This window comes from Dromaius novaehollandiae, chromosome 2, assembly GCF_036370855.1.
Source record: "Dromaius novaehollandiae isolate bDroNov1 chromosome 2, bDroNov1.hap1, whole genome shotgun sequence".
Lineage (NCBI taxonomy): Eukaryota > Metazoa > Chordata > Aves > Casuariiformes > Dromaiidae > Dromaius > Dromaius novaehollandiae.
The window spans coordinates 19,366,865-20,520,297 of record NC_088099.1 but is presented as its reverse complement, the minus strand read 5'-3'; the positions used below and the strand labels follow the sequence as shown (position 1 = coordinate 20,520,297).

Below are 1,153,433 nucleotides of genomic sequence, written 5' to 3'. Positions count from 1 at the left end.
ACATGAGAAACAAGTGTGACTAGTGAAAGCACTGTGCCTGAAATAGAATCAAAAGCAGAAGAGCAGCTGCTGGGCATTAGGGACCAAAGGATCCAGCACCTGAAACGCAGCGTTCGCCCAAGCCCAGAGTGGCTCTCGTGGTGCAGTATAAATCAATGGAAAGATCTGCAGGACTTCAAATGAGAACAGGATTCAACCAACAGGCCATATGAATGGCACATTAAAAAAAGGCTGTGTATGATTTGTATTGCACCACTCTCTGCTCAGAGCAGCCCAGAGCCTCCACAGTCTTCCTCTTGAATAAATTACCATGCTTTGAGACAGGCGGATGGAATTATGACGCCCAAAATTTATTTCAGACCTGCATTTCGTGAGTCTGACCATGAGTTACCGGAATAAAACGGACCTACACAGATGACAAGCACCTGGGTCAGACACGCGGCACAGGCCCGGGCCAGCATCTGCCCGGCTGCGCGGCACAGGCAGCGACTGCAGCAGATGCCAGAGGCGGCACCGCGGCCTTCCCGAAGCGGCCGAGGCCCAGGCGAGCCGGGGGCCAGGGCGCCGCGGGCCCGGGCCAGGGCCAGGTCCGCCCCCGCCGGAGGGGCGGAGCCGCCGGCGCGGCGCTGCGACATGGCGGCGCGGGGGCTGCGCGCGCTGCTGGCGGGGAGCCTCCGCCGCCCGCCGCCGCTACCCAGCTGGGCCCGCGGCGGCGGGGCCCGCGCTGCCGGTGGCGGCTCAGGTAGCCAGCGGCTGCCCCGACCGGCGCGGGCCCCTGCGGGCGGGCGGGCGGGCGGGGAGGGAGGGAGGGAGGCGGCGGGTCGGGGAGCGGGGCCGCGCGCGGGCTCAGGCTCAGGGGTGGCGCCGGGCCGTGGCTGGGCCCGGAGCGACCCGGGGTGAGGTGCTCGCCCGCACGGCGGGTTGCGGGTCGGTGCCAGCCGGCAGGAGGAGCAGCGCTGACGGCGCACGTGTAACGGTCTCTTGGTCGTCTCGTCCTGAGAAATCGCCTTTCCCGCAGCTCCGTCTCGCCTCAGTTGCCTGAATGAGGGGAGCCCGTTAGGACCGGTCGCTCAGCGGGGAGCTGCTGGGGGGACACCTGCGGCGGGGGGACACCTTCCAGCCAAAGGGCTTCTCAGAGCGTGGTGAAGGCTGCCCAAATTTCTGTCCTCACAGTGCCTGGATATTTTAAAAGTTTGTATTTGTCTGTGACGAAATGGAATGGATTATGTACCCAGCTAGTAATTTAATACCTATGAGCAGGGTCTGCACCCTCTGCTGAGCTGCACGTTAGCCCGCTTCTCCCTGCTGCTGCTGTGCTGTAGGGGTGCTGTAGGCCTGGTGCTGTAGGGGTTTGCAACTTGGGTCTCTTGTTTCTCTCTCTCCCAGTGGGGAGCAACTGTGCTGTGCTCAGGTATGTTTTGCTGTTCAGCTCTCATGTTACCAGCTTTCTCTTAGCTGGGGTGAAGTGGGGCAGGTGCCCCAGAGGATGGGATTTTTGACTGGTCCAGACAGATCAGAAAATAAAAGGTGGTGGAAGTAAACTGGAATGGCAGAGCCTGGTATTGCCCATCAAGCACAGGCACTGTTGTCCTTCTCAGCGGTAGTAACTACTTGCCAGGCTGTTTGTTCCTTTCTGTCCTGTTCCCCATTCAGTGTCCACTGCAGTGAGGACCTGGTACGTGACACGAGCTCCTAGGAGATAAAGGAACTCTAGGAAATAATTCCGACTTCAGTGTTAGTGTTTACAAGCACCTCGTAATAGTGTGCTAAGTTACGTCACTGACCTGGGCCGTACTCTGCCCCCACAGGAAAGAGCAGCCCTGTGAGTGGCAGACCTCATTCTGTGACCTCAGGCTGCCTGTAGTTATGGGGGGCTCAGGCTGTGGAGACAGAAAGGGCCAAGGCACAGCACTTGGTATTTATTTGATGGGAACTGGTGTGGTGAGTAGAGGCCCCGGATAAAATGCTGATGGTAGCCTGGTACTGGTAAGCTGCAGTCCAGGCTCAGCCCATTAACCAGTAACTGAGTCTCTCATCATCCAAACAGTACCTATTTTAAAATTAATTAGATTGTATATTTCTCCAAATAGAAGATGTTGCACTTCAGGGTTCAGGCCTCCTCCTGGGACAAGAAGGCGTATTGGAGGAGCAGAGAAAGCACTCTGAGGCAAGGGTAGTCCTACCATGTGAGATGACAGCGTTTAGGGAGGACTGGGGTAGAGGAAGTGGGAAGGGTGAAGGTATCTAGCACTGGATGGGAAGGGCGAAGGGAAGCAGCATGCTGAGCAGAATGAAGAAAAGGGGTAGGAGCCAAGCTGCAACAGGAGAGGTGACTAGAGGTGGTACCTCCATATGTCATCAAAGTCAGGCCACAGTCTGCCACAGTATCCCCCTTTGTGTACCCCAGGTGTTTTTGAGCAAATTAAAGGGCAGGAAGCATTACTTTTAGATGGTAGCGTGTGAAAAATTGGTCTCTGCAGGGAATTCAGGAGGTAAGTGTATCTATTTAACTGGTAGAGATGACATTATGGTTTTCAAAATGCTTTGTTTTCCCCATTATCATTTCTGCTTTGTAAGAGGCAAGTCCAGTCAGATGTTCATCGTTCAGGAGCTGATTTTGTTTCAAGGATTAGCTTGTGTTGATGGAGATGAGTGTGGAAGTTGTTTCCCATCTCAGACTTTTGGATACATTCTGTTAAGAAGGAATGAAACTAGTTGTTCCATTCTGCTTGCTGTTTTTCACCTATCTTGGCCAATCCCATATGATCATAAATCACTTTCACAGCATATACAGACTCAGTGGGCATTACTGGAGGTTTGCACTGTGATGTGTGACTTGCGCTGTCCTATTCTGTCTCTCTGCTTAACTGTGGATCTAAGAGAGGCTCTCTTAGAAGATCTAAGTTAAAACAGTGTTAAAAATAATACACATTATATTTCTATATCCAATCAAAGATGCAGGCTCTCTGACTAAACAAGCTGAAAGAACTGTTGCTACAGACTGGAAAAAAAAATTGACTCCAGAGCAATTCTATGTTACAAGACAAAAAGGAACTGAACCGGTAAGCAAAAGAGCTAATGCTTTCCAAGGTTAAGCCAACCTCATTCTCTGTTGACATAAAATTTTCTTTGGGGGAGCTATCATGACTCAGCTGCTTCACAGGTTTTCCCCTACCTTCCCATGGATGAAAGCTCAGTATATTGAACTGGCTGGAATTTGTTCTGACCCAGACTGGTCTGCAGATGAAAAAACATTCTTCATTCTTTTCACTTTTCCCTGGGATTACTTTATTGCCAGAAAAGAAGTTCAAACTCTAAGCAAGTCAACTCTGACATCTCTGTAGCCATCCTGGAGGCCTTTCCAATGTGAAGGAAGAGGATTGTATCTTTCCTGTAGTCTCTTTTTTTGTTTTTAACCTTACATAGATTAACCATATAATATTCAGGAGCCCAATTATCCCACATGTGCTAACCCACACACTGACCTTGTCCCTGTGCTTTCTTTCCTTCTGTAATTGAGGCCATCTAACCTTGTGGGTAGAGTGCTGGAGTTCCTTAACCAGGAATCAGGGGGTCTGTGCAACTGAGTATGTGCCATGGGATTCAAACATGTGAGCTGTGCCCACATCTTTATCTGTAAAGTAAGGATCTTAATTCCAGACTCTCCAGGGAAGAGGAAAGTTCCTTTGCAGAGCACTTTGAAGTTGTGGAACTCCATATAACAGACTTGATCTTTGGGATCCTGCGCATTGCACAAGTTCCTGAAAGGTCGTGACTCTAGCCCTAGTACCTGGATGATTTATGCATCTGACTAGTCTTGAAGTTTCTGAGGGCAGGAGGTAGTCTTCACTATTAATCCAAAGGCATCCTCCCCTTCATTTCTTTAGGCTGCTAATGTTTGTTCTTCAAAGCCCCCCTGTGAAGCCTTCTTTTTATGTTTTTTCTCCTGTTTTGAATCTGATTCCTACATGCTTGTTCCAGATGGTGAGCTTTTAAAGACCTACATTATTAACTTCCCTTTTCTCTTCTTTTTTTTTTTTTTTTTTTAAGCCTTTCAGTGGAATCTATCTGAATAACACAGAACCGGGAATATACTACTGCTTGTGCTGCAATGCCCCACTGTTCAGGTAACATCCTTTAGATTTCAGAGTATCCTTAAAACGCCATGTAACTGTGGCAGGAGGTGCTATGTCTTTTCATTAGAGGAATAGAAAGCTTAGGTCACAAAAACAATCTTTTGGTGCCAGAGTGCTATGTGCTATGTATGAGTTTTCCAAGATACTTGTGGCAGTACAGGTACATGGTAGCCTTTTTCTTGAGCAGAAAAGGGTCTCCAGTGGCCCAGTGACAGTTGTTATACTAGGGATTCTGCATTTTTCTCCTGCCACACGCAGTCTCCTTTTTGGTTGATAATAAGTCTCTGTTTAGGAGGTCCCTAAGCCACAGGCTGCCACAAAATATGTGTGTTTATGGGTGAGTATCACTGTATGTTTGCTCTGTTCTTGTACTCTTCCATAGTCATCTGCCGTCATTCAGGATACTGGGCTAGAGAGAGCTCTGGTCTGCCTTAGTATAGCTGCTATTATGTTCTTATTTGCTGGGTCCTCTGTTGATTTGGAGCTAAGGTCTCCTCTTCACCCCCACCCCTTTCTTATGCCCTAAATTAAATTCCACTCTTTGCTGCTTCAGTTATATCTACTTTTAAAAACCTGGCTGTGAAAGACTGTGCTATTAACCTCTGTGCTCTTTACAATACTATATATTTTGCAAGTTCATTAAAGTCTAAGTAAAAGGAAATAGAGTGCCTCGAAGTAGGATATGCAGATGGTGTTCTGCTCTCTGTAACTGAACCAGAAAAGACAGTTCCTCATATTTTTGATCTAGAAAATAGCCTTTATATATTTCCAACTGAGAGTTCAATGGAATACAGCTAATATGCCCATTTCTGTGAGTACTTCAAAGGATGCATCATGGATCAGAACTTTGAATAGGAAGCTGAAGAACAATATACATGGAGTAAGAGGGGGGAAAATGTAATGTCTGTATTAAAAAAACAGAAACTAAGCAATTAAATGATAAAATTGGAGTCTGATAATTGTGAATAGACAGTTTTTCTTTGGTCAAGTGTGAAGAACCATGTTACCAAGGAAATAATTGCTTAAAAATAGGTATTTCTGTAGAGGTTTGCTAATAAACAATTTTAAATAAAATAATTTCAGAAGGTAGTGTGTCATTGCAGAATACTCTGAAGACAAATACAAAACCCAAAAAAACCTTTTGGAAATTCAGATAAGTTAGAAAATTTAAATTGCCAAGCTGTGGAAGAGTTGATATTCCCTCAGTTTAGGCATTCTTTATATTGGGCAATAGCTATAGTTAGGCCAACATGAAGAGAGTGAGTACTGAACTGAAGAGAATTGCTTTAGCTAGTAAACTAATGTCAAAATAGCGATATAATCAAACAGTCATGCTGCATTTTGCAGTATTCTGCTGTAGGAGAATATAGGTACTTTTGTTTGAGGCATAAAATAATACTAAACCGCAAAGATTGATACAGGGGAAAAATAACATTATATAAAAAATCTGTTAAGAAAATTGAAAATTATTAAATGTTCAAAAGTGGGCTGAAAATATTTTTTCCATGAATGCATTATGTTATGAAGGGCACTAACAATCAGAGAAAATGACATTTGATAAGAGATTGATTCATTGTGTTTATTTCCTAGTGCATTTAAAATGTCCTTTCTTTTTCAAATGCATTAGAACATTAGCCATAGGTAAACACGAAGCATTTCCTCCTTTCTCTCTAAGTATACATGTGTGTTTATATATTTATACCATAATTTAATACGGTATATTAATTTGAAAGGGTTAGAAATACATGGAACAAAAAGCTAACCTTTATAGATAGCAAATTGTGTGCTTTAATGAAATCTCAAACCTTCAGCGAACCATAAACCTACAGCTGAGATTCATACAGCAAAAAGCACTTTTTAGAATTATCTGGCTTCCATCCAGGACGACTGAAATAGGGATCAAAGTAAATGACATGTGCAGGAGGAATGGTGTGCCGAAGGCTAATCTAATGCATATGTTTAGGGAAAGTCCATTTATCCATAAATTAAGTGGTGAAATACTTCAAAGGACAAATATGATCTTGAACAGCAATATTTTTGGGTACTAAAATGCTTCTATTAGCGAATCTAAGTGATACTCCTGTTAGTAAAACCACACAGAAACAATTTCTGTTGAGATCTAGTTTAACAGCTGAAAAGATTGATCTTTTAGCAGTGGAAAATATCACCAGTAAACTTAAGCATTGTGAGCTGCATATAAGGGACAGAGTCAGTCAGGGACAGATGCAAAACCCATGTGGTGTTACAGTAAAAAGACTTTTATTGACTTCACTGGATTGCAGAGTGGATCTTTATGTGGCTTCTCTGTATTTGCATAAACAGAAGGATCCTTCGGTCAGTGAATGAAGAATTCTAATTGAAATCTTCTTAAAATAAAAAATAACAGAAATATACGTTAGGGAAGTTCAGAAGTGGTGTGTGGATATTTATGTTCACCCAGGTTATTCCTTGGGAATCTGTGCCCAGTAGACACAGTAGCATGGATGGCAGAGAGCCCTCTTTGCCTGGAAAGCAATAGGACTGGGTGCCCGAATGTCGTCTTATGCATATGGAGAATCTGCAAACTACAATTGCTTTGCTGCAGCCTGCCTCTATACTGTGTCTTATTTCTCCCTACTTTTATGTATGGGGTAGAGGTAGGAGAGCACTTCCAACGTGTCTTAATGGATTAGGCAATAGCCCATCCGAAAATTATCCCTTGGACGTTCTTTTGTTTGCAACTGCTCTTTTATTTCCATAGTTATATTGCTCATAGAAAGCCACATGCAGTTAATTATAAAATACATGCTGAATCTGTAATACTGGTCTGGTTTAGGGTATTACATTTTTTTAAGCTTTTCAACCAGCTTGTTTATCTTGTCTTTCTAAAAGGTATTGTAAGTAAGATTTTCAGTTTTCTTTTTTTTCACTGTATTAATATCCCACTAAAATATACATGTTTCTCTTCACTAAATGTTTTGCTTTGTTATATATCGAATCATGTAATCGTCCCTTTTATAACGAAAAACTTACCAGTGGTGTTAATGTCTCCATCTACCACTAGGTGCCAGTAAGAGCATTGATTTTGTAAGCTGAGGGACATAGGCTAAAACATGGGAGATCTGAGGGAAACTGTTGTTATTCTTCGGGCCGTTTATCTTAATGGTATAGGAGCTTACTGGTGTGCAAGTCTGTCTTCATGTCTTGTCCTTAAAGTCACAGTAAGTCACTGTACTCTAGAAAAGAGTACTTTTCACTATTAAAATTTTAAAGAGGAGGGCTTTTTACATTTCTGTATGGTACAGCTGGGAGATATTTTCTGATCATAATTTACAATACACTCTAAGTTTTAGTATGCAGTTAAACTGGATTGGTAAGCCTGTATATAAGCCTATATACAGGAGGTACCCACAAGTCAACAGTCTGTAGTATCTTTTTCTAGTGGCTGTGATTATCTCTTGGGAAGAGTAGATCTCTGTGCTAGAATTTTTCATTGGTTGATTGAAGTTTTGAGCAAAGCTCTCTTTGATTTACCAAACTATTTTGATGACTGTGTCACTTTGCAATCTGCAAGCAGAAGCCATCATCATACATGAACCAGGCTCGGTGGCCCAGTCTAATGATCCTCCGTACTCATTCTGGTTTTGTGTTATGTTTTGTTTCTTCCTGTAAACTCTGTTCTCTGAGGTTCTGCTATATTGTGCCAAGCTTCGGACTGCAACTTTAGAAATGTAACTCAGCTACCAATGTGCACAGATACTGGAAAGACCTTTTTTCATGCTTTATGAAACACTAAACTCTCAGTGAAATGGAAATGATAAGGCAAAAGCTCCTATTGTGGGCTGATCAGGAATTCCATTTGGAAAACAGGTTCCAGCACAGCTTGAAGTCGGTGAGAAATTTTCTACTGTGCTAAATATTACTAAAAGTCGTACAAGATAGAGATGAAGAAAGAAGCCAATGTTATTGCTAAAAGCAGAATTTTTTGTACCATCTTTGGTCTTAATTAACAAGAATATCTGGTTTCCCTTATAGTTCAGAAAAGAAGTATGATTCTGGGACTGGATGGCCTTCATTTTCTGAGGCTTATGGTACTTGTGGCAGAGATGAAAGTAATACCAATATCATGAGACGACCAGATAACTCACTGGGATCAACAAGGACTGAAGTCATCTGCAAACAGGTGTGTTTATTTTAGAGGTGATGCCCAAGATCAGCAAGGATCCAAACCTTAACAAATATGTTTTATTTGTATCCATGAATGAATCCACCCAAATGTAGTAGTGAGAATTATTAGATCATTGCAAATATTCTGTTTCACTTCTTGTGATCAAATGTATGAGTAAAGTTCTAAGTATCAAATGTAGACAGTTGGTTTTGGAAAGATGTGACTGAGGAGAGCATCCTTGTTTAAGTACAGCCAAGGGTTGGAATTTGGACAGAAAATTTATTCAGAGGACCTCAAGTGAATTGCAGTATGTGACAACAAACAATAGGAAGGAACTCCCAGATTTAGTCCACCCATCTGCTCCATCACAGGATCAGTGCTTCCTGATATAGTCCTACTAAATGTTTGCTTAAACTGTTCTTAGAATACCAGTGGTAGAGACTCCACAACCTCACTAGATAATCAGTTCTAATGCTCGTGTGTTCCTACTATTAGAAAGATTAGATATTGAGGAAAAGCACGTAAGTTTTGACTTCCTCTTGTCTGTTTGTTTGGAGGCTGATGTTTACCCACTGGCCAAAAGTGATTGCTTGAGAATTTATTTCTAGTCTTACCTCTCCCAAAGAGTCACCTACCCATGCAATTCAGCACTGGATTCATCACCCAGGTTTCTTTATTCAGGATAGCACATATCCCAATGCTATATACAAGTGACCAGATTGAGTATAGTTGTCACTAAATGTCACAAATTGTATCCCAATTGTGGGTCTCCGTTATAAACAAGCAATCAGTTCCTTACACTGTATTATGCATTCTCCTGTGTGTTGTCATCTCCAGTATGTATCTGCCATGTACCTTCTAATCTGTTAACCTCTTTATTTTATGTTAACTCTATGATCTAGCTCCAGTCAATAACATCCCATGTTTAGTTCATGCCATGTCTTTAAATGCCACTCCTGAACATTCCTGGTCTATAGACCTCCTGTGTACAGTGCCACTGATATTTATGTAGATCTCCATTATCCATACTGTCCACTGTCTATCAGCCATACTGTCCACCTCCTTCAGATGTTCAGATACAAATATTACCTAAATATAATTTTTTTTAGGCCTTCACAGCATTGCTTTGGTAAAAGGTATACAGATCTCTAAACTGATCACAAACTAACCCATCTCTTAATGGGTTTATATTTCAGGTCCTTTTCAGTCATTTTTTAAAGCATTACTGAAATGTCCATCTCGTAGAGAAGCATCTTTAGACACTCTCTATATCTGTTCAGCTGTCATTCTTAGAAGACTGGCCTGTTATTAAGATCTCTGAACTGACCATTTTCCCTGTGAGTTTTATTCTTGTCCCAGAGTTTGTCCTCTGAAAAAAGAAAGTCCCTTCAGGGAATGTTTGCTAATTCATTTGGAAAGGTGAGAGAGATTGCTCTCTCTTTCCCTTTCCCTTTCAGTGGTCAGCCTTTCAGTGGAACAGCACTGCAGAAAATGCAATGCTGTTGTCTCCAGGCTGGAGAGAGATGTCTGTCTGGAAGCTAATGCTGAAGACACTTCTTTCTGTTGCAGTGTGATGCGCATCTAGGCCATGTGTTTGATGATGGTCCTGCACCTTCTAGGCAGAGATTCTGTATCAACAGTCTTTCATTAAACTTCAAACGAGGCTCCAGTCGGTAAGAAATGGATCTTTGTGGCTTACAGAACTTCCTTTAGCTGTTCATACAAGAAGCTTGTGAAAAACAATCATATTTTCAAATAGAACTCAAATTTGAGTTCCATATGCTGTTGGGGTTTTTCTTTCCAGCTGTTATCAGTGTTGATAAAATATGTATTTTTGTGGTACATGTTTGGCAGTCTGCCTTTTCATGGTTAGTGTGATGTAAGTGTTGATGTTTCCTGGTTTTTTTTAATTAAAAAAAATCTGTGTGATAATCCATAGATAGATTCATAACTATCATCATAAACTGTATTGAGAATGTTGAAGTGAAATGCTTTCCTGAAGCTGAGTTTGCCTATGCTGAACTTAAAATGTTAAAAGACATTTAGTTGTGACATGCAGGAATACAGTTACATGCAGGAATACAGTTACACACTGCTGATCATGCCAGAGCTTTTACTTCCATATATTGAGTTCATCATATCCTTTTAAAGAGAAGCAATAATAACATGAATCTCCAAATCAGCTTTGAGAGGTTTTTTTTTTTTTTTTCTCTGATGTGAGAGACATTTGGCCACATCAGTGACTTTTCTGTGAACCCATAAAAGCAAATTCTGAAGTAGGGCCTAATTAAAACTATTCCAGGAAATGGAACCAGTGGAGACATGGAGTCTTTCTTCTTTTAAATCAGTGACTTTGATTCCATGTCCAATAGCAGACCTGAAGCAGGGTTTGCTCCAGGAACTTCCTGTCAGAGAAATATTATACCAATGAAATGATCTGTGTAATATCTCCAGACTTCTGTTATCACTTGTGTACTTCAGAATCTGAAAAGAAAAATGAATGTGAAATCTTCTGTATTTGGGGGTAAAAACAACATTAAAATATGTTCAATAAAATGATCCTTTTGTTGAAAACATGCCTGGTCTGTTCTTCTTTGTACAAATTTGTAAATACTTTTGTACTGTTCCAAGCATTGTCACCCTGGTTTGCTGTAACAGGAAAATAAATCATACGTGTGTTAAATTGAGCTTTCCTGCTTTCAGATTTTTTTTCACAGAAAATAATCTTTGAGACAGAACATCAGCTTCATTAAACGGGCTGGGTTTAAATGCTTCCCTGCTGAGAGTTACTAGGCAACATCTCATTTGGTTTCACCTATAACAGGCTGTTTCCACTCTCCCCGTTCTGGTTGCCTAAGTAATAAAAAGGGTGTGTTCATTTACTTGCCCTTCTGTGGCCTAGGTTAGTCTTAAAACTGTTTCATGTCTTTAGAAAGTGGACCTTTAGCGCACTGAGTTTACTTTTGCTTTTAATCTTTGTGTCTTGGAGCTTGGCAGCGCTTTCAAATGGAGAATTTTACTGTTTCCTAACTTTACAGAAACATCACACAAACATAGTGATGGCCACAGCCAACCTAAAACAGCATGGCATGAAGGCCATCAGAGGTGTGAAGCAGCATGAATAAACAGTTGCTGCTACTGGTCTTACCTGGTGACAGTTACGCTGTGTCATTAGATGTATCTGCTAATGGAAATAGTGCGCTGCTTGCTGCGTCCGTGCTGCGTCATGCACGATGCCTTTGCATCATCTGCCACTGTTGCCTGCCTGCTGTGGCCAGGATGTGAGTGCCCCACCTGCTCGGGTCTCTGGGCCCCAGAGGCTTTGCAGGACAAATGTAACCCTGATTTACTTTCATTTACAGGTCACTGGGTTTCTTTCTCTGAAGATCTGTTGCACAGCTATTAGGTTTTGGGGGGTCCTTATAGGTATTCCTTATAGGTGTTCCCTCAGTGTTCACATCAGGAGAGATTTGTTGCAGAAAGGAGAGTGACAAGAAAGTGTGGGAGCAGGCCACAGTTGGATTGCTGCATTCAGCAAGGTGCTGATAGGCAAGACAACGCCTGCCTGAGTGCAACGCCTTTTGGCTAGGATACCAAACTGAAATGCTCCTAATCTCTGCAAACTTCATCCTGAAGTGGAGCAGGGTATATCTTGTGACTTGTTAATATGGGGTTGGATTTGATCTGGGTGGGTTTACAGGGTAATGACAGTGGTTTTAATCTTCCCTCAAGTTTCCTAAGTTTCCTTTAAGACATGAACAGTCTTTTCGTGAAGAAAAATGCTCTCTTTTGGAACAGCATAAGCAGGAAGCGAATTGCCAAAATAAACATTTATCTGTCACTACTGTCCAGATCTCTCAGCAACACCTTCTGAGGATAAGAGACTGTATGCTGTTCAAACAAAATAGGCTTGGGATCTGAAAAACAAGTATCCATGCACAAACTTGTGTGCAAACTGCACTTGGTTTAATTCCTTGGATGTAAATGGTTGTTGGGAGACCAGTCTTCAGTGAACTGGCAAGCTTATGACTGACGGAGGAAGACTGTGTGAGCAGAAAGCATTTATTCTACACCTATAAACATCATAGTACCCAACTGGGCATTTGACTGAGTTAAGAAGCAGTGGTGCCTGCTCACTCATACAGAATGGCCTGAGGAAAGAGTCCTGTAAGGGTCAGGTTTAGCTTGTTCAGTGTTAATGACAGATATATAAATACATAAACAGACCCATATCTTCAAGGATAATACCTGGCCTGCAGTATACTGGTTTGTTACTGAACTAACAACATAAAGCTTAACCATGCTACCCAGAGAAACTACGCACTCAAACGAGCAATCTTACTCTGTTTAGGGAAACCTTATTGAACTAAAAGAGAAGAGAGGAAGGTTTTGTTTTCACTGTGTGTGTAAAATTGGAGTAATGGCACATGACCTTTCAGTGTGGCTGCGTATCCTGCAGTTTGGAGTAGCTGTACTGAGAGGTATTTGAATATCCTGCTGCTTGTGCTGCAGTGGAACGCTAAGAGCACTTAGATGTCTGTAGGTATAGGGTTGTATATATCATTAGAAGAATAGAGGCAATAATTTTGCTCTGTAAGCAAGGCCACTAATCAATTTGGAATAAAAAAGGAAAATCAACAAAAGCTTCTTGTCATTTCCAGCCTTCCCCATTGCTGGCAGTTTCCACCCTTTCTATTAAAACACAACCATACAAATAAATAACACAGGATTTAGCAGAAGTAAATGGAGGTGGTAGGTAAGGCAGACATGAGTGGGGGAAGTGGGTACAAACTTTGCGAATTAGCTCTACTGATGCTTTTTTTTGCCAATGTCTGGCTCCCCTGTTACACTGTCTGCTGTACTGGATACTGGTTGGAACTTCACTGGTCAGACAGAAATCTCCATTAAGGTGGTGGGGATAAGGCAGGGGCCTCTTTACTGATTTGTCTTTTTCTTGTTATCACTTACAAAAAATGATGTGGAGTAAATGGGTTGTTTTTCAGTAGTCCTTTATGAAATGGCATATTTGACAGCCTTGTTTTCTATTGCTTTTTGTCTTAGAGTGCAAGATGGGGGAGAAGGATCATAGTCATTTGCATACAAGATGATTTTCTCTCAAGCGGAGCATTATTATTATTAGGATACTTAATAATTTGGAGGATGTGGCAAGATCTGCAGGTATGAAAACGCAAGTCATCTGTGTCTTTGCTTTGACCACCTCCCTTTGCCTTTATTCTCCATGCATCAGCTCAAATTTCTATTTTCTGCTTTTAAGGTCTGTCACAGCTTCATCCCACCCTGTGCATTGGCTTATACATGCTTAAGGTACTGGCCTATGCTCTGCCAGTAATATCTGCCTTTATAACTTCTACGGGCAATTTTGCTTCAAATACCTTCGTGTTTTATCTTGCGCTGCCTCAAAACCAAAGAGGAGATCCATTTAAGCATCTGCAAGGCCATTTACTTACCTTGATTCTTTCCCATCTCTTCCCTAAAATTTACATCTGTCAGTATGCATGTACAGCACATCTAAGCATTTGGTGCACTCTGATGATACCTGCCATAATGGTTTTGCTCTTACCTTGTGCTTCATGCATCTGTTTAGGGTATCCATGTGACACTTCTCATCTATATTTGAACTTATCTCCCATGAAGATGTATTTCTCCATACTAGTTTTATGTCTATAAACAGGCTTGTTGACATTAATGGTCCAATTCCTGTGTGACATGAACTGTTGGACATTCAAGACTTTTGATGTTAAGCTCTGGGGGGCAGGGAAGTTCATCATATTCCTTGGCTGTGGTACCACTCACAGTAGGACACATCCCAGCTAAAGGCTCAAGGCATTATAATAGCATGAATTGATGAAATTCATGAAATTATGACAATAATGTAATGAATCATCATGAAATGGTGATAATAATGGAAGACACTATTAAAGAGTGTCATGAGCAATTGGAGGAATTAGTTTACTTGGGCGGCAGCACGGCTTCTTCATGGGCACAGAGAGATCGGGGAGAAGCTGCAAGTTACTCTTGTACTACTAGCAGCTTCACCCTTCAGTAACACCACTAAAAATCTTAACGTACATTGTTTTGGCCATGTATCCATAGAACTGTAGTGATGCTCTTCTCTCCAGGACCACGCTCCTCATCATCTGGTTTCTCTTTCAAGGCTATTGAAACCCAGTCTTATTCTGGTCAGAACAAGAATAAAAGATTTTTCTTGAAGCAAAAGCAGGATTTTGCCAAACCAGAACATCGTCAACCTGAGCTGGTTCTGGAGGCAACCTGCATGTGGTGCTTGAGAAGGAACTGAAAAAGTCTCAAATGGGGTTTTGCTTTTTTTCTGGTTATGAACAGCACGGTGAGGGCTTAGCTAATACTCCTAAGTGTATTTGTATTTTCTGGTCTTCAAATTTGGACCTGTTGTGTTGAACAGATGAGTCCTGCCACCACACGACTGAACTGCCTCTTATTCCATTCACTTAAGAACTTTTTGCACAGGGCATCAAAGTGTTTTAAAACCGTACTCCTGTGCCTGTCCCACCTCCTTCTTTACCCAAGTGATGAGCTGCAGTAACGCTATGCTCACAGCATGTAGTGTTAACACTCAGCACCCATCAACCTCATGGATTTCACAGCTCTTTACACATAAATGATGCCTAGCCCCAGCCCTTTAAGGCAGTGGTGAGCCACATGTCACAGCATAGGAAGCTGAGAGACAGCTGTGGGAAGTGGCTCGCCCACATTCCCCCAGGGCAGGGCAGGGAAATCTGATTACAGAAAGGGTTCTCAAAAGCTCTCCAAGTGCGAGCTGCTGCCAAAATTCACAAAGGCAAAGTAGTTTAAAAGCAAAGCTCTTTATTGAAGAAGTGCCCAGATTTTTTCAAGACTGAAAGAATTTGTCTCAAAGCAGGTGTGTCCATGGGGACTGGTTTTAGTAGCACTAAGGAATGTGTGTGGAAGGGATTGGCAGCTTGCCACAGGGCAGAAGAAAGAGAAATTCATGCCCATTATTATGCTCCCTTGTACTGTCTTCTCTTTTGTTTTTGTATTTTTTTTCTCTGTGGTATCCTTCCTCTTTCCTCTTCAGAAATCCCTTTGTAATATTCCGCTGGCTTTGGCTTGCTTGAGTGCACCCACCCTCACCTTGGGCCTGAACTCTCTTAGTTTCCGCACACTCAGCCTGCTTTTCTTGGTGCCAGAGAGATGATCAAACATACAGCCACGTGCCCACATCTGAGTTGGCAGCTACCTGCACGTGTTGGAGGTGGGTGTGGGGATCTTGCCTGAAGGTTCTAGGAAGCTTGGCAGAGCTGTGCTCACCCTGGTCGCTGCCTTTGCACATGCAGTTTGTCAGCATTTACGAACTGGCTTCCTGAAAAACTGTCAGAGACAGAGGAGAGGCCACAGAAATCAGAAAAAAAAAAGAAAAAAAACCCACAATAATCAGGGATGCTTGAGTACCCTGGTTAGTTCTGTAAACAGACTGTGCTGCCCTGCTGCATTACTGAAGTATGGGAGTAGGCATGTGGACCAGAATCAGGTCATCTTTGCCAAGGTGTATTTTTTGGAAGATCAGAAGATGGATCAGGGCGTTTTATGATAGGAGGAGTGAACTGGAAAGGATAGCCAAATATTTTGCACAGCTGGTAGGAAAGGGTCAAAGGCAGCACAAAGGAAGGTGCTGGAGTCCAAGAGGGATAATGAGCTCTAGTGTCTTCCCCTCCAGAAGGAGTCAGCACTGAAGCATCAGTATACAGTTGAGGGCAGGTAGACTGAATGCATGTAGAGGATGCCATATAGAGAGCTCAGAGTGAGCTCTCAGGAATGAAGGGGCTGAGATCAATCCTTACTGATGTTACAGGCTCTTGGGGACAGTTCTGACAGAGCCATAGGATGCTTCTGCATTTTCTTGGATCACTGAAGGAGAAAGCCTTGTGAAGAACTAAGATCTGAGCAGAGCTAGAAGCAGGTGCTCTTCCTTGGGAAGTTTAGGAGCTTGACCATGCTGTTAATCAGTATACCAGGTGCAAATTGAACCCTCACACATCCACTGCCCCAGGAATGACCCTATTCCCACTCCAGAAAATCTTTGCTCCCTATTTTAGGCTTTACATTACCTCTTAGTCCTGGGCCTCTCCTGAATGCACTTGGGTATTCATCCTTGAGACCATTATGAACAAAGGTCATTAAACCTTGTCATGTACAATATGTCTAGCTGGAGTTTTCTTGGGCCCCCAGAGAAGGAAGAAAAAAAAAAAGGCCTCCATGACACTTCTCCTTGGCAATAGTCCAAATAGCCTCTGCCTTTGGGCTTGGTCTGTAAGGGCATTTTCCAAAAACTGATCACATGTAACTTTCTATGACCTTGTAGCCCTTGCTTTACTGTTATGAATGAATCTCTATTAAAAGCGGGGGGTAAATCTATTTTCTTTGTCCCTCTTTCAGTTTACAAATTTGTCTTCTCCTATAGCCAGCTGTTAAAAGATTGGTTCTGCCCTTGCTTTCACCTTTCCTGTTTTATCAGCTAAGATGTCAAACTGAGGGCCTGACCACTTGGTGTTAAAGATCCATGGCTCTTTTTGTAAGGCTGTGGCCTGGCCAACTCTAGACTCTAAATGCTGCCTTGTCTTACAGTTTCAGTTTGAGTTAGCCTCTCACACCCTAAATTGCTAGGTGTCTTTGCCCTGAGCAATGAAGAACTTCTGTGTCCTAATTCAGGGGTGGCAGCAGTTAAGCAACAGGTGAAAGAAGCTGTGTGTATTTCTGACTCATGAGCACTACTGAGAGGCTTAGTTTTTTAGCTCCTGCAAATTATTTGACATCCACAGATGAAAAGCGTTGTAGAAATGTTTACAATGGCTTATTATTTTGGTCCTGTTGTTATTCTTATTTCTATTATCCCTTCCCAATTTAGTTTCCTTCAGAAAGATTGCACCTTCTTCCTCTGCACCTGCCTCAAGGATAGGCAAAAACTGCCCATTAAAAAAAGTTACCGAGAGCGGAGATAGCTCATGAACTGCTCCAGAGCTGACACACAGCAAAACTTCCCCACTCTGACAAAGTGGTGTTTAGCTAAGCCATTGAATACCTCCCTCCAGATAATTAACCCTGATCACTTGTGATTAGATGGGCTTGTGACTTCCCAGCCTGCTGCAACCACAGTGGTGGCTGCAGGAAGCTATCTGATAGGAAGCTAACTATCATACTGGTTGGAGAAGGAAAAAACAGAGTATTTGTTGGAAGCATGGTGAGGGGTTTAGCTTGTGGGTACTGGGGAGATGTGATGTGGACAGGATTATGAGGTCGGGCTGCCATTGCAGCAGGAAGACCTCATGGGGTGGGGCCTTAGTATAGGGAATAGGTGGGGACATAGAATGGAAGGGTGGACATGAAGGAGGTGTTGTTCCGGTTGAGGAAGATAATGGACTACAAGTTTGGGATCTGCTCTGTAGAATTGGGCAGATGCTTTTGAAGACAAATGGGCAGTGACTATTCAAGGTTACCTCAAAATACACTTTAAAAAATCTATTTTAATATTCCAGAATAATCTAACAATTTTCCCTCAGAACACAGAGTAACTCACATGGCTGCTCTGCAGTGACCTCTAGGGTACGTTTGCTTTCAGCCCTGCTGCAACTTTAGATCACCTAGAAAAAAACAGCTTCTCCCAAATAGATGAGATGGATCTGCTTTCTCTTCCAAAACTGGTGTATGCCATTGCCAGTCGCACAGTCTTTCTCCACATAATGCCTTAGGTAGGGCATGTACAGAAAGGAGAGGCTTGTTATCTACATTTTGCTGTTGCATCAAAGGAGGTTGCAGATGCTCAACATGGATCTGATCCAATACTCTTTGAAGTCAATGAAAACCCTTCCGTCGACCTCTCATTCAGTCCCCCTCTCTCAGTAGCTCCTTATGCAAATCGTAGTCTATTTTGTGTGTCTCTCCAACAAAAATCAACATGTTTCTCCTTTGTGGAACCTGATACCAAACCTTTCAGAATTCTTGGCATTCTCTTCTTCTGAGGAAGCATGACTTGAAAACAGATTACAGCCCTCCAAAGAGAGGGAAGAAGAAGCAAGCCCTGACCCTGCAAACCTGTGGAAGTACCAATTACTGAAAACTATTATTAACTGACTGCAGTAGGACTGCTCACCTGGGTAACAACCAGAAGGAATAGGCCTTGGATAGGGACCTGCTGAAAATCAGACACAATGCAAATAAATGCAGGCCACTTGACAGCAGAAGGTTGTCAGGATGCCAAACTGGAGAGAGCTGTCCAAGCCTCAAATGAAATCATCTGCCTTAAAAAAAAAAAAAAAAAAAAAAAAAAAAAAAAAAAAAAGAGTAGCACAAAAGTCCCAGAAACCTCATGGCAAAACTGTTAAAAAATTAGACCAAAATTCACAGTAGAGGCTAGAACTAAAAAGTGGTGCAGCCCTATTTGTGATGACTGGGATGCAATCCTAATGCTTCGTGCCTTTTAAGATAGTCCTTATGTATTCATGTGTCAATGCCCCCCCCTTAACAATTAAAACTCTAGGATACAGATTAAAGCGATACCAGGTGGCAATCTAATTGCTATCAATCTTATATCCGAATGTCTCATTTGTCATATCAGCTCACTACAGCTGGCTCTCAGCGCTGTTTATCCTCAGGGCTATTACGACAGGTTCAAAGAAGGTACGGCCATGGGAGCTGCATTTGCAGGCTGCCAGGGTGGTTTGGAGGCGGCCGGTGGCCGGGAGTAAAGGAGGAGCAAGGTCTCCAAGTGCTGCGATGTGCAGCAGGAGGCCCGAGGTGAGCTACTCAGGGCACCCGCTAAGCACCCTCGTCACACTGTTCACAGGGCATCGCTCACTGTGGGGCTCCATATTCAGTACCTGATGCGGCTGTCACCAGCTTGAGTATTCAGCCTGCAAGTGACGGGATGGAGGATTAACGTGGGTTATTTCACTCAACAGGCCTCGTCTGGAGCTGGGAACCAGCAAGCAGTTGAGGCAGCAGCACAGCAAACGGCAAGTGCTGAGCTCCTGCGTCTTTCCACTGGCAAGAGAAATAAGGCAAATTTCAACTAATTTCAGGGCTGTTTTAGTGGTATTAGTAACAGCACTTTATTTTAAGGTTGTTTTGCCATAGCAAGCTCTCCTTTTTTTCCGTTACGCCCCGAAGACCAGCCGGGGCAGAGGTGGTTTCTTGCTGTGCTGTACAAGGAGCCGGACTTCAAGCTCGCTTCCCCGGCGCTGGTGGCTGCTGACACGAGCAGGCAATAACGCCGCACGGGCCGTCACTTGCCAGCCCGGGCCGGCTTCACTCGCCGGCGCTGCGGGAGGCGAGGGCTGCCCCCGGCCCGGCCGCGGCGCCGAGGGCGAGCGCCATGAGGGGCCGTCCGCCATGACGCGCCGCCGCCGCCGCCCTCCCGCGCTGCGCCACAAGATGGCGTCAGAGAACCGGTTTCCAGCAGGGCCGAGGCGAGGCCAGGCGCCCTGCCGATGCTCTTTTCACGTTTGGTAAAGAGGCAAACATTTTTCATGAGCCGCGGTGCAGTTGTATGTTCAGCGACCAAAAGAAGGGGGTTGTGCCCCAAAGTTCACCTCTTTCTCCACACTTCTGTAGTTATTCCCTCAAAAGGTGTTGCCTCTCTCTGCCTACAGATCCTCTGCTCTGACTCGCGCCACCGTGGTGCAGCAGCACGGCTACCCACACAGGGAAGAAAGCGACACTTGTGGAGTTATGTTGCCACCCACCAGAAGTGCTTCGCTTCCAAACGGCGACCAGCAAAGCAAACAAGAGAGGGCTGTGCGAACTCAGAGGGTGCAACTGAAGGGGGCTGAAGCGCCAGGTGAAGCGTGTCCCAGTGACACCTGCTGTGGGGTTCACAGGGAGCCCCGGTTGCCGTCTGCGGCTCTGCCGGAGCGGCAGGGAGGGCTGGCCATACAATGCCCTGTAACATTAGGGAAAGTACCCAGGGCTTTGTAGGCTTCACCACCAGCTGTAAAACCCTGCTTGCAGTTTTGGGTTCGGTACCTCAAAGGAGGTGACTTGAAGCTAAAAGCTAGAGTTCTCCCAAATGTGGTATGATACCATGCTCGCCACCTGCAAAGTGGTACGTTCCCCTTTGCCCTTCACCTTAAAAGCGAAATGAGATATCCCTGAAACTGGGAGGAGGGGAGCTATCGTGGAAATGAGTAGATTGAATATGATGGCTAGAAAAAACTGGCCACGCTGTGAATTTTTGAGATGTCTCTGGTCACACCCAACAGCAGCTTGCGGAGTTTGACAGCCAGGTATTCCAGAATTTCCATCTGAACACAGCACACTTCAGCCCAGGGGTGCAAGGTCTAGGCACAAATTTATTTGCAGTTAGTTTTCTCATCTTCAAAGGTCTCCGTGCCATTGGCCGCTGGAGTTAAAGGCAGAGACCTACCATGCTGTCTGTACTTTGTCTGCTGGCATTTGGTTGGAAGACAGCAACATTTGACTTGAAATGCAGACAGGCAGAGCTTGAGTGGGGAGGGAGAAGAGGGAGCAGGGTGGCTAGTGAAAGGAGGTGGCACCAGGAGCCTCGGTGTCAAGGGCAAGGAGAAGTGTAGGACAGGAGAGGGAACCAGGAACTCACTAGGGTGAGGTGATATGGATAAGGGGTTTTAGCAGATAACTGGGCTTAGTGAGGAAAGACATTCAACATCTCTGAGCCTTCGGTAGAATATATAACTTGGATCGAATTTTATGGCTCAGGCTATCTTTGCTAATATTAGACTTCAAAGCATGGGGATATGTTCACCAATTAAACTCAAATTGTATTTGATAGCACGAAAGCACTGGCAATGCCATGACCAAGTATACACCTTGAAATATATTATTGTCCCTCAATGACTATTCCCACAACTGCAAACCCAAGAATCTGAAATACAGGGCCGCAGCATCCCTGCCCTTTGAAGAGAGGAAAATCCAGGGTGTGAATAGCAGGCGGAAGCCCTGGGAATGCAGGAGCTGCACCGTAAGGTCATGCAGAGGATTTGAAATGAATGGTGGCCTGGCATAAAGAGGGCACTGAATTCACATGCGCTCCCCTAAGGCTTTATGTGCCCGCGCAGGGCCAGCTCTCACTGCCCAGCTCGGCAGCCTTAATTAAGGGATTCCCACTGCCCGGGAACAGGTGCAGCCCCACCCAAACAACAACACTGGCAGACAGCAGAGAGCAAATAGGGCTAAATCCCTCCACTGCACATTGCAGTGGTGAGCCGGGCCAGGTGGCCCGGGGTAATTCCCCCTCACGCTGGGGCGGGAAACTGCAGCAGCTCATGGGAATCCACATTTATCTATTCTATGAGAACTTGTGGGCTTTATCGTGGTGGAAGCCCATGGAGACATGGATTAAATCAAACAGCCTGTATGTTACCGGTAATGGAATTATTCCTACAAATTTCTGACAGCTTGCGAATGAAGGCACATACTAGGGAGACGTTACTTTCTCCAGCTACCCCTGCTTTGCCAATGCTGTCTATTTGTCATTCACTTGTTTAGCTATAATTGATCAAAAAGATCTTGTATCTTTATGCATGGATATGCATGCAGCCCAAACCCTTGGATTTACCGTGCTTATGTACCTTTAGGACTTGCTATGTCCACCAGCTATGTTGAGCTTTTCAGTAACAAAAAAGAACTAATTGTCATGTGATTTGGTCTTTGATATTCTCTTACATTACTGCATTTGTGTTTTTGCGTTAGATGTGTCCTGCCATCAATTTCTTGTCTATTGGTCTGGGGGAAGGGCATAATACAGCTCAGGACTGGGGACGGTACAGGTAAGCTTCCAGGATTGTATTATGCACTAAGTGGTGCATCACAGCTTCTGTCTTGCATACATGTGGCTCTGCTAACCACAGATTGGCATCCCTCACAAGCTTTCGTATGGTTAGCCTCACAACTACTGTGAGTCAGTGAAAGGTTGTTCCCTGCACTTAATAGATAGGGCTGAACTATAAAAGCTTAGATTCCTCCCAGTGAACATAAGCACCCAAGTTAAGGTTTAATCGGTGCAGATTCTCTTGGTAACTAGAGAGCTATAAGTACCTAAAGAGAGTGCTCCAAATTTTGGGAGGCTTTGAAGTAATTAGCTTCCTACCTCGGGCACCTCAGGTAGTACCAAAAGCCAAAGTAAGCATCGGCCAGTCTGGGACATAGGCTCCTAGATACTTCAAAACTCTCCTTAGGTATCTAGACATTTAGATGTCAGAATGCCTTGAAAAACATGTAGCTGCCTAAGCATTAGGCCTCTGAATTGAAGGTAGAAATTTTTGGTTCCTTCTGTTGCCAGTGAAAAGTGACTGGTGTCTCCAAAGGCCAACTGACTTCATCTTAAGAAAGATCCTTTCTGAGGGTGGTTTGTTATACCCACCTTTCTCCTTTCATTATTTATGACTAACTTCTACTTAGGGATTCAGTTGTCTAAACACAGATGTCTTGTCCCATTTCAGCTGCTCTCAGATAGTCCCTAAGGCCTCCACTGTGCTTCCAGAAAGATGCAGGTGTCCTGTGGGTCCTGCATCATACCTATGAACCCCAAGAAATGTCTTGGATATTGTATAGGCTAGGCACCCGTGTGCCAGGAACTGAATCCCTTTCCTGATTAATGTCCAGCTTTTGATCGCTGAAGTTAGAGGCAATGACTCCCAACCGAAGTGATTTGCTTGAAGTCACACAGGATGTCTGTGCCAGAAGCATGTGTTTACAAGCTCAAAAAAAGAGCAAGAAAGAGGATCCTGGGAATTACAAATCCATCAGCGTAACCATGATAATGACAGCCAATTATTAATCAATCTGTAAGCACATAAGTGGTAAGGCAGTAGGACATATCGATATGGATTAATCAAGAACATATCACTTCAAATTATTCAGTGTCCTTATTTAAAGGACTAACTAGCCAAGTGTATAAAGGGGATAGATCTGATATATATGTTAAGTTTGTTAGTGCCAAAAGCCTTACTCTTTTTATAAACAAAACTGGATAATGAGGTCTAAATGAAACCAGCATTAGAATGAGTGCGTAATGATTGAAATCACACTGAAGCACTGATCAGCAGTTCACTGTCAAAGTTGGACCTTCCAAGTGGGATCCTGCAGGCATCTGTCATGGCCCCAGTTCATCTCAATCTTTTCAGCAATGAATTGGCTACTGGAAAATGGAGTAGTTAATAAAGCTCCTTACAGCACTGGCTGGGAGAGGCTGGGAGAGATTGCTTTGGAGAACAGAATCAGAACTCAAATTGATCTTCACAGATTGGAGAGTTTGTCCGAAATCAATCAGCTGCACTGTAATAAAGACAAGCGTAAAATGCAGTCTTAGGACAAAAGAAAAATCAAATGCGCAATTGTAAAATGGGGAATAACTGCTAAGGCAGCAATATTGCAGGAATGGATTGACTGGCTATTGTGAACCACATATTAGATAAAACTGGATCAAACCTATGCAGAAAAACAAATGTCTTTTGGGGATATGTTGTCAGCAATGTTTTGGGTAAAACACTGAGGTAATTATTCTGCTCTACTTGGCAATGGTGAGGCTTAGCTGGAATACAGTGTCCAGTTCTGGACACCACACTTGAAGAAAAATACAGGCACACTGGGGGAGATTAGTAGAGAACAACAAAAGAGATTTTTAAAAGTGCACACTGAAGGGGAATAGGTTTGTTTAGTCTCAGAAAGAGATCATTGAGAGGAGACATGATAACAATATTCAGTATAAGAAAGGTTCTTTTAGAGGAGAATGAACAATATTCTCCCATGCCTATGAGGAAGGTGAGCTTTGGAGAAGAGGTACGAGGACAGGTAAAACAGTACAACTCATGTGTGGACAAGTTCCAAAGAAACTGCAGCATCTCCTTATATAGATGTTTTTCATGTCCCTGACTTGGTTAATAATTAGCCACAAAGATAAAAGGCTCAGGGCTAAATGGATGCAGAGATGTGGTTTTGCAATGCCTAAATTGTAGGCATTGGGCACCAACCCCAAGGCTCATGGTATGGTGAGAGGCAGGTGATCAACAAACAGTGCGGTACTGAGCGAGCAGGCTCAGCAAGGAGCCAACAAATGTAGTAAGACATCTGACTCTGGGCTGGAGGAAAACCTAATTGCACTTTGAAGTGGCGATTTGAGGATCTTCGCTGGGGATCCTTTCCTGGAACTGGACACCCAAGGCAAGCCCTTCCTTACTAAAAATCATCAGGGTATTTTTCCCATCATATTACAGCCAAAACTCTTCAGCAAAACATGAACTATGTAGGATGCCTATATGTCTCCTCAGCAGAAACCCTTTGGGGTTAAAAAGTAGCTGAAGAGAGATTTTTGAGCAACTCAGACATCTAAGTTGCTTTTCCACCTCTGGTTTTACCTGCATCTATAAGTCTTGCACCTATTTCAAAGACAACAATCATTCACTTGCGACTTGGGTCTTACTGAATAGTATCTACTAATTTTAATAAAACTACTTGCTGCTTGAATTGTAAAAAGCCATTATACAAATTCATGGAAGAGAAAATAAATCTATCAAGTGCTATTAGATGCACAGAAACAGCCTCCAGCACAGGAAGTCCCTGAGCTCTTGTCCACTGCCACAAACAGGTGAGGGAACTAGCTGAACCTATGCCATCCCTCGAATACATGAGCCTAGTATAGCCATCTCTGTTCTTATGGATTCAATGGGAAATTTTCGTGAACAATTTCAGAACTAAAGAGGAAGTCTGCTATCAACATCTGACAAAGTTACAGAGTAGGAAGGCCATCCCAACACTGTTGAGGCTTGAAAACTTGTCAGGAGCAACCCAATGATTGTGAATACCTGAATGACAGAGAAGGGGGTGAAGTGCAATAATAAAAAGTCATGCATTTGGGACATTTTGTACAAATGTGTATTATGACTGTGGTGTTAGTAGTCCTTGCCAGAGCAGGAAAAACACCTTAGGTTGTTTTTCCTAGGGTACTAGTTAAGGACAAAGTGGCTATGAGCCACCGAAGGAACATGGCCATGAAAAGGGTAAATATAACCTTCACAGTACCAAATGAAGGGTTTCGGCAGATAGGCGGGTGTTGATAGCATTCCCCAAGAAGCTGTGAGTGCTCTCCTGAATGATTGCGTACAATTACAATTCTGGTTGTCCCAGCAGATTAACACATACTGAGAAAAAGCCAGAGAAAGGTGATTTGGGGGATAAAGAAACAGGGTGTCTAATCCTGAGCTTACTTTGTTTAGCCTAGCAAAATGAGAACTGAAAAGAAGCTTGGCTACTGTATTTAAGCCTAAGGGAAAATCCCATGGAGGTAGAGGTCTTTAATGGGACAACACTTGCACACGAACAAATAGGAATAAACCAAGAAGGAATAAATAAAGGGAGAAAATAAGAAAACAAGAGGAGTCTCTGATCCACGAAGAGAAGTGTTGAGATGAAAAGCCTCTTATTTCTATATGATTTATAGCTTGATATATTTATGGAAGGGAGAGTGTAACATGGTTGTCTACAGGAAGGGAAAAATGCCCTACTATCCCAGTGGGACAGGGCTCTTACTCATGAGAAATTGTCAGGAACCAAAAATTATAGAGCCTTCTTATAGCTGATGCTGGGGAGCCTTATTATCGTTTTTAAAAATGCTATCTAACATTTTTATGAATTGCCACCTGTTTTGCTGTCTACAAACCCTTCCACAGTCATGATGACACTCCTTTATAGTTTTCCAGATGAGTGATCCTCCGGGACAGAGGAGAGAGTTATGAGGATCTAGTATAAAGGAATCATTCCCCCTCCTCGTCGGTGGTTTTGTGAATTGGAAAATAACAGACTCCTTATCAAAATGTGCTTTTTAAATACTGCTTTCCTCTGATTTACAGATCCTCGACAGGAAAACGGGGAAACGGGGAGAGATGTCCCACTGTCGGTACCTGCGAAGGTTGTGAAATGCTCGGCAGGGCTCCTCGGCGGGGCCGAGGCCGGGCAGGATGCGCGGCCCAGGCTGCCCCGGCGCCGCAGTCTGGTCCTTCCCCGCCGCATCCCGCCTCGGGCGGCGGCTCTGGCGCCCGTTCAGGAGCCCGTCTGCGGCCTCGCTCCGCAGCAGCGCCCCGGGGCAGCCGCCGCCGCCTCCCGAAACGTCCCGATGGCGTGGATCGCTTCCGCGCCCGCCTCCCGCACCGCGCTGCCCCGGCACCAAAGCCGCCATGTCGTCCGGCCTCCCTGCCGTGAAAGTGGCCCGGGGGCGGCCGCACGGCGAGCACCGCTTCCTGCCCCGGCCCGCCAGGGCCCCGCGGCCGCCCTGCGCCGGGGCCCGCGCCGGAGCCTGCCCGCGCTGCCGGCCCTCCCGGCCCGGGACACCGGCCGCCGCAGGCAGCCCTGCTCACACCTGAACGCTCCCGACCAAGGGAGCAGACCGCAGCCGCAAGGCTGTGGCTGCCTCCGCAGCCTGCGCTTTTGCTCGTGATCCTTGAACTCGGCTATCCCCCTTGATTTAAATGATATTAGCTTTGAACCCTTCTATTGTCAGGCCAATTTAGAAGCTGATGAAACAGTAAATTGTTAGTGGAAACGTAGGCAGCTTTGTGCTCTGCCAAGCAGGTGCCTGGCGGTTTTAGTCAAGGATTGGTAAATTTACAAGAGTGCAGTGGACGTGCCCTCCCCAGGCTATTGTGAAATTCAGGAGCGAACAAAGGAGAACGTGAATATTCACACAGCCGCCTTTCAGCGTGTGGCATTTCTCCGCAATGTTTAAAGCACTTTTTTTTGGTTTAAAAAAAAACCAACAACAAAAAACAAAATCAGAAAGTACCTGTTTGCGTTTTAAAGCGCATGGAAATCATCCGTGAGCAACCATATAATTTGATTTGCTAAGCAATCTGCGAGGCGATTGCACATCATTTATAATGTTCATTGAGCATTTTGCTTAATTGTGTCTCTTTTTGTAAAGGAAGCACAGCCCCCTCCCGGCTGCGGGCTGCACAAGTGGCGAGATTCCCATGGACGGCCCGGCCGGCAGCTTTGCCGCAGACAGACGCTGCGCTCGCGCGGGGTTTTTCCCAAGCGGAGCGAGCGGCGCGGTCCGCACATGCCCGTCTGGGGCTGGGAAAAGGGCCCAGGTACGAGCTGGCTGGTTGAACCGCACTATTCACAGCCTCGGCAGGTGTCGCCTGGCGCGGCGGCCCGGCAGCCCGCGGGTGCTCGTCCCCCGGGAGGTCTCTCCCGCCGCCGCGGCGGGGCCGGGGCCCGGCGGCTCCTCGGGGCCGGTGCGTCCCGGGGGCGCAGCGCAGGTGAGGCCGCGCCCGGGCACGAGCCCAGCCGCCGCCGCCCGCACGACCGCAGCCGCGATGAGGCTGCCCCTGCCCCCCGGCTCCTAGCTGTGTAGCCTGGCGGGCGGTGCGGGGCCGGCGGAGAGGAGCACTCCGGCGAGGTCCCTGCCCATCTCCCCGGGTCGCTTGGCGGCGGCGGGTCACGCCTCTGCCCGCCCCGCAGCCGGGTCGGGGGCTGCAGGGTGCCTCACGGCAGGGCAGCACCGGCAGCCCGAGCCGCGCCGGAGGGACGCGCCGCAGCGGGGCTTGCATGAGCCCCCCGCAGCCAGCGACCTGTTGCCTGGCAGGGGCAGCACATTTCAAGCAGAGTCGCCCTTCCGTGCGGCGGGGGGAGGCAGGCGAGCGAGCCGGAGCTCGGCAGGAGCAGGGATGGCCCGGCTGCGAGGAGAGCGCCCCGGCGGGGCCTGGGGCAAGGCGAAGCCGGCCCCAGCGGCAGCGAGCCGGGCAACGCCGCGCCGCCGGCAGCGCTGCCGAGCGGCCGCAGCCCAGCTGCGCCCCGCGCCGCCCGCCCGCCGCTCGCCCACACCTTGCCCGCCGCGGCCGCCCAGCCGCACCATATAATTTGATTTTCCCCCGTGCCCGCAGATCGATTGCAGCTCATTTGTTACATTCAGCGGCTCCTCGGGGCGGGGGAGCGGGGGAGAAAGGCGGGCCGGGGGAGCCCTCCCTCCGTCCCCCGCCGCCAGCGGCACAACTGTTGGGATTCCCATGGGCTGTGCCTGCTCTCCAGCTTGCCGCGCTGGCACCCCGGCCCGAGCGGCCGGCGGGGGGGGGTTGTAGACACGGTGACCTCCGCGATCTCGCCTTGAAAGAGCCTGAAAGGAGGCTCTTTATGGTGCATTACCAGCCGGGCGCCCAGGTACCCGCTCGGAGGGAGGGCGTGCAGCCGGGCCGACCCCGCTGCAGGTGCCTCCGCGGCCGGGCGCGCGCAGGGCCCGCGGCCGCCCCCCCGCCCCCCCACGGCGCCGCACTCGCTCCATTAGCGGCGCGGGGGGGGAGAGGCCCTGCCCGCCTTATTTATGGGCCTCACTCCGCGGCGGGGGCAGGGCTGGGCTCCGGCGTCCTCGCCTCTCCGGGCAGCAGCTGTGCCTCCCGGGGCTGCCCCACAGCGGTGGGCGCCCTGTGGTGGTCGGACCTCGGCTGCGGTTGAGCCCAGGCCGGTTGGCGCCCCGCGAGGGCTGGGCCCCACAGCAGCTGGAGCCCTGCGGTGGTTGAACCCCTGCGGCGGTCGAACCCCAGCAGCGGTTGGCGTCCCACAGCTGTTGGGCCCCCATGATGTTTAGGCCCAGGCCGGTTGGTGTCCTGTGGCAGCTGAGTCCCCACGGCAGTTGGCACCCCTGAGGTGGCTGGGCTCCCATGGTGGTTGGAGCCACAGTGGCAGTTGGACCCCAGCACTGATTGGGCCCCCGCGGTCATGGGGCCCTGCGGCGGGTGGGCCGCCATGGCAGTTGGCACCCCACAGCAGGTGGGTCCCTGCAGCAGTTGGGCCTCTGTAGCAATTGGCACCCCATCGCAGTTGGGCCCCCCATGGTGCTTAGGCCCAAGCCTGTTGGCACCCTATGGCATTTGGAGCCCCCACAGCAGTTAGCAGCCTGCGGTGTTTGGAGCCCTCACGGTGTTTAGGCCTGGGCTGGTTGGAGCCCTGCAGTGGTTGGTGCCCCACAGTGGCTGGGCCCCCACGGTGGTTGGGCCCAGGCCAGTTGGTGCCCCACAGCATTTGGAGACCCCGTGGCAGCTGGCACCCCGCAGCAGTTGAGCCCCTGTGGTGTTTAGGCCCAGGCTGGTTGGCACCCTGCAGCAGTTGGGCCCCACAACGGTTGGGTCCTGTGGCGGTTGAGCCTAGGCCGGCTGGCCTCCCACAGCAGTTGGCATCCCACAGTGGTTGGGCCCCACAGCAGTTGACCTCCTGTGTCAGTCGGGCCCCACGGCAGTTGGGCTCTGTGGCAGTTGGGCCCCCGCCACTCCACCTCCTCGCGGGCCTGTCTGGCACTGCCTGCTCTGAGGGGAGCCGCCTGCAGAGCCTGCAGAGCCACCAGGGGCAGGGCCAGCTCAGACGCTGGCTGCTGGGCCCTGCTAGAGGGGCAGGGGGCCACGGCCTGCTCAGGCCTGCTCCAGAGCATAGGGGTGCTCAGGCTACCCGAAAAGGAAGGTAAATGCAGAGGGGCTTCCTATGGGGCACAGCCTGGAGGTGGTAATGGAGTGAGAGGCCTCATGTGTCTTTCCTGGCCCTGGGGAAACAAAGGGCCCTGAGGATTTTGGTCCTGTCCTTCCTCAGTGACAGTCCCTGTGTCTGGGTTTGTCCCACGGGAGGCAGGGTAAAACCCAGCTCTAGTTGTCCCCATAGTGCTTGGTATGGTACCCACAGCTGGGCTCCTCACTGCAGTGTGTAAGGCTCCCGTAGACTTCTCCATGAAGTGCTTGTCAGCCACCAGCTTCATGCTTGCTTCAGGGTCTCGCAGCATGCGGATCTGCCCGGTATGAGGTGTCTGGGTGTGAAACAGTGCTGCACAGCTAACCACAGCGGCTTCCCATGCATGTCTTCTCCGCGCCCTCAGAATGGGAGTGTAAAAATGTATTTGCGGGAAACAAACAATCTCCCCCAACATTATGCATTGGAAAAATTTAAAATTTTTGTTTTTAATAATAAAATGAGCTGAGAAAATACTGTATTTTTCTATTAATTAAAGTGGTATATGAAATTGGGAATTGCAGTAGGAATTTTATTATCATTTTCAGCTAAAATATCTGTTGCATACGTATTGGGCCAACTTGGGACACTCTTTTAGAAGACTTCTGCTTCCCTTTGGCATCAAAAATTGCACGTCTGAAAGAGCCCAGCCCAGCAGGAAATCACAATGGGAGCTGGTGGATTTAGTGATCTCGTGAAAAGGTCATACTCCGTATTGGCCCCACTGTGACCTTTACAGACTCCAGAACTCTGTTTTAAGCAGACACAGCCACTGGTGGGGTGGAGGTGAAGCCCTGCTTAAGAAAACTAGGTAGTGTCTTCATGCTGGAAAGGGGAACTCTTCCAGCTTACCTTTCATGACTTTTCAAAATATGCAGATAATGTGTACATAAGAACCAGATTTACGCCTAGGTGGGTAATCCCACGGAAATCTTTTAGGGTACCTGTGATTTTACTTTAATGGCAGCCAATCAGGTTTCAGTGCTCTGGAATAGCACATGAATCTGAAACCGCTTTGGAAGACTCTGGACCAGAAGGCAGTGTGTGGGATAGGACTTCCTCCCTCATCATCTCTGACAGTGGTTTTACTCTTCACTTTATACTTAATTGCTGCTCGCTTAATTCCACCTATCATGCAGTGCTAAAAAAGATAGACTGTCTGTTTTTCCATCTCCTGGCTGTTCCCGAGCAAATGTAATGGGAACAAGGCGGCACAGGCGCGGACGGAGCGCACTCCGCAGGCAGAGATGGGTGCGCGACTGGGAAGGGCGCTGCGCGGGGTCGGTTCGGGGGGGCAGGGCCGGCCGTGCCCCGCTAAGCGGCTCCCCCCGCGAGGGGCCAGCGCGGGGCCGCGCTTCCCCGCGGAGCCGCCCCGCCCTGCGCGCTTGCGGGGATGCTGTGCGCGCCTTCGCCTTGGCGGCAGCTCGGCATCCTCGGGGGGCCGCCTCCGCGGGCGCGGAGAGGCGACGAGGGCGAAGGCTGCGCTGCTTCTCTCTGCCCTTCCCGGGGCGGCCGATCCCCGGCCAAAGGGCTGGAAAGCGGCGCCCGGGAGGGCGCGGGGGCGGCGAGTCTCCCGCGGGTGCGTGTTTGCGGCAGGGAAGCGCCCTGGCTGGGCGCGGTGCGCTGCCCTGCGCGCAGCGGGGGACTCCGCAGCGCCGCCGTGCGCGGAGCTGCCCCAGCTGGGGGAGGTGCCTGGGAACCGCCCTGGGGAGGGGGCGGCAGGAGGGGCTGCGCTCTGCGGCCGCAGCGCTCCCGGGGGGGACACGCCGGCTGAAGCAGTCAGGCGCAGGGACGGAAAAACGCGAAGCTTTGTGACAAGGCACGGCGGGGCTGCGGGAAGCCTGGAGCCCGCCGGGGCCCGACCCCTTCGGCGCTGTCCGCGTTGCTGCAGTGCCGCGGGCGCGGAGCACTTGGCGACCCGGCGACCCGCGGCCGGTTTCCTTCCGCGCTTGGCGCAGGTGACCCCCGGCTGTTGTGCGCGCTTCGCAGCGCTGCCGGGACGGCGGCCCTCCGCCGCTGCTCGCCCTGGTCCTGCCCCGCTCAGAGAGCCCGAGCTGAGCCCTGTTAACGGGAAAGGTGGGCGAAAGCGGGCAGGGCGCCCTGCTCGTCCCGCAGGAGTGGAGCCGCTGCGGACTCCCAGCCGTGCTGCGGGGCCCCTCGCCCGCGGAGGAGGCTCGGGGACGGCGGTAAAGACCAGCCTTTCCCGAGCCAGGGGCCGGCAGCAACCGCCTGGATGGCGCAGTCCCCTGGGGGCCAGGCTGTGTCCAGCGCCGAGCACCCCGGCAGAGGCCGTTCCGCGGCGTGCCCGCCCCCTCGGCTGCAGGACGCTCGCCCTCCCCTCCTTCCCTCGGGGGGACGGTGGGGGGCAGCTCGGGGCGGGGGGTGGGCTGGTGGAGCCAGGCCTCGCATGCATCCCTGCACTGTCCCCCCCATCCCGGTCCCAGCCACATCATCCCGCCCCATCTCTAGACCTTTGGTGACTGCTGGCGACACCTGAGGACGTGGCAGCCAGGTAGCTTTCAAGTGGACTTGTCTTGTGATCACTGACTGGGAAAAGAAGGAAGTGTGTCCTTGGGTCGCTTTACTCGTTCCTGAATTCAAGGAATCGGAATGATGAAGTGTTAGACACTGGTTAAATATTTTCTTTACTGGAAAGCAGTGCTGGGAGGATTCGTTCCCGTTAGCGCGTCGCCAGCCCCCCCGGCGCGGCCGTCGGCGCACGTCGGGGCACTAAGGGGCCGCATGAAGCGCCCGGCTAGTGCAAACACCGGGACGGGGTTTGCGACACGGGTGCTTGCCCAGGTGCCTTCCCACCGCCGGGGCTGCGGTGTCACCGGCGCACGGTTTTCCCAAGTTTCCTTTTCGCCAAGTCTTAGGCAACCTGAGATGAAATTTCCCGGCGAGTCAAGCTGCTACTTAAACGATAATTTGTATTAATTGCTCAAAAGCAGATGTTCAAAACTGGAATCCTTTGTCTGTAGGACATCGTTATGGAGCTGCCTCTGCGTTTCCTCAAGGACAAGGGCTGAACTCAATGCAGTATAGGGCACTAAAACACTGCTGTCCCTAAGCATCACGCTTGCTACTAAGTACCACGGATCTTCCTGGTCTAGGCGACCCTGCTTGAGCATGGGGTTGGGCTAGGTGATCTCCGGATCATCCAGCTCTAACTTCAGACATCCTGAGCTTCTGTGATCTTGCGAACCAAATGTTTCACAGCTCTCCAGTCCCGTTGCATATGCGAAGCCGCAGCCATGCCGTGACGAGAGGGAGAAGCACTGTCAGTGAATAGTATCACGCATCTGTTATTTCCGCTGTGGGACTGGCCACCATATTTCCAAGGATCTTTTATGTCCGAACGATTTCAAGGGCTTTGAGCCCCCAACAACTTGTCCGTGTCCGATCATAGCAGTTAGTCCTCAGAAACCTTCTCTCTCTTCACTTTTCTGACAGTCCACGAGTCTCGACTCAGATATGCTCAGTTCCGTCAGCTCATCAGGTTTCCGAAATATCTCACTTCTGTCCCTCCTGCTCCCCCCAGCCGCGACGCTGATCTTCAAAGGGAGCCGGGCGCCGAGCCCCCGCGGCAGCTCGGCCGCTGAGCTGTGGAGCCCGCCCGAGGTGCCGCTGCCCAGCCGGCACCGCCAGGTGACCTTCCTTCCCCATGGAGCTGGTTCCCAGGGACGGACAGACCGCAGGGATCCCAGACCCCCGCCTCGGGTCTTGTGGCCGCCGGGGTCGCGCCGCCGCCGCACGGTGAGGGTCACGCCGCAGCGCGCTGGGGCTCGGGCCCGCGGAGTGCCGCCAGGGCACCGCAGCGCGCAGCGGCACCGCGGGGACCGGCGAAATGCCGCGGGTGCGGTAAGTGCGCTGGGCTCCGCTGGCCTCTCCCAGCACAGGGAGATCAAGAGCAGGGCTCCTGCTTCGCTTTTTTCCAGCCGCTTCCTAAAGCCCTCGGACCTGGCCGTCGGGAAGGTGCTTCACCACCACGCAGAGCGTTAGAAGGACATGCCCGGCATCGCCTCGACCTCCGGGACAGGCCGGAGTCACAGAGCTCGGCTGGGGGAAGGCCGGGGGGGTTGGGGGGAAGGAGCCTGTTCCCGGAGCTGCTCCCCACCTGGATGCGTAGCGCTCGGTCAGCCCGACCTGGGGAGCTGCTGCAGGAGGCGCCCGCGGGAGCGCGGCCTGGCCCCGGGCGCTGCCGCCTGCCGGGTGGCTGGGAGGGGGCACAGCAAGCCGCGTCGGCGGGAACCCCCCAGACTCGCCGGAGCTCCGTGACGGAGGGAGGGGAGCGGCGCGGGCTGCCCGCCGCCTCGGCCCCCGGGGCCGCAGTGAGGGCCCGGGGCTGCGCTCGCTCCCCGCGACGGCTGCCTCGGCTCGGGCGGACGGAGCTGCTCCGGAGGAGGTGTCCGCGGGCGGGCGATGCCTTTGCCGAGCTACGGCTGCAAACGGGGGGCCGGGAGCCCCGGGGCGCGGTGCGGGTCACGCAGCCAGGGGGCAGCGCACTGCTGGGCACAGCCGCGCCGGGGCAGCTCGCAGCGATCACCGCCAGTCTCGGCTGAAAAGCCCCCGGGGGTCCCGGTGGGCAGCGAGCTGGGCAGGAGCCTGCCGTGCGCCCCGGCAGCAGAGAAGGCCCTCAGCACCCCGGGCGGCGTGAGCAGGGTCACAACCCGGGAATCGAGGAAGAGGATCGGTCCCCTCTACTCGGCACTCGTGAGTATCTGCGTCCACTTTGGGGCCCTCCAGAGCTGGAAAGACCGATAAACTGGAGCCCAGCAAGGGCCACCCAGACGGTCGGGGCTGGAGCACTTGTCCCGTTGAGGAGAGGCTGAGGGGACGGAGCTCGCTGCGCCTGGAGAGGAGGCCGCGCCAGGGAAACCTGGCAGCAGCCCGCCGATACCCGCGGAGGAGCCGGGCTCTTTACATCAGCGCCTGGTTAGAGGGTGAGGGAAAACGGGCATCAGTTGAAACAAAAAGTTCAGACCGGGCGTAAGGAAGAGCTTTTTCACCCTAAGAAACAAGAGCTGTTCAGAGCGGATATAACGGAAAGCTTCTCCCCCTGGTACGGCCGCGCCGCGGCACGGGCTGCCCTGGCAGGTCGCTCAGTCTCTGGCCCCGGGGGCTGTAAAGCCCCGGCTGGCTGCGGCCCGGCGCAGCCTGCTCGCCCCTCGCTTGGGCAGGAGGTTGGACTTGACACCTCTGACCACAGTTACCGGCATTATCCCGGGGCCCGTGAGGGGAAGCGGCAGCACCTCGCGGGCGCACACGGGCGGGCGACACCCGCCGGGGCTGCGGAGCCTCCGCCGGGCCGCCGCGGGCGCGGCGCGGTGCGGTCAAACGCGGCGGCCGGTTTGCGGGGGCCTGGCTCTGCGGCGGGCGTGAGCAGGGAGCAGGGATCTCCCTCGCTGTTGCTTCGCCCCTCGGCTGGGAAGCGGCCTCAGTTTCCCCGCCGCGGAGACGGCGGCAGCGACTCCTCCGGCCACGCGTAGGCGCGTTGCTGCCTCCGCGCCGGTCCGGGCTCCCTCCTTCGCTTTCTGCCTTTTTTTAGCGTGCTCTGTCTGAAGGCAGGACTTTCCAAGAAATCGCTCTTGCAAAGCTCTTTGTTCCCTTATGTGACTCACACGTCTCTCTGGCGTTATCACGGTGTTGTCAGCTGCTTTGAAGTCGAGTCATTTATTACTTTTCTGGAGTTAGCCCTGTCTTACTCTGCTGATAGAGTGGGGTACGTTTCCATTTGGGGGTTGATCTCTGTCTGTGCTGGTAGCACATTGGAAAGTGACTTTCGATAAACCTCGACAGACTTTACCGGACAAAATATTGCAGCGCTAATGACAGAGATAATCCTTCTCTAATCTGATGTGTAATCCATTTCACCCCAGTGAGAATTTTTAACGCTTTAATCAGCGAGAGTCAGTTAGGGAATTATTAACAGAGCTTCAGCCAAACGAGCTCATTCGGAGAGGGTAATCGGAGTGGGAAAAGAGAAAAGGCAATACAATCCGATATGTTTAAAATCGATCCACACCCGGACTCAAGAAGCCGATGTGATTTATTTTGATGTTAGGATACAATTGTCTTAATTTCAAACGCCACTAGAAACCCCGCTCGATCCATTAATCACACGACTGCTCCTGCGGCGGCTGCCGCCAGCCAGGGCTCGCAGCTCCTGCGCAAGAGCCGCGCTGCTCTTCACGCCTTGGAAAAATCGTCGGGAAGAAACTGGGCAGCGCGTCCCGCTGCCCCTAAGGGCCGAAGCGGGTTGGAGGCTGGCCCGGGGCCGGCCGGGGACCGCGAGCGGGCCCGTTTGGACCGGCGACCCCTTGGGAGGCGCGGGGCGGCCGCGGGGCTGGAGCCGGGCTGCTCGCCGGGGTGCGGGGCGGCCCGCCACGCCTGCGCTGCTGCCCGCCTCCGCGCACCGTCCGCAGATACACCGCACCTGCGCGACGCCCCGCCGGCGAGCGCCCCGCGCGGCTCCGCGGAGGGGACCAGCGCGGCCACCGACGGGCAGCGCGGCGGGCGGCAGCCCCCTTCCCTGGACGGCTGGGCCGCCTGCCCGCCGCGGGGGCCCGACGGCGGCCGGACGCCGGCTCCGCCCGCCCCCCCGGGCCGCGCCGCGGCGCCGCCCCTCGCCCGGCGGGCGCTCCCGGTGCATCCCCGACGGGGGGGCCCGGCCGTGCCCGGCGCGCGCTGATTGGCTGGCGCCGGCGGTCGCTGGCACGCGCCTGTGGATGTAGTTATAAGACCCCTCGCGTGCCGACCCGCCGCTCCAGCGAGCACCGGGCTCCTCCCCGGCGAGCGGCGCAGGCACCGGGCCCGGCCGCCGAGGGACCCGCCCGCCGAGCGGGGCCGCGCCCGGGCGGCGGCCAGGGGGGGCCGCCGCTGCCCCGGCCGGGGCGGCTGCAGCCGCGGGGCGGGCTCGGGCCGCGGTCGGCGGGGCCGCTGGAGCCGCGCCGCGGCGGGGCCGCCCCCCGCGCCGGCGGCGCCGCCGGGGCAGGGCGCGGCATGGACGCGGTGCTGCTGGAGCACTTCCCCGGGGGGCTGGACTCCTTCTCCTCGCCCCCCTACTTCGACGAGGAGGACTTCTTCCCCGAGCCGCCCTCGCGGGACGCCGTGGGCGCCGACGGGCTCCTGGAGCAGGACGTGGACTTCCTCAGCCGCCAGCTGCAGGAGTACTACCGCGACGGCGCGGACCCCGAGGGCGGCTACTGCTGCGAGGCGGCGGCTGCCGCCTTCCCCCCGTCGCCCGCCTCGCCCGGCTTCGCCTACGAGTGCTGCGGGGCGGCGGGCGCGGCGCTGCTGTCGCCGGCGGGGCGGCTCCAGGCGCTGGGCTCGGCCAAGCGGCGGCGGCGGGTGCGCTCCGAGGCGGAGCTGCAGCAGCTGCGGCAGGCGGCCAACGTGCGGGAGCGCCGGCGGATGCAGTCCATCAACGACGCCTTCGAGGGGCTGCGCTCGCACATCCCCACGCTGCCCTACGAGAAGCGGCTCTCCAAGGTGGACACGCTGCGCCTCGCCATCGGCTACATCAACTTCCTCAGCGAGCTGGTGCAGTCCGACCTGCCGCTGCGCAGCGCCAGCAGCGAGAGCCCCAGCCAGCCCAAGAAGATCATCATCTGCCACCGCGGCACAAGTAAGTGGCGTCCCGTCCCGTCCCGTCGCATCCCGCCCCGCCCCGTCCCGTCCCGGCGGCGGGGCGCCCCGCCGAGCCCCGCTCCCCGGCCCCGCCGCCTCCCCGGCCTCGGGCTGCCGCCGCCGCGCAGGCAGGGGCGGCTGCGGGGCGAAACCCCAGCAATAACCCTCCGTCTTCTCCCCCCTCGCCCAGGATCTCCCTCCCCGAGCGACCCCGACTACGGACTGCCCCCTCTGGCCGGCCACTCACTGTCGTGGACTGATGAAAAGCAGCTCAAGGAACAAAACATTATCAGGACAGCCAAAGTGTGGACCCCCGAGGACCCCCGCAAGCTGACCGGCAAGTCGTCCCTCAACAACATCGAGAACGAGCCTCCCTTCGACTTCGTGGCCTGAGGCGCCGCGCAGTTGGACTGCGCGTGTGTCCGGCCCTGTATATTTTGTATGTAAAGACCTTTATTTTAAATGTAATTTAAGATTCAGACTCTAAGGGCAATCAACTTTATTTATCTATTTATTATGCAGTAGCGATAATGAGGTAGAATCGTCTGTTTTGAATGTATAATTTATATAATTTATCCTGATTTTAAAGATATGCAATAGTATTCTTCCATCAGCACCTTTTGAAAAAAAAATTGTCAGAACCTGTGAAAATAATTTATTGCAGCACGTGGACTTCTCCTGTGTTTGTTAATAATAAATCCGGACAAACCCTTGTGGAGCAGTGTGTCTGTGGGACGCGGATGCTCAGAGAGCTGCGGGACCTCCCCGAGGGAAGCCGCCTACGCCCCCCGCCCCCCCAAAAACTCAGCCCCGGGGGGAGCGCCGGGCTGCCGGGGGCAGCCGAGGGGCCTCGCTGGCCCCTGCGCAGGGCTGGGAGCGCGTCCGCGCCGCGCAGCGCCCGCCCCGCGCCTCTGCCCCGCCGCTCGCCTCGGCGGCTCTTATAGCGCCGGGGGGAGCCGCGGGGGGGCACTTCCACTCCACCCCTTTTGACGTCCGCTCCTGAAGCGGTTCCAACTGATGTCTTTGTCTGCTTCTATGAGGTCCCCTCCTTCCAGTGCCTCTGCTCTGCTTGTGGTTTCCAGCAGAAAGACCCGGGGTGCTGCAGCACCAGCTTTGCAGGGGCTCGCAGGTGCCCCCTCTGCATTGTGCCCCGGCCCCACGGCCACGGGGATGGGCGCTGCCGCGCCGCGGGGGGACAGCGGTGCAAACAAAGCCCCTCCCAACAGTGGCGGCGGGCAGGGACCGAGGCTAGGGGCCAGACCAGCTCCGCGCTCCCAGGGTGCAAGGCCAACGCCGGCGCTTTGCCGGCTGCCCCGACGGAGCGGGCCACACCTGGAAACCCGCCCGCCCCCTTGCCCGCAGCCCTGGGGGGCCTCGCGAAGCCGCCGGGCAGCCGGTGCCCAAGCGCCCCGGCCGGGCGCAGCTCAGCGCTCCGGGCCGCCGCAGGGCACCGGGGCCGCCCGGGCCGGGGGTCGGGCCCGCACCTGCGCTGCCGCGGGCGGGGGCGCTGCGCGGGGCTGGGCCGGGCCCCGCCGCCGCCGCTGGCCAGAGCCGCAGGTGCTGATTTTCCCGTGGCAGCCGCGGCTCGGCCCCGCCGCCTCGGCCCCCGGCAGAGCCCCAGATGCCCGGCCCAGCTCCGTCCGGAGCAGAGCTGACCCGGCGAGGTGCCCAGGCGGATGGGAACGGCCCTGGCGAGCCAAGGTATAATTATTACTCGTCATATACTGCACATCTCTCGCGCGCTCTCTTTTTTTTTTCAAAGCTGCCGAAGTGGGAGCAATATGTTGCATGCATGCTAATTGCATTAACCTAGTTAGACACATTTAGTTCCCTAGCGCGGATGGCATGGATCTATTCCAATAGCAATTAGAGGAGCTACTTACCCACACAGACACGGCGACGCTGGGCCGGGGGGCTGGGGTGGGGGCATGTGCTTATTTGTTTGCTTATTTTTAGGGCAAGCTCTGACTCCCCGGCTAGCCTGCCCCGGTTGGAGCCTCTCCCCGTCCTGCAGCGGGAGGGAGGCGGCCGGCACCGGTGTCATTGAACTTAAACGGGGCTTTCTCGGTGAGAAAAGAGCCGACCCATAATTCGATCTTGTCCTGTATTAGGACCTCATTAAACACAGAAAGTCGCTTTTGCACAAATGCTTCCATCAGGCATGTAATCTCATTACACTCATTAGAAAGTCAAATGTTAGTCGGACTTCAGCTTAATTATAAGTTATGGAAGTGTTGTACCGTTTCCCTCTGTGTATAGCCCCGTCCGTCTCAATTGGCTTTGGTGATGTGGTACCCCACAATTAAAACACTACAATCATTGTTATGTGGCACCTTTTCTTCGGCGTGCCACTTTTTTGTGATTCAATGCTTCAACACATCCTTTAGTATGGTGCAGATCAAGCGGAAGAGCCGGCCTTCGCATGTAAAACACCAGGGTCTCTATCTTGTCACTCTCCCGTCTTGACTTGGCAAGTCCCTTTAAACGCAATCTTCAAAGAGACTGACAGCTTCTTTTTACTTACTCATAATCCATTCACCCGAGCGCCGCGCTTCTGCGACCAAATCCCGCAGCAAAAGGCAGAACGAAAGCGCCTTTGCAGGTCCCCCGGCGCGGAGCGGCCGCGGGGCCGGGGCGCCGCTCCGCAGCAGCCCGGGGGCTCGGCCGTCGGGGATGCGGCTGGGCGCCGTGAGCACCAGCGAGGGGCAGGCGTGACGGGCGGCCGTGCGGGCCCCTTCCCACCCGCCGGCCCTGCCTCCCAGCGCCGCTGGAAAGGGGCTCCGCGGCGGAGACGGCGGTTCCGGGGCAGGGCGAGGCCGCGGCGGCCGGGCAGGGGCTCCCCGCCGCCCCCGGGCCGCCGCCCCGCACCGAGGGCCCCTCCGGGCTCCGCGGGGCCTCCGCCGCCGCAGTCCCGGCGGGGGGGCCCGTGCAGGGGCCTCTCGGCGGGGCCGCCCTGCGCGGGGCCGCGCTGCCCCGACGGCGCCCCCGGGGGACGGGCCCGGCCCGGCCCCCGGCCCGGCCCCCCCGGCCCGCGTTCCCGAGGGGAGGAACGACGCCGGCGGCCCCCGCGGCCTGTGGCCGTGCTCGGACCCGGCAGGAAGCAACCCGAGCGAACAGAAAGGGAGGCAAAACCCCCAAAGCCGCCCGGGCGGGGTTTTTTTAAGGCCCTTCCAAGCGTGTCACTTCAGCGGGCTCCCGAGAGGGAGGTGCGGGCTGCTGGTGTACAGGCTGCTGCTGCTCTGCTGGGATGAATATCATTCGTGGTGCTCCTTAAAGCCCACTGAGGAGACAACTTAATTGTCAAAAAGGCCCTATTGAAAAAAAAATCTGCAAACCGAAGGCATCAATCTCCTCGGCTTGCAGCCTAGCAAAGGTATGGGAACGCGTGCATCTCTCCTCCAGCAGGGCTGCGCGCATAAAGGGGCTGCCACGGGCACTGTGAAATCGTCCCACCGCGATTCCCATGGCCTCTAAGCCGCCGCGAGCAGGACGAGCGCCCCGCGACGCGTCGGGTGTGAAACCTCCCCGGCGCGTGAACTCATCCCATGTTCATTAATGCACCTCTCGCCGGCACCGAGTACCAGCTGCGAGGTCGAACAAACACCAGTTGAGTGTTCCCGGGTAAATCTCTCCTTCCGCAGCCCTCCGCAGCCTGTGGGAATGGTCCTAAATAATTCCACAACAAATCGCATTTTCGCGATCTGGAAGCGCCGGTGGGGAGCGATTCCCACGACGGGATGTGAGGTCTGGCCAACAGGTGCTCGCTTTGGCGGAGGGAGCCGGGGCGGGCCGGGAGGCGAAGCCCCGCTGCCAGAAAGCAGCCTGCCCGGGCGCCTCTTGCTTTACATGGCGTGGAAGGCGCAGACAATCGAAATGATATCTTTATTGCTAGGTTCATGTCCTGGGCTATAACATATCAATCCCTGTCGTGGTTCTCTAGGATGCACCTGGTATTTCAAACTTGTTCTTTTTGTGCTTCTGGGTCCTGGACTGCAGCTGCCTAAAGCAAGCAAAGAGAGAGGCCCTTACAATGTGTCCAAGACGTGTTGGCATGGTTTGCTTGTCTTTAATGTACCATTAACTATTGTCTTTACACAATATGGGAACTGTAAAGCATGACATGTGTTATAATAAAACACATTTTCAATGATACACTTGGACTTGAAGCTGGGATGCAAGCAAACAAACAGGCCCAAATCTTGTTTTGTCTCCCTTGCTAAGCCTACTGGCAATTAAACTTAAGACCACTGCTTTCCCCTGATCAGCCAATTAAATTTTATGTCTCCTAATTTTTCACATAGAAAAAAAGTCTCAGTGCTGGCCCCTAAAGACATTGATTTTCTTGCTATCACCTGGCGCTCAGACCTTAGTTCCATTTATCAAGAAGGGAAACGTCAGGCGTTACATAAAGTGACTCTGTTACCATAAGGCTCTCACCATCCTGCCCTATTGTTTTCCCTTGTTAATAACTCATTACCAGGATTTAACAAATCAACCATTACATATGTTTTGTGTCTCCATATTTTGATCCGTACGATTAAGCAGATGTTACGATTGAAAATTGAAAAGTCCAAGGCTACTCTAGTCTGAAAGAAAGAGGGCAGCCTCAAACAACGAGCTAACAATGAGATTCAGAAGATCTTCAGAAAAACATTTACGACCAATAAACAGACTCCAACCTGCTCCATTTCAACCATTGTGCGCCTTTGGGGAATAATTAAGTTTAATAGGAATAGGTCCGCGGGGTTTTCAATGCCAAGCCCACAGGTGCGGGGTGGCACGATGAATGATTCGCCTGATTTTTGCCAAGCTCAAGGGCCCTTCTCGTGGACTTGCGAGCAGATAGAAAATATTGTCATTTCTTTTAATTCACGGCATTACTTTCAGGGCGAACAAAGCGCCGGGGGGGATGAATGGCCGCGGCTGCAAATGAGGCGCGCCCGGGCGGAGGTGCCTCGCCGGAGACCGCGCCGCGGGGCCGAGCGCGCCGCGGCCGCCGCGCGCAGGGGCCGCCCCGCCGCCCCCCGCGCCCGCGCCGCCGCCCGCGCCCGCCCGCGCCGCCCGCGCCGCCCCGCCGCCGCCGCGCGCCCCGCGCCGCCGCGCGCCCGCGCCGGACCGGGCCGGGCGCGCATGCGCCCCGCCGCTCCCCGGGGCTCCCGGGCCGCCGGGCGAGGCGGCAGGCGCGGGCGGGGCGGCCCGGGGCCGGGGGCGGCTCCCGGGCGCCGCCCGAGCCGCGGCCCCGCGGCCGTCGGGGCTGCGGCGGGCGGCGGCGGGCGGCGGCGGCGGGCGCTCCCGCCGGGCTGCCCGCGTTGCGCATGGAGGTCTCCAAGAGGGGGCCCGGCGGCGGGGCGCCGCCGGGGCCGCGGGCGGCGCCGCCCCGACGCGGGGGCCGCGCCGCCCGCGGCGCCGGGGGGGCCCCCGCCCGCGGCCGCCGCCTCGCGCCGCCGCTGCGCGGCCCGCGGCGGCCCCGGGCGGCGGAGCGGGGCTCCCCCCCGGCGGCCCCTGGGGCGGCGGCGCCGGCTCCCGAGGCGCCGCTCGGCGCCCCGGCCGCGGGCGCGGCGCCGGCCCGGCGGCGCGGAGCCGGCCCGGGGGTCCCGCGGCCGCGCCTCGCCCCTGCCCGCGCGGCCCCCCGCCGCGGTCCCCCGCGGCCCGGGCCTCCCCCGCGGCCCCGGCCCGCCTCGTCCCGCGGGCCCTGCCGCGCACCTGCTCCCAGCAACCTGTTACGCCGCGCTGCTTGGAGAGGGCAGCGGAGGCGCCGTCCCCGCCGCGCCCGGCAGGCTCCGGGCGCCCGGCGGGGCGGCCCCGGGGCCGCGGGCGGCTGCGGCCGCCCCGCCCCGTCCCGTCCCGTCCCGCCCCGCCGGGGCACGGCACCGCGGCCCCCCCGCCCTTGCCGCCGCGGGCACCGCGAGGCAGCGGGGCAGCCTGAGCCCGCGCCGCCGCCGCCGCCGCCGCCGCCGCCGCCGCCGGGCCGGGCCGGGCCGGGCCTCCCCGCGGGCAGCGCGCAGGGGCCGCTCGGGCGGGCGCAGCTCGCTGCCGCCCCGCGCCCCGACGGCGGCCTCCGGGCCGCGGCCGCTCTGGGCCGCCCCGGGCGGACGGCGGCCCTCGGCGGCGGGAGCTTCGCTGCCGGTGCGCGGGCGGGGGCGGGTCCCGCTCCTGGACGTGGCCCCGAGGGCGCCCCGGCCGCCGCGCTGCCGCCGGGGTGCGCCGGGGCCGGGGGCGGCCGCAGCCCCCGCTCTCCTGCCCCCGTTAAAGCCGTCGTCAGGGCGGGAGCCGCAGCCCAGCCCGGCCGCGGAAGGGCTCCGCCGAGGTGGCGGGACGGGGACGCCCCTGGGGCGGGACCGGCCCCCCGACGGCGCAGGTCCCGGCCTGGGTGAGACCGGGGGGAGCCTCCCCGCGCCGCACGTCGGGGAGCGGCCGCGGGGCGAGCGCGGCAGGGCGGGGGGCGCCCCGGCGGGGCCCAGCGCTGCACGGACGGCCCCGCTGGTGGCTGCCGGCCCGAGCGGCGCTGCCCGTGTCGGCGCTGGCGTTACGCCGGCAGAGTTGGGGCAGAGAAGGAGAGGGAGAAGAGGGGAAACACACGGAGCCCCCGGGACGTGTTGGGACGGGGCGTTTCTGCAGGTGTGGAGCGTGTGCGGAGCGGCGCCGGGAGCGCCCCGACGGCGCGGGGCGGCGGGGACAGCTGCCTCCGCATCGCCGTGCAGACACCCCTCGGCGGCGCAGACCCCCCGGCACTGACCTTTCCGCGGGGGGACCGGGACGCGCCTGTCACGGAATTAGCCACAAAGACGTCTCGCTGGGACCTTTGTTCCCGCACGGCCCGGCGACACCGCGCTTCGCGCCGCGACGGCTCTCCGCGGCCGGCCGCGCCGGGCTGCGGCGGCGGCGCGCCCTGCCCTGCCCTGCCCTGCCCGCCCCGTCCCGGCCCCGACGGCTCTCCCGTCCCCTGCTCCGACAATGCGGCGAGATGCATCACTGTCACCGGGCCCGGGCGACAGTCTGTGCGGAGGCGCGGAGCCCTCGCCAAGGTCAAGTTGAAGATCCCGGTGCCTGTTTAACCGGGGTGGTTAACGCCGAGCAGCGCCCGACTGGGAGCGGGGTCCCCCTCTCCCGCCGGTGCTTATTCTTCTGCCCCCCTTTGGCCTTTTTTTTTTGCCAGGCATTTCTGCGAGGGGCTTGGGAGGAGCGGAGGCCGCGGCGCGGTGCGGGGGCGGGGGGAGGGCGCGGAGCGGCGGAGCGCGGCGCGGGCGGGCGCGGAGCTCCGTCCGCGGGACCCACACGCGGGCGCCGCTTTGCAAACAACTGTGCGAACCGCTCCGGGAGACGCTTTGCTCCGTGTGCAGCAAACTTTTCCAAACGGAGTCTGGCTAAACAAACAGTTGGCCCGCCTCTCGCTCCCTCTCTCGCTCGCTCTCGGTGATGATTGATATTTTTTATTCAGCCAACTTTTATTTACCTTGCAAAAATGTTCGGGACAAATGTGATAAATTACAGATATGCAAATTTCTTTGAATGGCGTTGTAAGTGTGTCTCGCTGGAGCTGAATAAGTCCTTGCAAGTCGGTCTGCGCGCACTCAGGACCCCAGGGAGCTGATCAAAGCACCCTTTCTCTTTCATCCCCAGTATTCTCCTCCAAACTATTTCGATACAATATGTTTCCATGATGCACTTAATGTGCTAGGGACACAGAACTCATTACAACCTAGCTAGTTCTGCCGACCCCTTTGTTCAGCGGCATAAAGTTAAAAAAAGAGGAGGGGGTGAAGGAGGGGGAGCGCTGCTAGTTGCCAGCTTTCTGAAATGTTAAAGCATGCGTCATTTTTCACCAGGTCTCGTCTTGATATCCTCAAAAGACAAACTATGAAACCGGCCTCAGCCCTTTCTGGCATTAATTACACTGCTGTCCAGCCGATCTGTTTTTCCTATTATATGCATTTCTCAGCAGGGATTTTTTTTTTTTTGCAAGACTAATGCAGCTGCAAGTCGAAGTATGAATGCATTTTATCAGTATAGAAAAATAAGCGGAAAGGCTGAAAAAATGTCAGAGCCTATTCTTGATGTTTTTCGCGCTTGTCCCATATTTGAGGCAGCGGCTTTGGAAAAGTGTTTTGGATTGCCCTGGTGTGTAGATTGTTTTAGCCTCAAATTATGAGCTGTTTGGAAGGGAAAATCTCGGGTGGAGGTTGCTGAAATCGCGTTACATGTTTATTGAATGCCGATGCCCCCGACAAACCTTCCCCTGCCGGGGAAGCGCTGACGAGTATTTGGGGGAATAGCCCGAAATCAACCGAGCGGAGCGGAGGGCGGCGGGGCCGCAAGGGGCGGCGGGGCCGCGGCTGTGCGGGAGAGGCCGGTGCCGGACGACAGCGCGGGCACAAGCTCCGCGGCGCCGGCGAGCGCGGTTGTTTATGGGGTGATGGGTTGACGGAAATGGCTGGCAGCCAGTTCTGGGAAAGATTCCAGCCCTGACTCCGATTAACCCTCTCTGGTGAAACTCTGCTGGAAACCAACTCACCAGCAATTGCCATTAATCTACTTACTAATTAAGCCAATTCATTTCTAAAGGAGAAAAATTCCTTTCTTTGGCCAAACTGATGGGAGGAAATTTGAAAGAAGCGCCAAACTGTGTAACTGTAATTCAGCCAAGGACTGCTAAAACAAGGTGTTGATATATAGCTGGAGATTTAAAACAAGTTTCTAGGGCAACAATCCTTTGGAGGCGGTGGTATATAGTGCATAGTAGATGAAGCTCGACTAATGGTGGACTGCAGTGTGCAATTGTACGGGCGTTGGTTGGAACCAGGACTGCTTTTCCCAATTAAGCCGTTCAAGTCTTTTACTCCTCCAATAATTTATCTGCCCCGGTTAAACGTCTCAGCCTTGGGTGACAGCTACAAAGAGCATCTCTGCCGGGCTCAGGACACGCGGTTGCGGAGCCGGCGTCAAACTTCTGCCCGGCGTCAGCGACGACACCTCAACCCCCCTGGCCGCGGCCTGGCCCCAGGTTCGGATCAGCCCAAAGGGACTCACAAGGACACACACACACACACACACACACACACACACACACACACACACACACACACACACACTGCCTTCGGGGCTGCGAGGACCTGCACTAAAGCACCGCGGCCGTCCGGACACCCCGGCGGGGACGCTCCGCGGGCGCTCGGAGAGCCCGGGGCTCGGCATACTGAGGTCGCACCTTTAGTCGAGGCGACATTTCCCTCCCAAAGGCCCCGTCCAGGCCGCGGTGCGAGGCCCGGGGAGACGGGCCCGAGCTGCCAGCAGCGGGGCCGCATGCAGCGGGCGCCCCGTCCCGCCGGGGGGCCCCGACAGCCGGGCCCCCGACGGCTCGCAGGCCGCGCGCTCTTGTTCTCACCGCGAGCCGCTGCTTCTCCCCCTCTGCCGGCGGAAGACGCGGCGCCTCCTGCCAGGTGAGGGGCGGCGGAGGTGCGGGCGGAGAAGGGGACCCGCCGGCTTCCTCTTGAAACCCAGACACTGGCAAAGATGCAGCCCCCCGGGACCTCGCCCGATCCCGTGAGATAGCGCACGATAGAGACCCCAGTGCCCGCTATTCAGGGCAAACCCGAACCTCAGCCCTGGCTTTCGCCATTCATGGGCTTTCCTCGCCGTTTTGAAGCCTTTGCAGCATCTTTACGGCCCGGGGCTCGGCCCCGTCAGCTGGCCCCGCTGTGCGGGCCGCGCCTGGCCGCGCTGCCCGCCGTTGGGCGCCCGCCAACCCGGCCGCAGCGGCCCCGGCAGACCGGACGGACTCGCAAATCCCCTCGCCGAGGCCCAGGCAGCTCCTTCTCCACCCCTTCCCTCCTGGCCCTACTTGCGCTTATCCCCCCGGCCCGGGTTTCCCCGCTCTTCTCCTCCCACCGCGGACCAAGCGCGCCGGCGCTTCCCTCCTGTCGCCTCGCCCGAGCCGCCCGCGGCCGCCGCCCCGGGGGTGCCCGCTGCCCTCGCCCGGGCCGGCGCTCAGCCCGGGCACCTCTCCGCCTGCGCCTGGCGGGATGGAGCGGTACCGGCCCGGGGCACAGCCCTGTCCCGCCGCCGCGGGGACCGGCCCCGGCGCGCCCCGGCCGCTCCGCTCCGCTCCGCTCCGCGCAGCCCGGCGCAGCGGCAGCAGCGGCCCCCCCGCGGCCGGGCCGGGCCGGGCCCCAGGCGTTGGCACAGCCCCGCGCCCCGGTGCAAACCGGCGCCCCCCGACGGCTGCCTCAGCGGCGGGGCTCGCTTTTCGGCGGCGCAGGGCGCAGCCCCCGGGGGTTCATCACGGCACGGGAAAGATGACAAATCCAGTGGCGGACGTTTAACAACGAGGGTGAGCCTGCCCTCAGGCGCCGCTCCTTACGGTGCCCGGCGGCGAGGACGGTGGCGAGAGCAGCAAACCAAGCGCTGGAGTGAATCCGCCTGCCGACGGGAAGGCAGCGGTCAAAGCCCTCAACAGGAGGTAGGAGGATGCTGAGCCCTGGCCGTGAACAGACTATGCTCCTGGAAAACAGCAGCGTTGTGTCATTTCACTAAAATGTCATGAAATGTCACGATCTCATGAAATTCGCTATACCGTCAAGCGATGACGACAGATAGGCAGAAGCTGGCAAAGAGTCAGGAAACCTTTCCTCAAACATTTGGCAACCAAACTAATTACACAGCAATAGGTAGCACAGTACGTATTTATGTCTCAAGCAAATATCGAACTTCTTCATATGAGTCGCCCTCTGATATGATAAAAAATAGGATGCAATATCCTAAAAAGACTAATGACATTTCACAGGTAATGCAATTTAGAAAGAAACACTTCCATGTTTTCTTTTCCAACAATGTGCATTTTTGTAAACTGCTATAAATTGCAATTCAAAAGCCCTGATCTCGCCATCCCCAATCATTTTTTATACTGATCAAATGAATGCAGATACTCCCATTTGGGAGGGGCGACATGACATTTCACTCGGCAGTTCTAAACAGGTCACGGACCTTTCACAGACCCTAAGGCAGTGGGAGGGAGCGCTTTACGGGACCGTGTAACCAAATCAAACCAATGGTTACCCCTTTTCAATACCATTGGAATGGTTTGCACAATGCTATTCACATAGCAGCAGAGAAACTGAAAGGATGGTCATCCAATGGAAATTTCTTTCCTTTTGTTTAAACTTACAGAGCTCAAAAATACTAGAAAACAGTTACTTCTTGTATGACAAAAAGATAAACACTCTATATACAGACCTGCGTGTATACTACAGCCCTCGGTGCGCCTAGATGTTTATACACATCTAGGCACACATATGTATGTGTAGATGTACATTTATTGGAGATGTTGCTTTGTCTGAAACCATAGGCACAAAGACACAACATGGCTGCCCTGGAGATGACCTATTGCTTTCAAGTTGCTTGAACACATCAGAATTTCTATTGTTAAGGTTGATTAATTGAAACTGATAAGTTACCATGAATAAAGATTGTTTTTCTGTTTAATGTGGTGGGCCTGATTTGGTAAATGCTTCATTCATGTAGCCTTGCAGTGCAGCATATGGGCAAGATTCATTCAGTATCACAAACATATACAATTTATTATGCTTGTATGGTCACGACCAAAAGGCCTTTCTATTTTAATGACAAAGTTTGACTGAAAAATTCCATTTAAAGAGTCACTAACATTAAATGTGGTTTTGTAATTTATTCTTGTTCTTGGCTGCCGGCGAATTGAACACGTTGGAAAAGCAGAGACACTAAAGGCGCTGAAACAAGCGCACGTGCTAACAGCGCTCCGGAGCTCTTTAAAACCCAGCAAACAGCTTATCGAAAGTGTTTGTCGTCCCACACGAGCAGAGGACGTTGTGGTCTGCTGCCCCCTTGTATCACATACCGCTGATAGAGTTATCGCCGCCGCGTCCCAGCGCGATACGGCCAGCGCGGCCCTGCTTCCCCATTCCCATGGCTCCCGCTGGAAGGGGCAGGCGAGACCCTTTGCTGGATAAACAAGCCCGGGCAGCGCGGCCCCTCCCGAGCGGAACCGGCCCAAGGGCCCTGCTGCCCCTGCGTGGGCCCGGGGGTCTCGCAGAGCCGGCGCAGGACGCGCCGGTGCGCGGAGCCCCCGGGACCGCGGCCTTGGGCGGCGCCGCGTCTCGCCGGGCCGCGGCCGGGGCCGGTGCTCGCTCCCGCGGCCCGGAGTCCCGAGCCACGTGCGCGCAGCGGCCCGCGGCAGCGCAGAGGCGCCCAGGGCGGAGCGGGGCCGCGGGCGCGGCTCTCGGCGGGACCGGGCTGCGCAGGAGGGCGCGGGGCGGCACGCAGGGGGAGGCAGAGCAGGGCCGGGCTGTCCCGGCTCTCCCGCTGGCCTCCCCCCGGCGCGGGCGCCCGGCCCCGCTGCCGCTTCGTCCCCTGCGCTGGCGGGGGAGGAACCAGCGCTACCGGGGAGACCCGGGCTCGAGGGCGAGGGCCGAAAGCGCGGGGCTGCCGAGACCGGCCGCAGAGCCGGGAGCACCGCCGGGTCCGGCACGGCGCGGCTCGGCCGAGGACGGCGGCAGCAGGGAGAGAGCGCACAAAAGCCAAAGACCCCGCGACGCTCAGCAGCGCTTGCCCGGGAGCTGCTTTTCGGGGCTCCCTGCAGGTGCCCCGCACCGTGCGGCGCCCGCAGGGGGGGCTGCGCCCGCCGGGCCGGGCCGGGCCGGGCCGGGCCGCGGCGCCGTGCGGGACGGAGCGCAGGACGCAGCCTCGCCCCAGAGGCTCCTCCAAGGGATTACGTTCATATTCAAGAGTTAAGCACCACTACAGCCAAGGGGATTTTTGCCCCAACGTTTAAAACTGTGTACCCAAGATCCCTCTAATTTCCTCAGCTCTTTTTCAGTAATCACTACTTCGCAGGTTGCCAGTAAACACGAAGCTCAAATCTGAACTCACACGTCCATGTCATTTTCTGCATCCTCCACTCTCAAGTAAAACAAAGCAGTAACAACAAACAAAGCCTCGCCAAACAGGAAAAAGAAACCAAGCTTAAAAGGAATATGTAAAGAAGTCCCCTTGACAAGACCCGTGTGGCAAACCTCCCCTTCGCTCAGCCTGTAGTGGGTTTGATCCTGTTCCTACACATTTAGGGGGATTTTTTGAAAACTTAATTTTACACGATCAACATCTTAGTTTGTTAGGAAAAGTAGAACTTACGCACCATCACAAATAATTAATTAAATACGGATTTGAAATTTAGGAAAAATCCATTGAAAGAGCCCTTTCAAGTATTTTTTTAAATATGACCTCTTAACCTCTTCTTCCTCGATTGACAGAGTAATTTGAAACAGAAACAATGTAATCTATCAAAATAAGTTGTGTTACTTCTGTAAATCAGATATTTATGTTTGAGCTTTCTCTTACTGACAAGCTGTAAAGGCTCACTGTTATTCCAAGTTTTTATCTCTGAGATTCTTGTCTTTTCTGCTCATTAAGAGTCTGTCCACAGATTACAAAGTCAATAGATCCAAATACCGGACTGTGAGAAAAATCCCCCTGAGTACATACAAATCAACAGCAGTGGATGCTATACAATGGAAAGCATAGATGTTTTTAGGTGTTCAGTTTTATCACCTTTGAACGTGAAAGAGAGTAAATATTGTTGCAAAATTTCACCTTCCATTGTTTTACATTTCCTTTTGCCATTCCCAAAGTTTGGCAGTTATGCATCCTCATTTCTTAATGGCAGATTTATCCAACAGCTTAGTTTAAGTATGGTTTATAAGTATTTTGAGTTTTCTATACATAACCACAGTGAACGTTATCAGTCCATCTACAATGTGGTGGATCTGGACGTGATGACCTTAAAGCTACTTTACGGATTATGCTCAAAAAGGATGACTGAACTCTTTGGCGCTCTTTCAATTTACTAAAAAGTTCTGAGTTCTAGACAGATTCCTTCAGTTACTGAGAACGACTGAATCAGGCCCTCTAGGTGCAGATTCTTTTATTCTCTTATTCATCAAAGTTTTCATACATATATATATACATATATGGTTAATATTGAAATTTTACTTTCCCGGTATGCCTCTCTCTGTGCTTGCGCATTAAAGAGAGACTGAAGTGAAAACCAGAGAAAACCTTCAGCTCCAACCCAGTCCTCAGGAGAGGGCATGTAGGTATGAACAAGCTGAAGGCAGCGCTGGAGGAAAGTTGCCAAACTTTTAAAAGTCGAACATTAGCTTGAATAATCCTGCTTTTAACCTCTGCAAACATTATTTACCATCTTTACCACCCATCTTTAAACCATCTTTAAAAATCGACAGAATGAAAAAGTATTCCCAGAACGCTCCTGTGGGTGCCACTAGGCCTGTGCTGGGAATTACCCAAGAGGCACACGATTTCCGCACGCGTGCCACTGCTGCGTGGGAATGGCCCAGTCATCCATGGCCGTGTGAATCAGACGCCCTGTCACATGCCTGACATAGGCACAGGCAAGAGGTTCAGAAAGGACGTGTAGACAAACCTGACACGTCTAAAATATGCGTCTGTTTAGTACGCACGTTTCAAACACGCAGACAGCTACAATCATTTAAAGGTCGTCCACTCTCAGGAATTCACCTAATATTCCCAACGTGCCACTCGCCCTTCGGCCACAACGCCGCCAGCACAAACCCCGACAGTCTCCACTCGCCGTGTGTCCGAGGGAGCCAAACAGCGCCCAGAGGCTGCCGCTGCCGGCGCCGCAGACGAGGACAGCCCGGCCGCCGGGGTCGGGGTAGGCGGCGCTGCGCGGGGGCGCGGCCGGGCGCGGAGCTCCCGCGCGGCGCGGAGCGGGGCGGTCCATGGTGCTGACGGCGCCGAGGGAGCGGGGCACGGGGCCGCCAGGCTGCCACAGCCACAGCTCCCCGCCTGCCCTGGCAGAGCTGGTACTTACTGAAGCGCTAGAAGGAACCATCCGCAGAGGAAACACTCTCCTAAGCCCCGCTTTCAATGGGGCACACAAACGCATCGGATATCTGCGCTCTCTCAGTACTTCCGTACTGTCTGAACACCAACACACCCGCTAAAAAAAGCAGTTCAGTTTCAGACATAAGTGGAATTAACAAGTTCTCGTTTTTTCTCAGCAGTAGGGTAGACCTGACATCTACCCTGGCATATCCGCTCATTTTTAGAGAGAAGCAAGGTAATGTAACCTTAGGACAGTCCACGTACCTGTCTATGCCTGAAGCTCTACAGCTAACATCTGGCGCAATTCTCCTGAATTCTCCCTTACTATACTGCATGTTATTGTCATTCACTCTCCGCTCAGGGCTATGGAGCCTTTTATCTTCATGCACAACAGAGAATAATCACTTGCCTGAAACCTTAAATAGTCTCGCCTGGAGCAGAACCCTATTGCCAGGTGTGTCCTGCAACACTGTAACTCGTACCTGTAACTACTTTACAAAAGCAGTGAAGAAGAACAGAGAAATTACTATTTAAAAAAGAAAAGGAAGTAAGCAGAAGGCAGTTACATGAGCTGGAATATATCTAGGATAAACAGGTGTCATACCTCTACTAAACTTTAATAAAATATTTTGCTTTGCAGGAGGCTAGACTAGAAGATGATTATTTTCTCTTTTACCTTTAAAAAGGTTTAATTGGACATCATATATTCTAAATAAAAAATATTTTTGTATGGAAATAAAGAATCTACCTTGAAGCTAATAAAGTGATGATCAGTTGTACTAAAATTCTATTGTATTATTGAACTTTCATATGGGTGCAGATAATTAGGGCAAATGATGCAGCATTAGAAACCCAAATTCAGAGACTTCAATAACTGACAAAGGAAACAGTTCACTTCCTAAAATTTACTTGTTTTAGGTTGTCTTAAGAGCCTAAAACCTTATTTTTTCACATTTTTTCTTATCAGGTAATCATTTATCTCATTAAAAGTACACAAACTAACAACAATTTGCAGTACTCAAAAAGTTTCAAACCATGAACTCCCCTGAGATTTTACTGAAATTGATTCTACTTCGGTATATGTAATTCACTAGATTTATTCACAGGTACAACTAAGCAATGATTTCAGCTGTGCTTTGACATGGAGCACTGAAACTGCTCTCATTTCTACACTCTTTGCCTGTGTCATTAAAATAATGTTTAGAAACAACAATGTTTAGAATATATGTCACATTTTTAGAAAAGACATTCACATTCTTTCATCTAAGTGAAAATAAACATTTATGAGCTGATGTCAATAATTTTTCATAGGCCAACAGCTTGCAATAAAATCAATCAAGGGTAGTTTAAATAGGAATGATACACCTGAAACATCTTTAATGTTTGCACTAGTTAGGAGAGCTTCAGTATTTTGAAAATAAATTTTAGCTTGTTCAAATCTTGACTTAATGATAATGATAAAGTCTATATTCAGACCATATAGATATTTCTTTGTTGAACTTGGATGTAGCAGTGTAGCTTTGTTGTTGGATTATTGAACAATATACTTTCCCAAGTATATTTTGTTGAAGAGCTCAAACATACCATTTTCAGTTTGAAACTTAGTAGATTTTTGCCCTGAATATCCGATGGATGATCTGAAGCAAATTAAGCAAAGTTATTCTGTTATTGGAAGATCAAACTCTTGCAAAGTTTTGTAAAGACCGTCTACTGTGTTGGATATTTTTAAAAGCTTATTTCAATAACCTCTCTTTTCTGACTGGTACTTATTTATTGCTGTTGTTCTTTAAGATGCACTCTCTCTCCATACAGTCATGCTGTAGATATACACACACCCACAAACTCAATACTGGGAATGCACGGAAGCCCTTTCCTCTTCCTTGGCTATCCATTACTATAAGATCTGGGAAAGAATATTCCCTTTGTTTTTTCTTGGAAAAATCTTCAGGGGACTGAGAGGGAAAGATACGAGGGCAGGTTGGACTACGGGGACCTGTATAGGCACATACAGGCAATTGATCTCAAACAGTTACTGATAGCTTTTTTCTCTTGATACCTGCTTCTATCTTCATATATATGTTGTATATATGAATATACATCATATATTCGTGTATATCTATGAATATATATATTCATACAGTTTGTGACTCCAACCAGTGCTCTTCACAAAATTCCTTACACCCACAAAAAGCTCATGTAGTCAATATTAAATAAGGACCCTGGGACTGCCCTCCCTTATGCAGCACCATGCATCAACAGTTCAGCAGTGGCAGTAACATAGGTGGAAATAAGCCATTCTGCAGAGAAGCCACTTTTATCACTTGATTTCTGTAAGTGTGTACTGTGACAGCTGACTGTTCAAAATCTTCACAGAACTCTTGCGGCAATACTCTTATAAAAGAGGAAAGGTAAAACATTTCATGAGTGTATCTTGCCATTAAAGCTAAGCAGGTCAATGCTCAAGATTGGAAAGAAGTGGGCACACTTTTTCTTTCAAGAAGATTGTTTATTTTTTAGTATCTTTTGTGTCTTGCCATTGCTTTTTCTACCTAGTAGCAGTAGTCATGAAAAAGGAGTACTGTGGATAAAAATAGAAAATCCATAAGGCCAAACAGGCTGGATATCTTCTAATAATTCCCTTGGACATGGAAGCACAGAAGAGGTGGGTTGCCACACAGAATTCAATGCAGACTTTATCAGTTGAAAAGAACAGACTCCACAGGGCAGAAGACTCATTGAAAATAGCAACAATTCCTTCAGAATATCTGATACCCTCTTTGAGGGCAACCTGTAGGGCAGATATAACCCATATGTAACCCATGATAAGGGTGTATAACTAGAACGATATTAGATAGCATTGGTAATTACAGCAATTATTTCTGTGGAGCATCAATAATGCATGCATATGTTACATTCTATAAACTAATCAACCGTGCATGAACATGATATCAAGTTAGATGCAGAAGACACAACATCACTGGCTCTATGTTGGGAAAGTCTATTATTTGGTTACAGTTTTCAATACACTCTTTTGCATAACTGAACTCAAGAATTTGTACCAACTACTTTTCAGTCATTTTCAAGTATCAGAGTATAGTTTTTAGGAAATTAATCAACAGCTTTGTTTATAATCACTATCTCCAGTTTGGGGCATATTTCCCTTTCTTTCAGTATAATTGACCTTGCAGTTAGTATTTGTGTTTAACTAATTAATGCTTTTATTTTTTTCTTCTGAAAATGCTGAAAACAAAACACAGCATAACATCAAAGAAAATCAGTCCCTGGGGTGGCATGTAGAAACTCAAAGTTTCTCAGGCATTAGAAGCATTTTCCAATAAAATAATTCATATTAAAGGAACATTTCCCATCACTACCCAGTGAAAAATAGTTTGCTTCTAAAAATTAAGAAGTCAGGGCAAAGCATATTTATAACTTATGCTCTAGGCTCCTACAGTGTCTGAAGTGGGGCCTGTGAAGAGTGGGATCAGTTCACCCTCAACTCCAGTCAGTCACCTTTTCTTCCAAACAAGTTTTAAAAGGAACTTGGACTCTTAACTTTGGATCTTGGCACATCTGAGGTCTCAGATACCTTAGAGCATTTATGAAGTATCTACATATACTATAAATAGCTTCAAATAGTACAAATATTGAACACCATCAGAACAGAATAAGCAGAAACGCCGGCCTTCTTAAGGAAGGAATTAATTTCAGAAGCACTTCAGAAATAGTAACATTATCAATCATATCTTTTTTTTTCTTGTTCCATGTTGTCCCGCTGAAGGTAGCAACAATTCATTCAAACCACCAGCAAAATTGATCATCTGGTTGCTAAATGTGTAGTTGCTTTCTACTTAAACATTCACACTTTAGGTTAGCATTTTTTAGTGTCTGGAAAAATTACATTTTTAACATTTTTTTTCTTCATTCAGTCAATATTCAGGAAGAGTGAGAGGTTTGAGGAGTTAAAACAAGTACATATTACTAAGCAAACTGAAGCACGTCTCTGGCTTGTTGTAAGAGAATGGAGATTTCCCATGAGCTCTTGATCATACTGAAATGCATTCGCATTAGTGTTTTATTTTTGTAAACCCATTGGCTTCTCTCTTGACCAGAGACTTCGAACAGCAAAAGACTGCAAAGATTGCTAAAATATCATCTGGCTCCTGGGCATGGAATGGAGTCAGAGAATGCATTTTGACAACCAAAGAATCATGAGATCCATTATGCTGGGTCTTCCTCTATTTATCATCTGCAGAAAACTTAGACAGAAATTACTGTAGTAATGCTGGGAGAAAGAAGATAACAGCTAACCAAGCAGCTCTCCAAATCAGATTCAAAAGAGTAGCAGTTTGCTGTACCTATGAGAAGTTGGGAAAAGGAGATAAGAAAAGAAGACAGCCCAGAAGTCCTTTTGTACAGACAGAGTCATAATTTTTGTGTGAAAAAAGGAGGAAAGAAAAAACAGCCTGTATACCTCTGCTAAGCACATAAAATTGTCCTCCACGAGAAGAGGTGACTCCTCTGTCCGAGTCATTTTCCAACCATGAAAGACAGCAACCAAAACTTGCTTCAAAAGAAACCTTCAAACTGGCCGCATTTTCTGAGATCCATTTGTGTAATACAGTGAGACAAGGACTTCAGGTAGGCAAGACTGCTGGAAGATTGTGCTCTTCTTGTGCTGAAATGATCAAGCTGAATTACTGGGGAACATCCTCCTTTAACAATAATCATATGGTATAAAAAACTAATATTGCACAGCTTTGTTTTTAATCTTGGTCCTCTCAAGCAAAATGAGTTGTTTATGTCCCTGCTTTCAAGTCTCTTCAATTGAATCTTCTTTAACTTCATAACTGCTTATTTGCACTTAGCATCAGCTGTTGAATATAACAAGCACAACTTCATGTACATTATATAGTTCTATCTAATGTGTTTTATATTTGGTTCATGAGGAGACTCCCACAGTAAGGGCACTCTTTGTTTTGGATGATATGACACTTGGCAGAAATTCCCAGAAACATTGTCTATTACCAATAAATAAATAAAGAAATAAATACCACTAACAGTGTCTAGTTGGACAAGTTCCTGCTTGGCTGGTATCTGAAAGGGTCACGTATTTGTTTGTTAGTCTTTGTAGAGTAAAGAAAACTAGTGGGTTTTTTTGCATGAAACCACCAGTCATTGAAACGATCAGACTTTTATCTACATACTAAGGACACACACCACCTCACATTCAACTAGAAGAGTCACAAACAAACACACAAACGTTGCAAACATCCCTACGTACCTAGTCATAATAAAGTGTTCTCTTAGAAGCTCCTTCCAAGAATTCTGATTCTGTGTCTTGAATTGTGTCTATTTGAGACAATGATACTTTAAGATTTGGAAACTGAGAACTCATTTTTTCCCCTCAGAAGAAACTCCTCCACCTGAATTCTGGGTCTTCTAAAAGTGTCACCTCCAGCAAGAATGCCACCAAATGTAATAGATCTAAGTCCTTTCAAATGTAGCCGTATCTATTTTCTCTACGTCCACGACATTTCTAGCCTTCTGCGTAGGGAAAAAGAAGATGGTTACTCAGAAGAAGCAAAGTACTGTGAAATATGATATAATATCTCTTTCTTCATGCCCTTTTTGCTATTATTTAGCAAACACAGAGCAGCTATGTTTCCAGGAATAAGACTGCCTCAGGGATCAAGTGTCTGAGAACAGTCACCACTACTTAAATTGGAGAGTGTGTTACTATGCATCACAAATTTCACACTCACCATCTTCAAACACACTGTCCTTTTTTGTTGCATTTGTAAGTCTAAGAAAATTATCTTCACTTTCTTTCTGCTGTTCAGTAGACTGGGACCGTATTGGAGGCTAGACAAGAAATATTTTCCTATTAAGGCTGATCATTAGCTATTGATTAACTAAATAACTAGAAAGCCAAGTTACAGTTAAGTTTGTTTGAAATCTAGGAAAAAGAAATACAATTAAAACTGTTCTTAAAACAATGAAATACTGAAACCCTATAAAATATGGAAATCAGACATCATACAACCAATTCAGACACATAGCTTAGCAGTGAATTCTTGCAAAAAACACTGAAAGATATTTCAGCGATCAGCATATAAAACAAACTTACTATGCCCTTAGTTTTCAAGAAACCATTTTAGGTTATATTAAAATAGACATAAATATTTCCACTGGGCTTTGAGAACTAGTATAGTTCCATATATGTCTTTTTAGCATGATAAAATAGGAAGAATTGAATATTTGTATGTAAGTGTATATATATATTTCTGTAGAGAAGTCTTACTGGTAATTTGTTATGACAGGAATAGGGCACATTTCTATGATCTTTTTTAAGAAATTAGCTTTAGTCAGTTCAATAATTTATTCTCTAATGAAGGTCATACAATTACAGATACATTGAATTTGACTGTTGTTAATAATATTGATACACTACTATATTATTTACAGATTATTTTTGTAACCTTGGTATCTTTTCTGTAATTATCTATAGCAACCTGAACAATATTTTATTCTTTACTATCCTTTACTTAAATATAGTATTTTTTTCTGAATATTTCATGCTATCTTGGCCTTTGAATCCATTTCATTTTCTATCATAAATATTCGGATCATATAGGACATTTATGATCTCATATGTTAAATGCCAAAACCTCAATCAATAATCCCAATTGAGTGACATATATTTCTCATAAAGATTATACTTGTGATCACATATTAGATATATAATTCTCCATTCCTTGAAGTAATCAAACAATCTACCCATTAAGATTTAGGTATTACCCTTAAAAGGTAGCAAGATAAGTTACACTGTTACTGGTTAGGTAACTAGTGTTATTCATACCTTTAGAAACTCACTCATGTCTCATATAAGTCTTTTGTTCTTCCCACTTATTTTAATAGTAAATGAATCAGGCTTACAGTGGTCTTGTTACCCACTGAGATAATGCTACTTCAGTTCATATGTGGGTGGCTATAACTGCAATCACAAAGGTTGATTTATTTTCTTCTTCTTTTTATTTTTTTAATTACAGCTGGCTTTAAAACTCAATCTGGCATGCTTTATGCAAATGTTTGTTATTACATGCATTTGATGACAAATACAATTGCTATAATATGATTTGTACATAAAAATTCAGAAGACTCAAATATTTTAAATATTTTGAAAAATAAAGTCATAAAATAATACAACTAAATAATCATAATTCATAACAGTAATTCATATTGTAGAGAAATTGGAAATTCCATAAGTCTGCAACAAGTGATTGTCGGACATTAATAAACTCTCACATTGAAACAATCTTCCATTGTGCAAATGACAAATGTCGACTGCTGGATATATAAAAGTCTTATCCTATGCATCACAAAATTGTCCCAAATGGTATTACTTTATTAAGTACAGAATATATTTAAGCATTTCTATTTAGAAAAAGATTAGTTACATACCAAAGTTAAAGGTAAATATAAGCCACCTCTGAATCCTTTCACATCTTGTGTTTCATTTTCAATACAAACAGGAAAAGACATCTGTAAGTAACACATTGATTACGTGCTAAACACTTTTGAAGAAAGTATAGCTTAAGACATAAATCGATAAGTAAGTAAGCAATATTAGTAAAAGATATTAAAAAGGATGCAATGTTTTGTTGACTAACTGAATGTGGAATTGGCACCATTGTATAACCATCCTTAAATTAGGAGAGTATGTTTTAACTTCACCACACCTGAACTGTATGTCTTTTACATGGAGAGTTGAACATATTCACATCCATATTTGATATATGACCATATTCAAGAAAAAAATCAATGGAAAGTATTATGTTAATGTAACACTGTGTTTGAACTTTCATTATGCCAATGATAATAAACTCAAAATGTTGTTTTCAGTTTGACTTGAACGTAGCTTGAGCCTTGTTCATTTTCACTGAAGTTCTTACTACGTTGTCAGAACAGCACAAAAGGGGACAAACACATACAACTCTGCATGGAGTAAATAAAAGTAATTTTGCTGTTGAAGACCAACTGCCAGGCAACAAATGAGTTCTAAACATTTACACCTTCCATTTCTGTTTTGTCAAAATTATTCTCTTAAATTCCTTCAAGCACAGTGTATTGTATGTCTAACTTGTAAAAACAGAACCTGACCTGAGTAGGAGACAGTATAAAGTTGTGCTAACTGAGCTCCATCCAAAAAAGGATTGAATTAAGACCCTTCTGAAATTTAGAGAAGAGTTTAAATTAAAACCAAAAGGACTCTGAGTTACTATTTAGCTTCCTCCACTGACCCAGGAAGAAAGCAATCTGTGCTAGGCCAGTATCAAAACTGGATTATATTTTCCCCTATTTAACTTCCCTGGAAGAAAGGAGGACCAATATTTCACTCTCCACCATTCTACCCACTGACATAGGAGAAGGATCGATGGCTTGCTAAGGGCTGCTCTCCCTGCTGGGTTATGCCTTACAATGTGAATAGCCCTCAGAGCAAGTAAGGTGTCAAGCCTTACAGTTCCCGATCCCTCTACCTTCTATCAGGTGGATGAAGGGGACAAGCTACAGTCCTTTTGTCTGAATTCACAAACTGCCTGAAAAAGTTACCATTATGGCTCATTCATATATTGCAAATGGATATTATGTTTACCTAATGTTGTACCTAATATTGTATTCCAGCAAAGGCACAATTTGTGTTTTATCTGCACACACAAATTATGTACACAAGATCGCACTGCATGCAGCTGAGCATATCCAACTTTGACAGTCTGCCTCTGCTGTATTTGCCATTTCATATTTTTCACTATCAAATTTGTTTGACTTTATGGTATGAACTGGCTTCTATGTTTTGTTGTATTAGAAAGGTCAGAATGACTTTCAATAAAAACAACGCATTAAATACAATAAACCAGTAGCCTTATCTTTACTTACTGTCTCACTGAGGGGTGTACTTTTAAACACAAGCAACCGACGTTGCAGGGTTTGTCTAAGAAACATCTCATCCTTAATGGCATGCAGGCTGAAAAGAAAGGATTTTCACATTAAATTAATCTACATTACCCTGTTGTCATTCTTAAGAATGACAATGCATAAATTTAAAATCATATTGAAATTGAATTTCCAAAATATCATCAAAATAACAATTTAATGAACCAGCCAATTGATTGCTACTCACTCCAGAGTTATAAATGTAATAGATTTTAAATAAAGATGCATATTTGTTCTGGGTAGCCTCAACATACCTTGTATGATCATTAATCAGTTGAATTCAAATTCAGAGCACTTTCAACATGAGATGCTTCTATTTAAAATAACATCTAAGTCAGAAAGCTGCCAGTGTCTTGTAGGGTTTTAAGTTCACTCTCTATTTTCTACATTTTGACTGGTCAAAAATACTGCAGTGTAACTCCTCTTTTTTAAAGAAACTAAACAATCTATGAATTACTACCCATTTCTGTGCCCAATTAAAAATTGTATTCAATCAAATTTTGAAAAGGAGAAACTTACCCAATTTCACTGGTAATGCATGTAAAGTTTAACTTTTTTCTGTGCTCACTTAATTTGCCAATCTTGGCCTCTTCTCTGACATACTTTTTACAAACTGCTGAGTATTTCTTGTGTATATCATTTCTCTAGGTATCCATTATTAGAAATCTTCAACTCTGTTCAGTCTACAATGACTCTTTGTAAAGAGTACTTTGATATTTTATATTAAGGATGCAATGATAAAATTCATTATAACAATGAACACCTAGTACAATTGGGAATGTGGTGTATCTTTTAACTAGGATTGTACAGGTTACATTTTTTAGGAAAAAATGATATGGCTTAACAGAGCAACACTTGACAAATAAGCTCCAGTTTCAATCTCATTTCATACTACTGAAAAGATTGCATTAAGCAAAAATGAAAATAGCAGAAAACAAAAATAAAAGAGCAGAGTAAAAGCAAAAAAATAAGTAAGACGCTTTGCAGATTTGATAGTTTACATTTGTTTAGCATATGTACAGCTGTGCCATAAATAAATAAATAATTTTACACAAGTATCACAAAATCATGATACAGAAGGAGTTTAAAGAATTAAAACCAATATTCTCCAGCAGAACTTTTAAAATATTCACTTAAAATGAATTTACTTTTGTGTATCTTTTTGAGGCCTCAGTGAAAACAATAAATCAAACACTAATGATTGACAGAATTAGAAGAAATAACCAGTAAGCATTCAGCAGTCCATGGGACAAATATCTATTAGAATATCATTAATATGTTACATTAAATATATTACATTAAGTGTAGGAGTAAAGTAACGGACCCAGTTGAAGAATCTGTAAGAAGCAGAATACACACTCCCAATTTAAAATACAGTCCTTTTTCTATCTGTAAATTTACCATAACTTTAACCACAGAGTTCTGACACTTTATCTAATCAGTGAAAATTGCTACATAATTTTTCAAGGTCTGGCTCATGAGGTAATCTGAACAGCTGTAAAATTTTTCCCCTTTCTTTACAAAGAGAGGTATTATGCTACAGAAATAGACATTTTTAATTAAGGGAAGACTAAAATCTCAAAAAAGATTACAACTATTATATCAGCTGATAAGAATTTTTCCTAAATATGAATATTTATTTTGGATGGTTTGGATTATTTTCTCTTGCATTTCTCATGAAACAGTGGTGACTGGCCGTGAAATATAGTCTCTTTTGCCTCAAAATTACCACATAGAGTTTAGCTCCAGTTCACTAATGACTAAAAGACAGCTCCTTCTGATAGTCATGTTTGATCCTATACAACACATATTAGTGCTTTCTATAAGTTATTTAATGTAGGAATGCCAGTATCATTAAAAAAATAAAAAAGTTTTACATTAACTAGCATCTTTTGTGGCAATTTTACCAGAATGGACAAAGTTGTTATGAAGTTTGGGGTTCTGTGCTCTATTTGTGTCTGGTGACAAAACAAGAACTTCATGAGCATTTTACCTACAAATAGTAAATTAAAAAAAAAAAGAAGAAAAGAAAAACTTCTTAAAAAAGTAGAGGAAAAGTGCTAATAATGGATTTAAATGGCATAAAAAAAGAAAGATAATTGACATTAGAAATACTAACTAAATATACTTCAATATTTTCTAAATATTTTTCAGGTACTTTACACTCTACACCACATGGTCTTTGATGATATTGACAAAACACATAGAAGTTATTTTGGCCACAAGAGGGCTCACAAATTTTATAGCAAAAAAATTAAAATATGAGCATAACAAAATCATAATTTATAACATGAGTATACAGGCTAAATTCAAGGCAAATATGCTGTCCAAGTAGTCACACTGTCATGAAAAATATTTTGCGTGGTCTTTAATAAACCATCAGAAAAAAATGAAGCAAAAATAAGGATGTTCCTATATTCTATTTATCTCACCATTAATTGGATCTTTATCAAAATCAATCTGTTTTTATGATGTTACAAGGACTAACTATGTATAAAGTGACAAATTCAGCTCCTATTTAAGGAAATGATTTTAATGGAGTCTATTAAAAAAATCCTTCAGTACCCAACAATATTCTGGTAGCTCACTGAATATCCATTAAGATAGACCTGAGTAGACAACAATAGTAGAAGTTTATTTTTCTACAGAGACTTGAATTATTACTGAGGACTTTCATTATTACTAAGAACACTGATAACACTGTCATTATATTGTCATCATAATATATTCTCACCATTTTCAGATGAGAGAATAACTAGGGGACTGTTCCAATGAATGCTGAATTTAACAAGACACTTTCCACTGACCTTAGGGACCTGTAGTGAAGGTATATCCATTACACAGGAAACTGTCTGTATTGTACTTCATGCTTGTGCTGTGTAATGGATATACCTTCACTACAGCTAACCATCTCTAGGACAGGAATTACTGCATTTCCACACTTCTGAGTGGTGGTGTGTAGATAAAAAATTGTAGGAAAAGAACTGGCTGAAATAGAGTAGAATGTACAGTTGGTGGGAAATTTTGTTCTTTATATCAGTCGAGTTGGATTTGAAATAAACTTGAAATCCTGAAAAAGTATTTTGGAAAAAAGGAAACAAGATGCTTACAAGTTTAATTACATTCATTTAGGACTCCATTAATTCTGACTGTAATTAAAGTTTGTCTGATTCTTCCCTACAATAGTAGCAAAGATCTTACCAAGCACATCTTGCAGTTATTCAGCAGCTACTAGGGCTCTCATATTTTGCCATTCTAGGCAATATCCACATGCAAACTGCCCATGTCTATAAACCCTACAACCTCCACAAGCTTGCCCCAAAATTTTCAGACTCCAGTTCCCAGGTCAACAGCAGGGACTCTGGAAGCTCTGACACCTATGGTTAGCACTGAGGTTACTGGTTTTTTTTCCACTCTATGTGCTGTGGATTTCAGTCCTAGTAAATCCCTCCTGTTTCTTCAGACAGTAAAGATTCTGCATGCCCTATTTTAGATATGCGCTACCAAAATATTATGCTTCAGAGAGAAAATCATAGCCCTAAGAGATGCCGCAAAACTTTTTGTCCACACTGATAACTACTACTGCCCTCCAGAGTGGACTGGTTACATTCACACTGCATAGTACTGGGCCAGGATGGGTCTGGTGGGGCATATTTGTTAATTTAAGATATTTTTAAGCTGCAGGTTTCTACCTAAAAAAGCACTGGGCTATGTAATGGCCTATGAAACTGGTGTTTCTAAAGCAGGATGCCAAACATACGTGTTGCATTCTCTGAGGTGTGGCCTGACAGTATGTGGGTATGTTTGAAAATTCAAGGTGTGTTGAGACAGCAGCAGGTAACTGTGTTGTGCAGAGTGAGGCAAAGCTAGTGCTATCTCATATGCTTATAGGGAACAAACTAGCACCAGAACTGCTCTGGGGTTTTGTCTTGAGAGAATTGGTTGCTTTACTCCAAAAGAGAATAGGAGTGAAGCAATACAGATGTACTGAGGTTTAGCAATGAAGACCTCAGAAGAAATGTGGGTATCTACACCATTAAAATTTATTTGTCAGTATAGATGTAGTCCTATACACCTGTACATACCTATACAACAGCTGTTTAAGTGTTACTTGATTGGAAACACCGTAAGGCTTTTTCAAAGGGCAGGCTTTATAGTGAGACCAGCTTTAGACCAAGGAAATTCTTAGGTATTCCAAGGCCTCCAGTCTCAGTCACAGCTCCACGGCAAGCCTGACAGCTATGACACAAATAGTTGCACTTGATCTGTGTTACCTAGAAGCACTAAAATTCTCAACAGGTCTCTAGGAACCTGAGCAGAGCTCCATGGGTTACCTTAATGTTAATTTGCTAGAAGTTCATTACATTTTTGATGATTGGAGGGAGTTTGTGAATTTGGCTTTTTCAGTCAAAATGTTTCAGAACACAGAGCAGGAAGTTAAAGATTTTAGAGAGGATGGACAGAGCAGAGGAGAAAACCGGCTGAGTAGCAGAGATGTATGTAGGAGGAGTGGAACGGAATACAAACCAGAACAACATACTGTGATTCTGGGATAGACAAAGGGTAGTGACAGAAAATAGTGAAGTATGAAACAAGGGAGATGAGAAAGATATCTGAGAAAGAAAAACATTAGGAATGAAAACAAAGAGAAATAGAGGGGAAAAAGGGGTATTAACAGCTTAAAATCTCATTCAAGACTGCCATAAAGGGTCTTTAAAGAAAAATGTAATCTAACAGTGTGCACACAAGTTTTGTTTTTGACAAAGCTGAGTACTATTGACATAATCGTAAAAAATTACCTGTCTGAAGTGTTTATTATTATTACAAGAAGGTTAATAGTATACAATTCAACCTAATATCATTCAATTCCAATTTTATTAACCTAGATATTACTTCATCAAATGCTAATGACTAAGTAACTGAATAATGTACATGACTGTCTTAATTTTCATGAATATAATTTGCAAAAAATATAGACCTAAGGTATTTTATAAATACAGTCAATGGTGTTATAATACTACACCTCTTTTGTAGAATCTGGAATTTCTTTTTCCACATTATATTTCTTTGCTCAGTTGTTTTTCTAAGGCAGAAAAAAAGTGTAAAAAAAAGTTAAAACTATGTAGAGGCTTCTTAAATGTCTTCAAAGCACATCTTAAAAATTTTGGCCACTACCTTTCTGTGGTTTGCCATTCTGGACCTTTATATTGCTTCAGTTTATCATTTTCAGCAGTCAGTGTTCTTTCAGCAGCTTCCTGATCAGATGCTACACATGTTATCTGAATTTAAATAAAACAGTTTATTTTCTTTGCCAACAATGCGAAAACAAATACAAACTTTTTCTTATATGCAATGCTCTTCTCTGATTCTTTGAACAAGCTTTCCTATTTTGGGCTTTTAGGTATTTCCAGAATTTTGTTAAAAAATTGAAAGGCTTTGTAACCTTAGCCAGTAGTTCAAAGTCAGATCAATTTTTCCTTTGTGTATAAGGATTATTACAAGTAGGCAACATTTTGCGACAATATAATAAAATAATACAATAAATTGTCTACATATATTTGTCTGAATACCATCTTACTGTTGTCAATGGTAAAATTATCATTGCCTTGAATGGAAGAGGACTCGAGACCTAAATCTATTATTTTAAGTTCCCCATGGCAAAGACTGTCGTTTGTAGAGTATATGGTCAAGTGATTAGAATAATGAATTAGACTCCTGACTCTCAGCTCTAACCTTGATTTTCATGATCATATCTATCCTTGGGACCCAGGAGTGCTTACTCATCTTTGGTTTTGTGTAGATGTCCAGATACAAACCAATTCTACGTCTAGCACAAGAGCTGGGAAAACTCAGGCACAAAGACTAAAAGGGAGCTGTGGCACATTTCCAGTCTGTGTGATTGGATGGAGATACTCATGAGGGTGCCCATGGAGCAATTATGCCATTCAGCTTAGACATGATCTGTGCGACCTTAGATCTTCACTCTTCTGTCTGGGAAGTTGAGGTAGTAGTAATTCTCTCAGAGGAATGTTGTGAGAAATTCTGTAAGGTTCCGGGATGAAGCCACTACAGAAATGTCTAGTAGTATCATTACTATAGCAACTAAAGGCTAAAGAAGCAGTAGTTCTGGCAAATCCAAAGACAAGTAGTGAAGGTCAGTATATGTATACAAAATATATACTTAAATATATTAGCTTGTAATAGTTAAAACATTACCTTGTCAGTCAGCCCTTTCTTTTGTTTTGTAAGATGGTCCTTTCGGAATTCTCTTTTCTCCTCAGGCATTATATTTTCAGTTTCCCTTTGCACTGGCAGTTTGGTTTTTTTGAGTTCATTTTCTTGTACTTGCAGTCCTGAAGTCTGAAAAATAAAGTCTATTGAACATGCAAACCTGTTTTAGTCTCCTGTAACACTTTCATCATTCAGAGCACCATTGACTGGGCATACTATATCACAAATCTGAAACAAACTAGGCCACCTCAAATCTTCCATTCCCTCTTAACAGAGTGTCATATACATTACTTTTCCAACTGTGAATTATATTCTATACAGCACAGAGCAAATCTGAAAAAATAAAGATGAGATCCTTTTACAGTCCTCTCCCCAGTCACCTCTTGCTCCTTTTTTGCACCTCACAGGTATAGATATTCTCTCCTCCAAGAGACATTTTCATCTCTGTTATATTTCTATAGCACTCCACAGAGACACTCTGGACATGAATCTGGTAAGTCAAACACATTACCAATCCCTCTGAATAGAACTTGCAGGCATTCAGTAGTGTTTTGTGTTAAACTCTAACCCTCTCCAGATCGAGTCATCGTTTTGTTTTGCCAGCTGCTGATGCATTCCACTTTCTCTCAAACGCACATGCTGGTAGCTATGTGGCTAGTTCAGAGGTGTAAACACCAGAGTTAAAAAATAGATAGTATTGCAGATACATTGCAGTATCAGGCCTTTTTGAATAAAGAAAAGTCATTTTATCCCCCTACTATGAAAATGGCAAACAAAATTCACTGTAAACATTAATTATTATTAAATGACTAGAAAAACAATCACAGGATCATAGTCTCCTTCCACACTGATTTTACACTAGTTTAACACCCTACATTTCAACAGCAATATAATTGGGTAACTGAGAGTTTGTAAAAGCAAAATCAGGCCCATTGTAACTATGTACACAATGGATTAGATCTCAAGCCATTTGATAATGGTGAAAAGCAGCTCTAAAGTCACAAGATTTGATCCCCAGCTGATTCGTTTTATGGACTGCAGCTACTTGGAATGCAAACATAATAGGGGTTCTGTGGCAAAACTCTTCCTGATACCCTCACTCACTGCCAGGATATGGCAGGGTAGAAAAGACTATGTCTAAAAACTTGTTACAATCTGAAGATCCCTAGCTCTTGGAGAGTCTCCTGAGGGAGCAGTGGGCACTTCAGAATTCTAGGTCAGTATGCCAACCAAAGAGAAATGAATGAGAGTTGTACCTGTGCCTCTTTTAATATTTTGTTTGGAAAGATGATTATAAAAGGAAGGTAAACTTTACTTGTAACGCTAATTGCAGCTACTTTCTAGACATGTCAGTCATTAAGGTATCAACCAGTTCAATGTTAAAAGCATTCATTCCCTCCATTATATTTTTCCAGCTCATTCCTTTGCCTCTTTAGAATCTATTACCATGTTTCTCATGAGATTATTTTAATCTCTACTGTGTTTTGGTATTCTTTCTATCCTGATCTTATTTGCCTCACTGAAATCTCTGTTATCAGGTGTATCCCTCAAAATCATGCTCTTCCAGGCTGAAAAGCAGAGGAAAACCTCTTTGCAAATGTGGAAAGCAATCATAAGCTGGATAAAAATTCAACCTTTGATGTAAAACTGCTGCCCCTTTTAAAAAGCGTCTCCAGATGATTAAAGCTTATTCTAAATACAGAAGAATAATGATAAATCTTTTGTTTGGAAAATCCACTTTGTTATTTAAACTATATTTTTTATCCTTCATCTTTAAAACCTCAAGCAAGCCCAATTAAGACTTCATTCAGATTTATGTATAAAATTGATAATTATTCTAGGAAACACTAGGCCTCAAGGTAACAACTATTTGGAATATCAGTCCATTTTCATTTTGCTTTTCGGAAATCATCAATGCATCATTCTAAGTATTTATTGTCAGTCATTCAACTCGTTGCAGATGACACACCAAATTTTATATCCTCTTTAAGCTGACTGAAACTACTGAAACAAAGTTCTACCTCCTGTTGATCTATTCAATGAAACACAGGTGAAGGGCTGAGAATCTATTGCTTTCTTCATTCTGTGTGGTTTAAGTTCTCATGTGCCTTCATTTCTTTTGTATTAATGCTGTTCAGACTAGGACACTCCATAACCATTAGCCCACTGAATATTCTCCACTGTGAGTTCTTGACAACCACCCTTGGTACATGTGCGTGGTCTTCAGACTGCCTCCACACGTGACCATCTGTCATGACTGCATGGCGCCTCTCCACAACTGGGTCGGATCATTGCCTGAGGGCATTAGGTTCCAGACAATGCTGGTTTAGATGAACAGTTTGGATAACACTACAAGGGCCATCTGTTCCACAGGAAATCCTTTCTCTGTGTCAGTAGTGAAGTATTCACAGCACATAACTATATATTTGTCTACTTACATAAGATTTTATGTAACAGGAATTATGAGGACATGTTATTTGCAATTGGAAAGAACACTTTGCAAAAATAACAACTTTCATTAGATCAAGTTTGCTTGATACACCCAGTATCACCAAGTAAAGATAAAAATCCACCATATATTTAGCGGAAGAAATAAGTAAATAGCTAGCATTTCAGCATGGTTACAACACCTCAATACTTCAGGCAATGCATAAAAACTGAACCTCCACCTAAATCTTCCTAATAAAGTCTATTGCCTCCTGAAAATCAAAATATTTATCCTATTGAATGCGATTACAAAACTTAACTTTGGTAAGGAAGTCCAGCTCTTCTATAGCATAAGTTAGGGTGCTGTGTATTAATGTGGTGCTTGTAAAAATTATACTTCAGGAAAGATGTTTCATACATTTCAGATACATAATCAAATATATAATTAATTTCTAGCAAATTAAGCATGAGTACAGTCTAAGAACAAAAGTTTTCCATGTAATTATAACACACTAAGCTTTCCATCTCCTAGTCAAATAGATTCAGCTTTCAGACACTGGAACTGTAACTTACAGAGTAGGAAAAAAACCAGCTAGGAAAGAACAATCTGCAAACATTTCTTTTTGTAAAATCCCCCCATCCCAAATCTAATTTTCACCCTAAAAGATAAAAGTTTTCAGTACAACAATCCAACTTATCTCAGTACAAAGACCTATTTATAACTATATCACTAAAAAGTATTAGTGACTACATTTTAAAATGTGACTAATTTCTACAGTCTAAAAAAGACATCTAATTGCCTAAAAGGTTCTAAAACTAAACACTGTTGACTGCACAGCCATGTTCAGACGAAGATACAACAGGTGTATACACTGGCTCATAGGGCTTGATAGATTTTTGCTTTCTACCTAGCGTAGAAGAGTGTCATAAATATCAGACAGTGATCTGCCTAGGAATCTTCCATTTTATGGAGTTTCAGGCGTATTCTTTACTCTTTCATAAGTCTTGAAAATTACTTGAGCCATTTCTTAAAAAATCTAGAACTGTATGATTTATGTACTAGCCAAAGGTTACTACCCTCTTTTCTGGATATATTTATAGCTTCTGCAATTTGCAATACAAGAGGCATCAGAAAGGTTTTCTAAATGTCTGGTAAGATCATATAGAAAATTCATTCTTTTTGGTCTACTTAGGTTCAAAAAGATGCAGCAAACTTGAATGAACTTCAACACTATTAATAGGACAGATTTCAACCCTAATAAATCAAATTTCCTATTAACTGTAGTATGGTTATAAGGCTCTATGATAACAAGGAATAAAACTTGAAGAATATAAATACTAAGGAAGAAAACCATTGAGACAGTACTAAATGTTAGGAGTTAAGTGACTAATTAGGGAAGTTAGAAAAGGAAACAGAATGAAACCAAGAAATGGGAATAAGAGACACAGGGCGGTGAGACATCTTTCAGGGGAACTGTGGAAATCCCATTACCTCTGACACTTTTTCTGTTCTATTATACCCTTCCCATCACAACATTATCTTGATATAAATTATCTGTTCTAAATCAATAAAATAATAAAAAGCATGCAATAAGAAAAACCTCCTCATTGACCACCTCTAGTCTCTTGTTTCCATAATAAATGCCAATTCTTCTTGTATACATCTCCTATTTTATAAATAGTGCATTATGCAGTCATCAGCTATCATTGCAACACAATATAAACAGATATCCTATTGTTTTCAATATCTTCATCTATTACAAAATGGATTTTCCTGTGTAAATATATTCCCTGTCTAGATACATAAAATTTCTAAGGTGAAGGCAGGTGTTCCCTACTCTATCTACAAAGAAAAATTACACAATCAAATCTGCTCCAGTACAAACACTGAGCAAAATATCAGCTAACACTGTATGTGTATTTAACTGTAATTGAAGGCCATTTCTTTTAACTTTATTGAATGTACTATTTTGTGTTCTTTCAAAACCACATTAAAAAATTGAAAAACTAAACAGAAGAAGCTGACCAATATTATTTAGTGTTTTATTCATTAACAGCATATCTTGAAAGCACTTCAGTCCATGTTGAAGCCTACATGGTTTCTGAGAGGCACCATCCTCACAGGACTCTAGAACTATGGGTTCAACTTAGTCAACTTAATTGACTAGTTGGTGTTAATCTTAAGCCTGGACATTAGGTAGGGTCCTTGTGATTGTCTGTGAAGAGTGGTCAGGGCTGGGGATTTATCCTCTTGCTTAGGAGAGTGAAGGGAATAAACATGCTTGGCTTTTTTGACAAGGATGTGTGGAGAAGGAGAGTTCATGTATTCTCCTGCAGGATCAGTACAGTATTGATGAATATGAATACAAAATAATACAGGTCTAATATTAATTTTTAATTCATTAAGTTAAAATCCTACTATCTTTGCTGTGTTTTAAAGCAGAATTATGGAGGTCTACAGGCACTAGAAAGAACAGCAGTGTGAATACTTGTAGAAGCATAATAGAATTATGATTATTAAGGATACAATGCTCCTAGAAATTCAACTAACAGGAAAAAACAGAAAGAAAAGGACTCTGAAACAGCAGCAGTAGATTGGTCTGGAAATAGTATATGACCCAGGATAGTGAAAGACAGAACAGGAGGATAAGGTATTAAAGAACACAGAAGAATGTAGGAAGTGTTTCAAACTCCCCAAAACATTTCTAACAAGAGATGAAATATGTTAGGTCATCCTAAAGCTGAAACTATAATCAAGAGTCCTTCAGTTCCTCAGGTTTATTCAGACAGGTACAGACTCTGTCTGGATAGTGGATTTTTCAAACACAAGTAGCAGGAAAATTCACAAAATACTAAAAGAAACAAGAAAAAAATCTTTGTGACCACAAGAATTGTACATGATAAAATATCAGAAAAAGTGAAATTCCTACTTTAAACATTTTAATTAGACTAGGATAAACAATGAGATCTAACAAATGGTTCATACACAAATGTCATGCTGTTTTATGATATAAGCTGGAAATTCTTTTGAACTTTCTAGTGTCATTTCTGTCTTTCCATCTTTCTTTCCCTGCAGCTGGCCACATTACTTCTGGCCTAAAGCACTACTCTTTTTCAAACAGACCAGCATTTACTTGATCACCAAACACTGGAAAAGGTTTGCTGTAAAAACTAACAAACCCTCAGTAAGAATCTAGATGTGCAGAAACATTTTTATGCCATTAAGTCTAGGCTTTTCTAGTAGGGAAATGTCATAAATACTGCCTACACCTCTCTCTCCCCTCACTCCTCCTTAACATCACAGCCAAAGTTTTCAGCATGTACATAATCATTAGGGGGTAGAATGTGCATCTATGCAAGACCAAGGAAAATTCTGTTACAAGACAGCTCTCACAGTATCTAAGTATCTCTCTCTTTTTTTTTTCTATCGTTAGCAATCTGGCATACACACTGCTTTGGACAAAGATCTCCTCCTGGTGATGGATGAAGCTCCATCTGCTGCTATTATTAGCTACCTTTGATACTACTAACCATGAGATGTTAATTCATCTATAGATTGTGGCATGACTGAATAGGACTGATATTTAAGGGGTTTATTCTTTTCTCTCAAACTGTATGGTCCTTCAGAATGATATCTGCTCACCCATTTTGTGTAACTTATATGTGATGCCCCATAGACAGCCTTTGAAAAGAATAGAGTTCAGCATTTTCTTTATATTGGTCACTCCCAATGACAAGAGTATTTAATCCAGTTTGGACAATATGGTTCAGCATGATCTCAGTTCAGCCTGGAAATGGAAAGAGTAAGCTGGGGAAAGATTAACAAGAAAGACTGAAGCAATTGCCTGTTTCCCCTAGTTTATCACAGAGGAGATAGCCACATAACCGTTAGTCCTTCTAACTGAGAGAATATACCCATCATTATCTACTTGTTTTTTCAGTAAGGGGCAATTATAGATGCTGAGACACTGTTTGACAATGGTATCACAACAGTTGTTACCAACTGGATCTGGAAAGGAGGTGGCATAAGTGCAGGCTAGGAGCACTTCTGCCAGTTCTGGATTTTGAGTGACCTCCTGATTTCATACTTCTCTCTCTCCCTGGGCAAGTCTCCTAGTCTTAGACTGAGCCTTGTCTTACAGTATATAGCAAAACAATCATTTACCCAGAATATTCAAAGAGCATTTGTACCTGCTGTCTTTTCATATATGGACCTTGTCACTCTTATCCAACACAGGATGTCAAAAGGTTAGGTTATTAAAAAGCAGTCTCCTTAGATTACATCACAAACATGTTTAGAGACTATGCACATGAATTTAACAACAGTCAGGTTTTCAGTTGACTGAGCAGTTTACCCAAACACTACACACTAGTGAATGATGAAATCAACAACAGACTGAACAACAAAGGATGGTGTGAAGACAATCTGCATCTTCAGAAAAAACAGACTCTAAATATCTAATCTACATGAGAAGTCTTTTCCAAAGGTAGCTTACTACTAACATATACTCCCTGTCCCTGGAAAGAAGAAATGAATGATGTTCAGTCAAGTGCTACGTTAAATCTTAAAGCTTTCCACTTTATCTTTAATTATTTTTGCCATTTAAAAACAGAACAAAGCAAAACTGTGTGACTTTTGTTCAGTATGCAGTATAGCTGCTTTAACTGTAAACAGTCTTCACAACCATTACTTATTGCCATGGTTAATGACTAAGCAACTAGTGGAAACAAATTAAGATGTATTTGTTTAAAAGTCTCCATAAATTGCAGAGAGCAGTAAAAGAATAAAATGTATGAACTTTAATGTATGTCTTTTTTTAATAAATGAATCTGGAAGCAATAACAAACAGAACATAGTCTCCAGTCCACCTCTAATTAAAGCTTTGTTGTTGGCCAGCAGTAAAGTTTCAGCCTGGCTTATCACATCAAGTAAGACTAAATTCAGGGGTCTACATTTGGTGCTGCTACTCCTTTCTCACTCATGTTGCTACTCACATAATTGGTACTATAAGAAAAAACACCTGAAATAAACAGAGGGATCTACATTTCACAGGCAAAAAGTAATTTTAAAAACTGTGTAAATGGAAATGTAAGCAGAACTTTATTACAATAGCAAAGACAAAACAATCAAGATGAAAGTTTAAATCATTGAAGTGGTTCAAATATGAATACCTTACAAAGATTTTACTTCCACTGCAGATCAAAAGTGATAGAAGTCTGAGTAATGATCTGTTTTTCTCAGAATAAGTGTGTTGCATAACAAAAACTTTATTCAATTTTAAATCTTTGTGAGTCTTACGGCTCACAAGGAAAAAAGAGAAACTGTCTTCTTGCTAGGTTTATTTGATTTCATGGAAAGTAAATCAGTGTTTTGAACTGATGTGTATTTAGATATAATTAAAAGCACATACATACAGAGAAAGAAAAATTCAGGGAAAATACATACAGAGCCTTGCTGGGCTAATACACTCCCTTTTTCATTTTCCAAATAGAAAAGAATGGAATTCTATGCTCTAACAGCATTTGTAACAGGAAAAGGGAGGCCATTCAATTAAAAAAAAGTATTAGGGACTTTAGAAGATAATTAATCCCATAATTGAAGTTCTTGGGAGGGAAGTTAGATTTTGGCCAAAAACCTCAGATACAAATTTGCTGACATCACAGACAGTAAACAGCATGTAATTAGGAATAAGGTCAAAATAAACTAATCTCCATAACTGTGGATTGTGAACCCCCAACTTAATAAACAAACATCTAATTCATTGGTAATAGCCAAATTATACTAAAGATTCTTGTAGTGAAACACGTATCTGAGCACCTGAAAGCTTGGAGAATGGACATTATTGCTGGTTATGAAATTAATCCCGGGTAGCTGTACTCCATAACAAAAGATAATGGAACAAACATAGTGAAAACGCCATAGCTTATTAATGACAATACAATTTTTGACTGTGGCTAGAATTCAGTTTGCATAAACTTCAATGACTACTGCCATGTGAGATGTCCTGAGATTTACGACACCTGCAAGAGGCTGGCAGATATGACAGATGACTTATGAGGCCCATACCTTTCTGAAGCAGCTAATGGAGGGTAGGTGGGACAGCTCTAGCACCTAACACGACAGAGAGCACCTTATAGTTGGGAAACTAAATTTTCCATCTGCGCAGAGACTGCAGCTAACCTACTGATGAGGAAAATAAGGATAAAAACCAAAGAATATGTGAAGAAGAGGAAGAATAATGACAGAGAGAAAGAAGATGGGAAATTCTGTTTCTAACTTGAGTTATTCCAGAAGAATTTTATCTGGGATCCTGTATGTACCTTGCAACTAATAGTTGATGATAAAATGAAATAACAAAAGAAAAATGTAAATACTCATACTATCATGGAAACACAACAGATGCATGAAGCTAAGAAACCAAAAATATATTTGGGTTCTAAAAGAACAGAAGAAATCTATGTTAGATAGTGATTAGACAGTCACTTTAAACAACACTGCTGGTAGCCACTTGTTCCTGCTGCCTCTCTTATGTTGGCATTAGCATCACGCAGGTATCACTGGGTCAGATCAGGGAAAAAAATCCAGCTGAAACCTGATTTAAAGAAAGTTACTAGATTCTAACTAGATTAGTTCTTCTGAATCATACCTCAAATCAAGAAAGAGCTCAAAACACAATGTTTCTTGGCACAAAGCAACAGAGGATTAGTCTATTTCTGGATTCATTCACAAAGTATCCTTCAATGAAAAAGGAGAAAAAAAGAGATATCAGAATATTCAAAAAACGTTTAGATGTGGACAACATCATTTGGCTCAAGTTGTATTGTCAGTGTCATCAACTCAGATGAACACTGATTGGGCACTTAAAATTGATTTCTTTTTAACTACAGTATTGAAGAATATATTGTTAGATTGAGCAATATCAAAATAACAAGAAAAAATAGAAAGAGAAAATGGGACAAGCACCTTATAAATATGTCAGCTGTAGACCTATTGCATACAGATGTGTGTAAAAATCCATAGACTGCATTAAAGATGTTATTGCCAAATTCACGAATGTGTTACTTCCCTTTTCAAATAGGAATTTTTCTAATATTAACTAGTTTGAAATGCGAGAACACTCTGAACCCGTTAAAAAGGTGTTATTAGCCCAAAGAATGAATCAAATTGGAAAATATGCAGTCACAGCTGGATCCAAACCAGAAATAGAATCAAAGTTTACTAGTTTGCCTCCCTGCTGGGAATTTATATAATATCAGACACTCTGGATTTCATATGGGACATCCACTGGTTTTTGGACAGAATTTACAATGTTAGTCCCAGTTGATAAAAAACAAAACAAAACATGAATACGCTGTAGAGTCAGTCCATGAATCCTTCTACTATATTTTTCTCAGTTGTGGTGAGTAACAATTTTTTTTTTCACGCTCACTAGAAGGTTTAGCTGGCAAGTATCTCCTTCTGGTGTATCTAGGATTCCAGAAATTAATTACCACCCCTTAGAACAATGTGGTGCCATTTTGGGTCTGCTCCAAAAATATGTTTGACAGGGCTGCTGGAAAAGACTACAACTAATCTTTCTATATAAAAGGACAGAAAAACGTTTTGTAGGTAATAAGGAGGCTGATTTTCTGTTGAAATTATTACTTTGTTGCTGCTAGGATTTTACTGCATGATTACAGCATTAGGGCAGTTACAGATCTGATGAGTGTCAAAGCAGTATCATTAATTAAATGATACTGAACCATTAAATATGAATATAAATTAAATCCTTGAATAAAGGATATTCCTTTATACCCATAACATCTTGAGTCATAAATCTAGGTAACAAATAGATAATTAAAACAATGTACCAATTTTTTGTATTAATACAATCAAATATCACTTTCAAACATCGCACATATTTCAACTAACTTAGACTTGCTAGTTTATATCAGCATATGGCCTGTTCTCACCACATGCCATAGATTTCCAAATCTAACTATGATTAATAGGATATGTCAAATAACTGTTGAAGGAAATACAACTTTAAAAAGCAAGGCTGATTAATACATTGATTTAGATATTAACTTCTATGTATTCCCTTGCTTTTTTTCTATTACTTGAAGCTTTAGGAAGACCAGTGATATCAGCAACTCTTCAGTCAAATAAAGGGCTTGTAAAATCTGAATTGAATCAAACTTTAGGATAACAAAACAAAAAAAATCCTTTGTTCTTAAAATGATTCTCTACTTTTTTCCCTGATATTATTAATATATATACTGATATACACTGATATATACCACAAAAGTTAAAGAATGTCCACAAATATATATATATTTTTCAGCCAATTATTTTTCTAAAACCTTTGAAATATTACTCACAGCAAAAAAGAAATCCAAATAGTCTAATTTTCATGTCATCGTAATCTCACAACTTTGGTAAATGACAGGATATAGTAGTAGGTACAGATGACAAATGACATTTGATTATGGTCACATTTACAAATCTCATAGTAGAGTGAGTTTTTAAGTAGTTCAAACAACTAACTCAAATAGGTTATTGATTCTTAAGTGATAATCACTCTTAACAAGGAAGAAAATACAATTTTTAAAGGGAAACCTTCAAATTATATTAAAATGTTAGATATTTCCTTATTGCTCTCACATGTCCTTCTATTTAAAGGATTCCAATGTTGGCAAGTGTGTAGAAGGACTTAAAACAACAGGGAGTCTTTTGAAAGTAAGGAGGACTTAGGTAAAGCAGACCACACTTTCTTTCTCTAAATCATCTGTTTTGGGTGCAAGAAATCAGATTACAATCTGTAATGAGATTGCCAAACCCTTCAAACAACCTGCCAATAAACAATTCTTTTTATTACTATAATGCTATATCTGAATCAAACTGGTGACTCAAATGTGGAAAGCACAACAGTCCTATATTAAATCCCTCAGCAAAAAAGACTATTATTAACTCAGCATTATATTGAAAAATTGTATTAAAATGAGTACACAGGAAGTCTTATATAAATACATTCTTCAAAAGACATACAGCTTTTTGCAGATTTAAAGCTAATTGTATTAGCACCTTGATCTATGATAGTGAAAAATTGTTTTACAGTTCACCATCTGTGGATATGATAACTAGAGAGACTTCATACTTAACACTTTTTCTTAGAAAACTCAGTTGGAAATAAACTGGGACTGTTAAGATCATTTGAAAGTGACAGCAACTTCTTGGCTTGCACTGAATTGTAACAAAGCCAGTTGTTTCTATGCTACTGCTCAGCAGTGCTCAGTTTTATTTTTATTTCTCACATGACAGGAAAGCAAAATATTGTTTATAAACAACAAAACAAAACTGAATGCGAATATAATCATTAAACTACAGAAAAAGGGGAAAAACATGTAAATTAACAATTTTTTCCTACAATTTATTTCAAACTTTATTATTGATTGTTTTGAATACTTTGCTACTGATTCTGCTTTCTTACAGTTTATTTTTATCTAACATTTTTACATTTTTCAGGATTTAAACTCTACCTGTCTTATGTCACAGGATTTATATTTTCAGATTCAACCTTTACTTATAGATCACTCTTTATATTCAGTGCTCGCTCCCCCTTCCCTCAAGCACTATGTGCCCTGAGAGTGTTTTTATTCTCTTGCTTGTCCATCTTTCATTTCCACATTTGTATGCACTCAGAGTATCAACATGAAGTCTCAATGAGCAAAGCCTGTAACTTCTCATTGACTCTACTCTTTCCTTGCTGTTTCCCTGAGGACAGGCATTCTGCTTCCAATGTTATTTAACATTCACTGTGCACATTACTGCTCTGACTTACTATGCCACTGCTGTATTTCCTGTTTCATACTGATTTGTTTGATAATATGCAATTAAAAGATAAGACCACAAAAATTTGCATGTTAAATAATATTAGATATTGCAGATTAGTCCGGATACCCTCACTACATTTCAGAATTAATCTAGATGCATATTCTCTGTATCTTTATTTCAGTGCACTAAAAGACCTTAGAATCAACTTCACAAATATGTTTTAGATATTTGGTAACTGTGTGCTCTAACTCAGGAAGAATTAGGAGCAATGGGAAGAATGAGGCCAAACTTCACCCAACAGCCTTTGCAGTCCAGCCTTTGGCTAGGCTTCTATGTATTCATTTGTTTTGAGCTCAGACTATTTCTAGTCTATTCCTAGTCCTAGACTATGCCCTATCATGTGTCCCCAGTTCATCCAAGAAGGTCCTCAAAGAAGCATTTCTAGGTAAAAACAGGAACTAACTCTGGGATAACACAAAACTGGAAGTAAATATGGCTAAGATCAGTATTTATTTACTTTTAATATAGCTTTACTTTGAAAACTTTTTTTTCTCCTGAATTAATAAAAACTTTCTAGTCTCTAAACTTTTTTATATCCATTAAAGATATATGATACGTGTCTATCTAAGCTTTGATGCTAAAGCTTCCCCAGGGAGTTCTAGATCTATCACAACTCAGTTTGTGATTTATAGTGACTTTTCCAGGTGTCACAGCTACAGTCTGAGATCCAAAAGTTAGCTCGAGCTCTTTGCATGTCACATAGACTACCTGACTACTATGTCAGAAATAGACTACAAAGGCAAATGAGCCTTCAGTTTTTCCATCTGACAACAATGCCCTCAGATGCTTTTGGTAAATATACAAATCTACAAATCAGACTGAGATCTTTAGAATCAGCTAGGATTCTCCACTGGCACATTCCTGAAAGAACAGAGTCTATACCTTGACTCGGTGGCCTAAATTTAGACAATCAAATTTTAAAATCTTTCATTTGTTATTTCCTAATTCTAACAGAGTCCTGCTTACATTTTCAGGTTAAAGAAAAATTTAAAAAAATGTGATGAGACCTATAAAGTGCTTTCTGGATGAAGGTGTTTATTAAAACTTATTTAATAGGCGATTTATTTTATGTTTTTTTTACCTTCACAAACTAGTTTCAAAGAACTAGTCCATAATATTATATTTTGTTTTTGACTAATTTTAAAAAGTTCAGTCCTACAGTGCTTACCCAGAGTCACTGAAACTGAAAACTGAGTAAAGACTACAGGATTGGCCCCCTATTAAAAAAGTCTAAGACACATGGTGCTGAGATTAACAAAACAAAGTAAGTAAAGCAGCTATGACTTGGCACAAAGTTTGACAAGCTGCAGAAAAGCAAATGTTTAAATAACTGAAGTGGTACTGATTTTCTATTCACAACCTTTTCTCTTCTAAACAGTATCATATTCTTTTCCAGCACATTTAGATTGCAAGTCAAGCTGTGTTTTATTTTTTATTATAATAAACCCAGTCAGTTTACTGTAACAAAGACATACTAGTGGTGATCAGTGTGAAAGCCAGTACGAAATCAGGCTAGGAAAAAAAAAAAGTCAAATGGTAAAATAAAGGACCAGCCGTCTGGAAAGTTCCTGATTTGTGTAAAAAGAAAATAAAAGGCAGTGTTCTTATGAGACTGATGTAGAATACAAAAATATTTTAAGACAAAACTCTCTATGTCATTGCCTGACATTTGTAAATAGCAGCAGCAAATTCTTCCAAATAATACTAAATTTATTAAATATAAGTATTCCTAAAACAAATATCAGAGTTCTTAAAAAAATCTTTCTGGCAGCATTGTTAATGTCTGTTCTGCTCAAAATTCTGCAAGAAAAAATGTATTTTTCTAACTTATTTTTTCACATGTAAAAACCAGCTTCCCTGTCTATATTCAATCTATGCGACATTAAAAGGATTTGGCATATTTTATTAGATTTGCAACAAATGACAGTTTACAAACAAAAGTACATATAAATATCTTACCAGACTTTTAACTAATGATCTTTCATTTTCAATTTCTGCCTTCATTTGTTCTTGAATTTCAATTAACTAAAAATATAAACAATATAAACATTTAAGAATTAATGCTGGATTTCTTATTACAGACATTCTTTAAAAATCCTTTCTAGATACATTCCCCCTGCTCAAGAGACTGCATGTGGACATACACATCTTAATATTATAAGTGGAAAAAGACAGATATCTTGACTTATAGCTACATACTTTTATGTGAGGCTTAAAAATGTCACAAAAGTCACACATATAAAATGTACAGTTCTTCAGACTCAAGCTAAATAGATCATTCTGTGAGAGGATATATGAAGATGAGGGAAACATTACAATGGAGACTACATTGACTTTAAAACCCAGAAGTGTAGATACTTGTGGAAACCTGCTATAGTCAAACAGTAGCAGCAGTTTGGACCTGCAGGGACAAGTCCACTATTGTATTACAAATCTGTAGAAAGATCAGTGGATTACCATATCATCTGCAGGAAGTTCTAACATATCATTGTGAGACAATCTTTGTCAGGCAAATTTCACATCTCCTGTCACCAAGGACAAAGGATTGTGCCTAAAGAACAACTTCAGCAGAGTTCTTCGGAAGTTGCGGAATCAAACTCACCTAAACAGTTACGTTTCATGGCAAAGCTTCCATAGGTTCTGCTGTTCTTGAGCTGTCTAGGACTTCTGTCACAGCTGTTGTCATCTGGGATTTGCAGGTTAAACATCTATATTTCTCAGTGTCACAAAGATCTGACTCTGTTACTTACTGAATTTGTGCTTAGAACATATCCAAAACTTGATAATGTTGAGTTCAACACTGACATTCATTTCCTCTCATAAAAATGGAGAAATGCTTCCTTCAGCATAATAACCTGGGAGTTAGACCGCCCACAGATCGGGGCAGTCTGGTTCTCTGCCTCTGGGAGTTTTAAGGGCTTGATTACAATTTCCCAAGTCCTAGAACAGTAGCTTAAGTACTACTCTGTGAAGAGAATAAGTCACCAGTTTTGTTCAAGCTGTGACATTGGACACAAAGAATACGAAATTCATGAGACTAGATAGAGAATACTCATGCAGGAGCTTCATGTCAAAGCTGCGACTCAGTGAGAAAGGGAGAACCTTGTGTTCTAGCTCGATAGATCATTTCTGCATTTTACTTTAGATTACAAATTACTAAAAAATAACAACTGGAAACCCCCCTTTCCCCCCCCCCCCCCCCCACTATGCACACACACAAAACCCAGAAATACTCAGCAATAATCCAAGGAAAGAAAGAACAAATCTATGGGAAACTCCCTTCCTATATGCTGAATATCCTTATCATTAGTCTAGAAATTATGCTTTTTTCTGCTTGATCTCTCTGCATCCAGCTTTAAAGAGAATGTTTTCCCACAAAACACGACATAAACTAGCAGTTTAGTCATTCCATCAGTATACGGAGCTACAGATACAAATATCTTCAAATTCATCAATGACCAGAAGCCTGAGCTAGTGCTCCAGTTCTTATGAAAAATTCAATGGCTGCCATCTCTTGCAATACTTTAAGAGAAATCAGAGAGGCAGTTGATCACAGCTAGTGCACAACTTGGCTGCCTGGGCACAGGAAAAAGTTTCAGACTCCAAATCCCATCTACAGGAAACTGAGCAGTATTTCATAGTTAGTCCAGGTGAGAGACAGTGTGCCCAACACATGTTCCATCACCATTTATTACTGATTGGTTACACAGTGTGTGGTTTGGATCCCATTTTTAGGTGTTAACTTTTCCTTATACAGTGTATATAGGATATTGGTGTCTGTATCAGCTTCATGAACTACCTATCTGGAGCCAAATATCCAAATATTGGCTCCAATATTGGGCACTATGAGCAGTGTGTGCCTTCACGCCCAGCTCCTCTTTTTAAAAATCAAGGCATTTTATTTAAAGATATTTATCCATACTTTGACTATTGAGAGAACGTTCTTTTCAGTAGGATATGCAGAGGATGGAAAAAAAGTGTTTGTCAGAAACTAAAGTCAAGGTAGTTTTTCCTTTAGAATTATGGTTTTTCTTCTTGGAAAGGAAATACAATTAGATACAAATCATTATCAGTATTATAATAAGAAGAGAAGGGCTGCTCCTATGATTTCTCAGAGCACATCAGTCTTACAGTTTAGCTAACTTGACAGAATGTGAAGTGACTGGGAAGGGCTACCTATATGGATAGTTGTCTTGGAGGAAGTTTGGAAAGGAAGAATACAATCCAAATTTACATGAATTTAGTGCTTCCAAATCATATTAAAGACATATGGAAAAAAACTCCTAGGAGGCTGCTCTAATTCACAGATTGAGGTAGTATCTATGGGAGGATGTCAGACACCGTCCTCCTTTGTACAAAGACAAGTGAAGGAAGTGAAAATTTAGGGTAAGTTTCAGGAAAAATTTCATGTGAGTGAATGGATAAAAAAAAGTATTACAAAAAAATCTTCATTGGACTTTGCAATTGAACTAAACAGAAATGTTTAGTGTAGGCTATTGAGGGTTTGCACTTCTTTCCAGCATAATGAGGCTTCAGAACTAAGAGGGATTCCTAAGCATTGCCAGAACTATAAATGAGAAAAATCTGCCTAAAGAAGCATTCCTCCTTTGACAGACTAGTGCATTAGACAGACCAATTCACTTTCCATTTCTGATTTTGGATTTCATCTATAAGTTCTTGATGGTTTTTAAACCTTAATGAACTTACCTTTTCAACACTCCTCTAGAGATAGGTAGATACCACTATTTTTAGGGTGGGAAACTTGGTCATAGAAGAGAGATTCATCTAAGTTCACAAGGGAAGTCAATAAAAGGGATGGTTTTACAACTCCAGTGTGTCAGTCACCACAACAATCTTTTTAATATGAATTTGTGTGAGAATTTAGTAATTTCTGAGAAAATCACCTAGATTTGTAGATTAGTAGAACTGAGTAATCTATGAAACATTTTGAAAATATTTTACAGAAAGAATGTTCTTTCTAGGAAGAAGTTCTGCAGCTATTTTTTAATTTTCTTAATGAGAACTATACACTGTTGAAGAAAGCCATTTGAGAACTGTCACAACATAAGAAGCTTACTGGAAGGATAACTAGATGTTGTAACTGAAAAAGTCAGATCTGTCAACCTCTCACTGAGGACACTATTTAATAAACATTGGAATTGGAAAGTTATTTAAAAAGTTGACTTTTATACCTTGTTCACTATAGTTTTGCTCAGGTAGCATACGAATAATAATTCACATATACTAATAGCTCTGTCTAGGAATGGGGGGATATATATCAAGTCACAGGTAACCAGAAATAACTGTTTTCTTCCTGTAAGTTACTAGCTACTTGCATATACAAATCTTTTTTCCCTGTCTTTAAAAAGATACTGAATGTGTTTCATTGCTATTAAAGTATTCAAGTCATTTTACTGTAGTTTATTGAGGTTCAGAATTTTAACTGCATTTTAAGAATATTAAGCAATATGACAGGATGAGAAAGTCTAAATCACCATATTCACTGAAGGAATGCCAGTTCATTATTACTCTTCAGTGAGTTATACAACCACAAAACAAAATGTGACAGTATTCAAGTTCAAGTCTATTTTTCAGCATTATTTGGACTATACATTGCCAACAGTCCAAGCTTGTTACTATTCCACTATGACAGTAGCTCATAAATGTAAAAATTACAGTACCTTTTGAATAGTTTGCTCATCAGTTTCCAGTTTTAATTGCATTCTTTGAACTTGCTTATCTGAAAACAAGAGAAGAAAAAGGAAGACCATGAAATTGCATGCCTACATCAATGTATTCAAAATATTTGCTTCAGGTCAGTCTATAAACCCACACAGTGCACACTGTATGCAAGTCCTGGCAGAACTGTGACCTTCACAACCGCCCTTGACATTCACAGCCTTTTTCCTGCTGTTCAGCCGGCTGGTCAGATAGAGATTAAGAAGTAAGTTCAAGAGCCAAGTGTGACTGAGTGCCCACAGCTTTTCATTAATACTAATTCTGGACATCCTTGCTGTTAGTCACAGCCAATACAAAGTGCTTTAGCAGGTGGTTCTTTATAGCTCATGCAAAACTATCAAAAGATGAGAAGTACCATTAAATCAGATGGTAAACAGGAAAAAGGAATATTGCCTAAGTCAAATTCATCTTGCCACCATTAAAGGTGATACTGGGTCTAATCTACTGGGGCATAACAAAAGTAAAAAGCCAAATTCTATTCTATAGCCATAATTTCTAGTTTCATCCATTAAATATTTCACACTGGCAAGATATGAGAGGTAACTTGAAAGTAAAGACTGTACATTGTACCTATTGGAAAAAACAAATTCCTTTTCAGAACTGTGGTAAAGCACAGGTACCAAAAATAGTGATTGCTTATTTGATAAAACCGATTCTGTTAGAAAACCTTTGCAAAAACACAAATTTTATGAAGAAATGCACATTCAAATATTTTGCAGAAGCACAAAAACTGCTCTATAAAAGAATAAGCTTTAATACAATTGCCTTAAGATGAGATAAAATAGTAGACCATGATTTAAAAGTATAAACATCTACATACAAAACCTTTCTATTTTAGCAACTTTACAGTATATGTCTGTCACAAAATATGAACTAGCCACATTGCTAGGCAATATTACAAGTCTCAAAAGCCATAGCAAATATTCCTTTGTCATAAATTAAAAATATGTTAATATATGCATTAAAATTAGAATAAGTATGTATGAATTTCTCTACAAATACACACAAAATTAGCATTCAATACCAGAAAGAGATAGCAGTCCAGAAATAAGTTGCCAACAGTCTGAAGCATGTTAACAATGAATTTCAAATTTAGTAACATTTCTTACATACTCTATTTAAACTAGTCATCTTGATCTAACATCAGTTTAAAGTTTTACCTAATAAACAATTTTCTTTTTCAGAGCGTTTCAGAGCATTTTCAAGATGAAAAATCTTATTGTGCAGTTTAAAAATCTCTTCTTTGAAATCCTCATTTTCTTTTTCAAGCATTTTTTTTTCATGGTCATCATCTTCAAAGGCAACCTGAAAGATTGCGATGCCTTGAATTTATAAGCAAGGACTCAAGGATTTAAATATGCTACACTGGTATAATATTATACAACACAGTATCATATAATTTCTGAATTCTATTACAGAGGCATAATATGAATAGAAGAAAGTTGAGACTCTAAATAGGTTCTTGCTGGAAGAAAGGCTGCAGTACATTATATACAAAGACCATAACACATGGGGACATTTTATTGACAGGAATAATGCATATCATACTGTTTGTGTGCCCTCATCATTCAGGTCAATTTATTATGGAGGCTGTGTCCAGGAAGGCAGCTGGGGCCTATCCACCCACACTTCCCTCTGTGTTTATGAAGTGCTGTCCGTAACTAGGCAGGCAGGAGAGACTGTGGACAGGCAACACCAGGGGGTTGCAAAGTGCATGGCTAAGGAGGGGGGCTTGTTGCCTTTGTGCCATTTCTCAGTGACAGTGCTGCCAGTGTCATGAGGAGCACATCACATGTCAAAGCGGTGAAGTTTTCAGGCTGGGAGCCGCATGGAGTCCATCAGGCCTTCTGATATCAACACAGTTGGTTTTCTACTTGGTGTCGGAGCCACCCAGAGGCAATTCATATTCTGAACATTAACATGGCTTTGCATGCCTGTCACACATAGACCGTGCAGGGGTTTAATGCTATTGAAGACTACGGTTTAAATCTCTATGCAAACAGTGATTACCTTGTAAGAAGGTTCCAGGATAACATACAACAAAAGACTTTAAAGTTATAGTTTTAGTAAAGCAAACTCATTTACATTTTTATTATGCGTGTCCTTTGTTTAAATCTTGCCACGTCCATTATGGAAAAGACTTCTTATGCAACTGAAGCTTATTGGGACAGCTACTCTTTTTTTCTTGTTGGTTTCAAAGCTATTGAAAACATTTGAATATATTGTCTTATGGTTGTCTAGATTTTACTGCCACATATTTCTTTTAAAATTATAGAAAAGCTTTCAGAGCTGGCACAGATCTTTATAGTAATACCAGAATAATAACTAACTCCTGAAACCATTTAAAATATTAACACAAAAGAGAAGAGTCAGACAACAATTACTTTGTTTACAAAAGAAAATTTAGGATATTACTTGCTTTGCTTGGTAAAAATATTAACTCCTTTCTAAAATTTAAGGAAAATAAAAATGTTAAAGAACTTTGAAAATAAAATTCCAAGGTTTTCAAATGACATATAGACTTGAACTATAATCTATTTATGAGTAAAATTCCGTCCCTAACTATTTTGTCCTTATAGAAGTCATTTTTGATCTCTGACTTATGAGAGCAAATTATCAATGTATTACACAGAGTTCTGGCCACAAAGTTTTGAGTGATTTTATGAAAAATCATATAAATAAAAGGTCAAGTGCTTTGAAAAGTAATATGTCATATTAGTTTGTGGTTCCCCTTCCTTTGCTGAAGGAACAGTAGTTGTTTACAACAAAGCCAAGTAATAGTAACAAAAATGCCATTTTTAATAGTACACGTTTTTTTAAAAAATCTAGTTAAATACTTCAAAAACTATTTTAAATATCTTTATGCAATAAGAGATTTTAAATTAACCTTCTCAGATAATTATTAATTGCATGTTTTTATTAAAAACTTTTAGCAAATCCTTTAGCACACTTTAGGGAGGTGAGCAGTGTTAATAGTACAGTACATGTGATATTTGAGTAATGAAGTTTCTGCTCTGTCAGTAGCCAACTCTAAACCATTACAAAGCAGATTTAGAATTTCAAAAGACCTTTTAAGTAACTGTTACAGCTCTTAATAGGCTTAGGTATTTGTTCTGCCCTGGCAGTATTTGAGCATCAACAGCTGATGATCAAAGAAACTGCCATTATCATAAAATAAACTAAAACAATTTTAATTAATCATATGAACTAATTTTAAGTGGCATCTCAAATATAAATGTAGTCTTATCTTTTACTGTTTTAAGGAAACGATATGAAAAACACACAAGACGTTATTTTTCATAAATTTATACGTCGCACTTCACTTGGACAACCTTTAGCTCTAGCTCCACCATCTGTTAAAAACAAGAACTGCAAATAATTAACTATTCAGTCTCCTGCTGCAATGAGGACACTCATTAGCAAAATGAACAAAGGACAATTTTCTGTAGCTACAGTCATCTGTTACACTTTGAGTGGCAGGTTTTGTAGTAATGTTCTCTCTACCATCTGCCCACAGCGGTAGCGTTTGGCTTGCTTAAACCAGAGAACTTTAAATTGTAAGAAAACAGCTAGAGGTTGGAAGACGGTTATAACCTGGCTTATACAGGAGGGTTCAAAATTTCTCATCTTATCTGTTAACTCTCAAAGTTTTATTACTTAAGTAAAATATGCATATTTTAGCCTTAAAAATTCTACTATACATTTGCTAAAGTTATGTATTATAGACTCTTCAGATTGCATTTCTAATAGAATACTAGATAAATATGGATACATAATTTTGAAATATAACAAACTTAAATCAGATTCATCCATCTATAATGAGAGCATTCTAGTCAAATAATCCTCTGAGTAAAGGCAAACATGTATAGCCATTATTATGCAACTGAGAAATACGCATTTCCCTGTGGTATATGGCTATTGAGTATATACTCAAAATAATTAATCAGCTGTTTTTATAACAGCTGGTTTTTCTGCAGTCTTACTGCACAGAAATATGATGCATTGTATTGATGCTATATGATGATATCAAAAATGAAAACATTTGGGCATATTTTAGCTAAAAAGATAAACTGAAGTTGTTTATTTATTGGGAATTTGCCCTGAAAATAAAATTCGTGATTGAAAACCTGTCATCCAAATTATGATGCACCTTTCCCTTTCTAAGCTATACTTCAGGTATTTATATCTTCATTATTTGTACCACAAGAGGGTGCAATTGTACAGGCTGTCATGAAAAACACTCATTTACAAATATAGCAGATTTCAGTTGTAAGGGAAAAATGTCTTTTTCATTTCTATAAATTTGAACTTCATTGTTGAAAATATTATGTTTCCATAATGACGTTCCATTGATGTGCTTATAATTTTAATTCTTTCACAGCATATATGTATACATTTCAAAGATTTGCCGTTTAGGACAGAACATGAAAATGTCTAGTAAGGCCACTGATAAAATCCAAGCCATTACTTTTCAGCCAGTCACCCTACTATTGCACCTGTATCTTAAATTCAGCTAATGCATATATTCTGAAAGGGCTTCCAGTCACAAAGATTTTTAAAGATCAAGATGCCATCATTCCTTTGATCTCATCAATTATTCTCATATTTGGTTTCATCTTGTAGCCACTGCAAGATGAATTCATTATGCTATGATGAATTTCACTACGTTATCTGTGGATGCCTTTTAAATGTAACACCAGCCAGGGAGAGACTAACAAGTTACCACTGGCCCAAAAGAGCTCCATCTACCTTTGTAAGGCATGTCAAGGCTGGATAAAGATTTAAGATAGCATAGCTCTGGAGGGAGAATAGGCATTTCACTGCAAACTCTTTGACAGAGAAAACCAGAGTATGTTATCATTTGTATAAACACTAGATTCTGGCAAGGTAATTGGCTTCTGTAATCAAGTAATCTCAGTCTATTTGATAAACAGATCTGAGCTGAGTTGCTCATCTTAAGGCATTTTCTCCAGCTCTTAAAAAATGTTTTCATTTTTTCCTGTTCACTTCCCTAACTGCATAGACTAGACCTAGTACCCACAATATTCCAGAGGTCAACTATCTCCTTACAATCATCTAATCCCTAAAGTATTATATCTATCCTTTAAAAAAGAGCTGTAAACTGTGAGTCTATGTTCAGCTGCAAGTGTACTCCAACCCCTTTTTTTTGGTAGACGCTGAATTCCTGAACGCAGCTCCTCGTTCTGTAGATATGGGCTGCGTTCCTGGCTTCTAGATATGTAACTAGTAATTTGTCTCAATGGACCCAGCACATCACAGATTGCTAAGACTGCCATGTCCTGTCATTACTTATCTTTCTACCACTGTGTGTTGCCTACAAGTTTAATCAGCACAGTTTTAATTTAATTCCAGATCACCAATATAGTGTAAAGCCTTTATTGATTGTTATAGAAGGTTACTAAAAAGCATTCCTATGCAGAGTTCTTAATTTCCACATATTTTTTGAGATCTTTCATTGTTGAACATGGGTTTTACCCAAAGAAAAGGATTTTATCTGTTTGGTACATTATGCAAAGACCAGAGCCAGGACAGCATCCCACATAGCTCTCAGTGGAGTTACAAGGAGGAATAGCAACAGTTGATATTTACCCTATGAGTTCCACAGTTCAACTGCTTAACGACTGAAGTTCCTGTAAGAGAAAACCTTGCTGCAGTGCATCTTAGTTTTGCTCTAGAGGTTCAGGATCTCATGCATGTATGTCTATGTCTATCTGAGGTCTGAAACTACAGACTTTTAGGAGCTTCCCACCTTTCCGTGGGACAGTCAGAGACTGGTTTTCTTCATCTAGAAGTGTGTATTCTCTCTAAACACTTAAAACCCGTTTTGGAGGTTAATAAATCAGAAAGTAATCATTTCCTTTGTGATATAAGTACATTATTCTGCCTCTTCCTGTATACATGACAACCTTTTTTTAAATTGCCCGTGTGATTTTCACATAATTAACAATTCTACAACATTCACCTGATAGTGAGCTCATACAATTGCAGACATTTCCTTTGCTCCCAACATTCTGAAACTATTTTATTGTCCTTGATATTGCTATTTATAGTTCTTTCCTTGATATGTTGTCCATTTTATACCCTTCAAAACCTCTAGATTATATTACTATTGCCATCAATTTTTTTAACATTTTTTCCACATCTGTTAGATGTTGCTTTAATTTATATTATTTGCTACTTTCATTTTGCCATGGAACCCAAATGGGCTTTTAGTCAAAGCTGCCCTCTTGATGATGGGATCATGGCTTTTTGGTCACATAATAAAATTATTCTTAGAGAATTCAGCTTTTTCATTCATATTTTTGGGTTCAAATTTTCAGCCTCAGTCAGTTTCCCTCACCAATGTGAATCAAGCTTTTGAAATATTGCATGTATGTGCATACAAAATCACTATCATATACAAATATGCTCATGTACATATGGTAGAAGTTACTCATTTTTCACTCCTTGGAAAATGACTATCTTCTAGTTGAGCAATAAATTACAAGGTACAAAAAAGCATTCTCTTATGCTCTTTTAAAAACTTTTGATAGAAAAACCTCATAGATGAAACAATATGTTTCAGAAACAAAATTTTCAAACACACCTTCTCTGTCCTCACATGATATGAAGGAGTGTTTAAAGAGTTACTCATCCTCTTCTCCAGTATGCCATTTGTAATAGATCCTCACCAGGGAGTTTTGCTAGCAAAAATTCAGGGGTACAAGATTCTTAATGTACAGATATCAATAATTTTAAGAACAAACTGTTCTTTGACACTGAATATCACTCCTGTCACATTTTTTGAAAAATTTTTAGTTACTTTAACTTTTCTAAAAAGGTGTTTTAGTCAAAGATACCAACATTCCAGCTATGCATGTGGTTCTCTCAGATTTCAGTAATGCCGCTTACAACACCTTTCTTGATAGTAGTATGATATACAAGTATTTCCCATCCCCCTAGCTTAACTCCTAGAATTAGTATATAGTCAATTAAAATTTTTCTTTTGTCCACATCCTCTGCCATTTCAAACTAATGTAATATGTTCACAACACAAGAAGTTGGAATTTAACTTCTCAGCTTACATTTTTAGTGAGAGTTTCCAGGTATGATTTTTATTAAGTAGAACTCATTATTTTAGATGCAATGTATCAGTGTATGCATATATCAGTTTACCATATATCTGGCTCCAAAATGACCAGCAGCTGACAAGCTGAGCATCTTTACAGTGGGTTTCATTGCACAGTATCCACACATGATTTGTTTAAGAGGCATACAGTCCAAAATCTGGACCCAAATCCTTGACGAAGCACTCCAGAATTCTGCATTACAAGAACTAACAATATCCAAATGCTTGGACTTGCACCAGTAAAAGCTGCAAGATAGTTAAAAGTACTGCTGTGGAACTATTTGAGCCTTGGTAACAATGAGAAGGCTTAGCACCTGATTTCCAGTGGAAGTTATAAATACTTCTTTACTATATGCTTTCTGATTCAGTTAGGTGCTCTAAAAGTAGAAAGCAAAGCGGCCTCACTGGGTCTTATCCAAATAGAGCAAAAGAGAAATAAGTCACATCAGCGTTGACTGTTGTAGTTATGGACTGTTACAAGAAAGAATAATTATCACTTTCTTCTGTACTCAAGAACAGACTGACATGGCTTAAATAACTAATTATGGAAGAGGTTGCATAACTATGAATTCCAACTGAAAAGAGATACCTAGTTTTCTCAGAAAATACACCTTAGACTCCAACTTTCTTCTTTACAGGCCACACTGTCTACCTTAGGTGGCTGCCTCCACAGTTAGTTGGCTTTTTCAGATCTCATTAATACTATCTATCTCAATGATGTGCAGGGAGCTTAGGAACAATGAATGAGAGAAAAGGTGATCCCGTGTTAGGGTTAGCAAGAGCCTCTTCAGTACCTAAGACTGCTTCATACCAGTCTAAAAAATATGTGAAGTTTTCAGAAAGCATTATAGCTTTCTTATATTTCAATGAACTGGAGAAGAATATAGTTAATTTGGCTAGGAAAAGGATTTGTTTATGTTGTAGAAGGGATAAGAATTACATGTACATAATTTTGCATTTCCCGTTTGAAAGTTAGAGACTGAATACGTAAAACTAAATAGGTAAGCCATTGTAACTAGCTATTTATATCTTTATTTGAGTGGGGAAAAAGACTTATAATTGAAAAGAGCTTTTTGTGTCTATGAATGGTTGAACCTAAGTAATTACCATATTCCATAAACTCCTATTGCAGAGGTTTAAAAAAATCAAATATGAAAGATTTTAGTCTTCATCTGGATACTTGAATGACTGATTTAAATGATATTAACACAACTCTGAAGAAAAAAATGAAGACATTTGTTTTAGAAGTTATTTAGAGGCAGTAGGAGCAAAGAGACACATGGAAAAAGTAATGTAAGTACTTCCGTAAGTACTAGTAAAACAAAGGTGGACTTTTCTATAACTGAGAAGTTCATGTATGGAATAAAAATAGCACTGAGAGCAGTATTTTATCAAAGAGGATTAAAAAAAAAGAAATTAGATATAGAAAAAATAGTATAACAACCAACTCCTGGCCAGACTATAACTTGATATAAATTGGTATGACACCAATAGAATAATATAATTTATTTTAGACAAAATACTTACCTAATAATTACAAGGGAAATTCCAAATAGCTCTCTAGTATCTTCTCAGCCAAATGTTTCCTATAAATATATAATGAGCCTAGAAATACACTTTGTTGAATGTGTTCAAAGATCACATTTGGATAATGAGTTTATGATCTTTTTAAAAACGTACCATTTTACTCTTTCCTTTTTCTTGATATTCTTGCAATTTTCGTTCCAGATCTTCAATTCTGGACTGTTCCTCACGCAGCTTGTTATGTAAAAGCCTCAAAAATTCTGCCGATGGAGATTCTGTGTCTTCTTCATTTATGCTGTAATATTTCTATTATAGGAAAAAATTCTCCAATGATACGCCAGCATAAATCAGGTAACCCTTTTTTCTAAAGCTACAGAACACTTTTGTAATTCAAAGACACTATTGATACATATTTTACATTCCAGAGTTCTATCCTAGTAGCAAATATAAAATTTGAACATATTTGACCACATTTCAAGTATTTAAGCCAAAAGTGTACTATATCTAATATATAATCTATAATATTAGAGAATTCAAACACACAGCAAAGGAAAAGACAAAATTTGGAGGCATTGTATATCTTACATATTTTAAAGCATTTAAAAAACGTATTTAAAACATATTTAAGAATAAATTAAATGAGGAGAATATACATCATTAGTATAGAATAGCAAGATAAACTAATATAATGTTAACTTTTGCATTACTGACATTTATTTTTTGCATCGAATTGATTGCACTAGTGAAGTTTTTAACTTGCACTAAAGGATTAAAAAAAGAGTGTGTACAATGGATTATTTATTTCCTGTGTCATCAAAAGACAAAATAAGCACCTTCAAAGAAAAAGAGCATATGCCATCTACCATCGAATATACAAAGATGTCTCTCCAAGATGGTGTACCGCCAACAGCCAGCCACTAGGAAACACTAAGCTTAAAAGTGCATGCAAACTCTTCCTTCAGGAGTACCTAGGCCTCTAATTCAATGTATTTTCCAAAGTTAGGTGATATATAATACTGCTCAACTTTCTAAAAATATTAATGCTAGCATTAATAATGGCTCTTTCTTGTGAAATACACTAATGTTTGTAGTACCCTTCTAGGAACTGAGAGAACTGCGGCCAAAGTCTTTCCTCAGCCACAGTGGATTCAAACTCAGTTCCCCTTGTTTCTTAGAGCACCCTACCTACAAAGCTACACAGATCTCTGGGATGGGGCCAGGCTCTACCTCTGTTGCTGAAGATGGATCATTGTGCTCAAGAATCCAAGTTTAATGTCAGATTCTCCACAGGGAAAGCAAACCACAGGGAACCTGACCCTGCAACTCCCTGGTGGGAATACTGCTGTTACCCCCTCCATGGAATCTCTGTGCATTTTTTACTACAGAGTGATTATATGAACTGGGCTGAGGAAACAGAACTTTCGACACACACAGTTAAGCTTGCATTATTGCAGATGGTCTATGTAGCAGTTACTTGATCATATGTAGACATCTACATTTGAGCTAGTCATGCTTTGCTTTTTTAATAGTCTGTAGAGATTTAGTTCATAAAGTCAGAGGAGTCCAGAAAACAACTCAGTCTACCTGTAAGTAGACATCTAAAAGTGATCAGATGAATTATGCCCTAAAAAACACTTATTACTCTCCATTGACTGTCAAGGAAGCAAGACCAGCTCAGCTACATCATAAATATGTCTACATTATTGACTGAATGTTACAGGAGACAAATGTCTCTCTCTTCATTTTTCTCAGAAGTGATTATTTCCCCAAAAGAGTCACTATAGGATTTTGAGAGGGCACATAGTTTTTGTTAAATAGTTCCTACAGTATAGTGCTCTTTTAAACAAACTCTGATTGAAATTACTATCTTGAAGTCATTGCTAGCAAGATTTCACAGTTCTCATGGAAATTATACTTGGGTTTGCAGCAGAATTTCTTTCTTCAAGTGATGGTACTACATGTCATTTAGGAATAAAAAAGAACAAAAGCAAAAAATAAACATCTCCTCTCCGCAAAGTATTAACAAATCTTGTCATTTCTTTTTTTTGCAGAGCCTATCCTTTTGTTCACTGCTAAAACCTAGCTTTTGCCTCTTGGGTCCCCAATTCTACTCTTCATCCACTTCAAACTATGCAACATTGTTGAAATACATATCATCTTCTGTCACTTGCTCAGTGTTTGCAGTGTTCTGATCTCCTTTCACATCTTAATCAAATTCCTCACTCTCATGATTCCCCACATCTTTTTTTCTGTGAACCTTTCTTCTTTGCTTCACATTACTCTATTCCATTCTCTGAAACATCCATATCATAAACAATGATTTGACTCATACAACTATACCTGTCTTCCTGTCCCTTCACATGTTTAGAAGATGTTCCATTCTCTAATAACACATACTTTTTTCTTTTCCTTACAGGCTGCTTTTCATGTAATTTATAGGATCTTCTATATGTTGTATTGCAGAGTAGATGTGGCTAATACACGGTGCACACTTCCCACTATACACATAGACTTAACTATGCTATGTATAAACAATACAAGAACAATTATAGGTAAATATCGCCACCTTTAACTATCCATATAAATGGTTTAAATATTGTCACCTTTAATTATCCATATACGTCTTTTCTTTAAATACTGATTTTGTTTTGTAGAGACGTACAAGCTTGCATGTTCTATTTGTACATAGAGGAGGAAAGATAAAATTTATGCTCTGTGCTTTCTAATTTGGATTATTTTACCGTTAAAATTATACCCTGCAATCTGTTGATATGAAAGTTTGTGGCACAGTCCCTAGAGGGCAGTACAAAGTCACTCACAGTGGACACGATTGGTCATCATTCTCTATTCAGTAGCCTGAGAATTCACTTACAAAATGTATCAAGACATTTTCACTTTTTTAGTTGAATTGAACAATATTTTTTGTGGTTACCATGTTTCTGCTTCCTAGGAGACCCAGCAGAGTCTGTCAGTTTTCATAGCAACATAATGACTACAAAAGTGGAAGACTACTCATTTTTATTGGAGCAGACTATATTCTTATATGAAGACAACTTCAATCACCTTTTACAGCTGTCTATCTTTACTGTGAATTAAAGCAAGTTCACCCTACTAGTAGCCAGTAGTGCCAGAAGATCCCTTCATTTGCTCTGACTTCTTTCTACAACCCTCAATAACATGCAAAAATAAGCGTTAACTGTGTATCTGGGTCTAATCCTACATTGCCTGATAATTTTGCAGTCAATTTTTTTTCAGGAGTGAAGCAATGCAAAAATTGTGCCATTTTTGCCTTCTTCCAGTGATACCTGCTAAGATACTCATTCATGCTATAATAACCATGATCTTGCTCATCTAAGACTATGCTTAAGTATGCTAAACTGCATACTTTACTAGTAGAACAAAAAAAGCAGTGCTTGTAAAAAAAATTTATTTTGTGTTGTTTTCTTTCTATTAAAAATGGTTTGAATGCTTAGTCTTCATGAAAAATTCAAACTTATCCTTCTCCAGATTTTGAAGTGCAAAGCTGATCTCTGTAATTGGTTCATAACATATTATATTATTACACAGATCGGCAGTCTACTACCACATTATTGGTTAAAACCCACCTCAATATTTGATCTGAGAACAGCCAGTGCATCACATAATTGTTGTTGGTAGCTCTGTCGAATTTGGGCTTCTTTCTGCAATTCAATTTGTAACAAATTACTGAGAATTTTGATGTGCAATAAAATGACACAAGCAATTACAAAAAAATTTTCTTCTTTTTTGTTAAAGATTAAATGCTATACAAACTCTTAAATTTGAAAAAAAAACTAAGCTAATGTTCCTTTTCCTATCATTTTTTCTGCTGACAACATTCTTCAACTTCTTTCAGATTTTCTCCACAAAAAGTTGATTCCAAACTGCTTTAAATACAAGCACTTATTTAAAAGGGCTGTCTCAGATGTTTGAAATAGGAATTCATATACCAAATTTTTAAAACTTTTGTTTTCTGATATGATCACCTCAGAAGCTTGAAACTGAATTTGATTCTTTACTCATACATTCCTCCCTCCCAGTGATTGCTCACTGTATATTTGCAACATGATTGCCTAGGAGCATTCATGCCAGTGTATGTGTTTTGATTTATTATCTAAAGATCACTGCATATATATTTTCAAAGAAATACATGGGAAAAGAGCTGTAAATAATTTATACACACACAAGAAAGTGTGCTAAATTTCCTGCCTATTAAAATATTACAAAATATTTATTAGAAATAATCACACTACGATTTAAGATGTTTTCCTAGACAGGTTGTTAATAGGCAGAGTACAATATAATCCATGTTGTATTAATTGCAACAGACACTTCGGACAGTCACTTTTATATCTGCATTAGCACTTTTTTTTATTTCCTTATTGCCAAAACTTCTGTGGGTTACTTTTCATCATGTACAATATTATATCAATCTGCACAAGGAGGATATATGAATGAGAACTGGTACCTAGTGAAAATTAACATATAAGTGAGCAAGAATTTTTCTTTTTACCCGTTTATGAAAAAACTCAATGTTTCTCAGTCTGTCATTTACATATTTACAGAGATTCGAAGTCTGCTCTTCAATTTTTTCTTCATACTGTGCTTGAATGACTGTTTTGTAGGTAAGCAAATCTTGCTGGAGGGAGTGGATGAGCTAAAAAAACCCCCGAATTCCTGTTATTATTTACATACTAGAGAATATTTCTCTGTACAAAAAAGTTAGGCAAAAATAAAGTATGACTACATCCATTACTCTGTTCAAGACACTGATGGCTAGAATCATTTGCCTAAACACAAGCATCTAATGTATTTCTACGTATCCTCTTTGGTCTACAACTATCACTTCAGAAGTACAAAGGTCTCTATAGCTGTCAGAGCTCCTAGCTCCACATCCATGCTTTGGACATCTCAGGGTGTCAATATGGGATTCAACTTGCAGAATATGACACCTAAGTTTGGGGATCTGCATCTGAACTAGGTGAGTAAGTTTCTGTTACAGTCAGTGATGTCAGTGGGACTTGATTCAGTTGCTCATGCCTATGTGGTGTAGTGTCATAAGATACACTTATGCAGGGCTGGCAGATATGACACAGGGCCTAAAGAAAACCTGTGCCTCTCTGAAACAGGAGAGAGCAACCAGGTAGGATATCTTGGGATATCTCAAATTGCACTAGGTGCTTATCTATAGGACAACTGAATCTAGGGAGAGATTCTTCTCACATTCGTATTTGATCAGCTCAATCAGTTCTCCATATTCCACTGACAACAAAGACAAATTTACACTGAATATAAGGGCAGTTTGGATGACCTGCTCAGATAAAGACACCTGCATGAGGCACTGAAGTGTAGGTGTCTTAATCCGTGAGCTGATTCTCAGCCCAGATAACAAATTTGACTGTTAAACAAAGTATTGGGCAGCTTTCTATAACGAAGGTGAAAAATATTGTATCAGAATGTTCTCTAATGAAATTAGATGGTAATTAAATGAAGAAAATTGTAATTGCTTTTGTAAAACAAAACATAAATTATAAAAATGTGCCAAAACATATATAAAGCAGTATCAGAGGTATCAGTGACATCTTTGTAATGTTTGTTGTAAGCATCACTCCATTGTATCACTCCTGTGGATGATAAAAATTAAAAATAAAATTAAGAAAACTGTAACTCATGAAATGGAAGACCTGAATTCATAATATTAAACATACATTTCAATAGTCCCAGTAAGAGGGACGGAAACACAAGAACTGACGCTGGATTTAAAGATACTTTGTATCCAGATATATAGCATGTTCCCTGTCAAATTAAAAACCAAAGCCCCCCCCTCCCCCCCCCCAAACCTTCAACACTGGATATTTTAAAGATATTTGGGTTAAGTATTTGACAGTCAGAAAATATTTATACAGTAAATATATTTAGCTTTCTTAACACCTCCCCTCTCATTTTAGGAACACTTAAGAATCTGCCAGATGGTACCTAGCTACATTCTGCAAGACATGAATATGTACATATCAATACGGATATCAAAATGAAAGTCCACAAAGTGGTCAAAACTTGTTTATAAACCTTAATTCAATATTTTGTAAAGCATCTTATGCTAAAAAGAATAAATATACCTGCATTTTAGCAAGAAGTGACACAGGAAGCACAAGAGAAAATATATTCTACATTCACTGACTTACAAGAGTAACTTGCTTTGTCTGAAATCTTTCAGGGAGGTGGGGCAGAATGAGATTTTGTTTTTAAAAGTAGTACCAAAGGTATTTGAGTTTAATTTTTATGTATGTGTATCCCATCTGACATTTAAAAAGAAAAGGTTATCCTAGAAAATTAAATTTTTTGTTCACATAATTAAGTCCTGGAGCACCTTCCTTAGTAATTTCCTACACAGTGAAGAATTAGAATTACATAGAAACATCTGATTTTGGTGGATTGGATCTCCCTCTGCAGGTCTCTAGACACACCCAGCTTTCCTCATAATCATTACGGCATTTATGTTACGTAGACTGGATTGTTCCTCACTCTGAACTATGCCCTCTCTCCCCAGACTAAGCATTGCACTTCAGTGAGCCCATGCTTAAATTACACATATAATAATGCAAAAGTAGATTACACCATTTGGGTCTTCTTTCTAATTTGCTTTTGAATATGACATTTTCAAACTAGAAGCACCATACTATTAGCTAGATTGACAACTGATATTAGGCAAGGTATCAGTGGAACAGATAGGCCCACATTTATTTCCAGACTCTTAGCCACTATTAGACAGGTTCAAGTCTTCAGAATTTTCACTTACATTTACATTTTCTGTACATAAAACAATGCTAATCCCTAGGCAGTGATCTCTGACTGAGGTAGCCAGGTAATCCGGTCTCTAATTCATCTATTAACAGTTGTTTATTATTCTACTTTGAAAACAAATATTTATATAATTTAGCTGAAACAGCTAAATGAAGACAGAAGAACTAAAACAGACTCCCTAAGAATGACACAAAACAGACATGACATCGACAAAACTACATCTTCTATAGCATGATGAAAACCCAGTTATGATACTTTCCTAATTTACCTCCATTAAAGCTTGTGTAGCAATAGTTAGCTCCTTTAGTTCTGGTATTTCTTTGATATCTGTTTGAGTAGCATGATCTGTGCTATAATATCCTATTTTTAAGTCATCTGAAATGCAAGGCCTGCAAAAACAGACAAATTTGAAGAATGCTTGAAATTTTAGTAATCGTATTAATCATTTAAGTTAATCTTTTATTAATAATGGAAGTTCAGAAGTAAAGTTATCATTTCCCTTATGTGATTCTTTTTAGATAAAGGGGAATCTAAGAGAGTGGAATTAATTCATTTAGAGTTTGTTTTCCTTGGGCTATGTTTGTTTCCTGAAGGCAGCTGTTTTCAGTCAAATATTGAATAAAAATTAAAACATCACACAACACTGACAGTGTGCTAAAGAACGTAAAAGAGAATGCTAAGGAAAATAATGTGTTTTTTTTCATAAATAGATTCTTTTCAATGTTGTGTACAGAAATATATCAGTCCAGAAATCTTGGATTTTGAATTGAGTTAGGAGTTAGATTTTCTATTCCACTAATACACTCGATATTTTTATATTATCATCATACTCTAAAATACACTTATGATTGTTACATTTTAATAAACTTAGAAAAATATTTATCCAAGTGTTAGAACATTAGAATCTTAAAAACGATATTTTGACACTGTCAAAATTCCTTTTGGTTAGAAATGAACATTCTTGCCCTGGTCTACTTGACTTGTCTGCTGGACAAATTGGTTAAAATATTAGCATTTGATCACAGCTGTTCTGAAAACCCCTTTATTTTGTGAACAATCAGATACATTCCAAGTACTACCACTTATCAATGTATTAACGACCATCAATTTGCATTACTGTTTCACAGTTTGCATTAGAGGAGAGGAAGGGTGAAATCTGTCACTGAAGTAGTTGCAATCTCAGCTGTAAGAAGGTTACACTGTAAACTATACAATACAGCCAAAACACCTGAATTACCTAGGGGTAGGTTAACTTTAATTCAGCACACAAGCAGGTTACTTTCAATCAAAACTACAAGTAGATTCTTCCAAAACAGGAAAGAGAAATGCATCATAAATTACAGTCTGATCCTCGTTAGTCCATGGAAGAGCAGCAAAAGCACAGAGAACATTACTAAATAGGTTAAATGGGTATTTAGTTGAAACTTCAGAGTATAACCGCTCAAGGAAAGTCACAGAAAGGAAAATTTAGGGCACGGCCGGTTTCAGGGTTCAGGCACCGTGAGACAAAGTTGCCCTCACAACGACTCGTGTCACCAGCGGCCAACCCAACAACTGCCCTCCGACCGCCCCACTCTAAATAAACAGCGGCATCTTCGCGAAGGCTCCTGCACGCACACGAACCGCGCCGAGGGCGGCGACTCGCCATCGCCGAGGGCGGCTGCGGCGCAGCCGGGCCCCGCCGCCCGCCTCGGCTCGGCTCGGCTCGGCTCGGCGCCCGCGGCCTCACCGGCGCTCAGACTCCAGCTCCTCCAGGCAGCCGGGCAGCGCCAGCAGCTCCCACGTCTCCGGAGCCAAGCGGGGCGCCCACCGCCCCAGGCCGGGGCTGCCGGCCCCGTCACGGAGGTCGCTCATGGCGGCGCGGTCGCGCCCCGCCCCGCGCCGCCGCCTCCCCGCACGACGCCGCGCCCGGAACCATAGCAACCGGAGCCCCGCCCCAGGGCCGCGCAGCGTGCTAGTGGGAGGATGATGCCACTTCCGGCAGGGGGAGAGAGGGGAAGTGGCGCAGCCGCTGTTGACCGTTGCAGGCGCTTTGCTCCGTAGCCGTTGGTGTCACACTCGGCGGCCAGCTGAGGTGGCGGTTCAGGCCCGCGGCACTGCCGCTTCGCCCACCGCACCTTCCTCCAGGGACATCCGGAACCTCCGCACAGGCAGCCACCTCACCGTCCTGCTTCGGCAGCCCCGCTGGGTATCGGCACACCCGCCCCTGGGTGCATACGCCGTCAGCGCCTGCCAGCAGCCGCTAGCAGCTCCCAGCAGCAAAGCTTCCTTCATGAGTTTTCAGCACACTCCCACAGACCTCAGGAAAAAGATCCTGTTTCACTGTGGAAAACCTCAGCGCATAAAGTCAGTTAATTCAGCTCACATCCTATTTCCTGAACGAGGTTGTCTTTGCTATATTTCTCATTTTCTACCAGTCAGCTATTACTCCATACACCACACTATACCTCCCCTCCATTTTTTTTGTCATTCAACATATGTTAGTCTAGTGACCTCTTTTCCCCACTTTCAGCCAACCTCTCTTTCAAGAGCCTTTGGCTAATTTAGCAGAAGTGCTTCCCATTTAAGATAAAGAGCTAGTGCTGTTACTTTGAAAATAAAAAAGGACTAGACCCAGTTCCTAATGTATGCTGGAGAGTAAATACCTGAGGGGATTTCATGTGGTATGCAGGATTATTGTCAGGTCAAGAAACATCTTCCCCACCTCATGCATAATCGAGGGTATACTAAACATAATACAGCACCCAAATGTAATGATTCTAGCCACACTTTGATCATCCTGAACTTTGTCTGATTTACTCTCCTCTAGTCTGTTTGAAAATAGATACAAGAAGTTCAGATTGCATTTTTAAGCTACAAAGAATGAGAAGAAAATGAGGAGGAAATCTGGAGAAGGCAAAGGTTTTGGTTACAATTTAGGTGTTGGAGGAAGAAGAAGAAAAAAACCCATCACTTGGCTTATGACTGTAGGCTAGCAGAAGGTGTTGTCAAATATAAGCTATTCGGAGTAGCATATCTGCTTTCATTGTAATAACAAATTTATGTTTTCACATTCTAGTTTTTAAACTGTGGAAAGACAATAGCAGGCAGTGTGAGATAACTGATACAAAAGGAATGCATTTTTTAATATTTATTCATAATTCTCCCTTGATAGAAGTACATCAGAGAGTATTAATCTGTGTTTGAATACAGTCATTAGTATAGCTAAGACTGTTAAAAGTTCTGTGAATCCAAAAAGATGTCACGGATTCATATGGCTCATAGAAAAAATGTGCCTCCAGTTTTCAAGAATGAAAATAATTTTATTAATTGCACTTTTTTGCAATTTCTAGATACCATTTAATTTAATTTAATCCGCAGAAGACATAGGGAAAGAGACACAAACTGCCAAATTAAATGTAAACTGCTAGTTTTGTTCTCATTCTTGAGTTCAAGCTGAAAAGAGATAAAAGTTACCTCTTTATATAAGTGAAATGTAATTGGTAAGAAATTTAAGTGAGATATGCTACAGAACATAAGTCACCAGTTACTACATGCACAAATGTTACTCAATTCAATATAAAAAGGAGAAGTACATTTTTAAGTCACATGTGCTGAATATTAGTTTTAACTGAGAGTTGTAACTCAGACATTCTTCTCAGTCATTTTCGTTTAGTTTAGAAAAATTACGGGTAATCAAGTGAAAAGCAGAAATTGTTACTTTGTTTACAAAGACCATTTGTAAAATCTGTAGTACTTTGGGGGACGCCTTCCAACAATAATAACGTATAGAAGTGTGCATTTTGTTTTGGTGGAAAATGATTTGCCATTGGAAGCAGAGAAAAAACGTATTAACATAGGTGATGACATGACATGTGGCAAAAACTGCCAAAAAATTACATCAGTGTTTTTATGATGCGTGGAATCAGATTAGGGGAGGTTAAGAGAATTGTTAATCCCATATATCATTTGAATACAAAATCCATGAGGGGATCCAGGCCGCTGACCATAATTTTCACATTTGCTTATGAACATTGAAAATTTAATGATTTTCTTATATCTCATACTGTCTTGGGTATTATCTTATTTGTGATTAGGGCCTGGTCTTATTATTCTAAGTAGTACGTTTATGTTAAGTAGCTTGATGCTTCACACCTAATTACCTACTGGCATCATAATAATCTTGTTTACTTCGAAACAACTTTGTTGTCTTGACTACACAAGGTCAGCTATCTTTTAAGACTATAATCAAAAGTTATTTGTTTTCATTCATCAAGTTCCCTGAAATGGATGCTTTGGTATTTTAACCCAGTTAAGAACTACTGAAAACAGGACACTGGAATGGTACTGGGGACAGATCTTAAATAACAGTATTTGTGGCATAACAAAATACTGGTTTTGACTTTGGAAAATGAGGTTAGTTGTAATCTTTGAAAACTAGATCCCACTAGCCTCTAATCTGTGTACTGTCTGTAGAAGTGTTGCTCTTCTGCTAGTTGGTCGGGGTCTCTCCTTTCTGGGAAGATAGCGCTATGGTTCCACAAGTCTGAGACTGGGCTTTTCCACCAGCACCACTGTTTCTCACCATCGCTCCTCAGTGAGTTTAGATGAACTTGACCCCTTAGGAACAGATGTTTGCAGCTGCACATAACATCTTTTTAAAACAAGATACCCTTCTATTAGTTAGCTAAAATAAAGCATTTAGAGTCCTTTCTATTAGAATGGAACAGCAAAGCTTTTGTGTTTGTTCATAGTGAAAGCACAGTCCATCTCTCTAGTCTGGAAATATTCAGATTCAGTGTTACAGTTGAATTGGCAATACGCAGTATAGCTCCTCTCCCCTTCCAGCTACCTCAGTTTTTTTGCTTCAGAGCCTAATTATGATAATTTTAATTATTCTGCATCCTTTGACTGAAGTCGTCAAGAGTTGATTAATTTCTGACTGAGTCTCTAAGGTAACCTGGTTCATACACTAAGAGTTCTTCATAATTTATTCTTACAAACCAAAATCTCTTAGTTCCGTATTCCAGAGAAACAAGAACTTTGGTTAGGTCACAAAAGGTCACAATACAACTAAGACAACAAGTATGGCAATAAAAATAATACAGGTATTTCCTATTTTTCCTCATTATCTGAGGTGTTTTGTTTGCTGAGCTAAGAGAAATACAATAAATCCATTTTATTCTTGCTGGTCTTGTTGGGAAAAAGTGAACAGACTTTCAAGCACACAGTTCCTTCCGCAGGTCTGATAAAGCAGCAATAAACTTCAAGCAAAATCAAGTCTTTACTGAAATACTGCCCTACTGTTATTGTTAGACCATAATGGGCCTCACATTCATAGGCCATCCTTATTTCACCATGCTACTAGTAGTATTATTAGGATCCTTTCATAAAATTATTTGCAGTTATGTCATAGCTGAAAGCCAAGCATGTGAGTCAATATTTATTCATTGGCAGTTTGCATCCATTTCTTTCTGGCTAGCACTGTCATTTAACTTAAATAGATCTTCTCACTCCCTAGTATTTATTCTGTGATGTATTTGTAGAGATCACTCACATCCCTTCTCAACTTTTATTAGATTAAGCAAGCCAAGAACATTTCATCTTCTCTTGTTAGATAGTCCAATCTCCAGTATTCTGATTATTTGAATTTCCCTTTGCACTAGTTCCAGTCAAAATTCAACATCCTTAAACCACGTTGACCAGAAATGAAAGGGACATGCACAAAAATTCTGTCCAGTGGAAAGGCCCAGGTTTGATATAGTAATCTGATTCTATTTGGGATTATTACTCTGATTTACTAAATACTTAAAGCTTAATTTTCATAAAATTGTGCCTGTATGTAAATCACAATTTGAAGAATGTGTAAATTTTCATATAATATGGATATTACAATTCTTACAACTAGAGCTTCTTTATAACAGTTTTAATATTTCAGTTGCACTTCAATAAGTATAGAAACTCTAATATATTACTTTTAAAATTTCTATTGATACTCAAAGCATTAGGAATGCTGCTTTGTATTTCAGGCTGACTAAACTAAGTGAAGATTACATTTTGATTGGTGTTTTTGGTATACATCCACCACTAACTGGAGTGTAGTTGCTCCTGACTTTCTCCAATACAAATGATACTGGATTTGGCCTCATTGTTACGAATACGCTTTTAAACTATCTCTAGCAAAATTAGACTTTTGAAAATGTCAAATCAGAAAAATAATTCTATATTGTACATTTAGGTATGAAAAAATAGTTTAGGAAAGATTTAAGTACTTACACAGACAGAATAAGACATTCGTAAGATGAATTGATGTCATCCTTCCTTTCTAAGGGCTCTACCTACGTTATTTTTTCTCAGTAGACAGTGAAGTTAAATAGCTGTGATCTGACTTTGCAGTAACAGTGAGCTCTACACTATGATGAGATGAGAACAGATCAGGTTTTTATTGTGATGAGCTATGTTCTTTCCCTGAACTCCAGGTCCAGAACATGACTCGCTGGGCTGGTTATGTAAAATGTAACCACAGTCCCTTCCCACAGGAAGGACTAAACAGTGGAATAACAAAGCTGTTCTTTGTAGTTCATGTTTTCAGTCATGGAATAGCCTATAATTACATAAATGTGGTTTTGTGCTACAGTCATCTGTGTAAAGTGATGATACCTCCTCTGCTGTTACTGATGGAAGAAAGGAAGGGAGAGCTGTGCATTGCAAAGTTTTTGAGGATAAAGGGATAACACTTTCTTTGGAATCATTCTCCATTTCCAAAGCCTTTCTGTTGCAAGGCCACACAGGGAAATGCGGACTACTTGTTACCTCATTGAAGTATTTCTTCACTTCAGGAGTAGGCAGTCTTGCACCTTTTTTCTAATGCAGTTATTTTACACTTACAGTTTTTATCAAGATTAATCTATTAATAATATTTCCTGTAATTGTATATAGTGATTTCCTGATTCTGGTGTTGCTATATTACCCGCTTCCTCTACTTCCTTCACAATTTGTCCATGTCAGAACTCTGTTCTGCTGTTGTATTAGCCAAAATATCTCCTTTAACTCTAAATTTGCCACTAACATAAAAGGGAGAGAAGGTAACTATTTGATTTTCTGTAACTAGATAATAAAATATGAACATTGCAAACACTGGTTTTATAAATTGTAGAAGATAACCCTTTCTAAATTCACACACATTATAAAGCTTGTTTACATCATATTATTACCACTACTTTCTCTCAGAGGAAGTAGCATTGTTGATCCCTTTTTATGGTAGCATCTTAAAGCCTTTTTCACAATGACCACCACAAGAACAGTCTACACCTGTCTCTGAGTAGAAATGAGCCTTGACTTGAGTCATACCCTCTCATTTAGAGGCTCGTTTATCCAGGAATGGCAATCCTGAGATGTGAACTAAGATCTATATTTATCACAAACAGCCCCTTTTCCCTGAAGTCTTGCCACACGATATCAGTGTGGATCATGTCTGTAATGACTAGTGCAGCCATACAGTAGTTATTATTTTAACATGACACAATAGCAGAAGCTAAACAGAACATTGTGAGGCAAAACTGAGACACATCCCTTGTTTTATGCATTGCATTCTTACCTCAGAAGTAAGCGTTGGTAAACTCTCTCTCCTTTTTATGTTAGTTAATGGTACATTTAGGGTTGAACAAAGTACTCCAGCTAAATACCAACGCTCCAGCCATCACAAAGTTGGCATCATAGGAGAGGAAACGAGACTAAGAATAGGAAAGAGCAGAACAAGTTCTTTTGGCCATGCTGTTGATTCATCCCATCTTTACAAGTTCAGTTAACCATATCCTGAATTAAGTTATCTGTAACCTGGTAAGCTTATGAAAGGAATGATATGATATGATACGATCACCTGCAGGCAACAGAGGATCAAAACTGACAATTCAGGAAGTTCCTTCTAGTCCCAGCTCATAAATATTTCTTTCCTGCTTTGGAAGATCCTTTATATACACCTATGTAAGTATAGAAATATATGTGTATTTCTATTTTCTATTAGTTTTACAATTTTGTCCTAGATACACAGCTTCAAAATATTAATAAACATTTAATTATCCAATGATGTAGAAAGAACTATAAATTCATCAAATACTTCAGCCAGAAATATATTTGGCTGAAGAACTGTTGTTAGATAGCATAAAAAAAAGCTGTGGAAATGCTTATTCATAGTGTCATTTCATGTATCATTTAAGGCAAGTTCTCCTCCCTTCTTCGCTAATAAATGTTCCAGCTGATGTAATTAACTTGGTCCCTCTATGTCAATCATGTATCCACTACATGTTAAAATTAAAAGTAGTTCCACTCTCAGGCATCCAGCTTTACGTCAGTGAATACCACTGTTGTTCCACAGCTGTTTTTATGACTGTAGTTTGCCTTCTGAACAATCTGAAAAATTCCTGGAATGTGCAGTGTAACCAGTGATAACTATTATCTCAGGAGAAACTTTAACTACAAGAGCTGTTTACTCTTTATCATTACAGAGAGTGTTTAAGGTCTATTTAAGCTCCACTATACTGAATGAAGCAGACGCTCCGGAACATTAACCTATGGAAGATATTTTCATATTGAGCCCTCACTTTACAAATCCTTTGAGTGCTTGCATGGCCACAACGCTCAGGCTGAAGTTGTTACAAGACAACCCTGAGAAGCTCAGAAAGAATGTTTGAAGTAGGTAGATTTGGATAACTTCTATCTTAGATAGAATTTGCTTAGCATGAGTAGCCGCACACTTGCTTAGCATGAGTAGCTAAATTTGCTGAAGCCTTAGGCCGCGCTCCTAGTTCGGTAAGAAAGGGCCCCAGAGCTGGTGCAGGCTGGAAAGATAAGGGAGTTACAAGCAGTCTGCATTCCTGTGCCCCACTCTCCAAAAGGGAGGATGTCAAGGCTGTGAAATAAGGCCTGTTTGGGCGCCAGGACCTTGGGAAGCAAAGCCTCCTCTCACTGTTGAAACAGTGTTAATTAAGGGGTCTGGATTATGTCCTCTTCGTCAGGACCTTGGGAGATAACATCTACTGACCTAGCTGGGGCAGTGTTAATTGATCAGGACCTTGAGAAGCAGGGGTGGGACCCAGGGAATGAAGAAATCACTAACCAATCAGTGTAAAAGGGAAAGTCGCAAATCTGGCAATTTGTTTGTATAAATGCTACTTGAAAAGTTGGGGGGGGGGTGTGCTCGATTTGTGGGAAACCACCGAGCACCCAGGCTTGCGCAACTCTGAAATAAATAAACAAATGTCTCTCCTGAGTGTGTAATTATTGGCTTATTGCACACTGGGCAACGAATCCGCTTTTCGGACAACAAAGTGACAAAAGTGGCAAATGTAGGAATATTCTGGAAGCAGTCAGCCTGTGTCAGGTTTTATCCAGGCTCCCCAAATGACACTGTAAAGCAAAGTCTGCTCTTTCCCTGGAATTGACAGCTTCTCCATATACAGCTCAGAGAAATAGCAAAAAAAATCTTCTCATAGCAAATGGCACCAATGGCATAACTATGTGCCCCTTCTTTTTATAGATACCTTTGTCTTGAAGAAATTCACATTTTTCCCTGGAATTTCTTTTTCACGAGAACTGTGTTCATAGCACTTGATCATTGCATTCTGTTACCCCCCTTTCCTCAGCCAGTGACACTAGAGCAAACCACAGATTAGGATATTATTAACACAGATGTCACATCTAAGGAAATGATCTTTTATGTATGTGCAGAGCCCCGATAACTCCTACTACGAAAGCTGAAAACTAGGCATGAAATGCTTGTGCCACAGAGGTCCAAAAGAATTTTTGTCATTGATTTCGAGAGAGATTGGATTCCACCCAGGCCAATTATGTGTGAATAACTCTATGTGCTCATTAATGGAAAATGTTGGCCATGTTATACTGACAGTATTTAATAACACAGGTGAAACACACCAAGATGAACTTCTCTTTCCACTTACTTGACAGAAGAGGGAATAAATATGTTAAAAGTAATTAACGCTAAGATACTATTATAAATGTTTCTGTTGTGTCTCACAGTTACCTAGTAACAGACTTTGATTATATTTTAATCTTATTAGCAAGCTTACTACATGCATTTTAAGTGAAAATACAGGAGTGGCATTATTTACATCTGTTTATAGATGAAAAGAGAATAAAAGAACAATATATATCTGCAAACATTACCAAAAACTGCTGGCATATTTATCATTTACTTCAGGATACTACTTGGATTTTTGTTCAGTGATAAACAAGCTTTCTATCCAGAATATGCTGTATGGTTATTTATTCAAATGGATAACTGCCAATTGCTGCCCATCTAGATTCTGAGAAGCAGAACATCAGAATACTAACACAATGAGAATTTGGGCATACACGACAACTCTGTTTCTTTCCTAAAATGAAGCACTACAAATGCTGTTCGTCATTGTAACAATCAAAATTAAACAGCTTCCCATCCATTAAAGTACCGCTGCCCAAAAGAACCAATGGTTTTGGAGAGGCAGAACAGTCATTATCAGGAGTTTCTGTAACATCCTAGAAGGAAGAAAATTTCATTACCGAGTATTCAAAATGCAGCACTCATTTATAGCAGAAATGCTATTATTCTAATGGGTCCATTTCATATTCTCCAACAGAATGAGGGGAATCTCTCTCCCTCCTTCCCTCCCCCTGTCTGTCTTTGCCCCTCTCTCTCCCCCTCTCCATCTGTTTCTTTCTCTCTTCAGCTGTCTCTCCCTCCCCCCCCACAGAAACATACAGATACTTTTTTAAACTAAAAGCAGGCAAAATAGCTGGTTTGGATGAAGTTATGTCCATCTCCATACAATGTACATTGATCTATGTATAATGAACAAAACCCCAACATCTATTGGCACGTTTTAAACCCTCTAAGGAGAGGCAACTTTTAGTGATTTTACATTAGGTCAACTATGAACATATTAGAATGTCTTTTTAACTCAGAAATTTACCTTGTAAAATTTTGATTGAGAAGAAAAACTATACTGGAATTTTTCTTTTGCTCCAACTCTTCACTTCAAGGAGGAAAGCTGTTCAATTTACCACCATTTGATCTGCGTATTATTCCTCTCTAAGCACTGATTTGTCCAAAAATACTCAGCAACTAATCTCACAAGCTATATTTAAAACGCAAGTTCTGAACATTCTGAAATACGAGAGTCATTCTGTAATTTCAGAGCTGTAATACCTTATCCCCTCGTAACAGGTTGCCAGAAATGCTCCTGGCTTACACATATCATGATTCATTCTGAGATATGAACTTTCTGGACATGACAGGTAAGTCAGAATATTTGGACTTAGATTCATATCTCCTATCCCTCCTACATTTCAACTTCTTAGGCAGTAATTGTGGAAATATATTGACTCTGTAATTTTTTATTAAAAGGTTCCCAATACATGGAATTATCTGCAATGTTTTATACAGAACAAAAAATAAGGTGGATGTGAAAACTGTTCTCTTAATTACCAGTGTTTCTAGAACCAAAGGTTTCAGCATTTTTCCTTCAACCTGAAAGTCAGTCAGAAATCAGATCACATTTTTTGTATAAAGAGGAGAATGAAATGCTATATTGTATTGCTCGTAGCCCTGGAATCAGCTGCAGAGATGGAGATAGGAAACAGTTCCCTGCAGATGGATCCAAAAGACAACTAAACTCTAAAGAAACAATTATTTTTGACATAGTGGTCTCTTGTAAGTGATCCTCATAGTAACACCTTTTTAATTAGCGTAAAATAGGAACAAGGAACACAACATTTTCAGAATATCCAAATTTAAAGTTTTTTAAAGTTCTGCTAGATACTTGGATTACTAAAGCTTTTTGTAAGACATTTGAGTCTATGGGATGGAATCCAGAAAAATAAAGTATCACTTTGAAATGACATTTATCAATACCCTTTTTTCATTTGGGTAGGAATATGTCTGTGTTAACACTTGATCATAGTGTAGGCTGGTATTTCTTGGTCAGCATTCCTGTCAGAACATAATCAAGTCCTGTGTGTATAGACAGTGTTGTCATTCATGAACAAAGGCTTACATATGAGTTTATTTATAACACAGCTAAGACTAAAAGCTTAATTTTAAGACACTACAAGTATTGACAAACCAATCATGAATGATCTTTTTGAGACCTGTATTTTAAAACTGTTCTCTCCTGTTATTATCTGATGATTTATACCATACTTTTTATGTACGAATGCACTACATTTTCCTAAGTAGGATTACAGGTGGACAAATAGCAGCTTATGCAGCAAGTGTCAAAAAACTACTGAATGCGTATTATTTCTACCTCAGCTGCGAGCTCTGGATCTTGGAGCAGATTATGCACAGGCAGAAGCATGATTCCTTTCCAAAATATCGCGGACACAATGCAGCATCAGTCAGTGGCAGTCAGGACACTTCCAGTAATGTATTCCTGATGGTCAGTTCCATAAGCCAAAGCGCTCGGCTGAACAAATTATTTTGTGCGAAACTGTTTTCGCTACCTCCCGAAACGTTCTCCAGGTGAGCCTGAGGACAGCGGGTGCCGCATCCCTGCCCTTAGCGGTTTCCCGGTACTGTCAGAACCCATCGCGGCTGCCCAACGTCCAGCCCGCCCTAGCGGAAGGGGTTACGCGCCCGCGCGTCTCCCCGCGGCGAGCCCTGCTCCCGCCGAGGCCCCCGTCCGCGGGCTCTTTCCCGCGTCTCGCCCCGGCACCCGGCCTGAACCGGGCCGACGAGCCGCACGCCGCCGACGCCACACGCGAGGGGACAGGCCGCGACAACGTATCGAGCTACACACCACGGTCCAGCGGGCGCTAACGGCCGCCCGCCGGGACAGCCCGCCATGCCGGGGACGAGGGAGCCCCCGGCCCGCAGGGCACAGCCGCTCCCGCGGCCCCCAGCTGAGCCAGCGCCAGCGCCAGCGCCCGCGCTCCCGCGGCCGCCGCCGCGGCTCCGCCTCCCCCAGCAACGGGCGCGGCGCCGCGCTGCGGCTGGAACCGCCCCCAGGGCGCGGGAACCATTTCCCCCCGCCAGGGCCGCCGCGCGCAGCGTCCTCTTCCGCCGGGGGTGGGTGGGCCCCCGCTCGGTGAGGTCACGCGGCCTGACCTGGCCCCGCCCCCTCTCGCGCTCTCCCGCGTGCGGCGGGACGGGCATAAACAGGGGCCCCGCCCCCCGGCGCGGCCTCCAGCAGCTTCCAGAAGGGGCCGAGTGCCCTGGCCGCGCGCGCGTGCCCGCGCAGGGGGCCGGCCCGCGGCCGCGCGCCGCTTGTGGCGCAGTAGGAATTGCCGCCCGCCGCGGGGCCGCGCCGGCGGCCGGAGGGCCGCGGCCGATAGGGCAGGGAAGCGGCGGCGGCGGCGGCGGCGGGGGGGGGGGGGAGGGTGATGCCCTTGTTTATTTTTACCCGGGCGGCTCATCCTCTCCGGCAGCCCGAGCGCGGCCCCCGCCGCTGTTCCCCGCCCCGGCTCCGACGGCGCCGCCTATAAAGCGCCGCCCGCGGGGAGCCGAGGATGCAGCTCTACAGCTCCGTGATCACCCACTACCCGGCGGTGGGGACAGCGGCCGCCGCCGCCACAGCCGCCGCCCCGGGCCCGGCGGGCGCGGCAGGTGTCTTCAAGGTCTCGCTGTCGCCGGGACCCGCGTCCGCGGAGGGAGGGAGCGCCGCCAGCGCCGCGGGCCAGAGCGCGGCCGCCGAGAGCCCCGCCAAGGACGGCTTAATTCCCGGCGGGGGGAGCCCCGGCAGCGCCGCCGCCATGCCCGCCTTCTCCTCCTGCCTGGAGGTGATGCCGAGCGGCCCCGCGGCGGGCCCCGGCGGCCGCAAAGCGGGCGCACCGCAGTACAGCTCCTGCGCGCAGATCACCGTCAGCCGCCGCCGGCCGCTGGAGCGGGTCGTGCCCATCCGCATCGTGCAGCGCGCCGAGGCCGCCGGCGAGCTGGGGCCGGCCTCGCCGCACGGCCGCGCCTGGCTGGAGGGCATCCTGGAGAGCATGCGGCAGGCCGGCGCGGACGGCGAGGCTGCCGCGCTGCCGCGGGCCGCCGACGAGCCCAGCAACCGCAGCCTGCGCCTCAGCGAGCACTGCCAGGCGCTGCAGGCGGCCGCCGCCGCGCCCGGCCCGCTGCCCGGCTGCCGCCCCGCGGAGAGGAGCGGCGCCGAGGGGCGGCCCGCCGCCGGCCCCGCGCCGGCGGAGGGGGAGGAGGCGGCGGCGGGCCCCGGGGCGCCCCGGGGGCCGGGCGGGCGGCCGGAGCGCAGCGAGAAGCTGGCGCTGTACCTGGCCGAGGTGGAGAAGCAGGACAGGTACCTGCGGCAGAAGGGCCGGTTCCGCTTCCACATCATCCCCGACGGGAACTGCCTCTACCGCGCCGTCTGCAAGGCGGTGTACGGGGACCAGCGGCTGCACGGCGAGCTCCGCGAGCAGACGGTGCACTACATCGCCGACCACCTGGACCACTTCAGCCCCATCATCGAGGGCGACGTGGGGGAGTTCCTCATCGGCGCCGCCCAGGACGGGGCCTGGGCCGGCTACCCGGAGCTGCTGGCCATGGGGCAGATGCTGAACGTGAACATCCACCTCACCACGGGCGGCAGGCCGGAGAGCCCCACCGTTTCCACCATGGTGCACTACCTGGGGCCCGAGGACCCGACGCGGCCCAGCATCTGGCTGAGCTGGCTTAGCAACGGGCACTACGATGCCGTGCTGGACCGCGTGTGCCCCAACCCGGAGTACGAGGCGTGGTGCAGACAGACTCAGGTACAGCGCAGGCGGGATGAGGAGCTGGCCAAGTCCATGGCCGTGTCCCTGTCCAAGATGTACATTGAGCAGAACGCTTGCTCTTGAGACCGCCTGGCCTACAGGCTGGGGGCTTTGCTGCGGACACAGAGTCAGAGAGGGTGCGCTGGCTGTGACGGTGATGCCTTAATGCTTAATAAAGCAGCAGTACCCAGGCTGAGAAGAAATGCAGGCTGGGGGGGGGGATAAATCCAAACATATTTGTAATATTCTGTGTCGTATAAAGTTAGCCTCGGATTATTTGCGAGCAGATTCTCCGTGTATATTTGTGTCTCTCCTCCCTACTGTTTCTCTGTTTTCTATAAGAATGTATTTTTTGCACAATATTTTTAAACTGTTACCTCCATCTTCTACATCTCATGTTAGCATCTGGCTTTCAGCTGTACGGCCAAAAAATGTTTGTAAACTGTTTGTTTTGTAAATAAGGCTTATGATGTAACAGCTATTTTTTGCTGTGTTTTTTTACCCATAAACCTTATATTTCTACCAAATGAGGTTGATGTCAGACTGACCCTCCCTAACTGATGAAAGCTTTTTTTTTTTGTAAAGCTAAACAATAGTTTTTGTAAAAGTGCAGCAAAGTATGAAAAGACTGCTTTTCAAAACGGTTGCTTTCTCTGCCTCGAGCGCAGAACAGGTCCTTTGAGCCAGTTGGAGTGCAGCTACACGCGAGCAGGACAGGGAGCAATTGACTCTTCTGTATTTAATTACTGTTTTGAGTAAACTGGCCTCTTGTTGCCTGGTTGGCTCGCCCTCTGTTCCATTTATATTATTTATCTGTAATAACAGAACATTAACTTGCAGTAGAATGTTGTGACTAGATAATAGTCTCCTGCTCTGGCAATAATTGCCTTGGCTGCACCTCAGTGTTTGTGTTCTTGTTTCTGAGGTTATGGTGTCTTTTGTATAAGCCCTGCTTCTCTTTTGGCACTTGTGTTGCACCAGCAAGTCATTTTCTGATCACAACATTTTATTCCTTTGATGTTATTTTCTAATCAAGAAATCGGGAATGGTATTCAATGTTATGGTTAAAGAAAAAAGTATTTAAATTGAGATTTGTATGGTTTGCTGGGTCAAACATTTAAATGTTTCCAATCTGAATTCTGTCACTTCTAATTTCTGATTAACTTGTTAGATATATTTATTAAGTAATGCAGTTTGTACTTTTTTATTTTGTAATATATTGTGATTTTGGAATTTATACTGTATTTGTATAATAGGAATATTCTCAGCTAAAATGGAATGAATAAAGAATATAATTTTACTTGTGCTCTTTTTCCACCCATTGTATTTCTGGTATGGTGAAGTATTGCAGATTGCCCAGGACCCTTTATTTAGCTTCTCTGCCTTTGTGTCCCCAATTAATGGGAGGGAAGAAGGGTCATGGTACTTTACAGTTATGAATAGCTGATAATTCTAGTGTCTTTGAATGTCCAAAAGAAATGTAAACATTTAATGAAAGGTGAAATTTTTTTTAAATTCTTTTGTAGTTTTGAGAGATCTTTAGCATATATCTTTGCCAATAAGAAATGTTTTTGTATATTAATAATGTCTTAGGAGAGGGGTTCCCAAACCGTATACCTAGGCTGGTAGTGTCAGTGGTTGTGATGAGCCAACTCCTTCCTGGGCCATGTGCACTTAGACTTTGTATTTGGGAACCTCTGTTATGCTGTCATTCCCAAACTCATTTTGGTTTTGCCCTGTCGCCACTGATACCTCTGCAACCCTCTTGTTGCTTGCACAGAGATAGTCATAAGGAACCACAGCCTTTTAGTTCCCTTTTAAGATTGAAATGCCTTGAAAGTTGGTAAACAGCACTCTACTGTTTGTGTGTGTGTCTGTGTGTATTTTTATATATAACCCCCCCATATTCAGTAACATTAGAAGTCTGTTTAACAGAACAGTACTGGATTAAAATTGGAATAAAAAAGTGAGCTAAGTAGCTAAAATGAAGCAGTCTTAATTGAACATTTTACTCTGATAAAGAGCTACAGGACTGGCAATGTATATTTTTGGCACTATCTGCATGCTGTGGTGCATCTAGTAGATTTATTTGAATCTACTAGTTACTTCCAAAACACTGAGGTGCTAAATGCAGAGTTTTCCCTGTTTTTTTCACATGTGGTGATGCTTTTCCTTCAGAAGTCAAATGAGGGGGGGAAATACAGTCTTGCAAATCTACTGTTGTTTACTGAGCCTCCTGAAAGCTTAATTCTGGGGTGTGGACAAGGCAAAGATGCACTAACAAATATTTTTATGAGAAACAGGTAGTTGATAGGGAAAACAGCTACTATAGTGGAATTTTAACTGCAAAAATATTAGTATGTCATTACTATGTGTCAAGGTGCGTGATTCATTCAAAGCTTTTATTGAGAATGCTCATACTTTTGTTTGGATGTGAGGAATTCACTCAAACAGTTGTCAATATCTCAAAACTTTAAGAAGATACATTTTTTTTCCTTTTTGGGTCTTTTAAAATGACCAGCTTCAGCTATATCATGAATTGTGTAGATGCACCTACCTTAGAACACTAATGAAGTAAGCTAAGTAAAGAAGGATCTATGGAGTGTTCACTCTGAGATACAATTTCTACTGAAATATCAACAAAAAAGTAGTGGTAAAAATGAACAGCACAGAACACAGAATCGGGGATAAGTTCCTGGAGGGTTCCTTAGTAGTTTTGGTGTCACTGCATGGTTCATAGGCGAATGCATATAACTTTAAGGAATTTGAGGAAAAAAAAAAGTTACTTGTGGAAGTAGTTTGCAAAGACAAAGTTAAGAATTTATTCCTGAAGCATGTAATGAAAAAATGGCATGTCAGACATTTAAGGCACAGGGAAATAAAAAAAATTATAACTGGTATAACTGGTTAAAGTTCAACTGAGACATTGAGGTCAGATACAAGCTAGTGGCATCTTGCTTGGACAGTAGTGTTTTACACAGGCGGTGATCCTACTATGGCCTTGCTTTACTTTAGGAAAACTGCTTGTAACATGGTAGCTTTTCAGCTGTGTACCCTTCCCCTCCATTTGAAATAAACTATACCAGCAAAAGCATAATTAGATGCGAATTTTCCCTTACTGTTTCCTGTTTAACAGTTCCAGTAACTAGCGAAGGACAAACATTGCTCTTGCTTATAACTTCAGTACCTATTAATTTAACCTTGGCTAATCACTTGCATAACCCGATTAATCTTTACACCTGTCCAGCGACTTTAGTCAACAGAATCTTTATTATTGGCAATAGGTGAGAAGGAGAGCTTAATTTTCAGTATTCAGGTGCGTGGTTGTTTAAGCAAGGTAGAAAATGCTTTAATGCTAAACTGAGCAAATCTGAACTCCTCCTGCAGACTCCCCATCAACATATAACTTTGTGATGCCATCTTCACTTGCATTTTATAACAGAATTGTGATTTAGAAGATGTGGCAGATACTTCATTTGAGGAGTCTGTTAGGTTGTCAAGACTATGTCATTCTGTCACTAAATGTGCAATGGATATATTAGAATTTTCATGTATATTGAAAAGAAGCTGTTACACAAAGCAAGTTTTGTAAGAGTCAGACTGGTTTGTGTGTAAAGTGAATGCATTCCAAAATGGGGGGACAAGTGGAAAAGGGAAGATTTGTTCCAATGTTGTTGTTCATCTCAGTCAACTGTTTTCTTTTTGGAAAGTTCAATGGATGATTTGTTTGTGCTTAGTAACTTTTTTAGGCTATATAAAAATTGCCTAATGCTAGCTACTGGGTTTGTCTGTTCCTGTTGTACTTTGCTAGTACATCACACATGTAAAGTATAAATCTGTTACATTAGTGTTACTTTTGAAATAAAAGGTGTATTTCAGTACTTTGGTATATGAACAAAACTGTTTGCATCCAAATGTTTCTTCTGTTTGCTGTTTTCTTATTACATTGCAATTAGTTCATGAGATTTTTAAGGAAATACATTTTTGTCTTGTGATTTATCAGTGTGCACATACATGGTGTTGTCAAAATAACCAAGTAGAAAATGACTGTAGGTGTCTCATAATACGGGCAAGAACCTGCCGGTAAGTAGTGTTTTCTTAAGACCAATATAATCTTTTTTGTTTATCTTCTTTAAAATATATTTAACAGTTTATTGGTAAGTATTAATAAGAGGGGTTCATAGGATGTTGGTAGTTACGGTCCAAAAAGAAAAAACACAGCTTTGGTGTTAAAAGACTCTCATTTCTGAATGACACAGTTATGTGAATGTATACAGTATGCAGAAAGGTTTTGAGTAACAGTTCGAAAAGACATCAGTTCTGTCAGATGTAATTCTGTAATCACTGGGACTTTCTTAAGCAGAAAAGTACTTTCAGATTTGAACTTAGTAATGTACAAGCTGGTTTATAACATGTATATTCATTTCAGTTGAAAGAAGTGGCTTTCATATTTCATGTCCAACCTTAATTTATAATCTGTCTATTTTAAAGCATATTATGTTTTTAATGCTTATTTTATTTCCTAGTTTTTTAAAAAATAAGTCATAGAAAATAAGCTGTTGTTTCTTACGAGACATGATTCAAACCTTCGGCACTATAGCACAGTTAAGCTGCAAAAAAAGTGGCATTTGCAACAAAGAATGCTGTTATAGGAGGAGAGGATATTTGGGAGGAAAGCTGGAGCTGTGAGATAGTGGTGAAGGAGCCCAGGTCATCTTCCATCCTTCCTTCTTCTGTGCTCACCTGCATCCCAAGCACTGGGAGGTACCAACTCGCTGTCACGTGCAGTGGGTCTTCGCTGCTGTTGTGATGATAGTGTGAATCAAGCTCACTGTTGGTGCTTGTTGGTGTTTGGTTACTAAGTTCTTCTCCTGGCAAGCTGTCTGGAGGCTGCAAATGAAAGAAGGAATGTAACAAGTATTGCAGAAAAACCTGTACAGAATTGCATGGACAAAGATGCATTTTTCTAGCCTGTGAACTTTCTGTTGTTAGATATCAAAGAGTGAAACCATCTCAAAATGGTTTGCAAGGATCAAATGATTTTAAAAATCTCATAGAGCACATAATAGCAGCTTTTTGAGATTCCAGTAAGATGTTGGAAATACGTATATTTTTTAATTTATTCAAACATTTTGTTATCTAGATCACATTTTTTTCACATATACAAGGATCCAGTATAATTCTTGAATATTTCTTTTTTTTTTTTTTTGCTGAATGTAAAGCTTCATTTTTCAGCTATTCAACTAACCAACATTTCTGGGCAAGAAAACACATGGTTTCAGATCTCTTCTCTGGGTGGGGTTTGGAACTTTGTAAGCTCAGTCAATTTAACCTAATATGACTAAGAGCAATACTTAATTTTTCCCGTGGCTAATGCTGTGTTCATGTTTAGATGGCTGCTTTTAGAAATAACAATCTTTGGAACTCCAGCAGAGCTTCTTTTGGTATTTTTCAGAGTGTCTCTGATCAAAATATACTCCTTTTATAAATAAATAATGCAGTACATCTTACATCTGAATCATGTGTGTTCCATATGATTTAAAGACCAAGTTTTGACCAAACAATTAATGAAAGTGTTTGTATGTCTTGTTTGCTTTCCTACTGAACTTCAGCTCCACTGAATTAGGTTGCACACAGTGACTGACCTTGCCTTTTGTGGCTTAAGCTAGGAGCAGTGGCAAAACTGATCGTCTCATTGATTACCCGCATGATCCCTACTCCTCCTGTGAACCCTACCTACAACCTACTAGTTCCTTTTCCTTTTAATTTTTTTTGGTTGTCAGCTATTTACCCTTCCAAATTTAAGCCCGGAAACTAGTTACACTGTAAAAGAAAATCTAATTAAACAAGGCATTTGGAGGAGTTTAGGAGCTGACAGCTGTTTTGTTGCTTATGTATAACCAGAGAGAAAAGTGGAGCCCGAAACGAAGCAATTATGAAAGGACTTGTTTTGCTTTGAAGGATGGCTATGTTGGCTTATATAGGCATTATGACTGCTGATCTAAAGGCTTTAATGCACCTGTGTTTACTATTAAAAAATAATCAGTATTATCTCACAACATGTTACATTTTTGCTAAACTGAGAATGGAGACACAACAGACTAATACTGGTAGATTAAAAAATAATACAGTGTTCTGCTATTAGAAGCCAGGAAGCAATTGCGTGTTTCATTTATTTCCCACCATGACCAGTCCAGGGAACAAAAGTCTTTAGATTAGGCAATGAATGTTTGTGCGTACGGCCTGAATTCTTACTGAACTGAAAAGTTGAATACATGTAAAGTAAGATCTTTTACTTCAGATTTATGCCTATAAAAGTGCTGATTGAGAAGTTTCCTCAGATAAACAACTTTTTTTTAGAGCGTAGAACATGTAGCGCAACAAAGCTGCAGTCCCTACTGGGGCTTCTGTATGTAGCAGTATTAATAACAACACAGATTTTGCAGGTATCTGAAAACTTAACCTCCATTGACTTTTTCTGGCAGGCAGCTTATCTTACTTATCAGGAAGTAAATATTTATGGATGCTTTCTCAATTACGTAGCTGTTCTTCTGTTGCTCTGAAGAGGCCTTGTAACATCTGAAAATGCTAGAAATGGTAACAAGTGGGAAAAAAAAAGACTTATTTGGTTGTGTATTTGATAGTATTTGTGTCACACTGAAATTGTTTTAGCACTGAATTGTGTTTTGTCCGTTTACCACAAAATATTTCCTAATATGACTGGGCAGAATAGCAGTAATTCTCTGACAGTTCCATCTTATATAAAAATGTCCCAACAATTTTCCTGCTGTATTTGCTTCTATGAGTCCTTAAAATTATCAGTTAAATGATAATAAACACTTGGGATAAAATTTGTCTTTATCTTTGGTAGGCCTGGTGTGTTGCAAATTACAGTGGGGAGTGAGGTGACAATATGGTTTCTGACCCGATAGTGGTTGTTTGTCCATACATTAATTTTCTCTCTGTCTAGCGATGCTAACAGTCTGCATTAACCAGGGTCCAAAACTTCATTGGCATTAATGTTTTCTGGGCCTGTCACAAAGCCTCTGTGATTTTAATTAAGAAACTTAGATGCATGATTAGACTCTAAGAGCACCTAGCCGATGTAAGATATATACTGCACTGAATATTGCTTGTATGCCCCAACTTGTACCTGTGATACACTTTGCTTGCATATAAGAATCATCAGCAGTTGATTACCTCATGTATCTGTGCAGTGTTGAATCCTGGATGACCTCAGCTATCTTTCGGCCGTTTTGATGCAGACTTCAGGCAAGCGTCCGTCAAAAGCCAGGATCCCAGCTCTGCCTTGGGCTGCTCACTGCTCCAGCGGTGAGCAAGCCTCAAGCACCATCTGTGACATCCATCCCTTGAGTCCCACTTTGAAACCAGCAGGTAGTCAGAAGAGTGGATTGCTTTCCATGATATTATTTGATGAGTAAATAGCTGCCTGAAGCCAGAGAATTTCTGAATTTTTTTAATCCACAACCACACTTGATATGTTGTACCAGAGTTATCCTTGGGTGACAAAAGGGAGAAATTGCTGTGGGTGGATCCTGTCTGAAAGGGACCGTGGTGCCCCTCTTCCCAGAGACAAGTTACACAAATAAATCTTGGCAGTGGCATCAGCCTGAACATCCACCAGAAGTTATTCTGCCAAGTGGACTTCTCAACTGTGAGACTGAGTAAGTAATAGCAGATGTGCTACTTCAGTCAAGGCGATTGAGCTAATCTCTGCTAAGACTTCTGGTGCTTCCTCCAGCCTTCGAGCTTTATCTCAGTGCTCTCTGGATTGAACTCTAGCCAGCCATCAGCCGTCAGCTGTATCAAATCTCTTTCAGTCACTTGATATTGGTAGATGAGGTGGACAAGAAGTTGGTGCTGCCACTGTGTAGGGAAACTGGTAGTCCAGTGTATGTCACTGGTTCTCCTACCATGTATTATATCATTCTTCTTCAGTGTGCAGTGTGAGGAAAAAAGTTTATATACTGCTAGAATATGGAATCAGCTCTCTCTCACTACTGCATTAAAATCTCCCCCCCCCCAAAAAAAAAATCTTCAAAGCTGCTCTAAACTGGTTGTATTTATTTTTTTCTACAGACTATGAATGTATCACTAATACTTTATGGCTAGCCACAGCAGCATTTTACAGCTCTGAAAGTGCCAATGACATTTGATCACCTGGAGGTCTGCAGTGCATCATTTTTTCTACCAAATTCAACCCTGCATCCAGATTTACCTGCTGTTCAGATACTTGTTTCAGTCTATTTACTACTGACATAATGTATCTGATCTCCTCATAAACTTTTATGTGTTTATTCCCGTAGCATCAGCAGGAAATGTTGGGTACTGTTTCCAATGGTAGTGAATACTATCAAAACTAGGAAAAAAGAAGACAGAGTAGCATATTATGGAAAAGAAACAAAAAAAGAGTTCTTGGCATGGGCATTGCCACCTCCAGTCATCTTTTTTTTTTTTTTTAAAGTGAAGCTGTGATACGAGGCCAGGTCTTACATATAGATTCCCATGCAGACATCCCTAGTGACTGTGAATGAGGAAGGAGAAATAAAGTAAAAATAAACAAAAATAGCAGTACATCCACCATAAAGATTAGGAGCAGATTTCCATCCTCTCACTACTAAAAAGACTGATGCTTGAAAAGAATCTTTTCAGACAGAGTCTTCTTCAGGGAACATTTATTGTTGCTGAACATTCTTTATGGTGAGTGCATTTGCTAAACACTATGAAGAGAGGATCAGTGAACAAAAATGAAAGAAATGTGTCAAACTCAGATGGAAGTGTAGCAACTGAAGTATGCTTGGTTTTGAATGGCCTGGCCTGTGGGTTTTGCATCTTAGTTACAACTTTACCTTCATTTTCTTGGCATGCAAAATGATTTTTCACATTATTTTTACAGAATGTTGCCCCTCCCCGAGATTAAATGTTAATAGAGATCTTGGCTCTTGGGAGTCAAGTCCCAAATGCATTTTAGAAATTTTAACCTCTAACAGGAGTTGATATATGGGTTGCTTTCAATTGCACAAAATATGTGGTACAATTTAAGCACCCAACTAGGAAATGACTCTATGAAAAGTAAGTTTCTAAAGAAGCATTAATTCCCTCATTATGGTCTTTTAAAGTAAGTGCTTACAGCTGTATTCAGGTTGCTATATAGTAGGGGAATTCTTAATGGGAAGTATTATGTGAATAGGATGTTATAAAAATTGGACATTTCTTCTTCATGTGCACTTGATTGTAAATTTCCAGATTTAATTTGTAAGGGGAAAAAAAGAATTTAGAATGAAGCTTATCTGGCCTCTTAGCTGGTGTGCTGAATAGCCAGCTTCTCCCAGCAAATCATTACCTAGTCACCTTCCTGAAAGAACAGCCTTATCCCCTAGTTATTGCAGATGGGTAATTACATAGAGTCTGTTTACACAGATTCTTAAAAGAAAATATTTGAAGGGGAGAATGTAATAGCCATGACCATATAGAAAGCCAGCATTGTCACCTCTACATTATTTGAAAGGACATTTCCTGCCTTTTCTTCATTCTGTGCTGCCCAATGGAAAAGGTTATTGGGATAAAGAAAGAAAATTACTCTGTGGGTCTTTTAGGGTATGTGTCTGTACTGCAAAATATTGTGCTGTGCACATATATCCTATCCAGCTCAGCAGGGAAAACAAAGAAGCAATGTCACCACGGTGCTTGGTAGACAGAAGGAAAAAGCATTTTTTTGAAAGTGGTAGTTGAGATCCCAAGCTCCAGCACTGGTTTGATGTCTTGCCCAGTGCATGCACAGGGTCCCCCGCAGCCCGGTGAGGTTCTGTGTCAACACGGCAGTTCAGGAGCAGAGGTCAGCTTGTAGCACTTAACGCTGTGGAGTAGATTTCAAGGAATCCTTACTTTGTAAGACTTGGTGTATTGCTATGCAATATCCTGGAATGCCAAGTTGCAATAATTGTACAAAGGTTATGTAGCCCCAGGAGAGAGTCAAAGTTACTGTATTATAGACGTGTAAGACTTCCATGTATAACTAAATTGCAATTTAATAGGAAACCATGGTAACTACAAGCAGGAAAATGGTACAGCAGTTATAATAAATCACTTCTCAGCAATGCTTGTGGAGAGGAAATAGGTAATTACATGACAACCCTAGCTGAAACGACTTTGCTGCTTTGCCAGTCCCTGTAACCGAGATCTGAATTGCCACCTCCCACCCCCTGGGCCCCCACTTACAAAGCGCTGCACTACAGCTGCAAGCTCAGAAAGTTGGCTTAGAAGAACAAGGTGTTCTACAATAATATTTCTGTGAAACATTTTGACTTTGTTCTCTTTCTTTGAAGGTTTAGGAGGAAGTCTCCGGTTCCTAAATCATGTGCAATCTTCAGAAGTCAAAATGCAGGCCTCGATGCACAAGCAAAAATGTTTCTTTCCCCTGGCTGCTTGAAAGCGATGGCTTTCACCCTGCACCAGCCCAGGCAGGGCCATCACTGGTCCCACCAGCTTGTATTCCCATCACTGTCTTCTGCATTGCCTCCAACCCTGCTTTCACCCTCTCAGCCCCTTCTGCCCATTCATCTGCCAGTCTACAGTGGTGCTCTGCTCCCAGTGCCTCTTCCCCCCGTCTTTTAGCACACAGCACTCACACTGATGGCCATCACTATTCATAGCGCCTATCCCTAAACTGTTGCATCTCACCCCCCTGACCCACATAGTGGCAACTATTTTTCAAGAGAGCATAACCACACCGCATTTATTAGTGGCAGCCTTGTTTTTGCTTGTGGATACTCTGGCAGAGAGTTGACAACTGAACCGCAGGCTACAGCTCACTTGTTAGCAGTGGGATCTAGTGGTTATCTGGAGCAAGGAGGTCTTCATCTTGTTTTCATGAGAAAGAAAAAATATCACCAGGCTGACTGCAGTCGTGAGCGTTCACAGCACTGCAAATCGTGGAGCTGCCTCAGTAATGCTCTTGTCAAGGGCAGGCAGTTGGGACAGAGCAGGGGGATGCTGAGGCGAAGGCAGGTCTGCACAGGCCATCTGATAAAGCTCAGCTCTGTCCTGCTGTGGGGACTGGGAGGCTGAGGGAGAAACAGGCAGGTCTACAAATTTCATTACTATTTTAAGATCTTTTTTTTTTTCTAAAGTGCTTTAGTTCTAAATAATTTCAGTTCATTCAGTGCAGTCACTAGTCACTGGTAACTGCCAAGAGCTATCATGAAGGCTGCTTTATCACTGTATTCAATTTCTATCGCATTTCCAGAGAGACTGGAGCTGTAGACGTTGAAGGCAAATCAGGCCTACGGGGTGAATCATGATCTCTCCCAACGGACCAGGGTCCGCAGCTTGGTATGGAAGCAGGTAAGGCGCTGGCACAGGCAGAGTTGCTGAGGAGTGTGACATATGTCACTTATTTCTCCCTGGGATCACTGCAGTCCGACAGGCTACGGTATCTGCTACTTCTCCACACCTTGAAAACGCGGTGTTTTGTGATATCTGTATTATTTTACAATTATTAAAACTTCTGTCAGACTGTAGATTCTTCCATGTTGGGATCATCTTGTCTTCCACATAGCACCTTACAAAGCTGTCCCTGAGACTGGGGACTTGGGTGAAGATCTGTACAGCAGCACAGCTTCACTCACAGCTGCGGGAGCGAGTCGGCCTGGGGCGGTGACAAGTCACTCTGCTGTTCTTACTCAGCTTCTGCCTCTCACGGATGGAAGTGACAACTTTCTCACAGCATTAGCGTGGCATGAACTACAACTAATATGCCTTATAAACAGGAGAGTGTGCAACAGAGCTGCTATGAGTCATGATAGATTTGATAAAAGTATTTTATTTTCTTTATTTTTCTGTGCTTGTAAATTGCTAATTCACAATAAATGCAACTGAAACGTTTGACATTTCTCGTTTTCCATTCTGTTAGGCTCCCTTAACTGCTTCCCCTGCTGTCACCCTTTTGTGGCAGACTTGCTTTGCATCTGTGCGTGACTATGTACATGGGACATTCATCCTAAACATTTTCAGTAAGAGAGAAATCTACCATTTAATAATGCAATTGTAAGTGTTTGCAGATTAAACAGAAAGCTCACACGATAGAGACAGTTATTAAATTACTCTGCTATAAGCAGACTTTATAAAAGCCATAAAAAGTATCTTAAATTCAAATGTGTAACAACTAATATACCTTAATAAACTTAATACTGTAACACTAGTCTTTCACTTGAACAGAATGATGTGTCTGACACTATCTCCATTTTTTAATATAATGTACATTTCATACAGTTAACATTAAAACCCCATCCCTTTTAGTGAAGTTCACAGCATTCAAAAGACAGGGACTTGCTGGCCTTCCACTGTGTTTTTCACCCTGTATGCACACCCCTGCTAGGACCAATAATGCAGTTTGGACATAGAACAAGGCTGAATGACAGCTCTTTGATTAATAATGATTTGCCAAGTTTCCTTCTCTCAGGATATTTTGTATCATTAGTTTGTTTCCATTTGCTGTGTGGAAGATTTCATTGGTATCCCAAACAGGATTAGGGATAGGAAATGAGTTCTCCAAGCTTTTTGCCCCTAAACTTTTGTTTCTTGAAGTTTATCTTCAATGCTTTTAAAAAATGTAAGGTGAATAAAAACCTCAGTATGTTATATTCCACTGACAGATGAGATTGAACCTTTTTTACCTTACATAACTGGATAAACAGTTTTGTAGGAAAACAGCATTATCATCACATGTTATTCTCTCAAGCAGTCGGTGCACAAATGATCTTCAACAAGAATGCCTTTAAAAACAGAAAGGAAAAATGTACTTGTACCAAGTACCTCTGACTCTCAGTTCTATCAGTATAGTTGCTCATTGAAATACAGCAATATTTTGCTATCAATTTTTAATCACAGCCCTGCAGAAAGATTGGTCTCCTGTAAATAGGTGTCACGCATATGGCCACGTATCACTGTAATAATAATTCATGGTTACTTATTCAGTCTTCAGATCTCTTGATACTTACAGTGCTGAATCTGTAAATAAATGAATCAGACGTGAATAATGGCAATGAGAAGCATAATTATGTTATTCATGATGTTTATCATGTTTCATTACTTTTTGCAGTTCCCCACAGATTTAAGTCAAACAGAAGTCTTGCTCAGCTTTAAAAGCTGGTGTGAAATAAATATCCTATTGGCTAAGCTTTAACATTATCTTCCCTTTTCATTGTTTTCAGTTAGCATGCCAGAAAAGTTCCCCAGTCTTAAAAAGAGACACTTTCTTAATTTGTTATGTATGTCGCTACTAATGGTAGATGCTCGGGATGGAAGAATTCAGTAGCTTCTTAAAGAGATTAGCAGATTACATTAAAGTTTGAAGGAAGCATTATCAGAGGATTAGAAGCCTCTCTTAACGATGGAGATCAAAAGCACTAAAAATCCAAGGTGTTACACACCATTTATGCTCCATTTATGGAAATACAGATATGTGGGTGTGTGTTCTCTAATCTTATGAACAGATGTGGTTTGGCTGATCTGGAAGGCATTATTGGTGCCAGAATTTCTAAACATACCCAGAACATCTATTATTGTAAGAGACGGGAGAATCAAAGATTACCTTTAAAACAGATTGGAAAGAAACACTCATGTGGTTATTATTTTTGAAGTACAATGTTTATTTCAACAAAAATTGGAATATAAATGGAAAACATTTTCTAAACATTATTTTTAACTGTATTTTAATTAAAGAATGCAATAGACTTTTACTGAACATGTGCTCTTAATGCTATATGTATGTTGTGCTTCTAAAATGTCAGGAATTTGTAAAAGTTATACAACAGTGTGCCTCTACTTGTAAAATAACATTTTTAAACTTCTCCTAAATATAGTAAAGGCTGAGAAAGTCAGTTCCTCGGGCAGCGTATAAGATGTTCATGGATAAGTGATATCATTGTGCCAGTGCATGCAAAAACAATTATTGCAGTCCTCAAGTACAGCAGTCACTTGGAAAAAACCAAACTGGTTTGCAATATATAGCTGGGACTTTGGGCCAAAATGAGTGGAATCTGAGTTCAACCATTTCAATATTCAATTCCACAATGTAAAAAAATGAGGAAGAATGCTCCTTGAAGTGCATTTTTCACAGCTGTGATTTTAATACAAAATTATACTCCTAACAGTTGTACCCTCTTGGTAGCTTGGAACCAATTCAGAAAATAACCTAACAGTTATAGCCTATACTGGGAAAAAAAAAAAAATCCTTTCCAGGATTATTTCCAGTCTTTCCAAGAATTTCACCTTCAGCTTCGAACACCCCTGTTTCACATAACTCACCATGTGTTCTGGGGACCAACATACTCTGAATGAATCCGAACCGTGCTTCAACAAAAAAACGCAGCACATCTCCGCAGCTGTGGCAGTAAATGTTCTCCACAGCAGACGCTGCAGCCTCTGGATGCTACACCTGCACGTTGCAGAACGGGCATACGGGAGCAGCTGCACTGGGTCAGACTGAGGGGGCCGCAGGGCCTCGTATTCTGCCTCCAGTAGTAGCTATGAGCGGACACCTAGAGAGGAGACTAAGAACAGGCCAAGCATACGTGATACTTTCCTCTAAAATTTTCCCAGAGCCTGACTCTTGGTAGCTATGGGGTTGGTCTGTTTAGTAACCCCTTTTCTTGCAAGTATGCCCCAAGTAATGGGCAATCTCACTTGAATTGCTCTGCATCTACAACTTTCTTAGGCATACATGGCACCCTTTGAATGTCTTATATCTCATCCCATGCACCACATGTCCCCGGGAAAACGACACAGGTAAAACTAAACAATTACCACACTTCAGGACTAACACAGGCAACCGACAGAAGGCAGGAGCTTCCCAAGACCGGCTAAGAAATTTCTCACTATCAGCCACTGTTGTCTCTGACCCCTCAGTCCTAAGCAAAGAAATACCTTAAAAAGATGAAGCTGAACCTTCAGAAGATGAACTAAAATTCTCAATAGAGAAAATGGCTTTCCTTCAAGTCCCACAAGCAATAAATGACCTCTCTCTTGTTTTCCTGTAGGAGATAAGCATCTTATAATGTTGCCTTGCTAACACTGTTCTGGAGACTCCAGATATCTTTTCTCTCAGATGATCAAACCGATTAGCATATCTAACTAGACTCAGAGGAGTTGTTTCAGTTTTCATTTAGCTTTGAATATTGCTGCCCTGTTTGAGAGCTGAGGAAAGGCCCGCAAGCCTGCAAGCTTTTTTCCCCTCCTTATTAGTTGGTCTAGGAAAGATATTTCCTCTTCCCACAGAGTCTTCCTTTCTTATGCCCTTAGACATTCATGGCTGTAACAACTGTTATCAAAGAAATGTGTGTGTCTTTGCAGGAATGATATTGTTTGAATTATTGCTCTTTGTGTGGTTCATTTTCAGATTGTATTTAGCATCAGTAACAAAGACTTAAGCTTTTGTAGCACTGAATCCCAAGTGTAGCGGAAGTCAAGGCTATGAGGTTAGGATAACTGGGTAAGTAGGCCAATAAGTAATTAAGATAAGAAGGTTAGGATAATTAGTAGCAGCAATAAATGGCTAAAGTTATCCTACTTGAGTTCTGTGTTCTACATTTTGTTAGTGATCATTTTCTCAGAATTAGTTATTAGAAGTAGCAATAACCAGTTAATGCTGTTGCGGTCGTAGAAATTAAAATTAAAGGACAGTGATGGGGAGGGATAAGTGTATTGTTTGATGTAAAAAAGGATTGGGTAACTGGTTTTAGTGAAGTGGAATATTTTACATTGAAAGATACAGTGGATGGACAATATTGAATACTTGAAGTCCAAAACCTAAGTTAATGCAATGGAAAAAGTAGGTATAACCAATAGCACATTCAAACCAAATAGGGCCTGCAGCTGAAGTGACTAAAAGGAAAGCATGTGATTATCAGTCTGGTGAATTTATGATTAATGTTCGAACACAGACTGTGCTCAGCAGTAGAGATATGAGGTTCCCGGGTGAAATGTAGATCTTGGCTTTTTTCTGAGATCTTTTCTACTCTTCTCAGGGTTTATGTCCGTTGCACCAGGGCTCTTTGTCCCTGCTCCTTTTAGTATTGAAGTCTGGAAGAGCTTTGGGCCTGGGCAAGCTTTTGTGAGATACACTGTTCACTTCCAAAGGGGATGCAAGCCAAATCACTTGAAGACTAATAATTCTCTTGTCTCTTCCTATAGTTTGTCTTGAAGTGCAAAAACGTTTCTCTGTAACTGACACTAATGCCTGTTAGAGCCATAGTACAAAGAACCACGGACACACACGGGCTGAAACAGAGACAATGACACTACACAAAGAAGGATACAGCTTTGCCATGAAGATGCCCAGGTGAAATGCTAAATTAAATCTTCAGAGAAAACATACTGCAACCAAATATTCTGCTTTCTTGCTACTGCTGATGTTTGTTTTTCTGTCCATAGTATGCTAGAAATTCAAGCCGTAAGTAAAGACTATATCCTTGTTCCAAAGATCCCAGCCAGAAAAACCCACAGCTCAAATAATAAGCCTCATAGCCTGGTGAAAGTATGCCAGTTTTTGGTTTTATCTATGCTAGTGGAAGTCACAAGGCAAAGATTATACTGTAATGTTTTCTCAAAAGACAAAAAGCTGAAAGTGATGAGTAAGTTTGTGACTGTGTACCATGATGTCTTTCTGAATAGTTTATGCCCTAAATAGTACATGTCCTAAAACCAATTCATTTGCAGCAGAGAAGAAAGGACCATAGGAGAGAAAAGTATTGTAATGTGTCCCTCAGCATCTCCTACCATTTTCTCCCACGGTGCCCACTCCAGGTAGCACGAGAGAGGGGAGGCTGTGCTGCCGTCTGCTACATCACAGGCCCTGCACTGATAATCTGCTCTGGACAGTTCCCAAAGTGGCCTCAAAGGGAGGATTCTGGAAAAGATCCCCCAAACTTGCGGAAGTGCACAAGTTTGCCTTTTGAAACAGAACAATCAACTGCAGAGACAGGTCTAAATTTAAAGTTTGCAGTTTGCTTGGGGCCTGGAGGAGGAACTGAGAAATTCCCCTTCCTGAAAGGGAAGGCATCAGTGCCAAAATGGTCACATGGAGTTTGAATTCTTCTTGCTTTGCTCTTTGGTCATGTGTAACAGCTAAGGCTTGAAAAAGTTCACTTTCTTCTTCACATATTCCTAATCCTGTTGGTTTTAGACGACTTCCCTTCTGTTCCTTACTGCACAAGAATATGTCACTTATAGATGCTCAGGGGAGTGTCGATTCATATGTTGAAGCTTTAAGGAATGGAGCAGCACAGTTTCTGCAATTCTTTTGGATCTTCTGAGTGAGCAGGATAACTTTCCTCTCTTCCTGCTTCATTAATTTGATGGAGGGGGGCACCTCTGATTTTGAACTTGCCCTCCCGAAGATCACTTAATTACGGATTAATTAGGGCTGCCTTCCTAGAGCTGATCTTTTTAACCTCCACTGGCAAGAGCAATTCTGGAGAAGTGTCAGGATGGAGAAACAGGAAAGTGCAGGCACTGCCCTCCTGGAGGAAAACTAAGAGAAAAAGGATATACTAAAGGTTGCTGGTATTTTTTGGAAGGAGATGATGGCATGGGGTTTCCGTGAACTTCAGCATCAAAGCTGTAACTGCATATGCTGGTATGATTTCAGTGAAAGATGCTTTTTCTTTCATAAGACAGAAACTGCAGGATTCATCCACTTCTCAGAGCAATAACATTTACAGAAAGAAATTCTTCAAACCACTGCTCTTACTGAATATCTTTTACTTTGCATGTTTATTTTTCTCTTTAAAAAGAAAAACATAAACTCTGCAGGGATGCTAGACCTACCAGGGTAGGTGCAGGCCTGATCTGAATAGAAGAGGCCTACATGGGAACAGTCTTCCTTAATTCCAGTTCCAGTTCCAGACATCATGGTCCGTCAAGACCTACAGGGATGTCTAGACTTATGTCCAAGCATGACCTCAAATAAAGAGCGACAAAGATTGTGATAGGCACCATATAAACAGGTAACAAAGACAGCCTGTACTTCAGAGAGCTTGCACAAATGCAAAACAAGTTGTAGCACAGGAATGAAACAAGCCAAATGATTTTTCTGTGTTCTGAGAAGATCAGGCTGATGAAATTAATAGTTTAGCCAAAGTACCATCTTATTCCTTGAGGATATAATTTGTAGAGGATGTTTCGGCATCCATCCTTCTAAAAACAAAGCCTATAAGTAATATATGTCATAAGACATCTCTCCAAGCTGCTAATACAAACACGCATGCATACACATGTATACATACACATGCACACACATTCAGCTGCTTATCATAGGTCAAAATACATTTCTGACAGTAATTACAGGTTCAGAAAGAACATTTCTTTAACAAAGGCATAAACAGAATGAAACCCAAGCTGTAAATGATCTTTTCTTCAACCAGATTTGACAGTTTCCTAGGTTTTTAATCTAAAAAATTCTTCACTGTCTGCTGCTTTCTCATGAATCAAAACATATCCTGCATGACTACTAAGGCATGATTCACCCGAGTTTTTCACACTCCAGGGAGTATGAAAGGTTCAGCAGTGAAGTGTATGTGCACCAAGCTAGCCATCACCTGTGCGGTTCAGCAAGAGGCAGGTGGGTTTGCAGCAGGGGTCATAAGCTTGTGACATGCACTTCTGCTGTGCATCCATACAGATTCTCGAGGCTGCCTTGGCCTCTGTGCTGTCCCTGTCTCAAAAGTTCAGATCGAGCCCCTTGGCTTCTCTGTCGAAAGCTTCTCTTGTGCTTCCACTTGGAGCTTTTTCAGAGAAACCAATTTCTTCTTTCTTTAACAGAAAACAGTAAATGGAATTAATGAAATTATATGTATTAAATGCTGCTAGTCCTTTATGTAAAAAATAAGGACCATGACGGTCAACCTAAAAGGCTGGAAGAGGATTCTCAAATGATATGAGACAACTAGGGAGGTAAGGTAATTAATGAATCTAAGTACTGGAGCTATTGCTTGGACAGACACTGTTTCTTACTAGGTGCCTCTCCACATCACTAAGGAAATAAACCATGACAGTAGGAGTCCTGTTTACTCTCCGGATGACTCTTCTCTTTGTGACTTTAAATTTCTAAGTAGTAGTATGCTTCACTCTAGAGCAAGAGTAACACATGAGCAAATGAAACAGTGATGGAAGCAGATTCATTTAGTCTGTCGTACTTCTGTCTTGTAAAAGGTATCTTTAAAATATTTAGTATTTTCATGGTTGAATGGAGGTAAAATAGCAAAATTTAAGATTTGCAATGTCCTAAATGAAGAAAAAAATAGATAAGATTTTGATAAAAATAGCATTAAGTAAGAAAGGTGATTTCAATATCCTGCTGAGATTTAAAAAAATTTAACACGGATGTTGATGCTGATAGAAGAAGAAGTCCAAATTACTTAAACGCTAACTGAAGAAAAACTATACAATAGTAAATGATAACTTATGCCTTTTTTGAAATAAATATTTATTTATTGATATATTTGCTGCTAGAGGGCATTAATTTAAAATTTGCTGGCACAGAATGAGATGACATGAAGGTAAGGTGCCATGCTAATTAAAGGATAATTATGCTGATATAATTGTTGATGTTAAAAATTACTGTGAAATTTAAATCCAAGCTTTTAGAATAAAGAAAAGACTAATTCTTCCCCAGCATTATGTCAGCTTGATACTTTCCTAGCTGTGTTCTTTTAAATTTGAGCCTGACCCTGCAGACTCTCCTGGTATAGTCAATACTTTGTATTATCTACCCACTACACATTTTTTAGGTTCAAAGTTATTATCATGTGGCTTTGAGAAGTTCAAACTATAGCTGTATACATTTTAAGTCGGCCTTGCTTGGCTGATTCTTCCCACATATGCAGATGAGATTCCTATATTTTGCCGATAGAAGAGACATTTGAGTATCAAATGGATAGTTATCAGAGAATAAAAAGCAGGGAACAATGACAATAAAAATAAGTTGCAATTAGTTAGTGACACAGGTAGCTTGCAGACTACTTGTGATCCCACCTGGCGTGGTAACACCGGTATTCCTGTAGCCCCTAGTCGTCTTCTACTAATACAGACTAAAAGCAAAGCACTGTTATCCTCTAGCTGTCTGCTTTGCTGTTCTTCTATTATTGCTTTTAAATAGCAGCCCACCACTGTGCCTCTGTAAGCTATTTAACTGCTGTGCTTTCCTCACAGCTTCCTCTCAGCCCAGAGCTCCCTCTCCCATGCAGTCTTGCTTCCTCTCCATTTATGTTTTCCTTGCCTTCTCCGTCTCTTTTGGAAAAGTCTGAGATATTGCCCCTGCTTTGTCCAGAATGCACTGGTTCCTAGTTGGTTATTTTCAGTGTAGTAGCTGAAAATTCACAGGCCTGTTTGGGTACATTGTGTAAAACTTCTTATAGGCATGGCTCAAAGACAAATATTTTAATTAGGTCAAGATAATTTGTCACAGAATAGTTGCAAAAACTTTGCCGCCTTTACTGCATTGGATAGATTCTGTAGCTGTTTAAGGCTACAGATACACTAGTAATCTAATTAATGTCAGGATCTAAGCTCAGGTTAATAACTAGATTGTTAGTTCAGTTCCTGGCACAGTTTTGCCTGTGCCAGATAGTACTTTCCCCCTAGATTCTTGAATTCAGTTCAGAGCTCAGCTTCTGCTAGGGACTATTCCCAAAAGGCAGGACCATTTGCCTTTCCCAGAGAGTGGGAAAGCTGTAGAGTTGCAAGCCAGACCATGTCACTCACTGCTGGAGAAGGATCCTTGACCTCTTCTATTTACTAGGCTAGTAGTGGCCTAATAGTCTTAATTTGTTTTCCTGTGGAAAAAGCCAGTGTCCCCCTCTCAGAAGAGAATAGCTCAGTATTGCCAGCACAGGCAACAGCAATGGGATGAGATCCATCTTTGTGAGGGGCAGACTGAGCAAGCTTTATACACTGTTCTACAAAATAACCTATGTAAAGGTCTTTCTCCATGCAATCAAAGCCTAATGTCCAATTCTGTGGAGAACTAATGATGGAGAAAATGTTCAGAGTAGAGGAAATCTCATGCAAGAGTTTGCAGAGGAGAGAAGAGGGAGTGAAAAAAATTCCTAAAGGGAAGTAGTACAGCGGTGGCTACAATAGATTGAGCAGAAGGGGAAGTGTCAGCCAAAAACCAAAGAGTAAGAAAAGCTATAAACAAATCAGTATGTAGAGAAACCTTCCTTCTGCAATATTCTTGTGTTATAAGCAGTGCTTTTTTCTGTCAAGATTTGTTCTCCTCTTACTTTGTTATTTTCTTTTCTGTGTTCATGCATGCCTTCTCTGCCTTGACCCAGCCCAGCAGTATTCCCTCCTGTCTGCTTCCCAGTGCTGTCCAGAGTAAATGTGTCTGTTGTGAGGCAGCTCGGACTGCTCTGAATGTTGCATTGGCTCAGAGATCGTGCTCATTATAACAGAGTTCCTCATTTTAGTGATACCATAATTGCTGGTTGCTCGTTGCTGTGGTGCACCGAAGCCCCATGGTATGAACAGCGTGCTGTGAGCTGGAAGGAAGCTCTGGGGATGGTTCAACTGTTAGGGCCTTGGGCACTTGCCCAGTAACCACCCAGATGCCTGGCTCACGTGGAAGGATTTTGCTGGGGCTGGCAAAAAGGTGGCAAATACAGTAACTGCAGTGCCTGAAAGAGCTGCAGGAAGTGCAGCCACAGTGGGTCCATGCCAGGCGGTGGAAAAGAGTAATTAGATTCTTGGGTCAAATACCTCGTGTGGTGGTCCTAGTCAGAAGGACCCCAGTGGTGGTCCTAGTGATCAACCCCAATGAGTGCTGGTGATGGGGAGTGGTGGGGAGAAGTAGCTGGAAATGGTGGTTCCCTCCTTGTCCAGTTGCTTGTCATAGTAGATTGTCGGTGAATACAAGCACAATAGCGTTGGGGAGCAAGGGAAAAGCTTAGACTAGAGTAGCAACAAAAGCAGGGAAAATGATACAGCTTCTTTTCTCCTGCTGCTGCTCTGTTCTGATTCTTTGATTAACGTCACCACTGGGAAACCTGTAAATGAATGAAGCCATGTGTTGGACAGAGGAAGTCAATAGCGTTCAGCAACTGGACACTGTGGAATGCAAATGTAATAATAACTTCTTTGTGAATTAAATTGGCTTTTTCTTCAAGTTTCTTCTTAATGATTCCAGAAGTGACCCTATGAACTGAGATTTATGTCACCAAAAGAAATGTTGGCCTTACAGTCATTAAGAATATCATTTCTTAGTTTTCTTTGTTGTGCATACAGACCAAGAGAGACTAATCCTGATAGAGTAAGTGAGTTTTTGCCATATGTGTTCAATTTAGAGGACGCTGAACTGAAGCCTGTGCATACTTGAAGACTGAATGAGGAAGAAATACTGATCTTGTAATAAAACATTTTTTTCTAATATGTACACAAGACTCACCATCTAGGTCTGATTATAGAAAGTAAAAAGATTAATATAACACATAGTTTAAAAATAAAGAAATGGGTTGTTACAGCAACAGGAAATATGAACAGGAAAAAGAAAATATACAAAGCACATTTTGTATACAGTTTAATTTGATGGAGAACGGTTTGGTGCTATTTTCTTCTGTGTGGCCAAATATATATCAACATCTGTAGCATCGCTAACTACCAAAGTTACGATTTGGTGTTTGAAGTTGATGAATATATGAGGGAGTTTTAAAAGTGCATAATAAAAGAGCATATCAATGCAAAATATTTTAATAATCAGCAGTCCTGTAAGAGGAAAATAATGCATATGACAACTTAATATGATTTTTTGTAGCCCAATTACATTTTTAAAGTTTGCATAATGTAGTGAGAGTTCTGCAGTCTGCCTCTGCTCAAAAGGTTGTTCAACTCGTTATCATCACCATTTTTTTGAGTAATAGCTTTAAAATATGTCTTCCACGTACAAAGTGCTGGCTGAAAATTGTTGTTGCTACCAAGTGTATATGGAAATTAGATTCCTTTGTTTTTATGTGGTTATGTGCCAATATAAACAAAAATATAGAATCACAAATGTCAGCATTAGCCTTTAGCTTGAAGGTCTCTCTCTCAGCCTGGAGGGAATGTTGGATCAAAGAGAAATAAAATTGAAATAGAATAGAAATTCTTCATAAAATGTCATTTTTTTAATGCAATAGTAATATAATTTTGGGCAATACCAAAACTATACAAATAAATTCATACTAACAATAAAGGTTTTTCTAGCTAAGCTGTTTGAACAAAAGGTCACCATAGACATATACAAGTGCTCCACAATGAATTAGTGTAAGAAAACTAAGGACAGCCTTTAAGTTTCAACTAATTGCTGGAAAAAAAATGCGAAAAGAACTATGAGAATGAAAATAAATCAGTGATAAGCAGAGAACTTGCATTTAGCAAGATACAAGAAGAAGCATATTTTTTTTGCCCAAAGTATCAATTCCCTCTGAAGGAGGTAAATTGTTACATTGTCAGCATTACTAGCTGTTCGTGTTATCATCATGCTTAAGAATCCTACTCATAGAATTTTTCATATACTGTAGAGACTTTATTTCTAGATATTCTTAAGCTGAATAAATCATTAGACGTTGTATATAAAATTCACAGAATGAAAAATCTATTATTTGAATTAAATTTTTAATGGACCCTACAAGGTCTATTAAAGTTATGACCTTCTAAGGTAACCTAAAATGTTCTTTAATAAACTGCAACACATCGTGACTACCCATTCCATTTGTATTACTTAATGGTATTAGGTCTTGCTATCATTACACTAAATTGAACAAATGATTGGAAACTTACTTTGTTAATTGGCAGGAAAGCGGAAATGTCAATAATTTGTTATTAATCATTTCCACTTTTTTGTGTATCCCTTTACAAAATCAGTAGAAGAACACTAAATATGTTTTATTTAGAACATAGAGATAAAGGCATAACATCACTAAATAATCTAACAGTCGAAAGAGGCATCTGACTAGGGCTTTTGTGCACTTGAGTAATGGAGTAGTAAGACTATTTGTGTTAGGAAGGCCCTTCTAAAGCTAATATTCTTAAGGCTTTCAGCTCATCAACATTCATCCTGTGTGAACACTTGCACCTCATTTAATGCCAGCTTGCTTGAAACGAACAAATTACCTTTAAAAGCAAAACTACTAGGAAGCTTAGCAAATTCAGGTTACCTTCCTTGCAGAAAAAGTGGCTTCCTTTTATTTCCTTCTCAGCTGCTCAGATACTTCAGGCTTCCCAGTCTACTGCAGTAGTTTCAGCTCATTGCAGCTCGTAGAAGCAGCAGAGGCTGTGACACAGACAGGTTCAGGAAGGTGAGATTATCCAGTACGACACCTGATACTGCAGTCACATCTGTGTATAGTGTTATGTACATACTGAAGGATTATCAGGATCTGGTTACAGTGATAGATCCCCCACACCCTGTCTGTGTCCTGTATTTTATTGCCTTTCCCATCTGTGGAGCTGTGCTGTGCTGAATGACGTGCAGGCAATGGCGGGGGTAGTAAGCAGGGCAATGTGTTCAGTGGGAAGTGATAGAAGTTAAAACCCTTCTTGTTCTATTTGTTTAGTTATTATGCATTCTCTAGAGTGCCTTATGTCAGCAGCCTGCCTAGTAATCCGTTACCCCTGGAGAGTGCCCACCCTGGTGCAACCCCTTGGCCCGATGGGACAGGGGTTGGAGGGGACTTTCTCATCCGGGAGTGCCTGACACACCATTTGTCCTTCTGCTCCCTCTGATGGCAGCTGCTTCCCACTGCCTACTGTGACCTGGCAGAGCAACCCTAACGTCCAGCTGGATGCCCTGCAGTAGGCTGTTGCAGTACTTGTTAGAGCAGTCATTTATTTTGCCTTGTTTCGTAGCTCATTGATGAGACAAAAATAGAAGCTTGCGCAGTGATCACTGCCTGAGTATTTAGGCATCAGCACTGTGATTCAAACATCTTCTCATTCCAGCTGGATCCCAAGTGACAGACATTAAAATACATGCTTTTATTAGTGGCCAATTCCCTGAGAAATATGCAGTTTGTATGTCTTTTCTCAGGAAGTACTTAGCCTGAGAATCAAGTTTAAATTAGTTTTTAATAGAAGGGTCAGTTCTAGCTGTCTCTATTTCAGAAAGTCTTCTGTGAAAGGATATAGCTTGTCTCACATCAGAACTGAGGACAAGCAATGATCTGAGCACAGGAGAGGCCAGTTCAACTGCCCAGGGTATCAGGATGGCTCAGACTGTAACAGGAATTTCTGAAAAAACGAGTTGCAGGGCTCTATAGATCTGTCAGCTAGGCCTGCTCTCGGTGGAGAAAGGCATTACCCAAAGTCTGAGATTCAGCACTGGATTTTCTCTGATGCTCATTATTCTTCAGACACCGCTGTGCACCAGCCACTGCACTGACACTCCATACCTACCCCTGCCTTGATGCAAGCTCTGCTTCAGTCCAAATGTGCTTCACCCTTTGGCCACCGTCAACCTTAATACTTTCGGCTTTGATTCGGTTACAATTCTCTCAGAATTCATTGTGATACTTTTTGTTGCCTTCCTCTTGGAAACAAACAAGCTCAGCTCAAACCATCCTTTCAACTTCTGGGGACTTTATTTTGCTGGGATCTGGAAATGTCTACTCTGTCGTCCTTGGAACTGAAGCTCGTGGTACCAGTCATAAAGACCGCTGAAACTGCTGATGGCAGTGCCAGCTAGCTGCTTGTTAGAGATGCCAAACTTGCATGGTGAGAGCAGAATTCCAGTGGGTGTTTGGAGAAGAATCTTTCCGGAGGAAAACTGGTTCTTGGAGGGTAAGCAATTGTGAATAATCTCATTTTTTGTGGACTAAACTGTTTTCTCCCTTCACATTTTCCCAACTTTAAAAAGATTTTATTTCTCTTATTCAGTGGTCACAGAAAGCTGAAAATCAGTGGAAGGAAAGTATACTGTGCATTGAAAAGTAAATAATATCATGTGCCAGCCAGGGAGATGTTCTGTAGCATCAGTTTGTCCTGTTTGATTTGACCCAGGGACACTTTAGTCAATCAAGCAGTGCATTATCATCTCAAGCTCAGGAAGAGATATACTATTTATTTAACTGAGCTGCAGTCAAGCTTGACAGGAGGGGGAAAAGTCCCTAATCAATCTTTTAATCACCCGCCTGGTGTGATTTGAATGAAGTCAATTAAGTGATCTTTCATCAGCAGAAAAATCTGTACTCAGCTACTTGTGGAAACGCTTGTAAGTTCTTCTTTGTGAAGATGTCTTAAGAATAAAATTCTGTGCGTACTTTTGTCTCCTCTCACTCATCTAGGGGGGAGTGAGTTAGATGAGAAAGAAAAGCTGAGTGTAGGATAGCTGTATAAAGTTTCCAAAGAATATATTCACAAAAATCTACTTGGAATAAATTTCCTCATTTTCTAGACTTGCTGCACATACCCTAGGAAATGTCAAAATTTAAAGAAACATAAATACTGAATATCCATTTTCATAGTCCAGTTCTATACAACATCATAGTCAAATAATCAGGCGAAGGACTGCTTTTATTGTTTTAGATAGTGAAGAGGTGTGTTGTACGGAGACGGACACTTACCACATCCTTTTTCTCTGTTGTTTTTTCTGACATATTTTGTTACTAATATTTTGCATTCAAAACTCCTGCCAGAGCACATAAAGCACAGAATGTCCATAGAAAGCAAAACTTGCTTTGTAATTTCTAAATAGAGGAATTATATTTTAACTTGCTGGGATATGCATGGGAGTTCTGAGTGCAAGATGATTTTTTCCATTGAGTCTTGAGTACTGTGATATGCTTATTGAGACTTAATACTTACAAATCTTTGAATGTATGACCTGTTGTACAATTATTTTGATTTTGAAAAACACAAGTCTGGTGTGTTGTAATCTGTATAGTGTTTATCATTCCTGTAGTTACATAGATTTGAAGTTCAAAGACAGCTTAATTTTAAAGCCACCTGAAAGTTTACCCTCAGTATGGTGATGAAAATGTGATTAAAAGTGAAAAATACTCACTCTGCATGTCCCTAATGCAGCCTATATCAGTAGGGAATTAAAATTGCACAGGACGTTTTCAGGATGAACATGTTGAAAAAAATCTGTCATGGCATATATATACTTCTTATTCAGCCTCAGACCAGGTGTATTTTTGGGTAATTTATTCTCTTAATTCTGTTTTGAAATACATCCTGGATTACACATTTATCAGGTGTACTTTGGGAGAGATCAAAACTCTGCACCAGTTCTGATGGTGTATTTTCATTTTAGTGCTGCATTAGGAACTTAGTGGTAAAGGTTGAACTGAAGCTTCCATCAGATACTTTCATTTTCCTCTAGATCTTAAAAGGGACAAAGTTATCAGCCCCTGGTAATGGTGTTTTCCATTCTTATCTCTGCAGAAGTCTGAGATGAATTTCAAAAGAAACAAACAAAATCTGCTGGAGAGAGAGACCTGACTCTGAGAGCGGTGCAAGGTTACAATGACATTTTTCTATGATCTGCTTTGGCACACCTTTGATGTTGCCTTATGTGAACAACTAAACCAAGCTCATTTTTAAATTGCATGTGCCATTACAAACTGCAGCCTAGAACCACAGTGACAGCCGGGAACCTGACTCAAAGAGCTTAAAATCCGTTGTATTGTAGTCAGCGGGATTTATGTGCCCAGTTGATGTTAGGCGCCTTTATAAGTTTGTGGCTCTGGGATTCAGGTAATATTCAGAGAGTCAACATTTTCCTTTAGTCCTGATTCCTACTCAGCAGGAGAATAAGGTCTTCTAAAATTTCTGAGGGGTGGAAAGGCCCAGGGACAGTGATAAATGAGAAGATCCCTATAGCCAGTCAATAGGAAACATGGAGCTTGAGAGGGAGGACGATCTGAATACAGCACTTGGCGCTTACAGAGGCCTTGTGCTACTGATAGTTCAAAACAAATCTCCTTTAAAAGAGAAACAGGATTCCTCTATAAATTTGGACTTACATCCTTGCTTTCATGTCGGTTGTTCTGATTTTGATATTTTAATTTTAAAGTAAGAGGTGGAATTTGCTGGTTGCTGCACATTGTCAGCAGGGTGTTGGCTGCTATTTCAAACTTCATTTTCCAAAGGAAGGCAGGAGCTGGCATACAGGATTTGACCCCATTTCTGTTGAAACCATAAGAGGAGACAGAGATTGCCATGAAGCATGGCTCTCAAAGAAAAAAAGACACCCCCCCAAAACAATAACAAAAAAACCCACAGGAGTCATTAGCTGCATGGAGGAAAGGTAAGTAAAGGCTTACAAAGACAAAGTCTCTTTTAACTTCCGCTGGCTTATCTGTATCTAATTTCACTATTTTCATGTAAACAACCTCAGAATTACACCAAAGTAAAAAGAAAATCAGAAGTCTGTATAAGGATTAATATATGCATGATTTATGGGCCTGGAGGAACCGCAAAACCAGTGTATCTCCCACTCAGGACCACTTCCTGCACAGAAGCTTCCCTGATGTCCCTGAGATGCTGGATGCTGGAGAAACCTTTGCTTTCTCCTGCAAGAATATCCACGCAATGTGCAGACACACCCTGACTGGGTCGAAGCATTGGACTCCTTTTGTTTTGCGCTGCTGGGTGACTTTGCAGGCTGTGCAACAGCAGCAAAACACAAAGCAGAGCAGTCTCTCACCTACATTTGATCCCTGGTCCCAGGTTAGGTCAAAAGAGCAGTACCTCAGAGTGTCCTGCAGCACCTGGGACTACCTATATGCCCCAGCGTATTCCTGCTTCACACTGAACGGAGGGCCAGGTGTGCACCGTCCAGGTGTGCAATGTCCAGGCATGTGCTGTCCAGGTGTGCACCGTCCCCTGTGCAGCTTTGCAGGAAGTACATCTAATGCATGGGGCAAAGGGCACCTGCGCTACACCTCACCCCTGGGGCCCACAGCAGTCACCCAGGCTGCCAGGGCATGGGAACAGTTTAGATGTCGCCTCAATCCCTTCCTCCCTCCCAACTCAGGAAATGAAAAATTGTATTTGACCTTTTACAGGCACAAGTGTTATAGTCAGAATCCTGTCATTTTAAAATAAAACACCTATGTGATTCATATTCATCTGTGGGTTGTTGCCTCTTTTCCACTTACACAACAGCTCAGATGCCAGCTGCAGGCCGGGAAAAGGGTCACTGGGGTGAAAGAGAGTGGCATGATTAAACCTTTTCTTCTCTTTCAGCCCATAGCAATTCTTTTGAATCCTGAGGAAATGATAATTAATGCAGCTCTTTAAATATCTATTTGAGAGAAGTAATTCAGGTTGTGTATGGCAGACACAACTTTCATAAGTAAATGGAGAACAGATTTAGTCTTTAGAAGAAGGTCAAATTTCATTCGTGATTGCAAATGCCTCTCTTTTATATAACAATTTTTTAATTACAATTCACTGAAAAATGTATATTCCATAAGACTAGATAACAAGGCTATGCCTAATTTATGCCATTTAGATGCAAATTTCTGGTGTGTAAATACCTAGAATCAAGTGGAAGGTGGGCACATCTGAGGCCAGAGAAAAGCAATGCAGAAAAAATCTTATTTTTTGATTACAGTAAAACTTTCAAGGGTTCTGCTCCTCAAAACCCTTTCTAATGCCAGTCTATTGACTTCACTAGAAAACTCTTGTAAGACCACATACCTGTGGGGTCAGTCTCATGAGAAGATGGTCTTTTGAATTAGTGTAGCTTTTTTGTTTTTGAACAACAAAAATCTGAGATGGTGTATGTGTCTGACAGGCCTTTCGGAAAGCCAAACTACAATAAATCAGTAAGCTAGTAAAAGAAAAACATAGGATTAAATAAAGCAGTAAAATATTTATTGGCAGCATTGAGACTGCTTCAAAACAGCATTTTAGAAGCACCACGTAAAAGTACACCACCACCAGAAATGTTTTTCATAAGACCAAAAGAAAAACAAAATGTTGGCACTGTCAAACATCAAGGCAGTGGAAACTGCCAGATGGTATTAAAGACATCTTTTAAAAAGTGAAAGTCTTATCTGAACACGGAAAATGGAGAAGAACATAAACCCTGGCAAGCTGAATGTCAAACTGCAATAAAGTTGGTCAAAGACGATTTAGAGACGCAGCCTACTAAAGATATGAAATCTGCTATAAAACCTTCTCCAAAAACATCAAAAGCAAGAGACTGACCAGAAAGTCAGTGGAGCCAATACGTGATGAAGGTATAAAAAGGACACTCTGTGAACACAGGATCTTGCAGCAGAGCTAAATGATGCGTTTTTATTAGTGGTTGTTACAGAAGAGGTCAGTGAGGTTCCCACTGGAGAGAGGATGAGTGTGAGAAATGCTGAATGAAGTGTCAATAGGAAAAGTTTTAGAATAAATCAATAAACTGAACCTAACAAGTTCCCAGGACCAGTTCAAATTAATGCAAGAGCTTCAGGTGTACTCCATTGTGAAACTGCTGGACTGGAATCATCCTGCTTAGGTTATTGCTTCAAGCACCTGATAACTGAAAATGGAAAGCTGCAAATGGGGCATCAGTCTTTAAAAAGGGATTAAGGAATAATCTGAAAAACTATGGACGAGTATGTCTGACATCCATACCAGGCAAATTGGTAGAAGTTACTGTAAAGGTAGATGGAAGGACAGCTTTCATCAGGAGGTTCTTTCCAGGGATCCTTGTCTGCATCGGTGGCCAAATATGGCAAAACAGGGACCTGATACCAAAGGTATCCCTAAGTACAGAGAGTAAGGAGCAGCCAGAGGTAAAGTGCTTTCCTCTCTTTCATGGATATTATGCAGCTGGCCTGAGGTAAAGTGCTTTCCTCTCTTTCATGGATATTATGCAGCTGGCCTGTGCCGGCTTTGCCTCTGCCTCCTCATAGTTCTGGTAGGAAATTTCATGGGTCTAGCATTGACATATACTGGTGAGGGCTCCAGTCTCTGTGCCTCAGTTTATACCTATGTGTCCCCACCATTTTGCAGAACAGACACAGATGAAAGCAGTTCTCACAGCCTCCCCAGATGTCTTTACTGAGTGACATGAGGGGCAGGTGTGATACACAAAATGGAAGAGCATGTAGGGCCATAAGACTTTCAGAGGAGGACTCTGACAGAGCCTGCTTCATGACAGTATATGTTAGAGCAGAAGCCCAACATGTCGTGGTCTCTAGTGTGCTCCCAGGTTTCACTGGCAGTAGAATCAATTTATCCAGAACAGAGGCAGAGAACAAGCAAACATCAATGCAGTATAAGCACAATATTAATTTAAAGGTGCTCTCTGAGGAAATTACGCCTTCAAGAGATGAGAGAAACAGTCTTCTCTTCAATTAAAAGACATAAAGAGTTGGAGAAAACTGAAGGAATTTATCTGTGGGCTATCACATGGACTTGGGCTTATGACTGTGCCATTTAACATATTCATAAAGAACACGAAAAAGAGGTGAATAATGCAGTGGCAATACTGCAGATCATAAAATGTTTCTCAAAATAGTCTGATCTTAAAGTAGCTGAAAGAGGTGCATGGCTTACTGATTAATAAAATGGCAAATGAAATTCAATGTCAATATTGTATGTCAATATAAGGTAATGCATACAAGGAAAAAGTAGCCTTTAACCATATATGTATACCCAGTAAGGGATTTTAATTCCCTAGTGCCACTCAAGAAAGAGGTCTAAGAATTAATGTGGATACTTTTCGGAAGACATCAGTTCAGTGGTTGTTGCAAGTCAAAGGCAAATCGAACTGGACAAATTTTTAGAAAAGGAACTCCATACAAATCAGACCATGTAATTATGCTGCAGTGCAAAAGCCATGATGCATCTACACTTTGAATACTGTGTGACATTCAATCACTCTGTCTCAAAGGGCCTAGAAAATATTGAGAAAGGTGCTGAAGGTCATCTCTTCATTTGGGAGAATGGACGAGGCCCCCAGAACTTGAGTCCTGAGTTGCAAAATATGTAAGGGGGAATAATGTAGACTCAGGAGACTCCCTGGGGGACTCTGACTGTGGGGAACAACTTGCTGACTTGCAGGCTCTGTTTTACATTTAGCTCTTCAGGCTTTCTTGTCAAATAGTGCATATATGGCTGATCTCTAACATCTTTGTAAAATTTTTGGAGCCGATATGTCAAAAATGTCCGAGGCTCTGCCCCAAGAGAAATGCTGAATACAAAGTCCTGTGGCCAGCTTAACCAAGGTGCCTCTTACAGGGGGACTACAAAGATAGACCCCATCTAAATCAACAGCTCAGCTACTCGCTCCAACCAGACAAACCTCGTACAGGCATTTGCTCCAGAGACCTGAGGCAGTGGGTCTGTGGAGACCTCCTGTCCTCAGTGAGGAGACCTCATTGACCTCACCAGGGGTGGGACTTCTTTTGCTCTCTCTCTTGTCCTGGGGAGGGAGAGAGGGAGTACAAAACAGCCTTTCTGGAGCATGCTCATTTCCTTCTCCCATCAGGGTTATAGTTCAGAGCTATTTGACCTCAGTCAAGAGGGATGAGCTGGGCTATCAAATCCAAGTGACATTCAGGCTTTTCTCTCATAGACTTCCTGCATCTGAAGTGTGTGTTCACTTCATTTTGTTGTTCAGTGCATGAATCGTTCTATAACTCTCCTTATATAAATATAGTCGTGTTTGCAGTGAATGTTTCTCTGGTTGCTATTACACAACATACAGGCTAATTTCAATACATCTGTGCTGCATGTCCAATGTGATGCCAGATTTTTTTAAAATTTTCCTTAATATAGAGGATTCAGAGATTGTACTTCATTTTTGTACTTATATCAGTGATAACCTCTTGCAAAGGCATGATAAACAGAGAAATATCAGCTTACTATTAGTCCGAATAGATTAGTTACGGTGAATGTAATCTAAAATTGCTGCAAGAAGGTATATCCGTGATACCAATCTTACCCTGTGCTGCTTTACCATTAGTGGTCTACTGTCTGACACTGTGGTTTGGATAATAATAGAATGCTTAGTTATGTTCTGCTGGGCAAAGATGTAGATTTTAAAAATGAAAAACAAAAACTCTATAATGAGGAAAGATATAGCCTATTTCCTTTACCAGTAGTAGAAACAGGCAGTTTCATCAGTTAATTTGCCCATCACCAGCACTTTAAAATTGTTGTTCATCTTGTGTTGTAGCAGGTTTAAATTTTGCAAGCTGGGGACTTTTGCTGAGCTCTTCATCTTCAAAAAGTGCCCTTGAGCTGAGCTGTCGGCTGATCTCTGTCGGAACTTGGGTTCTATTACATTTTGAGAGATTAGGCGCTCTTTGTGATGGCTTTGGAAAGGCCATGGTGTGGGTATGTGTTATTTTTGAGTTTGCTGCTGCCCCTCTTCGCTGACAGCTTTAAATTTACATTATATAAAACCTGAAAGGACACAGATCTTTGCCGTGCCCTGGAGAGAAGCAGAACTGCTCGTAGGAGTAAGAACTGCGCAGCTGGTGGAGCAGCCTTGCAAAACTGAGATTCAGGGATGAGACAGTCCCATCCATCAGATCTTTATTTATCAATACTATGTTGTTGCTGAATTATAAGCAAGAACGTATTTATTTCCCCCCAAAATGCTAATAAATTCCTCTCACACTCATGTAAGTACCAGTGAGACTGCTTTATACTCCACAGAGACACTTAATATAGCAAGGTAATTATTTTACTGTCGTGTATGTGCTACATCCTCAGGAATCAGGTTTGCCCTGTACCTGTCACTTGCTCAGCATTTTACTATGCTGAATGAACAGGATGTCACTAAGAAACTTGGGAACATTTAGAGTGTTTTAAAATACTTTAGACAGGGGAGCTTAAACTCACCTTTTTATTTTTCGGTATCTGCTTGTTCTAGTTTTTTGCCCTGGAGCACCAACATTCATACTTTATTTACAGATCTCAACAGGCTTTGCCTTGTCAAATATTTTGCATTCCCTAATGAGGTGTGTAATGTCTCTTATATAAGCTCTGGTTCTCACTCTGCTAGGATGCCTTGGTGTTCTGTATTTAAATGGATTTGCCTGTGTTTTGCTTTTTACTGAGGAACTAGTACCATAACATTTGGCTTCCCTTCTCACATCATGTCCTAACCAAAAGAAGGAATCACCCTGCTTCAGACTATCAATCAGTTTGCTTGTGTGAAATGATTATCAGATATTCCTTTTTTGATAGCAAATACTGTAATGAGGACAAAAATTCTCCATCAGAAAATGAACTGTGAGCAGCTCACTTTGCATAAATTACAAATCAGGCACTGCATAACAGTAACTCTCTCAATTAGTCTCTTGAAAAGGATTTGAGGTCAGAAGGGACTTTCATGGGCAGCTGGTCTGAGCTGGTATGTGTCAGAAGCCACACATTTATGCCAGAGGCCACAGAGTTTCACCTAGTGGCAGCAAGCCCTTATCTTCTCACTGAGACAGAGCCCTCCAACATTAATTTAAAGAATTTGTTTGAGGGTGGATAGATACACCAGCAGGCAACTGCCCTATGAGAGGTGCAGTAACCCTGGATGTATCTAGAGGTACATCCACACGGGCATGCGCTGTGCTCTGGTGCTGCGCATGCAGAGCAACGGGGTGGGCAAGTGTCAGGTCATGGCTCATGGACAGGCCATCTGCACAGCACATGCCTGCTGCAGCCCCCAGAGCATATTCACTGCATGTGTGTGGTATGTTTTTGAACCAACAAATATGGCATTTCTAGTTTTCCCAGAGTAGTTTAGACAGATTTTCCCCTCCAACCTTGTCCATGTGAAAAAGTATGGAAAAATAAAATCTCAGAAGTTGTTAAAATCACATAAAATGTGCAAATTTATAAGGTACTACTGAGACAGCTCCAAGATCCAAGTGGGCTGAGTTGAAGGTGGATGAACATCTCTATCAGAAAATGGGTTCCCTCATTTGTTCTCGCTGAAATCTTCATTGATACGATGATGGACCAGATGTACAATCTGAGCAATTTCTATTTATGGACTGGTTTTACAATTCATGTTTTATGGGTTTCCTTCCAGGCAAAGCTGCACTGATTGGTTCATTAGCGTCTTGTCAGAAAAACACTCGAGAGGATACTAATCTGAAGCTCAAATACCATGTCCATTAACAGGCAGGGGTTTTGTACTGCAGAGTTCAGAATGTACTTGGCAGAAGAAATGCAAATAAACCTTTTATCAATAAGAAAAGCTTAAAGCTGTAGATATAGACACTTCAGTGACACTATAGTGTAGACACTTCAGCCCTTTTTAAAAATTTGAGCCTAAAATATTTTGCATGAGATACCATTTATGAATGACAGTTGTTAATCTCACATTTTGGATAAAAAGATTAGAACAAAACTTTACTTTTATAGCAAATAAGTGGATATTTAGTTGATATTGATGACATACTTTGGAAAGAGAAACAAACAAGCAAAAACTCTATTTTATGGAGTAGAGAGGCAAATGAAGAGAGAGGTCACTCCCCTGCAAGCTAATGACAGTTAAGCACACTTTTTCAGAGCCACACCTTGTGAAACATATTGCCTCGTAGCAATATACTGTGGGAGAGTCTCATTTTATTGGCATGCAAAAAATCATAACTTTTGCATGTGATCATCAACAGAATGTGTGAAGTCATTTCCTTTCAGCACAGTAGGATAAAACCGTGCATTCAGGAAACTGTGGCGGGGATTTAAATCCAGGGATTATGGAAGTGCATGATGGCATTCTCACTTTGAGCCTAGCCCTGCCAACACTGCTGGCCTTGGTTCTTGCTGCTGTGTGGAAATGACTGAGCCTCTGCAACTGTTCTCATAAGTATCGTATTTGGTGGAAGTGCTTCCATTTCTAGGTTTAGTTTCTGAATGTTCTAACAAAATAAACACTTCAGTTTTTCAATCCATGAGAGGAAACTGGCTTAGATGCAGTTGCATTAAGGTCTCAATTAACAATGCCATAAACCTTTTTCAACTACTCATGATTGTAGTGAATGTATAAAACGCTAGTAAATAGAAATAGCAGTCTCTCACACTCATTTTGTAGGAACATTTAGCTATGCTAGCTTCAAGACTGGAGAAAACAAAGACATTAATTTCTTAGTTAAAAAAAGGCACCTACATGAGGTGTGAAATCATGGTCCCACTGGCCATGTTAATACTGCTCTATTAGATTACTTCCAGTGACTGACTTGGGACTGATCCAAAGCTGAAGTTCACACACACATTTCAGGCCCTTACCATACTTTCCAAATGTCCCAGATATGTCCAGACAAAGTAGCACCAAGTGTCCTTGGGACCCCCTAATCTGAGTGCTTTCAGCATTCCTAGTAACATCTTGGGCGTAGAAGTGCTTTCTACGTGGCCTACCATGCAGCTTCATCTAAGTGGCCCTGCCTGCCTCTGTTCCTGACTATACTGGCAACTGCCAGCAGCAAAAGCAGGGATGGAGCCTTCCTTTGCTTGTGTTGGGGCTCAGTCTCTCTCTGCCCCAGCCTGCCTTCACCTCGGCAGAGGTCCCCAGTACCTGGAGCTTGCAGCGCAGGTCCCTCAGGGGATGGGGGTGGTGAGACCCTTGCTGTGTGTGTGCTGAAACTGTTTTTTACAACTTCATCATGAAACTGAGTCGTAAGTGAGAACGTATGTTGTTGAGTGATAAACACTTCGGGCAGGACTGAGACACCTGAATTTAGTCATCTAATGCATGTGTATACGATGTGTCTAAGCTCCCATTAGAGCTGGTACACATCCAGTCCATAAATCTCAGGGGAGGTGTACTCAGCACAGTAAGTGGAGCCTGGAGAGTGAGTCAGCCCACCTTGAGAAAAATCATGAGAGGCTCTGTTCAGTTGCCCTCTTACTAGTACTGATAACGAGTATATCCGAGATGCTCAAGGCTACCTGAGGAATCCACATGAGGCTTGCAGATAGGATGCAAGACCTACAGAAGACCTGAGCTCTTCTGGAGGAGCTGCTGAGCTCAGGCAGAAACCTCCAGGGCATCTCAATGGCAAAGAACACGAACATTTTGGCAACTGAATAAGCCTTGGATATTCACTGACTGCAAAAGGAACTGAGGTGCATAGCTCCGGTAAAGCTTTGCAACTAGGTCCTTTAGATGCTTCAGTCTCACACTGAATCCCACCTTTGTTTCTGGTGAGAACCAAAAGCCATTTTTGCCCTCTGAAAAATTTTATATCATCTGCAACACACACCGAGCATAGACAAAAGACAGTTCCTCACAGCCAACAAGAACGCCTCTTTCCCCTTTGGTCACAGGGGTACTGCCAACGGCCCTGTGATGCAGCTTGCTTCCTCCCTGCCTCCTTGAAAAGCTCTGCAAACCTAGACTGAAAAAAAAGACTAGGTGAAAGGTGGGCAACTGCAAGAGAAATCTCTCTAGCTGTGGCCCTTTGCAAAACTTTCTAAATTAGCTGTGCTCCCACAGAACAGCATTTGGACCTGAACAACGAGGAATCACCAAGAAAGGGTATCCCACACTGCCTCTGTCGGCAGCCTTCAAAGCAATGCAGATGGCAGCCTGGCCAAGAGCAGTGCCTGTTCAGCAAAGTCACCTGGAGCAAGTCACTGCTGACAGGTCGAGCCTCCCCCCCTTGTGCGGGTGAGTCGCAGAGCCTTGCCAGGCTAGCCTTGGGCAGCTGCGTGGGGCTGTGCCAGCGTGGGGCCAGCCTCCGAGCGCCAGGAGGGAGGCCAGAGTGTGCAGTTCACCAGCACGTGTGTGGCGGGCTCCGATCATGTGCCAGGCTGCGTAGTGCCTTTCCAGCTCCTTATGTACGTTGTGGGTGTTCAGCTCGGGTCATCTGACCCTCCTGGCCTCAACATAGGGCTGCAAGAGGATATTCATGCCACCTCTTGAAGCTCACCATGTTGATGAGGTGGCTCCTGTCATCGCTCTGAGGAAGAGCTACAGTCACAGCTGTGCACAGAATCTCCCAGCGAGAATCTGGCATGAGATTTACCTATGACGCAGGGAACTTTCCTTTGGTCTGACATTCAGTTGTGAATGTGCCAGATAATGAGCACAGATACTTTCCTGCGATTGGAAGTCTTCAAGGGGGCATTTCAAACCTGAGCCCATGGGGGGGGGGCACATGCACAAGCACATGGCCCTGTGCAGTATGAGTTTGCAGCCTGGCACAGCTCCAGACCTGGCTGCCTCAAAGTGGGCAGTGAGGAACATAAAAAGAGCGGGTGAGATACCCCATCACCAGAGCATGCTCTCAGGTCTAGCTGGACCCTCTCTAAATGCACACCAAAATGAAGGCAAGATGGATAGTTAAAAAGTGTTTCTTAATGGAATACTGTACAATGCAAACATAGCCATTGAGATCAGTTGTAAAACTTAAAATAGATCTATATTTCACCTGCTCTTTTACTTTGTGCTGTGACCCTGCATTTCTTGTACCGGTGACAATGGTCCATGAGCTTTGATGCCTTGGGCAAAATCCTGTGAGCCCAACACAAGCACTGATGCAAACATGCCCGTAGTAGTTAATATACTTCAAAAAATTCTGACTTCTGGGAAGTTACTGCAGATATTCTTGGCAGAATATGACATGGAGGAGAGTGTGACACAAATTACTCTTTATCCTGTGAAAGTTAACATGGTACTGCTTTGGCTTAAAAATAGCTATCGGTTCCACATCCTTATGTAAAAAATCTTTCTGATGACAGGAAAGAATCATGATGCATTTCACATTCCTGTTAGATTCTAGTTATATGTTTCTTAACAAAACAATACAGTTATACTAAATTAACTGGGCATAAAACTTACTAGTATAGAGGATAAGTTAATTCAGTGAACCATCAAGCTGTGTATAATGCCTCCAGTGTAACAGATGTAATTTTCTGACAGAAAGAACCTGTATTTGCTATTCTATAGGTTGGTTCTCATTATCATAATATCCATTCAGGTCCATAGCTTATGCACTGAAACCACCAGATTTGTTGGGGAGAAAAAGCTTCTTAGTAATACACTATTTCAGCTTACCCCTCCCTACTCCTACTTATCCATTACCCTTCCCACAAGTAAATGATTGCCGAGTCAGCTGAATGTGGTCATATGCAATAGAGACAATTAACGTGGCTGAGAAATTGTCGGGGATTTACTCTTGATTGGAGGAGTGTAATGTTTAGGAAATGCAAGCTGCTATTGAAAAGAAATGCAGAACAATGCTTTTGTTTGGGCTTTCACCAGCAGAAATAATCAAGGTTCTTCAGCAAATGAAACAAATGAGGTAAAATTGAGACTATAGGCAAGAGAGAACTGAAGGTGGCACTGTAGGAATGAACATTGCCCTTTCAGAAAAAAGATGGTGAATACATGCTTGCTCCTTCTCTTTAAAAGGAGAGAGAAAATTGTCAAACATGAACCATAATTTCCTGTAGCTTTTCCTCCCTTTCTGCTAGTGAGTAAACTTTCATCCCTCTTCCTCGGACCAGGAGGGCGTGAAGGGAGCATCAGGGTAGCCAGTGTCCTTTCATGCAGAGCAAGCGCTCATTCGTTATGTGCCCTGCGGTATGCATGCTGCCAGCATCACAGGCCGGCTGGGGAGTCAGCTGAACTTCTGGAACTGCAGCCACATGTGGCAAACTACTACTTAGATAGCACTGGTTTATCCCTCTGGGCCTCACTTCAGAGGCAGATACCATATATGCAAAGGCCTACCCATAGCTGAGTATCTTACATTCTAGTGTAGATAGGGTGAAATATTTTTTAACAGAGGATCTAAAATTCTGCCTGTCATATGCACTTTAGGGTTGTAAAATATGCTTGATAATCTACCTCCAAGTGGATTTTGGCCATGCTGGGATGCAGGCAGGAGGGCTTTCTGAGAACTCCTGCTTTTTGCAAGAAACTGCATCTGTTTTGCAGAGAGTTTTAGGGTTTCAGAAACTATGGGCTCAAGCTTCAGAGACATTCAGCACTCACTCTGGGCACAGGGCAAGCACAAAATCCTGAGCTGCTGCAAAATCTGTATAAGCAATTTGACCACAGAGTAAACACCTAGTTTCAAAAATGTTACAGGCCAGATGCACATATCTCAGAAACAAACTTGTGGATTATAGCCAGCATGGAGCATCTGTCATAGTGCTGATTCATAGTATCAGAAAACTTTTTAAGACCCAGACTAGACAGAGATCTCCTGTCCTTCTCAGCCATCAAGAATCAGATTCATTTACTATGAAAAGGAAGTGTGACCTGGTCTGGCAGTCAGCACGCAGTGAGAGCGCAAAGGTGGGTTTTACCTTTCATTTGCACTTGGTGCATTTAGTGGATGTCTTTACTTTGCTTGCTGACTTATTTCCATAACTCAGTTCTGGCTGCTCTGAAGGTTCAAGCCCTTATGGTCACAGGTCTGTTCCTACTGATCAACGATACAAGGTGTTTGTCGTCAGAAGGCCTAATCCCAGATAAATCATCTGTCACGGTAGGCAGAACCAGACATGGAGGGCTTTGAAAATCAGGGAAGAGACCTGAACTGGACTCACTTCTGGCAGGAACCACCTGCAGAACAGTGTGTCAGAGTGAGATAAACCTTCCTGTAGCCGCAACTCTAATACTTTTTAGCTGGTGGGGGGCCTAACAGAAAACTGTGGTAAGTGTGAGGAAGTTTAAGACAACAGTATCATACAAAACATAAAAAAAGATATACATAAAAAAGTAGTCAGCCACAGCCAGGCACAGCCAGTGAAAGCCCTACCAAGGACAGTTGCAAAGGTTTCACAAATACATGGGGGCTTTGTAAGGCATTTAAGCATTGTAAAAACAAATATCCAAGGAAACTTCTTGTAGTGAGTTGCTACATCTTCTGTCTTACTGCCTGTTGTAACAAGTTTGTTCAAGGTTTGCAGTTACCTCCTATAGAACAACCTACAAGGCCTGTATGAGGTTTGTACAGAGTAGGTCAGGGTCCATCGCGTTATGTCACTGCTATATGTCACTGCTAAGGCAGAATGCCAAAGAAAGATTTTAGCAGGGTTTATAAAGTTGTGGGGACAGGGCCCTGTGTCCCCAAGGCAAGAGCCATTCCTGCCTTCTTGTTTGTACTCTCTGCTGCTGAACAGTGTATTTGGGGCCACGCAGGGCATCTTTGGGCCATGAGGCTTTGTTCCAGGACACGAAGCACCTGAGTGCAATGCCTCTGAGTCTGGAGGGCAACCCTGCATTTCTGTGTCATGGCGAGAGCTGGGGTAGAAACACTGGGGTACTGTCCTGTCCAACAGCGTATCCAAAAGCACAGCTTGCAAGGAGCTTGTGAAGGTTTCCAAACGATATGTAATTTAACAGTCCCCCAATGGAGGGGACTGTTGTAAGGGAGGAGTGTTTTTGTGAGTGTTTGCTTCATGCCAACGCTGCTGCTCCTCCAGAGGTCTTTCCCTCTGGGAGGGAAAGGCAAGGATCTTCAGTAGGAGACACAGGAGGCTTCTCCTCCCAAAGCTAAAGGTGTGTCAACGTGCGCTCAAGGGACTCCCCTTGTGCATGGCAGCATCCAGGTCCTGTTTCCCAACAGACATTTTAGGGCCCCCAGCTTTGTCACAGGTTCTGACATCAGAGCTCCCCAGGTCTGAGCATGGCTTGTCGAAAGTGAAAGACAAGTGATACATGAACATGCTATATTTTTCTAGAGAGGCCAAGGAAAATGTGTAGGTGTGAATCTGATACCAACCTGGATATTGTCCTCTGACACAGATTTCTCTCTTTCAGTAATTCTCACTTATGGTCATGATGAGCACACGTGGATACCAAATCTTCACCAGTGAGCCATCACATGAAAACATTCTTATTGCTCAGTTATATTTTAGCTGCCCAGATTAAAACCTCTGTGAAAGTGTTTTATCTGCATGTGTAATGCCAGGACTACTGTGAGAAGGTGTGTAGCTAATATCCAGTCTTTCTTCATGTAAGAAATGGGAGATCTGCATACGATGCTTAAGGCATTTGAATTATGAGAAACTAAACATCCTTTTTATGTCTCATTTCTCTCTTGTTCTCTCTCTGACATCCTCCTGTCCAACAAGTTCCATCAGCCTCAATAGGAGCTAATTCATATGTCAATGGTACGATAGAGGCTGACTGTAAGGTAGCAGATAACATAATCTGCCTTTTAAAGTTCTGAAGAAAGTGTCCTTTCTATTTATTTTACTTGACCTGGAAAGAGCAAGGTGCTGTAAGCCTGCTGGTTTGATTGATTGCACATATATATCTATCCCCAGGAGTCTTGCCTATCAGTAAGTTACTTTCAAGTAAGGATAGGTTTGATTTGCAAGCTTTGTCCCCAGTCTAAAGGAATGTACAATAGAAAGTTAGACCTCAAGTCATAAGCTGCTAACAGTTATAAATAAAGGCAATTCTATGAAATAAAACAAGTTACCTGTTCAAATGATTTGTTAAAATAAATTAAAGTATAATGCAGTGCTAAGACTGCTCTTTAGATGCATTTGAACATCCTCCTCTCCTCTCTGTCAGCTGGTGACTTCACTCAGTTGCAATTGATTTTTAGAAGGAGAAAAACGCAGATCACTCATTTGGATGTTGCTATCCCCCACTTTCACAAGCAACATCTGCCTTTAAGTACTATAATGTGGCTGAGGCTATGACAGCTCTGCTGTCTTAAGACAATATTTACCATTAATCGGTGGAACTTGAAGATTTATAGAAAATTTTGAAGTATGACAACTATGAGAGAGTACCTGATAATCTTTAAGCTGTGGGTGTTTATTCAGATCATAGGTTCAGCAGTGGTGTATTTTGGCTCTGATTTTGAGCCACCTGGTGGTAACATAACAGAAATATGATCTTCATGCTTAAGAACTGTCAACCTTTCTCAGCAATTATGTACAATTTAATGGGACTAAACTCAATAAAACTGATTTGAAGCCCCTGCATAATACAAGGGACCTATGCTAATACTTAACTTTTTGTGATGAAGATTTGTTATTTATGTCTGTAAAACTTTTGGTTTTAACCTTTTGCCTCTTTTCCTAAAGAACTATTTTTTTCACTAGAAATACAATAAAAATTTCAATGTTACCTAATAACGGGGCATTAACTCAGTCCCTCAGACTGATCCCATCAATGGATCATTCCGCCATCTCTGCTGAGGCTTTCTCAAGGCACCTCTTCCCCCTGGGAGCCTTTCTGGGGACTGTCTACCCAGTGAGGTGTTCAAATGATGCCTGGCAGAAGTGGCAGCAGGGCTGCATCTAATGTCTCTGTCACTTCAGTGCAGTGCCCCTTTTCTAACACTGAAGCAAGCCTGTGCAAAGAGTGGGACACCCTTGGGCCGTAATGGTTTTTGGCGCTTAGATAGAGATGATTTGAGAAGATTCCCCAAAATATTCTTCCATTGGAGTCAGGAGACTCATGTGAATGGAGGACCCTGGCACTGATGCAGTGACCCTGGGCTTTGTCATGTATGTCCTCAGCATTCGCTGCTAGGTTTCATTCCCCAGAGTATCTTGAGCCTATGGTTAAGTGTGTATTAATATTGACATCTGATCTTAAAAATGGTATTTTCTAAAATTGAGCAATTTATCCAAATATTGCACCATATAACAGAGCTTGAATTAGCAGTGGCCATTATATACCCATATATCTATGACACAGCTGCATTTTCCAGTCCTGTTGTCTGGATGATAATCAATCATATGTCCTTTTGCACTCAAAGAAGCAAAGTTAATTACAGACCTGCTCAGTGGTCTATGAGATACTTTCAGCATCTCAGATATACGGTAGCTAATTTTAGGGTTTTCTAAATGGGAACTGTAGATCAAAGTATCTTTCATTTTGTCCATGTTCTCATATAATGGTCTCAAGAGCAGCCAGATCACTAAATTCTTACTGCTAATCTTGCAGGTTAGAAACTACAGTCTCCTTTCTTCTCTGTGCTAAATTCTTGAAGTCTGTCTAGTCATTGGCCGTTCCCTGAAGGCCATGTTACATAAATTTTGTTTTATGTTCAAATATCTCTCCGTTCCCTAAATACAGCTTGCAGATACTAAGATCATGTAGCATTCCAAAAAAAAAAAAAAAAAAAAAAAGAAACCCCCTAAATATTGCATGCTACATTCTCAACTGAATTGCCAAAACATGCCTTCAGAAGAATCTTCAAATATAAACAAAATGGGAATTCCTCTGGTTTTAACATACACATTCTAGAAGAATAGGGAAGAGAGAGAAAAACCCCCCCTTCAATGTTATGTCTTCTTTAGTGCTTCCTGAATGTTAAGGCATTCAAATAATCCCTAGAGCATTTAGCAAAAAGAATAGCCCTTATATTCAGTTAGAGACTTCCCTACCTACTTAGCCTTTGTAATTTTTACATGATACCTCAAGCTTCTAATACATCACACTTCTATTTCACTTTTTTCTAAATTTTATACTGGAAGCACTAGGCCTATTAAGCTTAAAGGTAGATACAGGCAGAGTATGTGGATAGGTGCATCTTGTTAATTCTGAAAAAGGTATAGGAAGTATTATAGGAATCTCTATATAGCATAAGATGAAGGAAATGTGACAAGAGCAGCGCAGATGGGAAGAGAAATTTAGCCAGATGTTTGTTACCATGTTGAGTTGCAATGAGGCCAAACATCAGGCTGGGGATAAGTCTGGACAATGAGAGGGATTTCCCCCTATCTGCTGAATGCAGAAGACACGTCATTCCCCAGTTACTGCCTGTCTGGTCTGAAATGGAGCTAAGTACTTAGCATGCCATCTACTTTCAAGGAAGGAGTGAGAAAGTTGGATTCTGGCTTCCTACACAGTCGGTAGGGAGGGCTGTCAATCTGTGGCGTACTCCCTTTGAGTTGGAGGGCTGTAGCAGTCCTCCCACTCCACCCAGAAGCTTTCCTGCTTTGCAGGGGACATGAGGGAAAGGGACAGTGGTGAACGTGGGAACATGCTGTTCCTCCCAGCCTGGCCACTTTCCTGAAGGACTGGTAGAGACCAGTCCCTTTTCCAGTAAATATGATAGTATTATGCATTAAGTGTGAAATAGTAAACCCCAAATCACTGGCAGCTAGATCCACAGAAGGATTTAGGAGTATGAGTCAGACAAAAATCACAAGAATAAGCAGACTATCTAAATGACTGAGGAGGACAAGCCCCATTGATTTTCTGTACTTGTAAGACAAGAAGGCAGTTCTTTAAAACCTGACTTTATCTCTTGCCAGACTTTATTTGTTCAGAGGCAACAAGGAAGTTCCCTAACATGTCCCGGATGTTGGCAGTGTGATGAAAACACCCGCTGCCTCAGAGGGAAAGTTTTAGAGTTGCAGCAATCCCAGGCCTCAGTGGCAGAGCAATGACAGTGGCTGTTCCAGCTGGCCCAACTTTGGGGCAAACTCTGCCTTCTTCTGACCAGAGAACATGGGAGTGTTTGTTTAGAGGTGCATGCAGTGAACTTAGGCAGACAGTTATAAATTCAGTGGGGAAAAACAGATTTGGGAGTTTGCCACCTGGCGCTTTTATGCCCAAGAGAAGTATACACAGTATCACGCCGCAGGCCCTGAGCATGGACATTTGTTGAGGACCTTCTGATTTATCTTTACAGCGTTACATCAGAGAAGGAGTGGCTGTAGTTTTCAGGTAAGCCCTGCTCAGCGGAGGTGTACCACAGCCACCGCAAACTGTTTTAGGCCCCAAAGCAAACAAAATGTCAGGGCTTTATACTCTTCCTCTGCCCATCCTTCTCCCTGCACTCAGGCACCGCGGTGTTCCTTACTGCTCTGCGCCAGCAGGGATGGCAGTATGGGCTGCAGAGCAGACCAGCATGGGTGGTGGGGTGAGCACTGGGGGGACAGAGGAGTGGGGAGGAGAGTGAGCATCAGACACATGTAGTCACTGCTACCAGGTCCTGAGAAAACTGTCCGGGCTGCTCTCCCAGCCTTTTCATGGTCTTAGGTAGAGCCACATCTGCAGTTTTGCCTGGCACCTAATGGCAGAGCACAGCCTTGACTCACATCAGGCAGCTGAGTGGCATCAAACTTAACAGGCAAAGCTGGAAAGGAGCAGTAGCTGGACTATAGAAGTAGCAATTGCCAGACGGGGTGTGCCTGCACAGGAAGACCATATGCTCATAGAAGCTGTGTGGCAAAAAGAAATCTATCTGAGGCAAAGCTATTGAACTACCATATCCACAGGCCCCCACAGACTGAGATGTAGTTTGACTATATTAGCCCACAACTGAGCCTGATTTGTGGCAAAGTTGTTATTTCTGCAAAGTGCCGGATTAGTGCAGATGAACAGTCTCCGGACTCATGCTGGTAACTGTGCAGGGTACTACACACAACTTTGTCAGCTTAGTCATTTCGGGTGTCCATTAGCCCCATATTTCATTGCAGGTTGTAGAAAGGTCATTTCAAACCTGAGATCTCATGACATTTGTCTTAGATGACATACCTTCAAACCTTTCAGATGCAGCACAGCTGTGGAATCCTAGCTGCCAACTTCTGTTTGGTCATACAGAGAGCTGTAGTAACTCTCCAAATGTATCTAGACATGGAATAAAGTTTATATCCCATCAAGGACTTATACAGACTCATATGTATATATGTATATATTTATCGGTCCAAAAATCATGGTAATACTTCAGATGACAGTATGTCATGTTTGACTGGTTATCCACAATATCCTCTTCTTTGATTGCTTTCCAGAGAATATTACTGCATAATACAAGCCTTCTTTTTTTGTTTTTTGCTTTGATTATATTCAAAAAGTGTGTTGCTTGACACTGCCTGCTTTATAAATTGATCCACCTCACTCTATGTTACTGATCTGTCCTCATTATTTACTACTCACCAATTTCTCTGCCTTCTGCAAACAGCTGCAGGATAGATTTTACAAATTATTCCTGTTCATTAATGATAGTGTACTGCAGCTTCTTGACCAGAGGGAATGAGCAGCAATGCCAGCCTGTCAGATCAGCATATTCAAACTGCAGACCGCTAGCAGCCGAAAGCCTACATAGCTGTACATAAGCTGTCTGGCTTTCCCACCAATAATTCCGTGACGACACTCACTGTATTCCTTTTCTTCTTGCGTACTTTACTTTTTCCTGCAGGACATGGATAATAATGCTTTATTTCACAATCTCTTTCCTAGAAGTGTGAGTAAGCTTAACAAGAATGGGAAATTCCATTATTTAAAGAGAGCTTGATTTCCTAAAATGAGCCCATAGCTTTCTAATTGCATTCAAAGAGCAATGAGAAGGAAACAAAGTAATGTACAGATAGTTAAGAAGCAGCGTTCAGATTCTATTTGGTTGGGTAATGTTTTAATGTTCCTAGTCATGGCCAGACAATAGGGGCATGAACTAAACATCCTGGGAAAACTCCTGCTCTGAAAGAAAAAAATTACAACCATATGATGAAACCAGTGACAATGAGGCCTTACCTTGACAAATTTTATGTAAGTTTATCCCGGAGGTAATGTAGTTTCTTCCTAGAACAGTTATTTATTTGCACTCTATTTTCTTAAAAGAGGTACCGCCAGGCTTTTTTCACTGAAGCTCCCTGTCTCTGGGGAATTTCACTCAAATTTAATGTTGCACAGAATGGTCTCCAAACATACTGCTGAAACTCTGGCTGGAAGCACATCTACACAAAACAGCACAGTTGCATCTCTCTTCAATCAACCTTTCTCTCCTCTCTTCGCTGTCTCACTTTCCAGCCTACATCAAAAACTTACTAATTTTCTGAAGTGTCTTCCTCCTGCCTTTAAGATTTTTTTTGATTGCTTCTTTCCTAACTATATTCTTGTTTCCCTTAAATCAGACTTCTACTTCATTCTCTGGGCAGATATCTTGAGCCAGCTTTGTCACTGTCTGCCTTTCTCTTGGCTTTGGCCGATGGGCTGCTAGTAACTAGACCCAGAACTGTACCAGATGCTCCTCTGTCGAAATCTGTATTCATGATCTAATCAATGTATATCTTGACTGTTGCAGTTGTCATTTATCATTCTTCTAACTCCCTGGTGTCTAAGCTCCGAGGTTTGAAGGATGCTCCAGCCGGGCTCCCCTTGGTCCTTGAACAATGCATTGTCCTTGAACAACCCAGCATTGTCAGTGGCTGTCAATGCATTATTTTATTTAATATATATTTTAGGTAATTTTGTGTGGCCTTCATATTTTCTAATTTAGATTAGAGGCTATGACTTTGTTTTAGTAGACAGGGTCTGCTCCACAGCATTATTTGTGCAGACTGTGCAATGTTAGCCACCAAGTGTTTATTGTGTTAGGAACTAAAAGCTAGATTTATGCTGCACCTTTAGAGGTGACACTTCCCTCCTGATTTGGTGGACTTTAAATTTCTCTGCTTCTTGTGATCTGCCCCAGCTGAAGTCACTCTTAACTAAGCTGCTCCATTGACATGGACAATTCTCTTCTTCCTTGGAACAAAACTTGCCTTACAGACCTCTTTGTTACTGTCCCTGCCTGTAAATTACAGATGATCATCTGCATGAGAAACTGCAGATCTTCAAAAGTTTCATACACAGTGCTATATTTATTTACCCAGCACAGAAATGCATTTTTTCCTCCTCTGTATAAGCATACGTTGACTGCACTTTGATTTTCTAAACCTGATCAGTGAGATACTGACTCCATCTATAACTGTAATTTTGTTTGGCTTCTCTCTTTGGAAATTTTACAGATAATCTTTATATTCCTTTATTCCCAAACACGTTATTGAGTTATAGAGAAAAAAGGCAGAAATTCAGGGTCTATGGGCAAGAAAGATGACATAGGCCCATATTTGTGCATAAAACATAAAAAAGATGCCAGCATAAAAGGAAGAGCAGAAATATTGGTGAAAAACTTTTTCCACTGCAGTTCACCCATATTAAATTGTTCATAACTGAGGCCAAGGGGGAATGTAACATGGGAAAAAACATATTGGATGTATGGGAAAGGAGGAGGAAGAGGCCCAAGATCTGAGAAAGAGTACTCCGGGTGATACCAGGAGGTGCCTGGTTGTCTCTCTGGGTGTGCAGAGCCCCTGAGATCTGTGTGCGATGGAGGAGGGTGGCTGCAGGCAGAAAACAGAAGTTTGGGGTGTGCCTGTACCACAGGACGGCCACAGGCCTCGTGGGTTTCTGAATGACAGCAGAAAGGTTAGCAAGCATCTGGTATAAACCTCTCTTAATCTCAAACTGCTTCTTTCAGCGTGCATTAAAAGAGCAGAAAACTATTCTCAGTGGAGATTTACTGTGTATTACACAAAAATTGAAGTGTTGTAATAGCAACTGCAGCTGACTACCACCTCTAAAGATGCGGTATAAATCTAACTTTTAGTGCCCAATATAGTAAACACTTAGCAGTAGCATTGCACAGTGTGCACAAACGACCTTGTGGAGCACAGCCTTTCTACTAAAACAAAGAAATAGCCACTAATCTGCATTAGAAAGTATGAACGGCACACAAAATTACCTAAAATATATATTATACAAAGCAGAGCATTATTAGACATATAAACTTGCCTTGCTGTGAGATGTTATCCTGGTCCTGCAGCACCATAAAATGATCCTAGCAACCTATACAGCTGTTTGACTTGATAAAAAAACACACACATTCCTATCACTTATATAGGAATGGTGTATATTTACAGCAATTACGTTAATCTTGCAATTGCCATAAATAACTCTCTTTTCATGGTATTTGTAGGTGCTGTTGCTTTTTCCTACTCTACATATTAGGCATACAGCAGACAAGGTAGTGTTTTTCTAGTTGTACAAGGCAATTATATAGAATTTAAGTGGCGCTACTGAAACTTCCATATAAAATGTATTTAATTGTATATAAATTAACTGTGACTAGACAGAAGAAAAAAGAAAAAATAAGGACCCTGCATACAATTGTGGTCATGTCTCGCATAATACCTAAGCATACATTTTTCTGATTCTCCAGATTTTATGTCATTTTCCCACATTAAAGGAAGCACAAGGTATTTTAATTTTTATTCTGTTTGGCAAAAAGGGACAACAAGTTTTTAACTTGCTACTTCTGCTGAAAATATACATAAAACCAGATATCCAGACCTCTTTAAAGTGAAAAGTAAAGATATATAGAGAAAAAGATTTTTCTTAAAGGTCTGATGAATGAAAACAGAAAATATCATGGAATGGTTGAAAAAATGTTGACAGCTATTCAACAAATCTTTTAATCTTTTAATCCAGTAATACCAAAAAATTTTGTGGATAAAGTAATGAGGTAAAATAAAGAAAAAATGTTACAGGGAGGAAATGCGCTAATACCAGGAAGAACCTTCAAGTTCCATATCTGGAACTGGTGCAGAATGGCCCACAGCTGTGGTCATCTCTAGCCTGTCCACCAGGAACAAACCTGGGCTGTGCTAACTTCCAAAGCACGTCTAGGAGCTGTTTGAGGGAGCAGCAGTTGGCACAGGCCAGCCTTGAGCTGGAGACAATTACCACAGCTTCAGTTCCCGCACCTGGGAACATTCCCATGCACTGCTTAATTTATTGGATTGACATAACAAAAGATAGGATCTTAAAATAATAGCTGCATATGTATGTGTGTATGAGAATTGTAACTATGAAAAAATCTTGAGGTCTAACATTTTTGTCATCTTTTTAAATATATATGGGTAAATCCTGCAGTCATTCCCTTTGATCACAGTCACCAGGAATCTGGTCCTACAGACCTGGAGAGTGAATCTTAGGTTCTTCAGAGGAAGTAAGTGGGTGAGTATTTGCAGTGAGCAAATAAGCGAGTGTTAGCAGGATTAATATGCAGGCATCTCTGTTCACTGTGCCAGCACGCTGGCACTTACTAAAATCCAGTCTGAATTGTACTGGGTACCTCATGTCCCTGGGGACAATAGTGGACATAAACCAATCAACTCCACCTCTCCTGCCCAAAGCTCACCCGAGCCACAGACAGACCTGCTGCCCGTTCCAGGCCATCCCAGCTCCTCCCCACCCTTTGGCTTCTCCTGCACTCCTTGCAGCCTATCCCCAGCTTCCCTTCAGCCAAACTCTGTTTCTCTAGCTGGCTCTTACTCTCCCAAACCTCCAGTTATGTCTCCCTTACCGATTAGTCACATCCTGCTGTCACTGCGCTTCTCACCACCAGTGCAGGCTCTGGTTTCACGCTGGCCTCAGCCCCATCTCTCTGCGCAGCCAGTCTCATTTTCTCGTCTGCCATCAAACCGCCTCACAATCCTCATCCCCTCTTTCTCCTTCATCTGGCTTTCGCTTGTTCATCTGTATTTCAGTGCCAAGGAGTACCCATTTCGGAAGGCTCTGATTTTGGCTGGGTGTCCTGGCCTGGAGCCCAGGTCACCCCGTGAGGACGATGGCCTGCCCAGCAGCGGTGGCAGAGCCGCTTCAGCAGCACCAGAAAAGGTGCAGTTCTTGGAAACTCTGCCCTGAGAAAACTGAAGTCTTTATCCAAGAAGTAAAAACTGCATTTTTTTCCAGAAGCTGAAACGTTGGGCAAATCTGGGCAGATTTTCACAAGGCAGAAAAAGTACAACTCAGAAGCAGAAATCTGCCTTTATGTCAAAACATGGTATTTTTCCTTTCTATCATAAGAATTTTTAACATTGGTAAAACATTTTTTCAAACTTTGTTCCCTGAAATGACAGAAATATTTGAGCAGCAACATTCAAAACAGACAACAGTAGTAACAAACACCAGCTGAGGCAAAAACCCAGCACAGAAACTTTTCAAAACCTAATGGTACACTTTTATAAGAAACTGAAAATGGGATATATTGGACTGTGAACCCCACTGAACATATCAAAGTGTTCTCATAGCATAGGTAATACGGATTACCAGAGCCAACCCAGTTTAACAAAATGGACTAGCTCTTTGAATACCACATTCGAAATGTTTATACGAATGCTGGAAATCCCACGTAATCAAGCTCTAAGTTTTTTCTGCAGTTGATTCTCCCACTTCAGTGCTGTAATGCAGCCTAAAGCAATTCAGATGATTGACTAGCAAAATGTGCTAATAACTTTGATTAGCTTCATTTATTTGCATATAATTATTTGTTAATTTCTCTGCAGTAATTAGAACTGTGGCACATTGCTGACATGACTTTTTAAACAAAAATGCTTTTAGTAATGTTCAAACATGTTTGGTAATTTCCAGCCATTGTGTTCCATAAAGATAAATCAGCTACAGGAAAGATATTTCTCAGATAAATATGTAATTCTAGATTTTAAGCGATCATTACGGAGAAATTTTGTTATGAATGTACATATTCAAAATCCAGAAGACATTTCTCTTGAGACTACATTTTGGTCAAGACAGATCACTGTTGCCGGGCAGGTAGGAGTTGTTGCCTGGGAAATATGGAACTGACCCAAAATTCTGCACTCAAAGTCCCAGATAGATTAGAAGAAAAGACTGGCACAAAATAAAGCAAGCCTGTAGTACCTTCATAAATGTATTTCAATTATCAATACCACCTTCAGCATTTAAGTAGATTTACTAAACTTAGTTAAGTTACTTACTAATTATGCATATTGCATTTTGGTCAGCAAGTCTCCCTATCAACTCTCTGGCCCTTTTTTGAGCTAATTATGGTCATGTTATCCTTTCAAAACTATTCAAAGGATTTTAAATGCTGTTGTTTCTTTCCCCATTTTAAATTGCGTGCATACTATAGATAACTCTGTACTAAGTACTAAAGGGTTTTTTTACATAGCTGGTCTGGATGTTAAGGTCTTTTCTTATCTCTCGTTAGCATCGGGTTAGAATACAATGCAGAAACAGGTTTTGTGAGTATGTGCCTGGGAGATAGAAGGATAAAGTCAAGGACAAAACCCCTGCACATTCTGAAAATCATGACTGGACAAATATAAACTTTCCTGAATGCTTTATCGGCCACCTGCCAATTTTAAATAGAAGACTAGTGAACAGGTGAAGAAACTAATCAAAGTCAGCATTAATGCTGCTGCCTAAACAGTTTAGCTGTCTTAGGTTCATTTCTTCCACAACAACTGCTGACTGTGACCGTGGATAAGCTGGGCAAGGATGGAGGTCATCAAAACAAGAAATATCTTAATAATTAAGGGCTCAATATGTTTTATAAATGCACCTTCTTCTGCATCTGCTGCCAAACAGCTGTGAATCAGTGATATCTTGTAAAAATAAATTAAGAAACCTGAAAGGCTCTGCTAGTAATCTAAATATGGAACTAGAGATGCAGAAAGAGGATGAAACTCTTAATTACTCTCCCATACTTGCAGTATAATCAAATCTGTCTACCAGGGCGAGCTGCGTTAAATCAATTGAAGTGTGATATAACCTTGCACTCCATGATAACGTTAAACTAGAACTGAAAAAAGCCTTGTCATTGTTATGAACATGGGTGGTGTTTCTAAGGCACAGAATTAGCAGCCTCTGCTCTCCAAAACAGGCTCCTCAACATTTAATTATAGTACATTATTAAACATTTGTTAAGGTTTGTGAATACCTAACAGCTGATCCTGCCAAAAACAGCAGGTCCTTCCTCTGCTGTCCTGAGAATAGTTTGCTGTTCGAACTCTTCTTTCCAGCACGCTTACCTATGGGTACAATGTTAAGTACTTGTTTTTATGCAAAAGATGACTTATTAAGTAATGAAGTGAAGCATTTTACAGTTTCCATGTTGACATATCTTAAAGCCTGAAAAGAGGCTAATCCTGGAAGAGAAATGATGTTTTTTCCTTTGTAAGTGAGGTGACTACTCATGACAGTCCAGCTGAAAACCTATGTATAATATCAGCAGCCACTTAAATGCTGTGTTTGGACAGATAGCAAAATTTTGTTGGATGTGTATTTAAATCTCAGTGGAGCTTTTCTGAATGTCACATTAGTAGGTAGCAGCTTAAGAGACAGGCTTTTAGTCAAAGATTCTTGCGTTTTTTAATTGTGGGGAAGCAAAGTAGCATCTCTCCAGGTTTTTATGGCTTTTTCTTCCAGATGAAACAGGGAAATACACGCACACACAAAAAACAGGAAAAGATCTCAGCTTTCTGAATCTGTAATACTTTGGTTAGAAATTTGAGTAAAATTCCTGTGTCAGCTCTTGTTTCATCAAGACATGCATATTCTGCCCTCACAACTGTTATTCCTACTCCATGCCCATTCCCATACTCCTTTCCCCATAAACACTTGAAATATTAGAAATATCAATAGAAAATACCTTCCTTTTTGCCATTTCATTTCTAAAAGTGTTTAACTCCCAAACTTTGATTTGGAAATACTAAAATAAAGAAAAAACAAAGTTTGAGGGTCATTCTCTCCCTAACGAGGTTGAAAACATGGCTTTTTGTTTTGTTCAAGGACTAAAAGAAACATCAGACTACCTGAGTCACTCACAGTGGGTTACTCACTGGGGCTGCAGGAGTCATATGAAGGGTCTCCTGTCCTGAGCCGGAGCAAACCCAGCGGCTCGCGTGATGCTTGCAAGCCCCGTTCACTCAAGACAGCTGTGGTGGTAACCAACCCGCTGCTCTCTCCTGGCCGCCTGATTTTTGTCCATCCTGGCTTTGAAGGCCTTCCACTGTCAACATGGCAGTTGTCTTGATAAACTACAGAGAATAACTTGCTCATTATTTGTATTTCATCATTGTTAGGAGTTTTTCAATACATGTTTGTGTTGATTTGTAATATTGCATCCTAGATTATTCTCTTCTGGTTCTGGAGAGAAGAGAGATGAGTTTAATTTGACAGGGTCACCGAGGAGAAACGACCATTCCAGCAGGAGATGCAGCTATGATCTGAACCATTTGCAGCACGAGGAAGGCGAAGTGCATTAGAGGCATTCTCATCTGCTTTTCAGTTTGGGTAATCACTTGCACCTGTGCAAAGCAAGGGTCCAAGGCCCTATTCTCCTTCTGCCCTGCCTGAGTGTGTATTATTGCATAAAATGCAAGAGGGAGCATTTGGCCTAATGACTGTGTTTCTGCTGAAAACAAAATCTGTCAAGTAAAGACAAAATGCTGTACTGAAAAACCTTCGCATTTTCTGCATCTGTTTGTTATGAAGTCTGTCTCATAAAGAAGAGGACAACTTTATACCACTGCATAGATGAGCAAACTACATGTTTTTGTTTTTAAGTCTAACACAGTCTGTACTCTCATAAAAATACTCTATTATTTAGCACAATGTGAACCCAAAAATGCGACAACTTTTCTCACTCCTATTTTGTCTTATCACCTTCGGTCAATCTCCAAACAAGTGAAACAATCTCTGTAATTTTAAACAATAACACAATCCCCTGTGCTTCCTTCTATTGAACAGGAGAATATTAGATGAGGTCAGCTGTCTCCTTGACTTTTTGTCAGCACAATGAGAACATCAGAATTATGAAAATGTCCAAACTCAATCAAATGTTCATTAGCACTCTGAGAAGTCACTTCAATTAAAAAAAACTTTTATTTTGTCTGCCTCACTGCATAAATACAGACTAAAACTGGAATATAAATGTGACTATATTTTATAATGATTTAATGTGACAATTTTCCTATTTGCAAATGGCCCAGCAAAGGGTCACAGTTTAACATCAATTCATAAAGTAAAGTGCAAGTTCAAAAACATGTCATAACAATTTGCAGGATGTTTTTCAATTATCTGGCAAAGGACACAGAGGATTTTCTTAAATTGTTTCATTTTTATATGTGACTCTATGTGCTGCCAGTTCTGAACCACTAGTTGTCAGAATTCTTAAATTCCTGTTGGGATGTTCTCTAAAAATATAGCAAGAAGCTCCAGCAAAATTTCCCTTCATTTCAAAACCTCTCCAGATGGGCTGTCTCTTCCCACTGATGGGACAAATGTGCTGAACATTTTCAGCTCGATCTCAGATAAAACTAACCAAATTCAAGCCCTTCAGGCTCTGATTTTCAGAGTGCTTAGCACTGATAACCGTAGAAGTTGATTGAAACTGCTGGAGCACTCCATCTCTGAAAATTTGAAACAATGTTGTCTTCCTAATGAGAATGGGGCTTGGGTCTTAGACCCTGCCTGGAGAACTGAGGTGGGACGATTTGGCATATATCCTTTAGAGCAGGTGATCAATCTAGTCATTAAATCCTATTGTTGTAATCTGGCTGATTACATTTTAATGTACTATGTACAAATCCTACGTGGTTAGGATTGACGATATGCTCTAGATATCCAGATATAGATATAAATACTATACTGCCTGCCCTGAGGAATTTTCTAGGAAAGTGGTTAGGTAGCAGCAAGGCACACTTTTGCCAGCATAGGAACAGACTGGGTAGCAGTCTGGTAGCTGGTTCCCTCCTTGCTTGGGGTGGGTGTGCCAGGGCTGTGTTTGCTGGAGGCTCCTTTTCTTATTACACTGGACACCTACCATCCAGCCTCCGTTCGCCCACTCAGGTGAGCACCTATTCTATCTCGTGCAGTGCATAACACAGCAAAAGCGAAAGGAAGCCAAGGATGCTTTGCAACTCTTAATTTCCTTCCGTGGGAAGGTATTGTAAAATAAGTGGTAGTGATATTCCTAAGGTTACTTCTTTTCCTTTCTTTTCTTTTTAAACTTCTCCAGATTTCTCCATCTTTATCAATTTCAAGGACAAAAAGTATGGAGTTTTTTGCTGGGTTTCAGTTTCATCTGGTCTATTTAACAGCAAGATCTTGAAACTCTGTTTTTTCAAAGAGCTGAGCACTTTCTTCTTCAGCTCAAGACTACAGAACCTGGTGGCCAAGTGTGTGTCTCAATCTTGCCTGTTACTATGAGATCGTTACAAAGTCTCAGGCTTGTCCTCAGGTTTGCCATACCTCTGCCACTGATGTGCCCATTCACAGCCCACTTTATTGTTCCTCCCACTTGGGACTTCAAATAAGGAGCTGGACTCCCTGACATCATTGTCACCAAATATTCCCATTGAGCATTTCCAAAGTCAATGCTGCAAAATTCCCTAACCTTGATTATGAACCAAAGCAAGCTTCAAATTCTGACCTCTATAACTGAGAGTTTGTAGTTACTGTAAATTTACAAAAAAAGACTTACACTACCACATAGCTATTTGTTGTAGTTAAAACTAAGGACTATTATGACTGAGCTGAACTTCATTTGCACCAAAATTGGACATCTTCAGTTGCCATGAAGACTAGAATACCTGCTACTGTTAGACCTCCTATTGTAGCCACATTCTTGGGTCAATTCATTAGTAACTTGCAGGCACTTAATTTCTTCACAGCTGATCTTGCAGCTTTCAGGCCTGAGGCTTTAAAGTGCCACTGAAAAAATGTTACCATTTTCATAGTCCAGTGGGGTTCCATGCTCATTGTCTGTCAGTGAGTCCCATACCAAATACGTTTACTTTACTAGAATAAAAAAAATGTATTTTTATTAGCTGTCAATCTCAGATGCTAGAGTGGGTTGATTAAGCACATATGAATGGATCTACAGGGTTAGACCAAACATGCATTTAGTCCATTATCTTCTCTCTGGTAGCAGCCAATGGTTGATGCACTGGAAAGAGTACAGAAACAGGGCAACCATGAAACACTCCCCAGCATAATGTCTCAGCTTCTACTGACCTGTGGTAGGGGAGTTCCTGAGTTACAGATTCTGTCTTCATATTTAATAGCCCTGGATGGGCTTTTCTTACACCGATTTCCCTATTCACTTTCTGAAGCTAGGGAAACTCTGGCAAAAGCGTGTGGAAAGACATTTCATGGCTGAACTGTGTACTGTACTTCCCTTGTTTGTTTTGAAATTGCCATTTTCTTTGTTTTGATACTTCCTGGCGCTTGTATTAGAAAACACAATGAACAGAAGGTGCTTATATATGTTCCCTATACACCCATGGTTTTCTAGACCTTTCTTACAGCCTCATTCAGTCATTTCTTTTCAGACTGAAAAAGCCTAATCTATTTAATCATTTCTGATGCAGAAGCCATTTGATACCTTTGTCATCTTGAGATTCCATCTCTGAACCTTCTTCCAGACCTGCTATATGCTTTTGAGATGGGTGGACCAGAACTGCCCACAGTATTCAAGATGTGGGTGCACTACAATTATACAGGGGCCTGACGGTATTCTCTCTCTCTTCTTCTCTGTTCCTTTTCTAATGATTCCTAAAATTCCATTTGCTTTTTTTACTACTCCTAAGCATTGAACTGACATTTTCATAGACTGTCTATTACGTTTCCAAAATCTCATTCCTCAATTGTAATGCTAATTCAAAGACTGCCACTGTGTATGTAAAGTTAGGATTGTTTTCCCCTGGTGCACTACTTTACATTTATCTGCTTTGAATTTCACCTGCCACTTAATCATCCAGTCAGTCTGTATCTTGCAGTTCCTTTTTTTTTATGATTACACTCTATAAATTCTTATCAACAGAAAAATTTGCCCTCTCCCTATTCACCTCACTTTCCAGGTAATTTAGGAGTGTATTGAACAGTACAGACCTATCACATAGCCCAGTAAGGCTCCACTGGTGCCTTCCCTGCATTGAGAAAGTTGACCATTTATTCCTATCTTTCATTTCCTGAAACTTAACTGGTTATTTATCCCCTCTGGCAGCACAGGTTTTCGAAGAGCTTTTGGTGAAGAATATTGTTAAATGCCTTTCAGGAATCCCAGTAGACTAAATCACAATCAGTGTGTGCAGAATGGGGATAGAAATTGCTCATTCGCTGTCTCTTCCTGTACATGAACTACGGGACATTGAATGACAATACAAGAAGGCATATTTAGAACAAAAAATCAAGGTTATTCATGCAATGTGTAGTCCATACATAACATGGATAAGAAAAGTTTTCGTGGATTCAAGTGATAAGCTGGGCAAGTTCACAGATGACAAATCCATTGAGAAATTGGGTCTGACTGAGAAGTTCCTGAATTACAAATGGTCACAAGCCACAAGTGTATTCAGCGAGAGCATCATGTACATTTGCTGTGATCTTCTCCTCTTCCCTAGGCATTCACTTTTGGAGACAGGACACTGGGCTAGAAAAGCCCTTAGCAAAATCAGTACCACTCTCTTGCACTCATGTTCTTATCTGGGTCTTGGAGGCCTTCAAAGAACTCCACTGGGTTTATGAGGTGACTTCTCTCTACAAAAGACACTTCTCCAGGGTACTCCACTAATCCTAGTATCCACTGATTACGTTCTTTAGTTTCTTCCTTTTCTCCTGAAGCAGGTGTCAAAGCTCTTAGACTGTAGCTCTCCAGATCCACTCTGCAACTTTTAAAAAATTGTCTTGACATTTGCCACCCTCCATTCTTGCAGTGCCATGGCAGCTCTAAAAGCCTTGCAGCTTCCTTTAGTAGGTCAGCTTTTAAATCCTCTGAGCCTGGCTATTTGTTACCTTAATTTTGACAATCTGTTCTGTAGATTCTTCTAATGAATTCAGTTTGAGGCAGCTCCTCTGACATATCCCCCATGAAGATAGGTTATGGCCCAGAAATTTCCCTAAACTCCTTCAAGGCTGAAAAAAAATTATTAAGTTTTCCTGCTCTACTTTATCTTCTCTAAGAGCTCCTTTTGCACTTTGATCAGCTGGTGAGCCTACAAACTCTACAGCTTCCTGCTCCTGATGTGTTTGAAGAAGTGATTAATTATGAGGTTTTATGCCTTCTGAAAATTGTTCCTCAAACTCTTTTTTTTCTGGCCTGAAACCAGCAAGAAGGGAACTTTGATTAATGCAAAGTTCTTTGATCTTTGATAAAGAAAGGAAAATGCTTATTGATTTGCATAACCATACACATATACAGATTTGCAACTAAATACACTTTTACACTGAATTTTTCACCATTTTGCCCCTACATACACATTTATTTCAGCAGTTACATAGCTTGGACTACTTTGTTCTGTAACAACATTTTACATTTTCTCTACCACATGGAATAACTAGATATATGCTGAATAACTTGATATCTTTTAGTATACACTGAATAACTGGATATCTTTTTGCTTGTGATTGTGCCGAGTTGCTTCTGGATGGAAGTGGGATTTTAACTTAAAACATACAAAAATAGTATTTTAGTATTTCTTTTCTTTTTCTGGGTGATACTTACAGTCAAACTTAATGTACTTCTGGTTTGGTGCACACCCAGTCCCTGTTCAGTATGACTACTAGTAGTCATTAATCTCTCCTTTGTTTCTTTACATGTTTCTAGATTTACAACTTTGCTAGTCTGCTTAACTTTTGTTGTTGAGAACTTCATGAGTTAAAATAATTTCATCTTGTTATGTCTTATGACATGTTGTAATTGGCATGCTTCTGTTCTGTCTACTGATGTTAATAATATTGTGCTGTTATGTAGCTTCATCTTTGTACGTGTTGATAGAAACTTTCTATGTTATTGCTTTCTGCTTTACTTGAAGTATTCTTATTTCCTGTAACTTTCCCTCTTCGTACCTTTATTTCTGCTGCTTTCTTCTTGTTCACAATGTAACTCAATTTTTCAGCATTTTCTGTTTGTTATTGGTTAATCATGGTCATTCAAGTTTTGTCAAACTTGGTCTTCTTGTTGAAGCATGTAGTCTTCCCTATTACTCCTAGCTTTTGGAGGGTTTCTCTGGGCACAGAAACTGGGAAGAGGGTTATGTTGATAACAAAATATAGGTGTTTACATTTCAGATGGTCAGTCCAGGGAATTTCATAGTGCCCCTTGCCCAGGGCCTGTCTCATGAGCCTGCCCATGGCCAACCCAAAAGAATGTGGCAATGTATAGCAGTTTGCTACTTGTCACTCTGCTAATGCTCTTATTATCTTTCTATTGTTTTGGTTTACTTAGAACATTTACTTTCACTCTAGAAGGTTATTATTCCTATCTAACTATCTTTTGAGGTCATTATTTTCCATGAAGTGTCTCTCAATTGACTATTAAGTTTTCTAGAGGTTATTAAAATTAATAATTATTGATTACTGATATTTTGTACTTCTAGGATTCTTCATGACATAAATTTTTGCTCAACATATGGTTTTACTTTTCTGAAACCTGCTTGTTCTTAGCTACTTGTCTGCATCTGTTTTCATTCACCATAATATGACTTGCATTAACATTTTCTGGCACTGACACCAATAATACTCTATTTCTTATCTTTCAGCTTGCCATTCTTTTGCAGTTTGACAGTAAAACCTTTTTTGAGATTGGCAGAAGTAAGGAACCTAACCTGCTGGACATTTTTTAAAATCTCGCTATGATTCTGTATTTTTTGGTGCCTAAGTATATCTAAGACTTTGCCTCCTGCTTTTTAGAATTAGTCTAACTCATCTGCTGTCATCTGGATTTCAAGTTTCTTGAATTAAGATGTTTCTAACAGTAAATCTGGAGAAATTTAAGAGTGTGTTTTGAAATTAATTCATAGACAACAGAATGCACTGAAGAGAGATTAAATATACTGCCTTTACTCTTTTCCTGTTCTACTGCCCTTACATGTTGCAAACGGAGCGCAGAAGACCTGTGTTTCTATGAAACAACTGTGGAGGAATTACTGCCACAAGGTAGTGCATAATGCATTGTAAACACTGTTCTGTATGATCTGATAATCTCTCATGATTGCCTTTTAGAGACAAGCATATTTGCTCTTTTGCCTTTGTAACTCTGGCCATGGGAAGTATTTTTGTGTTGCTTACTTGGTAAGCCATCTATACCTAGCAGTAAAGAAAACTGTTTGGATGAACTATCTTAAGTGCTTATTCATGGAGTGTTGATTCAAAACAAAACAAAACTGGTATAAAATGCATTTGACACCTCTGTGAGGCAGCTAGAGTTTCAAGGTCAATTGCCTGTCTGAAGCATTAGCTGTACGGCTGATCTCTGCCTTTCAAAGAGATGCAGCCTGCCTTCATCCCGGTTTGCTGGTTAACCCCTTCCCCTTCCCAAATCCTCGCCTTGCTCCTGGTGCACAGACCGTGGGAGCACCCATCTCGGCCTGGAGACGTCTCCTCCCTCAGTGCCGCCGCTTCCTCCTAATTGTTTCTGACAGCGGGAAGCTGGTCGTGGCTCCCTCCAGACTTGCCCATGCTGTTCCGCTCGTCTGCCATGGAGAATCACATGTAGCAATTTTCAGATGATTAATGTTAGCTAATTCCTACAGCGTAATCATTCTCGCTGTACAGATGAGCTTTGTTTTTATCACTTCGTTCTTCAGTACGTGCAGTGGCCCCAGAAAGATCAGGGTACTGTTAACCTGGGTTTTGTAAAAACGTTAAATATGAAGTAGTTCCTTGCTGCACAGTTTACAATCTACAGATGCCTTAGGACGCACAATAAAAACCAATCCACAGAGTATAAGCAAAGGGACTTAATTGAATGTCATATTTGTAAAAGCCAAAGGGCAAACTACTGGCCTCGCCGAGGCCACAGGCTCAGCTCCTGCCAACTTCAGCAGTGCCTGGATTTCACCAGGAGTCTTTGGGGTGCAAGCATTTGTATTCTGTTCGTGCTGACCTAGTTCAGGTTGAAATTCCCTCTGGAAGTGTTCCCTAAGCCATAGGGCTTCTCTGTAACCTTAATGTATTTAGCCGATGCAAGCTGACAAGGGCACGACATCATTAGCCAAGTTTCACATCCCACTGACCTTGCCATCATGACTTAATCTGCCCAGATCTGTCATCCCTAATGGCTTTGTTTGAAAGTCCTTTACCGCACTTGTTGCGTATCCACCTACAATGGCAAGGAGTGCAAGCACTCAGCTCCTGTTGAAGAAACATGTATATGCAGAAGCTGCTGTGTATCCCCTACAATATGTGAATTATAACAAAGTTTAATAGTACTTTTGGTAGTTTTCTGGAGTAGTGTACTGGCAACTCTACTTTCTCTTGTTTCCTGATAACTGAGGTGCAGATTTTTAAAGCCTGATAGATGAATTGTGGCACACAGTAATTATTGCCTTTTGTGGAAATGCAGTATTTCTACTTAGAGGGTATTTAATCATATTTTGCACATCTATCATGTTTGTCTTTGAAATTTCACCCCATTTTATAGGCATCATTACCCTGATATTTAATTTAGAGAGAGAGAAACCACAGTTCACACTGGCATTTCACACTGACCTTCACCCTTTCAGCCTCTCCATGCCAGAAGAGGGAACATTCAAAGCCACATCTCCAACAAAAAGCTACGATTTTGTATGAAGCACACCATACACCCAAGCACCTCACCTTATGCTAGTGAAAAACAGTAATGAGTAGCACAAATTCCAGAGCATCCCATGTACTGTTTTCTACATGCTGCAAAAAAATGAAGAAATTTGAAAAGAGAAGGATCAACACCACATAAGCTAAAGGACTTGGGCAGCTGGGAAAAAAGAGGGGGCATATGGAACCATATTTCAGATGCTCCTATTTTAAATGTTTTTCCATTTTCCCAAGGTACCTCCACTAGTCCTATCCAGCAAAGCTCCGTCATGGCAAGTAGAGTAAGCATTTCAGTGCATAAAAGAAGAGTTGTATAAGCTTTACAGTTTTTTTTTTTGCTGAACTGCTTAAGTTGCTCTCATTAAGAATTTGTCTGTGTGGGAAAGTTATTGTGGAATAAATTTAGGGGGTGAATTTAAAGTGTAACATCCAGTCTGTGCTCATTCCTGAAGTGGATTTAGCTAAACTCACAGAGACACTTTCAGTATGGATTAAGAATGTCCACATGAAGAGTTAGTATGCAATAAGTATTCCAGGCTTTTTCCCCAGGTAGACAAGCCTAAACACCTGATAAATAAGCCTATTACTTTTTCTCTTAACCAATTAAGTACTTATTTTAGAAGGATAAAATGAATTATCATTTATCTATTTCACTGTAGTATATCTTACTTAGTACACTATTGTCGAAAAAGGTACGTTATTGTCCACAGATTGGAAAGAAAGGTATTAGTGTTTTGCATGTACAAGCTTACAGATGTCTTTTGACCTTATTGTATTTTGGGTAAAGATTATGATATATTGTTGTTTTGCAACACTTCACATGTATTCCACAAAATAAATCACATAATGGACTGTCATAATAGTCCCAGTAGTATGACAGGAAAAAAGAATTGGTAGAGCTACACTTCAGTGCACAGTGAAATAGCTAACAATTTGTTAAATATCCCATGAGTGGATTAAATAGGCATATGATCAGCTATGTGGCTGCCAAGACACAGCAGGAACCAATTAGAATTCACCAAAAATAATTTAGATGAAAACTGATGAATCTATCAAAACGTAATTAAATTTATGGAAAAGAGCAAACATCTCCCTAGCAGATTATATAACCAAGTTTGTCTGTAAACAGTATACAAGGGATGGCTAGTGAAAGTAGAGCTTTGGATTTGATCTTTTCAGTGTCAAGTTTTTTTAACATTTAATATTCTTCCTACATCAATTTCAGGTAAATCACTTCCATAAAACTGATTTAGTCAGTTTTAGATGAAATAGCGTGGAGTCATCCAGCAAATTCCAACTATTGTTGATTATTTCATGGACAGTCTTATACGAAACATAGGAGTCTGGGGAGGGAACATTTAAATGGAGAAGAAAGATGCTGTAGATAGTTCTTTTAGGAATCTCATTTTGTAGCATGAACTATAAAAGCTGGCTAAGACAACTGTTACAATTAGAGTTCTTTAATCCTCATGTGTATTTTATTGTTTAATTTCGGGGGGATGCTTTTATTGAAATACTGGGTATTAAGCAGTACAAACAGTGACGCAAGCCCATGTGAGAACAAGCACTGATCTGAGATATCACTAACAAAACCCATGAGGCAAAAAGGCGAGATACCTCTAGGTCAGAATTTTCAGCAGCAGTAAAAAGACACACCATCTTCAGAACTGCAAGGCATAGGCTTGCTTGGTTATTCTTACAGAAACACTGCAAGGAATTTGCTGGGAACAGTGTTCCTGATCATCTTACGCTAGCAATGTCAGGATAAATATTTCTAAAACGTACCTTACACTCCAGCTGTTTCTCATATTCCTGCACTGTTCATTCTCCCATGAAACTGTTATATGTCATGAACGATAACCTGATTTTTATTTTAACAGAAATTCACAGTTTTCCCAGTGCACCAATGCTTTCGTGCAGTATGTGTTTTGTATGACTAATCAATATAGCAAAGATACAGCTAAATATTACTTTAGACATGGATTTTCCCCATGCTATGAAGCATTCAGCAGCCACAAGAGAAAAGGTTGTATGTGCTTGTCCTTTATGTCTGTGCTTCTTTTTGGTGATCAGACCACATGAGAAAGTGTTAGGCCAATTTCTGATTCACCTCTCTTGAAACTAGGAGTTCAGCAGTGACTTCCTTTTCTCTTTCCTCCAGAACTGCAGACAAGTGAAAACCAAATCCTTCAAGTACAGGTAATAAAGTTTTTCCAAAGGGAAGAGTATGATTATTGACAGACTAGATAAAAAAAAATCAAAATACAGAAAAGAGTGTATGTTCTGCCATCACTGCATGAACATTAAAGTTAGCCAGATTCTTGCTTTACATAAAGATGTCTGAATTACCTAGTATATTATTACAGTCTAAAAGAGACCTTTTCACGTGAACCTGTCTTAATTCATGGATACATAATATAAAGACATGTTTACTTTCTCTATGGAAAACAACAGTCACACATGCCTCATTTTCTGATATTTCTTTCTCTCCTGAAATCAGTTATTCTTTGAACTGAGGCACAATTAGAATTGGACTTAAGACTTGAAGTCATTTAGCTTCTCAAATTAACCTAAATTAACCTAAGATAACAAAAACAGTAAAGAAAAGCAAATGAAAAAATGAAAACCTGCAAACCAGAAAGAGGGAAAAGAACACGTAATTGTATAAGGCATCTTAAACACAAGAGATGCCTTCCTGGCAAGAGCACTGGGCTGAGTGACAGGTCTCGGCAAGGACTAGAGGCATTTCCCTGAGACGGGCTGGAGGGCCTGTGTGAGGGCAGGAGGATGCATTTGTTGCCACTGCACGTATCCGGGTATTGGGCAAAGGGCAGGAGAAGCAGCCCAGACGGCCCTCAGAATAGACCAAGCGACACTTTGTCGCTTGGGGCCGGGTACCTGCTGTTGAGGGTTTCTGTGGTGATCTCGAGGAGGAAAAGCCTTTGGTGATCTAGGGGGGAAAAAAAGACTTTGGGCCTGTCTGGGCTGAGCTGTGCGGCACGCTGTGGCTCTCCCCGAGGTGACTCCGGCACCGCCTGGGACCCGTGGGCAACTTCTGAGGAGATCAGGACCTCTTGGTACTGATCACAGCCTCTCGTTGTTTCTCAGAAAATACAGTAGTCACTGACTTTTATAACCTGAAAATATATCCTCAGTTTGTAATAACCACTCTTCGGATGAAGGGAAAACCGCATATTTTTTTAACTTCTTGAGTGACTTTCAGGATGAGTTTTCTCTGCGAGGTTAATAGTTCAGACTGCCTGTCCTGTTCTCTCCCTTTCTTCCATAAAATCCACAAGCAAACTCACAGGAAAGCCCCAAGTCTGTACCATAAGGCTGCCACATTATCGAGCTTTCGGGGCTTTCTGACTACTACCTACTATTTGCTGCTTTCACCCCCTGTGTCCCCTCTTGCATTGCCCAGTCCCCCTCACAGCCATATGCTGTATCCCCCTTCTCCTGACTCTTCTACCCTAAATGCTCAGTCTTCAGGCTGCAAAAATGATGTTCTTGTTCATAAAAAAAGATGACATCCTATATGGTTGCTCAATGTGCCTAAATTGCCACGTGTGTGCTTCCTGTGGAAACTAAATAGCAGACAAATTGTGAATGTGTGACGTTTCCTTCACACTAAACACCAGGTCACCTCAAAGCCCGTGTCACACAGGAAGACTGCTACAGCTTTCTCCTTATTCAAACCCATTCCGAGCCATAAATAAGTAACTCACACTGTTGCTACGTGCTGAAATAAGTGCTTCAAGGACGAGGGCAAATCAAGTTTTGCTCGGGACATTACAAAATGGAGATGTGCAGCCTCTCACTAAGAGGTTCTCACTGCCTGGTTTCTAGAAGGGCTGAATAACCACAGCTCTCGCAGACCCCAAAGGGAGCTCCAGAGACCCTCTGCAAATGGGTCCGCTTGCTATTGCACACAACTCCCTCAAGTTCATCTTGAAGAATCACAGTGTATGTGTAACTCTGCCAAGACTTAAATTTTGAAGAGCACCATTCTTCTCTGTAACAATGAATTAGATAAAAATCTGATGTGATTATTTTATGGCCCATAACTAATTGCTAATAAACTTGTATTCCTTGCTCTATTTTGAGTTCCAGAATACATGAAACAGAAACTTCAGACATTTTCATTTTGACAGCTCAACTGGTCCTTAAAATATTTTTTCTGATGAACTTGAGTTATGAACTTCTAGGATACTTTTAGCAGTATGTCCTTTTCAAATCCAAGGATTAAATCCCTTGCTTTGCTCCTAAGGAGTGCAGCTTGGGAGGAATGCAAGAGAATATGGCTTTAGATCCCTTGGAAAAATGTATCTTCTTTTTCTGCCAGAGCTGATGCTGGGAGGTGAATAAGGTCTGAGGGAGAAACTGAAGCCTGCACATGCTTTGTGGTAGATCTCTTATCAATTACTGCCAGTATATCTTACATTTATCTTTGACCAAAATACCAGTTTTTGGTAGTTCTTGAAGATTTTGCAATTTACCTTGTTAACATATCCCCACTATTTTTAACATACACAGAGTGGATCTCAAAGCAACAACACTGAATGTTAATAATATTGCATGACGCTTATTAAAAAACATTCAGTTTTGTTATCTATTTGCAAAAATAAGCAGGAGCAGCTCAGTATGCATGAATCTTAATGTAGAAAATTTCACAAAGTCTCCTTGATAGAGGCAATGCATTGTAGGGTACAAAAATGCATTACAGGACATCTTTGAATGAGACTGAGAATCTCATGGAAATTTTTCATTTTTTAAATCACTGGATATACTCCTGATAGGGAGTTTGGTTCCTTCCCAGTAACATCAGTAAAGCTATAGCTATTGACTTCACTGGAAGCAGGCTCAGACTAAATATTTGCTGCTGGTTTTACATCTGCAATCCATTTAGAACTTAATTTTCAGAGATACTAAACACACTCCTATAATCCACTGATTTCAATTAATGCTTTGGATGCCTGGCACTTTGCAAAATGAGGCTTCATTATCTACAAATTCTGTCAAATTGAAAAGCCACATTGGAAGTAATGGACAAAGCTAATAAAATCTGCAGATAAATTGGAAACACTGAACTAGCACATCTTCTGGCATTCGGGGAGAGGTGCCTTCTCTAACCAGCCCTATCCATTTTATTAACTTCTCTGATGACAGGCTGCCTGGCATAGGTTGCTCTGCACAGCAGCAGCCTTCAGCTGAGGCACTTTCTGTCACCCAAAATATATTCAGTGTTTGAAACTAGCCCATTATTAATAAACAATAGCATGTCTCAGGTGTAGTATTCATCTCAGCAGGATTTTTGTACAAATATTTTTACTCTTTGTGTGATATACTCTCAATATATTAATATTTTCATATGAATGGAAGAAAAAAAATCCCTGAATTTCTCTCTGTGAACTCAAATCCAAAACTGACCGGTGCAGACACTGTATAAAATTGGATAATCTGATTACAGAAAAAGCTTCATGGGTAAAGGAGCTGGCAATGACATTCAGCTTTTACATAAATGGCTCAAATTCATTCCAAGTCAGTAGTGTCAGTGTGGCCTAACTGTCTGAAAGTTGCTTTATAAAACATGTGAAATAAACTGCTCATCTGCAGTGTTAGGGACCTCACATACCATAGGACAACACAAATAATGCTGGCTGTATCATAGAATAGTCAGGGTTTAAACCAGAGACAGTGAAATAACAAATGGGGTTTCAGGTACTTAGGAGAGCCTAGAAGATTTAGTTTCAAATGATGAATGGCCTCACTACCCTAACTAAACAAGAATTCAGATACATGTACAGGTAGAAATAACCACATGCATTTTGTTAATTGATACAAGATAAAATTATGTTCCAGCAAAAAATTGTGCATCTTTAATAAACTCTATGGTAGAGTGCATATTCCTTATTTTTAATGTCAAAGATTCAAGTTCTATTTCCAGCATCTCCAAAGATTGCTGAATATTCTCCTGAAATGATCATTGGAGAAATAATTTCTATAGGAGCTTTAAATTCTATATTTTAAAATATGTGTGAATCTATCAGTGTAACAAAATGGAGAAAGTAAATAGAAGCTTAATAAGGAAAGCTGGAATTACATAAAGTTTAGAGGAAAACCACATGTCTTTTTTCTGGTTGTTCTACTTACTAATCAACAAGAGAAAAAAAATTAAGCCTATGCTATATTAAGAAAAATTAAACAGAGAAAAGTTAGTCAGTAAGGACAGAGAATAAGTGGGGAAAAAAGGACAGAAACTGGCAGAATATAAGAACTTGTGTCTTAAAACTAAAATGAAAGTAAGGCTTTCGCATGTGTATGGTTTCCCAAAATATTCTCCAAGTGTAATGAATGTATCATTTTCCATGCTTAACATTGAGCCAATGGTTTTTCATTTTCAGAGGTAAGTGTAGTAAAGCTGGACCCTTTCTAGATCTTATTATTGTTCTACTCATACCATAGAGACAAAGAAGTAAAATCTTTTGAATACTGAATATTCAGCTATAGGTCTTTCGGTGGGCCGTTCAGCATTCTTGCAGTCACTCGGAGATCTCACACCAGAATCAGGTAATTCTGGCTGAAACACACTGCTCAGCAGGAAGGACTCAGACGCAGGACTTCTCCGCTTGAGTGCTTGCAAGACTCCATTTTTCTCGCTGTTGCTGTTTCAGTCCCATACACAGGGCGAGAAAAGGTTCAGGCTTTGTCGTGTGTTCACACTTTGTCGTGTGTCCCATAGAGTGAGAAACAGCCTTGCTGTGCCCGCTCTTCCCCAGGTGACGCAAGGATGTGCCACAGCTTTAGTTTCCACCAAAATCTGTGATGATGGTAAGGAAAAACTGAAGGTATCTTATCTCTTCTTGTAATTAGAGCTTCAGGATCTAGGCTTTTACATCAGAGAATCTAAGGTTGTTGGGATCTCTATTAGCCACAGACCAGTTTAATTTTAATAGAAGTTTATCACCTCTGTGTAGCCATTTTTTTTCTGTCTCTTACCTGCCTCATATCCTTAACAAAAGCTGTCTGTGTACATAAAAGCTCCTGCTGAGAAATTTATGCTTAGCCATGACATGAGCAATGCCCTATGGACCTGAATTTGGAGGGACTCTGTGTTTGGAGCATGTGTTCCTCTCAGTGGCAGTTCTGCTCAGACTAGGTACTGGATGAGGCACAGGACTTGGACAGATTAGGTCTTTGGGGTTTTTTATAAGAACTTCATCTCATATTACATTATTTTCTTTTTCTTCCTTTCAATAGTAAAATAAATAGTTTTAGGGAAAAACTCTCTGTGATAGCATCCAAGTCATCTAGCAGATGCCAAAATTCTAAATCAATACAGTATTTGCATGATTTTCAGCAGTCCTGTAAGAATGTTTGACTGAATTTGCAGTGTACGGTTTTGTAACGGATAACAGTCTGTGTCTGGAGAGGCTTTTAAAAAGCAGTATAGTACTATTGACAATGGCAAGGTGAATTTGCAATCCAAACAGCATGCAATGGGGCAGAAAAGTGAATTTCATCCTTCACAAGCCATTCCATAAGAAAGCATAACATAAATAAGCAGACAAATAGTTATGTCTCTCTCCTTTGTATTAAGCTATGTACTAACTCTTGGAAGGCCTGTAGCAGATGATGATTGATGCACGTAACAATGAATGCTATCCTGCACCCAGCGGACACGAGTAATTGGTGTGCCTTTGCTCTTCACTTTATGTAGCACTCCATGCTCTTTACTTCATGCTTTTCAGGTCCTTAGGCATAACCAGAATAGTTCAGCCTGTCTGTAATCTTGAAGTTAACTAGACAATTCAGAAAACATTTTAGCGTATCCCCCTTTTATTTTTTTGGTTCAGCCTACAAATTTTGTTTTCTTCCTTAGGCAGCCAACCAGTTGGCATCTAAAAACAAAGACTGATAAAGTCAGCTCCTGTAACAGGTATATGAAAGAGAACATCATGTTCTCAGACTGAGAAGGGTGCTTGACTGGACAGCATCACTTAAAAAAAAATCTTTCCTTTGTCTGTAATAAAATATTAATTCAATATTTTGCATTAGCTGTTCTTATTTCTTTGTGTGCAGCATTATTTCATTCAATTCTGGCATATTCTAATAACTCTACAGACCTAAGAAGAAAAACATGCTTCTAAAAACTTCTTGCTAATGGAATATTGAAATTACAAGTCAGTCATCTTAAAACCACCGAGTTATAGCACTTTCCTGTTTACTAAAACATTGTTTACTTTTTCAGATGGCTCTATCTTCCTCATACATTTTCCATCTTAGCTTGCTCTTCTGCAAAAATAAATAAATAAATAAAATGATCTGATGTGGCCAAAGGCTGCATGTGCATTAGCTACCTCTGGGAAGCCCGCACAAACACCAGCACTCATGCACATCATCATGATTTCAGTAGGGTTGAGAACACCTGTGCTTAAAGGATACCCAGCTATTTAGGCCACAGTATTATTTATTTATTCATAGAAGTTGTTGTATGGGCAAAATAAATTAGGTGAGGCTTAAAACACAAAAAAGCAGCCTGTGTGTCTGCAGAGTTTGCCTTAAGAAACCTAGTGATGACCTCCGTTTAAAAGGAGCATGGCATGTATGTAGAGTTTCCATGAAAGTACAAGTGCACAGTGGGCTATCCCAGATGACAGAAGCTTTTCCAGCCTTGGCAAAATGATTGCCAAGTGACATGGGGGCCATGACAAGGTCGCCAATCACATGCACTTTCTGGATAGTGGAAAGGGTTTCTTTCTGTTCCCTCTGCCACAGCATGATGCTGATGGTCTCAGCTGGAGAAAGCATGCAGCAGCCAGCAGCACCTGGATGGAATTTCTGTCATGCGGTAGGTTTTAGAGTGGATGTCTGATGTCCTGAAGTGGTGGAAAACTTGTCATTTGTTGCAAATTCATCAGATTTCATATGATGCATTGTTTGGCAGGGATGGTAACTGAACATGTGCCTGTGTAGATCTGCGGGTATGATTAAATGCTGTTTCTACTGATTTGTATGAATAGAGTGAACTATGCACCAATATACACTGCAGACCAATAGAAAATGCAGTATAGTTATTAGAGAGTAGTGGAGAGCGAATCCTGTCTATACCGTGCTTCTACTTGAGCTCCACTGGTGAATGCTATGGAAGAGACAGTTTCTGCTCAGAAACTTCTGAGCTACTTCAGTGAGTTACTATGTGTACATGAACGTCTCATCTAGGTTCTTTATGTTTATCTATCACATTACCACTGCCACCATTTGGAAGACAGCATGTCACCTTGGCTTTGTGTGTGGATTATGCAGAAACATAGTTTTAGGTCCCCGTTTCCTGTAGTAATCACATATGAAGTCTTGACATACTTTGTGTTTTCTTCAGTCTTTGGAAATAATGATCCCTTGAAACCAAGCAGATATTTTCAGTATTCATAAACTATCCTGAAATGCTGATCAGTAGTTCATTGTTGAATATGTAAAATGAAGCTCATACCTTTAACCAGTTTTACAAGAGTTTGTTTTTTGGAAGCTCCTAGTGTTGACTTCATGATTTCATGATGGCTGTCCATCTTAAAATGCTTGTTGCTCAGAGCATTAACTCAATTACTTCAAAAATATAAAACTGAATACTCTAAAAATCTAGAAAGAAATGCATAAGCCCATCATTTTATGCCTGATGTGTCTGTCATAGACTGCCATAAGTCAAAAAGGACAACTCCAATTTTAGCATTTTATTACAGATGCATGTATTTTGTTGGGAACTGCTTAAACATAGGATAAGAACAACTATACTGAATGAGACCAAAGGCCTACCTCTCTCATTATACTGTCTCTAACATTTACCAGTGGCAGATGACTATGGAAAGTAAGAAAAAAGCAACCAGTTTCTCTCAGTCATCAATTTAGAGACTTCCTGTCCCAAACATTTCATCCATATCATTGTATCTAATAGCCTTTTTGGACCTTGTTTGTAGAAAAACTAATTGTTTTTTGAAAACATTTGTATTTCTGGCTGAATCACATATGATATAATTAAGAATTTCCATTTGTTTCTCTTAAACTTGCAGCTGGATCATTTCAATTGGTGAACTGTAGATCTTGAATTATGAGGGTGAGCAAATAATTTTGTATTTACCATCTCCATACTGTTCATGATTTTTATACCTCATTTATGTCCTCCCAGCTATCTTTTTTTCCAAACTGGAGGCTTCTGGTCTTGTTAGTTGCTCTTTATATGGAAATTATTCTCTCACCATTCAGAGATTGCTCTATCAGAGGCATAATTCTTTGTCGTACCCTCTCTGCAGGATCATTATTACAGCTCAGGCTGTAATAAGCTTTAAAATACGTTAAGAACTATCTATAGCTTTACTCAGCCCCTCTAAAATCAAACCATTAAAAATAAAAGAGTTAAAAGTTATTCTAGTTTCCCACCCAGTCTCATCCATAGTTAAAAAACATGGTTAAAAACATGACTCTTCTTCCAGGAGGAAATCTGATGGCAGAGCTACCAAGATAAGTAGCCACATGTTAGGTAACTCTGGAACACTTTTAATACTTATTGTAGAGGTGAGGAGAGGATGATCTGCCTTTTTTGCAGTGCTCTCCGTAACCTTGTTTTATATTGAGTTTAGCTGTCCTTCCTTCCTTGGTAACAAGCATATAAACAACAAACATATAACACAAACATATGTATACACACACTTTCCTTTCCCTCTGGCATCTTGCCTATGCTGCAGAACAGTTCTTGGTCCATTGCTGCTGCAAAGTGATGGCTGGCAATGTTTCACCAGCAGCCAACGAGACTATGTGCCAACGATTGCTAGTGAAGACAAGGATACGTCATTTGTCCCCATGCTTTCACTTTCCCCAAGAAGACTAATAAGCAGGAGCTTTTAATCTCTTATAAAAAGGTTTGGTTGCTTGTCCAAAAATGTCCATTTTATTACTCTTCTCCTCTCAGTTATGTGTTATGAACTTCTCCTGAAGTGAGCAGCAGAATAGCTGGGGAGCAAGCTATCCAGGATATTTGGTCAGCCTTCCAGTTCAGCCTGAAATGGAATCATTGAGTCATTGCTTGTTTCCATTTCATTCAAATGTTTGACTTTCTGCACTTTCAACACAATTTCAGTGGACATAGTCCAATACAGACTTCAAACCAAAAATCTCTTTCTTATGTAAGCTTCTATTTTCTTATATATGTGTCAATATTTTTTACTCAAAACTAGATGATTCCAAGGCCATCATGTTCTTGTAGCATCAGAAATTTAGTCTTCTCCAGCAGTGCATAGAAAACATGCAACTAAATTAAACTGTAAAGTGAGTGAAACTGAACTGCTAGGAAGGGCAGGGAATGGCCTGTGCCCCACTGCAGTGCCGAATTGGGCGGAGGAGTAAATTAGTTCTCTTTTGGTTCAAACCGAAACACAGGAATACTTGGAGTGGGGGGAAGCAAAAAGAAACATTCAGCTCTTTGAGAGATCAAAAGCCATTTGGGGTTATAATGAAACATTTAATTTGGGGCTTTTTCCAGTACAAGCAAAGTTAAAAATGCAAATTCAGGATTAAATTCACAAGGGGGAGCCAGGACCCTGCTGCAAACACCTAAGTCCGAGTTAACGGTGATAACAGTGCTACAGCTGGAGATACTTTCCCAACCCTCCAGCCTGGACTCCACCTGAGTCCACTCAGCTGGCACAGGGACGCCCCCAATTTAAAAAGAACAGATTTGGGCATTCACAAGACTTGCCCTTGTATTTTGCACACTGGGCACTCCAGGTTCATTCTCTCTAATTCACACAGGGTAGAAGAGCTTCACTGGAAAGTGACTGTACTCCAAAATACCTGACAGCACAAGGAAGAGCCAGCAAGCAGTTGCTACCCAGGGGATGTGTTAGCTGGATCCTGCATGCCTTGTCTTGGGTGAGGACATTATTTTGGGTGCCTTGCCTCTACACAAGCAATTGATTATCATAGAAATTGTAGGAACTTCATTATTTTTGAGACCTCTCCCTCTCTTTAAAATGTTGCTGAAATTGGCTAGTGCATTTGAAAGTTGTTACGTGGAGACAGGCAGAGAGCCCAATAAACCCTGCTTTTAGGAACCAAGCTAAAATATATTACACAGACATTTTTACCCCTTCCTTTCTCTTTCCATAAGGACTTCCAGTCTCTGTCCTTTCAGCTCAGCCCTTTCCATAAGGACCGAGTTGCTTTCTGAACGCTGGCAATTTCTGCATCTCACTCCACTTCGCTGAAAGTATGGGATTTCCCCCAAAGTGCTTTTGCAGGTAAAAAATGTCACCCAGCTCTGCTTTGTTCTGCTGAGGACTAGTCTGCCTTTCTCATGAGCAGCAAAACAGGGCCCTAATGCTGCCGAGCTCCTCTGAAGCGGCGCAGACACGACCAGGTGCCGGGAGGCAGCAGCCTTGGAGGTGGCCCAGCCGTGCGAGACCATCAGCTCCGCTCACCGATCTGGATGCAGGCTGCACCACTGGTTTGTCTGAGCTATGAACTGGATTACGAATTTGAAGCAATGCTGGTTCGGAGACCATCAGGAACTTTGTGAGACATCTGAAAGTTTTTTGACAGGCACCTACTTCACTGAGACTTCTGATGAATGGAAACAATGAAAAACAAAAAGCCCAAATCCATTCTCTCCCTTATTAATTAAAAGCAGAGAAAAATCCTAATCCATTTCTTTGTTTCCTAAAGGAGACTACCACTAAACCACGAAAGGGTGAGAGAGCTCAATTTCCTGACATCTCTAAGGTTTGAAATAATTCAGAACTTTTAAAAACTGCTTTAATAAAACAAACTTTAATAAAACAAAAAAACAACTTTTTTTGCTGCTCTATATGTTACCTTTAAAATACCACTAAGTTTCATTGGCCAGATAGACTATATTAGAATAAAAAAAACTATAACAGGAAATTAGATTATTTTAAGAATTATTAATCCAAGGTGCTTATAACATAAGAAAAGATATATCATATCCTTGAAATGGTGACATTATTGCCTTATATTCATTGCCAAACCACACCAATGTAACATGATGCCCCTCAGTGCACTGCTACATTCTGTTACAAAACCCAGTGATATTCTTCGATATACAAATGATTTGTATTTATTCTTTCATTTTTTAGTAAAACTTTTTTCCTGTTGTTAGAAGTTTTAATGAGGATTGTGTGCTCCAAGAGGGGGAGAATGTTGCCAGGATGACATAGGGTTTTTGCATTATTCCTTTCTTTTAAATGCAGAAAGTTCTGAAGGACAGTTTTTCTGCAGAGCTCCCTGCTTGGAGATCTGGATTAAATCCAGTAAAATGTAAATAAATAAAGTCTAAAGATAATTCCACAAAAAAGAAATGAAAACAAATGCATGATATAGCCACAGAAAATGCAAAAGACTAAATGAATTCCTCATTGACATGGATGCCAGGTTGTGCTACAACAGGGCTGAATTTGGCTTAGAATCTGAACGGCAAGTTCGCAGCCTCCCCAGGGTTTTATTCTGTTGCAGTGGCTCTGTGTTGCTGTGAATGGTGCTTTCTGGGAACTGCGCCTTTGCTAAGTAATTCTGCAGCAGCGCAATACTATATTTAATCAATTCAGGTATCTTAAAATACCTCATTGCACAGAGTGAACATCACTGCACAGACTCAGAAATAAAGCAAACATCGGTCCCCATTCACAAAAGTTAGACATTCCTTTTCAGAAGAAGAAAAGGTAGGGAGCAGATGGAAGAAGGAAAGAAAGAAAATGTTGCAGCAGACTTTTCTCACCTTTTGAAAGGTCATCAACTATTTGAGATATATATATTTTAATACTTCCAATCTCTACTGTGACCTTTGGAAAACAAAAGGGATTATGTAGGCATGTTGTATTTAGGCTGAACAATTTTAGATGTAATGGTAACTCAAAGCAGCCTCATGTTTGCCTCAGAAAGACAACAGAGCAATAAAATCAATGAATGTAAAAGTCTTATGGATATCACAGCTACAACCATCTCCTTCACTTCTCATGGTCCAATTGAGAACTAGAAGTTTCTTATAAATGGAATACTTACTGAAGCACGACACATCCACAGGAGGATCCCACCACAATACAAAGTGTTTCAATGTGGATCTTCAGCTCAGGATGGAGTATCTCCAGCTGACTCAACTTTTTGCTTACTGCTTTCAACTTGTGAGTAGCTGCATATTATCTTGCCATTTGTAACACTTACAGAACCTGTCTGTGACAGCTAGCAAAGATACCTACCCCTGCATGAAATGTAATGAATGAAATTAAATGAGTATTGTAAAGGGATTCTGTTTGGAAAATCTCACTGAACAGGGTAGAGCATCTCTGAGCAACTTTAAGGCCCTAATTCTGCCTCTAGAAGAAAAAATGGTGGGTGCACTGTTGCTTACTTCAGCAAGAGTACAAGTACCTGCAAAATTAGTACTTGTTTGAATACAGAAACGCACTATTTTCATGTAAGATATTAATTTACAAGAATTTAGTTATGCTTGTGCAAAAGACTGTGTATATACACTTTTTTTCAGGTCATCTTAAACTGATGAATAACAGACCTGAAATAACACCAACTTTCTCCAGTGCAGCTTCCACTGGCGTAAATAAATTGCTGCAAGTATGCCGTTTATGAGGCTTTGGGCCTCCAACATGGACAGACTCTTGGGCCCATATTAAACTTCACTGGTGTCAGTGGGATTTTCTTGTAAAACAAGGTAATCTACCCCCGAGGTCACTTGACATCCGCCAGCTCTGCCAGGCTCAGGACGTTCCCTGTGGGAGACGAGAGACCTTGGCTCCGCTGGTGCCAGTGCAAGCAGAGATCACTCAGGACCTCGGTGAGTGCTGAGCATCTCTGAAGCAGCAGCTCTTCACGAGGGAGACCTCTGCAGCAGTGCATAGTACAGACAGGACAGGATCTTCTTTTCACTTGCTCACAGCTTCCTTATTTCCTTTCTGGAAAGAAATGCTACAGATTTGGTCTTGGACTTTCAAAAAGCCAAGACCTTGGCTTCCTTTCAAAAAGCTGAAATAGATCATCTGTTTTCAAATGAAACCATCCTAAGCATTTTTAAATAAGAAGGTGCTTTTTTGAGGTTTACTGTAATGCAACTGTTAATATTATGCTTGCATTCATTACACAAGTGTCTTATAAAGTTACCTCTGTTCAGAGTAATCATCATCTTGTTAGCCGTATAAAAGCATGCTCTGCTGTAGAAACCTAAGGCCCTAGAGGCATTACAAGTAACGGTAATAAGTCCTTACTTTAAGTGAAAAATTCAAAGCTGGAAAAATGCAGTTAACAGTATGATCAAACTAAGCTACCATTTACCATTATTGCAGGTATTGTATTTTGCATGAAGGCATATACTACAGAAAGATACATATTTTTATTTCTGAAGGTATTGGCCATGTAAAGTCAAATGCCATTCAAAAATTGTTCCTTTCAGAAGTATCTTCAGTGGAGGGGCAATAATTTTCACTAATGCTTGGGAAACCCAATCTGAAGTCATTAATTTTGCAATTTAGCAAGGAAGGGGCAAATTTGTCAAGAAATGGCAAAACTCCATTGAAATAACTTGACTAAAATTTGCCTTAGGGCACTATCTCAGAATTTTACTGAACACCTCTTGCTGCTAGTGCTTAGCACTGCTGAGAAGAACAAAAGCTCAATACATTAACACACCATAAACAACTTAGTAAAAACACAGTTTGTACATTAGATTTTCAGGCCTGTGCCAAGTTCCTCATCTCAGGCAGTGCTTGGCAAGGCTGAACCTGTTGAACAGGTTGCTGAATCAGAGACACCGGTTCTGCTTCCAGAGCAGTTACAGACCTTCTGCATGGTCTGGGGCAAATTATTTCACCTTTCTGTGCTCCTGTTTCCCCAGCCATCTCTTGCCTGTCTTCCCTGTTTAGTCTGGACTGTAAATCTCCAAGATGGGCATTCTCCCTGTATGCATATGGCCAGTGGAAAGCCCAGCCAAGTCTCAGTTCAGCCTCTGTGCGTTGCTATAATACAGATAGTAACAATACCTCTTACCATAGTCATAAAAGCAGTGTATCATATTTAGCAAAACCAAAGTCCTGGTAATGGGCTCTCCCTCTAAAGCATCTCCTGTTAAACCTCAGAGACATGGGCAAACTGCCAGTTTGTTATTTATTTATATTAGCAAGTACGAAGTTTGGAAGAATACAGATCAACGATGTTCTTTTGCAGCTCTAACTCGTGTTTAAGTGTGATTTTTCAGCTTCATAGATGCTGCTTTTTTTCCAGCACATTATGCAGACAAAGCTGTGTGCTTCAAGACAGAGAAGTCTAGCCCAGGGTGTCCAGTTTCCAGAAGTATCAGTGGTTGGGAACACCGGGGGTAAAAAAGCAGAAACCAAAATCACATTTCTAGCTGTGTCTGTTTGAGAACACCACCTGTAAATTAAACCTAACTCCTACCCCAAAATAAACCGAGGCAAGCTTGTGTCTCTGTAAATCAGGGGTTTTAGGTGCTGCCTGTCTCGACCTTTCTCACCGTTACCTCTAAAATTTCTCAGATAAGCAAAATTTACAAAGGTGGAAGTTGTGGCAAACTTGGGGAATCCCTCTCAGTGTGATCCTGCGCCACCCAGTATCAAGAGTCATTTTTGCAGGGGGAAGAAGGGAATGGGATGAACTTACTACATTCCATTCATACACATTTTTTCCAGCCTGAGACCCTGTTTTATTTTAAACACAGATGGAGTTGTATAAAGTTTCTATCATTCTTATCCTCCTTTTCCAGAGGGATTACACCGTACAACTGCATCCAGGAATAGCTTCTGATTCCAGGGCTCCTCGTGCATTCAGATTCTCACTTATTTTTTCAGAACTGAATTAGTGCATAAAAGCCAGATTGTCCAGACAGGTTTAATGATGTTGATGTGATGGTCCCAGAGAAAACAGGCACCTCCACGTTGAGGGATATATTCTCTTAGAAACCCTCCAAGCCAGCAAACACCAAGCTGCCCTTAGCAAGGACAGGGCAGCGTGGCTGCTGCTGGGGCGCGCGCTGATGCCCGCTGGTGAAACCCGTCACCCGCAGCCGGCGGAGACACCTGCACCGTGCACAGCCCGCGGGGCAGCGCATCTTCCAACCGAGCCCGCGCGTAGCTGCTCTGGGAGGTCTGAGTCACAGAAGTGACAGCAATAAAGTACTCTGCTTAGCTTGATGCAGCTATTAGGATGCCTAATAAATATTTATAGTCCCTTACCGAGGAGGTGATTGACAGCACGGGGGCAATCCCTACCCAGCAGCCGCAGGCAAGCGGCAGCCTCGGGGAAGGGTCCCGGGGGGCGGCCCCGCCGCCGAGCGCGCAGCGGCGCCGCGCTGCCTCCGCACCCCGCGGAGGGGCTCGGGACCCCCGGGCACCCGACACTGGAGGGGCCGTTACTTCCCACCCTGTCCCCCCCCCGGCCCCGGCGCACCCCCCCGCAGGGCCGCCCCGTCCCCGGCGGGACGAGCCTCCGCAGCGCTCCGCTCCGCTCCGCTCCGGCGCGGCCCGCCCCGTCCGCCCGCCCCCCGCGGCCGGCGGCTCCCCCCGCCGGGGTGGGGAGGGCGCTGACGCAGTGCTGCAGTCCCGGGGAGAGCTGCGGAGCCGCCGCCCCCGGCCCCCCCGGCCCCGCCGCAGCCCGGCCTGCCTGCAGGTGAAGTGAAAGTCGTCGGGGAGAGGAGGGCAGGGAGAGCGGGCGCCGCCGAGGAGGAGGAGGAGGAGGAGGAGGCGGTGGCAAGCCGGGCGCCCTCCCTGCGCGCCGCAGCCTGGCCGCGGCCGGCGGAGCGCAGCGCAGCGCAGCGCCCCGCACCGCCCCCCCCCCCCGGGCTCTCTGCGGCGGCCGAGCCCGACGCCCCCCGCCGCCGGCAGCCGCCCCGCTCCGCCAGGAGGCAGCGCCGCGGCCCCGAAAGTGAGTGGCGCCGAAAGTTTGCTCTGCCGGAGCTCGCGCACCCCGAGGGGGCGGGTGACCTTGGGGCCGGGCGAGCCCGGGCCGCGCCGTCGGGCTCCGTCCGCCGCGCCGGGGCCGTCGGGGCCGCGGTACCGCCGGGGCCGGGAGCAGGTTGGTCGGAGCGGGCCGGGAGGGAGGGAGGGCGCTGGCGGGGGCTGAGCCCTCCGCTGCCCCCCGACGGCGCCGCCGCCGCCTCCCGGGCCGGCCGGCAGAGTTGGGGAGGCGGAGGGCAGGGCGGCGGAGGCGGCCCGAGGGAGCGGCGGGCCGGTGCCGCGGTGCCCTGCGCGGGGGCGGCTCCGGCAGCCCCCCGGGAGCGCGATTAGCCGCGCGGTTTACCGGGGCGCTTCAGCGCAGTCCCGTAACAGCGCATCCTTAGGTATGGCTGCCTCTTTCGGTACCTGGTACGGCTGCCTGCTTGACAGTAAACTTATAAATATGCCAAACTTGTACGTTACTTGCATGGAGTACCACTAAAGTGATTCCCCCCCCCCCCAAATATTTGTGCAGAATTACATTTCAGGTATGGACTGTAGTCAGAAGCTTTCTACAACAGAACTATTGTGTTCTTAAAAAAAAAAAAATCACTTAGGAATGCACAAATTGAATTGGAAGCTTTTTATTTAGAGCCCTAAGGATAGAAAGCAAGGCTTTCTCCCGGCTCCTAAAGGGCAGCATCCCCAAGACTTGGCTGCTTTGCCTGCAGTGCTTGAGGGCGGAAAACGCTCGGTGGGGTACTCTGTGCGAGCCTCTGCCCATCTGCGTGCCCTGAGAGGTGCTCTGCTCTCCGCAAAGGGCCAACAACAGCAAAGCTGTTGTTAACTTCAAGGGTAGAAGAATTTGGCTTGTCTGTGTTCAGCAAAGTTCAGCTGCTGAATGCGGTATTGGTGAGCACGGTGATGTAAGTTTTTCAGAATATTTAAATTTCATGTTCATGCTTTATTTCTGTGCTGCTGTTTAAAATCAGTCATTTTTAGCTCATCTTCATTTCATGTTCTTCCTCTGCCCTGATACCTTCAAAATACTGGTTTGGAGCTCTGTGGGAGAGCATTGCATACTGCCCGCGGAAATCGTGGAGCGGTTATTTGCATGTTTCAGGTTATACAGGCTACGTGGGCAATGGCTTGTTCTTACCGTGGAAAAGCAGACTGCTAGACAAAATGTTGCACAATATCAAACATCAATATGCTGTTTATGAACTTAGAGCCTTTTTAATAAGCTGCCTTTTTGTAAGTTAGAGACCAAAATCAGAATTGTATTTGCCCCCCTTTTTTTCTTCTGACCTTGCGAACTGTGTGAAGCAAACTACAGCGAGTATGCTGTGTGTGGAAGTCTATGAACGATCATCTGGCTCCCTAAGAATTATATTTTTATATAGTGATAGAGCTAGAAGACCTTTGCCAAAGTGAAACTTTTTTTTAACTCTATGTTTACCAAGAAAATACAATCTAATCTCTGATTCTTAATGTAGGCTTTGATAACACTGGCAGTTATGCATGTAGGAAGTTTTATGCACACAGTTGGTCCTGTTGTATGTACACTGTACAGAATACAGTGCTAATAGTGCATGAGTCTCTCTGGATCAGCCCGATGCTGGCTCTGACCCTGTATGACGTGTACCTGGAGCTCTGACTGACGCACCTAGGCCTGAAGTTTTTACATACTGTCATAGTTCAGGCTTGTGGATTTTAGACAAAATTCATCCACAGATCATTGCAAAATTAGAGGAGAAGGTTTAGTACTGGTTATCTTTAGTGGATACTGTGCTTGGAACTACACACTGCTTTTTCTGTACGGCAGATGAAGTATTTTAAAAGTGTTTTGACAATTTACTATAGTTTAGGCTGGCTATATTTTCTGTAGCATTCAACATACCACAATAAAACTGTCATTGAAGAAAACTACTCTGTTTAGCTATTTTTCCAGCAGATGTCATTTTTTTAAAAAAGCCTTGCCTTTGTATTCACCATTTTTTCTTTGAAAATAGATATAGATTCTGAATAGCTACCTTTGTCTACCTACTTTCTCTATTTGAAATAATAATCTCCTGTTTATTGTTTTGTGATGAGTTACTGTGCTGTTATGTCATATGTATATAGGTTTAGCTTTGGGTTTAGGCAATTAGAAGAGGTGAAAAAGTTGGCTTGCCTTTTTCTTACACATTTCTAAGGAAGCCGGGAAATGCTGAGGTGTGGTGGAATGGTGTCTTCAGAGAGTAAGTTCTTTTCTCTTCATTGCAGGTTAGAGCTTGGCAGTGCTGAAGGTTGGTGTCTTACGTAACAGCTGCTGTCTGAGCAGTGGTTGTGCTGGGGCGAGGGAGGTGTTTAGGCTGCTGTTGATAATAATTTGGATTTTGCAAGGTTGCCCTTAATAGACCTGCTGTCTTGTGTTTGACATTTGCCACGACCTCTTGCTGTAAGAAAAAGACAACCATTAATGATTTTAAGTCTCTTCTGTCCTTCAGTTGGTAACAAGGATATCTAGTTCTAGTTCTTGTTCTAACTCTTGGCCATGGTTGAATTTTCTTTTTCTTTTCCTTTTTTTTCTTGATATTCTGTTGCATCTCTATTTTACTTGGGATTTTGCAGGCATCTGGAAAAATTTAGTCATATTCTGAAGAGTCTAAGTACTGACAGTTTTTTTTATGTACAAAAACTTCTAAAAGTAAATTATCTTTAATTGTTTTCTTGATTAATCAGTTAATGTTTGCAGAGGACTTACAGAAGTTAAATTACAAGCACTGAAGAAAGCAATAAGGTGAAAATAGACTATGGGTGGGGAACTGAGGAAGGACAACACAATGAAGCAAGATGCAGAGGGCACGGAGCACGCTAAAAGGGAGGAAATTGAGGAAATAACTGGAAAAGAAAGTGGAATGGAACTAATGTGAGCAGGCAGAATAAAAGGGGAAAAAAGTTCTATTTATTTGGCTCATCACTTGTATCAAACTGTAGTAAGTTAACAATCTGATGGATGAAAGGTTATTTTTACTTACTATTTCTTATGCTGTCCCTGTATTTGGCATTGCTGTTGTGGGGGATATAAGAGGATAGAGAGGATGAGAGGATGAGAGATAGAGAGGATATGTGTTACGAACCATTTGTTTATCTTAATCCAGTTCTGATAACTGATTAATTCATTTTCTGCACTAACTCAGTCCTGGGCTTTTCTGCTATAGTCCCTGTGACTGCTGTTTGTCATGGTATCTCTGCATATTTGCTTCCTGGAAATGGTACCAAAATTGTCAACTTGAGCTTTCAAAGAGCCATTGGGTGGTAACTGCTTTCTATCCTAAATAGCCTTGTGGGAATTTGAATCACTGACCTGGTGGTGAAAACCTTTCCAATCCATTGCAATCATCTGGGCCTCTGGGTCTCCTCCAAAACATCATTTTCCAGCAGGTGTCAGTGATTTTGTAATTATGCAGAAAATAAATTGCTTTTCCTTGAGTGTGTTGTACTGTGGTGCAAAGGAATATTCTCATGTCACACCAGATATCTTAATCCTTCTTACTGAAAAAGGTGATGTCATAGGCCTTCATCCAGTGAAGGCTTGCAGAGATGTTTAATGTTAAGTTTGTCTGTAAGTCTCCATAGATTTGGGTTTATAGATTTGGTTTTGTTAAAGATGACTGGGAACTTGTATATGTAGTTTATATATATAAAACTGTTCCTATTGTGTTTCCCCCCCGCCCCTTTTTTTTGACTCAGTCAAGTAATAGTGCTTCTTCTACCTAATGTAAGTTGGAATTGATTATATTCTTAAATGCTTTGCCTCAGAATTTATTAAATAATAGAACAATAGTTATCTAAGCTGCCACGAAATGAAATAACTCCAAACATGCATATGAAGATTTGAAGAAAATACTTTGGATAATAACCTTATTTGTGCTAATATTCTGGGCAATACCAGCAGAAAAAATAGTGACAGAATGAATTGGGATGGTGCAGTGGTACTGACAAAAATATTCCATAATGATAAGAGTTCAAGCCCTTCTGCCCCCAAAAATATGTTAGGGAAAAAATCACTGTGAGAATTAGAACAAATATATAATTCTCTCTTTGTCTACACTAAATGTAGGTGAACACAGAGGTAGGAAGGAGAAGAAGGTTCTTAAAGAAGCTTCTTATTTGCAGCATCTTGGAAACTTTTATTCCACCTGAGTAATACTAGGGTTTTTTGAAGGGGTATTAACATGATCTGCTGTTCTCTCTTTTACCCCATTTTGGGTGGGGGGAGCAAACCCTCCTCTGGCTCCCCGCTGAAAACCTCAGAAAATGCTTCTTGGAGCCCCTGGAATTTCTCTGAATCGCTTGACAGGGTTTGTTGTGGAGTTTAAAGGTCAGTAAACCTGCAAAATCTTTTAGGCCATAGGTTTGGTGATTTGTTTTTTTTTCCCTTCCATACAGTGTAGCTTTCGTGTTTGGTACCATGTATTTCTTTCCTGTATGTCTCTGCCTTTCTTCTTTAGAGTCCTGTATCTTTTACATTAGGCACCAAACTGTCCCATTTCTAAAGCACAGCTTTTTTTGTTGTTCTTGTTTTTTTTGTTTTTTTGTTTTTTTTAATACAGTATAGACTAAAATCAGTTTGTAGCCCTAACAAGATGCAGGGGCAGCTGTAACTTCTCTACGCCTTCTTTGAGAGGTGAGATGTGAGATGGTGTCCAGGCTGACGCCAGTGGGAGATTTTTTTTCTTCACTTTTACGATAAAATCCTGGCTCTCAAGTGGTGTCTCTTGACTCTGGAAGTTGGGGATTGTTTGTAGGCAATCGGCTAAAAATAATGCCTTCCTAAAGTTTTGTGAAGAATATGTCTACGCAGTGCCTTTCCTCTGGCGAGGCGTGCCAGTACAGCTGCCCTGCAGTTCAGAGTGGGGTTTTTGGCCACTGCGAATGCACAAGATCTTGTTGTATGGAGAAAATTGGGAGTAATGACGTGCGCTTACTAATTCTTACTTAACATCCACGTGACATAATGTGGATGTTGAGGTTGTGTTTTACAGTGTCAGTATTATTGAAATATGGGATTTGATTGTGCTAAGTGAAATAACCCAGTGTCAAAAAAGGCACAAGAACAGCAGGCGTGGGCTTGGAGTGAGGACTGCTAGTGGTATCGCTAACAAGCCTCTGGATTTCTCTGAGGTGAGTTTTAGGGAAGTTCATGCAAGCTTTGTGGCTGTGGGTGAGTACTTAATGAAGAATGCAACTTCAGACCCCACAACCGATCAGACTGTTTTTGTGTGTTGCTAGGTTGCCGTGTACATCTGTGTTGCACAAGCTAACGAAAGTTGGCACTTTCCTTCCTAGCTCATCTATCTGATGCTTAGCATTTTTCATCCTGTTTTCTGGTGACCTTTACCCTTAGCGTGGGTTTTGGTGTTTCTCATGCTTATGCTCATGCTTATTTCCTTTATAAGGGCAGGGCAGGAGGTATCTAGAGAGAGACCTTTTGCGGGTGGAGGCTGCAGGGCTGGAGGTGCCCGGCATCCTGGCTCTGCGCTCAGCGGCAGTAACCGGCGGGGCTGAAGCGAGCAGGCGTGGAGCTCAGCAGCTTGCCGAGCCACTCTCTTCTTCACATGCCACAAGTGAGCAAAGCGTTCTTCTCCTACACTGTGAGTTTGTGCCACTGGTTATTGGACCCCTCAACCCTGGAAGAATCGAACGTTATGTCCAGTTTGGGAGTCCTGGACACCTTCTCCTTTTCTTTCCTCTCCAGGTGTGACGTCAGCGTGATCCCAGCTTGTGTCTGTGTCTGGATACGCAGTTCAGATAGGCCTCTCTAGCGCAAGTCTCAGGAGATGATGTGATCTGCTGCGGAACAAACAAAATATGTATTTATTTACTTATTCTCAATTTGTGATGTGTTCTTAGAATTTCCAAAACCTTGAAGGTTGTGAAATGAGTTCCTGCATGACTAACATTGCTACGTGATTCCTTACTTTCCTTAGAATCCTTGAAACTATGTTGCATAAATCAGAAGTCTTGCTGCATAATTCAGGTATGATGTACAGTATAATATGCAAGACTACTTATAATTACGTACTTACTAACTGTTCCAGAAACTAATGGATTGTGTATCACATCTTGGCCTAGGAATGTTCTTGAAAGTGAAATGTAGCAGTGTTATTTTAATCATTGACATAGCATTTACTAATTTTCAAACTTTCTCCTGAAGTTTTGCACAAAATAAAAAAAAAAAGGTACTCTGCAGATATAGAACCTTCTACAAGCATATCGTAATTCAGCATTATGTGGCTATTGGATAGGGGGATTCCAAAAAACTACAGGGAACTACATGGGAAAAACTACAGGATTCTCTTGGGACCATGTAAAACAGAACATGCGCTGTCAAGATAGTTAAGACTGAATGAATATTGCTTTAATAATGGTGAGTCCTACCTTGGAAACACTGCATTCTGTCTGGCAGAGTCTGAAATCTGTGATTAGGAAAGACTTTCTATCCATTATTGCTATGACTATGTATGGATGCTACTTGGAAATGCTTGTTGGAAAAAGTTTTGTAGAATTAACCATATTCGTCTTGGAATCCTTAAGGATGGATTATATGTATTTGTTACTTAGTCATGGAGTATGTAATTAGCACTTCAGCTAAACATTTATTATGCATCTGGTGAGGAAATGCTTTCCTTTGTAACACTGGTTCTTATAAATCATATTTTAATATGGATAATCCTCTTTTAACACTAATTGGAGTATGGAGCTAATGCTTATTAAACATCTTATTCAGTGTAAAGACTGCTAGGATAGTCACAGTATGCTACTGCAGTATCAGTGGAGCAGAATTGGAGAGAGCGTGAAGGAGTCATGTATAATAGGCATGAATGTAAGATTTTTACTTTGTCCAGTCCTGTTTCTAGCAGTCTTGTATGTGGCGATATAGTCATTGTAAAGATTTAATTGGCTAAGACCTTGCCAGCTTGCATTTGACAACTATGCTGAAATCCTGGCCAAACTTTTCAAGAGCATGCAGCAATCTGCAGTTGGCTGAGAGCAGCGGATATAAATAGATGATATGCTGCTGAATTACAATTGATTATTGAAATTCAGCTAGGGTATAATAGATATCCATATAAAGGCAACATTGTTTCCCTAATATGAGACTTTAAATGAATGCAGTTAATGTTTATCGCAAAATCATGCAATCTCACCCATAGTTTTATGATTTTTGCAAACAAAAATGATTTTTCTGCTCTTAAAGAGAAAAGAAAAAAGTTGTGGTCTGTTATCTGGTTGGTTTCCAGTAGGAACAGTTCATTATTTTATTTGGGGTTAGGCAAAAGCTGGATGAAGACAAGGCATATTTTATATACATAAATTGTTTTTCAAGCATTTTGCTTCATCCTATCCAGTTTTCATTTAGTAGGAATCGTACCAATGAATAGCAGTATCCAGCTGATACTTGCTTTCAAAGTTATTTGCTTTATTCCTCCCAGTAATAAAGAATATTTTAGGCCAGATTGGAACTTTGGGAAAAACGGGAAAATACAAAGTTTTATTCATGGAATCAGCTCTTATTAATCTGTGTTTAATAACTCCATAATAGTATTTTCCAGAGGCTAAAATAGCATTAAGGTCCAATTGCACTACATGTGGCATGTAGGAAGTTGTAGGGCTCGAAGGGACCTTAGGAGGTCTCTAGTCCAACCTTCTGCTCAAAGCAGAGACAGCTACGAGGTCAGACCAGGTTGTTCAGGGTGTCATCCAGCCGGGTCTTGAAAACCTCCAAGGACAAAGACTGCACAGCCTCCCAGGGCAACCTGTGCCACAGCTTGACTGTCCTCATGGTGTAAAAGTTCATGGGTTCTTTCCAACGTGCATGGCCGGTCTGTGCTTCTGTGTTAGATCTTGCCTTCACCTAACTGGGGGTTTTGCAATTTAACTTTAGAAGAAGATGGACAAGTCCCTGACTTAGGTGTTTCAGGTAAGGACTGGGCTGTTTCTTTTGTATACAGAGAAGCTAAGTGCCTCAGAAGGCTTGCTACAATTCCCCCTTCTTGTGGGAGGAGGTGCAGAATTTGGAAATGCTGAGTGTGGAGTTATGTTTAATAATGTGTCTTCATGAAGCTTAGGCATTTGAGGTAATGCCAAGTATTCTAGTGTGTGAGAAGTCCAAAGTGTAGCATTTGTAAGGTATTATGTGAGGCCAAGACCAGGAAGTAGTCCCAAAACTTTGTCACTTTATGTTGTGCAGCCAGGAAAGCCAACAGTTAGCTGTTAGCTTACCTTGGCTCATTTGAAACATGGTACCTGATTATGAATTGTTCAGGTCATTTTAGGTCAAAGAGAAGTGGCTTAGTTGGAAGCACTTGCAGGAGTGCTTTAAGTGTAAATTGTATGTTGTTTCCTTCAAATGGTCTAGCAGTTCTTAGGCAGTAGGTGTCATGTGAGCGGTGATTTAGAGTAATACGACTTCTCAGGTGCTAGTTTGCACCTCCAGCAGTCCAGCTTAGACAATTTAAGCAAGTGTTAGCATGCCAAGTGATGATGCAAAATTGGTGAGTTAGTCCTGCTAAGAATATATCGGGGTTGAGGGTGTAAGCATGCAGATATGTTGATGTTTCTGTTTGGTCTTTTGGCCTGTGCTTCAGTCCACTTGGCTTCCAAGGTTGTCTCCTCCAGTGTCCTCCACTATCCTTGCAAAGAAGTACGCAGCTCGTTCTTTCCTTTCCTAGCAAGACCAGAGGAAAGCATAATTAATGGTGGTAATATCTGCTTTTTCTGTGCGACAACTGTGTTCAGTTCACTTGGTTTGGAAATGGGAAATACCTCAACTAGGTAGGTTTAAACCCTCATCTCCTACTTCCTAGGATGTCAGCCACTAAGTTACAGATGGCCATGTACATGCCTTCTGTTGAAACTCTGCATTGGGATGAACAAATTTCAAGACTCATGGGGTCAGAAAAAACACAATGCTCTTTCTTTTCTCATTTTGGTGACAACAGTGAGAAAAATAGACCAACGAGTGCTTCAGCACTGAGCTACAAGGCTCACTGTCCACCCATCTGCAGTCTCCCAGGCTTTATCTGTGTTGTTATTCAGTTTCTCACTGCTGCAGTTTTCACTAATGATATTAATGGTGGAAACATCAGTTGTCAACGTTTTAATAAGCATCATTAACTATCTCAAAGTAGGTAAATGATGAAGCTGTTGAAAAGCCAGGGGTTGCACACTGCCTCATGTCTGCACTCCTGCTGCCCTAGTGGATGGAGCTCAGTGATGGAAAAGGGCAAAAATTAAGAGGCAGATAAAGCCTAGATGTTGGAGATTCTTCCTTTCAGTGTTTATTTTAATGTTAACAGAGGAGCAGCATGCAATTATTTGATAATAGTTGTACTGCTTTAGTAGTCTAACAGCCTATGACAATTTATTAATTTCTGAGCTTCTTACCACAAACACAATATGACTATCTAAGGGTTTTCAAATTATGCAGCAAACATTACTTCTGTTTTAATTTAAAATGTGTATCTCTTACATATGAGAAATGTTTCTTATGTGTCTACCTGACAAATGTCATTGTTCCTTTCTTGGTTATTTGTAGGTCCAGATTTACTGATAGTTTTTTTTTTTTTTTTGACTAAGTGTAAAATATTTCCATGGGTAGACATTAAGATATTATTACTACTGTACCTTTGTAATTTCTTAATGCAAGTCTTGTAACCTTTTTTTTTATGGGATTCTCTTTATGATGTCTGGCACAGAACTTGGTTTCTGGATCACTCAGTAAAGGCCAGACCTCTGAATGCTTTATATCATTCACAATAAATTAGACCATTCACTAACATCCAGCAAAGCAATGAGTTGTTTTAAATTTCTTTGCCTCTGAAGGAGCAAATCCTGCCCAAATTCACTGTGGTTGCAGGAGGACTTAGCAGAGAAACAGCACACTTCTGCAGTGCTGAGGAGGACGAGATCAAATCGAAGCTGGACCTTGAGATCTATCACATGGGGAAGAGTTTAGCATCTTGTGTCCCTTTAAAGAAAGAATTTATTTAGTAAGAAAACTAAGACTTTAAGTGTGGTCTGCTGCTGCTAAAATCCTCGTGCCACCACAGGAGGGAGCACAGTGAGCTCAGCGTGGCTGGCAGGGACCATTCTCCCCTTGAGCACCGGACGGTGGGGAGACGGCCGGTTCCCACCACATCCCTCAGCAGCTTGGCTCAGGCTGAGTGCGCAAGACAGGATTTGTCCTTTGCAGGACATCTGTAGCTTCACTCTGTTATTTGTGAGGCCTTGTTTCACAGTGCTCTGGGATCAATGCTATTTTATTCATCCAGCAGAATTTGAAAGGTTATGTGTGGCATTGTGTGCAGGGCAAGAACAAGAGGCTCTTTCTTGTGCAGTCCGCCGGCATATCTCAGATTTCTAGAGTTGCTGACAACTTTTAATGAATGATAAAATTTTACTTTTTCTAACTCGTTCTATTTTTATGGTTGACATTTTAAAAATTCCGAACAAATATCTGTAAAGGGCACTGAGTAAGCTGAAGATTATTAAGATACCAGATATGAAGTACAGTAATGTAAATATTTAAAACACTAGCCTCATTTATTCTTTCTCCTCATCAGTGGAATATGCTGGGCAGAAACAATCCTGAATGGAAAAAAATAAATTTTTATGCATTTTTTTTTCTCTAAAAGGCTGGGGAGGGGGACCCTAGTTTTGGAGTTGTTTATCTTCCTGCTTTGATTTCCTATGGAAGATGACTTCAGTGAAGGTACTCATTTATGAAGGAGAATTTTAAGGAATAACAAAGACATAAAATGGATAAGTTGTAATAACTTTATAGCTTATCTGATTGTTGAAAACAGCTCTTTTTTGGCCAGTTTTCTAATTTCAAAGCACCATAGAGAAAAGCAGATGTTTATGTGCTAATATAATAAAATGGTAGCTAATATGTGCCACTTCTGTGTGCATGAGTGTGCGCATGTGATACTTGCACATCTGCCTGGTGTGTAGGGTCCTTCTGCTCATGCCTGAAATGATGCTAAGGGTGCAGAGGTGTATGAAGAACAGCAGTTCGATACCTTCTTATGTCCAAAAATCAAGCCAGTGTGCTTTACTCTTCCATTTGGAGGAATCCATTTCAAGTGGGGAAGTATGTTAAGGGCTACTTTTGTTTACAAAACCACACATTGTTGCTGAAGAGACTTGGAAGGATTTCAGGTATGACTGTTTTCTTTTTTTTGTTATATGAATGACTTCTGATGTTTCTCTTTCTCTGTCTGACTTTGCTTTAGTGCTGCCCTATTTACTTCTACATTTCTCCATCTTACTGTCTTTGTTTGTCCCAGGAAAAGCCCTTGAGTCATTGCCAGGTCAGTTCTCCTGTGTAGGTAGCTTAAGGAGAGCTTTGAATTTTGTTTTGTGGCTGTGGACATCACTTCTGGTTGGCCCATTGATGGGAGGGAATATGAGTTCTTCTCAACTTACATTGTAATATTTAATTAATTTAAGCTATATAGTTTCATGTGCTGTAATTCCTCCCTCAGAAGAGCCTCCTTCGCAGACCTGCCTCTTGTGTATCTGATCGCATTTTTTTGTGACATTCACCCCTTGTGTGAATTCTCATGCCGCTTGGAGAAGGCAAAGAAGGGGAAAAAAATAGACATTTTGCCCTGCCCATTGTGCTAGTGGGGGAGAAATCTTTTCTGGTCCTCAGAAGCTAAAATAAATACCCAAACCAAGATCCTTTTCTAGTGCCCAGAAGAGCAGGGGCCGTTACCTGCGGCACTGGGCAGCGCCTTGGAGAGGCTTCCCATGAGCCCCGGGGCTCCTCTCCCTGCTGGAGTGACCCAAACCCCCGTGTCTCTGAGGGGCTTCCCTGGGGGGGTCATATGGTCCCTTCTGGGAGCCTTACACTGGGTCTAAAAACATGTGCGAACTAATGGGGTAAGAGAGTGAAAAGCAAAACATGTGAAGCATTGCTGAGCGGCAAAAGTACAGGGTGGCTCACGTTTTCTGAGATGTGCAAAGGAGTTTTAAAATTTGGGATTTAATTTTAACTGATAATCTGTTTAACACTGTTAAATTAATGTTTAGTTTTCCTGACTTGTGTGGTTCATTTCATTCTTTGCTTTCATCTCATTTAGGAACACATACTGGCACTGCCTTGGCAGAGAGAAAGTAGCTTTATGAAAAGAAGCTGAATTTCACTTTTCTTAAAAACAAAACTTCAAAATATGTTAATGTTTTCAATGCAAAATTCCTAGTAATTTTTGAATAGCCATATTTCTATCTTTTTGCATTTTCTTGATATGCCCCAAAATCTTGAGCACACATCAGTGTCCAAATTTTCTTATTTAAAATTAATCTTCTGTTTTTCCTATCTGTATATTTATTTCCCCTGTCAAGGAGTTATATGATATAAGCAGCTATGAGATTATTGGGATCTCCGTTTCCTACCAAAAGACTGGTGTGTTAATCATATGGGAGAAAAATAGTAATTTGATAAATATTTGGGGAGGAAAGCTTCTAGATTCCAAGTACATCAGAAGGTGAGTGTTTTTGAGGGGAATTGGTTATGCAGTAAGAGGGTAATAGGAAATGTATAGAATAATCCGAAGAACATGGCCATCTTTTTTTAATTTGACTAATTCAATTTTAAAAATTCCAAAGGAGATCCATACTACAGGATTCTAAGTGTTGTTTTGAGGTTTTTAGTAGTTTGAGTTGTGAAGCTCTAGCTCTAAGAGCCATGTCATATGAGAATTTTCATTTTTATTTAAGAAATATTTTTTTCCAATGGGAAAGCATTCAAAATATGAATCATGTATTTAGTGAATGCCCCAGCCATTAGAACATGAAAAGGACCTAAGATTATATTTAAAAAAACAATAATTTTCCCAACCAAACAATTTCAGGTAAGGAGGTAATTTTTGATTTTTCAGTACTTGGGATTTGTGATATTCACTGTTCCTCACATAAAAGGTTGTATGAGTAGCATCAATTAATAATGCAGGTTGGTGACTGTCTCTTACAGTTTTACTTTAAATGTTATGAGAGTTGTCATCTATTCAGTTTGGGATTCAATTAAATCTATGAACTAATTAAAAAAAATAGAAGAACTGCAGACAGAAGATAAGATGGGGAGTGCATCATTTTCTTGTTATGCAATATTTGGGAAGTAAGCTGAGCTGCTTCAATAAATGTCCTTGAATCTTCACATAGTATTGTGTTACTCTGAAAATTTATTAGGGATGTAAGTGAAATGTGTTGCTCCCTGAAGATTTTAACACAAGTGCTTCACCAGAAGAATAATTTTTAAACCTAGCAGAGGTATTCTGAACTACTGTATATTTCTTTTTTTCAGGACCTTTATTTAAAAAGACAGTTTGTAAGAAATTCCCCAAATGAGGCCAATAAGTGCTGGCAGCCGAGTTCATAGTCCTTCACTCTGATATTTCATTTTTATGCTTTTTCTCTCTAACTTCAGAAGCGCTCTCTGCGCAAAGAAAGTCTGTGTTAGTTTATAAATGGAGAGGAGTAAGATATATCTATATATAGCTATGTGGATACATGTATACATTTGTGTTGCAATACAAAATCAAAGCATATTGACCCTTTATCTAGGGATTTCTTTTGGATTAACAGTATTGTATGCTCTTATTCACACACAGAACATAGTTATCAAACATAACGAGCAAATATTTTGAAGGTGCAAAAACTTTTTTTTAGCAACTAGGTTAACCATAACGAGGCTATAAGAAAGATTTAACCTCCCCTCTTGGTTCGGTGTACATTAATTTCCTTATATAGCCTCCCTCAAGAGTCCTCTGCCTGAAACACCTTCCCAGCCTCCGAGTAACCATTTCTTCGCTGTTGCAGATAATGTGGAATTTTGGTGAGGTCACCTTGGGGGTGGATGAAGATCCCTAAATTCACTTTCTTGCTTGTATCCTATTTGACCTCCTGCCATTTGAGATTAAAGGGTGCCCTGTAAATCTCACTGTGTGACAGTAGAAAGCTGTTGATTTCATGTAATGCATAACATCTCTGCTTTTAAGTCAAAACCGAGTTGATGTTTATTGCTTTGTGCGTCTCATATTTAAAATGAAGGATAGTTATCTGTAGTGGCATACTAAAACTTTTTTTTTCCCCCTCTCCTTCAGAAACGCTTTTCCCCTGGAGTATTCAGGGGCAGCAGCAGTATACGACAGTTGCTTGGTTGTCTTCAGAGAATATGGTTTCTATCCTGGCTCTGCTTTTTCACTGAACTTTTGTCTTCCTAAAATGAACGCTTTATGATTAAGAACACTTGGTCACATCTGGCACTTTTCGAAAATGGTTGCTTTTCCAAGAATAGCACGCAAACATGAAATCAGAATCACAAACAGATGTTTGCTAATGTGGCCATAGATAACCTTTCAGCTTCATGGTTAATTTTCATAAATAACCATCTGTAAAGAATGCAGATTAATAGAGAACAGAGATAATCTCTATCAGTGTTAATATGCTAACTTTACAGGAAAAGGGTATTGCTGATACTGCACTTGTTACTATATAATAACATTTCCTTATTGTATAAAATTGTCAGTTGCTGTTTCCAAAAAAATGACATTTCCTTGTTTTCCATTATGTTTTTTTTAATAACAACCTGAAAATACTTTCTTTGAACACAAGAAGACTGCCTAGGTCAACAAGTTTGTCAATTATGGCTTAATTCTTTAACAACTATTGTTTCCTTTCCATCCCAGCTATAAATTATTTCTCAAAATACTGTGACATAGAGTGAATTTCTAGCTTCTCCTCCTTCTTTGTCTCTGCGTCTTCAGTAAGCTGTGTGATGCTTGCAATGGGGCTGTTAAAAGCAGAGTATTGGCTCACTTTACCGTTGGCCTTGAAGAAGCCCAATATAGAAAATACTTGTTTATACGGCAGGACAGTATATTTGTTTTTCCCCTTATATCATTCCCTCTTTAAATGATAGTTAGTTTTGGATAGGTCAGTGTGTAGATATAACTGACAACACTTTTCATTCACTGAAATAAAGTCTGCCCCCATTACTGCAATGTGGGGCAGAAAGTTTTCTGCTACACTGTGCACTGCCTGTGCTCTTACCAAAGTGGCCTTGTCACTGTAGAACCTTAATAATTGGCAAAACATAGCTAAACGCTATCATAAGGATGGCACAACGTGGGACAATGTCATAAGTTTCCCTTAAACAACAATTTCTATGGTTTTTGGATGCATCGTATGAGATGACTACCATCCACTTTCTCCTGCAGTGCTGCCTGCTTCCAGCGTCTTTAGTACCGTAGTGTTTTGGAAGGTGTTGGTAGTGAAACTCAGAATGGGGACAAGTACATGTGAATTTGAAAAGTAAGTGTTAGCAGAAGAAAGGTATGAGAGGGATTTGAATTACCCCATCCACTTGCCTTAGGGATGAACTGTATAATGGAGAGACGTGAACTGTGGAGGGGCGAAGCTGGCTCCTCTGGGTTGCTGCCAGCGCTGAGCAAACACCCTTCGTCAACAGCAGAGAACTGCTGTGTTCACCCATGTGTCTACGTGATTAAACAGGGCTGGTCAGGAGCTGGACAGGTAGAGAAGTGTGAGTAGAGATACAAGGTTATCTCTACTCCAAAATGAGGTTATTTGAGAAAACAACAAACCCATAAAAACTATTTCCTAGATTTAAAACTTCCAAATGTCCCTTACTGTGATTATTGACCTTCTTCAAAAACATCTACAAGAGGAGAAAAACTAGAACTCAGTATCTAAATTTGTAGATGATGTGAAATAACTGTTTAGAGAAGTACCACAGAGCTGAGAATTCCTTAGAGCATTGCTCACAGTGTGGTTGAAACACCTTCAAAGAGAAGCGAACAATTAAAAATAAGTTCAGCTAGAATAGCCTTGCAGGCATTATGGAAGGGGTGGGTAGAGGTTTATGTGTTAACAAACTAACCCCAGCTAGGATATTATGTTACATCTCCTGTTCTTTCCTCTTCTCCCTTGGTAATGTGCAAATGGAAAATAAAATTTACAATTATTGCTGATTAGATATTATAAGTTCTCAACAAAGCATGTTTGTGTTCTGTATGCAATTATTACAGAGTTGCTGGGCACAGTTTTGTCGCTGAATTTGAGTTATCTTTTGTGCTTGAGCAATTTAGCCTCTTCTCTTCTGTATAAAGAATGAACTGTATTCTCAAACTGTAGCAATATTTAAATAAAGACTATTTTTCTGGGATTTTACCAGTAAATCTCTTCAAACCTCATAGTGAAAATTAACCTAATTTCTTCAAATATAGCCTATACAAAAGATTTTGATTATGTCAATTGTTATGATTATATAGACTGCATTCTGGTTTAAGTAAGCAACGCTGCCATTCTCAATTAGGAAGAAGCAAAACCAGCAGTCCTTTCTGGCTCCCATTCGTCCTTCTGGCTCATTTACCTGTATGCCTTCAAGCACATCAACTCTCTAAATCCTAGACGAGAATCAGTCTTTCTCATCAGCAGATTGTCTGGGCTCGTTCTGAAAAATGCCATTAATGCACCTGGGTTCAGATGTTAGCGGCAATGAACACGTGTCTTCCAAGCACTGTTCCCTATCGCTGGGAAACGGGAACAAGGAGTGCTGCTGAAGGAGACACTCAGGTCCTAGATTTTGCTTTCTCTTTGAGTACTTCGAGGCACACTAATGCTCATCACTGGTGATTCCCTACTGTTCAACAGTGCACTCAAAAATATTTTTATTTTAAGTTTTAAAGAGAGGGTACATGGTGATGTTGAAAGTTTTGTGGGTTGGTAACAGTCTATTGGCCTTAAGTTTGGGAAATGACACTTTAACCACTGTCGGATGTAAATTGAAGTGAAAATTGCATGATTATAATTCAGAGTTCCAGTAGACCCAAAAGAATTGTTTGGTATGCTTTTGACAATGCTCATTGTTTTGAGGCGTAACAGACTTGAACCTAAATTGCACTGTGGTAATTTCTAAACTCATGCTGTTACTCTCAAATCGTTGAAAACATGCTAGCATCCTCTTTGGCCTTCTTGTATTAGATAAGAACTTTTATTTGAAATGACTAAAAGTAACGTACAACTAGGTGGAGTTTGGAAATGGGTATTGCCAAAATAAAGCTGAAAAATATTATAGATGTGAGGTATCTCTCACAAAATCATTACAAATGCATGAAGCTTGCAATTAGTTCAGGCGTATATGTGAACTCTGCCTGGTGACAAAATATTGAAGGGCAGCTGATGCTTTAAAAATCCCATCGTCTTTGCTAACAAGTACTGGAAGGCTTTGATTATATTGTATGACTTGCAGGGCATCACTATGGGGTTAGAAATGTTTGGTTTTGAGATTACTGCAATATTTTCTGGTGTGTATAACTGTTAAATTGCTCATACTTCCAGCTTTAATTGCATTTTAACAAACAATTTTTTCATTAGTCAACCTTGATTATATGTTGTTTGCAGTGTTTAAAACTGTGGCAATGCTGCAGCTGTCTGTGGAATGCCGTTAAGTGCCGGTTTCAAAAGGGGCTTCGGCACGTTGACTGTAAACTCACTTTTTCCTGTTTTAGGTTTCCCGAAGTTGCGGCTTGCCAGCAGCTGCTGTGCTGTGATGCCCCGGCATGCTGCATGGCAGAGCTTCCCGGCCACCCCGCTGGAGCGTGGCGCTGCCCTGTAGGGACCTGGGTAAGTGCAAAACCTTCACATTGATATGAAGAAAACACTGCCTGCCCAAATCTTCTATGGGCTAGTTTTGTGTTTGTGTGGCCTTCTAGGGAGCTGTGACCAACCTGATAACACGCACTGGTTTCACCAGCCCCTTCTCATGTGTGCCTGTGTGTTTTATTACGCTCTTCTGGTTTTGTGTATACTGGAAGAAAGTGTGCTGGATGGTGATGGTTGTGTGTGCATTTTCTTTTATTTGTAATGCGCTTGGGAGATAAATTCCTATGGAGAGTTAGCTGTGTGTTGGGTGAATGGAGAGGACATAGTATGGGTTGGAGATGTTCACTAGGATGGTGAGGTATCTTTTTTTAATATGAAGGGTAAACATTGAGGTGGGAGAAGGTGGTTCAGAGGACATGCATCTTGAACATGCTCTTTCTCCTCTCTTTTAAAAATAACATAATGTAAATTTCTGGAAAATCGTTACCTTCTCCGTTGTGAACAATGCTGATGCACTTCACACATTGTGATGTCCAGTCTCATCTGCTCCGTATTGCTAAGATTTGTTAGGTCATGCTACCTGTTTTGGAATAATTAATCTCTATGTGGAATCAGCTGAATCATTTCCCGCTTGTAAAACAAAGATGTAGTGGGTAGTTGTGACCTGCTGTTTGACCCTCTAAGAAAGACATTTGGCTGTTTGCAGTGTCCATGCGACTGGGGCATTCTTTGGTTTTTATCAAAGTATAGATCAGTATGTCTGCTAGGGAGTCTTGCTGAGCTGCAGCAAACACTACTTATGATGCTAGTCTTTGTGAATAAATCTAGATAATATTTATGTGTCTGTGGATGTGGGTCTGTGGATAGTTATCAGCTGTTAGAATTGTGGACATTTGGACCTGGATTCTTATCTTATTAGTACTGGCAAGAAGTCCCTTGGTTCTAAGGGGGAGTCTTTAGGACTTAATACAGCTGGATCATATTTTGGAGAGGAGGACAGTTAAAGTACTGATAGGCTTCTGATTGTTTGCTTTAGTTGTATGTATAGGCAGAAAGGAGAGCCATAAATGAAGCTAGGAAATGTTATCTTTTATTTTTGTACAGCAAAGAACATAGTTTGAGAGTTTGCTTGCATAGAGTGGAGTCTGAATAAGCTGGGCTGAGATGAGAAGAAATTATCCTGTTTTATGTAGGTAGCATAGTCAGATACTGGGAATGTTCTCCATATCTTTAGTTTAGGAAACTCACAAATTACTGATGGGCTGTTGCCGTTTGGATTTAATTGAGTCTCTGACATGAATGCATTTTGATTCTCTAAGTTCCCTGAGGCCAAATATTTGCATTTCTGGACTGCTATCCATTTTAGTTGCTTAAGCAAGTACCAGCTCAATTATGCCATGGTTGACAGCCATTGTCAGGGTCTGACTTAATGGGGAGGATGCTGGTGATTTGGAAGAATAATCTGATTCTCAGGAAATGATCTTTCAAAGTCATGCTGGTTGCCCAGCCTTGAACTTTTCTTTTCTGGGAGAAGATGATGGAGAAGGAGTGGCTTTCCTATCCCCGAGGCCCTGGGGTTCAGGTGGCAGTCTGTGTGTCACGTCTGGATTCCCACCTCCTCCTCTTCAAAACTGGGACTGCAAGTGTGAGAGGCTGAGAGAAGTCTGTTTGTGTGATCAGGGCTAAGAAGTTACTTTGTTAGACTGGAAAATTGTGGTGGTTCGTGGTAGCACTGATTGCGGCCTATTGACCTGGTGGTGGAGGGATGCTGCTGGTGTGTTGGTGCAGCTTCTCAGTGGTCCATTTGGGAAGATGAGGCACACAGCAGTGGCGGATGACTGCTATCACTGTGAAGGGCTATGAGCTATTGTATCGCCCGTACTGATGTGAAGGTGCCTGGGAAATCATTATCAGGAGAAAGAGAGCACTGTCTATATCCTGGTAGCAGTCCTTTTACCTTTTGATCGCGTCCTGTCCAGAAACACGGTTGCTGTCTGTGCCGTTGGCAGGGATTGTACTCTTACTGACCTCTTGGGGAGTTGGTGGTAGCAATCCCTGCTCTTTTGACTCTGACATGAGATTAGTGGAATTACCTTGTCACTGAGTTTCTTGAAACTGAACCACCACTGTTATCCCACATGTTTGAACTGTCGTGTTTTCCTTCATCATGCTTTGCCTTCGTTATATTGGCTGCCTACAGATACATTCAGTTTAAATACCCCTTGCTGCTATGCCTGTAGCTGGATTCTGAGTTTGTACAAGATCCTTATTTGAATCTGAAAGGTTTAGTACTTGCAAGTGACCTTCTGTTTTGGGGTTTGCTGTTCTCTGCAGCTGGGCGGCAGTGGGGCTTTGAAGTGGCAGTTTGGAAGGTGACGTCTCAGTCTTTCTCTGCAAATCTGGTTAGTCTCACTCCAATCTTTAATATTTGCTTTAAGCATATTTTTTTCAGAGATGTTTTAAAACTCTTTCCACAGTTGGTTGATGACCTATATTTTATTTTTTTCCTTTTGATATCAGGGTCTTTTTAGTTCAGTGGAAATTTGCCTTGTGATTGTTTTGAACGGTGCTTTTAAATATGAGCATTTTCTAGCAGTAAGTTTTTGAGTCAGTTGATTCACATCCAGCCATGACTAGAATTCACTCCAGGTTGATTCTAGTTTATGCCAATAACTGGTTTTAACCACTTAACACCAAACTGAACCAGTTCATGCTGGGAAACCTAACCCCAAAATGGAAATGGCTCTGTGCTGGGGTCGGCCTGTGGCACGCAGCCATTCCCTTGGCCTCTGCCTCGTCCGCTTGGATTCCCAGCACTGACCTGTAGCTTTCCTCCAGCTGCAGTCCATACAGGGATTTTTAGGAGCTGAAAAGAAGCCACTGCAGTGGCTGGGTAACTGGAGGTGAGGGCTTTCGAGCAGCTCAAACTTCATGAGCCTGGCTCTGTGATATCTGCCCTTCCCCTCTGCAGCTCCCAAGCTCATAGTTGGAGAACCAGAAAAAGATGAGGAGTTGTAAGGGAATTTTATTATTGCTTGTTGCCCTTACCCTTGCTGCTGTGAATATTCAGTATGTATATTTAGTCAGTTACATTAAATGCTTAGCACTTACCAAATTTGGATGTTTGGAAGGTGTTTTCATTTATATCGCTGCTTTTCAAATCTATTGCTTTTCCTGCTGCTAAAGGAAGTGCATGTGTTCCTGAGTCGCCTGGTATGTCTCACTTCTGTCTGTCTTTTTGAGCGCTTATCTCTGCATTTGTGTTCACACTGGGCATTTGTGTTGCAAGTGCTCAAGTTGGAAGTGTTTTTTTTTTTCTTGGCAATAAGCGTAAGGCACTCGCACCCTGCCTTTCCTTTGCCTGCGTGCATAAGCAAAACAGGTACTTGATATATGATTTTTCAGTTCCTCTCAATCATTTGAATGAGTCAGAGCTCTCTTGCATTACAGATTCTGCCTTTGTCAGTGTGTTGATCTCAGGACTGTTTTCTTTCCTAATTCTCTTTTGTGTGTGTGTCTATTGGGGAGGGAGGATTTCTGCATTTTTGCTTTCACCTTTCTTTGAATGCTAATCAAGAGGCATCGTTCCAGTTGTATGGCACTTCTCTGTCATCCCTTCCCTCCTTTTTATTAATTTCCTTCCTTCCTCTCTGGGATGACTGTAAACTTTGCCCATCCTGTGATGGGATACTTACACTGCAGATGTTCACATGAGGTTATTATTTTGTATGGGAGGAAGCTGCATCCTGAGCTAATGCTCAATTTGCTGATCTTTTAAGCCTGACTGTGTAAAAAATAAAATAACTAGGAAATGCATATGCAAAAATATTTATTCGGTCAGACTCTGGATTCCATTGCAGACCTGGCAAGTCAAGAGACTTGGCATTGAGAGCATTTCCCTGTCTCTGCAGCCCTCTGATAAAATCTACCAAACGGTGGTTCTGAACACTGCAAGATCCTGAGAGAGGCAGATGATCTGTGAAATCAGCACCCCAAGACCCTTTTCACCTTCTTCTGTGCTTATTATAAATTCCAAGATTTAGTTCTGAGAAGCTCCTGGATCCTGAAAGGCTGGATGTAGCTGTGAAGGAGAGGCAGCATGTTCCTTGTTATCTCTTTCCAGGCTGGAGCAATTCATTTACCACTTACTAGAACCTCAGTTCTGTAGCCTCAGCACTGTCTTAATACCTTTCCTGATGAGAGCGTATAGATGTCTGTTTTAATTGAAGAGTGAAATGTATTTGCTCTGTATGACATGGTAGCTTTTGGGCCGGGGAGGGGGGTGTCCCCCCACAGGCTGTGGAAATTCTGTGTCTCCTATTGAAACCCCACAGGGACACCATCTACCGCCTGTGTTGTCCTGAGGGGCTGGGCTCAGCACTCAGTGCAGACATGACCTGGGCAATGGTCTGGCCTCGTGGTGACCCCAGGGCATCGTGCTCTTCCTTAGACAATGAGTTTATATCCCTGCTTTCCAAGCAGTTGAATCTTAAGGTAAAAGCTGCCTAGCACATGTAGCCTGAGAAGAGGGGAGAAGTCTCATACAATTGGATGTTGATTCCTACCATCCTGCCAAGACCTGCCAATATGTTCTGTCCTTTTCTCCCCTGTTTTATGTGGAAGAATTTACAGGACAATCTGTGGAGGAGAAGAGCACTGCCTTTTAACTCTGCTAGTCCTGTGCTGGTGTAGTATCTTGAGGAATTGCACGATTTGTTCATCTTTATTGCTCATTAACTGCAAAGCTACCTTGAGCTGTCTGACTGGTTGCTTCTTCCAAGAGTGACATTTACTTTTGTCTGGAATAGGAGAGGATTTTTTTTTTCTTTTAACTCCTAAATCACCTACATCGAGGGCTGATATATGTATATATTATGGCTTTTTGGTTATCAGGAGGGTCCTCTTCATATGTCTACAGCATAAGGATTTTCTCCTTGTCTGTTTTAATGTTGCAGAGCCACCTGATTGCTAAGTGAGGTAATGGACTGTGATGAAACGGCAAATGGGTTTTCCCATTGATAGTCTCACTCCCTTCACATTTCTACCGAGAACTGTGCCACTACTGACGTATCTAGAGATTAGTTGGCTTTTGAGTGTTTCTGTTGTTTCTCTTATTCTATGAAGACTTGGCAATCCAATCTGGAGAACTGGCAGCATATGAATGCAGAATTGCTTCAAATTGCTTGCATGACTGTGCATATGGACTAGTCCTTGAAGGGAAAAAGACATTTACCAACAATTTTTCTTCAAAATCTGCCATTCAGATGTCATTTGTTAGCCACTATATTTCTTCTTTCTCTGCACTTTCATCTTAGGTGTATATAGAAGAGATTGCCTGCTTGTGGTCAGGGGTGGCACAGGGAGAGGCTGGGATGTGCAGGCCTGTCTGGTATGGCGCAGGCAGAAGAAAGCATTTGGTAGAGCAGAGTAAATGAAAATACAGACTTTGTGTTTTAAAATGCATGAGGTATCAGTCAGTAACTTCTGTGGGTATTTTCTCTTAAAACTAACCTTTGGCCTATAAGAGCATTTAAAAAGAGCAAAAAGGTTCAGTGCTGGAATTTTGGTGGTGGGACTTATAATACAAGGAAAACTGTCGAAAAATGAAGTTAGTGACAGTGCTGTTTAAATACTTTCCTTCTGTGCCACTTCTATTGCTAGTTTGATTGAAAAAAATTGTGCTCTTGTGATACATAATTGTGGCTACTTTGGATCCAGTATGACTTCAGGAGAAATGTCTTGAGTACAGAGATTCCTTCTGGTCTGCTCTTCTTCTGTTAAATTACTCTTGAAGATTTACAAAGAATGTGTGAAACGTTCTTGTGTTTCTGCATGTGTGTAGCTTCAGAATACAGAGAAGTGGATGTGGATGTTTCACAGTCATCACTGTTGTGCTAGAAAATATTCTAAGAAGTTGAATGTGCATTTTTTTATTTTTTAGGGGTTTGGTGTTTTAGTTTTATGAAGAAATAGGTAGTTTTAGAAGGCTTAGCAATGTCCAGACTGTGTTGGTTTTGAGGGGTAGTTTATTGTAGCTACCCTTGAAGGAGAATGTGGTTATTAGGGACTTTGTCTTGAAAATTATTTTTAACATAATGAAAGATGCCTCAGCTACGTGTCACTTTCTCCTGTCTACCGTATAGCAAGAATGAAAAATCACAAGATTGTGGAGGAAAGAACTAGGAATAACATCAGGAAATAGATCAAGGCACACTGAACAATACTATGGGAACAGTAAGTTAGAACATCTGCTTTTGGTTATTCTGGGAAATCAAGAAGCAACTTGAGCAAAACAAAAAAAGAAGTGAGATTTTTTCTTGGATTATAGATCTATTTCTGCCGTCAGGCTTCCCCCCACGCCACCCCTTAGACTTTCTCCTTTCCTCCCTCTTTTTCTCCTTTTCTTGAAACAGTTGCTTCATTGAAACCAAAACTGAAGTCTACAAAGACTCCATAGTACATGAGTAATAAAGGGCAGTAATTAAATGTGCCTTAACAGAGATTCCAAATGTTGTTGATTTGGGCTTGATTTTTCCGTAGCATTGGTTTCCTGGATGGAGATACAAACGTGTCCCTTATCTTTGGTGCACGCCTGTAAGGCTGGCACGCGCGGTGTTGCAGGCACAGTCAGCTCGGTGCTGAGACTGATGCCCGCAGCTGTACATGCAGCTTTTATTTATTATTAAGAAATTAATATAAACATGACATGTAGCTCACTGTGAGATATTTTCACAGATGGAATGAGCCTGCGACATAACCTCGAGAGGTGAACTAGAGGATTGCTTAGGGTTTTTGCTCTATTATTTCTTCTTCGGCTGCCCTCCTTCCCCCTTTCTCAGGGAACTGAGGTCCCCCTGTCCCAGCGGGGCGGCCGGCTGGGCGCTCTCGGGCTGCCTCTGCTTCACCCTTGGCCGAGCTGTGTCTGGTGGCGGGGCTGTGCGCGGGGCCAGCGTGGCTGTGGGGGCCACCGGGCAGCAAGCAAAGCCTCCCCGCCGCCCCCTCCCTCCCTGCCTTGCTCCCACGGTGCAGCGCCGGTGGCCAGTGGACGTGTGAGTTATGGCCTGTAGGATTGAGGCATGCTGGTGTAGTGTTAGTGCAGTCTTTTTACCATGTTTTCATGGTGTCTTTGAGGTTTATTTGCTGCTACAACCTTGCCAGTCCAGATAGGGTACTAAATATGAAATAAAAATGGAGAGATTTTTAAAACATTAAAGAATTCAAGTGAAAACATGCATCTCTACTAACTTTTTAATTTTTTTAATATTGAGGGCTAGAAGTCTATTTTTATGTGTATTTTTTTTTTAAAAAGAAGCATGACTTTCTGCAAACACCAGACTTCTAGACTAAGGCTTTGAAAGAGCCAGCTGAGATTTGTGAGACTCTGGGGGAAACAAAATGACACTTCTAACACTGTAGGTAGCCCTTAAATACTCCCTCTACATGCCTTTAGTCCAGGACATGAAAGACAAACCTGGGAGCCAATACAGGATTAGAGAACTAGGTTACAAACCTGGAGTTAGACTATTTGTTTAGTTAAAGCGTCAGAAGTGTATTTTAAATCCTTATTTTGACTTAAAAATTGTATGTACTTGGAAAGCTCCTCCCTGCCCAATCCCCCAGAGAGTCCGTTCAAATAATTAAAGCAAGGCAGTAAGCAGCAGAAACAATGAATTGTAGAAATTCATTGCTGGCTACAGCAAAAATTTGAACCTCATCCATCTGTCGTCCAAAAAAAAAAAAAAAAAAAAAACACTTTTGAAAAGCAGATGGTTCTGTAACTAAAACAAATCTGGATTCTGGCAGACGGGGTGAGAAATGTGTGTTGTGAGAAAAGGAGAAAATCCTGTGCTGTGAACTGTCCTTGCTGGCGGAGCGCGGTAGCCTCAGATGCCTCGGCTAGTGTAAACTCTGGCAGTCCAGAACAAGGAAAGCGGTAACACCATCATCTGTGATAGATGTCTTCAGAGGTCAAAATCGATAACTTGAATTCCATCTGTAGGCTCTCAAGGAACAAGTATTATTCCCGGAGCACAGATTTTGTGTGTTTTTTCTGAAAGGTGCCATCTCCTAATAGGCATTCATGAGCAGCTTCTGTTCAGCTTGTGTTGCTAACAAGTGGCACTATGTAGAACGAATTTAATCTTAAAATGGAAGTCATGGGTAAGCATTACAAGAACCTCATCCAAATAAAACTTCATATTTACAGTACTATGCTTATGTGTAAGTATTTGCTCTTACCTGCCAGTCTAGCAAGATTCTTGAATTAAAAAACTGATTAAGAAACAATGTCAGCTCCCCATCATTTAATGATGCTCAGATGATAGCAAAAAATGCACAGCTTCTTTCTGCCTACCACTCTTACCTGTGTTTTGTCTAGAAGAAGTCATAGCCGTGTGGCCTTCATTCAAGACTCCTCTCTAGGAATCCCTGGGTCATTCGTTCCACCTCGTCAGATTCATTGGCTGCGAAGACTAAGTAAAACTCAACGTTGCTTGTATGCTTGCTGCAGATAGCATAATCCGTGCCTGCTAATTAAAGTTCCTAGAGGCAGTGTGCACTTCTTACAGGCAGCTTGGAACAGAGAAGCCCAACACACTATTAAAACCATTTTATACCTGGCTGAAAGTTCACTCAAAATCACACTGAACCTTTTCATCAACAGAGAAAAGAAGCTGCCTAGAGCTATTCCATCCTCTTCATCTAGGGCCTGCAGACTTTTCAGAAATACGCAGTGGTAAGCTCTCAAATACAGATGAGAATTACATTAACCGGCTCAGGTGCCTTCTCATTTGTAGCAGGGAAATCTTAAAGTACTTCTGATCTAGTCTTAGTCCCATGCTATATTTAAAAACAGATCAGAAATCTGAAGACAAGTATTTTTGTAGCTACATGGTTGCTACCATATTATGTCCTAAAAGCAGGAAAATGACTAGAAGGAAAATGATTGTGAACAGAAAGGCCATTAACATCAAACGGAGTCTCCTGGAGCAAGGCCCTCCTTTATGCTTGCAATACCTGTTAGGGCTACTGCCTGAGACAGAAAGCAGTGAGGTGCTAGGGGCATTCACTAAGGATGAATTTTATGCCCAAAGAAGCATCTGCCATGCAAGCTACAAGAAAAGTAAAAAACAAAAAACAAAAAACAAAAAACTTTTGCAAAATTGGGGTATATATAGTTTGGTTTAAGTGAGCCATCCTCTTTCTCTACTATTGTTATGTTAGTAATTTTTTTAGGCTTTTTGCTTCTCCTGCACAGATGCAACATGAGTTAAAAAAATAAAAAATGTTTTGATAGTCATGAAAAACAGCTAATGAGAGCTATAAACTGTCCCTGAGGAAAGGAATATAACTGTCTGACCTGGTGATTTTCCTTTTTGTCTTCTTAGCCAAATTGTCTAGACCAGAAGATGTGAAAAATACAGTGAAATACAGTGCTATGTGCATAGGGAGGCTTCTTCCAAAGCCCATCAATCTTTTTCATTATATCCGGGAACCCGAGAACAGTAAGGGCTGTCTTGCAGGCTTCACTCTCATGCATATCCAATGTTGTGCCTTAGTTTGCAGTGGATCTTATTTAAGTATGTGAGCTTTTAGTCTCACTAAAATGTATGAATAAATGACGTGAATATTGTTGTAGGTTTTTTCTCTTGGAAGTATTGGTGATGGAGTTTCATGACTATTATATTGACATGCTTTAAAAAAAATCCTTTTAATATATGTCGTTTTCTGACTTTCAGTCTGTGGGTCAGTGAAATGTAATGTCCCTAGCTTTGCAAGCAAAATGTTAGAAGGGAGACATACAATTTCAAATCCACCCTCTGCCCTATTTATGGCAGAATTTGAGCCACAGTTTCTCACCTCATGGAAATTTCGTGTAGCACTGGGCTAGGGGGTCCTCTGCAGCAGGTCTCCCTCCATCCTGTATGGAAAAGGTGCCCCATCTGGCATCAGTAATTTAACTGTTCCGTGAGCCAGGCTGCGACTCCCTGGGCAGATGGGCAGAACAGTGTGACCGGTAAGCAGGGTAGTTAAAACTGCTGGGTTAGTGATTATCGCTGCAGTGGTACGCTGTATCAGTTACGTGACAAATGCGTGCTTTGGATTTTGCTGAGGACAAGGTAATAGTAAAAGTTTGGCTCCTGCAAGGACAGAATAGCTTCTTCTGTCTGCTTTGGCTTTACTGTTAACAAATCAAAACAAACAACTCTTAGCTGTGGGAGAACTGTAGAATATTAGTGCAGCTGCGTACGATAACCTTATTGCAAGATAGAGATCGGCCACAGGCAGCAGGTGTAGCACAGACTTGCTCTGCAGAAGTAGACTCTCATCCTTCAGTCGTGCCTTTGGTACGCTGTGACAGCGCTTATGCTGAACAATGAAGCTAATGAATTCAAAGTGTGCATATACCGTAATTTGGAAATTCACCTCTAGTTTTCTGTCAATCTAGCGTGCCAGTCTAAATGTTCCTGCTAGAAGCTATTTTATTTCTGTACAACTCTGGTAGCGCTTTCAGATCACATTTCAACCTTGTATTTCTGTGGTCAATGAGAATGCGCTGTGTTTGTTAAAACTAATTTATTAAGGTCTATTAATGGTTTCAAGAAGAAAATGAATTTTGCAATTCTGAGCATCCTGTAGAGCGTTCTTGTTCAGACTAATTTATCAAAAAGTTTTAACCTAGCTCCCTTTCTGTAGTCTTTCACACCTCTCAAGGGTGCCTTTGTCAGGCTGTTGATGCAGTAATTTCTTCAAAATATTAGTGGAAAATGGCATTTGAAAGGAAGATCAGATTTATAGTCTTGAGATAGGAGTAGTGAAAGAAGGAAAAGGGAGAAACTCGCAGACATCTTCCGTAAATCAAATCTGCTATAATAAGTTTCTGCGAAGTTTATGAAGGAAAATGAATTCTAGGTCACATTTTGAGCTTTTTTGGGAGGGAATTGAAATGTTTTGGAAAGCTGCAAAAGGCATTAGTAAAATCAGTATGTCTGAGGACCACATCCCCTGAAGGACTGCGTATCATTTTGATTTCTGTATTACACATAGCATATTAAACTTTTTCTGTGTTATGGGCTTCCAAGAACAATTATTAGCTAATAATAATGTGTCAACATTTTCAGAACTTGATGCCTCTTAGGAATTTTGCATTTTTAATATATTATGTATTTTATAAGGATACTTTGAGGAATTCGGAACAAGTTAGAGTATGGATTGCAGAATCAGATCCGAGATCAGCGAATCAAAATACTGCAAGCTCAGTCCTGGCTAAGCCCCAACCTGTCACGCTAAAGGCAATTGAAATGTAAGAGCATGAAAGTGCTGGTGGTCTTGCAGCAATGGATTAAAATTAGATGGCTGAAGATTAGGCACCCTGCCTCAGTGCTGACCCTGAGGGTGGGGATATCTGATTTTTGTTCTACCCTAATATAGAGTGGTCTGCAAACTTAATGATTGGAAAAAATCTGAGGACCTGTGTGGCCATTTGGAGGGAGGGGAACGGTGATAACCTCAGCTGATTTTAATTTGCCAGAAGTCTTCCTGCCCCCTCCTTGAGTCTCAGCTGCCCGAGAGCCATGATTAAGTGTTCTCCCTCTTGATAACAACTCGATGAGGAGTGGCTGACAGGTAGAAACAGCAGCCAAACTGCTGCATGTTTTAGGAGGTGTTTGATGATGCACCAGCAATCCTTGTCAGCACTGCTGATAAGCTCGAACACAAAGTGCCACCCAGAATTTCTTTGGCAGTGCAGTAGTTGGCCATATGAACTGTGCTGTGTACAATGTGCTAATTGCCACAAATTGGCTGCACTTGGTTGGAAATGACAGGGTGGTTATTTTTTTTAATCTAGCTCCTACATATTTGGCTTGTACCATTCTTGTTCTGACAACTGGCATTTGTGCATTTTTGTACCTCAGGAGCAAATGGAAATAGTTTGTTAACCTTAAAAGTACTGTTTAGAAATTGTTTTGAATTTTGTATTGGAGTTTTACTTAAAATTATTTGGAAACTGAAAACAAAAAAAGTTTTGAATTACAGTCTGAAAACTTTTTATACTGTTGAAATGTTTTTTTAAAAAATATAGCAAATAGCTAATTTTTCTTTCAAAGACCTTGTAAAGTCAGAAGTAATTTCCATCCAAAAAGGATCTGGCCTCCAAGAGCTCACAACTGATTGTCCCTTTTGTGTCCTCTCAGAGATGGCTAAGGCAAATCTGCTCCTCCCTCTCACCGGGCAGCATGTATAGTTTTATCATTTCCCCCCATCTGCAGCCGAGTATTTCTTTAACTGTTAGAGCAGTTCAAGCCCACAAGATGGGGGTATAAGGTATTGTATATAGAAATGGGGAGGGTGTGCATGTTGTTTGTGAAGGGATCTAGGAGAAGGAAGTCCTCCTGGTTGAAGGGGAGAGCTGGGACGATGAGAGTCACCTGCCATGGTGGGCAGAGAAGTCTCGATTCCCCAGAAATGCGGGCAATCCCCGTGGCACTCACTCCTGACGGATTGACTCGTGCCATGGGTTGGTGGCAGAGCAGCATTTAGCACCCAGCAGCTGGTACCAAAAGTGATGGTAAAGCCCTATCAAACTTTGACAGCATTCAGTTTTCAGGCTGTAGGACAGAAATGGCTGATGTTTCTGAACCTTTGATCTTTTTATGGCCAGGAGCCCCGAGGCATTTATAATACCATCCAGAGAGAGAGGAAAGGAGAAAGGAGAATTGTCTCTGCTCCAATTTAAGGTGGATAAGGATCCTGGCACAAAACAGGCAGACTCTGCTTGCCTGAAGCTGAAGCAGGCGGATGAAATGCAAGTCGATACTAGTATCTGAGCTAGTTTGTCCTTTCCCAGCGAACTTAGGTTGCTCATCCTAGACACTTCATAACACAGTTGCTGGGTACACTCACCTCTTTTTGAAATACAAAGCTGCTACCTTTCTTCCTTCTTCTAGCTGTGATTCTGAAAGAAGAATGAAGGAGGAATGTAGGAAGCAGAATTGTTAATATGAATGTGATGGCAGCAAAGTTTCCTGTTTTTTTTTTATTCTTTATGACAATAAAATAAATGATAAAGTATTACATGTTCCCCATAATGCATATTCACTAGACTCCAGGAGTTGGGACTTGAAGAAATGCTAAATACTATAACTCAAAATGAAACTGGCAGCACTGAATGAATGAGGGCAGGAGAGGTATTAAGAGAAAGCAGTATGTTGGCATACTTGGTTTCTGTCTAAGAGTCCAAGAAAATAGGAGTGAAATGAGTAGCAAGAAGGCAAAGAAGACACTATACAGACTGATATTCAAATTGGGCTAAATTGGCTTGTCACTTTAGCAAAGAAAAACAACTGGAGAGGGCAGAACACTTGGAAGGATGTATATAGTATACTGAAAAGTGCTTAAGGCAGGAAACAAAAATGTTTAGATATGGGAAGGTTTCTTGTTTTTTAAATCTTTTATGCTGATAGCAATAAAACCCTAGATTGCTCTTTCATCCAGCAGAAATGATGGTTGCCATTGTACTACTGCGTGAAGTGTGAGATAAATGAGAGAACAGTCTGAAGAAAAGAGCATATTTGTTCTGATTAAGAAAATAATTGGACAGATTGCCATTTAGCTGCATGCACTGCTTATTTTGTCTTGTTAAGCCTTTTTTTTAAAAAAGTGTATTAAATGTCAGAGAACAATTCTATATAAACCCTGAAGAATCATGGCCTTTATTTTTAAGTTGTTTAACTTTTTAGATTTAGTTTGCTTTAAAGCACAATGTATCCTTAGGTGAGTCTTTAGAAGCTTTTTGTGTTCTTTCATAGATATCCCTGAATGTTTTTCTTAATTCACACTTTCCCTCATGTTTTTTCCACTAGTGTTCAACATAAATAATACACAAATATTGGACATGCACTCTCTTAAAATAGACCTGTTTGTCAGCGTTCTTGACTGCTTAATTCTGAATTGACAATCAGCGGCCTTTTCTTGCAAAGGCTGCCAAGTATAGCTCTGTGAACCCAGTGGTCCTGGCCGTCTTTCACAAGCAGTGAGTCGCTTTGTGGGTTGCGGTCTGCGTATCTGCGAATCCTCCTGCTCTTCCATGGGACATGGAGGGAACAGCAGTGCTTGTGTTTCCGTAAACGTGTTGATGTCTGTCTCGGCTCTGCGCTGCACTAGTGCTCGTGATCAGAGCTGGGGCCTGAGGGGTTCAGCTAGTCACCTACAGGAGCCAGGATTTAGTTTAACCAAGATGCTGGTGGCTGAATGTATTTGGGTTGGATTTTGTTGGTTTATTTGTTTTGCCTTTCTCTGCAGCAACAGAAGTTTCTCTCTGCAGCAGAGGAGGGGACTGTCTGTGGGGTAGTCAAAGCTAGGTGGGTGTCCAGGGAGTGCTGTCTCTCAGGGAGACGGGGTGTTTCTTGCACATGTGTTCCTAAGGCTAGGACTTCAGAGGAATTTTCCTTCCCCATGCCAAAATTCAGTAGGGTGATATCTTGGGCCATGAGCTAGGACTCTGGTCATAGCTATAGTGGCATCTTTGTGATACCTGTGTTTGCCCTGTAGGCCAGCCTATTTTGTGATGTGCCTTAAAGAGCTGGTGGGCTCAAAGTAGGACTGTGGGTGAAACTTAATGTTTTGTAAAATGAGGATGGTTGCACTAGATGATTTAACAGTCCCTTTTGGCCTTAAACTTTGTGAAATAGTTGAACAGTTTTGCTGACGACTTGACTTTGAGGACCAATTTAGCGTGATGCACCATAGAAGGATAAGGAATACTCCACAGAAGTTTTCCATGCTAAGAGGAAAAATAGAATAATTGCCAGTTGCACAAATCATTTAGAGGCCTTCTGTGGTATTCAGGGAATGTTAAAATAGATGGAATAAAATGGTCCTTGTCTGTGTGTAGTTGCTGAAAGATTGCCAGAAAGCTTTCTGAGACAGAACCTAACTCCTCATCCATCTGTTTTATGATTTGCCTTATAACTTCTAAATTTATAGTAAGAACTGTACATAACTTTTCATTTTTGATTAGATTATTTGCTGCTGTTACAATATATAAATACATTTTAAAAGATTTTAGATGGTTCCAAATTGTTGTACTTCGATCTTTTGCCAAAAGTTAATAACAATAACTTACTATTATTTTACTGTAAAACTAACAAATGCAGGAAGTAATATACCTTGTGTCTTAAATTTCACATTAACTGGCTAAATTTCACACCAGCCATGAGGTACACATTCATTGCATTTTTCTTCAAAGTGCGGTACAAAGTAACTTGCTTCAAAGCAAAATCAGTATGCAGTCTCGAGGCTACAAGTGTGACAGGGACCCTTCTCTCCTCCCCTTGATCTATTGGACGATGATTTATTCTGTTACCTGCCTGCCTGGTAGGAGCTCCAGACTCTTGTCCTAGTAGGTCCCTTGTAAAACCAGCTCTTCTTCCCTAGTTTTGGAGTACAGGTATGAAAATTCAGATTTAGATTATGTAGGCTAGCGTCACCTAGTACTCAGTTTTGGTACTTAACTTCTTGGTAATTAACATTTGTTTAAAACTCTTTTCTCTGAATGCTGTTTCAAATACACACAATTTTGTTACGTTATCTCCAACTTTTACTGGTTTTTATTTCAAAAAGTTGTATTAATGCTCCCTTCTTTTAAAAATCTTAGGAATGGAGCCCTCTGCATAATAAAAGTTAGATCTTAAATGAAACAAAAGTTTCTACTTTCACATTAAAAAAAAGAGTGAAGATTATCACTAAAGAGAATCACTGAATTTCTAAGCTAGCTTTATCTTGACCTAAGTTCATTAAAATTGAAAGGCTGCATCAGCCAGAAACTGTTTTTAGTGGAACTGAAGACTCAGACTCGGTCTGCAGGATTTTTTTTTTCTCCTCATGTTTTGCGTTTTGCATTGTTTGAATGAAGTCAACAACAAATTTTGTAGGCCTTTTATTTTCCTGTTTTTGTTCTTTTTGATCACCTCTGCTGTTTCCAAATGCAACAGAAAGGGCACGTGTCTTCCTGTCCTTTTGCTAGTTACTGTAGACTTGAAAAAAGAGCTGAGCTATTCTTTGGGACCCATGGAGGGAGCGAGGGAGGGAGAGAAGCAGGGAATGGCCATCCGAAATCCGCCCACTGCTGCGTGGGGCTGTGGCAGACTGGTATGTGGTTGCAAAGGAGCGTGGTATGATTTGCAAGTAGCGACTGGCATGTGTGCGAAGGGGATCTTGGAAGAGCTTTGACTGATTTTGGGAGCTATTGCAGTTTTATCCAGTAGCCTCATGTTGTTATCTAAAGCTTCATCTCCTAGAGACCTGTGGCTGTGGGAGATGTAGCCTTGTTTTTTAAAATGCCAGTAATCCCTTGCTCTTGTCACTGAAAAACATGAACACATGATCTGTAAAGGGTGATATCTCTAAAAACGCTTAAAAAATAATAAAGCTCTGAATTTCCTTCTCTAATAACCATGAGTCATCTTTTTCTTGGGTCATGATTTTTTCAATGCTGAGGATTAGGAGTACTGTTTAAAATTTGAACAGCATAAACATTTTGTGAGTGTTTATTTTGTCACTTGAGAAATCAGTTCCCTTAATTTTCTGTGAATAAAGAACTTTATATGATGAAACTGCATAATGGAAACCATTTCTTTTTCCATTTGGTGGAAGAAAACTTTTTTTCTTTTGCATGAGGATTGTAACTCTAGCAGCATCTTTGTCAGAAAGCAGTTGAAGATGTGCAGGAAAATGTGCACTTTTGTGCTAGATTTGTAACTCTCCAGTTACAATTAACCTCACTCATATCTGGTAAAATAATCCAAACATGAAATAGAATGTATATCAAATGTATTATTAGGCAAAGGATAAAATCTTGGCCTGTGCTATGCATCAGTTTTGTAATCTTGCCCCCTGGACATGCCAAATGTCACACTGAGCTTCTTGAGATCTGGTTATAAATTTGATCACGTTCTCACATTCTTCAAATATATATCCATAGTTTGAGCTTTAATTAAGTATATATTCTGAACTGATGTTTTCACAAAGACACTTTCATTTATAAGCTTTCTCATAAGGTAAAGAAAGGAGTAAGTTCAATTTAGAGTGGGTGAAAAACAAGGCAAACTGCTTTGGTTGGTAATTGCCCTGGAATTTGCTGTAAATACAAGGTATGTGTGCATTTGATGATCCTGATTTGCTCATGTGCAGGCAGATTTTTCTTTTAATAAAAAAAACTATTAGGCTAAAATTATTTTCTTTAAAAGCAATGTGTACTTTATGCAGAGCTCTATCAATCTTTTAATTATTTCTTGCTGACTAATTTCTTCTCAGCTTATGTACTCGACTAATTTCTTCTCAACTTAATATGTGTGAGGCCCTTGTATAAAAAAGCACAACTCTACTTCACAGTGTAAGGGACTCTGATGAGTGCACGGGTAAAATGGTAGAGCACTTACCAGTGTTCCCTCCCTCCTTTTTTAAATGTATGAGCAGGGCACATGTGATGTATATTCTGTTTTCTGGAGCATGGGGAATTTCTAGTTAGCCAGATTTCACGGTGATACACACAGACAGCAATTCACCTTTAGATCTGTTGGTCTTCTTACCCAGAGCAGACCTTGACATGATTTCTCTATGCAATCAATTCGTATAAAAACAGATGCCAACAGTCTATATTAACTGTGAGTTAAATTCTTATCCAAATGGATTACCCCAGTGAATTTTTGTTTAGAATGAAACAAACAAAGCCCATGTCTCTTGTTCCAAAAATGTACCATCTGGCTGATAAAGCTGATTGTCTAGAAGTGTTGCTAAAAATGTCTACGTGTCTACAGAGGAGCAAATAATTGGCCTTGGTGGGGGGGCGAATCCTGCTTTCCCTTCTGAAGGGTATGCTGATTGATATGGTGATTCGTTGTCCCAGGACATCTAACGATGAGAAGCTGGGGAGGGCGGTTGTTTGTGGGATGGAATTCCTGTTCCTCATGGCACGAGCAGGGCTTCATCTGGAGCCTTGTGCCTTCTCTACTTTTAGTCCTCCTGCATTCCAGCAGTGCTAACTTTTATAACGATAAAAGACAATTATCCCAAAGACATGCCTGATACTGTTGTGAGAGCAATTCTGAAGCAAAATGACTGTAATATAGCTGAATGAAGAACTCAGATGGGTTCTCTTAGAATTGCAAGGCAGGTCATGTTCAAAAAAAAGAATTAAATATTAAATGGGGGGAATTACATTGGAGCAGAGCCCAGATTCTAAAAGTAAATTGCTGATGACTATAACCTGGTTTCCTCAATGAGTATTAATCCAAATTATATATAGCATATATGGCTGTGAGTAATTGTAGTTAAGCTAAGGATCAAGAGTCCAATTTTCTTTGCATCTTCCTAGGAAATATAAGACCTAGTGTTGCATAGCAACAGTCTAAGGTATAGAGATATTGGCACTTTAACATGTTTAGTGCTTTGGGAAGAATTAGGTGGCTGATGGCATTGCTAGCGAGGAAATGGTATTATTCTCTCTTAGGGTACTGTTTTAAATTAAGTCTGACTGTAGTGACTGAAGACCATTATCATCTGAAAAACTAGCTAGAGGTCTGCAGAATGAATTACTGGTCTCAGTCCAGTTTTTAGGGTACACATAGTCACATTTCTAAAAATATTCCTATTATTGGCAATGTTGCTGGAGTTCTCTGAAGGTCCAACAGGTACGAATGGCTGTGGAGACGGTGTATGGCTTGTTTGGCCCTAGAACTCACTGCTTCAGGGCAGTCTTGGGCCGTTTGAGTGGGGACGTTGACACTGCCACCATTTATATTGTTCTGTTCTGGTCCCGTTGCTGAACAGAAGAGTTTCTACTCTTCATAGCTTATGACTTGTCATTGTAGGTTTGTGGTAGGCTTAGTAACTGTTACTCTAGAGGTGCACTATTAAAATTTCTCAGGATCCTGGAAGTTTTCATGCATTTTGTGTTAACTGTAAACAGTGTTTTGAATAAAAGATGCTGCCTGAGACTTTTTTCATCTTCTGGGATCTTCTGAATTTGTTAAACTATTTTAATTTTTCAGGACCAAATTTGAGTTCACATTGAAGCTAAGAGTTTTCTAAAAGTTTGCAATCTCTGTGATACCAGTTTTCACATTTCTGTTCTTGTCATCTGCCACACTTGGAAGTTGTTTGTCCAAAACATCAGAAGAAGCAGAGGAGTAAAATTGATGGGTCCACATGAAAAGAACTTGGAGTCCCTTAAATGCAGTTTGGTAGTGTTGTTCCAATACTAGTTGAATTTGTCGTACAAGCTTTAGCAGTGTTTTGTCTGAATGAGTTGTTAGACCCTCATTATTGTCTGCATTCATGCTATAGATGGGTTAATGCGGGCTCCTACTGAACACTTAAACACTGGCAGCTGAAAGCATACCACAATCCTAGGACTAGCTGCTAGGTCTGTTTTCAACAGAAATTTAGTTTTAGCTTATTTTACTATTATTTAATATATTTTACAGGAAGTTTGTATAGTAAAAGATCTCTAGGGTAAATTCAATACAGCTGAGAAACATGAGAACACACCAGGATGTCCTTTACCATACCCAGCTATCATTCAGTGTTAGTGCTGACTTTTTTTTTCTTGCCTAATGTAAGGTTGGTAATGAACTCTCTAAGAGCACTTATAAGAGGAGAGTGTTCCACATTTAAGCTCTACTGATCTTTAAATAATCACTAAGAAAGTATTCTGTGATTGACTGCAGCTCTTTGCTTTAGTACAGGAGACCTCAGGACATAACTGCATTAAATGAATGACAGATTTACAGGACATCTCAGACCTTTTTTTTTTTTGGTAAGAATGCAACTTTTAATCTTAGAGTAATTAAAAAAAAATTGTAGACATTTCCAAATAAAAAGAGATTTATAATGATTCTGCTTCTGTTGCTTTTCCTAAAGGTGAGAAATTTTGCCTATGATATTTAACTGGGAGGAGGTAGTAGCAAGAGTGAGGAAAGGTATTTATTAGCAAGCTCATGCACCAGACACCAGTCATGAGGCTAATTGTTATGAAACTTGGGATTTTGAAGTTCGTCCTTAGAAGACTGTTCATCATCTTTCAGCTTAGCTTTGTTCCCTGCATGCTGCGATGCTGCTGCTGTTTCATCTCTGCTGAGACATGCAGAGGCTGCTGCAGGGCCAGCGGTGTGTGGGAGGCGCAGGGCAGTGCTCCTTACTCAGAACTTGGAAGTTAACAGCGGATCCAAAATATTTTAAACACTGTACCATCTGGAAAGACTGTTTCCTGAATTTTCCTTATCTTTGAAGTACTGTACCAAAAATGTGCTTGTGCACATACATTATCTAACCATTAATTTTAAAATTGGTGGCTTTAGAAACACTTAACAGGAGAGTTTATTTTCCCATAGATAAAATGCTGTTCAGATTTTTAAAAATAGTTCATTGTTCCACAAAGAAGTATCAAATGACACTTCAAAATATTTTTGGCGGTGGGGAGGAAGAAACCCTAGCATTTTGAAAGCATACGTGCACACATGAAACAGGTCTGTCTGGCAGTACAGTTGGCGATAACATGGCGCAGGGGTGGAATGTGAATGGAAGCAGGTGGAGTGTCCTCAGCTTTTCTGTCTTCTGGGAGAAGTCTGCAACAGCCAGGTCTCAAATAGATGAAGGATTATGAACTTACTGATACTCTATAGTATTAGGTATATAGGTATCTGGAACTTTAACAATTTATCATGTATTCCTAAGTACCTTATTTTTTCCAGAGCTACTAATGTTTTTTTTTTTTCCTCTTTTGATTGTAAAAGTTTTTATGGTGCATGGTTATGGTGTATGGATAAAAGCATATGCTTTTATCTGTCTATTAAATGTGAGAGAAGGCAGTCTTTAGTTGTGATTTTTGTTTAAGAGGGAAGTGATGCTTAAAAAGGAATTTTACAAAATGTTAGAATTTATTTCCTATTCAAAGCATGTGTGCTTTTTTTGTGGGAGAAATTTGAGTTTAATCCAAAAGACCATGGAATTTCCTTTACCTTTGAGACACTTGTATCCACAACAAAGTGGTTGATTCTGATCTGCTTTTGAATCTTAGGATCTGGTTCTATTTTCCTTTTTTTTTTTTTTTTTTTTTTTTTTTTTTTTTTTTTTTACTTTAGGAGTATTCGTATGAAAATTGGAAGTCGAAGGTAATATACCCCTTATATTTGGATAATTAGGGCCAGCATTAGCATGTGAAGGATGAAAGGAGTACCTCTTATTACATGTCTGTGTTTTTATTTAAGTTCTACAACTTTGGGGGCTTTAGTGGAATTCTGCATGCTCAATATATCTGGAAAAGTAGCTATGTTAACATAGATTCCTACATATGGTTTTAATTTAAGCACTTATTTTAGGTACCTTTGGGCCTGATTTTTAAGTAAATGCAATGCAAACAAAACCTGAATGTTCTGCATACAAGTAGAACATTTTGTGTGCAAAGCACATAAGTTAATGTACAATTACCTTTTTTCTTTTTAACCTGGCCTGAAGAAATTTGCTAGTGCTTCTTGACATTTGCAACAAGAATTGTTGTGAATATGCACAGAATTTTGAAGAGTTTCATAAAGCTTTTCCTTTTTTGGCTAATACTGTGCTCCAGATATGTTTTCAGAAAAAGCCCTAAATTTGAATTAATTTTGGAATGACACTATTCTAATGTATCTTTTTCAGGTCTTATCTTTTCACCTTTCGAATCAATTTTGTAGCAACAGGAGTTCTTGTTTTCCCAGTGCATACCAGATCTGAGCTCATGCGTTATGCAACTTAAGTTCCATTATTTGCAATAGGAATTTGTTTTTGTACGAATATGTTTGTAGACAACTTTTCTGTATGGGACTTGCATTTAAACATATAATCCTTAGTCTTCTGAGTTTATAAAATGGAAGGAAGATGATACTTGCACTGGAATGAACTACTCCTAAAAAAATCTTTTCTGTCCATTAAGCCTATACGTGAGCTTTAGCATAGGAATAGGGTTTTCCTTTTTTATTTAACACGTTATTAAGACAATAGGTAAAAAGTGCTTTGAGTGATAGTTATCCTTTCTTTCATTTTGCTTGGGTTTTCATATGAACCTGTCATGGAAATAAGAAAAGTCTATTTCTTTTGCTGTGATTTGAAATATATGCTCATGTGTTACTTTTTAAAGATTCTTCATTAAGTGCACATATATCAGATGAAAATATACTTTTGGTTGTTCTGCTCTCAGAAAGCCCATAGGATAAAATAAGGCTTTCTTGGTGTACAGCTTTCTGCTTAGTAATTATCTTAAAAAGTAGAAATTTGTGTGTAATTTTGTTATTTTTAGTCCATTACAGTTACTCTTTCATTAAGGTCTTGTTAATGAGAGACATAAAGACCTTGCTAAGCAATGGCCAATGTTTTAGGGCTGAGCACTGCAAAAGCACAAAGATGCTTTCGAATACTGTCTTTCCATTGTGAATCAAAGAGCATGGGGGAAAAGACATTTTTAATTTCATGCATATTAAGTAGTCTGTACAATAACACTGATTAAGGCATTATAAAATACTCTGAAATTGTCTTGATTTGCTCTGTCTCTTTATGTTTCAGATAATTAGCTTTTTCTTCATTAATTGAAATGACTGAAGTGTGCCTGCAACCAATTCAGTGATTGAAACTGCTACTGTGACAATACTTTAAAGGTTTATACAGCACTGAGGCACACATACACATTCAGTCACACTCACTTCTTCCAGCTCTAAGGAAATCCTTTGTTTATGTCTGGCGACTTTGTTTCAACAACCTCAAGAATATAACTGCTGTACTTCTGGTGCAACAAATAAAGATGGTACATTCCAGCCAGCCCCATTCCACCTCTTTTTCCTCCCATTTAAAATCCACTGAAGTGACTGTACAGCCTTCCAAAGCCATTTGGACTGGGGGCAGCTGGAGCAGCCACGCTGACTTCTTGCAAGTAAAAGTTGCAGATCTGCCACTTATCTCAAGCGGGCGAAGTGTTCCTGGCACCAGTGCTCTGACCTTTTGGTCGCTGGTGAAGCAGGATGCTTTTGCAATTGAGGTGTGCTTGGGAAAGCTGAACTGTCCTGCAGCCTTAAGTGTGTGTGTGTGTGTGTGTGTGTGGGTGGGTGTGTGGGTGTGTGTGTGTGTGCGCTGCTCTGAAGTCTGAACCAGGATTGTGTGTTTCAGACTGTTGTCTTACTCCAAATGAGCTGAAGATTTTAAGACTATGTTGTATGTGGGTTTTGGCATTGCCTTTCTTTAAGGGAACCCAGTAAACTGAGAATAAAAACCTGGCTTTGAAGTCTAGAGCATGCTACACGTTGTTTTGCCAGGTCGCAGTGGGTATGCAAAGCAGGTAAAATAATGCATGAGGCTTCGTACCAGTGTGAGTCCACAGCGTCCTGTGGCAGCTCTGTGCTGCTCTTTCTTCAGTGCTGCAGAGATGAGAGCATGATACTTTGAACTGGCAGGAGAACAAAACTTCCCCACGAGCCATATTTTGGCCTGCAGATTTTGGCTCAGCTTGTTTAAAAACTAGTGTCTGGATCCGTGCTCATCAAAATTTGGTGCAAAATCTGCAATTTGGGCTTTTGTTTTCAATCCTGATTTTGGAATAGGCTTCTGTGAATTGCAATGAGAGGATGTCGCTGGTACTTCAGAGTCCCTGAGTGTTATCGTTAGCTTAGAGAAAAGTGCAAACTCTTTGAGGTGCGACCTTTCAGGGCTCAGTCCTAAAGTGAGACCCAGGTCATGGGTTCCCCATTTAAACTGTTGGAGCTCCCCCCGGCTCCACTGGGCTCCACTGGTGAAGGTTTTATGTGTTATTGGGGCCTGATACAGTGTGGGACTTGGCAGGCAATTGCCAATGTACACCAGAGAGCTGAAAAGTTGTTAGAATAAAATTCCCGGGCAAGTGGTAGGCAGGGTGTCAAACTGATGGATTGACCCATAAAAGGAAGCGAGTAGGTGCCTGTTTCCAAACGCCAGTGCCATATAAACAGCAGCACTCGGGGAGGCCATCGCTGGGAGGATAAAGGGCTGCTAGTGAAAAAGTGCCAGAGGGAGGGAAATAAAGCTGTGCTGGAAACATGTGAAGGGAGGAACTTCCTGCTCTCTGGGCGGTTCTGCAGGGGGCTGCCATGGGCAGGAGGAGATGGCGCTCCGGAGGGCCGATGTGTCCTGGCAGTGTGTCAGCGGTGCCGCCGATCCAGGCGCGCTGCAGTTCAACAGTCCGAATACGCTGACTTCTACAGCTGCTTTGCAAACCTCATCTTGGAGCTCGTCATGTTCGTTTCTTCTAGTCATATCCTCCAGTGCGTTGTCTTTCAGTCCTTTTCTACGGGTCTTGGCTCTCTGGCTGCTTGCCATAGTTTTCCTCTGGTCAACGTTGCCTGCAAAGCAGGGCTTCAGGTGGTTTGACCAGGTTTGTGTCCTCTTTGCTTTCCTATGAGCAAACTTTTCTTCTGCTCCTCAGCTGTTTTGCCCTTGGCGTAGCTCTAGTTCTCTCCCTGAGTGTGACTGAAGAGGTGGTGATTTTGGGCAGGTCTTTTGCCTGACCCTTCTGTTTTTCACTCTCTTACTTAACCAAAGATAAAAAAAAAATATGGAAAAAAAAAAAGGATTGTTGCTAAAATGATAAATCACACTTTTAAAGTGAATTTGAATCCCTGTTAAGTGAATTCATGTCTTGGTGAACAATATCAAAACAAGACCATGGTGTAAGCTTAAGGAGGATTCATTTGATCCATTAAAGAAAAGGGGCAGAAGCGCAGAACATCTCGCATGCTTCACAGTGTGACATCTCCGCTATTGCTCTGACCTCTGCAATCAGTGGCTGACTTCAGATGAATACGATGTTACCAGATGTCTCAAATAATTAACTGCATATAACAAACTTCTTGTGGGATTCACAGAAGCATGTGCTTTATTTAAGAATGCTGCAGGTGCCAGAGGGGGCACGGGAATGGCAGAGCGAGAATGGATGACCCAGGTCACTGTTCATGATTCAGACAAAGCGTTTCATTTCCTGCTCAGGTTGATCAAAAACTTTTATCATTGCATACCTTTTGAGTGGGTTTTTTTCTTGTAAAAAATTTGTAAATGGAGGGCCAGATACTCTAGCCTGCAACCGAACTTCTGCTGACGTCAGCTGCCGTGTGAACATGGAACAAATTGCTTAATTTACTAACTCAGAAATGACTGCCTGGCGTTGGACTTTTCCTGTTTCTTTAATCCTTTTAGTAGCTGAGTCAACCACCGTGAACAAGAACATTTTACAGCTGGAGGGCCAAGGCAACACTGATAATTGTTTCCATCACTTAACATACAGAACAATTGCTTTCGTTCAGGACGTTGTTTGCCTGCAACTTGAAAATCATTAAAACTCTCATTTAAAACTTATGAGCTTTTAGTTCATCCTAATAAGCATGCTGTCTTTTTTTAATGGACTGTATTACATGCACTGAGTGCTTTTTAATTTTTTTCAGACTTCTAGAGGATTTTTTCAGAGTACTGTTTACTGCTTACTTTCAAACTGTTTGTATGCACATGGTTTTAGCACTTGATCTTTTTCTGACATTCAGTAATTTGTACTGTCATAGTAGTTTTACTAAGTGCTCAAAGTCATCATATTTCCTTATTTCAGTCAAACTAGAAACATTTCTGTCACTATTGCAAATGTGTGTGCTCTCTCCTTTTTTGAGGTGAATGTATTATTTTAATGAACTTTGTCATCTTCAGTGGTAGCGCGAGCAGATGAATTGGATTTTAAGTCATCTAAGGCCATATTTTGTCTTACAGGAAGCTGCTATTATAATAATTGTAGAATCTTATGAAATGTCATTGAAAATCTTACTAAATATTCAATTTATGCTGCTGAAAAGGCTTTTTACCTAATGCTTAACTTCAGTTTCATTCTGTAAATGGGGAATCCAGGTTGTCAAAGATGGAAAAAAAAAGGCTGGTTACCGTCCTTCCTTAGGGTAGGTCTGAACCACAACTTCATTTGAGTTGTTACTCTATAAGAGAATATAATTAACTTAAAATTACTATGAACATTTCTGTGAGCTTTTTATTCCGCTTTCCTATGTAAGATTTGTGAAAAACTTTAAAAAGTTGAGGCAAACACCCTGTCACACCATATTTCCAGAAAAAAGTCAATACTTCATTAAAAAAAAATAGAGTTGTGACAGTGTGAGATGATGAATAGAGTCTTTTTTTTAATCCTAGGAGAGTTGGTCGGTTCATTCTTTTTTAACTGGTACTTATAATCTGGCCTGTACTAGCTATATGCTCCTATTTATGAAGTTACATCGCCAAAAAACAGCAGAATATTTGTACATGCCGATGGTAATTTCAGGCATGTAAATTGGAAACCATTCAGCTGTGATACCAGTATGAGGCCATTTGGCATGTAGCTCATGGATTTTCAGAGATGCAAATGTTGTGAGAGTATAGATTAGTTTGGAGCTTAATTTCGGTACCAATATTTTGTGTCACCTTAGGTGTTTGTCTTTTAGCCCAGTGTAAAAGGGAAATTTGCTTATGGGGCACTGTAGATACTTGACGGGGCACTTGAAAGAGATTTCCTTATTTAAATTAGGATGTTTTGGGACAGGATTGGTTGTTCTTCCTAGTTCTTGCAAGGAATCTGTATAAAAGCAATGAGGAGTAGGATGCATTTCTACATGTAACTGCAGAAGTATGCAGCATTTGCTGAAGGTAATCCAGTGGAGACAGCCTGTTTTCACAAGTTAAATTTTATTCACTTATTCATTTTTGTCAAATACTCTTCTTAATTTCTATGCAGGTAACTACTGTACAAAAAAGGTTGGGGGGGAGGTTCCTGCTGTTTTCCCATGCATTATATGCTTTTCTGTGCATGCTGAAAGTAGCTTTATGCAAGGGAGCCTGTTGCACCCTGGTTTACAGCAAAATAACTTTTGCTTTCACATGCAAGTTCTAACCTGTTACTTGCTCCCCTGGCATACCTTGGATCTTCCCAAGGAAAGCTATTTTAGGAGTGTCAGTTTTGTGACTCTCATGGACAGACGTTGATGGGAGAGTGAGGGAAACATACGCTTCTACTGCAATGAAGAAAGCCTTTAGAAAGTACTGCAGGATTCATAGGTGGATAGAAAATCAGCTATAATCCTCCCTCCTCTATTAGGAAAACAATAAGCAAACTAAGTGAGGTCCTGCTGTAGACTAATTCAGTCAGACTGCTTACAGAAATTATTGACATACTTTATTAGCAGTTCAGCTTTGGGTCTAAGTATGTTGGTGATTCAGTGTAAACCTGTTAGCAACAGTTAATTACTTTTAATGCTTCCTGCAACCTTACAAGATCTATGTAGTGCTATGTAATTTAGTTGTCAAAATTGTGTTAAATTTCTTGACATTAACTGTCATAAGACTTTCCAGCGAGCAGAGAGTAGCAGCATTTTGCTAATGAACTTCTGAACCTTTGCTAAGACAAGACGTGTGAAAAATATTAACAAGGTAGGAGACAAATTTATGAGTTAGTAGGCGCCAGCAGTCTAATATAGGAGCATGACAGGAAAACACCCCACAAGTAAGAGCAGTAAATTCAAGGTTTGAATTCTAGCCAAATATTTGAAGGGACCCCAAGAACAAAAATGTAAATAGTACCAATTTAAAAAAAAGTAAAATCATTTGAAATGTGAATATTTGATAAATAAGCAAGACACCTGTGCCATAGTGAGATGTCTGTAAAGAATAATTTAAAAACTGAGCTGGAAGCTGCTGGGAACCTGATGGTGTTGTTGGGGTAATGTCTTTAACTATTATGTTGATCTGTACTAAAAAGGATTGATTTGATATTATCAGTAATAAAGACTGGATTATTAAATCCTGGGTGTGACTGCTGTAGCCTTTCTGTATTTGGTGAGGAGGGAGAGAGGGTCCAACAACCAGGCCCAGGGGAAAGCCCGCTGTGATGAGTCCAGTGAATTATGGCTTCTTAATATAGAATATAGAATATAGATATACAACTTCTTAAATAGTTATCTCTGCTCATAGAATTAATTTGTCCTGTTTTTCCCTAATCCTTTAAGCTGCATTTGTCTTTCTTACCTTCATAGCATGTCCCATCACATGCACATGAGTGTCTGACCTCTGGAGATGGGACTTCTGCTCTTAGATGGCTCTAGTTTTGTCTGGGTGTATCCTGGAGTCTGAGTGCTTTCCACATTTCTGAAGAATAACTGTAAAGAGACCTTTTCTTTCTTGTAACCAGTAGGATTTCTTCCAAGATGACTTGCAGAGGTATTATAGGGAGTCTTGAAGGAGTGGTGGATTTCTCATTTTACTCAGACTTGTCCCTGCCAGGAGCTCGTTCCTGGGCCAGACACTGAGAACTGGGGCTCTCTTGCATGAACAAATTGCAGAGAGGCTGACAGAGCCATAGTTTCAGTAGGAAATGTATATATGTCTTGGTGGTGCATACTTCATACACATACAGTTAATTTTGAGATTGGGTATGCATGTTTCTGTAGAATATATCAAGTGATGAATTTTTAAAGCCTTTCTTGGGTCATCAAGAACTCAATCCAGTTAAATCGTGATACTACCTAAGGAAACGAGGATGACCCACAAAAAATACTACAAAATTACTGCCTCTGGTGGTAGTTCTTTCCCATCCCACGTTGTCTTTTATTTTTTATTGCAGCACTTTGTTAAATAAAACGACTGAAGACTGCAGGGAGGCTTAAGGTGCAGACTGGGCTTGCTTTCAGACAAGGCCCAGAGTAAAGCTTTTAGGCCAAGTTCTTATAATTTGGACCTCTTTTTAGTGAGATTAAGGGAAGGCTTCTGTTTTCTGACAGCAGAACAAGAGCAAACTGATACTCCTGAACAACTTGAACGTCCTTATTCTAATACATAATTCTACTTCTCTCTCATAAAACACTAATTTCAGGCCCCAAATAAATAATATAGAGACAGAATAATCTCTTTCTGTCCCAATTGAGTGGTAAGGTAGGGTTCATTACTTATTAAAATACAGTGACATTAAAATGGTCACTACAAACCGAAAGGCCGCATGGAAGCAGGTACTAAAGAAGATACTCTTATGTTAGAAACATCCCATCCTTGCATTTCCTGGACAACTTCAGTGTTCCTCTTTATCTGCTCAAAAGGTAGACTTTTGCAGTCTTTTCTGAAAGTAAACCAATTTATTTCAGGTCTCTGCAAAATACGCTCATGGTCTGAGGATACTCATGATGGTGCTCTGTGACCTTTACTGCCTCTCTTCTGTACCAGGTGCCTGGGCTAAGTGTCCCCACAGAGCTCAGCTGCTGTGGAGGAGAAAAAGCCAGGGCCCTAGGTCGTTTTAAAAGTTGTAGGTTAGACCTCTTATTTCAGGAAGGTAGCAAGGAGCGAGAGCTCTTGTTTTTGAATGTACCCAAGAGGTTGTACTCCATTTAGAGTGAATTCCAGGAGTCCAGCCTGGAGGAGGTGGGTTACATCCCATAGTGATAATGTCTGCATGTCCAAGTCGCAATCTTCTTGTTAATGATGGATGGAAAGCAGTAACTCATTGCTGTCCTTTTAGCATCTAGAATTGGAGAATCTAACCAGACCTTCATATCACTGAGATAGATAATAAAATGATAGTTACCATTTGTCATGAGGCCTTATAAGAGGTTGAGCCAAATCCTTTGGCAGCTTCCCCAAACTTACTGGGATGTGGGTTTGGGTAAGTAATGAGGCCATTATAATAGCTGGCTCTAGTAAATAGTCTTGGATTGAGTTCTCACAAATGAAATGAGTGGAAAGATAAGTACAAAAAACCATGCAAGTAAGGTTTTGGGTTTGGAAAGAACAGGCTTCATTAATTTGTTTCCTTAGTTTATCTAAGTCTGCTGTGGCTTGAATGTAGAAGTCTGCATTTTTTTTCAAATTAAAAATAGTATATATCTGGAATGCATATCTCAAGCCAAGAGAGATGTTTTGGAGAACAAGGCAATGTATTTGATGTTTTTACATAGAAATTCAGGTAGTCTGGGTAGCTTCCTAATGAGAGTGGTGAGAGCAAAATATTTAAGTGCTTGTAATACAGAAATTAGTAAATATATTAAAAGGAGTTAAATATGATGCTAGAGATGAACAGGGTATTGGCCTTGCCCAGTGAATCATTCGTATCCTGGTTGCTATGATGGGGTTGACGTTACCAAGCTGAGCTCGTGGTGGTGAGGTCGCACCCCACAAGCATGCCCAGGTGTCAGCGCAGCAAACCACATCAGGCAAATCTGCTGTCTTGGGCTAGGCCCAGAAGGCATCTCTCAATGGTCCTGTAGGCAACGTCTAGACTAGTAAAGAGAACAGGACTGGGGTGTGGGTTTGAAGGATGGCAGCCTGGTAAGGGTTGGTGTGGCCTTTGGCACAGGTTCGGCCTGGGACAGCCAGCCCTCGCCCGCGCGGGTGGCCAGAAACAGTTCCCCATCAGCAGGAGGTGAGAGGCACCCTGTTACGGAGGGGGGCTGCTGGCGCGTGGGTGTGCGCTATGCCATGCCAGCCACCCTTGGAGGCAGTGAATGGGCTGGGGCCGAACGGGAGCAAAGGAGCGGGTCACGCTGGCCTGCAGCTGCATCGGGTGTCAGGCGTTGTCCACTGCCTCGTCATGCTTGTGTGCTCCAGCCTGACGCCCAATGGTCTGCTCGCGCCTCCGCTTCTGCACTGCGTTTCTTGTGAGTCAAAGCACTGTGGATTTCTTTTTCTCTTGCTGTATACATGAATTAATTGATTAAATGATTTTATTAGCATTGATTGATTGTAAGTGCTTATATCCTCTGAGAACTTGCTTGTGTGTAGTCTGATAATGTAAGAAAAAGGAAATGTTAAATGATAATATTTTGAGGTAATTAAATCCTTGTCAGAGCTTATGTATAAAATTAAAAGCCAATTTTTAGTACTCCTATCTACAGCTCAGTTTAGTCTTCTCCCTGCATACTCATCTCGTACTTCGCTCCTTCCTGCGTTTCCCCAAGCTGCACTGCATCTCGTCAGCCTGTCTCTTCCCTCCTCGTCACTGCGTCTTCTGTCACAGTTCTGTAGTCACTGTGATAATCTCTTTTCTCGTCTCTAAGTGTCCTTTAAAACTCTCCTTATAACCTATTCACACCACAATCCCTTGTTCGCTAATACTGCTCCTGTGCTGCTTCGTAGTTTCTGTTCGGTTCGGGGTTGTCTTCTGCTTTGGTTTAAGCTATTGGGTAACAGTGCCAGAATTGGTGGGAACTGTGGGAACATAGTGGGAACTGTAAGTAAAGACCATAGGTTATCCTGTGAGATCATATTATTTCTCATTTTTTTAATACATTATTTTTAAAATAAATGCAACTACTACTTTTTTTCTCAGGCAAACTCCCGTGAGTCTTTTAGTAGTAATTGTAATTAACTGAAGCTAAAGGGCTAGCGGTCACACAGGCAGAAGAGAGAGCCTGCAAATGTTTGTGTGGAGGTAGAATAGGAAGAAGTTTACTGTCAGTGATGTCCCTTTGAAGGGCAGCAAGAGTTGGGGACGAAGGGGCATAGAAGAAGCCTTTTAGAGAGCTCTATATTGGCTTTGATAGCCAAGCAAGGACAACTTAAACTTGACATATGGGAGAGGGTATCACAAGGGAGGGTAGAAATAGCAGCTGCTGTTCCCAAATAACACTGTGTGTTAACACAGTTTGTAACAAGAGTGCCAGGTCCCTCTGCTCTAACCCATTGGTGGGTTGTCTTTTAGGATGCCTCTCCTGTGGCTGGTGCCCACCAGCACTGTGACGTGACCCCACACACAGCAGGAGAGTTGGGTTTGGTACTGCCATGTACAATATGGGATGGCTGTGTTGCATCAGCCTCCTCCCAAGGTAAATATGGATGATGCTTACAGTAACACAAAAACAGTTTATTATGACACTTTCCTTTTTTTTTCTTTTTATTTGTCTTTCCTCCCCCCTTTTCCTTCTTTGGAAGTTAGTTGTAATGATTTATGGGACTCCTACCAAAACTCTTGCCATAGGGCTTCTGTTGAAGTGGGCTAAGTGAGTAGCTTGTGTTTTCCTCTCATCACTCTCCTTCACTGCAGTTAATTCCAGAAATGAATAAAACCATGAACTCCACACAGTTGTTCATAAGAACTCCTGTGCATCTGCTGCCAGATAGTCTGGCTCTGCAAGTGGCTCTGTCTCATGCATGAACTTTTTAAAAATAAAGCTAAATGACCTCTTTATTTGATTCTGTAGCTGACTTGTTTGGCCCCGAGTTACAAAGTGATATCAAATATCTGCAAACATATGTTATAAGTAATAATAAAATATAGAGGTGTTATCAGATCTGCTCCCAAGGAATTGATAGCTAAGTTTAGGCACTTCACTGGGGAAGTTGGAAGGGAAGAAGTAACCATCTGAGGAAGGAGAAAGCAGAGCTCAAACACACTCAGTATTCACCAAGCAGAGTCAGGAAACAGAGATAAAGGGAAGAGCTTCGTTTAATAAGAAAAAAACAAAGTGAAAACAGAAGCAGTGATAGAAGAAGGATACTGTGAGAAGGACATGAGAAATACTTAAAAACTTTTCTAATCACCATTCCATAGATAGAAAGGGTGAATTTGTTTAATTGCAAGGAAATATATTTAGAATTATATAAGAATAAGAATATATTCTAATGCTCATAAAAAGTTGAAAAAGATGTTCTATCTGCCATCACATATATAAGGTAATGATGTTTTCTTGTATTTTTTGTAATGGAAAATAGTCAAATTTTTATGTATTTCATATCCTGAATACAATACAAGTCTGTGCACTTGCAAGTTTGGAAGGAATAATTATAATGTGTTACTGAAAGCTGAAGTTCAGTGGTAATAAAACACATTATTGGTTTATATAGTAGCTGTCAAATCAACATAATTTTGTTTCAAATTATCAGTGTGTTAATGTAGGAGTAGTAATTTATAGTTTCACAGAGACTTTTTTTGTATCTGTTTTCCTAATCTTAAACTCTTACTTGAGCACTCGCTTTCTTCTTACTTACGACCTTTTAACCTTAAACTTCAGTCATTTTTGTTTGTGGCGTGGGGGAAACAGTGCATTTTTAGATAAGTGTTTTTTCCAGCGTTCACTTTATATTGTTGTTTTATATTACTTGTATTACACCAGTCGCTTGAATTTACACTCTAGGTTTTCAGTACAGACTTTATTATGTAATCTTTGAATTTGTTGTCTTAACTTAAATAGTAATTCATATCCTAGTTGCCAAGGGTGGGAAATAAATTATTTTAAAACATGTATGCCCTCCTCACAACGCGCTCTCCCATTATTGCTTCTGCTTTCACATTGTATTTTCCTGTTGGATGCAGTTCTTTCTGTTCCCTTTCTTTCTTTTTTTTCCTTTAGTTTCCTGACCCTTTTATTTGGTGACTGTTGGGTATCTTCTGAGCTCTGCTTTTTCATCCTTAGCTGGTTACCTCTTCCTTTGCAGTTTTCCTGCTTAATTTAATGAGATATAGCTGGAATATATGAGAGATTAAATGGTATGCTTTCTGGAAGAACTGAGGTTTGTTTTTTTTGTTTTTTTTTTTGTTTGTTTTTTTTTTTGAATGATGAGATGTCTGTGAGGCTGTGGACTAGTCTTATGGGAGAACTTGATGTCTCTGTGCATTTACCTTTGACTGGGAAAAGCCGTGTTTGTGAGCGACCAACCCATGGATGGCAGGAGAGTTGTGCGGCAGCAAGTCAACCAGGGGAGCTGCTGGCTCGGCCTCGCCTCGTAATGGCCTGCAATTGAGAAGCTGGCTGTAAGAGGAGATGTTAAATTAAAAAAACAAAAACAAAACCCCACAGCCCTACAAGCTATGAGCTTCTTTTGGAAAGCAAAGACATCTCCTCCCTGTGTCAGGTTGTCCCAGGGGAAAGCATGGCTCAGGTGGGTCAGGCTTTCCCTGCCGCGTGGGACGTGGGAGCGCATTCCCCTCGGGCACTGCCAGGCGCACTCCACGTCCCTGCTCTGAATCACCATCCCTGCCGCTTCCTTCCTTCTTGAGAACAGATTTTGTTTCAGTCGTGGCCTTCGGGGCATATATATTTTTTTGTTCCTGTATGCGCTGTAGAACATACTCAGTAAAGAATAGGGTAGTATTTTGTGCCACTGCTAATTTATTCAGTTGTTTCTGATTATTAGTCAGTGGGGACTGAATTGGTTTCTGCTTTAGAACATGTGTGCTTGCTTCAACGTTTTTTTCAGCAGTATATAGACCTAACATGCTATTCAGCACTGATAATTGCTTAAAAATGTCAGTAGGAATTAATGGTTGTTGTGTCTTAATGGTTTCTGTTTTAATATGTGCCTAGGTTAAAAATAAGTGAGGATTGTGATTTTTCTCTTTTTAATTATTATTATTTATTCCAAGCTCTGCAAATTCATTCTTGTGATCCAAGAGTCAAGCTGAGTTCATTCCTTCTCATGCAATAACGCAAACTTTTCTGAAGAAATTATGTCTTAATTAACACTTGTGTAGTACCCAAGTCTTATCAACTCCTCAGCAATAACTGTGCAGATCACCTGAAACCAATTCTTCCAAAAGACTAAGTGCTGAAATTTGCATAGCGGTTCTGGTGATGAATGTCCTCCCCCTTCCCCAGCTGATGCCATCAGGACCGAGAGGCAAAGAAAGCCGATTTGGTTGCATCAGTGTCCTGATAGATGGTCTCTTTGCTTCAAAACAGAATTGCTCTTCAGGTGCAGACTAAAACGGGACTCATCGAACCCTAGCTCTTTCTGCATTCTTTTGGGCTTCCTAGTTTTTTTGTTTTGTTTTGTTTTTGAAAGGACATCTCATTTGCCCCCTGCCACCTCCCCCCCACACATTATGCCTTTGATTTTTCAAGTAGAAGTAATGAACTGACATGTTTAATTTTTAAGGCAATTTACTGGATAATAGGATTTCGGGGTTACTGCTTTTATTCTCTAGGAGTACCACTGTGTACGCTTCCAGGGTTGAATTAACACCTTGTAAGGTGCGAGTTTTAATTTTCTTTTAAATTAATTCTTTCTCTATTGGAAAGGAAGAGAATTGCAACTGAAACTCAGGGAAATACTACTTACTGAGTGTATACTTATTATTAATTTAGAGAATTATGTCTTACATATCCTGCACCATCTAGTGGAAATTTCGTGTATCAGCACTGGAAGGTCAAGGACCTGAATGAATCCAACAATTTGACAGGGCAAGAACTAAGATTCGGGATCCAACTTCACTGAATTATCATATGAAAAATGCTACACAGATTAATGATGAACTTCTACTCCATGGACTCCATGAAAAACTCTGATGATGGCTCATAATTACAGATGGGGGGGACCCACCAATGAGTATTTAGAGTTATATGAAATAGATTTTTCTGCAGCAGCCTGTGTGGTCAAATGTAACTGGAAAAAAGGGTGAGGGGAAATCAGATTCTGTGGTCTTTAAAATCCTCTGAATTTCAGGTGGGAGCTGGAAGGTGCTATACTGCATCTTCTGATAGTCTATGATAATTCTTATGAGTTGTTTGAACACTGTTTTTATTATGCAGAAGGAATGTTGACATTTATATACTCCCAGCAGTCATATAGATTGGTTTGCTGCTGCATGGGAATTGGGGCTAATGTTTAAGCGAAATAACTTACGACAGCTGGCAGCACGCTGTATTTCATTTTCTCACAAAAATACTTAAATGAATATTATTTCATCAGGAATAATAGAACAGGTCACTTTTATGAAACTATTATTGGATTTCTGGCATTAGGCTCAAAGCAATTGCTAACTATTTTTCAGTATGTAGGCTTCTTAATTAAATATGGATGTTACCTTAGCAGGTGCATCATTTATTTAATAGACAGTGGAGTGAGCTGAAGCAAGTTGAGGGTTGTTTCATTAAGTCAGATTTAGTACAGTATCCTGGTATAGTGACAGCTATAGTGATAGGTATTAGAAAGGAATTAACATTTTCTTATGTAATGGATTTTTTAAACAAATTTTAAGGACTATAAAATAGTTAAAATTCAGGATTCTGTGATGCATTTTTGATGCACTGTTCACCTGTAAAAATGATGTATTTTTTTTCCACAGACTATGTTGCTCCTCTGTGTTTCAAAGTTTAGAAGACAGGCTGCTTCCTCTAAAGCCTGCAAACACTGGATTCCCTTACATCTTCCTGAAATTTGCAGCAGAAGTGGACAGTGTAATTTGACTGCAAAATATTTTCCAAAAATTTCATTTTCAGGTAAAAAGCCTATGGAGATAAAAATACAATATACCCAATTTGTGGGAGGAAGAAGAGTGGCAGGCCCTGGTCAGCCATGCATTGGCAATATAGCAGATGCAGCAGAGGCACTTGACAATCCTAGATCAGTGCTATCCTGATTCATGATGCTGCTGTAGCACCGTAGTCTCTCTTTATGTACCATTAGCTCTTCCACTTGTGTACATTTTCTTCTTCCAGAGCTAGCAGAGTAGGTGCATTGAGTTGCTAGTGATCTGGAAATTAGTTTATCTGTCTGTTGTTGCTTTGAAGTTCAGCATTTTTTTTTACGATGACAAGATATGTTCATTTTATTAGCCAGGCATTAAGCAAGAATGCTTTTGATGGACACAAGTGAATTTTGGCCCAATAGGAAGGATGCAGATCCATAACATTGTTCTTTGGCAAACACCAGAAAAGAAGAGGTGTCAGAGCTGCAGTGAAGGAGTTGCCCTGCTTGTGCACACAGTGTAGCTACAGTGTCTCCTCTCTCACTCTGTGCCTGAGCAGGACCCCACTATTAATGTGTAATGCAGCAATGCCAGGCTCTTGGCTTGAGAAGATGTGTAGCCTGTGGAGGAGTTTGGGGGTTACTCACTGAAACCACTCTCCTGTGCTGCCAGCAGAGATGTGCTCCCATCACAACAGACATGAGTCAAGTCTGACCATAGGGTCCAGCATTTGTGTGCAGTCCTGCCTTCCGGCTGGACGTGCAAGGGAGAGGGAATACCTCTGTATTTGTGCTTATACCATGCAAAACCTTGGCTGTGTTGGGTAGATGTGGTGTTTTCAGGAAAGGATTTTGGGGCTGGGTTGATTGTTCTAGGGACTAGACGGAGCCTGGGAGCTGCAGAGGTGCAGCCTGGGTGTCGTGACTGGCTCTGGGCTCCGCTTCATCCGGGGCAGAAGACAGGAGCACTCTGGTGGCACTGGTTAGGAAGAGGGCAAATGTGATGTCTTGTGGTAGGATGGTTGCTTCTCTGCTGAATAATCACTTTATCAGCCGTGTGAATGTAACTCCAAGAAACAGCTAACATGGAGACCAACCTCAAGTTTTGGAGGCTGGAATAAGTATTATCTGCTAGACATCCCAATTACAGGGTAAGTGCTGTGCGGTACCAGCGGAACGACAGCTGTGAGGACTCCCATGTGCATACACAGCACGGTGCTTTACACCAGTCCACGAATTTGGATTTTGTTTTGAACAAGAGTCACTTCTGCTCTGAACAGCATGAGCTGAGAATGGGAAGAGAAGAGGTAAAAATAAAATAAAAATAAAGTTCCAACTTTGTCATTCTCCAAATGACAACTGTCATCTCTTCCCTTAGCAGTAGCAGAATTCATTGTTACCAAACAACTAGAGCTGTAGTCTGGAGTTTGTGGATAGAGAATAAGCTGAAGAAAAGGAAGAATTTTAGGTTGGGAAGGAATCTTACACAGACTGGCTACAGCAGAAAATTCATGTATCGCTGCAATGAAAATACTGTTGATTTTAGGATTGGGGATGGGGGGATATAACAAGGGGGATGGAAACCTGCACTTTTACTGTGACTTTTTAAAAATTTCTGAAATGGAAAAATCATTTTAGATTTTTTTTCTGTTTTTGCTCTCCCTTCAAAAAAAAAAAAGACTTTTTTTCTATTTTGAGTCCTGAAACCAGGAAAAAGAGGAAAACACTGAATGTAGATATGAAAAATTGTAGCTTTAAAAAGAAAAACAAATTCACCTGCCAGCATGTCTCTGGATTACATTTTCTTTCTTCACATAAAAACTGTACTGTCAAGAGACTTCTCTGTTTTAGCATGTGTTCTCTGCACAGAAATTTCTGAAGAAAATTAATGTTGGAAAAAATGTACTAACCACAGGCTTCAAAATAGAACAGCTTGGTAGAAATGAAGCTGACAGTACTTTGATTTCCATATCTGAATTTGTGCTCTGATGTGGAATCCTCCCTTTCTGGAGAGGGAGGGATTTGGGGGGATGACAACACAGATGTTTTTTAATGTTTCTCCCTTTTAGAATTATAGCTTAGCTGTTGAGTGTTATTAATCTCATTCCTTACAAAGAAAGAATAGATTTTACCCCATGGATTTTCTGCATGTGGCTTATATTCTGTCTTACAATGTAGACAACAGACTTGCAATGTAGTGTTTTTCCATATTAGTAAGCTGTGTTTTGCTGTGTACTAGCTATTTCTCCTATCAAGAAATAGTTGGAGCTGAAGATTGGTTTCCCTTTTGAAGAAGCTGACAGTACAGTTATATTGAGCTTTTATTTTGACTTGCATCAAAATCTCAGCAAGCCTTTTTTATTTTTTTTAGGAGGTTTTATCTTCTTCCTATCTCTTTCGAATCGCTGTCATGCAAACCAAATCGTAAACATTTTTACACTTACAAACACTTTGTAGCATTCATAAAAACAGCTTTTTCAGCTTCACGCAACCACCTGCCATTCCACACTGAAGGCTAAATTAATCTCCGCTTTGTGTGTTGTGATATCTCGCAATCTACTAGCGAGCATATGCATGATGTAACAGGTCTGTCAAAACGCAGAGCAGTTTGGTCTCGGCAGGCTTTCAGCTTTTCGCCGCCAGCGCCTTCTGCTCGGTCAAGATAACTTCTTGGTGAGCGGCGGCTGCCGCCACGTGCCCCCGCCGGAGGGCTGCGGCCTTGCGAAGCCCCTGTGTGAACGTTGCTCTTCAGAGCTAGCACGGTCTTAAGCCTCTGTTAGTGCCTTTTGAACACACAATAATAAACTAATGATCAGTGACCCCTCTGAGGTATTTGTAAGGTACCTCTTGCTACAGATTTCAAATGACTTAATTTCTGAAATTGCTGCCTGAATTTGAAATCGAAAGTGATACTTTCACGTGAGGATGTTGTTTTCCAGCAGCGGCCTGGCTGTTATAACCGGCAGTTCTTCTGGTGCAGTGTCTGTTTTGAGTTGTGGAGCATGAAAGTGGCGGTTCCCCAATGCCTGGGCGGCCGCCGTTTCACCCTGGGATTTAGAAATGTTCGGTTTGGCTGTCTTCAAATTGGCAAAGCTTTGAGAGCTGCATGTTAAATGCATGTTTTAATAGTCCCTGCTAGTGACAGTTGTTCTTAATATGGGCAGTCATGGAAGAGTTGTTTTCGTGCTCTTTTTTTTTTTTTTTTTTTTTTTTTTGCTATAAGTGCTTTTGTTTTGTAATAAATTGCCATTAGAAAGTCAGCATTTAATGATGAAAGAGGGAAGAGTTTGAGGAAAAAAATCAGAAGTATGTAGGCCTTCTGAAGGTGAGTGTGTCCCAGATGGATGTCCCTCTTAATAGTCACAGTTTTGGATTGTGATTTCAAAATTCAATATATGTCCCCTCAGAACATACCATACATTTCTGGCACTTCAGGGAATACACAAATTGTGACTTGGTAGAGACCGCACACCATGCATTTGTTACACAACCTTTGTGTCTCAAACATTCATCTGCAGAGAGAAAAGCAATTGACTTCTCATTTCCTTTGTTTCACATGCTTTTATGAAGCAGAAAGGAGCTTGCGATGAACTGTTATAATGTCGTGTTTAATGCATATATAAAATCATTATGCTGAAACTTTAGCCCAGTAAACGTTTCAAGGATGATTAGCTGCAAGTTGTGTCAGCATCAGTCAGTAGTTCTGTGACACACAGAAATATTTGACCTCAATGACAGGCATAAGAAACTTTACCATTATTTTAACTTCCTGGGCTTTTTTTCTTTTTTTTTTAAAGCAAGTCCAATATTTGTTTGGAAGCTGATCAGTCTGAGCAGAACTATTACCTAACTAAGGTTAAAAATCAGATTGCTTTTGCAGAGAGAGCTATTTATACATACAGGTATGGCTGTTTCTAGGCTTGTTCGTATTAGATTCCTTGCTGGGATAACTCTGGCTTTGCAAAGCAAATTTGTGGAAGGTCAAGATGAGTGGGAGTGATTTACTGTAATTAGAGAGTGAAGGTGATTTATGTTGTCTCTTCTGTCCATGTGGCAGCTTGGGTCATGTCTGGTGATTTGGAGGCCTATAATAGCTGGGGGCTGTACTTGTATTCTTTGCAGGATCATTTCTCCTAGTTTTATTTTAACATGCCTTCTCTGCAGGAGAAGCACAGAAGAAAAGATTTTCTGAGTTATTATGTTACATGGGCAAGTTGAAATGAAATCCTTTGGTTTTAAGTCTGTTTTGCCCTTGTTATTATCATGTTCTTCCTCTCACCTCAGCTTGGATATATGTAACATCTCTGCCTTGTTTAGGACAGGTACATACTCCCTTTCTGTTGTGGATCTAGTTGCATTCACGTATCCTTTCCTTGGTGTCTGTAAGCCCAGGTGTGTCACCTCCTCGGTGAGAATCCAGCCACCAGACTGTCAGACATCCCATAGCGGACTTGGTTAGCAACATTTTCAATGAACAAGACTTCTCGTATATAATATATTTTAAATACTTATTGGGCAAGAAGAGTGTCGAGAAGGACTCTGCCCATGGGTGGTTAGGGCAGGCGCAGGGGCCCCGGGGTCCTGACTCCCTGGGTCCAGGCCGGGAAGCGAGGTTGGCTTTCCCGCACAGCCCAGGAGCTGCATCCGGTGAAGAGCCGTGGACAACATGGAGCCAGGCAGCCACCGCGAATGCTGCGGTGGTCCCTTGCTCGCTGCTGTTTTGGGGCCAGACTGTGCAGTGGCTGTGCTCTGGAAGTGCCCGCTGCAGTGGGCTCTGACGGGAAGATCTGAGGAGGAAGCCTTCGTTTAGGAACTGCTTCGGCGCTGAGGAGAGAGCCGCAAGTGGCTCCGCATGCCAGGAGGCCGCAGTGGGAGCTGAGCTAAATGGCGAGGGCATTTAGGCTTCCCAGGGCTGTTTGTATCTCCTCTTATCAGAATTTTTTTGCCTGTGTCTTTTATTGCTGACCAGTGCTATTATTTTTGTGTTGGAGCTCCGTGTCAGTGGTTGTTAATACTTTCCTCTATTCAGAGTTTCCAGCAACCTGTTAAACAGTTATAGTTTTTTTCCCATTCATTCAGTAGTTCAAGACAATATATATATTCAATCAAGTGCTACATCATTGTTAACATTTCAGAATATTTATATGGAAGATAGAAATATATATCCTTCTTGCCAAAGGGAAAGAAAATGATCAAGGTCCTGCTGTGAAACAAATAAATAACTGCGGAAAAAAGTGCTGAAGCTTAGTAGTGATAGTAATTAGGTCAGAGTCCTCCTGTAGTGCGTTAAGCTATGTTTTACCTTTTAAACAGAATATAATACTAAAAAGTTTAAGAATATGAAACAGACTCTTCTGCCAAAATCCCAATCAAATGGATGAGAAAGCCAATTGAATGTAAAAAATAGTTTTGAAAACTTTAATTTAATGTGTAATTTTCTGAAAAGAACCAGATAATGTTTTGGTAGTTTCGATGCAAATAGTTTGTGGGTTTTGATCTCAGGAGTATTTTACTCTCTTTAAAATGTTACATGAGTATTAATGTTTTGTTTCTAGCTTTATGATCTTTTAATTGCACTACACAACAATGTTAATATTTAATGTATGTCCAGTTTGAATACACTGTTTGTTTTAATGGAGAAATGATTCTACTACATAAAAGAAAATAAAACTAGATCTCATAATTTAATTTTTAGAACCAAACTGTTAACTCTTGTATGATGTTAGCTATAGCTATTTTTGGCATATAGTCTGGAAGAATAACTTTCTTGACTGTAGAAAAATATTAAGACGTGAAGTATAGAAAGACCTAATTTGTCTCTGCATTACTCAAGCATTACTCAAGCCGTCCTTTCCTACTAAATACAATATGCCTATAGTGATAGGAGGTAAATTTCTAGGAATTCTATTTATTTTATTCCTACACTTTACCTTAAATATATTAGCTTAAATATGATAGAAGTAATGTTAGGTGTAAAAAATGTGGCTGACTAGGGGCAGAAATCATATTTCATTTTACATTATTTGCTATGTTTTTTATTTATGTTCCCTAAAATCAGAAAATAAAAATTTAAAAAGCTCTGTAGCTTGAGAGCTAGTATTCATTCTCACCTAGTGATTTCACTGACTTCAGTATACTTACAATGTGGCAAGGGATGTGTTTTGGCTTTGCAGATCACCCTTGGCAGTGGAATTCTGTTCGATGACTGTGGTATGAATCTGGGGTTTATGAACCAGACTGGCACCGATGCTTGCAGAGCTGGAGGGGTTCTTGGCTGGTCCTTGGGCTTGTGACCTGATGGAGCTCAGCTCACGCATCTGTCTTGATAGGTTGCAGAGTTATCAAAACATATTTTTCATCAAAGTTTGCAGACAGATACAGGAAACATTTCTTGAATAGGAGCTGCCACATGCTTGTTGCTGGGTTTTGGAGTCGAATGAGTGGTACAGCTAATGCAAGGAGCGTGTGCGTGTGTGTGCTGCATAGTGGCACTAGTTTACGTGCCCCGATGCATCTGCTGGTTGGTTCCAGCTCTGAGCAGTTTTTATGGGACATCACCACCTTCTGCTTGCTGTGAAAAAACCCTATACTCCAGCCACACCAAGGCCTGCCTGGATGATGGCTTTACACATAAGTCAGAAAAATCAGTGCTAACTGTTATCTTAAGATCCTGCTTATATGGGAGCTAGAGCTCTAGTGTATAGAGCTATACACTATAGCTATGTATGCTATATATGCAATATGGCCTTGAATATATTCCTTTTATCCCTTTCTAGAGTGACCTCCGTTGGCACCGTCATCTTCCAGCACATTCAGGCTCTACTTGTGTAGAACAAGTTTCACTATTTGATATCAGGCTCTGTCTTAAAAGCATAAAAGCAGGAAGTATAGTACTGAATGGAAATGAGTATTGTGTAACCTTGTTTGTGTAACCGACAAATAGACAAGGACATCTCTACCTTGAGGTGACTTTCAAGGCCGTTTGTTCATTTCTACCAGAATTCTACCCCCAAATTATCACTTGTGTGGAATTTTCAGTAATTTTACAGATCTTAATTATGTATCAATTTGTTCTGATATTGACTTTCTTTCAGGCAAGAGAGTGTAGTTAACAGTTGCAGTTCACATATGATTTTAAAATAAAAACACAAGATCAGTGAAAAGCAGAATCTGTACTGTATGTCAGAGAAGAAATTTTTATCAGTTTGTAATGAAGATGAAAATGAAGGCAAAACAATCTTGTTGGGCTACTTACATTACAGAGAAACAACTAGTTCACTTTGACAGTGAGATGTTCCAAATAATTCTGCAATACATTTTTGAAGAGGGGAAAAAAAGAGTATAGCTTTTCTAAGGCTGCAGATTTTCTCCCCTTCCTGAAATAGTGAGACATGTAATGGCTGTCATTTTTAATAAGCTGATGCTGAATAAGAGTAAAATAAATTGAAAAAAATGACTCCTGTAAAAGTTGAAATTATTTTATAGCTAATTTGACAAAATGTCATTTTTTTTCCATTTCTGAAATGTTTTATAATAATATTGTAAAATTTAGTGGAGGTGAAGTGTTAGAGAATAAATATGTAATAAGGGAGTAGAGGCTTCCTAATAGCAATGCTTAGGAAGTGCGTAGTGAAAAAAATGTTCAGTGGGAAAAGGTACCATAAAATTAATATTGGGACTGTTTGTGAAGATACAAAAGATACAATTAAAAAATTACTGGTTTTCTACAAATGAACATGGACAATGACTTTCTTAGATATGGAAAGATAATACCAGATAAAAAAATATGAAAACACTTTTCCCCCACTGATATTAAGCACACAGTTACATAGTAGAAATCTTTAAGAGCCCAGAAGTGCTTGTAGATAACATTTAAAAACCTTTCTTAGCCTTATCCCTGGAGACTTGTCAGGATAATGACACAGTTTAGGAAACAGCCTCAGGACATGTTAGGAAATTACAGGCATTCAGTTGTAAAGTAAACTGTTAAAAACTATTTTAACAGGTCAAGTGGGAGAACACTTAGGAAAACCACAGCTTTGTTAAGTGTGGCTAGCATAGTTTTACAGAGAGAAGTGTTGTTTTAGCCAGGGGCAGGGAGGTGGAAGAGGAAAAGCTAATTGACTAGGAATTGAATTTTTTAAATATTTCTGCAGGAAGTATTCATTGCAGCTTCAGAATTATTCTGAAGTTTTCAACATAAAAGAACAGCCCTGCTATTTCATTTAAGATACTCCAGTAGACTTAGGCTTTTTTTTAGGAAATTATACCTGCCCAAATTGTCAGATAGCTGCATTGTTATTTCTAGTATATATATGGGCAAAGGATAACTGTTCATTTTTACTTCCCTGAAGCAGAAATCTGGGCTGGGCATTTATAAAATAAGTCCAGTTTTATGGGCTTGTTAACCATTCTTGAAGCCATTTTCAAGCTGATTCAAGCTCAGTTCTGAACCATTTTCAAAGCTTTTACTGCTTTGAAAAACAGAGAGGTGTTGCATTTATGATTGGCAGAAATTACTTACAAATGGATGAATGAGAATTTAATAAATATTTAATGTAGGGATATTTGCCAACATGAATGTAGATCTAAATTAGAACCATAATCAAAAGATGCTGGGTGTGTTTTGTGTTCTCATACTTCATGGACAACTGCTTAGTATTAGGAAAGCAGTGCTGATAGCTGTTTTGGAGGGCTGAGAGGTGGCTGAACTATCTGTTTTTAGGAAAGCAGTTAAAAGTAAAGATTGATCCTATCCCTGTTTTTGAGTCTTGTTACCTGTTTTGCTGACTTTGTGATAATGTTTCATTGATGAGACTTACACGTGCATTTTTTTCTGCATGAAAATGTTTCATCAACTGTAGAGGAAAATACCAGTGTTTTACATACTGAGGGTATTCAGTAAGAAAGTATGCATAAAGTCCAGTTTGCAGGGTAAAAGAGCCAAACCCTTCAAAAAAGGAAGAAGAAAAGAAAACTACATTGATTTCAGTGATCCCTGAAGTCTAACTTTTGAATATTCAGGCAGATTGGATATTATGAAGAGCTGTCAGTACTTCATAGCTATGGATGCCAAAGCAATTATGTTTGCAAAGCCTGAGATGCATCAACCCATTTTTTTACCTTCTGACTAGGGAGCAGGGAAGCAATGGGGTTGAATATTTAGGCAATTAATGTTGGAGTTAGCACACAAATGAACTCTTCTGCACATTTGGAAGAATCACATTCTCTGAATTAGGCATTAGCTTCAGACCAGCAAAGCTTGTGCATTAAAACATGAGCAGAGGTAAGAGCAGACTCTGGTGAGCCTGTCCCCACCACCTGGTGCTGTCGCATGGGACGTGCTCTGGTGCTCCTGGCCCGTCCCCTCGCTGACAGCACCAGGGAACCCTCAGCCTACGGACGTGGGGAGCTGCTGCGTCCAGGGAGGGAGATTTTTGACAAGGAAGTTTTCTGACCTATCTTCTTTCTGCTCCTTACCCTGTGCTCTTCTAGGAAAGAAGCTGGCCTCTCCTAGGTGGTTTCTCCTCTGTCTACATGGGCTGCTGGGGTTATAATTTTGTACGAGGAACTCCTCCGTTGCTCTCCTTTTTCCTCCATAAAGCAGGGTTAGCTACTAGCGTGTGCATAGACTGGACCTCACTGGAGACGGGAGGTGATGAGGCATGATTGTGTGAAGGTATTTGGGTTCAGTTATATCAAAATACTGCCAGTGTTTTATTGTGAGAAGGGAAGTTAAGGTTTGCAATGGTTTGTGTCCCCAGGAATCTAGATGGACTATCAACGCAACAGAAGATGTACGTTTAAGCTTAAGACTTGGTTACTGCTGAATTTCAAAGTCTTGCTGCGGACAGTAGGGAGGCAAGGTCTTTAGGAAAAAGTTCAGTATTTGTGTAGGGAAAACTTTAGACAAACAAATGGTACCTGGGTTGCTACTACTTCTAGCTTTACTGATAAATGATGTGAATTATGAGATTACGTGAGGGTCTCTTGTCCATTTCTCTGGTGTATGAATTGCAGTCTTAGTTTTTTCAGGATGATGATGAATTGATGTCCAGGAACAATGCTGAGATAAGTACTGGGACATTCAAAATTGAATCCATTTAATGGATAACTTCCAATCAGTTGCAGCAAGGAGCAGTTCCATCATTATGGAAGATGAATATCTTGTTGAATGGTTATTACTTTCTAAATTTTAGATTCTGTATTATTAAAAAGATACTTCCATGCCATGCAGGTTTTTAAGTGGGAAATGCATGAAGACTCAGTTCAACCGCTGCTCACCTGGCATTTTCTGTATGAATGATTGTATGGTGAAAGAAACCCTATACTAAGCCGGTTGAGCAGTTTATATGGTCGATCTAGACTCCCTTAGATACTGTGTAGCAGACTAGGTGTGAGTAGGTTAAACAGAGGTTGACTATAAGCAGCTTAATGCAAGTGTCATCTCTGATTTTTTACTGAAACTGGAGGAGTGTAAGTGGGAGTGATTTACATATGCAGAAACTAGGGAGAGAAGAGTAGAAGGAAGTAGATTTATGGAGCACAGACAACTCCTTACGCTGATTTTTTTCTTCTCGAGTAGCCCATAGCCCATCACTAACATCACTGGAAGTCTTTAAAAGTCTGACTTTTATACCGGTATGCACCGCATTTTATTTTTTGATTGTCCTCCTTGAGACTTATAAACAAATTGCCCCTGAAGGACCCACAGTGGAGGTCGGACTCCCCTGGTGGCACCCAGCAGGATGGGGAGTGAGTCCCAGCGAGCCGCCTTAGAGCACTGAACTGCCCAAAGTCTGGGAATGCGCTTGGTTAAAAACGAAATCCGCTCTTTGTCCCGAATGGCATTCCTAACCGTAAAATCTGGATATGTGGGTTGAAGTTACTTTGTAACGTCCTATAAATAGGAGTTCACATTCCCTTATATCAGCTTTGAGGATCTAAGGTAGATTTTAATGCTTTATTGGTAGCTAAGGCTTGTATACGACACGTAGGCCTATGTCTGAGAAAGCAAGTAGTCTCATTCAATTTGACTGCAGAGCTCACTGGTAGTAAATACATACTTTATGGTTTAGATGGTTTGGAGCTTACAGATGTTCTTAGAAATACAAATCATTTGAAGTCATTTTATTTCTAATAGTCATTTCTCTATCATTTAGATGAATGTAAGTAAATTTAATGTTTTCACAGCAAAAACTAACTGCATTGCTCTAGGGTATTTGTAATGCCTGGGACAAGTGTTGTTGTTGTTTTGATGCGTGATTTGATTTGATTTGATTTGATTTGATTTTTTAGTACTATACCAGTGCAGCACAAGTTTTATTTGCCTGCTTGCTCTTTCAGTTCAGGGGCTCATGAAATGTTTACAGTTATAAAGAGATAGTTTTAACATTGATCAAGAAGGAAGCGAGTGAGACCATCACATTTATTGTTAGTGGTGACACCAACAAAAATTCACAATCTGATTTGTTGAGCTTGGATATGTCTTGCAGAAACTACTGCCCATTCTGACCCTCTGTTGTAACTGCTTCTAATGGTGGCTCTAAAAGGTGATGATCCTCATAAGAGAAACAGCAAAGATATTTCTGCTTTTCCACTCAACCTTGCAAATCACTTAGCAGGAATCAATGAAACATTTCAGCACAGTGAAGCCATTCATAGTTCTTGAGGGATGAAAGTTTAAAACAACGTAAACCTGAACTGTGTAATGTACTATACAACATGGGGAGGGACGGTGGAGACACATGTACATTTATATATTGTTCTGCTGTTTTTGTTATTGGATGGCCCAAGTAAACCACAGGCTCTTGTGGCCAATATGTTATTTCCTCAGTATTAGAGCTATAAGTCCCAGGCAATTTTTTTGCATGGATATGAAGTGATCTCCTAAGATACCCAAGTGAGTTGCTCAATGCAGTTGATTTTTTTTCTTTTAATCTTGTTACAGGCTTCTTGTTTGATAGCAGGGCTAAAATAAGCCAGACATTTATACTAGACTTGGATTTTACAAAGTTAGAAACTAATATGTTTGAATTTTGAAGGGACAGGGAAACTGTCAGACAAATTGTGAATGGAGTTTTTGAGAGAACTGCTTGGAAATATAAAAAAATTTTGAACTGGTCCAAAAGCAGTTAGTATATGAACAAAATTATTGCATATGGTGGTTAATGTATTGAGCTGTCAATATTAGCAGAAGAGATGTATAGCTACAAGTGAATTAGTCATAACTTTTAAGTACACATTATAAAATTAAACATTTCTGGTGGTTAAGGCAACAGCTTGATTTGAAGTTTCCTTTCCAATTTAAAGAGAGAGGAAGGTTGATTTTGTGGTTAAGTGGCCTCTGGAAATTTAAGGTTCGATTGCCATTTCTGCCATGCACTTCCTGCATAACCTTGAGAAAGTTACTTCATTATTGTGTGATTTTATTTCCTCACTGAATTCCTAAGTGTAGTAATGTGACATCTATATCTTATTCCCCGTTCTGTTTAGGTGTAGGTCTTACCTATAATCTCTATATCTAAACAAAATTAATTATGCAACAGACAAATGAAAGTCTGTTTTGCCAACAGTACTTAATTAAGAACAACAGTCTGTATGTGTCTCATAGTTTTCTATAATGGAGTAACCTGATGGCATTTATGAGAAATATTATGGGGTTTTTTGAGCTTTTTTTGCCTGTTCAGGAGAATCTTTACTGCTCATCCTTACTGATGATTGAAGTTGTATGTAGACTTTGCCAATGCTAAATAGAAAATGTAGCCCGTTATGAATTTTGATGCTGCAGTTCAGTCCAAAATACCTGTGATCCACCACACTGTAAGTTTATTGAAACATAATTAATTGTAGTCAAAGAATGAGCAGAATTTTCTTTTGTAATTTTTGGCTTTGCACAGTGGATGGGGAAATATTCCTCTGAAGTCAGTGAGACTGTGACTGATATGAACCAACAAAGAATAACATATTGAACACTTACTTCTAGAGGTATTTAAAAATGCAGGTCAGTCGCTTGCTGTTCTCCAAAAGTCTAATTTCTTTACTATCTGGAAGGAGGGGAGGAGTGGAGATGTAGCCTTTGTGCAGAAATATGTGGAGGGTAAGTGGTGGATGACACCCCCGGGACCCCGCTGCTGGTGGAAGTTGCACAGATGATGCATTTTGTCAGTTCTGGGTTTTGGGCTGATCCTGTTGCATACGAGGAAAGCTAACGAAGGAGAGATCTGATCTCTTTGCAGAGTTGTTTATTTTAAGGACTTGAAGGCTAGTGCAGTATTTTTTGAGACCTCAGGAAGGGAGTGTGAGCTTTACTTGTTTCCCAGTTTGTTTCTGGAATGTTTCATTTTGGTGTTTATCAGTGTGCTTAAGCACTGTACCAGAAGTTGGGTAGGTAACGTGTAAATCACAAAAAATTATGAGACTGTATGGCTTTTAAAAACAGACCATTCGAATGTCAGTTTTCTGGATGGATAAAGATTAAAAGTTGCAGTAGGCAAATACTGTCACTAGAGCTGACGAGTTTTCCTTTCCTGCTCTAGCTTGTATTAAAAATTACTGAGTTATTTAAAAACTAAGCTAATAAGGTAGGTCTCTCATTAAACCATAAAGATTTTATTTAGTTACTATCATAAAATGCATTTATCTTGCATAGGAAATAATTAAGACGTGCACAAATGTCTTTAACCAACTGACTTACACTAAGTAAAATCTCTGTCTGCCCAAACCAGGTTATGAGCAATTCATGAAGATCAAGAGGTTTGGTTTTCAGGCTGTTTGTTTGTTTGTTTTATTTTTCACTTGTTTTAAAGGACTCTTTTGTGTGGTTTCCTTGTATGAAATTTTCTAACACTCCATATAAGCTGTCCTTTTATTTTTCTGCTCCTAATTTAAGTTTAATCTTTCTTTTTGCAAGCCATTCGATTATGTATCATTCCAGTAATTGTTTCTCGAAATTTCTGTGTCAGAAACTCCGTGCATATTTATGGCCTACAGGAGGTTAAGCGCCTGAAGAGAAGGGTTTCTTAGTTGTATATTCAGGATGTTTTATTTGCATCCGTGAAACAAAAAAAACCCTTGCAATGTGTGTTTCCGGATCGTATGTAATATTTAAAGATGTATACAGTCTTGTTGCCAAGAGCCTATGGCATGTGTCCAATTTCCCAACATACCCTTCAAGTCACAAGCCAGTTTAATGATGTGGCTAGTTTGCAACAACTAGAAGTGGCAACATGCTAGTGAGGCAAAAAGAAGTGTCACTATTTCCTCTCATAATGTGCTTATACATGTTTTATCATGTTGTTTTTCTCTCCCTTTTTAAATTCTACTGCTAAGCGCTGGGGTGTTTCTCCTAGGATTTTGACATGTCATAACTTACACTAAGTACATTGTACATTTGAGCATATTCATAGTCAAGGTTATTTTTATCTTCTGAAATGTCACTAGTAGTAAGTAGCAATTTGGGACAATTAGGTACTCTCCTCAATAATTGTAATAAAAGGTGGTGGACAGAATATGTTTATTGCATACTCTAAATTGTTAGGCAGCAAAACTACCCAGAACTCTTTTATTTCCCATAATACTTGGGGTAATAATATGTAGAGTGGGAGGCTTGTATTATCAGAGAAAGGTGCAGTTTTACACCAGCCTCCACTTGAAGTTTGAAAAGCAGAAAGTTTCTCCTTGCCCACTTAAAACACAGCACACGGAAAGTTCTATGCAGAAATTGGTTTATAGAAGTCAGTTTACAGACTGTCCTTTCTAAATCAGAAGAGATTTAGAGATTTATCTGCACCAGATAAGCTGTACGAGTGCCTGAATAATAATGGCCTCTTGGCGAGAAGGTACTGCAGTTATTTAGGTTATTCCTTCCAGGGCAGCCCCTAACTTTTGAGGTTTTGAAGCGGAAGAGCTGTGCATTCGGCACTAGTGGAGCTCAGCAGTTACAGCGCTCAAAGTCGAGCTGCTGTGGGGTCTGTTTTGGGTGGCGACACCCACAGCGGGCTTGCGGGGACTGTCCACGGATCCTGGCGGGTGGCTAATGTTACTGAGTTTGTGGGTGCCGCTCTTGGCAGTTCTTCTGTCTGCAGTGGTTCTGAATTCAGCTTAATGTATTCTAAAAAAACACTTGAAATACTTGAACAGAGAAAGAGTAATGTTTCATATGCTATTTTGATGGAATTAGATGGAAAGAACTGCCAGACTTCCCTCTGCAAATGGATAGTCATCATGTTTCCAGATGGCTTAGGTAATTTTGCCCCATTCATAAGCAAGAAGCTAGGAATGAACTAAGAGAAAAGTAAGCAATATGCTTTCTGTTTGTTGTAACAGGATTTTTTTTTTTTTAAGTAGGAAACAGCAAGCCAAAGGTTATAATAGCGCTGTCTGACAAACAACATGGCATACCTCAATTTCATGAAAAGGAATAACTTTGGGAAAATTGATGGTTTTTTTTCTCATGCTGGCACATGAGCTCAGCTTTCAAGTTAATTTGTGTTTGCAGTATGAAATTAATATTTTTCTCCTGAAATTTGGTCAAAATTTTGTTTTCCTTGCTGGAAAAATCAGAATTCAGTGAGACTTTGCATTTTTTTTTTCCTAAGTGGGGGAGTGGTGGGGAGGGAGAGAGAAAAGGAAATGTTCTGTTACAGTGAAAACAGCAGTTGCAAGGTGGTATGTTTCTACTTTTTAATTTTTTTTTTTAATTTTGTGTGTGCACATGGAAGCTTAAATCACCTAAAATAAACACTTCAACTTCACCAGAAACAATGCTTTCCCTGAAATAATTTTTAATTGTTCTATTTTTGCCTCATGGAAAATATTTTTTACATGCTGATTTGAAATACTATTAAAAAAATTGTGGAATTCTCCACTGGATTGCATCTCAGTTCTAGAAAATCTTTAGCATTATCTATATTTTTCAAGTGCTAAAATAATTAGGTGAATGGTTGTTGTATGTCTTTAATATTAGCAGATTGCCTACTTGAATGCAAACTACAGTATCACAGCATTAAATTCTAATAGATTAGTAATTATCCCATCGTATTTGGTGTGATCCTCAACTGGGATGGGCGAGTCAGACTGTCCTCTATTACTATACTGTGATATATAACTTCATGAGGCCACACCATTCTTGAGTTTTGTCTTGTGAACTCATGCTAATTGAGAAAACACGTTGACTAATGAGTTCATGATCCCTAGTGAAGGCCTAGGAACTGCGTATCATCCCCTCATCAATCGTATGTCATCAACTGCTAGAAGGATTCATACTTGCTAGTCCTATTTTGTAGGTGCTGTCTCTGTCCCAGTAGTTTATTTGGTGGATACTGATAACACACTCAGATTCAGTAACGCTGAGAGAGGGACACTTTCTTTGCCTAAGCAATAGTTACTTTGGGTAATTTAACTCTTTTGGAAGCTCCATCAGGTACCATCCAGAGGAAGAGGAGGCAACAGTGTTTGGGCTGCCCTGTGCCTGCTTGTTCAGGCAGGCCTTGCTTTCTCCAGGGTGGTCTAGATTCTCCACAAAGCTCCTACATGGCCTTTTGTGCAAAATTCCTGTGGTTTTGTTTTTGAGAGTTTTCTGTGTATGGCCTTATGGACCCTGGCACAATAGTGGGCCTCGTGTCCTGATACTGCCAGGTTAGGAATGAGGTTATGGCTGTTGATAGGAACTTGCTGATGTAGAGTTGCAGTCCTAACTTGCATTGAGAAAAATAGATCATTGGACCTTTCGCCATCACTGTCATGCTGCTGCCTGTTGTTTCTGCTGAAGAACAGCGTGAAGCCCAGAGCTGCGAGGCACAGATCACATGCAAAAACACAAAGGACTGGAAAAGAGCTGTGGAAACATAAATGGCTGGTATTACAAAAGGGAGGCCGGACGTACCCTCTGATTTTCCTGGGGTTGGTGACTGCCAGTTCTGCTGGGAATCCAGCTCGCTGTTCAGCTGTGGAATATGTCCAACATGGGAGGAAGCGATGTGCTGTTGTGCGAAGAACAGCCCTTTCAAATCTGAAGCACGTTGCCAGTGGATTGAAAGGAAGCTCTAAAATTTAGAGGGTAATGTGAAGGTCAAAGCTAGCACAGTGCTAAGCACCTATGACAAGTATACCATCACCTGCAACTGAGGGGGTCTTCAACATCTTGTAGAAAGAGATCTGGAATTGGCTGCCTTTCTTCAAAGTCAGCTAACTCTCTCTCTACAGTTTTATTTTTAAACTGTGAATGTTTAAACGTTCTTAAATTCATGCCAGTAACTCACTAGTTTTACGCCAAACCATTATGCTTTCAAGTCAGCGTGCAAGTAAAACAGAGTAATGACAGTCTTGTCAAATAAAATTGGGGCAAAAACCTCCAAACCTCTACTGAAGTAGCAATCTCACCGATGGGTGGGTAAGAGTTAAGTTCTTAAATTGCACTGCTGTTCATATGAGAAAATTTTTGCCAAAGAAAATTTTCTAAATAAGTTTGGCTTTCTGAAAACTGGTTGTAGGTTGTATTTGCATATGGATGTATTTGGATAGAGAAGTTGTTTCTAGCATATCCTTGGTAGATTTGAAACATCATCCCTTGAAAATCATGGGGCGTATCTAAACGTAGGGTATTTTTTTTTTGCTTTGTGCAACCAACATCTTTCTGCACACTTACACTTTCTCCTCTCTCTCTACCGATTTCCATTCTCTATTGCTTTTCCCTTCTTACTTTCTCGTTTTTGTTCTCCATCATTCCTGCTTGCACACTGGCTTGCTTTCCACCGTTTGCCACCTTTTCCATTAGCTCCCAGTCATGTGGCTACTTAAACCGACATCAGGCCCACGTGTGTCCCCCACATGTTAGTGAACATCAGTAGATTTTTTTCCCCTCCTCTGAATGTGTCCCATTTCCATTTAAAGTTGCTTATGCACAAATACCTGAGGAAAAACACTAATTTATTGTGAATTGGTGCCGTGCATGATACTGAAGTTCTTGACTTCCGCTTGGCTCTTGAAGAATCCTGTTTTCAGTCTGGCCTGGGATTATTTTTGTTTGTCATTGGGTTTGACTGTCTGTTAGCCCGTTGTGACACTGTAGATCCTGAGCAGGAATTTGCTGAGCTTAAATAACCTAAGTTTTGAACTTTCCAGCCAGTATTATTAAGTGGTGACAGGATTAGTCTGGGAGAAAAAAATGGTTCTTGACAAACTGCTCTAATGTTATTTAATGGAAAGAGACAAAAATTGGCCCTGTCATTCTTTGTCTTACTTTTAGGAATCTCAAGGTAATTATAATTGGCAAAGCCAGCCAAGCTGTACCTCAAATAAGCTTAAGTTTTAATGCACTTTTTTTGATGACTTGCCTTTCTTTCTAATTAAAACAAAGATAATAAAGATAAAATTAATAATTGCTTTTTATTTCAGACTACATATCAGATAAACAATGAGCCAGTGATAAATTAAAGGCAAATATTAAAGCAGAATAAAAAAAAAAAAAGTGGAGTAGACAGCAAATGCAGCTGATGCGGAGGAGGGTTGGGTCTAGTCCCACTTCTGATGTTTTGGTTAGTTAAAAGCCATGATTAAGTTCCACATGAGCTGCAACTTTGTATATGTGTTTTGCATTTATTAACTATGTTATGAAGATGATACAGACAGAGATGAAACTGTTATGGAGGATTTGGGATGGAACAAGGATGCTAATGAGCCTATGCAAAAATGCATCTATTAGCCAGATGGTGAGTTACACTGGCATTAGCTCCTGTTTACCATCTGTTTAATCCTTAGAAAGAGGCAGGAAAGGAGCTAGAAATGGTGTAGAGGAACAAAAACAGTAATAGTCTAGTAACCTTCACAGGATGTCCTGGATGTTGTTTTTTTCTCAAGTACTTAAAGTGAAATACCCATTTCTTGTGTCTCCTGGTGAATAACAAAATACTGAGAATTCTGCAAGTTTCTCTGCTGCTTGGTGCTCTCCTACATTCCCGTATCACCAGCATTTTCTGAAAAAGGCAGGCAAGTAGTCCATCACAGTGAGAAAGCCACATGGTTCAAAATAAGTCTCAGGGTTTTTTCTTTGTTTGTTTGTTTGTTTTAAAGCAAGATAGCTTTAAACCGCTGAGCAGGAAGCAGGGGGTTGGCCCTGAATTTACAGAGAAAAAAACTTACAGGTCAGTCTAGTCCACTCAACTCTTCAATAAAAATGTTCTTTTACATGCAGTTTGCAGTCTTAAACATTTCAAGTTATGGAATGGCAAAGTCAGGAAAAGCAATAGCCAGAATGGAATTGGCAGGTGTTAGTGGTTTCGGCTGAAACTGAAAAATTTCAAATGTTTGTTTAGATACAAGATTGATTAACGCTGTCCTTATGCAAAGGCATTTGAGTCTTTCATTTTTTGCTTGTTCACTAGAGGGTAGCAGAGAGAGCGAGCGAGAGTGCTTCAGCACAGCTTTTGTGCAACAGAAATGAGTTCACTTGCTAGCTTCTATATTCTTGTACAAATCTGGTGTCTTTTAGGCTCCCTGATAGAGCAGTAAGACCACAGTTCATGCTGTAAGTGTAAACCTGCAGTGTAAAACCTGACAACATTCTTAACATGACTTGATATAATTTAAAATCATTCCTGTTTCTAGTTTTGGTAATAATTGTATTCTTTAGCTTATAAATATGTGGTGTCATGAAGTGCGTTTTCAGGATGACTGTATTATGCATAGGGAATGCTCTGAAATTTAATTATGCAGATAATCTCAAAATAGTACCTTGATCCTGGAAGGGTACTGCTCTTCTAGGCAGGATTTGTATACATTCCACTGAAATAAATGCCTGCAATCCAAAATTTCCCACTGCTGGTACATTAAATACTCTAATAAAGTAAATCATTATACTGTGCACACAGATCTCCACCTGGTTAGCACATCCTTAATGCAGTGTTGGAAGGCACCCTAGTACTGAGCAGAAGCTGTTGAGTGGACTGAAGTTAACACGTGTTCAATATTATAATTGTCTTTTGACATTGAAGAAAGAATGCGTGAGGCTTCCACGAATTGGAGCCTGTATCTCAGCCTAACTATTGCAGGTCCCTGTGTATAATATGTTACAAAGAAAAACTGCAAAATGTTACAGAACACATACACATTTTGTTAAGATTCTCATTGCCTCTGCAGCCAGGAGGATATTAATTTCTCCCATCTGTTTTCACCAGTTTGCTATTAATGAGCATTTGCATGTGAAAATATACCTAAGCAGCCTAATGTACATATAAAGCCTGTTTTGACTTCCTAATAAAAAGGTTGTTTTGAGAATCTTATGTTCATATTTAATGATAGCTCCCATGCTGCCATGAGAGGTAATATGTTTGAATTAGTGACAAATCATATCGCAGAGGGAGATCTCTGCTAGGGAAAAAAATATGATGTATACTCTTTTCTAACAGTGTATCCCAGTTTTATGCTATCTGTTCTTTTTCCCTTCTTTCCTCCCTTTTTTGCACTTCACATTTACTCTTTTTCCTTCCGTTTTAACCTTCTTTATCCTTGTCTCATCTATTTTAATTCTCCAAAAACGGAGACCTTGTGGCATGTCTACTACTGCAGGCTGAACACTGAACAGATTTCAGTACAAGTTACTTGTATCCTTTCCAGGGTACAGACCGCCAAAGGATTATCATGAGAACAGCTTCAGAGAGCTGCGTTGCAGTTTGGCGGTCTATTCTCGTGGTATTCATAGGCGAGTAAAAAATGTAGCCCTATGGCAAACTGGCCCTCCCCTCAATATTCATTGCAGTGTATACTTCCTGGCTTTTAAGAAAGCAGATTTTAAATAGCATTCAAAGTTAGGTAGTTTTATGAGCTGTTTTAAAGGTAATGCTTAACTGGGTGAGGCTGCCATTGTTATTATGTTAGAAACCATTCTTTAAAAAAATAATTCCTATTGTGGTTTAATATGTGGAAGCCGCAGTATAAGGTAACCTTTGTTTGCCTGTGGTGGTGTATAAAATTGAATCATGAAAAGCTTGCTTAAAATTTTTTGCCCTAATAAGTTGTGTGTAATCTACTGGGCATATAATAATAAAGTGGACATTTCATTAAGTAGTGGGACTATTTTTGCCGGGACGAGGAGCCATTTGAAGTATTGCTCACTTCCGTGATACCTTTAAGGTCCAAAGAATAGCCTTTTGTTATCTGTTTACAGTGTACTTGTAAAGGAGGAGTATGGACTGAAAATCAGCATTGCCACCCTGGCTTCCCCTTTCCTGTCCCCATACACATGCAAAGAGGAGATGTTTCCATAAAGTGCCCTCTGCCCCTTGCAACCTTTGAAGCTTTTGTACATGCCACAGAAACAGTGTTTGCCTTCATGCTGGCCACGCATGCGTTGCAGATGTGGGTGGTTTTGTTAGGTGTTCTGCCCATCAAGTGGTTTCTGTGAACAAATATTTGGGAATCCTTTGAATAGATCATCGCTTTGCATTAAAACCTCTCTCAATTTCTACCTCGCTTCTGGTCCAAATTCCACAAAGAGACTGTTAAATTCACAGAGGGGTTTCATAAATGTGCTACTTATTAAATATTATGTGAAACAAAATGATACAGAGAATGGTCCTCCTTGCTTTGCTGATTCAGTTATTTCATGGTTAAACATTCAGAAACCAAAACTGAAATATAAACTGACTTTGTATGATGTATAAGAAATTAAATATGGTCCTTTTCATCAGATTGCATTACCACATCAGTCTTCAAAGACTTTGGAGGCTTTGGAAGATGTCCTGCCTATGCTGAAGCTTTATTGTGTTCCACTTGTGTGATGGATCGTGTCTCTGCTCTGTTCTTTTATCTCTATTATAAGGCATTTTGGACTTTGATTCATAGTGGGGAGTGTAAATAATGCAGTTGATTCTGATGTGCTCCAGTGAGAGGGAGCCATCAGACAAACAAAGGCAATAATGTCTCACCTACCTGAAATCTAGCTTGAAATGAGCTGCAGGACCAGTTAAATCATCTATTTTCAAGGAGTTTCATCTGTATTTTTTAATGAATTCTTTTAAGAGTACTTTTTTAAAACAATTTTCTACAATATTATGAACTTCATTAATAGCGATACATCTCTACATACTTACAGTAAAGCTGCCACGAAACTGAAATTTGAATAGCAGTTCAGGGACTTTTACTCTGCCACAGCAGTGATTAGTTCAGTCTTAAACAACTACTTTCTACTCTTTTGTTCATCACAAAAAGTTCACATCTGCTTCTTTCCCCTGTTGCTTGAAGTCAGTGTTTTTCAGCCTTCCTCCTGCCCCAAACGTACCTATGCCTGCTAGCAACACGCTTTTTGTAATTGCCTTTTTCAGATCCCTTTTGTTTTAAGCAATACCTCTGTGTAATTCCTGTCTCCGTACTCGCTGCCTTCACAGGGGGAAGATCAGAGGGAGACTAATACTTTCTTTTGGCATATTTGGGCAAACGTTTTGATACCTTTCGAAGGAGCAGGTCAGGAAGTTTGGAGAATTTGCCCTAGAACAATGTGAAGGCGTCTGTCCCAGCAGGACTTTGCTATTTCTGCTGTTCTGGTCTTCAGGGCTGTTACAGACATCACCGCCCGCCTCTGTTTGTGTTTGAGGTTCCTTGCTTCCATACCTTCATCCACTGCTTGATTTGTTCAAAATTTGATAAAAGTTAAGCACTGCGTTTCCAGTACTGCCATTCTGGGTCCTTCAGCTCATTAAGTAGGCTGGAATAGTGTCTCTTCCTCTGGCTTCTCAAGCTGTTTATCTACACAGAAATGGTATCTTCATAGTTTGAGGACATCTTTTCACCAGAAAAGGCTAAAGAAAAGCATTGCCAGTATACAGTAACATTGGCACCTAGGAAATATATGGCACCATCTTACACCTGCTGATGTTCTAAACCACACTACTACTGTGGTTTTAGGATACTGCTTTTCTTAGTATTAGCTCTCTGGGTTAGACAGTTTTTTCTCCTGATGTTTCCAGCAGATGTCTCAATACAGGGGAAAAAAGGGCCTCACCTTCATAAAGTGCTGATCATGTGGATATACAGACATTGGTCAATAGCCATATGCCTTTTAGAGTGCGAGCTTGTCTATTTATGTTTAGAAAGTGCCCATCACTTTGTAGATACTATCAAAGTGTAAGTAATAGTAATGTGAGCAAGGATGCACAGTATTTCCATAAGCCATTCAACTAATTTTTGCTTGACCAAACCGAGTGTCATTGTTATTTTCACCTTCCAATTTATGTCATTGCAAACATCAAATATGTGATGCTACAGGTGTTGCTGGTTTGTTCTTTAGAAATACCTTACCTTCTCGCTGGTTACCTTACCTTCTCTCTGGTGCATTGGTAATCTGTGGTAGGTAAACGCCAAACCTCCCGCTTCCTGTGCATCAGTTTATCTAAGGTGCACAAAGTCTGACAAACTTGCACCATGGATTTTAGCCTCTTGTGTGGATACAGTGGTAGAACTGATGCCATTTTTAAAATAGTTTTGTGCCTACTCAGATGATTATCCTCTGTGCACTGACATACATGTCAGAAGATCAGGATGATGGATGAGAACTACTGGGTTTAATCCCATCACGAGGGTGCCTGGCTCCTGCTGCTGACTGCTTTCCAGTGTGAGTGTGCTAATTGGATAATGTTGTCCCTTCTCTCCCTCAATCTTTTTGTTCCCTTTTGAAATTGTTTTCTGTAAACCTTGTCCCTGACAAAGTATTCACCTGGGTGGTCATTTTTAGAGAGAGCTGGTAGTTCATGCATACGTCATAGCGAAACAAATCCTGTATGCCATCTGTCCTTTGATACAGATGAGCTGCAAGACAGTGAATCTCAGCATTGCTCTAGATGGTCATAAAACAATAAACACATTAAAAACAAATCCTAGCACTGGAGTTTTCCCAAGCAGTTAGTATTGATCTGATTTGTTTATCTTTGAGTCAGTGGGAATTTTATAATTTATTTCACTGAAAGTAGTGCTAGGATAACTCTGAGCACTTGGAAGCCTAACTGTCAGTGTATTAAACTGTATTAAGAATGATGTAATTTTCCTAGAAATTATTTTTAAACACTAAGCTTTGTTTGCTTTCTTTTAAATCAATTTGATTAGTAATTTATGTAACCAGGAGTTACTATGTTTTGAGATTTTGCTCTTTTCCTCCCTTCCCCTAAAGTACTGATCTGTAATGTGGCAGGCCTTTCTTCCCATGGCGACCTTTCAGTTGTCACGAGGAGAATGCAAGAAAATGCTTTTACTGGCTGAGCAGGTCTAACTGTGCTGTGTTATAGTTCATGCTTCATACTAGTATGAATATTGGACGCTGTGTTTGGTCAGAGGCACAAGAGAGAAAAAGACTTTGTTAGAAAGCCAGTTTGACTGTAAACTTCATTGGACTTTCCAGTTTGTGCCATACTTCAGAGTCTTCCCTGAAAGATATCGCATGCAGCTGCTGCTAAGGATGGTGCATAGAGGAATTCCATCTGGATTGAGCTAAATTTGGCACTTAGGTCCCCCCCATCCGCCTCCCCCAACCCACCCGGCAGCTGTGCCCGTGGCAGGGGCTGGGGAGCGGCAGAGGGTGTCTGGGCAAACACCTCTGCAGTCTGCAATGAGGAGCAGAAACTCAGCTGCCACCAGCAGATTTGCAAGCTGTGGTGGCTGCAGAGAGCACGTACTGCCGTCACTGACAGAGAAAATGGGCTGCGTCAGCGTGGGGTGGCAGGCCACCATAGGTGGTAACTGCTTGAATTGCCCATGGATAAAACTCCATGAGCTGAGCAGAGCTCTGAAAGGCCAGTGAGGAGGCCAGATTTGATGGCAAAAGACTGTTGATAACTTCAATACAGGATAGAAAATAAAGATGGTGCTAATACATAAATTCCTCTTGTCTAAATAAGCAATCTTATGCTGAAGTGAATTATCAAGTTTACATTAGTTTGTAAGGAAGAAGAAAAGATATTCTTACACAAGCAATCCTGTTTACCTTTCACAGCCTTATCTACTAGAAGGCATAGCAAATTGTAATTTTTCTACAGCATTTTATATATTTCCTTTGCATGGGTATGGTCTTGTGTAAATTCAGGTTTATGCATATGTACGTGGCCAAGGGTGTATATTTGCAAGATTTTGTGCATGTGTGAAATGCATGCAGGTGCTCAAGCTTGCTGCCAGTTCCCTGTATTTAGATTGCTTATGTTACCCTGTGACTGAGTAATTTGATTAAAAATTGTCCATAGCACTGCCTTTTAAAATAGTTCCACTACAGTGGTATGACTGCATTGCTTTAGGTGAGTATATATAGGCTATAAACGTAGGCATCCTAGGGAAACTAGGACAGTGTACTTGGTTAGTGTGTGCATCCATACAGCATCTTGCAACTGAGTTTGAAGGCTTATTGATGTCGATAGCAACAGCTTATTTCAATTCTTCATCTTTGGAATATATGCAGTTTTTATTACTAAAAGGCTTAATCAACCAAAGTTCTCATTCAGAGTTAAGTCCTTTTTCTTTCTCTCCCCCACTTATGTTTTTGGTTAAGAATTAAATGTGGGTTTTAAATCTAGTGAGTGGCTTGTTAGACATAGACTATATATATGGGAATTTTAAAAGTACAGTGTGTTTAGTGAGGGAAGGTCCGTGCTCACCTTGCCTCCTAGAAAGCACGTCATTCCAGTCTTTCATTTTTATTGGGTTTATTTGGAGTGTCTTCATTGAGAAGTTACTGGCCTTTGATACGAATTTTGAGGGTATGACCTGTAAGATATGGAGTCAGCATAGCTTTGTCTGCAAGGTGCCTGGAGTTCCTAGTAATTTAATTTCTTTAATATTTCTGTCTGTCAGGAATGCCCTGAGAGAGAGGTGCAGGGGAAATCCTAACCCCTAGGAACACCCTCATTAGCAGTGCTTTCTCTGCAGCACCAGATGCCCAGGCTCTATTGAGATAAGAAAATATTTTGAGTGAGTGGGTTTTTTTTCTGTTTTGATAATCTCCTTCCTACTTCTGTATGGAGTAGTATACTTAGCTTATTGTAAGCCCTGATTTTCTTAATAGGTAAATCAAGACCACGTAGAATGAAGTTGTACAGTGGACTGCAAAACCTGAGGTTAGATCAGGAAAATCCCCTTTAGATGAAGAGACGCTGAGTATTTTGGTGCAGCCTTGCCGGCTTTGTCTCTGTCGGCCATGCAAAACCCCAAGATTAGCTGATGCCGTGTAAGTGGTCTCCCGCTGGAAGTTGCTCAGTAGTTTGTTAGTGCATAACTTGTGTCCGCTGACCTCGGCAGTGGTGCCTCGGTGCTAATGCCCAGACAGAGGAGTCAGCAGTCACTTTCACTATTTCTGCTTTGTAAGAACGGTCAGGGGAATAAAGCAAATACCCGGTGGAGATTATATCTCTGTACAGAGAGTCTTCATTTACAGAGTTCTAACGGTGGTGTTAGAAGCAGTAGGGAACTACAGGTTTTTATGAAGTTATTCATTATTATTTGCTGGAGAGAAAGAGAAATTGCAGTCTCAGGAGCTTGCATCTCACTGGATGGTTCACCTTCTCACACAAATCTCCTTGATCGGTAGGTAATGGGGACAACTGCAGCTTTCTGATTAACCTTCTGTCTGCTGACGTGCTAACGTGTGAGTACAGAATATGCAGAGCTTCCACAGCAGATGTGAATTTCAGCAGTAATTTGTTTCGATATTTCAGGGTAAAGCTAAAAATGTTAATGACTTCAATTTTTCCTGAGTATTTCTGAATCTGGCCCACATTAGTTTATCTTAATGATTTATCTAACCTCTAATAAGTTTTTGAATCACTGCATAGGTGAAAGAAGCCTCCAGAGAAGTTTGACATTTCATTGAAACTTAGTGGAGTTTGGACACAGAAGTTATTTATGCTCTTTTGAAAGTCTAATTGGTAGTACTACTTGTGATTTTTCTATTGTCCTCTTGTCAAAAAAGCACAGAGCAGTGCTGGTAAGTTTTATATATTTTTTGTGCAGGATACTGTATTGCATGCACCTCTTGGGTTGTGTTTGTGTTAATGCTCTGACTGTTATGCTGGAACAAAGAAAATTGCTTAATAGTGGTAAGTCACTGTTTTGATCAGAAATCTTCCCTTTGTTTCTAAGTAGAATGAGTCCTTTTCGGTTTCCTTGTAGTTTTCTTGAAGCATTACAGACTCACTTTGTTCTTTTCTGTTCTCACTAGGGAACTACCCTAGTTTCAACAGACTCTTTGCCAAGCCTCCCTCTCTTGAACTGAGCTCCAGTACTGCAGACTGGCTTTTAGAGGGTGAGATTAGGGAGCTGTGCCACAACAGCAGGCAAAGGCACAGCAAGGAGCAGGAACAGAAAGGAACTTTTTAAGGCTATGTATAAAAGTGCTATTCTAATATGCCAACAGACATTCAGACAAGAAATAAAATTCTTCTCGGTTTCTTTTTCCTTTTATTACTTACCCTGTCCCTGGCTTTAATAGAAGATTTTGCTATACAGACCATTCTCAGATGTTATGTGGTGACAACATTGTTGACTTTTATGAATAAGTACCAGTAGGGCTGGCAGGAGAAACAGTAGTGATATCTAAAATATGCATTATTTTTAGAGGATTTTTAAAATTTTGAGTCCTCTCCTCTCTTCTTACCTTTCCTGCTGCCTTCTCAGAGCTGCACAGACATCCCTAGATGTTGTCAGCAGCCCCAAGAAGGAACGATGACTCTTGCTTATGGAGGGAATACGGCAGCCCTCTAAGGCTTTGATCGCATATGGAGGGCGTGAGGAAAACGTTGAGGATAAGTATCCAAACAAGGACTTGAAAGAGGTTGCGGGCAATAAAATGGAGGTGGGAAGAGGAAGTGGAAGAGAATTCCCTTAGAAAAGCAAAGAAGCTGAGCCAACTGTGAGCCTTTTTTGCTTAACATGGCTGCAGTGAGCTTCCCATCTGAAAGTTTTCCTCTTGGTTACTACAAGGAGATTAGGAAGTAATCCGTGAGTGAGTGTGTGTATGTGTATTTGTGTTATGTGTGAGAGAGAAACAGAGGGATCCAGCCTTTCATATTCTCCCTCGCATGGAGTTTGCTTTGCTTATATAGGGGATGAACAAAGGCACGGTTTAGTGTCATCAGTACCCTGTGCCCTCAGTAAACCTCAGGTCATTCAGCAAACTTAGTCCCGTCTTTTGTATATGGATATTATTTTTTTAGGCTTTAGGTACTCTTACATTTATGTTCATAGGAGTTAACTATTCATACTGAACCTGCATTGTCTGTGTTTGCTTACATGCATTTTTTTTCTGATGTGAAGGATTAAAACTCGTGTATAAACAAAGTCAACATCAATTGCTTTCTTATAAATACAACTCATTATTTGCTGTTCTTCCTGCTAGGCTTACGTGAAGCAAATATTTGTATTTGTCACATCTGCGAGTACTGGAAGCAGGTCAGAATGTTTAGGGCATAGTGGACAGCAGCTGTTTTGCTTTTGAAGAAGAAAAAACCTCTGATTAGTCAGTATTTCGGAATAAGCCTTTCAAGGAAGGATGAGATTTAATGTTAAAGCAAAGTGCTTTATATTATTTTGAAAGTGTTTGACCAGGTTTGGTGATCTCATGGGATAGCAGCCTAGTATGAGAGGGCTATATATACATTTTTGAAGCGTTTAAAAAATATGATTAATATCACTGTGGCAGTGGAGTTCAGCAAAAATTCTCAGTGCAATTGTTAAAGATATGTTAACGTGGTGTATAGAGGCATTTTCCTGCAAAGATTAATGGCCTTTCTCTAGTCTACTCTTGAAGTGCTCTTAAGTTTCAGAAAGTGCTTCATGACTGGGTTGATATCTAGTTCATGTTATTAATGACTTAATTGTACTGTAGATACCAGCTATTCATCTTTACATCTTGCTGACTTGGTGTTGCTCAACAGACTTTCAGAAAATGGCCCTAAAAAAAAAAGCAGGGAGAAAAATAGCAGTATCGGTCTAATCACATGCATCAGTTGTAACACCCTCTTGTAGACTATGACAACAGCCCTGTCCACATAGTTTGCTGATTATCTCATCTCCATAGAAGTGAAAAATACCTTTGGATAATGGATGCAAAAATATGGCATGATGTTTCATGATTCCCATAAATCTTCATGTAAAAGGCCAACTAGCAATATCACAGCCATTTTAGATACACTTCTGAAATATTCTAAATGGATCACCTATTTTTTATATGCCTATTTTTTTTAGCACGGTTAACTGAAGGCAATAGTTTTAGATCCTAATCATGCTTCTGCTGATGACAGTAACAGCTCTATTAATAAAGATAGTGAGTTTTGTCAGATAACCTCAATTCAGCAACTGTTTAAGAACATAGATTTTAGTCTCTGCTCTTGCTTTTCTTTAGAGCTAAGAAAATGATTTTAAATAGCTTGCTGAATTGGGACTTTGGATGTGTTTTAATTACAGGATTAGACATCTAGTTTATAATGTTCATCACATCTACTAAATGTTACCTATTTCTCTGAACTATAAGGAGTAGCAATTACACTATTAATTTCGTAGAAAAGAAAGTAGTGGCAAAATATTTTAAACAATGAAAAAAATAAATTAAAAAAACCTTTCACTTGCTGCTTGTGTTTGATCTGATGCTAGGCTGTGAGAAGCCTAGAATCATATACCAAAAGTTGGTGTGGAGAATCAAAAGGAGTGTTCACTTATGTGAAGTTAAAGCATACTTAAAAATTTGGTGGATCAGGCACATAGTGCTTGAAACCTCTCAGAATTTGAATTCTCAAGGCTAATCATTGTGAATTCTTGAGGCTGCTGAGACTTTAGTGATTTTAGGAATATTTGGCACCCTTGGTGTCCCGTGGTGAAGTTATTTGATGCTAAGCATCTCACAGAAGTGGGTTTCCAACAATGTGGTGGTTGCTTGGAAGAGACCGCAATATTATTGGTGTTAAGAATAAACAGGAGGGATAACTTTTGTGCCCATTTAGCTTTGGATTATAACTAAAAATACATGTTTTGATTGAGAACACTAGAAGGTGAATGTAATTCAGTTAACAAAATTACACCTTGCATCTGCCTCTATAAATACTATATACTTTTTAATTTCCTAAGCCAAATTGTTTAGGCCGGAATCAGAGTCTGACAGCTGACATAAGTGGAGCTAGGCCATTTAGTGTCTTTTGAGGATTGGCCCTGTATCTTTGTTTCTCTCTGTACATGGAAAACAGAGCTGTGGATCACTGAAGTGCATAAATGGTATTTTACATTGCTGCAAACAGTGTACGTAAATTACTATAACTGATTGTGTCTGAATTTTCCAGTGCTAGAGTTCTTATTTGCTGTGTCTAATTACGTATTTAATATAGAGATAAAAACATTTGTAAATTAATAAGCTTTAGATTTGAAAAATTCTTGTAAATAAATAAAAGTAGGCATAAAATTTTACAGTGTAAAATAAATAAAAAGGGTTTAAAAAATATTTCAGCCATTGTTAGCATCCTGCAATGAGCTTGTGCTGCACTGGCACAGTTCCTGGGGTTCAGTGAGCCTGCACTGGTTCCTCACTCGCCTAAGTTAGTGCGTGGAAAGTCTACTAGAAGAGTAAAGGAGACTAAAGAGGACATGAAGCTAGAGCTCATGTTATTTTGTTACAATTTTTTTTAACAGAAGCCTGATTATCTGTACTTTGGGCAAAACTTGCTTCATCTTTCCTTCTGTATGATTTGCTCTAAATAAGCTCAAGATAGAGTTGTTGCAAATAACTCAATGCATAGCATTATATGTAGGAAATGCTTCCCACTGTTTCGTCCTTCATGCATGATTCATATTCCCAATTTATGATAATTTAACAAGACTATTCATCTATAATCTATAGGATGAGGGTTTGTGTTTGATCTCTATGGTATAACTATATGTGTTAATCACTTTTTATGGTGTCATATAAAATATTAGCAAAACTCAAAATCAAAGCCTTTTTCTTCTTGGATAGATGTTGTAAACATCTCGGCTTGCAGCATCACTCTTCTCTCTCCCTCTCTCAGTAAGCATTTCAGTATTTGCTGCAGAGTGTACTTAGTTCACCAAGAGACCTTGTCTCTATATTTCCTGAAGCTTGTTGGTGAAACCTCATTCTGGTTTGCTTGGGCTGCAGGTTCAGGCTGCACCTAGCAGCGGAGGTTATTTGAGTCTGGCTGCGGGACTAGGCACAGCCTGGGGTTTCGTGGTAGAGGAAGGGCCTCATCACGGTTGAAATAGCTGGCGTGCACAGAGAAAAGGCTGGTGCAAGCTCTTTCTCTCTCCTGTTTCCTACCTACTGGCCTAGGCGACTCCCTACCGGGCGTGCTGGTGTTTGCGGATTCTGTCCTGTACATGTCTGATTTCCCCACTTGCTGTAAAGTGACCGTAGGCATTTTTGCTAGGTGTGTAGGTGTGTGGAGGTTAGGTGCAATAATGCTCAGCGCTCAGATCTCATCCTTCCTGGAACCTAAATGTAGGCCCAGTAGGTGCCATTTAATTGTGGTTTTTCCAGTAAATGAGGGAGAGGATCTGGACTTCAAGCGTGGAGGAGTGCACAGCGTGGTAAAGTGAATGCCAAGAGGTAGGAGGGAGCTTGCGTCTTTGCTGCTGCCTGAAGCAGTCATGCAGTCAGCTTGCAGTATTTATTGAGTTGCATGATGAATTTTTTAAAATACAAACCTATTTACTATAAGTAAATTGGATTTCATAATAGCTAATGCATTTGTAAGGTGTTTTGTTGCTTCAGAGTGTAATGTTAGCTCCTTGTTTTAAAAGACTATGGTTCAGTGACTGTTCCATATGATGAAGGGTTTGTGGTTTGCTGCCATGCCAAAGGAATTATTAAGCCATTTTCCCTACTATGTGTAAATTAAGTAAGTATGTGATGAACTTGTTCAGGCAGTGATTAAAAATGAGTTACTTGCAGACCCAGGTTTGTGAACACAAGGTGGAAGAATGAGAGGTTTTGAAAGGACTTTCTTGTTTTTCATTTTTGAGTGTTTTTGTATTATCAATGTCTGTAAGTTATACATTCAAAGTAAAAATTAAATGCAGATGTGAAGGCAAGAAGAAGCATTATTTTATCATGGTTGTATTGTTTGTCTCTTAAGTCCTCTTATAAATTATGCCCATTAGTAAAATTGCGTGCTTTTTTTTTTTTTTGGAAAATGAAAAACTGAACAATTTTATTTCCTCTTTTCATAGCATTTTGTAGTTATGTAGCTTATTTTCAGTAGAAGTTAAGAAATCTTGTTTCGATTAACTAATTTTACATTTATGCTCTGAAAACTCACGCAGTCCAAAATCTGCAGCAAAATTGGTGTTTCATTTTTTATGGGATTCTTAATTAGTGACCTAGAAAAGAATGTAAGCAGTCAGTTTCTGTGGCCACAGCCATTCAGAGGCCCTCAGCTTTGTTCTACATTTAATAATTCAAAAAAATGATGTTCTTTGATTTTCCCACAAGACTGTTACGATATAGGCGCACATTAATTTTGTGCAAGCAGGGATAAATAACAGTAACATCTGTTCCAGATGTTAAAATAACTAAAGTTTAAAATATGAGTGAGGCACAGCTGTTGTGACTTGGCTTTCCTGGGGCTGCACAGGCATCTACTACGATGGGATCTAGTCTGTCTTGTTTAGGTGCTTGACTTGGGCGCTGCCTCACCGAAATTTTAGATACCTGTTCCAGGAGGGTGGCTTGCCCCATCTCACATAACTGCCTGCATTCCCTGCACAGTCGCTGGAGACGTGCAAGGGTGGGATGCAGTGTGCCGACCACGTGCAAAGTTTGAAAGCACTGTCCGTTCTTCAAGTTGAGATGGAGACAAATTAAGATAGAGCTGGACTAACGCAGTGATTAGGATACTTACCTGTCTGGTCTCTGTTTCCAAGACTCTTCCTGCCTTAAAAATGCATATCCAGTGGTCTGAAGTGAAAAATGCTTACATATGTTTCCATCATTGCTGCCACTACTGCAGTCCTGGCCACATCTCATTTTTCAGCATTTTTAAATAACTTAAGCTGTATGCTGGAGTCTGTCTGTCTTGGATCACAGCTGATCAGCAGATGCTTATCTACCATAAGCATGTGTGTGGATAATTAAAGTTAATGCACACGGAACTCTTCCTAGAAACGTACGTAGGAAGTCACCTATTGAATTTTAGTGCCTAGGTTAGGCAGTCCTGGAAAATGACTGAATTATATCTGTCCTACAGCTTAGGTAGGTTTTAAGTTTCACCTTGGTATTTTATTTCCTTTTGCACTTTGTCCTTCTGCCACCTCGGGATTCCCAAAGGGACTCTCAGGACACAGTGACATTGTGGCTTCCCCTTTCTTGGCAGCAAATTCCTGATCATCACTGGCACCTCTTCTCATCGGAAGCTGTGATAACTGTGTACTTAAACTGGTACTATCTAGAAATTTCTTAAATAGGAGCTTTCACCCTTTCTTTATGGTAGGGATAGTCAAGTGAGGCGCATCTTGGAGGCATTTCTGAGCTGATATTTCTGGCTTCTCTGATGACTGTCAAGGAAGGGGTTGGTTATGTCTTTTATCTAGGACTTGGAGGTGTTACTGTACGTACGTATGTGAAGGAAGGTAAAGGGGAAAATGGCTGTGTGGGGAAAAAGGGATGCTCTGTTGCAGGCAGAAGTGAGTGGGAGCCAGCACTGGCAAACTGACTTTATTTGAATTGCACACCTCCTGTTTTGTCTTTTCTCATATGTTCTCATCAGACAGCACGTGCTGAAAGTGTCCAGGAAAATAGATTGAATTTTCCCTGTATTATCTACTTTGCTGTCATATGAGGACATCCTTACTAGGCCTTCCTGCCTTAGGTCATGACAAAAGAGGAAGGAGAGGAGCTGGCATGTTTCTTTTAAACTGGAAGAAATTGAGGAGAGAAGCAGCAACAGATAGACAGTGAAGTTTCTGGTTTGCAGATGCTTGTTATTTACAGTGTTTTGTCCCATCAAATATATCCAGTTAATGAGGATATTCTCTTTTAAAGAGGAGTTCCTATGAGGAAAGTACTGTCTTGCTGCAAGAAAGCAGCATATGAAAAATGCTGCTACGCTGATGCCCAGAGACGCTAAAGCCAACATCAAAGAGAAATGAATCAAATGTATGTGTCTCCATGTTTGTACAAGAGCCACTGCTGAATTTAGTACATTATTTCAAAGTTATTTATTTTGTGAGTCGCTGAAATTAAAAATAATGTTGCTTGTGGATAATGTTACTTCCTATAAAATTTTTGTTTCAATTGTCAAACATATACACTACAAAGTACTGAAATAGGTATTAGTAAAAGTGATAGTCCAAGGTATCAGATTTTCAAATGATATTATGTCTGGAGCTTCACCTGAATTGATAACATATTAGTTAAAATACTTCACATTGATGTGTGGATCACTCTTAGGATGTGCATTTTCATATTAGGGTTTGTGAACAACATTATGACTTTTGTGCATTTCCTGAAATCTCAGCAATAAAGCTATATCATCATTAACCAAGAACTGTAGAAATGATTTCCACATTATGGTTTATGTTTCATAGGTTGTAGGTGTTTACTCTTTCTAAGTAATGAAATTAGCTTTATGAAGAAAAATCTTATTATGTAAATATATTTTATTGGGAAATAATAGACTCTCAGCAAAGCTAGGCTCTGGTTATCAAATTCCCTCCAAGGGAAATATATGGTGGAAACACATATGAGAGTTAAGTAAAACTAATTTTGTCTCATGCAGTCTTATGAAAAGACTATATAGATTGCAATGATGCTGAAGTGATAACTTCTTAAGCGTTACCCTAGTCCCACTATGGATATATGGTTGCTGGAGCCACGACGAGCAGCTTGTGTCATAAATACCTTTCAAAGATGATGTAGGTTGGACTGGTAAAACAACGTACAAATTAGAGTAAAGAGTTAAGTATGACAATTATTCTGTCTGATATTTTGAAATTTGAAAAAGTACTTATTTCAAAGAAAAAAAAGGCCAGCTCAGAAACCCTATAGAGCAGCTCAGTAAACAAGGTTATTAAAGGAATATTCTGAACTTCTTTCTTGATGCTTTCAAAAATAGCATCTTATGAGTCATCCTTTGGACGCTCTCTTGGTACAGAGGATTGCTCATTAAGAGCAAACCTTCTGCTTATGGATTTCAAAAAGCCAAAGGATTAAGGCATCTTTTTTTTTTTTTTTCCAGAGAGGGTTATTTTTAACTTCATAGACAAGCAACTGATAGCTTTGTTGACAGGCTATAAAATGTGCCTTTAGCAGTTTCCGAGTGTCCTGTTTGTGGATAGGCAGGCATTTCCCCTTCTGAACAGAGCACAGGTAGCCCAGGTTTTGCTCCCGGTACTGCTAGAGCTCTGGCACCACTCTATTTGCTAACGTGCCTCTTTGCTGGTTCTGTTGCAGATTATTCCTTATGTGCCCTAAATAGTATCCACTGTTATTTATTCTTCAGATCTGTTAGATTATTTGAATTCAAAGTATTCAGAGAATTCTTCAGCAAATGTTGGTCTTCACTTTTGAACTAAATCAAAAATAATAAAACACTTGTGTAAAAACAACCTCAGAAAAAATTACCAGCAGTATTGGAATATAGGATCAGTTGAATTTATTTCCCTGAATGCAGTAAACTTCATGGCTCTTTCCTCCAACCACAACCAACTTGAAAGCAAGAGAAGCTTTATTCCTGAGAATGTAGGTCAGCCAGCACTACAAAACCCTTTTTTATCCACAAAGGCCCCAGATTTGACAGTCTATATATAATAAATAAGTAATGATTGCATGTGGACAAAATAAGCTAAACAAGTTATAAAATTTGGAGGAAAACCAGCAAGACGGTCTTGATCCAGTCAGTGTCTCTGGTTCACTTTGAGATGGTCTCCAGAGTCTCCAGTGCAGAATAGCAGTGGTTCAGCATCCCTGCAGCGTCTCCCTCACATCCCAGGCCTGTGTGGGTTGTCTCAGGTGTCCTGCCTGGGATCGCTGCTCTCCCACTTTTGTTTCTGTCTCTGAGAAGTAACAGCTTAAACTTTATGACGGTAATGAAACAAGTTGAAGTACTCTGAAGTTGGCAGTGGTGTCACCCAAGAGATGAGATAAGACAAGCGGCAGCATTTTTCTAGATTGGGTGTTTATATAGTGGGCAGGAGAGGTGAAGGGTTTCTGAAAGGTGAAGGCTATGATAACTTGGGGGAAGGGATGAATGAAGTGCGCACAGAAAAGGATTATTAGATTGTATTAGTATGATGCTACAGCTGGCTAAACTGTTTTATATTGCCTTCAAAGTCTGTCTTTACCTCACTGTGCGTTTTCATGTTCTGCATGATAGACAGATAGATTCCATCCCATTAAATCTCATTACAAAGTGAACTCTTCAAAAAGTCTTACTCTGATGTTTTTGAAAAATGTGATTCACATCTGAAGGACAGTGTTTTCAGAAAGACTTTTTTTTCCTTGTAGGAATACTTTTCTCTTGGCCTGTTTGTACATCACTGCATTCAAATCCAGCTCTCTATCTGACAGTAAATAGATACTACTGCTCCATGAAGTGTGTTATGAAAAAGGCATGATGTAAACTGGACTATATATGTGTGCGCATATGTATGTATGACCTGTAAGTGTACATATAAAATTGGACTCAACTCTAGAGTAACTTCTGGACTTAGTCTCACTGGACAAGAACTATCGCTAATTTTGTATAGCCTGTTATGTCTTCTGTGACAGAATACTTGCATGATGAACCTGGGATAGACCTCTGGGACGGCTGCGCTTTGCCTTATCAGGAAGAGGTAATGTGTCTGTGCTAATGGACAGGAAACAGAATAGAAAATATGTGAAACTGCTGTGGATCTGTGAAATGACAACTCTACTCCCTGCTATGCAGTCTCATACGTAATTTCCAGCTTCTCTTGATCAATCTGGGCAATACAGAAGGCACTTCTATGGCATTAGGAGAATGTCAACATGATAATATCTCCCATAGAAAGATGTGGCTTCTAACATGTTTCTACCCGGTATTCTTTCAATTCTTAGAGTGGTATAGCTGAGTTATTCCTTGCTATTTCTGTCTTTTTTTCCCCTCAAAACTATATATAAGTGTACAAAACTCATAAACATCCTGTGTTTGGACCACAATCTGCATTTATATGTATTTCAGTCGGTGAAGTGATGTCTGTTCTATTTGGACTAGAAAGACATGTTTCCAAAAGGTGAGCAGATGAAATGGTGAGGGGAAAGAAGACATTTATTTGTCTACCCTTATGTTAAGCTTCATCTTCTGAAAAGCTTCCAAGTACACTTGTAGGTGCAAGTTTGTGATGCCTAGGTGTTTTTGCTGGCAATGTCTAGCCTGTTGAGAAACTTCTATTAGAATTTTAATTTTTTATCATGTGCAATTATCAGCATAGATTATAATCTGTGATCATAAGTATGACACAACCCTTTTAAATTGTTACAACACTAATTACAGTGATTCTAGTCTTAGCCCCTCTAAAATAATGTTTGTAGCAAGCAGTAAATTCCGAGTAAAGAAGTCAAAGAAACAAGAGTTCTCTCTTTTTCTCCCTTGAAGTTCTGTGGAATGATGGCTACGTTCCCTTGCATGCCAGGCAAGGCTTTGCAAGTTCTCTTAGACCATAAGTAAATGGATATGTGGCCGAGATGATGCCTTTGGGCTAAATGCTAGTGTAATGATAAATCTGAACAAGGAACAAAGCAGCCTGTCAAGAACAGTGCTCATTGTTAGATGTCGATGCTTGAAGGCTGGGGGGGAGAGTTGCCTGAGGAACAATAAAAATGATGATGTTTACAAGCAGGCACCTTAAGTTGTATAGAATGACTGCATATTCCAAAGCAGGAAATTGCACTAATGTAACTTTATGGTTACACAGTTAAAAATCATAACAATTCAAGGAATATGAAAGTTAAGGGTCCTGCGGAACATTTGGTTCAGGTACCTTGTACATCTGTTCTGTTTCATAGCACTGCATGCATTCAGTAGTGCAAATGCTAACCTAACCTACAGTGTATTGGGTTACATATAAGAGGCAAAGCAGCAGTGCAAAATGATATAACAACAGAGCAGAGATAACACTGATTTGCAAAGCTTCTTTTATGTATTTTTGGCATAGGAATTTAATCATAAAGAATTCTATTACTACATTAACATGGTTTTAATTTGTCTAATATCCTGCTTCTTCTAAATCAAAAGAAAGCAATTGATGCTTGCCAGGCAGAATAAACTTAATTTTTGTGAATAATGCAGTGGTAACTCTGTAAGGTGTTCAGCTATTACCATGCCACAGTTATGGATTGTGCTGCAGTACAGTTCATCTGTCTGCCTGCCCTATCGGAGGGGTTAAACTCTAACTTCACTTAATCAGAGATTTCTTTAGTGTGTGCACTGTAACCTGTGGTCAGATCTGATGTGATGGTCCTATATCGCATGTGGCTTCCTATATCAGCAGCACCTATATCACCTTCTTCCATCTGTGTGATGTCAGGAGTAGGTGTGCCTACCGGCGCTCCCACCCCAAAACCAGAAAGTTGGGTTGGGCCCTGGGCCTTTCCTCATGCTGGGGCTCACTAGCCTGATACCCCCAGCAATTGCTTCCCCTTTTGGGATGAAGAAGCTGGAGGGAGGACCCATGCCTGCCCCTGGCCAGGGTTTTCAGGCTGGGGAGGGCAGCAGGGATGGTGCCCCTGCTTCCCTCGCAGCTCGCCAGCCCTTGCTGTTCTCCCCTTGTGCCTGGCATGTGCTTCAGCCTCCATCTCTGTAGGTTTTGCAGAACAGGACCCTGTCTTCCACTGAGAAGATCAAGATCTTCTAAATTGGAGAATGATCTGTTCTGAACTTTGAAATGCCTTGGAAAATCACAGACTCTACGTTGATTTCTGTGCTGTAGCTTGTACTAGGATTTCCCTTGTCTCTTCTGCACACCTGCCTATTGACATTCCTTCATTTTGCTCCATAAAGCCACTATGTTTTCATGAAATGTTTCTGTCAGTTGTTTATTTTGAAAGTATTTGACCATTTAAAGTTAGATATTTCATCTCCTACAGGACCTCTGAAGAACTTCATTTGTCTTTCCATGTTTCGAGTAATGGGAGTGAACAGTCTAGGTGAAGCTTGTGGTTGGTGAATGAATCACAGGTCGTAGCTAGAAGATGATATGCGATTTTCTCTATACTTTCTAGGTCACCAAGCACTTTCAACTTGAAAGAAACTTCCCTCAAAACGCTCGCTGTAGTACTAAGATATGTTCCTTTTTAAAGCTATATAAACTGTATTTGAACTATATATTAAAACAAAAGTTTGGTTCTAATTCTTGGAGTAGGTTTTGATGGATTTTTGCTTTGCTGAAAGATAGGGGTTTTTTGCTTTTATCTTAAGTTTATCAGAAGTAGTCTATAAATGGTTCTCTCAACGCTCAGGCGTTGCACCTCTGACATAAATCATATATAGTTGTAAATGTAATTGTTCTGAGGGGGATTGCTTTTAAAGAGGCTAGCTATGAGAGGCACATAGGTTATATGCTAGACAGATGTCTGCTGAAATAAAACTCAGATGGACAGGTATGTTAAAATTGGTTATGCATCTTCGATAAAAAAACAGTTGTGCTATTTTGGACTAGACAGCTGACTCAAAAGGACAAGCCTGTAGCTTTAGTTTGCATTCATTTCCTTCCCCTCTAGTTGCTTTAAGCAAAAACACTCTGATGCTGAGAGAGGCAATCCGGCTCTAATCCTTTTTCTTCCTGCCAAGTGACTTTGAGTGCAGCCGTTGACCATGTGCCTTGTGGGGCTGGATGGAGGGTGGCATGGGGGCATGCGTGGCCAGCAGTGGGGGGACCGTGGGGTGCTGCTCTCAGCAACAGTGCTGGCTTAATGTGCCTGTGAAACCACAGCTGAGATGATGTTTCTAGATCTGATTTATTTACATATTTAATTTGTGGAAAAATGGTAGTGAGTTTGGGACAAATAAATGTGTTGTGGCTTTATTTTTCTGACAATTACTTTTACCTGACTGGTGCAAAATGCAGATATCTAGGTAAAATTGCAGTTGTAAACTTCATTTAGTGGAGAAATGGGGAGGTAAAGTTTAAGTTCTCTGGAGGATCCATTTTTATAAAATTGCATTGCTTAGTGAAAAGCAGATTTTCTACAATATGTTCATTTTCTGATAATGTAAAGGTGTTTGTAGCATGGGTTGAAATTAAGTACTAATTTCATCATTCATTCTCTGTGGCATATAGTTGAAATGCAGTTTAATTTGAATGAAACTTCAAACTTCTCTTCTACCCACAGGGTCTTCGATTACCGTGAACACAAAGAAAATAACTGCATATGCTTGTGTTCATCTCATTGGTTAAGGGATTATTCCGGAAGCTTGAAACACAGAAACAGAATTTTCCCAGGTTTGTGTTTGGGAGGAGACAAAATGCTGTGGCTAATTATCGAAGATTGTACAGATTTTCATGTTTTTGTATTGTATGTATTTGTTCAGACTTTTATGTCTGATTGTTTAGAAGATAAACCTTAGGTCTCCCATGAATAGATATATTTTATTACTTACATCAGTTTGGCCTTTAATAGTAATGTTCTCCCTCCCATACTAAGGTGTATGTGGTGCTGTTTCTTTTCCCCCGGAATCTGGGTTCAGTTGAATCATGTACGTTACCGAGTCTGAGCAGAAGTAGCAGAGTAATGTTTAGAATTTGTCTTTCAGTCTTCTTCTCTGGAGTAGGGCTCTGGATTTCCTTTTTACTCAGTAAAATACAATATTTTGCCAGAATCAGCAGGTATTGTTAACCTACTGCTTGGGATTATATATTTCTGTGGAGAAACCCCTCTCTGGTGTTGTCTGGCCCCATTATCAATTGGTATGCAGTCGTGTTTCCAAGCCAAACATGTAATTTTGCTCCTGAGGAGCTGTGAGCAGTAAGAGCGCTCAGGTTTGCTTGGAGCCCGCAGTTTCCCTCCCATTGGTGGTGAAACCACGGGGGCAGGTGCCGCTGCGACTGGCAAGAAGGGCAGCTGCTGCCTGGCCTTGGATCCCTTTGGGAGAGCCCACACGCAACTCCAAGTACAGCAACAGGAGACAGTAACCTCTTTCTTGCAACATCTGACTTCACGAAGCCACAGGGGATGCTACCGTTCACAGTGTCACACACCAACCAAACCCTCCACAGGTCTGGCAAGAAGCTGCTGGTAATTACAGGGCTGCCTTTCCTAACGAGAGGCTCTGCTCAGCCCTTGAGGATCTTCGACGTTCAGTGCTAGACCTTCAGCATTCAAAAAGCTGCAGAGGAAGTTCATTAAAGTTAATGAGATAGAAGATGAGTACAGATTTTTTGGAAGCCTGCCATGTGATGGTATTGCACTTTAGTCAGGTCGTCTTCCTAATTGACATTTGGAACTGATGTAAAATGGAGGTGTCATAAAATGAGTATTTCCCTCCCTCCCCCCTCAAAATCCAAAAGGGTGACTCATCATAACAGGAGCCACCAAAAATTGGTATCCCGATGTTACAGGTGCAGAGAGGAGATGCAGCAGTTGAAATGTGTGGGAAGCCTCTTGAGGAGAGCCAGAAACAAGGCTAGTTCATGGTGAGAGAATCCTTTGGGACATGCAGGTTTTTCTGTGATAGGAACAGGGTTGAGGAAAATACTGTGTGCCTAAAATTTAGGTCCTGTAAGGCCTAGCTTTGAGGTACTTCTCCTCCCAGAGTGGGATCCAGAAGGTGCTGTTACTCAGGTGCTGTGTGTAGCATATGGGGAGCATTAAGTACCTCCAAATGGGACCCATGAGAGCAAATGTGTTGAGAGTCTTGCTGCTACAGCTGGCTAATAGGGGAATGCTAAGGAGACCCGTGTGTCTTAAATATCACTGAATGTAGTGATTGAAGTGCTGACACTGGAAGTGAGATTTTGGTGAAACGCCTTTCTTTTCCTGAGAGAATTTCAACCCACGTCTTCTAAATTAAGTACTTTAGGACTTAAGTGATTAGGATACTTGAAAAATCAATGGAATAGTCTTTGTGTACCACTCTGCTGTTAGGATTACTTCTATATTTTACATTAATTATTGAAATACAAATCCATTCCTTTATTTGGCTCTTTTTCACTTCAGATTTATGAACTTAAAATCCAGACAAACTTCAACATGAGAGATTTTGAAAATAAACTAGAAATGTTAATGTACATTATCCATCTAGACATTAACACCATTCATATTCCTGTTGTTTTGGAGATTCTAAAATATTATGAGTATGTCACACAGCTGTGCTTCTCTGTTTCAGTGTGGCTGAGCCAAAATGAAGATAAGCGTGAAAGTAATGCTATCATCAGTGGGTAGATTTGGAGCCCTTATTAATGAGGAGAAGTCCTTGGGGCTGTTGTGAGTGCCTTGGGTTGCTTGTGTGAATGAGACCTCTCCAGCCTGAGGAGGCTTTCAGGATTTATCCCTGAAGGCAGGTGAGCTCAACTAGGAGAAGCAGCAAGTTGTGAGAAACATTGCAGACAAGCATAAAAGGATTTGGATATTTTGTATACCTAGGTTAACAGATGGCAGAGCCAATGCAGTACACATTAATGTAGAATAAATAATGAATCTTAAAGAAAAGAATAAGAGGAAACATCTGCTGAACTGAAACATGATGTATCATACTGACCGAGAGAAGAAGAACAAGTTACCATGGAGAAATTCTCAAAACACTTAGGCAATACAAAGATGCAAAAAGTGCCATTTTTGCAAGGCCTTTTTTTTTGTTGTTGTTAGAACATAGTGTATTTATCTAGGGGCATATCAGTGCTGTGCAGGAACATGTATATTAATTCACTGGTTTAAAGAGCTTCCTGCCACTCAGCTGCAAAGCACACACAGCCATACCCCTTTTTCTGCCAAGGGTGCCTTCCTGATAAGTGTGACAGCAATTCAGCAGATAGCGAAGCAGCTTTCCCCATAAGAATTAATGTTGTAGAGGTGGGATGGGCAAGGACTTAAGAAATACAGAACCTATGCAATCTAATAGCTTGCTGTAGTGAATCTTTTTGCATGAACCCATAAATGAGCCATTTCTGGCAAGGCTGCTTGACAATAACAGTAGAGCAACTGATTAGAAGCAAGAAAAGTGAGCCTCTGATTTGGTGAAAATGTTATTTCCTATGGAAATAATCTTCTGGTTTCTTCCAGCACAGATTGTTGCTGTGTATGTGTTGGTGAATTTTAATTATTTCTTGGTGTTTTTATTTTTGCTTACATTTTTGGATTGTAGAATGAAAGGCACATCAATATTGTCGAAGTACAAGTATCAATCACTCTTTTCTTCTTGGTACAGTGCTCTAGTTGGCTGAATGCAAGATAGGCAGAAAATGGCCAATTCCGTCCCTGTGAATCTTATGACCGAGAATAATGGTAGAATTATTTTTTTATTTTTCAACCTTAATCTATTTTTTTAATGAATGTTAAATTAAGGAAATCTAATACTATTGCTGTTAACAGTAAACTTTCATGTTAGCCTGGAAAAGATGCATTTAAACTCATAAATGGCTATGCAGCTGTATATTGCTATATAAATTTCAGTAGTGATGCTCATATTTAAAGAATGTTATTGTGGTATTTCCAGTTTAATATTTTTCAGAAAACCAAAGACAACAGTTTAACTTTTGTATCTAGAAACCATGCTTATTCATATTTGCAGAATACATGATCCAGGAATCAGTGAGACAGTGATATTCTTATTGTATGTTTTTTATGAAGACATTCTGATGAGGATTCTGAGATTCCTATGTCAGTTTTTCTATTTAAAATTGAAATTGATAATATACCTTTTGCATTAGTATATGACCACATATTGCGGTTCCAACACTTGGGTGCTGCTGGACAAGTACCATAGGATGGAAAGAAGATTACTTGGATCCTTAGGATCATGAGGTCCTGTACCTTGCTGTGCAAGGCAACAGTACAGTGGAAGGGTCCACATGGTGTTCACTTTGTGATACATCTTCCCTTGATGAAAAGATCAAGTACATACAAAACTGAACAGTGTTAAGATGACCTGGATAAGCAAAATGAAAAGATATGTGAAGTTGTCTGAAGTACCAACCTCTTGAAATTCTTCTAGGACAAGAGCCTGTAACTGCCCTCAGCAGCAGTGTTTAAAAATACTTGTTTTAGACTTGTTCTACCTGTGTTACAGTATAATCAAGGATTAATCTTTAATGACATAAAAATATGCCAACACCACTACAACAGTGGGAGAAATCTGTTTCTCACTGCTTGTGTCCTTTTCAGTCTCTCCCCTGTGTAACAAGCCAATGAAGTAAAACAGTTGTTCAACAGAGATATTCTTATTCCTGCCTGTGCAGCTAGGATTTTTCCTACTCTCGTGTTTGCAGTTGTTTGTGACTGGTACCCATATGCGGAGGCAGAGTCTGGGTGTTGCAATACTGACTTCTCTTGTTCCTTGCTTGAAATCTTAATGTGAATTCATTTCATCATTTGGTTTCCTAACAAAGAAGTATCACTAGAAGCCGCTGTGCTATTCATTGTTATGCCTGTAATTTTATGGGTCACTTGCAATTGTGAAATCTAAGTTAACACATTCCAAAAAAAGGAACCTGAAACAAAAAAAGGAGCATGACTTAAAAAAAGAAAAGGAGTGAGAATGATTGGAAAACTTGCTGAATCAGTGTGTCATGTTTACTTATCTGTAAAGTGTCTGCTTAAAAAAAAGACCAGCAAACAGGCAAACAAATGTCTGGAATGCCATTCATAATAAACGTGACTGAAATGGTACTGAATTTAACATTTAGGGAAATTAGGCATTTGGTGGTGTTGGAACAATAAAAAAAAAATAAAACTAGAAAAACAGGATCGTCAGAATATGCCAAACTTTGGCAAATGCAATGTAATACTGAAAGTTAAAAAATACTGTGTGTGCGGTTTGGTAGGCTTCTGTGCGTTATGAATGTTACTGTGTTATACATACAGACAGAAATAGTAGAGTGCAAAATAGGTTCTGCTGAGAATTATGGCGTTTTCATTGGAAAGCATTATGTGAAACTCTGTAGAATATACTAAAAGTAAGAATTTTCACGGGTCGCTGCAGACCCGCACATAACAAGTTTCCACAAAAAATGTTGTTTTATTTTGAACTATTCATTTTATGAATTATTGGTAACTGTGACCTAACAGTTATGCCATCATTACTTATTTATAGTTCTTGCCTGATGTAAAATCTCAAGAGTTATTATATGTAATTTAGCCTTTTTCACTGCTTTGTATTTTTTACTCAGGTTAACAAAAAAAATACTTAGATTGGCATTACACAATATTCCTGTAAAACATTAAAATGTTTGCTGACTGAGTGTGCGGAAGGCTAAGACAAAACAGTTGTTTTAAAATAGTCCTCCAAATGTGAAAGACGTGCTCTTTGTATTTTTTAAGCATTACGTTACTTGGGTAATTCTGTTTGACATGTGGATGTAAATAAGTTAGTTGAAGACTGAGCTACTTTTGAGATGATCTGTATGTGCATGTATCAAGTGTATTTTATGAAATCGTATGTGCATGGCAACAAGTGTGATAAATAGCACAAGGTATATGTACTTGTATGGTTTTGGCAACTTCCATTACAGTCTTTGGGCTGCTAGGCCCATTTTTCACGTTCCAGACCTCAGAAGGGCTTCAAAGAGCTACTAATTATAAAACAAGCCAACCTCCTCCTTGCTTCGATAAGTGTTTGAGAAATGGCTGTGCTCTCCTTTCTCAGATGAGGAAACCTGTAATTTAGAGTGCCAGAGCTCATGCAGAGGGTCGGTAGCAGGTCTAGGAGCTGCATCCGGGGCGCTGCGGCCCGCGCGTCCTGCGGGAAGCTCGCGGGGCTGACGCGGGGCTCCGGGGCAGCTGGCAGCCACCAGGGCGCCTCCTCCAGCCGGGGCCCCCTCGGCTCCCCGCGCCTCTCCTCCTCCTCTGCAGGCGGGAAATGCGCGCTCACCTGGCTTATTGCTTCTGGCAGCAGCAGTTTATTCCCAGTTGCCCTCATTTTCCAGGGATTTTCCCTTGCCGCTTCATGTTCAGTAAAGTCAGTACTTTCCTTCATGCAGTGGGAGACAGGCCATGGCTGCTGGTGTAAGTTATGTGGCCTGCGTACCTGGAAAGGCAGCCTGGAATTTAATAAAAGGTATCACAAGATTTCTGTATAGATGTTTTCTCTTCTTTGGCATAGACTCAAACCAGTTGCTAAAATGCAAATGTACGAGTTAGATCTAAATAAGGAGCTGGAGAGTTGCTATAAAATGAAATACCGGAATCATAAGATGGCTGCTTTATTTTATTGATTCTTTGCTGCCATCTCCTCAGTTAAGGTTTGCTTAAAATTAAGAAATGCTAAATACCTGACTACAAGCAAAAAGGTTTCTTTTTTCCCCTAGTACTTTCATTTCCATCAGCTTGAGCAAGGGCTGTGTTGGTGGGTTTGTGTTAACTTGGGAAGCTCAGCTCAGCATCTCACAAGATCAGGCTTTTTAGTACACAAATTTATACATATTTTGCTACCTGGATTTTTAGTGAGCAGGAATGTATCTTTGCAGGAACATCAGGTAGAGTCAGGGAAGAATATTTTTATAGAGGATGAAAAATATTACACATAAATAATTTTCTTTTTATGCCCAATGTGACATCCTACCTATTCAACCAATGAAAGGCATATTAAATGAGAACTCTCTGTATGTGTGCAAAAATATTTGCAGATACAAGGTACTCGTAACGTTCACATATTTAAATGGTGTTTTTACCAGATTAAGCTTTGGCCAGGGGTTAAGGATACTAGGTTCTGGTTTTGTTACTGATACTGACTTCTTGCGAGATATTTGCAGTCCTTTGCTCCTGCTCTTTTCCCCATAATTTACAGTCTAATATAAGGACAAAGTCTCTCGAGCAAACAGTCCATCTTCAGCATTCAAAGCATGTCTGATATAATATGATCCCAGTCTCGACTGGAACTTCCCTGCAATATGAAAGCACACGTTGTTATTCACCCTAGAGTAGTTCCTGAAGCTGATGTCAGGTTTCTAAGAGAAAATGAATTTCTAAGAAATGGCTGCATAAAATTTGTTCTTGGGAGTTACCAGATTGTCGTAAGTAAGCTTTAAAGCCACGAAAGGCTGCAGTTTCTGCAACAAAATCACTCACATTTAAAATAATTAATTAATGTTCCTCTTTACCATGTTCTGTGCCCATATACAGAAGCAGCCCATACCACAGCCCAGGGATTTTAATGCCATTACAATAAAAGTGTCCTTGACTTAATCGGATGGTCTTATTCAGGCCTCCCTCCTCGCTCAGCCAGGGGTGGCAGGCTTTCCGCCCCCCTTTTCCCCGCGGCTCCAGTGTTTGTAGCAGCACCAGGAGCTGCCGCCTCCAAAAAGACCTCGAGGGCCAGTCGGTGATGGGTGGCGTTCCTTGTCTTTTGGGAACGGGGCGCTGATGGGTTGGGAATTTCCCTTCTCCTTCCTCCCTGGGCTTGTTGCCCCCCTGCTCCTCCTTCTAGCACGCTGAGTACAAGCAAACCTCGTTGCATGTGTCCGCGTCATGCTGGAGCCTCTCTCTGGAGGTATTAACCTATTGAGCTGGGCACTCCCTGTATAGATATATAGCGAATGACGGTCTCTGCCTTCCAGAGCTCATGATCTAAAAATAGTTTGTGTATACAGTATTTCGAATTTTGCTAACTGTCTCTGGTTGTTTGCCAGAAAATCCCCAATGAAGGGCAAAATTCAGCAGAGCAGTATTAAACATTGCAGTGTCATGCTGCCGTTAGTGGAGATATTTGTATGCCCCTGCATATGGTAACATCTGGACATGCACTATGTAGCCTCTATGCAAAACAAACCCATACCTCAGATTTTAATGAGGGTGCAATAAAGTAAGTTCTTGATTTAAAAGCTTCTTCTTGAAATATATTTGGAGAGGATCGATAGTGGCTTATGCACATTTTTGAGATGTTTTGGCTGCCAGAATCTGGTTCTGCTCTGACCTTAGTTGCTTCAGGCTTTCTCCTTTGGGCAGCTGTGAGCTTTTTGGACAAAAGCATGCTGTGTAGCGAGCCAAAGGAGAGATGTTCCTTTTAGCCAGGCCACAGGTTTTTTTGCAGTACAGATAATAATCAAACTGTTGGATTCTCATCCTGATGATAAGCTAATAGCGTAATGTGCTTCCATCAGCCATTCCTGCCCAAAAATACTGCTATTTTGGGGGACAAGCTCCTGCATTTTGGTCACACGTTGTCTGCAGGGCAGCAATCGCTACAGCTGTAGCTGTGTGGATGCGGGAGCTCCTAGCTCCAGCCCTATTCTGCTCCTAGAAAAAACACATGGCAAGTAACTTCTGTGCATTTTAATCCACTGCTTCTTTATCATTTATCCAGGAAGGTCACAGGAGTGTTTGCTTTATTTTTAGAGCTGTAGTAATTTTCATCAGCTTTAAAATATTGTTTGTTTTTTAGCACCAAATATTTACTCTGCTTCTTTCAGCGTCTCTTAATATGGAAGGTCCTAGTCTTTGGTTTTTTGTGGCTGCAGAAGATGATGAGACAGAATTATTTTCCTTTATTGCCTGTGTAATTTCAGAATTTGCAGTAGTTTTCTGTCCCATGGGACATCAGGCTATTCAATCCTTAAGCAGCCCTCTAAACTTTCTCAGTGATCTGCTCATTCTCTGATGTCGCTGGAAAATCTTTGGTTTTTTTACATCAGGAGTTTTAGGTAACAGGCCTCCCCCTTTGGCGATTGTTCTTTTCAGTTCTACCGTACAAAACCTTCATCTGGTAGAGGTTAGAAACTTATTTTTAGAAATCCAGGCCTGACCTAAAGGCAAAATATAGAAATCAGTAGAGCTAAAAATTGGCTTTGCTGCTTTCGTGAGGTGCGTGCCGGTGACATAATGGCTCCGTGGTGCCCCTCTGCGGGAGGGCTGAGCGCCAGGTTGCAGAGACTCGTCGATGCCCTGCGAGAGCCGGCTCGCACGGACGCCACCGTGTTGCTGGTGGGAGGTTCAGGACAGCCTGAAATGCAGGCGTGCTCACAAGCAAGAGCTCCACTCCATGAATTTGTGGGTTGGCTGGTTGCCTAGCTGATAACTTTGGCGAGGGTGGCCTAACCTTTGGAGGTATGTGGACCACGTTCAGCTTTTGGGGCAGATGCTGTCCCCGGCCAAGTGTTCGCACTGCTGGGGCCGGGTGGCAGGGTGGACAGAAGTGTGCCCCGGGCTGCCGCGTGCCTACTGCTGATGTGAGCTTTTATCAGCGCGGCACTTTGTGCCTTGAAGGAGATTAAATTTTTGGCAGAAACAGGATATTTAAGATAAATTTGGAGTCTAAATCATTGTTAATAGTGTTGCATTGAGATAGTATTTGCAGGGAAAGCAGTACTTTTGAAGTTGTCACAGCACTAAATGGGGCACTGGTTTGCTGAGCTGCTCCTAGACTTCAGGCTTTTTTTTTTTTTTTAATTCATTGTGAACATCCTAAGTAGGTCAGTGCATATTACAAACATTTGACAAAATACTAGAGCTCTTACTTAAAGCCTGGTTAGGAGAAGTTACTAAATGCTTGCTTTCAATGTTTGCTCCTTTTTTCAATGCATCTCTTTCAGTTCATGTTCTTTATACCTTAACATTGCTTTGTTGCTTGTGGAACAGACTATTACTTTTGTTAATGTTTCTGTTTTAAATCTAAATAGCTTAGGATTTTTTTGTAGATTTTGTGTTTTGATACACTTGCTTTTGATACGTGATGTCTCTTTTAGTATAGATTGAAGCATTCTGTTGTTTCCTCATTTCTGTTTCTTAATACTTGGTTTTTAAAATGCCCATTAAATATAATGATTTGATTTTACTTATTCCCTATATTGGACTGCTGAGACTCATGTAAGCTTTTCCTTTCCCACTCAGGAGTTCTTTTTTCCTTTTTGGACATGGTCTCTCTTTAGAAAAAACTTTTTCATGTCTCATAGCCTTCTTGGCTCTCCTCTTTCTCATTTGTGTGTGTGTGTGTGTGTGTGTGTGTGTGTGTGTGTGTGTCCTGTGACCGGGTGCTTTCAAAAGTAGTCATTTACAATGCTAAAAGTTTAAGTTTTATATCTCATCCTCATGTGATATGTTCTACCAGCTACTGTTGGCTTCAGAGAGTAGGAAAAGAGTCTGTCTTTGCAGCACTGCTTCTAAGTTAAGTGTGCCAAGGGAGCAGGGGCATACAGGGACAGACTGTTCATACAGGGACAAGGTGCTTGTTCGGTGCAGTGCAGAAGAAGAGCTGCTGCAGGTGAGGAGGAGGACTTGGGCTTGCAGAGGGACGTAGGAGCACACTATGCAAAGATGAGTGGGAGCAGAGGGGAAAGGAAGCAGCAGAAAAGGGGCAGTAGAAAATACTGGCTTCAAATTATTTGGAAAGTGTAGGACATTTGAGCCCTTGTGGGAAAGGAGAGAGATAAATCCAATGGAATTATAAAGAGAGAGAAATCAAAAGGGGGTTTGGTGGAGGGGAAAGGTTGAGAAGGGTAATACATCTGTTACAGTGTGGCTGGACATTATATGGGAGCAATAGAAATTTGTTCATTGGTCCCTGCTGTTACGGGACCACCAATAAGACTTCCAGGCAAACCATAGGGCTCCTGAACTGGAACTCTTGTTGTCCATTGCGTAAGCTTTACATTATATCTCTGTATGTACCTCTATTTATATTTGTCATGAAGGGAGGAACAAGATATATTTGCATGGCTCAGATTGGTAATGGGATCCTTAAACTTGAATGGTCATTCCTGCATGAAATACCATAGGTCTGGCTGTAGAGTTGTAGAAATGAAAAGTGGCCTTGAAGAGCTGGTCATCTGAAAGTCCAAATGTGAAAAAAATAAATGTGTATGAGTAACATATTTCATTGATATTTATACAGCTGTCTGAGTTTTATTTTACTTAAAAAATTCAACCAATGTATGTAATTGAAAAATATTTCCATCAGCCTTGTGAATAATGTACTCAGGGTCTTGTAGGTGAAAGTCCAATGATCTTGCCCCCAAACCCATGTATCACATGTTGTACTGTGGATTGGCAAACCTGAACCAGTTCCTTACTATTACTTTATTTTTGTTTCTTGAAAATGTCTATTTTGCTGCTTTAAATCTCATACAATAAGTAGATGAATAGCATCAATCTGTGTTGCTGAAAAGCAGGATAGCCATATGTTGCAGATGTTAAAAAAGTTTGACAAAAAAAGATCTGATAACTTCTATAGTGATCAAAGTCATAGAATGAAGATTTCTCACGTGGTGTAGATACTTCATTTTAACCTGAGTCATGAAGTAGAAGCTGTAAAACAAGTCTGTGAAATATAGTAGAAGAGTATTAGTTGTTTTCAAGTGTCAATTCATTTTGTGGGTATTGCAGCAGACTCAGTTATGTATCAGTTCATTTTTGGGGAGGGAAAGTGTACGGTCAGCATAGAGTAATGATGCCTTTTCACAAGGAAAGGTTTTTATTCCATTAGTACAGCAGGTTGTTGAAATAATAAAATATGTACTCTTCACCTCTTATTTTCATTTCCTGATGTGTGATAGCTTGAACTGCTGTTGAGTAAAATTTGCAGCAAATGTTCTTGCTTGTGCTCATTTGCTATAGTTCACACTCCATTAACATTCTGATAGAAAGACGGACATTGCTGTGCAACTTTTTATTTTCCTGTACCTCTGAGATGACTTTGGGACATTGTACTGTGACTGCAGATGACTGCAGAACATAACAGTGGTTTTAGGTAATGTGAGTGAATGGGATGGATTCTACAGTACTAGTCACAGACTCTTAATAAACTTGATCATCATATTTTGAATTAATTGTTTTAAATTTTTAATCATGAGTTTATACCTGAGTTTATCTCATTGTGCACATACTTTACTGGAGAACTCACACAGTGAATGCCACTGTTGTTCTGGCAATTATTTTAGCTAAGCATATCTGCAGGCCCCCCATTTGAAGTGAATTATTTCACATTGTTAAGAAAAAACAAAAAAGAACCCCCCCAAATCATCTGTTCATGACATTACAATAAAAAGGTGTTTTCTGTAAAAATACAATTTCTTTTGTCTATTTCAGATAATTCTATGCAATAGCATATTCTTAATTATTCATCTTAAGCTTTTTTTTTCTTTTTTTTTGGCATGGTTTTCTTTTAGGCATGTCCTCAGCAGCAGATTATATAAAGGCAGCATTTGTATTTGCAAAATTTTCTCTCTCTTATATAGGTAGGGCAAAACTAGACTCAGTAAGCCACAAAATGGACAGAAGATACTGAATACAAAATTAGTCTGAATACAAACAATTGTTAAAGGGGCAAAGATGTAAAGGCAGATACTAAGGAACTGTCTGGGTAGAAAAGGCTACATAGATCACTTTAGTGAGCATTTCAGCCAAAATTTAAAATTAAAGTGCTTAAATTTGGCACCAGGAGATGCTGAATGCTTTTCATTCTTTATAACTGAAATGAAAATAGAAACTCCTTTTTCATCTGACAGGGTAACATTTATCAATCTAAATACATGGCCTGTCAGAAACAATAAGTATTTGCAGGCTCCTTTGAGGTCACTGGGAGTTGAGCATTGAGCAACCTTTTAAATCTGACCTGAGTGTTTGTGATGGAGAGCATGAGCGTCGCTGCAGCTCAAGTAAGGAAAGGGTTAATTAACCAATTCCCTGCAGAGAGGCCCCGACAGCCTCTTCTTATCGGGGGATCTGCAGGGCTGTTGGGGAGCATCCGCGGGTGTCTGTGACTCTCTCCAGCCTCTGTCAAATGAAACGGAGGAATAGGGAGTAGGGGAAGGCTGGCAGGAGCCCAGCTCATACGGGGTAGCCTGAAATAAAGCTAACTCCTGTCCCCGCTCCGAGCAGTGCCGGGGTGCCCGTATTTGAAAGATCTCATTATTTGGCTTATTCTTTAAATGGGAATTAGCCTGTTTTGGCAACAAGGGGCTTCGTATCAGCAATACTAACTAGGTTCTACTGCCTCATGTTGCCCATCAGGCCGTGTTTTATCCCTTTGCTTGGATTCTCCTCTGATTTGGGCAGTGGACAATCCGCTGCATGTGGAGAAGACCTAGAGCACTACTACTCTGAACCTCTACTGTTTAGCACTTGCTTTTTTAGGAGAAGTGACAGAGGATGCATACAAGTGGTGAACTGGGGTTTTATCATCTGTTTCATTACAAGGCAATGTGTAGAAAATGCTCATTATCCGTAAAACAACAACAAAAAAACCCTGTAAAGCATAGAATAGGCATAACCCTTTGCGATGTACCTTTAATAATGTAATATTTGAGTGCAGGTAATATAAGCAGATTTCATCCCCCATGTATGACTTCTGCCAATAACCCAGCAGTAACAACATTATTGATAGGAGCTGTTTGTTTCGAAGAAGAATAAGGGGGAAAAAAAGGAGGCTTTAATTTTTTTTAATTTATTTTGCTAATGAATTTTATCCATTTCAGTTTTCCTTTCAGCTGTTTTAAAAATAATTATCTAAGATTTGTATTTTGGATTCCTAATGTCATTTTACCACAACTTACTGTTAATCGGATTAGAGAGTCCTGAAGATCAGACACCAGTCTTCTCCAGTAGACAAAACATGAGATATTTTAAATTCCTGATTTAAGCTGGATTTTAAATTGATGCATTTGAAGAGTGACCCGAGTCAACCCTGATGGGAATAAGTCAGAAAGCTCTGATACGGCCTTTTCATCAGATTTTGCTGAAGGTCTTCTAGTTGTGTAACTCAGAAGCCTAAGAAGCCTCAGTTCATGCTAGCAGTCATCTGAAAGACAGCACCATGGCCTTTGACTCTTTCCTTAGCACTTTTGTAAGTCCACCTAGTGAGAAGGGCTGTGCGAGGCGAGGAGAACATCTCCATCTGTTTTCTTGATTGAAGTTTCAGTTCCTGCTCAGTTCAGAAAATGTCTCCTTCCATCTCCTGGTGTCTTAAGTATATTAGCTTTTCATTTTTTTCATTGAAAAATCATCCAGAAAAACCTAGGAGATATCCCATTTTGCTATTCATATGATATGAAAGCCAAGGCGTGCCGAAGTACAATGCACACCTAAACCATCTTTGAGGAGGCTGTCTTAAGCCTATGCTATGTTATCTCTGTTGGAATGTCATAAGAGACTTGAGGTGACATACCTGTGTCTTTTCATGTTTAACTTCGTTTTCATGTTTAACTTAGACTCTGTTCTCTCAGAATGAGCTGTTTACTCCATTTTGGAGTCTCTCAACTGGGTAGGAAGAAAGGATAAGTCACCTCAGAGGCTACAGAGCCTGGGAAAAAAGCCTTTATTTGACTCTGAGGTTGTGACTGAGGTCTTACATGAGAATTTGGTTTCATCCTGGAATGAGGGAAAGCTGCCATTCTTGTTAATAAACAGAACAATGCGTGAAATTTCTCAAGAAGATAATCCAGACAGCTTTAAATGATATGCAAGTTCTTTGTCCTTATCTCTAGATTACTGCGCACTTCATAGGGGTAGGTAAGAAATTGCAAATGTTGTCCAGACTTTTTAAAAGAAACTTTCTGACAGATCAGGAGGTGGGGTATACCACTGATTTGAGCCAACTGCATCAAATAAAAACTCAATATCTGTTATGCCCAGTTTCATTCTATATATGCAATATTATATTTGCTTTCTTGTCTTTGCAAAGTTTAGTTTTTTCTTTATTTACCCATGATGAAAAGTAAAAAAATTTTTCCTTTTTGACAGGTTCCTAGAGTCCCAACATTTATATGTAACTTACAGTTCATGTTTTCTTTGTAATTTGAAGTGTTTCACCTACCTGCTGCTTCCTTGCTCTGCTTTGGTGTTCTGCCTGTCTGCTGTAGGAAAAAAGTCTCCCATTTTTTTCTGGCACCATCTTTTAGGAAGCTCCAGTTCCTGGAGGCTTTCTCTAAATTATTTGGTAAACTGCTTTGAATCGTATTTGGTTCCTTTTCCTCTTATGTTTGTATAACACGAGTTGTATTTTTACTCTCAGAATTTCTGAAATATAGCAAACATGGCATCATCTAGAGATGATAGATATCAGGCAAGCAGCCCAAAAATAAAAATGCGTTTGCTGAGACTGCAGATTTTGAGTCTATGCTCATGAAATGTGCTGTCCTGCTGGAGCTATCCCTCTTCTTTCAGTGACAGTCTTTTACTTCTCCTTTCTTCTGGAATATCTCAAAAGATTTAGCTCTTTCTTCTTCTACCATCTCAATAGCTTTTCCCAAAGACATTCACTTGGTTGAAAATTCTTGCCTATCCTGGAGGTCAGCAGGCTCTCAGCTGGGTGCCTGGCCACACGTTCTTCACAATGACCCTGTGTCATGATCCATCCATGCTCTCTAACAGGCCAGGCATCCCCATTAGCAGTCTGGTCAGTGGGAAGGATATGCTAAGAGCATGAATGAGTTCAGCTCCATTTTCATCCAAGTGTTAGAGTCAAAGTAGCATTAGTTTGGCTCAAACTGTACATCACCTCTTTCTCTAGCCTTCCTATATGGCATTTATTGCATAAAAGGGTTTAAATGACCATCTGCAAGATGTTGCTGAGTGACCACATGGAGTATATCAAATCACTAGGAAAATGACCATCTTTCAGAAGGTTAATAATGCTGAAGAAAGGAGTGAAGTCTTTATGGCTGAAAACCACTTTTTAGTGGGGAAACATAATCCTAGGGGATGGTTTCTAGGCACCTGGTCTTGCACTGGTGTGTTGGTATGGCTCTAGGCAGCAGGGTTCATTATGGAACAGTAGCTGCATCCTACCAAAAGTCTTGATGTTAAACTTGCAGACAGAGAGTATGTTTGTAAGGAGCATTATTCCTAGTGTCATGGTAAAAAGGAGAGGATACAAATGCAGTTACAAGAAGTGCTTGGACCATACTCCATGCCATTAGTGTTGCGGGTGTGCTGACACCCTGATGACACAGAGCAGACTGCAAATCTGTGGCAGTAGCTGTATGCTGTTCTGTCCCTGGACTTGTGGGGAGCCCTTTCTGGGGGAAGTAGTTAGAGACTGAGCAGGTCTGGGGGCTGGTGCCACTTATTCCCTGAACCCACTCAGGGGGCTGAGCATGTTTATTTTTTGTGAACAGGACTCCCGACTGCCAGGGCCCTGGGGCATTAGTGGAAGTGAAGCCAGGATCACACTGTAGCTGCTCAGAGGCTCTAGATTTTGTACAGCTGGTTACTCAGACTTCAGTGAATCAGGTGTGTGCTTTCTTCCTCCAAGGCAGATACTCCCCTCCTGCCCCCTGCAAAAATCTAAAGAATTTCGAAGATGCATCATGTACTGAGAAGAAAATATGCTTCGGCTCCATAACCCAAAGTGCTTGATCTGACTCTTAGATTCACCAGTAAGTACACCATTGTATGCTTTATTGAGGGGACTGGGAAGTATGCAGTACAGGCCAAGGTCCAGCAGTCCACTTCTGTCTGCCTGCTATTTTTGACACCTAAAGAAAATTTCATAGAATAAAAAATCCAAGAGGAACATGTTTTGTACAAAGTTCTGGATATAATGCAACAAACTGAATCCACATTCTGTGGCACTGCATATTCATGTGAACGTGCATGTCGTACAGGAGTAAAGGTGACAGTGAATTAATACAGTGTTCCTAATAATGTTTGTGTGTTAGCTTTGTATGCAGTCCCTACTTTTTTTGCATAGTAATCTATTTGCTGCAGAGGTGAACTGTCTGGAGAAAGATTGGTGACTGTGCAGAGAAAGCATGTATGGTTTGTGGCACTTATAGAGAAGAGAAGATTAAAATCATGGCATAAAGCAATTAATGTTTGCTTAGGGATGACTTAGGGAACAGTTTGATATTATATCCAAATCTGTGTAATTATAGGCTGTTGAGGAAACAGGGATCTTACTGCCCTTTTCTGAGCAGTCCTACAGCTTCCCTTGCATTGGGTCATGGAGATTCAGGGTAAGTCAAACTACCCAGACTGATGGGAACGCAACCACCAAGACAGGGGTCTGAGTGAGTTTTGCGGCTTTGTTTGTGGATCAGATGCGAGGTGTGTGGGGGGCGTGAGTGAGCTTGCAGGAAGGAGAAGAGCAGCTCTTGCTTTTCAGCAGTCAGCATTTATGATATAAAGTATGTGTAATGTAAAACTTCACACTTAAAAACAACAACATACCCACTTATATATTGGTTTGTAGTTCAAATGTTACCTTCTTAGCCAAGGGAACTATAACCCTCCTTTCTGCCCCAAATGAACCACAGTTCTAGCACATGATTTTTCAGCCTTCTTTGGTGGTGGCTTTAGATTCCTCGATAGCGGATTTACCAACGTATGTAATGTTTGCAGTTGAATTTAAGAAATAAGTAAATAAGCTCCATTTGCTCTTGATTTTTCTTGGTGATGTTTCAGTGGTAATCCTGTCTGACCATATTTTTAAGCATGTCAGATATATGCTTACATAAGCACGTATGCCCCGAAAACTTACACTACATAGTTCAGCAAGGCATTTATAAAACTTGCAGAATCTAACCACTGAACATACAAAGGTTCAAAGCACTTGAGCTTCCATGCTGCTGGCAAAATAAGAATAGCTCTTGAATAAATTCTACAAAGAACTATTCTTTTTAAAAAGAAATCCTTGTGGTTTTGTGGAGAAAATATTATTCCATTTAGTTAGACAGTTTAATATGTTTGAGTTCCATTTTAAGCAAAATATATTCATTCCTTTAAAATTCTAAACATTCTGTTTCGTAGCTCTTTCTTCCTAAATAACATTTTTTTTTCACAGTCTATGAAAGAAAGAAGTCAGAACAGTCGAGATCATACCATCAGCTTAAAAACCTAACTCATCCACAGATAATGCCAAAGCCATGAACATAACTTCCAAACTGTTGAAGTTATGTTGAAACTTTGTCATTTGGTGTGTGATCCTAGCCTAGGGGAAGTGGTGTCATAGGAACCTTTTCCTCTAATAGAAAACTCTCATTTTTAAATCTATTTGAAATGACTTTAAGGTAAAATGCATTTAAAATAGGTCTGTAAATAATGGAATATCTGTTTTCAGAAAAAGAAACCTACTGCAGTGAAAAATTAGTGTAAATGCATCATTTTATATACAGTTTGGAATGTTTTGTGTGTGTGTGTTTGTAAGGGATTAATTTAATTGCGTTATGCATTCCTTAAGATCGAGACACGATTAGCTATGAAAATTGTCCACCTTTGTTGTCAGTGTTGCAAACAAAGGGTCAGTGCATGAGGACCGTCTGAGGATGGGTGCTGGCCCCAGCGCTGACAGGGGCTCGTGCCTTGAGCGGGTCTCGTGGAGGGGAGGAAGTCGGCCCACTCTGGGCTACAGGTGGAGAAGTAGCACGTAGGTGGAGAATCATGGATAACCTGTCTTTCTACAAGCTGTATATTTTTGATCAATGAAAACAGAATTTGGAAATGATCTACAAAGCACGTGGTTTCCCAGTGTCCAGAGCATTACAAGTTGCTGTGCTGACTTGGGCTGTCCTCTTACCTGCTCTGCAGCGTGGATTTTGGGGCGTCGTGAGGGGTCTGGAGCAGCGGTGCGTTTGCGCTGTGACAGCCCAAGTAGTTTGGCCGCAGCATCGAGGGGTTCAGCATGGGCTAGTTGCTGGAGTGGGCTTTCATGCAGGTTTTGAATAGGTTTTGCAGCACATATCGTGTTCTCAGATTGGTGGCTGTGCTGGCTTGTTTAAAGCTTATTTAGGTATTTTTGGTCAGCACCTTAGTCCAGCCATGCTTTTGAGATGGAGCAAGAGGTAAGAAGTGAGGCTGTGCTCAGCACACCAGGGGCAGTTTGTCCTATAAGTGCGGTGGGCAGCTTTTCACCCACTCCAGGGAGAGCTGGGCACTTTCAGAAATCCTGGTTCTCCATTTAACACAGAGACAGGAGTTTACAGTGAGTGCAGGAAAAAATAAGGAAAAAAGATCAAATTAATGTAGCTAAAATGGATGCTAAATAGTTGAGCTTTTTTCTTACAGATCAAAATTCACTGCCTCTTTACATATTAAAGTATCAGCTTAAGTTTATAGTTTAGCCTTGAAATGGCTCTGAGAATACTTAATGTTGTGTAAAGAATTGGTCCTGGGCAATATTCACTTATTCTCTCTCTCTCTGTCCCTCACACACACATATTTCATGTTTATTATTATGGTGGGTCTATTAAATGCTGCTTTCTTGTGTCACTGATAGTTTACATTAAAATGTTTTATAATTACTCGTAATTCAAATCATAATTAACTGAGTCAAATGTCAGGAAGTAGTTTGTCCATATGTTCCTGCCTATTTCAGAGATTTTCTTTGGTTGGAATCAATAGTAATAGTCTACACACATAAAAAAGAAACAACCCTTTTTCTGACCTGAATTTTAACTTTTTCCCACATTTTTCTTATCTAGGTGTCATTATTATAGGAGCTAGGTTTCTGCTCATGTCTTAAAGATCTGTAGCAAGTACAAAGGCAAGTATTTATGCCTGATTCACCTGACTGTCTTCTATGATTGAGTTCCTGGGTCTGGGGATGAGGAAATAACAGTGAATGCCATTTGTCTTAAAGCTTTCTGCACTGTCTACCACGATATTCTTTTATCCAAGCTGTGCTGTTATGGTCTGGATGGGCGGGTGACTAGATAGGCAAAAAAATGATTGTATGATGAAGCTGTAAGGGTTGTGGATAATGCGTAGTGCTCTGCCTGGAGGCCTGTGACAAGTGGGGTACCACAGGGGTCTGGCCTGGGTCCTGCCCTGTTTAACATCTCTGTCAGTGACCCCGAGGAGGTGACAGAGTACATTCACATCAAGCTTGCAAATGACACCCAGTTTGGGGGGGCCAGTCGATACAGGGCTGCCATCCAGAGGGACCTGCTCAGGCTGAATGAATGGGCCAACAGCAACCTCATGAAATTCAACAATTACAAATGCAAAGTCCTGCCCTGGGAAGGAAGAGCCCCTTGCTGTGAGGCAGGCTGGGAGCAGCCCTACAAAGAAGGCCATGGTAGGCAGTGAGCTGGGCAGGAGCCAGCTGGGCGCCCTGGCAGCAAGGAGGATCAGCAGCACCCTGGGCGCTACGAATGGGGCGCAGCCAGGAGATCAAGGGGAGGGATCTTTTCCTCTGCTAAGCACTCATCAGACCTGATACTGTGTCTTGTTTTGGGCCCCCCAGAACAGGAAAGGCATTGACAGACTGGTGCAGGCTCAGTGGAGGGCCACAAAGCAGGTCAGGGGCTGGAGCACTTGCCCCACAAGGAGAGGCTGAGGGAACTGAGCTTCTTCAACCTGGAGAAGAGGTGCCTTCAGGGAGACCCAACAGCAGCCTTTCGAATGCCTGAGAGAAGATAACCAAGAAGATGGAGCCAGGGTCTTTGCAACTGTAGGTGGTGAGTGGACAAGAGACAAAGGACATAGACTGAAATAAGAGGTTCAGACTGGACATAAGGAAAGCCTTTTTTGCCCTGAGGACAGTCAGGCCATGGCACAGGTTGCCCTGGGAGGTTGAGCAATCTCTGTCCTTGGAGGATTTTAAGGCATGACTTTAGAAAGCCCTGAGCAACCTGGTCTGACCTCATAGCTGACCCTGCTTTGAGCAGGAGGTTGGATAGGGGACCTCCTGAGGTCCCTTCCAACCCAAATTATCCTGTGATTTTAAGCAAAATATTTCCTGTAACTCTAGTTTTGATGGTCTGTTATGTGCTGAGTGATCAGCCTAATGTCTTCTACCTATGCCTTTAGCACCTCAGGTCCTTGCAAGGTCTCCTATTCAGCTACCACTCTGGCCCAAGACCCTTTTGCGGCTGAGATCGCAGGGGATTTGCTGCATGTTTGCAGTGCAGGCATTCCTAAATAATCAGTGCATATCTTTCACACTTCACTACCCCTTTTTTGAGAGTGATTTGTGCTGTGTATTATCTTAAAAGCTACTGCAAAGCTTGCGTGTAGAGTCACTTTAAATGAATAAGCATGGATTATTTTTTTGATCATTGATTCATGTGCTGCTGTGGTATAGGAATGACATAACTGGCTAAACATGAATAACTTTCACAAAATAAAGAATGTATCTAAATTCTGACATGGGGTGCTGCCAACAGTTATACCATCAAAGACTTACTGTTGCTTTTTGCTAAACTTGAAGCTAATCAAAAGTTAATGGATTAATTGTAATTAAGGACTGAGAGAATTGAAGATTCTTTATCAAAGTTCCTGAATTCTAGTTGGTGAATAACAACAATTGATAAATGCAAGCCTATTGATTTATCCTTTATCCTAATTGCTATTCTGTGAATAAAATGGGAAATTTCCCCCAATTAATAAAAGGTTGCTTTGAGGGTCTAATTAACTGTTCTCTGAATGCTTCATTCAGCTGAAGTTAAATTTCTCTGACAGTGATGCAACTTAAAAAAATTTCTTCTGTGTAACATAAACCACGCAAGCATACATTTACTTGGCAACCTTGTATTAGCTAGCAAATGGAAAGACTTATGGCTGAAAAACACAGCTGCACCTGTTGTTTTTGCTGAACAAATCACCCTAAAGTACACAATCACTCTAGCATGACACTTTGTCATTTGTACTACCAGAAAAGTTTTTCTCATCAATAGCATGTATTTCTTAGAAATGACTAAAAGCACACAGTCTCATGAAGCCTAGCTGGTATATTTATGATTTTAATAGGGTCATATGGACCATCTGTCAAATAAAGCAGACTTTGATTCATGACTAATATTAGCTGTAAAGAAAAATGTCTTAAATAGGGTTTCAGTTTGGTTTTATTTTTTCCAATATGTCTTACGGAGCTAAATTCTGATCTGTTCTTTGCAGGTTGCATGTGTCCATTAGCACTGTGTTGAAGTTTGACCCTGCTTTTTATAGTAGCCAAAATAAAGGATTATCCAATTATAAACTTTCTAAAAGTAATGGATGGTATTCATAGTTGTGGTCAAGGAGGCTTCAGGGGGATCGTGTTTATATGTCACTTGAGCATAGTTTTACATGAATTTTATGTTTCGCTGAGCCCAGGCTGTAGTCCTGAGGCTTGCTCAGTGCTGTGCAAGCCACGAGCAACTCCAGCAAGGGGTGAAGGATGCATGAGCTACCAGCTTCTCCCCTAACTCGGTGTCAGGTGCACATTAAGGAAAGTGTGTAGATGCTGCTACTCCGGAAAGTCCCTGGGGCAGTTCCCTGCGGATAGCTGCTTCGCTTATTTGAACTGTATCAGCCTGAAGGCCTGTGCTTTGGTGGCATGAGGGGCAATACCTGGAGCTCGGCTGAGTTCAGCGTGGAAGTCTCTCTACACAAAACTATTGCTGTAACAATTTATGAGGCAATAAGATTTAATGATATAGTCTCTCCTACTTCAAAATATACCTGTTATAGTACAGCTGTGATATTTGGCAGAACTTTTTCTCTCTTTCTTTTATCCTAATCTCTACCTTTTAATTGCTGACTCTTTCTTTTTCCTTTTTTTCCCTTCTTCTCTATCCCAAATTGCCTCTCAGTCCATAGCAGCTTCTGCAGGCTGGCCCAGCAGCCCTGCTCTCTGTGAATGCTTGTGAATTTTTTCTCGCAGTTGTATCTCAAGTGTAACCGATGAGGGATATCACCCCTGTGAACTGTGAGACTTCCTTTTCAACAGGATTTGTAGCACATTTAACACAGTAAAATCTGATACCTAGTAAAATAGATGGGAAGAACGACCAAAGGAGTGACAATAACTATGGAGTTCAGTGACTGATATAGGGACGGGACCAAGTCTGAGGAAGCATAAAGTAGCAGCTACTGTAAGATCATTAATACATGCTGTAGCACACTTGGGAAGCACAGGTTTAAATCCTGAATCTGCACCAGAGTCTTGTTCTGTGGTTATATTTGGCTAAATTAAAATCTTTAACTTCATTTGATTATAGATTCCTAAATGAATGAATTTAATTGATAGCCTGAAATTTGTGGTGCCAAGGGGCAAGTGACTGTGATCTTATTAGCTGCAGTATGGGCAAACAGACATATCCCTGCTAGTGGCAGAAGATGGCTAATTTGTTTATGCCAGAGAAAATTATGGGGAAGTTTAGGAGGAAATCTTAAGGCAGAAAATGTTCCAAACCCTTGCTAATTAAATAAATTTTCTTCTTTCTGTTGTTGTGTAATATTACTCTTGAACAGTATTAAGATGTGTGTCATAGTACTTGGCAAGTGACTGAAAATGGGATTGTTTTATTCAGTCTAAGAGGCCTCCAGAGGCAAAAGACATTATTTAAGGCCTCATCCTTACACCTGGAGAGGTTACCTGCTTGAAGCCACCCTGTGGCCACTACTTCCATTTTCACTCTATTTTATGACGGTTAGCATTCCATTGTCAATATATGTAAAGGAGAAGGCAGTGGTTTTGTTTATGTTCATGCATTATTTGGGAGCAATTTGAAATCCCAATTGCAAAAGTTAATGTTGATGTGGGAGTAAATCATCTACAAACTGGTCTTTAAAGACCAGCAAAAATGGAGAAGATCCTTTCAACTGTCCTAAGTTAAACGTGGAAGTTACTAAGATCGTATTCATCCCCCTCAAAGTAGTTTTTACTTAAGTGAGAAACCCAGTTTTCTTGACGGAAATTATTCAAAACTTTCCCCTATGCAGACCTTTTCATTGAAAGGCCTTCTAAGGACTATTGAAATGATGGACATTATGAAGGGTTGCTCTCAGAATTCAGGACATTAATTTTTAATAGCTTCTGAATTATTCTGTTTATTTTATGGCTCATATAATAACATGGGTAGATCTGGTGGTTGTATTTCAGTGCAGGGAATTCAGGTCCGTCCTGCTGAAGCCTCCCTTGTAATGGCCTGGTGCCCTTTAGTAGCACATCATGGCTTAGTGGAGTTGAGTTATTGTCTTTCCTCTTATTTTTCCTTTCTCCTTTTTTCTTTCTGTCCTTCTGATGTATTTTTAATTACACATACCTGTCTTTCTTCTCTTTATGTGGCAATCGTTATGTCATCATTTCTATTTCAACCCTTTAAAACCAACCAAGAATGCATTGAGGTTAACTTTTTGTTTGATTTGATTATAACAACAATACAAACAAAACCACTTTATATCAAGGTGATATAGTTTTACCTTCTTTAGTCATTACAGCCAACCAACAGACCACTAACAACAGCCAAATCACAGAACGCTGCTTGCTGAAGTTTATTAAATAATTTACTCTTTGGGAAATTAAATATGCAGTGAAAACATCCTTTTACCAATTTCCATAACAGTTCTACGTACAATAGGTTCAAATGCTAGTCATCCAGTGTCCTCTTTCTTTCGACCTGTCTTAACCTATTTTCACAAATGGTCATTGAATCTTTTTCTAAAGAGATTTTATGCGTATGTATTGTACTTGGTATGGTCACCAGTTTAGTTTTCCACACAGATAATAGTTTGGGTAGTTAATAATGTACTTCACAGGTCCTTACGGTTTGATGGTGGAATTATTGGTTCTTTTCTAAGTTTTTTTGGCTGGAAAGACTGCTATTTTTGCTTTCTTTGCTTCATTAAAATCTACTATTGTCTGTTGGAATTGGGTTTGATCACTGTCTTGGGTTTTCCCTTTATGCGCATGATAAGCAATACCTAATGATGGAGACTGGAGGAGTTATCAGAGTGACTTGGACACCACTGCAAATATGTGGCAGAAATAAAGAAAATAACAATTACTGTCTTCCTAAAGCATGCTCCATGCTGCAGCCTTTTCAGACTTAAGTGCTAGTAATTGGGATGATTTGTTGTCATTTTTGTAAATAAGGCAATGACTCATCAAATATGCAAATGAGGATATTAAGTCATCTGCATAAGATTTCCAGATTTCTGAATCTATAGTCTACAAGTATGGGTAGAGTGAAAACACGAAATATCTTTCCAGATGGCTTAAGCATGTGAGGATGCACTGCCTGGGCCTTTTAAGGAGTAATGGTAAACTCGTATTACCTGAACTATCATAAGTGACTTCTGGTTGCAATTTTCTTTATTGTTGTTTAAACAAACAAGCTAATCTCTTCAGAGTTGCTCAGACAGCAGGGGATTAAATAGCTGACTGTAGGCAATTTGTTCAAACCCATGCAGTCAGCATTACAGGACTAAGGTGCTAGGAGCAGAGCAGCTGACAGAAGGGATCTAATTCAGCACCAGTCACTTGCAGTTTTGACGCATAAGAGAACCCTCTGCATAATAGATGATGTATTGAGTTAAGCAAGAATACTGTGCAGAAAGTAAAACTTACTTTAGCATCATCATGGAAATCTTAAATGGGAATTATAAGGAAAGAGATTTTTCTTTTTTGTGGCAATCAGAAATACACATGCAAAAATACAACTTTCATGCTTTCTCTCTTTGTCTCTCCCCAAACATCAAACAAAACACAAAATTGAGAGAAAAATCAACAGATGAACTTACTGAAATATTCATTAATGAGTCTTTGAAAAATTTGTGTTTCACAGATAGGCAAATACATTTTTATTCTGTGATTAGCTCAGTCATCACTCCCATGGCTGCAAGAAAAAGGCACTTGAATGTGAACTGGTGCTGCATAGTGCTCTCTTCCTGTGCCTGTTTACAGTTTAGAAAATGACACTTTCTAATTATTTTTTTGTTATAAAATAAACATGAATTCTGTTCGGAGTTGTTCTTTTAACACTTGATTATGAAGAGTTCTGTATCTGTTTGCTTATTTCTGTCCCCGTTTTCATAGGCCTGTGGAGATTTTTCTTTACACACAAAGCCTGTGATGGACAGAGACTGTGGTATACTCCAGCCAAGAGTGCCAGAGCTAGAGGTGGGCCTAAGACAGCTCCTGTTTCTCAGCACAGTCTTCAGAGCGCTCCCAAAGGACGATCCTTATCCTCCGGTTCTCTTTCCTTTGCAGTTTGGCTCCTCCTCATGAGAGCTCCCACTGCAGCCTCCGTTCCTGAGGATGCTGTTCAGTGGGACTTCACTGGGATGAAGAATAGCCAAAATACTTCATTTCCCCTTATGGGACGTGAAAGGTTACCCAGTAACAACCACAGAGGGGGCACTTAGCCCCACACCAATTTCTGTGAAAGGAGAAAAATCTGTCCTGGCTCTCAGTGAGGTGGAGGAATCTTTACCAGGATCTTCCAGCACAGAAGCAGACTAGTTGTTCGTTGTCCCTGTTATGGGTTTGGCACAGGTATGAATTGGCAGGAGAATTAGTTCCTGCGCTGAGCTTTAAAGCTTTTGTGTTTTGTCTTATCATACATGTAATTAAAAAAAATCATGGTAAGTGCAATATTTTTCTTTTGGATAGAGACTTCTGTCTCTGCAAAAATTGTATGATATCTCTGATGAGTCTATCGACAGTTCAGATGCATGTCTGACCTTCTCTGCAAATATAAATACGCATGTGTAGTAGATATCTAATAAACAAACCAAAACTGTATGTTAGAAATTCACAGCTGACATGAAATAGCAGTAAAAAATGAGATTAGTTGCCCCCCTTTTTTAAACTTTATTTTCCATTGTCATTTGCTCTTAGGGAATGCAGATGAAGGAGGTGGGGAAGTACTGGACCAACAATTGGCATGTCGTGTTTGGTTCTTTGTTGATCATAAACCGGTTAAGTTAAATAAACTGAAAGGGGTTACGGTAGGAGCTGACGGCTTAGCCAGCGACCAGGTCAGACATGCGTGCTGAAGCAGTACGCAGCTGGCTCAGAGGGTACCGGTTCATCAGGACAGCGAGCAGATCTGCACAGCTGCAGTTTGTCCTCCTTCCGCCGCTTCTTTCCCTTACTGCTTTTGCCCATGTGGGTGATGAAGCCCTTAGGACAGCAGAGGAACGTTGGAAACAGTGAAATGGTGTATCAGTGCCTTCCCATATGAGCAGCCCTCTCTTAGCCAAGGTTTGCGTTTGTGTCTTGGGACATCCAGTCTGTTCCTGTTTCCTACTGCTTTCCTCTTCTTCGTTCCCAGTTTTCATTCAAAGCATTGTATGGGCTGATTTTCTGTAAGGCCTGTATATTTTCTGTAAAACTTTTAAGCTCTCCATGTTGTATCTGTGATGTGTCTTTCCTTTATTAAGAGGCATTAGTTTGAAAATGGGTAGTGCATAAAGGACTAGAGAAAGCTGTAGATACCCTAAAACAAATTCAGAACAAACATTTGAAACTTACATTTTCTCCTGAGTAAAATGTCAGTGTAGGGTTTCATTTTGTTCCTCTTCCTATCCTTATTGTAGAGGCATTAAAGACTAAGGTAGGCATAGCTTCAATTACATAATTTCAGAAGAGAATTTGAAACTTCAGCACCTCTCTCTTTTATTAAAGACTACTAAAACTAGAAATTTGACAAAATGTATTTTTGTGCATATCCTTAGAAAACTTCAAGAATCTAATGTGAAAGAACTGCACATGTGGAAGCATTCATATGTTGTTTAACAACGTGGTAACAGTAACAATGTGTTGTGAGGGGGAGACTTATGGGGTGTTCTTTTAAGGATCCATTAAAGTTAACTTTTTATTTTATTTGATTAAAACAGGGGTACACATGAGACCACTTTGTACTAAGACTATATAATTTTAGCTCTCTTAGTCATTACAGCCGACCAATACATCGTCAAGAACAGCCAAATCACAGAACACTCTTCAGTAGAGTTTAGTAAATGATAGACGCAAAGAAGAAGTCTCTGAATTTTTTGTTGTTCTGTGCATGGTTGAGGTATAGGAAAAGGTAAAATTCTGCAAAAATAGTATTCGTTATGAGGTGCATGGGCAGCTGCTCACAACGGATCACTCCTTCTGGAATTGCTTAGTGAATGTCATCGTCTTAGTGGTATAACGTACCCAAACCTGCCATCACAGTTGGCATCAGCTGGAAATATGAGCAACAATCTTGGTGAACTGTTCAAACGTTGCCGGATGTGTTTGCACACAAATGTTGCACTGCTTTTTCTTACACACGGTCCATCCCATGGGTGGATGCAGTTACGTGTGTGCAAGTGTGCTAAGACTTGTATAGCTATTCACATGGGGAAGGGAATCAAGTATAATAGTCCAAAGGAACCTTTAAGACAGAGCACATATGGACATACTAGGGATAGTGGTGGTATAACTACATTGGTTTAAAAGGTCATAACCCTGATATAGTTAAATGTATGTAAACATTATATTAGTAGGCCACAGACCTATTTGGTAAATGTAGGACTATCTAGGTATTAGACCAAAGCCAAATATAAGATGGAGAAGTGATACAATAGTAAAAAGAATTCATTCTGCCCTTACTGATGGTATTTCTGGTTTTGAGGAAGAGTAATGCATTCAGACTCCACAGCTATAAAGTCATCTACCTTTAAGAAAGGTTTTGTTATGGTTGCTTAATTTTCTAAAACTTCAAGAAAATGAATTAAAACAGACCTGAAGGGTTTTTTTCTGAATTTGATGGTGTATTTTTTTTTTAAGTCTTGGAGCTGAGATTGAATTTTTATGGCTGAGTAGTAAATCTTTGGAACAGGGTTTCCTGATAGAAATGACAACTCAGCTTTAATTATAGCATCTTCTAGGCAGCTATTATATTACTGCAGGACCCTTAACAGACTGGGGTTTTTTTAAGACCATATTAAAGAGTAACAGGACTTTCCATAATTACAGCTTTCTTTTTTTGTGGGGGGGAGAGGGGGGAGTTCAGCTGCCATTGACTGGCTGGGTTCCTTTTGCATGGTTTTCTTTTCCAGAAAAAATGTTTTTAGAGTTGTGTGAGGTGTTTTAAAATGGGTCTCAGTATATTGAACATGAAGCCTCTTCTGTATTATGTATATTGTACAACTGTTTCAGTAATCGTATGGAGGAAAACAAAGTACTGGCACATGCTTCTAAGAAAGCTTTAACATCTGCAGAATGAACTCCTCACAAATTTTGCATGCTTCAGTTACTAGAAGATGTACCTCTCTGAAGCATTAAACTTTTTTTTTTATTACTTTGCATACCTATCTGTGATTTGCATCTGAAATTGTTTTCATCACTGATCTTGTTCTGTGGCTGCCTATACATTTATTTCTCATTTTGCACTGAAAGCATTGTGCCATCTGGTTACTTGCCCAATTTTGTAGAGAGAAAACTTCATTAATTTAGGGTTTTAACTTCTGCACCTGCAACTTCCATTTACTCAAGTAGCAGTTGTTGACTCTCAGTGGTTTAGAATCAGCCTGCTGGATTTGAAATGTATGTGTATGTATGTCTCTCTCTTCTTTTGATAGTTGCAGGTCAAAAGATGGAGAGGGTTTAGTGAAAGAGGGTGAGGAGTGATCTTTAATCTTTTCCTACATACTGAGAAAATGCCACATATTCGACTATACGGGATCAGCTACCTATTTTTCCTGCTTCGCATGCAAAGGTTGCCCTCCTCTATCCAGCCCTTTATGTGAGAATGTAAACCAGAACTTCTTGGGTGCCCAAAAAAGGAAATTTCAAGCTTTGCAAATGCTTTGTTTGGATTAATAACATCTCTAGTCATGTTTCTTCTGTCCGGGGGCACAAACGTTACTTAAGTTAATAGCAGTATAATAACCTATTTAATATGCTATGGTAAAAATGCCTTCTGCTAGCTAACTTGTAACAAATTCTTGTTGTCATATTTCAGGAGTAATTTATTTTCTAGGCAGGAATGAAGAGACTTGTATTTTGAAACTAATAGGACATGGTTTCGAACAGCGTATGGAAAGTATATGGTATTCTAAAAACATTAGTTGTTTACATGTACATGGTTATCGGAAAGAATAGGCTACATTGTTGTTCCACTGATATCAGTTTCGACTGTGTAAGGCAGTGACAGAGCTTATTCATTGACCCAAAGCAGGAGAAAACTTCCCACAGCACTTCACGAAAACCTGACAAATTGGACTACTTTGTTGCTTAATGGTATGTTACATCAATATGATGTGTGCTTCCTGCATAGCTCACATTGGATATCTAAATCTAAGGGAAAAGGGTTTTCGTTTTTTTGTTTGTTTGGGTTTTTTTTAAGCAGTTTAAAAGAGTACCTAGGGGCTTCAGAAAGCTTGGGAGTTAATGAAAGACTCAGTGCCCGGGAGCTTCTCGAGCAGCCTGTGGCGAGGCAGGGGGATGGGGAGCTCCTGGCCCCTGGGGAGCAGATGGGGGTGGTGGGACAACAGACCTTTGCAATCAGGGGTGAGGCCGATGGGGAGCCAGCAGCCGCCCCCAGCCACGTGCTGTCATGCTCTTTCACCCCGTGATTGAAGTGATTTAGTGTTTCTAGATCCAACCCCAAATGCTAAGCAGCCTGTGCTTACGTTCGTTTTTTTGGAAAGACCTGAGGTGTAGAAGATGTTCATGGCAGTGACCACTAGCTTTGCATCTCAGCAAAGTGAGGGAGAGCCTTTAAAAAAACAAGCAAACCCTTTTTGAGAATGCCGTATCGTGGATGATAATAGGCCAAAAAGGAGTAACGAGCAGGGAGGAAGTAAATCCTGCCATAAGGGGAAAGCAGGTGTGGGATAGTTTATCCGTTAGGACATGGAGGAAGGAGGGCTGAACAACTTTTGGACAGATTTTAAGATATTTATGCATTCATATTATATCTAGACTCTGGATGTATTTTGAAAATACCACTAGGCAACTGATCACTCTTCAGATATTACCAAAAAATGTAGTCTTTGACTGACCAGAGTTTTCCGGGAATTTCAGGTGTTGAGAAAGTAGTAACGTATGAACAGTGTATGAATTGTCTCACTTCTTTTTACTAATGTCTCTGGTTTGAAACAGAGATCTTCTTTCCTGGCAATAGCACATATTAGTCAGGACATGGCTGCTGTCTCACAGTGCAAAAAGTGTCACTTGCTCCTCCATATCCAAATGGACAACAGTTAGGACTTTTCCTGCCAGAAGTGTGGGAGAGGGTGATGTTCCCCTCCTGTGAAACCCAGCTCTTGTTGCTGTTTTACCATAGAGAGAGCCTTAGGAAAAACCTGCATTCATGACGTCCTCATATTGCGTAGCAGTTACATTATTTTGAGATTATGGGCAATGTGACCGCCTGCTTAGACTCCTGCTTCACAAATGAAGCTGCTGTTTCCAGGAACACCCTGCTTCTGCTAAGAGTGCTCAGTTAGGATGAACTGGGAATATGCAGTAATTTCAGTGGCATTTCACATTAGCGGTATTAATTCCAAAGTTGAAACACTGTCATTTATGTTGTCAATCAGAACTCAATTTTAGATCGCAATTATCCTGAGTCTGGGAGAATTAAAAACCATATATGTAATATGAGAGACATTATTATTACTACTTAAAAACTGTTTTTAAACATGGAATTTTATCATTTTGTAAAGATGTATTGGCAGAAGATCTTGATAAAAACTATGTTAGCAAAACAGTCTAGGATCTTTAGAGGGAGTGTAAAAACAGACTTGTTTATAATTCATTGGCAATAAATAGCAAACAGATACAAATAACTGCCTTTTAGTATCTTCTCTAAATGTAGAGCTTTCTCTTACTAACAAAAAGTGCATGCAATACTCCCAAGAGTAAGACAGTACTTCTTGGGCTCCGTACAACTGAGCTCTCACATATGTATTGACTCTTCACTTTTTCTCTGCCTACCGCACTTGTTCCTCACTCCAGTCTCGTGGTTAATTCTCCGTTCATGTTGTTGCTTCACTTTGGTTTCTGAGCTGTTTTCTGCTATGTGACCTGCTGCTTCTGAGCGCTGCTAATCAGTCTGATGTTATTCTCCTGCCTGTCAAGTCCCTCCTTGGGAGCTGAAGTCTTCCCACTTACTTAGAGCTCCTACTGTGTTGATAAAATAAACCACAGAATATTATCAATATTGTGGCAAGGCTTGCTATATTGCACTTAATCAGTCCCTTTCTTAATGGGGCAACAGAGCAATAGACAGTATGCTTTATAAGGAAGCACGAACAATTACCTCTTTAATGTAGGATTCTTGGGAAAAAACCATGTGGAAATAGCATGCAAAAATGTTTTATTGCATTGCACAATTACCATCTCAGAAAATCAGGAATGTCTGCAACAATTGAGTCATATTTTCCCATTAAGCTTTTCTCCTACATAACTACCAGTACTTAGCTCTTGTAGTGTTGCATGGCTTATGTTTGTTCTAGCTTTGAAATAGTATGGTCCTTCATACAATAATGTGGTATACTGGTTGCCTGGGATATTGAAGAATACATTTTGAAATTCAGTGTAGAGATTTCATTGTAGCTGTAGCTGTGATGTTTTCCTCTCATTTACACTGTTTTCTTTTTCTTTGGAAGTTGTTTGCAAAATTACACTGAATGGGATCGTCTTTTCATGTGACCAAATGCTCTGAATCTTGGCACCATTCGCGAGCACAGGGCTGGCAGAGAAAGTTAGATGGGCTTTGCCTAAGCATTTTCAAAGGAAAGCATCTAGCAACTGAGGTTTCAAATAATGTAGCCTGAAGTCAGACATTATTTCTTTGGAGAGGCAATAAAGACCATGGTTATCTGTAGTAGGCAAGAGGCCAAGAGGGTTTTTTCTTAGGTATATATGTCAGTGAAAGAAAGTATAATGGGCAGTATTCTATATAGTGTTATTTCCTAAATGATGGTTATAAGCAGTTAATAATAAGGAATTTAGGAGATTTTTCAATAAGAGATGATATTGTTAATAATTCATTTATTCTGCTGAATTAGAAAATACAATAGTAAGAGAATATGCATTTTTTAGTCCAATTTAAGCTTGAACCATGCTTAAAGATAAACATTTATTCTTGACATCAGGCATTTACTGTATGATTCTTAAATAGTGAGAGGTTGATGTATAATGAAGCAGTGTGCTAAAACAAGCAAGTATCTGTTTGAGAGTGACATTTGGAAAGCGAATGTAGTAAGAGCCCTCATTCAGTGTAAGCCCCACATCTGGATTACTTTGCATTATTTTACCTGCGGAGGTGGGGCATTCTTGTTCTGCTTCAGCACTGCCCAGTGTCTAGTCTGTACCTGCCAGGAGCTTTTTACAGTCCTCAAAAGAGCACCTGGTCTGGTTGACGCTGGAGAAGAGTTATCCGTTTTACCCACACGCACATTTACATTCCACAGGTCGGGTAAATTGTCCGTGTGACCACCCAATGCCTTTTGTTTAAAACGGATTGAACTGGCAGCGCTGCTCTTCAAATCCAGCTGCGCTGCACGCAGCAACTCCAGAGCCTCTGTGCTGGAAAGTGAGCTGGGGAGGAATCTCAGAAATTGCTGTCGGAGCAGGTAAATTCCTGCATATTCACAATGTCCAAACCCTCTCGCTTGGCTAGACCGCTCTCAGCTAATACTGCATCTAAATCACCTTCATCTAGGAAAGAAGACTTTAACAGCCGATCTAGAAAAATTAGTTTAGGTGAAAAGATTTTGAGGGCTGGCAGTGAAGGAAACCTGGTTAAGCAGCATCAGCAAGAGCAGGTGGAAATCACGGAACTGCTTGTGCCACGGAGGGCTCCTTTTCTGAAAGGTAACCTTTTATGTCATGCTATAAAATAAATAATTAAATGAATTTGCAATTACTGGCTTTTTAACAAACCCCAAACATCAGTTATTTTCTAAGTGTGTGTGTGTGTGTGTGTGTGTGTGTGTGTGTATGTATCTTTATGTTGTTTCTAAATGACAGGTTCAAGTATACAGTACGTTTGTTTCTAAAATAGAAGGATTCAAAACATTTTTGTTGTGCATTTGTGGCTGGGTACTGTATACAAGCTAAAAACATTTGTCTATAAAAGCAGTAAATCACTGATTATCTTTTATGGTCTGAATGTGATCCCATATCACAAGGCTTTATTTGAAATGATAATTTAAAAATATTAGCAAGTGTCAGAAAGATTAAATAATGGGAGAAAATATACATTAGTACAGTCCCAGAATGTCTCAGTCAATGCTGTAGGTAAAACTCCCCTTCATAGGACCTAATAAGGCAGCTGTGAGTTGATTTTCTTGTGTAAAAACTAAACAGATCAAGTGCATTTCAAAAGGCTTATATGCTTTTAGAATACAAACAAATGTGGAGGATAATATAAGATTACGATCTACTCTCACTTATCTGTTAAGCAATGGACTACAGAAACATTGCCATGGGCTCTTTTTAACTTAGTTTTTGTGACATTACTCCCCAGAACTGCATTTAAAAGTAGCCCTTTAATCTGCACAGCAAAAAATGAGTGAATTTGCATCGTATTAGGAAGTAAAACTAGTATTATTCTAATTGGACTTTTAATAGATTTTATATTTAAGTAAGAATAAGTAGAATCCTTGCAATCCATGATGGGAAATGCTGCCCTTTCTGTCCTAAATCCTTAGAAGAAAAGAGTAAATCATAGACTTTCTAGCTTGAAACTATTTTTATTTCACACATATGGCATCCAAGGTTACGAGTCTTGTTCATTGCTGAATAAGGTTTACATTTTTTTTTTTCCTGCAGTATGACTTTCATTATTTCACAAAGAAGGGAGAAGTGATGACACCTAATCTTACTCAATGAGATGGCTGATCTGTTTGTTTCCACAAAGGAAGCTGGCTCTGAAGCACTTTATTAAAGGCAGAAGAGAGCAATTAGAAAAACTGGAGGTGGGAGGGCTTAAACTTCTGATCTTGCTCGGAGATCATCATGCATATTTAGTTGTGTAATGTGGAAACTCATTTTTGATTTTGTGATGTATGCAAGAAATCAAAACCTTTCTTCAAAAGTAGCAGATACACAATTTTTTCTACCCTGGTAACCAAATATTTATTGGTGCTATAGTAAATTATGTTTTCCAGCTAGATTTTATAAAGTTTGGAAAGTCCACCAGATGCTCCCAGTAGCAGTAGGATTATGGTTTGCACCCAGTTAAAGTCTTTTAAACAGTAGTTTGTCCCCTTTATGTTCTCTCATGTATTTGGTGCCTTGAGAAAAGGAAGTTATATACAATTTACAGAATAGCAAGTATGTCCTTTAAATGGTTGTGATTTTTATGGAGCTCTTGGGGCCTGTTTTTATCCATTTTATTTAGATATTTTTGGGCTACATAATGCCTTGCAACTAATAACAAGGGTTGCACTCACTGCTTAGTATTTTAGGTGAGATTCTTCTAAAAGAAAAACCTTGCAGTTATCAGTAATGCTGAAACCTGCCATGTGCTTTTAGTATTTACAGCATTATGCTTACTGTTTTCTGGAGCATGAATTAATCCCTGTTATGTACTGGCTTTCTGCATTTTGATGATTTGTGTACATTAGGCAAGATGTTACTGTGAGTTATTTCTACAAGAGATATTGCAGAAAAAATGTTGATACTTCTGAAATAACATATTATAAGGGAGATGGAAATGCAGAGCATGCTGCTTCTCTCTGAAAAGGGGGCTGGCTGCATGCGACCAGTGGAGCCCACGTGTTGGCAGAAGTGATGTGGAAGATGCTGTTTTGGGAGAAAAAGGTGCACAGCTGGATGGAGCCAGGGTGGCAGCTAGGGCAGAAGCCGAAAGGAACAGTGTGAGGTGTACGGTACATAGGGGAGTGCCCTGGGCAGGGCGCTGAGCAATGCAGGAGTTTGTGAGCAGTAGCCAAAGGACGTTTTAGGAGTTTGGTGCAGGAAGAGATGGAAAATGGGTGAGGTGCCAGGGGCAGGTACCAGCTGAGTAAGACAGCTGAAATGAAGAACATGGTGAGGGGAGGGCAAGAGCTAAAATGGGAAGAGGACTGGGGCTTGGAGGAGGAAGCAGGGCCAAGGAGGGTAGGGGTTTATGACAGGGGATCAGAGGGGTGGGATGGGAAGTGGCATAGAGAGATGGGAGCAGGAGGCGCTGACAAGTGGAGCACAGTCCTGAATGGTCTGGTGTGGAAGTGGGGGTCTGTCCTGCTGACTTTCACCTGTAGTAGCTATGAAAGCCCGTGATAACATGTGTGTGTTATCCCATCTGATACTCGTCTGCGTAGAAGAGAACAACCTGCGATTGCGGGTGGCCGCTCCCTTAGTGCTTTAACAACGCTGTGCTCTACTAAAAACTTCAGCTGCACTAGTGAGCTTTACTGGTGTCCATGAGCAGCATGATGGTGTTTCTGGTTTCTCTGAATTTTTTTTAAAGTAAAGTCAGAAAGATCACATACGTGAATGTTGTCAACACAAAGCCCTCTAGGAAAGCCAAGTGCTCAAAAGATGGGAAATCCAAAACTACAGTTACAGTTTTCATTGGATTGTAAAGCATGATTTGTTTTAATTGTGATGATTACCTGTTGTTTTTTTCCACAGGTCCCCTGCCTTGGCTTGTGCATGGGATGCCTTACTATGAGTTGGATTATATAGGCAATGAGGCACTGGAGGGGCAGAGAGAAAAGAAGGCCTAATAATTAATGCCATTAAAGGCTGGACTGGATTTATCTCTGCCTCTGCCACAGAGCTCTGTGTGATATTGGAGTTACTGCTTTAACTTTTGCAGGTGAACACTAGCTGTGTGGGTTTGGCTTTTGTTTTCATTTCTGGCTATGCAGTTCTGAGATCCTGGGTCTGATTTGCAGTGCTGAACACTCGTCATAGTACCTGAAGTCAGTGTTGGCTGTGATTTTATTATTATTGTTATTTCATTGTGATTTATAAGGTCAACTTTTACCTGAATTTAATGAACAACTTTGACTATAATTTCTCTGATGTCAGCTTCTCATCTCATTGAAAAAAGGAAGGAGGAGGGTAGAAGAAGGCCCTTATTTTATAAGGACTGTTGTGAGGAGAGTATTTCACAGATATTTAACTACTTTAATACAGTAGTGAGGAATACTGAGGCTGTGGCTACAAAATTAGTCATTTGATCTTCAGACCAAGGTCTGACAAAGGATGTGGTATGTAAAACCCAAGTCCACATCCTGAATAGCTAAGAGAAGACGAGACATTCGAGCGTGTGCTTGTGAAATGAGCTCTGTTAATTTTGTGCAGAGAACAAGGAAGGTGTCCTGTGTGGAAGAGGGGACGTGGGCAGGCAATGAAAGGCTGCACTGCAGCATGTGTGCGCGTGACAGTTGAAATAGGGTGGCAGAGATCATCTTAGTTTTGGCATTTCCCATCTGGCAAGTGGTTTATCTTTGCAAACTTCACGTCACTGTAGGCATGGTAGGAACGCACGATGTGTCAGGCGATGAAGGACTGCAATACAACCATTTCCCTTGCTGTGTAAGAGCCCGAGACAGCTGGGTTGTCATCTCCTTGCTATTGCCATGTGGCCAATGCAAAGGGAAAAGTCTTGAACATGTGACAGTAGCTGCTGCTGGAGGCTGTCCCTTCCCAGAAGCAGCGGTGGTTGCCCTTACCTCCCTTTGCTTTCTCCTTTGCTGGAAGAAGTAATTCTAGCTTTTCTCCTGTTTTCTGCTTGATCTCTTTCCTGTTGTCTTCCCATGGTGACAACCACTGTGCAGGGCTGTGCTCTGTCCTTGGGGTGGCAAAGCCTGAAAATCCTTAGCTTGACTCTTACAAACCAGTTACGGTGAGCAGCGTTAATGAACTCCCTGGAGCTGGGGGTCTGAGGAACCCAGCCCACTGCTGTTTGGATTTCCTGCTTTAAAGAAAAAAATGATATAGGTAAACCTTTCCTTTGTCATTCTCTTTTCAAGACTGAATCAATTACAATATAATTTTTTACCCTCTGAGATGTCAGATACACAATTCAGATAGACAAGCTTTATGAATTTCTGTCATCCATATTTTCCACCTAGAAAAGCTGAGACTATACTAATGAATATCTTTTCAATTCCCTTTCTCTGTCCCATTTTATTCAATTTTAATATTTTTTTTAGTTGACTTCACATCGCTTCACTTTGCTGCTTTTTCCCATTGCATTTTCCTCCCTTGTTTCTTCTCTGCACTCTGCAGACCATGGTCATTGGAATGCAACTCCAATAACTTTAGAGTAGAACTCTTGGTATCTCATATTCAGTTGGATTCCAAACTAGACAAAACTGGTCTGTCCCATCCCTAGTTATTAGATATGGATCAAAGGACTTTAGGGATATAGTGGAATTCATATATGATGTTCTTCATCCAAAACAAGAGTAACAGCCCCATAAAAAGCTGAATTGATTATCTTTTCTCCATTTTATTTTTATGACAAATTCCAATATAACAATGACTATATAATACATGTGTGTATTACTAATTATCTCAAAGCTTGTTATGATTTTTAAATAAATATTAAATCACAGCTAAAGTTAGGAACTTACTCTTTCTGATATTCAAGTAATACCTGTGGAATTTTTAAGGCCAAAGACTTCATCTGGCAGGAACTTCCCATTTCACAGCATTTCCTGACAGAGATGTACCTACAGATACAGAACACATGTAAGATTATAGGTTAACTTTCCAAGGATGTTCATTATCTAAAGTATAACAAATCAAGGAATGTTTGTGTTTAGCCTACAGAAGTTTTGTTCCCTCTGTAACTATTTAATATTCATGAGGAGAGTAAATGCAGCTCTTTAAGTACTTGTATGTACAAATGTGCATTATCCCACAAATTTAATGCTAGCTGTCTTTTTTATTACCATTACATGCTTTTTTACTTGTAAAATGCATAGTTTATACAAAGATCTTTAAAAAAATCAGAAATTGTACTGACCTTGTACGGTAGTCTAAAAAACTGTAATGAAACTAGGATTGGTATCAGATATGTACATCCTAATATGGTTAATTGTTCAAAGTTTCAAACTTGGAACACATATAGCTTTACAAATTAATAATGAAATGTATTATTTCATTTTAAAATAATAGCTTTAGAAATGAACAAAGTATGACAGATCATTTGATATCAAAATACAGAAGAAATCTAGAAAAAGTTTTTCAAGCTGGAAAAGAACATCATTAAAATAACTCTTGGGATTTAAAATTGCACTACAGAAACAGTAATCAGCTATGAGAATACACATTCTTTCATTGAACTTGTACATTTATTTGTGTAGCCACTGATGTATGACTTCACCTGGAGGATAAATGGGGCAAAACAGCATGTTTCCTTCCAATTGCAATTATGCAGTCTATAAACTAGAGTTATGAATATTAAAAAATGAATGTGTGGACATTTGTTTTGGTGAGGAATGATAGGACAACTTCTGTTCTTATTTGCTGTGAGATCATGACTCAGAACAAAGTATCAAAGCATAAAGTGTGCCTTAGCCTTTTTTTTTTTTTTTAAAGCATGATTTAAGATTGATTTCAATTGATCATTTGAAACACTCCGGTAATCCTTACTTTATCAATAACCTTTTTACCCGTAGACTGAATTCATGCTATTCCGATGGAGAGGCAAGTGTCTCAAAAATACTGCATTTCTGTGATATAGTATATATACTGTATGCTCTGTAGCATGCGCTGTGCTGTACCTGTAAAATACTACAGTTCTACATTTTTCTATAATTTTGTGAAATTTGCTGGCTGGGTGGAGAAGGAAGACCAGACTAATGTCATGTTGAAAGAAAAGTTGCAGTGCATGCTTAACTCTTCTTAGGCATCAGAGAATTCACATGTGGGAGAGACCTTATGAATGCCATACCCCAGGGAAAAACTTGGGTTTTAGCTCACCATTCAGAGAATCCACCAGAAAGGCAAATTCAGACTGTGGAGAAGATTCCGTGAATTCTGATGGAAACTTTCAGGAGGTTAATGCATGTAGCAACCTAAGTGTAATTCAGTTTACAAAGTTGGTTACTCAATCATGTGAAAAAATGTGCATTGGAAACAGGTTACAGTAGTTCCACTACTGAAAGGACTGCTTTTCAATGCTAAAAGTATATACACTTTGAAATCTCTTCCTCTGAGACCTGGCAGGATTGGAAAAGAGAGCACTATACATTCTCTTGGGAAGCTCAAGGTCTTCTATTTCTTATTCTACAAGGCTAACAATGTTGGATTAAAAAAAAAAATAAAACTCAAAATACTTCCACAACTCTAGAAAAGCTTAAGACAAGAGGACTAGGGAATTTTGGAAAGGCTATGATTTGGGGAAGAATTATTTATCATTTTTTTGAAAATTGATTTTTCTTTAAATTATGTCTCTCTGGAATCAGTGAGAGGTTTTGAAGTTTAGAATAAACCATTAGGGAGATGAACAGGTGCCCAGGATTGTAGGTACTTAAAAATACCTGATTAATATTTCTGTTCCATATTGTAGTTTATTGATGCCACTTTGGCATATATAAGATGTATATATTTATTCTGCACAGAATCTGTAACTTTTTGCATATACACAATATGTATAGGGATTTAAGAGTGTAGTAGAACACTCAAGTGCCATGGCTGAATTTGTCCCATAGTATTTCAATATTGTGGCTTTCAGTAGATGCCTATCAAAAAAAGCCCTTTAAATCTGGATTAATATTACAAAATTTGGATCAAAAGTCTCAAAAATGTTATTCTGAACTACTAAAACCCCCTCAAGGCTAGTTGCTTTCTGCAAAAAAGTTTTGCCTCTCCAGAACTGACCCTATAAATGTAACATTTCTAACTTTGGCTGTGTCTCATTCTCAAAATGAGAGCTGGAGTTTTGAATTGAAACAGTAACTTTCAGGTTTATGCCCTGACGTAATGTTGTGGATATTCTAGTAGATAGTGGAGATTACTTTTTAAATGTGAGTTCGGTTCTAGTACGTTTATTTGCATAGCACCAAGAAGGTGGGAAGTTCTTAGAGTTGAGAGGTTCTTGTTTGAAGGTGAAAAAGTATTGTGCATATGTGATAAAAAGAAATAACAACACCCATGCATTTCATATCCTTTGCAGTTGATATATTTGTCTAGCTGTTTTCATTTTTAGTAGATGGATTGTGGTATTTTTCTAGACAGAAAAGTCAGCTCCTATTTTAGCTGTTATTCTTGCCTGCTAATGAAGTGACGAGAGTGATAGAACTTTCTTCAGTCCTAGTTGCCAGCGTTATTTGGAGCCCTATTGCATGGATTTGAAAAACAAAGCGAAAAGGCAAATCATCCAGCAGAGAAAAACCTTGGCTTGGACTGCTGCTTGTGGCACAGTGGGAAAATCTGAGCAGCACTGCAGCTTTGGCCAGCTGTCAGAAATTAATATCGGACATGGTGAGAAGTTATCAAATCAGTTTCTCTGAGAGATGCCAATTTCCTTTCAGTCAAAGCATTCAATTTGAAAAAATGTTTGGGGATTTTTTCCGGATGATCTTTCCCAGAATTTACATTCTGGGGAACCCTGGAGGATTATGCTAAAGGGGCCACAGTAGTATGAATGCCATAGTGAAACGGAGAGAAACTTCCCCATCCCTGGGTTCCTTGAGAGTCTCATTGCTACCCTCTGGGGGTAGTCAGGTTAGTCTAAATTTCCTCTGAAGTGTGATTTTTCAGAGCTGGATGTGGTACTCCGTTACTAAGTGGAGTGGAAGGATTATTTTATATTTGTTGCAGATAAATACTTGTACATCCTGTTCAAGTACAGTTGTTGTGCAATGGCATGGTAGTGTTTTCAGCTTGTGATTAACTGATTTGCTGTTATTCATCTTCTTTTAAATCTGCTACGCATTTACAAGGGATTTTTGTTTTGTTTTGTTTTGTTTTGTTCTTTTTTCCCCTAGGAAAGATGCAGCCATTTCTCCTAACTGATCCTAACTGATCTTAATTCCTAAATCCTCTTTCTTGTGTTTTAAGGGTAGGCACAATATCTGACCTTTTCCAGTCTTCTAGTATTTCAGCAATCCTGAATGAATTCAGATAAGCATTAAGAACACAAAAATTTTCATCAGTTAGTTCTTGGGGTACCCTACGATGAGATTCATGAGACCAGCAAATTTGGAATAATCTGATTTATCTAAATACTGTCTGTCCTATTCCTCCTTTATTTGTCACTGGTATTAATTTTGGAAGATGTGATCACAGCTGACTCTTTTCGTGAAGTCTGATTTGAGAAAGGCATTCAAAAGTCTGCTTTACCTGTGTCATCTGCTAAAAACTGTCTATCCCCAATAAATAAAGGATTAGTCTCTTCTTTAGGCTTCCTCTAACCCCTGAAGTATTTATGGAATAAGTAGTCACCCAGGACTGCTGCTCCTTTAAATAAAGAGAGAGGACCCTGGGCCTAGTCATGATTTCATACTTTTCTCCACCTGCGGGGAAAAAAAAACCCAACAGTTATTAATGCTGCTTAGGAAGAAAAGAGAGGGAGAAATAAAAGGCAAAGCTGAAAATATGTGAAAAATCAAAACATCTGGAATCCACAGCTGGCTGGACATATCCAGAGTAATAGTATCTAGATATTTAAGAACAGAGAATGTTGTACTATTACTGACGAATGTGTGTTTTATGATAGCCATCACCTTCTGACATAGGTTTTGGTTGTGTCATGGTTTAGATAATATTTATCTCGAGCCTGATATTCTGAGTTTGCGAAGAGGCCGCCGTCTTTGCAACGCAGCAGACATACCAGAAGTTTCCTGGGCTGTGAAAACTTTGGGGCAAGACCTCCTCGGCCTGCTGTCTTCCAAAACTCAGGTTCATCTGCAGCATCTAGATGCAATATAGACTCAATTGTTCTGTATAAATTAAAATCAATCTTTATAAGCACTCTTGCTGGAAGACATGGGAAAGGAGGTTTTGACAGAGAAGGTGAGACCATGAGGCGCATGGCACTGCCTGGTTAACACAGAAGTTTCAGAAAGAGCTTTCCTAACTAGTTGCATCTTTGAAACAATCTTGCAAAGCCTGATCTGGCAGTCCAGAACTGGGATGTATATCACCTTCTTTTGAGGTTGCAGATTTATCTTTTGGAGACATTGTCCTGCCCAACTTAAGATACACTCTCTCTTCCCATTACACGTGGCTGCCAGTGTCCAAGCATGAGCAGGCTCTCGCCCTCCTTCCAGTTTCATGTCTTCCAGGGACCACAGTCACTCGGCCTTTTCCCATCACAAAAACTTGACGCTGGATTCATTACTCGCATTTTTTAATTAGGGTAGTATGGTAAGTATCAAGCATAGCACTGGTGTGGATGATCAAACAGCATATGAAGGGGTTAAAATTAATCCAGCAGTTTGAGACCGAAGTCCAGCCTCCCCTAAAACCACTTTGAATACAACAATTAATGTGCTATCCTATCGATTGTTATTTTGTAACACAGATTTAGCAATGAAGCAATGAATGCATGACAAATGACTTTAGCCACATGCTAAACTTCCCAGGCAGTGTTAAAATCATGCATTCAGTTCATGGGCTAGCTCTGAAACTTCATGTTACACTTGAATGTTTTCCAGCCTGGGTGTCTCGCTATGCAGTGTGCTTCCTGTGCCTGACCACACATATACTGTTGACAGTTAACTGGGGCTCATCTGCCATCATCAGTGCCTTCCTTGCTTTTCCTATTGTTATAGTGTAAGCAGTTACTTCATGCAGTTTAGCCCTTCATGTTGACTTACCTCTTACATTACCATTTCATTAGTGTATTACCACATTACTGCCCTCTGCCCTCGTGTGGCTGCACAGCTCAGGGCCCCTCCATTCAGCAGCAGGTTGCGTCGCCCAGCGTCAGAGCAGAGTTTCGGTGCAGGGACAAGCTGTAGCTTCTGGGGAAATCAGACCAGTGGCTCAAAAAGATTTCTACACAACATCAGAAGTCCTTCAGAAACAAGGAAGTCCCTTGAATTGTACTGCTTCAAATGATGGTTCGCTTGAGTCAGCCGGTCTGTCAAGGAGATGGCAACCAGGAGGCCATTCCTTCGCCCAGTGTTTCTGCTATCCCCACGCAGGTATCCACAGATCTGAGCAAGCCCTGGTGATGGCTTCAGTTCGGTGTTTCATTCTTCATATGACTGCAGGCAAGTAGGGACGACAACCTGCCACCTGTAGGGAAAAAGTCAAATGGATAAGCCAATAATCCTGCTGATAAGGCTGGCCTTCCTATTGCTCGAGCCAGTCCTTACGCATAGCTATGCGGCGTACATCTCTACACAAAACTCACTGATGTGCCACTGGATGTTACAGCTCCCAGGGAAGTTTCTGGGAGACGTGACAGCGATAATAATTGCCTTGTAAATATCACACTGGAGTTAGCGTTAGCTGGTCAGGCAATGGTTTTAAGTAGAAAAGCAGTGTAACTAGAACTTACTTGCTGATCACTAAGCATGCAAAATACAGTTTACAAGGCAAATAGGTGCCCTGTGCATTGCTTAAAATATGGCAGAGAAGAAACCCTTCTCCCAGGCACTTGTAATGTGTAAACAGAATTGGTCTTCAATATTCACTGAATGCAGATGATTTCAAGCTAAGATGCTGATTAATATATGTGCATTTTTTGAACAATTTATATGAGTTTTAAGGCGTGACTAAAGCTGATTCTTGAGTTATGAGAACGAGAAAGTCAAACAAGTAGAAACTGCTCACTCTCCCTTTTTATTCTGCTCCAGAAGGCTTCTGTTATGCTCATCTCCCATGTAACACAAAGGAGGCAAGAGAACACTACTGAAATTGTTCTGGAAATTAGTTCTCAGATATTTAAAGTATTATTTGTCATTATAATTTTAAACTCTCTGTCTAAAAGATAAATACAGAAAGGTTACTATTTTCTCCTTGGAAGTTTGCAAAATTGTTGCATACCTAATCAAGAAATCAAATTAACAGACTTAGTAATTTCACCTGAAAAAATAAATGATGTTTTCCTGTTGCTTGAGGAAGTAATTTAAATGAACCTTACTCCCTTCATTTTATAGGTTGGGGTGGGTTGTTTTGTTTTTTTTTTAATATCCTCAATTTGATGTGTATCACTGCATGTAAATTCAATAGAAATGCAAACAATACTTATGCCGGGTAAGGTAATCATACATTTTCAGAGGAGTTCAGAGGCTTATCAATCATACAGATACTTCTCTGTGAAAGATATCTGTGTCCAAATGCAGTTCTGCCCTAAAACAGTCAAAATCAGCGCAAAGAAAAGTTTAACTTCCATAAAATTTTTTTCTTGTTTTGCACACTCTTATAAAGTTGTCTTCACTAAAAAATTGTAACACATTTCTGAAGAGTGATGATAATTAATCCACTGACATGTTTGTCTTCACAGCTGCTAAAGTTAGGGAAGAGTCATACTTAGCATCAGGGCACCTGCTGCTAGTTAGCCATACTGTTTGTAGAGGACAAAATGATCCCTTCTCACCTGACTGGCAAGTCATTTTAACACAGTGTAAGTTAAAAATTTCAGTGGCACTCCTAGTTGTATGAAACCTTGAGTGCTTTCCTGGCGCGCCCTTCTCACCGGAAGTGTTGAGCTTTTTGCGAGCCGTGGGATGCCGTTAGGTGCTGCCCGCCTGCCTAGTCTGTTGTGGAGCCCCTCTCTGAAATCATCTGGGAGCTTTATTTAGCCATATCCTCCTGTTGCAGGGTCTGGGGACACTGGCAATAGCCTCGATCTCTCCTTTCACTGAAGTGCTAAATCTGTTGTATGCATCCAGAGATAAAAATAGTGGCCTTTAATTTTCATCTTTATTTTACTTAAAACCTGCTCAGCCTTGCATAAAACAGTGAGTTTTCAAGAAGTTAATGCAAACTGCATTTTTCAGTGAGCTAATCACTGAAAAGACAGTAGATCATCTTTTGTCGAGAGAGGGAGGTGGCTACCAGTGCAAAACTCAAAGCTTTAGTGAGAAAAAATATGGGAAAGTCTGTGCCACTTCCCTAGCATGTGATATGGAATATTATTCCATCAAAGCTCGCTTACAGAGATTCAGAAAGGTGAACTAAAGTAGCAGTTTAATAATGATTTCTCTATTTTTGTCTCAGTAGCTATTTAAAAAAATCTGGAAAAAAGGATGCAGGAGGTCAATATCAAATGGTAAGTTATAACTAACAGCATGAGTGGGGAATTTGTGAATTTCTTTAGTTTTATCCCTTTTCTGTCCATAAGCATGGGTCTTATTACAGATGACAGCATAGAGATTTTTACACGCCCTTGATGAAAATCGTGGCAGCATGTAGCAGGTGCAGCCTTAATTCTCACTCTTGATCACTGCATATTTAAGCATGCAGTCTTAGCACCAGTTGGCCTCTAATCTTTCTCAAAAAGTTGTATCATTACATTGGGTTAAGCCACATCCACAACAGCTGGAGCTGTTCTGTGCTGTGCCATGGAATATAACAACTCATATCTTTATATCCTATATACTCTATATATTTATTATATATAATAATTCTGATAAAATGTAATCGGTCAAGAAAAACCCTATCAAGCTACTTTTTTGAAAGTCAAGCCCAAAATTTACCGATCATTTTAAAATGATAGGCTGAATAACTGATGAGCTTGAGTGTTCAGTAGCTTTGCCAAAAGTGTTCTGCAGAGATATGAAAGTAAGTTTGCTGAAGTGTCCTTATCTCTTCAGGAGGCATATCATGTCTCATTGCAATAAGGGAATGCAACCAGCTGATGGAACTAGATACTCTTGCATCATTAAAGAAGCTTATATATGAGATGAAAGGTCCCTTAGATTGGAGCAAGACTTTTTAAAGAGAGTTTCTTAACCCTGTAAAGACGTTTGAATAAGTTTGTTTCTGGTTTTCATCTGTATACTTGCTTAGAGGGCACTAAAAGCAGGTGCAGATCTACTTACAGTTTGAATCATTTTCCATGCATATGTTTGCTGTAGTTGTGATGATGAGGTGATGTGGTGGAGATAGAAGGGCAATGATCTGCAGGCAGTGTCAGTGCCAATGTGGCAATGCAGTCTGCTCATGGATGGGTCAGAGAACCCATGGTCAAAGATGTATTTGGAAGATACGTGCTTCCTTCCAGTGAGCCTTCACTTAAGTCATATACTGGGGTTTCCTTAGGGGAAACAGGATTCCAGAGTGAAAAGGGTGGAACAGTATTTGAAAGGCAATGTCAAGGAAGGGGACCAGACATTAGGAAACTGATCAGGGGTTGAATTCTAAGGCGTAATTTGTGCCCAATTGTGTCTTATTTTCACCATGCTGATATATCGTTTAAAATACTTGCAGCCTATGTAAATGTTTCTGAAATCTTTAAAAGAAAGCTGATATATATGCAGACAAGGTTACTGATATCTTTAATGGATAAATTGAGTAAATTTCTGATAATACTTGTGTTGAAGATGGTAAAATTGCTGTATAATATTGCAAAATTACTTTTGCAAAAAATGATACAAATACCTTTTTAGTCTGCAGTGATTTTCTAAAGAACACATTCAACAACGTAAAACTTGGTTCTAACTACTTCAGCTCTAATTTTCTAAATAATGAGAAAAAAATATTCCCTTTTTCCAGCCGTTACAAGAAGTATGTCTAAGCCCTGGACTTTTCTCTTTTACTTTCTCAGCTTACTTCAGCTGGACTTAAAATAGACTTAAAGTAGACAAAAGAAACACCGTCACCAGTTATCATGTTAGGTGATCTTAGCATAGGCAAACCTTGTGGAACGAGCAGTGTGGTAAAGTCTCCAGGGAGCATGGTAACTAGGGAAAGGTAGGCAAGATATTTATATTTTTCTAGAAGGGGAGTCCTATGAAATTGTCACAGCTCTTCTCAGTCAAAAAATAAAAAGTGAAAAATACCCTAAACAAACAACCAAAGAAATCTTGTTCATTAGATGATGCAGTATGAACTGGATCATATCTGTGTTGGTGCTAAGCTTTCTCATAACAGTTGCTAATTGCCAAGTTATTTTACAAAACCTAAGTGTGTTATGTATTCAGCAATTCAATTATGTGATCATAGTCAATATTCAAAGAGAACTCGATTTCAAATATCCATGTTTCTTAACGTGTGGGGGACAACCAACTGTACGAAGGAGGCGAATAGTGACTTGCAGCAGCTAATTTAAACAGTTACTCAAATATTGACTAGCCAAGCATGTTTTTGGACTCAGTACATTTTTGGAGTCTGTAGCGTTTGCTTTACAGCAAACAACAGGAGTAATGTTCCTCTTACTGTATTAATTATTCATGTGACTCTTTTTTCTTTCAACTTCATCTACCTCTAAGAGTTTGGGAACCTTTGATTTGTCCTGAGTGGGCAATCGGAGTGCCCAGTTGCTGCAGGTGATTAGTGCTGTTTTGATACTCCTGCGAGGGTGGGCGTTGGGGAGCACTTTCTCATGGGCCAGCTGACTTCTGAGGGCTGCACCCCTCAGCTGCAGTAAGGGATAAACGGCTGGAAGGCCCGTTTCTGCACCGCCTCCCCCGGGCGGCAGTGAGTCACGTCTGCATCCTCACTCAGCCCAGCTTCCCGCAGGCTCTGCACTGACGAGGGGCACTGCAAGGAGGACGGGAATACTTCACTGGATGTGGCTGTCTAGCAGGTGTCTACTTAATGACAGTAAATAACATTGACCAGCAAAGTATCAGCATGTTCACAGTGTCACAATAATGTAACACACTCTCACACTTAGGGTGTATTTACTGTCTCTAACATCAGTTTTTAAAATTGCAGCTTGGTTAATCTAATGGTAGGGCTGTATATTATGAAAGATTTCCTCAATACAGTAATGTGAGTATTACTTTAGAAGGTACTATTATTTCTTTCATCTTCTTTTAAATACGTTTGGCTCTGAAGTAAACCTTTTTAACTCTTTCTGCATTGTACATTTGTAAAGAAATGTGTCCACTTATTAAAGCCAAACATAGCATTTGTTAAAAGAATTGTATCCTGTGAGGCATCCTGGATGATATTCCTTTTATCTCTTAAAAATTGCCTGAGCTAAATAACATGGGTATTCTGTCTCCCTGAGTTTACTGAATTAATGTTGTAATACTGTTTTTAAAATAAATAGATATTTGGGAGGAATATGTTCCTCCCTGCGGTGCTTGAAGTACTAGTTTTTGGAGTACAGTGCAAAATACCTTAGAATCATTGTACCTGGACAATTCAACATGATGCATCTATAGACGATTCTGCTTTCTTGAAAACCTTCTCTGTATAAATCTTCACTCCTTGAGGAATCATTATGGAGGTTGTCCCCCCCCCCCCCCCAATTCCCCTCTGATAATAGGATAGCAGAGTTGTAGCTCATGTATCTCATTAAATGAAACTCCACTTCTGTTTAAGGTCTGTGCAACATCATTGTAAATACAGGACTTTGCTATGAGCAACTTGAGGATAGAGTTTTGCCTTGGAAGGTGATGGGCAACTTTAATTACCATCAAAGCTACAGTTTCATTGCAATGAAAGAAGAGTCAGGTAAGCCACATAAATACATTGGGTGTCTGGTGTATATCTTGTGGGCTCTCTGTGGCACCCTCATCCTAAGGTAAAATGGTGTTTCGGAGGCCTGCAATGTGAGCAGTATATTTCCTTTCAGAATTGCTCCCTGATTTGGAGCAGAGCACTAGAGTAACATATGCATTCTGAAGACTGCTTTGTTGTTGGTGCGGTTGGTTTTATCCTGTCTCCCTCAAAGCTTGAATGAAAATGAGGAGTGGGAATGACTGGGATTTCCTGGAGGAGTATTTGTTGTTGCTCTTAATATGTATATGGAGGTGAAGCGTATCAAGGCTGCCACAAAGCTTGGAGGTGAGGTGTCAAGGTGTCTGGAAGTGAAGCTGATGAGCTAGACTATTTTCATTAAGGTGGATAATATGAAAAGATACAAGTACCTTGGGTACTGCTGTGGGCAGCCACAATAGTTCATAGATTTTTATATCCAAATGCTGCCCTAAAACTCCCAAGAATCAAATCAATATTGAACATTATGTGTGGGTTTGTGTTTAGAAGAATATAAAAAAGGGTGCTTAAAGGAATATGGAGTCCCGTTTGAAAGGATGATAAACCAGCGCATCCAAGGTAAGCAGTTTGTGATACATCCAAACTTAATTCCTTATCTTCCCGATGGGAGCTCACTTTTACGTCTGACTCTTGCAGTGCCCTAGAGGGCTGCCCAGAGTTTGGCCTTCAGTGGAGAATGAATCATCTTTAGGTCTTTGACATGCGTAAGTGTCTGGGATTTGAATCAGGGTAGGGTTAAGTTTGGCTTACACTCAAGCTAGCAAAATGTATAAAACAGTGAATTGTACGACACATTTCACAGGAAAATCCAGTGGTTTTAGCAGTATACCAGTGATATCTGCCAATATAATACATCCAAAAGCCATTAGTTAGAGACAGCAAAATTTTTAGACTGCTTAAGAATTACAGTATTTTGAAAAAGTGTACACATTGGCTTCTCCTTTATTTGCTCTCCAATTATGAGGTTTTTGATATTTCTATTTTCCCTTGGAGGCATAAAATCCAGAAACTTACTTTGAAAGCAAATAAAAAAAGGTTAAGTTATAAAATTAAAAGCAAGCTGATAACTAGGATAATCACATAGCTTAAAAGTTTAAGCTTGAAGAAAAATGCTAGATACTTTAAGGCTCAAGAAGGATCACAGCAGTTCATAGTACTATATCAAAGCAAAATTTGGAGGGAAAAAAAAAAGCTTGCTGCCCGTCAGATGTGAGGGTATGAGATACCTGAAGTTGAAAAGAAACCAGAAAGGAATAGGAAAAGTCCTTGTGAACCTATTTTATGAGTGATGAATGACATTGGGATGACTGTTGGAGCAGACCAAGGGTGACTATAGTCTGATGGGAAAGAGGCTCAGGTGAGAGCTGAGATGGTCTCCAGGTCTGTCAGTCTCTAGAAAAGGAGTAGGAAGACAAGAGAAGATAATGAAATGAATGGTGCGGTGAAGAAAGTTTTGGGCTATTTCATCATTATATGTCAGTAACAAAAGAAGGTTATTATCAGTGGTTGAACAACATGCAGCTTCCTCATTTTATGCGATTGATGAGAATAGTTTTAAACTGAAGAAATGAGATATAGGAGAAGGTGCAAGAGAGACCTGTGTGATGCCTGTACTAGCCTGGAAAGCACAGGGTATTTGGATATATGAAAGTACAGAAGCGGCTAAAAGAACAATATTGTCAGTTAATTACTAGCAAGAAAAATCAGGTCCTACTGTTGATAAAAATTGTGAAGAGAGAATGCAGACAGTGAAAGGATCACATATCATCTGGCTAGGAGTTTGGGTGAGGTTAATGTGAATAGCAGATATGTTGGTGCATTAATGTGAGGATCCTCCAGGCAGGTGCATGGCGATCAGAGGACTCTCAGTACAGAAGGCAGAAGGGATGTTACACAGGGAACTGGCAATTGCTACTGGCAGTGTGTCCAGGTATGACAGGAATGCTGTCAGCAAGTGGCTTTGGTTGGATGGCAGCATACATTACTGGCATAAGGCTGTGAGAAAGGGGAGATGGGATAGAATGGGTAAAATGGAAGCTGTTGGAATCAAAATTGTTTGGAGGAAATACTAAAATAAAAGTTTTATTGAAGTAATCTAATGGTAATCCTTAAAGGTTGGATATAAGGACAGGGAGAGATACACTTAGAAACTCTAATAGGTCCCTAAGATATTCAGATTTCAAAATGGCAAATATTTGAGAAATTGCAGATAGTAGTTAATTAATCTGGAAGAAAAGCTTCAGGGACTCCTATGTAAAGAGGCATGAATCTCCTCCTCAGCCAAAGTTTCAAAAACTGTCTAGAATTAATACACAAAGAAAGAGAAAAATACATTGTAAAAAATTCTCCAGAATCCACTGGATAAATAAGCATCCCCCAAACAATACTAAGTGTAAGCAAGGAGTCCGCAGAGAATTGAAAGGGGATTGACCCATTCAGAGAGCTATACCTTTAAAATCAGAACACATGGGAATGAATTGCAAATTTCTAAGAGTCCACCTAACTGAGATTTTACCCCAAAAAATTAAAAAAGTGCAGCTATTTTAAAAAGAGGAGTCGATAGGTTATAAATGTAATGGCATTCCTCAGATTTTAGTGATGATATCAAAGCTGAGACAAATGCAGGACAGCTAATGGAGGTGGCTATGTGGAAATGGAAATTCGCACCTCCAGGGGGAAGCAGAACTTAAATTATGTAATTGTTTAAATCAGAAGAGACCAGATAATTCACATCCAAGAGCTTGCATAATAAAATTGCAATTCCAACAGCAAGCACTTTTAATAAATATATCACATCAGGAATTCATAATCCTTAAGGGAATACGGTAAAAATAGAACTTAAATGGGAAAAGAATGACTCTGTTAGAGCATTAGTATGATCTCTGTAGTATGCAAAGCATTTTACAACAAAGTGTTAAGGAAAGAATAATTCAAATACACAAAGACATGGCATATGAGTTAAAATACTACATGGGATCACCAAAAGTAGGTCATGCCTGGCGTAAGCTGATATATTTAATCGAAGAGATAACTAATTTTTAAACAAAAGAAGTATCATATAGCAAATCCATAAAATAAAATTCTAAAATTCAGTAAAATTCTGTATTTGATATACTCTTATGTAAGTAATTATTGGTTAAAATAGGAATTAATAATGAGTTGTAGGAGAGGAAAGAGGATCAAAAAACTAACTAGAGAGAGAACTGGAGCTGGAGGGCTGGTTGGAGGTTGCTGAAAGGGTTACCAAGGACTGATGATGGGATTAGTCTAAACGATGTTTTCATTAGTAATCTTAGTGCAAAAACAACGATATTGCAAAATTTTGGAAGACACAAATTTTGGAAGGGTTATGCTGAAGACTGCAGTTTCATGGAGAAGACAAGGGAAGAGCATGTGAATTGGAATAATAGTGTAAGTGGGATGAAATGCAGCTGTGTGAAGTGCAAGGTCATGCCCTCTGGGGCTTGTACCAGAGTCAGGAGAAGACCAGAAAGACAACAGAGTATTAATCACAAGATAACTGAGATATCGGTGTGATGTAATTGTGGAAAACAGACAAATTTGATTGTATCATGAATCATTTAACATATACCAGTGTTAGGAAGTGTGCTTCCAATGCAAGAAAGCCTTAATGCTATTTTTATAAGGCATGGGTAAAATACAGTCCAGAAAAGTCTGTACAAGAGTGGTCACATTCACTTAAAAAAAGTAAATTCAGGCCTATCTTAATTGGGCATGTTTTACTATGTGGATAGTTTTGTTAATGCAAAATCTACTATTTATTTTAAATGGTTTTTGTTCTGGATTTTTTTTTCTGTTTTATTTTGGTAAAAGTGATTTTGATCCTGTGCATCTGAAAAAAGTGAAACTATACTGCAGCTGGCATTGTGCTAAATTTTTCACATAAAATCTTGACGTGCACCAAATATGACTGTATTTTGCAGTATGTTTATAACAGTAATTATTTTTGATGTTAGCTTTCTGCAATAAAATACAATTTCTTGCAACTCATGGGAAGCATAAACTTTATAGCTGTCATATTAGCACAGAGAAAATCTCACAGCAAAAGAGTGGTTAGTGTCTTGTATTAATGCTGTGATCGGTATGAGTAGCTGAGCTGATTATTTTTACAGTATGATTAAAAAAATAGAATGGAGTAAATGGGTTTAGTGCAGTGCTGTATAATGTAATCCTCCTCACGGCAGCACATGAGAATGAAAGGATTCGGTTGGAAATGACGTTTGGTCTGGCCCAGGAATGCAGTCTTTCCTTCAACGCACATAAAAATATCAGCAGCCTGAGGCTATATTTTGTATAGTGTCACTTCAGTTATTCAGTTTTTTTGGACTTCCTTTTTCAGCTTTAAGGAATTAAGTCTCACTGAGCTGGAAAAGATCACTATCTGCAATAGCTTAAATTGTTTGTGGATTTTGTGAAATGTGTAAGTCATAACTATGTGAGCAAAAACAAATCTTTAACTTCGATGGCATGCTGTGTGCTTTCTCCCCCTGCCAAAATGTTTGTCCTTGGTGATGATATATAGTGGAAATCTTTTAAGGGTAAAGATAAAGACACCGTGATGTTTTCCTGGGATTTGAGTATTGGGTTAAGTGTTAAGTATTGCTTGCTTGTTTTTATCCAATTCACTTGAAGTAAATGATGGCCAATTTACACAGACTTAGTGGTTTTGGTGAATAAATGAATCCCAAGCAAATGTTAGGGCTTTGCTGTTATGCATAATTTTGCTTAGAAAAGAGAGCATTTTAACAAGTTAGGAAGCGTCCTTTCCAGTGGTGCGTGATTCCTGCCCGGGGCCGGGGTCGTGGCACACACGATGCTTGGCCTTCCCGCCAGGTCGCCGAAGGTGCGGGCACGGCAGTGCTTCCCTCTGGAAGGCAAGGATGAGCCAACGCTGGCAACCGCCGGAGATGGGAGACCCTGCGGTGCAGGAGTTAGAAACTCCAAATGAGTTAAGAAACTCAGATGGTATAGGAATGGGCCCAAATTTGAACTTAATCCATGTGCAAGTTGGAGATTTCGCAGTGAATCTTTTCTGTCAGTATTTTTCATTCTGAATGTTCAAACATCTCTGCATTTCATAGCTAAATATGTTGATGTTTTTGTATTCTTTCCTGCTTAGACATAACTAGGGCATGCAGAGGATCTTGGAGGACAGCTAAGATAGGATCATCTGAGATTTCTATCCTCAATTTGCAGACCATGCTGCTGAATGAAATCTGAATATTCATTTGAACTGTTGGAGGTTGCTCATCAAAACTACTTGAATTCACCCATTCTTATGAAAACCTAAATCTTCTTTTCTTTGTTCAGTTACTTAGAGATACTAAAAATTCTTACTTGGGAGAGTATTCAGTATGGGGAAAGGTGCTATATATTTCCAGCTTTAAAAACAGGCTAGTTCAAGTATCATGTTCTATTTTTTGTTTAACAAAAAAAACCAACCAAATACCCCTAAAACAACAGGGGAAGGATGTCTGAAGTTTTGCATTTTCTTCTTGGAATTTATAAATAGAGGAGATACTTCTGCAGTGAACAGTAATAGTTAGATGTGTTATTTGCTTGTTTATTTGAGCAATGAAAAAGTTGCATAACTTTTCTTTAAGTGATACACTCATCTATGTAAGCAAAGTGAATTCCTGTTTGTTTTCACATAACCGTGGATTGGGCCGTTATTTGTATGTGGCTTTACAGCTTCCTCACATTCCCTGTTCCCTATAAATGAATTACATAGTCTTAGATAGCCCCTGAACAACCAAGCCTGTAAAGGAGAATTTGATATCGGTAGAGTATCCAGCTGAGCATTACCTAGTGAAAATAGATTTATATAATAAAATTTGTGTTTGCACATGTCACAAACTGTCAAACATTTGTCATGTATTCAAGATTACAAAGACTTATTTCTATTCACTGCTGTCACGTTTTTCTTTCCGTTAGCTTTTTTCTTATCCTCTTCTTTTGCCTTTGCCCTCCCTTGGCTTTCTCTCTCTTTTTTTTGTCCCTATTGTAAAAAGTTTTTATTTCCTCTTGCTCCAGTGTTGTGTCTGATTTCAGTTTTCATGGCTTCTCCTTCCTCTAAGCACCTTTTATCATTATGTCTATCCCATATATCTTTGTGGTATGCACCACTCTCGATGTTTGATTGGATGCGCTGAGGATGAAGTATTGCTGCTAGTGAGATGTTAAAGCTTCTTGATAACTAAGTCAGTAGCTGGGAAAGTAATGCAGTCAGGTTCAGGTGTGGTGCTGTGGAGGGCAGAAGATCATGCCTTTGTTAAAGTAAGCCATTTTTCTTTTTCTGTCTTTTTTTTCCCCTGCCATCGCATAATATTAGGTTGGTTAGGCCTGAGAGCTCTCGAGAAGGCTGCATGGATTTTGTCACTGGCCTTGGTCTGGGCAATCAAGAATCAGAAGAGCAGGTGCATGACAGCAGAGGCAGCAATAAGGGAGAATCTTGTCAAAAACTAGAGGGGATGGTGCTAGTCTGATTCCTGAGGAGGGAAATTACAGATTCCTGCACAGAGCGGGATGCTCACAGGGGCTGGCAGGACAAGGCCCCTCAAGAAGGAGGTGCTGATCCCTCTGGGAAGCATTTCCATTGCGCCGCGCCGTGAACCTGCCTATGGTGCCCCAGCGCCAGGTCTCGCGGAGTGAGACCAGGCAGGGAGAGGTCTCCTCCTGCTCATTTGTGTAACCGCATGTAAAGGACAGGCCTTCGCATGCAATTCCTGCTCTGTGCAAAACATGGAGGAAGGCAATGCATGTAGCATTTCATAATAAGTCAAACAATTGGTAGAAATTTTATTGATTTTTTTCAAATGGCCAGGCTGATATTGCAAAGAATAGAGAAAGGAAAAAAAACCCCAGATTTCACTAGAAGAATGACAATGCCTGCAGAAGTTTTTGGGTTTGTTTGTTTCTTTTTTAAAGAGGAATTGTTCTGTTTACTCTCCTGAGAGTTTAGCTGCATCAATATGACAGAGCATGTGATTTGGGGACTGGAATTATTCCTGTGCTAGGCTATGCACAGCTTTCATTTTGCATGGAAGATAAATGCTCCTGTATGCCAAAGCAGCCAGTGCCCCTGCTGCTTATAAAGTGAAACATGTAGTCTCCAGAAGCAGAAACATATTTGCAATGGGAGGGAAAAAAAACCATTAATCCTTTCAAGAATTAATTTTCCAGACCATGCTTTTGCAAGGTACTGCATGTGTAACCTGAAGCTGCTTATCTTAGATAAGGATAGGGGGGAAGGACTGAGGTCTGTGGAGGGGAAAGAGGAGAAACAAATGGCTAAGCACAGGCTGTACGTGCAACACACATATTTATGTGTCTCTATAAATTGAAATATGATTAAAAAAAACCCAAAGAACTCTGCATGCAGAAAACATTCAAAGGCAGAAAATGCACTTTTGAGGTTTGGGGTGGGCATTGATTAGCCATGAGGGACGGTACGGCAAAGCTACATGAAGAGCGGTGATAGTGAACACGTCCATCCGTCGTACCGTGGCGGCTTGCGGAGATGCCGAACGGGTAACTTCCACTCCCCCCTGAATTTGTGCCTCGGTGGGGAGTCCGCAGCAGGAAATCCTCCATGTGGTTTTCTTTAACACACACAACTTCAGAGGCCTGTTTCATTCTGCTTCAAATGTCCTCTTAATGCTGTAACATAACAGGAGCTGGGTGATGATAAATGTCCCTGGGAATACAGGGGACCCTTCAAAGGCTCAAGGTGCTTCTGCCAGGTTATATCTTTATCCTTTAGACACACATGTATTTTAATAGGTATTTTAATAAAAAACTTAGTTTTTTTTTTTAAAGCTACAATGGGATATGCTGAGAAATGTAACATGAAGAAATTCAAAAGATTTTACTACCCCCTAAGGAAAAAAGTAAGATAACTCTCAGGTGTTTATGTTTGTTTACTAAGTGGAAACTCTGGATTATTTTAACATGAAAATTGCAAGTAAGTACTTTTTTGGGGGACTTCTGCTACTGTAAATAAAATGTAAATAAAATACTTTTCCTGTACAAGAAAGGATTATTTTACTGATTAATTAGCTTAGAAGTGTTTTGTATATTGAAACTTATTTCCACCTTTCTAATGATGAAAATGGGTAATTTAGTAGTTCCATCTGTCTATATACATATATTTATATTTTTTCTTAGAAAATATTTTTGGAATGTGCTGTGCACAGGTGTATAAAACAAAATATTTTTTCCTGAAGCTTCATTATGTTCATTCATGAGAAATTTTTTCTGCTTGTTTTTTTTAGGAAAAATAGGTAATTAGAAGGATAGATACATACAGGAAATTTTTTAATTATTTTGATTTATGCTAAAATAAGACTCCGTTTAAAATGAGAATGTTTTTAATGTGTCACTGAATTACACTGTAGTTGTGTTAACATAATGGTTTAAATTTTACCTTCAGCTGTATCCATCAAACATGAAGTAGAAAGGCAACATGAAAAAATTTGAATAATAAAAGAGCATATATTTTGCTTTAGTGAAAGACTGAGCGACCTGCCCTGGTGAACATTAACAGAAAATTGCCTTCCTATAACTGCTTAAGATCAGAATTGGTGTGTTAGCAGCCATCAAGGTGATCCAAAATTATAGACATTTGGCCAAGGAAAATTAAGTCAGATGTTTAATACACTATGATTATGGCTCCTAAAGGAAAAGAATACTCACATTTTTATTACTTTCTTATTAATTTATTTCAGGATGAATGTAAGTTGTAGTGAGCCCCTAAATGCATTGTTTTAAGTAAACAGTCTTTGGTGTTGATAGAAAAAAGTTTTCTGTTTTTTGCAGCTTTTGATTTTCTTGGAGTTCCAGCTCCTAGAACTGGATTTTAAAAAGTGGATTAAAACCTCAGATTTCAGAAAAGGAAAAATATTCTAGGCATTAGAGTTACAATGTAAAATCTGTGGAAATATTGCCTTCCTATACCTTAAATGCTCAAAATCCAAGAAGCAAATGAAGAGTCCAAAATTTATTTTGGGACGGGGGGGTGGGGAAGCAATCTGTTAACTGTGGGTGCTGAACCTGAGATTTCTTGGCTCCTTGGGATGAAAATACCACAGAACATTTTCAAGAGATTCTGCTCTGTCTCCTCCCCACTTCTTCCAACCAGGATGTGGATTTGTAGTAAAAGCTCTGCAAAGACAGGCAAAAAAAAACAACTAGTTCTGGGAAACTTAAATCCTGTTCTTTGAATTCATACAAAAAAGCCTGCTCTTCTGTCACTTCGATTTTTCATGTTGTCTTTCTACCTTCACCAAATACACATTTGGCAGAGTAGCTTCACATTAGACTGAAACTTGAGGAAAATATAGTCTTTCTTAGAAAAAGTGTCAATTGTGGCGGCTTGGGGGGTAGGAGAGGGACCCAGCCTGTTAACTTCTTCTACCTTATTTAGCTTTCCTTTGAATTTTCATTGGCTTTGCTTGTAACCATTCTTCTGGCACTTGGGGAGAGAGGCAATGTCCTCATGTTCACAGCTTGTCTCGAAATTCTCCTTGTTGCCAATCGCCTGTAATAAAGCCGGGAGAGCGGGGTGCGCGGCTCCGCTGGCCGCTGGCATCTGTGGGGCCGGGTGCGGGATCATCCCGGCTCGCTGCCACAGCCTGGACCGAGCTGCGCCCAGTCCTTCCGCGGGGCATTGCAGCGGCAGGGTACGCACTACACTTCTCAGTGCTAGTTGCTAAACTACGGTTGGGTTTTTCTTTTTGGCCCAGGTGAATATTTTCTTCCTCCTATTTTAAATATAGCTAATCCTTTTGCACTTAGCAACGACTACCTTATGATATGGGCAAATTACGTAGATTAAGTGCCCTCAAATTCAGCCGCAATTGCTTGAAGGTACAAAGAAAGGAGACCAAGCAAAGTTTGGAGTTTTTTTAAGAGGAAACTTTTAATAGAGAAATTAAGCTTATTCCTAGGTTCATCAGGACTGACTCCAATATCCAAGGTATTTTGCCTATGCTCAAGTTAAGAAATATGGGACCCCCTCTCCCCTTCTCCTTCCCTGGCTGTGTCGTGACACGGGGGTGACAGGGAAAATGCAGGCAGGCACCAGCCTTATCCCCGGTCTGGTGTCTGGACATCACGGGGAGAGAGCAGGGGCTGCTGTGAATGCAGCGACAACCTCAGCCCCAGCGCCATTGTGCTGGTCACCACTGCTGTTCCCTGAAGGACATAGGGATGTACTGCTAGAAAAGGGGCAGAAAAAGAGCAACATCCACACACAGCTGGAGAAGGAATAAACTCCATTTAGGTCTCAGCCTGACTACTCAGCTGGTAGAGGGGAACAGCAGTACCTACAAGGGCATACGAGCTGCTGCAGCCTTGTGCTCAAATGGGAATCTGGTGCAGGTACCGAAGCATTGGAGCTGGTTGCATGATGAGTGGTCATCAGTCACCCAGCTGCTTGGCTTTAGTAACAGATCCAACTGAAAGCTAATCACACAAAGATTTTTTTTTTAATTATATTAGTTTTCCAATGGGAAAACTAACCATCCAAGGATGGGTTCCTTGATCCGCTTGATGGAGCAATCACAGAAATGGGTGGTAGCTGGGAGGAGACGGGAGTGGGAAGATGCAGGACGGGAAGAGGTCCCCCACGTTCCCCATGGTGGTGCGGGCTTCGCCAGGGTACGGGGTGATGGAAGGGGAGATGAGGAGAGGCAAACAACGCCAGGCTTGCTTTGGCTGCCTGGAGCTGTCCTCATCAGGGACTCTGCTCCAGCGTGTCCCAAATCCTTCCCTAAAGACTCTTTAAGTGGTTATAAGACCCTTTTATCCTTCAAGAATATCTTCTACTTTGTGACGCATCTCTCATGCTGCAGTATCCATAATGTTGAGGATCTCTGTCATAGATGGACTATTTTACAAAGTCTTCTGTCTATAATATAAGAAATATGCTAAACATCACCATTGTGCTGCATTTGAATTGTAGAAATGAAAATACAAGTTGAAAGGTAGAGTATATTGCCTCTGCTTGCTTTATTGCATGCTGTCAATGTGATCTGTTAACCCTAAAACCTCCTGACAGCAGCTAGTTCACTGTTGGGAAAACACTGGATGAGAATTAAGGGTTAATAAAAATTTAGCAAGTTTAATTTTTCAAAACTATAGCCAACTATTTTTATTTTTCAAGTTATGTATTAAATTTAACTTAGATCTCTAACAAAAGTTGTTACAAAAATAAATTTGCAAGTTAAATCCGACTTTTGTTTTGTTTGAGGCAGAGTCAGTTATTAGCTGCATGATCAGAGCACAGACGCTGAGTCCTATCCTTTTCTTAATTAAGAATTGCTGTTACAAATACTTGACAGTAGTTTATAGTGGCAATAATCCCTTCTGAAAATAGTTGTTATTCTAGTTCATAAATAGCTTGCCAGGGCACTAACCCCAACTTCACTTCTGATGGTTAAGAAAAGAATCTGCTCAGTAGCTGGTGGCAGTGTTTAATAATTTTTTACAAGATGGTCATCAAAGTAGCAATGCACATATGGATACATAAGGATTTTTTTAATTTTTGCATTGCTTTGGGTTAGAGGGAAGTGTAAGCTGTGAAAAACACTGTCATTCTTATTGTTCAAAATTAAAATTAGTTGCTTACTAAGAGTGCTGACTTAAAAATTCTTGCTTGTCTTTTGTTGATCTTGCATGCTGATGCACACGACCTACTAATGTGATGCTCGGCATGCCATACAAAGCCATTCATCCATGTTATATGTGAATGAAGCTTCCTGGTTTGTACATGTGCTGTGTCACATTCCTCCGGCTTTCTAACAAAGCTTTTAATTGGTATGCTGTGACTAATGAGCATGAAGTCCCAGAGGAAATGGAGCAGAATTTTCCATTATCCACCAAGATGAGCTTCAAGCACATAGATTATCAGGGCTTGAACTCCGGGATAAACCAGGGTCAAAGGCTCCAAATATAATGGAACGTAGTAGCTGAATATTTTGCTTCCATAACATCAAATATATACTTTCTCAGCAAAACTGTGTCATTGGTCTGATAGCATCGCACAAACTGTAACTGGCATTTTCCCTGAAACTCAGAACAAATCCCTGACCCTTCACCATTAAACTTTCTGTAACACTTCAGTGCTGATGTTCTGCCTTGATTCCATTTTGGGAAATTATGTGTTGCATACTTTTGTGGGATACATCTCTTTTCAGTTTCAAGCAGGGAACTTGTTCTTCATTTTTCTTTGGAAAAGTTGTTGTACACTCTTGCTGACACAGGATTGCTGCCATATGGTGCACCAGAAGTGGTTGCATTTTGTGGGGAGTAAGAGATCTGACTCAGACTTGAATGTGCTCAGGCCCACTTTGCTTTTCAGATTAGACAAGATTGGATGTGGTGAGACCTGCATACCTATAGGCGACATCTGCTGAGTAGAGCAAAACAATTATTTTCTGTGCCTTATTTAACTCGATTTACAGTTTATGCTTTCCTCTTTGCTAATAGACATTCAAGGTGACTTACATTTTCCAGTGAAACTTCCAACCCAGAAAAAAAGTAAAATAACAGTTTTTAAGAACACAGTAGGTTTAACAGAGATCAGTTGCCTGACCTGGTGCAGTGTGTGGCTGCACCAACGTTTGTGCTAGCGTGGGAAAGGGGCCTGGGAGTGAGGGGCTGAGGGAAGGAGGGATGTCTTCTTTCGGTGACAATACCACCTTAGGCCAGGTTAACATTCATAAAACTATGTCTTGGGAGGCCAAAAAAAAAAATCTAACTTCTCCATGTTCAACCTTCCTCATTACAGAAAAATACTGTGGAACTGGGAGATGAAAGACTCTGTAGAGCAGGTTAGTCCTTCTTGTGCAGGCAACTCCCTGCCTTCCCAGCCGCTGTGACTGCCCCTAAAGCAGACTTTGGTTTCCTAGGTATCTGTCTCTTCTGCATCTGATTTGCCTCATTTCTTACACCTGGGAAGGTGGTAGGCTTTCATCTCTTGTGGACCGTCTTTCTGTTCTGATGCTGAAATGCTGGGAGAGATTTGTCAGGGGTGTCATTAGCTTGCGCTGGTGCCTCCCTTGTGCTGTGTGTGTGCACATGCACACAGTTTCTCTGGGTAGTGGATGTGTGCATTGCATAGTATGAAACTGAGTTTGAAACTGAGACAGTGCTCAAGGAGTTCTGTGTATTTTATGAGAAATAATAAGGGATTTGATGTGCTGGCAGTATCCGTCCCAGTTGTTTCACAACACAGAAGTGTTTTCTCTCTCCTTTGTACACTAACAAAAAAGAAAGGAAATTTTTTTAAAAGCACTATGATGACAGAGTATTAATGTTGCATTATTTGATTCAAAGGTTAGTAAATGCAAATACTATGAGTGAGAAATACATTGTATATTCAGATTGTGATACATTGCCTTTTTATTCCATGGGGATGGGGTTTATGCTTCTTCTGTAATCAGGAGTTGTGTGTGCAATATTAACTGTGGATAGCTGTAAATAATTGCCTGTCCTTTTCTCACTGTCGCAGATACTGAAGGGACAGCCTAGCTGTGCACCAAAGCATGGTACCTATTATTGTTTAAAGCCTAATGGGAAGGGAAGGGGGAGGGTTTAAAGGTTTTGGATAATTTGTAATCCAGGTAGCAGATCATGGCTGATGTACTCTGGTGTGGCATGGAGTCCATCCATTTACTCATCCAGGTCGCTATACTTAAAGTACATAAAACGAAGGGGGTTGCTGTGAAGGTCAGTTCCTCCTTTCTTCTTAATTTGACAGATTCCTGTGAAATCAGATTAGAGCATGAATAGGCGCTAACCATTGTTACACTGCAGGTTGTATTCAGTGACCCTAGCAGTGCTGCAAAATATGTAATAGCTTTCATTTATATAATACCTTTCAACCCACAGAAATGCAGAGTGCCTTGCAGTCCTGGAGCCTGTTGTTCAGCTGCAGCCAGATCTGGCTAAGCGTAGCTGCGGGAGGCTGCTGGAGCTCCCCAGTGAACTTGCCCAGCTGGAGGGCTGCTCTGCAGTTTTGGCATCTTGTTTTTGTTTAGGAGTCCACAGCTGGAGGAGGACTCCTGTGTCCAGTCCAAATCCCTTGTTAGCACAGACAGCAGCAGTGTGGAATTGCACTCACAGATCTGCCAGATTTTCCATCTCAGAAGAAAGCTTGGTTTTCATACTTACTGTTCGTATTGGAAAGCTGTTTTGTCCATTGCTCCTTTCCTTAGTCAGAAATTTAGCATTCTTGCTATGTAAAGAGCACTTACCCATCACCACTTGAAGTGTCTCCTGTACTCAGGAAGGGTAGAAGTGGTTGTGGCTGTCCTGTTTCTCTATGTAGGGAAAGGCTTGGGGGTACCCTTTTCTCTTTTTTCTTTAACTCCATATGCTGTCATGACAATCTGGCAAAGTTACATATCTGTTTTTTATTTTCATGAAGATGGGAGCGAAGAGATTAAAAGTATGGTTTGGGACCCATCCTTTGACATTACACATGAAAAGCATTACCCAGCAAAGGCTCCAACCTTATGCCTTTAAAAAAAACATGTGTTTTCCCATCAACTTCAATAGAAGAAGATCTGTGACATTCTTGGTAAGAAATGTCTGTCTCGGGGAATGGTTATATTCCACCATGGTTGTGAGGCAGAGCAAGGCCAGGCACACTAATTCCAAAGGCCAAAGCATCATGTTGCTACAGGCTGCCTGTAGGTCTCCACTCAGCTGTGTTGCACTGGAGACCAGTGTCTCTATGAGGACAGTGCTAGTCCAGCATTTGGGGACCTTTAGCGTGGAGCTCCATTGCACCCCATACAAGTGCTCTGCATCTGTTAAAGCAGGACGGTGTCAGGAGTGCAAAGGAGATACTGAAAACTGGAGAGAGTGCAGGAACAGGCTGCTAAGACGATTAGGGTATGGGAGCACATGATGTATGAGGAGAGGCTGAGGGAACTGGGTTTGTTTGACCTGGAGAAGAGCAGACAAAGGGGAATGTCTCACTGCAGTCTGTAGTGACCTAATGGGGAAGTAATAGAGAAAGCAGGGCCAGACTCTTCTCCGAGTGTGCAGGGAAAGGCCAAGAGGCAATGGGCAGAACTTGTAGCAAGGAAAATGCTAATGAGATATGAGGAAAAAAATTCACAGTGAGAGAAGTTTATTACTGGAACAGCATCCCAGAGAGGCTGTAGATACCTGTGTCCATGAAGGTAGCTGAAACTTGACTGGATGCAGCCCTGAGCAGCCTGCTCTACCTTTGAATTTGGCCCTGCTTTGAGCAGGGACTGACTAAACAGCCTCCAGAGGTGCCTTCCAACCTAAATTATTCTATTATTCTAAGTTGAATTTTTCATATTATTGCCTAGGCACATGGAAAGGAACACCTCCATCCCTGAAACAGATTCTGCATATACTCCATGGAGATTATGCAAAAATACAGGGCGATTCACCATTATTCTTAAAAGATTTTGGGGGGAAAAACATTTCAGAGTGTATCAGGTACAAAGGAGCATAGTAGGAATCTGTGATGTTTAATCCATGTTGAACAGCAAAAGGAAGGGGTGGTTAACTCTGATCACACAGAGGTGATGGGAAGAATCACTCCTTACTTTCAGATGAAAGTGTGAGACGTTGTGAGTTAGAAGCAACTTGTTCAGGTCATAGCTGGGAGGGTGGAGAGGGAGAAACTGAATCTCCCAACATCCAGTACTGTGCTCAATCACAAGCCCCACAGGGATTTCAGAAGGTGCTTGAAGTACTGCCTGGATCTTGCTCATTGCCAGGTAAGAGTTTTGCATGAACCCACAAACAATCCAGTTCCCCAAATCTTGTGTACTTAAGTGCACAAACGCCTTAAAGAACTATCAAGCAACAGTAAGGATCTTGAAAACTGCACTTCGCAGATCCTATGGTTTATATTTGCTGCTACTTGTATTTCTCATGAAATAAAATAAAAGAGTCTTACACTTTTGGCAAGTGGAATTTTGGCAGCTGTATAGAAATGACCTTTTTCCAGTTGATGATTGAGCTGTTCATAAACAGCTGCATACTGAGCAGCATTTGCTGTTGAAGAAAATGAATGCTAATGTATGCTAGCATCCTATTTCACATTTGTATTGTTGGTTTTATTTTCCCATTAAAAGCCTTAAAACTTTTTTTTCTGGATTTTAAACTTACATTTTAAGAAACGATAATGCCTACCTTGAAAATGAAAATGAATATCTGCTTGCCAAATGAGGATAAAGGTGTTCACTTTTTTAATGCTTTGAGAGATATTCCTGTCCTAATGAAATATAGGAAGCCGGTTAATCTGAAGCCTTGCTAAGCAAATGTAAAGTCAAACTCTTTAAAAGAGTGAGAAGTATTTTTTTAACATATGTCTGAAACAAGATGCCTTCTAGTACTTTTTAGTGCTTCCATGGTTGGTTGGAAAGACCAAAAGTACAACCCTTATTGACTTAGTTTTGTGCTTAGTGTAAATTCACACAAAGAAGAGCAATTTAACATGTGACTGACCTTTAACAGTGTGAAATGAAGAAATGTATTGTTAAGGTTACCAGAGTGTGGCAGGATGTTTAATCAGCTTCTTTGCTTTAAAGAACAGTAGGAAGGAGATGATGTATTAAAGATGATAGCTTCTTGTAGACTTAAAGTTGTAATGCCAGGATCTGAGTACAATAGCAGATTAAATCTCTGTAGGGGAACTTCCTACTGGACTTTCTATTTTTAGATGTTTGTGGCTGCTTCTTCCTTTGGTTCTTACTAGTTGACTTTTGCTCCCATGAAAATTTGAGTCGCTTTCTCTGAGTTCTGCTTCTAAACTCTGATAATATATTTCTGTTTAGAGCAATCTTTTTTATCACTTTTATAGAAGAAGGCAAAAGAAGACAGCATAAATGGAGTCATGCACTTTCTGATTCTGATTGTCTTTCAGTGCAAACGAAGTAAATTAACGGCTTTGGGCACTAAATATTTGCAACTCTGCTATCATGTGTGCAACAGCAGTGCAAACTTCCCTGTAACTGTAAGTCAACACAGATTTGGTTTTGCATCTGGGTAAGCAGGACAGTTCAGGTGGCCCGTCCCTTCAGTCTGTCAGTCTCGTTTGAAAACTCCCAGTTGCTGCAAGTGCCTCGCACAATGCACATGCACGCATCCCTAAGTCAGATGGCTTCACCTGACTGTCTTTCCTCTCTGACATACACTGACTGGTTTCAGAATAGCTCTCTATTTTGGGAACTACATCCTTTTTCTCCACAATGATCTGTGCCCTCTCCTAAGAGGCTGTGATTGAATTTACTATAGGAATCCTAAATCTAATCCATTTCAGGCCTGGCACATCTGGGGTTATGATATGAATTTTAATTATAATTAGACTTTCTTCCACTCTTCCACTCTCCTGCCTCAGGATTCTGCAGTTCTGTGCATGAGCCTTTTTTTTTTTTTTTCTTCTCCCCCTATTTCTTCTATGTCTTCAGGGGCCACGTTTCTTGCCCTTTAGTATCTTTCAAAGGCCCCTTTTTGTCTCTCTTCTGCCTTCGATTCTGATTCAGGTAATGTGTATGTATACTTCTAAAGTTTCAGTGACCATTTCTTTATCTGTAGTTTGTATTTTTGGATAATACATTTATTACTGAGCATTCCAGTCAATGTTCCTTACTTATAATAAAATATATTAATGTGGTAAAATAATTGAAGCATTACAGAAATATTCTCCTAATAGTCCTGTATCCTTGTAAGATTGCTCTTCTTTTTCACTGTAATGAATTTTCATTTTACTTTTTTAATGGATCAGCTTCCCAGTCCCTTGTCTCTCCCATGTTTTTTTCTGCTTCAGCTTTCATCAGTCTAAGGCAGCATTTGGTTTTGCTTGCCCTTGATTTGCTGGTAGAGATCTCTGTTCCATTTTAGTGGGCTCTTAAGTTATAAACTTTCTACTTTCTTATGTTGTCCTCAAAGAGCTGTGCAGCTCCTTGCTGCTATTTAATGATGATTGTATTTTTCCCTTGTCAGTTGTGGGGATGCAGCCAGACCAGAGCTAGAATTTAAGTAAAAAGACTCTAAGTAACCTGTAATCTTAGAAACCTCTTTTTCAGAACATAGGAGTGAACTTCGTTATTGACATTCTGTTGTCTTTGTTATCCTAAATCTCGAGCGCTGAGTAATACCCATGTCTTCACGATCAGATTTACTACTGGCCTCTTGTGATGCGAAGCAGTTGAGCACAGGCAGTGAGATCAAAGATAGCTGATAGCACCTATGGTGCAATTTAAATGGGCTTAGTCACTTAAATCCAAGAGTATGATCTGAGCACCTGCTCCTTTTCCTGTTGTCTTAATCTACTCCTGTGCCCACAAACAGCTAACGGTACCTGCACTTTCACCACAGCATTAGCTTAAGCATTGTGTCACTTGGCTCACCTTTGATGGAGGTTTTTTGCACCCACAGCTTCTCACTGCCAGGCTGGTGCCCTGCTGCTGGATTACAAATTAATCAGAAGGGGATAACTTCCCCCATTCCTGCTGAAGTTGGGCCACTGTGGCCCAGAGCACAGCAGACATAAGCCAAAAAGCATGTGAGCATGATGAGGAGTGGCAGGATAGCTGGAAGTTACACATGGGAGAGCCTGGGTACCTCCTCTAACTTTTAGGCATGACTTGGGTTCCTTGCGGATCTGGCTCAGGGCCTCTAGAAGGTGGAATTAAATCTGTATAAATTTTGTGCTGTGCATGCCATAAAGATTATCAAAATCGGGAATATAATCATTAATTTTTTTTAAGACTGGTGTGGTTGAGGTAAAAAGAATTGTCTGAATCATTGAAACAGGTCTTCGCAGTGATATCTACAGGCTATTTCTGCAGAGGATCCTTATGAAATGCATCACTACAGGTTAGTTATGGGAGTATTCCTGAGAAGTGCAAGGTTACATCTTCAAAGGATATGTCTGTATCAGCTGTGGCAAAAGGTGCATGCATAGCGGTGGCAGGTTGTCAGACAGGTTACGCTAATGCTCTGGGAAGGGGAATAAGGCAAAGCGGAGACCTAGCAAGGTTCAGAGGGCCAGACTGGGACTTCTCAATTTCCGTGGGAGCTGCTGGGTGTGAGGCTCGCAGGGTCTGCTGCTCCCTGCCTGTGTCCTGGTGTGTCCAAGGGGACTCCCTGCCAGAGAAGGCTGCAGTCCATTTACCTGTGGGTAAGGTAGGTAGCTGAAAATCATCGTTAAGTGTCCATGCACAGGTATACATGGGGTTTGATCCTTTGCTTTGTTTTGTTCTGCTTTCTGCTCATCTGAATGTGTTTGTAACAATAAGAGATTACCAAGATCCCCTCCCCAGACCCGTTCATGGACAGCAAATAATTCCATATTCTACAAAATGGATCTGTGAAAGTTTTCTGGAACTTTTTACAAATATATTACTTTCTCCCTCTGCTTTTCATTAAAAATAAAATATAAACAGCAACAAACCAACCCTCTGTAACTTTATAAGCGCAGATACCATGATGAACAAAATGAGGCTCTGGTAAAGAGCATCAGTGAAAGTTTATTCGTGGCTAAATAACAATTTCAAGCAAGCTTTGGATGCAGCCTGTTATTGAATCTGTGGTTTCTGACATTCTCCCACTCTGTATTAGGTGTCCAACTGTATGTCGCAGACCACCTCACTTTCACACACAGCCACAGCGACTGCTGACTCCCCTCCCTACCTGGCTCCAGGAATTTGTTGTCCTTTACCAGAAATCTCTATCCTGTTTCAGGGTAAGCTGAGGAAGCATCCTTTCTCCTCTTTTCTAAGCAGGGGCAAAGTCAATGGGAGTAGTAAGAATAACTATATTCTCTTTATTCCCCTAGGATGCTGCTTTCTGGACATTGTAAAATAAGATTTCAATTTTGGAGAGCCCTGTGTAACCTGTGGCAGGCCCCGTGGATCTTGGGACCATACTTTAGGAACCATTGTATTAGATTTTAAATACAAAATCAAGATAGCATCTGTTAGCATTTAGTCTGGTATTTAGATGAACCTGGATTTTAGTATGGAAATCTAATTAGTCTGAGACAGCACTCCTTTTTCTCATATGAAATAAAAATCATCATCAACTGAATAGATGTGTAACACATTTTGCGGACATTTGGGGAGGTTCAAGCATTGCCAATGTTAATTAAAGTACAATGACATGTCTACGCGGAACAGGACTTGAGCGTATCGATGAATTTCCATACCTTGTGCCCATATGGTAGGAGCAGTCTCGGCTGATCAGATGGCAGGTTGCCATGTACTTTCAAGCTATCTTTGCTCTCTTTTTTGTTTCTCCCAGAAGCATGCTCAGTTTTATTTCCTTGCTCCTTAATGGAGGATGTCTTTGCCAGATAACTTGTGGAAATATTTTCCCTGTATTTCTTCATACTTTTCCCAATAGAGAATATCTTTCAATTTCAGCTCTTTTCCTTTGTCACATTGACTCCAACACTGTTCTTTCTGGATTTCCTGCATACTTTGTTTTTCCAAGTTTCTGTTTTCAGTTTGTGATCATTCTTTTTGCACTGGTAGAGCATCTGCCCGTATTCTGCATTTCTCCATTGTGAAAAGCCCTTTTGTTAAACTGAGGCTTTAAGTCAGGGATCAATTCCAGTTTAACATGCTTTTCTTGAAGATGGCTTTTGGTCATCAAACTTAAATGCCTGAACGAGAAGTCTGGTCTCTTGATACGGCAAATGCAGCCTCCATAGAGAGATCCAGAGCACTTAGGTCTTCCTGGTTATGGATTAGATTGACCTAAACTGATTGGGGTGGGGAAGGTACATCCTTCTGCAGGACTTTCTTTATTTCTTGCTTTTTGCAGAAGGTGCTAATTCTGTGATGCTCTAACAACTGTTCTGTCTTGTACATAAGTATTAAAAGACTTGATCATGGTTTCTGTTTCTCAAGGCTGTGCCAAAGTAGGAAAAAGATAAGAGTGAAGGAATGGTAAATCCAGGAGTAGCATGATATAATGAGGATGCATGTGATTACCCATCCAGCCCTGCTGAAAATGTTGTGGAGAAATATTTTTTTTCTACACAGTCTCCCCAGAGGACTCCTGGGAGGGTCACGGCAAGGCCAACGTACTCCTAGCACAGCAGAGCTTTCAACCTTCATTATGAGATCCCAGGGCAAAGGCGTGGGCTGTGCCAGGATGACTCTGCCCTTCCACCCTTCCTAGGATTGTAAGTGATGTTGAGGTTGCTTTAGCTGGGGCTCCAGCACCAGCCTCTCTTTGCCAAGATCCTTGAATAGCAGAGAGGGTCTCTAAGGGAGACCCTTACGAGCTGTTCAGCAAAATCCCCTCACTCAGCCTTTGAGAGAGAAGGGGATCTGGACCAGGTTGAGGGAAAAAAGTGGAGACGGACAGTACAGGGATCAACATGGTGGTATCCTTTTATCTGTTTATTTTTTAAGTCACCCCTGTTTTCTCAGTTACTGAACAGAGCAGTCTGACAAGTGGACAAATGTGAATCTTTCATCGTTGCTGTAGACAGTGCGGATCTCATAGGGTCTAGCATATGGTTTAGCTATTGATTTGGCTCCCATTTAATTGAGTTCTTAGAAACGAGATTGTTGCATGCTGTGCAGTGAACATTTATGCAGCCCCTTGGTAATCATTTTGCCTTTTCTTTGCCTATTAGTGATAGCTGCTTTGAGTAAAGTTCAGTCAGGAAGCTGTTACCATCTGAGCCTTTTTGTTTTTGTTGCTTTTTGACTGTTGGCCCTATAATTTGGGGTGAATTCCCAGATCTTGCCAGGGTATGTGGGGCTGCTGTAGAAGTTTTTGTTTAACATTCAGGGCAAAGGCAATCTGTCCACTATTGCCCTCCATAAAGTGTTGCTGGTTTATTTACAAAACGGGCTTATAAAAATACACCTATTGGGTGAGTGAAAACTTACTTCCTTAAAATAAGTAATCTTAACAAAGAGCTTTCCGGACTTGAAAGGAAAGGCCAGTAAGCATTATGCTATGATTTAGGCTTCTGCAGTAGGAAGTCTTTTAAAACAGCTCATAGAGGGTTTTTTTCCTCTTAAATGGTGGCACTGACCTTAATAAAGTGGTAGCCAAAATTTCAGAAGGGGAGTTGTTTGGTTTTTTTAAGTTTGTGAGGTCGTTCCTGCCTGTGGATTGAAAGTAGCTTCCTTTTGCCATTGAAGGCTTAGATTGGAAAGGAAGACTTACTGCAATCTATTTCAAGAATAGTTTGAAGAGGAGGAAATTCCCTTCTTGTTGCTAACAGCTGGTGCAGAAGGCTTTGCTGGAGAACGATAATAGTTAAGTAAGTGAGAAATTTTATTTGAAGTTTTTGATTTCATGTATCTTGATATTATCTGGAAATTACATTGTCTGCATGTCAGACATAAGGTGTTGTATCTTCTTTCTTAAGGGGTGGGGGAATTGTAGGTATTGTGTATAGCTTTGAACTTAGTAAATACTAGGTTGATGATATGGCAAGGGTGAAATTTTTAATGAAAAAAGAAAACAATAATGTGTGAGCTACAATTTGTATCACAAAGCATTAGCCTAAGCTGATAAGGTACCTCTGTGAGACCTTTGCAGTACCTTTCATTATCCAGGAACTTGGATTAAGAGAGACAGGTAATATTGCCTATCCATGCATCTGTAGTGTGTGCATCTTTTCAGATGTTTCAGGTTGCTTCAGGGTACTTTGATCAACAATTTAGAATCAAGGGGCCTTGTTTAAATATCAATAGCGGGGCAATTTATACCTCCCCCAGGGTAGATCTAGATGTACTAAGCATATTAAAATAAAGTGTTTGTGTAGATGCATTTCTCTTTAATCAAAAGTAGAGAGGTGTTCAAGGAACAACTAAGCTTTTCTTTATGCCAGAGTGCCTGCTGCCATGCCAGAAGCAGGTGGCATTGCAGATTGTAGGCGAGCGCACAGGGGCAAGACGAGGGCACTTGCACAGCCTGGCAGGCAGCCGTTCCTCCGTCGCACAGCGAGGGTGCTCCGGCAGCACCAGGGGGGCTACACGGAGTGGGATCCCCTTTGCCCCCGCTCGTCCTGCCTGCAGGTTTGTCTAGGGGAGGAAGGTGCCTCACTTTGACGAAGTGAGGCAAAGTGCCAGGTCTGGCACAGCCTGTTCCTGCCCGTCTGCTGCCGGACGCTCGGAGTGAGAGCTGTCTTCATGCTGGTGCCTGGGAAACCGCTGCTGCTTATGGGCCCCTTTTAGGGAGCTGTTGGACAAATGCCTCGTACACAGAGCCTCCATACCCGAAACTCTGGAAAATTCAAATTTGTTATCTTTTTGCTGCTTCTAGGAACTTAACACTTGGTAAGCAAATGAGGGGCTTTCTTAAACTCCTGGGCAGCAGAACTCAAGAGAAAGTAGTAGAGTAAGAAAAAAACTGGAGATGAAAGAAACATCCTCCACCAGATAATTTATCAAGGGATTCCCTGCAAGCCCTTTCAAACCAAAAATGTTGCTGCCGGTGTTAGTTTGCTTGCGAAGCTGCTCGTATACCTAGGTGTGCCACCTTCACTCACTATCCTTGTCACGTATGGGTTAGCCTTCAAAAAGAGACAGGTTCCAATTTTGGATGTCTCATCCCATCCCATATTCTTCTGTGTGACTTGGCCAGGTATGACTTGTTTTCACTTCTCTCTTCCATGTGCAGTATCATCTCCTCTGGATTTCTTAAAGGTTTCTGTCAGATGTGCATGCCAGAATGAGAACTATTAGTGCTGTGTTTATTAGTTTCATTCAAGTATCTGTTTCACAAGATTATGACTACTTTTTAATAGAAATTAAATGTTTAACTGAGAGAGGATTTTTGCCATCCATTTTAAAGTGTCATTTGTTACTTTATGAGTAGTACCCTGAAACCCAGATCAGAATTCAGAGCTATAACACATATTGTACAGGAAATTATTGTTCCTCTGGATAGAGTTTATAATCTAGCTGATGAGGAGGAATATAGAGAGGCAGAAATACACTATCAAATGTACAGTTGTAGCTTTAGGTGTTTGTGTGTATAGGTGTATACATGGTATATTTTTAAGTTTAATCATGAATAAATTAAGAATGTCAGATTGTCTTCCAGCCTATCTATGTGAATTTAGAAAACTCGATAAGTGTTAATAAAGAAAAAGCTGCAAATTTTTCTTTTTTAAATGTTTTTACATCAGTTTATTTTGCTGTAACTTAGGGACAAGAGCAAAGCCTTTGCCTTTCTTGCAAGTGAAAGCCCAGATTTCAACTTTTTGGCTACATCTTAGACAAATTTCAGAAGTTTACATTCCTTACTTTCTTTGTTTTCCTGCCTTCAGAAATCCTGAAAGGAAATTGGTAATGTTGTCTATAAAACATGTTAGATGCTTTTAATATAGTTCAGGTATTCAGCAATTTTACAGTTACCTCTTCTTTTAAAGAGAACTGCAACCATTGTTGTTCTAAGTGCTGAACATCATTGAAATTGAAAGGCGATCTTCTTGTGCTAGTAAACAAGCTTCCATATGAGAGTACTTTGAAAATGTTTTTTAAATTGTGCTACATCTGTATCTGATGTTAAAAGCATTAAGAACAGCCAAAAGCCAAGCCCTCCTATCCATCTCAAAATGCAGAATGTGTATACACTGTATATATTCAAAACTCATCTATCTTTAATTTAAATAGCAAATATAAAACATAAACGCCCCCCTAAGCTTTCTCCAAAGGCTTTACCGCTTCATGGACTTTCTCTGTCAAACGTCTTTGTTCTTGCTTACAGTTTGCATATCCCAGAAGAGACTGTCAGTCCCTTCCAAACTCTGGCCGGAGCTGTTTGGCTATACCTTATCTACAGGGTGACACAGCAAAACACTCCTGCCGCTTGCTGCCGAGACCTGAGCAGCCAGTGCCCGTAGCTTTGCTCTGAAGTCCTCACTTCCCACCCGGCCCCAGAGCTGGCGCAGGCAGGGCTGCACGGGGGTGACGGCACTGCGGAGTGTGCGCGCACTGGGAGCAGAGCGACAGCAACAAAACCCACCTGGCGTTAAAAAGCACTGCGTTTAATTTGCTATTGCAGAAGCAGTGGGAATTTGGATGCTCTGTGATAGCAGCGTGTAAGTAGGGTCTGCGAGATGCCTTTGGAGAGTTGGCTGGTCCCATCATTCTGCTCCTTCCCCTTTTTCTTAGCTGAAAGACCAAAAGATTTGTGCCGAGCATAAACAATATGGAAGTGAAGTAGCAAAAATCGCTACCTGTTGCACAGATTGTGTGGCACTGTGTTTGTGCAAGGTATGCGGATACTGCAAATGGAGTTGCACTGAGTTTGCATAAGGATGTCAGAAACTATTAGGGCCCAGCAGATGAGTGTTATGTAAATTATGCTGGTAACAGATTGAGAGAGACTAGGCCAGCATAGCAATACTGTTTTAAAATTTAAACAAATGCATAGGGTTCATTTAAAAAAAATCTTTCCATTTTTTTAATGTAATATGTGTTCAGAAGAAGTACATTGTGGGTAAATAAATTATGATGTCTTTTTAGGAGACAGTAAGACCTAATATATGCATTTAAAAAGTTAAAAAAACAAAACAAAACACTGCTGGCTATAACTATTAGTAAAGTTCTGCATTCTTATTTGGGGGACCACCTTATGCTGACATTGCCAAGCTACATTGAATCTTGCTTGGTAGTTTAGCTTTGCCCCAAACCTGAATGTATTGGGTTTTCAGGAGCTTTAAGTCAAAGTCTTAACAGAATTTTAAGGTAATGATTTTGCAGCACTTATTGATTAATTTTAAAGTGTAGAAATAAAGATTCCTAGGTTACATAATAATGGCTACATCTTGACAATAGTTCTGTAGGAAACAGACCATGTAAATGTAAAATCAGAATGGTGTGTTTTGCTAAAGTGGTACCGTATGTTAGTTGATTAACAAGTTGTAGGGATATTAGAAGATCTTGGCTGCTTGAAGAGGGAGCATCTGTTTTCTAAGTCTTTTATCCAATATGTATAAAGACTTTGCCAAGTTTAAGCTTTTTTGCATATCAGCTATAAATTCCTTGGGTATATTTCTTTCTGTAGTCAACACTAATATGCTCTTGGGTTTAAATCTAACTCCATCCCTGTGAAGAAAATGCAGTAATGTTAACAAATAATACAAAATATCTCATGGGCAGGTATTTTATATGTGCAGTTCAAAACTTTTCCAGCCTCACAGCCTATATTTGGTGTTATACTTTGTTTTGTTTTTGTGTTTATCTTTTACCAGCCATCAACCACAGCAATCAAAGAAAGCAATTAGTATAGTTGAAGGGTTTTTTTATAAGTTTGCGTTGATGGAATTGTAGCTGTGCGTGAAAAATGACCAATGGGTGTGCATCAAAAATGTAATCAGAGAAACAAGTGTCATGAGTTTTTATAGAGCAAAGTGTACCATCTTCCACTTCAGACCTATTTTGAGATCTTAAGTAGAGTTTAAGTGGTTAATCAGTCTTACTATACTGGCCTGCAGCAGATTCTGTTCTTTTGGCCTAGTCATCGCAGGGGCTGTGATGACAATGAACTGTCTGAGGCTTAATCCAGAAAAGAAATAAGGTGCTAGAGAAAGATTGGAGATTTTAAGTTGTTTCATGCGTGTCTTATAGAGAACTTCTGCCTCATCTGTGTTCAAGAAGATAACAATTTGAGGTTTCCCAAACAGAGCACCTAAGAATAACTTTTACTTTTCTTATGCAGGTCTGATAAAGTATTTGAGCTTCTGTCTTCGATGAGGATTTGGCTTTAGCAGTCTGCTTCTGTGTGACTTCAGGCTTGGGTTTTTGCAAAGCACATTACTTGGACTTACTTGGGAAGAGAAAGCTGAAGCAGGAACTGGCTGGCAGGGGGATGGTTTTGACCAGCAAGAACAGATCATATAAGCTCTCTAGCCTTGCACAGGGTGCTTATGTGCTGAGATGAGACAATTCTCATATTGTCTTCGATTTATGAAGTGCTACATTTGATCCTGTGTGATTGCTTTTGTTCCAGTGAACTAAAGCAGTAGTTGCGGTTAGATGAGACTTCAGAGGCCTTAGATTTAAATATCAAGAGACTTCCTCCCTGTCTGATGGGACCTGAGCATGTCGACCTTTCAGAGTGTGTTGCAAGGCTTTGGTACAAGGAGTAACTACATCAAAGAAATCATTTCTGTTAGCATGTTTTCAGTGGGTGACTTGCATTTATGGAGAATAACTTTGTTTTGGATCCAGATGTGTGGCAGGCTATGTTTCTGTTTTGGTTGTTTGTCTGTTTTTAATTTGATTATGTATCCTCTGACATGTGAGAGCTGTATTATAAATACAACCATAGAAAGCTCTCTAGAAGCAGCCTGTCGATATCCAGCATCTCTGTGTGTGTCTCCCCTTTGGCGTTACCAGTCTGTTAGCTGCAAGGCACCTGGAGTCAGTTCTTGTCTTATGTGTCCCCAGGATAACTTCATCTGTGACCATAATTTCAGGAGAGCCGTTGTTGTTGCAGAGTAACTGAATCGGGGTTCAGCTGGCCTGTCACCCCAGCTAAGCAACACAAGCCTTTCTTTCAGCTTTGTCTTCACTCGTTTTTATAAGACACCATACACCATATCTCAAAAATGAATCACAGCTCTTCCGTAGCTCTAATCTCTGTGGGCCTTGTGGCTTATGGATGGGTCCAGGTGGGAGGCAGTGGGGCAAGAGGTGCCCGGGAGAGGGCAGCAGCACACAGGTTCACAGGCCACATCATTACACTTTCTGTTTGATTCCTAGGTGACATTCTGTGATACAGCTGAGGACACATCTTTCTGCATGATTAATCATAGCCTGAGGGAAATAGTAAGATATTCTTCTGCTGCCCGTAACTCTTTCTGAGCTTATTTTGTTTCATTGCAGATGAGAGGGAAATGCTAATTTAAAGAAGATTTTTTTTTTAAACAGATGTGGTGTTTTGCATGCTGCTAATATCTCTGTTGGCAAAATCTGATTTTTATGTTCAGCTGATTTCTCCTTACTTTCATTAGAAGGCTGTAATTTGAAGCTGCAAAGGAAGTTTTGAAACAGACAATGGGTGGAGACCAACCTATTTTCTCAGAGCTTTGGGACTTTCCATGGTAGGAAGCTGTTTGTTTAGTTTTGTAAAAATTGCATATATTTCATTGGCAGAACACTGAGCATAGCCATCTGATTACCACACAGTGAAAAGCGAGGACCAGTGTTAAAACAAAGGAGCCAAGCAGGAAGCAATTTCCTTTTCCCCGCTGCTAATCTGGCCCTTCTGCTGTAACGACGGCAGCTTCACCGCTTGCAGGAGGTGGGTGCTTGCTTTCCCTGCAGGTAGTCACACTGCCACTGAGCTGCTCTCAGTTCTCTAAAAACCCAGCCCAACTCTCTACCTCTGGCCAGTTCAACTACCCATTCTGCCCAGCTACCAATATCTTTGCAATCTCTAAATTTTTGCTGTGCCTCCATCTCTGTGTAGCACTGTAGCTTTGCTATGTTTATTTTCCCGAGGGGGTGGTAGGGGGACAAAGTCAGATATTTGTGTCAGCAAAATATATTGATGATGACAAACTAAGAGATGAGAGGGGAAACAGATAAGGATGCAGTGAAATTGTGTGTGTGTGTGTGTGTGTGTGTGTGTGTGTAGGTTTGTGTGTGTAGGTTTGTGTGTGTAGGTTTGTGAGAGAGGAAGTGTTACCTGCTTCATGTGATGCCATCTGCTGCACAGACCTGAGATTCCTGCATTGCTCAGCAGAGCTCGATGTGGATACTGCGATGTGTCTACATGGATTGGGGTCGGAGTGTGGGAGGAAATGCTGTTTGCAACTCTTTTGACACAGTAACCACCATTCATGAAGTGTTATGGACAGAGGTTTAAGAGCAGGCATCATGCTTTGGTCTTCAAAGCCTGGGCAGAAAGACATGCAACAACTCCATCTGGTATGGGATTGCAAACAGAAATGTAGTGTAAAGAAAGACAGACAGTTCTCAGCCTTGTAAAGTCTGCATTTTATGATGGTGAGAGTATCCTTAGGATATGTGCTGGGTTGGATTGTTTTGTTTTGAGAGAGAATAATTACTTAAAAAATTAATTTTCTAGTCTGCTGGTAGCCAAACAATATGACAAAAAATGTTGGGCAGAAATAGAAATAGGAAAGTCTTCGTACTGAGAATTGGAAGCATAAGCCTGTATCTCAGGATTGAATGTATGCCTGGCTCCTGGAGAAAACAGTCCACTCAGGAATCACCCACTGTCTAAAATGTTGTGGAAATGTTACTAAGAGCATTGGTAGACTTTTTCCATGTGTTGACAGTATGTGTTTTTCCAAATAAAAATTGAATTTTATTATATCACTCAGAATTATTAAGCAAGTTTGATACCATTGAAAGGGCCACCTGTGCAGATGTTTTCGGGAAACCCCCCCACTCTCTCCAGTGGTGAGCTGCCTGCTGAACAGTCAGTGGTCTGCTCTGCTTGTGTGTGACATTCATCGCCTCTGATGTTAGCCATATACAAGTTGGGTATTTAGTCTGATGTGTGTGCTTTACAGCTGTGGAGAGACACCTCAAGAAAGTAATTCACCCTATCCTAAAATAGGTGTCTAGAATGAGTGGGATGAATAATCTTTTGGAAGTTCCTGTTGTTCCCCTGTGGTTTATTAGGTGAATGGCTTAGAGTAGTTACCTGCCTGTATTGTTGACAGATAAGGATAGGTGAGGTGAGACATGTTACCTTGCCTTCAGAAGAAGGAAACTCTAGGATTATTAGGCAGTATCTAAAGAGAAGTCCCATTAGCTGGGAAATTAGGATCTAATTTTTTCTAATTTGCACTGTCAGTATTGCAGATGGTGGTAAACCAGCTCAAGAACAACTGGTGCTTCTACCAGTCTGCGTTCAGGGGCGCTGATCTCCAGCGGAGCACAGATTTGGCTGCTCTGGCCAAACAGGAGGGTGCAATATAAGCCGTAACAGATTGCTTGTGGAAGGTGGTGTGGCCTGTGCGCTCCGCACCCAAGAAGCTTTCAGGCTTCTTGTAATCACTTGTTCAGTTTTGCTGGGTCAAGAGTTACTGAGCTACTTCATTGCATGTAATTTCATATGTGCATAATTCTGGAAAACAGTATTTAATCATACAAATACAATGTTTGTAAAGAGTCTTTTTCCAACATATCCCAATAGTGCCCTGTTGGATGGTGCTGTTATTGCTGTAGTTCCAGGCACATGATGCTCCATACCAGTCTGATAGACTCTTGCAGTTAACACAGAAGTACATAACCTCAGGTATGAAAATGCCATTGCTTTCCTACAACTTTGATAATTCAGTAAGAGCTGCTTTTTAAAGTACTTGAAAATGTAACGAGATTTTGGATAGGCCACTTTCAAGTCAGCCAGTCATAACATTCCTCAAGAAATTACTAGTAAAAAGTTTCTTACTATGCATAGCGGCTTAATAGAAGGTGCATTATTCTTTGCCCTTGAAAAATCTCCTGACTCACAAAAAAAAGTTCTCCTGTTTTCTTGGAAAGGGAAGGCAGGGAGTGGGTTAGACATCTTGATAAGCTAAGGAAATAGTAACAGCGAATTAATTTCCAAAGAACTACTGGGACAAAACATCTGATGCCTTCATTGTGTCTCACAGTGCAGCAAGAAACATAAAAAACCAGTTTAAACAGCTTTGAAAAAGCAGCATAAATAATCAGTGAATGAGATAATTCCTTCCCCCCCCCCCCCTTAGTGTTAATGCAGACTCATATACTAAGTAAATCAAGTAAATCATTGCAGAATCTGATGGATCTATCTACTTCAGGGAAGTCAGTGCACAAATGCAGAATACACAGCTGCTCCCCAGCCCGTCCCTGTGTGTGCAGTGCAAGGTCCTATAGAGGTCAAGGGGCCTCGCTCCACCCGAACAGTCTTCGTAGAGAGGTCGGGTGCAATAGTGTGGACAAATATTCAGATCTCGTGCTTCTAAATGAGTAAATTGCCAAATGATCCCACTGTTACGAGGTGCCAAAGCTACGCAGTGGAGTACTGGTCTGTGCAGCCTTGTCTGCCCTTACGCTGGGTCCCACAAACACGGGAAGGACGAGGGAAGTTTGGGGCCACCCTGTGCATCAGCCCGTATCATAGCACTTAACATGGCCTCTTGGTATTGGGGATTAATAAGGGAGAAAAGATGCTCTCAGACCCTCAGAGCTGCGTTGATCACTTGGTCAAAAGGTTTAGTAGCTTACTGACACTTCGGGAGGATCGAGAGCTTCGGATGCTGGTGCCCTGTAAGATTTAGGTTGTGTTGTGCAGTATCACTGTGGCATAGCTGAAGCTCAGCAAATTCATTCTCTAGCTTCCAGTTCCCTCACTGTGCAGACAAAAATTTAGTGCCTTTCTACAGCATATGAGATGATATGACTTAATTTATGGTATGCTCTCTCCCATGTCCTCTCTCCAGGAGGAGATTTATGTTGAAGTCTCACTACACAGCAGAGTGTTTTGATTAGATTTGAGGCTGTTATTTGTTGTAATGTACATGCTTCTTCATGTTTAGTAAGTATGGAAAAGTGTTAGTGTCAGTGTTGTGGCTTCTTCTTCCTTGTAGACAGTAACAACAGCCATAGCAGGTTGGACAAGAGGTCTGGCCTGACAGTCTGCCTCAGACGATGATGTTACCTAAGGAAAATATAGGAACAGGGAAAGTCATAGTGATACTTCTGAAATATTCTCCCACCCTCCAGCAATATATGATTAAGAGTTTACTTGAAAGAAACCAAAGATGGTGTCCTGGTGTCCTTTTTTTAAAAAAAAAACCAGTGCTCAAGGATTTTTTTCCATTAATTTGGAACTCTCATAAACTCAGCAACTGCAGTGTCCTCTAGCAAGAAGTTCCACAGCTTACCAGTACTTCCACAGTGCTCTGTGAAATTAATATTCACCTCTGTGTATTTTTGAAATATTTGTTTCATTTGATGCCCCTAGATCTCGTATTGAAAGAGACAATGAACAGTCTTTTGCTACTCACTCTCTCCACATCACTTGTGTTTGTAGACCTCAAACATATGTTTGAGTCATCTGTTTTCAGGACGGAGAGTCCTACATTATTTAGTTGTTCCTTGTACAGAAACTGTTCCATAGCTTTGATCATCCATACTGCCTTTTTCTTAACATTTCTGTTTTTGCTATATCTTCTTTGACCTGGAGTGGATTAAAACTGCGTGCAATATTCAAAATGTGGGTAGGCTATGGATTTGTGCAGTAGCATCATGATATTTTCTGACTTGATCACTGTCCTTTTCCTAACAATTTCTAACATCTATTTGTTTTTTTAATGACTAATGAATACTGAGCTGAAATTTTCATAAAATAATTATAACCCCAACCTCTCTTTTCTGAGTGGTAATACTCTGTTCAAAGTCAATGTGCATCACCTTTACATTTAGCTAGACTGGATTTCATCTGTCATCTTACTGCCTAGTCAGTGAATCTTATAAAGTCTGTTCATCATAATCAGCCCTCGTCTTTACTTCACTGAATAATGCAATGTTCTCAGCAGGCTTTATCACCTCACTTTATACCCCCTTTTCCAGATCACTCATGTCAACAGCTGCCTGGACCTGTGCAAATTCCTCTGTGATTCCTTTAGTGATCTCCTTCCCCAGTGATAATTGCCATTCATTCCTACTCTGTCTATCTTACCTTTATTCAGTTATTTATCCATGGGAGGATCTCTTCCCTTATGCCAAGGTGGCTTTGTTTCTTTAGCGAGGGACCTTGTTACATGCCCTGCGGAAATCCAAGCAAACTGTATGTGCTGGATACCACTTGTCTGTTTGCTGGCTGGGTTGGGAAATGGGGATACAGGAGTTCTGTTTCTGCTTTCCTGGACCCATATAATTTTGTGTGTCAGGTTCTCCCTAGGACAGAAGCACGCTTGGGCTTTGCTAGTAAAGTACTGTGCAACACATGAAGAGTCCTACTGGGGAGCAACATAAGCTGCTTTCTGCAGTTGGGGGCAAAGTGTTTATTGTTCTTGTTTTAGCTCCTTCAACAAAAAAAAAATTGTAAGTGATAGTGTCTCTGTGGGTAAATTTGTGGCGTATTGAAAACCATGTCAGAGCTCACAAGACTGGAAGAGAAAATAATGGCTGATTTTAAATTTCAGCTGTTGGCTGCAGCTGCAGCTTTCTGAAAGCTTTTCAGCCTGGTGCCTGCCCCACTTTTCTTCTAGCTTCCTTTAAATAGAAAAGGAAGCTGAATTGCAATGCTGCACACCCCATGACTTAAATTTTTAATACACAAACAAGGCAAACTTTAAAAGGGCATGGCTTTGAGCATAGACATTATCAGAAGTACATTATTTAAGACAGGCCTGAAGATAGAAAATTTTTTTTTAACTCTGAATGTGTATCAATGTATTACATGTTTAAAAAAATTGTGAATGAAAGACTCTTTAAGCACTCTGTAAGTAGCTGAGTTTCTATGATTTTGTTTTATTGCGATGTCACTCCCTCAATGAATTAATAGCCTCAGAATTCAGAGTTGCTTACCATGTAACAAATAAAACTGCTATATTCTTATGATGGTGACAACTTCTACAAGAGTACGGGGGGATTCATTTTTAACTAAATAAAGAATCCCTGCTGCATGGCAGTCCCATGCTGATGAAGACAGCTGAGGAACTGAGAACATGCTACCTTTCAACAACCGAGGCTTTATTCATGTCTTGGAAACAGTCCTGAGACTTGCATGGAGCTATGAAAAAAAGGTATTTAGTGATGTTTTGCAAAGCACCCTCACAGTCTTAATGTCTGTGACTAAAACCAAGTATAATGTAAAACAGTGTTGAAAAAGGACCCCATGCTGCCCAAGAGGCCTGTTATGGCCTTGTCCTCTTGAAGAGTTTCTCAAAATCTTGAAATGAGAAGACCACCCAGTATTTTTTGCAGGGTAGAGAAAACAAACAAACAATCTTGTTTGATGTTTGGGAAAAGAAAGTGATTGGTAAATACTGCATGTAGCATTTTACCCTCCAATTCTGGTATTCAGTCTATATCTTCTGGGTGAGTTTAGGCACTTCTTTAGAAAACTATTTTGATTTGATTCAGGTTTTTCAAGTGATGCCAGACCTGTAAACCCCTCTGCCCTGGTTTCCATTCTGCAGACCATCTTCTGCAGTCACGTTTACTCCCATGGCCTTCAGACTAAGAGTTGCATAACGTGCTTTTAGAGACAGATGGCATTAAAAATGGGAAGGCACTTGGTTCTCTGTATAACCATTAAGTATTTTTTTTTTCCTTCTCAGCTACATATAGAATCTACATATGGAATCCTGCTATTCTAGATTTGAGCTCTTACAGCAAGACTCCTCACAAAAAAGCAGACCAAAAGCATTGAATTAATACTACTAATGGTCTGCAAACTAATTCATCCTTTGCCTACTGAAGGTCCTCTTCCAAGGCCATTCTTGTGTTGCTTTCTTTGCTGTGAGAGTGGATTTATAGGAGCTGGTAGAACTGAAATGGGAACATGTATAGTAAGAGATATTGGTATTTCTTTCCTTCCAGCACTTTGCCCAGAACTTTCTCCAGCTGATGGAAGAATTTAAATATCATTCTTGCTGCAGTCTTGAGGTATTATCTTTTAGTGGCAGTTGCAGAGCAAAACAGTAAAAAAGAAAAAAATTGTGCTAATTGAGCTTTTAAACATGTTACATTAATTATGAAAGATTAAGGCTATCGTATGAGAATCATAAATAAAATGAAGTAATTCACAAAGATGGCTTATATTTTTGCAGATATAATGAATGGCGTATTGGAAATACACGCATATATAGTCAATGCTGTCTCTGTTACCAATTAGTGTTTAATAAACAGTTCCTTTGGAGTGAAGAAAACCTGTAGTTGTTACCACTTACTGCCTGTTTTCTATCAGCTATGCTGCATGTAAAAGCATGTGCTGTACTTTAAGAGATACTTGTATAGCTCAGTGCAGGCTGCCTGTTTGTAAAGGGGGTAACTAGTGTAATGTTGTTTTATGTTGTTGGTGGAGACCTCTGCTGTGAGTCATTGATTTGTTTGAAATGTTTTTGTAAGAAGTGTTAGAAAAGGTAGAAATTAAATTATGTCTTGGGATATGTCTTTATTCATGAGAGAGACAGAGGCTGTACCTCTCAATAAGCTTAAACCATGTATGGCACCTTTCTGTGCTGATGTTGCTTATTTTTGCCTTCACCCCAGGCAGTTCTGCGCGCTCCTTGGAGCCTGATGAGATGGATCACTGTTACTTTTTCTCTCTTTTCATCTTCTACAAACATGCGGCACAGAAGGAGCAGACTTCCCCTGTAGGGGAAATAAGATATGACACAGGCAGTCTGTCACTGCAGCTCCCTACGTGCCCGAACAGTTTGCTCTCCCCTGCCTTGCCGTGCGCTTTCCCTCCTCGGGGTGGAGGGAGCTCTGTCCCGTGATCCCTGCCCCAGCTGCTGCGAGCACAAGCCCGATCCCACACCACTTTCCCTGGGGACATCCTCTAGTGTTGCTCAGCCTTCCAGCTGGGCCGGTTATATGCCAGTATTTTCAGAGGTAAATTTAGGCCATGTATTCATTTACTACTGTTAGTGTATTAAACTCAAAGGAATGGGCTCTGATAACCCTGCTGTCTGTACCTCAGGTGCTTCAGGGAGGAGATGGAAATACTAGAAAGAAAGTTAAGAGAGGAGAAGAACTTATTTTCCAACATTAAAACCAAGGCTAACTAAGATACTGCAACTCTTTAGGAAATGAGCTGATACAGTTTGAGGAGGAAGCTGTGAGACATCCTCACCAAATGCAAATCTAGAGAACTAGTCTTGATGAAAAAATGGGGAGTACTTCCAGTTGCTGGAAATTGAAGTTAGTCAAATTTAACTTCATGAAATAGGAAGCAATTTCTTAGCAGTGAGGGTAATTAAACATCAGTCAATTAAATATAACATAGTCTGTGAAGTGAGAATTAGTATATTTGAAAAGATACATGTTCTACCTGCTGCAAGAGAGTCTGTATTTCCTGGGGTGGTTGTTTCAGGGTGGAATGTTGTGGCAGATCCTTCTGCTGTTGGAAGTGCTGCATCGGAGTCATCATCTTCATCAGTTTCTTTCATGGGCCTAAACACTGTAATCCCGCAGATAGCATGCCTCTAACACTTGCAGCTCTGTGTTAAAGAGTGATTATCATTAGCTGTCATGCTTCACACTTTCAGCTGGTAATGTGCAGGGTTCAGGAGGATTTCCTCCCCGTGTACAATTGGCTAGATATATTTCGAGTTGCTTTGCTTTCTCCCTTCTAGTTTTTGTCATGCATACAGGAGTGACTGTGCTGGAGACAGAGACTGGATGTGTGGGACAGGACTTGGAGATTAGGAGAGATCTGTTTTTTTGCCTAGGTGGAGGTCTGATCTGGGAAATTTAAGGCAAAGGAAAGAATTTTCTTCAAGGTCAAGTCCATAGGGAGCTTGATACATTTCACTTGCTTACACTGGGTATCTGGGTATGAGCTTATGTCACCATCCAGGGGCTGAGGAACTGAGGCAACAACAGTCTCTCTCACTCTCTTTTTGCTGAACATATTTAGTCCAGGTCTGCAATAAAGCCCAGTGTGGGAGACCTGTAGAGCAAAATTGTTGGTTTTGAGAACCGACAGGTGTTGAGGTTAGCTTCAAAAGCACATCCCTGTTTGAACCTAAAGTACTAGTGTAGCTGCATCATTAGTCACCTGAGATCAGAAACATTTTGTTAGTCATTAAAATGTTTGGTCTTTGTATGAAGATTGCACATGTAGTGTAACGGTAGATGATAGACAGGAAGTTAGACAAGATAATCAAATGGTCCCTATTGCCCTTAAGCTATGAAATCCTAAATATCAAAAGGTTTTCATGTATCTGAATTAATGAATTAAAATAAATGCGCATCCTTGCAGACAGAGAGAGTAGGACTGAAAAAAGCAGCACTTCTACCATCAGCTGTGATTACTTTCTTACTAATCAGCTATTTTAATGATAGCATCAGCGTAGTCTGAGAAGGTCAGAGGGGTACTTGTGGGGCTCGGGGTGGGGGGATGCACATAGTGTTGCAGAAGTCATTCATGTATTCACAGGTAGAAGGAATTTCTCCAATATCATTCTGCCCTTAAGTCTGCCGTAAGGAGTTCATGTTCCCCAAAGAATACAAATGAAAGCTTTACAAACAGCAGCCAGTAGGGCTGCATAGATAAAAATGAAGTCAGAATCCACAACCTGTAACTTTCCAGGCTGGAAAATCAGATCCATATGGAATCAAAGGTATAATAACTTATTCTACTTGTCTTTATCTCTTTTCAGCTATTTGTATCCATTTTCTAAATATTACTGCATTTGTGGCAGGAGTCAGAGAGAAACTGTAATAAGAACAATTAAAAATGTCTAACTTATTTTACTAAGTAACAATGGTGCTGACCACTCACATGCTTTTAGGCTGAGTCTCATAGAAAAAAATGTATTTTTGCCAGTAACATTGTGGAAAAAAGTCAATCTATGATTGCGCACAGGCCAAGGACCAGTAAAAAGAATAATGTTCCAAAAAACATGACTTTTCAAAAAGACCATTATCATGAACCGTGTGGATGGGCTTGGCAGTACTGCTACCATTGTGTTGATTTTTAACCATATTATTTACTAATTATTTTATTTAAGGCATTCCTCTTAGTAGACTTCTTAGATATTTGCAAGACTTCTTGGAATTGCCTGTTGATAAGCATGTTAATATAGTAATTAGAACATAATTTGATCTATTCTATTATTTTTGGACCACCAAAATACACGTTGTATATCCTCTTAATTCAAGCAGTCTCCTGACAATCTTATAAACTCCATGTGTATTTCGTAAGAGCTGAAACAAAGAATCTCTCGTGATTCTTTTTAAGTATAATTGTCCTTTAACTCTCAATTCCTTTGATCACTAAAGCGTGCCTCCTAGTACGTTTACAAACGGACCCCGCAGACATCCGTGAAACCAGCAATAGTCAGGGTTTCAGATGTTAAGTCTATTGTTCTGGCACTGCTAAAAAGTTGGACCACTTTGAATCCAAACTCTCACCAGAGCTCTGTTCGAGTGAATTCATCCAAAAGGGAACTTATCAAAACCAAAATGCTTTACACTAGGGAAAAATAGAATTTGAATATAGAGCAGATGGACTTAAAAGTGACCTCCTCGCCTCCTTTTCTTCCACCTCCCTCAGAAACAATTCCCTCCACTGTTGCTTCCCACCCACATATTGCTTTTTATTTGACTAAACTCTAGTTATTGAAATTTCCTATCTAAGGCACATTTTGCTTTCGCACAGTTATTTGTTTGGTACCTTACAAAAACAGATGTTAAAATTTCTTCTTTCTGGGTTTGCAGGCTGATCTCATTCCTTACCATAGCTGATACTGTATGGAAATTTTGCTGTGTGGCAAGTTGGCCAAGCTGGCATGTGTGAGGAAGAGTCATCACATGCCAGATGAAAGTCAGCTGCTTCTGGCTGTGATGTATTAGCATCAATGTTAGCTTGGTACAGCAGGATGACAGCATAAGGGAGGAAAAAGACTGGAATAAGGTGTTGCATTGCCTGAGTCAGAAACATGCATGGTGTAATTATCTTCATTTAGCTGTGTTCCAATTTGTCTTAGGGATGGGGTACACATAATATCTAGATTTAGTTTTGTTGTTATTGTCCTGATTTAGAGAGGGAGATTAAGCTATGGATGAGAGAGAATTATCACCAGTTTTTTTTTCCAACTTGAATATTAGCACTTACTCGTGATGACCCCAGTTCTTTTCCTCAGTTTGATTTAGAGGATGCACAAGTGCTTACTGTTTTCAGAGCTTTTAATTTATTTTAAGAAATAGAGTGGGGAGTGGAAAGGAGGAGAGAACAAAACGCAGTAAAACAAAAAACTAATTGATTTCACATAACATGACAAAATGACCCCCGTTACATAGGTGTCCAGGTGTGAGAGTTGTTAGCTTGATTAAAATGTCTTTCCAAGTAAATGAAGGATGCTCCGTCACTCTGAGATGGGCACGGACAGGGCACTTAATGGTGCAGCTCTTCCTCGGCAGGGACATGGCTGGTGCACTGCATCCCGCTGCATAATTGAGACCTCGCTGCTGTCAAACGGCCGGTGATTGTGGTTGCTCCCCAGAGCTCAGTTTGAAGTGGAATAGGAAGGTGAACGTATCTTCTGTCTGAGCATCAAATCTTCAGCTTCCTAGTGACTCTTTTTAATAGTTTTAGGGATTAAGACTGATGGCGACTCCTGTGATTCTTCAGAAATGATTACATAATTTGGCACAACTGTCAGTCTCTAAACTCCTCTAAAGGAGCTGAAATCTGTAGCTATGACAAGACATGATGGAAAGTGTGTTGTGGAAATGCATAGAAAAACTCAACTCCTTTTATTTTTTTCCTTCCCTTTTTTTCCCCTTCAGCTGGAATGTTATCATTTCAGTCCTTCACTAAAAGATATTTTCTTCTCATAAGTATGAGAGTTGTTAACTGAGTAGGAACGTATGGAGTATAAATATAGACTTGAAACTGTCCACAGATTTTTTTAACAGCAAAGGTAATTTCATGATAAATAATCCCAGAGGTCGTTTCTTGTTGTAAATTTTAAAGTCAAGTTTGGATGTTTTCCTTTACTTAACCGCTAATAGTTTAACCATTATCCTTGGACTTGAAATAGGAACCAGTTCATTGAAATCCCATGTCCTTTGCTAAGCAGATGAGGCCAAATGATCACAAAGGCTTCAGGCTTAAAAATCTGTGATTCTGTGATATATGATAACAAATTACTAGACAATTAATTTCAAAGCAGTGAAAACCTCTTTCCCCCCAGCTTCTGCTTGGTAGATTCATATTGATAGATGTCATTTTGCTTGTATGAGCTAGCGGTTGGTACTATGTTGTATCATCTTTGATAATATACATATTTGAACACGGTTCTTTTCTTTCAGGAGTGAATCTATTTCTAGACAAGACCAAGGGCTGCAGCTAGCTCTCTAAGCCAGAGCAGATGCCACTGAACACAAACATGCGCAAATGAATTTCAGTGCTGAAGCTGCAACATGACTTCCAGGGATACAGGTGCAGTTCAGCCTCCATGTCCCTTCAGCCTTCCACCTCTCGGCTGGCTGAGGTGGAAATTAGGGTTTAACCACCGTCAGATCTGTTTCTCCATAGTCAGTAGAAGTTACTTTCCCCATTTCGCACCCAAAGCTGGCTGCAAGAGCGGTGGCAGCTGGTTACAGTGGATGGCTAGCTCAGCCCTGTGGGATGGCGCAGAGGTCTCTGAACCCACCAGAGCATCCACCTGGCTGCTCCCCTCCTCCAGGTCACCCAGGAGCGATCTCGGACCCTCCAGGGGCCTGGAGGGGTGCTGTGGGACTGCCCGAGTTGAACGGTCTTCATTTCTCATGGACTCTACCACCTCACCACTTTAGGTCCAATATTTGTTTTGTTTCTGGGTGAAAGGCTAGAAAGTGTTAGGCTGAGCAATATTGAGAGCATTCATGGCAGATTTCTCGGTGAGTGTCTGATTTCACATGGAAACTGAGTTAGGTTTTTATTTATGGGGTGCTTCTGATTTAGCTATTAATAATTAACTTCCCAGTTTTTTAGTTGTGAATAATTGCTAGAGCCATACAGCCTTTGTTGTATAATGTAAGTTTAAGTAATAGTGTAGTCAGTGTTTGTTAATTGTTTCTTTTACGCACATACTAAAACCAGAAGTGTTTAAGTAGCTCTGGGACATTAATTTTGAACACAATTAAAACTGCATATCCTGTTAGCAATTATTCTCCATGCACTGTTTTTGATATTGATGGGCCCAGATCTGAACACAATAATTAAAAGGAACTGCTGTTATTGTTTATCCCACAGATAAACAAATTCTGATTGCGTGCTGTGAACTGGTTAATCGAGTTTATTTAACCTAATGTTAAATAAACCTGTTACTGGTGATTCATCCCAGTGATTCTACTATGTAGCTCTTTAATTGAGCCTCATCGTATAATGGTTCTGGCTATCTCCAGTTTGTCAACGGCTAGAGGAGTTTCATTAATTCTTTTAAACAGACAGGTAACATTTTAGGGAATGGCCTCCTTACATATATGAAATAAATCCAAGTTGGAACTGAGGACTTTTCCCTTAAACTGGGAATATGTTTTGAGACTGTACTGCTCCAGCTGTTCCTTTCCTTCACAACTGATGCCATCCTGAGCAGCAGCTGAGGTGATTATGTTTCATCTGAGGCCAGGCAGGCTGTTTGGTTTAGTTTGGTTTTTAATAGTATTGAAGTGTGCAACATTTAGTCTCGTGTTTTGCCAGTGCTCTGCCATCCTGCTCTGGAGACCACTTCCGCAGCCGCGGAAGTTCTCTGGTGACACCTGGTTTGCACGTCCCACGTCCACAAGTGAATAAGCCGTTTCTCTCTCTCTGTGGTCGTCTCTGTGTTTCAGGGGCCCGTGTTGCTCAGGTCCCTTGAGGGCATCAGCACTACCACTGACTGTCAGTCTCAGCAGCCTTGCTGCAGCCACAGAAGCCAGTTTCAGACTGCAGACTTGTGCTGGTGCCACCCATCCCAGGGCTGGGCTTTGTGCGTTTTGGGGCCCTTGCTGGTGGCCTGCTGCTGCCACGTATTGAGCATGACTGCTGCCATGCCTAGTCATGTCCGCAGCGCGTCCCTGATGCAGAGGCGTGTGTTGGTTGGCAGCCCTCTGTGAGGCGAGGGGCAGGGGTGGCCCCAGTGTCTTGGCACTCCATGCAGGAGGAGGCAGCTGGAGAGAGCAGTGCTGTGCATGGGGAGTGCCGCCAGCATGGGGAGACCTGGAGCACTCAGAGGTGAGGATGGTCCTTGGCTGGCAGGGCCCAGGCTGCCCTCGTGGTGTGAGGCAGGGATGCTGGCAGCGTGCTGGGCTCTGTCTGCTGAGGTGGAGGCCATTAGTTTCCAAAGCTTTCGCCAAGATCTGCAGCCAGGATCCTGACTAAAGGCCAGGGAGTGTTTGTGTTTGGTCTGAGATGCGTCGCAAGCATGCTTTTTCCCTCCTTCCTTCCTGATTTCTGTCCCTAGTGAGAGCTTTCCTCTGCAGCAGTGTTTGCTGAGGGAAGAGGAAGCTGTGGGACATGCTTGTTGCAGGGTAGGCATTTGCTTGCTGGAAGCTCTTTGGAGGAGTGAAAGCCTTCTAGAGAGGGGCTGTTTTGAGATGGGCAGATAGGTAGTTGCCAGATGACTGTCAAGGGGCTGATGCCTTCCTGTGCACAATGTCCTTAGGCAAAGCAGTATCTTTCAGCAGGAAAGCTAAGGCACAGTGGCCTGCTAAGGCTGCGCAGCCCAGGTCTCTCTTCCTTCCAGTTGCAGTCTCTGCGAGTTCCTCCCTGGTGCTGGTGTTGTGTGACATGTCTATGCTGCAGCAGGGAAAGGAGGGAGCACCCCATGTGTAGGCATGTGCTCGATGTGGTGTAGTTAGGTACTGGCAATGGTGACACTGCCAAGGCAGTGGTGTGGTGTGAGGCAGGGATGCTGCCAGTGGTTTTCAGCTGCCTTTTGGGTGGCAGTTGGCAGCCCCACTTTGCTCTAGACGCAGTGTTACAGGTAGCTGGAGTCAAGGGAATGGTAGTGAGCACATACATGCTGCAACCAGCCTCCTGGCTTTTTGTCAGGTATTATGGATCCTGTGTGCTTGAAGCACTTGACCCTTGGCTTTTCTTCCCTGAGCACTTTCAGGGTTTCTGCTTGGGTTTTCTGGGGAGAATGCTAGAGGTTTTGCGTTGCGAGCACTCTTTGTCTGCACCTTGTGCCCCCTGAGCCCTGATGTGGTAATCTCTGTGCACCCCTGAAAAGTGAAGGTGGCAAGGAGTGGAGCAATGAGGGTCGCTTGCTTCGTGTGAGAAGCGACAGAAGTGGTCCTTCCTCCAGCCTGCCCCCAGTGCCCATGTAGGAGAGAGCTCCTTTGACCAAAGCGGAAGACAAAGAAGCTTTGACCGCCCAGGCCCCAAGCATCTTTGGTGGGTCACCTGGCTGCTGCTCTCAGACTCTCCCTGTGCCATGCAAAGAGGGAGTGTGGAGGCAGAGCCCTCACTGGATCTTCCAGAAGTCCCGAGGGGGATGTGGCCTTTCTGCTGGGGCGCTGAGAGCGGTAGGACATGACAGTGGGGCACTGCTGTGGCCTGAGACCAGCTCTGTGTCTGTGTTGTGCTCTTGACTGTAGAAACGAATGTTGCTGGCTAAGAGTAGATATTTTAATCTTAACAACATTTGTTATATAACCCCATAGTCGTGGGGGTTTTTTTAGCTTTTTTTCCCACCTTGGATGAAGGCATTTTGATCTTACTAACACACTTGGTACAAACTCTGCTGATCTCCAGTGCTAACCTTGTTTTTGTATGAGGCTGCAAAAGTGTCTTCCTTTATAGGCATTTGTAAGGAAATATGTTTTGTGCTTTCTGTTGTATTATTTCAGGATGAGATCTGTTTTAATGCCCTTAGTTTGTTAACTCTCCATTTTTGTGTTTTTTTATATTTTTGGTATAGCTTTCAGGTTGCTACTCCAGGCAACTACATTGGCCTGCTTTTCCCATTAGGGGTTTCTGAGCTCTTTTTTATTTCTTGCAGTAGTTGGTGTTCAGTGATCACTCAGTGCATAATATTCCAGCATGAGCCCTCCTTTCATTCCAGCTGGCGGTGAATATAATTTGCAAATCTGCTTGTCCAGACTCTGGAAAGCCTCAGTGTTAAAGACACATTCCTCAATATCATAAAAGACAACATCAGATAAGGAGGATAGATGGCCTTCACTTCTGGTCCTAGAATAGTCCACAGTCAGCATCTGCAGAGAGTAACCCAAGGCCAGTAAAAACACTACACTGCAAATCGCAGGGCTCCTATAGAGGCATTCTTTGAAACACTGTATTGCAGGCCTTAAATAGCCATGCTAATGTTTACATTGGTTTTTTTCATCTTTTCTATGTTATTATTTTGTTTTCTGTGTGCAAATTTCTGGGCCCTTTGCCAGCTTCCTAGACTATATAAAATTAATTGGTAAAAAGCAAAATAAACATTTGTAAGTGGTTATAAAAAGAGAATATGTATGTCTGATCTAATGAACAATAGTTTTGTTCATTTATTAATTGCTAATTGTAATTCACTCAAAGGATTTTTCCATCTGGAATGGGGAGGATGGGGCATGAGAAGAGTGGTGCTCTTTGAGGCTCTATACGGAATTTATAAATATGCGCAACGTTTCTGCATTTAATAATCTAAATGATATTTCTGCCAGATAGAGGTGTAGAAAGAAATGCAGGAGAATTTTCCTAGCCCGTCTGGACTGGATGGTTCAGAGGTCATTTCAACCAATTTAGCTAGTGTTGAAGTAAGTCCTAAAGTAAGCTTGGAAAACCAGATTAATTTAGGTCTTTTTAAAAAGACATCTAAGATATTAGCTGTCATCTGCTGATGCAGTATAAGGTTGGTTTAAAGGAGAAATTGCAGATTTTTATAGGTATCTCAGTTACATTTTGTTCTTAACCAAATTCAGTGTTCTTAACCTAATTCAGAAGTGGATAAACTTTCTGGTCTTAATGCTGTAAATCAATTCTCAGTTTGTTCCATCAAATCTGACTCTATATTATCATTTTAATAGACTAAGTTTTGGTCTAGTATTCTCCGCTAAATCGATACATGGGGGATCTGATGGGATCTGTGGAACCAATCTTATGCTGCTTAGCCTCATTATTTTCCGTCTTGCAGCCCAATGGATCTCTTTATTCTCGTGCAGGCTTCCTGCTTCTGATCTACTAGAAGAGAATGTTGTATGTTTCTGTATGCATTGCTACTGAGGCTTCAAAATCCCTCTTAACCAAAGTTCCTGCTTACATATTGCTACTATTCATTTTTATTGGCTTTGCTAATGTTAAATTCCTGTATCTTGATTTTCCCTAACTCATTCTCTGAGCAGCTTGAAAGAATTCAACAGAAAACAAAACCTCAAAGCGCTTATATAATGAATTACTTTTAAACTCCATGCTAAAAAAGACAGAGGAGCATTTATCAGGAATGCTTGTGGGCTTGGTGGTTACGAGCTTAAAAAAATATTCTGTGGAAAGGCTTTTGTCCCATGACAGAGATTTGAAAGGCTACGGATTCGGATTCCAGCGGAGACTCAGGCCTGTAATCATGTTTGAAATGTTCCCTTTCATAATGCTCCTTGGCTGCAGTGGAAAGCAAGCAGGCTAGGGGCTCGCCTGCAGAAAAGCCCATCACCTGTTGGGGCCCAGGCGGAGGAGCGCGCGGGGACGCGGCCGGCCGCCGCTGCGCCGGCCGCCAGCTCTGCCCACCATTGCAGCCAGGACCATTCCCGCTGCTGAGCGGCTCCGGGTGCTCCGGGAATGCGGCGCGCTTAGGGGGAGCTTTGCGCTGGGGGAGCCCGTTTCCTTTCTCCTCCCAGAGGCTCGCTCCGAGAGTTTCGAAGCTGCACTTTCAAAGTTTTGAGAGGAGAGCTCGTGCGGTAGGCAGGGACAATGGAGGAAAACGAAAGCCAGAAACTTGAGCTGTGCCTGGCTCACTCGACAGACAGCAGACAGATGAGGGGTAAGTAACAGAATCAGTCAAAGATGGAGTTACATTTAAACATGCCCCTCAGTGCTGCTTTTTATAACTAGAGGCAGAATGCATGGAAAAAAAGCATGTCTTTCTTGTGCGTGTGGCTCTGAAGATTTCCCTAACATCTGGCTTTGTACGTTTAACTTTAGAGAGATTTCTGTTTAACCTTTAAAGCAGAGAGCATGTTATATTGATGTCACAGTTTGCAGTCCACTAAGCAGCCTGATACGAAGGGTGCTGCTCCCAGGAGGAGAGAGAAATAATGTCACTTTCCCTTTAAATGCTCTGCATGCTTCACCTAGGGAAGAAAAATACCTCTTCGTTTTATAAAAGTAGATCTGAGATTGTATTTTTCTCAGGTTGTATTTTAAAACACAGAGATTCGCAGCAGATTGTCGCAAGGTTAGTTTACTTTGTGTGAAAGCAGCTAGGTTTATTTTGGAATGAAGCCAAGAAATTATAGGCATGGTTTTCACATAAGGTCAGCTGTGGTGCATTTGTACAATTACTGCTGCACTATATTTTGTCTAAAAGCTAATGAAAACTATTTCCTGACGAATTCTATGTGGGATACTCCACTTGCAGCATAAAATTCAGGTAGCATGACAAATACCTAATCTAATCTACATCTATTACAGTACATGTAGAGCACCTGTGAACAGTGCCAGTTCATGTGTGTTGTATTCCTCCCTGGAACTTCAGCAAAAGTTGTGTTACTGTGTTTCTGTGAAATAAGTAGTATGGTGTTGAGTATATGTGGGTTTAAAAACCGACACAAGTTTAGGGGTATGTAACACCAGAAAATATTGTGTAGACAACTTAGGGGGGAAAAAAAAGATTTTTTCCCCTGTGCATTCATTTTCTCCTGTTTGACACTCTTTTGAAAAAAATTTGAAGTTAAAATACTGGGCAGTGCACACCATGTGCATGTGTATATGTTTATATTTAGTGGGAGGGAAATCTTCATGTTAAGGATGTGTCTGAATAGGAAAAAGAGCCCCTAGTAACATAATTCTTCTGTAGAGGTTGTATGAAACAGACTGAGATGCATGTAGAGCCAGAAAACAGAGGGCTGACCAGACCAACCCTCTGAATCCCCCCAAACTGTTAATCCTGAAAGTTCACAGACAAATTTAGAAATTTGGACCCATATCCAAAAATTACATTTGAAAAGTTCTTTGGAAACAGAGTTAATTGTAAAGACAGTGGAGCAAATTAGAAATAATCTTCTCAAATCTACTGCTAACATAAATATAACAGGAGTGAGTTTGATTCATGCCATTAAAAATTATTCCTTTCTAAAGCTTTGAATAGTGAATATGGCTTGCTTCAAAGCTTGGTTTCATCATTTCAGTTTGGCCCAGGTCCATACTTGTTGCTTTCTGAAATTGATATGAAAATGTTCTTCTCTCATGTCACCTGGATTGCAAAACATGAATATTAAAAACTTCAGAAAATCTGAAGTAATGAGGCAAAGTGACTTTCCTGACCTTTGTAGACTTCATGGTGGGTGTCACTTAAGTAGAAGAATCACGTATCAGGACATATTAAAGGACCCTTTTATGAATTTCCAACTCACGGCAATTAATCCTTCTTCATAATCTTCCTGATAATCCTCGACAGACAGCTTCTATACTGCAGACCTGTAACTCTTCTGTGAAGTTATATCCGCTGTAGTAATGCATGAAGTTAAGAAATCCTGAAATTTGTTTTCAGATCAGAGAAGCATCTCAAATGTAAGGGTTATCCAAGTCTTTGGATAACCAAAGCCCTGCCCTGTCAATCAGCAAGTCTTACTTTTCATTGCCCTCTAGACTTGCTACTTTATCGGATGGAAAGACCTTCGGCTTTTAGCTTCTGAATACGAGGGAGGGAACAAGGGAGACAAGCTTATCTCACCCTTCTGTTTGTGTGTTTTTCATTGGCTTCTATTTACTCCTTTTCCAAGGAGGGTACTTGCATAGTTTATCCTTTCTCTACTCTTAGCTGTCTTCTGGGAACAATCACATGATCCTTCACACATTTCACAGTTATCTGTGGGCATTGATTTTCTAGGCCTATTATCTTCACTTGAAAGATACGGAAAGTTTGCCCACGCTGTTATTGAGCAACTCCAGGATCCAGAAAACATCTCTTGGCTTCTACTCCCTGTAACACTGTGGTCTAAGCAAAAGCTGTGTTGCTCACGTGTCCCACAGTGTGCGGTGGGATTTCACAGTCCCAGCTTTCAACCTCGCCATCAAGGTGACTTGTCACTCTCAAGGAAATGGCCAAGGAAGAATTTTTAAACCATCACTAGGGGGAAGACCCTTATCCAAACATTGCAGACCTTGAGAGTTTGGTTTGCATTTCAGCCAAGATGGATAATATTATCCAGACTAGTTTTTTTATTGCATATTTGCATAGATTATACAACAAAACACAACAGTAGCTACTGCACCATGGCAGTCAGAGCAGCAAAAAAAAAAGTCATGGGGTGATATGTACTAAAACGGGATGGCATCCTGCTGCATGCTGCAGGTCAGCTTGCTGGCAAGGCTAGCAATTAGTTTGCATAGTTTACATTCCTTTCCCTTCACTGGTATTTGTACAGTATTTTCCAAATGTATGGAAAAAATGGTAGAATTGGTTGGGGGTTTTTCCTGTAGTGTTAGAAAATTAAGATATTTTTGATTCATTCTTTAGGTTTCCAGCTATGATAAATAAAGGTAAAACACTTGACTTGATATGGCTCTTCATGTTTCAGATCATTAGCTTTTTCTCAAATTTTTGAAGGGAAGGGTGTGGAAAGACTACATGAGAGACAATTAGGGTCTGAAATACACATTCGCGAGCTCTCAGTTGTGTTTCTCCATGCAGGTATGCCTGCCTTCTTGAAGAAGTGCCTGCAACCAGCTCAGTGATTGAAACTGCTACTGTGACAATACTTTAAAGGTTTATACAGCACTGATGCCTACATAACACATTCAGTCACACGCACCTACACTCACTTCTTTGAACTCTAAGGAAATCCTTTATTTATGTCTGGCGACTTTGTTTCAACAACCTCAAGAATATAACTGCTGTACTTCTGGTGCAACAAATTAAAGATGGTAAATTCCAGCCAGCCCCATTCCACCTCTTTTTCCTCCCATTTAAAATCCACTGAAGTGACTGTACAGCCTTCCAAAGCCATTTGGACTGGGGGCAGCTGGAGCAGCCACGCTGACTTCTTGCAAGTAAAAGTTGCAGATCTGCCACTTATCTCAAGCGGGCGAAGTGTTCCTGGCACCAGTGCTCTGACCTTTTGGTCGCTGGTGAAGCAGGATGCTTTTGCAATTGAGGTGTGCTTGGGAAAGCTGAACTGTCCTGCAGCCTTAAGTGGGTGTGGGGGTGTGGGGGTGTGCTGCTCTGAAGTCTGAACCAGGATTGTGTGTTTCAGACTGTTGTCTTACTCCAAATGAGCTGAAAATTTTAAGACTATGTTGTATGTGGGTTTTGGCATTGCCTTTCTTTAAGGGAACACAGTAAACTGAGAATAAAAACCTGGCTTTGAAGTCTAGAGCATCCTACACTTTGTTTTGCCAGGTCGCAGTGGGTATGCAAAGCAGGTAAAATAATGCATGAGGCTTCGTACCAGTGTGAGTCCACAGCGTCCTGTGGCAGCTCTGTGCTGCTCTTTCTTCAGTGCTGCAGAGATGAGAGCATGATACTTTGAACTGGCAGGAGAACAAAACTTCCCCACAAGCCAGGACTGTTTTGGCCTGCAGATTTTGGCTCAACCTGTTTAAAAACTAGTGTCTGGATCTGTGTTCATCTGTGCAAAATTTGATGCAATTTGCAAAATTGCAAATTTGGTGCAAAATCTGCAATTTGGGCTTTTGTTTCCAATCCTGATTTTGGAATAGGCTTCTGTGAATTGCAATGAGAGGATGTCGCCGATACTTCAGAGTCCCTGAGTGTTATCGTTAGCTTAGAGAAAAGTGCAAACTCTTTGAGGTGCGACCTTTCAGGGCTCAGTCCTAAAGTGAGACCCAGGTCATGGGTTCCCCATTTAAACTGTTGGAGCTCCCCCCCGGCTCCACTGGGCTCCACTGGTGAAGGTTTTATGTGTTATTGGGGCCTGATACAGTGTGGGACTTGGCAGGCAATTGCCAATGTACACCAGAGAGCCGAAAAATTCTTAGAATAAAATTTCCTGGGCAAGTGGTAGGCAGGGTGTCAAACTGATGGATTGACCCATAAAAGGAAGCGAGTAGGTGCCTGTTTCCAAACGCCAGTGCCATATAAACAGCAGCACTCGGGGAGGCCATCGCTGGGAGGATAAAGGGCTGCTAGTGAAAAAGTGCCAGAGGGAGGGAAATAAAGCTGTGCTGGAAACATGTGAAGGGAGGAACTTCCTGCTCTCTGGGCGGTTCTGTAAAGGGTTAACATTCACAAGGACCTCTGAGGCTGCACAGCAAAGACAAGGAGGGCTACATTAGACTTGGAGAGGCCTTTTCAATGCTTCTGTTTTTTGTTTTTATTCTTTGCTGACAAAAGAGCGAGGGGTTTTTCAATGGTATTAGGTAACAAGCCTCCAGACTACACTTTTTCATGCACCAGAGGGTTCATGTTACACAGTTACCTGAAGATAAGCCAGCACTTACATACCCTCTGTGTCTGCCTGTCTTTTTACAAAACTAGTCATGGTCTTTGGTCTTAAAGTATGTTTTAAAGTTCTAAAATTTATCTGCGTTTTCTTCTTCTTTTATATCACACCAAACTTGCTTTTATTTTATTTCTTAAGAAATGGTTTATTGAAAAAGTGATGTTGTATTTTCCAGCCTTCTGTCCTGAGACGTATAAAATCCAAAGGAGATCTGTGAAATTTAAAACCAGACCACAGTCAGAAATCAGAAGGAAAGAAAGCCTCCAAAACCCTCTTATTATTTCTTAGGTATTTCAGAGCATGTTGCAAACACTGAAAAAAGATGAAGGATTTCAAATCTGCTTTGTCAAAAGAATTTTATCAGTTGGTAGGTATCCTTAAGGATACTAGTTACAGGGCCGTTAAGCGTGCTGGAGCCTATTGAAGAAAACTGTTTCCTCTTGTGGAAAGCATCCTATAGATTTTAAAGGTCAAGGAGTAAGGGCCCTGTCATACCTTCTTTTCAGGTCACATAGGGGTAGAGATGGTATAAAAGGAAGATCTGCTTTAATGATGCTCACTTTTCTGTGAGGCAATAGCGAAGTGGTGTGTTAAAAGTATGTAAGTACTGTGTAACATAGCTTATATAAATGATTATTTCTGGGCCACCTACCAGAACTTATACATGTCTAATGATGCAGAACAGGCCATTGATCACTATCGTACCTTTAAATTGACCTAGCTTTTTTACTGATCCAGGGTTTTTTTCCTTATTAATGTGAATGTGGGGATCAAGTTCTTACAATATTCTGTTTTTGTCTTTTTCAGAGCAGGCAAAAAACAGTTTGCATGTAACATCATTAGATGATGCAGAATGTCTCCGATCTAAAGAGCTCCTTACGACTCCGAATAGTCATACGTCTAATTCAAAGTCTACCCGCAACATCCCTCGAAGACATACGGTAGGCGGCCCTCGCAGTTCCAAAGAAATACTGGGAATGCAGACATCAGAAATGGACAGAAAGAGAGAGGCTTTTCTTGAGCATCTGAAACAGAAATATCCCCATCATGCTACAGCAATAATGGGACACCAAGAAAGACTGAGAGATCAGGTATGAAAGTCAAATGCATATCTTGCTTTTCTTAAAGGATCTGTCTAACTTCTACAAAATTGAGTGTTACTTTGTTGCAAAAAGTGAGAATGTAACAAAGCATAAACACATTGGTTTTGTTGATATATTCTAAGGTCTACTTTTTCCCTTGACACTCAACGAAATAATAATAGAAGATAATCAAGCTATTCGATGTTACCTTTGAATTGTTTGTTGAAACTGACATTTTTGAAGAGTTTTTCTTTTTTTAGATTATGGACAGAGAAAGGGATGAAGGTGAGACTTATTCTTAGAATATGTGTCTCCTCCCATTTTCACAGCTGAAGAGGATAACTGGGGAAAATACAGAACAGCTATTAACTTTTGTTACATTTTCAGTATTGGCACCACTGCTCAGGAGAAAAGAAAACATCTGTAGCCCATGTCCATATGCTTGAGCTGGCTCCGTTGCCCTTTCATTTGCTTTCTTTTCTATTTTTGAATCTTTTCCTACAAACAGAATGGACTCACCCACAGCTATCTGCCTTCTCCAAACCGTCTTGACACCAAGGCTGTTCGGTCAGAAGTGTGCCTTAAGGTGGTTTGTTTCTTGACTGCCTGCAATTACTTTTCAGCAATGAAAAGTAGATTTAGGGTCATGGCAGATGTGACACCTTGATGTATTTCTCATAATTCATTTTCCAATAAAAAAGCAGAATTTAGAGTTCAGTCTTAAAATCTTGTGCCCGTTGTTCTGTTTAACAAATGCTTCACAGTAAATCTTCTAAAAAAGCTTTTTTTCCGTAGCATTTTGTAGGTATATCAGCACCTACACCAAAATAATTATAAGCAAGAAATAAAAACAGGTTTGCAAAGTACTCTGTTATGGGAATTCTTACTGAATTCCCGGCATCTTTTGAAGCCTTCTGAACCTTTGGGGATCAGAAAGTTATTACAGCTTTTGAAAGACTGCCACTCAGGAACTCCCCCCCCCGCATTTTCTCTTTGACAGGGACTTTAGATTTTCCAGGTACTATCACTGCTTTAGGACAGAACTGCTAGAATCCATATATGTCCAGCTACAATTGTTGCAAGATTTCAGCTCTAATGAGGATGATCTATTCCTTATTTTTTAAACAGCTTCCCCCACTTCCTTTGAAAGTCTTGATTTTTTTTTCCACTTATCTCTTTTGCTCTTTTGTGAACTTTAGTGACTGTGTGGAATGTGCCGGGTGGTAGATAAAGATAGCGTACAAATTAAATAAGGGGTGGGGGGTGGGGGTGAAATCCAGAGATTAGATCTTTTGGAGTCATGTAAATATTTAGTTCCAGTGTTGCAGACACTGCAAGCCCAGTTTGCTACACCCTACACATTTTGTAATTTGATCCTTTTCTGAAGCCAATAAATTACAGAAGGAATGCAGTAACTGTTCCTGCTATTTGTTTAAAATGTGTCATCCTTGCTAGTTTATTGAGGGTAAAATTCATGTGAATGTCTCCTGCTTCTATTTTTTGATGATTAGACATATGTATTGTATGTAATAAGCGTAAATTTTAAAACAAAATCACCCTAAAATTACTATTAGAGCATCAAACCATCTTTCTTGGGCATGTGAAAGACTGAATACCTCACTCATTCACTATAACTTTTTTAAAAAATCATAAATTAAACAGAAGCCCTGTAAAAAAGCTTACAGAAATAAGTTATTCCACCTGATTGTGAGACTGTTACTTTGTTGAAATGTGACAACAATGTCTGGCTCATCAAATGTAACAGCAGATTGTTATGATCATGGCTTTGCAGGTTAGAGTGTTTTTTCTTACCAGTTGTCTCTTATGCATGCACACCCATATGTCTGTGTATTGCGTGTGTGTGTATATACATATGTATGTATATGTATGTATATGCACACAGACATAGGTATGTAGATATGTATATAACAGAGGCTCACTTAGCAGCTCCATGGATGAGACCATAATGTAATTTTGCTTAGGGGAGTGTGTGTGTATAGAGTGTAATTCAATTATTTTACGTATGTGTGTAGCAGTAGTATAGAAGACAAACTACACGTGCACATAGTAGGTATGTGTGTATAACATATACATACATCACATATAAAATCTGTAAGGTATTTGGGAAGGCATGAATTCAAAAGTCAGGATTTATTTTTTAGGCTGCTTTGCTCCCTTTTTGCTTCTGCAGCTGCTTCAATATCTGGAAAGTGGCAACATTATCTACGGTGGGAATTTCCCCATTGCGGGAGATCTGTCATTAGCCAATACAGCACCATTTTCTAATCTCTGTGTCAAAATGATGCAGCTGGAACATAAAACAACCCAATATTTACAGTCAGGAGACGGTCCCTTGGATATCATATAATTTGTCCTCTAGGTTGCTCTAAGCCCTATCAGGTCCCTAACCAACAAAAATGGGCTGGAAGAGTCAGGATTGGCAGTTGTCTCTTTTGTGGACCTTTCCCCTCTTCCTCCCTCTCAGCCATCAGTATGTGAGCATGGCAAACTGACCCCTGGTTTATGGCAAATCAGCATTAGGAGGAAAATCTGTTCGATGTTGTCAGATGATACTGTTATATCAGCCCCAGCAGTGAGGTCAGTGCTGAATCTGGCCCATGTCTTCCACTGCGTGTTAATGTTTTCCTCCAGGCTTCGTTTATTCAGATCCCGCCCTGCATGTGCCTCCCCAGGTCCCGTTTCTACCCCCATAACCCACCGCAGATCGCCCGGCGAAGCGCGGGCAGCCAAAACGCGCCGGCGGGGCCTGCGGGTGGCTGGTGAGCTGACCAGGGCCGCGCGGCCGCCAGCTGCGCACACAGGCCACCTCCCGCCGTCGGCGCCTGCTCGCCGCCCCGCCTGCGGTAGCTGCCTGTGGGAGCACGAGCGCGCGGCGAAAGCACGCGGGGTGCCGGCAGCGGGGGGTTCGCAGCGCCCCCTGCAGCCCAGATGCGCCTTGCCCGGTGCACAGCGCCCGCCGGGGCAACCGCACGCCGCCCTGCGCAGCCCGGCTGCTCTCCCCGCGCTGCGGTTTGGGCACCCTGCAGGGCAGCCACGCGGCTCCCTCCAGCCGGGGTCTGGAAATCGGTGTGTTGTGTCTGCAGGAAAACACCCTTTTTGTGCATAATGCAGGTGTCTGCAGTAGCTTCAGACGCCCTGCCCGTGCCGAAGTTGTCTATCCTGCATTAATGAAAGCAAGGTGCTAACATAATCCCCAGCAAAGTTAGCGAGAAAAAAGGGAAAGAAAGGAAGAAAATAGTTTTAAACTTCTTAGGTTTGCCGTGGTGTAAATGGTGCGGTGCTGCGCGGGGGGCAGGCTGGTGCACCCGATTAGGTGGGGCTGACTGCGGCAGCGCAGGGGACGGGCGGGAGCAAGGGCAGGAGCCGGGACAGCGGCCCTGAGGACGAAAAAGAGTTTGCAGTGAAAAGGTTAAAAATGCTAACCTTGCCCTGGGAGGGGGTAATCCCTGCCGGGAACCTGTTTTACAAGTCTCTCAGTTAAAAAAACTTTCCGAGGGACGGAGAGCAAAAATGAATGTGTAGAAGTTTTGCAAAGGCAGAGATTTTGAGTGTGCCTTTAGAAAATGAGCTGACGCATGTTTGCCACAGATTTTTTGTTGCTGTTGTTTAACTAGTGGGGGTCAGTAACGACGCTTAGCATTTCAGCCAGTGTTCTACAAAGAAGAAAATTACTGGCAAACAAATTTAGACTTCCATAAGTTTAAAAACAAGTCCTTGTGTGTGTGTGTGTGTGTGTGTGTGTAAAACGCAGTGTGTCTAGAAAATGGTGGTTGAGCTTTTTTGTTATGTTGAGCTAGGTCTGAACAGGACAGGTAACTTTGGCATCTAGGCAGGTGTGGTTAAGGTTACCATGGCGATTCATGATGTCATGCTTGATAGAGCATGTCAAGACAGCTAATTTAACATGTAGATGTTCAAAAAGTCCCATAGGCTAGAACTAAGCTTTATGCAAATAACAAAGTTACACTGTAAAAGGGCGAAAGAAAATAGGGCGAAGATATGGAGTGCACTTTACCTGGCAGCACTAAAGGATTATTACAGGCGTCATTATAAACTGAAACTTTGGGAACTAAAGGAAGAGGATTTCATAACTTGACTCTGGCTTCACCTGTGGACTCTAACATTTAGGTAAATACATCTCATTCTCTCTCTGCCGTTCCTGTGAAAAATGCTTTTGAAACCCTGGCGTTTGCTTCACCACGTTGTTCCTCCTGGCAGCGGAGCTGAGGCAATAGAGCAGGTCTTCTGGCATGGCACGTTCTCTTTTCTCTTCCTAAAGTGAGATCTTTATTGAATGACCTGAGACTTCTGAATTATTTGAAAGGCATTGTAATGTATTATGTTGATTATATGAATCATGCTGCAAAAATGTCCTAGGTAGTGTTATGGAGGAGAAACTACGAATTGAGACACTGTATTTATTTGTAGATTATTGCCAGATGTCTCTCCTTTCACTGTTAAAATAGAGCCTGAAGTTAGAGCAGCATTTATTTCAGCGTTTGAGATTTGCGAGAAAGCAGAAGCATGCATTTTAATAGGTCACAGTATCAGTTGGTTAAAGTGACTCTGAGTATACGCTTTGATATCACAAGGAAACTCTGGGGCATTTCTTAAAAGATTTTTCTTGTGTAAAAGTACATCTAGTAAAGAATAAACATATTTGGAGGTAGAAGTCCAGCAACAGGTATTCTACTGTGGTTTTTGTTTTTTCGGTATAAACAAGAAGGTGTATTTTTAGTTCCTCCTGAGAGAGAGTAAAAGCCCTGTGTTCTTAGTCGTAACCACTTTTGTGCTTACATCAATCAAGACAGATCAAGTAAACACATACACCTAAGGGATAGTCCCCTCATTGGTGTTGCCCTGATAAAATAACGAAGCAGGTTTAGGTCTACAGAGTTTAGTTAGGTTAGTTGGTTCAGATCCCTTGGTTTGAAAGGGGCTAGGTTTAGGTGGGAAAGGTGGTTGCGGTAGCTAATGGCCAAGTTAAAAAATTTCAAAGTGGAAAAATCATAGGTTCTACCTAAAGACACCTGAGAAATGTAAACTTGAAAGAAACTTGATCAGTGCATTGTAAATCCTCAGTAGGATTTAGTGAGGGAGAAGGCTGCAGAATATTTTAAACACATTATCTAATTCCAGGTGAAAAAACAGTGTATAAAGGGTTTCTGACATTCTGCATTGCTTGATCAGGCAAGGTAAAATAAGCTTTTTGAGAACATGTATTGATTATCAAAGCAAATGGATTTGCAAGGAGCACAATGTGAAGAAATCACTAACTAAAATTGTTTTTGATCATGGTTCTTTTGTTTTTACAGTCCTAGATTATATCTTGAAACTAAGTCAGTGATGGGAATATTATAGAATTAATTTCAACTTAACCTTTCTCCAAAAGTCTGTGTGTTAATTATTTAGTACTAAAATATGCATAAATGACAACATGTCTAAAGAGCTAGTATATTTTGCATTCATTACACTGATGCTGGGGGATGATGTAGAATAGGGTAGCGGGAAATTGATTTAGTGTTATTATTGTGTGGTATTCACACAATATTAACGCTAAACACTAACACTCTGTACGAATAAATTAAAAAGTGATATTTGATTTTAGGAGGTACACAGCGTCTTGAAGATGATTATTTTAATCTGCATATATGTTGCTGCTGGTTTTTCTAGCTAAAGAAAATCCATTTCATTGAATTACTACTTGGCTCACATACTACTGTGGATGTCATGAATATGAATGTGAATGAATGTGTCATCAAAAAATGCCTATTTATACCGGAGAGGTCAGTGTCATACAGCTAGAACTTTCTGTTGTGTCAGCATAACCTGCAGGCATTCTTAAAAAAAAAAAAAAATCCAAATGTTTCGGAAGTTCTGTCAGGACATTTCAGCCAGTTCCTGCCTCCCCTTCTCAGAAGGGTGCTGTCTCGCCTCCAAACGAGAAGGCGATTTCCCCTCCTCCCTAGATGCTCTTTGTCGCGCTCCCAGAGCTGCTGTGCAGGAATAGCCTGTGCGGCTGCATGTGCAGAGCCGAGCTGCTGGGGAAACTGTCCTCAGCTTCGGGAAGGGGGGTCTCTCCTGGCATCCCCACCCGTCCCCGTGCCATTGTACCGTCTGGTACAGCAATTTATTGCTTTCCAGTGCCTCTGTATGTGATTTTACATTGTTAAAAGCACCTACATAAAACTATGGAAATGAACATATGAAACACAACTACAAGCTCAAATATCTGCTGGAATCCGAGCCCTTAGCTTTTGTTTATGGAAGGACATGAGATGACATGTCCATTTGTTTTGAGTTGAAACATGCTCTTTTGCCCCTAGATAATGCTGTGATTGCGAGATATTTATAAATAGCTAGAAAGATAAATGAACAAAGAGCTATTTCATTAGCAAGGTAAAGTGGGTTTGCTTTGTATTCACTATAAGTTAAAATGTTTAGGAAGAAGATTATTCCTTGTAGACTGTCTCGGTGGAAAGTGTTCCAATTTTACCCTTTGTTTTGAAAAGTAAGGCAAAGGTACTGAAGAATATGTTAAACTATTAGCCCTAAGGTATCTCTTGGAATAAGTGGAGTTTAACTTGAGTGATCATACTTCCTTTGGTACACATAAGTTTCTTCATTTATATCTATCAGTTAAAAGTATTAAAAAACCTGTTTGTTAAAAAAAGCAAACAAAACAAAGCTGCAGCAAGACTAATAAAACAATTCCATTCCTTCTTCCTTCCCTCCCCCCATGCAAATTACACATCAGTGCAGTTATTTTGCCCCAACAGGATTAGTAACTTTTCTCTGTGGCAACGCCTGTGTTTTAAATAGCATGTTTTGCTATTTGACTTTCAGAAGTCTGAGATAGCTGTTCATATGCTTACCTTTGTTCATGTGAGTTTCGTACATGTGTTTTTCTAACCTAATTCTGTGACAAAGAAAGGGATTTTTAAACTCTTTTGTGTTCAGCTGACTGAATAAATGCACTCAATAATCTTGTTTCTCATTCCAGTACTTACGGCTAGATCCAATAAAGAATTTAGGACTGAGTTCTTTGTCAAAGCAGAATTCAGGCAGCTGCATAAGGGAGTGTTAACCATGAAAACCTTACCCAGTTATTGTAGACACCTGACATTATTTAGGTTTCAGAAACTTGAGTTTTTCAGGCAAAAAATTTCCTGAGGCATTTATAGATGTGTTGTTGCACATACTCAGTTTTGTCCTGGTTCTTTCTCAGCTGCCGCTGTAGATGACTACCACAAACTACGTAGAAATAGTCAGAAAGTCTGGGTTGGTGGCTGCATTCAGTGTACAGCTAAGTCCTTCAGCAGTGGTGGAGGGGAGGAGCCCGTGTCCTCGAGGTGGCCTGGCAATGACCATGTCGCTGGGGGAGGCACGTTCTGCCTGCTCAGAGCCTCTGATGGAGACCTGCCTTTGTCTGTGGGCGTCCGTGGGCATTCGGGATGGGCAAACTCTCCACCTTCCCTTTTGGAGTTGAGCCACTGTGCGGTGACATGTTACAGGGTTTGGTCTCTGCAGCCTTGTGCTTGCCCAAACTTCAGGAATCAAAGAGGGACAGCCCTGGCCCAACATTGTTATAGCCTGGTTATGGAGGTCCTCTTCTCAGAGATGGAGACACGGGTCTTGAACTTCCCTCAGCCTGAAGGAAGTTTAAAGTCAAATCTTTCCTTCCTTCTTTACATATTCTGTACAAGTAGATTAGTACATGAAAGGTGCTTTACCACTGTTTCCTCTTCCAACTGTACTTTAAAATCGAAGTACAAAAGGTTGCTGTGCTTTATGCCCAACAGAGGGGTGGATAGCATGTTAGGTGCCCTCGGAGCACCACTCTAGCTGGGGCTCTTCAGTGACCCCAGGGTTCATTTCAAGCCCTATTTTTGCCCACAGAAAGTGATTGGCAGAGTAGAAAATGGAGCCCTGCTCTATGGGGAAATCTTTGGCCAGTTCTGTTACCAATCTGGTGTTCTTGAAGTGTGTTACCAAAAGGGTAAGGATGGTTTGTTTTGAGGATGAGGAGAATCACAGACAGGTGAAGGTATGGGTGAGGGTAACAGACCAGGCGGGTGGTAGAGCAGAGGTTACAGCATAGATTCCCTAGTCATTGGTCGCAGATTTGTCCTCTGGCTCATGATCAGCCTTACTGCTTATGAATATTTGCCGTGTTTCAAGACCATTTGCCTGCAAATGGTTATGAATGTGCTCTGGTTGTTCTCTTCTCAGCTGAATAGCCCCATTCGCTTCCCTCAGGAACTTTTTTGTGCTCTTTTCACGTTGTCACATGGGAGGGGAGCACGTAGTTATGCCAGTCATTAGCAAAGTGAATGCACCATTACAGCATTGCAGCATTTTTCAGCTGATTTTCTAACAAAGGCGGATTGCACTGGGGTCACCTGGTTAGCCGGCTTGGTGTAACCATAATCCTTGTGATTTAAATCTCTTTTCTGGGTGTATATTAAGAGAACAAGAGTAATTAACACAAACAGATCTCTTCTAAACATGTATTTTAATTTCTTTTTTCTTCACATGTGTTAACTACACCAGGAGAAACAGTGCTATTGTTAAAACTGCAGCCAACACCTATGACTGACAATCACCTGTGAGATAATGTGTTTTTAACATTTGCCTGATCATGGTAAATATTGTACCAGATTAGAAATTCAGAATTAGATGGCATTGAAGTTTTGCATCTTGACAGGGTCTTTTGATTGGCTGGGATGACATTTCGAAGGGCCCTTTTTTGGGTTTTTGTCATTGATTAGTACCTTCTGTGCTGCTCCATTCTGTGTGGTCTCTTGTGCTGTGGATCGTAGTGATTCCATCCATTCACCAGGAGACTACTGTCTTACTAAACATTGGGCATTTTAATTTGTTTAAGTTTAGGAAAGGTTTTCAATGGCTTATTGATACACTGCCATAGACACACATCACTAAAACATTTTTTTAAACCTAAAAAAATAGCTATTAGAGAAAGGAATATAGAATCTGTTCTGTTAAGTCACATCTGAAATCCACAAAGACCAATAATATATTCCTGACTGTGGCTTCTATCACGGAGTGTGCCATGCACATCACGTACATTCTGATCTCCAATAGTTATGGATTATTTTGTCCCAAAGGCTTGAGATTTATTTTATCTTCCAAAATATTTGTATTGCTAGTGATCAGTCTGGATCTTCTTGATACCAACGTGAACCTCCAATTCTGTTTTTAATTGCTAAATTCTTGACTTTGCTGATGTCTAATGGCTGTGAATTCCAGAGCTCAGCAAAGAAGTTTTAATAATATTTTAGCCTGTAAGGGGTGTTAATTTATCACACTTACTTGCATTTAAAAGACTATCTTCTTGCTCTTGCCTTGATGGAATTCAAAATAGAAAAATTAATTGTAATTCTATTTTGGTCAAAATTAACTATTTTTTCAGTCTGAAGGGAGAGGTCTGCTTTCTGAGAAAGGAGGAACAAAGATAAAGACTGAGAAAGAAGGGGAAGAAGGAAAGAATGACAATCAAATAAATTAAAACATTTTTATAGTCAAAAGAAGTTGAGTATGATTTATAACTTTACATGATATATTTGCTTCCAGATATATTTACTGCCAGATGAATAAGCAGAAGGCTTACCCAATTTGCTCCTATTTTGTGGGTATGTGGATGTCTAAAGTCTGGAAACAAACCTTCTGTCAATGTCTATGCACGAGCTTTGGGCTGTCTTCCTCTCTGCTTTGAAAGCATAATTTTAGCTTCATTTATTCATTTGCAGCCCTATTTTTAGTAGCACAAAATACCATACATCAGGCTATTGTAATTAGTAACAAATTACTCACAGAAGGAACAAATATTTGACTTTGATTAGAATAAGTAAGAAGAAATGTCACTTATTTCCCATTGGATGAATAAATAAATAATTGAATGACATTGGTAGGTTTATTTAAATAATAGTAACTATTGTTTGGAAGGAAGAAGCGTTATTTACCATAATGTAAAGAAATTAATTTAAAAATATGCATATAACTTTAATTCTTTCATTAAAATGTGTATCTGAAAAATTAGAACATTTATAAAATTTGCTGTAGATCTTAAAAAGATGATATATTGCCTACTTTTTTTTTAAAGAGAAATAGTAGTTTCACTAAATTAATCTAAGTTACATTTCCGTAGAAGTCTTAAACCTTCCAAAACTCACAGATGTTTTATGTTAATTTTCACTATTTTATTAGACATTCTTTGTTTATAAAAGCCTATTTCATATTAAAATTGCTTAATAGCTTTAGGGTAATTTTCATTAAAAAGACAATATTATATCAACATCTACTACCCAGGGATATGAGAGAACCTCCGTATTCCTCTATGCTTGAACTGGAATCCTTGCAATATCCCAGATACCATCATTTGGCACTAACTGCTGGCAGATTTTTTTTTTCTTTTTATTGAGGGTCGCTGTTGTTTCAATTGGTTTTCAATTGCTAATCCAAGCTGCCATCTTTTTGGCTGACCCTAAATTCAATAGCTGGGAGTACAAGCAAGATGGTACCTGCCAGCAGCCTACGGCCTGCCGTTGGGTGGGCATGGAGAGCGGAGAAGGATTGCTGTGCTGTGCTGTGTAGTCTGGCTGTTTTACTGGCAGCAATTAGTGTGTCCGTGGAGAATTTAAATGAAAACATATGATACAAACAGCATCAAAAGATTTCTGGAAATTGGTGGAGAACTTCTCCCTTCTGAACATCACACAAGGGTGGGGAGGGGAGGCGTGAGGAGGAGCACATCACAAAATGTTTTTTTGGCCCCAATCGTGCTCATATTGATGTCCATAAAAATGTTCCTGCTGCCTTGAGTAAAGTTGGCTCAAACCCGGAGCAGGTTGTCTGACCACAGCTATTTTCTCTGATATCAGATGCAATCATTTAACTTCTGGCTCATGAGTACTTCCCTTTTATTTTATTTTTATCAAGTGTTTTCGGCACCGGATGTTATGACACACGCTTTCCTATATCGGTGGTTCCTTCACACACCTGTTACTGCTGGTCTCCGGCACTGATGAGTCTTGCAGCTCTCCCATACCTCCTTCAGCTGGCAGGCACTGCTGGCGAGGCAGAGCTCACAGGGCTATTTTTCTGATCCAGTCCTGAACAACTGGGTTAATCCCGTCCAGAGCCTGGGACCTTAGTGTAAGTAGGAGTCAGGTTTCTTCCTGATGCCAGTGAATAACTCTGCAGGACCATTGCGGAGGTCGTGTATTACACTTGGTTGTTACTGTAGCTTCATTCCACGGTAGATTTGACTATAGTATTAACCATCTGTATAATTTTGATCACGCTTTCTGTATACGTCTTTTTACTGTGCATGTTTTTACTCTTTTTTTTTTTTTTAATCAGTGGTGACCTGCTTAGGCCTTGGGTGTTAATTGTGTCACAAAAGGGTAGTCAGTGTCGACGTGCAAGTGTGTATTTGTTCAATCCCCACCCGTATGCAAGCATGCAACCATGAAAAACCAGTATTTTTTATTTATGACTCATTCATACACCCGGATGTGTAAAGAAATTTCCCATCAGATCTACAGCAGGCTCTGTTGCCTATGCACACCTATAGAAAATCGCCACTGTGAGAAAGAGGGGCTCTTGCTGCTCTGGGGCCCAATAGCTCCATGCTTGTGGCAGCCCGTTACCAAGGGTATGGATTTTGTGAAAGCGGAAGGAGCCGTTCGTGCTCCTGTGGCAGAACCAAGAAGAAAAAGGAGTCTCTCATCTCTTTGCTGCTCCTCCGGTGCCTCTTGTGTAAGCCAGGTATAGCTCTGATGAAAAGCCAGGGCTTTCATGTGTGGGACTTGCAAGTTAATGCAAGTTTTTGGATAGACAGATGTTCTCTATTTTTTTCCCCCAAAAACTACTCCCTGTAAAGAGGGAATGTCCATAAGCGTTTATTGTTGTTATTATTATCCTGTTGTCTATATATGTTTCTAGGTTGATTTTGAAAAGCACAAAAACTTAAAATGATTAAAGTAGTTATTAGATGCTCTGAAGGAGACTGATAGTCTACAGAAGAAAGGCTTCTCTTGAACCATGTTAAAATACAATTGAATTTTATCTCACAGTTTCAAAATTTGTCATACACTATCCAAAACCCAAGTTGCTTTCTTCTCTAATTATAGTGAGTGTTTATCTGTAAGGTTTAATCTATTTCTTGGAAGTCTTCCAAGACTATGGAGTAACGGGTATTTTGTGGGCCTTTTCCTAATTGAAGGGGTTAGAAAATGGTAGACTTCAATTCAGAAGGTACTCAGACAGTGGAGGCAAGTAAACTACTTTTTTTACCCCCTCTCCTCTCTTGCTGCTGCTTAAGTATTTGGGGTTTGAGATGTCTTTTCTCCTCTTGCTGTGATAGCAGGTAGTGCTTTGTTTTAAAGAAACTGTAAACTCACAAGTTTGATCTTGTTTTTGCATGACTTAAACCTGCCTCAGAGATGTTATTTTGCCAAGAACAGTTCTACCTACGATACATTTGACAGTTTTCGATCTGTGACTGTATTACATAGGCACAGCCAGCTTGAAATTTAGGGACATTTCTAATAGTTTATAGAAGGAGAAATGAGGAAAAATGGAAAAAAAAATTAACAAATACTCAAACGAGTGCTCGTGAAAAGCTTCTCTCTGTCTTTCTCTCTCTTTTTTTAAATACGCGTTGGTGGATTTCCCTCACTTAATTCCCATTAGACATGTATTATTAGAGGAAGAATCAGTTTGGCTTTTTGTGATATATCACAGCTATATGATTTTAGTGGTAAAAACTGGAAAAAATAATTTTGCATGTAAACAAAAAGATTTTCCATTTTGGGTAGGTGATCACCATGAAGACTATTTTTTCACACAACCTTTCAGATTAGATTTACTTGTGCAGCATTTTAAACATGCCAGACTGAAACTAATGTGGGGTAAAACCTACAGTTCTATTGAGTTTACCTGGCAAAACAAGTGTAGCTTAGATAATCATTCAGTATCTTACTGTGGTAAGATAAACATGGAATTACAGGTCTTTTCTATAATTAAAAAATTCAAGTGTTTTTTTGTTCTGTGCTTTCTGCTGCCACTTGTCAGACTTCCATAGGTATTGCCAAAAAGTCTGTGTTTTTGCTGTTGCCTTCCCCTACCCTCCACTCTTTTTTTCTTTTTTTCTTTTTTTTTTTTTAGGTTTTGAGAGCAGGATATTTTCTAACTTCTTTTCTAATTTTCTCTGAAAAAAGTAGTCAGACAAAAATTATCAAGCCTTTTAAGTGAGATCTGTCTAGCCACTACTGCTTTGCTTTTGGCTGATCTTCCCTGTGGTTTGAAAACTTTCTTGAATGTCTGGGTTTTGTGATTTTTCAAAGGTCTTTTACAAGGCAGTCATCATTTCAAAGTGTTCACTCTGCCTTCAAATAGTTTCAGTGAGACCAAGGTGATGATCTAGTTTTACTTCAATATATGGCAAAGACCTATGTTTGGAACCATGAGTTTACATATTGTTTGACTGCTTATTTAACTGAAACAGGCAGCCTGATTCCATACTGATCGCTCTTCCAACCCACAAAGTCACATGCATTTATTTAACCAAATTCAGCAAAGTAGTTGAATCTGGCAGTGTGCTGTTGAGATCAGCAGATGTAAGCTATTTTATCTGAAATCTAAGAGGGAGGGAAAGTTGAAAAAGAGGTATGGAAGGAGGAAAAATGTTGATTGGAAAACAGGGACATGGAAAATATTTTGCCTTTTAAATTGGAGGCCAATAATCTGGGAGCCTTTTCTGATTGCAGGTATGGTAGCAGCATGTCTTGAGTTAGTTCTAGATCTTTTAGTGTGTTACAGTTAAAAGTAGAACCATTAAAATCCTCTTGAAAACTAGTGACTGGCAGAGACTGCAGAATGAAGAGTATGTTGTGTTATTGTGCTCAACAAAAGCACGTAATCTGTCTTTTACATGACTAAAGCACCTTGGCTCACAAATAAAGGAAGAATTTGCAATTTTCTTGTTAATAACTGAGAAAAGTATGTAGTCATAAATTGCAGTTCTGCTGTTTGATCATTTGAAAGTTGAGGCTCCAAGAAGCATTGCAAAGAACAAATCTGCCCAGCCCCTTTGTCCGTGGGATATCTCTTGTCTCTCTTGTCACTTTGTTCTCCTTGAAGATGAGTATCAGCAAGTTGTTTCTCATCTAAGCGCCAATTTCAGACATGCAGTAGGCATGATGCTCAAATATCCCCCAGTGGAAAGGAAGCTGGTGGTCAAGCAGTCTAATAAAGGCACCTCACTCTCTTTCCTACAAGCTCCATATGAATGTGTAGCAGGGTGGATAGTGTGTAGTAACCAAGCTATTTGGTTTGGAGCATTGCACAAAGCAGGAATGTGTGACCATCACCCTGGCTTCACCTGCCCGAGTGTGTGTCCGTGTTAACTGTGTTTCATAGTAAATGGTTTCAAAGGAATCTGATAAAATTGTTAATGTGAGCCCTGATTTTCAGCAGTATTTTATGACTGATAATATTATTGTAATTTGCTTCTGTAAGTCCAAAGCGCACTGATCAAAAGAAAAGTGATGCCGTGAATGAGAAAAATGATTGTGGGATTTGTGTTTCTTCTCTTCCGTCTACTCAAAAAGAGACAATTGAAACAAGTTAATAATTCATCATATTGCAAAAGCTAAAGCAGGCTTTCTCAGATAAATACTGCAGTATGAGTTCTATTTGACTCAGCTACTATACCTTCACTTAAGAGAGAGAGAGATACTCCTTCTCATCATTAGAGCTGGTTCTTTCCTGCCAGATTGTGCTGGAAAGAAAGGATATGGGATGAGCTCACAGTGCATGTAACAGGGCTTTTGCCCCCTTTTTGGTAACTAACAGTCTGAAGGTCGACAGGACAAAACTTGTACTTGTTCCTTTGACACATTGCTGTGCTACTTCATATGAAAGCAGTTCAGTCTTAAATCTAAGCAGTTTTATATGATGTAGACTAATCCAACCATTAAGAACGAGCTTATTGTTTAAGGATTTGTAGATCTGTTTGGTAAGCCAAGAAACTTTTCAAAGTTTTGTTCAGCCACAGTAGTAGATAAATAAAATGAAAGCAAACCATGATGAAATTGTTTTGCCTGTTCTCCCAGCTATAGCAGGGATTTCTTTTACGGGGTAATTCTTCATCTTCCCTTCTGCATTACTGCCTGCCACACTTCATTTGTAGACTACAGTGACCTTTACAGAAAGACTAGTAGTAGCAAGGGTTCAGGGATCACTGTCTTGGTAGCTGGAGAGAGAAGATTATTTTAGTGTCCCTGAAATTGTCTAAAGGATGCAGTGTCAAAAAAGATACAGATTCCTCCTCCCAGCCCCAGTCATTTTTATAGGGGCCTGAGGTGTATTAACTTCCAGCATGGTTAGGCCATTGGAACAGGTCATCTGGCACGGTTTTAGTCATGGGAAATAGCTGGTCAGCGATATCAGTGTAGTTTCTATTCTTCCTTCTGGAAAACTGAAATCAAGAACATAGCAGGCTGCAGACCCCAGTAGAGGAAGGTCTTTACCTGCATATTTCCCCAAGGAGATGTTAGAGAGTGGATAGAGAATGATCATGGTGCCTCAAGACTCAGCTCTCCATGGGATTAGTGAAGGGAAAAGTCAGTTTCTCTTCAGGGGCTGTGGAGCTGCTGGCTGAATGTAACAACATGACTCTCACGTTCATACCAGGCTTCCCCTAGAGCTGGAAGGGTAAATGAGTCCCTTGGGGAGGATATATATCTAAAACATGAGACTGACATGGACAATGACTTATTGTGCAAAAGTAAAGCTTCTGGGAGCTACAAAAATATTTATTTTCACTGGTGTGCATCTGGAAATATAACCAATAGAAGAGGTGTGACTACATGTTGATTTAAGTCAGTGGGATGCCCCAAAGGTTGTTTATAAAGTGCTCCCATCTTGGTTTGCCAACTGTAGTTTAACCAAATGTTGCAAAGTTTGGTCTTTCACCCCTATTTTAATCTTTGTAAGTTTGTGATGACATAGAAATTGATTTGGGAATAGATAAATATAGCTAGAAGTTAAGATTTTCCGGACAGAACAATGTTAAATGTGGTCACTTTTTGACATAATTGTTGAGAATAATATATTAAAAGTATGTTTTTAAGGAAATGTAGCTTCTCACTGGGATCTGGATTTAGGTCAAGAAATTCACTTTGCTTAGATTGCCAAACAATTGCAGTAATAATCTTTTCACACAGGAGTTTGACATTTGTCCTGTCAGGTACTCAATATCTTGTTATGAAATTGGAGGGTATCCCAAACTCAGACAGCATATTTTAATATGAGATTATTTTTTGTTTCCTGAATACTTCATCATTAAAGTATATAAAAAAGTTGGCAAGTAATTCTAGAAGATGTGAAGAGAGAGAAGTGTTAAAATGGTAAATATATATAAAGGAAAATGCAAAGAAAAGTAGGCAAGGAAAGGCTGTAATTGGATATATCAAGGTATTCTTTGGGTTGAAGGATAAAGCCAGGATAATGGAATGTCACGGCAAAGAAATCATCTTAACAAATGTATGCACATGTTTGTGCAGACATGTGCACTCACAGTCTGTGCATGGCAGAATCTGCTGCTGGTAGTTTGAAATCATACACATACCTGCAGAATCACATCTTGGTGGTGAAGAAAGTAAAGCCAGTTAATAATTATCAGCATGCTGTACATACCTGATGTATCTAAGATAAGTGTTTAATATACTGCAGTAATATATGGATCAAACTTTTCAAACATAAGAGCTTAAAAGAAGATACAGTTGGTATTGAGAAAACTAGTAGTGACCGTTCCTAAGAGACATTACAAACATACAATACCAAATGACTTTGTAAACTTCTGCCTTTTGAAAAATACTAAGGAGATGAATTAACTACATATGAGCAAGTGTGAGATCATGTATCATAGAAAAGCCCGAGGTGGAGGGGACCTCTGGAGATCATCTAGTCTAACCTTCTGATGAAAGCAGGGCTTAGATTACATTCTCCAGGGCCCCGTCAAGCTGAGTCTTGAATATTTCTAGTGAAGAAGATTCCACCACTTCTCTGTGCAACCTATTGCAACTTCTAATTGTTCTCACGGAGGTTTTTTTCTTATATCAAGAATGAATTTCCCCTGAAACAAATTGTGCCCGTATTTAGGAACAGGGCAGGCTGTACCCAGGAAAACAATAAGTCTGGAGAGGGTTTAAAGATCTTACAAACTGCAAGTTAACAAACGTTCCTAGTGTGAGACTGTTGAAAAGAAAGGGGATTATTTTCCAACAAGACAGTGACTAGGGTTTGAGAGTAGTCGTACCTCTGTATGTGTAGTGTGACAAGGATAGCTGCTATAGTGTAGGCTCAGTATTGTTGAAAAAATGTAGAACAGTGGGAGTGTTGCGGAAGAAAGTCACTGAAAATGGTTTGAGATCTGGTAAAGTTACTTCTCTCTGAGAAACTTGAATTTTTCAATCTGTTAACCCTATCAAAATAGAGAGGCTCCTTCATTAAGGATACGAGTCTCTTGAAGGAGGAGAAAATATATATGTTTTATATTGGCTCTTTAGAACAGCAATGAAAATCATAACAAAAACTAAAGGTTATAGCTGGGGAGTAGGGCAGATTCAAATCAAGAATAATGCACAACATTTTTCACAGTAAAAATGATTCATTATTCTGACATTATCAAGGGAAGAAAGAGTTTCTTCATCTCTCTAAATCTTCAAACTATGACACATTGCTTTTCTAGCTGATATACTTTTGTCAAACAAAAGTTACTGATGAATAGGGCTAACTGGTTGAGATTTATTAGTTCTTCCTTGGCCTTGGTTATGCAACTAAGGCTCTTGGCTGTTCATGCAATTTTATTTTTTTTAAGGGCTGAGTGTAAGGAGCAGAGTCTGACCCAGTTACTTTTGTATGTGGCACTGTACAGAGAATAAACTATTTCAGAAAAAAAAAAATTGCTTTAATTCTAGGAAATGGAGATTAATACGAAATTTAAGATACAAAGAGGAGAAGTAAGTGGAATATTACAAAAATAAGAATTAGGGTGCATACAATTAAGGTAGAATTAGAGTAAGTAGAATTTCCTATCTATGATTAGAGTAATGTATATTTTCTTATAGTCCTCAACTATTCCTTGGAAAAATTCCTGTTTACATCAATGAACGTTTTGCAAACATTAGAGATGCTAGGGTTGGCTGACCTTGAAATTGCTATTTTAAACAGTAGCGTTGAAGTCTCCCTTTGTGTTTCAGGTATTTTAGCATGCCAGTTATGGATGTGGTTATAGTGAATTTTTCTGAATGTGGACAAAACTACAACATACCTTAGAGCAATCAAGAGATAACCCATAATCAAATTGTTCTGGGGCATGGGGAGATTGCAAAGGGAACAAAAAACCCCTCTCTGGAGCAATGTTCAACAATGCATGAAAATGTGCTTGAAAATGGGATGTTGTACTACATTGACAGTTATCTACTGATACCACAGAATAAGAAATAGGAGTCTGTCTGAAGGAAGAAGGTGATAGAAATCAGGATGAGTTTTCAGGGAGGGAATGAGGAGAACGAGGTGACATAGCCTGAGAATGAGTAACTTCTTCTTGGGACCAGGGCCAGGAAGAAGAAAAGGGCAAATGCTACATTTACCAAAGTAATACAGAAAATCTCTCTGCAGAAAATAATTCTTGATAGGTTGTTATAATCATAGCAGTATGTAAAAATAAAAAAGGAAGGGAAGCAAGATACTGCAAATGCAGTGTTTTAGGCGCTCGGCTTAGCACAGATTTTGCAGTGAAATACTGCTGTGCTGGATAGCTGACTGCAGCTGGGGAAGAGCTGTGGGAAGCCAGTGGCCGAGATGAGTGCACAGAAAGCTGCGGGCGCTGAGGAGCCATGACCCTAGGACCTGGGAAAGGTACTTGTGGAACAAGGTATAGAATGTCCATATGCCTGTGCCTGGGGAAATTAAGCTTTAAATTGGTTGCGTTTAGCCAGCCTGGAGGTGGCTGTGGGGATCTTTACTCCACTCAGTGGATGGTTCCAGAGACCATCTGAACCATATCTGCTTAAAAATACATTTACATGTGCATAGATGATTTTCTTTGAAAACTTTATTTATTGAAACCATCAATAAAGATTAAGGTTTTTGTGATTTGTGACTTCAAATCATGTGAGGAAAGAATCGGTAGCATTGCCAGTTGTAAACTTGCTCACTGCCTCTGCTTGCTTTCTATAATGCCTCTCCTGCTTTCTCCTTCAATCTTGCTTCTGTTTTGAGCAAAACCAAATTTGTAATAAAAGCTGATAATGGCCTAAGTTTTTTCTTTTTTTAAGCCTCTGCATCTATCTGGGTAGATGTCTACCTTCATAAATATCATATTATTGCATTAAACAGTAGCAAGCTTGACAGTAATAGGCGTAAGAACTAAATTATGCCCGTGCCCCAGTGGCAGTCTTTCCAGTTTTGTGTGGGTGCCCCCAGAGAGGTTTGTAATCTCACTGTCAGCCATAGTGGCTCTGAAAATAAACAGAATTCATCTTCAGGCTTCTCAATATACCATCATTCCCTCATGTTTATATGCAGAGGACACAAATGTTAAAAAAAAAAAAAAAAAAAAGCTGTTACTGAGAATTTAGAAATTTTCCTCTGGAGTTTTCTGAAATCTCAGCCTGAATGAATCAATTCAATAAGAATTAAAATCAATCTAAACTTTGTCCTAGTCTCCGCCTGTACCTATTTTAAAATTTATTTAATTTGCTTAGCTTTTTTTTTTTACTTTGCTCTGGTTTTGGAAGAAGTATTTCTGAAATGCTGTGAAGGAGTTTTCTTCCTGGGCAAAAGCAGGAATACTGAAATGCTTGTAAGTACATCTTTCCATGGGGAGCACCTAATTTAATATATAGACCCCCCCCAAATTTGGATCGGTTTCAGATGAAAAACCAACCACATTTGAAAAGCTGAGTTAAGAACCAAAGCTGTGAACTTGGGGATTTATTCACTGAAATGGTAAACACTTCCTTAAACTCAGGCTCTTCAGTTCTGCTACCAAAACTTCATTCGTTAGGCACCAATAAAAAGAAGCAACTTTGGATCAAAATTTTCTGCATAATAAAATTTATTTACTGTTTTCCAGATTCATAAATCTGGATATGATAATCCATAAATTCATAATTATTTCCAGATAATTATGATTTAAATCATCTCCCTTTGCCGAGAATATGTCAACTTTTCTGCAACTTTCATTTCAGTCAGTAGTTCATTGCCTTTATTAGGAATGAATGTTTTACAGAAGAATAATCTACATGTCAGTTTTTATTAGAAGTGTATTAATTCTCCATTCCAACTTGAAATAAATTATTTAAAGAAAAATAAAGTGGCCAGAAAACATTCTAATAAGTCATGTGAATAGCTGCTCTATATTAGATCCTCTGCTGGAGCTAACTATTATTTGGCACTAGCTTTTCAAACTTTGCTATCAATTACAGTACACCTGTATAACGTGGGTGATAAAGTCAACTGATTAATTACTCAAAAAAGAAAAACCCCACCCCAAAACCCCAAATCCCCCCTTTCATGTGTTATGGAGTCCCAGTTTTCTCTCCCAGTACTCTTGATGACTTTGGGTCTTCTTTTCTACTAAGTGTCCAGGTTGGGTGCAGAGCTCTGTGACTGCTGTGAAAGCCACTTGCAATATTACACTGATTGACGTAGGTCGTCGTCATTTCTACATGCAAAGTGATGTGTTCCCTCCTCAGCCTGTGAGTTTCTAATGCTACAGAACACAGTTTAAGTACTGTGAATAACGCTAAGCTTGTGGAAGACCTTAAAATTACATGTTAATCAGTGTGAGACAAAGCTACTGGGGTTGTAAAGCTCCTTGAAAAGGATGGTGAAGTGGGAAACTGTTTTTTTCTCCGTCCTCTTGGCTCTTGTGTTGTTACAGAACTGGCTCAATCTCTCTCTAACTGCCCTCTCTGGAGATACTGCCCTGCGCTTGCTTGTTCCACTGCTTGGTGAAGCCTCAGTTCACTGTGTCTGGGGGCTTCTAGCACAGTTTCTTCATGGTGTGAAGAGACCAAAGGAAAATGCAGTGCACCCTTTCTTTCCAGGACTTGGCTTTGCTTTACTTGGCTTGGCTTTGCTATACTTTGTCCTGCCACGTGATACTGCAGCGAGGTTGACATCTGAATGCGTGCTGCTGAACTTCTCTGAAATGCAAGCGTAGTGTATATTTAAATAAGCACTATGTCATGGCCACATAGGAATGGCAATTTTCACCTATTTCCTTCATAAAATGTCAAAGACTTATTGCTGCTTCCTCTGCCTTGTGGCCCTGCGGTGAGTCCGGAGAGCGCGGGGTGGCTGGGCAGCTCTTCCGGGGCCGACAGAGCCAGGCGCTGCCTGGCGAAGCGGCAACGCAGCCCGTGGCGCGAGGGGCTGCGGGAGCTCGGTGGCACCGTCTGTGCTCCCACGCCTCCCGTGCCAGCTGCACGGACACTGCCGCGGAGGGAAGCAGTGTGAGCCCAGGGTCAGTGGTATTGCAGCGTGACCTAGAGGAAGGATTTTTCCCGCTGCATATTTGTGGAAATCTCTTCTGTTAAGGCTGTGTAGAGAGGCTGGGAATTTTGCCTCTGTTTATGCTAAAAGAGCATATTTATGGTTGCTGCCCGCGAAGCATTTTGTACAGCATAGTGCTATTTGGATAATAAGATACTGAGATGAGGCAAATTTCAGAGTTCATGCCACTTCTAAAGTTCATGTAATGTTTTCAAATACTGAAAATGTTACTTGAAGGAATGTGTGTCTGCTGTTGTGTCGCAAGAGTAAAACAATAGCACATTTTACTTGAGACCTTGGAAATATTTTCCTCTTTCTAATAAGATTGAAATTACTTTCCAACCACTTGCCTGGAAAGTTGGCAAGATGCTGATGAACTGTTACAGGATTTTGCTGTTTAAGTTAAGTTAACTGGTCATGTTTGTACCTGGATGGAATGACATTTATTGTACTCAAAATGTGCAGAAGGAAATCTAAACGTCTGTGGGAAGCAAATCTTTGAGCGGGTTTAGTTTAATTGTTTATGACACTGAAACCTAGGGAAACTCATAATCCTAAATTAAATTGAACATCAAAATGTCACTTAGTATTTAAAAGAAAAACCCCAAGACATACTCTGCCAAACGTACCACATGTGTAAAATTTTACTGAGCTCTGTATTATAATTTGTGGTGTTTGTTTGAATTCAAAGTAACTATTTTTAAAAAAAACAAAAACAAGTATTAAAATACATTCTCTGACCTGGTTTGCAGTCTATGCATATCCAAAAATTAGGACTGTAAATCACATGGATCACAAAGAATTTGACATATTATCCTCCAGAATAATTAAGGATTTTAATAATATTTTAATGTTCCTTAAAAGTTGTAGCTAACTTTAAATCTGGTCTTAAATATGTAGAAACAGCAGCATATATTGTAGATATTATTTTATGCTTTGTGAAGTGATCTGGTATTCCTTCAGCTAATAGGCGATAGCATGGAGGCTTTTTCTGAAAAAATAAAAGGAAAAATAAAATGAGATCCCACCCAGGCAGGACTGAACTTGAGGTGGATTTTGAGGACAATGAGCACAACGGGAGATCAGTTTGAATAGGAGGAAGGGCTTCTGCCTGCCGCCTTCACGCACAGATTCTTTCATCCCCAAGAGAGAAGGGCTTTCCCTTGGCTCTCCATCCATGATCAACAGGCAGCTCCTGAGCGTGGGTGCAGCAGTGCTCATGCAGTGAGAGTGAAGGCTACTGTACAAGCAGTCTTCCCAGAGTCCGTGGGAGATGGGCATCGCGGGTCGGGTTTTGACTCATTCCCCTGACAGCGCAAAGAAGCTCAGACTAGACAGCAGGAATTTCTCTAGTGAGAGGAAGCTGCCAGGTGGTTTAGAGCCAGTATGTCCAACTCTATCCCGTTTACGTATGGCCGTACTTTGGGTTGGGGCCAGAGCGCTGCTGCGCTGCAGCCACCCACAGCTGCTGGGGCAGCTTCTTAAGGACAGCAGAAGCTGCAGAAGCCCGTGGGCTGCTCACATTCACACCACAGGCAGGCTGAAGTCCCAGGGAAGTAGTTTATTACTGGAGCACAGAGGTAGTTATCTCTCCACTCAGTTCCCTAAAAAGTTCAGCCAGACCTGTGGATGGTGCAAGTTTTGTCATGATAATTTTAATAATATCTGAAAAGCTCAGATATTGGTTCACTGAGGCAGAGTAGTTAAATTTGACAGGCACGCAAATAAAATGGGATGAGAACAGCATAAAAAACTTGGAACTAAAAGGTCTGAAACTGTCCTTCAGGTTTTCTATTGAAAGTGGAAAAAAAAGAAGGGGCGGTTTTGCTTTTTTGTTAAAAAAATAACAAACAAAACAGATGGGAGACATCTCAGATTTGTGTCTTTCTAATCTGAAGCACCAAAGGGTATTTTTTCTGGTTTTCATTTTGAACATAGGGGTAGAGATAGATTAATGGGTTTTGTTTTAGCCTCCAGTTCTTAAATGTCTTGCACTTGAAAACAGTGTTTTCTCCTCCTTTGTTCCAGATGTTACATTCTGGAGAATAATTTTCTTAGTATTTTCCAAGTTCACTGAACTGCCTTGTATTTTAATGATGTTGGTTAGGAAATGTACCAGTTCATAACCGATGAGGTACCTAAGGCTGTTTATAGACTGCAGTGTGGGATCCATCATAGCTGAAATGGCTTAGGAGGATGAAACTTGATCCTTTTGGACAGCTGTGTATTTAGATTGAGGAGGGACCATCAAAAGAAGAAGGATGACACTGATTTTTTTACATGATGAGAAGTCTGAGAGTTTGCAGTTATTTAAACAATTTGTCAGGATTTGCAGGATCTGAATGACCCCAGGGTAGTGGAGCAGCACATAGGAAGTTCAGATGGTTGGTGACTTGATTAAACTGGGTATGTTAAGGTAGTTTTGATAATATTTGTGAACATACTTTTTTCTTTTACAGGGAAGGTTTAGTGAAATATGAATAATTTCCTGATGGATTTCTTTTGTCTTCTCTTTGTGGATAGGGTGTAGCACTAGACATTTCTCCGAAACTCTCAGTTCCCTTTCCAAGTGTTATTTCCAGCAAACAAATCATCACAGATAATTTACTGCTGCTCTCTCCGTTACACTTTATCCTTTGTTTCCCGTCTTGTTTCTCTGCTTGCTTCTTTCACTTTCTTTCAAGCACCCATTAAGCCCCCAACCAGCTTCTTGAGTAAGTTTGTCCCTTAATCTTCTCTGTCTTTAAATTCCTCTTCAAGACTGGTGCATTCCTCTGCGAGATGGGTGTGTGTCGGGGCATCCTGGTGGACTACCACGGTGCGGCTGTGTGGCTCGTTAGCACCAGCTATCTGACTAATTAATGTAGGCTCTCTTAGGCACTGGAACCTGCAATGCAGTGCTCACCCAGAAGGAGTTGTCTAAAATGGATCAGATAACACATGTCCTAAAAATGCCTGTTTCTCTGCTGATTTTTAAGGGAACCCAGGGTGACAAGCTTAGCTGTAGGGGTCTACGATGTAGGTGCCTCAGTTTAGGGAAGATGAATCTTCAATTAATGTTTGTTTTAACAATTTGTCTTCCAAAAATTTTTAGTTAGTGGAGTTAGTGCAGTGCCCTGCCTACCCTGCTTTCTTAAAGTTGGAGCTCTGAGGGGGAGGGACTATCTAACTATCTGTTTGCCCAGGGCTTAATGCATAGTGGATACTGTCATGATGTTAATTAATTAGGGTAATAACAATTTATAGTACTTAGGGTCAAGTCTCACAAAACCACAGGTGTTACAGGGCAACACGAGGTTTCCAAAACTCAGTGCAGAATTCAGATCTCTTACTGCTTCTGTAACCGAGACCAGATCCTGACCTGCGTTGTGAAAAATATTGAGATACGAGGGGATCTGTTGGATAAATTGTAGTTTTTAAACAGCTACATCAATCAGATTACAAATAGAAGGCATAAACCACTGTGGAATGATACGTTTCTTTTCTACAGCAACACCATTGTGGCAGTAGTTCAAAAACAAGTAGAAAAAAGAAACAAAATATGGTTGGGTAGTTCAAATATGAGGATATATAAAATGTCACACAGAGCATAGAATTAAATAGTAGCTGGGAAGGGTGCCAGAAAGACTTACGGTTTTCAGTTCAGAAGTGCTTTTAGTTACATGTCTTTTTTTTTTTTTTTTTTTTTTTTGGAATTAAAATACCATTTTTTCCTCATACAGCTTTCCGTGAAGGGTTTCTCATGTAGTTGTTTATTAGTAAACAGCTGCTTGCAATGAAAGACAATCTCTTTATGGCCATGGTGGTTTCTGCTAGATGTGTTTGCTGACTGAGGACTTGTTGCACTTCTGTTCATTCTAATATAATCCAGATAAGAATATGTAAATATGTTAAACCGGACATATAACTCACAGAAAGGCTACATAAAGACGAGATAGCAAACATGATTATACACAGAACTTTTGACCTTTAGAAATACTTAAAATAACTTGTTGAAGTGTCCTAAATATACATGCTCATATGAAAGCTTATATATATATATATATATAATAAAAAATTATTGCAGATGTGTTTATTAAGCTGTGCCTATGAGGCAGATATTTGAGAACACTGAAATAAGAGACTCATTTGGTATTTAGCTACAATAGTATCAGAATCGCTAAAGTGTTGTTGGTTGGTATAGTATTTGTTCAGACTGTTTTAATAGATGAGATTTATTGGAGATTGAAATCTGTAAGACATTTTAACAATTACCAAGTTCTTAAATCACAGTTAAAAACAAATAGTTAACCACTCTTGTCATAAATTCAAGGCTAGATAATTGTAATTGAATATGTGGTGTAAGCTGTTCTTTCAATTGGTGATATTTTTGTCCAATGTAGAATCAAATAGGAACTGAAATCTGCGCACTAAACATTCTGTGTAGATTTGAAGCTTGCTAAAACGATGCTGAGCTGCATTGCTTGTGTTGTTTTGGAAATTGTGAGAATACATTCGAATGTATTCTTACAATTTTCAAAAATCAGGAAAATGTTGTCATCAGGAAATGTAAGCTAACACAAAGGGGTCACTATAGCCTCACTGAATTTATTTGCTTTATTGAGGTACAAGGCTGCTGAGGGATAGTAGATATAGCAGCCTAAAATGCTGAACTTCCAAGAACATTATGACTGTCATAGCCTAGTCTGTAGAAGATTTTGTTGGAAACATTTTGGTATCTCGAAGAGGAAAACTTACAGTTTTTTTCCTTATGCTTGAATAAGGTGAGAAGCATAATGACTGATGGTGGAAACAGGCTACCAGAGTAGATGGACCTTTGGTCTGGTCCTTCTTGCTCCTGAAGCAATCCCCATGAGTGGCCAGGGTGGAGTACAGCCATTCTGTACAAGAGAAGCACCAGGTTTGGGGACGAAAGGAAAAGCTTCCGCATTTCAGTCCCCTGCCACGGGCTGTCTCCATCGCTCAGAATCTCACCACACTGGCTTCTTTGTCTTAGCTACTCCCCAATATGTTGCATCAGTTAGTTGGGGGTTTTTTTCTCCCCAGAAGATTGTTGTTTCTTGTCAGTATTTTCTCTGCAAGCATACTGCTGCTTGAACTGCTTCTTCAGAGTGCTTTGACCATCTGCTTCTGTGCCTTGGACAAGCAGACTTTCCTTTTTAATGATAGCTGGTCTTCAGTATAAATGAAAGCATGTTTGCCTTCAGCCAGCTTGTTCTCTTCGAAACAGGGAAGTTGGAGGAGTGGGAGGCAGGAGTGTATTGTTGAAAAATTTCCTGCCCCATCCATCCATATGTCACACTAAGTTAAACTCTCACCTACTTAGTGACAAGCAGCTTATATCATCTTACATATGAGCCCTGAGTTTCTCCTGCTAAATTGAGTTTGAGCTTGTGAGACTGAAATGTCAGAAGGCTAGAGCAGGTCAGAGCAGCCAAAGAGCATAAGTTAAACTTGGCCATATTATTAAATTTGTGGTTTACCATATGTAGATGCTGCTGCCTTTAAAGCAACATTATTGATGAAGAATTTGCAATTTTTTATGAAGTTGTGCAAGTGAAGAGTGAAATCATTAGACAGAAGGATTAGATAAAAATGTCTTGTATTTCAGCCTGTGTATCCCCTGCCGGACATTTGTTGTATGCTTGGTTAATTCCTCTTTTCTTGTTTGTTTGTTTGTTTGTTTTTGCAGAGGAAAACATAACTGTAAATTCACAGCAGTAATAGGTAACCCCACGGTAGAAGTCCTTTCTAAAGCTACTTTTATTTTGTTGAAATGTTTTGACAGAAGAGGTGACTTGGTACTGATTTAAAGAAAGGCATCTATTTAGATAAGTAATTAGAAATTTAGAATAATTTAACATTAAATAATGTAATTTTTTAATGCCAGTAAGATTCTATGGGCTGACTTCTATTTCTCACCTGAGTTAAGAATGCATACATACGCAGTAGAAAGCTTCTTCTGAAATACATTTATCTAAATTTGCTGACCTGTTCAGTAAGACAGTTATCCAAGCCCAATCTGTATATGCTTTTGGATACTTGTTCATAGGAGGTGGAAAAGGACATTGGCTTCTAGGATATACAGTGTTGCCTCTCTACTGCTCACAGAAAATATAGTGAATTTTCAGTCCTTTGTCCGTGTATATTGTTTTGGTCACAGAGTGTTATCAAAAACTAAATTAACTGGGCAAAGAACTTGGTTGTGACCCATGATTATCTTTTTTTTTTTTTTTTTTTGATGGACTTACTTACTCATGAATTACATTTTCCTTTGCTGGTGGTAGATAAGAGTAGCATGTGGACTTTAAATCCTTAAAAATGATGCTAGCTGAAGAGCATTAAGAATAAATGTGAGCTTCATGGACTGTTTACTTGTGAATGACTTTGCCTGAGATATCAGTGATTTGCAAACCTGAAGAGCATTTGGGGGTGGGGGAGAAGAGTGTGTTTCAGTTGTGTTTGAGGTTCAGTGGCCAAGTGCCTTGCTCGTTTGCTTTGCTGGAGATGGGGCTGGGGCCAGCATGGAGTAGGTAGGGGATTTGGCTCTTAGTGACCAAGAACATTGCGTCAAACCTTAACAAAGATGAAAATAATGTCAAACTGACAGTAGTCTGCTATATGGTTTAGTTTAGCTGAATCATAATTCTGAATCTTTTCTTCAGCATGTAATTTCATCCAGAAGCAGACAGTTTTCAGCCATGTTTGAATGGTATCTGTGATACATGCGATGTTGGTTCTCAGTGTGCTGAAGATCTTCGCATGGTTTCTTCGAGGTCCCACTTGAAAACAAATTCCATTGACAAGTGCACTTAGTATGCCCTTCTTTCCTTCATGAGGCACTTGAACTGATGCTCTCTAACTCCAAACTTTTTCTTGCCAAGATTGCCTCAAAAGAAATTCTGAGATAAGGGTTCAGTGAGGCTCAAAGAGGATGTGAAATAAGATGTGAATGAGAACAAGAAAATCATTCGTTAGTTTGGAAAAATAAAAGGAATTCATTGCTGTGTCAGGTCTTGGGAAATCTTGTCCAGGCACTTGTAAATGTTGCTGTTTAAATGCACTATTCATGCATGTGCCCAGCATCTTATTTCCAGCACTGTTTTACCAGCAACACTAAAGCTCAGGTCTCACCTTTGGGACAAGCAGCATCCTTCTGACCAGCTTTTACTAGATTAACAGAAAGAAGAACTACTGCTCCCATGTCTCCAACAAGGCAGAGGCATTTCCCATTTCTAGAAAAACACAATGAAAGAAGCATGTTCCTCTCCTTGTCATTTTGCAAGACCTTCTGGGGCCTTGAGAATCTGCTGTTTCCTCTTCCAACAGTGGCTGCAGTCTTTAGCAGTGTGGCCTGGCTAGCTGGCCATGACTTTTCTCACTACAGAAACCATAGAGTTCATAATAGAAGCTTGAATTAGCCTGATTAAAGTTTAGCAAATTAAGTGGCATGACGTGGGAAGTGTTTTAGACAGAAAGATAGGCTAGAGGGTAGGAATGGAAAGATATGCAGGCTTAAAACTGCTGTTTTCCTCCTATCCTGAGAAACAAGTTGCCTGTGAGCAGCTGTTTGGGACTCAGTCATCCTGAATAGCTCCCCACTGGAAGAAAGAAGGGAGCAGAAGTCAGGAACAAGGCAGCCTTGTTTGGTCCCTGAAGCCTCAGTGAGAGAGTAAGGCTCAGACTGGTCCCTCAGCCACATAATGGTGCTGAGGTAGCTTGTTTCTGGGGAGCAAGTGTTGGGAAAGAGAGCACGAGAAGGAAGTATGGTAAAAAATACATTAAATTTGTATAGGAAGGGAGTTATAAAAGTACTTGCCTATTGTTTTCTTCAGACTTTATTCATGAGAAAGTCTTTCTCATAAAGAAAATAGGCAGAGGATGCAGCTTAGAATGGGATTTCTTCATTGCACAAAGGGAAATTCCTCCTCTGTGCAGTAGGAAATACCATAAATGCATTCCCTGTGAGGTGTAACCGTTGTACACAGCAAATATAAAACTGAACTTTTCAGGAAAAACATAAGCCTTCAAATAGAATCTGTGGTTAAAACAAATTAAATTTAATCTTATTCTAGCAGCAGAAAAAAGCACAGATTGGCTGCAGCAGAAAAAAGCACAGATTGGCTGCGCTGTGTAGGTCATTGGTTAGTTCCTCAAGCAGCTCCCAAAGTCATTTTGTCTTTGTCCTTGTGCCTCTGAGCATTGGCAAGGAAAAATTGCACCATGTCCTGTGGCTTTGCTAGGTTTATAGTTGCAAGGCTTAACTATGAATTCAGATGATTTGATCGAAAAACAGAAGCTTGGACCTATTTCTGGGTATTGCTGTGATCCAGGGTGAAGTGCGTTAAACCTCTAGTTATCTGCTAATGTGTGAACACAAAGGCAAGAACTTCAGAGTAGTAATAAAAGGGGAGTCAGAAACCGAGTTACACATCCATATTGTCTCACTGACTGCCTGTGGTACAGTGCTGAAAGGTGAGTGTGAAACTGGGCCCTGTACTTACTAATGTCACTTCTGAGTTGCAAAACTGTTTGCATGAAAGGCAGGCCACTGCCTCCACCCCTCAGCATGGATGTCTCAGCTCCCTCCTTTGCAGTCACTAGCAGAAGCTGGGAGCCTTTCTGGGCTGCACCTTCGGCTGAGGGAAGTCGCAGACACAGAAATGAAGATTATGTGCAGCAGAAATGCAAGCGGGGGTGATTTAATGCTGCTGGATGGGAAGCAAAGGCTGGAACAGCAAGCTCTGTCACTCAGTCCTGTGACAGGGAACTTTGCATTTCCCTTTCTTCGAGAAGGTCTCGTCTGGTCGAAGTGGCTGTATGCGACAGTGCTGCATTTGCCTAGTCTCCCCAGCTGTCTGCGTATCTGCTCCTGGCGTGGGCACTGCTGATGCGCTGAAACATCCGACCTGACGGTATTGTGGTAGGCTGGGTTGCTGCTTTCTGTCTCAGTGGTACAGTTGGGGGCATTAACATAAGCTATTTGCTTATTCCTTGGCTAGGAGTGCTCCTACTAAAGAACTGAGCCTAGGTCTTGACCTATGCCAAGTTCCTTCTATTCCTGACTTAAAAGTCTTCCCCAAAGGGAATCTTCTCTCTCTCTTGGGCACTGGTGAGTTCCAGGATGATGGAGAGCTAATGTAGCAAGCCTGAAGATTAACTGCTCTAGCACCCCATCTTTCCTTAATCTGGGCAAGTATTGGGCATTTAAAGAAGATATTTTGTGTGTCTTCTCTCTTTAGAAGTATTTGCATGGAAGGATAATATTGGTGAGTGAGAACCAGGCATCTTAGAGCGATTTTGGGTAACTGGAAGCCAATGCCAATGCAGACCTGAGAGAAGGCGCTCTCACTTGTTACAAACATGGTTGGAAGGATCTGGAAGCTGATTTCTCTCACAGATACCATGCTCAAGATGTGCCATCCTGCCCCTAGTGTTTAGATTTTAAATCTACTCATCTTTTGCACCCATGACTGAGATGGCTGACCTGTGTAGCAGTTGAGTGTACTTGTCCCCAAGATAATGGAATGGGGTTTGGGACAATGCTGAGCAGCAATTAAAGCAAGGTTGCTTCCTTCTCTTGTAGGGCTCTGGTTCACTAGAAGATCATGGGAATGGCTCAAGTATGCTTTAGCATATCACGGAACATATGAAAATGAACAGGAATATTAGAATGTTGTCAGAGAAATAATAGAGGAGAAAAGTAGAAAGTTCTTATTCAAAGTGCTCTTTAGAAATTAAATTTTAAGTGCAAATTTAATTTTAAGATCTCATCTTAATTCTAAGAGGTAGATCTGTTTAAAGGGAATAAAAACAGGGCCATCACTTATCAGCAGGAAGAATGAGGGAAGCAGGCAGATGATGGGCTTTTTCCTGCCTCCAAACTAGGCTAGTTGTCAAGCATATGAGCCGCTGAGTTCCTTGTGTAAATGTGTCTAGACTTGCCCACTGTGTTTTTAGACTGCTCTGCACTAGCTAAAAACACATCTCACCCATCTCCCCTCAGCCATTTAGTTCAAATCTCCCTAGAGTGTCATCTTTAAGCAAATTTAAGAAGCTAACTCACCTTGAAAAGTCTCGGGGGGAAATGGGCGGACTGTAATTCATGCTTTAAAAATGCAGAAACACAGAGGAGTCTGTGGTCTTGCCCAAGAGGTAGGAGGGAATCAGAGGTGAATGCAGGCATGTGGGCTCCCGACCTGGGGCTCGCCGGCCGGGCTCCATCTGTGAGTGGAGCCGGGTCCATGACATCTTCGTCTCTGGGGTGTGGAGAGTCCCCCCCTCTTCTGCTGCAGCATCAGTTTTGCAGGAGGGATCATGTAGTTGAAGAATGAGGCCCAAACTGAAACTGGGGCTTCTGCCCAGGGTCAGTACAGTAGCAAGGAAGAGGCCAGCCAGTCAGCCTTGTTACATCACTCTCAGCTCTTAAAAACTTGTAATTACTTTGGGGTTGGATTTAAATAATACATGACAACCCAAGTCTATGACCATGCATTTTAATATAGCAAATATTCAGCTTTTCTGGTTTAGTGAGGATTGGGTGGATAAAAAATACCTTATTCATCTGCAAAAAGGCTTAGTCCCAGCAAATCGTGGCTTTAATTACAGGAAATAATCATAAACTACTTTATATGCAATTAAAGGCACTTTCTTTTGGAGATATTTTTGTAATTTATATTTTTTCCTAAAGCCAATTATCCAAAATACTGTACTCTTTCATGCCTGCAGTGCAACTTTGACTTGCATATAAATTGATTTTTTCAAATCAAACTTTCTTTATGTATAACTGAAACTTGAGACTATTTTACCTTCATCTAGTAACTGATTAATAGGTCAGATTAGAGCTGCTGGTTAGTACTAGCAGCTAACAGTTTTATGTTACAGTTTGCTCAATTAGATAATTGTATTCATTTAGAATGTAAATTGACACAATTACAATGGCATTTTTAAATGTCAACATCTTTTATGTTAATATTTACTCAGCTTTTAATCAAATGCTGAAGCTGTTTGAAACAGAAAATACCTTTTGTACTGAAATTTAATATAATGCTGGTCCAAAGCTTGTTAGTCGCATGGGAAGGCCACTGTCGGCTTTGGACCATACTCATAAGTTCCTCTTCAGAGATTTCAGAGGGCACTGATCTACTGAAATCCCAGCAGCCCCTGAAGAGAAACATTCCCATTCGGGCCGGAGCAGTGGTGCTGCCAGAACTTTCTTGAGCGACTACAAACAAGTAGTGGAGTATTTCATGGCAGCGATACACTTGAAGTCTAGGGAAAATGTATCATGAAGGATATTTGCCCTTGTTGTAGCTAGAACCCCTGTAGTGAAAAGAAGAAAAAGAAAAAAAAAACTGTTGTCTTGTTTTTATAGTGACAGTTCAGGGAAGAGCTTCACCTGTATTGAATATCTATGAGTCAAGAACAGAAACTAAGCAAACATCCAGGAAAATGTCAGCATGATCCTTTCTGCTTAGCAGGCAGGAAGATGAGCCATGCTGCTTTTGATCAGGGCTCTGGCCTGGGTCTCCTGATGCTGGCGTTTCTGCCTGCTTCTGGCCAGGGCTTTTATTCCTCCAGTAGGTGATAGATAGTGTTTTTGAACTTAGCTGTCTGTTTTATTGAAAGGGATCACCCTGAAGAGAGACAGCCGTGAAGACCACCTTGGGAACTGCTTGGCTGAGAGGGAACAGTAGCAGATTTTGAAAAATTAGTATCCCTTCCTAGGGAGTTTTGATATAAGAGGCATACACTTCTTGTATTTAAATATACAAGGTGGATAAGAACAAAGGACCTAGTTAAAATAAAGGAAAATATTAGCATAAAAACAATAGATATGCACTGACCATGAATGATTTTAGGCAAGAGACTCACTACCAGAGTAGCTGGACTGTGATTCTGGGGCAGTGCATCTTCCAGTGAGAGCAAAACGGTTATTTTTAAGATCAGTCACCTCACATACCTAGTTGCCTGCAAGAAATGGACTCAATAACCAACAAAGTCATTAGGCCTGTTTCCTTTCATGCTAGTTATATTTGTGCTGTCCTGGTGCCATCCTCCTTAGTAAATACGAGATTGTTTTATTGAAAGTATATGGCTGGTGGCTGTCAAAGCTGTAATAGTTTTATAGTGGCAGTCTTGTAAAACCTCCCACCTCAAAACCAAGCCCGACCATGCAGCGTATTTCACATGACTGCACTGCGGGACCAAGCGGCGACAAACCACGGTTGGTGGTGTCGGTGTGGGGCGGTCCCCCGGGGGCGGGTGTCCAGCCAGGGCACAGGGGTGCCTGGAGGAGCGCGGCCAGGCAGCGAGGTCCCTGGTGCCCCCAGCTTCCAGCAACGCCGTGCTCGGGGGCACGGAGTGGAAAGGGCGGATATTTGCGTACCCCTGTGAATATTGCTTATGCTTTTGATACGTCTTGATTTGAAACATGATCTAGGGAATTTACAGAATCTTTTAATTCAACTGTCAAAACTCTGTGCAAACGTAATTATAGGCCAGATATGGCATAAAGCCTAGACATAGTATTTGCAGTGAGCATTAATATTTGCTGCTGGAAACACTTCAGCCTATAAATCTTTAAAGATAACGCCGATAGGAAAAATCAGTAACAAAACATAGTATTGCAGGTGGTTTTAGCTGAATTTTCTGTTGGCTTTATATGCATGTACCATATCATTATATTCTTTTCTCAGCCATTAACTTCTGCTGTGAAGCATGAGATATTTGATTCTTTTCTATTTTATCGTTAGCATCTGTCACCCTTGCAGACGGGAATGGCTGACACGGCTCCATTCAAGCCGTGTTGTGCAGCTCCCAGACACAGAGCGGGACTAGGGCGAGAGTGCTCTGCCCTGGGGAGCCCAGACCCCGGAGGAGGCATTGGGCAAGGTGGCCCTGGGCTGCACTGCCACTGCCATCCCCTGTCACTGTCCCTGTCCCTGTCCTTGCCCTTGCCCAGGCAGGGGGCTATAGCAGGGTGGTGGTGGTGGAGCGAGCTCGAGGTGGCAGCTGGAAGCACCGAGAGATGTAATGTGGCTCCCTGTGGCTCTGCCTGTACTTTGATATAAGGAATACTGTGAATGCCAGTGGTAATGGTATCTAGTCAAGAAAATAAGAGCTCTCCAGATTTTGCTTTCTTAAAGGCAAATCGCTATGAAAATGTAACTGGATGGAGAAAGGCGCAGGCATCACTGAGACATATAAATGGCAGCTGGGAGACCGTGGTATCAAGCTCTGCAGGATTCTTCTTTCGTGACCTTGGGCAAGTCATTTATCCAATAAGTATAAATCAGCTGCTTCCATTAATTTTTATCGCAGCAAGGCTGACTTAGGGTAAAATTACACATTATGGCTAAGCTGGTCTAACAACCCACTGTACTTCTTTCTCTGTTTTCCCACACAGTGGTTAAAGACTCACTAAAATAGGAAAAAATTAACCTTGGAGATGGGGAGTGAGAGGAGAAGGTGATTTGCTTCACATTATGCATATGGAAGAAGATGGGAAAGTGTGGGTGGGATGGGGGCAGGAGAATAGAGGAAGAGTCCTCTCCTTTCCAGGTGTGCTGAGCTGTCAGATCAGTGGAGCCACAAATAGAGATCTTCAGCCTTAAATTAGCTCCGGATGTAATCCTTCCTCTTTGTTCTTCCCGTGGAATAACTGGTGAAGCTCTTTTACTAATAGTAAAAATATTTATTCAAATACAAATATAACCGTTTCTTTCACTTGTCCCTCCAGAGACGCATAAGTGGATCCCATTTAAGTAAATGAGAGTGCTGCACACTTAATTAAAGACAGGATTAAGTCCACCATCCTATGCCAACACACTACATCATGAATTCAAATTCATGGAAACTTAATACAGAGTCATAATTTACTTGCTATATTTAAATCCAACTTTAAAAATTAAATGAAAGCCAATACACCCAATAAAAGGCTATAATCCAGGCTGTAATAATAAATCACATACTGGGATCCTAGTGCAAATGTTGTAAGCATGAAGGTGAAATTCTAACTGCGTTGACATTAACGTCATGGTGCCTCTTGGCTTCAATAGATCCAGGATTTTTTCAGTAATGTGCTTAGGTTCTTAATTTACTGGCAAAGTAACTAGTTTGGGATTTCCTGTTTCCCCCACAGCCACTGATGATGTGATAAGCTCCTGGGACAATACTAAAATATATGCAGTTGGATTTCTCTGTCAGTATCAGTCTCCTCCTTTTTCATCTCCTTCCCAAAACCACTTCTGTGTTTCTTGCTGACTTGCCTGCAGTACACAGCCCCTTCAGGTGCACTGGCTTGTTTGGTTTTTCAGACTATTTTCCTAAGGAGAAAAAGTTTATAATTGCTCTGTGTTTTTGTCTGCAGTCCTCCTTAACAATGTTTGAAACCCTCACCTGATATTGTTGAAGTTTGAAAGTAGAACAGCTATCCTAAAAATAACTGGGCAGAGGAGGCAACCCCACAGTAGTGTCCTACCTCCCCTCCAGCCATCTTTGGGGGAACGTGTAGGCACAGCTTGGGCAGCTGATGAGCTCTCAGCGCACATGTAGCTCCACACTAGCCACAGCAGTGGCTTTTCCTTTCCTGGCGGGAATGTTGCAGGGAATATGGGTGGGTTCGGCGCTACTGTGCCAGGTAGATGAAGATGGTTTAGGTGAGAAAGGATGTGAACCTAAGGCAAAACTAATGTCCTAGTTCTGTGCTTTGCAGAACTCCTCTTTTTTTTCCCCCACCAGTTTCGTTCCATGTGACTTCGACTCCTTCCATTGAATAATGGGAACATGATGATCATTGTCAAAGTCACTGCTTACGTTTATTTAAGAGGTGTCCAGTGGTAGCAAGTCAATGATAATTGATTTGCAACATCTTCTGTGCGTTGGAAAAAGGTATGTTGTTCTCAGTGCACCTGAATTTCATTTATACTAGCCTATGGGAGCAAGTGAAGGGAAAACAGTTTGTAAGTTAATTAATAATTATTAGTATATAGTAAAAGTTTAGAAGACATTTTTTGAAGAAAATTCACTTCTATTCTATTATTACATATTTTAAATGGTAATTCATTTAATGTTCTTGGAGATATAAAACAATATGAAAGTCTGCATAAAGTAGCCTAAATACATAGTTTTAACAATTTTTGTTCTCAATTATTGTCACTGGATTGATGTAGAGTCGCTAGCGTTATACTGATTTAGCTTAATGCAGGGGCTTATGAGCCTGAGGTATACATTCTGTCCATACCTTCCTGAATTCCACGTGCACCCAAATTCCCCATGGCTTCAAAAGTATTTGTGGATGTGCAAGAGGCACAAGACTGGATATCAATGTGCTGAGTACTCCCTTCATTGCTTTGAAGGGTCTGTCAACTGCTTTATAGTGCACCTTTTCCTTCACTCTACATCTTCTGCTTATTCTTCCTAAAAATCTCATCCTTCAGGCTCCTCCTATAGCTGTGTTTATCTTCAAGGACACTGGTAGTACTGTTGATATAAGGCAGGTTTCTTGTATTTAGAAATTAATTGTATGAGTGTTTCTGCAAAGTTTAAGGAGATCCAGAGGGACATTGAGCTGACTTCTGAATAACAAATACCTTCATTTTCAGTAGATGTGAGAACTAAAATGTTCCTCAGAGGATTGCAAAGAGAGCTTTCATGGTCTGCAAATACACTGGGGACTGATCTGCGGCCACCTTTTGTCTGCTAGATCAATGCATAAATATGTTTACTGTTATATATCACAGTAATGAGGCCAGCACACTGGCAACAAGACACATATATGACCAGCAGATGGAAAGAATGCAGAGAAAATTCGTAATTCTTCTTTAATCTGACAAACAAAGCTCATGGTTTTAGTGTGCCTGAAGTTGTGGTAGAAAAAATGGGTGCACTGGGAGTAATCAGAAATTAGGTTATAGTGGTAGGTTACTGATAAAAAGGAAAATTTGGTTATATTGTTTGCTCTCTTGTTATTTATTTTCTTTCTTATAAGGGGGTGTTTCTTTTTTGTTTGGTAGGTAGAATTCGTCTTTAACCTATTTTCCTAGTTTGCTTCCACCACACCACCCCTGCAACCCTGTATTTTACCTATGTCTGTGTCAGGAGAAGAGTCCTAGATACAGTTGTTCCCCAGCGTAGTCTTTGCTACCTGCAAGCAGCAATGAGAGAGAGGCATTAAATGGTTATATGGTGCCTCCTTTAGGGATGAGTGTTCTGCCTTGAAAGTGTTCTTTCTGCTCGTGGTTTAAAGCCGATTTTGTATCAGGCACAAAAAACAAGCAGAAATGGGTACTGTTCTCCATGCCAACTGTTTCTGCCCTGAAGATATTAGGGGAATAGTTTCTTTTGCACAGGAAGAGTGGCCAGAGGCCTTTTAGCTGATTACTGCAGTGGTGTGCAGGCCACAGCAAAAGAGAGATTAGTTCTGCCTTCTGCAGTGAACATTAACCACTGCTCAGCAACACAAATGGAGTTCTTTTATTTCATCTCCTTTTATATTCTAAGGAAATGAGAAGTCTTGAAATAACAAAGTCCTGGTAATAATGAGGTGAGTTATTACCACGTGATTCTTATCAAGAGGATGTATGTTAGAGAAGAGTCATGTAACTTCCTTGCCTTGGAAGCAAAACCATTCAAGTTCACTCTTGTCAGATTTCTGGGAAGAATAAACCATTATCTGCAGAAGAAAAGAGATGACATAGTCAGACTGGGCCATCGGTTCTCCCTGGGATCGGTACGCTGTGATGCTAGTTGCTGTTGCCAAGTGTCTAATTCCATCTTGAATTCCTTGGCAGGTTCAGCTGCTGGCACTGGCAGTCAGTTCTGCCTTCATTATCTCTAGTAACGATATTTGATTTGTAATTCATCTTAGGGCATAAATGTTGGACTTGGGTCATTGTGACCATTATAAGCAGTACCTGTAACGCAGAATTCTTTGTCTGATGACTGAACCGCAGCTCTTCTCCTGTCGTAGCTGGTAAGCCTGAAAGTGAAACACACTGTTTAGCACCCATTGTATGCCTTAGCTAAGGTTGCATTAAAGTGTGTGCCTGTTCATGTCCTGGATGTCCTTCATGCTGTATTTGGAGTAAACTGACCATAAACAGATGCTGATGTTAAATACAATTAATTGTAAATAGCCCGTGTCCTTTTATCTGCTTTTATCCAATAGCAGCTGCAAGGGAATTTGTAAATCACTATTCAGTGTTGACTTCTGCATTAATCTTTTTTTCATGCAAAACCCTGTAATCGCGTTTAGTGCATTAGTCAGTGAGTTTTCACTGAAAACAGCCAGATGTGTAAGATCTTTGTGGTAGTACTATGCTCCAGAGACAGTAGCACGACTCCGGAGCCGTCTGTTTGAAGGCTCTTCTCTGTTGTAAAACCCTGTTGAGTTTTAATTTAACCTTAGTTAACAACATGGATAAGGTGTCATAAGCCATATAAGTAGCCACATAAACATCCATGTCTACATTTATGTATCCATGTATAATGCTCTTACGTACTACAGGACTTGTGCTAAGCCTGTCAGTATGCCCAGAGGCCTTTACAACAATCAGGAAGAACCTAAATAATTATAGGAAACCTCTGAATCTCAAAAAGGGTTTGTTTGAAATTGTTTTCAGAGAAAAAAAGACAAATTCATAAGATGTTTGTGACACTATTAAGCCTAACAAAATAACACATATGGATTCTAAGACTAATTGGAAAACAATTTTTAGTAATTGCTTGAGCTTCAAGAGCAAAGACATTTAAAAATCAATAAAAAGTGTGCAAATAATCTTATAAGAGCAAAAGTTGACCAGATACTGCATAGCTGGATACGCTACCATAAAGCATCTGAAAGAACTACAGGAACAGAAGCTCTGGGAGTCTTTCAGACATGTCAAGTAATGTCTTGCACTGTTATGTGGGCAAGGCTGTTTTTCTTGGCCATAATTTAGGAAGGATTTTGTATGTTATCATCAACGAATTAGAACTTGAATAACAAATCTTGGATATGATCATCATAATCTACTCCTACTGGGGATGGGCAGAGGAAAAAAAGCTCTAGAACAATGGAAAAGAGCCTATTGTAACATATTTTCAATCTTTTTGATGAAAAAATATGTGTCGCTTGCTTAAAATAGCTCATCATTTAGATGGATATTTTCTGTTGAGTGATTCATAATCACATATTCTGCTTTAATAGTTCCTAACTCAGTCATAGTAGTGCACTCTCTATAATGGATTACTTTGCAGCTCATATCTGCTTTGAGTTCCATACCAAAATGGAATAACTGAACATGTCAGACTGTCCCATAAAACAAAAATGAAAAAAGTAAAATTGATTGCAATGTTCTCTATGTTGTGTACTTGTCTTAAGAAATTACTCTTTATAGGTCATTGGAACACAGTTTAACGGCGGCTCAAATGCTTTCATATATATGCTTATATCTGCTCACATATTATTTTGTATATATGTTGATATGTGTCAAAACTTACCTTCCTGCCCTGTGATTGTGGGTATTCTTTGAAAGTGCATATGTGAGGCTGTCAGGCAGTAAAACCATACTAGGTGGCATTTTTTAATTCTCAGTTTAGGAGACGGAAAGATGTAGTTTCTTTAAAATAATGAGAAGGATAAATGAGAGATTTTGCAGAGAAACAACTTTAGCCCTGTCTGGGTAAAAGCTGAGATGAAGGTTTCTAATTGGTTGGGATGAAAGAAACATAAACTGAGCAAGAGCAGCTGCACCTGAACATGCAATATGAATTCTGACTTGGTAGCTTTTCTGGTAACTTAAAAAATGTTAATGCACTAGTTTGGAGTAATGAGGTGGCTTGTTAAAGCTTCCTAGAAGTGGCTGACTTTTAAATATAATAGTCATTAGAAAGACATCCGGGAAATTTGTTGGTTTTTAAATTAGTTTTTTAGTGCATGATGATGTTGTGGGGCACAGGGCCATGGGGTCATTTCCATAATTTCCTTCTCAAGTAACATTTGGTATGCTTTGGTCCACTGCATTTGAGATTCAGAAGCAGTTACATCGTTCTGCTGTGTATCATATTGGTTCCTATGGCGTTTGCATTGGCAGATACGTGAGATGTGTGCTGAAAGTCCCCAGACTACATTAGCATTCTGAAACTCCCACACGCTTCTTCCCGTTTTTATTAAAATCTCCTCAAAGTTGGTTGCACACCTTTTTTTAAATTGTTCTTTAAAATGCAGGCCTATCATGTCACCTGTCCAACATTCCCAAGCGGCTGGTAGGCTAACTGCTACATTACTGAACCAACCATAGTGGTATGAGGTTTGCTGCTCTTGCAGCCTTTTCTTGTATTTGCCTTTTGTCTTTGACCATATCCTTTGATTATTGTGGCTTTCAAGTGGAGTTTGCTGCCTTCTTTGAACTTTGCAATGTGTACAGCACTTGGCAAGGTGTACAGACCTAATCCTCCATTGCAGCTGTCAGTAACCTGCAGTACAAGGACATTATGCTAGAACATACTCATTTTATTTTATCCTCATTCAGAAGAGGTTTTCTTGCCACTTCTGAATTCCTATTTGACATATTATATTTTACAGTGATTTTCTGGCTATTTTGAGCAGTTTATTTGGGGTAGGCACTTCTAAATGTTTTACAAACAAGCCAGTACACAGTGTAGGAAACAAATCGCTGGATATACGAACTAGGGGTTTGATTTGTGGCACATCTCTATACGTAGTACACACCTGCTTAAAAGGCAAGATGTATAGTACTGTGAATCACTCCACATCTTAATAACTTTGCAAAACATGGAATTGAAGACTTGAGTGAGTTCGCTTTCCCATGTTGAAGTGGTAACCATATAGCATGACTGTGTGTTACTGCATTTAATAAAAGAGACTAGAACATTTTTGCTACTTTGTGTGCTTTGCAGAGCAGGAAAAGTAAGACATCATTTAAAATGGCTGTTGTGCTGGAGGTTTCTGAAATGTTTGGCATTGCATGTTTCACTTTGGCATTTTGTCATCAAAAACTGGAGCAGAGCGCAGTCTCTCAAATATGCGGTTGGGCCTCTTGAGCTCCTGTAAAAATAAGCTGGCAAACAAACCCCTCTAATAAAATGCTGATGCTGGAAAACATACAGAGTCATCACTTCGTTATGCTACTTTTCTCAGCATGTCTCATTTATTTCCGAAAGTAAAAGAGTGATGATTACCAGATAAGAAAGAGTCATGATGAGGTGAAATCCTGGCTGGCCCCACAGAAGTGGAGGACAGTTCAACCACTGGGGCTGCACTTGAGCCATGAAATATCCCAGTGACCTGGCCAGATCACTGATTTCAATGGCCATTAACTTGCCTTTTAGCTGAGGCAGTTGGTTCCTCTCCCTTTCTGCTGTTATGATGTCCATCGTTCAGCTGAATATATGGAGCTTGTGACTTTTAGTTTAGGATTCTCAGCTTTTAATTACCCTGTAGCCAGTCAAAATGCTCCCTCTGAATCAATTAGTTCGGTAATAGACTCAGCAAGTGTCTTCTTGGTAATTCCCAGGGCTTGACTGTACGGGAGAGACGAGAGCACATTGTGGCATTGCAGGGATGCAGACGTTGCACCACGTTTGTTAACCTGAGCAGTGATTATGTCGCCGGTGCTGCAGCCAGAGAGGCTGGACAGCTTCTGCTTACCGCTACTGTAATTTTTCCTGGTCATTTTTTTGAAGACTGTTCAGCTGTAATTCTTTGACTTCTTAATACGTTTTTTGATTCCAAATCTCTATAGCTACTAGCCATACTTTCCAAAGATTCTTAATTAAATCCTGCACTCTTGCCTTCAAAGGGAAGTATGTTTTTTTAATATGTACTGTATAGAATGCCAATGTAAAAGGATAGTTCAGGAGGAAACAGGAGCAGTGACAGTCTAGAACAGTGAAGCGACATAATATTTAGTTATTTAATTCATATACTACAGTTTTAGTTAAAAATCTCAGATTCCCCTGGTAGACTCTTTAGAGTGGTGACTGTATTCCATTTATTATTCCATTTAGTTTGTAAATAGTGACCTGCATAATAGAACTTTCTTAAATACAAATAAAGGGTTGGAGTAGAGAAACTTGTTTTAAAAGGAACAGTTCAGTGGTGCTGGAAACTGTAACTCCAGTGATGTTACAGAAATTGCAGTATCTTTCGTGTCATAGCAAACTGGCAAATGGAAGATTGGATGTTCACTTGAGAATCAAAATAATTTGGTGTGTGGAAAGTCCCTGGAAAGACCATTGATGACAGACCAAGTGCACTGGCAATGTTATCTTTCCAATATTTTTGCATGTGGTAGTGATCATGAAGATTCAAAGGAAAATGTTTTGATGAAATTACTTCTTTATGAAGGTACTTATCCTGTTTTCTGTTTTCAAACAGTGAGTCCATGGAACAACTCTTGTGTTCCCCTCTAGCTTCTCTGGCCAGTTGTGCCTTATACCCACTGCTGCCTGGGAAGACCGTGTGAGCCTGGCAGATGTCTGGAATGAGGACTATGCCTAAATAGTCTATTTTCCTCATTAAGAGAGTAGTGCTTGTTAAACTGCACTGTTTTCAATAAGAAGGAATGGTATTTCTGAACATTTGTGGAGACTATCAATCCTTTCTGGTGCTTTTAAGGTTAACAAACCTCTTATATTAAAGAGGGTGATTGTGCAAGTCTGCTCAGCACTCTGAGTAAACAGGAACACTTCTTTCAGAATACTGTAGAGACATCTGCAAAAATACTGATTTTATGTTGGTGTAACACAGCAGCAGTAGTGGTTCTGTTTTTAGGAGCAGTTTTCCTTGAAGTGATACAATGTGATGTTCTACAGTTTAAGTACTGAGGAAATATTTAACCATAAACAACTTATGTTTTCTGAAGTAACTCTCTTTGATCACATATTGTTGTTTTGCCTTTTCAGTTTTGAAAATCTAAAAAAAAAGCTCTATCAGAAATATTATTATAGTGTTTCCAATCAATAATGTGTTCTTTGTATTTCAGTAGTGTGGAGATCTGTAAGGTCAGTTATTTGCTGCTTTTTTCTTGCTAAATTCAGTAGCTGCTGTCTCCCAGCTCATTAAACAGCGTAGTATGCATGTGGTCCCTGCTACACATATAAGCAGCTCCAGGGATTTTTTTCCTAACTTGTCTCTTTTTCATGGTCCTTGAGACTGGCTATCTTAAGATCTCCAGAATACAGCATGCCTTAATTTCTCCCTTTCCAGCTCTTCACTCCGCTCAGATTATATCAGGAGTGTTGTGGGTATGCACAAATAACCTAAACTCTGCTTTCATATCTTCCTCTGTGCAAAAAAAATCATAAGCTGGTTTTGAAGCCAGGTTTCCTCCTGATGTCTTCTGGAACAGCCACTAGCATTAAAACAAGGACCAGACTTAATCTACAAAACTCTACTAAATGAAATTTCCAATATGCATCCAAAGATTATTATACTCTGTTTGTGGCCATGGACGAATGTTATCCTTAGTCCTCTGTGGACAGGGTTACTGGTGTTCAAGCAGTGTTTGCGGAGCCACAGGGATCCATGGACCACACACTTCTGGATCGCAAAGGTCCATGAGAGGGAGGAAGACTCTTGTGAAGCTTCCCTTTGCTACAGCGTGAACCCCCATTGGAACAATTTTAGGAGGCTGTAAAGAAAAACTCTTTGGGTTAGGCAGAGTTTCAAAGCTAAAATAGAGTGGTTTTGGCTTATTAGTAATGGGTGAGGTGCAAAGCAACATTTTATAGTATTTTCACTCCCTTTAGCTCTCTGTAGAAGCCCAGCAGGCAGGATATCCAGTGATTTGGGAATTTCTGTGTTCAGTTCATCGAACAGCTGAGTCAACGACAGGCCTTCTCATGGCTATGCTTTTGGCTGTCTGTTACATAGACGGTGATAGGACTTTAGACTGCCAGTGATGATAAAAAATATATATATTTGTGGCATTTAGACATCAATGTGTCTAGATTTAAATGGTAGTGGTGTTGGCAGAATTACAGGAGCTGGGTTGCTTGGAGAGTTAATGTACTCACTGAGGCAGCTGTAGAGCAAGACTGTTTAAGAAGGCTCATTAAACTGAAGGCAAGACATATCAACAGACCAATTAAACAGAGTATGTATCATGGATACAAATGTTTGTGAGCAATATTGCGTACATTGTTATTGTCTACTAGCTGGTTTTGACCTTTGATTGTGAACTCTTGATTTTCCATCACTTTTTCATGCAGCATAGTCTGCAAGAGAAGACAGTATCAGACATGATTTGATACAGTCACTGACTTCAGTTGGACCTCTGCAGTCCTGCTGATTTAAACCAACTCAGTTGTAGTGGGGTGATGTAGGTGACAGAACGAGCCAAATTCTGCTTTGTTTTCACAGCGTAGGTGATCTAGAAGTACTAAGAAGTGGCTCTCCCAGCCAAATGTCCTTTCCCCCTTCATCTTCCCCCTACTAATGAAACTAAGTTTCATTAGTAAAGCTGAGTTTGGGTAGATGATTACAGTAATCTGCTGAGTGGTGTTTGCTTTGATTACATAGTTGCAGGCTGCACTGCCTTTTTGCCAGGAGATAGGAGAAAGTCTAAGGATTTTCCTATTAATGACAGAGCTTTTGGAACAGCAGCAAGATAACTTCATTTGCAACTGGAAAGCTGATAAAACACAGATAACTTCAGACTTCTACATTCAAAGCAAATTCTCTCTGGCTCATCAGTTCCTGACCGATTTCTAGTAAAACCAGGCTTCAGCTCTCGTTCACTTCTGTTTGCATAGAGGCTTGTTTGCATAATGCCGACACAAAGAAAAACAGAGGAAGTGGAGTATAAGATGAAATGCCTCTTTAGCTTCAGTTTTGACATTTCCACTAAGATTAGACTCAGTATAATCTTGCATCACAAAAACTGATTCGAATTTAGGCAAGGTCCTTACTTTGCAGTAAAAAGCTTGTGAGGCCCAACTGGTGAAGAGGGTTCTTTGTTGCTGTGAAATGAAGACAAAAATGGAAAGATTTGGAGCGTATATTGAATCTGGTTTTACCGTGTCATTCACTAGTTCTCACTGAAACCAAACTCAGCAAAAAAGGTGGTGCTCTGCTACCAAGAGAGAAGGTTGATGTGGCTGTGTGTGTTATCTTTTTGTCAGAGGTCATAATCTTGACAAAAATCACTTCCAGTACTGGCCAACTGGCAGCTGAACTAGCATCTTTCTTTTCTCTCTGATTGCATTCAGTAGAAAATGCAGCTTTTACTTGAATGGCATTAAACAAGATTCTTCAAAACACAAATTATTTATTTGACTTTCCTCCATTTTTCCTGATAAACAACTTAATGAAAATGTTGCCAGCCATTTTCCTTTATATTTTTTCATAATTTTCTTTTTTTTCAACACCATGGCAACCAGACCTAATAATAAGTAACAAAGAAATGTTTGATGAGCAAATTTCTGTTCTTGAAACTCTCTTTAGTAATATGAATGAAAGTTAATCTTGTCCCTCTGATTTTTGTCCTGCTGAAGTCCTGTCTCTTTCTATCAACTAAAATCAGGATTCCGCCCCCACAAATATAATCTTATATGAGAAAATACACATCTATATGTTTTAGGATCAAATTGACTGCAATAGGTTTTTATCTCCCTCACACACATGCACCTTCACCCCTTATTTATACTTCTAGTTTTTTAAATGTGTAGTTATTTCAGATTTAGCTTTCACTTATTGGATCTGTTCACACTTTTTTCTTCTGAATTGTAGCCTTCTATGAGAAATTTTCTCTGCTGATAGTGCACCAGATGGTTGCACTGCCATTCAGAGAGACCTTAGTAGGCTGGAGAAATGGGCAGAGAGGAATCTCATGCAGTTCAACAAAGGGAAGTCCCAAGTTCTGCACCTGGGGAGGAATAACCCCATGCACCTGTGCAGGCTGGGGACCAAGCAGCTGGAAAGCAGCTTTGCAGAAAAGCCCTGTGGGTGCTGGTGGAAAACAGGCTGAACACGGGCCAGCAATGTGCCCTTGTGGCAAAGAAGGCCAACAGCCTTCTGGGCTGCATTAGGAGAAGTGTTGCCAGCAGGTCAAGGGAGGTGATCTTTCCCCTCTACTCAGCATGGGGATGAACCACACCTGGAGTGCTGTGTCCAGTTCTGGGCTCCCCAATATGAGACAGACATGGACATACTGGAACAGGTCTAGTGAAGGGCTACAAAGATGATTAAGGGACTGGAGCATCTGTCATAGGAGGAGAGGCTGAGAGAGCTGGGACTGTTTAGCCTGGAGAAGAGAAGCTTCAGGAGGGTCTTACTGATGTTTATAAATACCTGATGGGAGGGCATAAAGAAGACAGGGCCAGATGCTTCTCAGTGGTGTCCAGAAATGGGCACAAACTGAAACACAGGAAATTCCACCTGAACGTAAGAAAATGCTTTTGGACTGTGAGGGTGACTGAGCACTGAAACAAGCTGCCCAGAGAGGTTGTGTAATCTCCATCCTTAGAGGTATTCAAAACAGACTGGACATGGTCCTGGGCAACCTCTTCTAGCTGACCCTGACTGAGCAGTGAGGTTTGACCAGATGATCTCCAGAGGTCCTTCCAACCCAAACTATTCTCTGATAGGTGCCATAGTACATGATCAAGTCATTTTTTTATCCTCCTTTTGGCTAAAGGCTAAATGGTGAACTTCTCTGGCATCTTCCTATAACAGACTGTTTCCATAATTCAGATAATTTTTATAGCTCTTTTCTGAAAGCTATGAAGTTTTTCAGCATTGCTTTTGAAATATACACACCAGAACTAGCCTTGTATTCTTTCTATGGTCTCATCAGTGCCATATAAAGAAGTAATGCCACATTCCTACTGCTAGTTTGAATTCCCCTCATGTAGCTAGAGGTTATATTAATTCTCATGGTTACAGCATTGCACTGGGAGTTCAGGCTCTGTTGTTGTCTTGGTTTTTTTCAGCCATTACCTTAAATAATGTCATTTGTTAGTGGCAGAACTGGCAAACTTCTGTTTAAGAAACTCAGTTAAGAAACTATTAACAAACAGTTTAAGAAAACTGTTTAAGAAAGCTCATTAAACTGAAGGCAAGGCATATCAATAATTATATAATCAGTAATATAATTTATTATTTGCTTAAGAATGTAAACAGCTGTCATAGTTGATAAAGGATTTTAGTCCTACAATGTCCATGTAGAGTGGAGAGATGATATTGCAAAGTGTTGGAAAGGAGTAACAAACTTGTCAAAGATTAGAGTGTTGACATAGCTGTACTGAACCCAGTTTTGCTGAATCTGATACCTATTAGTTCATCCTTCCTGTACTAGTTAGGAGAATAAATATTTTTGGTTGCTTAAGGTCATTCCATCATGATGTTGTTCTGAATGTGCTTCTTTGTGTATGGGTCACGTGTTTGTGGGACGGTCCTGTGTAAATTAGTGGTCATATCAGAGCATGAAGGCAGTAGGGCATCCATAGAGCAGAGAGTGTGTGTGCTTCCAAGTGAAAAGGACCCTGTCAACATGAATCACATAGTGCAACAGAAAATCCACATTCTTTGGAACATATAGCGAGATAATACTGTTGGTGTCCATGCCTATTGTTTTCATAGTCCTGTATTTTCTTTTTAATAGCTGATAAGAGACAAATGTTTACATGATTCTTGTTATGTATGCTCATTATTTGTAGAGCAACTGCTGGTTAGGGTTGTGAAACTATCATTTTTTCCATTTCTGAAAAATAAGATCAAGCTGCAGATAATGAAGACATCTAAGTGTGCACTTATGAGTTTGTTCCCAATGACTGTATTGCCTCCTGCATTGCACTCCTGGCCTACCTTTGGCTTAGCATCCTCCTATCAGTAAAGCCTGCTGTGCTCCAGTCCCAGCAGCTTCTACAGCACCTCAGTGTCCTCACTGGGAATGAATTTTAGAATTGACAAACCCTGTGAGATAAATGCTCTCCAACCGTCAGAGGCCCTGGTAAGTCTCCTAAAGCTTCTTTGGATCTTTTCAGTGAAGAACATGGAAACTAAATGCTTCACAGGGCTTGCTAAAGCTTCTCTTGCAGCTTGTTTTTCTCTTGGCTAAAAAGACATGGGGCTCAGGTAAAGCTTCTGTTTGAGATCTGGATCATGGAAACTTTGGCACTAACAGCAAAAGCTCACCCACTAGTTACACAAAGAAAGTAACTATTTTAGGAACTTAGTGAGTATTCATACTGTAATTAGCCAAGAGGCATTACAGCAATGCACTGCTATGCATCTTCTGGAGAACAGGTTGCTCTCTCAGCAGTATGCATGTGTTGTACTTGATAGCCTGCTCCCTTCAGTATCCACAGAGGGTTCTTGCCTGAGAGTGCTTTTAACTTTCCTAATCACCCAAATGGCCTATATTGCTGTAGCATGGGGGTGCTTTGCGATCTTCCCTGTTCTACTTGAGAGACTGATTGGTTGCTCCTTTGCCCACACCTGCTTCCTCTGAGCCTGCTTTGGGCGGTGAGCTCTCATCTCCCACCTGGAAGGGAATCACGCCTTTCTCCTGTTCTCTGTCTCCTGTGGACAACTTGATTCACCTCAAAGCCTGGTTTATTCCTCGGCATTTGCACTCTGCCCTGTCTAGAAGCAGCACTGGGAGGTCACAAGAACTGTTTGGGCAGATGAAGCTGGAAAGGTTGTGGAGAAGCTAAAGAGATCCTGATTCTTTGTCAGGCTCTTACTTTGTGCTGCTGTTTCAGCCCATTCTGACTTCCTCACTGCTGCTGCTCTGGTGTGATGCAGCACAGGGGACAGCAAGGACATGCAGACAGAGCCTGTTGCAACAAAAAGGCAGAACTGTTGCTTTTCTGCAGCTCAGCTGAGTAAGGGAGAATCCAGCCGTTCAGGAACTCAGGAGTGGGTGATTTTCATGGGAGGTGCTTGAAACCTGGCAGCCCAGCACATAGCTCCTTGAGAAGGGCTCCCTTGCCAACAGGCCTAACCGAGGAAACCTTGACATCCAGTGCAGCCCTGAGGCTACATTTTCCAATAGCCCATTTGCTGAGAGTGGAAGAGGAGGGGTTTTTTTTGTTTTTTTTTCCCCCCCTAGGACATGCATTGATCTCTACAGCGTTAGGAACCTGGGTCCTGTCCAAAAGCTCAAATTATTGCCTTGAGTGTCTCCACTTCCTCTCCCGGTGGTCAGCCTCTTTGCTCAACAGGTCTGACTTTAGATACAGCCTCCGGGTCAGAGTGTTGGGGTCCAGAGCTCGCCTTCTGCAGAGCCTGTAATCCACTGTTGCAACAAAGAAAATGGCAATATCCATTTTGGCTAGGGAGTGTTTGTTTACCCGTCTCTGCTTCCTTACATCCATGATCATAAGGCTCCTGTTCCGTTAGTTTTTAAGTGTAATTAACAGAGTTCTTTTAAGGCATCTTCTTTTTAAATATTGCCCAAGCATTTGCAGAGGGGAATGCTGCTCTTTGTGTGGCCCTTTCATACTTCTAGTAACTGCCATGCTGCAGTGTCATTATGCTGTGTTTATTTTAGATGTCTGAAGTCCAGAGCTATGCTGGTATGTTAACCCACCACCTTTGTGTAGTCTAGAAATGTTAAAACTATAAATTATTATAAACAAAGTGTCTTTGGGCGAGCTTATATATTGTAGTTATTTAAGTAGTCCTATAGATTTCTGCCTTAGTTTAGTGCTCATAGAATGTATACAGGATCAGAGAAATACTCCACAGTTCACTGTAGAACAAAGGTATATTTAACAGAAGATGTATTTCTACAGAATATATGCTTTTTTAATTAGGATTTAAACTTATACAAATAATTTCAGCTTGCTTCATCTGTTCTCCATATGTAGTTATTTCAGCTAAAACTCATCACTAAAGGTTTAATTGAGTCGGTGCCATAGAATAAATACATTATTCATATATATGTCCATTTCTCATTCTGATAGCTTCCAAAAGATATCTAAGTGACCATTAGAATAATTTAACAAGAGAAGTATTTTTTAAGTGTTTATGAGACATAAGCTCTCCCACATAAAATACAGCATGCTGGAATTAATTTTGGATTGGATGTTTATGGTTAATGGTCAAAAATTTTCAGTATCTGCAGAACCATTTCCATACCACTGACCCATCTGTTTTAAAGAGACCTTGTCTTGAATAATACATGATATTCAGTTATTGAGGAGGAACTCCCACAGTCCAATGTATGCTCAGTGCATCCTTGAAATATTTAGTTCCTGAATTTGAAAGCTTCAGTGTGCTGCAATTTCTGGGCATCTTTAGCCCTCATTGAATATTTTGCCAGAATAGATAAAGTACATGCCAAGTAAACTGCTATAGTTTCCAAGCACAGTCATAAGGAACAAAGTGAATTAAGGCCTGAGCCTAAAATTTCTAGGCAGAAGTAATAAAGCTTCTCTTTGTTGAGGTTTTAGATGCTGCTTTGTTCTCATATGCCCTGGTGAAAAAAAAGTGCGTCTTTTAAAAATATATTTTACAGACACTTAATCTTGGTTATGTCTAATGCCTTTCAATATTTTTAAAAGAAATTCCAAGTGGATGAGTTATTTATGTGTTTAGCTTTTATTTTCCATTATGTCTTTTAATAGATTCCAGATCTCATCCATATTTTAAATGGCTTCTGTGTTACGAAACAACACAATTTGCTGAGTTAAATATCCATTTTTCTTGCCTCTCTGACATGAAAGTGTGATAGACCTATACTATAAATTGTTAACACATTTGTGATCTTGAAAGTCCATACTATCACCTTTCCTATTTGCATGTGGGATCCACAAGACATGAGGAGACCCTGGTGCACTTCAGCACACCTGGAAGCATCATGTTATTCCTAGTATTCAGGTTAACGTGCTTGGAAGACATTATGATTAAAGGCTGCAAATGGCAAAGTGTTCAGGCTTGAATTCTTTTTTAACTCACTTCGCTCAGCCAACATGTTGAAGCACATGTAGAGTGAGTGTAATTTTATAGATTCATCTGAGAGTCCTGGGGTATAAAGAAGGAATATGTGAGGTGATGGAAAAAAAGGAGAGCTAACTTGACCTGCTGTGATTGCCCTCCATCTTCTCTTGCCCTGGCATTTCTCACTTTAGGTCTCGCCTTTAATTCTGGTTCAGTGTGTTTGAGATTCCCAGTAAAGCAGGTGTCACAGGACAGAGCAGCACAGTGTGAAAGGGTCTGAGCTTTTAGTGTCTTGGAATTGCCTCCACATCCACCACATATCCCTAATTTTTTTCTGTTCTCTGAGAATATGAGCTCTAGAAATTGAAATATATCATTCTGCACTCAAGGATGGTTCCATAGAAAATCTGAGGGAACCTATAATTAAACACTTGTGCATAGATAGCAGTATTGGAAGAATAAATTTGGTGCCTATCTCTCCAGAAATGGTTGAAAACCATAAATCATGTATAGAATAGATAATCACAGATAAAACAAACTGTAGCTGCATCTGCTGATTATTTTCTCCTCAACTTCTTGTGTACAATTAAGAATTCAGATTTAACAGCTGGGAATGATTTTCAAATGTTGATCTGAAGCAGAAAGTTCTATTCAAAAACTTTCAGCAGTTCTTTTATCTTCCCAGTTCATTATTTTTTCTGGAATAGGTTAAAAAAGATAGTGCTTGACCTGCTCTGTGTAGAGATAGAAAAGAGATCATTATAAACTCAGATATGGATTTGTGCTTAATGATCCATCTTCTTATGTTGCTGGGTTCAATGGTAGACAGACTAAATATCAACAACCTAAACTTTCTTTGGTCAGGATACTTTTTCTGTTAATATTTTATATTCCTAGTTCAGCAGGGAGACATTTTTTCAAAGATTTCTTGTTCATAGTCATGGCAAAAAGACTGCCGTATAATGCGTAAAGTGAGTGCCTGTCAAATAAAATTTAGGGATGATACAGAAGTAAAAACTGTAAAAAATTGAGGGTAGGTATTAATACAATCACACATCATTATATACATTGGTTCATTTAGAGTTATATGTATAAGTATATTAATATGCTGAACTGATAGATCTGAGTAGGCCCTGTGTACACATAAAATTCCCCACAAAAAAGTCATATCTGTCATCATACACTGCATGCATGTGAATGAAAAGCATTTGACATGTAGGAGTCAAAAGCAGCTGTTACAGCTTTAGGGCTGGGGCTTTATGTGTTTGTATTTTGTCAGTAATTTTTATATACTATCAGTAAAATTCCTGTTAGTAAAGGGCCAATAAGCAGGTACTGAATCTGCTAACTGAATATGTATGCATATGCACTTACACATTTTCTTTACAATAACAGATGCTCATAGATCATTCCTCTGCTAGTCTGGTAAGGTGAATTTTGCATCTTTGTTGGTGTGATGGAAGATTGTTGTGACGAACCTTGTTAATTAATTAGCTGTTTATCTAGAAATGGAAAAACAAGAATTGCTTATATGGTAGAAGTAATGTCCTAAAAAGGGAAGCCTGGGGAATGGGTACGGCAGGAGTAAATAACTGTGTACATTTTGCCTCCTTGTATTTTCTCCTCTGTTCTTTGTCCTTTCGATTTGGGCATTTACAGTTTCTTTGTAGTGAAACAACAGATTTTTTTTTTTTAACAAGTTTTCAAGTCTTGCTATATTCTTTGCAGGTAGGCTCCAGGAACCATGTCCAAAATCTGATTACTGTACACAGTTTGAGATTGGGATTAAAAAATGTGGCATGTTTTGCATTTTTCACAAATAACCTGCTTTATCAGGCAAAGAACCATTATTCTTTAGAATCAATATTCTGCTATTTATCTTTCTTCTTGTTCTCTCTCTTTTTTTTTAATTGGAACAGTATTTGCAGACCTATGGTGTTCTCATTTCTTTTGTTCTTTTGTTCTGTTTTCTAAGGGAGAGAATTGTCCCCCATTCCTGAGATCAGTCTCATTGTCATGGCACCTGGTCTGAGGAGTTTACTCATAGAGGCTGCTGTCTAGATTAGGAAGTTCTATTCCTACAAGCTTTGTGGGTTTTTTAATGGTAGAGACAACACAATATTTTTTTACATTATTTTACTAGCTGAACACTGAGAATAAAAGAAGAATATTAATTGACACAACCGGTATTTCAGAAAATTTATGCACAAAAAAATGGAGGATGTGATCATCTCGATTTAGTTTGGTAGGCTGGTCACACTTATTTTCAATTTTTCTAGTAATTGTGGGAAGTTTTGTTCATGGCATGGTTCTGTGATATTTACTGATATTTCAGCTAGAAGAAAATAATAAAATGAGATACTGGGAAAGTTTGCAGATGATACAAAATGGGAAAGCAGTCAACAAGGAGAAGGTTTTTAATACACAATGATTTGGATCAGCTGATGAACCCAACCCAAAGTGCTGTTACTATTTTCAGTGCAACCTGATGCAAGGCCATACATCCAGAAGCAAATAATATGGGCTATGATAGATGTAGAGAACTGAGACCTGCAAAGTACTAACTCTGGAAAAAATTGAAAGCCATCATTAGATATTCAGCCAGCCATGAGATCCTGGTATGATAGCAAGTGGGAAAGCCTGCACAGCCTTGGGAGAATGCAGCCTTGAGTAATGCTGGAAATGTTACGTTACTTCCCTGAATGGCATTGGAAAATTGTTCCTGAAAGATTTTGCCAGTTCTGGTTTCCCCAAATCGAAAAGGGTGTTAAAAAATGGAGAGGGCCCAGAAAAGCCTTATAGTGAGTAGCCTGAGGAACTTACTCATTGGAGTTTTTTCTTGTTAAGCAAGGGTTCTTCACTTTAGTCAAGCTTAAAAACCTGGAAGTTGAGACAAGATGCATGATGTTTTGAGTTTTTGTTTTCACATGAGAAGAACTAATCACTGGAACAGAGATGCTTGCTAAGGCGTATGATGGATTCTCTAGCCCTAACGTTTTTTTAAATCAAGGTGATTCTTTTTGCAAGATGTGCTTTATTCCAACAGGAATTAATTTAGATTAGTGCCATTACTGGGGTTCAGATTAATTGGTTCCTCTTAACTTAATCTTGGTTTGTGTGTTTTAATTTTCAGGAGGAATGTGAGCATTTCTAATTTTTAGCTATTTAAATTGTTAGATAAATATTAATGTCTTTCTGTTTGTGGGATACTAGCCTTTCTGCTCTTCTGTCATACCTGGAAATGAAAACTTTCCAAGAATAGTATAGCAGATATTAATGAATTAGTCTTACGAACAAAGAACTGTCGAACCCCAGATCCTTTGAATTATAGTAAAAGTGATGTTACTATCCACCTTAATCAGTACATGGGGCTGTTTGGGCCAAAGGGTTTTTTATATTTGTTTTTTGTTTACAGATTTACAAAGAGAATTCTCAAAAGTTGTCTTCAGATTCTTCGCTCAGAGTGCAGGCGCTACATAATTGTCAGATATATATTGGAGAGAGGGAGCACAGAGAGAAAGACAACAGTGATAATGATTTTCAAATAATATATTTTTATAGAGCAGGAAGAAAGTGATTACTGAAAGGTTAGCCCAGGTTATTATTCATGCGTTTTCTGAGCTTTTAAACAAATTGTTTTGCAAATGTTCATAACCTCAGCATTTTTTCTCTCTCAGAAGGTGTTCAGATCCCCACATGTGCAATAGATAAGTATACTTCCAAAAATAGGCATGTTGTTTGTGCTTGCAAATCCAGATGACCTTATTATGGCAACTGAGTCTTTGAGTGGAGTTATCTTTGGGCTGTGTGGATTGTTTTTCACAGAGTTCTTACAGCTGGGAGCTGCTACTGTACTACAGAATAACCCTCTCCTCTTTGGGTGCAGTGCTTTGGTTTCAAAGCCAAATGAAATTAAGTCATCCTGATTAGATCATTAGAGCCTTTAGTGAAATCTGCTCAGTAACATGCCTGAACTTTCACTGTGGTTCCAAATGAATAATTTTTTGGTATTTGACTTTGCTTTGAAATGTGGAGCGCTCTCTTTGCCCGAAGGGGTATCTGGTTTTGTATAAGCATGGAAGGTTTCAGACCATTTGAGGGACACAGTGCAGACTAATTCAGGCGTGTTAAAGATCTGAAGTATTTCAGCAATATTGTTAACAGAGTATTCTGCATCTGCTTCATCTTTTGAAAATCTTACAAATTACAGGGCCTCCTCACAAGGGTATCTGATAGAACTTGTCAGGCAGAACTAGCTGGGCTCACTCCATTTTTGTGTAACTGCTGTATGTGACCCTAAGTAAATACAGGCATAGGTATATAGCTTTTAAGGGCGTTTCCCTCCCCAAATGTGTATGCCCCTGTGATATGCCAGGCTTCATCAGGGCTACAACTGAATGTTGCAAACCATTGAATGTTGAATAGTGCATATTCTCAGTGTAGAAGTTGGCATGGGGTTTCATTTACATAAAATAGTTCACTTTGAAAACTAGGGTCACTTTCACATGCTGGGTGCCAGTTAGTTACTTTCTGTGGCAAGCCTCTCCTCTCATTCCCTTGCAGTGGTCCTAGGACAACCCACATGAATAAACAGCTACCAGATGCATGGGCCACTTTTATTGCACCTGTTGTCACAATATAGTAGGGACAAGACATGGCCCTAAGACTCTCCAGTTTAAGAAAACACAGAAGGAAGAATGAAGATGATATGATGATATGAAAATATATTTTTATCATCATAATGAGTGATAAAAATACAGATATAAAACTATGAAGAAAAAATATACAGTAAGAAATCCCCCAAATGTCTGATACCACCAGCTGTGCCTCCACCTACTTGAAAGTAGTTGCACTGTTTGTTGTGAGCACTCTTTGGTTTTGTTTGTTTGTTTTCAATTGCTAGAAATTCAGTCAGATTTACTGAGGGGTTAATCACTGCTCAACATGAGTTAGGCTGCAGAATTTGACTGCTTGACAGTGTTTGAGAACCAAAATATGTCTCTGTTGAGCTTGTGCACATTGTTGCTACTACCTAGTCCCCAGTTTAGTAAATAATAAGCATTTTTTTTCTTCTCTAAATTCTGAATATTTATTGGTAGATTGGACCTGTCTTGCTGGGTCCTGGATAAGACAAGTAGTACAGCTGAACCTTAAATGGTGTGATGGGATCTACATACTGTATTTAACAAGTAAATAGAACTATATTAATGTAAGAACTCAGGGTCAGAACCAAAATGGCCACTTAAAATTTCAAGTAAAGGCTGGTTCTTTCTTTTATTTTCCATGGTATCAAATTAATGATTGATAATTAACACCAACTTGGCATTTTGGGGGACTCTTGTTTTAGAGGCCCGACTCTTAAAGCTACTTTATTTTCAGAGATTCAAGTCTTTCTTTGCAGTTTGTAGAAGTATAACGTTACTGCTTTAGATTTTACATCAGCTCTGTGTCACTGAAATCTTCTACATGAATAGCTGACTGCTTCCTTCCAGCAAAATGTGCACTTCACAGCAAGCATTTGTGTGTTTTTCTGAACCACTCCAGTTACCATAAGAAAATCAAGAAAATGAGTGATAGCCTGAAACACAGTTGGCAAACATTTTAGAATTTAATATTGAAATGTGTTTCTTTCACTATAGGTTTACTAAAATCCATATCTTTAAAACTACAGTGCCTTGAGAAAGCTGTAGTACTTGCTGCAGAGATCATATTTATTAACCGGAAAATAGTAATTGGAAATGAGATGAAGCATGGTCTGTTGCTTTAGAAATTATTCTTTGACTTGGCAGTTTTCAACTGCAAGGAGCTCTAGATGGATTTTATCCCATCTCTGCCTCCAAGCTTTTTTCCCAATAACACACTGATAAAAGGTTTATTGTGAGGCTTCTATTTTTCCAAAAGACAGAGGAAATCTAAATTGCCTCTGGACATTTTTTTAGTTCTAATGAGTTAAGCCTGCTCCAGAAGGAACACACACAAAAAGGAGAGATACAATTTGGAAATGTGTTTTGCTGTTAATACAGGATGTTGTGAAATAGCAGATTCAGGCATTAGGAATGCAGCCCTTTGAGGTGGTAGATTGTGACTGTACTTGCAGCAATTTGCATCGCATTTTCTGCAGTGCTTCACCAGTTTACTTTTACTGCTTTCTCACTTCCCATAATAAAGAAGTGGAAGACCCCTTTCTGGCAAAGAAAATAGTCTCTGCAAATTATGCTGCCTCAAGGAAGAGTTGTACTCCCTGTCCATAGCCACCATAAAAATATTTAAACTTACGCAACTACTGCAGTAACAATGAAGTCAAAGGCTGCATTTTTTTCCTTCTTTGTGCTGCCATCACTTTGTATGGAACTCGCCTTGACTATGAAGGAGGTGCACTTTATCTTAACAGAAAAGAGCAAGTACCTACGAGTATTTCTCAAGTGCTGCAATACTTTGTGACTGCAGTTTTTAAGTGCTGCTTCATTATTCCTTTCAGCCGGAGAGGCAAATATTAAAAACACTAGGGAGATATATCATATAATTTATAAGGTGTAAGTGAGGACTATATATGGTCTGTGTCAGATGTTCTTTAGCTGTGACCCATGGAGGTTTGATGGCAGTGTAGAGAGAGGGACCTGACTCTCCACATGACTTTTCTTCTCCTTACAAGTGAGTTAAAAGAAGCTAAATATATTCCGTATATTTCCATATATTCTTTTTCCATGTAAGCAGCTGCAGCACTTGATGCAAGAAATACACACAAACGTGACTGAGGAGATGCCATCAAGGGGGCCTTGAATGGAAGAGCACAGTGTGGTGGGCCAGAGGTCCTTGCTTCCTTGATGATCTGCCCTGCACTGACATGAATCCAGGGACTGGCGGAAGAGCTAGCAGAGCTAGCAGAAACTGTGCCTTGGAGATCTACGGGCAGTTGGTGCGCTGAGTCTACAGATTTAAGCATATGCCTCTATAGAAGCTTCCCCATGCAGGCAGATGAAGGGCACCTGGCTAGAGCAGAGCTTTGAGACAACGATCCCCGACTGCTCATGGGACAATTTAGGAGAGCTTTGTGGTGACCTTAACTTGTCAGACACGACATGACTTTTATGGCCTTAGCTTTAGGGAGCTGATGGTGCTCAAAGTGGCTGAGAGCTACCATCCTTTCTTCATCCTCACAGCTGAAATCTGGCATATCCCATCTAGTAACGCAATCCAGAGTTTGAGAGCTCATGTGAAAAGTACGTCATTCTCTTTGGGAAGAGTAACATTTGGTAGGGACTTTTTGTTGGTTTGTTTGCTTGGGCTGTAAGTTTGACAAAGTAACAGGAGTTTACAAACTACTTTACCTGTTACTTAGCTTGTGTTATTATACACTTTTCTCAGTCCTAGCATAATAAATACTGTAGTTGGTGTTTAATAAACTAGTATTTTTAATATACTAGTTACTTTAATAAACAAATATCTACCCTAGTACCTCAGAAGAAATCTTTCAAAGGGTAAGTAGTGCTTTGGGTTTTTTTCACCCATTTTAAATGCTAATAAGGATTCATTCTAGCCCATACATTATAATTATTTATCCAGTATTTACTGAGGCAAAATGAGAAAGTTGCCCACTTTCAGAACAGTTTTTATTCCCAGTTTCCTTTAAATATTACATGTAAAAAAGATACACAGGCTTTATAAACAAGATTGAAAGGCTTTGTAATGTGAGAGTACCTTTCCAACTTAGCATTGTCTGCAAAATGCTTTTAAAGACATCTGTGTTTTTTGTATTCTTTGGCCACAAAACTTTATTTTTTCATTCCCATTTACTTTTCAGGCATGGAAAAGAAGAATATCTAGTAAATTTAGAAACATACTTTTCTGAATGTTCTTCACATATGGTTTTTCCTCCAAATTATTCAGCTGTCTACCTTTCTCCCATTCTTCTTGGAAGAACCATTTCAGTTTTCATTCTACACAGAACTGACCTTTTTAAACTTCATAGCTGTAAGCATTGTTGCTGTCGAGCTCTCTCTGCCCTTCTTAGTCAAATCTTTTGTAAAGAAAGTCCATCTTTTGAATGAAAAAAAATGTATTAGTGTTTTAAATCATTCATTTATAAGCCATATAATTTGTTACTGAATTAGTTCTCTGTCCTACAAATATGTGGGTACACACATCTGAGCTTCACATGTTTGAGTTTTGAAGTTCAGCAAATGCTGTCCTAATAATTATTACTATTTAGAACCTAAAATTCCTCCAGAAGAATTTTCCTAAATGCTTACACTTTTCCAAATCTTGTTTTCTTCCAGACAAGTGGTTTTAAATGAATTTTGTTGAAAAGATAGTAGATCTCTGGAAGGATTCTACACCACTATTTATAAAACCAACAAACAATCTCTCAGTTCACATCCCAGACTGGTCTGAGGAAGAATAAATTTCTTGAATTACATCAGTGAATCAGAATGAGACAAGTAGGTATTGCTGCTACCAGGTACTTTTGCTATTCCCTGCTTTTTTTCCTGTTAGGGCTCAGGCAGAGAGATATATGACATGAGATTATTTATTAATAGCTTCTGAACTAATCAAATGATTAGTTCTTTTTAGAATTCATTGTTCCTACAGAAAAATGAAACACAAATTTATCTTTTTCAGTAGTCTTGTACAACTTATGCCTTTCTCTTATTGGATGCTATCAAAATTACTAGCCATTTATTCAGTTCCTGAGATAAGTAGAACTGAAAGCTCAGTCAATGCATGTCACAGCCAATATGATCATCCACTAGATTTTGTTTTTCCACTTGGCTTTCTTACACTAGCTAACCTTCTGTGAACTCGCTTTAACATATGCTTTCACAGAATTGTCCTTAACCCACCTTCATTGTCAGACTGGGGTTTTTTGTTTCTTTTTTTGATTTCTAGAGATGGAGAAATTATGATGCTTCTGGGAATTGCAATAACTAGAAAAAATGAATGATGATGAGAACTTGTTTAATAGGGTCAAAGGGATAGTAGGGTAACACAATCAATATGAATAGAAGACTGGAATATTTTTATGTCATCATAAGGACTCAGGTATTTCCTCTTGAGGGTCCTCAATTTAGAGTATCTCTCTCTTCAGTTTCAAATTACTTTTGCCCAGAATTTTCAGGATTTTAAAAAACAGAAATCCTCAGTATCTGTCTTTCAGGAATCAGCTGGAAGATCCCAGTGTGTGAAATATTTGTCTTACACCTATTGTCTACAAGATAATACCTCTTTGAATCTTCCTCCTTGGGGAGGGGGGGGGGGGGAACGGGACGTGTAATAAGAACTGTGTTTCTTAGATAGTCAACCTGGAGAGTATTCCTGAGTCCAGCTACAGCTGTGTAATCAGTTTCTATGTTGAGTAGGATAGCACCAATGAGTATATCTCAGGGTCACAGTCTGTTTCAGTCAGAATTTATGATTTGGTTGCAGGTAAGATGTTCTTTTGAAGACACTGAAAGGAAAAAGACACCTGTACAATGAACACTTTGATGCTCTAACCTATCACGCACAGAACTTTCCTTGCTAACAATTACATCAGAGAATAGGAGGCCTCAATGTTTGGAAATAAGAGAATGTGTGTTTCATTGCTGTTTGGACAATAAAGATGTATTTCTACTCAACAGAAGTAGACAAATTGAATTATGAGCAACAAAGGCCAAAAAAAAAGAACGTAAGTGTTGCTTCATGGACAAAATAGGAATCATTTTCTAGTGTCCAAGATGCTATCAAGACAGATCAGGCACAAATTACCATTAGAATATCTGCAGAGTCTATCAACACATTTTTATTCACAAAGTTAGGCACCTTAACCCATGTTCAGGCACATACGAAAAGGACCACTATCACTGCCAGCATGTTTTGCATGGTAAGTCATTTCCTACAGAAGCACTTGCTGGAAAATAAATTATTCTCAGAAACTTCCTGAAAGAAAAAACAGTATGTTAGAACCCATTTTTTCTTCACTTTGAATCTTTCAAATCCTCTTTTAAGACTTTAGAGATGCTAAAAGAGTCTCCGCATTGTAGGAATGAAATTCTGGCCCTCTCTTAAAGCCCTTAGCAGAAAATTCCATCAGCTTCTGCGGAGTTAGGATTCCTTTTATGTATATGCCTCTAAATCATGAGATATATGTGCTCGCATAGTTTCAGTAACCAAGCAAATGGATAATGCTCAAATATAAACCAACATTATGTTCTGGCTGCAGTATTTATCAGCTAGTAAAGACTATGCTGTGTAGTTAGAAGAGACTGAGACATGGCTTTTTCAAATTTTTTTTTATATCCTTTTCACTTGAAGAGATAACATTGTCTTCTGCTGAATTTAGGGGAGGGAAGGCACTGAGGAATATGAGGTCATCCAATGTTAATGCAAGCACAAAAGAAACTAAGTACTGCTCATCTGGTATTGTCTACTCAGGGCTACTTCATTTCAAAGTTTTAACCTGTGATTTAGTACATTTTCAGCCCTTCTAAGAACACTAATGGGTATGTGCTAAAAGAAAAGTCTATCAACAAACCTAAAATGCTATAGAAATTGAAATGCATGTACTCTTTTCACTGCATTTCCTTTCAGATATTCAGGAAATATATCTATTGAGTCACATTAGGCTTGCATTTTCTTAATTTGTGATGATTGTCATTTATGAGTGGTGCTAGCACTGTTTCTTAACACTATCTCTTTCTATAGTTGTAAAAATAGCTTTTTGAAGAACAAAGTAATTAAAATGTAAAGATATCAGAGTGGGAAATGTTCAAGCATCTGAAGAGAAGGCATGTACAAGAAAACAAGATTTTAGAGGGACATGTCTCTTTGTAGCACATAAGTGTACGGAATTGTACCTTCCTTTCTACATGAAAGTGCTATATCCCTTCCCCCATTTTCTCCTCTAAAAAACCCATATTGCAAGTTATTATCCACTGGCGCAGGGCCTGGAAGCCTTACAAGTTGGAAACCATTTTATAGATTCTAGGTTCTTTTCAGTTTTAAAGCCCTTTGTTGGCTTGTGAACAACTATGACATCAGCTCTTGAAATCCAACTCTAGCTCTATCCCCTGTTCTGTAAGTCTTGTAAAGCCAGTAGCATCCGTGTATTGTTTCCAAATGGGCTATATTTGAACTGACATTTCTGATGAATGAGCTATATTATGGTTTGTTTATTATTGGATATATGTTGTATCACATAAATGTGAGTGGATAACTTTGAGAAGTAGCTTTCTCAGCATGTAAGAAAACACACTGCAATATGGACACTTGAACAATATATATTTGAAAAAATATACGTATAAAATTTTGAAATTTAAATTAATATTTAAGTTTCCTTATCATTGAAACTTATAGTTTGTCTTACAATAATGATATCAAGATAATTTTCCATAAGCTTATGTTGGCTGGCATTAATTAGCCCCTAATATAATAGTTCTGGTATCTGATTGCGTCTGAAGTCAGGATTTGCTCAAGAATCTTGCTGTTTGTCTATAGTATTATTTGTACTTGCTGTTTAACTCACTAATATGAGATAACTGATATTATGAGATGATAAGACTGACTGACTCAACTTGATTACTGTATATGTGCTTCAAGTGTAAGCTGGTATTTGCTGCACAAAGGCACTTGTGAGCGCATGTCTCCATTGTAATTGTGTAGATGATAGGTATGTATTTAAGAAAGGGTGGAAGATAATAAATTCAGTTAATAATAAGACAAGTAGGCTTTTTAGGTTTGATGTTGTAGTTCAAGATTTTAGATTTTCTAAGAGAAAATCTAGAACACTGTCATTAAAAAAAAACACTATGGTGCTGAGACTCTGTGATCCTTTGAAAAGGTTAAGAGCAAACTTAATGTGGTGTATAAATGTGATACTCTTCTACAGCAGTTTTCCCTTCAGCGTGCTGGAAACTGTTCATCAGTTAATTATTACAGAGCTCTTGTAAGGTAGCTACGTGTTATGAACTCTGTTTTACCTGATGGGCCAGGGGCAGGAAAAGTGGCTTCATTAAGGCCTGGAATGGGAATTCTTGGGCTTGGTAACTCTTGGGACATAGAAAGCTATGACTGGACATCTTTGCAGACATGATTAAACATGAAAGGATTTGGAATTTTTTTTGTCTGAGCTAACTGGAACACCTTTGGAAGATTACTTTTATGCATAGTTTAAACTGAACGTAACCAAATCTATTCACCCATTTTTCTGTGGTCAAGGGAGTTCTGATTAATGACAGTTGTCTAGGAGCATTTTAACATATCAGTAATAGGTAAGAGAACACCCATCAAGGAAAAGGGTTGTCACTACAGTTCTACATTGATTCTTCTTACCTAGATTAATCTCTAAATTGTTTCTGCTCCATGATATATTTTCTTAAAAGAACTTAGGGCCCACTGAAGCACATAAATGAAGTAGTTTATAGCTTTCCCTTAGAGCTGAACACAAACCCAGGCTATTGAGTGTACTTTCCTAGTATCATGATGTAGGTAAGTACTAAACTGCATGATCTCTTTCCTAAAATTGTTTAGATCAGCAGTTAAAATAGTAGTTCTTGGCAGACACCTGCAGTTTCCATTCTTCAGTGTTTTGAGGATGAACTTTTTAGAAAATCTGTCCATTGCTGTTACTAAGTCTTACAGAGGAATACAGCATAAAAGTGGAACAAAATATATATACAGTCACATTTTGTTTATGCTTTCTTCTGAATAATTACCATATAATTATTATTTTTTTTCTTTTGGGGTGAGGAAGGAGGACTCCTGGAACCTTATCATTTTAAATATAAAGAAATCCACTGATTCCTTTGCATACCTTTTATAAGGTTTAATTGGATGAGCTAATCACAACCTAGAAAATAAGGTACATTTAATCAATAGTCAAGGTCAAAATGAAGTCTAAGGAGAGAGAATTTATAAAAGAATTGTTACAATTAAATCTGAGCAATGGAAGAAGACAAGGCCATGTGTTTTTCAGCATTTCAGAGGATATTCTCATTAGGCCATCAGTTGGCATTGCATACTCCATACTGTGCTTTTCACTGATGGTTATTCTATGAATAACCAAGTCAGCCAATTTTAAAGTTGAGAGAAAAATACCACAGAGAAATGAGAGAAAGGGACAACTATATTTTTTATACATGATATTCTCTCTATTACTGTTCCTTACTTTTCAAAAGATTGGAGAGAGCTCATGAAAATCTCATCCTTCATAGATCATTATTGTTTCTTTATTCTTTTATAAAGATTCATAATAGTTTTTGTTGTTTATCTTCAGCAATATATTGTGATTCCAGGAAGAGAGGATAATGATAGGAGGTAGCGAATGAATAATAGGAGAAACAGACTATTATAAACAAAGATGCTATGTTTGCCTAGTTGTCCCTGTTTCTAAGATAAAAGTGTGCGACACAGAAAAAATGGTACAGTTTATTCCTGCCATTTAACTTAGTAAATTTAAGCTTCTGAATCCATGTAATTCAAAGCTGCAGTGTTCCCTTCAAATCTTACGAGAATTAGTGGGAGCAGCTGTCTTCTGCTCATTGAGGAACCTCTTCACATGCCTCACTTAGGCAACTAACTTTGTGTCAGTCAATGGTTTTTCCGTTTTCTATGTGCATACTATGTAGGCTTTTCGAATACAGAATTTTACATCACAAAAGAGTGGTTTAAATCAGGTTCATATTACCTTAGAGGAACTAGACCCAGGCATCAGTTTGTTCCAGCCTGCACCAAGCAGTCCGGTTTTCGCCTGTTGCATTGCACGGAGTGGTGCTTGGATAACTGTAGAAGGGGGCAGACATATCACAGATACAAGAATTGCTTCTTTCATTTATTTTCTTGGTTACTTTTATGGAAAAGATGGAAGGGGAAGGAGCTGATGAACACTCAACACTAAAGGTGTTAGGGCCCAGTCTTACAAAGTAAGTATTCTGGTCCAAGAGCAGCCAAATGATCAGTTCATGCCTAACTTTGTTCATGAGAATGGTCCTGTTGGCTTCTCATATGATTATTTTTAATTATGTGCATAATTTTAGGCATAAGTCCGTGACAGAACCAAGACTGAGGTATGTAATACCCTGCAGCATCTTGCTCAATAAAAATGGAAAGCTATAAGGCATCTAAGGTGAACAGGAAGTAATTTTTTTCTTTCGCTTCAGCCATGTGATCCAGAGTATAGATACAATATTGTATTTCTGTTGAGACAGTGCAAAAATGCACAGTTTCAACACAGCAACTTCACTTGGCTGGAGAGACAGCAAATGAGGGAAGACTATGTGACTCTGGGGAACTTCTGAACCCCTTCATTTCCACACTGTTTAGTTTTTTATTTTTAAGGTTTAACTATTTAATATCTCTAAATTCAAATATGATTTGAATATGACCTGGATTCCATTGAGATATTTTAAAAGTTATCCTGCTTGAGTTTTTTAATTTTAATGTTTATTAAATAGGATAAGAAATTATATAAAATATTATTTTAGTTTTAATTCTCATTAAAATTAAACTGACCACAAGGTTTTAGGATTTTTTTTGACAAAAATTGTGAGAAAAACAAAAATAACAATGGAGAGGAGACACTTTCTTCAATTTTTTTGTTTGGAAATTTTTAGAAAAATAGTTTGCCAAGTTAGCACATGTATCATTTTCAGCTGTAATGTTTAATGAGTGGGAGCCAAAGAACATATACACTTTGAGGGATGCTATACATCTACAGTTTGCTGGAAAACAAAAGCCTGAACCATAAGAAGTACTAATGTTTTGTGCAGTCCTCTTGCTTTGTTCTCTTCTCTCTGACTGCATTCCTGGTTTGCATTTGACTGGTCTTCTTGTTTCTGTGCTTCCTTTTGGACAATTTGTCATTGACCATTTCCATTTTTTTCATCAGTTGCTGAAATGCTGTCTTGCAGATTGCTTGGAGTTGGTCCTGTACATTGACTCTGCCCTTTCATGTGATAAAAGACTTCACTCTTTTCCTTATTTGGCAGATTTCTGTGCTCTTAACATTTCTGTTAGAAGAGCCTCTTTGGCGTGAACCCAACTGAGTTACCATCTTGACTTTTTCCCATCCCAGCATTGTTGAGAAATATCACTTTCTTGTGTCCTCCCTTCAAAATCATTGTGTGCAGGAAATAGGCATTTGATCCTCATTTCCTCCCTTCTACTTCAAGCTGTTGAAGAGGACTTATGAGTCAGCATCTCCTTTAGTCACATCTCATCATCTACATACTCATCTGCAGCCCTTTGTGTTTTCATTATTGTTTCCCTCCAGCATCGGTTGATTGCATGTCTGTGCGGGATCTCACCGAGAGACTGTAAATCTTGTGAATGCTAATTGACATTGTAATGTCCCGGTTAACCTGCCTTTGCTTCATACCATACCAATGCCTTTCTCAACTGATTTTAGCCCCTTCTTGTCTCAGCAGCTGTGTCATCTTCCTGGGTGACCCCCAGTAAATCTAACTTGTTTAACATGTTCTGCCTTTGTAAGGACTTCCCTTTTGAAATGCATCAAAAGCATGATTCAAAGGCCTATTACAGAAACTGAAAGAAATTGGAAAGCCTAACATTCTCCTCAATTTCACCACTTCCACCGCTGTACCAGTGCCTTAGTAAAAAAGCACTTGGGTTGTATCGTCACTGCCAGCAAGAATATCAGTGTTACATCCCACCTCCAGGAGCCACGGTGCACTCCTAACACTGCTCTGTGACATTACTTCAGACTAACTCAGGGGGACAGATGTCTCCTACTAAATCATCAACAGAAGTGTCTCAAGCATCTGTTTTTTCCTTTGGAGATTTAGCATTCGGTGCTCAACAGGCCTGATCCTGCTTAAAATGGTGAATACTTTCCTTTGATCTGCTTAGCAAGCTGATCCCACAAGGCAGTCTCACAGTTCATTCACCCTCATTTTTAAGGCCCTGGGATAATGACTAATACAATCAGCCCCAAGATATTAATCTGTGTCCTCCCTAAGTTACTGCGTGCTAATCCTCTGGATACTACCTTACAAGCGGCATTCACCAGACCTCTCTCAGGACTCCATCTGACGACGTTCAGCACATTCCTGGCATCTTTGCTTTCCTCCTCTGACTCTTAGCTTTCTACACCTTTTCCAAGGCCACTGCTCACTCCACTTTGGTTTGAAGTTCAAAAGCAGTATGTCTGGCAGCTCTTTCCTTTGTTCCCAGTACCTTTCTCATTACAATAAGGATTGGATCCTGAAATCAATTTCTCTCCATGCAACATTACTTCCTCCTCATACTTGCTGGTTAGGGAGGCTGCACAACTGCTCCACTAGCTGTGTGCAGTATCCCTGCCCCATTTTCCATTCTCCTCCTCGGCCTCTAACATTTTCCACCTTTTTCCAGAAGATATTACTTATGCCCTTTTGTTAATTTTCTCCCTTTTGTCTTTATATCTCTACCTGCCTGTCTTAATCTGTTTCTTTCTATGTTAATCCAACATTGACAGGACTTGGTACTGCTTTTATTCTGGCTGTTTGCTTTCACAGCTCATGAAGACTTAATACTTGTTTCAACAGAAACCTCGCTGCTTTGAGGGTCTGTGATGACAGACAGTGAAAATCCCCATCATTCTTCCAGCTCACTGGGCCAAGCTCACCTGGAGTGGATGATACCGTAGGTCATCATCACACTGCTGAAGCCAGTCACGTAATGTTCATTTAAACCAGCAATGGATCCGGCTCTCCTGGACAGGAATAAAGTCATAGGCTCTGTAAAACTCAGTTTAGTATGAAGCACAGGAGCTTCTCCGCTTGCCAGTAGAGGTTGCTGAGAGCACATAAGTCTGGTGTTCTGCACTGCACGGCTATTTCATAGGCAGTCCAGTCCAAGACTTTTTAATCTTCTGTGGGATTTGCTCTAACTTCCTGTTTCTCTGCTTACCGCGGTTACTTCCTATGATAGGCAGCCTCTCTGGAACAATGAAGTACCAACCTGTGAGGGAAGCAGGAGATAGGGAATTGTCACAGGAACTTATCCCTAGGGGAGGGGGAGATTGCATCTGGGAATTGCAAAGCTCTCCTTGAATTCATTTCCCATCATTGTGGACTATATATATCCACGTGCATGCCCACATATGGAAAAAAAACCAAAATTCCCCCACAACATAGCAGGAAAGGAAGAAATAGATCATTATTTTTTTAAATAGCTAGGAGGTCATCAGAGTGCTGGTGAAGGCATCAATGTGCTGTTTGGAAACAAATATGCAAAGTTAAGAAATATTTAATATTAATAAGTGCCAAATGAAGCCATACTTTCAGTTTGGATTCAGACCCAAATGTCTTCAAATCTCATTCATAATAAGGTCTGTATGTGGGACTGGAGCAATGTTTTTGATTATATTTCTCCCATATTGGCATGTCTGTGTCTTCTTTAGGCGATACAAAGTGCGCTATATTTACATCATGGAGGCCTTGTTTGCCTACTGGTGCTACCTTGCCCCAGATTCTGTAGATCCTTCTCCTGTACTGCCAGTGCTGTGATTTTGTGTTTGTGTGTGGTTCATTTTTTCCTATCAGACTGTGTTTGTTCAGAGACTGCAAACTCTGATCCTGTATCACATGCAGCACCATGTGATTTTGGAACAACTGTGCTAAGAGGAGAGAGACTTATGGATCTAGGTGGACTACTTTTACGTATTTTAACAACAAATCCTCATCTATCTACTTGCTTTAGAATTAAAATAAATATGTTGCTATGAGAAAAGAAGGAGAGAGCTGAGGTACAAACGACATTTTCCTTAGATTGAGGGTAGGGAGGGTTGCTGGTTTTGTCAAGCACCCTTATTTCATTACCCTACTTCATGGCATAAATGATCTTTTGCTTCCTTTGGGACTAGGAAAATCCAGAGAAAGTGGAAACAGTTATATTTTCCCTTTAGGATGACAGAATTTGAGGAAACTGAGTAACTCAAGTTGATCTTATGCAATGGATTTAGGGAGAGTGATTCTCACATAGTTTCGATTCTGCTGTTTTATAGAGCAATGCCCCTTTCAAAACATGGTCTTGAGGTCCAATGCTGACTGGAAGTCAGGTAGCCAGGCAGCATGATTTTTGCCCTTGGAAACCTCCTGTATTTGGCTTTGAGATTGGATATAGTCCTTAGAAAATCCATAACCTTTTTTTTTTTAAAAAAAGGACAATAATTTAATTAAAGGGCAAATAGAATTTTCCAGTCTTTCCATGTGTGGGGTAGTGACATTATAAAAATATGAAAAACTCTCATACTGCTTCAGTATTACTGAGACATTGCCAGCTGATTGTTTTGTCTTTGTGGTTTGGAATTGGAGTTTATCCAGGTTTGGCCGGAAGGTTGCATTTAATTTGTACTGTGTTTGCATAAATAGCTTATTTCTAAAGATCACATTTTACTTGAACAATTCTGAATGATGCATTTATCTTAGGGAGAAAAATGACCTATTGTTCTCTTTAAATAAAATGGTACGGCACTTTCAAAGTATCCAACAGACTAAATCATGAAAAATCCCAGTGCAGTTGCATGCTGCTTATCTTGTCCCTCGAATCAGCTCTCATACGTCCATGTCCCCAGGGTTTGTAAAATTCAAAAGATTCTTTGCATTACTCTCTTAATTATGATGTTGGCATCATAATTGCTAAGTAAGGTTCTTAATAACAACGTGCTTGTTATCAAAGCAGTCTCAATATCTTTGCCTGATGTGACTAGCTGCAAGCCCTGACTAGGGCAGCAGCAGTTGTTGTGGGAGCCTGGCACTGGCTGAAAGAGGAATAAAGTGCTCAGAGAAGGTTACCTGAAGCACTATATAATATCCTTCTCTCCCCCAAATGCAAATGAAGATTAAGGAACATATAGGACTTCCACCTATTAGGGCTCAAACGTCACTAGGCAATTTCCCCTCCAATTCTCATGTCATTCATTTGGTAGGAGGAAAGATGCTTGGTTCTTTCTTCAGCCTTAAATACCTTTTCACATGTTTTCACATTCTGTGTGCTTTAAGATCAGATGTAGAATAGTAAAGAGAGACATGACTGGAGAATGCTTCTTAATCATACTATAGTTTATCTTTTTTTTCTTCGCAAAATTGTGGTTAAACAAGAATAATGTAATATTTCTAAGAACTGCTTAAAGAATTCCATGCCTCTGTAGTAAGTGTGAAAACAGCCCAGAAGTGTAATGACTGCTGCTAACACCAGCCAAGGATTGTATCATTTCTTAAGAGGAATGAATTTTTGCCATTTCTTGAAAGATATGGTTGCTAGATATGTTTGAAACTGGGTGGCTTAACTTTCTGCCATTAACTCTTATACTAGAAAAACCTTCTCCATTTCTTTGACACACCGCTACACATAGTGCATCTGAACTGAGTCTAGCAAGGTTCCTCAGGATATTGCATATTAAATATTGACAGAGCATGTTGCTCCCTGGCAGGTGTGCCTTTCCTGTATTATTTTTCAGGGCATTTTCTTACTTTTCTTTTCTTTTCTGCTGTTTGTTTACTCAGGATACTTTCAGTATGTGTAGGTTATTTTCTTTTTAATTGTTTTTCTCTTTTTTCCTTTCATTTTAACAATTTTCTCTTTTTCCCCCCTTTTCTGTTCTCTCTTTCATCCACAGGTTTTGCAGTGCATGTTGGTCTCCCTTCATTCAGAACTTGACATTCAAAGGTACTTGATGAAAATTGAATCTTCTCAGAGAGTTAGTACTGTACTTTCTTTTTCTGCACTCTGCTGTGGATTGAGTTTGCTACCTTTTAACTGTGTGTGGTTTGCATCACAACTGGTGCTGAATACATATGGGTCTGCATGCCTTTCCCTCTGTTTTTCACAGCAGTGAAGTGGCTCATTGATTGTATATAGGAATGTGAGGCATGTGCATCCTCTGACAATTTTTTAATTTTGACTTTTCCTATAATGGCATGATGGACATGAAGTCCAGACTCTTGTCTTAGATAACTGCTTTGAAATCCACCAAAATTCAGTGCAATTCCCTAGATAACTAAGTAGCCTCTACTAGCTGTCCTAATTCTAACTGTATTTATGTTTTTATTGCATATTTGGAACCTGAGTAAGGGATAAAAGTCTTGCTGAAAAGCTAAGAACAGATCTGTGGATGTGGAATTAAATATATCTGTATTGATATGCAAAAAGCTTGGTTCTGCAGCTTGCAAATTGATCTTCTGAGACCTTATATTGAAGGAAGACAATAGATCTGTAAATAGGATAATGACTGGAGAACTCAGAGTGTAGTAGGCCCAGCAAAAATTTAAATTAACATTTAAAAGAGCCCCTATTTAATTTCTACAAAAGATTTTAATGTTCACCTGTTTTACATATCCCTGCTCATCTTGGGGTGCTGCTTCCCCTGTCTAATTTCCTCCTCTGTTGTCATACAGATTTAGAAGCGTTTCTCTTTTGATATACCTGCATCTCAGTGTAACAGATTGGCTCAGCTAAGAAGGCCGTGGCTCTTCAAAATCAGTATACCTGCGCATATGATGTGCACCTGTAAAGTTACCTGTATATCATCTTTCTTTCTATTGAATTCCTCTTTCACTTCTGTATGAATTGTAATGTGGATGTCTACTACAGAGTTACATCTTTTTCACCAGTATAGAGGGTATGTGTACATGTTTTACACAGATACATATTTGAAAGGTGCCACTGTATGCTTTTTACTGCCGTCCAAAGCCCCATCACTACAGCACTGAGCTAGCATCTGCTGCTTGAGGAGTAAGGCCTTAAAGCATGCACTGCATGCAGTAGCTGTATTTGCACCTGATTTGTCACTTCCTGACTCGTTTTGTTTCCATTTACAGAATTTAAATGTGCCAATAAAAATGCTGACCACAGGGAAGAGTGGGAGAGGCAGATGGGTAGAGAACAATAAGGGTTCTCCCTAATTTACTAATGAGATGGCCTAGAGGGAGGGAAAAAGAAGAGCAAGGGCATGGTGACAAGCGGGAAAGGAGGAATACAAGAAGCTCCTCTGTTGTAAAGCATTAGAGCAGCCCAGTAACTTTTCCCAGGTGCTAGAACAACAAGTTCTGCTAAGTATTTCATCACACGTTTACTTCCATGGGCCGAGGCTAAAAATAAGTTGAGAGCGTAGGTGTGTTGCTGCCGGAGGCCCAGCACAGCGCTTGTCTCCTGCCTGGGCTGCCCGAATATTTATTATTGTTTGGGGCTGGTAGCACCCACCAGCTGTCAGGACTCCAGGCATCCGTAAAGGGCAGCTCACACCCTGTCCCGAAAACCTCACTCCCACTTACAAGGCTTGCTGTTGATGTCTTCCCCCCCCCCCACCCCCCCCCCAGTTATTTTTGAAATAACATGTTAATTAAGAAATCCTTTCTGGCTTTGAGAAACACAGAAAAACAGGTTTTACCAGGGCAGCTATGAGCTGGAATCTGTATCATGTTCATTTGCTTTGGGAAACAGACACCACAAAAACAGACCCTCCTTCTGTTTTCCTTAGGGATATGTGTGGGAGAAAAGGGATGGGTAGATAATCATTTTCTTGAATCAGAACACACTATCCCCTAGGTACATTTAGGCATCTGTTATATATATATTTTTTTCCTTTTTGCGTGTGGTTTTTAGTATGTAAGGATCTTTCCCCTTTAATCAGTATAATGACAGTTTTTATTTAAAAAAAAAACTTTTAATCTTTAGAGTTCTCATGACAGTTTTACAGATTGTGTAGGTAGGAGTTACCTCGCCCACTGCTGATGAAATGCAGCCATCTCTCGGGTGGAACAAGGGGTCATTCTGTCTCATGAATACTTCACAGTAGGGTTTTTAGGACGGAAAAGAGAAATAGCTTCCAACTGAAATGGACATAAGATTTTAATTAAGACAAATGTTGATGTCCAGGCTGGAATTTATGGATAACTTATTTAAACAGAGTAATAATATACTGAAGCTATAATGCAAGAATAATGACAGAGACTGTGAAAGAACAGATTTCACTGTGAGCAAAATTGATGGGGCCATAGAAGCGTGTGCAGCGAGAAATAGTGAGGTGATCAGTCACTTTTTAAATTCAGCTATCACTTATAAATAAATACTTCATGTCATCAGGCATTAGAATGAAGCAGAGAGTTAGATGTTGTTTCTAAATGAAAGATTTCACTCATTCACTAAGATTTTTGCTTATTACCAATGGGTGACTCTTAGTTTTGTCTATCATTTTACTTTAATTCCCACTGTAAAATCTCAGACTGACATTTATGTGAAAAGAGACCTTGGATTTGGACAGAAAAATACTGACAAATATTTTCGCACTTTACCATGGATGACTTGGGTGTTTTTATTTTTCGTGTATTTGAAAGAGATGCCACAGCATGTTGCATATTTCAGCCTGGACTTGTCTGCGCCAATTAAGCTGCTCTTAGACCGGCTGCTGAGTTCCTCGGGGCAACATTTTCAGATGCAAGTCCCTCCAATTAAGCGCCTGAATGAGAGGTCTGGCAGCCTAAGTGCTCAGCACCTTCAGCTTTTATTGGTTCTAAAGAATATCTTTACTGTAAGTGCTCAGCTTTCCTGAAAAACAGGCTTCAGGTTATCTAGGGGCTTACAGTTAGCAACCAAAAATTGAAAACGTTGCTCCCACGCCAGCCGTTTCCGCGGGAGGGTTTTGTGAGCAGTTTCGCTGGTGACCGCGAGGGTCGCGCTGCCGGAGTGGAGCTGTGCCCGGCTCGGGTGAGCAGGAGGGGCCGCACAGGCACGGCCTGCTCCTTCCCTCCCCGTCTCGGGAGCTGAAGGAGGGTTTCTGGTAGCTTGCCCCAGTGGGGAGCTGGCCCCCAACAGGAGCTCGCAAGGCTACTGGGAAAATGTGCAGATTTTTAGGATCATTTAATATCATTCCAACCGTGCTGTTCTGCCACCTGATTAAACGCGTTTTCCCTGCGAGGTGAAGGGAGCCGGGGAGAGCATCAGCAAACACACAGAGTGGTGCTTATGATCCTGTCAGAAGCAGCGAGGAGCTTTGTCTTCAGATAAATTCATAGAAACGAGGAAAATGATTGCTCAGTGTGATACCCTGACACGGTATTAGTAGTGGGCTCTGATAACACCTTGCTATGACTGAGCATTACCAGGTTTTAATGCATCTTCCTGTGGCGCTCGGTGCCACGGGAGGAGTTCATCTTCCCTGCCTTCTCAGTCGTGCTGAGAGGGAAGGGGGAACGCTCTCTTTTACCTTACTTGGGAAAAATCTTTAGGGCCTGTTTCCTCCCTTCCTTGGAGCACGGAAAGATCTGCCCTGGGCCTGCACTTCAGGTTTGTTTGCGCTGAATTCCTCGCTTTGCCTAATCCCCGCGCGGCAGGTGAGGCGGGAGCGCTGCGCGGTCCATGCCCGGCGGGCCCCGCTCCTGCGGCCTGCGGGGAGCCCGGGCTTTGCTTTGGCCGGGCAGCGGCAGCAGGAGGCCGCCAGCGCCGCAGCCGAGGAGAAGCGCAGGGGTACCCAAAGGGAGAAAATCCCCCCAAATCAGGGAGGCTTCGGACCGGGGCGGCACAGACGTGGTGTTCCTCCATGCCCAAGAAGAAAGATTTTGGGCCGTTCGTACCACAGCAAGTTCATGGTGCCGTCAAACTGGGCAGGCGTATGAGCAAGGAACAGCTGCATAACTCGTCGTCATTGATTCAACAGAAAACAGTGAAACGGCCATACTTAAAATACACAAATAAGAGCTGGAGACATTTTCCAGCGCATGAGTTGCAGCACTGGGGACCAGCATAACTAGCCCCAGAAGTGTCTGCACGGCGTCCGTTAGCCCCCACAGCAGAGTGCTGGCGCGTGGCAGCTTCTGCCGCAGTACCGTTTCCTCTGGCAACATCTGAAAACAGCATGTCAGAGGTTTTTCCATATCGTAACAGTGAAAGAACACATAAGGGGAAGTTACCTTCTCATGAAGGATAGTGTTGTGTTGCATTCAAGTGCAGGATCAGCCTCTCCGCCCCATTCCCCCGGACCAAACATACCTCTGTTTTCACAAGTGAAAATCTTTTGTGGGAGACTTTGCCTGTTGCCTCTGTGTGTGTGTGTGTCCAAATGTATGTATTGCATAGATGTAATATAAACTTGAGTTTATACAGGCATGTAGAGAAATTTAATTTTTCTGAGTTTTATGGAAAGCATTGTTGTAGTAAATACTTAAAAATAAAAACTTGTGACTAGTACTCTCTTTTCTCTTCTGTCAACAGCATGTCTCTAATAGCATGTCCAGACAAGTAAAACTTTGTAGTTGTGATAATATAGGACCCCAAAGACTATGCATCTTTGGAAAGAGTGGATCCTTCCTTCAAATAACTGTGATCTGACACAAGTGCGATGAAGAAATGTTATTGTTATGGCAAGAAGAGCTCACATACCATGACAATATTTGTGGGTTAATAAACTCATCGTACATTAAATATAGAGAGTTTGTATGTGTATTTGCAGTCTGTCACATATCCAGTAGCTATCTTCTGGTCAAGGCACAGGAGAAATATTTCACTTGAAGGTCAAAAAAACCAGGTTTCTTTTTTTCATTTTTCTTCTTTATTTGAAATGTCAAGGAAACACTCAGTTTTTTCTTTTCCCTATGCTAAGTGTGTTCTTTAGAGGATGTGATGGGATAGAGTTATTTTACTAGGGCTGTATCATTTTTTGATGTCTTTGTTTACTATTAGTACCTTGCCAACAGCGCTAGCAATTCAGAAGATGTGTATGATAAGAGTCTTCTCCTAAAGAGATAGCAGTTTGTCTAGATAAAGCCTTAGGAAGTTCCTGGAGACAGGAAATAAAAAGTGCAAATTGATGAAGAGGTGAAATTAAATCCTGCTTCAGCTTATGGGATTTGGGAAGGTTTTTTTTTTTTTTTTTTTTTTTTTTTTTTTTTTTGTCTGTGAAAATATGTGGAGTAAATTTGCAAGAGAGGTTTTGGAAAGGAAAAGAATGTAAAAATTTTCAGATATATAGAGTAGTATGGAAAACAACCGGAAATGAGCATGGAAGGAAGGTCTAAAGAGCAGAGTAATAAAACTGGGTAGAACAAAAGGGTGAAGGGATTAGGGGAGGTAAATGTGAGCAGAGGAACAGAAGAACCAGCTTGCGCGGGACATCTCTGGTGCCCAGTGACTGCTCGCTATATTGCTCTGATTGGCATCTCTGCAGCACTTAACTTTTCCTTATTCAGGTACCTTCTGTTTTCCCTGTTAATTATTTTAAATTTTATTAAATCCAAAGAGCTCTGTACTTTTTTGCATCTTTCTCACATTCAGTGAAAGAACTAAGGCAGATACATTGAAATTGCATGCTTTGCACAAGCTTTAACAGATGAGTATGAGGCATACTTAACCACAGTTTTAATCCTTGATAAAATACTACGAGTATTTAGAAGATACCAGATTTTCCATAACTGACACTCCCTATATTATAGTGAAGTGCATACCTTAAAAAGGTTACGGCAGTGTGTATCCTTGTATACTAAGAAAAATTGAAATGAAATAGTAGGGAACTGATAACTAGCATTGGCACAGGGGAAAACTGAGAGACCACTGGCTTATTCTGAGCCCCTTTCTGTTTTCTGGCATTTATGCCAGGTGTGGCTAGAAAGGTGCTGGTGTTTCCTTGCTTTTGTATTCACGTGTGGAGCATCTGTTACAGTGACTTGATTTTGCTCTATACAGCTCTTTTGTGAAGTGCCTGGGTTTTCTTCTGTGTTGAGTATTATGCTTTTTGCTCTTTGCTAGCAGGCATATTAAAGTGACAGCCACCCCGGCACAGTACAGTCTGGTTTATTGCTTTCCCTGGATTTATGCAACATGCAGGGTTACAGTCTCGTCCCACCTCTAGGAGCAGCAGTCTATGCTGCTGTCTAGTTGGGTTCTGGTGGCCCCTGGAACATGGAGTATGATGAATATTTACCTTTGTAATTGCTTATACTGCATACTAGCTCTTGAAAATTGGGTATTTAAAGGGACACTTCCTGAAATATTGAGTGTTTGAATAATTTTTAAATATGTTAGTGAACATTTCTTAGGGAAAACAATGTGTATGGTCTGATTTAGTAAGTATTTCTTTGTTATCTGTCTTATTTATCTTATTTAATTCTGGAATCAACATACGGAATATTGACACAATGCTGAAGGTTTCTGCCTTGCTTTCTTCATCTATCTTTACAAGTCCTTGCAGTTTATGGCTCCACAGACATTGCTTGCCCTCTCCCCACTTCATGGGCTGGTTTTTCTAAGAAGGGCTGCCGTGAAATGCGCTCATTTATTATAGCTCATTGCCAATAATAAAAATGTTTTCCTATCAAGTATGCACTCATATCTCCCAGTGACTTGAATGGCCATTATTGTTGCTATGTTTCAGGACTTCCTTACAATCTGTTTAAAATTCAGAATCATTCCTGAAATACAGCATTTGCACTAGCTGAGCATGGCGAATATCTTGAAGCCTTTAACAAAGTGTATGTTTATACATTGTGGATCTCATTAAGAGTTTGCGTTGGTTTTACATTTGAGTGCTCCACTTGCTGTAGTGGAAATGGTGTGTACTTACCCCAGAGTACATTAGGAGGAGACCTGGGCATCATGTCTGAGCACAATCTACTGTGTGACTCTGGCTTGCTTCGGTTGTCTCCGGCAAGCCTCTTGGTGTGGCAGGATTTGGGCAGTGGCGTGAGGGCTGCTCCGAGAGCTTTTGGTCGTCACAGTATAATCCCAAATGCCTGGTCGTAAGGAGCTGCTCACGGAGCACCAGGGAAACACAGTGTTAGGGGATAGCTCCACCCGCGCGCTGACCGGGCCAGCTGGGTGACTGCCCAGCTGCAGCTGTGTCTGACTGGTGCTAATGCAGGTTGCAGGCCCCCACACCCCCTTTTGCCTTGAATCTGCATCTCATCATATGCGTAGGTAAACTTTATATGCACGTGCATGTCTTAAATGAGACCTGAGGATTCAAGCAAAAGAGAAATAAAAATCAAGCAAAATAAGCGTGATTTGTCTTACCAGCTTTTTCTTAAGGAAACAAAAGCAGTCCTCTCCCCAACAGACTCTCAAGTTTAAGACTTTTTGCAGATTGATTTTGTTGCATGTTACTGTGCTCTGCTTTATATTCCAGCTATGTATTAATCAGTAAAAGGAATTAAGAAATTACAATGACATGACTTGGTAGTACTCCTGTAATATGCCTGTGTAAATAAAATAGCTTCAGGAGTGATGGTTCCCAAGCCATTTCAGAAAGCTGAATGAAGAAGTACTGACTAATCAAATTCTTTCTTCGTGCTTGCAGGCCACTTGTCACCACTGAAAGCTTTCAGGCGCAAGTCCCTGCGTTTACAACCTGCAGACTAGCACTGACCGTGTCAGAGGCACTTCAAAGCATACTTTATTTGCTGAGAACAACTGTTGTTAGCTTTAACTCCTGCAAAAATTCACAGCTTTTGAACAATTTCACTGCAGGACATTGGATAATACTTAATATTTTAATATTAACATTTCAAAACTGAAAAGTTCTAGAGGATTGAACTTTCTCCTGAGGTATTTATAACTTACTGTAATTTGTGAGGAAGTGGACAGCTTGGCAACAAAGGGGCTTTACAGCCATTAAGGAAAAATCTAACAAAAGTTAAAGTTGTTCATACATTCGAGGTCACATGGGGAATATTATATGACCCATGCTATTGCTGAAACAAGCTCACCTCATCTCACTTGAAAAACTGCTGAAGGAACCAGATGTCAGTAAGATATGTCATCTTGGCTTTCCAGAAAGAAAGAAAAACTTTTCTGAATTTCGACAGAATGTTCAAACCTAAGGTTGGAGCTGATTTTAATACAGGAGATTTTTAATGTACTAATATCTGACTGTAAATGACAGGTAAAAGAAAAATGGGTGTATTTGGTGACATCTTGTGCCTGGTGCTGATTACAAGCATTTTAAAGTTTGTATTTTCATACTAGTTTTGGGACAAAGTAAGCTTGTTTTGCTTTGAATTTCTGCTCTACAGTGTCTGTCCTGGTCTGTTACAATATAAAGTTTGCTTGAGAGACTGGAAAATTATTCTTCCAGAATAATAGTATCAGATGGTTGAGGGGGGTTAGCAAACAGTACTCAGTATATTTATTAATGCAGCCCCTCTTTCTAAGTGACATTGTAAGTGCCTTTTGCAGTCAGCAAAAAAAGTTCAAGACATTTTTATCTCCCATTGCAGATGTTTTTATTAGGCAGATCTTACAATGATAAGGGTCAGGATAAGTGCTTAGATGGATTCCTACCAAGAGAGAGAGAGTCTATCTTTTCAGATACTGTTTAGCAACTTACTAGTAAGTATGATTGCCCAGTAAAAATCATAGGTAATTTGGTCAGTTAATGAAGACATTTCTGATTTATGCTGATGCAACTAAAAGCAGAAAAATTATTTGTGACTTCAGGTAGAAATGTTGGAGAGCCAACTGGCCTTGCTGCATGACCTGTACATTTTACAGATTGCACAGCAGAATGTATTGAGATTGATAGCTAATTACTGCATCACATTTATTTTGGGAGTACTTTTCTTAGTAGACTTGTCAAGATAAGAGCAGCATTTCAAGTTTTTCTCCGTTATAAATATAGTTTCAGATGGCTTAAATAAAGTTGACATGCTACTGTGCTGCTGGTGCCCTCTTCATGCTTCTAAATACTGAAGGTTTAAAAGCACCATGAATAAGTTTCCAATCTTGTATGTTTGGGTTGTGTGTGTGCCTGTACACATACTTACACACATACCTGTGCTGTAGCGGTTGTTTGAGCAGCAAGGAATGGAAGTACCATACATCCCCTCAGCACATCTTATCCACAGGGACCTGTTAGTAACAAAATTCACTGTGAATGTACAGCAATAAAAATCTTAACAGAATACCCAAGGACACTATTTTCTTGACATGCACAGAGGTCACCTTCAGCATACCAGTATCTGAAGAAGCTTGGACTTTGTCCTTCTCTTTGTTTTCTTCCCGTATGTTCATGTTTCAATTACTGGTCAGTAACGAAATACTCTGTTTTGCAGACAAGAAGCCCAAAGCCGTCTCAGAGCCCGCAGCCCACTTTGGGTGATCAGACAGAGCATCTCTCCGACGCATCTGCCAACTCCTTAGAAGCCATGTCTGAGGGCGACTCTCCAACCCCGTTCTCTCGGGGCAGCCGCACGCGAGCAAGCCTTCCCGTGGTGAGGTCGGCCAACCAAACGAAGGAGAGGTCGCTGGGTAAGACCCTGTTTCAGTCCTTCTCCGCTCTGCCCTTTGCCTATGTTTTTGCTGTGGGTGGTCTGCATTTGAAATAGTTTAAAAATAGTTTGCAGTTAAAAAATACAAACTTTGGTAGCAGGTTATTTTTAATGTCAGGTTATTCTTTGGAAATGCGCTCAGTTTGGGGTACTGGCTAACTTGGCAGAATGGTGAAATTATTTCCATAAGATCTGAAAGTGTGCTGGAAACTTGATAGACAGGCAGAAAGTTGTGGATCCTAACATGAAATACTGACGAGCACTTAAAACGCAATATTGCAAAGACTTTTTGCCAAGACGGCATACTGTGTGGCAGTGGAACCACTATGCTTATACTTGCACCCTTATTTTCAGACAGGAGATGCAGTCTGTTTCACTTTGTCATCTCTTCAAGGCTGGTTGGAAGTAATCTAAAGATGATATTGCCTGATAGGTCCAGATCTTAGTGAAAAGATTTAGTATTTGCATCTCAGTACCTTTAAAGGCAGAGGATTTTAATGGATGTGGTGACTAAAGTGCCCTTTACTTTGGGGCAGTGCCCTTACATCTGTGATGTGACATGGATGATACAGTAATACAGGTGCAGCTGCTCTGCTTGCTGCCCTCAAACGCTGCCCACGGTTTTCCCATATCTGAGGGTTGAATTAAGTGCAGTTTTAAACTAGAGCTCCTTTTGTGATGGTAGATTTTGTCTCGGAGATTCTGTTCACAGCTGATTGATGATACAAGACTGGTTTTTTGAGGAAAGACACCAGAGGGCAGTTAAACTGCTGTGAGTAGAGAGCATAACTTGCATATAGATTGCTGAGGAAGGCATGCTTTTTTCTCAGAGGTAATAAACTGAAATTTTGCTTTCCTGTAGACTCTCATCTCCCAACATATAGAGTGACATAAACTGAAGGCTGGGCTGTAAATCATACCATGTTCATAAACTCATCACAGTGGTTTACTTATTCCTCAGCAATCTAGGACAGTTTCTGTCAAGAGTATTTGGATATCTGACAAACACAAGAAATGAGAAAAAAGTGGGGCTGGAATGGGTTCCCTGAAGCAGCAGGTGCTGAGGAGAAGGGAGCTGAGCTCTGCCCACATCTGTCTGCCAAGGGGTGCTGGTGGGCTCACAGAGCCCCTGCCGGCCCGTTGGGTCCAGGTGGGGAGGTCACCGATATATCAGGCTCTTCGGGGGGAAATTTTGAAGACCCCAACCTGGACATTTTGCTTTAGAGCTGTTTTCTTAATGAACAAGTTTGCAGCACAGGTATAGTTACTATGCATGCAGAGAATTCATCTCTGCCTATATGTCAGTGCTGTCAGGGAGTCCTGTGTGGCTCATTTCACCAAGGTTTTCTGGAAAATATATATTTGCTCTAACATTATGTAAAGTAGATGAGGACTTTGCAGGTCTCTGCGTGACTCTCACGTAAGACTCACGGCGTGATGTCCAGCAGCAGTCAGCATTGCATGTTCAGTGGTCAGACGTGACACTTGCATGGGTGCCTGCCCCCAGACCACACTGGGTTGCTCAGCTCTGAAATTCTTCTTCAGATATGAGCTGAGAACTGATAAACCACGTTTGGAGAGCTTTTCATGAACATCAGAGGGAGTGGCCTGCTGTGCACCGATATTTTGTTCTGTGAAAGCTGAGTTAGGAACAGCTTTCTTATGGTCAGTGTATACATCTGAAATAAATACAACAGTCCTGCTTCTAAGAAAAAGACTAGGTGTAAGTGCTAATTACTAACAATAAACCTGGTAATAAGAACATAAGAATAGTCATAATGGATTATCTGGAGGGTTTGCTGACCCTGTGTCCTGTCCCCAGCAGGGGCCATAAGCAGCTACTCTAGGAAGGAGTAAGAACAGGGTAGCACATACATGCGATACTTCTCCCTGGTACTCTCCCAGCCTCAAGCTATCTTCGGCTTAGGGATTTCTTGGCTACAGTTTCTGTCTATGTAATAACCCTCAAGAGATGTCTCCTTCAGGTATTTATTCAGTCTCCCTTTGAACCCATGTAAATTTTTTGCATGTGTAACAGTGCAGCCATGACTTTGGCAGCAAGTTTCATTGGTTTACTGCCTAACCATCTTTTTTTTTTTTTTTTTTTTTTTTTTTTTTTGCTTTGTTTTGTATTTGCTTCTCTACTCCAACTTCTTGTCATGCCCCTTGTGTTGGAAGTGACAGCAAACCTTAGATCCCTACCCACTGCCCCAGGCCAGCTCTGATTTTTTAGGCCTCTTGCATTTCCCCCAGGTCATCTCTTCTCCAGGCAGAAAAGTGCTGCTGTACGCGCTTGCTTCTCTCCCGGAAACCATGCTGCACATCTGATTAGCATTGCTGCTCTTCTTTGAACTTTTTCCAGTTCTGCTTTATCCTTTTGTGGAGAGGAGAGGATCAGAACTGCCAGTTGTCTCTGTTAAGGAGCCCATTCTTAAACCCTTCTTCAGGAGCTGTTCCATATATTGAAAAGTGGTGTCTGGGTCCCAGCAGAGACCTGTTGAATGAAGATGTGCCGTTTATTTAACGACCATAATTTCAGACCCTGCAAGGCAAATGCCCTTCCCAGCTCAGCCTCTTTTTCATATACTAAAGAAAAGAATCTGGCTCATCCTCAGCATAAACGGGCAAAATGCAGGAAAAGGATAAATAGGAAACTGTGATACGAAGCATTTGAGAGTTTTTAGATGTGAGACTAGAGCAAAAGAAGGCTTTTTCCCCTTGTGCTGCATGAGGGGTCACAGCTATGTGTATGCCTTAAGTTCCCTATATTACTAGGGATCATCGTGCTAGCCAAACAGGCAGTAATATATTGCCATCACCCCACCAGATTTTGTTTCCAAGTTTTTTCAGAAACTATTAATGGCAAATATTTTGTTTTTAAAGATAATCTAAAACTGTTTCTAAAATTGTTCAGTTTTAAAGTATTGTTGTTCTTTGTATTTTTTTACAGTAATGTCTTTATCAGTCCTTTCTGTGCTAACACTGTTATTAGCAGTGTTTTGAAATTAAAAATAGTAACAAAATTAAAAGTGAACAGTAACAGAACTAGAAATCGCCCTCCAAAGTAACAAACCTAGAGCAGCGATCAGGGTGTATACTGGTACACAGCACACAGCCTAACACTGAAAACATTCTGTAGAAGTTTCATTTTCTGGCTGTAGATGCCAACTCTGCAAAGAAATTTCTGTATTTTTGCACATGAATCCTTTTGCACAATCAAGAATACAGTCCATTTTACTGCTGAGGCTCTTTGCAGAAGTGTGATGCTGTCAGGACTGTTTTTATTCCCAGCAGTGCAAGGGAGTGTTATTTTTTAAAAAGTAGGAAAATGTTTATAACCTAAATTTTAAAAGCTCCGTGAAAATACTCCTGTTTACATGGCTATATGCATGGTATTTATAATCACTTCCTTTACCTTCTCTGCTGATTTGTTAATTTAATCTAAATTAAATACAAATTATGTTTTGTTTCTCAGCCAACATATCTTCACCGAGGAAAATTAGCATTTTTTGTGATTTTTTATTGATTTTGCATGTACTATATCAATATTGTAATTTAAAAAAACTGATTATTTTCTTTTTGAGAGATTCTGATTTCTCTATCGGTTCATATTTTACTAAGTCCACATGAGTCAGTCTTTTTAAAAATTGTGGCCAAATTAATATGGAGCCTGTGAAGGAGTAGTGGTAATGCATTTTGGCTACCCAAGGATCATGTTTCTGTCAGTCAGGACTAATCTAATATGATGGGGCTTTCTGACATGCTAGGCTATTTCATGCCATGTGGAGTCAACCCAGAAAACAGTGTTCCCGCTCAGGGTCCATTTAAAATTTCCGCCTCGGCTTTTGAAGTGAAACTCTGCCTTGGCTAAGAGGTCCATCAGAAATCAGCACTTGTCTCATCAATCTGCAGCCTGGGGACAAAGGGAGGTGTTAAAATAAATTAATTCACTGTGCAAGAGAAAATTAAATGTATTTTAAAATACCCATTTGAAAGCTGGGATCTTTTCCAGGCCGATAACTGTGGGAAAAAAATTATCTAGCAAAACTGTCAGAACGAGAATCAGCTGCAACCTGGAAAGTGCTCAAAAGCTTTCACCGAGCTTCGCATGCGATTTGGCTAGCGGCAGCCGAGGCTGAGGAGCCGGCGGCCGTGTCGCGCAGCCCGCCGGACCCCACAGTCACCGCCCTGGGACCTCCACGGAGAAACCACGGCTCGCAGATAATTGTGGCAAGTTGTCGGAAACTGTGGGCCTGCTCCATGACAAGGGCAGGCGCTCCGAGGTCGGGCCGGTTCCTGAGAGCCATCCCAGCCCCGACGGCGCGTTGGCATCGCCGTCGCCTCCCTCGTCCCTGCAGCAGCAACAGCTGTGGGTGCTCCTGTAGGACCAGGCTGCTTATGCAGGGTTATGTCAAGGAAGAATATGGTATAAGGGGGGATTTCCATAAATACGCAACAATTTGCGGTTGCAAATTCACTGAGGAGGACAGAGAGTGCTGGGCTTTTCCAGCAGACTTGTGGGCTGCAGACGCCTTCTCGCGGTGCTGGGGTTTTAAACAAGCAGGGAATATTTTAAATATCAATGTTAGGCTCTCCCCTTCCCTACCAAGTTTCAGCAGGCACAGATTTGAGTGTTTAATTAGTTTGCTGCTACCTTCTATGGAAATGCTTTTAATGATTATAATACTAACAAATAATAATAATGGTTATAACATCTTTTGTAGCATTTCTTAGAGGTGTTTCTCACACCCTTTAAAAAGAGATCCAGTGCCATAGTTATCATTTTACACACTGGGAAACTTTTGCACAGAGAGGGGAAGTGACTTAGGAGATAGCTGTGACCCAAAGATGGAAATAATTCTATGTATGTATGCAATGTGCTCTAAGACTTGCATAGGGAAATATGAATGTTAAGGCTAGACTTATATTGGTGGTAATTAATTGTTATTTACTATTTATGAGCTGGAAATTAAAATAGACATCTTAAATCAGGCAGAAAATGTATGAGTTACCATAGATTTTACGAAAGAAACCCCTGATTTGTTAGCAGTGCTGCTCCCCTCTCGGATTCCTTCGGGCATGATTGCAAGCCTAGTAAAGCCAGCGGCATCTTCCATTTGATTCATGGGAGAGGAACTCCCCTGGGAACTGCATTTCAAGTTATGGCTGAGTGTAGTTTTAATGCATTCAGTCATCTTAAAGAAATTTTCCCTCTCTTGTCTTTCTACAGTGTATGCAAAGGAGACGACATGCAAAAATGTTCATGTAAATATTTGCTGTCATGGTTAGATATATCAAAGTAGGAAAAACAGCCTGAAACAGCTATTTCCAATTACTAAATTGAAACACAGAAAATATCCTAAGATAACAGTCTATTCCTGTTCATCTTTTCTAGACTTTATCTTCTTTCACATTTCTTTAAATTATAGCTGAAGTTTTTGGACTTGAGAAAAAAAAATTCTTACCTGAAATATTTTGCAGCAAAAAAGCAAAAGAAGCTAAACAATCATATTGACATATCATAGTGCTGAGAAGTTTTTCTGTTTCATTTATTGTCCCTGCATGTTTTTGTGAGAGGCGGCTATAGAGGAAGGTGAAATGTGGGCCTTACCAGGCTCTCATATTTATTGTTTACCTATCACATTCTTCCTTCTGTAAGTCTGTCAGAGAATGTCTTGTGTGTACCTGAAAAAAAATTTTCCAGGGAAGCAGGGTCTTATTTAGTACATGTTGTCTGAACAGAAGCACATTCTGTCTGCCACTAAAAAGGCTGATAAGCAGTATTTATTAGACTTTGTGTCACGCTGGAGCTGAATTTGACTCCTGTACAACAGGCTATATCAACGTGGGTCCAATGGATCCATTGCAGTGAGACTGGAGTAAAAGATGTGAAATGAGCTAAATAAAATCATTAGCTTTGCAAGTCTGTATATGTCACTGTTTTATTTGTTAAATGTTTTCTGAATGCAATCTTTATTATTTATATTATTTTATATTAATTATATAAAAGGATTCCAGCTAAAAGTGGGACCTCACTGTTTTGGATAAGAGGCATAGTAAGAAAATACCCCTATCACTGGACCTTGCAGCAAAAATAAACCAGGATGAAAAGTGATAATGATAAAAAGAGACTGAATGAACCTATATCAATGTGACAGTGGCTCCTCTCTTTATGGCAAATCGTGCATGCACAGAAGGTGAAAGGTATTCTTCCTGCGCTACCACCACTGCCTATTCAAACTGAGCACCCGCAGTTTGGACTTTCAGCATTTGATGTCTGCTGGAAGAGGGATTTGGCTGCTGGAATAGCTTATACAGGCCAAACTGCCATTCCCTGTATCTTCCAGCAGAAAGGCAGGAGCCCATTAGGGCTGTCTCATGGGACACATTTGATCTAAGTTTCATGTTAGGTAAAATTTGTAAGCTAATAGACCAAGTCACGTGAAAAACAGACCCTTCCATTTCCACAAGGGCATACGGTTCCTTAAGAAAAATAGTTTAGGTACTGGTGCATTGCAATTCAGTGCATTGCAAGAGGTACAAGATTTTGGCTGAGCAGAGAAGCGTAGTGCCCATCCCTTCACTCAGTGTGTTTAGGATTCGTGTTCTGCAGCCCACTGCTCACAGCAGGTGCCTCAATGAGGACAGCTCTTTGCTCCCAATACTGTTTATGAATGTAATACATATAGTCATTTTATAGAGCTGGGCCTGAATTCTTTTTTTTCTTTTCTCAAAAGGAAATATTGTCATCTCTCTGCTATCATGTAAGGCGGTCTCTTGTTTTGTCCTCATTCTCTCTCTCTCTCTCTCTTCCATTTTTGGCTAGAAAGTAGCCCAAATTAAACAGGATAAGAGGATAATCACTGCGTCAGAGGCTTGTTGACAGCCTGCTGATTAGGGTATACTCTCTTGGGATGTGGAAGCAATGTCTGAGCCATCTCATGATGGGAGCCCTCCTGGTTCAATGTTTTATCTACTCAACAATCTCATAAAAGATGGGTACTTGGTACCATTTCGTCTACCCAGTTACCTTTTGTGATGAATAAACTGGCTCTGGGGGTGAGGGGAGAGCAGCGGATGTTGTTTACCTTGGCTTTGACAAGACCTTTCACAGTCTCATAACATTCTTGTAGGCGCACTGGAGAGATACAGTATGGATGAGTGACCTACAGGGTGGGTGAAAACTGAATGGACTGTCAGGTTCAAAGGGTAGTGGTTAAAACTGGTTCAAAATCTAACTGCCACATAGTTTTGAACGGTCTTCCTCTGGGGTGGATTGTGGGGCCAGTGCTTTTTAACATCAAAAACCTGGCTGATGGGGTGGAACATGCTGTCATCCAGTTCACAGATGACACCGACTCTGGGGCAACTTTTGATGTGCTGGAGGGTCGGCCTGCCATCCAGAGGGACCCCAGCAATTTCCCATAGTAAATATAGAGAATTTGGAAGATACAGCAAAATCACCGAATCATATACGGACTATGACTAAAGAGTATTAAAATGGCCATATTCCACCCTTGATCACATCACTTCCACATAGTTTAGTACCAAATCCAAGGGTTTATAAAAAAGGAGTCATCACTCAAATCATTTATGCATGTGATGCAGCTAATTTGTATCGGAAAGAAATAAAATTAGATAGGATCTCTCTTGTGTTTATTCAGGAGAAAGAACACGTATTCCAGGAAATTTACTTGATATTCTCTGGTGTTTTTTATGATTGCCTCTTTAAAAGCCATGAACAAAAATGTCCCTATATAAATATTTGCTCACAGTGTCCATAAATGCTTAACATGCCTACATAGTCGTTGGCAGACACATCCTCTGAAGCTGTACTACTCTACTTACTGGCTTTTGCTGGGAGCTAGTGGGCCATGGCTTCCTGGCTTCTCCACAGGTCAAGGGGCTCAGTTTCTGGTGGGCAAGAGAAGCAAGGCTGCGAGAGCCCATGTAGGCATGTCCTGCGCCTGTTCAAGTGTAGCACTCTGATTTTACAACACTAACGTGTCTGGTGAGTGTGAACTGAAGCAAATGCTACATTGCAGAGCCTACAAATCCTCTGAAAAATAGCTCTGGGATGCATGAACTTTCTAGTTCATTTCACTGAGTTGTTCAGCTGTCATTTTTTTATGTTTTGTCATTAAGTATCATAGGCTTTTTCTGGTTTTCCAAGCTTACTGGCATAGTTTTGTCAGTTAGAGGAGTGAAAAAGTCATCTTGCTGGTCGGTCGAGCTATTCTGGCAAGAGCAAGGGTGTAGATGCAATTACTGTCCAAAAGTCAACCTGTCAGAACATCATACTCCACCTGGGGAACTGGGTTAAACTAAACTGTTTCCCCCAAACTCTCTAGATGATAAAAGTAACTGTCACCCCTTGATGGACTTGTGGACATATATGTAGGGACAAAAATAGTGTCTTTTGGCAATAGGCTCTTTCATAGTTTTTGTCTGCAATCAGGTATGACAAATACCAGTCTTTCTCTAAGCAAAAGAAGTTGTTCATTGACTTTTTCTTTTTTGCTTTTTGTTCTAAGCCAGCTAAAGTGTATCCATTTGTAGAAAGGTGCTAGTATTTGAGTGACACGGAGAATAAAAATATTTATTTCTCATAACACTTTGGTAAAAATTATATGGAACTACTGAATTTTTCATGTCTTTTTTTCATTAGGTAACAAATCTATTGCAGAATTACAATAAATCCCAGTAAATAGCAGACAAGGATGACATAGCAGTACAGAGAAGTACTGGACTGAATTCAACAGTTCCTGTTTTTATTAAAATAGTTACCAAATAACTTAATACCTTGAGCAAAACTCTTCAGGATATTCTGGAAGAAAATTATATTAAATATGTAGTTGTTTTTATTTCATGACACAGATCTGCTTGTTGATTTGCTTAGTCCTTGAAGACAGCTAAGAATATTTATAGACACTTTCTGAATGTGGAGGACAGATTATCAGCCGGGAATAGGTAATGGAAAGTAGTATGAGAGCTTCAGGCTAGAAATACCACAAAGATCATGTCAGTGACCTCAGACTCGTTGAAAATGTGTGTGGTGAAACAGGAGAGACAAATCTTGAGGGTGTGGAAAGCAAGAACTGCAAATGGAGGAATTTCCTCCACACTGCAAGAGATGTTACTGTAATAAGGCTATGTCTGCATAACTCCTGCAGGATTTGGTGGTAAGGACACCAACTATCTTATCTCTGTTTATCTGATAGCGTGTGGGAAGAACAATATGGGCCTCTGCCCTTCCTAACAATCTTATATATTACAATTATGTGAAATAAAAATCAAAGAAAATCGGAAAGGTCTTGGCATATTAGTAAAAAAAAAAAAGTAATTGTAAACTGGATTTTGAGGAAGAGTTTGGCAGTCTTTATTGTGATCCCCTCTGGAACATCCTGAAGTATTTCAGCAAAAATAGTTATCATCAAGACTTTAAAAGTTATCATAAGACTTTAAGATTGATGCAAGTCTGAACTAATGATTCAACATAAATATGAGGAACAAACAAGGATTCATTTTCTCATTTTTACTCTTTGGCATTGCTGCTAACTTCAGTGTGAAGGAAAGTAGAGGCAGAGCCAATGACTCAGTGGCAGTATACTAGATCAAGCTAAACGAGCATGTAAAGACAAAGATTGTCCATTATCTCAAATAGGTAGGGTTAACTGATGGTTAAGTAAAGAGTAAAACAAATCTAATGACAACCTTACCAACTCGTAACTCAACATTATTTTGTTTAATTTACTTTACAAAATCTAACTCAGCTTGATTTTTGGCAGTTCTTACTGTATTTCCATATTTCCTCACCTTTAAGCTATATAGCTTTCTTTGCTAATTTATCTGATTTTCCGCTCCTTATATATCCTCTGCTAAGTCCTAATACCATATTTTTGAGGTTATTATTCACCCAACAAGGTGTGGAAGCCTCCTGTACATATTTTTTTTTCTCTTTATTTTTGGTAATACCTAACTTTGCACCTTTGATTTAAAAAAATCCCAAAGTTGCCTATGCATCCAGTCTTTGATAGCTTTAGTCCAACTTGCTTTACTAATTATCTGGAATTTTACACTTGGACACACAATTGACAGAGGAGAGTGGCTGGTCAGAAGAGAAGAGCTGTGCCTTCTTCACGCCAGTGATTTCTGGTTCTATGGGAAGGTTTCAATGCTGTAACGTGTACTTAAGACTAATACAGATACTGTTACTCATTGATTAATACTTCTCTCCAGAGGGGAGCCAATGGAATAAGGCATTACTGAATGCCTTACTAAATTACTAAATAACAGGAGGATTTTCGGTGCAGAAATATGCAAGATGTCCAGTCTGCACAGTGATTTAGTGAGTTTCTTGTGGCTTTGCAGGAAGGAAACTCATAAACTCCAATTTAAGCTTTGACTGTGCTTTCTTTCATAACACAGAGAAGTTACTTAACTCCTCTGCCTCAGTTTTCTCTTTCTCACTGTAAGAGTACTAGTGTTTTCCTATTTAAAATTCATAATGTGAGAATTAACTGATATTTGTAAAGGTAATGGAAGATGACTTAATCATAACTCATTTGTGATTTATCAGATATTTAACTTCTTTTCATCACCATTGTGATTCATGTTTTTATCTCTTAAATGACCGGTTTGTAAGGATACTTCCTGTTCTGTAAATAAAACTAGGTTGTAATTAAAGCTTTTCTAAGCATCTCTGAACTGTCTTTCAACTACCTAGCACTGGGATTGAGTGTTTGCAATATAACCGCCATAACGTGGTGTTTAGTCAGGGTTAGGTCAGTACCATATATTATTAGATTGAGGTGCTGAGAGACCTGAGCCAATACACGTACAAAGGGTGGTGTCGAGCTGCCTGTGTGACATTAGCTTTTGTTACAAGGAGTAGACCTTCAGCAGTCGTAACTGGGGCTGTTTTGGTTACACAGCTCCTTGCTCTACTGCCAGCATGGACCTCGTGAGTTTGGGCATCTCTGTACAGTTCGCCATGTAGACATGTCCTCAGCTGCCAGGTGGGCTTTACAGCCCTTGCTGCAACACTAGCAGCTGTATCTGAGCTGAGCACCTTCACTCAGGAATGTCTACGTGAGCTCTAGTCACTGCACAGACAGTCCTTCAAGCTGTCCTAGCTGAACTGAAGGTGCAGAGTTAAGCTGGTGGGTGGCTGCTCTGAGCACCCTCTAAACCTGGGTCTGATGGGTTCAGCTTGTGTTTGAGGCGCTGGCTATGTAAATTAGTTTAATATTGCGCCTTTCATTACACTGTACTGCTTTGCATGTAGACCAGCCGTGAGGGAAAAGACAGACTGTTTTGCAAGTCCTGCTTAACTGAACCTTTGTAAAGGAAAGAGCAGAAAGTCATCTGAAAGAGCTCTGTATGCAGGGAAGGAAAGGGTGATCATGTGGTATGTTCACATGATCATCAGAAGATCTGGATTTTATGCTTGTAAAACTTTCTTTGAATGTGTCCTTTCACCTCTTGGGTGTTTAATTTCCCCTACTATAAAATATACTTTTCTGTTGACAGGAATTATGTGAAGAAATTTGTAAAGTGGTTTAAGGTTCCAAGGTATGGCCTACACATCAATGTTTTCTACTATAGTTTGTGTTTTGTGCTGTGGCCTGTTGCCCATGCAGTGAAGATAGATCAGAAATTTCAGAGGTATTTCTGAAGCTAAGTTATACTAGTATAAAGAATGAGAAAGCTTAACTTTATGTTTTGTCTTGTAATTGTAGAAAAGCCTTGTGCTGGCAGCATCTAGGAGCACCTAGAAGTGGTAACCATAGTGTTGTCTGACTCAGACTTTCAGATGGGTTGCAATGGGCTGCACGGTGTCATTTCATCACTCACACTGGTGTTAACTGTCTTCCTGTATGTTACAGGCCAGTTTGTTTCGGGTTTTACAGAACTCAGCACAATCTTCATGTTTCAAGTAGATCCATAGTGACAGAAAAGTAAATGCAAGGGGAACTTTAGGACACATGGAAACATTAACATCCATTCTTAGATTGCTTTCCAACAGCTGTGCTGGCAGATATGCTTTTGCCCTACCAAATGCTGTACCAGGGTTAGATTCTATTTCTTCTTGCTTTAATTCTCTAGTAGGATGATTTCTCGGCTGGCAGTAAGAGATACCTTTGAGCTCCCACTGCTTCCATGACATTGAGCATTTGGGTATTGCCACTGTTCTGAGTTTCAGCCTAACAACGTGTGTGAGAAGCAGTAATGTCACTGACTTAAAATAATGGATTTTGAAGCCCCTGTATCTTGTCATGCTGAAACAGGCTTTCTAAGAATGAGCAGTTAGTTCTGTCAAATAGGAAATGCCCTGAAGCATTGCTATATTATAATATGGATCAGACAACTCTATAGGAAAGGCAGTAGTTTTTTAAAAGGGCATGTGATTTAAGGGGAGAAAAAAGAATTTATTATTCCCTTGAAAATGCCTTTTACACCTACAGTAAGATTGTGGCCAAAACATTTCTCTGATTTGTATATAAGGTCTCTCTCTTTTAAGACATGATCATTCAGGATAACACGCACATTTAGTTTGAAAATCAAAGATGAAAGACAACTCTAATTTAGTTTTGGATCAATAGTTTGTGGAAGTATTTGGGGACAGGCAAAGTCGAGACTATTCTGGAATAATTCAGACTTGTGAATTGGGAAGGTTTTTCAACTCTGCCATTTCTTTTGTGATAATGTTTTCACCAGCTCAATATTCAGAATGTTTTCAGTGGCCTGAAACTCAAAAACAGCATTTTATGTATTCTGTGATTACTTTTAAACTAAGCAGAAAAAATAATCACACACACCTGCAAAGCTGTTATGAAGTCTGTATTTTTAGCCAAAAAATAGGTTTTTGCCATTTACTTCAAGAAAGTTTCCAGTTGCAAAATATGGAAGGTTGCTTATGTTCTTCCTAAGTTGAAAGCTATCATCAAAAGTGAATAAAATTATGCACATCTTATAACAGTGAATTAAGAACAATCATTAAAAACATGTGTACTTAAATATTTTCTGAAATACAACTAGTTTCTGAAATCCAAAGAATGTTTAACTGCATAGAATATTTGAATGGGCACTAATGAGCCATTCGTATATAGAAGGGTGTAAAGAAATAAATGATATCTCAAATTAAAATGAAAGAATAGTTTAAAGCTCATGAAATACTGGCATCAAAAATAAATTTTTCAGAAAAATTCTCCTCAATCTTTGAGATAAATTTTTTCAGCCAAAGGGAAATGCGCATTTATAGTAGGATTCATAAAGAATCTGACTACAACTGTAATGAGAGAAAAAGTATCAGCTCTTGATAATACTAGGAAAATGATGTTAACAGCTCCACTTTATAAAAGCAGCCTAATATTGAATAATAGTTAGGTAATGTTGAGTAGTCTGCTTAGTATTCATAAAAATTAACATCATCTTCCTTCCCTAGGTACAAGCACAATTATCTACCCACTAATTGTAGGAACATCTGCCTCAGTATGTGTTCATTTCTCCATAGCAATTACGGACAATATAGTGACAAAAATACTAAAGACTAAGGGGAAAGAGAGCTCATCCTAGATTAAAATGTCTTCTGTTCTTTTTGCTTAATTTCTTTGTATTCTAGTACCTTAGCTTTTCCCATTGCTTTTGCTTAGTGTTTGTATCTCAAGTGTATAACCTCCCCATCCCATTGCTGAATGACTTTGGAGTGAGAATCATTGAGTCACCATCTAAGTTTTGTAACTTGCTGCTTGCTGATGGCTGGTGGTCACAGCACCGAAGAACTTGTGTTCCCATCCCTCCTGGTTATACTGGCCATGGGAGAGCAGCATATGGTGCACCCACACTGCAATTATTGTGGTGAATTCAGTTTGTGTGAAGTACCCTGCCTAGTTTTAGCCTAGCTGTGTTGGTTATTGGTGGACACAAAGGCCTGACAACACAGAACTCTGCTTGGGCTCAAAAGCCTGTCTGAAGATTTAGTGAAGACTTTAGCATTTAGTTTATTATGAATGCTGTGCTTCTGCCTTTACATCTCTAGCAGCATCCAAACTGGCTGGTGTAAAACCATCCTGCTTGCAGCTTCGTGAGCTGCAGTGAATTCAGTGTAGAAGTTTCCATAATCACTGGTTCTTGAATAGATCTGATATTCTGTTCCTCCTCCAAATACTTTCCAGTGACTAGATAGCTTTTGAGCCATTTACAAAATATTTAGCTGTAAATCTCAGTTAGTTGGTTATAACCTTCAGTGGTATTTTTTTTTCTTTTCTGCATTTTTTCCTTCCATTTCATTCTGGGCTGTTAAGCTTCTGTGATGCGGAAGAGCTGCAATTTTTTGACACTAAAGACCTGGCTTGTGTGTTGAAAGCAGCTAAATCATGTGTCTGTAATTCTCACTCAAGCTGAGGCTCCAACCATAGCAGAAGCTATACTTGCTCTGTCTTTTGCAGAAAGCAAGAGAGTAGAGGTGTTCCTTCCTAGCACAGTGCAGTGCTATATAAAGATACCCGAGCTATTTCAGAAAAAGAACAGTGTGCTGTGCTTATTTGCTAGTAGGAAAATTAGCACCTGCTTGTGCAGGCCCTACTGAGCCTTCCCGCCAGTGCATGAGCGATCCTCGTGAGGAGACCTTTAGGTGGTCTGTAGGAGCCAGGGCTACTCAACCCTGTCAGGTCCAATATGACTTCTGCTGCGCACTGAGGTGGCTCTGGATCACACTTCCCAGTGCTTCAAGTCCTTGGAGGGCTTCGTAGCTTGGTATGGCACAGGAGTGGGCTGTAGCAAAGCCAGCGAGTTGCCCTGGAGCACACAGCACTGGCCAGCGTAGTACAGACACCTGCTGGTGATGCAGGAGTCAGCGTAGCCCTGACAGGGCCAACACAGGCACGGTGGAAGCGGAGGACTCACTGAATCCACGGCCTGCGTTGTCTGTGTTTTTCCATTATCCAGGATCTCACAGCCTCTTATCCCCTGAAAATAGAATTAGCTATATCAGAATGATCTTCTTTTTGTCTTTAGTGTAGAAGAATGTCCACATTTTTACAATTCAGCATCTAAGATTACTGATGTTTCTCCCAGAGTGCTAGGGATGACTATTAACACTGCTCTGAAACTGGAAGGATCTGAAATTGCTCTCACTTGTGTGTGAGATCTCAGTTTTACTCCTGTTTTACCTAGGGCTTTATACAATATACTGCCAGCAAATTGAATTGGGAATACAAAATGGTGTGTGCTGAAATTGAAAGCTGTTCTTCTGTGTTTTGTTAGGTAAGCAAGAGATTAAAATGCAAAATTTATATTTAAGGGAAACTAGCTGATATGAGAGGATGAATTTTTTCCTCAATAGCTTTAGAAAAACACCTTATGATTTACCAGCACCTTCCACTGTAGATGAGACTTTGTCTGAGGTTTTCCATTAGCCTTCTTAAGATAAACTTTTGATTTTTCTAACCAAAGAACAGTAAAAATAGGCTTCCCAGCAAAGTGCAGTACTGGAACAAGCATATTTATTAAAGTACAAATACATCAACATTGTTCTGCTCTGTTTTTTATATTCTAATATTGTTTTGAAAAAGGAAAATTTTGTATGGCATATGAGTAAGGAGTGTGAGCTCGCTTTTATTTACTTAGTGTGGGCTTGATCTGTGTTCCATGTGGATTTTGGAGCTCAGATCAGTTCTGTGCACTTAAAAATATGTAATTTGCTATTATATTTTGCTTGTAGGTGTTTTGTATCTTCAGTATGGAGATGAAACAAAGCAGTTGAGGATGCCAAATGAAATCACAAGCACAGACACAATTCGTGCCCTTTTTGTAAGTGCCTTTCCCCAGCAGCTGACAATGAAAATGCTGGAATCACCTAGTGTGGCCATTTACATCAAGGATGAGAGCAGAAACATATACTATGAATTGTGTGATGTAAGGTAAGTAAAAATGGAATTACAGCTGTTGGGCTTTGGGTTGTCTTTTTTTGGGGGGCGGTAGTGTATTAATGGAATAAAAAGGAGTCAGGTCAAGAAGTATCTAATAGTTAGTGGCTTGATACATAAAGGCATGTTCAGTGGTATTTGAATAATATAGGACATTTGGTTTGACATTGCCTCAAGCTGTAGGTGCTACGTCTATTGCACAAGTCATAGATGAATGGTGTACCTTGTTCAGATATTCATATAATACATGCAGGTACACATATTTAATATTTTCTTGAATTTTAACGGAGATGTAAATATTTAAAATACTAAACACAAAATAAACATTTACAGAAAAAATGGCCTTTTTCCCTGCTGGCAGAGCAAAGCCTGATCTGTGTGAGCCTGAAGTTACAGATGTGAGTGTTACTGGTGTCCCTGTAACAGTGCCAGTTATCCACCATCTAACACTGCCAACAGTCTCATACAGATCTGGGACTGGTGACTACTGCTGCACCAATTCCACCACCTTCCTGATTTATGTCAGGATGCAGCAACTGATTGCAGTCACTTTCCTTCATTAATTCAGAGCTTGGTCAACAAGTGATGTGGCTAACATCCGGGTGCGTCCCTCTGTCCTTTGTTTTATGGGATCGCACTGCTTAATTAACCATGTTACTTCAATCCTGATGCCTCTGTTCTTCAAGTAGAAGGATCAGGTTCTCAGGGCTCCGCAAAATCCGAAATCATGCAGCACCTCAGGCACACCTCAGACATGTTATCCTCTGTAAAACTGTGCAGGCAAATATGGGAGGCTTTTGTGCTCTCCTTTTCATAAGAAGTTACATGATAAAAAGAATGGACAGAGTAGTGTAAGAAGATGAAGGAGAAAAAAGAAAAGGTGTTTCCTCTCAGCTAGTCAACCACTTTTGTGTGGAAATGATGTGAACAGAAATGCACAGTGCACTGCTGCCCTGTTTCTTGTGGAGGTACCTTTGCTCAGTGCTTCTCCTTATCACACTGTAGTAGAAGGGAAGAACAAGTTGAAGCTTTTCCAGTCTTGCCACTTCAAGCTCCCCCATCCGTCTTCTTCTTGATCTTTTGGTCAGCACTGCACTGCCCTTTCGCTCTTTGGTTCTGCCTTCCTCACACTGTCTATTCAGTGTCTTGTCATCAGCCAGCCTCTTGGATTTGGTTTCTGGTTTGTTTTTTTCCTTTCTTTACAGGGTCCCACCCTGCTCCCTGGCCACTGTAATGCCTACATTAAGGCCCATCTGATTTTTGACATCATCATTCATCATGTGCCTACATTCAACTTTTTTATACATCAAACAGAACATTCACGAGATCAAAATAAGTGATTAAATGAAGATAGAGATTACTACTTTGTTGCTGGGTCCCTTATTGCCAACCACTGTCTGGCCCATGAGCTCGCTTGCGCGCTCTCTCTCTCTCCCTTTATCCCTCAGTCTTCCTCTGATTTTCACACAGCCAGTTTATGCCTTCATCTCCTCCCTGCAACCAAGAACATAGGTGTTGATTATCTTTATACCACACCACCAACTACCTTTTTTCCCCCCTAGTTCCCATTGCAGACATCACTCTGCGAGCCTCAGGCCTGGCTTTCTCCCAGCATCTGCTTCCTCTGCTCCTATAGCTGTATTGTAGACTCTTTCTAGGGGAAATCACAAGACCCGGCTGACTTCTTCTGTAGTAAAATTCCCTCCTGCAGTTCTGCCACCCTCCCAGCTAACAAAACCTCAGCAGTTGCAGCTTAATGGACTCCAAAGCCTGCAGTACCAGCTGTGTTTTCATCACCTTTGATTAATTTCTATAGCCCTATATCCTTGTTTCTGTTTCTTATGCTTCATAAGATCTTGCCAGTGTCTCCACTTAGAAAGCAGATGAAGAGAAGTATGATTTTTTAGTCCCTTGCTTGCTATCTCTTCCCTTGTATTTCCATCCACAGATGTTTTGGTCAACTCTTTTAAGCTCACCACCTCTTCTTGAGGCTCTCTCATGCTCCTTTTTTTTTCCTCCTATCCCCTTCTTTTCCTTTTTATTAACTTATTGCTCTATTATTGCTCCTGTCCTTACATTGCAAACATGTTTCTGTGTCTCCCCGCAAAACTCCCTGCACACAACTTACATTCCCAGCTTCCACCACATCACCTTCCTCTCTTGCACTGTGCAATCACTTCAACAGTCATCTGGAGTTTTACTCTTCTAACTCTGTTCTAGACCCATTTCCAACCTGTCTGTTGTTCCCTATTGTTCCCTTGCAACTGTGAAAGTCACCAAATGGCCTGCGTTTGTGACCATTACATCATTATTCTCTCATCTGTCACATACTTTTAATATTTTCTTCTTGGAATCTTGATCTCCATTTAGTTCAATGGCTGTTCTTTCCTGATTTCCTCTTGTTTCTCTCCTCTCTTCTTTCAGGTATCATATGAAGGGTCCTCTTCTTAAACAATCATTTTCTGTTGTGTTTTTTTTTCAGGGTTCTGTCCTCATTCCCCTTCTCTGTCTGTACCTATGTCTTCCTCATCTTACCCCTAAGCATTAATTGAATTACAATATCTACCTGAGTGACTTTCCCATTTATTTTTCTGTCCCTCCTATCTGACCCCTAAAATCTGAGCAATCTGAAGTTTCAGCAATTTGAAATACAGATTTCTACATCCACCCTTTGAGCTGGTTGTGATTCATCCTATAAAATTGTCTGATAAGCTGTACATACAAGAGAACCTATCTCAGTTCTTGATGTCTATCCTGTTAATGTCTGTAGCTGGAGGACATGAATGCTACCTCTTCTCTCCAAACTAAAATCTTGATCTTCTCTTCTAACATAGTCTCATAGACCATTAGTTTCAGCTCAGCTTGTGTCCTCCCTCATTAGGCCATCACACTCCCTCCCCATTCCCCCTTTTTTTAAATTACTGGGAAAAAAAACACTATCTTGCTAATTAAGCCGATAACCTGGTTGTTATCCTAAACCTGTTTCAGGGCTCTGCATCTAGAGTAGATTTCAGATTTTTTCTGCATAACATCCCTTTGATGCAACCTTTCCTTTCCCACCACATAGCTAAAACACTCAGCTAATTCATCAGCATTTTAATAGCAACTGCTGCAACATTCTTTTCTCTGCACTTGACACAGGTGGACTTGATTACTCTTACCTATTCAAATGAAGCAACAAAGATCATTCTCCTTGTTTAACAAGCAGAGATATATTTTTTTTCATTTGTCCTCTGGCTGTATCTTCTCTGTCTCATTAAATATAGACTACTTGTCTTCACTATGAAGGCCCCTCCAAGCCCACTTCAGCCCTACTTTTCATTTCTTGTATGGTACCAAGTGCCATCTGCTTCCACTTAGCTCATAATGCCAACCTTCGTTGTACATGTCTTTAATTTGCAAATAAGTGCCTTCATGCTCTCTCTCAGGCAGCCCTCTAATGCACTTGGAAGGAGTCCTCCATAAACATCTGTGAAGCTACTGTGTTGCTCTCCTTCCAGTCCTGTGCTCCTGCTGTTTCACTGCCCACTGCAAACACGGCAGTGGCGCCAGCACCCATCTATTGCTCATCAGGCCAGAGGGAGTATGGTGGTCTTGTTTCTTTTTGTTCTCTTATCTTTCTGCTGTTGGCTCTTGTGTCTTGTACTCATCTTGTAAGCTGGTGAAGGGATTGTGTTCTGGGGGTGTTATCCAGCATATGGATCAGTAAGGCCTTTGAACATGCCAAGGGCATCTGGGAGCTATATTAATGCAAAGAATAATAATAATGAAAGTACAGTAATATATACCTGTTATCAGTAATGTTTATCTTAGAATAGCAACATGAGGTGAAACAGAATTCACTTTGGAGATCAAATGCCTAGTATTTTGCTGCTTTGCCTTACAGCAATGTTTTACTTTAAAGTGTCATGTTTCTACAAGAAATATTTATGGAGAACGCTTTTAAAACAAACTCCAGATAGTTGAGGTACCATCTCAAGCCATCAATGAAAAAAGAGAAAGGCAGAAGATAAAATTTAAATGAACAGTAAGACATTTATTGAGCTAAAAATGAAAGAGTTTGCTTTGTATCAAAAAGAATACATTTCCAAGTCTGAGGCATAAAACTGTAACTGAGACTCTCAGTGCAAGTCTCAAGGCAGAAGTGTCACGTTTGTAAGACGGAAAACAGTTCATGTTACCATAAATAATGTAAGAACTTGAACTTGCTAGAAGGTAGCTATTTTCCTATGCATTCTACAAGTAAACACTCATAAATACTAAACTTCTCCTCAGCCCTGCAGTCCTTAAACAGAAGGCACTGATCAGTCTCTTAAGCTATGGGGTTTCTTCAATAACTTCTTGACATCTACAACAGCAGCACAAGTCCTGACTAGCTACCCATTCAAAGCAATCACTGATTGTAATATGACATTATAAGAAAGAAATTAGACCTGCCCAAGAATCCTTTCCTTCATTTTTAAATGATAATCCCAGTGATTAAGATCAGTTCACTGAGCTTGTAGCTGCACCTGGAAGAAAGGAATTTAGTCACGTGTAAATTCTCTGGAGATCACCAGTGTGAAGTGAAAGGAATTGCAGTTTTGAAAGGATGCGAGTGAGTTTAAATTGAAGGCTTTGTTACTGATTATGTTTGAACAAGGAATCAGCAGGACTCAGTGCAAATTTTTAAGGCATAAAATTATTGCAAGGTAGGTTTAGAAACAAAATGGAAAACTTCTGTCATCTAACTCTTTCATAAATGTAATAGTTTAAAAATGGACTAATAAATGACAAAATTTTTTGTCCCAATTTAACAGAAAAAGATCTCCTAGGGCTTTTCATCCAAACCATTTCTGTAGTAGCTTTCATCAAAACTATTTATTTTTTGTTGTTATAATTCCTTTTTTTCCTTAAAAAAACCCACCTTTGTGTAGATAAAGTTTAGAGGATGGGTTTGTTTGCTGCTGATATTTTAGTTTTTACAACTTGTTTTTTTTCAGGTTTGTGAACAAACTGTTAATTAGAATTGCCTCAAGAATACTTGCAGTTAGAAAGACTTTTTCTTTTGATATTCTTGCTTCTTAGAATAGCAAAAATTCATGTGGGTTGGGTACACAATAAAACATGTAAATATTAACTAAATCCTTTTGAGTGCCTTGTAAATATTGAAGCTGTATTGTCTTCAAAGTGTTTTCACTCTATGGCAGGATCTTGAAAGAAACTTAGCACTATCTAATTTCTGTGGGTGTGGAGTTGCAGTGAAGCAATAATACTTCCCATGGGAAAGAGAATCAAAGTAGGTTTTTGTTTGTGTGTGTGTGTCTAAGTTATGGCATTTAGGTTTTTCTTATAGGTCAGCTGCAGCCCTATTATGTTCATCTGTTAACTTTAGGGCAGCAAAGTAAATAAAAGCACCTTCATCTGTTATCATTGCTGATTCTTTTGATTCCAGGAATATTCAAGACCGATCTTTCCTTAAAGTTTACAACAAAGATCCTGCACATGCATTTAATCATGCTTCCAGAGCTGTAAATGGAGACATAAGGGTAAGTACCAGAGTTGCATTTTTACTCCTCTTTCCTCCAGTTCTGAAGTTAAATGTTTAAGTTCATATCTGTAATGTAACACACCAGTTCATAAAGTCTGGGGTATATATGCGACACATATACAGTAGAGGAATTGATAATGCTCACTGTAATCTGTTTATTAACTAACTGCTTTGTTTTTTCCAAATACTTGCCCTGAGCATTAACTCTTTTTTTTTTCTTGTTTACTAACATTAATGCATGTGAATCAAAGCATAGTCCTAAATGACTTATTTAAGGATGCGAGTTGTGTTAAGAGTTTATACAGCTTCTTATTTCATGTTTCCAAACCCTTTACGGGGGGTAAAGTACAGCATGATGTTATTTCACTCTAGCAATGGTGCAGAATGGACTGCAGTTTGCCGTAGCTGAGCAGTTGTAGCTAGCTTGAAGTCCATTGAAACACTTTGTAAATGGCCATTTCAGGCAAGAAATACTGATAAACACCTGTCACAGTGTAAATGGTTTTGTCTTTTCCTAAAATTTTCTACCTGTATCAAAAATACAAATACATTAGCCTTTCTTCAAATGAATGCTTTGTATTGAGAAATTATAGGGAAGGCTTTTGACAGGTATTTACTTTGTCATTGTCACTATGCCTATCTTCCACTGGACTATAATTGCAGAGAAGCAGGGCTGGATGCCGCTTCATGTTGGGTGAGCAGGAGAAGTGGCTGTGCGGCACCTCTCCCACCGCGGTTCACAGTGCTCCCAGTGCAGGGGGCCATGGTGGTGGTGAGGTTACACAGCCTCTTCTGCTGCCCACCTGTCCCAGAACGCTCCCCAGGAACGGTACAGTCGGCCTAACCCAGCAGGGCCGGAAGGGAACGCTGCTCTGTGATTTTCATGTGTGCTCCAAGGCTGATTCAACCATGCTGAGAGTCCTGCAAAGTGATTTACTTAACTATGCATTTTCTTCTTGGTTTTCTTATCAATTCCATGCATGTCACACTGCTTTATTACTAATATTTCATGTAAATACTTCTGCCGTTTCTACAGTTTAGGGCATCATTATTTTAGTATGATTGCAGTGGTTTATTTACAGGCACTATTCTCAACCATCTCTCATTTAGGTACTTCAGTTATAAAATTGTCCTTTTGATAGGTCAGAAATCAGATTACTTGATTATGCACGCCACTGCACACTCAACAGGAGAGGGCAAATAGATGTGCTTCAAAGGGCTGATGCGATTGTTTTTAGTGCCTTTCTTTAAGGTCCTGAAATTCTTCAATTCTAGTTGCATTCCTGTAGCAGTAACTAAGTGCATCCCCCTTCATTCATATTCAAAGGCGTGACATGCTATCATTGCACATAATGATGACTCCTACAATAATGTTATTGTGGCTTTATGAAGTTAGACCTGCGCTGTTCTTGTTCCATGTGTAGTGGATGCTGACTCTACCTACTGTGGCTTTAACTGTGTGCTCTGGACCTGCTTTTTGATATGGTTAGCTAATGTGTTCCTGTATTCAGTGGTAAAGATTGCTTCATTGGCCCTGTTCCAGGTATTTGCTGCCTAACAAAGTTATTTTGAACACAGGTGTTGCTTCTGTGTGAAAACTGTAATGATTTGTATTACTTGTGTTAAAATGCTGTGTTGTACAAGGCATCTGCTTGCTTATGCTTCCTCATTATGGCTGAATTGTCTCCGTTTGGCCAGAACTCGACCATTAGGTGACATCCCCTGCAGAAGTGGCGGTGTCACGGGAAAATGTTGTACTTTGTTTCACTGAAGCACCAGAGAGATCATTTCCAAATTCTGCACATGCAACAAAACAGTTATTTTCTCACTTTTTCCATCCTGCATTAGTAAATCTTGGTCTTTCTGGTCTGGGAGGTGAGGTCAGAGCCAGGATATTCATACAGGCGCTATAGAGAAACATGCAGAAAGTCTTCCCTTTAATCTTTATAAACTTCTGCACTCCAAATTGTTATGAGCATGGAAACAAGTGATTTCTTGTGTACCAGAAATAATTCAACTTGTTTTTCTAAGGATTTGTGTCTTCTGTTTGGGTTATATAGTAATGCTCAGATCATAACTGGAGTTGAAAAAAATCCCCAAATAGAGGCCTGTAGTAATATTCTTTCCAGTGCTGACCCTCTGGAGTCTAAAAAACCTGAGCACACACTACAACTTTTCCTGAATTCAGCAGAATTACTATAGGATATTCTAGCAAATCTCCAATCTTGACAAAATTTATAGGAAAGTAATATATTAGTGATCTTTGGTTAAATCTGGTTGAAATTGGCCTGCAGATTCACAACTTACTAGGCTGGGGAAGAGACTCACCTGTGCGGAGTGTGATTACCTATGTCTCTTTCCTCAGGAAAAGAGATGAAAAAGAGTATAAAAGTATAAAATGATAAAAGTGTATCTTATGTACTAGTATCGCCTGGTACCCAAAAGATTGGACTGTGTGAAACACTTTGCCTCCCATCATTCCTGTCCTACGCGTGCATCTTTGCATTGGGTAAATTGATTTTCATTTCACACAATGCTAAATATTGAGCACTAAACTCACTACAGTGGGAAGCAGAGAGTAACTATTGTAACAGCTGTGCACAGCCCCAGGATGAACTGTTTCAAAAAACCTACAGATAAGCAGCTTATTGTCAGATCAGTTTAAAGAATGATATTTAGAATATCAAGAATTAGCAGTTGTAAGTACATTTTTCCATGGTGATACTGAATGTTGTATCAGCTACCATGTGTGAGTTAGAACTTTGTTTTGTTTTGTTTTTGAGGTTTGGAGAGGTTTGGCCTTTACAGATTTTTCTACTGTTTGCCTTCTTATCTCTTTGGAAGTTTTACCCCTGGGTTTGATGATGTTCAGGCTTCTATTCATGTGATTTATAATCATTTCCATGAAACAGACCCAAAATAATCTCAGAAAATAATGTTAGCTGCCAGCTTGGACACCTGTTTTAACTGCTAAACAGATGTGAGACCTGTATAGGAGTTGGCAGTAACACTTGAAGTATTAAGTATTATCCATATGGACAAGAAGACTCAGAATGTGTGAGAGGAATGTGGGATCTGTACATTCAGATGTCCTATCTAACTGCTCACCTTTCGTGTCCCATAATTCTGATTTTCTTTGCCTTCTTTGAGTTTCATGCATTCTCTGAGTGGGCTGTGAGTAAGAAAAGAGCTTTTTCTTGGGGTGTAACCAAGTTCTAAAGAAAAGTTTCTCTTGAAATCCTTCTGAATGTCTTACTGGTTTACCGATACTGTCCCTTGGCCATTTGCATCTTTAAGAGCATGGTTTGCTTGACAGGTGTGCCATTTTGAAGGCTGCTCAAGCAAGAGGTAGCCACATAGTACTATCTCACTGAATATTTATGTTTGTGTTTTTCCTTTCTTATTATTCCTTTCCCAGAATGGACACTGAAAATCTGTAGCAGCTGTTTTCTCTGGATAAATGTATCTTCATATTGCTGTATTTTATTTTCTTACTCCTTTGCTGGAGCCTGTAATGCTTATTAGCTCTTTCTGACTCTCTCTGCCACAAAACTTTCTTTTGACATAATGTTGTCTCATGCCCAAAAGTTGAAGTTCAGATGGTCTTTTTATTCTGTCAGGCATGTTTTAAATTCCAGCGCAAATGCATGTATACCACTATCCTGGTTTTCTTACCAGCTGAATTAACATTTTGTGATTTGCATAAATTCAAAGAGGAAAAGACTTAGATTTACTAAGTGCAAGGTCCAGGTTGCTTCTTTTCTCACATCTAGGGGTGTTGTATGGATACAACGTACAGGTGACATGGAAGAACAGACAGCAGGTTTTTGTGTGTTGTTGAATTCGTTGAAATTCTTTGGATGTGGCACATCCCTTTTCCATCTCTGTTGTTGCGAACCCATGGTGCTTTACTTGATGACTTGAAGTTTTGGGAAGCAGCAGTTCCCCTACTCTGTGTGCATACTGCGTCTTCTGTCCTAATCCCCACATCTCCCCCCCCCTTTTTTTTTTTGAGTGTGTAATAGGGTAAGAGTAGCTAAATCACAGTCTTGCCCGTCTGTCACTGCAATTTGTCTACGTTTCTGGTGGCACAGTTGGATACTAATAATGTTGGTTTATGCAGTAGTTTGTTTTCAGCTTCATCTGTCTGCCAGTTTGAGAATCGGGAGGGAATTTTTACTTCATAACAAACTAGTGGCTATTTTGCTTGGCAATCTTTCTCTTCCCAACCACCTGTCAGAAAGTCTGAGAGTTACACTTTGTTGTAAAATGTTATAGACCCACCATGTTTTTTCATAATTCCCTAATTTGAATAAGGGCTTATCAGGTCAGTGCTTTATCCCAGAGCTCAGCTGAGTGGGTGAGGCCAGAATATTCAAAGAATGCTTGTTGTGGCTGTTGTTGAGTTGAATACACTTTGTGGTATTTCTTCTTAAAGACTGTTTCTCCAAGAAAGAGCAATTAGGGCAAGTTCAGTCGAGCTGAGTCGGGTAGCTGGGAGCACCTGGAAACTCCGCTTTTCTGGGAGTTATAGTGGCAAAAAGAGGATGATGTTCTTGGTAGTGATGGGCAGTTTGGGCTGCCAAGAAGAGAAGGGAACTATTGGTTAAAATTAGTTGCTCAGCAAAAGGATACAGATACTTGGTAAGTTGGGTAAATTGTTGCCTTGGCTAGCCTTTACTGCTGAAATTGTGTAACAGCAACTTCCCATTTTCCTCCTGAAAGTGTCTGGGTACAAATTTGTGAACATTTAGCTCTGTGTTGCATTACATATTGATGCAATTTGTGAATTTAAAAAAACCTAAGACTACCAAGATTCCTCAAACAACCTCCTGAGAACTTACAGCACAGAAGGAGCCTGAAATTCAGCACTGCTGGTTTACAGGACTGGTGTAGAGATAACAAATGTAGGCTTATCGTTCTGTGTTCTTAAGATACGTGTAAACATACATGCAACTTCTTTGAGATGCTTAACTGTATTTCACTGGATTGTTTATGATCTTAATATCAATAAACATGAAAGGAAAACTGCAAATGATGTCAAAATTACATTTGTTCCTTGCATACTATGGCTAAAAAAGAAACCACACACACAACGCCTGGAACTACATGGAGGTATTTAGAGCAAAAGTATTCATTGGAAAAGAATTCAAGCAATAAAGTGGGTGAATGCATTTTTAGTGCTAGGATGCCTATAGGACAGTATGTATAAAAGTTGCCGTGTGTGCCTTACGGAGCTTATTACATAAATTTCCCCCCCCCCCCCCCCTTTGGAGAAGAAAAAAAGAAAAAGAAAAAAGCAAACACTAATATGTCTATTATCTGATAGAGACCTTCCAAAGGATACAAATCTCATCTTTCCTGCTGTTTTGCTGTCTGCTTTTTTAATGCTCTTTTTGTCATTGAGAGGTTATGACAACATGAGCCATATTGTATTTATAAACATCACGTGTTTCCTTGATATGACTTGCAGTGTCTGCCAAACAGAACACATGGAAGAAACATTTCTCATTAGCTCAGCATTGGTTTTGGTTATACTGATTTCCGGGACAGGAAAAATGCCTTCCTTACTCAGATTTAACTTTCATACAGTAGAAAGAAAGACTCGGAGTGTCCATGAAACTGCTTGAAAAGAGACGCTGCAGCTCTTTTAGCCCACATATTTTGTCTGAGGAAAAGAGGAAAAAGTGGTTTATTTGAAAGATAAGATGTAATGGCATGTATTGCTGAAACTAATTCTGTACTAAAATACCTGCCAAAGTCTTCTAGAAAAGGAGCTCACCACAAGATGTAAGGTAAGATGATGCCTGTAAATAATGGAAGATATGTAAATTTTTTTTAACTAAAAGATATTTTCAGATTGACAGGGAATTTAAATCAGAAACTTGGAAACTGTTTCTTCTTCCTTAACCCTTATGAGAAAATAAATGTTTAATTGCTCTTTAAATTACCAAACTCCACTTTCTGGTTTTATGTCTAGTTTGAAACCTACCTATTAAATGTAAACAGTTATTTTCCAACTTACCATTACAAATCTTACTGAGATTTGAACAAATATATAGAAGAAGCCTCTGTTTTTTTACTGATTTTACTACTTTTGCTTTGAATGGGTTGTCAGTAGTTGCCAATTTTTTATGCAACTGCAGAGAAGCAGACACTGAGAAGTAGCTGCATCAAATCAGACTGTGATGAAAGCTTGTAAATGTACCTGTTCTCTTTCATTCATATGTCCTTTGATATACAATACCAACTGCTGTACAAAACCTAAGTTAGTAGGAAAATGGATAGAATTTTACAGAAAAGTTTTTTTTTTTTTTTTTTTTTCTAGCTGTGCATAAAACAAAATATAAATCTCAAATATCATCTGGCAAAAAGTCAGTCTGTTTAAAGATATAGATCTTGCATTATATTTGGGTGGATACTGCATTGTGGCTTTTTTAATAGGCTGGTTATACGCTTTAGTGGATTATATTTATTTCAGACAAATATCATTTGTAAAGTATATAACCTTATAGATCCTGTTACTATACCAGAATTTTAAAAGACACATTCTTTTACAATTTTCAAATACCGCAGATGGATTTTAAATCTGCATGAAGCTTTCTGTTGAAAGAAAATATCATGTTCTTGATATTAAAATATTCAAGAAACATGAGCTTGCCGCACCCACACAGTAATCTTCCAGTTAGTCTAAGAGGAGTGTCACATAGCAGATATCACAGTTACCTAGAAACTCCTCATGAGTTTTGTGTGTGGAAATAGATCATGCGACCATGATACTGTGGTTTTAATGGAATTTTTAGAGGGAGAGTTCTTTGTTTCCCACTAATAGGCTGTATTCAAGCTAGCCTGGCTTTCATGTTGAGGTCTGCTTCGTGCTTGCCCTGGAGCTGATGAAGTTACTTAACAACACCACATGATCTCTGTTGTGTGAAGGTCTCTTCAGCCCATCAATGAAAGTGGAAGTCACATCTCTCACAGAAGTCTGAGGTTCTTGGGCAGAACTTTTGCTGCCTTTACTAGGAACATTCCCTGAATAAAAACATGAGGATTGGATTTGAGTCCACTTTATTGTCTGCTATTTTCTGGTTTCAGTCTTACTCCACCTCTTTTTACAGAATATTTCCTTGTTCCAATTCTTTAGATGTTTTATTCTTTTTATCACTACCCTTGCTTTTAGTAGAATAATTTCCAGTAATTTGGCTGTTTACTCAAAGTGCCTAAGTAGTTGGCAGAGTCAGATGTTGCCAGAGCTCCCTAAACACATTGACAGATGATAAAAACAGTCATGGCTGTGACCTACCTTTTTGGGAGCCAATCTTCCTTTGGAAACCAGGTGGCTTATCTGAATTGCTGGAGTCCCATATGTTCTGCTGTAGTACTAAAGTCCAACCAAGTTTTAAGGCTTCTGGTTAGCTTTCTAGATGAACTGCTACTGGAAGAGGGGTTAAAAATCACTTTGTGGAGGTGAGTGTTTTGGTACTGTGATTCTTAATATCCACACAAACTTTGAAGAAGAAGAAACATTACTTCTAACCAGCCATTCACTAATCAGTCAGGACCTTAGCTTTCCCAAGAAGTTTTTCACAAATCCAAAATGTGATGCTTCATGGTCATGACCCAAATTCTCTGCCTTCCACTCAGTCTTTCCTTCAGTATATTATTAATTATCTGCCTCCAGATAAGCCTGATGAATGCTAGAGAAAATTAATTCTGTCACTGTCTTCCTTTTGCCAAGGAAGGAAGTAAACCAGCACCTGCTATCTAGGAGAAGATATCCACCTACCTGAGGACCTTGGTTATTCTCCATGTTGGACTGTACTTCTAACATGGACTCTAGAAAACTAATCCAACTTCTGAAAAAGTTAGCAGTAAAAATATCTTTTCTTGGATGCGTGTAAGAGCTGGGGTTAAAAAAAAAAAAAAAAGTTGCAAATATTAGCAAGCAACAGGGCTCCATGAGAAATTATGTCATGCTGGGGGGTTTTGTATGAAAATATCCCTTTTTTTACATCATTGCAAATTAGAACCCCATGTGACTGAGTGAAAAGACCAAAAGGGTGTGTTGGGTAAAGGGCTAGTCCCACAAGCACTTAGTGTTTACTATAGATAGCTTTGCCTTAGGATAAACTACATTATTTTCTTCAGTCATGCTGTCCAATATTTATGGGGTTTTTTTGGATAGATGGAAGTAAAATAAAAAGAGAAAGTAGGGCTCAAACAGTATTGGAAGACATTTGTGATCCAAGAAAACTCTGATGATGCACTGATAGCACATTTCATATTGCAAAAGATATACTTGATGACTGCAAATACTTGCTGGGCCTTAAAGCTATGAGATGCAGTTTGACTTGGACACATATATTGCAAAATCCAGGTACATAAGGTTTCCATAATCATTCCTCCTGCAGATAGTGCTGAATCCAAAACTCAGCACAGAAACTTATTTTTTGTGATTTGCTGTGTCCTTATAGTGGGAGAAATAGCTGGTTGCAGGTGTACACATGATTTTTAGGTCTCTGAAATATCAGCTGTGTTTTATAGTATTTTGTGTTATTTACATCCTAACATATTCCATATGTCTGTAATAGAAATCGTGTTTTGACTCAGTTGTTTGGTAATGCCAGATGAGACTAAAGGTTATGTTTTCCTTTATTTTTGTTTAACTATATCAACTTGTTCAGTTTTATTTGGCTTCAGCACAGTGGGAAGATCTACAAATATGGAACAAAAATAAGAGCTGAGTCGTTAGTACAGAAAGTCAGAAAGCTATGCATTTATTTTGATTTACGAATTCAGTTACTAAGAGTGTTTCCTTTCTTAAAGAGCAGAAATCTGACGTACAGCATATTTAAACCAAATGAAAATGCTGATCTGTGCTAGAAATGTACATGTTTGAAACTATTCCTTTTTTGGAAAAAAAGGGATGACCCTACCAGTTCAGTGGTGCCCTGAGGAAGTGCTGAAATTGAGAATGGTCTGGAGGTTTTGGCTCCCTGCATTGGTGGTGGCTGTCTATGGTATGATGTCTATGTGCATGACGTGCTGATCTCTTGAAGAGGAGTGGGGAGTGAAGGGGGGAAAGGCCTGCTTAAACCTTCATGAATTAGGCAACTCCTGTTTATTTTCAGAAAATTCTACCTAAAAAGCAGATGTAGAAAAGTAAAGCAAACAAGTAGTTTGAATGCAGCATTAACTATGAGGGATGTCATAATGTTAACTTAACTTTAAAAAAATAAAAAGTAAAATAAAAATCAGTAATAGCTTTTATATGTTCAGTCCAAAGAGTCTAATAGCTTATGGGCTGGGTGGGCCATGCTACACTGATGAGATAAATGTGGATATTGGCAAACCAACAATGTAATTATGTAAATCTGACCGTTCTATAATTGAAATGTGTAATGTTTCAGTGTTTTTTATATTTTTGTCATTTGTGATAACACCCTGAAAAATCTTGGCTGAAATGCTAAGAGGTTTCTTAGCATACTCACCAAGCTACTCTGTCTGGAAAATACACTAGGGAAACATAGGAAAATGAAGTATGAGAGATTTATTAACTCCTCTCCACTTAATTGGATAATTTAAACATTATTTTTAACTCACACATTCCATCTATATGTGAGAAATGAAATATGCTCATAAATATGCAGAAATGAATGCCTGCCAGGTTGGCTGATCTGGATGTTTGTCTTGCCAGTCAGGAATGAAGTTGTGCAGACTGGTACCGGGGTGATAGCTTAAACAAGGAAATATTGGTGGGGGAATAAGCCCACACACAGATGCACTGTGATTTCCATCAGGCCTGTGTGTGGTTAGTTGTGTCATGGGCAAGGCCAGTGCAAAATGTGCTGCAACTCATCCATAGGTCAGTGCCCTCAGATCACTGTGCTTGAATTGCCTAAAGCATGGCTAGACTAGAAGTCCTCGTGGGACTGCTTGGGGCCGGGCTTGACGTGGCCTTGCGCTCCCTTCCCCTCCAAGCAGAGTTCGCCCAGCGCATTGCTGAAGCTGTTCACTTTGTTAGCTAATCTGTGGCAATGACAACTTGGGAGTGCAAACAAGTTCAGGAAAGAAATAACCAAGTGAGCACAAGTGTTGAGCCTGCCCCTCTAGCTAGATCTATGCTGGTACACATTGTAAGGTCAGCCTGTTTATGGCAAGAAGTTAAACGGAATGTTATTTTCCCTTTCCCCCTTACATTGGATTCTTGTTTTACATGTGAAAAAGGGGGTCTTGGTCTAGGATGGGAAGGGCCATTGAATGATATGATAATCAAAACCTTTTGAGATGCAAGTGTCCTTTGGGAAGCGATCATAGATGTACGGGGTCAGGAGCTTGGTAAATGTTGGAATCAATATAGGAAAAAGTCTTTTGAGAAGGACGGACTGCATGCACATGTGTATGCATACACACCTCAACAAGTATTGTCACCTGTCAGAGCATGATGGCAAATCAGACTAGAGTTTCTGATGTTCCCCACTAATGACCAAACATGTGCAAGGAGGAACATCCACCTCAGCACGATCTGTTGGCACTCAGTCTTGCTGCATGGCAAGTCCCGGTGATGCTGCACTGAGGCCTCGCCTGCAGAGAGCCCTGGTTTTCTGCGATATCTGAAGGAGATCAAGCTGTTTTGAATCTTAACTACATCTTTAGTGGGAATAGCTGAACTAACTTAGTTCTAAGTTTCAAAAGCCATTTGTAGCTTTGAAGTGCATCTCAAACATGGTTTCTATGAATATGAGAGTGGATTGCAAAAGCAAGCAATGGTTGTAACTTCTTTGCCCACAGCTGCCTCCTGAGTCAAAAGGTTCCCGAAGCAATCACATGGTCGCTACAGCCAGCATTTACCTGGAGTGCTCTGCTCACTTCTTTCCTAAGAAACACCATGCTTGGACCACCCCTGCCAAAAACCACAAAACATCTGAATATTAACCCAGACCATACAAGTTTATGTTGGATATGTTTTCTACTTTCTCTTTCCTCTTCTTCTCTCTTCCTTCTTCTCCCTCCCTCTCATGCCCACTATGCTATGGCATTGCAAAAACAAGAATTGATGCAAAATCCTTTAGCCTTGAAGAAAATTTGCATTAACTCATGTTTTTCCACTCTCTCTCTCTCATTTTTCATTCTCACTGCATTTTTATTATTACTTTTTTGTTGAATTTCCCTTCCTACACTATATTCTCTTTAATTCTGCTGTTTCTCGTCAGTTCCTCTATCCTCCTGGTTTAATTCTGCTATTTTTATTCCTTTGTTATTTATTATCCCTTTCCTCTATTTAGTTCTCAGCACCTCACCTCCAATCTTACTCTCTTTCATCTCTGGTCTCTTTCACAGACTGTGTCTTGCTCACTCTATTTTTTTTTCTTTTTCTTTTTCCTTTTTCCTGTTTCTTCTATAGGTTCTACCCTTAGAATTCCCTTTTTGCTTCTCATATATTCTTCTTCTTTACCTACTCTATCTCTTCCCAGTATCATGATTTACGGATTCTTTGTTTGCAGCGTATGACTGTAGCTATTTTTTATTAATATTTCTGCTTTGCTTATTGACTATGCAGGAGGAATTTCATGTTACAAATCCAGTCCTCTGCATTTAGGCTTAAAAAGCTTAGGCTTAAGAAAGAGTGATAATGATAGAACAGAGGCTCTGCTGAATGAAAAATGGAGGTGCTTCTATATTGATCAGTTGACAAATAAATGGTATTTGTTACCAGCTTCAGGCTAGAAACAGTGTAATTCTTAACACGATCAAGCAGGAACCACAGGCCAAGATGATTCTACCAAGTGGGTCACAGCAAAGCTCATTGTATGAACTAGCAAGCAGCCGTTAGAATGAAACTGCCATTATCCCTTCTAGTTACAGTATCTCAGTCTGAGTTATTAAAAAAAAAAAGAGAGAGGGGGATGAAAAGCATAACAGAGAATGAACTGAATGAAAAAACATATGGGCAGGCTTACAATAGAGAATGAGGAAGAAAGTCTAATCCTCATAAGTTAGGGGTGGAAATTACCTCCTGCTGCAGTCAGGGGAGAGAGGTGGGGAGGTTCAGAGGGCAGTTTGTCTCACCTAGCTGAGGAGGGAATGCATGGACTATTGCGGGTGCCTCGCTCTCTTTTGATGGAGCTAACAGTAAGGGAGAAAAAGTCCTCCATACAGAGCAACCAGTAGTGCCATCTTAACTTTTGGGAGATGTGTAATGCATGTCTGTGATACAGACTTTGCTATAGTTAGAAACTTTAACTTTGTTAAAATCAGTGCAGAAAGAAGGGGGAACCATGAGGTTTAAATTACAGGATAGAGAGACAGACTGCAGACCTGACATAATAGTTCAGATTTGCAGAACCTTCTTCATGTGACGCCAGTGAGAGTTGGCTTTAGTAAACTTAAAACAAAGTTTGAGAGGCCTATAGAGTTTCCAGCACCCCCAGGATTTGCCTACTTGTACTTGCTTGCCTTCAATTTTTTGAATCCCTAAAAATTTAAAATTCCTTATTATACTCAAAATCTACCATCACCAAAGTTTAGGCCAAAAAATTTCTATTGGTGTGTATATATATGCATATCTATGTGTGTGTGTTTGTGTGTGTGTATACTATATGTATGTGTGTGTGTGTGTATTGTTTATATATAAGAAAATTAATATACCTGTTACAATGAAGCATTGTTCTCTTGGAGCTCAGATGCTCACAAGTGTGCAGGTTCAAAGGCTTCACGTACAGGTTGCTCAACGTTGCAAGAGCCATCTGTTCTACAGAGCGGTCATCTTTGCCAGCAGTGAAGCTTTCAAACTGCATGTCCCTTTTGTAGTGGTTCATTCCAGCTACAGCTCTGTGTGTGCGTGGAGGAGGTTTATTTCTGGTTTTTTGTTTGTTTGTTTGTTTTAAAAGAACTAGGAGTTTGGAATAACTGTAAGAGGACAGAACTTTATGGTACTTGTTTCTACCCCAAGACAGGTCTATTTCACTAAGTTCCTTAGGAATCTGTAAACAGAGGTAAGAACAAGTAGAATGTATGTTTGGGAGAAGCCAGTGTGGTCTCTACATAATCTCGAGTCCATTATGTGTCAGGCAGAGAGAACTGTTCTGCTCCCTCCCTGTTTCCTTAGCTTCACCTCTCAAACTCAAAGAAGCATTCTTGCGCGATTTTCCATCTTCAGAGAAGGGCTACAGAAATCCTTGCAGGTATAAATACGGGCAGTTTACTGGAGAGAAAACTGAGACTAATCTAAAAGAGTTATTTGGGGTCATGCACAGCAGTGTGAGGGCAGTGGCACCAGCATAACCTGGTTGGGTGCGTGATCTGCTCCCCCATCTTTGCTGTAGGGAAACAGCTGAGACTGAGACCAGGGTTGGATATGACCACTCTTTTCCTCCTCTGCTGAATAGTTGTAGGTGAAGCTAGGGGTCGATCTCACTCCTTTTGTTGTAGATAATGGATAACCTTACAGAGCGGTTTCTGTCATTGTGGTTGCCTGAGCAGAAGACATGCAGGAAGTGCTCCTGCTGCCTTGAGGAGTCTTGTGTGACAGAGGCTGCAGCTTCAGGAGATCCTAGGGACAACTTCATAGGTCTTTGTCCCCCTAAACTATCTCTTTCTTGGATCAGAAGTAGATGCTGGGTGGATTATCAGACTGATGAGGTCAAGTAAAACCTTCCCTGGAGGAAGAAAAAAAAGGGGGGGGGAGGAAATCATACCTCATTTGGATTGTAGTTGTAAAAAAACATCATCAACAAACTGTCTTCCCATTTGGCTTCTGCTGGACTGCACTATCTTGTTGGATTTAAGCAAAACTCCCATTGACTCCATCATAAGCTTTGCTCCAGAGCACTGAGAGCACAACCAAGTCCTGAATTAACAACAAGCCCTCCAGCCTGTAAGTGCTTCTCTGTTTGCTGGCAAGAAATCAGTTGTTTACAGCAGTACGAGGCATTAAGTGCTTAATTATTTCCATCCGTGAAAGTATTATTAAGGGAATAAGAACCCAAAGAACTGTTATGAGGAATAGAAAGAACTTTGATCAGCAGTCAAACAAGATACGTCCGTGCCTTGTATGCATACCTCACAGCAGACTTCAAAATGTTCTTTGGCTTTATAAACGCTTGTTTTCCTGCTGTTGTTTCTCTAACACTTTTCCACTGAAAAATGAGGGGAGAAAATAGAAAATAAATCAATGTGATAAGCAAAGATCCAAGGGACTAATGATGTTAATAAAATTGTAGAGGAAGTTAGTGTAACTGGTGATTTAGCTCAGTGGTAACTCAGGCCTATCTTAACATAGATTTTAACATAGATTTTAAAGTAATAGGCTAATCCAAACTTCTGGGCCTGACATTGGTGAAGCCTGAGTGCTGCACGTCTTAGGGGCATGCCCTTTGTTTATGTGGGAGTTAAGCTGGCAAGGAACTCTTGTTCTGTATAGTACATTATAAACAAATATATGGCAACCAATTACATGGAAGATAATGCACAGCAAGACAGACAGGGCTTGAGGGCTCTGATAAAGTAACTGCAATGGAAAGTGATGCTTGAATGGTTTGTGTGCATTGTTAGAACCTACAAATTAAATTATAGCCTTGGTAATGATATAGCCATACAGTATTTATTATGGTGGGCCTGATATACTTTAAAATTAAAAGAAGATTCATTCCTCATATGAAAAACTCTTCATATGCATCAGACATACTTGAAGACTACTGCACATAGTGCTAGCTATATGGAGAACTAGTTATAGTATGTCTGATGTTCTGGGATATACTTTATCATGCTAGAGTCCAATTACTGAAAATGTGCATCCTACCAGCTTGCAATTCATTGCAGAGAAACTGCAATGAAATACAGTGGTCTTTCTTATCCTGCATATTAGCATAATAATGTGATTTCTCACTGCCAGTTTGTTAGCCTGTAAGGAAGAATGTAAATGGCAGAGTATATTCTGCACTTACTGGAAAGCATGTGTGGCATAAATGTGTATTAGGATAATTTGTTTGTATTTTTCTTTTGATGTTTTCCAGTCTGGTTGGTCAGTAGACCTAAGCAACTTTTTAACTAGGTCAATTATATACATCCATTCATTAAAAGGGATTGCTTGACTGGTTAGTTAAATCTGCCAAATATAAACCAGATGCTTCAATGGTAAATACTACTTTACTCCTATACTGCAAGAAACAAGCCTGGACTGATTAAATTTAGAATCAAAATAAATATGTTTAACATTGTTTTTGTTCCATGTTATTGTTTTATTATAGTTCTAGTGTAAATATTTAATAAAATTGTATTTTAAAATATTTTTACAGTGAAATCGAAAACTGTACATTTAAGATGAAATGAATATTTTTACATTCCCTAAGAAGACCTTTATGCTACGTGTAAGTTCTGTGAAGTTTTTGTCAAGACCAGTAATGATGTACTAATTTACAATGTACAATACAGATAAGAGCACACAATAGCTGTCTACAATTCTAGAGGACTTTTTCTGCTGTTGGGGAGCACGCAGTAAGGCCTAGAACATACCAATGTTTAGTTTTGGCTACCAGATCTGCTCTTGACCTTGGTCATGTTACTTCAACTTTCATGTGTCAGATTGCTCTTTTGTAATGGCAATGCATGTTGCCTCCCTCACTAATGTTTGAGAGGCTGAGAGGAGTCCTGTGAAATAGAAATGTTACTCCAATAAAGTCCCATCCTAACTGGTTCTCCACATCGATATTAGCTCATGCTCGTGTGCCTCAAATTGTATTTTGATTCTTTTGAACAGCAGTCAAAATAACATAGGCAACCCTTTACTTAAATGAAAAGCAACCCAGAAGATAACTGCAGAGCTGTGATCTGCTTGTATTATGAGATTATCCTGTGGCTGTTATGTGCCATCTCTTCCACCCTGTAAATACTGTATTTTTAAGAATACATTTTCTGTATTATTTGGTCTTTGGGGGAGAGGAGGTGGAAGGGAGGGAAGCATTCTTCCTATTCTAATTTTTTGTTGACATTTGCCTTTTCTATTGTGCCCCCTTTTAGAAAAAAAGTGATCATAATTGCTCCCATGGTGTGCTGTGGAGATAGCAATGAGATTGATTTATGGTGGCCCCAAAGTTCAGCTGAGCGGAGCTGCTTAGGTGCCTGGTTAATGGGTAGACAGCCTCCTGTCGTGCTTAGGTGCTTTGTCCTAGGGGAGGGGTTTGCGCCTCTTTCTATCAAATGTCACTACCGATCTGATAATTTTAAAAGCTTCTTAAGTTAATAACTGGTGTATTTTTTTCTAGAATTGTATGTACTGGGTTTGCTAAATAATTTGAGAGCTTCTCTTGTTGGGGAATTAATATGTATGTGTTTCATATTGTTGCCTTCAGAAATGCACTCTCTTACCTTAATGAAGGTTGCTCACTGTTTTATTTATGCCTTTCCCTTTTGTGAGTCTCTCTTGTACTTCATTCCATAATGTTAGTCTCTTTCTATACATCTTATAGGCACACATTAAGAAATGGTTGAGCGATTGAATCGCATAGTGTCACACAGTTTGTGACTGGGTGACATGCCAAGGAGGTTATTTAGTGACTAATTTCAAAGGGGAGGAGAAATTGCAGGCTTGTCATGTGGAAAAGTACTTCAGTCTACTGAAGCAGCATTACTTAGATGACTGGGTAAAGCAAGATGGCCTGCCCCTGTTGTGAGCAGAGAGAACAAGGAACATTTTTACTGTTTAAAAACCTTTTCCCAGAAGGCATGGATATATAAAATATTATACTGTAGACTGAGGATTTAGATTCGAGGCTGAAAACAAAAAGTGCTTTATTAGAAGAAGTGGAACCAAATGTTCATCTTACTGCTGTAGTCACACAGGTGATTTCCTTAAGTAACAGTAAGTGGCTTTAATTATTTTGGAGCAAAATCTTAACCAGAGATTATTTTATTTGTCTGTAGGTAACAATGTTGTCTTAAGAAAAAACAGGAGTTTTACTGTTTTTAATTGTAGAAACAAATACCCAGATGGTTTAAGCATAGCTGAAAAAATTATGCCTGAACAAGCAGACTGCCTGGAATCTGGTCGGAAGCTCTCCTCTCGGCTTGTTTGCAAGATCCATCCTCAGCATGTGCACTGACTTAGAGGCAGGGTGAAGCAATCTGACATTATTTTTGATATTACCATTAAATTTGTTTTGTGGTTAACTTAGAGTTTTACAGATCTGTTTTGCATTCAGTAAAAAGTGAAATAGGTATTCTTTGTTTTCCCCATGGGAGCTTTAGGATATGGTATGAATTAAATTTATATGTAATCAGGGATATAAAAGGACATATTGAGACATGTAAAGTACCATGAGTTAAAACATTTGGATAGCTGTAGGGGTTGGATTCATGTGCTAGTGTGCTTTAAAGATATAGGCATAAAATAAGGGACAATAATGTTAAGAATGTGCTTGATGCTCTGTCATATGCAAAGGGAAGTGTCTGAGCTGTGCTTAATTCAAGCGAGTGTATGGGCAGTCACCATATTGTATCATAAAGACTCTCTTCTAGTGGGTGAAACAGTGCTTATGCCATATGCTTTGCATATGTCTGCACAACATGGAGAAGGGCATAGAGATTGGATGTTGTAGCAACACCAAGTCATCTGATGATGACACCTGATCAAGGTGGGCTTAGGAGAACACACACATCCCCTCTTCGGAGGATTATAGTTATGTGCTCCAGCTCCCATCTCCTAGGGCAGTGAACATCCATCTGCTAGTTCTCTGCTGTTTTATGAGTGTAGATATTGGAGGACTGGGTGGATTTGCCATAATTTGCCATACACAGGCACATCGAAAGAAACACCTAATATTGGCTGCTTCTAGCATTGCTGATAAGTGGAAAGAAAAGCCTAGAATTAATAGCATGGATGGAGTAAGAAAAACCAAATGATTCTATTCCTGTATCCATGTATGTTCCATTAAGTATTCTGTTCTGCTGTTGTCATTAGAACCAGAAAATTACAGTTTCATAGACCCTCTGAATTTTTAGCTCAACTCTTTATGCATTGTAATACAGAGATTTTACAGCTAGACATTTACCAGATATGTGCAAAAGAAGCTGAAGAACCGAAACCCGAATACTTGCTAAGGATGAGGAGTGAATTATAATGAATGCTGAGATTCCTCAGGGGTCCTGCAACTCCTTATCTGGAGAAGCATCCAGAAAAAGACTATGGAAATACGTGGAACATGTTAAGAACAGAGCTAGCTGGGTTTCAGAATTCTCCAAAATGTCCAGAAATTTAGAGATTTGAAATTCTGTTTTCACACAATAAAAAATGCCTGTACATTGAAATTAAAAAATGTTTTGGAAATACCAGCATGTGGTTACCATAATGAAAAAAAATCATGGAACGTGGCAGCTGCTAGAGCCCTGCACTGTGGTGCCAGACTCAGCTGAGGCCAGGTAGCCTAGGCTCAGCTTGGAGAACTGTTTCATGCCCTGAAATCTCTATTTTGTGCATCAGGGGGTCTATCTGTAGCCAAAAGTGCCAAGTTAACTTCTAGTCTGGAAGCACTGCTGGGGAACTATAGAGATCAAAACCCCTGGCATATCTTATCACAGACTCTAGGAGACCATCCCAGAACTGTCATGTGCCTGGCTCTGCAGATGAGACCGTGGAGGAGCTGGGGTCTCTGCCCCAGGGCAGGCTCTGACCAAACTGTCCCAGAGCTATGTATCTGAAAATCCAAACCTCTAGAGCCGTCCTGGAATGTCTGATAAGAAATCATGTCCGTGTTTGACTGAAATCTGCCATTTTTTTTAACTGACTTTTGCTTTACTGATGTTTCTACCAAATACTTTAACTCTGATGAATTAGTGTTGTCTGCTAAAATTATTTTTCATTGGAAGGTTCCTGACCACGACAAGCTATAAGTGATGCTAATGTGTTTGCAGTTGTAAGTATGGTGTTGGGCAGCTCAAGGAACCCACAGATGCAGCCATATTTTTTTTCTGTAATTGTCTGACACAAAGGGAAAGTTTATAGGAATTAAAAGGCATGCAAAGAATAGGCAGGAATAGACAAGTGTGATAACTCTTCAGTGGTGTCTGATAGCATGAGAAGGATTTGGCTTCACATAGACAATCATCATATGTCTTTCTCAATTCTGTAGTTTTCAAGTGCACTATTTCTTATTATGAATGATAATATTTTAGGAATATCAGAACGGTATCTGATAGTTTTTTACAAAAGCTGATTTGGCTCATTTGTGCTTTCAGATGTGAAAACCCAATCTGAATGAAAGATCAGTCATAACAGAAGTGATAGCGTAGTGCAGCTACTGATTAAATCAAGGTTTTGGGACAGGTAGTACACTAGTACACTTAGGCTGTCTTTTTTTTTTTCCTTTTTTTCTTTTCTTTTTGAGGTAAGAACAAACTAATGGAGTGTATTGTTGTTAAGGTTCTTTAATTAATCTTTCTCCTGATTAGCAAAGTGAAGGATTGCCTCACTTTGCAGAGGATTTTCTTCTGGTGAGTGATTTCCTTAAAAGGTCTCTTTACGTACAGATGAATTAATCACTGCTGTAACAGTACTTAGCATTTCTGTAGCTTCTTCATCGCAGATTCTCCAAGCTCTTGATAAAGTTCTTTGAGAGTGTCCTCAGCTTACTGTCGGGTGAGCCAGCTTGGAAAGCATAGGTGCAATTTCCTCAGGGCAACATAGGGTGTCAGTGGGAGAGTAAGAAAGTAATAGCTTCGCATGCCTGAGAGGTGATTACTGGAGTCTGCTGGAAACTCCAGGGTGTCGCAGGGAAGGTGTATGGATGAACAAGGATCATCTAGATATTTTGGCAGGCTGAAATTCTTGGGACGAAGCCAGTTGCTGTGCTCTGTATTGACATAGATGAGGCCGGGGAGAGCAATGGGAAAGCCTGCCAGGTCAGAAATCCTGCCCCACTTTTCCCTTTGTCTGTCTTTTGCTACGAGATGTTAGCAGGTACTGGTGTGAGTCAGGCTGTACCTCTGGCATCCAGCTGTGTGCTGAGGTGGAGGGGTTGGTGTGGTGCCCATGAATCAGCAGCAGGTTCAGCGCTAGCTGGCACTGCTGGGTTTCCCTGGGTGTGCGTGCAAGCACGGCTGTGCACACCCCACCTTGTGTGTGCTACAGGTGCAGATGACATAAGTTGAAGGCAGCCCGAGGTAGCTGTAAGGATGGTTTCTTCATCATGAGATGCCCTTGCTGGGACAGACCGCAAGAGTGACCTATGAGGCAGGACAGCCGTAATGAGTTTAGCGTGAAGATCAGCATAGTGGTGTGTTAGTCCTGATGGAGACAAGACAAACTGGATTGTAACGCAGAAAACACTAGCCACTGAACTGTTCGCTGGATGGCAGCTTGCTCTTTGCTATCCATGAAGCTTGTGGTAGCATGACTGCCCTTCTTTCAGGGGAACTGTGATGTTCAAGGGGCCAGAAGAGGGAATAAGTCTTGTCTTCTGCTGTGGACAGAGATGCCAGGTCTGCCTGGCCCTTAGATGAGTTCCCAGAAAGAAAGGAAACTCTTCGTAAGGTCTCCTTTTAGATGTTTGAGTGGATGCATAGCTGGTTTGCTACCTTTCAGCATATAACTTCATTCAAAATACAGCCATTTGTTGAGCAGGCAAACTAATTCTGAAAGGAAAAACATAGCTGGTTTTATATGCTGTTTACACTTCCGTATGTGCCCAGTTTCTCTATTGCTCCATTTAAAAAGAAAATCCAAATCCATATTTTTCAGACTTAAGTGTTGTTAGACCAAGAAAACTCCTTAGGAGCTGCTTAAACAGAGTATGATCTTTTTTCCTACATGAAGTGAAAGATTCTTAGTGATGCCTTTTCCCATCTAATGTTTTATACAGAAACTGTAGTACTTGCCATTTGCCGTGTTTTAACCTCAAGGACTGACAAACAAATTTCTACTTCAAGGATATAAAGTCTATGAGCGGTGAGAACAAGGAAGAGCTATGTGCTGCGGAAAACCACACCCTCAGGCAAATATATTACACGGCTGCAGTTGGAAAGCACATGATTCCATGCTTGCCTTAAAACCTTTTTCCTTTTGCCCTCAAAGCAATTGGCTGTGATAGCACATAGTATTTACAGGCTCAGATAAGCCCCAAATCCTCTTTCTCTGTCCCTCAGTCCTGCAGTTTAAGTCTAAGAACACGTGGCTCGGGACAGCCCACCTATTACTGTCTTTGCCTTGAGCAATACAGGGATTTTGAGGTGGAGGGCAGGATGAAGAAAACAGCAGAGAAAGAGCTGTATATATGAGGGAAAGAGAGTAGCATGCCTTGAATACCCCATGAAAGACATACAGATGAGAAGACCATCCTACGCATTTCGGAAGTTGCATTAGGGAAGAATCTGGAGATTTCAGAGAGCAGAAAAGCAGGAAGAGAGAAAATATTGAACAGGTGGCAGCGAATGCTGTAATCCACACAGTAACTTGTCTGTCACCAGCCTGTCGCCAGCCCGTCTCTCTGCCCAGCCCACATGACCCAGTGCTCCTGCTGCGGGCACCCTTGGACTCTGCGGCTCTGAGCGCGCTCCCCTTCTGCACGCTCCACCCAGGGACTGAGTCACGTCTTAAAATAGTATGTGAACTTTTCAGGAGGGGGTTGTCTGCGCAAGCACCTGTGCCCTGCCCAGCCCAGTAGGGCCTTGATTCAGGCTACCTACTCCATGTGCTATTTTAATGCAAAGCAAAAGTAAATAGGAGCATATAGGTCAGTACTTGGACACAGGGTAAATGTCAAGTTCTGACCAGATGTGTTTTGAGCAATAGCTTAGCCCCATGTTTGGACTCCTCATTTCCATCTTAATGTGTGGCAATACATGAATGTGGAAAATAGGAATTCTTCTTTGAAGGATTTCTTCGACTTATGAAGCGTGAATGAGCACATACAGGAATATGAGGCCCAGAAGTTAGGGGATATTAAACCTGTCACTTTCAAAGTTTTCCTTGGAAATTTTCTCTCTACTACTAACACTGGACTTTTTCCTCTCACTGTAACCCAGTGCAGCCCTGTGTCTGTGGTTTCTGTGCCTTGAAATATCACTATTGTATCTGTTGAAGCTTTAGCTGAAATGACTAAACTTAGCACGCTTAGCTTGGGCGGTGGGGTCCAAGGAGTGCTTTCTCTCCGTGTGATCATCTGTCAGTGCAGAACATCTACTGCTGGATCTCCCTGGAGGTGTGACCCCAAAGCTGCCCAGAGTCAGCAGGAGTTTTTTCACTCTTTGGCTGAGGTCCAGCCTCTGAATGTGCAATACAGCTCAGCATGTTGCACTGTTTCTTGAAGCTGGATGGACAACTATGTTGAATGCCCACTGATAATTTTATTAATACTGTTTAGTTACATTTTATTTCAAATTCCATACGACAGTAATTCTCTGTGCAAATGAAAAAAATTATCCCACATCCCTCCTTGGCTGGGAGACTTTTATCTGGATCATTTATAACCCATCCCAGTGCGCTCCTTTGTTCTGTTACACTTATTTATTATTGCTGCGGCCACAGTCAGGTTATCTCCTTTCTTCTTTCCGATACCTGATACTGCAAACTTTTGATCTCTGGCCCTGGGGAACGTCATTTGTAATTCCCAAGTGTGGAGCCTGCCGTGATGAGAACAGCAATTGTTTATATACCGCCATTGTAATTCCTTTACCAGTGGAAAACCTGTGGTGGGGCAGGAGTGGATTATAATTTCTTGCTTCGTCAGCCATGGGTCACTGTAACTGCAGTGGATCCAGTCATATTGTCAAAATAAGGAGCAAGCAGCGGGGAAATGGTGAAGATTTCAGATCAAGAACTTCCACTGCGCATCAGTGTGTGCTGCATAACCTCAGGGATGTGTTGTTGGCTTTGGTGACACTGAGTTTTCCAGACCCACCTGGAAGGGATGGTGAGGGAAATCGAGCTCACCAACTCATGTTTTAGAAGCTGTGATTTTTTTCATTTTCTTATGTCCATGGTGGCACCCAGCTGACTTTTTCATCTCACTCTTTGTCCCCCTTACCTTAACAGCACCAGAGCAGGGACATCATGTGTGCTAGAGCGGATTTTCTCTTGTGCCTGTCAGTGACAACATTCAGTCACCTAGAGAGGTCATTGCTGGGCAGGATGAGACACTTCCGTCTCAGAAGTTAATGCATGTGTATTCATTGCAGTTTTCAGCTGTATCCACAGCTAGTTAACAAAATGCTAACTTGCTGGTGTTTTCCCTTTGTTTTCTTTGCTTGTTCATTCCTTCGTGCTGGCACTAACTGCTGCTGCTTATAGGACTATAATAAAATGTTTAGTGGCTTTCTGAGTGCATGCTCCACAAAGTGTCTGAAGCCCTGTTACCTTTCGACGCAGTGCAGGAAACTTTTGGCACATGCATTATATAGGCTAACCGTTTTCATGCACCTTGAATATCTTGTTGTCAATGAATGTTTGTTTGTGTTTTTCTCCTATGCTTGGTGTATACTTTGTGTTATTGTGCATAGAAAGAAAGACCATGTCAAGGAATTAGCAAAAGGGAAATTCCTGCAATGAAGCAAATGGCCAATTGGTTGTAATACTTATTTTACTTGTCTAAGGACTTAGGCTTATATATGATGCCAAAGCACCATCATTTTCTTCCTGGTTTGGGATCAGCCAGCTCTAGCCTATGTGTTTGTTTGACTGATCACTGAACTGTTTAAGTCTTTCACTTGTGTTGTGTACCTAGAGCACCTGGCACTAAAAACCCTGATCTCAGCTTGGGTATCTGTGAATAACAGATTAGGATAAGATGTTATTTGGATAAGTAGAAGCATTTTTAAAACTCTCATGCTCCTTTAACATACAGTCCACTTTCTTGCTGTCTGTGGGTCTTATTTTCTTCAGGCACTGAGGTCTCAAGATGTTTTACTTATCTAGATGACAAATTATTTGATTTTGAGCGAATTTGCTTGCTTTTCTTTCTGTAGATGATGTCAAGGTTGTCACGACTCACGTCACACTTTGTTCATTTGGTAATTTTGCCTCCTGTGTGTTTTTCCTCTCACTTCCAGATGCAGAGGGAAATGGCTTATACAGGCCGAGACGGGCCAAGCGGCTCCCGGCCCAGCTCCGCCGCGCACCCCTCGCACGCGATGCCCAACTCACCGCCGGCCACCCCGGTGCCCCACTCCATGCCGCCCTCGCCGTCCCGCATCCCCTACGGGGGCGCCCGGCCCCTGGGGGTGCCGGGCAATGCGACGATCCCCAGGGACAGGCTCTCGAGCCTGCCGGCCTCGCGGTCGATATCGCCCAGCCCAAGCGCCATTCTGGAGAGGAGAGACGTGAAGCCAGACGAGGACATGAGCAACAAAAACCTCACTCTGATCCGAAACGAAGGTCTGTATGGTGACCCCTACCTGTTCCACGATGGGAGGATGAGTGTGGCAGCGCCCCACCCCGGACACCCCCTCGATGTCCCCGATCACATCGTAGCCTACCATCGCGGGGCCATGAGGTCATCGAGCACTTACTGTAACCCCTCCATGCCGCCCGAGATGCTGGAGCAGTCCCTGTACCGACAAAAGTCCCGCAAGTACCCGGAGAGCCACTTGCCCACACTCGGCTCCAAGACGCCTCCTGCGTCGCCCCACCGGGTGGCTGACGTGCGAATGGTCGACGTGCACCCTCACCACAACGCCCACGTGCCCCCCCTCGCCATCCAGCCCGACCGGTCCTCCCCCGGCCGCCAGTCCTTCAAAAAGGAGCCCGGACCACCCATGTTCGTGGAGGCGAAAGCGCGGAGCGCCCTGGGTCTCCCTGGCATGGCCGAGGTGGCGCCGAGTCCGGCTGACAGACAGGCTTTTGGCTACGGGTCGCCTGCGATGCCCAAGGACAAGGAGACCAGGTAAGGCAGAGCCGGGGCTTCGTTTATGCGAGTGAGAAGTGTTCGTAACCTGCGTGTCTTGTGTCAGTTGGCGGCCAGGGGAGGATGCGGCGTGTAGGAGGCGGCCGGGCCGGCCTGCAGTGTTTATTAGCTGTCTGGTGGGGTGTTAGTAATTTAGAGGAGATGCGACACTACCCGTTATTAATCCAAAAGTATTGTCAACCCATGATGAGCCCCTACTTATTTTCATTTGTGTAAATTTCAGTCATTGGAAAAAATAAAATAAAATGATTAACTGGAATTTTTCTTTCCAGACAACCAGATCATGTTACAAGAACAAATGATGTTCTGTTCTTGCTAATAAGGGAATATATTTCACCCCCGTTAAGAATGACACTCTGATATTACAATTTTGGTTCTTTATGGAGTGGAGTTTTTCTCATCTAGCGTTAGGAAATGGGGAGAATTTATCATTACTGTCTCATCTCCTGTAAAACATGAATTTGCATAAAAATAGGACAGTTGTTTATAATAATGTTCCTCGAGGGGAAATTGCTGAGATGAGCAAGTCTGTCCCACTGAAGAAGCTGAAACAAGGCTGCAGTTCCCATTGATTTTTCCAGCACCACATGCAGTTGGGACCTGACTGTTGTTAACTCTCGTGCGCTATCAGCGATGACTCTCTCCTGTTTCTTTAAGCACCAGGTTTGCACAAAGGTCTGTGAAAGCTTCTGCTGCCGCAGACCCGGCCGCAGGGGAGAGACACGGTTGCGCTGCCTGTTGTATGCGTTGCGCTAATCTCTAGCGTGTTGTTTGTGCTGTTAACTTTTATAGAGCTCTTTAGGGAAGTGAAGATGAATAGCTGGAAAATGCTGAGCTCACAGAGGCCAAAGGTAACTACTGACTACCTTAACTACTGATACAGAGCTTCATAAAATCCCTAAATATCCTTTCCATCTGAGCAACTTGTTCAGAAATAAGTTGCCACTGACCGTGCGAGGCCAGAAAGAAGGATGTGTCATGATGCTCCTAGACTGGGAGAAAACAGAGGACAGAGGGAAATCACCCATCCACAAAAAACTACGTGCTGGCGTCAGCTCGGTAGTTATGTTGACACAAGGGCATGAGCGAGGGGCTATTACAATCTAGGATCAGTGAAACCTGGTTTGTGTTTATTTATTTCTGAGGAAATGATACATGTACCCAAAATCTCATTTCAAACTTCCATTACTGCAACTAGGAAATAAGTTGAACTATACTTGCTTTTTCTAATCCAAGAGAGAGCTTTCAGATAAAAAAAATCTTACAAGGCTTGTATAAGGGGGACTGAAAATAAGAGAGGACACCAGCTTTCCTGTCTGTGCTGCTTCATCTCTCTGCTTAGGGCATCTCATCTGTTTGCTCAGATACACAGATATGCACAGTGCAGTTGTGTATATGTATTTGTGAATATACAAAGGGTGACTATACAGATAGTTCTGCAGCTTCTTAAGGGGAGCTTCGCACCAGGAGTTTTAGTACTGGTCCTGAGATATATTCACAGTGATGAAAATAGCATCTGCATAATTGCACTTCCAAATATATACATGCCCTTAAAATTCAGGATGGTGTGTATTAGCCAAGCTACATTGAAAGACTCATTCTGAAAACTGTTCTTATAGGTTGTGGCTTTTTTTGAACCTTGGGAAACTGTGATTTAAAAAAAAATCCAAATACCAAAAGCAGTTAATGCAAATAGGTCTATTGTCTAAGCACTACAATATTAAGAATTTTGAGTTCTACAGATAGACAGTGCTGTGAACCTTATTTTAGCTTTATAGTAACTTCATAAACTCTGAAAACAAATTTCATAAACTCTGAAATCAAATATTACTGAGATTGTACTAAATTAAATGAAGGACACAAAGTGTATCCAGGCCAAGGTGCTCATTTCCTGCTTCAGCAGGGGCTGAATTGCTATGATTTCATTGTAAGCACCCAGAAAACAATGTTTAAATGCAATGAAGTACCTGTACCTTGCTGTGTGGGACTGACTGTTTTCCCCCATAAGCAGTACAGCTGGGTTTACTTCTGTGAGTTAGGATATTTGGGGATTGGAGGCATAGGGCTGACTTCGTTCTCTTCAGGCATGGTCAAAATGAAGCGTGTGCTGCAGGTCTGATCTCCCGGCAGTGCCAAGGGCCAAGGTGTTACAGCAGGAGCAGGAGCGGGGCCCCCACACGCACCCGCCGCCACCCCCACCGCTGCTGCCGGCAGCCGCGCAAGGTGCCCGGACCAAGGAGCATCTTGCGCTCCTCTTCTTCGCAACTGCCTTGGCCTAGCACTGTCACAGCCCCAGCGGCAATGCATACTTTAAGTATAAAGACGGAGAAAAGATTTAACTAGATACTGACAATGCTGGAAGTTCAACGAGAGCCTCTCTTCCCTGGTTAATTCTCCTCCAGTTTTTCCAGTCAGGGGCTGAAGGGGGCTATATAGGTACTGTATCAAAAACTTGCTGGATGCTTTTAGCAGACCGGACCTCTCATTGACTGTATCATGATTTTGTTGAAGAAAATGGGACTATTACCTTTGTAATGCTAACTGCAACAGATTTGAGTCTATAGAAGATGGAAAAAGGTGAAAACTGGTGCTTCTCCGTCTCTTCTTTTTGGAGTTTCCCATTTTAACTTTGCATTGTGGAAGCCAATCTTGTCAAGCCTGTTATTTAAGTCTGCGCTGAGGTGGTTTAATATGTGGATTGCTTCACCTAATTCTTTCTTTTATGTGTTTTACCTCAGGTGTTTTCAAGGTAGCTATTTCTGTGGTATAAAAGCACTGAATAAATTCTTATACCAGTTCATTTGCCAGAAGCACTCCACTTAAAGCACTTTTAAAAGAGAGAGAAGAAACAAGTTCATGGAGATTTCAAAAAGTAAAATGCAGTTGTATTCCTTTGCACAAAAAATATTAAAGCAGTAACAGGTTGCAGTACTTCATCTCTGAGGAGTCATCATCCGTTAAAGCTGAGGTTTAAAGGAAGAATAAGTAAATTTTTGTGAGTAACCATGAGCTGTTTAAACAGTGATTTGCTATCATTTTTTTGGATAGACCATTTATATAGCTTGTGGTGGACAGTTCTGGAAGTTATTGCAGGCAGAGCAGATGTTTAAATATTGAGAAACTGGAAAAGAAGTTGTTTTCCCAGAAGTAACTCTAAACTAACCGTGTTGGATGCCATTTCACTTGCATTCTTTGCATATAAAACACAATTTGTGTTGCAAAATTCTAGGTTATTTGATAGTGCTGAATATATATAAATGCTGCTACTCACTACCACAGTCCCTAAAATAGCAAAATAATGTTATATAACATTTTTCCTCCAAAAGCCCTTCAGGATTGTACTGAGGGTTCTTTTCTGCCTGAGCACACCTTTTGTCCTCTTCTTTCCATGCCACATACTAGTGAAAAGAGGTGATGGTAGAATGTGGTTCACTGAACAACACATGTGATCACATTCACCACTTGTGGCTTGCATTTAGATACTAAAGTGTCACGGCCTCCTTCAGGATATTGCATTTTGTTTCCATCATAAAACCACTTTATTGTTTGATATGTTTAAGAATGGATGGACTCTGCTTTGCATTAGGAAAAAATATTTACTGAATTCATGCTCTGCAAAGCTAGGGACAGTGGGAAACTCCATCAGTGATGCACTAAGAACTGTGTAAGAAAGGTGCCTCCTGGCCCTTGCAGATGTGCCCTCTCAAACAGTCTTTCGAGTGCAAAACCAAGTGAGAGAAGAGTGTGGTGGGTATTTTCAGGGCCTCATTTCTCAAAGACTTTGCAATGATAGTAGAATAGATTGTTTAAAAATGAGCTTTTAATGATGGAAAAATTATTTTTCAGTAGAGGCTTTGTTTTTTCCCCTCTGAATATATTAGGTTTGGTGGGTGACCAGTCTCTGCAGGAGGTGCTTGGAAAGGGAATGGTCCCCAAGGGACATTCTGCCCTTGGTGCCCTCCTGCTGCCAGGAGGGAGCAGGGGGCTGTGCGGTCACCGCTCCTCGGGATGGCATTGCTCTCCAGGACCACAGCTAACGATAGAAACCTGTGCCTGCTGCACCCATCACAGACCTATGGCCTGGGGTCTGCAATCTGGAAGCTCCCATAAGAAGTCTTGGCAGCTGGAAGCAATATGCCTTTCCGGAGGGCCAGAATTGCATCTTCCTTTGTGAAAGGGCTTGAATGACCAGGCAAAAAGGACAAGCACAGGTGTCCAGCACAGGATGGAGGGGAGGTAAACCACACTTTGGGTTCCTGCTGTTGGAGGAACTATCTGGAGGAATGTGAGGTGCCAGCTCTTGGACTAGAGCTGTAAAACAACATCACACCTGGTAGTGCTTCAGAGCTCCCTTTTTCACCTTAACTTCAAGCTTCAGGAAGTTTGAATTTAACCTTATCTTTAGAAGACTGAAACATCTGATCTCCTACATAAATAAACTTCATTTGCATGAAGTCTTTCTCTTGGGAGTAGAGCAGAGTACAGAAGAGTTTTGCTGCTTTTTGCTTCACACCTTTCCAGGGGATACACTCAGCTGTTTTTTTGAGGGTATTTGGGGTGAAGTTTGACTGTGCCACTCTCAGCTGGTGCTAGAGAAGCTGTTATGAAGGACAGCCTGCTGCTGTTTCCTTTTTCTTCCCCCAACAAGATTTAAAAAAATGTAAAAAAAATGTTTCTCTTATAGGGTTATGTAGGAAGAAATGCATTTTTCCCTGTCTCTGACCTTCTTTTTGATCACAGTACAGACTCCACTCAGAGTTTAACTATAAAATATGAAGTCACTAAAAATTCTTCTCCAGGATAGCTTTCTAATTAGCTCATGGTGTCAGACTCGCTATTTGAATATGTCCGTTATGGGTGATGCACTGCACAGCCTAGGGTAGGATATGAACATGAATGAACAGTTACACAGCCCAATTTCTATTTTTTGCCTGTGCAAAGCACAAGGCATCTTCTCAATGACATGAATATTAAAGATGTCCTCAGGAAAGGGAAGGAACATGCAAGCTGCACTTAGATAGCGTTGTGGTGAGAAGTGGGTACTGATTGAGCAATGTATTGTACCCTGCTTGGGATTACTTCCAGCTAGTTGCAGTATAGGGATGACATGAAACCTCAGTGAAACTGTAAGGAAGAAATCTAATGATGAAATCTGATGTCTCAGTGCAGATCCTAGGTGAGCAAGGGCTTGTTTTGATTGTACTGAATTTGGAGAGTGAGATCCTCGGGCAGGGCCTGAGTCCCTGAATGTGTGCGGGGGGCCAGGAGTGGTGAAAAGGGGCTGCCTGGAGGAAGAGGGCTGGCGAGCATTGCGTGCATCCTTTGCTGGCAGAGGTCTCTGACAAGCCGAAGCCAAGTCTGTCTGAGCAGCCTGTTGGAACTGGGGGTGGCTTCTGACCGTGTCCCCTCCTCTCCTCCTCCGCTGCTCAGGTCTGACTCTCCCAGCACTCATAGGAAAACAGTGCAGAGCCATGCCAGCAATGCTGGCCTTTAATGTCAGCCCTGTACAAGAGACAATTCTTTCCTGACTGCTGGAGAAGCCTCCCTCCCTGCTCTTCCTGGGTGTCAGAGAGGTGCAGATTTATCCTGAGCCGTGGGAAGGGACCGTGGGACCAGGCTGTTATGTCCTTTACGTGAGCTGCTGGCACTTTCTCTGCAGAGGGAACAGAGCACTTTACGTGATGCAAAGCACCTCCCTCCAGCCACCGATATTGCCAAGGAAGATAAAAGACGAGTTGCAGCTTCTCGGGTCCCTGGGCTTCCAGTCCACACTGGTATGGCTCATGCTTGGTGTGGGCTTGTAGGTGGGTCCAGTTCAACCCAGCATACCTAAATCCAGGGCAAGGTAGAGAATATAATGTTTAGAACCAAAAATGTTAAAGTTTTATTACAGTGCCAGCATTGCAAGTCTGGCATAGGCTGAGGAGAATGTTTATTCTCTCCCTCCAACTCCACTGGCCCACCATGATGTTGGGAACTGGGGTTGCTACCAGTCCTTCACCTGAGGACCAGAGGGAACTGGTGAAAAAGCAGGAGGGCTTGTTCCTCCTTCGCAGGAGGCTGCACAGTGGGGCAGCATGCCCATGCCGTGAGATGACGCCGGGGTGTACGGCAGCGCAGGGCAGGCCCCTGTCGCTGGCCTGATGTGAAATGTTGGGTCTGCGTCCCTCCCTGCCAGCTCTGGAAAGGCACAGTGCCTTCCCTGGATTTCAGTCAAACTGCAAAGTCTCTGAAAATCAGGTCACTTTAATTCCTAAAAGTTGTCTCATTTCAGACACCTGTTTTAAAAATGTTTGGCGTTAATGGCCATGAAGAGTCTGGGTATTAGAATGAAACAATTACAAGAAAAATCCTGCCTTGTCTCTAGCAGAATAACTCCAGAACATATGTAGATTCTTTGCATTCTTAATGTTTTTACCATATGAAAAATATTGTGCTCTATTCAATTGATTCCAGTATTTCATTCTTTTTTTATCATCTCCTATCTCTGGAACATCCCTTTCCATCTTAACAACATATTTTCCTAGATTTCATGGCAAAGGACAAGATCAGCTTTGTGTTTCCATAATTTCATTTGAAGCAGAAAATTGTTTCCAGATTATCAAATGTGGGATGGAAAAAACATCATATTTATGAATTGGTAAAGCAGATAGACTTCCAATGGAGTTTAGTTCCAGAAAGGGCTTGTGACGATTATCTGGGAAAAAAAAATGTTTTCATCATTAAGTGTCAAAAATGCTGCATTAAAATTTGTTAGAATATATTTATCCCAGGCTTTTAGTACTTGTTTTCATTCCAAAGGTTACTGTAGCCTGAACCAGTTTCTTATTTTAAAACTTGTAATAGTGGAAATTCTGTAACATATTTCTTGGTTTGAAATGAATTAGGTCAGACTGACTAGTCTTCTCATCACTGTTCAAAATATCTTTTTACATGAAAACAGAAAAGTAAGAAATGCACACCATATCAAACCGCAATAAGAACATGTCAGGTGATTGAGAACTGAATGTGCAGTCTCTTATTGCACCCTTTAGCATCTCATTAATTATCTTATTGTCCATTTTCCTTAACATCTGGGTGTCCTAGGGTGTCTCCCATCTGCTTGCTATCCCAGCAAACCTCTATTTCATTCCCAGAGTTTGAATGAAATAGTCTGGATTAGTCAACCTGGTTGACTAGGAACTGGACTGGTTACTTGCTTTGTATTATTTCAGCTTGCTTTTACCCTGTATTTATCAAATGGCATTACTGTTTTGGCCACCAAACTGCAACTGGTGCTGGGGGCGGACAGTGCTCAGTTGCACCCAGGACACCTGGGCAGCAATGGATGGTCCCTGCTGCAGCCGGAACCTGGGGCTGAACGTGCCGCCTCTGGCGTGGTCTGGGTGTACAGTCTGTCCTCTTTCATGAGTCATTGCCACTGCTCTTGGTCACTTGCTTTTTGAGAAGTTGTGTCCCAGGTCATTTCCCGAAATCACAGCCTATTCTTAGCATCTGCTTTTGTGTGTTTCCCCAGTCACTTAACTGGTGTCATATAAGGACCCACTTTCAGAAGGTCCTGTCTGAGGTTCCCTATGGATGTGTGTATGCGCTGTAGGGGGTCATTGCCGGAGTGGCATATGCGAGTAAGTGCCACTGTGAATAAAAGTGTGGTTTGGGGCTACCAAGGCAGTCACCTGGCACCTGCCTAGCATAGGAATGCCTAGCATTCACGTAACAGCGTGCAAAGATAAACACACAAAAGCTAGTCTTCCTATCCAAAAAATGTCATTGCTCTTGTTTGGTGTCTTTTCATATCTCATTGAAAACACTGGCCTTAAACAAATCTGTCCACTCTAATATCGTTTTGTTGCACAGTCTGTATTTGGTGTCCTATGCCTTGTCTGTCACGTTGCTGTTCTTTCCAGAGCAGACAGTTGCATGACAAGTGCAAAGGATTTGGCCTGGGAAATAGTCAGTTTGGGCAGATTGAATGCTTCACAGACAAAAATTCTGGTTTAGGGGACAGTAAAAATAGTAACAAGAAGCAGTCTGAAGTACTTAATCCACAGGAAAAACTATTTGCCCAGTAGAGGTAAGAGAAAAGAGAAAATATATGTAATGCTGAAAAAAGCAATTTTTGCTAGTTCCAAGAGGCATTAACTTACTGTTTTAGGTGCCGTTTTTGTGAGATCACTAGAAGTTTATTATCTGGGTTTTTTTTTAACCATGCAGATGTCTTTTTATTGTCTGTTTCCATGCAAAAGCTGTCCAAACCAAGATGCGGTAAGCCATTGTAACAAGGTATATGCAAACTGATGCCCATGAGCCTTTGCACAAACTCTGTAGTGTCTTTCCAGTCCTGTGGTAATCATTCACCTAGAAAAAAACAAGTCTGCAAGCAAATATATCTGGCTTTAACAAACGGTTCTCTTGTCTTACAGAGAGAGGATACAAGCCATGGAGAAACAGATTGCCAGTTTAACTGGTCTTGTTCAGTCTGCGCTTTTTAAAGGGCCAAATACAAGTAATAGCAAAGATGCTTCTAGGTAAAAAAAGAATTCATTAAATCTGTTTCTCTGTAATGATTTTAGTAATCAAACAAAAATAATATTTGAATGTAATAGTAAAAAATCCTGAATGCTCAGTCATTTTAAAATTATCTTTATCATCCCCATGAAAATTCTAGGCAGAGAGGAAAACTATTCCAAACAACAAATGGAGATTAACTGCATTACTCTTTCTGTTAAAAGGAATTAATGTAGCTATATCTCTGTGCTTTCTACTGCTAATACGCCACTCCTTGCTTACCTTGTATTAAAGCTGATTTAAAAAAAAAAAACAACTCACAAGCTACTGGTGATTTAAATTAAAAATATATATGCTAGACAAGGCCATTTACATTTACTGATGATAAGCTTCACTCTGCAGTGTTATTATTAGAAAGTTAAAATTATGATTTTTCTTTTTATTATTTAGTGAGAAGATGATGTTGAAAATTGTGTCCAGCAAGAGCAGCATTGATACTGCAGGTAAGCTAATTTGTTTTAAACTTGTGAGTTATTCCTGTATATGAATAGCTCCAGTGTTACTAGCATCCCATCTTATGGAAATGTCCAATTTGCTTAAATTCCTTTAGCTGTATTCAAACTGAAGTTTAAGTTCAGGATATGCGAGCTGATCACATCTTGGTTAAGGGAGGAATTTCTAAGAGGGCGAGGTGATCTTTGGAGTGAATTTCACACCTGCGCTGAACAGCTTAAATGAGATACAGAGTCTCTGCATATGGTGAATATGGTGATTCATCTCATCTACAGTATGCATCTAGCATCCAAACAAGTACTGAAGAAACAAAGAATGGTCCCTAACCTCAGATGTTTCCAAAGTTAAGCTCCACAGTAATTGTAAAAACAAACAAACAAAAAAAGTCTGATCGAATGTCCCCTTGTGGGCAGAGAAGATGAGATACGTAGACAGGACTGGATGTAGACATATGGATCTCTGGACAGAGCTGGGAAGCTCTTGGCTTTTGTTATTTAAAATATGTAAGTGGGATCTGGGGACAAGAGAAGTCCGAGCCCTTTTCACCACCCCCCCTTCACAGCCGATCTCTCCCTGCCCAGCTCACAGGGAATCACTGAAAATGTTTAAAATGATTGGTGAATATATTTTTACATATTAAAATATTTAAATAGTGCAGCCTACTTCCATAACTTATATTCGCTTTGGAATTTTTTGCTATATTTGCTATTATATTTGCTTTGGAATTTTCTGTATGGTAAAACTGATACCAGTCAATTCTCTGTAGGACTTAGAGCAGGTAATTCAAGCCATCCTATAAAACTATTTTGTTGGGTGTAGAAAACAAAACCTGTAAGATAACATTCTAAATTAAATAGTGCACTTCTGAAATTGCTGTAGAACGCTAAATATTTCATTCCTATTCTAGTCACCTGCACTTTTCTCTGAGGTTATCTTGTCAGTAGGTTGCTATAGGTGCAACGACGCTAAGGAATTTAGCAATTAGCAAGATAGTGCTTTCCTTAATTATTCATATTGATTTGTCACTAATTATTTGCATGCTCCTAAACTGTTCTGGGCAAGCATCAATTACTAAGAAGCCAATAAGAGTTGGTCTTATTTTAGAGTCCTATTCCTACTTGGAGAGCTGTTAAACGTTTCCGAGTTAGAGTAAGATTAGTAAAGCTATTGCAAAAGACCTGTGTGTGATTGGTGCTCTTTGTGCAGGGGCTGTTGCTCTGCATGTCTGCAGGGTGTGCGTATGGGTGTATGTGTGTTTATTTGCCTCATCTTCACCGTTTGTCATGCAATAAATGCAAATAAAGGCAGTTCCCCACTTCCTGGTAATGCAGTTCCCGCAGGGAGGTCTGTGCTCTGGCAGATAGTAAACCACACACGTTTATTAGCAAATCTATTCTCTTCTTAACTAGCCTTTCTGCTGGAGATGTTAGTTCGCATTCAGGATTCCTGTTTCTCTGGAATTGTGGCGGGTTCTCCTAATCAACAGAAATCAAACCAGAGTTGAAAACTGTCAAGCATAAGCACGAGAGCAACTAGATAACCTCCATAGGTCCCTTTCAACATAAATTATTCTGTGATATAGGGTGTGTGTGTGTGTACTCTCAAAAGAAATGGTAAGTGAAATAATAGTCACTGGAAAAACTGTCCTCCACAGGGCAAAGGTGGGGAATTCACAAGTTCTACCCACCCCACCAGAATAACATAGTTCATGTGACCAGCAGCTCTTTCTTGTCACCCTCTTCCCTAAGGACTCCTCATTCATTACCTTGTTGTACGACTGAAACTAGGTCCAAGAAATGACAAAATTATAGGCTTTCCCTAGCATATAACAGCTGCATCCGCAAGCATGGGGCTGCTGGTCAGAAGACCAGATCAACATCTGTCATGTAATGAAGAGACGTGGACTCTGTCATGCAACCATGACTGTATCCATTCCGTGAGTAAGGGCAGCAGCAGTTAAGTTGTGCAAGAGATGTCCTTCTGACCACTTGAGAAGATAGGGGTAGGGCAGTGTGGCCGGCTGACTGCAAGGATCTCTATCAGTGCTATAAAGTTGAATTTTAACTGCAGTGTCTGCATCCCTACATCCTGTCCTTCCAGCATGACTCAGCCACTGAATATTCAGAAAATTAAACTGTAGTGCGTATGGAAAACAAGGTGTGATGCTGACCACAATATATTACTGCTTCAGTATTGTCACGCACATCCAGCTAATATTGAAGGCTGTTGTCCTATATAATAGAATATTCTGTTTCTGCACCTGCTCTTGAAGTTACACATGGCAGGGTCTAATAAGTCAATGCTGTCCCTGCTTACTTGAAAGGTATATGCAATCTGTCAGAATGAGCTATGCTTCTCCTCTGTGTAGATATGCTTGGGTTTAAGCATGCCTGCAGCATCCAGAAACATTTTTGCTGACCATTGTTTTGTTCCTCCGTTCACCCCAATCTTTATTAAGCATAGCTATTAGACAATAGGTTTTCTCAGTATACAGTTCCACTTAACAACTGCGTACTGAGATGCCAATTTTAGCAATTTCAAAGACTATTTTAATGGAAGAGTGGTGTAAGTGTTGATTGAGCGGTCCTTTCTAGAGCACTGGTAAGCAGAAATGTGAATTGCTTCCCATCCTGAACAATAAAACAGCTGTGCAAGATAAAATTGGCTCATCAATGTTGAACCAACATTGTATTTTATAGTATGTGTTTCAATGACAGGAGACTTTCACACAAAAATAGAGGACCAGCTCATTTTAGAAGGGAAAGAAACCAATTTCTCTAAATCCTAAATGCAAGTACCTCTACACATCTAGATTTTGAATACTCCATTTGGTATTTCATATAAACCAAATTGTTGTATTGAAAATGTTTTTGCTTTCCCAGTCTGTGGAGAGTTCTTTGGCCTCAAATATTAATGAACTAAAATAAAAATGCTTGTTCTCTGGGGAAAGTGAGCCTGTAATGATCTGCTGCCTTCATTTCTTGTGTTTTATTGCGTTAAGTTCAGCTCTTTCACTGGAGGGTGGGGGGCAAAGTGCAGCAACCTTCCACAGAGTTAGCTATTTCTCTCCTACTAATGTTAGAAGGAAATCCCATGACTGAATGCTTATAGCCATCTTCAGCTCCTCAAAAGTGAATGGTGTCAAGGAACTCTTTATTTAGGAACAGCATGTGACTCAAAACATAAACCATACTAGTAAGTATGAGATTGAGATTACGAACAAATAGGCTAAGAAATGCTCACCTGCTCTCTTTTTCTTTCCATTGTTTTTTGTTCATCAAGTGGTGAGACTGATGATTAAATCCAGATTGATTTCTGTTTCAATTGATTAAATTGTTTAAACTGGGATTGATTAAATCCCGGAATACCAGAAAAGCAATTTTTCCATGCCATTTGCTGCCTTGTTGGAAGAGGAGGAAGGACATTTCAGTATTTCCTGAAAAGGGATCAAGGAATATTTCTTTCTTCATAACACCACCAGTACAAATCAAGAGAGAGGGAGAGGGTGCAGGGAGAAGTTCAGAATTGATTCCTCACTGTTTGTGGTACGTGCTAGCCAGAGAAGATCATGTCTTTTCTACACATCAGTATGCTTTTTTCATATGCATGGCTATTACTGCAATGATCCGTGAACTGAAAAGGTTTTCCATATCCGTTTTCTTATCTTGGATCCTCTGCAGAAAACAGATCATGCCAGTCTTTGAACTCTGTCAGCATTTACAGGTATAACATGATCCTAAATTCATTCTGGATCACTTAGTCAAAGTTGCACAGGAATATGGAGAAGCTTTTGTTCTTTTAAGAATGCTATAGGGTCTGACCATAACAGCTTGTTAATGATGGAGTTGCAACCTTATCATTGCATTTGTCTATTTGTTTAGTGAATTCCAACCTGATGATAAGGGAATTGAGTAACTGTGACATGTATCCCCAGATGATGCTTCAAAACGTAATGGCGCTTTAATGAGGAGATGAGTAATTTTGGGAAGAAATACTGCTTGGGGTGTTTTGGCAGCCCCTTTTTCTACCCTGCTTCAAAACAGTGTTAGCATTTTAGAAAGAAAAATAAATTCTCAGAAACTGGAGGAGAGTGGTGTATGTGCAAGTGTAGCAAAGGTCTAGTGTCAGGGAGTGGAAATACTATGGCTGATTTTCCTGAACTTGGGCAAATAGCAAGCATTTTGCCTTTCCATGCCTCGGTTCTCCCAGTGCTTTAAAAATGGAGGTACTTTGCAGCTTAGTTCATTAACCTTTGTAAAACAAAAGAAAAAAAAACAAACAAAAAAAGACATTTGCTTTGCATCCAGAATGTTATGAAATTGTGAGTGGTTTTTTTGCACTCAGTCCCCCCTTACCTAGCTCCAGCAAGGGTTTCTTCAGTAGACCGCTTCCACAGCCAACGTTGTTTCTTTCCCTTAAATCCATCTGGCCGTACATCTAATCACAAAGCTACAGCCTGGGCCTATTTCCAAGAGACAGCTATGCTCCCTAGATAAAGCAGTCCCTCATTCAGCTGCCCTTTTATTCCTTTTTGATGAAAATGTGAATCTTGGCAAAATCAACTGCTGATCCTTTCTGCGCTCCCATGCTCACTGCGGGTCTGTGGTTGTGCTTCAGGCCCTTGGTAGTCCCCTGTTGTGCTTTGGAGGCTGCAGTGGGAACATCCTGGGAGGTGACACTACATTGAGGTGGCCGAGGTAGTGGAGGAGGAGGAGAGGGACTGGTTTGTAGAGAGGAGGAGACATTTATTGTTTACAGAAGCAGATCGCAGTCCATCTACAGGATAAGGAAAACAGGCACCCCTTCCTGAGAAAATATGTGAATTGACTGGGGTCCAGCATGGGGGGAGAGACCGCAGAGAACTGAACATACCTTGGCTGCATAATCACAAGGTTGGGGGCTGAGGTTTTGGAGCTCTTGCTTGAGGCAAAGAATAGCAGAAAGGTAGATGTGCTTTCAAAAATAGTCCAGATTTGTGGCTAAGGATCAGAACTCTTGGAGGCTTTTCCACATTTTTCAGGTTCTCTGGTGGTTTCGGTCTGTAGGGTTTATGAACTAAATACCCTTCCTTTAAAAACAAATGCAAAAAATAGCACATGTGGGAGGGAAACAGTGAGATGCCTGACCATAGAGAAAACTGTAGTGTATATGCAGACAGATAAGTATTGGCATATATTATCCTGAAGCATGCAATGGGTACGGAATGGCAGTGAACAAGGACTGTTTATTTCTTGAGTGTTGCTTTCTGTTAAGCAGCTCTTTGAAATTCAAGAGAGTATTGAATGATACTGAAGTACAGCAAAAATGTGCAGCAGTTTGGTCAGCAGTGATATGAAGAGTGCCGTTGTTGAAGCCCTGCGCAGATCTAGCTGGAGCATGTTTAGGTAGCGTATAGCATTACAGCAGCAAGCAGCGCCTTAGAGCAGCCTTTTTTTGTGCTTGTCTCCAGCAGTCTGTGGCGTGACGTACGGACAGGGGGCAGCCAGAGGGGCCTGCGCTCTTACTGACAGGAATTGCAAATTTGGGGAAAGCAAGAAACATGAGTCTTCAGAAAGCCTTCAGCCTATTTTTAAGTAAAAACAGCCCAGCATAAAAAAATACACAGTTTCCCTCCTTTTAAAATGTTTCTCCCTGGGTGAGTTTTGCAAATGCTATGTTTGAGGTATCCACACCTGTTGGGAAAGGAATAACAATTTGTTGTTGTGCTAAGCTGTACTCACTCAGGCACATTTAGGGACTTTGCTAGTTGGCTGGACAACCAGGGATGAATGTGTAGGCTAAAACCTAGCACACTTAGGTGCATACTCATTCCTGTGAGAAACATGTCATGCACATTTCTGTGCGCTGAAAATTTACCTCCAGCAGGCAAAGAAGAGCTTGCAACTCCAGTTTTGGCTTGATTTCATTGAACTTGATAGAGTTCATTGAACTTGATAGAGCATGTGCTTGTGGGAGCAAATGAGGACTAAAATGCCTGTACACATCCATTGATGAGTTACTCTCAGTTTCCTCAGATTTTTGGTTCTATACACAGAGAAGGAAGAAAGTGAAATGGGGATGACACAATGTAATGATGTGGGGAGCTGAAGCCATACTGTCCTCTCAGCCTGGTGACAGAGTGGATGTGACAAGGGGCATATGCAGGGCTACGTAGATCTAGACTTAGAAACCGATGTGTGTCCTACTGACAGCCTGTAGTTTTGCCTGTTGTGGATGGGAGGGTAAGGGGCGCATTAGACTAAAGATAATGAAGGATATGGGTGTGTAAGTGCGAATTGCCAAGGGGCAGCTGTAACAGGACTATTTGCTGCTGAGCTGGGATTTGATTGTATTCCATAAATACAGCTTCTTCCCAGCTACTTGAGACTATGAGAAGAATAAGCCTGACATTGATGCTGTGTAGGGGAACAGCATTTTTAATGAAGAAAGTCTTGGAATTACACCAAAGGTTATTCTCAGTGTGTGGCTCAACTCACTTCCTTGTCGTATGCTTATTTCCTTTTAAACGCAGTCCTGAATAAATGACAGCCTAAGTAAAGGGGAGTGGGTGGATGTGATGCAGCTGGAAAGCAGTTCTCTGACACTCCACCCTTTCAGTTCTCTTCTCCTGTTTTTTATACCTTTTTAGTAATAGCTGTTTGAGACACCTGATAGAAATATCCAAATAGACCTCAAGCAGCAAAACAAGATGCTCCACCGAAACCTTTTCCCCACACTTGGCAGTTTGACTGAATCTCTCCAGAGATAATTAATCAAAAAATAGGCAGTGCAGGAGTCCTTGTATCAGCTCGCTCTCAAATGGCTCCTGGGAGGGCAATCCTACAGCTGCTTTTGGCGCCAATTTGATTTGTCTGCTGTTTTGTGTAATATGCAGTTATAGCTCATTTTCCCGTCTCTACCACATGTGGCAGGGAGCAGTCCTGAGGCTACAGCACAGATACACTCCTATTTTGTACAGTCCCCCCAAGATCGTATTGGATAGGGAGATGCCAGTCCCATGTTGATACTCAGCACTGGCAGCTGTAATTTTCTCTTTTGTCTGCCTGCGTGAAATAATACGTGTGGGCCCAGCAGGGAGAGGAAGGGTGGCACATGCACCTTGCCTGCAGTGAGCTTGACCTGTGCTTCTGCTTCCTCGCAGGCGCTGCTCCCGCGTGCAGCGGGAAGACGGGGCTTGGGAGCGTGGACGTGGCCGCCAGCCTGCACCCCGTGGGAGCCCCGGCCATGCAGCTCAGCCTCCACAGCATGAAGCGCAGCGTGTCCGACCTGCGCCTGCAGCTGCACCAGATGAAGCAGCTACAGGTACGCTCAGCTGGGCAATGATGGGGAAGTGGGTCGTTTGCAAATGCCGTTCTCAGTCTGTCTGTCTGTCTCTCTCACCTTCAGTATGTGAGTGATTTTAAGAAGCAGAGCTACGTAGAAGAGGGAAGGCCCAAGTATCACAGGCACAAAAGTGTATGCTGCTGTAGAATAGGCCACTTGCATAGTCCTAGAGGTATGAGTAGCCCACTTTAGCTACTGCTGCTTAGATCAGGAGATATAACTTAATTTCTAGCTTTATTTGATTACTCTAGACATTAAAGCAGTATTTATATTACAGTAATATCAAGTCTGTGATTGTAGTTTGGACCCTGTTATGCTATGTGCTGTATAAACATATTTGAAGAGCCATGTCCCTGCTCCACACAGTTTTTATGTTCTTGAATAAATAACTTTGACATCAGGAAACCCGAATGTAGCTAAGGTTCAGTAGCTATGCATTAAGCCAGAGTTTGCAAGTCCTGTATTTAGAGAATTCAGAAAAATAGCCAACTTGAGCAGCAAGGCGCAAAAGCTGGTTTCAATGGTTACTACAGAGGTTTGTTGTTGCCATATTGACATTTTGCTTGTACCTTCCTAACACATCAGCACCTCTGAACCTACAAGAAACAGCAAGAACAGTTAACCACTAACCAAAACGTTCCATTGACACGTACATTCATGCTACAGATGTAAATATATACTGCTTATCTCACACACTATGAAAATAACTGTATGTAGCTGTGCAGTTCTTCAGCCCTTCACTTGGTTGTAAATGGAAGAGCATTGTGCATTGTCTTGGAAGATGTAAGAAGAGGTAAAGCAATTTCTTGTGAGGAAACATGGATAGTAGGGGAAATTTCAATAGTCTGTTTGTCCTCCTGGTCTGAAAAGTGACATCAAATGTTTGGTATTGTAGGGCTGCAGCTAGTGCTATTACTACAGGGGAGGTTTTGAATTCAGGAACAGTATGGGTATATCAATCTCTTTGGACTTGCTGGTGAATTTCAGAGCACGTAATACAGATGAGAATTCAGAGCATGTTTTGCCTTTGCTTCCTTGACTAGAGGAAAATGAGTTGTGAACCAGCAACAGGGCAAGGGAGCTGAAGGGTGGAATAAACATCAGGGCTAAGAAGCTGTGGCTGAGACTGAAGATGTGGTGACAGGTCTTGTGCTCAGTTCAAAGTGATAAAGAGACGTCAGAAGGTGCTTGAGGCCTCGCAAGGCAGGAGGGAGCAGCTGCACAGGGCTGGAGCCAGCAAACATGTCACCCTTGCAGGGCCTGCTCACCCCAGAGCTGGTGTTGCCCCGCCTGCAGCCTGTCTCCATGGCCGTGCCTGAAGTGGTAGACCCACTTTTGATCTTACCTGGCATTATTTCACACAGGGGTGAAGAAACTTGCACCATCCACGCAAATCAGTACTGCCAAGGAAGTCTTGAACAGGAAAATTAAATCTGGTTGGCCTCCCTTCTCTTCTTCCAGAGGTGATACCAAGTTCAGCGCATCATGCCAATAGGAAGTGGGAAAATTTGTGATAGCCAGGAAGAACCTATAGTTTAAGGCAGATTGTCTTATATATAAATTATGTTCATGAGAGTGACTTTCCTGAATGGATGGATTTATTTTGAAAAAAACCTCTCAGTTTGCACTACAGTGAGTGGAAAACAGGTAGTGTTTTAAACTAAAGGGAGACATTCTGTTAAAATATCACACTTTTGATGGAAAAATTTTGTGCTCCATTTTTTGTAAAATCATTCTAAGTAAAAGAGAGAAGTATTTTTTATGTTTTTCCAGGTTGTGTGCCTATATGCTTGACAGTACTTCACATTTTTCAGTTTGACTGTTTCTGTTGGGTAGTCAGTCAGTTTGTTCCTGTTTGCATGAATTTTTTGTACAGTGACAGACTAAAAAAAACACTTCCAAAGAACCAAAAAACATGATTGTGCGGTCACAAAAGTTGTCAGGATAACTAAGAAACAGGAACAAGACATAAAACTACCTTTAATACTGTCCATGGTTCGATTCTGAATGGATGATATCACTTCAAGTTCTTATTCATATCCTTAATAGAATCCGAGAAACACAAGATGGAAAATACACATTCATTCACGTAAGCTTTGTTTGTGCGGGCAAAATCCTGTTTTTAAAACATAGCCAGCAGCTATTGATGCAGATGAATTGATTCACAGACCAGTTAGATGCATATGTAACCAGATGCAGCCAAAAGGTTAGACTGTTTCAGCCTGTGATTGAGTTTTAATCAGAACGTCTTGAAATAATGACATTTGCATCATGGCTTTTGTTAGAAGTGAGAGATACTCATTGCAACTACATTAAGTTCTTCTGTAAAATCTGAGATTTTTGGAGATACTCAGAACCACTAGTTTCTTGATGGCATCGAGCTTTCCTCATAACCCAGCCCAGGATCTGTATACATTTGTTGTTATAAACAACAATTTAGTGGGATAGTTCACTCTGCTCTCCCAAACCTTAAGGACAGGTTTGAAAACAAGCCTTACAGTACATGTTCATGGCATATATCGTTAGCTTATTTGTACATTGAAGCTTTTTGTCTATTCCTGCCTTTCTTTAAGTGAATACATTTTAAAGGCAAGCAGTTAGATATGATTAAGATTCAGCATTAGGAATGTGTATGCATGCTTTTCCTTTAGTAAATGTATTGTTTGCAGGGAAATGAGTGTTGCAGAAAAGATAGAAAATGTGATAATAATACTGGCATAAATGGTGTATGATACTCTCTTGAATAGTCTCACAAGAGTAGCTTTGAGCTGGAAATCCAAATACATTTTGCACTGCGTTACAGTACTGGTGAGACTACACGTAATCTACGTGTGGCAACACACTTCAGGACTTATCTAAGCAGATCGCACAGAAATGCGGAGCAGGAGGCAGCAGTGCCCACCCGTGCATGTGCACTGTGGTGCGTGGGGAGGGGGGAGCCCTGGGAGCTGCTCCCAGCAGCACAGGGCAAGTTCCCGCAGGATGCATTGTGCTCTTCTGCTGATCAGAAGCAGGGCTGTGAACTGACAGCTGCTTTTCCAGTTACCTGTTTCATAAATAATAATTGGTTTAAAATGAACTAACCTGGTAATCAGGTTATTCTGAGAGTGCCAGGGGTGATGCTGGGATACTTGTGAGGGAGAAGTGAGAGATGGAGCAGTCACTGCAAAAGGAGGACAAGATTGAGAGGCAGAGGTGTTACATGTAGAAGAGGCTACTAGTGCTCTAAAAAAGAATATTAACTTTCTTTCTGTCTGCTGCTTGCAGTTATAACCCAGGTTAACACTAACTAGCAAGGAATTGTCATTTGGAGGTAACAGGAAAACCTGCATTGCATTTCCTAACCTTTGGCCACTTGACTTCAGAACTTGAACACTTTTTTAACAAAGTTTCTTCTTAAGTATGAATGTCCAAGATTGTATATTTGGCTTGTTTTTATGCAAACTTGAAATACAAAAAGTTCTGTTCTGTGGAACCTGAATAGCCCCAGCAGATCCCCAAAACATCCTCCTGTTGAGGTGGTGGAGTAACTGACAGGGCTGGTCTGTGCACTTAGCCAGGGGGTTTCAGACCTGATATCTGATGGCAGAAGAAAGGTAAATATCAAGTTCACTTCCAGGCTGTGGAAGGAAAGGTGCTGTAATGACCAGAGACTGCCTCCTCTTCCTCGCCCACATCTCTTCCCCTTTGCCTCTGTCTACTGTGCCTTAGGGTGTCCTTTGGCTGGGGGCTCTGCCCTGCTCAGGCCCATGATTGCTGCTCTCCCTTGGCTACTCCTCTGCTCTCTCTGCATCCATCCATGTCTTTCCCTTCCCATCTTCTGCCCCCATTCCCCAAGCATGGACAAACTCAAGTTTTCCAGAATTAGCCAGGTGTTGGCTGAATTTTCATAGAGATGGCAGAAGCATCTCTGTGGCCAAGATGTGTCATTTCCCAGATTTCAAGCTCTCACTTGCAAACACTGATGTCTGGGACTCCTCAGCCTAACAGCTTTTTGAAATATTGATGGACTATGTTTCTGTTTCTTAAGCTCTCTCACTTCCCCTACGCCTTTTGGTCTTACTGGGAGTCGCTGTTGCCGGCCAAGGAACACAGAGGACTGAAATCCTGGATACCTGAGGCTTAATTCTGACTCCATCACTAGCCGCCGCTGTGACCTCAGACAAGTTGCTTCACATTCTCCCAGTCACTTCCCTGTGTCGAATTTCCCTGTTTTTTAAAGAGCTGTGACTAAACTGTGAGTGAAGTGTTACATGCTCGTTCACTCACTCATTCATTTATGTTTTCTGTCTTGAAAATATGGCCCAGTGAAAGACATGTGTGTGTCTCAAATAGCTCTGCTGGTCCCATAGTAAGGAGTTTTAATTTATCAAATCCAAATATTAATCTCATAGTGGGGAGAAATGCACAAACGCACTATCTGCAAAAGAATCCAGTCTGGTATTAAGCAGCTGACAAGGTTTATAAATCTGTGCTGTTTTAAATGTTTTCTAGCTTTGTTTTTTTTTTCCCCTAACTGCTTACGCTTGCCTTCAGCTGAGTTTAGAGCTAACACCTCCTGCTTGTCACAGCGCAGACCCTTCTGCCAACTGAAGTGTTGCCTTCCCTCTCATCACATCGTGTTGGGGAGAGGGCAGGAGCAGGCACAGTGACTGAAGAGCCAGAGGAGAGGCTGGAGTTTGCTCCTCTAATTCCCACACTGATCAGGAGGAATGACCTGGGAAAGGCTTTTTTCTCTGATTCCAAGTTCTCTTAAATCAACTTTTCCAGAAGTCTTATTGCCTTGTACTGTGTCTTACATGTTGCCCATTTTTTGTGATTCCTGTTGTTAGGTAGTGTTTTTTCTCTGTGAAATGTGGTTTGACTGTTAAGCCTAGGTGTTTAGAAGACAATTGAAAGTCTGATGGCTGGTTTTAAAACTGGAGCTTAGTCTCCCAAGTGATACAGGTGTTTTTGAAACCTTTACAGTATGAGATTGCTGCTAGGCTAACAGAGTTGTGTTCATCTTGCCTATGTCCTGGAGTTGTGACTGGATGGAGCCCTATTTATCACTTTGAGTCTTGGGGTTTGCATGAGAGACTTGAATGGTCCATGTGAGTGTGGGGCATAGCTGCACTTGAGTTACCCACAAAAAGCTGTGTTGTGTTCAACAAATTTAATATCAGTAAGAAAACTAACACTTTAGACACTTAACATGAGGCTAAGTATGTACAAAAGGCAGATCCCTTGAGAAAGAAGGTGCAAATTTCACATGTTTAGTTTTCAGAAAATTGCCATATTTAAAAGGTGGGAGGGTTTTGGTGGAGAAAGGGAACTTGCGTATTGCAGATTAGCTACATTTCACCAAATTAGACAGGGTAGCACGGTCCTTCCTCTGCCATTTGAGAGACTGAAATATTCCCTTTCAAGAATGGCACTGCAATCCAGCTTTGACATTAATGTCTATGATTATTCACCAGACATGTACAGGCAGTGCAATGCATAGGAATATCAGATACGCGCAAAGTGGAAGTCGAGCTTCTGGCATTCTCATGAGGCGAGGTTAGTACTCAATACGTGATGGATCGAGCAGAACAGAGGGGCTGCAATCCCTGCAGAAGTTACGCATTGACGATGGTGCACTGAAGCCATCTTTTGTCTGTCAGCTCCCTGCTGGAAGTCAGACATACACATTAGAAGTTAATCAACTTTGGGCTTTTCTCACTTCCAACATTTCTTCATGAAATAATGTTTATAGGTGAAGTTAAAGAAGGGAACAAGAAGGGAAAAAGTCTGTTTAGCTGCAGGGCTGTTTATCCAACCTATTTCTGAGTTCTACAATGTATTCAGCTTTCATGTATTCAACCAGGGATGTCAGTCAAGCAGGAAAAATTGAAGTTGATTTCTTTTGTGCAACAGCTGCAGAACCAGGAGATGCTGAGGGCAATGGTGAAGAAAGCAGAGCTGGAAATCAATGGCAAAATGATTGAAACGGTGAAGAGGCTTGAAGATCCTGTGCAGCGACAGCGCAACCTGGTGGAACAAGAAAGGCAGAAATACCTCAGCGAGGAAGAAAGGATTGTAAAGAAGTTATGGTGGGTGGAGAAACCTTTCAGAATTTGTTTCTAAAGCTTGGCTGCTTCTTCCATAAAGTGGTAGTTTTCCCCACTGCCTTCGGTGGAACTGCACCTGTGTATGCTGTTTTATCCATGTTTCCTTACAGTCTTATCAGTAGTAAAACATGTCAAATCCATGGCCCCTGACTGGAAGTCCCTCTTATCCCAGGACAGCAAGCAAGTCCCACCAGTAGGAAGAGGTTCAGCCTCTTCAGGAGTCCCATATGCCTGCAAGAAACGTGACCACCTCCATCTTTTTGGAGCCTCCCTCTACCCTTCAGCTTTAAGTATTACATTTTAATGGGCGGGAGGGGGTTGTGGCCAGGGAAGGAAGGAGGAATTTCCTCAAGGTACAAATGGATGCAAAGGAAAGTAATGAGTTTGACTTTAAGTACAAAAAAAAATCATATTTCAACAGTAAGTGCTTTGGCTATTGCATGGGAGGGTCAGGGGAACTCATACATAGGGCACGGAAGTTTAATCGCAGTCAGCAATGCCAGCGTCCCTCTGAGGCTTACTCATTGGGATTTCCACACACTAAACTACAGTTAAAAAGTACTTGCACTTTCTTGTTCTGTAAAGGCTCTTTATAAGAATCTTCCTTCCTAGTACTTTGGCCTACCATGACTGGTGGGATCCAGGTGTTTGTTTTAGTCCATGCTCTGAGTCAACAGGAGATAAGATGAAACTGAAATCAATAAACAATTTAACTAGTTCTAACACTGGCATTTGTAAGATGCTGTATAATTAATTATTTTTCATTACTGAATTTAATTCACAACTGAAGAATTGCTCCATAACACAGAGAAGCTTTATAATCAGCTTTTCATTGGAAATGATGATAGAAGAGCCGTAGGAGCACAGTTATTGACAGCTATGGAAAGTAAATCTTTCATGTTGGTCAATGTGTTGCCAGATGAGTAAGATTTGCAGTAAAAATACTACATCTGTAAAGATAAAGTAGAACGTTACTGAGGGAGCGTGTGTTTTCTGTGAAGAAAAGTTGAATGTGCAGTAATAGCCCATGCTGGTGTATATAATCCTCTCAACTGGTTTATGGCCTTTAATTATATCATGTTATGGTCTTTAGTGATTACTCTCCTGTTCATCACTTTATTCACGTATATCATATTACTTAGTTCCTAGCTTGTTTGTTCTCTAGAGGAAGAACTGTAGGTGTGATATTTGCTTATAGTACTGCCTCATAAAAGGGATACTAAATGAGGTCAAGTGCAATGGTGTTAGTTGTTACAGCTGTTCATTTAGGATACAACTTCTCTTGCAGTGTGATTCTATTTTATCAACACTTGGAATTTGTTGCATATTCAGGGTTTCTGCTGCTTCTGTGCAGCCTCAGCTCAGTTATCAAAGGGCAGCATCCTCATACTATACTATGCCGATTTACAGTGCAGCTAAGAAATTTTGGATGGCAAAGTAGCATTAATTTTCTAATGTTACAAGAAAATATTTTACTTAGAACATTCACGGGTTATAGATGTTAGTTCAACCCTTTCAGAGACATGCTAGAAACAAACAAAATCACTGAGGTTTTTTTTTTTCAGTTGCCTCCAATGAGATTTTTGCCATGTAATTGCATGTTTGCAGGAGCAGACCCCAAAAGAAAAAGCAGATCTGATAACAATGCTTTAAGTTCAACAGCTGATGGTTGTTTATAATGAAGAATGCATGTCACAAAATTGCACATCAAGATGTAGAAGGAAATACAAAGCAACAGGGCAAGAAAATTACTACTTCTTAGTCTTTCAACTGTTGCCCTCTTGACTTTCCCTAAATCATATGACTAAATGAGTGCATCAGCTTCATGCAAGACAGGGAGCTTGAGGATTTTTGCAACACTTACGAAAGTGTGTTTGCTACTCTGAAAGAGAGTCTTTCTTCTAAAGAAATAAAAGGAAAATTCTTTTGGTTTCTTTAGATCTCAGCATAAGGAAAAGTAAATCCTCCTTTCTGCTATTCTGAAGATTATCTCTGGGAAATTAAAAACAAAAATCTTGGCAGTTTCATGCTGTAAATGCCAGAGATGTCAAATTTCAGAGCAAGTTTTCTGTTGGCCTATTCATGATGGTGCCTGTAAAAGTGGGTCCATATGTGTCAAAGGTGTAGTGGGATTACAGTTCAGACATAGTGAATGAAATCCAAGGAACGCTGTTAAACTTACTATTCGTGCGTGCTCATAACAATGAAAAGCACACTCAAAATTAATGGAGTATTTTTTTTCTATCTAGTCCTTCTTCTATCTTTTTCTATCTAGCCACCATTAGAGGTGTCATATATGACAATATTTGGGTTGCAGATACTAGCCTTAAAATTTTCCAGACCAAGGGCAGATTAAAACAATATGATATATTGACTAATAAAATATGTATGTGGTGAGGAGCATGTTCCAGGTGTGAGTACTATATAGTGTAGATTATTATAAGCACTTGAACAGAGGGGTTTTTAAAAGCACAGTATGTAAATTATAACCATCTCAATCTGCCTGATACATGCCTATTACATTCCATAGTAATTTGAAATTTATATTTTTATTAAGAGAAGTTTCAGATATCTTTTGTAAAAATTAGCAAGCTCAATAAAAACAACAGTCTGCTTAGCAGTCTTGGAGACTGTCTGGTAGCAAATGCTTGGGAAAGAATACAAGAACATGGCAACATGCACGGATTGCATCTCCCTGCTTTCAGTGACCTGCGGCTCGGGGATTTTCCAAGTCAGACATGGTATCCTCATATATGAAAGCCCTGGGAGGGTTATTTACCTTTCATTAACTTAGGTCTTTTCTTTTTTTTTCTTAATTTATGTAAACTTTGTTGTGCATAGCATCCAGGGGCAAGAAATTCTGTACAGTAATTCTTTTTTGGGTGCCAAGAGCCTCTTTTTATTTGTTTTTTAATCTTTCATCTGACAACTGATCACCAAGGCAGAATGTTCACTCTATCCATGCTAGTCATTATGTTACATAGACTCTCCCTTACACCTTCCGCGATCATGTCTTTTCCAGCCTGAAAAGTCCTTGTCTACTTAGTTTCTCTTCTTGTAGAAGGCATTCCACACATTTCATCATGCTGTTGTCTTTCTCTGCACCCTTTCTAACTCTAGTGTATACCTGTGAGATGGGAGTGGGCAGAGAGGAGAGCCCTGCACAGGCTGTTCCAGCTGTGAGCATGGCGTGACTTCATGCAGTGGCGAGGTGATGGTCTCTCTGTCCTCATGTTCCACATGAGCTTTCTATTACAAAGCCAAGCTCTCACTCACAAGTGCTGATAATATGTTCAAAGTTTATTACTGTGTAGGAAAACTTGGTTTTGGCTTGGTGGTTGGTTTTGGGTTTTTTTTCTCCTATGTGTTATTTTGCATTTCTTAGCAGTGAATTTAATCTTTGATTTTTTTTCCTGATCAATTAGTATCAGATGGTCCATGTACAGCACTCTGCGTTCAGCTTTCATTTTCATTCACTTGAATAATTTAATGTCCTTTGGAGATTTTTTCACTACTCTGTTCATCCTCTCTTCTGAATCATTTATAATATGTTGAAAAGCACCAGTCCTAGCACAGATCCCTGTGGAACCCACCAGCAAACTCCCTTCACTGAGTAAGCTGTCCATTCATCCCTTCCCTTTACTTCTGGTACTTTACCCATGAGAGAATTTTCCCTCTTGTCCCATGGCAACTTTTCTTTCTTTAAAAGCTTTTGCTCAGGTACCTTGTTGAAAGCCTTTTGGACTATATCTTGTCCCCATACTTTTGTTGATTCCTTCAAAGGACCTTGTTTATTTGTGAGACCTGCCTTCTTTTTATTCTCTTGCATTGCTTCCTCCCCAGTACAGCACATTTATCCATGTGTCCACTAATACTGTTCATTAATACGGTATGTACCAGTTACACCAATTACTCACCAGTCTGCAGTTCCCTGGGTAGCTCTACCCCTTTTTAAAAAATTTATTTGTATCATATATGAGACTTTCTGCTACTCTAGTGCCAGAACAATTTTAATCAGGAAGTTAGATGCTTAATGTTAGTAGCTCAACTATTTCATCCTTGAGTTGCTTTTGAACTCCAGGGTGAATACCATCTGGTCTGGGTGATTTGTTGCTATTAATTTTGTCAGTTTGTTTTGTAACCTGCTTTACTGATAGTGCAATCTGAGATGGATCCTCTGATGCTTTTTGCCTAAAGAAAAATCTCAGCATAAGAGTTCGCCTCAGCTCCCCTGTGGTAAACACAGATGCAAAAAATCCATTTATCATGTATTATCCTTCTAAAACTGCACGAAGGTGAGTGTCCTGTTAATTGAGTTTGTTGGTTCCAATCTTTCAAGCCATATTGTTTCCCCAGTTACAGAAAAGAAACACTGGAGACAGCAGGATCTGTGTAAATCTTTGGGTCCTGAGGACTGAAGTTTCTCTTCTCTTGTGCTTAGCAACAGGAGGCAGTATAATATGGTATCCCCTGCAAAATTTCAGGATCAGACATCTAGTTTGATAGCATCGCTGTATGGAATCGAAGGTTTTATAGTTACCCCCTTCCACATCTGCTGAAAGAACAAAAGGGAAAGAAAGACAACATTGTCTGCTAGCTGGAAGTCTCTACTTTATCCCTGTATTTATGACAACGTCATAAACCTGCCAAAACATTCTCACATTGTTCCTGTTTGTTTCTGTCTCTTCTTTTCACCCTTGAGCCCATTCAAGGTTCTCCCTTAACCTGTGTGTTCTCCAGGGGATGAGGATATCTGAGAAACTGCTTTTCCAGTGGTGATCTACAAAAGGAGGGGTGCACCCTACAATCCCCAAAGCGGCACTGCCTGGTCCTGAGCACTGATGTCCAGACACTGGGTGGAGAGGGTGCATCGCTCCCGACAGCAGGAGCCTTTGCATTGCAGTGAGGTGATGGAAAACTGAATTCCTTTCCCGGCTCCTTCCTAGGTTATATCTATCTGTGCCCTCCTATGTTGCAAAGGCAGACGCAAGGACAGCAGATACCTGCATTATTGCAGCCTCTTTGGTTGGAAAAATATCCCAAGTAACGTTCCCTTGCTGCCATCATGTGGTCCCTTGGATAGTTCTTGCAAGTACTCTTGTGCTAGTGGAAATTGTGATCCTCACAGACTTTCTCAAGGCAGTCTCTTTGGGAGGAGGGGTCCTAAAATAGGAGCATAATCATTTACCTTTGCTTCTGTTTGTGGTCAGTTCAGAAGCAACTTACGATTCTCAATTCAAAATTATTTTATAATTCTAAGTTCTTAGTCTTTGGATTGAAGTGAACTCTTCACTGCATGCATTTGTTCAAGTTCTGATATGATTTCTGTTTGTGTGTGTACCAGAAATGCTTCTGTATTGTTATTTTTGTTTTGTGCAACTATGTTTTCACTTTAAATCAACCTAAATGCAGACTGGTGCTGCAACGGATTTTTTTTCTGTTTATCCCCTGTTGCTGGCCACTTTGTTCCTTTCTTTTTATCATGCTGCCTGTCCACTGAGGTGGATCTAGATAGTCACCTGGCTGAAAATATTTTTTTGCTGGATTTTTTCCCTTGTGCCTCATGGCAGTGCTGGCACAAGGGAAACATATGGAAACGCAAGACCTGCAGCTGGTGTGGAAGGCAGTCTTCCCCTACCCCTTTCCTGCAATCAGCCCATACCTCAGTTCTCTTACAGCAATTGCAAAACTGCTGCCTGAGTGGATGTGAGAAACAAGGCCCAAAATTAGGTTAAAAGAAGTAGTTGATTTTTTAGTACAATAACTGTTTTGCATTGTTTTGTAATGTGCAATTAAGCTGTTTCTCAGAATATTCCTTTTAGTAAATTGTAAAGTTAATATCTTAACAGAGGCAGATTTCTTTTGGAACAAATATTCAAGGGATGGTTATTTTGAGGTATTCATAGCGGTGTTTGTTCTGTTTTTTCTCTAGTTGGGCATAATGCACTTCAGGTATTTTTGAGAGATTTCTAAGCTCCTGTGTGGAAGCTTTAACTAAAACAATGTGATTTCACCCCTAAATGGAAGCATGTGGACCCTGCCCCCACTAAAGATTGTAAATGTGGCTGGAGGATTCTGAAAATTTATATGAAGCAAGGGAAAACACTAGAAAAGGTACTACAAAAGGTGATGAGAAAGCACTAAATGGGGCCTGAGGAAGCATCAAGCAGCACAGGTTGGGAAAAACACCTGGAGCAATTCATTCTTGAATCCAAAAGCTGCCCAAGAGCTGCACACAATGCCATCACTTACCGTTTCACTGAGGCTGCTTATGGAAACAGGATCCTGCATTCTGCCTTGCAGGACCAGCCAGATAAACAGGGTTGCCAGGTTTTGGTCTGTCACTCCACCGTTGTGCATTCCTTCATATGTCACCGACAGTGAGAAAATACAAGGTGCAAAGCAGTGCTAAACGTGGCAGTGCAACGTGGATATCCCCTTCTTGGCTTGGCATCCCCAGCGGGCTGGCTGTTGGATGTGCTTCACCACCCCACCTGCCTCTTGCAGCACAGCTGCCCTGAGGCCAATAGGCTCTGCACATATGCAGCACCTTAGAGAAATCAACACCCTGGGGCAGCTGAGTAGGTCCTCCACCGTGATTGTGAGTGTCCAGCATGCTCACATCCCCCTGGCTTCCCCTGCCTGTTCTTTTCACCCTGTGGTATCAGTTTTAAAGATGCCACGAGTGAGATTTCTGGTTTTGTTTTGTCTATTTATTTCCAGATATTTGATTTTAATGTGGAAGCCCTGCTTAAGTTTCATTTCCACCTTTCTGTTTTACCAGTGAGCTGGAGGGATTTGTTGAAGACCTGAAGAGGGACTCCACAGCCACCAACAAGACAGTTACACTGAAAGATGTTGAAGACGGAGCTTTTCTTTTGCGTCAAGTGGGAGAAGCTGTTGCCACCCTCAAAGGTAGGTACTTTGTCCTTGCAGTTCTTCTCTTTAACCACTGTGACTGAGAACAGTTTTGCCTTTGACCTGAGGACATTAATTTTCACTTCCAAAATATTTAAAATTAGGATTATGGGGCTTGTTGCTTGGTCCCTGGAGAGAGGCAGACACTCAACTATTTAACATTCACCCTACTGCCAGTTTGTTTCTTCCTGGGGTGTTTCTCATTTCCTCTCGAGCCTCACAGTTGTTGTCTTTGCAGGAGAGTTCCCGATGTTGCAGAATAAAATGCGTGCAATCCTCCGCATTGAGGTAGAAGCCGTGAGGTTCCTCAAGGAAGAACCACACAAGCTAGACAGCTTGCTGAAGCGTGTGCGCAGCATGACAGACATCCTTACCATGCTCAGGAGGTGAATTTGTTTCTTCAAAACTAAGGAGTTTCCTCAAGCAAGCCTGGGTTTGGGTTCTCTTGGTCTCCCCACACTCAAGTGGTTTTGAGAAATGCAAACTTGTTTGCAGTGTTATATAAATTATTCCCAGAGCCTTCTGAAGGAAATCAGATAAACCTTTCCTGTGCTCTGTGCAGTGATTCTGCTATGACCAACAGCCTCGGCTGTCTAGATGCTATGACTGAACCTAGCTCCCTCTGAAAACTTCTGAATTTGGGAGATACCTGGATGCAAAAGCTCACAGAGTGGCATCAGTCCCATATCTGAACCATTTAACTGCAGATATTTACAACAATCTAAGTTAATAGAGATATTATCTGACACTGAAATGTGCATCCCCCAAAATATAAGAAATAACATAGGAAAGGATTCTGAGTGGATACAGATATCCCAGAATGTTTTGAAAGTCATAGCAAGTATTTTTCAAAATGCTTGTGAATTCTTATGAATTCTTTATTCTGTTCTTTGCAGGTAAGATAGTTTCTCTAAAGCTGAAGTATTAGATAAAATTTGTGTACCTTAAATGCCACTGTTTAGCTATGTTTGTCAAAATATAAGCAGCAAACAAATGCTGATTTCTATGAGGCAATAGGCATTGGGTTTAATTCCTCCTGAAAACTCTGAATGAATCAGGCCAAACTGTCAAGTGTGGTGATTGTTCTCAATTTTACTTAAATTACAAGAAAATTAAAGTCATAAGTTGCTGCCATTATTCTGAGCAATCTAGGGCTGTCATTCTTCCCCTGTCTCCTGGAGGGATGTAAATGGTTTTGCCAGCATTGGCAAAGGGATAAAATGCTTTATGTAACAGATCTTCCGAGAGCTGCCCATCTACGTACTTTCATATTAGTTTTCTTTGCTTAAAAATGACTACAGTTACTTCCTGCCTCATCCCATTTGGGAATTAACAATAAGTTGTGCATGTCAAAGTTTTACTGAAAGTAATGCATTGTCATGTCAAAAGTATGTCAAAAGTATTTTTTGAAGCCACATTACATATTAAACCTCGTAAAGTGTGTTTGAATAACAGAGAAACTGATGACATTTGATGTATAGATAGGTGTTGAAGTTCAGCCGTTTCACAACTAGTTGCCAGAAATGGTTGAATTGCTTTTCATCTGCAGCTCATTCTGCCCCGAATTCTTGACAGACAAGACCTTCATGAAGCATCATTTGAATGCTTTGTTTTGGCAACTTTCTAAACTGCTACCTCAGATTCTGTATGACTGTCAATTTTCAGGCTGATAATCTAGGAATCCCTTGTTTATCTAGGTTCTGTGTGGGGAAAAAAAAAATTAATTGATTTCTATTCTGCCTCTAAAATCAATCCACCCTAACTTATCGATTGGTCAAAAAGTGCCAGTAGATCTCTGAAGCTTTGTAAACATTTTAAAAGGCAAAAAAATCCTAATTAGAGTGTCCTCTTTAAAAACCTGAATCCCTGACTCTGAGAGGAAGCTATAAAATCACGCCGCTGAGTGCATCCGGAAGAAAAACACCATTTTGACATTTCTGATGTTGGTGTTTTTCCCTTGCAAAAGCTTAAGGAGGACCCCTTGTTGTTAAGTATTGCTTGTGACCGACCTGTATGCTAACAATGTGCCATGCTGTTGTGTTCAATTTGGCTGGGCAGACACGTTACAGACGGACTGCTGAGGGGTGTGGATCCCTCCCAAGCTGTGCAATACTCCACTATGGAAAACACCAGCACAGCTGAAGCTCTGAAAAACCAGGAGGAGCTCAAGCATGCCCAGGGACACACACAGCAAAACCTCAGAGCAGTTTCAGCAGAGTCCCAAGTGTCATCGGTCAAGTCGGAAGTTGTCCCCTTCTCAAGCATGACAGTCCATCATGTGCAGAGCTCTCCTGTCGTCATCCATCAGTCCCAGCACTCATCAGCCCTGCTCAACCACGGCCAGGGTTCTCCTTCCACGGCCAGCCACAGTGAAGGCCTGCCAGCGAACAGCCACCCCACAGCCACCTCCCTGGAGCCAGCAACAGGAACCCAGACCACACAAGCCACTCCGGCACCGCACGTCTCTGTCAATGGTGCCACCATGCAAAGCCTTTTCATCGAGGAAATTCACAGTGCGAGTACCAGAAACCGAGCTGTATCGATTGAGGTATGGTGTGTTCTCCTCAGCCAGTTGTCTTCCCTTTGGGTCTAAGCTCCCAGTCTCGCTCGTGAGAATGAAGGTGGGATTTCCAAAAGTGTTGTTTATATGCTTAACCCCTAACTTCACAAAGCGCTTCTGAAAGTACCCTCAGGTTTTAGATGTGACAGTATAATAACATGTCACCAAAATGGGTCACTGTGTGTTTTTTCATAACCTGTATAAAAGAAATAATTTTGGGGTTTTTTTAATTAGTCTGTTTTTAAACAGTAACATATTATTCTTTGGTAGGCCTTGCATAGGTGGATTTCAGTCATTCATTAATTCTCCATGTCCCTCATTTTGTAGAGGTAAAAATGAGTGAGAAGTTTCGGTGAACTCACGCAGAGATATCCAGCAAACCCACAGCTGAACTCTCATGTCCTATTACAGACATGCACTTTAATCATCAGTGCACTATAGTAAATCAGTGACCCTGATTTAAATTTTGTCTTTGTGCCTTTAGCAAGCAGCGGGCACTGTCGGTTTGTTTTACGATTGTGCTCTATGGAGGCCAGAACAAGTATACAATTACTGTGTTAATATATTTCCTTTAATTGCTGACTACAGCTGAAAGATTCTCGCCATGTTGACCCATAACGTTTATACATGGATTTTTAAAAGTAAGTGATCACAACAGAAATCAGAAAGATAAACAGATGCTTTACTGTTTTTTGTCTAGAAAGCAGAAAAGAAATGGGAAGAGAAAAGACAGAACCTTGATCACTATAATGGAAAGGAATTTGAGAAGCTCTTGGAAGAGGCCCAGGCTAATATAATGAAGTCAATTCCTAACCTGGAGATGCCTCCCCAGCCAGTCACCATGACGAAAGGAGATACAGTGGAAAAGTTGGAAGTCTCAGGTAAGGTCTGCTGTAGTAAATGGTGCTAAGTAAGTAGTTGCCTGTCTGCAAAAGAGAGGTTATTTTTTCTGCTTAATAAAATGGTTTCAGTTTACAGGTTTTTATGTTCTTGATCCTACCTCAGAACATCTCTGAGAAAGAACACAGGTCCTGCTTACAGATACAGGATTGCATCTCAAAAGCACTGATTTTGCAGGCAGTGCTGTGTTTAACCAGCTGAACACAAATCCTGGGTGCTGGAACTGAGAGAGTGAGTTTGTTCTCTGGAGATAAACACAGCTCGAGGAGGAGAGCAAGAATACACCTTGCTATTGACAGAGATGGGAGTATCTATATATTATGCTGTATCTTTAACTAATGTACTATGTCCAGTTTTGCACTTAAAGGTTTAGCATTACAGAGAGCTCTGAAAAGAACCACAAAGAGTTTGAGCACAAGATGAATGATCTTACCATCAGACACTTAAACTCTTTTTATAGACGTATGTATTATCAAAGGAAGACCAAGGCATTCCTGAGGTTTCTGAGGGTAGGAGGCCTTTCAGCTTCACAAAACAAGTCCCAACGAGTTCCAGCAGTTGGAAGCTGAAGCTAGAAAAAGACAGATTAAAATTTAGATGTCAAATTTTAACATTCAGGGTAACTAACCACTGAAACAACTCTAATTATGAACATATTAGATTCTCTGCCACTTCAAACCTTTAAGCAATATTATGTTGCTTTCCAAAAGGCTGCTCAGACACAAGCTCTGGGCATGATGCAAGAGTTGCTTGGAGAAATCCTTGAACTCACATTAAGTGAGACTATTTAATCTTTCTGGTCCTTGCTAATTTCATAATCTGTAAACTACAGATACAGCCACTGCTTTGGATGAGACCCTCAATGGTCCACAAAAGATCTGTGATTCTGTATAACCACAGTTTTCTTGGGGAGTGGGTAGATACGTAGGAAGGATGTTTTCAATAAGGATTCTGGCTGCCTGCCATTTGCTATAGGTGTACTGAGTTTCAAGTTGAACATGGTCAGAATGTGACCCAGTAGCGAAAAAAGGCAAACACTGTAATGGGATGATTGAACAGGAATATCTACAGGACACATGAAGTAATCTGTTCTGCTCAGCACTGATGAGCTCTTACATAGAAATCCCAAAACTCAATGTTTTGTACTTTAAGAAAAACTGAACAGACTGGATGGAGTCAAGAGGACAGCAGTGATAATAACCAGAGCTCTAGAAAACATGATCTCTGGAGAAGGAAGGAAGGAAGGAAGGGTTTTGTTTGCCATGAGGAAGAGAAGGCTGAGGAAGGACAAGGCAAACAGTTTTTAAGTACATAAATATCTGCTTAAAAAGGAAAGACCAGCCTGCTTTATGTGCTCAGTGGATAAGGACAAGAAGTTGTTTTAAATTGCAACTAGGAAGATTCAGGTTAGGTATTAGGGGAAATTTCCTTATAGTAAGGAAAGTGAAATATTGAAGAAGGCTGCCTGAGGAGGAGGCAAGATCCCCATCATTGGAGAAAATGGCTTACACACCAACACTGATCAAGAACAGTCTAGGTAGAACCGAGAGTGCTTCATGGCAGCAGGATGATGGGGTTTCTTTCCAGCCCTGTTTTTTCACAATTTAACATTCAAATCCATGTCTGAACTTCTTCAAAGTTAAAGGGGAAAGGAAGCTGTCTCATCCAAACCTTGGATTTACCTCATTAGCTAGACATGAGACACTTGCAAAATTCTTACACAGATATTTAAGACTATAAAAACATGAGAAATGTCCTATTTGGTCAGAGCAATGGTCCACCCAGCTTAGCAGCCTGTCTCTGACAGAGGCAACAGGAGATACTGTTTCAGGGAGCAGAGAAACCTGGCCACTTTCTGCAGTCTGTTAGTACTCTCCCAGCACCCCCAACTGTTGGATATGTGATGTTAGAGGGACTGTCCCAGCTTGCACCTTTTCGTATCTATTATGGCCCTGTTGTCCATGAATTTCTCTAGTCCTGTTTTGAACCTGCTAATACCATTTGCTTGTCCAGCCTCCCATGGCAGCCAGCTCCAGAAGCTCACTCCCCACCACATGAAGGAGCACTTTGCTTCATTTGTTTTAAACCCAACTCCTGCCAGTCCCACTGAGTGCCCCCCCGTTCTTATGCCTTCTGTACCTCTACCGTGTCCTTCTGTAGCTGTGGAAACCACAGCTGCACACCCCACTCAAGATGTGGGACACCAGCATTTTATTTAACTGCAAAATGATGCCCTGTGGCTTGTTTACACAAACTTGTATAGCATCTGGGAGGGGTATTTTTATATCCAGCATTTTGTCCTGGGCGCATCTTTAGCACTGACAAGTTATTGCTGCTTGCATGTTTACTGACATACATTAATATAAATTTTGGTGAACCTTGCAAAATAATTTTAGAATTCTGGAACTGTTCAGTGAGGTTGCTGGCTATTAACAAAATTAACTTGGACAATGTGTGGCATGAATAGAAAATGTCAGTGAGAATAAATACCATATGGGTGCAGTGAGCTGTGACAACATCTTAGTGCAGAACACAATAATAGAGAAGAAGTTTTGTAACTCACATAGTTAACTAATCCATTTCCAGAATACAATTTTGCACAGTGTGCAGCCAGCAGATTTAGGGAGAAATTTGATGAGATTGAGACATTTGCCTTCTGTTCTGCATAATGAATCCTGTAAGAGTCACATAAATAAGTTGAGGGAATGGCAGAGCTTTTCCTTAATACCTGATTAAATATCTCACATGTCACCCAAATCTTCTGCAGCTCAGGAAGAAAATTTCAACACACTACAGTCTTTGTTGTAGACTAGAAAACTGAGCAACATATGGAAAGAGAGACCACCTACCTTAGTAGTATAATGCATAAGACATTTTGGCCATAAGTTTGTGGAGTCCTTTGCTGGCTTTGCTACAGAACCCAGATACATTACATTGCCAGAATATGTTGTCTTAGCTGGTCTCCATACAGAACCTGAATAAGAATCTCTCTTTATTTTTTTCTTTCTTTTTTTTTCCTGAGAAACACAAAACAGAATTAAATTACACACTTTATACAATTTTGCAGATGATTATGTAAATAATTCTTTCATGTCCTGACTCTAACTCATCTTTGTTTTCAAGATTGTTCAGTGAAAAATATGAGGAATGTCCTTGAAACATGTACTAGAAATTGGGCTCCTTCATCTCTCTTTGTCCCTTTGCATGTGATAATGTCCTGATGTTTTCAAGTGCTGAGCTACTAGCAGCTTCCACTAAAGACAGTTTGCTTATTTGAATACAAAGGCTGCCTCAAGGCAGCTGTTACTATTTACAGATTTTTTTTTTTTTAAGACAGTTTGGATCTTTTTGTGCAAGTATAAAGCTATATGGCTGGGGGAATAGATTCCAGGCTGGCTTTACCTGGTGGAGAACGCTTCAGTTCAGTGGAAGGGCTGGAGATTTTAGCATCCTCTATGGAAAACGCCCATCTTACTTACACAAGTGCTGAGCCCTTTGGCACTAGAGAAGGTTTTGTAAGATAGCATGTTTAATCATGACCAGGCTCAGATCCAGTGAATTGTACTTGTCTATTTGGTCCTCACTCTTTAAATGTGCTAGAAGAACTCAGCCAAGGAAGAAAATATTAGAGCAAAGTCTTTTCCTCAGAGGTTTTTCCTCCAAAGGTTCCTCCCCACCAATCCTTTTGGACTGGGGAAATAAAATTGTTTAATAGAAAAAATAGAAACCCAGCTCTCAAGTGTTATGTCTTGCTGACTTTTGTGGCATTTACTGTGAGCAAAGCCCGTTACAGCTTCTCCCCAAGGACCCCAGCTGGGGGATGAGTGTGAGATTTGTCTTCCATAGCCTGTGCACCTGCCATGCTCCCTGACGATTTCTATTGCCTATATTTCTCCTTTTTTATTTTCCATTTTGAAGACGGAGATGGATGGGTCTCTCACAAATATGAGAGATGATGTAGAAATCAATCTCTCTTTCTGCTGTCCATGTCATCTGTCCAGCCTTGTTCTTCGTGAGCGCGAGGAAAACTTTGGTGTTCTTGCAGTCAGACCTGCCACCAGTTTGATGGAAACGGGTTGAACAGACCTTTAAAGGAGCAGGGATTTGCAGAAGCCCCACATCATAGCCTGCTAAACGCTATCTTAGAGAATGAGTTTGATTTTCTCACAGCAGATTAGAGCAAATCTTATCTTGTCCTAGTAGAAGTACATCTGCTGTCACAAAAAAACTGAGTGGTGTGTATTGGCAAAAGACGTAGTCTAATGTAAAGTGTATGTGGAAATCCATTCTTGCTGCAATCCCGCAAGTGCTACGTAACCAGGGCAGGATGTAATACAACAGAGCATTTCTTTAAGCTTAAGCAGCTTTGAAGAACATTTGAGCTAACAAATAGATGAGGCTGGGTCAGACAAGGGCTGCGTCCAGCACAGAGGAGACTGTCACAGCCCCAGATGTGCACAGTTATGTAATAGCTTGCCCAGAGGGAATACTCCCTCTTAACCCTAAACAGCTGGGTAATCCCAAAAGCAGGAGTTTTTTTAATTTTGGGTTATATTAATTCCAGCTGTTTATGTAACACTGAATAGCTGCAGGAGGATCGTTCAATCACTCTTGAAAACAAACAGTGTAAAGGGAAGCGTGAAAATGGTGGCTGTTGCCATGCATGTTGCTTAGTCTGTGACCAGAAACACATAGGGAGGAGTCAGTGTTTCAGCCCTGAGCAGGATAATGCTGCTTCTAGAAAAAATACAGACCGGTGATGATGAGGAAGAGGAGATGGCAACTGCATGGGCAAGCAGTTGTGGGCAGAGGGGGAATATCGGTCTGAGCGGGGAAAATGCCCTGCAGAAAGCAAGGACTGACTCTGCTCTTCTACTGGATTTGACATTTGAATCATCCTGGGTTAGGAAACTGCATATAGTGCCATTATGTTATAATTCAAAGGCAAAATTGTGAATTCCTGGAGCAGTTGGTAGTAAGTAAAGCAAGAGTAAATGCTGGCTTTGAAGAGGAGCAAGTGCAATTGCCCCAGGCACTCCCTGCCCTGCCCAGTGGCAAGAGGACTTGGTGAACTGGGGAGGTTTGCTGCCAGAGCAGCGTTTCCATTTTCCCTTTCAGCCCTTGTCTGGATAGGTGGTTTTGCTGAACTACAAGGTTGCTCTTCAGATCTTCTCTTAGCCCCTTGCCAGCAGCACCTTCCAGACAGGGTAGAAGCGTTTGCTGGTTGCTTCAGAGTTGCTGAGCACAGTGAGAAGCCTCCAGGTTTGGCTCTCACTAGTATTCATATTGGTGGCCACATTTTCTTTCCAACTTGAGGCAGGGGTACAAACACTTCTTTCCCTCCTTTACCAGTGCTCACTTTATGTTGCCCTGTTCACTTGCAGAAGACATTCATGATGCAGAACAGGAGAACGACAAGGTGACCAAGTCCCCACCACCCCCACCTCCGCGACGCAGTTACCTGCCAGGGTCTGGACTAACCACAACGAGATCGGGAGATGTCATCTATGCAGTCAGGAAAGAAGCAGCTGCTGTCAAGGTTTGATGATTCAGACTCTAAGCAATCAGACTGCTGGTGAATTCCCAGTCTTGGGCTTGTCTGTAAATCACAAAATGAGCTGAGACAGAGCTATGTCCTGGAGAGCTACTGAAACCACTTACCAGGAAATGCTGCTCTTTGGGCAAAAGAGCCAGTCAGGTTTGATCAGTTGTGTTTACAGGAGTCTTAGCCTTGCCTCACTGATCTCCTAACAATGCAGAACGCAAGTCAAAAGCTGCTTTCATCCAGTGCAGTAAGAAGATTAAAAATAAAATGAGCACACGTCATACAGATGGGGAAGATCAGCTCAGAGTGGAGAGAATTACAGAAATATTGTAAATGAGTTTCTCTGGGCTTCCTTTCCCCATTTGTTCTGTTCCCTGCAAGAAGGGGAGGGAAGTCCAGGTTAGGAAGATCTTTAGTGTATGCATATGCCACCACATCAGCAACACTGGTTTCTTTTGAACTGATGAAATAGCAGTCTTCTAGATCAGAGCATTAGAAGGAGAGGGACCTTGCAACAGGGGAATTGCGATGGTGTTCAATTTACTGTGTTTGCTTTGCCTCAGGAGGGCTTGGCTATATTGACTGTCTGGCCTTTCTCATCCACTTCTAGGAATGCAGTGAAGACACTGGGCAAACAGTGCAGTCCAAAGCCCCTAAGGAGGATCAGGCTTTGTCTCAGAGCACAGGGCTTGCAGCAGCATCAGCTGCAAAAGATGAAGATGAAGAAGAAGGAGATAAAATAATGGCAGAACTACAGGTATGCCCTTCGGGTTGTGCATGGAGGTACCCGTGCCCAATATCTCTTCTAGCTCAGAACATGAAGGAAAGTAGGTCTGCCAGTCTTGCCTGCTCCCCCTTCATGACATTGGATGGTGCCACATTATGTAAAACTACCCAATTTTTTCAAGAGGCCTGAAGCTAAGAGAGTGCTCAAGGATGCTGGGGTTGCCATAGGCGAATCCTTCCAGGCACACATGCAGATGGGACTGCAGTGAAGTATGTATTCGGTGTGGTCGCTGTTGGCCTTGTGTTTCTCACTTAGTGCCAGGCCCGTGCAGTGCTGGGAGCATGTCACTGCTCTTAATGGTGGGAGCAGAGACTAGGGAGGCTGCTCCCAGTGGGCCGCACTCCCCTGCCCTGAGCCACAGCCCAGTTTTCATGTTTCCTGGAGTGCTTGAATATTGAAATGTTGCCCATCGTGTAACTGATGCATTGCTCTGTCAGCGGCGTGGAAGTCGTACTCTCGAGCCTAGCCTCTGCTCGGCAGCGCAGGCAGTGACGCTGCAGTAAAAGCCACATATTCCAACTGGTGAAGAGCTAAAGACGGACAAATACAGTTGCGCTGGTCAACGCAACAGTATGGAAAATAGATCTGTGAAGGGAGACAGCACTGGTCAAGTAACAGGTTAGGCTGCTTAAAGGAAATTGTATACCCATAAGCATTTCTGTAAGGCATTTGATCAAATATCATACCACGTTCTGGTTAAAATCGGCCACCACAGGGTATACAGAAATACCCAGGAGAGGACTGAGGGCTGTCTGGCTCTGAAAGTGTTGTCACTGATGCAGGTGTTTGCAGTCAGGTCCCAGAGGGATCAGCCACAGGTCTGTGCTGCTCTATGTTTTTATCAATGGCCTAGAAATAAATTTAAAATCCTTACTGCTTAAATCAGCTTAAATCTTAAAGCTAGTGAATGATGAGAACAGAGATGATAGCAATCAGTTAATAGTCATAATACATTTGACTTCACTGAAATGTTAAGTCCCCCTGAAAAGCAACAAATATAGGCCAGACCACAACAGCACATCTGCGAAAGGGGCAGGAGTTGCAGTAACAAGCTAACTAGCGCTCCAAGGGCAGTGCAGTTGCCGCAAAGTCAGTGTCTCCTTTAGGTATAGATGTGAGAACTGGGGGTGATTTATGGGATCGGTGTGATCAGCCCGGGTCTGCTGCATCCATGTCTGGGTGTCCGTGCATGACATGTTTACAAAGGTCGTGAACAGCATGAAGGTCCAGAAGTGACTTGACCACACTGCAAAGGTAATCATGGCATTACACTGTGCAGCTAACCAAAGCTTCATGGAAGTGCTAAATGCCTTTTTAATCTAGCAGACAAAGGCATCATGAAAATCAGCTGCTGAAGCTCGAGCAGGGCAAACCGTATTTAGAGACTGGTACAGATAGTTCGGAGCAAAGGTGATGATAAACAAACAAATTACTGAGGGAAATAGTGGATTCTTCATCACTTAAAACCTGGAGGACTTTGAGGATGTCTTTGTGGATGGCATGCTTATCTCAGAAACACATTGCTGGCCTCGCACAGGGGTAGAAGTCTGGAGAAAGTATTGTATTGTAGGAGGACAGGGACTGCTTGTTCTCACAGTCCCTTGTGGTCTCATGCGCTCTGGCCTATAAACATACATACAAACAGGACATGGTGGAAAACTAGCAGAAAATCTACACCCTGATTTTTGCACTGGATTTTTTTTTAATATTAATCTTTCTCTAATTTTTAATAAACATGCAACAGATACAAGGAGTGCAATATTTAAAGAAGGGCCTGACTTTAATCTGTAGTTAGGGCTAATAATTTCATGAGACTTGCCAGCAATTAAATAATTTTCCTAATACTTGCTACACCAATATCATCATCTTGTGTGCAGTGGTATGTCTGGCTCTTGTACGCACGGCTCCCTCACCACTTGGCTGGCAGAGCTCCCTGCCTGTTTATCTCGCTGGTGACAGAGCGTGCCAGTATCGGCCAGCAGAAGTCCCAGTGACGCACACTTGGAGCAATGCGCAGTCATGGCAATGCTGGCTCTGCTCCCCGGGACCTGGGAACCCGACAGAAAGAAACCCAAGGAAAACGGAGGAAGGCAAGCATGATAAAAGGCTGCAAAGCCCCTGCCATGCCCTGAGGTTCAGTAGTCCCTAGCCCACATGCTGGGCTGTTTCTGCAGCAGGAGGAATGTCACCATCTAGAGCATGAGTGAGGGCTGCAGTAAAGACAGGTGTCTCCAAGTCAAAAGCTTCAATAACAGAATTTGTGTGGGGAGAAGTGGAGTTATGTAGTTCTTGCATGATGTGTCATGAGACAGGATGAATTTGGGAGCTGAATGGACAGCAAGGGTGGGAAGAGGTATTATACACCCTCTTTTCTCATTTATTGAATGCCTAAGACCTGCTGCTCCCACCTCCTCCTTCTCACCTTCCTGCAGGCAATGTATAGACCATTTTGCAGATGAGAACAGTCAGGAAAGAAAGATGTAGTTCAGCTGTGCTGGTCCCATCCAGGGGAACAGCAAACCACTGCTAATACTCACTGGGAGTAGAGCTGAGAAAGTGTAAAGGAAACACAGTAAAAACATTTGGGGGCAGTAAGTGGACTAAAGAGCTTTGAGATTTGTTTATTTTAAAATATGGAATCTTAAGCTTAGTCATTAACTGATGTGTGATCAGGCCAAATTATGTGTAATGGGGATTTTCAGGGAATCACTTGGCTACTGGGTCTGTTGTGAGCTCAAAGTTTGCCAGAGCTGCCGTGGGCTCCCTAGTTAAGTTTCCTCATCTATGAAAATGGAAATCAAGCTTGTCTCCCTGAAGGGGACATGAGATCAGAGTCATGAGCTGGAGTCATGGCAAATTGGAGGTACCCCCTATTTCTCTTAGTTGATAGTTTAAAAAAACTCCATTATTTAGTGAGGTTGTAAATAACATGGTTGAGCTGTAAAAGTTAAAAACAAAAGCTGTGCTTGTAGTTGGTTATCTCCAGAGGTTTCTGTATAAAAGCTACCTGGCCTCCTGATAACTTGCAGTATTTATTTCCTAGGCTTTCCAGAAGTGCTCTTTTATGGATGTAAACTCAAACAGTCATGCTGAACAGTCCAGAAATGATACACAGGTTAAAGACATAAGGCCTGGGACTTTAATACATCACAAGGAAAAGAAGGTAACAAGTGGTGCTTGCAAATGTGCCACCCAGTCTGGCATAACCTTCTTTCCTTGTTTCAAAACTAATCTTACATCTCCTGTCCTGTTCTCTCTATCCGCAACCCCCCCTTCCACTGCTGCCCAGTGGTTTTCTTTCTTTTAACCCAGTATGGGTCAGAAATGCGCGGATGAAGTGTTATATCAGTGTACATGATGCGTCTAATCATCCATAATACTTACAGAAGGATTGCACAAAGTTTTAAGATTATGTGAAATCAAAGTTACAGAAGGATCCATCAGTTTCCTTCTCAGAGATGCTGTCACCTCGCAAGCGACCCTCTCAGTGCTGTTGTGGCAGTGGAGGACTGGGGAAGCATCTCTCCTCAGCCTTGTTCTTTCCATGAGGCAAATTAGTGATTCCTCTCAGTCTTTGGAGAGACTGAGAGTCTTTGGAGTCCTCTCTGAAGTGGCACTAAAGAGAATTTTTGCTTCATTTTGCTTCATTTGTTTGTTCCAGTAACAGTTACTAGATATTCAGAAATCACATTCAGTTTACTGGAAGATAAAGTCAAGGTGGATGGTCCAAAATGGCCCTCCTTCTGCAAGCTGGGCCAAAGATTCACAATTCTTCAGTCATGGGATTTATGAAATGTCTCTCTCTCATGTCAGGGGCTGTAGCCAGGTCGGGGCAGGATTTCACAACTCTGTCTAGACTGGAGTTGTCCTTTGAGTTCATTGGTCTTGGTGGCAGTGAGTGTGCAGGATGAACAATAGGCAAGTATTTCTGCCTTTGCAGACCTCCTTTTTTCATGTGAGAGTCTAAGAGGAGTGAATTGAACCATTGCTGGTTTTAGGGGGGGGGTGGTCATGGAGGCAGGACAGCTTGTCTGCCAGCCAAATGCCAGTTTGCAATGAAATGGGGGTATGGGCGGGGGGAGAAAACACAGCTCTTTGGCACAGCATTTCAACTTTGTGGGTCATTTGTTCTTTTCATGTTTGCAAACTGGAGATACAGCATTAGCGGTAGCTCCCCAGGCACTTTATAGGAGAAGTTGCACTTTAGCCTCATGAAACAGAAACTGAGGCAGAGAGAGAGGAAAAATGACCTTCCCTAGGTACCCAGGGCACAGAAGAACCCAGGTGCTGTAACCGTGGTGAGCTAGGTCTGCATAGGACAATAGTTGTTGTAAAACATACTGTGACACCTAAATGGTGATGCCTGATATTATTAATGTCCAAGTCCTTCCACAAAGCTGCTTTGGTCAGGGCAGCCCATTGTATACAAGGGCTTGGAGCTGCCCAGACAGCAGGTCTGGTCCAAAGCTGAGAACACCCAACTGGGTGAAGATGAAAGTTGTGGATTACTAAATGAAAAGAAGAGAGAAATTGTTTCGTTGTAGGGTGGATGACAGTGTTTTGGAGCAAAGAATAGCGTGACCATGTCTGTATTCATCCTCACTGCTACTAGCATCAGATTTCAAAGACAATATTGTCACACCAAAACCTGGGTCACCCCTTGAGATACGACGTGCTATAGCACAAATGTTTCTTTAAAAGGTGCTGCCTAGTAATTGTCACAAACTGCTATTTATTGGAATAACACAGACTTCAGGAAATTGAGGTTGATGAGCTCTGTTTTGTCATCTGACATGACATTGTGGGTTATTGGCTTTAGACAATGAGCATTATGGTGATGATAAACATATAGAGGAAATGAGGATTACTATTTTTTTAATAGAAAGGTAGCATTCCTAAAATGAGGTATATTGTACAATGAAACCTTAAGATGTTGCACTGATGCTTGGAACAGGAAGTATAACTTGCTAAAAAAAATATAGAGACATGGAAATTGAGTTACAGAGTCAAGATATGCAGGGCAACAAGTGCCATTAAATGGACTGACCAAACTGTGGGAGTGCTGGCATGGGGTGGGAAGGGAAGGCATTTACTGCTTAGCCAGTCTGGGCCTGACGTGAGCAGGAGCCCCAGCGTTTTGTTCTGCTGCCAGCTGTCAGCATGAAGTGCAGCTGGTGTGGGCCTGCACACTGACGCCTCTCTGGCTGTGCTTGGCTTGCGTGATAGTTTCTAGATATTTAGAAATATGAGGCCTTCAAGGTATCCTTGGAGCAGCTGCATAGCCTTGTTGCTGCTAATAAGGCTCATCTTCAGTAGAGGTGATCTGTAAACCTGCTCTACTGCTTTCTTCCTCCTTTTCTTAGTGTGTGAACATCTGTATAGAATACTTGCATAGTGGGTCAGAGAATATCACAAGAGATGTAGAAACTTTACAGAAGGAGCCCCTGTGTGCATTGGGAGTACATGAGCTAGCCAGGCTGTGCATTACTGTACTGTCATTCGTCCATCTCAACTGCGAGGGACTGACTCTCCCTCCTGACACGCGGCATGTCCTGTGGCTAATGTAAATATAATCATCTGTCCCACTGATGTGTTTGGAGTCAGGCCCTGTTCTCAAGCAGTGGGTGCAGTAAGGCCTTCGGCTCCCTCCCGCCAGCCAGCCATGTGCCAGGCTCAGTTCCTTCCTGGCAAACCACCCATTGACGGTAGAGCTGTCCCCTGCCTTGGTCATAGGCACCGTGTCTCTTCAGGCCCTACTGTCACGCCAGTGACTGGCGAGAGCAGTAGATGCTTATCCCAAGCAGTTACTAGCACTTAACAAAACAAATGAAACAAAAAAAGCTCTTCCTTTTCAGCCTGTTACTATGAAATAGCATCTCCAGGAGCTCTCATTTAAAAATAAGGAAAAAAGCTCCCTTAAATTTATGTTTCTGGGAATATACTACTTTTGAGCTAGGGGATGAACTCTCTGCATGCTGTTCAGAGTTGCTTCTATAAATGAATGTGTCTCATTGTTTCATTCAGCACTTTCGAAAGTGCTGGGTGCCTCTGTTAATTTTGGAGGTAGGAGTACTTTAAGTTGCAGTAAGGATTTAGAAATGCTCAGACTGTGACTGTAACTGTGATAAATCATTACTGCTCGGTGTAAGGAACATTAGAAATGGCAAAAAAATTTAAGCTGAAAAGCAGCTTTTTCCAGTACAGAACTTACTTTTAAGGCTAGCCAGAGTCTATCATTCAGCGCTCCAGTGAACCAGGAAGCTGTAGCGACCTTCTGTCAGCCCTTACAAATAAGAGGCCCTTTGATGTGTCCCAGGAGAATTTAATCAGATACTCTGATTCTTTTCAACTCCAATCATATATAACTAAGGATTAAAAAGAAAAACAAACTGAAAAGTAAGCTGGTCAGGATAGCATTGTGTTGGAAATAAGGTAACTAGTGTGCTTTTGCATATTCTGGAGGCCTTGTTAAAACAGGAGTCCTAGGTTACAACCCATGCTGGCCACATGCATAGCACAGAGCAGTAACGTCATACGCTGTTCTGCCAGAGTTCGGAATTTTGCCCTGAAGAAATACAGGAATCAGATGACAACTTCAGACATGCCTCTGCAGCTGTAAACAGAGTGGTGAGTTCACGAGGTCTGCGCTTCCCCTGAGAATATGATGATTAATTTTGGGGAAAAAAAGTCCTGTAAAAGTTACAGCCCTGAATAACTAAGTAATCCAACTTTCCCCCTTAGGTGTATGGGGCTACAACAGGACCTCCCACAGATAGTGACCATCCTAAAGAGAAGAGGGAAGGGAAAACTGAAGAAGAATTGGGTTCTGATTCATCCAGCACAGCTGACAGTAAAATTGGCTTTTCAATGAATGACAGTCCTACATTTAGGAAGGGCTTGTTTGTAGACAGTAGAGACTATTCTAACAAAAACCTCCAGAATGTGAGCACAAACCTGTCTGGTGTCAGTTTGCCAGAGGATGACGGAAGAAGAGGGGCTCAAGATATTTTAGGATCCCATTTTCCAACTGTTGAAACTGGAAAACAAAAACTAAACTATGGACTCCCACAAGATGCTCTCCAGGGCCTGTCTACAGGCAAGCCCCCGCAGAGCATGGGCAAGCCTGTCCCCATCAGCAGTGTTGCCCCTCTCACGAGGCAAATGCAGGAGGCCTCGGCACCTCCTGGTTCCTCACAGGAGCAAGAGTCATCTGCAGTCAACTACAGCCAGGTCATGCTAAGACCTAAAGTGTCTAGAAGTAATAGTGTGACCTACACGGAAGAGACAGACTCTCCAGCCAGCTCTCCAAGTGAAGACAACCCACCCACAGAAAATATTGCCTTCATGATTACCAAAACAGCTGTCCAGGTCCTCTCAAGTGGGGAAGTTCATGATATAGTCAGCCGGAAAGGAGGAGATGTGCAAACAGTGAACATCGATGCAAGAAAGGACACAACCTTGGAGAAAGGTCTCCCAGAAAACACAGACAGTGAAGAACCAGTAGTGTGTCTGGACAAAAAACCAGTCATCATCATTTTTGATGAACCAATGGATATTAGGTCAGCATATAAACGGCTTTCTACTATATTTGAGGAATGTGATGAGGAGTTAGAGAAAATGATGACAGAGGAAAAGATAGAAGAGGAGGAAGAAAATGAAGAAAATGAAGCACATGAAATTCCTATGATCCAGAAGGAAGAGCCACCAGTAGTTAATGACCGAAAAGCAAGTACAGCTTATTCAGCAACTCATGGGCTCAATGAACAGTATATATTTAACCTTCAGTCATCTTCTGACTCTGCAGAAACCAGAACTCCTGAGGAGCAGGAGAACATCAAGACCAGTTTTAACAAATATAGTCAAATTTACGGGCTGAACACAGAAACAAACTTGGACTCTGCTGATCAATTTGGAAGCAGGCAGGATTCTAAGAAAAAATTTAAGTTTAAGTTCCCTAAAAAGCAGTTGGCTGCTCTGACTCAGGCAATTCGTACAGGCACCAAGACTGGGAAGAAGACCTTGCAGGTTGTGGTCTATGAAGAGGAAGAGGAAGATGGGACCCTTAAGCAGCACAAGGAAGCGAAAAGATTTGAAATCACAAGGTCTCAACCTGAGGACACTGACAAAAGTCCCCCCGGCAAGCAAGAGTCCCCTCCCAGACCTGCAGTGTCTCTTTCTAGGACTGACGAAATTCGACAGAATACCTACCGGACGCTAGACAGCCTTGAGCAGACTATAAAGCAGCTGGAGAACACCATCAGTGAAATGAGCCCAAAATCTATCCCCGAAAGCCCACACAGCCCTGAGGGAAGCACTGTCCTGTTCTCTGCCCAGATAGTCCCAGAGACCCCAGCTCGAGAGCTTGTAGTGCTGGATGAGAGCCATGCTGGCGTAGAGCCCTCTCCGCCAATCCCAGCCACTTCACGTAAGGTACCTTAGTCTGAGAAATCAAAACTCCAGCTGCTTTCTAAAAATCTGCAATAATCACCATAAACAAGAGGGTCTTGTGATTTGTTTGCTTCCTTTCAGGTGGCTTGTCTGGTCTCCCCACGAGGTGTCTAACAGCTAATAGAGCGTTGTTTTTACCTTTGCTGCTGATTGGTGACGGGCAAACGCAGGGGAGCTGGGTCAAATAATCTGCTGTGTGAAATGACAAGCGTCACTGACATGAAATCCAGTTTGATCAGTAGTTCAGCAGTTTTCTCCATTTGATTCTTGACATTAACACCTGTGGTGTGAACCTCCTGAACTTTTCCCTGCATGTAGTACTGTGGCTTTTTTTTTGCGCATGATGTGCAGTCTCCTCTTCAAAAACACTGGTATTGATCAGGCATTTTCCTTGTCTCCCTTCCCTGCCCCTCTGACCCTTTCCACAGGGCTCGAGTGCTGCCTCGCAAACAAGCAGGATGCCAGTGCCCATGGCTTCAAAAAGTAGACAAGGAAGCATGGAGAAAGCAGGCAAGCAGCACAAGCTACAGGATCCACGCCAGTACAGACAGGTAGTTTTACCCTAAACCCAGTGTTTGGATGGACATTTAGCATTGTTTGTTATTTAAAAATGCCAGTAACTGACTGAGATTATACCAAATAATGGATGTGTATCTTTCAAGTGAGGTCTAACTGGACATCCTGGATCTTGGGGGCATGAAAATATCTAATGATCTTTTCACCATACTTGTGCATGCACATTGCAATAAAACACCTGCTTCCCCCCCCTTTGGTATTCAGCAGTACTTCTGAGATGTCAACTACCTGTTTACTTCCCCTTTGGTAAACGTGGCGGTTCCCTAGGACAGCAGGGAATGCTTCTGCTCGGATGCCTTTAACGGAAGCCATGGATACTAACCTGGCACTGTAATAGATGGCATTAGGTGCACATTAACTCTCCAGCCGGACATGTTTGTTCTCACATTAATAACCCAGAAGCATGGCCGATGTAGTGAGTGGTCTATAAACCATTGATCGCGAGCTGTCACGAAAGCTTTGTTGTGCGCGCGCTCGCTCGCTCTCTGCGGTCTTTGTTGTGCACTTTGGGTTTTCTACCAGGTCCAGTCTGTGGCTGCAAGACTTAGCTCAGGCCTTCAACTGTTAATTCTTATTCTTGGTAGGGCTATTTTCCCAGGTCCTGTTGATTTATCATGTTACTGGCTTTCTGACAAACTGTCTCCTGCCATCTTTATTTGCAGGCTAATGGAAGTGCTAAGAAAGCTGGTGGGGACTATAAGGCTACTTCCCCTACCCTACCTGCTTCTAAGATCCCAGCCTTTTCTCCCACTTCTGGGAAAAGCAGCTCTGCACCCGCTTCTAGCGGTGACAGCTCTAGCCTTCTTACTCCACCTACTAAAACCTCCCTTCCTTCCTCTAACCTTCTCGGTCCTCAAACAGGTCGCATAACTTACTCCACCTCCCTGATCCCCTCTGTGGCTAATGGCTCCTCCAAGTTTCAGAGCCCCGCTTTCACAGGGAAAGGTCACCATCTCTCGTTCTCACTACAGACGCAAAACGGCCGGCCACCCCCCCCTTCCTCTTCTACCTCCCCCCCTTCCTCTACCTCTCCCACTGCACTGAGCCAAGGTATGAAGAGCATCAGGACAATCCACACACCTAGCTTCACCAGCTACAAGGCACACAACGGAAATGCCAGCAAGTCCACCCCATCCACGGCCAAGGAGCCATCCTAAAGGCTAAGCACAGCACGTGCCCGAGTTCACCAAGGCTTTTTTTCTGTTCGTTTGCAAACAACCTGCAGCCAATATTTTAACCAGGGAATGTAACCATTTTGCTGTATTGCTGGAGGCTTAATACTAATCATGTGCTAAATACTGGATTAATACAATAGATTAGAGAGAAGCTTTTTTGTAAAACTTTGTTGCTGTTGTAATGATAAAAGACCATTTTCTTCCTATAGGCAGCACCTCTTACAAAAAAGTGTGAAGGTGTGTGAGTGAACCTGAGTGCGTGTGCACAGAGGTGTACTGAGCATGGGAAAACGTATGGTTAAAAATTTAGTAAGTTGTTTTGTATAAAGCTATTTTTCATTATGGGGACTAGAAGTGAACAGAGATATACTAAAGTGTGATTATACACAACTGTAAAACTGAAACTAAAGTATTTTTCTTTTATTTTGGTGTTATTTAGCTTTGTTACAGATTTCTATTTTTGTCAACAAATGTCATGGTTCCTTTCGAGATCTTTTTGCCAAAACATTTTGATACTATTATAATGTACATTCGAAAGTAGTATGCTGGACAGTATACCTCTACACAAGAAACAGAACAAGACTGGTCTTAGTGTGTATGAGGCAACTCAACCTATTGCACTGCCATTCAGATTATATTTAAGAATTTGCCAAGCCAAGAAAAAAAATAAATTGTTTTACGCATGTAGGTAGTTGCTGATTACTTTTTTTTCTTAGCTAAATCCACCCTTTTCCTTCAGTTTTGTTTTACTGAGACCTGGTAACCCATTAATGTATTGCGTTGTGGATTTTGAAATGTACACTTCTGTACTGTTCTGTATACTGGCAAACTTTTGTACATATCTATAAATATATATAAATAAATAAATACTGTATGTGGCTGGGCACATAGAGTAGTTTTACCACACCAAAGTTAATTTTTATGCATGCTTTCAAAATATATATGGGGAAGGATTGAAAAAGATGGATATCAAATAGGAAAAAAGCAACAAGCTTGCATAGAGCTCATGGTTTTGTAAATAAATTTGTATAACACCATAATGTAATATACAGAACTATGATAAGCAAAGATCTTTACAAAAATAAAGGGCTGCATGCTTATATTTTTGTATTTTGTCACTAGTAACTTTTAGAAGGGTCTGAAGAAGCCTTTAAGTGGTTTGCCTTAAAGATGTAAACCATCAGGAGAAAAAAATGACTTTATTTTCCCTAGATTCAAGCTCTACATAAGTAGTAACTTCAAAATTGCATTCTACAAATTCTCCCAGAGTAAAGCTAATTGCTGGAACTCCAGGCTAAACAGCTGGCAAGGAGGGAGGAGGAAAAAAAAATACAACACGCCCTGCCCCCAGCCAACCTTTCAATTTGATTGAATGAGGTATCGCCTCTTCGCCCTTTAAATACGTTTTCTGTTTTATTCCACGTTGGAAAACTGAGTTTCTCAAAGCTGTGATTTCAAGGCTGATCCCTCAGACACTGCCTCCCTTTCTGTGGATATAGTTAAAGAATATAAAAATTAACTTCTACCACATGAACACACTAAAAAAAAAAGGTCTTGTTCCAGCAGCAGTTATGCTGAGGGTTGTAACACCTGCTGGTGCGGAGGTGAAGGTCACATGGGCACAGGGGGCACAAGCTTCCACACCACAGCACGAGGGCCAGTGCCAAGCCAGGGACACACCGGTAGCTCTGGTGCCAAGGTGGAACAGAGCAGAGGTGCTGCCCTGGCGCTCATGGTGAGCAGCGGGCTGGAGCCTGCCCTGTGCGGTGCTGCCAAGAGACCAGACTCTGCAGCCCGTTGTGTGAGCACCTCATTTAGGTGGGACACAGCGCTCTAAAACTTCTCTCACTGTTTTTTTTCCAAGCCAGGCTCTAAGTTTAAGAAAGGTTTCTACCTTGTTGAGGGTTGAGCAGGTTCCTCGCTTGCCCTGAAGGGAGCAAGCCTGATTGAGTAACTCTGTATCTGCTTACCGAGTAGGGCTACTCCACATTCACACGCATCAGATGGGAACATGAGGAGGCTGGGTGCCACCAGGCTTCTCCTCTAAGATACACAACCAAAATCTACATTCAAGCAAAATGATGCTTTTGTTCTTAAACTGTTATTCTGATGTCCCCCAGGCGTCCAATACTCATTTAAAAACGACTTGCTAATCTCTGCTCCTCAGTACCTCCGCAGGTGCAGTCCCCCATGAGCCACGTACAGCTAAGGAGGGTGCACCAGGTGTGCAGCATTGCTCCAGCCTCTTGCCACCCATGCACCCTCCTCCTCTCACCAGGTCTAGCCCTGCTCCAGCTGCTGCTTCTCAGGTCCTCTTTGGGCTGGGGGCTTTAGGGCAAAGGTGCTGCTGTTTGAATTTAGGCACTGACAATAGGCGTGTAAGTAACCAAGGGCCCCTACTCAACCCCTGGAGTGGGCAGTGGGCAGTAAAGCTGTTCCCTCCCTGTCCTGGCTGTACAGCAGCTGATGCAGGGCAGGAAGGGCTTTTGCAAACTGCAACTCAGCACCAGGGATGCTTCCGAAAACTGGGCAGATTATTCAGAAAAATGAACAAGCCTCTAAACAAACCCCTTGAGAAGGGAACAGCACAAGCTAGTGCTTAAAAAGCCAAGTATCGCACTGCAAACAGTCATGCAGAAACCAGCCCACCCTCCCCGCTGTCACGAGGGCGCCATGGCACACACCATGCCACATCAAACTTGCACCAACTTTTGGACAGTGCAAAGATGACAGGGGCTCTTCGGAAAAAGGTACCCCAGCAAGGTGCCATGGCTCCAGGGTACCAGACCTGCTAGCAGGTGCATTTCCAACACAAGTCTCTGACTGACCCTTGAGTTTCTTTGCTTTACACTGATCCTGAGGGTTCAGATGTGACAGGACCTCAGTGGTTTGGGGGGGGGGGGGGGAGGAGTGAGAGGGACAGACAGACAGACATGGGACAGGACAGACTATGAAGCTATTCACCATCTCCCTTAGCTGTGGGGAGGTGGGGCAGAAAAGCAAGGAGGGGGAAAGACGCATGGGACTCTGCCACTGTCTGCTGTGGCCATGCCAGCCCAGAGCTTCACAACAGCTGCTGCTGTCCCTGCCCACCGGCTGGCTGCACCCGCGAGACTGAAGCGGTAAGGCAGCCACGCGGCACCAAGCCTCATGTTGGACAGGCCATGCTGGAGGGCAGGCAGAACCAACGCGGAGGCAGGGCAGGAGAGAAAATAAGAGGGACGTGCAGGGCGCTTCTGTCTGGAGCTGCTCAGGGTCAAAACTCCACCCGACGGGCATCCCTGCTGAGAGGCAGCTCTTCCTGCAAGCTTGGAAACTTACAGGGAGGTAACAGATGATTAAGGCAGCAGATTTTTAAAATCTCATGTCTGAGAGTCACAGTTGCATGCACCACTTCAATGATGGTGGTTCTGTTTTAATTCATTCCCCCTTCCAGCCATATAACAAATTGCACTTCTTTCCACATGCTGGCACAATTAATTGCTTGATTAATATTTAAAGTGGGTCTGCGTAATAACCGGGGTTTAAAAACAGGAACTCAGCTTTTTATAGCTGATGAGGCCACATTTCAAAACTCTTCTTGAATGGACGAAGTAGTGAGAAGTCAGCTTATTACAGACAGGAAGAGATCCTCATGCAGGTGAGCAAAGGTTTTTCCTTCTGCTCTGTAGCAACGCAAAAAAGAAGCTGAGAAACTGTCTGGACTGCAGCAATGTCTTAATTCTTCATTATCAGTATTGTGAGCAATACTAATGGGGACCATAAGCCCTTCAGAGAGGCTCAAAAAGCTGGAAGGTGCTGCATGACTGCTACTAGATCCCTTAAAAGGAATTTCAAACTAAACCTCTGACCCACTGAAATAGAAAATGCTGCTTGGAATTGTTATAAAAATCCAAATGCTATTGCTACCAAGACAGTTCATCCTTTAATTATTTAATAAATCATCTTCCCATCAGATCTAAGCTTGGACCTGTTTTTACTGACTTGCAACTACAGAGCTCCAAGCAATCTTCAAACTAAAAGTACTTTCCTGCCAATCTGAATCCTGATGATGACTAGTAAAGAGACAATGAGCACAAACAGAAATACAAGAAATTCCATTCAGACATAAGAAAAAAACCTTTTTACTATGAGGATGGTTGAAAACTGCAACTGGTTACCCAGAGAGCTAGTGTCATCCTTGGAGATATTCAAACCTTGACTGGACATGGCCTTGGGCAACCTGGTCTGGCTGACCCTGCCTGAGCAGGGGTTTGGACCAATCTCTAGAGATGCCCTCCCACCCCAACTAGTCTGTGGTTCTATGCAACCATTCATACCACTTCTAAACACTGGCACCCACATTCCTCACCGCAGGGCAGGTTACCACATTCACTTCCCTTCATTTATAGATCAGACTGTTAGACAAAACAACCCCCCACACCTCAGGCATGTTGCCAGACCCCAGTGTAACTGTGTCCTACTTTCTTCAGGTGGATCTCTCTCATAACCTCCCCCCAGTACACCCTAGAGATCACTCCCTTCAATCCTAAGCATAGTTCCACCCCCCCTCCAACTCAAGGGCTGCCTCATAGCTTCCTTCCCTCCTAACTCTGCCAGCCACATTAGCTCCTCCAAGATCTGCCTTGTATGCAAAGGGCAAGGCAGCAGCGGTGAGGACAGCTGCCGCGCCTGCTCTGCACCACCATTAATGGCCCTGGCTTCATCCAGGCACTTCCTGCAACTGCTTACGATTTCCTGCACTGAGTGCAACTGCTCTGCAGTTTCTGTGCAGCCAGTGCAGCTCTCTGCAGCACCAGCAGGTAGGGCTGAGGCTGCCACAGCCTTACACTTGTACCTGGAGCAGAGTCTGCCCCACCCCGCCTTTTTTTAGGATCTTCTCAAAAAAATCTTGTGTTACATTCCAGTCACTATAAAAAAATCTTTTATTTTCTAAAGCATAACAGTTGGCAGCTACACATCTAGGCTCAGGAGCGCCAATCATTAGTCATCTGTAAGCACTACAAAATGAAAGTCAACTCAACCCACCTAAGTACCTGTCAAATCAGATGATGACTGTTCAGGCTCCTAGAACCCATATGTACTTCTGTATGTCTACTGCTTCATCCAGAAGATCCTTACAACTTACCATATATGTTCAACAAATGCTTTAAAATTCTTCTGAAGTTAGCAATGGGAAGAAAAACACCTCCAGTAACAGAAAAAGGATACTGCTGAAGAATAGCATTATGCAGCATTGCAATACCGTATGTTGAAATGGTTAAAATACGCCATTAGGACTAAAACAAAAATAAGCAATTACTGATTTTGTGTACTTCACAAAACATATGGCAGCATTTTTCCTTGCATTTCACATTTTAAGCTTGCAAGGAGACTACAAGAACGTAATTCATTTTTATGTGAATTGGTATTGGGTGCAGAGACCTTACACAATTACATAGCGAGAGCTTTCATACATCTTCAAGTGTCACATCTGATGCTTTTCTTCACAGACAATTTTTATAATGGCTTCCCACAAGGAACAGTAATATAGTAGATCAAAGTATGAGACTGTTACAGTCGTTTTCAAAAGAAAAGAAGTCTAACTGAAATCACATCTGCCTTCACATCGTAGTTTCTATTATTCCTTCTGCCTCCTTCCAGTAATGGGAACTCATGCATAAAAGTAATATTTTTTGTGCTCATGATGTTCATCGCCTCTTTATCACCAGTACACGTTTAATCTTCTACCAAGCAAGTGACAATGGTAATATCAGGAGCTGACATTTGACAGAGACAGAGAAATAACCAGCAGTGGACAAAGTGAGGAACCATTTTGTTTTTAAGATGTGCAAGAAAACAGAAGAAATAAAATATATCACACAGTATGTATACAGAGTTCATACCCTAAAAACCCTTCTAAGTATGAGCTAGTCTTCATAGTTAAAACAGTAAAACAAACCAAGACCCTTAAGTGCACCTAAAGCATTGTTTTGACTAGCAAAACTCGAAGGGCAGATACTGGTATTCACACATTATGACCTGGGGAGAATTATGGATGCTCTTTTCAATGCTGCAAACCCAACAGATTAAACATAAACCAACTTGCTACATACTTTAGAATCAGCCTACATAATAAAATGAAAATACTTCACCAACTGAATCTATCATATACTAACCTTCGCAGTGTCATCACACATAAAAAAACACTTGCAAGAGAAGCGGTTTATCATATGGGGGACACACTGGTAATAAGCAGCATCTTTACATTCAGCCACTGAGAACCTTTGAGCTGCCTCTTTCCACGCAAAATGCCATTCGTTCTGGGCAGTAACTACAGTTTTTTTCTGATGCTGAGTGCAGTTGCTGATTGCAACTTGTAAACATTACATTTTAAACCATTCATTAGAACGAAATCCACATCACACAAGAGTCACCAAAACAATTTTATTTCCAGTGTTTAAGTGGGTATGCACACAGGCATGATACAGGTTTGGATTCATTAGGTCTTCATGCAGAATTATATTCTCAATAAAAGAAACCAGTTCCATCCAGTATCCACTATCTACACGCCTATGTTACAACATTTATATCAAATCTGGTATCTGAAGAAAAGATACACATGTAATATGTACATTTAAGTTACTTATTTTACAGAAAGATTAAAAATTCAAGTCACATAAAACTCAAAATCTGTATTAAAATTGGAAATATAAAACTCCGAGATTTACTGGAATGCCTAAGGAATGGAAGCTCTGTAGCCACCTGTGTTAACATTTGTAAAATGTAATGAAACTCATTAACAGTAAAATGCATTCATTTGTTTGTAATAAGTTTCTCTAATTTAACAATATGGCACCCTAACAAACCAAATGAATTTATGATGAGGCACTTGTTAGTGACTAAACCAAAAGAACAATTTTTCTGCATACTAATGCCAGGCCAACTCTCAATCATAAAACCATGTATACACTACACAGCATGTTGCATCAGATGCTTTGTTCAACATTTGTATGCAGCCATCAAATATACTTTTTCTTTATATATATATATATATATATATATATATATATACACACACACACATACACACACACATACACATACATACACTTTAGTGTTCTTCTGGCTGTGGTAATGCACTGTGAAGACGTTCCACAGTACACATTGATGAAACCAGCCCAAATGAAGGCTGCATAACAACAACAGTACAGGAAAAAATATATATATATATGTACACACACACATACACACACAGTTACTGGGAAGTGTAACAGTAAGTTAATGAATTGCTGTAGTGGACATATCTCCCCATTTCAAAGATACTGGTAGAATCGAGATCTAACCACTTGGGTCCCAGACAGTTTATGCGGATGGGCATCAACTGCTGGGCTAAAGTTGTTTTTGTTCATATTCTGATAACTTTCGCCATTTACCTGGTCTGGTGGTTGAAATGGTCCCAACAGTGGTGTTCTGTTAATCGAAGTCAAGCTGCTGGAAGAACTGCCTTCATCTGCCTGCATCTCTGCAGATAAAGGCAGATCTGCCTTTGAAACATCTGCTAAGCTAGTGTTCTCAAGTCTGGGCTTTCCAGTTTCACCCGTATTAAGGTCAGTTGTGCTAGTGCGTAAACGTTCTCGTGCAAGCCAGTCTGAGATTGAGAGGTCCTGGGCTGGACATTTTGGCTTCAACCGATTCACAGCTGAAAGCTCAGATTCCTTCTCTCTACTTTGACTTGGCTCTTGAGCTTTCCAAGCATTCAGGACACTTATTTCAGCAAAATCCCTCTGTCCTCCAAGTGTATGCCTTCGCCTGATATTTTTTCTCTTTGCAGTCTCTGCAGAGCTAGATTTTTGATTCCCAACTCCAAACATATCATCTGCAGATGATTTGAGTCGCAGCTTTAACCTATCTGTAATTTTAAGTCTCCAGGTAGGTTCTTGTTTATCAGTCTCACTTCTGGCTGATGTAGCTAAACTGCTGGTTGATCTTCCTTTTTTCATTATGTCAAACATTTTGGTCACAGTAGGCAAGTCCTTCTCACTCTTCGCATCCCCTGAACCCTCACTGTCCGTTTTGTGCCGTGCAGACTTCCTCCTAGACAGTGTATCACATTCAATAAGTTTGTGTGAGCTAAAAAGTCTGCGGCTTTCTAACTTTGGTGTTGAACTTCCCTCAGTACAACTTACTTCACTTTCTTCAGAGTTCCTCCGACTTGTCTTTACCACTTCTGAAACTTTCGCCTTAGACAGCCTTTCAGCAGTAGCACTTGTGGCAAAGACAGGGAAATCACTTTCGCTGTCTGTCTCCACAGGACGCCCTTCGCTGATCAATTCACTTCTTTCATCATCAGCATCTTCTCCCTTGCTTTCTGTCACTGACTGCACCTCAGGGCTCAGCATACTGGCATCTAAGCCAGTCATATATATAGTAGATGAAGTAGTTGAATAATCCGAGGTGATGGAACTGACATCAGCTGCTAAAAACTCATTGTGTTTAATTTCAGGGCTGGCTACTTTTTTGCATGAATGTCTGTGCTGGGAAGCCTGTGAAGAAGTGCTAAGCATAGTGCCAGAGTCAGACACTGTCTCCTCAACCTGGGAAGACGACTGTGAAATAGACATTTTAGGGTTATTCTTCTGCATGGTTTGCCGACAGCTGAGATTAGGCGATTTTATATGTTTTTCATGGTAAGGCAGTGAAGGTTCCTCTGACAGGATACTTTCTTTCTTTAACAACTTCTTTTCATCCTTTACAACATTCACATCTTTTTTACTGCTGTTCTCTTTTTCCTTCAGGACAAACATCTTCTGTTTTCTCCCCGTGTCTCTCTCTTTTTCATATTCCCCTTTGGTTGTGTCCTCTTTTGTTGTATCACCACGAGATTGCTCTGCAAGCTCCTTCTTGAAAAACACATTATCCAACTCATCTTCTGAGCTGCTCGGTTGCGGTTTCTCTTTTGTTTTTTTCCGCTTGCGACTAGCTGCTGCAAAAATGGAGGACACAAGCAGTTCCTTGCTATACTGATCCTTTCCAGAACCCCAAGAACCCTGTTTAAAAAAAAAAAAGGGGGGGGGAGGAGGGGCCTTGATTAGAAACTGCAAAGAAACACTCATTAGTCTGACACTTTTTAAATACATATCCAGAGAAGAAATATTTCCATGTTCTTTCTGTAGTCTACATTAAATTGCCTTACTAGTCAGTCTGCATCCTGAGACTTCCACTTGTCACCTGAGTCCCTCCAAACTGACAAAGACTTTTTTTTTTCCAGGCAGGTATTTGTTTTTTGACTGATTAATAAGGCAGACTGCTTTAAAGCAAGACCTTTTCAAGATCCATTTGTGATTGAAACTGCTGGACAGACAAGGTCCTGCGAGTGCAGCTTTGGTCCCTCCTCTTACCTGTGTGAAAAGGCTAACTTCTCCAGCAATTTTTTTGCTGTTTTTCATCTTTCAGGTTGTCTGAGTTTGAAAGCCATACCCATTCAATACCATCAATACAATCAAACTATACAAAACCCCAATTTAGCTGTAAGTACAGCAGAGGCACAGAAATAAACAGATTCCTTCTAAAGCAGAAAGTAGTCTGCCCTTAGAATAACATAGAAGCAAAAAATGGAAAAGCCCAATTATTCCATTTTGTAAGCTTCCTTAAAAAAATATTCTCACTACACTGACAACACTATCACCTGGCCATCACAAAGCTATGTGCTTTCCTGCTTTCTACACCTTTGCTTTTTTTCAAAAATGGGAGGATTGGGGCAGGGACCACCCTGTCTTTGACCAGTGACCAGCACACTTTGCACATTACAGACATTCAAGAAAAGAAAACAGCAACTCTATGAACAGAAAAGGGCTGGTGCTTTCAGAAGGGGACCTTTAACACAGCAGGAGTGAAATTTGCATTTGCTTCTAGGGATTAACAACTGCAGCTTAGGTTTCAGCTAACTGAGTCTAAGTCAGTGTTCAGATGTCCAGCCTCTCTCTCTGACCCGAGGAAAGGAAGACCCAGACCAGCAGCGAAGGGGCTATGCTCAAAAAGTCTTTGAAATTCCAATCATTTGTTACTATGCAGCACTTGAGAGGGGGAGAGGAAAAGTGAGGAAGGACTGCCATCACGGTAAGAGCTTTAACAAAAAAACTGGGATGCCATTACTAAAGGACTATCTACTTGTTAGATATCCTGTCAGAGAATAAGCTTAAAGACAAGGGAAAGTTAATTCAACTATTTGGCTCTTGTCCAACCAAGTGCTTCCATGCTCCATAAATACAGAATTGCAGCCCCATGTGACACTGAACTCTGTTGTTGGGATGCCTACTACTGCAGCATAAATGCAGTGGTAGGCATGCAGTGCCATACAAAATAAAGAACTGAACAAAAAGAGCAAATTTAGTTGTTGTTTTCTTTTTTTAACAACTTTTTCTTGGTGATGAGGCTAAGTGTGTATTTCCTTCTGATTCAACAGCTCCTCACAAATTATAGGTAAAAAGGTCCTGAAAATGGTCAAAAATGCCACTATATGACTTCATGAGCCAGGGTTAAACTGTAAGTAAATAATACAACGGCTATATTGAGCGTGACAGGCCCAGCAGCAAAGTTGTTCTAATTTGTTTACGTGAATATGGGCAGGGAAGAGTTGGGAAGGATTTCTGGCAAAGTAACAGTAGGAAAAGTGTTCATGGATATCCCTAACATCCTGCTACATGACAGACAAATGCTCCACACTCTTGACGCAGAGCTGCTAGAGACCAGGAGAAATTGGACAGAAGAAACACTTAAGTCTTGTTGAGAGCTCTGATGCCATTATGAAAACAAGCATCTGCACAGCCTTGTAGGATCTCCTGCACAATAACTGCCTATGGGCAGCATGCAAAAAAACCCTGTGAATGGTAGATGACATCTCCCGAATCCTTGTGCTAGCTGACAAATGCCAATCCTAAACTGATGAACAACAAACCACTTGCATTCATGGACAACCAGTCACCACTCAAATGACACTCTTGATTTAGCTACTGTCCCCATAAAAGATGGCCTATCTCGCTGCAAGTGATCCAGGCTGAGCAGGAACCAAGGCTGCTGCCAGAGGAAACGTGCATGCATCCACATTGCTGCTTGCAGGCTTGTGACCACAGTCTGACTGATGCTGCTGCTCTGCGCTGCTTGCAAAAGCTGCTTAGTGAGGGGCAAGCTGCAAATAATGCAGCATTCTGACGGAGGCAACGTGACAGAGTGTCCCAGAAGAAGGGCTTTTTCAAGGCAGTGGCTGAGCCGCCAACAAATATCCTCAACAAAGCCACTGGGCCAGCATCTCACAATGAGCCAGGAGGATAAGCTGAGGACAGGACTTCATGCAAACTGGGATACAGCATAAAGCTGTATTGCGCGTCTGTAGCTGACTGAGATCAACTGCGTGCTGCCAGACCACCCGGCACTACAGACATCCATCCAGTATTAGTGACTGTTCAACCACAGCCAAAGAGACTGAAAGATTTGTTCATGGGTCAGATGAGAAATCTGTTGTTTAATCAAGGACTGAACTATTGCCCAAGTTCCAGTCTTATTCCCTGCCTAGTAGACTATTCTCCCAATCACGGTAATACTTTCTAATGAGATTTAGCATGGCAGTCTTTAATCACGTTCTTTGATTTCCTACAAGAGGAGGAGCTATTACCTTCTGAAGAAGAAAAGGCTTAGTTCTACATATACTTTATCCAATGAAATAAGACAACAAAAAATATTGTCTAGGAGAAAGTAGTATGCCAACAATAAAGAGGAACATACTATATCCATTTACCTCTGCTACATGGAATTCAAAAAGAAGATAAAGGGGTCACAATTACAAGAGTTTGGAACACAGCTGTCTCTATGTCTGCAGCTGACTGCCCTGGAAGATGCAACAAACTGCAAACTAGTGATACTTTTTCAGTGTAGCACCTCAAAATTAATTGATGAGAAAACAGCATTTCCTCTTACTTAAAAAATTCTACATAGCTCTATACTACACCCACATATAAGCAATTAGTTTCATAAAGCAAGTAAATATCTAACAGATTTCAAAAGTTTATTACTATATAATTTCACAAAATCATTTACCTTAGATTTTGCTGAGTCACTAGTAGCTGAATCTGTGGAAAAATTAAAAAAAAAATTCTGCTTAGTTCTGTGCAAAAATTTTTTTTTTTTTTTTGCTACAGACAATGCTGGACTTATGGAAAAAGACAAGCACAGAACAAAATGTGAAGCAAATAAAAACCAGAACAGAGTGGATAGTCAGAGCTCACAAAGATGCAAGCTGCACCACAGAAAGCCACCGCCATGAAAGGATGCTGTGAATTGTAGGCAGAACCAGCTCAATGATAGGAATGGCAAAGGAGCCCTGTTCTTCTAAATAAAAAAACAGAAATACTAATGTTTATTCAATGTTTTAACAATACAGCCCCTGCAAAACCGCAGCTGAGAAACCTTTTCAGGATCGTACTGCGTACTCTCCTGAGATTCAGGATACACCAAGCAAAATTGAATGTCATAGTATTGTTGGCTGCCCTAAGTACAAATCGCAGTTCTTATAGTCAATATTCTTTTTGTGAAACTTGAGTCATTTGAAGGAATTAAGTTATATTTGGTGTTTTAAACCCCAATTTTACATCTCTCTTCACCTCTGACTATGTACAGGTAAAATTTTATTTTTAAAATAGCTAGAATTCAGCAGCTACCAGTTTTGTACTTTTCCATAACAAGCGCTATTATGAAATGAAAAATGGACACCATAGTTTTACTGTCTCGCAAAACCCAAGATTATACAATTATAAAGGGGGTAGGAAGGGGCTAGCACAGTGACTAGAAAATATGAACTTGGATGTTTTCCAACTTTAGGGACTTTCTCCCTAGAAAGAAAGAGCTGAGCCCCCTGCCACACCCCTTTTTGACACATGGCTAATGCTTTATGACTAGAAAGACTGGTAGACCATACCATGCTATTTCTCCTCAGGGTCTGCTTCAGAGATAACAAGAAACAGCAGAAAAACTTTTAAAAAGTAGCATTGATCTGTTTAAAATACTCTTAAAAGAAAATTTACAGCACAGATCAGCTTTTTTTTTTTTTTTTCCATTTACAAGAAACGGGGGTTTCTGCAGACAAGGCAGCTACAGTGTGGGCAACAGTCCTCCTTCTTCCTACAGTTCCAGCTGTCCATCAGTGACATCACAGAATCCACTAATGACATCACCGTGTGATAGACTCCTCCCACTTCGCCTGTTACAACATCAGTATAAAGTGACTGTTTCAGTAAGTGCTGAATGACCCTTTGAAAACTGAAACAAAAGCTAGAGACGAAGGGATAACATTTGTGGGATAATAACATGCTGGGTTAGTGCAACAGTATAGTGGAGGGAAGGGGGGAAAAAGTCACCAAAAAAGAGCCTGCAGCGCTTGTCCTTAGCCACAAAAGAGGATGGCATTCATAAACAGAAGGAAATCAGCTTTAGTATAGACATACTGTAATATATTTAATAAAGTGTCCGCCACTTGACAAGAAAACATTTTTTTTTTTTGCATTCCTAACACTGGGAAGGAGCAATACTAGAACACTGAAGATAAATCTTTCTGCCATCACAACAAACCACTTTACAGCAGCATATCTGCTTCACCTCACGATGATGATTGCATGGGTTACTGTGAATAAATAAAATAGTATGTGCAAACTTCATCTTTCAATGATTATATTCCTGTCAGACAACAAAGTTTTTCAATATATATCATGCATTATCATCAACAATTTGAGTTTTTAAAGACTATTAATGATCTTTTAGAAAAGAGAAAAGCAATTTATTAGTAAAAGAAAATAGAAACAGAAAGTTACAGTGAGTTAACAGAGTAGGTTATTCTAGCCTACGGACTAACGCTGTCCAGGCAAGAGTTACCTGATACGTCTCCAGGAGATACTCCCGTCCTTCCAATGTTGGTCAGTAAATGATCTATGTTTGGCACTGGCTGAGATTCTACAGTGTTTTCCTCCTGAACTGCTGTCTATAGTTAATAAACAAAGATCTCTTCATCATCGTTTCATAAATAGCTCATTATGATTCAACAGCATTTAGAAAATTGCATTATTCACCTGAGGACACACTTTCCTTGTGAGTTCTAACTTTCCCATATCGCTTTACGTTTTTAAAACAAATGCATGGCCTTTTTAAAAATTCATTACTGCAAGGACTGGAGAGGTAAAAAGGTGCTTCTGAAGAGCAAACCATACAGTGATGTAGTAAGAAATATAAAGACATTCTAGAAACAGCAGAAGCAGATTCTAAACTAAGATAATTAGAACACAGTATTTATGCCACAATACTTACAAGAGGTTCTTCAGCATCATCTTCTGTGAAAAACCAGTCATGCTACAATTTAAAATAAAAAAGGTGAAAACCCCACAGGAAACGCAAAACCCAAATGTGGAACAATCAAACACGGACATCATTAGAAATGATATCCTTGAATTTGCAGGACAAATACCAGAGCCAAACTGGCTCAAAAAGAGGAAGCTGGTCTGTCTGTGCATGATCTTATTTTTTAAATAATGAAATGCATCCACTTACTTTTTGAATGAGTGTTTCTACAATTTTGTATTGATCTGGCATGTGAGTAACCATGTGTGTCATGTTATCATCAGACGTCCTCACAAGTGTTGGACCAAATACTATTGCCAGGTTTCTTGGCTCCATCTAAGAAATGAAAGTTTTCCACACCACACATTTACAATAAGAAAGTAAAATACATTAACATAATACCATTAACATTTGAGAACCATTTTAAAAAACATTACCAATTAGGTAGGATGTTACAGTACATTACAACTGTTCTAATATGCAACTGAAATAAATGCATGCAACTTTTCTTCAGTTCAAAATTAAACATTCATTGAACCATTTTAAGTAAATAGTTTGACAAGCACAGAAAAGTCTAGACTATAGAACTCACACACATTCTGCATACTTTCGAGCAGGAGCTTTTTTCCCTTTGATGAAGGGACTTTATTTTTGTTTTATTTAGAAACACTGATGTTTTAAGACACTTCAAAAAAAGGCATTGGAAGTTTCCCGGGTTTTAATCTGAAAATGTTTACATGACACATGAAAAAACTGAGATACTAATCAAACACTATTTTGTCTACTGACAAAGAGCTCATTCAGCTCGCATTTACTTTGGAAGAGGCAGCAGCAACCAACATCATAGATGCTACAAATCTATTCACAAGATAGAGTTATTCAGTCATGTCAACCACATCAATCATCCACTTTATTTACTTTTTAAACTACATCTCTGACAAAATTTCAAGAAGGAAGCAGCAAAGCACTTTTATCTTCTATTTCTGCTTACTTATTTGACTTACAGTTTACTCTTTCCGTTGTGACATGGACTAGACCAGTAATAAACAGGAGATAAGAGCCTTGTTCTTATTAGAACAAAACTGCAAGCAGAACGCCCCCTGCCCTAATCCTCGCTTTGACTTGGACTGTGGTTTTGGGCAAGTCATGCAATTAAAATACAACTTCATTCATCTGTCCTTATATATTCTACACTACTAACGCTATTTAAACAATATTTATACAGTACACTGAATACATAAAATGATAAATACTTGCTTTAGATGTTGCACTTAAAAATGGCATGTTCTATCATTCCATTATAATGTTGACTATAATTACGCTCAAAATGTGATCATTTGTAAAACTAATTAACTAAAAAAGCATTAACTAGAGGTTATTATTTGTACAACTGATGTAAGAACCTGCCATGTTTATTTGGACAAAGACATTTTCCCATCTTTTAAATGATTTAAGACTTAAAGTTGGCCATAGGTTCATCTATTAAGTTTTAAATAGCATCAATCACATTAACTTTCTCCTGTATCATTGCATATTCATAGCCACATCAATACTGTGTAGCTTTGAGTTCACCTACCCCACTCTGAAAAAAGGGATATTATTATTTCCATTCACTGTAGATAATAGCATGCAAGGAAGCAGTTAATGCAGAATAACTCAGACTCTTTCCCCACCCTATGGAAATGACAAAAGGCTATCCTTAGTGGCATTAATTAAAAGATCACTGCCCTTTACACCACAATTATCTTTCTTTAAGCCATCAGCATTTATCAGGTCATTAAACATTCAAGTAATTACAGCAAGTCCTGTTCTTTAAAAAAATTAAAAAAAAAAATTACTGAAGTGTCCAGAAACCCAGGCCTCACATAAAGCTGATGTGACTTAGCCTTTGCAAACAAGATTTAGACATTTCCCTAAATTTTACCTAAACCTTTCACTCTGAAAGATTCTAAAACCCAGTGAAAGAAAGAACTGATACTGTGTTTTACAGAGCTCTGTACAATAAAGAACTAATTAAATTTTTTACAAGGTACTACCAGACACCTACTACTTTTCATCTTCAAAGGCAACTATTAATAGACAACATGCATAGCATTCCTCTAGGCCTTACCCAGAAAATCTGCAGTACATTAATCAAAAGTGTTTGCTTAAACTATCTGAAATCGCTGCCCAGGCACACTCATATTGGTTTCTACCTGGATTACATGAAATTTACAGACTTAGGACAAATTTAGGATATAAGCAGTTATTCCCACAAGAAGTAGCGCTAGTTTATTTAAACTCCAACTTTATTCACACTAAACTAGTACATATTTTGAAGGAGTCCTTAGTCCAATCCAAAGATCTTCTCAACAGGGCAAAGGCCTTCATTTTATTTACAATAATAAAATATGGGCTAGAAATAATCCTGCATAAAAAAAATGTGCTTAATGAATGAAGCAAAAAAAATACATTGTATTTTTGTTTCTGATACCTTGTTCTTTTCTGAATTCTCTGCTACTGTCTTCAGGTGTGCAGAAAGAAATTTTAGAGTTTCATAATGATGTTCAGGTAAATCATGAATCTGAAACAAACAATAACTATTCAGAATATTAAACATTTTATGCTAATTCTGTGGTGCACCTACAACACACCTGATGTCAGCTTACCAGTCTCTTCAGTGTTTTAAGACGTTCAACAGGATCTTCCTTTCTATTAGCATCTATGAAATCTGCATATTTGTCTGTTAAAAAAGCAGATGTTAAATTAGCATATGACCTTTAAAAGCCATAAATTAACCCATTATACCTATATGCAATATAGTAATACAGAAGCAGAGAAAACATCTTTCATATAATTTTGCAATAGTAAAAAAAAAAAAAATTGCTGTAAACATTTTTAATCTTAGTGAAAAAAAATCATTCTATTCCACCTCCAAAAACTGATATTATTGACCACTTACTGAACGAAATAGTCGTACCTAGCTATCCAATAGTAAATATGAAAACTAATGCTATAGAAGAAACATGCTTTAAGAAACTGTACTCCCACAAGTCAAATTCTGCCTTTGCTCACTTGTCTATTGATACTTCTAGGTGAAGTTTTAAAGAAGTAATTTATATGGATCTGATTACATCCTATATAATCAAAGTTACCACCCATAACCTTTCTTTTCTTTAAATTCCTCCAGAAACAACAATGGGTACATAAGAATAGGAAAAAATTGAGAATTGTGTTTTTTGTTTTTTTTTAGCTTGCCAGAGTAAATGGAATATTAAACTGTATATACTGAAGTAGTCCAAAACCTTAACAGTATTTGTAAATTCTTCACAATCAGAGAAATTTACAGGTCTCATCCTTAAGTTCCAAAATCATCATGACTCTCTGTTCTTTAAGAAAGAAAGAAGACATTTATCATACAGTTCCGATGATTTCACTGGACATTCTGTTGAATCATCTTAAAGATACAAGATAACTGTTCAACAATTCCTACAGGCAAAATCATAATGGAAACAACTTACCATTGGTAAAAAGGGGTTCTGGGAGCTTTCTGAAGAAGGATTTCAGCAAACTGCTTATTACATTCAAGTCTCGCCATTTCTACACATTTAGAAGAAAGGGACAGACATGCTTTATATTTCTATAATCATAACATAACCAGAAGTTTTGAGGAGTTCAAAACGGGAATGCTGTGATCAAAGACTTACATCATCATGAACATCAATGTCAGTCATTCCTTTGTTGAGCTCTTCTTGCATACTTGAGATGGCAGCATTATTTCCAGGAACTCTATAAATACCTGTGTACTCAAGACCTCTTTCTTCAACCAGTTTGCAGCATATATCAACAATCAGTGGAATATACTGAAGAAAAAAAGTTATACATATATGTATTTTTTTTTTCAATTCATGCAAAACTATTTAAAAATCATAATGGAAAGAAAAAATGTCCTTTCATACTTTATTGGTATGAGCTGGGGGACAGTCATCAAGTCTAACACCGAATGTTCCCACAGCAGATGGCTTTTTTTCAAACGTCTTCCTCATGATGCTTGGAATGCCTTTTCTCCATGTCCCCTTGTCTTTTGGTGGGCTTGTCTCATCTTTTTGTTGTTAGTATAAAGCAAACAAGGAAATAAAAATGAAATAAAAGAGCATTTAAGTCATGAAAACTATTGTGAATAGAGGTAATAAATTTAAGAAGATAAAATAACCTATTGCATTTTTACCTCTTTTATTAGCCTAGCTTCCCACAATAACTCACTAAGCATTTGTCTACTGTCTTAAACATACCTTTCTTCCTCTTGTGTAATTCAAAAATATATTTGGACATACCCAAAACACACAGCTAGAGAAGTATGTAGGTAGATGGTATTGCAGAATTTCATCATTCAAAGACTAAAGGTATATACATTATATTAAAAAAAAAATGCAAACCAGCAACATTTAAGAAAGTTAAGCCTCCACTGAATTACATAGTGCTGCACAGAACAGTCATGCTAGCTATGAAATAATACAACCACACCAAAACATTACATTATGGAGACCTGCTTAGTCTTGCGATAATTAACAGATTTCAGTCACTCCTAAATGTTTGAGTAGTGTCTGGAACGATTTAAAAACATTGTTTATCCAAAATCAGATAAAAGTTCAGTTGCTCTATTTACCTCTACTATATAATTCATATAACAAATTACAGTTCCTATTCATTATGAATCTCCTAATACAGTATGGCTTTCTTATTCAAAATATTTCTGGAAATATTCTTTCAGTACATCTGAAATTTATTTAACATCTCTTTTAAATCAGCACTGCAATTCAGTTACATAATCTGTAGCACAGCAGGAGTAAAGGAATGTTTGTTGGTAACATAAAGCAGAATTCACACACACAGCTTAAATTCAAGACTGAATTGTTCAAAAGTGGTTGTTCAGCCAGTTGTCTGAATTTGTATGTAATACCTTTATAAGCAGTCTGATCATGTGCACCATAAATTTACACATTCTTTGAAAAAAATCAGCTTGTAAGTATCTGATGGAATTCAGTTACTGATTAAAGTTTGCAGTCCCAGCTCATCAGACTTTAAGGCTCATTTATTTTAGAACTCAGCAGGCACTAACTGTGTGCTGGAAAAAATAATGCATTTTAACTTCTGCCTTTTAAACACAAAGAGCAAAAAACCCTTCTTATCAAGTTATAAAAAACTTCATTGGAAAACTTTGTTTTGTTTTCTTAACAGCATATTTTAAAAAATGTACCTATTTATTTCCAAGTCAGCTGGAGACAACAGTATAAATTATGTATAAAAATATTTCAAAACTTGTCAAAACCTTGGTCTTGAGAAGCTTAACACCGGTAGTTTGCTACTGTTAACACTACATGAAGGTGTAGGAAAAAAGCCAAAATCTTCCTGAGAGAGGGGACTGGAATAAAAAACTTCAATGATCTGAGAAGACCTGAAGTATAAAAAACTTCAATGATCTGAGAAGACCTGAAGTATATCGAAAGTAACATCTAAATGACGAGTTACAAAAACTGAGTGATTACAGATGTAGCTTAAAGAAATTAGTTAATACTTTTTTAAGTATTAAGACTTATTAAGTATTAAGTATTATTAATACTTTTTTTAAAAGTATTAAGTATTTAAGTACTATTTAAGAACCCAGATAAGGCACTTCAGTGGCCTGATATGGGGCTATAAGGAACTCAAGAAATACACACAGCACACAAACCTTTAGCGAGAAGCTTTCTTTCAGATTCATCCTTGGGAGAATGTGGACTCTGGGTCCTCTGCTCTGTTTTAGCTCCAAGCAGAGTCTGTCTGATACTTAGACTCTGACGAGGGGTTTTGGGAGATGGCTCTGTTTTGCTGCTTGAAGAACTGAAATGAGATATTACTTCAGTAAAAAAAAAGCTAGGTAACAAGTGTACAAAAACTGCTGGCAACAAGTATTTTACCTACCTCATCATTGTACTGTATTCTTTAATCCTTCGACTAATTAGATCTCTACTAGTGACACCAGTATCCTATAAAATGAATTGAGATCTACTTTACAATCTTTGTTTTGAAAATACAACAATTAACTCTTCCCATTGACAGACAACATATCAAAAATTAACATTTCAGTACAGATAAAATCTAACTGGCAGTCCCTGGGAACTACAAGGACATAATGTTTAAAAATTAAAAGGAAAACTATTCTTGTGAGTAGTTACAAGTTAAATGCTACTATTTAGATTCTTTTCAAAGCAATGAAGATCTGATTAAATCTTGTTACACTGAAAGTGAGTTTAAATAGAAAATGTGCAAATCAACACACCAATACTACTCTGAAAAAACTAATACTATGTTCACACGGTATTTATATAACTAATTAGTACTATACATACAGCTGAAACAGCCTTAAGTTCAACTGTGCTTTTAACCACCCGTCTAAAAATATTTATCAATCCACTTTTCCTTGGACTAATTATTTCAAATTTGAGCAGTTGTGCACGACCACAGACATGAAAGTACTCTGTTGCTCAACACTGTAAGGTAAACGCATCGAAGACATGCTGAGACTTAATACAGATAGTGACAAGTTCTGCACAATATGTTTCCTTCCTGTAATTAGCATTCATATTTAATTCACATAACTGGGCATTCACCACAATCAAAATAATCCTTCCGAGTTTTACGTTTTAGCGACCAAGAATCACACTGTGCACTTGACTTTGCCACCAGAGTCTGAAGACAAAACAAAATGTTTCTAATGCAATTACTTTTTTAAAAAAGGTTAGTTAATTTTAACACATCAATTTAGTGCCAAGCGTAGTTGTAGGCAAGTCAGCAACAATATTAATTCATTTATTTTAAAAGTGTATTATCTGATTATCAAGATATCAAGCTTTATTTTAACTCAAAGTACTTACTCAGCTACCTTGCCTTTCACCTCATTTTCCTGTATATTTCACCTCATATTCCTGTACATATTTTGATCTATTGTTTAATTAAAGATTTCTTTTGATGAAAGTATAAAAAGAAAATACAATCAGATTTTAATTAACAGGCAGTAACAATGCCATCTGTATTATATATTATATGATTACCTCCTCATTTAAGTTGCTGTTGTCTTGTATTGCTTTAATCCATGCTAACATATTATCTCTGTCCTCAGCTTGAAACAGATACTCGCAGTCTGATGTGGTGAGTCTGAATACATTTTTCCTCTTGGTTTCACAGTATGAGATGTCTATCAAACAAGCGTTGATGCTGATAGGTTGCTCTTCTTCAGATGGGGTCATTTGTTCCTTTTTATCCTTGTACAAATAAAGCGAATGACCTCGAAGAACAACATACAATTGTTTCCATGGCCGAATGCTCCCACCAACTCGCTGAAAAATTACAAACCAATTTATGAGATTAGTTGGTACAATTGTTTCTCAGTTAAAAAAACCATCTCCAAAACTTTTAGAACAGAAATACTAACCATCTTTCTTTACTGTCCTTAAGAATAACCATTGGAAAGACTATACAAAAGTGGGATGCACTAATAGCTCTCTGTTAAAGGAGTGAGTTGTTCAACAGCCTGCCCACTCTGAACACACAGTAAGTGTGTGTGGACATAAGGCAGTACCGAGAAACAGAAAATGCAAATAACTATAGAATTTCACAGAGGCATTAGAATAAATATTAAAGAAAAAAAAATTCGTGGGCTCTTGTTCAAGCCTTTTAAACTTGATTTGAGCCAGACATACACCCATACAACAATGCAATTCTGGACCCTTGATTTACCTTAAGTCTTAGTCTGTGAATATGCAGAAGGTTGACCTGAACTCAACAACTCTGCAACACTCATCAACATCAGAGCTTTTCTCATTATTAGCAAAAGGGAAAAAAGACTCCGGTTATCAAGAGATTGATTCTTTCTACTTAATCAGTCCTTAGAAATGAGTTTACTTCACAGATGTTTTGAAATATAAAATTAAAGCAGTTCAGAAAACAGTCTATAGAAAGAACCTGAGGAAGTTGCCCAGGTCAGTCTTCTAACAAGTAGGTCTAAAACTCTGTCAGTCTTACTGAAGCTTGTACCCTCAGTATTTTACTTCCAAAAAAAATTTTTTTTTTTAAAGAAAATTTCTTTCCTATGCTTTCAAGTATCTTACTCTTAATTTTACACCAGTGTAAAGGTTATCCTGGGTGGACATTAAGAAACGGGTACCTTTCCTTTATCTGTGACAAGCTGACGAAAATGGAGCCATCCTTCCTTGGAGGCATCACCAAAGACCTCTGAGGAAGAATCTTTTCGGGAACCAGAGTCCTCTGATGATTTTTGACTGTCTGGGACCTAAAAAAACAAAAGCAAAACCAAAACAAATAAACTCACAGAAGGAACCCCACAGTGTATCTCTAAATACACTTCTCTGTAATCTCTAAATTCAAGATGTTTAACTTTTCATTTTAAAAGATGACACCTCATCAGAGAAAATCCCCTCACAGAACCTCCTTGGAAAATATGACTTCTGAAGTTCCCATAAAGTAAAATGTATAATTGTGACTTTACACATCCCAAAAATATTTTAGAACATTGCAGGAATCTTAGACTCTCATTACTAAGTTCTTGTCTTATGAAAGCTCATCATAAATATGCTTTGTTTACAGGGGCTGAAGAAAATGAAAATCAAGGGAGCCTCAAAAACATCAGATCATGTTTACTTATATGATACATATGGCACCAGCTTGGGGGGGGGGGGGGGAACCAAAACTAAGCATTAAAATCAAATCAAAGTTAATTATAAATAATCTTACGGGTAGCAATAAACTCCGTGCTCCATGTCTGTGTTTAATACAGCACTTATTCATACGACTTGTCGCAGTAACATTCATAATTCTTAAAAGTGGTTACATATATTTACCTACCTTGATCCCCTTTAAACTAGATACATGCTTAATGGATCTGTTGGGAGAAAAAAAATAGATGTTAAAATAACCTTTTACATACTTACAAAAAATATGTGCAAATTAATAGATATTTTTTCTGAACTTACGATTTTCCCTCTTCCCTATAGTCATCCAATCCTTCATCGTATGACTTCGATCTCTCAGTTTTTGTGGCAGGCTGGCTATCCAGGACACTAGGCCTGATGGATTCTACAAACAGATCAAAATTATCAAATATATATTAACCTGAATAACATTTCTGCAATTTATTTTAAGCTATAAAAAGATTACAGTTTTCACAGGTGTTCTCCAGAGAAGGTAATTTTTTTTAGAAAAGGAAAAACGTTGCATGGAAAAAAAATGAAATCAATGCTTACCATGATCATGTGAAAGCTGTCGCCGAAGTAAAGGGATTGGAGATGCGGGACTAGGCGGAACAGTTGTTATAGTGGGTGCTTGAGAAGCAGATGCAGAAATAACAGCAGAAGCAGGAATGTGTGCGATATCGTGGTCAATACTAGGGCTAGTCGGCTCATCTACAAAGGTAATATGCAACATATTAGCATGTTAAATGTGTTAATTAAATGCTCAAATTAAATAGCTGTCTGGACTTCTCATTACTGGGATATCAGATTAATTATCTTAAACATCTAGTCTTTCAAACAAACATCAAGGGTCCAATTAATTTATGCTGTTAAATATACTTTCTTTTTTTTAAACAAGAACCTGTTTCATTTTGTAAGGCTGTTAATTGTACATTAGGGATAAAGGCAAAGGTCATACCTGATTACAGATTTTGCAGTGCATGAATGAAACTAGAATTACTTACTAAATTCTTGCAGTATGATTTTCAAGTAGATGGTGTGTCCATATATGTAAAGAACACTTGTTCTATCAGTAAGTCTGAACTCAAAAGACAGATAATTACTACTTCCTACAATAAAATAGGCACATTCAGACTTCCAGAAACTATTCAGTTCAAAAGTGTTCAAATAATAAAGCCAAGTTACCAAAAAAAAAAAAAAAAAAAAAAAAAGGCATTTGAAACAGGTATCTAGCATCCACCCTGCCAAATTCCCACATATTCAAATAAAGAAGCAAATATTCATACTTTTCAAAGATAGCACTACTACATACCAATTATCTCTTCCACTAATTGTTCATACAAACGATTGCATGCCATACATGTCCAGCACCTCACAGTCTCAATAGTCACAAGTGTCATCATGAAAGATTCCAAAAAGTTTTAAGTACTTCTAGTTTTTAACATGTTTCTTACAAGATGGAAGAAGCTGAAAGATTTATGGTCGACAATTTTGAGAAAAGAGCTCTGACATCTTCTCAAACACACTAGTAGCGTTAGAAAAATAATTCTACTTCGTACTACGGTAGAAGAAGGGGTGGAGAGAATCAAGTCACGAGCATGGGCCGAACTGTACTGCTTTAATGAATATGTATGTATTCTAGGTGCTAAGAATTGTAATATGCAGAGCTTCTGAAAAGCCTATTGAAATCAGTGAACACTCAAACAGAGGTTTATTCTTTGCTTTGTACGAACACAACTGCATGTGCTGCATTGTGCTTTTCAAACAGTCACTAACAGTTCTGCTAAAGGCAGAGCTTGTACCATCAAAATTAGGCAATGTAAATTTAAAACAAGACGATAGAATTGATTAAAGTACAGAAAGGTTTAGGAAAGGGCTGTTACTGGAGTGGTTAACTTAATTTTAAAAAGTATCAAAAAACTAAGAAACTGGCTGCAAACTAAAAAACATCCACAAAGAAAAAGCAAAAGAATTCATAACAAAGCCTTAATACCACAGTTTATTTAAATAACTTCTAAGTTTTATTTGCATCCACAGAGATAGATTAGAAACATTTACAGTTCTCTTCTATACTGCAGTCAGGGGATAGGAAAAACCTCAGTTATACTTCCATTTTCTAAACTACAATTGCTCACTGTCCTATTTTCTTTTTCATTTGCTCAGCTTCCCTATGGGAAATCCTGAGAGAAGTACACTAATGTTGACTAATGAATATTTCCACTTACTGAACAATTTTAATATGGTTTAATTAGTTTATAATATGTAAACTGGAAGTTCTCACCTTTAACTTATTTATGCTACAGACTTGATTCAGAATGCCAGACTCCACTCCCAAAGGTTATAAAAATGCTAGCACTTAAAATAAATCTGCTTGAGCTATGAATACAAAAGCATTGGGCAATACTACATAATTTCCCACAGCATACGCTACTTAAATCCAAGTAGTAGGCTGAGGAAAAATAAATTCTTCATAAATTCTTCAAAAGCAGCAATAATTATTCAACTTTCAGTGCATTTCTTGTTAAATTATTAAGATGTACTTTCTCTAAGTCCTAAAAGTCCCACTTAGGAGACTTCAAAACCTGCTGTATGAAACAACAAGGAAAAAAAGAAAACAACAAAATTTTGAATACCTACATAGAAGTATTTACAACAACAGGAGTTCAGTTCATCCAACAATGCTAGTGTTGGCATTTGTTCTAAAAACATGTTCATGGCAGACTTCTAGCAGTTTATCGGGGCGGAGGGAGACATTCTGGGATCTAATCTGTAGTGCAAGTATCTCTCTCGCTGTATTATATACTGTTGTTAACATAGTATCTTGGTAATTGTTTTATTTCATTCTATTCCTAAAAACAGAGTATGTGCCACTTCACCTGGGACCCTAACCAGGGGTGAGCGAGCAGCAGTCAGGCTAATCATCTGCTGCAAGTTGCCAGAAGCCATCAAGTGATGCTACTTGTTTCACAGTGGATCTAATCCCCAAATGAATCCAAATTAAAGTTGTTTTAGAAACATGCAAACTATAAAGAAATTGCAAATGACCTTGGCACAGGAGGAAAATAATTCTGCTCAATCAATAAAGAGATGGAAGATCAGCTAATGGCAAGCCTTTAACCTCATGTAAAACCATTACGGAACAAACTACGACGTACACCATATGAATTCTGCTTATTAATTCAATGCACTGGCAAACGCCACAGATGTTGTCCAATAGAAAAACTACACGTATCCCCTGAATTTTGACTTTTTTCTTAAGTGATTGGGATATGTCTCTCCCTTTTCAGTTTCCTTGATCAATCAGTGCATTTGTACTACCAAATGCCTTGCAGAGTATGCGGAAGGATGTATTCTGCCCACCAAGTAACAGAAATGATGGTATATGAAATGCAGTGAAGCACAGAACAAACAAGCCGCACAAAATAATGCTCTTTCAGTTAGTAATCTCAAAGGTTATCAGTATCCCTCCACCTGCTTGTAACAAAAAAAAAAAAAAAAAAAAAAAAAAAAAAAAAAAAAAAACACACAGCCAAAGCTTTCAGGACTACTTTAAGTTGCTTCCATTTGTAAAAAGGATACGAATACAATTTGTTCTGCTTTATTGTCTGCAAAGCGATCCAAGAGACAGACCATGGGAAAACGAGGCAGCAAGAACTCTGGTTGGTGAAAGAGCATCTCTGGTTAAAGGCATGATGCTGCTTTTCATGCATGTTTGACCACAAGTACACAATTACACAATTGGTATACTGTAAAAACTAGTGATTTTCAGAAAGAGCCTTTCAGCATAAAAACATTTTTACAAGGTAAGACACATTGAAAGCTTTTAATAAAGAGGCAACACAACTCCAACTATAATCATAACTTGGATTTACTAGCTAAAACCAAGAAAAAATCCAGCTACAGTTTAACAAGCGCCAAGCAAACGTGAACAACCTCTTCCCTCAAAATCCTGGCTGTGCTCTCACTAACACAGCCCAGCATCACATTAGCCTTCATCACTGCTAGGGTGAACTCACGTTAGTCTCCTGCCCACACGGACTTCCAGTCCCTTTTCAGCAAAGCTGCTATGCAGCCAGTCAGCCCCTGGCCCGCATCACTGCAGAGGACTAGCTTATCCCAGGGGCAAAACTTAGCATTTGTCCTTGCTGAATTTCAAGAGGTTCCTGTCAGACCGCTCCTTTAGCTTAAGTCCCTCTGAATGGCAGCCCTGCACTCAAATGTAGGGACTTACATCCCCTAGTCTGGTGTTGTCTACAAACCTGATGAGAGGGTATTCCACTTCCCCTCTAGGTCACCAATAAAGATATTAAATGAGATGGGCCCTGAAGAACCCCACTGGTAACCAGCCTCCAGGTAGCACATTGCACCATTAGCCACTACCCTTTATATCTGCCCACCCAGTTTTTCCACCCCTCCAGCAGTACACCTGTCTAGACTGTAACAACAAGGATGCTATGACGAACCACATCAAAAGTCTTGCTGAAGTCAAGGTAGGTGACATCTATCATTCTCTCCTCAACCACAGATCTAGTCATCCCATTATAAAAGACAATCAGGTTGGTCAAGTACAATTTAACCTTGGTGAATCCACTCTGACTCTTCCCAGTTACCTTCTCCTTCATAATCCCAGAAATAAGTTCCAAGAGGACTTGCTCCATGATTTTCCTGAGGACTGAAATGAAGTTGACTGGCCTGCATTCCCTGGATTGTCCTCCTTGTCCTTTTTGAAGATAAGTGCCCAATTTGTCTTTCCCCAGTTATCAGGGACCTCCCCCAATCTTCGTGACCTTTCAAAAAATGACAGGGTGTCCTTGCAATGATATTGGCCAGCTCTCTCAGCACCCTCAGATGCAGTTCATTAAGTCTGAGGGACTTGCATGGGTTGAGCTTCCCAGGAGATCTCCGACCCAATGCCCATTCACTACTGGAAGTTCCTCTCCTCCTCGAACCCTGTCTGTAAGTACAAAGACCTGAGAGACCTTGTCGGTGAAGACAGGCAAAGGTGGCATTGGGCACTTTAGCCTTATCCGCATGCACCATCACTAAATCACCCATGCCATTCAGCAGCAGGTGCAGGTTTTCTTCCACGGTTACCAAAGCTGCAGATGCACTTCTTGCTGCACTTGCCAGTTTCAACTCAATTTGAGCTTTGGCTTTCTTAACATCATCCCTGCGTGCCTAGGCAACGTTTCTATTTTCTTTCTTTGTAGCCTGTCCTCGCTTCCTGCTTTTGTGTATGTCCTTTCTGCACAGGAGCTCCGTTGAGAGTTCCCCGTTTAGCCAACTTCTGATTGCATAACTTCTTAGGGAAATTGTTTAGTTAACTGAATCATACTATATAATCTTTGAGAATGAATTCACAGACTAGCTTTAGTCCAGAGAAGTTAGTCTTATTGAGCTCCCTTTATCATCAACAGAGAGAGGTGCTTTCCTCCACCAGCCCCTTGGGGATTCACAGTGCCTCGTCTTTCTCCACTGCTGGAAGAAAGTGGCTAGGAAACCCACCCTGCCAAGGCTGAAGGCAGCTTTCAGGTCTATCCCCCTAGGACCTGGCAGCCTTGCAAGCAGTACCTCAACACCTCAGATTGCAAGAAGGAATGGTATTATTTGGTAAGTGTACGGTAGATCACATTACCATTTAAATCAGTAATTAAACAATTCAATTTAAACAGTGTGAGCATATGGCTACAAAGCCTAATTGAACAACTCCGTAATTTAAATCGAGGACTATTAAAAAATAATAACTGAACAGAAATGCACATTTAAAATAGTTTTAGATTGCTTTTGATATGAAGATACTAACTTTGAAATAGCATACACTTACACTTAAAAAAATCACTCCACATACAAGCTTCCCAAACGACATACATCGAAGAGGTTAACTATACTTTATTTGCTGGCTTTCTGAAAACTGTACTGAATTCTTGGACTGGGCGTGTGTTTAAAGATGCCTCTACAGTACACTTCATGCAATTTTGGTTACTCATCAATATTGTGGAATTACAACACTGAATTACTCACTCTTTGTAAATAGATCAGCCTTCTATAGGAGGCTAAAGGGAAGTTCTGGCTCCAAAGCACAAAGGACTAAAATAGTCATTAAAAACATTATTTTCACTCAAGGGAGGCACAAATCTGAAGGTTTCCAGATAGTGGGATGGAAGCTACCTATCATTCATTACAACCCCCCCCCCCCCCCCGGAAAAAAAAAAAACCCAGAAAACAAAAAATCTTCTATCCTTTGGCTCACTATTCCTTCAGTAATTCTCTCATAAACACAGCTCACTTCTGTAGTGCAAATTAAGAATGAATCTGAATCTTACACTGCAGTTTCATTTGCTTACAAGCAGAAGAGGAAGCAAAAAATTAATGCACTTTCATTAAAGAGATCAAAAAAATCTTTCCTTTACTGAGGGACTGGATGGGATATTCCAGTAACGCCAACAGACTCTGCATTAAGCCTCACATTAGACATGCTCCCTCACCTCCAGCACTTTGCAGGCTTTGTCCTACCCAAACACTTCATGCTACGTGATACCACAACAGGCTTTGCATCGTCACAACACACACCACCACCTTGTCCCAAAGTCTTATTCTTAAATACAGGACGTGCAGGCTTTACAGCCTTGTCCCACATCTGACACCTCCTGCTCTCTCTCAGTTCAGGCTTCCTCCAACTCCCTCCCTGCGCAGAGGGTTTCCCTCACGACACAGCCCTAGGGAACAGCTCTCCTGTCCTTCAGCCACCCCACTGACGGCAGGACACGAGGGGTCAGCAAAGGCCGCGGAGGCACAGACACAAGTGCAGCAAGGGAGAGCAGAGCAGGGAGCAGAGGGCACGAGAGCTAGAGAGAAGAGGCACCGCTAAGAGGAGTGAAGGAAGGAAGAGCAGAGGACAGACAGGTTTCTGGAGGTAGGAAATGGACCTTCACACACACACAGGCATGTGCAAAGAAGTCATGAAAGGTCTATCCCAGAGGCTTCTCACGTCCAAGAAACTTCAAAAGAAGCTGACTTTAAGGTAAACACAGTTCTACCTATATAGATCTTCTTATTCAGGAAGCCTCACTTTTCTTAATACTCTGTCAGGAAGATGAACAAATTAAAAAAATGTATCTATACAATGTCATCTGTGCAGTGAGAAGGCTAGAAATAGCAAATAAACCCAAACTGAATTGTTCAATCAAAAATAAACAATATGAAATTAACTTTGCTATCTCACAAAATAGCACAAAGGACTAAATAATTATCCCATAAAAGTAACTTTTTATTACACATCCTGAAGTACAAGCCGATCCACGTCTTCCAATAGTAAAACATCCCCAGTATCTAAAAGACATGATTTGGAAAGAAGATACACTAATGTCTGGATTCATGATTACTTGCTACCTTTTATAATCTCATTTTTCAAAAAAAGAGCTGCTAATAAAGTCTAAAAAAACAAAACAAACAAACAAAAAAACCCATAGTTCCAGCACTGAATGTCTTAGCAAAGAACCTCTCCATGTATCTACTTTACATAATTATCCTCACGTAGCCAAAAGAACGTAACGGGAACATGTCTGCATGCTGATCGCACTCATTTACGTAAGCCACAGAAATACAGGACTGGAAAAGCCTCCTGCGTCATCAAATTCAGCCCCCTGCTATTGCGCACATGTAAATAGTATGTTTATTATACTGACCAAGTTTCACGCAAGTAAGAAAAGTCTTCCCAAAGTTACTCTTAATGTAAGGTTATTCTTCAAATCTTGTCTATGACAGTCTGTTGCTTATTTCAATGTTAAAAAAAAATGTGTAAATATCTTTCTATATATTCATGTTAGATACAGGTACAAGATAATTCTAGAGGTCTATGTTCACAATATAGTGCCTGCCATACAAAAAATACAGTACAATTCTCAATACACTTTTTTTGGCCAAGAACTCTGCTAGCAGTCCTTTATCACCTGTAATTATTATTTTAAGTTATCATGATATACTAAGGATGACTTTGAAAACTTTACCCATTACCAAACAAAGGAAATCTGATGCCCCTATTCAATTAAATCTCTTCTAGATGTTATGAATTATTGACTTCAAACTCTGAGTTTTAATTAAAAATGCATTTCTGAGTTACAGAAGCATATAAATGGTGTTCAAACCACTAATTTGTAATTCTGTGTTTTGGCTGCTATACTTCAGAATGCCACAATGATTTAAAAATTGTTCTTTGGATAAGAAACACCAAAATTTTCAGCCTGGAGCAATAGCAAATTGGCAGGCCACACTGTAAAACCCTGAAAAAACAGAAGATTGATGCTTATCTTAGAAACACTGATGACATGTTACAAGCTGTGCCAGAGATGTTGCTAAAATAATGGAAGCAATAGTCCTTCAAAAGGGAACAGCTGTCAGCTCTGATTTTTAGTGCAGCTACATTTATATTTTCATAGTTTGGAAGAGCTAGCCAGTAACTTGTAGAAAAAACTATATTATCACGATGGTTGAAGATTTTCTTATTCAGCCTGGCGATTAAAAATCTTTGCTAAAATTAAAATTTCCTTAGAACATGCCATATCAAAATCTTTGTTCGGCCACCACTTGCCCTAAAGGTATCCATACATTTTGCATTGACATGTCATGGTCTTTGCTGCTGAAATTTGAGGTTTTGAATTCCTCTCTGCTTGATGCTTATCCTCATCTGCTTGATGTTCTCATAATGAAAAAAAAAAAAAATAGAATGAGAACATTCTCTTAACCATTTTTCTATTACATGTGAGGAAAATATTCCTAGTTTTTTCCCTAACCTTTCTTCATTCCTACCATCATAACCCTTTTCCTAATGCATTGTGAAAGCATATTTATTCTGTAGTTTCCAGACTATAACTGCAGTGTGTTTGTGTGCGTATTTACATCATCTTCTGCACCAGTGCCTGAGCAGCCTGCAGAGAGGAGGATACAGAAGTATGGGGAGAAGAGGAAAGGTGTTGTATATAATTCATTTTAAAGGCAGAAAATGTGTTATTCTTTCAGAAGATAAAGTACTTTGAGTTATGTGCATGGCTTACTATTTAAAGGTAGGTATTGAGAAAGGTAAGCTTTATGTATCTCTACTTTCAACACTGTAACAGGAGCATACCATCACACCTACAATAAAAATGGTTGAAAAGTTTAACTGGTGCTGGGTATTTTAGAAATTCAAATGTTTCATCTCCGAGTACCCTTAGTTCATTTACTTAAGAAAAAGCATTTGGAACAGCAACGAAAAAAAAAATTAAAAGGAGGCCAAGCAAAATCCATTGGAAACCAACTGAATCAATCTTACCTGTAACTCAGCAACTATCCAAATACTTTTGTTTATTATGGTAGAAGTTTGTAGAAAAATGGATCTTATTTGAGCACAGTGGAAAAAATAATCTGTTCTTTGCTTCTGAAAAGTAACTTGAAGATAAACTCTTAAAACGAGGTGAAAAGCAGAGCTTGTCTGTATGTTAATGACTGGCACATAAACCACCACGGTTGTTTGCCTGCTCTAAGGGTAGGTGGAACAGAGATATCAAACCCACGAGTGGCGTGGAAAGGGTGAATCAAGACTAGTGGCGCACTGGTCACTCTTACAGCACTTGCATCAGAAATTAAGCAAGTAGGAGGCAGGTTCAAAACACCAGCAGCAGTATCAAAGAGAAAAAGCTCCATAGGTAACATGCAGATAAAACTGTGAAACTCTTATGGAACACACACAAACCACATTTAGCTCAGGTAACGTAAGGTGCAAACAGTTGGAGGACGGAAAGTACTTGCATGAAGTATTATACATACTTGTCCTTCTTACACCTTGCCTTAGGTACCTGATTTCAGTCAGTGTCAGAGAGGGCATTTGTCTGACTTCTTACTGTTCTTCAGTCTTATTACAGTCTGGTCAAATATTTTTATCTGTCTAATTTTCTCTCAGTTATTCATAAATTAATAGTGGAATGAAGTGACCTCATTTTCTAGGATAAGGATATGTTAGATATTCTCAAAAACGGGATCACACCACTGAGGAAAAATCTATTAGTACTTATTTAATACCACTGTATGTTTGACAAAAACTCAGCAATAGGATGACTATAAAACTTGTTTTGATTTGAAAAATATTTTTAAACTTCAAGATGAGGTTTATTTAGCTTAAGCATTCTAAACACATCCATTGAAAATTGACTTTCATGTGATAACCCACATCAAAACCTATGTTGGAAAGAATATTCACAGTATCAGGCCAAAGCATGAAACTGCACCAGTAGTTAAACATACTGGAATGAGTTCAAGTATTAAGTCAGTCTCTCCATTTCGTTCGTATGGCTAGTTTACTCCAAGCTAAGTAACCAAATCTGGGAGCTGAATAATCCTTTTTACGGTTTTCTAATCTGCAATAAATGGTGTAAAAAATAGTTTCAAGCTAACCATAAAATCTCAAATACGCACACTAAACAACTACATCTAAGAAATATATTAAAATATCTATATTCTGAATCAACCTTCTTTCCTCTTCAGTTAGAAAAATGTTAAGTAGCATTCTACTTTCCATCCAAGGCCAGGTTGACATACCTAAAATTAATTAGTAGATCAGAAATGTATTATTTGCTGTTTTCTAACAGAGAAATCATACAAATTATGGGTCTTAAGATGTATATTAAACTTGGCAATTGCTTAAATAATCACTGATAGAAATAGTATTTTTACTAGTTTAGAGAACAGGTAAGACAGCTTGTGCATAGAAGCAACAACCTTTCATTAGACTAACTGGTATAGTTTGAAACAAAAGGCCACAGAGGAACAGAGCCCTTCTTCAGACCTGAAACAGAAACAGCTTCTTTCAAAGGTAAACACGATGGTCTGCATTTAGTAACACATTGAAAGTAATGAAGCATGCAGCACCAGGATACGTTTTTCCATAAAAGCAGTTGCTTCCTTATTCCCCAGAAACCTGTACTTAACTGAAGAGCTTGAGCATACAATATCTAATTGTATAATGTCTGATTTTTTTGACCATATTTTTTTCTCTTATAAAAGATACTGCCTCTACTTACTATCTTTTTTTCTTGACAGATGTCTCATTTCTATTAGCAAATGCAAGCCAAGATTTAATCTCCCTGCTCTGAAACACCATTTTGTGAAAGGACTATAGTCAAAAGGCATTCCTCAGCACATCATCATAATCTCAGCAAGAAGCTGCCACAAATAAACCTGATGGAAAGTCTACTTGGATTTCTGTTCGTGGTGAAAGGCATGATGGTACTCACAAAGAGATGCTCTAAAATCATCCTGTTCTTGGGTAATACTCAAGAGCAGGATATTTGCAAAATACTTATGCAGAAGCCAACTATTTCTGGCTGACTTGCTCCCCCAAAATAATCTGACCACATCTAAGGAACGTAAACTAATAACAAAAATAAACAGAGCACAAACTATTTAATGTGGTAATATGTAGCCTCAGAAGATATTTATTTCCCCCAAATTTTCATTTATAAGCTCCTCCAAAGACCTACCATACAAGTTCAATAGATACATTTATGAAATGACACATACCTAGTAAAACCGAGTATCACTGAGAATACTTGGGCTGATATACACATAACAGAAGCAAGGAGGTTGCCAACAAACACCAAGGTATCTCTGCATTCAAAATCAACACCCTTCTCAACCCCAAGTAGAAAGAACAGAAAACCCAAGTGATTTTCCTTCAAGAGTTTAAAAGCCTTCAACTGAGTTTCAAAGTAGATCTAGGATTTTACCTGCCTGATCAAGTAAGGCTTCCAGCAAGTGAAGCTGTAACTAGGCATAATGAGAGTGGAACGAGCAAAGTTAGAAACATGCATATCAATTCTAGCTTCCCAAGATACCCGGCCTTAATAGCTTCTAATACCGTTCCTTATTCAGAAAGGGTTATTTCATCTTGAACGTGCTGGAGCTGTGGTCTAATTTTCCCACAGAATCTGCAGCAGCACAAGAATCCCTTGCTTAGGAAGACAAGTACCGTGTTGCCTCAGGACTGTGCTCACACTCAGAGAGCACTACTTTTCAGTATTTCTGGAGTATTCACAAGGTTTCAGTCCAAAAAGGTGAGGAGCTCACAAGAATTCACATGATCAAAACATGCAGTATTATGCCAAAAACTAAAATGGAGAGTTACGTTTCTGCTTCTTCTGAACTGCTCAGCCATTACCCAAATGGAATACAATTGCCATGTTTAAGGCTTCTTTCAGCTTTAATCATCACGGTTCTCTAAAAACTGGAAGCAAGCCACATGAACAAGAGTTCACAGTAAACCTTTATTTAAATCAAACCCAACCCTTTAAATGAAGCCACATTAAGATAGAAGACTATGTTGGACTTCTACAGCATGACTTAAACTGCATGGGATTAGAAAACTCCCAGCAAGCACTCAAGGAAAACGCTAAGTTTTAGTACAAAACTGCACAGAACCTTAACAATATGCTTAAACCACCATTAAGGTGTTTGATTAAAAGCATCTGTGCAAAGGCTGGCTACAGACTTACAGTAATGCTAAAAAAAGATAAATAGGGTCCGCAGAAGAATCCAGAATTACCAGATACTGATGTATTCAGTAATCAAAAAAACCTGTATACCTCCCATTCAAAAAGAAAACCCAGGAACAGGAAACCCATGCACTAGTTCTCTAAGAAAGCAGCCCTGTTAAGACTTAAGTCAAATGAACAGAGTATTTTACCTTGTGCAAGGTTTCTATCTTCCAATGCACACAAAACTCCTTTACCATTTTCAGTTAGGTATTGCAATAAACCTGCTTTAATCTAATAGCAAATATTATGGATAATACTGGGGGGGGGGGGGGACATTGTTGCAGAGCCACAATACAAGTGAGCTAGTTGATAAATACTTACTATACTAAATTCAAAAAGCTGGTCAGAGACAAGTCAAACTGTGGGGAAAACGGCCTGCAGAAATCTAGACTCCAAAGGATTAAACCAGTCACAACTGGAAACAAACTAACAATCAAAAACAACCAAAAAAATAACCACAAGGTGGGGAAGGATGTGAAGACACAGACATTGTCTACTTAACTAGAATAAAAACTCACCCTGGTCACTGAAATTCTGTCTTCTGCAGATGACTCCACCTCCCCACACACCCAAAACAGCTCTATGATCTTTTCTTGTTACTACTTACAATCCCTCCACTGGCTTCCTCTTTTCTTCCAACTTAACTCCAAAGCGCTCAGCCCTCGCCCTTTAAGCTTCCCGTAGTTCCATCTCCTTTTGTGTCACGGTACCCACAGATGAATGTCTGCACCTTGCCACGTCCTGCTTCAACAAATCCCTCAATTCTTATTCACCCCGTCGTCTTTATTTGCAGATTCACTTCATTTTACTGCTATACGTTCACCTGAAACAACTTTCCTGCACCCTATACCAGTCACAGAAAGCTTTTACCTTATTTATTCAGCTCTCTTAAAATCAACTTTTTCCCCACAAATTACCATTATATGGCTGTACATGTATTTCTCTTTATTGGATTCCAAATGTTTTATACTATAAAAATCAAAAGTATTTTGAAAGGCACTATAAACTATTTAAATACTAGTTGTCCATATAAATAACATGTGAGCATTATGTGGAATGATAACCAGATACAGTTACATAATTGAGACTTTTCCCAGGCTTGAGGAAAATTCTAGAAAGATTTCAAATAACTGTAGATCTCTTTACATCGATATTCCAGCATTCCCAACAAAACAACCTTTTCCTCCTCTGCAAAATATTTCTACTTTTTACCAACCTAATATTATTCTATATAAGAACTAATGGAAAGGCACCACCATCCCCCACCTCCAGATTTGCAGGAATAGTAATGAGCTACCTGGAATGATGCTGTCTCTATCCAAAAAAAGATACTAGGTAAATATTTGAGGGACACTGGAATAATTGGTTTAACTCACCAATAAATGGAATGGAAGCCAGGGAATCCCCAGGTGGGCTGGAACCTGATGCTTTCCTTTCTTCAATTCTTTTTATGTGGACTTCCCTCCGAGCATCGTTAGGCAGCCAACAGGTAGTGTCTGAAGCAGCCTCCTGGTCATTCACAGCAAGAATGTAGGACCGGTGTCTCAAAGGCTGTGGAGTTTGGTGGCCAGAAGGCGATTTATCCCGCATGACAACTGCGTCTTTGTCATTTTCCTGAACATCCGGCTGCAGGATTTCAGGCTCTTGGACAGCTTCCCTTTCAAAATCGTGAATCTTTTGTCTGACGGAAGTATCTGTGTTGTCAGAGGTAGTTGAACTCTCGCTTGTTTGCTGGACAAGTTTGGCAGAGGCTGCAGACAAGGAGGGGGGTTGGATGCTTTTGCCAGTTTCTATTTTGTGGTCTGGGGAACCTTCTGCTCGGATCCTTGGCTGTTGATTTAACTGACCACTCTGATGCAAGTGATTTACTGTTCTTTGGTCTTTGCTGGCAACAACATCCAGGCTCTGGTTAAGGGGAAAGGATGGTTTTGCTGCATAGGAAGCAGTGTTCTTCAAAGAGCTACTTTTAAAACTTCTAGCTGTTGTGAGAGATGTTCTCTCTTGTGAAATGGCTGTAGGTTTTGCTACTCCCCCAGGAGATTGCAAATCTCGAGAAGACTGTAACATTTTTATATCTGGTGGAACTTTTTGAAAGTGAGAAGCAGACAGAGAAGCTCTACTACCCATTCTCCTATTGTCTGAAATATAAGCACTCGGAGCCATAGAAAAATTTTGGCTTCGAACGGACATATGAAATGCATGTTGTCTAGACCTCTCATAAATACCTCGCCGGTCATCTTGTTCAGTAAATCCCGTCCACTTATAAGTCTTTCTCCTATCTCCATTTGTATCTGTAATCAGATTCTCAGAACGAAAACTTTCCAGCGTTTCACCCTGTTTGCTGAGGTAATCCCATGACTGAGCCCTGTGATTCCTAGCATTAATCGAAGGTGAAGTTAACGTATCTTGTGAAGCACTTCGTGGCCACTCTTTCATCAACACAGGATCTTCCAGTCTTTCCTGTGAGACGCTCCGCTGCCGGATCTGAACGGACTGAGGAACCCTGTCATGAGAGGTGCTTCTGCGCCGTACCTGGGAAGCAGTGCGATTTGGTACCACCTGATTATAATCAGTTGTATTCTGAGAGGCTGCTCTTAAACTATCTAACCTTTCCTGTATTGTTCGGGAGCCATACATGTGCATGCGCCTGTTGTCAATGTACTCTTTGTAGGTTTTGTAGGTCTTCCAGTCTATATGTTGGTGGGAGGTGGGAGAACTATAATGATTAGTAGAGACAGACGGTGAATCAGTGGCTTGAGCAGGAGATCTAGTGCTTGGGATTCCTTCTGGACATACTACATAATTTGAAGCTTTACTTATTGTTCCAGTTGGTTCAACTGGCCTTGTTATTGGAGTCTGTGGAAGTACAATGGCAGTGGACACTGAGGAAGATGGTGATGTGGTCCGTGCTTTTAGAGTGGTTTGATCTTTTAAGCCATATCTCACTTCCTCTGTCCTGTGTGATGGACCAGCATGATTATTTCTACAAGATGGCAGATCTACAGCCTTCTCAGAAGGCACAATAACAGTCCTTACAGTTTCATTGCAAACACACACAGCTGTATTTGATTTTGCAATGTCTGCTGGTGATGGAGGCACTTGTATTTCCATTCTGTAGGCCCTCTCTGGCTGCATCAATGCCCGTACTGGCCTAGTGACTTGCTGTTTCCCCAAAGTGAAGTCAGAAGATAGCTTGTCACCAGCTTGTGCCATAACAGAAGCTGTGGATGTCAGGCGTGGATAACATATTGGTGGTGGTTCAGGTATGTTGTGGGCATTACCACTGTAAGCTTCATTGCCTTTCAGGTAGGCATCTTGGGAATATGCCTGTGGAGAGAAGATTAAATGAATGTTAAGTAATAAGAGGGAGATGGAAAAGTTTACCATCCAAGCGTTTGCATGATAACGCTTTAAAAGAGGAAACAAGTATGAAATTTGTATTGTATATTTTTTTAGCTAAGAGGACAGTTTAAAACTTAAAAACAGCATTCCCTCCCTTCAGTGAGCAAAAACAGAATATGCAAAATCACTACATACATCCTCTCCCTGAAAAATTAAAAGCTGAACTGATGAGCAATTCTAGGAAAATACTGTAGGTAGAGCACTGTAGGCAGGTTTCCCAAAATCCATGAGTACAAAATGCAGTAAGCAATTTTTTCCCCCTTAGTTTTGTTTCAATCACAGTGCTTCAAATATCCTTTCCAGACTTTCACAGCAATTGACAGGTTAAAATGCTGCACAATAAAATCAACTAGCACTAAAAAATTCTCTATTCATTTAACATAGGACATATAAAAAGTACATACAAATATACACACACTCCACTAAGATGTCTTCTACATAAAAGCTACTGTTCCTAAACATAAAATGAATAAATTACAGCAACATCATCTTTGTTGTGAGCCAACACCCTTTAAGTAATCTTACATTTTACAGGAGACAGCCAGTAAATGGCACACTACTACTATTATTGCAAAAATATGAATAATATGCATGATTTTTAACTTCAAGCTACAAACAGTATGAAAATTCATACATATCTGCTACTGTTACACACTATTAGAAGACAAACTAAAATTTCAAATTTATTTCCTTAGTCTGCTTATCTGCATCTTTATGTTTAAGAGCCTGACTCCTAAAAAAACCCAAAAACACAGCTATATTACATTTAGTACATTTCAGTAGTCTCCTTTTAGCATGAGGCAACATTTGATATCATTGTGTAATTAACAGAACATATAAAAAAAAGGGCAAGCATATAAATTGCTTAAACAATATCCTATTATTTAAAAACTTTAGCATGACTTTGTTCAGTTTAAACATAATGAAATAACAAGCTGATGTTGTGGAGCCTGCCAATGCAACAGAACATTAAAATTATTTGTCAGTTTTTTGGTTTTTTTAATACATTTAGGTGTGGTATCACATTACAGCATTTCCTGTCCAAATAACAACATGGTCAATTCCAAAATATCAACGTGCTCTGTTTTAATACGAGACAGGTTACAAAAGCCCAAGTGCAGCCATAAAATTAACACAGAGCAAAGTACAGTGGAGGGCAAGGCATGTAGAATACTGCTGCAATAAATGTTATATTGAGCATTAGCAAAGTGCAAAAATATTAAAGCAAACTGCAAAGAAAGCTCACCAAGTAACACAGGCACAAACCACAAATCAAGAGATTAGCATTATGAAGAGAATTCAGCTCAGACTATCTAGCTCATTTCCAACAAACTTGCCGTTTTATATTCTTGCTTTTCACAAATCACTTGAGAAAAACATGCCTTACAAAAAGCAGAGAAATGGCTACTGTACATTTCTTACCAGTGCTCTGACATCCTTTGTAAACTGCAGCTGGCAGAAAACAGGAAAACATAGTAAAATCTGCTTACAAATGTAAAGACAGAATTATGTTGTCATATTGATGTTGGATATAGCAAGCTAAAAATACAGCTACACTGATTTCACTGGAAGGTACCAACGGAGGTAAAAAGCAGTAGAGCATAAAAATAACTTCATCCTCCTTGCGAGCATGTCTGTCTCAGGCTTTTATCTGCTCCTTGCATTTATCCTCTACCCTTACAGAAAACAAAATACATTTGTGCCATTTTGCCTTGGTGCATCCCTACAGCTGCCTGCAGAGAGCTCCGGTTCTGTGTAATGAGACTTCCCTTCCACTACAGCAACATTACTGTCTCTCATTTCCCCTGGGCTGCTACCATCCCTGCTTCCTGGTGACGAAACAAGGGCTTTATTATGCATTTAAAACAGCACACCCCTTCCCCACATATATCTGCAGCTGCTTTCATACTGTACATCTGAAATCTGAGGAATGATGCTGCAGAAACAGTCTACTCCTGTGATTTTGATTTTTTTCCTCCACTCACAGTAAAAATCAAGCCATGGTCCCACTATATGTGGCACATTAATTTGCATGCTCCTCCCTTCCATTAAAAGATAAGTATTTAAAAATCTTTAAATAAATGGCTATCGAAGATCTTGACAGGCTATAATCGGAATTAAAAAAAAAGAAGAAGAAGAAGAAGAAGAAAATTGAAAAAGAAGCTGGAGACCCAGAAAACAGATGGAGCAAGTACTAGCGTGGAAAATAAAACACCCCCCCCTCCAAATCTGGACAAAAACAACAAGATTACATTATAAAGCTGATGAAACAGTTCAAAACCTGTGAGAGGCACGTGTTAATGATTTCTGTAACACCAATATAAAATACACTGAGCTTGTGTTTTTGTAAAATATGCTCACAACAAACAATGCTTCAATGATTTTGACAACAAAAAGGCTAAATTCCAAAACTGGCGTGACTTGATCATCACTTATGACTACAAATGAGTATAAAAATCAATTTTTAGGTCTTGACAACAAATCACAGATATTAAAACATCTTCAGCAGACAACATTCTGCTAGGGTCTAAAATAAGACCAGTTAGGCTCTCCTCCCTGCTCCCCAAATACAGAGTGTATTTTCCTGATCGCAGCTATATATCACCTAGGCAAAGAGACTGAGAGTTCTGAGAAAGATAAAGTCATTAGGAAGAAAGTTGAGATGGTCAGAACCTACTTCCTCTTCCAACCTCACTCCACTCACTTCCCAAGAAATCATTAAAAGAAAGCAGATCTTTCTTCTTATTTATAAACTTTTCCTTTCTTAGAATTATGACATTCCCATACAGGAACTGATAAAATAGCTTTCATAATCCTGACTATGGCCCTACAGAGAAATATTTCAAATTATAAAGAAATGTACCAGATTTCTTTACTCTTCCAGTAATGTCAAGGTGGATGGATGACGCATTACCACCCTTTTTATTAGGAAATATTTTAAATGCTTTAACCAGAAGGTGATGGTTAAATTTTTAGATGAGGTTTAGCGATTAAGAAATGTGAAGCATATCAATACACTTATTATCAGAGAGTATTTAGATAATTAGCGTATTTTTCAACTATATCTAAATGACAGTTGGAATATTACTCTCTTCTCCCTTTAGTTCCTCTTAATGATTTAGTATGTGAAAATACTACCTACATGTCTAAGTAATTGGAGTAGAGGATATACTCATAAAACAAGCCATTAGGGTATCACTTAAATTTAAGAAAGTCTTTGAAAAGCCTTAAAAATTGAAAAAAAAGCCTTCTGACTTTAAAAAATCCAAACCAGTTAAGTTCCTGAGCAAGCCTGCTGCCAAGCCCCTGGGATACCTACGAGGGCTGAGCACTCGGCAATCATCCACAAGCTCTATCGCAGTATCACAAAAATCACAGTCTTGAAATTTCATAAGCCTTTCTCCCACCTTCTCAAAACCCCCAAAGTTATGGAAAGCTTAACACAAAAATACAACAATTTAGAGTGAAATTAAGAGTGTTGACAGATAACAGTTCTGCAACCATTACTAGAAGAAAACTGCTCTTCTTAAGGCAAGAAATCAATGTGCTCTCAGTTACTGGGTTCAGTTTCTCCCTCATCTTGCTCTTACTTTTCCTCTGCACCAAGTTTACAAACTTTTGTGGCCAAGAAAGAATTTCTTACTGCAAGTTTGTATAACCAAGCAAATAAAACATTCTAAAAGACATTTTATTAACCCATTAAAAATTAAAAGCCATTAAAGCATAAGGTTTTTGCTCACATTCGCTATTTTTGACTTCATTTTATGCTATTTGGTGTTGTAATAACAATGGCCAACATACAAGGGGTCCTGTTCTTAGTAACAATCACGGTAAAACTCTTTACTCTTAAGATCTCGAGCCAACAAAGTCCTACACCCAGCAGTCTAAAACTATGAACGCACGTGGGCATACACTTCACTGTAAATGGATGAGTAATCGCAATACTCACCCTGATTTCAACAGAACTGCTCGCAAAATTGCTCGCAAAATTGAAGGTAAGTGTTTTGATGAGTAAGAGGCTAGTGCATCCAGCACCTTGTAAGACTGAGCTCAGGGCGTTCTTCCTTCCCTGGAACCAAATCTGCTTAAGATTATGTTTCTTTACTACTAATTTAAATTCTTCTCTTCCCCAGCCCTAATGTATTCACACATAACATGGATATGGGACCACGGACGTGGGAGCAGAAAAGTGTTTCAGGTGTCTTAACGGGAAACATTTTTCAATTGTAATTTGCTCTGACAAGAATATTAATAATACAACTCAGGTGTTTTCATTTCATTCTGAGACACTCAACAAACATTACAGTCAGATAGTATTATCTGGAAAACACACACCCTTGCTTTTCAATGGCAGTGAAATTTTGGTATATTAAATTTCTTGGGCTTAAGGCATTGAATTTTATTTCCAAATACAAGCTGCGTAACAGACCTTCTTGGATAGAATAGTCTAAATTGGGGAAAGGGGAGTTGATGAAAATGGTATTTTCTAACACATGCAATGTTATAAAAAAGAAATTAAGGTCTCTGTGTCTGTTAGGTCTTCCCACCACCCCCCTCCTTCCATTGTATTTGCTGCCAGAGCTTTAATATTAACCTCTGCACACATTAGTAACTGCATCAGTGCAAAGCTAGAAAGTAAACAAACACTCCAAGACTGTGGACTAAAAACTGCTATTTATGAAAACATCACTGATTAAAAGCAAAGCAAAGAGAAATACTCCACAGTTTGCTAATAAAATAGCCATGTTGCTCCATTTGGTCTGATGTAACTGGATGGTCTTAGGAAAAAGAAACTATTGTTAGAAAGTTGACTGTGGGCAGACCTCTAATCAGAGGCAGGAGATTAGTGAGGCATATAAAATTCTAGAATAAACTTCCTTATACAAGCTTTTATTTTTTTTTTCTTATTTTTTAATATAGCTGCATCACTGGCAATTTCATAGTGCTGCTGCTTCAAGTGCTCAAGAGCTGGCAAATTGCACAGGACTAAAAGTAACCAACCAGGATTCATTTCTGCTACCTTTTGGGGCAAGTCCTATGAGGAAATAATTTTTAAAAAATTATTGCAAATGAAACATTCTAAGGTAGGTTAGAAGTCAAGAAAGATGAATTTTTGAGTGGGTATCTGGTGAGGTGAATGCTCAAAAATGAAAGATGAGAAGGCAGCACAACCTAATCTGCAGAGAGCATGTGTGTGTAAACAAAGCAGATACATATATTTACATATTAATAAACACACTACATAAAAACATTAATAGGCTACACTAAAGAAACCCTTCCAAATGGACAGCTACAGTTTGGACAAGACATTAAAGTTACAATTTTTAAAGAGTGCTTGACACTTAAAATTCAGTGACGTGTAAGCTATTTTCTCTTTCATTCACAAGGAATGAATACTAAACAAGCAAATTCCAATATATCTCAAATCTGATCCAAAAATCCTGCACAGTAAGACACCCCAGCATACACGTTTTGGACACCACAAAGTCTACTGACAAGTCTTAACTCAAGCTGACCTGCAGGCAGGCCCTGCAATTTCCAGCTTCTCTCTCCAGGGAGTGCATTTACATCAGTACTTTCTCTAGCACTGAGAGATTTTATGTGACTGAAGTGTGTCACAATTTGAACACTATTTTTAGCAGTAAAACTGTTATGCAGAAGGCTGCAAAACAGCAACAATCCCATTAAAATATACTTGAGAACAGGAACTCTTTATTTGTAGTAAACCTAAATGAGGCTTCCTGTTTGTGTGAAGTCAGTGCTACTAATACAAGATGCTAAATTTCTCTCAAAAGAAAGGTTGAGAGTGCCACAGAAACTGTACATAGATCTGTCAAACTTCAAACACCGAGGAGAGCACAGTGCAGAAATCCTTATGGTCACAAAATGGCTGCATGCCTGCTACAAGTTTTCTTTTAACAAAACCGTAAAGGAAGAGACGCAAAAAAGGCTGCTATTGCAAAGATGCTTGGTAACCACAGGCTGCCATCAACTCTGAGACAGCCAAAATCTACATACAGTAAGAGAGAAATTACGTGCGTACCTTTTAGCAATAAACAGGTATCACAGTCTACTCTTAGATTTTAAATTCAGGCACCACTGCACTTCACGCAGCTTTTTCTTTAAAGGTAGAGGCTATCAGTATCGCCTTCTAAGCCCTTCTTCCACCAGCTCTTTTTGGCAAGCTAAGTGACAAACTATTTGCTTTCTAGCTGTCCATATTCTGCTCCTGCTTGATCAAAAATCATCTCCGCTGTGCTCCCAATCTCTAGGCATATTGAAAGTGCTTCAAATTATCATCTTACAGAACAGAATGACGCGTTACATAACAACAGTCTTTTCCAAACAACTTGTCTCAACTGACATAGTTTCGCATGCATACAAAATGCACACATCTTGTATCTTTATTACAGAAAATGGAACTAGTCCAAAAAGCTTTTTTTTTAAAGCAGAGAAAATGCCAACGCATGACTGAGCTTCTGTCCTTTTAATTAATTCATTTTTTTCAGAAGTAAAGCAGTTTGTTCCATGATCTACAAAACTAACAAACCATCACTTTCTGTGGCTTTTACCCACCACTCTCTATGGCTCTTATTTGCTTTCACTCAACCTTCCCTCCAAATATCTCCTCCCTAAAAATGCAGTCCTGCCCCCAACAATATCTCCAATCCTGTTTTCCCTCTCCCACCCAACCGCGTTCCCAGCTGCCCTTCAAAGTGTGCAAAAGGCAATATATTCCACGACTGGTCCCAAACTATGACATACTGTTTGGCAGGAGAGCTGGCATGTGCTCATTAGGCAGTGACAGGCCAAAGAGAACAGGTAATTTGAGCCTTCACCTTAATATAGCAAATGGTTCACCTAGAGTATTTCTGAATATTTTAAGTAAGCTACTCTCTGATACACCATGCTGGATACTCAGCATAAAACATCGATACTGGTTATTTTATGTTCTTCTATCATCAGTTCAGCATTTGCTCTCTACTGGATTTTGATAGACTTTCCAGCCAACTGTAAATTACGGTGAAAGAAGTCAGTTCAAAGATATGTAAACAAAACTTGACTCTGGGACAGAGAAGATTTACTTTCTAGCTACCACCTTGATATGCCCAAGGATGAAAGTGATTAGTGTAACAGGGCTTCTGCCGGAAGGCAAAGTCTGGGCAACTTATACTTGAAAAGGGGAGCAGATGAGCAGCAAAAATTCATCCTTAGGACGTTTTACACTTAGCTTAGCCTCTTCTTCTCAGCTAGCAGTCTCTGAAACAGCTGTACTCAAACACAGATGTAGGCCAGAGCTGACACAGGGACCTCTAGCTTCATTTGACTAGTTCCAAATTTATTTTAAAACCAGTTTGTTGTTCTCCCAGCTAACAAAGATGACACCAATGCCAAGCTTTATCATCACAGAGCCAACTAAAAGAGCCAAAGACCTGTCTCTCAGACAACACAGTTCATGTGAAATAGCCACTCAAACCGTATGAGCATTGCATTTTGCAAAGGGTACAGTAAAGAACTAGTGACAATCTATGAAGCCGTAACTCTATTATAGATTCATAATGAAGCATGTTGTGGATACGTAAACAGCTACACATCACATGCTTAGAAAAACAAATGAATACAGGAAAATCTCTTTTGTCTCAAAATAAATGCTAAATACAATTCTCTACCATGTACATATGAAGTCCAACACCTTGAGGGGCTCCTAACCAAATCAAATAAAATCTAGTATTCCTGCTGTAGTCCATTGCCATTGTAAAGTCTATTTCTACACATAGTCATAGTTTTCTATCCCAGACCATTCAGAAATTACAGCTTGCTGTTGGAGTTTATGGGCTAAGAGATTAAAACTCTTATTTTTAAGAGAGGGGGAGAAACTCCAGATTAAAATATTTTAATCTCTTTTTAATGTATTTATATATTGGCACACTTAGGAAGAGACTTCTTGGATGGAGACCAAGTTGGAAAATTTCGAAAAATTTTAGTAAATTGAATCCCTATTGCACGTTCATTGTATCTAAATCTGTTTTTCATGCAATTAAAAACCATAAATTATAAACTATCACTGTTGCTTCTCTTAAAAGAAAGTTTTCCTGTTTCCTTTCCCAATCCTAATTAACACATTCTTTGCTCTTTCCCTCTTACCATACCTGCTGCTTCTGTAGCTCCGTAATCTTCTCTCGTCTCCAGTATTGTCCAGCCTCTCCTTGCCTCCAGCCTCCCCCCCACTGGAAAAGCACATGCTCTTTCCTCCCCCCCTCATTTCCAGGGTCTTTATCAGTTCACCTGTGACACCCAGGCACACTTGCCCTACCTCAAACATTTATTAAAACACACAGAATAAATGTTTAAAAACTAGATGACCCAATGTGAAGATTTTAACAGATATTCTGAATTCTGTGGTTAAAGAGACAGTGCTCTTTTTCCTCCTTCCTTCATTTCTTTTTCATTCTAAAGTTGCCTGAAAACAAGAGTAGTAGACACAGCTTTTGGAAGCTACACATGGACTAAATACAATCTTCATTCAGTTTGCAAAGCTCATTAATCAAATTTAGCTATAAGGTTAGAGATCTGGACTGAAATTTGGAAACTCTTTGAGCCAAAAGTGGAAATTCATATTCAACAAGGTGTTCACCATAATTTGCAGCTCCTTTTCAGCTGGACTGTTATTCAGCCTGTACTGATTCACGGGGTTATTCTGCCTGATATACAAAGTTTGTGTTTTTCCATATTTAATGTCATGAGGTATCTGTTGGCCTTTGCCATCCATCCTGTCAGCTACTCCGTGTCATCCACAAACCTGCTCAGTCACCATCCAGATTAAAGATACTGACGTTATCCGGGACATCATCCAGGATAAAGATATCGAACAAGACTGTCCCCTGCATTAACCTCCTCGTTATGAACTATGCACTAAATGTCAAACTACTGATCGCTATCCCAGCCCACCCCGCAATCCAAACAGCCAGCCCGCACCCCTTCGCTTCCGAAGTACGAGAGTGCTCTCGGGCTCTGCTGCCATCTCTCACGATAGTCAAGGCAGATTACGTTCACCACTCCACATTGCCATCACTGATGGCATAACTGGCTATCGGGCTGGTTAAGCAACTTTTGCTCTCTGGAAATCTCTGCTGGGTATTCTCAATTACCTTCTTACCTTTAAATGTTCTTGGAAATGGATTCAAAAAGCACTTGCTCCACAATCTTTTCAGGGACTGAGGCAAGGCTATAGTTCCCTCCTCACTTCTCCTACAGCCTTGCATAATGTCAGCCTTTCTGTAGCTGTCAGGATCCTCACCCAATTACCATAAAACACCACAGATGACAGACAGCAACTTCAGTCATATTGGCCAACTCTTCCAGCACTCAGGTGAATCCCATCAGCCCCATGGGTCTGAACACATCAGGCTTCTCTAACTAGTGTCTGTCCTTCTGTTGGCTGCCTTTCCTTTCCTAAACGTATTAGCACAAGCAGTCTGGGAACAGGCTTTGCCTGTGGACAGGGGCAAAAACAAAGCCATCAGGTCTTTGTATCATCTACCTCTAAGTATTCTTCCTGCCCCTCCTCCCTAATCACTGCACCTACCATTTTCCCTGAACCTCCTTTTGCAACTAGCATATCTGCAAAACACTTTCTTTTTGCCCTTTATGTCCCCGGCTGGTCTGAGCCCCAGCTGGGCTTTGCCCTCAGATACCCCTGCAATGCTTTTATACGTCTCTGTTGCTGGTTCATCCTTGCTTCCCTTTCTGGTATGCCTTTTTTTTTTTTTTTTTTTTTTAATTTTAGTTCATCAGTAAGGTCCTCATTTAGATAAGCAGCCTTCTACTGAAATTCTTGAGTTTCCAACACAGGATGGTTCTTTCCCGAGCTCTCAACAAGTTTTCTTTAAAAGTCCTTGAAATCCAAAAGAATTCATAGAAAAATATGCATTAAAAAAATTTTTTTTGAGTAAACTGTTCCCAACTTGCAAATTATTCTTTACTGATATGCTAAAACAAGAAAAAAACAATTCAAAATATAATTATTCCACTTTAGATTATTAATTTAAACTTACTATCAGTTTACATGATCAAAATTTAAACAAAATGGTTTAAAATTATCAAAATGGATTATTTTAAATAAATTAATCTGAGGTTTCGGGAGGAGCATGAAAAAAACCAACCATTCATAGTTGTGAAGACTTCAAGGTTTTGTCACAATTTGGACAAAGATGCTTTTAAATAATCCCTCCATCTCCAAAAAGGACTTTTCCAAGATCTCTTCAGTGAATGAACACCACTTTGACATTGATTTCACTAATGACAGGATTTCACATGTGATTCACTTTTAAGTAAGGAGTGCGCACATGCCACAGAGGGCGATGACATATGGATCAGAACACTTCATTGTTGCAATTGATTAATGGATTTTTTTTTAGAGCCCTATTTTCAGGAAATTCAACATACCAAAAGGTCCACAGATATATATGGATATTCCAAAGACTAAACTGAAGACTTATAAATAGTAAGCTAGGGACAGAAAAGAGCAATTGTGTTCTTTATGTAGTTAACCTAGCAATCAGTCACTACTACACTGTGAGTAGACTGCCAAATACTATAATACTTACCACAATGAGCATCATTTCTGAATATAATGAAACTGTGTTCTCCTCATTGTGCTAGATAAACCTTTCATTGGCTGATACTACAATCATCCACTAGTGCATTGAGCTTTATTTATTTTTTACAGCATACCTGTTCTTAACATCAACGGTTTACAACGACTTTGATGCCATCTGAAGATATTTACAGTAAAATTTAGTGACACTGATATCAAAAAGAAAACAACAGAATTCCTAGAGGTACTATAATAACAACTTAAATAACACGACTTCAACGACAAAAGCTTGCTAAATTTTTTTGTATTAATAAGGGCACTGTACCTTGCCACTTACTGTTGCACTTACATTGACAGATCACTATTCATCACAGATATTACTGTTATCCTTTATTTATATGATCTGTACTTCAATAAAGAATCAGAATTTGCCCTGAGGTTTACAGTTTATTTAGACACAGAATTTCCACAAAAGCTGATACAACATTATTCACACAAGTGAAAAAGGAAAAACAAACGGGGAAGACTATACAAAATCTCAGCTCAAAAAATCAAAAGTCGCTGTCTTACCACAGAGGGTGAAAAGAATAATATTCTATGCTGTTACTCTGAAAAAAGTGCTACATTTTAAACATGAGTGTTCAGCTTTGGATAAAGTTCTTCACCAAATCTCATCATTACAATAGAAGATCCTAACATCTGAAGTGAAGATTATTATGTAGCATCCTCAGAGGAATTATATTTTTCAGCTGAAGTTACAGTGGTGCACTCTGTCTCAGAAGAATGAGAACTGTTATTTTAAAGGTGATTATATTTTCTGCCCTTCGTGGTAGTATAAAAGGGAGAAAATTGCAGGACATCAAATCACTTCCATTGTAGGATGCACCTGTGCCTTCAGATGTTGCAACTCTGCCATTAAAGATTGACACCGTGTCTCAGTGAAACATAAAATAATCTTGGCTTGTTTGTCTAACTAGCTGAGTTCCTGTACTAGCCTCTATCTTCACCTTCAGCTCAAAACCAAGTTTCATATTTTTTCTTTACCTTCAGAATAGAGTTCATCCTACCTAAAAGGCCGGTTAGTTCACTTTCATTCTGTGTTCCTAGTGTTTGCCACCCAGGAGTCCGTTTCTCTCCAAATACTCAATACTTCCTCCCACAATAACTCACCCATATCTCTCTCATTAATTTGTCCTTAGGCAACCAATAAAATCCATACAGCCTTTTCTTAATTCTTATTTAAAGTCTAGGCTTACTTCTGCATGGATTAGAAAATCCAGTTTTCTGACCACTGACCAGCAGTCAGTGTTCTCATTGTTTTCTCCCTTCTTCTACTTCCAATTAAAAATAAACCAAGCATCTTAAGACATTATGTGCTCTTCCAATTTCTCAGAATGAGCACTTACGCAAGTTATTTTATTCACAGCTCTCGTGGACTTACAGACACTAAACAGCCCAGGAGAAGAAACATCTAATTTGCATGTCAAATCCCAATGCCAGTTCCAATCTGGAACATATATATACACACTAGCATAACAAAATTTTTACACCAGTAAAAATAATAATAATAAAAAAACTGGTAATCACCTTCAGCACATCCATCACTGTTTCTTTCCCGAAATTCCACTGATAATGAGACAGTAATAAAAGCTAACGTTAAGCACCAGCTTCTATTCTTTCAATCCAAATTTACTAATGATTCTCAACTTCTTTACAATTAGAAGACCTAACTACTGAAAGTGATCCAATTCATGCATTCTTACAGAAATGAAGCCAGAATACCATAAAAATACAGACATCACTGCAAGGTTTTTTTTTTTAATTAATAAGCTACAAGTATCATGTGAATTTGATATTTTCTCCTGTATTTGGAATAGTCTTCTCCCATCTTCTGAATTTTCAGAGATGGCAAGAAAGTAGGGGCAATATCTAAGGAGTGACAGAAAGCTAAACATCAACTTTTTAACTATTTGCTAGTAGCATAGTTCAAAGGTTTTGTAACCAACAAGTCAATTTTTTATTTAACATATTGTCTTAATATAAGCATCATAAACATACCAGCTGAAGGATGTCCTCATCTTTTGGCATAACACTAAGTTCCAATATGCTGTCACTGAAACAAAACAAAAAAAAACACCACACATCAACCTTTAGAAAAGAATTCTGAATTCTTTTTACAAAAATGATTAACTTCTATAGACCAAAATATTCAAAACCTCCAAAATTAGCTAAGACACGCTCAACTAGTCTGTCAAATGTTTTTACAGGGGAGAAACAAGCACTGGTTTCCATCACAGCGTTAACAGTCTTAGCAAACACGAGTTGAACAGAAGCTTGCCTGAAGAGCGCATCTGTGCTCTCAGCGAAACCAGCATATTAAGCCAATATACACACAAGTTGTCTTTGTCAGTTTTCTTTCAATATTTATTCTTACAGCCATAAGTTACAATAGTAGTTTGGAGCTTCTCAGACAAAACAAAGTGACAAACCTGTGAATACATGTAAAACTTCTTTTTTTCCATTTCAAATTAAATTATGTTAGCATTCTTGAAAACTGCCAGGGAAATGTCAAGATAGCCATATTATGTGTACTGTAGAGCAAGAGCAACACAAACATTGACATATACCTCTCCATACCAATCACCTCCTAATAAAATCAACTTAATCAGAAGTCATTTGTAAAATGGATGAAAAAATACTTGCTATTTAGCAGTGCTGAGTTGGTCAGAGTCTGAATTACTAAAAATAAATGCAGCAGCAGCATCACAAAGATACAGGAATCTGGACAGTTACATTAATTGTAATTTAAGCGTACAGGCAAAAATCACAACACAGCATTTAAAATACACTGGGTAGCCAGAGTCAAATATTGTAAAACAGTGAGATCCACACAGTTAATACGTATCAGAAAAAGTATTTTCACAAGCAGGAGAGAAATATATACTTGTAATATGGGATGAAGCACTGCTGAGACGGCATCCGAGATGATGTAAAACTCTGTTCACGTTCATTAAGTGCAGAGTGGACAGGAGCAGAGAAGGGCTACAAGGGAGAGCCCTTGCTGGGGTAGTTTGTTTAACTAGCCATGCGAAACAGAAACAAAGAGGTTATGACTGCTATTCGGACATCTCAGGTCACGTCATAGAAGCAGAAAGGCTATTGAAACAAACTGACCAGTATTGGCACAAGAATGAAAGACTGAACGGATCAGACTACAATTAGATATCCATGCTGGTCAGGGACAGTACAACGCATTTGCGGAAAAGAGACGAACCCAGCACGTATGTGAGAGACTGTTCACCAGCTGCAGAGCATGCAATACAGTCTATGCAAGCATCAAAAATGACGTCAGTTTCTTATTCCAGCAGAAAGAAAAGTCTTTTTCTTGAAACTGTAACATGTGATTTGTTATGCTTTCATATATGCAAAGTGTTTTTATTCTGCGCTTCCTTTTCCATTTGTTACTGACCACAGACATAAGGTTGCACCCCAAAATAGGAAAGTAAAGGATATTAGGATTCACGATATTCTGAAATTATTATTCATTTGAAAAAAGTACTTTCCAAGTTGTATAGATTACTTTCCTTTGAAAGTCAAACAATTGATTCAGAAACAGATTAAATTTTTATGTCTGTGCACAGCTATGAAAAATAAGTCTTCAAAAATGTTTTAAATATTTTTCAGAATACTGAATCTTAAGAAACACTGAAGTATTGACTCCTATCTTAGATGTTTATTTACAACAGCATTTCTGATTTTGTCCAAAACCATAAGCAGCAAAAATATTTCAAATGATTCTTTAAAAATAGCGTTATCAGGAGGTGGCTGTTTTGGCTAAACTCCTCTGCCTACATATTAAAATACATAAGAGTTGTAAGACAAAACGAAAACAAGAGAGGCATTTAAAGCTTTTCCAATGAAGGCTTCAGATTTAATTCCTACATGCGAATAGCATGTATGTATATATCTATTCACAATAAATCCTATTTGGCAAATTATGGTTTGATAACAATCAATGCTTAATTGCAGGATGAAGACTTTAGAAAGTCCAAAATTCTTTTATATAGCAATATCCCTCTTCAAATACTTTCTAAATCAAGGAAGGTTAGCTACCTGTAATTCAACACAAAACAAACTATTCTCTTCAACTAAGATTCTGTACTCTTTTCAATATTTATTTAAACATATTTAAGTCCATTTACATAGTTTAATACAATTCTGGTAGCCATTCAAAGAAAGGAAAGTGGTTCCATTCAGGAACAATGTTTTATGCCTCATTCAAATAATAACTATTTCAGATTGATTGCAGAAGGTTCTGCAGCCAATTTGAATCTTCCTACTTTTTTATTTTGCAAAGTGCTACCAGAATATCTTTCAAATTTGACTTGGGGAACAAGGAATATTAGGAATTTTTGAGGGCTGGTTCACTATAAAGCGTATGCAAATTATTAACTAGAAAGTGTTAATAATAACCATCACACAGAGGAAGTGACAGTTTACACAAAAATACTAGATACTATAATATTAGACATTATGAATTTTCAGAAATATCTGTATCATGCAAATGACTTATTTTTCCCATCATTTTTACAGTCAAATTTAAATTTATTAACTCAGAGGCATCAAAACTAAAGCACTACGATGCACTATTATCACGAAGACTACATTTTGATACATTATTTTGTACTAATGAAACAAAAAAATTCAATACCTAAGCTCCATACATTTCTCAGCAATCTCAATACTCTCAAGAAAAATTTGCAAAAGAAACAAATAGAACAGGCTTAACCATTCAAATTCCCACAATTCAAAAAAAAAAAAAAAAAAAAAAAAAGAGGGGGGTGTCAAAATCCATTTCTTGCTTTATTTAGAACCACAAATAATTTATGCAGTTTATGTTAGCAGACAACATATCTCCAAGTTGATTACATAAACAGATGAGAATAAAACCTTAATGGACCAAACTAACAGTGACTAGTAAAGAACAGGAAACCTGGACTTAAAAGTAATTTGAGAACTAGCCTTATAAGGAATAGTTCTTTGTGCTGAGGTGTTTCCAGAGGAAATCATCAGTATAAATTGAACTTTGCTACCTCCAATCAGAGCAAATTCGACAAAATCTCCACAGCTTGAAAAATGCAATTTATATCTCAGAGTGGAACAAAACAAAACATTTCAGTTAGCGCCCATCCATAAATCCTAGAAATTTATGGGTATCTTTCATTTAAAGATCAGAAAGTATCCATTTCGATCTGGCTTGAAGTAGAAGCCTAAGTTCTGAAGTCCTGGCATTGTGTAATGAGGACAAACATCTACAATTCAGCAACTTTCCAGAAATACAATGAACTGCTACAGACATGGAGCTGCTGGAATAACCTAATTAAAAATTCAGCAAGAACCAGCTGAGTTTAAGTGCAAAACAGCTGAGAGTGAGGGGAACTATCTCATTAGAAGTAGCAGAGGATAACATATGTTGTATCCTTACTTAAAACTTCTCTGAAGATGATCAGAGAAATTATAAAAGAATAACCATTTATAGTTGGCAGTATGTTTGAAATGGTAATTAGAAGTGATAATTAAAAATACAGTAATTAAAATATCTATAAAATTATGACACAACATAATGAGACCATAAATGAAACTGTCTTTAGTCATGAATAAAGGAGATTTATTAAATAATTTATTCAGTCTCTCAAAAGGCCTTTCAGCAATTCTCTTGCACAAAGCTTCTACAGAAATTAAGAAGTGCTTGATCAAAAATTAGCCAAGACATGAAACAGAGTAAGAACTATGTCACTGGTTATTTTGCATATTAAGAGCTTAAATACATTCAAACGTGAATTCACACAAGACCAACCTATCAAGAACTATTCAATCCAGTGATGCAGATATCAAGTTCATGAAATTCCTAAATCACAGATTTCTGGAAAGTTGGATGCTATTAGCTGAGCAAATATCACTCTGTAGATTCAATGTTTGCATACTCTTTTCCTAAGAATCCACTACTGGACCGCTTCAGGGAGGATACTTACCTAAGCAGACCTTCACTCTAATTCAGAATGGCTATGCTGATGATACGCATGCATTTATTAAGACAAATATAAAGGCAACACAACCCAACTTGCAGAGAACGAGTGGTAGCAGCATAAGACCTTAGAAGAAAACAAACTTGATGTGCAGAACAAACTGCTCTGAGCTCAAGAATAAAGTTTTCAAGAAAAGAAATAAAGTTCATTCTTTAGTCATATGAGAAATTGTCACATAGCAGCCATCATTGTCTGTAAGCTACAAGGAAGATACACCTGACTAATCTGGAATCTATGAGTTATCTTTATGAATCAGAATTAGTATCTGTTGATCCTAAGAAGCTCAGCTGAAGACCTACGAAGACTGAAAATGGTTTTTCTTCTGTATAGAAGACTCGACCTTTTTTGCATCATTCTCTGGGACGGACTTGGCCTTTTGCTATGGTCTTCTATAGCTCAGGATGATGAAAGAAATACTCTCATCCTTTAGCTAACAACAGTATCCCTTCCTCTTCTCTGCACTCACGGAAATCAGGGCGACAGAGGCAACAGTGTGCTATATCACTTCTCCTAGTTGCACTCGATAATCACTGATAAAGCCATCATTACTAATCTCCCAACGTCTCTCTGGCTTATCCACAGTGGGCACAGGGCTGCATTCTGGTGGAAAGGGTCACTACATACACAAAAGAGTCTGAAATAGTCTTTATTCATCCCCTTGAGTTAATAACCTCTGCCTAATTAGGTCACTGGAAGACGTGATCTGTTTCTCTGTCTTTTGGATTAAGGTAAAAGATTGCATTATAAGCCAAACAGGTACATCATCCAAAGTAAAGAACTATGTCCTGTGTCTTGGGCCAAAAGTATTGACCGAAAAAGAAATACATGACTAGTGTTACATTCCATCTTTTTACAGGTTACAAAAAAAGATAGATTCCCCCTTTCCAGTCCTCATACAAGAAATACTAATGGTCTGAAATGCATTTGAGGCTACCTTGCCTATCATCCCTTTGGCTACGGAACTCTAAAGCACGTTCATGCTTTAAAAAACACGTACCTGGAACATACGTATCTTCAATAAAATCTTGAATAAAGACTGAACTAAAGTAGGAAGGTCAGCATTTTTTATTTTCCTTAACTCTGACAGTAAGCATAATTAAGGATTAATGCATGCAGATTCACTAAAAATAGAATGTGGCACGTGATGTATTCAGAAGACATTTTATATTATATAAATGAAAATGTAAATATTACTGCTTCCTTAACATTGTACAAGCGTCCTAACTTGCTGCAATGTAAAGGAAAGCTAGGATGCAGTGCAGATGTTTTGCAGGTATGTAAGAGTATAAAATGCTTGCTTTACCACATATGCTGATTTTTAGTTATCAGATCTTCATAAGAAAGGTAGATTTTTCAGATTTTCTTTTTAAATAGACACATATGTGTATGCATGTACAACTAATCTGCCTATTTTAAGTTTAGACATCTTTCTGTAGCAAAGTGATTTCCTAACAAGGAACAAGTACTGACATAAAAGGACTCTGATACAGTTCAGCACACCCATTCTTACACTTTCCTCAGCACTGAATACATAAATGAAAACAGAAATAAAACTGTGTGCATAATATGGAAGATTTAAAAATACAAAGTGACATTTTCAGAATCACTATAAGCAGTAATTTCCTGCTTAGTAACAAAAAAAAAAAAAAAGTTTAACACATAATTGAATACTAACATCTTACCTGTTCTGTATTAAAGCAATCACTTGAGAATACGTCTTTCCAATAACACTTTCTCCATTGACTTTTATAATTCTGTCACCTGTAAAGGGAAAAATTATACCTTAGTCAACTTGTCTAGATGGGGTTTTTTGCTCATTTTTACAAGTATGTATCTCATAATAATCAGGATAACCAATTTATTAAAATCAAGATTATTCTTCTAACAACAAAAACAATGTAAAAGGTGCACAGTACAATTACACGTAAACATATAAAGAATGCGACCTTCCCAAACTTTTCCCAAAACCTTTTCAGATGCTGTATTTCATTCTACGCTTCCAAATTAATCATCTAAAAACTCACAGAAAGAAAATCACAAGCAGGCATAAGCTACATCAGAGTATCTTTCTCCAAAATAATGCTTTTGATGTATGGTAGCACATACTGAAAACTCACCCCAATTCTTCTCAAATGAATTACAGGTAAAGACTTCATTACAGCACTTAACCACAAAACAAACCCAAACATTAACTCAAGACACTGCTAGGAGTATCTGTATATTTTTCCTTTAATATCAGCAAATACTGCAGTCTACTGCTTCTTTCCCCTGTGATAAAATAAAAGACAATTTGGAAGGTGCTGCAATTTCTTTTTTCCTCAGAATAATGTGAGCTGTTTCTGAGTCATTATTTGCTCTTCAAGATACAAAATATGAATGCATCTTGAGCAGTGTAAGTGGCTAGTTCTTGTCCATTTACATCAATCTTTAGACCTGATGTCACTTCTCTCAGATTTCTCCAAACAGTTTATTGCATCTTCCCCATTCATAACTCCATACATTCTCAGCATAAATAAGTGGCAAATACATGAATGAGGAGACAGGAAGACCTTTGCGCTGTGAGCTATTTCAACTTTGGATGAAAGCTCCACCAGAAATGGTATTTATGTTATCTTTAATCAGAAAATCAGAAAAGTATCTTGAATATACTAATGAAGAGAGAATGAACTAAAAGTTTACAGCTTTGGGGAGCTCTGGAAGGCTGTTCGAAAAAGAAGAACTGAAAGAAAGGACCCAAGAAAGGACCCATACTAAATGAGCCAAGCAGAATGGTTTTTTTCAATGTAGCATTAGAGATTGAAAGCCTTTTTTTGTGTGTTTTTGGTGTGATCATGTCAAAGATGAAGAAAAAGCAGCTCACTCCAAATGCTCAGTCTGATTCACTGGCAATAATGCTCTAAATGCAATGACTATGGAGGTACTCTGTATAGACTCCATGAGAGTTTCAGACCTACCCTCCCAAATCTGTCTGATGGCTATTTTTAATTTGGTCTAGACATATGATGTAACATAATGCAACCAAATTACTGCAGTATTTGCAACTTTATATAAGTTCATCTATTCCCTTTTATCAGCTGGTTACCATCTTTCTCATGAAAGAACTCTCTCAGTTTCATCTCTTGCTTTCTAAGGTACTGAAGAAAGATTGATGGCAACCTTTAATGATTGCTAGCAATCTATATGACTGACAGGCATTGGCGACTGACAGCAATCCTCATCCCAGTGTTGTACACAAACCCTATGCAATTAGGCTTAGAAGCTAGACTTCTACGAAAAAGTTGGTTTTGAAATGCTCAATATCGAGCCAAAAGAAATCCTTTCAAAAAGTACGTTTGTAGGGAAAAATCCTATGATTTATGCTGAAAATACTCTCATTTACAAGCTCTAAATCCAGTCCTGCTAGGTCCTATGGCAAGACTTCCTCTGAACATATCAGATCCTTCTCTAGAACTTAAAACTGTTTTTTCTCCCTGTACTGTTTTAGAACTCACCTGTGGATTTGGATCTTTACTCACTATTCCCATTGAGAAAACTTAACTAGGAACATTCTTAAAGTAGTTTATATCTTACTCATTCCTGTGCACTTTTTATTTTTCAAAGAAACAGACCAGGTTAAACAAAGCAGTGAAACAAGTCTACTTGAAGCATGCATCCAATGAGCCAGAACCTGAAGCTGCCAAAAAATTCAGGTGGGACATATGACAGAACTGGTTACATGAAAGAAGTGGTTGTAAGCAATGCTGCAAAATATAACTTTGCTCAGTTTCAGGCATACAGAAGGAGGAGGCCAGTGCTTGTAGGGGAAAAAAGGGTATAAAAGCATGAAGGCTTTTTCATCATAGCTATCAGGTGGCCCACTAAATACCTTTAGTCAAACTAAAAATTAATCTGAACACACTTAAACCATCTCCCCTTCCATACATGTTTTAGTCATTTACATCCTTTGCATATACGTAAATCAGAGCATGAGTAACAAGACGTGGGGAATGTGGGTTTGTTTTGGCTGTGCATATTTCGATGTTTCTAAAACAATTTTGGAGCTCATAGATGTCTTCTTTGTAATGAAATACCTCAAATGTTAAATATGGGGAATATGCTCTAACTCTAAATCAGCTAAATTTACAAGAGTATTCAAAGATACTCGGAATGAATTATCTTACAATTAAGATATTATACTCTCTTCCTCAAATTTACAGAAGTATCGCAAGCTTTCTGGTGATTAACAGACAGGTAAGCTCCTGAAATACTTAGTCTGATTCTGGGTAATCAAGTTTGGGTTGAGACTGTCAGCATTACAAAGGAAAGGATCCTGCAGCAGTGAAATAAGAACCAACAAACCACAAACATAACTATCTAAATTCATATTAGATTTTCAAGCTTTTTTTTTTTTTTTTTTTTTTAATCCAGCTTGGATTTGTTTTATAGTCACACTGGTGGAAAGAAGAGTACAACTGAATCTACCAAAAAAAAAAAAAAAAAGTATATAGTCTCTGTATCAGAAGTTAAGCAATCTACCCCATCGATCATTCCCTGAGTGGTTTATAATGCAATTTCAAGACAGACATATAGTAATATATCTCAATCTGAAGTTTTAACAAGAAATAGAGACATGGCCTAATCAGATAAAATGACTATCAGCAGTGCTTTTAAAAAGAATATATCCTGGTAATTTAAAAATCTGTTTTCCCATTTATTATTTGTTCTTCATTCTGGGCTCCTAAAACCTTTTTTATGTCTAAAAATAAAATATTCTCTGCAGATTTCATCACTTTCAATTTGGCAAACACTGAACAGGGTAGAAATTAACATGGCTGCTTTGTGCAGCTTCAACATATGCTGTACTTCATCAATCCAAAATATATCTTCATATACTAGCAGTAAAATAATACTGAAGTAAGCCTTCTCTGAGAAATTACATAAGGAGGGGTTACAGGAAAAAGAGAGACAGAGAGACAGAAAGGGATAGAGAGAGAGAGAGAGACAGTATGTTATACAGCTGTGACCTACTATTGTTTTTAAATTGCTGATCATGTTGGAATCTTCATATTTCTTTAGGAAGAAACAGAAAAATTATTCTACTCCAGGCAAATGCATGTACGTGAGTTTTTCAAAAGAAAATATCAACATTCCATTACTGACACAAATACAACCTTTTCATATAAGTTTTGCCATATTCTTAAGAATAGACATCTGTATTTGCAATGGTATCTACCTACACAACTTACTGCTTTATTACTTGTAAAACTACCCCTCCTAGCACAGCTTTCTCTGTTCAGCACTGCAGTAAAAGGGTCACGAAGTACATGGCACTTCATGAAAAACAAGCTTTCTGCTCCAGAAATTACAGGTTAAATCAGATAACCAAACAAAATTTGACTAGAAGAGACAAAGTTGGATTGGCCATATTTAATTTAAAGGAGGCAGAATACAAAAGGACAAAAAACTTGAATGTTGTGGCGTATCAATTTGTCCATAAAGCACATGAAATAGGAACTTACCACCATCATTTTCATCCCTTTTCTATTTCTCCTCATATACTTTACTGCATTGTTTTTACTCCCTTTTTTTTTTCCCTTAATAAAGGTACTAGGACTTTTGTGCCTTTTTAGATATAGATATATATGTAATATATACCTCCCGAGGGAACCCAGTCATAGCTGGCACTTCTGGGATGAAAACCAAAGGATGACAATTCAAAAAGAGAGGTTTTGGAATTTTGAAGGAAAGATGAAGGTTTAGTGGAAGACACAGAATTATATGCAAGTTTAAGCTGTATATATTTTACATAATGCAAATGCACACACGAAATCAGTATTATAGAAGAACAGTACCTGTACACAGTCCAGCTTCAAAAGCAGGTCCACCCTCTTTAACTTGTTTAACAAATATGGTATCCATTGGCTCCAGTCTATTTCTTTGTTTTCCTGAGGAAGAAAGGACACTTAATTATATTGCATTACAATGTTTTCAATTTAAAGAATTATTTTGAACTGTAATCCTGCCATATTCATTGTTGCATTAAATACCAAAGTCCAATTTGGGGAGGAAGGAGAGAGGAGGCAAGTAGCCTAGAGATGGCATTGCCTTTTGCTGTACTAAAGATCTTTTAGGTGCCTGTGTGTGTGCGCGCGTGTGTTTGTGTGTCAAACAAACTTTTGACTATGTTATAATAAATGATACTTTTCAGTTCAATTTCACCATCTCATTGCTATTTCATCCTCATACAATACATATATATACAACAAAAAATACTCCTTTCTTTTCCAGATACCTATGTAGGATGAGATATAAAACCGGACAAACCGAAGAAGAATCAGTAGCATAAACTGAAAAATAAAGTTTTGCAAGCTTGCCCTAGAAGGGGTGCTCTTTATGAGGTTCCTCACAGAATCATAACTAAAACCGGCACTGTTGGTAAAGCAACACTCTTCGAAACTACAGTATCCGGTCCTAATCACTTCTTTACTGACTAATCTTTGATTTAGATACAAACGGCAGAGCTTTGGGAAACTTATAAGCTACAGCTCAAGTACTCCACCTGGTTATGTTTACTAAGCCACATTCTCTTCCTCAATTATTTATGGAATATAAACAAGGTGTGCCCCAGCCCATATGCCTCTTTGTGTTTGATTTCCATACGAGAAAAGCTCCTTATTTGTAGAATTTTAATAAATTGTAGCAAACCAGGCTCACCTCTGAATTTATGTCATATTTTTCAAATACAGTTTTTAGCCTAATGCCTTCATTTTGCAGACTGCTCAGCGTCTGCCATCTTACCAAAACACAATGCAACAAAATGGCTTACTCATGTGGCTCTAAAGGACCTCCTCAAAACACCTCTAGATTGGCACAGAATAATCAGAAAGTTGATTTGTTAGAAACAGGTAGCTATTATATACAAAGTAACTGAATCATAAATCACAGAAATCCAGCTGGCTGCTCCATCAAAATTTGATTTGTGGGACACGGCTACAAGATGCACAAAATGCTCTTTCTGAAGCAAGGCTCGTATCTGTCATTTTTAATCTCCTGATTTTAATAGACACTGAACACTTGATAGCTCTTATCTTTTAAGAGGCAGCAGTGTTTCAGCAAGTTTAGATAAAAGCTCCTGCTTCCCCTACTTCTAAGGGTGAACAGTTAAAATGTGCCCGTTCGCAGTACCACCGCACACCATTCCCTGGGTTGCCACTCAGTTCTCCTACTGAGAAGACACATAATCCCAAAAATGGGAAGCAAATGAAAATCATAGAGCTGCCGGTATACATGGGCACATTTAGTTTATAACACTTAAAATAATACTTGATATATATAATCCCACATCAGGCCCCATCTCAACTTTCTTTAGAAAATGCCAGTTAAAGAGGATTAATGGCCTACTGCTAATTTGCGTAACACTAAAAAGCCTTTTCCATACCTGAACACACAAAGCAAGAGATCAGGCAGACAGATTACTCCCATTCGATACCAAACACAGTATACACAGTACGCCTTCACTGCAGTTACTGCTTCTCTGAATCAGAGAAGGAAATCGCACTAATTTCCAGAGACCAGAGATCGCAGGCTTCCCTCAACACCCGATTTCTAACCGACATGTCAGCAGCATCCTGGCCGCTGCAGAAGGAGCGTCCTCAGCCCCACCGGCAACAGCTTCAGGTTCGCACTGCTGTTTGGTGGACTAACTCCCAAAGCTGATGTCGCATTAAACCGGGTTCTTTGTCACTCATCCTTCTTTCTACAAAGGTGAACCACCACCCTAAGGGTTAACATCAAATTAAGGGCACAAAAGTAGGAAGAAAGCTTTATCATCTTGTTTACACTTGGAGGTTTATTTTACAGCTCTGTAATATCCGTATACAAGTAAAGGCAAGAAGAAATCCTAAGATTCCCAAGCTTTGGTAGAGGAGTGCATATTCTTCATGTCTCCTTGGTCTTTTACTACTTGGATACAACCCAAAACTCCTTTCCTTCAGTAAGCATATAGAGGAGCTCTCTTGAATGTGCAGCCTCAAAGTACATGTTTATATTTTAAGTTTGAAACTCAAGCATAGCTAAACAATATTTTCTTTCTGACAATAGCAGCTCATGATACGCTCTCCAGACCAGCTGAGGGAGAATAAATACTGCAGAGCTGCAGTCAATCATTATGGAAATATGTTCTAGGTAAAATGCGTAATCTAATAACTTATTTCATTTCTCAAGATTTAACAATTATTACACATTATTTTAATATATTGTAAATAAAGGAATAAATCTTAGAAAAAAGTTACAGCTATAACAACATTTGAATATGACAGTTATTTTCTTCATATTGTCACACATGAAGGTCAGGTCACGAACTAGACAAAAGCAGAGCACGCAAAAAACTGAAATGCTAAACAAGAAGGCTTGCTTGTCACTGCTACTGAAGCCCAATTAGAATATTTGGAAAGTGTTGGTTAAAGTTACTCTTGCTGAAGTCATGACAAATTGTTGTTTGGCAAGAATTAAGCTAGGAGATGGAAAACATACATCATGGAACAATAATAAAAACAAGCCATGCATTTTACATAGCACTAATAAACAATGCACAGCTAAGCTGTAAAAGAGACTACACAGTAAGTATGACTAACTAAGTGCAAACTATTTTTACAGTGTGTCTGCATTCAATGCATTCATATCATCTTCAAAATAATGCTTTGTTTAGGGAGCAATATCTAATAAGCAATTGGAAAGAATTAGTACTTCTTTCACATAAATCTGTTATATAGTACTACTCTCTGTGGCTTAGATCTAAATATTTGGCTATTAGTGAGAAAAGCTTAAAGCAGTTCAGTTACAAACCAACACTTAAGTAAGTGTCACGTATGACAATAAAACATTTTTTTATTTTCACTTATTCTATGCTGCTCGTTCTAGAATGATTTTTAAGAGATTCATTTTAGCATAGCTATATGCATGCTCAAAATGTGCCATGGATTTCTTTCACATCTTTTCCACGTCACACCTATGAAATTTTAACACATGCAAAGCCTGCAGAGATATAAAAAAACAAGGAGACAAAGACTGCTTTGCTAAAAGAAAAAAAAAAACAGAAACAAAAACCACACACAACAAAACCCACACACAACCCAAAAAGCAAGGTTTCTCCTTTATGACAAATTCAACTTGATCCTGCCACAAGCTGCCAATAGCCTATACCATTGCTCTGCTCCCTCAGTAGCAGGGTCTGCATGTGTCGGACAAGACACAGGCATTCCCTCACCTATTTCCTCTGAGTTTAAACTCCCTCTGGTGGAAAGAAGATCCCTGCTGCCCTAGGTTCCCAGCACGAGTCCATCTGACAGAGCATCTTCCAGGTCAGAGCTGCTAACAGAAGTCAAAAATTAAATACTTCTAGTGTGTCTGATTTTAGCAATCGTAACTGGATATGCTCTTCATTCAGATCACATAAGGAGCTTGACACGCTCGATACATACTCATTTCACCCTCTCTCAGAGCTTACACTTAATACGCTGTACACTAAATGCATGATCACAGCACTGTCACTAGCACTCAACTCCTCTGGGCACATAAATGCCTGAAGAAAACAGCACTTGAAAATACAGAGAGATAGCCTTGAGTTACGGAGTAACGCTTGGACGCTGGTGACATCTGAACCAGTAATATAGGGCAACCTACCACAACCTAATATAAACTCATTACTTACCCTCCTGAACCTAGTTAAAACTATCATTAACTTGAATAAAAATAGTTCAAGCTACCAATGGAGGAAAGATAAGGCGTCACCGCATGCACTTCAGTTTGGCCTAGTTTCGACGTGTGCTTATCCTGCCTTTCACTGGTTTACTTCAGTCATGCAGCAGATGAGCCTGGTCTGCTACAGCGGCTTGCCGCGCCAGCGACAAGCATTCGGTTGCAGCCAACTGCCGAACAGCATCATTTCCCCCAAACCTTCGACTGCAAGTAAAAAGAAGGCCACCATGGACATGAAGAGAATGGGCACAAAAAGGCAAGGTGATAGGAGGCCACTTGCACAAGCCAGGAAGCAGCTCAGACACACGGCATAACTTTCGCGAAAAAGAGTTTCATACATACTCCATTTCTCCCCAAGTATAGCTGTAACAGAGGTGTAGTCTCACAGAAGAATAATAAAAAATAGAAACATATAAAGTCGCTACGTACACATGTTAAATCACCAGAAACTGAAAACCAGTCCATAAAAACAAAATTGTCCCTAATCAGTCTTGTATGTGCATGAAAGTCTCCAACTTGAGTAAATGACCACCAGTCAGAATAAGTTAGAGCTTACGTTAATACTGAAGCAGTAACGTAGTTTTGCTAACACAGCAGCTTAGATATTCCTTGCAGTGCAACCAGTCCCTCAAACGATGACACTGCAACGAAGATGTGACCTTAGAGAAGGCAAATCAGTGTCTAAACTTTTACTTCAGAGAATCAGTATCACCAGAAATAAGGTAATGAAAATGAACCACCAAGTATTTATTAGGCTTCAGGCAAAAACTCATTGGCTTAAACAAGGATGGTATGGAATCAGTAGTCTTTACAATGAAGTCATTAATCTAAACAACTAAAGTTAAGAAAATGGTTTGAAGAAGTATAAACAACATCTTCAGTCAAATGTGAGACAAATAAAAAAAGCAGCTTACTGCAACAAGCAGGTTTTTCCTAGCCAATGCATAAGTTTTTCTTCATAATTATATGCAAATCTTGTAATTAGCCAGCAATTTTCAACCCAAAAATACTAATTGCTACCTTCAATGACCAGCAAGATCGAAGTAGAATCTACGGAATCACGAGCAGCGTATCTTGCTTCAACTGTTCTTCAGATGAATGTCAAATAAAATTAAGGATTTCTTCATAATACAAATACTTATCATAATTTATGATCTAACCTTTATACTATCTAGATCTACTAGCTGAAACCCTGTAAGTAAACACCAGCTTTAGAGTCTGACAAGCGAAAATAAGTTTCACATTTAAAGTCAAAAGGAAGCTTTATGACAAATTTCAGAGATGCCAGAAATGAGAGAGGAGCAATACTGCATATGTTGTACTGTCACAGCCATCTTTGCAAAATAATAAAATTCTAATACAGTAATTTCTCCCCAGTGAAAGGGAATACTCCAAAAAATGACTATGTGGAAACAGACTGGCGGAATTAAGAGTTGCTAGCATTTATGATTTATTTACATGCTGGGGAAGGGAGGAGGGGAGGACGGAGGGTCATGCATAGCAAAACCACTCCTACTTCCCCAAAACCTGACGCTGAAATTTTCATTTATGAAGCAAAAAAAGACTGATTTTATCCAGATGCCACTTCTGGCATTGTTCTCTAAAATGTTAGTTTAGAATACCGCTGCTACAAGCAGCATACCTAGTATTGTGTAAAGTGTTGTAACCTTCAATTTGTATTTCAAGCTACTCTTTGAAGACCAGATAATGTTACTATATTGTACTATGATTTATTTGCAAAAGAAAATGACATGGCAGAAGTAATATTATCAAACCTACCAGCACACCATAAGATAGTGACAATCACATCCCTTTCATGTAGTCATTAACCTTCTGATATCAAACTCAGCCAGACAAAAACTGAGTTCTAAAGACTACACAAAGAGCACGTCTCTGACAAAGGACTTTTTTTCTTTTTTTTTTTGCTTCAAAATGTAAGTTATGACTTACTTATATCTCTTCCTTTCTTTCTGACCTGCAGAGTACAAGTCTGCAAGGGTTCAGGATCACAATAAAATATCTTATAAAGCCTCTCCTAAGAATCTACTTTTTAAAAACCTGTTCTTTCCCCTCTTCCTAGAGAACAAAATCCTTTGTTCATTGATTCTCAACAGTGCTTAGAAATCCTCATAACACAGGAACTGAGTAATTGCTACAGAGTTTTGTTAACATTATACAGAATCTTTTTTGAAATGAAAATTAAGAAAAGGGGGGGGGGGGGGGAGAAGGAAAACAAAAAGCCTCCTATCTCTTCACTTAAAGAACAGAACAGCTGAAAGCCACAGTCCTGAGTATTACTCCCACCCCTTCGCTCATCAGGTAGCAAGGGAGACTTTCATTGACATACTGCACAACCACTGGCCCCGTGGAACAGCTCACTTGTTAAATTAAGAAAGGCTTTTAGGTCTGTCTCTGACTCAGTATTCCTCTAAGCATGCAGACCTGCAAATTCGTTTTTGGATATCCAAGGCATTTGCACTCCACATGGCTCAACAATGCAGAATGGCATTGATCCCTGGGAAGCCTGTCAGGCAAAGGAAGGAGAAACACTTACAGCTACAGTGGGATAAATGTTTCTAAATGATCACAGAATTAATATTTGTAATATTAATATTGAAAAAAGGCTCATTTAGTACATAACTGAAACGTAACAATAAGCTGCCTCACTACATGTAAGTGATATTTCTAAATTGTATGCTGAGATATGAGTTGTGGTTTGTAAAGTAAAATCACAGGATATATTTAAAAGGAAAACTGACCTTGTACACAAATCTGTGGTTTGGTTTGGTTTTTTTTGAGTATCGGATCACAAAACAGTTTGCAAGGTTCCTGTATTATAAGAACTGCTACCATGGTTTCCATAAAAACATCATTTCATCAACACAGGAAAATAAATGAACTCCTTAGTCTACTCGCCTATTTGTAAAGGCAGCAAAGTACCAACTACATGCTACTGCTACTACACTCAAGAACCTTCATCTTAATGAAGGAATTCAAGCAATGTCATTTGGGGAATGGAGGAAGAAGGAGGGAAAGAAAGCTATTTCCTTTTTCAGAAAGATGCATTCTTTTCTAATCCATGGAATTCAACATAGCTGGATTGAAACCTGTCTGCATATTCCAATTCAAAACAAATGTCAGTATTCTTATTTCCACTTTCATCAAGAGATGATTAAGAGATCAGAAGATGGTAGAATTATTACAGAGCTGTGTTCCCCAGAAATATTCTTTTTCTATCTAACCCAAATTTTGTCTGGAAGAATATACAGACTCCAAACAGAAATAATGGCAGTCTTATGAATCAGAATGAGATATATTGCTGCTAGATGGATCATCAAATCCCAATACAAAAAAGTAGTACTCAGTAATTTAATCAGCCACTGGAAAAAAAACCAAACAAAAACAGAAAGAGCTTTAGCTGTTAAGATATTTGCTTTGAATACAGATTTGCATATCTAACATTACTAGGTTTAAGAAGGCAAAAATATTTGCTACTCATTTCCAAAGCTACTCACAAAGAGACTGTTGAAAGTACAGTATAACTTAGGTTTATTAACAAAGGTTTAATTTAGTTAAACTTAAATCATGAAATTGTTGGGATTATGTTTAACTGAGAGAGTCAAACCAAAGGCAGTTTTAGATTTTATATTCTGCAAACTGAATTCCACACATAGTGAGCATTATTCCACTAGCAATCCATTGCAGAAAAGGAGCCCAAAGGTCTCACCCCTGCCCCAACAGAGCTTATTTCACCCATTATCAAGCATGAAGTAACACGCTAAAACACACTGAGTAAAAAACAGTGCCAAGGATGAGTTTCTGAAAGAGGATGGCAGCAAGTAAAATAGTGCAGCATAGAAACACCTTGCATTCAATCCTGTGATACAGGAAAAGTACATTCTCTTATTACTTAAAACACCTCTGCAATTTTGATTAGCCAACTCGAAGATGCCACATCTTCTTTCGCCTATTGGTCTTCTAAACTATTTGACTAACAGACCGTCATCTCCATCTTCATGGGGGGCAGGGAAAAGGAGAGAGGAGAGAGAATCAGTAATCTGGTGTTTTTATGAAAACTAGGTGACACTGAATTTCAACTTAAATACAAAAAAGTGTATTTCCCCATCGCATTATTTGGCAATATTAGCTTATGAACATTTTTTTCAATTCTCTCAAAGCTAAAATGAAACCTTTCCAAGTTTCAAATTTAACCAAAGACTGAACGGTCTACAGTATTTACTTCAAGTCTCAGATAAGCCTACTACTTCTTTTCACAAAGCCACTCAATTTACATCTGTTACAGTGAACCCACAGGCTCCCCCCTAAATCCATGGAAACTATTTGTGCAGCTCTTAGCAGCAATTTTATTAAAAGTCAGAGATGATCTGAACCCAAGAGCAGCCACTGAGAAACACTCTACATGTGACAAGTTGGAAGGCCACTCTGCTAAATATTCTGGGCATGCTTTCAGAAAACAAGAGAAATTATTAGGCTCAGATCTCCAAGGAAAAAATAAACTAGCCCCATTTTAGCATTCTCAACTTTTACAGGCTAAACAATGAGAAAGCTGGATTAAAGTTTCATAAAAAAGGACAACTTTCTATGGCACTATCCTCAAGCATTAGTGTTATCTACTGCTTTTCTCTTAGTCCTATTCCACTATCATATATCTAAGAATACATCATCCCAGCAATCTGTAACCTTGCCAAATATTTGCTTTTATAATCATTCTCTTCTCCCTTATCTACCTTGTTCCCATCTTCACAGGCACAATTAGCTTACTTCAGAAGAGCTTTGATAACTGATGATGTCAGAAAACATGGAATTAAATTAAATCCTGAGAGAACACAAACTGCATTACACAAATCAGTCTGTGTTTGCAAAATAAAGCATTAAAACCACATGAAGCATATATAAACAGTGGTAAGGAATAAAAACCTTTCCTGCATTTTTTCCATGCTTTCCCCAAATGCTCTACAACGCTGAACCAGACTTGCACAGAACTGAAGCAGCTCAGGTAGCATATCTGAATTTTTAGGTTAGATAAATTAGAGATAAAAACTTAAAATCACAGTTAGGCATGTAAAAAAAAAAAGTCTGGTGATCAGAATTTAAAAATCTAGAGCTCTCAGTGAAAATGTCTGGAGTCTCGTTAGGAAGTACATACTGGTTACAGTCTCTACAGACAAGAAGACTAAGCAATAAACCTAATTCAGCTTTCATTTCTATGGGAAGATAAGCTACTAAATGCAATAGATACTTCTACATAGAAATAGGAAATGAAATCAGAAAACTGGGAACACCATATTAAAAAGTATGACACTCCACTATGATGATACTAGATTTCCAGATTTTGATTTATGTATTGAATATAATATAGATTAGCCCTCATAAGAAAGATGAAACTCCTTTCAGAGACTATTACTGGATGCTTATCATTGTTGATTTAATCATGATCCCCAAGCCAAACACTTCTGAAGGAAACATTATTTTAAAGCAACGTGAAAGAAATGACCAAATCATCTACACACTAAACTTGTATTTTTAACAACTACAGCTTCAAAGCGTCATCGTAAAAGACAACATATTCATCACGTCAAATGCACAATGGAATGACTCTAAGGAAGATGACTTTCTCCATCATCATTTACACTCTGTCCCATCATCCAAGCCATTAATGAGGATGTTAAACAGTACTGGCCTCAGTATTGACTCCTGGGGTGCTCCACTGGTGACGGGCCTCCAGCTGGACTTCATGCCACTGGTCACAACCTCTAAGCCGGGCAGTGCAAATGCTTTTCAACCCACTTCACTGTCCACTTGTCTGTCCTGTGCTTTGTCAGTGTGTCAAGTGAGCATGTTATGGGAGACAACATTGAAAGCCTTCCCGAAGTCAAGGCCAACAACATCCACTGCTCACTCCTCATCTGCCAAGCCAGTCATCTCCTCTCAGAAGGCTATAGGGTTGGTCAGGCATGATTTCCCCTCATGAATCCATGCTGACTACTCTCCATCAGCTTCTTGTCCTTCAGGTGTTTGGAAATGGCTTCCAGGGTTATCTGCTCTATCACCTCCCCAGGGATCAAGGTGAGGCTGGCTGGCCTGTAGTTCCCCGCATCCTCCTTCCTGCCCTTCTTGAAGAGGGTAGCGATGTTTACTTTCTCCTAGTCCTTAGGAACCTCCCCCAGTTGCCATGACCTTTCAAAGCTCATCGAGAGTGGCCTCACAGTAACGCTGGCCAACTCCCTCAGCACTTACGGGTGCATCCCATCAAGCCTTGTTTATGTCCCGTTTGTTTAGTATTCCCTAACCTGACTCTCCTCTGCTGAGGGTAAGTCTTCCTTGCTCCCAGTCTTCCCACTGGTCTCAGGGACCTGGGATTCCTGAAGGCAAGGACTACCAGTAAAGACCAAAGTGAAAAAGGCATTGAGTACCTCAGCTTTTTCCATGTCCTTTGTCACCAGGTCCCCTGCCCCACCCTGCAGCAGGCCCGTGTTTCCCCTAGTCTTCCTTTTGCTGCTGTTGCCCTCGACATCCCTTGCCACATTCAATGCCAGGCAGGCTTTGACTTTGCTACCCCCAACCCTGCATGCTCAGACAACGTCTCTGAATTCCTCCCAGGACACTCGTCCCTCTTTCACCTTCTGTATGCTTCCTTGTTATGTCTGAGTTTTCTCAGGTGCTCCCTGTTCATCCATGCAGGCCTCCTGCCACCTTTGCTGGACTTTCTGCTCATGGGGATGGACCTTTTGTGAGCTTGGAGGAGGCGATTCTTGAAAACTGACCAGCTCTCCTCGACCCCTCTTCTCTCCAGCACCATCTCCAGGAGGATTCCTCCAAGCCGATCCCTGAACAGTCCTGCTCCCCTGAAGTCCAGGGCTGTGATCCTGCTCTTTGCCTTGTTCCCTTCTCTCAGGATCCTGAGCTCCACCATCTCGTGGCCACTGCAGCCAAGGCTGCTGCTGATCTTCACATCCCTCACCAGTTCTTCTTGTTCTAAGTATCAGGTCAAGCAGTGCATCTTCCCTCGTTGGCCCCTTAATCACATGTGTCAGGGAGTTTTCATCAATGTGCTCCAGAAACCTCCTGGACTGCCTGTGCCTTGCTGTGTTGCCCTCCGGCAGATACTGGGGTGGATAATGTCCCCCCGCTCCGAGGACTGGGCCCTGTGAACATGAGGCTTCCACCTATCATCTGGAGAAGGTCTCATCTTCCACTTCTTCCTGATCAAGTGGTCTGTAGCAGACACCCACTGCAACATCGCCAGCATTGGCCTGCCCTGTAATTCTGACCCGCAAGTTCTCAGCTGGCTTCTCATGCATCTCCAGGTAGAGCTCCATGCACTCCCACTGCTCTCACACATAAAGGGCAACTCCCCTTTCTCATTTTCCCAGCCTGTCCTTCTAAAAAGAGCCTGCATCCATCCGTGGCAGCACTTCAGCTGTGTGAGCTGTTCCACCACATCTGTGTGACACAGATCTCAAATTCCTCCTGTCTGATTCCCACGTGGGCTGCATGAGTACACAGGCACTTCAGAGAAGCACCCATTCATGCTGATTTCCTAGAAGATGCGTGAGAGCTGTCCCCATGATACTGTCCTGTAGAAACTCCCTTATTTATGGACATGCACTCCAAGTGGTTCCCTTCTGTCCTTTACTGTTGACCATGAGGTCTCTCCTGGCCGCACCACCTTGAACCCTTTGCTTGCCAACCTGATCCACCACTTCCCTCACTTGACTGTTTGTCACCATCTCCCTCCCCTGTCATTACTAGTATAAATCTCTCCTGCTCTCCAGGACAATTTTGCATTATCTTTTATTCTAAACTTCTTGGCAATTTACTGCCTATTGAAGGCAAGATTACCGAAGAGCATGATCTAAGCGTATAGTGAAAAAGTAACACTAAAAGTCTATTGTGGAACATAAAATTAGATAAAGATATTTCATTCACTGGTAAAATACATCAAACCTGGTACATGCTTTTACCTCGCACACTCTAGTCTTGATTAGGTACTCAGGTCCTTTAAAAACAATTTTCAAGTGCCCTCAATAAAAGGCAATAGTAAAAGAGATGATACTCTCCTCCTTCGCTGACCTGCTCAAATCTACAAGTGCTGAACTTGACAAAAACTCTTAATTTTTAAAGATAAGTTTAACCTGTGAAAAAGGCAATTAAGAGAGTGTAAGTAAGTAGATCTTCACTCAAAAATGACACCAAGAAAACTGTCAGTTTTGCACTGGCACACATTGCTTCATAAAAATGAAAAGCTTGAGTCCTCTTAGCTTAGTCTTTGATAGACGAAAGCGCAAGTGTGTCTGCAGACTTCAAAAGAAAGAGTTACCAATTAAACCATATTAATGATAAATAAAACACAACTTCACACTGGAAGAAGTTTTCCAATTCAATTTGAAGAAAAATACATAATGTTTGCCACTAGATGGCTCCTCTGGACGACAGACAAAGCTTTATACCCTTTCCTAGCAATATGCTCTCCCTCCAGCTGGTCAAACAACTGGGGTATTAGCAATGGGAGACCCCTGCAGCTATCGAACAAATGCACAGGTTTTTGCAATTCCGAAGGAACTCTACCTAATTTTCCCATGTTAATTACTTTAAGAATCCTTGTGATAATCCTTCACAGAACTTCTGGCACATCTGCTTTTACTAAATTAACATGATGTTTGTGAATATGAAAAATGAGATAAATGCTTTTCTTGATTTTCTCCTCACAAACTATTCCCATCATTTGGGAACAAGAACAACTTTCAGCAATGCAAACAGAAACAGCTTCATTCCCCCCCCCCCCGCCCCAAAGATCTCACTTAATGCTGAGAACAATCTTAAACTTTTCGTTCCAATTTGCTGTTTTTTAAGATATGAAATATGAAACTGATTACTTACTTTCTTTTTACACCTATGCCTTCCACCTAACAGTCATTCCTTTTCTTTCCAGAAAGAGTACAAACCCAACTCCGTCCTGCTAATTACAATATTGTTCTTTCCAGAGCATGTTTTGTGCCCTCTGATGTGTATTTCAAGGCACACAACATACTACAGTATAAATAAGTGATAGCTACAATCCATAGTTTAAGTAGCTAACAAAAATTTTCTAGAAAACACTCTTGCTCCCACCCGCACAGTTCTCACATTGAGCCAAACAGATGTTTGTTTACTGCCGTTCCTCTATTGAAAAATACCCCTCAAATAAACAGACCCACATTTGCATCTGTAGTTATCAGGCTTTTCCTACGATAAGGATACTTATTCTCTAAAATATAATTTATATTTTCCATGCTCATTTTGCACAGAGGGATTGACTCTCCTCCTGCCCTAAACCAATCTCCCTTTTCTGCCAGTCAAAAGAGGAAAAAAGAGATAGCAAATCTGGAGCGGGGAGGGAAAGGGGTGGTAATGAGGTGTAGGAAGAGATTGACTTTTCACTCTCTTAACCATCAAGTGAAGACTACTGAGTAAGACCGGGAAAACAAGATGCAGGAATTCATCTGCTTCACCAAAAGACAAATAAGGAAATTTAGTTAAATCCTACTTCCCAGAATGCTTCAAATACATCATAGTTACATAAAAAGCCTGAAGCAAACTTCTGAGGCATTTTCTGCCTTCGAATTAAATGAGATTTTTTAAAAGTATGTTGAAACCAGGTACGATTTCATGCTACAATATAAAGCAGATTCTAATGCACTAGTAAAATTAGCACTCACTCTGTGCAGTTTCTGAACAAAGGTATCCATATTCAAACAGCCCTATCTTAAGAGTTGCACTGCAAAAGTACAAACTGAAACACTGTATATTGCATTCACTTACACTGGAATTATTCCTGAATCCTTTGTATATCACAATTATCACAGAATGGGAAAAGAAAATGCAGGACTTGGCTTTCTATCTGAAAACCTAACTTCCTCACCTAAATCAATACATTTGTCACCCTTTAAGGGAACAAAGATATCAGAGAAAAAAGGAACATGAAAGAGATAATAGCTAAATGCCGAAGAAGAATTTAAATTAAGCATGACTGAGATAGGTCTCCAATTCTAAAAATTAAGTTAATTAGTTAATTAAAAAAAAAGAGAGCAGACACAAGCAATGTGCGAGGGAGAAAGCTATGAAAAAGGAGGTAAACTGGCAGACAGTGATTTTTTCCCATCCCTCCTAAATCAAGTGCAAGATACAGTTTCATTCGTACATCTTATCTGACATCTCTGAAACTTGTTTTATGGATCTCTTTAATATGTACATGAGAGTGACAAAATACTGAAACTGATGAATTAAGTTAAATAAGTACCATTAAAATACTGAGGAAAGTATAAGTAGGCTAATAGGGCTAAGTTTTTTTTGTTTTTTTTTTTTAAACAGTTGTATGTCACAATTCTGGATTTTATTTATTTATTTATTTATTTTTTACCATCAGCATCAGTACTAGGTATTTGTATAGCTTGGTGTTGCTTTTACTAGAAAAATCTGCAATAGAAATCAAAATTCATACCGGCTGCTCTTAGGTGCACTACCCCGTGCCTTTTTAATACCCGTATACAAATACATCTATCAGGCTTAAAGCCTTCACAGTACTTTGTACAGATGAACTGCAGGGCCTGTATGTGGATCAAATTAAGAGTGTGGAACTCTGTCACTAAAATGGTAACACAGCTGGTTTCTTGCCTTCTTATCATACACATGAGAAAGTGGTATGCGGGGCATGGAAGTGATCCTACATGTTTTGTAGCAAACTTAGAAATTATGCAAGCACATACACAGAACAGGTGAACCTGAAACAAAGATATTTTCTTTCTTTTGTTTCAATGCCATGAAACTGAAAGGAGCTTGATGGTCATACTTAGTAATTTTAACGTTTCATACTCATAAATAACTACTGAAGTGTATTACATAGTGGAAGACAAGCAATAAACCTATTAGACATGTGGAAGAAGAAACAAAACATACCTCCTCTATTTCCATTCTCTTCATCCTAAGGAGAAAAAAATAGTGCACGTTAAGAATACACTAAATGGAAAAAATGCACAGATGCCTACAAGTTATGAAGGTTTCATGTGAATTTGTAAGCTTAAATCTGCATTCTGGTATTTCACCCCCCTTACACAAATATTTGACATTACAGTATTAGGCTTTCACTCTGAAAATTGTAATGTAAGGCCTCCTGGCAAAAGAACAAACACAGTTCCGTGAAACATACCCACATAACCAACCTGAAAGGTATTATTTGAAAGTAAAACAAAAATACAAAACACTGCCATGAAGTGTAAAACTGCAGTGTGCTACAATTATGTTTCCATTCTGAAAGCCAGGAATGAGAGGTTATACTTTTATCATCTAAGGATTCAAAATTAAATAATTTTCTAAGAGCTGTGGAATATTTTGTAACGAAGTTCTGAATATTCTTTCTGAAATTTGAAACCTCAAGTTTGCTTTGCCTTCAGTACCTCTGCCTAGAGAAGAGAACCTACCCAAAGTATTTTTTTGTAACAACTTTGATGAAGATTCTCCTTCTGCTCATTGCACTATATACAATTTTAACTACCACGGGTCACTAACAGCCCTTAAAAAAAGAAAAACAGGAAAAAAAGGACATAACCAGAATGTATTGATGAAGAAGGGCATACTTAAAAACAGTAAGTGATAATTTATTTCACAGATACTTTCTTGTCAGTATTTAAATATGAATTAGGAGCTTTTGAAAGATCATGGCTAATCTCCTCTTCACCAAAATTTTACTATTTGGAAACTTCAATGGTTAAAATAAAGAAAAATGTGCTCTCTTTGAATTATGACTTTATGGACCAGTGAAGTTTCAACCTAAGCACAGTTCCTTACACTAATATATACTATTTGGAAAGTATTTCTAAGCATTCACTTCACCTCAACTAATTAAAAAGAGCCTCGTCCTTAAGGAAGTGAGCAGCAGGGAGATAAGAACACAAATAATCCTCACCTGTACATTTGCGCTCACTTTTAAATGGATTATATCCAATTTTCTATGCCTTTTGCATTTAAAGACAAATCACTATCTTTTTCATATTTTCAAAGCAATTGCACACTGATTTGAGTAAACTATTTGAGAGAGGAAGACTGGAAGGAAGAGAAGGGATAAGACTTGGATATAAATACTATATTGAACAGTGAAGATATCTGAGTAGTCTTTCCTAGTTGCAATGTATTCCATTTGTGACATACAGAAATTCAGTATAACTTGCACCTCAAAACCTCACAATGGTACAGAAATTACCAGCATGTCTGCTGGAGTTGTAAGAAGACATTATACAAAAATAACTTTTAAAAAAAAAGATTGAGTTAACAGAGATCTCATACCTATTCTATTTCTAAAAAGCCCTGACAACTATCCTTATCACCCAAATATTGAGAACAGCAAATAGTATATCCTCGAGTACAATAATCCTGGTAAAAATGCCATACTAGCAGACAAGTACTGCTGAAATTTATCATTATGTCCCTTGAATCCCTGTACCAGTTCAGTCTGTTTTGAACTACAATCATCCAAAATAACAACAGCAAAGAATTAGACAAGGTTAACATCTGCATGTCTCGAGTTTCCACCCAATCTATCAAGTGAAAACACACCTTTAGGACTCTGATCATTTGAGTTCATATTCTGGAAACTTATGGGTGACACCTAGGTGACACCTTGTTTGATGCTACCAAAAAAAAAAAAAAAATTTTTAAGTGGAATTAGTTAATGCAGAATTGTTACCATTTATGAAGCACTGCCAGAGTTTGTCACTGGGTACACAAAGCTCTATCATAAAACACAGCTGCAAAACATTAAAGTAGTTTCTTATGGTACCAAGCCAATGAGCTCAGGCCTTTAAAAATGGAATGCTTTATAACGCAAATGTTTTGGAATTAATTTCTCTCCTACATTTACCTTTTACAAATTCCAAAATGTTAGAACATGTTGGTTTGTACATGTACATGTTAGTACATGAAGGTTTTCTTTTATCACTTATTAGCATATTAGACTGATTTAACTTGGAGAATGCACTTCGCATGCAAAAATGTGTGTTGCTGACTAACGAATCCTAATAAACATATATGATATTCAGAGCATAATTTAATTTAGGCTTCTTTTTGCAATGATAGTTTCAGAAATCTTCTGCATAATCCCCATCTGACTTCTTCAGGGAAAGGAGGCATGGGAAGCAAGGACATATGATCAGTTATTTCTCAGCGTAGATCTATTCCCCAATTCAGTTTGGTGTGTGGCCCCATACCAACACAGCCAAGTACTTTTGTGAAAATAAAACTTCTATTAAACTGCAGTCTCAGTTTCCAGGATTACCTTTCACACAGGCTTGTGTCACCCTTCATGCAGGGCTGTCCTTCCCAACAGATCTACCACAGAACACTCTCTTCCATAATCTTCCTCTATCATAATGTTTATAAACTATCTAATTAATAAAGATTACATTGAGAAGCAGGAAAAGATCATTCAAGAGAATTCATTTTTGTCACACAGGAGTGTTAATATATTGGTAAGTCTCACCTTTCCTTTATATGTCACTTGACTTGCAGATAATTAGCTGTTTTGTGCAGGAACCATGAAAGGATACTAGAACTTAGCACAATATCCTGAATTTGGCAAAGACCTCCAGTCTACAGGGGCTCCATCATACAAGGACTGTAATCAGCTGGTAACCAGTATAATGTGTGGTCAAATAAGAATGAAACAGAACTCAGATTTGCTCCTTACTAGTATCATGTTGATTATAGGTGAATTTTGTTCTTTTCATAATTTAGGTACAAAAACATCTATTAAAGCCATGTTATGAACACCTAGGATTAAAAATTTTGAAGATCTGTTCTTTTTTTCTACCACCTCATGGATGTTAAAAGTAAGAGGAGAGAATACAGTGGTTCAGGTTAGTTTATGAAAGTGATCAAAGTGATGACCAGGGCTCTGTCCAACCAAACCGTATCATCTTAAAAGGTAACCGATTCTCTGAAAAATGCTATTACTATTATTACAATTATTCAGCAATCCCATGATTTTCTTTCTAGAAAAAGACAGAAACTGATATGAATAAACCAGATGCTAACATATCAGAGAAGGAACAGAGACAAGACAGGTGCTAAGCACTCTCCTGCTGGAAAACAAGGAGCCTAGATCTTCATGAGACATATGTCTTGGGATTAACAGCTATCAGTCTCACTACTTTAAGGATGTGCTTTGAGTCTCCCTTTCCCTCCAGCTCCCTCTCAGAAACTACCAAATCTGAGGAGGAAGGAATAGGAAGAAAGAGAGGGGGGAAAAAAAAATACACTTTTTTTTTTTTTTTTAATTCATTTGCCCTTGTGCATATCTCCTACAGGTGAAAAAGGCTCATAGGGCTCTAGAGATACATTCAGGACAAAACTTACCCATCACTTCTTAGTTAACAAGTTGAGTCCTGCTCACACTGTTTATTTTCACCCACAAAAAAGCAAGCAGGGGCTGGTGTCAGGAGATGCTGACAAGTTTGAGTAATTTGTTCAGCTGAGTTAATGCTTCCCCTTCTCTTTCCTCTATTTCATTTTGGAATTGAACCAGAGATCACTCTTGGCTGACTCTATAACCCGTGCTGAAGGACAAAGCAACGTTGGGATCACCTGATCCTGCTGATAGTTTCACCTCCAGTTAGCTTTAGTGTCAGGGGAAAAAAACTTGGGCGCACAAGTGCCTGCTGAGTAGCTGAAATTAACTGAAACAACACAATGACTTTCTCCTACAAACTCTTCTCTGCTTCAAAGGGAATCTTAATAGTCATTGAGGACAAGCAAAAAAGACGATTTGAGCTAAAGACTCCTGTAGCAAGACCTGTATCAATTATCTGTCTAGAATGAGTGCGAAGTTTTGATTCCCCAGCCACCCATCTACTGAATATATATGAAACTATTCCTCTGCCTGACTGGAAAAGCAAAGGGGAAACTCAGTAGTAGCATATATTGTGAGACTTCACACACCTGATTGCTTTAAAATGAGCAAGGGTTATGTGAACTCACTGGAGGGGGGAAAAAATCCTCTCTCAATAGTCAAATTTCCATCAATATTAAACAGACTTGTTCTCAACACCGGGCATTAAAAGCTATTTTCAAAAGGTTCAGTGGCATAGAAGAACAGATACAACCTTCGAGCAAGACAGACCAATTGGCTACTTAACATTTTTAAATGCTTGTTTTTATTTAAAAACAATAAATAGAAATAAAGTGTTAGAACATGTTATGTTAGGGAAGCTGTCTTACATTTTTTCAGCATGCAACTATGACTTGTCTCTTGACTAACGGGGAATTGCAAGATGCTTATTCTTTTCAGTAGAAAGAACAGAATATAGCTACAAAACATGGCTTTCTAAAATACTTAATTTTAAGCCTACTCAATTAGATACTATGGTAAAAGTTTGTGTCCCCTCCCCCCCAGCTGTTCTCTTAGGGTGATACTATAATAAATTCCCAATTCTGATTGCTAATAAATAAATAAATGAGATGTACAGATTAATGACATTGAGTAAAAAATTCTGCACTGAGAAATATTTTCATGTTCTACAATAACCATTGCTCTTACTCATGATAACAAATGTTCTTAATTCAGATGAGCTTATACTTAGTCAATTCAGTTTTCTTGGAAAGGATGCATTTCCTTAAAGTGAAACAGATCTGGGTGCTACTACCAAATAACACAATAAATGAGCCTGCTCATTTGACACACAAGTCAAGTGTGTATGAAATACACACTTTATCTGTGTATGAAATACGTATAAAAACATTTGCTTACAAGCAGACTGTTATTTTGACCATGAAAAGTATACTAAATCACTATATGGAAGAAGTACTTCATTCTTCATTTTACTTACTTTAAAAGAAAACTGAACTGCAGATTCTGGAGGGTAAACTATGAAGTGTCTTAAGGTGAAGCCAAAACCCTGAGATGTCCTCCGTAACACAACAGTTTTTGGACCAGGCCAAGAGAAAGCTTCTTCTTCCTCTGATGGTGATACAGCTTCACTCCGCTCTTTTCCATCTTTATTTTTTGAAGCCTAAAATAAAAGAGAGAGAGAGACTAGACCGAAATTGTAATTTGGATTTGTTTTTTAAACACTGCTATGCACTAAAGAAAAAAAAATATAATTTCTTCCCTCCTCCCCCAAAGAACTAAGAAATAACTTTACAATTACCAATATTTTATCAATCAATGCATATTATAAAACAGCACTCCCTACAGTGTTACACCTCTGGTCATATCACATACATACTAAAGAATCTAACATACAATAGTTAAAGGCTGAAATAAACCTCAGAAAAACAAGTATACGTCATAAATTTTATGTGTTTCTTAAGTTTATGTAGATACAAACATAGCGAAGCTTTCTGTGTGTCTTTTGGGATTCCATTTCTGAGCAGACAGTTAAATATGTAGAACATACACAACCTACTCCTCTTCTCCTGCCTTAAAATTCAGATACGGTTCTGTGAACTATTATCTTCTCACTTAAAACAATTAAAGAGAACTGAAAATGCATGCAGTTGGTTAAGCTTCTTCAGCCTACATAGTTTTCCTCCAGTCATCTCTTTTGCTCCACCTGTATTTTTTCATCCCTAGAGAGCTACTTCCTCTGAACACTCAATATGCCAACTCTAAATACATGAGTAGAAAAGTCTATTTTCCTTTTACGTTTATACTAAAATCCCACTTCCCATGCAGAAATAAGAAAAACTAACTTTAAGAATAGCCTAAATGTAATTTTATATAAGTATGGCTCAAGAAATATCTTGTTATGAAAATATTTATCTTCTAAGCCTTAAATGCAATCTTTAATTTCAATTTTCAAAGTAAATGCCTTGTCATATATAACATTTCAAGTCAAAGGCAAAAGCTATACAAAGAAAGTATGCAAAAACCCTATGACCCTCCTCTAAATATTTGAGTTCAATGATGCATGAAACAAATGTAGATACCAGAGTCTATAGTCTATTCAAAGGGTATTCAGATAGAAGTAACAGATATCTTATCCTTCTGTAGCTCTACAACTGTGGCTCAGCAGCTGGCCGAGCTATCAGAGTTTATGGCTTGCTTTTCTTCCTGGCCTGCTCCAAAACAATCCCCTTTACTTTAGTCTTACAACTGGGATCTCAAAACGCAATGCTCATCGGCAAGGTGAGCCCAGCCAACGCCAGTCCGTGTCTGCAGAGAAGAGGGAAAGCATCTCAGCTTCTGCCACAGCGACAGCATCCCCTACAGCTGCAAAGCAAGGCTGGCAGCTGCTTGCTCAGCTCCGCAGTCCCCAGAGCAGCACTCTGGTACGTAAACCACACAGCACTCCTGCAAGGATGCTACGGGCACGGCCAAGGCACCCACGCCTTCTGTCATGTGCCGCAGGGAGGACAAAGACATCCTGGCCAGTGTGCAAGGACCAGCCTCCCCGTCTCCAGCACCCCTGCTCTCCAGCAAGGAAGACCACGCTCAGAGAGGGGCCGTGGTGCTACAACCAAGCTGAGCGGCAGAGCATCTTACAACTAAATAATGAATGAAGGAAAATAGTGAGAACTGTGGCACTTTAATGACGACTGGCTTTACTCTAAAGTTGAAGCGATGCAAAGATTAAGTTAAAAGTTACATAAACCTTTGGCCTACCAAGTTAGTCACTGAGGTGCTTGCCACCAAGCTATTGTTCAGCTTCTGTACATGACAGTGCCTTTTCTGATCTGCAGGAATATATGTACCATCTCAGTCTTTCGTTCTCACAGCATAAGCAGAAAATCAATCTATTACAAACAATCACTCTGATCCTATTAAATTGGCTATAGCTCTTAAAAAAAACCACACACACACACCCTGGTCTCATAAAAACATGACAACGACTTCCTCCATTAACCTGCAACCTCTTTTTTCCCCTCTCATAAATTCAAGGTAACACTTGATGCAGAAGTTTTAAACAAGACAAGAATATTCATCATTTTAGGTAGCACACAAGATCAAAATGGTTAGTAAGCAAATACTTATCATTATAGACAGGTGAACAGCAAGCTCAAAATGTAGCACTCAAATAAAAGCCTATAACATACTCACATCTTTATTCAGACAAAAACTCCCTAATTAGTCTAAGGATGATTTTACAATGTATAACAACTGACCAGAGTTTAAATACAGCCACACTGTAGTCTGAGCTCGAGTTAGAGCCGTTCTGAACTTCACCAGGCCTGAGGAGTCCGAGACGCAGCACTGGACTACAGCAAGACAAGAACCTCCGATTTCCTGGTGGTTTCATGTAAACTTTCAGCACTTGTGAAAGGTACTGAACTAACAGCTATTTATAAAAACAGTACTCCGCACTATTTCCTGAGAGGGAATGCCAGAGAGGAAAGGTTATCACCATTCTGTCCTTGGACCCCCTGCAAAGTCTGCCAACAACACAACAGAAAAGGCCAATATTAATAATAAATGCAAGACATGTTCAGTAACAGCAACTTTTGGCCACCAGTATGAACAAGAAATAATTTAGATTACAAAGAAAACAGAGTGGACATCTGTTGATTCACTCTGTGAAATGTCCAACCACGGTACACCCACTAGAAATACCGCCTTTCAGAGGAGGCTTTAACAAGGAAAAAGAAGAGTTTCCAAAAGCACAAACAAAACAAGGATGCAAGACAGCAAGCAAGGAACAGATGATGTTGATTAACATAGCCAAGAATGTCTTGCTGCAGGCACTTCCTACATGGTTTTACTTGGGAGCCAAAAGTGATAGTCACGAAGTTATGAACAGAAATATCTCATCTGCTAGAGGTGATTTGTCTTTAGAGAAGATTCATTTGCATTTCGAGAGAATTAAAAATATATTTTATATAATGGATGCTTTATTTGGATTTTACATGAAGTCTAACAAATTGAAGATTATTTTGTGATATTCCTTACTAAAGGTCTGAATTTTTGATTCAATAAAGCACTAAATATCTCTACAGATTCAACACTCAAAATGCATACAATCATGTTCAAGGACTGAATAATCCCCAGCTACTAAAAAAAAGGTTCAAGCAACATTTCCCTCAGGATTCCTCCGTACGAGGTTTCTTCACAGACTATCTCAAAACATCATTTCCTGTTACATGCAGCTACAATGACATACTACAGATGCTTAAGCACATTGTAAAGTGTCTACTTTGCTTTGACCATTGTATTTAACCCCCTTTTTTGAGCAATGAAAGCATCCATGAATAAACAGATGGCACCTTAAAGATCCACATGAATCACTGGGAGCTTAGCACACTGTCCCACAGAATTAAGTAAAATCTGCAAATACTATTGAGGCCTGTATATGATGACATTTTAAATTAAGAGTATAAATCTCAAAAAAAAAAAAAAAACCAAAAAAACAGAAAACCCAGTATTTTCCCATTATATCAGTCTTAAAAAAAAGAAAAAAGCAAAAAACCAGAAAAAAACCACATGCAACTTCCATTCTCTCTAAACCATCTGTCATCTTTAAGCTTTCCAGCAATTTAAGGACAGGCCCATACAGAGTATGCTAAAAAAGGTCAGTTAAATCCTTAAGTGACAGTCATAGCAAATTCAACGAAATTAAGTATTGTCCTGTTGACTATTTCAGCAGAGGAATAAGTGTACTCCAGAGTCCAAAGTTCTAAACAGATGAACAACAGTTAACACAAATAATAATTGATACATTGCAGTACCGATCCTTGAACAATCATGCAAACCACTGAAGCTGGTGCGAGTCATCTGAATTGCTGCCATCCCTTTCAATTTTCATCCATATTTCATCTTTGCGTTCCACGCACAAATTTAAAATGATTTCTAAAGTCATGTAGGACAGGCTTCCAGGTTTGCTCTACACTGTGTTAAACTTATCATATAAAACATATCGCAAATAAATTAAGAAAAGCATCATTGTAAGCAGTTCTGCTAGATGGATACATGCCCAACAGGAAATGGGTTGCTGTTACCACATTTTACTGATTCAATAGCCATTAAATAATATTTTTTTTTAATCACTACTGACATAAGCCAGAGCCAAAAGGGATTTTACTCATAGTTTTTAATCCCTAAAATCACCCTGAGACTCCAACAGTACACTCCAAATGCTATAATAAATGCTGGACTTGCTTAAAACCAGCGATATTTCTTGTATCAGGTCATTTATTTTTTCTATTTTTTGTAACTAAGTATCTATCACTTAGCTAACTGCCCTATTAGACTTGTAATTTCAAAGAAAGACCACCTTTCCATTAAAAAGAGTTTGATCTTATTTTATGTGGCAGAATGCAAAAAAAAGATTATTTAAAAAGGAAACAGGAAATTAAAAATGTCCTTTCTAGCTAAGGCTACAGAAGAGAAGAAAACACTTGCCTACGTTGGCAAGAAAATCTAGTTATCCACAGAGCAATGGCAGGTTTCACTACAAGTAAGGCTTGCTTCTTTAAATAATCAGATTCTACCACCAATGATTTTCAAATGAAGTTATTACAAGACACTGACCCTTTTAGATGCAGCTACTCAGAGAATCTGAAATCACTTTGCTAGAAGCTAGAGTCAAATGAAGTAATAATAATTTTCTCACTCAAAAATGAATTCTACTTTGTGGTACACCCATCTGATCAGAAATGACTGGGGGAGGGGGGAAGCATCTTGCATGGAGGACAACCTGTGCCCCAACCCATACCTTTTTCTTCTGTGGTCACAGACCTGGTCTCCTGCATACAAGTAACTCAGGCAGAGTAACAGTTCAATCCATTGGAGAATACAGGTTTCCTCAGTCCTGGGCAATACGATGAATCATGATAAAAATGTACTATATGATGAAAACAATATGATTAAAAAAAAACATTCTCACCTCAAATGCTCTTGTATGATCTTAAAATCTGTAATGCTTCATCTAAGAAACATCTGAGAAAGACTGTTTTAATACAGAGAAAGAAAAGGTTATATATCCTTTTCTTTGAAATACATTGTCAGCATCCTCGTTTGCCATATAGGTATATCCAGTACCCAAACATAAAATCACACCATGTTTTATCTCGCTACTAGCTCAAAAATGGGATCATGCACACAAGGAGAAGAATGAGTCTCCTCAAGCTCACAAATCAAGGCGTTCAAGGGAGACTGGTTACATTCGTAAAGACCACAAATCCAGAAAAGAAAACTTACAGGCAAGAAACTTTCTTCCTCTTATGACTTTTTATTACATACATTCACAGTATGGGTCTCTCCAAGCAGTTCTCCATTAAATCCACCACTAACCCAGAGAAGTTTCATACTATCTAGCTAAAGAAAGAGGAAGCTGCTGGGGAAGTGCTGATCACTCAGGCTGAGAGCTCTCGCTGCTCTTCATGCAAAGGCACAAGTGCTACACTCTGACTGCAGAAATGAGCACTGCAAATGCAGAGTCTAAGCTAAGAGCAAATACGCCAAAATACGATCATGCACTGAAATAGCCTTAACCCACTGTGAGATATTTCTGGTGTCTTTAAACCTGACTGGAATGAAAAAGGAGCATCTTACAGAGATGTAAATCATTCCCAGTTGAAGTAATTACTGACACAAAGTTGATACATTTGGCAAATACATCCTACCTTGCCAGTAGCTGAGAGGTTTCAGAGCAAGGCTAAGGAAATAAAGATGTAAACTTCACTCTATCAGCTGAAGTCTCTGGAAGAGGACGGCAGCTCTAGGCATCTCCCTCACCAGAGGGCACGTTCTTACCGCTCTGATGGATTGCTTTGGTGTTTCCTTGTCCCAAAGGCCAGCCCAAGAGGCCACAACAGCAGACCAGTTTGGGGGGGTGGGTGCATTCAGGCATTTGGAAGTCCTGGCAGCAAACCAGCCACTTCCTTCTAGGAGCTGAATCCCACCCAGACGAAATACACGCCTGGGATATTCTTTCAATCCAGTCAGTGAAGACCGTGACTCTGCCTGCAGCAGAGGTCAGTGGGCTACCAGCGCAAACTTTAAAACATATCTCAGAATTGAATAGCCCAATTCAATAAAATACATAAACAATATTCTCAAACCAAGTCCAGGTTAGGAGAAAGGCTCAAGAAAATGATATGCAAGGACTCCAAAAACATGAAGTAAGTGGGAAATTTGCAGCTGCTCAAAAACAAAGCTTCTGTGCCAACTCAGCAGATGGCTGTGAGGCACTGAGAGAAGCACACGTGCATTACTGCCACGCATGATGCAGGTTACAGAGCTGGCTTGGCGATGGGAGGAGGACAGAGGGAAGAGCACTTCAGTGTACTTTCACAGATACTGCTGTAGTAAACACAGTCATTCAAAGGGGAAATAGTATTTCCAAGATAAAGCATTTCAGTCCTCAAAAGGGTCAAGGCACAGAGCAGAAAATAAACAATAAAAAGCCTCCACACATTCAGCTTATTACACAGCTAAAACTTTCCTTACTATGTTCCACTGTTACTGAAAAGCTGCTTTGTAAAGCAAAGCAGTTGATACTCGTGTCAGTCCCGTCACTGCCCAAGACCTCAAAAGGAAAGCTGAAGGCTACCTACAGCAACCTTTACTTTCCTCCCTCACCTGAAAATGCTTGCCCATTTAAACTGAATTTTTTTCTCCTGAGTGCAAATACAGAAAACCAAAAAGGGTTACAGGAAGCCTGTATTTGAAAAACTCCATCTTCTTGATTTGAAATCAAGTCCTTTGTCGCAATATATAATTAACTAGTTTTATACTAGCACACCACTCAAGGATTTAGTGACATCTGAAAATCTGAAAATAGATGACCTCAAAAATGTCACTGCTGCATGTCTGTTCAACTGAAGAGTTTTCCAAAAAAGCCTACTGCCCAGTATCTGTGGGCTATTTACCCGGCTCCAGATTAATCACGTCTTGAATGCAGAGATACCAATTGGCTTGTGGATAAGGCCAAGCCCAGCTAGACTTAACCTGCTTGAATAAAAGGACCACCCAGCTCCCAGTGGAGATCCAGGAACAGTTTTGAGACTCTGAAGCAAGGGGACTCCCAACCTACTAACTCTGGCTAAATTCAACATGGCTTTTCACGCAGGGCAAGCTCTGGTCTTCCCAAACTGTAGTTCTGATGCCTGGACTTTTTGTGCTATGCTCCGAACTTCACAAAGAGCAAGATCAGGGCTGGCAAGACTGGTGCTCAGCCACAGCTCAAACTTTACTCAACAAGGCTTTCCCACAGTCAGCCCCCAGTCCCTGTATTATCCAGATGCATCCATAAACTGATGTATGAGATCCTGCTTTAACACTAGATAATAAGGAGTTTAGCATACTTAAGCTCATTAAAATGAATACTAATCTTTTGTCTAAAGGTCTACATACATATATATATGACCAGTACAGTTAAATACATATATACACATACACAGTTAAATATATATACACATATATGTGTGTGTATAAATAATATATTTGTAGCTTCTTATTCACTCACCCACAAATTCTACTGCTTTAACTAGAATCTTTTCAAAATCTAGTTAAGTGCATCTCTGTTTAGATCATGCCTTATACTTATCCACAGAGTAACAGCATATTTCAAGCAACAGCATGAAGAAGCATAATAAAAACACGTGGACTTCATAGGACAGAGATGCAAACTGTTTTCACAATGTGTGTTTGTTTACATATTGCAATTAGCATTTACAATAATAAACACACATAGTAATAAATTTTGTCAGAAAAACATTAAAAATAAAAAGATATAGAGAGCTTCCTTGTTTTCTTATAGCCTCATTAGCAAAAGCCTCCACTCTTAACAGCTACATCCTCCTTAAACTGCAAAGAAAGGAAACATCTGCAGGGTTGGTAACATAACAGCAAAATGTCATGTGATCTTAATTTAGCTAAACTGAAGCTTTTCCTTTTTTGCTTATTCTGTTGTTGGTTGTTAAGAATAGGAAATGCTTTGTCCTTACCTCAGGGTCTAACCTGGAAATGTCAGAGATAGGCGACTCAGAAAGCACACTTCTAACCCTCACCACTGAAGCACTGCTGAGGTCACCCCATGCGCAGTAGAAGAACCTTCTTACGAGTTTGACAGAGGCAATACAGAACAGTTTGCCCAGAGTCACAGGCTGTCAAGGGCTGCCTTACTCTTTCTTTCAGCCTACAGGAAATTTTTGATAGACCCAAGAGTACAAACTTTCCCATGACCTTCTCTGCTTCCTACAAATGGGGAGAGAACAACAAGAAACACTGCCCAGGTCCCAAGCGCGAGCACTACTGCAAAGATAGGAGGGAGTCGAAACAAAAATTTTTTACACTCCTTTTTGGAATAACCTGGACTTCAGACACATGACATACCAGAAAGCTTTCACTATACTTTCACCAGACTCTGCTATAGCATACTTATTTACACATACTGAAATAGCTTTGCAGAAGCTGTTAGGAAAAAACAACAAAATCACTGCAGTGTACAACCTGAGCTGCACAGACCCCATTTCAATAATGAGGTGCAACGCAGCTTTAAATTAATGTCACCTGTGAAACTAGCTACATGTTTCCATCAGATCATACTGCTTCTCATCACCATAGCCAGAAGCTATGTCCTGGTTCAAAAAATTATCAGCTCTACTGAGTGACATAGTTTAAGTTACGCACCAAACCAGATGCATTGCCAAAAGCAGCACCCTTTTCCACAGCTCCCCTTCCCTAACGGGGAACAGCACACCACTGCACTCACACAAGGCTACCCCAAGGTGCAGCTACAATGCTGAGTAAGGGCTTTGCTTTTTGGTCTCACCAGTGGGACAGAAATACCCCTTACACCCGCTTTCTCTTCTTATCTAATGTAGGTACCAGGCTTATCTTCTCTTACAGAACCTTCTGATCTTTTCAGTGTAAACAGATTACATGCTTACTTCTGTTTTACAAGAAAGAAATTAAAATCATTTAGAGAGTAGTCACATCACTTCATCTGCATAGATGCAACATCCTAACTGTGGATAATTCAAGCCATTTAGACATCAGAGCATTAAATTTCTTCAATATTGCAGCTGTAGTTAAACAATTTCATTTATTTTCACACACAGCACAGATGTTTGTGACCTGCCCAAAGCCAAAAGGAAGCCTTCGGACTATACGGGAGCTGCCCCTCAACGTCCAGATCCAGGCTGCCACTCAAAACATGGTGATTCTAAGTGAGCTGCTACTCCAGATTCTGATCCTGTTTGTGAAATACCTATCTGGTCACATGGGAAGAGTTTTAAGAATAACAGACTTGAGACGAGCTATCTTACATCAAGCCTGAATTGCTCAGAAAAGAGATTTAATACAGAAGACATGCTTTCAGAATGGCTCAAAACACCACAAAACTTACATACATAAGACAACTGTTCTGAGATCCTTTACATGCCCACATACACAGCTTCCCTCCCCATCAAAAAAGCCTCTAAATCGATGGTTCAAGCTACTCACTGCTGAAGTTTGCAAATACCCAGACTATTAAAAAAAATCCCTGCAAGACACAAACATACCACTTAAAACACGTATAATCAGGACTATATTTATTTAAATTGAATGTACTATATAATGTCTAAGTTAACACATCGCAAGTTTTAAAAACCTTACATGTGGAAGTGATAAGGCTTGTTTTGTATCCAAAAAAAGAAAAAAAAAGAAATCAGTATACACACGTGTGAAGTCACAGATCCAAAACAGCGATGTTAAAATGTTTCAGAACCCTAAATTTGTAATCTCCTGTGCATACATGATGGAGGGAGAAAAGCAGCTTTTTCAGTGAAGTCATTTACTAAGACACAGTGCACAGGCAGATGCTTACTAAAAGGAGTGTGAGGTCATTGGCTTGAATAAAATCTTAATTCTTTATGCCAACAGAGATGAGATATCACTAGGAGGATAAAGCAGAGAAAGTTACTCACAGGATTCCAAGTCCAGCTCTAAATCCAGAAGCTTTTTCAACACTGACTTATGAAGTGATCATAAGTAAGCTGCATATCTCACAGTGTGCACTGAACGTGTCAGTAAGAATAGTTAATAAAGATTACTAAATTTACATTTGTATTGCTGTCTGGAGGAAGAAGAAACCTATTTTAATACAAATCTGTTTGCTTATTTAAAAACTACTTGCATTTGCTTGCCTATTACTATTTCTTCAATTGCTCACTGTTGCAAAATTATTTCCCTGTACTTCTGAACATCGAAAAATGTTTCTCCAACAGCAGAGTGAATTCCCACAATGAATTACAGCACCAGCTATTTCCTGCAATGTTTTTACACCTTCTACTCAATGATAAAAACATCACACCCTGCACAGCTATGAGAAAAAAAATTTAATTTTATCCCCTCCCTCCCCCAAGTGGGAGACAAACACAAAATTAAGAGTACCATAAAATTACATAAAATATCGAATTTCAAAACCATTATCAGCTGCAAATATCTCAAAAGGAATACAACCACCTTTGTTATTTTATCCTCCAAGTGACAGGTCTGGAAGACTGAAAAGCTTTTTTGGTGTTAACTGAGATTCTCCGAGTGAAGGGAAATACCTGCAGTGCAGCAGTCGCTGCAGTACTTCTGCGTTCTAAAGCTCAAAGGCAATGTAATAGCTAAGCTTGCACTATAACATCTCATTCCCATACACTGCTTTGCACAAAAATAAAACTTGCAATAATGAACTCAAGTTAAAAAAAAATAAAACAAAAAAAACAAAAAAACATAGGCTGCTATAAAGCCACAACATACTAACTTACTGTCACATATATCCACACAGTTTTTGATCAGAAAGTTCCTCCCAGCCCATCAACTTCAATGGTCAAGCCCACTCTGTATGATGAAACTGTTCAGTCAACTGTAAGTTTCTGTAACCTTTAATCTTTCAAGTTTTTTTCTGCAAAATATCCTTCTTTAGCTGAGAAACTGAAGACTGAAGTAATGAGATGGCTAGAACTTTACCTTTATTTTAAGGGTTAGGATGCTGCAATAAGATGTCTGTAGTAATCAGACATTTTTCAGTTAAGAATTTGAAACTGATGAGAACAGCAAATGAGAAGATCTGCTCTCATCAAACTAATAAAAGCCTTAGAGCAGCATGATGAGCTATGCTCTTTGCTGATATGAGACCTATGTTCAGCTAGTGGTCTACTATTCCTTAACATAATGCCTGAAAGCAACAAATCTGTCATGCAAGCAGAGGAGAGAGAACTGTTACATCATCTACCTTATATTATCTACCAGCAACCTTCTGACTATCTGAAGTTGTATTTACTAGTTTAGACCTACTTGCTCTAATCTATTCCACCTCAGCCGTAAGTCTAATAGAAGCATGAAATGTCTCAAGTGTTTACCTCATGCTGAAGGCTGATTAAGGATGTCCTCACAAGGACAGAAAGAGCAGCTCCTTCTGCATCCTACTAAAGACAAGCAAAGTTGTTACATTACTGAGTAAAGATATTACTTGCCACTTCCATACATTTGTTGAAGAAATCTTATTTGGATCACAATGAGTATGGTAAGCTATGATTCTGAGACGGCAACCCCACAAACACCAGCCCATCAAATGACTAAAATACCCCCTCACTTTATTTTTTTTTTTTATTTTGGAAGACATTCGCTTTTTCAGAGGATAAGGCCAAAAATTCTTAGTTTATCAAGATCACCATAATCTATTAAGAACAAGATTAATCCTCTATAGCACTGTTGAGGCAGTCTTGGTAAGTGTACCACAAATCTGCCTGTAAATCTATTTATAGTTGTCTTGTACAGGATACGAACAATTCACTTGCTGTTCTCCTTCAATTCTTAAATCCTTAAATTTTCTATCACGTTGAAGCTCTAAATTGCCCATGAAACTCCTACAGTTGAAGCTACCCCATCTTCCACAAGACAAGAGTCACAGACAGTGCAAAGAAAGCAAAGCAAGACACTTTAGTAAGTTGTAATAACTAACTTTAAGAAAGATGATCAGAAGGTAAGTCACAAAGTAGTCCCAGAGCAAAGAGTGAAAGATGAGAAATTCCAAATACTTTGTTCCATTTTGGTACTTAGATTAGTGTGCGATGAGAAGGTTTCTGAATAAATATTTAGGGATCACAACTACAATTAATCTGTGACTCTCAGATATTGGCTCTCAGATAATTTATTACTAAAGAGTAAAAGATAATGTATTACTAAATAAGCAGGTTTATATTTTCCCCTTGAATATATCTTTCTGGTCACTATTTAGAAGAAAATGGGTTTTCCCATATGGCAAGTCTTAACTTGGCTCTCGGATCACAACCAGCAATTCACCCCTTGATGTTTTACTGGGGGTTGGGATGGATGGAAATCACAAGAAAAGCTGCACAACTTCTCCTAATTCAAGGCTACCATAATCCAAACTGGAGCTATGCTTTGAGGGGCCACTTGAAAAATAGCTGTTAGTCTTTGAAGGATCAGCTCATTCACTCGCCTTCTCATCAGCAGCATCCTGGGACACTGCTAGGGGAGAATTTGGAAAGATTAACACTGCTACACAAAGCAGCACAAGTCTCCCTCCAGGAAGGGCAGCATCCACTTTTTATATGGTATTTTAATGCATTAGGAATAGACTAGATGCACTATAATGTCCCCTAAACAAACTTACAGATTCATTTCAGAGAAAAATAGCAACTCTTTAAAATGTATAGTTCACAGGGATTTTACTTTCAGAAAAAAAGGTATGCAGTAATTGCATATTCTGCGTATCTAGTAAAATAAACAAGACCGAACAGCTACATTTCTAACTTAAGCAGGTTAGTAATTGGAAGTACAACGATCGAAGGCCTGGTTTCTCTTTCCCTCTTGGTAACAGCTTTTGGGTTATGTGAACTCTGCCTGTTTCTTACAGCTCACTTCAGTCTACTGCTAGGTTGAATAACAACCCCCCCACCCTGCTTGTGTCAGACCCGTTTTAAAACTTCCCTGGAACGCCCAGCTAGCAGGAGCCAAGCCTTCCCCGATTTCCTCGTGACTTCTAAAGGATGGCAAGCAAGTGTCAGATTCTATTTTCATTTTATGTCAAATCCTATGCTGGTGAATTCTTACATATATATGCAAGCAAATTAGATCAAACTTAATGAGACAGTTAATCATCTGTGAAAATTAAGACTCTAAGAGAAAGCCCTAAGTTTTCTCTGATTTTTCCAGTTCAATAGATCAGATTTCTTTAACCTATAGTGGTAAGGACAGTGACCAAAAAAACGGACAAGTGCATCAGCTTCTGTATCACTTAAAAAACAAAACAAAACAACAACAACAAAAAAACAATTAATACACAGCAATGTAGTTTCCTGATTAAGAAGTGTTTTAGTACAGACATGACATGCGAGTTTGTTTGTATATTAAACAGGGTATTGTTTCAAGGGACTTATATATATGGTGGCAATTATTTTTTAATCATTTGTGTCTATTTGCTGTATTGAAATTACAATTTCATAAGAATACTTATCTTCTCTTTACACTGTAAAAGGATAAAATGAATTCTCTTGAGTGACGGGCTGAATGGTATGGGAGACGCAAAGGTAAAACCTAGAGCACCCTGACAGTAGGACCACCAGAGCACAGAAGTATTTTAAACCCTCAGTAAATGGATTCAGTTTAAAAACATTTCCCTTCAAAACCCAGGCATTTTTTTTTCAACTCTGCAGTAAATAAATCAATTAGACTTCAATCTGCCCATATTTAAAACTGAATAACATCCTGTGGAAGTTTATTTTATCCTGTATGTTTAAAAAGTATGTAACATCCAACCTTCTCCCACACTATTTTTTCCTATATTCATGAAGATCAAGTATTTTCAAAATGGCCAAAGGTTTTGAGTCCTATTAAAGAAGGGAAACAAATGATCCTTATATTTATTTACAATACAGTTTATCCTGGCGTATCTCCCCCTTCCTGTATGATATATATATTGTTTTGTTCAATCCTTGAAGTAAAAAATCCTCAAAGCTGAAGACTCTGTAAGAGCACTCTAAAGTACTTAAAGTGTTAAAAAACCAAACAATTATATAGACAAAACATGCCTAATATGCAGCTGCTTAACTCTAGAAAAATCCTTCATAAATGGCAGTATTTCCAATACTGCACTTCCAATAGGATTGGGGGTGGGGAGAAAAGATGTTTGGAGCTTTTGTTTAAATTATAATAATCAGAATAAAATAGGTAAGGATAAGAAAACAACAAACCTGACCGCTCCAAGCACAGTACAGGTTACATATCAAACTCCAGTTGTGATTGATCAAGCAGTCTAAAATCCTGAGCTGGGCCATGCCTCGCTCCAGCGCAGGCTGCTGCTGGCTCTGACTCAGCTTCTGTCTGTGTGCTGCTGCGGGGACGGAGCGACGCGGCGAGGACCTTCAGGAGCAAGGACCTTCCTTCCCGTTCCCCTCCGCCTTCCCACCCCACCACGGGACAGCTCAACAAGGGAAGCTGCCAGCACTGCGAAACACTGCTCCTGAAACCACCAAATTATGCATTCGGGGGGGGGGGGGGAAGGGAGGGGGAAAAATAAGAACATCCTAAGAAACCTCACTAAAGCAAATACTGAAAGGATCTCGCAAACTGTGCTTGGTTTTTTTTCATTTCTGCTGCTGAGGAAACAAATCTGAATATCATCCATAATCCAGTATAATAATTCATATCACATGAATTAACCTGTTTAGGCACAATACACTGCGACGGCAGCTTCTGTGTTTTCATGAGATACAAAAGCTTATGTCAGCTATTATCAGCAACCTTTCAAAGGCAAAAGAATATCAGTTTTCATAAAATCAGAGTTTCCCCTGCTTGATGTAGGCGGACTCCCCTTTCAACTCTCTGGGTACTGACAGGATTTCACAGAAATGCTGTCTCCTCTTCTGCACCAGGGAATGGCCATGGCCATACTGGTAGGGAGATGGAAGATGCGACACCAGTGGGATCCTGAGAAGCTGCAAATACCCTGACAAGTTTCCTTCTTCCTTTATATGTTTCTTTCTCGCAATTTGTGGACAACCACCCTGTCTCAGGCATATCCCTCCCTTTCTGTCTTGATCGTCCACCTTGCATTCCTCCCCCACCTTCCCTTCAAGCTTCAGGTTCAGAAATATAGAAATAAGTTTCCACAGAGACAGACATGTTTTATTTGATGATTACATGAACTGTTAGACTACCGACAGAAACAATGTACAATAATTTGAAGCTTAAACACCACAATTAACTAACAAACCCTTCAGAAACAGACAGACCTGGTTTCATCTATCAGCTGTAGCTCAAAGTAATTTAAAACTAGAAAGTATTTACTGAAAAGATGTTTGAGACCCAAGGAAAGCACCTCTCTAATAACACCAGGATGGACCTAAGGCTGTGACCTGCCGATGCCCAGGAGGCAGCAGACCCGGGCCTGCAGCAAACGGGCCTCGCGGGTCTGCGCTGCCCAGCTCCTGCATCCCTGCAGGAGGGGGGAGGAGCATAGGGAAGGACCCAAGGGAGCCAGGACACCGGAGGCATCCCCTTCCCATCAGCATTACACGCACTGCCGCAGCGAAGAGTATCGGAGACGCACAAACCACTTTGCTGTCCTGAAAGAGTATATGGCAAAGGCTCTAGGAATAGGCGGCCAAACCACCTCTTAGGTTAGTAACTACTGAAAAGGACTTCACCTGCGAAACAAAACCTGTGGTATCCAAGCTGTTTGTGAAGAACACATTTATACGTGAGGGTCAAGAAAAGGGTTTAGCTGAATAGCAGCTTGTAGCTTTGAACCAGTTATACAAATAAGGCCTTACTTGTTTTAACAAAAAAAAAAAAAAAAAAAAAAAAAAAAAAAAAAGTAAAATCCCCCAAATCCACACCACGTTCTAATTTCTCATCCCAAGAGCCTCAGGGTTTAATGCCGAAGTCCAAACCAATCTCTTCCCTTCCCACCTTCCCTTCCACCAGTGAAAGCAGTTCCAAAACTACCACAACACACAACAAATGTTTTTTGTTTCATTTTAGGATGTATATGGCATAGCTTCTGTATCATCTTTACAATACCCAATTACACGGAAAAAAGAAATAGTAGTATCAGCGTGACATGGCACAAAATGCTACAAGCTACAAGGCTTTTATGTGGCCACAGAAAAAGCACTTAAAGAGGGGTGTGAAAGAACTCAAGATATTAAAACAATAAAAACTCCTTATATAAGTTAAATTGCCTGCATTTAAGCAGCGTATGCTGACAAGAGGCTAAAGACATGTCCCGCTTAGCAACTATTACTAGGTGGAACAGATACACTTCCTCACAACAGACATCGTAACTGTCCAAGCTTGAGAAAACTTGGAGAGAGAGGATGTTTGGGAAGGTCCAGCTAAGCGGAGGATGATCGCGGAGCGACGCCAGACACGAAGGGGGCAGTGAAGCGCTCAGGAAGGAATGTCGGAACGGGAAGGAACTGGGACCGCGAACCAGCGGCAAAGCGGGGTGCTGGCAGGAGCTAGCAGCAGCCTACACACATGGCTCGAACGTGGCCTGCTGCAAACTATTTGCACTGTGGAAAAATGCTATCATCTACTAAATAAGGTGGAGGGAAGAAGGGAATGGAGATATGGAAAATTAAGAAGAGTTTCCTGTTTTGTATTAAGAACAGCATCAATGATTTTTTTTCTTTTTAAACAGTATTTTAGTACAATTCTACAATGATCACTTTCAGTGTCAATTATCTACTTTAAGATCCATAAACTATTATCCAGTATTTAGCCCCTCTGAAGTACTCAAACTCCTACTAAGCACTCAACATTAAAAGTCTTCTACTGTACAGTATAATGTGGAAAAAACTTAAGAGTCCGTTAAAGCTCAAAATAAAATTTGCTTACCTCTGCCTATAAAATCAGCACTCGTTATTAACCTGTTACTTTTTGGCCTTCATTTTTACATATGTTTTAGTGCCATTCTAAAACAGATTTTTTTTTTAAATGGCCAGCACTTAGGTACTACTGCAATTCATACAATAATGTCTAACTACTTTGGATAAAATCACAGATATCAATATACAGCAGCAGGAAGACATTGTCAGATAAAGTCAGTATTGGCCTTACTCTGCTGCCACCAAAATCAACATAAAGATGCCTACAGACTCTGACAAGTGTAGAATGAGGCAAGGACCAAGACTTTTGCAAACCCGAGGGTTGAGGTCCCTCAGATCAAAGCAGGAGCTCAGAAACTACTACAACAGCAGCATCTTCAGAAGTGAGTTACACGTATTGCTTCAAATCAACTTTCTCAAAGTTTTCTTAAAATCAGTCTCTGTACTTGTAAATTTGATCTGCTGTTACAATCTTTAACTAGCCTAACAATTGTTCTCTCTTATTTACAAAGGACAACCTCATTCCTGGTATGAAGTTAAACTGAATTTCACCAGCTTAGCATTCCCCAATTCTTACCTTACTTTCTTTTCAAACAACTGTAATATGTTTTTGGGACACCTTTGCCTTTCTTCTAAGCATAGCTCCTATGGCACATCAACTGCACAGGAATTCATGGACTGTTCTTAAAGTAGGCACGCACCAGGCAGTGTGCTTTCCTTTTTGCCTTCAACGCTCCATTTTCTACTGCCTTCTCTACAAATATTTAATGAAAAAACAAAATAATCTACATTTTACACTTTTGAAAGGTTCACAGGTTTTTGCCAGAATTAGAAAAAGGGCTTCCACACTGAGTATAAAATTGGAGTATAAAATGGCGGCAGCATTTCAGGATGCATTCGCACTGCTGCAGAGTGACAGAGGACATGTATCAATGTTAGCAGGCTCCAAAGGTCACAACAACCAACTGCCCAAAGCGTTGCTTGTCATACACTGAACTGTGACTGAAAAAAAGGATAATGACATACAGGGTTTAAATAGGGTTTTTAAACTCCTACTGCTGGTCAGTTTTCTTCCCCACAAAATAAATGAAGAAAACACTTAAAATATTAAGAATACAACAAAGTGGAAGCTTGATTACGCAGTTTAAGAAAAGTTAAGAAACCCATCCAATGCCTCACAAACTCTCACAGACCATCTGCCACAAAGTCTAATATTTTGTCCCAGTGTTTAAAATTGCAGGATAAGGGTCTCAGTATTTTGAGGTAAGAAAAACAAAAACAAAGTTATTTAGTGCAAATTCTACTTCCTGAAGTTTAATAACTAAAGGGGCTGATCACATTGGCTAAAGAGCAAAACCACAACCTCTTCAATTCATTTGTCCTCAGAAACTATCAGTCTGGTATCCAAACTTTGGGAGATCAGAAAGGAACAGCAGAAGAGGCACCGTTTGCCTAAACACATGCCCCTCTGTTATCTAGGCTTCTATCTAAAAACTGCTGTGAGCCTTCTGAAACAGTAAAGTACTGCTTGTGCCAGCAGAAAGAAAGGGTTTCCACTCTCAAAGGACCCCAGAGTCCGTCTGTACGTGAGCAGACCTGCGAGCTGCACACGGGATCACTTAAATCAGCAGCATGCAGGGAAGTAGGGAAGTGTCTGAGAAAAGTGTCTGCCAACAGAAGCTGGTCAGAAAACAGGGGGGGGGGGGGGGGGGGGAGAGGAAGGTATCTTCTCTTGCTAGAATTGCTCTTAAACTGCAGCTTTATCACTACTACTAAAAAACCTATTAGCTCTTGCCTTCAAGTTGTCAAAAAACAGCTTCTCTGAGAAACTAGAGAAACTTGCCAAGCAATAAAACCTCACGTTAGTAACAACTAACAGCTTCAAAACAACACATGCACTGTCTTACAATTGCATCTTTTTCTATTTGAGGGGGAGAAGACATGTCAGGTGCTGAAACCGGCCTGATCCTGCTTGTTATTGGCTTACAGATCCAAAACATAGTTCAGAACTTCCAGCGCCAAATTTCTTAAGGAGCAAATTCCTTTACTACTAAAGGGCACCTTCACTTCTCCCTTAGGCTAGCAGCACAAGTCTAGCCAAACTACCACTAGAGGACACGGCTGTGTGTAGAGGCACAGTGAATCCTCATACACACCAGTAAATAAAAATGATCCTCTACTCTTTTAAAAGCAAGCCATGGAAAATACACTTTAGTAAGTGAGGATAAGATCGAGAAAACAAATAAACTGAGGCAATCACATTACAAACATGGTTATTACTTCAGCTATCCAGTTAAGCAACCAGCAGCCTCAGAGAATCGGTCACAGTAATTTCAGTGGCACTGCCATACAACACAACAACAAAGGCCTTGTTGCGCTCTGCACAGAGCAACTAATATTTTCTTCCTTATACCAACATTTTAATGTCTTCAGAGAGGGGAGGGAAGAAAAAAAAATAGGATGCACCCACACAAGCAACAAATACAAACATCATCTTCATCGGTTCCTCCCTGCTTCCACATCAAATAAGATGTTTTTAAATCTGGATAGAAACTATTTTCACCAGAAAGTCACAAGGTCATTGCAAGGACCGGATTTTGTTTATCCCTGTTATCTCAAAGGCAGAAGAGGCAGAAGGCATCAACAGTCCCCCTCAATCCCCTCTGCTACCACTAACCACAGTGGTACACAGTGACCACCTGAAAAGAAGTACAAAAGCACATGAAATATATTTCAGAGGCAGAGAAATATATTTCAGAGACAAGTGCTAGACTGGTAGTGACAAGAGTGAAGCCCCAGAGGAAATCTGGTTTCTCGTAACAAATGAAACTGAGAAGTGCGCAAGAAAAAAAAGGAAAAGCATGTCTGAGAAAATACAGAACCTTTCCATTACTTTGCTCACAAGACCGGCAATAAGAAAAGTTCCTACAAATCGAATCAAGAGCAGGAAGAGGCTGAAATATGATTTCCATTCTGAATTCTTTCCTTCCTATCATTGAAATTATGAAAAGCTATGAACATTAAACAAGGAAAGAAAACAGCAAATACCAAAAACATCTCTCTCTAATATTAAAAAAAAAAAAATGGAGTGTTTCCTTCCCCCATATCAACTTCTTTTTAAGATGCAATACAGTTAAGACACCTATAAACTCAACTGGTATCCCTTAGGGGAAAAATATGCGACTCTAGGAAACGGCTGGTACAACACCTTTTCAGGCTGTTTTTAAACCCATTCATACTGGTCTGCTGCAGCTTTCCTAATAGCCCAAGTACTGAAAAAGCAAGCAAGCACGCAGGACTTACTACTCTTTCATCAGAAACTAAGAGCAAAAGAAAATAACTGAGATTAGCATAACTGCAGTTTTAGTTTTTGCATGAATGCATTTTTATGTTTTTTCAACATATAAGCTGATTAGATGAACAATGTATATTTTGTGATTAATTCTGTAATTTCCCTCTCCTGCGCCCCAAAATTCACAAACTCTAGATCATTGAACAGTGTTGTCCTTAATAACATTTGGAAGGTATTTCTAATGCAGAGCGAGGTACTCCTCAGTTTGGCTCCCTAACACTTCAGAAATCATCTTGCATCCATTCTCAGACAACTTTGCTGCTTCCAAGGAGAATCTGGGATAACAATAATGATCTATAGAGGATTAGCTTGAGTCAGGGCAGAGGGAAAACTCCTCTTCCCAAAAGCTGCCAGTTCGCAAGGTAAGCTGAAGCCCACTTTCTTAAATTTTAACCTCAGGCAGCCATTTTTGGTGGACTATTTTGGTGATCTTCACTCTAATCGATTTCTGTTTAGGTATGATACAAGATGCATTTTCTCTTTCCATTTAAATTTAGCTAATCTATTCAGTTACAGATACCTTCATATGTTTCAGAGAATAAACAGGCATCCAAGATAAGAATCAACTTTTTACTAACTTGAGCTTCAGGAAAGTGCCATTTGTAAGCTATTCTATAAAAATGAATATGCTGGGGGTGGGGGGCCATAGGAGTCCCCAGATTCAGTTCACATAAGGTCGCTGACAATCTTTTGCAATTGGAAGAAAGCCCTTGCCGCTGCTGTATTTAAGAAAGCACAGCCAAATTTAGTGCTAAAGAAATACAAGTTATTAATACATATCCTTACACAAACCCTACCTCTGTGATGCCATTAAGCATTTTTGTAACATCAATGGTGTTAACTAGATCAAACTCATGGAAACCCCAAAATTTTCCCAAGCTATCATCACCATTACCTACACCTCAACTTATCACAAGAGAAGGTCACCTGCTTTACACCTCTCAGTTCCTGGACAATGAAAGAAACGCTGTAGGCTCCCTGGGGAAATTCCTGTTCCTTTAATCCAGTGCCCAATCAACTGCATCAGCTTTGTTTCACTGTTCATCTATTCTGACTATCCCTCATTTTATATGTCAGATGAGGAAAAAGCAAAACCAACAAAACTAAAAATAATAAAGCAAATATATTTGTTAACCAGATTTTAAATTACACTAGTATTTTTCACCTGTTTTACATAATCTCCACACAAAGAAGAAATACAACATGACTTAATTTGAACTTTCTTTCCATTTTTTTTTTTTTATTCAAAACACTATGAAAAAAACACTGTACTGTAAACAGTGCTAATGATGCAGTCATTATCAGGTTAACACAGTGAGCTTGGGATTCCTACCCCTGTCCCGAATAACGGCAAAAGCATCTAAACCAAATCCCATCAATTTTTATGCCTTTGGTACCAACAGCACAAGTATTTTCTTTCAAAGAAAGTCTCCTATTGACACATAAACAAGTACATTCTTACTGACACTGTCTTCTAGCACTGAATCTGTCAGACAGCCCCTCCTAGACCACCACGAGAACGTTAGATGCAGAGCTGAAACATTCAACTTCTTCACAGGAAAGCCAGTATTCATGACCCTATCTGGACATATACTGGCCCACAACTGGCTTCAGACCTGTAACTGGGGTAATTCTAATTGAAACTTCATCTTAGTATTCTCCACTCTGTTGCAGTGCCACATGATGAGTCCTGCTGTTTCCTGATCCCAGCCCAAAGTCAGAACTAAATAAACTACCTGCCTGCCCAAGATGGGGCTTCAGACTCCTACAACTTCAATACTGGGGAGGGAGGGGGGGAGTAGGAATACACTCTGCCAACCTGATCTGAACAAAGGTGCATTCCTGCTGTCCTCTAAATTAAGACTGTAAGAAGAGGTGGTAATTAAAAAAATTACCACTGTTGCTAAATACAAGAACTATGGAACTTTCATATTCCACTGGGGTTTATAAGCTGCAGTAGACCGCCCTTCTCCACAAAGTACAGATTTTGAAGTAAGAAAGCCTCACTTAAGAAGCCATTAGTCTAGCTGAGCTCCTTCTGAAGCCAGATAAAATGAGAGAAAAAAAATCTTCATTAAAATAAAGTTACCAGTGCACACGGGAACCAATTCACATTTCCCAGCTAGCAATGCAATCACTCCCCTTCCTCCGCCCCTCCTCTTCCCCCAGCTGGTAGGCAGCCCACCGGAGGGACCACAAAGAGACAGCGCGGAGCTGTCGGTCCAAAGGGCAAGGCCCAACAGAAAGCTGAAGTCTGAGCTGAACTACACTTAAGGATTACATAACAATTCTCTTTTTCAATTAACTGCTAATTCCTTACACTGATCAGATGTGAATTATGTCACCGACTGTGAAATGAAAGGAAAAAAAAAAACCCTGAAAATCAGTTTTGGCATGTTGGAAAATACAACATTGAAAAAAACTGCTTGTTTAAAATAGCAAAATTTCTATGTTTTTTCAATGAACATACCAGAGTAACAAAAATATGATAAAATACATTTACATGAAACAATAACTTTCCCTTGCAGATGGTCAATCTCTATAATTTAAAGCTGTGCCATCTGCACTACAGAAGCATGCTTTTACATAATGTTAGCTTAGTTCACAATGTATTTTTGCACGTTTTATCCATAGCCTTACAAGGTTTGTAAATGTCAAAAAACCCTCAAGGCTAGTAAAAAGTATTTAATAAAAACTTTGGGTCCGGGTGCTTAAGGGTATCAAATGCTTTAAGAAACAAATATATCTGTACCTTTTGCTGTTTGGGACATATGGACCTGATATCTGAACTGCCGAAAAAGCAGAATACTTTCTAAGGCCAGATATCTTAAATCCTCTCTCTCACAGATATCTATACAGGTGATTAAACCTACCCTATAATCCTACTCACAAATAAAATCATGGTTTGTTCCCTTCACATAACTCATTAGATAATTATAACACTTGAAGAAATGCATTTTAAACGCTATTCACACAAAAACAAAAACAGACTGCAACCAAAAGTATCACCCAAGTTGTAAAAATACTGGCGAGGAACAGGCAGCTCTTGAAGCGCTACACTTCAGATGCTTTCCAGTTTCGACACTCAGTATAAATGTTGCAAAAAGACAGGCCAGCCGAACCTCAAGCTCTTAATGATTCAACCTTCTGTTCACAGTCAAATGTTACTGCTGAACTTTTGACTCCTGATTCACTATCTGTGAACCTTTCCCTGTATCATCATACTGTCTTATGGTTTTGACATCCTCATTTGCTTCAATTGTAGCAAAGGGGGGGGGAGGGGAGAGAAAGAAAGAAAAAGGCTGAAGAGACTGAATTTTACTGCTATAATCCTTAATCATACACATGCATACATTTTTATGCCATTTCATCTTCACTCTGCTTCCATTCTCACCAAGAACCACTGGGCCAGGAAGATGAACAAGAGCGCACCAATTAACAGTGTGCACAAGTTCCTTGAAGGATTAGATTTCAGAATACAATTAAATTTGTTTTAGACTATATCTTTTGAAATTCACGTTATGATCAGAGTCGTGGTACACATGTCCTAAAAGGCCTGGAAAAAAAGCTGCAAGCGAACACTACATACTGGCCACGAGTACATTCCCTAATGCCTCTGGCATACGCGCGCACACGCCGCGCAAGGTTTCCTGTAGTAGCAATCGCTCCCAGTCCTTACAGCAAACTACCGCAGCTGCATCCCAGCCCGAGACTCCCAGGAATGCCGAACACTCTCCCTTGGCCACTTGACCACCACGGGAGATCTCAAAGCACTCTTCACAGGAGCCTTTCCAAATGCCTCTCTCCAGTTCCCACCTGTGGTCTCATAAATTCAAGGCCTGAGCAGAACTTTGACACTTTTAATGTTATTCAAAGGCTACACAGAAACTCACACCATCTAAGTATTACTAGCACTGAATTATTCACCACCTTTTGAAGCACAATTCTTGTTAAATACTACTACATCTGCATTCACAAGTTGCAAGCAATTTTTTTTAAAACTTTACATTTAAAAATCTTAAAAGGCATAGAACTCTATGATACAAGATTATTTATCAACATTCATCTATTTTTATTCTGTTGGGGGATAAAGTTAAAATGTAGTAGCTTCCACATGTAACCAATAAAACTATCATGATAGATTTTCAAACCTGCTGAACAATTGGTTGTGTTAACCAGAGACAACATTAACACAGTACAGAAAACTCCCATCAAAGTCTAGCTACGGAACTGAGCAGAAAAACAAGTGTCACCACTTGTCACTCCTAGTGCGGGAGACTTAAATAAAAACAGCTTGTAACAGTCAGAGCTGCATCGGCTGTGTCTACCGTTCTTTTCAAATTGTCCCCCAAATAAAGTTACACAGTGCTAGAGGCTAGTATAACAAATTTTGACAGAATTTATCATACTAGACCCATTCAGCTGAAGCTGAGGCATCTCAAACAAACAAAAAAACTGCACACCCCTGCCCCATGAGGATATCAAGTTTACAAATAATATTTGAGTTGAGATGCTATAATCATACTTCCATATGGTTTAAGACATTCCAACTCGTCATTACTTCCAAAAAAGAATTCAAAGATTAAATTCTATAAAATCTACCTAATAATCTATCTAGAGTTAGTCAATTTGAAAAAGTTCAAAACTCAAATTTACAAACAAAAATTTACCTGCAATTTCCTAATCATTTTTTCAATGCAGACCAAAGCTGGTTTTCAGTGAAATTGCACAAACAGCGTTATCAGCTCACAGTCATCTGAAACACTCTGAAACAATCTTCAGTTGCTTCTAGTATTTTGTTTTTTGTTGTATAAGATATGTGCACTTGATCAAAGCTCTTTCACACTGTTGGGTACGTTTCCACTCTTTCTCTAAAACATCCAATGTGCAAGGGTGGATTGACTTGTAAAAATATTTTTTAAAAGAAGTTAACATATTTTCTAGTAAGCTTTGGAATTCTAAGAACTTTTAAGGTTTATTTAAAAACAAACAAAAAAAATCAAATTACTACATGAGTAGCTGGACTGACTTTGCTCTTATACACTTTGTATCTCTCCCTCACCTTCTCTCTTCCCATTTTATCCCCACCATGATGAATGAATAAGTTATTTGGCTAGACTACAGTTAAGCATGTGCTGACCGGCCACTAGAGTTCCCTCGTCCGACCTTCAGCGAGAAGCATTAATTTGGGCTTCTCTTCCATCTAGCTACCGATTTTCTCCAAACTTGCAAGCACATCATCATCTCCAAGACCTCTTTCCTGCCTTCAAATTTGACCTAAATTAGCCAAAGAGTTCAAGAGTAGAGAAGCTAAAAGACAGGCAGGCTGATGACATGCAAAAATGAGATCAGGTTCAAGGATTTTTATTTCTTTGTTCACTCCACTAAATCGTTTGTTTCCTATCATTTCTTTTGCCTGCAGAACATAGGCCCTGCATTTTACAACTGTATTGCCTTCCAGTCCTTCAACATATAGTTATTATTTACAAGCTACATTCTACATTTTTTTCCAGACTTAGACAATAAACCATTCTCTATTCTATCCATACTTTGCCATAATCCTATAGTGTTACCATTCTCCAGTTGCCCTACAGCAAGGTACAAAACTTGACCTTCTTGTCTGAAGTTAAGGAAACTTGCAGAAATTGCAGGGTAGTATTCTTAATATTTTCCAAGTGTATAATGCTTATGTGAATTCCTTAGAACAACACAGAAGCTGAAAACAGGTAAGTCAAAGAGCAATCCCTTAAGCCCAATCTTGTAAAAAAAATTACATAGGCACAATTTTGTTTTGTTTTTTTAATGGCAGTATAGACATAAACTTTCCTAAGCAACGTTAATTTTCCAAAAAGCTAAATTCTACTTTCTTCATTTTCCATCTGTCTATAAGGAAGAACTGCCAAAGCACTGAAGAAAGTTAGGCCATACTTTTTTATAGAGCAGAAGCTCAAATGCACAAAGCAACGCAGACATAGCTAAGTTTACTGTCATTGCACTCAACTTTATGGAGCATAGGTCCAGGAACCAAATTTGCAGTGTCTGAGGAGCTTGGATTCCTATCTAAGTGATGGAAAGATCTAAGCATCCAGTAAGGAAATTCAAAATGGCAAGGTACTGACCAGGCAAACGCTAAAAGCAGCAACACATGATGCTGGAGAAAGGAGTGCACCTGAAACCCCACCTGTTTCTGAAGTACAGACAACTGAATACACTTTTAGAGAGAATATGATAAGCATTCCATAAAATTAAGCAGTATTGTAATCTGGCTCTAAATGATCAAAAGCCAGATGTCTGAATTTGTCCATATATAACAGACAATTACTTGTGGCAAGAAGGAAACTGACATGGTACTTAGTTCTTTCATAATACTGGAATTTAAAAGCCTTTTTCTTTCTTAACCACAGGATAAAAGAAACTTTTTATGACAAAAACAAACACTATGCAAAATACAACTGTAGCACCGGTAAAGACCGGTTTTTCCTCAACTAGAAGCACTGTCTCATTATATTTACAGGAAGTCAATAGTTTCACCCTCTGGCCTCAAAATTTCAATTATACAATGAACCCAGGGTAATTTTTAGTGGTTACCACTGAAGGGAAATGCACTGATTGCAAAAAACCACAGAATCAGCACACTTAGCACCGCAAGGAAAGCGTCTATATATATCTTAATAATATTCTGTAGCTCAAAATTACACTTTCAGACTTCACTTTGCGGGTGTCACAATTCACCCATCCAGAGTCCTGAACAAAAAATAAAGTCAGTTTATCTTCTCAAAGGTAAGAGAAACAGAATGCTATGTTTTCACTCAATTTGATGTGAAAGAATACAAAGTAGGTAGCATCTTAAAAACAGAAGTTTGTTTATATTAACATTTTAGCTAACACATCTGGAACTCATCGGTATAAAAATACCTAACGATAAATAAATTTCACTTTCCACAGGACCTCTAATTTCTACATGAAACACCTATCTCTCAAAGTGATGGGCTTAGCCAATCTAACAGCTTGCTGCCTACGAGGGGAACGAAGGAGGTCCTGGGCTCTGCCACTTCCTTTACACTTGGAGCTTCACATAAAATCCCGTACTTCCCTTGCACTGCTCTTTAGCTGCCTGATCCTTCAGTGAACCACTTCAGCCCAGCAAAAGGTGAGAAAAGCGGTGTATAGCTCTGTACCAGCTTCACAAGATGAACTGGCTAACAAGCCAAACGAGCAGCACAGCTGGCACAGGGAAGCTGTGGGATCATCCAGCTGGATGAGAACATCCCTGTGGAGAGCAGTTAGATCTCATCTCCCAGAATGTCACCAAGACGGATGGTATCTGGAGGGCTTTTTGCTGTTTTCTGTTTAGGTTTCTTTAAAGTGTTGTTGAAGCTCCCTCAAAAAGGAGTGGCTTCCTCAGGCAAGAAGGGGGAGCTGTGCTCTGCAAAGGAACATCTGAGCAGGCTTTGGCTTTAGAAAGCACACTGCTGCCTATGCCAGAAGAGTGTAAAAGCAGCAAGGTGGGAAGCCACAGTTCATGGAGAGCTAGCAACTGCTACGAACAGCATGGCACAAACAGCCACACCTCAGAGGAGATGGAGGAAAAACTTCCTACGGACCAGAGGAAGCTGGGTTACGAGCGACAGCAATCCTTGTTCAATTTTCATTTCTTAAAAAAACACCAACTAATCAGTTGAAAATAATTCTAGAGCATGGATCTATTCTGTTCCAGTCAGTACAGGTAAACTGGTTAACATGTGCCCCTAACATCTAACCTGACCTAATTATTTTGTTTTCCTGTCAAATTTGTAAATAAGGAGAAAATGGAGTAAAATCCAACTTTTTAAGCTTAAAACATTCTGGGGTGCTCACTGTTATGAGAGGGTACAGGCAAAGCCATATCAAAACACTGGCCAAGAGAGGTATTCATAATTTAGGAACGTATATCCCCATCTCCATCCCTGCAAGCAAACACGTATTTAGCTTTAACATTATTTTGAATCCAGTAACAGCATTCATTAATTACACTACTAAAATGAAGCACATGCATGGTACCTGTAGTATAAAGGCTTAAATCATTTAGAACTTAGCTATCGCAAAAGATATTTATCATTCTCAGACACATGCTGATCTCAGATCCATCTTTCGTAATCCTTATTCCCCGAGATCTTGACAAAAAGAGAATGATGCACACTAAAAAGTTACAGCATAGCTGAGAAAAATTTTTCCTAATACAAAGGACTTTCAAGAACTAAGTTAAAAATACAATTTCTAAAACTCCAGAACATAAGGATGTTAAGGAAAAAAAAAAACAAACTTTAAAAAGCAAATTTGTATCTTCATTTTACTTGAGCACTGATCTTGCAGAAAGCTAGCTGATACATGAGCCACAGTATCCCCTGCCAGTGAAAGGCAAAAAGATAGCTCTCCCTGAGAAAGCCAACCTAATTCTCATTTTCTTCTAACTTTCCTTACCAAAACTTAGTCATAGTCCTCTAAAATTAGGTGATAAAGAGGAACCATAAGTTTGACCTAACCACCCTAGTAAAAACTCATGCTGGGTCAGTCCTTGCACTAAAGTTATAGGGACAGAAACTTAAATACCATACATTTTCAAGACAAAGCTGTTACTTTTTTTCCTGTCTTTGAAACATCTTCTCCTCTAGACTAGATCCCATGCTCGCTAGTCCAAAATAGCCCACTTCTGTTAAGCTTTTAATCATACTGCAAAAATTGGTATTCTTAAAGTACTGTACAGGTGGGCCTCAGAAAGAAATCAGACTGCTAAACGGGTAAGAGTGTTCAGTGTTTTGCAGCGGATCTAATTCATTTTTTCTAATTTATGAAAAGGAACCCATGAGCTTGGATAGGTGCCTCTTTCTGGCATAAAAACTAATAAAAAAAGTATTTTTGACATAAGACATAATGCTAGGTTTTTTGTTTTGTTTTGTTTTGTTTTTTAATGTAGCAAGGTAGAAGGTTATTTAGAGGAAGAAAAACCCAATTACTGTCGGTGGAGACGGCCGATAGAACAGCACAGCAAAATCAGAGAAACTTCAGCTGGGACAGACCTCTGCACATCACATACCACCTCCTCAGCAAAGCGGGGCTAACGCCAAAGTCAGACCAGGTTGCTCAGGGCCTTGTCCCATCAAACTGTGAAAGTCTCCACGGAGGAAGGTGCCACAACCTCCCCAGCAATTTGTTCTAGCGCTCAATTGCTCTTACTGAGGACACTTTTTGCTTATACTCAGTTGGAGTTTCCCTTACTGCAACTGTTCCCTCTTATCCCGCATCTCTGAGAAGAGTCTGGTTCTGTCCTTTCAGGTGGTTTGCAGTGACTGCAGCGCGCTGCCCCTCTCAGCCGTCTCTTCTCCAGGCGACACAGTGCTGGCTCCCCTGGCCTGCCCTCACGGCACACGCTCCAGCCCACAACCAACTCGACCCTCCACTTTGTCCTCTCTTGTACAGGGGGCCAAAAACTGGGCACAGCATTTTAGGAGCAGCCTCACAAGTGACAAAGAGAGGGGAATAACACCAGTATGTCAAGAATGAGAAAGCTGCAAGAGATACCAGGAGTTAGGAGTCCCACCAGTAATGAAAGGTAAACCGTAAGTAAATTCCTTGGGCAATTTCCATAGCATTAGAGCCACATTTCCTGTGCTGAAGAAGGCAGAGTGCAAAAGTTGCGAACTATAAATATGGCTAACCACATTACTATGCTACGCAGGTATAGCAATGAGAATTATACCACCACCACTACTCAGCAGTAGTAAGCACTAAACTCTTTCTTCCTTGAGCTGTTTGAACCGTCCCTTTCAGGGCTGCAAAAGCAGCATGCAATCCCATAGTCTGTCTGACGTCTTACACCCTCTGAGAAGGGAGCTTTACCACACATTCAATAAGGAAAAGAAACCCCAACCATGCAGAAATTACCTGTTCAGTAGGAAGAGGACGGGGATGCGTAGGATGACAGCAAGCTTTAAGTGCTCTTCATTTTGGGGCTACACTGGCTCAATTATTTGACAAACCGCTACACAGCGCAAGTGATAGATAACAATAAAGGCAACCAAACACTTAATAACACATGAACGATCAAATCTATAATATTTTTCACAGATTAAAAATTCTCCCTATGTACTGAGTACAAAACACAATGTATTTGTCATGAATAATAGAGTCTCTTTCTATGAATAGTGGATGAATCTACAGATCAATTTTTTTTATTTGAATGAAAAATTCAGGGCTTTGATGCAAAATAAACAAAAAAGGTTTTAAAAAACCCACTCTTAAAGGCTCCTATCAAATACAAAATAAACATAGTAGCACTTAAAAAAATAAAAAAAAATACTAAAATTTTACAAATTTCCATTTTTAGTGAGAGGGAAAAGTAGTCTTTCATTAACTAAAAACTAATGAAGACTGAATCAAATAATCATAAGCCAGAAATCCAGATGCAAAATCCAGGAATCGGCGCACACAACAATCTGAATAAGTTTCAAAACCACATTTCAAAAAAGCAGAAAGCTGTTCACTCACCATTTCCTGTATGTGAAGGAACACACTGCCTCAACACTATTGCAAAAATCTAGGCTGTCTAAGAGAGCTATATTCAAAGCCGAAAATTAACGTTTAAGTGAAACCTGATGACATTACAATTTCAAGAAAAACATACCATTCTAACAAGCAAGTGCTAAATCAATCACGATGTATCAGATATCAGACTGACGTCAGGGCTCAGGAGAGTATTAATATTACATCCAAAAAGCCTAAAAAACAAGTTATCGAAGTCTTCAACATTCAAAAAGAAATTAAAGAAAAACAACTGTAGGTGAATGCGTACAACAGAGGGAGAAATCACATGGTAGCAGAAACTTAGAAACAAAGTGGAAAACTACGAGCTGACTATAAAACAGACAGCAAGTTACGTGAATTTAATTCAAAGTTGCTTATATTTCAGTAGAAAGTCTGGTTTCTATCTACAAAACCTTCTTTCAGTCAACAGTAGTAGGTCTTAGTCCTTAATAAAAATTTCACTTGGCATCATTTTAAGCTCACATTCACGTTATATCTATCTTAAGTATTCCTCTTACCTGTCTTACCACACTGATAGCATGCATGCTGTAGCCTATCAATCATGAAACCCTACTACAAACGCAGTAAGCTCTTCATGACATAAGTGATAGTATTAGAACTGTGCAAAAATATTTAGTACAGTACTAGAAAAGTGGCACTCTTCTGGAGTATAAAGTTACCTTCTACAATCTTGTTACCATGATATAAGGTTTTTGTTCTAGTTTTTTCTACGTCTGTAAAAGGACAATGTATTTGCAGATCTTGTCTTTCAAGTGAGAAATGATTCAAGGAAAAAAATATGCTTAAAAAAATTTTTTTAAACCATAGTGTACCTTCAGTTCAAACAGCAAAAGTTCAAAAACCTGTAAGCATACGAAGTGTTTGTATGGAATATTGTATGTGAAATAACAATATAAGCTGTCCATGCTACTGACACACAGCAAGAACTGAAGAAGGCAAAAATTACCAAATTGTTTTTAAAATCAGATTTTGGATATGCACTAGACATAATGCAATAACTGAGAGTTACTTAACAGTAGGAATGCAAGCTTCATTTAATAATCCTTTACCAAACCTCCTGATTTATTTTCTTAAATAGTTCTTAGCTTTATGTTTTGGAGTTTAAGTTTTGTTATATGATGAAACAGATTAATCCACATCCCTCTAATAAAACTTCCTCTTCCCTACCCTGTATTAAGTACTCAGCCAATAGACTGTAAGGGCAGTTCCTATTTAGTTTGCACAAAACCAATTCAGAAAATATTCACAATAATAAAAGAAAAAAATACAGAACAGAATGAGACCACCTGAAGTGCATGCACATACATGAGGACAGTGTCATGGGCAGAGCTCTGATACAGCTGGGAAATTGGCATGACCAGGTGCCTCTCTGAAGTATCCAAACACTAACGCACATCACATGGGAATGGGAGAGGAGGAATTAGAGATCTGCATGCAGTTGCAGGGCTGTGGTCTCATGGGGATCACACAGACTGGGTGAGACAGCTCACATGACTGCAGTGCTGCCACGGATGGATGCAGGCTCTTTTTAGATGGACAGGCTGGGAAAATGAGAAAGGGGAGTTGCCCTTTATGCGAAGGAGCAGTGGGAATGCATGGACACCAACACTGGCAATGTTGCAGTGGGTGTCTGCTACAGACCACTTGATCAGGAAGAAGTGGAAGATGAGACCTTCTCCAGATGATAGGTGGAAGCCTCATGTTCACAGGGCCCAGTCCTCGGAGCGGGGGGACATTATCCACCCCAGTATCTGCCGGAGGGCAACACAGCAAGGCACAGGCAGTCCAGGAGGTTTCTGGAGCACATTGATGAAAACTCCCTGACACATGTGATTAAGGGGCCAACGAGGGAAGATGCACTGCTTGACCTGATACTTAGAACAAGAAGAACTGGTGAGGGATGTGAAGATCAGCAGCAGCCTTGGCTGCAGTGGCCACGAGATGGTGGAGCTCAGGATCCTGAGAGAAGGGAACAAGGCAAAGAGCAGGATCACAGCCCTGGACTTCAGGGGAGCAGGACTGTTCAGGGATCGGCTTGGAGGAATCCTCCTGGAGATGGTGCTGGAGAGAAGAGGGGTCGAGGAGAGCTGGTCAGTTTTCAAGAATCGCCTCCTCCAAGCTCACAAAAGGTCCATCCCCATGAGCAGAAAGTCCAGCAAAGGTGGCAGGAGGCCTGCATGGATGAACAGGGAGCACCTGAGAAAACTCAGACATAACAAGGAAGCATACAGAAGGTGAAAGAGGGACGAGTGTCCTGGGAGGAATTCAGAGACGTTGTCTGAGCATGCAGGGTTGGGGGTAGCAAAGTCAAAGCCTGCCTGGCATTGAATGTGGCAAGGGATGTCGAGGGCAACAGCAGCAAAAGGAAGACTAGGGGAAACACGGGCCTGCTGCAGGGTGGGGCAGGGGACCTGGTGACAAAGGACATGGAAAAAGCTGAGGTACTCAATGCCTTTTTCACTTTGGTCTTTACTGGTAGTCCTTGCCTTCAGGAATCCCAGGTCCCTGAGACCAGTGGGAAGACTGGGAGCAAGGAAGACTTACCCTCAGCAGAGGAGAGTCAGGTTAGGGAATACTAAACAAACGGGACATAAACAAGGCTTGATGGGATGCACCCGTAAGTGCTGAGGGAGTTGGCCAGCGTTACTGTGAGGCCACTCTCGATGAGCTTTGAAAGGTCATGGCAACTGGGGGAGGTTCCTAAGGACTAGGAGAAAGTAAACATCGCTACCCTCTTCAAGAAGGGCAGGAAGGAGGATGCGGGGAACTACAGGCCAGCCAGCCTCACCTTGATCCCTGGGGAGGTGATAGAGCAGATAACCCTGGAAACCATTTCCAAACACCTGAAGGACAAGAAGCTGATGGAGAGTAGTCAGCATGGATTCATGAGGGGAAATCATGCCTGACCAACCCTATAGCCTTCTGAGAGGAGATGACTGGCTTGGCAGATGAGGAGTGAGCAGTGGATGTTGTTGGCCTTGACTTCGGGTAGGCTTTCAATGTTGTCTCCCATAACATGCTCACTTGACACACTGACAAAGCACAGGACAGACAAGTGGACAGTGAAGTGGGTTGAAAAGCATCTGCACTGCCCGGCTTAGAGGTTGTGACCAGTGGCATGAAGTCCAGCTGGAGGCCCGTCACCAGTGGAGCACCCCAGGAGTCAATACTGAGGCCAATACTGTTTAACATCCTCATTAATGGCTTGGATGATGGGACAGGGTGCAGCCTCAGCCAGGTTGCAGTTGATACAAAACTGAGAGGAATGGCTGAGACAGCCATTCAGAAGGACCTCAGCAGGCTGGAGAAATGGGCCAACAGGAACCTCATGAAGTTCAAAGGGAAATGCCAAGTTCTGCACCTGGGGAGGAATAATGCCACACACCAGTAAAGGGCAGGGGCCAACCAGCTAGAGATGAGCTTTACAGAAAAGGTCCTGAGGGGTGCTGGTAGACAGTAAGTTTAACACAGGCCAGCAACACGCTTTTGCAGCAAAGAACGACAGCCTTCTGGGCTGCATTTGAGAAGCACTGCCAGCAAGTTGAGGGAAATGATCCTTCCCTGTACTCAGCACTGGTGAGACACATCTGGAGTGCTGTGTCCAGTTCTGGGCTCAACACCAGACACAGACATACTGGAATGGGTCCAGCAAATGGCTACAAAGATGATTAAAGAATTGGAGCAACCTGACATATGAGGAGAGGCTGAGGTACCTGGGACTGTTTAGCCTGGAGAAGAGAAGGTTCAGGGGGATCTTATCAGTGCATATAAGTACCTGACAGGAGGGTGTGAAGATGACAGAGCTAGACTTTTCTCAGTGGTGCCCAGTGAAACAATGAGCAGCAAGGGCACAGATTGAAATACAGGAAATTGTTTAAAAATTAAACAAAAACAAATTCTTTCACTCTGAGGGTAGTTGAACACTGGAACAGGTTGCCAAGAGAGGTTGTGGAGACTCCATCCTTGGAGATATTTAAAACCCCGACTGGACACATTCCTGGGGAACCTGCTGTAGTTAACTCTGCTTGAGCAGGGGGGTTGGACTAAATGTTCTCCAAATCTATCTTTCAACTTCAACAATTCACCAATTTGTGAAAATTGTTTTTCACTTGAGGCCTTTTCTTCAGTTGTAAGAATACATTATGCAGCAGCTACAGAGATCATAGCTACAGACAGATCAGGTTCAGACTTTTTTTTTTCCTCCCCGCAGTATTACATCCTAGCTTAAATCCCTAACATACTCTTCATGTCCAGTACAGTTTGGCAGTACTCTGCTAACATAAGCTTTCTAATGTGAAGCATAAAGATGTATCCATCCCTTCTTTGTCACCTTCATCTAATTTTACTGGGCCTAGGTTATTCATGCAAGAGTCATCCTTTTCTCAAACTTCCGGCTACAGCAATCATTTGCAGAATCTGCAGTTACAACATATAATCAAGCATATATGGGGAAGGGATGAGGTGACCGAAGGAAAAAAAACACCTTGATGTTGATCTCAGAGAGCCAGGAATTCCTGTGTCATAGAAAGATATAATATCAAAGACTAGCTGCAGTTGATACGGTAGTGACTTTCAGGCTCCATATGAAACCTTTAAATACTATAGAAAAGCCTTTTTTTCATGCCACAGCTAGTTTTCACAAATCAGCTGATCCCTTTATGTTGCCATTGTGCGCACTGTCTTTTGACCACATCGTACTCCAAGTTCAGGTTATACAAAAATCTACTTACCAATTTACAAATATGGTCTTTAATAAGAATGTATTTTCATAGGAATTTGCCTCATTATTGAAACCCCCACAGAAGAGGGGAAAAAAATGCTTCAAATATTCACAGCTGACTACAAAGAGCTGCAGAAGGATCATATAATAGAAGCATAAATTCAATAGCAATTAGAAGCCCTAAGAGCAGTATTTCTTAAGGAAGCATTAGTATGTTCTTACTACTTCCCCACTCATTGTTTAGGTAGTACATTTAATCATCCGCTTTATTATTTCTAGGTAAGATTCCTACATCCTTTGCACACAAGGCAAGCTTTATTTCACAAAGCTTTTCTGATTGGTTTCAGAGAGTTACAATAAACCGGGAAGGGGTAATTCGCTTCAAAACAGGTGGACATTTTTTTTTTTAATAGTACAAGAGATGCTAGATAAACATGACTGTACTCCATACCATGAAACCCTGTGAAAAGATGCTCAGGAATTGATATCATTTTTGACAAAGTTTACAGTTTACAAATTTACAAACTGTACTATGTTGGAGAGCCTTTATTCATCTGTTCTTGGAGAAATTTCAAGTTATAGACATTGAAAAAAGCCGTCCTTATTCTTTCCAGATTTCCTTTAATGAGAAAAGATTTTTTCCCCTGAAAGCAGTTACTAGTGGAGGAGTTGTAGAAAATTATCAGCTCTTCTATCCTGAAACAAATATTTCCATTACATAATTAGTTTTAAAATACTGTTATTTCACAACACTTTTAGTGTTTTAATTGTATCTCTTCATACTTAACAGCATGTCAGGTTTTAGATACTATACGTGGCTTTGCATTATAAAAAGAAACAAGATAAAACTTGTATTTGTAGTCTTTTTACACCGATGTTCTAAGAAAATGCTTATTACTTGAGGTATCTGTGCTTAAACCTGGCACTGATTCCCCAAAAACAAGGGTTACAGAAGGTGTATGATGCAAGTTATTTACTTTTTATTCCAGCAGGTAAGAGAAAGCAGTCAGCTTTATTTTAAGAACAACAACAGAACAGGCGTAACTAGTTTTCTTAAAGGCTTTTTCCAAGCCCAGTTTATCAGAAGCACTGATCCAAAGCCTGAAGTCAGAGGTTCTTCTGCTGGAAGGATTTAGGTAAGTTATTTTATGAAGTAACATAGTAAGTACCAGCCATTTTTCATTTGTTTCAGTATTTTAAACGGCAATTGAGTTTCTTTTTGCAATTGTAAGAAATGTTTATTAACATAAGCCATCACCAAATGTTTTCTTACCCATATATTTTCAGCAACTTCTTAAATCTTCTATTACAAATCAGTACTTAACAGTTTAATAAAAATGTACTCTGGACTGCAACCATTTTAAACAATAAATATGATGGAGCTCCTGGGAACTGGCTGGAACTCAAAGTGCAAAACAGTTTAACAGAGCAGTAAAGTCTCTACCACCACTGTGTAATAGCAGCATGCAAAAATGCAGTAACAGTGCAAAAACAGCCTTGAAGAAAGTAAAAGTATCCCAGGAAGGCTTTATTAAAAGGACAAGAATTAACTGGAAGAGCTTTCTGTCCTGAGTCATTGTAAAACACAACTATTCCTATTCCACTCCCAAATGAGAAAAAGCAATAAATCAAGTTCCTCAAAAAACCAATGGCTTCATGGGATAAAGGGGGCGGGGGGAGAAACCCACACTGCTCCTTCTGGATTGAAGCGCTTCGTAATTCTCATTTGAGAACATATTTTTGTAATCCCTGCCTTCTCGCTCACAAATGCAGGGATGGCTACAAGAGCCTTTCAAGGAATGGAAGCTCTCAGTCTTTTCGGGCTAAAGAAGCAAAGAGAAATCTGCCAAGCCAGATTATCTAAGTGGGGGGAAGTGACCACAGCATTAACTGAACTTTAGGTCCAGTCACTCCCACAAATCCTGTTCTCTAATCTTACACGTAATACCTTCCCCTCAACTCATTAATGGCATGAATTTAAAGAAGGAGAAAAGAAAAAAAAGGAAACAGAAAAAACCCCCCACACTTTAAAACATTACGAACAGTGCCAGCAGGGTGAATCATAACACAGACATTATTGTGGTATTTGTGCTTCACACCCCTCAGAGCAGAAAGAGCATAATAAACAGACAAAATTCAGTTTCCAAACTTCAGGTTCCCACCGCAAGTTGCAAGGAAGCCTAGAGATAACCATTACATCAGACTGATGTTGCATCACCCACAGTTCCAGCTACCAACACTTGGCCATAAAAAGGTTAACATGCTGAGGCAGGGGTGGTGGCAGCAGAAGGGAAAGACTTTTTCCTAAATAAAATCACACCAGGTAAAGTGTGAAAACCAGGTAAAATGAAGTTCTGAGAAGAAAGTCGTCAACTGAACACAATTTTTTTTTTCAGAATTTGTGGTGTTTTAATTTATACAACTCCCTAGTTTAATTTAAATGAGGAAAAAATTATCTACAATATAAATTTACCAGTGAACAACTGTTTATGCTGTACATACCTTGCTGAGTAACCATGCAATACTACCACTGTCTCTACCCACTTACCTTAAAGAATTTAGTCTGAGTCACGAATCAACGACTACAAGAGCAGACACCACCTCGGCCATTTCTGCCTTTTAACATTTTGGACAGTTTTTAAAACAGTGCAAAGCAAGAGAGGGCTTGGTTTTGGAGGGTGGTGAGAATTGTTGGTCTGCCCACCCCCAAAAGACGAAGACCCAACCCAGCAAAACTACTTGTAGCCACTACATTTCACAGTCCTTTAGGTAAGGGATTAACTTTTTTACCTTCTTGAGAACTGTGATTTAAAGCATTGGTGAAGGAGAGAAGTTGCTTAACACCAAGTATAGCTTCTCCCTCTAATCTCTTCCCCCACCTGTACACCACTCTGTCCTGCATAGCTTCCCTCAAAGCTATGTAGTTTGCTTTGTAGCCCCTCAAAGTGCCATTTCTTTTCCCTACGGCGGTACCACAGCACAGGAATAGAAGAGGAATAAGAGAAGGCAACCAGCTATGCTAGAGCGGGTAAAGAGCTAGCAGCATCATTCCCCATAGAAGCAGGATAGAGTTTCCCCACTAGCTCTTAGGGATTTACTGTTTTTGCTGCTGCAGTGCTTCCAAGACTTGGGATCATAAATAAAGCCTCAACATTTATGCAGTCCACCAAACGAAGTAATGAAGAACACAGTTCAACAGACAAGAAAGTACTTGCACGATTGTGAACAAGTAGGAAAGAAATGTAAGAACTACAAGAGCATATTTAAGTTCTGTGTACAAGCCACACAATCACCTTGCCTTCTTCAACTGGGAGGGGGGTGGAGGAAGAGATGGGATAAACACAAGAGCCGACTAGTGTGCATTTCATTTTAACTTATCAAAACCAGGGGAGAATAGTAGACCCATATGATGCAACAACAGCTAACAGTAACTTCTACAAAAGCAAACAAATAAGTCTGATATCTAGCCTGAGCCTTGGAGAGATGGACTTAAGGCAAAAATAGGTTCAAGTCCCAAAGATTTGAAAAACTGCATTTCCTGTTTCTGACAGCAAATAGCTCCTTGTTTCAGCATGTGCAATACAGAACTTCCATCTGAGAGGTCTGAAAGTATCAGGAATTCTGAGAAGCCACCACGGAAGCAGTATCATAAGGTATCAGACCAAAGGCCCAACTAGCCCCATCTCCAGCAGTGACCAATCAGACCAAAGGCCCAACTAGCCCCATCTCCAGCAGTGACCAAATGCAGATAGATGTAGCTGATGAGGAAAGCACACAAGAACAGGCATCACTAGAGTGTTCTCCCAGCTTCACTTATTTGCAAATCCATAATTCATTCCGCTACAAGGGTATTTAGCAACTCTCAATGTATTCATCTGCCAAAAAATTTGTCCAGGTTATTCAACTTATGTACACACTTCGCTTCCAAAATACCCTGGCAAAGAACTACAAGCTTAATTAACTGTTACGCAAACAGCCATTTTGTTTTGCTTTTTCTGACTCCACTATACTCATGTGATACCCCCAAGTTTTTGGAGAGTGAAAAGCTGATCCATATAAGAGAGAGACAGAGAAGGCTACCAGATCTCAAGTCATCTCTCCACCTCCACAATCTCCTCTTTCCCAAACTGTAACATAACAGCTTCCTTAATTGTTCTCCATACAGAAACCATTCAGTTATCATGCCTGCTTTTTCTCTGAGACTTTTCTGGTTCTACTATGTTGTTTCTGAGATGATGAAAGGCGGAGGAAAGAGAAGAGAAAAGGGACAGAACTTAACCTACACACTCAAGCTCTTAAGTGCACTATGAATTTATACGTGGAAGCATGACACAGACCAGCATCATCCATTTCAGAATAATTCCTAACAGTTCATTTGCTTTTCTGACCACCACTGAGCATTAAGTTGCTGCTTCCCTGGAACTACCTATCACAACACTAAGATTTCACTCATGAGCTCTGAGCTAACAATTACCTGTTGGTATTCAACACGTGACATTAAGACAGCCTTTTTCCCCTCCCTCACAGGTATTACTTGACATTTATGCACCTTGAATTTTCATTTCATATCAACCAGTTCCAAGCATCAAAAGGTCCTTCTGCACTTCTTCACAGACAACTCTTCATTAACCTGAACAGCAGCAAACAAAAAATCCATAGTCTGTGCAAGTAGAAAAATAAGGTGCCATTTAGCACCCTAAACCAGCAGAAAGCTATCAGACCTGTTTAGCTATACAGCTGAATCATACTCTCAGTCACAATGTACACAGAGAAAAAGCTATTCTAAACCACCCATAAAGAAGTCATAAAAAAGAACACCTATAGGGCATAGGCTATGAAATGCTACTAGTATTGGCACGTATCCATTATACAACATCATGTTTCATAACACTTGCATACTGAAAAATAAACGCTGTACCGCAAACTGAGCTACAAGGACCATTCTGGTCAGGTATGCAGTATTCTTAAAAAGTAACAATAACTCTCTTGTTCAAAAAAAAAAAAAAAAATGCTTACCAAAAATATGCATCTGACCAGCTTGCAAGATTACCTCCCTGACGTCGGGATCAGAACACGGGCTTACCAAGCTATTTATGGCTACTGAATTATTCCAGCTTCTGATTCAGATGCTCGGATTGCCAGAAACACTGAAGACTATCCACATAAACTTTTTAAAATCTCTTAACTTTCATATCAATGCTAATTCAGTGAGATGAGGTACTCTGACGCCCCAAGAGCAGTATACCAGACATTCATTCTTCCGAAGACCAGAAAGATCACATTCAAAATCTGCCTTACAGGCAACTCCAAAACACCTTCTCCAAATTAAAAAAACTAAAACAAACAGACAATGCTGGACTGTATTCAAAGAGAACCTGTAAGACAACAGCATAAGTACACAGAATGGAGCAGAAAGGCTGTAAAATTGCCATGAAAATTGATCACTCCAGGCAAAGTTTACTTACACCCACCTTTTACCACAGTGAGTGAGGACAATAAAATTTAAAAATGCATGCAAGCAGGAACAAATAGAATTCACAACCATTGATGAATAAGAAAAGTTTGTGGCCACGCATGAGAACGCTTGTCACCAGAACCACGGACTCCCTATTGAAATTGTGTTAAAAATGGATAACTGAGAAGAAGAACGAAGCGCAACAACAACAAAGAGTAAACTGCAATGGGACTCCATTTCACATGAAGGCTGGGGCATTCCTTTCTGAGATGACCCTAATTAGGCCTTCGCCTTAGGAAAGCAGGTCAGAACATAAAGGCAGTCAGAGGCACCTGCTTGAGGTGCACATACTCCATGGGCTGCTGCTTCTGTTAGCCCAAAAAACAACAAAAAGATATCTCAGTTCTCAACTCAGTTTTGCGTACCCTTGTAAGCACCAGCTGAACTCTGGCCCTTGTAAACATTATAAAACTGAGGGCATGTAAGTGTAAAAATGTCTAGCCTATAACAGGCTTAAAGTTAATTAAAGAATTGTATTTAAATATCAATCCAGTTTATTAGTTAGGAAATCAAACACTTCAAGCTCTGTCACAAGAAGATAGTCCTTGGGCAAGTTAAAGTGTCTTTTTCTCAAAAAAAGGGGGAGGGAGGAGGAAAGAGGGGGGGACAACTGAACTACAGTTCTAAAATCTAAAACACTACTCTAGCTCCATATGCTAGATTTCATACAACAGCTCTCCAAGATAGCACATGGAAAGTTCTCCCCTACAAAAAAAAGCAACTTCAGTTGTAAATGAACTCAACTTTGAGTTCTCAAAACTGAGAAGTTTCACAGCACCATGAACACCTTACTGGGTAGACTGCATCTATCTGTGTCTGAAGCCAAATTAGCCGAAAAGGTTTTCTGAGAATCTAAATATTCTCCTTTAGCTCATTTCGTGGTCAAAAGAATTACCACCCAAAGTGCCTATCCAGCTGGAAGTGCTAGATCTCATCACAAGATACTGTTTTAATTTTAGCCCTATTAATGCTTTCTGTCCTCATGCTTGGAATAAAAAAAAGTATACAGACACTTTCAGTAGGGAACCTATATATTCAGCACTACTGTTAAGGCAGTTAAGCAGCTTGGAATTTTCTTTAATTTTTAATTACAAGAGTGCTCATTCTCTTACATTCTCATCAACTTCTTAACACAAGAAAATACAAATTTAGATGAAGAAGTAGAAGACAATGGGGTAGAACAAAATACAGCCTTTTAAAGGGAGAGTGATTTGCAATCAAATTTCAGTAAGGAATACTGCTCTATTAAAATGTTCAAATTAGTATACATAAATATAACTAGGAGGACACACTAGCATTTCAATCAGTACAAATGCAAGACTACTTCAGAAACAGCCTTAGGTTTCTCAGTTGATTTGTACCAATGGCAACTCTTACTCAGAAGCAGTTAAAAACACTCTTCTCAAGAAGATTCAAAGCTTTCTATTTCATTTCTCCTCCCTTGCCGGGGGGGGGGGGGGGGGGGGGGGGAGGGAGGGAGGGAAGGGGAAGGAGACACAAATCTCAAAGTTAAAAATAAGGAAGATTAGGTCATCTAGGCAACCCACTGAGGCTAGCGCAAAATTATTCCCTACAGTATACTTGCTAATGCTTAATACAGTCCATACAGTGTGTCCTAACACATTATGCAAATGACATACATAAAAGAAAATCGTCTGTCTCCAAGTGCACCCCTCCACCATCAGCCAATCTGTAATTAGCCATGGCCTCTAAGGAGAGGCCTCATTCACTCTCAGCAAAGCGGCAGCAGCTGGCAAAAGGAAATAAAGAAATTAAAAATAAAAATAAGCCTACTACCTATACTCCCAAAAGGTGTAAGCTCACAGTTGAATGACAGAATCAAAATCTAAACAACAGCTGTTTGTATTTTTCCAGGATACCCGCACAGAACCTCTGATGCCTGGCACCAAATATTCACCAGTGCGATCTATAGCAGGCTCCCTCGCACATGATGCTGTTCAGTGTAGCAACAGCTCTCAATGCTGTATTTATAAATACTTTCTGAACTGAAAGTTTTAATACAAAAACTAAGAACAGACAAAATAAAACAGAGAAACTTGCTGCTGAAAGCAATTCACTGATTGCATACAAAAGTATAATAGCATGCCTGCATCTTTCTATTATACCCTATCCCCCATGACAAACAAATTCACAGACTGAAGCATATAGCTTTGCATACTTTTTACTTCCCAACTAGCAAGTGATTCAGTATTCAAGTCTCTAATAGCTCTCTTTAGCATGAAGAGCTCTCTTCTAATCCAACAGCAATGATAAAAGTAAGTCCAGAAAACTTTCATCACCACTAACGAGAGATGACAAACAATAGTTCAGGGAGCAGCTAGAGTTCCCACATTAACTAGAGTAAAAGAAAAATACATTTCACCCTAGTTAAAAAAAAAAAAAAAAAAAGAGGAAACCTTCCCATTATAGTGTCTGTAAGTATTTAAAAGCCCTATACTTAAAACAGTTTATCTCACCTTGTAACTGTAAGATTAAAAAAGGATTCTCTCTTTAGGCACTTTCAGGTTTACAAGATGTTTATCTATTATGCTAGGCATAATATATTACTTATTACACATACAAACATTATCTATTCTGCTAGGCAGACAGACACTTCCTTTGTAGCAAAAAGCTAAATTCAACTCATAGGATTTGATGCCTTCTATGAAGGCAGTGGAGTCAAAGCCAGCAGCTCAGTAGCTTGACTTCTGGGGTCCCATTTATTCACAGACAATTTGAGCACCAATTTAGAAGCCTCACCATTTATAGTAGGGCTAACCCATGGTATTTAAAATAATGACCCATTATTAATAACAGGAAATAAACCTGTTTTCATTTAACACCATTTCCTAAGTTTTATATTCTGTTTCCTATCCTATGCAATTTAACATACAAACAACTGCAAGGAGAAATAATGCACAAGAACATTAAAAAGAGCTTAATTTTTCTACCATCTTCCAGTTGTTATCACACAAAAGAGACCAGCTACAAAGAACTGGAATATCTTCCTAAGAGGTTAGTCAAAAGCCGCATGACAAATTTCCTCACGAAGAGATATAAAATGCTTTTATTTCTATAATGCCCACAGGTTGCGCATACTCATATTCTGATCGTCGCCTATGCAATAACATATGCATGTATTCGCAGAATCAGAAAGAGGACCAACTTTTACTTTGTCCAGAGCCAGTACTGTTATAGTGAACTACAATTTAGTCATCCACCCACATGAAGATGTTTTCAATACATTTTAAACGGAACAAGATCAAAAATGCATAAAATGTGATACTTTCTCTTTCTCAACAGTTAGTTTGGTCATCTTTAGCATATACAAGTAACTAAAACAGACAAGAAATAACATGGCCGAAGTGGTAGACTTGTTATTTTCACCATTATTTCAATAAAATAATTTTTTAAAATTAGGTTACAGAAGTAAAAAGGCCACCTCAGAGAGTGTCTTGATATTTGTTAAAACCAAAGAAAAGATCTCATTCCCATAATGCATATACACTGCTGTGAATTGTATACAATAAATGCAATTATTTTATACCAATATAGTTCAAGTCATTCTTCAAGCAATCACATTTCTCTTACATAAACTCTAAGTTCTCAGACAAATTTCTAATCAGTACAATCAACAAAGGTGTATTTTGGAGAAGCAAAAAGTCACTCTTTAAACTGTCAGAGGCAGCTACATTTGAAGGCACATCCCCTCCTTTTTCTTGAAGAAAGGAATTTATTTGCTGCTTTATGTCACAGATTGCCAAATATGTAACATTTTCCCCTGCAAAAGGTCCACATTCTGTCAAATTATCTTAGGCTTACTCTGACATAAATGAGAGCAGAAATCAGTGTTATGCCTGCATGATTAAACAGGATTTGACTCAAGCTTTTTGAATAGTTACAACCACCACCCTTTCTGGTAATGCTGGAATTTATATGGAATTTATTCTCCCCTTGATACAGCATTTGTGCACACCTCCCTTTATCACCATAAGTAATACACACCTCTAATGATTAGTTTTCCTTTTGGCCTGTGTATTACTTAACCTATAAAATCTTACAAATACCTTTCTCTAATTCTGATTTTTTACATAATGGTTAAACCTCACAGCCTCTAAGCATCAGGCATGGAAAAAGCACTGATCTCTAAAGGCAGAGAGTTCCAGGTCAGGTTATATGTTGACAGGCATACTTACATAAAGACTGAAATGTAATATCTAAACACAGCCCTTCAGTGCTTAGGCCTGTACAGTACAGAGACAACATCTGGGAGTCGCCACTCCAAATTTACCAATGCTATCTCAACCGGGCTGTTAAAATAGTAAATGGTCTGCTAATTGTTAGTGAAAACACGAGTCGGTTTCTATTTTTAGTGCCATCATTGCCCCTCTCCAGCTCCTGACCCTTCCGCAAGAGGCTTTTCCGCGGTTTATGCAGTTGTGCTCTAACCGATAAGGCGCAGGAGGGAGAACGTGTTTTTCTTCCCCCTTCCTGAAACTGAATACTTGTTGTTACACAGCAAGTGTTAAGTAAGTTCTGACTAACTTTTCTTTTACAGGAGTCTTCAGAAATACACACCTTAACTATTGCCAAATACAGAAACTCTCCGAAGTCTCTAAATACCATTCCCAACAATTTAGCTGTTAAACTAAAAAAACCACTAAGACTACCTTTGTTTATAATTCCACTTTCTTTGCAATGTATTAGACATTTGCAATAAAAATCTAAGTGTATGTGCTCTAATGAGCTCCAACACAAAAATATCAAAAATTCTGAATAAAATTATGTGACTAAGTATTTTTGCTATTCACCAACTGAGCAGGTGGTATTGTTTACAACAAAAATTTGGCTTTTAAGGCCACACACACAGTGGATTCTTTCTTCTTATGTTTCACATTCTAAATTTCCTTTTAACATGGATAAACAGTTAAGTGTACCACAAACTACTTATCAATACTTTTAAGGTAAATGCAAAATAGTGCAAGTAGAAGAGCAATAGAGCACCTCTAGTTGGGCCTTTCTGTATACAGTCAGGGAGCTTAAATTTACACCTCCCAGGAAGCCAGTTCCAGCCTTGAATGGGGACAGGCCTACAAATGCAATGCTGTGGCTGCAGCAGTCCTGCCTGCACCTCAGCAGGGCTTAAGCACTTCAGCAGAGCACTCTTACAACCTGACCAAACAGGGGGAACACACGCCTATTAATCTAAAAGACAGAAAGAGCATGCTCTTGCTTATCTGCCCATACGAGCATAACCTCAGTGATGCTGGTGCCCATTTGCAAGCGCGTGTCAGATTTCTGCCAGAATGGCAAGCAGCTCTGGCAGCCTCCAGCCCCTCTGCCAGCTCCCCAAAGAGCCCGGAGTACGTGATCTGTCCCTTTGAACAGGCACAGGGGGCTCAGGCAGGAGCCTGCAGCCTGAGTTTGTTATCTTTGTTCTCAACAATCCCTTCAGCAAAAGGGGCTCTGAAGTGAAAAAGACCATCAGGTACAGCATCAAGGAAAAAAAAAAGCAAAAATAAAAAATCATGGTGAGGCATGACAGAACAGAACACAATATCAGACAGACATCCATCCAAAATGGGAAACAAGCATCTACCAATGTAAGTAAACACCAGCATATGCATTACCTACATGAATCAAATCTCAGGTCCTCAATTTTCCCACCTCCTAAGCAAAAAGGCACACGAACACAAGCTTCTCACAAGTTCCCTTTCTTAGCCCAGCCAGTGATCTTAAAGCCTGAGGACAGAATTTTCAATTCTCCACCAAACCTTGATGAATATAGCTATACACTTCAAAAACCTTTAAATGGCCAAAAATTCTAATTTCTGTTGCCACTCCCTTGCCCACAATGAACACAGGTTATGCTTGCAGTCCTCCTCATGACAACTGGCTGTGCATATAAGTCTACAGCTAAACGTAAATGTTCATGAGTTAATACTGCATCACACCAGAAACTACATATGGAAAACAGTACCCATAAACATCCACCATTTTCCAAAAATTACTTGTATCTTGCATGTCAGTACTAACATGCTATAAATCCTTATAACTGCATCAACATTTTTTGCAAACTTAAAATTCCTTTTTCACAGTAATTATGTTTCATGGAAAGTTTCTTCTGAGTTCTTAAACAGAAAAGAGATTCTCCGTTCAAAACAAGTAGTGCTTCAGAGTCAAAGGGATAATATATATACATATGCGCACATACAGGATACAGTACATCAGTAAGCAGTAACTGTTCAATCGACTGAACTGAAACAGCAGTCATCAAGTCACAAACACTATCTTTCTCTTGGCACTCTACGCCAATCTGTAAAAAAGTTATAAAAATTGCAATAAAATACAGTACACTTTAAACCATGCAGCAATATGTACACTAAAGTAACTGCGAAACCGCCGTGACCCTGGTTAGGCATTCACAACAGCTACCTACACTCAAGCTAAGACTGTGTTAATCATAGCAGGCCTGACACAACCATCAGTATAAACGCATGTTTTCTAGCCATGAAAATTTAACTGCAGCATACAAACATCAAGCAAAACAACAGGTAGTGCAGTCCATTTTACAACTCTTTACCTATTAGTAGTCACCAATTAGACAGCTTTAACATGATGAGCTCCAGAAGTGCCACAGGCCTCGCTATGGTTTACCACAGCGGGGATAGGTGGATTATAACAGGCTACCAGTGCCAAAAGACCAATAGTTTCAATATGGCAGAATTAAAAAGCAGATTTTCATTTTTACATTTAGCCATGTGGTTTCCTCCCTCTTCTCACACTATTTAGATAGTATTGAAGGATAAACTCTCCAAGAACAGTCATATTAAAAAAAAAAGCACCACCACCAGGGATAACACGTGACAAAATTTACATACAAATTATCAGAATTCATGACTAAGTCTTAAATCTCAGCATCTTCTGTTTTCTTACTTAAAACTCGCATTTTGTTCTCACCTAATCCACTCATTCTAAAAGACCGGGCAAATCTCTTTATTGAGGTGGTGACAGCAAGGGAAATCTTGCAATACCATATGTGCCACTTTTAAACCAAGGCATTAGGGTGAATTGAGGACAGCAGTAAACTAAAACTTGGTGTCTTTAAAAATAAGAATCACAAAAAAGTCTTGGCAACCGCCGGGCTTAAAAGTTAAAATCAGGCACTTTAGTATATTCGCATATCAGCAAACAAGAGAGGAACATGTGTACGAAGGATATCCATTTCAGGGTCCTACACAGATTAAACTCAGACGTCTGCGTCCGGCATAACGAGCCCTAAGTCTGAGGAACGCAAAAGCAAGTCTGTCTCTGTAAATACGGTTTAAGTCTGATCTTAGAAATACTCAGCCGAAGCTGTTACACGCACTTCGCTGGATCTGAAGGCGGCCGTTTCGCAGACGTCTGTTACCGTTAGGAGCACAGGAGGAGCGTTAGACACGGCCCCGTGTTTAAGAGCCGGGGCTGCCAGCCCGAACAGGCAGCGGAGCTATTACACTACGCACACCGGGGGCCGCTCAAGCGACAAACGCCGCGGAGAGAAACGCGCTGAGGAGCAGCCGCTCCCCAGGGCCGGGAGGTCCGCAAGCAGCGGAGCTGGGCCGGGCCCGGCCCAGGCCTCCTGCCGAAGCTGCTGGGGGCTGACTGGAAACGGGGTGGGGGGGGCCGTACCCCAGCAGCGCCGCCGCCGCCCGCCGGCGGGCACGCCCGGCCGGGGAGGCGAGGCCGAGGGCGGGAGCAGGGCGGGAGCAGCGCGGCAGGCCGCCCCGGGGCGCGGCGGGAGAGCCCGGCGCAGCGAGGCCCCGCGGGAGCGGCGAGGCCGCCGCCCGGCCTGCGAGGCGGCCTCGGGGTCGCCGCCGCCGCCTCCCGGCCGAGCAGGGCCGCCGCGGCCCGGCCCGAGGCACCGCCGCGAGCCGCGAACCCAGCCCGCTCCCAGCGTCCAACTCCCAGCAACTCCGCGGCGGCCGGGCGGGCAGGAAGAGGCAGGGAGGGGGCGGCCATTAAGCCCGCTCCAGCCAAGCCGTTCCCCGCGGCCGCCCGCCCCGGCGCCGCCCCCGCGCGCAGCCCGCGCCCTGCCCGCGCCCGCCGCTCCTACCTGGCCGCCGGCGCCGCCGCCCGGGGGGGGCTCGGTGTCTCCATCTCCGCCGGGTGGCCCCGCCGCCCACCGGGTCGCCATTATTTCATTCCCGGTTACAAAGGAGGAGCAGATCCTCTGGAGCCCACATCGGGAGCGGCGGGGAGGGAAGGGGGCAGCGCCAGAGCCACTCGCGCACACCCGAAGCGCCGCAGGCGAAGTGGAGCCAGCCCCGCCGCGGGGGAGGGGGCTCGGCCCCGTCACTGGGCCGGCATGAGGGCGAGCCCCGCGAGCCGCCGGGCTTCAGCGGCGCCCGCCGGCCGCCGCCTTCATGGCTGGAAAGGGAGACAGGGAAGATGTGTCAGTCCTCGGTGTAACGCCGCCGCTGCCGCCTCCTCCGCCACCCGTCCCTTGTTAGGCTAATTGCACTCGTTCGTCATCTTCCTCTTCCTCCAACTCCTCCTATCCAGAGCCCCAGGCACGGGGAGGAAAGGGAAAGGGAGAGGGAGGCGGAGGAGGAGGAGGAGGGAGGCGCCCGCTGCCTCCTACTTTGCTATACGCAGGCTTTCATGCCGCAGCAGGGGGAGCGGCCGGGAGGGGCATTACCCCGGGTTGGGAAAGGAGGGAAGAATCCCTCTCAAGGCTAAACCTTCCCTTTCACAAAGAGCACGAGCTTTCCCGGCATTTGCCGGGGCCAGCGCCCGGTGACTTACTGCCTCGGCTCGGCTGAACTTTAATCAACTCGCGGGGAAAGGGAAGGGCGGCCGCGGCAGCCTCGAGCAGCGGCTCATTCGTGAGCCGGGTGGAAACCGGCCGCTCGGGCCCGGCTGTTTGCAGCCCTCGCCCCGCTGCGACCGGGCGTGGGGCTAGCAGGCCGGGGCGGGGAACGAACAAACAAACTCAGATTAGGAAAGAAAAACAACAACAACTCTCGACAGCAGCAGGGCAGAAGCTTTAATTCCATGGAGTCCGGCTTTTGTTCGCCGCACAAACCTACCCCGCTCGCGAGGCAGTTCCCCCCCCCTCCCCCGGGCTACGTAGCCGCAGCCGTCGCCGATCAGACCACCGCGCCCCTCCCCGCCCCGCCGCCCCTCCTCTCCCTCCGGCCGCCCCGGCCTTCCGCGCGGGCCCGCCGCCGCCCGCCTGCTCGCGCCAGCGAGGGCGGCGCTGGGGGCCATCGCGCCGCGCCGCTCCCGCCGGCGCAGGGCTTCGCGCGGCTCAACTGCCGCCCCCGCGCCGCCGACCGCGACCCGCGCGAGCCCCGCCCACGGCCAGCGCGGCACCTCCGCGCCCAGGCACGTACCCGCCGCGCCGGCACGTCTCCCGCCGCCTCGGGGCGAGCCCTCAGGTGGCCCGCGAACTCCCGCCCTCCCCCCGCCCCCAGCCCGGTCCGCGCCCGACCTGACAGGGCAGCGGCGGCAGCCGCCCTCGCCCTGCCGGTGCAGGCCAGCAACGCAAGGCGGGGCGGGACGGGACGCGACCGCCCCGCCGCTCTTCCTCCGCGACGGCAGGCACGGCTCCGGCCCCTCACCCCCGCCGCTGCCGCCCCGGGGCTCCCGCCGCTGGGGCCGGCGGGGAGCGTTTCCCCTTCCCCCGCCTCCAGGCTCGCGGTCTCTGTTCCCTCCAGAAACCCACCCACCTCCTCGGGCGGCACCGAAGAGGCCGGCGGCGGCCCCTCGCTTCTGCCGGGCTCCCCCGCGCTTATCAGCGGCCCCGCGGCGGCAGGAAGCTGTGCCTTCGCCTGTGCCGCCCGGCCTTTCGGGGGGGAGAGAGGCAATGCAGAAATGCCCCCGCTCTTCCTTCCCTGCCCAGCTAGGGACTCGGTGCTGCTATGGCGAGTTGCCTGCCGCCTGTGCCCGCAGCTCCCCCGGGGACGGGGGCGCCCCAGCTGCCGCCTGCCCTCCGGCTCGCAGGCCGCGGCGGCAGCGGGTCGGCTTCGCCCCGTCTTCGCCTCGTCTTCGCAGGTGCTGGCGGAAAACACCTTCTCTGCGTCATCGGTAGCTGTTACAGCGTTTGATTTTTTTTTCCTGTTCTAGAGTAATGATCTTCAAGGTAGAGGCTGTGGACGACTAAGGTCTCTGTGAAAGGGAATAAGGAAACCAAGACACTTGTACAAACAGGTCCTGTGTTAACTGAACTCTAATATCCCACATTATATATATATATATATATATATATATAACATTTTAACTATGCTAGTCCAAGTGATCTCAGAAAAAAAGGTGACTGCCCAGGTTATCCAGCAGCTGTCTACATCAAGAGCAGAAATAAATACTGGTGTCCAGAGAACCAGGAAAGAGATTACCTCCAGTAGCTGGAGGAAAGAAGTCCTGGCATCGAAAAGCTGATTCTTGTCAACTGGTCATATCTGCAAAGTTTAAAGGAAGTTACAGCCCAAGGCCTATCATGCTGATTCAGATGCTTACCAATAATTTTTATGTGCTTCCATGGATTTCAATGGGGACATACACAGTTAAAAATCTGGAGCAGTTTTTGAAGAATTTGAGTCTAACATAGACCCCCATTTTCAGTTTCTCATAAATCTCTAATGTTAAAGATTGCTTTGTGGTGGAACCTGATCTCCACCAGAGATTATATATACATGTTTTAAATAAGCATACTGCAGTCCAACTGGCAAGCCACGGGATGATTCTCTTCAGCTCCCTAATCATTTGTCATTGTCATGTAATGCTTTAAGATTTGTTTGCCATTCAAACCCAAAGTAAACTGTTATAACATAGTCCATATCTGTCAACAAATTGGAAAGACCAGAATTAAAGTCACCTGAGATTTTTAAAGGGTGGAGAAAGGGAACAGTTGTGGCACTTTTCCTGTTTAGATCCAGTATCAAACAAAACCAAAGACTATAGTTTCATGGTTAGCTGCGTACTGTTCTCTGCACCGTAGTCTTTGTGTCAATCTGCAATAATATCACCAGAAATTTATTATGTATTTTAAATCAGTTCTGTGTATTTATAATCCTCACTTTTTCCTAAGGGAGCCATGGTACTAACTTCAAATCTAAATTAGCATCTTAACGAATATCTGTGTAAAAAGTTGTCAGATGTACAAAATGTTTTGGAGAGATTTAAACACAAGTAGACTGAGTGATCATTTAGTGTCTTGCAAATCTCTTTATATTGCACAGCTAGATCAGTACAGTGACAAATCTACCATTTTTATTTTTCTTACATTGCCATTCTTTTTTTTCTGGTTTTAGGCTTCAAAATAAAACAGGGAACTGAAAATATCACAGAGGAAAATGTGATCCTAGAGTCACAAATTACTTAATGGCTAGGCTGAGGAAATCACTCTTATCATCAACTGTGAGAAAATTTTATCTATGTAATTATCAAAAGAGTATTTAAGCTACGAAATCTATTTTGAAATATATGTACTTCATTTTTTTCCTCTTACTCACACTTTTGCTGTATTTTTTGTAGCCGTTCTTGCTTGGGGGTGGTCAAGGTGCTTTTAGGACTTTCATGTATTAGGCTAGGCTAATGAAATTTTCCATTTTAAATACGGTGTCATAGTTAAAACAGAAAAACTTACAGAAGGAGGCAAGCTTTCAGAAATATCCTGGTTATATCAGATTCACAACACACAAAGCAAAACCTTGGAGTCTTGTAACCACCCTTAAAAATGATTTAATAAAAGAGGTTGCAAAAGCAGAATTAGGGTAACAGAGAGCTATAATTTCACTTTCTCACCTTCCACTCTGAAGGTGTTGACACATATTCACTTAGCAGACAGCTGCAGCAGCTTAAAGTGTTAGCACTATCCTAGTGTTTATTATCACTCCTTGCTAAAGAGTACCGTCCCCACAGGAGAGCCAGTGAAGACATCTCTGAGCACATCTCAGCCACTTCAATGCAAAGTCTAGCAACTTAATTTAAATTGCTGAGGTAGATAGAGTTAAGCCAGCACTTCAGTCCAGGGGCTGAGGTACACTCAGTTGTTCTGTTCTGCCAGTTCAGCTGGGTCAGTGGTGACACAATTATGGGGCTGCATCTTCTTAAACTATCACATACATTTGCTAAATAATATCAGTATGTTGATATCTTGAGAATTTAGAAAGGCTAAACCATGGACATGAAAAATTACTTGGGCAGGCAGACAGGAGGAATGGGACTCATTAAATTAAGTATGTAGGATGTTTTCGGTACCTGCCCGCTTCCCACATGGTCCTGTTATTCACCTCCAGCAGGGCACCAGCGCATGTCTTCCTCTCACATGTACAACATGTATTCAGACATCTCACTTGCGCCCAACCTGCTGAAATGCAATTCACTTCCCAAGCAGCTATGTTCTGTCTCTGCTATCTTCAAGCCCCTCTCTTTTCTCACCATGAGCAGCCCACTGTGATAGGTCAGAATTGACGTGCCACAGTCATGAGGTTCAGCCATGGCTGTGAAAGCCAACCCCAAATGCCCTTCTTTTGATCGGTGAATGACATGAGTGTAGAGAAACATAAGATAAAGTGAGAGCAGGTTGGTTACAGGACCTTTTAGATTAGATTAGTGTGGAGTACTAGCTAGGGTAGATCAGATAGGCACTGGTGGAAGATAGGAGCAGACCTTGTGTGTTTAGGGCTAGGACTAGGGAAAGTCTGAGCAGCTAGATAGGAAAAGGTCTGAGTTTAATAGGGCCTGTATTTGGAAGTGAAAGGAAGAGTGAGTGGGAGGAGATACGCCTTTAAGGAAATTGGCATTTGCACTGATGCTTGCTCTCAAAAATTGTCACTTGTAGGAGAAGTAGAGGTAATTACCATTCTCATAACTTCCCACCATAGACCTCATCTGATTAAATCTCACAAGGAAGGCCTGCGTTGAGAGGTTCAGGCTGAATACAGACACCTTTGCAATCTCCTCTGTGTCAGATGTAATGAATGCTCCTCCCTCCCTTAAAATGTTTGTGAGCACCACAGTAAGCGTCCTGGCTACCGACTCCTCTGTGCGTGGCTAGAGCATCAATTGGCACCAGTCAGACAGCTTCCAGCCTCCGAGGATGTTCACGGGTGCCCCGCATGAGAACAACTCGCTACATTCTCCATACAGTGAGAGATCCAAAGGTGGATGATACACACATTTTTCATTAACTGGTGTTAACAATATGAATGTTGTCTGCAATAATCTTTGCTTTATAGATTTCTGCACTAAAATTCTGGTGTTACAGGCATCCGTTTCCTGTCCAGCACTAGGAAATTATTCATCTTACGAATAATTGGCTGTTTCTTGGTAAGTGTACCACAATACTCCCCTCTGACTCTATGGACCTACATTCACCTACATTCTGGCAACAGAGATAAATCTCGCAGCTGCCATGCGTAGGTCTTGACTCCTACATGTACACTGAACTCTGACCAAAGTATCTCCTTTCTTTTCTTCCAATACTCTCATCACACCTACCTCACCTGGCCCTGGATTCTGATGTTTTTCAAGTGCTTCAGAGCACTGCCAATGGCAATTACAGCTCAACCTGCCACTGGGTCCATAGTAAGAGAGGATTTTGGCATCCTGAAGCTTCAGTGGTTCTGTCTTCACCAGCTTCAGGGTGCTATGCAAAGAGCCTCTGGAAGGACTAACACCATTCTGAGGGCATATTGTATTCTTCAGGACTTAGCCCTCATGTACAATCTTTACTAAAAATAATGAAGTCTATCTAAAATTGTGGTGAAGAGGAAGCATTTACCTAACTGACAGCCCAGGAGGATGCTGAAGGCAGGTGGTAGGGTGTGCATCTTTAGAGTTATCATTTATGAGTTGGAACAGCATCCAAGCCTAGGACCACTGATCAGAGATACTGTAAGATCCTATGAACAGAGGTAGCAACAGAAGGTGGCAAACCTTGCAAGAAGTGATCATCAAGGCACACTAAGTGAGATGGGACAGGAGAGGACTACTTACTTTAGACATTCAGAGAAGAATTAATCATTTGGAGCAAAAAATCTGGTGGGTAAAGTTAAAAAAACCCTTTACTGCAAAAAGAAGAACGTATAGAAGACATGGAAAAAAGTGTATAGCGTAGGTTCAAATTTGGGACATAACGTTGATTGTCAGCAATGCTCACAAATAAGGAGATGTACAGAGGAGGTACAGGACAAGCCTGCCGGCAATCATTGGCTTTGAACAAAGGGGAAATAGTTTCCTGTAAGTGCTTGGCTGCTGAAGCAGATCAGAGCCAACATCACCAGGCTTGGTGAATGTAGGTGAGGAGGAGAGCAAGGGTTTCTATGCAAAACCAGAAGTGCGTCACTGCTGTCTTCAGGATATCCTCCACCACTAAGCTAACCAGTCTGATGGGCAGTACAGTCTGTTTCCCTGTGACCCCTCTTCTTGCCATGACTATAAATGACTTGAGGCAATGAGACACTTTGAGAGTGTGACACTGCATAAATGCCTGGCAGTTCAAGAACCATGAAGTAAAGATCGCTCTTGATGTGTTCAGTGAGGCTGTGAGGGATATTTCTGGCTGTGTCCTCAGAACCCATGTCCCCTGGGTGGTGGCCATCAGGTAGAGATGTGCATGGGAAGTGGCAGTCATCTGTGTGGAAGCTACCAGGAATTGACTTCTCTGGCCTTATTTCCTATCCTGTGTCAGGAGAACCCCCACACACACTTGCTTGTTTGAAGACACCTCTTCATCTTTACAGTGACAGCATGAGAACACAGAACTTACCACACAGGGTGAATAATTGTCTTGATGTCCCAACCTGAAATGGGTGCAGAGATGATCTAGCTGTCTCCTCTGATACCAGTTGTGGGATGATTATGGTAGATGGGGGGAGAGGTGGTTTTCCAGGCAGCATAGTTTTGTGTCAGTTTTTGCTGAGGTGGGAAGCTGGATCTTGCCTTTCAGTGACATCTGAAAGAAATTTTTTATCTGATTGCTGCTGTTGTTTGCTGGCCCTTTTTGTTCTCCTCAAAGACAGAACATCTGTGTGTGCGTGTGTCTGTGCATGTGCATCCAACATTTTTCTTTTGAAAATGGGAGATGTGACATGACAACGATATATGAGTATGTCTGTGCACAGGCTAAAAGCCAGAGTTTGGAGGAGGAAGCAATGAACTGCATATTCTCAAAATACTTTGTAGGTTGGAGGGTACCTACAGAGAATAACATTATTGCTTGGGTGGATGTCTAGGATTTTGTCTTTCCTAAAATCCAGTAGGATAAGTATCGTTTATCCTACTGGATTTTTAGGAAGGATTTAGCCATTTGGCTTCTGGCAGTTGCATCAGGACAGTATTCAGGTGTCTACTTTTGGGAGCCACCTAGCTGCCCTATGAGAACCAGAATCTCAGCTGACATGGTACTGACATTTCAGTGTAGTCTTCTCAGATAACAAAGTCCAGGTGTCCAGGAAAGCTACCTCTGGTAGGATGCTGCTCCTCCTGCTGTCCACGTGACAGTGTCTGAGGCACAAAGAGAAGCCAGGAGAGATAAGATTTCCTGGCCAGCATCACTGATCCATACCAAACAGAAAGGAAGCAGGTAATAGGCCTGTAGTACTTAATTTTCTCTCAGACCAAAGATGACCAAGTAGTGAGGTAGGTTATCCATCCATGAGATATGTGCCTGCCTGTAGTCCCCTTGAACCAGAACTAGAGGTGCCTGTGTAAGGCTGCCAATGTGAGCTGAGGCGGACTGATGCACACCTTTTCTTGGAATTAGCCTCAGTTGTTCTCACCAGCAATGCTTGCTATTCAGACTCTGGGTTTTGATATGTTTGGTGGGTTCATGGCATTACTATTTCAGTTCTAACTTGGTACTCTGTAAAGAAATATGACATTGTTCAAGCCTGCAGGAATTTACCATCATCCAGCCAGAGACAAAAACAAGTTCGAGTATAATTCAGTGCACCTAGGGGAATTAGTTGCAGTGTAAAATTTGAGCAAGCAGATTATGACTAGGAGGAGCCCAGCAAAACTCACTTTAACTTTAACTTGGGTTCCTAGCAATGAAAAGCTACTAAAACACTCTGAAATCATAAAAAAGCAAAACTCTTGTTTTTCATATTTTACTGTTGGAAACTGTCACTGTGGAATAGCAACTTGTTTCTGAAAATGTCATGCACATTGTTTACATCAAAATTTCCTAATTTCGTAAAGGTTTAGGGAAAGGAAAAAAACACTCCCACCTCTTCTGCATTCACTTAAGCTATCCACATTCTTTTATTTGTTTTAAATTAGAGGAGCCAGAGTCTAACAGATAAAGTCATCAGCCTCAGTCCTGTTGAGGGTTTATTCACTTTAGGTCAAACAATGTTAACTTGTTTTAGAAAATGAGTTGGACTACCAGATGTGCAGCATTTTCCCTTAAAAAAAACCCCACAGTTTAGAAGAGTTCAACACAATAAATATCCAATCTGTTAAAATTGGCCATGACAGAAAAAGGTTTAAGTACTCAAATAGTAGAGCAAAGTAAAATGGCAATTTGGGTTACCTTAGCTCCTCTCCTAAAATAACAACTCTGTGTTTGGTTCTGGGCTGTCTTGTGAGAGGTGATAAATCAGCCCTATTTTGTAAAATGTTTAGTTTAACTACTTAACTGACCATTTAGGTGGAAGTAGCAGGTGATGAATTGACAACAGTGTTATCACTCTCTCCTTGCTTTGTCACATAATCAGCAGCTTGATTTGCTGATTAGTGGAACTGTGTTTTAGTGGCACAGAGCTGCTAACAGCCGTCTCCAAAATTCAGGCTACCCGTCTTGTCTTTCTTTCAACTGTACAGAATTTACCTCTAAATGAACAAAGTTTGACAGCTTTCTCCCCAGCCCTGCCACTTAACAGATCTTCCTCTATAGATGGAGCTAGATCAAGCTAGCTTTCAGGAGATGAGTAAAAGATCACGAGTAAAAATAATACATTTATATAATACAAATATAAACATTTCCTAGACCCCTGCCTCCTTCCAGCAATGACATGCTCTGCCCAATGGCAATATGTCACTTGCTCTTTACCTATTTTGCCCGCTCTATCCAAGGAGCTTTTACTTCGCTTTCAGCTCGTCAGATACCTTGTAGATACCAGGTACTAGGTACTCGGCTCCTACTGATTTCTGTATCTGACCTCCCCATGCTGCTACCTGTGCCAGCAGCTGCTCAGCCCTCTTTTCACTGAAGAGAGGGACAGGAGATGCTCTGTGGGATAGCAGGAGCCATCTAAAGGCCAGAAGGTCTCTAAACCTCTAAGCTGATTACTATTTATGGGGACTAGGCTCTGAAAGTGATACTACACTGTTCTTTATTTTTTCAGTGTTTTCCTCCCACCCATCTTCCTGCTCTGGCACTAAAATAATGAGATAGAAAATGGGGAGATAGGTTCCAGGAAAGCGTGCTCTCCCCCCCGCCCCCAAATCTGTTGGGCATTTTGGATTGTATTTATATCTATATAGTGTGAATTTTGCAAAATAGGCTGGATTAGGAATATGTTTGGTACTTTTACAGGGCTAAAAAGTCACCATAGCTTCATAGAAGATATGTTATAAATTCCCATAAAGCTATATCCAACTTCCAGAGAATGGGTTGTCTAAGAATACTGCTTTCAAGGAGAAGAAAATACTGGACTTCATTCTCTTTCAGTGTTTTACAAACTCTTTGAACAAATGTCCGATACTACAGAAGATGCTGGCTAACCAGAGTTAGATATATTATCTCATGAATGATTCTGCTCTAGTTTAGGGACTAACAGAGTCAATACTGGGACTAGGAGTAGCTGGAGTTGGGTTGAGGTTCCAAGTGGTTCATCTGCCTATAAGAAAAAAAAAATCATAGAAACCCAGCCATGTAAATTATTGCAACTAATAAACAGAGATGCTCATTAATTTTATGTAAACAAGCTATGTTGACTGCCTGTGTGAACTGTGGTATATAGAGATGTGCTTTTGAACTGCATGATGAAACCATTAGATATAGCATGTTTCTAATGCAACTAAATTAATTGTTAGCACCCTACACCAGTTTGCCCTCATTAGGCAATGGATTTAGAAGTGCAAATCTAGTCAAAAAACAATCCAGAAGTCTGATCAGCAGTAACATAATGCTTCGAGAAGTCAAAACGAAAGTAATGAGCTAAGAAACACAGCCATATTAACAGAATGTTTTCAGCCACTCTTCTGCTGAGACACCCTCAGATGTTCTTTTCAGAACTGCTTTCCCAGAAGAAAGCAGCAGCCAAATGTTTTAACTCATTAGATATACTTGAACTCTTCTGTGCAGTATTGTGCGGTTTCATGTGCACCAGACTCCAAAAGGCTCCACGTGGATGCAAAGTATGTCCACACAAAGGTCATTTGCAGGATTAGACCAAAGCATTACAAGAGAGGCAAAGGGAAATAGTCCAAGTTAATTTAATTCTCAAGGCAGTCCTTAAGCTCTAAGCAAAATCCAAAACAAACGCTGAGCATAGTAATGCAAAGCATTTTTTTCAAAAATCTAAGGACAGGGCTTAAGCTTTTTAACGCAGGAATTACTATTCCTTTTAATCAGGCGTGGATGGACTACTAGATTTGAGGATGGCAAAAGTGTCAGCGTGCGGGCCCAAATACTACACAACTTCTATAAAGGTAATTAACCTAAATAACCGAGACTCATTAATATAAAACAGAAATCCACAGGTAAAGTGCTTGTCCTCAACACACTGAACTGACTTTTTCTGTTCTGCATGTTAACACTCTTCTCATTTCCATCTCTGTAGTATCAGCTGCAGGTCCCATTTCATTGCCTTTGAGTTTTTGTCAAGACTTCTCTTTTGGAGACATCATTAAGTTTTAGAAAAGTCATGATCAAAGTCAGAGAACAAGCAAAGCTTTGCATCAGTCATCATTTGTCAAACTTCTCTGTTCACCAAGATTTTTTTTGTTGTGTTGACGCTTCCATGTTTATTTAATCTGCTTTCCTTTACTTATTGCTTTTACTTTATAAAGAAGCAGTTGCTAAAACATTGGCAGCACAATAAATTTCTTAAAATTTAGTAATTTTGCCTTTTGAACCATTTGATACCTCAGAAGCACTAAAGAGTTAAAGAAAAATAAACAGATTACTGCAACTTTGTGCATTTCAAAACAGAGGTAAATACAGCTGTGCACAACTGAAGTCCCTTTCCAATAGTTATCTGCTTTAGAGATGGGGAAGAACTAAGTGGAAACACTTCAGCAGTCATCTTTTGGCTTTTTCTCCTGCAAGATGTTTTTTGACTCCAGCTCGGAGGATTAGGCTCTTCTTGATCAGGACAAAAATTGTTCTTATAAGAACAAAGCTAAGGACAGAGTGAGGCACAATGCTGGTATTAGTGGGAAAGGATGGTCCACGTTGCAGACTCCTGGAGACAGCTACCTCAAACAGCTGCCTGCTTTAGCTACATCCGAAGCTAAATGGTTATTTCACAGACTGCTGGACTAATCAAGTCCTTTCTCACATGTGAATCAAGTTGGACATTGTTTCACAAAGTTCTTCAAAGCTGGAGAATAATGGACCAGTTTCTTTGCCCCTTGACCTTTTATGCTGCTCTGCACTAAAAGAGGGTATAGAAACATCTAATCCAGTCTAAGGATTTACCTGCTACTAGGGCAGCTGGCACTTCTGGACAAGGGGATTGTGCTAAATCTGTGATACTGCTCCTTGCAGCATCCTGTGTAGGAGCATTGCTGGAACATCCTAATACTGACAAGGGTAGCTTCAGTACGAAGCAGGCTGGAAATTGCTCTAAAATATGTCAGGGACCACTTCCACGCTTCAACAGACAGCAGGTCCAGACAGTAGCTAAATCATTTTGGTTCTTTGGTTCTTCTCCAATAAATGCCAGAGCTGTATTCATGTAATCTACAGTCTCTAAAGTATTCATTTCATCTGAGATAATAATCATCTAGGCTCTCTCAATAGTGAATGAAAAGAGGCAAAAGCTGACAGAATACAATTATGCCACTATTTCAAGATGGGCTGCATCAACTTTTTGGGGTTCATGTTTCTCCTCACTGAGTTTTGGGAGAGCCTAGACTACTGTAATTGTAATGAAATATTATTAGCCCATTTCCTTTTTGTCTAGGTTTGTATTGTAAGGATTACAATAAAAGTAACACTTTACTCCTACATATAAAATGGCGTGCCCTTGCTGAGTAGAGAGGAACTGCTGTGCAATTTTGCTCTATATAATGGCATGTGTACAAATATTATTTTTATATTAAGAAATAAGCATGACATGAGTTAGCCTTAAGGCTGCCATCCAAATGTGTAGAGAGAATCCTCTACAGTTAGCATTGCTATTAATCAAGTACATTAACTGAAACATTTAAATTATATTAATTGGTTATTTCCTTATTCTTTGGCTTATCACTTTATAAATTGTAATGCTGTTTTGTGAAGTGAGAGCAACAGTGTGACTATGTGCTACAGAGTCTGTACTGTTGGAGGTTTGCTTTTAGTAAGAACAGAGTTCTTATTCTGAGCAAAAGCACGAGGACTAATATTCTCAAAACTTCCAAGAAGATACTGATTTTCAGTTTAGTTTCATTCATTATGATACAAAACTTACTATATCTGTTGCAGAGTTTATCAGGAACAACTGTGAGACTGGAAACAATATACCTACCACATGTCATTTTTCCTGATACTGAATTTCTGTCCATTTAATAGTAACACAGATTTGGGCAGTTGTGTCCACAAGCATCAGAAATCATTAGAAAATCTTCTGTATAACTGATCTATGCATAAATCCAGAGAAAATGGAAATATTGAGATATGTATGTAACTGACCTCCATTGATGTGAACAGTTAAGCATTATATCCTATATACCAAATATACAAAAACTGAATTCAGATCTCATATTTTCACAATATAGAACTCTGACAAGGGTTGAATTTTTTTATTCTTTGGAGATCTCTTCTAGATGTCAGCACAGTAGAACGATTTGCAGTACAGATACTCTCTACAGTATTTTGTAGGAAGAAATGACTAAAGCCTTATCTTGTTCACTGCTGGACAAAAAACTAGTTTAAGATCTGTCCCTTCCATATAACTCGAATCAAGAACCAAAAGCCTCCTACAACGGATTATTTTTCAGTCCTTGTGGCTGTAAAGACAGCCTGTAGAATGTGACTTGAACCTAAACCAGTGCAATTATTCTCCTGACTCTGCCAGCAAACAGCATGAACAATAACTTTGTTATCCAAGAACTGCCACATTTATCACAGCTGGGATGTTAATTTAGAAAGCAAATATAACTTGGTTAGCATTTTAACAGTATGTCTACCACCACTGCTGAGCGTAGTGGAAGGTACACCAGAGGTCAAAGGTGCTGTTGACTGCACTTGTGGATTAAAGGGGAAGAAAAGAAGTTTTGAATTCTTCCAGTGTGTCTCCGACACAGACAGAAAGGAGGTGCCAGTGTGATCAAAAATGGATTTAGTATTGTGAACATTAGGAGGCAGAAACTCTGATTCAGGGACCCATCTAATACAGCAGGGACCAAACATGCAAAAAGGTCAGTTAGTAAAAAATGTCCTTCAGGAGAAACCCTCGTATTTTGGAGTGTGACAGAAGGCGTCTGCAGCTCGGCGAGGCCTTTGGGGCTTGCTCGGGAGCAAGGGCTGTCAGTGGAGTCACACAAACCAGCTCGCCATCTCACACTCTTGTGTTGGCCTGTGGGTAGACCAGACGTCAGTGTTTCTTTTATGAAACTATTGCAGTACAATCACCTATAAAGCACTGAGGGCCTTTGACAGTGGTGGATGGAGTAGCATGTTGAAGTATCCTACTGGATGTTTATTATGAACTTCAGAGTTTTTCATAGTTTTCCTTGTCTGGATAGAAATCCCTACAAATACAAGAGCCAATTCCTAGTCAGCTGACTGGTCATACATGTAACCCGTAATTACAGAGCTGGTATTGAGTTAGCAGCACTTACATTGTTTATTTCATCCACTGTGTAACAGGATGCAAGTACATGGCTCCATAATTATTTCAGTCTGAAAGCATGCAAGTGTTTAGCACTGAACCAGAAGCATATCTTTTCCTGTTCTACCTCCGAAGTAGTTCTGTTATGGAGATCTATTCCTAAACTAGCACATAGATATCACTTAGAGACAGGTTGTAATGGGAAACATTTGCTTTTTGGCTAGATTAGTGCATTTAAATGGATCAATGATGAGATGCAGCTGTAGGGTGGAGGCTCTTTAAAAGCTGCACCTCTCATTGCCAAGTTTAATGAAATACGGATGATTTCCAGCTAACTTATTGTTGATCTTTATGTGAGGGAAATTTTGCAACATGAGTATTTGATACTGTAAGTCTGCACTGTGGAAAATCAAAAGAGGTATACAGGAATTATAAAGATAAGACAAATAAAGGGAGGAAACAAATGCTGACAAAATAAGAAAAGTAAATATGAACTGAACTGGAGACAGTCAAAGATGAGTAGGAAATTAGAAATGTTAAAACTTTTTTAGTGAACGAGAGATGAAAATAATGGAAAATATAACAGATAGAAGGAGTAGTAGGGAAATGATCAATAAAATAGCTGGCGCAAGCAGTCAGAATAACCCTGATATAAAGAGGAAAATTCTTTGGAGAATGGATTGTGAAGCTATACAAATTAAGAGCTAAGAAAGTTACTCTGATTCTGAACAGATTACCTTTACCAGCAGAGGTAAAATATTTTTTTTTTCTTGCATTACTTATCTAAACTTACATGCTCAGGTATGTAAGAAAAGCAGACCCTCTGAGTAATTCAGATCAATCTTCTTGCATCCCAAGTCATCAAGTCATTTCCTTTTTTTTTTTCTTTTTCTATATATATCAACAACATCCATTATCAGTTTATTTATTTTGTCTCTGATTGTGAGATGAGAAACTCTCCGGCATCTCAGGCATCTGATGGCCATCCAACAATACTTCAAAAAATAAAGCTTTTTGCCAGTGGGGAAATAGAACACCCCCACTCGGAGTTATCCAGCTGAAAAAGGAATAACATAAGAAGACCACCGACCTGCTGTCCTCTTCTGCAAACTGTAGAAAATGAAAACAGTTGTAGAAATAACTGAAGTCAAATAATTTTTATCAGATCCTTAAATTTACAGAATTTTATGTGTATAATTTTAGGCAAAAGAATTCCTCAAAATGTGATCCCTTTTGGGTTCAGTTTTCTTCAGCGCTTCAGCTTGAAAAAATGCATTTCAGTAGAATTCAGCTAGCAGGAAATACCTCTGTGTGTAGAGAAAAAGAAAAACTGTGTGGACTAATTGCTTCTAATTGGATAGCCCATAGTTTTACATAACAAAAGGCCTGAGAAATATAAACGGACAAGAAGGTCACTTCTCTGCTGCTTCTCTGAATTTGCCTCTTCACTTTCATTGCTTTTTGAGTGTTTCCACAACCGTATCAAAGATAATTTTTTTCAGTATATCAGTGTAGCTGGACCATGGGGGTTTGCTAAAGATGCAGCTATAAAGGAACCATTTTATTGGCCTGCTGTTTGAGAAGTGGAAACTTGAATTGTTTATAGGAATCAATACACTTTCAGGACCAAATCCTAACTCCATTAACTGTGGGTGGAGTCAAACTGGCTCTTACATGCAGTAAAGAATGAACCATGACAGTAGAAGCTGTTTCTAGCTTCAGAAACTCAGAAATTCAGGAATTAGAGAGCTGTCTGTGACAGTTCTTGTTACAGCAAGGCTGGAGAAAGAGTTTTACACCTCAAATTGCTTCAGCTCTGCCATCTAGGGGAGGTCAGTCCAACAGGGTACATGGTAGAAGAAACAAGGAGGAACCAGTCCAGAACAAAGGAGCACTTTGGCAGAAAAATCTTACGATATTCCCCAACCAGGTTTGCAATATGGGGAGGAAGAGGGCTGGGGGAGGGGGGCAGTTATGCTAGCAAGCTTGAGTTACGACATTATCGCAAGACAGAAAAATGATCAGAGTCACATTAGCATTTCAGCGTGACTGTAATGAGGACAACTCAGTGCAGCTGCGAATTCGGCAGTCTTGTTTGAACAGACCCTAAGCAAGGCATGTTATTTAATTTCAGAGTAAGAGAAACTGAGACTGAAATAATCTTTCAAAACCATCTAGTTCATCCCCTTCCAATTCCAACTGGGCTGGTCTCAGCTCTCTGTTTTTCAGTGCTTTATCTGGTCTAATTTTAAATGACTCAAGAGATGGAGTTCCCACCACTTCCCATGGGAAATTAGTCCATGGTCTGATAGACGCGGGCAGGATATTTTCCTGATGTTCAACCTTCAGTGGTTCTCCTTTGTTCAGTTTAATCTCATTACTCCTGGTTATTCTCTATTGGTCAAGGCTAAGCAATCAGCCCCTCTCCCCTGTGTTTACACCTTCACACCGTTGGATGCAGTTGTCTTTAGTAAAATCTGATAGGCTTGATTATATATTATTTGCCTTTTCAAATGCAGAGATAAAACAAAAATACGAGCAAATGGTAGTTTCAGTTAGTCTTAAAGGATGCTTTCAAGACAATTTACTTCTGTTCACTGAACCTAGCTGAGACCCACTCAGATCTTTTAGGATATAGTAACTGGTGACCCCACACAGACCTACCATCTCTTTCTTACCTACATTGTAAAAACTGTGGGACCACATGTTATAGAAGGTGGAAGTAACAGAAGTGGGAAACCAAAATCAGTTATCTATAATAGGACACAGATGCTAGAGAGTGACAACAGAATGTGGTTTAGTGGACTGGCAAGATTACCAGAAATATCTTGATGTAGGTACTGCTTTGGCTCAGCTTAGAAAATCACCAGACAATAGCAGGGAAATTAGTGCCAAAGAGACAAGCCAACATTTTAGCTTGAAAAGAATATGACAGATCTGAAGTAGAAAGACTGGTGAATCATAAGCATGGAGAAGGTTGTTGAAATGTTATTTGTGGTAAGATTTCTCAGAGGTAAAGCACAGAGAGGGAAGAGAAGGAGACTGAAAACAGCTATTCCTTGAATTTGCAGAAAATGCTGGAGAATGAAGAAGACCCCCTAACTTCTTGTAAGAAAGATTAAAGACACAGAAGGAGAAATGGAGTTGTGGAAGCCAAATGAAAGCACAAAGAGTAACCTAATCAAATCTGCAGAAGGTAGGAGACAGATCAGAGGAGGGAAGAGTGGTATTAGCTAGAGAGAAGTCAGTAGAGGCGTTTGGGAGGCAACTGGGCTTTCTGAAAGCTCGGATTGAAATGCAGCATAAATAGAACAGTCTGTCCTATTAGTCTGTTCTATAGTTTCTATAAGAAAGCTGCTGAGAGATGTACTATTCCTTCTCCTTCCCCAACAACATCTTGTCTTTAAAATAACACAGTTTTAGAACTAGCACTTTAAAATATTTTTTAAATAACAGTGTAAAATGAAAATGAAAGACTCGTCTTACCTCCAATTCTAAATTTTACAATAATCATGACCTAAGGATACTGATTCAGTGGAGGACAAGTGGCAGAAGCCAAATCAGAGAAGAGCCAGGTCAGAACCAATGGAAAGAACCTATAAAGAGTGATTGTAGATATTGTGCTCAAAGAACAGACCCACCAGAAAGAGGAGAGAGAGCACATGGACAAGCAGCTAGGGTCAGCTACAGGTTTCTTAAGATAGAAGAGATGAAAATAGTCTAAATAGTCTTGGGAAGCGTTGCTCCTTGCACCTGCAAATATGCTATTTTTTCTTTCAGTGAATCCAGAGGCAGCAAGAGAACATTACTTTTATCAGGGATAATGACTATAATTCTGTGGCACTGACATTATCAAGGACTGCTCAAACAGCATGTGCACAAGCTCCAGACACTTGTCCTTTGAGCACAGCTGAGAAATGTGAAGAACATTCAGATACTAAGTAGGACAAAAAAAAAAAACCACTGATATGGGTTCAGGCACGTCCACTCATGGGAAACTGCACTGTATGACAGCCCATCCAGGCTGCAGTGAAGTGCAAAAATGATTCTCTAGCATATCTTCATGAGCTAAGTGTAAAGTTACAGGTTTTTATGTAATAGAATATAAATAGAAAATGGATAAACTCCTCTGGAGATAACAGAATCTCCTTTCATCTGGCTCAATTCAGATACTGCCAAACACAGATACAGCTCCTAGCCACAGACATCCAAGTCCAGAGATCTATTTTAAAATGTTTTATGTTCAGATTTTGAATTTTAGATGTTTAAAAGAGATATCCTCTCTTGCAATAGATACCCTTGTCTAATGTATGTTTAGAAATGTAATTTTCTCTACACTCTCTTGCTTTTGCTTTTCTTATACTTTTTTATCACCCTAGCTTCCTATTTTTTCAATGTCTTTTCTTTCTCCTCCTCTGTCATTTATTTCACCTTTTTTTTTCTCTCTGTCAGTCTTTGTGCTTTTTTTTGTTCATTCACTAGTCTTTCCTTCCCACACCATTCATAACTATAGAGGAGGACCCCCAATAAACTTGTTTTCCATGCTTTTACTCTCCAGTAATGCAGTTATCAGTCAGTCCTTTATCTGTTGGGACGGAAGTGCACAATGAGAAGAATGCAGATATTTGCTGGACCCAAGTTTATATCTGCAAGGATTCTGCTAGGCAACTTCTGCTCTCCTTCCAGAAAGGAAGCTTCAGTAGTTCCAGTCATGTAGATTATTATTAGTTCAAACTAAAGGTGAGGTTACATGACATAGCTGAGCCAGTCTAAGGGCTTTATTTCCTGCTTCCCTCTCTCTACACACCATCTCAGTTTCCCTGTGCACTTGTCTGACTAGATGATAAACCAATTCGTCTTGCTAACCTTGCAGAAAACTCTTCACTCATTTTCTGCTGGATTAGTGAATTGAACTGCCCCCTGCGTATTTGTACCAGAGCCATCATGAGAGAGGGGATATGAGTACCTGCCTGGAAGTGGTGGTGAAGGTTCCCCCTTTCGCTGTCAGGGGGTCACTAGATGAATCCAGCCATACTGTATAGTTATACCCTGACCACCATCTGAGGAAACCAAGTCAAGAAGATCCAAAGTGACTGTTTACTTGTACCTAATCTGCTGATAGCTACAGGAAGAGCAACAAGAATAATGTTACAGGTGGTATGGCCCATACCACTGCAGACTATGTGGATAGATTTTAAGGTTAGAATTCACACAGTTACGCAGTTTGCCTTCCTACAGCACACTGTCCTTGGAATGGGCTGAAATGCCTGGTGGCCCAGTCTGGCTTGCCAGCGCTCCGGTTTTCAGGTAGCAGATGAAGAAAGGCTGGAAAATAGTAAATAAGATGTCATATTGAACTTTCTGAAAATGAAAATACATATGGGGTTATGCTGATGGATAAGGCATAATGAGACTTTAAATGCTTAGTAGTCCAACTATGTCATTTTCATTTCATTTGGAAAGTAACAGTACAAATATAAAAACATTGTATAGGCCAAAATCTAGTGATCTTTTTAGATTCTGCATTTTTGCAGTGACTCCACCTAAGCCATTTGTCTAGATACTATTTGGCTGGACTGTAATGGTGTGGTAAGCAATTTTACTTAATTATTCCTTTTAAGGATCAGCCTTCAAATCAAAAGATAAGAGAATATCAAGACAGAAAGCAAGAGTCTGTGGTTCACAAGATGTCTCATGCTTTGGTTTCTTGACTGAAATTTCTGAAATGAGAACCACCTGCTCCTGGTAGTAATGAAACATCTCTGATTGGAAAGTCAAACAGCTATTTCAGCAGAGCCTGGAAAAAAAAAAGCTACAATAAAGAAATTCTGCCAGAAGCTTCAGCAACAGTCCTGCGAGACCAGAAGGGAAGTACAACAGATCCTACAGAGCCTGAGAATCCAGAAGAAAGCTACTTCCAGTAAAATTAAGACAAAACAGAATTAATAATACAACAGAAGATGAAGAAAGACAGCAAAAGAAATGCAAGAAGGAAAAAAGGGATAGTACTAGGAAGAGGCGAGGGTGCAGCAATCAGTTTGATCTGGCAGTTAATATACTGCACTAGGAAATGTGCAGCTAAACCACCCTGCAAGTGGCCAGTTCTGTGGCACAGGCCAGTCACTTCAACTTTAATTTGCTAATGTTACGCAGAATGCTTTACCATAGATGTAGGGCAGTGCAAAATAGTGAAAAGCATTAGTATTACAGCTCCTACAGCAGCTTGTTTTCATTTGTCTCGGCACTCTCTCTAATACCTTGAAAATAGAGCTGATACATACCTCTAAAGTCAGGGCTGTAACTTCTCAATCTCCAGACAGAAAATGTGGGACTGTGTACTTGCGTGCATCACAAATTTATGTTCTGGAAGCCAGCTTAGAAATGTTTGCAAAGAGCCAACTTGTAACATTCTTATCTAGAGTAGTACTTTATTCTTGGATGCCACTACATTTGACTGTCCTCTCAGTTAGATCAACTTGCACTTTTTTCAAGAGTAACTTGAAAATATGGGTAATAGAAAAGAGGAAGATGTCCAGAAAGAGTGAGTGATAGAATCTGGCCTCGAGTGACATGCAATGCTTCGGTGGGAGGTGCTGAAAACATACCACTGTTACTTTCAATTTTAATTGCAGTGGAATTGAAAGAAATTTGAACTAATATGACATGAAAGCTCAGATGTACTAGTCTGGCATAAACGAAGCCTGTAGTTCGTTTAAACATCTATCACACTGACCTCTAGTAAGCGGGGGTCAGGAAACAATGATGGGGCCGGCGGGTGTTTGCTCGGGTGTTTGCTGACTGGCTGTTTCAAGGAATGTTCGAAGAATGTGCCAACAGTCTGGCTTTGTCAGGAAAAAAGTTCTGTTTTTGAGAAGACTGACAGATCTTTAGGAAAAACAAAAGTGAGCTGATACATGGGTGAAGAACATTAAAACCAATGCAGCTGACAAGCTGAAGCAGGACTTTTTCTAGAAGTTTTTCTGGATTTTACCAATATCAAAAATAGTAGGAAAGGCATGAGGCACTGGACTGTAACCCTAAATTACTTTTTTATGTGTGAAACTAGTACAGAGGGTACTACAGGTCCCTAGTACAAGGTTCGGGTTACGGCATCTTGGCACATATCCCTTAAGGCTCGTGCCTGAGCCTACCTAGTTCAGAAAGTCAGAGAGAGCAAATGCAGGGTTACTGGGGTGACTGCAGATTGCTGCATGCTCAGAAAAGCAGCGTATAGCTGCATTTTGGCATGCTCTGGACCTGCCACAAGACTGTAGGCCAAGAACTGAGATGTGGCCCAGCATCTATTTTATACTAATTTTTGCCATGGCCAGAAGGGCTCATGTGAGGAAGGATATTCTTCTCAAGCCAGTTGTTCTCGCTCTAAGGCTGCCTTATTGTGCCAAAGTGCCGTAAAATGTCACTGGCACAGGAGAAAATAATTTCCCGGTTGTTTCAGTTGTAATTCAACATTTAAGTGGGAACACTGCAATGTACTACCCAATGCACACAAGATGTACAGGAAGAAAAACGGCAAGTGAACCTCTTGTGGAAAGCCTAAAGAAAGGTAAAAAGAAATGTAATTTGGGTGAGCAATGCAGATGGTACCTTTGAAACATATGAAAACAATCTGCTTGGAAGGAGGACAACTGAGCCTCCTTAGGTAAAACCAAACTTGTGGAAGTTCCCTTAAATGTCAATAAAGCAGAGCTGAAGAAGTGCACTGAATAGGAAATCAATGAGGAATCCTGTGACTGACTTAAAAAGCTGAACCAGAAGTGAACACACAATTCTGGTAGAACTCTGGAAAAAAATGAGGATATGGGAAATATAGAAAAAATGCCTTTTATCATTTAGCTGAAACTTTATCAAAAAGCAGGAATGAAAATACTTTTTAATATTTGGCTGTTTTTCTGTGTCCATGTTTCTCTTAACTATTATTACTATAGGATTAGTAGACCTAAATAAGAACTTTTATGTCTGTCACAAAGTAGTTAATACAGACTAATAACTTAGTGAAACAGGAATGCTTAACTGCATATTTTAAAATTAACTTTTCAAGCAAGTTTGGTATGATGACTTTGCTTTGAATTAACTCAGAACAGTAATTGAAACTTCCCAAGATTTGTTTTCACCTTAGATGAACCTACAGACACCGATCAAATCATACATGCTTGCTTTTCTGGAACAACTTATTAAAAGACTTTTGAAAACATGCTGGAGAATTATTTTTCAGTTTTAGGAGAATTCCTAAAAAAAACCCCCAAACCCTAACTTCTTAAATAAAAGTTTAGAAGTTTGCAGCACCTTAGCTGTTTGTTAGCTATTTGTTATTTTATGGATAAGTAGAGTATTACCTACTGAGACACTACATTTCCCTCTATGTCAAAACTATCTGAAGGAGGGAAAGAGTTCCTTCTCCTGCAACTAGAGGACATTAGCCAGGCCTTGTTGCCTTAGGGTTTAAGTGTCCTGGTACTATAATTTTGATTAAACCTAAACATGGAAACCATGTACTTACTTGATTTTCAGAATACTTCACATCCACCCAATTATCTCAGCTGGAGCCATGAGCTGGTAAGGGATGTAGTCAGGAATGACATTTTTGGCCTGTAAAGTACCCCATAAACAACAGGCATCATGAGTACACATTGCTAGAATAGGCTGGAGATAACAGCAGAAGCCAATGAGAAAAACCAGTTCTGGGAAGAAGCTTACTGAAGGTAGCTCTGACAGTCACGAAGGGCAACAGGAGCACTCGGCAGAAGACCATGGATGTTTGAAGAAGTTCACTTGATGACATTTTTTTATTTAGAACTTGTTCTTAGTGAAAAGCTAACTCCTACATCTTTACAGTTTTAAACTGTAATCCCATCTGCTCTAACATTAGTGAGAGCTGAGCTTGGAAAATACCAGGAGACCTCAGCAAAATGCTGCAAATGGCGTTGGCAGGCTCTTTTCTGCCACTAGAGCCTCTGAGCACTGCGTGAGCGCTGTGCCTCTGGCTACGCTCTCAATCAGGCTGTTGTGTAAATCAGAGCTTATGACACTTCCTCCTCATCATCCCAACCCAACCCCTCCAAAAAAGAAAAAGGTAAAACACCACTAAGCTTGTCCCATTTTAACAGAAGTATGCTACCCTGTATGCTTATGCAATACCTACTACCTTCTGGCTGTTCTGGTGATACATAACATATATTAATGACATTTTATACGTTTTAGTGCTTCAGTTGGAGAAGTGTTTCTTATCAAATTAAAGCAGATGAGGCAGAAAGGCTATCTGTTTCATGAGGATAATGGCTGCTTTCAGATGTTGATGAAACCATGACTTTAGGCAGATCAGGGTCTGGCCTTTAGGAGCCTCATGGAAGAAAGCCATGGAATTGCTGAACAGATGAACTACAAAGCAGAAAAGAGCAGTTGTGCTCTGTGCTGATTTTTAAGATTCATAAATATGAATTTATATTCTATTCACTTTTCTTATACTAGAAATAGAACTTCTAAGTTTTTACTATGGACTTTGGAAAGTCTGCTTGATGCCTGAGAACAGTTATGACATACATTTGTCTGTTCAAATAGTGAAGACTTACTGTAACAATCATGACTCCAGGAGGACCACGTTGGTGGATGAACATTTGGCAAGGCTTACCAAGAACTGTATGACTGCATTTCCACAGTATTTAGTAATGTATTAAATATTACACAAAAATTTAAATTTTCAGAGTTAACATAGTAGCATTCATATCGTTAGATAGATGCCATTATATTAGCAGGCTAAAGGATTGTTTGGAACAACATCATTCACATTGAAATATGATACTATTATCATCCATCCACCTATACTAACTAAAAACTATGGCTTCGATCTTGCTAAGACTTAGTATGAGCTTAACTTGGGCATACACATGGTTCTATTCAGTTAGGACATCTTTCTCTGTAGGAATGGAGACAGTATGCTATGAAGTTGTTTTGCTATTCAGATAGACAGAACATGCATTCCTTATTGTTGTTGAGTAGCTTCACCTATAATTTTCCACAACTATTTTTACATCACAAAATACTGTTGTCCTTCTGCATAAAATAATTTAAATGTCTCAGAGCATGCCAAAGATAAAACAGTGTAAATAGTTTAAGGAATGGAAAATAAGATCAGTTAGTCCGTGCCTGGCTGAAGAATCTGAATCATCCTGAGGCAGTGCCATGACGTACCTTGACTTCCTTCTTTTTTGCACAGGAAATGTGTTCTTATATTTGACTCTTTTTCCATAAATAGATGGAACATAATCAGGAAAACACTCACTAGCTTTGGACTTTAGTTTGTGACCTGTGTGGGGAAAATACTGAAATGTCTTGATGCATATTTTGGCTGGGCTGTTGTGAGATACGGTGGAGGCCTGACAGATCCAAATGCATGTCAGACCTGACCTGGATAAACTCTCTTCTATTCTCGTCCAAATACTGGAGCTAGAAATACTGCAGCAGGGCGGGATGTTTGTTGTGCTCATTTGCGTGTCAATAGCCAGATTCCTCTTCCAGCTCTCACAGTTGGTTCATAGCGGGGCTGTTGTCTAAGCTCTGGGAACAAACGACACATTTGGCGATGCTGGTGGGTACACAGTGTGCTCTCTGTGCGCCTCACAAGCCACTTAGCTTCTCCACTGTGATACTTTCAGGCACAAATTAGAGAGTTTTTCTGCCCTTAAATTATGTATTTATTTCTTTTCTTAATAGCTGTCATGAGAGGTCAAGAACCGTCACCCGGATTAGCATCTCAGCTGTTTTGGGGGTTTGCTTTCTCTAGGGTTGCAAACTTCCCCACATTTCTGTGATAGCTCCACATTCATTCACCAGAGCATCCTTTACCTTGCTCCCAGCACTTGCAGAACTTGTAAACTGGCTTCTGCCCAAAGCAGACTAATGGGGAGCAACAGAAGTAAATAAGACCTAAGAAATAAGGTAAAGTCTGAGATGGGAAGTCCTAAAAGCATCAGAAAATAAGAGAGAGAGACTATCAGTAACAACACTGGGATCTCTTCAGATGGACTAACATAGGTGTCTAATGGTTAGTTAAATTTAAGGCAATTTAGAGATTCAGATTAACTTTTCAGAGCTGACTCTGCCTTGCTACACAGCTTAGGCAGAGTAGTATTTGGAAGCTTAAATTGGGTGTTTATAGGTAAGAGCCTGAATGCAGTTAATAACATCATGTTACTATATGAAACGCCTTTTGGAGGAAGATGATAACAAACAATTTCAGTTTATTATGGTTTTCTTTCCCATATAGTACAAACAAGCCCAGGACCGAATTTTCTCTCAGCACAAAGCCTTGTATCTCCATACTCATTCGGCAGGTCATATTTAACAAATTTTAATATCCTTCCTAAACCCATCTGATCAATAGTCTGCAGTCAAAGTTTTTAATGATGCTTCATTTTTCATCCTCCTTGACTTTTCTGGTGCTCATGCTACTGTTGAATATTCCTCTGTATCTCATCTACCTTTTGTGTCAAGAAAGTTGTCTGCTTTTTGTCTCTCTGTGCAGCTGCTTATGCTGATCTATTATTTCCAAAATTAAAATTTTGAGCACTCTCACCCTATTCCAGATTTCCTAAGAAAAAGCAGAAACACCACTACAGTAATTCTCATGAAAACCCAAACAAATAAATCAATTAAATAACCTTGTATGCATTGGAAAGACAAAGACATATTCATGCCTGAATCAAAGAATGACACAATTGTACTTGTCTCCCTTCTTTTTTCTGGTACCTCCTTTTTCCCTTCAAAGTTCTACTATTGCATGTTTTCCCAGTCTATCTAGATTAGGCAAGAAACATATTTTCAAAGATGCCTAATCACTGAAAGATACTGGTAGGCACCTGTCCAAGCAGGAGAAATCCCCTAAATTCTTCTTGGATGCCTAAATACCTTTGAAAATCTGGCCCTGAATGTTTCAGAACAAGGGCTTATCTTTCCTGGAGAACAACAAACATTTGTGAGTGCCATAAAAACTAGGAGAGTGGCAAGAATTTGGTTAAAAGACAACACAGTGAAAGATAGAACATGATATATATATAGGGTGTATGTGATCAAACAGGAGAAAAGCAATTTGAAAAACAAGAGAGTAATACTTTTAGTAGCTTGGGAAAACTGCAAATAAGTGAGAAAAGACACTACAAGATAACTCTTTCTTCTGGCAATACTTTCTAAATATCTTCGCTAAATTCCAGTGTTTTCCTATGCAGCTGCAATAGTTATGATGGTATAATATGCATCATCCAGCAGTTGAGTTGTCCCTTTTGTAACCTTATGACTTAACAATGTTGACAAATGCAGAAAGCTTTACAAATAGTAGGACCAATAGATTTTGAAACATGTATAGTAATGGTTTAATTTAATGACATTTTGCATCATGATTAGAAACACATTTCTGACCATTATCATAGATTTGTGCAGGTCTAACGGAGACTACTACATCACAGTAATACAAATCACTTCTGACTTTTTGTGCTCTGGGAACAAATGGAAATCTTTCCTGCCACTGCTGAAACAAACTAAAGGTCAGTCTTTGAACGGTATCCAAACCTAGTTCTCTCTTAATAGTATTACAAATAGAGTGCTGTACTGCAAACTCCAGTAGTCTGTCAGTAGTTCATGGCTCTGCACAGCAGCAGAAGGAACAATGTGTGACAATGAAGTATTCAACTCATTCGAAGTTTTTGCGGATTTGGAACCTGCTTTCTGTTCCAAGATAACCAGTCATAATAGGGAAAAGTTCGGGTGTTCACATGTGTTCATGTGAAGATACAAAGGAACCAAGCAGACAAATTGGTCCACACCATTTTATCCCCAGAAAGGAAGGTAGTGGCAGCCAATACTTAGTGACAGCGCACAGGTACCAGAAGTAGAGCCGACAGCCTTCAAAGGCTTCAGCGTCCCGCCTAGAACTGATGTCTCGTCTCTTCCTTCTAAAGAAATACTGAGTCTTTGCACTGGAGCAACTATATTTTCTGAAAAATAAACGATGACCTTTCTTCAATATGTTAGTGCTCCCTTCTTTATTTTTGTTATCATCTTTCCCTCTCTTCAGTTATGATAACTGCAGAATATTGCTCTGTCTTAACAAAGAATTGTCTTTCTAACACCACAAAATAATTGTATATCAGAATTTATGGTTTGAGATCAATTTTTCTGCAGCTGGCCATGTGTCACTGCACCATTCCTCACTGCTCTGAATATCCCTGGCAAACACAGCAGTCGCTCCCTGATGGGAGCAGCACAGTATAGTTCAGGACACTGAATTAGCTAGCTGTACACGACTTACTTGCCAGAGTAAAGTATATAGCATTAAATTAATAATTGTGAAAGGTTTATGAAATTAGGGAGAAAGCTTTTATTTTCCCTCCATTTTTTTCTCTTTTTCTTTAAAGGACTGGTGAAGGACGGGACACTGTTCCTCTTTCATCTATGAAGTTTCAAATGTGGAGCACCGAAACAAGCACTTCCTGAGGTTGACTCAGCCTCTTTAGTTATCTTTTGCTCTCTCAGGTGAGTACAGACAGAGCTAACTTTTGGAAGACTAAATTTAGGTTGTACATACTTACATACTTAAACTTGCACATACGTTATATGTGTAAATTCCTCCAATCTAAGGAGGAAAAGAATTTAGGATACCTTTCACAGTATGCTTACATTTGGCATTCATCTCAGATCTTATATGCAGAATATCAAGGTTTCCGTTTTTTGAAAACATTTATAAAGGAAAGGTGTTTCCAAAGTGATGGTTTTAGAAAAAGGGAAAGATTCCTTTAACTCTTGCTATGTTATCCTCTATTTTTTTCTTTTGAGATTCTCTTATTTTTAACTGAAACTGAAAATTAAAGTAGCTGAGGTGGCGAGAATCAATTGCAGTCTTTGTGCATACCAGTTTGATTAAAATAGAGGTTTTCACTGCCATTTTATCTGGAGAAAATCAAAATGCAAACATATGCAGAGAAGCTGATTTGGCTTTTATCTTCTTCAATCTAAAGAAATATTAAAATTTAAAACCCCAATATTTCTATTTCTATTCTCTGCATATAAACAGTGCAGACGTCGCTCTTCCACAGATCAGAAACTGTTGTACTACAGCTGAATATCACATACATTTGATACTGTATTTTTTGGCAAATGTTGGAATTTTATATTAGATAAAACTAATGATAATACTTTCAGAATAAACATAATATATTGGAAACAACACTAAATAAGCAATTAAAAGAACAGGTACTATTTTCTACTTGTGTTCGACTCACTGTAAATGCAACAAGACTACAGCAGAAATTGTATAGGAAAAATTATTTTAATTTCAGACCTTTTAGATTATTTCTTTTTTTCACGGAGAAACTGTCAGATATTCAGACTTAGCAACATGAAATCCTAAATGATTTGCAGTTAACCAAGTTGCAGGAAGTATTTTTCCTACTTTCGCTTACTCTCCAGAAAACCTCTTTCAGACATTTTGAACTCAGACCTGATGTAAAAGCATGAATGAACTGAATGATGTCTAAAACCTAATGACTGGTAAACATTTATGTAGCTTTAAAACCTAACTAGTGGCATGTTATGTTGTATTCAATGGGTGGGGAAAGGATGCTGGTGTTAGAGTGCATGAGAAGAAAAACGGAGATAAAAATGGATGCCTGCCAAATACATAAACATCATGTCCAGAAGAATAACTGATTGTAAAGAACATCCTCTCTTCTTATGTAACAGATGTTGTTGAACTAATTTTAAAAAAGTACAACTACTTTATGAGTCATAGGGTGCAAGTGCAACTGAGAAAATGTTTATCGGTCTTTTAATTAAAGTACATTGTGACCAATGGAATCAATGTTATTATTAAACCAGGAGACAGCTATGGAAAAATATGATTTTTTAAAATCTGAGCACACTGAAGAAACTAAAACCAATATTAATCCAAGAAATATATGCAGAATTATCTGTTCACGCAGTTATATTGATGATATTTCGGAAGTAGATTATTAAAGAAAGTAACTGAAAATAAATTTTTCAGATGGAAGTGCTTCAAGCAGACAGAGAATAACGTGGAATGACAGGTGAGACATCTGGACATGCTCAACTATATAAAGGTATGAAATTCAAGTAGGACATCAGAAGCAAAAAATGCCTTAAATCCACAGTAAATGTATATGCAAATTCACTAGTAAAATCTGTATAGTGCTTTATCACAATGTTAAAAACAGGGTGGTAGAAGGCAAGAAAATGAAGTTGAAAAAATACTCAAATTTTACTAGAGTGCATGTTTCACACATTTTATTTAATCTATTTCTTCTATAAGCCTGTTCTTTTCTATTAGATACCTATATGTTAATAATCTGAATTTTCCAATGAAACAACTTTAATACAAATACTTGTAACCGTCTGAATTATGCCACTTTGTATTTTCACACTAATTCACTTCTTACATCTTTTTATTTATTGCTGAAGGTTGATCACAGTAGCAAGGCCAGCTGGACTGTGCCTTTTTAAGAAGAGAGGGAAAAAGGAATCAACCTCATGGATCTCCCAGAGTAAGCCTGAGTTTCAGCATCTCCATCAGTGTGCCTATACTACTAAATCCATAGAAAACAAAAGCATGGAGAAAAACTTTAAGACTCTCATAGAAGAAAAAGAGATGAAACTCTTTCACCAGCTTTTTCCAGGAGCTGTATGGGTATGTTTTCTTCTCCAAAACAGAAGAAGGATATTCTAAGAAAGAAAACTTTTTCAGCACAAATCTTTAAAAATATAGGTTAAAAGAATAAAGAAGAAAGGACTAAAACATTTCTCTAGCAATCACAATGATTCTATTTCATGCCATTAACATAATGGAATTTATCCAAATAAAAATAGCTTATGAGCCACAGGATACATACATAAGGTATGTTTAGATTACCAGTTAGATGCATATTTTTAAAGAGCTTTTACAGGATGTGCAAAATATGGTGAAGCAGGAAAATAATTATAAACAACTGTGCAATGTAACAAATGTTCTTACTGTTTCTTTATTAGTTTAAAGAAGACTGAAGCCTAATAACAATATGCCTCTAACAGTTCAGAACAAAGCTATTAATGTTATAGCTACTTACTTTGCATTCGCTTCCCTCAGGAAGTTGTTGAGAACAGTTGCATACAGTACAGAATTAAAATTTTCAAAATAATACAACCGGTAAATTAACAAACTTCTTCAAACACAATGGATAAGGAAAGGAAGGAATCTCTAGAGTCTACGACATTCATATGTTAACTTGTTTTCTATGTTTTGCTATGCACTTTTTCCTTTTTTTTTTACACAGTATTCTCCAGCATTGATAGATCTGTTTTCCTAAAGAAGATAAATGGTTGCAAAAAGTCTCATCTCAGACATCCAATGAAAATCAAATTATAATTGAATAACTGTCTGACTAACATTAAACTTCTGTGCTTAACAGGGTTTAATTAAGGAAATATGCACAGGAGAACATTATGTTAATTTTTCAACTTGTTTGTGTCCTATAGAAATAAAAAGAGCCTGCCTGCTATTGTTTTCTCCTGATTAAAATTCAGTACATTAAGCACAGTTGAGTAGATCTATGCCTACATGACAGACCAAAAGCATTACATCTTCGAAGTTCAGATCAAGAGTACCTTGTGAAGGTTCATTTTGTATCAGCAGTCTCAATCAGTGTACTTTGAGAGTTAGAATTTCTGTTTGGAACAGGCAAGAATGGCCTACCAGAAATGTACTACCATACAACATACTACTTCAGTAGAAACTTTCTAATTGAAGAATTAGATCAAAATAATGTTTTCAGTTTGGCAGCAGCAGATTTGACCAAGACTAAAGTGACACTGAAGTTAACAAAATTCTGTAAAATAAAACCAAACTTAAAGACACAGAATGGCACTTTTGAGCAATCTTATGCAACACAGCAAAGTACATTAATTGTAATAATGGCTGATTTAAAGTGATGGACTGAATGAAGGAAAAATGTATTCACAATGAGACTTGAGGCAGACAAATTATTAGTCACAAGGCATATTATAGTGTAATTTTTGTACTTTAAAAAAGTAGTAACTTTAAAAGGCGTCCACCTCACATTTTAGATAGGAACTCTCACTTCTGTATATACACTAGTCAGCATTCCCCTTAATATATTGCATTGAAAGAAACACAGGTCAGTTGAACTGCTCTTCTGAGAGATGCTTGAGGGAGTGTAGTCAAAATTCTTGTTCACTGAATTCACAAATCTTCAGGTGAGGACGTTACGGCGTTACACTCTGTATTTTGCTTTGCCATGATCATTGATAACGCATATGTGCTGAAAAAATATAACACTGATTGCAACAGCATAATTGACTACCATATTAATTATTAACGAATTGTTCAGAAATACATTTGTTTGACCAACCCAGTGATCTTGTAATTATCCCTTTTCTCTCCAGAGACCTGGAATTGAATTCTGATTTCACTGTCTAGCTATAGAGAGTTTTTCCACTTGTAATACCCAGCTCTGAACTCCACTCGTGGGAGTACCACAGGAAGCACTAGCAAGCCTGGCCAGGCTTGCACCTTTTCTCCATCATTGTCTCACTGAGAAAAGGGGCAGATGACAGAGCAGTAAAAGGCCTAAGCTGTCTGAACTGTAGCTCTGTTGCACTTTCTCCTGCTGTCCCTGCCCGTAGTTCCACCCGGGAATGGAGGAACTGTGAAGTCCCAGGCTCATGGACGATGGAAGCGTGTCAGAGGTGACAATTTAGCGGGGAGAGATCGGAAGCCGTGGGGAGGAATCACGCGCAATGCTGAGCAATGACTCCTTGGGTTATTAGAGGCTTTTCAGGGAGGTATGTACTCACTGAAAGGATCACAACCATGACATAAGACCCCAGCGGGGAGGGAAATTACAGGCTCTTTGAGACACTTACATTTAGATCTCTGAAGTGCTCGTTGTAGTCTAAGGCATAACCTACCACAAATAAATCTGGAATTTCAAATCCATAATCTGTATTGAGACAAATAACAAACACCATCAATACAAAATAGGTGGCTATTATATAGCCCTTCAATTCATGTGTTGGTTCTCTGACCAGAAAGCTATAGATATACATAGTCAATTCAGGTTACGTTACTTTTGCCTCCTAAACAGCCAGCTGAAGTTAGCAGTAGCTCTATGCACGAATCCGGCTCACAGACTATTTGTGACAGGCACATGAACAGTCAGTTGAGAGTTAGGAGGAGGTAGTATACAACTGTGTGGGGCACAGCACGTCTGAGCCCTGAATCCTGCCTCTGTGGTTCCAGCTGGAACTGACAGTAGAGAGGCCTCTCTGATACTGTGGAAGGAAGCCAAAATCAGGGCAAAAAAGTTCTGCCTAGGTTGGCCTTCAGCTCCATTGGCGTATGTCTGTGATGACAGCCGCCTAGTATCACAGTACTGATGAAACAAAATATAATTTAAATTAAGAAATAACTTACAGAACTATGCAGAGGCTTATATATTCTCTTCTGAGAGTTGCAAAAACTGTTATGCATATTATACTACCAAAATGTCTCAGATGCCGAGCAAACTAAAGCCCTAATCTTACGAAGATTCATGCACATACTTACTATAAAGTGAATAGATGTATTGTAGTTCAATCATACAACTCTCACACTTCAAGCTAAGCATAAGCACATATCTTTTTGAGTGTGAAGCCTGGTGCAGTATCAGCACTATCTAAAAAGAATTAGACCCTTTCCAAATTGTTCACTATCTAACTAGAAAAAACACAACCTTACGAACAGAAAAATAGGTCAGCATAAAAAAATCTGCAGATATTCAAGGGAGGATTTTATTCATTTGTTAAAAATCGGTGGGTAAGAGACATTTTGGAATTGCAAAGTGAGGAACTGACACAGCACTCTTGCTGATTTACAAGAGTGGCCTCCAATGTTCTGTAAAATTCATCACAGTTCAAATAAATGAGAAAGTGGATAATATCTGTTTCATTTTATAAATTATTACATAAAATTATTAAGCTTTCCTTCATGCAGTAATTTTATTGTATTTTTAATATGTTTAACATTAGTGAACCTAGTAAAATATATACTTTAATTTATTGGATTAAATTCCAAATACTAAAAAGATATATAAAAAGTTGCACATGGAAATGATTGGGTCAAAGTTCAGATTATTAGGCTAAAATTGGCCTAGCACTAAGTAACTTCTGCTTCACAGAAGTTTGCCTTTCTCCCAAATCCCAGATCCCTTCATGCTGCCTCCTGGTATTCATCTGCCTACTCTCCTTCTATCCCGCTCCCCAGCTCAGCTGACCAGAGCCTTCTTCAGTAGCAAGTACTGGTGGATCTCTTCTAGATGGATCTGTTCTTATCAGTATTTAGCCACATGCCTGTTATTACATCACTTTTTCTAATAAGTCTAACACAACAATAGCTGGTGTGGGACAAACAACAGAGCAGCAGGAGTAAGTTTAAAAAGCCCTATTGTGTGCTTTTCTGGGGGGAAAAGGAGAGAGGAATTTAATTATAATATCATTGTTTAGCCATTAAATGATAATACTTCTCAAAAAATAATGAAAAAAATTTTTTTGGATATAAAATATATAAAACTTAGGAATAGCTAGGTCACAATAAAAAAAATCATATTTAGATGGAATTCTGCAGCTCCTTCAAAGTGAGGTAATGAGGAAGGGAAGGGAAGGACTCTCTTTTCCCTGCAGTTTGTCAGAGAGAGTAGACAAAACACTCAACTGTCACAGATAAAATTTCACCTTTTCATAACTTTCTTATAAAGTTGGCATTTTGCAGAAAACATCAGACTATAATGAGGCCAGGCTTTCCAAACCACCATTACACAAATCATTCCATTGCATCCTATAATCCCACTAACTGAAATTTTAAAATGTTTCTAGCAGTTACTGAAATGATATGAAAGGCAACTGGTAGAATAATGGTAGCTGTTATATAAAGATTTTCACAACAGCACTTACAATCTGGTCTGTACCCATCAGGCCGAGATGTTCTTTTCACCAGCAAACTGTAATTAAAAACAACAAAAAAAGTAAATCTAGATATTTATCGGAATAACATGCATAAAAAACTATTCCCTTTGTCAAAAAACTTCTGAGCCATATGAATCACTTTTCTCTTTCTGCTTCTCCTTCCAACAATGTGCTGATGGCAGGGAAGAAATGAGTGTGTTCCCCTTCAAATGCCATCGGTGCCAGTCTTGGCGTGGCTGGACAGGTCACTGCCACTGCGGGACAATGCAAAGGCATTTCCACTCCTCTCCTCTCCTCTGCCCCGTCTCAGGGACTCGGGCACCTTTCTCTGCAGAGCTCCCCCTGCGATACCGCAGCACAGGATTAAAGCAGGATCTTGGAAGGGGAATCTGCATGGGAAAATACATTGTGCTAGACCAGCCTTTTGTTTCAGTATGCTAGTTAATTACTAAGTTTTGTAGTTGTTTTACTCACCTTGCCACTTTAATCATTTTTGGCTTGTATTTTTCAATGTTATTAAGCAGAACCTTCATAGTCCTTCCAGTTCCAACAATATCCTTACAAAACATGAAAAATATAGTAAGTAAAAAACAAAGCAAAGCCAAACAGAGGAAATCTGGACGATGACTGAGCACTTCCACATTCTTATTTTGTGGAAATGATATTATTTCTCCCAGTGTATTGTGAACCACATCCAAAAAAGGTTAGGATTGAGCTCACGTTCTTTGAAGCAAGCACTTTCTACTCAGAAAATAAACGGCTAAAGCACTGTCCACTTCCTCTTGAAAATAGTTATGTTTCTAGTATGCAGGTATCAGATTTCTCATATTATGCTCAAGACTACAATATGTCAACATCTGTGCATCTATTTGTTGTTTTCTTAGTCCAGCAAAAAAGAGTATTCTCTAGGCCTGCTGCACTCAACCCGATCTAAATGAGATAAATAAATATATGCCTACCCAACTGAGCATCACATAGAGAGCAGCTGTTGTTCCTGAACTTTATAGACGTGTAATTTCCATTAGCAAAACCTTACCTCTATTCCTCAGCTATCAAATAGCTTTAACGGACTTTGCTGCAGACATTTTTTATTCCTGTCACAGCAATTAATGCTAACAAATATGGAGCTCCTAGCAGTTATTACAGTAAATAGCCATCTCTGTGGCTGCTGATTTTTTCCCCTCTGCTATGGAAAAACATTCCAACATCTATTCATTTCCCTCATTACACTGTCCATCTTACTGCTCCTTTCTCACACAAGCAGATTGGGCCTGAAATGCCAGGCCGATCCTGACATCCCTCTAAACATCTCAGTTGCTCTTCCACCATTTTTAAAGAGAATCACCTACATTAATTAAGAGAAATTTTGCAGCGCCAGTGAGGTGACACATCCTTTTTTTTCTTCTCTACAACTGAACGCTGTTGATTTACAACAGCAACGTATCTGTGATGTTGCTGCACCAGGTGATACTGCAGGACACAGTGCTCACGAGCAGCACTCAGGAGACTTTTAAGACTGACGTTCTGATCCAGTGTGTAAACAACATGGAAGTTGTAAAGGATGTGCAGGGCTATGCTACTATTTCAAAGTCATGCAACTAGGAAGTTTAAGGCATCGCTGCAGCTGATTCATTGCCCTCCAAGGAACAGAACAACTTGCAGAACAGCAGTTCATGAAGCCATAAAAAGAACAAATCAGGTGATGCAGTAACGAAGGTTAGAGTACAAATTAGAGCCGCGCCAATGCAGTTTGATTGATCGTGCAATTGCAAAAAGACTGAGAAGTCATTAAGTAAGTCAACTCTTTACCCACTTCACTGCCTCCCAGTTCAGGAAGTCTACACACAGCCACAACCCAGCCTGTTTTAGAAACTGAATACACAATCATGACTTTACTATGTGACTTTATTATCAAAGTACAGTATGATAGAAGTGGCCTACTTACCTCCACAATTAGAACATTCTGAAACAAACAAACAAATAGAAATATGGTTACATGATATTCACAAACTAAAAGAAACATTTTAAAAAGTAAAATGAAGATACATACATCTATGCTGTTATGTACAACAGGCTAGGACACAAGGAGCTTCTGTTTGATCTGTGTGCCCTGAATAAGAGCCAGATAGAAATGCAGCCCCTGCAGTGAGGGGCTCTGACTTGGTTCAGCTCCGTCTAAATCATCCCCCTAGTGCAAGAACGGATATAGCTACAAATGATACAATCAGATGGAAGAAATCAAAATGGGATGAACTGTACTTTATTCCAGCGTGATCAAAAGTGTCTCAACAGTGTACTCAACAGCTCATTCAGTTTATTCAAATACTATTCCCCACACTAATATGAGACTTCAGCAGTAATATTTTTACTCTGAAATATGTTCCATTTTTTTCCCTAGAACCCTCACAGAGTAAAGGATTATGGGCCAACTTGTACCACCCATCCTCAGACTGTAAAGCACCTTATTCTCTTCAAATAATGCTGCTGAAATCAATAGTATTACTTGAAAAGAAAGGGAGTGGTCAAGGTAAGAGCAGTGATGTCAAGCCTTACAACTGCACAGTCTGAGGTTTTTGCTGAAATGGTTCATCACTGTTCCAGGCAGCACAGTACCTTAGATGACTTCTGCTCTTCTATTAAAACCAATAATAAGAAGTAATGTTCTTATCAGAAGCAATAAGAATCTATTAGTGGGTACTATCATATGAACATGCAAAAGGATAGTGCTCCCTATTAGAGTCATGCATGAAGACCTACTTTCTGCGATGGAACCTACAATAGCAAAAGGAAAGTTATCTCACGCATATATCCCACTCTCTCTGTAAATATAAATATATACCATACATGCATGTTCACATTGTGAGTGTGTCCTGAAAACCTTGAGACTGATAGATTCACATACATGCAGTATTCACAGGACTAGTTTACACTCCACTTCCTTTTTATCAAGCTTGTTGGCTTTGCTGCATGCATAATGTGGAGCTTGTCTAACTTTCTTTTCAATCACAGAATCCCGAAGTTGAGAGTTCTGGGCAAGACTCAAATAGCATGGAGAAGGAGGGTATAGAGTGAGAGTGCACATAAACAACACACCTTTGAGAGTTTCATTAACTGTTATGTAATTTTTTTAATCCTCAAAATAGAAATAACTAATATGGATTATCCATATGTATATTCATACTGAAGTTCCTCCAGCAATTGCAGTGCTTGGTGGGGAGTCGTGGCATGCTTTATGCAAACAACCAGTGCAGAAACATGTTACCACGCACTATATTATTCCTCAATGCTCTGAAATGGCAAAACACTTGGTAAAGGTGTGGAGGGACCTCCCAGTAGTAGTTCAGCAGATGCCAGCAATGGAGATATCCCTCAAGAAAGCCACTAATTTAGACTGAGCTCTGATGGAATGTGCATTAATCTTGGAGGGTGGCTCCTTTTTGGTGCTTCCATAACAGGTTTCACTAGTGGTTTTCCAGCTTGGCATGCCTGACTTTCAACTTCTCAGCTGCTGACACAAACAACTTTGGGATCTGAGAGACCTAATCCTGTGGAGGTAAAGAGTCAAAGCCCTCTTAACAGCCAAAGTCCAGAGATGTCCTGCATCTAGAAACTTCTTCTTTCAAAAAAGAATGGAAATATGTTAATTCTGTAGTTAAAATGAAAGACTAAAACCACGTTCAGGAGACACCTATGACATGCTTACAGCGACATGCTATCTTGAAACCAGGCAGGGGAGCCACCCAAAAGGGTTTGGATCCCATCTCGTTTCCTGGATGGAATCATAACCAGGAAAAACACTTTCAAAGATGAGGCCAGGACGTCTGGGTCTGAGTGGATCACTAGATTCAATCAGTGAACAGCTGAAGATTATGTGCAGGAGTAATGGTTTAACAATCCTCCTGAGGAACTTGCACAGCTGGTGATTTTTTTTTTTGTGTGCGTGTGTGTGTGTGTGTGTGTGTGTGTGTGTGTGTGTGTAGGTGGGTAGGTATTTATTTTTGTGTGTATACATATATATATTTACATATACACACACATTATATACATTTATTTAATGGTGTGTGTGTGTGTGTGTGTGTGTGTGTACAGATATATAAAAACACACAGCACAATCCACAGATGTGCAGAGAGCTATAAGCGGTAGTGGAAAAACCTCACCAGAACTAAGGAAGGAGATGAACGCCTTGAGTTCCAGCAAATAATCCAGGATGACTGGGACTGGAATCCAGTAGGAGAGGATAACCCAACAATGCAAGCTTGACATCCTTACCCATTCTGCCAGCTTAGTGCAACTCTTGCTCTTCTTCATGCTGTTGACAAGAAGTTTCCTCACAAAGGAAAAACAGATGTCTTCTAGTGAAAAGACCTATTCAGCAACTATAGCTTGAGATGAGACACACCAAAACTGACATGGCAGAGGGCTGCAGAATCCTGCATTAGCAGATTGTGTCAGGGTATAGCGAGGACCGGTTGCTCTCCAAGGGGAGCCAGGAGCTGAGCATGATAACATGGCTTGCAGGACAGGGGCCTCTCCAGCCAGTGCCCAGCCTCATAGTACCCAAGTGAGGTGAGCAGGGCAGACCCAGAGATGGCAGCCAGGTTCAGCCAAGAGTCCAGATCATCAGGCAAGTTTGTGGTTAGGCAGGTCTGAGATCAAGGCAGGAGGTCAAGCCACAGGCCAGAGTCAGGATCAGGTCCAGTGACCACAACCAGGGTCAGACATAGCTCAGTGATCACCAGGCAGGTCCGCAGTGATGAGACCTGAGCTTGAGACAGGAGGTCAGCCCACAGGTCAGGGTCTGGACTAGTGGGATCCGTGGCTGGGCAAGGGCCAGGGCAGGGCCAGGGCAGGGCTGAAGCCTGGCACTGCTACAGCGTCATGGGGCAGGGACTGACAGTCCTGGGCTGCACTGCAATGGGGGCCTGGGCCTGGGCAGTGATGGGCGAGGCTCAGGGGAAGGTAGGGGTCCTGAGCAGGGACAGTAAGGCCTGTCAGTGCCCTCAGGACAGACTGAGAGAAAAGTATAGTCCTGGGACATTTCATTGACAAAGATGGGTTTTGCTACCAAAACCACTTCAGATATCCTATCACAAGCAGAAACCTAGATTTTCTCTTGTTTACTCTCAAGCACAAAACATAAAATTACACAGAATATGGCAACAGCAGCCTCCCTGACCATGGAATTAGGATTACAACCAACTGAGAGAAATGGACCTTACTAATTAACTTGTGAGAAAAAAATTTTAGACATTAATAAAAAATGGGGCTGAAAAGAGACCTTGAATGGTCATCAAGACTATTCTCTTGGCTTAAAGAATTGACTTAAACTATCCCTGGCAGATATCTGATTTACCTGTTCTTGAACCTGATGAGGACGTCAGAACTTCCTCAGGCAATGTGTTTCAGTGCCTCATTATCTAAGAGCAAAAATACAGTTAGAAAGTTTCTGTTGATATTTGACCTGAACTTGTTTTGCAGAGGACATAGAAAAAAACTTATTTTCTTCTCTTTTTAGCTTCTTCTATATTTGAGGACAGATATATTTCCTCAGCTTTCTCATTTTCAGATTAAACAACCCCTATTCATTCAACGATTCCTCACAAGTTATATTTCTCGATTTCTGATCGTTCTCTTGTTCTCCTTTGGAATATGTCCAATTGGTCAGAATCCTTCTACAGTTGTGGTGGCCCAGACCAGAGAGAAGCTTTTTCTAGTGTTGAGAAGAATAAAAGAACCACTCTGTATGCCTTACAAATAATCCTCCTTTTTATATATTCCAATACAATGCTTCCCTCTTTTATAAAGTTATGCTGTTGACTCATGTTGAACTTGTGATCCACCTATCATCTCCTTTCCAAAACTGTTGCTTAGTCAGTCCTTCCTCACTTTGTGTTTATGCAAAAGATTACTTCTATATAAACACAGAAGTTTGTATTCTTTTTTATTGTCATTTCATGCCAAATTCATTCAAAGCATTACATGCTTTGAGCCAAATTCTTAAAACAATTCTTAAAATTATAATCCTACCTGGTAGTATTGTTCCAGGTGGTATCATTAGCATTAAATGCTAATTCTATCTTTTAAATCCTGAATGAAATATTACATATTCCCTGAAGAATACCCTTTAATGGATCCCTCCAGTCTGAGAGTGAAGCATAATTAACTTTCTTGAAAACAGCTTCCCAACTAGTTATGCATCCATCTAATAGAAATTTAATCTAGGCTACATTTTCTTATCACGTATGACTTGGAGGAATGAAGGTGAATGTGGATCCAGACATCACTGAAGGATTTGTCTGATCATAAGAGTGATAGTCACCTGCACAAGGCTTCAACTGAAGGATAAGATATTGTACTGATTAATTAACTTGAGAAGTAAGGACATTGGTGGACCCTGAAATTCTGTGACCAGCATTCTGTTATTCTTGCCACCTCCTTCTCAGATTCAGGGAGTCAAAGAGTTGTAAATGATAGGCACTGGGAGATTTGGTCCTTTGATAGTCCCTTTAATCAGTCTGGCTCAGGAAACACAGATACTCTGTTCTGTATTATGTACATTCTCATTATTCCCAAAATATAAGTAAGGATTCCCTGTGCTTTGGAGCAAGTCTGTTTGTAAGGACTTTGTACCAGAAAAGCCACTATAAAATATTTAGGTAAGAAAATATTTCATATATATAAATAAGCAGGCAGCCTGATACTTGAGAGTGATACATTAATCCCTCTTTTGATTAGCCAGGGTTACTGTGACTAAAGTTAGCTTTCACTTGTGACTGAAGGCATTCAAAATGGTTTGCCATTTTGAATGGTTTGCCATTTTGCCATCCTCTGGTACCAGAAACCATCTCCTATAAAACTACTTGATGTGCTTGGAAATTGATTGTATTGCTACCACTATCAAAAGAGAGCCTGTTGAAGCAGACTACTAATAGAGGGGTTCCAGAAAAGTAGACAGAGCAGCAGAGAAATAAATTGCTAAAAAAAAAAAAGTTTCAACAGAGTATACAAGACAAGGTATTGATGATGTTTAACTAAAGCTGGCTGAAATGGGTTAGCTTATTGTTGAGCAGATGCCAAAAGATAAAAAAGAATGTAGTGAATACAACAGGTTGGTATGTTACTAGTATTGTCACCATCATCCTAAATGTACAGCTGGCTGCATCTAGCACACCTTGGGAAAGGTCACAAAGATAGGTTAGACTTATTTGGCTTCACCATAAAATCCACCTGAGAATTGATGGGCAGGAGGCTGGCAAAACCGATCAGCTTGTGGTGACACTGCAATGACTGATAGCTGGACAACAGACATGTCAAGGATGCTGAAGAAGTCTTTCTCCCAGCATATGTGTTTGGGGGTCCTCTACCATATAGATCAAGACTGATTTGTTCTTTCAGATACAGCTGTAGCAAGGAAACCGGATGAAAAGAAAAGTAATCCAGCCTTCTAGCATGCATTCAATATCTTCTGTCTGTTTTTGAAGCCTGGAGAACAGGAAATAGGAATCTTTATTGACATGTTTACTAGCCTGAGGATGGCATAATTTCTAAGTAAAACCACCTTCACCAATACCAGCTATGAAATAGGTCCAGAAATCAAATAATGATTCTGATATATCTTACAGTGAGACACAGAGCGAACAGTCAACTTTTTAAAATATGTCTTGGAAAAGATTTCTTCTAGTCTGAATAAAAAAGGGGCAGTGGCTCAACCCTCAAGTAGATTGAAACACATTTTTATACTGAGTAGTTGCAAGAAGAAGCCCAAGATTTCACTGCTGATGGATCAGAGGAATGGCTGGGAGTTGATGGGTATGGATGACTGATTTATCCTGTGTTTTTGGCTGTTCCTCCCAGGTAGCTAACAGGAAGGGGGCCGGTGCACTCTGTACTCTAACCATGTTTGTTGAGTGCAGGAAGGAGAGGGCTGCTGTGAAGCTTAAAATTCTGCCGTTTTGAGTGATCAGGGTGCATACAACTAGACACTCTGCATATGGACACTGTGCACATATGATATTTGCACTGTAAAATAGATCTACACAAAAATAAAATTTGCCCTCATGTCTTATTTTAGAAGTATTAGAAATGCTTTATCACACCATGCATTGGGACATCTGGAAAAAGCAGGAGGTTTTTGACAATATTAATACTATGTAAAACAAAGAAAAAATCATTTCTAATTGTTGCATACCATGTGAATTCATTTTTCATGTGTTCAAAGACATACACACAAATAAATTGCAGAAGATCATTCCTTTCACAGATGCACTTTTCACTTCTATAATAAATATGTATGTCTCTGAATTTAGAAACCTTTAGTAATGGACTGAAACCTGCAAAAATTAAGAATTAGTCCTCTGTACTCTACAGCCTTTCAAAGCCACATGAACCTACACACTGCAAGTGGGTTATTATTACAATGCATGCAAGAAAAATCCTGACTTGTGATAAGCTGAAAAATACTCAAGCAGTGAGTCAATACATTTCTATTGTTTACCTTCCCACAGGTCAATAATAAATGGAACAATGTCAGCTAACAAGACCAAGTATAGCAATGAGATCATGTGTGCCTCCTGCCTGACAGTAGTAAGTGCTATGGAAACTATTTTTCACCTTCCTGGAAAAGAATAACAATTTTTTTTCTGGACTTTGATGTCGTATTTCATTTAGAAGGCTAATTTCAAAGGAAAAATTGCTATGCTTTGAAATAAGCATTTCAGTATTTGAGGCAAAGGCTGTCTTTGTATTCACATAACATATAATACATACTTTAACAAGGTAAAGTGCTCAGTTGTACATTTAGAAAGGGGTAGTGTTTCTTGGAAAGCAGCAACTCTACTCAAATAATCAAATAAACAACCATACTTAACACAATACTACAGCTAACAGGACAAACACAGCCCTTGCACATCAAGCAAGAAAATCAGGTAGGAACACAAAGAAGCTATTTTCTCCTTAAATGCCTTAGTATAAAATGAATAGAATAACATGTACACACATTAAAAGAAAAAAACTGCTAAGAAAAACAGAGAGAATTTAAAACTGAGAAAGAATTATTATTTGAGTCCTGGAAAAAAACACCCTAGAGTGAAGTAAGGTTTGTAGCAGGAAGTAATATCTTTTATTTAATTAACAGCCCAGTTCCCAGTGGGAGAATGTTTTTCATAAAAGAACTCTGACCTCTCAGTCCACATCCTCAAAGAGAACACAAAATACCTCCAACAGCTGATCCTACAAACAAAAATTCAGAACCATTGTGTGCGCTAAAAATCATGGACTCAATAAGATACTGGTTTTATGGCACATTACAATCTCTCCTCATAGCCTGCCTCCAACTCATTTATCAGTGTTCCACAGCTGATTATTTGCTCTCTTTTTCTATCTCAGAGAAATTCTTAATATTTTTATCTCCCACTTTGGTAGTAGGGGAGATGATTGCACAGGGCAATCACCTTTTTCTCCCAAATTGTCTGACTGATTATGACAGCAGGTTAAAATTAAGGATTACTCCCAGCTTGTACTTAGGCTGAAGTCTGCTGATTTTCAGACCAATAGAACGATCTGCATATTTGAAATTGTTTTTTTTTCCAGCTCTATCAGTTGATCTAATAAAATATATTAGCCTCCTCTTATCAATTCTACCTTCAAACCTTGCGTCCTTTACATCCTACAGTAAGCTAGTACTTTATTTTACAATGGGCACCCAGTGTGTTACTTTGTCTAAAAGAAACTTAAGCAACTACTGGATCATGGTCAAACAGGCAACCATATGGCACCATAAATTTGATAATGGTAGGCTGCTCAGACTAGCAGGCAAAGGTACCAAAAAAGTCAACAGCTAAAGGCAAAAGCTATCCAAATTCAGAAAACAAAATCAGGTTCACCATTTTAGAAGTGATGGCAGTTAACTACCAGTAAAACATGCCTGAAGTATGTAGCCTTCTCTGTTACCTGAAGCGTTTAAACCAAGACTTGAAAATAGTCTATGGCTCAAAAGAGAAACTGTAGGCAAAGTGAAGAAATTATCAGGTGGGATTCCTTGCTCCAAGTTACCCGAAAGTTCAGATAAGATTATAAGAGTGCCTTCTGATCTTAAAATACAGGAATCTCTCTAAACAAAGCTTTGTTTGTCTCAGGCCAAAAAACTGTACTGCAGAATAAATAGAAAAATGAACCCTAATGTGGGAAGACTTGCTGAGATTTTTGAAAAGCAATTCAAAATGGCAGATTTACCTATGTCTCGAAAAGCTCATAGAAGGTAAGCAAGTAGCAAGCGTAAAAGAAAGAAAAAGAACTTTTTCACAGATATTTAAATATGGAACTCATTGCTGTTGGATCTTGTGGGACTAAAGGCATAGCTGGATTTACAAAGAGATGAGACAAACCTGGATAACGGTTCTAGCACTGGATCTATTCAAAATGACAGTCCAGATCTAACTTTGTATTTAGGAGGTCTTTGTACTTGTTCTGTCTCACATATCCTTTCCCTAATAAAGTTCCAATTGGCTGCTGTTGAAGAGATTATGCAAGCCTAGACAAACACTTCATCCTATATAGGATGGTAGTACTCATGGTCTTATGAGTGGAGAAAATACATGCGAATTGGGACAGACGGAAATACTTTCACCACAAGGCCCCATTGGTGTCCCAAATTCCTTCCTCTCTGCTTCTTGGAGAAAATTATTCTTAAGCTATTTGGGGATACATATAACATACTGTTAGTAATACCAGCTTATAAAGTATGCATAAATACACAGATGTTGGAAAAACGTGCCTTCTTTTAAATAACCATTTCCACAGGTGAAGGCAAAAAAAATATGAAAGATAAAAGAAAGATATAGCCCCTTCTTACCTGCATCTATTTCTTTTGCTGGGAGAGGGCACATTATCATATTTTGATTCTCTTAAGTTCAATTTCCATTCAAAAATCTGCATTTTCGAGTAACATTATTTCTAAAAATACTTTCTTTTCACGTGTAGTCTGTATCTTCAACAGAGTACATTAATTTGATAATGTGATTGCTCAAGCTGAATTGTTAACCAATTATCAGCTTACTCATCACACCTACAGCCCTAGCTTTCCTAGCATTGTGCTTGGGGAACCTCAGGTCCTACTGGTTAAACAAGACATTTTATGACAACTTAATATAAATTAGCTTTGAAGAAGCCATGATATACAGCTGAAGAATCATCAACAAACAAAGGTTAAACAATAATGCATCAAGTTTTAGTGAAGAGGTCTAAAGGAGGCTACAAGGATTGCTTTTAGAACCAAAATCATTTAACAGTGTGCACATGAACGAAATCTACAGATACTCACACCTCATCAAGATAGAAAATAATATGGAAGACTTTTGAGAGATTAGAAATAAAAATAGGAGCTTTCGATCGGATTCTACAAAAGGTCCCAAATAGCTGATTTTAATCTTTTCTGCTGGCCTGATCCACTGCTCACATCATTCTCGAAAGACCACCTATCTTCTCTGAAAAATGTTATTGTTTGAGACACTGAATTTGGTCAGTGTCAGCTGCTGATGAGTGCAACTTGGTTAGCGTGTTAAGAGTCTATGTACATAGATGCTAGCTACTTACAATCAGTTCAGACTAGCTCAGTGTCTTGAAAAGTCAGCAGTGGGTGACCTAATGGAGGGAATGATGATATGCTGTCATTAACTTTTTGTTCCTGGAGCATCGTGCTGAATGTTGTACCTACATGTTCTGCTTGCAGCCTTTTTTACAGAATGCTTCTGCTGTGCATAAGTAGGGCAGATTATCATAATCAGTCTAAAGGTAATGCATGAATGGATCACCATCTCCGTTCTCTTACTTAGATGACAAAGTGTAATTGTGATAATTTGGAGTTGGAAGAGGATTTTTGACACAGGTGCAATCAACAGAATTATGAATTCATATGATCTAAAAGCAGGGAGACAGTTGGTGAACAGAACCCATGTGAAAAATGAGGTGGGAAGTCTGGAAAGCTTTCTTTGTACTTTCCTTCCTCCAGAACAAAAAAGAGTAATCAAAAAGTAACAGTAGAACATATTAGCAATGAAGGAAGTGCAAAGAAAGGTTATTAATTTCATGGAAGAACAAAAAATAGAATGTCTTTTGCTGTGGAAAAAGCAGTTAAAGTTGGTAACTGTCAGGAGTAGGCAGTATAAAACCTAATTAATTATTAAGAAAAAAAGCAGAAAGACAAATATCACTAAAGATGGCAGTTAAGCAGAGGTACAGAAGACATAGAATGCTTTGAGATGCACAAAACCTATCAACCACTAAAGAGATGAAAAAGGCAAGGCTGGACATATGATAGGAATATACTGAGATGTAAAGATGAATGGGGGACACGACTATTGCACAAGCAAGAGAACAAAACTCCATGTTGCACAGCTGCCCAATGGATCATTTATAAAATATTCAAATGCTAACATATTTAGAAGAATGATAGAGAAACAATTTTCAGTACTTTTGTTAGAACTTATGACAGACAAGGAAAACAGTTGAATAAAATAAAAGAAATAAGACACCTAGATATTGAAAAGAAAATGAGATGGAAGTACGTCCCTGGAATGTGTTCCCATATGACAAGTGGGAGAAGAAAGAAAATGACAGACAACGGATAAATTGATTTAGGCTACAGATATATAAAGGAAGTCTAGAGATTTTATAACATATATCCTGCCAGAAGGAAATAAGGACTACTGAATGGTGAATATCTTCCTCTGCGTGAACTCTCTTTTAGATATGAGTTGACCAGGCATTTTAGGAGAAAACCAGAATAATGGTAGAATGTTCAAACTAATACAATGAAGAAGAGGAATACAAGACATGCATTTTTTCTTCTTGATCAGTATTTATTACTGTATATGCTTCTCCAATAGCACCAAAACCACTGGCTGTCAACAAAATGGATTTAATATGAACAAGAGGAATAACTCTGCATGAAGAAAGTTATATATTGATCCATATTATGGACAAACTGGGATGATCCTTACAGCTGGAATATCAGTAGAAGTGCATTGGCTCTATAATTGCACCTTATTAACTAGGTAGCTACCTTGTTTTAATTAAAAGTTCTTATTAACCTAATAAATAAAAACGACTATTTTTTCACATTTTGTGTTATATAAAGTGGTAATTGAATAATTATATGTATGTAATTTTGAAATTAAATATATTACACAAATACAATAAGTATATAAGTACAAAAGTGTATAAATTATGCCATTTTGTCTAACTTTTCTCACTTGCGAGGAAACAAGTCAAAATGGCATAGCAGCTTTTTTAAAAGGTTACAGGACATATTCCATATGGAATAATCTAAAGAATAACTCCTGCCAGTAGAGACTTTGAACAATGTAACCAGCTCTACAGCTCTTGGAATTAATGCTGTCTGAATTCTGTATTTGCCGTGCTTCTGTATATCAGATTACAATAATTGTTTCTTTCCCTTCAACAAAGATACAAACGCCAAGTTATTTACAATATATTAAGACAAAATATACACACATAAAAGTATAAGAGGTAAATAGCAGTGATAACTCACAATACTGGTACACTTAGATCTACTGAAATTTCTAGAGGTTTTTAAATATTTTTGTTTAGATGCTACAAAACACTACTTTAAAGTGTGTTATAAATTATTACGGCATTATGCAGTACTGTGTATTCTTATAGTATTAACACTAAGCAAGGTTGTATTATTTGTTCTTTTACCTTATCTACATTGATTTTCATAAACATCTTGCATTGCCTCTAGTTTTCTGGACAGTTATTAATTTCCTCCCTATTTTCAAATTTTATTCTGTCTTCTCTGCACAGAAATGAATACTTATAAAGCATTGGAGTCTTAGGCTACATCAGGACTCATTCTCCAAGTACCTTTATTAATGATTCATGCAATGGAAATCTTGAGTCTTGGCTCCATGACCTTCTTCACAGAAGGAGAATTTTGAATTCGTGCACAATTTTTGTCAGATAACAATTTGGGTCTGCATGCTAATTCCCTTCTCTCAGAATATTTATCTTTTTCATGCTTTATTAGGTCATATATTTTTTCTAGGTTTTTAATTTTTTTACAAACAAAAGCATGTTCTATAGAGGTACAAAAGAGATATTTTTCCTTCTGAAGAGCTATTATCATTAACAGTTTATTTTTAATTTGCTTTTAAAATGTTTTGCTTTCTTAAAGCTTTCTCAGAAAAAAACACTGCCAGAGAACAGCATGTTCATGAAGCTACTCAGCAATCTATTTTTCAGTATAAAGTAGCACAGGGAAGCGGGGGGGGGGGGGGGAGATAATTGTTAAGAAATACATAAAGTCTTATTTTTTCTATTTAGTGTTCACTAAGATTATAGGATAGCTGGGGTTCCAGGTATTATTACTTAATGAATATCCCTTTAAGATCAAAATCTCAGTATCTTTAGTCTGCAGTTTTCAAAAGTGCTTTAGCTATTTATGCTTCTGAACCTCACAGAAAGTTAACGGAATTTATGTTCTGAGTCCGTGCAGGCACTTTTGAAAACATCTTCCATGATCGTCAAGTTAATAGGTTTTAACTTAGCATATTAATTTTTCAACATAATCACAATGCTTCGTTAACAAGTATTCCAAGCAGGCAGAAGTGGTGTTCATTTCGCTTAAAAGCGGGGAACTTGAATTCTTCTAGCAGGTCTCCCACTAATGCCCTCAGTGACTTTAAAATGGTTACTAAAGCCAGCAGTTTCAAAAGCCAGCAGCTAAACTAAGGCATTAAAGTAAAAAAACTTCAAGGAAAGATTTACATTGACTGTAGGAGGCTCTGAATCAGTCTGCAAATGGTTGATTAGTAAAATGTGCTGAATACTTGCACTAATTGCTTAAGTCAACAACAGATGGAGGAGTTGGCATCTGTGGACATAAGGCCACTCCTTCATATATCCAACTTTAGATGTGTAAGTATGAACATTTGAGCTCAAGTTTTGCATCTCAGTTTTTCAATTAGTAAAATGAATCTGACGGAAACTCTGTTTTCACGTATTAGTGAAGGTACTATTTAATTAGTGATAGATCTGCTGGGTCACAGGAACAACCGCACACACGCAACCTCTGTTCACCCCGTGAGCCCTGCCAGCCTCAGCCCTCCCTTCCTCCTTTGCTTCAGCCCCTCCACACTCAGCTTCTGTCCCTGGATGACTACTCTTCAGCAACTGCTTTCATCCCCAAAGCAGCCCCTTCACGCTACCCTAGGTCCCAGCCCCCGCAACCCAACAATCCTAAGCAGCATTCCTGTTCAGCTCTCTCCCCAAATATTTTCTAGCCTCAAAACAAATCTGATGTCCCTGTTCCTCACCTAGGAACAGGAGGGCAGGGCCAATAAGCAAAAGGTCCCCAGGATTTTCAGTATAAGAAAACAACATGCTTTGTTTTTGGAAAGATCAGAACCATCTTGGCTGAAAGTTTCCTTCTCTCTTACACACATATGCACACATAAACACACAAAAGTCCTGGGACAGGCAATATTTTGCACCAGGGAATTCAAATTATACTAGAAAGATTATATCTGGAAAAGATGTAAGTAACTGAAACCAGGACCTTATAACAAGCCTGGTGAGATAAATTCATCAGGAAAATTTGAGGTTGAGAGATGGGGAAGTGGAGCTGGGCCTAGAATGTGAGAAAGAACTTGGACTATCTGGGAAAGAGAAATGTTAGGTAACATTAATAGGTGCACTGCCAGCTCTGCCTGTGAAGCAGAGAAACATATGCAAAATCATTGCAGAAAAACAGGTAACTCCAGTGCTTGAATATTAGAAAGGAGCAAATGATAAAAATTACACAAGAACATGATTAATGTTCTAGTGATCATCTGGAAAAAGAACCCACCCAGTTGAATTTTGAAGTGCAAATTGAGGACATATGTATCACTAGAATTGCCTGAGTATGACAGTATTTTTTATTTAAGTTCTAACTGCACCAAAGCCTATTTAATATTAATGAAATATTTTAAATTAAGTTTTTCTCTTCCTTTTCTGAAGTGTGCTATAGTACAACAAAACAAATGAGCTTGCTGGTGCTGTATTTGAGTGCTCTGAAGAAACTGATGCTGTTCAGTGCCAGCTAATCCAAGAGTAACTGCATGTACAGTACAAATAACAAAATAAGTATTATTGCCTTAATGCATAAGTGAATATCCATTTCTGACCATTTTCCACATAGACCATTTGCCTAATTAAATTAGTCTTCCTTCCTCTTCAACTACCGCTTTGTATCAACATGCTTGGATGAAAATAGCCTTTTCACTGCATCAGACCTCTCCCTGTCTCTCATTACCACAATGTTCAGTCATAGTGCAAAACATACTCAGCCTTACAGACAGCCTGATGCTGAAATAAAATACCCCATTTGATTAGCTGTATGACAGGTTCCACAACTGAACGTTCTACAGTTAAGTAAAATTGTATTAGACTGCTCACATGTTGGACAGGGATATTCAAAGTGCACTTTGTTTGCCTGCAGCACCAAAAACAGAAGAAACAAGACTTCAAGACATAAACAAGCTCAGGGGGAAGCATTCCAGCACAAATTTTGCTACACAGTATCACTGCTGGTATGCCTACCACTATTTGGGAAATCCCTACACTAGGACAGAGGGCTACATTCTGACCTTTTTAGGCATCTGCAATGTGAAAGCAATGGCATTACAGCAATTTAATGGAGATGAATATGTTTCTTTGATTCCAAAAATTAATAAAAATATATATCCAAATATATAACCCATCTGTGGAAGTATTAGTACCTGACTTAGAAACTGATAGTTAATGTGCAACTATGTGCAATAGCTCTCAAATATTTTTAGAGGATGTATTTTCTTTCTTAAATTTAAAATTAACAAACCTTCCCAGTCAGCTTTGAAAGATCATCTCCTCCTGTTATCTGCATATCTTGCATAGACTGATCATTCTGAAAGAAGAAAGACAAAATTTTGAAACTGGATGTAACTGCGTAAAATACAAGTATAAACATATCAACATTTCTTCGATCTTTCACAGTCTCAGTTACCAATATTTTATAATGATTATTACTACTGGTGTATGACAGAAACATACTGTTGCCTGTTTTTGTGCCTTCTATCATCTGCTGGTTGTATTTAAGCTACCATTAAGTTCCAGCCTTTACTGAACTAAACAAAGTCATATCTTTATTTTTTTTAAAAATGATGTTCCTTGCTATTTCTTAATACAACAGGTGTTGAGCAACATATTTGTTCCTTTCACAGTGGAAAAACAGGAGCATCTAAGACTTGACAAAACACCCGTAAGTACATTCTCTTTCTGGAACAGTCTTTATAAACACAGGTAAAATGTGCCTACCTGTGCCACTCACAGTGAGGACTCAGCTATTTTAGAGGAAATTCACTTAGTATTTTTTTCTGGAAAATAGTTTTGCAAAAATTATCAGTTGCTGTCAACAAATGGTTCAGTGTGCATGTGCATGGGCATACAATTTCAAGGGCTTTGGGTTTTGTTTTTTCAGCTAACTCAAAGATGAAATTCTTGAGGTCAAGTCAATAAAATATAATACAGTCAATCAGGTCAAACTGATCTCAACAACATAGTACATTTTGATTTTCCTGATGGAAAAGATTTTTTTAAAAAAACATTCTCTTCTGATAAATTTCTTTTACAGAAATTTCTAGTGTAAAGTCATTCTGATGAAAAATTCTCAAATTAGTCTAGTTCAAATTCATTAACAGCGGAAAAGATAAGATCACGTAAGGGAGACATATGGAAACCCCACTGTTAATAGAAGACAGAAGAGGCTGTAAGGAAGGTACTAAATTAAAAAAAAAAAGAAAAAAGTCATGGCCAGGAAACATGAACATTCCAGAGAAAGCAAGGGCAAAATTAATATATGTAGTTAATGGAGATTTTGTAAAATTGGTGCATGTGCAAATCTCATCTCCCTACCCACAGGGAGACTGGGTTAATCCAATTTTAATAATAGCTGCAGTACCTTAATGTGACACTGTAGTTTACTAATAACATCAGAAAGCTTTAGCTTTACCAAAACCTACCAAATTTGCAACTTTTGAATACTTTGCTTTTATTTCATAAATAAATCCAGTGCTCTGAAGTCAAACATTTTTCCATGAATAAGTAACAGGGCAGCAGAACTCACAAGGTAGGGGAGGATTTACTGGTGGACTAAGGGGTTCCTTTTTCTCCCCTGAACAGCAGTGGCAGCAACGGTGGCATGTGTGTGCCTGCCCCGTGACGCGGTGCAGGCTGCGTGCCTCGGCAGTCCTCCCCAATGAAACCGTGCCAGCTGATGCTCAAGGCCGAATGACAGGGACTTCCAAGGCATCTTTGCGGCCACTTGATCATAAGCAATGTGGCAGCCCCAGGAATTATTCATGGTCCCCAAGGAAAAGGATCGTCTAAATTAACATAGCCTTTCTGAGCAACTGTAAAGGTTGTACTGTTGCCCAGCTGAAAATTTCTGCAAGTCCACCTGCTGCACACCCACCAAAAGATTTCTCTTCCGTTCCCAAAAAACTCTTACACCATAGCTTTGGAAGACCTCTGTGGCAGTCATTGCCTTAAAAGACAATTTTAGACCTGCCTTCACATTTCTGCACTGAATCTAGGAGCTTTAGATCCTCTTCATGCTGCTCTGATTCGTTTCCTGGGAAACAGGGCTACAGCAGGAATGAAGATTGCATCCTGTATGTTTTCTAATATAAGTTTCAGCATTTATTTCGTTTTTTTAAAGAACAACAGAAAAAACAAAGCAAGCAACTCATTCCTCATAAGATTATTTTAAAATTTAACAAAAAGTGGAGATAGAGAATATTTTACATTTAGGCTTAAAAGCATAAGCCTTTTGTTGTGGACTAAGCCATGTCAGTCTTCAAAAGTCAGGGACATATTCAGGTCAAAACTAGTTTGAGACTGTAGAAAGCAGAAAGATTGTTTCCAGTGTCTATCAAGGCATGTGTAACCAAGACGGTGACAAAAGATTCTTCCATTTCCAAATAAGATGGAATTTCAGTAACTAAAAGAACCAATATGCAGGAATTACTGAAGGAGCAGTTTGCCCTTGGTTGCTAGTTGAAAAAGAGAGAAAGAAAAGATAACAGTGAGATGCAGGGATTAATGAATGAGATTTTTTTTTAATTAAAAAAATCCCTTTCAGCAGACTTGCAGCAGCACTGTTTCCTTTGCATTTGGTATTTCTGGCTGCAGCTGAAAGGAAGACGCTAAAATAGCATCTTCATTGCTGGCGAGCGGTTAAGCAAACACAAAGGCCATTGAGAGCCGGGGGATTAGAGCAGCCCATCAATCTGCGTATTCACACAGTGGCGGCTGTGCCACAACTGCACACAATTATGTAAATCCCTGTGCTCTGACTGGACAACCATTGCTGTCAGAGGACAAGACTGAGCCTTCACTGTGCCTGAAAACCATATACAATAATACAACTCTGAACCCTCCAGCCATGGTGCATTCAAGAAATAACAGAAAAAAATGATTTGCATCACACAGCAGAACAATTCTATTTCAAAACAAAAATCTGACATTCATCAACTGACTCACACTATAAAATACACAACTGCCAAACAGCAAGATTCAGGACCACAGTGTGACATTACAGTAATCGTAATGTTCATATATAGAGAGTGAGTTCGCACACTATGGTTGCCATAGGAACCTCTCAATGCTTTTTTTTCTGATTCCTCAGTTTATAATCTCAAAATAACATTGCACTAAATGTTAAGTATGAAGTACAATAGATGTCAAAAAGAAAAAAATTGATTAAAAAAATCTGATTCATTCAGGACTTTTTACTGTCAATCCAGAACTGTTTGTTTAATTTTCACAATCTCAGTCACTCAGGGTTTCCTTCTTTCTCTGGGAGATGCTCCATAGATTGACAGCACAAAACCAATATGGCTGACTCTCTCACCTATCATAGATGCAAAGACACGAATTAAAGGTTCACTTTCAATCTCTCAAGACTCCTCAATACTTACTCTTTAACATCCCTATACCTTATCAACACTATTTTTGCAGTTAAATGCTTAAGACTAAATATGTCCGAGATAGAGACATATCAAAACGACACTGCATTCTGATTTATGCAGCACAAAATGTATTGCAGCTGTTTCTAAAGAATCATGATGCATCTTATGTCATCCCTATATCTCATCCCAACCTGTATTAAATACCTACATTTCTGATTTTTTCTGAACTTAATAAATTTGTGCTTTTCTAGGATAAGTCTCACTTTTGTTTTTGCTATGGTACCATGTGCTGCACTTTTTCACTGGTTTGTCTTTGTTTTATAATTTTATTTCATGCAGACCTTTTCAATATACATCTTCAAATCCTAGAGAATCTTAATGAATGAAAGCTAGAATGTTGCTGCTTCCACCTTCACTTCTCTTAGCACGTATGATAATGTTTTGTTTGACTTTCTCTGCTGATTGGAAGTATAGATATTTAAATTCCATCTATACTAAGTCATGTCTTTTGAACTAGGTGGGGCACAAAAATATTACATATCTTTTACATCTCCTGAGATCACCACTTGGACATAGTTCAAGTTACAAGTGAAATGAGTTGGGTGGTCTTAGGAAAATTCATTATAAACAGCATTGCTCATCTGAAAATTGCACCAAACTGTGAACATCTGTTACTCTTCTAAAGGAATAGAATCTGGAGCACATTAATATTGGACTCAGGGAAACAAAGATTCTTTAATCATAGCAAAAAAGACAGTTCTAACAAAACACTTTAAATGCACAACTAAATTATAAAACATGGACACTATGACATTATCACACATCTATTTAATGTAGTCTGCACAGTTTATACGTAATCCCTTGAAAAAAACCTGATTACCTTTTTACTCCCCAAATTCATCAGGCAGACTCCTAAGACAGAAGGACCTGATCACCAGGCCTGTGCCACTTGCTTTGTGCCACTGTGGTGCCACAGCAGATCTGCCAACCTGAGGACTCCCATGAGGACAGCGCTGCCACTTTACACCTCCACTTTAACTCCTTCAACTGGGTATTCCGGCAAGGCTTTGACCCCAAAGAAGGGATTGACAGACCATCAGTTTTAATTGTCCCTGAGAACCTCAAGCACTTGAATATAATGTAGAGCATCTGTAAGGCTTCCCTTATCCTCCCCTAGCCCTTAAGTGAAAAAGTGACTTTATGCTGCCTTTCCTTACCTAGGTAAACTGAGTACAACATGAATTGCTGTCTGTGAGGTTTCTGATTTAATATCCACAATTAGCACAGTATGAAAAGCAACAGTCAGGCACAACTTCACCAATAGGCTTGGTCTGACATATCCACTAATGCAGAGTGGAGTTAGTCTCCACACTCACTTAGGCCTCACTTTTTACTTTACCATTAAGACTGTCATTAACTGCATGTGATCTACACTACTCTGTTCTAATATGGTGATCCATAATCTTGAAATCTTGAAACATCTTCATTAGAGAGAGGATTATTCTGCCCCTAGTTTAGCCATCTAAAACTCAGACATCTAAATCTATGCTACTCATTCCTTCATAATCTATGGAGAAAACGAGACACATGGAAAAGGTGATTTATTTCAACCAAAGATAGCTTTCTATGATAGGTCAGGTAAATCATCTATTTCACTATACAGAAAATCTACAGCAAATATCATATACTTAAGACATCTATCTGTCCGAAATTCAGTTAGATGGATCCCAACCTGAGAGACTGAGATCATGATTTTTTTACTACAAACTTCACTGAGCACTCAGAAAAAAATTATTTTCACATTTACCACAGGCACGTTCAGGATGTTACTAATGAAAAATAGTCATGATTACTGCTTCCTCTCAGTCCCACCATAGGATATTTTGCTTGCATATTTACTCGAAGGTTTAATTTTAATCTAGTTGAAAGATATTTGAGGAGAGATTTCAAAAGATACAATCCATCTAATACTTTTTCCGACTTGTCAAGAATAACTATTTGCAACCAGTCTTTGCAGATTCAGAAGTGGTTTTACAGCGATGACACAACAGTTTTGCAGTTAGGTATCTTAGTTGTACGTAACATTACACTGGAGGATTAATAGGGAGCTGCAGTCTAAACTTCTAGGTAAAGAAATGTAAATTTGCCTATAGGGTCTACCCACTGAATAACAAAAACAACTGGATTTTTATATGTGTGGGGGGTTCATGATCATCAAGAATGGAGTCTTAATGACCCTCACTAAAATTATAACTTGAGCGTGACACTGGGGGAAGGCTAGCAATGGGGTAGGCGGTACTTAAAACAGGGCTTCTGAAGGTGATCCGAACAGCTGCATTTTGAATGGCACTGAGGGAACGAGGGTGGCATTAAAGCCAAAGAGAAGATTATATTAGGCAAGGTAATGAATGAGGAGGATTTGAACAAAATTCTTGGTAGTTCATATAATAAAGAAAAGCTGAGACTTTGAAATGTTACATGGACAGAATTATGCATGAATTAGGTATATGATTTCAGAGACATGCCTGTGTCAAAGCCAGTGGCTAAAATACACTGTTAAAACTGAAATTGAAAATGACAGAAAACCCAAGCAGAACTGTATACACTGGCATACAAATTAACATATATTATAGTTACCTTTTTCAGTTAAGAAAAACATAGTTCTCAGACGAAAAAAGAAACAGATATGACAAGAAATTACTTTTGAGTTAATATCTTTCAAGCATGAAACCACAGAAGCAATGCCTCTTACACAACTTTTAAATAGAAAATTACTACTTCTGTGTGACTTAGCTACATCAAACTGATTCATAAATAAGACTGAGCTTTCTGCATTTAAAAAATAGCATTGTAGAAATTAATTGTAGGTGTTTGCAGAGTTTAGATTACTATACCTGCAATCGTACAAATTTCTGCTTTGAAACAGTACGCTGTTCAATAATTATAATATCTTTTGCTTCATGCTCATGTTCTACCATCTCAGTCAGGAACTTAATAATTAAAATGAAAATTTTTATATTCTAGGATGCAGACATCCTACTATGAAACTTACTTGCTTTGCAGTCTGCCTCCTGAAAAGTACCTGAATATATGAATATGATAGTCTGAGAAATTTCAGTATGGAATCTACATCTTTACTAACCAATGTTACTACTGGGTAAAATTAAACTGACATATAAAATACAGGCTATGAAGTTATCTTCAATATATCAGCAGAAGTAAGAACATCGCTGTAGTGGTAATATGTTGTACTAACCAGCAACATATATTTGAACCTATAATATTTTGGGTTTCTTCTCTAAAGAATGACAGCTACGAACAAAGGACCTCAAGAGCATAGGTCAAAACATGGACTGTCATGGTTCTCATGACAAGAAACTAGACTATGTAGTTTCTAGCAGCATTAAGAGAACAACTAGTACTGTTAAACTGGAGACTTGCGCAAATGAATGAGAAAGACGTGAATTCCTCACCAATAAAGCCTGGAAAGCATGCCTTCCCTTCCTCACAATCAAATGTATTACCAAGTGCAGGCTGCAACCCCCAAGGCGCACCCACATTCAAAATTATTACGTGCGAGGCCACTGATATGCCTGTAGGAGGTGCTTTGAATACCCTGCAAACAGGTCAACGATGCTGAACCAACTGGAAATCAAGTGTAGCAGGCACTCCAGCACACACCCACTGTCCAAACGCCATCTAACCTGCAGGGAGTGTTCAACGCTATCTGCCACTTCATGCTAAACATATATTTACACTGAAATACTGACAGTTTAATACATCTGTATTAGCTTTAAAGTTGGGGCTACGATGCCTTCCTGAGCTTCTTGGTAACTACATCACTGACTATGCTGTGCTGAGATCTGTGTCACTACCATTGCCAGCATAACCTGAGACAGTCAATTTGAAACTGGTGTAGGTATATCTGAGCTCCAGTTACTATAGTATAAGGTGTACCTTTATACCTCTATGGTTAGATGTACATATAACTAACTTGAAGTTTTCATTTATTTCATTATATTTTCTATTCTTTTTCCTCCATGTTGTTATTCCTTAGCAAAAAGGGCCATCACAGAGGTTTGGAAGTGCTTCAAATTCGGGAGAGCTTATCCAGTTCTAGGGAAGGCCAGAGTTCTGCAAGGAAGAGGTGGGCTTTGGACAGCGTAACACAAGCAATGAAGTTACTATAACTCAGCACGGTACTCCTCATCAGCTGACAGGTGGTAACACATGTGCATGTTTCTTCCCTACTATAAAAGCAAAGTAGATCCCTTAGCTTAAACAACTCTCAGAGCAACAGTAAGTTATTGAACTTGGTAAACTGGATTGTTTGCAATCATCTGTTTACACATTCAGTAATTTATTACATACCAAGACTGCATGCCTTTTCCTTATTTCATCCAAAGAAGGTAAGGTATCTTGCAATAGACATAAATACCTGAGAAGAAACCCAACTCTCACCATAAAGAACCATATTGTATAAATATAATTAACTTTTTTCACAACAAACTAGGTGAAAACAAGGAACAATTATTTATTCTGTATTTCTATTTAAAATACTCATGAAACTAACTACAATGGGTGCAGTTTCATTAAACATGCAGCTTTTTTATTTAGAACATCTTATCTGAAAACTGAAAAAGTACAACCCTTTTTAAGTGCCGTAACACTGAAGACCAGATTTATAGCATTATTATCTTAATCAGCAATGTGTGAGACTGAATTTCTTTTGGTTTGCTTATTTTGCAAGTATTTCAGCAACTGACAATATTAAGCTGTAGTGTGTATTTAGATTTCAGTCATACATTTCTATTTTAAGACAGCAGCAAGAATAAAACGAAATGGAACATTCTGATGCTTTTGTTGGTGAATGAGTGAGCAAGGGAAAGAGACAGTCAACTTAGAGCCCCAAGGCTTGGTATTTGCAATGCATGACCCAAAATGGGAGCTGAAGGTCCTCTGGTCTTTTCAGGCTCAGATGATGGCTTCTAGAGGAAAAAAATACTAAGCGAGTATTCCCTTTTTCCTGGAATACAGAGGCAAAAAATATGTATCTTCTCACTCAGAATAACTTTAAGAGCCAGGGAGATCTGTGTTGTAAACAAAATATAGAAATACAGGTGTTTAAAATTTTATTAAAGCCTAGTTTGCATAAGATATTTTCCATAATGTAATGCAAGGTAGCACAACTTTGGCATTGCTTTGCTCTGGCATTTAATTATTTCACTTCTTTTTCTTCCTCACTTGTGCCATACAAAGCTCATCTGTTTCACCTTTAAACTGTTTCCTAATGAAATCTGTCTGTCACTCCCTTGCTTGAGTACTCCAAAGGCTGACAGGGGTTAATGCGCTCAAAGATATTAAGTTCCTATTAGTTTTATGAAAACAGGTATGAGGAAAAACAGATACTGTCTCCCATGGAGCGAAGCAGTAAGTATAAGCTCAGCCGTCATTACAAACTGGAAAATCCACACTGAAATGAAATGTTATGCATCTATCCATATGAAAAGCCTCAGTAAGAGTTCATGATGTAGTAGATACTAGAAAATTCATCCCTTATAGGGGATGCTTGAGTGTACATTCTCTGCTGTCTAGTAAAGCATAAATTGTCCTTGAAGCTTTTCCCCACCCAGTTAAGGCATTCATAACTCTCGTGTATTCTCTGATGTCTAACAAAGGTGAACTCACATGCAGCGCAAATAGTTAAGTTAAAAATTCAACCAGCCACACAATGCAAATCCTTTGGAAATCATTCAGTGGACGAGGCATTCATATAAATATTTGTTTGTTTTGGTTACTTCAAACTTCTGGATATTTTATACACCTTCCTATCCTGAGGATAAAGGGGCTGAAGTGTCTTACAGAGCTAATAGCTCTCTGTGTTAAAATAGAGCAAGAGCAGGCCCATCATTCCTCATCAGTATCACAACTAATAGAACTAAATGTAGAACTGAAGTCTGTCCTTCACACACACACAGCAACAAAGGCTGTTTGGGCTAGAGAGGCCAATTAGAATATAGGCATGCAAGATCTCCAAAACAAATAAGAAATTCTAAACTAGATGCTGCATGCATGCAGATGAGGTTCTCTGCACATGCCCAGCAGAACCAGCAATTTCTGGGAAAATGAGGTTTTCATCCACATAAGGTTTCAGGCAGATAAAATAGTAGCATCCATAAAAAAAAAATCAAGATGCATGCTAGCCTTCATGGAATCAGTTCTATTAATCTGTTTTCTCCAATCTGAATTTTCTGTCTGTCCTTAAAACTAAATTTCCACTTTGCCATTAGAAGATAGTCTACAGTGTCTCATTCTTACCAATCCTCACTGAAAAATATACACATTAATGCAACAGTAACATATCAAAATACCTACTATATCTGGAACCAAGTACACTTTTCCAGAGACAGGATTGAACAGCTTTATTTTGTTACATAATCTATTTCCTTTGAAAAGAAACTGACATTGCTTAGTTTTCTTCTTGATAAATAAAACCTTTTATTACGGACAGAGAAATGTTTGCATGCTAAAGAGCTCATTTAAAAAAAATCCTACCATGTTGTAATTCTACTGGTCAATAACTCGGTATAGTTGTTAAATGATATACCATGTTGTCCAGTCTCCATTAATTTTCCAGGTGTTATATCACTTTTCAAGCAGTTTCACCTGTGAGAAGCAGGACAGTTCTGAGTGTACTTTTATCAGCAGCAGAAACAATTCCCAAATGTAACGACATGAACAGAGAGGAGAATGGTCAGTATTATCTGTCAGCTAGGACAGAAGTGTAACCTTACGCTGTGAACCACATGATTCTGATAAATACATATTTTGAGTAGAATCACATAGAATACCTACAACTATTGTTGTTTATAACATATACATACACATATTTGTTATTTGAGGGCCAAATATTTATGTCTGAAAATTGTTCATATTGTTTTATTTTGCTGGAGGCATACATTCAACACTATATTTGCACATATTAATAAATTCTGTAGATATATTCGAATAAAGAACCATTTCTAGAACATGATCTAGCCCTGTCATCTTGTAGCAGGCAAAACTCTCCTTAAAATCTTTGAACAAAGACATGTTTCAGTTATATTGGCATAAATATTAAGTACCTTCACTGGAAAAGGGCCAGACCGTTGTAAATGACAGCAGAGTTTAGACCAGTTAACTTGGCTAATATGGATTATAGACAATAAATTATTTCTATGTGTATATATTTCTTTCCGTTTTAGCAACTGTTTTATGTATTTGCTTGGTTAAATGTATTATTTTGTTTAAGAATGAGGCAGTAAGATTGCAGCACCACATATACTCATATGCCTCAAACAGTACCCGTACACTTAAAAAGATGAGCAAAAACTGAAATTAAGAACATGTAATATAGAGTTTTTTGAATCACACATAAATCAAAAATACAGTATCTCTTCAAAACTCAGGTTAATTTCCAGAGTGCATTCTGGGGCTTTCTTGTACTATAACTTTTTATTCTGTAAAATAACATTTAAAAAGTAAGCATAAAAATTGTGTATATTCCAGGATGAGAAAAGGTACTAACAATTGAATAGGGCTGCTCACTCGAAGTGAGATTTGGACCATATACTTTGCCTCCAGAGATGGCAGGCAAGTCAAATTTAAAACATACAGGCAAGAGAACCATGTAGGAAGTGTACTCTCCAGAACTGCCTTAATCCTATTCATGCACTCGGTTTGGACTGCTGGGTGGCATTAGTAGGGGTATCCATCTTTTGTGATAATAAACTGATTAATATAAGCACACACTCATAGAACAGGTGACTTGGGCTCCCTTTCTTCCTCAGCTCTCAGGAGACTGTCATAAGCTAAAGAGTATAGGAGAAGTCTTCCTCCTGTGACTATACAGACAGCAAGGCAAAAATCATGGAGGACATCAACAAGCTATGGCCAATTAGACTGGACTCAGCTAGGAAAAGGACAGTTCTGATTCAAGTCCATGTTTCCTGGATTATCTATCTTTTATCCAATTATCATGCAGCATTAAATGCATGAACATTACAGCAGCAGGACTAGAAGCCATATTTCCCAGCACCAGCGGAGGGTCCTAGCATGCCAGCTGGGACACTGCTAGATTCTACTTGCACCATGTTACCCATCTTTTTGATTGTGCTGTTGAGTGATGCACAAAAGTAAATTAACACTCTAAGAAAGCATATAGTGAATTTGTAGCTCTGTACTTAAGAAGCCCCTGTCCCCTCGGGGTTTCTGAAAGCACAAGAGAAAACAACTTTCTTTAGACTAAGCACAAAGCACTAACCCCCTGACCCTGACAATGAGCAATTTCTAGGATTTGGTGATAAAGGAATGGTAGGAGAAGAATCTTCAAATTTGTCAAATAGCCACAGGCTGAGACAACAGATAGAAGGTGAAAGCAGATTCTCAAGAGACGAGACTGATAAAAACCTGGAACTCTTAATCCCTTCCAGCAATCTGGAGTCTAGTGTATCACTGACTCAGTGGCGCTCCCTTTCATATCACTTTAACATTTAGTCCCTTGGCTAGTGACGACTGGGAGAATTTTGACAACACACATATCCTTAGTGATTTTTCTTGCAAGGTTATTTTTTCTTTAATGAAATACTGTAACTTCCATTTATCAAATGTAAACTAAAAAGAATTTCGTATTTGTCATACAGATAAGGAGTGCAATAATACAGTACTTCTTGTTATTGACATATTCCTGTAAAGTATAATTTTTGCTTTACACCTTACAGCACCCCTGGGGTGTGGCATTGCATGAATATCACACATGCTATGATCTGTTTTAAGAAACAGCATTTAAGAGATGCCAGTGGAACATAGTCACAGAATTCCCTGGGAAAATTAGAACCCTCAGGCTTCTTTTAATTAATTTTGCCCCATTCCAGATCTTAATTAAAAAAATCACACGCTAAATGGTATTATTAGTATCCAAATAAGTAATCAAGGTGATATTTTGCCAATGCATAAACACATCACAGTGCTTTCAAACTTTCCAGATCTTATTTGTGCAACAGCATTAGCAAACATCCTGTTCTGGACATTTCTTATAAAGAAGGGCCGGTCTCCCTGTCACTGTAAAAATCAGTGAAGCAGACTGAAAATAGGAGAGACTAACAGTGACATATAGCATTGCTGCAAATTTCATAATTTAGTGGTAGCTTGCTGCATTTTTTGGCAGAATATGAAATAAAATATTTTACTAAGACTGAAATTCAATTCTTCAGGCTTTGTAACAAACCACTGTCTTACAACAAATACTGTATCCAAGGGAACTTCAGAATCTAACTCCCTGAAAAGATGACCTCTTGAATGCTTTTAATGAAATCCCTTGACGCTTTGAATCTGTCCTAAAACTGAGCAATTTTAAGAACATCTATAGTCTCAAATGTTAAGATGTTCCAGAAGTCAGATTTGCTTAAAAATAAGCAACGAAGAAAACATGTTAAAAAAAGCTTAAGAAAAAAGAACGTTAGATCTAAAAGTCTATTTACAAATAATAGCTGTGCCCTCTGTAACATACTACAATCTAAAACATTTATTTCAATTTTGAAAACATTTTTCAAGTGAAAACATTGCAGCTAGTTGGAAAAATGTGACCCAGAGGGAGACAAATTTCTGCAGAAAGATTAGAGGAAACTTCTCATGGACATGGCATTAGATCTAAAGTCCAGAACAGAGTATCAAAGAATATTCCAGGAAAACTAAGTTAGAACTGTAATTTTTTTAAGTTAAAAACAAAGAATTCCACAGCTAAAAATCATGAACAAGTATGAAGGAAGGCAATACCTAAGTAGGGAAGAATAGATAAAAATGAAAAGTATCTTGATAAGGCAAGTAATTACATGCTTTATGCCCCATAAATATCTTAAAACAGTATTTAGATATTGCTGGAGAGCTTTCGTACAACTCACTACCACTCTGCCTCCATTGCCACATCTGTTCTCATTCTGTCCCCATAGCAATCAGACTTGCTTCCTACTCAGTTCTCCCCCGGCTGATCTGTTTGATTCTCCCAAATCTTTTATGTGAGTCACTGAAACACTTACTCATACTTTAAAAAAATCACTAAGAATTCAGATGGTGTTAACATATTTAAGTGGTGTGTAGGTGTATTATCTGATACATATAGACACAGAGAACACCTCTCTATGAGTAAGTTTTACATTACAGATAAACTTGATAAACTGACTGTATGATAGGCTTATTATGACCTTTCTTGAACTATGCCCACAAATTAATGCCTACTTACATTATCAGTAACACTTCAAGCCTTGAAGCAGTGTCCAACAGGAAAATACTAAATGCTTTAATTAAAATAACTTAAATCAGAAACACTTTCTTCCTCTTTACGCTCAAGACAGCCTTGAGTGAGTGATGAATTTAAGCTCTCATATCTCACGATTCTGCAACCAAGTTAAGAGGAAGCTTTAGATCCCTAGAAAGGAGATCATCTGCTTCCAGACCTTGAAAGGTCTGAGATACTGAACCTTAAGGTGACATTTTATTACACACAGCATAGCTTTCTCCAGTTTGCCTTAGAATATTACGAAAAGTAGGCTGGTTCCCTAAAAATAATTAGAGCTGAAATACTCCATGCTCCCACTGCCACCTCTGAGGTATAGCTCTCTGGTAATACAAGAAGGGGTTTCTGAGGCTTGTCACACTGGACCCTTAGTAACTAGGATCTCTAGACATGTGCAGGCTTCTTCTCCCAGCAGAAGCTGTGCTGACTAGAGAACATACAGCCCACAGGCTGACCCCAGCGCTTCTCCCTCTGGCACAAGCTACTGGTGCCTCAGATTTGCTGGCTGAGATGCACATGACGGTAAAGATGAATCCAGATAGCTGAGGGAGTTCAAATAGGGAGTCTCTGGTTACCAGTCTCATTTGGGCTGAGACAGATTAGGAACTGCTCATAAGTGACTAAGCTGACAAGAGTGAGTGGCGGGAGGGCACTGCAGGGGACTGTTCACCTTTCGAGCCAGCACAGATGCAATCAGAAAAAAGACAAATTTCCACTTAGTTTTTACACCAAATTGCTAAGTACCTGTATCTGTTGTAATGTAGATGTATCTGGCAGGAGAGTTTATTCTGAAGGTTGTCTGAATCATCCTTCTATGCTATAACACAGACCACATTTCAACCAACCGGACTGATATTTTTGTAATTTTTTTTTGTAAATTTCTGCAAAAAATATTTCAGCCATTTGCAAGAATAAGTTTTTGGGATATCTTCCACTACTAAAGCCTTTTTCAGTTCTTTCTCTGAAAAGTTTTAGTGTCTCTGAGGTTGATCCTTTGCAGTAAGACACTTAGATCTGGGAAGTGTTTTTTGTTTCTCATTTCATATTTAAACAACTCTTAAGACTTTGAAAACAAACATTTGGACACAATAAGGGGATTGTGAATGCTAAAATCTCCAATCTTCAAATGTTCTATCTGCACAAAGCATGATCTGTTTCCACTGTTCCTCATCTTATTAACATCTTAGGTCTTACTAAGTTTCAGAAGATGACCAAAGCATCAGAGATATAGAGACAGCAGCAGTGCCTGCTTCAGATTTAAGAGTATCTTGGGCTTGGAACTGTAAAGGAGCTTTCACTCACTGGTTTTAACATGTCCGCTCATTTTACAGAGCTCTTACTCAAAAAGATGCTACTACTTCAGGAGGCAAATACCATTTTATCCATTTGTAGACATGGAAAAGTATGCCAAAACAAGATCCCTTTGAATCGTTGCTAGGAGTAGAATTCTAGTCCCAAATCTGACGTTTAGCTTGCCTCTAAGAAAGACAGCTATTTGGCTGCACTGTCTACAATCACTGTAATACTTCCCAGAGCATCAACAAATTTAAGGTCCATATCCTTGACACTGGTAGCCTTTCTAGACTAAAGTAATGACAAATTTTTGTTGCCCTTTGGCTATATACTACGTAATGCTGAAAGATTCTCATCTCTGTATAGGTGTTCACTATCTACAGCACTGACTGCAAGCTGTGCATCTGAAAAAGATTAAGAGTATATTTTAGTTTTTGAATGTCTAGTACACACAACAATCCCTCTCCAAATTAAATAAATAAAACTATTTTTTCTACACCAAACTATTTATTGGGATGTCAAATTGATAAATTGCAGCTGATTTGCAGTTCATTTTTGCAAAATTTGGCCTTAAAATTCATAGGAATTCATTCTACCAGGTAGGCTCCAATTTCTAATTCACCCATGGCTGCTTACTATCAAGGAAAATGGCTGGTCATCAGCCGAACAGCATACATGCAGCAAAATAAAGAGAATTCAACAACCTGCTCAAGAGAAAGACTGTAACCACAAAAGCTAACGAGAATTCTCCTTCATCTCAGGAGGCACATTTTTATCAGAAGATCATGAATTGTGTTTTCATGGCACATAGACATTGAAACAATCATCATAACACTGGTGTAGAGTTTGGGTACAGATATCATCATTAAACCCAAACAATACACTTAGGTGTTTCTTTTTTGTTGTTGAATGAATGAAAGCATTACAAAGTTATTTCCTCTTTTAAGATCCAGATTACAATACATTGTTTTTAGATGCCAAGTTCACACTGATCTTCAAAAAACAAGTTTCATACAGTAAAATTATACTGAATAGGAATACATTATTATGCAAAGCATAGATACGTATTTTATACTCTGTTCCAGTGTGATTATAGTCTGATGCATCATGCTGTGGTGTTTTTTAAGATGTAAGTACTTAGTAATGGCATTTTAGAAGTAAAGCTATGAGGCAGAAAAATATGTAATTTTACTACATTTACCAAGTGGCTTACAATTTATTCATTATAAAATCCCTCTGTTTCCTTACTCCTACGGTAGAGAGATTTAGCAAAACTATTTACTGAAATGGCCTCATATAGACAAAAACACTCAGATTTCTACTCAACAATGCTTGTTTTGTTGCTTGTTTTCAGAATTTTGCAGCACTAACAGTCCTGTTTATGCCAAGATTAATAATCAACAGTTGTAAATATATTTCAAACAACTGGAGGCTGAAGAAGAAACAGATCATGTCAATGTATTTGTTTGTGAACAGACATCAATGTAACCATTGTGCATGGACTACAATTCAGAGGTCACATTTTTTAAATTACTTATGTTCTGAAAACCATAAATAATGTATTAATTTTAAAGGATTATATAATTTGGCTCAGTATGCAATCCTCTACAAGTTTCCTCTGTGTGATTAGCAAGCAACATTCCTTTGAAGTTCATTCATATTTTTCAGGATAATTTTTAACAATATATTCCTGGCATCAGAAGACGAAAAATGCACTTCTAGGATCCACAGTTCAGGTACTAGATAGAAAATACAGCAATATTCTGTAATAATCTGCACTCAAAATGGAATTTACAACGAAGAGGTATAATCTGAATATCACAGTTCGTCTGCTGACCTTTTTCAGATGCACACAGTTACAGAATAACACAGATGAATACTAATTTTCTGGCATTTTAGTCCATACAAGAATAACGAAAGAAAACATTGAAGCCTTAAGGAAAAGCAAAACTCTATCTCTCTGCTAGATTAAATCACCACGGTTTTCACTGCAAAAGTATGCCACTGAGATTCATCTGCCCTTCCCCCAAATTCAAGGTTTATTACCGTACTTATTTTGCATCATGCATGGATTACAAGTATTAAATAGACAGCTACAGCTAATGATATGGGAATACTAAAATTTTCACAAGAACAAGTAACTATGCACATAGAAAGCACACTGGTCTGCTTAATAAAAATATGTGGTATTTTTCTATCATACCAACCTCCAATTTTAGCTTCCATCAAAGTCCACTAAAGAAATGTTAATTCTCACACATCTACTTTATCTTCTACTGACAGGCTGCTGAGAACTCCTCCAGAAAGTCTACAGACTCTGTATACTTCCTCTGCTCCTTTACTGAATTTTTCCAATTCCATTTCAAACTGAGCTTTGGTTTAAAGACCACATTTGGCTTGGAAAAGGACTAAGTGATGTTGCTGAATCTATTAGTAGGAGATTAGACTTGGTAAGTGAGAATGTCCTCTCCTGTCTCAAGTTCTAACTCAACTTTTACCTTTATTAGTTTGTCTCAAATTCTCTCTTCTGCACTGAAAAAGGAGAAGCTCTTATTATTGTTCAGGATGTACTTTACAGAAGGAAACTGATACAAACACATTCACCTTCACTTCATGCTCTATCAGCTTACACAAAGTCTAAGATTTGGGTGATTTCATACTATGGTCTTTTAATAAAAGAGATTTCCTTTAGCCTTCTGTTTCTGCCACCCGTCTTCTTTCATTCCTTTGTTCACTCCCTCTTTCCCTCATCCTCAAACACACTTACTTGTCTAGTCTTCTCCATTAGTCTGTGATCACTCTGGTAAAACACTCTCCTGCTTCCTCTGCTGTACTTCCCTCTGGATTCTTCTTAATTAGTTCTTTAATCAACTGAAGTTATTAATATCACAAACATATTAAAGATTTTCTGGATCCATGATTCTTACCTCTCCTGCTGGTGTCATATTTTCCTTGGGTTACATTCCCAAGCCCATCATCTTCTTCCACTACTTTTCATCATGGACTTCAGACTACTATGTTTCTGAAAATATTTTCAAATTCTTCTGTGAACCTCAAACTCTCACCTTCTTTTCAATTTCAGAGCTCTGATTCATTGTGGATGAGTTACCACTCAGGAAAAAAATTAGTATGGTGAAAATTGAATATATTAAATTTTATTCTTCCAGTTTTAAACTAAAAAATTTCTTAATTCCGCTGTTCCTAACCTGTGCTGTATTCAAACCCCATCTATAACTTAGTATCTAAGATGCTGCCAAATGCTATCAGAATTCTATCTAATTCTAGATTAGTGTTTCCAGAATACATTTTTCCCCTAAATCTTGGCATGCAGCTTATCCACACCGTCGTCATATTTCACATGAGGACTATTGTAGTGCTACCTTGTCTAGTCACAAGACTTGTTGCCTCGTACTCACCAGTCCATTCAAAAAAGAATATTTTCTCCTGTCTGCCTCTTAAAACTAAGCTGCTTCTCATTCAAATCACTATCACTGGATGTTATTTTCCCCTTCGTCTACTTCCTGACCCTTGCACCTAAGTCTACATGCTACTTTAAAATCTGTTTATTTCTTAAAAATCACCTTTTTTCCTTCACCTTGGACCTTTCTTCTAATTTGCCTGTTGTGCTTGAAAAGTCATCATATAGTCTCTAATCAAATGCCCACTTAAATAATCTCCTTATTTTGAATTTCTGATAATCATTCAAATGCATAAAATTAACAGGAGAAAAACTATGCCACACAACCTGTAAGTCTACAAGAAACCGCATTCTTCAAAGAGCTTATCATAATTACATGGAGGATACCATTCCGCATATTTTCCAACCATGATTCTTTTCCATTTCATAATTTTTTAAATGTCATTCTTACTGATTAAGAAGCTTTCACAACACAAGTTTTGACATGTAATCAAGTGTTCCTTTGTAGATGGTATATTTCTCGATTTACAGATCCAGATATAAACTGTGCTTATAACTAGGCACACCTATTTTTTTCTTTACTGATCTAAACCTAAGCATATAAGTTTCTGTCTACATGTATAAATTTCTTAATTCTTTCTCTTCTGTATCATATTATCGTTCTAGCAAAAAAACCCTAAAGAAATGGAAAACACAGTTCAATGTCTAGAGTCTAAAGTCTAAAAAAGAATTTATATGCCCAACTTCCAGCTACTTAATATGAAAGCAGATCTGAAGATTTTATTTAAAAAACTGTCTAAATTCTGGAATACGACAGGTTTGAAAAACAAAGAGCCCTGTAAAGCTGGACTGATTTGCAATCCCCTTTTATTTGAACGGCAATCATCTCTGTATGCCAGACATCAAAATATGACATTTTTTGCTGATATGTCATAGTTAAGATGTGCTTTCACTGATGCTAAGATCAGAGTTTGGATCCTAATTAGAGGTCATTTTTCCAACACAATTAAACCAAGAAATCCCACTTTCAGTTACAGCCTCAAAAACATCGACTAACCTTTTGGTACTGAAGTTGGAATGAGCCAATTCAAAAATCCCACCAGTCTGAGCTGCAGTTAGTTGTTGGATTTAGACAGCCGGGGGAGGGGGAGGGAGACATATCTGAAGGAAATGTATTGAGAGCAGCAGGACTCCCTTTAGGAGAGAAACAGAGAACAGTTAGTAAAAGGAAGCAGGAGAAATTATGTGAGAAGAACAGTGTCTGTAAAAAGAGAGAGGGATAAAAAGAGAGAAAAATGGGTAGAGAATAATAACAAGTCCTAATAGAAGGTGGAACAGAAAAAGCAAGCGGAGGGAAAGACACAGAGAAGGTAATGCTCCAAGACTCTGAGTAGAGCCTTACGTCTCAGAATGTAAATATTTGCCTGTTGTTAAAGCTTAAAAACACTGTGAGAGGCGTGCTATTACAGAATAAACTGACATGGGGGATTTCAGAGTCTCACGTAAGGCTGGGATACAGGGTCACTCAAACTAATAAAAGCTTGTTGCTCACGTAAGTGTTGTGATCACATCTATGTTGCACAGGGCTATGATCTCAAATTTTAGAGAACCTATCCTTGTCTCCAAATGGACAGGACACAACAAAATGATAACGCAAAACCCAAAGGATGGCAGACAGTGATAGTGGTACTTTAGTCAGCACTATTTTTAACTATCACTCTTTGAATGACTCCACCAATATTAATGTTATTTCAAATTTATACTGAAGTGTCACCCAGCTTCTCAAGACCAGGCAGAAACCAAGCACTGTTCAAGGTTCCATATTCAGCACTAACTCAAGTACAGTTCTAGTCTCTAGATACATGACACCTGTTTGGAAGCACTTACCAAAAAAAAGAGGATTTCTTTTTTATAAACTAGCTGCAAGCTAGTTTCTGTTAGTTCCCGAACCCCCTAGTTCTGGGGAAGCAATTACCTTCTCACTGAAGCATGAGGCTAAGATACAGAATATCCACAGCCATTAAATGCTAGGATTATCTAGGATTTAGTAATTACCTCCAGCATAACAAAATTTTCACTGCAGTTTCAGCTTTATATAGTATACATTTACTTTATTTCCTAAAAAATGATGGGGAGATTTCCACAATGTTATGGTATACATCTCCTGCCACTCATTGGTTATGAAGTAGTATTGCTAATAAGATTTGGCTTGTCACCAAGGAAAATAACTTTACAAAATTGGGGTATCTTCACACTGGATAAAAGACAACCTAATAGGAAAAGCATGCACATTACCTAGAATGACAGGTGCAAAGTAAAAACCATTTTAAATAATCCTACCATTAGCAAAGCGTTGTTATAAAATAGAAGGGCTAACATTACCACACCAAAAAAAAATCAAATATAATTTACACACATCTATATGTGAGACAGATATGTACTTTACTTTATTGATTAGTTCTTTTTTCATACTGCTAAATAGCTAGAAACAGTGCAATTGTTGTATTGCACGTGTCCTTCACAGACCAGACCAGTTCTTGAAAGAGAAGTCCCAGGACCAAATCTTTATCAAATGGCTACAAAAGGCTCTCATCTAGTTCTCTCCCATGATGGAAAAAATGTAGGATGGATTTGTGAAAGTTAGGAAAAGGTTATGGTCGCTGGCTTTGGAGCAAAATGCCAACCCACCAACCTCTTTCTGTGGAAAGGAGGTAGAGTTATCGTAGGAGCCACCAAACTCAGCAGGTTGCATTCATGGTCAAAGAGAAAGCTTATTATCACTACCTATATTTGGTGTACTTCCTTGGACATTTCTAGGACAACTTACTTCTAGAAATGCTCTCTCAGTCTTCATTGGGGAATAAAAGGTAGAAAATAAATGTAGCTTATACAAACAAAAATTGTAACCAATCTTTCTAAAAAGAGGCAACTCTTCTCACTATCATTGCCTCACTGAAACAAATGAATCATTATTATATAATTTCCTCTGAAGATAACAAAAAGTCTTGACTTTTACCTCAGTGCTGGATTTGGTTCAATGACTTATTTCATTTTATTATAAAGCACTATCATCATCTAGTGGTATACTCTGCTATTATGTATACTGCATATTATGAAGAATAAAACATTTAATTTAATTAGTATTAAACATTCAGAATAAGACAGGTTACCCTCATCTTTCAGTTATGTTAAACATAACTATGAGGGGAGGTGGCAAATGAAGTAACGTGAAATAAACTTGACAGGACTGCTGAGGATTTTGAGAACAAACAACATGCAGACATTTTACGTGATGGAAATTTGACTAATTTTCTGTCCAAAAGTGAAGACAGATTAAATGAAAAACTACAGCTTGAGGATGCCTCATATCATCACTCACGTTATTCATAAAGCATAAAGGGACACGAATATTTTGAAAAAACCCTCAGGTATTTTTTTTTAATTTCACATTGATTTCCTTATAATCTAAAAGATTTTTTTTTACTTCCCACTACAGAAGTCTACTATTTATTATGATAATAGAACTAGAATCTACATAAATAAGTTGTTGACTTACGTGGTAACTTTTCAGTCTAACAAAATCGACTTTCATGGAGATGAACCTTTCTGAATTTCTGCTGAGATTTTTAATGTGCTCCACAAGGTCAGCACAGAACTTGTAGCCACCTTTGAGTACACAGAGAACCACAATATCATTGTCTCCAATGTCTTGCATAATATCTTTGGCCAATCGTTCTGTCCTGAAGTAAAAATTAAGGATAAAATAACATTAGATGCGGATTCTCCAAGTTCATAATATGCTTCCCCTGTGGTTACAAAGAAACATCAGAATGAGTATTTAGCTTGACCTACAGTCTGCTCAAGTTTCTTGATTTGACTGGAATGTGTTTTTAATCAAGTTCACAATGTAGGGTGATCAAACTGGTTAACCTTAAATGCATTAATTCTCCAGTTATAGAAAAGGGATCATCTTAAGTGGCTTTGATTTCTAAAGAACAAGGTAGTTGACATTTCTGGAAAAATGAACTTTAAAAATACCACGTTCTTAAACATACCAGTCATTAGTTTAGGGTCAGTCTTCCATTTCTGGCATACACCAAATACAACTTATGATATAGCCGACGTAAAGCAAGTTTCAATAGAAAACTGAAAAATGCCATCTGATGTTTTGGGGGAAAACAGCTTAGGGGACAATTTTTGGTGAACTCTCTTTCTGGAAAGTTGTTTGATAGCTCTTTGAATAAGTTTAGTGCTTTCAATGAGAATGGATGTTCTGATTGTTGTAACAAGTTTTGAAGTTGTAACATATTTATTTAAAAAGAGGAATTAAGAGTCAGTTGACCCCAACCAGAAGAGTTGAAAAATTCCACACAATGTTAACTGAAAAGGCAATGAAAGAAAGCTTGTGTTTCAAAACAAATACAGGAGTCACTACTCTTCCTTATGACGGATGTTTATGATCTTCTTTCAAGGAGTTCCAACAATTTCAATACTTGCAACCGGCTGTTCAAATGTGGTAGGTAGAAAACCGCAGGCTGAAAATGTCTCATGAAATTCAGATGTTTGCAATAAATACACTGTTAAAAATTACCATTTCTGTTTTGTAACCTTTTCAAAAGATCTTTAACAGCATGTCAGAATAAAAACGGAGCATGAACACTGAGCTGAACTACCACGAATGCTGAAGCACCATCAGATGCACACTGAGAACACACAGGAACTACTACAAGGTGCGGAAAGGGAGACATTCAAGCTTTCCCACAACCATCCTCCAGATTTCGCTTCTGGACCCAAACAGTCCACTCCACACTTCTCTCTTGTGCTTGTCAGTTTAAATGGCAGAAGTCAATGGTGCAGTATGAAACCATTAGGTTATCCTATACTAATGATTTGTATTAGGGAGTTGCCAAAGTTGTACATAATTGAATATAGTTTTTCTCCTTTTTATATTAAAAGCACAAGCTAGTTAGGATGCAAGTGCACAACTCAAATATTACTAAATATAGAATACTTTGTATTTGCCCTTCCAAATTCAGATCTGCCCCTCCATACACTTACATTCCAATGCCAATTTCACTGCATGACCATGATCCTATATTCTTTCCTATAAAACTCCCATCTCATTCAATGCCCAGATCAGAAATTAGGTGAAAGAAATCAGGCAAAGAGCGGCAAAGGCAAGTGTAACCCTAGCACTTTCTGACCTTCAAGCATTTTTGACTTTGCCAATTAAATAAATAGAAGTATTTTTATAACTAATAATATAAGATTTTTATAATATATTTTATATATACCTTGTTTGTGGACGACAGGCTTTATAAAAAACAATAATAATTCTGATCAAAGTTTTTATTTAGTAACACTGAAGCCACACATACCTGTCAACAATAATGCCATGAGGTATAAGGACATATTCCAGATCTCCATAGTAGTGCTGAGGGTAAGTGAACAAATCCAGACTATATCCTGGCCAGTTGTCTGAAATCTGAATATCAAATAGTACTGTTAAGACAACTTCATGGTGTTGGACATAAAAATCAGTGTTCTGGTACAACATATTGGCTGAATGAATTGCATGACATACTCTCCTTCTGTATACAGTGGCACTCAAATGGTAAACTACAAAATTATGTCATCAGCAGCAGATACAGTCATAATTTACCATATCAATTTTCCTACTAATTATTTTGCTTCTTAGTATATCTCAGAAATCAAATACTGCAAAAAATATCATTTTCTAAAATTAAGTTTTCCAGAAAAACATTGTGGTTTCTTTTCCCACAGAATGTGGGAAATTTCACTTCAAATTACAAACACCTGGACATAAAGGGGAAATATTTAATACTAAACTAGTGGCATGTCCAAGTTTCTTGTTACTTTCAAACTAGAAATGCAAATGTAAGATTACCAATAAGAAGAGATTTTCCAATGGGAGAGTCACCCAATGGGACTTAGAACTGTTTTAGAGATATTTCAGTCGCACATAAATAAATATGCTACAAACAACACAGCACAAAGGGAGAATAAATAATGATGTGGTTCACTGATGGTGAGGTTCTTAATTTAGAAGTCACCAAAGGTAAGTGTTTAAAAAATGTTCTCATCTCACCTTACTATCAGATAATCTGTAAAGCCATACATTTACAGAAAAAATATTTTACAGATTTAATACATTAGCTTCATAACTATCAGAACACAACAATTCTAATCATACAGAATACAACAGGAGATTAGAGAGATTATGCTGGACAAAAAACAGCCAATGGGCAAAGGCTTCAGAAAGACTTCAGAAAGTCATGAAGATGCCAAGTACATTTCAAAGGAAAACAAAAACTAAACAACTTCCAAACCCACAATTTTCACATGTGTCCATACGAAAAACAACACCTCCAAGTTCATAAGACTTCCAGGAATCATGCTAGAACTTTGTTTTGAGATTCGTTCAGAATAAAAAGTAACACCTAATAGGTTTTCTTCACAATCATGCTCTTCTGAGTGACATACTGGCTTTCTTCTTTCCACAGCTTGGGCACACAAACATTGATTAGAAGGATAAATGGTGAGAGACTTGCCTTTGTGAAGTGCATTTTTAATGGCATTTCCACTAAATAGAGTCCTTAAAGAATTGTCACTGAAACTAACCTGTGCTTACTATTTCATCTAGTAGGACAATAAAGCATGTCTCAAAAATAACTAGGCTTACCCAGCATAGTAGATGTTAAGCTGTTCCTCCACATCTGCAGTCTTTTTAAAGTTACCTACAGTTCCACCCAACACTGCACTGAAACAGTCTCCTATCTAATGGGTTAATCTGGAGGGAGGTTGCATATTCATTGACATCTGCAGATGCCTAGACTGTCATGCTTTCTTAGCCCTGCCCAACAGTTTCTGTATCAAAAAAAGTTGTTGGTAACTACTATTGAACATTTGCACATGACGCAGACACCACTAGAATCAAAGAAAGTGTTTCCATTGATTTATAGGAGCCTTGAAACTAGACACACACAGAAAAAACAGTTACTTAGTTACATTCCTCATTTCCATAGAAACAAGAGATTATACATATCTTCACCAGCAAAGTTTTAATCGGAAGCAAATCTTGCTCCAAAAACACTGCTGCAGGAGGCCTAGCAAGCCTGTCTATGTTCTCCCAGCTTCAGTTTCAGTACCTAGGGGTGGTTGACACTTTTAAAACATTTTGTAGCAATGAACTGTCTAGCGTGATTTTGTTCAAAAGTATTCTAACATTTAAAGGAAACAATTCAAGATAGCCTTTTAATTGCATAAGTACTATTGACATACAGTAGGAACCCATGAGGTTTAAGCACGGTAAGTATTTCCATTTAGGTAGCAAAGAGCTGGATTCTGCCTTGGTATAAAACAAGGAAGCTGAGCATTAAGCAAACTCCAGCTTTGGTAAACTTAAACTAAATCATACTGCATTAGCCTTACTTCTGGCTTCTGGGGGCGGAGGTGTGCGCATGCATGCGCACGTGCGCGTGTACCAAACAAAAGCAGCGAAATCAGTGCAGCAGAACGTGCTTACTGACCATTCGGCCTCTCCTTTGCAAGACCCTCAGTCTGCTTTGGTGCTAAGCTAGTCATCCGCTTTAAAAATGGCATTTATTACAAAGGTGTCACAAGGGGCAGTTAAAACACGGTGGCTTCGGAGACAGCTCAAACATAATTCTGCTGTTTTCTGGGAGAGGGAGATGGAGGGACCTTGGCGTGGGCAGGATTTAACCATTACCTCAGCAAAGCTCTCAGCTCCGGGCTACAACTTGGGCTGTTGTTCTGGAAGTTGGTTAAAATGCAACACTGCACTAAAATAGAAATGTTCCTAAAGTGGTGATAACCCAGGAGTTTGATGGGTTTTTTTTACAGGAGAACCTAGTTTGCCCCTCAGAACGAGCCTATTCACTTACTTTCAGCATAACTTATTCAGCCCCACAGGTAATCAAAACACCTTGCCCCATACACGATTACTCTCACTACAGGGAAACACAACACGAACAACCCAGCAGCGTTTCTGCCGGGGCTCCCGGATCCCCGGGGGATTTCAGAGGGAGCCAGACGCTCATACCGCGGCGGGGGCTCCATCCCCGCCCCGGAGCCCCGCGTGTAACCGACGGCCAAGGCCGCGGATGCAGCCGTGCCGCGGGACGGCGTTTGCCAGGTGGAAGCCGCCGGAGGCCACGTCCGCCAAGCGGGCCGGGCCGGGCACGGCCGCAGGTGCCCTCGCCGCGGCCGCCGGTGGCCGGGCCGAGGAGGGCGGGTGCTGCAGAGCGACGGGCAAACACGGAGGCCGGTGGGGGGCGGGGGAGGGCCCGGCGGGCTCCCGCGGCCAGCCCCGGCGGGCCGGGGGCGGCGGTGCCCGCGCTCCACGGGGCAGCAGGCGACGCCGCGGCCCTGAGGGGCCGGCGCGGCCTGGGGCGCGATAAGCGGAGCCGCGGGAGATGGGCCGGGGGCGCCGCGGCGGCCGGGGAAGGGAGGAGGGGAGTAGGCAGCCAGGCCGGCGAGAGGGCGCGCAGCAGCGCGGACGCGTCCATTTACCACAACGCCGCGGCCTCCGCCTCCCTGCGCCGCCGCGCCGCTCCCGCCTTGCCCGGCCATCTTCCGCCGCGCCCGCCCGAGGGGCTGCGCGGGGCGGGGCGGAGTTGAGCCCGGCGCGGCGGGGGGTGGGCTGGAGCCGCGCCGCGGAACCTCCCTGTCGCTCGGCCTCCTCCGGGGCCGTGCTGCGCTGCCCCTCGACGCGTCCCGTCTCCTCCGGCCAAGTGACACGTACGAAACGCTCCGCGGCGGCTAACGCCCGCAGTGCGGTGCCTGCTTCCCTGAGCTGAAGCTTTGCTCCCCGCCGGAGGAGCACAGCGGTGGGGTGCGGAGGGCAGAAGTCTCAGACAGGCTACACCATCCTTTCTTGTGGCAAGATAAGGTCTCTTTCTAACAGAAAATACTGATTAGAACACGCTGAAGCACATGTAGGTGTCGCAGGATAAAAAAGAACTCAGGAAGGAAACAGCAGCGTCTCTGCAGACGAGGCATTTCTGGGTACGAGTGTGGTGGGAGATGGACACAGCCATAAGCATCCTGCTTGAAGCCAGCATCAGCGACGGGTGGGGGGAGCACCGGGTGAGAAGAGCAGGATGGAGCTAGACGAGAGGCCTGGGCTGCATGAGTTAGGTGCATGCAATGAAACCGGTGTGGTTTAGACTGACATTTTAATGGGTTTTTGCTTATATCCCAGGGAAATAAAGGAGGCCAGAAAGCAAGCTGTTGCAGGAAGTCAGTAATCTGGCCTCCCATCTTGGCTGGCTGCTGAACTGGTGCTCCTTCTCCCCACCATGCTGGAATAGGCTGTGGCTTCCCGTTTCCTTCAGCCCACCTCAGTGTTTCTCATGCCGTCTGCTTGTTAAAAGGAGAACAGTTCAGGAGGAGATTCCAATTCTGTGATGATTTTGCTTCTGCAAAAATTGTTAGCATTACTAGTTTGCTTTTACAACCTCACAGGTGAGAAAGCTTGCTTCTTCTCTTGGGTTCTTCTGATCATTGTCTAGCTTTACATTTCCATTTAAGAAGTTAGGAACTGATGAATTTGAGCTATCTTTTTTTGTACCCTATCTTCTGGGGAAAAATGCTAACAGCCTCTCAGTCCACTGTGGATAAAACCGTAGCTTTTAGGAAAATGCTTTTTCCCTCCTCTCAGTTATAGTTTACCGTATTTTATTCATTAACTGTGCAACTTCAGAATTCTGCCATATCTATATTATAAATTATTAATAGGGGAAACAAAAAAAAGTAAATAAATCACCAGTTAAAGTCTGGCCCAGTACTATGGTAATTGAAAATTATCTTGTGATAAATGCTTTTTCCTGTATGAAATAAATTTTGTTCACTTTTTAATGGGTTAAGGATCTACTCTTATAAGAGCTTTCACAACAATTGACAACATAGCTGGAAGAAGAGAGGACCAGGTTTACAAAGTGACAGAGGCTGAATCCAGAGTATTTCTGTCTTGGAAGTGATCCCTGTATGTGAAGACTGACGTGTTATGGAAAGAGATAGTACCTGTTCACAGAGCTTTAAAATGAGCTTAGTGAAAGGTAGTGAATTTGATTAAGAGCATGTACAAATTTGTACAAATCTTCATCAAGTAAATAAAAATATTTCTGTAAGATATATATAGATCTTCATAACAGGCAGACTCCCTAAATCCTTTTGCACTTCTGGTGCATGTCAATGTTTCTCATAACTATTCAGAGAGAAAGTCTAATGTTTCTTCTAAACTTTGGGATCAAATGCCACCCATTTGTACAAACAAGCACTTTTGAAGATTTGAAGATTTTTCTTGCCTGAAGGTGTGCAGAAAGCCCATCTAAAGCCCACATTCATCCTAAAGCGAATGCAATCTGATTCAGTTACCTCCATGTTACAGATAAAGTTCTCTTGCATAAACATCACGGAACGGGGCTCTACAGTTTTAAAGCTGCTTAGATTACAGTTAGAATTTCAGATAAGTTTTGCCAATGCTGTATGCCTACTGGTTTCTTTTGCCATTTGAATTCGTTGGGTTATTCTTACAGAATTTGTGTCTTTTTAACCACGTCTTTTATAGGACTGCAGGAATACAAGAACACATTCTAACTGCATCACAGCCGGAACACCACAGACAGAAGTTTAAAGATTTGGAAAAGGTTATCATGAACAAGAAACTAAAAAATAAATTCCTCTGGCATTGTGCTGATAATCTTAAACAGGAAATGTTTGTTTTTCCTGTCCAGCTTGGATGACTGCATTCTGTCAAGCCTGCCTTTTGGTATTCTCCCCTTCCAACAGTTTTACAGGGCTCACTTCAGAAGCATAATGAAGTGTCATGTCTTGCTAATAATAATAAATAGGAATATGGAAATTAAAAACTAAATAAATTTAGCTAGGGTACAGTTTGAAGAGTAGTGCTGCTATCAGCAACCACTAGTCCAATCCATCAAGCTGTTCTTCTGCATGTAAGGTTACTTGTTGACATAATATAAAATGTAATATATCTTTTTAGTTTTGGTACAAATGAGAAAACAAATTGTGCTTCTGGAAACCCACAGAGTTAATGGAAACCAGAATTAATCAGGTTCTTTGTGCATGATGGAAATGAAGCTGCTACGGATTTTCCTATGGAGGTATATGTATGCACTGAAAGTTTACACTGGCGTTTACTGTATGAACTGGCGTACAATGAATGATTTACAGTAGATTTTTAATACTTTTTAAATTACAGCCAAAACATGATTATTAGCCTTAACTGTGAAAAAGGCTGTACGAGTCCTGACGAACCTTCCTGTTATCTTTGTTTACCTGTTTGTTTATAAACTAAAAATAGTAGGAAAAGAATAAACACTTTCAGATATGCAACCATAGGAAATGATCAAAGGGGAAAAGAACAAAGAAGATAGGGTAGAAGAACAGTGAACTCATCCTAACAAGTAGATCTGGACACATAGCCAAAACCCATAAAGGAACAGATGGAAAAAGCAACACAGACAGAAGCAAAGCAGAGTTATGACTTAAATGCAAACCCCTTGTGAAAGAAATTATATCTTGGGCCTTTACAAAATAATTCTAATTTCAGTTACACATCTTTTCCTCTCTTACCCTGTTTCTGATGATCATAAAGCAGCACATGTAGTATCCACCCTTTCACAGCTATCATGTAAAGAAATAACAAAAATAGAAGCTTGGGGGCAAATGTATATCAAGAAAGTAGTACGAAACAAACAGTATCATGGAGTTACCAGTTAGCTTTTGCAATTCCATTATAAATTCTTCTCCTAAGAAGTTATAAGAAAGATTTGACAACTCAGTTTAGTATGTAAGAGATAGCGTATGTCTTATCTTTACTGATTTCAAGTAAACACCAAAAATAAACAAGAGCAGCATGACAAACCAGAATGTTTCAAGAGGTATGGCTTATCTGGGTAGAAGCCTGCCAATTAAGGGATGAAGAGGTCTTCTCCTGGTTCTGCTTGTTGCTGCAGGTATCATGCGAAAACCAGTACTGTAAACAATCTTATCAAGTATAAACCTGCATTTATCGGCTGTTACAAGGTAGGTGAATCCCCCTATTGTTGCAGGGAAAGACGCTTACCTTTTTAGGCAAGATGATCACTGAAGAAAATATTAAAAAGAAACGTATACCAGATATAGTACTTCAAGGTATGTTGAAAGCAATTTAGAATTGCTTTCATATCCAGCTTTAATGTATTCTGGAATTCTGAGTTATTTTGCATTACCTGAGGCAGTTCCCAAATCCATAGGGTGGTTGCTGAAGAGCAGTACCGCAGCAAAAACGGTATGCCAGACTGTTACAGACACCTTGCACAACATGGAGTCGTACTTCAAACTGTTCCCCTACATTCAAAAACCTAGGGAGACCTTGGGAAAAGCTGTCAAAATAGGCATATGGGCTGGGTAGCATCCTACTATTTATAGTAGTGTAGACACTATCATTTCCCCCTTGCGACTACTGTAATATAGCAGCTAATGGAGTGACACTGCATGCCAGAATCTAACTTCTTTCCACCTTCAATTTCAGCAGAACCAGAGAACACCTTTGGACACTGGGAAGTTCAGCTTTCCAGCAACTGCAGTATCTGATACCCACAAGTGAAATTCAAAATATTCGACTATCACGGTTAACCTCTATTGAGTCTACAAGACTGGCTTAGGATTTGAAAATTAACTATGGTAATTTTCACATCAAGAAAATCACTAAAAGCTGACATTTGAGATGTCAGTCTGTTTTTATATGATGTTTGCATCAGGATTAGAGGCTGCTTGAAGGAATTCTGGATTTTGACTTATTTGTTCCATGATAAACATCTTTAATACAAAATTGCACTTTTGTTTATTTTTCATCCACCGTATGAGACTAGAGCAACTAGTAGCTTCACTTTGCAATTTCCTGGCTTCTGAAGATACAGTTTCTGCTTTTCAGGTTTATGTTATTAATATAATGTTTTTTACAGTTGAAATAAATGCAAACAAAAGTTTCCTTTTCTCCTTCAATACTACAATAATGTTTATTTTCTTCTTAGTATTATGGAAATATCGCCCCCACCAGCTAATGAGAAGTATATATGTTTGAATGATAAAGCATTATTATCAAGAAAAGCTCTTCATGTTATATCCTGTGACAAATTCATCACTCATGGCCATGAAAAATAGTCAGGAAATTGTAAATTTGTAGTGGGTCACATCCAATGTATTGCATTTAAATGTTAGAGAGGGGTTTTGCTTTTGTTTTCTTTAAGAGGAAGTTGTTTATTTGGCTCCTCTCCCACTTTTTTTAAGCTACAGCAAATTTGAGCAAAATCTGCAAAGCAGAGCAATTCTGCATGTTTCAAACAAGTAACTGGACAAACAAGTCCAGTTTATGGACTGATTTTTCATTGCCAAAATAGCTCAGTCTTCTTTGATGTAATTTTGTATAATTCACAGCTTGCCTTGAATAAACATTGCAGTAACAAAAGTGTATTGAAAAGCAGAATCTGGTCCAGCAAGTTCTCCTGTAGGGTAGGCATGTTAAATGTTTATGGCTGGCCAACTTCTGAACTCTATTGCTGCACAGAATGGCCCACTCCCTAAGAGCACTGGAACGCTGGATTTAGACCATTTGCTAATTTTATCATTCTGTGTACAAAACAGACCGTTCCTTCTGAACAAATACCAAAATGTGGTTGTTTATTCTTTGTTCAACATGGGGCCCTAAACACTGCGCACTATTGAATTTTTTCTCTGAAGAGAGTTATGATGTTGGTTCCTAAACTTTAATATAGCCCTCAAAGTAATGTAACAGTTCTTATCTTTAGAACAGCTCTGTGAATTAGAGGATAACCTGAATTTTCCATATCACATCTAACAAGATTAAATTAAACATTAATTTCATCAATTTTTGAGGGACCATTTGAGATAATAGTTCTCAAATTATTATCTAGCACTTTCTATGTTCAAAGCATAGCTTCTACTAACTTCAGGCACACATATCCTGTACTTATCACATATGAGTTCAAAACGCAGAAGTCAGGAACCCCAGAAATGAGAAATGCAATATTTTTAACTAACAGTAAAAAGCCAGATATAAGTCATTTACTACTGCATTTCAAAGAAATTCTGTGAAAAAGACATGACTAAATCTTATTGCTCTATGGAATTAGTTAAATGCCTTAAATCTAATTTCTCTTCTTACAATTCTTCATCTACTTTCCAGCTGCTAACGCAAATGAGATCAGGGTTCTTAAAAAACAGATCCCTTTACTACACAAGTTCAATTCATCCCCATTATGGCATGGTATTGATTCATGCCCGGATGATCACATTTATTGTTATTATGAGCACCTAGGAGCTCTACTTATGAACAAAAATTCCATCATATGCCAGACACTATGCAAAGAGAGAAAAAGAAGATCCACACTTCAGATAACTTACAATCTAAGCATAAGAGAAGAAAAAACAAACGGCTACAGAATGCCAGGGAAATTCAAGGAAACTGCACAGGTCTGCTGCTCAGCTGATGGCAAATTTCCTGCAGGCATCATTGCAAAGGAACTTTTAAGGAAGGATTTGAACACTAAGTCGCTCTAGTGTTCACAAGTTTGTGTGAACTCCTCCATGCTATGCAGTCAATGTGGGAGAAAGCATGGAATAATGAATTAACAACACAAGCTAGTACTGAGAGATTGAATGGAACTTCATCTTCACAGCAACATCAAGGAGAACAATTGACATGAATGCAATCTACTGTTTGGCTATGCCGGCTTATCAGCAACCATGTCTTGCAGGTACAGTCTAGAATAATAAGAAAAAGAGTAAGTGGTTTTTTTTTTTAAATAATTTGGTGAGATGGCAGTCATGCTTACCCTGTACACCCTTCAAACATAGCTAAGAAAAAACAACACAGACAAGAAACTCAACTCTCCTTGTATTCCTACTGTGCTACTGCTTAGCCTGGAGGATTGAACCACTGAATTTACACACACTTTTGCTTATGTAACATTACATAACAAAAAGAGCTGGAGCAAGATCAAGGTAGAATGAAAAAAATACAATCTAGGAATTCAATAGTCAAGTATACTTGACATGACTACCTCAGATATCCACTCAGAGGGAGGAATAGCCAGTCCTCCTTAGCCTGCTCAGGCTTGATGTACCTCCAGTTACCAAGCTGAACGATCACAATCAGCTGCAGGGTGCAGCAGCTGGCTTCCCTGACCATGGGAAATGTCAAGCAACCTTAATAATAGGTTTTGCCACCTGTCTCTCCTATAATTATATTATTAACATTATAAGCATCATAAAGCAGAGGAAGGATTAAAGCACCGACTTTGGTTTTTTATCTAGGACTCCCATTAATCTGCATATATGTACAGTTTTCTTATCTGAAAGATGTCTGTCTTCATTAGCACTGAAATTGTTAGATCTGCTGTTCTCCCTGAAACATATGCCAGAGAAAGGACTAGATTTTAGCTTTGTGGCAGAGTGATCACAATCGTAGTTGGTGATGCCAATTTTTTACAAAAATATACAAAGGGTTAGAACACATCCTCCTATAATAAAACCCCCATATAAGGACTAATGAAAATTAAATTTGTAAGAACTTTCTCCCACATTATTTCTCCCACAAATTTTCTACCTTCCTGTTTCATTAGGGGAGCAAGGTTGCCCCTCTGGGTGGAAGGTGATGAGGAACTGTCCTCAGACTTAGTCCCCAAGAATGCACACAGATCCCAAAAAAACACAGGGCTTTGAGACAAGCCACATGGAGGCCATATGCTTCTGCGCGATCTCAGTCTGCCCTAGACTGCTCTATCAGAACCATACAATCAGGAACTCCCTGTATTTGTGATGATGCCATACCTGATTCCTTACTTCCTGAATATAAATAGTTCCATTCTGAAGAACAGCCAGATATTTATCATAATTTCATGTTGCTATTTTTAAAAAATAGGTACACAGTTTTGTCATGCACAGCTTACAACAGGAAATGGTTTCATGTGGCAGCATAACTCTTACTGACCAATAAAATGTTTATACCTGGTTTAGTGCGTGTTTTATGATTGCTGTCCAACTTAATATTGACCATTTAACAGTATCAATTTGAGAAAATGATTATAAAGTACTAGAAGTATTTTGATGATTTTTCTTCTGTTATTGATTATTAGAAATTGACTAGTGAATTTAGAGAATGTTTGAACGGGTAATACTATTTTTAGTCTGTGGACAGAGCTCTGATAATAAAGACTGGTTTTGCAGAATATGGTCCAAACTTTATATGGAAAGTTGCAAGTCCACACCTCGTGGACTTTTGTTTTACTGTTAGCACACAATACACAGGTCTGTTAAAATTTCACTTTCATATCTGCAAGAATGTATTGAATTTCTAGACTAAATCCTGTTCCAGCTAGGACTTGTATAACTATCTGTGAAGGTGAAACACCTGGAAATTATAATCTGAAGAGGCCAAGTGTAGAAAAATAAATAACATTCATCTATTTATTCTAAATGCAGCTGTCTGCAAGAAAGCAGCTGATCAATGTTAAGTGTTTTTTTTTTTACTCTTCTATCAGTACTTTTTTTACTCATCTATCAACTGATGACAGTCAGTAGAATGGCTCCCACTGGCATCAGTAGGTTTGAATTACAAGCTGAAGATATTTGCCATAGTTACACAACTTTACACCATTCCAGAAGTCACCTCAGCAAGTGTTCAGAATGTATTTCAAAACTTCAGTAAAACTTCTAGCAGCTTGCTATTAACTACAGTTAAAATACTGCAGTAAAGATGGGGGAGACTGGAAATTCCCAATACTTAACTGATCTGTTAATAAAATCAAAGTTACAAGAGGCTTTTTAATGTTAAATTGAGGTGCTAAGAAATTTTGGACACTTTTTTTTTAAACCAAGAAGACAGTTAATTTTTCTCTTTTTAACTATTGTAATTTCATTTTGTTTGAAATTATTAGAGAAAAAGTTCTTTTCTCAGGTCTGCACCCTGGGTCTCAATCTGACTTGATTCCGGGAGAGTTCCAGGCAGAGAAACACATTACCATAGTGAGGACCTACAGATCTGAAGACTGTCCTACAAAAACAATTTGAGACTTGCTTCTGTTATGACTTAATATCCTTTATGAAGGAACAATTTTATCACAACAATTGAGTTTATTCACCTTTTTGCTTTAGTTATACTGACAGTACATGTTTGCTGATTCAGGAACTCTATACTTTCAGTTACTGGCGCTTCATGAACTTTACATTTTCTGGATTCTATAAATTTATTTTGTCAAAATTCCCAGAGAGAGTTAAAGGATAAGAATGTTATTCTTGTGTCTGTACTTTCAATGGTTTTCATTATATGTTTTCCGTAATCAGCAGTGCTGATAATTCTCTCATAAAATATGCATCAAAATAAACGGAAGGGGTTATATCCTTGCCATAGGATAGTGGAGCTATTCACATGTACGAAGGGGAGAACATGCTGTGTGGCAGCAAAGCTATCTGCAAAGTGCTGTAAGAGGTTATGCAAAAAAACCATAGCACTGTTGAAAGGCACCAGTGACAGCCCACTCCACTGAACAAGTGCACTGCCTTTAGTCGCTCTCTTATGTTAGACAGCAGCATACTTTTTGGATCCCTCCCTATTTCATTCTAACAATTTTAACACAGAGTAACTATTACCAGTGAATGATAAATGTTTCATGTTTGCAAGTGTGGCTTTGTTGCCTGTATTAACTTTTGGGGTAGGCAATTTCCTACTTTGCATTTCCATAAAGTTAGCACTGCTGATAAATAGAAAAGCCAAATCCAGATCCTCAGTCTAACTCAGTCAAACGGTCTTTGAGTAACTAACAGCTGAGAGTGAGGTGGTGGGAAGGTACGCTGTTTTAAAGTTGAAAGCTGTTTTATTTTCTTTAAGCCACAAGAAGCACCCATGATTGATTATATTATGTTTCTCAAGGAAGGCATCTTGTACTTCATTTGCAGATAATGTGGCATGTTATGAAGTCCTTCTGATTGGTAGGGTTTTGTTGAAGCATACACTATAGTCATTCTTCTGAATAAATAGTAAATGAAATTTACATTTTATGAAGCCACTTTTTTCCTCCAGTGTATCTTTTATCTTTCAAAAATAACCATCATTGCTTGACAAAAACCAAAATACACATTCTTGCTCACCCAGGCTTTCGTAGCGCATGTCATCACAGACAAGTTCAAGATGGACAGGAAATGCAGCCTAGAATCACTGCAAAGTCTTCAAAGTCCTTCCCTGACAGATTTATGAAAGGAACTTAAGGTATGTGAAAATTTGGCTTTTAATAGTTTGCTTGAAATTCATGATTTCACCCTTTTCTGATGTCAAGTATTATGACATCACAACAGCTGCTGGTTCACGTGATTGATGCAATACAGAAAGAGATGTGTTCTGAAACTAAGATTGAGCAGAAGGAAAAATATTTGTTTTTATTCAAATAATTGCAGTACGGTATGCCAATATAATGTCCTTCCAGATCATGACTCACATACTAGTATATTGCTTTCGATCTAACATCATATGTACAATAGCAGTCAATACATATTTTCCTACTTTAGTTGTAAAGGTAGTACAGCATTATGGCATTATTCATACATAAACATGCACAGCATGCTACCTGTGGTAACTACACTGCACAAAGTTTATATTATTATGGGCTTCCACAGTAAAAATTGATTTTGGTAACAAACAATGAATACAGAAAATGTTATGCAGAAACCAAACTGTTTAGAAACAGAATTGTTTAAACTCTTTAGCTCTTCAGCTCTTTAATAACTAGACCAGTAGCAACCCACCCTGAAGCTATTTTTTTCCCAAGTTTTCTTCAGTAACCAAACAGTTCACTTAGTTTTGGCTGTTAAATGGAAAAAGTGATCCAAACATAAGAAATTGGGGGGTTTTTTATGCTTAAGTTATGATGTTTATAGAAATCTTAGTAGTTAGTAAAAATTACAAAGAATAACATGAAATTCTTGTTTCTATGCTGAAAGTTAAGAATTTTATTTGAAAAAGCTTTGTGAATTATATAGATGAGAAATAGCTATGTGTAACAACTTTTGTACGAAACTACGTACTTGTATTAGCCAAATATTTTCTTCTTCTGAATAACTGGACTTGTTTCATTCTCTTCTAAGCTTCTAAGCATTTAGTTTTTTGGCTTTTCTTTCTTTTTCTTTTTTTTTTTTTTTTTGAAAGGCAGTGGTAGAGAAAGAAGAAAGGAAGAAAGAGGCAATATTTGAAAATTAGTCCCTACTCATAGCAAGGACTTACTTAATAGTTCTTACTCATTTGCAATGTAGATAACTTTGTGCTTCTCGATGACATCTATGTCATGCTCCAGTTGTTTCATCTTTGATTCCAGTTTTTCTTTATGAATTTTCTTGGGTATGGTGTCTATATCTACAGAAAGACCCTGAAACTCATGATGCACCTCCTCCCAGTTCTTTTTCAGACCCTAGAGCCATTACATGAAAAGGAAATATATGAGAAAAATTTACTTCATTAAGAATAATATACACACATATATATACACACTTTGTATATACACTACCTAGATTTTTTTTAATATTGCCTTTGTCGTTGCAATGTTAAAATAATAGATAAATATATGGAAAATGCTTAATCATCTTAACTAATTGGACCAGATTAATTAAATGCTTAAAAGTTAAGGTAGTTCCAACAGAAATAATCTTGGCTTATTTTTATAAAATATAAAGGATGATCTTCAGAGAACTCTGTGCCTTGGAGAGAAAAATCTACATGACCTTTTAAGAGGCATCCACCAAACAATAATTAAACTAGCCAATAAGGTAGGAGCTACAAAAATACTAAACTGAAAAAAGTATACCAATGTGACTAACAGTCAACTCTACAGCTTACCAGGAACTCAAGGAAGACTCTACGCTTCATTTCAAATCTTCAATATCTTCAAGAAAAACTGCATAAGGTAAATAAAGAGCAAGTCTTCCTTATTCTATAAAAGAGACTTTTTCTCTGCTGTCAAAGATCTAGAAGTAGGCAACTTTGACAGCTCCATTGTATCTCATTCTAGTATGCTCACTGAGGAACTATTAGGAATCCTAAAAACTGCCTCAAAGCTCATATCACTCAAACACTTGCTTTTCTCCAAAATGCAACAGAGTTCTTTTGCAAACTTCACTACAGAAACCACTTCCCCAGAAACAGCAATCTGGCTATCACAAATATCACCACACGTCACAGGCAGTGGCATTACAGCCAACCTTCAGTATCTACAAGAATGCCAATACTTGAAACTCCAGCCCAAATTCACTGCTAGTCTCACTCAGCTTATCTTACCACCACCTTCATTTTCAATAATTTAGACTTTCCTCAGGCACCAAACTCATCCCACAATATTTTAACTTGTATGAGCTACTTTGAAGAAATTCTTTATAACTGTATTCCCATTCCAACCAACATCTACAGAAAAGTTCTTTATAATTTGGAATAAAAACCTAGCCTTCATTGACCTCTATAACCAATGATTTCCATAACTGTCACCTCTCCATTTGAATGCTGCTGCACAAAGATTTAGCTTACTAGGTAAAGCAAACTCTATCTTCCATACATAAAAGCCCAAGACTGAAATCCTGCCTCAACAAAACAAGCAATCATCTGAAACATACTCATAACCCTGTTAGCTCAGCATCAGAGGCAAATTTTCATTGACCAACATATGCTGAATGGAACCAGACACTGACAGAACACTAAAATTTAAAATTTACCTTTATATCCTCAAATTAGTGCAACAAAATACTCCTCACTTTCTCTCCTCAAGAGAATGATGAAAATTACAAATCCTATGCATGCAAATATCAAATTGTAGTATAGTTTATTCAATGCACCAAATGTCCTCAAGAAAACTATATGGATGAACTTAATAATCACACCTACCACAAGGAACTCATACAGCAATCAGCAAATAATAGAAACACCTAGTCATCAGTAGGAGAACATTTTTCCAAAACAACTACTTCATTTTTTTGGCTTTCAGTTGTTTCTCCAGAGGACATCACAAAATATCTTCAGAAATGAACACCTGAAATTATTCTCCTGGGAACTGGAGTTCTTAACTCTCCTTTATAATGAAAAATTGATTCAACTAATAAAATGATTTTATGACATATTATGATTTTCCTTCCCCCTCAATCTGTTGAACAGGTGAATTACCATTCTCTCTTTCTTTAGGATAATCATTTTATTACCCCATACTAACATGTCCTTCCTTTCCACTATTACTAACTACCTTTTCTCCCAGAATACTGACTAACATACTGAAATTAAATTTAGAGGAATTATTCATAATATGTATTGAGTTTTGGAGATTGTTGCTTCTATTTCAGAACTCAAGAAGAGCTGTTGTGCCTAAAAACTTGTCTGATTTGGTCTATTATATGAATTAGTTTACAAAAGAAAAAAAGACCGCTCCCTGCAAATGCTGAGGAAGCAAAACATGCATTTTAATATGAACTAATATTTTACTGATTCAAAGCAGAGTATTTGTTGTGTAACAGTTCGTGCTTTGTGTATTCATATTGAGACTTGACAAAGTATTTTGTCTGTAATGGTTATTCCTACAATCTTCATATACAACTATCTAAATAAATTTAAAACCCCTACCTTAATATGCGAATCTAAGAGCAATATACAAGCTTATTTATTTACTGTCTTGTAATGTTACTTGTCTTTGCAATCAAAAGCTGTAAAGTACTCAAATAATGCTCCTAGTATACCAGGCATAAGTTACACTTTACAAATATATAGTCATGAAAACAAATACAGTATTTCTGAAACCTTCATAGAAGAGTCATGCACTACTTTTTTGGATAATTCTTCTTTGTTTACATTAATAAAAGCTGGTTTGGAAACCACTGAAAAAGAGCATTTGAAAACACATTAGAACATCTACTCATCACAATTTATTCTATCCCTGCAGAGTGGAGAGATCAAAAGCAAATCGTGACTCCTCCAGTCAAAAGCTCCCTCACAGCCGTTCCAACAACTATGTAATATGTTGACTGTTATTGCTATGGGCTAAATCACAAGCTGAATGTCTAACTCTTTATAAGGAATTCTAATACATGCTGGATCAGTGAGAAATGTGTACTGCATTTAACATTCTGTTTTATTCTCATAAAATCACAACCAACATAAGCATAATTGAGAGAGATTTCAAAAAATGTTGGCACAAATGATTTCCGCTTATTTTTGTAAGTTCATAACGCTTGATTTTGCTCTCTGTCTGTTGCCACATCTATTGCCACATATTTTTTCAAATCAGATAGTGCACATGTGTGCACTAGCACAGTCAATTATTTTAAAAGAGAGGAATTCCCATATGTCTACATCTGAGCACTGGGTAGAAGACACATACCCTGGGGACACTGATTCCTCCTGACATTATAACAGTATAAATAATGTGGCCCATGAATGAGAAAACATTTTGAAAAATTTAAAAGAAGATACTGAGTTAATAAAAAAGAATCTAAAAAAATTTTAATTAACAAAGATGACATTTCTTCTCACTCTTGTATTTGAAAAATGTAAAACATAATTTTATCAAACAACACACAGAACCATGAGCAGCTGAACTCATGTGCCTTGTTTCACATATATTTTAGTTGCATACTTAACTTGCTGAACCGTCAGCTACTCCCCTGCCTTCCCCATCACAACAAGATCTTCATCTTCACCCTTACTGTTATTTTCCTTATATTGCTGCCACTGCAGTACTCTCACCTCTCTCCCATACTCCTTCCTCGATCTTATTGCTTTCTCCATAAGCGAGAGACATTATTGTGCTGGCTATTTCAGATCTATCCTCTTGCTGATTAACCAGTTAATCTTTGCAAGTGAGTTAGACACTGTTTTGTCTCTAGATATTCTGCTGGTCTTTTGTGGGAATGTAGTAACTTGGAGATGTCTACCCTGCTAATCCACATCTGCTAATTTGCTGCAAATGGTTGCTAAGATCAACAGTTACTAAGGGACAGACTGACAAACAGACATCACTATTTTCATAGGAAACTTAGCTAAAAAGTGGTCATGAGAAATTGCAGTTCTAGAACTGGATTACATAAAAATATGCTGATAAACACATAATTACATCAGTGCAAGTCTCTTTTTAAAATACACTGTATTTGCACAGTATAACTACAATATACAGTTAGTATCAAAAATAAAGTATTTGACTATCTGAATATCTGTGGTTTAAACTGAGAAACAGTGCCTATCTTATCTCTTCATACAGTATTAATCTTACTCAGTTGATGCAAGGTCTCTTCCCATCAGTTTCTGACAGTTCAGACAGGCAGCCTGTCTATCTCTGCTCACAGATCAGTACAGTGAACTTTGTTTCAAATCTCAGCTTTTTTTTCCTTACTCTACCTTTAAAACGTTTCTTTACCTCTCTGCTTCTTTTATGCTATTCTTTCTCTTTGCAAAAACTTGTTTCATACATACTATATGGAAGACTATACAAAACAGCTTGAAAAAATAAGATTTTTAGTCATAATTCTACAAATATATTACAATTGAATTCTATTTTCTACTTTTGCCACATCTAACACATGCCACAGCATGACCTTATGCTTTAGCCAGTGAAGTCATGATGTGAAGACAGAAACTGCCAATAAACATGATGGTGTTATGTACCAGGAAAAAACAAGATATAATTTGTGTTTTTCTGTGATTCACAAGTAGAGAGTCAGAACTGTCTTTGGATCCATACAGTTGATTTGCTGCATCCCTTCGAAGCTTCACTGAAATTCCAAGTGGGTGAAGAGGATACGAATCTAACAGAATTGAAGTACTTGTAAAGCTGGTTTGTAACTAGATAGACCAGCTCCCTTCAGCTCAATTTACAACTGTTCTACAGCTCCACCTAGTGAAAAAGCAGCCAGCCCATTTGTCTTAAAAATCTAGTACACTCTTTATAACGGACTTACATTACCTTATTAATCTTTTGCATATGTTACTACATACACTAAATCAAAATATGCACCTGGAGAAGACTGTTCCTTTCTTCATCAGACAACCGTTTCATGGCTCTTTTTCTGAGAGACTCCAAGACACAGGCCTCATGTTCCTCCTGAGCTCTCTTAATTTCTTCGTTTCTCTGTGTTACATATTTTGGTATAATACCATAATCCTGCAAGGGCAAGGAAAAAGTTTATGTATACTTTCAAAAAGAAACCAAAGACATAATAGTCATACATAGTGTATTACATTTACAAAGGTAGTTGGAAATGGAATTTTCTGCCACAGAGCAATAAAATGTTAAATTGCTGTGTTCTCAGAAATATCAAACATTATTCTCCCTGTAGTCTCATCAAAAAGCATGAAGAATTTCCACCAGTTTTGTTTACAACCTCAAAAGATGACAGAAACCAAAACACCTATTTATAAGCACTAATGGTAGAGGGAGGAGTTTGAAACCTGTTAATGACAGCCAACTACTTTACTTTTGTACATAGTGTCGAATTCTACCTTCAGAAATACATGTTCCCTAGAAACATTCTTTGAAAGGTTTTCCTGCATCCTGATTTCTGCTAAAACATTGTATGCTATAGAGAGAAACAAAACTACTAACTAGTAACTAACTAGTAACTATAGTGCTCTAACCACACATCGTGTATCACCTGTGAGGTTTCAGTTTTTGAAATACTGGTCTAAATCCTAACAGTGAAGAAGGCCGCCACGTGAATGGATCATTCAGCCGTAAGTTGGTTCCAGCTGGTGTAAAACTCATTCTTCTTTTACTCTGAGATGTGAGGTGAGCTGGTGCCCAGTGCCTGACATGGTGGTTAGAGGTTTGATTAGTGGGACTGTTGAGTGAACAAAAGGAGCCAAGTCCAGCTCTTTGTCTCCCCATTAGATACTCCCTGGGCTTCCAATGCAAAACATCTGCTTTTGCTTTAGCAGCATCATTTTGGCAAACTTTTGCTGACAACACAAGCAAGTGAATACAGAGCAAAGGCAAGGTACAACCGTAGTGCTTATGAGTTCTCTTTGACGAATTTCAAAGGTTCTAATGCAAACAGTATCTAAACATCTCAGAAAGAATCATAAACATTTCACAGGAGAATACAGTAGTGAACTGGAAAATAGACATTGCTACTGATATTTCCACTATAATTTAATACAACTTACCTTTTTTTTAATATATTTTGGAACAAGTCCTGAAGTTTCAAGCAGGTGTTTGTCTCCCTGTCTTCTATCAACATAAATAGGTTGAGGCTTTTTCGCCAACCCCATGATAACAGAAACAGCATTTGCATTTATAAAATTCTTTTTACTCTGAATTCCCATAAGTGGGTGATCTGTCTTCCGTGGCACTGATAATGCAGGCATTTTCCTCCTATCCTGTTCTTTTTTTCCTGTGAATTGAGCATATAAGCACCCTCAGCAAAAACCATAAAGAACTTTACAGTTCCATATTATTATGTTTCTCAAGAGGGAGAAATTTCGTCCCAAATTACATAAAAATAGAAACCAACTGTATCTAAAACATAAAAGTTGACTGGGGATGTACTATGATGAAAACTAGTATGCTTATTGGGCAAACGGAAGTTAACCTAGGAAATACTGTGTTGTTTTAGATAGGTTTTCCATATAATATGCCACTCTATTTCTTAAGCCCAGTTGTGTGGGATTCCTTTCAAATGTGATTAAAACTACTTTTACCAGAGATGCTCATAAACAATTATTCACAATCCTTTCTCCAGAGAACAAAGAGACCCTTCCTTTTTTGTGTAATCTTCTCTCCAAGTCTTCAACAGAAAGTCAGTAGTCTCCTGTTCAGGTGAGGGATGAAAGACAATCCATTTCCCACGTACTTCCCACCACATATAACTGTCATTATCAGAGATAACTCAGAAGAAGCTACAGTAGTTTGATGTAGGTTGTCTAAACTCATGTTCTCTTTCTCTGGCAGAAAATAAGTCTGGAAAGTCACACGTGACAGAGCTCTTCCTACAATGGACGATTTCCTGATTCTGAAGACGTGAACCCATGCTTTCCTGGTTTTTGTTTTCACAACCTACTGGCTTACCATAATTTAGCGTTGTAGAATACAGGGACTTAAATCTCTGTTTCTCTCAGGATCTCTTTTTGGAAACAAGATCTCTGAAGCTTCTCAATGAACGCTGGCTCACCCTTATCCGCAAAACACTGACACACACTTGCTGTTTTGGGAACTCCCACTTCTTCTGGAGCCAGCAACTGATTTTAATTAGAATGAATGCAGGAGGGCAGTAACACAACAAGATTAGCTGAATGTTAGGACACACCTCCTCTAAGGAGTGATCAAACTCCACAAGAAAAACATTATCCTAGATTCCAGCGAAAAAAAAAATCAATCTTTGTTTCTGTTCCGTCCCTGCAACCCACGTTTTAACTAGATGTAGATGGATTAAATCCAGCTTTGAAGGAGGTACAGAAACCATCAGTAAAATGCCATAATCCAATATAGACAATTGGTAACTGGTTACATTCCGAGTTATGAGAGTATGTTCATATGCTTTAGAAAGACAGATCATGTGCTTTAAAAGAGATGATTAAACAGCGTAATTTTTCTGAGGTATGTATGAAACTCCATCCAACAAAGGTGCAAGAACTTTCTAACTTAATGATAGAATTCCTGTTCAAGATGTATCAAGATCTAATCATGGCATTGAAATAACAAGTCTGTACGGAAGTTATGATGTGTCATGGTCATCTTGAAGTTCTAGCACAATGACTCCTAATGCAAACACCAAAACACATACTAGTATGAAGCCCTGAATCAATAAGTTGAAACAGGAATACTGTGCGCTGCTTGTTTGAGAAAAATGTCAGAGCACTGAATCTCAAAATATGGCCATTTAAAAGTAGATAACACTAATTTTATGATAAAAATACATAAAAAGGGATCTTATGGACTGCTCAAAGTTGCTGCTGAATCAACCTTCTTTGCTAAACCCATCTAAAGCACTACTGTAGTAATTTAACAAGTTCTTGACCTTGGAAGCATTAATGCTCAGAGGTCATGAAGTATTACATTCTAGTATACTGAACACTGTTTAGCGTTTCTGAAAAAGTTAAGATTTATTCAAAAACCACCCAAGATGCCTACAGGACCTCGGGGACCTAAGCTTACTTCAAAGTTCTGATAATCCATATTGCATCAGGCATCAAACCTCCAGAGCCTCATGGGATAGCCCATATTTTCAACTCCAAAGTTGTTTGCATGTGCCAGGCAGATGGGGTGCTGGCCTCCCACACACTATTACACAGTGTATTTTTGTTGTACTGCACACCAAAATTATCTATTTTTCTAGGCTAAAAACAGTTTCAAGCTAAAGCCCTCTAATACCATTACAAATTCTGACAGCGATGTACCTACAACACCATTAGCATTAAGGTAGTCCTTTCCGGAGTGTGACCACCCTTACAGAATTGGCCTTGAGGCTGAACATTAAGACTGTCATCTCCTTCTCCCCCGAATTATGGTTTTTGATCAAAAATAGGATGGTGGAAAATAAGAACTTAAAAGCAAAATATTCCAATTTTTTTATTTCTGTGGCATGCAGCTCTCCAGAAACTTCTAAGCTTTGAACACTGCCAGCCAATTTAATGCTACAGGATTAAGCAGCAACAGTGAATGCTGGAGTAAAAGCTGTATGTTGCTGATAACATTAGGAAAAATACATATACTTTCCCCATGTCTGTTCAAGCTTTAAAAACAATTAGCTCACTTTTAACACCCTAGTTTATATTATTTACCTTAATAGTAATGATCAGCTGCAAGAAAGACTGACACACAAATCTAAATTAAATAATTCTGCATTTAAATATTAGCAGGGTAGAACATATCATTGACACATCTTAAATATCTGAATAGCTGCAGCCAAAAGAGATTTAATGATTTTTCTATTCATTTCAGCCAGCTTTGTACTACATGACAGTAAATGCTTCCTGTATTTTCTAGTCACGGAATTTTCCAATCACATATATAATCTCCCTGTTGCTTGTTTCAGTATTTTGCATAATAAAAATAAGAGAGAAATATTTTTGTAAAGTAGAGAAGTAATTTCAAAATCACAGATACTAAAAAAAGAACAATGGAAACCATCCCAGAATGCAAAAATGATTTTAAACTAAAAAAAATCAGATTCTCAATAATTAACAATATTGTTTTCAATGTTAATATTATCAATTCTAAAATAACAAAAAAATCTTATTTCATAGATTTCCTGTCAACACTTACTCTCTGGTAGCTTGGGTTCCTTTGAATGTTTCTGCAGAAAGTTTTTTGGAGAGGGCACTTCTACTTTTGCTGGTCCCATTGTTTTCCATTGAGCTTTACTTTTCTCTATTTCACGTTTGACAGATGGTCTAAAAGTTGATATATACCTTTGATGTTAAAAAATAGCCATAAAGAAGTTAAAGATCAGAAAATTGTTAAAAAATACTTCTTCAAAGAACACACATTTCTGCAGTTGTTCAATCCAAAAGCCCAAACTATGTTGTTCTGTACCCTCTCCCAAATAAAATCTATTATTTGTACACCTTCCCTGCTAAGATTAGGCCCAGCACTGCACTGACAAGGTGTACTTCTGGTTCCAAAGCTAACTTGCTTCTTCTTTCCTCTTTTGTGCCTCCCTGGTCACTATTATCACACTTGGGAAATGGTTCCTGCATGCACTGTTCATATAAGTACTGAACACTAGCCTTTTGAAGCTTGAAAAACCCTACATTTTGGAGCAAAATGGTTTTGAATGCTGCTTACTGAAACTCTGTCAAAACCACGAATTCATTATTTTCATGAGGTTATGCATTACACACTTGGGTCTCTTTATTTTTTAAATTATTTTTAATTAATATTTTGAAAATATATTTTCATATGGGGCTATATACTTTGTTCAAAAATGCACCCAAACTATGCTGCTGTTGTGTATCTACAGGAAAATATCAATCATGAGCCAACTTCATTTGACTTTCTACATTTGAAAATTTATAGCCTGGGAAAGGTGCAAGCACTAATGTATCTCAAACACGCTGCAGAAGGTGAGGTATATTGTGGGACCTGACATAACATTGTAATCAGACACACCAAAGGAAAAAACTCAGTTGGCTTCAAAAAAAAAAAAAAGTTTTGCACTGATAATAAGAACATTCACAATTTCATTCTATGAGATGAAATATATTCTAAGGGCATATAAAACCTCATGCTTCAGAAAACATCAAAACATGACGTGGAGAGTTGGAGAGGATGTCTTTGATCACCAGGTTATCTCATTACTGTCCACTGTATCATTGTCTCAATCCTCCTCTTGAGCCATCTGTTACAGGCTACTGTAAGAGATTAGATTAGATGGATGACTCCTCTGAAATAGCACAGCAAATTCTATATATGTCTTACATGACACAGATCTGAACTCTGATCCTGAACTACTGAAAACAGTGGTGATTTTGCCACTAACTTGTGGCTAATACAGAAATCACTAAGAGCTGAGACATGGAGAGCTGTATGCACACACTGCTATTTTGGAGTAATACTGCACACAGTGCTGTAACTTCTGCTTTAATCAAAAGCATGCAAATATTTTCTCCAAAAGAAGCCAAATGCTGATCATAGCTGATTAGTAGCACCTTGCAATTAACTGAGGATTGGGCTCTCACAGATGCTTTTGCTGAAGGTGTCAGAACTCCTTGCTCCTGAAGCTAAGGCTACCTTGTCATGTACCTTCTAAGATCTGCCTGTCTTTAGGAATAATATCATATTCAATTGTGGTAGATAAAGGCTGAGGAATAGCTGAACTCTTCTCACATAGAAAAACCTTGAGTGTTTCCTAAAGAGCTATACCACATTTTCAGGTAAAGAAAAGAAAGAAAAGAACAAAAAGATTAAATGTAACGCAGCCTATTTTACTGAAATAGGAGAAAAGAAGGGAGGAAGTGCTGGACCAGTGAATGGGAGTCACAGTAGCAACACTGACAAAAACATTTGTATATGAACTGCAAATGTCAGATAGATGTAATTATACTTGATTGTAACATTAGCAAATGTGAAAGGACTTCACTTAAAATGTGGAACTTTTTCTCTTCTTGTGGTTTGGTCTCAAAAATGAGAAAGAGGATTATGTATCTAAGATTATACATAATTCCAGAAACACCTCTAATTACAAGTAATGGAGTCCTTGATTTTCTTTGCTGGTAACTTCATGGCAAACTGCTGCTAGATTACACACAAAAACATCAGATTCAAAAACTATTGTGTTCCCCACCATTTGGTAGCTGTGGCATTGTGGCCATACCATAGAGAAAGGTAGCAACTTTATGCTGACTTTTATTAATTTTTGAGGAGTTAAATGTACTTGGGTTCACACACTTCTGAAGTGAGAAAATGAATGAGAAGGTATTGAGTTAGGGAGTTTATTATGTATGGGTATGAGGTTTAAAGATGTCTTTTAAAGGCGTAGTCAGCTGTAGGCACTCCTCTTTGGACGAACAGCTGTCAGCTGTATCTTTTCAGTGAATGTTGACACATGGTCAAGAAAGTGGAAAATGCTGCTGTACATCAAAAATACAGAACTAGAGAGGGTCAGGAGGAAGAAAACAGTCATAGAGGACTTCAGGATCTTAATCCATTCAGCATTTGGCAAAGGGAGAAAAGGCAATATATTTGTAAGAAGACAATTACTGTTCCTTAGATCTTACCTTCTTGGGACATAACAGTTGAAGAAACTGAAGATGTCAGCCTTGGTTCCACGAGCCATACCCAGTCAGTTGGGAGTAAAATGTATCTATGATTTCATTAAAGAAATGACCCTTTATTTTGTACACACTAGTAAAAATTGGTCAGCTCATGATATTAACCAGTTTTGAGCTGTTGTGACCAACTGGATATTTGGCACATTGTGAACGAAAGCAGGAAGTGGAATGAAAGGGTAGAAATCAGTGAGATAGGGAGGGGAATTTAGTAAGGTTATATTCAGCCTAGAGAATCCCTTGTCTGAACTGAACCTGATGAACTAGAGTCATGCAGTGTCCAAATGTCTGAATGGTATTAAGATGGGAATGGATTTAATGTGTTGCTTGCCCTGCTATGCCGTCATTTCACTTTGGTCTGTCTGCCAGAATTATTCTTGATTCACACTGGAAACAAAAGAAAAAAATGTAGTGTGTGTTTTTACATGGAAGAGGTTCAGAATGAAGAATCTGGCATGTCTGAACCCCTTTTTCTGAAAAGCAATAACTATCTTTGTTCTAATAAATGTCACTGGCATTTCCACTGATTCTAAAGCTATTGTATTATGAGCTAGGTTAACCCCTCACTGGAAATGGTTAAGTGTAACAGCTTTCTTTCATACACAATAATAGGAACCAGAAAAAAAGTGTTTACATAATCATCAAATATGAACTTTATGCAAGTTCACAAAGGAATTAATACTAGGTGGGCAGAAAGCATTTTTAATTTTTTAAGGGGTGATGAAGAGAAGCAAAAGAAACAGTGTCGCAAGACATACTCCATGCAGAAAAGGAATGGATGCGTGACACCCAGAAAAATCCCAAAGAGCTTTTCAGCTGCTGTGCGATTACTCTGTGTGGGAAAATACTGCACATAAATTCTGTATCAATGAAGAGGTTGGCATCAAAGATCGCAAACTGAATCATCAGCCTTCAGGAGCAGGCTGTTAACCCTCAAATGTCAGCGTGACTCATTAGTGGGGGCAACAACTAGGCAAAAATTAAATTTGTTTTCTTTAATACCAGTCTGTAACTCATCAGGCTCAGTGCTCCGCCAGGGCTAGCCACTGCGCCGGCGGGCGCTCACAGCCACGTACCTGGGCGGCTTAGCGGGCCTCTCCTCCAGGCGGGGCAGCAGGTTGTAGACGCTCTCCGGGGCGCGCGGCGCCGCCATGCTCCGGCGGGGGGGCCCTGCGGATGGGCGGGCAGCCACGCGCTCGCGACGCGCCCTCCCGCTCCCCTCCCGCGGCGCCCGCCCTGTTTACGCCCCTGTCTTTCCCTCCCGCTCCCCGCGTTCTGCCGCTTCTGTGGCCGGCTCCCTCCCTCCCTCCCGCCGCCGCCGCCGCCGCCCCGCGCCCCTACCGCGCTCGGGCGGCGCCCAGCCGCGGAAGCAGGCGGAGGCCGACATACTGTTACCCCCGCAGTTGCTAGAGAAACCGGTTGCTTAGCAACAGCTCCATGAGGGGCGGGACCTACGCCCTCTCACTTCCGTCTCCCGGAGCAAAACGCCAAGGCCGGGAGCGGTGACGCAGGCGCAGCCGCTTCCAGCGACGGCCGAGGAGGCGCTGGTAAACCTGGCGCAGGCGCACTTCGTGTAGGTGAGCGCCGGGAGCGGAGGGCCCAAGCAGGGTGGGTCGAGCGGCCCGATTGCGCATGCGTCTCCGCTCCGGGCGGAGTCGCAAGGGGGCGGGGGCAGGCAGGTGGCTGCGCATGCGCGCGGGGCGCAGGTGAGGCCGGGGGCAGGCAGGTGGCTGCGCATGCGCGCGGGGCGCAGGTGAGGCCGGGGGCGCGCGGGCCTCGGCCGTTACCTGGCTGCGGCAGGTGGCCCCGCCCCGCCCCGCCCCGCCGGGTATGTGAGCGCCGCGCTGGGGGCGGGGGCGCCTTAGGGCTCGTCGTCGGGCTCCGGGGGGGCGTGGGAAGGCGGCTGGGGCAGCGCCGCCGCGGCCGGCTCCCGAGGGGAGCAGGCGACTCGGCCTCCCCTCCCCCCCACGGCTGCAGCCCGGGGGAGCCGCGGTGGTGGTGGTGGTGGCGGCGGCAGGCGCGGCTGACCGGCCGCTGCGGCGTCGCCTCACCCGTCCCCCCTGCGGCGCCTCTGAGCCGGCCGCCGCCCCCGCCTCGATGCCTTCGGCGTGTGCAAATCGCCATAATGTGACTGCTGTGCCCCCGGCGCCGTCCCTGCCTCCCCCGCGGGCTGCCCCGGGTCACCGCGGCGCCGGGCCTCGCGGCGGCCTCGCGCGGCTGCCTGCAGACACCGGGCGGCTGCGGCCTCCCTGACCCGTCCCCGGGCCTCTCCGGACTTGCATGGCGTGTTGCAAGCGCAACCTTGGCAGTGTCTGCGCTTGGGACCTTTAATACAGATCTGAAATGTGATCAGCTTTGTCTTTGTTTCTTTCTTTTTTCTTTTCTTTACAGAAATGCCCAGGAATGAGCTTGGTACCTTCCTGGCAGTGAGCAAGACTCCTAAAGCTATTTGAATATCTAAAGATTTTATTGGAAAACTCTGGGAGGTGTCTGACCCTCACAGGTGTCTGTGGCAGTTAAGATCTGCTAATATAGTTTGTAAGTGATTCTGCTCCCTTCATAGGTTGTAACTGATGTGCTCGCTTGTCTGCTACTGCAGCCAAACCATTACGCTTGTTATCCAGTGGGTCTCATTAAGTATACTTTTTGAGGAAATGAGGCGATTCATTTCCTCAGAACATAAGTGATTTTTCTATACCTTTTCAGAAACTTGGTCTGTGAGATGGTCATGGGATGGTTGAAGCTGAATGTTTTACTTTGGGTTTGTTTTTTTTTTTCCTCTGCATAAAAGCTCTGAGAAAAGTCAAGCAGAAATTGTGTCCTGTGTCAAAAAGGCATGATGATGTATGGCAACTGACCTTCTTGTATCTGAGGTCTTTGAGAGCTGTAAACTGCTGCTGACTTACTTGCTTACTGCATTTTAACCATACAGTATGCATTTGCAAACTTCATGTTTAGAATTTGCCTCAAGTCACCAGGAACTAAGGCCACTTTTCCCTAGAACTGCCATCAGTGATGGTTATTAAAAATGTGGATATTACCTAATATTTCTGCTGTTGGCAGTCCAAGTAGGGGTAAAGATATATTGTCAAAACTTACTACTCTACTAGAGGTATGGATGTGTAAGCTCTGCTTCAAGAAAAAAACATTTTGACAGAATTGGCTGTGTTGGTTTGGTGGTGTAACTAGACTTATAAACTCTACTATAGATAAAGTCTAATTCAAGACTCTCTTTAAAGTGAAGTTCTGCTAATTGAATAAAAAACTAATTTCAAAAGCAGTCGCATTTGACTGATGTGAGCTTGTGTGCACATATGCTTTATATGAATGCAAAATTGGATTACATTGACATAGGTTAAACTGATTAAGTAGCTGGATAAAGAAATTGCCTGCAAATTTTTGCACCAGACCGGCTCATTTGATATCAGAAAATACCATAGACCTGCTGCAGCTTTATGTGTACATGGTAAGCCTATAACTGGATAAATCGAAATCTGATTCCTTTTGTGTCAACATCTGTAATTTTTTGGGGGTAAGTCCCTATAGCCTAGATTCATAAAGCAGTCCAGATGTTCCATCATGCAGCTCTGCAGCACATACTTAGTGCCTGCTCCTCAGAGTGAATCGGTAGTGTGGTTAGATGTGTAAGCCACAAAGATGAGATAACGGAGCCTACACTACGCCCAAAAGTAAGGTGTTGAGTGATTCATCTGTTCAAGAAATAAAATTACTAAAATACTGTCCGTAAATGTTTTGAGCCCTGAATGGAAACTTACATCTGAATATTATAATTACTTTTCACAGGCCTTGTTTTTTAAATAACCATTATATTGCTTCTACACATGAGCATTCCCTTACACTTTACAAGGATTAGAAGAAACTGCAGCATGCTATGCCTATTTTAGTTTTATCTGAGCCTTGTAATCATAGCATGTGCATTAAATCACAGTACTGGGTGTAGCTTACAATCAACAGAAAATAGAAATAAATTTAGGAGGCTTACCCTTTGCAAAAATGTCTCTCCATGTAGAAATGAGTGAACAGAAAGATTTAAATAATCAAAAGAACTTTGTAACGTACACTAATTGTCTGATAATGAATGTGGAGTATAAAAGATATCTAGGAACACAGAGTAGAATCTAGAGCAAGGAGGTGGAACTGAAAAGTGTTTGTTTTCATGGCAGCCTATTATAAAATTGAGCCTCTGTTATTTTTGAAGCTGGAGTAATTTGATATTATGTTCTCTGATGGGGAACGGTACGGTCTTAAAGGACTGCTGTGATAACTGTAAACATGGATAATTCATGAGTAGGTCTTTGGAAGATAATACAGTTCCTGTTTGGTGCTCACCTTCCTTCTACTGAGATGTTAGACCTACTCCTGCCCTCTGTAGTTCTAAAAAGCTGTTGGAACTGGAGACGGTGTAGAGAAAGGCTACTGGAATGATTGAAGAATTTAGAAATTCACTCTGTAGTGAATTTCTTGAATCATTCTGTGTAGTCTGTCATGATTAACATGGGGAAACATCTCATTAAAAATCATGTCACTAGTGAAAGTAAACCAGTGCGTACACTAAAAAAAGTATTTTAATAAATGGTGTTAAGCAAATACCTGGAGTATCAACACCTAGACAGTTTTTAAAATATAGTTATTAGAAATTGCTGATTGCAGATCTAGTTATGTGTTATGGTGACAGAAGAAAATTCTACAATTTGCAGCTCAGTAACCCATCTCTTTCAGTCCTGCATTGTATAGCAACTAAAAGTAACCTTCAGAAATATAGTGGGTTTTTTATTTTTATTTTTTTTAGGATTGATGAGTAATCACTATGTAATAGCACTCTTGGATTTGTACGTCTAAAATTTCATTAGTTTTGTAAAAGAAAGTTCCCTGTTGATTTTCTCTAAGCATTCTGGGCATGATCAATGAAGAAATAACAGCATGACAGTTGATTGCCTTCCTAAAATGAAAAATGACACTGTAGGGCTTTTTGTGCAAGTTTGTGCTGATTTTTTTTCTTTTGCGCAGGTTTTTTGAGGATCCTCCTCCTCATCCCTAAACATCACGCATAGTTCTTGTTCTGCAGTTCCTGTTGATACTGGTGTTGATTTCCCTAAGCAAAGAAAATAACATGTTGTTGTTCAGAACTTCTTGCTTCATCTGTGTTGGACAGCCTGCTTTCATAGTGATTTCTTTTGAGTATGGAGTGTCTTCATGATGTTCTCTTTCTCTCTCTCTCTCTTTCTCTCTCATTTTACACAAACTGCACTAAGTAAAATTCCATTATAGGAGTACTTCAAATATCATTTGCTTGGTCTCCCATCTTTTTAGAAGAGAACTGGATGCAACTCTGCCACCCTTGCTGTTGTGCAACAGTCTGTGAGTTTTCTCTGTATTTAAATGGTTCTTGTATTTGATTTCTGGAAAGAAAATATAAGAAATCAGAACTAAAGACTTCTTAAGGGGGTGGATGAATACAGATTTTGTTAACATTCTAAAAGTTGCTATATTATAGGCAAAACCAACTGGTTTTGAATGCCTACATACTAGATTATTTGCAAATAATATTGTAGTGTTAGGTTTGATGGGTCCTTGTTTACTCTCAAGAGATGGGACTGTAAGAAGTCAGATTTGTCCATGGGAAGCGAGCTGGAATTATGCAGGGGAGTGGAATGAATAACCTTTGGAAAAATATTTACCTCTTTGGCACTGAGAAAGTCATAATTGGATTTGTGTTCTAATTCTTGCTGTTGTAACTTTCATATTCTTTATTTTTCATCTAGCTGTTTGCTGAAGGACTAATTTTCTTTTTTTTTTTTTTTTTTTTTTTTTTTTGAAACAGTTGAGTGAATTGTCAAGTTGACTTGAAAAAACAGCAGAGGAAGATGTTTCATGCTGTTCAGTACCGGCCTTTAAGACTAATAACCCAAACCACTCTTTCTAGCATGTGTTTAAAACTGCTGTTTTCAAGACCTGTAGCTTTCGCACAGATATGGAAGTCATGGTTCTCAAGCCACTCTCTCTTTGGAAACAAGAATATTATCCTAATGGGACCTCCGGGTGCTGGGAAGACAACAGTAGGGAGAATAGTAGGTCAGAAACTAGATTGCCCTGTCATAGATGTAGATGATGATGTCCTTGAAACAAGCTGGAATATGAGTGTGTCAGAAAAGCTGCAGGATGTTGGTAATGAGCAATTTTTAGAGGAGGAAGGAAAAGCCCTTTTGAAGATTTCAGCATCTGGAAGTGTAATTTCCCTTACTGGGTCCAATCCAATGCATGCCGCTGCCATGGAGCATGTGAAGAAAAATGGAATAGTTGTGTATCTGGATGTACCCACAGCAGTCATTATGCGCAGGCTGAAATTAATGAAAGTGGATCGCATTGTAGGCCAGAGTTCTGGTATGTCTCTCAAGGACATACTTCAGTTTAGGAAGCAGTTTTACAAAAGGTGGCATGATATCCGTGTTCTTTGTGGAGGAGAGAGTACAGCAGAGGCTATAGCAGAAAAGGTACTTGATGCAGTTAAGAGATACCAAAACTCAGAACCGGAAACTTTTATTTCAACTAGGTCTAGTAGGTCTGGAAATTGTAAGCAAAAAGACTCTGCTAAATATTTCAGTGATGTTGTCACTGAGGGCTTAGCCCCTGATGGGGGACTCTTTGTTCCTGAGAGCGGACTTCCAAAATTAACTGCTGGAGAATGGCAAAGCCTGATAGAAGCAACCTATGTTGAAAGAGCCCAGGTAATACTGGAAAGGTGCATACATCCTGCTGATATACCTGCTTCTACACTGGGAGAAATTATTGGCACTGCTTATGGAGAAAACTTTAGCTGTTCTAAAATTGCCCCAGTTAGGCATCTGACAGGCAATCAGTTTCTCCTTGAGTTATTTCATGGACCAACAGCTTCATTTAAGGATTTTGCACTACAGATGATGCCACATATATTTGCATACTGTGTTCCCAGAAGCTGCAATTACTTGGTTCTGGTAGCTACTTCTGGAGACACAGGGAGTGCTGTCTTAGATGGCTTCAGTCGTCTCCATGATACTGACAAACAGAGAATTGCTGTGATGAGTTTTTTTCCTGAGGATGGAGTAAGCCAAATTCAAAAATCACAGATGATTGGCTGTCAGAAAGAAAATGCCTGGTCAGTAGGTGTCAAATCTGATTTTGACTTTTGCCAGACAGCAATAAAACAAATCTTTACTAATTCCGATTATACTGGCTTTCTCACTGTAGAGTATGGAACAGCTTTAGCTGCAGCAAACTCAATAAACTGGGCACGGCTGCTTCCTCAGATAGTTTATCATGCCTCTGCATACCTTGATCTTGTTCATCAAGATATTATTGCTTTTGGAAGCCCTGTAGATGTATGCATTCCTACAGGAAACTTTGGCAACTTATTAGCTGCATTGTATGCTAAAATGATGGGAATTCCTATTAGAAAATGTATTTGTGCTTCCAATGAAAACAATGTTTTGACTGACTTCGTAAGAACAGGTATTTATGATTTGAGGGGAAGAAGTTTAATTCCCACTTTATCACCAGCAATAGATATTTTGAAGTCCTCCAATCTTGAACGATATTTGCACCTGATTTCTAATGGTGATGGACAGCTCGTGACACAATTATATAATCAGCTGGAAAATCAGGGCCACTTCCAGCTACAGAAAGATCTACTTGAAAAGCTTCAACAGGACTTGGTGGCTGGGTGGTGCTCTGAGGAGGACTGTCTAGCTGCCATCCACTCTGTATACAGTACTACAGGGTATATTTTGGATACACACACAGCTGTTGCTAAAGTAGTTGCAGATCGATTACAAGACAGAACTTGCCCAATTATTATTTCATCTACAGCTCATTATTCTAAGTTCGCACCTGCTATCTTGAGGGCTTTGAGGATTGCAGAAATAAAACAGAATCCGTTAAGTCAGCTTCACTTGCTGAGTTCTTACAGCCCTCTGCCTCCAGTCCACTGGGGCCTATTAGAGACACTGAAAAAGAATGAAAATGAGGATCATCAGATCTGTGCTGCTGATACAAGCATGCTAATGTCTCACATAGAAGCCTTAATTCAAAATCATTTTATGAAAGTTTTCTGAGTAAATCTATCTAAACTATCAGATATCTGTTGTGTCAACTGCAATACTTTCTTGACAAAATGCATGTTTAATACGCTGTCCAGTTCACAGCATAACTTCCTCAATTTTATATTCAATTTCAACAATATATTTAAAGTATTGCATGTGCGAACGTTAGTAGTGGTGAAAGGTTCTGAATTAAGAGTATCAAAAGCCTGGAGTACGCGGTGCATGTATAGCACAGACAGCAGCAGTGCAGGCTTTCCTTGGCAACGCTGTTTCCTTCGTGAGCCTGAAGCATTCTCCACGGAAGGAGAAAGTAACAGGTCCGACCTGTCTGAGACTGATGGCTCTGGTTTTCTGAGAATGACACGATCACTTGGTCAGTGGGTGATTAGTTAAACAGTAACTCACTTCACTTAGGGTATTGAAACATTATCAGATATTGTAATGAAGTTTGTATGTTACCAATGAGGGTTGATTTCACTACAGAAATTCAAGTATAAATGTATTGTTAAACCCTTGAGCCATCCAGTTTGGTACGCTGTCTTGTATATTGTTTTTATGTACTGTGAGGCCAAAGTTTATATAAAAGTTTGGTTCTTTTGCTGTTTTTTCAGACAGTTTGTCCCCCCAGATATTTTCCTCTGTAAAACAGAACCCTTTGTTCAATATTTCTAACTTCTGAAACACAATTCTTCAGTGTGCTCCGGTCTTTCCTAGGCCTTTTCTATTTGAACTTTAAAATTTAGAATCTTTTTTTTAATACTGTACAATAATTTGTTAGTAATAGCAGCAATCTCCTTAAGTGCAAATAAATACTTAATTTTGGTTCTTATTTCTTGCATTTTAAATTTTTAGGGTACAGATTTTATCTTAAAGGTCATACGGCTTTCTGAGAATATTTAATTACTTCTGTTGTCACTTCTTTTTAGATTTATTTCCTCAGTATTTTATTAGCTTTGCATGAATTAGTATAAGAAAGAAGCTTCCTAAAGTTCTTAGCATCTCATCAAGGAAAGTGAAAGATGAATTTCAGAGCTGCGAAAGTGTGATAGCATCAGAGGTATTTGTTGTGTAACTTAAACCATATCTGTGTTAGCAATCTGATTTTGCTAATGACATAATCCAGCAAACTATTTTGAAAAGTTGTCATTCCGTTTACATAATGTGATGTATTGGGTTCCAGTGCAAGCTGAAAGACTCGAGCATGATGTACGTTTGCCACAGTGAGTACATTATACAACGTTAGCTGTAGCCAGTTAGAAAGGTCTGACACAAAGCTTTCTAGATTCTGCTGTTCTTGGATGTCTTTTCAGGATATTTCTATTCTGTGCTCAAACCTACCTTGCTATTTCTGCAATAATTTTGCAAAATCACTTTGCACTTTTATTCTGCAGAGGCAACATGAGAAAGGTTGTATAATGTGTAAGAAACATCCATGTATTGTAAGAAAAAGTTGCATAAATGCATTGCCAAAAAAAGCACTGCTGGTCTCGGTATATTAGTGCACATCCACCTTTCCTGTCTGGACGTTTCTGCTTAATTCTCACATTAGTTGTAAGTGAAAAGAAATATAATGCTCTTGCTGTATGTGCTCAGGACAAAACCAGAATTCTAAGTCTTAAACGCCTGAACTGAGTTAGTGGCATAGGAGCCGGTTTCAGCATAAGGAATTTCTCTATGGAATTTCTGCAGTACCTGGCTCCACAGGGCTTAATGCTGCTTGTCATTAGAGGCCGATTTGTCACAAACTTATAATGCATTCTAGAAATATCTGAAATGAGGATCTCGATTTGCTAAACAGCACCTAAAAGAAAAAAGCTCAGATTTTAAACAACTTTAAGCTAGAAATCTGTGACCTCCCTTGAATTAGTTAATTTATTAGATAGAAAGAAGTGAACCACATCCCTAACAGATTTATTCTGGCGTGACTGTATCTAACAATCAATATTTCAAAGTTCATGGCACTAACTTAAACTTTGTTTGAAGAGGAAAATATTAGTAAAATTCCAAAATGATGTTTTTGTGTTACTTTAACCACTGTCACAGTTGATACTGTTTCACAAACTGAAGAAGTATAAAGGTGATCAATGGAGCTTAGATACAGGCTCCCAATCCAAAGTAGAGGTGCATAAAGGCAGTGCTTAAAGAGCCTGTTTAGAGGGTACATTTCTCAGAATGTCTGAAGACTTTAGCAATATCATATTTACTCATTTTTTAAACAGTGAATTAAATTTTGGACCTTTTTATACCTTAAATTTAAATATGAAGTGGTTTTGTGCATCACATCTGCTTGTGGACTCTAGAAATGGGCACTATAAAAGTATCGCAGTAGTGTTAGGGTTCTGGATCTCCACAGGATCTGTTAGTGTGTGCTGATGCTGTGTTGCAATAGCAGCAGCATACAATCGCCTGGCTTGCTTAGTGCTGCGGGGCCTGGAGGAATGGGAGAAGAGATTTCCAGCATCCTCACTGCTAAGACTGGCTGCAGGGAGATGGGATAGTGAGGGGAGCAATCCTTCCATTTCCGCCCCTGCCTTTCTAAATGTCATTCAGCAAAATGCTGCAGTTAACAAATATTGTGATAGTATTATTGCACTTTCTTTCGCTAAGGTATGATGAAAGATTTAAAGGGCATTAAGAGTGGACGTTAAAAGCTAGTTTTTCTGTCTTTTGCAGAGATTGCACACACTGAATGTTGCGTCATGCAGTATTTTGCATTAACTCCTTTGGGGAAAATGATGCATTAATGATGCAGAAAAGCAAATTATGTTGTGATGGATCAGAGGATTCTTAAAGCTTTTTAGGCCTGGTGTATACACAGTTTGCTCCTGTTTACCTAAAGATAGGATGTTGCAGCCTAAATCAATATAAGCCAGGTTTGTAGAGTGTGTGAGCATGCATATATACACACCTCCACTGGCCTTGTTGACCTGAAGTAGTGGCACAGCTTTAGTTACACTGTTACTCTTCTGTATAGATAAATCTTTGCTGACCAGATACTGTACTACCTGCAAAACTTTAAGGACAAATGTAAGAACCAGTTTATGTAATGGCTGTATTTACATTTTTTATTATAAGAATATTTATATAGAAAATACTTTGTTTTGCTTACAGACTTACGAACTCCTTGTTATTTGCCTTTAGTCACAGTCCTGCTACTTAGGGTGACAGAGAATGATTCCAGATAAAGAGTGAATAGAGCAGATAGGGATGAATTTAGGGATGAATTCTAAAGAGAGAATTCTGTTTTCTTAACATCTTGCAATGCAAAAAGAATTACTATTTAGGTTTTTAAGGTGATGTGATATTTTAGTAGAGGGAACTCTACATGGGAAATTCTTGTTTTTCAAGAGATCAACTTTGTTATTCAAGGACATCAAGAATATACGTTAGGTATATCACACTTTCTGCATGCCTAAAATATGTATATAGTCCTTTGTATTCACTATATCTTTTTCTAAATAAATAGTGAGGGATCCATGGTCTAGCATTTTCTTTGCAAATATGTTCTTAAATCCCATCAATGTGATGTAAATGAAATAAAGAAATTGTTTCAGAATTTGCTATTTTTAAAAGTCTCGATAGACATGTTCCTTCCTGTGTTTTATTTAAAGTTGGATATATAGTAAATGGTCTAGTAATTCACATTGCTGAGACTGATGGATGTTATGAAATAGCTCACGTCATCCTGGAAAGAATGTAAAAGAACCCCCAACCCCAAAGATCTAAAGCCTGTATTTACATTGCACCACAGACTTTATGGTGCTGCATGGAATACCTGTCTTCTGAGGATTTTACATGGAAAAGACAAATTTATGCCAGTTAAATCTTTCCCTTATTCACACTTAGTTCAGTGGAGGGCTGAACCAGTTTTCTGTCAACAGTTGGCTTGGACAGCAATGATTTGGTTCACTTAGATTATATGTTTTCAGGATCACTGGCTGAAAAATTGCTTTTGAATAGCTGAAATAGCAGTATGAAATGAGCTGTTAATTTCAGTGAATTAACATTAACAAGCAGTTAATTCTAAACACATATTAGCACCTTAAAGATTTAAATGCTAGTGTTTTTCATCCTAGTCACAAATATGCTTAGTACATTTATCAAAAGTGGGAAGCTGTTGCTTCAGTGTCAGATTTTCAGAATACAGCAATCTGAAAGGCAGTCCGGGCTGGGTCCTGCTCCCTAGCTTAGGTGTAACTGCTGAGGGTCTCCTGGCCTTGAGGTGGATCTGTTATTTGTGCCCTTTACTTAAGAAGGTTTTAGTCTCAGGTAGCTGTATCAGGTGGTCTCAGGCCACTTTCTTGACTGCAGTGTCATGAAACAGGTGCAAGGATCAGAGTAGAACATAGGCTATTGGTAGATGGATAAAGCATAGGAAACGACACTTGGTAGGAAGGTTGTCCAGCAGAATTTTATAAAGCACCTGATTCACCTGCTTATGTGCAGTATCTCATAACATTTAACCAAATACATGAAACCATGATATTTTTCTTGTGCTTCATAGGAACACATTTTATAAAAAATGTATCTCAGGCTTTACAAACTCAGTCGTGTGGCACAGGAATTGTTGCTCTAGCATTTTATGTAGAGATTTTATCGCTGGTATTTGAAATACCCTCAGATTTTCAAATGCCATTTCTTTTATTTGAAATAAGATATTGCTATGGAAACACATATAATGCCATCCCACAACATAAAAATTCTTTGTGACACTAATTGGGTCCAAATCTGAGAGATCTCAAAATGTAACTCCAAAAGGACAGCTGTAACTGAACAGATTTGTTATGTGGGTTCACACAGGATTTGCTTCTTAACCATCAGTTCATTAGGGAATGATTAAAATAAAATAATGACTGATCAAGTTTACAGATGACACAAAACTTAAATAATGACAGGGCCAGGTCACTTAAACAGAATAAAAGGAATTCTTTGGCAAGGAGCTGCAAGCAACTACATTTGCAGCTTAAAGTAGAAGTGTGTCTTTAGGAGCAGAGGTTTCAGGTCATACTTACCAAATACAGTACTTTGTTGTGGGAAATGGGGACTTAGAAAACTATTTGGAGATGATGTGTATGCTCAGTTGAACATGAATTTCCAGCATGCCTTGTGGCCAACAGGAGCAGTGAGATCCTCATGTTTAGAAATGGGAGTACTGTTAAGGAAGGAATATTATTGTCTGTATTTCACTTTGATATAACCTTTCACAAGAAATGTTGTGCCCAACTGCAAGACCCACAATTTCCAGTAATCCTGGGAAACTGGAGAGAGCTCAGAGGAGAGTCATGAGACCAACAGAAAAGATTAACAAGAAGCGCTGGCATGAAATATTGGCCTCAATAAGAAGAATTTGCTTAGTTTAGTGAAAGGAAGGTTAGCCTAGAAGCACCATCTCTGGAGCAAAAATTTGGTAATAAAGGTCTCTTCAGTCTAGCGGAGGAAGAGTGATCAATGCAGTGACTGTAAGTAGAAGTTAGACACATTGTAAGTAGAGATAAAGGCACATGCAGGATGGTGAAAGTTTCTCTAGTCCGGCAATATTAGATTGATATGATTTTCTAAAAAGATACAATTTCATAGAAAGAGGACTAATTCAGGGAAGCCTTTTGGTTCATGTTATGAAAGAAGTCAAACTAAATAATGACAGCAGTCCCTTTTGGCTGCCCCGGGAGTTAGGTGAAATGCTAATTTAAATGCTGACAAAAATATGAACAATATTTGAAGAAGGCCTGTCCAAGCATTAGAGATTGTGAACTCTTTCAGTTCTGTTTTTCAGTTCAGTTCAGTATTATTTGTATACAGAATAAGTTGCTCTGAATAGGCTACTGGATATGTTTAGCTTTGTTCTTTCTGCCACTGGAGAATTGCAAATGGACTATTAATGCACACTCTGACTTGACTCATGGCTATTAGGGTATGGCTCATTAGTTTTGAATTTCATTATACAGTATGTATTGTGATGGTTTGTGCAATATATACTTTCATTATGAAAATTAGTAGAACATATATAGTAGGGAAATGCCTATGAAAATGTCAGCTGTATTAAATGTAGCTATTAATTATTCATTTTTCTAGGCTTTTAAAAATTAGAAATCTTTTAAAGTTTATTAGATGCTTTTGAACCCCTTCTTTCCATTCTTGTTTACCTGTCATTTCACTGTGCTTTCATGAGCAATTTGTGATTCAACAGCCATTTTCAATTCATTTTCAACTCACAGTAAGGTCTAAATAATACAAATTGAAAAGTCCAAAGTTCCATTTTTGTAATTAAACTTGTCCTTTTATCTACCAACAAAGATGCTCTGGAAAGCTTAGAGGAAATAAAAGTGTGTTCACAGGGATCTGTTCCACAAATATATTTTGAGAAAAAATGAATATATTTTCTTACATTTTAGACTAATTTATTAAATTATATCTAAATAAAGTAGGCACTTAGTGTACTCCTTTACTGAGTTATACTGCATGTGGCAATCTGATTCTGTTTAAAATGCTAATAAATGCATCCCACTTCCTAATGAAACTAATGCTCCCTGCGTAATTAATTAGCATTGTATATAGATGAGGATGGGAAAGCCATGTTCACAGACGTTTTCCTCCGGAGTGGTTAATAAAAGAATAATGTACAATTCTGAAAGGCCATGCATAAATAGCTCTTTTCTGCATAGATGGTATTTTACTAGTAAAAAATGAATTAAAATTACTTAGAGTCCTTGTTGTATGCAGCTTATAACCACAAGATGGCATTCCTAACAGAATTTTGCTGGACATCATTTTCTGCAGTTTTTGAAGGGCTGGCTCTAAATGAAGGGCTATCGTAAACATTTGTAATGTTATATGGGCTTTTTATGTTTTCATTTTTAGAAAACATAATTAACGTAAATTTGACTAAAACTCATTTAAGGAAGAAACCTTAATGATAAATAGGTCAATATTTGCTAATATATGGAGTACGCAGAAATGTGTGATTGTCCCAGGTCAAAGGAACACCATGCTAATTAACAGCATTGTATGCTGCTAGAGACCTGTCAACTGTAAATTTTGAATCAATTTTGCTGTAATATAGGAATCTAAAATAAACAATTAAATCATAATCCCTTAATATTGTAATCAAGAGCACAAACATTGCTAAAACTCTTGTGTTTTGGGTTTCGAATGTGATGCAGCATTTGGGGCTTGTGGTGACTTTTGGGATAGGGAAGAGCATATAACAGTACTCACAGGAAAAAGGAGTATAAATACTGTTTCATGCAGTACAGGGGGAGGGTTTTTCATAGTTTAGTGTGAAAATGACCAAGCAACGTATTTTCAAATACCTGTCATTTAGGTTGATAACAGAATCCAAAGGCTGCTTTGTTGTTGTTGTAATCTTTGCATGCTAAAATCAAATATCCTCTTACTCTTTTTCCTTAAGAACAAACATAACACAACCTACTAAACCAGTATAAAAGCACAACTGCCATGACTAGATTTTACAAAACATGGGGGTATATGTATATATTATACTTGCTTTTTTTTCATGGTTAAGGTCCTGATCTTACCTTGCTTAAAATTCTAGGATTTTTTTTTTTTTTTTTTTTTTTTTTGCTGACTTCAAAGCTCTGTGAGACCAGACCTGAGCTAAATAAACTTACATTTCTATTTTAGTTAGTGTCCTAGTTGCATTTTGGTTTGGAAGAAAGACATTATCTTAAATTTATGCTAAAACCAGAATCCAGTGTGAGTTATGGAATTCTTTCAAGTCTTGTATACCACAGAAAGGGCTATACTAGACTAAATTTCTTTCTCTTGATAGATTCGTGCTAGAGAAACTTTTGTGGCCTTAGAAAAACTTCTGCAATGCCTGTGTATATCTCCTGCTAACCCTTCTGTCCCACATATAGCCCACCAGCCAAGGCTCCAGCCCGCTTATTTGGATTTCTATCATTTAACACTGCAGAGAGGATGGAGTAGTGGCTGCATCCGTTGCTGGCACTAATGACAGCCTTTGCTGAGTGAGCAGGTACTACTTCGACATTAAGCAGATGCTCTTTTCCAAACATGCCGTTAGACCTATACTGTCTCTCAGAGGTGGCTGTGCAAAACAGAATATGATTTTCTGCACACTGAAAACAATTATCAGTCAAAAAACCGGTTTCAGAGTGATAGGTGAGTGTTGGTAGATTCTTATCGCAAGGACCACAGAGGCACACATTGTAGTATCCAGCATTGGCTACCAGTGAAATTCACGGGCCTGAAAATCTCCCACTCACTGCAAATTTTAAGGAAAAAATGTAGGCCTCAGAAAACTTGAGATATGTATTTTGGAAAATTATCAGATATTAAATATTCACTATACTTCCAAACTCTGCTTTGTAAGCATTCATAATATTGTACTTTATCTGTGATCAAAATAACATGTTGTTTGCTGAATTTTTATTGGAGGCTAATAAGGTAGTACTAATGATTACTGAAAATGGACAACCCTAACCTTTCTCCATAAAAAAAAAAAAGTTCCTTATTTAGACTTTCACAATTAGCTTTTGAATCAGGATTCCAGGAAGTGTGCAGCACCAAGTCTTACCAAACTGCCACCACCTCTAATCCTTGCGCTCCTTAGTCACTGATGGTAAAGCTTTTACATTCTTATTCAGTTATACTATTACAAAAAGAGATAGATGTAAATATAGGTCACCTCCATCTCAAAAGCATCTCAAAGGCTCCATGAGTCCTTTGACATGTCCTTTGCCCATGTGCTGCTCGAGGCTTTATTGCTCTTCTAAACCTAACCCTAACCATAGCCCTAACCTCAGGTAGGGTGTAACTGGGCTTGGTGGGATCAGGTTCAGGGCCCATGGGGGATTGGGACTAGGGTTAGGACTAGGGTTAGGGTGAGGAGAAGGATAAAGCCTCAAGCTGCATGAGGAGTGGGGCTGCAAACGGCAAGCGGGACTACAGCAAGGTTGCTCCCAGGGCACTTCCACCTCTGGCCTGGAATGGGCCTGGTGGGTCTAGGTTCAGGCCTCACTGGAGATTAGTGCTAGGGTCACGCACCAGCTGAGTCCAAACCCTAACTCTAACCTAAGGTGTGGCCAGAAACTGAACCCACCAACGCCATTCAAGGCCCCGAGGCCAAAATTGCCCTGGGAGCAACCTTGCTGTCGCCCCGCATGTCCTTCGGCATGCCCTTTGCAGCCCCACTCCACGTGGTGCTTGAGGCTTCATTACTTTCCTAACCTTTCTTCTACCTGACACTGGGATTGCTTTACTAAAGTATAAGTGAGACCTGATATATGGTCATGCTCTTTCCAAAATCCTGAGTAACACAGCTGGGCCAGAGATCTTGAGTGCAGCAGGAAATTTCCTACAGTGTGTAGACCCACTATAAAAGTTAGATTAAAACTACTTTACAAACTACTAAGATCTCTGTAGTGCCCAGCATCAAAAATTATTATTCATTTCCGCAAGGCACAGCTGACAGCTGACAGTGGAAATGAAGAAATATAAAGTACATTTTTTTAAATCTGTCCAAAATAAAATTTGCCTGCTGTGAGCACTTAGCTTGCTGTTCCAAGCATACAAGGTGAAGAGTCGGTCTCCTTCAGCCTCCCACAGTGGCCCTTGGACACTGATCGTTTTCAGTCAGTTCAGAGGCAGTGGAAGTAACATCCTCCTTAGTGGTGATTGAGATTTTGCTCCTACTACTAACTGTATGATCTACTTCATGAATCAAATTATAACAAACGTGTTGAGAAGCTGGCAGGCTATTGTGCCTTTTGGCTATTGTGGCTATATAGGTAAGGACCAAGAACACAGAAATTGGGATCTTTAACTTCCAATGTCCAATAACTTTCTATTGATGAGTTTCCTGTCACCTTAATTTATGATGGTGTTTGATCACTTTATGAAAGCAATTTTATTATGTAGTCCAGTGTTCCTAAATTCCCCACCATATGCATGTGTTTCCTTTTCCTCCCTTTTTCTTCTGACAGCTGCATTAAATGTTGTCAGTGATGCAGCTTGCAGAGCTGTTGCTTTTACAGGGTTAACAGAGAGACAAATACCATGAAGAAATAAGTGGCATAACAGCAGTGGTTGGAATGTCATTGAGACCACCTTGGTAAGTTCTTGGTTTGCAAAGGAGATGTCTGTGTGATGCACTCACATTCTTCACCATCACTTATTTTCATAAAATCATTTTAGCATAACTATTTTTAATTCTCTACTCCTTTCCCACAGAAGAGTTTAAAATCAGTCTTTGTAGAGTAAATTTAATGCTATATTACAATGCAATATACCAGAATCATAAAGCTTTTTTAAAAACATATCTTGTAATAGGAACTTTGTGGTTAATGTAATTAAGTTCCTTTCAGGCTGCATGCTTGGACTGCAAATCAGGAGTTTTATTTGCCTCCTGGAATGAGGAATCCTTTGAAATGTCCTTACTTATGTTCTAAGAAATAATTGTTATTAATTCCACTTCTGGTGGCTATTGGGCTGCGGGACTCTACAATTTGTCATCACTTCTGAAGAGAAGGAAAAGTATATATATATATGCAATGATTTTATAAGGAAAGGAAAAGCAGAAGACTTTATGTTATCTTAGCTCCACTTAAGAGCAAAAGAGGCATATATGCATGAGTGTGCTGATAATTGATAAGCTGGTAACTTCCTCAGAAAACCTGGAAGTGGTAATTTCTGCATTTTTTGGTTCAAATCGATTATGGCCTGTTTTCCTCTTTTTCTGCCTTCCTCCTCCCTGTGTAAGTGAATGATGCAAATCAGACTTCAACATGTACAAAGCAAAAAGGGGGAACAAACAGCAGCAAAAAATAGGAAGAGGGAAAAATCATTCCCAGGGAGCAGTCGGAAGCTGGACACAATTCCACCGCATGTTTGTGAAGTAAAGCTCAAGGCTGAAATTCTGATCCCTTAAACAGTTTGTTTAAACAGCGCCATGACTTTAAAACGGCCAGCTCTGTCCTTGTTCTGCAGTGTGCGTCGGGTGGCTACAGAGGGGAGACACAACCTCCCCAGACAGGGCAGTTAGGCCCAGCAATGCAGCGTGCAGAGACGGAGGTTGAAACAGCAACTGCAAAAGCTACGAGAAGCCTCGCTGGTAGATGCTGTCATTTGTGTGGCTCGGATATGCAGCCTTGCCAGGCTCCCTGCCGCTCCTGTCAGTGCAGCCCCTCTGCACGCGAGCCCCTTCTCCCCCCACGGTCCCCGAGGCAGCCGGGGCCGGGCGTTGTGCGCCTGCGTGCCCTGGGAGTCTGCCGTGAGGCCGCCCTTGGCGTGCACAGGGAGCAGACCCCATCGCGCCTGGGGCGAGACCTCAGAGCTGGTCTCGCTGCCTGCGGAGGATCCCACCTCGCTGCCTCTCTGCTGCTGGTCCCTGCAAGCCAGGGCCAGCTCTGTGCAGCACCGCTGGGCGACCTTGCTCCGCTTTCACTGGGCAAGCTGTTGCTGTGCTGTCAGAGTACACAACCCGAGGCCCCACGAGATAAGAAAAGCAAAACCACAGGCAGAACTGCAACTGCGGCGGTGCCGAGAGTTAGCCTCTCAGGGATTAGAGGCAAAATACTTGCATGGAATCCATAAAACCTTAAGGAAAAAGCAAATGAGAAGATGGCATCTCAGCAAGGTGCAGGGTGAGCCCATGCCAAAGAGCAGCAGCGCTGGATGCTTTGCCCTGCAGCCACAGCCACAGCCACACACACTCGATGTGTACGGCAAAGGGGGCAGCTGCAAGCATGTTAACATTACCCTGGCAGCAGGTTAGTCCTGGCTGTTTGCTCCCGGTTTTGGCCACCGAACAATTGCTGTGCACGCTTGGGCAGTGTGTGTCCCATCTGGAGTGTCTCAGCAGGCTGAAAGAAGCCCAAAGAAAAGTTGCCCATGAGAGGGAGGTTCCCCTGCCTGCTCTCCTGCGCCAGGGCGAAGGCACTGCTCTGCCCCGCGGCGGGATGCTCCCTGGCTCCTGGGGCTAACGGAGCCCCCCAGGACAGCACATCTCAGAATTAGCTTCCCGGTTCACCAGTCTTTTGGTTCAAAATTAGGAAGTGGCTGAGTTCTTTATCTGATTGACGTTTTATGTGAATACTTGTTAGCATCTATTGATTTTTATGCAACTTGTCAGACACGGATGTCTTTGCTTAGATAAGACAAACTATGAAGACTTGCACTGATTTACTGGGGAATATCTATGTTGATTTTGACCTGGATGAGACAGTTTTCTTATGGACTATAAACCTTGCACCACTTAACAAAAAGCAAGAGAAACCGCCTGTTTCTTCACATGCTTTTGTCTTCTTTCCCCCTTTTCTTTTTCCTTTTCTTTCACACATTTTTCTGCACTATTCCTCCTCTCCCTTTCTCTGCTCCCTTCTGAACTGTATGAGCAATGCTTCTCCAACCAGCCTCTTGCCAAAAGTGCCTCTGGATACCCTTTACCGCTTTGTTCTCATTTCCCTAAATGAAATAACTTGAACCATACAATCCCCAAGGCACCCTTTGCATTTGGTACTGTGCTCTCGCTGCTGCTTGACAGCGACTTCCCCGCCGGCAGCGCTACTCGCCTGGGCCCGCGGGGGCCAGGCCGGCCAGCCAGCCCGCCGGCGAGCTGCACGCCTGCCGCGAGGCCAGCAGGCACTCGACATCATTGCTCTCCCAAACACCCAAATGAAAGTAACTTTGTTTTCTTTGTTTTTTTTTTTTTTTAAAGTCAGACTGCAAGCATAAATTGGTTGCATCCATTTTGAGTTGTTGCTGCTTTTGGTTTTGTTTTTTATGAAGAATTCAAACACAAAATGGTTGGAAATTTAGCTGTCCCTGAAATGTCAGTTCTAAGGAACAGGATTGAAATGGGGCTTATCTCTGATTCTGGTTAGAGTATTCCTCTTGATTTATAGTGAAAACTGCATTTTATTCCTTAGTTTTAATCAAAGCAATCTTGCTGCATTTTTATTATAATATAAAATGACACTGGGTGGATCTCAGCTGTAATTTCAAATGCAAGAACAGTGCTTGCTACTTGCCAACAGATATTCAAACCTTAAAGGTTGGAGAACAGAAACACTCTGCGAAATCAGAGCTATGTCGTAACTGAAGTAGTTAAGAAATTCTTTCAGCATATTCTTAACTAAAGAGAGGAATAAACAAGTGATGGAAAACCAACCCAGAGCCAGGGGCAGAAGACAGGAAAGTATTTGTAATGTTAGGAAGGAAGGTCATAACTCATTCATATAGTGGAATTGTTTGAAAATATTAATGTTATGGTGTACAAAGGGAGTGCAATAGCTTTTTAGAGCATTTGGAAAAATTTCAGATCAGAGTACAATGTCCGTGATGCAGAGTAATGGAGTAAGTGGAAAGTTGGCTCATTAGACTGATAATTGGATACAAAGCAGGAAACAAAAGGTAGCCATAAAAAGAAGCTTTTTTTTTTTTTAATCTAGGAAGAAATTAGGCAGTCATGTTGGAAGGCTGTTTATTACAGAGAAAGACGTGACCTCAGTTTGGCCTATAAACTTGGCTCTAACCCATGTTCTAACCCAGGAACCTTAACTGCAAAGTATCAGTGAAACATGAAATCGGTGAGAGGTGTCCAGAACTACCAAGTGAAAACTACATTTAGGCAAGACAGGGGAAATTATACTCAGTGCACTAACTTGTCATCTCAATTAATTCACTTAGGAACATGATGTGTGATTAGGAAGTGTGTTTCATACTGAAAAAAAGATAAAGGCACTTAGGGAGAAAGGCTTCCCAGGCATATTGTGAGCTCCTTTTCTGTAGTGGCTGCTGCTGCCCAAGCTCTTCCAAGCAGATCAGTCTGTGACTGGTATATTCTGAAGCCAGAAAGGTTGATGTGCACTTTACAAAAGCATTTACTATCTGGCATTTGCTAAACAGATAGGCAGAAGCCACGTTTTGAAGAGAGACTTGCTAAGAGAACAGTAGCAACTGGAATATAAACGATCCTCTCCTGCAACACTCTCCTTTACAACCTGCTGTCCTTAGCTGCCTCCTCTGAACTCGGATGCACTAAACTTCTCTCCGCGTCTGGGCTTAGAGAACGTGTCAGACAGCACAAGGGAGAGCTTGTGGTCCCCTGCAGCTCCATCTGTGCCCCAGCCTTGTCTTGGAGACTGGCTTTGGAGCAGGGGCAGAGGCCTATGGGCGTATGAGTAGTTCACGTCAGTGTTTTCAGCTGCCTCTGAGAAACTGCTGTATCTACCGCTCTGCTTCAGATGGACTTTGGTAGGCAGGCTGAAGGAAGTAAAACTTTTTCTTCTATGATAACAAAAAAAAAAATCAGCTTCGTTCTGGTATCTGCAAAGCCAAGGCAGTTTCCTACATGCAATGATGACTCATGAGCAGTTTCTGTCTTGTGACTGACACTTAAATGAGAAGAGTGTTTTGGGGAATGCTGGTTAATTTGATTATTAAAAAAGAGAAAACCATTGTCTATTTGCTGTTTTTTTTAACACATGACTTCCTACTGAAACCATTTGAGTTACTGGACAAAGGGGAAGTAACTCATTGCTGTGAGGCAAAATCAGCCATCTACCCTTGGTAACTACTGGAAATCTGCATCTTGCTCTCGGAAGGAGCCCATGTATGTGATTTTATGCCACAAGAAGTCCAACCCGTGTTCATCCTCGGACCCGGAATAACGATGCAAAGAGCAACATTGTCATTGCTTTCCGCAGTATGTCCAAGGGGAATCGGAGCATGCTGGGAGCCTGGGAAGATGTCTAACCCCAGACTGAGGGTGTGGATGCCCTTAGGGTAAAAAGAGTCGCGGACACTGTGTCAGAAGGTGCAGCTATGATGTACTCCCTGTGTTTGCCAGGTGCTCTTAGAGAAAACTGGGAAGATTTGTGCCTGATTTCCCAAGTCTTTTGCAGACCTAAAAAGGACACTGCTGACTTTGAGGATGGCTGCAGGAAAGGCCACGTGCTGCCTGTGGTGACTGTCCAGGCAGCAGAACCGATAGGGCCACCCCGAAGTTTGGCCTACGCAAGACCTGGGGAACCTCGCTGCTGCTGCCGCCGAGGGGGAGCAGCCTGGGGGCCAGGCTGGTGCGGGGGCTTGGCCCGTCCCTCCCCGCGTTGCCAGCCCCTGCACCCTGCCCCTTCCCCCTTCTCCTGCTCCCCCTTCCACGGTGCTGCAGCTGCCTGGCACCCTGCAGTGATTAACTTTACCTACACTGCTGAGAGCCCTGGAGCTAATTTTGATATTTAGGGAAGATGATAACAGATATCTTAACAATTAATAGATAAGATAGTATTTTACTTCAGAACAGTTTCCAAATTGCATTTAAAAGCTGATTGCAAGGGAAGCTGAACTTCTTTTGTAAATAATAAAGATGATAAGTTATCCATTGGAAATAAAATCTCCAGCTTCTTTGAAACTTATTTATTCAAGCAGCGTATGTAACCTTTTTTTCCCCAGCACCTGACCATCTGGGTGACTCTGTGTAACCTCAGTGTCTATGTCTATATAACGAGAATAACAGTATTATGCATCTTTGGAGAAGGCTCTGTAATTTCAGAATAAAAGGGATTATTTAAGTGCTGGATTTCACTTTACATGATAGATCTGGAATCTTCCTCATTTTAAGTGAACTGCTAAACTACCATGGAATTCAATGGGAGAAAGACAGACTTATCGCAAAATGCAAACTGGAAATTAATTAGATAATTATTAACTTTGAAATAATTATCCATGACATTCCCTCTTAACCTTTCATTATTATCTTACATGGGCTAAAAGTCAGATACCCCGATAAGTGGCTCCGTGTAAATTTAAACACGAACAAAACACCGTTCTTCTCAAAGCAATTACGATTCTCATTCACTCTTTCCATCTCCCTCTTGCTTACAATGTTTAATAAAGCAGAAACACAACAAGAGATGTGGTCACTGGAGATGCTTGTCAAGTTTGTGACTGAAGCTCCTGAACCTCCACATTAGTATTACATGTGAAAACCTTGGCAATGTTACGCTCACAAGGTCCAACATTCATCTGCTAGGAAATATCCAAATCATAGCTTCCCACATAACCTTAGTTCAGTTCCCCCATATATGCTGTTTGTAATACAGCATTGAATTACATGATCATAGATAATTTCCTCCTCTGGATCTGGCTGATACTTTTAGAGTAATGCAGCCTGAAGTAGACTCTCCCCATGAACACTTTCAGCCTAACATGTAAAAGCCTACATTTCAAAATGCTTGCATCTCAAAAGTCTAAGCAAAAGAAAATAGCATCTTATGCTAGTAAACTAAATAGCAAGGAACGGTCTGTCTTTGGTTATGACGTGTTTCCCTACAGTTTTACTCTTCCCGATTGCCTCTGTTCCTTTCTTTTCTTTTTTCCTGTCTCACATTGTCTCTAGTCTTCTGTTCTTTTCCAGAGTGTGTGAAATTGTTCATATTTGAAACAATGAAGTATCCTCTTAGTAACAAAGTCAGCAATCATTTTAGCTGCAGGTACCATATACATTATTCTGATCTAATAGTGCATTCACTTTAGCTGAAGCCAAAAGAAAAGTCCCCATGGCTTTCAGTAGCTATTGCCCCAGAAAAAAGTGTCAGTAGCTACAGAGATTTCAGCCAGAGAGCTGAAAGTGGCAATCAGCGAGGGACTAAACGCTTGGCCCAGGGATACTCCCCGTGGTCTCAGTGAGAAGCATATAATCCCAGTTCATAGAAACTCTGACTTACACTGGCTTCCTAGGACATCACTAGAACTTGTTACTTCAACATCTCCATGCAAAACTTATTAGGAAAACCCAGTAATAAGGCCATGCAAATATTAGTACCTACTTTGAGCATACTTATATTCATGTAACCCAGTAAGCTGGATCTTCATCTGAGGACATGTCTCATAGGCAGTATTTTATTAGAAACCAAAAGAGAGAAAGATCTGATTGAACCTCCAAATTTCCTAAAGTTTCAAAAGTGATTTCAACAACCCTGCAAATTACAGCCCTGCGGTGAGGAGAGCCATAGGGGTGCCCACGGGAGAGGCGATGGAGTCACCTGTCCCATTCTGGAACCGTCCCGTATATTCGATGGTGAACTCAGGGCCCAAAGGGATTACATTTTGCTGCACCCCAGCAATGCTGCCCCACCACTAGCCGATGCAACCAGAATGCCCATCATCTGAGTGTCAGAGATCATCCCTGATAACTGGAGTTTGAGGCTTTTATTTTACTCCAGAGTTTCATCATATCCCAGCTGAAGGGTCCGGAGCAGCTGGTCACACTTTTGCTACAGAAGGTTTTGGAGTCAGGCCTTGGCTTGTTTGAGAACCAAGATTGTAAAGAAACAAGGGCAGTTCACTGCGAATAAGAAGAGGCAAGCAGCACTCCAAGTCTCCTTTTCCTTTCGGCAATAGGTAATTAGTCATTGCACAGGGAATAGATTCACGGCAAAAAAACAAAGTACTGTACTAGATGTAACCAAGCAATCATTCATGTCTGCCTCTGGGACAAAAGATACATTCTTACATGAGAAACACTGGAGCTGGCTTTCCATTAAGCAGTCAGTCTTGTTTACATGAAAATGCACAAATAAATAATAGAAATAATCTACCCAGGCAAAATTGTATCATTTTGATTTTTTAGTGAAAAAACGGAGGGAAGACACTGATGCAGAAAACACTGAAAAGATTTTTGAATCTACCTAAGAAAAAGAAAAAAGAAAAGAAAATCCAACAGTGTAAACCTTTACTGTAAGAGTTTTACTTTATGTTGTCAGAAATAATGATAGCCTCTCCAAATAGGCAGAAACTTGTCACTATTAGCAAGTTCTTGGTGGAAAAAAGAATTTGCATACCCTTTATTTTAAAGGCTTATTTGCTTTCAAGTTTTTAGTTCCTGATTATTTTGAAAGGAAATTTTGAAAGGACTACTGCATCTGTCTAATGTCCAGGTGATACTCATGATGGTCTTAGCTGCATGCGTTGGCTCAGGATTGCTGGAGACTTATTTCTGAAGACCTGTGCACAGCAGTGAGGTTGCACATCCAGGGGCACACATAGCCATGCACAGTTTAACAAATATTTCGTTAGCTGAATATAGCACCATATGTGCTTAGACCTCCATTAGGATCAATTTTGCAGGTTTCTTGGAAGATGCTGATTTATAGAAAGCTGGTTAGAAATAATGAAAATGATCAAATGGAAACGAAAAGTGCTGCAGTGAGAGAATGAGTCCTTTTAACAAACCATGGCAAGAACAGATGAAGCAGAATGGCATTCTCTGGCTTAACAGCTTGATTGCGAAATTAGTCTCACAAGGGTGCCTCGCTCACAATAGTGTGGCAGTACAATGTCTCAAAAAATAAAATGCTGCTTTCCTGGAGGGCTTGCATGGCATATCACGTGCTGAGCTCAGGAAATAAAGTACATGTTGCTCTTTCAGTCTTACAATGGTTTTAGTGGGCTTTCATGAGTCTTGCCAACTGATCACACTATACTTTTGTAGCCTAAAGTATAATATAGATTGCTAATATGCTGCTGTAGCCTACACTCTGCTCTCAAGTGCAATAGAGCTGGGAGAGCAAAGCCACCGCTGTTGGTGACACTGCCTGGGGTGCAAGAGCTGCTGTGGCACACCAGGGTTTCAGATGAAACCAGGGTAATTCTTTCATTAGGAGATCAGCCGTGCTCTGGGGCATGTTCTTTTTATTTTGTGTTTTGCAGACAGAAAGGCATCCCCAGCAGCCATCTGCTGCCCCCGCTGCTGGGCCAGGCAGGGTGTAACAGCTCCTGAGGGGAGCAGCGTCTGACTCATTTACCCTGGGCTAATAACATATCGCTGATATTTTTCAGAAGGCAGCTGAGCTTTTTGATGCCCCCTGATGCCTGAAGAGCATTTTGCTCCTTTCACCCTCACTGCCCATGATGGTTCTTCTGTTGTGTTTTTAATGGCAGAGCCTGTCACCTCACAAGATATTGCTTGCTTTTGCATACCTGCCTCATTTGAGAGCACTGGGATGCTCTTCTTTCTGAAGACATGAGAAAATAGTCTTTTAAAGGTGCACTGTCGGTTAAGTTACAGTCTATGTAAGAGGGCCTTACTTACTATAGTTGTCCATAGTATTTGGAATAATGCCTTAAAATCTGTTAGCAGTATTTTACTGTATTTTTATTTTATTTTATTTTACTAGTCATCAGCTTGCTCTTTTAGATCCAGCATAGCTCTTATGTATATGTGTTACTATCAGTATACCATGATTAAAGAAGAAACTCTGCTACGGTCCCTTTCAATCCTCCCTGGAGGATGCTGTGGCTTAGGCTCTAATCTGGAGGGCAATATCTTTTTTTAACACGGGGAAGGATGCCAAGTCCTTTTTTCATAGCATGTATGAGACTCAAATTGCTCATTAAAATTCTTTCCTACCTTAGTGCACAGTGTTTGCTATGGGCTGCGCCGTTATTCGACTGTCTGTGTCAATGGTGTCTGGCCACTCAGCTTCTCCGGTCGGAGAGGGCCCCTATTATCCCATTTTGACCCTGCCTCGGAGAACTTGCAGGATTCGATTAGGACCCCTTCCAGGTTTCAGCATCTTCCCTTTATGGATTTAATGGCCTCACCAGTTTTATGTATGCGCCTCATTTTCTTTTTTCAGCTCATTTATCTTGGTTACATTTAGTTAATTGAGACTAATGTTTTGCTGAAAAACCTCTCTCGCTCAGTCCCCAAGCTGAGCTTTTGAAGTGAATAGATTTGGGTAAAAATCTGCAAATGAGCTATTAATATCACCACCACAAAGATTCCCTCTCTTCACCCGTCATTTCCACATTGGCCTGGAGGGGATTTCCTTTTCTGAACTGATAGCCAAATAGTTGCCAGCATCACTTTCCCCTTTCGGTACAGCTGGGGCTTGCTATCTGTAAGCCCGATCAATGTCTGACTGCTGTAATAGAGCAATCTTATTTCCACAGATGGGACTGTCTCATATTAGAATTTATTCCAAAAGAAGGGAAAATGTGTCTTTTATCTCTGACTTCTGAATATAATTTTATAAACAAACCCGAATCCTTATTTGGCTCTTAGGTTTGGGTATCACCAGATACAGTTTGGGAGCAGGAGGCAGAAGTAGCTACGTTTATTAATCCAAAACCCCTTCATCTGAATTACTAAGGAACCTGTGACAGGGTGGTTAGACACTTTACAGATATCCATCACTGTAGCTGCAAAACACCTCCTGGGTAATGAAGTTTAGCAATAGGGAGTGCTATCTTTATGCAATCTTTATGAAGCCTCAGCTTGTCTGTCCTATTGTTACAGACAGATCTACATTTCCCTTGTGCTTATGGGCCTAATGTTGCCAATGCTAATTCCTGTTAAGGTGCATGCATTTTGCTGTGTTAGGAATCATTTTTGGCCTTGCTTTAATGTGGGGTGAGTCTGGATTTGTGCAGTCTCTGGACTCCCTCAGCTGGGGATGCTTTTGCTGCCTCCTGCTTGAGCCTGGGCATTGGGATATGCACAATCCCCACATCCCAGGGACCACGTGGGGTGGTGGTGCGGCTGCTGCTCCGCTTCGGTGCTCCCTGTCCAGCTGGGGATGCCACTTGTATCAGCTGCAGAGTTTCCTCAGATCTTTAAGGACCACGTCTTGCACAACTCCCCTCCTTTTTTGTTTCCTGAACCACACATGAACAGTTAGGGAAAAGTAGAAAAGTGTTTGGAAAAAGCTGGATTTACAGAACAAAGAGAAGTGTCATAATTTTTGATCTTGCATTTGGATGATTAGTTGGTCAAACTTCCAGAGTTACAGAACATGTTGAAAAGCTAACCCTCTAATTTCCTGAAAGACAGTCTGAGAAAGACAGCTTCATCTTCAAAACAGGTCATTTTATCAGGGGAAAACCAAGGGACAGACTAGAACCAGCCCAATGAAAGAACCAGCTCCTCCATGTGCCGGTCCACCGCTCTGCACAGCAGTGCCTGCTGCCCACAAGCTTCTCACCTGCCTGGAAGCAGGACAACGCTGGAGATAATGTTGCAATCCTGAGCAGGGCAGACAGATGGTATTTTTCCATGAAGTGGGGATGGGAACATGACATCTCTGCATTCCCAGGTCACATTTTTGTGGGCTGCAGAGAGCTCCATGCTGCGAGCTAGATGCTGTAACCTGTGTCTTCAGGCAATGGGATGTCGGCTTCACTCTGTGTCATCTGGAAAAAAAAAATCTCATGCCTCTGCTTCTAACGTCATTCAATATTAAGCCTGTTCACACTTCAGGACGAGACCAGCTATATTCCCTTCTTGCTGGTCCTTCCATTTGAAATCCTAGCACTGCGGCGGGCCCACACACTCCTGCAGATGTTAGTGTCAGGCCCCAGCGACACTGATGCAAACGATTATGAGAGTTAATTGCACAGAGCAGGCTCCCTTCACCTCCTGCCAAAGCACTGGAAAGTCATGTGAGAGCCACCAGGCTGAGGTGAGTTGTCTGCTTCTCACACTTACTTCCTCTGCAAAGATACATGAGCTGACAAACTGTGAGACATTTCTCACACTTTTATCATGACTTATTATCACAGCTGATTTCCTTAGGATATTCCCAGCCTCACAGGCCACTTAGCATTTATAGCTGCTGTCACCAGAGTAAGCGCACTGTCTTCAGTCTCTGAGTCTACTCCAGGATGAATTGGGATGCAAAGGGCTCCGTGACGAAGCAGGAAAGGGAAGGGTGTTCCTGCTGGAGACCCTGACCCAGGGAGACAATTTAGCGTGTACTGAAACTAATCACACGAGTTGTAACATTTAAAGGGCATACTCCCATGTGTAAAGGTAGATATAGGCTTTAGAGTTAGGCTAGGCTAGGGCGCTAAATAAACATCCCTGATATTGAGGTACCTTTAACATAACATGTTAACTGTGTTACAAGAGGATCAGATCTGGAAGGATAAACAGATTGTATTTTTAGCCAGCATTCCTGGATTCCAGAGGCAATTTGACAGCTGATATCTTGCTCTGTGATAATCTATGGTTTATCCTCTAAAGATTTCATGTTACTCATAATAATGCTACACTGAGCTTAAAGAATACTGCATTACACATGCTTGTACAACAGAAGTGAATCCCAGCAACTAATTTAAAACTTGTATTGGATGGAGCAGTCAATACAATACATGATGGCACAGGTAAAAAGCCTTCAGGAAGGCAAAATATTTTTCTTTCCCTTTGGAAGTGTGTAGCCAAAAGAGAGAAACCTCACAGGAGCCTACCTCCAGCTCCAGAAGTACTGGTTTGCCATAAAACAGGAAGATTGGCTTAATGTTGTTATGAGAAGGTGCTAAATGAACAGGAAAAAAGATTATTATTGATATGATATTTATTAACTAATATTATATGACATTAATATTAAGAAAACTCAGGTCACTGCTCCTCAGTCTTCTCTTCGCATTCATGGAACCATGTAATCCTACGAAATGATACATGAAAGAAAATTATCTCAATATTGCCTTAAATAATTTGTGTTCTGAAATGTATTTGCTTCTTGATACTTAGACATCACAGAAGGACTGATTTTTTAGAAATTGTTGATCACGTCCCAGCTGTGAACATAAATAAAGGCTGCTGGCAATTCAGACATGGTGAGTTTACACAGTTCTGTGTTTGGTATCTGAATGTGAAAACCCTGACCACGAGCTCCAAACTGACTTCATAAAAGCACACAGTGATGCTGCAGCTCTGCTCATCCTTTCTATTTTCAAATCCTTTCATGCTCTGGAGATGTTTTTGATGACTGATGGAAAACAACCTTGTTTTATGGGAGTCTCAGGAATGAAGTGGCATTTCTTGAATACTTTTGCTTTTATTTAAGGCTGAACAGAGTGCTGAAGCCTCTGGCCTGCACAGTAAGCACTTAAACGCTGAAACAGTTTTGCCCTTCTTTTATTACTTTGGTCTTTGAGCATTGTGTTTGAAGAGGAGCTATTTATGGGCCATCATACAATGTGCTGGAAGAAAGGAATTTAAAGAATGTCCTTGAGTGCGCGGAGGGAGCTTTGCTGAACAGGAACAAAAAGCTTGCGCTAACCCCGCTGCCTCCCTGGCGAGGCAGAGCACCTGGGCCCATCTGCCGAGGGAGCCCTGCTTGCCCCTGCCTGCTCGTCGCAGCAGGCTCGCTGCCCTGGCCGCGGTGACACGGGGACACGCTGCAGGAGTGCAGCCATCGCATCTCTCCAAAGATGGCTCAGGTCTTCCCCTTGATGCTGTTCTCTGATGAGAAATACTCACAAAGCTTTATGGTGAGGGACTTAACCGGGATGGTTTCCACACAAGAGGACCCGAGCAGCAGGAGACGTTCCACGTGGGAGAAGCCTGATCTAAACAGAGCCTTGCTGTTATTTCTTTATGCTGAGACAATGCAGTGATTTTAAAAGTGTGTTAACTAAATATTTATATGAATCTATATTAAGCAGTGCATTTTGTAGATGGCAATGGAAACAAGGAGAAATCATATTAGAAAACTCAGTCCCTCATCACAGTTAAGTTTAGTAATGGGGAGAAAGACGGACTGCTTCAGCCCCTAGGCAGATCCGAGATACATGCCCACTCCTAGTCATCCTCTGGTTCCTGCTCTGCTCCCATACGTAGCGGGGCGAATTCACCAGGGAGACCCAGGAGACAGCGTCCTGCCAGCGCGGGCTGTGGTGACAAAGATGCTCTGTCATCTGAGGGAGGACAGTGGCCACTGACACACCTCTGCCAGCACTGCCAGGGCTGTGCCCCGCCTGGGCGTCCCTGGATGGGGCAGGAAGGACCTCTGCACCACAGAGAGGTGCAGATGCTGCCAGGAGGCACCACCGGCTGCCCTGCAGCCTGACGGGGCTGCTGGCACAGCACAGCTGGGAGAGGGCTGCCAGCGTGTCCTGTGGGGCTGCGGGAGGAATCACTGCACTGCACTCTCACTGCCTGCCAATACACCGCCGGGGAAACACTGAGGAAGGAGGGACCCATCTATGGAAAGGATGGTATATCAGCCTACAAAACGGCAGGTATAAAGGAGATAGATAGTGTATATTTAAGTCAGAAAGGTTCTAACCACCTTTCCTAACTGAGATTTTGCAATGAGCTCTCCAAGCTAATCAGAAGGCAAACACTTTGCTACTTCACCAAAGAAGAGTGGTCGGTGTCTGGAGAGGATTGCATGCTACGGGCTGCGTGACAGAAGAGGACGGGGCTTAGGGACTTGCTGCCTATTCTGGGTCTCTAGTCTGGACTGTAGAGATTCACACACACACACACACACACACAGTAACACATTTAAAAATACTCAGCATTTCTAAACTTGTTCATCCTCAGATGAGCAAAAATCCTACACTGTCTGCATAACAAGCAAAAGCATTATCCTCATCAAAAAACAAAGAAATTAATATCTCACCGCAACACAGCAACCTAAACACTGACTCAGATTGTTGCTATTTATGTTATCTGCTCTTTTGTAACTCAATGGGAAACACAGTTACTGCATTAAGCAGCATCAAAAGTGTCAAAACCAGGACCTAGTTCTTTGAAGAAGCACCCTGGTGCCTCACAGACACACGTCCAACCTCAAATTCCTCCGCGCCCTGGGTGCTCATTTGGGGGCAGCTGGCAGAAGCAGTATCTAGCAACAGAAATCAGTTTGCCATGTCCCAAAGTCCTGCTGTAGAGCTGAGGGGAGAAATGAGGGATCTGTCAAGAGCACTGCTTATAGTATAAGCCATCTACTAGTGGCTAATGACAGGAATGGACATTTCTCCCCTCCTATGCCCAAAGACTCATCCCAAAGATGGGCTGTAAATCCGGCACCTGAATTTGAGCTTATTTTATCAGTGATGGCACTCTTTCCCTTCAGAGTAGGAAGTGAAGAACGAGGAGAAGGTTTTGAACTCAGACTGGTTTCTCATGAGCCAGTGAGATTTACTGGAATTTTGTGTTTTCAAGAAATCCTATTAGACTGAGGAGGTAAGCATGTTGTTTCTTTAAGGGCATAAAAAGATCAGTGGCTGAATGAACACATCTCCTGAAACTACAGAGACTATTTTTATTGTATGACACTATATGAACTTTAAAATAATTAAGCGTGAGATCTCTGCTTGGATTTTATACTGTCAGTGCAGCAAATACTCAATTTACTCCTATTGGACAGGAAAAGCATTGCCAGCATCCCCTCCACGTATTCACAGCTGACAAAATTCATAAGAGCTTTCCAGATTTCCTGCCTTAAACTAAGCTGAATTTATCACCTGACAAAGCCAGGAGTGAAATCTAGTTTTTATCTGTCATAGATCAGACAACAGTGAGAACAAAGCTTCATTACTTTCTCCCCAGGATTACAGGAGCTGCTGTCCTTCGCTGTTTCCTTCGCTGATCATTGACCAACTGGCTGGTCACTCTATCTTCATAGCTGTCAAGTGCTGTTCCAGTTGCCATCTCATCAATGATCTGATCATGTCAAGATGAGGGAGGATGTGGTTTTGAAACCTTGAATGCCCTTCACTTGCACACTGCTCTGTCGTTTCACTTCTGCTTTGCAGCGTGGCCTCTGAAGTTGTGTCCTGGATGAAATGCTCTCATTAGGTGATTTCAAAGAGCAGGATGGAGCAGAGCCACCTGCTTTCTCAGAAAGACAGCCGCTTCAGCTTTCCTGGAACTGATAAAACACACGTGAGAGGGATGTCTGCAGCCCCTGAAAACCTTACTTTAAAGATGTAGCTCCAAGATTTCTTTGTTCTGGAGTACAGTTAAACAACAGAACAGCCCTTTGCTCCTGCACCTTCTCCCTCCTTCCCTTTCTCTCCCTTTTCCATGGGTTTTTTGGTCTCCATTATACTTCCAAACAGACTAGGGGTATTTATCAGTTACCAGTATTTTTACTCCAGTACATGTAAGCCAATATGCATGCATAAAGCCCTGCGGAGAAACTCTCTCTCTGGAATAACAGGGGATTTTTGATTTCTAGTCCACACTGGTATAGTTAAACAGGAAAGAGACCTTGATCCTGGAATAAGGTTATGCCTAGGGGAGTTTTACTGATACAGCTGTAATGTGCTGGGTTAGCATATACTGATATAACTTTTCCACTTGTGAAAGCAGCTGTCTTGGTAGAAGATGCTGGTCTGAGAGCCCTGGAAGGCAAATTCCCATGTCCGTCTGCTGAACAGCACAGGAAAGGCACACAGAGGCTGTGGTCCAGGCATCCGCTTTCTATCCTCTCAGCATGCTAGGGCATGACCTAGGAGGAGCATTTTTGGGAATGGAAGGAGGCTGCAACTGAATTATCTGGCTCTGGTAAGAAAGATGATAGTTTTGATCATGATTTTTCTAATAGGAATATCTACTGCGTCCCAAAGTGGGGTCATCTCACCAGCTCATTCTGTATAGATCGTTATATAGCCACCTAATCTGGCTCGAAATGGTGGCTTGCAAGCTTTTGTATTTCAGTACCATTCTCCAAATCTCCTTCTGTTCTCTAAACAAGCAGTATTAGAGCCATAACTGTAGCATTATAGTTGTGCGGCTGCCCATATTTTCTTTTAATGAACATTACGGAATATTTGCTTTGTTTACAAGATATAAGTTTTTCCCTCACAGACCTTACAAGCTTAACTTGAATGTCAAAGGCCAGGCTATTTCTTCTGCAGCACCTGCACATCAGTACCAGGCCAGGAGAGGCCAGCACCCAGTTTTCCTGATGATGCAAAGGGCAGACAGACTCAGCTGCTCTTCTCTTGTGCTACTGTCTTTGTGGGGCTGGCAAATAAAATGTTTTATGGGAAATGTGGCTGGGAAAAGCAGGAGAGAGTATGTACTTCAGGAATAAAGTGCCATTTCATGAGTTTTTTTACCTTAACAGAATTTTTAAAATTACATTTGGTTTAATCCTTTATGCTTTCACTTGAAAGTTGAAGTAGATTATGAAAACATGGAGTCTCACAAGGTGGCTTTTTAAGCCATCCCCAGAGTTATTACATAAAAATATCCTTTTCTCACAGCATCATAAGTTTAGTGTTTGTTATCTCCTTCTGTGATCTTCAGATTGGTTACTCTTTAATTATTGATATTTACAATGTGACAGTAGTTAAATGTTACTGCAGCTTTACAGGTAATCTTTATATCCCTATATTCAGTCAGAAAAATATTTGTATTATGATGAGTCATAGGAATTGATTTAAAATGCTGTATGTAAATATCTACATGATCTCTATCTGCAGACCTAAATGCTCTGCATAATCAGTGGTTCCTGATTGAAGCCTGCAGGATTTCATCTTATTGTTGCTCCCCTTTGCTGGGAAACACTGGGAATACGGTGTTTGCTTGTTTCTGTTCTTGTTCAGCATTGAGTGCACCTGGGTCTTTACAGCAGGAGAACCGAGGCCACTCAGTACATAGGTAAAGCCATATCCACCTACTTTCTTTTTCAGAACCATCTGAAAATGCACAGTTGCACAAACCTTCTTTTACTTCTCATCTTTAGATTTTGGACTCAGTTCTCTGAAGAATTTGCTCACAGCAAGGACTCTAGCAGTGACACGAAAAGCACTGTATTTCCCTAATAGGAATCCATAACTCCTGGCCTTTGCTGCTAAGATTTCTCCAGGCACTTGAAGATCAAATATGACATGGGATAACAGCAGCACTGGGGAATAGCAGCTGAGCAGCTAGAAAACACTGATATTTTGCTGTATGGGGCACGTATTTGGGGAAGTATCAGTGACAGCTGTTGAGATGCTGCCTCTGGTATGGCTGAATGCGAGGCTTGCAGACAGCGGGCCCTGGGGTGATGGTGTTTTTGCTCTTCCTTCTGTTGCAGCACTCATGCTTTGGCTGGCGCCAGGGCTCTGCCGAGCAACCTGGGTTGGCTTTCAGCTGAGTCCTGCAAGAGGCAATTTTAGCTTTTAGGAAAATCTGACTGAGGCACCTGTCAAAACAATCTTGCATTAGGACTCAACAAGCTTGGTGGTCTTTTTTTAAAGCAAGTTAGTCATGTTGGGGTTTTACACTGGCGGATGTATGGGGATCCATCCTCTAGAAACGCCCTGGCACCAGTGTATGCTGGTTCACACTCAGGTAAAAGCAGGCTTCATACGGAGCAACAATGACCTCAGCCAAGCTATTGTTTTGGATATTGGCTGACAAGGATTAATTGATTCATCTTGGGCCACCAGCTTTCTCAGTTGGTCACCAGTCCTCAGGAAATATTATTTTCCTCAGTCAGACTTGACTAATTATAAGCCTTTAAGAATGGCAGTTCCAAAAAAAAGGGACCTGCTGAGTGAGTTATTAGTCATCCTTATCTCGGAGGGAAGAGACAGCTGCTCTAACAGCTTCTTTATCTTTGCAGTGCCATAGTCTCAGGAGACTGGGCTATGGGGAAAGCTGTGCCTCTGTGAGCTGAAATCCTACTGCTTTCAAGGAGAGCAAAGGGCAGAAAGGTTTGTTCCTGAAGTGCTAGCTTTAGACTCCCTCCAATATGAAATCACGGTTTTATTTTTAAAAGCTATTTACTTTTAACAAGTAATTACTAAAAATACCCCTGTAATTTTCTAATGATGCCTGAAACAGATTTTTCTTGGCAAATAAGTGGAGTTCAGTTTTTCCCCTGACAGTTGATCTAGCTTTATCTGTGAGGGAGCTTTGAAGCAGATGCTAACTGTCTGGCAAGAGTTATCCTCTCTCTGCAAAGTATGGTCCTCTCTGGTTTTGGACATGAAAAATCCCAGAACGCATTTTGAAGAATGCTGTGGTCAAATTCACTTTGGTGTTGGTGTCTAGTTTTCATCTTCTGAAGCACTTTCTGTAAGGTTTTAATATGCTTTCTCATATTCCTTCCAAAGTTGACTGTGTTGCAGCTATTTTTCTGTGGTGTTGAAGAAATCTCTAGAGAGAGTATTGAAAGCATGTTACATGTTACATGGGTGTTTCCCAGCATCTGATGCTGGGAACTAGCTAGGGCCATACCAAACTGAGCATATCAGAAGAGGTGTAGTAAATGTCTGAGAACATCACTCAGTGCCTTCTCTCTTTAACCCTGATGTAGCCACAGAAAGATGCCAACAGCCTTGCTCGAGGTATCTCCTAGCAAAAAGTATGGTGTCATACTCATCTTGTATTTCAGTATAGCTGGTAGATCTCTTTAATCAAATCAAGTTTGGAGTTTGGTCTGTGGTTTAGAGGTTTCTCCTCTGGAATTTTCCTATCAATTAGCAAAATACTTACCCTCCAGATAAACTGGCACTGATCCATCTGTCCAAATTATGCCAGACTGTCCATCTTTGGCATCCTTTGCATAATGCACTGTAATACAGTGAACATTTAATACAGCATCATTGTCTAGGAAATGACATTTGACTTTTGCCTTGACAGGTGTTTGACAGTATCTCACTACCTTTTCCACTATTTCCCCATCATAAGTTTTATCTACAATGAGGCTGAGAAGAGGGACTGCTTTGCCATTTATTACAGAGATTGCCACAAATATATTCATCCCTAGCTTCTCGGAAAGACTCGTTGACACACAGTTTATGTGGCTGTCACCTATTAGTGTCTTTAGGGTCTCTCTGTTCTAGGGATCAGCAAAGTCCCCCGGTATAGCAGGAAACTGTCTCTGAAAGGCAATGGCATTTTCACAGAATAAACTGCTGCTCTGTTATTTTCATTTTCTGTATTATTCACACAGGCATTAATGGCTCAGGTTTTGTTCCTTATCTGCTATCTTGCAGTTCATGTTGCTAGAACCCCTGTGGAATAAAAGAGTGCACCTCACAGGCTGACAACTTTTTTTCAATGAGCCGTAAATTAGCATACCAAATGTGTAGCATTACTTACCAAAAATAATTTTAAATCGGACGTCTGTCTTGCTTTTAAAACATTCCAGGCAAATTCTCTGTCAAGAAGTAATTATGAATTATTTTTCAGACACTTTTTGTTTCTTCTCCCATCAAGAGAAATGATCTCATACTGGACATATAAAGAGGGTGATGTCACTATCCGGTGCTGAAATTAGCATCAGGTTGCTAGGAATGTCAGCCTGTAAATTTGTTTTCCAGTAAAAGTAAACAGAAGAAATGCATTCCTTTAAAAACTAGAATGTTTACTCAAATCCTCATCAAAAGTCTTCTTATTCAGAATATACCACTAGGCATGTTATATATATATCCCTATACTACCACTTATCAATCATACTACAGAGCTGGTGATTTTCATTACATTACAGAAAGTTGTGGATAATTGATGACATTAGAAGTTTTGCCTGAACATGTGTTTCTGGTTAAAGTCATATATGAAATGGCAAAGATCAGTTTATGTTGCTAATCCTCCCAGCTTCTTATTATCACCTATAAAATAGGACAAGAAGCCTAATGGAAAATGTGTTCACTTTGGTCAGAATTTAGTTAGGTTAAGAAGCTGCTGAAACAATATCTTTTTAAGTTACATGTATGTATAAATTTAGAGAGATTTCCCTCTTTAATGATAGATCAGAGATGTGTCATCACGGTGATAGATAGATAAAGCACCTGGCTGGTACAATAATGTTTGTCAAATAAATGACAGTGGAAAGTGGGTTGGAATAGCCTCTCTGCCAACAAAATGCTTTCTGCCAACCCTGTAGGTGGTTGACTGACAGCCTGTTCAAAACGAGGACAGTTACATAATAATAATTCTACTCTGTATCACTGGTGATGCTAATGTATGCAAATGTTGTATAATGGATCCAATTAGGTTCCTCTGTATACAGAAATATACCAAGCTACCTATATCTAATCTGGCTAGTTGGTGAACTGTGGGACCTGGCTGTCAACACAAGGAGAGCATGCGTAATGCGTGAGGATACTGGTGGCACCGTGGGGTGCCAGACTTGCCTCTCCACACTCCGAGGCTGGTCCTTGTGGTGGCCCACGTCACCATCGCTGGCCTCATGGGGACTCTCCTCTGGCTGCCATCGTGTCTCCAGGGGGACAAAACCTTTTCATATTTTGCCAGCTCTGCAAAGTGCAATTTGGTGTGGGGCTGGCTGGAAGTTGACCTCAAAACGGACTTCCAGGGGCAGTGAAAATAGCCCCTGCACGAGAGGCACCAAAAATAGCCTCTGTGTGAGGGTGACGGGGCAGCTTCAGGCAGGGCCTGGCAGCCAGCTGTGAACTGCCCCTGGACATCTGGCGAGGAGAGGGAGCTAAGGCATGACCCAGCTGTGAACCTGGCAGGCAGGGAAAATAGTGAAGGTGCTTATGGCAATGAGAGAAAAGCAGAGAAATGCAGTCCTGGAGCTCTCGTCCCTGACCCTTGTGGTACAGCTGCTCTGCCCACCTCCCCAGCGTGGGCCCGTCCTACGCTGCCCGGAGGCAGCAGCGGCAGCAGCTAAGGGCTCTCATGCAATACTTGCTCCGGCTCCCTTGGAAAGAAATCTATCGAGGCAGAGAGGACTTTTAGGTATCCCTTGCCCTCTTTACCAGGTTGTAGTGAATCAAAGGTAAGGTTATTCAAAGCTGAGGGAGAACCAGAGAACTCAAGAGCAAGACTATCTGTTTTATATTTTCAGCAACTCATTTTCACTTTTATTAAGGTTAGTTTATTGATTTTTCTTGACGGCAGGTAATCAGCACATGAAAAATCTCTCTTGCTCCTTTTTAGTATTTTCAGCATATTTCATTAGTGCAATAGTGAACAAACTCTGTTGGGTAATGAGGCTGGAGTGAAAGCTGCTAGCTCAGTAGTCATGAATGAAACACTTCCGCACTTAATGAAAGAGGGGGTGTCATTTATTAAAGAAGTTTTACTTTAGGGCCTCCTGAATATTCATGATGTGCTCGTTCCTGCTGATCAATGTTTCTGTTGTCTCTATTAATCAGCTGATCTTGTGAAGAGTTTAAATCAGCTCCAATGTTGCCAGAAACTAGCCCCACTTCAAGTGAAGAAAATGTGATTGTCAGCAACTTGCAGGATATCCAGCTGCATGTTGGGCCTGTGAGCTGGATGCTTAGTATGACATGTAGGCAGGCTCTCCTGGAGCAGCAAAGAAGACCTATATGGCATCACTTTATTTTGCTCTATTTGCTCTATTTGCCCTTCCTCTAACCCAGCGACACAATAACACAGATAATGCCAGAGCTGTTCAGAAAGATGAGCAAGCGATGGGAAGCTGAAAAAAAAAAAAAAAAGAGGTGGAAAAAGTCATTGGAGTAGAGAGAGGAGAAGGTCATTGCAATGAGCAGTCACTGCAGAGAAGGCAGTGGCACCAAGCATAGTGGGACCCTGCACTGGGACAGAGAGGTGGCTAGTGCTAAGTGACTGGAGACAGCAAGTCTGGGAGCAACAGTGATTTTTTTTTAAACTAGCACTAAATATCTATCTTCAGAGACTTGTACAAGGGCAGAAATCGATCAGACCCAGCCCAAAAGGGTTTATACTCCAAAGAACCAGCTGGACTGCGTGTACTGCTTCACTACCGCCTGCTACAGTCACTCTGCCAGCCATGCCTAGAGGTGATAGCATAAACAAAAACATGGGCAAAATGTCCTGCTCAGATCCTAAGGGCATGGAGTGAAAAGTGAGTAAACACTGCATAGACCAAAGTAAACACAGGTAAACTCCATTTATTTGTATCTATACAACTGGCCCTAATTCCCAGTGAACAGATTGCCTTAAAATCACAAGCCTTTCTGTGTAATATGTTTGTGTTCATTTTTGTTTGTCTTCCAAGCTGTGGATTCACCGGATTCATATGTTAAAGCTTCCCCCTGCAACTACAAGGACCGGCAACCAAACTGGAGCGGTAGTGTGGCTACACCATACCAGCAGCTGGGCCTGCAAGCTGAGCCCCAAACACAGAGGCTTGCAGCAGGACCCCCAGAGCCTGCAGCGCTGCAGCAGTGTTAGTTTAGGGACGGCTCAGGTAAGACCATCCTCTACTCATTAGAGCAAAAAAGCTGCAAAAGTCTATTGAGTCTGTAGATACCAATGAGGAGAGACAAGATATGCAGACACTGCCGTATGGTGACAGGACACCCGTTGCACAGGGTGGCCAGCTCAGACTGGGTGGTTGTCTGGCTGTGGCCATGCAGCGCCATGCAATTGCGGACATACCAAGACGGTTAAGAGGAAGCTGCTTAATGCAGCATGTGCACCCCTAGACCAGTGATACAGCAGTGGTTGCTTGGTTACAAACTCCTGTCTAACTCCTTCCCTTACATCAGGCTTCATCTAAGCTCATAAATTCCACCAAGAGACCTATTAGTTTATTTGCTCAAAAGGAGCACAAGGTAAATGGGATCAAACTGCTCCAGGCCCAAGCTGCACTGAGCTAGCTGCACTGAGCTGTTGGAAAAGCTAGCTCAGATCTCCACATGCTCAGGGATTTCTGCAATGTTTTCCCATGAACATTGGAGCAACATCCTTGCTCTCATGTACCCATCAGAGATCTGCACATTTTGAGCAGTCCTTTCTAAGCACCCCGTGCAGATACTGATCTGAGCGCTACATTTCAATCCCACAACTAGATTTGCTTTCTTTGCAACTTTCGTCAGTCAGGGTAGCTCCAGCCAGAGTTTTATTTGGCCTGGCTGCAGGTTTCTGGACCACAGCCTCCACCTCATACATTTCATGGCATGCCTCTTCCCAGGGCTCTGGTTTCTGGGCAGTACAGTTTGTCTTTGAAGCGTCAGTGGAAAGGCACAACAGATTTGGAGACCACTTTGCAGACTGTTAAGCGCAGGACAGACCAGATGCAGACAAGCTAAACCAGCTGCACACTGTTCCGGGCCTACAGCACCATACCCTCAGCGTGCCCAGGTCCTTCCTCTCCTCTCTTCTCACACATGGCATCTTCTCTGATGTGTGGAGTCTTCCGTCTGGCAGCCAGGACCACCTGAGGAAGTAAAGTAGCCACTGGCTACCATGCACACCAGCCACTGTTAGCATGGCTCACCTACAAGCCACAGCTGACTGTGCCAGAGTCTTCTCGAACACCACCACTCTCAAGGACTGAACTCCCTCTCACTTACTCAGCTACACAGTTGAGCTTGACACTGGATTTGTTATGCAGGTTTCTGTATTCACTGTGGTAGGTAACAGGCATAGCATGGTCTACTGATCAGTAGTAAGGTGCAGTGGCAATCCAGCAGCACATAGGGAGGTTGAGCTCCCCAGCAGTTGGAGTCCAGAGAACTCAAGCTGTGACTGTTCTCTTTACAATTTAGCTGGTTCTCTATACATTGCATCATACATTCTCTACTAGTTTTCATATCCCCATGATGCATTTTCTAATAGTTTAATTATTTTATCCATATGCTAAGCATGTGCTAAGTGGGATCCTGTCATTAGGAGCTGCTGATCTATAAAGCTGAGCTGAAATGAAGAAAGTTCAAGGAATGCATATTTCTAAAGAATTCCAAAGAAATCATGCACTCACTGTTGCAGACTGAAAAGAACTTTACTTTAAATCTTAAACACGTGATAAAGTGACTGGATAAAGGACAATGCAATGCTGCTGTGGCAAGAGAATTTCTATAAAGCTTCAATACTAAAATTCTGATAACAGATATGAGAGTAGGAATTATAGTTGAAAGCTCTAAACCCTGCCTTAAAGATCACTCACTGATAGGGTGGCCAGTTAGGGGAGAAATCTTACCTAAACCTACTTGAGGTCTAAGGAAGGTCCCAAGCTATCTGGAGATAGGAATCTTTCCTTGAACATGAGCTCACATCTGGGTTGAGCTTTTCTTATCTTATCACGAATATGAAATTATCTTTAGCGTTTGAAGACCGGCAGCTCTACCTCCTTGCTTTTTACAGTCCAGCTTCTGGCTGTTCATCCAGCAGATAGAACATCACTGCTTATCTCTCACTTCTAACATACCTTGTCTCTAATGCTTTCCTGTTACTTTATCTCCTATTAGCCTAACTTAGCATGACTGAAGTCAGGAAGAGGGCTTGTGGTAACACTAACTCATATTCTTATATCTCTATTGATTTTCCTTTCTTCTAGATTATTTTGCACTATTTAACATACTAAGGCCCAAAATAATAATTAAGATTATTCAAGAATTTTATACAACAGTGCGTTCAGTTCATGCTGTATGTCTTTAGTTGCCATATGTGGTCATTTCCTGGTCTGTGTGCCCTGCTCTAGACAATACCACAGTTGTTTTGTGTAGACCTTTGTCAGCTCTTTGACAGATTTCAGACAGGCATAACGTCTAACTGATTATCTATCACATGCTCAAGCACATCATTACTTCATTCGTACAGACACAATCATAAGATGTCACGTTTTTTAGGGCCACAGAGCATCACTTTTGCCTGTTGTGTAACTCTTGATCAACCTCATCAGATGGTTAAAGTCTTCACAACAGGTGATTTGTTGCTTAGTCACTAGCCAAGCTTTCTTGATCTGGCCACCTTCTTTGCTGAAAAAGGCTTTCATTTGAGTAGGAGGCACACAAACTTTAACAAATCTTCAAATTTGTCTTTTGTCACCCGCTTTGGCATCTCCTCCCCAAATAAAGTGCAAATACAACAGCAAGAAAGGCAGATTAGCCTGACATAATGAAGTTTGTGATTTAATATGAGGTTTAAATTGAATACTGAGAGCTCATAATAAAAGCCTTTAATTGGAATGCATAAATTGCTTATAGACAGATTCCCAAAACGATCACTATTACACTTATCATTAATCCGCAGAGTATAAATAACTGTCCAACGTACAAGGACAGTTAGTATAAGGTATAAAAATCAATCTTATATCCCTCATATCAAGCTTGGCTACACAATTCTGACAATTTTCCACAGCAAATGCATAGCAATAATAGCTATCTCATTAGTGGCATTCACAGTATTACCGATAGGGCTTTTTTTCACAAGGCCAAAACATTGGCAGGAGTATTTTTCTCTTCCTTCACAGGTACTCTCTAGAGGTCCAGAAATAACAGAGAGGGACTAATTATTCAAATTACTTCTGGAAGATTTCTTCAAAAGAAGTCCTAGCTTACCTTATAAGGACCTGGACTAATCTTCCAGGGCCTGGTTTTATAGCGCAATATCTGTTTTCTTACAGAAATAATTTTTTATCTAGAATTCTGCATTGCAATTCTCTTGAGCATTTCCTTTTTCAGGAAGTTGAAGCTGAAATGAAGTGAATTAATATCTGTTTGGCTTGTTAGAGATCCACTCAGCCCCATTAGCTAGGCTGAATTAAAAAGTTAAAAAATAAATAAATTAAAAAAGAATAAATCAACCTTTTCTTCTTTCAGCTCAGCCAAGTTAGGCAGGGAAGGTTTCATATAGGACTGCACATCCTGAACTTTTCAGTCATTCCTGTTTCCTGAAGGTGAATTTCCTCATCTGGGCCCAGGCGCTGCAGTAGCTCCATGTCCTGCCACCAGCCCTGGTCAATACCCTAATACAGCATGTCCCTGAAGGATCTTGTCACATAGCTAGTTTAGCCACGCAATAATTATAATTACACTGAGGAACTCACTGCTGTTAGACTTTGTGAAAACGGTAAGTACAAATACCTGATACATGGACTACTGGTCTGACTAAATACTACTCTTTTTACGTTTTTTTATAAAGCCAGTGTATTTCTCAGGCAGTAGAACGAATCTCATGGCCAGTTTGTAACATCATGCATAATATCCTGTACTAGCCTCCACATTAAATAAGCTGTCACTGAAGACAGTGACTTTTAGGGCAATGTCTCCCAACTTTTCAGGAGTTTTAGCTGCATCCATCTTCCTACCTCCTTGCCTCCTTCCTTTTTATTATTTCTGATTTTCATTCTTATTCCCCTCCAAGACGCCCTTCTCCTCAGACTTGTCTCCATGCCTGGTCCTGCTGCCACCTTTCCTGCAGCACTGCCTGTCTCCCCAGACCTGCAATGCTGCTGCTGTGAGACAGTAAGACCCTGGTGCCCATAGACTGCAGAAGCAGACGTGGTGCACGCCCAGCTTGCTGGCGGGGAGGACACAGGTCAGAGCTCTGTGGGGTCTCTCTGAGTTGCAGAAGAGCAGTGTGGGAACCTCCGCATCACCAGGGGTGGCTTGCTCAGGGGGAAGCAGATGGGTTTGTCTTTGGGCCAGCTGGAGACTTTTGGCCTATGAAAACTGATTTACAAGTACAAGCACCAGAGATCAGACATAGAGACTGCCTGAAGGCTTCCAGTGTTTGAGGCTCTGCCCATTAGGATGCGAGGTAGAACTGTGTCTTTATTTTTATTTCTTTCTTGCCAAAGTTAATAGGGCATCCACAAGCATTGAGGAGTCGTAATCAGCACCAAAGCTGCGGACTGGTGTCACGCTGAGGACGAACAGCAGTGACAACAGGGGCACTGTGAAAGAAGCCAGTTCGTTACAGAGCTTTCTGGCTCCTACCCACACTCAGTGACCCCGGGCACAGTGTCCGCGGAGGCTGTTCAGGCAGGAACTGCTCTGGTTTCAATGGGGCTCTCAGAGGGAGCAGTGATGGGGCCTGCGGGAACATGGTAACAACATGGTCGTTGTGGGACAGTGCATGACTTCCTCCACCTTTCTTCTCCCTAACGGGAGAGATGACTGAGCCACAGCTCAGCTCCAAAGCTAAATGAGCTTTGGGAGCAAGGAGACAGAAGCTGATGCGATCTTTCGTGGGAGGTCTGAAGAAAATTACCTGAGATTTTTCAGGGTGTTTCCACTGCTCTTTTCAGCCTCCTCATGGGGAAATAACAAAACAGAAACTTCTCTTTGCTTTAAGAATTTGTCTTGACCAACTTGTGCATGCTGTCTCAGAAGAACAGCAATTGCTTCACTAAGTTCACAATTTCAAACAGATGTTGGTTCTTTCCACATAATCAGCAGTCCAAAGCTGCTGGTGAATAATACATGTTGGCAATAACTCTACTTGCACGGAAAGGAAAATGACTGTGTGTCTGAAGAAGAAGCTCTTCGTTTCTCCAGACACAAATCAGATGTGCTGGTGGGGATTGCAAGTTCTGTTAAACGAGAGAATACTATCCGTCGGCTTTTGTTTTACAGACAGATCTTCCTTTATCTGCTATGCAGACATCGTCGAAGGCAGCACATCAGAGCATTTCCACCCACCAGCTCCTGGCTGCAGGCCCCTGTGCTGCAGAGCCAGCTGGAGCTGGAGCGGCAGGCAGCAACCTGGCTGCATCGCCAGAAAGGGAATTATTTAAATGAGGCAGGAGCTCCATCTCCCAGATTTTTTCAAACCGGATTGCTCACATGAAAATGGTTTCTCTTGCAAGCCTGCCACGCAGTGGAAAAAGGCTTGAGCTCTTTCTTGTGTATATCTTTTGAGCCTCCCTGTACAGGCTATAGGAAACAGTTGCATAGACATTTATTACATAATCCTTGGTCCCTCTGTGCCATGATTTGATGAACAGTGAGAGAGGTAATATTATGAGTATTTCTGTTGATACCCGTTAGCTAGTATTTACTGCAACTAAAGGAGATGTTCACACCTCTAGTGCTCTGCATACCCAAGTAGACTGATTGTCTTGATTACACATGCAACATATTTTGAAGTCTGTCTCTTAAACCACCAACACAGGAGTTTCACCGTAAAGGAAAAGCAACTGTGATTTAGAAGAACTGTATGAACTCCTGGCTCCAGTTCTAGCCCAAGTCATTCCTCGCTGTCCCGTGAGGGCACCGTATGGGTAACATTGCTTGCGCAAACAGATTCACTGGCTGGAGCAGTGCGAGGGCAGAGAAACACTAAAGTCTAAACCGATAAAAGTTTACGTGTGGTAGAGGGCATTTCCAATGTGGTATTTAGCCACCTCAGGGTGTCTGTTTGGAGTGGCTTGAATGTGAGAACAGATTCATAGAAAAGATGAGCTGAAACAAAAATAACGGTTGGTGCACTTGTTTCACCTCTCTGCTGAGGTTAGCAGCAGCCTGGCACCTCCTAAGAGAAGTATACTCCAAGTATAGCTCTCTTGACACTACTATCGACTGGACAGGGTAGTTAACCCTTTGGACATTTCCTTACCAGCTATTTTCTTGGCAGATAGATAGTTGGATACAGTGGGCTTTGTCTTTGTGGACTGAGATACACAGAACAAGTGATTGGCCATTACTTTCTTTACTTGCCATTGCTTCCTGGACTTGGCCTGGACCTGAAAGATGACCTAACTCATAGAGCTGATGGGATTTTTTTGGAGACAAGGAGGTAACAAAACCAGTTAGTCGAAAAGAAAACTATTCCCTGGCAGGAACTGGTATCAATTAAGTTCTGATTTATGAATAAAAACAAAAAAGAGAAATTAAAATTGATCTTAAAAAGCTCTTTTTCACAATGTGAATGCTGTTTTTAACTTGGGCCATTTAAAAGGCAATACAGAAGCTTGCAGCGGGACAGCTAATGGGTGCAGCAATGAGTGGCTCTGCTGAAAGGGACTGATCTTCATAAAGATCAGCTTTATTTCTGAGGAGAAGTTACTGGTGACCAACACACCTGGAGCCAAAGGAATTCCAGTGGATCAGCCCTACCTGGACCTGAACACCTGGTTAGCAAGGTCAGCATTGAAAGACCTAGTCCAAAAATTCAGATTATTGTTGGTTTGCTTTAAGATGCGCCTGCCTTTCTCACTGGCCAAGGTCCCTGCAGAGCATGTAGCAGTGATCTGCTCTGACTCCCTGCCAAGGACTTAGCCAAGGTCACCAAGCAAAGCAGCAGGAGAGGGACTAGCACAAGTGTCTCCCGCCTCTCTGTCTGATCTCTGCATTGTAAGTGCCTTCTGGCTTCACAGGGCTGGAGACTTTCTCAAACTGCACGAACTGTTTGAATTTCACTGACAAAATGACCCTCCCCACCAACCGTGTATCTTAAGCTCTAAACGTTCAAGTTTCTTTTCCTTTTCCTGTTTATGTGTATGCAGTATTGCACCAAATGGTGATTTTTATCATATTTATGTGATACCAATTGATCCCTGGAAATCCTTACTTCTCAAGTAAAGTATTGCTCAGCTCCAAGGGAACAGCAGCCTTTAGCCATTTATCACCTTGTTCTTTTATAAACAGATTCTGTGTTAGTGCTAAATAGAATAAAATCAGCACAGAAGAGACCATGTTGTTCTCATGAGGCATAAATCTGAGATCCCTCTACATGTGGTCATTTAAGGACAGGAATCTCTGCCGCTGTGCGAGGATGTGCTTTCTGCACATGCAATTTCCAAATGCTTTCACCTTGGTTTGCTGATCAGTCTGATGCTTGTGACCTACACTGGTGTGTGTGCAAACTGCAGGAGCTGTTAAATAACCGCCATATTTTCACTTCATATGTTGCTGCATATCTGTGATAACCAAAGTATTTCCTAGGAATATGTTATGCTTTCCCAAATGCGAGCAAAGGGCAGAGGTTTCAAGCTGACTCTGGCTACTGATGAAGAAGGACTCACTCTTTCTGTGACACTGTTTCTCCTCTGCCTTGGCAGTTCATAAGCAGAAGCAACAGGAGCCAGAGAGATTTCCTGGATGAATGAATGCTAACCCACTGTCAGTAACACCCTGCTTTCCTCTGTTTGCCTCCCCCATACCTATATCTTTAAGGGGGTTGGAGTCTGCAGAGGAGTCCTGGTGTGCATGACTTCTGCTCTGGTAACGGAGTTAGGGGAGGCTGCAAGTCGCCAGGATGGAGGGAGAAGTTGGACCTTGGTGTGGCAGTCCCACAGATGCGGGGGTCTCCATATTTCTGTGCAGATGCCATGGGATGCCAGTGGCGGCTGATTTTCCTGCTTTGTCCTTGGGAAGGAAAGAGGTAAACCCAGCTCAACTGGAATAGGAAGAAAGTACAGGACATTGTGAAGGAAAAGACACTGGATGCACTGAACAGGAGTAACCAGAGAAGGAACATTGTTATGGTTTGTGCTTTACAGACCAATCAGTAATTTTGTAAAGCATTTTACATCCTTCAGTGCAAAGGTGCAAGGCAAATGTGACACCCAGTCAAAAATACAGACGGTGAAAATAATTAGGAAGGGAAGATGTAGTTTTTGTCATATTATTTAATAACAGTAACAACCTCAATTTCATCCTAAAAGCTCTGTGGCTAATCCTGCTATTTCTGAGCATTCTTGAGAGACAATTTTTAAAGCTCTTAGTCTACTTCACTGCCTTCTATTTTGGGAAAGCCATGAGAGACGCTGCTAATGAAGACAAATGAAGGAAAAGGAACTTGACCCCAGAATACAAAATTTTGCTCATTAGCTTGTGCTTCCAATTGGCTGATTGATATTATTTTGATGTAGATAGGGTAATTAATGAGAGGAAGTAATGTAGCAGGATATGAGTTGTGTGGAATGCACTTCAGTAAATCTACCTTTTATTATGTCTAGGTTTACTTATGTGCACTATATTCGTTATGCCACTTCCTGATGTAGTTACCACCTTCATTTGGAATTTCCTTAACTTAATTGTTTTCTCCATTCTTTATGCTATTTCGGGAACTTTCTTTTTATGTTTCTGTATGCAATTTCCTAGTGTGCTTTTAGTAGCATGAGGATGCATTTTCATGACCATGAAGAGCATTTCAGCATGTGAAATATTTCTTACAATAGAAATTGCCATTGAAATGAACTATACTTCCTTCCTACTTCTTTGGATGGGCTATTGGTATTGCCAGTAAATTAATTGTGAAGACTGTCCTATGTACTCTCACTTACATTATTTCTCTACGTTCCAGAAGGAAATAAGCAGCTCCTGAAATTTTTTGCATTTTTGAGGCGGGGGGGGTGGGGGGGGGTGAAAGAGTATGCCAGAACTGTTTTAAAAGACACATCCTCGAAGGAAGGAAACTGTATTGTGGTCTGAGTCAAAGGATTTTAATACTGGCAAAGTGTCACTCTGCTTTTGATTTAGCTTCTTGATGTGTGAATAATTTATACCACCAAAGGAAAACACGAGCTAAGAATACTGAGCAATGTGAAATGACTCCTGGGATTAATCTGGGGCATGATCCTATAAACACTTACACTCATGAATAATTTTACACAAGCTTACTAAGGTGAAGAGTGAACCTGTCCAAGAAAAGTTACTGGCCTATACGGTCATCTGAAGGATCAGGCTATTGCTATGAATATTTTTATTCAGATCTCTTTAAGAAAACTTAGGTGATCATGTTTTGTTTGTTTGTCTGTCCGCCTGTCTTTTGCCTCCCCAAAAAATGTTAACTCCTTTGTCATGAAACTGGTACTTAGGCTTGAGGTGGTATAACAAAACCACTTACATAATGCATGTCTCACAAAATAAAAAATTTTCAAGAAAAAAAAGATTATGTTCTTTTATGCAAGACGCAGAGCAGCACACAGCAGAAAGTGCCAGAACAGACTCTTATAGAGTTATGCCTGCATAAGTGCAGAATAACTTCCCTGACCTGGTATGGACACAGGGACAAGTTACCACGAGGTAGGCAAAATGGGAGTTTACAGCTCGTGGGCTACATGGGCTCTGTGGATATCTCCAGCTCAAGGGAACTGCGATGGCTTATTTGTCAGGGAAAGAGGGGAAAATGACCTCACATGTGCTGTAAGGAAGAGCATTCAGATGAGTAATTCTCAGACAGTAGCTGATGCTCGGGAGCTTCCTCTAAAGGCAATGACTTGTTTGCTTGCACATTCTCACGGGCATTAACAAAGAGAGATGGGGAGAATCAGGTGCTCCAGCATCTTTGTTATTCCTGATCATTTTATTTAGAAGATGTTGGGACTAACGTGGAAAGTGGTGTGGGACATCTTTTGAGATATAAAACTGAGATCTTAAATCCTGAAGGGACCCAGTGTTAGCTCTAGGGCCTTGGCTAAATGCAGAGTGATTGCATGATTATACTCATCAGACTCTCCAGTACCTAGACACGGCAGTCACTTGTTATCTTAGATGAATATGGACAGTTGTAATGAAGTTGTGTAGTGTTTGTGTTTCACCCCCAGAGTTGTCTGCATTTCATCAGTTTCTGTAAGTGAAACACTTTAGGAAGAAAAATGTCTCTTTAAAGTGACTTGATCCATTGGAATATCTTTGGAGCAGTTCAGGTATGTGCTCAGTAATGGATCTGTAAGTGATCTTGTCTCTGTCGCCTGTTTTGAAGAGCTAATAACTCCTTTAAAGTTCATAAAATAATGCCCTAATAATGAATATTACACTGTGTGGGACATTTTTATGAGCTAACAATAATCTGAAATGAAAGTTCATCTTGCTGGAAATGTATAATACAGCTGAGAAAAATAAAGTACTCATCCTCTCCAGCAAGAACTGCAGAAAAGAGAAAGCAGAGAAGTTTTATCATTCATAATTTACTGAAAACATGTTGAATGTTTATTTGAAAAGAGTGAGGAACGGCCAGCCAGCTGGCAGCCTTTGGGAAGTCTGTGTGTCTCCTCTTAGCAGATGGTGCACACAGAACCTGAACACAAAGACTTTCCGCTTTGTCTTAGGTGCTTAAAAATTTGCTTCAAGGCATAATCGTGGAGCACTGTTTCCAGTGAAATAGGGTAGGATTTTAGATTAGATAAGCGTGTTAAAGAATAGCGAACCGAAACTGTCTAGAGGTAGCCGCTTAGCACAACTTATATAAAACTTGCTTAGCATGAGTAGCTAAATTTGCTGAAACCTTAGGCCGCACTTAGATAAAATAATGAACTTTTACTTAGTCCAGTAAGAAAAGGGCCTCAGAGCTGGTTCAAGCTAGGAAGATAAGGAAGTTACAAGCAGTCTGCATTCCTGCGTCTCCCACTCCGAAAGGGAGGGTGTCAAGGCTTTGAAATAAGACCAGTGCAGGGCATTAGGACCTTGAGGGACAAAGCCTTAGCTCACTGCTGGGGCAGTGTTAACTGTTATGATTTAGAATCACCTCCTTCTCCTCAGGACCTTGAGACACAACAGTAAGACCCAACAAAAACAGAGGTACAACCATCATCAGAGACCGCAAAAAAAACAAGAATAAGGAGAAAAACAGCTTACCTCAAAATGACGATGAGACCCAATGAGGAGCAGGAGACCCCAGACCAAAAAATTACTATTGGTCTAACTGCCGCGTGAGGGGTGGGAAACTTAAGTTGAAAAAACTATAATTGCCCAGGATTTGTTTATGTTAGGGTCCCTCTTTGGAGGCACCCAGCTTGAGCTGTAATTACTGCACGCACGTCATTAATATTTAATTATTTAATTTGTTTTGATTTGGCTTTGAAATTTTCTGCGGGAACCTAGGATGGGGCCCTGTTATGCTGGCCGACAAGCCTAACTTCCATAACAAAGAGATCATTCAGTACTAACCATTTTATTTTTCCTGTTGAAATAACCCCAGAGTTGATCTTTGTGCTCCAGTACTAATAAAAGTAAACAGAATAATAATCCCTCTGGTAGTGGCTTACATAAAATTTTCTGCCTCTTCCGATCTCTCCTGCTCTCCTCTATCCTTCTAAAATTTCCCTCTTTGTCCTTCCCCATAACTGCTATGTTGTGATCTGCCTTCATGCAATCTCTGCAATGCAAATTCACCCCCTCTCCTTTGAACCAGAACTTCTACTTTACTTTTTCTCCATCTCTTTTCTAATGATTATTTAGGAATTAACTTATCCACATTAGAACTCATATGAAAATAATAACTGTTCTGGGATAATTACTGCAGCAAATTGTCCTGGTCATAAGCCCTAAAAATTGCAGAGAGACCATTAAAATGTTGCATTGTATGGGCACCACAACCTGGACCCTTGGCATGAAGTTCCCACAGCTAATTATTGATCTCATTAGTGACTCAGTCTGATGGGTGTAAAGACTATAGTTAAAAATGACCTTGTGAGAGCTTCTGTCAGAAATGATGAAATCATTGCTGATAATTGGCTGCTTTCTTTTAAGAGTGGGTTGTTAACTGTTTGCATTTCTTAAAATAAGAAAATATCCATAATCAATCCGACCTTATTCCTTATCAATAATTGCACAGTAGTCCAATATTTAGCAGGAAAGAAACTAGTTTCTCAGAGAGCTGAAGCCACTGCTCTGCCACTGATGCAGACGCTCCCTCTTTAAGAATACTGGACTAGGTAACGGAGCTCCCCCTGATGTTGTTTCTGTATTATGCACGCCCGGCGCGGGGGCTCCCGGCTGCAGGGGCCACGCCAGGGCGGGGCAGGGCAGGGCAGGGCAGGGCAGGGCAGGGCAGGGCAGGGCGGGGCGGGGCGGGGCAGGGCGGGGCGGGGCGGGGCGGGGCGGGGCAGGGCAGGGCAGGGCAGGGCGGGGCAGGGCAGGGCGGGGCAGGGCGGGGCGGGCTGCTGCGGGCGCGGGGCTGTGTTCGCGCCCAGAGCGCCGTACCTAAATGAGGAGCTGTCGTTAACTCACCGGCACCAAAGGCATTAATTAGGCTGGGCCGTGTAAGAGTTTAATGACTCTACTCCTGCTACTAAGAGCGAGGGAGAGGTTTTTCGAGCTGTTCGGGTTGCTGACTCTAAAGGAGGAACCAAGTGAAAGCCGAATTCCCAGCTTACCTTTAAGGATTAAAGGCATCTTCCGTTCACTGACATGTCAGAGGATTGTCTCTGCCACTGGAAGCCCCAGGATATTGGCTCAAGCAGAATTATTTGGCTGCTCTGCTCGTCATTGAAAACAGCTTTATGCAATGTTTTTTTAATCAGCCTTGAGATGTCAGGCATGATGACTGCTTTTATTGTATAACCAGGGATACCTATAGTGGATCCCAAGAATCATATGGTAAAAGAAATATTTTGTCTTTAAATTCTAGTTCCACAGGAGGCAATGAAAAGGTGGTTGTTTATGGGAAGTAAAATCCATGACCTGCTACACGTTCTCAAGCATCTCATCTCTAAACTCAAAGAATAGCTCTGAAGTACGCTGGTCTTTAATAGGGCTCATCTTATGGCACATTCCTGGTTCTATGAACCGGTCTGGAAGCACACAAAAGTCCCTAATTTATATATGCCACACATACATTTAAGTAATTATTGTAAATCCTTGGGGCGGGGGGAGGGGGGTGATTCTGGGTAAGTTTTGAGGCCGGGTTAGGTAAACAACCCGAGTTACGCTGCCTCCTGGCAGCGCTTGATCTGAAATATTGTCATGTGGTGAGAAATGTTGCAGAGGCTTCAAGAAAAGCCCCATAGAAATGGCTCAGGATGGAAGTGCTGTAGACTAGACTAATGCCACTACTGAGTCAAAGATCTGTGTAAATAAAGGTAGCCAGAATACACAGAAAGCTAAAAAAGTTGCCCCAAAGTTCTGACCTTGGCAGCATACCAGAATACCCTCAGAAATAGATGCACACAGGGCAGGTGTAGCATGTAAAGACTAGTATGTAAAGACAGAGTATCTCTGTCTTCAGACAGAAACTAAAAAGTGAAATAAAACTGAGGAGGGAATTGCAGGTTAACATGTCAACTTTGAGTGGTCATAGCCAGGACTGTGCACATTCGGGAAGGGATGCTGTCAGGCTCATTTAATGCAATACAGCTACCAGGGCAACGTGTCCTCAGCTATAGAAAGTGCACAACTTCCGGATGCTAAAGTTATCACTAATGGCTTGAGTAAATTGAAGATATTTGAACAAGTGAAAGAAGGTGACAGGACAAGTTTATAAAGACTTATTTGATTTTGTGTGACTTGAGAGCAATATCTGAACCAAAGCTAGAGATGAAGGAATTTTGGGTGAGAGAACTGGTGTTACTCATTCACTCGGATTTATCTGTCACCATAAAAAATCGGTATTTTAGCATTTATAGTTCTTTCAGATTCATGACTAAACCAAATTTTAAAAGTAGAAAAGACCCCCTGGTGAGATCTAGTTTTTTTTTTTTTTTTAAATAATAGACATCAGGGCAAAAGTTCACCTTTTGACCTTAACACAGTCTGTCTATGGAAGAATATCCACCTCCAGTCTTACCTATCACTCACAGCAAATTCTCACAGTTCTGACTATTCAATTTACTGTGCTACCCTTTGGGGCATCCTCATCTCCTGCAGTATTGTCAGGATACATAAAGCTAATGTAAGGACAAATTAGACAAATTAGCTAGAAACCTTGTCACAGGAAAAGCTTAGACAGGACTCTTAGAAAAAAATACCATGGGAAGCCAGTATGTGATAAGAGAGAGAAATGAAGACAATGTGAACTGTTTATGGAGAAATCTGAACAGTGTGGCCTGATGATAGATATGAAAGCGTGAATAAATCGAAGGGTAAAATAACTGCTATAAAACCTTGTCTTCAAACATCACACCAGGGATCCCAGATATTACTTTTCCTTAACACTTAAACCTTTTTTATTCATCTGAGTTCTTTCAACATGGTTTAATGCTGAAAATCCTCAAAGGTCACTGATGGTAGGTGGATTTATATACTTCCGTTATTTCAAATAGAAATACACCACTGAACTTTGTGTGTTTTACCCTTTATATGTCTCCAGGAAATTCTAGAACTGAAATAATAATGGATAACATGAATCCTGCAGTTAACCCCTACTATTTTAGGGAGAAAGAAAACTGCTAGTGAAATTGAAATTAGCTATTCAAGAGTAAAATCTAGTAGAATAGAGGAACTGCCAGTGAAACCAAGGGCACCTTCAGTCCAAAGACACTGTTAAGGGAATTAAGAGAATTATTAAGAAGCTAAAGCTACATACACCAAATACACTAACATTCGCTGCTAAGTACCTCTGATGCTATAGAAGTGCCATACCCTGTGGTGCAAGGATGACAGAAGTAAAGCAATGTTGTGCTACGTGATATCAGAATTGTTTCAAGTGCCTCTATATGTATTAAGAAGCATTCATATTTGTGTTTAGATCTCATATTCACTGCAGACTTCAGGACTGAGACTTCCTCTCCAATGCACCTGGTGTGCGTACACCTCCCTGGAGAACAAACAGAACAACAGAGAGGCAAATGTTTCTCTTCAGTAAAGTGGGGTTAGTATGTTAGCATGCATAATCTGGTAGGAAGAGACACCTTGAGAGATCTGGGAGGAGATTAAAAGAATTGTCAGAGGTCTAGAAAATATGACCCAAGAAATAAAAAAAAATTGAAAAGCCTGGGGTAGCTAAATCTAGAGAAGGGAAGACTGAAAGTGGAGATATGCAAAATCTAAATGGTACCTGCAAAGAGGAAGGAGTGAATAGTTCATGCCCACTGCACGGCTTACACTGAAACAGGGGAGAGAGCAAGGGCAGGAGGCGCTGGGAACAGGCTGCCTGGGAAAGCTGTGGAAGCCCCACCACTGAGGCCTTTCGAGACATGATTTAATGCTGGAACAACAGGGGATACCTTCTGAGGACATTTTAGCGGGTAAAGTGAATGACCAAGAAGGGCAGGGAAAGGTTTTAGGGAAATGATGACTTCCGAAACTGACAAAAAGGTGCAGATATGGAAAGCAAGATGAACTGTGCGCCACAACCTCAGGGCTAGAAAAAATTGATTGGCACTGAAAACAAGGATGAATAAAAAATCTTGGGACATAAATCTCTTTCAATGCTATAACTCACCAGGGTCTAGAGAACTGTGCAATAATTTTAACAGTGTTTGCAATCTGGTATTCTTTGATGTTAAAAGAAAATTTCCTACGAAACAGAACTAGCTAACAGGCCTCTTCTGCCTGTGGGATAAAAAGGAAAGGAGAAGCAGTACAGAAAAATCAAGCAAGATTAAAAATGATGTGGGGAAAGCTATGAAAGGCACCACGAAACCCAGCTGAAGACTAGACTATGCAAATGCAGACCAGATGTAAAATGAGAAGCTGTGGCATGAAAGATGACAGGTGTTGCACAGAGATGAATAGTTCTTGGGAAGATTAAGAGTGGCTGCTGCTTATGAAAAAAAAAAAAGCTTGTGAAGCTGCAGAGGGAATAGCAGGGTGCTGGTAAATTCTAAAGATGTGGGAAATGAATATGAAATGACAGAAAAGAGAGGTTTATAGAAGAGATAACTAAGAGAAAAAGGAACAAGAGAAAGAAAAAAGAACAATGAAATGTAAAACCTTCACTGCCATGTGTTATCAGCTCACAGTAAAAAGTCCTATTACCAGGGCACTGTCACCAGAATGAACAGGAGAGAGGAGAAGAAGGGAGACAGCAAAGACAGAAGAGCACTTGGAATTCACAGACGATCTGAAGGAGAGAGTGTTGGATGACAAGAAATGGAAGACAGTAAGAGGTGGTGGACCGGCTTTCTGCATAAAACTGAATGAGGAAAGGGATCAAAGAGGAGACATCCAAGAGTTGGCTGCAAATGAGATCGCAGAGCAAGAGAGAGAACTGGTTTGGAGAGGTGCATCTGAGCACGCAATGGCCAAATCTATGGGGTAAATATAGAAAAGATAGGAGCAAATTAAGACAAGGGTTGCAGGCTATGTCTACAGTGTAAAATGGCCAGGGGACCACTCAGAGGCCAACTGGCCTGGTGGGGCTCACATCTATATGTCTACGTTCTTTCATATCTTCTCAGCCGTTTGGGAAATTCTTTTCCTCTGATCAGGAGAGCTATGCCCAAAAGCCTGTTGGGAATGGTCTGCACTAGCACCCCAATATTGTCATGAAAATAGTGTCTGGGCAAGGCCAGCACCCTCACAGGGACTGCACTATCCATGATGGTCGTGTACTGGTGCTTGAGCCTGTGCCCTTGCCCCATTGGCATAGAAGTAACAACAGGGGCCAAAACTCAAAGCGATGTGAAAACTAAAGGACTACTGGAGTGCTTTACCATTGCTACTGATGGTGGACCACACCATCTTCCTTGTCCTCATTGAAAATAAGGTGGCTTGAAACAGAATGTGGCCCGCTAAGTTCCTGAGTGGAGTCATGGATTAAATATTGTTGAGGCAAACACAGCATCCTCACACAACTATCAGACACAAAGGTAATCATTTCAGCTAACAGGAGGATGCAGAACTGAGTCCTACTGGCATAAATGTAAAATATATGCATAATGCATAACCTGGGGTAGCAGAAAAAATATATACAGCTGATATCATTCCAGTCTGATAAACATAGAGCTGATCTTCTGTTTGCAGTAGGAATCTATCTAGTCTGATGCCCTAGTGCAAAGTGACAGTTGAACATCTGCAGTGAAGTGAGCAGTGGTGGAAAGCGCATGGCAGAGCTGGCTAGCAGCTACACACCTTTATGGAGCTCACAGGTGCAGAAAAGAATAAAAGTTTTGCAGGGCTCAGTAGGAATATGTGCCCTGTCAGTCACTTAACCCTCACTTCTCAGCACTGCGATCCTGCATCCAACAGGCTCTAGTCCTGGGCAAAACAGGAATGCTGAAGGAGCTCTTCCCCCTATCTTGTCCTCTGCTCCCTCCCAGCTGCATGAACCAGCTGCCATTTCTCCCTTCTTGTGCCCACAGACAAAGGCTGCAGTGACATTTCCTCAGCTGAGCTACGGAGTCTTTCTGGGTTAAAAATGTAGGTGGGATAAGGGTGTTGGAGTAGGAAAGGAACGTGGCTGGGACAGGGTTCAATGTGTGTACATGTGCATGCGTATGCACACAGGGGAATAAAGAAGGAGCAGAAGGAAGGGGATGAAAGCAGAGACCTGAGAGAATTAGGATCAGAGGATGAGAGCTATTAAACAGAATATGAACATAAGGGAGGGAAAGAGAATTTTTTCAGTGTTAGATTATTTTTAAAGCAGTTGATAGTTTAATGGAGGTACCTGGTGGCATTTGTTACGTGGCATTTCATGAGCATAAAGGCATTGGCATTCACAGCAAAAAGAAAAAGGCAGCAGGAGATGAATCTGCAGCCCCGTTCTCAGACGCTATGCCGAGCCTGTGTCACACGTGTGGCCCTTCTGCTTTAACGGTGCCTGGATCTTGGTGAACCGCAGCTAACAGTTAGTGATCTTGTGCCTGGGTCAGCATAGGGCTGTCAGGATATAGGGTCCTCGAGACGAGCTTCCCCCGGGCTGAGCCTGGGGAGGCTGGGAGTTGAGCCTGGCACGGGATGCCAAGAGCTGCCTGTCTGTAGGGAGCTGCAGAACTGGTTTTAAGCAGGTGATGTGAATGTTACCCAACAGGTACATGAAAATGACAAGCAAAAATTTTTCATTCAGGCAGAGGTAGGGAAAGGAGACACCTATCGTCTTAAATCATAGAGACACTGGGACCTCAGCCAGCTGCAGGCAACCGATACATTTATATTTTTTGTGAGAGCCACTGCTGTTTGAATAAGCTACAGTTCTCTGCAGGCTCTGAAGACGTACTTCCTTTCGCTTCCCATTTTTGGTGTAATGGTGCCCTACAGCCAGCTCACCTTCATTCCTCAATCTTCATTTATTGTGATTGTTTCTATACAGCCTTTGTGGATACTAAAATGCCAAAGTTGCAGAGTGTTTTTTCTATAGTTAGGAAATCTATTAAAGTTGATTTTAGCTTCAGGGAAAGAATGAACTCACCAAGTATCACAGCCGAGTTTTACAGAGAAATGTTTCTTCACAAACTAATTGAGCATATTTAATTAAAAAAACATTAAACCCCCTTAAGTACAATATTTCTGCCTTAAATAAAATTACAGAAATTCAGATGGAATGGCTGGAAGAGGAAAAAATTATCCAGTCTCATATTTGATTTCCCTTACTGCTTCTTGTTGTCTCACTGAGCACATTCACTTTTTCATCAAAATGGTCACTAAAATTTTGTTCTGCTCTGTTTGTTACAGAGCACTGCAGACACTGCAGATCTTAGGAAAAATCTATTCTCTCTCCTTTTCCCAACGTGTTAAACTGCCATCTTGTAAAATGAACTAGCCTTGCAAATTATCATTAAAATTAACCACTATAAGCAATCCTTATTGAATGAACAAAATATAAGAAATGAATGCCGTTACACCCACACGTGCACACGCTGCCACACAGAACCATCCCAAGTGAAGACCGAATTCCAGCTTCCATATAAATTTGATCTGTGTGCTCACTTCGGATGTTGAAATCTGTAGGTTTTTGTGGAAATTTTGCAGGGCAGTGATAACACATTTGCAGAAAGGCAGTATAAATAGCAGATCTGACTAGATAAGATGACTGTATTTGAGAAGTTGTGGCTTATCAAACAGGAGATGCCTCTCCTGTTTGTGGAAGAGAACTGATGCCTTGCATTTCTTTTAACATACCCCTTTGAGATTTGTGAGAAAAAAGGGTAAAATGTTGTGAATTGCTCAAGTGTAAGGAGTTCAAGTCCCACTTTCCAAAGGATTTAGAAACAAAACATTGTGATTCAAAAGAATCAGTGGTGCATAGGCAACTTACACTTGCTAAAAATATTAGCCCCAAATTGGTAAAGAGATCAAGAGAGCAAAGATGAAGGTTAAGTGTCTTCTAATCACAGTAGGGTAAAACTAGAAGACATTCCCTTGCAAGTAAGTAAAAAGTTGACCCGAATCATCCTCGGCATAGCTATATATGAAGGATGCCTATTTCCTGTCAGTCCTGACCAGCACAGGATGAATGCATTTGACCTGTCTCCAGAGCATTGCTCAGCTGTTGTTTTGGACTCCGTAAGAATGCACCAACAGCTAACAGAGGGTGGCACTTTGGACTAGCAATGTTGAGAGCTGTTATCCATTTTTTCTACTCTCTCCCACCATATGTTTGCAAGGGACAACATCAAACCAAAGTAGAAGCTGGTATGCTAAAATACCAACTCCATCAAAAGCTGTGGGCAGTTTACTATTGATTTCAGCGTAGACAGATTTCAGGCTTTGTATCTACTTGAAACAGGAGAAGGAGTTTAGACAGGCCAACTAAATTAGGAAAAGTAGATTTTGAATAGGGAAGCAGAGCTAACAACAGTGTGCTTTCAAAAATGCAAGATTTATCTTACTATTACCAACCACTATATTTTTACCTCTCTGAAAGCGGTCACTGGTGTTAGAATGGACGAACTGGAGTTGGCTGGCTTCTCTTGTAGCTACTGAAAGTCTATATTGTTTATGGAGATCTGTGTGTGCATGTATGTAGGTCACCCAGAATGAGTAAATTTACTGTATCTCAGTAAAGGAAGCTTATGCTTGGTAAAAATATTGCATGTCTGTTACAGCTTAATGGTGAATTGATGGTCTAGCTTTCATTGCAGGTAGAAAGGCAAAAGGGACATGAGTGTTTTGCAAATCCTCTGAAAATATTACCTATGTCTTTCTCTAGTCACAGTGACTTATACTCTTGGAAAAGGAGGCACCGGTACGGCTTCCTTGTGTTAGTCCTTCAGCGCAGCTGTGTCAGGACAGAGGGGAAAGTAACTCACACAGGTCTAACAAGTGACCTAGTTTATTATTGTCTTTCTGGAGCACAGTGTGGATCAAGAAGCATATTGAGATCCATGTTGCTGGGTTCTACCTTACTTTCCTGGCTACCTGGAACCATTGCTGTGAGCTGCTTCTGCTCACTGTTTTAGTGTGAAGCCTCACAACTGAGTCTGCAGAGGACAGTCTGTGAATATTCCATTACCTGGGTGCATGGGCTTTTATTCATATCTGAAATTATGATTTGTATAAAGCAAATATCAATATATTATTTTAATTGGAAGGTGTACATCAGCAAAAAAGCTTTGAAGGTATAATTTAACATGTTACTCACCTACCTTCATTTTTACTTTATTATTTGAATTGTGTTAGAAAAGAATTGAGAGAATCAATGAAAAAAATGAACTACAATATTTTTTCAGAGTAGGGAGGGATTGCAGAATGAGGTTAGGTGAGGTAGAGAACCAGTTATCCTTCTTTTCTATTTCTGTGATGTAGTTCTTCTTTCCTCACAGGAAATCATCACTCTTTCTGGAGAAGGTAATTTGAAATGTTCCTCTGAAATAGCTTTCCCCTTGACAATAATGGTTGAATCCTTCCTCTACCTCATCAGCATTAGCTTCGAATATTCTTAGAAGCTAACAATTGGTAACATCAGTGGGGAACAAGCACTTTCTCCTTAGTGTTTTCCTTGCTCAGTTGAACCACAGATTTGAGTGCCTCCAATTTTACAGAAATTTACAGAAATTCTCTTCTGCTCTTGAGCTGACATTTATTTTGAAGAGCATTCTAGAGGAATGCTGGTTGGTTGTCTTCATCTGTGGGGAATTTTTTCTGAGTTCAAAATGCAAAAGCTGCTTTCCCCACAAGGCCTCTTCACCATCTGTATGAAAGTGTAGCTCTCCACATCATTATTCAGTACAGGTCCTAGTGACTGGTGATGCACATCAGGGAATACAACCACCACAGCTGAAGATAACGGGCACTACTGGTGATAGCCTCAGAGATCCTAACGTGTACTGGTCAGTCTGCTCCGATCTATTCTGCCCATCTTAGTTTTAGTCCCATGCCTCTCTCTTCAGTGCCAGAGGATTCCTGAGTCTGAATCAACCCTGCAGAGTTACCACCCTAACACTTCTGTGGCAAATGACTGTATAATCTTTCCTGTCTGCCCTCTTTGCCTTATATGTTTTGTGCATGTGTTGAAAACTTTGCCCTAGGGTTATCCAGCCATGTGCACTCTTGTCTATTAAAGCTGCTTTTGTAAAACAAAAATATGGGTTTGGAAGCTTGTATGTGCTACAAGAGGCTGTATCTTTTTATTATTACTATTTTTGCTGTGCTGCCTTCCAGCACATTTCCTTTCTCCTCCAGACTGTAGTCTGGTTGACATACAGCAAAGCAGATCCTCTCTTTTTCAAATTATTTTTTAAAATGTCAGGAACTGAAATTTCCTTGGCTCCTCTTTCGCCTTTCCTCTCCGATATTATCAATATTTCTCTCTCATCCACTTGCAACAGGAGCCAGAGTGTCTACCACATCTTACCACATCTTACTTTTGGCTTTACTTCACTGTTGAATGGGGTGTGGGGTAGGAGAGGAGTAAAGGGAAGATAGTCTGAGAGGAAGCCAAGAAGAATAATACAAAGCAGCATCTCAACTCGGAGTTCATTTTGAATACTTTATCGGCTTGGAAGCAAGGGATCTCTCAGGCCTCAAAGCCCCTTGATTAGTAGCGTCTGCTATTTACTACTTATCTAAAGTGGACAGTCAGAGAATGATGCATCTAACAGCAGAGTTTTTAAAAGGCTAATGCCTGTTTAATAGCACAACAAAAAGTAACCATTTCCAGACTTATTCTGAGATCGTGTTTTGGCTCCAAACTAGTTTAAATAATTATTCCCTTTCAAGTTTATTTTCATTAGCTGACGTGCAGATTTTTAGAGAAAATTTAACAGGATGTGAGGTTTTTTGAAATATTTTATTAGAAATTCTAAATTCAGTAGAATTACTCCAGGGATGAATTTTGCTTTCAGTATGTAAGGCTAGTATGCAAATACTTATCTACATAAATCCATGTAATTTCATTGACTTCAGTAGAGATATGGAGATATACATCCAATTATGATTTGATCTATTCTATGTAACTGAGAGCAAATATAGAATGATTTTAGTTTTGAAATATATTTGAAAAAGTCACTAGTAGAATAATTCAGAGGAAGAATATTGAATCCAGACCTACAGTTAAATCCCAAGTAGTTATCATGCCATCATATTGTGAGTCACACCATTGAAAGCTCAAAAAATTTAGTGCCCTAAATCTCAAGCAGAGAGAAAGCAAGGAAGAAAATAGGGTATAGCATTCTCCTGCCAAACTGACTGGATTAGGACAGGTGGGTAAGACTCTCTCAGGATAGTGTGCATTCATGATCTACTGTTTGCTAAAAGAAATAGTTTTGCTGAAATCTTTTTGGAAATAGTATGGACGTTACGCTTGAGAACATAAGGGAACAAAGAAATCCACTTTGCCTGTGTTCTTATCCAGTGGATTTTTCTTCTGTGATAGTTCTGAAGGATGTATATTAAACTGCTGAAATGCATTGTATTGACCAGGATGTCCATCCTAAGCACATTACTGAAGGTAAGGCACTCATAGGAAACTTAGTTACCATTATAACACGTTATAGTTGAGATTACATTTTTCAGATGTTTATGATTTCTTGAAACTTTATTTTTCAGGTGCTTACCTCTAGCCCTGTCCTAGCACAATTAATCTATATTCATTTCTCGCCTGGTCCCTTCTGGATCTGGCCAGCTGCCAGTCTGCTGTCAGACTATCTTCTCAAAGTTGTAGGTTTGCATCTCTTTTTGAGAAAGGCGCCTGCCTCTCACTTACCAGAGGAAAATTCCAGGCATTAGCTATTAAGCCAAGGGTGGCCAATACCACCACCTCGGGCTATACTTGAGGAGTAGGCAGGCGTCCATTAATCTGTACCCAAATACACGGCTTAAGTGGCTAAGCACAAGAAGTATTTTACTCTGAACTAGAGGCTGCAAACGCCTTGTTTTGGCTGCAGCTAAAACAGCTTAGGAGGTGAACTAGCACTCTCCTCTGCATGCGTTACTGCTCTCCCAGGGATGCAGAGGTGCCTAACTCAGCATCGTTCACTCTGCTGTAGCATCTGGGCCATTAGTGCTTCATAGCACTGGGCACTAAAACCACCAGCACCTCATTTTGGATAGAGCTCTGAGTCTTTTTAAATTATTATTAAAGGGTGTTGCACACTTACTGTTCTTATTTAGCACAACATTTATACTGGAAATTATCTTTGGGGAAGTGGGACTTGTTCTGTGAAGGTAGTCCAGGTACCGTGCTAAGTCATTTATTCCATTTTCTGCACTCTTCCCTTATTACCAAAGACTTCTCTGTTTTTCCTGTGTTTTAATTTAAAATAAAGAAATTCATGGAGTCTGGCTCAGGGATATGACTATTGATGTTTGTTCTGAGTTGCAGTTTTGCTCTCATTAGTGTAAGTGCATTACACTGTGTATCCTTGCAACAGAATATGAGGGCACCAAAATCTCTCTGTACATGTGAGTAATGTTTCCCAGCATTCAAATCATTTCTGTAAAGTACAAGCATAATGGATTATGATTGCAACCTTAATTTCAGCATCCCTTTAATTTTTCCCAACTGTGAAAAAGCTTACAAAGCTTTGGAATTATGTTTATATGAAATGCAGATTCTGCATTTGCATATTAACTATCAGATGCAAGTTCTCCATAAGCAGTTGGGGGTCAAAGTTATCAATATGTCATCTGACAAGCAACTTTTTCCTAATCTGGAATAATATTTTCAGTTGCAGATAAGATGTAATCCTTCGAATACATACTACCACTTTCCTTTTAGGAGTTAGGTGTTGATGTATTTCGGAGGAAGATTCTGAAGCTGGAAAAACCCCCATATATCTTCAGAAAAAGAGAAGAGAGAGATTATAAGGAAGTGGAGCTCATGGAATAAGGATCTCTGGAAAGATATGGAAAAGAACTATTAAACTACTTTTTAGTAATCACCTAGAAAATAATAAATTGATTAAAAATAGGCAATGTGGATTGTCAAGAAAAGTCCATACTAAACAGAATTCTGTGCTTTGACTCATAACTGGCCTCATGGATAGGGATGAAGCAGTTGTTGTGCTATATGTCTGCATTAGTAGCTTTTCTTACATATTTAACATGAGGCTTTCTTAAGCAAGCTAAGGAAGTATTGTGGAGGTGGGTCAGAAAGCGAGTAAGCAATTGCCTCGAAAGTCTTTCTCAAAAAGTAAGTATCAGTCATGCGCTATCAAACACGGAGGATGTTTCAGGTAGCTTCTTGCAGGCGTTTGATCTCAGCTACATTCTATTAAATACATTAATGAACAAATTGGATAATGAAATAAAGGGTGTGCTCATAAAATCAGCAAATCACCTCAACAGACAAGGAGATAGTTATAAGCATTTTCAAGAACAAGACTGGGATTAAAGATAATCCTGAAAAATGAGAGAAGTGGCCCAAAATCGGTAAGAGAAAATTCAATAAAGACAAGTGCAAAGTACTACCCAGAGGAAGGAGAGATCAAATCCTCAAATAAAAATAGATAATGGATAACTAGAAAGCAATATGTTTTGAAAGGTTATGAGGATTACAGTGGATTACACACTCAAGTACTGGTCAATACTGTAGTGAAGGTGAAAAAGTAGGCAGATCTCCATGTGGGTGTGTTAATGGAGAATTTTATGTAGCTTGCAGAGAGTAACTATTCAACAGCAGAAGGCCTTACCTAGAGCACCTAAAGAAATAGCCTAACAAAACAGAAAGTCAAGGACAGAAGTGCAGGACCAAAGAGTTTTAGAAAACATAGCTTGTTATGAAATTTGATGTATTTGGGCTAGGGAAAAGAGAAAAAGAAGCAAGTCAAAGTGGTCTTTTGCAGATGGACACAAGCTCAGGGTGTCTGTGCTTTAAGAAGAAAGCAGAGAACCAAAGACAGTAAAGAGGACTTAGACTATGTTATCGGAACCCCCTCACCCCGTTACTGGTGCTAAGGTGATGAAAGCCAGGAACAAGGTAATTAGGGCAGTTGTGGAGTCCACTAGACCAGAAGTTCTTTGAGAGAAAGCTAGATAAACTCCTGCCAGGGGTGATCTTGACATATGTAATCCTACCCCCAGGCAAGAATGCTGCATGAGATTGAGGTTTCTTCCATCCCAACATTTCTAAGAAAAAAATCAAAGGAAACAAACTTTTAAAAGTGTTTGCAATAGAAGTATCGTTTGCCATTCCATAGGTAATTCACATAATTTATTTTTAATTTAATGTGTAAACATATTTGGCCCAGTTCAGGTTTGCAGGTTTTTTATTGGGATTGTAATGAAATTTTCTCAGTGTCCACAAGAACAGTTAGATCCTGAAGGGATCTCCTACACTGATAGGTCTGAACTTTCCATGCTAAGTGAACAGTAATTGACAGGAAAGCTCTTGCTGCTTTCATCATCAGCTTCCAAGTAAGAACCTTTGTCTTCCGCATTTTAGCTATTTTATATTTCTTTTTTTTCTGAAAAAAATAGGTTGTGCTTTTGATTCATTTGTGAATGGAAGGAACAGAACTAACAAAGCCTGGCCAGTGGATTTATGTTCACTGTCACCCCAGCCCTCCACTGCAATAAGCCTAGCAATTGTCCCAGCCCCCATGTCCTCCATGAATTGTACATTAAAATCTCACAGTGCTGTGTCCACTATCAATAATACCTCCAGTTTCCCCTTGTCCTTTTGAGTTCCCTCACCTCTAGCCGCCTCCTCTGTTCCCTGTCTGCTGGGTGAGGAGGAAGCAGCACATGCTGTAGCTGTTTTGGGGTATATTTATGCTTATTAGCTAATATGAGCAGTCAAATGAAAGGCTGAAGAGACTATGTAACAGTTGAACTCTGCAACTTTTCCCTGAGTGCAAAAACTAATCTGGGTTTCTTTCTTTGATCCATTTGTGATTTTCACAAAATCTGTAGAAACTTAGTTTAAGATCTTCACACTTCAGTAAAATTTGGCTGAAATCAACTAATGGGATTAGAAATTACTGGCAGACAGGGAGACCCAACAGACAGACAAAAATGTGATTGTGAGAACGTCATTTTCTTAGCTAATCAAGCTAAAAGTAAGTGTACTTTCATTTTTTAAAAAAACACACTTTTACATTTCATGTATTTTAAATACGTCATGAGTTTAATAAACATTCCTACATTTAAACATTTACCAAACATTCCCTGTCCAGCAGGGGAAGTGCATTCCCATCAGGCAGCTGACCTTTCTTTTAGAAAAGTCTATGACAGTTAGGAAGGGAAATCAGCACAGGCACTGTTAAAAAAAATACTTGTTAATTTATATTGCCATTGGTATCTCATCACACTACTTATCCCATGTTGGCTTAGCTCAGCCCTGACAGCTGCTCCTTTCAGAAGCCCTGTTTCTCACTTCTCCATAGTGAACGATGCATCTTTAGGTATTTGTTCAGTGCAGACTTTGAAGCACTGACTCCCTGTGCTGTGCTAAAGTGTAAAGATCAGTTTCTCAGTTGCTCAGTATATGCAGTTTCTAAGTAATCTTGCAGGATATTCACTTGCATGAGAGTTCATTATTAAATGAATTATTCTTAAGCAGTGAACATGATCTTTCATTGCTTACAATGAGAAAAAAATTGAAAATATTTCTAATTTTCTTATCAACAACCTGTGTGAAAATAATTATTAAAGGTGAACCATAGCAAAGATGAAGTATATTACAATCCTGGAATATATGGACTACAGATTTAATTTACATTTAGCTATATTAGGACTCTTCCTTTAAGTATAGTTTCAAATACTGAAATAAGGGTATGCTTTAAGAAGCAGATATATCTTGTCAGTGGTTCAAAATTAGATCATATATTCTGCATGACTGAAATCTGCTCCTTATAGGATGTGCAGGCACACAGTGGGGAGAGAGAGGGAAAAAAAAGATCCTCTACTGCTCTTTTCATCTGCACTCTTGAATTCTGAAAGGGAGTTTTGGATTAAGTCAGAACAGAATTAATTGTAATTAAGAGATTTTGTTGTGGACCATCTCCTCTAAAATTCACGCTTTGCAAACTGCCTCCTGTCATCAACCCCAAATCCAGTAAGAAGATATTAACCAGGTGAGTACTTTTATCAGACAATACATACAAAGTTAAGCATGTGTTTAAATGCTCTGCTGAACAAGGTCTTTATTACTGATGACAATACAGCCCAGCCATCTGACCGATGGCTTACATGGACAATTTTAATTTTATTTACATCCTCAATACATTTGGGTCTTTCCAAAGGTTAAATTTTAGGAAAACAGAATAGCTAGGTGATCGGTCAGGTCTGCTTGGACTATGAGCAAGCACTCTGCTGGCCACAACGTGGAAAACTCCTGGATTAAGGTCTTAATTTTGAAGACAGAAGTAGGAATTGGCATTGTGGAGTGAAAAGCAATGGACAAAACACCGTGGAAAGCAAGGAAGAAAGATCACTGTTACAGAAATGCAGTTGGGTAGTTACTCATTGTAGTTAGGTCGATATTCAGTAGTTGAAGGGACACAGGATGATTTGGTTTTAAGCGCAGTGGGAAATGCTCGGTGTGCATGGGCACCGTTGCACATTTCCCCCTGGGGGTCGTGCCAGGCGGGCCGAGAGCGAGGTCACGCCAAGCAGGCTGGAGAGCGGGGCCATGCCAGGCGGCCCAGAATGGCGGCGGCAGCGCGGCGGGCAGACGCCCGGGCGGCCCCTGCAGGCGACGGCGCCGAGGCCCCCAACTCGGCCGCGAGCCCGGAGGCCCCACGCGCAGCAGCTGCGGCTTCGCGGCCCGAGGCCCGCGGCCAAGGCCGGCGCCACGCACGGTCCCGCCACACGAGCAGGCGCTGCCCCCGCGGCGCAGCCAGCCCGCTCGTTCCGCGCTCAGCCGCAGCTGCCTCCCGCCCAACGCCGGGCCCCTCCCGTCCCTCCCGGCCGCCGCGGGAGGCGCCGGTGTTTTAACCCCGCGCCCCAGCGGCCGCCGCGCGCCGGGCCCCCGCGGCATGCAGCCGCCGGCTCCCCGCGCCGCCCCGGCCCGGCCAGCAGGTGTCGCTGCTCCCCGCCCTCAGGGCGGGCCGGGGCCGCGGCGCCGCGGGGCGGCTCGGTGGAGACCCCGCGCCCGGCCCGGGAGGGGGACGGACCGGCGGCCCAGCCCAGCCCAGCCCAGCCCGGCCCGCTCTGTCCCCGCGCCGCCCCGCTCCGGGCTCCTCCACGGCTGCCGACTCGGGCCACCGCCGCGCCGGGCCAGGCCGCGACAGGTGAAGCGAGGTGCCTCGACGCCTGCGGGCGGCGGCGCCGCCTCCCTCAGCGCCGCGCGGCGCCTTCCCCGCCCCGTGAGTGGCTGCTGGGTGACTGACAGGCGAGGCGGCCACACAGGGCGGCGGCTGCCCGCCGTACACCTATAAGGGCCGGCGGGGAAGGGGCGCCCGGCAGTGAGGGGCTGGCGGTGGCGCCGCCGCCGGGCTCGCAGCGTCCGTGGGCCGGGCGGGGTGCGCGCGGCTCCTCTCCGCGCCGCTAAGCGGGCGCCCGCGCGGCCCCGGTGACTCCCCCCCGCTCCCTCCCACTGCCAGCGAGTAGCGGCCGAGGCGCGCCGCCCGCCCCCTTCCCGGGCGGCGGCGCCCGAAGGATGCGGAGCGGCGGAGCGCGGGCGGCGGCGGGGCGGCGCGGGGGGATCCGCCGCTGCGCCGGGCGCGGGCGCCGCCGCCCTTGCGCGCGCCGCGCGGGCGCCCCTCAGTGAGCGCGGCGGCCGCGGCGGGGACGAGCCGCGCGCGGGCGAAGGGTGGCTGCTGCCGTCGCTGCCGGGGGGGCCGCGACCCGGTCCGGCGGCGTGGCTGCCACAGGTGACTCGGGGCCAGGGGCCGCTCCCCGAGCCGCCGCGTCGGCCCCGCTGCGCCGCGACTGCATATGCGGAGCCCATCGTCGGCGACTTCGCCGTGCCTGCGCGCCGGGGGACATGGCTCTGCTCCGGCTCCTTCTCCTCCTGCTGCTCGCCCAGCGCGGGCCGGGGGCCGCCGCCGGCCAAGGGCAGGCGGGGCACGGCCGGGAGCGGGCGCCCAGCGGGAAGCCGCCGGCGTACGACCACATCAAGAGCCGGGATGCTCCGCGGAGCCGCTCTACGGAGAGCACCATCTTGGCGCAGCGGCTGGCCGAGGAGGTGCCCCAGGACGTGGCCTCGTTCCTCTACACGGGCGACTCGCGGGAGCTGCGGCGCGCCAACTGCTCCGGCAGGTACGAGCTGGCCAGCCTGGCCGGCAAGTCGCGCTTCGCCTCGCACCCCTCCCTGCACAGCGCCCTGGACACCCTCACCCACGCCACCAACTTCCTCAACACGATCCTGCAGAGCAATAAGTCGCGGGAGCAGAACTTCCAGGAGGACCTGGAGTGGTACCAAGCCTTGATCAGGAGCCTCCTGGAGGGGGACCCCAACATCTCCAGGGCAGCTATCACTTTCAGCACGGAGCCTTTCTCCTCCACCCCCCAGATCTTCCTCCAGGCTAGCAGGCACGAGAGCCAGATCCTCCTGCAGGACTTCTCCTCCTCGGCTCACCGCCTGGCCAATGCCTCTGTGGAGACGGAGTGGTTCCACAGCCTGAAGCGCAAGTGGAGGCCGCATCTGCACAGGAAGGTCTTAAACCCGGGCCCCAAAACTTTGGAGAGCAGCTGGAAGAGGCGAGAGAGCTTCGCTGCTGATAAGAACCACATCAGGTGGTCCTCGCCTTTCCTCGAGTGTGAGAATGGGAATTACAAACCTGGCTGGTTAGTGACTCTCTCGGCAGCTTTCTATGGGCTGCGACCAAACCTTTTCCCCGAATTCAGGTAGGAGCAGTGCTCTTCTCTCTTCATTTCCTGTTCGGAAGGGGGTAGGATGGCATTGCCACCTCTGAATCCCTTCTGGAGAGGGTTGAGCTGTGTCGCAGGAGCGACCGGATCAGCCCTTTGCAGACCGGCTGCTCAGTCATGCCACAGGGCACGCACAGCTTCCCTTGGGGTTTGGCCTTCCTGTTGAGTTTTGCGTTGGTGTGCCTTGGGGAGCTGTTGCTCAGTGAAAGAATTGCCTTTATTTTAATCTGTAAAACACTGTTCTTTAATTGCTGTTGCTGAAACAGGTGTGCATGTGGGTTATGGTCCTGGTGTGCTTCCATGGGGAGAGGAGAGCAGCAGTTGCCAGTTGTAGCTTATTTTTGATTGCAAGAGGAAGATGTTTGCTGATGCCTTATTTCTTACTACACTACATAATTAAAACTGGCACAACCCCAGCTATGACTTTAACCAGCTGGGAAACAATGTTGTTGTACTGTAAACTGCATGTCTGGTCTCCAGAGCACATCTGCTGAGGGGTGGTCAAGTGTGGTCAGTATATTTATAGGTAAATAAATGTTTGTTAACTGTAGTTCTACCATAGTGCATATGGCTATAGCCTACACTGGCAATAGGAAAGGTTTTCTTATAGCATTGCTTATAGGAAGTGTGCCTTCCGCACCCCCCCCATCCCCCTTTATGGCCCTGTTGTATAGTTGGTGCCTGGCATATGTAGAGTTGGTTATCTTTTACTACTGTTACCCCAGGGTTTAGCCACTGGACTGTGACTAGTAGAGAGGAGGATATAAAAAGGCCCAGTCTCATGCTTTGTTATTTTGACAATGAAGAAGGACTTGTAGCACACAGGTTGTACTCATTTCTTGTACAGGATATTTGTATCTTTGTACCAGAACTCTTATAGTGGGGGTTATGGATAATTCTGCTTCTTGAGGAATGCCCTGTCCTGAAGTAGTCAGTATTTTCCAGGGAATAAGAGAGGAGCACTGAATTTGTTCTGTGCTGGGATGCAGTGGTAGGTGAATATAGACAAGAGCACAGTGAAACTGAATGGATTTCACTGGACCTAGGTGGCCAGGCAATCACTTATATGAGCACTGGTTTTCTTGGCTTCCTCTGAAATCCAATGGGATCAAACAAGTATGAATGCAGTTGGGCATCCTTGAGGGGAAAAAAAAAATCTGTTGATTAGAAAGTGGCTCGTTATCTCCCTACAGAATGGTACAATTTTCACATTTGTAGGGGTTGGTAGGGTTAGGGTAAAATGAGCTCATGTCAAAGGTGTTTGAATTCCTTTCAAGAACAAAAATGGAGAACTTGCATTTCAGAACTCTTCTGGACCATTGTCTGTTCATACAGAAAGTTCAGGAAACTTCTCAAAACTCTTTGCAGAGCAGTGTTTAACAGGTGATGAACTTCTGGGTGCAGATGAATGCTATTGTAGCATGGCATTCTCTTGTTGGGGATAAGTTTACTTAATCTCAGGTACTGCCAGCTGGTTAGAGGCTGCCACTCCAGCCTGTCTGGGAACTTAGATCTTCATATAAAGCTTAACTCAAAGAAGCTTTGATGTTGACTTCAGTCAAAACAAGAGCAGGTCTTCAGCAACAGAGCCTCAGCTCTGTGCCAAGATCCTGTGATGCAGGAAGCACCTTGGTGGTGTTGGTTTCTGCTGTGGTAGCTCTGTCCAACACAACACAAGGTACCAGGATCATTTTGGAGGAACCTTGGCCACACAAGTCAACTAGTAGAGGTCCTTCTAGTCCTGGCACAAGGTCCTTTATCTCATGGTCTTCCCAGCCTCTGTTTACGATATGGGAATTGCTTGACTTGAAAAAGTATATTCAGATGCTTTCATGGACATTCATTTGGCATGTCTAGGTTTGGAGAACCTTTTTTCATTTAGAAACTCTTGCAGTGGGGTGCACTGCAAGTTTGAAGTGTGCCTCAAATATTTTGATTTTGAGGTTATTTAAGAGTTAAGACAAAACTTAAGTTTTTCTGTATGAAAACCAGAGATGAAATCAGCAATGGCAAGAATTTCTAAGAAATGAGTCAATGTCTTATGTCACCATGTAAGGAAGGAGGTGGAAGTAGTACCTATATACTTACTCTGGCAAAGCAAAGTGATGGTTCCTACATTCCTTGTTTGAGGTATGTTACATGAAAGGTGGCCTTGTAATAAAAGTTGACAGCAAAATATTATTTGGGATTTTGGAAGAAAGTAGCTTTTCAGCTACGTAGAAGATAATTGAAAACCAAATACAACTCTGAAGATTTGTAGGATATTTTTTTAGTCTCAATTTGCTCAAATATTTGCAAAATATTTTCCATACTCAATAGGGGCACAGTTAGACAGCGCAAGCCTCAGTGTGAGTTCCTGCAAGAAGAAATGGATTCAAGTATGAAAATGTAAAATAAAATGAAAAATTAAATGAAGTCATTAGAACATTAGTATTAATCACTATAAGATGCCTCTCAAAATAGGTTTTATTTCCCCTTGCCATCTGTCTTTGAGACAAAGTGGTATAAATTTTAAATTCCTGTTTAAGGCCCATATGGTAAAAAGTGATATGTACTAGTCTCCATCTTTTGAAAAAGCCATGTTGATTATCCCAGCAAAATGTCTCTGAACCATCTGTTAAGAACGTTTTAATGCTTCAGTTTACATGCTCCTTCCATTTAATAGTCTGGCATGAGATCATTGATAGTAATTTAGTGCATGCCCCTTTAATATTCCTCTAACAGTTTATGTACTTCTTCACATGAGGTTTATGGCATGGCATACTAGGGCAAGAGACATTCATACACTAATTTTCTTGATGAAAGAGTTCTTTCAGGTTATAGAATAAAAAGCCATTGCATCTACTCTGTAGTATATCTCTCATTGCAGTAACAGATGACTGTGTCACATAGTGTGTGTGGGGGGGAAAGAGTTTAATGGAGGCAAGACTAATAATTACTACTGGTTTTGTTCAATACCTGTTACTATTGTGATGCTGTTCTCAATGACACTCCAAAAAATGCAACCAAAAGAAGAGTATTGTTCTTTGCAGTTTGCTGGTGGAATTCACAACCTCACGGGTCTATGTCGCTATATAGCTCAGCTGTATGTCAGGACAGCACGCTGTCCTGTGTTGTAGGAAGAAGGCACCTGTAGAGCATCATAGGAATTTGTCATTAAACTTATGTAACCACCTTTACTAATTTCTGTTACACAGTGATACTGAACCCTGTCCTGCAGCACAGAGTGGCGCAGCTGGTCTCTTTGCAGCCCTGCTGTGGAACCAGAATGGTGTGAAAAGCTGTGTGTTGAGAGTTGGTTTTGTTCTCTAAAAGTACTTGCTTGGCCCCTGGAGGGGAAACTGGAGGTTTCCATTGCTTCAGCTGCCTCGTAGGCCAGTGAGGATGATTACTCGTTTATCTGGAAGAAAGGTGTGCCAATGGCTAACTGTTAAGAGCATAGCAGTAAACAAACAAACAAAACCCTAAAAAAGGCAAAAATACCCCCATGCCCTACCCATCTCCTGGGTCACTGAGTCCAATCTCCTGCTATCACAACCAGTGTAATTTGCTGACCAAAATCCATCTTGAAGTAGGTAGTGTGTGTCCATTTCCCCTGCCCACTAACTTTTTCCTCCACTAGCATCCTGGGGAGTTTCATGGTTGGAAAGCTGCTTCTGATTTCTGGCCTAAATTTATTCAGTTGGTTCTCATCCATTTGTTTCTGTTCCAGAACTGCCTTTTATCTTAAATAGCACTCTTTTCTGATGTTCACTGTCCTGAACTATTTACAGGCAGCAGTCTCTTCTCCACCTTTGTTTACTAGACTAAACAAACTAGCTTTCTTTAGTCTCTTGTCATAAGCTCTCTGTTGCCATGGTCCCTCTTCAAGTCCTGTTGCAGTATTTCTTGAATGTGGTTAGTCAGATTCATGTTCAATATTTCAGCCTTGTGTAATGGCATTAATTATTCCCACACTCTGTATGAACTGTTGCTTTTGTAGTTGGAAATGTTCTTCTGCATACTGCCCTTGTTTTTTTAATGTTATATCGCAATATGCCAACATTTTGTGAAGTGGTCAGTGCTATCACACTCTTTCACCTAGGAGGTAAGAATGTGTTTAGGATGCAAGCAGAACCGCCCCCCCCCCCGCAAAAAAAAAAAAAAAAAAAAAAAAAAAATTCTAGAAAGGGCAGGTAGTTTTTCCCTGCAAATTCAGGCCAGTATTTGCAATTTTTCTTAAGGACTATTGGGAGAATGAATGGGATGATGGTTATTTTGGCAGAAAATGACCACAATTGGAAAGTTGAATAAATATTTTGAATGATGTGTTCTAGAGCATTTACAGATAGCTTCATTCTGAAGCTTGGCTGCACCAAGTGTTACCACTTAATTTTTCGGTCTTCCTGGCATTTGAGCCTTCTCTCAATTATTATAAAGGTATTCCTTGGTGCAAAGACTAATTTTTATTGCATAGTTAAACCCAGCTGTTTCTTCCCAAAAGGCAATGTAATGTACTGATTTCCAATGAGTTGTTAACGAGGACTCGGACCACTCCAGTGCTAGGCCATAATGGAGTGCTTAGTTGGGGAGACGCTACTGAAAGCAGATTCTGCCACAGAGGGGGAAGCGTATGTGGTGAGTGATTTCTTAGTTAATATTTTTTATTTCCTGTTCTGTTAAGTACTTCGAAGGTATTAAATGGTTGAGTAAAACAACCATAGTAAGTATACTTAGAAGAGAGAAATTATATGAACTAGTAACATTTTTATTTGAAGATGGTTGTATTTCTTATTTTAACCTCCCTTTTTATGCTCCCCCTAATATCTTTAATCTGTTCTTCAGTACTGAACTAGGAAAGAACTTATGTCAACTGCTTAAGGAGATTGTTTCACTAAATTTTAGATTCACTCATTTATATGTGATGTCATACATTAGTTATATAATCCTGAAAATATTTTAAAATGGTCATACTGACATTTTGTTCTCTAACATGCCCTGGCCTGTATAACATGATGGAAGGTGTGGGTGGATTTAGAACATGTTTTAAAAATGAAAAGGAATAATTTATTTTCTTAAGCTTCTGAAAGTTTTGGATTTATTTTCCTGAAAAGTGGTGAGAACAAAGAAATGTCTACTTCCTATGATTTACTGCTTGTTGACAGACCCCCTCACTATGTTTAGTATTCTCTAGACAGTCAGTGATATCTGTGCCTTTTTCTTATGAGGTCCTGGATAAGGATAGAAAAGGATGAAAAGAAAGGAACAGTAAATAGGGACTTTTTTTTTTTTTTTTTTTTAGAAACATGATTCAGCTTTATTCACTACTACAGAAACAGAAGTGGTTCTTTGAAGATAAGATAAATATGGTCGGGAGAGGACTGAAACATACTGCATTTACAACAACAATTATATAGTATGTGGCAAGTTGGAATAAAAGAAATTGGCTTTTTGGGTCAAACTGTTTCTGCTCCTCTGTCATCTGCCCCCATCCTCCTTGGGCAAGGCTTCCACTGGAGCAGGTTATCAAAGCTCTTTTAAAGGGAATGGATGTGTGACAATTCTTACTATCTGAGGTTCAGCTCCAGAATTGTCACCTTTTAGTCCATCTGTTCATGAAATTGGGCTGAGGTGGAGAAATGTTCCCAAGGTAAGTACGAAAGTATTGCTCCGTTAAGTTGAAGGAAGGTCTCATCTAGCCCAGTATTCTGTCTCCAAAAGTGGTTTCTGGCAGGTACTTGGGAAGGAGTATAAGAACAGTGGAAGTGCTGAGTTCCCCTATTTTAGATGCATCCTATTTACAGGTAATGAGCAATACGAAAAGTTTGTTTCAGACTTGGTATCTGAACAAATGTTTATAGTGATCATGGATTAAACTGGTCTTCATGATTTGAATTCCTTTTTTAATCCGTTTATGTTTTTGTCCTCTGGAATATAACTTGGCATTGAGTCCCATAACATAATTATGAGCTGTTTGAAGAAAAACTATTCTCTTCTGTTTTCGCATCTGCTGCATGATAAATGCATTGGGAGATCCTGTGTGTGTGTTTTATCATCAGTTTGGAAACACTTCTCACATCATCTTTGTGTCAGTTGGATTTATATTGGCTTATACTAAGTATTGTTATCAGCTGCAGACTTATCTCACTGACCCATTTCTGGTCGCTTGTGAATGTATTGAACAAAATAGGTACCAGCAGGGATAATTGTGGTGCCCAACTTTTAACATCCCTGCATGTGAAAGCTGACCTTTTGTCACAGTGATGCTCAAGAATCACTAAGTGGTAGAAGCCTCCCTAGCTTTAAAGGGTGGTGAAAATAATTCATTTACCTTTTCTGCAAGAGCTGTGTCTAGTGTCAACTTTTTACATCTTGCTATCTATTGGCCTTACAGATTCTATTTCAGGCTTCCTCCTTCTGAGGCATTTGAAAAGTTTTTAATTATTAGTGCTTATGCTTTTAATGTGCTGCTCTTAAAGTCTTTTGAGATATTTTTTCTTCCCTCTTACCTTCTTGTAACTTTGTTCCTTGCCTGAATTTATGCTCTTCTATTTTCCTTTTTTGGGTACTGTCTTCCCCTTACTTCTCAGTTTCAAAATTGCCCTATTAACTTTTAATTTTCAGTGTTGGAAGTGTGGTTCTCGTTTAGTTTAGGCTGAAGCCATCTTTCCTGTGTAGGCTTCTAATCCAAAAGCTTCTCCTGTTCCTAATATCTTCTTCCTTATATCATTTCCTAAACCATTCTTTGATGTTCTTTCTCTCCACCACTTCTTTTTGACTCCATAGATAGTATTGGGAGCATTTTGGGGAATGCCCATTTCTTACTGAATAGCATAAATTTTGACTTGAAGAGCTTTTTTTCACAGGGAGAATCTAATGTAACTGGTACAAGTATACTCCCCTCCCCATCAGACCCCTTCCCAGCATTTCTGCACAAGCTTATGCTTAGTGTCAGAACTCGGACACTAGCAGCAATTTAAGCATAAAATAATCTTCAGCCAAAGATATCACCACCTTAAGCTATCTAGGAAACTCTTTGACTAAATTGCAGGGAAATCCGCAGATAGGCAGCACTGTATGCTATGTATCTGAATGCAGATTTAAATTCTAAATAATTCTACAGACAGCAGAGGTTTCAGCTCTAAGTATTCCACCCTTGTATTACTGTTCCAAATGCCCTGTGGGGATTTTCTTTGTGGGTGAATCCTAATTCATGTGCCCATAACTGCTATTCCTTACTCTCCAGTTGGGTTTATTTTTAGTTGAAGTTGGTTCTCCTGTGAAAATGCATGCTGAAAAGCAGCAGTTATGTTATGGCTAAGGAGTTAGAGAAGTTTCTCTGTTCCATTAGTAATAAATGAGTGGTAAGTTGAGTGACCAGAGCAAAAATCATTGTTGTATCTCAATTGCCTTTTCTGCATCTAGGTGGACACGTTATATACCCACAGTGCAAAGATGATGCTTTCAAAAATGTAAGCCCAAATCTTAATTTTCAAAAGTAATTTGAACAAATGGCAGAAGCTGTTGACTACCAGTAAAACTTATGGCTGAAAGTCACTTGTGAATTTGACACAAGGAAGTTGGTTTTTTTGGGGTGCCCATCTGGAGATAGTTTGAAGGGGCCTCAGGTTTCAGGTAGCGTGCACTCTTTTGAAAATTCATATTCTTGAACGAGAGCATGAGTCCAAAAATGTGAAAGCTCAGAAAAGGTATCTACCCTGAAAACCTTAGCTATACTAATTAAAATATGCATTTTTCTAGAGATGCAAGGATTTTTGGATTTAGAATATCTGTAGAGAATTTTTTTCTCGTTTCCTTCCTCTCGATAAGGAGGATGCCTAGAGGACTGGGAGTGGGGGGAACTGATATGGCAGCAAGAATTTAGGAATGCACTTAGATTTGAAGGATATCTGCTTCAGCATGTGATAGCCATGCCTTATACCTTAATTAAGGCTGGGGAAAGCCCTGTGGCATTTGTATTTGTCTGTTTAAACTCCCCACAGTGATTTTTCTAGTTTACAATGAAACACACAATGAAGAGGTTTACAGTCTATCAAGGCATGCAGGATTCCTTCTTGCATGGGATTTGGTCTTATCTGACATAAGTCAAATGAAATGCATATGCTTTTGCTGAAACCTTTCAAAAGGATCATTATAACTGAGATTTTTTTCCCCCAATGTTATGTAATGTGAAAGGAGCTGTTATTTTATATACTCCCCTTTAGCTCTAAATTCCAGAGAGCTGCTCTGATTCTATAATTAATAGACTTACACCTCATATATATGGCTTATAAGCAGAACTGATTACATTATTACAGGGATCTTACCATATATTCAATATTCTTTTATGCTATTTGCTTTTAATGCTTACCAATACAAACATAAGTATAAAAACCTGGAAGATGAACTTTGAATGCCTGTTCAGCTGAGCTATGATGACCTCTGTGCAAATAAGCTTCCCAAGATCTAGAGGACAAAGGTACTGTTTATCACTGTTTAAACGCTGGTGAGCTGTTCTGTGTAGTCCTTGCTTAAGCTGGATGGGAGAAAGAGGAAACGCTCCTCCTGCTTTTTTTATGATGTGACAGTACAGGCAAAAATTCTTCTGTAGATATAGGCTTTACAACACATTGTTACAATGAAATATTGTAACTACTGAAACTATCAAGATAGCTAGTAGGCTGGGAAAATAAGCTTAAATCAATTTCTGGCACAGATTTCAAGGCAAACAGAATGCCAACAAACAGTGGTACTGGAAATTAAGACAGACATGAAAGCCTCTTAAATCAAACCTTCTGACCTGACGGAAAATCCTTGATGACATCACTCTTCAATGATTATCCATGATGCACAGTTCAACTAATTCTTTCTTATCTGTAGATGTCAAACACAAACCTGTAATCTTTAAGCATCTCTTTTTGTAAGGACTGTAAAACTGTGACAGAAAACAAATATTTATAGTTACAAGGAGATTAACAAAATATACTTAACTTGCCAGATGGTCCACAATTACCAGTAATATTATTATTAACTTACCACTGTGGCTTGGGTTCAGCCAGGCAGCACTGTCTGAGGATGAGTGTGTTATGCTGATGAGTCGAGTCTTACTATTATACCACTGACATTTGTATCTTGATCACTTCTTTGCAATTAATCCCAGTTAGTTCAATAAATAACATTGAGGTAGTTGGTCCCTATACATACTGGGAAGATGTGTTCTTCCATATGTTCCATTTTCTGAATGCTGAATCAAAAATAACTAAAAATGTGGGTGGCTAACCAGGCTGTGCCAGCTAGTGTATTAATCACAGATGAATTTCAGAAATATATCACCATGTACATATCAGTGTACTCTGTGTAATAATGATGGGGTACAAGTCTGAGATGGTGTGTTAAAGTGGCAAGACATCCCAAATGAATGCAGTAAAAGGCTTGTGCCATAATGATGCCTTCTGTAAATGCCACATGAACACTCAAACTTTTTTTTTTTGAAAGCATTGTAAATACTCAAGTAGTTACAGACCCTGCTCTACCTAATCAGAGCTGTTGTGGCACCATGAAACATGGACGTATGTTGCAGAGGTCTAATGAAGAATAGATATGCACAGTGGAAAGGCTATGACATCTTGGATGCTGTCTAACTTAGGAGAGATTGTTTTCATATGCCTACTTCTGGACTGCACTGTTCTCCTTTCCTGTAGATTTTTCTGAGGGAAAGAAAAAGCAGAGCAGGTTAATTGTATCAGAAGGCTCAGGTTGTGCTAGTGGAGAGCTGCAGAGAAGAGGAGTTGAAGGTAGAAATAGCAATGTTTGTCTGTATTGGGTTCATGAAGATTGCATTTTGTGAAAGGCAAATGCTCTTTTGAGCAAAGTTTTAACACAAGAGAATACAAAAGGAAAATTCATTCAGTTTGAAATGGAAGCTTTCTGCAGTGTTTCTGAAAAAGAGTATGATGAAAATAATTTAAGATAAGGTAAAATTTTGGGGCCTGTAGGGCTGAACAGGAAGTGCCTCACTAAACTTCAATGCAAAAGGAAGCAAGGTTGAAGCAGGGACAGGTGACCCTGGCAGAACACAGAGACACTGTCCAAGCATGCAAAGATGGGGTCAGACCTGGCGAGGGCCATGAAAGGCAGCAATGGAGGCTTCTGCAAGTACATCAGCAGCAGGAGACTAGGGAAAATGTAGGCCTGCTGCTGAATGGGGCAGGAGACCTGGTGACAAAGGACATGGAAAAGGCAGAGGTACCAAATGCTAACTTCCCTTGTCCTTACTGGTTAGATTGTCCTTCAGGAATCTGAGGCCCCTGAAACCAGACAGGAAGTCTGGAGCAAGGAAGGCTTTTACCCTTGGTGGAGGAGGATCATGTTAGGAAATACTTAAATAGGGCATACACAAGTCCATGGGACCTGATGGGGTGCATCCACAAGTACTGGGGGAACAGGCTGATGTCATTGCAAGGCCACTCTTGATAATGTTTGAAAGGTCATGGTCATTCAGGGAGGTTCTTGAGGACTGGAAGAAAACAAATGACACTTGCATCTTCAAGAAGGAGGATCCAGGGATCTACAGGCTGGCCAGCCTCACCTCACTCCCTGGGAAGGTGTTGGAACAAATTCTCCCAGAAAGCATTTCAAATCCATGAAGGACAGGAAGGCAAGGGAGAGTAGTCAGCATGGATTTATGAAGAAGAAATCATGCTTAACCAACCTGATAGTCCTCTATGACGAGATGACTGGCTTGGTTGATGGGATGAGAACAGTGGATGTTTATCTTGACTTCAGTAAGGCTTTTGACACTGTCCCATAACATCCTCACTTGGCAAACTGATGAAGGATAAACCCCTAAGTGGGCAGTAAGGTGGGTTGAAAACTGGCTGAACTGCTCAGCTCAGAGGGCTGGGATTAGCTGCATGAAGTCCAGCTGGAGACCAGTCACAAGTGGTGTACCCCAGGGGTCAGTGTTGGGTCTGGTACTGTTTAACATCCTCATTGATGACCTGGATGGTGGGACAGAGTGCACCTCTGCAGGTTTGCAGATCATACAAAACTGGGAGGAGTCATTGATAGACCAGATGGTTGAGCTCCCATTCAGAGGGACTTTGATAGGCTGGAGAAATAGGCAGAGAGGAACCTCAGGAAGCTCACCAAAGGGAGAAAGCCAAGTCCTGCACCTGGGGAGGAATAATCCTGTGCACTGGTGTATGCTGGGGGCTGCCTGGCTGGAAAGCAGCTTTGCAGCAAAGGTCTTGGGGGTCCTGGTGAACAAGTTGAACCTGAGACAGCAAAGTGCTCTTGTGGCAACAGAGGCCAACAGTCTCCTGGGATGAATTAGGAGGAGTGTTGCCAGCAGGTTGAGTGAGCTGATCCTTCCCTTCTACTCAGGACTGGTAAGACCACATCTGGAGTGCTGAGCCCAGTGCTGGGCTCCACAGTATGAGGCAGACGTGGACACAGTGGAGTGAGTCCGGCAAAAGAGCTGTTGTAGCAGGAGGGCCTGGAGAAGTGAAGGCTTGGGACGATCTTATCAATGTGTATAAACATCTGATGGGAAGGAGTAAAGAAGATGGAACCAGATTTCTCTCATTGGGGACCAGGACAGGAGGCAACAGGCACAAGTCAAAATACAGATGATTCTTTTTTCAAATTTTTTTTAAAAATGAGGGTGATTGAATGCTGGAACAGGTTGCTCAGAGAGATTTTGGAGTCTTGATCCTTGGAGGTACTCATAGCCTGATTGGATGTGGCCCTGAGCAATCTGGTATGGTTGACTCTGCTTGAGCAGGGGGATTGGACTAGGTGGTCTCTCGAATTCCCTTCTAAACTCAAATACTCTGTGGTTTTGGAAGTCTATTTTTGAACAAAATAATTGTATCAAAAAGTTTTCAATGGTTATAATATGTGCACTTTTAATTACCCCCCCACCCCGTTTTCCTTCTCTCCTAACAGTGATTAGTTTACACTTAACCTGCATTCTCTATCTTGCATCACAAAAGCTTTTGTAGAGGGAAAGAGGTGTTTCCTCTCCTACCAATTACAAACAAAACCTGCACAAGGGAAAAGCTTTCCCTCTAAAGGAAGTAAAGACTTACTTACCTAAAGTGTCTTGAAAGTCTCCCAGGTGAAGGTGTTTCAGTCCTAATAAGGATGAATCATCACTGTTTTTCTACAGTGTAAACTAGTTTCTTTCGGGTAGTTAGAAGGACAAACTAATGCTTGGGAGATCTTGCCAAAATGTCTGGTGTATAAGGTGAACTGGGAGAGCAAGGAGTAACTTGGTCCAAGTCCCGATGCCTGCTTCATGCAGTTGAGCTCCTCATGCATGTGTGCAGGCACAGTGAGATTAATAACTTGCAGAATAGGTCTTGTCCCCAACCCACGTGCTAATATTTATGCCCAGAAAGGTCCAGAAAAATATCACAAACCTAGTCGGTGGAATCTGGACATGCTCAGGTGAGGAATTAGTTACCTCTACTCTATGAACAACTGTGCCAGATATCTTGCTGTTATCTGTCTACCGTCACTGGTTTTGAAGCATTCTGCAGATTAATATAAACTTAATGCAGGAAATGAAATCCAGCAGCATGAGTATCATATAAAAGTTAGTCTTTACGGTATGCCAGTTTTTCCCTAGCCAAGCTTTATCCCTTGAGGTTGCTGGCCACCCTGAACACGGAAAGATCAATTTCTATGGATGAAAGTATAGCAGTCCCTGAAGAGGTTCTTGTCCAAAGTAAGTGTGGAAATGGGCAAAGGTGTGAAGTAAAAATATATCTGAATATTTTAGAAGCGTGATGTATATCATTTCAAGTTGAGTTTGACAGGGCTAGCACTTAAACACTTCAGAAGTTTCCTAAGTGTGTCTAGTATCAGAAAAATTGTGGACTTTCTATTTAGATTCTAGGCAGGACACAGAGGGAAGGGGATGAAGAGCACCCATACTGCTTAACTTCCTACTAGGTATCCTGCATGGTTTCCTAATGAATTCTTCAGATCACATAAATGAGGAGCTTGTGTTTCTTCATTGACTATGTAGTATGTCTGAAGACGTTCGTCTTCAGATGAAGGTAAATGTTGTGGACACTGTCCACTTGGTCATACTGTGCCAGGTATGAGTGAGCATTATTGTACAGAGTTTGAAGCTCACTCCTTACAGCTCTTCTGACTTTGTTCACAAGTGGCCCTTCAAATAGCTCTCTAGCGCTCTCTTTTCTTCTTTTTTATTGCAGTTCTTATTTATATATACTGTGCTCTGACTAAAAGAGGCGGCATGCTTTGAGATGAGTGAGGTGTTCTTAAGACAGAGGTGTGGCCATGCCCTTGCTGCTTTGAGAGCTTTTGAGGAAATCTCTTAACACATCCTAAGGCCTGGGAAAGAGGTCTCTGAAAGAGATATGACTATACCCTGTTTAATCTGAGCAAGCTCTGTGAAACTGGTTAAATGTGTGTACAATGCCTCTGAAAGCTCTACAGAAGAGCACTGTAAGAAGTATTAAAAGCAGTTTGTTTGTGAGTAGTATCATTGATATAGCAGTAAATACAACTTGTATGCTAAATGTTTTCTTCTTAAATCTGACATTAGCAAATTAAGAGTAGAGAGCACATCGCTGAAGTTGCACTGTTTTCATGTCCTTGCACCAGTGGAGACAAGCATTAATAACTGATGGAGCTGGGAAGGTAGTCCATGGCCTGAAGGGATATTGTTGCTTGTAGTCATGGGAGTTCAGACTGTGGAAATGAAAACTTCTCTATAAAGTGGGGGAAGCTGATGACTTAAAATGGTACACTAGATTTATGAAATCAGTACAGACCATTTATCAATTATGAGTGAATCCATGTAATGATCTAACTACCAGAAGTTCTATGTTGACATTTTGCTAAACCTAGAGAGCAAAAGAGCAGTCACAGATGCACGGTCTCTCAAGGAGATGCTATTAAGGTTCTATGTCCAAAGTCATTCTGTAGATTATTTTAGAGAAAGCAAGGAAACTGAAGTTGTTTATAGATATGAAACTACAAGCTTACAGCTTTTTTCTTCTGGTGATTTCTAGGCTGTTTGTAATAGTGTTGGCTGGTTGGTAGGCTTTCAGTCAACATTTCTGAGGAAACTTGACTAGAACTTAAATTCTTGGCATAGAACTAATGCAGTTCAGACAGTCTTTCATGACTTGTTTGGTGTATGTAGGAAACTTTTTTTGGTTTCTTGAACTTCAGTAGCCTACTTCTTGGTTTCACTGTCCTTCTTTGCTTATTTGCATCTCCATGAAAGGAATTAAAATGATAATACATCACAGTGTGGACTCACAGTGATGGAAGAGGGGGTTTGGGAAAGATGCTGGAGGAGGGCATGGGGCTGAAGCTAGAGCCACAGAGTGGAGGAGAGGCTGTGCTGCGCTTGAGTGACGCAGAGGCCCCACTCCCAGGCAGGCATCGTTGCAGGAGTTTTTTCACTGGGATGTGCAGATGTGACCAGACCGCCTGGTGGGAGAAACTCATGGGCAGAGAAAATGACAAAGCCCTACACATTATCTGATGGGGCAAAGGTGATTTCCAGATGGCTGTAACTTTTGGGAGTTGGGGAAAGGTAGAAGTATAGGGCGTTTGTTTGGGGAAGAGGGTAGTGCTGGCTGTTAGTATGTGCATCAGCAACAGCATCCCCTAGAGCAAGAATGGGATGTCATTGTCACTTGGCATGGGAGTCGTGGACCATGTGTGGTAGTGCCTGGAGCGTGGCATTCAGCGCACGCCGCCCCTGGTGCTCCTGTGACAGTGCTCATCTCAGAATTAGAGGTGTAAGCTGTTAGCTGTATTTATTTTAGTTCTTTGCTGCATCATAAAATGTGAAGGGTATTAAATTATTTGAGTATATAACACATTCTTACCTACCATGTTACATTTATTCAGTGCTTTTAGATTTACAGAGTTCTTGTGGTAATATATTTCAGTAAGTTCTAACATAAAAGTCTGTCTCTGTCATCATGACTTCAGGAACGCAAAACTCCATTTCTCTTTTCAGACATTTTATCAAATTCCATATTTAGAAGGAAAATATCATTCTGCTTTGCAGGCTGTAGAGGCATGAAATAGTTTAACTGGCATTTCTGTAGTCACTGTGTTCATGACTGTTTTTTCTTTTTCAGAGGCGTGGTTAAAGTTGACATAAATCTGCAGAAGGTGGATATTGACCAGTGTTCAAGTGAGGGGTGGTTTTCAGGAACTCACAGATGTCATCTCAACAGGTCTGAGGTAAGTGCATGGAGGAACTGAACTAAACTTTAATAAAAGAATTGTATTTCTGCTATAAATAATTTTGTATACTATAAATTCTGTTGATTTTAAATGTGATTTATAGGCTGAAAGGATATTTCTGTGCAAGGTGTAATGATATGCCTGATTTCTAAGAATGCCTGTAATTAAGGAATTTTGGCATTAAATAAAACAGAAGCTAGCTTGTTGTGCAGAAATGTTAGCTGGAGGGACAAAAAATATCAGTGAAATGATTTATGAAGTTCTGCTTGCAAATCAAACGGAAACCATTATTTCACACTTAAAATTAAAAGTCTTGTAAGCAGAGTCCATCACTTTTGACTGGACAGACTTGTAAAATACAATAAAAGTGGCTGAGATGCTGATTTATTCAGAAAAACTTAGGCTTTTGGAAGCCTAAGTTACATGGAATAACAGGCAGAACTGGATGCTGTAATTCTTTTTTTTTTTTTTTCTTTTTTCTTTTTTAGTAGAAATGCCAACATTTTGGCAGAGCTGACTAAATGTTTCTGTTCAGCTCCTTCCTGCTTCCCCTTTCTTCCGAAGGTCTGTATCTGGCTCCGTCTGTCAGTGTACCATAGATCATTCAGCCTGGCCAGTTATATGTATTCAATGAAACTTTAAAACCAAAATGCATTCAATGATTTTTCCTGTTATTATTATTATGTATAATGTTGTTTGCAAAGGCACTCATTTGTTTTCTGTGAAACTTATGCCTCATGCACTTACATGCTTTCAAAAAGGGCTATTAAAATTTATGGAATTAATAAAAAGGGGAAGTTGGCAATTCTTTAAAAAGAAGCAGGAGATATTTGGCTATTTTTTCATAGAACAATCATTTATCAAAGCTAAATCTGAATTTAGGGAAGAGTTGGTTTTGATTAATTATTAACATTTTTTTTGAGCAAGAAAACTTTAAATTGCTGTAAAACCTTTTTGTCACTTATATTTTTTTTTCTTAAACTGGAAACAAAAAAATCAAGCATTGTTTCATTAAAAAACACTAAATTTAAATGAAGTGTTTCTTTGAATGGAGAAAAGGGTTTTGTTGCTTTGTCGATTAGTTTTTAACTTTGCATTCTGAATTCAAGGAGAACATTTTTTTCCAGTATCTCATCTTTCTTCCTGAAAGAACATATTGTTTTCTGCGAGATCTAGTGAACCCTGCCTTTTAGTATATTCCAGCTATCCTGAATGTAGTAAGTTTTTTTTTTTTTTAGCAAGTTCTCTTCCTTTCCCTAATGTTGTACAAGCAGAAATGTCAGCGGAGGGTTGGGGTGCTAAGTTGCATCTCTTCCTGCAACCAAGAAAAGGAAAAGAAATCTTATGGGAAGAATAAGAAAAACCCAGACAAAAGTAAAATGAAGATAATGAAGCAGTGGGTTTTATTAACCTTTGGGGGTTTCAGCTCCACTGGGTGGGACTGAACTCACCTTCTGTCTGCTTCAAAGCCAACCGCTTGCTGTAATAAGCTCTGAATAGTGCTCCATGTCCGTGACATTTAGGAAAATAGAATCAGCATCAAACAAACCAGGTATAATTCCAAAATCACACCTTCCTTCCAAATGCAATTCCTTAAGAGAGTGCCCTGGTGAGAACGACGCAAAAAGCTACTCCCTCTGGAAGCATTTGTCAGAGAAGGGGGGAGGGAAAAGTAGAAAGATTTTCTTCACTCTTCATTTCATTTTCACAAGACTAAAAACTAGTTTTTATTTCTCTGCACAATTCATTCTGATTATGAAAAGGGGTTTTCCTCATGCATATGACATTTATTAAAATCTGTCTTCCACTTGATTATTGCACATGAGGCAAGTGGTGTCATTTAAGAAAATGGGTGCTGAAGGAAATTATGCGTGAAAGAAGACCTTAAGGGTTACAGGAGGTTTTCTGTGACTAGCAAAAATATTTTAATTCCAGTCTTTAGTGTCTCAGTGGGAAAGCTGGAAAATCGCACTTCTATGGTTTAGCTTTTTGCTGTGTCTCGGAAGCTGAGGTGCCTGGGAGGTGGCTGGTGTGGGCTGCTAATGCAGAGCTGGCGCCTCTGCCAGACGCAGAGGCCTTGGTGCTGGTGATGGTAGGAGCTTTGAGACAGTGCAGGATTCTCAAAATCCTGAGCTTCCTGGCTAGAGAGAGGGCTGGTGGGTGTTTCTTATCTGTTGAGGGAGGGAATAACATTTCTTTTACTGAAAATGTCAAACACATGCTACAGATCAGTTCTTCATGTTGGGAATTTGAAGTGTGTTGTAAAGCTTCCTGTGCCAAAATAAGTTTCTTTGCCGAGCTCTTATTTACAAGACTCATTTACACTGTTTTTCCATCTTTTTTTTTTTTCTCGCTGTTTATTCTGCAGTGTTTTCCTTGTCCTTGAGAGCTAACACAGACTGCTGTAGATAGTCTTCACCACGCTACTTTTACACAGTACCTTATACTGTTGAGTCCAACTTGATATATCAGTACAATGCCAGAGTTGGTTTGTGATGTTTTAGAACGTAGGACGTGTTATGTTTGCTGATGTAATGAAAGATGTTTTATTTTCATATTGCAAAGTTGTATATTTCTGTTTTAGTTAGCCTGCTGTGGTACTATAGTCCATAAATAAGTTCCTATGATGCAATAAGGAAATAAAATATGTGTTCCAGGGTGGAAGCTCTACTTGTGCCCTGACACAAGAAATACGAATTTCCTTGAGTGCTTCAGCAGGCTCCACTGATTTTACTGCCTAGATCTTCATTGTGTATTTAGGGCACTTAGACATCTAGTGACACCTAGATGTAAATGCTTAGATGTAGGTGTCTTGATCTCAAACTGAATCCCTCCATTAGATTTGCCTAAATGCGCACGTGCAACTGCACTAACAGGAATTCTTTAATAAAGCTGTATATGTGAGATGAGTTAATGTTCACAGCTTAAGGACTTAACACGGACTAAGAAGTGAATACCATCTCATTAATGGCTTTCGAACTTGCGTGTAGAGTAATAGTCTGCTGTCTCCTTCCTTCTTGATAGCACTTAGAGTGCGAAGTCACCACGAGTCCAATGGCTATGAGAAGGCTATATAGGCAATAAAAACCTTTCCCAGAATGAAACTTGCCAGCAGGGAGTACTTTTCCTTACTGTATCTGAAGAGGATGGAAGCTGAGGTGCCTTGCTTAGTAATGTTAGCACTGGGGATGGGAGGTTGCTGGGGACTATCTAGAGAGAAACACTTTCTCTTTTTTCTTTTCTTCTGCGCTCCCCACTTTAGGAGTGTTCAGCCTGATGGGGACCTCCGCTCTGTCTTTACAACAGCTCCCTTATGCTGCGTTTCACACTTAGTTGTTTTGTAGGAATCTACCCTGCAGAACAAGGGTAAATTACATAGCTGTGCAATGATACCTATCTACGCAGTGTGTCTTATAAATGCTAATGAAATTGTATTCTCCATCCTCCCTTTTATCATCTTAGAAATACAGAAGCATCTGCTGATGCTGGAATACTTTGTCCCAGATTACAAAGTCAGTCTTTGGTAGAGCAAGGACGAGAGCACAGATCTCTGGATTTCCAGTTTTGTTTATAACTTAGATCCACCTTCCTCTTTGTAGTTTTGTTTGGTGACTTGGGCATTCAGAGTTATGTAGACCTTCTACAGATCATTTTGTAACCCTTTGTCTTAGAAAATTTTCCATTTGGGTCTGAACTTTTTTTTTCCCCCTGCACTACCCTCACTGAGGCCCGGGTACCAGTATCATTAAATCTGAGGCATAAAGCTCAGTATTTCAGAGATGCAAATGCCCTCTTCCGAATTATAGCACATGACATAGAGAAGGGGAAAGGGCAGACTTAGAGAATAGACAAAAGAAGAAAAAAAAGAAAGAACAACTTATGAGTTGTAGTAAATTGCTTACTTCTTTATTTTGTACTATATTTCAGTCTTTTTTACAGTGGCTAAAATCTGCTATGCAGTTCACAGACAAGTTCTCCTACTTTAGGAGAAGTTCTGAAGTATTTATCATCTAAATAAAAATGAGTTGAAAAAGATGCATTATAGTGAATGTAAACATGTTGGAATTGACCAAGCCAGTGGTGTCTATGTGCTGAGGCTAGACAGAAAGAAGGAAGGAATGGATGGGACCAGAATTTTAGCAGAAAAAAAGACTTGTTGAAGGTACTATATTGCCTTCATGTGCTCTGGTGTCGAATCACTAGAAGATGCTAATGTATGTGTGACACTGCGATTTGGCTTTGGAGGGTCATCAAAAGGAACCTGACTGTGTGATGGAAAAATTGTGCTCATCCTTGCTCGAAAGAAGTAGTGTATGGTTAGGGAATTGAGGAATATTATGGTGCAAATACACAAAATGTTTAGACATCTTGTTCTTCTCTTAACTCCCACCTGTCCTTTATCTTGCTTTGTGTTTTGCACAGCAATTTTGGGGAACAGGGAGTGTAACTTCAGATTTCCCATTTTTAAGTTGACTGCCTAAATCACTTGTTTAAGGTCATGTTTCCTTCTGATTTGTTCTTATTTGTTCTCAGGGCTCCTACATCCCTGATATCACAGCAGCCCAGATGAACTGAGAGAGCAAGGGTGCCCTTCTCCGACCTTAGGACTGGAAACTGCCTGATTGGGTTAGGCAGAAAGCTAGGTGAGGCATCACATGGTGAAGCCAAACTGCAGCGGTGGTCAAAGTCTGTTTCAGCTGTGGGGTTCTCCCCCCCTCATCCCCGTACGAACCAAAAGAGCGTGATGCACCAATAAGGGGATGTGACGCACCAACAGGGGTGTCCAGGATTTTTTTTGGATTCCAGGGTTAGTTGTACTGAACTCGAGAGGTCATCATTTGTTAAGTATGAGAATTTATTAGCGATAAGAGGTTATAACACAGAAGTATAGTAAAGCCAGAAATATAACAGAACTGAAAATATATATACATATCAGACTGTGGTTAAATCACAGGTGCACGGTGCAGCGACTGCTCTTGGCCCTTATGGGCTACCCCTCCGGTATAGTCTTCCCCAGATTCTCCAGCAAGGAATGCACAGTGCGGTGACCACTCTCTCTGTTCTCCTTGAGGGCCACCCCTCTGTGTGTAGTTTTCCCCGGTTTCTCCTCACTGTGCCTTAGGCATCAGGGGCCTCCTGCTGAGGAGCGAGTCCTCAGGTCCCCAGGCCAGCTGTGGGTGGGTTCCAGTTCACAACAAACATATGCGACTTGCTCTCTTTTAAACCCAGTCAAAACATTGCCAGCCCACAGCTACACAAAAGCTGTAGGGCTCTAGTCAATGGCAGTGTGCATGTCAATAGATAGTGCTCAGCCCACAGCAATGCTTGGTGGGTAACAGCATGCCTATTAACAGGTCATTCTGTGGGGAACGGCTTCACAGCGCCGAGATGTCTGTGGTGTCTCGTCTCTGCTTGGACTTGCCAATCCTGGGGTCACTAGAGACTGTGCCCCTAGGCTACAGCAACCGCACATTGGGGTGGCTCTGGCTGTGGTGCGCCTGGTGTTCGTTAGCTCCTGGGGAGCACTCCAGAGCAAACATTTCTTCAAGGGGCTGCACCATCCAGGGTCCCATGCTCACCTGTGTGGTGCCTGTCAGGGGGCTACAGCCGGGTGTTCTCTTGAGCCATGGAAATAAGGGGCAACTCACAGTGGAGCACAAAGAGCTATATTCTCCTGTGTCCTCTACCTTGACACCCAAACAGGGAGCAGTTTGCCTTAAAAATAATACGTTGGCAGGAGATTTGGATTCTGTGGGGTTATAATGGACAAGGTGGGTAATATCTGCAGGACTAGAAATAATTAAAATGAATTGGGCAGAGAGGAAAATGATGGAGATAATTCTGAAAACAACAAACATAGCTACTTAATAACATATCTAAAATAATTTTCATTGTACAGGCAAGACGCATTGTGAGGGGTAAGAAAACCTGCATGTTTGAAATGTTTAAGATTTTTCTTTTAGTATGCTAGATTACCTTTCCCATACATGCTGGCAGCAGCTGCTGGCACTTTTAATAATGACTTTAGAATCCTTGTTGAGACACCAGCAATAAAATCGAGGCTGAGGAAGCGCAGGGGTGTCTGAGGAAATCAGTCAGCGTAGCCCATTGAGCTCGGCTGAACACTTCCAGCCAGCAGCAGTCTGTGAAAACTGCAGTAGAGTGCACACTGTTCCCCCATCCTTAATGAGACTGCCAACAGCTTGTAATGTGAGGCAGGCTCAGCTGACATCCCTTTGGGTTTCAAAAGTATTCCACAAATGACAGAGTACAAAAATATCTAGAGGGAATGAGAGGGGCAGAGTAAACAGAAAAGCTGCATTGCTGTCTGAATATAATGTGTGTATGTCTGTGTATGTACAAAAATACCTATGCCTACTGTGTGTGTATTTATTCAACACAAACAACAAATTGAGAGGAAAAGAAATGAACAGTAGAGCCAAAAAAAATTTTTGATTGTTTAGCTAGCCAGAGCATCTTGGGCTATTGCATTTTATCGTACTGCACATAATGCTACAGGCAACCAAAACCTGAAAGGGTTGGGGGGGAACCGATTTAAAAATAAAGACATAATAGGAGACTGGGTTGGGAGAGAGGGTAAAAAACCAGTGCTTTTGAAGTTTCCCAGAGATGTTTTTCAGTATCCTTGTCAAATTGGGAAAAGGCTATTGACACACACACTGTGGGAAGGAAAGCAAGACAGGATGTCATCATCCAAAGTCATAACCCAGTGGGTCATATCCAGTATGTATTTTTTGAGTTATTACTTGCAGGTATTCTCTGCCCTATCCACTAGGAAAAATGCAGTCAGAATGAAAAAAAATTGAAAAGGAAGATGTATGTTGGTGATGTAATCTCACACTGAGCAGGGTTTGCAGAATACATTTAACTTTTAATTTGGAAGTAATCATCATCCTTGAAGCTATGGATTTTGTCCAAGATATGACAACAGAAATACGCAAACTAGGGTTTAGAGCATATGTGAGGATATACTTCCTCTTAGCCATAACCAAGATCTTTCAGTGGTAGAATGAATATACTTAGCAAATACTATATCAAATCCTGGGCTAAAGAGACAATCTAAGAGTTAGGGGGGCAGCTCTCGTTAGTACTCAGATAAAGAAAACATAGCTAGTACTTTTTGGAACCAAAAGCAGAAGGACATATCTGTTCTGTCAGACTGATGGCTGCTCACACAACTCTGAGTATTTGAAGAGCGTTCAGTAGACACAAAGAGCATTTCAGATGCTGTTTTAAAAATAGCTTTGCATCATCTGCGTTCGTGGGAAAAGTCCCTCTATGACAGTGTACCAAATCTAATCTGGCACTCCCCCAGACAATTACATAAAATGAGGTGGAGGCTTGTCAGAGCTTTCAGTGATAAACAAGGTGCTATGAAAATCAACTTTCAGTACAAAGAGGAGCCAGGTTGCTTAGCTACAGCTATCTTTGCCTTTTTAGAAAAAACCTTAACTGACTCTGTTTTGCAGGAGTTAAGCTTAGCTCCTTAATGCTTTCCTCAAAAGAAGAGAACCTTTGCAAGAGTAGCTTTCATCTTAGTTAGCAGTATTAGCCTGAGTACTGAGTGTTCATCCAGGTCAGTTCTATTTGCTCCTGTTTTCCTTTCCCCAGAGTTAAGAAATGGAAAACAGTGGGTGATTGGTTGAATGATGCTGACTGAGAAAAAATTAAAATAACATGAATGTATTTGTTTTCTTTTGCAGTTGATAGGCAATCATGGCATTGCATCAATTACTGGAAGTTCTTTCAGATCTGTTGCTGCAGCTTTCTCTGCTGGAGAGAACATCATAAAATTAGCTGATGCTGATTAGCTTAGCTGGTGATATAGTCCTTGTGGGATAAGATGCAGTGTGTTTGAAAGTAAAATAGAAGAAGTTACCCTTGCTTGATTTGCAGAACCTTGACATGCCCTCACAAAGTTCCAGGCCAGGTATTCTTATTTCATTTCACATGAATGAAATGATAATTCAGTGACTAAAGAACAAATTACAAAAAAACATCCTTATGCATTCATTCTGGGGAAGCAGCAATAGCTAGCAGTTAGGATCTCTTAGTCTTTGCTTTCAGCCTCTTTTGTTTTCTTGCTGCTTTCTGTATGAAGTTTTCCCCTTTACAGCCAAATGTTTGAAGTTCACAGGGGAAAAAAAGTAGGATTTTTCAAATTACAGATTTTTGTTCTGTTCTTGTAAATGTTTTAGGCACATGGAGAAAAAGGTTCCTTTGGACAGCTCTTTACAGCCTTCTTGGAGGGAAGCTGATGTACTGAAGGGAAAAATGGCCCTATCTCCCAAGCCACTATTACAAATGAAATACCAAAATAGAGGCAGACAAGGACAGATTAGACAGGAGGCATTCCTGTTCTTTTTGCTTTGGAAGAAAGCATCTGAAACAATGTGGAAAAACCTGTGTAATAGCTGTAGATGGTGGTGGAATAAGTCTCCCCTTTGTCTTTGGGAAAGAAAGAGTTAAGAGGTGGGAGCCCAGAAGCTTAGTTGCCTGGGGAGACGTGGGTGAAATGTAGCTGGTGGGAGCAAAGGGGAAGTCATGGAGAGATGGATGTGGGCAGAGAGTAGTGGAGGCTTTCTTCCTTCTTCCCTGGAGAGAGACTGAGAAACTTTCTGTAGCTGGGGCAAGAGATGGAAGAGTAGGATCTACTGGGAGCCACAACAGCCTTTCCAGCAAAGAGCTTAGGGCCTCTAGCCAGGTTGGACTGTGCCCCTTGGGCAGCCGGCTGAGAATTACTTATTCCAGGTGTGACATAGCAACAGCTGTATCAGATCTAGGCATAAACAGAGCATAGCTTCATTCAGGGCTTTCATTAGTTACCATTATGTTCAGAGGACTGTACAAGATCTGTAAAATGTCTCTAATAGCTAGCATTAAGCACAATTATATATGTATATGTGATATATATATATATATATAATTATATATACATGGCACTTCAGTATCAAAGTATCTGGGTCCCTCATATGTGAGATTTGATGTGCTTAATATGTAAGTACTCCCATATTTTGTGAGATAATACAAATACTATTATCTTCATCTTACAGCTGAGATTCTGAGGTATAGCAATCATCTCTAAACTGATAGACCTCCTGACTCAAATTGAGGTATGATCTTCAGGTATGCAAATTACACTCTCCATAGTTTGGTTTCTGCAGAAAAGTATGCTGAGTGTTTGAGCTGATGTGGTCCAGCCAGGGAGCCAGTCTGGATCATCTTTGGACAGGGGTCTTTGAGTACTTTACAGCATACATCCACCCCATGCTTTTGATGCCTCCAGAAAGAGCAAGTATTATGATGTTTCTTTGAAATCTCTATCTGAACAGGGGCTTAAATCTAGCTTCTTAAGAGCCATGCAAAAATCGAAGAAATTGCTTCACAGTTTTCTTAATGATCTTGATTTGTGATAGTGTCCTGGTCAAAAACAAACACACCATTCAACCTCTTCCCACCTAAACACAGTATTGCAGCACTTCCTGTTACTGTGAAGGATACTAACTTCATATGAGCTGTGCTAACCCTGTTCCTGATTTGCATATTTAGCTATTTGCTTACTCAGCCAATATGCTACAGAGGCTTTTTTGGTAGTGAGAATACAAAAATTCTGCTCATGCAGGTATTCTGCAGTGATTTATTTTTACTGAAAAATCATGGACTTGATTAACAGTATATATAATACTCTGACAAAACCAATGCAAAAAGCTTGTTGTCTGTTGTAAGAAAGCTTTTCTCTCTCTCTTTTTTTTTTTTTTTTTTTTTTTTAAGTGGAGCAACTGTTTCTCCTGCCTTTTTTATACTGCATGATACCTGCACAAGAGACAAGTTTAATTTAGCCTTGAGGAGAAAGTTCATTGCATTTTTTTTGCTCTAACAAATTAAAATTAGATTGAAAACATATTAAAGATCCCAAGATGAAAAACTAGAGAGAATAACTACTGAATCTTCATATTCAAGCAATGTACTAAGCCAAGGTAATAGCATTAATGGAAAAAAAAATCATTTAGTTTTATTTTTTGCAAGAGAATTTTATAGCGGTAGGTATTCAAATGCTGTCATTTCTGTTGGTGACTTCTGGTAGGAGGTGAATGTTTTTTCTCAGTGTCTTTGCAGATGAAAAAGAGCTCCTTTTGGTTCTCTTACACTTTCATTTAGATCCCACTAATTCATATGATTTATTCTTCTAGTTTGCATTTGCCAGTACTGTAAACCGATGGCTATCGTGTCATCCATTCACTGAGCAGTGGCCGGTCTCCTAGAAATTTCTCCGTCTTTGCTAACCTATGCAATATCTCTTCTTTGTGCTTCTTCATCACTTGTCACCTTATCTTGTTTTAGATCATGAAAATATTAAGCACCATTCCTAACATGGAAATTCAGAGCATTTGATTTTGAATTTTATCTTACTGAATGTTTCTTCTTACTTTTCTTTTATGCTTTGGCTAGTTTCTAATCCATTACTGAACTTCATCTTATCACTGCTTTGCTTCCTCATTTGTCTCCTGCAAGGGTTTAACCTTTATTTCTGTCAGTGAGTAAGCAGTGAAAGAAAAAACACTTCTAACCACCATCTTATGCATGCAAACTTTTGAGGATAAATAGGATATTTGCCATCCTTGACTCCTCCATTGCTCAGAAGAGATAGTGAGGAAAAGTAGATGCTACTGTAGAGGTGAGTGAGGCAATTTTATATTTGTAATACTGCACTATATTCTTACAGAAGGATTAGAATTCCTCTGCAGTTATATTTAGCCCCTAGATTTACCACAGCCATTGTTCACAGGGCAATCAATTTCCATTTACTCCTATAAAATAGGAGGATTTGCTTACTGAGTTTCACTCGTTCTGTCCGAGTATACTTTTTTATTTTTTTTTTCTGACTCCATTTAATCATTCTGTTAATTTTTTCTTAGTACTTTTTCATCTTTCAAAGATGATTGGCCAGGAAAGAAACTGATTTCCACAGAGTGGTATCATTTTTCATTGTAATGTAGGCAAAGTGAGCTCTGTAACTTTCATCCAAAATAGTTATGGTCTCAGGTTTATATTTGAAAATAAAGCTGAGAAGTAGGTGGGCCTGACCTGGGAAACAAACTGATCAAACTGGTTGCAACCCTTGAATATTTTTTTGTGTGTGTATATATATGGATGCCTCGCCTATGAGTGTGTATGTGTATGCACACACATGCATAAATATATATACATATGAACATCTTTAGGGGATTGTGAATGGCTTTGTGGTTTGCATATGTACATTATGCTAGAACTGTTCTGTGATGAAATGTTGCAGAGACTTGAGATATATTGCTACTTGTCTTGCAGCTAACCCCATGCACCTATACAGGCTGGGGCCAAGCAGCTGGAAAGCAGCTTGGCAGAAAAGGCCCTGAGGGTCCTGGTGGGCAACAAATTGACTGTGAGCCAGCAATGTGCCCTTGCAGCAAAGACAACCAACATCCTCTTGGGCTTCACTAGGCAGAGTGTTGCCAGCAGGTTGAGGGAGGGGATCCTTCCCCTCTGCTCACCATTGATGAGACACATCTGGAGCACTGGGTCCAGTTGTTGGCTCCCCAGAACGAGACAGACATGGACATACTGGAGCAAGTCCAGTGAAGGGCCACGAAAATGATTAAGGAATTGGAGCATCTGTCATATGAGGAGAGGCTGAGGTATCTGTGACTGTTGAACCCGGAGAAGAGGAGGCTCAGGGTGATCTTACCAATGTGTATAAATACCTCATGAGGGGGAGCAAAGAAGATGGAGCCAGACTCTACTCGGTGGTGCTCAGTGACAGGACAAGCGGCAATGGGTACGAATTGAAATACAGGAAACTCCACCTGAGCATAAGAATTAACGCTTGTTCACTGTGAGGGTGGTTGCATACTGGAACAGGTTGCCCAGAGAGGCTGTGGAGTCTCCATCCTTGGAGATACTCAAAACTGACTGGACACTGTCCAGGACAAGCTGCTTGAGCCAGGGATGTTGGACCAGATGATCTCCAGAGGTCTCTTCCAACTTCAGCCTTTCTGCGTCTCTGTGATTGGCTCCTCTTTCCTCGGTCTCATTATTCATTTTTCTTCTATAGTTTACATCTGGAGAATAAGGTAACCCTTTTGAGCTTGTTTTCATCCTTAAATGGAGTGAAACTTGCCAAAGCAGTACATTTTCCTAAATTAATTAAAAGATTATTAATTGGGAAATATTAAAATACATCTGTCAGGAGCTTAGAAAATTGCATAATGTGAAAGACTGGTAAAACTTGATTAACATGTGCTTTATGGTTCTGTATGGTAATGGAAAACCTTGTTGATAACATTTTGAGCAACTATAGAAATCTATCAGTCAGTGTCCCCCAACTCCTTTTTTCCTCTCAAATGTTTAGAAACCTTTAATACTGTTTGTCTAGCTCCATCAGTAATTATATCTATCGTATGTCATTGAATAGTTATTCTAATTTTTTTTTAGCAATGTCGAGACAGTTTTAGTTTTTCTTCCAAGAAGTCAAAGAAAGCAGCACTACAGAACTCGTAAACTTTTGCATATAAAGAAAATATTTTTGAATGTAAAACATGTTTTTATATATACATAATATGTGTAAAAGATACAGCAAAAATTGACTTTTAACATGTAATCATCTTTTAATAATTACCTTAATGTTTATTATCTCCTCCAGAATCTGGGCTATATATATTTCACAGGAAACACTACAGTATTTTGTGAAAAGATTTTGTGAAAGATTTTCCTTTGCAGTGCCTCTTGGTTGGTAAAGCTGTGTTTTGAGAAGGCATATATGTTTCTGGATGAAATTCATTTGGTGAATATTTGCATATTAGTGGGTATTCCAGTACGGGCTAAGGGATCCACCTGTAGTCCAGGGCCTATTGTATAAGACACTGTGCAGGCAGAGAGCAAACCTTAACCCCCTAGAACTTGCACTTCTGAATTCATGTTATTGCAGAGCCCTTCAAACTGAATACTGCATTACACTAGCTGAAGGAAGCATTTCTTGGTATCTCAATTTCACAAAATTCTAATATGGATACTTAAGATGGCATTTGTTTGAAATAAATGTCTAAATAAAATGTTCCAACCATCTTGATACAAATATTTCAGAGTATTTTTGTGAAAAACTCCAAGACTGGTATTTTCTTTTTCCTGGTACTGAAACTTAATTTTAAAGTTTAAGAAATCCTCTTCCCCAAGAAAAAGCTTTCTGATGAGTTAGTCCATACTAAGGATGGCTTTCAAAAGGACCAGGTTATTACTGCTTAGTCTGTGTAATTATAAAAATCAATTTTTATGAAATACTATTCAGTAAGCCAATTAAAGAAGAGTTATTTTCACAAGTTTAATACTTGCTTCAGTTATGTTTCTTTTCCATAGGTGATTGAGACTGGCCTGTAATTATGTGTCACTAGATTACTCTGGCTGCTTTCTGACAATGCTTAACAGAAAATGATACATTACAACAGTTATTCTTGTTACAAGTGTAAGCTAGAAATGTTTTCTTCATTGGTTACATCATTATAGGAGACACATTTTACATCTGTATTATTGTACAGCACCAAATTTTAGAGAATTTTCCTAATTGATATTTATATGTCTTTGTTATCACACTGCTACATGGCAAGAATATTTGAACACTTGGAATAAATAAGAGACGCATTGATTTAGAAATCTTAACTGCTCACTGAATTTTTCTTAGTCCTTTAGTTAATTCTGTGTTTAAATGTATATATGCATTTTCTTAAAATATGAAATGTTACATAAGGAATGAATGGCATGTCTCACCGAGGTAGGAAAGAAAGCCAGGTTGTGTGTGGGGGAAACCCCAGGTGTGTTGGTGGGATCCCATGGCTGAAGAAGGCTCCCTTAAACTAGAGTTGCAAGTCTAAACTTTCCAAAAATTAAAGGGTGGTGGAAGAAGAGAAGGGCTTGAAAAGAACATATTCTGTACAACTGTTGAATAGATACCTTAATAAGAGTTATATAATATAACAAGAATAGCACTGTTAACATTAGCTCTGTTTAGAGTGAAATAGTGTCTTTCTTGTCTATTGCAAACATCTGATAGGGACATCTGTCTCTGTGCTGCTCTTATTTCACTACATTTGGTTTCCTCAGAAGATATAAATACTGTTGCACAGAACAGTACTCACTTTTTTTTCCAATTATTTCTTGCCTTGATTAAGTCTCAAATTTTTGCTGTGGAAGTATCAAGATGTTTATCCATTCAGATGTTTCGTAGCTCTATGATTTCTTAATAATAACTTTACATTAGGAATTACTGTTGCGCTCTGGAGTATGCAGACAGTTCTCATTGATATGTTTTTAATCCTGAAGAACAGAAGCAGTAATCTGTGATCTTTGCAAAGATGAGTGGAGCAGCTGACCTGTTGCGCTGGGCCTCAGAGGTCCCGTTGTGCATTGTTGTATTGTTGTATTCAGGTTTTTTGGAATATCCTCTGTAATGAGTCGTTTCAGATCTCGGAGGGAGAAAGAGACCACATGGAATATATTCTCTGTTGCAACAGAGGCTAATCAGCTCAGTGTTCAGTGGATCATTCTTCCTTTATCACCTTCTCAGATATTATTGATTTCCTTGTTCAATGTAACCATCAGGACAAGAAGCATGCTTTTAGTAAGTATAGCTCTTTGGACGTGGTCCACATGGCTGAGGGTCAGAGCAGTTCCTGGCAGGTATGCGTTCTGACTTTTGGAACACCTCTGTGCAGTTTAAAAAAGTGGCTTTCATTTCTACTCTCCTTTTTTTTCTGGAAAGGAGAACCCTTTTATTTTGTTTCCTGAAATAAAATAACCACTTGCCTTGCTGTCTGTGTTTCCTTTAATTTTTGGAAAGACTTCGGGCATCACAGCGATGGTATTTTGCCTTTCAAGAAGAAACTTTATATTGATAGCCACTACTGTAGTGACATGGGTTTTTTTTAATGTTTTCTTTCACTAGAAAAATACTGGAGATGGAATCTGAGCCTTTCTAGCACCTGGTACAAAGGGACCTTGAGGTTGTTTGGCCTACCTGGATGTTACCAATCATTATTTTAGCCTCTTGATATAGAGTAGCATAATTAAGATAATGAGTCCCTTTCCCTTTTGGAAAAGCAAAAAGAATTCCAAAACAACCAAAAAACCCCCACTTCCCTTTTTTTTTTTTGGGGGGGGGAAGTTGTATAAAATTGTGCTATTGAATCTACATTCTTATTTGAAATGGAAGTTTCTAGCGTAGACTAGACTTGGTTTTAGGATCGTCTTCCTGGTTCTGGGAAGTGTGCAGGTGTAAATAAAGCTGTCTCTGTGCAGCTCTTTCCACTAAATCTTGTTTTGCTTCCCTCCTCTCTAGATGCAACTGTCCAGAGCAATATCTTGGATTTTCCCTCAGCTTTTGTTTCTAGCTATATTTCTGATCTCTTCTAGGTTGCTTTCCTATTATTTTTCTTTTCTTACTGGCTTATTGAAGTGTCTTCTGCTGCCTGGTGGTTGGGGGCACTGAGGAGGGTGGAGGGGTGAGTGAGTAAGTGCGATTGAATAAAATTCACTTACTGTGAATAAGGTAAGTGAATAATCTGTGTTTGTGGTGTTTCTTTTGCCCTTATGGCAGTGAGCGCAAATGCATTGTACGCTGGTGATGTGCGTACTGTTAACTGTGAAAACAAAGTCTAATTTGCTATTGCTCTCAGGTTTTCAAACCCAGACCTTTCTGGAAGATCTGTAGTAGTCACTGACGTGTTACTGGGCTCAGGGCAGAGGTGTTTTGTTTGAAATGTGGTCTGTAGGATGTAGCTGGTCATATTGTATTGTCCAGCCCTTTGGCTTAGAGCGTAGTCCATAAAGTCCTGGAAGTGCTGAATCATTTCACTGCACGTACCTTTGGTCCTGTTACTATTCCAGTTGCTTAGGGGTATTTCTGTGGAGTAAATGGTCCTTCCCCGTTTCATGTCATTTGTAAACGAGATTGGCTGAGCGCCTTCCAAAACCCAGACAGTTACACAATAATGCAGTGCAATTTTATTTAGGCTAACCCCATTAGTGGGCTTTCTATTTCAGAGCTGGTTTCCTTGCTTCTTCAGCCACTTAATTCTGTGGAGGGGGCAGAGGTTTTTACAATTAATGGCCTGATACACATTAAAAAGAAATTCTTCTTTGAAACTTTAAAATGCTACTACTCTGTGTAATGAATTTCAATACGATGGGAGTTAATGTGGTTGCTTTAAAATTGCTCCTTGTTCCAGGGCATGGTAAAGTGCTGTGCTGAAACATGGGGGCTCGGCTTAGCGCTGCTGTAAAGTGTCTCTACTCTGCAAGGTGAATATGCAGAAATGGCAGCCTCTTTCTCACCAAATCAGCAGCTTGTGTCTGTTTTGAACCAGGTCTGCTCACATACGCGAAAACTCTTTTTAATACAGCAGAACAAAAATAGTTAGGGGTAGAAGAAACTTTTTTTCTTCATGCATCTCCCCTCGGCTTGCTAACTTGGTGGACAGTTAGGAGTCTAACTCATACTGAGCTTGATGCTGTAGTGAAAATCAGGGAAAGGTGTCCAAGGGCCTCTGACAGTTTTCTTTGTGCTTTTTAAAATAGCCCTGCTACATTTTGATCACAGAATCAATCTTGTGTTTATTTGTTAAGCTGCATTTTGTTGTGAGAAATTAAGCAATGCTTTGTAGCCCTGCGGTGGTGGAGTGCAATCTACAAACCTCATGTAGAGAAGCCCTGGCCTGATCAGATTTTTCTCTCCCTGAAGGTAGTCTGTAAGAAGGAAAAAACCCTAGATTTTGGATACTTGCCTGAGACTGCCAGTTTGGCTTTTGGAGAGCAAAAGCTACAGACACATGGACTGAGAGATACAAGAAGTATGAAATCTCGTAATGATGGTCTTAAATGCTCATTATGCAGAAGGTGACACCCTTATTTATTTATTTATTTATTTTTAGAACTAGGCTGAGGCAGGCAGCTTATACTGGTTGCAGATTCATCTCAAAACACATTGGCCAGACACCTGTAAGAAAAAAGTCCAGTTTCAGATCAGCAGATGCTAGACTTTAACTCTGTTTTTTTCTCCTTTTCCCCCCTACTTATATAAAGTAAATCCTCCCTCAAACCACTGCTAAGTCTGATCTAATGAGATTCAGCTCAAGAGACTGTGCTCTGACTGAAAAGCATAGCATACGTTTGAGGTATGAGAGATTATCATTTATCAAAGTGTCTTAAAGATATTTACAATATAGATTCCAAAATGTATATTTTTCAATGCATCTTCAAAAGATTATACTTTTATCTATTGCTCTTTCTCATGAAGAATTATAGTGCTTTTTGTTGTCTCTGTCAAAATGCCATAAACTGACATTACAAATCAGATAGTCCTGAATTTTGAGGCAGCCCATAATCTGATTCTCACAGTAAGGACCCCTGTATAGCTTCATGAGAGATGACAATGAGGGTATGTTCTGTAACTGGATACTGGATGTGAGAGTTGCTCTAGTTCTTGTGAAGACAAGCATTAAGATCTCTTTCCAGAAAGCCCACTTGTACTGGGAAAATGTGGGATGGGTTCTATATCACAGGTATAAGAAGTGCAGACATGTTTAATGTCATATAAGTAAATGATGCTAAAAGCAATTGTAAAGCAGGCTTGAAGAGTCTGCAATCAGAGAGACTTAATTTAAGCTAACGAAGGAGGATAGGCTGATGTGAAAAATCCTACTACTTAATGGGAAAGGGCCAAGGTTTTCCTGTTGTTTTCTTTTTCTTTCCAATGGTAGTTTTTTTCCGTTTTGTCATGAATCAGATTATCAGTAACAAAGCAGTTGCCTAGGGCAGTACATAGAGGGTCATTAAGAGTAAGGAGATGGAACTAGAACCACATGGGCAACTGTGGACAATCAGTTTCCTCGCATTGGATGCCAGTGTCAGGGATGCTGATAGGAAGCTTGGAAACTTGGAAACGAACTGCTCTTTCTTTATGACTTTGTACTGAAAATATTTATAATGACTAAAGATAAAATTTGAACTGCTTTGTCAAGTCCTGTGCATGAAAGTTGTGTTAGTATATGAAGCTAGCTGTCATGTAAGGGTGGTAATTTAAAAATTAGGTTGTATTTGGCTGTGTTCAGTCATGTTTGAAGTGATTAAAGTATTTATGCCTTAATTGTTAGTACATATAAGTGAATCCTAACAGAGGAGCCACATGCTGTTGTGATATTGCCAGTACACCTTGCTATGTGCTGTTGCTTTGTAAAACAGCTCAGATCATGAGAAGATCCTTTCTTAGTTAATTTTTTCCCCTGGAACCTGAAAATTCAGGTACAACAATATTTTAGCTCATAAAACCAAAGGTGCTTTCAGGCATGAGAAGTAATGAAGAGACGAGACCAGGAGGATTCTTAGCTAAAACACAAATAAGTTTAATGAAAGATAAATAAGAGGAGCCTCTCACCTGAGGATGTAAATATTTGAGAGGACATAGTGAGGATATTAACTAAACAAATCAAATGATGAAACAGCCATTTTATTAAATATCAAATCAGTAAACACTGAAAAGAATGTAGTGTTACTAATTTAATTGCTTGTATTCAAGATAAGTGAACCATTTTTATTTAGTATAGCACTATCTAGGAAGTAGCTAGAACTTATGCCTTGGAACTCTTTTTTTGAACTCGAAATTTAGACTTCTCTTGTATATCAACATTTGTTACCCAGTGAAAGGAATGCATGAGAAAGAGTGTAGTTCTGCCATCACAGGAGACAAGGACTCCTAAGATATCAAAGCAAGAAGTTGTTCCCATCACAGGTGGTAACAAGTACCCGATGGGTGCACCTATCATGTTAATTGATCCATGTCTGAGCTCAGGGCTTTTTAGCACACCTTGTCTGCCCACACCTTAAATACCTGGGTGAGACCCCCAGTTTCAGCAGGCCAGGCAATCCTCTTCAGCTGCAGGACCAACCCTTCTGAGGGATTTGGTACTGTCTTTAAGCACTGTAAGTATCACAGAAATTTGGCAGCTGTTAACTTCTGTATGTTTTTTTTTTGATGAAATGATGACAAAAAAACCCCTACTGTGGTTGAATGTTATGATTTGTTTAACTCCTTACTCACTGACTTTTTGCTGTAAAAGTTCATACTGCTGAGTCATTTATAAATCTCAGGGTTCATAGCTAAAGACAGTAGCAGCAAGGAATTAACTGCGTAAGTCTGAAAGGATGCACAAAGCTATTCTTAGTGCAGAAACTTGGCATTATTACACAGAGTATAAAATATTTTTCTTAAAAGCACCTTGAATTAGATAACATTGAAAAATATTTTTTATTTTTTACCAGGTTACTGGTTAATAATAGAGGATTTTTAGCAGTAACCTTAAAAAAAAGAAAAAGAAAAAAAAAGAAAGAAAAAAGCGTTCCTGCAACAAATAACATGTAAGGAATTCCATAAAGAAAGTGATACTGAACTAAGTGAGCATGGGTAGAAAAACAGGTTGCAATTTCAGAGGAAATTCCTCATACTGAAAAGGGTCTTTCTGTATTCAGAAATGTCTTTGTATTCCTGACAGATTTCTGCATAACTATGTTATTTTATGTGAAAGCAGAACAGCTTTATTTGAGAAACTGAAAATCCCTTCCCCTTTGCAGAATATTCCTTGCAAAATATTCCTGCAGGATAGCTACAGAGAGGAAGCATGTCTTCTGATTTTGAGGTGAATGTCATGCTTATAAGAGTAGTTAAAAAAATCAAAAATTGACATAATCATCTCTTCCTGATTGTTTCTGTGGGTAGTGCTTTACTTTTGTTTAAAATACTATAAATAAAACAAGACATTTGGTGGTGGTAGAAAATTGGAACACTCTTTCGGGGGGCGGGGGTGTCCTATATCTGCCTCCTTCCTAAGCCTTCCTCAATCCAAAGTAGACTTCAAGCCAATCCAACCAAATGCTTTGGTTCAGACACTGAAGTGAATAAGTGTTTGCAGCGATCTAATTGCAGGAGCTCCAAGACCTGTAGCTTTAAGACTATAACAATTGTGTAAAAGTTTCCCTAAAACTGTAGGAGATGGCAGTGCAATATATGGATGCACAAGTGTAAGTACTTCATGTGAAGTGAGGAGAAGGTGCTTTGGTGCAGGTCTTTGGTGGTGCTCTGCTTTACTCCTCGTTGGGCAAGGCTGCTTTTGACTTCAGTTGAAGACTGGGCTTGTCACTGGAGAACTTTGCCCTGCAAATGTTCAAAAGCTGTCAGAGACTGCCGGGGAAAGGGAGGTTGTTTTAAGTAAAGTACCACATATGCTTAAATCTCTGTACACCATAGAGGTGTACCAAGTTGTCTAAATAATTCTGCTGTGATTATTACTTTTTACCTTCTTTTCCCACAAGAGAGAAATATGTTATTTTCTAGTTGTACAGGTGCAGTCTGAAGTATTCCGGCTGAGGCACAGCTCAGCCTTTCAATTCACAAAATAATCATTGTCTTTGAAAGTATTTAGAAGCCTTAAGAGCGTTCTAAGAGGAGGAGAAACAACTGTATTAAAAGTGGACAAGAGTATGGGTTGATCATGAGTACAGGTGCCCTAAATCCATAAAAAATGAACTCTCTGAAACAGCTGTGTTCTTCATTCAGCCTTGCAAATTCTTTTCTTGACATCTGAGCACAAATGGATGTTTTCCTCTAACCTTCTCCTGAGTCCTTGAGCTTCTCCCCTTAAATCAGGCAGATGCCCAGTTGTGGGTAGATTCACAATGCAAGTGGTAAAGTCTGCTGTGCTATCCTGTGGGTGCAGTGTGTATGAACTGATGTCCCCACAACATCCTGAAGTGTATTGGTTTTCTACAGCATCCTCTGGCCTTTCGGAGGACAAGAGTTGCTGAGGACTTTCTGAAAGAAGGTGGGAGAACGATTATGTCTTACTTTTGCTCTGCCTGAGAAGTCAAAGTAGATCAAATAATTCCATTATGCAAACATGTAAGGGATACATTATTCATCTTTGTCACTCCTAAGTTCATGCATTTTGGATATGATTTCCTGCCATTTAATGAAGAAGCTAAAAAAGCCCCTGATCCTGCACTCAGGTAGTAGCTTCTTTTTTAAACAGTATTTTTGCCAGTACTGACTTGTAAGAAGAAAACAGAGTGCTAAGTTCATATTGAAGTTATGTCAGGCCAGCATTTGCGGCAGGAGCACATAAGTATCATGAAGATCACTAAAAATTTTCTTATAAAATGAATTATTCTTACAGTACTTGAAATGGAAAAGTGATTGACCATAAAAGCTGAATTGTAGTTAGAATATTCTGAATTTGCCTGATGTCAGTGAATAGCAGTGATCAGGGTGCCTGGTTTACCCAAAGTGAAAAGACTGAACCTAGTTTTAAAACTGGGTATCTACCCATCATTTTCTAGAATTGTTAAACTGTTATAGTTGGTCAATGAGTTTGCTTTTATATGACTGTGCGCCTGGCTGGGAAGAGAAAGACTTATTATTTAAGATCTAGCTATTTTAAGGAAGAGCCCCTTTGAAATAGCACAGAGTAGGGAGCAAGTCTTGCTGCTTGTTTTACATGTCACTTTTACCATGGTAGGAGGAAATATAATACTTAAAGATTATGGAAGGTTAATACTGAAAGGTTAATAAAGGGTTACTTTTTCTTTTGCTCACACAGGTTTTTCTTGAGTGTGATTGAGTAGACTCCAAGGAACTGTTTCTGAGTTGAGCTGTCAGATCATAACTGAGCCTTATATTTTTGACCTATTTTGACCTGAGGCATTGCTGTAGTAACTGTCACGTGTAAGGTGTTTAGCTCTCCCAGAAGTCCCAAAACATGACTCAGATTTTTCTGTATTATTCCTTTCCTTCATTTTTCTGTTCCATATTTGCAACTGCTACCTAATTTCCATATTCACTTTTTTTTGCAAATGTTTTCCCTTTAAGTTCCAGCCATACGAACTCAGTATCTCAAAATTAATCTGGGTCTTGCTTCTTTTTATGCAATCATTGCTACTTCAGACAAAATCAGGTTCACATTTGCACCACTTAAACCTGACCATATTTGGTCATATAGATACTAATAACTGAATTCAGAAATAAGGACCAAATTCATTCATCCAGTTTAAACTAAGTTACTTGGATTTTAAGGAACTTGAGCACCTTTCTACAAAGTTGTATCTGTGTTGCTGCTAAAATTAGCAGAGCAAATTTTCTGGGTAAGAAAATACCATTTTTCTTCCCACCTAGGAGTATAGCAGAACTGAAGAACTTAGAAAAACTTGCACAGTTCTGTATTTTGTCTAACAATGAGTGTTAAATGGAAATTAGTATTTAAACAACTAGTTCCGTGTTTTAATGCTTCAGATTTCAATGTTAATTTGACCTTTTCCAAAATATTTGTAGGCACTATGTCTGCAGTATATGTCAATTAATCAGTACGTTGCAATGCCAATAATAAAAGGTAAGCAAACTAATATGCATGTGTAGAGTCTGTGAAAAGACTTCCAGGGTTTATTTTTATATAGTTGACTCTACTGAAAGGGAACTTTTATTTATGAAACATTACTATAATTCTGATCTTTTTTTCTAGATTATGTTTTCCCTTTGGAATAGAAGAAAAGTAGGTCAAAAAGCATGACTGTAAATACACAAGCTGTTTTTGGAAGCAGAGCTCAGCTCTTGGAGACTTTGGAAATTCAGTTCTCTTGTGACTGATAGGTGTTGAGCACTCAAGGGTTTTTTTGGTTTTTTGGCTAAGGATGTAGTAAAGAAAGTTTGGACAATCTGATTGAATAAGTCTATATATCATGAAAAAATATTAAAACAAATTTCCAAATTAAATGGTGATAAATGCCAACCTCATGTGCAGAGACCAAATTTAGGAATTGCATTTTTCAGGGAATTTGATGCCAATACCTGCATTGTCTTTATTGGATATAGGATCATTAGACCATAATGACCTTGTTAAAAAGAAAAAGAAAAAACTGTTAACAAGGCCCTCAGCCTTTTCTTTTTCTGTATAACACCAGAAACAACAGTAAGAGTAATAGGTTGGGGTGTCTAAAGTCAAAATGTCTTTCACTCTCAAATAACTTTGACCTTTAATCTATTCTCGTATTAGTTCAGGGTCCTAAATCAGGAAAACATTGCAATCAAGACGCAGGAACATGTTTAAATCTCAACGGTGCTGAAATGCTACCTTACTTTTCAGCACAAGCTTCTAGTGCTTTCCTGATTTGAAGTCTAGCTTGGAAGTGACTGATGAAGTGAGGTCAGTACATTGTAAAATGGATCTTCAGTCAGAACAGGGTCCAGGATTGCTCTCTTCAGGAGTATGGGCTACCCATCCTTGTAGTGGATTTTTTACATGGTCTCTACTGGGACAGTCTGAATAGCAAGCAGGATTGTTTGGTAGGGCTATCTTGTGTGACCGTTATCTGGCCAAGGTATTTCTACACTGAAATCAAGGATAAAAGTGAAAGAAGTTGGTCCAGAAGACAACTATCAAATACCTAGCCCAGGTAACAGCAGTAGTAAGGACAGGTAATATGAAATCTGGGACAGATTACACTAACCTACATGCCTGTAGGTTAGCTGGCTAGAGTACAAATAGCTGTTTCCTCTTCGCACTGAAGCCATATCACCTGAGAATTGTGTAGATACTGATAGGCCACCATACCCAATGAGTGATGTCCTGAAAATATGAGCCATGTGAGGAGAAAAACACTGAGGAAAAAGTTGCAAAGGATGGTATAATCTTGCCTGTGGCAATCAAAATGATGTGTCAGCATTTCTGCAAGTAATTGAACACTAGAAACCTCTCTGGTCTGGCAAACACAAAGCAAGCTATTTTTATTTGGGCATTAATAAATGTATACAAGAATGCTGAGAGCGCTCAGGTATTATCTAGTGGGCTGGGTGAGATTCCCAGGTGAAGAAAATAGTATGTGTATGGGTTGTGTTTCTTGGTGAGGGTGGGATGATGCCAGAGTTTGGGGAAATGAAACAGATGGGCTGAGTCCTGTGGACCTCATTTGTTATCTACTGAGAGTCTCTTCATTCTCAGTTCTCTTGCAAAAATGATAGTTTCCCTACTGAGTAGAATTCACATTTTGAACTTGTATTGCCGCAGCAGCAGAGCTGATTATCAGTTTTAATAGACCAGAATGAAATACTGGAATTTTCTTGTCGGTGTGACCATTGTGTAGCGCAGTACCAGTGCTAAGGAGAAATCTGGAAATTCTTTCTTTTCTTAGTATTTTATGTCAATTAAAAAAAGATAAAGTGATGTACAATTTTTATTGATGAGTCTATAGTTAGAGGTTAGAGACATGATGAATATAAGTTTAACAAAATAAAAGACAATTCCTTTTGCATTCTCTGAGCAAGACATCTGTTACCCTACTGCACTTCTGTTACACCTTAGTTGACGGGAAGTGGACCCAGGGTACTGGCTATAGTGGAATAATGTTAGCACAAAGGTGCCGTTCAGTGTAAGAGCCACAGACTCTAGGAATCTCTCTTTCTTTGCCACCAAGTCTGAGACATATTTTAAAACATCCATTTTTATTCAATAAGAAATTATTAAAAGCTATTTTCAAGCTGTTATTTTTTTGTCCTTTAATCTTCACATATTAAATTAATTAAAATACAGAAACACTAGAGTCTGGGCAATCCTTTTGCAAGGTCTGATGCTGGCTGATTCCAAGAGAATCCTTGCTCAAAAGTGAAGAGGGATGTTTACTGAGTGATTAACACAGGTAAGAGCCATCACTCTCTGCATTCACAGCTTGTTCTGATTAAGATCAGTAGGCTTGCCACTGGATAAAGACACATTTTTCACTAAGGCTTCATAAGATCACAAAAAATACAGATTTTTATGCATGTCTCTTTTGCATCTAAAATTATTTATTTAATAATGTTGCTGAATAATTCTTTATCTCTTAGGAGAAATGATTCTAGCTCTCTCGCTAGTTCCAACTAACCTTATTTGCTATGAACATTAGAAGCAGAGTCATCTTTTTAACTCAAACGAAAAAAGCTAAGGGACTTTGTCATTCTTCTTTGCATGAGGAACAGTCAAATTCGATTGGTCTGTAGCTGCTTTTATTTTAGATTATTTTTCTCTTGCTTTCAAGAAAGTCTTCATGATTGTGTTCAGTGCATTATCATTGTAATAGACTGCAGCTGCTCTGTCTTTCACAATACTCTACCTTTATAGAATGCCAAGATTGTATTTAAAGGTGAACCAAACAAAAATCAAAGGCACCAGCTGAATTCCTAACTGACAGAATTAAAAATCATGCAGCAGTAGCAAGCGTATGGACTGCAGCAAACACTTGAACAAGCAGTCTTCCAGCTTTACGTTATTACTCCAAGTACCCCAGAATTCATTTGTAGCATCTTTTGAGAGACAGTTCCATGCAGTAATTTCCTAAGCAAAGAAATCAAAAGACTAGGCCTTTGTATAGCACAGGTTATAGAGTTTTACCTATGAACTTCTGCACTTACATTGGCAATATGGAGGGAGATCTCCTCTTGGTTTAACGTTTCAAGTGATTAATCTATCTGGCCCTGTGATACTTTTGCCAGTGAAAATAAGCATCTTATTCCATATTTGCATATCTGTCTAGCTTCAGTTTCCTTTTCATTATGAATATCATGCATAAAATCATACATCTCATATATGTATCATTATTATCATGTCCCACACCTAAAGATCTCCTTTAGTATAGATTAACTTCTCCTACTATAGGTATTTGGACAGTGATCAGATCAGCTTTGCTGTCTTTGTGATCAAGAATTTCCATCTGTAAAACTCCATTTTCTTTTTCATCATAAACAAGTTTTCCCTGTAAGGCATGTTTTCTGAACTTCAAATTATTTTTATGGATTTTTTTTCTGAACTTATTGCAGTGTCCCAATGTTCCTTCACAAAATGTATACACCAGAAATGGGCACACATCCCAGAATGTATTTCGCCATTGCTGAATTCAGAGATGATAAAATCTCCCTCCTTCAGTTTATTTTTTCTGTTCTTATATTCAAAAATTGTCTTTTCTTTTAGTCTGTCAGGTGACTGGAGTGTTTATCCTGATTTTTTTTTCTTTATGTTTGTGCTTCTGGGTGGATCAAAGCTTTTGGAAAAAACAAGAATTGATGGGTATCTTTTCCCAAGCTGTAAACTGAATGAAGCCTTTTCTGAAGTAGGAAGTAATTTTAGTAAAATTGGTATTTTTACCTTTTTTGCTGCTGTTGTGAGTTTGAAATATATGCAAGCAATGTATTTATATATATTGTAACTGATACAAAAAAAACAGAGTTGGACATCTGAAGTGAACTATGCTTGCAAATCTGTGATGCTTCAATATTTACATAGGGTACTTTCCAAAGCAGGTTACTTTTCTGAACCAACACAGAGCTTTTAGGTTGGCCTATCACTGATACATCTATTGCATCTTGCAGCACTTAAAAACATGGTGCTGAAAGTAGCTGTTGGCATAATACGAAATGGTTTTAATTAAGAGAAGACACCCTTCAAAGGGAATATTCAAAATATAGCATGCCTAAGAGTCAATATTTTTAAAAAAATTTCCAAATGTATTTACTTCATTTTGAACTAGATGTCATCTTTGGTGGGCTACTCAAGAGTTACTGTGCCAGTGCATAATGTATTGATGTGAATCTCGGGTAAATTAGCCAAAATCATGAAGTGCCCTGATGCACTAAAATCTGAAACTTCTGTAGTCTAAAACTAAGATGAACCACTATGTTTTCATAATTCCCGCTAAACAATTTATCTCTGCAGCATGTGTATAATTTCTCATCTAGTTTAAGCAAGGTTCCTAGAAAGATGCTTGATCTTGGTTGAATGACTTCAAGTGATCTAGAACCTTTCATATCATATGACAGGTAGTTCTAAAAGTTTGTTACTTTAAGAGGCAAAAAAAAAAAAAAAAAAAACAAAAAACAAAAAACAAAAAAACAAAACTTATTTCCCTTATGAGATCCTGTAACTTGGCTTCTAATAATTGGAACTAGTCATGCCTTTTTGTTGGAAAAAGAGGCAACTAGTACTAGAAGTATGTCTGGTATGGAAGCATGTGTGAAACTAATATCTTCCCATTTTATTTTTGAATAAATTGAGACTAAAATATTGCATATATCCCAACCTTTGAGTCACTCCTATAGCTGTTTTTGACTTTTTGCTTTTATTTGTCTGTATCTTTTCTGAAATGTGGACAGCAGAACTAGACACTGCCTTTTGATTATGGCTTCACAGTGCCATAAGATGGTATTAATGTTGTCCCTTCACTCTTACAGTGTTCCCCTCCTGAGAACTGTCAGGATCATCTCTGCCCTCTTGGCCGTCAAGAGTAATTGGTGATGAATTTTGATCACTAATTTCTTTTTCTTGAAGTCCTTGAGAGTCTCCTTTCCATGATTTCAGGTTCAATGGGAATCAGACTCCTAAATATTTTCAGAAGATCTGAACTTCAGCCATTTTTTGTATAACTGCTTTCCATAATATGGTCCTTCATCTAACCTAACTCCTTGCTCCTTCGGTGTAAAATCTTTTGTAGAACTACATTAAATTGCATATTCTGTAAGCCTCCTTAACTGGCTGTGAAATTCCTATTTTTCCTACATAATCTTACCAGAACAAGTTCTTGATTATGTTTTTCTCTTAAAATATTTTTGCAAGTTTAGTGTTCCATTTCTTATATCAGGAAAAGTTTCCTATATATTGTAAAGAGAGAATATGTTTCTCTATGTTTCCATGCTCTGAGTGGTCATAGAGAGCATCAGAAAGAATCATTTACAAAAAATCCCAAACAGAAACAGTGTACTTGGAAACAGAAGTATCTTTTTATTCCTATTGCAAATACTTAAGCTTTTTCATTGACAGCTTGAATGGGTTCTAAATATTAACTGTTACTATTCATTATAATTCTTTCCCAATAAAACTGAATATTAAATGTTCTGTGGTCTTTTTAAAGGGGCAGGACTTAATTTTTGATGACCTACAAATCGGTAGGGTCCAGCCAGATGAAAAACCCATTAAAGAGATGCAGCACCACGACAAAGATGGGTTGCATCTCTCTTGTTTGCTAATCAGTTCTGCTTTGGAGCCTTTCTCACAGACCTTTCTTTCTATAGCCATACCCATCAAGCAGTGCCATGCCATGTTGCATTCTTGCTGCAGTCAGAGCTTTGGCATATAGAGATCACAGTAACTGGTTAAAACTTGCATCAGCTTGAACTGTTCATTGTCATCAGTGCAAACAATTCACGGTGTATGGGTGTGGTGTATGGGCCCAATGCACTCCAAAATAGAGTAGCCAGATCTCTGCTACCCTGAAGATGCTGTTGTCCTGAGCTGCTGTTATCATCTAACTAACTGGAAAGTAAAAGGCTTCCTTCTCTCCTCTGTGATACCGTTGTGTATTATCAAAGGGCTAACCTGGTGGGTCAAAATAAATCTTGAAGTGCACCTAAACTGAAGACTTTAGGAAGCATGGTGAATTCTTTTCAGTCTATACAGTTAGGACAGTTCTTTGTGCCAACATGGCTATTGGCCTGAGAGAAGCATATCTTCCTCTATTAGCACAAAGAAAGTAATTCTATGATGTACAGAAGTATTCTCAGGTTTTTCAACCAAATTTTCAAGAATTTACTCTGCTCATACATTGTGTAGTATTTTTTGCCTCAAGTTAGTGACCATTGGCCATATAGAACAAGCATCACCATTTTTGGGGAATGGATGTTTTTCCTATGAATGTATTTCAGTTATATCTGGGAAACTTGCTGGCTGGTATTTTTAGCCTATTCTTGTCTTAGCACATTTCTAATTTTTGCTCTTTTTTCTCGCCTGTGTCTGAACAGTTTTGTTGTTTCCTGCTGGGTAATGACTTCTGGTAGGAATGGTTGCTGCTGTGGTAATAGATTTTGATAGACAAATTTCAAAGCTTCAAGAAAACAAAATATGATCTATTCAGCCTGTCACTGGCATAACAGAAGAAGAATTCTGTAGAACAAATAAAAGCCCTTTCAGCCCTTTAGTGCTGTGAAATTTTGTTTCTGCTCTTCTGGAGAAGTCTTCTTAGAATTAACATCCTGCTATCTTGAGGCAGAACAAAAACACTAAATTTACTTATGATTCATGACTGTGATTTTTACATGACAGCAAATGCACAAAATCCTAACTGATCAGAATTTGACACTAACTTGACCAGGTAAAATGTCTCAGCTTCCTGCTCCTGCTTAGTGTTGTGGTATAGTTGTGTTGCACAGATTTTGGTGCTATATAATGAATGATTAACATGTCCTATCACATTAGCTTTGAAGGTTTCTTTTTTTGTAATTATATGTAGTAAATATACTATAGCTTTTGGTAGCTATTTAAGAGTAGAATTGATTATGTGAAGTGAACCTTCATATCATAAATATGGTAGAATTTATATTGACTGACTTACGTCCTTTCTCCAGCAGTGGCCAGGAGGAGATGCTTTGGAAAGAGAGGAAAAAGAGCAAGCTTCTCTGTTTCTGGTGATCACTGTCTTTCTGAGTCAAAGTGGGAATCTACATCTTTGTCTTAAATGGTCCTTGATAGACTTGTACTCCAATAATATGTCTGTTTGCTTTTGAATCCATGTGTACTTTGACATCCATAACATCCCCTGGCGAAAGTTTCCCAATACAGCTACATACTGTACAGGAGAATTACTTCCTTTCATTTGTTTTAGAGTTTCAGCCCCTAGTTCTGTTATAAGAAATTATGTATTGTCCGTCCCTGTTTACCTTCTCCATATCTTTCATTTTATAGACTTCTGTTGTACCTCTGCTGAAGCATCTCCTTTTGAAGCTGGAGAGTCGTACTCTATTCAGTTTCTCATCCTCATATACATTTGTCCCTCAATTTCTTTTTCACCTTGGCAGTGTTATGCTTTTGGCATAAGGAAGCTGCCAGTTGAAGGTCCCGTGGGAAGCATTTGCTGCTTTCTTTATCAGGAACAGTACCTAGAGACAACTAGGCCACAGGGACCAAAGTGTCTCTACTCCTTTCTTGTGTGGTCTTGGCTGACCAGTTGTATTTCACCTAGGAAGACATTCTGAGCTCTTTATTCCCATACTTTTTCTGTGCTGACCACTTAGCTTCTGTAAAGTATTGACTTGTGTTTATGGATGCTGAGAACCCCATAGTTTTGGCCAGCAGTAGATTTCCTGATGTCAGTATTATTATTCAGGGTATACATCTAGGCACTGTATTCTATAAGATGATAAGGACTAGTCTATAAGGACCACAGTGTAGAGAAGCAAGGCCCATCCCTATGATAGGTTGTTTGATTTGACTTGGGTGTTTTTGGATTAAAGTAGCTATGCCATGGTTCATTTTAATTCTTACAATATAATCTGAGCTATATTATGTTTCTAATTCTAGGATAGATGTAAACATCCTTAGATAAGTATTAGACCAAGAGCTTATGCAGGAACTAAGACTAAAAGGGTTATAGCCTCCTCCCTTTGCCACCTCTTAAGCGTTGCCAGGTATGTGTACTCTGGATTAGCCAAAGTGGTAGTGCCTGTGTGGCCCTGATGTCCACTTTGACCCTCACACTCTAGTGCACTGTGGCAGTACACAGCCCTAAGTAGATCTCATCTTTTTCCTCTTTATTCTTGTGTTTAAAAGGACTTGCAATATAAAGGGTAGTACTTTTGCAGTAGTTTTTTAAATAAAATTTTTAGATACTAATATTTTCAGTTTAAGAAGAAGTCATTGAGAACAACATTTGGAACACACAAGCAGAATTGTATCTAGTATTGTAAACACAAGCAGAACACACTGGCTAATGCTTAAAGAGCAGAATGTACGATTTGTCAGCAAGCATCATTCCCAAATTCAATCAAGTACTAAAAAAGTAAACACTTAGTAATCAGAGCTAAATTAAATGGAAAAAAAATTGAAAATGAAAAATCTGAAATTGTTCTAGTTATGAATGGCTGGATCTTATTATTTCTTATTTAAGCTTTGAATTAAATTGCATTTCATGTTGATGGAAATACCTAGTTTGATGTTCTCAATAAATTAATAGCCATGTGATATGGTGCATAAGAGAAAGGAAGAGATCTTGGATCCAATAGTAAATGTATCTGTGTGTTCTTGTTTGCAAGGGTGAAAACAGCCTGATTTTTCATTAAATGCCTGCAGTGCTGAGAATCAGCTTGGGAAATGGCTAATTTTGACAGAGGGCTGTCTTTAAAACAGTGGATGTGAAAAGATGCATTTTTGTATGTTTAAGTACAAAAATGCATAATGTACATCTGGATATGTTCCTTCACAGCCTTCTATATTGTGAACATAGGTGATGAAGTTTTGCATTTTATTTTGGAGAAACAGTTGTTCAAGCAAAGCTTAACAGGAAAGGATATTACCCATTTCCCCAAATAATAAAACAGAATGGTGCAAAAACCTCCACTTGCAATACAATGTGCAGCAGAATCAAAGTTTGTTTTTATAGTTCAGCACAATATGGACTGAATGTCCATTAGGGATTTTGTGTATTCTTTTAGCACAAATAATTGAATAGGAAGAACATACGCTTCAAATAAGTCTCTTCATGTGAATTGTCTTACTTTGTTTTGCTTTGTGTAAAACTCAACATCCCAGTCCTTCCAGATGCTATGTAGTACTTTAAAATGAAAAAGGAGCAGCTGTATGTGTGTGCAAGAAGTGCAGAGCCAAAAATCTACTCCTTCTTGGAACGGTTGATACGTGCATATGATTGCTGACATCTGCCCCTGAGTCTGAAGTGCATAATCTGTTACCCGCTTTATCAGACAAGACTGTGCCTTTCCCAAGCGCTCTGTTACAGATCAGTTCCCTTTGCTGTGGATTCACGGTGGTTACTTTTAAGCACGTTGTCTGCTGTATGTCTGCCGGGATTACATATTGTTATATGCTCATGTTGACAGCCTATGGAGACAAAACCTCTGAAATTTTGTCTGTTGTTGTAGCGTTTCAAGCTACAGAAGAAAGTAATTTCTTCATTACTTTCAGCTTCTTTCCTTGCGACTAATTCTACATAAGGTAACTTTCCTCAGTCTATGCTTATTGATCCTAGCATATTTAATTAATTTGCCTGCCAGGTTCATGTGTGTAAGAAGTTTTCAGTGGATATATGTTGTGCATTTCTATTTCACTTAGATTTCTTTCAACATTTATGTAATAATCTTGTTAAATGGCTGGATATAAATAGACCCTGAAGTATGTACATAACTCCTTTGAATGTAAATAATTTTTTTGATTAATCTGGTAAATGTATTCAGTGTTGCATCCCATCCCTCCCAGGTAGGCTGAGAGACACACAGCGAATCCAGGTGCCCCACCAGCTGTGCTGCTTGCACACCTGTGGCCCTGCCTCTCCTTCCCCACAGGAGCCTGGGCAGGTTGAGCCCTGCGGTCTCTGCTTTTGACTGCAGTTATGACAACAGCTTTAATTTCCTCCTGTGGCCTTTGGGGTACAGCTCTGTCCCACGGAGGAGAGAGCCCTGGTTTTTCAGGCTGCTAGGAGAACGCCGTCCTGAATGAACCTTCTCTTCCACCCCTGGTTCCTGACACAAGGAGATCAAGGTCTGTCTGCTGATGTTTTTTCCAAGTTGTGAGTGGATGCCTGAGATATTTTCTCTTTCCATAATAATGGCATTCTGGGAAGGAAGATACCGAATGGAAAAAACAGATGACGAAGGAAAGGATTCCTTCATAGACTAAATAGCTGAGTGCTGAAATTCCTTGATAGACAACACTGTGGAGGCTAACAGTTTAAACATGTTCAAAAAATGTCTGGGCACATTAATGGCAGTAAATTCAAATGGGAATTATCAAATCTATTGACATCACCTATTACCCCTGAGCTGGGAGCATGCTCTAGAGAAGTATCGTTGTATGTTATTCCCATTCTTACATGTTTTCCTACACTTACTATTAGTCGCATTAATAAATTGGATTTTAGGCTAGATGGACCTTTGGTCTGGTTTAATATGGCTGTTCCTGTGCTCTTAAGAGCTTTCTTCAAAGGATGCTGATATTAGGTAACCACCTGAGTTTGACTGAGGAAAACTAATTCCTCTAGGGTGGGAAAGTGGGAGTGGTTGCTTGGACCCATGTAACCTAAGATTTCTATCTTTTGGGGGAATATGAAGGATTAGAAACATTAGTGAGTTTCCCTCTCAATACATACATATTTTTTTTGCTTAGCTTTGTAAAGTCTCCCCTTTCTCTTTGTGCCTATCACTTTACATTACTGAGTGCCAAGACTATGTATTTTTTTGCCAAGAAATCCTCCTGCAAGCTTCTTTTTGAACAGACACACCTGTATAGTGATTTCTAGAAGCTCAAGAATTATAAAGATCTGTGTAAAAATTGTAAATCTGCGCTATTCACAGTTTCCAGAAAAATACAGGGACAAACTAAGAAATTTTATATAGCTGCTGACTATGTTTACATTTTTTTCCTGCTATATTATTAGCAAAGGAAGTCTACTTTATATTCGATTATCTTTTGGTTGTGCAGGGCTAATAGCGTCTTCACTTCCATTATAGACAAACTGTATTGCACCTCAAGTACAGGAATTCTTCCTAATGCCCCCCTCACCTGCTAGCCTTTCGCATAACACAACCCAATCTGGGCCTGTGCCACAGAGGATACAAGGTCTTTCATACAACACCAGTTTTTTGCAGGGTGAAGAGGCAGGAAGATGAACGGTTTCCTCTTTTCTCTTTGCATTTTTATTGAGTGTATGCTTTGTAAGAACTAGCCAACCCAGTCTGGCTATCCTGAGCTAATAACTCCTGCTGTCAAGGAGGGCTTATTAGCTTGTGTGCAGCACTGAACAAATGCAGATAGCTGTTTCTGGAGCTGAGCAGTAGCTCTGCATGATGCAGCTTTGCCCTGCCATGTGTGAGCTTGCTCTTCCCCTTCCAGCCTCTGGAATCCCACAGTGCTTAAGCCATGAATTGGATTCGGTAGCAGAATTATAGCTCACACCCACAGTACCTCAAGCAGCCCATGCAGGTTCTGTTTAGGTGTCCAGCAAGTTGAGTTACAGCACCTCTTTTACCCAGTATACTTGCCAATATATCATATCATGAATTTGCTAATTTTTCTTACCAAAATTTTCATCTACTATATGCATATCTGTGCAAAGGTGCAAATTTTTCCCTTTTACTCCTTCATCCTTTGTGTACACCTAAAGTGCGCAGCTCTATAACTGCTTAAAATTATTCTAGTGTGCAAATAATTTGTAGCCTGATACCATATATGGCTCTTTTCAGTAAAAACCACAAACATACAAGGTCAGTTTAACTGAAAGCATCCTATTCTTTGTTGTGTTCTACTTGCTCAACCCAGTACTCAATACAGATGGTGTCAGCATTATTAGGGTATAACTCATGTGCAGGTATGTGCAACTAGCATATTCCCCTTTCTGAACAAAGCAATTTTACCTGTTGACATATGTAGTTAAAGCCAGTCAGATCCTGGCCCTTAGCATGGGCTTAGCAGGTGGTGTTGATTTGAGGGTTTCTGCACTACAGTGTGTTGCAGGACTCCGTGTATTAAGGCTTGTATTTAGCACTGAAGACGCAGCTTCTGTTTAGACTGAGGTCCAGTTGTGTGAGTTCATCTCAGAATTCTGTCTCCCCAAAACATAGTAGCTGCTAGAGCTTTTCTTTGTGGCAATATGGCTCTTCATTCTCCCCCGTATAGGGACTGCTTTTGTCTTAACGACTTATACTAGCTTATATGAAACCTGCCACTTGCTGTAGCTTATATAGTAACCAAATCAAATCTCTGCAATATAAATGATTCTAACGCATACAGTATTAAGGTGTCTGAGACCTTGCAGAGCTGTTGAATAACACAGCCAAAAGTCCCACTGCCTAATATCCATATTCTCAGCTAGCAACATCCCATAATAATTTTCAGTGGTTTCTGTTGATGAAAATGATGGAGAATTGCAAGACTTCCTGCGATCCTTGTGGCATTGTAAAGCTGATGGCCAATACTTACTCTGCTCTGGAGAGTGCTGCGAGTTGTGCTGTAGTGTTTGATTTGCTTTATGTTTGAGGGAAGATTTGAACATGGTTTCTCACAATGACTTTGACTGGATTGTAGTACTACAAAATTCAGGCAATCATTTTAGACTGATAGTTGGAACAAAACGAAACTGCTTAAGTTAAGCTTGTTACATGGACAGATTTTCTGTTTTTTTTTAATTCTATTTTAATTTTTTATCTCTGTGTAGGCACAGAATCTCTAGACACTTCAAATTTTATGCGTCAGAACTGCTGGTATCACTGGAGATTTGCTAAAATTTCTATATTGTTTCTAAGAGAATTTTAATAGATTTTTAATCATTTTTTTGGTCGATTTTGAGAACCCTTCAGAGTGAGACAGAAAGCAAGAAAATTTTACCTAATTCAACTGTAGCCATTCAGTTGGCTCTAGATCAGGCTCAGATAGAGTTTCACATGTGCCTCTTTTTACTGCCACTGGAATGTGTCATCTCACAGAAGGGCTGAGGGCGGTCCCTGATTACTTCCTCTGGTCAAATCTAGCCTTAAAAATACTTTTTTCATTCCACTAGTTACTGCATTATAAAAAATAATGAGACAAAGAATACATTGCAGTTTATTGCAGGATACTTTATGGTGATGCTACTGAAAGAGATGAATAGTAATAAAGCATACCAGCAGGGTACATTGTATTATTTATGCCTTTGCCAAAATATTTATTCATTGTGAATTGTGAGATATGACCTTTTAATATCTGTTCTAACCTTTCCTCCTCCCCCATTTCAGATGTGACTTAAGAATCCAGTATATAACACTTTTTTTTTTGAAGTTAAAGCAGAAGGTTAATGCTTCATAGCCTTTGAAATGGTTTCTGTGCTATTCTTGGGTAGTACAAAGACTTGGTTTCTATTTCTAGCTGCTCTTGAATTATTGGCTGCTAATATCACATCCAAATTGAAATGAGGGGGAAGGAAAGTAAAAACGTTATAAAAATGAAATTATCTGATTTTAATGTTTGATATTGTGCCACTTGCCAGGAATAGAATAAAATGCTTTTTACCGTTTGATAATTGAGAATTGCAGCGCTCCATTAGTGTAAGGGATGTTCCTCTTAGTGAAGGCCTGTGAGATATTAACTTCCTCGGATTGGAATGTTTTTTTATGGGGAACTGTGGAAATTGGAATTCACTGAATCTTACACTAGTGTAATTTTTATCCTTTGAATTATTTGAAGACATAAAAAGAATACAGTAAAGATTACAAAATCATTTAGTATTCCTCTGTCTCAAAATTGCTACAAGTTAATGGTGTTAGGAATTAATATATTAATGTTATTGAAATAAAATACTGGTTTTCTTTTTTTGTACAATCTGAAACTCATTCTTATGTCACATTAGGGCTATGGTTTGTGCATACATGGAATTTTTCCTAACTTTGGACATGGATTAAGCCAAAGCCAAGAATAATGTTCCTATCCAAGAGTATTTACACTTGGAGTCAATCAGGATCTGATAACCTGATGAATTGTGCCACCTACCTTAAAATGCTTTTAGACAGATACTGGTCTGTAAAGTCAAATGTTTGTCTGGAAAGTCTGGGCCCCATCAGATTGGATACTGTGTGCTCAGCCATGACTCGGTGGTTTCAAGGCCACACAGAGCAGCTAGGAATAACTGTGCTGATCACCTGCATAATTCAAGGCACAAAATGTCACTCGGTAATTCCTGCTGTGGAGGAAATTCATCTTTCTAGTATGCAAGTAAAAGCTGTCAAGTCTGATAAATAGTAGCTGAATTCAGGTATGTCTTTGGGAGAAACCTACAATCTCGAATTAAAGACTCTAATCGATGACAAATTCCCTATTTCCCTTTGGTTATCTGTTCCACTTTGTTACCCATGGCTGAGACTAGCACGTGCTCTTCCGTTAGGTTGAGCAGAGGTGTGATTTGAGTGGATTAAATGTATACTAATGCTGGCCTTCCTCCGTTTGTGCCTTTTTCCTTGTGTGCTTTTTTCCAAACTGTAATTCTCAACTTGATGAAAAATGTGTAAAATGAAATGAAGTGACTGTATTATAGTAGACAGAAGACCAGCAGGAAATAAAATTATCAGAGAGGAGACAATGAAAGAAAAGAATTTCAGCTGCAGAAAGTACCTCATCCTGTAATGCAGTGAATATTCCAGTTTCTTTGCCAATCGGCAGAAGTGATGTGTATCAACCAAGATAATTAGGGTAGTAGTGTTCAAATCATTGAAGTTGTTTAAGTTTGATTGAGACCAGAATTTGTCCACTTATGATCCATTTTTAGCATATTACTCATATAAAACCACAAAGATTGGTTTAGATTTCAGAACAGATGTCCTTAATGTTTATTTGAGCAGCCCTGCCCAAATGTTCTTAAACTTCTGCTTGTCATGCAGGGTATTTCTTGAAGCTCTATAGCAAAGCTCTTGGAGAGGAAGGAAGACATTAGTTCTTGCAACGTAAGTGAATTTAAGACTGCGCAACCAGTCTGTATTTTGAACTGGGAATTGTGGAAGAGATGTGTGCTAGGAGTTTATCTCATTGATTCACAAAGGCTTAGCAAGGCTTGATTTTGCAAGGCTCATCTCTGACTTCTGGGTCTCATAGGTTTCTTACTTTCTGCTGTGTGTGGTGATCTGCACTTTCTCTCTACTTATATTCCTATTTGGTATCTTTTAGGCACAAGTAGTTAGACTTTCTGGATATCGAACTCAAGAATAGAAAATACTTACAATAGTAAATAATTTTTTTGGGGGGGGGGGTTGTTTTTCCTAATGTCGTCCATCTCTCTCACTCCTTCAATATGTATATAAAAATTTGATTACAAATGGATGCCACACTATAATTCCAGCCTGCAATATGGTGGCACCATTTTTGGTACACCCAGCTACTCTGTCAGAATTCATGAAGTATACAAGTGATTTTCTAGAGATAATTTCTGAATTTCCATGGGTCCTTCTATTTGGGGTGCAGCCATACATCTAGAATGTTTAGGGGTAAATCTGATTATGCTGCTCCTTTTTCCAAATAACTTTGGATTATGTTTCAGCTGGCTGTGTATACAACAAAAAGCACAGTATAATCTACTTCTGCATCTTCTATTCCTGTAGTAAACAATTTTATAAGAAGCATGACTTCTAATTTTTCTTAGATCAGAGCAATTAATTAAGTTATAGATAGAGCAAAGGGTTATGCATACAACTTTTGTACTAGCTGTTGTATTCTGAGCTACATTTTTAAACAGTGAAAATTAAGCAATTTGCATTTATTTTCAATTTGAGATTGCACTATTATAGTACATTAACATGTAGGCAGTTGTCCCTAGCAATATTTATTTATTTTAATTCAAACATGATGACAAGCACATAGCCAACATATGTGAAATTAGTTTTGAGGGCAAAATTATTCTGGAAAAGTAAGTAGGGTTATCCAATCTCTGAATGCAAGGGGGTTCTTTAACATCCATTTGGTCAGCAACCAGAGATGGGCAGAAGGGACTTAGTTTTATCCTCTTATCAGGACTATAAATAAATTTATAATTAAAATATATAGCCTTTGTAGGTTGAAGTTCTGAAGTAATTTAAATGTCGAGTCGTAGGAATACCTTATTATTTGATATACAGTGACATCATTTGACATACTCTTATTATATCTTCTGATTTGGGCTATATCTAGAATCTCTTATAGGTCTTGACAGTGAATTTTGGCTTTTATTTCTTCGAGGTTGTGAATTAACAAAGGAATTAATGAACCCTGCTGTGCAGCAATGGCCATTTTTGCTGTTGATGCAACTCAGAATCTTATCAGTTGCCTGCAGAAGCAGCTTGTGAAGCTGGGCTGCGATGCAGGCGATAGTGAGCATCCTCACTGTTCACTCAACATTTACAAGTGATTGTTTCCAAAAGGGAATGGCAAGAGCTAAACAAAGAGCAAAGATACATGGATCTCGAGGAGATGGGGTAGCTCCCAGACTGAGCCGAGAGGATGGACAGACCTCAGCCTAATCCATATTTTAGCGCTTAGAGCCACTGAAGTTCCCTTGTTTATACCTGCGTGTACCTTAGGAATATGTGTGTGCTTGTCTGAGGTGCAAACGTGTTTTAGGCTACAGTAACTACACTGTTCCCACATGCAGTCTTATACTGCGATATTTCCTTAACTCTCAGGTAAATGATTCCTGGTGTTGAATTCTTCATGCATGAGGAAAATGGTAGCAGCAAGACCTGCATTTACACTGGAGACACTTAAGTACTAGGGTACCAGATTCCAAGAAAAATCCTTCTCACTTGGGAAACACTTGTGCTTTCTTGTGCCAGCCTGGGATGAAGCTGTGCGCGCTGTCTGGCTGCTGCACGGAGCCCCCTGTGCTCTGCTCCGTGCCTCTGGCGCAGCTGAAAGGAGCTCCCAGGCTCTTTGGGGCAGCTCAGCATGACTTACAGCACTGCCTGGGAATAGCCTGATTGCAACCTGCTCCAACCTGCTCCTTTAACATTTTCTTTGACTTTTAACGCTACAGGTAGAGAGCCAGGGAGCAAAGAAAAAAAAATTGCAAACCTGTATACACGTGTTAGTCCAAATCAGAGCTCTGTGCTGCTGCGGCAACATGGTTTCCCAGTGCACAGACCAGCTTGTGTAAAGATGGTATCTCTACACTGCGCTGCACTCTGCAGCATAAACACACCCACTGTCTCCTGCTGTTTGATTCCTCCTGTGTTCAGGGAAACATGACTTTTATAAAAATAAACAAAATTATGTCAAAGGAATTCATGAATCAGTGATCAATTGCTTCTCTTACCAAAAGCATACTGCTGAATTTTGGGCAGGGAGCGTGTCAGAAGAAGCAGCAATATCTATATAATCACATGTATGCACACAGATTAGCAGATCAGATTGGCCTGTTTGGTACTTCTGTTTTATGCTTTTTCTTCTAAGCTGCCTTTACTTGCTGCTTCAAGATAAGTACTCCATGGCGTGACCTCATGTGTCTTTCTAAAAGGTGAGAAAAATGCGGAAAACAGAGAGAAAACTGAAGGGCAACATGTCTGTAACAACTGAAGTAGAAAACCTGTAAGAAGATGATACTAAAATTTCTCCTAGGCAGCTGGAATTTTGCTGATTCACACGCGCTGCAGATCTGGCCCGACAGCCCCGAAAAGGCAGAGCCAGGGAGCTGCATCGAATGTTTTGATTGTGAGGAGTGACTGGCGATTTGAGACTCCCGAGCATGACCTGATTTTGGAGAGAACTGGTATTTAGTGCATTTGGTAATCAGGCCTTTTCAGGTGAATCAAGCTGAGACAGCCTGAAATCAGAATACATGCAAGAACTGGCCGCTGTGGAAGACATTGCCAAAATCTATAAATATCGTTGAGGTAATAATAGAAATAGACTGTGGGAGGAGAGTGTTGCACTGCCTGAATGTATAGGAAGACAAGCAATTATCTGAGTTTAAGTGAAGGGAGTTTCCAGGCTCTGGAAGATATTTGCAGGCAAAATTACATGTGGTAGACTGAAACGCTGCTGCCCCCAGCTGTCTGCTGTTCCTGCTGTCAGGGACTGGTCAAGACCCCTGCCGCAGCACGCAGGGAAGGGGTCAAGAGTGCCTCACCTGCACCCCTTTTCTGTCTCAAATTTTAATGCAAGCCCCCCTTTATTAGCTGATCACGGTAAGGCCAGACTGTAGGCTGGAGTGACTCAGATGTGGTAAAGCCAGGATAAACACCTGCAGGAGTATCTTCAGCGGCTGCAGATAGACCCAGCAGTAATATCTGTCAGAGTCCATAGGCTAAATACTCCAAATAATTTAGAGCAGGTGGGTTCTTAGAGGGACATCTGTGTCTATTTTACATACTTAGGTGCTTCCTGTCCTTATCAAGTATCTGAACACCTAGTTTATTAATACAGCTCTTTTTGTGTAACTCCCAGTGTGATAGGTCTGTGCTATAAACCCTGTCTTGAAATGGCAGCGCAGTCTCAGAAAATTGCTCAGTTATGGTGGTGTTAATAAGCTACTGCTCTTTATCAAAGCCGTTGTAACTCTGCGTTTGATAGAATCATAGAATAATTCACGTTGCAAGGGACCTCAAGAGGTCATCTAGTCCAAGCTCATTTGCATGTTCCTGTATAAAGCATATTAGCATAAACTATATGCATAAAACCTCTGCTGGGGCTTTAAGCTAAATTTCATTATTTCATAACTCTAAGGCAAAATAAAAGAAGAGTTTTAGGGGAATGAAAAGTAGGTTGAAGAGAAGGTATTTAGAGACAGCCATTGATTAGTCTAGTCCATGTGACAGTGGTACTCAGAGACACGGCCAGGACAGCCACAGGTAGGACAGTGAATTTGAAAACAGAAAAATCAGACTTGTAAAGCCAAATATGGCAGCAAGGGCTGAAACTTGAAGAAGAAAGTGATTCTAGTGCTAGAAGCATTCAAAAGACAGCTTACTTAACAATAGCGTGGATCCCATTGGCAGTAGGGGGAAATGAACAAAACCATTTTCATGCAGTTTAGAAAAAAAACTTAAAAACTTTGAGGATAGGATCACAGAAGAGAACTACCTAGAGAATCATTTAAGGACATATGGAAAGGAGTAAAGCAATAAAAGATAAAGAAGACAGATAAAAAGCATAAAAAAGTGGAGTGAATTGACCCAGTCAGGCAACACAATGAAGACTGAACAGCTGTGAGGTGTGGTTCAGTGTGCCCTCAACCTTGGCACAACTGACCATCAGCACAAAGCCAACCATCCTGGCATGGGTATGAGATAACATTTTGAGACACCTACTTCAGTGCCAGCTAGGTAAGTTAACTGGCTTTGAAATTTGAGGAATCAGATCAGATAACTAGATGGGGTTTGCTAACCTACCTATATCTGTAATTGTTGATTTTCTCCATTTAATGAATTTTCTTTCTTTTGTAGTTCTGTGTAAGATGCTGAAATAAAAGTCTCATATCCTTTATGGACTTCTGCCATCACATCTGAGGCCTTGCTAATTTAGATCTCTGCACAATAAATAGACTTATAACTTACTATGTAGTTTATATTTAATTTATGATAAGGAGACTTATAAGCTCATACTGTTTATATTTCAGATGATACAGTCTGATATTGTTGTTACCATCTAGTGAAGCTTGATGGATAAGTGTCATACCATGTTTACCTCCAGAAACATTACAGTGTGTTATCCAATGTGTCATATTTATCCATTTCTGCTGACAGCTTTAATGAACTGTGGATCTTCTACGTTTTATTTTCCCTGTGGTCACTGATGATTATGTGGTTGAAATCATTATTAAATGGTCAGTGAAGACAAGCAATCAGGCAGTTTAACAAAAAGCCTAGCACAATCTAATTTGCTAGAACAAGAGAAGAATTACAGTATTTATTAAATAGGAGGTCTAATAATGAAAATATAGTGAATCACAATGTAACTAGTGGTTTTCATTTGTACTATTAATGTACACGTTGTCCGTTCTCTTTTTGATGATTTAATTCTCCTTCCCTCACCCCCTCCTCCCCCCCCCCCCCCCCCCAAATCTACCTCTTTGGGAAGCTCCTGTCTAAGTTATGTATTTGGAAAACTAGGACAGTTTCAATTCTTCCTCCCAGAAAGGTGCCTTCTCCTCAGGCTTCTTTCTGAGTCATCATGGCTGTGACTCAGATGGCTTGCTTTCATGAAGATGAGTCACTCCAGATTTTCTGGCATTAAGACTATCCTACTATCTATCAGTGTGTTATCTGCTGTACACTCAGAAAATGTTCTGAGCCACACAATTGTAAGTAGACAACAGAGAGCTGCAATAGAGGAGAAGAAAAATCTTTAAGAAAGTGATGGTTAGTTTGCTTTCTCCTTTTGGGGGAGAGAGGAAGGTGGAAGATGATTACGATAAAGTATAGATTATTCTGGTGATATTAGCAGATGTCATTCATTTGACTGCCAAGTTCCATGAGCAGCAGATCAGAAGTGAATGTTAAAGAGAGACTCTTTGCTGGTTAACTGTGAGAGAGAGAAGTCTTAGGCTGAAATAGCTGATGTCTGAAAATAAGCCTTTTCCCCCCTCTCTCATAGCTGTGTTTTAAAATGGCCTTGTATAATAATGATGCTTAGGAAGGAAATTAGCAGCTGTAGCAAAAACTTAAGAAGCTAGATAGTAATCACATAATATGCAAACTGCAAGATTAAATGTTTACACTTTCGTGAGCTTAGTCTTTGTTTTCTTCAAAAGACCCCAAGAAAAGTGATAACAGCAAAAATGGTTTTGCTTTGGTCATTTGACAGTAGACAGGTACTCCTAGAAGGCACCCCAGGGACCTAGAAAAGTTGGCTCTCTGAATCTCTCCCCCATTTTGCTTTTTCTCTGCTTCGTCCCTTTCTTCAAAGTAGGGGAATGGTACCTAGGCATAGAACCAGCAGTGAAGGAATAGCATGTATATGTTTTCTTGGACTATTATCCGTGAGGAGCTGTGCCGAAGGGCCTAAGCCTAACATTCTGCAAGGCAAACTCTTGTGAAGTTGGGCAATCTCAGGCAGCTGAACTCTGCTTCCAACCCTGTAAGCTGGGAGTCCAGAAGATGGAGTAGAGAGGGCACTGCGTTGGGAGACAGATTTAGATTCAATACTCTGCTCTGCTGTTGACCCATTGCGTGACTTCTGGCAATTCACGTAAGGTGGTAAAGAGATTTCTTTCCATGCTGCTGAGCCCCCTTTCATCATAGGCAAGTGCATGTGCCTTTTTTACTTTTTCCCATGGGACCCACCTTGGCTCACTCTTTTAATTCGAAACACAGCTGGAGGAAAAGCTGCTGCTGGTGTCCTTATTTTGTGATGGCTCAGTAATTAAAGCTCTTGCCCAGGATGAAGAGACCTGATTCCAATACTCTTTATCCTGAGTGAATATGAGTCCACTCAAATCAGAAGAGTAACACAGCCACCAGGCTAATGCTACTCTTAGCTGGGGCAGTCATCTCTGTTTCTGTTGAAGTTATGCCACTGTGTAAACAAGGATTCAAGTCAAATTGGACAAGAGAAGGGTTGGGAAAAGCACTATCCTGTAATCTATTAAGGAACTCACTAGACAGGGGAGAGACTTGCCTTTTTCCTGCTGCCCCCAGCACTGTTTCCATGTTGTGCCTATAGAAGTATATGTGCTTTCTTTGTCTTGCACAATGAGTCTTTCATTCTGTTTGATCATGCTTCATTGCCATGGCTGAGGGGTGCTTCTCACCCTCTTCTGCCCCTCATCTCCTTTCACATGTACTCAGAAGAGTCTGGTGGTTAATTCTTTTTCTTGGGAATTACAAGATATGGGTTTGAACCTTCTTTAGATGAGAGAGAATCGTTCAGTTTGGTCTGTCTCTCTCTACGTCCTACGCAACTGCTCTAACCAAGAAACTATGACACAAATGGGACAAAGGGACAGACGCTCAATGACCCAACTGCAGCAACTGCATTCAGCTCGGTTCGGTCTGTATCTGCATGCCTAGCAGACTCTACAGACTGGGTGAAAGTAATTTCAAGAATATTCGGTTTCTCCAACTTGCTTAGGAGTTAGCGATGCAAAGAGTGCAAGCTCTTGTTTAACTTTTGTTAAGGGATCCTACCAGCTGGTTTGGGTCCTTCAGTGTTACATGTCTCAAATTCTGCATATGTTTGTGGGCAAGCGATGTTAATCAAGTCCAGTCCAATCCTTCCAGTCAATGGAAGAAATGTTAAAGCTAAAATCCACCTGTCATTTTTCAGATGTGTTCCTAAGTGTCCTGCATGTACTGAGATAATGGATAGTCAGAGAGTGAAGGATGGGGTTACCTTCACTGGAAGATTTGGCACTGGAACTGAAAAGTTCTCAAACTTGATCAAGATGCTTGCACTTTCCTGTGGCATTATCTTTACTTTAGAGCTCATCTTTACAGAAGATAACACTGGAATAGGCAAAGATCTTTGTTTGGGGATGTTTTTGGAAAAATAGGGAAAACATTTAAAATAATTTTTAAAAGTTACATCATTTTGGATAATGTAGAGTTTGCTGAGTTGAATAAAGCAATGAAATTGTACTGGTTGGCTTCCTTCTCCTATACTCTAATATTAGCAAAATATTGTTTTGGGAGGGGCTTCATAACTTCATAGAAGATAATTTGGAAGTGTTCAAATTATTATGAATTGAAGTTTAGAATAATTGTTGCAATTTGCATTTCTGTAATTACTAGGCTGGGTTAACATCCTTTACCTCCAAACACACATGCTGAGTTTGAGTCAAATAGCACTTATGCCTCAGACCGGTTGGCAGCGTCCCTTTAAATTTGCTATTGCCCTGCTTTCATGAAACTAACTGGCACAATAGTAAGTGCCACACAGAAGCTGAAGACATGCATATTTTATGAGTATTTCAGAGAACTGCCACACAAAAGTAGAAGTAGGCTATGTCCACGGTATTATCACTACACCTATTGTAACCTTCTCAGGGATTTTTTAGATAACAGAAAAACCAAAGCTTGTGATCGCTGCAGAGCAGGGGTCAGAGATCACAGGAAAGGGAAGGAAAATGAAAACTGAAGGTGTCTGAGGATACTTACTGCTTGTCACCTCAGTATATATTGTCTGATCACCAAACTCTTTGTTCAGAGCTTAATTCTAGGGAAGGTTATAGTTGGAGTCATTCAGGGCATATTAACCCCCAGCACTTGCTTCTGAATTTTCAGCTAAATTATACAAAATGTTGGCTGATTGGTTGGTTCCTATTTTGTTAACTCCCAAGGCTTGTGAATGCCATGAATTTCATAGGAATCAGGAGACATAGCATCCTTTACCCTACTTCCATCAGCCGCTTTGAAAACAGCTTTTCTAGTTAATGAGAATGAAGAGAAATGTTTGCTAAAATAAAATGCAGTTGTTGCCTGTTTAAAAATAAAACAGCACAGTCTGCATCCTTTTAATGTTTTGAATAGCATATTTACAGATTAGTTCAACTATAAAGCACTGTTGGGAATACTAGTTTAGATGTTGTGCTATGTAAGTAAAACTAAGCCCATAACACACCTTTTGTTCATTAGGTTATTCAGAGATATTTGGAGTGATATTATTACATACAAATATATTCATAGATATGTACTGAAGCAGTTGTTATCCATTGACAGCTAAGGGAGCCAGGGACAGGAGTTACCTCCATGCAAGATGGAGTTGCTGTATGCAGAGTGTTTTGGGGCCGGGTGATGTGCGGCAGCCCAGTTACTGGTGTGGACCATGGACCTTGCTCCTGCTGCGGTAGCCCAGTGCTCTCGCAGCCTCTGGCTGCTACTGCGAGACGGGTTCAGGAGAGTGAACCACAACCTCTGTGAGCTTGCAAACCCCCCTCGATGGTGCACAGGGCACTTCCAACCTGCTGAGCAGATGCAGGCCCCTGAGCACTGTGTCTCTAGGAGCTCATTTTTGATTTCCTGCGAGGCAGCCCTGGAGGACTGTTTATGCAGAAACTGGTATTGTTACAGCAGCTCTCTCTGGAGTTGGTTTCCATCGGGTACTCCTGGGCTTTGTTTCTATGGCATCTTTTCTTCTCCTGGTCCCCCACAGCTAACCTACAGGTTGCTGATTGGACCACGTGTGGTTATTGGACTGCTTCAGCTGGCCTCTCTCCACCACAATGAAAGCATACAATTCCAGTGTCACCTGATGGGCACTTGTTTCTTTCTTCTGATCCCTGGCTGCGTGCTTCTGTTGATTTTTGTTAAAGTTTACTGGGCAGAGGTTTGAGCAGATTTCTGCCTTTTGGAAAACTGCGTTTTTTCCTTCTTGTCCTGAGAGGATTGCTGAGTTGTGCTCTTGTTTGGTCCTTTTTTGGGAACCATCCTAAGTAGCACACCTTGTGGCAGCCATTAAGACGGTGTGTGTGTGAACTCTCCCTGTGTATGACTGGGTTCATTCAAACAGACCTCATTAAAAAAAAACAACCCTCCCTCCCCCCCCCCCCCCCCCAAAATTCTTGCTTCTCTTCCTAAATAACTACTTTGCTGCACTGACCTCTGGCATCTTATACGTGCCACTGAACAGCTTGACTTGCTGTACATGGCATATTAGCTTGGGCTTCATGCTATGAAGCTATATGGTCTTGGATCAGCTCAGAGGCAGAGTGAGCTCATACGAACTTGAAGAATGGGCAGGGAGCTCCTTCAAGCTACCAGATTGACTGCACATACCCTTTGCAGCCTAGGCAGGGATAGAAACAGTTTCTTCAGGAAAGTGCTTGCTTATCTGAATCATGAAGTCTCCTTGTCAGTCCTCGAACGCTCTGCTTCCTTCTCTGTGCGCTGCTCAGCTTCTGCAATAAATGAAGCAAGGGTTATACAGGCAGCAGGCACTGTCAGCAAGCGGCCCGATGTGTCCCCAGTACAGATCTAGCCAGCGTGATTAAGAAGTAGCGACAACAGCCTTGGATTGTATGACTATAGGTAGTATCCTGTGATACTGTGTTTTTACTGGGCCATTCTCAATTGCCTTGCTTCTGGTTTCAGATAAAGCAATGCTATAAAGGTCTCAGAAACATGAATTTCAGGGCTATGGGGTAGAGCTAGAAGAATAGAGACATTTAAAAAAAGCAATTTTTAACAGACATACGGCACCCTTTTCTTGAGAAATGGACATACTATTCTGGTAAAAGACCAACATTTGAACTTGAGATAGTGAAACCTTTACAACCAAACTAAGATTTAGAGTAGGGAGTATACAGCAATGTTATTAGGCAGGGCTATTCACCTTACTAATATTATTTTTCTTTTAACTGTCAGTAATCTGTAACTAGGTAGTGACAGCAGCAAAAAGAAATGCTGACATTTCTATGATAACAGTAGTGCAATTTAAGATACGACAGCCCTTGAAGAGAAGAAAATAGTAAATGAAAAAAAAAGGTGCAGGGCTGCTTTGTTTTTCAGTTAGTCCTGTTACAGCCATATGGAAATTTCATTATTTTGATAGATTTGTTTATAAAATGCATTGTTGCAACTCTGGGAGAATTTGAGCCCTCTCAAGAGAAGCCTGCAGAGGGGTTTTGTCTGAGCGGCTTGCCGTTTTTCCCTGTGGCTGTTTTCCCTCGGCTGGGTCTGTGCCGCAGCCGTCGGGCAGCTGTGAGGCCGTCGGGCAGCTGTGAGGGCAGCAGGAAGCCTTTGAGCTCTGCCCCTTTGGCCTGCGCGGGGAAGCAGGCAGGTGCGTGCCAGCGGCCGCAGCCGCTGTGGCTGGCGTGCAGCGCAGCTGCCCGAGGGGCTGGTGTCCTGTGCGCTGAGCACATGCCGCTCAGCAGATCTTTTGCTGCAGAGTCCTGCATCCATCCCCTCAGTCGTGCCTGGTACGTTGTTGCAAGCTTGGTGGGGGGAGGTAGCCAGGGCAGATCCCTGCAGGTTGTGTGCATAGGTGGCTGCTAGCTGGGACAGGTCCGCCCTCATCCCTGCCACAACTTACAGCTTCAGCTTTGAAATCTTTCTCTGAAAGTCCCCAGCACAAACTCCTCCTCAGCTAACCTAGCAGTCTGTGTCCACCATGAGACCTGTCGTGCTGTGCCAGGCTCGCCGCTGTTGAGTTTATTGTGTCTCTGTTTTTTCTGCTTTGCACTGCTTGGGGAGAGGCATGTTATTGATGAAATGGAGAGAAAAGGCATATGTAAATTATTTGAAGATATGAAAATCAATAATTAGCATTGAACATTACACATGTAAATGGCCCAAACCTGGACATGGATGGAGAAAATTGGAGGATTGGGGTGATTATCTTGATGAGCTGCTGAAGAAAGGAAAAGTTTGGGCCTACATGTTTTGGATGCAGAGGTGCACATATTCACATTTGAATGTTCATCCAATGTTTGATTCATATATGTTAGCATAGGCAGAGGAGTTAAAATGGGAAATAAAAGAAGACCCGAAAATCATATTTTGGGGTGAGGGGAATGCACGTAACTTCAGAGGGTGACTGTGCTGGAGATGAGGTGTTAAGACGTGAAGCTCACGCAGTTTCAGAGGAGCTTGTTGAAGGGTGTCTTAGAGCAATCTCTGACTCATGATTACTACTAGCTTTCAAATGTCAGGGAAGTCATCACAGAAAGTCTACTGCTGATTCAGCAATAAATGAAGAGGAAAGTCAGGTAATGTAGCTGGAAATGGCGCCAGGTTAAAGCTGCATGTGATTTGTAAAACAACAATCAGTCACAGGAATTTAGAGGCAAGTTTAATTTACTGTACATGTCTTGGTAAAATGGTAGAGAAAGGAGCCAGTTTAAGGTAGTCAGAAATGCAGATAATGACATTGCCATCAAAGGACAGTCCAGAGACAGAGTTTGCAACTCTGGTGCATGGTGCACCCCAAGGCTGGAGCAGAACCAGGAGCATCAGGGGCAGGGCTCAGGAGACCCCCACCCCGTGGCATAGTGTTGGCTTCGCTGAGCTGTGTTTGAAAGGTCAGGACAAGGAGAAGCTGAGAAGGGAATGAGGCTGCCTGTTGGTCTCTCCAGCTTTACCAGGAGAAACCATGTTGACATGCCCTGTAGAAAGGGCTCGTGACAGAGAATAGGCTCCTGGGGCCATGGTACAGTACCAAGCTGGGCTGAAACCACCCTGCATCATTGCTGTTTTCCATCAGTCAGAAGCTGCAGCAGATCTGTCCAGAACTCGGAACTGTTAGTTCACTTAGGTTTTATTTCAAAAGACTATACCATAAAGAATATCTAACAAGTATATATTGCATGCAAGCCATAGATTCATGTCTTCTCCGGGAAGAGAATTTATTTTCCTTAGTCTAGAAGACCACAGTTGTCCTTCCATGGTCTTCTCCTAAAATTCTTCTGATGTCCAGAGCAGTGGATAGACCTGGATCTCTCAGTGCACCTTTGCTTCCCTGAATTGCTATGGTTAAAAGTCACCTGACAGTTTGCTGAAGGGGAAGCCAGGTTTCTTTTTCCTGCAGAAAGTAAGTCAGGTTTCCGCAGTCTACAATCTATTAGTTACTGGGAAGCAAAGTCAGGTTTCGCTGTGCTGAACACTTGCATATTTGTACCAGTGAAACTTTAAAAAATATCCTTTTATTATTATTGTTACTGGAGTTGTAAACACTAACCTCTTTTCATCTGAGATCTTTGCTGGCAAATACAGAATGGCTTATAAATGTAATGCCACTCCTGAGAGCCTAAGAATACAGTTGGTAGAGCTATATGCATTATGTCTGTGAGCAGGCTGACTTCATTTGCCCCATCCGTTGAGAGCTAGCACAGGAGTAGTCTCTGAAAACCTTTTGTGAATGATTTTCTTCTTGTTGCTGCCACAAACTGCTGAAATTGCAGGAGATGAACCCAGGTATCATTATGGTGCACAGACAAGACAATACAGGATTTCATTATTTATGTTGAATAATGGAATGGGATAACATATTCTAACGGACATGAATAATGGATTCTGACAGAAATGGTCTCCAGCAGATTAAAATTATTCTCGTATGATCTTGGAAAGATTTGTGGTAATATATGAATATGCATTTAATCTTGGTGAGGGAAAGAAAAAAAGGAAAAAAAAGGAAACTACCCTATCTCAAGTAACTTTAGCTTAGTGGTATAAAAGAGTGATGAAAGAGGGAGGAGTAATTGAAAAGCAGCAGATGATACTATGCAACCAAATCTGAAACCTGCAACAAATTATCTGCTAAACCAAAAGCAGCTTGGATGCTGTGGACTATATTTCTTCAGAATTCTACTTTCTTTTGTACAGAGTAGTGTCTTCACATTGATATTTATTTAAGCTTGGTTCAAACACCATATAAGGCAAGATGAAGTTTTCCACTAATTTTGATTGTATTTGACTCAAATTCTTTATTGCACAACTTGTCATGTTCAATTTTTCTATTTCATGTATACTAGTAAAAACTGAGAAAAATAAAAAATGCACAGGTCAGTTTATTCTGCTTCCATGAGAGGTATTTTTACACTTAGAAATTGGTTTCTCAGGTATGTTTTTTTCTGAGACATACACAAAATATTTTGGTGACTGATACTTGCTTTACCTTAGCTTTTCTCCACAATTTGATATTCAAATTCACTCTCTCTCTTTTGCTTTCCTTGGAACACGTCTGTCACATGGTATGTTTTGTACCCTTACTTATATTATGAATGTTTAGAGTCTGGACTAGCTATTAAGTATTTTCACTTCTGAACTCAGTTTTTATTCTTTCCACCATTATTTCTGTTTTTAAACTGCTTGGCTATTTATATATTGGAGAAAACCAACATTTAAAAACAGAAAAATAAATGCAATTAACAATTTGGATAAAGAAGAATTCATTGAAACTTCTAATCATTCCAGTGTACTGAGTGAAAAATATAGTGAAAAAATATCAAAATATGCATTCAATTATTTTTAAACATCCAAAGCCATTCTTATGAATGATAAAGATAATGCATATTTGGAATGGCAGTTATTTCTATTGCTAGATAGTTAAAGGTAGCATGATTTCTTATTTATGAAAGTAATGCAATGATCCTAATATAAATACTTCATTAGTTTCTAGATAAGAGAGGTTTTGAAGTGAACAATTCCAAATGCAAAAGGAATATAAAATTTAAATCCTTTTAAGGAAAGTCACTTTGAGAGAAATACCAGCATAACATGCTTTCAGTCCACAGCCACTGAGAAATGAAATGAAAAATCATCTAATTCCCAGACAAAAAACCCTTCCTTAATTTAGCTGAAAGTGTAAATACATATCTGCTAATTAAAAATCTTATTAGAGTGTTGTTAGAATTTCCCAATACACTAAAAAGCAAATGTTAAATTCAAACAGAAGGCTAAGCACATATGCAAATGCGTACCCATATCTTCACTGGGAAGAGGAGCTGTGCACAAATCAAAGACATTTTTGTCTGTCAGTAGCAATGACAAAAAACAATAGTGGTCATTTACTCACCTTGAACCTGATTTTTTTTTTAAATAAAAAGTAATGATATTAGTGAGTTGACACTTCAACTTCAGCATTTCACTGCTGTCTGTCTTTTTCCATTCTGACAGTGGAATTCCTTTTTGGAGAAGGCATCAAATAATTATTAAAACTCTGGAGACTTACTAAGGTGAAAAAAGAAATGGATGTTGCCCATATTCTAGACTCTTACTTCCATTTTGCCTAGAAATCTATTCAAATTATTGTTCAAATGCTTATGAGACAGCAAAGGGAAGACAGCAAAGACAACTTTCTGGTATGCAGGGAGAGGTTGTTGGTTCCTTGTTAAGTGCTTGCTTTTAAATATAGCAAATGAGAATCTCTTGAATGGAATCCACCAGGAAAGCAAGATTAGAAAGTAATTTTTTTCATAAGCAGTTTTCTCTATTCCATCCTCTTATTAGTATCCATGCAGTGGCAACAGCGTTGTTTAAGATTGGGAACAGTCTGATTAATGATGTCTGTCTCAACAAGGGGCAGCAACACCCAGCTGTAAGGAAATTTCCAGTGATTTTCAAATTTAAATGATGCAGATTCAGGCTGCACAGCTTGCTGCAAGGTTACAAATGTGGCACTTGAGGGATCAAACGCTATTGTGTTTTCTGGCTGTGTTTAGGCCAGTGGTGCTCACTGAAGTGGTTTAGTGTTTAGGCAGCTTTATGAAAGCTTTGGACCTTCGGATCTTTGGGCAGGTTCTCTTAGCCTGCGGACGAGTGTCATTGCTGGTTGGGGAAGGCTGATGAAGAAACCAGAATACCCATGCTTATGGCAACTGTTAATTCCATTTTTAGGAGAGAAGGATAGAAATATCTCCTGGTGAGGCTGCTGGGTAAATTTTGCTCAGGAAGCTGGTTTCTGCTAATGATAGTCTAGTTAATTATCCATCAATAATTAGTTAGAACTATATTATTATCCTTGCCTAGTTGCTTCTTTGAACAGAGCAGGATCCATACCGTGAAGGGGAACTCATGGCAGTGATGGTAGTGCATGAATGCTGCCTCTGAGTGCTCTAAAATAAAGCACCTGAGTGGTAGCTGTTTGAGGTCAGTGATAGGATGGTGCTGTTGACTTCCTTGTAGCTAACCAAGAAGCAGATGGGATAAGTTGTGGATGGTTTTGGTCTCTCCATGCTCAGAAAGTGTGAAGTGTTGGGCAGTTCTCTCTCTTCCCAAAAGACACCGGGAATCAGGAGGAGCACATCTTGTTCTTTCTACTGCTAGATGTCTATAGAGGCTGTTTGCATGCTAATATCATAACATATATCTGTTGTACTTGACCCAAAGATTGGTACTGAAAGCAAAGCCTGTTATTTTGGATAGCTAGCTAGATTAATCTGTCTGCAGCTACAGCAATGCTTGTAGGGTGGAGGAAGTTATGGTGGGAAAAACTTTTCTAAGAAAAACAATTGTTTTTCTGATGATTTCTACTTTTAATCAGTGAAGTGTCAAATATATTAGAAACTCCTATACTTCTACAGTCACCTCTCTCTCCAGGTCATACAGATGACGTTGTGATTGCAGAGATGCACAGTCTGTACAACAACAGAAAAGTGCTGAAACTGGTCATTCTCCAAAGATGGAGTTCAGGCTTGCCCTGCGATGAAAAGCATCAGATAGTGGCAAATTTCTGGGCATACTGGAAAAGCCAGCTGTTGCTAAACAAGAAGCCTGCTGGAAGTGTTTTGGAGGCCAGCAATGAAGGTTTAGTAGGGACAATCTTGCATCTGGGTAGGTAATGAGCATAGACTCTAGTGTGGGTGAGTGGGGGAAGTGAGGGGAAAGAATGGTATGTTTCTGTTGTAATTTTAGCCTGGTTTCCTATGGAGAAGAAGCCTTCACAACCAAGTTGTATGACTGTCAGGTTGTTCCCCCCACCCAACTTTTGAGCCAGTTGACCAATATGACAGTGGGATGGAGATCGCAAATGTGTAAGGATCCTGCACATTTTCTGAAAGGAAAACAGCAGAAGAGAGAGAGCTCTCCCTGAGGTAAAAGATGTGGGATGACTTCATCTGTTCTAGACAACAGAAATCCTACAAATGCAAGAGATACTATAAGTACAAGAAGTAAATTTCTACTTAATAGCAGAGCTCAGAACATGAGACAAATCTGTTAAGAAACCAGGCTTCATTCATTCAACTGCTTATAGAAAAAAATTTTTAGATAGTAACAAAGGCATCCAGAGTAGCAAAAGGAGATTTAAAAAAAGTTAAATCCTGTTGTCTTTTGTTACCCACCCTTTATATAGTCTAAGGGCTATATGAGGACTAAGAGCAAGTACTTTATATTCTATCTATACTATAAAGCAGTGCATAGTCTGGGTAGACATTTTTGAGAAAACCCATTTCTAACAAAATTCAAGGGACAAAGCCTTGTGCCAACCCCCCAAACTTGCTCAATTCTTCACTACTAACCACAGAGGGTACTTGTACAGATTTCTTTGATGCGGTTCTATTCCTCTGTGACCTTTTAACTATTTGCTATTCCAATAGCACACAAATGGATAATAAAGTGTTATACAGAGCAACGTTTCACTTGTCAGCTGTGCCCCTGCTGTTGATGCTTCTCACTGGGGAGCCGTTGAATTAAATGGTGCATTGTCGTCTGGCTAGATTTTTCTCTTCTCCTATGCAATGACTTTACCTCATTACCTCCCAGGTGAAACTGGAGCTGTCTGCATCAGCAGCCTGATTCTGATTTCAAAGAATGAGTTAGGACTTATGACTACTGACTACGGAAGACAGGAGCATTGAAGCACTAGTCTATTTTAAATCTATTACACCAATTTTATGTTGCTGTCACTACTGGTGTTGGAATTAATTGTTGGGCTTTCTTAGTCAGCTTTGTTTTTAAATACTTCAGTGGCTGAAAGTTGAAAAAACGTACAAAAGGAAAGAAGAGAGTACTACGGAGGAAAATATCTATTAAAAAGCTTCACTGCGACTCCTGAGAGTTGCACAGTAATTCTAGAATGTAACATTATATATAGTGCTTTCAGCTCTTCATTTATCAATTTAAAACATGTATAGCTAATTATATAGGTATGCAGAACATAAAAATGTATTAGTAAAGGAAAGGGGGGTAACACCAGTTTGCCCCTCTGTTCTGTAACAGTTTTTTTAGATAATACAGGCTGAACATTTTAATTGTCTTGGTAACATGCATTTGAAAATTCATCAAAAGTTTACCTATTATTCTACAACAGTTATTTAAAAAGATGTAAATCCTTTTATTTCTGTGGAGATGCGCAGCAACAAATAATTACAAGTATAAGCTAGGATCAAGGCTATCTGCAAATAAAGGCCTATATTCTCACAGGACTAATGTAGCTGAAGAATGCCTGAATGCAGACTGCCTGTGCGAGGCTCCTTTGCATTCATTTCCTAATAGGTTAATCTTACCCTGACAAAATGTAAAAAGAAGAAATCTGTTAAAGCTCCCTCAGAATTAAGACAACAGTCACAAGCTCTGGTTATCTGGTTACTCTAAAATTCCAGGTAGGAAATGGGGAAGCTGGATCCCATGGAACAATTTCATATGTGTTAAAGGAAACTGCAGACAAAGGATGAGTGAAGGGAGAAAATGTTCTCAAATTCTGTCACTAAACATAGCATCACATGTGGAAGTATGAAACTATTTGCAGTGCTTTTTGTCACAGGCACCAGGTGGGAGAAACACTTTCCACAGAGCCCTTGGGAGTTGTTAATGTAATGGTACTCTACCAGTTTGCACGCCTCATTCCTAATCATCTCAGATGTTACTAGTTTTCCATTGGCAACCACTCTGAAGTCATAAAAAGTACTGAAAATGTGGTACTACGAATCATTTGAGAGGAAGTGTCTTGGGGAGCTGACGGAATAAGTACTGGCCTCTAGGGAGCTAGTTCATCATAACTGAGGATGTCCAACTTCTCCAGCCAATGCAAAGATGCTTCTGAATTACAGTGTCCTTTTTGATTATATAGATTTCTCTGAAAAAACAGGAGCTCACATAAACCTTCTTGATGACTTTTTAGTTCCTAAGCATTTCATGTGTGTCCTGTGTGACTGGAAAGAAGAGTGTAGCCGTAATTGTCCTCCATTCATTAATCAAAAGAGAGGATAGGCTTGATTTCAGTCATCTTTAAGAGATCTAACAAAAGAATGCAAAAGGAATAGTAGAGGGAAAAACAAGACAATGGACAAGACAGTGAAAGAAAGAAAAAAGACAGATGTAAGTGAACAGCAGAAAGATTCCTGCAAACAGAGATCAGGCCATAAAGGTGTGTCATGAAAGGCAAGGACTCTGGAAGACAGTCAGGGAGAGGAGCCAGCACTAAATGGGATAGCCGTAGAAGAGCATGTGTGAGGATTCAGTAACTTTGCAATGCCTATCTGGAACACACAAAATGTACAGATACCTTGCCCTTGCCTGCTTCTTCAGGCTCTAAGTTCCTTGGGCAGGGATCATGTGTCTCTGCCATCCAGCACTCTCATGAGTGTCATAAAATATTTCAGTGCTCTGATGAGACATGAAAAATCTAGAGGGCACCTTGAACATAAGCTTGTGAAAAAAAAGTAAGTTCAGTGTTTTTTACTGTGAGAAAAAAGGAAGTAAATTTTATACCTGACTCTACCACTGATGGTGACCTTATATCTATCACTTATTAAATCACTTAAATAAAATACTGCCATGAGTCATGGAAGCAGAGAAAGCATGAATGGATCAGTAGCCTGGTAATTAAAGGGTTCATCTGAGAAACATTCAGATACTTGAGATAAAATGCTCAGAAATCAGTATCTCTGCTGGTGATGCTGTTCCAGCAGAGATTGAGAGAAACCACTCCCAGAATATTTTCGAGTGCTAGAGTCTTCTCTGGGGATATGAGAAATGAAAGTTCAGATCCTTCTACACAAAGGAAAGACCTGAACCTGTGATGTCTATATACTAGGTGTAGATATTCCTGGCTTTTAGTGAGACGTGTGAGACTGCCATTTCTGCAGTCATTACTGAGCCCATGTTTTAATCATACGGCTTTTGAGCTCTCCCTCTCCTGACTACTGCTATTCGCTGGAGTGAATTAAGATGTTTAAGAATTTAAAGATGTCCCAAACAATACCTTTTTTGGCAAATAATAGTTGGAAAATATTTGCTCAGCCCTGTCCATGGTAGTGCCCAAGCTTTCCTTCAGTCCTTATATTGTCTCTATAAATTAGCAAAATATGAATTACCCCAGTTCTACAACTGAAGCACCAGGTCTGCTCTTTTCAGTTGGTGAAATTCAAGTGTTTGTAGGATAGACGCATCAAACAGCCAAAGTTTCTTAAGAGAAAAAGCAGTGACAGTTTTAAGGGAATCAGCAAACTTCATGGGGACGTGAAGGGGATTGTTTGCTAAAATGACATAATAAACCTTCAGGGATATGTGTGTGTGTTTGAAATACAAATTGAATTCCAGTGAGAAGAAGCTCAGCAGCAGTAGAAAAGCTTCTCTCTTTGGAGCTGAGAGGGTGGTTTTGAGACTAGTCATCATAGGTTGGTTCACTGTTGTGCTGGGAAACTTTGTCTCTGCCCAGGAGAGGACCCAGGCCGAGGTCCTGGACTTCACCAGAAAACGGGCAGGCTGCAGCCGTGCGAGACGAGGGCTGTGGGAAGGGTGCTCACCTTGCTCTGCTTGATGAAGCACAATCGGACAAAGTGCACATGGCTGGCTGGAGACAGTCCTTCTCTGGCTAGGGAGGGCGCCGGGGCCGGCCCCGTCACTGGGTGCCGTACACAGTGGCAGGAGGACAGGCTGTCCGAAACCACCGGCAGCAGAGGTAGAGGAGTAGTCTGTGCAGACTGTGATTTTGACTCCCCATATACAGAATGGCTTTACTTCTTGTGAAACTGAAAATTTTAATCTTGCTCCTGTGGCAATGAATACTACTCAGGTCTCCCAGGCATGCACTGTAGCCAGCTTTTTTGTCTGTTTGGAAGCGGGGAGGACACTGGACCACAGCCTTCCCCACTGTGTGTGACTGAGGCTTTCGGGCCACTTACTACCAACTTGTGGTCTATATTAAATAGGGCAGAAAGTAACATTTTGCTGTGCTTGGTATTTTTTGGCAGAAGAACTGAGATTCGCTAATGGCCTTTCCCCAGTCAGATGCTGTACAACTACATTCTTGTAATTAATATTTAATCAGACACTAATAGCACTCTACACAGAATTCAGATGTGCTGGTGAGCCCTTCCTGCAACTGGGATCTTAAGTCTGTTGTTTTCCTTAGAGAGCAGGTGTGTGTGTATTTTAAAATGATACACTGGCAGGTATCTTCTCTTATCTCTCTGCAGTCAATGTAGAGGAAATATACTGTACCACAGGTAAACATGTCTGCAAGTTGTTTTACTGTATACAGATTTGCTGTATGAAATTTTACAATATTAACTGCAAAATAAGACCTTTGGAGGCCATGGTTCACTCAGAAAACTGATTTTTGGGGGGAAAATAAAATTAATGGAATTCAACTGACACTTGCTGTTTCTTTCTTAAAATTGCCTAGAAAATTGGTGTCCATAAAAATTACAGTAAGTTTTTTCTCTTTCTTCTCTTCTCACTAGATCTCCTAATTATATAATCAGGCAACTTGGCTTAATCTCTTATGTTCTTGAGAATAAAATTTTGACTGCACTACTAAACAGAAATCCTTAAAGCCAAGCCATTGTGAAAATCCTCAGTGAAATTAAATGGAAAGTTCCATGTGTACAATTAAGAATAATAATGGGAAAAAAATCAATCTTCCTGGTGAAGTGAGTGTGGAGAGATAGTAGATATTTCCTTTCAGGTTTGAAAGGAAATGCTTATGATGTTTTTCTTCAGTTGTCGTTCAGCCCGATGTTAATTACATTGTAGGGTTTCCCCAATGACATGTTTGTTGAGCTGTATGTAAGTGACAAGATGATTATGTCTAAATGATTTGTAAATGTGTTGGCTTTGAGGGCTTAAATATTTGTATAAACGATTCTTCAAAAAGCTGAGGAATGCTTGACATCTCCACAGATAACAGGATGATGGCTTTATTATGCTTGTTATTTTAGGGCTATGTTTTGATTGTCTTGCTCATTTGAGTAGTCCCTTACTCCAACAGAGCCATCATGAAAATCAGTGGGACTGTTTCAGAGTAAAATGCAAACCAGGATAGAGAAAGATGACAGAATCTCGTATACAGAGAAGGAAATTCAGTTTTAGCTTCATAGTATATATAACTATGTCTCTGAGAGAAAATGATGAGAAAATAAACCTGAAGTTCTTGTCTTAATTAAAAGAAGTAATTTGTATGGACAATAAGTTAAATAGAATCCTGCAAAGTTATTTTAAAGGACAAAATTTCATAATGAACATCCTGATTGAAACCTGTGTGGTCTTAATGGGAATAATATTCTACTGATTTTCAGTTCCAAGAAGCTGCTGACGCATTCAGTTAATTAGGAATATGTGATGAATGTGAATGCTGAAATGAGGGCCTAAAAGCATGTAGCAGCTTTCCGCTGATTTTTATATAAATTAAGAAATGTGTCTTAGACTTGAAGGAAAACTCAATAAAGGAGCGTATGAAGCAAGGTAGAGAAAAGAGAGCCTTGACTGGGACCTTTTCAAGCTGAATAGGGAACCTGGCAGGGAATCTCTGCAAGAATTGCCATGGGGGTGCCTGTTGTCCCCGTTGGGTCGAGGCACAGGGAGCGAAGGCGGCTGGTACTGCGCTCTGGGGAACCGAAGGCAAACAGCCTGTGCTCTGCAGGAGAAGGCACTGTCATTCCCAGCCCTGCGGCAGCAAGTGTGAAACATCAAACAGGACATGGACAAGTGTGGCTGGTGTGTATGATAGTGGGAGAGGATGTTGACTTAGAGGAGGTTTGGATGTTTGTTGAAATAGTGAAATCCTCATAGCTCATGGGGGAAATATGACAATGTAAAAAAAAATTGGCTGGCTAGTTTACTGGAAGTGGAAAAGTGACTCTGGGATGTCAGAAGTTCTGCCAGTGAAACTGCCTTTTCGTGAGAGGGGTCTCTGCGATGTCAGAGCTATTTTGGTTGTCTAATAAGGACGTGAATCAGTTTGTTATGTTCTGAGCTTTTTCCGTAATCTCAAATGATGCTACAAATGTATATTCCAAAGGATATTCATTTTTCTTGGAAAGATCATATCTTTATCAGCCCTGCTAGTGATGTTCAGGCTGTGTACATAATCTCCATGGCATTAAATATGGTAACTAGGGTGTTTACCACAAATAACTTTAGCCCTGTCAACATCATACGATCATGTAACTCTTTTTCTTCCTCAAACATCGTACAGTCCATTTTACTGCCTTCAAGAATAGCTCACCTACCATTTACACTGAAATCCAGCAATTTCTGTGGTAAAACTTGGCGATTGGTCAGCGTCCCAAGGCAAGATTACTCAACTCTTTAATGCAAGGAGAGAGGCTTGCTTGCTGAAACTGTGGATTAAAAAACAGGGTATTTGAGGATTAAACACTTTTAGGAAAGTATCCGCTGATAAAGTTTGATGAGGACCTGGGAAATCATATGGCTAAATCAGTGGGTTTTGTTCATTGGCAATAACAGTGAGGCTCTATCAGGGTAAGGAATCTCTAAAGATACCCTACCTTATGGTCCTTCTAAAGGAATCCGCTGCTAGCTGCTGTTGTCGATGGGACTTGAGGCTACATGGATCTTTGTTCTTTAGGTTTTATAACTTCTTAGTAGTCTTAATAAAGGAGGAATTTATATTAAAGAAAATGAGTATAAATTAAAGTGTAAGGGCAGAATGAAGCAAAGAGGATTTGATTCTAGTATCATTAGCCAGTAATATCACTGAGGTAAATGGAAAGCACCAGAGTCACTGCAGTCTTGTTTGTGTAAAAGAAAGGCAAATGAGAACAGAATTGGATCCTTCTCATTTTGTCTTTCAAGTGTCTGTTACAATAAACTTCAAGTGACAGGGACCATATATGTCTTTTGTTCTCTGCAGCTCTGAGCACGTTATTGTGATTCTGAAAATAACCACTACTCTTTTCCTGAAGAATTGTCCTTTTCAATGAACCACTCTGTATTTTCAGCTGCTTTTGACATTATGCCACTAAAAGCTGGTTTGCCTTTCAAATGCATTTCCTCAGCTGGAGTTAGAAGTTCAGCACCACAGTTGCTTGTGAGGAGAAATGGCTTTATCTGAGAGACATGGAGACTGTAAGGTTTGGGAAAGAGTTTGAGGGAGAAAGGTATTGGCTGCCGCCCATGGGGTAATAAGATATACTGAAGAGTTTTTACCCATTTGTACTGTTAATTTGACATAGCAGAACCTAAAATAAGGGGAGCTGGGCTACTGTTTGCTGATGGAGAGAGTTTTTCATCAAAAATGCTGATTCGACCTACTTACTTTCTTTTTTTTTTGAGGAAACATAACAGCTTTGTTCAACTTTGGGCAGAACGATAAGGAGACCAACCTGGTGCATGGTTGGGCAACAGCCTGAGTCTGCTCCTCCAGCAGGCTGCCTTCTTGCCACAGGCCTGTCGCCAACTTCTTTCCCCCTGAACTACATCTTAATATTAGTTTGTATTTACATTTTGTTGGAATTTTCCTTGATACAGGTTTGTGTTATACAATCACAATGAGAAATCTCTCATGCCCAAACCATACTTTAATCCAAATCCTGACTGGAGTAGCAGTAAGAGGTAATCCATTATGGTACTAATTAAGCAAGTCAACAGTTCCTGATTAGAAAAACAAATTTGAAATTTGCTGATTTATAACATAAAGGTAATAAATTAAAATATGTAGAATATATACAGTAAGTTGTGAACATGCTATGCTGGAAAGCAATTGTAGTACATTATAGCATAGAGATGTTAATAAAATCAAAATGAAATTTCAGAATATTGCTTCATGAGAAATTTCCTGATTTTTTTCAATTTAGAATGAAAAAAAATATTACTTTATAATTTGGCCAGGAATTTTGGGTTCTTACCAACTCTGATGATGCTTTCACACTATGTATGGTGTTTCGAAAAATTCAGTCTGTACTGGAATTTTGAAAAATTGTGCTATGTATTTTTAAATCTCATATAGATGTAATATATTCTAATATATATATTAGAATAGATCTGATAACTTCTCTTGTAAAGCATTATAAATTTAAATATCCTTGTAGTGCAAAAAAAGAGACATTGTTACTTTTTATTCATGGCTAACTGAAGGTGATATTAACAAATATCCACTCTAGTCTTTATTTTCTCTATTTTTAATGCAGGTCTAAACATGAGGCTTTGATGTGCAAGACTAAGTTATTTATTAACTTTATATACTTATATATTTATATAATTTTATTTATGTACTTTTATAAAACTTTATACATTTATACATTTTTATAAATACTTTAAATACTAACTTGTTATTTTTGGCATTTATGTATATTTATATAATTCATATTTATTATTTTTAATTAACCTTAATATTTACTTTTATTACTAAGGAATTTGTACAAGATGAGATGTCTCTTTTTTTCCACTTGCCGTGCACATATTTGGGAGTCGTATAGTAGGAATTACTAGCTTCCGACATGGCTGAGGAGCCTGTAATGTATCTCTAGGGAGGAAGGCAGTTTTCAGGATACTAATAGTTTCTATGAATAGCTGAGTAAATTTTGTAAGGTGCTAAAGAGTGCCATTGATAGTGGCATTTCTCTGTTAGTCATATGTCTTGTAGCTGTGGAAACTATAATGAGAGAAAGCATTTTCAGTACAGTATATATGCATGTCATTCCACTTTGTCATGGATGAAAGCTGAAGGTGAATGAATTGACACTTGCTACTGGTAGAAGGACGGGTTCTTTAGATGGAGATATTTAATTGCCAGCTCACTTCTTTACATTTGGTCCCTACCCAGGGAGCTTTTACTTGACAAAACTGCTAATTGCTGTAACAAAAGCCTATAAAAGTTCATTGGGGAAATGAAGTTGTACATTTACAGTAGATTCTAACCTGAAAGGTAGCCAAATGCTGAGTGCATCGAAATACATTTCCCAAATTTACTTTAGTTTGAATATAATTAACTTCAGTGTCTATAGCTTGCTCTGCCAGTACCATCACCACTGCCAGCATTAACGGGTTTTATTCTGTACAGGTCAAGGCAATTATAAACACCATACCAGTCTCAAATGAGCTAATAAGGATAGTAGAAAGTTACAGCAAAATGTAAATGCAATTTAGTTTGTCAGGTAACCTTCTCACCTGTTATGGTAATACTGTAATAGTATGTACACAATAGAGACCAAGTTATTAGCTGTTAGGGCAAGGATCCTTTCTGTTGTTCTTTTTTTCTCTTTTTCTGTACAGGTAAGGTTACTGACTAAACACCCTGCCGTTTATATTGGTTCACCAAAACACTTCTCATTGTACAAAGCTGTATAAGATATCTAATCTTGAGATGCTTTGAGAATATGCAAGTGGAATCAAAAAAGAAAGTCCAAAAAAAAAAGTCGTCTATAGATAAGAAAAAAAGAATACATTATCATCTGCAAGATAAACAAAAAAGAAGCCTGTAGATAAGCAAAGAAATATTTTCTTGGTGAGAGATAAGTAAGGAATTTAGTAGGTAAGTCATATTGACAGTCTGCTGAAGTATTTGCCTTGGAGTGACCATGCTGATGGCTGTGAACTTCTGGGCATTTCAAAGCTGACTGAGAACCTCCAAACTTGACCTAGAACCTTGTGGGCTCTGCAGGTCGACAGGGTTCCCATGTGGGTCATAAAGAGTGCTTTGCTTTTTCACCTCATGTTTCTGTTATTTGGGGACTTTCAAAACATTGCTTCTGGGTTTTAGGCTTTTCATTACGTTTTCTGAAGCTGACTTCTTGGAAGATTGATGTGAATGGGAGCAGGATTTCAGCTTAAGCTTCTGCCATAGTCCCTTCATGCAGTTTTACAATTCTAAAATAGTGAGCACAATGATATAATAAGATAACTACATCCAGAAGTTTTTGCATATGGAATTCAGAAACTTCCTGGAAACTGTGAAGCAGTGACAATGCTTAGGAGAGTTTGTGCCAAGCTCAAAAAAACTTGATAGAAGCTCTGTCTTCAAACGTGGCTGGCTTATAATTCAGTTAGTGTATAGAAACACTTTAATAAGATCTACCTTCAGGAGGTTTTGGTGAAGTCAAAGGTCAAGACAGAGTTTTAGAAGTCCCAGGATAGAAATTTGGAAGACCCAATCTGTGTCCCATTTGTGCTGTTACAAGATGTGGAAGTACTGGCGAGGTGTTTGGGCTGTGAGGATGGCACGCTGCTGCGCAGAGGCCTGCTTAGGCTGCTGCATAGGCTGGTGCCCAGCCTCGCCTCTTGCTTCATCAGTGTTGTGAATCAAACTTCTCTGCTGGAGTGAGGAGAATGGACAGTCCTTGTTCCCAGGGCCGATTTGAGAGACTTTTCTGGGAAGATGAGTCACAAGTCTGATTTCCTCTGTGATGTGTTAGGTTTTGCAACAGAACACAAGGTTGGAAGGACAGAGAAGTGAGAGAGAGAGCACAAAAAATACCAGTATGTTAATTGTACAAGACAGTGTGCTCTATAATGTTGTAGATCTTATGGAATTGTTAACCTGGGAAAACATATGCTCATTATTTATTTATAAATGCAAAACAAAATCTGATTTCATTAACTGCATGTTAATGAAGCTCACAGCTTGATGAACCAAACATTTTCTCTCTTAATCTGAAAGGTTTTTCCCCCCCCATTGTTACCTTTATAATATCTATACGTTATCAGCTAAAACCTAAGATAGAACCTGATTCTGCCTTCATTTGTCCTGGCTTTAACTTCACCAGTTTCAGGGTATTTGCCATTTGATAGAAATGATAGCTGTGCTGCAGCCTCTTCAAGAGATTTCAAAGTGAGAGTTAAGAAGTAAAATGATGTAGAGTGAGGCTGGGGCTTTTGTATGTGCATGTGTGTGTCATATTAAGGCTGGCAGACCGTTGGTGCTATTTCTGTAGTGGCTTCCAATAAAACAGGTTTGCTCTGCCAGATGAAAAGTATATCTGACATTTTTGTGAGTCTGAGGCAAACTCTTCCAAACATCTTATTGTCTGCTGAAGTTTGTACTTCTATAATGTAGTGTTACCAGATGCTGTTTCACTATTTCTGTGTGCTCTGAGAACAAGAGAAAAACTTCTATAATTAATAATAGAAAACAATTTCCTTTTTAATTTTAACAATGTCAGAAAAGATCCAGTCCATCATGCTTTGTGAACCAGCTTCTGGCAGCTGCTGAATAATAAAAACAAAACTCTAGCTTGCTTTCTCTCCAGTGGATATACTGTGTTACTTGTTATTCATGAGTCTCTGTTTTCATGGAAGTTCATTAGTAGAATGTGTGGGTGATAGGTACCCTCTTTATAGCCTGTTGGCCACTTTGATTCATATGTTTTAGTGTTACCCTTCTGCCACTGTAAACTTGCAAGTACTTGAGAAAGAAATAATTACAGTGCAAATAAACTTGCTCAATTTTCTGACGTTCTTAATGATCCCTAGAAAATTGGCTTCCAAATCTGCAGTCGCATGCTTTTCAGATAATGTTATCAGTAGTTACCCTGCCAGGAGTAAAAAGGAATAAAAAGTTGCAGTGTTTCTGGTTCTAAAGATTGTTTGATCCATTGCTTTGGCTTCCTGCTGCAAGCTGGGACATTCTTCATCTTTCTCATGTCTCTGTGGTGTTGCCATCTGCCACCGGAGTTAGCAAGGAGAGGTCAGTGCGTTCAGTACAGCAGGGAACTCATTTTTGAATTGGTTAAACCGTCTGTCAGTCTGAGACCTTGACTCAGAACCTGTGCATTGCTGACCTGGGGGAAAGTAGAGTGCTCAGCAAATTACACCTAAAAGTGCATTTCCTCCTTCCAGTTCTGTTTGGAACCTGCTCTTCATTTTGTCATGTGTATTGTTGTACATCTTGGAGGATTAATTAAATGTGGTTATGCATCCATAGCAAAGGTTAGCTTTACTTAAGATTTGTACAGCTCTTAAGATTTGAGCAGCTCTCACTGCTGAGGAATGTAGCTTTGCTACCAAGATTTCAAACCACCCTGGCACACTTGATGCTGGGCTGCTCCAGGAAGGTCCCTGCCATAACTCCAATGTAGTCCCCAACAGGGACCTGGGAAGCCATGTAAGTTATGGGCAATCCGGCTGACGTAGAGCCTTGAAACCCGCCTAAAATTTCCGTGCCTACAACAGGACTCTGTAACACAGGAGCTCACTACTGGAGACAGAACAAGGGAATATTTGTTCTCAGATACATTTCTAGATACAATAATTTATTCCCCAGTCTGTGGACTAAGAACACATGTTATAGGTCTGCTTAAAACCTGCTGATATACCAAGAGCTTCACAGAACATCTTTATAATGGTGTTCTCTATAATGTTAATGTGAGGATATCAGTAGCATTGTATAAAACAAGAGTTCAGCTTCGGCAGGCAACGGCAGTCTCGGTACAAACAGAAGAGAAATGGCTTTTAGTCACCTGGGCCCAGGAGTAGCCTTGTCAAATTAAGTGCAAATCTGAGGGAAAAAATGGGAGCTCCTCAGAGAAAACCATCATTAAATATCAAAGGCAGTCATTTAGAGAGAGCCTTCCAGGGAATTTACATTCATAGGCAAACCCTCCACTTCCAGGAGGCAATGGAGGAGTTGGTTATGAGTCATCAAGGCTGCACTGGATTTGGATAAAAAGTAAGAATCTTGGTTTGAAATAAGCAAAGCAAAAGAAAAGGGGAAAGAATTTCAAGGTGGTTGCCTGGAATATGATGGCTCTATACAGGGAGTTAGATCACCAGCCCACAGGCTAGCCTTAGACCTAGAACTGAGCATTTACCGATTGGATAGTTGCTACTCAGAATTAGGACACCGGTCCTCAAAGCTGATAAATGGAGGAGACAGAAAGCCAGTATTGAGAGCAAAAAGTAGGATTTCATGGCGTACCTTTGTGGATGATCTCTTTCTTTGGCCTCCTGGATGAAAGACAGTAAGCAGATAGAGAGGTATTTGTATTTTAAGTGTATGACTATTTCATATTTGTTTTAGTTATAACCTTCTGTTTCTGGTTTAATACCCAAAAGCATGACTGTAAGTATCGTTGCCCAAATGCATTTTTTGCCCAAATGCATTTTTAAAAACTATTGAACTTGGCTAACACTAGAGAAAAGGCTGCATGAGCTATGTAAAACTGGCACATATTGGGTGCTGTATTTTCATGGTGCTGGTGAACCCCCATGCAATAGGACACGCAGCACCTCTGTGGGACTGTGCCTCGTGGTGAGTGAATGTACCACATCAAGCTGTGAAGTGTCAGTGCGAAGCCTGGTACTGTCAAGTGCTGAGAGTCTTTGGGGATTTTTTTCTGACAGCAAGAATCTGGTGCTTCTCCTGACCGTGGTGTGACCCTTATGATGGTGCTTCATCAGCAGTCTGAGAGAGCATGGTCTGCATTATCCTTGGACAAGGGGGGGAATGTTGTCCTTGTCTTGAAATCATTGATTCCTTTAATACATGAACTCATGAAGGAAGCCTGGTGACAAGATTGCATTCAGTCAGGAAGAATCTGTAGTTTATTAAGGCTCAGATCAGAGAATCTGGGTTCTGAACTTCAGTTCTTAAGGACATCTCATTCTTGAGGATCAAAGGCTTGTGACTGAAACATGGAGATGCATTAGACAAGTAGAAAAGCTCAAGTTCTGAAATTATCCTATAAACAAGATAAACTTTCTTGAGGAATAAGTGGCATGTTGTAAAATTATAGAAGCTGCAGTCCAGAATGAAGCAAAACTAATAAAAGGTTATTGAGCTGTGGACAGAGCAGTCACTGTGATTGCTACATGATTTAACTGTCTTTTGCATGAAGGAAATATGCTTTAAAAATGCACAGTGCTGATGGACAGAACCTTGTTGGGAGTTTGTTTTACCAGTGACCACTGAGTCAACAAACAGACTCATTTAACAGACGGAGTCCGACTCTGTTTTGTGATAAATAATGCTGGGTCTTTACTCGAGTATAAGTGAGGTGGTTATTTCGCTTCAAGTGTTGTCTGACACTGCACTAACACAGAAGGAAAGAATGCTATAAAATGTTACAAAGATATTCAAATTCAGATCCTTTATACAGCCATCTTCTCAATCATGTTTCATGCAAAATAATCATACAGAATTTCAGTGAGAAGTGATTTTGGAGCGAGAAGCATCATTCCTCCAACTTCCCATAGAAACTTCTGGCTGTCATGAGTAGTAAAAGCCTCTGGAAAAATGGTCCGAGTTCTCAGGCATCTAAAGATGGACTGAATGCCAAGGAACAGGAGCACCTGACTATTGAAGCCTGATTTCCTAGTGTGTTTTCTTGTATTGTTAGTCAAAGTCTAAGAAGGCGCCAGTGCCAGCTAAAGCTTTTCCTCTGACTGTGGTATTTGTAAAGGCAGTCTCTAGTGGCTAGTAGAGGTGTCCTCATGGTGTAGTCTCCCTCAGCAGGGACAATGATAAGGATCTCTTTTTGACAAGATTATTTTCGCGAAACTTGTGGGAACTTGTTCTTTGACCCCTATGTCACTGACCAGAATCTGCCAGTAGGTCCAAAAGGTTCTTGTGGGTTGGGAAAACACAGACAAACTGTTACACACCTTGCCAATGTGATCATATGTGCCTTGTTACCATGTGAAATCAGCCTAAATGTAATTTTAGAGTCAAGAAACAATTACATTAATGGTTGCTAGGAAGTGCAGTAGAAGTGACAGATATAGCAGCTGGCTAGAAAGTGTTGGTTTAGCAATGTTGTCCATGTTAAACAGCTTATTAAAATATTCTACTCTGTTTTCCAATATTTTATTCCCCGTTTTTGAATTATGCATCTAAATTACTAATTGATTATAGCAGCTATTTTTTAGCTAATGAGCTATAAGAAAACTCTTTCCTTTCTAAATACCAGGGCCAGCAAGTTATCCCTGCGTGTGGAAGTTTAAGAGTCAGGCGCTTTCTAAAGAATTGTGCCATCTACAAGACATCCAGCTCGGCCATTCTGTGAGATGGCCTGGGCCATTCCAGGGCTTTTATTCTCTCTGTTATTCTTTTCTGTTCTGAATGAGTTTTCTTTGCTTAAGCTACACAATTTTCTTGATGAGATACTAGCCTGGAATGACTATTTTAGTGTTTCCTATCAGCCTTTAGAAAAGAATGTTAATGGCTTTTCTTAGTATTGTAAATAAATATTTTTATTAAAGTTATTAAATGAACAAAATGGATTTCATAATGAAAGTCATTTTTATTGTTGCAGGGGCAATGGAACTGCAGATAATTGCATTTATTGGCAGAGGTAGACTGACTGTGAAAATGTGATTAAAAAAAGTTAACATCAGAACTGAGATGTTTTGCATTTTTTTAAGACATTGCTGGTCTGCAGCATTTGCAGACCATAGATGTTGCAGTCTATTAATAGCCTGGTAGTCTATGAATAATTTAGGGAAACATGAATAGGTGAGAATGAGCATTCCAGTACTTAGAACTCCACCCTTCCTGGGGATCAGGAATAGATACAGCTTCTCCCCCACCAAAGGGGCCTCACCTTTTTCACTTTTTGGTAAGCTTTCTTACTCCCTTGTGTGACTGTGTGGCTCATTTCCCAGGCAGACTTTTGTAATATTTGCTGCCAAGTTGAATACAGAAGTAGGTATGAGAACCAGAGGTTCACAGGTAAAGGACCGCTACATCTTTTGGTATATGCCCGATACATTTTGGATCAGGCATAGGTCTTCTGACACTGATTCAGGTAATTCTTGGCATTCACAGGACTGCCCTGTAAAGCAGAAAATTATCCTGGAAATGGAAAAAAAGCTAGGAAGAGATTCAGTGTTAAAAGAATTTTTTCTAATTCAGGTAAGATTTTAAGGAAGCGAATTAGCTCTTAATACAGTTAAACCTGTGCTAATAGCAAAAATGTCATCATTTGTCTTCATAGCCAGTGATATCTGGCCCTGGGAAAGTGCCTTCAAATTAATCATGCTGCATTATGTAATAGCTATAAAATTATCAGTCCATTTGGTGTCTGTTAACAGGTTCCCATGTAATTGCTGTGCAGTTTTCTAGGAAAGGAGAAGTGGTATTTTTGTTGTTTAGCACATTAATTGGAAGCAAATTTTGACACATTCCAAAATGATATTCAGGTTACGAAAGACAGTTCTGATCTTTCTTATAGGGAGGTCTTTTTCACTTTTCAAAAAATAGCGTGATTGTAGCTTGCACAGGTATTTTCAGCACTAATGAAAAATCTGTCTTATACACTGTCCTTGCAGAGCTCCTTTGAGTGTCCTAGCTACCATCCTCTGAAAATTGCTATAATTTTTGTGCTTCCATCATCCTGTAAAGGATCTGAACTGTGGAAAAACATGGATCATAAGCTGACATTGGGTTCTCCGTATGCATGATGATAGCAGGTGATGAGTTTTCTGCTGCTTAGCCCCTCCTTGAAGTAACCTGCATCTAAACACTGCTAAACTCATCTTTTTTTCCCTCTCACTGTCTTCTAAGCAAGTACCATGATAAGTATATAGTTCTCCTCTCTTCCATTCCTTTGCAAAATGTTTAATTTCCACCAATTTTTTTTCACTATCACTTGAATTTTTGACACATTTGTCTGGTAACGTGCTGATTGCATTGGCATCTTGGGAGCGATCAAGATGAGAACCAAAAGAGAGTCTTTTAGTCTTTTAGGGCTGAGATTCTTCAGACAAACTACTGGGTCACTGGGCTGTTTCACACTGTAAGAGGGATTAATGACAGACTCTGCAACCTCTTGCATTTAGCGAGTGTCTTCCTGCTGGAGTTGTAGCTGATTTGTTGTTAACTTTTCTGTTCTTAGTTTGTCAGTAGTAACCAAAGTATCCCAATAAACAACTTCCACGTGAATAGCTGGTTTCATTTTCTGATTTGTGTTTTGCATCACTGCCAAATTAATAAAAAAAACAGACATTATAACTTTAACAATCACAGGTAGGTTATAGTTATTTGTGTGGACAAGCTGAGACGCCTTACCGTCATTGTTTAACCTGACCCTGTGAATTAACATAATCAGAATAACAGCGTTGTATTAAGAAGCAGTGTGAAATGTTTAGTGAAGCTTCAAACTATCACTTACGCGCCTGGGACAAATACTTTCCTGACTCCTACCTTTACCATAAGCTGAATAAGATCAGGACTGGTAGTATACTTTGTCTGACTCAGAATTTAAACCAGGATCATTACAAGTATGTCGTTCTTGGGAAACACTTTTTAAAATCTGAATTAAAGTTTGGTAAAACTCCATCGATGCACTCAGTAGAAAGAGAAGAGCTCTAGGGGCCTTCCAGGTACCTGTGATCTGTAAATTATGGAGTGGCCAGTCCTGTCATTTTCTCTTGAAACAAAATAATATATTTGAAGAGAAAAAGCTTGTGAATAGTGTTAGCAGGCTGAATCCTTAGCTGTCAGGAGCTGAGGTGCTGGCTCATGGGTGTATGCACAAGGCCCTTGGCTGCATGGATGTGGTTACTGTTGACTTCTGCGGAGGCTGGAAACACATTTGAAAATGAAACTCCACTCTTTGAGGATAAATGAAGTGAGAAAATATAATGCATAAAACCTTGTCAATGACAAAACTGTCATTGACTTCAGCAGACAGAATTTAACTCTCTGACTTTTATCTCCTTTCATTTATTTTTATGACTGAGCGTGCTTGACAACATGGTAAACAAGATTAGAATGGAGCTCTCGGGTCTCGGAGGATGGCATCCTGCTCCAGCTGCTATCATGTACCAGACACAAAATGACTCTTACATATATAGTACTTTTCTAGAAATTCCATAATTGCTGCTTCCAACCAAAGCAAAGAAATGAGGGGTTATTTGTGCTATTTCTGTTAAGCTTTTTCTGTCGTGTCTTAATTCTCATTTCATCCTTTGTACAAGGAGTCAACTTCAAAATAGAAAGACAACCTCATCGCTATATGCATGTGGAAATACAGATTTTGAAAGCTTCTCTTGTGCTTTGAAACACTCGAAATACCAGAGTCAAGGCTGGTTGCATTTTTAGTCTTTTTTTGTATGTGTGGTTCTGAAATTACTGTTTTTAACCTCTGCTCCAGAATGCCAGATTCATTTGGTGGTTTATATAAGTTTCTAAATTTCATGTAGGACATAATGCCACATACTTTCTCTTTACTGTTGGTTTATTTTTGCCCTATTCTCCCATTCTATTTTATTGATATTGATATAACACATGCTTTGTGTATCTACTGAATATTTTGTCACTTGGCTTCTGGCTAATCAGATGTGACGAAGGGCTTTGCCTCTTTTATGCCAGAAGATTTGGCTCAGTCTTGCAAAGTGATTGCATATAGTTACATTAAGGATTAATTTTCTTTCCTAACAGATATTCTACTGCTTGTTAGATTTTTTCAACTTTGTCCTTTATAACAAGCAGTAGAAAAGTTTGATGAATATGACCTCTTTCTGCTGGTTTAGATGATGTGACTGTGTTGATTCAGGGCCTATTTATTTGTAAATAATTTAAAGACAGTTATTCATTGGCTATCTCCTTTTTTGAGCTGATAATTTAAAGTGTACTGTATTAAACTTATGAGTCATTAAAGTATACAAATGCTATGAAGCTGGAAAAAAGCTTGCAAACTGAGGAACAGACGCCTGGAATACTTATGCTGTTAGTTGTGCAGATGACTAGTATTCCCTTCTTAGCAAAGGTTATCATAAGCCTAGTCTGGATTGTAACCAAGCACTCTATAAGTACTAGTGGCTGGAAATTAAAGTTAATTTTGATTAGGAGTATGATGTCCTAAAGAGTATGCTGGGGAAGGGCTCACTCTTAGTCATCCCGCATCTTTTACCGTTTTCCTAGCCACCTGCTGTTGGCCACATAAGAGATGGGATACAGGGCTAAATGGAGCTCCTGGTCTAACCTAAGGTAGCTGTTCTTGTGAGTTAAATAAAGCATGATTTTTTTAAAAGGTGATGGCCACTGATGGAATTAAAAAACAGTCAGGGATACGGTGGTTTTATTCACACAGCTTTGCTTTCACATTTATAATAAAACCTGAAGCCAGGTCAGGTTCATGCTTCTCTTTTTTGCTTATGTGGAGGTGGATATTTTTCACACATCTGTTTTTTTTTCACTGCTAAGTTTTCTATGGATCAAATCTTGAGTAACTTAGCAGAGATTAATATTTCACTGGCTCTGTCTACACAGTATGCTGTACGCTGCTCAGTCTCTGTGCAGCAGGCGGTCGGAGACCCGTGACTGCTGGTGCTCGGGCTCAGAGCTCTGCAGGCCTCCGGCTCCAGGAACGCTGCTGTGGTTGTCGGCACCGCTGCGCCGCTTGCCTGGGCGTGGGCGAAGGTCGCTTGCCCGCAGTGTGTGGTGCAGATTCACCCACAACCAGCTGGTGAAAGCCTCTGTATCTGACAAAAGAGCACTCGTAAAGAAATCAGGATTTTTTTTTTTTAAGCAGTCACATCTATGACTGCTGGTTCCTTCCTCAGAACAGTTTTTTATTGTGCCAATGAGAAATCACATCAAGAAAATGATAATGGTTAAAAGTATCTCTCTGTCTTCATTCTTGAAGAGTTATTTCTTAACGTAGATCAGGTCTCCAACCTGGTTTACTGCAGAGCCCCTTACACATCTGTAGCAACTGAATTGAGGGAGTAGCGTAAATGTGAGAATCGGTTTCTGGAGAGTAGCTTTGGGTCATGCTACCGCTCAGAGAAATGTATGTGAAATGCAGTCTGGTTCCTAGTTATATTAAACAAAATTCAGTGTCCCATCAGGGTGGAACTTGCATTTGATCTGGGGAAGAGCTTTTTGGGAGGACAAATCCCCATGCACTCTGCAGGGGAAACTGTGAGAGCAATGTGTACAGCTGGGCCGGGCTCAGAGGCCAGAGGGTGAAATGTTGTATGGTTTGGGTTTGGGACCTCCATGACTCCTCTTGACTTCTGGGGAAGCTGGAAAACTTCATGTTGTCAGAAGGCTACTAAAAACTCCAGACAGCTCCCATCCAAATCTTTCCCTCTATATTGTTTCTGCTATGCCGGCCACCCACCTGCTTCATCCCAAATCCTGATGCTAGGACACCTCTTAACGTTTGGGTGTCGTCTAGCCAGATCCTTTCATTTTTTCTAAGCGAGTCTTGCAAGAACGGCTTGTGTCAGTTATCATCTGTTTTGCCTGTACCTATGAAGAGGACGTGAAGAGCCTGCAAAGAGCTGCAGGCTGCCGGGGCCGGTAGCAGAGCCAGAGAGAGGAATGGGGAGCCCCGGGGGGGGCCGGCCGCCGGCTGCGCTCTGCCAGCCTCCGTGTCGCCGGCGGTGCATCACAACAACTGCACCGGGCGCTGGGCGAGCACTAAGCCCCTTGTCTACACCAGCTGAGTCTTACTCCATTTGTGTACTGCTTTTTTCCCTGTAATATTTGCCACCATTTTTTAATGCAGTAATAATTGATAGATCATTTTAAAAAAGAGGGGAATACTTTCTAGGAAAAATATTTTCCACATTTTTGGCCATATGATATTTAGTATTCTTCGCTGCTGAGCTAATGCAATTTGTTAAAAAAGTCAGACTGTAAATAGTTCAGTTTCTATGCAATGTTGGTAGTCTCCGAGCACCGTGAAATTAGAGTTTGAAACTACATCTGCTTTTAGTTTGAAACTACATCTGCTTTTAGAAGGATCTAGCCTTTCTTTCTGTCTTTCTCTCTCTCTTTTTCTTTTTTTTTTTTTGAGCAGACTGATGTTCTGATCCCTTTTACACCTTTGTACGGGATCACCTGGGCTGCAAGAAATAGATTTTGACCTGTAGTTCTTCAGTTGTACATCACTGCTATTCAAAGACTGGTAACAAGAATAATATTCTAGACCAAGAAAAGATACCAAGCCTTTGAAATATTTAGTTCATTTTTAAGTTCTAGACAGGTCAGCAACAATAAAATAAAAGCTTATAAACTTTTATTTGGTATAATATGGGGGAAAGGGTGTGTGACAGCATCATCAGCAAAGCATTTATTTCAATGCAGAGCAGATTCATGAGCCTGTGACAGATTTTTATATGAAGAGTTTGTGCAGCAAGAATGGATTATAGATATGGTACTGGAGTGCTGCAGTGTGTGCAGAATTCAGTAGAAGCTAGTCCATTTTTTTCTCAGCTTCAAAAGAAAATGCATTATCTACAGCAAAGTATAATTTATTATAATAAAGAAAGAAGCCAGAACAGAATTTTCCCTTGAAATGCATTTCCTGAAGCATGAGCAAGCAAAAGGTGCTTGAGATGTCAAAATTTATAAATTCTTTTTATTTCTTTAACTGTTAAAGAGCTTTTCATGTCTTTGGACTCGCACACACACTCATCCCGCTTTGATTTCTCCCGTCCTCCAGCTTGTCAGTAGTCACATTTCTGTACGGTGAAGGTGAAGTGAAAAGGAAAATCATTTGTGTCTTCTCGTTCTTTTTTTTTCCTGTTTTCATGTTTATACAAAGGCTGAGTGAATTTCCACAGTGTTTTCACATGCCAGCTTCTTGCTTATTAGTTGTTTTCTGATAGCACCCAAAGGCCCTCTCTGAGGTGCTGTGCTTGGCACTGCATCCATGCATACATGCATACACATACATGATCCTGCCCATCAAGGCAAAGGGTAAGAGAAAAGAAGATGCTATCTGGGGAACTGAGGCAAAGAGAAGCAAAGTGGCTTTCCCAGCATCATGCAGATTTATTTAACAAAGCTGAAATTTGATTTAAAAATTTTGAGTTTTTCCTAAGGGTCACTGCAGACTGCCATCTCTTGGTTTGCATTTGATTTTGGAAACTTGCATCTTCTACCAAGCCCTGTCCTCTCTATCTTGCTCCCGGTTGCAGACAGAAATTTAAACATATTCTGAAATCACAGGTAGTCACAAACAAGTGAAACTTGAGGAAAGGAGAGGGCAGAGAGTATTTTAGTGAAATTGTTCAGTTGTTCATAGAGGAAAGAAGATTATCCGTTTACTTTCCACGGAGGCACATCAGTGTAGGCACACCTACACTGATGGGAAAGGTGTCTGGTACTGTAGCCTACTTTGATTTGGTACAGTGAAATAAGCAGTTCTGGGGAAAAGCCATTTTACCAGTGTTTCTATCTTTACATGGCTGAACCATTTACACTCTTTCCTCTCTGTACTGGGCGGAGTGTTTTTATTGTACTGAAATGGTCTGATAGTAGATGTTCTGTTGCTATAATAAATTTGCCGTGATGGTCCTAATGGTGAAATTAAGTGAAAGCAAAGCCAGATTAAAACAAAACTTGTTTTACATGCTACTTACTTGACAAAGGAACAAGGGAACTTGGAAGAAGCATATGAGCTTCCACTTAGCATCTGTTTGCTCTGTTTGACCCACATCAGATTTAGGACCACAGCTGTTTTCTTCCACAAACTTTTGGCTTTGATTTGATGTAAATCTACCCCAATTTATGGCTGTGAGTCCAGGGGTGGACTCGATACCACACATTCCTGCTGCCCTGGAAGGCTTGGAGCCTGGCTGTGGAGGTCCATGGTCTTCCTCAGCAGCCTGAGCTCCAGCTGCCTGAAACGCTGTCTGCTCTGGGGATAGAAAGTATTAGGAACCATTCAGGAAAAATACAGCCATATGATGTCCCAGCAAGATTTGAAGGTGGCCAGGCCAGACATTGCCCAGTATGCTCAGAGCTGTGCTTAGCTCTGCTCTAAGGAGATGACTGGGCCTGAGCTTTTTCCTTGTTTTCTAGCGGTTATCTCAATACATATTAGAGGTAGGATTTCAGATCTGGGTTTCAGGTTCAGGTCTGTACTCAAGATGCAACATAGATATAGCCTGGAAACTGGGAAAGGATGTGTGTGGTTTGACACTTCATGGTAACAAAAGCCGAATTTGCCGGTTGGTCACTATATCAGTGAGACAGGCTTGATTATAACTGTTACTGCAGTTTTCTGGTGAGGAACGACAAGAAAAACAAGAAGTAAGTGGTAAATGACTATGGGAAAAGTCAATGAGAAAATATTGCCAGACTGTAATGGGTGCTATTTATTCTTAGAAGTCTACTCATAGTATCTTGTAATATTTTTCTTATGCTTGAATATACATCTGAGTATAAAGATGTGTGATTATCTACATTACTTTTCTTTTTTCCTTTCTCACAGTGCATGCCAATTAAAGGCCTTGGATTTGTGCTTGGAGCCTACAAATGTATTTGCAAGGCTGGATTCTATCATCCCATCTTTTCAGTGAACAGCTTTCACAGTAAGTGCCTTTGCTTGTGTTAAAAAAAAAAGAAAACAGAGATAGCATTAATAATGCAGGGTTCCTTTTTATCCTAGTCAGGGTTATACAGTAAAATCCCAGTGGTCTGCAACTCTCAGATTATGTAATCACTTAAGGAGTTCTAGCCCTTTGGTTTGTCATCTGTGATACTCTGGAGGATCTTGTAAAACATACCGTCTTTAAGCATATTTGATTTGTAAATAAATTTAAAAATATGAAAAGAAGTCTTGCTATAGGGAAATAAAAATTTCTGGCATCTGTGATCAACCACAAGTAGTGAGGAAACAAGTCTACTCATTTTCTTTTTTGTTAGGGCAAACTGGAATGCTCTAGCCTCTGGCTTTGTGTCTCTTTTCATTGTTTTAATTTTACTCCATTTGCAAGGGAGAATCCAAGGGAGTGTCCGAGCTCTTATTCTTACTGATGGGGTGCTAGAGCTGGGTCAGGTCTGCGAATCCGTCGTCTTGGCTGTATGATGTGGATGATATATAGCCTGTACCTTCCCAGAAAACAAGTTGTCATGTGATACTTAGACTGAGCTGCCCACAGGAAGGGCAATGGAGCTAAAATGATACACAGCAGGGAAAGCCCATATATATGTCAGCCCATATATAAGCTGTTTCCTAGGTCTCCGTCTGTTACTTTCACCATATGACCCAAGTGTAATCCCTGCACAGATTTTGTGCCAGAATTGTTCCAGTTATTCCAGTTCCAGTTGAGTACAGCTCATCCTGCGGTTGCAGGTGTAAAGGTGTTGCTTGAAGGTGTAACAGGGTGTCGTACTCTGACTCTGCTTTGCCAGTGGCAGAGGTTGCCGTTCCCAGCATCCCGGCACCATCCGTTCGCCAAAGGTTCATGTCCTCACTGCCCTGCTGATGGGGCAGTTCCTATGGGATGCCCAGGGGAATGGCGATGTGAAGCTTTCACCAAACTTGGTCCAGAGCTGTGGGTGATATCTCCTGCCTTGAGAGAATATAGCTATTTCTGTTCCAGTACAGAAACGGCTCTAGTAATATTGAACACTCATGTGCACCTCTGTGATACTCCATAGCACAGATACCTTGGGATATGCTGGGGTGGATAAAGTGGTGCCAAGGTCACCACATAGACATGCGTGAGATTTTCATTACGTCTTTCCTTATTAGTGACTTAGATATAGATACTAATTATTTTTTATTTGCCTGCCCTGCAACTTCTAAAAAACCAAATACTCAGATGTAAGGGAAATTTTATCTAAATGCAAGATGAAAAAGACACCATAAAGAGAAGACTGGACAGACTTAACAGCCGTATTTTGAACCTCTGCTGTAACACCTTCTATGTTTTTGTTAGATTTTTCCCTATTTTACAAAGTTTGAAAAGAAACAAATGAAAGCTGGAGAAGAAACTCATCCTGCTTAAATGAATATGAAAATACTTATTTAGGTGTTTTAGGCTGGTAAGCCATGTGCAAGATTATATGACATGACACTTGTGAAAACATGCCCCGTGTTACGGTGTACCTGATAATTGGGTTAAATATATTATTCAGTGTGAACTCAAGGGCTGTGAATAAAGCTTCCAGGATCCTTCCTGTATTAGTTGCTCATGAGCTCTCCTTTTTACATGAAAAGTGGCAGGGACTGTAGGTGAAATGTGGATAGGTATTTTAATATTATTAAAGCTTTACAATTCCCTTCTTTTTTGGCAACCCTGAGTTCCAGGTGTTAATTCCTTTGACCCATGTTATGGGTTGGCCCATTTTGTAATAATTTGGTCCTGTTTGGAAGTAGATCAGCCAAATATCTCAGTCCTAACCCAGCATATGTCAAATCTCCTGTAAATATATGTAATACAGATAGTACAGTGTGTTTGTTCAAAAGTTTATCTGGTGAATGCTTGTTTCCCTTTCTTTCTCATACTGCAGCGTGTCGTACAAGGCAGCCTGGTGATAGCGCTTTTTTCTCTGGGCTCTGTATGAATCTTTTAATAGAGCCAGGCAGATGCTTGGTTGCCCCTGGAGTGCAGCGAGTTATGATGGAGTCAGAGTTTAACTCCTTGAATGAGAATATGAAAAAAAAAAAATCTTAGATTTTTATCATATCAGGTTCACAAAACATATAAAAATAACGTGACTAGAGATAGTAACAACATTGATCATTAGGGATGGGATTCATTCTGTGCTATCTTAGCTGTCTAAAATGTAGGTGCTTGGCATGTATTAGTCATCTTGGCTTTGTTTATAGTCGGTGGAGAGCGTATTGCTCCTCTGGAGGGTAATCCTACCACTTCAGATATTTGCCCTTAGATGGAAGAAGTAACTCTTCAGGCAAATAACCTTTTCCCTTTGTTTATTATAGAAGGAGGAGCCTATATGGCTAATTTCGATTGGATATTAGGCTTCTAAATGGCTATCATGAGTGAAATTTGTCTCGCAGAAGTATTTGCCCATGCTGATACTTAAGGGGGTGTAGTTAAATGATACGGAGTCACTTTGATTTGACCTTTCATTACTGGGAGTTAGTTAACATAAACATGAATTTGAAGAAAGTCGTTAAAAAAGAACTGCTTTAATTCATCTAGATGCAACTCAATCTGCCCAGCTCTATAGATCATTTCGAATGATGTGAGTGTGAGACTGGAAAGGACTGTGAAGTAATGGAAGAAAAAACAGTGGTTCAAGGCATCTTACCCCTGTCACCACTGTATTCTGAAAAAAAAGAAAAAGTAGAAGACAATAAGGTTATTATAGCTGCAGTAAGTATTTGGAGGTTCAAAATGACTCTGTTAAAAACATTCTAGACATGAATCCTAAGAGCAGTTTTGACAGAAGCTGTCTGACCTGAAGATCTCTGTGGAGATAGGTTGGTGAAGTCGGATGATAAGAGAGATAAAACTGGGTAGAAGTGTTAGAGATTTATAAAATATTCTTCCTAGAGGAAGAAAATAGAAAAGATTTGGAGGTCTCAAGATGTACATAGGTAGTAGGTAGGTAGGTAGATAGAAGAAAAATTGAACAGTTCTGTACTTCTGTGGATTCAAAAATTGGATTGTGTGTATTATATCTTGAAATGTGAGCATATCTAAATGACCTTGGGATTGTGCACCATAGCAAAGTTAGTTGAACTACAGGTACACAGTGTGCCTGAAGTGACAGAGTTTTATATGACAGGGGGAAGGGCTTTGCAGCAGGTCCAGCTGGATGGTTTGCTTTGGATCTGAAAGATGGCTGTGTAAAATGGCTGTGGAGGGATGTTGGGCCCTGCATGGTTTGCTCAGTGGCAGGCTTAAAGTACAGGATTGCTGCTCTGCCTCCTCTGCAAACGCAGCGGGGGCTCCGAAAGCCGAGTTGCAACGCCGCGTGCACAGTGTCCGCAGTAGGAAAGCTTCTGCAGACCAGTTGCTTTTCTGACTTCAGACAGGACAGTTCTGCTCCCAGAGAGGTTGCCCAGCTCATGTTGAAGGTTTCAGAACTGTGGGTGGGACCATTTGGGGGCTGAAATTTGGGCTGTTCTGTTCCTCATGAGGTAGCCAGACAGGAGAGCAGTTCCCCTCCGAAAGGTGGCTTTATTCTTCACAAATGACAGTGCCAAAATGTGTAAAACCTTTCTTTTGTTGCTATACTGGCTAGTGAGAACCCTGGGTATTAATGAGTCATGGAGTAACTGCCATTTTTCCAGGGTCTCTTCTGAGAGCAGAAATTGATTTAAAAATATATATAATATATTTCAGGTGTGCAAGTTAAATTAACCTGTAAGTGTTTGAATACATGATTAAACACTCCTAATGGCTCATGTTTAGGTAGCTGACTTTTAGCATTATTAGTGTAAGTAGAATAGATTAATTAGTGAATACATATATTTTAGCATTTTTGTAACCCTCTCCCCTAAAGCACTTATATTCTCTGCCCACAGCTTAATTAGATTTGCATTGGAAGATCCTCAGTAGAACAGCAGCGTTTTGGTCAACCTAAAATTGCATCCTTTTGCAAGACGTTATCAGTATATTATAGAGAGCCCGTTCAGCTCTTGCTGTACGGATGTGGAACCTGCCTTGTGCAAAAAGGCACTTGCACCAGCGGGAGCTCTTTTGTCTGGAGATGGGACTCTAATGTTTCTCTAAGGGTGCTATGTTCACATAAATAGTCTTAAGAGGGGTTTCCAGCTCCACTGGAATTCCCATTTTTTGCGCCTGCTCTTAGGCTTTGGTTCTTCAGCAGAGCTTGCACACGCAGACCTGGGCACCTACGAAGACTGTCACTGACTTCAGCAAGACCTTTGCGAGGTGACAATTATGACCATGGCTGATTAGAGCTGTGAGATGCAGGCAGATCTAATTACAGTCACACGCTATGTTTAAGTTACTGCAGCCTCACGACTTTAAGGTGTAGTTCCTAATTTACACTATTATAGAGCAAGAGCAGAACCAGGCTATTGTTCTGCTCAATGCTCAGCGTGCTCTGAGTGTTTATCTGTTGGGTTTTGACTGCAGAGGGGGATGATTTTGTTTGGGATGGTAGTAATTCCTTCCCCAGCGCTTAGCAGTCTCCAGTCCTGTTCTGACTGTGCAGGGACATCTCAGCTGGTAATGTAGCAGCTGCTGCGACACCCATGGTACAGCACAGTGTATCCAGGAGAACCAAGGTGAAGAAGAGTTACCCTCATGAAATTTTCCTAGGTCTCCTAGGAGACCATTGCAAAACCGGGAATGGATTGGTCAGACAGAAGAGGAAGGCTGGGACAGGAGGGAGAAAAAATAGGAAAAAAATTACAGTAGAGGGGACCTTTTAAGTTTCTTGTTTTCTTTTTCTAGTACTCTGCCATTTTCTTAATTACACTTCTTATTAATTTGTGTCCCTGTTCCGCCCTTCCACCAATTCTTTGTGTTACTTTCTCCTTTCATTTTATCTTTTTTTTACTGCCTTTTTTATCTTGTTCTGTGTACCTTCCTCATCCTGTCCTTAAGTCTAACTGCTACAGCACAGGATCAGTACTGCAGTGTTTGATTCTGTCTCATATATATCAGTGGTAAAACTGCTTCTGACTAACATGGAGCAGAACTGGCTTCTTGTTTGTCCCCCTCCACATCACCAGAATTTAAAATCTTTTGGCACGTTCAGTTTGGAGACGAAAAATTGGTTTTCTTCTCTGGTGAAAGAAATGTTTATTCTGAAAGAGCTGCTGAAATAGAGAAAGGCATGGCACAATGAAATCGTGGCCTGCCAGTGCTGCAAGAAGCAGTAATTTCATGCTTGGGTTGGACTATCTATGATTTGGATGAATGTTATATTGCCTTCTGTCAGGGGACAGTGGCCAGACATAAAAGGCAGAGCTGTTCAACTCTGCAGTATGCTGCAGTGTTGTGGGGTATCTAGTCAGGGCGGGGATATGGATGGGCTTCAACTCCCTTTCCAAGCAAGCTCCCAGTTAGCAGTAAATGCAACGATTGGTTATTTCCCAAGAACATCTCTTAGAGGGTCATTGTCTTGATGATCATTATTGTTTGGTATGGAAAAAAAAGATGAGGATCGTAAATAACTGCTTATCACATTGTGAAAGATCTCGAGTAGATCCAATAGATATCTCTTTTATATTAGCTATAATGAATCATTTCCAAACCGAAAGATATTCACCAGATAATCAGTCATAGCTGGCAGGGCAGGAGATGCATGTTGATGATCTTTCTTTGTATACAGCTGAAAGCATTACACCAGACATATCTAAGCAAAAGTTTGCTGTTATGTTATGAAGTCTTATCCTTGGGATATTTACTGTAACATGCAGCTGCTTATCAGCTATTATCCCTATAACTTGTGACAAGTATAAACACGAAGAAACTTTCATGCATGACTCAGATAAGAAAATGCGTGATAAAATGGATTATAATCTATTTTCAACAGCTTTCAAGGCTGAACATTTTAGAAATAAAGTAAGAATTTCAAGTTTAGGACCATTAAAAATTATTAACCCATAGTCACATAGTATTTGTGACTTAAGTAAACTCTTAACTCTCATTTTTAAATTACATTTTTTCACTGCTTAAGTTGTTACTCTCAAAATACTTTATTTAGTTACCACAGTAAAAACGCACTAAAGAATGGCTCATCTGACTCAGAAATGTCAGGTTTAAAGAGATATAATGAGTTAGGAGATGGGCTAGTTGAAGGGTGATTCCTTCTAGTGGAAAGAGTTGAAGGGTTGAAAAAAAAGTAGATTTCCATAAGTGTAAATGTAGAAGGGATGAAATAGAAAACTAACTGTCAGTAGCGCACCCTTAATTTGGGTATGGAGATGGGAAGTACATGACTGTGACTTCTTTCTCTGTCACAAGGACAGTGCTGTTCCATTGCTCTATCTGTAATTTAGAAAACAGACACATAAAGTTAGATATAGAAAAGATAGGTTTCAGCTCAGGTCTTGGATGATAACGAGCAGATGAAGATGGGGTGTTGCGAAGGGAAATTTCAGGCCTGCAAGACTAACGATGATTGTTAGATGAGAATTAAGACTGTCCATAGTTTATCCTATTGAAAAATATTTGAAAAACTAATAGACAGCTTCCTTAGAGTCTCTCCATCTTCTCAGGATGCCAAGCATGGTTATTTTCTAACATTTCCATTCCTACCTCCCACAGCCTGGGTCTAGGTCAAAGGGATACAAAAATCTCTTCTTAATTTCTGCTTGTATCTAAGGAAATCTGGCTGCCAGCATTAGTCAGCAGCGCTCTACTGTATTCAGGTTTCCAAAATCTTTGTTTAGAATAAAGCTCCGAAGAGAATTCCACATTCTTAATGGAAAATACCTGCCTGTTTTCTGCTCACTATGGAAAGCAAGAAAGAAGCACCCTTACATTAAGGACCACCAGGAACAGCATGCCAAATAAACAGACTTGGATACACAGCCTGTTTATTCCTTTCTCAGGCTTTGTCTGTCAGTAGATGTGTGCTCATGCACATTGATACATACAATTGAGAAAGGAAGAGATAATTACTCTTACAGTTAAACTTCTGTTTCAAACATTTGAAGCTGAAAGTCCAAAGAGTGTTTTATAAGCCAGTATGCATATGTAACGTCACTGAAATGCACTGTCTCTTGAATGAAGACTAAGCAGTACAAGATTTATTACCTTCATTGCTGGAGGAAGAGAATTTTGATCAAAGATATTGGAGCAATTCTCCAGTCATGTGAAAAGTGAGAAAAGTTAGCATGTATGCATTTTGACACACCTAGAAACTCCTAAACCTATCTTGCTCTTATTACAGATTTTCAGCAAGTTCAGCTTGCCTTTTTATTTATCATTATTCCTTTTTCCTGTCTTCCTTTCATCCTTACATTAAACACTCTTGCAGGCGGTTATGAACAAGTATTTATGGATGAGGAAAATGCAAGAATTCTCCTGTGTGCTCTGTTGGTGGGTTCACTTTGATGGGCAAGGTGTCAGCTCAAAGTGAGAAAATGCTGAGAACCATTGATTTACATAGACAAAATATTAACTTGCCAATAGGATTTCTAGCATTCCTGGGTGTGCTTGCGTGGACAATGGAAAATTATATTTAGTGTAAATGCGCTAGCTTTTCTTTGGGCACAGAATAGTGTGATCATACAGCAGTATGCTGACCAAATGTTAATTAAGAAGGGTTTTCTCCAATTTGAAGCTAATTAGTTCACTCGATAGCATCTTTATGAGATTTAGGAACAATCCGAAATAGGATGAGAACTGTGAACATTAAGTAGTTAATGAGGTCTGCTCTCCATGTGTCCGTGTAAAATCCCTTTCTTGTTCCCAAATGATGTAGTTTTTCCCCCATTCAGAAGTGTCCTTCAAATAATTTTCTGTGCAATTTTAGCCCACTTTAAATACAATGGGAAAACATTTGACATTTAATAAGCTAACTTTCCCTCATGTCTAAATTGATTTGCATTTTCTGAATGTGGCAAAAGGGGGTGAAATGACAAAAGCAGCTCTGGAGAGCCCTCCTGTAACCTAGTGAAGGAGAAGAGGGAAAGAAAGGGAGTCAGCAGAGAACTGTTTTGCTCCTGTATGAATGAACTGCCTATACTGTACAATTAAAAGTGTGTCTCCCTACCCCATTTAATATTTTTAGGAAAGGATGCAGATAGTCGCTTTTCTGGGGGTGAAGTGTCAGAGGAAGTCTACACCTGCCTGCCCTGCAGGGAAGGATGTCCGTACTGTACCGATGATACTCCCTGCTATGCACAGGAGGACAAGTATTTGCGGCTCGCCATCATCTCGTTCCAAACGCTCTGTATGCTGCTGGACTTCATAAGCATGCTAGTAGTCTACCATTTTCGCAAGGCAAAGGTAAGGAGACATGTTTTACTTTAATCTGCCTGCTCACTGTGTGGTACAGACTCATTTGTGCTGGCTGAAAAGCTTCTCATTTGGAGAGTCGACTTCTCAGCTAAGGAGCTGAACTCTTTTTCAGAGAGAACAGGATTTCCAAACGGGCATGCTTTGCTTTAGTCATGCAGGTACCTAAATTGGTGACGTAATTTTTGAAAAAATGCTGAGCAACTTGTGGCCCCCAATGAAATCTGCTTACATTTGTAGGTGATTGGCAGAAATCAAGGAAATCTGTTGTGTCCTAAGTCATTTCAGAAAATCAGACCGATCATGCAGGTACCCAAGGTGTGATGTGTGTATTTATAGTCTCTGGATCTTGAAAGTCTCCGTCTGTTTTACCACTGTCAAGAAGGATGTTTGGCTTCAATATATTTGAGAGAGAGGTCGGATAATAATTACATTGAAGAGAAATCTTTCCAAATAGCTGTAGTTCACAGACACCTTGTCTTAATTCTGTGGTTAAAGATTTTTTTCTCTAAAGCAGGAACATATTAAATAGTGTCTGAAAATTACCAGTGCAATCTACAGTTATGTTTTACCTACTCCTCTAGTGAACTTTCTGCTTTTACCTCATTCAAAATATTTTTACATGTAATATCTCATGCTATCTCTCTATTGCCTCGATAAATACAGAATAGTCTTGGAAACTTCCAGCTTATAAAAAAAAAAAAAAAAAAAAAAAGGAATCTGGCACATCTTCACTACCTACGTTTGGAAGACGTAGGTGTGCACACAGTCTGCTATATTGTTGAAATTAATAGCTTCATCCAGTTTCCATAACTAGATAAGCATTTCCATTTTGTTTTCTGAAACACCTGATCCCACAAACTTCCTAATCCTGCAGTGTCTGTATTAGAAATGTGTCTCGTTTTAATATCCTGGCAGGAAATCATGGACTGCAAAATCGTTCTTTCTCTTCTCTTTCTGACAGAGTCTTTGTATTTAATGAAATTGCATATTGATTCAAATTACAGACTTGATTGTATTTATAAGGTTTTTCATTATGGAAAGTCTGTTGTAAGCATCTCTTTAGTTGCCTAATGCTAACTAAGCAAAAGAACTTCATTCCAATTCTGTGAGGTTTTAGTCCTTATGGTGATGTTACGGTCTTTTAATGGCTGTGTTAAACAGACAACACCATGAAAAGAAGTATTCCTCATGAGTTAAAAGTTGTCTTTAAGCCTGCAAAGTGAACAAAGCAGATTATTTCATACCCAGCTATTGCAAGTTTGTTTCATATCTACTACTGTAAAAAATAAATGTATCTTTATTAAATATATTATAGAAATCTAGTATTTCATAAAAAATGATAGTAGTGAAAGGTACATTTATACTTTTGTGGTGATCAACCATTCCTCCAAAGTGAACTGTGAACAAAGAACCAGAAAGGAGATGAATATTTAATACCAGAACAAAGCAAGAGACATTTACATGCCCTTCCTTGTTTCTAAAGAACTTTTCAGTCTTTGTAAAAAAGCATGAGCCTATATTTTTTCCAGATTACCTTTAGAGATTTATGGTCAAATCTGAATAAATGAGAACCAGACATGAAACAAAACAAATACTCTTTTTTTTCCAGACAGAAAAGGGATGTCTTTGAGACATTGCATTTCATTCAGTTGGACAGAGATGGATTTAATTATAAATTGACTATCTTAGAAGATATTTGACTTTGTTCTAAATATGTATCTCATAAGGAAAAGATGAAGAAAAATGAGACAAAAAAGTAGTATGGTGATTAATAATCTTTTCCTGAATGGTCAATATTTTCAAGGAATAGAAACTGAAAAATAATGTTCCATTGCTCTTCATGTCATTCAGCTGAGTTTTTCTTGATTTCGTTTTATGTTCTTTATCTTGTTGGTACAGCATGATTTTAAAAAGAAAAAGATCTTGTGTGATTAACATGAAATGTGAAGCTGTATGAAGGGCAAACATACCAGGAACAATGAGTATTTGCATAAGAAAACTGCTGGTTACATTGGATAATGGCAGAAAATTGGAGTGAATGAACAAAACTGGTAACTGCCTGTGTTCTCTCCACCAAGAGGGAAAAGTCATGAAAATGAAAGAAAAGCTATTGGAATATTCAAAATATCTGCACTCTGAATATTCCTAACTGTTAGAGGAACAGACCTCAATTAGGTCTGAATTAGGTTAATATATCTGTGAGTGATTAAAGTTACTATGTAAAACTGCTCATATTTATTGTAATAAGTAGGTGCTGGAGAAGGGCATTTTTTGGATTGCCTTCCACATATGAGACTACAAATAGTTCAAATAGTTTATCAAGAGTAACTTAATATTGAATTTTAACAGAAAGAACTATGTAGTGCTACCATATTAGGAAGCAATCTGCAAAGTCTTTACAACTGCAAAATAGGGTGCTCAGAATTAAGAAATGCTATCTAAAGACCCCAGTAGTGAAAAGAATGAAAAGTAGCTATGTGGCATGTTGGTATAGCTGCTGATTGAAAGCTCAGTAAACTGGGGAGACAAACAGAGTTACAGCTCCAGTAAAAGTGACTGCGCAGAAGAGAACACGGCTCTCTGCTTGTACTTTATGGAGACTCCTAGTAAAAATTAATTTCAAAAAGCCAGAGTCCTGAAAATTTTAAGTCTGGCAGCTAAAAGCACCTTGGCAAAAAGCATCTCAGGCACCTTGACTATCATATTGTGAGCATAGTAATTCAGACAGCATGATAATTCAGACCACAGGAATCTTTCAGATCATGATGGAGGTAGCAACCTTCATCCCCAATTCTGCATTCAGTAAGAGTAGTTGCAGATGGGAAGTATTTTAGAAAAGGGGAGAAATAGCTCACCTATTCAGGTTGCAGTGATTACACATATTAAGACCAAGCAGTACTCATAACAGAAACTGCTGTGGAAGAGTCACTTACCGACTTCAGTTTCATCAGCAGCGCAGAATATGTGCCAGATCTAAGCCAGTTACTAAAAGTGTTGGTAAGGATCTACTGCTCCACTCCAAAAGGAGAACACAGCAATGAGAAGGAGGATGTTTTCAATAATTGCTTCCACAGTGTTATTGACAAAATGTGAAGATACAACTTACCCTTTATGACATGGTCTTTATTACTAATGTAGGATGTAATAACAATAATCTACAGGGAAACATGGTAAATACCAGCCAAAGTGGTTCCATGAGTGAAAGATCTTGGCAAAATGAATGGTAATAAATCAGCAAATCCAGATAGTATTCACGCAAGACCTCTAAAAGAACCCTTCTACAAAATTACTGTATTATTTACTGTGGCATAAGCCACTGCTTATGTTAATAGCAGTACAGGGGAAATGGAAGATAGGAAATGTTGCATCCACATTTGAAAGGACTTCCAGTAGTGGTAAGAAGAACTAAAGCTCAGTAAGTCTGACTTGCACTAATAAATACATGGAAACAATGATAAAGACTAGAACTAGTAGGTACATGGATAAGTTTGAGAAATGGACTCTTGTGAGAACGTGATGTCCTACAAATGTGTTTATAGCTCCATGGAAGTGGATTATGAGCATATAGGTAAGGGTACTTTTTCAAAGATCCACTGCCAAAAGCTCTTAAAAATGATGCTCTGCAGGGGCTAAGAGAGATAGACTTCTTGTAGATAACAGAGAAATGACGGCAGAAAAGGCAGTGCAGCACATACGGTATAAAACCATGAATGGCATGGAGAAGGTGAAGTGTGAACAAATAATTACTGTTCCTCGTAATATGAAACTGGAGGATGTTCTATGGATCTATCAAATGGTTAAAAAGAGGCAAGAAACCCACAAAGTAGGTGTCTTTTTTTACACAACTTTTAATTACTTTATGGCACTCATTGCCACAGATTACCATGGAGCCCAAAGTATAAATCCACTCAAAGAGGGTTTAGGAAGTATCATATCATGGATGTTTTCTTTGTTGACTTTTTAAACACAATGGTTTTGGTGAAACTTCTGGTTCAGGCAGTGGTTTGATTGTTTGAAACTGGGAGGATAGACCAGGGAGGATCACTGTATGCTATTCTCCTTCTTTAATAATTCTCGTTTAATAATTCTTCAGGCTGTGACCTGAGATATGACACTATAGACTTACACAGTAGCATTTGATAGATGGCAAAACAAAATATCAGAGACATAAATCAAGATTCAAGTCATTTGTCCGAGAGGCAATTATGCCAAGCTATCAGGGGTGGTACTGACCAAAATCTTGGCATTGCCAACCTGTAAAAGGAACTAAGAAGCAGTGATTTCAAGCAGTAGTCAGCATTGGCAAACAATACAAAATGGAACTGTAGAAGGATACTGTAAGGGTGAGGCGGGGGCACCGCCTGGACTCCCAGCAGGGACGGATACACAAACACAAGGCATACGATGGTCGATATGGAGCATTTATTACTCTGCGTCTGAACGGGGGTTCCCCGGCGTTTTCCCGATCGAGGCAATAATGGAGTGGGGGATTCCTGGCACCGCTGAGCGTCGGTCCAGGGTGAGGAACACTGGGGGGGGGGGGGGCGGGGGCACTAGATGAAGTTTTTATGTACTACACACATGCGCAGTAAGCATGTTGAGCTCATTGTTATTCTCGATTCAAAGCCGAGGTGCAGCGCCACCCTGGCACAGGCTCAACTACATGACTGTGGGTCAACATGCCCTGTTGATGCTCCTTTTCCCACAGAACGGTCTGGCTAGCTTCCATCGTCTATCTCCTCGACATTCTTCCGCACTTTCCCATACAGATACTGTAAGAAAACGCAGATCAATAGTGAGGAATTCATTTGAGGCTTTGCCAAACAGAGGTGAAAGTAACAGGCTAAGAAAAATAGGCATAGCTCAGCAGCAATGTCATTTAACTGCAAGAGTCATAACTGGAGAAAATCATGGACAGAAAATGTGGCCCTGTGCAGAGAGATGAATGCAGAATGGTAAGACTAATAAAATTTTGGAAGAAGGCACAGAAGGAGTAGCAAAAGGTAAACTACTAATGAAAAGTATTGTAAGGAAAGATAGAGACAGCTGAAAAAGGTATCAGAGAAAGCAGGTGCTGCTGCTATAGCAGGAAAGTGCAAGCAATTTAGCAGGAGAGTAAATGGAGGAAATGTGCCAAAGTCGAAAAGGGAGAAAATTCAGAGCTAATACAGAAGGGAAAACAGATGTGCAGATCATCTCAAAGAAATTTTTAACTACTCTAGACAACCCTAATGCCAAACTGTAGTGAAAGTTGGGAGCTCTTAACTTGTCATTAACACAAGCTGCAAGAGGCTGAAAAACACCCAGGAGATGGAAATCAATCAAATCCCATCAGAATGTTAACAACACTTGACAACACCAGTTTAATGACACTGATGGAGTTATTTAATGAAGCTTGGGAAAAGGAGATTTTTCCTCAGTAGTGGAAATATCAGAGTGTTCTTTGAATGCCCAGATAGAGTGGTCTTGCTGAATACTAGAACTGGGCAAAGGCTTCCGCAATGTGATACTGAAGGAGATAAAGGGACAGTGGATGCAAAACAGAGAACAGGCTGAATTGAGGCTCTAAAACACTTTGGTTGGACTGGATATTCATGCTAGCAATTGTAGAACAGTGTATAAAATAATAGGCTTCTCTTCTTTGATTTTCAAAAGACTTTGACAGGCTGCCTGAATTGATCTTCGAGAACATCTTTCAGCCTTATGGATTCAGATCTTCATGGCTGCATAGAGAGAAGCAAGATATTCTCCTAGTCTGAACAACTGAAAAATAAATTGGCTCAAGGTGAACACTAGCAAATATGTTTGTGTGGTGTGGCATTATTATTGATTGGATAATGCAAGCATTACTACTAAAAACATGTCCAAAAATAAGAGACGAGGCTAACAAAAGTGGCTGGTTAGGCAAGGACAGAAACCAGTGACGTTTAAACAAATATTCTCAAGCTGAACAGTGATTTTAGAAGAAAAAGCCTCAACAAAGTAGAAGAATTCATCTATGTGAGTTGTGTTATATGAACCAATGGAGAAGTCAAAGAGCGACTAAACTTCTGCAGTATTAAGTGTAATGTAAGGGAAGCAAAGCTATACAGCACCAGAAAGAAATAATGTTTAAGAAAATTTTTATTTCAAAGCTAACATAGGATTGCAAGGGCTAAAGATCTACCAGAGCTTTAGAGCGGAAACCAGCTGCATTTGTAAACAAGTAAGTTCTTATAAAAGTACTGAACAGTAGAAGGTTATCACCTGCAAAGAAGCTGAAGAGCTCACCAGCTATCAGGTTGCCTTCAAAGGGATCAAAAAGAGGAGCTGAAAGTAACTGACCTTTGGAGTGTGGCATACCAACTCACACCTGGAGCTAGCAGGTAGAATACAACTGCTGGAGGAACTGCAAGTGCACTTAAGAAATGCTAAGAATAACTGTTGGCAAAGAGAGCAGAGAAGATGATCTCAGACCTACAGTGGAAGAGGCTAATTGCTACTTCAGCAGCAGTGATGCAGAAATAAGAATATGACATTAGCCTTGACTCATACTATGTGTATTTAGAAGGGACTTGTTTGCTGTGAATTCTCATTCAACTTAGGACTACCTAAGGTCTCTGAGTATTTGTGCTAAAGCCAAGTTACTTTTCCATAATTTTTCCTTTTCCTTCACTGCAGCGTGCCAGGTTCTGAGTGAAAAGGAGAATTACGAGCAGAAGTGAGTAATCCAGTTCTTTCTGCATTCCTAAGATATCTGTGCCCAGCATCTCTATCTATAAATCCAGCATATCAAGGTGAAACTAATAGCAACAAGCACACTTGGAAAAGTTTGTTTTCAGCTCTTCAAAATAATATAAACAATGTTTACAAGAGATTCTTCAACATAGCAATTCAGAATGATGTTGTCATATGGCATTAACAATGATAAGGAACAGCTATAGGTCCCGTTGAAATGAAGGGCTTTGCCGCATTCAGAACCATATCCCCCTCCCAAGTATTAGAAATGTGTAACTAAACCACCTTCTAGTCTACTGGTTTTTTATTTCCCCTTTGTGAGTGCTCAAGAACCCTTGGAAATACAACTACTTTTAATGAGAGGAGAAAAAGCATATATATAACTAGAACCCTGGCCAAGAAAAACAGGTAGTTAACAAGACTATATAGCTAATCATCAGCTGGTGTAAATTATTTTAGCACTCCTGGTGGAACTGTGACTTACAATGTCAGCTGACTATCTGTTTTTGTATGGTTTTTACTTTCTTACTTTTTAAATTCGTATTTAAAGTGGTTGGAGTTCATGATGACTTTCTTAGTTTTCGCTCCAGTGTAATCTTATTTAAATATTCTGCTAAATATGAGTTAAAAATGTTAAGAGAGTCCCTAAAACAATGCAATTTTAAACACTGCACAGAACTGCACAGAGATGGAAAGACAATATGCATATTAATACTGTAGTTCCCCTTTCCAATAGTGAGAAATCAAGAATTCCTTTTCTCCCTTACTGTAACTGTGATAGCAGGCGGCAATTGAGAGTGCGATAATCATAGGCTATTGATGTGTCATACATCTTTAAATATTGAAGCTTTCTGGCTTTGCAAACATACCTTTTTTCTAATATAAATCAGTCAGTCCTTTCCCTTCTTTAGCTTTACAGTGGCATCTTGATGTGCTTATGCCTGGATGCCTTTCATCTTTGGTGCACATTCTGCTTTTCTCTCCCTAGACACCAATTTCTGACATTTCAGCTGAAGTGGAAACTTTGTAGAGGGAAGAGATCTTGCACAGATGGAGCAGCTGCCCTTACATGCTGTGCTGGTGGGCATACCTGACAGTTCACTCAGCACATGCGGATTCTGTGCCGTGCTTTGTACACCCTTTTCTTCATCATATCTTTGAGTGAGAACCTAGTTTCTTGTGATTTCTCAGGGAATTTTACTGCAGTCTTGAGGTGTGCAGCTTTAAAGACACAGAAGATGTTGTTTTCAAAATTGCTGTTGCTTTTAGTGGAGTTCTCATTTCTTTATTCATAAAACAGAACTCGTAAAATGTCCTTTCCCATTTTTCTGCCTAGTTAAGATATGCCTTTAGGGATGCTGTACTTCTCTAACGCTCACATAAATAATTGCAGAATGTGATATTGAAAAGATAGTAAGTGCATGGGCTGTTAGCCTGTGTTAGCTGTTGAAAATCAGCAAAGACATACTGGCTGCTGGAGTTCCAAAGGAAAATGTGCACTGATAGCCCTGGCTGTAACATTGCTCCTCCCCTGCATTTCTGGGGTGTGGTGGCATTCACTTCATAAACACAAAATGTTTCACATCTATATGTATTTGCAATCTAATACAAAGTTTAGGGGAATTAAGTACTTGTGAGGAGAAGAATAAACCTAGTTCCACTATAGACAATGTAAGCGCCAGCATAAACTCAAGTGCAAAGAAAATAAAAATCTAGATATAAATAAATAGACTGATTCATTGCAGTCAATCTCATGAGGAAGAGATAATGAGAAGAGGAGGCACAAACAGGATGTGTAGCAATACTCACTAGGGAGAATCTGCCCTGATGACAAGGTGAGGTCTTAAAAATAACTTTCATGAGTACTCAGCAGTAGCTCTAAGGATCCAAAAGCTTCAACCTTCTTTATGTATCTTTATATGAAGCCAGCTTTTGTCTCCCCAAAGTTGAAATAGGGGCAAGCTAGAAAACATGCATAGTTTATGGGGCAGCGTGCTGCCTTCTAGGTGATGTGGATCATGGGTGGACTATGACACCATAGCTCCACTTTGGCTTTCAGACTGATTTCTGGCCTTTGCTTTCTGAACCTTAATGTCTTTGTATTCAGAACCTTGCAGTCTGTGAATCATTGTCCTCTTCTGCTACCCCGATATTACGCAAAACTGTGCAGCATGGAGACCTAGTGTTCAAATCAACTGAACTGATAATAGAGCACTGTCAGTGTAGGATGCTGGGCATGGAAAGAGCTGTCACCAGAGACAAGGCTGTAGTAGACTTGAAGGCATATGTTAAATGTAATTGTATTACACTATGATTTCACTTCTAAAATAAATTATGTAGAATAAAGATAATTGAATGCTTGAATTTCAGCATATATTTCTGAACAATGAGAGCTATTACAGCATAGAACAATTTTCCCAAAGCATTTTTGGAGCTAGAAATTAAACTAGACTGAGCAAACTGCTAAAATTTCTGGTTGTCTGTTGCTCTCCATCTTTGGTTTTGGATGATTCTTGTATTTGTGCCCCTTGAAGGGAAACTGCGTAGATCAAATGATCTTTCACATAATAATAAACTTTCCCCATTGATTCTTTGATGCAGTAACTTCAGGGCAGTCGCATTTACCTGAACTTTCACATGGGTTTGTGAATGGACATTTACGGATTTGCTGGGAGGGAACTTCCTATCATGTCAGCAGAATAACAGCAACATTACTTATTTATCCAGCTATTTGTCTTCGAGTTGTATGTTTCTGTGAACTTTCCTTGTACAATCAATAGCAATAGCAAAGTCCCTAGTGGCTTGCAGGATGTCTTTGGCCTGCCTCCCTTTCCAAGAACAGACTTCTATCTGAGGTAGACTTTTCTGTATATTTTAAGGGTCTAAGCGGAAGGTTTTTAGTACAGGATCCAAACAGCTGTTCCAAGCGCGAGCCCCATTTATAGTGGAGGGACTTTTCAAAGAGGAAGCTGTTGCAAAATTTCACAGTGACAGTCGTATACTTGATGCACCGCTTGCCTTTGGAAGAAGTTTCTATAAGTGGTTCCCTGAGCAGCAATGTGTTTGGCCAATAGACAGGGATGAGGTTTGGGGGTTAAAACTTGGTTTCTGAAACAGCTGGGATTTGTATTCACATGTGCCTGGACTTGATTTTGGCAGGGAAAAACAGGATGACAAAGGAGAAGCACTTTTGAAGATTAAAAAATAAATTCACGAATACGCGAAAATCTCATTTAAAGGCAAGGTAGAAATAGCCTGAATGAAGAAACTGGGAGAAAAATAGCAAACAATATTAGAAAGAAATGCAGTATGAGAATCTTCAAACAACAGAAATAAAACTGTATTGGAAATCTTATCCTAGAAAAAGCCTTACATGTTTTTTACCAGTGATAATTTTTTATTTTGAAACTTTTTTATTTAATGATAGCATCTTCAGGGAAACTTTTTGCACTACATTTTATATTATTTTGGGCTGTATCATGTAGTGGAAGTATTCAGAACTCACAGCATGCAGTAAAATATGTAGAAACAAAGATCATTCAAACTAAAACATATGTCTCTTCCCATTCTTTTCTTCATTTCTGTGGGCAAAAGTTGAATATTTGTGGAGCACAAGAAGCATTATTATATTGCCAGCTTCTCTTTCAGATTTTGTGCTGTGAACACATTCAGATTGCTTTCTGCCTTCTCTGTCCCAGCCATGCATCCTTCTGTCTGAAATAAAATCTTTTTGCTCTGACATCTCCTCATCAATATCAATATTCCTGAAAAGAAATCTTAATCTCCTTCTGCTTCCCTTAAAGACATCCCAGCTACTTCTTATTTGGTTACTGTAGCAACCTGCTTGTTATCTGACATCATTTTGGACTCCTGAGCTCGCTCTGCCTAAGGCTATGTCTAAGTCTTACTGAACTCCTTCCGAGTTCCCTTTTAATACTCAGTTTCTGCCAGTCCACAGAACTAAAATTCTTGTCTCAACCTGAGGCTTGACTACTGCAATGTCCTCTCATCTGGCCTTGGCAAATGCGGTCCAGTCCTGCTTGCATCCATTCATAATGATGCTGCAAACAATCTTCTAGCCTGCCATTTTGAGTTGTCCTTTCATTGTACGTATCTGCTTGGCATCGCATGTGAGCTATATCTCTTTGTTTTCAAGATCCTACATGAGTTTTTCCCTCTCTCCTAGAGCCATTCATTTGATGCAGAAGTATCAAGACCAGCCTCCATCATCCTCTTGTTACATTTTTCAGAAACACCTTCTTGTTGCCTTCGTGCTTTCCTCATGCTTGGTAGAGGCTCCATGAGGGCATGCACTGCTCTCCATATCATGTCTTCAAATTCAAAAGCTTACAAAATGCATGATTATGGGTAGAATACTGATAGGCTGAGACTATTGACTGCTTCTCATGCTAAATGATATTGCCCTGTTGTTTTGTGGTTCTTCCCATATATCCTTATCCATCTGTTGTTCCTTATACTAAACTGTAACTCTGTGGAGGAAGGGTTGTCTTTTTTATTTGCTCCTTGTGCAAGGTCTACAGTTACTTAAGGCTGACCTGGGACTGGCGTTTTCAGCAGCAGAGTAGTAAGAATAATAAGTAAATTACACCTAACAGTGTTTTCTTCAAAGACAAGTGTGCTTTTATTTCCCATGAAATGTACTATCGATGATCTAAACTTTTTAATAAGAGATCACTTAGTGTAATAAATTTTGAAGTGCTGAAAAATCTCATGATTTTAGTTTTGGGATCAGCATTTGTCAGAGCCAGTCGGAAACAATTAGTTTGGAGCAATTTAGCCATTTGGCTCTCATACATAAAATAAACTGGAGTTGGATTTAAAATCTTCAGAATCACTAGTTTTTGTTTGATTTGAAATTAATATAATGATCTGCATGTATAGCTCATTTGCCTTCTCAGTCATGTGAATAATGAGGATTTTTTTCTCTATATCAAGTTTATGCAAACCCTTCTCTTCTTGCATCATTCTCAGTTTCTTTCCTCTGAGGTATTGTGAATCTTGAGTTTTGCAATCAGGTTGTTTTTTCTCTTATAATTTACCATAAACCATTTCTTTCTGCATGATTGATTTACAATTTATACCGACTGTTTCAGTGAACTGTGCTATTATCTTCTATAATAGCTGATGCCATGTTGATCAAGAAAGTTGAAATTCAGTTCAGATGTTCTGAAGCTATTTCTGAACTCAACCAGTGTAATATACTTACTGAACCCCTCCTCCTGCTAGTGAGATTTGGTTTTATATTCAGTTCGATTTTTTGTGTGATCTATTTCTGATAAAATAACCATCAATATAAAAGTGCATTTTATTCCTGGAGAGCATAGTACTTTTGCATCTTCCTTTCATTTCTACATTAATTGAATGGATATTCTAATGAAACAGGCACTTTAAGCGATCCAGAATTTTGATGATCATAGTCTTACATATTCAGCTTTTAAATTAAACGTAAGGATGTGAATAAACTGAAATGTAACTTTGACATTATTTGCCTCATACTGATTTTCCTTCATCTACATATTCATCACTATTTGGTGAGGGCCAGGTATCTTCATATAAGCTGTATGTTCCCAAGGAAGGAATTCCTGGTCTTGTAACAAAGATGGACATTAACGACACTTTCACTGTGAGAGTTGTTTACCAACAAATACTGTGTTTTCTAGCATCTTTATTGTAGGTGTTGTTGTGCAACTTGTATGCAGCAGGATCCTCATTGCAAGATGTAGAACACTTTGTCTTCATCATGATATATGATAATGAGTTTCATTACTTGTGTAACAGAAAGGTTCAAGGGCCACATGAATAGAAAAATAAAGTATTTGGGGATTTCTTGATTCCCTGACCTCTTGTGCACTTTTTCTTTTAATGAGATTGGTTTATGATTGATAGCTGCTTGACCTTTGCTTTTCTCATTTTTTTTAAAGTAAATGTAATAATTATGTTCTGTTTGGACTCAAATATAACTGCTAATAGGAAAAAAATTGACCTTTGCGTAAGTATTCTTTAAAGGGAAGTGAAAAAATATGAGGATTATTTGGTTTAGGAATATTGCGAAAACCTGCAAATGCCAGAAAATGTTGACGTTTTGCCAATATAAGTGGCAGTATATAACTGTAGGTCTATTTTTGAAAAAATTGCCTTTGATATGAAATTTACTGTATTTGCAATCCATATTCTATTAGGAGGCTGTTAATTCAAATAGAATAATTACTGAAAGTATGTGTCAGTGTGGTAAGAGGTTGAACAGGACATAGAGAAATTTGCAAAAGAGATGCAGCCATTTCTACCTTGAAGTGAAAAGAGTTTCATCTAGTTAGTTATGAATGAGTTGTTTGATTTTTGTTAAGTCAACCAAAAATAATTAAAAGAAAGTATGTACTTGTTCCAGTCATTCAAAGTTCCCTTTTTCTGCATAGCAGTCCTAATCAGTCCCTGAATATACCATAGCAAAAATAAAAAATGATGGTTTACTTTTCTACTTCTTCCAAGATAGAGATCATCTAATTTTTTAACTCATTAAAGGCCTATGCACTTAGATTCTTTTGGATGAAACTTTTATGACTGTCATTGTTATTATGCTAGAAACATTTTTTCTGTTGTAGTCAATAGTCCCATATTCTGCAATATGGAAGACTATCTATACTCAAATTGCTGCTTTGCCTCATGTAAGATAGGAGTGTGTCCTGGGTCTCTCTTGTGCTTAGATGGTTTCTTCATGCCAAGGAGTAGATGGTATCTTTTCCTGTTTCACAAATACTTTCAGAGGGGAAAGAAAGAAAGTGGAGTTCTGACACTTGTACTCTTTCATGAAGTGGAGTTGTTTTCTAGACAGCACCACTCCAGCGTGCATAACTGAGGCTGCAGAGGACTCTTTCCATTTGATGACAGGAATAATATTCATGTCCATTCTTCAGGCCCACCTAGTCCTTGTCAGAATGTGAGTATTAAGGTAACTGCCACAATGGAGGACAGTTCCCACTCTGTTCCGCTCTTCTTGATATCAGAGGCTGACTGAGAACTAGCAAGTCCCGCTTTTGTCTCTAACAAAGGAGCCAGACATCTTGCTCACTGAAGTCCAGCCTTCGAGATTAAAAAACAAATCTCTGAAACTATTATGTGAGCTCTTCATTATAGTCTTAAACTTATTTTCTATTTCTTAAAAGGAAATTTCAAATGAAATTACATTTCTGAAAATTAGCACTTCAGTTTTTCACACAGCTTTTTCACCGAAAAGATAACAATGCATTTGTAATTGGGAGAAGTTGTATGGGATGGAAGGCAGGAAAAAGATATTATGGGCTTTAGAAATACCCACATATGGAAATCAAAGCAAAAATATATTCATACAAATATAACCACAAAAATGCATTTTCTGGGAAAGCCTATTTTAATAGGAAGAGGAACTGGTAATAAAACATTTCAACCAGCTCCACCTCAGACTGAATATTTTCAGCTTGATGAAATCTCCTTTCCCATATGTCATTTGATCACCTATATAGAATCAAACGTAAAGAATCACCTCTACCAAGAAACGAAGATTTGAACAGGAATAGTTTTCAGCAATGTTTAGGAATGTGATCCATTAGCTTCTCATTACAACTCGTGCATCTGCACGTGTACAACAGGAGGGATCTGCCAGAGAATCACTCCAGAGCTATTTCTCCTGGAAGCACCAAAGAATGAGCAGACTCACATTGCATGTGCTTTTAGCTAAGCTGCTTGTTTTGCTTGTTTTGAGGTAGTTTTGCTAGGTGAATTATCTGGTTGCTTTGAATACATCAGCTTAGCACAACAGTGCAATCCTTTATCTGTTCTCTGTGTACCTCTCTTTCTCTTCTCTGCCATTCTGTCATGCCTCCATACCTGCTTGCTTGCTGTGAAATGAATTCACACACTTTATAAAGTATGAATGTGTTGCATTCAAAGTTGGGATCGAAGAGGAAATCTGTCTTCACTTTTTTCTAATCAAGTCTTACAGGCCTTTTTATCTGGAAGGCATTGCATCTTGGTGGTAGCCACCTTTGCCAAAGGAAAGCTTCTTTAAATCACAGCCTCACTCAGTCATTCGTTATACTACAGAAATGGCAGAACTGCTTAATAAAAGTGAAAAAAAAATCAAAATACGCCACCTTTTCCCCTCACTAGTTTACTGTGCTGCGTATTACACACACTGATATGCAGCCCTGGAGAAATCTGCACTCTTCTTAGAATATTACCAGAAGTCCACAGTTCTGCTAATCCAGTAATACGTAATGTAGTAGATACAGAATTACTTTAATTTTATTTTGGCTTTTAATTTCTTCTCTTTTCTCTTCACTGAAAATACTTTGACATTCATATCACTGACTTTGTGTGATGACATTCAGAAATTCAATGCTACTTAATGTTGCTGTATTTCCTGAATTGCTTAGGAGCACAGAGAATTGAAATGCAGTATTTTTTATGCTTGTTTATCCATCATTTTAGATTTTTGTTTTGTTACCTTTGATGCAACTTGGCCGGATACATCTTTTTTTAAATTTCCCTTGTGCAAATAGTTGTTCGGCATTTATTTATGACCCTCTAGCAGTGCTCAAGAGGCATGTAGGATTTTCCTTTCTAAATGTGATTTGCCACAGAAATGGTTTTTGCTTTGTGAGATATGGGGATAAGAAACGATTATTTATCTCAAAGACTACTGATGGAGTCTACATAATATGGATAGACTGAAGACTGAGCAAATCCCAAGGCATAGAGCAGCACTTCACAAATAGTATTTTTTGCAGATCTGGTCAAGAAAAAGCACTCTGCTAAGGCAATTGGTAGGGAGGAAAGAGAAGGTAGGACTGAGAGTAAGGTAAGATAAGGTAAGATTGAGAAGGTAAGACTGAAGAAGGTAAGAATGAGCACCTGCTACCTAGAAGGTCCCCACCTGGCAAATAGCATGTGTGAGGTTGATGAGTTGTTCCTGCCATGGAGGAAGGCTCAAGAGCAAACCAAAAAACAGAGTAACAGCGAAATCTTGTCGCTGAAGTGTTGTCACATGAATGTCATCTGGCTTTGCCTGTTCTTCTCAAATGATATGTGGGAGTTGTACTAGGTGTGCTTGCTCTGCAGCTTTTGTAGCCTCTGCTTCAGCTTTCCCGGGTTGTTGCCCTCTCGTTCTGGTCAGTTCCTCTGTGAAGCAGCTGAAGGCAATGCCAAGAATATAGAGTGAAACTCCATTTTTATGCTTCAGTCACATGCAGTTCCATCTCCCCGCTCTTTCACATCCAAAACTGGAAACAGTAATCACATAGATAAAAACTGCTGGCTGAAAACCGGTCTTGGAATGAGATTGGTGATATGAAAACCCATTGCCTTCATACTATTATCTTAACAAAGGCACCTACTCTTACACAGCATCTCAGAATGTATCCTTATTTTAGCCTGACCTTTTTATTCATCAAATGCCCTGAGTAGCAGCCCTGCTGAAAAAGGCCGGGAAGTTACAGTGGACATCAGGCTGAATATGGGCCAACAGTGCACCCTCACCACAGTTCAAGAAAACTGTATACTGGCAACAGGAGCAAGGCCAGCAGAGAGAGAAAAGTTATTATTTCCCTGTGCTCAGTGCTGATGAGGCTGCTTCTGGAATACTGTGTCCAGTTTGGGGCTCTGCGGTTCAAGAAGAGTGTGGTAAACTGGAGAGAGTCCAGTGGATGACTACTCCTGTGGGGACTGGAGCCTATGACCTGCAGGTAGACCTCGAGGGAGCTAAGCTTGTGTAGGATGGCAAAGAGGAGGCTAAAGGGCAATCTAATAGCAGCCTACTTGAAGTACGGTTACACTGGCAGAGCCAAACTCTCCTTGGTAAAGGCAGATGATATAACAAGGGACAATAATCACAAATTATGTCTTGGGAGGTTCAGGCTGGACGTAAACAGAACTTTCTCACTAGGAGTGTAGTGCAGGACTAGAATCAGTTACCCAGCAGTTAGCCACCTCTGTCCTTGGAGATTTTTAACACTGTGAGACAAAGCCATGGCTGACCTGATCTACTGTTGGCAATAGTCCTGCCCTGACCAGGAAGCTGGACTTGTATATGACTTGACCCTTCCAACAAACATTTCTAAGAGTCTGTGATTCTATGAGACTAGTTAGATTTTATTATGTACATTATGGCATCTTATACTGTTTAATGATCAGATGTAATGCATGCACGATAATAGGAACTATGAAAAGAAAAGAGGATATCTCAGTATTGTTTTGAGTGAAGAATAGTTGTCTGTAAGGTTCCTATTTCATTAATTGGCATATTCTGGAATATATCAAGAATTGGAACTTTCCTTACATACTTTTCTTTGGATAAAATAGATTAGAACAGAAGTTTTAAGTGGGAAGAATTTTTCTGGTAATTTTCCCTTACATCATTTTAATCCAACTTTGGGAATAATATTCCTGTAAATAAGATAATAGGTGTATTGTCTAGCTACACCTTTATCTGTGTGGTGTTGTTTCATCTTTCAGTTTATCTGAACCCATTCTGTAGATAGATAAGTATTTTTTCTCTGCCACCCACCCAGACAAGTCCTTTTCCAATACACTCCAGAGACTATAAAGGGTGGTGATCTTACTATTAAAAAGTTTTTTAAGTCTCAGGTTTCTCTGTTCATTTTTACCATCCCAAGACTTTGCAAATAAATATTTGTTTGTAAAAGTGGCCCCTAGGGTTCACATTCTTTCTAGCTTTACCTACTCATTCAATCTCTATTTTGATTTTTTTTTTTGGATTAATAAATCTGATTTTCCTCTAGACAAATCTGATTGCTGTTTTCTGGCCCACATTTCTTACATGCTAGTCCCTTGCCCACAAAAGACATCAAACTCCTAGTGGCATCAACTGGATCTACATGTTTAACATTTGCATGCTGTTGAGCATCTGCACCTCGATTATGTTACTTTTGTTTATGCACTGGCAAGTGGTCACACAACATTCGGTATGTTGCAATAATATGTTGGGTCTTTTTTTCTGTTTGTTAGTAAAGGTATTTTTTTAAGTGTCTAATGAATTCCATCTGAGCATGCACTCTCTTTCATTTTTCCTTTTTCTGTGCAAGCCTTCAGTCAGGTTTCAAAACGTGTTAGGACCACCTCGGTGGTCCTTCAGGTTTGGATTAGCTCTGGGAGTTATGCTCTGTGCTGATGGTGCTGCTGGGGTGCATTTGGCTCAGCTGGACTGGGGTCCTCATTGCTTCCCAGAACAACACAAACTTATGATAAATGGCTTCCTTTCTGTAGAAGGGTTTTTGGTTTTTTGTTTTTTAAATGACAAAAGATATATGAGGAAGTTAAAAAATAGCTGTATTTCTGTAATAAACATTGAGTGAAGGCATTCTGTAAAGGAATTGCTCCAGAGAGACAGCTATGTTTGCTTGATAGGAAAGCTAAAGCAAAGAACCAGCCTTTCCTTCCTCATCTTCCTAGTTCAGAACATCTCTCTGCACGCTGAACTGGGATTTCAGTATTGAAAACACAATTTATAAGAAAAATGTCTCTGTCTATGAGTTTGGACCACCCCTACTACCAGGAGCAAGGTTGCATTTCTCACAGGGCTGCTTTGGACCTCAATATTGTGATTTTGCTTTCCCTGCCCTTGGCCCAGGGCTCTGCCTCCCCTCTGTCAGCGCATCTTGCTTGGCTAAACAGAAGAATCTGCCATGGGGGGAGCCTGACCCACTATTATGCCTTTGCTGCCAAGGATAAGCCTACAAAAGCAATTTCAGTGCTGCTCCAACTTGTTTATAGACTAAACATGCTGTATCAGCCAGTCCTATACCTGGGTACAGAGTTGCAATCAAATCCTGAATCTCACAGGGAAGAGATAGTTAACTCCTCAGCTGTTAAGGATTTTTTGAATATTTTTTGACTTTGTGAATACTTTTAACAGGTTACTTTAACCAATATAATAACCAATGCTCATTTGACTATTCACAGAAATGCAAAATGGTCAGTAGCATTTTGCAACTGTTGGTAACTACATCCCAGCTGAGAGAAGTGACTGTGAATACTTCTAGCCTCTGCCTCCTTGAGCTGGCATCCCAGTCCAGTCTGTTACGTCTGTACAACATGCGGGTATGTGCTCAGCTGTGCGACTGGACTCCTATTCTACTGCCTAAGCCACACTACTTTACTTGAGCTCAGTTTTTCCATAAATGCATCTTGAAGTAATTTACATATAGATCATACATATAGAATATCCTGTCCTAGTATGCTGATTCTTCTTTGTAGGCATAACATTACATACCAGTGATTCAGAAATTATCACGACCATCAAAGGAGGGACTTTATGTCCTATGTCCTCACACTACTCCTTTACTTATATTTGCTACTATGTACCTAAAACTATATTGCATTTTGCTAGGTGGCCATCTTGATAGCTTCTTCTGAAAGAGTAGATGGAAATTCACTTGCATTTTTCTCATGGTTGACAACTTGCGTTCGGTTTGTTGGAGATGTCTTAATGGACATTGTTGTTCATTGCAGAATTTGGTGAGGATGGCAGCTACTCTTGAAGAAGCTCCAGCTCAGGGTGAAGAAGATTGTAGAGACCAGTAGATACCTGGTCTCGACCTTTGGTACACTATATGCCATATTTTTAATTGGTTCCTTCTGGTTTGATTCCAGTGATTTTGGATAGAGGCTAGGCTGAAGCTAATGTGTAATTCAGTCATTATTTTTCCTTCTTCAACTTACAATATTTATTTTATTATAATATTTATTTAATAATGATAATTATTTTTAATCAATATGTCAGTTAATTAAAAAGCAAACAAACCTAAAGAATGTGGAAAGTGTATGAAAGAGATGGCTAAGCTAAGTATGAAAAAGTTAACTAGAAGCAAAATAAATTGCAGTATTACTTAGGTGTCAGCAATGTGTTACCATTAAGTGAGATAGGGAAAACAAGAAAGGACAGTTTTACTGACACAAATAAGTAAACATAGGAATAAAACCCTGAAAGGGAAATGAGCACACAGACAAATCAGCAAATAAACAAACTGTAGACAAGATGAACAGCATTTTGCCAGAGAAATAAATTAGCAGAAAAACAAAATAAATGCCAACAAGCAAGGCAGATGCAAAAAAACAGGCAGCTGATAAAGAGAAAAAGAAATTCAGCTAATGCTGCATGCAGCTGGAAGAAAATTCCACTGGGCTTTATCCTAAAATGCCCTGTTTTTTATGCATCCCGTAGAAGGCTTTTAATTATGCAGGCAGCATAGGTGGAGACTGGTTGGTGGAGGCTTTGGATTATTGTTTGTTTCCATGTACTTTCTTAAAATTTGTTTTTCCTAAACCTAAAGCTTCCTTGTTACATTTTTTGTTATTGAAATATCTATTTTTCATTGCAGTAAAGAAATTAAAACCTAAAATTTGAAAATTGCAGTTTGGGAGAATTCTGATGCCTCCATTTCTCTCATTTTTTTCCTCTTTCTACACTTATGCAAAAATAGTTCTTCTTTGCTTGTAATATTTCTTATTTGAACATTTATGCTTTTCTCCATCCTTGTGGATGCCTTTCATCTCTGCCAGAATATCTATCCCAAATACTGAAGAATCCTGTTATGAAAAGCTGTGGCATCTGTAACTGTAAGGTTAAGACCTCCATTTTCTAAGTATCAAAGTCTGAGATAAAGGCACAATCGCAACTTGAGTTCGTTTTGAATTCCCATGTTGCTTTCTAAGCCACACTTTCCTTTGAGCAGAAAAGAGAACTACATTGTCAGAATTCATAGATAATGGTTGCTACTAGAGCGCAGGTAAGAAGGGAAACATAGATTAATTTATTGTTGTGGGAGAAGTGCTGGAAACCCTTACGTTCTTGGTCTCTGCAAGTTATCTTGTGATCATGCCATCCAGGAACATAGCTCAGTCAGGAAAGGCTGGTCAGGGTGCAAAAGACTTCGTTAGGAAGAGGTGTCCACACAGAAGTTGTTTGAAGATCAGTTTTTTTAGATCATTTCTATCTTTCCTGTAGCATACCCATTTCAGCTACTTTCTTGGCTGTTCTTCATACGCAGATGTATTGAACCAAACAAAAGAAAGATGCTTCAGTTGTTTGAGTATTGACTGATAGTGGGAGACCTGATTGCACTGACCTCTGTCAGTGTCTCACATGGTCTTGAGCAAGGGCCCTCTGTATTAATTTCCCATTGAGTGAAGTGGGGATGTCTTACAAAGAGGTTGTGAAGAAAAAACATATCAAAATTTATGGAGCTCTCAGCAACTGCAGAATCAGGAGCCACATAAAGAAACTTGAGAAAAGGCTATGATACATTTTTTCCTGCTCGCTAATAATGTTGGGAACTTTACATCATAAAGTGTGAGTAGAGTGTGCATGTCTGAAGTATTCAGTAATGTTTTACCGTCCAATCCTATAATCTGTGGTTTAGAAGTTCTCCTGTCATATTTTGTGGGAGGTAGATTTTGAACTTTTCTTCTATAAGCTTTGTAAGCTTTTCTTTTTCTTTTTCATCTGCTGTGCACAGGAGTTATGTCTTGCTCAAGCTAAAATTGTGTCTTCATTAGAACTGTGAGCCAACTCATACTGTCATTTATAGTTTATAAAAATATTTACGCTTTCTGTTTTGTAAACGAGAAGCTTGTACAACGTACAAGCAATGTGCATTAGCTTCAAACATTTAAACTATAAGATAATTGAGGGGCTCTAGTCACTTCTTAATTAAAATAACCTAGAAACAGTCCATTTAATGACTTCATAATTGGCATCTAAAAATTGACTTCTAGCTTTTTTGGTGTTATATTAGATTACAATGGAGTGTCTGCTGAAAGCAATCTTGAAAAGTTGTCTATATGTATTGATTTTTATAGTGCTATTTGAATGAGTTGAATATATCTGCATACAGAAATCAGAGTACATATACAATTTTACTACAGGAGCCGTAAAGGAGACTTTCGTCATCCCTTTGGGTCTCTGTTTATTGTTTAGGTATGCTTATAACAAATGAATTTTTTGCAAATACAGAATCAATGTTCTGGGGGCTATTTTTTGTCTTTTGACATATGTATGCTTTATGTGTGCACTCTGGAGCGGCCCTCTAGGTGAAATGAGGCAGGGCTCTTTTGTGGGGAAATGCAGTACAGGAGCTCTGGACCATCCTCACATTGGCAGACTAGTGTGTGAGGCTCCCCATCTATCCAAATAAATTACAAAAAGTACTGACTCGGGTGAATTTGGTACATCATTGAGCAATTGGATCATATGACCTTAAAAAACCTGACATTGGCATTTCAGTGACCAGTTGTCTAGCTTTTTGCATTTGAGATTGTCTTTATGCTTTACCCAACATGAAAATATAGTCATTGAGAGGGGAATAAAAAGCACTCTAATTTGGTTAACTGAAACAAATTACTTGCATTACAGGAACCCAGTGGCCAAAGTGTAAATGTAAGCTCTGCTTGTGGGTAGATTTTCAAGTTTCAGCACTTGCTAAGTCATGCATTGTGTTCTATTCAGAAAGCGAGGGAATTTTAGCTGTTTGGTGGTGTTTTGTTTTGTTTTGCCTTTTTAAGAAACATTTCATGGAAGCATATCAGTTCCAGGAAGCTTTTGCTAAAAATGTATCTCAGATCCAGGGTGCAATTTTAGAGAGAGGTAGCAGAACAGTTTTGCAAACAGAGACTTAATATGAAACCTTTAATTTGAATGTGTAAGGTTGAGATCAACAAGGAAAAGTGAAAGAATTGGAAAAGTCTAGAAAAGAGGAAGGAGATTTTTCCTGGGAAAATCTTGTGGTGGTTGAATCATGGTATGACCAAATAGTCACCATTATCATCTCAAGATCAGTGGAAAATCATTCCTAATCCTCACCCCAGGTGTTAATTATGTTTAAAAACAAGTCCTTAGCACAAACATGCACCTGGAGCTGTTAAAGTAGTGTATTTCTTAAAACAGGAACTTTGATGTGAATACCCACTGGAAGTAGCTTCCTATGATCACTTTTGAGTTGGGTACCTGTGTCAGATGTTGGCGATGTCTCTGCCCATATGCAGGCTTTGGACAACCTTCACTGTAAAATGTCACCATTACTAGAAATTAGGTAGCTACGTAATTGTCTTACACTAAAAAGACTCCGTGAGAGTTTGCTCCATGTCATTCAACCTGTATTAAGAACATTAGAAATTGTAAAAGTGACTAGCTGAAAAAATTAATGAAGAAATCTGAGTTAGATTATGGTTTCACTGAAAATATTCATCTAGACAGTTCCACCAGTCTTTTTCAAGCAAAAACTGGACCTCAGGGCAAAGATTTCTGTGTACATCTGTTCAAATAGGGCTTATTTTCTAAATGATTGCCTTACTTATGAAAGCTAAACTTCTCCCATGTAAAACCATCAGAAGGATTACTGTGAACCATAGATACCAGTTCACAAGATTTTGTGATGGGAAGCAAGGGGACTTTTCAAAAAATTTTTGACAAAACCTCTTTTGCTGCATTGCTTGCAGTCAGGAAAACACTGTGTTTTTGCAGAATGGTGTATAGAGCAATGTCTCAGAGAAAGTAGATGGTTAATGGACAGCAATGCAATGTTAATATTTTATCTTCTAATATAAGCTGTAGATGTGCTATATATAAATGATCAAACTTACTGGAATAAGCTTTATAGTAGGAAAAAGAATTGATTTTTTGATTTTAAAATGTAAGAAAAGTGTGATGGAGACTGCATTAGAATCAGTGAGGAAATGGCACGATATTTTAGAATTCTGACAAGTTAATGTCCAAATCAACATCTTTGTACAAAATTTCAGGAAAAAATAAAGATACTTTCAATCTAAGAGCACATCCTGTACTTAGTAGAATTGTAGGTTATTCATACATACTATAGAAGCCAAGTCATAAATATTAAATAGGCAGGTCAAAATGTTTGAAGGACTTCTTCAAATTTAAATAGCAGAGAATAACTTCTGCAGTTAAATTCATATCTGTAATTCCCATGATCTATAATTCTTCACACTTGAGAGCAATTTAGCAGTTTCAAAATATATCCAGGCGATATGTGTCGAGTAATATTTAACATGAGAAAGGGTGATTTTTGAGATTGGATTTTGTAAAACACCAACTATTGTCATGTGCCTGTGAATTAACGGATGTGGAAGATGCTAATATGACACACAGCCTAATACTGTACTAATTAATAATCATTACCGTGGAAGAGTTGTACTGACAGAAGTAGAGGTGCCTTCCACAAACCCAGCATCTAATCTGTGCACATAGAAAGTTTTCTAATGGTTTGTATTCTTTTCTGTTTTTTGTTCCCTAGAGTATCAGGGCTTCAGGGCTGGTTCTTTTGGAAACCATTCTTTTTGGATCACTCCTTCTGTACTTCCCGGTAAGTTAAACTATAACTTTTTTTAAAAGTGTTACCCTTGCCAACACTATAAAGCATCACATGAATCACTTTGCTGACAAATATAGATATTGGAACTCTCTATGTAACGATTAGTCTAATCTGATTAACAAAATGTGCTGTGTACTGGAAATATTCTTTAGAACATTTGAATGTTTTGCTATATTTGTGATAATTCTCCATTTTCAGTTTAGGGAACATTTCAGTGTTTTTTATTTGGGAAGTTTTTAGTTATTCTCTTGTCTTTTCCTCGGTTAAACTGAGTATTAGCTTTGAAAGAAGATACCTTTATACTCTGCTAGGGGAAAAAATTTGCAGGGTGCGTGAAAGGAAGACGCTGACATACCTAGTCTTTCTCTGGAATGTGTTACAAAGAATAATTATTTCAGTGTATTTCTGGCATTTATTTTATTCAGTGTTTCTGAAGCTACATGACATCTGGAGTATCTAGCGTTTGGGAAAATGAGATGGTATTTTCCATATGCTGTAAGTAGGAAAAAAAAACCCTAATTTAACATTCACAGGAGGAACGTGTCATGAAAGTCATAGAATTGCTGCATAAATCTAGTATAAAGACTGGATAAAGAGACATCAAAGTGTAAGTTGAGTGCAGTGAATGGAAAGTACACAGATCAGAAGGAGACAGAAACAAAGATGGAGTTGTGGATTATTTTAAAATATGTTCATGTTCTGTTTTCTTCAGTAGTTAGAACCTTCTGTGCTTTTACAGACCATGAGCTAGTTACTGGGAAACTAGCAGGAAAGCCAGTCTCCTTAGCCTTTATGGAACAAATTGCAGACAAACTGTAGTAAAGTAAGGTTTGAGGAATGCTATAATAAATACAAGTCCCACTGGAATTGTTATACATTATTTTTTGAATTGTGGTGGTATTTTAAGTTATAAAGAAAAAATGCATGCATTTCTGGAAGAGTATTGTTGTGGTTTTTAATCTTTCAATTTGCAGTTGTCAGGAAGAAAATTTTGGTTTTGCCATATTGTACAAATGCTTTTGGCTTCTTGTATGCCTCTTCCCTGGGTTTTCAGAGCTTCCCTGATATTCTTTTCAAGTAAGGAGAGCAGAAAGCCCATGCTTCACTTCCTTAACTGGTGTAGAAATGGTGTAAAGCATTTACAGAAATGCATAGCATAAAACATAAGGTAAGGGCTTTCCTTTCCATGGCTGTCCCCTAGTTGCTTTCCCAGTTACTCAGAGTCCTGGAGCCATTTAGCTGCTTCCCAAGGCAGAGACTCCAGAAGAACTAACTGGCGATTCCACAACGCTGACTCCAAAGGATGCCAAAAGTGTTTTCATAGCCTAATTCAGCTCACACTGTGCTGTGTGTGCAAACTGCTCACCTGTGACTGATTCTTCAGTTTCTTTCCCAGTTTTTGTCTTGATCCCATAATTTCAACTCTCATTCCATTCAGGATAAACGTCCTGCAGTGACTGTTTGCAGGCTTTACCCGCTCGGTATTGAGGATACTCAGCTACTGGCAAAGAAAGAAGATTTCTTCTCTGTCAGCAGTTGACTTGCACTGTCCTGTTAGACACAAGAGTTGGCCTTTCACTACCCTTCAATGCAGAGGGAGAAGAGAATGGAGATGGGAGAGGGTTTAGATTACTGAAACTTCCCTTCCTTTTTTTGTTGATGTTTAAACATTTTCCCCCTTTTCACTGACATTAACAATGTTAAATGTGCAGGAAGTACAAAATGACAGTTTGGCATTATCGGGGGGAAAATGTTTTGCTGAAAATTCCTGATTAGCCTGTCTCCCAGCTGGATATAGATATTTGACTAGAGCTTTTTCTTCTCTGCAGATATCATTCTCATATTATATAAGACTGTCCACTGAGAACACATTCTGTTAGGAACTGAAATGCAAAGCATGTAACCTGACTTTTCTGTTTTAGCAGTTTTATGCTCCCACACTCTTTCTGTTAGGGCTCTCTTTCTTTCATACGTAGGAAGTTACTAATCAGGCTGTTAACTCCTACAAGCTGAAACAGAAAAGAGAAACTTTATCATTTCTGTTTTAAATTTCTTAGGGGAAGGGACCTAGATACTACGGTGATGAAGGTCATATTAACGTTCAGACAGAGAGATTAAACCTGATTTCACCAACTGCAAGAATATGGTTTTGTGAAAAACAAAGAAGATTGGGACTGGTACAGAAGTGTCAGGATTTCATTTTCCCTATCTGTCAATTCACCATGAGGGAGGAGTGGGACAATAAATGTGTGAAGTGTGAGAGCACATAGAATGAGAGCACATAGAAAACATATCCAGAGAGGTCTATTCTGTAATCTTTAAGAAGGAGAAGACTGTGTTTCTGCAAGGTATGGATTATGGGGAGTTAAGTTCTCTAAATGTGAACTCTTGACATTTTGCTGTACATGGACGTTATCTAAATGTGCTCACTTGCTTCGTGTTTGGAAAAGGGAGCACAAAGCAGAACAAAATGGAATGAAAAAGAAAAAAAGAGATTTAAATAGAGTATGGTTTGCACCAGCTGACATTCACACACACATTCACATGCAAGGGGTAGAGCATAGTTTATTGATTGTCATATAGTTTATAAGTCACATACCTGCAAAGGGATCTTTAGTTCCCCAGGTCAGATCCTTTTTTTTTTTTTTTTACTTCTTTTTGTCGTAATTGGTGATTGTATTTGTTTCTGAAAAGAACTGGGAGTATTCTGTAACTCTGTGGTATGGTTAAAGACTTAATAACTGATTTCATAAAATGTATGAAATGTGGAAGCATAGAGAGGTAGAGTTGGCTTTATCTATACAAATTGTTCTTCATTTTACAATAGAGGAATACATTAGGGCTTGAAAACTACTATAGATAAGTCTCACCTCTTATACACCTGAAATAGACATGTTCAGATATGTTTTCCACACCTAGCATGAAATGGAAGTGAAAATATGAAATGGAGTTCATCAGTTTTGGCCAGGCAAGCATGGCTGCAGTAAGATTTTCTCCTTTAACATAATGCTTTTTTCCTTTTTGTATCATCTCTTCCTGTGTTTTGGTTTGGAAGGCAAAACTGAAAAGCTTAACTTTCATGCTCAACTAAGTGCAGAATTACACAGCTTGTCTTAGTACATGTACAATGCAAAGAGATAAAACAACAATGTCAGTTCTAAATAACTCTATTAAATCTCTGTTCACTTAAGGATTCAGTGCAAAATTACATTCTTACTTAAAACTAAAAAATCCCCCTAGGTTTTCTCAACGCTGCTTCTTAAGCCTCTTGAAACTTTACTCCCCATTCCTGTATACTTTCTTAATTCTGTCTTTTTCTTGATCCATTCACCCAGTCTGTCCTAGATTGTTTTGAAAGGCTTCAACATACAAAAATTGCTGTGTTCAGAAGCGCTTTATTGCATCTCTGACTTTCCCTAACCTCCAATTAAATTGAAACCAAAACCTACTTTGTTACATTGCTTAATTTCTTTCACTAATTGTCATTGTTTTCGTGTCTACATGCTGTAATCCATTCAAAGTGTACTGTCATTAATTGAAAAATAATATCACCAACCAGCTGCTTTTGGTGAGAAAAACAGCTGTTGTAATGCCCTTCTAAATGAACACAAAGTGCGAATGATGATCTTCACCAAAATTTATTATTCAAATTCTACTCTGTTGGTAACAACACACTAATCTTCTCTGAATTATAAACAGACAGATCAGCTTTGTCTATTACAACTACACATATTTGAGGTGGTAGTTACTGGGCTGCTCTCATTTCTGAGGCTCTCATTTCTTCCATTTTCTGCAGTTCTCACGGTGTCATCCTAGATTCCCCTTTATATCACCTTTCCAGTTATTGATGGGCCTCCTCCAAATTAATGCAATGCTGTCTAATTGATTTTGTTTCTCTTTCTTTGTTCTTAGATTTTGAAGAGAGGGTCAAAACCTGTCTTATGGTGGGATTTCTTACCTTGTTTACTTCCCTCTGAAGGGAATATTCTCATTATTTTCCCTGTGAAGCTTTTAGACCTTTTCTAAATTTCCTGTCTTGCTAGTGCCTTTAACACATCTTGCATTACCACATGTTTAAAAACTCAGTAGTAACATTTTCATTCTCCTTGCTTGTTCCAAAGACCCTCAGATAAAGTGAGCACAAACATTATTGTAATACAGTAGCCTATTAATTGCATAAGGAGTGAGATCTCAGCTGATTTTAGACATCTGTAATGGACATAAGCTGGAACATGGGAAATTTTAATTAGATGTGAGGAAATTTCTTTTTTACCCAGAGTGTAGTCGAATACTGGAAGACGTTGCCCAGAGAGGTTGTGGAATCTCCATCTTTGGAGGTGTTCAAGGCTCGACTGGGCACAGTCCTGAGCAACTTGCTCTAATTAGACCTGCTTTGAGCAGGACATTGGACTAGTTGACCTCTGGGGGTGACTTCCAACCTAAATTATTCTATGAATCTGTATTTCTGTTGTTCATCTCCATGGTTCAAACAGTTATCCTAGGCTAGCCAAATAGTTAATGGAGGGAAGCTGGCCCTTTTACAATCTATTTTAGACTTCACCTTGAGAATGAGATGAATCTTGGTCTAGGCTCCATAAAGGAAGTCTGGGGAACCTGCCTCAGACAGTGATGAATTCCACCCTAGGCAACTACAGGTTATCTGATAGTTTAAACATTTTCCATGCTGCTAGATTAGTGTGTTGTTACTTTAACTGAAACTCCAAAATGCGCATAGCTGCTGGGCTGCAGTGAATTGACTTGCTAAGGCTCCTGAAGCAGTTCAGCAGCAAAGTCTGGAATAAGCTCTATATGACCAGACATCTAGTTAGTTGCATATAGTAGATGTTAGGTTCTGGTTTTGGAACTGTGTTACTCCCTTTCATCCTCAAACTAGAATGACCTACCCTTTAATATCATGAGAAGGAATGGGAAGGGAGAAGTAGCAGAGCTGAGAGAAGAACAGTGGACTTTTCTCCCCTCAAATGATTGTATGTACACTAGCATGGGAGAAGTGAGCCATGAATATTGAAGGATTAGTCTGTGGCAGCTCGATTAGTTACAGCCCTGAGCAAAGTGACGAGTTCTTTGGAAAGTTCGCTCTTCGGAAGAAATGAATGTTAAAGTGGAATAGTGCATAATACTTTTATGCATTTGTCCCTCACATACACCTAGAAGTGATGCATTATGTGTGCTTATTGACTGTTTATTCCTTATATGTTGATGTTCACTGAGGCAAACTGAAAGATTCTGCTTTTCCATCACATTTAGCACTGCACATTCTGATACATTGGGGTTATTCTGAGGGTCTAAACATTTGACTATCAAAACATCATTAGTCTCATGAACAATTTTGAAGGAATACTTAAGAATTGATTCTCCTTGCAAAAGAACAAATGGGTTCAGCAACAGGTTATGCTGTTGTCACTGTTGAAGTTTAGAAAGCATTTCTCATCAAGGCCTCAGAGCACTGAAAGTTTGCATCTCACGCTTTAAGCCCCCTCTGTATCCTCAAATGTTTTAGCTTGCTGTTTTTCAGGATATAGCTACATCCTCTTTTTTCATAAAATAGTTTTTAAAGCTCTTACAGTGAACACCTATCATTTTCTTGTTGTACTTCACAGTAGCTAAAGGAACATGCCTGTCTAGAATAGCATTCATGTCACTGCAGTCCAGGACCACAGTGTAGGTATCTGCTCTGAGATAATCACCAGAAATGTTCCTAATACTCCAGAAAAGGGTCCTTCCATTTTATTTTGATCAAAGCAGATTAGGTGTCCAGACAATGGAGAAGGCAGATCTTAAATACCACGTTGCCAGAATTTCATATGTCTCTTGTCTTGCTGGTGCAGAGAAGTGAGGGCATGGGGGAGACATTTATTCAATAGCTTGTCTCTCTTGTACTCACATCAGTGTCAGGCAAATGAACTTTTTGAAGTCAACATCTAACCAGTAAACCATTAGCTTTTTTGGAAAGCCATCTTGCTTTGAATGCATAAGCCCAAATTAAGCTAGTGTAGCCTCTGCATTACAAGTTTGCGCTGCAAAGTATAGAAGTCTCATGGGTACTAGAAACATTTGTGCCCTTGCCCCAGACCTCACGGTACCAATGTTACTAGCCTCAGGAACATGTTTGTGACAGAATTCTTAATAACAGCAAGCAGACACCAAAAATCTTCTGGTTTTTTAATAAGTGTATTTGAAACAAGAGGTTTAAAAAAAACACACAATGTAATAGTTCTTCATGGTTCTGTTCTCACTAAACCATATAGCTATCCTAAAAATCTAGTAGCTACTATTAAGGAGATAACTAGAAGCTGTTATATATATGATTATCTACATCCTGAGGGCCCTAGTCTGATGATCTTGATTACATATGGTATCTCTGTGTACTTAGCAAATGGCTGGGATACTGGAAACCACATAGAGCTGTGGTATCGTGAATTGTAGAAAAATGCGCAGGTGGAATTTGGCAAGGAGCACGTTCGGTGTGTTTGGGTATGTTGCGTGCTGTGTTCACAGAATGACTCAGGTTGGAAGGGATGTCAAGACATCTCTAGTCCAGCCTCCTGCTTAGAGCAGGGTCAGCTATAAGATCAGACCAGGTCACTTAGGGCTTTATCCCAGCAGGTCTTAAACACCTCCAAGAATAGAGAGTTTACAACTGGGGAGTGGACAAACGCAAAACAAAGTCACACTGATGGTAGTTTTTGAATCATGTGATGAAATATGTGATGTTGTTGGAACATATAGGGTGTTTTTAAAATGATGGGCTGTAGATAATGTCAGTGAAAGCAGAAGTTTTATATTATCATTCTTTCACGTTTTGGACTCCTCATACTTGTGGCACTGGTTGTGATACCAGGACAAAACCCAGTCTCCTCCTTCCACTGATCCCAAGGTGCAGTACGGGAATCTAGGAGGGCACTATTATTTTTGCTACTCCAAAAGTTTTTCTAAGAACGCAGTTTGCAGGACGCATTTCTCAGAAACTACGTTCACTCAGTGGCCAAGCGTAGGTGTGTGAGCAGAAGCATGAGAGTTAAAGAGAAAAAGACAAAAGTCAGTGCCTTGAACCAACTGCCACATTGGGTTTTCATTGACCTTTTTATTTTAAATGACTGCCTTGGACTGCTGCTTTGGAGGCACTCATGTGATACAGTCTTGTCAGCCCTTCGAAGATGCAATGAAAGATCTTGTGGAGAGAGCAGCAGGGTAAGGCTTTATGGCCTTTCCTCATTTACTCATTTCACTGAAGTAACTCATATAAATATATTTACTTGCATATATACAAATTTGTATGTAAAGGCCCTAAGTTAATGTTTTCTTTTCAATATAGCATTATAAAAACAAACCACAAATCCTGTAAAACAGGGCACAGTATTTAGTCAGGACTTTCTAATTTTCTGATACAGTGTAAGCAATACCATGTGCAAAAATTAAAAGCCTGCTGTGTTTGAAAAGTAATAGTTGTGGGGAGCTGGCTTGTGATTGTAGAAAGCATTGATTTACAAGTGATCAAAGGGTAAAATGTGGGTGAATTCATAGGGAGGAAAACTGTGCTGGGAATATTCATTCTGTGCTTCTTACTAATGCCTGGAACCATGCTATAATGACTTCATCCTCTTTGCTCTGTGCTCTACAGCTAAACCATTAGGGACTTGGCTAGCACTTGGGTAGGAGACCACGCTGGTGCCACAGGCAAGCCGAGGAATTATTGAGGAATACCTGGTGAACTGTAGAAAAAAGAAATCTAATTAGTGAAAGTCTTCACTTGGTCCCCAGCTCCTGCTGAATTAGAGTAACAAAACAGGAAGAAGTCTTACTGAGTGATTATGCACATTACTTTATATAACTCTTCTTGTGTACAGGCTAGAAATGATGTGAATGTTTTTCTTATACTAGCATGATTTGATGATCATATTGACCACTGGGCAAGTGAGTTGAGATGGTATGCACAATGTTTATTTTTGGAATATACTTAAATATGTACTTAAATTTTATTATAGTGACTTAAGCTTTTGCAGAAATCAGTACATGAAAAAAAGGATCTCATGTATTAGTGCAAAATATAAATGTGATAGAACACTTGCAGGAAAAGATAATAACAATATACCAATTTTTTTATTAAAACATATGACTAAAGAGACAAGATTTTTTGATATTGCAGATGAGCTAGAATTGAACTGTGCCGGAAAGGAAAATATTAAAAGTTGTAGTCAGCGTTTGACATAGTCTCAGTAAAGCACAATCCTGACGTCAATGGTTTAACTTCCCTAATTAGTTTAGCACTTCAGAGACTGTATGTTGGTGGAAGATAAATTCCAATCATTCTTTTTCATTTACCCAAGCGTATTTAGTGAAAGCTAGGGGAATATTCATATTTTTCCACAAAATATTCTTTTCTCATTGTTTATTTCTGCTTTAATACCTGAGATCCAAGGAGCAACAACTGTAATCACGTGAAAGACCTGTAGGTTGTCTTTAAATCTTGCTGAACTTCCTTATGACATTGATGGCAGACTCAGCTCTTGTCTGGTTGCTTAGTTCAGAGCTGTTGTGATCCGCATCAACAAAAATCTGAAGAAAAATAAAAACAGAGACATCTCATGCCTAGGAAGACTTTACTCAGATAATCTGATAATCCTACCCAGCTGTTTGTCATGTGAAATTGAATGCAGTTGTAAACCCATCCTGTCAGAGTGAAACAGAGTGTGATAACTCGCCATGCCTTGGTATGCGAGGTTGAGATGCCAAAGGTAAGATACAGACTGGTATAATATGTACAACTGAATGATAAAACCTGATATTATACCTATCAACTTCTGTGTTGCTTGACAAAGTACTCTGAGTCAACTTAAGACAGAGGAGAAGGCAAAGGTAGAATCTCCGTGTTAAAGCCTATTCACTGTGAATATTATGGTAGCGGAAATGTGTATTTTTTCTCACGCAGTTTTTCTCCTCCGTCCCTCTTTCTTCAATGGATGAATGTATTAGATACCTCCTAACCATCTATTTAGAGTGCAGGTGTCACACCATACAGGGTGATTAACGATTAATGATTAGGAGAGATTAGAAATTCAATGAATTACAGTAGTGAAAGAGTAAAGTTGGTGTTTGAACAGTATCCATAAGAAGGGGGGTTTCACTCGCCAAAGGCGAGACTGCTCATATTCATTCATTTGGCAAGCTCAGAATCTAAAAGATGCAAACAATGATGGCTTTATGGTTTCTAATATCAACTGCTAGACATTGTTATGCAGTTTAGGGTATACAGGCAAACTGATTTGAAAAACAGTGAAATTTGTACAGGAAAAATGATATAGAATTGTAATACTCTTAATGGAAAGTTTTCCTTGCAATATATCATTTTAAACTTCTTACTTCTAAACTCTGGGATGTGAGATAAGTAGGATTTAATCAATGCTTTTACCCAAAGTCAAAGACCGCTTATAATCATGTAAATGATAAATTAGCTTTTTACTTATAGAAAGGAAGTGGAAAGAAATAATCTAAATAACTTTGAAAGCAGAGACAAGCTTACAACATAAAATACAAGGTGCAGTATAAAATGATCTAAACCCATCAACAAGTGTATAAGATATGCTGTATTTCCTCTGTCTAACATTGAGAATTATATAATAGAGTCATCTGGCAGAAATTGTCAAAATTTTAATTTGCCAGGCTTAAAAAAAGAAAAGTTAGGGACCAGCAGATAACAAGTTCACCATGAAACTAGACAGATTGATTTATTTCTGAAAATGAGACATTTAAAAGAGTACCTCATGGATCTACACCACATCATACAGGGAGAGATTAGATTCCTGTTCTTAGAAGTGAGTGTCGTACTGGGCATGGAATAGACAATATTCACCAGAACAAGGAATTACATCTGTGGAAGAAACAACTTTTTGCCATGTGATATAAACCTAATTTATTGTGTACCACTCTGTATATTAATACCACATAGAAAAAGCAATTGTATGTCCTTCAAACACTGTTTTATACAAACTATTTGAATTTTATGTGCTTTGAATATGTGGGACTAAGATCTGCAAATATGTACAAGTATTGAGGAAAGCTATTAATGAGTATCATGTCCTTCACAACCAATATATATCATCCATGTGACAATCTCTCTTTGAAATCTGAATCCAAAGTAGAGTTCTTTAAATGGCATGATACAGTTCAGTACTTTTTGCACATTCTTCAAAAAAAGAAGGAGCAAAGAGCGAAATATGGCAATTTAATCACTGGAAGGATTTCAAAGCCAAAAATATTGTGAAGTAATCCCAAGGTAATATGCATGGACAAAAGAACATAGAAAATAAGATGAGATGAGACTGTTTTTTCCATCATACACAAGTTGCAAGTGGAAGAAAATAGCATTTGTGTTTACTCAGTTCTCTCATAGTGTATCATACATACATTAGGCTTCAAAGAAAATTATATAGATCATCTGCAATTTTCATTATTCTTCGGTGTTAATCTTTTAAATGAGCCAGGGGTGATAAAGCTGTTACCTTTACTGCATATTGTTTTGTAAGTGAAAGCAATGTAGTAAGAGGAAAAGGAGAGGATAATGATGAGAAAACAGAGTGGAGAGCTTTGCCTTTGAGAATTAAACACCGGAAAAAGTGTAATACAGTAACAGGAAAATTAACCCAAAATTGAGCAGCTAAACAATATAGAAATGAAAACAAGACAGATAGGTCATCTTGTTCCTTGATACAGTTCTGACATACTTACTTTCTTTGTCATGATTACATGGAATAGAAGATACCTGCAAAACTGCAGGTTGTACATTCAGTGCTTGTTCTTTATTTGCATAGATACAGTTGTTTCTCACTACTCTTTGCAAGCTTTCTTCTCCTCTCCTAAACCACCACTTACGTAACTGTAGATGATAAATCTTTTATTCTTTCTTTGTGCTTCCTCTGTATTGACCTGTGGTTTCTCATCTTGTATTTAGATTATGAGTCCCTTGGTACAGGGATGTTCAGCTTAGCTGTGCCTTGCACAGCAAGGTCCTGATCAATGAAGAAGAATCACATTACAAATGGCTGTTACTAATAATAACAATAAAGTGTTAGTGTTTAAAAATATTTTCTTAAAAGTGTGAGTGAGGACATATTTAATGGTTAATTTTTCATCTTTGCAAATGTGTGGTAACATGCAATTGTTTTTATACTGCTGCAGAAGATAGGCATTGTATGAGAAGAAGGATCTGAGAATATCTGATGTAGGCTTCAAAAGATGAAACCGTAAAAATATTAACAGAAAAAAGCCTGATTCCAGTCCCACATGGACTTTATTTCAGAACTATTCTACTGTCTTCCATGGAGCTGCACCCAGTGTGCTGGTGAACAAATGGTGAACAGAGCAGAGGGAAAAACTGGAGTGTGAATAAAACCCACCACTCCTACTGGAGTACTTTAGCCTGCAGGATTTAAGATACATGGGGAACAGTGGGCATGCTTGCAAAGTCAAGGGGAAAGAGCAAAAAGAGATCTGAATTTTGCTGGAATTAATATTTCAGAATCTTCTACTGAGCAGTCACGGAAGAATGAATTGTAACTCAGATTTGTTAATTTTTAGGGGACTGACCTTACCTCTAAGGTACAGGTTCTCCCAGTGAATACGCTCTAATATGCTGTATAAACTGAGAGCCACGTTAGCATGGGCTGAGAACAGGCCTGCTTCAGAGTCCCAGGCAGCCTCGTAGTTGGCATGCACGTCCACAAAAGTGTGTTTGAAGTCTCTCAGATCAATCAGGGATCTAAAACGCATTTTTCTCGGTTACTGAGTGGGGTTACTGAGCAGAAAGGAAGCATTTCCTCTGGCTATGTTTTGTGTCTGCCTAGCTATACTCAGTTCTCATCACTCTTATCAGGCCTTGCCATTGAGATTGGCTCCTACATGCTGAAAGCTGAGAAGGGCTCAGATGGGCATTAGGTGTTGAGCAGTTCAGCACTGTCAAGAATTAGGTGGATTTATAGGCATGTAGTCGTAGGTGCTGAGGAGAGTTTAGATGCATACTAGATCAGGCAAGGCTTTTGTGACTAACAGCAATGCATGAATGTTAATGTAGTCCTTTGGATGTCTTAGTTGCCTTGGTGAATAAAGTCTGCCAGTTACTTATCTTGTCTTATTCTCCTCTTACATATTATATACAGTAGAAATTTCTTGCTTTATATGTCCAGTGTAAGGTTGGTTTATGAGTGGTAAGAAAGACACTAAGCCAAAAAGCAGTCCAAAGTAAGCCTAAGGGAGTCATTTTGAATACCTGGGAACTTTTATCAGAGTGCCTGTATTACTGCATTTGGCAGTAATTTTCTGTATTACTGCTACTGGAGTGCTGAATCCACTGGAGAGGCAAAATACAGTCACAGTGTACATACACGTTAATTCTGACATATCCTGAATGCATCCGACGGGTACCTGTGTGCAGATCGGCTGTGAATGCAGAGTATTTTCCTGGGATGCACTGAACTCTCAGCGCTTTGTGATGAACCTTGCTCACTGGTACCACGGTGAGTGAACCGGAGTTCCACTAAGACAGCAACACATTACCCTTTCAGACATTTGCTGTTTGAAAGCGTATTAAAAAGAGTTAGGTTTCTACTTTCTGGTGTGTGTGCAAAGTTTGGTGCAGAAACATTTTTTGATAATGCGGAACCTACAGTTCTTGGGTTAATTTTTTTTCAGATGGATATATATTGATGCTACTTCTCCTGTGTGATCAAGACTTTTTTTGTCATTTTGACTGAAATAAACATTTAATCATGTTATCTATACATTCCACAGCTATATTTTGTATAGCATTTGTGTAGCTAGTACTTACACAGACTGTGATGAGGTTCAAGAAAAAAATAAAACATTTTTTGTTGTCATATGGAAGTTCTTTTGACTTTTCCTTCAAATGTTATATCTTGTTCAGAGTTTTATCTTCCTTTTGAATTTGGGGATTTTCTATAGGATATAGTTGAAATAACCACTATTTTTAAACCTTGTAGGTATGATTTGATCTTCAGATCTCTTCATCCATGTCAGTCCAAGTGTGCAAACTGCCAGATCGGTCTGAGTCCAAAATAATTTTATATATTCCAGTAGCATATTGCTAAATCTACTAATCCTACTTAAATTGTTGACTAGATTAATCTTTCTGAAATATAACATGTATTGGGTGCAGAAGAAGTATCCTGAGTGTTCAACTCACTGTCTTAAACTCCCTAATCCAAAAACACCACATGCTGAATCATCGAAATGTTGGTTTGAAACTCTTTGGCCGACCTCCCTGGCCCATGGAGTCAGTTTATTTTTTTATTTGTCTTTATTGATAGCTTTGCCTTGAAATCTATGAAGAACTAATCAATCTGTAAAGATCTGCATACTGGATTATTTAGTTAGCTACTGATATCCATATTTATAAAATCTGTATCTACTTCCAAAACCTTGAGGCATATTTACCTCTTTGAAATCATAATTCAAGTAAGTTACTGCCATGGTAGCAGACACTCTATGTTCAAATAATCACCAGTCGTTGCTAAAAGAAGAGAAGGCAAAATGCCACCATAGCAAGTCTCTTAAAACCCTAAAGAACATCTTCGTCAGCCAGTAATTAGACAAAGGCTCTGTTATACAAACATATGCACCATTTTACGATGACCCAGGGGTTCTGGAAGATACGTGAATCAGGCAATACCCTAAGTACCTTTTATCTACAATTAAAGTCTTGATGTTGGTGAGAGAAAGGTATCTGCCAATTTCAGATCTCACCAAGAATATTGCAAAAAATCAAATTAGATTTTTAGCTGCTCTTTGTGTAATTTTCTGGAACCAAAAGGCCTGCAATGCTACTAGGTTTACAGGAAAAGAGACTTGATCTGTTTTGACCCCTAACCTAAGATGACTTTCTATAGGTTGTAGCTACTGCTGTTGGTTGAAGGAGTAACACAAAAAATAAGGAGTACTTCTTTTCTCTGTTTAGGGTGAATTCCATCAGTACTTACTAAATTTGGAAAAAAGCCTCTAGTATATTAGACTTTCATCGAAAGCCTTTTCATACCAAATAATGTTGTTGTTAAAGGCACTCATTTGTGTTTTGACTCTCCAGTATATACAGCAGACAACAGAAGTGAGCAAAAACTTGTAGACATGAAATTAATTTCGTTGTAGATAATTAATCAGATTTTCATACTGTAATTAACTTATATAATTGCTGATGTTAATGATAAAGTCCCAGATACTGATCAGATAAACAAACAAGCAAGTTGACAGCGATTGAATTATTGAGAAGGTGTTAAAGTTGGGAAAACTCATTCTGTATTATTTTCAACAAACAAAAAAGTAGGGGTTGGAACTTTGGGCTAAGTTCAGATAAGATTTGGTCATAACTGAGTGCTCACTATGAGAAATAGGTTAGACAACAGGAAAAAAAGATACCTGAAACCACTCATAGTGAAAAGGAGAAAAAGAAAGAAGTCCCTGTTGCTAAACACTGTCTGAGCACTATATTAGTCTAGAGAGCAGGCCAAGATTCTTGTGATTCCTAAAGCACATTTAAATAAATGGGTCTTTTACTTAATGCATGCCTTTCATATCGTACATGAAATTTTCCAGCGTGATAAGCTGAAGTTTGCTGGGTTCATTTCCTTAGACTGTCTGGAGTAATGCATTTTTCTCAGACATGTCACAAACAATCCTGTCAAAATTTGCCTGAATGAGTTTGTTTTAAATCATAAATAGTTGTGATATATATAGCGAGTGTTCAAGAACCTTGAAGAACAGGAAGGTTGTGACCTTGCGGACTCCGCGCACTGTATACAAAGGTGGGCCTCTGAGCTCCTGCTGTGGCCGGTCTCACTACTCAGGTATTTTATTTTATTGTCTGTCTATCTTTCCATCTAGTCTAACTATCTTACCTGCCTGTCTTTCCCCAGCCTGACTCCTCTTCTATACAAATGCTGTCTTTCTTCCTGCCTCCCTGAAGTTGTTTTAGTTTGGTTTCTGTTTACAGTCTCATTCTTAGTTCTGGTGATGACTGTTCATTTTGCTCTTAAATATTTCTTCTTTCTGCTTTTACGCTGTTTTTATTGTACAGTTTATTCAACACTCCAAGCAGCCTGGTGGGGAGGATGGAGAAGCAAGTTTATATAAATAAATAATAGTTGTTAAATGCAGAGGACTGCCTAGCAACAAAACATAATAGAATAAGCCTCTCCCGGCAGAGAGTGGACTTTCTTTGATAAATCAGTGAAATGTTTGGAGGACTACCCCTGTGATCAGAAAGGAGTGGAACATTTGAAGAAAGTCTCCCTCTGCTGTTTTGTTGATCTGTTAATGAGCACGTTTTGTGGACTGCGAGTGAGATGTGTCAGGACCGCAAATGAGAGATCTTGCCCAGGACTGGTATTTCTAATGCTTTATTTATTCAGCTGCAGCAACAGGAAGAAACCTAGCAGTTACCAGTTACAGTCATTTTGGTGACTGCCTTGGAAAGGAGGAGACGAAAGATGGTCGAGTAGTTAGGTCATTAGCAGGGAATGTTTTTCCTAACATAGTTATATTTTTTATCACAGCAAGTCTTTTAGGACTCAACTCACAGCAAGGTTAGGCATTGCAACTCCAGATTGCAGTGCCTAATTTTTGGTGCCCTGAGATCTAGTTGGGCACCTGGGCACTTTTTACATTAGATAGCTGTGTGCTGAGAATCAGAGACACAGAAGTCAGCACATCTCATTTGGTGCTAGCTAACTTAGTCAGCTGGACATGTGGGAGAGATTGGTGGCTTATGACCTGCCTCTCAGCCAGCACCTGGTTCTTGTGTGTGGGAAAATTCCTTCCTTCACAGGGAGTCACAGGTCTGAAGGCTGTCTTCGGATGAGCCATGCAAGCCTTAGCTCAGGTTCAGCTCCCTTTGCTATCTCAAAAGTATGAACTTGGAGAAAGTTTTAGCAGTTTGTTTCTCAAAGGCTCTAGCATGAGAAGTCTCTCAGTTTCTTGAACTGCCAATGTTCCACTTCACATTGCTTCACTAAGCAATAGTAAATGGGTGCAGGTATAAGCACAAATATGAATCTAACTCTACAGTCTTGTAGGGAAGGTATTTTACCTATTGGTTAGGGTACTTATATAGAAAAAGGGGAGACCTGGCCTCTTACGCCTGCTCCAGTAAATGCTTAGGTAATTATTTTTGGGTATTAAGAGTATACTCATTCTAGCGTATAGACCCCAAAAAGATATAATGGACTTTAGGCATATCCAGAATTAGCCAGCAACTGGGGAAGAATTTTAAACCCCCTACATATTGGACCGTTTACTGGTGGTTAGACACCTAAATTCTTTCTGGGTCTAGCCTTACTTGTGATGGCTACAGATCAAATACCATGGTGCACCTCTGAGTTCCTTGGTCTAGGCTTATGAACCAGTGTCATCCAGACTCCATAGCAGGGTGAGACCTGGGACATATCAGCCCCTCCATTTCTCTTTCCCACTTGCATTTCCACAGTGGCTCTGTCAGGGACCAGATGGGAGCTCTGGTGCACACTGACCAGGTTTCTGTTTTGGAGGATGAGGGAAATTGAGACTGTAGGGTGTTCTGCAGCAAGTACCTGAATGTTTCTTTACATACAGATGCTTTGCCATTGTTACCTATTGGTAAAATAGATATAATAGCTTTTCCCCTCCTTATGGTGGTGGTGTGACAGTAAATCAGTTACAGACTCTCAAATGCTCAGGTATCACAGTACCTTACAATTCCCTGACATAAACAGAAAAGCAGAAGGACAGCTACAAGCAGGTAAGAGAATGGTGGTTCAGAGCAAATAGTGCTATATATGGAAGGGCCCAAACATTACTATTCACCTACTCACAAAGACATTCGCAAAATACATGAAGAACTGAATAAAAGTTCATAACAACTGATACATACTCTGTACTACCAAACAAGAAGAATTCTCTCTGGAAAACATAGAGTGAACTTGGAAATTTTACAGGTTAAAACATTAACTGTCAACAACTTTCCTCAGAAACCTGCTGATTGATACACTGAAGACAGCGTGTTGGTGGTTTTTTGAGTTTCTTTTCTTATACACAATTTATTTCACTATAGTTATTTTATAAGTTTGGAATAAAAGGCAATTTTAATCAAAAAGCCCCCCAAAACCTAAGTTACAGAGAAGGTAGCATATTTCAGGAAAACAAACTGCAAATGCTAATACTATTCTGGCTATTTGAGTTCAAATCTATAAGGCATGAAAAGACTTCTTATTACCTGAGAGAATAAGAGAATTTAACTTTTTAATGACAACTGAAAAAGATGTTAAAGAGGAAGATATATGCCCATCAGATGCAATCTTTCAGCTCAAATGTTTTTGTGGTTTATCTGTGTCTCTTCAGGAAGAAATTGCCCATGTCAAGCAATTAAGAATTCATCATTATGTTTACTCATGCTTTTGCCAACATAGTTTTATAGAAAACCAGGATGTATGCAAAGGTTAGCAAATAGGATATTTGGGAGATGAGATGTGCCTGTTATCCTTAGGGATTTTACTGTAGTTACTGATTTTTTGGGTGATGAGTAGCAGTATAAATCACTGAGAAGCAATGAAACTATGTTTTCCAGAGGAGGAGAATTTATCACCCTCAGTTTCTCCCAGTCATTGATTTCACATTTTGCAACTCCCCGTTCATCCGAATCCTGTCTTTCCTGCGCTATTGTACTTCACTGTTCTGCTCAATGACCTCTGCAGCCTCTGTAAAGTTTTTCAACTCCATGCACATTTTCCTGAAGATATGCTCAGAGATCTCTCTCTCCAGCTTTCCACTTTCAGGCAGCAGTTCCTTGCGGGAGATTTCTGTTCTGACTTTTGTTGTTCCATTTAGTTGTTTGCCACCTACATGTATTGAAGCTTTTGAAGATTGCTTTTTCAGAGCTGAGTGTGTTGCTCTTGTACTGTTAGAGATGTTCCTACTGAGATCTGTAAAGGATAATTCTTCTCAGGCTTCTCTGAGTTCATCCAGGTGTCTTGCTGACATTTTGCACTAGATAGCTTATTGCTAGCTTATAGTCAACATGGCTAGCCTGAGCTCCTTACTGTTAGGCCCATTTCTTTCCTTAGTCGGATTGTCCTAAAGGTCTCTGCTTCTTTTGAGACCCACAGCTTAAAACAGTAGTAAATAGTAAACTAGGTTAAATAAAACATTTTTTTTTCTCTAAATCATCTTCTTGCTTTTCCGGTGTGTCTGGTCTTTTGGGGAATGCCTTGCATATGATGAATCTCATATGGATTCAGCTTTTTCTCTGATAGGAAGATTAATAATTCTCAATAAAACAAAGTTGAGATGATTTGCATCACTAATGACCAAAATTCAGTTTTTGCTCACAGTTTCTAAAATAGACGAACCTCATTTTTTCATGAGAAAACCTCTCCTGCAGTTCATGGGGTACTCAGTCACTCAGTGGTTCATGCAAGCTTAACCTGAGCTGTGAAACCATTTTCGCTTCCCAAGTCTTCCCATTCTGTTGGAAATGGAAAAGCAGACAGCTTGAGCTAACATGTAGAAATGGAAAAGACAGCATTCTGAATTGTTACGAGTCCATTCTAAACCTCTTGTCCTCCTCTGTTCTTCCTCTGTTTTCAAACCTCTCTGTCTGTAGGCTTCATTTCTGTATTTAGAAGGCACAGGCATTCCTGTTCATTCAGTTAACATTTTTCGAGATTTCTGTAAAAAATTTGTTGTTACTGCTTTTCTTTGTAACACTGACTGTTTTGTTGCTTGTAAACTAACAGCACAGAAGTCAATCCCATTATAAAAGTGCAAGTGCTAGCGAAAAAAGAAGGTCTCCAAACTGACTCGTATAGTTCTGGAGCCTTTGCCAGCCCATTCTCATCTACAGTATTTCAGAGGAGAAGGATCTGCTGGGCTTGCATGGTCTTCTGGGTTACTTGCTGCCTGTGAACTGTAGAAGAGTCCTTCTTGTGTACAAAGATGCTGAAAACTGAGAGTAAACCTGCAAAGTAGCAATTTGTGTGGCAAATTTGTGGTTCATAATCTGTGGAGAAAAACAGGCATTTCTGGAGAACGAGTCTTAACCTAGCTTAGGTGCCTGTGGAAGGATGATGTGACCTGCCCTCTGGAGAGATGTGAGACTCTCCATTGAATATATGGGGATCTTAGGCTGACTGTCTTGGCCTTGGATGTTTCAGTTATCTTCCCTAGCTTAGATGTGTACAAATTTTACTCCAGATTTCTATTCCCTATTATTGTAGCACATCACACCAATTCGCACCAATTGAATGTGATTAAGGAAAGAAGCTAAATGGACTTTCTCTGCATAGTGTGCAGAGAAGTGTTTTGTGGCTCACAGTGAATAGAGACATGGAGAAGAGATGTTCAGTGGATGCTTTTGCACTAAATGTCTATTTCAGGGTTGATTAGGATAGCAGGAGACTGAATTTGATGAGGTTCTGTGTTGTTTTTCATAAAGAAGAAAATATTGATACAGATTTACTTGAATTATGTTGGCATTTTGGAGTCAATGTGCTATAGCATCAGTTTGAAAAGTAGCTAAATTTTGAAAAGGAATCATGGCTTTGCATGCAAAAAATGAAATCACAAGGAAGACCAAATCTATTTTTGTATATAAATGTGAAGATACATAAATATGCATACAAGCATGCAATTAGTTTTATATACACACAAACACACACATACATGCACATCAGCAGGAGAATGGAATAGGAAATGTCTGTGTATATAGACTTTGCATGCAAAAAGCCCCTTTGATGTTTGATTTATAACTGTCCCCTTATATGCATGCACATATGCATAAACACAAAATAAAATTCTGCAGTGTTGCAGAATTAATATATGTTCTATAGTATCTCAAAGGTTTTTTTAAGCATTAATATTTGAACAATCTAAGTATCTATTTCTGTTCTGTTTTTTTTATATATTTTTTTTTCCTCTGAACCTCTGTGATAGGTGGAGGAGTAGAACTCAGGTTTCCTCGGACATATCCGTCCAGCTTAACTCAAGGACTCGTAAGGCTGGTGGGTCAGACTTCTCCAGTTAAGGGTTAAATGTACTGGTAAAACTCTGTAAGAGCTCGAAGATCCTAGCTCTAAAAGAGTAAAAATGTTATTGATGAAATGATTTGGCAGTATCTTGCCACATGCATGGCAAGGAATGTAAGATCTCAGCTACCTCTGAATGCAAATTCAGATGCCAAGAGCTGGGAGCTGCTGCCTCAAGGAGATGCTCTTCTGAAGAGTCTTCAGCTCTCATTTCTTCTCAAGTGGCAAGAGCAATGGTCAGAAATGTGCTGGATGCTTTACAAACCTAGACGAATGGTTGTCCTCACAACAGCAGATGTGCAATTGCAGAATTTATTTCTAGTATGTTTGTCTTGAATGGCCAGCTGAAAATGAAAATAGGAAGACTGGAACCGTGCTACAGTCCTTATTTGCCTGCACCTCGTAGCCTAAATGCAGTGAGGAAGGGAGGAGCATGTTTACTTGAAACCGTGCTTGAGGCCATACTTTTCCTTACTCACATGTACAGCTAAAGTTCTGCCCATACGGATCTAGAGGCCTCTGTTTATAGTCCTTGCTTGTGAATCTCAGCTGCTTTCTAATTGTAGAGATGACTTTTTTTTCCTTTTCTGTCCGCCCTTAAGAACTAGAAAGGCCAAAATTTAACACAGATTATATATTCTATGAAGAAAAGGTTGTTAATGGAAATATAGAGGATGAGAGTTGCCTCAGAAACACAGAACAAGAGAGCTCTCTTCCATCACTGAGAGGCTGCTGTTTTCCAGTGTGACAGAGAAGAATGGAGGGCAGTTGTGCTGTTCTTTTAAAAAACCACCTAGAGATCATATGTGATCAAGAAAAGATCTCATTTTGAATATATCTGTTAGCAATTTTTTTTCTAAACTTCTTTTCATTTCTCTGTGATAATAATTTATCAATATCTGCTCAACCCTGCATAAATATTTTTCTTCCCTGGATTGATATAAAACAAAAATTATCCTTTTGAATAAAATCAAAGAGCATGACCACTGTGGTCCTCTTAGCCAAGCAAACTGTCCACAATTTTTTGAAAACAGTCAGATAAAAACCCTTCTCTGCACTGTACATTTGTAGAGTTTTCAGCCATATTGTAATAAAATGCAAAAGTCTATGTGAGTCTGTGTTTTATGACCTGATTCTTGCATTAAGTATACTTGGCAAGTTGCTCTGAATAATTTAGTCTATTATATCTTGATTTAGCTGCAACTCTTGCAAAATTTATTTCAGTATAGACTACTTTACCATCATGTTTTTAAAAAGGTTCCTTTTTCTTGAAATTACAGATATGGTCTTAAAAATGAACTGGTAGATTTTCCTTGTTTTTAATAAAATATAGTACTGCATATTGCATTTCATTATTCATAAAATAAGACTAGCATGTTCTTAGCCCTTTTATTAAAATATGTGTCAAGTATTTGGCAAATGATTGTGCTGGATGGATAATTATCTTTTTTGTCTGAGATATTTCAACTCCCTAAACTAATCCTCTTTCCACTTCCTGGGTGACCATACCTATGTTAAGAAAAGATGATAATAGTGCATCCAATAAGAAACTTTTCCATTTTTTTCACATATGAAAGAAGTAAACTAGGACATTCAGTTTACTGTTGTCATCTACCAAAGTGGCATGTCACCCTGAAAATAACTTGAACAGATTAAAGAAATAGTTGGATTATAAAAGGTAACTGGTGGAAGAAGTAAATGTTTTAATCAGGAGATATTTTGACTTTACATCTTCCTTTGATTTTACAGTTTCATATTTTGCATCGGTATGAACAATTTTTGAAATGTGCCTGAATGCATACATACCTGTTGCCTAGGTAAAACATTCTGATGAAATTCCTTCTATTAATTTTGAATTACACTTTTTGCATGTAATGCAAAGCATAAAAAAAAAAGTGTTAAACAGTTAAGGAGTTCAGCTCCTCCTCTACACTTCACTTGTGCTTCTCTTCTCATCCTTAGTGTGGATGTAGGTGCCCCCCTGACTGCCACAACTGCTTATCTTTGCTTTCAGAATTGCTGCTGGCAGAGCACTTCGTCTAATGATCTCCACTCAAAACCTGACAACTTGCTTGATGAGGAAACCCGTATTTTCACATATTTATCAATATTTAGCTGGAAAGTAATCCAAAGCCTTTGTGTGTGAGTCTTGGGGAAAAGAAACATCAAATAAAAGATTGAACAGCTTCTGTGTAGTCTGCATTGCTCTTAACACTTGCAGCTCTTTATGAAGACAGGGAGTCAGGTAATTTTTTTCATATTTGAGTAGTTACCTTTTAGTGAAGTCGTAGGCTTCTAACTCACTGGCTAACTCCTAAATGCCTTTAAATCAGCTCAGTGACTATACATAAATTTCATGCTTTGAGGTTGTGACTGGTGACCTACATGAGTCAGGAAAACATTTTTCCCCGGTACATAGTTAGTTAGATGGATTCTGGCAGGCTTTACATTTTCAAACAACACAGTTGTTTCTGTTTTTAAAAAACTTGTTTAAACAGATTTTAAACTTTTTGTGGTAACGTGATTTGAGTGGACACTTCTGACATCTGGCCAAGTCCACATCTGGCCAGCTCACAGGCTCCAAACTACTGAGATCAGCCAGCTCTCAACTCTGCAGGGACTGACTTCTGAGGCTATTCAGGTTGCTGTGAGGATAAATATATTAGAGAAAGTGAAGCAATCAGATGTCTGCTAAAATATATATGAGGGGTACAAAGGCAGAGGAATAACTGACATGTCAAAGCAGGTGGATAAAATAGTGCCAACCAAATCCATCTCTTTTTGGATTCCCTAAAAGTATTCATTTTCTTCTTTTGTTTTGCAGTGGTGGGGAAGCAGAAATTTATTTGAATGGGAACACGAAGGACATATCAGACTTTATTTACTGCTTCTCTCGTCTCTCAAGAGGCAAAGTGACTAGAGCTATTGTATATGGGGTTTTTTTTCCGATCTTTGGTATTTTGTTCATTGCATTGCACCCTGTCACAGTCTCAAGGGAACTTCTGAGCCTCAGAACTTCTCCCTGTCTTTTACTAGATGTTGCAGAAGCATTCAGTAACCCACGCTTGCCAGTGGAAGATAACTTCCCTGGGCAAACATTTTCCACCAAAAAACTTTTGACTTTATAACAGCTTGGTGCCTATAGACTCTTGCACTGGTAGACCTAGTACAACATGAATGAACATATTTACTTGTTTTAGGGTCACCACTCCCTGGGCCATGGAATATCTGGGGTTTGCCAGATCCATTGAAATCACTCTTATATTTGGGAAGCTTATGGTTAAATAGTTTGTTTGATTTCATTAGTAACTTTTGATAGAGACTGGACTTTATGGCAAATAAATGCGTTTTGAGGTCACGCCTATAAGTAAGTTTTTCCAGAGCTGGTAGGATCTGTGACATAACACTTTTTCTTTTCAAATTGGAGGAAAGACATGACAGCCTCTTGGAATTCACATGGACATTTATTTTCCTCAAAATAAACTATTCAAATTTGCCATTCAGGCTTTGACTGAGGTCTGCTTCACAAGCAGGAAAAAAAAGAGGGAAAATATTTAAAGATACATGAATAAAATAGCATCCTAGGGATACAGTCTTGTGTCAAACCAGAATTATATCAAATGTTCTGTTTGCTTAATCACCAGATGAATCTCTCAGGAAGCTAAATGAGCCTAATTAAAAAACAAATGCCTTCCATAAACAGCTTTAGAGATCTGCCATTCCTGCCTGATGAGGATGGTTCCAAAGTATGCTAAAACTTTGTGATAGTAAAGCTTTGTAATGAATTAAGTTCTAAAATTCTGACTTTGTATTTTATACCAGTGCTGATGTTTATTCACTTACACTGCATCATGGATTTCCAAAAGACTTTACTGGCAAGATTTTGCTGAAATGCAGCCTGAGGTTTGATATACATTTTGACAGGAAATGGAAAAAACTTGTCTACAGTAGAAAGTACAGTAAAGAGAGAGGAAGGATTTCAGTAGACAAAATTTCAAGCTGGACTTTGGGTGGTTGGTTAGGAAGAATTGTTCTTCTTTTATGAAAAAAATGAAAGATCTTAAATGGTCACAGGTCTTTTCACTTTGACATGCATCTTTTCTGAAATGCACTGCCTCCAGTAGCAGAGCGCCTCCAGCACTTTGTGCTGGGGAATTGATTCGGTTCCAGTTCGAAGGCAGGAATAAAACCTACTGAGTAGTTACTGTGGTTTCCTGCTGGAACTATTGGCTTTAGAGAGGCATTGAGCTAATGATCCAGCACAACTCTTCTTTAAAATTGTGAGATTTGCTAGGATGACAGAGTGACGGTGCTGTGTAGCCACAGGCCTATTAGTGTAAAATATTGTGCCTTAAAAAGCACATGTGGTTTAAAAAAATGAGAGAGGGGTGGAAGGAAGTATTCTTTTTTTATATAATTAGCCTAAGATTATATTCAGCTGCTATTGTACCCCTAAAATATTCTGTGTAGTTGCACCAGAGATATTTGTTGGTAGTACAGGATTGGATAATGAGTTGTGCATTCACTAATATTTAAGCAGATGCTCTGAGCTGTGAATCATGTTTTGAACAGTGGTATGTGGTGCCCATGGTGTATATAGGCTCATGAATGCCTTCATTCATGCCCATCTGTTAAGATGGCAGTGTGCCCACATACAAGCGCATTGGTCCCTTCTCTAGAAAGCGTAATGCCAGACTGTGAGGAGTTTGGATGGCAAGCTTGTCTAACGCTGCAAACTACATCTCTGTTGCAGGAAATCCCATCTCGGTATTAGGGCTGAAGTGCTGACAGGTCACCTGATGTAGTAGGATATCCTGGAGAACATTTTATATGTTTGTAAAAAACTGTCCAAACATGGCAGAAGAAAGTAGAGTGCCCATCTCAGAGGCACGGCAGGATGCTGAGAGGCCAAGTTGTATGTAGCAGGCAGGCGTGAAAGCCGGAAGGATCACTTGGAGTGTCTGATGGTTTGTTCTGTCACTTAATTGCCTAGAGACAGCCCAAGACAGCTATTCCAGTCAGGCGAGGGCAGATGGTGTTGGGCAGTGGAACAGATCAGACAGATCTCATTGCACTTGCTCATAGATGCCTGTTAATGGAATGAGCCCAAAGGGCATTATCTTAAATAGCAATAAACAGACTGCGTAACAACCTGCACCAAAATGTGCAAAATACTTGCAGCAAATTCTGAAGTCATACAAAAAGCATAGGTAGTTTTGTTATAGGATTAGTAAAGCTTTTTGGATTAACTGGCCTCAATTTTAAGGCAAATTTGATTATTTGAAAACTAGAAAAGAATTAACAGTTTCTCATCACTTTTGCCCAGAGTGGATAAGTTTCACCTCAGATGCAAAAACAGGGATGAACTTGCTGATGCTTAAGCTCTAAGCTGTGGGTCTCGTTTCCATGTATCTAACAGGGATAGCTGAGGGCAACAATAAGAAGAATTCAAAGGTGAACACTTTAGACTTTTTTGAGTTAAAGTCCTGCTCAAAATTTTGAACATTGAGGTTTAGGATTTGTAGCACTGTCAATTCCACATATTTTTAAAAATACTCGTTCTTGGGTACCTCTCTTTGATGTCTGACTTTTTGAGCCATTATAGTATGCACATTCTCTCACAACCTGGACAGAAATTTGCCGATTAAAAAGGAAAATGAGATTTTGATATATGCATTTGATTTTTATGGCTTAAGAATTAAAGTAAAAAAGAAGTCTTAAATACATTACATGATTTTGAGAGTTGGCTATAGAGTGTTTGGCTCAGACCTCCTGAGGCAGGTTATTAATGGACATATAGCAAAGCTACTTTTCTAAAATAACTCCTTAAGTACCCTTCTAGTCAGTGGAGGCGTGTATTTGAAAGCTTTCAGATGGAGATTCTGTCCAAGTAACTTAAGTCTTGAACTTCTTCAAGGCTGTCAAAGACGCTTGCTTTTGTCCATGGTTTATCTATGGAATTATGCATTAGTAGGGCTGATTTACTAGGCACCTAAAATTTAGGCAGAAATTATATGCCCAATTTAGGCATACTGACTCCCATTCAATGCACCTTGGGGAACTGCACAGTATTAATTAAAATATTTTCTCCTGGATCTAGTGCAAAAGGTAAAAGACATCCACCTTTTCCAAAATGAATCATCTTATAACAGGTACAGTAAAGTTGATCCAAGAAGCAAAAGAAGATTTTGTGTTACATTGAATTAGTGCTCACTGTTAACATTACAAAGGTCTTATAAGGAATTTTTTTTCTCTTAAGAAAACTTTATAAATGGTATTTTTCTTTTAAGAAGCAATTGCACTGAAACCGTAGAACTCATGTATTTGCTCCTTTTTTTGTGAGTACTATGTCTGTTATGCTTTTGAATACTAAATTGTTCAATGTTAGTTCTGTTTGCACCATTATTGCACCTGTCCTGCTAACAAAAAAATTACCACTGTGTCTGAGCTGCCTGTATAGATTTTAGCCATTGTTTTTAGACAGCAAGTGTATCTGTTCATCCTGTCAGCTGAATAGCTGAGCTGGCTGAATGCTGTGTCAGCATGCTAAGTCTCTCTTCCATGTCTGTAATTCTCTAGCTCTGAGCATCCTTGAATGTTAGCTGGTGACCTTAGAAAGTCTTTCCGTCTGACTCCACAAGCAGTAGTATGACTACTGGGACAATGTGTTGGCAAGGGTAATAATAGCTCGAAACACTTTGAGGTTAAAAGCAAATATGTAAATGCATTTGTCCAAATGACAAAAATGAGCCACAGTTTATGAAGTCTCACTGAACAGGCACTTTCTGAGTTCTTCTGGTTTCTGAGTGTTTTTTCCCCAAATCTATGTTCTTTAAGGAACAGAAACTGGTGTCTAGCATTTATATAGACTGCAGGGACTGGGGAAAGGGTATCAGATTTCCTTATGTATAGTAAAGAGTTTTTGTGACACACATCCCCAAATCTCTAAGCATTTTTCATGAGATTTACACTGCTGTAATGGTTTAATGGATTATAAAAGCAGAAGAGAGAAAATTAATTATTGTCATATTTTTGGTGGACAGAGTAGTCATTTAGAACTACAGAGGGAGTCCCTTGTTCCGTTGACAGCAGCCTGGGTATTTGGGTGAATCCTGTGCTCATCCTGTGCTCCTAGCTTGGAGCTAACCAACACAGGCTGCACATTGTGTATCACTTTAAGGAAGACTTATCTCTGGGAAGAACAGTAGAGAATGGGAGTTTTGATAATCAGAAAGCAGAAGAGGTTGATATGAAATAAAACCAAGACATCTCTCTTTCCTTTTTTTCTTAGCTATAGAGAGCAGTGGATGGACTTTGACCAGACATAAGTTCTTTGGAAGAATGTTATTCCGCTAAGATGCAAAACTCAAGCATGGCTTTTGGCATACTGAGCTTCCAGGAGAGTGCTTCTCTAGCCCCTTGGCTCCTGGCCACTAGAGATTATTCTATTTAAAAACTGTGCCACTAAAACTTCCTAACATCAGTAACAGAAGCAAGCCAGTCATATACTATCAGTCCTTTCACTGTGATCATAAAAGACTTAATGCTGACAAAAGCCTAGAGGGAGCATGCAACTGAACAGCCCAGTGAGCCTTGATGGGAATGGGAGTGACATATTATTAGGAAAGACTAAGAAGTAAAGCAAAGTATCAGTGTAGTAATTCTTGCTGTTCAAAGCCTTCGTCCATACCAGACCACATATAAGTTGTAGAAGAGCAGGTAGAAATGGATGCTGGCAATTTGGGAGGGCATTGCAACTGTTCTCCGTCATTTAAATAAAGGAAAAGATTTTTCAAAAGACCCAAAAGAGAGTCAGACTTGGATTGAGTCTTTGGCAACTTCCACAATATAATTGAGCACTGGGAGAAGAACTGGTTAAAAAGTGTCTGTATTTAAATGGGGAAATGAGAATAGTTTTCACCAACAGAGGGTCTTGCCTCTGCAGCCTTCACAATTAGCTGCCACATGCCAGCTCACACCATGCTGCATTTGTAGTGGTGTTTTCTTGGTTGATCGGTAGCCAAATGCCTCACCTGCTTATACAAATGGTTCTGAGCAAATCAATGAGATTTTCTGGACACAAGCAGTTAATATTTCAACGGGCGACTGCAGACAAAATTGCTGTGTCAGATTTCATGGCGAAGAGAGCTATTACGCTTGTTCAGGAAATTCTGTGCCTGGAAAGTGTTCAGACCATCCCAACTCAATCATCTGAAAAATTCTGCTTTCAGATCAACTTTGAAATGTTCAGAGTCACTGCATGCCAGTCTTTTTGATAGTACTTTTCTAGTTTGGGAGAATCAAGGATGAAACAGGATGGTTTCTACCCCCTGGCAAGCCTCAGGAGGAGGGTTAATGCTACAAACTGCTCTGGTTCTTCAACTGTTCTAATGTGTAAAACTGTATGTTAGGGTAATAGGTCATTACTATCATTCAGGTCTTTCTGAGAAGCTTTTTGTTGGATGCTGTATTTACACAAGCATGTTCACAGGTGCATGGATTTATTTTATTTTTCCTGCTGACCTTCCAAAGAAAAGTGGGCCTTTGCTGCATGCTATTCCCTTCCTTTTGTGCAGCATTTGTCAAATTCCCAGAAAAAGTCTGCTTTGCAACATCTTCAGTCCAACAACAGTGAAAAAAGCAGGTGAAATGTTGCACCATGGTTTGATTTTCGGCAAGCATATCTTTTAAAGAAATAGCTTGATTCTGCTGAGAAAAGTATTCCAGGGAAGCACAGAAGCTTCTTCTAACTCTCTCTCTCTCTCTCAACCCACATGTCTGCCATCTTTGCCCCCACTTTCCTAAATACATCTATGTCACCCAAAGGACGAGGTCCTGGGCTTTTGGCCAATATCCTGGGCTTGAATTCCCACACAGAAAAGCATTTACTTAGGAAAATAATATCATGTGGCAGCTGGTAGGCACAATACTACCTCTACTGCCAGAATGCAGTGACTCTAAATGAAGCTGAGTGGCAGATGGCCTAAAATGTTTCAGTGCTTTCTTTCTCTAGACCAGGATTACTCAATTAATTTGTACTGTGCTAGGCTGGGTTATTTTAGCAGGTCTGGCTCGAAGGATGGGATGCATTGGCTGTAGCGCTGCTGGACTAGGCAGGATCTGCAGAGGGAAAGACTGTCTCCTGCTGAATCACTGCTGGGGTCAGCAGGTTCCTGGTGGGGCCAGGCAAGTTTGGAGGAACATGGGACACCAGAGACATTGCCTGCTGGGGCTGGGTGAAATGTATTCATGGCTCAGATTGTGACTGGAGTCCACCATCTGAGTAGCCTTGTTTTAGAAGAAGGGTGGCATTTTACTTGCCAATGATGCTTTTACATGAATGACACCTGCAAAGGTTGTTTTATGTTACTGTTTGTTGAGTGTTGTCCTTACATGTGGTACTCAGTAGGTACAGAGAAAGGCCTTCTGTCTCTCATAATTCATCTCCAATATTATCTTCTTTCAATTTATAAAAAGTTCTAGAACAGTCTAGGTCATATCCAGATACTGCAGTTTGGAGACATGTGATACAGGTACAGAGGATGAGAATTTAGTCTCAAAGTGAGACAGATCTTTTTGCCCATCTCTCCAATGATTAAATTGAAACCTTTCCTTTAAGGGTTCAAATGATTTTGGTGAAGAATGGAGGAGAACAAGAAGTGTCTTGCATACACAAAAGTAAGTTGCAAGCAGAATTTTTAGCTGGAAGATGGCCAGGGCAGGACTGAAAGGAGAATACAAACGGGCTATCTCAGGAGGAAGCTTAGACAGCAGACTGGGTTACATGTTATTGCCTTGAAGGTGAGTAGGAAAAACCTAAATTTAAAGTACTTAAGAGGAAAGCAGCAAAGTGTTTGGGAGAAGGAGGGCAAGGTTGGAGCAATGAGGAAAGAGAAGATGCATTTCATGAGGACCAGAAGAATGTGTAGTAGAGAGAATTCAGCCAGTAGCAACTTTCTCTTGCTGAGATCAGAGAAATCCAAAAGAATAACCAAATTGTTTTTTTGGTTTAGCAAGTGCCAATGCACAGGCAGAATCAGTATAGCTTAGTGAGCATATATGGGGCGGAATAGCAAAGAGCCAAAAATTACATCAAGGTATGGGGGTTTTTGACAGAGAGTGGCATCTTTAGTGTGACAGAGAGTGGTTGTGAGAGAAAAATGAGCAGCTCACTTTTAGGTTTATTAGAAGGAGTGACTTTGAAGTGTAACCTAGTAAATACAGTCCATCAAACCGGAATTAGGCCAGCTGCATATTATTGGAATAGCTCAAGGAAAATGTCCTTGTTTGTTCTCTCATCTTCTCTGGGTACACGTTTTCACTTGGTTAAGAGAAGTCAGTAGAATTGCATTTAAAGGTGTTGTCACTTCACAGTCTGTCACAGGGCTTTTGCCAGCTCCCTTCAAAAGGAGCTGCTGCTTAAAACTGTGCCAGCTGGTTGATCTGATCATCTAGTCACTTTACTAGAAAATCTAAATATACAGCAGTACAAACTGAAATATGTCTGCTGTCCTGTTTTGTAATTATTCTGCGTTTGAATGAAGAACTACTTTCACACTGAAGCAGTACTGAAGCTCTCTCTATCTTTCTGTTCTATAGGTTGTCATTTTGTATTTTGAGCCAAGTGTATTTCGCTGTGTTCTCCTAAGATGGGTTCGTCTTCTGGGCTTTGCTACTGTTTATGGAACTGTGACGCTCAAGCTGCACAGGTATTTCACATGTTATTAATTTCCATCTCTGTGGGAGTGTGTGCAATCTGTGTGGGTACTCAGAAATCAAGAGCTGCAAATATTATCATAAACAATAGCTTTTTCTGATTTTTAAAAACACTATGTATTTCTTCTCACTGTTCCTGGTGAAATTATATGCTGCTAATCCCAGTGGAGGACTATAAATGCAGAGAATATTAATTGTAATGGTTGCTCGAGGAGGCTGTGTGTCAGAAGTGTTGAACTGGAGCTGCAGAATTTAATGAAGAATGTATACATCAGCTGTAAAATTGTTCCTTTTCACAGAAGATTTTACTTGAATAAAGAAGAATGTAAAATATCTAAGCTTGCCTTGTAGAGCGGTCATAAAAAGAGATATTTTCTTAAAGTGTTCAGATACAGTGATGGTGAGTGAAATAGAACACACTGTAGTAGATACACTTCTTTTGTTTCCTTCTGGCTCATAAGTCAAGGGCTGCTTTCTTCAGGCACTGACAGCAGATAGGCTACACACACGGTCATGAGCGTCAGTGCCTGCCAGCAAAAATGTGTGGGAAATTCTGGGTTATGCTGGGGGAAGTTCCACTGCGTTGGCAGCACATTCAAATGAGATTCAGAGACCAAGACTCAGAGACCTAAGTTCAGATCCCACTTCTACAGTCTCCTTATAAATTCAAGCTTTTTCTAGGCATGCTGGATAAAATCTTAATGCTTTACCCCCTTTAAACTTTAGTGAAAATAATCACCGATATGTCCTGTAAGTATTTTTTATGAAGTAAAAAGAAATGCAGTGTGTATACATGGTACTTAGGAATCTTGGATGAAGTAGGCTTGCTCATCTTTTTACCTTTTTATCCTTTCATCTTTTATATAGGTTTCATTGCCATGTTGGCAAGGGAGGTTCAATATTATGCTTGTAAACTGAATGAGGGCTGAGTATCTTGTGTTTAATATTGCACTATTGGATTGTCACATTTTAGGTGGAGAAACCTGCTTTTCCATCAAAACAGAGCCTCTTCTTGAAGGTCCCTTTTAGTTGTGTCCCTGGTTACAAGTGTATGCTTTGGCTGGTAAACTCTATCTGTATAACACTGTGCCTGGCCACATCTTCACATTGAAATTCATCCAGAAAATCTCATATCTTCATGTTATTTTCTGGGATGGATAATTTCTAATGGAGAAAGAATAATAACTGGAACACTATAGAAAAGATACAACAGAACTGCTGATTTTGTTTGGATAATTTTTTATCTATAGCTCAGATATATAGAGAAACAGCATAAGACTATAGAAGATTCAAATCATCACTGCAGTTCTGGTACCTTAATAAGTTGTTTATATTATTTTACATGGTGCTAGGAAGCAGTATCGTGACAGGAGCATTGATCTTCTGTTTATATGAAGTGAGGAAAGACTGAAAATTGGGCAGAAAATCTTGCACTTCTGGTTTGCTCATTCAGCTGTTTGGTGTTACTTGGTACCTGTGCTGGCAGGCTCAACAGACAGGATAAAGACTTAATGAAAACTAAGAATGAGCTACATCCTAATCCTAGGAGTTTCTGATCAGTGCTGTGATGAAGGCTAGCAGCATACTGGGCTGTATCAACAGGAACCCAGCCAGCAGACTGAGGGAAGTGATTATTCTCCCTCACTCAGCGCTCATTGGACCACATCTACAATACCGTATCAAGCTTTGGACCCCACCAAGACATCAGTGAACTCAAGTCAGTTCAGCCACCAAGATGGTCAGGGGATGGAGCACTTGCCCTGCAAGGACAGGCTGAGGGAACCAGGCTTGTTCAGCATGGGGAAGAGAGAGCTTCTGGGGGACCTAATAGTAGCTATCCAACATCTACAAGGAGGTTACTGAGAAGGCAGAGCTAGGCTCTTTACCGCAATATATGTTGTGAGAGCAAAAGACAATGATCATGAATTGAAATGGGAGATTTCAACTTTGTACAAGGAAAACATTTTCAGTATGAGGGTAATGAAGCAGTGGAACTGGTTGCCCATGAGGTTAAGAATCTCCATCTTTGAAAGTTTTCAACTAACTAGCTGGATAAAATCATGAGCAACCTAGTGTTAACCTTCAGCACCAGATGACCTTCTGAGGACATTTCCAGCCTGAATGATTCTACATTTCTATATGAAATATGAAGAGAAAAAGCCACTATTTCTTATAGTAATCTAGAATTACTTTCTCTTGGAATCCATCTTCCTTTTCCACTGGGGTTCCCTGGCCATTCTTTCCTACATATGTGATATTGCAGTCTTTAAATTTTTAAATATTTCAGACAGGGAGTTTGTCTTGCAAAAGGCTGAGTCAAATTAGATACATGTTTTATTGTATACATTTGCAACAATTGTGCTAATTAAGAATAATATGATGTTCCTAGAAATTTGGTAGAAATTTTTGGCAGCTCTAATTCAGTCCACAGTCATTACAGGGTTGAAGAATGGTTCATTGCAGGCACTATGGGTACTCATGACAAGCACTAATCCCCTCCTGCAGGTGGCCTAACTCTTTACCTGAGGGAAGAATTGGTTCTTAGCAAGGACCTGGTGATTTTTTTAAGTTCAATGGGAATATCAGTGTGTTGTACCAGTGTGTTAATGATAACCAGAAAGTCAAAACTGTATTTCTCAGGAACTGAGGTGCTTCAAACAGCATTGGGTCATGAAGGTTACCCAAAGCCAGTAGGAGGCAAAGAAGTGACTCAGTTGAAGAAACAGGGAGACAGAAGACTAGGCTGGAAACTCTCCAAACAACCAAACCCTATCTCATCAGATGCTCTCAGAGAAGATGAGAGCAATACAAATGTCCATAACATGCTCATTGGGTCTACTGTGGAAAAGATGGTAGAATGAAGAGCATCAAACTACATGAAAACATGGTAACAGTTGTACCAGATCAGACCCAAGGTCATCTCAACCCGAGGTCATCTCGCCTGGTAGCTTGTCTTCCCCAGTCTGTGCTCCTTTCTGAAGTGAGAGGGAGACCCTGGCACAAATGTACATCAAGTGCAACAGGTTGTGGCCCCTCTTCTGCCTTCTCCAGGACTTTGTACAGAGATTCTGGCTGTCCATTTTCCCTCACCTTTTTTAATTTCATACTCTCCATCTGAGGCCTTGCTATGGCTTCTTGCTCTTCATTCTCCTCTGACCAAGATGGACATTCATAATACGAGAAGGAAGAAGGATGGGGGAGAGGTGGCCCTAGTGACTGTGTGGTGTCCACTGGCTCCTTGGACACTTTCAGGGCTGCTCTGCTCAAGTCTCTTTTTTTTCATTTTTGACCCTTTAATTCTAACATCCCTTCCTTTTATTTTACTTGTTGTCTCCTGGAAACATTTAATTTCTCCATGGTTTGCTTTCCCCTTAGCTTCCCACTTCCCAGGGAGGGCTTTGAGGTTTCATTAGGGTCAGGCATCAGGGAGAAATCTGTAAAGTAGCCATGAGCAGGTGCTTAAGAAAGAGCAAAAGAACAAGAAAGGCATGTACTGACTCATTCTTCAAACAACCCATCCTAGACAATTTCTAAAGTGCCTCATCTTAAATCACCTCTTTCTTATTCATTGTGCATTTTTAAAATAATAAGCTGATGTTTACGGGGGTGGGGGTGGGGGAGAAAGGAAATGAGCTTAATGTAAGAAATCTAACTGTAGAGCTGTTAACATAGAACTCAGTACTTTTCTCAACAATGAATTCCTCAAAATAATTCTCTGAAGAAATGATATTTCAAATTTAATCTTTTGGGTTTAAAGGAGGTGCTGATGTTGCATCTTTCAGTATATTTCTCTGACTGAAAACGGTGTCCCTGTTCAAGCTTTCTATTTAAAAAACAGGTTATCTATTTGAAAAACAGGTTATCTCCTCATTTTTAACATTTTGTGAATTTCTGTCATCTTGGTTTCAGGATTAATACAGAATTCTTGATTCAGGGTTAAAGCAGAAGAATGGAAGAAAGCTATACACACGTTCATACATACAGATAGATAGATATGTGTATGTATATATGTGTATACATAGGATAACTTGCATACATTTTGGCTGAATGAGTAGTTACAGACTGACCTTCCTTGGGATCTCTAATTCAAGGCAACCTCCATTTCTTACAATACTAAGACAAAAAGGGGAGAGTGGGCAAGTGAGGCAGGTGAGAAGGTATGGAGAATGTAATGTTCCAGGTATGGAAAACAAGACCATGATATACAATGGCTCTTCTATACGTGATGGTGGTGGATTTGGGAGGGTAGTGGGCGGGGGGAGGGGACAAGAATATATTAACTCTGTGAGGCAATTCTGCACTTCATCTAAATGCTGTGCTAAGATTACATTGCTGTGTTTTGCCATCTGGTGTAGTGTAACACTTTCATGCCATCTGAGCAAATCAGTGGTCCTTCCTATGATCCCTGTAGGTGCTAAAGAAATTGGAAGCAGGAGAGATAACAACAGTCTGAGTGGTGTGGAGCGCAGCGTGTGGAGTACTCATGCAACACAGCTCATATCTTAAAGAAAGGGAGATTCATGCTAGCAGAGAAACAAAAAATGATGTCATTCTGTTTCTTGAAGCACTTGGGAGGAGGTGTATGTTGACTGTGAGAACAGGAAAGAAGAGGAGAAGGAGATGTGGTGTAACCTCCTCTCATAGTCAGGGGAGGTGGGAAAGAATATAAAGATGATCCTGTCTAGATGTGGCTGGTAGGAACTCAGTGCAGAAAGCTAGAGAAGATACCATGGCTGGAGCCTGTACAGCAGAGGGGAGAATAAACTGAGGCAGAATGGTGATCATGGCATGGAAAGTTTTTTGAGGTTTTTTTTTTTCCAGTGCTGGAAAAGGTTTAAAGAGAGGCCTGTGGGCTCTGAGGTGGTTGTTACGTTTCAGAAGAAGCTATGTAAAGTCTTATAAACCTTTGGTGGAATTGTGCAGAGGAACTGTGGCTGACCGGCAGTTGCAGAACAATTCTCTTTCATGTCTTAATGTTGCTGGACCCTACCTCCCTACCTTGGAGAAGAAGCAAGAAAGGTAAAGAGATAGTGAGCTCACATCAGCTTGTAAAATTTGTAATTTTGTGAGGGTGGCTGCTTCCATTCTTTCTCACCTGGACAGTATATGTTACCCCAAAATATCTTGTGTGGGAATGAGTGGAACTACTTTTTATTTCTCCTGCCTTGGGGAGTGAAGACTGATATAAAAAGCTTCCTACTCACTTTTAGTCACTTATCTTAGAACATCTAGTTCTAGTTCCCTCTGTAGTCAGTACAGAGAAGGGTATGGTGCTCCAGTGACAGAGGAGGTGCCTGTCTCCCTCCACTGATAAAGGACTGTGAAGGGAGTCCCCAGCAACTAGAAGTTTTGTTTAGGTGATATACTGAAGTGCCTTAAGTTTAGATGGGACAAAAATAGTCTGAAATCCAAAGAACAAAGAATCCAAAGTCTTTGAATTAGGTAACCATCAGAAGGTAGCTGAGGTTCTGCTCCCAGCCATGTTTTTTTGAGGGCTTTTTTTACAGGACCTATCAAGAGCTCAGACAGCTCCTAGAGACCATCAAGGAGAACATTCTCCTTAAAGGTTCCCAGCTCAGATGCCCTCTCAACAGTTTGTACAAGGGCTTACTGCTGCACAGCTGGTTATTCCCAGCTCTGCCCTTCTCACAGAGGTACGCTGGTCTCTGTGCCTGCAGACTCTCAGAGTCTTTGTGATCTTTTGATCTCATCACATATCCTGCAGTCATTTCTGAGGCTGTTTATTCTGTTTTGTTCTCAGTGGATCCGAAAGCTGCCTAAAGAAGGCAGCAGAGTTCACTATCATAGTCCCTAGGTCAATAGTTCACAGTTCGTAATGCTGACAGATTAGAGTCCCGTAGTTCCATATGCCGCTGTTTAATGTTTCCTTGAAGGGGGGGGAGTTGCAGTGCAGCAGAGTAGGTCTGGGATACCAAGCAGCAGTGAGCACTTGGTTGATGATGGAGGTGCATCTTTCATTAGGTCCCTGTCTGCACTATTTAAGGCAGAGGATTCAGGAGTAGTAGTAGGCACAGGCAACCTTGCACACATCAGAAATTGCTGATTTAGGATGAGAAAGCAGGATTCCCATGGAGGAAGGAAAGGAGGCTGGGGACAAGGGAGTGGCAGTGGGGAAGGTGAGAAGCAGGGGAAAAAAGGAAGAAATTTGCAAGACTGCTTGTCGAATATGTAAATATACCGGCAGTCCTGAAAATAAGGTGGGCTGTGGTCCGAGTCTGCAAAGGCATGTGTTCTCAGAACAGAAACTGAAGCTGCCTCAGCTGCAAGGGTGCTCAGGTGAAATCACCCTACCTGCTGCTCTTCAGGTCTTGCAGCCTGAAATGTGTGTTGTAATGTAAACAGACAGCTGGATGTATGCATGAGAGGATTATTGTGATCAGGGCAGTATGGAAGATTATCCAAATCATGAATGACATCATTCCAGAGAGAAGCTTTGTCTTGGAGTAGTGGTTACTGTATAACCTCAGTTTAGGTGGATAAGAAAGCGAGATGAGGATTGGCTTAAATTGTGACCTACTTTTTGATTTTGAAATGAGTCAGGCCCTTGTGGTCACTTAGCATCAACACTTTAACTTTTTAAATAAAAAATTGTTTAAATAGATGTAATTTCTATCAGATTATTTATCTGCTTTGTATTATGGAAGGCATATGTGAAGTGGCTTCAGGCAAATACGTACACTGTGGGATTATGCCATTTGGTCTGTAGTGGTTGTTATCCCATATGAAAGAAAAGGAGGAAAGATTGTTTTGGAAAACGGTGTTGCTGTTGCAGAAATGCACTGTTCTGAGCTCTGGCCTGGTGCTGCCTTGCAGAATTGATGGATTTTTTACTGCTTTAACTTGACTGGCAGGGCTGAGTGTTTGAGTCTATGCTTGCAAGGCAGGAAGAGGGGTGGTTTAGTCAAGACAAAGCTGGTTACATTAAAGGCTCTAATATCTTACTATAAGCATTCTGACTATTTTTCTCTCTCTTTGTTGGAAGTATCATATGATATTTCAGCAACTGAGAAGTTCGGTGTTTGCTATATTTATGTAGCTCTGATCATTTTGTAAATCCGATTCGTGTGATCTTATGGTAAATGCTTTGCAGACTTCTATTGCCACCTATTATATTCTCATATATTAAATTACAGCATCAGCTGCAAGATAGCCAAGTGACATGTCACTTTGAACTGCCCTTTAAAGACCACCCATCCTGAAACAAATTTGCTACGAACGCCTTGCCCTTTCAGAACAAGGTGGGTTGTGATACTCCATTACTAGGGACAAAGGAGTTTGCATAGACTGAGATCTTAAAATGCTTCTGATTTCACTTTGCTTTTGTGTATGGGCTTCATCCCCAGGGAACGAATTATGTCTGCAGAGGGAACTCCCAGGCTAATACCTGAAAACCCTCCATCAAATTTCCTCACATTTCATTGAGTTGTCATAGCAGAGCCAAGACATTTATCTTGATATTTCCAACACTGGCTGTGGAAAGGGGAACTCTAACTGAGGTCCAGGTTTTGTGATGTGTGAGGTAGGTGCCACTGACGCAGTCCTCTATGGTATAGAGTCTCACTCACTGGTGAGTTAGCCCTGATAGTTGTGCTCCACCTTCCCTGGGAGGGGATGGCTTAAACTGCTTAGGTGTGGACATGCCCCCAGAAAAGCCACCCCTTGTACCTGGCCCTGTTGGCTTACATATCCACAGGTATATGTAGTAGTACCTACGCCATGTTTCTTTGTGCTGAAGCTTACTATGAATCTCTCCCAGTCCATGGAAGGAGAATTTGTCTGCCCTTCCTTCCGAGCGGCTTGTGGAACTGTCAGCAAATGAGTGATTTCCTCTTTCCTTCCTCGAAGAGTGGGCAGGTTGCAGCCTGGGTTAAATTTGACCCCCATACCCACATGCTTTAAAGTACTCCTATCTTGGGTGTGCTGGCTGTTTGTATGGTTAAGAGTAGGTCTGTATTAAAATAGATTAAAAAATATTAGCTTTCTTCAGTCATGAAGCAAATATATAATCTCAGTTTCCCTAAAAACTTAAATTCCTAATAATGCAAACAAAGCTCATGACCTCATTTTTCTGGGTTTCCATGAAACCTCATGGAAAGGGGTTTGATGTGCAGTTTGCCTGGCCACTAACTGCATTGTCTGAAGCAGGAGAAGGGAAGGGGTGTGTGGTCAGCCTGTAGGAAGCTGCCATCGGTCATTCCTGCAGAGAAGCAGTAAGTGCTGTTTCTGGCACACAAGTTGGTGCAGATGCCTGGGGAGAGGCAGATGAAGACATTTCTTTGAGAGGGGAGAGCCACCTGCTCTGAAGTACTGGCAGCACAGAGTTCCCTGAGTGCCGCTAGCTGTTGTTCCTGCTGCAGGAAGAAGGGCAGCTGGACTTTTGAAAATAACCATCCTGCAGCGATAAGATACTTGTTTTGTGCTGCCAATTTCTCTTCTAAAAGAAAAACTAACTCAAGAAGCTCCCCCAAATCGCCAGTGCTTGGCAGAAAGGCATTGCTCAGAGCCATGTACCTTTTGTTGTGGGCTGCTGGGGCTCCATGCCTCTTTGAAGCCCTTGCAGACATAGCTGCCTCTTCTGCCTTTGCTTTTCAATTTGAGTTCATGCAAGAGTTCCATAATGCTGCTTTGAGTATCAGAGCCAGTGGTGTTGCTGAAACTATGGAGATTAAAGGAGAGCCTTCCTGCATTAATATCATCTCACAATAACTATTTTCTTCTAGTGATTGCTCAGATGAGAGGCAAGTACCTAATTTTGGCTAAAAGGGAGACACAGGAGAAAAGAGAGGCTTTGGATACATTTCTGTATTTATTATGAAACTTAACTAAGAAAAAATAAGTCTTTTGTGAGAGCAGGACAGCTTCTCTTCCACTGATTTTTCCACTTGTAGCAGTTTGCTGCCATACACAGTTATCCATCTTCGTTGAAAAAAGTGCATGTATTCTTATATAATTTTCAATATTTGCAGCTTATGTCAGTGACATTTCTTCTCTTTTATGAAAACAGACAGTTTAATCCTATGGAAAGTGTCTAGGGTGTCCAACATTAAAGAACTGATGTTGCTTGAATAAGATTGTGAATGTTTACGGTGGGAACTTCTTCTGGTGCAGTATCCCACTAACCACTCTATCTAGCACCAAAGACAAAGGGATTTGTTTTATCTCAATTCCATTTTGAAACCCATTGGCCAAATTCAGCCAAAGATAGCAGAGAGGAAGAGATTAGACACACAAAGTTCCACAAAGCTTTGTGGGAAATGGTGTCTGGGCAGAAAAGGGACCTTACGAATATTCCCACCGAGCAGAAGGCTGGAACGTGCGGTCTCAACACGCGTCTTTCTGACTGACGTGCCGCGACTGGTGAGCAGGTCTGCGTTGGCTGGCCGCTCACCTGCTCTGCCCCTCGCCCAGCTGTTCGTTAGAGGAAATAGTAGTGAAATGGGGGCTTGGGAGGCTGCGGGCAGGATAGAAGGCAGGGAGATACAGTTTAGGAAGGAAGAAAGGGGGTTGGACTTACTGCAAAGCTGGGTGCAGATGCAACAGAAGTTCATAAGGAACTAAGTTTCACTAATTACACTGGTCATGGGAAAAAGCTTCTCTTGTTACCATATCTTAAACTAATTCATTTTCTGAATATAATTCTCTTTTGGAACATAATTTCTCTTGCCCCCTGCAAACCTTTGGTAGTTTGTTTATTTTTATGGTATAAGAAAAAATAGGGCTTAGACAACTGCTTACAGGGTTTAGTAAATTCCATATAGCATTCCTGTATTCCACTTTCAAGATGAAGTCCTCATTTTGGTAGTTCTTCCAGATTAAATAACAGAATCACATAATGTTTATTGTGGCTTTTCCCCAACAAAACCTGCATTATTAAAATCCTATTTAGCTCTTTTGTGTCTGTGCCATTCTCAAGGAATAACTAGCCTTAACTAGACAGCATAATGATTCCTTTTCATATTTCTGAATAAAATATCTACTTTCATATGTATAAACTAATATAATGTAGCACAACTACTATAAAAATACTCAGTGCAGAATTAATCTTGATGAAGCACAGTGTAGAAGTGGGACTAATAAACATTATCTTTAAGCAAAAAATCAGCAGCATGTAAAATGCATAAGATTATTAGATCTCTGTGATCCTGAAAATATTCTTTGTCCATATTCATATTAATATTTAATTTATACAAAAATATTGTAAATACAGCTCTACAGTTCTGTGGAGTGGTTTTTTTTTCTCACCTTAATATAGTGCACACTGTGCTAGATCATAGCAAATCAAGTTTGGCTAGGAAAATTCCAAGAGAAGATAAAGAAAGTATCTGGTGCTTTAATATTAAATTATGTTGCTATCCTGATTAGAAAAAAAACCCTGGTGCATTAGAAGGCCTTCTGCAATGACCCACAGCTATCATGACACCTTTCAAACCTCTTTTCTTTCGACTGCGTGCAATAGCACCATGGCAGATAATATGAGAAAGGACTGATTTTGCATATCAGATTACATGGCAGCAGAAGGGCTTCAGAACTGCAGCTGGGACAACATGTCATCTCAGAGACCTCATCTGCATGCAGGACCCCATCAGATAGCTAAACTTTGAGCTATGGTGCAATACATCAGTTTCTCCCTCCCTGGTAGGCTTGCATGCATTTGTAATACAAATAATGTACCTCCACAGTCTCTTTCTCTCATTACGTGGCATTTTGGGCAAGACAGAATCGGTCGGTGGATCAAAGGATGCGGTGCCCGACTGTCTGTTAGTGGGATCATGGCGTGAAAGAGAAGCCAAGCATCGCACTGCAAGACATGATTTACAGACTCATCTGTGGAGGAGTAGGAAGAGGGAGTTAAGTGTATGACTCACACTCCGTGCACAAAGGCTGATCACAGTTAAGTAGAAGAAAAGATTTACAGATCACATACACTAATTGTCAGTTAGAGATCATGACTGGATGGGAGTGCTTCTAGTGGGCCCATGTGAAGGGTCGGTAGTAGGCCTGATACTATTTAGCATCTTCAGCAGTGGTGAAGGGCCAATACAAAATGATTACTCATAAAATCTGCGGATAACACAAAGCCTGGTGCAGTGGTAAATTTTGCTGCAGAAAAGCAATCTTTATTGCTTGGTAACTTGGACTTAGTCAAACAGATATGCTTGAATACTGTCAAAAGCAAGGTTAGAGTTAGGGACTAGTTAAAGACAAAATTCAAAGAACAGGAGTTTTACAGGAGTTACCAGTAGGGAACTGATTTCACAGTAGGAGATGACATCTTTGAGACTAATACAATTATATTATGTCCTGTTTGTTAGATATATATTTTAAAGGAGTTGTGCAATAGAGGAATGTGGTACAGAAATTATTTGAGGGCTGGGAAAAGTGCTTGATATTGTGAAAGCTAGTCCGGTTTTTAGATCAATGAGAAGGCTGAGAGGTGACTTCTTGTATGGTATATAATCAAGCAGCAAGAAAATGCTAGGCATAAAAGACTCTAATCTGGTGGACAGAGGCTTAATAAGAGCTGGTAGTTAGAAGCCAAAGCCAAAGAAATTCAAATGAGCCATCTGGCACAAATTCTTCTCCGTGAGGGTGCTTAGCCATTGAAAACCCTGAAAGAGAAATGGGGTAATCTTTGTGCAGGTTTCAGATCAGGGCTGAATCCCCCCTTGGAAGATATGCTTTAGTTAAGCTAACTACTACAATTTACTGGAGTTCGTATAGAAAAATTTAATGGTCTGTGTTATACAATGGATCAAGCTATCTAATTTAGTGTTTAGTCCTATATTTGGCCTTTATTTTTACAAACTTGTGAAATAGAAATGATAGCATCCATATTAGTATGGGTCCATTGAGAAATTACTTATATTTGTGCACTGAAATGACATATTTACTGTTGTGCTGTTTAGTGGGTTACACCTATTGCTTTGAAATTAGTCCTGATCACTTATACTTTAAACCTTTAGTACTGGCAAAACTGGCACCTGGTCCAAATATTTTCATATACTGGTTGCTCTTTTGTGGATTATCCTGAAGGCCAAAAATTACCATTATTTTCTTGAAAAAGTGAGTCTTTATCTGACTTGTGGTAACCAACCGTTGGTGACATAAAGTGCTGTGTTGCCATAGCTGGATGTCGTGACTGTACTGATTTAGTTATAGTTCATCAGCTGAGCCATGGCACCTGACTGACAGTCAACTGATAGCACGACCTAATTGCAAAGAAAAAAGAGGAGGAGTGACTTAAATAAACTTGTTTGACTTTCCAATTAGGAATGGTGAAGCAAGTGCACGAAATTAATGGCTATTCAGCTGATGGGTGGCAATTCATTTAACTGTGGTAGGTGAATTTCTCAGGGGATGTGACTATGTTTTACCCTTTACAGTGGCAGAGCTTGATGGCATTTGACCAGTCTGCATATTGGTGAGTTGTCCTTGTGTATGCTTATCTGAGAGATAACTAAAGTAGTGTTTATTACATTAAGTACATTAAGTGCTGTCTATTACATGCAGTGGATTAGATCTACAGTATGAACTGGAAAGGCCAAATGCTGCCTTGGCTGCTGGAAGTTCAGGAATATGGAGACACCAGGTCCTGAAAAGAGTGTCACTATTTATTAACTCAATTGCAAGTATCAAGCTATTCCTTTTAGAACTAATTTGTAATACTTTCAATTAAGAATTACCACAAAATATTTGGATTAACATTGAAAGTCTTCTGCTATTGCAGGTTATTAGAGTGTGGGGCACTGGCAGGTTTTACATGAGTTACTGCATTGTTTTGAAATGCCTGGGACATGGGGAGCCTGCTGAGTTTGGGTTTCTGGACTTGAAGCCTACATCTCTAGTGTGCATCATGCATGCCTTTGTCCGTTATCACAATTAATTGTATATAGTTCAAGCAGGAGCCTCTACTTGTAGCCAGACCTAAAATACTAAGAGTTAATTTTGTGTGCCTATTTCTAAAATATGAATTAAGTTAACTAGCAGTGTTCAGCTCCTCAGGGGCCACTGGGTCTCTTCGCAGCCATCAGCACCGCTGTGCTCTGGCGGCTGATGTTGGTGCTTTGGTTCTGGCACAGCTGTGTTCCGCCCTGGGCCTCTGCAGCAGCAACAGCTGTTATTTTTCTGAGCTCTTGAGCAAAACAGCCTCTCTTCCTCGTTACTGGTATTTCAGGGAGATGCCACCTATTCCTCGTGGGTGTGCTGCTGTGGGGTTACATCTTCATATGAGTGCAGGGCTGCTGGTGAAGCCCTGGCTGGTCGCAGCCTTTGCCTAGCATCTATGCACAGAGTTATCGCTATGAAATGCCAGCTGCTCTTACGACCACGGATCTTACTAAGCCTTTCGTTTCTCCTTGCCTATCTCCTTTTATATCTATTAGGCCTCTCTAACTCTGGCATCAATTTTCGACAGTGCAAGCATGCTTGTTTTCAGTTTTCTATTCTCCAAAACGTCAGGCAGTGGCAGCCGGGTTTTCACTAGTGCTGCCTTGTTGCTATATGTGGACCAGCATCCAAATCTGATGCCTTTTTCAGCATTACTTTGACATCGTTTTCTATTAGCTGGTTCAGTTGCAGCTGATAAGAACTGGCAGTTACATGTCTAAAATCATACTTCACTTCCAACTGCATAAATTCATGGCCACTAGGCAAGGGCCACTGTCACAAGGTGCTGGGCCAGTTTCACCTTGGCTAGTAAAAAGAGAGTTGGTATGTGTGATTAGCTGCTCAGCTGTGGAATTAGCACCACTGTCTCACAGAAATAAGGCTAAAACTTAAGGCTATGATCTATTGTTTTTCCAGATTTTACAAAAAAATCTGTGCCTGCTTTTTTTGGGAGACTTTCTGTTCTTCTGCTTGACTTATCTGTGTAATTTTGGCATATGTGATAAGTTTTTATAACTTTTTTCATGCTACTGTTTATATTTCTTTTATAAAGTTGTATATTTTATATAATTTTTATTGAATTTTGTATTTTCCAACTCTCCTATCAGTTCTTTCAGTCCCTAAATGACCTTCATATATTTCTTCCACCATATTTCTCTAGCACCTCAGAAATTACCCTTGTTTGCTTTGAACAAAACTCTATCTAGTATTTGAAAGAGCTTCCAGCCTTGAAAGGGCTGGAATTGCACTGTCCCAGCCGTCCCTTACTATCATCCTTAATTGCTTTATGCAGGATCTTTCCTCAGCAATAGGTCTGCCTTCTGTCTAAGACTGAACAGGCTTTTTTTGTTTTAAATCTGATTAACATAATCTAGCTCTGGACTTTGCTCCTCTATACTTTTTCAAATGCTTTGGAGAATGTGGCTGCAATGACCAAATATCTTCCAGGCTTTTATTCAATTTTCAAATCTTACTTCACTAGCTGAGAAAACATCCTATATATTGCCTCTGAGAATCTCGTGGGTGGAAACTGTCAAACTCCTTTTAGCAGTGGCAATAGATAGCTTCTGGTGAGCATCAGCTAACATTGGCCTCTGATCAATAGAGACTTTTTACAACCATGAGAAAGAAACATTGGCCATTTTATCATTTGAATGTGTTAAAACTTAGGGCTCTACAATCACATATGTGTCGCACAATGTATTGGTCTCTGGTTTTGTCTGTGGCTCAGTCTGTTGTAGCAAAACTTTGTCAGTGTCCTTCCTCAGAAACATCACTTTGTGCTTAGTTTAATATATTTGCTTTCCTTGATGACCCCTGAGGGCTGCAAGCTGCACTGAAACTCCTGCAGTTCTTCCTGTTCTTTTTTGAGATTGTCAGGGTTGCTGAGATAGGCAAAGATATTAGACACAAAATCCTTATTCACCATTCTGTGTCTTTTTGTATCCTTCTCCCATTTTTGGGGGGGAAACGGTGGTGTCGGCCACTGTCTATTTATAATCCTCTGTGATGACTTTGTTGTTGGGCTTGCTTTTTCTCTTATGTGGAATTCTGACATTCATTTATTTTTTGCCCAGAACCTCTGGCTTTCATCAGAGATGCTTAGAGCCTCTGACGATTCTGTTCTACAGTTTTTCCCATACCAAAATGACACTTTCATACATTAATAAACTTTGTGCTAACAAACTGCCTTTGTGGTTTTCAGTAAAAAGTTAAGCATGCTCAAGGTAACCTGTATCTCCACGCTGTGGAGACAGTGGGCACGTGTCGTGCCCTGAAGCATGGTGTGGGAGTCAGATGCTGACACTTGATTTTCACCTACACAGTTCAGTGTCATGAGATACCTGAAAGCAGTAGAGCCCTGCAACAACATGCCAGACACGAGCAAAGAAACTAATTCTCAGCAATTAGCTTAGGTGTGCACCTCATGTACACGCTAACGCTGCTTACAGTCCCAATGCTAATGTGCTTTGTACTGATTTAGCACTTCTGTACTACGTTCCATAGTGTCTCCTGAAGAGGAGAGCACTGCACAGTTGCCCCAGCATTTTGCTAGTCCATGTCCTTCAGGATTTCCCTAGTTAGGGTATCAAGATGTTTTCTTTCACATTCTCCTTTAAATCTTACCTGTAGAGGGGCAGGGTTGCACCTTTTCTTAGTTTTTGTTTTCCTGTGGAAACCCAGAATTATCCACTCCTGTGCTTATTTCTCAGAGCAGCAAGTGAATCTTACTCAGCTTTAGCTGTCACCATGTGCGAAACAGCATAAATTCCGAAAGTCATAAAATTATACGTCATTTGGAGTCTTCTGACTCTGTTCTGTGTTCTGTCAGGATCTTCCTAAGTTGCTCCATTCCTTGCCTCTCCAAAGAAAGATATTGCTAGTTGACTGCAAGAGTGAGACATGCTTCCAGCCTTATAATTATAATTCATACACACTTTTGTTGGTAGAAACTACAAATTTTTTTTCCAATTAGTCATTTATGCATACATATATTTAACTTCCTTTAAAGGTTATTTACTCACCATTTAACTCCAAATTGCACTTCTTTTTTCACTGGCCATGCTTTTACTTTGAACACTAGGTATTCTGTTTTAGTTGCCGTATTGGCTTGTCTGCCTTGGACTACGTTAAGGTTAATGATATGATACTTTGTTGGTTCATTTACTACTGCTGCTGAGCCAGCATCATTGCTTTTTTCCCCTGTGCCTGGTGGGAGCGCTCTGCTGGAGCTGCAGGCTCCTGCCGTTCTTGAGCCTTTCTCCAAATACCAGCCGTTATCTTGTCTTGTGCCATTAGCTACAATGTGAGCAGCTCATCTAATGTTTATTGTAGATTCCTACTTTGACCTCCACATGCCTTTTGGTCTGAACTATTTTTTCTGAAAGTACTTTGGATTTTCTACCCATCCCAAATTCTGTTTAGGTAATTTCTTTGCTAGACAAATCCTAGTGGCTTTTTCAAGGGTTAATTCTGGAATCCCAGCAATTCTCCTCTGAGTTGTTTCTATCAGGGGTCAGCTACAGCCTGGTCTCTTGCTCAGCTAGCCCACCTCAAATTCCGAGGCTGATTCTTCACCACAGATCTGTTATGAACTCTTTTATTCCCACCTTCATATGCATGTCTGTTTAAAATGTTTCACATTTCACTTTTATGAAGAAAATCCTTCACTTTTAAATTCCACTGCACCAGTTTCATAGTTAACTGCCACTGTCTGTGTCTCAGCACTCCTGCTGGAGCTTGTCTGGCTGCAGAGGGTTTGGCAGTTCCAACTCCAGGCACCATGAAGTGGCTAAACTGCTTCTGGAGATGGGCAAGATGGGTTGACCATAGAGAAGTGAGAGTTGACTGTATTTTGCTCCTGATACTATGTAGTGCTCTGGAGTCATGCAGAACCAAAGTCTGCTTGATCCCTGGGTAATTCCAATTAGCATTGCACGTCCACCCACTCCAGTCCTCTCTGCTAGATCTTCCTAAAGGTGCAGTTCCCTAGTTAGCGAACACATTCTTGTAAGGACTTGTATAAGAGCTGGAATATTATATATATATATTAAACTTGCATTCTAGACAGAGTGCACACACTTTCTGGAATAACAACAACAACATAAAAATGGAGTCTGAGCTGTGGGTCTTTTTGTAAGAAAAATAGGTAGAATTTATAAAGAAAGGCCGTGAACTTAGCCCTTTTCTGCACCTTGTTACTGAAAGCTTAGGGATTATATCAAAGCCACTGACAGAGATAAATTCATCTTGCAAACCCAACCCCTAATACTTCTTCCAAATCCCAAAAGTGTTTCCTGTGTGGGCTTTCCAGCCTTTGCAATGAATATAAGACTCTCTTGAATAGCATAGTTGAGTGACCTGAAAGATACTGAAAATCAAACTTAGAAGACTTAGATTTTGTAGCTTGCTTCTTAGAAGGCACTGAGCATGTAAGATGAGCTGTTTTGTAGCTTGTTGCAGCTTGGATGCAGCTCTAGCACAGGCAGATGTATGAAGAACTGGCACCTTGCCCTGTCCTGGAAAGCCTTGGGTCTGTAATCATGCATCTGCATTACCATGCAAAGTCAGAATCAGCAATGCCATTTGCAAGACTTGTCAGCTAGAATACAGAAACCAAATGATGCATTCCAAGACTATTTTAGGTAAAAACAAAATAAACCACCCCCCAGCATAGATTTTCTGTTCCCTTTTGTCTCCATGTTCAGTTAGACTGTATTGGTTTGTTTTATGCCTTCTTCATGCTATATGAAACACCACTGAATCCATTTGCTATATTCAAGAGGCCAAATCTGGTTCTTGTGTGATTAGCTCTTGTTCCATGGATGTCACCAAGTCTGAATTTGGGTCAATATCTAACTATTAACAAGCCTCTTACCCATTTCCCCCTTTTTTCCTGTTTGTTTCTTTGGATTATTTGGTCGTGAAACAAGGTCATTGCCACTGCATTTCTTATCATTATTTGATGTCTCTCTGATTAGAATATTTCTATTTAATCAACTTCTCTTTTTAAAAAAATTGCAAAACAATTGTAACAGAATTTTACCGATGTGTGTGTGACCTCGGAGTGGAGCTGGGACTATTCCTGAGTACTTCATCCTTGCAGTTTTTTCTGAGCTTCCACCGTATTGTATTTTCCTCTCATGTTGTTCAGTCTGTTGGGTTGTCAGTAGGGTCTCACTGCTGTATATGGTCTGATTACCTTGCTCTTTCTTCTTTCTTCCTGAAAATTCTTTTATTTAGATTAGCTCTCCTGTGTCTTTGCACAATACTCCTTTGGAATGGCAGAATAATTTTAATTCAGTTTATCTTTGAATAGACACAACAATATCCCTATTTTTCTAGATCAGCTTAGAACCCTTGACAACTAATCCTTTGACCATAATTTAAAATGTCTCTGACATTATGTAAAACCCTTCCATTATATCATGACTGTCTTGGGGCACATATATGCTAAGCCTTTGATTTTGTATTGAGAAGAAGATAGAATGGCTTACCAATATTTAGATCCAGAGAACTCTACATAGCCAGTTATAGTACACCCCCCCATGTTAATGATGCACAACTGGTACTGTCAGAAGGCTTTTCACTGATATATGCAATATTGGAGCTCTTCAGTAATCCTTTGTATTTATTTCAAGTTCATTACCATGCTGAAAATGAGACAAAATGTAGTCTCACTACAGTGACATACCTTCAGAGTTTTAGCTCTTTGCTTGTCTTCAGCATTACAGCGGTTCCAGCTAAAATTCACAAAGCTGGGTGCTTAAAAGTGCTCTCCGAAATTCATACTATTTCAGCACCTGTATAAGGGACCTCTTACTCAGAGGTGCTATGTCTCACATTTCACAATGAAAGCAACAGCAGAGAGAAATTTTAGGAAAAATACTTTCATCTAAAGTAAGCCAATAATAGGAAGAGTATCTGGAAGCAATTGCTGACCCAAACCTTCAGTGTCACCGCTGGCTCATTTCCATAGTGCTGGGGAAGTCACCTGGCTGGTTAAGTTAATGTGCATGAAGAAAATAGATTGCTGTGCTGCAAAATGTGGGAGAATCAGCCTTCAGGTCATCTGCCTGTACGTGCTGGGTTGCAATAGTTTGTGATCAGGTGTACTTCTTTCATTTTTTTGTTGTCTTGCAGTGAACACACCAGGCAACACTTTTCAGAATTCAGCTTGTCATGGAGGATGAGACTTAGTGTTTCTTGCAGTTGACTTTTTTAATTTGAATGTTTTATTATAGAATGACAAATGAACAAAATGATCAGTTTATTTGTTGTTAAAGTTGTATTTGCATTGACATATATAACTTAGCAGGCAAATGGGAATATTGCATTACTGTCTTCACTAGAGTGGGTGACAGTGTTGTCCACTAATAAATTTTGAAAATAAAAGTGAAAAAGGTGTTCTTTAATGGGCCCCTGAGAATTTCTGATACTTTGTGTCTTTTTTGAACATTGAGTCAAAGCACAGAAGAATTTCATGGAACAAGTTATACGAAAAAATTTCTAACACAACATGCTAAGGCGTATTAAATCTTAAGATTTAAGACCTGAATAAAAAGCTTGTTGCACAAAGCTTACTAAGAAAATATTAGTAGCTACTGAGTTTCCTCCATCTATCTGTATATCTGTATACTGACTACACAAATATCACAGGATCACAGAATAGTTAGGGCTGGAGGACACCTCTGGAGATCATCTGGTCCAACCCCCTCCGTCAGTCAGGGTCAGCTAGACCATGTTGCCCAGGACCACGTCCATTTAAGTTTTGCATATCTCCAAGGATGGAGACTCCACAGCCTCTCAGCATTTGACCACTTGCACAGTAAAAAAGTTTTTCTTATGTTTAAACATTATTTCCTGCATTTCAGTTTTTCCCAATTGCCTCTTATGCCTTCACTGTGTTCTACTGAGAAGAGTTTATCTCCATCTTCTTTATTTCCCCCCATCTGCTATTTATATACATTGATGTAGGATAGAAAGTGACAAGGACTGAAGGTGATTGGGAGTAGTCAGCATGGATTCATGAAGTGGAAATCGTGCTTAACCAACCCGATAGCCTCCTGTGATGGAATGACTGGCTGGGTAGATGAGGGGAGAACAGTGGATGTTGCCTATCTTGACTTCAGTAAGGCTTTCAATACTGTCTCTCGTAACATTCTCACAGGCAAGCTGATAAAGTACAGGACAGGAAAATGGACACTGAGGTGGGCTGAAAACTGGATGAATGGCAGAGATCAGAGGGTTGTGATCGGTGACATTAAGTCTAGCTGGAGGCCAGTAACTAGCAGTGTACCACATGGGTCACTACTGGGTCCAACATCTTCATTAATGACTTGGATGATGGGGCAGACTGCACCCTCAGTAAGCTTGCTGGTGATACAAAACTGTGAGGAATGGCTGATACACCAGAGGGTTGTGCTGCCATTCAGGGGGACCTCAACAGACTGGAGAAATGGGCAGAGAGGAACCTCATGAATTTGGTAACTTCTTTTCTTACAAAAGCAAGATTCCCAAAATACTGTCTGCATATGATTAGCAATGAAGTGATAAGGTTGGGAGGTTGACATGTGGAAAAAAATTATGAACATTTGTATGGTTTTATATTGGATACGTAAAGGTGCTATATAATATGGCATGTGCTCTTGGTCATCTGATATGGAAGCAGCTGTATGAACCTCTCTCAACCAGTTCACAGTAACTTCTAGCCCTGAAATAGTCTGACAGAAGGAAAGCGAAAGGAAAAAACAGTACTCTAAAAGATATTTTAGAAAGAGGAGGACCTTAAAATGGTGATGTGTTATAGTTTATAAAGATGGGAGAAGTTCCTGTCCTTCTAATTGCTGATGTTTGCTTCTTGCATCTTTAATAATGGCTTGCCTTTTTTAAGTAGCATCTAATAGCATCATTTCACTGCAGAAAAGGAAACATATACTCACAAGTAAATTGGCCAGAGGAGATACTTCAGAGCCAAATGCTTTTGTGCATAGTGCTTTAGTGAGCACTGTACAGATATAGTACTTTTCCTGATCTCTCTCTTTTCACTGGAATTTCCCCACGGCAATATATTTTAAAACAAATGTGTTAATGCCAAGTTCAAGCAAAGTAAACTTGATCTTGGATTTGCTATTACCTGCTTTTTATCTCAGAGAACCAGTTTATTTTGATAAATATTTCTCTTGAATCTCCCCTGACAGTGCAACTAGACTCACAAGTCAGCCACAGCTTTGAGCTGTATGCACATAAACCTGCTCCTACTGTAAACTCCCCTCCAAAAGACACAAAGGTTTAAACTCAGAAAATTAGGGTTCTGTTTGAACAGGTAAGGTAATTGACTTTTTTAATGGAAAAAACTCAAGGCAGCTAGAGAAATCAGAGCAGAAATAGAAGTGCTTGCACCTAATTCTTCCCCAGTGTACTGTGCCCTGGCACAGCAGGTTCATTGGTTTTATCCAACTTAGTGAATTTTTGAGTTGCATCAAACTCTCCAAAGTTCTCATAAACTCTCTGGTTCTTTGGAATTTCATTTTCAGGCTCCTGGAACTGTTCCAGCTCTCCCACTGTCACCCCCTGCAGTCTCTCAGGTCTTCACTTCCTGAGCTTGCTCAGCAGTTCATTAACAGAAAGGGCTATCTCACTTCTCCTGTCAGAGAAGTCCACTGACTTCATCATTTCTTAAAAGATTGTATATTTAGGAACTTACAAGTAAAGCTAGTACCAGATGCCACATATAGCTTGAAGCTCCTCAGGAAAATCTCATCAGCATGAGAAGCTGTTTAAGGAGAACACAATTTGACTTTAAGGAGAAATGAACTTACTCAGCCTTTAATTTCCTCCTGCAAGTGCAGGTTTTAGAGTAGTCATTTGGCCACTGATGCTTATCTGATGACAAACCCAAACTTTGTGATTAGATTTGTAAGTTCATTCCTTCAGAACAGGGATGGGGAACCTTTTTCTTGCTGGGGCCTGCATGGCTGTTCAAACATCTGTAACGATCTGCACATTAGTGCATTTCCATGAACGTTAGCCACAGTCTATGTGAAATGGAGAGCTACGTGTGGCCTTCAAGGTATAGGTTCTATGATCCTGCACTAGAAAATTCAGTAAGAGAATTGCATATTGCTGTAAGAACACTATTAATAGTTTCTGATACTATTAAAGTAGCTAATAAGCCAAAGGGGATCACATAAAAGGAAATGTAATTTTATGGTGCTTTAGTATAGAAACTTGCTGTTTATTAGAAAGTGAAAAGCCAGTAAATTAATGAGAGCTTTTTAGTGAAATATTTTTTGTCTTTTTTAAACCACGATGTAGCACAGATGAACTAATAGCTACAATATCATATTAGCCCCATGTGTAATGGGATACCAAGAGGAAAACACGAGAGTATCCATTATGAATTTTAACACATTTATTTGTACAATTGTGGATATGTTGTTTTTCTTCAGTTCCTAAATACCATTTAGTACATTTGTCAAAAAGCAAAGTATAGTGATCTGTAAATATGCTGTTAATGTATAGTTTAGTCTTCACAATAAAAAGCTGGTAGCAGAGTGAATCGTAATTCATTCTGGTTCACTACATTTTTGGTTGTGTACAAGCCACTGCTTTTTGATCCACAGAAAAACCTTGCGTTGTTTATGTACAGTGCTTTACTTTAGTAAATTAATCTTAATAAATTTGTAGCAGTGGCAAAGCAAGCAGTGTAGTTGCTATTGATTGTTTTTTTACAATCTTGTTAAAAATCTCATATTTGTTGTTTTCTTAAAGCTGTAGCTTTTCAAATCGTGTGAATGGATCAGAATATCTACTGTCTTTAGCTTAAAAGGAAGAAGGTATTTCGTTTTTGTGGCCACATTAAAAATGCTGAGAAGGTACTGTCTTTTTTTTAGTTGGGCTTACCATTGTCTGCTCAGAAGTGCAGGGCTACCAGCAAAGTAAGAAGGAGCAGAAAGGAAAGAAAATCTTTCAGGATCAAGCCATGTAGTCACCCCCAAATCTACTTTGTCCTGGATTAGGGCTTTATCCATGGCAAGAATTTTGCTATCATCTGCAGTATAACTATACTAAAAACTGAAACACATGCTTTGGCATAAGATTTTGACCAACTACCTTATTGTTCAGTAGAGAATGCCTCTGACGTTCAGAAAGGTTGTTGAAATTGTCTGTAAACATTTTCAGCATGAGAGAACATTTGTGCCAAGTAGCACTAAAATGAAAGGAAATTTGTCATCCACACTGGTTTTACGCACCAGACGTTGTTAAATTAAGTATTGTGAGCCCAGATCAGGAAGGTTTGTAGTTGGCATTTTAACATCAACTCCATCAGCCTTGTGTGAAGCAAATTTTGTAAAGAAAATTTTGAAAATGTTCTTGACCTGTTGTAGGAAAGGATTACCAGGAGGCATTACTTGAACCTATTTTCACAGTGTAAGCTTCCTGATAAATAGTGACCTTGAGGTCTTCTGTACGGCCTATTCTGAAAGCCTTTGACAATGGTAAAGAACTGAATGGCTTTAGATTTACAAAAAGATAATAATCACCTGATGATTTTTAAGAAGCAAATAATTAGCTTAAGCCAAAGCTTGTGTAGCCTGAAGGATTTATAATCTTCAGACTAAAGCACTAGCAGCAGGAGTCTTAACTATCTATGAATTCAGGTTTCTGCCACAAAATCACCTCAAATTTGAATGAAGATAAGAGCTCTGCAAGATTGGTTTGCTTATGGAGAAAAACATCTGAGGAGCTGACCTCGTTTTTGGCAAGTGAAGGATATAATGATTTAAGCATACCTATCATGGGGAAATTATTTAAATGATTATTTTAACTGTTCAGTAGCAGGTTTGGAAACATGGCATCGGTGCCTATCCCAACATCAGCTGATTTTCAGAATTTTACAAATCTCAAAAAGGATTTTGTTGTTATCAGCTCTTTGATTTTGATAACTGTGCAATGTAACCTTAAAGGTGAATAGTTTACAAATAAGAGACTTGCCGCTGCTTATTGTTTGGGAACAGATTGATGGGCTCTTCATTTAATGATTTACATAGTCATGTTGTGTTCTGCAAGAGTGCTGAGTGGTCAGAGGGTTTGACAGCTGAGGGTCAGATGCTTCACTTTGTAGTTCTGCTAATCTCAGCAGGATTCCTGGGGGTATTAGTGCAGTAAGTGGTTTATTAGGAGAGATAATTAGCACAAAGCAGATGAGGATTTCATAAATAAGGAGACTTGGTCTGCATCACTGAAACCTGGTTACGTGACATGGCAGGTACCCTGTTGAGCCTTCTTACATCTCAGTTTCCCAGTACTCGGTGCATCCATCTGCACATATCCAGGATAGACAAATCCAGTTAAGGAACAGCCATTTATGATGAGACCTACCTGAATGATACGGTGATACAAACAAAAGTGCTTCCAAAGCAACATATATGCAGAGTTTCAGCCTCCGCTGGAATGGGAGCTGGCAGCCAACCGGAACAGATGCATGCAGCATGGCAGTGAACTGGGGATCAAGGAGCACAGGGGAAAAGCAAAACTCAGCTGAGCTGTCAGAGGACTCCAGCTACAATCCTTGGAATCAGCTGCAGACAGAGAAATCATTTTGATCTGTATTCCACCAGGAAATTGAGTTTTCCTCAGGTGGGAGTGATGCTGGCATTTGGACTTGCAGGTGAAAGATGAAAATAAAGCATATGTCCAGCATGAAAAATGTTAGAATCTAAGTTACATTTAAAGAAATAACAGATCACTCAGTTCGGTCATACCAGGCGTATCTACAAATTGATAGACAAAAGCTACTTCAAATCAATACATTTACATCAAAGCAAGTCCTATTTTATAGACTCTTTCCTTGTTATTAAAAATGAATGATACTGAGAGCCCAGTCCCACTCCCATGGGAATCAGTGAGTGGTTCTGATTGTAATGGGAAACCTATTGGACTTCTTTTGCCTCCTACTGTGCTGAGCCTTCTCTTGAATCTGCATGTGAATTCCCTCCCATAATTTCTTACCTTTCTCAATCTGGTCCAGCACTTTGAAATTATAGCAGCATATCTTATCTCCTATATATTGATCCATAAGTGGGACTTTCATCAGAGAAGAGACCTTTATAATGTTTCACTGGCACATAGAACATTTAGTTCAGTCTTCCTCCATGCTGTATAACTATTTTTAAAGGAACAATGCTATTATGGTGCTACAAGTAGTATTAAAGCTAATCTAGGAAACTACCAGACAATTCAGAGAAGAACTCACCATAGACTAGTGCATAGGTTAGTATTAAGTCATGACCCATCTCTGTGCTTACTAATGCTAGTTTTTACCAGGCACTGAGATAAAAACATTTCCTAACTTCCCTTCACAGCTTTCTTATTTTAGCCATCTATCTGAGAAGTTTTTATTACATTGGTTTCCTGTAATAGGAAATCACTTTAAAGTTCTGGGGAATGCATCATGGAAACAGTGTACTTTCAAAAACACATTTTCAGAAGTAAATATAATTAGTTAAGCAAAAAGAACACCACTGTTTCCCTGATCATTCAGTATACAAGACTCTTTGATCAGTAATTTGTTAGTATATCATCAGGATATCCTCAAATATGAATATTGTCTGTTTTTAACCACAAACTCCGAAGTGAGGATTTGGAGCCTGGCATGTTTCCAGTACAGAGGACTCAGTCTTGCAGCAAATCTCCCAGTGTTTCCAATACAGTGGATATTTAGGGCTTACCTGTATCTATCTAGCAAGCTCATGATACTGTTAGTTGTCTCACTGAGCAGACCAGCATTCAGGCAGCTTGTGCTCTGTTGCTGATGACAAAATCCAGTGTGATGGTGTTAGCCAGTTCTTCAAAGAATGTCTTGCCTTTTGTGGCAATGGCCTTCTTGCTAGGGTATTTGTTATTACAGAATTATTTTCTGAAGTGAAACTATGAGGAGCACCCCATCATCTGTACTTTGGCTTATGGCAAGTGTGGAGAGAAGGAGCTGACCTGTTTTGATGGCTATCAGTGATATGTGGCCAAGTTTGATGGCTAGACATGGGGACTCTCAGAAATATTCATACATCCAGATGATTGCCAGAACTTTTTGATTGGACAGAACATGATGCATATGATGCAGGTCTCATCATCTGAGTCCTGTTGACATAGCATAGCTCTTGCTCTGGGTATGTGCAGGTTCAAAATGGTCAAACTCAGTAAAGCAAAAGATTGTCATGATTTCAGTGAGTATCTTGTTCAGTCCTGGACCTCATGTCTATTCTATGCTGAGGTAAGAGAAATCGCTTAGGAAGTAGACAAAGACTAGTTTGGAGACTTTCAGCTGAGATGTGGTTTAGAAAGATGTTTAGTTCTCTCTCATTTGGGGTTTATCCTTTTCCAGCCAAGAGCCAGTAACTGGCAGGTATGGATGCATCTAAATATGAATTGTGAGTTCAGTTGTGGGGCTGAAGTGTTGACCCTGTTTCTTCAGTGATCTTTCCTTCTGTGAAAAAAAGACTGTCACTTACTACTTTTTTTGTGGGGATATGTCAAATGTGAAGCATAGGCTCTTCTTTGTATTGACATGATGGTGTACCTGTGCTGTAGGTACCTGTTCATCTGTTTACAAACTCTAGGTACCTGATACCATGTTCGCTGTTACTCTAGAAAAAGCAGATAAGACTTAATCCCCCCACTTAGGAAAGCAATATACTTTGTAAGAGCTTGACCTCTTTCTTATCTTTACAATATAGCTTTCATATCACAAAAAAAATCATCAATCTGGAACAGAACAGTTTGACAGGATGACTCAGTAGATCCATAAAATGATAGATATTAGGAATAAAAAGTAAACAAACCATGCCAGGTCATTGCTGCCAAAGGAGAATCCTTCACCTGTTGTTACTGCTGCTTATGCAGTCAGCTAATAGTTTGGGCTTTGCTAGGTTGTTTCTGTTCTTAGGACAGGTTATTGATACAAGGTGGAGATTTAATACGATCTTACTTATTTGCAAAGGTTACACACTACATCTCAGGAAGTACTTTCTGGGGAAGCAGACATGTGCTTTGCTCGCACAGTTTTCAAACTGGCAATTTCAGCCAGTCCTGTGAACCAGTATCCTCTGTCCTTCTGCTTCAGATCCCCTTGCAACATTACTTCTCTTTTCCTGTTTGCTGGGCTTCCCTCAGCGCTCGTCTCTCTAATGTTTGCAGCCAATCCAACCCCTTGTCCATCTATGTGGATCTGGGCCCAAAAAGACCTCTCAGACCATATAGCTTAATTCTCCCCAGACTTGGCCATGCATCTGGCTGACTTGGGAGTTATCTACAGTGGTCTCCAAGCAGTTCATTCAGGCCGAATTGTGTCTTCTGTTTATTCTTACTTCTGTTTACTTTTAAAAAGAATGGCTATTATGTATCAGCTTTAATGCTGTCTGTAGCTGTCCACAGGTCAAAAATTTGCTTGAGGGCATCCATTAATGTCTTCCAGCAAAGCAGGTGTAGCACATCTGTGTTCTGTCTGATCTGCCTGTAAATAGAGCTGATGGCATTTCTCTGAAAAGGATGGCTTTATTATCCAAGAACAGCACAGAAAAGTAGCTCGCATGTGCTAAATGACTTTAGCTGGAAGAAGAGCTGAAAGATGAGGAGGAGGAAAGTTAAGTTTTCTGCCTTAGATCAGAGCACATACCTCTCAAACAGTGCCCTAACCTTCTCACTGCCAGGCATTTTGAGGGGTAGACAGGACAGGAGGAGCAGTCTTTGCAGTTGAATTGCTTTACTTCATACTCATAATTAAATAGTAATTTGTTCAGGGATCGGATCCAGGGCTACATCTATATTCATAAATTAAGTAGTGTCAGAAAACATTCCTGGGCACTAGAACTCCATCTTCTGTCCTGCTAAATTGTTCTTATGGTCCCTGGGCTGCCTTTGGCCCGTGCTAACCTGAGTGCTCTCAAGCAGTTTGCTAGCATGGTTCAGGAGCTGACACAGACCCTTGCAGCAAGCAGTTCACATACAGCCACCTCGCGTTGGAGGATTATTGTATTGGTGCAGGATGTTCTGTGCCAGGGACACATTGGGCATATTTAATTTATTAATATGGATGTAGTCCACATGTTCCACCTCTTACCTCCCAGTGAGATGTCTCTCTCATTTGCTCATTAGCTATTTCAACCCAATGTATAGTTATAGAATAACACATAAAAGGGGACTGTGTATTGTCTGCCCTGTATTCAGGGCAGGGATTTGAACCAGGAACTCACCGCTGTCCTCGCAGAGGGTCATTAGACTACACATTCTCTAAGGCAGTTTGATCTCAGGGCAATTTGATCTCTTGCCTTTGTATTGCAGCAGTGCAACTAGTATGATAAACTTAGATTGCAGATGAGTCAGAGATAAGGGAAGGAGAATGACACTCCAGACTGATGGGTGGGAGTGCTCTTGGGAGGGGAAACTCCTGGGCACCTCTGTCTGCTTTGATGCATGTTCAGTAATACAAGGTAAATCAGAAGCAGCTGAGCACATCTCTCCCAGCGTCTGGAGGTGGTGAGCAATGCAGGTTTGGACTCAGATGCCTATAGGAAGATGAGGGAATTTCAACTCTGTACCTCATATTCTGGTTGAGTACTTTTATGCCACGACCTAGAAGATTTTCAGCACTGCAAATTTAACCTAACATTCCTTATAGCTGCTCAGAAAAATAAAACTTAAAAAAAAGTGTGCAGGTTGGGTTACATACAAGCTTCATGTTCAAGGGAATAGTATTGGTGATGGTAGACCGTTTTGTGAAAAAGATGAGAAAACTGAAGTGTGGTTTGATCTAAATTGGAGGGGGGTTGATTGCTGTACTGCAAAACATCACTACTTTTTTCATCCTACTTACATCAATAATGTAACAGCAGCCCACCGTATTCCCTTAAAAAAGCTATTTCACAGTCAGCAGTCAATGATCTACTATTGGAAAAAATGTAATGGGTCGGGCTTATTATGTCTGGAAAAGGTTCACATATTGGCTTTCAGGAGAATCACCAGGAATAGACTTTGGAGAGCCAAAATATAAAGAAAAGAAAGCTATCAGTAATTCTCAGATGGCTTATGTGATTTCTCTAATTCTTAAAGCTTCATAAACACATGCAATGAGATTTTTCTCAGAAGGGAAACTGTAGCTGTGAAAAGATTGTTTTCTAGTCCAGTACAGAAAAGATATCTTTTCCTTCCCTTCAAGGAAGTTCAGTATTGATCAGCATTCACAACATGGAGGAAGAAAGCCTTTGCTCACATTGAATTTTAGTGTTCCAACAACCCTTTTCTGAAAATGAGGATTTACTGGTACTGTCCTGGAATAGTACTGTGAATGATAAACACGGAGAGAAATTATCTGACTCACTTCTGCATATTCTGTCTATGCTGCCTGAAGTCTTTGGGAATCTGCTTCAAACATAAGATACTTAGCATCTGTAAAGGAAGAGCAGAACATCTTTCAAACATGGAAAGATCAAAAACTGTGACTCCCTGTGGAGTAACTGTTGGGAGGGAAACAGCTGAATAATGTCGAACATATTCAGAGCTCTGACTTCACCTAATGCACACTGTGAAAGCTGTGTTTATAGTCAAATGGTGATTCATTTTTATGGATGTGGAAAAGCTTTTGTGCTTATGCCTTAACAGACACTGATCTATTATTCGTTTGAGCGGCAGTGCCAGTTACTTCTGCCTTCTTTTAGACAAATATGAACATAAATATTAATCTGGAGTGTGATTCTTTTTTTTTCTTTCTTTTTTTCTTTTTTTTTTTTTTTTTCCTGTTGGAAATGCAGGCCTGGCCATGGTATGACTTGGGACAAAGCTTAGGTGCTTGGTACACTGAAAATCTTTGGGAGCTGACAAGGGTATTTAAAAACTCAACTTAAAATTTGAAGTGCACTTAACCTCAGCAATAATCTGTCCATTCATGGATGTCAGGAATATTCACTGGAAATGTCCATGCTTAGGAATCAGAAACTGATATGCGAGGACAGAATCACTGAATCTGTTTCACTTCTTCATTTTGAAAGCCTTCTTACCCCAATCTCTACATCAGCCTTTAAACTTCAATCCTTCCACTTCTAAAGATTTGGGTACATGAAAATTTCTGGGATAACCTTTCCTCACTGCCCAACCTTAGTAGGTTGGCAGGGTTAAGGAAAACTCACTGAGTGGGGAAGTGAGGAGGAAATTTTCCTCCAATTGCTTGACTAGTCCACAGCCACCATGACAATGTAATGGCTGGAGTAGCCCCTGTGGGCTCCTTTTCCTATAGGAAAACACCAGGAGAGGATTAGATCCTACTGGCAGATCAGATCCTCTTGTACTGCCAGCATCGAAAAGAAATATCCTGTGCTACATGAAGAGTCAAACTATTCCCTCCTTCCAAGGTGACTTTCCCAAATTTTGGTTGCCATTATGCTCCCAGCAGGACCCTTGTCTGCTGTAGCAGATGGTGATGGGTAGAAAAGAATGCAGGTGATGTTTCTTTGAACAGTGGGAATAGAGCTATCCTTAGAGCAAGCACAAGTGTTTCTAAATTGAGTGGTATGTGTTCAGTACCTGTTACATGATGGATATGCCTGATAGATGATGTGGCTCTTCTTAGGATGGTTCTGTCCCTGCTACATACAATAGGTTTCCCACAACTAGAAAAACATGTCGTTGCCTCCAAACATGTCAGGAGCCACTTCATTAACAAAATGCGCTCCACAGGTATTTCTACAAGGAGTAGGGTGTTGTCTCAGAAGTGTCACACTCAGTAGCAAAAAAAGTGCTTTATTTTCTCTGGAAATGGCACGGCTGGGGATGAGCAGACAGACAGCATCGAAAGGAAATGAAATCTCAGACACATGGTTGCTGATTTATGGAAATAGCCTTCCCTTTTCCAAAGATAGAAATCTTCCACTGGGAGCTGGAAGGTACAAAATAGCCTGACAACACAGCATGTGAATGTGTGTCTTTAACATAAATATAGCTAATATTTTCTATTATTGCTGTGTAGCAATCTCTGGGCAGCAATCAGATCCATTTAAATACGATGAATGTGGAAGTAATAATGTTTCAAATTTCACTCTTGTACATACTGTCAAGGGAAAGAATCTTGATAAGTCTTTTTTTTAATAATCTGATAGTGAAATAAAATGAAAATCTGAGACACAGTTAGTGCTCCTTTTAATTCTGCACTGTCTGAATTTTCCAGGGTTTTGAAGGTATTCCTGTCCCGAACTGCTCAGCGTATTCCATACATGACGGGTGGACGAGTGATGAGGATGCTGGCTGTAATTCTCCTGGTAGTCTTTTGGTTTCTCGTTGGCTGGACTTCTGCAATAAACCAAAATTTGGAGAGAGACATTCCACTCATTGGCCAAGGGCAAACATCTGACCGCCTGATCTTCAATATGTGCCTCATAGACCGCTGGGATTACATGATGGCTATTGGTATGTTCATTTTCTAGCTTATCCTTTAATTGTTAAAATAAAGCTTAGCTGCTTTTTACTTTCTTTTTCTTCTTCTTTTAAAATACCTTAAAGTTTTGTCAGTCTGCATAACATCACTTGAAAAGCATCTAGAGGAATGAAGTATTGGTGTACATGTTTTTAAATGGGATAAGAATTAAAACATGACCAAAATATTTTGAAGATTTTATGACTTTCAAAGGTTTGTAACTTCGATTGTAATAACAATATTATTGGTGCTCAGGAAATGTGATCTTTGAAGACAGAAGGTATCTATCATTTTACACTATTAAAGCGAGAACCTGTGGCTAGAATAAGGGAGGCTTTTTGCTTCTGCACCACAGAACTGAGTAGGTGTCTCTGGTGTCGGAAGAACTTGCTAGACCACTTTCCAGCTGTAGAGAAATTAATATGCAGGTAACAGGAATATGACACGCACATTGAGCGCACATCACACGAACTTTCCAGCTTCATATATTTTCTACATGTGCTCTCAGTGCTTGGGATAGACAGGAGCTAAAAAATGACAGCCTGCAGAATTCTCTCTCTTTAAGGAGAAAAATAGCACATTTTTATTTGCTTTGTTTTGTAACAAATGGTGGATTGCCCATGCCAGAGGTCAGTTATAACTGTACCATGTGCTTCGCCCTGATGTCTGGGCTGCTTCAGTGCTTCCTCACCTAGAGCTGCTGTTTCTATCACAGCACAGATATGCCCCTCAGTCTGGTTCCAGGAACAATCTCAAATTCATCAGTGTTTTGAAGCCTGAAATAAATACTTACCTTTCCGCTCTTTCCATGCTTCCCCATCATCTCCTGTCGACAGAGCCCTGCTGCTGGGGATTAGGGAGAGGCAGTTGTGGCTTTTCCACCTGAGAGTGAAGATGAGATGGATAGCAGCAGCCTGTAGGTTTTAGGAATGTTTTCTCCAAGAGTGGTGTACAGAAGGCCTGGGTATATACAGTATCATGCAACAATTTTAAAGGGCAAACAACAGTTTCCACCTTCACCAAGGACTTTCCAGCCATGGGGAAGAGATGGCTCTAAGCTACTCTGTTCCCTCTCTTGTCCCTGTGCTCTGATCTCTGAGGAGGTCGGGCCCGCTGGTACCCAATCTGTCGATGCTCTAACTGGCAAACTACATAGAGATGGGTATAAATGAGTACATTTAGAAATATGCTTGGATCTGGGCCCTTGGGGAGTATGGGGGGGATACCGATAAAATATACCTATGTTTTGCAGTAATGGACTTGTATTATCCCTAGAGATGTCCTAAAGATTAATAACAAAAAGGAATTAAACGTGGAACACTTGTTGATGTCGTTGGCACTGATCTGTTTTGCCTGAAAATTCTACTGCTTTTCATAGTCAGCACTACAGTGTAGTACTGTTTAAAAATTGATACAGGTGGTTGTTGCATAATGGCAAACAAATTTTTTATTCTGTTGGTTTTATAGCTATAGTAGTGAACTGATCGACAACTCAGATTTTAATACCTAAATATGATCGGTAGTCCCCTTTTGATGAGGAAATGACATAAGCTGCTCTCTACCTAGTGATGGAAATGACAGGGATCATGTTCTAAGATATATTTACATCAAGAGGGTTTTTTTTTTAATGTTTCAAGATACATTCAAGGGGAGTAGGGGCAAGACTAGTTTTCAAGCCTGAACAAAATTGGGAAGAACTTCTTATGCTCTGTCATTTTGCCTTCTTGCCCAAACTACCTTTTAAGCAGACTTAGGTTTGTACAACTCTTCAGTAAACTATGGAACCACGTTACTGGTACCAGTGGATATCCAGCTATAAGGCTGTACAAAAATGCGCGTGTGTGTGTGAGTGTGTGTACATGTAAGCACTGTAAGATTTTTATTTTTAACAGCAGCCACAAAAGCTTAAAACCAGTTGGATCTAATTCCAAAATGAGACACTTCATCTCAGAGATATGTCGGGAGAAATACACATAATGCAGGACCCCATTTATTCATATTGTTGACTGGGAGCATCCTTGCAAAAGATTCTATATTATTAATTAATTAATAGATTGTGATACTTGATTTAAAATACTAAAATAAAAATACAGGATGCTGATTTATAAAAGGTTTCTTATTTAGTTCAGTTACAGTTGGGCACAAAATGTAGCCCAATGCTAGAATACCTCGCTGTTTCAGTCTGCTGTCAAGGTTTTACTGAAATGTGGAGAGGGAATTTTCAAGGTCACAGATTAGTGAAGTGAGAATTAACAAGGCTCTGTTAGAAAGTCATAATGAGATGAAGCTTTATGCTAACAGAGATTATTGGACTTAGGATTTATGAAGCATTTTCCATACTAATCATGTTATTTAGGCTCTATCTCAAGAGACTTTTATTGCAATGAATGTTTTATATTTACATTTCCATTAAGTTTAAGAGGATACTCAAGTAGGGACTTAGACACTAAGGTTGTCTCCATTTCTGACATTCCCTTTGTATTCTTTGGTATGCTGATGAGAAAAATCAGCATTCAGTAAATCTCATGTTTTCTGTGTAACCTAATGTAAGATGATATGCATTTTCCTTGAGTATGGATACTTGTAGGTAGCTTATTTGGCACTTGCCTAGATTCTCTGTCTCCTTCATGTTCATTTCAGTGTCACTTTCAAGGTTGTGGCATCTGTCACATTGACAAGCTATGGCACAGCTGACAGTCTGAGATTTTAGAGGAAGACCTGAGGGCTTGAAAAAGCTCTTCCACAAAGCTTTTTTGTTGTGGCCTGAATGTATGCTCTACCTCTACTTGCCACAGCCAGATTTCTGATTTCAAATTAAAAAAAAAAAAAAGCAAAATCAAAAAGCTTGTGGTACCTAAGGGTTCCCAGTATTACAAATCAAACTATTATTATTCATCCTGAGGGGAAAATCCTATAAATGAAATGTGTAGCAGCACAGGATTTAAAAGAACTTCCCAAAAACGGGGGGAAAAAAAGCAAAATAATAAGTTTAATGAACAAAGCCCATGGCAGGAGAGAAGGACAGCAGGAACAGAGATTACACATGCATGTAAAAACACAAATAAAAGCATGGGTGAAATCTTGGCTGTTTTAAAGTAGGTGGATGTTTCTGACTTCAGTAGGGCCAGCGTTTCATCGGGTGTGAATAGCATTTGTACTGTAGTTGTTAATAATTCCCACATGTGCACTGTGTGTGTTTTTCAGTGTTTTATTTAAACCAGAAATGAATGGCAGATATTAACTAAACGCAGCTAGGTATTTTCCCCAGCACCTGCTTGATTCCCAGCTGGCATGAGCTGTACTACTCTAGTGCAGTTGGCCCAAGCTACTGTAACGGCACACTAATTGGTAGTTCATATTTTTGGTCCTGTTATCAAGAGAATTTCAAACAAAAGGCTATATCATGATTATTGAATGCCCTCAGCCAGAAGAAGGAACAAAGTAAGTGCTTCAGTGTGTGTTCCCAAGGAATTCCCTCCCACTGTTCATTTGTTAATATTTAAGCTATATAATCTTTGCATCTAAAAATGATGTGAGTTGCCAAAACAAGCTCTGACAGGTTGAGAATTTAGAACGCCTGTATACTTTTGAGTTAGTGCATTATAATGCAGTCCTACAAGGCCCTTCATTAAATTTTCTACAGGCCCTCTGCTACATTCAGCAAATGAGCGATTATTGTTTATTATCCACATTTGATGAATGGCCCTATGCCGTATTTGGGGTATGTTGTTCCGAGTATGCAAGGAATAAAGAATTGTTAATTTCCACATGGGCGTTTTTAAGCTGTGTTCTCCCTAGCACTGATGTACAAAAATTAAAGCTAAAATTGTCAACAGTAGCTCTCCGTTTTGGTTGCCTATCTTGAGACATATAGGAACTGATTTTCCAGAGTATTTAGGAATGTTTATAGCCTCTTCTGTGTTGAAAGCATAATCAGGATGTACTTGTTAACATTCAGCACTTATACAGATTCTGGCTTCAGTTCTCACATTAGATACTCAGAAAATGTACTATGTAAAAATAATGATCGTTTGTGAAAAGCTTGCTCTAACCGATGTGACCAGGACTATGTAAAAATGTTTGCAGTAGGAATGGGAAGAGAATCTTTTTTTGCAGAGGAGCATTCAACTGCTTTTGCTTCAAGACTGCCCTTTTTCTCCTTATAACCCACTCCCTCCGCCCACATACACCTCTTTTATGGCCCACATCAACAATAATGGTTTAGGTCCATCATCTCCAAAAGATACAGTAAATCTGGAAATGGTATATGGACGAGCAACGAAGGTGAGGAGTGGTGCAGAACGTCTTCTCTATGAGAAGAGACTAAATGAAGTGGGACAATTCACTCATCTCAGACTAACTGTTTCTCCCCATCTAATTTAAAATAGAATATGCTCAAGGATGGTGCAGAATGGAGCTTCTCAGAAAAACAATTTTTTTTTTGCAATTGGCAGTCACAAGTTTTCTGTCTCCTTTTCTCCAAAACAGCAGAACTCTTTTAGCTGAAAATAAAGAGAACACCAAGGAAAACACCCACTATAGGAAATTTTTACCAAAATGATTAAGCCTCAACTAAAAACAAGATCTTATAATGGAAAGTGTCAGGCAGCCTTAGGTTCTTCTCCCACCCCCAGATAAAACAACTAATGATTTTTAAGCATTCGTATAGCCACTGAATGAAGCAATTTGCTGGATACACTGAAAAAGCAAAATGACTCAAATACATATTCAAATTAGAAATTTTAGATGTTTAGCCCTTGAAGTCATTATCTGCCTCTTTAGACCTGTAAACCATTATGTTAATACTTAAAAAAAAAATGCTCACATCCTTAAGAAAAAATAAGTGGGTTTCAAAAATCCCTATTTCAATGTCTTGTTTTACTTGTACACATCATTTAACAAATGACGAAATCCCCAAATATAAAATGCAGTCATATTATATTAATAGATTATTTGTCACTCACAGAATATATATACACATATATATAAGCGCATGTGTGTAATACTTAGCTGAATGAATATTCTAGGGTTAAAGCAGAATTTTGTTAATGAGTTAACTACCTATACACATTCTGAGAAAGGGAGATTTTTGAATGATGGATACCACCAAGTATATGTGATTTTGTGGGTCCTAATTCTTTGTACATCATAATTGTAATTAGTCACAACCCTCTCTCCATTTGATCAGTTTGAGTTGCATTACTCCCTGCAATAATGTTGCGCCTTCTTGGCACCTGCTACATCCCAGGTGAAATCCCATAGCCTTTGTTCAGGCACCATTTCTACAAAGCATTTCCTGTAAGGAAACCACATCTGTGTGGCTTCAGCCACACATTTACCTGTTGGTAAGTGCTGTGTTCAGATACTCCTGCATGCAGCCCCCAGGAGGAGTTGGCTTTGGTGGAGGTTGGAAGCTGCCTTGGTTTCTGTTTGTCTTTGCAGGACTGCTGGGCTGGGCCGGCTGGAAGGTCTTCAGGACTTCCCCCTTTGGAATCCACTTCTTGTAGTGCTCCACGTCTTTCCAGTCCTTAGAGTACTTTTGATACCGTTAGCATTTGCTTGCATCCCCTTTTGCTAGGCATTTACTGTGCTGTATAAGGGCTAAGAAAGATGGAAAGTACAAAAATGAGAGGAATTCCAGGAGAGTGTAAGCTTGAGCTCTGGCATCCATTTCATGCAGTGAGACACCTGTGAAAGGGGCATGTTGCTCACGTTCAGATTGCTGAATATATCTTCATTGCCAGCTAAAGGCATCTGCAGGTCACCCTTGAGTCCAGGGGCGCGGAGACTGCACGGGTCAGCATGTCCCTTGCATTAGTCTGACCAGATTCACAAGGTAGCCTTGGGGTTGCTTGGGAGAAGGAGCATACTGTGCACTGCAGCAACCCATAGGGCCCTGCTCTTCGTTCTGACTGGTACAGCCACAAACACTGTAAATCCTGGTAAGGGAGAATGTCAGAATCTGGCTCCATTAATTCTTACTCCATGCAGTGTACCATAAAGAACTCTGCTGCCATGCCTGACTAATTAAAATGATGCTGAGATGTGGTAAGAGGGACAGATAAACCTCTGGTAATTTAAAATTTCTTAAAAATAATTCAGAACTAAAGACTTAGACATGTAATCCTGGTGTCTTGAAATATATGAAAATCCTTTCAGCCTAAGAAAAAAACTTCTACTACCATGTACATGGTGCAGCACTCCAGGTGGGAGATTGAATGCAGTGAGGCAGAAAGAGACGGTATTGGCTGGCAATAGAAAAGCAGTCTAGGACATGATTTTTTCTATTTTAAAATGGTGTTCTCTCAGCTTCAGAAGTCGCTTTGAGTGAATATATGGATGGAACAGCCATGCCTCCAGATCCAAAGAGCAATTCATTTCAGTAAAGGGTACTTAAAATATAGGCAATAGTCTGAAGAAATAAAATGTGAGGGAGAAGTGGATGAGTTGTTGTAGCCTAGCTATTTAATTAGAGTTATAATCCTTAAATTGTGTTCAAAATCTGATGAAAAAAATGACAGTAACTGTTGGAATAATGCTCCTTGTTTTGCAAACAGTGCAAACTTCAGAATTCCAAATGAGATTTATTCTCAATCGTAGTTAAAAATGGCTCTCCCTTCTTACAAAATGTAGTGAAAGCAGTGTCAGAGTACAAAGTATTTCACCACGTCTGGAAAGCAGGAGCCTATTCTAATTCTAGAATGGTGCTTTTTAAGAAAATCGACATCGTCATAAAAAGGACATTATAAATAGTCATAAAAATTGGCTTTAAACCTTCAGGGCTGTCTTCTGCTTGCAGACAGCATTTGGACAGGGGAGTGCAAGGGAACATGTGAGCAGGGATCATGGCTCAAGGGAGCTCCTTTGAGTGGCTGTAGCCACAGCCATCCCCATCTAGAGGCTTGCCTGAAAAAGCATGTGAGAAAGACATTTCTGGCTGAATAGGAAGGTGGAGAATAAGAAGTGACAGCCTAAAATAACTCACTTCCAGACCAAGGAGGGTAGGAAAGCTCACAGTTTAGGATTTAAGCTGTTCACAAATATAAGTGAATTTATTTCCAATGTCATCCTGCAGTGACAAGGTGGCATTATCCTCATTTTACACAGCTGGGGCTGAGGCACAATGAGATTAGGGTTATATGGTCCATTTTATCCGAGTGCCCATTTTGCAATGCTTTTGGCTCAGTTACAGAGCTTAATCAAATCTGTATATAACGTTATGTATGTTCCTGCTGACTACAAATACAGCCCTGTGTGCTTAGTTCTGCTGCAAATCACAGCGAAAATTTCTAGGTGAGTATCCAGATTGTAAGAAAAACACGCTCTGTGATCACCTCTGTGAAGTTTGGCTTGAGTGGTGACTTTTTCCCTTTGCACAGAAGCTCTGTGGTGGAGACAAATGTGCCCTTCTGTTTGATCAACCAAAGTGCAGACGTGTGCAGGGCAGACAACGAACAGGCAGGTAGAAGAGCACCAGAATTTGCTGCTGCCGGAGGTCTGGACAGGGAGCAGGGGGTCACTTTGCAGTCGTCTTGTTGTGCGAGGCACGGCCTTGCTCACTGAAGGATGTCACAGAGAATCTCTCTGGTAAACCTGTGCCTTGTACTGGCTTTATTATGAAAACTTCCTGAAGATCTGGGAAGTCTCAGTTTGATGAAGTAAATAAAACCAGCCATGAATCTATCCTTTATAGAGAAAATATGTATGATGTACTGTGAACATATCATTGTCCTTCATTATCAATGTGTGCAGAGTATGAACAATGGCACAAACAAGTCCCAGGTTAGCAGAAAATGTGCACTTGTATAACAGGCCAGTTGCACTGGGCATGAGTCTGGTCCCGTGCATTGAAGGCTATATTGTGTTTTCATCTCTTACCTTCCATTCATATCTGCATCCATTTATGCCTTGAAAGCAGTTTTTAATTTTTGTACTCTCTTATCTGTCCCAGATTTGCACCTGAAATCTGAATTCCTGTTTTGGTGAGTTATAAAATAGCTACTGCAAATTTTTTAGGAGCTCTTTTACACCTGATTTTTTGACCTAGCATTTTCTCTCCAGGTAGCCGTTAACAGCTCTTTCTCTTAGAAATTTTTCCCATTTTTCAGAAGGAGAAGAGAATATGCAGGTATCTCTTGTGCTTAACATTAAAAGGGGATAATTTTCAAGCCTTATGATAAAATCATTTTTGAAGGAAAAAGATCATATGTTTTGAGATCTGAGTTTGGTCTTGGCAGGTTTTCAATATACTAAGATAGTCCTTTAGCTTTGAAGAAATCACTCTTCTATACCAGGCTTGTAGTGAAGAATTCTTTAGCAAGCCAAAAAAAAATTTCATATCAGATCTCACAGATTTTAATCATTAAAGATTGTTTGGTGCAAGACAGTCATTAGAGTGCACAGTGAACAGGACTAGTAAGACCTCAGAGATGTATGATAGATACTTAAAGAAACAGGCTCCGTGGTGGCCAAATGGGCTTCCTTTTTTTAATTCAATTTTTTATTTATTTATTTTAGTTCGTTATGTCTGTGTTTTTCATCAGTATAATAAATACATAAATATGTCACCTTACTTTATATCGAGAAAGGAAAAAGGACACAAAAATAATACAGTGAAATTGTTAACATCTGCAGATTGTCATTACAGATTGCACTACAAGTCTGGAGTTAATTATATGAACTTGATTTTCCCCCTCAAGCACAACTTCCACGTGATACATTTAAACTGTGTAATTAGTGCTTTAGATAATAAATCGGTTTTCAAACAGTATGTTTTGTTTGTTATTGCTAATGAAATGACTTTAATGCTGGGCTTAGCAACTATAGGGACCCTTTTATTTTAGCGTTTGTTTTAAAAGCTATTTCCTATCTGTACAAGATGTCACACTAATTATTATCTGTAGAGAAGGATGCCACCTCTGCTCTAAATGTAAAGCTTTTATAGAAGTGTTGTGTATTAAATAGTGCAAACTACTGTTATGCTCCAGTATATCAGTACTTTGAAGTCCACTCTTGTTGTCTTAGGAGTTCCTTGTAGCTATGCTTGTGAAACTGAAAACTGTGAAATTTTCAGAATTAATCTGGTCTGGAGGTCAAATGCTACCTTCATTCCTCCTTATGCCAGCTCATTGAAACTGGTCTTTATTATTGTAGGTGTGTCTTTTTCACTTTTGATTGCATTCTGAGATATCTTCAAAGGTCATATTCAATCTGGATACAAAAAGTTTCATTCTTGTAAAACTTCAAAGTTACAGCAGATTTTTTTCTGGTAAAAATAAGCAAAACTTGGCCCACTTTAAGAAGGGAGACCTTCTTTAAGTAGGGAGACCTTCAAAATGTGGAGTTTGTACTTCATATATTTTCGTGCCCTTGAAAGCCCAACTTTCTCAAACACTCAACATAACCTTTCTCAGCAGTTTTAACTTAAAACTTCTATCAGTAAAAGACTTGAGACTCTTCTCACTCAGTTGTGGCAGAGAAAGAAAAGTAGACCACAGGCAGTTTTGTGGACTATGCCTGTTATTTGGCAATTAGCTCTTAATGTCACATTATTCAACTCCATTGCTAGTATCCTTTTCCACTAGGGAGGACTTGGGTGAAAGGCAAAATGAGAGGAAATCGGATGAGTGGCACGTTCTAGGGAATCCCTGCCGGACTGTGTTGGTCATACGGGTTTCCACAGAACATAGGACAATAAGATCCACTGATGTGGTTGTAGCAACCTCATTTTGTGACTATATTTTCTCCTTTCCAGTTTCTTCTAAATCAATACAGAGCAATTAGAGCAATGGATTTCAGTGGTTTGAAGAGCAATACCTTTAGGTGCTGTGATTCTGCATATGCGAGACACGTGTGCTTAAACAGAGAAAACTCAACCACTATAATTTGCAAAGGTATCTTTAATTGTACCTCATTGAAGCAAAATTTGTATTTCACTTGCTCAGAGAAGACTTCAGGAGGAAGATGACTTGGTAGCTCATTCCTATGTAGATTTTTTTAAGAAACTAGAGTAATGGACTTCACTGGCAGCATAGCTAATTATGCAGTAATGAAATGAAAATGGTACCCAGTTTGCTCAGGCAGTGAGTGTATAGGAAATCTGTGAAAGATACACCTATATACGTGCTTTTGTAAAGCTCAAAACCAGACTGGGACACAATCTCAGAAAATTTGTAGTATGTTTTTTTCGTATTGACACTGAGTGAGATCCCAAATCAAACTATTACTTAGTGTAAAAGTTTATTATTGCTGGGGCTTTGGTGAGGAAGGACATATAAAGTAGCAGCACATGTGAGTTGTGCCTTTTCAAATGTTCTTCTGTAGCCAGCTAAACTGCTGGGTTTATGTTGAAGATACAATAAGAAATGTCCGAAGTGGTGTTCAAAATTCAAAAAGAAACTTTTTTATCTAAACCAGACTGATAATGATTTGGTGATCACTACCATGGGCTGATGTCACTGATCACCTGTTCTAGTTACAGCATAATAACATATATTTGCAGAAAGAAGTATGAAAAAAAATCTAATTTTCCATTACAGTACATTGACTGTATTTTTTACTATAAATGTAATTTATTTCTATCTTTAAGTATATTCAGTGATAATTTAAAATGCAATGACAAAGGTAAATATAAAAGTTAAAAAAAACAAGAAAAGAAAATAAAGGACTTTCCTTTAGCTCAGACAGCTGACTGAATTAAGAGTTATGGTAGGCTTCAGCTCACCTACCAGAACATCTCAAATCGAGATACTTAGGCAAGGGTTAGTCGTCAGAGTGCTGTCAGTATTCAAGCGAGCGAGCACCTCCTGCTCTGCTAGGGTGAGATGATTTTGCCCTGCAAAAGTGGCTGTTGCTGTTGCTTGGTGCTAGAAGGATCACTGGCATCAACCAGACACCTGACTTTTAAACAGCTGAGTGTAAGGCGAGTTAAATCTCATCCTTGCCATTTTACTTTTCTCTCCCAAGTGTATGAACGTGCTGGCAGCAGAACTGAATGTGCTGCAGGGTCACTAACACAATAGCTGATGAGCATAGCGGACACTATGGCTGGTGGATTAGCTGCAGAATTCAGCAAGGCAGAAGCGATGTGTGAGTACCAGGGGGATCACAGTCAACTTCTGACGGTGTCCCGGGGCTGTGTCAGTGTTGCGGGAGCCCCGTATGCAATTGCACATTGCTGGACAGGCTCACCCACTTCCAGCTGCCGTCAACCCAAACTGCAAAGCAAGAGGCACTGGCGCCAGCTGTACCCACAGACACATGGCTGAGCTGTGGAGCTTTTTGGGGAAGGGGGTGTTTTTCAAGATGGATCTGAAATTATTTTGTTTGAATCACAACCAAAATGGTGTCACGGCGGACTGTCTACTGGAATCTGAAGTCTGAGTACAGGGTGCAGATGAGTTGGCTCTAACACGATAGTTGAAGCCAATCCTGACCCTTCACTTCTGCTCCTTTCTCCCCTTTATTTATTTTGTTCATAACAGAGCCAAACATGTAATTCGTTATAATTACACTAGGCCCTCAGTGGTGATGCATAATATTATGGGCACCAGCAGAATTAACTATCATGAACAGAGAAATTTTTTAACCCAAAATATATTGTTATGTCTGAGTTATAAACCTTTGAAATTAAACTGTTGTCTTAAAAACCTTCCAGACTAGTAGTAACACTGGTAGCTGCCTCTGTAACAAGAAGCAGAGCTACAGATTTTTTTAAAAAATTTATTATTTTAAGTGATGTCAAGCTTTTGTAGTACTAATTTGAAAAACAAGCAAGGAAGTATCAGACTTTGTCTTAAAGTTTGTTAACTGAAAAACTGAAGACCCATGAATGCAAAGGTTCCTCATCTGGAAAAAGAAGTGTGTAAAATGAAAACCAAATGTGTGATGTACAGTGACAATATCCAAAAGTGTTTGAATGCCTATGTGTGTATATATATATATTTATGAGTATATGCAGTCTTTATATACATACTCACACGTACAGAAGATACTATAGTACTTCAAATTTCCTTCCTTTTTAATCTATAAAACTAATTGCAAATTATTTCTTTTTGTTCTTCTCACAGCTGAATTTTTATTCCTCTTGTGGGGTGTTTATCTCTGCTATGCAGTGCGGACAGTCCCATCAGCATTTCATGAGCCACGTTATATGGCTGTTGCAGTTCACAATGAGCTCATTATCTCTGCTATATTCCATACAATTAGGCAAGTGATCTGTAGATCTAGTAATTAACTATTTATCTTTCAGGTTTCATATGGTGTAATTTAAAATGGATAAATGGGATAGGATGCGTAATGGAAGGACTCATAAATATTTAATTCTACAAATTAAGGAATTACTAAACTTAAAACTGTTCCCATAGGACTCAAGAATATGTACAGTCAACTTGACAATCATATCAGCTAGCTATACTGAAAAAAAACCAATTATATGTACTTGGATCAAAGTTCAGTATATATGATAAATTAGATGTAGCAGAACTACTGTCTTGATTCATTTACATACTGCTCACTGGTTTGTATCTCTAGAAAAATAGCAGGTAAGAGTGTTGGTTTATGTGAACTTTTCCTGGTGCATAATAGATTGGCAAGGTGCAGTTGTATGTTAAGATACTTGTATTGGTTCATGCATGGAGCATAGTGGTTTATATGCTGACATAAAAAGCTGTTATGTACATGATGCTGTAACAGTAATATAAGACACGCGTCCCTTACAAAGTTTATAATGAGCTTTGCATTTCAGACTTGTAAATTATTAGAACAGTAACTAATAAATAAGAGCCACATGAAAATTGGCATATTTGCCTTTCCCACAGAGAACCCTGTAAAAATGAATTGCTCGTAGAAAATCCAAAATAACAAGATAGCATGAACTGAAGTTCATGCTGTAAGAGATTCTTATGACTTTCTTATGACATTCTTTGTCTTCTTATGTCATTCTTCTGTCTGACAGACCTTATCTACTCAGATTTTTTTTTTACATCTCTCCATTGATAGTCTTCAAATCCACTTCTTAGTATCTGGCCTTTCTTCAAGTTCACATTTCTTTCTGCCTCCTTCATGTTTTCTTCCATGATACATCATCTTTTCCAAACAAACATCACCAAAGCAAATTTTTTATTACTATTCCTTCTAGATGCTCATTTCCCTAGCACTGTTAAGAAGTTCACTAAACTTCTCAGGCTTGCAACTTTTTATTTCCTTCACCTTCTCCTAACCCTCTGTCTCACATCCATATGCTCTGAAAATCTTGGGTTTTACTCCTAACACAAAATCTGAAAAAAATAATTTTAAAAAACTGAATTTGGATTTGGAAAATGCTAAATTATGGAAACCTTTTTATTTTCATTTCCAACTTACAGAGTAGGTACAAAAAATCAGTTGTTACAGTTCTATAAGTTGTCTATAACCAGTATGACAGCCTTTCTATCAAAGTTTTCCCTTCTAAATTAATGTTCCTAAACCATATTTTGAGCTATGGTGGAAGATAAAGTTTAATGCATTAGAAGAGGCACAGGATGAAAATAATCTTGGGTTGAAGGGAGGGAAAAAGGGGAAAATGTAACTTTTTCTTTTCCTCCAACACTGACAATTTTAATTAAAAAGCATATAGGGATTTAAGGAAAAGGAAAGGACTCTTCCCTCTTATATGGGTTTGGTTTTACTACATTTCTGATCAGTTCAGTGGTTTGTTTGGTTTTATTTAGTAGATATCCAGATTTTTTTTTCATTTTTATGAAATGTTCCTACACTGGAGGAAGTTGACCAAACACAGAATTCTGAAGAAATTCCCTTTCTTCTCTGAATGCCTTCATTTAGGGCAAGTATAATACAATCAGAAAAAGGAATCAGTACATATCTTATCAAGGAGACCCAAGAGGAAGAGGCCTTCCAGTTTATCCTAGTGAGGACAAAATTGTTCCTTCAGCCTAAGATCTACTGATTTTTTCCATCCTTCTTTTTACAAAATATATATATTTTGTATTGCTTCATTGCTCTTTCTCGTATACGTGTTGGTTTGCTGAAGAAATATAATGCACTGTTTATAGATAGGAATGAACAGCCTGTGTTGGAAATACATGATCCCTCCTGAGATTATGTCCATTTCTGTATACATGATTCTTAACCCAATCTCTTTGAAGTTCACCTTTCTATGCTTCTGTCTTCCCTTCTAAGTTCTGAATGTGACTGAAAGAGATGAAATGTAAGAATCATATTTATGTGACATATCTGAATTGTTATGAAGTTGAAAGTACAGGAATTTTGAAAGATACCTACGATCATGAGGTAGCCATCCAGTCTGAAAACTCAAGAAGCTCCTAGGAGATTGATGTGAGCATTAAATCAGATCTTAAGGTGTTTGGGGTTTGGTTTTTTTTTTTTTTTCAAAGTATTATGCCTCTTTCAGAAACAGAGCGTTCTTGATTATCTTCAGATCAGTATAGCATTAAATTCATACATTGCTTTTGCTCTCCTGTTACTGAGAAAAACAAATTTGTATGGCATAATCTCATTTGAATGAAAACCCCATTTCTGCTGGGTCTGAATGATTACTACAAATAATGATATTTTACTTTCAGGGTATGGCCTGGGTATCTTAATCAGCCAAGGTTTTGTGCATAAAACATAAACAAAAAGCCCCCACAAAAGTTAAGAGTTGCAGCTGTTAAGGGTTAGCCGAAAGGTGCAGATCCACACAGGGCACACAGCTGGCCACATGGACCAGTGCAGGTGTCTCTACGGGCACCGCATTAGCATGAGCACAGACAGCCCAGTCCTGCTCCTCCTCTCCAGCAGATCAGGACTGAAGGTCACTAGTGGAGCATACACCCCTCTGTGGGTTCACAAGCACACCACCTTCACAGATCCTTCAGATACCAACATGGGCCTTAAGTCCATCTAACATCCCTCCTCAGACCCTGGGCCCCTTATCAGTCACAGGCTCTGACCTCGGGTCTTTCCACATGTGGGTCCCTCCGACTTACTGGCTAGACCAGCCTGAAGTTCACTGACAAAATATACACACACAGAGTAGAGTGAGGTCACACAGAAATTAGGAATAAAATTTAAAGAGAAGATTGGACATTCCACAGTGATCAGGTACAGGGCTCAGTCAGTGGCAATTTGCTTACATGCCACTGGCCTCTTTTATTGCCCACTTTTTGCACTTTTCCATGCTTGTTCTCCCATCCACCTTAGCCCCACTTTTTGTCCATCCTTGTCTTCTCCTATATAATCCACCCCTAATTACTTGTTTTCCCATTGGTCTCAGTTTTGCTACATTCACACTCAAATTTGGTATTTCTGATATCATTACCTAGGTAATCATGGCTTTAAATGCTATTACTAATATGGTTACTTTGATACTGCTGACCTTCCAGGTTCTGCTCCCCAGAATGTCCCCAGTACTCCCTTCAGCTACCTGGAAAGTTTGACTGTCCTTCAAAAAACTCCCCCTTAACCACCTGTGAAATCTCACCGTTCCTCACAGCGCTGCCTGTAACTTTTGTTAGCTTCTCGATCTGTTTTTTGTTATACCCAGCATTCTCCTTTGTCATCTTTAGTAGTTTCTCATGTTTTGTTCAGTTAGCTAAGCTTCAGGCCAGGGCCTGCATACCTTAACAGAAACATCTTTTTAAGAAAGAAGAATTTATAGTATTTTGTTGTGTTCATGAAACATTATGTTTATAAGGTAATAAACAAGAAATGATGACTGTATGATTATGACATATAAGCCAATGTTTCATGTCAGACTATTTCTGTGAACAAAAGCTTTTGCAAAATGTGCATCTGTGGACTTGGATAAGTTGCAAATGTCATTTCTTTTTGAATGATTTTTTTAAACCTGTGAATTACAAGCCAGTGGTACCTCCATTCATCCATTACACTGCTTGCCATTTATATCTTTGGGAACTCACTAAAGCAGATAAGCCAAGCATGCCTCAGCTAGCTTAGCTGCAGTGCTTGTCCTACCACTCTTTCAGAAAGCTCAGCAAGGACTCGCTTCATTTAGGAGACTCAGTCACTCATTTAGTAGCATTTGCAAAGCTCTTAGGCCCTGCAGTGTTGAGATGGGAGCTCCTGCAATCAAAGCCATTTCTCTGCTCCCCACTAAAACACATTTCAGCTCAGTTCTCTCTTCAATGGCTTATCAGTCCCACTCTGTGGCTGTGATCTATAGACATCCTGCATTTATGAAATGCACTGCAAATGATCTTAGTACATGAGTGTACTTAATAACCTAAAGTCATCAGTTCAGATCTTTAATGAATGTAAACTGTCGTAACTCAGTTCAAGCCAAAGAAGCTGTGACAATTTACACCATCAAAAAATAGCTTAATAGAGTGAGAATGCTTGAATAAGCAATATCCTTTGAGGCCCTTTATTTTTATACTTTGTTTTGTTTCTTTTTTTTGTTACTTATTTTGAAACTGTGGTATATAAGTAAAGCATGTGGATGTAATTTTTAGTCTGTATCAAAGCAGTACAAAACAAAAATGGTTGCATTTGGCATTTCAATGAAAAGAATCCTAAGGAACTTTAAAAATGTTAAATGTAATGCACGGAGAAAAGGCAATGAATTGCCAACACTGAATTCTATTTTCAGATTCATACTTGCTTCAAGACTTCAGTCTGACTGGATGCTGATGCTGTTCTTTGCACACACACACTTGACTGTGACAGTCACTGTTGGGCTACTTCTGATCCCTAAGGTATTCTATTTTCATGTCTTTTTTCTCTTGCCAAGACCAAGAAAGATAAATATTATCATGCAGAAGCAATTCTTTATAAAACTAGCAAGCAACCAGTGGAAAAGGAAGATGCAAAATTTGACTATGATGCCTAAATGTATATATGTATATATATATGAGGCAGTCCAACCTTTTGTATTTTGAAGTCCAATTTTCTGTTGCTTAAAATTTCCTTAAGCTTTTATTATGCAGGTATAAATCATTCACTTCGCCTACTGTACTTAGAATGTCTTTTAAAAAATTTTAGCAAAAATGGTTGCACCACTTCTCAGAATAAAATCAGAAGGTATGTGCTTGTTTTGGCCACATCAAATTCATTCCTAGAATTACCTAATCGAGAAGTGTGAGTGCTGTAGTCTGTTGCCTTGAAGCAAGGGCTTGAAATTTGATAGATGGATTTGCTGACATCTGTCCATATCAACGGCATTTAAAAAATTTTTACTTGTATATGCTTTGTGGAGATTGGGTGGAGTTTGGAAACCAAATATGCCATATTCAGCCTGCGCAACATGTACTCTGGGCTACAGGGGCTGAATTAGACATTTTCCCTGGTTGCCGATTTCAGATATTTGGGTGGCTGTGTGGCTGCCAGCGTAATCTGAAATCAGACAAAGAATTTGAAGGAGGGCATGGGAAGACTGGCATGGACCATTAACTAAAATTGCAATGAGGAGCTCAGGCTGGCTGTGAGAGAGGAGGCTCGGATTTATCCTGGGCGATTGCTCCTGGCCGATAGCAGAGACTCCTTTGCGAGTCAGAAGTTTGGGAGGTACAGACCCAGCACTCCCAGGAGAGACCTGGCCCATGATACGGAGGCAGGCGTGGGGCCCGTGAGAAGATGAACATGTGAGGGATGAGGGAAGAGGCAGAAAGGTGGGATGCAGGGAGCAGAACAGAGCTTTGAGCTCCACAGCCTGTTTCCCATCAGGCTCAGGAAGTGAAACTAAAATATGCCAGTCTCCCTGGTGTAGGAAAACCACAGGTAGCTCCACCTGCCCCTAGTGCCAGTCCACGGGATTTGAATAGGGCTTTCTTCTTATGCAGTATCCTGGCAAAAAGAATGGTTTGATAGTGGCTTGTGAAATGACCAATTCTGTGGGTCAAAAGATCAAGAACCAAAGAGGATATTAAAGGTGAAAAGGTACCCATGAAAGAAGAAGCTATAGAGTTCCAGTTAATACAATTTTCAATTTAGTGAAGCTGCTTTTCCTGTCATTTGCCTGTGTCAAAACAGTATGCTGATAACTGTCAAATATACATACATTAAATAGTCACAAGAGGACACAATCACGCAGCCCTAACAATAAATAGCCTTGTTTTGTTTTTAATGATTTTTGGTCTTTAACAATAGTTTATTATTTTCTTTCTCATATCCATATACTTTATTACATATTGTCACAGATGTCTTTCTAGATCAGCCTAGAAAGTTTGTTAACCTTTCTGAAGCTGACTCATAACTACTGATCAACATTTCTATTTTTAGTTTATTATCTGTGTAACATGACACAGACTTTTCTTGCAGCATCCCAAAGAATTCAGGGAATCAAGAGAAAATTCATAAGGTTTAGTGCCATTTATAGATAGACATAAAATCATGAGGCCAGATGACTATGTGCACAATGATAACTAGGAATCAGTTAATGAATATGAATAAAAAAATAGCTGATGCAGCCTCTGTGCAACTTTTGATATAAGCATTTGCTAAAACTTAGAAGAGAGGGATTAATTTGTCTCCTTTCTAATTTATCTCCTTTTGATTTTTTGCCATCTCATCTCTTCATTGTTTTGGGTCAGAATCTAAAATGAAAGAGTTGCTTTCTGCAAGATTATTCAACTGTATGAAATATAAAATAAAGTCTTATGGTTTTAGCAGCCTAATTGGAAATACAGGCTGAATGCCTATTCCCATATATTTTTAATACCAGTTTAGTTTAAATGCAATTTAAAGAGGTTCAAGTAAGCATCAAATTAAGTACAAGCAATTTTTCTAATGCAAATGTCTAAACCTTTTCAAGTTAAGCCCTTGTTAATAAGAGTTCCCTCTGTACAATACTAATATTCTGTAGGACACTACTTATGCCAATGATGCCTGTAACTAGCATTTTGAGTTAACACAAGTCACATGAAATCCATAGAAAGATCATTGTCTCTCTAAAACTGTTGATGTAAACTTTTACAGTTCAATGATGGCAACATCTTTTTATGAATACTTATTTGCAGTTTTCACATTCAAGCAATAACCCAAGAGATGATATAGCTACAGAAGCATATGAAGATGAGCTTGACATGGGTCGATCTGGTTCCTATCTGAACAGCAGTATCAATTCAGCATGGAGTGAACATAGTTTGGATCCTGAAGACATTCGGGTATATATAACTTTTAAATATCATTTATTTTCAAGAACATACACTTTTTCCTAACAATTAACTCTGAATCACATTGATTTGACTTTTTTGCAGATACCAGATAAAACAGTCCAGCTTAGGTCTTGTAATGATTGTGGTATCAGGTCCTTTAACATTTTTTTAAAAAAATATACTAGTGTGAAGAGAATCCACATTACTATTTAGAGAAAAAGTCATACTGGAGGCTGAAGGGGAGGAAGCTACAGCAAGAGCTATTTATCAGTTTACATAGGTTCTTTGAATTAGATTGGAGCACAGAGTTTGTGTGTCAGTGTGATTAGTCATTTGTCATCACTATATAACATACAATTTTATCAAACATAATAAACAGAAAAGAAAAACCTTCATTCCTATGCTACATGATAAAAGGGCACTTCTGTCTGGAGCTTGTCTGACTTATTATGTTTCCAGAATAAAGCATAGCTGTAGAGTTCAGTAGGCAAACACGCAGCACAGTATTGCAATGAAATCTGAAACATGCAGTGTAAATGTGTATTAATTGCCTTTGCATGCTGTATGCTATGCAGCCATGCAGGGCAACTATTTTGTGCAATGATTTTAGGGTTGAATTTATTTTTAAACTGGAAAAAATGGGATCCAAGTTCATGGGGAAATAGCATTAGAAAAGACAGTGAATGAAGTTTAATACTGTTTTTAGTCTAATAGGTAATGCACTCGTTGGAATGCTAGTTTGACTGGATTCACTCTGTACATACTAGTTTTGCCATTCACTTTGCTTTGCAGGATGAGTTGAAGAAACTATATGCCCAGCTTGAAATCTATAAGAGGAAAAAGATGATTGCTAATAATCCACATCTCCAGAAAAAAAGGTGCTCTAAGAAGGGCTTGGGGAGGTCAATAATGAGACGTATTACAGAAATCCCTGAGACAGTCACAAGGCAGTGCTCCAGGGATGAGAAGGACCTGGTGGAGCACAGTGCTGTAAAGAACACTGCTGCACTGAGGAAAAACCCACAGGATTCCACAAGTTATGTAAAACCAAAAGAAGAGACTTTGAAAAATAGAGTATTTTCATTAAAAAAGTCCCACAGCACTTATGATCATGTTAGGGATCAAACAGGAGAACCTAATAGCTTAACTAGAGAAAGCGTGGAAGTTATAACTACTGAGAATTCACTTCTGGATTCCTTGACTGAGAACAAATTAACCAAAAAAGCTACTGAAAAAGTTGAAGCTGTGTCCACTGAATCAGTCCCTTTGGTGTGCAAATCAGTAAGTGCACATAACTTAAGTGCAGATAAGAAGCCGCTACATCCAAGAACATCTGTGTTACAAAAATCCCTCAGTGTTATTGCTAGTGCCAAGGAAAAGACTCTAGGACTAACAGGTAAAACACAAAGTCTCGAAGAAAGCACTAAATCTCATAAATCTCAACAAAAGAGTAAGGAGACCAGCAAAAAACACTCAGTCTCTGATAAAGGGGACCATAAGGATTCTTACTGGAAGAACTCTACCCACTCTGAGGAGACGAAGAAAACCCATAAATCTGGAATTATGAAACAACAAAGGGTTAGTCAAACATCTGCAAATCCTGACACAGGCCCAGGTAAGTCTCTGCACAAGGACAATTTTGACATTGGAGAAGTTTGTCCTTGGGAAATATATGACCAAACTCCTGGTCCTGTGCCTTCTGACTCTAAAGTTCAAAAACATGTGTCTATTGCTTCCTCAGAACCAGAGAAAAATCACCCTTCCCAGCCAAAGGGGAAATGTCATCATAAGCCGAAGACAGCTGAGGGGTATCAACAATCAAATCAAAAGAGCTCAGAAAAGTTGGAGACGACCAGCTGGGAGACACAAGAGCAGCAGGCTTTTGAAAATGAGAAAAAACAGTTGAATTCCAAGTCTCAGGTCACCCCTGGGTTGAAATGTGAGAATGTTAATAGATATGCACCCACTCTTTGTGCTGGGGAGTATGAGGAACTACCCCAGAAAACAACAGAAAAGGAAAACCTCAATAAATTGGCAGAACAGAAAAGAAATATCTTGTCTGAGGGAAATGTGATTTCGTCTGACTCCCATAAGCCAAGGAGTTACTTACAGCAACCTTTAGCATCTCGAGCTGAAGTCTGCCCTTGGGAGTATGATACACCAGATTTACCAAATGCAGAAAGAAGTGTAGCTTTATCAAACATCTCTACTATAAGTGCAAATAAAACAGCAACACCTCGAAAATAAGAGGTTTTGGACTGAGGAGAGTAGCACCATTGAGAAGAAAGACAACAGGAAAGACAGAGGGGACTTAGGCCAGAAGGATCTGAAAATTCCTAAGGAGCATCACTTAAATCAAGAGAATCAGCACAACACATAAGTAGGAAACAAGCAAAGTAAATTATTATCGTTCTTCTTGTTTATTTGTTGAGTGCCAACAGTGTGATTTGCAGTGTCCAGAATGTGGTCCCTGCTGCAAGTTTACTGTGTCAATGAAAGAAACCTGCCTTGGTGAAGTCACTTCTCTTTTAAAAGAAAAAAAAATGATGATAATGAGTGTACACCATAGATCTTAACAGAATTATTTCTGAATGCCCACAACTGGCTTTAACTTGCCCTTGGGACTTTAAAGATCCAACAGAAGTAGGGCACAGAAAATGTCCTGATGGCAAAATGGGGTATCAATGAGCAGCTTATTATAATGACGACTTTTCACTTTGCATATTTAATCTTGATAGCACTGCTAACTCAATGCATCCCAAAAATACATTTTATATAATGATTGCTCTCATTTTCTTATTAATGTATGTTTAAGTACATTGTTGTGTCTCATATTAAAGCATTCCAGATTGTATAATTTTTGCAAATAACTTTGATATTATGTGACACAACAACACATTTATGCAATCTGCAGATACTTTCTTCTTATTGCAACTTAAAATACCTATTATAGACTTTTTGTTTATATATAGAATTACAGTAATCTTTCATTGGCTATGGAAGCCGTAACTTGTATGGGGAAATTCCTTTGGGCTTTGAGAGATTTTTTTTTTTCCTTTCCTGTGATTTATATAGTGATTTTTTTGTTCTATTCTCTGTTATTTAAATTTATAGTTTGATACTGTATTATTCAGGGGTTTTATACAAGGTGAGTTGCTTGTTATGCACTTCCCTGTTAATCCTCATAGACTTTGTTAATAGCAGAAATCAAGTCGTCTTAGCTGCATATTCTGGTAAGTCTTAGGACAACTTATCTGTTGTTTGTTAAAAATTGGAAAATATCATCTAACAAACTGGAATTCCTCTTTAATGATGGTGATCTTGTTCAGTATTTCATACTGAGCATATCCTACTAAATGAACCAAGCAAGAATGACAATAAATATACCATAAAATTATGACCTGTTTTACTGAAAATATACAGCTCTGGGAAATACATTAGCTAGCTCATTTAACACAACATTTAACATTTATCCCTATTGGCAATCCTCCAAAAATTGGCCTTTGGACATCCACAAGTGAGGAGAGAAATCCAAAACATTACTTTTCCCCCATATATGCAATTATAAGAGACAGGTGAGAATAGAAATGATGGCATCTCTCTCCCACTCTCCAAAATGCTTTGATTTGTTTTTATGTATACATGCATTTACAGTAAAAGAGAATATTTTATACAGTGCTAGTTTTCAGTAATAGCTACAGTCCTCATCCTGCATATGAGCTTAATTCATAGATGGCCCATTCACATCTATGAGCCTTAGTGCGTAAACAGTCGTGGTAGGATCAAGGTCTAAGAGGTTGGAGAACCTGTGGAGGTTCTGCAGAGCAACACTAATAATAAAAAGCTAGGTACCACCCTCATCCATCTAAATTTAATTCCAGTAAAGTGCTATTTACTAGAACTGTTTGTATATACAGTACCCCAAAATAAAGACAGTCCCAGTCCTAAAGAACTTGTGCAATTTGAGAGAAGCGATGGGATTCAGTGGAAGAACAGGAAATGAGGATGATTGAATAGGATGTGTTGTTTAACATATATATATATAATATATATATATAAAATAGATATTTATATATGTTTAATATATATATAACATGTCATATCTAATACACACATGCACATACACGTCTGTAGTATAAACTGATTTTTGTGGCATCATAGAAAAGGTGGCTTAAGATAAAATGCAATGAACAGAGGGACTTGGACAAGCTGGGCATGAGGAGGATGTCTCGTGTCCTTTAAAAAGGACTGGAGAGTATGAGCACGTCTACCCTGACAGATCAAGACAGATCTGATCTTCCTACTGCCTCTGCTAAGCCCAAACCTGGAACAGGCAAACACCTGAGCCAGCTGGAGACAAGACAGCTCAGATAACAGCATTGGCTGAACATGTTAGCCTTGCTCATAAACTCTCCTAAGAGTCTGAGCTCATTAGCTGCCAGTTAAAGTGGTTGGACCGCCCCAAACCAAGCTGGTAAGTCTGGGTGGTGCTGCGTTGCACCACAGAGACTTGCTGCCTTGGGTCTTTGCTATCCTGGACTCGTCTAACTCTCCCACTACTCTTTCGTAGGGTGTCCTGTTGGCCTAAGAGATCTGTCTTTGCTTTCCGCACAAATCTGATACTGGGTGCTTTGGAGATCTGCGCACCCACTTTGCACACACAGTACCAGTGGCATCCCAAATACGGCCTAAACCCAGTTCTGTGCGTGCTGTGGAAAAGAGACAAGGTTGGAGTGAGTGTGCCCAGATTCTCCCTTCCCAATCTCAAACACTTATGGAATTGGCAAGTATTTTTCTGTCAACTTCAGCAGGATTTGATCAGGTCTTCAGAGAGGAGGTAACCCTAAATTTCCCTGCATGGGATGAGTCTGTCCTGGGAAGACAGCATTTCAGGAGTCCCGCGGGAGCGCACTGAACCCTCTCCAGAGTGGTGCACAACCTTAAACCTGCTAAGCGGGGTGACCACTTTGTGCCTCTGCTACTCTGGAAAAGCAACAGTGCCCGAGGGGACTCTGCAGCTCCAACAGGTGGGCACTGGTGTGACCGGGGACACCTTACAGCAGGTTGTCCCTGCTCACACCCAGTTGTCAGCGCTTTGTCAGAGCCAGGTGCTGATGTTAGAAAAAGGCATCTACAGGGGAATTGTGAAAGGGAATATTTTGTACATACTCACTGCCCTTCGGATACATGTTCACGAGGACCAGGTCCCAGGTCCCTCCACCCTCACCCATCCTGCCCTCCCTTTTAGCCCTTGGAGCTGAGCGAGGACTTGCTGTCTCTGCATTGTGGCAGCCATGGATGAGTGTCACATGTGCCAAGGGCAGGGGGACCATATCAGCAAACCACCCAGGCAGCACCACTGTCCCCCGCACTGCTGGCAGGATCAAGCCCTTTATGCATGACTATCTGAGCCACCACTGACCCATCTGCAATTCCTCTCTGGTTTTGTTTTTCTTTCTTCTTCCTTTCTTCCTCTTTCTTTCTCTTTCTTTCTTTTTCTTCCTTTCTTTCTTTTTTTCTTTCCTTTTCTTCTTTACTTCCTTTCTTTCTCTCTTTCTCACTTTCTCGCTTCATGGCTTTCTTGCTTTCTCTCTTGCTCGCTTTCTCTCTTTCTTTCTTTCTCTCTTTCTTTTCTTTCTCTTCATTAGACACACAGAAACAAAAGTCTATTCCTAAACTGGTATAAATCAGCCCAGCTGCACTGCAAGCAAAAGAATGATTTACCAGGCAGGGCACTGGCTGCTATATTCTTGTTTGTTTTTGTTTTCTTTCATCCTGACCCTTTCCCCTCACTTCTTAAAAAAATGTCTTTTATGGTTCTTTAGGCTTGTCTTAGTCAAGTATCCTAAGACTGATACAATTGGAGACCTTTCTTTTAGAAAGCAATGAGGCTTTCCCTAGTTTATTTAGCAACTGGTATGTGGGCTACAGATATAATTGGTACTTTAGATTATTTGCACTTAAGAAAATGAGGGGCCAAACTTCACTCAACTATTATATTTCACTATGATGCTGCTAGAAACATTGCTTAATGAAGACATACTAAGTTAGACATAAATGATGTTCTGTGTTTCATAGATTTTTCTCCACCAGCATATATTGGCTAGATTGCTTAGTTGTCTTTTTCTGGAGTTTCATTGTCATTATTCAGCCAAGAGAAGTGCAACTCTAGAATTAAGATGTTTTCTAGCAGATCTGTTAAGAGAAAAGATAATAAATACTAAGGTCACAAACATTTGCTAGGTTGTCCTTTTAAATGCATGTGCAAGCTGCATTTTTTCTTTATTTCTATGCCATGGTTTATAAATAATTAGATTTATACCAATCTCATTAGACTTGTATAATTTATGCAAGATTATGCGCTTTAAAATATAAATTAATACACACCTATCGTCAGCTTTGGTGGCATCATAGACCTGAAACTGGACAATACTTTTATATTTGCTCTCCTTAGGCTTTTGCATGCATATGACAACAGGCAGGCCTGAGAAAACACTGCCTTTTGACTTTGAACATTTTAGCTACTCCAAGTTGTAGAGTATATAAAGCTGTAAGTCTCTTCACTTTATAATGTGGTTCTTATAACAATGTTATCTGGCAACCTACAGCATCCACCATGAAATACTTGATAGATTTATGTTGTAATGTGTTGCAGCATGTAAATAATGTAACTTCTCTGCAATAAAGCACATTTATATGAAAGCTGTCTATGACCTTTTGTGTTGTAATCTTCTGAAGTCATTACTGATTCAAACTAAGCAGATTTCACATTAAACTTACAAAATAACTAAAAATGAATTTTCCAGCATATGTGATTTAATCATGTCATTACCATTTTTGCCATTTTCCTCACATTTTCTTGCCACAACCTTTAGACTAGCTGTGGTATGGTGTTCAAGATTTCAGGTTAAAGAAGTGAAGACCAGTGCATGACGAACAGCTCTCTCCTCTCAGTGGCTGTAATTTTTAGACCAACCCTAGGTCCACGCTATGTTCTCTCTGAATTTAATGGCAAATAGAACATTAGAAAACATTAGGAAAGAAAGAGGGCATTTTACTGTGTCATGGTAAAAGCCTGTAGTTCACCTGTATGATACTTGTGCATGTCAAATATATATACAACAGAACTAGAAAATGCACAAAGAAGAGTAACAAAGATGATCAGAGAGAGAGAATGGATGTTGTATGAGGAGTGACTGACTAAAAATCATTTAGCTTGGAAGAGAGACGATTGAGGGTAGGGGGAGACCTGTATAAACTTATGAATGGTGTGAAGGTGATTAGGAAATTATTTGCTGTTTTTCATTAGAGGGGGAATTACAGAAGACCCAGGGAAGTCATCAGGCAGCAGTTTAAAATAAATGAAGTTTTCTTTTGCATATAGCATAATTAAATTGTGAAGCTCATTCTCACAGATTGCGGTGGAAATCATGAGTTCAAAAAGCACTAGACAAGTCATGGAAGAGAAGTCCATCAAGTTCCATGAAAATGGTGGATACAAACCTACCGAATTCCTGATCTGCAGAATGCTGAACAGTGGGAGAATTGTCTTTGCAAAAATCACCCTGTTTTCGTTCCATTAGCATTCACTACCGGATATGGTGCTAGAGGAACATTTCATCCAGTCCAGCACAACCTTTGTGTGTTCTTATGTCTGCATAAATACAGCCAGTTAGGCTTAATTAGTTTATTTTCTGTTGTCATTCCTTTTTTTTTAATGCCCCATTATTCATGTAAGAGCTCTGGTAATTTCTTTCACAGGCTTATTTATATTCACTCGTAATGAATGCATTGCAACTCAGTGCTTCCTGAGTTTAAACACTGCCGTTTGCTTAACCATTCTGAGTCATGATATCCAGGAGTGACAGGAACATGATGTGGAGAGAAGAGGGAAGGGAATTACTTAACATTCAGTAAATAAACTTTGTACAACTTCTTTACAAGCAAGAATGCCAGCTGTGAGAAAAACAGGACCTGCGCCATTTATACCCAACCACTTCATGGGGCCCACCTCACATCTAAGGCAGCTTGGCTTTCTCAGACTCAGGGTGTCATAACCAATAGTGGCCTTTTGAAGTCAGCTTCTGACATTTTCACAGCTTTTAAGTAGTAAGAGGATGACTTGTAAGGGGATGACTTCCAAGGTTTATTGCTTTGGAATTCTGAGGAAAGGGGCTAGTGACTGGTCCTAAGACCGGTGTAAAGAATTTACACATGTGCACGCGCGCGCGCACACACACACACACACACACACACGCGCACACACACACACACACACACACACACACACACACACACAGAGTATACTTAGGAACACTTAACATAAAAGTCAAGGTCCTTGCAGGTACTGTAGCAGAAATTTGATGAAATGTGTCATCCATAGCTATATTTTCTATGACCCTCTTGCTTCTCCTTTGGGATCCTTTTATGAAATAAATAGCCTCTGGGAGGAAACTGGCTGGAGCCTTTGTCCAGCGGGGAGAGGCTGGGGAATGGGACTTGTTCAGCCTGGAGAGGAGATGGTTTTGGAGGGACCCGACAGCAGCACCCCAGCACCTAAAGGGACGCCATCAAGAAGACAGAGCCAGGCCCTTTGCAGTGGTGCATGGTGAGAGGAAGAGAAAGAGCGGGAATAAACTCAAACAGGAGACACTCAGATTGAGTATAAGACAACTTTTTCACCATGAGGACATGACTGTCAGTGGACATGTCAGGACATGACATGTCGGGACATGACATGAGCAGCGGTACAGGTTTCCCTGGGAGATTGTGTAGTCTCCGTCGTTGGAGGTTTTCAAGACCCGACCAGATAAAGCCCTGACCAACCTGGTCTGACCTCATAGCTGACCCTGCTTTGAGGTCCTGGGGTCCCTTCTAGCATGAATTATCCTACGATCCTATGAACAGAGTGTTCACTACTAGCACATATGCTGCTCATCATCCTTTGGAAAGCATGCAGAAAGATACCCCAGGCAGCTTTGACTCCTGCCTAGGAATATAGGGCATGTGGTCAGTTATACAAACACCAAACTGTGGACAATCCCTCTCAACAGACTCCAGCTGTTGTAATAGAAAGGCATTTTGCTTCTCTTCTGATCCCCACAGCAGAAAGTGGTCACAATGACAATGTGAAGAAAGAAATTATTCTTTTTAGAACTGGTTGGAGAGAACAATTTTAGTTATGTATGCTAAGGGAGTGTTTTAACTGGTGTATAGTTGAAAGAATGTCTTTCACAAAAAGCAGGATAATTTTTTTATAACAGTTGTGGGGTATTTTTAATCAGCACTGGATTCTGGAGGAACTATTAAAGAAATTTTAAATTTTGGGGGTTTTTTTTACAAAATGACATTTATTTCAAAATGACAAATGATTTGCTTCAGCATTACAGTGCCACATACCTTCCTGAAATGAAGTTATTTCAAGCTGAACACTTTTTTTTTCCCCTAATAAAATAGTATTTCTGACACGTTGGAGCTAACTTTTTTAAATTCTGAAGGAGCTGATTTCATCAGCTCAGAAATTAGCTTCAGCAGTGCTAGAAATGTAATACAATGCTGTGAAATAATTGATTCTTTAATTTGGTTTGTCAGGCCTTCATCATGTTGCAATGTTCAGCCTTCTGGTTCTTTAAAAATTGTAAAACTGAACATTATCTCTTCATTTATTTAGTTGATTTTTATTTGTTCTTGTTGTTTATTTAGGAGTTAGCTTTTTTAATCACTGAAAATGTGCAAACATATCACACACTGACCATTTTGCCATCAGATTACTGGATTTTAGACTCCTGGATAAGACTTGGGTCTAATTTTTCATTGTATTCAAAGTATGTAAAAATAGTACATTGTACCAAATATAGCCCCATATATTCCTGAAATGTGCATTTATAATCTATATGTGATACAGATATATATATATATATCACATATACATGTATACAAACATGAATATATACAAGATTCATTTAAATACTTATAACTGCTATAACAGGGAAACTGTTTTGAACAAGACACAGGACCACACATAACTATATCTAGAATTAATGTATTTAAGACTACCAGGAACCAGTTATTAGTGCAAAACAAGAGATAACGTTTCACAGCATAGACACCTTTCCACCAGGTAGTCTCCCTACCTCTAGGACAGAGAGACCACAAACTCATTTCAACTAGGCCACCGAACAAGTTGGCCTGTGTTAAGCCAGGACCTGATTCCACTCCTATCAGGGAAACAGAAACATGCTGTCAGCAATCCCATTGATACAAAACTCTTAAGGAAAAACAAAAAAACCCACTCATCATCTAAAGAGTTGCCACTGTTTTCCAGCTGGTGGCCCCATCAGGTGCTGAATGCTCTTTGCCAACCTGCAGGTAGTGTAAAAGAGTTGGCTCTTTCTCTCCTGTACTTATACTCGGCTTTGCTTTCTTTTCAGCTAGGGCCTGGAAGCATTGTACAGCAAACTAAAGCTCTTTTCGGACTTTTCCAATGGCTGTTGAGCTCCCTGTGATCCCCTGGAGTTACTTTCCTAAGCTCAAGCATGGGACAGATGGCAGCCCTGTTGTGCTAACAACCTTCTCCAAAGATTGCACTTCATTTTTAAATCACTTACTACCATAATACAGCCATCTTAGTAAAATACCTCTGCTACACACAATCCAGAGATTAAAAAAGCCACATCCATTCAATTTTCTGCTGCCAGTTAAACTGCCAGTTAAAATATTTGCCAAATCATTTAGGAGCAGAGTTTTTTCTATAGGTACTGGTCTGGCTCCCAGGCTCCCCATGCCTTAATTTCCCATCGTGAGTGTGGAGATAAGATGACTACTTCCTAAAGATGTTAGGAAGAGGGATGCCTTCTTTACTGTGGCAGTACTATGGCAGTAAACAGGCACGATGCTGCTCATCGCCTTTTATACTACAGTGGATTTATAATAACTAATGGGCATCAATAAAATGTGTATTGATTCACAAAGGATTACTGAGTAGGTGATTATCAACTTGTGAGTTAGGGCCACTTCGCTAGTGTAAGTAATTTTGGGCTAGGAGAAGTTTCCTCTTGACTTTTATGTTATAATTTGAACTTTTTCTTAGCAAAACAAATAAAACCCAGACAAATCAGAAGATAAAATGACCTGACCTTTTCCTACATTAAAGTTTTCATAGTCTCCTGAGTTGCTCAAATGTATGAAATGAATACTTAGTGGTTTTTATCAGTGGCATGAGGAGTTCTCCAGAATTTCCTTTGCACACCTTCACAGTTTGCTGGTTATATAGTGGCATTCCACTGTACACAGGGAGAGCAAATTAAAAATCCCTCCTTGGTTCTCCAAATACTATCCAAATGTCACAGGAATGGTCTTGGGTATTTGCAGCTCTGGTACAGTTTTGTATGTGTGTTTAATTTCAGCAGTTCTTCATCTCTTCAATTCCATGGAGCTAGGTAAATTCAAACAAATAATATCAGTCTGTTCCTCTTTACATCCTTAACTGAAATAGCTGGGCTCTGTAAACAGAGAGCTGAATGTGCTCAGAGGAAAGGTAAGTTGTGGCATAATGAGCTGCTAAAATCTGTCATATGAATCCAGTTTATTTGTATTTAATGGCACTCACAATCTTCAATCAAAATAGATTTCCTGATCCTCTTTTCTAGCATGTTCTACTGCTGTCCTTCAGGGATTTTTGTCCTTCTCTCTTCTTTTACAAAAAGTTATACAAATGAGCTCATCTACTGTCATAGACAATAACACACCCTGCATGGATGTTTCCTAAACCTGCTTCTTTGTTCATATAACCCATGCGTGCACTTTTCTTTTATATCCCCGCTTGTGTGCTGCACCTCGAGCTCTTGCTCAGCCTTCAGCTCTTTACCACTGTATCTGTTACTCAGGAGCAACGCACTGAAAACAAAAGAGACTTAGAAACACCAAAGACTTAAGTGTTTTCAAAAAATCCTATTTGACCTATCTCTATCTATCATACATCTATGATAGTTACATACATCTATCTAACATAGCCTCTAAGTATTCTTTCCTGCTCTCTGTTAGCTTCTCCAGGAGCCTTCTTTATCTCAGAAAGGGAAACTTTGTGTTACGGTTTTCCTTTGCCTTTTCCACTCATCCTGCACTTCTGCCTTTGTTCAACCCTACTGTTCTTCCTACTGCTGCAGCTTCAAAAACATCTCAGTTATCAAAGCCCACTTGCTCCATCCTCTCAGCCCAAACATTCACCATCCCTTGCCTTGGTTTCTGCACTGAATGCTCTTCTGCCCACTGACGCACGCATTTTGCTTCAGACATGTCGTCCACTTCCACTGAACCACCTCCTCTACCTCACACCTCCCCTTGCCTTTGGTGCTAGTGGGAACTAGCCTAGGGGCTAGTGGGAACGGAAATGTTTTGGAACATTATTTTGTCTCGCTTTCTAATACCAGTGCTCCAGGTGCTGGTTAGCCAGTGTAAGAGCTCTCATGGCACCATTCAGAGACCTTTTTTTAAAGGCAAGTCCCCACTGGGTGAATGTTTCAGTGGTCTAATCCAGGGGCTCAGGCTGGCCTCAAGGTTCGGCCCAGCAAACCCAAATCCACATGGACAGTGAGCGTGTGTTAAGAGTAAGTCATTTTGATAGGCTTGTCTCAATGGTATGAGGCAAGAGTAGCAGTATTATTCTGTCAATTTAGAGTTAGGACACCAAACAAAAGTGCACACACATAAATAAGTGCTGATTTTTTTTAGTCCTTACAGTCTAGGATTATGAGAGAAGGAAGAAAAGAATAAAAGAGAAAACATGGTGACTATCATGTGAGTATAATGAATGCATCATTGACAGTAAAATTTTTTGTTCACTGCTTCAATGGATTTACCACCCAGCTATATTTGCCTATTGAGATATTTTTAAAGATTTGTTAAGAATATTATCAGACAACAGTGGATTTTTCTATGATGTTAAGAGATCAAGAAAGAACCAGAGATCCAAATTATTTTAAGAGATCAAAATAATTTTGTTGACTAAACAGAAGTTCTGTGCATATCTAAGCTGTTTCATGAACCACATACTCTATACTAATGTAAGAAGACTCCATGTTCATTTACCTGAATTGTGCCATTGTTAAGATAATTTATTTTATAGCTGCTTTGCAGATAACATTCTGACCATGTGTATTGACTGGTGCTTCTTTCTGGACCTTCTCTCTGAACCTTGACCTTCCTCTGCTGAATTAAGGTTTGCTTTCTTTCAAAAAAGCTGTTTCAAAAAAAAGCTGTTTCAGTGGACAGCTAGTTGTAGCAGGAGCTGTAGTGTTAAACAAGTCACACTAAAGGACATGGTCTTTACTGCTATTTTATTGTACCTTCTGGGTACTCTCCATCCTTCAGGTGTCTTGAATTTTGAATGAAATACTCCATTTTTTTTATTACTACTGGTAGGAGGAGTCCTTTTACATTGCTGCCAGTGTACCTCAGCTGTGTGGCAATTTGATGATACTGTTCACACATCAGCTCTTCTGGCTCTCTCTGTAAGACTTGTTCTCCCTCCTGCTGACCCTGGCCAGATCAGCCTTCTGCCTGACATGTTACCTGCCTCCTGCTGCTTTCTAGTACATTTAATCCCTTGCTCTCTGGAGTATGTAGACACCTTATGTACCGCCATGAAAACTTTCCTGTCTACTTAAGTGGGCATTTTCTCCTAGAGGCAGGCAGTCCATTGCTCCTAAACTGGTTTGCAGTGGACAGTCTCTTCATAGGAGACTTCTGTGCTCCATTAGTCTCCATGTGAGATGCTGCTTCCTAAGAGGGCAGAGTATACTGCTAGAGAGGGATCTGCCTATTTTGGTGGCAGTGTGTACTGACAACTTTGTCTTTTGTTGCCTCCTAGGTATCCAATGGAAGATGTCTTGGGTGGGACTGATTTGAATGTCTACAGTGTAAAAACCTGCATATGAGTGAGCATTCCTAAAATTCTCGTATGATCAATGGAGATTTATTCAGTGCAGTCAGGCTCTGTGGCAATATTCATTTCGTCCTAAAGGTGGTACTTATAGCAGGTCATATAAATGGCAATATAAATGGCACCTTAAAATTGCCTATTTCTTTCCAGTGGCCATAAAGGAAGATTAGGATGACTAGCTCAGTCTAGAAGTATCCAAGATAGCTCATGCTAGGTGATATGTGGAATCCCACATGTGATGTGATTCATCTTATATTGCACATACCTGCACTGACGATGCCTTAATAGTCTTTCCAACCTCCCAGCTTTTCATCTGGCAAGGATCTTTCAAATTCCTAAACTTACAGCATGGATGATTGTCTGAGTAGGGCATGCCAGACTAAGGTGAGACAAAAGCCTTCGCTTTTACACTCAGTATTCATTACTACACATTAGAAGTGGTAATGTACACAGGGATAATGCACTTCTTATCATTAAAATGGAGTATATCTGTTTTGATCTCTCCCTGGAGCTGAGTGAGAATTTCATTAAAATGGAGTGTCTCCATTTGGTTATTGACTACTATATTTATTGCACATTTTGTATTGCTGCATGTATACTTGCATTTGGTTCCTTGCACCTAGCAAATGAGTAACAGTCCACCATTGGGAACTCAGCAAAACCCATCAATCCAAACAATAATTATCCCATGCTTTCCACAGCAGGGAAATTCTGTGCTTCCTGTAGTAAGAAGTTTCTAAAGGGCTAACACATAATTCAGTTGCACCTAAAGCTTGATCTGGCTCCACCTGTTTTGCTAAGGTGAATGTTACAGCTGTGAACTGTAATGTTATAAACCATGACAGGAGTTGATATGTAGAAATCTGAATGACCAAGCATTGCCCACATTATCACCATGTTGTCTGCTCCTTTCATGACTGTGCTTCTGTTACTTATTGGCAGCCTGATATGAAGCCCAGTGAGCCAGAGGGAGTTTTTCCACTGACTTAAGTAGGTTTGAATCAGGCCCCAAAATAACAATTCTCTCTTTAGAAGGCAGGATGTAACAGGGTTGTAAGGAACGATGAGTGGCTTAATCATTACACTTATTCAGCTTTATGACTAATGCCTGTGTCAGTTAACAAGTTTTGTTAACAATGTAGTGACCTTGAAAACTCTGTACATCTGACTAACTCATTCTGTTTTATGAGTAAGTGCTCTATATATTGAGCAGGATATAATTGAAAAGATGTCATATAAAGTGACTTGAAGCTTGAAATGACTTAAATAATATACAGCTTGCAATTTCATTTGAAATTGATACATTTTTTAAACATTGAAAGAATACCTTCAATTACTGAAATTAAGGGTGGCAGTATACTATCAGTATCAGATAAAATATATGTGTATAGTGAGTTCAATATTAAGGCTATTAATCATAGATATTAAGCACTAGGTAGTACAGAATTATTCCAACACTTGGTGCTATTAAATGTGGATATGATGAATTTGGGGTCCATAATTTGCCCAATTCGGAAATCTGTATGTCAGTGAAAATGCCTATCTATGAAGCGTATTGATTATAATGCTAATGTTCTGGCAGGTCACATTTCATATCAGGTGAGACTTAAAAGGTCTTCCATACACCAGTAAGTGCAGAGAGCTGGACAACTGCCATATAGTTATAAGGAGCAGCTGTGAGTAGCCACATCAATGGTGAGGGTACAAATAGTACATCTCACCCCAGCCCACTCAAAAATATATATCTAACCATCCCTTCCTGGTGCCCCCAAAATGTCACTTATCACTGAGATAAATCAGCACATCCACTTAGCCATTTAAGTTCTTTCTCCTCCTCCAAAACTGTTATGTGCCATAGCACAGGTGTGACATATGCAGTGTGATCACACCTCCTGAGACACATAGCTGGCCTGCCTGCTGTTGAAGTCAATCTTTTACACCACTCAGCTAAATATCATACCCTTTCTTTGAGGAATGAATATCCATATATTCCTTTGTGCATGCATGTTGTATTTTGCCCTGCATTATAACCATGCAGTCTGTAGCAAACATCAGTGCAGTAACCCGTATGCACCAGCAATGCACCATGGTGAAGTGCTGTGACTCCATACGCCCCCTGAAGGTACCATTAACCCAGCAAACAGATACCAGGACTCGAGTGTAGGCAAGACCTGATCTCCTTCCAAATGCTTTCCTACTTCCAAAATAAATGCTAAGGATATCCCCTCCTAAACGTGCAGGGACAATACTCAGTATGTCAGCTCCCTCATCTGAGAGCACAGTGTGTTTGCAAACCCGACCCAGCTGTGCAGCCATGGAGCATGCTCTTTCACCACAGTGCTGAACTGCAACTGCCCGGCCTCCTCTCATCTCTTTTGGAGACTTGTCATGGTCATTTGGATTATGCCCAGGTGTAATGGCCAAGTCCAGGTGCATGCAGGTGAAACAGTCCCTGTGAGCCTGCCAGAGCAGTCCATAAAACCTGGCTTTAAAGGAGGACAGATAATGATAGTTTACCAAGATGAGTGTCCTTCATACTATATTCTAGCCAAATCCCCTATCTGAGAATTGAGTGGAGCCATGATATCCTGGCGCTGGGGTGGTTGGGGAAAAAAAAAAGAAGAAGAAAAAAGAGCAAGAGCTGCACTATGAAGGGCGTGTGGGAGTGATGAGGGAGGGAATTAAGGAAGACTGATAAGTATCAGCAACTTTCTTTGCTAAGACTACCCAGAATAGTCTGCATCTGACTAAGAACAGACATCTATGTCTGCTAGTCACGTTAGGTTATCTTTATAAACAGAGATCAAATCAATATAGTCGATGGAGTCTGGGACACAATTCAACTCTTTCTAAACTCCACATGTAAAAAAGAACAGATGAATCACACCCAAAAATACACATTCTCTCCGTTGAATATGAAGGGAGCTAAGGTCACTAGCTGAAACGTAGATGCTGACCTTGTAAATGGCTAAAGTGAGATGGGCCCCACCACTGTTGCCTTTCCTGAGGAAGCCAAATTTTGTTCCCAAAATACTGTCAAGCAAGATTAATACTTAAGGATGAGTAAGAAAATTCATGTATGTCAGGTTTATCAATAACTCCTGTTGTTAAGTATTAATTTAATTTTTAAGACTATACTGTATTTTTTAATTTGTACTATTTCATAATTATAATTATCAATTTTAATCTTCTTATATTGAACAGGCTTGAAACAATTAACAGAAGGGGATTTAGGGAGGTCTCAAAGTTGCACTAATTCAATTAGTTTTCTGACAGGATGTGAGTGAAGTTTTTATTTTCAACTCTACTCTTGTGCCTACTCTTCCTCCACCCCACTGCCTGCCCATCTCCCTGGGTTCTTCATTGAGATGTCTTATGTTGCCCCATCAATGCCACTTTGGCTTTAACAAGAATCCCTTTCATATGCTACCAACAGAGTGTCCTGTGAGTCTCTGCTTCCTCTCCCACTAACAGTTTTTGTGCTTCTTCGTAGACTATCCTGTTATGAATATTCAACCAAAGTAACATATATAAAGGTAGTTGATATGTATATAATATGCATTTAAATACACACACGAACACACAAATACACATGGTGCATTCTCCAAGTCCCAATACTCTCAGCTATCCTTGATTTATCTCCTAGGTACTGCCCAAAGACCCTGACATATAAGAGTAGTTATTTAAAAATTGAAACAAAAGCTCTAAAACAAGGAAAATACTACTACATGTTAACTTTGTCTTTTGCCTATGCAGAGGTATTCTATCACCATTTTAGCTGCAAATTCTTTAAGATCTACCTTTCCTCCAGTGGTGTTCCTACTACACTCCAGATTTTAATTGACCAGGTAAGGTGACAGTCAATCCATGCACATTCAGTAGATGACACTTTGAAGAAATGTGACTCAGAATAAAGTGCTACTGGGGAGGTTTTTCTGTGTTGTATCTTCTAGAGTGAGTCATTTTGGAGTGATCTGCTTCTTTTTGCAGGCAGACCTTCAGACAAGAGTCTATGAAACATCCAGAAGCTATGAAACATCAGCCTTGTTCTGGGAAGGTTTTTTTCTGTAAAAAGAAGTCTACATTCAATCTACTCTAACATGAGATGCTAATCCAAGTCTTCTTCTGTCTCAGTTTTTTTGCAGTTTATTATCTGGCAGTATTTTTCCCAGTGGGGGACTACTCTGGTGCTGTTAACATTCCCATTCATAACAGAGGTTTCTAATGTACAAAATTCTTCTACCTCCTGTATCTGAGCTTTAGAGATGAGTGTGCTATTGCATCTGTTGTCTTGACTGCTACTGGCAATATGCTATCTTATCAAGTTCTTATTAAATATGGTTAAGGTACACAATATATGGCAGCAGCCTAAAGATAACAAAAATGTGGAAGCTACAAGAAAACCTGTAGCAACTTATAAATTCAGTCTCAATTTTAAATCTAAAAGAAACCTGAGCATTTCTGAAAGTAAGGAAGTGCACAGTTAAGATGCCTTAGAAACCTCAGGCCTGTCCCTCTAGGAAAAGCACTCCAGCTTCCTTGCTCCCGGCAACCTTCTCGGAGACATACGTTCTTTTGCTGACACACGGCATGTAGTCATTAGGAGAGGACTAAGGAAAGCTGGAAAACAAAAGCCTTAGGCCATGAAGAATGTCACTGTTTCCTTATACAGTTTTTAAAGTTTTTAATTAAAAAAAACATCTAGGAAGAGTGACTACAGCCTGGAGATGATGGCAATGCTGATGCACTGGGTAGAGGTATCTTCTCTTTGACCAGGTGTATGTTATGAATTAAAGAAGCTCTTACTGAGGAACGGCACATCAGTACATTGCCAAGAAAAGTTTTGATGAGTTGGCATTTTCTGACAGTGCAAAAAAGGCATCATGGAAGAAAAAAGTCTCAACTAGCTCTCCACTGAAGGTATCTATGCTATTGTCCTGGCACAATATCCTCTGGAGCTTAGCTTCTGCCCTTTGATATGTTGCTTTCAGAAAGGCTTAAGAAAGCTTGCTGCAGATATTGCTGCTCTCTGCTGCTAAGTCAGAATGCTGCACAGCATTACTTCTCTTCCTCAAAGTTAATGCTGAGGAAGTCAACAATAGGATAAAAAAGTGATCTTAAACTACATTTAAGAAACATTGTTACCTAGGAAGAGAGCTGGAGGATCAGCTTCACTTAGAGTTTGCCCCTCTGTGAAAGCTATGGGTTGAATCAGAGAGAAATGCACTTCCTCCTCTTCCCCTTCCTCCCACCCCCTTAAATAATAATTCAGAAAACACTTGGAATGGTCAGTTCTTGTAATGGAATTATGTATCTTTACTTTCCTCATTTAAATGCAGGCGACTCTATTTGGTGGGAAAAAACGGATTTCATTTATATGAATAAAATAGCTGCAAAGAGGATCATAAAAACATGGATCCTAAAGGCTCAGACATCAGAAGGCAATTAAACCTTGAGGCTTTGCACGTACTGAGAGAAAGAGAGGCTTTACAAAAATAACTTTGAGGAGGATACTTTCATGGCAGAAGAGCAGCTAAATCCTACATGCAGCAACACATACATGCAGCCTACCTTTTGTCAGAAATGTATTTAAGGGTCCCTAGGGGTCCTGTTTGCATACTGTCATTCTGCATTCACAGCTTCAAGCTCAAGAAAATCCACTGCAACATGTGCTTAATCCTTCAGAACAGTATGAAAACCCCCAAAGCCTGGACTTTGTTACATCCTTTGTTTCAGAAATCTTTGTACCAATCCATACCCAGCCCATTGCAGATTTCATAGCCTTTCCCTGGCACATGAGTTAATTCTCCCTCTCTCCTCCTCCTTTTCCAGCAGCATTCATCTCTGGGGAATAAAGATTCAGGCAATCATCACAATTTCTCCTTCTTGTAGAGCTGGATGTACCTGGGTAAATATCTAGGCCACCTAATGATATGAAACTGTCCTGGCCCAGCCCTTTCCCACACAGCGGGGGCACGGCTGGCTCTGGCTGCTGAATTTCTGGGGTCTCTATAAAACTCTTTTTACAACACTGCCTCAGAAAAAGCAACATGTGCACATCAAATCCATGTCAGAGCCAAGTATTCCTTGAACTATATTTAAGTTTCATGAAAACCAGCAACATCTCTAACACCAGTGGCTGTATCGATTAGTAAAAAACAAAATTTTAAACAGAATTCTCTGTGGTAGGCTCCATTCTCCCAATAGAAACTTCCTTTTCTTTGTTGATTATTATTTTGGCATCACTGCTGTTTGCAGTTCCATTTGCTGAGAATATTGTTAATATTATGCTCCAGATATGTAATGAAGTTACTAAACAGGAGTGAACTGAATTAGTTCCCAACAGGAAGCCCCTTGATATTACTCTCTAACCTGCAATGACTGGGCAGAAAAGTGCCTGGATATAGGTTACCCTCTGGAAAGGAGCTCTGGGTCTGAGCCTGTAACCACACAGCTATATATTTGCATGTACATTTCATACAAATGACTTTTACTAATTTATTTATTCACTTTCCAAACCTCAAGTAATGCTACATGAGCAGCTTAGGGAGACTGCGACTGCATCATGTGAGCACAGATTGGGAAAAAATTGGGCCCAGCAAGTTTGTATCCAAAGATGTGGAAAACGTTGATCATTAATTAGGCAAGAAAGAGCAACACTGAAATCATTTTTCTTGTACTAAAAATAAATCAAACATGTAAAAATGAGTTATGCAGCCTGCCACCAGTCTGATCCTTCCGAGGGCTGCAGTTAAGAGTAACATTTCTGCAGCTGTCATTTACGTAATTCAGAGAGGAGATTGTCAGTCCCTTGGGGCCTGAGAAGTCAGTCTCCTCCACAATGTGTTTTCTTTTTTCCTCTGTAAATTTATTACTTTTAGGTTTGGATGTGAAAGTTTTTTTCTGGATGTAAGTTTATGTATATTTTAGAATGCCTTTTTTTTTTTTAATGAATTTTCCTGGAGTACCGTGCTATTTACAGTATTACAAAGAACTGCTTGATGATCTAAAAAATTTGGGTGACAAGCAGACAATTTTTGTCCTTGGACTTTCCACTTTGGTGTTCCGGTGTCCTTCCTCCCCTGCAACAGAGAGTGCTGACATCCTGGGAATGCCAGCCAGGGTAAGAAAAGTGGGGAAAGTCTTCAACAGAACTTAAGAAACACAGCCTGAAAATGCAATGTATCTCCTTACTCTGGACACTTCTGTAAACCAAAACATGACTGGCAAAAGGTGCGAGAGACCATATTTCTGGCTGGATTAAAGGCAAATATGAATCTTAATAAATAAAACCCTAAAAATGGTTTACAGACAGGAATAAAAACAGTGCATCTCTGATTTGCAATTTTCTCTTTACATCCTCCCGAATGGACTATACATATAGACAAAGTATATTACGTACATGAGATCCATGAAGCATATGATACAAACGTTAGGAAAGTTAGTTCTATTTTTTGATTCTCCGGTAGTTAACCTGGATATATCTGTCAAACTATAACAACGGTTGGAATAGTATTGTTAAACTTGTGAATGAATCTTAATATAGAAGCACGAGTATTGCTATATTGGCCCCATACACCTCTAGCCCAGCAGACGGGCTCAGCAAAGAAGCAAGTGGTATCTGTTGTTTCAAGGGAGGCTGCAGATATTGCTTTAGTCAGTAATTACAGACTAAGCAGCCTATTGGGAAGTTTCTTCCCAGACCATCCACTCAGAATGACGGCATTGCTGATGTTCGCTCTCTCACTGCTAAAGCCTATTTTGTTATGGTGACCAGATTTTAAATCAGGTTTCTGCTCAGATAGATTGCTGGTTTATGATCTGCAACAACTTACTTTCAGCATAATTTCTTATGCCATTTCTTCTTAATCTAATATGCTCTGCTTCTTTCCCCACTGCTGATACACCCTGCATGATGGAGAGGGGGAGACTGGTGGTACCACTGAGCTTTGAGGGCTGCTCAGAGCACACAAGAGGAGAGCTACCTCAATTGACTGAACATCCACCTCAGGCAACTTTAAACTGCAAAGCTATTTTTTACCTGGTAGTGCTAATTTAGAATTCCATTAAGCTCTACTTATTCCTGCTGGTATCACACTGCATGCCACCTACCACTATATTGCTCCCTTGGCTTTGCTGGATTAAGTCTTCCTGAAGTTTTTTTGATTTCTCATATTTTGACAGAAAATCTTTTCCATTAGTTAGCAGTAAGATGATCCCATTTTACTGTACTTTTCCTCAGGAATTAGTAGTCACATTACATTTCATTCCTGTAGTGAATGCTGTGTCTATCAATCAGGCTAACTTTCTGCCATGCTGAAAAATAGTATTTATTCTGTTTCTTCGTTCAGGGAGGCATAATCTTCCTTTACCAAAGTTTTGCCAAGAACTAAGAATCTTGTGATATCATGACTACCTAAGACTTCCATTGCACATTTTAAAATAATTGTTACAGCCAGTTACATAATGCTGAAAATAAGGCTGAGTGATACTTGTTTGTCCTGAGTTGTCCTTGTTCTTAATAACAAGAGGAGCAACACCTCCTGTTGCTTTCTGCTTCTCTTGTACAGTCACTAGATTTTAAGAGTGGAAAAGACAAGACTAGGAAACGTAGGAAATAACAGCAACATAAAAGTGTCTGAGCCAATAGCCCTTTGGGATTAAACAGTATTCAAAGTGAGACTACGACAGCACATTTGGTGCAAAAGTTACAGATGATCATTCAGACTTTGGTGATTTAGGCTATACTAGTAGGCATATCACAAGGTTATAAAGTAAGCATCATAATGCCACAGATTTATCCCACCTTAACTGGATACAGTATTAGTGTATATATAAAGTATTATATAAAATCAGTTAGTCATGCCTGATTTAAAACATGGCCAGATTTACAAAATGTGACTTTTTCATCTTTGTGTTTGTTCTGCATTTATTGCTAGTTGAACGAAGCCAGCCTAAGGAAATACCCTGCATGAAAAAGGCTTATTTTTTTGAAGGTTAAGTTCATTAAATCAAATTCTGACCTTTTAGAGTTCACACTGATAGAGCCTTTCTGCTCTTTGCTTGGACCTCCAAGCAAAATCATTCATCTACAGATCTCACTTTTCCACAAGGATTCCCCACCTTCCTTACCATTATGTGCCCCTCGTCGCTCTTAAGTGTTTGTTCTCATTTATCAAAATGCAAATAATGAAAGGACATCTATTAAGCAAGCGTTAAAGCAATATGGCTTCAGTTCAAAATGGAATACTTTGCAGAATAAAACCATTTCTGCAATCACAAATTTCCCAAATCCTCACAAATCTATAACCATAAGTACATCCGTGCATGTTTATACACTGACACATATATTATATAAAAACATATATACACACATGCACACTTAAGCATATAAGACACTTTTGAGCTTGCTTTGATGGCTGTGCTGTGGGCCTCACCTGCATACACTGTGTTCCTTTAACTCAAGACTGAGACAAATAGATTGCCAGCTGAATGCAGTCTTTTTATAGTGCTGATCTGTGGGGAAAGTCTTCAACAAAAATGCTTTTCTGATCACATTTGCAATTCATATATGCTTTGAACAAAATTATATTAATTGAATATTTTAAAAATCCTAATTATTGCATATATTATTAATGACCTTCATGCATCTACAATAAACAAAACAGTAATGTTCACTACTAATACATGTTGTAAGAGTTTTGTCATTGCAATTTCTATACGACTGCTCTTCAAATGGTTATTTTTTTCCTAAGGATTTCTACATTTAGATGACAAATCAAGCTTCTCTAATTGCCAAATTGTATCTGCTCCTTCATCAAGAGACATCTCACAGAGATTCTGAGTCAGAGTAACCAGGCAACCCTAAGGCTTCTAGACTAGGAGGCAAAGAAAAATGTGCACTCCTACAGCAAGAAGAAAAATGATCCTTTCAATCTCTATTCAAAAACATATCATAATAGATATGTTTGCTGCAATTCAAACAGTTTAAAGGATGATATAAATTCTCAGGCTCCAGCAATGACCCAGCCAGTAGCTGAGGGATTTCTTGCTGGTTTTCCTGAGGTACCCAGCACTGCCACTGAGGTCCCCCGTCCTGGGCAAACCAAATCACTGGTGAAACCTGATCTGGCAGCTCTGTGTCTCTGAGTTACTGAGCATTAACACCTTTGAATTGCTGCCAGCTGTGTAAAGTCATACCAGGGAGATATCCAACCCCAATCTATTGTTTTTCTGGGGGAAAAAATCCCATGACTGTCTTGTCAAAGCCAAGCCCTTTGGCATATTCCTGCACATCCCAGTGATGACCTTCAAGTGAGGGAAGCTGTATAAGCTCAGCAGCTGTGCTCCTCTGTGGTTTATCCAAAGACCTGCCACGGACCATAAATTCATATTTATTTAAAACAAATAACTATTTATATGCATGCCTGGACTACCAAGTGCTCTGTTGTCTGAAAAAACCAAACTTCCTCACAGGTCTCATGTTTGTCACTTCTTGTCCTGGGAATATCTCTGTTCCCAGGTCAGTGGCCAACACTTTCTGGAAGCATCAACTCCATCATTACAGAAACCCTTTGCACTACCAGGCCAAATCAGATTAGGTTTTCTCCCCAGAAGAGTCAGAAGCATGTCTGCTATCAGGCCCATGAAGACATATGCAAAATGAATACTGTGGACTCTGAAAAATCCACCATTTCATGACATGGTATGTAGTCCCATAGTTCTCTAAAAGCATGATACCTATGATAAAACATGGCAGTTAAAAAACAGATAAAGCATGCAAGTTAGTCACACTCCATGCTTGAAATACCAAGTGAAAAGGTAGAGGTGGGAAACCAAATGTTTTACAGGTCAGTGATGCTAAGAACAGGAGTGGCCAGCTGGAAGGGCAATTGGCACTGGTCATCATTCAGGAGATGGCTAAGAGGGGACTCAAGGTGTCTTGGGGTGTTCCTCCTTCCTGGGTCAGCTCAGTACTGCTCTGTGCCAGGCTGTGCTGAGGAGTGCTGCCATGGCTTCAGCAAGGAAAGGAGTAAACTGGAAGGCCCAATATTTATTAGTGGTTATGTGCTTGTCCCTCGGTCCTGCAGGTGCCACCATCTGTTATAGCTAGGCTGTTGGTCTGTAGAGAGGAAACCCAGTTTCCATGCAAGTAGCATTTTAAGCCATCAAATCCTGTGTCTTGACTGGTCTTGGTCAGCTTGACTTCCAGAGGCGGAAGGCTGCCTGAGGACAGTATCCAGAGTGCTTAAAGTAGCAGCACAGTGCTGCTCGCAAAGGACACTTCTGTTTGCCAATGGCCCAGTGAGCTTCCTGCTCACCTTGCTGAGCTTTTGTCCAACTTATGCTTATTAGTGGGTGACCTGGGGGCTCATGCGGGGCTCGTGTCTCTTCTGCATCACTGGCTGTGCTTTAGAGAATCTCTTCATGATCAAAAGGGGCCCTCTCCTCTCTTTAAAACGCTGACTTGAAACCCCCAGATTGCTCAGCAACAGTCAGCCATCATGAGGTGTCTGAAGTCTGTTTGCACAAGAACATGAAAGTCTGAGCTACACTGCTGAGCCACAGGTATAGCTGAGTCTACGTAGTTCACAGGTGAGTGATGATTTGTGCAGGCTAATATCAGGATTCCCCGATGTTTCTAAGAAGAAAATTGAAAGCTAAATACCAGAATTACCTTTGCATGTATGTGTTGCATTTATTCTCCTGTTTTCAATGCTAGAGAGTTACCTTATGGCAGGTACCTCTAAAAAAATCCTCTGGGACCATTGCTCCTCCGAAGTCCTTGCTTCCCCTTTTCTCTCCTCTCAGGCTTCAGCAAAGGGAGGGGATCAGACTGAGCTTTGCCAGCCCCTCCACCTTCCTCTAACCAGGCTCTCAGAGGAAATTCTCGGGATCTTGGAAGAGCAGGATTGTGGGTTTTTTTGTTAAAAGGGCCCCTTTGCACCTCTCAGTCCATTGCTTTCTTTCAGCCACTTGTTTTTCTCCCTCCTCATGTCTGATGGGCTCAGACGCTTCCCCTCACCTCTGAGCGCCGGCTCAGCTCAAGCCTTTGTCTTTTTTCACCACTTACAACTGCTGCCGCTCACGCAGTGCTGGTGTCCCCAGCTCTGCTGAGGTACCCCTTCGTCTTAGGGCACTGGCCCCTCCAGGGCCTGCTCCCAACAGTCACCGTCTTTCAGTCACAAAAATTCAATAGCCTCCCTGAGGAAAATGCTCCTGCACAGGGCAAATCCACCTGGCCCCAGTGAGTGAGGATGAGGAGCGGGCGAGATCATTCTGGTCTGGGAGGCAACTGACCACGTGCTGAACTTCAGCAGAAGGTCTTAGCTCCATTGCTTTCACTGGAACATGAGGGGATTTTTCAAAAATTGGCTACAGATAGAGATTTAAGTATTTGTTTAAAGGCATAAATTAATGCCTTAATAGTCCAATTGTTTTAAGTAGTGCTACTCCTGGAGTTAGTTATAGTCTGAGGCAGAAGGCACAGAACTAGGTCCCCCATTAGCTAACTTTTCATTTCTTATGTTCTTAGAAGAATGTTGGATTAATATGCTGGTGCTTTATGAAAAACACAGTATGAGAAGTGCTCTAAGTCTAGTATCTGAAGTGCTGTGGGCAGCCTGGTTAGAGAAGGCTGTACATACCGGGAAAATAAGAGGAAAGAGGAGAGTACCTCGGAGACAAGACCAGTTAAGTGGCTACACACGTAATGGGCAGTGCTCGGCGCCGACAGCAGGGCTGAGCCTGGAGCGTGGTCAAGGCCGGACAGAAACCGTGGTCAAGGCCGGACAGAAACCATGTTCAGCAGCGCAAACCCAGAGCAATCAGCCAAGCCACAGAGCTGCAAGCGTGAGGGGCACAGGGATGCTCCCCTTAGCCTCGTCCTACTCCCTGAGCCACCTGCACACAGCCTTGCGTTTTCCAACCGGGAACCACCAGCACTGGCAGTTCAGGATTGCTCGACTGTCACTGCAAAAAAACATTTGGTGCAAATGATGAAAGTGGCTAATGAACTGTACAGCTTCTCCTTGGAAAGGGAGCCCTATGTGCAGCACCCCACTGCTGGGGGCAGATGGCTTGTGCCCCCATCCGTGCCTTCACGGGCCCCCAAAACCCTGCCCCGCAGCTCCCGGGACGGCGCACGGCACAGCACTGGCTGCACAGCCTGCGCGCACTTGCACCACTGCCGCACAGCAACCTGATTTGGTTTATCATTCCAAATTAAATTCTAAAGACATTTCTTAAAAGTTGTGTTTTGTGAAATGTAAGGCCTTACGTAGCGAAGGTAAGATTTACAGGGAGGATTTTCAAGGAGAAATGAATGGCATAGCTCCACCTGCTGGTGCTTCTGTGCCTGCACCGGGATTTGGTGGGATTAGAAAATACTTTGTTTTCCTTCATTTCGCAGTTGATAAAGGCTCTTGCTGCCCATTTCAGCTTCTATTCTTAGATTCTGCCTATGAGGGGCCAAACAATATTTTAAAGGCAGGAGTCTTCAGGGGGACGAACCTTACAGAATTTTCTCCAGCATGTGCTGAATCGCCTGCAGAATGACATCTAGCTAACTGTCCAAAATAGTTATTTTATGGCACTACAAATTTCATTTGGTAATTAAATAACATTTCCTCGTTTTTTATATCAGGAGACAGTCCAAGGGTCCCAAAAGAAGAGGTCTTTTGTGCCAGTTTGATGCTTAAGAACTCACTTAAATCCAAACTTTCCCAAACTATATAATTAGAGTAGGGCATCTGGAGAGTACTTTATTTTCAGAGGTGCTAAATATTGACATTTCTCACTGAAATCAGATGGTTTTCTGTGATAGCCAGTGCTCTTAAAAGTAGCTGACTCAGATCAATAGGTATTTGTGATAGCGCAATTTCTTTATTTGTAATTAACTGCAATGAAAAAAGTTCCCCCAAGTGGTTTCTCAGCCCATTGCAATGCAAAGCAAAAGGTGTGGATAGCTGTGTGGGAAAAATGCCTTTATTTATATACTGGTTGCTAAAAATAATATAAAAGGGAGAGACAAGGTAAATGGGTGAACATAAAAGGGTGCTATGTGATATTTGTGCATCTCCTCTTCAATATACTGCCCAGTTTCTAATTTCCAGATAGCATTTTGGTAATCAGAATAAAAGGATTTGCTTGTGCTTCTAGCAAGGTATGTTAGAGAGACACACGTGCTAGTTTTAAGAGATAAATGCTAAATATAGTGCAAGGAGGGCTGTGCCACGGCGAGGGCTGCATCTGGAGCGCACGGGGGCTCAGGGCTCTGCGCCAGGGTGGGAGATGCAGAGCACTGCATGGGCAACACTCCATCACACACATGCGGCAGCTTGCTCTGAGCAGGCATGAAAGAGGCAGATCAAATCATAGCTACTTCCACCCGGGCTTTTCAGCACTGAACAGCACAGACTAAAGAACAGAGGAAAAAAAATACTTAGAGCTAGAGACCTCAAAGACTTATTAATGTCAAAGTGCAGCGGTCAGTCGAAGTGCTGGCTGCTGCTTATTTTACTCTTGTGAGCAATTCTGTTGACTTCCAGCCCTGCGTGTTTGAGAGGTGAGTGGGGCTCAAGGGGAGCTCCTTACAACGAGCAAAATAACTATGGCATTTACGGCGTGTACCTAAGTGCTTTATTAGTCTCTGGAAATAAAGAGTGCTAGCAAAAAAGCTTGACATCAGTGATAGTGCATCTGTAAACAGATAAAATGACACTGTGTTTGGAGAGAGTGGGAGGAAGGGAAGATTTAGCAGTATTTTTCTCTCTCGAAGGTATGGGCTAACAAGCACCACATTTCCCACCCTCAGAAAGAACCCCTTCCTGACTATGGCAAGCTGCGGAGAGGAAAGGAGGCACAGCTGTCCGAGCATTGCAGACGGCCATGGGGTCTCTTCAGAAAAGGGAGAGCTGGCCACGGGCCAAGCGCACAGAGTAAGGGAGCGGAAAGCAAAGCAGAGAGAGCGAGGCGTCACACCTGCAATACCTTAGCTCATAATGACTTCAGTGATGTGTTATTCTCTCATGCCCAGAGTGCATTTAGCCTACCACTTAGTGAGGGCAACTGTGGGTTTGAAAAATAAGGAATTTCATTCTCAATGAATAGCTGAATTTGTGATGCCAATGAAGACTGCATACTATCCTGACAGTATTAGGGTGCCAGACCTCAGAGGGGCCAGGATAATCTTTTCAGATCATGCCAGTAGTCATGTACTACTTGTGTGGTGATGCTGGAAGCTGAGCAGGGGACAGAATACAAGTTGTAAATGTAAAATGGGCCATAAATTAGCAAAAAAAGAGTTCCTGGAGTTCTGGAGAAAGATCCTAAACCACAAACTGATAGCAGGTGGCAGGACAAGTTGCAGGGACTATTTTGTATGGTTGCCTCAGGCATCTGCCACCAGTTCCTCCTCCTCGTCCGCAGAAGCCTGGGGTCCTCGTGCAGCGCCGGCTGCCAGGCAGCAGCGGCAGCTATGCCGAGCCCAGCCCCTGCTTGGACATCTGACATGGTGGGAGTCAAATACGCTTTCTTTGTATTTGATGCTGTGTTTTCCACAGTGGCTCCTGGTACTTATGTAGCCATTACATCATCTTTTCGTATTAGTTTTAGAAATCAGCACCCTATATGAATTCAGAAAATTAGATTTTTTGATATATTAAATGAAAATAGAGTTTATTTTTTCTATCAAGGACTTTCCTGCTGAGGGAAATGCTGCTGTCAGTTAATAAATCATGGTTTAATGAAAACCTCCAAAATCAAGAATGTGAAACATATTTTACTGATTTATTTACTGATTATTAAGACTGATATTTACCCTTGGAAGATTTCTATTGCAGTGTGGTGGCATCAACTCAGAACAGAAAGCAGCAAGGCAAAGTTACATGAACAGGGACTGGAGCATTTTTTTCTGCAGAGGTCCTTTCCTCAAGGGAAATTTGTACCCTCAGGAGATGCTTGGACCAACAATAGTCAGCAGGTCATATTTCCTCATGGAGGTCACTGCCTTTTTTCATGGAAACAAACAATATACACTAATGGAAAATGCCAAGGATGATACCTCCTATCCATTTAATACTCACTAAAAGTTGGAACGGTTTTCTCACGAGAACTTTCCATATCTGTTTTCTTTCAAAATCTAGGGGAAAAAAATAAAGGCCAGGTTTTTGAACAACATAGATGTTGAATAACCTACATGTCACCATTTGCTGCTGAAAAAGCTCTCTGAATTAAAATGTCTTTGTATGTTGAGCTGAGCCAAAAGTGTTTGTTTGGCATCAGCCTGTTGTGCTGCCTCCAGGATTTGCAGGTCTGGTGCGCCATAGGGCAGGCTGTTTGGAGGGCAATGTCCTGGCCCTCATGATGTACCATGCTGGTGAGGCAACAAAGTGAAGTATTCATTTTCATTTTCATTGCAATCATTACTAATTTCTTATTTATCAACAAATGAGTAAACTTTTCTTTTAGAAAATCTGTTTGCTGTAACCTCCTTCCTCCAGTGGAAGTGTTCTCTGGTGTAAAATCCACCCCCCCCCCCCCCCCGAGTTGATGTAAACTATATCATGAGAGAGAGGTACTAAAAATGCAGTTAAAATTGCATTAGCTATTTTCTTATATTAGGGAAAGAGGAATGGAAATACCCCAGATATGTTAGGTTCCAAGAAGAATGGATGGAACGTACTAAAAGACATGAAGGAGGTCTCTAAATTTTCCATGCATATAAAATTTAATCAGTAACACAGTGATCAACAAAATATAAAATACTTTGTACATTTAATTTCAATATACATAAAAGAAAACATATGAAAAGTTGCTCCCCTTTTTACTTGCAGAATTTCTTCATCCACCTTAGAGAAAGAGAGAGACCAGCAGGCACAAATCCTCTATGTTGCTAGAATAAAGGTTGTAGGATATTTTATTCAAGGAGACATTTATGAAAAAAGTCTAAAAGCAACAGGCTACATCAAAAGGATATGTAGTTTAACAAATGCCCTCCTTATGAGTAAGTCGGTTAAAGCTGCAGAGCCATTTATAAAACCTTGTGTTTCAGCAGCCGTAGACTGAAAGAACAGTTTAGGTCAGAAGGGACCTTCAGAGGTCTAATGTGTCACGGCAGGAGAGGTGGAACAAGGAAGTACCGGACACTTTATATCTATAGAAATGCCAATCACAGCACAGTTGACGGTCTTAATTGTTCCCTACCTCATTCCCAGCATTCAAGAAAGATGCTACTAAGGCAGAAAACGGCATCTTTAACAAAGTTCAAATAAAGATTTCCCTGAGAGACATTAGTGGTCATGGGTCAGCTGAAAAATTCAGTAAGACGCCAGAATGAGACTAGTGTAAAAACTAACTTCTGCTCTTTGTATTTCACCTTTATACATTCTAAAACCAAACAAGAATACTTCGAAAAAAAACCCCAGTTTTAAATGACCATTAAAAACCCAGCCCATATCAGCTCCAGGGACAAGCAGTTAAGTGATGGAGTGAGCACTGGAAATGCGTGCGATTGCACAGGAAACGCGTGACGTGTTTCCCTAAAGCTGGCTTTATTGGTCCACAACGGTGAGAACTGAACGAAATGACTTGTGGGCTGGAAACACGTGCCAGGTAGCAAACGTTAGACAAGGCAGAGCTTGGCACGGGGTTTTTCCACCCCCAAGGTTACGAGAGAGACTCGCATGGTGTCCCTGTAGGAAAGGAGCAGATGCCAGGGTCACCTTTGCTCCGCAGCACGGCCACCTCTGCCTGCAGAGGGGAGGCCTTGCTGCCCGCATGCCCTCCCTTGGAGGGGTGCCCAGCCAGCATGGCCTTGGTCCCCTTCGGGAGCTCCCAGCGGATCTAGATTTGGGGAAAATTATTCCCCTCCTGCTCCCAGTTACAAACCCATCTTCTGCCTCTTCCCGTTTCAGTGACCAGGAAAAAACAGCAGTCAAATCTCAACAAACTCTGGTTTAGAAGTTGAAGAGTGTGACAAAATCTGACCTGCTTCTGTCAGGATAACATCTGAATGTCCCCCAGTCGCTTTCCTATCATTATAGGAGGACTTCACCCTCATAAGACGATGTTAATGAGCTGTGGTAGTACATCTGCCACTCCTTCTTCCCCTGGGAAGATTGACTTCATTGCCTGCTACTGTGAATGAACCAGTTTAAATGATGCACCTGGAGCAGCCTGGAAGTGCAGTTAAATAGCTATTTTTATACTCAGCTAGGTCCTGGGAAAATATTTGTCAGTCCCTGTGTTTATACCCACTTTTTGACAGCCACGCGGTCTGTGCTGTATGGGAATGGTTCTCCTACATGAATCTCCACGTAGAGAGTTGACACACACAGTTCACTAATCTGATTTCCTCTTGGGGGGACGTTTTCCTTGTGATTGGGTTAGCAGAGAAAGTTGCTGAGGAGAGGGTGAATCTCATTTGACAGTAGGCAGCATCTCACCTAATGTTAGTCCTCAAAAAAATTAAATATCTGTAGTGAGGTGGTATGTAAATGTTCTCTACAAATACCTGTCCTAAGTGAGGGTGGGCTGCCCTTTAAAAAGTCCTGTCATGATACACTGACTTTAACTTAGATGATTATTTCAGACTAAATGTCTGCATTTTTATTTTCTTACATTAAGTAACAGAAATCTCACTGATAGGCTGAGAATGCCACAGAGCCAGACATGCTAGAAATATCTAGGGTGGCTGAACAGATACACACAGCTTGAAGTACACAAGTCTTGAATATCTCCTGCCTTTTGGTAATATATATTTTAAAATACAGGTTACAGCACTATTGTACTGACAGCAGTAGTACAGGAATATTCTTTACTGACACTGACTGAATCCCATTTTAATTAAAAAAAAAAATCCTGAAAAGATTAACACTGGGCCCACAGTAAACTAGACTCTCAAAAGGATGCAGTGATTTACATTTCAGTCTGCTCAAAGAAAGGCACACCCTGAATCATTTCAAAAAATACGAACGATCTTTTTCTGAATGTCTTCTGTGACAGAAAGAGCAAGTAAGGGAGATTTCAGTGCCTCCCCCCCAGTTTTGAGTTTTACACATCCTTCTATCCTTCCACAAACACAGCAGTGAATAGGGTCTGCACCGTAGCTACCAGATGTAAAACACAGGCTTCATTTGGTAAGCACGCAGGGAAAACACCGAATTCAAGAGTCTCCATTCTCCTACCAGCTGTGCTGGTGCAAGGCTTTCAGGACATGGCAGTGGGAGGTAGGTGCCCTCAGCGGCTGCAGGGATGCCGTGGTGGTTTCCACTCTGGGGAGGAAGACAAGGGGCAGAGGCAGGCCAGCAAGGCTGAGTGGCTGAGTGTGCCACAGCTGCTGGGGTGGTGGCCGGGGACGAGGCCCAGGGGCTGGGGCCACTCAGCACCTCACTTGTAAAGTTTTATCAGGAACAGCAGTAGCTGCCCAGCTCATGGCAACATGTGCTTTGAAAGGCATAAAAGCAAAGGGAGCAGTGTGAGTCGGGAGCCCTTGCACAGCAAGGCGGTTATCCTTCCTCCCGGAGCTTGCTGTGGCTTCAGCGCAAGGATTCCTTCCTCGACCCACTCCGTCACTAGCAGGGTTAAAGCTCAGAGGTTTCTGATTATTTTCTAACTTAATTTTTTGAGGTGTAAATGTGGACAGAGGTGCAAGGTTATCTTTTTGGTTAAAGAGCAGATCTTTTTGAGTGCATCCATCTGAGATATATATCATTTCTCTTTTCTTTTTTCTTTTTTTTTTTTCTTTTTCCTTTCTGATCAGCCCAGCAATTCTGGCACCTGAGACCTATATCTCAGAGCCAAAATGTCTCATTAAGTTTTGAAAATCTTCAGGGAGACCAATGCAATTACTCCATATCCCCAGTGGAGTAAATAAGACCAGAATGTAGTCTTCTTTCTGCAGAAACTGGCCTGACTATTGAGCAGAAGTGCACCTGAAGACAGACATTTGATTTAGCCTCCATGCCCTCTGGAGGGCTGCTCTCGGTAACGTGGGTTGCTATGGTAAATCTGAACTCTTCGGGAGCATCTTCGGCCAGCACTAGCAGAAAGCTCCTGGCACTAATAGGATCAACATGTTTTCTATTTGGGGAAACACAAAGGTAATAGATGAAGGGAGCCTGACTTTGCTACGGTGGATACAACTGATGAGGCACAGGATAAACTCAGAAATTATTCCACCATGGATTCAGAAGTGTTTGTTTACAGCTAAGGAAACTGGAAAAGTTAAATACAAAACTTATCTCTGGAACTTCAGACATAGTTTCTGTCCATGTTACTCAGGGAAAAGTGTCATCAGTGAAAAGGAGCAATAGTCTGAACTGTGATTTATGCTGGAGTTCACTTCTTCCAGACAGTTGCATCTGCCTTGACATGGATAGCTACTGATTCTTTGCCTTCACACATTTCTTTCTAGCCTTCCTCCTAAGCCTATCTCTCGCCAATCCATAGGCTGCAGGCTAACAGCAACGCAAAGGCTGCCTTCCATGTTGATATGCTTGTACTGTGGAAAATGCAGAAAACGTCTTTCCTAAACTTGGCTATGCCTGTTTCTTTGTGTGCAATTATCTCCTTAGCTGTGAAAGCACTTTTCTCCTTTTTTGTGTATGTGTTCTTCTTGCTTTTCATTAGTATTTGCTAGGGGAGATGGATTTCTGGGCCTCATGGTTTGATGGGCAGGTTTACCCATATGGCCAGGGTAGCACCTTCTTCCTGCCAGATTTGTTTGCTTTTCTTTAGAAACTGTTTTTGCACTCTTCCTGGAGATTGCTGGGGCAGCCACAGCCTCATGTATATTAAAGTTATGGCTAAGATGAAGAAGCTCTGTGTGCAGGTTATTCTGTCGGTATTTGCTTATGTGTCATTTGGTATGCTGAGTCAAGACACTGCAAAATCTGAGTGTATTGAATGTGTAAAGGCAGAGTGGCATCCTTCACTTGAGTTAACACTTCATCTTTGTTCTGCTATGGGAGAGAGTATCATGCCCTGACTGTTCCCTGATGCTGTGCATGGTGCACGGTGAGGCCCTCGACTGAGGCTGGCTTTGCTCTCTTTGGAATACTCTTTTTTATTGTCTTTCTTCTAGTTTGGCACAGATTTTGATGCTCAGTTAAAGTTTCCTGTTCAGGCAGGAATGCCTGACGGATTGTGTGTGGGACATACATGCATTTCCAGCCAATACCCTGACACCATAGATACCTGCAGTATCCACTGGCCTGGCCACATGCCCCACATTCCTATGTGAGGATCATGTAGAGTAGCTGATTATGGCATCTGTAAGCCAATATCTTTGCTGCATAGTAGCGTCCAGAGTGATGAAGTGAAACCTCTCTACTGGTGTAATCATGTCTTGGACAGGCACCATCTGAGTGTAAGAATTCGATCATGGCTCCCACACAGCTGGGGAAACTGGGGCATCTGAACTTTTAGATGGCACAGAGAGGACATTTGTGATGCTTTCAGTGCCCATTGATGGATGACCTTGCACCCTTCTTTTACCATCACCTTGCATAAAATATCAAAGTGGTCCTTCCCATCCTAAAGTTGTACTCCCATTCTTGGCTTTCTGTAGTCCACTAGTGATGAGGTTGTTCCATTGGTTGCTCCCTCTTCCAAAACTGGCATTCAGGGGTAGGTGTAGTGGGCAAAACTGCATTGCCAAGAAAGCGTTGCCCTCCACTTGCTGATGGGGTCCCATGATAGAGGCGAGCGTGCCCTTGGGGAAGGTCTCTTCTGCCCATTTGAGTTTCATCTGTCTCTCTGATGACAATAGTACCAGACAGTCTGCTTGCTCTGAAAATTTAGCATGGACATTGAGAGCTTAACAAGACCACATCTCCCTACATTGAATGTTCTGAAGGTTATGGGTGATGAAGAAATATATGAATATGGATTTCATATCCCCAAAAAGCCAGTCTGGCAAACCCACTATTGCTTCTTCAGGAATGTAGATAAGTTTATTGACAGAGTAAAGGAAACCAGCTAGGTGGCCTTTAGCCTGGTCTGGTAGTAAGCATAAATAGCCCTGAGAGCTGATACTCAAAGGTACTGTTCCCAGAGACACAGAGAATTTGTGTAAGGTCTTGCATACTTTGAGGTGTCTACCACCCAGCATGATTCATGAAGACCTTTTGGGGACTGAATTCATACTTTACACCTCTTCTCAGAACCAGATAGATATTTAATAAGTATTTATGTTATCATAGCCACAACTATACTATTGGTAAACAATGACAGGCGGGTGGCAAGGTGAGTGTGCAGTGGCAGGTAGCTCAGAAAACACAGTTAGTCCAGCTTGCCAATCGAGAGCAGCTCTTTCATGAGTATGCAGATAGCGTACTCTAAGTTTCCCAAAGTACCAGATGGAGTCTCGAACTGGTGTCATTTAAGTGTTTTCAGTTGGAATATTTAGAAATTGAGCCCAGGCCATTTTAGTGCCAGTTTGTTACTGACAGAAGAACTAAACAAACATCAAGGAAACAGAAGAGAAAATAATGTTAATTACCTAGCTTTCAAGGGCACTTAATATTATATAATATTCTATAAAAGCCATGAGGCAAGGAGGTGACTCTCCAGAAAAGCGCTGTAGATGCCAAAGTTCATTAAAAGTCTGAAAACAGTTTCATTTCTGCTTAAGCAGCATTTTCTGTGCTTAGTGTTTAAATCATTGCACTTAACTCTATTTCTTTCCAGCAAAAAGTTTAGCTTCCTAAATGTGAAAGCTACTCAGCTTATCACATATAGATGCACAGCACAAAAATCACTGCATGGGGGCTCAGATGCAGTCTCCTGCAAGTACAAAGGCACAAAGCTTATGTTCATGTAATCCAATGACAGAAGTTATTACTGACTGCACTCAGAGCGTGATGCAGAGGTATCAAGGAGGTCCAGGAGTGCCTTGGTCTTCAGAGATGCTAGCCACTCACAACCCCAGGTGAAGGCACGACTGTTCAGTGCTGTGAAAGCCAGGCCCTACAAGATTTTCAGGAGAAAGAGAAAAGTGCACATCAGCCAGGATGGGATTCTGCTCAGGTCTGAGACATCTAAATGTGGATGTGAGTGAGCTGTGTGCTCCACCAACTTCACGTCCACCAACCTAGTGAGAGCACAGGTGCCTGACCCAGTCCAACAACCGTAATCCCCTAATAGCCAATGAAACTGTGGTCAGTTCAGCCCGTGGAGCCAGAGAGCAATTCAGCCCACACTAACTGAGAAACCAACTGACTGACTGCATGAATCACACCCTAAATTTCGGTGGCAATATTGACTCCATCAGCTATAACAAAGCTTACACATATCACTCACACATATACGTGTATGCAGATATCTAGGCATGGATCTGTATTAATCCCATGCTAAATCCCACACTCACAAAGTTCCCAGGCCCATATAGCCAAAGCCAACCAAACCACTGGCTTCCAGCTTAACTGTAAGACTGCATGTGAATTTAGGAGAAGATAACAGCTTACTTAAAGCCATAGCAAAAGATGGGAAAGCTCTTCTTAGGGCTGTGATATTTCTGTTTTCTGCCTCAAGCTAAAAGTCAATAAAACCAGTTTTGTCCTGTGCTGAGGACATCCCCTACAGAAATATGTCACATGATTTCTTCATTGCATTGAATAAGGCAGGTCACAATTTGCTTCCTCTGACACTGGGATATCATGATATACCACATTAGTGCTGCACAGTACATACTAACCTACTTCCAGATGGTGCAGGACCATCAGAAGATAATGGGATGAGCTCTTCTCCTCAGCTGGCCTCAGTACCGCTCCTGCACTCACGTAGCAAAACTGCAACTTGTTTCTTCACTGAAAAGCTGCAGCAAAAAAGGAAACCAAGGCAGGCTGCCAGTCTGAGGAGATGCCAGCATGGCCAGAACACAGTTGCCAATTGAGCCTAAGTGAACCCAGCTGCAACATATCCTGGAAATCTCCTATGGCACCAAACCTTTAACTTAACAGACAACGAGGCTGGTTTCTGGAGAGCTGCACAAGACTAGTAGGACAGAGAGGGAGCCCTCGGAGCTGATGCACTCTGGCCTCAATTGGGGAGTGATGCTGGCTGCCAAATCTCCATTTTAGAGTAGTCCCCAGAGATATTAAATTCCATCTTGTCTCTGAAATATTTTCTTTGCTACTAGTAATGTGGAGACAGCCTAATTAGCATTTCCTTTTGACAGCCCATGGCCTTTCTTACAATGCCTGAAATGCAAATATATTCTGCCATGCAGTGGCTTGTATTTAAAAAAGCGCTCCATTTTAAATGTTTGCTGCTAAAAAGGTTTTATCTCTATACAAGTGCAAAGCAAGTGATTAAGTGTTCAAAGACATGTGACGTGGTGACAGTGTAAATCAGATTCTGTAATCACCAATTTGCTTATCCTCATGGGTATTCAATATAAGTGACTCAACATCTTGAAATGTGCCAGCTGTAAACTGGGACATTGTAAGGGACACTGGTCCCTTACAACTTTAAAATATGGATTTATGATGCATTTGCATTTCCTTCCTGTATTGTACCAACCAAAGGTATAAAATGCTGCCCTACCTGGCTTCCCTTTTAGTATTTCTAATATTGTTCTCCCGTTTATTCTTTGGCTGAAGATAAACTACAATAAACATTTCAGAGCTCTGTCACATTACAGATGTGTTTGGATTCTTGAGCAGGTTAAATCATTGATAAATTTCCAAAGCTCCCAAATCTCCTGTTCTAATACCAGGTAGCATCTGTTGATATTAGGCAGGATCTGTCTGTCCACTATATCCAGTGCATTTTGCTTCAAGCTTTACATGCAACCTCTCAGAGTGATGCCAGTTATTCTTTACCTCTGCAAGTGGATAGATGTGAACTACAAGCCTGTAAAGAGGAGAACCTCAGGGCAGTTCCTGTGCCTTAGACCTGCGTGGATTTCCCCTCCCGGAAAGTCTTTGAATCATTTGTCCTGCTTCATCCTTCATGGCCTCCAAGACTGGTTATGCTCCTCACATAGGCTCAGCTCTGGCTTGGGCTCACCCTCAGTCCTGCTTGTAAGCTCTCAGAGGAGACATCACTGAAAAGCAGTCCCACATCTTACCTATGTGGTATGAAGCAGTGGTCTGGCCAAAGGAAGTTTCTGGGGCTGTTTCACCTTCCTTATGTAACAACTAGACCCACTGGAACCAAACTCCCAATGTGCCAGCCAGTACCTAAATCCCAGGACAGAGCTGCTCTGAGAAACAGTTCTTGCTGCAAAGAGCAGGCAGTTAAATCAGCCAGCTAGAGCAAGGCAGGGAGAAGAAAGAGGGACAAAGAAAGAGTCAGATGGCCTGCATAAGGATACACAGCAAGTCAGAGGTTTGATTCAGAAAAAGGGGTAAAAAACACAGTCTAGCATGTATACATGTGGAGTATTACTAAAAGCCTGCCTTCACTGCAGAAATCTGGACTGATACTACACGGGCTTTGATGTTCCCAGATTCAGCTGAAAACCCAAATAGTTAAAGGCATTCAGTTCTTGGTAAAAATAAGAATGTTCTGTCAGGAGAGAGATTGTCTGTGTGGTCTCTGGTGTGGGTGAAACCCAAACTTTCCAAGGTTGGTTTTCCCAGTCAGCAGCTCTGTGAGACTTGGAGGGCCATGGGTGACCGTGTTGCAGGAGGAGTTCCTGGAGGTGTGCAGGCAAAAGAGGTGATGGAGAAAATGCACTAGGATATGACCTTGTTCGTCAAGAGGCAGGGTCTGCACTGCCCAGGCCACTTGCCTGCTCATCTTCCCCTATCCCAGACCAGGTGAGATAGCACAGTTGACTAAATAGCGAAGCTCTGGGGCATCCTCCCACCCCAAACCTACCAATCATGGCAATGGAGCTCATTTTGGCTGGAGGGTTGCATGGAACATCCTCATTTTCTGCTAATACCATTCAACAGCCCCCACATAAGTCTGGAGAGATACATATCTTACAACCATCCCTTTGAAAACTCTGGGGCAAGGGCAATTTATCCACCATCTCTCTCTCTCAGGATGACATATAATGGCATGAACATAGCCATAGCAGTGTGACCCTGTCTTTACCATGGGCCTTGTGACATGCAGTCCGTTTCCTCCAGTTCTTGGAGCCATACGATATGCAAACATCTCAGCTTCCACCTTTTAAAAAATGTCTACAGTTGTGAAGAAAGACATGAGACCTTGATGCAAGCACAGTCTACAGATACAAAATTGAATGGACCCATCATGCTTAATTGTAGAAGGGATAAGTTGATTGATTTTAATTTTTGTTTGCTAATGAGATGATTTGGAAGCAATCCAAAATTAGGACAAATCTGTTCCAGCAAAACCTCTGCCACCAGAGTAAATGAAGATGAAGTCAATGGTACACATGAGGTGAAAGTTTGTAAAATCAAACCTAAAAAATGTGTATAATCAAAACAAGTGCAAATGGTTGCCTCTTCTGTAGTAACTGTAATCTATCTGGAAATATGTTTCCTTTCTATGAAGAATAACCAATTTTTTTAACTTTTGTCTTTTCCCTGCTGGCATCTGATCATATTTCTTTTTTTACAGATCAGCAGCTCTGAAATAGGCAATAACATTCATTGTACCTCATGTAGTTTCTGAGCCAGACAAAGACAATAATTAAAGAGTATGCAGAGCATGAAGCCTATTTCTCTTGGCACTGCTGTCAAAATTCAGTGACTTTATTTTACTCCACCTTAGTTGCATTGATGGAAATGTGAAATTGTGTTAGTAAGTGGCTCTCTCCTGCCTATTTATTAGGGTTCATTTGTTCACTCAGGTAGGCAGGCAATGTCCCAGGTCTAACGCTAAATCTTCTACTGCCTGGTACAAGCCCCTCCTTTGGCAAAATGAAATTTACCCTTGAAAATCATTTTGAAAACTGAAGTCAAGCAGTGCAATGCAATGACAAATCTGACCAAGTCAATTAAATACTACGATTAGATTAATCTGTTACGAAAAGTCCATAGGCGATGATGATAACATGGCTGTTTCTGATATCTTGGCAGAAATAGTAGGGCTGTTGTTTTAAGCCACTGAAACCATCTTCTCCTGAGGCGTCACCAGCCCCTGGAGTTTGTTATACGCTCCACCCATGCAGTTCATCACTCAGACAACTCACTTCTGCCAGTGACTTGCCAAAAAGGAAGGCCTGAATGCAAGAGACCACCATGACTTCTTGACTTTTGTACAGCTTCTGGGCCACATTTTTCAAATTGCCAAGTTCATTTTGTGCTGTGCAAAAGGCTCAAAGTTCATCTAACACCAGTTGACGTTTGGACTTGAGAACTTGCCCTGTGTGTTACGTTCAGTACACAAGCGGAATGCACTTCCGCCAAGGGAGAAAGAGGTGTGTCAAAGGTAGGAATGTGAAAGAACATCAGTGACTTTCTACCTAGATCCCTCAGGCTAATGGAAATGCATGCCACCAGAGACATTATACTACACTATCTGCTAGATCAGTCTCTGCCAGGATCAGAAAGCCAGTTAGGAATCCACAGCTGGCTCCCTCCTCGGAGTTAAAATGCAACAGAAAGTTCAGGCCTTTATTTTGAAAAATAGTCAGCTGGTCTAGGACACCTCAGCTCACCTGTCCCCAGAGCTGGAATGCATTGCCCAGATTTACAGAGCTCTGGCTGGAGGGGCTGGGGGTACCCGCTGCGCTGGCTGGCCCTGGAAGAGTTGCTTTCCCAGCAGCTGAGAACAACAGATGTAGGAGGAAGATGCAGACCCAGGGCATCAGAAGACAGTGTCAGGTCAATGCTGTAGCATGTGCTGCTGGGTGAAATACAAATGACCACTGACCACATTGTGTCAACAGCTAATGAAAAACCTGTGGAGTTGCTTTCATGTCCCAAAGCTGTGCCTTTGAAGTAAAAGCACATGCATGTGTTTTCAATTACAGCAAAGAACTGTGCCATTTGCTGGGCTGGGTGGCTGGTAGCCTCCAGAACAGAGAAGACAGAGCACGAAAAAGGTTAAGAACCTGAAGGTATGCTACCAATTCCTATTTGTTACAAATTTCAAAGACTATTACTAGCCAAAAAGTCAGGCTAAAGGACTGCTAAGTCTACTCGCCTTCTGTGGCAGTAGTTGTAAAAATGTGAAAAAAAGAACTAGTATTGGTACAGCCATGATGGTCTCAGCATGGAAGTGAAGCAAGGCCAAAGACAGGCATAATACTTTTATTTTTCCAATTGGTATGTAGCCAGGAAAAGCAGACAAGCTTTTAGACACAGAAATCCTTCATCAGCTGTGAAATACAAGCAGCAGGCTGCAAAGCCGAATACAGGTTGACAACAATTGTTCTGCATTTAACTGGATTATATATTATTCAGTTAGACAATCTGAAAGGAAAAAAGGATTGGTTCCCAAGGAACAGAGGTGAATGCTAACAAGCGGATGGACAGCAAAACAAGAACACAGATAATCTCAGTTGCAAGCATAAGAAAAATGTCCATCCATTATATGTCTACGTGACAATACGTGGTATATTCCAAACACTGCTTGTTTGAAGCATTTATTCCTTCTAAGGAGCTCACAAGTCTTCCTATCCACTACCATACTAAACATGTATTTTATTACACCATGGCACAACTTAATTCATGGGCTCAAAGCCTGTGCTGAACGACGTTGAACACATGCCTGCACTGAGGCAATGTTACTACCACAAGCAACTGCCTGCGTCCATCAAGGTTTCATCCTGGCTAGTAACAGTCTTTGAAATTCATAAGAAATAGAAATTGGTAGTTCACTTTTGTGTTCTTAGCTTTTTAATGCTCTGTCTTCTCCATTTTGGAGGCCACCAGACCTCTACCCAGCCCAGCACAGTTAGTTCTCAGTTGTAGTTGAAAACACATCTGTTTCTGTGAAATTCCAGCTGTGTAGAATAGCGGTGTGCGTCTGGAAGCCCAGCCTGCCTCAGCGCTATACGCCATAACTTGGCATTGCTTTCCTCTGGCCAACGTTGCTGAGTGCAGAAATGGAGTCTCTAGGTAACATAACATTTTATCACTAAATGTCTCCTTGACTACATTAAGTTGAAGATTATGGATTAGTTCTAGTAACGATCATGCACATATAGATATCTGTGGTGCAGAGCAGCTGGTATGCAGCTGGTATAGGGGAGGAACTGGGTCCCCATCCCATACACTAGCATGCTCATCTCCACGTTCCCCATCTCCGTAGCAGGTGCCTGGATCCCCAGCTGTCCAGAGCCTATTCAGTTGCAACTTTCGCTCACTCTGTAGTTACATCGCTTACTTTTAGAAAGTTATCTTGCTCTTTTAGCAACTGGTTTCGGGGTGGGTTGCCTACATTTCCATGATAATAACTATCATCAATTGTTTGTGTACTGCTCTGTCCCATTTCTAACACAGGACCCAATTATATTTATGAAAACGAGTGTGTCAGAAAGTACCAGCAAATTATACCAAAGAAATCTCAAGATAGTTGCACAAGTTGTTATTATCATCATATGAGGTCAGGAGGAAACTGGTTTGTTTAGTGACACATTGTTTGATTTAGCAGCTGAGTGACTCACACCAAATTGAAGATTTGTTGCTACACTGAATGCTTAATTGCAAAGATAAGCTACGCTGTTAGTTCAAAGATAGTGTGTAGGCTGGGACAAGCGGATGCCAAATTCGTGAAGACAATTAGTGAAGTTTCAATTATAAGGTCTGAATTGAAAGCTGTGATTAAATATGGACTGTTCTTCATTAACCACTATTTAGGTTTTTCCTCTTTGTTTCATTCTCCACTTTGACAGAAGCAATCCTGTATGACTGCAAAACTCAGCTGTAAGGAACTGAAGCAAAGTTAAATACCGGTGTCTGATTTGAATCTTGCTTACACGAATCTTCCATTTGCTCAACTTAATTAACATCAGTGAAGCTACCCAGGTGCAAAAGTAATCAGGATTTTGGCCTTATCTGTTCCGTCTGAAATGTGATGACAGTACATAGACCTTTCCAATTGCCTATTTACCCTGCACTTTTCTTGAAAGGCATGTACATGAAGCCTCACAGAGAACTTTTTCATGTAATTACTGATATTCATTCCTTTTTCATTTACTTACCTGCCTCTGAGAGAAACAAGAGCTTCCCACAAGCGCCCCGTGTGGGCGAGTGCTCAGCAGCAGCGAGCATCCGCGGGGCTGGGGGAAAGCAGGACACGTGAGGCCTGGGCGGCTGGAGCTCCTCTCCCCGGGGCTGCTTGGGGCTGGGGGAAAGGGCTGCGGGGAAGTGCCCCCTTTTCTCTCCAAGCAGTCAATTTTAAAAGTGTTTGCGGAGGCATGGCCTGTTTCTTACTCAAGAGCTGGAAGTGTTGTCTTAATGCCAAAAGATGTCCGTCAGTCCTTTGGGGAAGGGAGGCACCTCTGCCCAGAGATAAAGAGCTCTCTGCGTGCAGAGCAAGCTGGGTATATTCATTTCCTATCTGGTAACCTTAACTTTTCATCTCATAAGTCCATGAATGTCAAAAGTCATGAGGGCCGGGAAGACTGTATTTGGTTAAATGTGGACGGTGCCACCTGAAGATGTCATGCCTGTGGCTCGATTTCCCCCGCAATCAAGGGGCAGGTATTAACTCTGGCCAACGCTGCTACCACAGTATCCCACCACCGAGCGGCATCCTCTGACTGCCACACTTCTCCCAGCCAGGGCTGCACCTCCTGGTCCCCTGCCCGTCCCCAGACACATTCCTCACCACTTCGAGGCCATTGCCTTGGCGTTTCGGTGCTTTCGTTACAAGGGCAGCAGCGCCCAGCCCCGAGCACATTCGGCATCACACCGGGTCTCGGCGCCGCCCGTGGGGAGCCCACAGGGAGCCCACACAGCAGCTCTCTGCTCCGGCACAGCACGGCCGGGGTGCTGCTGCTCTGGCCGTGGCCCCCAGCGCCCCAGGGAGGGAGGCCAAAGGCACCAGGAGAGGGCTATGAGGGTCCTTGCAACGCGTCCCTGCAGAAAGGGGTGGCTGTGGCTGCAGAAACGCTCCCGCGCTGCTGTAAAATCCTGTGATTCGCTCGCCAGCAGATGGTGTGCTCTCTGCCACCAGCAGCCGCTCAAGGTAGGAAAGAGGAAAAGCTTAATGTTTTTCTCTCTCAGTTATGCCTGGAAGACAGCCCATGTGCTTCCCGCCTTCCTTCCCAGTTTCGGAGGCTTACCGCTGGCTGCTTCCCTAGCAGGCACACCTGAGGGTATTAATCGTGCATGCAGGTACAGGGAAAAGCGGTAGCCAACAGAAACAGGCGTAGAAGTGGTGACGTGACCACTAACGCACATCACTACAAGTAGTGCAGCATTTGCTAGTGACATGTTTTTGTACTTAATATTGGAGTCACAAAATCTAGTGCAGCATGTTGGCACCGCAGCCAGGTGTCTCCTTCCCTCGATGCCCTGTGCTGCGTAGGCAGGGTAGTCCTGCCCAGTATGTGTGGAAATGGGCAAGCGGTTTACCCGCAGAGTACTGCCTGCTTTTTTTTTTTTCCTGTGGAGACCTGCTTAAAAATTTCCTCTGCACTTGTGCCAGCCCAGAGAAGAGGGTGCAAGTCCACCTCCAAGCGGTGCTAGTTCCTTTGGCTCCCCCAGGAGCTCCGGTAGGTCTGCCCTGAGTGCCTGCCGTCGGGCAGCTCACCTGCTTAAAGCCAGGCACGTATTTCTGGGTTTTGCTGAGAGGAAGCCACGGGATATGTTTGAACAAGGTAAGCACACAATGAAAACTCACAACAGAAATAATCAGTAAAATAAATGACAAAGCTGCTGGCTGAAATTCCACAAAATGGGCACTGCAAAAGATGCAGCCCTAGGCTTGTTGCACTCTTGGTGTTGCATTCGATGTTTTGTACCACAAGCCATGAAAATGCACTGACTAGATGTGAGGCTGGGCTCATTGTGCATGCAGAGCTCTCACTGCTCCTAATGACAGGCACAAATGTGCACAGAGCAGATAATAGGGCCCTTCGTCTGCCGCTGTTATTTACATTGAAGGGAGCACCCTGAGCACACCCAAATTGTTCTCTTCATACCCAGCATTAATGTCCTGAGAACTTGAATATATTTAAGTTACAGAATAAAATATTATTATCAACACAAAGCTGATAGTCATCTTTTCCCATTGCTTTAAGAAAAATGAATAAGGACCCAAGAGTTTACGGAGGTAAAAAAATCAAAGCCATAATTGATTGGTTTGATTCAGAAATCACAGTTTTGGGGGGCAAGTTATTCACAAAGTAAAGCTTTCTCTTCTAAGAGGGGGGACAACTGCACTAGGTGAATCATCACTCGCAGTGGGAAAATAGTTCAGTGAAAGCCTCCCCACTGTGCCTGTAAAAGTGCTGTCTCTGCCCAATTGTTCCTGTCGAATAACAATGTTAGCTGCAGGGCTTTTTCTTCTCTGCAGATAGATTAGGCTGCTGCCTCTCAAGCTTATTGAAGATATTACCCCTCAGCCCTCAGGATTACTTTATCAGCAGCAGGCAGATGGAGCGTATCAGGGCCGTGTCAGTCATTCCACACTTGTTGAGCATACAGGGCAGCCAAAAAATTAATTGCTTAGAAATGTAAGAGCAGAAGGCTAAAATTATGAAAAAAAGATTAGAAGAAAAAAGAGACAAGGGCTGGGGACTTTTGCCTGATATTGGTATCAGTGTCAGCACATTTTGGAGAACGACTTATGCAATATCTGATTCAGTTTGCAAATGCAAGAGAGGTGGACACCCCAGAGAGTAGATATTTTTGGCAAGAAATATCTATTGAGCAGCTACCAGTCATGTTTAATTTGCATACATTTAACTCGTGGAGATAACAGAAAATGCAAAAATCCCTTTCTGAAGGGATGCTGCACAGAGATGCTGTTAGCTCCTGGCTCCTGCCCTGGGTGTAATCCCCTCCCTGAAACCCTGCCGTTGTGACGGGGGCTCCCTTGCACTCAGGTCTCGGGATTCTCGGAGCCATGAGGAGGAGCTCACACATCGCCGTGATTCCTTACACCGTGGCATTTTTTGTTTGTTTCCAAACCTCTCTGCACTGTCGAGTCTAAAAGAAAAATGTTTTTCAGCACCCTGCCCGTGATGATCTCCAAGTGGCTGAGTCACGAGCATGAACCAGGTTTGATTCCCTCTGCTGCCATGCGGACACGGACCGTGAAATAGCTCAAGATGTAAGCACACAATGAGCTTTCCTAGGCAGAGATCAGGCCTGCTCCATCTTCTGCAAATTACTAGTCATGCTTTGGGTTACAAAGTAATAATGGCAGGAAATTTGGGAAAAAAAGCTAGATGTATATGCACAAATTGATATTTTTAACCTTGACTCCTGCACTGAAGAGCCTCAGAGCTGAAGAAAAAGTGAGAGTGAAGGGATGCTATTAAAGTCTGTGGACCTGTGTGGTCTGCTGTAACAACCGTGGCATCAGAAGGCAATGGAGGTCTACAATTTCATACTGCTCCAGGCTTCATGGCATCCCTCTGAACACTTTGCAGATTGCTTAATTTTATAAGTGTAATTGTGCATGCAGCTCTGCCTGTCACACACATTGACTAAGAAAGACCAGGCAGGCAGCACAGCAGTCTGCTTTGATAACAGCCACCCTTTTGGACATCAGCATAGAGAGTGAGCAGGGCTGCCAGGGAGCCGCAGCGTGGTGCACTCAGCTCTCTGCCCTGAAATGCTGTCTCCAGGGAGCATTGCACGCTGCAGAGCAATGCTCTACGTGTCCTAGCAGGTGACATCCTACCGATTGTCATGAAAACAAGAAGACCCAGAACTTTCAGATAGGATGTCAGTGGCAGCCACCTAGGAGACAAGTTTTCTTCTTCATCTTTGCAGCTATAAATAGATCAAAGACCCCAGTGATGGCAGATGTTTGTGCTGTTCAGTACCAGCATAACCCCCATGTAAGCTCTGTCCAGACAGGAGGGAATGGGGTGGGGGCCCCCCTGGACAACAGGTGACAGGATGAGTGCAAACTGAAACATGGGAAATTCCACTTGAACATAAGAAAACACATTTTGACTGCAAGGGTGACTGCACACTGGAACAAGTTGCCGAGAGAGGTTGTGGAGTGTCCATCCTTGGAGATATTGAAAACCTGACTGGTCACAGTCCTGGGTAACCTGCTCTAGGTGACTCTGCTTGAGCAGAAGGATTGGACCAGACAATCTCCAGAGGTGCCTCCCAACCCCCACTATTCTGTGATATTGTGAATGGGAACAGGCAGAGAGTACTGCAGCCAGAAGAGGATCAGTGTTCACAGGCTGACCTGATGGGTTGCTTCATCTCACTTTCGCCAGTGTGAGTGTTGCAAGCATCCTTGCCTGCTGAACAAGCTCCCAAGCAGGCACTTCTCCTCACAGCACTGTTTTAGTTCTCTCTCCATCCCATTGTCATGTTTCACACTGGCCCTTAACTCCAGCTCCTTACTGCAGTTTGAAAATACCTGTCACACGCCAGAAGAGGCACACTCCATGAGGTTGTTCCTAGAAGCCTCATTTTTGGAAATGTCTCTGCATTTTGACTCCTTGATACTAACTTTGCATGATTCACATATTTTTTGTGCCTTCAGTGATGGCTGTCCTCCACAAGTCATTCTACAATCTTTTATTTATGGATACAGAATTAAAACAGCACTGCTAAAAACAGCAGTAACTGGAGTGTTCCTATTCAGTTTGCACAGCTAGCAATATTCCAGCTAGTGGTTTTGCCATCATTTTTAATTTAAACTTGCAAAGCTCTTAGGCCAGCCTGTGCTCTTGATCATTAGCCCCAAATTTGTTGACTCCTTGCTGGAATAATTTGGTTTTTATTCTCAGGACCTGTTTCTTCTTTTAGTTCTCTAACATCAAGTGATTCTGGAAACTATCAGAAACTACTTATTCTCCTAATCTACGCTATTCAGACTTCCCTGATATCTTAAGATGAGCTGGATTCTCACACTGTTCTTCTGTACAGGAGCCCATAGCCGATATCTCATTGTATGGACCATTGGTGCTGGGTTAGGTGACTAATACCTGGATGCTGAAGTAAATTCAATTGGTGACTCTGCAAGCAAACTTTCAGGGTTGGAGCCATGAACATGTGTGCCAGGAGCCATTTTTTAAAGACCTTAACAGCATTGATTCAAATTGATCCATGTGGGAGCAGCACAAGCCAGGGGCCATTCCTGGGAGGCAGTTTGGGGTAGAGCACTTGGTATTGTATGCCTTTTATAGCATGTTTAACATTAGGGAAAGATGTGGAAAGTTTGCTCTAAGGTCATTAATAGATGAGAGACAATTATGTATGGAAGATCTAGATATTATTTCAAAGAAAACCCTGTATTCGAGGTATCTCTATCAGATAAAATGGATGGGATTCATCTTGTCTGACTTGTCTTACCTGGTCACCAAAGGCTCTTGGAGAGCCAATGGGGAGAAACAGGTGCTTATAAGACTCTCCCCTTCTGATCTATTTGGTAGAAGTTTACTTCAAGATGGGATGACTTGCTTTCCTAGAAGTGCCTTTTTGTCTCCACTGACATTAAAGAGAGTCGTGTATCTTCATTTGGTCATCCGAATACCACCTCAAGCCACTTGAGGAAAAAACACCTTTTCCCCTGTGTGAGAGACAGGGCCTGTTTTTCCCACTACTTCTTAGTACCTGAGGTGCCTAATTTAGGGGCAGAGTCACTGCACACTCCCGTATAATGGTGGAGAAAAGCAGCCATCACCAGGGTAATTCCGATTTACGTGAGATGAACTGCCTTCCGGCAATGCCTCTCTCCCCACTGACTGCAGAAAGAGACCCTGAGGTGATCCTGCAGCTAAGGGGGCAGCTCAGTCGTTCGCCTGAACACGGCTGCAATCAGTCCAGCTGAGGTTAGTTACAATATTTTTTCAGAAAGTGGTATAAATGGAACTGAAAAATCAAAAATACAATTGTAATGCATTATGGCAACTTTGCCACACTCTGCATCTACCACTGTAGGAAGCAAATCTTTATGGAAAAGATGACTCTTGGACCAGACACAAAGGGAACCATAAATACAATCGATGTAAAATAGTCATAAAAATGGGAGTGGGAGGTAGAGGATTCACATTCTTTCTGCAATTTCAAACCTTGTGCAAACTGTTCAGGCGGAGGGAATATAAATACACATATATTTATTTACCAAACATAATACCTGTCAAAAAGCTGTCATCAAACTTTTGTCTTTCATGAAACAACAGTGACATCCAGTGGTACTGTAGGTGTATCCAAGGAAAGGTAAAGCCTTCTCCGGGACATGCGTCTGCTCCCTGTGCCCTGGCCCCCTTTGAGGAGTCTGGCGGCATTTGAGCAACACCAGTTGCCCAGAGCCTGCTTCCCAGGTCAGTAACGGATGAACCTGTAAAAGTGAAAAGAGGAAAAAATGCATTTTTCTGAGCATGGAGTGAGAACACATGCATTTCAGAGGCTTTGTAACTGCAGATTCAGTGAGGAAAAAAAAGAAAAGATCAGCCTGTTTTCTAAAGAACAACATCTGCATGTCAATCAAAGCCAGTTTCCATGTAAACAAATGCATAGTATAAAAATTATTGCCAAGGACTTAATTTCATTTGCTCTAAGACATAATTAAAATTGCCTCTTTCTTTCCTTTTATTTTTTCCCATTTTTTATTTTGCATACTGATTTTTATTTTATACTCATCTCAAAAAATGTTTTTCCTCCTAATCTCTTACAATTTCCCTTTATTTTTCTATCATTTAGATTTGGGTTGGCTCAGTTAATTTTTCTTTTCTACTGCTGACCCATTCTCTTTAATAATCTCTCAGAGGGTGTCTCTCTCATTTCACTGTCATTTTGACTTCCTTCCTCGTCGCTTTCCATTGATTTTCTTGTAGGACTTAATTTTAATCCAATTTACAGTGTCAGTAATCTGGGTAGCTTCTTTTAGTTAGATTTAGATTGCAAATCATTTCCTTTCCATTGATAACTGTCCAACTTTCTCCATTTAAATCATTATACTCATTTTTTCTCTCCCAAGCTGTTCCTTTTCTGGCTGGGTTTGCTAGTTCTGCTCTTGCCTGCTGGTGGCTGAAAAGCAAAGTGAGGAGTTAAATGGCTCTGCGATCAGGTGGCAGGAAGCAGAGCATGGGAGAGAAAGATGCTCTCTTTGCTCTATGTTTTAGTTATTTAGTTGTAGAAGGAGCAAACGGGGAATGCAAATCTTTCTCATGTGCCAGCTCCCTCACCAAACAAAAGCGCGTGGTCCTGTGCCAGATGCGGGAGCGCTGTGCCGGGGTGCTTAGGCGTGCAGAGCCCCTGGAGACCAGGCTGTGCTCCCGGAGGCGGCAGGCTCCAAATTCCCACTGGTGTCGACGGGAGGAAGGCTCTGTCTGGAGTGGGTGCATCACTCCTGGTGTGTTGATTGAGAGTTGTTTACCAGGGAAACGAGTAAAGAGGCATTAACTGGCAGGGTGAGGTCAAGACTCAACAAATACAGCATTTTAAATGCTCCCCCTGCCCACCAAACACACATGGTGGATGTTCTTGTTTCCAGAGTAAAATGGTCAAAATGTGTTCCTTTTCAGTTGTCCTTTGTCAGGCATGAAGCCACAGCGAGCTACAAGCACTTTTTTCCTCAGGTATCTCTAGGAGGTATCAGTATCTATATCACGCTCTTCTTCCTTTGAGTCCTTTCTTTTTTTTCTGTCTTATTATTTTTCTTTTCCTGCACAATTCGCACATCCAACTTCTTCTTTGAAATGTAAATGGAAAAGCTGTTCTATCAGATCTATACAGAGAATCACGAATGTCCTTATCTCTAAAAGAATAAGTAAAGCCCTAACCACACAATTTGGGGGAAAGAAACAAACCTATAACTTGATCACATTTTTCTCTCAGAAATGTATTTCTTTATAATATTTAATTAAAGATAGAAAAATAATCTTTCCAATGATTTTGTGATAAATCTGTCTTTCATTTCTTCCGTAGGAATAGTGGTCACACTCTTAAAAAGGAATTAAAAAGTAGCTGTGCGTAACAGGAATATTGCAGTATCTTCTGCCAAATACACTGAATAATGACAACATATACACTGCATCTAATAGAAAACATTATGGCCGGATACTGGTGTAAACCATCTTTGAGTGCTCTTTCACTAGCATACACCCCATCTGTTGTCCAGGTGCTTTTAATCTTTCATCAGCAAATCATATTCAATTAATGTGAATTTACTCCCAAGTGCGTTTTCCTGCAGGAACAGAGTTTCCTTCTTTGTCCAGCGTGAATCTTTCTATGCAGATTGCAGCAGTTATTGGAGCATGATGAGCCTTATTATAGGTATTGATTGGTCTTCGGCTGCTGTCTAGACAACTATCTGCATTGAACCATTGCACACACAAAACCTAAGGAGATTTGCTTTCATTTTTCAGTGGCTACTTGTTTTACCTGCTGAGGCTTAGCCAGACTTACTCCGCTTAGTTTGATCAAGTCTGGCGAGCCTCTAAAGCTGTACTGCTCAATAACTTGTGAGGACACAGAGAGCAAATGGATGGTGGAGGTTGTAATGGACCGTCACATTTCACAGACTGAAAAGGTTTATTTTTAGATCAGTACATCAGACACACATTTGAGTGATGGGAACCTGCTCTTAGCTGCTCCTTTTCTAAGTGACTTTCTGAAGTAGCTCAGCACTTCTCCCCACAACGCCTTCTCTAGGCTGCGCATGTGGATGGGTTTCCTGAGGGACAGGAGATGGGCATCTGGCTGAGCACAGCGGGAGATAGGCGGGGAAATGAGGGAGCTACAAGAGCAATACTGAAGACAGCAAGGCCAGCACCTAGCCATGAACATGGACAAGGTTGAAATTCCCAAATCACTATAAAAGGCAAAGGTCATTTAAATACCCATTAACTGAGAGAAGGAAGATGACCTCGAAAGGATAAGTTGGAACAGGGCTTATTCTTAACAATTCAGTGTTTAAATTATATGTTTGGGAAGGGAGGTGACAGTTACCTTCATGTTATATTTGAATCGGATGATGTGTGGAAATAAGTATCCCATCCACCGGCAAGCAGTGGGGACAAGGTCACTGCTGTTGGGTAAGGAACAGACTTGTCTTATTTATTGGATGAGTCAGCAAAGCTCTCCTTTGCCGGGTACCCTCCCACTCCCCAAACAATGTGGATTTACCTTATTTCTTCCCTGTGCTCATGGGGACAGGAGAGGGCTGGCACAAGTAGGCTGTTTCCGTAGAGGGGACATGCTCCTTTGGGATCCTGTCCTAGGTACTTAAGCCCACTTTGGGCCAGTGGATTGAATAACGTGTGGCATTGTTTTCTTTATCATATATATTTTTTCTAAATTACGATTCCATTTGTAAAAATTTCTAACAAAGTTGTGAGGACAAAGTGTGTCTCTGAGCCTGATTCAACATGAAGTTGTTTGGGTTTTTTTCACATAACCATTTTCTGGTCTGCGTAGATCAAGCTTCAATTACTCTTCCTAATTCTGGAAGAGGTTAATAATTATATCAGTCTGGAAAGATTTTTTGGGCAGACCATGTAACCTTGCTGACATGCTTGATAAACTTAATCTTGAACCTCTCAGTACCCTCTTAGCTTGGCTTTAATTTTCAGAAATCTTGTTTTTATAGAGCTATTCATCCATGTTGTAAATGCACTAGGTTTTCTTGGGGAATTTCTGAGGAACCAATTCATTTAAATAACTTGGATCATCTCTATATTGGACAAGTTTGTCATCTGTACTGCAGACAACACCACCAAGGAATTCTCCTTCACCTTACCCCTGGTATTTTTAACTGGTAGACATTTTCTTGCATAACCAGAAATAAGCTTTAGTGCTGATCCACCTAAGACTGACTGATCAGTGGATGACACTGGGGATCACAGAGGAGAGATGAAGTTTTCTGGCTTGTGTTTTAATGAGCTAGATCTTTAGGCTGCTAACTTTCTTAGCAATATCACCGTCACTTTAGAATTAATTCTTTCCTCTTGAGAAAAATGTACCTGGCAAAAAATCTGTATGTAATTCTGTTATTCTGAGCATACCTACAGACTAGTTTTTCCTTTAGTAGAGAATATTTGTTCTATTGTTCTTTAATTTATGTTTGTTATTCTTAAGAAAACCCCTCCTTCCCTCAAGGATTTTGAACACAGGAAAGTCATTACAAATATCTTCAAGATGGTCCATAAACAACTTATCTTTAACATGGGCTCACTTCTGCCACACTTCTTGCACTTGCTTAACTTTTGGCAAATGAAAAGTCCCACCAGATTCTTTGAGCCCCAAATTTGGTCCATCTCTAATAACAAGTAAAAATGCTTCAAGGAAGTTGTATGAGCAATGTCCAGCTGTTGTCTTGCATCTCTGCATTTTTATTTGCTATGCTGGTGATTGAATGTGTAAATGCTTGCATTTAAACTGTGTTTCATTTCTGAAGAAAATGCCGCCTTGATACTCTGAGTACTATATGCTAGAGCTGGTTTTCATATGCATGAAGATCTTTACTGAAGTGGTGCTGTTATAGCTATTCAATATTTATATTTTCATTTTTTAAAGACTATAGTTTTATTTGCACAGTCTGCATTTGGCTTCTTCTCTCAAAGGGGAAAAATGAATGCTGCAATCATTATCTTGTCTGGCAAAAGGTGAAAGAAGCCCTGTTCTAGAGCAATTTTAAAATCATTAGACTGAAAGGGTCTTTTTAACAAGATGTGTTAAAACAACTATAAAGATATGTTTTATGCCCTGCTTACATTTGCTGGGTTCTAGTCCTGGCTCTCCAGGCTTCGTTGGACCATGAATTAAAAAAAAGTACAACATCCGGAGAATAGGGCCCCAGCTGACTGCCTTAAGCAGCAGACAGGAGTTAGGCTTCTTGCTGTACTGCCTTCACCGGCTACATGGCTCGTGGGCTCCTGGCCATGCAGGGGCTCACGCTCAAGAAGAAAAGTTGCCTCTTGAGCGCAGCCCTGCTCTGGTGGGCATGACGCTCTCCCAGATGTGGGACACCCAGTCCAGTCCCTCTCCGGGCCTGCAGCCAAGCTCTGTCCCTTCCTGGAGAAGCAGCCTGATGGAAGCACAGCCCTCAACAAGCGGTCCAGGCAGGCCAAATCCCACGGGTGGGTATGGGGTATGGGATATGGGCCTACCCACCCCAGGATCTGGTCTGCCTGGACCTCTTGTGAGGGCTATGCTTTTATTAGGCTACTTCTACCTTAGCTTACCCTTAAAACGCAGCTCCCAGAAAAGCTTCCCCTTTCTGCTGTGATCCATTTATTGAGTTATGACATTAGGCATGATTAGCTGTACTGCTGCGTTTGCAATCAATTTAAAATTAGCAGCTCTGGTTTGTTTGTTTCTTTGTTTGTTTTTTTTCCCCAGGAAAACTATCTTGGAGTCTGAAAGTACCTGCAGATTGAGAAATAATTGCAGAGATTTAAAGTTCAAGTCAGGCAATCTTAAATATTTGGGGTCTGTTTAGAACGTAACTGTTTGCAGTCAGCGCCCTGGCCCTGATGCCACCGGCACTTCCAAGCGTGAAGTCAACAGCTTAATCTGATCACTGAAGCTTGATTTTCAGGAATTTCTATGTGCCCATACACATCTGTTACACTGCCTGAAATCAGACCTCAAAAATGCAGGCTCTGGAAGCCACTGGTCACTTAGTAAATACTGGCCAAAATGTGTATGCTTTTTTTCAGATTGGGACTTTGGCACATATATTTTATTTCTTATATTTCATGGACTACTTGCAAGGTAAGATAATAGGAATGTCAGTGAAGTATAGATGTAACTGAAGAAGAAGCAGGTGGGAGTTTGGGCACTCAGCCTGGCATGAATGAGGGTCTTTTGAAGACAGTTAAAAAATTATGCAGTCACTTTTATATATCATTTGTATGCATGCTCCCTTTCATATTTTATCTTGAAGAGAAGTTCTCTGAAGAAAGACTATCTTGCATTGACTTAGAAACAGAGGGAAGGATTTAATAACCCTTGAAATCACAGCAGCTCTTCCCGTTGAATTCAAGGGGAGCGACCCTGGTGCTGTCTCCCTGTTTCCACATCCGTGCGGCGCACACAGGTGCACAGCCCTGCTACTGCAGCATCGGAGCTCTGCTCCTCTTGCAGCACACCTCCCACCAAGCACTAGTTAAGATTTTTTTCTTAAATCCAAGAATCCAAAGAAAGTAACATGTTAATGAAACAACTTTAAAAGAAATGTCCTATTATTTCTGTATTGCAATGAAGATGCCAAATCTGCAAATTTCCCTTTGATTTTTCTGTCTTTTCGACTGTAAGATGTTGAATTATCATGTTCTATCAATATACTATAATTTCCACTGGCCAAAATGGAAATTGCCACTTGAACTATGGACTGTGAGTGGAAGAATAAATACATGCCCTCTGTCTTAGCATAGCACTCTGGATTTCATTTCTTACTGCGATGTATATTACAGATCCTGTACAAACAGATAGATAGTAAAGGAAAATCCATGTCCAGTCTTGGTTCAAGACCAAATTAAAGAGATAAAGTAGCAAAGCAAGGGCAGGCTAGCAGTCATACATCCTCATATCTTTAGTCTATGGCCTGCATTTAGGAATGTCAGGTGTATTTCTGGGTGGTGTTAATTAGGAGCCTCACAACCCCAGGATCCCTCGGTCCTGCCTAAACACATAGTCACCTACAGAGCACATTTCATCCCATTGCTCCTAGAGAAAGCCAAGGCTGACTGTGGTCTTCTCTTAACTCAGCTGTCATAATTAAACAGGGTTACTCCAGCCCCACATTCACAGCTTGTAAGTTTGGAGGGATTTTTACAAGTGCTCAGTTTATGTCTCTAGGTCCAGGATGTAGTTCGTCATCTAAAAATATCTAAAATCACATGTGTCAGCTCTATCAAAGTAGTTTTGCCTCAGTCTCCATTTTTCTGTTGGCTGCTCTGCTATTGCACTAAATAAAACAGCGCGTTCTCATTAACCAACAGGAAGGCCTACTACTGCCGTCTTCTTACAAATCTAGTACCTTTTAATCAAAGAAGGAAGCTTTGTATTGCAGCAGGCAGCTTATAAAGTGGCTTTTACGGAGCTGAGCCACTTATTTGTAAGCCTCTCTATTAGGGAGCTGCACATAAGCCATTCCTGAACTGACCAACGTCTGATGGCTGGAGACCAAATTCTGCTTTCAGCTATGCTGGTGCAGATTTGGAGCCTCCCTGAGGCTGAGAGATGGATGGATAAAAGCTTGATAACACACACCAGACTCTCGCCCAAACCAATTTGCAAGTATTTCTTTTCTAGGGCTGCCTGTTTAGCACTGAATAAAATATTTCTTTAGAGAGAGCCAGCGAAACTACTCTGTTCCTCAGCATCCTTTTAATCTTGCAGCAGGATTAAAATGCTTTTCGGTTTAATGCTAATCATATGCCCCCTGATTTCAGAGTGGCCTAGAGTTCCTCTAAATTGTTAGTGCAGCATGACGAGGTTGCTTGTGAGAGGATTAGGGAATTGTGTGTGTCATCTAAGGTCAAAAGGGCCTTTCATTCGTTTTCGAAATATCAGTATTTATTTTCTTAAAAAGTTGTTTTCTCTGCAAATACAGCAATATGTATAATGCTAGGAATGAAGATATCTTTTCTCTGCATCAGAGGACAATGCGCTAAGCAAAGCAGCCAGTCTGTGACCAGGGTGATTAGTTTGTGCTCTCACTCCTAGAGGGGATGTCCTGAGGTACACCCAGCGTTCAGCTCATGACTGAAAATCCTCTCCGTCACCCTGTTCTCACACCGGTGAGGCACATCCAAGCTGGATGCAGCCGCAGTGTGGACAGAGATGCTTTGCAGCACGAGGCGTCTCCCCTGCCCAGCAGCACGCCTTTGCCACCCCTGTCCCGCCCATGGGGCGTGAAGCCGAGCTAACAGGCACATCCAAACTCCATAACCCATCGCTCCCCTTCTCCCAGCAACTCCATTCTCTCCACATTGTTCTTTCTTTAGTTCAGGCTGAGACCTTACTTTTTGTCACTACTGCTATTAACTGTGCTAACAACTTGATTGTGGTTTCTTTCTGCAGTGAGGCCTGGTGCAAAAAATCCTGTTATACTTGGAGGATTTCCCAGGCCGTCAAACAGCAGATTGACCTCTTCAGTGGTCTTCCTCTGGCCACTAATCCACTTACAGCACAGTTCCTGTCACCCTCCATGCCCCTTCGTACTTGCATTTTTGCTACCAGACTGCTTTCTGAGATGGAGGAAAGCTGCTTCTGCTTGCTTCTGCCCTTGCATTTTGCAGCCTGACTTGGTTTCCAAGTCTCATATGCCTCCTACTTGTGTCTGAGGGCAAGGAAGAGAACATGATTTGGCCCGTTGGCTGCTTACGGAATTTCTTCCCCTTCTGCCAAGCTGGTATAGCATTGTTTCTTTGAAGTATTATTATCTCCTTTACTTTGTTTCCCCCCTCAGGCAAGACTCCCAGGAAGCGTGGGTCCCATTCCTGCTGACAATCCACTCAGCGTTGCATAAACACAGATTAAACTCTCCTTAAGGGTCAAAACATCTGTCTGCAGACCTAGTGTGCATTTTGAAAAGAGTTATTGCACTTATATAGCTTGCTAAGGTCTTAGACACAGTGATAAAAGGCAGAGAGACTAAGTCACCCTGGAATATTAAGTTATTTTCTTATGAATTACCCCTGATAGTCATCTATGGGATAAATTTAACAAAACCTTGCAATCTCTCTCTCTAACCCTCTATTACATTTAAGTGCAGATTTTAAGTTCATGTAAGAGTGTGATGCAGGCCATTTGAAGGTTCAGGATTTTTGTTAACAGAATTCATCGGCATCCTGGGGCAAAAATAACTCAGGATTGCTGGAAATATATAGAATTACTAATTTCTAAAGATTAATTTCTTATTGCATTCAAATGATTTTGGGGAGGGAATTTTGTATGCCGACTTCAACTTCTCACTTTCTTCCCACCTCCTTTCACCTCTTCCACATACACTTAGGTGGTTCCTGCTGATAATTTCACTGCTTCTCTATAGCAATATATATATGTATTTTAATTCTGAGTGTTTGAATTTGTTTCAAGAGCAAAAGGCTAAATGGTGAAAATAGTCTGACTCATCCTAGTGCTATTTGATCTCCATCTTCAAATAGTTATTCTTTTTCAGGCATATTAGCATTATTTTAAAACATTTTGTTAAATTATTTTACTTGCAAATCATCCATTCAATATTCAAATGTTGTCTATAGGTATACATTCCACATAAAATCAGCTTAGTAAAAGTTGAGTGGGAAGAGAGAAGATAGAGGCCTATAAAATCATGATTAGGACAGAGAAAGTGAAAAATTAGTGACTGCTTCTCACAATCCAGCAACTAAAGAGCATTAAATGACAGTTCCAGCAGGCCTAAAAAATGAGACAATTTGACGTGGAATGCATAATTAAGCTGTGGAGCTCTGTGCCTGCCACAAAATACCAAATATGGTTGCCCATGCAATGCTGGGCACTGGAGATATGATAATGAGCTATAATGAGCTTCAGTCTGACTTAGTCTACTGGGTCTTACATTATCAGAATTCGTTGTTTCTTACCCTACATCTGGAAAATTCAGGAATTAATCTAGTTTCAGAATACTCAATAACAAATAAGGCCATGCTAAAATGCAGATGTAGTGGGAATTCTTACTATGATTTATTCAAAATACACTGAACACTTAACTCCTTCACCCCATGAGGGCAGGATTCACATGGTTTTGGATGACTTACCAGTCCTAGCCTGATGCACCATTCGGCATGTGGAACAGATGCACTATTTTTTTCCTAGCCCTCAAGGAGACTGATTACATTCAGATGGTAGGTGGCTTTTTTAAAATAAGAAAATAGAATTTGGATAGACATGACAAGCAATGATACACCAATGCTTTGGCAGGGTAAACCATGTCATTTCTGTGCCAGTCCCTCATTCTCTTCTCAGGTAAACACATTCCCTGCCAAGCAGATCCGCTATTTGCATGTATGCAGAAATATGCCAACTGTTAAGATGGTATTTCAGGGAAGGCAATAGGTGTGAAGCAGTCTGGACTCAGAAAGTCCAGCCATGATCAGACTTTGGCTTCATGTCTTTTTCCTCTGCCTTCAAAAGAAAGACTATGGCCGTACTGCTTGGGAAGTTCTGCGTGAAAGCTGCTGGCAACAAACTTTTGAATTTGTCCGTTCCTGTCAGCAAGCCAAGCCTGTGATGGCGGTGGCGTTGCGCAGCCGTGGAGGTGGCTCAGTGCAGAAGCCCTGCTCAGGGGCTCTGCTCCTCCCGCGCTCTCTACTGCAGCGGTCCACGCACTTTCCCGATGCTGCCAGCTGGCACTTTCTGGAAGAACCTGAACGCATTTAAATAACTGCTGCCCATTCATCTGAGTCAGCTACAAAATGCCACCTCAGGAAGCTCTGCAGTGTTTCAGATAATCCATGTCTTGTTTTTATTTTGTAAGCTGTACCCTGCTGGATTAGCTAAACTGTGCAAAGATGTCTCGACCTGAACACTATGGTCAAGCTGGTCTAGCAAAGACACGTGGAATTTTCAGTGGAACCGAGGTCATGCTGCTCTAAATTGGGAACTCCTTTAGTGACACAGGGACAGACTGAAACTGAAGTGTTGACCTTCCTTCTCTTCACAGAATTTCTAGAGAAGACCTAGGGCTATTGCCAGTGTCCTGGATTTAAATGTGGCTCTAACATACTAGTTAACAATGAGAGCATCAGTCAAACCTTTGGTAATCGTTAGATGCATATAAGAATTTAATGTTTCTTACAGTTGAGGTTTTAGTTCTTTAACTGATACACAAATTAAACTCTTATGATTGATAGAAGTTGAAATTGGATGGAGGAGCAGAAGTGGTTTGGTAGCCTGTTTTAAGAGAAAGAGAAATTCGATCTAACTCTTCCAGTCATTGTGCTCTGATGGTTTAGAAATAGGGGCCTTTTCAGGCTGGCCCCACTTTCTTTGGAGTCCGAACATGCTGTGATCCTCCCCACCCTCTTTCTAATTACATCAGAGATGGAAAAAAATATTGCTAGCTTTCTCCGTCTATACCTTATTTGTCAGTATGTTTTTTTGCAAAGCTGGAAGAATATTTGAGAGCTGCAAGGTACGAGCATGCTCACGGGACGTAGCACCCCCGTCACTCCAGGGCTACCCATGTTTGCAATGCTCATTTGAGCAGCGAGCAGCCAGTATCCTCTCCTGTAGACAAGACGGTCAAAAGATGCAGTGTAGAAGCTCTACAGCATCTCCTCACTCTTTCCACCTTTAGGACTGTATCTATACTAACAAATAGCCCCAAGGTAGCTCTGTGGTGCCTCTTTCTGCCTCTGTTCTGCAGGGCCACAGCAAGTTTTCCTGTCACCAGCTGATCTCCTTGCAACATGGTGATAGCGCACAGCTGCCCTGATGCACTGAAGGATCAGTATGCATCTCTTTGGCATGAAACTGGAAAAAATACAATCCTTGCATATGGTTGCTGTAACTCTCTTGGCTAAACCTTCCTTTTTCGGCTGAATCGATACTTCAAAATCATGCCGCTTCATACGGCAGCATGGCTGCTGCTATACTTCCTCTGCTTGAGTTTTGCACTTCCTCCCTCTTTGCAGCTTGGCAAATCAGCTCCACTTAATTAGAAACAAACACAATGGAGTTCAGCACTGAAAAGCTCCACACTTTAAGAGAAGAAGAAGGAGTCAATAATCAGCTGCCATGTGCGTGGCAGCTCTGTTCTGCTTCTCTGAGGGCTTTTCTCAGACTCAGCAGGGGAAATGAGATTCAGGCTGCCTGTGTAATCAGTGATTCTCTCTAGCTCTTGGAAAAGGGCAAATAGACTTAAACATCCAAATTAAAAAATGCAGCTGAATGGGCCATGAAATACAGTATCTACAAAACTAGCTTTCTTTGAACAGTGCTCTTTGCTTTGCAGAGAACCCAGCTTCTGTATATCAGTAGCTGTGAGGGAAAAAAAGGGAAGAAAATAGAAGACAGCTGTGCAAAATAAATATTGCTTTGCTTCTGTTTTAAGTATAAAATATCTCTAAGCTCATCAGGGTTTGTAATAGAGGGGTATTATTTTTCATAAATGAAAATGTCAGAAGTCCAAAGTATGGGTTCGTGAGTTTAATAGAAATTGTCTCTGCTGTAACAGTGTGCTTTGTATTCTAGTCACGATGCATCAGCAGTTTATTCTGGAGTTCATTCTGAGGAGGTAATGACTAGGAAAATGACAAAGAAAACTGTTACTGACCATTAGTGAGCAATCACTCTGTCATATTACCAAGATAATTTAGATAAATGTGGGGTTTAGCTGTCTCCAAGGGAGACGGGATGCTGATATCTTAGATAGCACTGCTTTTTAAAGCTCTTCCATTTGATGAATATATATTTTTGTCTCAAAGACATAGACTAGTTCCCTGTATCTTCCTGATGGAAATAGTAATAGCTCATTTCAGTGCTGTCATCTTTGCTCAGTTGTGTAGTGCATGAAGCTACATAGTTTTGCAGCAAATATGGAAAGCTCTGTTTGGAAACATAAGGTATTTAATAAATGAATGTAGAGCATACCATGTTTTTCTTCAATTGGCTTCCATTATTTTAGCAGCTGCTAATTATGCAGTGTTGATATTTGGAGAAACAGTAACAGATTTATCTGTTCCATCTGGATAATCAGGCTTTTAGAGCATGTCCTTCTATCAAAAAAATAAAATAAAAAAAATTGGACTTAACTCTTACTGTTTCTTTTTTTTTCTTGAGGTCATATCAGGTTAAATTAAAAGGTGCAGAATTTCAGTTGAGATAAGTAGACAATTTAGTTCCATATTCTAAAAGTAGCTTCACTGCAGTCATCACTGGCATGAGATGGCTTACAACAGGCTGCATTGGATCAGCTCAGTGTTAAGGCATTGATTCATAGCATACAGGCCGAAGTCCTTCAAGATCTATCTGCCAAAATTAGGCTTAGGCATCCTGTATACTATGGGCTTTTTTATGTTGTACATCAAATTCCATGTCCTCCTCCAGAAGTATATGGGACACAGCTTGGCAGAAAGGTATTGCAGCAGTCAGATAATTGTCCAGATCTAAAATCAGATGTCCAGATGCAGGACACCCAAAAAGGCAGCTTGTCTGTGTTGCATGTACAGCCGACATACACAGGCAAAGGGCAATCCTGCATCACATGTTGAAGTGCAATAAAGTCACTGCTGTGAAGAGTTCAGTAACCAATGTACCCACAATCTCCATATATTCATGAACAGCCCCCAAACACATGAGCATCAGATTATCTTTCTTCGTAGGAGCCATTTAACTCTTGTTCCATAACCCAAGCTTTCATCTTTAAAATGACCCTGCATTCTTGAATATTGCCAAAGTGGTGAGACCTACTTCAAACTCAAAACATCCTGAACCACAGAGAGGGGCAAATCACCCTGATTTACCTCCAAGACTGTTAACTCCCTAGACACATACGACGATATGTATCTTCAATTTCAATAATTATTTAGCTAATGATCAAACTAAACTAAAAGAGGGCTACTCTAGTCTCAGGAACTGCAGTTGTGATAGATTTAGGATTACATCATGCTACTCCTGACCTTGTGGTCAATTTTTGCAGTACAGCATGTTGCCTTTGCCTTGATTTCAGTGGCGTTGCAGTTGTATGTTAGGTGGCTAAAATGAAGTGCAGGGATGGGATATGGAAGACCCGAAATGACAAAACTGGGGGGAAAGGGGACTTGCCAAACAGGGATGCTGGTGAGAACTGGGTCCTAGACTTCGATGAAGTAGAGATGATACCTGGGCAGTGTATCTGGATTAAAGTGGCACAGAGAATAAACTGCCACAGGATTGCTGGGGGGTGAGATGTTGTGGAGCCCTGCCAGCTTGAGAGAGCTGACAGCACTAGCCCCAGCACACGCATGCACATGCTTCCCCTGGAACAGGGTGTCTTCTCGCTCTGAAATCATCACGATTTTTTCAGGGTTGAGTCATGATTTTTGGGCCCTTCACATTAGCACTGCCAGATGAGAGCAGATACAACTACCCCAATTAAATATACACTCAGCAAAGTAGTTTGAACTCATTTTAGGCACTCAGGTGCAAATAATTAATCTCCCTACCACTGCAATCCCCCTGCCTGGGCGAAAGTGGTCCCTGTGCTTGTAGATAAAAAGAGCCAGTGGAAGCATTATTGATAAAGGCTAATTTTTCCTGATTAACATAGTGTTGATATATTTTACTCCATTAATTTACTCTGTTTTATTTTAGTCAGCTCAGAGTTTTCTGCTTCTTTAGCCTGGTTTTTAGCACAGCTGAAGTCATATTATTGAACACGTAATACCACAGTTATTTCCATAGCAACAGGCTCTTCTAAATCTTGATTAGGATTTCTTGGCAGTGTTGTTTTACCAATGCCTGGCTTTTGAAGGAGAAAGCTTTAGTCAAAAACAGACCTTTACAAAATAGGAAGACATATACAGTGAAAACAACTGGAAAAGGAGGATATCTATTTTATGGAAAAGCTCTTTAGGATGCTTTTCTATAGGGTTTTTAAACAAGCAACAATTATGAGATGAGATATATGCTGCATATACTACATGGTATGTAGAGCCAAAAAATAAGTAAAAATATCAGCCCCTGAGATAACAGTTGTTGGTTTCTTCCTCTCTAAAATGGACATTTTTTCCCCAAATGGCTTGTTATAGCAGCTCTTTTCTTTCTTTACAACAGATTTGTTCAGCATGCAGGTTCCTGTTTGAAGTCAGATGTGATTTCGCCCAAGTCACTGGTCTTTAATCACTGAACAAAAGGGAGATTATATGCTCCTGAAGTTAATTCACTTAGCTGATACTCATTTTCATTTATTTTCTTTTTTCCCCCAATACATCTCTACTTTTCTGAACTTTTCAGCTTCTGCGTGTTTAATTCAATGAAAGTGCAGTTCCCAGAGGGGAAAAGGAAAGGATATATACTTGTTATGCAGTCAGAAAACTTGGACTGAAGATGCTGATGAACTAGCATAGTCTTTCTAATACTATGTAAAGGTTTCAGGAGCTTTCTGATTAATCTGAATCAATCCTAAGAAATAACAGAAGAACAACAAACTCCCAACATACTTTCTGCAAACAGTAGCATAAAGGCCAGCAATGATTTAATTTGGCAATCTTATATGAACAAATTTTTTTTATTTATCCTAGCTGGTAAATTAGTATGAGCACAGTGACTCTCTGGCTTCTGATCAGTTCCATATAGGCAGTGCAGATTCGTGAAACTAGGTCAGTTATAAAATTTCAGTTTTGACTTCTTTACCAGGCTGAACTCCACAGAAATCCCCTGTTTTTTGCAGTCAGATCATAGGCAAAAATATTCAAGCCTTTCACAGATGGACAAAATATATAGAAAAATACAGCCCCAATGGATACCAGCAGGATAGCAACTACACAGGATCCATTGCTGCACTGTAAGAGATTTGTCCATTTGCCACTTTTTCATTTGTTTCCTTATACTTTTATTGAAATAATTATTTTAAAATGGGTGAAAGAATATTTATTATTCAATATTTTTCTCATAAGAGTGGTCATACCGGCCAGACCAAAGATATAGGTATCCCAGTGCTCTGCCCTGAGCAGTGCCCAACAGCCTGAGAGCAGTAAAACTACGGGGCAAGCTTGTAATGATACATGCTCACAATACTCTTCCAGGCTCCAAAAAATTGCACCTCAGGGACTTCTTGAGCCATAAATAATGTCTTTATATTTAATATCTGTCACTGGATTTTTCTTTCATGAAATTGTGTCTTTGATCCTACGTAAACACTCAGAAGCCACAACAATTCTGCAGCAAGGAGTTACACAGCTTTACTTCATGGGAAAAACAACTTCATTTGTTCTGTTTTAAGCATATGATTTGTTTCATCTGATGCTTATTAGTTCTTTTCTCACTGCTATATTCACACTGTCCAGGCCACTCACAGTTTTTACCCTTTTCATTTGTTCCTACTCTGAGCCGAAGCATTCTAGTATACTTAATCAGTGCTTAAATGGAAGCTGTGCTATACCAATAATTCCCTTACTCTGAATCTTTTCCAGTTCTACTATATCCTCTGTGGGCCAGCCTTATTTCTTGAGTTAGTTCAGAACTTTTCTCTTTACAAAGTATAAAAGCACAGCTGTATTCCTCTATATGCCTCCCTACATTTTACCTGCATTCAACTTAATTTCCTATTTCATTGCCCAGTCACTCAGTCTTGTAAGGTTCTTCTGCTGTTCTTAACAAGCCGCCCTTGTCTTTTCCTCCCCGAACAGCTTTGCGCTTGGGGGCCATGTCACCTCACCAGTCAACACCTTTCCCAGACCATTTGTGAACATGCTGCACATCTCAAGCACCACTGGTAACACCCCTATTGTTAAAACTGACCATTTATTCTTATCCTCTTTTTCATATATTGTAACTAATTAATTTATTCAGGCAAGGTCCATCTCTCTTCTCCCCTGACAGCTGAAACACTTGAAAAGCCCTTGTTAAGGGACCTCATCAAACTAGTTTTGGAAATGTAAGTACATGACATCAGCTGGGTCTCTCAGACACAGGTTTGCTGACTCCTTCAAAGAATGGCAGCAGGGTTGTGAGGCATGATTTCCTTATCAAAAACTATCTTGGTTATTTTTAACCTAACACAGTTGGGGCTTCTCCAGTGTATCATATTCATTCATTTGTTTGCTAATTCTATTCTTTATTGTAGTGTCTACTGATTTGCATGTTACAGATGTCAGGCTTACTGGTCAGTAATTCTCTGGGCCACTCTGATTTGTTTTTAAACATTGGCATCACATCAGTTTCCTTCTAACCCTCTGGTACTAATCTGTTTTTGAGTGAGAAGCTGCACACCCCACGTGTTAGTCCACCCATTTGATCCTTGAGTTCCTATGGGATTGGGTGGATACCAACTGGTCTTGGCAAGTTGTTGCAGTTCAGTTTGTCTATATTTGTTCCATAACTTCTGCTGACCCTTCAATTTGGACAGATGATCTGATGAGTCCCCCTGGAGAAGGATTCCTGGGAAGGAACCTACCTAAGTTCCTCTTAAGTGAATAGGGAAGTGACATTTATTCTTACAACATTATTATCTAACAATTGTATGCATTGATTTTATATCTCATGTGCTTCATAATGTTTTTTCAGGGTGCCTCTGTTTTTTGTAGTATTTGCTACCACATGCTTCTAGTACAGCCTGACAGTTCATAACCAGCAACTGGAGCACAGTCTGTACTTGCCACATGCTGTACGAAGAGCATGGAAAGTAAAATAATCTGAGTATTACAAGGGCTCTCTTTTCACATCTTCTCACCTTTAAAAGTAATTCAAACACTTGTCCATTCATGCACAATATGGATACACCCCCCCCACACACACACACTTGTTCTTTGTTAACAATTTGATATGAAATTAATGAATATAGTAACTACCATTTTGAAAAAGAAAAAAAATAGTGTGAGGAACATGGTACAAAACCTCCTATCCTCTTGAGAGTAGAGTAGAAAAAGGCCCAACTCTACACTGTGTCTGCCAATACTGCACACAAATAAATCAGTTTGACAAAGCATTGGTGATGCCAATGAACCATTCAAAAGCTAAGGTGCCAAAATGAAGGTTGCTCCTACATTGCTGAGAAGGCATCAGTGATGTCTTAGCTCCTGTCAGACCCTACCACGCTGAACCCCATCAAATGCAGGGACACCACCACGTCCCTCCCAGTGCCCAGGCCACAAAGTGCCCTTGTTACTCCTGCTCACGATTCCTATCCCACAGGCTCACCGCACAGTTGCACCTCCTGCACCAGCCTGACGCGGACCCTGTTGTCTGCCTGGCTGCCCCACACGTTTCCTCTTCTGCAGCAGTATGGAGAGCGTGCAGCCACATCCTCACTGCACAGCTGAGCGAAGTGGCTCCCACCTCTTAGTGTCAGCGAGCTCGTGGGCTGTTTGATAACACCAAGCCCCCGTTGCCAAAAGCCCATCCGAGAGCCAGCCTCATTTCTTGAGCCTTCCTGGGAGGTGAACCGCGCTGTGTAGAGCAGCGAGGCTGGGGCGCAGGCAGGTGGCTGGAGGTGTGATAGAGCCATGGTGGGGCTGCCCAGGCACAGCCCGCTCAGAGCTGGGTTTCAGCTGTGTGCTGGCCCAGGAGCCAGGCACCGCTGTGACGGTCACAAACATCTGCCTGCCGCTGTGTGCCTTTCCAGTGTGCTGATTTGCTGACTCAGATGGGTGCCATCAAATGGGTGTTTTTACCTGTTGTTTACACGTCCCAATTGAAGTTATGCATGACCCCATAAAACCAGTTCACTGCTCGTCTTCTGTGCCACATGTCAGAGGCTGAGCTGTGCAGTAACAACAGCCCGAACACAGCCCCAGGGAAGGTAAATCATGGGATTCCCATTTCTGTTCTGAAGTTGGACACGGACTCCCTCTAACTTCCCAGTGGTTACACAGCTACCTCTACAGTCATCTGGATACCGCACAGCTGATGTGTTTTAATAAGCAAGGAGGGAAAACATAGACTGAAACCCAGAAACTGCCAGTCAGATAGCCTTGCAAGATGTTATATTTCCCTGAAATGATGCTGCTGTCATACAGTCTAGTGAGATTTTAAAATTGCTGTTTCTTGTGTTACCACCATTCAGGCTGTAGATACCTAACAGTGTGAGGGGATGCAAACAGCACTGCTGGTGGGTGAATGTGGCCTGTTGAAGGTGGGCTATTCACCTGTGGGTGCGGAGAGACTTATGACCCAGGGTTGCAAGACAAAGACCAGATTCTTTACTTTCACAGTGAAAATAATTCTATGTTATTTTTAAGAAGTGACTATACAATACCATTCGGCTTTTCTGTCAATACCTCTACCTCTGCAAATTCTCAGTTTTCCAAAAGCAGCAGAATAAAATCTACTTTTTGTCACATATTTTTTAATGCCATGTAGGCAGTCACTTGAAGACACCATTAAGTGCCAGCTATTGTTTAAGCAGGGATTTCAGTACATCACAGCAACTGATTATATGCTTGGGTTAGTCAACTCGTGGATAGAAAATCCACCCAAAGATATATGAAGTAAATGTAAGTAAACGAGTTCTCATTCTTGCTAGATCACACATAAGGTCACTGTAAGACAAAACAGGGTCACTTTCACATAAAATATATTTAATAATATCAATAAAGAGCTTATTTGATTAAAGATAACTTCTAGAGGAAGTAAGCGATGTTATGAAAGTGATTTCCAAATATAGTTGTGAGATAACCTTTACTGCACTACCTTTATGGTTATCAATTAAGATGCATGTCCCCATGAAATTTAATCTGTCAGTTATACTACCTTTGTAAATCTTAATGTTCTTCCACATGTAGTTAAGAACTAGTTCATGACGCAAAAAGAGGAGATATTTCTTCCCCTTGGGGAAGTATCAGCTATTCCACAGGCATGCCAGGTATAAATAAATATAAATTCTTATGCATTCTCCACACAAATATGCATATGTATGCATGAAAAAAGGTTAAAAGAAATCAAAGGTTTCTCATAAATGTGTTGCTTTTACAGTGCCCTGTGTTGGAGTAGGTTATTAACTGCCTTATTTTGGGCAATATGACTTCAACATTGATCACATTTTCCTTCAGCAAGTACCCCCCCCCCCCAAAAAAAAAATCAAATTATTCAGCATAAACCAGATAGACATGGATTCTTGAAGTTTAGTCAAATGGAAGCAAGACAGACAAATGAACAAGAAAAGTAGTATCACCACTTGCTTAGGTTTATTTTAAGGCAGCAGAGTCATGAGCAAGCCAAATGCAAATGATTTTTGCAGTACTGGTAACAGCCTGGCAAGTTTTTTGAAGGTTTCAGTCTCTAATTTCCTCTGGCCTAATGCATTTCAGCCCTTACGCGCTAAGCTTGGCTTCCTAGCCCCATACATTTCAGATCAGGCTAGCCTACATGTACCTCATCGCAGCTGCTTTTGTCGACTGTGAATGCATCCACTAACACAAACGTGGGCGACCTGGTGGTGCAAACCTGCACTGTCTTCATTAATTCTTGCTGTGTCACACAACCCCAGGGAATTACCATCAATTTTCCAAAGCTAACAAAAGATAATCCTCAAAAGTACCTCTGCTGCAAAACCTTTGGGAAGATTCAATGTACTATGGAAAAAATGTGCTTGCTGAGACAGCCGCAATGTAGAGTACCTGACTATACTGCTTTGATCTCAGAGAGACTCCTTTTGTTATTATTGTATTTTAATAACCTGAGTAGTACTGTGCTTCCTCCTGATGCATAACCAGCCCACGCATTTAACTAACTTTGTTCCAGAATCCTGGTGGGGAATTTCCTTCTCCAAGAGTTATGTCTTGGACAAGATAAGTCATTGATTAAAGCTATATGTATTATCCAAACATAATCCAGCATTGTTTAGGTTTGGTGAGCTGCTCAATATCAGAACCATAAATTCTATGTGATCATTTCTCCAAAATAATGCAGATACCTCTGGTAAATGTCACTATTATTACAGCACCTTTCATATTCATACATGCCTCTGCAGATTTATGAAGTTTTTTTCCCTTAGATGTCCTCAGTCTGCTGTTGATAGGTATAAACCAAGAGATCTGACCTCCTCCAAATGCCAGGCAAACATAAAACAACTGCAGTGCATTTCACAAATGCATCAGTCAGTCACCTCTCAAGGTTGCAATTTTTTAATGTGAATGAGCAACCTGTCGTACTTCTTGCTCTCTGTGTCCTTCGTCAGGCTCAAGATTTGCCAGAACAGAAAGGTGGTGAAGTGTCCAGCCCAGAGCGAGCTTGCCATTCTTTGCTTTCCTCCCGGGAAAATTCAGATGATTTTAAAGGAAAAAGATTATTTAACTTTAGTACAGTTGTCCCATATTCCGCAAGAGGTGTCCTGGTGCTGCCCATGACATCTCCTACCGGGCAATAGTGAACTGATGGTGTGCATTTTTTTTCCCCACATATTGCTTGATAACCTCAGACCCCAGGCACTTCCATCTGAGTATCTTTTTTTCAGAGTATTCCTTCCCATTGTAGGAGCTTATTTTCTACTAAAAAAATATTTCAGTGAATTATATCATGCCTCCTCTTTATATAGAGCACCCTGATTTAGCAAAATGTTCATACTAAAGTATTGCATTAATCCTAAAGCTTGTCCCTTTCAGCCTGGCAGAAATGTGCTGACTTGATCGCATATATTTTGGAGTAAAGCAGCGCACAAATCCATTGGTTCAGTATCATGTTTGATTCTTGGATTCTGATTTCTCAGTTGACATTGATTACTTTGCATCCAACAATTTAGGATCAATCTTTCTGACATTCTAGGGTCTCCACAGATAGAGATTTTGATGCTTTAATTTGTTAGGCTGACATTTTGTTTGCTATTAAACAAGGAAAAAAAGAATAGTTGAATGCCAGGATTCATCAGAATAGTCATTTCTGATCTAGTCACTGACTATTTAGAGCATAAATATGGTTGCTTTATGTAGCAGCAAGATGTATTGCTTTTAGCTTTGCATTTAGGGAACTGATCATTCATTTCCCATTGTCTTTAATTTTACCATAGGCAAAAGCTTAATGTGATTTAGGAATAAAATCATTATAATCATGATTATTGAGCAAGATGAGAAAAAAGTTTGCCAGGAACTGAGCAAATTCTGTTTCTTGGCCTCATATTCTCTTTATTGAATAATAATATCATTTGAAATACAAATCAAGACTAAAATTAGTCTTGCTAAAGAGAAGACAAGAACTGCTATTGAGCAACATTTTCTCTGCGGTTGTGAGAAATAATGTTCCATATGTTTCAGTATTTCTAATTTTGCTGATGTAAACATTTTTCTTTCTACATAGGTGACTTAAACCATATGGCCTAAAGATCCAAAAAGACACATGTCCCTGACTCAAACAGCCAGATCTTGCCTTCATGTCAAGGCTGATTAATGCTAACTTCATATTATAGTGTTATACTATTGGCTATGTGAATCATAAAATGGGATTTTTCCTGCTTCTTGAAAACCCGGAGCAGATTATTGTCCTTAGCAGAGTTTCTCCCAGACCGGGCCATTTCTGTGCCATGTTACTGGGTGCATGTCTGCATTCTCATTGTGGTTCTGGTCAAAAGAGCACTGTTAAAGCAAATTTCCAAATCATCCCCACTTATCATGCCGAGTAATCTGAGAGCATGCAAACTGGCTTCCTTTCGGGTGAAGCAGAGCAGAAGCTGTGCTCCGCAGGCATACCGCGAGCACTTCAGCCAGACTGGGTGTTCGACCAGTGGTAGCAACCCCCCGTGGTGGGCGGCGTGGGTGTCCGGTCCTCAGCATCAGCTCTCGCACCCCTCAGCTTGGCTGCTGTCATGCCGTGCCATCCCACCTGCTGACACAGGCAACGGTTATTTGCTTGTTCATGAGTCAGGAAAAATGATGTCAACTGAGGAACTGACAATTCGGTATTAGACATCGTTGGTAACCAGTGGGCTTTGTGGGACTGACAGATTGCTATATTGTAGAGGCAGAAAGAAGCTGTTGTGTTCACTGTAGCATGACTGTTGCTATCGCAGAGGACAAAGACAACCCTTCCCCCCATCATTAATGTCTGTAATGCCCAATAGCTGGAGGAGCCAGAGCAAATATTTCAGAAAGAAACCCAAGCTTTGTTTACATTTTCAGGTGGTGGCAGCGAGGACACTTCATCTATAAATGATTTGGTTCCGTGGCTTGTTACTCTATTTAAAACAAATGATTTATTTCTAATCTGTTCAATTTGCTGAGCTTCAGCTGCTCGCTTTTGTGTGCACCTTTGGTGCTGCCGTGCTAGCTGGCTTCGGAGGCTGCGTCCGTGAGGGCGCCCGCTCCACATCTCCCGACTGCCTCCTGCATCTCCTCCCCACAGCCTCGGACGCATCCTCGTGGCGCCGTTCGGCGTCTGTTCGTGCAGCTCGCCCACGGGTCCTTGTTGACCCTCCTTTCCTTGTCCCCTGGCCCTCGCTGTTCATGCCACACACAGCACGGGAGCGCTTTGGAGAGGGAGGAGGTAGCTGTGGGATTAAGCTGCTTTCCCAGAGCATTGCATGAAGAGATGAGACTCTGCATACCTCCACACAGGCTGGGCTGCCCACAGCCATCCTCACGGCACTGCTTGGCTATGCCAAGAGCAAAGCAATGTGTGCAGGTGGGAAAGCGGGAAAGCATGCTACCTCTGCACTTAGAAAAAAGAGAATAGATGTGGACCTGTCCCTCCCTTGTGGAGCTGGCGGCTGCCGGTGAGAGGCTGCTCATTCATGGGAATAATTCCCCTGGGCTCCTGGACAATCACTGTCTGCACATAACTCTGATGTAGAGCAGATGCCAGTGCTATATTTAAGACAACAGACAGACAGACAGAAAGACAGACAGAAAATATAAGAGGTTAGCTAACTGCGTGTCACCCACTGGTTTTAAAAATGTCCATGTGTTTTATTTGGCATTTTTTGCCCATAATCTGCCTGCCATTTGGAGGGGGCGTCAGGGGAAGGAGTGTCTTTCTTATCTACTTTCTTCAAAAAACTTGTATCCAGTTAAGGCGAAATTTAATAATCTCACACAGGGCAATTATTTGAATTCTAATAAAATATGTAAATATAGTAAGGATGAAAATCTTCCTGTCAATAAAGAACTTGAATCTTTAAAAGTTCACACTGAACCAGAGGGAATCTCTCCTGACACAGTCCATTCAAATAAGCAGGATGTTATAGCTGTGGCTTTGCGTTAAAGTCTGGTCAAGAATTAAAGTCATGTTCTGCTGTTTCCTCTCCATCCTCCTGGACGCACAATGTCAATTAGCTGAAGGGCTTGCAAGGTTTTCACTTGTCGTGTGCCCTTATTTCAGCTCTGCGGGCACATCTGGCAGTGTCATGCTTCACTAATACTAAGCGTGTATAAATGGCTCAGAAACAAATGGAGGAATATTATTAACCAATATGAAACTCCATCAGTCATGTTTAGGTAGCTTTAAAGTAATAGCTATTGTCATTTTAATTAGAAGAAAATGTGAACCATTAATAGTATCTAGCAGCAAACTGTAAATAGCTCATCATCAGAGATATGCTATACCTATTGATTTTGTATAATAATGCTGAATATAGTCATAACTGAACTGCTTTAACAAGACATTAGACTATTTTTGTAAGGTATTTATTTTCAAGAGGTGACTTAAGTCCTTTCAATGCATTTGGGGAATGTGGGATATTTTACTTCTTTTAGTTCATTTCTGTGTAGCAAAAGACCAAGCATATTTGTTTTATTTAACAACAAGATGGTTCTGACTGGTGGACAAGGTCTCTATGAAACGACCTAGCGTACGGCATCTCCTTTAGTTCTTGTATTGACCTAGCATATTCAGAGTGAAAAATTCACAAAACATACAAAGCTCATAAGCCTTCATGTCCAGTAGTTGCTGCCTGATTGCCAGCGTCTATAAAATATAGTCAAGCAATAAGGCTTTTGCATGCAGATAAGCTGCTTCACAAACCCAATATAACATTAGGGCCACTTAGCTGCTAGCAAGCAGGAAACTGTGCAGTTTCACTGGGATCGATTAATGAATCTTTATGAATGGTACTTTGCAGTAAAATACAACCAAAGTTATTTAAGTTTGTCCAAGAAATGCACTGGAATTTTATTCTGATGGTGTTTGGTTTTGACGGAGTCACATAGTTAAAATCACTGAACAGATGAAAACATGAATCTGAATGTAAATGCAAGGTGGTGGGGTGAGATCAATAGCAATCCCTGTATCTATGCTTACTTTCCTTCTGTTTCTCAGCTAAATCCAGTCTAGAGAAAAGTACTTGTTTCTCTAGCAACGAGAACAACGTAAGAGTATAACTACTGCTACTAGTAACATATAATTGATCCTTTTTATTTTTAAAGTGTTTGCAAAGATTAACTAAATAAAATTCATAGCTTCCCATCATGCATAGCCAAAGTAATTTTAAACATTTTCTAGACCTTCAAGACAGAATTTCTATGTATTTTGGCAAGGTTTCAGACTCTTGGCAAACCATATGGTGGGATTTTTAGAAAACACTGTATTAAGGTGCAAAATGTCTCTGTACACACAGGCTGCAGTTTGATTTTATGACCTGCCTGCATCCTTATGTCTTAGGACTAACTTTCAGGACGCACATAGACGAAGTAAGCAATTGCCCGGGCTGCTACAAGGCATCTGAGAGCCGGGGCCCTGCTGCAGCCTGCCCACGCCACAGCCCCCGGCTGCCAGCCTGGCGGCTGCCGGCACACGGGAAGGAAGGGCTGATTGACAAAGCAGCAGTTACTGTCAAAAGCATCTTGAAATGCTTTTCCTCTCATTCCCATCCTGTCAGCAACATCAAACCAAACTCATCGATGATCTTTCACTGCTCCTGTTTCCTCGTCCCACAGCTCAGCCGTACCTTCATCCTAGTTCAGCTGCTCCTCCTAAACCTTCACTAGACCCTCTCCCTCAGTGAGGAAAATTAAATTTACTGTGACAAAGCTTTGTCAGCTATGATCTAGCTTTTTCTATATATCCTCTGTTCTTGAGTTAACAAAATAGAGAAATGGCATGCTACAAAAAGATCTTGTCCGACAGGAAAAAAGACATCAGCAGAGCAGGAGGAGGAGTGGGGGACAGAAGAAGCTCAGAGAAGAAACTGCATTTTGGTGGGGGACTCCTGTTTTGGAGTCCCTTGCCATGTACCAGAGCGCTAAGTGCAGTGAGATATGGATTGTGCATTGGCATATTATCACTTTGTTTAGAACTATACATTTTTTTGTATGATCTGAAGTGAGAAACAGGCCTTTTGCAAAGCATGGAGCCCTTCATTTCCTGAAGCTCCTGTCTAGGGAGAGGATGTGCACTGAGCTGGAGCAAGAAATGAGAAAGGGCAGACACTACATTACCTGGGAAGGATCCCAGAGAGGCTGAAGCATGAGACAATCCTGGAAAATTCCAAAAAAGTCTGGAGCCATTTTAAAGCATACAGAGGCCAAATGCAGCCATATTGTATCGTCGACCTTTGCCATGTCTGCAATATTGTGACTGCAGGTGACTATTACACCTGTATAGCCAGCTGTGAAACCAAAGTAAGGACTTTTCACTCAAGAGCATATCTATTTAACAACGTAATTCAAGTGATTAAATTTCTGCACTGTGAATGCAGGCAAGCCTGTTTAAACACGCTGAGAGATTGAGGGGAACAGCATGTACCAGTGCAACCACCCTAAACGCTATGCAGCAAATACCCTCCACCAGTACACCTGTACAAAGCATTTAGGCTTGTACCATTTTAACTTGTACCATTTTAACTCTATGAGAAAAAAGAAGAGTTATGAAGGGGCAACGTTACAGATGAGCTGGAGGAGGTGGTGGACCACCCCGGCTGGTCCTTAAGAGAACACACCTGGGATGGAGGCCGGTGAGGCTCACTCCCTTCTCTCTGTGGATTCAAGATGAGGACATACACCAGGAGACTGCTCTCTAAGGTATCTATCACTAGACAAGGAGCAATAGCAGGAAGCACATTTCTTACAGATTTTTTTAACATTTACATTTCCTCCTGCCCACATAGAAATAGAAGGAGAATGATGCTTTCCACTACTGCACCATAAACCATTTTTACTTACTTGTTTTTTGTCTCTGTAAATCTTCAAGTAGTTTAAACAGCAAGGAGGACAAAAAAGCACCCTTCACCATTATAATTATATGATGTACCTGCATCAGAAGAAGGACTTGGATTTAATTGCTTTAAAGAAGGAAAAGCATCCAGTAGTGGACAAGGGAATTATAAATCTATTATTTGGGGTCACCCCATGACCATAAATCAATGGCTGCATCCCTTAGTTCCATTTTCAGCCTTTCTAAACTTCTTGGTACCCCTTAATTGATTCGATTCTCCTATTGATTTTTACAGCTTGCAGGGGTCAGCAAGGTTACAGAGAAGCTGTCTCTCTCCTTAGTCCATTCTCTGTTACCACCCACTGTATAATAGGCCTCCTGTTACCCTTTAAAATGCTATCTTACTCTCTTTCAACATTTGAAACAAGGTACTAAGAATCAGCATTAAGCACATAAAGCACTCATTGACTGTAAAATGCCAGATTTTTTAAAATAGCTTTGAGGGCAGTAAAATACTGGAGGATTTTTCTGTAGGCATTTTGGCATGACCAAATTTTACTTACATATTCCAATATTTATGTCTGGAAAAGAGACGAAGAAAAGGGGAAAAATAAGTCATTATTCAGACCTGAGTTTCCTGAATTTCAGGTCACAGTATATACATGGTAATGTCCCTCCCCTCCATCACTGCTGTCACCTGCAACCCAAAATAGACATCATGAACGTCTCTTAACTATAGAGGTGCTAAAAGATGCCATTCTAATGCTGTCCATCATAACAAATTATAATAATTTACAGAACATCCTTAGAGAGGTAGGGACAAAGCAGAGATTAGTAATTGAAATAGTGCAGTGGCAATTAAAACACTTGTGGTTAGCAGCTGCTTGTAAATTGCTAGAAATGGGTATTTATATAAACAGGGGCTTTCCTTTAATGAAAGGGGTCTGTATGCTGTGTAGGTTTTTGTTGTTTTGTTGTGCTTTTTCTGG

The 1,153,433-nt window shown here is 40.4% G+C and overlaps 10 protein-coding genes and 4 long non-coding RNA genes across 53 annotated transcripts; 9 read left to right on the top strand and 5 right to left on the bottom strand.

Moving 5' to 3' along the window:
- The first annotated feature begins 592 nt into the window (after window positions 1–592).
- Window positions 593–10,970, top strand: MSRB2 (methionine sulfoxide reductase B2). The gene is made up of 5 exons (XM_064505932.1): window positions 593–742; window positions 2,956–3,062; window positions 4,051–4,127; window positions 8,151–8,298; window positions 9,853–10,970. The coding sequence occupies exons 1-5, from the start codon at window positions 634–636 to the stop codon at window positions 9,958–9,960; spliced, it is 549 nt and encodes a 182-aa protein (XP_064362002.1). The 5' UTR covers window positions 593–633; the 3' UTR covers window positions 9,961–10,970.
- Window positions 10,971–36,773: 25,803 nt separating this feature from the next.
- PTF1A (pancreas associated transcription factor 1a) lies at window positions 36,774–38,153 on the top strand. The gene is made up of 2 exons (XM_026105789.2): window positions 36,774–37,438; window positions 37,631–38,153. Exons 1-2 carry the CDS (start codon window positions 36,814–36,816, stop codon window positions 37,831–37,833), a joined length of 828 nt encoding a protein of 275 aa, XP_025961574.2. The 5' UTR covers window positions 36,774–36,813; the 3' UTR covers window positions 37,834–38,153.
- Window positions 38,154–54,259: 16,106 nt separating this feature from the next.
- On the bottom strand, window positions 54,260–102,955 carry C2H10orf67 (chromosome 2 C10orf67 homolog). The gene is made up of 13 exons (XM_064505931.1): window positions 102,799–102,955; window positions 101,338–101,458; window positions 97,856–97,930; window positions 94,407–94,556; window positions 86,758–86,902; window positions 85,540–85,598; window positions 81,818–81,883; window positions 67,543–67,686; window positions 66,502–66,605; window positions 66,350–66,409; window positions 61,270–61,357; window positions 59,797–59,877; window positions 54,260–57,879 (listed from the first exon to the last, which is right to left on the bottom strand). The coding sequence occupies exons 1-13, from the start codon at window positions 102,921–102,923 to the stop codon at window positions 57,820–57,822; spliced, it is 1,278 nt and encodes a 425-aa protein (XP_064362001.1). The 5' UTR covers window positions 102,924–102,955; the 3' UTR covers window positions 54,260–57,819.
- A 7,981-nt stretch (window positions 102,956–110,936) lies between these two features.
- LOC135327441 (uncharacterized) lies at window positions 110,937–114,107 on the bottom strand. The gene is made up of 2 exons (XR_010387575.1): window positions 113,351–114,107; window positions 110,937–111,581 (listed from the first exon to the last, which is right to left on the bottom strand). It is a non-coding gene; the product is annotated as an uncharacterized LOC135327441 (long non-coding RNA).
- Window positions 114,108–114,200: 93 nt separating this feature from the next.
- OTUD1 (OTU deubiquitinase 1) lies at window positions 114,201–117,093 on the top strand. Its single transcript, XM_026105792.2, has one exon. The coding sequence runs from the start codon at window positions 114,552–114,554 to the stop codon at window positions 115,875–115,877; it is 1,326 nt and encodes a 441-aa protein (XP_025961577.2). The 5' UTR covers window positions 114,201–114,551; the 3' UTR covers window positions 115,878–117,093.
- Window positions 117,094–199,539: 82,446 nt separating this feature from the next.
- Window positions 199,540–206,691, top strand: LOC112986489 (uncharacterized). Of its 3 annotated transcripts, none has more exons than XR_003260034.2 (4): window positions 199,540–201,219; window positions 201,884–202,022; window positions 202,298–202,492; window positions 202,597–206,691. It is a non-coding gene; the product is annotated as an uncharacterized LOC112986489 (long non-coding RNA). The 3 variants fall into 3 exon arrangements; XR_010387574.1 differs by having other exon boundaries at window positions 201,870–202,022; XR_003260033.2 differs by having other exon boundaries at window positions 199,540–202,022.
- Window positions 206,692–214,455: 7,764 nt separating this feature from the next.
- On the top strand, window positions 214,456–568,942 carry KIAA1217 (KIAA1217 ortholog). Of its 18 annotated transcripts, none has more exons than XM_026105796.2 (21): window positions 214,456–214,553; window positions 391,141–391,424; window positions 471,933–472,128; window positions 487,873–488,071; window positions 493,512–493,605; window positions 517,644–518,476; window positions 526,921–527,025; window positions 527,456–527,508; window positions 534,660–534,820; window positions 540,740–540,915; window positions 547,718–547,848; window positions 548,090–548,237; window positions 549,910–550,399; window positions 551,112–551,292; window positions 556,696–556,850; window positions 557,467–557,613; window positions 560,687–560,806; window positions 564,193–564,270; window positions 564,385–566,073; window positions 566,520–566,642; window positions 567,330–568,942. In XM_026105796.2, the coding sequence occupies exons 1-21, from the start codon at window positions 214,490–214,492 to the stop codon at window positions 567,822–567,824; spliced, it is 5,922 nt and encodes a 1,973-aa protein (XP_025961581.2). In that variant the 5' UTR covers window positions 214,456–214,489; the 3' UTR covers window positions 567,825–568,942. The 18 variants fall into 18 exon arrangements, 16 of the variants coding, with proteins under 16 accessions (XP_025961581.2, XP_025961585.2, XP_025961584.2 ...); XR_003260038.2 differs by lacking the exon at window positions 214,456–214,553 and adding an exon at window positions 324,071–324,340 and having other exon boundaries at window positions 564,385–566,068; window positions 567,639–567,700; XR_003260037.2 differs by lacking the exon at window positions 214,456–214,553 and adding an exon at window positions 324,072–324,340 and having other exon boundaries at window positions 564,385–566,068; window positions 567,330–567,468.
- Window positions 568,943–574,254: 5,312 nt separating this feature from the next.
- Window positions 574,255–699,757, bottom strand: ARHGAP21 (Rho GTPase activating protein 21). 3 transcript variants are annotated; one of them, XM_064505920.1, is made up of 26 exons: window positions 699,672–699,757; window positions 698,390–698,703; window positions 649,185–649,367; window positions 644,266–644,290; window positions 629,406–629,498; window positions 625,257–625,335; window positions 619,547–619,601; window positions 608,314–608,343; window positions 604,866–606,816; window positions 591,479–591,637; window positions 591,209–591,311; window positions 591,081–591,117; window positions 590,383–590,508; window positions 589,271–589,555; window positions 588,141–588,205; window positions 587,911–588,059; window positions 586,139–586,281; window positions 585,887–586,042; window positions 585,701–585,779; window positions 584,849–584,922; window positions 584,674–584,763; window positions 582,411–582,536; window positions 582,171–582,212; window positions 581,742–581,847; window positions 579,915–579,946; window positions 574,255–576,871 (listed from the first exon to the last, which is right to left on the bottom strand). In XM_064505920.1, exons 2-26 carry the CDS (start codon window positions 698,468–698,470, stop codon window positions 575,138–575,140), a joined length of 6,003 nt encoding a protein of 2,000 aa, XP_064361990.1. In that variant the 5' UTR covers window positions 698,471–698,703; window positions 699,672–699,757; the 3' UTR covers window positions 574,255–575,137. The 3 variants fall into 3 exon arrangements, with proteins under 3 accessions (XP_064361990.1, XP_064361989.1, XP_064361991.1); XM_064505919.1 differs by lacking the exon at window positions 699,672–699,757 and having other exon boundaries at window positions 698,390–698,892; XM_064505921.1 differs by lacking the exons at window positions 608,314–608,343; window positions 699,672–699,757 and having other exon boundaries at window positions 698,390–698,892.
- A 28,520-nt stretch (window positions 699,758–728,277) lies between these two features.
- Window positions 728,278–776,033, bottom strand: PRTFDC1 (phosphoribosyl transferase domain containing 1). Of its 2 annotated transcripts, XM_026105794.2 has the most exons (9): window positions 775,883–776,033; window positions 772,708–772,814; window positions 770,886–771,069; window positions 749,159–749,224; window positions 734,227–734,244; window positions 732,756–732,838; window positions 732,270–732,316; window positions 730,206–730,282; window positions 728,278–729,601 (listed from the first exon to the last, which is right to left on the bottom strand). In XM_026105794.2, exons 1-9 carry the CDS (start codon window positions 775,940–775,942, stop codon window positions 729,554–729,556), a joined length of 690 nt encoding a protein of 229 aa, XP_025961579.1. In that variant the 5' UTR covers window positions 775,943–776,033; the 3' UTR covers window positions 728,278–729,553. The 2 variants fall into 2 exon arrangements, with proteins under 2 accessions (XP_025961579.1, XP_064361987.1); XM_064505917.1 differs by lacking the exon at window positions 730,206–730,282.
- A 102-nt stretch (window positions 776,034–776,135) lies between these two features.
- Window positions 776,136–780,366, top strand: LOC112986496 (uncharacterized). The gene is made up of 3 exons (XR_003260036.2): window positions 776,136–776,377; window positions 776,574–776,836; window positions 777,942–780,366. It is a non-coding gene; the product is annotated as an uncharacterized LOC112986496 (long non-coding RNA).
- Window positions 780,367–785,804: 5,438 nt separating this feature from the next.
- ENKUR (enkurin, TRPC channel interacting protein) lies at window positions 785,805–799,694 on the bottom strand. 8 transcript variants are annotated; one of them, XM_064505916.1, is made up of 7 exons: window positions 799,515–799,663; window positions 799,250–799,343; window positions 798,123–798,208; window positions 795,670–795,797; window positions 792,573–792,799; window positions 791,425–791,571; window positions 785,805–786,855 (listed from the first exon to the last, which is right to left on the bottom strand). In XM_064505916.1, the coding sequence occupies exons 3-7, from the start codon at window positions 798,179–798,181 to the stop codon at window positions 786,682–786,684; spliced, it is 735 nt and encodes a 244-aa protein (XP_064361986.1). In that variant the 5' UTR covers window positions 798,182–798,208; window positions 799,250–799,343; window positions 799,515–799,663; the 3' UTR covers window positions 785,805–786,681. The 8 variants fall into 8 exon arrangements, with proteins under 8 accessions (XP_064361986.1, XP_025961599.2, XP_025961595.2 ...); XM_026105814.2 differs by having other exon boundaries at window positions 795,670–795,815; window positions 799,515–799,661; XM_026105810.2 differs by lacking the exon at window positions 798,123–798,208 and having other exon boundaries at window positions 795,670–795,815; window positions 799,563–799,694.
- Window positions 799,680–807,098, top strand: THNSL1 (threonine synthase like 1). Of its 10 annotated transcripts, none has more exons than XM_064505906.1 (5): window positions 799,857–799,926; window positions 800,565–800,711; window positions 803,202–803,372; window positions 803,463–803,552; window positions 804,016–807,098. In XM_064505906.1, exon 5 carries the CDS (start codon window positions 804,059–804,061, stop codon window positions 806,279–806,281), a length of 2,223 nt encoding a protein of 740 aa, XP_064361976.1. In that variant the 5' UTR covers window positions 799,857–799,926; window positions 800,565–800,711; window positions 803,202–803,372; window positions 803,463–803,552; window positions 804,016–804,058; the 3' UTR covers window positions 806,282–807,098. The 10 variants fall into 10 exon arrangements, with proteins under 10 accessions (XP_064361977.1, XP_064361981.1, XP_064361978.1 ...); XM_064505905.1 differs by lacking the exon at window positions 803,202–803,372 and adding an exon at window positions 801,528–801,639; XM_064505907.1 differs by lacking the exons at window positions 799,857–799,926; window positions 803,202–803,372 and adding an exon at window positions 799,680–799,750 and having other exon boundaries at window positions 803,447–803,552.
- A 60,930-nt stretch (window positions 807,099–868,028) lies between these two features.
- Window positions 868,029–1,082,502, top strand: GPR158 (G protein-coupled receptor 158). Of its 2 annotated transcripts, XM_026101601.2 has the most exons (12): window positions 868,029–869,410; window positions 884,554–884,659; window positions 961,976–962,075; window positions 970,180–970,397; window positions 994,448–994,516; window positions 1,025,203–1,025,312; window positions 1,056,443–1,056,681; window positions 1,068,757–1,068,895; window positions 1,073,298–1,073,403; window positions 1,075,663–1,075,809; window positions 1,076,593–1,077,415; window positions 1,077,542–1,082,502. In XM_026101601.2, the coding sequence occupies exons 1-12, from the start codon at window positions 868,548–868,550 to the stop codon at window positions 1,078,045–1,078,047; spliced, it is 3,426 nt and encodes a 1,141-aa protein (XP_025957386.1). In that variant the 5' UTR covers window positions 868,029–868,547; the 3' UTR covers window positions 1,078,048–1,082,502. The 2 variants fall into 2 exon arrangements, with proteins under 2 accessions (XP_025957386.1, XP_025957385.1); XM_026101600.2 differs by having other exon boundaries at window positions 1,076,593–1,082,502.
- LOC135327440 (uncharacterized) lies at window positions 893,718–898,365 on the top strand. The gene is made up of 2 exons (XR_010387573.1): window positions 893,718–893,796; window positions 896,009–898,365. It is a non-coding gene; the product is annotated as an uncharacterized LOC135327440 (long non-coding RNA).
- Window positions 1,082,503–1,153,433: the final 70,931 nt, after the last annotated feature.

Coding starts and splice junctions, on each gene's coding strand:
- MSRB2 (XM_064505932.1), top strand. CDS start 634: ATGGCGGCGCGGGGGCTGCGCGCGCTGCTGGCGGGGAGCCTCCGCCGC. Junction 3,063..4,050: donor GACAAAAAGGAACTGAACCG/GTAAGCAAAAGA, acceptor TTTTTTTTTAAG/CCTTTCAGTGGAATCTATCT. Junction 8,299..9,852: donor CTGAAGTCATCTGCAAACAG/GTGTGTTTATTT, acceptor TTTCTGTTGCAG/TGTGATGCGCATCTAGGCCA.
- PTF1A (XM_026105789.2), top strand. CDS start 36,814: ATGGACGCGGTGCTGCTGGAGCACTTCCCCGGGGGGCTGGACTCCTTC. Junction 37,439..37,630: donor CATCTGCCACCGCGGCACAA/GTAAGTGGCGTC, acceptor CCCCTCGCCCAG/GATCTCCCTCCCCGAGCGAC.
- C2H10orf67 (XM_064505931.1), bottom strand. CDS start 102,923: ATGAGCGACCTCCGTGACGGGGCCGGCAGCCCCGGCCTGGGGCGGTGG. Junction 81,884..85,539: donor ATGAGCAAACTATTCAAAAG/GTACTGTAATTT, acceptor TTATATTTTTAG/TTAATTGAAATTCAAGAACA. Junction 66,606..67,542: donor AGAAAGGGCTGACTGACAAG/GTAATGTTTTAA, acceptor ATTTAAATTCAG/ATAACATGTGTAGCATCTGA.
- OTUD1 (XM_026105792.2), top strand. CDS start 114,552: ATGCAGCTCTACAGCTCCGTGATCACCCACTACCCGGCGGTGGGGACA.
- KIAA1217 (XM_064505922.1), top strand. CDS start 324,121: ATGTCCAAACCCTCTCGCTTGGCTAGACCGCTCTCAGCTAATACTGCA. Junction 548,238..549,909: donor ATCCTTACCATGCTCAGGAG/GTGAATTTGTTT, acceptor TTGGCTGGGCAG/ACACGTTACAGACGGACTGC. Junction 566,074..566,519: donor TCCCAGCCACTTCACGTAAG/GTACCTTAGTCT, acceptor CCCTTTCCACAG/GGCTCGAGTGCTGCCTCGCA.
- ARHGAP21 (XM_064505920.1), bottom strand. CDS start 698,470: ATGGCGACCCGGTGGGCGGCGGGGCCACCCGGCGGAGATGGAGACACC. Junction 619,602..625,256: donor ATTGCTTTAATACAGAACAG/GTAAGATGTTAG, acceptor GTTTTGTTTCAG/TGACAGCATATTGGAACTTA. Junction 591,118..591,208: donor TATAGGGAAGAGGGAAAATC/GTAAGTTCAGAA, acceptor TTCTCCCAACAG/ATCCATTAAGCATGTATCTA.
- PRTFDC1 (XM_026105794.2), bottom strand. CDS start 775,942: ATGGCCGGGCAAGGCGGGAGCGGCGCGGCGGCGCAGGGAGGCGGAGGC. Junction 772,815..775,882: donor GCGGAGGCCGCGGCGTTGTG/GTAAATGGACGC, acceptor TTTGATATTCAG/ATTTCAGACAACTGGCCAGG. Junction 732,317..732,755: donor AAAATGATTAAAGTGGCAAG/GTGAGTAAAACA, acceptor TTTTAATTACAG/TTTGCTGGTGAAAAGAACAT.
- ENKUR (XM_026105809.2), bottom strand. CDS start 799,560: ATGTCGGCCTCCGCCTGCTTCCGCGGCTGGGCGCCGCCCGAGCGCG. Junction 792,800..795,669: donor GGAACCCAAGCTACCAGAGA/GTAAGTGTTGAC, acceptor CTCAATTCACAG/GAAAAAAAGAACAGGATAGG. Junction 791,572..792,572: donor CAAAATATATTAAAAAAAAG/GTAAGTTGTATT, acceptor TTGCCCTTGCAG/GATTATGGTATTATACCAAA.
- THNSL1 (XM_064505907.1), top strand. CDS start 804,059: ATGTTTCATGCTGTTCAGTACCGGCCTTTAAGACTAATAACCCAAACC.
- GPR158 (XM_026101600.2), top strand. CDS start 868,548: ATGGCTCTGCTCCGGCTCCTTCTCCTCCTGCTGCTCGCCCAGCGCGGG. Junction 1,025,313..1,056,442: donor GTGACGCTCAAGCTGCACAG/GTATTTCACATG, acceptor TGAATTTTCCAG/GGTTTTGAAGGTATTCCTGT. Junction 1,075,810..1,076,592: donor TGGATCCTGAAGACATTCGG/GTATATATAACT, acceptor TTTGCTTTGCAG/GATGAGTTGAAGAAACTATA.